We start from the raw sequence: 1,127,279 nt of genomic DNA on the forward strand, positions 1-1,127,279 counted from the left end.
GCTCTGTGTTCAAGATTTTTCCTCTGTATAATGTCTCGTCGGAGCTGAGATTCCAGGTCGAGAGATGCCAGGCCATTAACGACGATTGTCGACTCGCGAAGTTGAACGAAGGTGTAGCGACCGCTCTTCGACAATCAGACGTGGAATTCCCGCAATCTTCTCTGTCGATGGTCCATTTCGTTTCGGCTCGCTGATCTCGATATCATCGATAGCAACCGTAATCATAAGATCCGTACATTATAATTAGATCAAACGAAAAGATCAAAAGTTGGAGAGATTTAATTCGTGGATGGGCTGAATTCCGTGCTTCAGGGCGATATATTCGTTCTCCAGTTGCGAATATAAGGCTCGTTAAATTTCTGTCACGTTAAATAATTTCAGTACGTTGAGCTTCTACTAATCCTTCTGCGGCTCGCGATACATAATATTGATCTGCTGGTGGTAAAAACGTGGAATAAAATGTAACATATTGCGTATATCGAGAGCTTCTGCATTATATCGTAACACGTGAAATGATAGGCAATTTCGCGTAATATATACTTGTTTAGGATAAGATAAATTGAAAAAGTTTAAAGTAGCATTGAGTATTTGTTCGTTGAGTAAATTACTGTATGTGATATCTCTTTATCAAGAAGATAATGAAAGTTTCAGTTGACAAAGCAAATATTATGATTATTCTGTCATATCGCGGAAAAGGTTTTTAGCTATAATTAAAAAATCATTTTTATATTTTATAAACGTACATGTGTATTTATATATATGCTCGTATATCGATTATGGACAACACGAAAATCGTAATTTTCGATAGAATTCGCAGAGTTGTTAAAAATCAGTATCAAGTTCAAATAATTTTCCAGGAGAATATCGATAATATATACGTATGTTACAATATGGTTACTATGGTGACAAATCTTTTGAATACACCTTCTGGCTGTGTACACGAAAGTTTCGTTGACACGTTCAATAGACCTTATCGCGTAGTTTCTGCCCGCTTTCGGGATCGCCAGCGCGTTTTATCAGAATTTATTCACTTTAAGACAGCAGATGGCTCGATAAGCCAGTTAATCAAAGCGGGAAGGAACAGAAGGAGAACCAACTTTGAAGTAACTTTGGCTTCTGGGAATTTCTATATCTTAATGCATCGTTTCTCTTTACATTGATTTTCTACAATTTTCAAGTATTCCAGGAGAATAGTGGTATGTACCTGAACTATTAACTTTTCTACATACGTGCTACATGTTAGTAATATTAAATAACTACGTTGTACAAGCGTACAAATTGAAATATTGATACAAAAAATAAACCAATTTTTCATTATTTCAAACAATACCGATTTTTATTCATTTTATAGAAAGAATTAACCATAAAATAGGAAAACGCGAGATTAAAACCAATTTCAATTTCCGACATATAATCGAATTGTTTTACGATAAACTTGTGTATGATTTTATTATTTTTCAAACATGAAACAGTCTCGATTCCGCGGATATTCGCTTCACAGACTTATTATCGGAGCATCATAATAGCGTATTGTTGATTCAGTGATCAGATTGCCCTCAACTTAGATTGAATTCAATTTCTAACGAACTTTAAGCTACGTCCTCCTACGTCAGGAGTAGAACAACACCCTGGAGGAGTATCGCGACTGATCTATCAATATGAAACGTCATTTTCGCTCAGACTTGCAGGAGCCATCTTTAACGAGGTCTCATTACGTCTACTCGATTCTTTATCCGATTCTTTAGCCAGTTCTCTATCCAGATCCTTCGAGTTCTCTACACTTCAACGTGGATCGTTGAATCCTATCGTTTCCACTCAGATTCCCATAGTTCTGACAGCTTCTAACAGCGTTACTCGAGTTCTCACTGTCTTTAGTCAAATTTATTGAATCCTGATCTCTAACGAGTTTTGTCGATTTCCGTCCATCTTCACCACTGTCTTCCAAATTCTCGCTGCCTCTACGTCAGTTCCTCTGTATCTAAGTTCATCCGGTCGACTCCCTCGTGTCTGTGGTTAGCATAATATGGCATAATAACAGAAACCTGAGGTATCCTAGTTAGGTCTGTGTATTGGCTGAATCTAAATGGGATTCTGGCTACCTCGGAATTCCTCTCAGTGGGTTCTTTAAATAATAGCAAGCTTTACGGACTTGTACAAAATTCAAACTATCTCCTATCTTTCGGCTTCTACTTCTAGAATCTTCTTAGAAACTTCATAGAATCCGAGATGGCTAGCTTAAAATTATCGTAATCACGATGTCCGATTTCTTGATCATGTTCGAACGCAGTACGACAGTTATTTTGTTCTGATATTATTTTGTTAGAATCTTCGAGCCTTGTGATTTGAACCTTGAGATTTTGAAACGGAGTTTGTCAAATAACTTCGTCTGCTCAATTTTTTCTAGCGATATAGCTTTTCTAGAAATCTCACGTCGCACGAATGTTTTTCAACGAGTTGCATCTTGTTCGATATAACTTTTAAGTACACATTACGTATTCACGTTTTTTATTCAGATAATGTACATACAGTGCTGGACAAAAGTATTGGCACAGCAAGATTGTTATGATACAAATGCTTATAACTATTAAACAAATTGATTTAAACAAAAAACTTTTTGACGTATTTATTTATTATCTATCCTAGTTTATTACATAACAAGAGCAACAATATAAATAAAATAATACGCAAAATAATAACAAAAATATATTTTTTGAACATTTTATGGGTGGACAAAAGTATTGGCACAGTAGAATATTTACGCTTATAACTAATTACATAATAAACTTCTAATATTTTGTTGGCAGTCCTTTTCTTTTAAGGACTTCCTTTAATCTTCTGGGCATCGAGTGGACTAATTTTTTAGTGAATTCAGGTACAATATTGCTCCATTCCTGCAGAAGAACTTTCTTCAGTTCAGACTTGCTTGTGATATTATGTTTCCTAATTCTTTAATATTAAATTTATATAAGATGAATAAATCTTACAACGAAATTGCACAAATCATAAACAGAAGTCGTTTTACTGTGCGTTCAGTCATAAAACGCTTTAAAAGTGAAGAAAATCTAGAGAATCAAATTAGGAGTGGTCGCCCTTCTAAGGTAACAATTCGAGAAAAAAGGAAAATCGTAAATATTGTAAAGAAGGATCCAAAAACTAATTCGACTGAAATTGCTTCGATGTTAAAAGCTGAGTGTGAAAAAGAAGTAAGTACCAAAACTGTACGTAGGGTATTGAAGGATGCCGGTTATTCTGCCCGTGCAGCACGAAGAAAGCCCTACATCAGTAAAATAAACCAAAAGAAAAGAGTGGAATTCGCGAAAGAGTTTGTTACGAAAGATACTGATTTTTGGGAAAAGATCATGTTTTCAGATGAAAGTAAGTTTAATATTTTTAAATCTGACGGCAGAATATTAGTATGGCGAAAACCCAACACAGAGATGGACGAACTGAATCTGCAAGCCACCATGAAACATGGGGGTGGTGGTTTAATGGTGTGGGGATGTATGGCATCATCGGGTGTAGGAGAACTTATATTCATTGATGAGATAATGGATAAATATGTATATTTAAATATACTCAAGCAAAATCTTTTGAAAAGTACTCAAAAATTAAACCTCCCCAGGGATTTCTATTTTCAGCAGGATCGAGATCCTAAACATATGGCGTATATTGTTCGTCAGTGGATAATATATAATACTGCCCACACATTAAACACACCACCTCAAAGTCCCGATATGAATCCCATTGAGCACGTGTGGAACGAATTGGAAAAAAGAATTAGGAAACATAATATCACAAGCAAGTCTGAACTGAAGAAAGTTCTTCTGCAGGAATGGAGCAATATTGTACCTGAATTCACTAAAAAATTAGTCCACTCGATGCCCAGAAGATTAAAGGAAGTCCTTAAAAGAAAAGGACTGCCAACAAAATATTAGAAGTTTATTATGTAATTAGTTATAAGCGTAAATATTCTACTGTGCCAATACTTTTGTCCACCCATAAAATGTTCAAAAAATATATTTTTGTTATTATTTTGCGTATTATTTTATTTATATTGTTGCTCTTGTTATGTAATAAACTAGGATAGATAATAAATAAATACGTCAAAAAGTTTTTTGTTTAAATCAATTTGTTTAATAGTTATAAGCATTTGTATCATAACAATCTTGCTGTGCCAATACTTTTGTCCAGCACTGTAGGTAAATTTTACGGCTTTTTTTCTTAGAAGTATCGGAAATTAATTATATATTGTATGTATCTCCTCGTCGCAGTTCGTTCGAGACTCCCTTTTTAATAGCATAGGATTGAAGATTAATTAACGAGATACTGGTCGCGTGAATTGACTATGGATACTAAAGCTAAATGAGTTATTAACACCAGTGAAACTAAAGCTACAATGTCTACAGGATACAATGTCTTGCATCGCTGCGTATTCTCTGCTGTTCGAAATATCTAGTTATTATTACCAGTGATATTATTATTATTCTACCATAAAGGAAAAAATGAAATTGAACAGAATATTGTCTGTATTATCTACTATGAATATGCTACGGATATATCGATATAATATCATGGATAAGAATTATTTCTGAAGGACGTATTTGGCGTGGAAAGTGCTTGAAAATCTCTAGAATTACAGTCGATGATAAACTAGCAGAGTCGGTTCAAAGAGAAACGTACGATCTCGAAGATACGGGGATAAACATGGATCGCAAACTTATCCAGTCACGTAGTTGCTAAAAATTTGCATATACAGAACAAGGCTACATAGTCTCCGTACTAGTCTCCGATCTACTTAAGGAAAGTTGCACGGCAACGTGTCACGGTTAGCCTAACTTCTTGGTATAACATTTTATTTTGCGAATTTGTGTTTATTTCTCGAACCCTCTTAAATTCTAAAGGGACGTTTTATATTGTTACTTACTCGTTGTATATTTAAATATTATTTAAATTTTAAAAATTTGTAAACGTTATAGAATATTGGATAGTAATTAAATTAGCTTTTCTCTGTTTATATAGTAAATGAAAAAATAGAAATTATATAAAATTAGAATTTTTAGAATTTACGTTATAATTTATCTTTATAAATTCACGCGTCCCTCGACGCGTAAGCGAAACTACAACTAAGAAAATATGTTCTTCGATGGACTCCATAGACATATTTCGTAACTAAACTGCAACGAGGTCAATAATTTATTACGGAAAATTGTTTTCCTGGAACGATATTTCATCATCTATTTCGACCCATTCGCCTCAAATTGAAAATAATCCCTTCTCGCCTGCATTACTTAACCAGCCGTTGCGTCCAGCGCGCGTGTTTGTCTAAGTGCAACAATCTCTGTACTACGACCCTCTTTCCGCGTAATTTTCGTGTCAGCATACGTTCGCGCGTACACGAATGTAGGAAATGTCTGCATGAAATCGGAATAAATTTTGTGGCTACACGTACGTACTTACGTGACAGACACCACAGAAGAGACTTCGACCGTGATTGTATGAATACAAAAAAGGGTTGCTTTTGCACTAATAAAAGAAAGAAAGGAAACCAGAGATAGAGAGAAAGTAACATAATCCTTTCTGACCGACATTTCTATGTGCTCGACTTAGACTCATCAATGAGCAGTCCCGAGATCTTTCTCGAGGTCCCTGCGATTTAATCGCGACACGGAGAACCCTTTTTCATCCTCTCGTTTACCCTCGACACGAATAACCTCTTTTTGCCGCGGAAAATGCCACTCCCACTCGTTTCGATCCCCTGGTGATACATGCTTATCGCTCAACAGTCTAGATAGTTCTTAAATGATTTGACCCGATGTCCGAACGATAAGATACGTAAAACAATTCATCATAAATGTCAATGGCTATTCACGGAACACTTACTAAAGCACTTTCAGATTACGTCTAGCAATCGAACTTTTGCAGTGAAAAATATCAGAGGATCGAGATATTGGTAGTACGATCGGGAATTGATAGATTCTGGTCGATTTCTGCCAAAAAGATTCGCCTGTTTTCTAAAAAGGATAAGTGATATAAGTTTGCAGCTACTAATGAAACAAATGACGCAAATCGTTTGAGTTAACCTTAGACGTCCAATGATTTACAAGCCGCAATTTAATTTTATCTTTAATCATCTAAAAAAGAAAAAAACAAGTACGTAATTGGAAATTGAATATTTTATATAAATCTTACTTATTTTTTAACGTCTACTTCTTACGTTTCTTTAAAATATCTATATTTTGTAGAAATAGGAATGTTCAAAATTGCGTGGACTCTGTTGAGATATATAAAAATTATTCCATGATCGTGTGATAATTAGAATGAAAGAAATAGCGTGATTTGTGCTTGTGGATACACAAGTATCTAAGTGCAAGAGTTATTAAATCCCCGTCCTTGTATTCATGACTAAATTTCTCCGTTAATCGATAAGTACCAGCACCGTATCATCCCTAATGCAATATTTACACCGCTGTCTGTTCTAATTATGGAAATGAACAGCTATAATTAGTTCTGCCGGTATAAGTATCGGTGCACACGCACTGCGTGTCCTCCTATATTACAGTAAATGCTGTTCGTCACAACCCTTCGTGAATATTTTCTTATAATTTTTTACAATGTCACGCAAGTTGATAATACAGTTATAAAATTCGTTGAAATAATTTTCTTAGATCTACGTGAATAAAATGGAAAACAGGCGAAATAATAATTTTTAAAGCACGTTGTAGTTGAATTAGTCATTTCTCTTCGCAGGAACATTCACAGAGAATTCACAGAATTAAAGAAATGTTTTCATAGCACGTAGGAATGGAACAGTAAAAAGAATTTGATTTAAGTAGTAAAAGTTGAACGTTATAAAATTAGAAACGTGTACAAAGCATTTATTTCTGATACGTTGTTTTGACGAAGAAAATTCGTTGACGTCAAGCAGTCATTAATTTCGATTGAACGACCGAGCAGACTATAAAACTAATATTATCGAAGACAGAAATGATTAATTATTTTCGTACTTCCTAGTACTAAAATTTACAGAATTTTAATATATTATACTCCAAAAATTCCAATATTTTAAACTATATATATATATATATATATTATATAATAGCAAAAGATGTCATAAAAATCACGTGCAAACGTACAATTCCACATTTTTTTCAGTTCTTTATTATTCTTACCATTGTTATAGTAACTATATTCTTATATGACGATCTTGAATACTATAAAAAAGAGAGTTTAAAAAATGATCGAACCTTTTGTATAAGAACAACACGATTATTCTGTAAATTAATTATTTCGTGTAATTTCTATTACTTTTCTTTAGAGAAATCGAAACGTATAGGTTGGTGTGATAATTACGATCGACGATGGTTCGTTTTAGCGTTTCACTCTGGGAAATGTAACAACTTGAATATTTCGCTACAAAATTTCCGATAGTCTGGCTATCGAAAATCTTTTCAAGCATCGGGTTTGCTGACCGGAAGAAATATTTCGGTGTCTTTTTTCCTCATCTTCTGCACCGATGGAAATCTGACATTCAAAGAGGCAACAGGGGAAAAATAGTAAAAATATTTCGCTATACCGAAAGGTTTCTTTTCAAGACTACCGTTCTTTGCATTTCCCCTTCAGTCACGGCATATCATTTTCCATTCGAAGGGCTGTGATTTATTAACCGATCGAACATTCCTCAGGCCGAATCAGTTATTTCTTTCGAAACAAACATATTAACTCTTTGGTGTATTTCACGAGGAAGAATAGCTCCTGGCGGACAAAAAATATACTTTTCGAAGGAGTGGATTTGCATTGTCTTCAGCCTGATTTCGTAACAAACTCGGGCAAAAAGATCGCGTTTTGCTGCGTTAACAAACTTATCTGTTCTTTTACGTCGTGCATTATTAATTAACAAACTAAAGTTTATCAAATAAAATTCTATTATATTACAAAAAACTTAGAGGCAAAATTAATGTTTAAAAATTGAAAAGCTTACGCTTGAAGAAAATTTGAATATCTCCATTCTGTAGCGATAAGTAGCAGACAAACTACCAGAAACTCAAAGTATATACATACACGTACAATCTTAAAAAGTACATTCGTAAATAAGATTCCACTCAAGAAGATGCCCCTTACAGGAAAGTTAGTTTCGATACAAAATGAAAGGAAATAATGAAACTGTACTCTATTAACGAATTTGATTCGCAAAAACTTCCAAAAGCAACGTACAGATGGAGAAACTCTTAATTCAGTTAAAAAGCTCTCCCTTATTTTCTGTTTCAGTGAATTAGATTTTTAAGCTGGGAAACGTTCGATGCGGTTTCGTTCAAAGATCAAGAACGTTAATGAAATTCGCTCCTCTTTCGCATTACTTGCCTTCACATTACCTTGGCATTAATTAACCTTAAAAGCCTTAGACTTCCTAGTAGCTGACCTTTCGAAAAGACTAGATGCCTTCATACTAAAAATACGCGACAAATACAAAAATATTAAGGAAACGAACAAGAAAATGATGAAATGCAAGACAGGTAGCCAATGAATCTTTCCGCCTAAAATATACATATGAAATATATTAACATCAACGGCCAATTTAATTGAACGAAGTGAATGCGTCGTTTCAACAAAGAGACAAGTACAACAATAAAAATAACGCGACATATCATTTCTCTCCACCGTGAACATTACCGGCTGTTTTTGCGCGACAATACCTCTTTTCTTCCCTATATTAACAAACACCAGTCAAGATCTAAGCCAGTAACTTTTCCTTAGAAATCCTACCCAGTGCTGTGGGAACAAAAAAAGGAGGGAAAAAGAACAAATCAGCTGTTCCTTCGGCGAACATGGAAGTACGCGATGAGCCATAAAATGCAAAACAGATACGCGTTGTTCATAATATTTGTACATGTCGTGCCTTTTTCATGCCGCGAAGAGGAGGAAACAACGAAGATTATTATTGGCTACCGCGGAATAACGTGAACGCGCGTGTTTGCTCTTCTTTCGGCCGGTGAATTTAGAACGAAGAACAAGTGATGTGAACGGAGGCGATGCAGAAAGAAGGAAACAATGCAAGGCCGCGGAGAATACGGATAGAAAACGGAGAAAAATAAAGGGTGAAAAGCGGAGAGTGAAAAAGGGACAGATCGGGAAGATGTTAAGGGTGGAACGTGTATCGAGTATCGCGTATCGAAAATCGATGTTCGCGCGCATGTTGTCACAATGGATGCGCGTTTGTTTGATTTCGTGAAAGTATTCATAGTCTGCGTGTGCGTGCGCAACACGTGACGACTTTCACGTTCACTTATCAAACGTTAGTCAAATAGTTTGGATCTACATGTCTATGGCATGTACCGATAGATACGAAAATAATTTTATTTATGGCTATGTAATTTCGCTTCAGCGTTATCGAGCAATATTGTATATAGATTTGTACTTAGATGTTGACTCAGTACTGTTATGCGATTACGCAATAATGTAATAATCCGTTCTATAACTAATTTCCGGTGCCATGACCACAATTCCACAGCCACGCATGTGCAAATATCCCCAAATTGTAGACCATTGTTAGAAATTAACGTAAATATCTTGTAATTAATGGATGATATAAGAAGATATTTAGGAATTAAGCAGTATTTGAGAACGTTCTAACTATCGTATCTCTTTTAATCGAGAAGACGAATGCTTCCTATTTAAAATCTTCGTACCGTTATATTTTAGAATATGGTCTATTAATTGGTTATTAATATTAATCATAAGAATAGTCTGGTAACTTGTAATTGCTTAAATTACGATAGAATGCGTGAGATAATACGTAAACTGAGAACATAGAGATTCGCAAATGTTACGTAACAAGAAACTATTCACAGCATTTCAAGCTGGCTCGGATAATAATTCAACAATCATAACATGTTACCCTCTGTACGTATAAACAGAACTTTAATGTAGAACAACAAATTTCCCGACGTACTACATCAGAATTTGTAAAATGTCTCGAGGATATATTTTCATTTTCTAAAAAGATCCGAACGATCCTTTCGCCAATATGCGACAACACAAGTACACGCTTTGAAAGAAAATTAGTTTGCAAAAGTCGCGTTCGTTTACTTAAAAAATTTAATTATCTCTTTTCGAAAAAGTTTCAAGCTTTTTAATAGTCCTAACTATTTCATTCAGATATTTTTCACCCGATAATACGAAACGAAATTACCGCTTTTGTTTTAATCGTGATTTTGAAACAAGAGCTTGAACGTCCTGAAGTGTCGATAAAGTTCCACTGACGTTTCAAGTTACGTTACGTCAATTTCGGTCATACGTGACCGAACGGATCGAACGAAGGTAATCCACGACAAATTATTTTGGGCAAAAGGAACCGCAAACCGCTATCACCAGCTAGAACTACGAAATCATTGTAACGAACAGTTTGGCACGGTCTACGGATATTTCTATCGCATAAAGCGACCACTTACGATGATCGATGATGGAGATTATTATAACTACATAATAACTTATTATATTACCCTATAATGGAAAGATAAATTAAGAAATACATGTATATAGCCACGTAATCCAAGTCGATATCGTGCTTGAAAATCAATTATGTACGTTGATCTTTTTAACGTGGCAAATTATACGAAACACGATTATAGCCATAGTTTATGAGGTGAATTAGCTTCATAAATGAACTATAATTATTCTAAGTACGCTGCTATTATCAGAGAACGTACGCACACGGCGATTATGCGAAATTTATAATTAATCCTGATTACGTTGGACAGATTGGATACTTTAAAAAACATAAATACAATTGAAATTTTTGAAACGAGATTCCAACGAAGTAGATACACATAGTTTAATCTATTACAATTTCTAACGACTATGAAAAATGACATATAGAGATTTTCATCCTTCCTATGCGTGAAAATTAGTATCAAGTTTCTTTCACGCGCAATTGCGCTCAATTTGACGATACAATACCGCTTTCCAACGTTTGTGACAACGTGGCGTATCACCAAGTTATTCTCAACGAATGAAGTTCTGTCGAACTAATAGAATTTCTGATGCTGCTTCCTCTCGCAATAAGACTATTAAATCATCCTGTTATCAGTTGGTCTCAACAATAAGAGTCTGGATCTTGGTATGAATCGCATAATCTCTATTCCACCGGTAGATATAACAATCACTGACTAAAACAAACCGTACAACTTTATGTAGCTTCATACATTGGGCACATGTTTCAAGTTCATAAAATATCAAAGAACGAACACTTCTTCATTTTTATCTGTTGTAAAAGGACTTGTCATTGGAGGAGTCGCTGTCACGAGATTTAGAGTAGCAGCTTCTGGAAGCTCCACATGAGCCTATAGAGTACATCATATTCTGATTGCTAATAAAAATACAATATATGTACCTAAAAGAAAAAAAAAAAAAAAAACAAATTGGAATCTACAGAAAGATACGTAATCTTGTGTCGATAAAATTTATTAAATACAACGCATACCAAGCTATATTAAAAGTTTTATTCGATGGTTTCCAAATAACAAATTCAGAGATATTGAACGAGAATATCGTAATATTTCAATCATCGTTTCCGTGTGGCAATAATCTCATATATTCTCCAATGATATAATTTACTGTATCAAAATCTCGTTTCATTTCAGTGACGCTGTGCAACCGGTATACTTTATTATAGTTTACTGATGTAATCGATTTTCAAATATCCGGAAATGAGCCTGTATATTGACACACATGCGTGCGCGCGCGCACACCAGTTATGGTCCATTTAGGTCAACTGCCTCTTGTAGTGCTACACAATAACATTGAGCCAATACTACTTGAGCCTGTTAGGATCATTGTCTTCGAGGATCATGTGAGCTTGCTGTTGATGTGGTTTTTCTTGATATTTATGTCCTCGACGATACACATTAGATACGTCCCTTTCGGCCAGTGCAATTCCCCAAAAGAACATCGATTTGCCATTCCGATCGGGTTTCAACGTCCCATATGGGAGATAAAGAAGATTTAGTATCTAGTTCTGTGGCAACCATCGAATAAAACTTTCATTTAACTATATTGTTGAGTTATTATGATTAATGTAGCACGTATTTCGAAATCGATTCACGTGTTGTACGTACAAGTTTCGATTTTCATTAGACTTCTAATTAAATTTTTCTTCAAATGGATTCGCAGACTGAACTCGTTTGTTTGCTTTCTTCGGTAACAATGAGTTGTAAAACATTGCGATCTGATGAATTCTTGAAGTTTCCTCGCTGAATTTTCTTCGTCGTGATTGAAAACACAAATTCACAATTCAAAGACAAATATAATTAAATTATATGTAAGTATTTGGAAATATGAGTATCTATAGGTTTAAGATATAGCCTCAATTTAGCTTCAATCGACAAGTAGAAGATTACTACTACTATTACTAACCACAGTGTGTCTCAAAATCGTTTGGTTCTTTTAAAATTGTCGTAATACGATCGTAAAGCCTAATTTTTCTTCTCGTCGTACGTAATTAATTCGCAACAGCGTGACGCTTCGATTTAATTGACAAGCTTCCACGTTGCTTGTGTCAACGTGAGACAGATTGGATACTCTCGATAAAGAGACAGTTTCTACCAACTATCTTTAGGTAAAACTCTTTGAGGGGGATGGAATTCCTGTTACAAAGTAGGAAATTTCTGCTTTGGACAAATATCTTCTGAACGACTAACTCTCGCAAGAAATATACATGTTCGAGAAAATAACTAACGACATCAAATTCAAAGGAAATGATTATATCACAGACCAGGTATGTGTTATACCAATAATTAATTGCTAGAGAAACAAACTTAAGTTAAGAATCTGAAGGAAAATTATTATGTAATATTATGTTACGAATATTTATTCGTTTATGTAACTAGATACAAATATACCAAACGAACAATATCACACTTCCTTCGTTACAGGCTGACATTTTTCCTTCCTTTTCCATCGTAGTTTTGATATAAACTTGTAGACCAAATTTTTAATAAAAGTTCCATTCAATCCGTAGAAGATTCTCCAATAATTAAAATTATTCATATCCAATGTACAGCTCACGTTTTTTACAGTTTATGCAAGTACGTATATGACTCTTCAATCATTACTTGAACGTGAAATTCGTATAACGAGTTGATGCTCGGAGTTAACGCTATCCCTGTATTAATCAAATTGATATATCTGATCACTGTCATTTAAGACGGGTAGCACATAGTTTTGCTATCTCCTACGATGGAATCACAAAGGGTGACAAGGATCCTTTGAAATCGTATTGAACGTCGGGATTGCAGAAATAGACTAGTAGGCCTTTGGTTAACTGAAAGTGAAACTCAACCAACTGAAGTCGTGGCGATGGTGCCAGCGATATGTGGATATATCGAGGCCACGTTATAGTATTGTCAAATATAACCCGACACGCTATCGTATATTTTAACGAATAATGTCCGAGATAATGGCGTTACGAGTACGAGCATTTCAGATAAATGTCTAAAATGCTTTAGGTGCCACTCGGGTTTCGCGAAGTATTCCTTTCAAATATGTAAACTCTTAAAACGACGAAATATAGTTTTCATTGCTATTTAAGATATAGCGTCTCTTTTTTTTATCCCAACTTAATTACATAAAAATATTTATTAATACCATTAGCGATATTATCAATAATACGCTTATTATGCAATTTAAATGAAAAATCTAGCGAGTTTATTGAAACAATTTACTCGAAGTATATGAAAGAATTGAACCTTCTGCATAAATGCTGAATAATTTGGAACACGTTTCTTCGGGCGTTTTCCAAAAAGTTTTGATTAGTAGTTTGTTTATTAACAATTCTGTCAATGTACCCAATGTACTGTGGGTTTTTATGCATTGATAGGAAATTTGAAACTGCAAGATTGCACAGAATTCGCATAATATGAAAAAATATGTAAAACAACCAAGGTAGGTGTAGTGTTTTTTACAACACTTGATAGATGAAAACAATTTTCTATCGAGGTTCTATTTTTTCCTTTTTTTAGTCATATTTTTAACAATACGAATTTGCATAAAAATCCGTAGTGTACCGATGAAGGTTTGAAGTAAAAAAATATATTACTGTAAAAAGATATATGATAATGCTATGTTAAAACAGGCAATGTAGCTGCCTTTATGTACTGTATATTGAAACTACATCCAATTCTACGGTAGAGTGAGCAAAATGTATGTTAGGTTATCGATTTTTTTATTCCTAACAAGATCACAAAAAAAGTGTGTAATTCCAATTCCAATTAAAAAAGGTATCGTTCAAAGAAAAGAGAGTGTCTTCCATAAAATTAATTTTTATGTTGCATCTCTACCCTTCAAATTACACAGCTTTGATTGGTAACATTTTGGATGTTACTGTAAAATTAATATTTTTCCTTTTAAATGCTTCATTCTACAATTTAACGAAATAACATGTTTTATTTTTGGCCCACTTTTTGTAAAGAAATAATTTTCTAACTTTTTGTAGGTTATCCTTTAGATAGATATACGCACAGTGGTCGTTCATACGTGCATTTTACATCAGATTGCGTTATTTAAAATGCAAATTTTTCGAAAATTTGAATTCGATAGTTTCAAAGGAACGTATTATTAGGTACAAAACTTATCGTGAAATCGGTATTTTCGTGACTACAAAATTGTGAACGTGAGTTGTGACGAACGACAATATCGCGAATGTCTATCTTCAAGTGCATCGTTGTAGTAAATGAAACATGAAAACACATATTCCCGCGAACGTGCAATTTTATAAGAGTTTTACTGCGTACGAAGGGAAATAATATACTTACGTTATCTCTCTACTTTTCGTTTAAATTCTATTAGATCGAAAACTTTGACAAATAGAAAACTATACATGTGGATGGTTCTTTTTATGTATAATACATGGCTGTTATGGTAAATAATGTGCAACATAGGAAACTTTATATCATACGAAATATTGATTTTAAAGAAGTCAAAGATTTTACTTGCAACAAGTTTTAGAGGGATCAAATTGAATAAATTAAAAATGGAAAAACATAAAAAATTATTTCGATTTTGATATAACTATGCCCTTTTATCGTATCAGTTTTAAATACCCTCAGAATGCCTAATCTAAGCAGAAAAAATAAAACAGTGGAAATACACAATGTCTACGGACTTGATCGTGTGTTCTAGTGGCCAACATAACCCCAATCAGTGAGTTGCAGGATTTAGAAGTTTTGATGGTTGACTGCATGTTTAAATATGATTATTTAAACTTAAATATATATTTGATTGTCACGAATTTGTTAATATTTCAGTTAATCTAAAAGTATTTCATGTAGTTACTCAAATACGTATTTGATTGTCACGAATTTGTTAATATTTCAGTTAATCTAAAAGCATTTCATACAATTCTTCGACTGAACGCTCGAAATCGTAGAGAACATATCAAAATCATTGACGAACATAGATCTTATTTGCAATCTTATCGTAATATCATAAGATTAGATAAATCAAAATAAAACATAATTGCAAATCATTTACCAAAAAGATCACATCAGCCGAAAGATGGCATCGAATTTGTTGAAGTTGTCACATTTTCCAATTTAATACTGATTTTCAAATCACATACAAACAGAAATTATTGTTACATGTTCGTTCCACGATTCAAAAAGCACACTTCAAAGATGGCGTGAAGAAACGCTACAGTATCGCTACCTCGTGGCTGTATTCTTCAACAGCGGTTATCTTTATACTGCTGAATTGTCGCCACCGACTTCACATTCTATTTTACCGTCCGAGTTAACGCTCAACCCGTCATTGTTGACAGTTTTCAGAGAAAGCTTCACGCAGCTGTTACGAGAAACAAACGCTCTTCCTCGTTACAGCTTTTCGCTTATTTATATACGTGTATTACATATTTATAGTTTTGTTCAGAGAATTCATCAAATAACCCTAATTGTCCACGAATTTTTATTCGTACAAAAATTCACCATCGAACGGACAAAATGAGGTATTTATCGTAAAAGCGATTTTCTTTATTCCCGTGTCTCTACGTTTTTATTCTCTACATCTCATTGTAATTTTTATACATGATTTCCAATTTCCATCTGTCCACTCGGGTAATCTTTATTTTTGGCAAATCGCCAATCGTTCCGTTGCCGTGAAAGTCGTGAACAGAACAATGTTAAATAGATAGAGGGAGAAACAGGCGGGAATCAGAAAACATAATAGTAACTGTCATACAAGAGTCGCCATTTTCCCTACGTTTTCTCTTCGAAAGTAGGCTTCGTATTATTAATTATTGCGTATCTTTCCTGACGCGTTAAATATATCGTTAATCGTCTGTTAATCCCAGTCTTTTTACAATAATTTTTCATTGCTTCCTGTATTAGAGATTTTGATAGAGACGTCAGAAATATGTATGAGTCCTAAATATATGTATACGTGGCTTCTATGACAAATATAGACGCTTATATATTATGAACTGATAGATGATTAATTATTCTAATCTTATCGAATGTTCCTTTCCTCTTATGAAGTTTAGATTACGTACAGATTCTTTTATCGTATTTTGTGCGATAGATATTAATTGAAATATTATTATGTGAAGTAAAAGGTTATATTTTTAGTTGCGTTATAACAAAATGGCGTCCCTTCATTACACAAAGAGGTATTCTATAGTCCAAGTATTATTATAACAGATGTCAATAAATTCTAATATTTCTCAGTTGATTTTTATGTTTAAATATTTTATACGTATGTTTTTATTTATCTTATCAAGTTTTGTAAATTCCACGAAATACCAATGCATTCATCGCTTTATATTTCGTAGTTGTATTTATTTTAATTGCACACAAAATCGTTAAAGCTTAAAATAGAATATATCTAGTAAACGTAATACGGTAGTTCAGTATTAGTCTTTGCTGTTAATATGGTGATTGTGCTTTGTATATTAATTATATTTATATTTTAAATAATATTGTTTTAGTGACTTTAACAAAATATTGTTTTATAGTGGTAGACAAATGACGATGAATGGGAAAAGACCATCCTCGATCCCATCCAGACATCAGTCTGAAACTGTAGCACAACATTTTGATTTAATTAAATACATTTATGATTGTAAGTATCGTACATCGCTTTTCCTTAATACTTGTAAATAAATTTTGTTTATTATTAAGATTTTCTAAATTTCTGTTTACAGCATGGAATACAGTATCAAGAGAATTAGATATGTGCCACAATCAACCGCATAGTAATTCTTCTAATTATAGAAATGGAGCATCTGTCACATATTATCAAGAACGAGAACCAAATCCCCAACTCAAAGGTAAGTCGTAGTCTTGTTGCATATGTCAGTTTTCATCTGTTCTCTTCATATGTTAATTTAATCTAATTAATGTTTTATCTGTCATCTTAGATTTTGAGCCATTTAACCTTGAAGCCTGGTGGGGACAACGCGTTGTTCAAAGTATTACTAGAAATGCAAATTCCTAGTGCCAGGCTCGACATATTGATTATAATCGAACATTCTCAAATAGACATAAGAAACAGAAAGAATAAATTCAGAGCTGCCGGAGAAAATTTTTCCATTTCTAGAAAGGATTTATTATATACTCAAAGATAAGTGACACAAAGAGAGTAGTATAGGTATAAATAAGTATCTAGCAATCAATTTTGAATCTTTTTGATAACAAAAATAGGATATTAGCAAATAATCAAAGATAAAAATGAAAGAAAGAGAAAGGGAAAGAGCAGGGTTATGGAAACATACATATTAGTATGAATATGACATTCCTCTAATCTTTTATCATATTTTAACATAATATTGCCTTTTCCTGGACCTTTTTACTTGTCGTGTTTTTAAAAGTATTTTACATAAAAAATTGCAATTAAGCTGTTTCTAAAAATGTCTTTCTAAGATTTGAGATTCAGCGCGATGAATAACTCAGAAATACAGTGCATGCTAAAACTATTTATTTTATTTGCCAACATAAGGCAAACATATAACTGTGAGTTTATATTATAAATCAAATTTTCATTATGTAATAATGAAAACCTTAGAGTAATTCGTCTTTCCACCTTTGTAATTAAAAACTTACATATAGAATGCTGAATCAAGAGCACATGAGTTATATATAAATTCTATAGATTTCGATCGAAGGAAATGTACGAGAAGGGAAGTTGGACTACCTTTTAAGGCTTATGCATATATTGCATATATGTATTTTTCCACGAATTGCATTTCACAGTTTTTAATAAATTTTTCCATTTACAAACGTGTAATGAAATCGCACTTTATTGTAAAAGAAAGAGAAAAAAAAGTAAACAGGATAAATGTTTTGAGATTCTCTAAAAGAAAGTTTATTCACGTACGAGGACGTAGTAAAGTGCACCGCTATTGAAGGCGAAAACAAATAAGTATTCAATTCGTACTCAAAATAATGTGATAATTATTACGATTTTAAATACAATTAAATCGATGCAATTATGTACATTTATTATGTATGTATGTATATGTAATGTACATCTATACGTGTATAAATTTATATTATAATATGTAAGATTCAACTCGTAACATTTTTAATAATAAGCAACCATAACAATTAAAGTTTTTCTAAACTTGTGGACATCTTTACCAATTACTTCTAGTGGTATTTTTTTATGTACAATTGAATAGGAAAAGTATTATTATAATTAGAATGAGGAATCTAGTTCGATACTGTTACATGTTACAAAGATCGTTATAATATTAGAGATTCGTGTACTTGAAAGAAAAGTAGGAGTCGCTATGTATAGTACTATTGAGTCAATGCCTTTATATAGTTTAATATCTCGTTATTTCCAAGCAAATGCGAGTCCTTATCGATCATTGTCTCAACTTGATTTAATGCGTTGAGTTTTAAGGTCTTAACGATTCGTTCCAAATTACCGAGACTTCTTTCTATCGCACGTTTCTCACTATTAAGCATCTATATTTAATTGAAGAATCAAATTGAAATTTTGTACCAATTGCTCTGACGAAATTGATGTACGTTTTTTCAATTGTATTGTACGAAATATAGTATGAGTATAAACAATTCAGTGTTTTAGTTTTTACTTTTATGACTTCAGTGTGTTAGTCGAATTTATAATAAAATTAATTATAATATTAACGAGATACTATACTCGAATGGTGTATTTATGTAAAAAGTCAGTATTCGTAAAACATATAAATAATTTTTTTAAATATTATTATAAACTTAAATTTTATTTTTTTAATTTTTTATAAGAAGCAATGTAATATTTATTCTTAGTAAATAAATCCAATTTCGAAATGTGCAGTTCAAAGTAGAGAAGGTAGAAATTTCTTTACTCACCGTAGCGCCACTGTTTAAACGAGAAAATGAATTTACTCCAGTAATTGCCGTTTGTGCGAAGTTGTTGGAAGTTTTCGTTTTCGTAGTTTGCGTACTGCACGATACACCGGTTTGTTTGACGATCACAATTGCGTGTATATTTTTTAACAATATCAACATTCTATCCATCGATGTTACCGAATAGTCGGTTTCGTTATCCACGAACTCCAATCTAACCACTTCTTCGCTGTTATTTAACGAAACTGGATATTTAATTTTCATTTCTCGATCGATCGACAATTTAAACACGTATTCTTCGTATATCACGCCATTCGAATGGGATTCGATGCACAATAGCTTGCCGCGCTTATCGATTATCGTACGTTCGATATCGAATTGCTTATTTCGATTATCGTTCTTGTACGCGTCAGTTATTTCGCGCGTTACAGTTTCTCCGCGTTCGTTGTGTTTCATCGCGTTGCAAGAGTTATAATTTTCGTGAATTAACGAGTTTATCGAATTTTCCATCGTGTTTTCTTTTAACACTGGCACGTTCGATAAGTTTCCATTATGATTCCGGGAATTTATTTCGCTTTCAAGGGGTTCGTGTCGTTCCTCATTTTCTTTCTCCGGAATATCGTTGTGCGTTTGGCTGAGCATCTGAAACTTTATAACGAATTCTCACGGAAATATCGCCAAGTGTAATGTGAAAACCTGCGTAAAATTTAAGCGAAATCGATTATATGTAGAAGTAGCATAATGTGATTACGAATTTCTTGTTCGAACGACTTATGGAGGCGTCTCGCGAAATATAGAATTCGAACGAAATTACGGAAAATTTGGAAATTCCGTTTAAGAAGTTTTACAGAATAAAGGTAAGTAAAATTGATATTTTTCTATAAACTTTTCCGAGCATGTTCGAAATATCAATTTTTGCAAGTCTTATGTTATTACGTTTTTCTCAAGTGGATTCGCTTATTTATGGTTATGCGTGTTACACCGGGTTTACGTAAAATTTACGATCAAAAGGGATTTCATATGGAAAGCAATGGGCATAATTTCTCGATACTATTGTTTTATAGCTCGTATTATCGATACCAAAGGAGTCATTCTCATATTACTTTTTATTGCATTAGTAAAATACGAATTTTTATATTTTATTAATATTTTTCATTCGTAACGTATATGTTCCTTTTTAATTTCCGAAATAATTCATAATAGTTGCACGTGTAGAAATATGTCATTAATAATTTTAATTAGATAATGGAAAGAAACAGAAACAATGTTTTTGGTTTAATTTCTATCTCGAGTTTCGACATATTTTCCTACCCCTTTAATTCTAAGTAACCTAATTAAGCCTTCTACCGTGGTGGACTGTTTTGAATATTTTAAACTGTTCATATACGTTTATCACGTTAGTGTAAACCAAATATTTGCCTTCTTTTACAACATTCTGTGGTTTGTCGCTTGTTACGCGATATAGTCTGCACGAAAGCGTAAAATAATAGAAGTGGCTTGACAAAAGTAGAACCGCGGTATTGTTTGGAAGGAAAAAAGAGTACGTACAAAAACATCGATTCGATAAAATTTCGAACAAGTCGTACGTATGCAATCGTATAACGCATCCTTTATGCAAATCTAAATTGACTTCCACGGAACATGGAAATGGTTTTGTTCTACCATAATGTATATCGATCGAAATATTTTGTATTCAATTGTACCGAAGTGAACAGATGAAATCTATTGTGTGTTCTTCCGTTTGATGAAAAAATTTATATCTGTGCAAGGAAAAGAAGAAAGATCGAAAGTTATTAACTTTCATGTTCCGTGCAGAGAAAATAATAGATCGAATAATATGTATTTATAATGGAAAAGTTTATATGCTGGATTAGCGTAAGATGTATAGCGTTAGGCACAGATATCCTTCGCGTTCCATCGTGTATCAAGTTTTACGTACAAAGCCAAAATTTCTTCTTACGCTTATTGTTACATCTTTGGACCTCGCAGATCGTTTCCACTCTCGATTATTTCATATTATAATAAAATGCTATGCTTTTTAATCATAGAAGAACATTAAAAGTGTATATATCATGTTTTTCTCCTGTAATCTTCATTTCGTTATTTTAATCATAAGCTGCAGAGCTATATCAGAATTCACAACTAAAGAAATAGCTAGTATTGCAATTTCCATTAAACGGATCGAAGATTCCTACCTTCCTTTTAAGATTCTTTACTACCTGCCTCAAAACGGAATTTTGTTCCCTTAATAAAACCAGTTGCGGTTCATCCTTTCTGTCTTTCACGATCCAAGCTAGATGCCTGAGATTCTTCATGCTTTCTTCGAATAAGTTTCCCCGTTCGGTCAAGTTCTTCAAAGCTGTACAGGAACGGATACTTATACGATGGAATCTGGAAGTGGTGGATAATACTTACCTTCCGCTGTAAGTTGACAGACAGAGCAGACATCCACGTCGAAACGTTTTAAAGTTTCAAGTAGATTCGCCAGCTCAAAACCTCGGTTTTCCTGCTCTCTTCCAAAACCCTCGTACATTTCTACACGTTTCTCTAATCGGCTCACCTATTAAAAGAAAATTCAATGCTCGAAACAGAACGTTATTGCTTTCTACCTGAGTGGAAATCGATTTAAACTTTTCACTTGATTTCAACGTTTTCAACGGTCCAAATATTTCGTTTTGATTCCTCGGTTGTCTATTCCTTTACATGGCTGTAATTTATCATAGAACAAGTTGACCAATGCCGATGAATGATAAATAATAACTAGACTGTGTATTTTTATACAAATTTTCACGAATACGATTAAAAGAATATGATGTAGAGAAGAAATTATAATAGGAAATAGTTTACATATTAAATATCAGAAGAAGTACTATACTTTGGATATTTTATACGCTTTTGCACGTCACGTGCATTCTATCATAAAAGATATAATATAGAAAAAAACGAAGCTGGCACCCCGCTGGGGGTGGCCGCCCACATGCTATATTATTTTTTATTTATATTTTTTTTTCTTCGCCAACAAGATATAACACTTTACCAAATGTCCGCAAGGACAAATTGTAAAATAACCAAAATAAAATAAAAAAAAAAACGTGCATTCTAAGCACGTTTGTATTTTTAAGTTTCTTATAATCGTATAAAAATCCGCAACCGAAAAATAAAAATAATTAGAAGATACTTTAGACGAAAGAAACGATGGTCATAACGACGTTTCCCTTTTTCTAATTTCGGTTTCATTTCAATTTCATTTTGTAGTATTATAACCATTCGGGAAGACCTGTATAATTGCCAATGAATTTCACAGAGCAATTGCAGTTTGAGACGAATCTTTTTTTCATAACGGAACTGTGCTGCGCGAAAATTCCTATTAAAAGTACATCGTTAATTTTGTCGGCATTATAATTCCGTGTAATTAAAATTGCGTGTTATACGCGTATTCGTTTCACAATTCTAATATTCTAGAAATAATCGTTTCTAATCGATGAAATTTCCGGAGTTCCTGCAATTAGATTGGAATTACTATTTTGCCTGGAAATTAAAGAGCGAGAAACAACTTGCGTAGCAACTGCAATTATTGTTCCATAATTTTACGATGCGGTATCTTTCACTAACGAACCGTTAACGATTTAACAACCCTCGTAGTGACGCCCTTTAGTTTCCACGATTTAACGCGTTGGCACCGTTTCACTTTCGAAGGGACGAGGTTGATGCGCGCGATCGTAAAACCTTCTTGTCAACTTCGTTTTGCTTAAGTAAACACAAAAATCAATGCCATTGGTATAGAGAAGAAAGCGAGAAGATTGCATAATAAAACGAGATACTTTTGATATTAATCCTGGAAAATGGAATTCCTTGAATTAAGAGAAATGTTACGTAGATGGTTCAGTCTAAAACACGATTGAGCCAGATATTATAAAAGTTGCAAATAGAATTATCAAATTGTAACCGTAGATTAATATAGCGCGTCGTTATTAAGCAGAAACTGAATGTTACGCCACGAGGCTTAGTATGGATCGTATGTCGAACCGTCGCTCGCGGTCCTGCAGCGTCGCAGACAAATCGTCTTATTTGCCCGGTGAAAAATATATGTATCGACGAGCGCATAGTTGTTACTAAGCAGCAAGATCCAGAAACGTCGATTTCGGTCCGTTATTTCATGCACACAGAGGAGCTGGCCTACGTGATTGTCGCGTAATTTTTGAGTAATTACACAACTGTTGAGTTTAGTATAGTCTTTATTCTTTAGACTTAGTGTTTTATTACAAAGGTCAATATTGTAACTGAATTGAAATTAGAAATGGAACTGTTTGAACGGTCTCGTACCATCAAAGAAGAAAGCTCGGTGTGGGTGTTCCCTTTGGAACTCAGAACGCGGATTCGTTGTCCACACTTTTTGGTGGAAAAGTGAGGGTAACGATCCGCGATGCCCATTGGTAAATGAATTAGGTAGTAAAGACAAGGAGAGCTAGATATGGCTCGTGGGCATCCTTGTTTATGGGAAAAGTCTTATCTTGTCAGACACCCGCTTTCTCCGTATTAGGTAAGAGTCGAGTGCAACAAACATAAACCGAAAATGTTTACGTGAAGAAAACTGAAACTGAACAGATTCGGTTTATGTCGTCTTCTTAGGCCTGCTGCGAGTTAATGGAACAATAGATAGGTCTTGGCGTTCGGACTACGGGGAATCTCGCAAGGACCGTCACATCTGGCGTACCACATGGCAAAAAGGAAAGTTGATTCGTGACATGATCATGGGCGCGAACGGTGGTGTGATCCGAGCGTAATGGGGGTCGTCTCCCCGAGAAGACAAAGAATTGATCTAAGGGCAATAATCAGTCTGATTTGAAGATTCAAACGACATACATCGAGAGGTCTGACGATTGAAATTAAAGTCGCTTGCTCTATCGAATTCATTGAGAGATATCGCAAAGTCGGGTCGAATTTCTGTAACGCATTAATTGTTACAGTGTTAAATTCATTGAACCACCTTTGTTATCTTAATCGAAACAGGGGAACGACTAATTCGCGGCGTCGATTATACGAATTGTAGCGAGAATTTACGCCTCTCGCTGACGCGTTTTCCTCGCGAACGGTCGTAACACTGAATTAAGAACTATATGTCCCGATTTCCAGCCATTTTGGGGGCAATTTAACTTACGTAAAGAAACGACGGGATCGTCAAGACGTTAGGAAGTAAAATAGAGTAAGGCGATAATTCACGTTGTAAATTCAAGTTGGGAAGTTAAATTTGGCTTTGATGTTTATTCCGCGCACGATGTAGACACAGTGGTAAAAACTTTACGGGTCAAGTAAGAATTCGAAATCAACGAAATTTGCGAAAACACGAGACACCGAAGACTAAAGTTTCTGTAGCTTTTGTTTTGCAATCAGAAGGACAATAAGTTGTCCGGAAATTGCTTAAATATTGATTGTTTGTACTGGTTGGCGAAGCTTTATTGAGAAACGTGTTGATTAATACAGACGGTCAGGTGTAATTTTCTCTCTTTCTTCCCGTCTCTCTATCTGTGTCAGAGATAAAGGTTATTGCATTTGACGTGCTCCCTACAGAAATTACGAAAGACCTTCGGCTGACGTGCTTTCGACGGCAAAGAAAATACACTCTGAAATTCCTCGAAATTCTTGCCAACGAAATTCTCTTCCCTACAGGGAGATTCTCTTCAAAAGGTGCTCGAACAGTTTGCGCGATAAACTAGAAACAACACGATGAATTTAACATTTTTTACACGAACGTTTATTATATTCCACGTGCTGGAAACATACTCGAGAATAATTAAATAATCACGTTGAACGAACCAAAGATGTTGAAACTCGGTTCTGGAATATTTTTTTTTATCGTAAGTGCAAATAAAATAGAAATATTTATATTTTTTGAATTAAATAGCAGAGGTATTCCAAGTAATTGTCAAACGAGGAACAGTGGAGGAAACGGTAGAATAAAGGGCAGTAATTAAAGTAGTTTAAAGTAATTTAAGGGCTTAGAGGCGTGTATCCGACTCACTTGAAACTCGAGGTCCACTCGGACACTGCATATTCAAGAGGCAACGGAAAGGGTGACAACTTCGATTTCGCGTATCAAAAAGGCGATGGTTCAAAGGGCACACATTTTACGATGCACCGCCTGTAAAAAGGCTGGCTACAACGCCGGACTGAATGCATATCAATTAAAAAAGTGCTTTGATGTTGGTTTACGGTGCATGTTGCATCGCTATTGCACCCGGAACTTTCTCAGCTTCTATAGGGACCGTTAAGGAAAATTCGAATATCTCTTTCCGCGTGAAGAAATAACAAATAACGCAAAATATTGTTAGACAACTTAGAAAATTAACTTTCGTTACGTAAGTTATGCTTCGAAGCGAATACCTTTCTTTGCTTGCAAACGATGTAAAACTTCTATCATTTCCATGCTCTGTATATTAAATTTATTTTTACTTTTCATTTGAGAAATCCACTGCGTTACTAACGAAAGTTTTAATAACTTTTCTTTTTCAAATACCTTTTCTTTAGCTTCATTGTAAAGTTCGACTACCTCGTGAAATTGTTTTTCCGCAGTTTCTCGGCTCATCTCCAAAATATCCTCGCATTCTCGTTTAACTAGCGCCACTGTATTCTCGCATTCGATTTTATCTCTGAAAACAAATCGATTAATCTATATAAATTGCCTTAACCATAGACCAAACGACTGGAGTAATTTATTCTCTGATTCAGTCCATACCAATTGCAAATTTGCTTCTATTATGCTTCGGCTGTACACCCTATATACATCTACTGTTACATACCTATGACAATATACACGTCAGGTATATATAATGCAATTTAAGCGTCTACAGTGGGCAAACAGTTTTCATAAAAACTAGGATACACGACGAGGAGGCTCAAGTTTATAGGAAATCGATTGTTTAATACATTCGTAAAATTTTTTATGATCCAATAGCACTGTTCGAACTCTGCATCTTCGATTTTCTTGTTCTCCTACCTACTTTACTTTACTTCGCGCGATACGATCTTTAAAATCTTATTTCGAATGTGACTGTGATTCAATTTAATTTACAAGCGATTTTATTAAATTTTTATAAGATTTCATAACGAAAGCTTTTATCATATTTAATTGGAAAGTTAATGTTATAATTAGCGAAAAATTATATCCATTCTGATTTGATATTTTATTCGCTTTGCGTTATTATTTAATAACGTAGATGAAAAGAATAAAGTTTCTTTCGTAAACGATATGAAAACACGTTACAATTAACAACAGAATAATTCCTTTTGTTTTCCCGGTACGTTTTTTAACACCGCTTCTCGTTCTACATTTAAAAATATGAAAAAAATTTCTCAAAGGGGAGTAAGAGTTGTATTTTACAAATTAAAAATAATAATTCAGAGAGCGCTATAGTCCATGACGACGTTACAAATATTTTAACGTTGACAAGGATTTCGTTTCGAGATTTTAAACTTTTCCAAAACTTCCCAATTTCTATTTCAGGAACATGTCTGCCATATTTACCCACGGCATTCTTGATGAGCGACGAAAGTGCATTACAAAGTTTGAAACGTCGGCGATGAAGGAAAATGTTAAAGGTACAGCGATGATTTAGGGATGAAAATTCATTCATAAGGAAGTTTGACTTTTTCTCCGGGTATCAATCTTTTGAAACTTTTCGACGTTCATCTTTCGACGTTCATCTTCCAGTTTCAGTGCGTTTACAAAGTTGAAAGAAACAATTTCAATACCTATTAATATTTCACTCGTGTACTTATTCCATCGTTCATGTTCTTCAAAAAGTAAACTGTTAATTCTCTAAAACGTTGATATTTACACAAAGCACTGTACTCTTCCGACATTCGAAACAACGTATTTAGAACCAATAAAGCTGTTACGCTTTTGATTCTGTTTGACGACGTTAAAGTGCTTCGTTAAATACTCACTTTCGATCGCAGTACATTTTACACAGTCCGTTGCTGCGTATTTGACTGGAGGATTGTTAGATATTAGTTTACGGTGTCCATAAATTATTCATCACGTTGTTAAACACAGTGCCGTTGTATAATAATTCCATTTTATCGTACACCTGAATTGTTTCACGTGATCCGTGATAGTATCGTGTTATCGTCGAGTTTAATGATTGTTATTGTAGAAAACAATTATCGAGTTGGAAAAAATGTTCGATAAATTCCGAGTGTTATAAATATTTTCATAGGTAATCGTACCCTTCAGTTATGAAATTTGATCGAGATACTTATCGAGCAGTAAAACACGATTGCTCGCGATTGTAAAGCCGTAACGACAAAACATCAGAATTCGAGGAATACCACAATTTCAGTTATAGCACGGAGGGTAGGTTATCAACTCGTTGCCGTTGGATGCCAGGACATTGCTCATTCAGAAGAACTTGGATACGTAGAATAACGTTAAATTCCAATCGTTATTGTAGCAAAAATCGTTGTTTCCTTTATTACCATATAAGGTATAAACACGCTGTATTTTCGTCCAGTCGCGGGGAGACGCGTTCGCTTTGAGGCGCGTCAACGGGAGTCGTAAATTCCCGTTACGATTATACGAATCGACACCGCGAGCAGGGCGTCCCCTTATTTCGGTTAGGACAATAGGGTTGTGGTTGAATAACTGTAGTCTATAGTTATCTAATATAAATATATTTACAGCCGATTACAACACGTGGAACATATACAGAGAATGTTTTGATGTCGGCGGAAAGTACAATGTCTTACCCGAGGGTTGAGGTAGTAACGCGTTATATCCCAAGATCCTGACTGCCCGATGAGCGTAATAGCAATGACTTGACTCTCCGATGTGTAGAAGAGACGTGTTTGACCGATGAGCGTAATGACTTGACTCTCCGCGTAGTCGAAGAGTAGTGTACTTGACTGTCTGAGGAGTAGAAGAACAGTGACTGACCCATCTCGTACTATTTAGGAGGAAAGCTCGGTGTGGGTGTACCCTTGCTGAACTAAGGACGCGGATTCGTTGTTCACACTTTTCGGTAGAAAAATGAGGGTAATGATCCGTGATGCCCATTGGTTATAGCCAACGTTAATAAAGAACAATATGAGGAGAAAGTCTCCTGTAGTTATGGCTCATGGGTGTCCTTGTTCATGGGAAAAATCTGCTATTTTGCTAGACGAACATCCGCTTTCTCCGTAATTTGTAAGAGCGTGCAATAAACATAAGGACTGTTTTAAGGACCATCCACAAGCCGAAAATACTTATATGAATAGAGATTAAGCTAAAAAGATTCGGTTTATGGTGGTTCCTTGGGTTTCTTGCGGGTCAGTGTACCGAGGGGTAGGCCTTGGCGGCCAGACGTCGCACGGACCGTCTCGCGCGACGTAACACACGCATAAATATTAGTATAGGATAATATTTAATATTTTACTTGTATCGTAGAATTTTGCAACGATATTTAACGTGTACTCGTATTAAACATTTGAAATCTTTCAACGTGTAAAGTTACTTTAACGATAAATTGCGTATCAATATTAGGATTTTTATTTTTTGTTAGAATTTCATGGCTATACTTGAATGTGACGTGGCAAATTCATTGACGATAAGTCATTTGTTAATGATCTACCTTACGTGCTTCCAGCTTCGTGTCCATCAAACAAACCAACCACAGGCTTTCGACGTTGTCACAAACATGACCTACCTTGAGGGTAGTACACGATGCAAATTTCACGTAGACAGATAGAACAGAAACATCGAGAATAATTTTCCCGGCTGGTTCTTGATTTATCACGTTCGAATCCACTTCGCCACAATCAAATCATTTCTCGCTTTGTGTCTGGTTCGAGTCAATCTCGTGGAGAATTCCTTTGTGTAATAGAAAAAGTGATAGTGCAGTATATATAGGCGATTTAATATCAAAAGGAAAAGTGGAAATTTGAACGAATTATGTGGCAATAATTTGATTTATATCTCGTGATACGTAATAATATTTTAGACAGATTATTACGCTTATTTTCGCAGCGTAAGGACAGGAGAATGAAACCTTACAAATTTACAATCGGCCGAAGAACGACGTTGCTTCTGTGTTATATAAAAGTTGCATTTATTTAAACATTGATAGTTTTTCGAAGTACAATCCTCGTAAATTCTGTTCACTCGATAAAAAGTTTAGCATTCGGCACGATAAATCTTCGCTACTGTGAAATAATTTCCCAGCGAACTATTATAAAAGTTGGGGATCAGGAATCTTAAATGGAAATGAGATTTACCCGAATGATTTTATCATGCTTCTACCGACACCGTATTCTGCACTGTGATTATGATCGAAAAAGAATCATTGCGCCCGCTGAGACCAGAATAAACGTTCCGTAAGACCTTCAATTACTTTGAATAGAATGGATCGGGTTTCCAATCTAGAGCGGTTCGATCGTTTTTCAAGCGTGGAATTGTTCGGTTGCTTTAGTTATTCCTATCGCTTTGCTCCACCAACAACCGAGACGTCTTGTTCGGTTTCGTCAAGGAAATAATTCGATAGATGTAGATAATTTGTAAAACAACACCACGGCTATTACGTTCGTCATTATGGTCGTACGTAGTTATTGAATTTTATAATCAATTCTCATTGAGAATTATAAGTGAATTTTTCTGGCGTGGTACTACGTCGTGTTTAATAAGTGTTTACCGTGTATTTGATTCTAGTTGAATCTAGTGCTTAAATCTAAAGGGTAATGTCTTTTTAGCCTGCGGATTCGATTCGACGTGTCAAGTAATCGAGTAACTAGTGGGTTTTGATGGTTGATAACTCTTATGTTATATCTATTACTGCATTTGGATATTTCTTCTTTGACTGTGGGTATCTCGAAGTCGCGATGTATCGTTTCGTTGGTAACGTACCAAGGTGCATCTTTTCGATCGGAATCGTTGAAGAATTTCTATGTTGGAATTACTCGCTGTTTCCCATAGTTGGATTCTATAGGTCCAAACAGGTTTTAATATGGCCTTATGTAGCAATATTTTACTCTGCGCGCTTAAGTTGGAGCGTCTGCCAATGAGCCGGTAGAATTTTTTAAATTTTGATTTAAGTTGTTTGGACTTATCTACGATATGTTGTTTCCGTGTCATTCTTCTGTCCAGAATCATGCCCAGATATCTGACTAGCTCTTTCTTTGGAATTGGAATATTATTTCTGGTCACCCGTGGGTAGCTTTGTTTTCGCAGCGTGAATGTTATACGACTGGGTTTGTTTTCATTTATTTTGAAGCGTCATTTGTGGAACCACTTTTCCATAGAGTCGAGACCTCGCCGGAGAATAGAGGAGGCAATTATCGGATCTGAGTGGGATGCTAATAAAGCTGTATCATCAGCAAATGTCGCTGTAGCTATTTCTGTTAAAGTTGGTAAATCGGCAGTGTAGATGGTGAACAGCAAAGGTCCGAGGACACTGCCTTGGGATATGCCAGCTTCTATTGGAAATGTTGCGGTTATAGAGTCTGAGTATTTAATCATGAACAGCCTATTGGTTAGGTATGATTTGAATAGTAGGTGTGTGGTAGGATTTTCTTTAGTTTGAACAAAAGTCCTTCGTGCCACGCTTTGTCCAATGCCCGCTGAATGTTTAAGAATACCACGGAGCAATATTTTTTCTCTTCTAAATCTTGGTTGATTTTATGGATTAAACGATGAATTTGCTGTATCGTAGAATGTTGCTTCTCTATCTGTGTCTGTCTCTATATTCTATCTGCTTTTGAATCTGACTCTGCGTCTAAACGTATCTACATAATATATGTGTCTATACCTGTATTACGTGTGCAGTTATGTATCTGCACCTGTGTGTACGAGTATGTGTACTATGTACATAGGTATATGTACATATACATACGTTTCTCTTCCTTCCCTTTCTGTGCGCGTGTAAATTACGCGTAACTGAAGCTATTCGCACAATATCATAAATATTGGATTCATTGAACAGCGGTCAGAAATGTAGCTGGAAGCGGGGTCATGCAATGAACTATTCAATCCTATTTCGTACTACGATGACTTCACGGTTATTTTAAATTTTCATCTTTTATTAAAGGGAACATAGATTCGGCACCGGTTTATTTCAAAGAGGGATTTTGGATTGGATTGGTTAGAACGGTAGGAACTATATTTTTATAATTTGGAATATGGGATCAGAAATATAGGATCAATGGACTATCTATTAAAACTACAATTTCACGAGCTCCGTCACCGTTTATGTCTCTTCTAAGTTACTTCTGTTAAATTTAGATCCATAGTTCTGACGTTGTTGACGTTTCAATTTTACTTTTGCTATTTAAAACGCGAACTTTATAGCAGAACGTACATACATATTTGAATTACGTCGAATATATCGATCATAGTACGCCAGACGAAAATTCTTGTTTAAAATCGCAATTACTTCGTGTATTCGTAAAAATAAGTATAGCAAGTCTGTTTGTTCTAATTAATTTATCGATTTCGTTCGCCAGAGAGCGGAGATAATTTGGTGAAAAACACGCTTTTCTCACGATAAAACTGTCTGCGTGAAATACGTGTTCCAGGTTCCTATACTGGTACAGTTTCACCTGATTTTCTGCTTTAACGATCTGTTTGTTCAATGTCACGAGCGGATAACACTCAATAAAATTGTTGTATCAATCGAGCTCACTTGTTAATCATACGGTTTATTTGAAGTTGCAAATGTATAAGAACACTCTACAACGCATTCGATATTCGTGCGAACGCTTCAAATTATAAATCCGTGTTTTAAATTTCCGCTTGTTACGCGAATTTACCAATTTATTTGTTTCCGGATAAAATAAAAATCCAAAACTGACTCTCTCGATAAAATCATATCGTTAAATAACACCGTTCAATAACTCTATTTATTTTTTAATCCGCAATCCGAGCATTGCCCGAGACTGTTGCATGATGTATTGAAACAGTATATTTTAAAAGTTTTACAATTTCAGAAACCAAAATATTCTAAACAGGTTTCTATTATTATCATTTAGGATTTTAACCACAGGATGCGAATAATTAAAAATATGTAAAAGCTTTTCGTACGATCCAGTTTTTCGATAAATTTTGCAAATGTGGTTTTCTTAATACACACAGAAATGTCGATGCAATTCTAACGTCGTTGGTAGAAAAACTGAATGATTTAGCAGAGATTGACGACGATCTACGAACAGGACTGTGTCGTCGTTCTTCGAACCCGGTAAATGTTCGGTTCTGGTGACAGTGGATTTATCGTTACAAGAACCGCGAACCCGATATTCCAGCGACGATATCGTAAAGGTTCGTTTGCACTGTGCGATAAGTCAAGATGTTTACACGTTCTTCTCTTCTGACTACTGATGTTTAACGAATGAAGAATATTTGGAGTATGTAAAATATATAAAACTTCGTTTTCTCTCTCTTTCTCTTTTTCTCTTTTTCTTGTTCATTAATTCAACAAGCAAAACGTTTCTACCATGTGTTGCGAATTACGCTAGGTGTTGTGAAAAATTGACAAAGACGATATCAAAGGATGTAAAACGTAATATAAAGTCACAAAGTATAAAATATAGCGTGATTCGTTCTACACATATTTTATTTTGGTATTTGCACAATTGTTGACGTGAATTTTGAGTTTGGTATTTGGTACCTGGAATTTTTTCTCTGATGGGATTTATCTTTGACGGTACATATTGATTTTTGAGATTAAAGGCTTTTAATCCTTTTTATCCTTTTGTAATTTCCACTTTTTGGGATTACGCTGTTAGCTTCTGTCATTCTTTTCCTATATTTTATTTTGTGGCTGCGTCCTTTTTCGTTCTTTTCGTCATTTTTATTTTCTCCTTCCACATTTTCGACTTTTTTATTCTTTGATAATACTGGATATAATATTTCTAGAGAACTCTTTTCTTTTCCTTAATTTTGGCATTATTCCGCATCGATTAATTTTAATTTTTCAGCACCTTTTCGTAGTCGATCGTTGAAATTATAGTTCTAGAATGTTTAATCGTTAACCCAAATTTTGGACAAATATTTTCATATATCAATTTTACGAATTTAATTTACCGTAAATATACTTTCGAGCGTTAATATTTTTAACACTATAGTTATATTTAAGTGTAATTTTCGTCCAGTGGTTGTGGTTGAATAACTGTAGTCTACAGTTATCTAATATAAATATATTTACACCCGATTACAACACGTGGAACATATACAGAGAATGTTTTGATGTCGGCGGAAAGTACAATGTCTTACCCGAGGGTTGAGGTGGTAGCGCGTTATATCCCAAGATCCTGACTGCCCGATGCGCGTAATAGCACTGACTTGACTCTCCGATGTGTAAAAGATACGTGTTTGACCGATGAGCGTAATGACTTGACTCTACGTGGCGTCGAAGAGCAGTGTCTGACCCATCTCGTACTATTTAGGAGGAAAGCTCGGTGTGGGTGTACCCTTGCTGAACTAAGGACTCGGATTCGTTGTTCACACTTTTCGGTAGAATAGTGAGGGTAACGATCGGCGATGCCCATTGGTTATAGCCAATGTTAATACCCAAAATATGAGGAGAAGGGCTCCTGCAGTTATGGCTCATGGGTGTCCTTGTTCTTGGACTCAGCAGTTTCGCAGGGCACATCTGCTTTATCCGTAATTAGCGAGAGTGTGCAATAACCCTACGGATTTTTTGGGATCCTTCATAAACCGGCGATGTTTATATGACCATAGTTTAATGGTTAGCAGATGTGGTTTATGGGAGTTCCTTGGGTCACTGTGACGGGTCACTGTGACGATGGGTAGGCCTAGGTGGCCTGACCATGAGGGATGTCGCGCGGACCATCTCACGCGACGTAACATTAAGGGAGAGATTATATTACTTTTACTATATATATTTCCTTAAAATCCGTATCTAAGGTAATCTTTCGGATTAATGGCAAATAAAGCGGTTTAATATATCGCTAAAAAAGAAATTATCTGCAATCTTTACGCATTTTCCAAATATATCGTCGTTGTATTTAATCTGTTATATACGGTCTTCCCAAATTTTTACGTAATAGAGCATGATATTTAAATTTTGTTAAATACGTCTTTCCTTACGGATGGATAAAACCGTATATGTATTTCTCTGGGAAGAAGTATATCCGTTTCTCTTTTCGCATTTCGATTGTTTCAATTTGTGCATCGCGAAATATCCTATGTCGATGTTTATCAGCGCGTAAACTGTTACTTCCTGGGAATTTTCCACGGTAGAGACACATAAAAGCAAATGCGATTTTTCGGTCTGATTTTTATATTTTTACCGTACGAAAATTCGGCAATTTTTATCTTGTAAAGTAATGCGTCGATGATCGATTTGTTGAAATTCTAGTAATTCCCGCTATTTAACTGAATCAGCTAGCTTAAATTATCAATAATCGGGTTCTCATACCAACCGCGTTTCGTCCACGGGAACCAACTTTTACCCGATATCGATATCGATATCGATTCTGCAGCTACATAGGTAGCACGTATTTGAAAAATTGGCGTATCCGTTGTTAATTTGCATTCACACATTGTGCAAATTGGCGTTGATTTCCGCCGATTTAGCAACATTTTATTTCATCGATCAACGATTTCAAGCTATGCATAGAGATTTAGTTACAAAGCTAATTAATTACAAACGTTCATACACCCTGTATCGTTAAATAACTAATATCCAGCTGCTGAAATATTTCAATAAAACGATACGAATGTAAATCAAAGGAAATGTAAAATAACAAACACAGTTTTAACGTCGCTGATCTCGTAAATCAGGCAACAAATTTTTAACCGATCAAGTATGCAATTTCATCCACCGTTTTTCTCCATCGCTGTACCACTTTCGGAACCAATAAAAATTTATCGCAAATAACTGGCCTGTTCACCGTGAAGCTTCCCACGAAAACGTTCCGCGTACGAGTTTTCGCGCGACGTTACGACGCAAATTGAATTAATTTATCGCGACTGAGATGAACGATGGAACAGCACTGCTTGCTATCTTCTCGGCTATGCGAAGCTCGCTGATATCGTATTCATACGCGTGAACACCACGTCTCTTCATGAACAGCGGCGAACCTCGTTTCCACAGCGAGCCCGTTATATCAGCCTGCGTTTCATTTCGCATTAAAACATCGTTCAATCTTATATTCCCTTCGCTTGTTGTTTTCTACCTACAGTGGACAATGATGATGCGCGCGTAACGGTTTCACTTTGTGCGACAATTACATCGTGCCTCGGTACAGAAAATAATGCGATATTGTCTTTTAACATTCCGCGTTTAATTTAAATACCTGTACGTTCGTCTTGTTAAATAGTTGCCGTTGTATTCAGGTGCGTTTCATCGATATTTCGATACACTTGAAGGTCAAATATTAGGTTGTCCGAGAAGTGTTCCTTTTTTTTTTTTTTTTGCAGCACGTCTGTTACGTCGCGCGAGATGGTCTGGCCGCCAAGGTCTACAAACCGAATCTTTTTAGCTTAATCTCTATTCATATAAGTATTTTCGGCTTGTGGATGGTCCTTAAAACAGTCCTTATGTTTATTGCACGCTCTTACAAATTACGGAGAAAGCGGATGTTCGTCTAGCGAAATAGCAGATTTTTCCCATGAACAAGGACACCCATGAGCCATAACTACAGGAGACTTTCTCCTCATATTGTTATTTATTAACGTTGGCTATAACCAATGGGCATCGCCGATCGTTACCCTCATTTTTCTACCGAAACGTGTGAACAACGAATCCGCGTTCTTAGTTCAAAAAGGCACACCCACACCGAGCTTTCCTCCTTAATAGTACGAGACGAGTCTACTATTGTTCTTCCAATCTTCGTGTAGTCTAGTCAACGGTCTTATCCTTAGAGCAGTCATCTACTGTTCTTTCAATCTCGACGTAGTCATCTCATGAAGTCGGTCAACTCCTGATCCAGTAACAGGATATCATCTTCACTACGGTCTACGCGACATCAAGTTAATATATCAAATATATCTTCCGACACGGCGCAATAATAAGATTTTTTTTTTTTATTTTATTTTGGTTATTTTACAATTTGTCCTTGCGGACACTTGGTAAAGTGTTATATCTTGTTGGTGAAGAAAAAAAAAATATAAATAAAAAATAATATAGCATGTGGGCGGCTACCCCCAGCGGGGTGCCAGCTTCGTTTTTTCTAAGTTATATCTTTTATGAGGTCTATTGGGTGTTTCCTTTTTAGTCTTCTTGCGATGTTTGTTGTGTTGCACGTTTCAGCTGCCAGCTGGTTCGGGTGTGTTTCTATTCTTGTTCTGTATCTTGTTGCGAATCTGGTAATCTCCTCCTTGACCGTTGGTATTCCGAGGTCTTTCCTTATGTCCTCGTTTCTAACGTACCACGGGGTGCGCAATAATAAGTGTAATAAATTGTTGAAAATATAAATCTGTTGATTACAGTTCTATTACACAACAAACACCCCTATTATCCCACAAGAAATAAGGGGATCGACCTGTTCGTGGTGTCGATTGTTATAATCGTAACGGGAATTTACGACTCTCGTTGACGCGCTTCAACGCGATCGTGTCTCCCCGCGACTGGACGAAAAAACGTCTTTTACAACGATGCATCTTTATACAAACATGAAACCTGATCTGTCGAACGTTGTGATCTTTATTTCGATAAAACAAAATGAATCGCACGTAATTCGATAAAATAATATAAAACGGAAAATGTCGTGCGTCCATTATTTCCTTGTAAAACGAAAGAAACTTTTCGGACGACCTAATATTGAGTGATATATAATATATGTGTTCGATACATCGTTTGAATTTGCGTCAGATTTTTTATGATTTATGCTTTTCTATTTTATGTATATATTATTTGAAATAGCGTTGGAAGTTTTTGCCAATACGTAGATTTGAAAAATTTTTGAAATGTGTCCATTTCAATGATACAGTATCGATAAGCGACTGATAAATTTAGACGAATGAAAAGCAAAAGCGTGTGATACGATCTTATATTTACGGACACCAGCGTTAATCTCACAACGTTCGTACGTTCAAAATGAATACACCGTGTTTCAACGAGATCTAGACTATATGAAAAATTTCTTTATCAAAACTTTGAGATCAGGTTAAAAAGTTGCGTTAGAATATGGTAAAACAGCTACCTATTATTGTAGCTTTAAATACTTTACCGCGTTACTACCGGTATATGAAAGTTGTACTGGAAAAGAATAAAAATTACAAGTAAAAATCTTAAAGTAAAATTTTCGGGAAATTTTGGTGAAAGGGTATAGTTAAGGAGAAACGGCGGAAAGGAGCGTAGGAGTGGCGGAAGAGAGAGCGAGGAAGTTACAAAGAGAAAGTCTTAGAAATAAAAGTACGAAAGAAAGTGGAAGATGGCGCGGACAATGGTGGAAGAAGGTGCAGGTTACCGAGTCCTTTTTAGAAGTTCCGTCGTTGCGACGATTCTATAAATCTTCTGGCTTCTTCGGTTGGAATTTCCCGGCGCTTTTGCTTCTTATGCTAATCGACGGCTGAGATAAATGATTTTATATCCTGACTCGTGCCTCGCTAGGTTTTAATAACCACACGACGAATTGATCGAAAATGCTAATCTCTGTTCCCGATGGATACCAGTCGCACGGATTAATTACATTTGGCTTGGAACATCGCACGGTGAATGCGAAATTAAGGCGTGATTATTAAAATCGTCAGTGCTCGAAATTAGCAACGTAATATCTTGATACAAATCATATAACGTTCTTTTAATCGCACGATATCGGAATTTCTTTGCTTTCTTTATACGATTAGAACGAACCATTTCGCGAATTTCATTCGTATTTATCGTTACATGTAACGAAATTCGAATCGAGTCAGTTGTTTTATCGAGGAACGAGATTCGACGATACCGCGGTGTTTCTCGAAAATTTACACAGACGGACGGACGTATTAATTCCGTGACGTTGAAAGGATATCGGGAAGTGAATCAAAACGGTGACCCCGTTTTTCCCTGTAAAACATGGAGCGAGCGATTTATCGTTTCCAGATACGTTACCACGTGGCAACGTATTTTATTGTTTCGACTGGAACGTTGTTAGATTTTCGTTACGACTCGATGAAACGCGCTCCTTTCGCCTGACGTATCACGAGAAGAAACTTTGGTTCGATCGAAGACACGACAAGGTTCTATAATGGCTGTGCCAAGGGATTTTGCTACTTTTTGTCGCCTGCAATCTATTGTGGATACGGGTAACAGTGTTCCACACGGGGAATTCTGATAATCCTCGATCGAACCGTACCTTACACTGTACGAGTCGATAATATCAAAATAAAACGGAAATCTCGCAGATAAATTACTCGAATTTTTCTGAGATTCGACGGTCACACACTCGTGTATCTTCGACATTGGCTTCTCCACTCCGTTACGGATAGAATAAGTCGATGGATTCGCGCAATTTATCCTCCATTTCGCCATTACTATCGGATGTCGGAACACGGCGTCGAATAATCCGACTTTGTCGACGTTTTGCGAACATTCAAGAATATAAAAACGTACGTGTTTGAGGATTTCCTATGTATATCATACTTTGCTGAGATTATGGCTGTTACTCTTAATATTATGGCGTCTCCAAGCATTTTTGGTCATCTTGGTCGAACGCTTCAGACATATGTAAGTACTTGATACTTTTGATACTTTCAAGTGGCTTTTTTCCGGCTAGCGTGAGATATACTGTTGCTATATAACGTGAGTATACGGAGCTAGAGCAACGAAATATCTGCCATGAATTTCTGGAAGAAATTTCGAGGCATAGAAAGAAATTGCAAATTTCTAGGAATTGAGGGAATTAATAAGAAATAAATTAGGATAAATTAGGATCGACAAATGGTATGATGTCTCAATTAGAATATTATTTTTCTTCTATGATGTAAAAATCCAGCTGTTTAAAATCGTACCAGTACACCAGATATTCAAATGCAATAGCTCGTAGCGAATTATCTAAAACAAGATAAAAAGTTTTCGCTGTTTTTTTTTTTTTTTCGTGCTTGGCAGCGTTATTTGCAAAGTTCTCTAGCCTTTGTACAATCAGCACAATCTTTCAAGGAACACCTTCTTCCTCGTTTACTATTAAAAAGAAACTGCTTAAGGTTTTCAAGCGAATTGCATTTCTTGTCAGTTTAAAATGTACCGATAAACGTCACTGCAACGAAAACACCTTTTATGTAGCCAGTCGATTACACTTGTAACGAGAGTTTTCTAAAAGCCTTAAAATTCTTGTTTCTTATTTAAAGGCGAAGCAGCTGTTGAAGTTTATACCTTTAGTTTAACAGTTCAGGATAAACGTTTGCATTTTCTATACTTTCAATTATCTTTTTACATTATAATAACGTAGTAATAATAATTTTATTATTATTAATGATTCATACTGTTCGTACTCTTCAAAATCTTTTTACACAATTTGAATGATCATTCCTTTAAACTAGCCCAGAACAGTGAAAAAACGTAAGCAACAAAGTTCGATTCAGACTTCAAATACGGAGAAGATTAAATTATTTTGAATCTAATGTGAAAGAGAGTCGAGTTATAACGCGATAGGTTGATAAGTCACAAGATCTGGGATGATGTTCGCTGAAATTGTAACGTGCATTAGGTTATTAGAGGTTTCGCGGTGTGTTCGAAGTGTCGCAGTAATCAACGTTAGTACGCAAATTGGGAGTCCCACATTGGCACGCTCGAGCCATGTAAGCGCAACTTACTCGTATGTGACTGTGGCACTCTGTATGAAACGAGATTTACAATAATATCACTCCTTAACACATTTCATTAATATTCAAGTGCATCTCTCTCGTTAATTCTATTTCTATTCCGTGTTTTATATAATCTTAAACTCCACTCAAAATTAATCACGCCTGCTGTGCTCGTTACCAGTCAATAGTAATCAACAAGTATCGAACAAATATGCAATTCACAATCATTCGTTTCATTTTATTCCAACTCTCTCGTCAGAATCCTCGACAATACGCTCTGGCGCCGGTTTCAAAGCGCGAGAACACCGTGGTATGCGCGTTAGATCGTCGCCATCGATCGGTCGTATAACTCTTCAGGTTAGCCGATAATTGACAAGAATTTACAGTGGGAACGCGCAACGAATGATACCGTGTTTCGTTTCAGATTCGACCAAGAGAGTGTAAATCGATCAGGGCGAAAAGGACGAAGAAGAGAAGCGGCGACGAAAGCACGGTTTATCAACGATTTCCTTTTACGATATTCGCCGGCAAACAGTGCCGTGAATTCGAGATACGTGGCCCATCGTCGGCACGGCAATTATACAGTTGCGTCTGCTCCAAGAAAGAAAAAAAGCAGGAAACAGCTTCCGGCGCAAGATTAGAGTCCTCGAAGCAAGCACGTTCGTTAATTAAGAAATCTCGAATGGGCTAGTTTAGGCGGAACGGAAATCTGGCCAATTTTTCCTCAAAGGACCAGAGTGAACGCGAGCCAAGTCCGCAGTCGTTGTTAATTATACGCGTTTATAATTAAGCGTTTCACGAGGGTAACTCGGAGTGGTTCTCGGAGAGAGTACGGTCCTTAAGACACGAGCCTGAAAAGAGGCAACGAGACGTATTTGTAATTAGCAGAAGCGATGCTACGTAGCTGAACGAAGATCGAGGCAAAGACAGATAGAAAAAACAAATAAAATCGCTGTGAAGTTGATTAAGAGGAAGAAAATTTGGATCGACTAGAGGAGCCATCGGTGGACAATTGGTGAGTACTTATTTAGATTTCGAAGATTGAATTTATTTTTTATTTTAATATTAAATGTATTTTCTACCAAGATGTAAAGATTAATCACTTCGGTGTAACCATTATCGTAGAAAATGTATGACAGATATGTATTGTCACGCAATAATTGCTTCAATCGATAGTTGCTTGTAATTTGATGAAGCGAATAAGCGTATGATCGTATTGTTCCCGGGAACCTAATTATAGGATGAATTTAGAAAACATATCCGCGTAACATTATACGTCGAATTTCCTCGAGGCATTAGCCGATGTGTAATAATCCACCGATAGCGAATTAATCGGGAGTCTACACAGCTGTACGACGTAAATTAGCTATTAAATTTCCATAATCGTACCAATAGTTAATTCGTTGATCGTAAACGCGTAATTCGACGGTTTATTAAAAGTTCATATAAGTTTATTTCTTACATTATCGATTAACGTTCATATTGAAGCTGGAACGAATAAAACATTACCGGCAAATGATATCAGGAAATGGAAAGTAAGAATAATAAGTCTTTCGATTAAAATTTGCACCCGTGCCGACAGTAGTCGTCAAAAAATGACACGTTGTAAACTTTCGTGCCATATTTTCAAAAGAATTCATGTTCGAGTCGCGATCGAAACTTCGGTATAAGAATCGATCAAAACGGAATTGTTTTGTCAAAACTGAAAGAACGATTGCGTTTTTAGTAAAATATAGATATACTTATGTGCTTTTCCATATATCTTACGTTTTATATTTCTCCGATACAAGTTTTGTGCTTTAGTCATTAGTAATTCTAGCGCTAACGGTAATCCTTGATCTTTGTTCTTAAAAATAATTCTTTCGTTGCTACTCTCTTTTCTAAATTTTATTCGGCAAATACAAGCAACGAAGCGTACGCTGAAACTACTGTTACACAGTACCAAACTTTCCAAGACTTTTATATTTTAACCGATAGATATCGCAATCGTATTAGCTTTCCTGCAACATCTCATTTTTGTTTGGAATCGAAACTTCTTCGCGCAATATCTAATTTTCCTTTCGAATTAAAAATTCTTCTTGTTCGAGGAACTTTTTTCTTCCTCGCTTCTTTACCTGTTTTTAAATATCCACCGTCCGTCGCTTGTTTGCGTCCCTTTTGTTTATTTTTATCTTATTACGCTCACGTTTCTGTTTACTTGTTTTGTCTGCTTAAGCGGGTTTCTGCCCATACGCGACGAAACGACAAAATAAATAAAATCAACGTATCGCTTGAGCTGTGATATGGAAACAGATCTAAACATCGGCCGGTACATTTTTCACATGAACGTACATACATGCATACATCGTACCTCGGGCTTCAGCCATTAATCCGCAATTGGATTTCGCTATGAATTCTCTATCGATCGTATTCTCTGCCTATTCGCCGCGTTTCGTTTCAAACGTACCTTCCTTCCTTCGTCGATAGAAAATGTTCGTCCGATTCATCCGCTAATCGAGATTAATGGGGAACGAGATCACTGATCGAACGTAACGTACCTATACCTCCGAACGTATGCACTGAATGTTAATTAATCTTATCCCCCGTAGCTACGAAATTCGTCTTCTACACGCCAGGCGTCTATAGAATTGCGACGTTGATTCAATGGAAAGGAGATAGATTCGATGAATCGTTCGTTGCATCGATCGCTACACTCGGTAGGTGCGGTTATACAATGAAAATAGGATTGAAATTTCTTAATGGCATATGAGAAATGTGACAGTTTTAAGCGTTAAAGATTACGTACAAATATTTGCTATTTTTTGCACGATCAAGAGTAATCTTTTGAATAACAGAATTTCATCATTTTATTCTGGATAGTTTGACAAAATATTGTTCCTCCTACTTTGTACGAAGATGTAGTTATTTTAGAATTTGCAAGTTATCGATCAGTCTGGCTCGAGTACGTATAAAATAATTTAATTTTTGATTAAATGTAAATAGTTTCCGACCATTGACAAACTTCTGCCAAGTATTTCATTATCTTTCTAACATGCCCCGAGAGAAAACGAACATTAGCGCGAAAGAATTATTCAAGCTTAAAAGTAACTATGTGCAACGTACCTTTTAACAAGTTCTTCTTGTCGTAGGAAAGCGTTTTTCCAACGATCTCTTTCAGTTATCGCATTGCTTAATATCGAGTTTAATTTCGTTCTCGCTCGTACAGCATCGGCGTTAAGCTTTCGAAGCTCTAAAACAAATTTAGCTCTGTGTCAGTTTTCTCATATAGTATTCGCGTTTATTGCTGTTTGACTCGCGAGTACAATGAGTTTCTCTATCGACTCCTTGCGATATGAAATAGATTTATATACTTCGAAACATTTCGAATATGCTACGCGATCGAATCATCTGAATGTTTCTACTTTCTAATCCATCTTCTTAAAGGGAATGTTCAAAGGATTCAAGTGGAATTTGAAAAAAATTTGTTTATGAAATATCTAAGACACGGAATTTAGAAAGAAATTAAATCTATGAAATTTCTGAGCCATTCGAACGGAACTTAAGTGGAATTCGTGCGTAGTAAAACTATTGTGCGGTGATAATAAGAGAAGAGAAAACGGTTCCATTGGACTGCATAAATTTGCGGCTCTTGAACCGGAGGAACACATAGCTTGCCGATGGTGGAGATAATTCGATCGAGTTAATTTGAGAATACTCCACGTAACCAACTGCCTATTTAGCGTTAACAAGTCAAGCAGAACTGCCGGAAGGTCTCCTGTGTTCCTGTTATGTGACTTGATGCGAATTCCCCGAGGTTCTCTATTATTTACTCTATGCTAACAACGTGAAAAGGGTAATGGGGCCAGGGAAATATTTCGTCTCGGTTGAAATCGTGCAACGACTTTTGTTTTATATCGTTAAACAAGCATCGCGGAATAAAGTTTTATTCCACTTGTTATTCCAGTATTCCATTACTGGCGTGTTTATGTAAGGAACTGCTTACGAAAAGATCATAAAAGATTCAACGACGAAACGAGAAAGGGATCCATCGTGATAATCATGCACCAAACTTTTTCAAATTTACGATCCGAACGAGGGAAAGTACTAAACTTAAACCGAAAATTTCGAGCCAACGCTGGATCAAGGTACGATGTCCCTATTTTGGTAGGTAATTCCAGGAAAATTGACGTTGTAAAACGTGATCGAAATATCAGTCGCTATCCCTAGATCTGTTCGATCTGGATACCGTGTCAGAAGTTAGGATACTCGGATGCTATTATAAGTAAAAAAAATTGTTGTCGCAAAATGTTCTAACGTTGAAATGGATGAAACTGTGCTACTTATTTCCACATTATCGGATTGCTGACAAATTCGAATGATCGAAATACGACAATCGGACTTCTCCAATTAGTCATCTGTCTAATTGTATCTTACAACCCTTACATTACTATAATTAGATTCTGTAATTCTAGTCACATGGCAATCGATATTCCTAACTACGATCCTATCGTGATTAATTGAAATTGTGTTTCGCAAGTTCGATATTATTGGAATCAAGTTTCAAACATAAGCTGTAATCGTCGATAGTATGACTAATTGATTTTTAATCTTATTAAAATCTCAATCTCTCTACATAAATTTCAAGCGAAGTATCAAGTATACCAAGAACGATTCTTTCGTTTCTTCCCCTTTAAAAAATTTCTTGACGATAGGAAAACGCGATTTTCCTGACAAATGTATGCAAATTCTTTTTATAATTGCCACCGAGAGACCGCGATTAGTGAATTAACTCGTTAATATGTTGATAACGCAACGCGAAAGATATTCTCGGATTTGCTAAAAAATTCCTTAAAGCTAAGGCAACGAACGAATCTCTGTTGCGACCTACCTTCGGTTTCAAGTTTCGTACGATTAAACTGAAGTTCCAGGCGAGCTTGTGACTGCAGGTTGATTTCGAAAGCTCGCTCGAGCTGGAAAAACTTGGTCCTCAGTTCGCTGAGGTTTCGACGCAATTCCGAGGCTTCGGATTCCGTTCTTTGCAATTGCTCCTCGCGATATCGTTGCCGCGAGTCCATCCTTTCTGCAATTACTTTAATTAAGTCACCGATTTCGATCCAGTAAAAACGGTCTGTGACCATTAACCGAAGAAAATGGCTTTGCCAGTTTTTAAAATGAAACTTTCCTTATTTCTCGCATCGGGAAGTCTGAACAACATCGACGAGTTAAATTCTATCGCGCGTGACATTTTCACATACGAAACGAGACGTATTTTGCGATTTAAATAACGCTTGCATTTTTTCCACTGTCAGTGAAGTTTACTTTTCCGTTTTGAACGAAGAAATTTTTCGCAAGATATTGTGAGAGGCGCGAATATTCATACGGCTAACGAGAAAATTGATCGTTAGGATTGTTTTGATGCGATTGGGGTTATTTACAACTACAGCTGCAATGTATATTAATTCGCTATCTTTCAAGATTTTCTATCTAAATATTTGCTACAGTTTTATACGCAGACGTACAAAATGTTCTTACGATTATTGCAAACCGCGTAAATTGCAATTTTACAAATATTTCTGGTAATTACTTAGAAATCTACAAAACGGTATCGAGCCATCGAAATGATTATCATTTTTTACTTACAAACCATACGATAATCGCAGATCTGGTATATTCCGATAATGATCGTGAAACAGCAGATGTTTGTTGGTCGCTCGTGAAAAATAACTCTCGATTTTCCGATCGGATTGACATCATGGCCTTAGATTCGATCATATGCGCTGGCAGAGGTTCCACTTCATCGCGAAGTTGGGTAAAAGCGTTCGGTCAATTCGATCGATGCGAGTAATCGATTAGAAAGAAGCAAATATGAGTTCGACGGCCAACGCTTAACTGGAAAAGGACCATTCTGGACGAGTGCTCGCGATTTTCCGCCAATTATACGTTTCGTTCGACTCTGCATCAACGAATATTTCTTTCCATTACGGAATTAATAGCGTATATATCAATAATTCTTACCATTTACTAGCCTGTGTCACTAAAATACTCCTTCACTCTATCAAATCATTTTTTTTCTTTTTTTTTTTTGCTATTACTTAAAATATCCATTTCGTTTTCATCTTCAGATTCTATTAGGTTGTCCGGAAAGTGCCCTTCTTTTATAGACGCGTCTTTTACAACGATGCATCTTTATACAAACACGAAACCTGATCTGTCGAACGTTGTGATCTTTATTTTGATAGAACAAAATGGATCATACGTGATTCGATGTAATAATATAAAACGGAAAATGTCATGCATCCATTAATTTCTTATAAAACGAAAGAAACTTTTACGATTAAATATCTAATTAACGTGGTCGTTAATTATACATTTTTTCGTAAGAGTGTTTACTTATTTTCATTTCATACTGTATATCTGAATCTGCTCGAGAGAAAGAAAGTTTGTTATATAGTTTCTATATCGGAGAAAAAATATAGAAAGGTATTGAATTGCACGGAAGAAAGATCAACTGTGATTAAATCAAATTAAAGTATTTGGAAGAACGACAGTAAGCAGGAGGCGAGTTCATTATCACGATATTCCATGCGAGCAGGATGGAACGCGGACGGAAATGATCTTCTCTGTTTCACGCTAATGACTGTTCCATTCTCATTTTTCTACGCCAGGTCGACGTCCTCAGGCTTGTTCTCGTTATGAAATATGCAGCACCGTTATGAGCAGCCGGTCACCGCAAAAAAGGCAGAAAGTCAATATACTGTCGCGTCACGCACAGTGTTAATCCTTCGAAATCAAGCCACCGAATTTTTTCCCATGCATTTCAACCAGCAGAAACTTCTATAGATGAATGTTTCCTCTTTTGAAAAATTCAGTTCCGCATTTGATTCTACCTTTTTACGTCACGAAGCAAAAACTTGTAAAAAGGAAAAAAGAACGGAGATGTCAGTATGTTGAAGCAAATTTTAATCTCCTGTTTATTACAGTTCTTTTTTTTTTTTTTTTTTTGTTTGTGTTTTCAACATCCGTGCAGAGAAGGTACTCTTTTTAGGAGACAGTAAAGCAAGCTTTCAAAAGCTTAGAGCTCAGAATGAAGCAGTCGATAATTGTAGCACGTAGTTCGTGGAACTAGATTTTCATCGAGACACGCAGTAACGAGAGATAAAAAGTTGATTAAAAAAATGATTTCTATGTGTCGGAGAAAATTATCATGTTCCGACCGTTTCAGTTTTTTCCGATATCGATATATCTCTTTCGAAAGAAGGTAGCATGTTTCGCGAGTTTATTTTTAATCAAACGGTTTAACAATCGCAGCTTGTAGGTAAATTCAAGCTAAAAGAATAAGATTTTCATCGAGACATTTAAGAAACGTTAAAAGTCCCTCTATATGGGCAAAAAGTATTCCTACGTTATTCAGGGGCTTGCTCTTACGCAATTTCTTATTCGTTATCGTGGGATCGATCGTTCTATACAGAGGCAACGCGTTCATATTCACGCGACAGTAAGAAAAGAGAGCTATGAAGGAATACCAGTACGCAGGCAAATGGAGAGATAGAAGTTTTTTATCCTTAATAAAATCCGTAAGAAGAAAATTTGTTCCTTGCAGGTGAATTTATCACGTGTAATAATCTCAACGCAAGATTGGTGCTTTCGTAAGATACCACGCGATAACGTTCCGGTGTCGTTTTTTTATTACGATGTCAGCCGGATCGTTAATCACGGATTTGCGAACGTCGTCAAGAAAATGGCAGAGGTGACAATGATAATTGGACAAATATTTCTTCGTGAAACGATCGGCGTTATACGACGTCGAGAAATGATACGAATAAGCTGTTCATAACGTTCTCGCGATATATCGCTGAATATGGTGCGACGACGATGGATGAAATAACGGTGGATTTTCTGCAGGAAAAAAACGAGAACCGAGTCTTGGTTAGTCTCTTATTAACTATTCGATATTCGTTGTTAATTATTCGATATTGCGTGTATATGATAAATGCACGTATTTGTTTTCGATAAAATTGATGTTAAACTTTAGTCTTGACTTGTTCACAAAATTACCCAAAAAATAAATTTCATAAATGTATTGGTATTACATTTGTGATAAATCTGCTAAACGTATTTTACATTTTTGCTTAATGAAAAACAAATATTCTCGTAGACTGATAAAAAATTCAGCTCTAGAAGATCTAACGAACAAAGTATTAATTCCGCATTTGAGAGTCAAATTAATCCAAGTTCGTTTCTCCTGAAGTTAATTTGTATAACATCATCTTACTGCTTTGTATTTCTCTTCCATCTTCTTTCCCGCTTTTTTACCTCTTTCCACATATTTGCCTCCTCGTCGTTTCCTAATTTTATGTATTACAAATATCCATTTAAATTGCAATTTTATATATCGTTTAAACAAGTGGAATGTCTCAAAAGCTTTAAAGAAACATTTACTTAGCTTGCGAATACGAACGAATAAGATGTTCATTCGTATATAGTCGATTTCTTTTTCGTAGGCAAGCAAAAATATTTGTCTAGTATTACGTTCAATGAGTTGCCTTTTAGCTCGAGTTTCGTAGCAAAAATTTCAAGATATTCCATTCTCCTTGTTTGTGGATCGAGGTGCGAGTGGCGAATAACGCGACCGAATAACGTCTTTGTGCAGAGACCGGTAAGCGTCGCTGAAAAGGAGAACTATTTTGTTACGACGTTGCTAACAGATTCTTCGCTTTGTCTCGGTTTTATAGTTCATCTTTGATGTAGAGAAAGTGTCTCGTCCGAGCTTGTCCTTTTCGATGATGCTCGACGCTTACCTATTTTAAATGTCCGCCCTAGTTCCTGGTCTTTTCGCTGGAAACTCCGTGCCAACTATCTACATTGGCTCTTATTATTAAGGTCACGGATATTTCAATTTACTGGACGATTTTATATTTCAGCGTGTGACTTAGGTTTGCATCGCGTTTACTCGAGTTCAGTCGCATCGTTTCGTTGGAAAACTATGTAGAACCTTCAGATCGATGTTTCAAAGTAGTTTCAAATTTTCTAAATAACATACGTATTTCGGTTATTTCTGCGAGAAGTAGCAGTTTGAATTTTCATTCCGATTTAAAGCTCTTTTACAGTGGTTCAAAAATGCGATCATTTAAAAATACAAAGGCTCGGATATTTAAAGTTTATTCGAACTAGTTCAATTATCAGGTTGTCCGAAAAGTTTATTTCGTTTTATGAGGAAATAATAGACGCACAACGTTTTTTGTTTTATATTATTTTGTCAAATTACGTACTTGTATTATTTTGTTCTCTTGAGATAAACACCGTGATATTTCACAGACTTGGTTTCACGTTTGTACGAAGGTGCACTGTTGTAAAAGACACGTTTTCGAATGATACTTTTCGGACAACCTAATATTTGCTTTCTTGTCTCTTCGGTACTTGAGATATTTAAATCTGCGCGTCGTTGATTTTTTAATTACCGTCAAGAACGGTGGCTTTAAACGTGAAATTGGTCTATTCGCATCATTTCGATTCAACTTACATCGATGGTATTATCAGGTTCTTTGTGGGAGAACGATATTCCTGTGCTCCACCGATCGTGTCTGTCCGCTATTGTTCCTCCGCCGTAGGTTATTTCGCTCTTGAGAAAACTATTGAATTCCAGCGACGCGACGTTTCGATGTGCACCTATTCCTCTCTTACATTTATTTCTATAGATCTATCGAGGGCACTTGATAAAAAATTTAACGCTTCTAACCCGGGACACTGGGACTGGTTCGGAATAGTTGGCGAAGCGCAACGATCATCGCTGCATTTCGAGCTATTGTTTCGTTTAATCGACAGGAAATAACCGCGGATACCCGTCAATTCTATTCCCGTGCACCAGGAAACGCGGGACGTTGTTCCGTTCGTTTCTCCCTATTCGTTTTTCCTCGAAACCGTTACCGTTCTGTTTTTCGTGAAAATCCCACTTCCCCTCGTTTGAAATTACGATGGTCGTTCTCTTACTTTTAACAGCAATTAATTAGCCGCTAGGTACCGTTCCTTTTTTTCCTCTTTCTTTTTCGACGTTTCAGCCAACCTGCTCCCCCGTCACGGATCGATAGAAAACGTCTCTATCAATCGTGATCCTCGTCAATTATTGTCGTACGTTTAATGAAAATTACCGGTGAGGACCAATTATTGCTGAGCAAGATACCGAGATCGTTTCCACGAAGAGTGCTGCTCATGGTCGCAGCTCTGTAATTGTCGCAGTTCATTCGTCGACGTATTTTGAGCTTCTTCGTCGATGTTTCTTCGATCGGCAATTTCCGTTCTATCACGATTCTATCGGAATTTACAAAGTATTAAATTTATATATTAAGTATTTTAAAAATGCTTCGCTTTCCTTCGTATTGTCCACTGACATAAAGAAATTTTCATTTATTCGATGTTTTCGTCTATCATCATAGATCTTCTTTCATCGAACATTTTCAAATAAAGACAGCAAGTTTTTCGGTAACGCATAAAGCGTTTAAAATTTAGGAAAGTTCAAGATCAAGGTATGGTTATACGACTATGGCTTATATCCGAATTTATAGGTCGACGAAGCGTTGTTCGGAAGAAGAAATCCAAGTCTGAGTTATCGAGTTTGAAGGAAAACCGCGAGGTACGAAATAATGGAGGTTAACTAGAGATTTAGTGTCTGTAAAATTAGTTTTACGAGCAACTCGATCACCGTTGCCGTTCATTCTCGCTTCTTATTTTCGATTTTAGTATCGTTTCGCTTCCCCTTTCTACCATCGGAATTATTGCAAATCTAACATCGAGTCGTTTTACGAGTTCTTTACGACTATCTCGCCTGGAAAAATTATTTTCCAACGGATTTCAATAATATTCGATTCCAAGTGGAGTTTCACACTTCGATTCTTTAATTAGAATAATTAGCGAAGGAAGTTAATTACGACTTTAACCAATTATCCGGAATGAACATCTCTTCCTACGATCATCGTAGATTTAACAGTGATAGCTTATTCCATTTGACGTAACGAAATCCATGCTTGGTATCTTGAGAATATCTTTAATCAGTTGCCGCGCGATCACACGATTCAAACGGAAGCTCGATTTTAGCGGTTTCGTCCGTATGTCACGATTCAGCTCCTATGTGATTTGCCTTATAGCTGTTACTGTTACATGTCAAACACCTCGTAGCAACGTGACGTAATTAATATCGAAAATTATCCGTGCCTTTGATCAAGTTGCACGCACTCTCGTGTCTGTTCACGATAATTTGCAGCTTTGTACGTGACTCGTGTAAAATCGTGCGTTCCTGGTAAAGGTCACATATGGATACGCGATTCTATAAAAACATCATTCGAGCTATTGTAAAAATTCCCTTTGTGCGATTATAGCAGGATTACCGAACATGGTCCTTTGAATAAAAAGATTATTGCAAGTTGTCCAGACGATAGAAAGTAGCAGTTTTCAAACGTTTTCATTTACTTCGGGGCAGATATGTTTTCAAAGAGATACGTAGATTTATCGGTGAAATCGCAAATTAATTATCGTAATATAGGGATGTGTTAATGAATCGTAATGTAGGAACTCTATTTATTATTTATTTGTATTTGGCTTCTATCTATTTGGAAGAGATTATATAGATGCAAGATAGTTAAAATAGTTTTTTAAATATATGTATAACATAGAATAACATAGGATAATTAACATAGGATAATAAAAATATGACCCAAAAGAAAACTAATGTTCTATATCTCTTAACTGTTATTCTCAGCCATTCTCTTTTATTCAGACAACAATCTTATACAATGATACATTAAATTCATTATTTCGCATTATTTTGCATTACTTTGCATTGAAATTGCATTATTAAAAATTTGAAAGCAACGATTAATAATTTTGTGGTACAATCGAGAAGTTAGAATATTTATTCCTCAATTAAAGCGTTCGATCACTGAGCGTTTACGATATTAGGTTAATTACATGCGGTTTCTACCATATTTTTCGATCAAACCCTTCAGAACCAGATATTTACCGCAATATCCTATTACAAGACAAATTGAGACTATAAGTTCCTGTGGTGTAACTGATCCAATAAACCATTTTCACAAACATGCTCGAACATGCTCCAAATACCACATTAACAAGGAAAGGTGGCGAACGATCCGCTCCTATTTCAATGAAACATTGTAAGTTTAAATAATAGCCAAATATCAGATACTTATTTTTTTAGCTACTGTAACTCGAGGTTAAGAGGTGGAGCCACCCTCCAAAATTCGAAATCCCAAGAATTAACTAATAAGGAATGATTCCAGGCAAAAAAAGCCGGATGAGTTCTATCTGAAAATAACTGAATGAAGAGAGTACCGAAGTGAACAACATTTTTTTTTTTTGAATGACTTAAAAACTGTGTTTAGCTGAAAAAATACAGCGACTGTGTATGTAACGAAATGAATTACATTTTTTGTTGAAAAATCAACGATGTACATACATATATATGTAGTTGCCGCATGAATCGATGCAAAAATTTTATTTTTCCGCCGTCCATCGATGGACTCGCGGCAAAATCCGCGTCGGTCGGAATTTCTTCAAATTTATACTTTTAGACGTTTGATCACAAACCGTTTTGTGTAAAGATTTGTTATCACCCACTTTCGCCTTGGAAGTGACGATTTTCTTTTTAGTAGGAAAATCTTTGGAAGAATTAGCCCTGAGATCCGAGGCATGAAAGGCCAAGGGAGTTTCTTCTTTCGATTTCTACCCTTTCATCCTCGATCAAAGCGTCCCGGTAGTAATATCCTAGCGCTGGTAGTATCGTTTGAACGAGTACTACTCCGTATTCAAGGAGCTGTTATGGCCACTTCGGTTATTTCAGTAGTTTGCTGGCATAAGGACATCAACGACTGCTAAAGGCGAATCGTATCGGTTTATTAAGTCTAGTCGAGATCTTAGATGATTTGCCTTTTCACCAGCATCTTCGCAAAGACCACAACCTATCATCGCGCTTAATGTACCGAGAAATATAAAATGGACGAGTGCCGCGATCCTCGTCCATCATGTAGTTTCATAATTGATCGATTGGTTCGTCCAAATTTGAGGAAGAAATACGAAACGTGGAAGAGTTGTAAGAGAGAAAGGCTTTGTAATTTACTACATTGTAATTGAAGCGAGAAATTGCTCGTTGGTCAGAATTTGTGAGCCAAGATATTAACGTTGTAATTTTCGATTTTGAAATATAATCTTTTCGTGAATTAATGTTTATGTTCCACGATAATTCGACTACGGATTGAACGATAGCAGATGCGAACATTTTCTACTTTTCATCGATCGAAAAATATTTCTCATAGACGGATGGCAAGTTAAACACGAAATCTGGTGTATTTTACAAATTGCCAAACACTTTGTAAATTCGTCGCCAATTTTTTTCCCGCTCGAGTCCCCTCTGGAACCTATTAAAAGTTTTCCAATGGCAAGTCATACATACAGTTTCCTTTATTATGCGAAGAATCCTCGGTATCGTACACTTTGACAAGAGTCTTTCACTTTTCAGAATTCGCCCCTCTTCTTCTTGTTTCGGACCGTTTTCTATTATTCCATCCAGGGAATTGTACGAGGCGTATAGTTCCCGGCAAGCTTAATGTCCTGGAAACTTGTTACGAGTTGCAGGCAATTATCCATCGTTTCTTAACCGCTTGCATCCTCTTTAGGATGAAAACGGCAAATACCAGCGAGACCGAAACGGGTGAATAGCAGAGGAAGCGGTTATAAAAGATGGGTAAACAGAGTCGTACAAGTATCTTATTTTTCAGAGAACGTTAAAAGTACAAAAGGTACAGACGTAGAAAGAAGACGAGAAAAAAGGAAGGAACGACTGAACTTTCAACAATCGATTTCTTGGTTAAAGAACATAGGAACAAGGACAAAGGAAACCATCTAAAGTTTTCGTCCCTGCGAAGATAATTTTCTTCTGGTGGAATTGCGTTTAATTTACCGTGAAATTTGTTTGCCCTCCTATATACATAAATAAGAGGGCATATCGGAAACTCTGCTGCAGCTTCCTTTAAATTTTTAATAGCGCCTTCGATACCGTTTAGTACGAACTATTCCAATTACTTTCGTTCTCTTGAAATCCTTCTATTTTGTACTTACAATCGACAGCGTAACTAGTTCTAAACGTTTGCGCGCCTTTCCAATTACAGATTTCCGTAGTCGGGGCGGTATTAAATTGGAATTAATGCGCGATCCAGAAGGCACAATCAGCCGGCAGATGTCTCGGCGCAATTTATATTCGAATCGTCGAACGATGATCAATTCTCATCAGTCAATTTCAGTGGAACGACCAGCAATAACTAGTCCCACAGACCTGTCAATGTTCGAGCGGCAAAGATGGAAACGTCCTCGTCACGACTGCGGTTATTGACGGCGATTGCCAACATGAAGCAGCGTTGTTCGAGTATTCCCGGTATAATAGACGCTTCTGATCCTCGTGTAACGCCCCCCCTCGCTGTTCATGAAATCGCTGGTCCGGATGCTGATAACGCGCTTCCGCCTCGTAACTGATACGGCGACAACGACGCTTCTCCAAACCGTCTGCTTTTCACGGTCATCGGGGAAACCATTCCAATCTGTTGTTTGTGGTTGGATTCTACACCATCCTCGTCTAATAATTACTCCGTCGATCGAATCACGCGTTTGTCCTGTCACATTGATCGAAGATGTGACGCAAGACACACTCTATTCCGTACTTATGATTAGTCTTTGTGTGCGTAACGTGAAATTGAGTTTATCAGGCTAAACTCGAAGATGTTCTGAACTTACGAAACTGGGTTTTGTTTTTCCATTCGACAGGAAGAACCTTGAAGCGTGATATAGGAATTTTTCGAGCAGGAGATTTCACTTTCGGATCATTTAAATAGAAATTAAAGAGATTGATAGGTTTGAATATTTAAGAATTCCGTATCTTGTAGATACTAAATTATATAAAATTATATAAAATTATATAAATTATATAAGTTTTTTAACATAAAAATTTCCACGATCGTATAGTCTGCCTAATGTATTTTTACAACTTTTGTTAGCTTCGCTAGCTTCCTTGGTTTCTTTTCTTAGCTTCCATCGTTTGTTAGCTTCTTAATTATTTCATATCGCCGTTCGATAGTCAGAAATATCTGTTTTGTCGCAACGTACGCTGGTACGATAACTCGCATGATTGATAGAAAAGTATATAAAAGAAAAGTATGTAAACATGATATTTGAATTATGAAATGGCACACGGAGCTCGTACACATTTTGTCCGAATGGTTGAACGTTCTAGTAACGAGTGTTTGGGTATAACATGCTCTACTGTATCCTTTTTGGTCTTTGAAACAAACGAAACCAAATTCTACGATATTGAAAAAGATTTAATAGCGCGTTATGATATTGTTGATCGACATTCGTACGAAGATGGTTTCATGGAGCGTGAGACATTTCCGAGATACTTCTGTAACATTAGGTTTCTTGTACCATCTGGCGTTTTCTCTCGGATCATGAGCATACGTTACCGAGATATCCACGTGCACGTCTCTTCTTTATAACTTTCTCCGGACAGAGCAAATGGGACCAGGAATCTGAAAGTAACGGTCTAGTTACGAGCACAAATTCAAGGAAAGGGAAAGTTAAAACCACATTTTTCGCGTTCTCCAATCCGGTCACGTCAAACTTTAACGAAGTTGTGGCTGTTCGGCCACGTACGATTTATAACCTCTTACGTCCGTGCTACAACCAATTCCCCCGCTTTGATATTTCCTGTGGTATAGCGGAACGAAGAAAATTTGCTTTTCGTTCAACGAGTTCATCGCTATTTCGATCTTTAAACTTTTCTCTTTAAGCTTTCCGTTTAAACTATTTGAACGATCGAGTGACAAATTTCATTACGTATGCAAAGCACGTAGTTCGATGTTATGGGTTTTAAAAACAAGTAAGAAACCAGCTTCTCCTCGGAAATTTTTCTTTCCGCGATCGCAATTTTATAACCGAGTGCCGCGATATTGGAACCAATATACGTTTTGTATTTTACCAAAGATTGTAATTTTGTACAATTCTTACATTTAATGGTATTATTAAGTCAGAGTATCTAAACAATTGTTACGATGGAATTAGATATATTAGTAAAACGATGTAGCTAGCTGCACTAATTGATTATGTATGAATATCGAGACGATAACCGACGAAGATATCGACCATAAAATTTTGCTGAGAAAGTTCAACGTGCTCCTGCGGTGGTGTGCACACATGTATACAGAGCCTGGGATTTTACACGTATTATTGGCCGTACGCGTGAAATGTATCCGCATGGTAAATACGGCGATAAGTGAGGATGACACAGGAAAAATACCTGTGCTGTGTCATCGCTCGTAGTGACTTATCTACGTGGCTCGTTTCGTTCCACAGCATTTTTCCGAAGGCGTACGACGCAACGTAACTCAATGAGCAGGATAAGAAGAGCGGATATGATTTAACTAGCCAATAATTTCAACGTTTTCCAAGTTGATACGTCGCCGCGGTGTAAGTTGAGAAATTCGCGTCACGTAGTTTATAGGGTCATTCAGGAAATTTAGATTTTCACGCTACCAATACAATGATATTCAAACTATTCAGAGTTTAATTTTATGGCTTCCCGATTATCCGAACTCTTAGAAAGTTCATTCATATAGAGGATAAATGACGTAACTGTATTACATATTCCATGAAATATTATCCTCATGATTGTTATTTATATCGTTGCGTTAATAAACTTATACGGTTAATTATAACTAAGGATACTATTCTACGTAATTAATTGAGTTCGTTAAATCTTTTCTAATAATTTATTAAATATTTTGCACATGATATATATGACACGTGCAAATGAGACGTTCACATTGATCGTAAAATATCATTTGAATATTCTTTGTAGTTTATAATTGATTTGCATAAAAGCAGGGAAAGGTAGAGATCTGTAGATGGCAGAAGTAGGCCAATGGAGTTTGTCTGACCACATACTGGAATATACTACTTACCTGGCTGAGTACACCACTCCCACGAGACGACATGGATCTATACTACTTCCTCGACTGTATATATGCAGAGAATCTATATGTTTATCAGATTAAGCGTACAGTTACACTGTACGTCTCGGTACGCCAATTTATTTTCACGATATACTACGCTTTCGAAATTACGATATCTCGTACAAAAACTCGAAGATCGTGGAATCAAGACAGGATTGGAAAAAAATTTGTGATCTACCACATTTTTCTCGAAAGTGCGAACGTTGCCGGTAATGAAGAGTAAAAAGACGCTGACGCGTCATTTGTCACTGACCGATGCACACGTGCTGAGCTTTAAGTAGATCAGTGAAAACGCACGAATAAGAAGTATGATTGCACAAACGGAAAAAAAGTAACGAAGCTATCGAAATGATGATTTATTCGTGAACTGCAAGGAAGACGGGACGTTGCATGGGGAAAAAATAAAAACGAATTTCGAGACGAAATACTCTGATTTTTAACAGTTGTTTTAACAGCGATAAAGTGGCGAAGTTGATAAAACAGAGTGTAAATTGCACGAAGAGCGCCATTGATGAAGGATACTTTGACGTACGCAACAGGTCCACGTTTAAATGGATCGCGAAACTTTTCAACAGAGACGAAAGTTCGTTAGAGAGCTTACGTATCTCACTTTGAGTCATACGAGTGGTCACTTCGCGCTAGATCGCTGTAATAGTATGTTCATACATGGTGTCAATTACTCTGGTTACCTTCGCTTCATACATCTTCGTATGTCGTACTCTTAACACGATATCTAACGCTAGTGTGGTGTCTTAATTTTAAGAAGAGGTTTTTGAAGGAAGTATCGCAAAGGGAAGAAAACAGTTCCATTCGGAAAATCCATTGATCGATAGTATTTCTTGACCTGACTGAGACATTGGGCGCGAGAGCAGTTTGGGAAATAGCCCGATGGGACAAAAGGGAAAGGCAAGCGTTTTATGAATGTGAAATGTGTCTTGTAAATTTTGAGAATCGTCATTGAGTTTTTTGAGAATTATCTCAAGTTAAATTAATATTTAGAACGTAAAGAGAGAGAGAGAGAGAGAGAGAGAGTTGATAGTATAATTTAAACTTTTAATTGATTCGAATAAAATAAAAATTTATCCCAATCTATTATTTGTTACTGATATTCATAATGAACTGTTATTTATTATCCATGATACCTCTGCTCTATCGAACTTCCTGTTCGTTTGTTACCTTACACAATGTAATAATTTATTTTAATAATATCTGCAAGCATTCCGAAATATTCATACGTTTAATATCGAACTTGTATTTCGATTCGCACGAAAGAGAGTTTTTTTAGACTAAGAAATTACAGAAAACTAAATAGGGTAAGGTTGCAAATTCGAAAGAACAAAATTACTAAACTGTCGGGTAGCCTGGAGCTAGCGAACGGAAAGAGGAAATGTGACTGTGACGTTTACGAGAATGGTTCGTAGTTATTTACACCTACTTCGGGCCATACTTTTCTGATAGGGTATTCTCCGTGAGCAGAATAGCAAGTCGAGGGTAAATTTTATCTTTGCATTGGGTTCCGTGCACGCCTCAAGCACATGTCTTCTGTGTTTTCGAAAGATTTCCGCGCCCGCAGAAAGCTTCCGCGTGCTGAGAATCGAATCACGAATCGCGAAACGAAAGGATTTCTCGCGTCCGCATCAACCCTATTTCATTCTTTTACGACCATTCGCGGAAGTTTCCGTGCTTGCGAAGCAGCTTAGCAATGGCTTTTGTGTGACAACTTAAAAGGATTTCATGATTCGGAGAGTACACGTCATGCGGATAAGCAATCTATTCTTTTTTAACAGCTTATCAAAGATTTTTATATAAATAAAATTTCATTGACCCGAATAAAAAGTAAGAAGTGGCTTTTTACTGGTTGCTTTTACGACCTATTTTTTATGGAAGCTTTATTTCAATTAGTCTGTGAAATCGTGATATCAGCTAATATCGTGGGAATATTTGTTATAAATAAATCGAGTTTCACAAACCAATATCTTCATCCAGAAATTGACATGAGTTACGAGCGAATTTCTGGAGAAAAATGATTTTATGTTATATCGATGAAAACAATTCAACCGCTTGTACCGTGACCGGAATGGCGTATGTCTGTGTTTCCCAATTGCAATCTCTCCTTCCGAATTTCTCTGCCGGAAGCACATACCGATATATACTGACGTTAAAACTATTGGGAATAGTCTCACGTACAATATCTGTACAACATCAAACAAACAATTATTTCAATGGGAAATCAATTTATTAAAAATTTCCCTGCATGTAGACCGATATTTTCAAATGTATATTTGTAAATAGAGAAAGAAAGCGATAACTTCCTCATAATATCCAAGTAATTTCAGCGCCAATTATACAATAGCTGTAGAAAGTATTTGCATATACCTTCGTTTTCCAACCAAGTATCTTTTCTATCATATTCCACGTTTTATAGCATAGAATTTTTCTAAGCATATGAAAATATTATCAAACGATATGAAACTTAATGTACTTGATGTGCGAATGCTACAATAAATACAGCAGTGTACAAATATCTTTTGTAGACACTGTAGGACTTTGCCGAACATGTATGACCTCCGATTGACTATGAGTGCCAGCGTCGTGACCTCGATAGGAATTTATGATTTACGACTGGTTTTGAGTACCAAGGTTATGACATTGACTACCTTTCAATAACTTCGAGAGCTCGACGAATACTGTGACTTTCGAGTGGCCTTGACTGCCAAAGTCGTGAGTTCGAGGACCACTCGAGAGACCTTCAGATGTTATTGAACGCGATAAACGTATCAGCAGCGATTAAATGTTTTTGAATCCAAATCTAACCTTTCGGTATTTTAACTGATTCTATTTCTGTTATATGGAGTTGAGCGTTTTAAAAGCTTGAGAACTTGGTTACGAGCTAATGCTTTTGCAGCTAGCCATAAACTTAAGCGACTCGCTGAATGCAATCCGATAACGCATTAAGGAACATTTTACTTGATCGTCGATATGCTAGAGAACAGTGCGTTTCGAAATTGGTGCTTTTTTGACCAATATGGTCACGCAAATTGTGTCGTTTTTATTGGCTTTGTTAATGCATTTTCGGAGAAAAGATTTCTCAGATTCAACGTTATAGACAATTTGTTTGTTGTTCGTCGAGTGTCCATTCATTAGGATCGATCGATGCCTAAATTAAATTTTGTAATTTCATCGTTTTTTTTTGGTCGAATTCAATTCTTGCCGCATTTTCATTTTTCCTATTATCCGTTTTTTAGTCCTTTTATACCGATATCGTACATACATACTCTATTATATGGAGAGATACAAAAGTCATGTCGCTCTGCAAAGTGTTCTCAGAAAAGCGGTCCAAAGGGAAATTAATGTCCGCCACAAAGCAGTCGTTTTTGCAGAATCGACAAGCGTAAATAAAAGATTGCTCCTCCCGCTTTATCCCGAGATTAATTCCTGTTCGTAAAGCACAATGGGACGACGGATTTTAGACAGTTGTCTTGTAATAGCTTTTTTCAATTTCAATAACTTTCGCTTGATTATTATTCGTACAATTTCATTATTAAGATTGAAATCGTATTTGCGAAACTTTCATTAATCATGTTCCTGCAATCAGAAATACTATTATAGTTTCGTTCAGTATGTCTACCGGTACGTATAATAGAGTTTGATTATTCCTATATGTAAGACTAATGCAATTATCCAAGTTTAATTCAATTTATGATAATTATTCAAATTATTCGATTTTAACTGGAAATTATTTTCATTTATTTGGAATGTAGTATTGGAAATATGCGGAACACGTACAGGTCGAAAAATATTTTACTCCGACTATTATCGCGAGAATTGAAAAGCAAGTTGTATCTGCAAGACGGAAAATATACATTAGTAATAAACAGTTAGGTTTCCAGGTGCAACGGTCTAGCGTGAAATGTTACTTCACAGGGAAAACTATGGTTTCCTCGAGGACGGGAAAATATGACGAAAGGCTCCACATAGAGTACACCAGTAAGCATAACTGTACCAAGGGCATCGTGAATAAGGATTACTTTATACACTACGACAACATACGGAGAAAAATATCTTTTGTTGTTTTTCCATGCACTCGTTGTAATTTCTTTGCATTTTCGACCAGACCCGAATTGTCTTGTTGTGTTTCGTATTTTCCTGGCCATTTTACATACGCGTGACAAATGTTCATTTATCGTTTATACGACTTGCACCGATATTTTGCAAACACATAAATAATATTAAATTACAGCGATACTAAGTTGAATTATAATCTAATTCTTCGTGCAACGACGTATTTTTAAAGATCATTGAATCTTTCTTTTGTACGATTTGCGACAAGAACTTCGGTGCATATAACAAGATGAAGGACAGGGAAAAGAGAAAATGGTTAAGAAATCTCTGTCGCTTAGCTGTCAGATATCAGAATTTATCGTTTGTACATATAAGAAAGTTTGAAGATAACAAGCAACCCAATCTATGTTACCTTGATCCAGACATAAATCGGAATCTTATTTGCGACGGCTACCAAAATAATATCTTTTCTTTTATTTGCAACCTAAATTAAACGTATTAATGACATTTTTCCGTTACGTTATTTTTGTCTAATTTTCAAAAATCTGTCCAGGAGGATAACTAAATAGTCTGTATTGTGATTTTAAGGAATCTAAAATAAAGTCACCTTACGATCGTTCTTTCGAATAAAGAATGAAAACGTTATCTCTAAGGGGAATGAGAAAGACGAGTGTACGTCGCAGTAAAATAATTAAAGCCATCAAGACTCAGCTAGGAATTTTCGAATTGCACGAATACACGATTGGTTTGACAACCTTCTGTCAAGACAAGATTATTTAGCTTCTAATGTGTAACGCTTTTCGTTTTACGCTATAGTAACTTATAACGTATATACGCCTTACGTATCTGTACTTTTAAACGAACAATAAATCACGTTCGTCATCGTTAGATAATTTTTGTTCGATGAGCGCAACAGTACTACCTGTATCTTATTACATACACGAGTAACATATTTTCTCGTGTAACAAATGCTGAACATCTATTCTCCGTAAGATGTTATCGTCAAGTACGTTACTCTACGCCGTGAACTACAAGCTACTGGCTTAATCGTGAAATGTTCATGGACCTGGCGTTCCTCAGCCCGAATTTCCATTATTATAATCACATTATATCTTATTCCGACGATGCAATATTCAGACAGTACTTATTATCAAGATTCCTCGGAGGGAGAAGTAAATGTGACAATATTTATTTGCAATATCGTATTCTGCGTGCACCTTGTTAATCGTACATTTCCGCACTTCGACCGATACGGGATCACCTTTGATATTTTAACCTTCGCGTGTATATGCGTTTAATATGCTCCTGGAGAAAATTTGCAATTCTTAGAAATTTTAATACAGAAAGAATAGAAGTTTTATTAAAAATATTCAGACAGCTTGATATCTTCTAGATACATATATTAACATCGTATTACGTGTCTTCCTTTTGTATAAAATATCGTCATTTTTCTTGTGGTATATTATTTTAATATATATATTTTAATTATTCGAGATAATTAAGGTAAACGATTGATTTCTTATTTAGGGAATCTTTATTATCTTTATTCCTCTAAGAAAGAAACATTGCGAATTTATCAGGTTCAGTAAAAGATTATTAGCGTTCGAAAACGAATTTATTACGTTAAAACTCGTATCGTGTAGTTAAGAAAATGTCGTTTAAAATGGATTCGTTTTAACTTACAATTAGCGAGATTGACAGCCAATACCTCAGTCTGTTTCATTCTTTGAAACAATTTAACTCTTTGCGCAATGCCCGGGAACGCTTTCGTAGCAGCTTAATCTTCGATCGCCAGATTCGAGAAAATTGGAATGTCTAACACGATTCCTTCGGACCCGTGGAACGTTAAACGGGACGAACATTGGATCAAACCGAAAAATAGATGAAAGCGTAGCTAGATTGCCAGGTCAAGCGACAGGGAAATCTTGGATTTCCTGCTAGATCGTGAACTACGAAAAGATTCGTGGATACTGCAAGATATTTATCACCGTATCTCCTTGCGAGATAAGCTTTTCGTCTGAAAAGTCATTAATTTTAGGCTATTCGCAATTTCGTCTAATAATTCTGTCCAGAACACTAGTTAACTCATTGTAGGACAACGTCGTCTTAACGAAAATAAGTTTTACAATTTCTTCCAATCAATTTACGTCATTAGATCCTGTGAACATTGTAGTTTTGAAAGAGAATTCGAAGGATTTGTTTCATACTTTGTTCATCGTTGCTTTTTCTTTCACCTTAATTCTGTGATTTTATAAAGTTTGAAAAGATTAAATTCTGCAAATTTTTTGTGCCTCTTATTCATATAGCGACCCTTTATAAAGTATCTATGTACTTTATGTAAAGTATGTAACGTCGTAAAACATTGTTTACATTACTTTACTCCCATTTCTCCGTAACGCTGCCTTTATGAAACCTTCACGCGTTGTTTCACCGCGTGGTCCTTAATAAGTTAAACGTCGATCAAATTGATTCACGGTATCAATTAACGTCAGGTTTCGGTGGCCGTTTACGCACAGCGACAGTGATCGGAAAAGTATTAGGTACGCATACAGTTACGCAAAAGCATAAATGTGTATTCGATGCGAGCCACGACCAATATTTTTCAATAAATATGGAAATATTTATTTATTCGAGTCGCGTTGATTCGATGTTTACAAACGTCCAATTGCTCGATTGGTATATTTCCCTTTATGTCATAAATGCACACGCCTCTCTGTATATTAAAATAAAACGTTTATTTTCTATCGATTGTGTTGATATTCTGTTGTCAATGATAAAATTATACGCGCCTAATTGTCCCATAATGTTTTACCTTCTAGAAAGAACGTGCTTAATTGCAGAGGTTAATGTTGTTTAGTCAATTAACCGAATAATTGTCGAGATGAAACTATTTTCGACGTGTTTAGAATAAAATTTGGAACGGAATTTCAGACCGAAGTATCGAGCTGGTGAATTCTATCGAGAGCTCTCCTAAATAGTTTCCAAATTCTTTAGGTATAATACGTCCTTTCATAGTGCAACTGCAGCCTCTTTGTGGTCAAATTTATGGAAGAATTTCATCGAAAATAATTCTATTATAATATTCGAACCTCTTTTTTTCCAGCGGTTTCAAATCTTCTCAGCTAATCGCCTGAACTATACGAAAGCTTACGAAAATACTCCAACACTCCTGCAAACTTTATATAATGTACTTGAATTGTAGAAAATTGTACTTGCATTATAGAAAACATTTTAAGATCTCGTTAGCTCTGTAACGAAGTACGACTATTGTGAGTATAACAGTAAAATTTGAAACGGATCTGAAAACGTATATAGAAGTTACAAGATATTCATTGGAAGCATATACTTCGCAAAGAGTTTCGTATAATCCACAATCCGTATAGTATGTTCATAAAAACTTTCTGCGGTAGATATTCGAATGCTTTTCGAGTCACAGTACCTCTACCTAAATATTTAACGACCACTTTGGATTTACTACCACCGTGTGTCACAACATGATATGTTATGGCTTCAGACGGAGTCGTTTGGGCAGGAATTACTACTTATTCAAGGGGATTACAGACGCATCCTTTATTCCAAAAGTTTCTTCGGTATAATGTAAAACGGATCGGATATTGATGTTTGAACGTGGCTCTTTGGCCTCGTTTTATCTTGCGAGAATTACGACTGTAATTCGGTGAGTATTTTGCTGAAGGGTCTAACATACTTTAATGCGAATTTACAGTGGATCTTGCGTTTTTCATCTTATTAAGTGGTATATATATCTTTATTTACGTCCAATTAACTTTGTAACTTTGATAACTTTGGTGATTATTTCCCAAATTACTTACAGAAGAAATTTAAAAGTTTCAAGGATTATTATTTTTGTCCCGCTTTTTCATATTTTCTTGGCTTTTCCTCTTTCGACGCCGGGCTGCTTATATTTCACATCTCGCTCGTTATGTCTTTACACTTTGATGCCTTCCCTCGATTTGTCGCTGCGTCTTTTACCGCGGACCAACCTGTTTTCTTATTTTGTTCTCGTTTCGTATTTCGTATCGCATTTCCAGTGTTTCGTATTTACGTTATATTTCCTTATTTTTCCTACCACTTTCCCACTACATTAATATTGCATTATATTAGTGGTGGATATCAAGGACAACACGATAATCGTTTTGCGAAAGGGTGTATCGATTTCTCGGTGAAACAGGTAAGAAATCTTTCAATTTAATGGAGATCCGATGTCAATAATAATACGAGTTAAATTCTCAGATAAATATCGCTTTTAAATGTACCGAAGGTTATTGCAACTTATCAAATATCGTTTGTTATTTTTAAATTAACATCTTCGATACATTTGTCCTACATTTGTCGATATTTTTAAGTCTATGTATATAGTTTTACGTTCATAATCCAAAGTATGGTACTTTGGGAAAGCGACAGTGCACTATTATAAGATACTCTTTTAGGAATAAGCAGAGGAAGTCGCTTAGAGTTGGTGACTGTTCGCAATGCTTCGTTTACGGTAGTGTTTATGACTGACCACTTATCGTACTCGTAAATTCTAACTTAACCGTGTACGTTAAAGTCGACGTACTGTTCAAGTGTTCTTCATCAGAAAATACTATTATTCTCTCTCTCCGCATTTTCTTCCAATTCAGCTTGTATTACATTTTTTATCTCCAACGGTAACATCTTTCTTTTCAATGTGAAACTCGATTCACGGTAATATTTAATCGTAACTATTAACTTTTTATTTTCAAGCAACGTTAAAGATAACACTGGCGCTAATACCATCATTAATAAAACATCGTGAAACTAATTTAATAGCTATAGATAAATCTTGTATGAAAAATCTTGCTTCGAAATAAAAGGAATATGAAAAAGTATTTGTTTCTTTCATCCATTTAGATATATGTTTTTTTAAAAAATCATTCAAACACCCAAAATGCACCGTTATCGGTCGATAAAGTTTCTATAGTGAATTACAAATTTTGTAAGTTCGATAATTCTAGCGTTAACAGTAGACGATTTTTTTACGTAATTTATTCACAATATCGTACAATACCGCTTCATATCGAAGATAAAAATTTCCACGACAACTTTTCTCCCATCGAAAAAGCCGAAAATTCGTAGAACGTCAGAAGTAATTTCGCAGCTGTGGAATGCGTTTGAATGGGAATCGATGCCCCGCGTCGATGTTTCACGCATGATGGGACGAAGGACGGGAAACTTAAACGAGCTGCATCGCGTATCGCGGCTTGTCGAGTGGCTGCCATCGAAAATCGAAATGGGTACGAAGTCGCGGATGCACGCCATTCGGAAATCGCGTTTTACTACGTCTGTTACGTAAACTCTGAAGTCTTTGCTCTCACTCCAGATCCGCTCGCGGAGAAGTATTACCCCCGAACTGGGCATCCGCGAAGTTTCTTCGCGAAATTAACGAAATCTTGAAAGTTCCGCGCGCTCGAATGTACCGTTTCACGAAGAAAGCCCCGTAACTAAAGTTAATGAAAATGTTCGCTCCGAGGATGCGTCATTTTCCATGCTGATTAAATCAAAACTAGTCGCTCGCGTAATAGAATTCTATACACGAGTTAAATATATTATTCATCTTGAAGGAGCGGCTGTTGAGACGTTCGTGTCATTTCCTCTAAATTAGTTCTTTAACAAATTCCGAATACCTCAGGTTGAATCAATCGGTAACCCTTTTGAAGTAAAATTATTAAAACATCTTGATATTTTTATATTTATAACGATCATTTAAGTAAATCTGAACGTTGTAAGTTAAATAAATTAGCAATTTTTTGTAAGGTACAGATGCCGAAATATTTTGTAATCTTCTCTAAATCAACTTTGTAAAACAATTCTGTTTGCTTTAATAGAAATACAAAGATTACTTTAAGTTAAGTAAATTAATAATTCTTTTTTGTTTACGTTGGAAGATTTTATAATTTCTTCTAGATGAATTCTCTGTGTAATTCTGTACACTTTAAAAGTATGAGACGCGACATCTTCGAAGAAAGATAATTATCCTGCCTTACAATTTTAAGCATTTCAGCAAGTAACGAAGGGGATTATACCAGACTTCATAGAAGAAAACACTCTGTTTTGTAAATATAGTGGCTTCTGCATGTATAATCCTTCGCGTAAAGTAGTAGCTGTAGAAGGCTTTTGTCACAAGGATGTGATTAACGCGTGTCGTGAAAATATTTCGAAGCGTGGCGCGACAACGTTTAAAATATTTAATTATTTACCTCTTGTTTGCTGTTTAATCTTACAATTACACACTCTTGTAACACTATTTATTTTATTTACGCGTTTAGCCTGTAATTAATTTGCGTCAAGCTTGCTTGGTGTAACAAAGACCAACGTTATTCACCAAGTAAAAGTTTTACTCCTTCCATGAGTGCCGCTTCATGACGTTCACAAAAATTTATGCGTCTCCAGTTACGAACGAACAAATAGAACGCACAAATAACAAACTTTTTCTAAAAAATGGTGGTTTCTATGTGCATTGCAATATGATACGAAACAAGCAGTTTAAGTGCGTTGAAATTTACATTTATTTTATATCGACGAATATATAATATTACTTTTATCTACACAAACAATAGCTGTAGCCTATCTTATTTAATTTGTTCGTCACCCGCTGCTTCTACCTCTATTTCACGCCACATTTTCTTACAACCGTATTTGCTAACCTCGATCCTATAATACTGCAGCGTCTAATCTCAAGTTATTCACCTAAACTATTTAATTTTCCAATATTCGCGCGATTAAATCGTCGAAAACTCCGCTTTAACAATGCGGACGATATCCTGTACGGAGTCAACCCGATCCCTTAAACTTTCTCCTTGGAAAATTGTGAAATGTCGAGCGCTAATCGTGGCCAACCTTCAGAGAAGAAGACGCGAGCAACCCCGCATCCGACTTCCGGAGCGAAACGCGTGCGCGGGTGGTTTTAATGGGGGTAGGAGGGTGATGGCGGGGGCGCGGTCGCGGGTACAGAAACGTCGCACTTCAGTTGGGTTTGGTTCGCGTTTCGCGACTGGCCTCTGGCGCCTCGAGGTGCCTCTTTCGTTCCGTTCATCCGCGTACACCCGACTCCGTGGTTCGGGGACTTTCGCTCGTTCGTTCGTTTTTCCCGTGCATCTTCAAAGTTGCAGTGAGAGTTCGTGCAATTCTACAGACAAGCCCGACGCCTCGTTTATTTCCAATTGGACGTCGTGGATGGAACGTACGTGTCCGAGATTTCGTGAGTGAAATTTCTCTCAGTGATTGACAAAGGGTTGCAGTTGTTCGCAGCTGCTCCACCGTCGCTTTCGCAATCCTAACGAACGAAAAGAAAACCAAGCTTTCGCGTGTCATAAGATGTTCGAAGGGTAAAACGTATAAAACGAAAAGAGGAGATTTCGTCGTGGATGTTTGAACGTTGTCGTTTCCTCGATGATAGATCACGTCGATGATGTTCTCGTTTGCGAAGACAGATGTTTTTGCAGGAACTTCCGCGAAACGCTTTTTGACGGTCGAGCGCTACGTATCTGGGTTAACTGACGGTATTTTAGATAGAGTACGAAGTTGGGGCATGCAAAACGTTGATCGACGTCGAACATCAATTCTTAAGGGCGAGAGAGACGGACGATTGCGTTCGTCCTTGGCACTCTGCTATTCGAAAAGTTTTCCTCTTGATCGTCGAGATTTATGAGTTCCATTCTCATGACTCGACAAGAAACCCTTGTTTGTTTGTCTTTTTACGATCGTGTATACCATTTCGACGGGATGTTTGCCTTTCGCCAAGTTTTGATCGATGCCAGATAGCAGGATCGGAATTCGGCTTCGTAACGTATCGCGTTGCAAAGGTGTCGCATAGCCGCTTTTATAACAGGATGCTGAAGAGCAGCACAATTACCGCTACAAACGCAACTACCTGTGTATCCGATTTCACACGACTTTTTACTCTCCTCGAAACGTAGACTCGTCTGGATTGCGCGATTCCATTCGAGTAAAAACATTTACATGGCGCGTGAATACATAGCGTATCGCGTCGTATTAGAGGCGAAGGTCGATTCGAGTTGGTGGAAAAAGTAGGAGTAGCCAGTAGCTGGGTCGAACGAGGTTGCCGATAAAAACGCGGCGGAATGATTTTCCAGTGTTCAAGTTGGCTGAAACTCGAATCCTAATGGAATATCCGATTCGCGATACACTACAAGTTTCACGATTTTTCTCTTTCGTTAATTTTAATTCGTATTTTTTATCGGTTCAGTACGATCGTTCTTTTTACGTTGCGGTCGTTGCCATTCCGTCGAAGAACAAAGTTCGAAGATCTTTGCGACTCGAAGAGAAAACGTTGATAGTCAATTTATTCGCTTCTTATCGTCGAAGAAAAATAAATAGTTGGAAGTTTGGTTCTTTGTTGTAGGAAAAATTCTATTACTAACAGCGTTTTTATTCTGCTTTACTTTCGAACTACGTATATACGAAACGCACCCGGTTTTGTGACAGCAGCTACGAAGAAACGCGATCGGAACAAAAAGTTGAAATTACGAAAGTTTGGTAGCATGGTATTGTTCCTTGTTAATAGCAAGTAATTATAAAATATTGCACCGACAGAATCGACAGAAATAATATTGCTAGCGCTCTAGCATGCTTTTAGAAGATTACTAGATAGCAAACACGTAGAGTTTACAACCGATTACATGCTAAATCGTTGATTGTATTTTCTGATTCATAGCCACGAATTGCGGTTCATTGTCCGAGAATGCAGTATCGAATACGTAGGTAAATTCTGTAATTGATGCGATCAGATTACTCTGTTGTTCATAAATGGATTTATCATACTGTTTGACGTAGTATATAAATTTCTATTAAGAAGATTAATTAATTAAATTTAATCGTGGGTGTAATATAAATAAGTATAATAACAATTTGTTATGTAGTTTTACACCAAGCGACGTAGAACGAGGCATAACGCGATCCAATCGGATAATTCGTGGATTAATTTCACGATATTGATTATTGGTCGATGTCGTGTGTCGTTGTACCATATTTGTGTATATATGCAAATTCAGTCTTCTATCGTCACCAATCCACGTAGTTTTCGATTTCCACATTACTTTGATGTAATCGATTACATGTAATGATAAGCTCGTAGTACAACTTGCAACAACGCAAAGATACAGATTGTTAGACTGCTCTAATAAGATTCAAGACGACTTTGATTTTAAGATAACAGACATAACGGAAAAATCTGTTAATCTAAAAGTCTAAAGAAAAATTGTCAGTCTACTTTTCTCCGTTTCCACCATACATACAGATTATTTCAGAGTATTTTATTTTTCATTTTCTCAAGTTTCTATCTCGCGTAGTCGACACGCGTCTTTCTCGTCGTCTCCATCAACCCCTGTATCCATTTTTAGTATATTCTTTGCAGGAAGATAACGCAAACGTTACCGCAATACTACATAGTTGGAACGTTACTTTACCTTTCAAATCGTCAACAATCTGTACTTTAAAACCAATTTGGCATCTATAGTGTTAATTATAAATTTTAGTCGTTATCGAATTATCTCACAGATCGAGTCATCCTAAAATCAGCGCATTTTCGGTCCATTCACACTTTTTAGCACTATAATCTTTCAGCGAGAATCTGCGCAAAAACTTGGACAAATCTGTACGATTAGTCGAGCAACGATACATCAACAAGATACATGCGTGTAACTCCTTTATTAACGAGACTTTAAAGACCAAGTCCATCGATTTTCGATCAATCCTCGGATCGAAGCGGAGAACCAAGCCCTCGAATTTCACCTTTACACGCGATTTCGTGGCTTCGGCCTCGAATTTATTTTCCGCTGCACGCAAGAGGAAACAGTCTCTGTATCTATACAGGGCAAGAGACCGTGTAATCCTAGTACAAGCCCGGGGAATGGTTTACGATTAAGCCGAAGCTTCGTCAAAGCGTCAAGCGTAGTTTAACCGGAGAGTTCATTATAAACGCGTGTAAGGACCGTGACGACGACGAATTTTCCTCTTTCGACGAATTCCGCGGTAGAATTTAAATTCTTCGTCAACAGCTTCGTTGCTTTCCAACGATCCAGACTATCGTGCCGAGCCTCAGTCTCCAAACGAAGTTTCGTAGAAGAAGTTTCGACCACCGAAGTGTCCTTTTGTCTCGATACAAAGACGTGAAACGAAAACGAAAATGTGGGCGAAGAACGAATCGAATTTCGGGAGTGATGCTCCTCGGGACGTGAACGAACTTCGATGTTGCGATGTTGAACATAGCTGATTCTGTTGACTTTTTGAGAAACCTAGAAGCAGCGGAGGGCGGACACTGCGTGGAAAGGGAAATACGATCGTGTCGCTCTGTAAGTGTCGCGTTACGATCATTCGTCGAGTAGAAAAAATATCTCCACCGATTGACTCAAGTACCGCATACTTCCTGGCATCTTTTCTTCGCGATACGTGACAGGAATCGCGACAGTGGTCGCTCCTGTCTTCCACGTTGTTTCATTCCGTCGTCGATGCGTTTAAATATTATTAGTGGTTCACGGAAGACAGAACGTCGACGATGAAATTGAAATTCGTTCCATTTCTTTTCATCCTTATACATAGCCGTTTGTACGTCTTACATCAATTATTACTCTCATAATTATAATTAATATTTTATTTTCACGCATTGGCGAGTACTTTCTCGTCATTCTAACATCTTAATTTTGATAAAAGATAATTGGATTCCTTTCGCAATTGATCCCAGAATCATCTTTTTATTGTTCACGTATCTGTCTCGGAAGATTTTCTTTTTCGATGGTTTTATGTAACTTTCGAAGATCTTACATTGCGAGAATATCTGCAGTTATAGAAACTTTGACATGCCAGGGGTTAGGTTGCTTTTCTTTACTAAAAGGACGGAGCAGCAAAATTTCGAAGCTGTTATTTCAAGGGATTTAACTTTGTCCGATGCACGTAATTCGAGCATGAAAGAGGATTTAGTATTCTTGTAAATACTTTGCTCCACTACGAAGATTCGATTCGAATAATTCATTCGTCGCGGTAACGAAGTCGTACATTTATGCAAACGTTTACTTATCTTTCCGAAGCTATGCGAATATACTACATACGTATCTATCATCGTTAAAAAGATTAATTCTTACTTTCCACAAGAAGCATTATTATCTCGTTCTTTTATATTTCGACATTCATTATGCGCCGAAGATATCCGATGATCATATTCCCATCGAGCTTCCGTTCGCTTGATTTAACGTCTTACTTGGTATACGCGTTACATACACATATTATATACGTTATAGAAAACATTTTCAAATATCATTAATATCGTAACGAGACACGATCATCGTGCTCGTATCGATAAAACGTGGAACGAACGCGAAAAGAATCAGAAATTACGAGATGTTTCTCACAAGTGCAAAAATAATCAAAATATTTGAACAGTCGTTATACTACTAGCGATAAGTTACGACGTTTAATGAGACCATCTTTGGCGTTAATTATATGCTTAAGATACTATTCACGCTGTGTACTAATTCTGTACAAACTATATGTTTGTAGCAAATGTTTCGTAACCTCTGCGACGATTTTCGAATTTATTTCAAACTGTATCGATGTAATTAGTCTTTCTTCGTTATAACGCTAATAAAGTTTCAAAAGACTTCGTCTAAGAAGCACGATACATATTCGTAAAACTTTCTAGTATTCTAATTACTTTCGTGAGTATGTGTGTATCGTATATAAGCGCTACATGTTATGTTTTACTTGAAATAAAGAATAATTATACGGAGCCAAGCTATGGCCAAATAGTTGAAAGAAAATAATACAATGAATCTGCGCGTGAAAATCTGGTAAATGCAAAATCCTCGTTAAAGAAGGGTTTACGGTGGTGGTGCGATTTAAGCCGCGAGTTGGCGCCAAAAATTTCGCCTATTATGGGTATAACGACATGTTCGTTGCGAAACTTCCAGCGCAATGAAATGTTCAAGCAAAATTGGTTTACGCGAGATTTAACGAGCAAATCTCTGGGACAAATGATCGCGGTCCAGTATTTGAAACGATCGTATTGCCGTTGCGAACTTGCGGTTCTTGCGAAATTCACCACGTACAAATAAACGTTGACCGAAATCGTTGAAGCAGCCGGCGGAATCTCGAAACGAACGGATTAACGTCACACGAAACACGTAAAACTGATTGATCATAACAGTTTCTATAATCGGAAAACCGTTGGATGCCGAGACAATCGGGTATCGATTCCCTTCGTGTGTGACACGACACTCGATCGTGTATCTTTGCCAGAAACCGTTCAAAAGGTGGCAATTACGCTTGGGAACGATCCGTGCCAAGACTCCGTTGATAAATTCCGTTATCGCTTTTTCCATCTGATTATTAATTTTCCAACTTTAGAATCGAAACATCGTTCCGATGGCGAATTAAAATATGCTTTCGTTTGCTGATTTATCAACGGTTGCATTGTTAATTCCGCAGTAATTCAGAGCATATGTAACATTTCGAAGGAATATATAATTTCCGGAATATAATTAAAATACCGAATCGTTCAGATAAATTATTAGGAACGTAAGTGATTATCGAAGCTTAAAATATTTTATTCGCCGTTTTATGGAAAATACGTAGCGGTTTGCAATTTTTGGTACATCGTACGATTACATCTGTATCAATAGTTGCGAATAAATGAAAACCGACTACATGTTTTACATTATACAGCACAATCGTATCGTCGCATCGCTTAGTTAAACGAGCATTCGAATCAACCGTTGTCAGACTTCGATTCTCTGCTGGAATTTCCTGTTTTACTCGGTGTAACGTGAACTTTCTCTCGAATACGTACGTTGCAATTAGTAACTACGTATAGTGTGATCGCAATTCCGGTTTAATTAGACGTAAACTTTGTAGCGCAAATAACGAAATTTTAGCAAGCGATAAAAATTGCATAGACAGGTGAAAAGATGGTATCGCGGTCGAAAAATCACATATTACGATAGACGTGCGCGTCGACGCAATAGAAAAAGTATTTGTCGACGGCTGGTCCGCGTTTTCGACGTTTCGCACGCGCTGAAACTCATCGTCGGCTAATCCATGTTGCAACGTTACAAGCGACGCCGTACGCTACTGAACGCTGCGTAAAAGAATTCAGAATTAATATTTTCAACATCGTCGAGGGATTAATTGCTTTTATTTCGGCAAAGTGTCCTCAAGTTTCCATCGAATCTCTTTTGTTCGCCTCAAAGGGCTATTCTTCAAAAGCTCGGACGCTTCCATCACCTCTGATCGATCACACAGTTTTTCCCTCTGTTTCGATGCAACGTCACTCTCCAATTTATTGCGGCAATAAAGCGAATTCCTCGAATACCTGGAATCCTGATCTTCGAGATATTTCACCGGTATCGATGTTTTTCAAGATTCCAAAGAATCTCTGTCACACTCTCCGTGTTATATTTAACGAGTCTGAAAGTCGCGACACTTTGTAAAATTATACCCCGCGGTAAATTCTTGTTCTTCCGGATCTTTTACGTTGCCTGGATAACGATGACCCACCGAGGCGGAGAGATTAATGCGAACGGTTTGGTACAAACAAGGCCGGCAATAATTATTCGCGCAAAACGGCAAACGCTTTTTAATTTCTCGATCCAATTTGTTTTTTCGCCGCGCGTAAATTAATGGTGATTTACGACGGTGTGTTATTCGCGTCTGGCGTCGTGACGCGACGAAACATCGCAGAAAGGGTTGCAACGAGCTTGGTGTTCTTTTTGGAAACACGCGAAACCTCGCCTTGTCATCTGCTCGTCGCGCACGAGTGATCGTGCTCGTAGTAATTAACGATTCTTACAGTCGTTCGAGTCTTCTGAAATTTGCACGTTCGAACATCGTTCTCGTTATTCGCTCGACCGGTTTCCACTTGGAAACATTTTACCTTTCCTACCGTGGTCATTACGTGTGCATTACACAGGAGATTGGTCGTTAAATAAAGGAGTAGAGTTGGTCGAGATGAGCAGAAACTATTCATCCGAATAAGGCTGGTTACCGCGAGATAAATTACTTTGTCCACATACGAGTATCATCTTGCGGATAGGCAACGGTCGTGTTCAACGAAGAGCTTCCAACTTCAGATTTTGCTTGCGTTACAACGAAACAGAAAGCTCATAAGCTCGTAGGCGTATAATACCTTATAGGCATATTTTTAGAACTTTTTCCGGACCGTTTTAGAATTTTCCTGGTGCTTTTGCAACATAGTTCGGTATTATTACTTTTTATTACGAGTTTGCGATAAATCGTAAATCTTTCGCGTCAAAGACAATTTTCACAATTAAGTTACAAAAGAATTTCAATGGACAGAGACATCTGTACATGTTTCGCGTTTTGCTTAATTTTAAGAGCAACTTTTATTGTTCAAATGAAAGAGAAATGCTATGACTATTCAACGTATTTGAAGATGTAGCTAGGTATCTGTAAAACGAAGGTACAAATTCCACAATGCTATTAACATTTCTGTTTCCTGCATGAAACATCACCAAGCGAAAGAAGAACAAATTACCTGGATGCTTTCGTTCATCGTTCCTATCGTTCCTACTTATAACATCCCTTCGATTCATTACAATCATGGTAACCAATTTATCTAGTCCAATGGCTGAAAACACGCCATAAACAATGCTTAACTTTCTAAAATATCGCGATTCTCTTTCTTCCTGCTCTCTTACATACCACCAATCATCAGCTAACGACTATAATCTTTTGACCAAACATCCCTTCTTTCATCCTCTATTTCCTTACACTCGGTAAATACGAAAGTTACACAGAGAAGAACAAGTTAACCCGCCGTTTTCACGGTTGCCTGTGAACAAGTTGAACGAGAGTGGAGCGTTCAACTCGTCGTCGAGAGGGCCATGCCGGGGGCGTGTGTACGACGAGCGAAGGCATTCATTGCGACAGTAAAAATTGTCAGTTAAATCCCCTTGAGCCAAACCACGACGGCCACGAGCAGGAACAAAGGGGTGAAACGAATAAGCCTGTGGGTATCGTTACCGCGCTTAATTACGCTGTTCGCTCGAGAGTTGCCATTTTTATAACCGTTAAAATGACTACGCGAAGTTTTTCCGACAGGCGCGTCGCTGAAATAATTCACGATAAATAAGTACAGTCGGGGAGAAAAATAAGCGGATAGGTAGTGGCAATAAGTTTCAACGAAGTTTCGTTAAACACGACTCGTTAACATAGAAATTTACGTATGAATTTCAATTATCTGCCAAATAATCGATGTAGTACATGAATATATACCAAATAAATTTGAGCGTATGACGTCCGTCGAATCGGTCAGAGGAGGCAAACGAACGCGTGTGATCGAGACAATTTTCGAGGCATTAATTCTTGATACGTTACTGTTTGACGTTTAACATCGTGCGAATTAGTTTCACTGTATATTACGTGTAATAATTTGAGCAAATAAACGCACTTTTAGAAGAGGAACGAAGCATATTCACTTCGGATGCATGAACTTTGGATACCGTCGTATACCCGACAATTCATAGCAACCCATAACAATCCGCTCCTGAATGCAACAACCGACTGTCGTTCGCCAGCCAATATCTGAAGCCCCTTACACACCTATCGTGCATACCGATCTCGCTTGTTGGACAGTGGTTCGATTAAACTTCATCGATACCTATTTCCATTACGCGATCCTTTTTGTCCGATCGTAGACGCCTTAAACGTGGTACGTCTTTTCCTCCGCGTTGCCAGACCGCTTTTCACGTGGCAACGAGATGCTCGAGGCGTGTGTTTCGTTCCTCCGAGCTTGATTTATCGGCGCTGATTAAGTGGTCGCGCGTAATTAGAAGGGTCAACGAACCGCTCTGGCTGGCCTGTTGAACCGAGCACAACAGAGAACTGTTACGCGAACTTCTTGCTTGACAAGGAGCGTCGGTTGATTGGTAAATTTGGCTGGTTCGCTGTTTTGATTTGTGGTAAAGTCAGATTAATTTTATGGAGTAATTTACGATATGAACCTGGTCTTTCCATGTATGTACTACTGTCGGTACTTGCAAATGTTTCGGGCATATAGATGGACGCAGTTGTTAATACGAGGCAATTGTGAGTTTCGGCGTAGTTACGTGCTTTACGGTGCTACTTCGTTAATTTATGGTGGACGTAAATGACAATGCAAATGATTTTATCCTATGAAGAACGAACGTACGCGTGCGTCTTTTATCGATGACTGCTTAGTTATTTACTGGTTTAGTTATTTAGAAAAGAACGAATTTAGTGGGTGGATTTGTTTCAATGCTTTTAAGAATGCTCGTCAGGCTACGAGGATTTTAACCCTTTTTCTCGCGGTTCACTTTAAAGCAGATGTTCGAAATATTTATTTTCACCGCGACTCTATATGCTGCTTTGTGTTAGAAAAGGGATTAGAATATCTCAATCAAATTATATTAAATTATTATATATGAAACTTATTTACGAAAGTATGCAGACTATTTCGCTTTTAATAAATTCACAAAGTAATTATATATTCTCTCGAATATAGTGACCAGGCACCTTAATTATTATGAGAAACCTAATACATCAATACAATTGGAATAAACAAATTGTACGGGCGAGTCGTCTATTCTCAAATGATCGCTGCTATTTCTAATGTAAATGTTTTACGCACGTAACTTTCGATCGATTAATTGAGTAAACTCGATCGTTGTTTACCATAGTGTCTCGTACTTCACATCCATAGGAAATATATTTATCGTTTCGATCAGAAAACTCGACGCACAAAGAAACCAAGTAGTATCGAATCAGTATTTTTCGTTGAGCTACACTCGTTACGGTATTTGCAGCGTGAACGTTCACCGAAGGAACGTCGGTCTTTTTATCTCGTTTGTAGTACAGTTTGTACATCGAGTATGCAGATGACGTTTGGCCCTACGAAGTTCCTTTGAGATGCATGTAGAAGCCTTTCTGAACACATGCCACGAAAATCCAGGTTCCGCGAATGACGAAATTTTACACTCTGGAATTTCAACGTTCCACCGTGTAGCAAGCGTACGTAGCCTTCAGATCTTTCCACTAAAATATCTTTAGGTCTTTTTGCATTCAGAATTTTTTCTCAAGATTTTATCCGAGCTCTTTCGATATGTAGCGGCATTTTAGTGTGAAATTCTTTTGTACATATATTTACTTATTTACTTATTTTTTACATACATCGTATAAATAATTATTTTTGAAGGATTTAAATATCCTACTTTTTCTTTCATTCCTGGGTGAAATATATTCAGTTACCTCTCATCATATCTGAAGTCGTTAACATTGTTAACTCAGTTGATTATTTAACCCGTTAACAAATTAGCAAACGAGTATGATTATTTGCGAGTTTGGGATTTCTAAGCGAAGATCAGTGTTCTTCCGTGTTTGCGTTAAAGTAGTATTTAAAAGTATATGATAAACTATAAAAATCCCGAAGAAAATATGAATAGAAAATCTTGATAAAACCTGCTTACGAATATAGACGGAATTTCTGAACAGAAAAGCAACTGATCGTCTGATCATTGTCCTACCAAAGTTTCTTCGTTTCTATCTTTTGAAGAGAAATTCAGACGCATAAAAATTTGTTTAGCAAAGCGCGCATCGCGATCATCTGTCAGCACTCGATACTAATCGATCACTGTCAGACAGCGCGACAAGGTTCCGTGGTCGATGCGCCATTTTGCCGTCAAAGTACGAAGGTTTATAGAGCTATATAACTCATTGTTAATCGATGGAAATAGGTCAACACGTGCTTAGAATACGAGCTTTCTCCCCTAACTGGCTCGTTTTTCCTTTAGATATAAAAAGGATCAAAGGAAGGAAGCAGTCTGTACTCCCTCGACGAAGCAAAATAGAATTGCTCTAGTTGGCTGGCAGACCCGACGATTACAACATCCTATGAACTTGAACACCGTGTCTACGATATAGGACAAATTCTATGTACTTTCTTACAAATTTCAAAGACGCAGTACAGTCCGTTATTTTCTATGCTTCTCTATTTTTACGAAGATGATATTCTTCTTACACTAGTATAATATTTAACGTCGTTTCAAAGATAATTCTTTTACGTTTTCTTCCTCTTTTTATCGACAATTTATATCTGTGTATATTTTTAGAAGAAACAGAATTAAGCTTTTTAGATCGAAAGATAGGAAATCGAGTGAAGTAATAAAAAGTTTGGAAATTGTTTGCATAGAATTTCGCAATAAATTTCTTCCACTGTTAGATTCTTAGCGTCCGAAAGAAATAATTAAGATGTAAGCCCCTTAGCCATAGTTAAGATACGACCCTTTAAATTACATATTCTCATTATATAGATTAAGAGAACGAAGTAGTTTCAAAGAATGTTCTTTTTCACTTTAAAGCTTGAACCAAAGACAAGCCAACTTTCATATCTCGCTCGTTCTCTAACTCTTCGAAAGCGCCAACGTCTTCTATTTTATATCTTCAACTTTTCTCTTAAATCAGATGCCTCTCTCGTATTTCGTAAAAAGATATTATACGTGGATGTCCAGAGCATTCTTCGCCGCTTGAATTAGAAAAAGAAAAAAAAAAAAGAAAAGAAAAGAAGATAGAAGCAATTGTCTTCCGCTACACGGTTTAACAGCAATAAAGTATCTCGGTTTCCACCATGAAAACGATAATTAAGAATTTATACGACGGTCAATAACGACTCTTTATTTCGATACATCGACGAAGCAATCTTTTCGCGTTACTGTAACGCAGGATCGTCAAAAACAGCAACGATATTAAAGTTTAATAGATTTTCGTGATTAATATCATTCTTTTGGAAATAATAGCCGAAATCGGTTCGCGTAAACTATCTGTTTTATATTACGGATTAATGGACACGCTAAAACGAATAACAACAATATCTCGTGTCCCAGCAATGGATATCGGCGATCATCTCACTCGTGAAACAATTTCAATCGATGGAATTTAAAAAATTACCAGCGTTGGTACTCGTGCAAATTCCAGCCGAACGTAACGGTTCAATTTTTCGCTATTTCGTCGGTGGTTTCACACAAAAATAGAATTTCCTCTCGGTTTACTCCGGCAAAATAATTTTATCGATTCTTTTCACTAGTTTTATTACTTTCGTCACGGACGAAATAAAAAAAAAAAAAGACAGAAAAATGGCATTCCTTCGAGCTTTTGCCCATTAGTCGAGCAATTGAGGCAGAGCCATGCGTTACGCGTAACTAATTCATGGTTATCGGTTGCTTTAATAAATCAATGTCCGGGATACGAATGTTCCTATCGTATGATAATAACTTCGGGGAACTAGAGCTCGCCCTGTGAATACTAATTTCGCGCGGAACTGGAATTAAACGTACCAACCGGGAGCCATTTCGAGTTTCCGTGGACCATTACGGAAGATTTCGTTTTTACTTCGCAGGGACGGATTCGACGTCGTTTATCCGACGCAAGACCACGCGATAGATTACGTTCGTATTTTCGCGACCGCGTGTTACCCTGTAATTGTCCGGGATCCAAATACTTCCTTCCCTTCTTATCTACAACTTCGATATTTCATTCTTGCATTAAAATTAAATTCTATTCACAGCGGTGTAACTACGCTTTTTTAAAATATGGAGTTTGAAGTAATTACAAATAATTAATTCGCCAATGCCATTTGTTGGACTTGCCAACACGCATCTTGCTCTCGCGGCAACTAAATGGCTTTAGAGCGCTCTCCTGCTCGCGACGGTATATCCATGAATAAATAAATTATATAGGATTATTGTATTTTCTACAATTGCGATGCGTCGAACGTTACGCGTGTTTTTCTGCCATCTCTGAAGCAAAATATCATTATACGACATCTACTAATCGTTAATCGATGAATGTGGAAGATAAAGAGCGAAAGTATGAAAAAACTGAGATGTATGATCGAATATGAGAAGAGCGTTTTTAAAAGGAGAAACGAAGATCTGAAAATTTGCAAAACTGTAAAGATTTGGAAAAATTCCACGAGCTGTCTAGTTCATCGCGAGTTCTCCGTTTCCAATTTTTGTCATTCTTCGTGTTCATAACGGTTCGGTGTTCAACGCTATTTCCTATTTCATTCTAATTGCCTCGATATCGTTAGTCGCGCGATAAAAATTTAACAGGCGCCGCGCTGTACCGTGTCGCAAATTGCACAGGTATTCGGTGAAAAGCAATAAAGACGATCAACGACCAGTCACTCTCCTTCAAAGTCACGAGTTGCGTTGTAACGAAAGGCAAGTGTGCTTCATTCGGTGAGTGCCAGCCATTAGCGGTCACCGGCAACACGATCCTACGCTGTTCTTTCATTCAACGACGTCGAGTTCCGGTGTCATGGTCGAGGCCTTTTCGTGACACCGTTCACCGAACCGCATCGAACGCGAGCTTTTGCTTCATTAATCTCCCGAGTCGACCGGGATCGATCAATTAACGTCGATAACGCGTGCACGATAATTCCGCGTTGCCAGAGGTCTCGTCATTACCCTCTCTCCGGAACACGTCTTTCCTCTTCTTTTCCCCTTGCCTTTGTTCTAAAAAGGCAAAAAAGAGAAAAAGATGAAAAAATAAAAAAAAAGTTCTACTTTCGCACTATGACGTATACCAGAACAGTGGAGACTCCATTGGGAGCCTCTCTTTCTCTCTCTTTCTCTCTCTCTGTCTATGTCTCTTCGTCGTTCCAAACGAAAAAATCGATGTACGTTTCCGTTTGCACAGAAATCTCGCTTCATCCGTGGAGAACACGTTTCATTTTCCCTTGATTGTCGTGAACCGCTGTCCATTTTGTTTTTGCGAGCCTTGAAAAAACGTTCGATGATGAACATCAAAGAGGAAAGTTTCCGCTAGCGTGATAACCTTTGTGAGAAGGCATGCTAATTTCAGAAGCAATGACTCTCGATGTTCTTTGGTGATCGATGATGGGGTTAAGAGATACGGTAAAGTTGCGAGAGAACTTTCGCTTGGAAAGTTAGATCGTGGAAAAATGATTTGTAACGTGCGAAGTCGGAGCGCAAAGCTTTTGTTGTTGTAATTAATTATGATTGGATAGTTTAGTATACTGGATTTGTGTCAATTTAAATTGATAATTTCAGCTGTACATATGCATAAAATTTTCAACGCGCTTACTTTTTGGTATGTACGTATCAGTTTATCGTCGCTGCTGTTCAAACATTCGACAAAAACTCGATGACATAAAGGATAGTAGAACGTTATAAAATTAATTGCGTTTCGTTACGCCATGTAATAAATTTTCATTGTAACTGTGCTTTGATTAATCCTCTCGGCGATTAATTTCAGTGCATTATTGATACCATCCAGCTCATTGAATCACAATATTGAGATTGCAATTTCGTCGCCGCTTTACTACGAAAATTATAAATCCTCTGACAATCTTCGATTTGCTGAAAAACGACCGAAGCTGTATATTTGCTTTCCTGTGGCCTCTCGATTATCGGAACAGTAATGAATTATTAAATTCCATTTCTACTAAGATTTCACAAACTCGATCACATATTTTTGCAGCAGTCGAGTAGTCAAAGTAGGACGTTTGTCACGCTCGAATTCAGAAGTATCAATATCAATTTGTATTGGCAAGATTTTCGAACGTGAGCTGTAAAAGTGCAGTAAAACGATCGTAGTAAGTTCGATTCGATGCTGTATAAAAATAACTCTGATAGAACGAACCGAGAATTCATTCCATGACTCGATATCGGCTAACAAGGTCTTGTCGGGTCATTTTTGCGGAAAATATCAGAAACAGATGGAAAGAAAGAAAAAAGAAAATAATGGAAATAAAACGGTGGAAAGGATGGCTTTTGATGGAAGCTACGAAAGGTTATCATTACTAGACTAAAACCACAGATATATATTCTTGAACGAGAAATTGTTTAAAAGTAGTTTTATCTTATATTGAAAAACAAATTATTGGAAAATTTTAATATTATTTTTAAGGCAATTATTACTACCGAGGGATGGATTATACAGCTTGCTCGGATTTAAATTCTAATTATCTTCTCCTTTGTTTTTGGGCGTTGTACGGTAGAAACGTAAATAGCACAGCAAACTTTTCAACCACTATCCTCAGGCACGACGAGAACTTCTGGAAAATCAGTGCGCTCGAAAAATATTTGAAAAGCCGTGTTTAATCCTCTAGCTTGTTTTTCGCATACTTTATTTATTTACGTGTATAAAAAAATATTAAATTCTTATTAAAAAGTTCTCCGTACAGTGAAGCGAAATTAAACGAATATCTCTACTCTTTTAATACCTATCAAAATGTTTAAAAAATAATCCCTCGGCTTTTGTCTCGTATTCTTCATTTCGTTCGAACGAACGTTTCTATAAAACGTTCGAATAAAAATAAATTACTCACGAAACGAGTTATCATCGAATCTTAAGATAAGAAATTTCTTTCACCAACGAAGGGTGGTCTGTTTTCTTTATGAAAATTTCAGTCGACGGTTTTCTCGAAAATGTTTCGGCGTCTCCCAAAGGGACGCAACCCTTGGCTTCGAATCATCCCTTGGTCACTTCTCCCGCGATTATATATACTGACCCTTGGTATTAGCTCCGACAAAAAAGAAAAAATTTCTTTCCTCTCCTCTTCTCAGTTCGTTTTTTGCGACAGTATCCTGGTTATCTGCCCTCCTTCTCTCTGCAAATACTGCCTTATCTGCCTTTCCCCAAAGTAGCTTCGAATATCCTGGCGATTTAACCTTCAATAAAAAAAAGGTATATATATCAATTAAATGTGCGAAGTGGAATGTAAAACTCTCTATTAAGTTGATTAGATCGATAGAAGCAAATGTTTCGAAGAAAGTTTTACTATTTGTAACATAAGATTTAAGAGTACTCTCGATAGCTACTCTTTATGAATAGATTCGTAAAAGTAAAAACCTTGTTAAACTTGCGATGGAGATACTCGTTGGAGATACTCTTTTCAAACGTATTTTAATAGATACTCTGACGTTTGACGTAGGATACGTTGTTTTACCTCCATAAACTTTTGCAGTGCACATTTATCTTGTAATGAAATTTTCATGCAGCTCGATTTCGCTCGAACAGTAGATGCACTAGAATTTAATTATATTTTCCACGCACGCAAGTTGTTCAGATACAACTGCATCAATTCGTTTCCTCTATTTTTCTGTCGATAAGCTTCTCCGCTAGAATTACCCACGTAATTTGTATTTTCGACTGCAGTCGGACGTTTCAAAAGATCTTTATTCCAATAATTGATATAATTAATTTTGCGTTTGTTTCGTAATGCTGCTACTTTCGAGTCGATATTTTTTCCAATTTTTTCTACTGTCGTTAAAAGATATTTTCAATTTAGTACGAAGGAATCGTCGTTTCGATTCTACGCGACGGTTTTTTGCTTGAAATGCTAAAAATTTCTTTAATTCTCAAAAGTAGAATGAAATTAGCGCGTAAAAATTTGAAAATCGTAGCGGACTTAAATACCATAATAGCAGCGATCCGGAGTATTTCGAAACCCATGGTGCAACGTGGGTGTGGAACTGCACTTCAACGGCTCCATTACAAAGTTTTGTACCCGAAATAGATACGCGAGTAACGCGTATCGATATTCACGTCGAGAAGAATTCAATAGGGGTGGAAATCAATCCAGCTGGTATTTTTCATTAGAGCTTCCTGCGCCGATAAGCACGGTTTTTTTTTGACTGGAGAAAAAAATTCGTCGATAGTTTGACGCTAGCTCCGCTGCCGCGGTTTCCCACGGAAATTTCGATAATGTATTCCGTGCATGAAGTCTGAATCAATTTCATTGTATTATTTCCACGGTGTTCTCGGGTCTGCTACACGGGATAGTTCATAAATGCCTGCCGATATTTCACGCAGCCGAAAGTTCAACCAACGTGAATAACAAAATATTTTGAAACGTACATGGAATTAACATTGCAAGGGGTGTCATTGATCAGAAGATTCGCGATAATTTAGAAGGAATAAATTAACACGGGAATATAAATTATGTTGAATTTCTTATTTTATTTTTTTATTTTTAAATTCAAGTTAAAGCGAATGTAACATCGTGTGAAATAATAACCTTTCCGAGAATGTCAAGGATGTCCATCGGAGTTACTTCAACGGGAATGTTCATTTTCTATAACAAAATTGCTAAAAATTTGTGTGCCTCTGAATTGCTGAACTCGTATGGAACTATATGACATTCGATGATTTCTTTTCTAAATATGAAATTCAACTATTTAACTATACGCACTGCGAAACGATAAAATTCCGATCGTTATAGATTAAAAATTTTAGTTAAAAGTAGTCGAATACCGTGAGCTCTTTATAAAGAAAATCTGTCACAGTACAGAGGAAAATGTTGTACGTTCATTTATGCACCGTCTGCTATATATATCGATCTCCTTGATACCGCAAAATATGTTGTTACGCAATGAAAATCCCCGAAGCAGTCAGTAACATTTGCCCAACTTCCTTGAAGGATTTACTAGCGTCCTTGCGTCGTGTCGCATCGTCGTGAACGCGTTGTTAGTTTCGACTTTGCTTCGTGCGATTCCACATTTCCTGAACGAAAAATCTGCATCGCGAAACAGAAATTTCTTCGTTGTAACAGGCTTGCTCTATTCAGAATCATAGCGAACAATCTGCGCGAGTCACAGTTGGGAACAACTTCTGTTATCCGAATTCCCATTATCCGAAAACCCTATGCAAACGCTTTGTTATCTGCTGGCTTTTTTCCGACAATACCGCATCGTGGCTCCTTTCTAAACGAAAACGTTCTATACGGGCTTGATTAAATCATAGCATAACGTGATATCGTTATACGTCCATATACATATGCACGAGGGCAATTTGATTTTTGTACCGCACCTGTAAGATTGTAATTGAGTTTTTTCTATTTTCCTGCGAACATTTATATATTACATTTCCTTTTTAAATGATTTTAATTTATTTCATAATTTCAATTACATTGCGAAAAATATTTCGTTTAACGTTGGAATTTATCGTTTTCGTTATGTGGCACCAGTCAATTGGTGAAATATTAATTGAAAAGTGAAATGTTAATCAATTTCTGTGCTATAGACTTGCTGTTTCAAAACAAGAAACAACATTAATTTTGCAGAAAGTATCTTCGTGCGTTCAATATTTATAACACGAAGTAATCCGAAATTCCACATTCCAGAGTATTGTATTATTGAATTTAATCAAAATTTAAATTATTAAATTTTGATTATTAAATATAACTTCAATTTAGCTAACTGTAAATGTAATTTAAATTTAACACGAATTGGGAATTCTTCCTGAAGCAAATTGTTCCACCACTTTTCTATAAACATTTTTTAAACAATTCAATCTATTTGTTTACTCCGACGATTTTACAAACAGGTTTTATCTAACCTTTGAACGATCGTTTTCGTTATCGTGGTGTATTAATCAATTTTTGTCTGACGAGAGTTTTGTTTGAAAATGTTTAAGATTTATGTGCTTTTGTTGCTTTGAATTATTTCAAAAGAAAAATGTACAAGTGTCCATTTGTTATTTTCATTGATGCATACAAATGGATAAATTCTAATAATAAAATCTCTAGTGAAAAATGTTATTCGAAGCAAGGTAATGTATGTACGTCTGAACATGAGTGTCTCGCATAAGCTACATACATCATGTGGCAAATACTTGAAATAAGCTCAATTCGAAATAGCTCGTTCCACGCGGCATCATTCAAAGAAGGTGGAATTTGTCGAATCATCGACAGTATTGGCGTTCCATTAAAATTTTATCTTCGCGCAGATTACATTTATGCCCTGGAGGACTTGAAACGGTTAAAATACGTGGTCTCGGCGCAACTAGACGACAATAAATAACTGCAGATAGTATATCCAACTAGTTAGAGATGAATCACTATTGACACTTTAACGGCTCGTAGTACACGGCAAGTTAAAATAACCGCAATACGATTTACCTACGGAAAATTATTTTTCATCGATGGTTTATGAAATAGAAATTCGAAGAACTCGTTTCGCTCGTGTAAGTAAATTTCAATCCGGAGTAATATTTACGTTCAAGGTACTTTTTACATCGCGACCTCAAAACGTTCCTATTAAAAACAGCGAGAAGATTTTAAAAAAATTGGGTTAAGAAAATTTGCAGGTAATAAATTTTACAGGAGAACAGCGATAAAAGGCGCAAAAAAGGCAAAAATTAAATTTGAAAGAGTCGAAGTAAAAAAGCTAGGAAAGAAGAAGGAAAAAATTGTGAACGCTTAAATTAAAAAAAACGTTGAAGTAAAAATAAAAAATAAGCTGCGGCAAGAATTTATTATAAAAAAAGTTTAAATAGTAGAACATCGTGTTGCACAAGAAATAGCAGCAAATGTAAAAATCGAGAATTTTGCCATTTTTTTTTACTAGAAACGTGAAAACCTCGCTTCAGGATCTACCCTGAATATTCTGTTTACTCGTGTTCGGTTTCCTCCCCAGAGAACCCGATTTAATCGGCTACCTATTTGATGCTTGCTCACCGATATCGTAACCACTTTAAGCCCTTGGGTACTTTAACGCATTCGCCAGGCAAACCGACTAACAATCAATAATATCTACTAACGTAAAAGGAGGACAATATTAATAGTGTTTAGCTTGAATATCTGGTGAAATATCGCGATACACGTCGAGATTAAAGGCGAATCGAGATATCTGGTCAATGCTACGAACGTAGCTGATTGTTAAAGTTACAGAGCTTTGTTTGTTCGAGCAGATTTCGACACAGTCTGTTGGAATCTAATTAACATTTCTCTCGTTAATGAGAATAATACTGTAACCGAGAACACGAACACAATATATTCTACGCGTTTTTGTTAAAATTTTATATTATTCGTACAAATGTCGTTAGTTATCGTTAGCTATGCAATCGTAAGTTTGGATAAATGCGAATAGTGTGACTTTTATAACTGTTAATTACATTATTTATTGTAATTCCTCTCATGATTATTAAGCAACCTTTGCTATATTTTTGAAGAAGTTTATTTGATGCTGCTTGGAAAAATAGATGGGAAATGTAATTTAAATGCTAATCTCGCGATACTACGTCTGAATATAGTTTTCAGTCTGAATTTTTTAGCGTTCCCTCTATCTTCTTTAATACGCTGACGCGGCTAATTTTCGTGTTACACAAAATTACTGTTTTGTAAGAGTTTTATAAGAATTTTATGTAGATAGAAAATATATACACTCATGCCTCACTCGATAAAGATCGCTCGACACTTTTGAACGGGGATAACTTAGCTTTCTAAAAAGCATTGTCTGAAATTCTGTTGAGAATAGGCTTACGATAATCCGCGTTTGATTTGTTTCCACTTTGTCATTCTGCGTTCGTAACGCGTGCTCTTAAATTCAATTATTAGTAAATAACTTTTATTTCAAACTTCTTAGACTCATTTTCGGGAAAATATCTCCGTACAACGTTGAAACCACAGTTGCAAAATAATTTTTGCAGCAAACATGATAATTAATTCAAGTAGGTCGTTAAAACAAGCAATCGACGCAAAAGTAAACAGCAGAGTTAAAGCCTTGCGCCTCCATAATTTGAGACGGTTTAAATTATATAATTAAATTACGAACCTCTTTCTCTTTTACTTGCGCTGTTAATAACTAATTTTGGTAAATGCTGCCATAAACAATAGAATTAGCGAAAAGAGGAGAATCGAAGAAAAATTAAACGATCGTTTCTTTTAAAAGTCTGAAAAAGCGGTAAACGTTTGCGCCTGGAATTTCTGGTGAATCGATCCGCGCGAGATTTCCCGCCATAAATTCCCACCGCGAGTTCCGTCGAAAATTTCCAATGCAAACGATCACACCGCGTCTGGTGCCACTTTAATCGGCGTCTCCCGCTAATCGTTCCCGTTAATTAACCCGATCGACGACATCGAGAATCAGAGGGGCCGTTAACGAACGTTCTGTTTTTTCGACGCGATATGGAGCCCTCGACGCTACGCTGACTTTCGCCGATCGATTCGTTCCCACATCGTATCATAAAACGGGGAAACACGAGCGGAATGCGCGACGCGGCGTTTCGACGCCGAAATCTAATTACGCCGTCGCCGTGCGAAACAAAAAGGTGGGCCGACTTGTTTGTGACGTTTGCTCGATATTATTCAGATTTAATTAACCGATGATTTTTCGACTTGTGCGGAGATCCGAAGTTTTCTCGGTCCATGACTCCCTAGGGTCTATAATTTCGAGCGAAGAAGAAAAGGACTTTCGCGAGATCAATGGCGATGCGTTTCTTTCTCTCGTCGTTTTCTGATCGTTTGCCAATCATCCTCTATACGGTACAATTTCTTCTCTAGACACGTTCCGAGAGCAGAATCGTTGGCTGATTGCGAACGCCTTGATACCGTTGTCAGTGGTTGTAATTTATACGCGATTCTTTTTCTTTTCTCTTAGAACGAAATCGATATCGCGATTGCTGTCGATAGAGGTGAACTCGAGTATATCGCAAATACGTTGGAATTCAATTGGAAAATTTTTGACGCGTAGCGAGTACTTCGAGAAAAATATAAGATAAGATACAGTACACCGAAGCGCATTCGAATCTTTCTTTAATTGGAATACTTTAATTGGAACTTGGGAAATGAATTCACACAGTATGTTGTACATGACATCTGCGATACGTAAATTGTCCTGTTTTACGATTCTACTTTTTCCGAGTAATTGCTTTTACAAACTGTGCAAATTCTTGCTTTCAAAACTAGCTGGTATAATTTTAGTGCTTTGCGAACACAGAAAATGAAATATCATCCCTTATGAATAGTAATTGAATTTCATAAAGTGAAACTTGTGTATTGAAGTTGATTAGGACGAAAATTGGTTTCATTTCTATATAACTATCGATTATAACTGTATATTTAATTTTTGTACTGTTTTAACCGTTTCCCTACGGCAACAGGTAATTTTGTTAAAAAATAAGAAAAAGGATCTACGTTGTCAGAACAGGAAGCTATTTTGGCAAGCTCGAAACTTGGAATTAACGAAATAATTTTCGTTGATTAGCGTATTACGATCCTGTGAAACATTAAACTTCGTATTTCCCACGAGAAGCGTTTGATCTTTTATTTCACGGGATCTTTTACATGTTGCTTAAATCGCAAAATTAATTATCGAAAACGATTGAAAACGTGGTCGAAAATTATCGACACGTTATGCTCTCCGTAGTTTCAAAGCGTTCACAGTTCATCGGTTTCCACTACCACGAAAAGCAATCAAGGATCGTTTGGAAAGTGTTCGTTTAAAATCTCCGGTGCACAATACTCGATAAAATTTATTCGAAGCAAGTTGTAGCCGTCGATCCGCTCGAAACTCGATCGTTGAAACAAATCGGATCACGTTTGTAATAGACTGTAGTCAAATTTATAAATATCGAATAGAATTTACATTGTTAAACGCGTAATAAATGTATTATAAATGAATTTCATATATTCTATGGATCACGCAAAATTACAGTCGCATCTCATTTTCGTGATTTCTTCGAGAGGAAAATTTTCCTTAAAATGTTACACGTTGATATCGCTAACCTCTGCAACTGTTAAGGAAATATTTACTTTCGAATAAATAGTTCCGATTTCTGACTATCTCAGAAAATTTCTTTCGTTTATTCGCCGTGAATAACGTAACGGCGGGAAATATCTCTCGTGATTTTCGCCTCCTTCGCCAGAAATCGAAGTTCGATAGGTTTGTCGGCCAGTTTCGTATATCTCGTTCAAACTAAGCTGGAAAATCCGCAGCACATCGAGGATTACAAATGTTGCGAAATCGATTTTCTATGTAAGTATCATTGGATCACGGCCGTTTCGCGTTGCCTCTGGCATAATTAACCAAGTGAAAACGAGATTACGCGGAATCTCCCCAACTCTTGCAGCCACCCTGTTATTTGTCACGAAACGCTTAAGTCGGACTAATCCCTGGTTGTTCCACTGGTTACCTACCAACTATAGTTGCCAGTAGATTCTTGTTATGCGTTAGTTAAGCCATTATATTATAGTTATGTTATTTCTTACGATGTAATTTATCGTTATAATGTGTATATAGATGTATTACTCGTTACATTCATTTTTAACTGCAACCATAAGCTCCTAGTATATCGAGGTAGGTATCTCGATTTATTTATTATTATATTAGGTGAAATTTGTGATTAGAAAATAGAAATATTCGTAGTAAAATGAAATATTAAAATAATCGAATAATTGCATAATAAAATCATGAAATATTTTTGTATTTTTCCTTAGGACTAGTTTTAATATTGGTATTAGCGTTTTTAATATGTTTTATCGATTAAGTACTAATTGTCAGGAATTACGTTATTTTTTTCGTCGAATGTACGATCGTAATAAATCGTCGTCCTTCGCCGAGGAAATTTGATGCTTTGAAATCACACTACACGTGATTTCCCAGTATAAAAATACCGCACCCTCGACCATCAGTCAGGCAAATATCTCAACCGAATCTCACTGCTCCAAGCATTTATCATTCGCAGCTGACACCCAAAAAGATTTCTAAATTTGCGGATGATTTCTTGAATCTTGGTTCTGTTACGCACATGTTCGACACACGTGCGCGTCCTCCATTTGGAAAATCGATTAACTCTTTTACGGATCCTGTTTGACACGTGTTAAGGATACGTCGCTCACTATAGGGAAACGAGAATGACCTCAAAGTTATTTAATCTCTAATTAAAACTCGGCTTCTTCTCTTTGTGAATATCCTACAAACCAATGAAACTCGTTAACCCCGAGTGTTATATTTAAAAAAAGTTTAATTTCGATATGAACATGTAACGCGAAGTCTGGCAAATTTTGTATTTTAAATATTCGTAAAAGATATCACGCTCGTTCGACGCCTCGCAGATCGTTCGAGGAAAATCTCGGAAATATTTGAAACTGAAAAGAACATAACGTAAGACTTTATTTACTTTGCAAGCTTCTCACGAATAAATCCGAAAAATCTTGTCAAAAGAGCAACCCGAAGGGAACAATTTTTAAAATTGAATTTCCGACTGACGTTTACCAACGACTAGACGTCAGACTAGAAAGATAATATTTTACGAAGAAATCGTTCTTGCGACTATGAAGAGGTCGTACGAGAGGGAAGTACAACTTTCAAGCTGCTCGACGTTCCTGCTCTGGCTAATCCTGTGTCTCGCCATAGCGTGTCTGTTTTATATTTCTGTTTGTTGCTAGTTAGTTTCAGTCTCCGTTTCCGAGAGTTTCTATCGACAGGTACAGTTCGCTCTCTCAGCATGCAAATCAGTGTACACCTTTTCTACGATACAGCACTGTTGATCAGCGAAGAATTAATTCGATTACTTTGAATTTTCATATAACTTTGATAAATTAAACAACTATTTATCATGGAAATAATTCGTGTCTTGTTTACGAAGTTTAATTTAAAAAGAGTATCACGATCGATAAAAAACATCGTGATTTCGAAATGAACTCGATACACGAAAATTTGTCAATCCTCTTTCACTTCCGATGATTCTTCCCACGAAAAGTTTTCTTAAATTTATATCCTCTCTTTCGTGCTCTATTTAACCATTTTCACGAATCTGCGGACTTATATGTTCGCTTTCATCTGGGATTTATATCTTCGATTGAAAATCTCATACGAAATACACGTGTCGTTGGGTTCGGATTTAGCAGTCTAAAATCTCTAAGATACACCTGTTATATTACGTAACAGGATTCTGGTGCGCTGTTGATTGAATATGTAAGTCGTTCCACTTAGAAAACCGAGGATACCGTAAATTACCATTAACCGAATCCGTCACAAACTATTACGATGTCTACTATAGCGAAACGTCCGATGCAACGTCTCCTCAAAATCAATTTCCGTACTTCAGCAACACCATAATTTCTCGATTGAACTAGATATTAACTCTGACACGTTTTCCGCAACTAATATTAAAAACTTCCTTCCCATCCCCGAGGATGTATGTTTAACTGGCGCGAAGTTTAAAATCATCTTCTTCTCTTTATAAAAGCACAGGGGATAAAAGTGTTGCTCGCACTTACGAGCTTTCTCGCAAAAATTTCCTTCCGCTCGTGAAATATTCGCGTTACGTAAGCTGCGCACAAAGAGGAAAACGAGAACCGGCCTTCATTTCCAGTTGATCGTTTTGCGGTGCGTTCCCATTTCGGACATGGACGTCTCGTCACCTCGACATCTAACGACTTTAAAAGCGACGCGTACAATTACAGAGGTGCTAATGCGCTGATAAACGATATTCCGGCCAATAGGGATGCTAAATTCAAGGTAATCTCGTTTCCGACGAGTTAATTGCCACGCTGTGCTCGCCACCATTCGATCCTATTTCGATCAACGAAATGATCTACGTGTTCCTGCGTATATTTCGCGCTTCCACGTCTAATCCCGAATTTATGAGATAAAAATCCAACGCGCGTTTTCTCCTGCTTAATCTGTGATGGATGGTTAAATGTGTTGTTGATGTTTGGTGTAGTCGAATTTATTTAAAATTATTCGATGTACAGTGTACAGAGTTAGTCGTAATCGTCGCTCGCTCGATGCTACTCGTTATAAGGATACGTAATATCGTGGACGAAAGGCCTAGGAGATATCGGGTGAACCATAAGCAATGTCGCGAGGAAGCCTAAGTGCCGACAGGCCCATCGACGTATCGTCGGTCTTTCGATCGAATAGTTACGCGTATAACGATTATAATCACGGAACACGTTCGTGGTGAGGCTATGAGAAAAGACAAAGGGATGCTAAGGGAGAAAGACGAATTAACAGGCAGTGTGAGTTGAGAAGTCAGAGAGCATAGTCCGCGCGAGAGAGAGAGCGTTGGATCCGTGGTGACGAGAGTTGCAGATTAACTATCTAGTTGTCTTAATTATAATACGTTATTGTGATTAGTTTCCTGTTTAATCAACGTCTGTTTATTCCATTTATTGTAAATAAATTAATCGTAGTATAAGATCCTACAGATACTAGATGATCATTTTCTGGAGAGCATGCTTGTCTATTTATACTGGTCGGGAGAGTACCGGAAAGTTTGAATTTGACTTCGGTCGACGGTTGCAAATAGCAGCGATATTGTTTTGTCCGGAGTTTGTTTATCGTTACGTTTTGTACGTCAAGACGGTGTCAATGTCCCGAGGCAAAACAACAACAGAGGTCGTTCTCGACTCGCATCGTCCTCTGACTCGTGTGCCGCTACAAAGCCTTCAGCTACGGGTGACGTTGAAGTCGCGTCTACTTGCTTGCTCTGTTCATAAATGTTAAGGTTATTCGATGTATGTGGAATTAAAGAAACGCGTGGGTAAATTGTAAGGTATTCTAAGTATATATATATTGTGAGTATTAAAGTACAAAGTGTGGAATACAATGTAAGCTGCTCCATATCCTAGCAATGTTACCCTGAGACTAAAAGAACCCTGAAGCCAACGTCGCACGTGTACCGCTTATGGTCTGTCATCCACGCATTCTTTTGTCTATGCGCTATCGATGACCTTAGCGCTTGAGAAAACCGAAGACCAGACGTAGAGTTTTCTTAGAAGTGGCGATCACTTCAACAATAAATATACCGTACGTCGGGACAAAAGTAAGCGAAGAGGTAGTGAAAATGGATATCAATTTCAATTATTTATTAAATACGTTAGGTAGCTGCAACGATATACAGTAAAACAACCGAAGCATAATAGCACTGGTACTAGTTGAATTAAACGTCATTGATATTCATGCACTTTCACTACCTGATTACTAATTTTCCTGCTCTACCGAATCTACTTATTCCGTTAATTTCAGCGGATCGCGCTACTACGCGTGTTTTTTACTGTACCGCATAAAGAATCTCCTTATGAGAAATTTGTAGAAAATATAAATTTCGTCCGCGAGTTTATACAGAAAAATATGGAAACTGCTGGCGGTTTCGCACAAAAAGATATGAAAATCGCTGGCCGCTCGAATGCGGTGAATTTATCAACGGTAGCGGTTGTAATTAATTTGAATCCCATGATGCCGATCATGATGGATGCAAGTTGAATTCTGCGAACGCTATTCTGTCGCGTTGTCTCTGGCTGGTGAATAATTGCGCGCTCCAATACTCGTTGGCGACTGTTTTATTTATTAAGATTTTATATGTGTACGTACACGTATACTCGTTATCCTAGCATTATGTTCGTAAGCTCGCGGCTTGATTCTGGTCGCCCAGTTTGATATTAATAAGTGAAATGTAGTTATTGATTTCGAATAATGGAAAGCAACAGATTTGAATATTGTATTTTGTCAAACATATGCAGCATTGTTAAGGATGTTTCAGTTTTAATGCGGATGCTTTTTCATTCGAAAATATCGTTCTTCGTCGAAGACAAACCAGTTACATCAGTAGTATGAAACATTTATTTCACGTACCCGCGTAATCTATATACAGTCACCGATTATCGTCGCGTAATACCTTTTCAGAAACAATCTTTTCTCAAATCCTTCGACAGAGAGGATAAAATCTTCGCAAATCCATTTATCCATAATTTTGTAATGAAATTATATCAGCGTAAAAATAAGCTGGTCTTCAGCCTCTTTTAATACCACAGCCACTAAACTTACGAAAGCGTTCTTGGTTAAATTAACGTCGACTTTTATCGAAACGGGGACATAGTTTTCGTTCTTTGGGTTTCGATCGTGTTTTTGATAGCCCGTTGCGGTTCGTTCCGATGTTTCCCGAGCATCCCAGTTCACCTCCGGAGGTCTGCCCCTCGGAAGAAGCGAATTGGAATGTTCACGAACAAAGAGCAACGTTCTTGTAAAAACAACATCATCGTGAAAGTTTGAAATTTAAACAGAAACGTAACTACGTGTATCTACAGGGTGCGCCGTTAGAATCCGGACAAAAGAAGTTTTGTGCAGAAAGTTGTTTATTTAAGTCAATACACAAAAACACATGAAAATGTTGTTATATCTCATTTAAAGGGTCCTTGCTGAGAACTTTTATTCTATGTAACCACCCTCTGCCTCTATGACCTGCTCTATTCTTGCTCTAAAGCGCGAGCACGCTGACTTCAACTGGTCGCGTTTAATTGTCGCGAATTCTGACTCGATAGCAGCTCGTAGGGAGTTGACGTTGGGGTGCCTGCATTTATTAGTTTGTCTCTCGATAACGCCCCACACGTAATAGTCCAATGGGTTTAGGTCGGGACTGTTAGGAGGCCAGAAATCTTTCGACCAAAACATGTCCACATTGTCAGAGAGCCAATTTTGAACAAGATGACTTGTGTGAGCAGGTGCGCCATCTTGTTGAAATAAATACGGCCTTCCAGAAGCCGTAATTTCCATCCACGGCTTTATTACTGTCTTCAGGACCTCCAAATAAACCTCCTTTGTGATTCTTTCGCCTTTTTGGAAGAAGTGCGGAGGCATGACGTCGCCCTCACTTGAGACAACGCTCAAAACGTGAACACTTGCTGGAAATTTGGTTTTGCCCACAACAAAATTAAATTACCGTCGATCTTGGGTAGCTAAAGAATTTTATAATTTCGACCGGCGTTCTCCCGGCGCGAAGACTTTCTATAATCGCCGCTCTTCTATCGTATTCCGGGTTTTGCTTAACGAGTTCTGTCATTTTGAGGTTATAGAAGACTTATTGACATATTTAACTAACTTCAGAGTCAATCAGCACAAACATCTGAATTCTAATATGGTGGGAACTACAAATTGAATTCTGTCCGAATTCTAACGGCGCACCCTGTATATATTTATGCGTTTTTATTTTACTACGTCTACGTAGTATATTTAGTCACGCACAAACACACACAGACACGACGTTACAGCTCACTAGTTCCAGTATCAAGCAGTAATACATTTTAGACTGTATGAACATTGCGCATGTCAAAATGTTTACTAGACGTCCTTCTATCCCTCGAAATAGAATTCGTCGAGCGGTAGTTTAATTCCACAGAACGTTAAAACGTGTGATTTGTTCCAACAATAACATTCGTCGGTGACGCTGTCTGGCCGATTTTAAGCCACTTTTATGGGTGGATGATAGAAGCAGTAAAAGGCGCTTAAAGCTCTTTCCATTGGGTCGACACGCGTCTCTACCATCGTCCAATTTCCGTCTGGTCTTGAAATGGAAATCTTGTTCTCGAACCTTTGATATCCGGCATGGTGAGGTTACGCGTTACAGAAACGTCTGTCGTGTACAGATGCAATTTCGAGTGGCTGTTTTTTGTCGCCAATAAAAGAGCACGGCGCCGGCAAAGTAATTTTATACCGTAACTTCGGCTAACTCATCGCCGATGCACTTTTTGCCAGACGCCAGCTCTCTTCTGATTTTTGTCCGGTTTTCAGTTTCATCCGTTTGTAAAACGATACACCGCACTCATGAAAACTGATTAGAAGCATCGCAAATGAATGGCAATCGCGTCTTTTTGGTATCGTTATCTGATACTCGTTCAACAACAATGTTTCGAGAACAAAATAGCTAAAAACAACGTACGCTTCGGTTTGGAATTCCATGTTGCGTTTATGCACTCGAGGAAAAAACTTGGTATCGATGTTTCGAGAGGACTGCAATAAAAATTTCGATGGAACATCGCGGTTCTGTGGCACGTGAACGTCAATTTTACGATATTCCAGCTCTTTCACACTTTACCGGTTCTTATTCGCCTTCCGTATGAATGTTTATCATATATATATAGCGTTGTTATTTATATCAACCTTTTAAGTATATTAAGTATGTTACCCTATTTCCGAGCAACGAGTTCTCTCGCGTATTCGTAATTCTAGTTGTCTTTGAAATGTGATTATTTATATAACATTGTAAAATATTAGAAGCGTCTTCGTGACACTCAAAGCCTTAAATATAGCTACATATATCATAAATATATCGAGTCTGTGCATAGCGTTATTTATATGATATTGATTATTTGTATCGAATGTTATGTCAGACAGAAAATTTAAGATTCGCTCGGACATCTTCGACTCTGAAAGAGTTTGAAAATTCCCCATAGGAAGGAGGAACGAAAGTAGGAACGAAACGCAGATCGAAGACGTATTTGCTAAAGGGAAACATGTTTCTCGTGTAAATACCGTGGTATTCTTTATAAGCTTCGCTCGCGCTTTCAGGCGAAATTAATAAAATACCGTATACCGCAAAGGTTCTAAAAAACGCAAATGTCTGTAACCGCATTATATGCAACTTGTGCGAAGGCTAAAATATAAAGAGACTTTGAAACGGATATTTGAATAATTTGGATGATTTGAAACGAAACTCTAAAGTAACAGAAGAGACGTACTTACGATTTATTATTGTTGGAATTTAATCTTAAAGGTAAGATGAATAATCTGTGGAAGACGTAATGTTTATGTTAAAATAATATTCAGTGATATTTATTAAACAGAACTACAGAACCAAATGTATATAAGCGAGTGATATAATTAACAAAGTATGCAAGAATTGTTGATTGTTGGCCAGTTACTCTCAGACTAGACTTAGGTAGTGACCCATGATCCCTTAAATATTTTGAACCCCACTCTCTATACAGTAATGAGTATGACCTGTGTAAGTGTCCTGTTCAAATGCCTGTGTGGGTATCTGTGTAAGAGTGTTTGTGCCTATGCGTGTAATATCGTTGTATTCCAACAATTATTACATGATGGTTATAGCATAATGTTGTCCTTCCTTGTCTTCTTCGTCTCAGTTTCTCAATAACATTATTAAAATACAAAGACATTATTAAGCGATACGTTATACTAGTGGTATACTTTGCGCATTACTATCATTCGAGGAATATTCTCTACAACTCTACTACGAGGATAGCTTTTCATACATTACGAAGAAAAATAGAGAAACACGACAGACACAATGGCAATGTAGATTTACCAAGTACGTCAGCATCCCACGCATACTTTAAAAGCACGATGGATGTCTGAAATTTTGATGTTCGATCCTGTAAGTAACATTCGATACATCGTTCGAAGAATATCAACGAGATTCTATTCAATGCGATATGTTGCGACGTAAGTTATGTCGGTTGTGTAACAAGTGGATGTTACGTAAATAAATTGTATTAACGTTGCACGATGTGAAGTAGTATATTGTGCGTAATGGTCCGTATATCACTGTTGGATCTTTTTTGCATCTTTGAATTTTCAAAAATCGATACTCGAACTACGTTCCTAGAAGATGCTTGGAAACTCAATAAATCGTAGATTACATTAGAAATTATTATTTATTATTTGTTTAATTCATATCGATGTGTGGATAATTTATTCTTTTCACGACATTTGAAAAGAACAAATCTTTTCAAGAGGGAGGAAATTGCTGTGAACAAAAATATCAGAAATCGAAGGATCAAAGTTATTTACATGAAGGAAAATTGTCTGAAAAATAATTTATATAGGTTTCTATACTAGTTATTGACGTTACCTCGTCTTGCGTATCGATTCTCTGGAAGCGCAGCATTTTTCGAAAAATCTCCTATTGTCGTAAATAATCGGGAGAAGTGCGGTTTAAATGACAAGACATTAATCACAACGCGAAACAAAACGAGAAATCCCTGGACGTTCAGTGAACGGAAAAACGTGGAAGAAAACAAGATTCGCATTTTTGTTGTTGCCTCCGTGCATACACACTACGCACACCTTGTAGAAGCTTTCAGACCAACAATTCTCGAACCTTGCCAGGGTAAGAACTCAAGAAACAATTGGAACAAAATTGCAAGGAAAAAACACGATCCCTACGTTTCGCTAGCTACCTTTTGTTCGAACGTTTACTGAAAAGATTTTTATCCCAAGTTATCTTCTACCTACTGATTCAACGTGAAAAAGAAGACGCAGCTGAACGATAGAAACAGATATACGTGGAAGTTTGATATAAAAGTAAAAAGATATCAGACCATACATCGTGTATTTCAAATTTATATTTCATTGTCTTTTAACGAAATGGTTATTTCGTGTCGTATCGACTATTTTTTTAAGTTTACTATTTTCGAGCTTCACATTTTTTCAATCTTAATTTCTTAATTAATCTTAATTCGAATCATCAAATAGTTAATAATCCAACTTTGTATTCGAGTTTCTTCTTACACACCCTTTTGCAATTATACGATAATTTTATCTCATTCCCGTGAAACTAATTTACCAAACAAACGTGTAATATTTTACGTGGTTCTTCGATCCTCTAACAAACGCGCAGAGTAAGCTCGAAAAAAGAGAAATTTCCATGAAAAACCAATCGTTGCATTCAACATCGCCAAACGTATCATGTGTATGACTATACAGTCAGCTGAAAAGTCATTGTAACAACGAACGGCATCCAACGGAACACTGCCCCATTGCGTTCGATGCAAATGCTATTATTCGATTTCTTCACGTTGATGAAGCCGAAGGGAAGGAACTAAAACATCGTCGGTAGACGATAAGTCGTCGGTCGACGAACGACGAACGACTGACGACCCCATTGATTTTGTGGCAGGGAATCGAAATGAAATTTCTCCTCGTATTTCGTTCGTCGGTATCCGTCCCAACCAGCTATTTTTTGCTTCGTCGTTGCGACGATCGTCGCACGAACGTGTCATTACCACGGACAAGAATTGTGGTTACAATCGAAATATCGTTCCCCGCTGCGAACCACGAAACGTGTTCACACGGCTGTGAACGTTATGGAGCTCGGGGAAATCTGATTGCACTGAGTAGAAGAAAGAGGTCACGACAAATTGAAACGTGCTTTGCCACGAAGGATCGATGTCCAATTAAGAGATCTAACCAAGACAATATGTAGTCGAAGAGTTTATGTTATGGACGAGATGGTTTCGTGAATTGTGGTTCATCGGCTTTGCACGAATTATTGGACTTTACGATTCGATGCTCGTTTAAGGGATCCGAGAGGTTTGATTTGTGGTTTCGACGAAATGTGTTTCGTTGATTTTACGATTTGCGGTTTCAGTATTAGGAGAATCGTTAGACTGTGCGAGAACAGTATTCGGATTATCGTCTATGAGTCGGCAAATAGAAGTGTAAAGTTAAATTAGAACAAATCCTTTCTGGAACAGATGTTTCGGTTCTTCGATGATGAATAGTTATAGCGTAAACAATCAGCGAGTCTTAGGTTCAAGCATCGTTTTAGCAGATTTATCTTCGTTTTGAATACGTTAAACGTGCAATGGCTTGTGGAATGGAGTTTCTACGAGGAAGTACAAATTCGAAAGTATGGGAAATATGGAAAATATGGATCTTTAGAGAAAAATGGTGTTCAGTATACCTTATGTGTATTCGTAGGTACTTGAACAATATTTTGACACAAATGTTCACTGGATAAGAAATACTTCGAATAGGTTTTCAATTACACTCGATCAATCGAAATAAAGCTTTTTCTTTTCTTGTAGATTCATGTTTCGTAATCCTAGATACTGATATGTTTGCGTCACACGTTGCATATTACAGGCAATAGGATACACTAGCAGTATCGCGTAACGTGTAATACGAGTAAACTAACCGAAACTTTTAATTGATCTTGACACGGAACTCTGAAAGCGTTAGTAATAAATTAATACAAAATCGAATTTTGTCCAACTTCGCTAGGTACCGCGTGCAATAGACGGTGGTACACGCGCGTATTCCTTTAATCGAAACGAGCCAACGATATAAAAATATTCGTAATTGGAATTCTCTTCATATCGTTTACAATTTTTCAGAGAGAAATATCGTAATTCTTTATGCATGTCAAGATTAAATACAAAGCACGTACTGAAATATAATAGAAAATTGGAAAGATAGGAAAAAAGGTATCTGGGTTGTTATATTTTTAATTCAAAGGAAAGCGTAGATAAAAAATTGACATGACCGTTATTTGGTACTGCAAAACAAAACATTATTTTTCTACCTACACGTAGATACGTTCGCCTGCCAGAGAAGAACGAAAAACCAGATAAATGATTAACAAGAATTCTCGAAACAACGTAGCAAGGACCGGTCCAGTAAATTGAATCAACGTTCTAGTGGAACTAGCGAGTTTTATTTTGCTACCATGATACCGAGGTACAGCAACGTCTCTATTGATACCGACACAGAAAGAATAGATTCGTCAACTGATTTATGAGAACGGATAACGTCTTACTACGTGTTTTTATCCGTCGTTGTTTCAGCATTTTTGCTTTCATATAGTCGATATAAAGTTTTAAGAAACATTCGTAGAAGCGTTTGTTCAAAATTAAATTGGCATATAAAATTGCAAATTTTCACCATATTTGACATTCGAAATTCTTAAAAGCAAGAAACATTCTTAATAGCGTTTGTTCAAAATTAAATTGAGATATAAAATTACAAATTTTCATTATATTTGACATTGGAAATTCTTAAAAGCTAGAAACATTCTTAATTGCGTTTTTTCAAAATTCGAATTGGCATATAAAATTACAAATTCTCATTATATTTGACATTCGAAATTCTTAAAAGCTAGAAACATTCTTAAAAACGTTTGTTCAAAATTAAATTTGCATATAAAATTACAAATTTTCATTATATTTGACATTGGAAATTCTTAAAAACTAGAAACATTCTTAAAAGCGTTTGTTCAAAATTAAATTGGCATATAAAATTGCAAATTTTCACCATATTTGACATTCGAAATTCTTAAAAGCAAGAAACATTCTTAATAGCGTTTGTTCAAAATTAAATTGAGATATAAAATTACAAATTTTCATTATATTTGACATTGGAAATTCTTAAAAGCTAGAAACATTCTTAATTGCGTTTTTTCAAAATTCGAATTGGCATATAAAATTACAAATTCTCATTATATTTGACATTCGAAATTCTTAAAAGCTAGAAACGTTCTTAAAAACGTTTATTCAAAATTAAATTGACATATAAAATTACAAATTCTCATTATATTGGATATTCGAAATTCTTAAAAGCTAGAAACATTCTTAATAGCGTTTGTTCAAAATTAAATTGACATATAAAGTTACAAATTTTCATTATATTGGATATTCGAAATTCTTAAAAGCTAGAAACATTCTTAATAGCGTTTGTTCAAAATTAAATTGGCATATAAAATTACAAATTTTCATTATATTTGACATTCGAAATCTTCTTATTACTCCAGACGAGCTGTGTTTCGTGTTTTCTGTTGCACACAAAACGGAAATTGTCTAGCGGTCTTGAAAGTTATAAAAAGTTGCAATTTTAATTTCTATCGAATATTGGAGAAGTTAATACCGATTTGAAACGATGTTTACACATACGATTATTCCCGGAAATACGAAGGACAATCTTCGTATGAATTATTGAGATAGAAAACCGGTAGCCGTAAACGGACCCACAACGCCTGCACATTTTATGGTATATGCATCTCGTTCTCACGCAACCGTCTAATTAATTACGAAACTTCCCGGCTGAACGAGACACAAGATTAACTAGCTGAACATGATACGTCGAATGCAGCAATTAAAACGAAAAATAGAGGAACAAATGACCTCGTTTTGGGCCAACCATTTGTGAATTAATAATTGATGGCGCCCGCTAAGTGAGAATATTAACGCACAGCTTTTAAATTACGGTAGTTATAACGTTCGTACAATCAAATCAATTGCAAACTTCGAGCAAACTACAAAGTTGGCAAAGTAAAATATTTAGCTGTAACTTTAACACGTTCGAAACATAAATATTCGAAAAGTAAGAACATCGACACTGGAGAAAATTTGCGCGTAAATGGTTTAAGGCTATGCGCGCGTTAGCGATAAATCGTCGCTTGCGAAAAGAACGTTCCTTTATATGGACGTGCGCGCATAGTCTAAAAATCAGAGAATCGAAAGGTAAAAAATGTGAAGATTGTAAAGTTGAAACGCTCGACGCTTTAAAATTATTTATCTAAGAAATTCGAGGAATTTAAAAATCTACCAAGTTATCGAGATTTCTTAAAGTTATATTCGCTGACAAAGTTTACGTCTTGAAGGATAAAAGTTTCGCGAAATTAAAAAATTTTATTCCTTCGCAGTTTAAGGTTACATACGAGCACAAGGATAGCTCTCCAAGGTGTTTCCAGAAGACAGCAAATAAAGGTGAACCGCACTGTTTACTCCGTAACACGATACCCTTCCACCAAGTTACCGTCCAGTTCTAGCAATTTGCATTTCTAGATTGCGTTTCTAGTTTTCAGGTAAATAAAACGTTTTTCTCTCGTTTTCTACGATACTTTGCGCCGTCTCATTCGATATTATCCCAGCGTTCATTTTCTTTCGCCCAGTCATTACGAAGATATTCCTCCATTCTCAGATTTCCACCCTTTCGTGACAGTTCTTCTTTCAGTCGTGCCCGCACGAACAAAATCATCGTTTCACGAACGCATTATACGAGTACGGCGGTGCTTGCGCTCGAGAGCTGTGGGAACGACCTTCTTTAAGTTTCGAAATAGTAATGGTGCAGCCGGATCGATACTCGGATCTCGGAACTTTTACCCTTCGCGATTATTTCTGTTTATTTAAAAATATGCTGAGCGCTAGAATTTTACAACTTTCTGTTCCCGAAGGATTAAAAATTTAACGAGATCCGCGTTGTACGGACGTGTCTGTCTTCGTTAATCTTTTGACGTAATCACACGAGCGATGTGATCTGAATAACTTTAGATTATCAGTCTCGGCTATGTATGCGCAGGGAAGGATAGAAGCGCGTGCATTTGTTTCAGTAATAACTAACGATCGATAGAAGTTTTTACACTTTGACGAACAAACACGCGATAACGAATACGTAACGCAATAATATATACACAGAACATAACGTAATAGATTTGAAAGGTATCTGTAACGTTCGAAGATCGTACAATGTGTCGCACGAGACTGGAAGAATGGCTAAACTACGTGAATGCTACGAAGTAGGGCCAGCAATTTCAACTGAACATCTGAGATACCCGGGTATCCGGATACTCGCGAGTCAGTCGACTGTACAAAAATTACCCGACTGCACGGGTATCTTACGAGACACCCGAATAGTCGAGAATTTTGGTACCCTCCGTTGTTAGGCTACTGTACCATGTAATACAAAGTATACTGCTGCTGGTCGGTTTCGAATACTCCAAAGAAGAAGCAGTCGTCGGCGCAATTATTGTACGTGTACAAAGACTAGAAATAAAGAAGTCTCGTTTCGTATAACGTCCGTAATAACGTTAGACCAGCGGGTTCTTCTTTGGCACTTTTGGCGATTTCGATTCTCGCATCGAAATTCTCAATTATATTACGTGTCTCATAAATCGTAGGCCTAAAATGTCTGATCTGTGTTCTCCGCGGAATATTCGAGTTTCGAGTGTCGCGACCACCCTTCCACGTGCTCTTGGCGCGCCTCCTTCCGGCAAAAGTAGGACGCTATCTGCACTAGCGTGAGTGTTCGAATTTTCTGGAAAGATCGCGTTATTTCTTCAGGTCAGAAACCTCCATAAATTGTACCGTTACAATATAATTCCGAATTATCCTTCGGAGATAGCGAGTTTGTATCTCACGATCCTGGGTACTGAAAACGGAATAAACCAAAATTCTAAAGAACGTGCTGTTTATTACCCTCGTGATAATTTAGGTTTCCAACTCAAAAATAGCCTTCTTCATCGCGTTATAAGTTTTATCGACGAAGACCTCGCGTGCTTTCTTTATGTGTTTCGAACGCATTGTGGAACTTTTCGCGTCTTTATCTTCGTTCGGTAATAACGCAATCGTAATTTCAAAGTTTTCTCGATTTTTGCACGCTTGATGCTTTAAGGAAATACGCGTGACGATCGAGGAATTACTATCACTATTGTTTTCACGTAAAAATTTTAAATCGGGATAGTTATAGAATACCCTGTCATAAATCTACGTTAGCGAAGGCCTTGGAATCGATTCGATTGCCTGACCAATATCTAATGTGCTGCATAAGGTCACGTTATTCTGCAGGAGATTAGCATGACCGTAATCCCATGAATTACTTCGCTTGAAACTTCCGGAATCCAACTGGAATTGCCGCTGAGGTGGATTATAGAATACAACATTCCGAATGTTAGATGCTATTCGGCTATAGCTAACATACTTGTGTGTTGTGCTTGGATAATTTGATCGGTGACACACATACGTGTACACGTGGGGCTTTTTAAAACGCTGTATTTAACGTCATTTATCAGTTTATTAAAATATTATTTAACGTAATCAAAAAATTTGTTCTCCGTTAAAAGTAGTAGCTCAGATTTAAACACTTTCGGAATGGTACGAAGGAATACATAAGTAGTACGTTGAATGCGCTTTATTACAGAGAAATACGATATAATATGCTTTTGTCATTAGCAACGGAGAAATCCTTAGAGACATGGACCGGCTTACCTCAACGTTTAGTTCGGATCTGTTTTAGCGACAAGCAGAGATTTGTCTCATAGCAGCTATTACCTGACTACGCGTTTACTTCGTAACGTCATTAAACTCGTAACTCATAGCCAACGTAATTGTAACAAGTCCACGACGCAAAATTCCAACGCTTTTAGTTCTTCCTTTCATTGAATTAACCTTTCTTTCCGTTTAGTGCAATACTTGATGCACAATACTTTCTATTATGAAATAAGATAGAAGAAAGTTAAATAAGAGTGATACACTTTTCATAAGAATAATATACCGTTCGTATCGTCTCAAAAGAAACTTATTCGTCTGAAATTAAATAACTACGGAGTCGCAATTTAGTCAGTTCTTGTTCTCACATCTATTAAGTATGAAGCACTCCTTATCCTGTTTTCCTTGGAAACAAGTAAGTCTTCTAATAGAAATTTCTACGTAAACGTTGCATTTACCATTCAAATTTTTACACAGTAAATTTTCATTTAAAGCGTCTCCTCAATGGAACCCACGTTTGCATTCTCTAAAGATAAATTCTTTCTTTTGATCCCATTCTTCGATGTTATTACGAGTTTCCTCTTTATCAGGTCAATTTTGAGATAGTAGTTGAGTTAATCTCTGCCATTAAATAAATTGCTCCATCGATATTCCATGTTGTTATGCCTAACACGAATATGTAATTGTTTTCTTAGTTCGTTAAGAATTGACAACAAATCCCCAGTTCCTTGTTAAATGGCACGAAAACTACACACCATGATTCCATACTGTTGCTGACTTTACGAAGTTCGGTCTCTGCACTACTCTTTCGACTTATACGCTCAATCGAGTTATATCGACTTCCGTTGATTACATTCTGCTGTTCTCGGTGCATTAAGTCCAAAGTAATATAGGGATGATCATAAAACTCGTTATTGAACACGATTTTAAATCTTTTATGCCAGAATCGAGTAACACACGAGACGAAAAGAAGGGCAACTGTGTTGTAGTCGATTTTCAATATTTCAGAAACTCCATGAACTGGTTACCGTCACGTGTGATCCGACAATAAACATTCTTCTTCGTCGTACAGAGTTTCTTAATCCTTTTGAAGAATTTTAAACGTTCGTTAATTTTATAGTTCAAAGTTTAATTATTCTTCCATTAATCGTCCTTCGCGAATACTGGGCTTTTTATTTTTCTCAAGAATGTCGGTTCTTTCCTCTTACTGTACTGCAGTTCGTTGGCTTTCCCTGAGTTCTAATACGTGATGCGAAAATTTCAATTTCATATTGCACCACATGTAATACATGTAATTCTCATGGTGATACATGATTTTATTCTGTTATTTCAATGAAACTATTTCTTAGCTCTTCAAGATATTTCTTGACTGTCGATGTTGAGGATAATAGATCGCTTAGAACGAGTCGGCTAAAAGCATTAAACTTAATGCCATTTATCAAAAAATTTGTGCTCGATTGAAAGTAGCAGCTCAGATTTAAACGCTTGCTCATTTAAACAATAGCTCAGCTTGAACGCTAATTTTTCCCAGTTGATCCACTACCATGAGGTAATTGTATATCAATCGTAAATTACGTCTAGAAGTTTGTTAACAGCGATAAACGATTAATTAGTTCATACTGCCAATTAAGAAATATCGGATCGTACCGACAGAATACTTTGAGCCACGGGCATGCTGTGAAAATTCTGCTCGTCGAAATATGTTGGTCAGACTAGTCGTGTTACCCAACTTGAGATCCAAGTAAAGGTAATGCATAGGGAGATTCAATCCCCTTAGAATTACCACAGATTCTAAGCAGACTCTTAAGAAACCCCATACACATACCGTGAGTTGCAACTTGAACTATTCCTAAATCAAGATCTAAATCCAGTAGCTTTACAAAGATAGATAACTTGGGAGAAATACAAATACAGAGAGCTAAAAGGAAAGAAGAGTCTCAAACCCAAGGAAGAAAGTTAAAGTTAATTTATGGAAGCAAGTTAGGGAACTAAATAGTAAAATAGTAGACGCTGAGGACATGCAAATTAAGTGATAGGTTAGGGTAGTTAGGTTCAGCTTTAGGGTTATCGAATTTCTGTTAAACGCAAAGACGTGATAATACGTTAAAGTGAACAACGTTTGGTTGTGATACCATTATCCTGAGGTTTCAATATTTTGTAATATTCTATCATCATCGTAGAATATAGAATTACTTGTATATTAAATATCAGATTTAATAAGAAATTTCTAGTTTGAGACAGGAACACGGAGTAAGGGTTTATTGGAAAGCTACTTTTTGTTCATATTTCTTCTCTTTCGATAGGGATAATTTTTACGTTACCATGTTTCTCATAAAATATTCGTAAAACATATAGAATGTTTGACAATATGTTAAAAATTAGAGTTATATGTACGTTCAAATATGTAAAGTAAAATCTAACAATTATTCTTAAAAAATAATTCCTTGAAAAACAGATTTATATTATTGATTTAAGTAGAACGTGCATTGGTCAGCCATTTATTATCATAATAGTCACGCGTAATACTCTTATAATAGGTAAATTATTATCGGGTTTTATAAGTGAAATCTGTCAGTCACTTGTCAAAGATTTCTAATTACAGAGAAAGCGTATATAATATTTTCTAATAATGTTCAATTATTATTTAATTTTATAAGTAGAATATATCACTGGCCAAGATAGCTATAATTACAGAGGTAATTGCCGCTAATATCCGAATTATTATTCATAAGCGTAGTAAAATTTTGCAATTTCTAGAAATTGAGGCGAACAATCGTTTCTAAAACGACTGTACCGAAATTAGGACGTATCGTCCGTATAGTATCCGTACTTTTTCCTGTTCAACTACCGGGATTATCCTATTCGGGGATGGCGATTTTAACAAATGCTAATTCATTCTCACGTTCGATCCGAATTAGATTTCCGCAAATATTTTCTCCTGGAATCCGTTCCGCTCTCGAATACTGCTTTACATTTTCATGGAATTACTTTAGGCGGTGACGTTTGCTAATTCGTTGTCGGTCCGGCCCTCTAATCAGATGAAATTTGTCACTGTTGGCGGATAAACTAAACGTTTTGTTCGCTTTGTCTACGAAATGGTTGAATGTTTATTACGCAGAACATAAAACTCGTTACAGGCGGGTCCATTGCAGGAAACTATTTATTAAAATTAAAATTTGTGACAGGAAATTTAAATCGAGTGCGTTAAAAGCTAAATCTGATAAATTGAACGAACCGTTAAATCGAACAATTAAGAGTATAACGATCATTCGCACGTTAGATAGCCGCAGTTCTTACAGTCGTAAATTCTGTGAAACCTGAAGATTGCGTTGCAACGGGGGGAGGTATCGTTCATCGACACCTTGTCGCTCCATTTCTCGCTGTGAAACTTGTAAAAACTTTTCTTGGTTGCTCGTTATACTTTTTCTCGTTTCCTTCTGGACTTTTCCATTTCAGTCGTCGAAGAATCCGTCCAAGAACGCGTAACATAAAATATACACATAAAATCAGAGTTCCCTTCGACGTCACGAGCGAGATACTTTATTTACTTTTGTTTCAAAATTAAAATAAGGTAGACATCGAACGAAAGTAGTATAGAACGATAATAAGCCGATAAGTAGCTTTCTTCTCCTAGGTAGTAAGTAGCTTTCTTTTCTCGCTTGAAATAACAATTACAACGACTCGTAATAATCTCGAAACGTATCTCTTAAGAAAATAAGCAGAGTCGAGTCTTTGGTTTCTAAAGGGAAAGCACGTCTCCATGGCCACGTGACTGTTTCACGCAAGTTTCACGGTCTCGTGAATATGGAACTCGCGAACCCTTAATTTTCAGGATCCTCGATGTGACTCTCGTGGTCTCGATTATACCGATGCCGGTTCTTAGGTCTCGTGACTAGGGTATATCTCATGACCCAAGTATTCTAAAGATGGAGATTTCTCGATCTCACGACTACGTAGACGTAGCGAGCCTTATTGTCTTTGAAATATGGATATTGTAAAGCCTCGACATTTCGGTGATTGATTGGTCGACCACGTCTTGAAACATCCAGTTAAACGCGATATCGATATGAAACGCTTTTGGTGATCCTTCAACTTCTAAAATGCTCGAGACGAATCCCACGAGTCCTGGTTCGATTATCGGATTCGCTGGTTTTAGGACTCGCGATTAGCCAGACTATGTAAAAATCGATATCTTTTGATCCCATAATTGGATACAGCGAAGTTTATTACCCGTAGGATATGGATTTCCAGGGTAGATCTTAGAAGCTTCTGTTCTATTGAGGTTTCTCGAGCTCTGGATTAACTAGGATGTATCTGGCAACTTCGCGGATACAGAAGTCAATGCTCTTCGTCGTTGTCGCTTTTCCAGATAGATTCAACGACCTCGGGTCATGTCTAGAGAAGTTCCCCGCGCTTCGAGTTGTCCAACAATGTCCCTCTATCTTGTAGTTTGTACGAATTTGTGTTTCTTGACTCCAGGGTGGCTTCTAATGTGCGCCACGAGACCGTAATCACGAATACCTTGATGTTTCGTTACTGCAACTCTTCAACTTGTGTTTCGTGCCCTTCCGCTTTTTACCAGTTCAGTTCCTTAAATTATGTCTGAGTAGGAATAATCTCAAGTCGATTCCGAATATAGATTTATTATCTAGGATATAGATCTTGAGATTTCGAATTCTTCTCGTTCGACTCGATTGATTTCATCATCTTATCTTAATTTTTATCGAATTCACATGTCTGGTAGATAGTAAATATATTGGAAATAAGATAAAACAAATGCCTGATCGTGTCATTTCCATTAAGAATTTTCTAATACTTTTTACTATATTTTATAATATGGCATATATTATATTATCATTGTTGAGAATTGTGGATTTTAATTGTCGAAATAAAAGTAAAGGAACGCTAAGGTTACACTTAGAATTCATATTACAATAGATTTAGATTTATTTGATAAACGATTTCCAGGATATTCGTCGATACACATTTGCACGCGTCTCAGCATTTTCTTCGTCTCACCATCTTCCATACCACACTGCCAACGGAACAGTTACATTCGTTCGTTTTTCGAGAAGCCGCGCACACACATCTTCCACGTACTCATATTCACATACGTGTGTCACTACTACGCGGCCAATCTAGTCTAGCGCACAAAATTATACATATATCAATAATAATATAATGTAAATTTATTAATATTGTTTACCGTTGAGGTTATTAGATGTGTGAGGAAAGGAACACGTGGATAAATTGTAAAGTAGAAAATATATTTTAATACAGAAGTGTAAATACAAATAGGAATATAATTTAAGCTGGTCCAGATCCGCACGCTAGCAACGTTACCCTCTGACTGAAAGCCCCGAAGCCATCGTCGCCTGTCTACTGTTTATGGTCTGCCTTCGTCCCAGTCTTTTGTTTATACGCTGTCGATGGTTTCGGTGCTCGAGAAAACTAAAAAGACCAGATGTAGAGTTTTCTTAGAAGTGGTGACCACTTCAACATTTACCTAAAAACTAGGATTTCTTACAGCCTTATGATGCGCTCCTATAATTGTCGAGTTGATATAATTTTTGGTATTGTGTTATGCAGCATTGTTTGCATCTATGTATAGAGAGGATTCGGATTTTCGCTCTTCGCGCCGCATATTTGAGCATCCAGTAAATTGCGAAGAAATATCTACAGCAATCCTCGTACAATATTCGTCCGTAGTTAATAATGGCGTATAAATTAATATTAACAATAATTAAGGGAAATGTACGGCATAAAGCAGACGAACTTGCTGTGTAATTAAGGTGCAATCTAGATAATTGAAATTCATTTCTCTACGAAATATTGATCAAATTGCAGCCGCCAGAGTTGACGTGTGAATTTACCATCTTTTATGCTCGCCGATGTTCGTCGGTGAAAATTGGTTTGCGCCTTCTTTCTAAATAAAAACTCGTTAATAAATTCTAGATTGGATCGTGTAGAGTCGCTGGCTATAGAAAGGCTGTTTGAAGCTTTCGATGTTTTTCATTTTTTTTTTTTTTAGTAAAATTCAATAGCATACTCTAAAACAGCAAAGCTTGTTAAATATTAAGATGCCATAAACTATATTGGAGCAGCCGAAATACCTGAAACCTAATCATCTTACGAATATTTTGACATTTTTTAATTTTAACGTTTATGACATATACAAATAGACATAGGAAATTAAGTAAATTGTTTACTTGAGAAGTTGGACTCTAATCACATACCCATAAACAGATAATAAAATTAACAAATTAATAAAACGCGGAGCTATTCAGACTGGCTTATGGTAGATTCGCGTTGATAGTTTGCCTATCTTTCAATCTTGACAAATATTGTGAGCTTTTGTCTTCGAACATCTTGAACTTTCGTCTTCGAATCAAAGTATTATATCTACGAATCGGATCACGCAACTTTTTATAATTGAAACTGCGAACGAAACAAATCAAGTAATATCAAGTAATCGAAACTGTGATCGTCGAATATATTTAAATTTCTATTATTTTTTCTTTTATCATTCTTTCTATCATTCAAGTAATATTTATTGCTCGTACCACGATTTATACGGTTTGCCTACCGAAGTACATCATTGTTACGAGCGAATCTATTACTTCGAAATATTTTGCACGGATTTAAACATTTTTTTAGATAACTTTCACCCTGTTTTAAATTCACTCAGAAGATATAACCGCGATTCGTTTTCTTGCAGCTTAGCAATCGCAAGTTGTAACAAAATACGAGAGCTTGAGTCTGCCACTGCATCACGATGCAAATGTTACACGTCTCGAAAACGATCCGCGTTTCCTGGAATAAATTCAGATTGGAATGTGCATCGTTCCAACTGCTGTATACGTCCGGAGCTCGAGTCGAGTTTTTTCTTTACTGAAACTGTTACGGTTATACCGAAGTGCGGCTGTTCAAATGTATGTCGCACACACTGAAGATAAATTGAATTTGCACGAAGGTCGTTCCCGCAGCAGTGTGAAAATGAGAGTTTCGTATGAGATTTCGTAAAAAATAACATAGTTCTAACAATGATCATTAGAGGTGCGGTAGTAAGGCGTTTGAGATTAAGTTTTTGGTAAACGCGATCGAATATTTTCTAAGAATCTGCGATATTTGGTCCAATTGAACGAGAAATGCTGAAGTAAACAGAATACGTTTTACCGAGAATCTTCGGAGAAAGGTTTTAAGCTACCGAAAAGAACGGTTCAAAGAGAAATCGTTTAGGAGAATTCGTTTGTATTTTTACGTAGAATTTAAAATAGAAACTATTTTTAAAGTAAGGAGATACGTGCCTTTTTATTCTTTGAAATTAATAATGAATTCCAAAAATGTGTATATCGGAGACTAATCTGGTAATTCGTAATTAGTTTACTTATTCTTTCTTTTACAAGAAGAAAAAGACATTTTTTCGAAAAAATTGAAACAGATAAAGCAGACTATTTGAAGTCTAGAAATACTCTCGAGATATACCGCGGCGAGGAACGTTAAATTCAAAGTACAGAATTGCTCGTCAAAATGTTTAACTTTCCGAACCTCTCGACTTTTTATCCAGTTTCACCTTACAGGCTTTTTAGTATCATCGCCAATTTTTCTAAGTGCTTGCCACTTCTTTTCCTATCTCGAATATCGCCTCTCGTATCTATAAATTTATCTATATATCTACATCGGGTATTCTAAAATTACAATAGTTTTATCATTATGTGACAGAAAATTTCTCTCCTCTATTTTGCCTTCTATTTCACAAAATTTACCTGACCCTCCATAACCACCAAAATTCTACTAAATCCCTCTGTTACGTTTTACCGAATTCTTCGTACAATAGAATATTCAATAGCACGAAGTCCGCTAGGAAAATATTCAAAGATAATTTCCATCTTCTTTGGACTTGGAACTTTTCTATCGTTTCACCGTAGACTGTACTCAAAGCTTGATATCTTTTCTCTGTAAAACCGGTACTTTCTTGGAAACATATCTTTTGCGCAGAAAAAGTTTCGAAACTATAACGCCGTATTTCGCAGGAATATTTCATTTTGAATTATCTCTTTCTGTATAAAGTCGTACTCTATGAAAAGCTCGTGCCATTAATAATAACTGACTCATGAAATTTTATCCTGGTACCAATTTTGTCGGAAATAGTTTCAATTTAATAGGTTTACATGAATTGAAATTAACTGAAATGAAATGCGTTATGGTAAATCCATGTAAATGGACGATGTACTAGCAGACCGTATAGCTGCATGAAATTTCTTGTATAAATGGTCGAGCTGTTGGCCCATTTAATTTGAAATGATCCGATAATACCTGACTGCGTAAGTAGAATAGCGCCTTATATAACCAGACGCGCTGAATGCCTTCATAGCACAGCCCAGCAAATAGAATACCGAGATATATGCCAACAGATCGCTATTGAAAGCAATTTTGACAATACGTTGGTATTCGAATCTTGATACAAATATATCTTTGACTCTTTCACAGTGCAAGAAAGTGATGTACAATTTACAAGGGGCGTTTGATAAAATAATTATTTCTTTATTGTCAAGTTTTCTTATATTTGCCAGATACAAGAAATGCATATCTTCTGTATGTTATACAACGTATCGATCAATTTTAAGAATAACATTATCAATCTTTTATTATAAATTATATTATAAATTTAACAGTATTATATATACATCAAACTTCTTCTTGCAGCTCCCCAAAATTTCTCCTGCACTACACCGCATTAGAAGATCAAATATAGCAAAATGCATATAATATAACAAGCGTGTAATAAATTGGATTATTGTATCAATCTGAAATGGTATCGAAGGTATAAAGTACAAATTTTATTCGACGCTATAAAATGAATCTTTTGTTCCACGTATGGCAGACACTACGTAATTTTCTATCGATGCGTAGAGTATTGATAATTTTCGACACGACTGTTGGAAATCCTTCGCAATGCCATTCGATGCGTAAATTGCATGGATTAGGGAATCGATTACACAGCCATTAGGCAATGATTTCGCGAATTTTTAATCCGCTGTCTGAGCCATCATATGAATAACTAATTAAGTCCAGACCCAAATTGTTAATAGAACTTTCGAATCACCTGACAGAGAAACTGCGAATTATGAAGTATACTGTGTTGTTGGTGTTTCTGTGGAACGTTAAAGGGCTGCGTTCGCGCGCTCCCTTGCTTGCCGCAGTAGGGTGAACGCTTAAAGGAAGTTCGCTGTATGTACACCTTGCACACCGAACGAGTCGAGCTTTCTGTAAACTGTATGGAAAGCGAGAGAACTTGCTACGTAACATTCTCTTCATCAGTCGGCAGGGTTTATCGTTTAATGCAAAGACTGCGTTAATGTGGACAAGGTCTTCACTGATTAATCCAAGATGCACTTCTATCTCAGTTTCTCTCTACCGTTATAGCAATTTTCAAAGACCTGTGTCTCGAATGTTGTCTCCCTGTTGGTCACATTCGTTTTCTAAGCTATCGTTCCGTAATGATTTCTTTGAGTGACATTTGGAGATTTATCGCCTGTTTGCTAGGCGAGTGACACGACTACAGAAAGTAAATGTTTTAGTAAATCGATTAATTACACGAGTATTCGGGAATGAAAACATTTTCTTCTTTCGCGGGTTAAGATAATATTCTTTAAGTTTCGATGGACTGTAACAAAATATTTTTTATTTCTATTCTTTAATATTAAAAATAGAAATAAAAATTGTGACATTCTTCTTGTTGATTAATATAATTGTATTATAATTCATATTATCACAGCCTTTAGAGTCAATTTTGTAGAAATTCTAGCAAAGTGACAATATACGTAATGAACAATTGCAAATGAAAACGCGTTGAAAATTTGAGGACAATAAAAAAGAAATAACTGTACAAGATATAGTATTTGATTGGGGGATTGGTGTTTACCAATGAACCAATAATGAATAGATGTAATGGAACATTTTTTATTGGTTTTCTAATAAAATCGGTAGAAATCAGTGTTATTCTTCTTAGAGTTTATTTAAACGACGTTTGAAAGAGGTTACACGTTGTTTCTTCATGCAGTATTCAGAACATTCCACCGACGATTTAGAACTAGTTTAAGGGTAATGTTGGTTAATCTTCATTCCTGCGGTTACTGTATTATTTCTTCTCTAGAAAGAAATAGAGTGGCTATTTTGGTTTTAATTCGAGCTAACTTTTTTGTGGAAATCGTTGAAAAAGCGTCTCTGTAAAACCTGAATTTCTCAACATCAATTCCCCATGAATAAAGAGAATTAAATAAATGAAATATTCTTTTCGAATAGTTATATTTGCTGCTTTGCTTGCGCGCGATTAATCATACAAATATCATCGAGCAGAATGTTGCAACGAATATACTAATTAATCTTCAAAAATGGAACGAACGTTTCAGTAAATTATTACACGGTAAATTAATTCAACGGAAGTGACGAGGGTTTGAACGCAAATGTTACAGCCTTTGAAATTTCCTTTGTTCGTTTTCGGTGTATTATCGACGAAAATTAAATTCGTCCGTAAAACTTCACCAGCCGGAAAATTCGATTTTACCAAGACGTTCGACCAACGCGCCGCGCGAGACGCGTCTCTGGGTAAATAAGTCGCGAAATTGAAATCGAGACGAATTTGCCATCTGAATCTTGTGTTTGCATAGGAGAATGTTATTCCGTTAAGTAAGGATTCCTTTAATCGACGACGATTAGTTAGGGTCGATGGTGATCGAAGGTTTATCTGTTGGAAATTACATCCGATGATGGCATCGATTTACACCTGAAAATTGTGAAAATTTCACCGCTATTTGCAAAGACGAATTTATTTTATTTTCTATGGAATCTTCGATTATTATTTTGTAATTATTAATACATTTCCGATTTACCTCTTTCTTTATGAATATTCTGAATATTATTTTACTTTACCGATGTTCCGACGATTGATGTATAAAAAAGTCACGTTACTAATCGCATTAATTATCCATCGGGTGTAAAATTTAATAACAAGAAATTCGAAGTCGAACCAATTGAGGAGACAACTATATCGAAGAAGTATATCCAATTATCGCGACGCTTTATCCATTATCGCTTGATTAAAGTCCTCAGAAAGCAGTGCAATTTTCCGATTCATTTAGTCCATCTTCCAAGTACGTATCAGTCCGTGCCTTTCCTACAGTTTCAACGTTCGAACGATTTTACCAGCTCGGAATCATTCGTTTCTTTGCAGGATCGTTGCTCGGGAAACGTTTATCAGGCGAAAACATAGGAAGGTGCAAGTTGGTTAGAAGGTGAACGACCCGAAGCTCCTGCTGATAAATAAATTTCCTGAAATTCCAACACTAGCGAGATGTTCTAACGAAGGCCTCATCTTTCCCAGGAATACCACGCGTTTAACATCCTTTCTTCGTTGCTTTTGTCCGTGGAATCGCATTCCCGTTGCTTCTTTCATTCCTACGATATCCCCTTTTTTCGCCGTTATTCCACCGCGCACCGCTAAGATCCATTGTGAAAGTGCCAAGTATTAAGGGGTCTTTCTCCGTTTCCTTACCTCGCTGCTTCGTTCTCGTGTTCTACGTTTTCCACTCCTCTTTTCGATTTCCAACGGATAACCATCCTGATCTTGTCTTCGTATCGTTATCGCCCACGTGCATTCAGAACATCGCTTTCCGTTGCTGATCCGATTTTCCTCTCTCGCCAGTATCCCCTAGTTGGCCGGAATGCTTATTCGATAATATCTTCAGCTGATAATTTGACAAATTGTAAATTAGCTTGCAAATTAAAGATCCAAGTACAAATTGGATATTAGATTTATCGATGGTAGGTGTGTATTAATAATTTATAGAAATTCGTATTTTTATAAATTATTGTAAAAACCTGTTTTATATATTTTTGGGTATGACGCGCGTTCTGTGTATTTTTGATCTTCGAATGTATGGTATAATCACGAATTTATATAAAAAACGGAGAATTTAGGTGGAACATTATTTTATCCACTGAATATTACAGCAGCTACTGTATAATTTATTTGTACTGTATACTGTATAATAATTTGTACTTGGATAATTTATATATTTTTGCATATTAGTACCGTATGGCACGAATGTATAAAATCCAATTGATTAAGTTGACTGCGGATCGAGAAATAGCGTAACAGTGAAAACGTTGAAGCTTTAAAAGCAAGAGTTACAGAGTGAAAAATAAACATAGTGTCAATATTGAAGTTTTGAAAGTAAAAACCAACTAGAGGACGGGAAATGGTATACTAGTGGCAATATTGAAGTTTCAAAAGTAAATTCCAAATAAAACAGCTTTGTAGTGCTTTTTATTTGCTTATGTCTTCTGTAAATATAAAAACAGTTCCTACGATAAGTCTTGATAAACGGAGTATCGACACGAATTGCTCGGCGTTTCTTATAACTTGGTAATCGATCTCAATGTGACTAATAGTGGCAACAATATCATTGAAGCGGTATAATCCCACTTGGAGATACTGAAACTCAAAGGTTGAATGTTACGATTCTCTACAAAATTTCAATTTCACGTTAGAACATTAAAATTGATGAAATTCTTGTCGCGTTTATATCCTCAAACGTAAGAACAATAGAAAGAAGACTCGACCTGGAAACGTAACCCTCTCGCGTTGAATCCTATCGAAACGGATTGCAGAATCATTAAAAAAGAAGAGACGATAACGACAGGCAAACGAGTGAGTAGAGTATTCACCTTTGTTGGGTACAGAATTAATTAAATTAATTTGCACGTCGGACAAGCTTCCAACCTGCAGTTTCAAATTCTCTCGTCTCGGCGTTCAATTTTAAACTACGGTACAACACCGTTCCCCCTTTTCTCCTCCGGTTGCATATAAAATTACGGGAAGAATGGCAATGCAATCTGAAAATCAGAGGGAACGTTTAATGAATTACGTGTTGCAGCGGTGATTACACGGTACGGATATCGTCGCGTTCGTAAATTAAAGTATGAAATCGAATGACACTGACCGCTCGTCGAAAACCATAATTCATTTCAGCCCAGATATTTCAATTTGGGATTTCCGATTTAATCAATTTGATTCCGGCAGGTGAGAATTTTAATTAAGCGTTGGAGTACGTGAGAAGTGGATGGACAAACAGAATCTGAAGGCGGCTGGCCAGGTCGGTGTGGGTACCTTGTTCGTTTAATTCGGTTACATCGGTGCTTAACTAGAAACGCAAATAGAAACCGAGTATCCTACTGACCCAGTATCGACTGTTTCCATTTTTATTCGTCCCAGTTTCGCAACGGCGTCATTTATAAAATTCAATTTCATTTCGTGAAATCGTTGTAATAAAATTTACCAGCTGCTCGCCAAAGGTTCGATAGCTTTGCAAGAAGTTCCCTACAAATTACGAGCGAAAAGAACATTTTCCGTCGTGTTCGAAATTCTGTGCCTTGTTTACGCGAAGCTTGCTAGATCATTGAAATAGAAAAGAGAGGCTTGAAACGATCCCGAAAGCCCGCTCACGTATACGGAATATTGCATGGTAAATGCGTCACGCACGGCAACTTTATTGACGTTGACGTGAGAGGAAAGAACAAAAGCTACCATAGCGAAAGCAAAATGCTTCTTCAAGATGTAAACCATACGCAAGTACGCTGTACTGACAACGATGAAACTCGTATCTGGTTTCGAAACGAACCGCTCAATTATAATAGACGATTCTTAAAATTGCATTGAAAATTCTCTGCATGATTTTGCACGTAATTTTCGTACCTATTCCAATTATCTGAAAAAGATAGGATTTCGCGCACAACATTCACGCTTCTGTAACGTCGTTTACAAAGAAGCAGAATGGGCAGAATTTTCTTTCGTTAGAGAAAGAAAATATCGAATAACGGGGAATAACGGAGAGAAACTTTTAATAGAAAGAGCGAGCAAGCGATTGTGCTTGTAATTTCAGCTAATTTTGTGAAAATACGTAAAACAATACAGGGAATAAACTTTCATAAATGCTCGGAATGCAACAACGATGGATGATTAACGTTCGACGGTGACGTCGACTCGGCTTTATCAATTAGTTTAACATTAATCGCCGTCGAAGCGTTCCACGCAATTTATATTTGCCTCTTGTTGAAGTAATTACTTCAAGAAAAATTCTACACCTTTTTCTTTCGTATATCCGTGACCTGGAGACTGCTCTTACGAAGAGGATAGAATTTAGCGAAAAAAAAATTGAAAATAAGGAGAGGTCCGTATTATCGTGACCTTGAATATAAATTTTGCTTTGGGTTACAAGGTCTAGAAACAAAAGAGCTATGAGTTGATTTCTATTGCTGCTTCTTCAGCTAGAGCCACACACCAAGGTTAACCTTTTGTTCATGTCCTTTGCTATAAATATACGAACGTGCTCGCTATCATCCTTCTTCTATTGTATCGTAACCCTGAAAGAGTGAGGATCTGGATCAGCATACACTATACCTGTACTTATACCAATATTTATTTCAATATATCTTTCTATTACAAATTCATCAACTCGTTCCTCAATCGGTCAACCTCAACGCTCCTCGACGAGAAAATTTAACTATTCCTTAGGTACATACAATTTCAGTTCGTTCAATTTCAAATAAATTTAGGCTTTAGGAAATTTTGATGTATTCCTGACGTTAGTTTCTCCATTGTCAGATACATTTCGATTCCACTTCTAAGCATTTCTTGCGCGTCTAATAACGAGCCAACGAAAGATAAGTAAGAATTGAACGATAACTAGACACTTAATCATTGGCAACATTTGAGAAAAATTGAGTGCGATAAAACGCGCGCGCGAAATATTAGGTTGTCCGAAAAGTTTCTTTCGTTGCATAAAGTGATAATAGATGGACAACAATTTCTGTTTTATATTATTTTATTGAATTAAGTATGATCCATTTCGTTATATTTCTGTTATCACGTTCGTGTATAATTTAATAAACTAATATAAAACATAATATAACATAATAAATAACATAACATACTGCTACGAGAACTATCTCCATTGATTTTATCAGTCTCCAGCTATGGTTTTGTTCTATCCATCCAAACGAACACGGTTCTATTCTTCTTGTCCGGTCAGGCACGTTTTTATTCTATCATTTCGATTAGACACGGTTCTGACACAGTTATCCGTCCACGCAAGATTTTATTCCGGTCATCTAGCCAAACACAGTCACATTTTTCTTGCCCGCTTACCTACAGTTTTATTCTGCTTGTCAAGTCAGGCACAGCCCCGGTGCACTCGTTCGTCCAAATGTTTCATTTCATTGTAATGGAAACCAACTTCCATCCCGTCCATTCAACGGTTTTAATTAAAGTTTCATTACAACCAGTCGTTTGTCACTCCAATCCTTGGAATAATAGAATATTTTCAACACGACCAAAGAGTTAAGCTTCGATATACAAGGAAATTTATTTCACTGAAACTCTTTCTCTTTTATTTCGCTGATCGTTAAGTATAGTAAGGTATTGTGCATTTATGGGGAATTTAGCAGCTTTTTTTTTTTTTTTATTTTATTTTGGCTATTTTACAATTTGTCCTTGCGGACATTTGGTAAAGTGTTATATCTTGTTGGTGAAGAAAAAAAAAATATAAATAAAAAATAATATAGCATGTGGGCGGCTACCCTCAGCGGGGTGCCAGCTTCGTTTTTTTTTCTATGTTATATCTTTTATGAGGTCTATTGGGTGTTTCCTTTTTAGTCTTCTTGCGATATTTGGGGAATTTAGCAGTGTAAAATATCAAAAGTATAGCACTTTCCGTTATATTTGACAAGTAAAACAATTTTTTACCGAGTTCTGCTTTCACTATAGGAAACTCGATGGTAGAAAATTGCATAGAATGCACGCAATACGAAGAAACGTAAGATACTCCGCCTATATTGAAGTATAGCACCTCCCATAATACTAAGCAATAATAATACTGATAATAGGTAAACAAATTTTGTATCGAGCTTCTGTTTCATTAAGTATATTCTCGGAGATATGAAGTTGCATAAAAGTTCACAGTCTATGGACAAGACAGCGATTAAAAATCGGTGTCGAGGAATGTGAGCGATTGACAAAGCGAAGAGGACGAACAGCAAGGTGAACCGTGAAAATACGCGATTCCGTGTTGACCCTGTCGGAATCCGGATGCGTTTTGTCCGAGGTAAAAACAAGAATCGGAAAAGGAAAATCGAAAGGGAACATCTGCAAGGGTAAGAAGTGGGATTCCATTTGTTGGTCTGGAGACTCTAAAAGGTCGTGGGGCGCGGGTTCGGCCGAGCGGCCAAACGAATAAATGCCTAGGGGACAGTGGTCAGACGCTTCTGTCCAAGTTCCACGCGTTCCAGGAACTGATTATCAACTCTACTCTGGAGATAAATCAAGTTCCAAGGGTCCGACTTCCGAGAGACTTTATTGCCGCGATGCTTCGTTTTTGTTGATTCTCCGATTACTTGTCGATCAAAACAATTAAATCTCCCAACTGAACTTTTTACGTGGATTTATCTTTTATTACTTCTCAGTGAAAATAAGAATAAAATCATGAGGTTTGTTACTGTCGATTCTTATTTTCATCTTTACGAGCTTGTCGTTTCCCAACATCATGTTTGTATCATCTATGGATATTGTAGTATCGTGGACAGATTGCCTAAGAAATATCTGGTGAACTATAAACAATGTTGCGAGGAAGCCTAAGTGCCTGTTTCGTTCACTCGCGGAGAGACGCGATCGCGAGGAAGCACGTCAACGGGAGTCGTAAATTCCCGTTACGATTAGACGATCGACGCGGCGAAATGATCGATCCCCTATTTCGGTGAGGATAATAGAGCTCGTTAAATTGAACATGACACTGATATAACAAATTATAAGTTACAGTTTATTCAACAACTTTGTAACGAATATAGTTATGCTGGTGCGTATATATAAGTAAAGTAGGTGACTGATCTAAAAGTGGAAACCCGGTCAAAGGTATTGACCGTCCGAAAGATGGAAAATCAGTGCCGTTCGGTGACGATGCTGTTGCGGAGGAAAGCTAGGGATGGGTGTGTCTAGCGCACGGAACCATCGGATTTGTTGATGACAATTTTGGCTAGGAAAGTGAGGGCAATAGACATTGCTTCTGATTGGATAATAGACGGCTGGTGGACTAGGAAGGGTCTTAGCCACCCTCGAGAGAAAATCGCTAACGTGAGAGAAAATCTCGTATCTCCCGTGGTAGACAATAAACTATTCGGTGAAAGAATATTTGGTCGGTCTGAAGGACCTTAAATAGAAAATATCTGGGATTTATTTGAGAGAGTACTTGAGACTATCGAGGGTACGCGGTAAGGATGTGAAGACATCTGGTTGCCATCCTGCCCGCGACGTGGGCTGGATGGGTTGTCATCCTGGCCCGGTCCAGGCAGAGGGTCGGTCGACGTAACAGTGCCGACAGGTCGAAAAGGTCGGGAAACTTCATTGGGCCAAACGGCCTATCAATGAATCGTCTGTCTTTCAGTCGAATAGTCACGCGGAAAATGATTATGATCGCGGACGGTTACGGGATACGTACGTGGTGGGAGGATGAGAGAAGACAAAGAGATGCTCAAGGAAGAAAGAAGTCGTTAACTAAGAGTCGAGTTGTGAGGAGTCGAGAGTTGAGTTGTCAAGTTCTCATGAGTCGTAAACTATTAGTTGTGAGTTGTGAATTATTTATATAGTTGTTTTAGTTATAGCACGTTACTGTATTTGGTTCGTGTTAAATAATCATCGTTTCCTGTTTAATTCATTATAAATAGATCCATGTATCAATAAAATCTTATCATATAGAATAGAAATCATTGGAAACCCTAATTTCTAATATTTCTGAATAAATAAATCTTATGGTACATTACCAAGATTTCCAGACATTCTTTTTGATGCGTTAAGTTTTTTCTGCAATCTCGCTCTTCTCGTGGAATTGCTTTTGCGAACTCCAGTTCAACAAAGTCCAGATGCTATTTGCAGGAGATTCACTCTTTTTCAATTTGAAATCATAGAGAATTACGACTACAGGACGATCGAAATTTTTCTATTGAATTTTGAGATATTATTGCTGATCGAGGTGGAAATTGTTCGTTCGAGTATATTTCTAACGGTAATCGGATTTTTTCATAAATATTATTACTTACCGAAGTGTGAATTATTTCGTATTTATTTGTAATAGTAACTGGACTTTCTAATAAACGTTATTTACAACTTATTACAACCTTCGATCGAGATCTTCTCGTCGATCTCCGTTTTATTATACATCTACTTTGTTTCATCGACTTGAAAAATTGTAGGACGTGTCTCGAGTCACGACGGATTTATGTGTATACTGTACAAAAGATATTCTCCAGAGTTTCGTACTTCTAGAGTTACAAAAATTTTCTTTATCGTGGTCTAAAAGTTCTGAAATAGAGAAGAACAAGGATCACAGTTCTCGTATTTCTTTGGACACGTTATTCGCACTAAACAAGGTTGCTATTTCTAGGATATACTCGCTTTACCATAGAAGAAGTATACAATTTTTTACACCCTCACGTAACTTTAAAATAAAATTAACTATCGTAACTAAAATCACAGACGAAGGACAGAACGGATTTATCTTCCTCAGAGATCTCGTATGTTCGTGTTCCGAAATATTGACCATGCAGTAAGGTCTGTAATACAATTAGGTTTAAAATTTTCTACTAATTTCGTCCTTTTCGCTTCTACTTTTAATTTCATTTTTACATATATGTATATTTCATTAATTTTTACCTGCCGGCTATAAAGTGAGATTGATTTACATAGATTCCTCATTCACGCTCTCGTTCAACCTCGATAATTTCATTATTACATATTATAATGAAATTGTAAATTAATCATTATTGAAGTATGATACAGAATTGAAATTAAAATTAAATACGAGAAGTTGTTCCCTTATAGCATAATCTAGGGATTTCTCAGAATTTTATATCATGCATAATCACAAGTTTCTAGCTCTCTAGTTTTTCTCTAATTATCGTAATACTTCTCAATAATCGATACATTTTCTTAACTTTACGATATTATAGTAATACGTATTTAGAAATTCCGGGTACGTACCGCAGTTCTGTGTAAATACATTTAAGAGGAAATTGAAAAATATGGTGACACTCTGGTGACTGATAGTCGCAATTTCGAATTAAGCAAAAAGTGCTTCTTTCCTTTAAGAGTCGTAAAGCAGGCGCAGGGTAGTGGGCCACGATTGCAGAGATCGATGGATCTTTTCGTGCACGCATTTTGGTGAGCATGCCAAGAGGAATAGGAAATCGAACTGTCATCACGCAGCCAGCGACCGTATTTTTACGCGTCCACAAAGAGCCAGTTCGATATTGCTACTTCAGAAATGATGGCCGCAGTTCCTTTCTCACGAAGGTGCGCCTTTCGTCGATAAATTGAGAATAATATATCGCGCGATATATTTTTTCTCGTATGAATAATTCGTCAGTTGGTTCGACGTCGTAAACGTGCGATCTGATGCACTTTGTTACCCCGACTTCTCGTTCGTAATATTTTTCATCTTCGAAGTTATGAAAAGAAAGTTCGATTAGTTCGATAGTCGGCAGACAATTACATTCATCCTTATAATTCAAGTTATTTTTCACCGAATTGACCATCAGCTTTTCCCAAAGTTTACATATTATCTTTGACGCTGATTTATAGACAATAAGATATATCGCGATAAATCAGCACTGATATTAAATACGATACGATTTATTATTTAAAAGAATTAACGATATAGATACATAAAAATGTAATATTTAAATTAAATGTAATTTATAAGTATACAGTAAATTATTTCATTTTTCTATCAATATTAGATTTTAATAAGCAGTAAGATTAGTTTTACTTTACGATTAAAACTCATTAATGATGTTTATTAAAGATATCTTGAGTAATATCATTTTTCTATTGTTTTAATATTTATAAATTAACGTAAAACGTGTTGCTTTTATTTTGACAGAAAGTTGGTGTTTCATTGCCCGGCCACAAGTAGTATGACCCCGTTCGTGGTCAGACACAAGTCAAGTGGAAATTTCCCGGTTCTACACTGGCATCGAGTAAGTAGAATGCAACTATAACGTATTAGACAAACTCGTACGGATTTATAATTGATTTGAGAACGTGTATTCTTGTTTTTAACCGAGTTTTTTTAAACTAAAAGTAACATATTTTTCGTGTGAAAACTGACTGAAATTTGACGTAGAAACTTTAAACTAGCTTATTTATTTTTTTATGAAAGTAACATGAGAAAATATGAAAGTAACATGAGAAAGTATGAAAGTATACTATATTCTAAAATATTCAGAAAAATATACAAAGAAGGCTGGTTCGAATTCAGGAACCAGTTTATTTAAAATAAAACTGAGCTATTTTGAAAAAGCAGAAAGTAGCATGAAATAGCTATTTATATGTTTATGAAATTTATATTTTATCTTAATAACGAAGTATTCTTGCGTGGTCTGCGCTCACAAAACATGTCATTATTACAATAACTTAACAAATTAACAAAACAGAATCTTTTATCAGGTTGTATTAAAAATCAAAGAAATAAAAACAAAAGCGAACAGAATATCATTGAAAAGACAATTCGATTCTTTCATAAATTACCGTAATACTAATCGTGTGAATGACAGAAAAAGGATTTTAAAAGCGAATATTTCAATAATCAAACTGATTAGAAATAGAAAAAAAAACCAGGACATTAATCACGAGAGAATTCGATTTTCCACTGGCATCGATACCGCTGCCGATTGTTAGCCAAACAATACCATTTATTTTACGTGCTGTTAAAAAATCGTCTGAAAATTCATCGACAAGCGGAATTGGGTACGAATGTTTACATCTGTACCTCCGCGCGAGTAATCACGCAAACACTCCAGGAATGAAGATCAGAATGGAAGGCAAATGTTTGAAGTCGTTATAACAGGTACGCGGGTGCTGCACGCCATCCGAAATTCTTCAATTTTGCAGCACGCGTGATTATTTTGCGCTTGTTGAATACACACAGGATGCGAGCGTCTTGTACACCGTAAAATCCACACAACTGTTGAACAAAGTTTTCCCTCGTTGCACGATGTTTGCTCCACGCGGAATCGTGTATTCTGCACGAGAGAGTATCGACGACAAAGGAAGAAAAGGTGAGCGGAAATGTTCGCCAAAGGAATTGTTAATAGCCGTAATTTTAGTTGAAACAACGCTGACGTTTATCTCGGCTTTGAGATTTTCCTTTTTTTCTTCTTCTTTGTCGTGACGTTTGAACGGCTGTGATGCTGCGTGGCGAATGCATTGTTTCTTTGCGTTTTCGTGAATGCGTCGCTTCTTTCATGTATCAACGACGAGAAAAGGATACTCTTATCGACGAGACTAATTTCGCCGGTTTTCAAACGAAAAATGTGCAACTTTCTTTAACGCCAAGATGATATCCTTATACTTTTGACTTCGTCTTTTGAATAAACGTAAGAGACAGAGAGACTGCGAGGAAAGGAACGAAAGAAGGAGACGAATTTAATAAAGAGTAAACGTGGAAGGCATTTTTAACTAAACAAGGTATTTTATGTTTGATTTTAAAGTAAATTCAATTCGTATTCTGTCTCCAACGAAGAAACAGAAACGACCCACTTTTAAATTTGAGTAAATACTTAAAACATTCTGTCAAACGTCTACGAATAGTTAAATGAAAACGGTATAGAAGCTTCGATCGTTGAAATGACACAAGATAATCCATAGAAGAGTATAAATTTGTTTCGAGTAAGAATAGCGATTCCTCTAAGTCGTATTTTACAGTCAAGTGCGTAGATTTTAGCGTCGTGTTTTTGTTTCCTCTTTTTCTTTTATGACATTTCCACCGGGGCAAACTTTTGAGCGCCTGAGAATTTAGGTAAACCCGAAAGTTTCACCGGGTCACAGAATTAGGGTCGACACTTCGCTCAAAGCCGTTCGACAAAATCTAAATTGCCCACGGCACGAAAAAGCTTTCTCTTTCGCTTATCTTTTGTTCTCTCTTTGGATATTTCTCTCTTACGTGGTCTCTCCTTTGAGGTTACTCAGAAGGGAAAACTTTGTTAACAGGGATCGGCATTCAAATCTTTAGAAAAATGTCAGCACTTCGACAAGGTATCGAACATCGCGAAATTTTATCTCTATTTTTATCCTCTTCGTTCCTACATAAAAATAACAATATATGTCTTTTTATCGTGAAATACGCAGGACAGATAATTTTCAGTTAAAGTATCAAATCTCGTGTTATCACGAAAAGATATAGAATAAACGCGTGATACAATTTCAAAAATTAATCAGATAATTTCATGTGCTATATCCTATTTCAAATGTTATTTTCATTATCGCTACTGAATTACCGATGTTTACGTATGCGTTTGAAATTTCAAGATACAATAATGTTCAGAATATTTATAATGTGCAAAATATGTCCAAGTATGATATATTGCACGAATATCGCTTTACATATCATTCATTTTATATGTTTTAAGCTATACTTTTACTAGAATATACGCAACTGACACATGGGAAATATATTGTAATGATCCGTCCATATACTACCGATGAATTATAACATAGCATGGTTGTAACATCAACTAAGTCGGCGAACAAAATTTCTTCCAAATGTTTCTCATTTTCGTTTCCGTGTTTCGACAGTCCAAGTATTATACTTATATTTCCCACGAACGATATTATAATATTTAAGAAGAGAAACGAATCGTTCAGAAATATATGGCGACACATGAGTCATAGGACGAGGCGAAGCGAGAGCGACTCATGTTGTTGATGCCTCGGATTAAGGATACCGCCTCGACATACGAATTTAGCGCGAGATTATCTCCAGGCAAAAAATAATGTCGCCGTTGAGGGTAACCGTCGTTCCAAGTCGAATTTGAATCTTTCGACTCCCCCCGACCAGTATAAATAAGCGGTCACGATCACGAAGGAAACAATAATTGCCAGTAATCAATTGTTAGCGATTATCGAGACATACTGAGTATCTCCGAGTTATTATCAAGTTCTCCGCGAGCGCCTATTCTATTTTGTTAAACACTTTGTACGAACGTCTATCGACGGTATCAACCTATTTAATTATTTATTCGAAATACATTTGACGGTTGCAGCAGCGATCATTCTCGTCGTTTCATTATACCGGTCCATCCATCATCCGCCACAAATATATGAAACTGAACGAACATGTGCAATTTAGTTACTGTTTCAACTTATACTTTTACGAGAATAAGTTCACAGACGAGAGATCTGTCGTGATATTCTGCCTGGCTGTTAACGATAAATGATAAATAAAATTTAAACCCTCAACTGTATCGACGAACAAATTTTCTTCCAAAATCTAATAATACTTAATCTTCGTTCGAACGTTTGCACGGTTCGAGTGTCCCTCTGGTACGATACCTATTTCGCTATCGCGAAATCGAAAAGCAGAGAGTGTCATTTCGATTCGTATTCGATGAATCTCGCGTCGTTCTATTTTGTTCTTGATCGAGAAACTCTCGATTGACTTTAGGAACGGAATAAAGATCCACGGTGTCGTTCTTTTCGCGATTTATCTTATTTCATTCGATCATCCTTGCCGGATGTCGTTTCGGCTTTCACTTCTCTTTGCACCTTTTTCCATCTTGTTCTACACCCTCTGATTCAGCTTTCTGTTCACTGTGTTCTCAGATTTCTAAGCGAACGTCGAAACACACCGACTGTGAAAAAGGTTACCCTCGGTTATCGAGAACCGAGGAAATTATTGATCTCACGAGGAAATCGTGCCACCGTGCGAATATCGAAAAGTCGCGACGAAATTCCTGAAATTCTAGTCCCTTTGACATTTGTACCGAAATCGTATTCTCGTTTCGTTCTCGATAGGCATCGACTTTCGAATGGCTAACAATAGACGAATAAACGAAGCATGGAAGGGTTTTCAGATCCACTTTGTTTTTGTTCGGCAAGCAATATTTTCTGCACAAACAGTGAAAAGGTATTGGATCTGCTAAAAATGCTCTTCGACGCTTTCCTTATGCTACTTTCAAAACCAAGCATACTTATGTCTTAAAAATGAGTCAGTTTTATATTTGATCATTCGTACGATTTGTCGTAGATCGACAATGCAACGGTATTTGTAATTAGTGGGGAGACAATTATTGCATAATTGATACAACAAGCGAAAGACGTAGAATTTTTAGTACGTTATTGCGTTATTGTTGGAGCAATTTTATTTTGGTTAATCTTCATTCATTGTAGATATTGAACGTGATAGGAAATGTGTTTATTAAATAATTATAGACATCGTACATTATATTCGTTTTACGGCAAATTTATAGCGATTGAATAGGAAGATATAGGAGATATATTTGTTAATTATAAATATTCTATTAAAAATTGATAGCTTTTAAGATAAAAAAACGTTTTTCCATAGACATTAAAAAATTCATTGTAAGCACAGTAATTACTAGGCGCAAGGAAAGTTCAAAAAGGATACATAAAGGAAGATAAATCTTCAAACTCGAGCGATGAGTTTAGTTAAATTTTTGTTCCCTTTACGGCGTCAATCAACGAGAACTTACGAGTATCGTTAAACAGTTCACTTAAAAAATGTAGCGTCTTCGGTTTTTTCGCAATTTCACTTTGCTGTCACGCTTCTTCGTTACTCGAGCGTCGAATTTTACAAATTTGATTCGCGATCGACTCAACTAATCAAACAAATATTACTGTGATTTTACCCTAACGAATTTCTAAGTAGTTGAAATTCCGCGAACGTTTGTCTTCGTTTCACGAACTATGATTTCAATTTGACGAAAATCGCATTGATCTCATTGACGCATCAAATTTTCCCATATTTTCAACTTTGCATCGAAGCTTCGATTCGTGCCGAGATTAAATCAGACTTTTAGTTGATACTAAAATGGTACCGAAACTTTAGTTCGCTCTAAATCTATATGAAAGCTGTTACTTCTAAGCTTTATCAAATCCCACGATAGTCTGAATTCTCGAAATTTCAAGAAATTTTAAGATACTAAGGGAATATATATGAAACAAAAAGAATTGGTGCATTAGATTCTTTTCATATTTTCAACTTTGCGTCAAAGTTTCAATTGCCGTTAAAATTGAATAAGATCATCGGCTGCTACTGAAATTGTATCAAAACTTTGGCTCGTTCTAAAGTCGTGTTATAGTTGTTATTTTTTTTTTTTTTTTTTTTTACTCCTATAAAATCTCACGATAGCCTAAGTTGCTGAAATTTCAAGATGGTGCAAGAGACTAAGGAATCATAAAGAAATAAGAATTATATGAATTACAATTTCTGGAACGGCAGAGACAGTGATTTTCGTTTCCAACTTCATCTTCAGCAATTGTCCGATTAACATTGTGAGGCGACGCGAGATACGAAGTAACGCCGCCGGAAGCAGCACGAGGAGGAAATTATTCGAAGAACGAGCGAAAGTCGTTGCAGAGGACAATAGAAACGGGGTCGGAAGCTTTCTGCTGTACGATTGTAATTATATGAAGCCCAGGTTCCCCTGGGAAACGACAGAGCAAGGGCGTCACGCTACAAATGGTGTCGGATGTATTCTTGGCTGAAAGATGGAAAGGAACAAGGGGCGTGGAACAACAAATTCGCCTAGAACGTCTGCTTTCTGCCATGCGAACACAGTTTTCCGTTTGATGTTTGGAAACAGCGCGAAGATTCTCGGGCTGGTGTCAGAAACAATTAGCAAAAATGAGAAGCGGATTACTCGTTTATTTCTATGAACGAAGAAATATATAGCACACGTACATATATATAATATATAATATATAATATATAATATATAATATATAATATATAATGTATAATGTATAATATATAATGTATAATGTATAATGTATAATATATAATATATAATATATAATATATAATATATAATATATAATATATAATATATAATATATAATATATAATATATAATATATAATATATAATATAATGCAAATCTGGTGGAAGAAAATTAGAAATTGTTGGATAAAAATATTCGCTGTTAAGTACAATATTAAATTTCAATCGCAAAGCCTGATTTCATTCCACTCCAATTTCGTGCGATTGCAATTAATTTTCTTAACTAATACGTGATATTTTGTATTTTTTATGGAACATTGAATCACGCTAGACCAGTCTCTATAATAAAGTATCGTTTGATCACGAGGCAATTATTTCAGTTCGGTTGTCGATCTACTGTGCTACTTGAGCTTATCGAGTGTACGACGAGTGTACAGCAGTGCACATGCATTTTTTGAACGTACGCCTTTCTACTACTTTACCGTGTAATTCACGCATGTGCATTTTTTGTTACTCTCGTTTATGTTTGGCTTACGTTTTATTTTCTACGTATTCTTCGTGAAGTTTAGAATGTATGTACAGCACACGACATAAAACGTTATCACGCTTTAATTATACCGGAATACCAAATTATACAAGCTGCTTCCACTGGGTTATAAAGTTACGATCCGCGATAATCTTATATCTATGTATATCACACACTCCTAAGAACGTCTCGTAGCTCTTAGAAGGAATATTCGACCGAAATTTTGGTTCCCGACGATAGCTTAAAGGTTGAGAAACTCGAAGAAGAATTATAGAACTTTGGGGACTCGCGTGAAATGCTTCCAAGTCGACGCAAGACAAACAGTTGATGCTGTATTATATTATATAGTTGGAGTTCTGGGAAATTAAAAAAAAAAAGGAATGGAAAGAGAAAATCTTTATTATAAAAATGCGTTGCTTTTTATAAATTAATATAGTTCCCTTCGTATTAAAAATTATTTATTGAGAATAATTAAAGAAAAATATTGGCACTATGCTAAATAAAAATATTTAAAACATAAACCATAAACACCGTAACCTTTTAACACACGAACATATCTTATATTTTTCTTGTATATTAAATGAAAACAATCGATCGTTTCGTATTGTCGATGCAGAGCTAGCGAAAAGCAAGAGTCAGACTGCCCTGCTGGCCTGTTAACGTATTTCCGCTCAACGTGACGCGTAAACAATAGAAACTCACGTCCATATGTCGACTTTTATACTTGTTCGCCGTCACCTTGCCGATTTACCAATGTTTTCCCGTTGGCGATCTTCCATCGTGTTGCATTTTTCATGGGGCGCCGATTCCAGTGAAAATCCAGTCAGTGAGCATGACAAGCGTTTCCTAACCAATCGGACGCGTACCAGAAATATTCTGTCATGCTTGTTCAATCGTAATACGCTCGTGAAATTGACGTTATCGTACCGGATGTTATTACTGGTTGTTTTTCCAAGATCCAGAACAAATTCATATGGCAAAAAGGAGAAATAGCACGAGGATATTATTAGCATAATACATTAAGGAATGTCGGTAAAATTTAATGAAATTAAATTAAATTTTCTTACTTTTATATTTTGTATATTACATTTTTATTTATTTTACTCTTATTCAAATGTGAAATATACACTTGGTGGAACAAAGCGAACAGTTTAAGAAAGCGGAAAATAAATTAAAAACTTTCGCAATTCAAAATATAATTAATTACAAATATATTACCGAATTATGATTAAATTAAAATTAACTGCGAATTATAATCATTTGGATGTAGTTGGAATTCCGATTGTCGTGATTTAATCGATAGAACGAACGAATGAATTTTTCTGTTACTCAAATACGAGTTCAACAAATCGGTGAGAGAATTGATTATGAACCACGTGATTCCATTGTTAGTTCTTTACCAAATCGATATGAATGAGATTCTATGTTATTGGTGGAACCACCTGTCATCGATTGCGAACATTATTCGCTTCGATTTGTACGACTGTAAAATAGAAAGAAGAGAGGAAAATCAGTGATTATAAATACAAATTTTCAGAGAAAAATGATTACACTAATTAATAAGTATTGCGGAACACGGTTGAAAAGGGAAGTCTAAATTCATGGCAAAGGTAAATTTTTGCAACATTAATGGTAATGTTTCTTTCGCCGCGTAAGTCTATAAAGAATATTGTCATAGTCAGTGTAACAAGTAATTTTTCGCGTAAGACAAAGTACACGTTTGCCTGAAAATAACCGTGAAATTTCATGCTTCGTGATATAAACGGTTCAGCGATAAAATTACGTTCCTAAATTCCAGTTTTGACGCGAGATAAATGAAACGAGACGCGTTGTTGGATCTGTAGCTTGCTCCTCGACTTAGCTCTTTTGATCATATAATATTCTACAAAACGATAATGACAGTTCTGTTCGAACGATTCTCCGATAGATCTTTCCGAGAATTTAATCCCTTGCAAATGACCAGTTACAGTTAACAAAATTTTCGATAATGCGCGAAGCTTCCTTCGAGGAAAAAAATATAAGACAGAAGTTCCAATGAACTTTTACACGCTTCAATCCGTTTAAAATTTCTATTAACGAAAGTTTAGCGACTAGCAGAGTCTCGTCCTCTCTTCGTGCTAATTGAATTTTACGGCGCTGATGCTTTCCAACATAATACTTCTTGAAAAGTATGTCGGAAAAGATTGAAAACGCGCAGTGACGTTTACAGCAAGAAAATTAATTTTTTACGAATTTTAGCAGTGTGAATAATTAATCGATAGCGAAATAAATACGTAGAACGAGTATAGCTGTAAAAATCTGTAAAATGTCAAAATTGGGATTCGCCTTACGATATTTAGACGATAACGCGTTCTTTTGTTACAGTCTTATTTCTTTAATCGTGGAATAATATATTGGAATATTAAATTTCTCGCTCGTTTTTCTTTTCATTATCTGTAAGAGATATCAGCTATCAATTATTTATATCGTATAATTAACAATGTGTGTAAAAATACGAATTTCTATGAACATCCGCGATCCAACAGTAAGATAGGAAAAAATTGTCAACAAAAATAGTTTCAACCTCGCGCGTATCATTTCCACTCCTCTGTTCGTAAATCACTCGTCATTTACAAAATCTTTTATCGCGTAAAACACTAGGTGCTCGAAAGCTGGTGCATAATCCCGTACATTTTTATCGCGCAAGACACCAGAACACCGCCAGAGAATCATTTTATATCTAACAGTCTAACAACGACACACAGAATCCTTTGGTATCCCAAACAACTTCCTGCTTTCCTGGCCGGTCGTTTTCGCTCAACAACTCGTCCGATTATCACCGTTCTCGCTCAATTTTCCGTTTCACCGCCTTTCCACGAGCACGGCAAGTTCCCAGTTTGTTCAAACATTCATGCATGTAAATTTCGGTCAACCGCGCGATCTCCATCGTCTCTCGTCTCTTTGCGACACGCATCAACGGAATAAAACAGCGTGCAGTTGCATTTCGGCGGATGCAATCTTACGATACTCGTACGTTCACGCGAGCTTATGGTTACGGTGGATGCATATTCGGGCGAATCGACAGGCAAGGTCCAACGAATCGAGTTGGTCAAAGTAATTCACAGTTTTGAGATGTTATAATAAAAAAATAGGACTTCGAAAGAAGATCGTTTCACTTAGCGAATATTATAAAAATTGCGATACCTTGGATGTTTTATATATTTTTTCATACTATCTGCGTCATGTGCAATTTTACACTTTCGTATTTCCTATAAATGTAATAAATAAGTCGAGCACGTATATAGATTTTCATGCGTGAATATCAGAATATCAGTTTCTAAGCATAGCTTGAGCGACTAGACTCACGTGAAACGAGGATCTAGATGCAGGATGCTTATGGCAGATACGCTGATGGCAGACACGGGCATTGCTACACACTGTCCGCGATCTTACGTGGTTACATACGGTTCGCAGTATGCAAACACAACGCGTACACGAACAACGTATTTTACAGATGGCAGAGAACGTTCGGTCCGACACAGCTCTCAGTTGCGACGCGAGATTAACATTAATACGCTGCACCGCGTTTCTCTGTAATAGATACTGGATTACATAGGTCCTACGTGATACGATTTTCCGATGAATCGGAGCTTGGTCGATCCGCATGCAATTCCGTGCTGGACGATTGTCACGAAGGTTGAAATCAGCTAGTTACATCGCTTTTTCTTTTTGCCAATTAATATTATCAAATAAGTATCTGTGGGTTAAGGATGAGGAAGTAGTATGATTTTGGAGGGAAATCTTTGCCGATTTAGAGAACCTATGTAATCTCCTATAAAATATACCTTTGGTATTGTATTTTATACGAATACTAAATCTTAGGATACGAGAAATCCATACAATGGGAGTAAGATTCTACTAGATAGGTAGCAGGAAAATTTTTGGAAATTCAGAAGATGAATGCAGTCTGTCAAGTGGTGGATCTTTGGCTTTGTATTCTACAGAAGAATGGATTTTACGAGCATTTTCTGCAGCGGAATAAATAATACATATAAATAAATACGAATAAACAAGCAGCTAAAGAATTTTTGAACATTTGGTACACCAACGTAATAAGTGCATAACCATGCACCTTTAGCGTAATATTTTTCGGCAAATTAAATTTTAAGGAATGAAGATTTTACGCAGTGAAAGTAAGCAAACTTGTGGATGAAAGACCATTTTAAATAATAGTAAATGTGATATTCAATTAAATTAGAATATTCAATTCGACTAAATATAAGTTTCTTTTTAAAAACTTGATCGACGTTTTTCGAAAGAAGGCTCAATCATGCTCGTACATCGATCGATGCTATAGAGCCGAAACTTTTTTCATTTGAGGATTATAAACTTGTCGAGAATTCAACGCATTATACCCAAAGTTTAATTAATCCACCGGAGAATATACGAGTGAACCTGTTTAACACGCATTCACAAATACCAGAATTCCCTTGCGAATATTACGCGTGTAATCAATTGAAAAGCAGCGTACACGAAATACATTATACAGAGAACGTATTTTAAGCCACTAACCTGTACCTAAGTATGCCATGTATAAACGATTGCAATTGAAGTAATCCAATGATAATAAATTTCTGATTCTGCAAGAACGACAGATCCATTGAGTAAAGGCTATGAAAAAATAAAAAATCCGGTTCGTTTTGAATTTCATAATTCCAATGTTAAACACCATTCTGTTTGTTCAGATAGAAACGACCTTGTTCTACTTGTGCGTGTTCAAACAAAACCTGCAAGGGTGTCTGAGCAAGAATGATCGTGTTTTACTTGTCTAACTCTCGGTTGCTATATCTCCCTTGTGTATCCATGGCTTGTGGGTGATCATGGATTCCCTGTCTGACAACGTAGCGCGTTATTCTTACTTCAAACTAGGATCTACGAAGCAAGTTGAGAATCACGATCGTGATAAGTAGTTCCTGAAGAGATGTTCCCGACGGCGCGGCAGCAGGAGTCGCAGCTTGCGATTCCATGCAATTGCATCCGCAGACGGTACCTTTCGACGTTAAGAGAGTCCTAAGCTTTGCAAAGCCAACGGGATTTCCACGATATTCGTAGGTGAAATACAGCCGGACGATTTGATACCATCGGCCCTTTAAAATCGTTCGCTTTTCTCCGTACTATTTCGACGGAATTTTTTACGATATCCATTAGATACATTGGACAGTTTGTTCGAAGATAGCGAACGATAAGATTGAAAATATCGCGTGTTTCAAGCGGGAAACTTACGGCCTTCGATAAAAATATTGTTATAGCTCTAAAGATGGTTGGTATTTTCTTCGTAATATGTAGGGACTTTTGTCATAGTATTCTCGGAACAATGATCAAATTAGGATATTAAATACTTAGTTTCGATATTGGAATAAAATTGGAGCTATGTATAGTACGGTAAAATTACAAAAGTACAAGGAAACGAAATATGGTACATATAGTATATAGTATTAGTACATAATATAGTATGTTTATGGCATTTCCGGAAGACGGGAAGATTAGGTCCTTAAGTCTCTTTCTCGCCTCGAACGAGGTATCTCTCGTACGTCTTTTTATTAGAACGTGAGATATCTCGTTCGAGGAGTCAGGATAAAAGTCATTTCACGAAAGTGGAATGGAAGTGAGATCCGCGCATGCGGAGGTATAAATAACGTTAAATATACGTAGATTACGTTATACTCATAAAAATTCTGTTATCTTTTCTGCATATGAATCGATGTTTAATTGTAACGATAGAAATGTGCGATATATTTTATTGAAACAGTAAAATATCAAATAAACGTTTGTGCGTGAATACGAAGAGATCGATAATGATAAATTTGGAATACGTTGACGTTCGTCAAGAGTCGTGCCAAATTTATTAGAACCTTTTTCGGATCTGTAGATATTTTCTATTTTTTTGCGAGGATTTAAAAAATACGCGAGAAAAATATTATTCCGTACGCGAGGCAGAATTTCGATATTTCAGTGTAGAAAATACGAGAAGCATCAGATGCAAAGAACGCATGCTGCGCGACAATAAAAGCAACGCGTTTGTCGTTGCTTATACTATATGAAAGAATTTCAGTTACCTTCGATACATTTTTACCTCTACTGCTCATCTTCTATTGATAAAATATATTTTTGACAAAAAAATCCATGCTCTTTTCCTTTCATTAGTCAACATCGAATATCACGTTTATTTGTTATTCGTAGAAAGCGAACAAATAACTTTTGAACTACAATTTTCTGTGTACTTTAGATGCTTATAATATATAGATGCTTGCGCATTGATTATTCGAATTATCAATGACTGAAGAAAATTTGAAATCTAGTAAGCTTCGCCTGATTCTAACTCTAACCAGGATAGAAAAATATATTGCAAAGAAACAAACAGGATATTATATATTATATAGAATATGTTATATAAAATAATATGTAAGTGCTTCGCCAGAAAGTTTCACTGAAATGAAAGAAAAGCTTCGTAAAAATGAACCGTTGTAATTGTTGAGATATGTATAATTTTCTGTGCTGGATTGGGTTAAATGCGTATCAGAGTTACTTGTATGTGAGTATCAGAGTGTGGATACATGTGTGTAAGCGTCAGAGGGCGTCCAGGCCTTTGTTAGGACAAAAGACGATTGGCAGTGATATAGAAGCATCTGAAAGAGTCAGTTAGCAGTCGAGTGTAGAGAAAGTGCTGAGACGCGCGCAAGTGTGAATCGATGAATATATGAGAAATCGTCCATGAAATAAATACATTATTATTTTAATATTAATCCCCAGTGTATATTCAGTATTCCTATAACATTATTTCGGCACCAAAGATCCACAATTCTCAACAGTAATTTATAAAATTACTACGAAGAATTATAGTTATTTTGAACATTTTGCTAGTTTCAGTGTTAAATGGAGAAAGTTTACAAATATACGTACACGTACAAAAATGTACAATTAGAATTAATTTAAAACAAAGTTTTAAATTAAATGTAAAAAATGTATAACGCCCAAGTGAAACAAATCTCTAAGTTGCAACATTCATAGGAATAAGAATATGCACAAACATTCACAGTCTATTCATCATTTTTCGTCGTATTTCTCTGCTCCGCTGGTTCAAGCAATCAAACTTACAATTTCAACGAACACGTTGCATCGTCCAAGATATATCATGTACCAAGTAGCCCGAAAACTTCGGCAATTGAGACGTAAAATTTGGAAATCTTCCTTACGGAGGTGAATCGTGATAGCGCAGAAAGTTTTCATGGTTATGACAAAACCGATTGGCCGCTGTTGAAGATACGAGGGACGAAAGCAATACCGCGTTATCCTGCATCTGGTCAACACAAAGCGGCGTGTACGGAAGAGGGAAAAAGAGAGAGAGAGAGAGAGAGAGAGAAATAGAGGCGCAACAGAGGCCGTTGACGGAAATCGGAAATCGCAACGAATCGGAAAACAACGGCACGCTTCGCCACCCTTCAGACAGTAATTCCACCTGTCCAATGAATTCGTTACTGTTTTGTACGGTTAGAAGAACGAATCAAAGGGAATGGCAGGGGGAGGCAGAAGGGAACAGAAAGTGGGTGCCGCGAGAACGACAAAAGAATGACAGAAGCGTGGAAAGAAAGGGTGGTTTAGTAATGGAAGTGAACGATATTGCCTGTTAGACTTCTATTGGGAACGACAAAAGATAGCGCATATGTATATTGTCAAGTCTTGGAAAAAAAAACCTAGTCTCATCTTTAACAAATGACACTGCGTGTCATTTGTTGTCCCTTTTCTCGAATAATTGACAAGTAGCGCATATACTGTTGCTTTTTAAATAAATGACAAGCCGTAACGGGCATTGTTCGTTGCTTTGTTTTAACTAAACTGCAGATAGCGTTGGTTATTGCCTTTTGTTTTCCTTTTAAATAAACGACAAGCACCGATGAATATATTCTATCGATGATGGTTATTTTCTGGAAGAACGTATACTTTGCGATGATATATCGATAGCAACGCGTAATTTATACTTTCTAACGTAATTGCAGGAATTCGTGTTAAAGGTAAAGCGCATATCTGAAGTCTAAGTTCCCAACTTTTAATTTGAAAACTTAAAGAGAGTAATAACATTTACGCGGAATTACGCGATCCTTGTATCACGGCTAATATTAAAATACTTCGACGATAATATGCTTTCTAATTAACGGCTTCCGATGGTTCATTTTCACGAGCCGAAATATTTTACCCCGAGCGGTTCTTCAGGAAGAACGTATTATCCTTACATTCAAAGTTTTATTCAGCGCAAAATGTTTCTCTTCTCGTTTTAGATAGACTCTTCATAAAATCAACGTTTCGTCGCTAAAAGTACATCTGGCTTTTTTTATTTTTCCTTTCTCGCTCAATTTAAACACGAACGACTCGTTCTTGACTCCCGGTAACTTTTCTCCTCGCTTCCCTTTGTTTCATTTGCTTTAAATGAAACGAGACCGTGAAGTTAGTATCGCCTTCGAGGTCGTTCACCGAGATCCTGTTCGAGACGTTATACGTAGTTCTCAATTGAGCGATAAAAAACCGAGACTAAAATCGACAAAACTCTTCGAGGTAGGTGAAAATCGTGGTGCAACGCCGCAAATGGATGTACAACACTGGCGAATCGCCAGGATCTTCCTCGATCCAGCCGTCACCTTCGATTCGCTCGAAATTGCCGAAAAAGCTTGCTCTTTCCTTTCTCTTTCCTACGCCGTTATTTCGCCCTGGCATATTTAATTTTATATTCATTAATGAGGCTTCCTTTTGCAACTTCGCGGCGGGTCGACGAAACAAAGAATGTTTCCTCGTTAGGAACTCGTTTTGTTGCTGCTACGTGTCTCGTGCAAATACGACGAAGATGAGGTGATAACGGATAAAGAATTGCAGACCCCAGACAAAGTATGTCCTTTTTCGTTAAAATTGCGTTTTACGACAAAATTGTAATACGTAGCTTGTTGTTGTTGGGAAGATAATCGAATGATGAATTTAGGAAATTAAATGAGAAAAATATGTAAAAGACCAAAAGTAGATGCAGAAAAGACAACGAATATAGTGCAAAATCACTGTGAGTGCTGTGTAACTGTACACGGTGAAATCTGTGTAATAAAAAATACTTTTGATCTGTGAATGGATATATTTTGGTAGATGCACGAGAGAAATAAAATATAAAAGAGTTATGATATGGATTCTAGAACGGATAGAATTTTGTAGAAAAGGAATCGATAACTGTATCAAAGGTACCTTGGTAGAAGATCTTGCGTCTTCGAGAAATGTAATCTACGTTCTTTACATTAATACCATACATCGTACAATTTTATTTAAGGATTTCATATCTTCGATAAATAACGTTTCCATAAAATTTTGATTCAGGAACTACATCTTGGAATCGTTTGCAACGACGATTCATATGGAGTTTCGATACTGCAATTTCTACGATTTATCTTGATATTTGTTAATTTAAAAAATTCCCAAACAAGAACAACTTCTATCGAATTATCATTTTTTAATCATACGCGATACCGATAATCTTCCTGTTTCTTTTTTTAAACGTATCCTATCTAGGAGATGACTACGAAAATGTTATTACTAGTTTCGTTCGTTAGTTTTATAAAACAACAGGCCACGTACTTATTTGCAAAATACAATTCTAATCGTCCAATTAGCAAATCGACTATTCTCTTTCCTTAAATTCCGAGATAATTGCGAAAAACTTACTACTAATGTCTCGTATTAATTTTGTCCTCCCGCGTCACACGGCGATATCAACACCGAGTCCGCTCGAGTTTTCAATTTCGTGGTCCAGATTACTCGAAACCAGACGAGGTTATAGCGAGAAATCGATTCGAAGGCCAATTCCCTTTCGCATTCTCACCACTGGTGCACCGATTCTTTCATCGGGGCGAAGATAAGGCGGCTGATTCTGAGGGATTATTCAACTGAGAACGGTGGAGCCGGGCGCGAGGAAAGACCCTTAATCAGAGCAGTCCGCTCTTATCTGAAGAAATGCCAGTAACATCATCGGCCGAGTTACCTGTCAACCGATTTCAACTTCTCGATGTCGCCTCGTAAACTTTCCAACAACTGACTGACTCGTTCCTGCCTTTTCCCTCTCTTATTTTCCACCTTTAAAGCTCCGATGAACTTCGTTATTTCCATCGAACGATTTCTGCCTCGTCGCCTCTGTTGCTCACCGCACTTGTTAAAACATTTGCACCGGGGAAATCGAGCCTGCGAAGTTCCTCGGCGAAGCAATAACGAGGCTCCTTTTGTGAAATTCGAGATCATTGATTAAAGGGTATAGCGTAACAATTTTTAGGAAAGTGGTGTACACGTTCGAGCTTTGAAAATCCTATTTTACAGCTATGAATATTTTATTTTAGAATATCGATCGAATATTTTATACTTCATAACGTTCGAATATTTTACGAAATATGTATATATATATAGGCTGTTATTGGATTTAATAACCTTTTTATAGTAGGCTAATAGCCTTTTTCGTCTTTTCTTCTTCAAGTCTTTTTTCATCACCCTCCGCAGAAAAAAGAAAGAAGTTCTCCAAATTGTCCGCCAGAGATAAGATGCAGACTTCCAATAGCGTGTTCATAACTTTCTTTCGATGAAACTTCCGACGCTAACGAACCTTCGATTGTTTGGTGTCCGTCTTCCGAGGACTCAACTTCCAGACCGCGTCCAATTTCCGTAAAATCGTTTAGCGCTTTTGAAATTTCAAATATGCGAGCAATTTCTTCGCATGGCCAAAATTCTACATGTTACAGGTTGTGTCAAATGTAATATCCTGGGAACGAATACTTAAATACGACGCATCGTGGTAAAATATAAAATTGTCCTGTTTCTTTTCACCCTTGTCTTCGATGAAAAAGACGCTGATTTTAAACGTTTTATCGTTACAAATCTTAAATACCTATGACGAAGTCTGCTTAAAAAAGAAAAAAAAAAGGGAATCTAAAGACTTGTTTTATTCGCTAAATAATATCACGACTACCGCGTTTCTGCTACTTCATACATTTCTATAAATCCTATAATTTTATAAATTCATCCAGGAACTCTTCGAACATTTGCCAGACTATTACTTATCACATTCTAGTTAATAAATCCGAAGAAACTAGCTGTTTCCGCGTCAAAGGAACAAATTTACCAAGAGAAACCGTGCATTATTCAGACGATAAGGTAAATGTTTCACTGATCTAAGTTGTCGAGGTGCATACAAACAGCTATATTATTCAACAAAAGACGTAATGCAAGGCAAAGGGTATTTATATTAACTATTGAAATTACGAGAAGCAAAGCACTTAACGCGAAAAGCGACGTTTAGTAGCCTTCATTAGCGGTTGTTTTCTCATGGGCGCGAAGCCGCTTTAATATCGTATCGGGCTCCTTTAATCCGACGCGTCGTTTATGCGACAACGGGATTCGATATAATCTGGTCGGATATCTGGCTAGAAATACGTGTCGTAGCGATCCTGATGCAGCTACTGGTCCAAGCCGTGCATCTCGACACTCGTGTATCGACAGTTGCGACAGTACGCGGTTATCTCGTCGTCGAATCGAGCCAAGAGGCCAAGGTTACCTTTATTTCGAGCAGCAGCATTTCTGGTATCGTGGCTGGGCCAATAGTTCAGCCCCGCTTCCGCCACGTAGCATTTTCCACCGCTGGAAAAATGCAAATCGAGTCACCGCTCAACCACCGTTAACCACTTAACGTGCTCGCAGCTAACAAAATGTCCACTCTTCGCTTATATTCTTTTTGTAGAAAAGATCTTTGTTTAGACTAATAGCATTATTTATTGTCTAGTTCCTCTTTTTAGATTTCTTTCAAATGCATGAATTTTTAAATATAACGTCGAGGGACATAATGGAATCGACGCAACGTACGTATCAGTCAGAAAATGTGTTAACTATGTCAGATTGCTTTAGTTTTCGAATGTCAGGTTTCTCGCTTTAATTAAAAAGAATTTTAATGATTATCAATGGACTGCGGATTTTGCATTTATTTGGGAAATTTAATGATGCAAAAATGCGTATAATATGTAGAAATATCTAACAATATAGTATTATATTCATAGTATTTAATATTTATGCGAAACATATCTTTGCTTGCGTCTTGTTTCTTTAGTTGTGTTTATCAAATTTGCATAAACGTCCCCCATGTAATGTTATCAATCCGATCTAATCGCTAATTTTAATGCAACTGATCGAATCTTTGTAATCGAATACCGCGTAAAAATTCGAAGTAGCTAAATTAAATTATCTTTATTGCAAACGATATGAGAAATAATCAGAGGACTGAACGAGAACGGGAGAAAAAAGAAGATGAGACAATTAACAATTGGCAAGATGTTTAAAGTTGTCACTTTGTCAGATAAATAGAATAAATTCGGCACTCGTTCTGTTATATGGACACCGCTATGGATATTTCTTGGCCAAATGTCATATTGGCATGGAAGTTGATGCGTATTTCATGTTTTAAACAGCCTCATAGATTTTCAGGCTGTACGAAGAAATAAACAGCATGGTTGGATACTATGAAAGTTCTACTTTAATACGTGACGCGACTTAGCCGATAGTTCTCCGATAAAAGTATACTTTTACGTGTGATTCTTGCAGGAACAGCGATGCGTCAGTTACGATGTTTGTAGAAAACTTACTTCCACGTGTATGTTACCAGATGTTAAACTACTTTTCACTAGTTTTTACCAATTTATGGTTCCATCGACACTCGATATTCTTATGAATATAAATTGCAGTTGAGATTTTCTCCAATTAATATAAATCACAATGCAGAATTTCTGGAATAAAATTCCTTGGCGTTTTGAAGATTTCGCGAACCATAACCGTGTTGCGATGCAGCTAAACTACAAATGTCGCAGAAGCAGTCGCTCTAATTGCCGATACATTTACGGAATCTCCCTATGTACGTTACAGTTTGAAACTTCGAACAGTTTCCTGTTCGAAACTAAATAGAGAGGCGTCGCGTTTGCAGACGATCCTTGTTTAATTAAACGTTCGATAAGCAACGACCAAGGCAGACAATGAATGTATAATTGTTCCTAATTGAACCGATATTATCCGGTGCTTTCAAAGTGATTTGCACGAGAAAAAAGTCGCCTTTTTTTTCTTTTGCTTGAAACAGCGACTTCTTATCGTCTTGCGTTCCTTCTTTCGTTCGTTCTTTCGCGTAATGTTATTATAAACGCAACGCGTTTCTTTATTGACTCCCGACAGAAGAAATTACAAGCGAATCGATTCTTCTTAACGGAGATTATTCGTTCTAAAAGCCGTGGAAAATATTTTTCCAGCGTACGATTCGTTCCGATGATATTACAGACATTCCACATTTTTTAATGTAAACACTCAACAGGGAGGAAAAGAACAATGATATGGAGAACAGCACGAATTTTTCATATTTCTGACGAAAATATTCCGAATATTTACTCTCGAAATAAGCTTGCGCACCCTGAAATCCCTAAAAAATTCTTTCCACGACATTCTTTCAGCGGTAGTAACACGAAAATGGTAGAAAAAACAAGCTACGGATATATTTCGAACGAAAATCGGAATATTAACGAACATCGAGGATTTCGATCTGTAAAAAACAAACACGACGCAGCCCGGATTTAATCGTCGACACGAAGAGCATTGAATGGCTGGTATACGGTAGACTGTACTTACAGATTTTAATAAACACAGCAAAGATCGAAGAAAAGCTCATTGTCCTATTGTTGCTGGAAGGGGTAAACTTTGAGTTTCAGCAGTCGTACTTCACCCTCGTTCCGCTGCTCTTCCATTCACGCTGTTTTTACACGATCCACCTAAAAGCGTCTTCTAGCCGAGGACAAAAATGGGATCGCAATTTTTCTTGCAATAAAATACACGCTGCAGCTTTTACCGCGGAATTTCACCCTTCCATTCGCGACGACGATACATCGGCTTGAATGGAACCCCGATACGAACGTTTCCTATTTGCAACGCTTCAGTAGTTTACAGATATATAAATTTCTGAAATATTACTTTCTGCTTATTTGCGCGTTTTATTTCCTTCGTTGTATAACACACGTTCCAAGTAAATGATATTATTTCGAATGTTTCCAATTTTTATTTCATGTAGTTTATGATTTTTCACTTTTTATAACTCATTCGATTTAAAGCATTTATTGGAAATTCTATTAAACGGTACGTTATCTACGTAGCGTATGTAGTTCTGTGTCTGAGAATCAGACTCATCCAAGTTATTTTTTTCTTTTTTGTATTCCCAACAGAGCGAAAATAGAATGGTATTTGTTCAACGGTACTTTTCGTATATAAATATTTCGAATAAAAATTTGTGAATAAAAATCTCTGTGAATGGAGTGTTGAAGTACGTTTGTAAACAATGCGGCAACTATTTACGTGAAGGCATTGACGTTTCTTTAGTGCTATAGCCAAAAAGAGAGGAAGGAGAAGGAAAGAAGGAAAGAAAGAGAAGGTGGAAAAGGGAAACCGTTACTGGTGGTACCTAGCTTTGCTCTTGAGTTTGCTGATTGCAGGGTTCAAGCAAAAATAGTTTACAGTACCTACCATAGAATTGTTATACTTCGCCACCTCACAAAACTGTTGCAAACCTACCTTATCATAACTCAGGTCAATTAAAAAGTTCTTCGGTCTATTAAAGAATCGTTATAAGGTTTGACTTGGCTTCGTTTGGATCGTGATTCTTATATAAAACAGTATTCTTTTTGCTAAACTAATTAACGAAACTTAATAAACGATAAAAATAATAATCAGCTTACTTTGGACGTTTCGATTCAACGCAGACAACGGCTCGGTAAAAAAAGCTTTCTGTCTCGGTTTCACTATTTTCATAAAAATATAGTCCACGTATTTGTGTCCTTTTTGGCACGAAAACACCTAATTTTTAATAACTTTCAAAGCCTGGTTTACATACAACGTGAATTTCTAATACATTCTCTCCTTCGTTTCATCGAAATCTGAAAGGACGTGATTATCGCGATTTCATCACATTTCTTATCACGAAGCTTTTTATCGCAAAGAAACTTTGCATTGAAATCGAGTGGTAAAATTTCTCGAATGCTTTCACCGTTTGCTTCTTCCTTTTTGCATACGTGTTATTTCACTGAGAAAACAGTCGTTAAGTTGGTCCTACGTACGTCCTAGCCATAATTACGAGTTCCAGTTGGCGAAGCTGCACAGCTTTTTCGCGGGAAATCCGCAAACTTGTATCATTCGTCATGGCCATTAATTCGAGGGACTGTTCGAAAAGCAGTCCCACGGTAAAATGAACGCGTTTCGGTAGCTTGTACCTTGACTCCGGATATCTTGCGGTCGATTTATCGCAACGCCCTCTTCATTTAGGTCATTGGATCCCTGCAGTCTTACTCGACTAAGTTTTCAAACATAGAAAAGGTGGTATTCCTTAAAAAAAAAAAAAAAAAGAAAAAGTAAAAATGTTGAAGGAAATACGAGAAAAGTTGGCGGTATCGACGATTATACGAAGGAAATAAAAATAAGAACACGTGTTTATTTCAGACGTTTATACGCTCGTGTTGTACTCTAAAGATCCATTTAAACGTTGGCAAATTGCTTTTGATAACAGGTTGATTGATGTAATAGTAACTGAAACTCTGAAAAGAAGAATATTTCATTTGGCGAATTTGAAACATTTATTTTTGTAAAAACCAGAGAGACACGTTTTATGGATATTATCCACTTTAGAAGCTCGTGCGAATATAAAATTCAATCGTGGTTCTAATTGGATTATTCGAACGTATTTATTTGACTTCAGGTTAAAAACTGTCAAATTGAAATTGCATAATGTTCGAGTGACACGGATTTATAGCCGCATTAAAGGTACCATTTAATTCCAACAGCCATCTTGTATAAATTTTGTTTTATTAGTCTCATTTCAATGATGAAGTATCACATATATTTTCATTGGCTGGAAAATAAAACAAACGTAATATTTCTTCTGTTACCAAAGGAGTGTACTTCCTGTTGCTTTTTCTTGCTCTACGTCTTCCACTTCCTCTGATTCCACGCGTCGATCATCGTCTTGTATCTTTTTTGCTTCGCAGCTTCGTCTCGCTTGTTCTACACCGCTTCCTACCTCTTTCGACACTGTCGATCTTGTTCACGTCTAGATTTCCACTTTTTACTCTTCTTCTTCTAGTGGCTGGTTTTCTGGTCGCTGGTTTGAGGCCCGCAAATCTCCTTCAATCTCCGCCAATTGCAAGTGAGAAATAGAAAAATGTCTCGCTTTTCGCTTGAAAGGTTTCTTGGTAATGTTTAAAAAAACGAAACGAACGACGTTTCATATAAAGTAAATCGTAATGAATAAAGTGTGAAGTAAATTAAAATCCAACGTTTCCATTTTCTTTTATATAAATTTCTAAGTGTTCTTCGATACGAATGCTAATTTCAAATTTTATATTAATTTTGTAATATACACACGTGCAACACGCGCCGAAAGTTTGCAACTGCCTTGGACGATAAATATAAAAGAAACCCCTTGCATAAAATTATAAAATATGCATAATATTTGCAAGAAAATTTAGTTGCAGCTCAAATTTTATCTTCAATTTTTGGTTCGAACCACTGAACGCAGATTACGCACGATATTTCCCCGTTTTTTACTTGACACGGTGTTACAGCAATAAATGCTCCGTTAAAACATCATAAGACAAAGGATTAAAAATGTAACAGAGTTAAATATTTTAGCATGGCATGAAAAATCTCTCAACGTTCAAATCTAGCAGGATACAAACAGGATATTTACCAGGATATCCGCAGCGTTAATTCCAAATCGAGGAGGAAATTACTAAGAAATTCATGGATTAGTGTAATTGGACGAGCGCTTGACCGATAATCTATGCATTCGGAACGATTTCCAATTTAATGAAAACGTTGTTTCGACAAGCAACGCGGCGTAATTCCCTTGTCCGTTAAAATTTTAATTCTACGCCCTTCCATTAGTAGCGGAACGGTTTATTATTTCACGCCGCTGTAAATTTCCAAGATCGTTGCAGTTTCACGCGTTAATACCATATTTTTCCGCCTGTACAAACATATCAGCCGCTTTATTACCTTTTCTGGTGATCGTAAAATGCGTGTTGTTCACTCCCGTCCTGAATTTTCACCCCTTTCCTCTATAGACCTGCCACTCTTCCACGAAAAATTTCCCAGAACGCCCATTCGTCAATTTGCTCTTTCAACAATGAACTTTTTCAGATCTGTGATTTTCGACAGTATTTTGAACAGTATGAAAGTGAGAATTCGCGTGGTCGAAAAATTGAACGAATGTTTATGCTGGAATATCGTTAGCGAATGAGAAGAGATTCGGAGAATGCACGTAGTGGTTTGGTATGCATAGCGTCGCGCGGAGATTTGATTCACGTGACGAGAATGTATGCTATGCGTGTAAGATCTTTAAGGCTTGGATGTGATTCAGAAACGGAAACGTGTCATGTAGTTGGTGGGAAAGTAGAGAGTTGTGGAAATCGAGTCGTATTCGATGACAATCCTGGGACAAAATTATTATTATATTACAGTCGGGTCCCCTATAATGCGCTACCCCTATAACGCGGACTGAAAATTGCGTCACTGTTTTCCTATAACGCGATTAAGCAGTTGCTGGAAATGATTCACTTCTGATATGAAAATACGTGCGTCTTTGAATCGACCCGGAGCACAGTTTTGCGTTAACTCTGACGCGAGAAGGAGGCTTCGTTTACAGTTTGTGTTGTGGAACGGTTGTTATCGTGGAACGCGTATAATATTTCCATATTAAAAAAAGGATTATATATTTACTTAGTTATGGTTTTTAGCGCCTTTGGATTCGTACAATGCGAAGTCCGTATAACACGGATAACGTGTGTCACGCGTTACTATATTTGCATTTCACTTTTAAATGTTTTAACATCTCTATAATATAAATATTCATAGTTATTAGGAACCATATTGTATTTCATGTTCTTTAATGTTAATATTCTGTTCATAAAACACAGCTATTTACGTATCTAAGGAGAGAATTTATTAGATAGATCGTCTGGTTACTCGTTACCTTGAGATCCTTTCTCGTACAGTATCGGTCAGGTTTTCCATAAAATTCAAACAAAATACAATTTTAATTTCTCGTACAGTATCGGTCAGGTTTTCCATAAAATTCAAACAAAATACAATTTTAACGATTGTAAATGGAAAAGAGATTCAGAATTTTTTATTAGCAACACGTTGATTCGTCTCTATTTATATAGATCCGCTGATATTTTTTTCAATTTTTACCCTGTTCTCTCCAACCGAATATCCTTTCGTATTATTTAACATCGGAAATATCGACGATCGAAGTAGCCTGCATGAAACTATCAACTATTTGTTAACTGAAACTTGTATTTAAAAAGTCAAAAAAGACAAAAAGAAACATACACGTATATAACGCAAAAAGAAAGAAATATCTCTGAATACAGAAACAAATTTATTTGCACCACTCCTCGTTCTATTGTTAAATATTCGTTAATTATTTATGTATTTACTAAATTACACGTATCGAGTCTACTAGATATTTTTATTTACTTTACAGAAACGGAAAAATTACTTCCATTATCATGAATTCGACAGCTGAACTGTACACAGAACAATACTTCTTACATGCGTATAGCAAAAATCGATTTTGTGACATCGAAATATGGATGGCGCCATGATTTAACGCGCCGAATTGTAAAATTAACGCTGTAAAAATATTCGCGGCACCGTCGACGATTCATTTTAGTCGCGTTTATTTTGTTTCAAAGCACGATGGAAATGAATAATGTTGAGAGATCAACTAAAACCGGTATCCAGGGAAAACATGTATCCAGGGATAATAAATAAAGCAGGGGACGCCAAGGTTTAAACTGATCAAATATTACGCGGCAACGAAAGTCGTTCCGCTGAAACGCGAACGTGTCGTTCTTTGAGGGAATTATTCCCAGATTTATGGCAGGATATTTTGTTTCGGAGGCTTCCGGTGAATAAGTATCCATTTTCATTTTTCTGGTTCGTTAAAATTAAAAATGCTCGAGTATCAGACTTATGGATTGATATTTTACAAGAATTACGGATGGATCTTAGACGCGTTGAATTTTTACTTTGGACCAAGTAAGCGTAAAGTTAAACGTAGAAATTAATCGTAAATGAGACACACACAGCGAAAGAAATCAAACTGATCAATTTTGCTTGATCGCTTTTGATTGAAAAAATAATTCATGAAACGGAGTACGAATCGTGTATCTTTTGGTACTGACGTTGAAGAATCTTTAGAAATGTTCAAGGTGTTAAAAGACAATTGTAGGAAATTAACGACGCTAATTAGAGCCACTTATTGCTAAGTTTTTGAAACAATTGGAAATCGTCTAAAAGACAAAATATTTTGAAACAATGTGTTCTACAAAATACGTACTTTAATCCATAAAACAACCGAGAGACATTTTGAGCCATTTGTTGCTAAGTCTTTGAAACAATTGAAAGTCGTCTAAAAGACAGAATATTTCGAAACAATGTATTCTACAAAATACATACTTTAATATCAATCGCTTAATCCTTAAAACAACCGAGAGACATTTTGAGCCATTTTTTGCTAAGTCTTTGAAACAATTGAAAGTCGTCTAAAAGACAGAATATTTTGAAACAATGTATTCTAAAAAATACATGCTTTAATATCAATCGCTTAATCCATAAAACTACCGAGAGACATTTTGAGCCGTTTGTTGCTAAATCTTTGAAACAATTGGAAATGGTCTAAAAGACAGAATATTTTGAAGCAATGTGTTCTACAAAATACATGCTTTAATATCAATCGCTTAATCCACAAAACTACCGAGAGACATTTTGAGCCATTTGTTGCTAAGTCTTTGAAACAATTGAAAGTCGTCTAAAAGAGAATATTTTGAAACAATGTGTTCTACAAAATACATGTTTTAATATCAATCGCTTAATCCTTAAAATTACCGAGGGACATTTTGAGCCGTTTGTTGCTAAATCTTTGAAACAAATTGAAAGTCGTCTAAAAGACAGAATATTTTGAAGCAATGTATTCTAAAAAATACATGCTTTAATATTAATCGCTTAATTCATAAATTACAACCGAGAAACATTTTGAAAATTCGTCGAATGTTAAGAAAGAAAAACTGGGAATTACGAGGAAATAAGCAGTGCGTTAGACTCTATGACTTTTATGCACCAAGTTGGCTAAAATTGGTCAGTCAAAGAGTATTAATCAGGTTTTTGGTACGGTACAATCGATAGATAATTTTACTATATGTACCGATAACATCGTTGACTTTGTCGCAGTAATAGCAGGATAGTCTGTTAAGCTGAACGGAAAGACGGAACTTTGGCCAGGGCTTCCGTTCCTAGTTACGTTACTGCATCGTTCATGGTTCGAGCACATAATCGATACCAGCGTCCGTATAGATCCTGTTAGAGTGTCTTTTGTTTAGAGTGAACGAAATCTGTCCTTGGTAAAGCGACGCGACGTGAAAGCGATTTCACGAGTTCTACACGAGTTGCAAGGGGAATGGATAGTCGTAGAAGAGGAAGTGCCTGTTACATTCAGTTACACGGAAATACGTCTTTAATGTTTCTGTCGAGGGGCTTTAAATTTCGGATCTTTCGAATTCATTGTCTATTGTCTATTTTATCTGACTCTCCTTTCCTTTTTTCCTTTCTTCGTTTCTATCGTAGAAGGCTATAATGACGACGAAGAGTAGATTGCGAAGATTTAAGTAATCATTCGTTCGGTATAATGACATTCGGATTATCGTGTTTCCATTTTTCTTTTCTCTCGTTCATCCCTTTGCTTATAATAATCAAGATGGCTCGTTTATGACAGTTTCTAGAATAATGGACAGTTTTAATTAAAGTTCTGCGTCTATACAAAGACAATGATGATATAGCTGTCCGTACTACGTCATAATATTACAGTAAGAATATTCAAAATGGAAGTTGTTACTTCAAATTGAATATAGTATCATAGTGCTTCTGAAATACTGGTGTACTGTGTACTGAATATTTTAGAGGATTAAAGGCTGAGAGCCTCGTAAAGATATCTCTGACAGCAGGTTCGCTAATTATCCAGATTATGGCATAATAACAGGAAATGTAAATTATTTCAGAAGCAATCTCCTCCATTTTCGTTTACCATGCACCATTATTAATCATTGACCCCTCCTATCCATTTTAATTAACCATAGATAAATTTCTATAACGAGGGAAATTTTGCCAAAGAATATACTAAAAGGTACTTAAAATACACCACGATGAAATATTAAAACGAGTAATATAAAATAATATGATACATATCAAAAGAATATTAAAAACCGTTAAAGGTGTATTACAAAAAGCATTGATTAAAAGCATTAACGAAGCATCAATGATTGAATTGTAATTAATAATAGTATTGAAGAATATTCAAGAAATGTCAAAGCAGATGTCGTGAAATATTTCGGTGCAACTTTATCGTGTAATGAAACATACCTAAAGGCTGTAAAAAATAAAAAAAAAAAATGGTTTGCGTGAAATAAAAAGAGTTAGAAAGAACGGTATTTAAGGAATATCTTGGAAAAACATAAAAAAGTCCGCTGTTTTCCACTATCTGCCATCGATAGCTACTCTAAAAAGGGTACACTATTATTTCGAGAGTAGCAACAGCACGAACACCAGGTGCAAAGCGACGCGTCGTGGTGTTACGGCACAGCTCTTTCCAACGGTTCGCATAATCAGCATAGCGTCCATGGACGTTTCCTTCGAAACGTTGGAAACTCTCTTTACAACAACCGGCTGGGATAAAGTCAACGATAAAGCGATGTGTATCGAAGAAAGAAAGGGAAGAAAAAACACGCGCACACACACACATATATAGAAGGAAACAGGTAGAAAATGAAAACAGAAAGGAAGGGAGACCCGTATGGAGCGGAAAGAAAAGAGGTGAGAGGAGGTAAATGGAAACGTCGATGAAAGGTTGAGCAAGCGAAGCATTTAAACCGGCAGAAGGTACTTTCGATCGACCATGGCGAAGCTTTCATGATTTTCCAGCTGGAAGGAGATCAGGAAGCGGCTCTGGTACTTGTAGCCGTTTTTGACGAAAAGCTAAGTAATGAATCGCTCGAGGAATCACAGGTACGAACGGCCATGTTCGATCGCTGGCAAAAGCCGAACGAAACTGTGATTTTACGGCTGCTTGCGGGAATTGTTTTGTTTGCCAAACTCTACAGACTTGTGTAATTGTATTTCTTTTTTTTAATCACGTTACGTCGAGAAAGTATAGAAAAAGGAAAAGTAACTTCGTTCCAACTAAAACTCGCGCGGAACGTTTTTCCCATGACTTTTCCATTTGAGAATCGTAGGTGGAATGTCTTTCATTTGTGAAACTTTATAGACAGCTGGTAATTGTACTTTTTGTTTAATTAGGAGAACGTATATGTAATTTTCCGAGGAGAAAAAACTTCGTATTGGAAGTTTATGTATTTTCGCGTCCGAAGTTTTCGGCCGTGTCTGACTCTGAAGTGCTTATACTACTCTACGGGTGTCTGGAACGTTGTGTTGAGAGAGGTTTTCGCTTCGGTCGTTTCTTGGCTTCGCTTATTCTGTACGGTTCATTGAATCGCTCTTTATCTTTTAATTTAGCTCAAGTAATGAATTGGAAAGAAAATGAAGGTGAGAAGATAAAGAAACGAAAGGGACAAGATTATTAATTAAATTGCTATTGCCGAAGAATTAGCAGTTAATTAAAGAGGCGAAATTGTATGTAAACTGCAAATTTGTTACACCTCTTCGTTTTATTAAGAGAGAGCCCCAAATTAGATAAAGAATCGTTCAAACGAAGATATGATTAGAAATTATCCAAAAAATAAATATGAATAATAAAATATTTATGATTTTGTTATTCAATAAAATATCACAGATAAAGCGATGGGTTAGACGTAACAAGAAATATCTTTCCTTTTTCGAGATACACCCTTGACCGCGTTCTTCCAGATCAATTTGCTCCAGTTCTTTCCATCGCAGTTTACTCTCGATTGACTTGTTCCCAAATGTATACTCGCATTTTTCACCAACATATACCTCCATATACGCGTTATCCTTAAAATAAACAAGCTGCTGTAACAAGTTTTCGATCACTACCGATCTTCTTCAAACTTTTCAGAAAACATAAAACCATAATGCAACAATTATCGGTTATCTTAAAAAAAAAAAAAACATATGGAAAAGACATTGAAATGCGAAGAAATAAAAACGTTTTTTCACATACTGTACAATACACTATTTTTTAATTTTCAATAAATTGATCACACAACTCAACAGATGCGAATACAATATCTACAATTTCAATGTATTTTCTTTTAACGCAACTCGTTTAAAACATTGCACACACAGGCATATTCAGTGTTGTACACTAAGAACGAGTATAAATGGACAGTAGTTCGTTAAAAAGCTCTATAGCTTCCGGAATTCTCTCTAGTAATTTCAATGCATTCAAGAAATTCAATGGTTTCAAGATATTTGAAACCAAAGCGCGCTTCGTTAAATTTCGTAGACCAAGCTCTGTATTTTAAAAATATTTTAAAAATCTATTCGCAAGCAATTTCTTGTTTCTCATATCCGTAAACTGTTTCACAAACCCATTGCTCGAGTCGTTAAAAAATTTTTCATCAAATTCTCGCGTCGATGTTTTTACTTCCGTCTGGAGATCTGCTGAATCGTTTAAATCGTCGTTAGAAAATTGCTGATCAAATTCGCGTATCAACAAAACACATCAAAGAAGGTTCCCCTCGTTCTTTATTTCCGCCTTGAGACATCCTGGATCGTTCGCGAGCGATTGGAATGCTTCGCAGAATAAATCCGAAGGATCGCAAAGGGAAATCTGAATATCCCGTGCGAGTGAATGACATTAACCGATCCTCGCAGCTCATAAAACACGTACGATCGTCTTAAATGGAAATTCCTTTTTCGTATCTTTTGGCCTTTCTCGCCCCGTCGAACCTCGTGGTACAAAATTTCACGCGCCCCCTCCAAAGGGCGGAATCCCGACGCAATTGGCTGGAGTTATGCGCGGAATTCGATTATCCCGACAGGAAAGTTGGCGAGAAACGAGAAACGAAGGCACCGAAGAATACGGGCTGCTTTCGGTTTGCTGTAAGATTTGCGTACGATAGAAAGGAAGCGCCGATTTGTTCGTGTAAGGGCGTTGAATTGAATTTTCCTAATTTCAATCTGATCGATGACGTATACGTTTACTGGCAACGGATGGCTGTTATTTATATGTGATTGTTTAATTGACGCTATTATGGCTCAATTTTGATAATTAGCCGGATGAAGCGATTAAATGTTATTGATATAGAAAATCGGATTATTACGGAGCTAACTCGTGAATCGCATAGGAGATCGTATATTGCAAAGTTACGGTGAGTTGGTAATGAACAGGCTGCGGACTTTTATACGTTTATGAGAGATTAAAAATGTAAAAATGCACAGGAAGTTCATAATATGCAAAAGTGTATGAAGCACCCAAAGTACCTACTTTTTGCAGCAGATAAAAAACATCTACTTGATTTCCATTTTTTTAATTATATTCATACAAAATAATAATTTGCATAGTATGCGGAGTCTAGCAATGAATAATTCTTTTAATACATTCGCGATTAAATCTTTTAACGCTTGGAACGTCGTAGTAGCTATAAAAGTACGATCGTGAAATTGAATATACGTATACCGAACGTATATATTATGGAAGTAAAATATTATAGTCCCAGGATGAAATTTTACGATATTCAGAAGTAAATGCGTATTTATTATCGATTAATTCGCGGAAATAACGATTATTGTCGGATTTAATCACCAGTTACAGCGATACCATTATACTCGGACAGTAGTCATGCTTTAATAGCCGCAGTATCGTTCAATGGTCGCCGCATTGCTGCAGAAAGTCGTTTGAAACACAAGGCTCGTGGCCGAAATTCGTAGAAACCAATGCGCCACGAAAGCTTCGCGAATCAAGTTAGTTTCCACTGGTAAAATCGTAGTAGACGATGCTAGCGTAAACACAAGAGAAAACGCAGCTGCGGACTACCCAAGAAGTACAATCGTGTGATAATTGAACGTAAAGTTTCATAGTTCTACTAAACAAGTAATGGTTACCGATTTTCTGCAATTGTATCTCTGATTATTTTATCTACGATAGAATGAAATTATTCGACGAAAATGTATTTACATTTTAGGAATTGGAACTTTGATTACTTTTTAAACTTGAACATTGTTGAAAGTAGATTTCTATTTTGCAGTAGTAGAATTTTGTCACTCTGTATGAAGATCAGTGAAAGACAGTTTATTTTTCTTGATTGCCTCACGCATATGTCAAATACATACTTGGAACAATCTATCCAGTTTCTTAAAAAAGAAAAGAATAATAAACAGCATAACACTAATTCTATAACGATCGATATTCCTGAAAGATATTTTTTTTAAGGAGCGATGAAGATACATATTTGATATTAGACTCTTATTTCTATGAAGAAAAACAAAATTATGTTTCTCTTGTACTTGCGTATTATAAAGACGGATGGTCTCGTATATCATAAATAAACTGCAAGCGACATTAAATGGCGACATGAAATTTTTCCCTTCTTTCCCTCTGATCCTCGCATGCATAAAGAGAGGAACTAATAAAACCGAAAATTTACATTCAAAGATCCAAGATGCTATCGTAAAACGCAAAGGAACTCGTTGCGACATGAATAAGAGACTTAAGTTAAACATTGGAATACATTTTCACGCGACATCTTCCTCGGAACAAACATGAATCTCTGACCTGACGTATTTGAACCGATATCGCGCAACGGCGAAGCGTTCAAGCGATTTAGATTGTTCGGCGACTGCCTCTTGTTGAATAATACACGTTGCAACGGAGTATGCAAAGCTATGGTGCTTTGGGAATACCAAACTGTATGGGGCACTTGATGAATGTCCCGCGTATTACGAATCGTCTCTCATCGATTATGTACCAGTTTCGTAATTCGACGATATTACACTTCAAAATTGTTCGATACGCAATGCCAGTTTCAACGATCTCGCGTAAGCTGACTTCTGGTTGCAAGAAGATATAATTCATAGCGAGACCTTATTGTTCCGAACATTTGTATAAGCTTCGTGCATTATTTGATACCAATGTTTTTGAAATTTTAGTGCGTAGGATTAAAAATATGGATGAAAAAATATTGGATGAATTTTTTAAATATCTCCTTATTACTTTTTAATAATCGTTTTGTTTTTAATACTTGCAAAGCTTTTCCATTGTACGTTAGATACATAATATTTATGTTTTTATATTTTATTTACATGTATGTTATTTTATTGTTGAGAAATTTTATTTCTATAGATTTTAAATGTCTTTTTTCCTTTAACGAAGAAAATTTTCTTCTTCTCGAGCAAATAATTTAAATCGCGTAATTTGTATATTCGAAATTTGTCGAAGTAACTAATTCCTAGCTTCGCTGCGCATGATATTTTCCATGATTATGAGATATCACAAACATCGTTCGAACATTCCGATATATCCACACTTGTCCCTGTTCCCAGAGTGCGATCGCTTGGATTGACAGCCAGCTGACACTCGACAAATGTAAAGTCCAGCGATGCAGAAAATTAGAATTCCTTGATGCACTTTTATGAGACCAGCGATCTTGTATTCCCGTTACGTACCGGACACCAAACTAATCATACAGAAAACTGATACTTCATGGTATTTTACAAAATTGCAATACACCCGTCTAAATCTTTATAAACAACGAGAAACGTTTAATTACCACAGAGTTTTAAACTCTGAAATCCTAAGTCAAATAAATACACAACGTATTATGTCACCCCTAAAAGAGTCTCCAATCGATAAAGTCCCCTCAAAGTGGTTTGAAAAATTGGCAACGTGGATATCCTCTTAAAAGCCACGTATTCGTTCAAGAAAAATGTTCGAACTATTCAGGAAAAGCTGAATCATCTCGCCGGCAGTGTTCACCCCTCTGGTGACGAAACAAATAGAATTCTTTATTCCTAGAGAGGATTCTCTCTGACTATTCTTCGCAGATCGCACAGCCAAAGGATCCCTTGTAAAACACCAATAACGTATTCTTCGAGGCGGAACGTTATTTCAATTTTTCATCGAAATTCGTGTGTCACGTGGACTACGATCTTCGTCAAACGAGCAACGAAGCCTGGTCCCTGGCAATAAAATGTAAATGTAATTAATTTTTTCCCGGACGCCGTGTCGAAAACTGTTTGTGTGTGTGTGTGTGTGTGTGTATGCGGAAACCACATAGCCGCAGGATATGCGAATCGCGTTACAGGCACCAATGCATGCAAAGTTGCACGCGTCTGGCACGGACGAGATAATGGAATGGAATTACGATTGTCCCTGCGAAAACAATACATGGTGTTCTCTCGCGACGCTGTGGGCGAGACCATGAGCCCTGAAAACACGACGTCGCTGCTATTATGCGTAAACAACGTTGCAACGATGATGAAATTCATCGATTTAAGAAAAACTCCCCTGTGATCGCGTTTGGAAGTGGCGCGCCACTGAGTTATGCGATTGAATTTTTTTCTTTTTCTTTTCTCTTTAAGTTGCTAGGTTCGTCTATCGCGCTGCGACAAATTTTGATCTTTTTCTGCGTTTACTTCAACGTAATCTACGCGTTACGATCGAGCTAACTTCGATTATGTCGATTATGGACAATATAAAGCAGTAGGAATTTATTTGCTTAATTGCTACTAAAAATAAATTGTGTCGAGTCTAGAAAGGAATTAAATTAAAAAAGGAGCTTAACGTGTTAAGAAATTAACACGCTGTTATTCAGCTTCAATTACGATATCGTAAGCAGAGCGTGTAATTGTAAATTGACTCGGGTAAAAAGATAAGGATGCTGCAAAAGTACTCGAGTTTGACTTAAGATATATCTTCTGTTCTTTCGTCAAATAAATAGATTCTTTCTGGGACATTATTTGGAATAATAAGCAACAAATATCGTTAAATGATAGAATAATTGTCATTAAGCTAATGCACTAGTTGCAGGTCGTTGAGGATTTTAGAGTAGAATGTGTTTTCCATCTGGTTAGGATACTCAACGGTGAAGGAGGTGGTAAAACGGTTAGTTGGTCGATATGTGAATGGCAAACGTATATGTATGTTTGCACGTACAGTTGTGTGAATACCTTAGAGATGGTCAGTTTGTCGTGAAAGTGGAATTGTACAGAGAATGGTCTGTGGATTGAGGGAATAAGCGAACAGTGGCCATTTAGATCGAGCTTTCAAAGGAGTTTGATTAAGAAAGTGTGGGCTAGAGACGCTGGCTTATTTTCGCAGTTACTTCGCTCGCACAGTATGTTATTAAAAAAATAAAGACAAATAAAAGTAACGGTTCATTATATTGGAACATCGATAAGGAACATTCTAAAATATTACTGACTCTAATTAGAAGCACATTCTGCTAGTATTAATTAAAGGCGAACTGTACAACAGTACTACCATCGACTATAGGCAAGTTCGATATTGTTAACAGTAATTGAAGGCAAGTTTTAAAATATTCCTAACTTCGACTCGGATGAAACAAGAAAATATTTCCAGCGTTAATTATCGTAGAATATGTCGATCTGTTGATGTGAAATATATGTGGAACTGAAAACGTACCCTGTCATAAAATTAACAATACGTAAGTATCAATACGATTATTATTAACGTAAAAGAAATGTAAGAAACGAAGACGCTTAACTTACAAAAATCTCCGGGCAAAATTACACGAGACATTGCAAAAAGTCCTTAAATTTTTCTATCAAGGAGAAATCCTAATAGAGATAAGATATTAATAGAGTATTATACTTACCATTCCTATTATTTCATGTAAATATAGCAGATGTACATAATTTTTATAACATAGTATCTTATATCTTCTTTATTTCCTTTTCTCAACGACAGTGAATGCGAATTTCGTTATATTTCAACAATAAATGTCTCGTGCCTGAATTAGTGTGACAAAACTATTCGTAGAGCTAGCGTTTTTACTGTGACATTTTATATTTATGTGGTGTATGTAGGCTTTTGTAACTGATTGCACATGCCCCGGTGACTTATTTCCGAATGAAAAGAAACACTATACGAATTGTAGGACGCAATTCCTTCCCCGTAGCAACGTGACGATGACATCTGTGATACAGTATCAAGCAAGAAAAGCGACTGTCGCTTCCATAAACGCTCAGTCAAGATCTATCGGTGGCACGTCGGCTTATAGCTTTTCAGGATTTGCAAAAATCGTACATAAACTAGACTGTCACTCGGTAGTGCCATCAGTCAGCGAAAAAATGGGTCGCCCCATTGTGTCGCGGGAAAACGCGTGCTTCGAGGGAAACAATTTAGCCTATGTTCCGCTTCGGGCGCTGTGTAACGCGTGTTTCGATCAACGTCGTTGCTAATACCTCGTTTTCAAACGAGTTTAAAGGATTAATTCGTTGCAATAGAGTCGACGCGTGAATTGAAAGAGTAAAACGACGATGAAAATGTTCAGTTAGGTACAAGGTAGATTTGTTATCATTGTTATACAATGATAGTAGGTTTATCGGATCAACGGATACGATAAACATACGAAGAGCTACCATCGAAAATAGAAGTTTCGTCTGTTGATTTCGTGCTACAAAATCGATCGTAAGTTTTGAAAAGGACATGCATTTCAACGTTTACTATGATTGCGCTTGTTCACAAAATTTGTGACAAAATGTTTCACAATAAATTTTGTTTCGATGAACTAATAGACATTTTTAAAGAATTTAGAAATTGGCATCTTTGTACTATCTTTGTCGAGCCACTCTGATATTTTATTGTAAAACAAATGCGTTAATCTTATGAATAATTGTTATCATTCATATAATAATTATAATATATAACAGTTCATTTTTTTAAATAATTACTTACATTTTATCCAATGTCCACAACGAAACACTGGCTAAAACTTTCAAGCGTAAAAAGTAATATTTACGCATTAATCATGAAACCTATGTAAATTGTCTTTGTCTTTATCACTTCCGTCGTATTTACATTTTAAAATGAATAAATCAATTTCAACAATCACAATGACATTTTGTAACCTCCTTTTTTTACTTCTACACAGTATGAAATTAAACCATTACGGTAACGACTCTTTGACTCTGTGAACTAACTTCCTAAATTATTTAATGCGACTAGGAATACTTAATTACGAAGAATACTACATACCGATACTGCTCAGAATACAATACCGCTTGAACTTATTTAGTGGATTAAATCAGCATCCTCCTCGTTATGCTTCATCTTCCGCTTCATGGAGAAGCAATCCTATCAGCGATAAGAAATACTCTAGACGTCGCAAAAGACAAACGCCAGGAGGAAAAAAGTGATATAGATTGAGGAACAGAGAGATTCCATATTTTCACGTCCCTGCTGAAAGCGGTTAGAAAGTTTGGATCTACCCATGTACGTGCGTCTGAAATTTAACAGTCGAAAGAGTAAATTGCAGAGTCCGAGTTCTAGACGCGGAATTACCAGACAGAAATGCAGGGTTACAAAATCGGATCTCGTTCGTAGAAGGATCACGTATGTGAAGTTATTCGTCGCGTGATCCATATGGAACTCCGTATTTATGAGGCACATGCGCGTCATGCGAAATGCGTCATCGCCTCTATTAAATTATGTTCTCAGTAGTTACGAACGGTCTTCCGGTGTTACGGGCCAATGATTGGAAAGAAACGGTGTCCCCGTTTCCTCCCGAGGCCGTCATTAAATAAAGAAAGTCAGCTCGATCTTATTAACCCGCCACGTTATTTTTCTAGGGATGGCTTCCTTTTAGTGGTTCTTTCTTTTTTTATTGGACGAAGAAATTATCGCATCCCGAGGGAAAGGAATGAAAGGAAACTGGAAAGTTAAAAATTTTTAAGAATAAGGCGTTGGAACGTAAAAGGTATTCCTTTCGTGAATTTGTCCCGTGGTAAAATTAATCCTTCGAAGGCAGATGTATCTTTTTACATTCTGTGTAGGCAAATGGGATTTTTTACGTTTGACTTATAAAATACTCGCCGGTGCTTCCACGATGTTAGACAGCTAGTCGTTAAGTCGAATATTTGAAATCTCTTTTAATAAAAAATCAAAATTTCGTATAAATTATCAACGAACCAGTTTCCTTGATCAAGGGTTTATATAAACAAGCTGTTTATGCTGTTGCTATTTGTAATTTTTAAAGATCATCGTAGAGAATTTTTAACGGATTTATGAATTAATTTACTTTTTGAATTTATGAACTTTGAAATTTGTTTAGAAATTGCCGAGGCGGTATATTTTCACAGGATCAAATTTTGTACGTTTACTCGCATGCTATTACGTAAAACAAAAAGACAATGACGATATCGTTCCGTTATTATTAGTTGAAAGGGAATACCAACGTAAGCTACGCTTTATCGCGATAATTTATACCAATATTCTGTTCTATTCACATTTTTCTATAAATTTCAACCTCATCCGCGACCACAAAATGGATGGAAATCAACACTGTTCGTTTGTGCGAATTACTTCACCCTTTTATTAACACCCATCACGATTCCATTATTCCGCTTGCCAAAAATTTAATTAACTAGCGGAACATTCCTTTATTTAACAGAATCAAATTAAATTACTCGTATCTAAAATCTTTCGTATTCGCACGTTTCAGCTAACGGTGACTTATTGATTTTATCCTCAAGTAATTGAGAATACGTGGCTTTGTATAACATGAAATTTGTTTTCACGGTATTCGCAATTTATTTTATAATTATAACGTGAGAAATGCCTTTTATTCAATATCAACTTTTACGTTCCGCCTCTTATAGTATAATTTCCTCCGTGTCATCAACCGTCGAGCGTTCTAAATTTCACACAATCGTTCCCTTACGATATTCGTTATTTAACGCTGCTTTTATTTTTCCTATAAAAATTACAAATAACATTATTTGTATAAATAGTAACAAGTAGATCGATAAAAGCAATTAACGCAAATATTATAAACGGTATAATAACGATAACAAAATTAAGAATAAAAGTAAGGCGTAGCAATGTTTTCCCAACTCGGAACAACTGCCAAATTCAACGTTCCTAAATATTTGATACAGAATCAGGTTCACAATCACCGTTCACAGTCAACGATATTCCCTACGTTTACCTAACATCTTCGATTCTCTTTCCTTAAATATTTCCACTCATTCGAGAGACAGAGAGCTCGGGAATTCAACCTCTGTGTAGGAGGATGGCATCGCTCTTTTAGATTGAAGCGATTATTTCCATCGATATGGTAGAATAATTACAAAGATTTCTCTCGCGATAGCAAGATTCAATTTTATGCTTGTAAATTAAACGGAGACCTGGAATTAAAGTTTAAAGCGTATTTAGCAAATTTGAAGAAAAACCAGTTTTTAAGTTTCACTGTATTCGGTGAGTTGCGACGAACGCGTTTCTTATTCTTGGACGTTATATCGGCTTCTGACGAAATATCCGCAATCTGTGTCGACTAGAACGATCGACAGGGACTGTAGAACCATAATTTACCGTCACCGCAACTTTGACCTGTAAGACGTACTATAGAACCTTATTCAAGGTGTCCGTATAATTGAAGACCTAGACAAAGAGTTTCGCGCGAAGATAAATTCAACGATCTGCTGGTTCGAGTATTTCGGAACCGTTCTCTGCCATCTGAAATGTACACAATGCGTTTTCCTCGGGGAATATATGACGTCGAGTAGAAGGGCGTACAAGGATTTCGCGTTTCGAAAAGTGGCAACGGCCATGAGCTTGGATTTATCCTTGAACCAGCTCCGACAATAGCAAGCTTACGAAGAAGTTATACGAAAACCGAAAGAACGCGAGCCCCGCGCTTTCAACTGCGATTGATCCGTTCTCTGTTAACGAAGAAGAACGAATCTTTCCTTTGCAATTTTCCTCGAGTATGATCGTGGGTGATTTTTGTGAGATTTGTAGCGGCACATAAGTAGAGGACAATTCAAATCATGTTGTTGTTTTGCCTCGGAGTATCAAGATCGTTAGGATATATTGGAATATTTATAAAAGATATAACTTAGAAAAAACGAAGCTGGCACCCCGCTGGGGGTAGCCGCCCACATGCTATATTATTTTTTATTTATATTTTTTTTTCTTCACCAACAAGATATAACACTTTACCAAATGTCCGCAAGGACAAATTGTAAAATAACCAAAATAAAATAAAAAAAAAAAAATATTGGAATACAACGATATTACACGCATAGGCGCAAATACTCTTGCACGGACACCCACACAGGTATTTGAACAGGACACTTGCACAGGTCATACTCATTACTGTATAGAGAGTGGGGTTCAAAATATTTAAGAGATCATGGGTCACTACCTAAGTCTAGTCTGAGAGTAACTGGCCAACTGTCAACAATTCCTGCATACGTTGTTAATTAAATATCATTGAATATTATTTTAACACAAACATTGTGTCTTCCACAGATTATTAATCTTAACTTGAAGATTAAATTCTAACAATATTCCTTAAATTTCAAAACTTTATCTAAAAAATAAATGAATTTTTATATAGACTTTTAATATCTTCTATCGATATTTATTTTTATCGAACAAAAAGCTCGATTGTTGTATGGAGTGTTGTTGTATTTGGAATATGTCTCGAATCGTCTGAGAGTAACTGGTCAACTGTCAACAATTCCTGCATACGCTGTTAATTATATCACTCGCTTATATACATTTGGTTCCGTAGTTCTGTTTAATAAATATCACTGAATATTATTTTAACATAGACATTGTGTCTTCCACGGATTATTAACCTTAACTTTAAAATTAAATTCTAACAGGATACAAGTAATGTAAGAATAAATAGACTGCGGGCAAAACAATGTCGCCGCTACGCACAACCGTCGAACAAAGACGAATTTGAATTTTCCGACCCCCCCCCTCCCCCCGCCGACCAGTATAAATTAACCGACGCAATCGAAAAGAGTTTAGTATCTACGAGCTTCTTTCCGTATCAACGAGCTATCTAAGTGTTATCTACCGAGTTATCGACGAGTATCTAGCGAGCATTTTATCTAGTATTAATTAGTATAACTAGTATTAATTTTATGTTGCGATTTATACTCTGTACGAGCGTCTCAGCGAATATAGTTTGTGTATCTATTTATTATTTTTAAATATATTCGACGATTACTACAACAAGCTATAACATCTAATAAACCTCATGGTCAAACGTCCTATATACCAGTCCTCTACAGATTCAGCAGTCGACGGAATTATTCGTTTGTGCAAAGCAATGAAAAACTCGCAATTTTTGGGTTGTTTTGTAATTATGAAATGTCAGGTTGGTGCATATAAAATTATCGTGTCGGGAAATTCTAATGAGAAAGGTTTTGTTTAATTAAAACGTTTGCATTTGGTACGCATAAAGTATTCATTATTTTAATAAAGGTTTTGGCTAAAGTTGATGCCTCCCAATAAAGCGAATTCTTAGAATGTGCGTCTCGTAGTCTCTCTTATTGGCGAATTCCTTGTTGCTCGAAGAACGACTCTAGTTGCACGTATTTTACTTCTACGTTGTTATGAGTGCCATTTAACTGTACGTAGTTACGTACATATTTCGAAATATTTCGTACGTATACGAATTTTTATAGACAATTTATAAGAAATAATTTTTAGTTCACAGCAATTGTCGAATAATATGTATATACATTTTCGGGAAATATGACGAAGAAGAGATTAAATCAATACGTGGCAATCATTAAGATAAAGAATAGGATATAGCTTGAAAGAATAATTCGTTCATAATATTGTATAATTCAAAAGCATGATGATATAAATACATTGCCACTCGATTATCATTACTTCTCCTTTCCTTTTGTAACTTTTACGCTTACTAATACTTTGATAACAAAAATACTTTGGAATTTCAAGTTTTACAGAATCTTTATTCAATGTTGCTAATTGAATAACAAAGATTTAAAAAAACTGTTGAAAATAACAACGTGAGTTCGTGCTCGCCCTCCATATACGGATGCGCTAGTTACAAAAAACAGTAATTAAAAGATTGTTCTAGACACAATCGATAGACTCAATAGTTATTACGATATTCTATGGATAAATCTATCACAATGTTCTGAGCCGAAAAACCTCACACTTTATTTATTGCACACACTTACATGGACTAGGGGAAAAGAAAAACAAAAGAACATCTTAAAACTATCGATTGATCCTACCCCTGAATATAGAAATAACAACAGAAACAAACCACGAAAGAAGAATTTAATATTCTACCGAAAGGTCCGTGTTGCACTGCGTAATGGGAAACAACGTTTGAAAACCGTGTTTCACGCTTTAGAAAAATCTTTCCAGCCCTGTGCAGGGGTCCTAAGTGTCCTCCACCGCGATTCGCCTTGTTTCACGGAATAGATTTGCAAGAAGATTGCCCCCAGAATCCCATAATCATAATCGCGTCATATCGTGCTTGCTGCACGTCCGTACCGCCGCTGCCTCCAGATGGAATGGAATTTACCTTTCTCAGCCGATAGAGGAAAGAAATGAAATTCCGTCGCGCGGCTGAATTAATGCCATCGCGTCGTGCCAGCCGTATTCTTTTGTCGAGTAAAATGTGTCGCTTCGCGGTCGAGCAACCGGTTACCCGTTCATCTACTGGAGAAAGAGCTGCGGAAAACGTGCACGGAAGTCCCGTGAAAATGGAAAATCGTAGTGCATAGTATTCGGACCGAAAGTCGATTCAAAGTAGCTGGCTCGAATAACGAAAACACCAGAATCAGCCGCAACGAATTAGAAATAGCGCCACGCGAAGGGAATCGTAGTAATTCTGTTTGCGCCGTGACCAGGCAGCTTTGATCTTATCGTTAACCGTGGAATTAAATATACATCTCTCTTGGCGAAATTTCTCCGAGGGGGAATTGTTGCAGACACAGCGCGAATCAAAGGAACGACGAGTAGAAGTTTCATCATTTTTATTCCTTATCTTTGATATCTTGCGAATGTTCGTGTGTTAAGGGTATTCTTTTATTAAGGAAGCTTAGTAAAGCAAAGTTCTACTGGGAAATTCAAGGCAGATGTTAACGAAGATTCTTTGAAGGGAACTTATTGTAAGTGAAGAGTTAGGAGAAATTATATTAGCTTCAACGCCAGAGTTACTGCAACGTCTTAAAGCAGTGCATTCCAGATTTCTTACTTTTACGATGACTAGAATTTTTGAAGAAGTTAATATTGCTCTTTGCCGATATCGTTTACGTATATTTATATAAATACATTAAAAATTGACAATCGAGCCGCGATAATAATATTCTTCCCGTACGTTAAATTATAAATTATGAACAATTCCATAATCCATGCGTCAGTTTATAAACAAAAATTGTGCAGTTTATAACCGTTTATAAACAACGAATATTCAGGATAAATAGTATGAGAATTCGTGTTATAAACAAATCTACGGTACAAATATTCCATTAGGAAAGGAATTCCATTGGTCCGCGTTATAAACGTATCTGAATTGTCTAAAAATCGAAGTTTGCGTCGTCATTTCCTACGCGCCATTTTCCAGTTATCTTTATTCTCATGGCCTGCTTTCTGTTTTCATTTTTTCGCAGCAGGTATTTCGACTTAAAACCATTTCGTTCCATCGGCTTGCGTCGCAACGTATAAGCGCTAACAGACGACTGACCAGCTTCAACTTTCTCTTTGAACAGAACATATTGTCGCGAGGGACATTACTGCTCTCTGAGATGTCGCTTGGAAGTTTTCGTGGCCGCGAGATTTAAATTCGTACGCACTACTGGGAAAATGGAAGCTTTTAACGATAAAGAACCGCACGAAATTTACGACATATATTTTACTTAAGCGTGTTACTACTTTTAGTTATACCAGTTCCTACCCTGTTCCTTAATTAGAAAATTTATTTAGGTATAAGATTTAGGTATAGGATTTTTCATAACTATAATTAATTTTATTCTCCGGACAAACAACTCCTTCCCTCTGGAATAACAAACGTCTTGATTATTGTCAATGCTATATACACCGCCGATCATAATTATTAGGACACCTCTTGATATTTGGTATAAATCGAACGCTATCGATTGTTTGTATTTTTACTATTAATCAGATTATTTTTAGAGCGTGGATATTTATGCAGATTCATATTTTTACGAGTATAATATAAAAAAGAAGATCTAGATGGAAATATGTTTCATGTACTAAATATTATAACAAATACTACACTTTGGATATTCCACATATTTATGCGTATTACGCGTATTCTCTGTACTTTTGCAACATAAAATTTCCCATAAATGTACGAAAATCTGTGTTTTAGCTATTTCGCACGCAACGCATGCGTATTTTATAATGTAACGTATTAAACGAGATATAATTTACATAACTTTTATTAACCAGTTTAAATAACCTAACAATATGTACGAGATTTAGATTGAAAATTCCGAAAGTCAATGGTATCAGTGCTACACTTTCTTACTTTACTAAACTTTAAGATTTCCTTTCTTCTTCTGAAAATGGTTTCTTTGTCTTGCGATCAAATTATAGTCAACTTATTGTTAGAAAAATATATCAGTTCAGACAACTCGGTTATTCTTTATTTATTATATAAACAACACTTTGTGAATTGCTTCTACGAACTGAAACGATGTTAGCCCCTTTTATTTTTGACAAGGGTTATTCGGTTTGTCCTCACCCGACATCGAAACAGAAATGTCTTCGAAACTGACGTGAAATGTTAGGGGTTGCTGTTCCGTAGCTCGTTCTTTTCGAGGGTCACTCTGTTTTATCGAATTTATCGTCTTGAAAATCGTAACTTTGTAGAGTATCGTGACGCTGATAGATGTTACACGTATTAATTGTTATTTAAAAGAAGAGTAATTGACAAGTGAAGGGTCATTGTTAAACGACTAATTCGATGAAATACGACTTGTTTATATTAATATTTTAATATTTATTTCGTATACTATGGACCAGAAATTTGTTATTATTTCGAAATTGATGCTACAGATATCAATGGTAATTTTTTTATTAAAATTTTTAACAGAAAATTGTTCAAGATAACACGAACCCTAAGCCGGTGTATCTTTTAAATTTTTGCCTGCGAAATAATTTCTAGAATCTTCTATCTCGATCTACTAGAAGAAGGAAGAGATAAATGAAATAGATTAAGCGATGAAAACATTATCAGAATTAAATATCGTATTTCGTATCATATTTTATAATGATAAATGTGACACTGGACAAGATAAGTAATGACGAAGGAATTGAATCGTATTTTACGCAGTGAAAGTATTTATAATAAATGTAGACCATCTAGGAAATCTATTTTTCTTCACCCGCGGGTATGAAACGCTTGCAGTTGAGCTTTAATTTATTATGATGTAAAGTGATGGTCTCAAGAGCGTAATACAAAGTGTAGCGTAGCACAGCTTTCGAATTTTACACCCTTGAGGATTGCCTCTGGTGGTGTTGTAGCATAATTATTCACATACATACAGAAGTTTATTATACAAACGTGTATTATATCTGCTTCAACCGATTCTTAAAAAGAATATTAAGAAAATAGAGTAGAATACGAACTTACTTTTAGATCTAAAAATAATCGACTAACATCATAATAGTACAATTATTTCATTCTATAATATACTTCGTTATATTCAGGTATAATCTATTATCCCTTTAAAATATTTTTCAAAGATATAAAATACACAGTAATTTTCAAGTTATCGTTATTGTTGAAGTGATCGTCACTTCTGAGAAAACTCTACATTTGGTCTTCGGTTTCTCAAGCGCTAAGGTCATCGATAGCGCGTAGACAAAAGAATGCGTCGATGACAAACCATAAGCGGTACACGTGCGACGTTGGTTTCGGCGGTTCTTTCAGTCTCAGGGTAACGTTGCTAGCGAGAGGATCTGGATCGGCTTACATTGTATTTCACATTTTGTACTTTATTGTTCACAATATATATACTTTCAATACCTTGCAGTTTGCCCACGCATTTCTTTGAATAACCTTAACAGTTATATTACTTAATTTTTGTTAGTAAGCGTATATCGTAGTTATAATATCGAAAAGTGTTTCATCTTGATGGATCACGAATCACAAATTTTTAAAACTGTAAATATCATAGTAACCCGTCGTTATTTTGATGGATCGTGAGTCAGAAATTTTAAAAACTATAAATATCACAGTATCCTGTTGTTATTTGCGATTGGCAATAAGACAGTTCACATAATTGAACAATTCTCCACTGCACATATATATCAATCGTGATCAAGCTTGTCAAACGATCGATCAACTAGTCACGTTTTTCCAGATATCGCGAATTTCTCCAGCGTTTTCACTTTCGTTATAAAACATAAATTAACGTATTTCAATTGTCAAATTGATATTAAACGCATACTATTAACGCATAATATCAATTTAGGAGCATCAGTGACAAACACTGAATTTAATATCTTTTAGTGATCGATAACATTCTTGAATTTACATACAATGATTAATTGATAGAAATATTGTTTTCCTGATAAAGCATTTCTCATCTGTTAACAATCGAACTACGTTTTATATCTCCGCTTTTCTGAACTTTTTCGTTTGTCCATCGCGTATATACAAATGGAAGTAACAACTGTAGCTGAAGCTGGCGGTAAATTAAAATGAAATAAAATTGAACGAAACGCTGATAGTCGGGCTAGTTTCAATTATCAGGTTGCTGTTTGTTCTAAAACCGAATCGAGCAAAAAGTAGTATTGTTGCTATAACGACCTGTTCTACAAATATCTAAAAATCCACTGTAAAATACATATTTTCAATTTCTATAAATTCTACTTTTAATATCAATAAAAATATTAGGAAATAATAATTTGATATTCATCGTAACAGCTTGTATATAAAGTCTGTGCGTTAAATTGAAGTCATGGAAATTTTGTTAGTTTCAAGAGCTGTTTGAATAAAGCAACAAACATTGGATCTAGATTATATATATAACTCTCTTAGAGCGTCTTGATGGGTGTCTCGATATAGTTGCACGCAATTTACATTCTATTTGCGAGGGTACTTGGCCAGTGTAAACTGGTTAAAATTCTACTTCCACGACTAACGACTACAATTCGTGTTTTATGTTAAACTACGCTGTTGCAAAACGTATTTCTAAATTTCAAGTACCTACGATTATTTCGTTTTTATACAGTAGTATTGTATATGCGTCCATATTTCATTATTTACGTGATAACTTCTCTTTCGTATTTTTAAATATTTCTATACACGTATATCTTTATATATTAAAAGTTGCGAATTCAACAAACTTTCTTTTAAATATAGAAGGTCCGAACATTTCATTTAACGTTACATTGATTTCATTTTCGTGTTTCGCGTAACAAACGTTGCGTTCAGCTGCAACAATATCCATCACTCATTTATACGTTGTTTTGTGGCATAGTTATTCGAACGTAGTATTGCAGTACACGTTTGTGAATATTACGCGTGCAATTGTTGCAAAATTCGCGGGAATTCTCTCGGGGAGCAACGCAAGCAAGTACAATCGTGCAAGATCGAAATCAGAACATGAAAGGGAAAACAAAAGCTTGGGTTTAGCCAATATTTGTAAGAGACAGCAACAATCGGTGATCCTTATTTAAGATAAAATTGCGTTCTCGTACCAAACCATGACTATCTTCCAAACAGTTTGCAGGAAAAGCATTCTCGTCTGTTCTTTCTTTACTTGCGCAAGCTATTCGTAGAAATCCTTTAGAACCTGTATATGGTAATTTCGAAAGCTACCGCAAAAAAGTGCAATTCAGCGAAATGCTTCGTTTGGTGAATTGCGTTTGAAATAGGCCATTGTATGTCTAATATAAATCTCTTTTATTAGAAGAAGATTGAAATAATAAACGATGTAAATACCAAAAGAATAAAAAGCACGATCTTTTAGCGAGGGAGGAGAATTTCATGGGAGATACGGTGAAAAGGACTATTACAAGATAGAATTATGAAGTTTTTTTATTATATATTTAGTATAATATTATGTATTCTGCATTTATTATGTATACGCTATTTGTTTTGTTGCGAGGGAGGAGAATTTCATGGGAGATACGGTGAAAAGGACTATTACAAGATAGAATTATGAAGTTTTTTATTATGTATTTAGTATAATATTACGTATTATGCATTTATTATGTATGCGTTATTTGTGTATTACGTATCGTCTATACTATTACGTATTTAGTATACTGTTATTATGTAGTGTCGTGGACAAATGGCCTAAAAAATATCGGGTGAACCATAAACGATATTGCGGGAAGACCTAAGTGCCGTTAGACCAAAAGGGCTTGGCAGTTTTACCGGGTGGTCGTCATCTGAAGAGTCGAGTGGGGGAGTCGTGAGTTGTGAGCAGTCGTGAGTCGAGAGTCGAGTTGAGCAGTCGTGAGTCGAGAGTCGAGTGGAGTAGTCGTGAGTCGAGAGTCGAGTGGAGTAGTCGTGAGTGGAGAGTCGAGTTGAGTAGTCGTGAGTGGAGAGTCGAGTTGAGTAGTCGTGAGTGGAGAGTCGAGTGGAGTAGTTGTGAGTGGAGTCGAGCTGTGAGGAGTGCAGAGTTGAGTTGCCGAGTTGTTACGAGTTGTGAATTAACTATTAGTTAAGTTCTTTTAGTTATAGCATATTACTGTATTTAGTTCACGTTAAATAATCATCTTTTCTTGTTTAAGCCATTGTAAATAGATCTATTGATCAATAAACTCATTACATAGGATACAAGTCACTGGAAATCCTAATTTCTAATATTTCCAAATAAATAAAAATTCTATAATTATATCTTATGAAGTATAGTGTCCGTGAAAGTGGTAGATGTAAAAGGTCGATCCGGTTCAAGCGATAAATTATGTAAACGTGTCACTATTCATAGAAAATTGCTCATTTCTATTTCCATTGAAAATCGTCTGGCACTTGTGTACATCATTTATCGTTTCATCTTCTCATGTACGATCAGTTACTTTAAAATTACGATGAAACACATTAAATATATACAAAGCAGCAAGTCAAGAAACTTTTAAAATTCGCTAAAGGATACGTGATAAATATCAAATAGTCTACAAAATATTTTGCTCTGATTCGTTGCGTCGAATAACTTTCATACGCGGATTAAGGAGGATAATAATGGAATCTTCAGCAACGAAATCTTCAAATCGAATACAATAGTTACCCTTCGTAATTAGCAGATTAGTTTTTAAAATCAGACCGTCATCGTTAAAAGTATATTGAATATTAAAGGGAACGTTCGGATATTGAATCGCAATGACAAAGTACATCAAAATTGCGATAAAGATCGACTGAATTTGAAGATGCGCTTAAGATCGACTTTGTGAGACGTTGTAGGAACTTCTCAGAACATCAAGCGCAGCGTAATGCGAAAGTTAAATGGAGACGTCAAGCGCCTTCGAAAATTTCAGCCTTACGAGGATGCCGTTAACTTTCCTGTCGTTTAAATACGTCACTATAAATAAATTGAACTACTTTCTTGGCGAAGTACAGCGGTCTCGTACATCAAGAATACGCGACTCGAATAATTTCAACTACCACCGTTCGTGATTCTTCTAGATTGAGTTAACGTAATATTTTTTTCGCAAACTGTTTTCTTTCGAAGGTCGTTCTCTGTAACTAGATTCTCCGAGAAGATTTTCAAAGATATAAATATTTTGTAAATACGATAGTCGAACAGAAAAGTATGAATGATACGAAAGACAATATCAAAGGAAGAAACGCTTCTTTTTCTACTTTTTATGATAAAGTTTGAATTGTTATAAGATATTGCATATTGGATTGTTGTAAGAGTTGGTAGCATCGGTGGCGTGTGCCAATATTAAATTATACGACGCATTTGGTAAAACAAGATCATCGTTACAAGTTTCCGTCCGATAAGACGTTTAATTTTGAGAAACGCTGCTTTCATCTGGGTCGACTAATTACAAGTGCAGCTATTAACCAGGAACGTTTGAAATTTATCTGCGGAAAAGGCATCGTTTTTCGATAGGATAACGTTGAATTTCATATGCTGATAAAGAAAAGAACCATCAATAAACTCTACTTAGAATATCTTACGGAGACACATACTGTGTATAACGAAAAGCCACAGAAATAAATAGCGCATTTAGTAAAGTGACGATTACATTGATAATAGCAGTTCAATAAAATGAAAATTCTATGCAAAATACATTGTGTGTTGATATTTCTCAAATTATCCTACGAATACTCTGAATAATCTAATATAACAGTTTTATAAGATAAAGATAAGCTTCTTTTCTGCAATTTAGTTTTCTCGTTTAGTTCTATTATTATATTTCACTCGCTTAATAACACGCAAGTGGAATGGAAAAATTCGATGTATAGTCCATATGCTCCACACAATTAAATATTTAAGAGTGTAATAAAGACACGCGTCCTGTGTTTTGCATTTTTATTACTACATTCCTCGCGGGAACGCAAAACTGGAAAGGATATTTCAAAGGAGGACTGCACGCTCTCGAATACTCTTCTTCGAAACGTAAAATTCTGTATGCTATCCCATTTCGAAAATGATTCAGCCACTTACAGTCGTATGGGTGTCCCGGAAGCGGTATCGTATATCACATACATGTTAGATAAAAGACCCTTGTAAGTCTTAAAGTATCGGAAAGCAATGCTAGGACACCTTATATATGTTATATATTCGAGAAAAATTGTATCAATAGGTTACAACATTGTAGCAAGCAAGTAGAATTATATTTGAAGAATAAAATAATTCTTTCGGTTATTTTATTTCTTCTTAGATTATTCCTTCGTCTGAACGAAAGAAATTGTTATAATTAAACTTAATGTATAAATTCTACTTGGTAATGTATAAATTCTGTGTAAGATTAATCTCCTCGATGAAATGATGAATTGTACGAAATTTTTCTCAAGGATTAATAAAATTGGATCGAATTTCCAAGAAATAAGGGTGAGATAAATCGATGGATCGCGAAAATTAATTCTCTGACTGGCTCATTCTTTACCTGCAAGGATAGTTGATTAATATGTTTCTGATACGATTGAATTAAGTGATAATTTTATTTATCTTCGGATCGTTTGTTTCATAAAGATTTATAAATAAGTGATATTTACCTTAGACTTTGGAGAAAGTAAGTTTTCATACGATAAATCGGATATTATGCTAGATAATAGTACACCGAATGCTTCTAAATATAATTCTCGATTAATGTAGCCTGATTTGTCTTACGAAGGGAGGAATTCTAATTAAATCAAAGGGACGTGATAAAATAGAGTTGGACGTTATTACAACGATTTTTCTACGCTGAACGATTTTTCTGCTCTGAACGATTTTTCCACGCGTCCCTTCATCTTTGTTCCTTTTATTATCTTTGGTAGGAAATTCGTTGCCAAGGAGAGAATCAAACGTAAATCCAGGGAAAATGAGATAGGCCAAACGTCCTTGGTCTCTGACAGACAAATACAAGTTAAACTGTTCTAAAGGATGGATCAGTCTGCTTATTTGATAAATTTTATGTACGCAGTAGAATGGAATTTTTCAAAATCTGACAATAAGAATGTAATTTACCTGCTCGCTTAATATCAAAATATTACTTGATTCGGAATTAGCAGCGTGACAAATAATAAACAAAGAGATAAATACAGTGATTATTCGTGGCATAGATGATAAATACGTTTAATAAATTCGAAAAATCGCAACAAACAGGAAACATGTGTATGGAATTTGCAGGATGATATTTTGACAGGGATTGTTTCATCGTCTATACTTTATTTAATTGTGCTGCACGCGATATAAAAACACATATTTTTCAACTGGCGTAATTATTAATATCCCGTCAGTCGGTGGAAAAATATACGATCAAATAAATTTCTTAAAAAATTCTGAATTAATCGTATCCCTTGACCTTTTCAATCCAGGAAAGACAACGCATAGAAAATAAATTCAAAAGGAAAAACAAAGGAATCGGAATGTACGATTTCAATAATTCACTTTATTATACGACAAATTATATAATACGACATATTTTCTTTAAACCTTATAAATAATTCATGCGACGTGCAATTTAAATACGATTCTCTGGATTAAATTGTTTACTACCATCTTATCCAAATGACGAGATTTCGGAATAAAATGTCATGGCATAGATCGAACGACGTTAAGTTAATTTAATTTCCATCTTATACCTTTGAATATCGAAATATAGCAGCGCATTCCATTTTCTGCATTTGACGTGTATACTCGTCATCGATTGATTTTATGTACGCACCCCATGAGAGATTTCTAAAACTAAATCCCCCAGTTAACTGGTTAATACTATTTACGTGCTATTCAGAAGCAACACATTTTTCCATTTCTTCATTCTGCCTCTTCCTCTAATTCTCTTTTGTTATTGAAACTGTGAAACCGATGAATTTCTCATCACTGTTATAGTATTTCTCTATTATGTATTTCACGCACGAGACGTTGAATAGCTAGCGTAATTTCGCTTCGAAGCGAGAACCGACTAAAACGATAATTAACCCTCTTTTTCTATTTTCCCGACGCGAATATGTAATCAGTGCCGATGTGATATTGATAACGAGGTTTCGATTACAAAATAATTATAAACCTGCTTTTACCTTCTATAGGTAAATCCCTATACGGTTTCTCGACGTATACTATGTATATGCAACTGCGATGGTCTATTTCGTGCACGCGATGATCACATAATTTAAAGTTTCGTTGCCTCTTTGATATTAAGCAGCGTAAGATCTATCGTATAAATGTAGCGTAAAGCGTGAGCTGCTTCGAGCTATTACGGAAGTGAACATTATTTCACATCTCCCCTCCGTGTTTCGAAACATCGACAAAGTCGATTCTGCTACGATTTTTCGACTCTGTACGTTTCAAACGCGATTAAAAATAGCATCTAACTCGATTAGAAGGGAATTTTTAAACTTCAGCGAAGTTTGTCAATTTTCTGGACATTAAAAAACGTTTCTACCCAACGGGAAACAAAATTTCTCCGAAAATGATCCTTTCAGCATTATTAAAAAGAAAAGATCTACATAGCGAAGCATTAAAATTTCTAAAAGTTGAAATCGCTACCAGGAACACAAAAGTTATATTACTATCTGCAAGTTTGATAAACTTTAGGTCGCAAGCTAATTTCCCGAACTAAAATCCGGAACAATATCTTCGTGTAAGCCGAGTGCAAAATTTCTGGAATATTCAAAACGAAATATTCACACATCGCGTTTAACATTTGCAATTCGCCTGGCGAATCTAGAAAAGAGTAACTTATTCTAACTCCGTGGTACACTGCAACAGCAGTAAAAAAGAGAAGAATGAACTATTCCTCTTACATGAACTTTCCACTCAGCTATTCCGTTCGCTGTAATTCTAAACTTTATAACCGACGAACTTTCGATTCGGCGACTTTTCAGTTTGCCCAGTTCGAAACGCTTTGGAATATTCCAGCGTAGAAATTCGCAGGAGCATCAAAACGAGAGCGGAACAAACGCCTCATACTCTTTGTTCGCTTCCTAACAATTCGCAGAGTGAATTAATTAATAATCAATTACCTATAGAACATGAAATTTATTTGCCAGCGTATAAATACATTTCGACGATAAATTAGATGCATTCGCACGCAAATATTTCATATTCGGTATTCTATATCAAAAAGTACAAAATTTTCAAAAATTTCTCGAAGTTCCAGATTTCTTGTGATTAAAATTCAACTGGAAATTGTTACTTTAAAATCTAGGGAAAATGTTTTTATAATCTAAGCATCTTTTAAGTTTCCTTTTGAAGCTCAAAAATTCTTTTAGTTCTTGCCTTTCCATTCTTACTTTCTAATTATGTAGAATATTACATTAGTCAGAAATTAATTACGAAGCTGTGGTTTTAACCTGGAAAATTTGTACGAAATGAAATCGTACTGATAATTGTATTCTTCTTTTGAAAATACACAATTAAAAGTGTAATACACAGTGAAGATACAGCATTTAAGAAAAATTGACAAACCTGGCAGATATTTTCATCGCTTTCGCATGGACGTTTGAAACGACCTCTGAAACGATCATATGAAAAAGATACGTGTCAAATATTTTTCCGTAAACTACATCCCAAAAAACATGTTTTCAAAATCATGGATTCGATGTTTCCCTGTGACTCAGAGGTGACGTACGTTCATATGCTAGTCCATGGTAAATTGAAGCATCCATCGCTGTCCAGCTGTACGTTCCCAGTTCAACGTATACACTATATCAACCGCTATTGCGGATACCACTGATTGAAAGTGTTGTTTACAAATAATATTAGCACTGGAATCGAAGAGGAATCGGAATGACCGACTCATAATTTTATTGATTTGCAATAGTGCCCTCTAGCATTGATTTGCGTAATTTTTTCTAAAATACATCAATCAATATTGTTTCGTAAATCAACGGTTTTGTAAATTTGAGATAGAACGTGATTTTGTGAAATACGTGCATAGAAGCTCCTTTCTCTTCTTACGTATTATATCACTTCATATACCTTTCATTTTGACCTGATACAGCTTTTATATTTTCGTCACCATAGTATTAGGTTGTCCGAAAAGTTCCTTTTGTTTCATAAGACGATAATAGACGAACAACAATTTCTGTTTTATATTATTTATTATTATTATTTCGTTATGTTTCTATTAATATGTTTGTGCGTGATTCGATAAACTAATATAAAACAAAAGACACTGTGCCTCTATTATTTTCTTATAAAACGAAAGAAACTTTTCGGACAACCCAATATTAGACGGAAGATGCAAAAATTTGAAGTTACCTTTTAATACGTCGTTTATCGCGGTTATTTAAATTTTGCAAAATGATTAAAATAAGCTAAATTTCAGATACTAAACAACTGAGTGGCTAAAGCAATATTATCCAGAAATACAATATATTTTGCAAAAAGTAAACGTTATGGTGTTGCATATTTCATCCTGTTACGGTTTGCAATGCAAAATATATAACATTCGTGTAGCATTAAACGCGTTAAATTTCTCTTTCTTCCTATTATTATAAAACTAATAACACGTTTAACTAAAATATTCGAGTTCTCGAAAATAGCTGATATTTCGCTAGTATCGTAAACTTCATGCACTCTGTTATCTTCAACAGTCACACGGGAAATTCTATGAACATAAATTGCACTTGAAATTACGAAATACGGTGGTGGTAGTCGGCTATCAGAAAAAGGATAAAAGTTTGGGAAAAACACAGTGTACACGTGATGCCGAGAGGCGATTAAGGCGTGCATGTATCCGCATCGCATTACCATAAATTGGAGATTACGTAAGCATACGCTTTCAGAAAGCAAATTCTATGCATAGTCGTGTCACATTGACGCGTCTCCTCCATGCAGATTTCCAAATACCGTAGTTGTGGATCGCACAAACGTTCATGGTGTTCCACTGACAACTTTGAATTACGTAAAAATCTCGACCATAAACTACGTAACGACGTTCTCTGTCTTCGCGTAACATCATTGGTATCTGCAAGTTATTTGGTCACGTTGTTACTTGGAAAAAGTAGAAAATATACTCGTGATTTATGATACTCCGTTAAAATATATTTTTGTTTCCTTTGCATGTACATTGCAGTGATTAATAGACTGCGGATTTTTATGCATTCGTGGGAAATTTACGGGTGTAAAAATGCTTACGATGCGTATAATATGCAAAAGTATCGTAGTATCGTGGACAAATGGCCTAAGAAATAGAGTGAACCATAAACAATGTTGCGAGCAAGCTTAGGTGCCGACAGGCCTATCAACGTATTGTCGGTCCTTCGGTCGAATAGTTACGCGGAAAAAGGGGCTACGTGATCATGGCTACGAACGGTTGCGGAACGCTATGTGGTAGGGCTATGAGAAAAGACAAAGGGGTGCTTAAGGGAGAAAGACGAATTAAGACGAAGTCAGTATGAGTTGAGAAGTCAGAGAGTGTAGAGCCGTGGTGACGAGAGTTGTAAATTAATTATTTAATTGTCTTAGTTATAGCAAATTACTGTATTTAGTTCACATTAAATAACCATCGTTTTCTGTTTAATCCATTTTAAATAAATAAATAATAAAATCCTGTAGTATATTACATATCCAAAGTAGAGTAGCAACTTACTATAACGTACTATAACGTATAAGATAAAGCAATTTTCTATGCATTCACAAAAATTTGAATATGCGTAAAGATCCGCAATATAGTGATTAAAAGAATAGTAGAGTAATTTGTAGATTATGGTGGGTTGTTTTGAGGAACATTAAATTGCGTTATTACTTGAAAAAGCTCAACAGACTTCTGGTTCATGACATTTGATTAAAACTAAAAATGGAAAAAGAAAATAAATATTTGTATATTCTTTTGCAACTGTCGTTTCGATGTTCAGAGTTTGTTGAAACCGAGAAGTGTTTACAGCAATAATATATAATACTTTCAAGGAGTAATTTGTGAATTACGGTGAATTGTTTTGACTGAGTTTTATTGCTAGGAAATTATCGTGGGAAATAATTTCCACTTTGTTTTTCATTTCGATGTGTTTTATTCTTTCACGACTGTTTTTGTGGAAATATATTTCCTTACGCCCGTGTAAACGTGTAACAGTGCATGAAATATGCAATGTAGTCCTGTGACACAAATGTTATTGTATTTTTTAAACATTTCCTGCAAACGGATAAATTCTGAAAATAATAAACCGAAACATCAAATAAAAGTTAGACAATGCTTTAAACGATGTATAGAACATTACTTGAACGCGATGACATTTTTTAGTTTAGAAATAACGCGTTATCACGACGATCAAAGATTCATGTTGGGCTGAGAATATTAATAGAAAATCTATAATAAAGAGAAAATAGCGAGACACGAGCAATTATTTGAAAGATTAACTTGTCAACCGGAGAACACGAATTAATTCATCGCAATTTTTTAATTAAGGGATCCTCTATCTTTTTACATGCCCATTACGTTTCATTGCCATTAAAAATAAATTGTATCATATTTATATGTCACTCAAATTCATCGATCTTTATTAGCTTTTCATTTCGTGATTATAAAAGTTCCGACTTTCGTAGCATAGAGATGATATACAGATCTTGACTTATTTTTCAACATTTTTATGACACCATACGTAAACATATAATAAGCTTGAATAACTGTACAATTTTTCCATGTGCGATACATAATACTAACAAGAAAGAGTAGCGGCGATTAATTTCCCAGTGGAATAATATTTGTGTTTACCTAAAGCAATATTGTTCATCGAAATGTCCATAAAAGTATCTGGAAGAGATTGAAGCACATATTTAATGGGTTTTAAGCGAGAAAAAGAGGGTTCCATGGAAAACGAAATGTATGCATGGCGTGTAAAGATACAAGGAGCAGTCTACGCAACAAAATTTCCTCGTCTCTGAAATTTTACGGTGGTCGGTTGTTTCGACGCTGCTCCGTGTTTGTTATCACGGACGAAATGCTGACGTTGTGACACTTTTCAAGTGAAATATTGAAACAGCCGTTGGCCATGATCTGTCGCGAAAAATTGTACTCACCATCGCAACCATACTCAACATTGAATAAATTTCCCCAGTCGCGAAAAATTGTACTCACCATCGCAACCATACTCAACATTGAATAAATTTCCCCACGAGTCTGCTTTAACTATTGGACGAGCCAGTAAATTTAAAGAAAACTCTCCGTGTGGATTCAAGTAGCCCTTCGTTTAACTTACAGATTTCATCTAAAGTGAAAATTATGTCGATGAGAGGTAATAAAAGGGTGTCTAGTTTCAGGGAAATTGTATAGAAGTGGCAAAAGTTATTCTATATCTATATCCATAAATTTTGAATTTAGAGAAATGTCGATACTGTTTAATTCGTTATACCTTTTTAATTACGATTATCTTCCACAATTATTAATTTATTAAAAATGTTAATAGGTAAGAGGGGACAGTACGTAGTGAAAAATCACATATTTTTTCTCCCGGAAAATCGTACAAGTGAAAGAAACATATACAGAGTCACATAAAAAACACTACCGCCTCTTTGTGATACTTGTTCGAATGCAGAGTTAGATACATATTTCACGTACGACTAATTATAATCATCCTCCATTTGTCAGAACGTCTCTGTTTGTCGACGCTTCCTCCGATCGGATCAGCGGTTCTGCCACATCGTCCGACTAGACATTGGCCTTTGCTACTTATTCAGTCCGTTATTGACTCGTACTACTTGTCTGGCCAGTGACTGACCTCGATTAGTTACTATCTTTCACTGCTTGTCCGGTAAGTGATCGATCTGTATCGCTTCCTCGAACTGCCGCACCATTTATTATGTTATTCCACTGTTCTCATCATTGACAAGCTATACTACTTGTTCGATTAGTTGCACGGAGCGATTCCATTTGATCGATCTCAAACAAGTCTAATCGATAAATTAATTCACATTAAATCACGAGTGATTTTTGTCAAATGTTATTTGCATCGTACGATCGAATAAACTGAATTACATACGTAAGTTACATGAGTCGCATGGAGCGAACAGACAACGGTAACTTCAGAAGCTAACTAGAACGAGTAATCTGTATGAATTGCAGTATGGTCGTCGAATCAAGCATCGTACAAAGCAACATCGTATAATTCGTACTCTGTAGAGTTTGTTTCACTGGTCTTTCTTGAAAATCCTCTTAGCGATTTTCCCTTTCTCGTCGTGGGAAACCTTGCCGTGGCGTTTATATCGCTATGAAGCTGCTGTTTTGTTCGTTGGACTGTTCGCTGTTCGTGCAAACAGAAAATCAGGTTTAACCTGACGATTCAGCTTTCGAAAAGGCGTTCGGTGTGAAACGAGGAAGGTGTACCCTTTGTCATTTTAACATGAACGATACAACTAACATACATACAACAGATCAAAGGGTGCTTCACGCGTGAAGTATTTTCATTACAGAACGTTGAAGATATAAAATCGATCTCTTCTACCGTAGTTTCTATTAAAATCGCACATTCGTTCCTACTAACGCGGATATTATTGCACGTACTTTAGGCTATTGACAAGATTTTAGATAATCGAGCAGCACGAATCACGTTAAAAATAACTTTCATTTTTTTATTCCTCCAAATTTATTCCTCCAAACATATATACGAAGTATATGAAAAATCAATTTAAAAGATCGTGTATACAATCGTAATCTTATTTCGTTCGAAGCTTTCTCGTGTGAATACGTATCAATCATCTTTTCGCGTTAATTCCAGGAAGAGAAGACGAAAGGCCGGTTTAGGGATTCCTTTACAAATTCGCGTTGTTTCTCATCCTCTGTAAAGTTTAGTCACGACATTATCAAACGTTTAGAATCTTCCCACCGAACCATCTAGTCTGATTAGAACCCTTCCGCAATTTTCAATTTTCCTTTCTCTAGCCGGTTTCTTCGAACGTGTACAAGAGGATCGAAGGTAACGTTGATAACCTAATTAAAAGCATTGGAAAACAAGGAGAAGTAAAATAAGAAGAAAAAGAGAGGAAAAAAATTCGACAATGATCGATCACGGTATAAGAGTTACACGGAATCGAATGCTGCAGACATCGATGAACGTATTCATAGTTACGGCCATGTATAAAAGCAATTTCTTGCATTTTCTCCTGTTCCACTGTTCGTTTTACCATCCGCTGCCTCGTAACAAGATCGTCTATTCGCCACGAATTCGATCCCCATCATTGTTCCAGCTCGACTGTAAACAACCTTTCGGACAAAAGGGATTCGGACGGAGGTTTAATTCGAGACTGACCGCGTGGATCACGTTGGGTCTCCTTTTACATAGAGTATCGCGAGGTCTGAGGCGGTTGCCAACGAAACGCGCGTTATCCGACCACTCTGATTGAATATCGAGTCACAGCTTGATGAAAAAACTGATTGAAATCGCCGATGGTTCTGCAGCTTTGTGCAAATAACTGACCGATTTTGTTCCGGTGAACATTAATAACATACCTTCTGACCGGGGAGGATGGGGAATAGTCTTCGCTACCAAATGTTTCGCTAAAATAAACGTTTAAGCTTTCGATAAAACGATATTTATAGACTTTTTATGAAATGCACACAACATACATTAAATTACATTAAAATAACGTAATCTTTTCAAGATTAAATGTTTTCTGAAAATAATTGTGGGAAATTTTAATCATAATATTGGGTTGGCAAATAAGTGATTGCGGATTTTTTCAATACCACCTAATGATAAAATTCGCATACACTTAGTTGTCAAGCCAATATTATTAGTAACAAAATCAAACATTCTGCGATGCTTCTGTGAAGAAAACATGATACCTTAAAACTAGAATGTCCTATCGAAAATAAATATGTTTACCATTTAGTTACTTAATGCAGAATATCGAGCACGAGAGAAATCTTTTCAATGAAAGTATTTTCGATAAAAAGTATTCGCGTCTTCCTCTGATCGACAAAGGTTTAATTCTCAAGAGATTTATTCGAGTAAGGAGAAATTCTCTTTATTTCTTGTTCTTATTACCTGTATTTCCGTCATTTTTCTGTCCAAGCTCCATTTATTTCCTATGTTTCATCCTCTACTTCTATAGGCAATTTCTTTATTCTCATATCGAGAGTAAGTCCACATGTAGCCCTATTGACAGATCTTGAAGCTTCAGAACGAAGCTTCTCTTCATTCGAAAGATTTTCTTCTCAGCCTTCATTTCCCTCTATCCTTTTCTAGTAAAATAATGTTACCTCCCTTCTTCTTTCTTCCTTTTCCAATTTCACTCCCCCACTTCTTGCTTTTTCTTTTCACCATCTCTTTTTATGCCCTTCTATCCTTTTTTTTCACCTTCATTTCCTCGCTTCTTTCTGCGGTTCGATTCGTTGTTCGTTTCCTTCAAAGAAATGCAACGTACTTTTAGAAAATAGGCCGATAAATTGACAAAGTGAAAGAAACGTATAAAACATTTGAAAGTTATTAAAAATAGAACCACCATTGACAAGTACGCTGTTTCAAATCTAGATTCATTTGCATAAACGGATGAAATTTCTTTGACGAAGATCGCTTCGCTGGAATATTTCATGTGGCAGCGAATTCCCTTTTTAGAGCTTAATTAGCTTATCTTTGTACGTGACTGTCCTAACAAACAATCGGCCATTGTGGAAAACACTGAGCAGAGAATATTATTACTTTCTTAGGAGTATTCTGGTGAATACAAACTGTGTATTTGTTTAATTAGGCATATCGGTACAGGAAAGTGGTAGATACATTTAATTGTTGTGTTTATTCGTATAATGAAGTAACACAAACCAGGAAAATTATTCGTAAAAAATTCTGTTTTAGCGTTTAGAATTTTATTCTGTACTGTATTCTTTAAAAATTATGAGAAGCATCTGAGCTTTCAGTTCCTAGTACTTACCGTGAATGTAATTTTCATGCAAATTACCGTGCACATGATGTCATGTAAAACAAATTCAGTCTGAAATATTTCTGGTACCTCGGAGGATTTTTCCAGATTTAAGAATTCGATATTTCCAAGTGTCAAACTTTAAAAGTCTGAGAATGAAAAATTCCAAGTTGCGATATCTCAGTAATTACAAAGATTTGAAGATTTGGGAACTCGGTGTTTCAAAAATTTAAAGATCCACAGTTCCAAAGGTTTACATTTTTTAAACTTGAAAATTACAAAGTATTGAAATTTCAAAACGTTGAAAGTTCAGATTATACAAATTTGTCGATAGGTTTCAGAATCAAAATATCGGAAATGCAACGCTCGAAACTTTCAAGACTCACAAGAACTCTATTTCGTCCATCGTAGGTGTTTCAGTTTTCGTTCAATTTCGTCGTACGTTTTCATTTCCTCGCTTTTCCGTTTCATCGTCTTCCATTCTCAATTTTCTATTCTCAATTTCCTATTCTCGAAGTCCAAATATCGTTTGGAACAAAAACTCAGCTACATTTCGTCGCGTTTGTCGCGCAGAAGAAAATTAATTCGTGTAAAGATGTGGCAAGATGCATTTCCGGAATGATTCGATAAATTGACGAAGAAACGCGATATCTGTATCGATATTATTCAATTCGATTGGTGTTTAAGCGGTAGAGGAAACGTTCTCTGCAATGTATTCTGAGCTCCTTTGACGATTAACGCGGCATGTTCGCGTTAGGCGAGGCTACCGAATTTCTGGTAAACGCAGTTATCCCTGCTATAAAGCAACCTAGAGCTCAATATCAGAAATTGGGAAAATGAAAGCACGCCTCTAGCAATTTTCGTTCCGCTACTTTGTACGAACACGTGAATAAACGTTGCTCGTTCTTTGGTCGTTCCCACGCTGTATTAAAATAATTAACGTTGTTTATGCTGCGTGAAGGAGACGAAATAAGGTGTATGGCTGTTCTTTAGCGCACTCTACTGGATTAATAACTTTATTATTTTGTTCGCTTCACTCCAGTGACGTTTGTCAAATGTGTAATCGATTTACATTCTGATTTAATAATATTTACTTTTGAATAATTTGGTAAATTAATGTAATGTATTGATAGTTGAGGATGTTTATAGGAAATGGAAATAATAGCTGGGTTAGTGTGAAATAAACATGACTTTATGTAACGAGTATGTTACGTTAGAGTTAATCGGATTTGATATAAATGTGCTGAATATGACTAATAATAACACGTAATAATTTAATTACGTATGAATGTAATTATCATTATCAATTTAGTTATATAATATATAAAATATAAATTGGAATTACTATACGTTACGGTTTAATAGTTGGATAGAAATCAATTCCAACTTAACAGTAGGAATTTCTTAGAAATTATACAAAATTCCTTTATACACCCAAATCTGGGGAGGAGTGCTCCGAAATTTACATATAATCCTATTATAATAATCTAGATTATAATCCTATTATGAACCTCCGTGGCACCCTACTTTTTGCTAACACCGTAATAACCCTGGATTTATTTTACTTACCAAGAACCTTTTTAATGTTCTAGTCTTTTAAAAATTCAGACAAAATTCAGCATTATTCGTTAATATTTTTATTTCAATATTCAACGTGTTTTTAAGCTATTTGCTGAAATATCTAAAATTAAGAGTCGAAATATCTAAAACTATTTGAGGAGTAGAAAAAATTTTGCTGGCTCAAATGGGCTCAAATTATTATATAAAATAAATTTAATTTGAAATAGTTATGGAGATATAGAGAATCATTTTCAATCAAAAAATTTGAATATTAAAGATTAATAACCATTAATATAATTTACAATTTTATAACGATGAAATAATCCATAAAATTAAACAAGTTTCGCGTTCTGGAAATTAAAACGACGATAATCGAGCTTCACATCTCCAAACAGTCATTTACGAAAAGAAAAACAAGATCTAAATCAGCAGAGGAATTTTTGAAAACCTATAATCGGGAAAACCTATATATAAAACTAAAAATATAATTGGCAGTCCATTTTGAATGAGAAAAGTAGGCGATATCGAAAGCAGCGTGGAAATACGAGCTCATAAACAGAACGCGTTAGTTTCGGAACGCTCGATCATTCTCTTGTGGCGCTCCTCTTCTTCCGGGAAGAATTTCAGGTATTTCATTCTCGAAATAGCTCTGCATTCTATGGCTGGTAACCGTTTCTCCCCTATCCATCCAAACGGCCTGGTAAACTACACAGATCCATCTCTCGATTCGTGATATTCGAATGCGTGGCTAAAGGGGTGAATTTCTGCCTATTATTTCACCCCCACTGTGATCGTCGATGTAAATAATAAAAAAGACTGGTAAGTCTGTGGTTAAATGTTAACACTAGAATTATCACACTAGTCAAATTGACTGGTTTTACAATTTTATTTTTAAATTCCTACTTTGCGTTATATTTTTTGTCCGCAATGATGTAACGACTTTCGCAACGATAACTAAAAGAATAATGTAATGAATTTTATTTTGTTTTTTACGTATTCAAACTGAAATTAATTTTGTATCAAAGCTACTTATACCAATACCGGTCGAAATGGCTGGTATTTGTCAAAGTGTAAAAGGATCCTGCAATCTGTTTATCGAATCCCAATTAACCAGTGTCCTCGTTTTGTACAATTTGCCACACGTTTATAAAATTTTTACCGCGTATTATTCGATATGATGATATCAGTTATCAGGAAAATTCCAGATCGATCGCTAGATCGCTAAATGCTAACGCTAGAAATACCACGTCGGTCAAAATGACTGGTTCTACAATTTTATAAATGTGTCAACCCTCATTTAGGGATCCCAGATGGATTAATAATACCAAAAATCTACTACATAACATAGAATTCCTTTTGTAAGAAAGTAATAAATCCATAAATATAAATATATTCCATTATTATGTATTTTTTAAAGATCGATCGTTTTGATTGGTTTGGTAGAAATAGCTTCGTGTTAACTATCGGTGGTTCTAGCGTTAAGTTACTTTTAATTATTTATCGATGGCAAGGAAGATGATGAATGAGTCGAGTAATAGCATTTGTCTATACTATTTCTTTACATTATTTGAACGATAATCATATTTTTATGTGTAAACGTAACGAATACGTAAATATTTTAAGGAAATGATATCTTAGAAATAATAATTTTGTATATTCTTCTTAATATGTCTTCTATTTCTCCATCGATATGACAATTTATTGACAAAATATAACAATTCTAAGCAAGTGATGAATCTCTTATATCATTTTCTAACAATGCATTCTTCTTCAATTTTTCTTTCATTGTTCGTGATAAGAAAATTTCATCAATATCATGCCATTACCATGTTATTTTCAAAGATTGTATGCTAAACTTTTACACGTAGTAAATAATGTTATTTTTTATAACGTTTATTTTCCGATGTATTTGACGTAGTTCAGTTTGTGACGATTAAAATATCTATATTAATAGAAACTTATATAAACTAAAAATTTTTCTACTCCAGCAGAGTATAAATAAAATAGTAGACATCTTGTTAGAATAAGAATAATGTCACGAAATTGAATTTTCTCGTAGTTAAGAAGCGTACATTGGCGTAAATCATTGCAGGCATAAGTTTCTGACTTTGTTCGGTATCGGAAGAAAGTAGATCTGGTTATTAATTGCTGTTGCCAGTAACAAGGTTAATTAACATCTTCATTACGTTAGAGGTTTAATCAAGGCAGAAACTGTAATCGGATAACATGTTTACTCTCAATCGAAACCCCTCGGAAATATCTGTGTAACAAGTTGCCACATATTGCCAACCAATCTGCCAAACTTTCATTAAATCCATGTATAATTACCATAGTCCCTAATTAGTTTCGCTCTGCATGAAGAATATTAAAAGCAAAACACTTTCATTTGACGCCAGATCAATTAAATAGAAAATTTAAATGTAAATTATATATTTAATGAAACTTGTATATACAAAATTTGACAAAAATACTGTAATATAATTCAAAGTATATAATATACGTATACAAAGTAGTACAATATAATACAAATTCGAAAAAAAATTAATTTAAACGTATAATTGCTCGTTAGTGTGATGCAAGTAGGTACCACGAGTCAGTAGAGGATGAACGACTATGTAACTTCGCTAGTTAGTTGATAATCTGTACTTGAGATCTAAGTAGAATAGCCCTTCGTGTGGCCAGACAAATAGAACAAGACCTTAGGTACGAACGCGCAAATATGAGTAGCGCAGTCGCGATGTGGAATATAACAATGCTTAGTCAGATAATTAAACTAGCGCATAGAACTAAACGAGTAAATAGAATAAGTGAGTGCTCAGTCTGGCGAGCAGTACAGCAACCAAAATACTCGAAGTTTATTCGGTGCTTAATTATAGATTCTAATACAATGATAAATAAACTAAATAAACAGATTCTCTTAACGTTACTAATTTCAACGTAAATTCTGTTATTAATAACAGAAATAGATCCATTATATCAGGTCACAATGTTTCTAACAGAATAAATCAACGCGTTAGATGCGTACAGTCGATTAATTCTAAATATCATAAATTTCAATTTCATCGATGAAACAATCGCTAATTATTCAAATAAACGATCTTTCACGCTGATACAGAGTTTGTCATGCCACAAATCGATTAGAAGCTTTACCCTTTGCTGTCCGATCCGTTTATAAATTCCATGCATATCGTGCTCATTAATTAATTCATAGGTACTCTATTAGACCTGAAAGTGATCAGTTCTGGATTTAATAGAGGCTTCAGGGTTTCGGGGCTTCTGAGATTCCTAGGAGCCGCAGGAATTCACGATAGAGGATGTTCGGTTTACCACGATCTACCGCCCTGTGAGTTTGCGCTTCACTTTCTTGAAGTTTAACACGCTAAAAAAGCTAAAGAAATATGAGTCGGCTACTTTAACGCGGCAAAGAAAGATGTGGTCTTCCACTTGGATGATGTTTCTTGATTATCTTGCGAGCCACTTACTACGGTACTCTACAAACTGAAGGGATTTCTGGCATATAGATCGCTTTAGGTTTTATCGATAAGAAAAAAGGCATACATATGAACATTTGAATGGAATTTGAATTCGAAACATCGATCAGAACGTCGATTAACGTAACTTTTAGGGATGTTCCCTTCTAAGGAGTATTGGGAAATAAAAATGGAAAATTAATCAAATTGTTGCATATATATACAGTTTCCTCTTCTATGCACTTTCCTAAATCATATTTTATTGAACAACTTCCAATTTAAATATCTTTTAACGAATCTTTTTCACCACCTTACTTTATATACCTTCCCCTTTTGGAAACCTGCAGGGTAATTAAAAAGCCACGGAGTAAAATAATTTTGGTCGTGTATATCTTTTTCGGAGATGAAAGTGGATGAGTGTTTGAAATGTTGCTTTACCGTTCTTTTATATCTTACTGTGAGAACTTAAAGAAAATTTGCTACTCGGAAAGTAATGATTAAGTTTAGTAACTGCAAATGAAGTTATAAAGAAATGTTAGTAAATTAAATATCAAATTCGTTTTTTGATATTTCTCTCTAAGGGATTTTATGGGAGATTTCTCAGAACTTGTAGTATTAGAGTTCCTTTCATAAATTACAAAGTAATATAGAAATATTGTATTATATTAATGATAATTAGTATTCTTACTTTTGTAGCAATATTTTTATAGCATTATTATCAAAGTATAGGTAAAACAAAATAAAAATGCAAAAATTTATTTCAAATACAAACAATTATTCGCTTAATCTAAAAATAAATTCTTTTTACTTATAATTTATATTATATTTGTTTAATTTAAAAATACAAAAATTTATCCAAATCAAATGACAGATTATAAACAGATTTTTTTCAAATTATACTATTTCATCGTAATTTCAAATTTCTAAATGTCATTTTTCGCGTTAACTAAATTTTGCAAATCGTAATTTTCATGAATTTGCAGGATATACCAAAAATGTCGTTTCCTCAAAATTTCTCTCGCTCAAAGTTATTTTTGTACCAGAACTGGTATATCAGACGTCATTAGCCGTTGAAACTTTTATGGCAATATGTGCTATACATATTGATAAGTTCATGAAACGTGCGGTTTATGCAAACGAACGAAGTGCCGAAGCGAAGAAAGGTCGAGGGTTTAGCGGCTTCCATGGTTAATCGTCCTGTGGCAAGGAGTTGCGAGTAAATATTTGAATTCGCTAGGTCGAATGACATTTGCACGGCTAAAGAGGGGAAAAAGAAGGAAGTAAGGAGAAGTGATCAAGCTGAATTATTTTAACGCAACAAATATATCCTGGGCGAAAGAATAATTTAACAGATACCCTTAATTCCTTCTCAATCTTTTCTATTTAAAATTGGATTTATCATTTTCAGATAACTTCTTTCTATCGCCATTAATTCTCTAAATTTAAAACATTGTGTTACTTTGTCGTGATGTTTGTTTCAATTTTTAATTAATTTCAAGCTCATCTTTATTTGTATAAAGTTTAAATTACAATTTAATTCGCGTGTAAATAAACAAAATTGATCCTTTTTGGCTAACAAATAAACTGAATTTAAACAAAGGAAATTGGGAGAAACAGCGCGATGGTAGCGTTCGATAAAAGAAAAATAATAAAAAGAGTTATCGACGTTACTGCAATAAACGTCCTTTGCACGTACTTTGATAGGGAAATATCTGAAAATGTACACGAGAAACAGAATGAGAATTATAGCCGAAAAGTTTCGAATATTATTCACTTCGTGAAACAAGACAGGTCGTACCTTGATCGATGTATCGTTTTATTGAAAAACAATACCAACGATTTTATCTCGTTAATGAGATATCATTGCCATAGATTTTTCTGCAGTAATATAACTCTGTATTTAAAATTGCGTATGTGGGCAGCTTCGTATAATTTGCATTTATCATATTCCCGATCGATCGAAATTCAATACCGTCAATTACGCTGGTCACGGCCAATCGAATTAATCGCCACTGCACGCCAACGAGCCGATATCGAGCATTGCTAATCGATATCGCACTTAATTATTGCTTAATGTTCCCGAAATAGCCGTAAGAACGATCATGAATCAGTCGAGCCTTGAAAATTTGATGACTATTATCGCTCGCATAATGTGTACCACCTGTTCGCGGTAGTTAATCATTGTTACAAGACTGTTCATGCGCTAACTACGTCCTATGAATCACCTAATTTAATTAACCATAGATTAGCTTTATCGATCTGGCTCATAAAAATATTTCCTTTCGGAGTAATTTAATTTGAATATCGGAACAGATGCTTTCGTTGCGAGTAATTTGATTTTAACGTTGGTACAGATGTTTTTAATGGTACTGTCTTCAATTAAAAATGTTAGCATCGTAGGAAATTCAAAATACACCGATTAGATCGCAGAATCTTTGTACATTTATGGGATATTTATATTTGTAAAAATGTACGCAATGCGAGAATATATAGAATATTCAAAGTGGTCGTGGTGAGATATGTATAATTTTCCGTGCTGGACTGGGTTAAATGGTATTAGAGTTACTAGTATGTGAGTATTAGTGTGTGGATACATGTGTGTAAGCGTCCTGGCCTTAGTTAGGACAAAAGACGATCGGCAGTGGTTTAGAAGCATCTGGAAGAGTCGGTTAGCAGTCGAGTGTAGAGGAAGTGCGGAGACGCGTGCAAGTGTGAATCGAAGAATATGTGAGAAATCCTTCTTGTAATAAATATATTATTACTTTAATATTACACCCCAGTGTATATTCAATGTTCCTTCAACATTATTTCGGCACCAAAGATCCACAATTCTTAACAGGTCGTTATAATATTTAAAGGATTTCTTTAACAGTTTCTAGTCAAAACAATTTTTATAAACATCCAGAGTTTATGAGAGGAATTGTAACGATCACTGAGACAAATGAGAGTACTGGCTTTGAGTGATAATCTTTGTATAATTATTCTGTTATTAAATATAGTTACGGTTCTTCTGTTTCATATTTGATGAGTTAACTGTGGTTACAACGACATATTCATCTACCATTATTGCAATATGATTATGATTATTCAATCTTGTATTTCACCTATCAAACTCACGTCCCTACAATATGCAACGAATCGTGCTTTTCCACGTCCCATTTTCCACAGAACGCAGGCATTACAATTTTATCCAGCGTTGGCTTCGTGAAAAAGTCGCATCCTTTAAAAATACCCGCACAACCGTATAGCAATTTCTTTCCTGGTAAACGCATGTGAGCAATATGTGTTGCTTCTTGACGACAGGAAAAACAAAGGAACGCCGGAAACTGGCGAAAGGGCGTGAGGAGAGAGAAAGAGCGAAGGAATCGTCCGTTACAAAAATACGATAAAGGAAAACGTATCGCGGCACAGAAATGTACCAGCCAACCCCGATGAAATTAAATAAACTAAAAACTTCGGTCATTTTCTTATACTAATGCTGAACACCGGGGTAATCAATCTTTAACTTGGGTCCAAGAAAATTATAAGAACCTAGATATAAATATTACATGTAATTTTAATTAAAATTTCACGACGGAAATAAAATAGACACATCTCTGTTCATAAATACACTTGGAACACTTACTGATCTTATAAACCCTTACATCAAACGTAATATTTGACCAACGTTATGAAAAACGTATGTATTCATTCAGGATAATGAGCAAAAGTATTTTTAAGAATATTAAATTTATAGAAAAATGGTGAATTAATATTTCTATATTTACAGACTTTGATCCGAATCTCATTGAAAAATTCTACACGCGTTATTTGATAACATAGTCTCTGAAATCGGAGAGCAACAAACGCGATAGGAAATCTAATACAAATACTAAAATTAGTTGAATCGGTGATTAAAAATGGAGGTATGGGGGAGGGAGTAGTTTAATTCTGTTATTTATCAGCTTTGTGCTGGCCGATGAAATCGTTCCAAGATTCCAAAGCAGGTAATATTATTATTCTATTATCAGATTTCCATTTTCTTCAAATCTTTAATACTTACGAACGATGATGTATCTGTAATCGTATTTTAATCTCAATAAAAGTCGAAATGAACTTCTCCAAACGTTACTAGTAATTACACAGAAGAAAAAAGACTAAACTCCGCTATTCGAGTTTGATAGTTCCAGCTGCTAGAGATATCTATCCTAATCCTGTAATAATCCGATGGAAAAGTTTGCTTCACCACTCTTCCTCCAGTTATTCTATTTCTCTGCGACATTCCTTCTGACAGCCACCAGACGGCTGCATAAACGGACACTCGTGCGAGCTGGAGCAAGTTCGTCCACGAAGCGATAGTAATAATTCATCGTGCGAGAATTATCGTACCACGCGTCAACCTCGCTGAGAGTTACTGGCTTGCCACGGTCGAAACTCCTTCCAAGAGGGTTTATGGATCCTGAACTAATTGTATGTGCAACAGTCAAAGCATATAACAAACGAGTCTTGTTTAAATATATACATTTCCATAATATTATAATTTCTATACGTACATCTGTCACGTACATCGACTTAATATTTTGCCAGGTAGTTGTAGAGGAGTGATCTTTAGTGTAGGTATCTTATCTTTCCGAGCTAGCGTTGATTTACAGCGTGGAAACGTAGATCGAGCAAATGAAACAGAATTTTAAATGAACGATTAGGTATATGCACTGCTGGCCAAAAATATTAGCACACTTACCTACCACGTTTATTAGAAAAGTCGAACAAATTCTGCTTTATTTAGTATTTTGTACAAGACACATATGCTCTGAATAAAATAACAGCTTTATAATAAAAAATCTAGAAAGTCAATGCAGTGAGAACGACATGTAATTCTTTTCCAAGACTCAACAATAAGTTTCCAATTCTAATGGCTCTCTCTTTCTCTTCCCAAACATTACGTTCTTGCCATGTGCATTCATATTTCTACATAGCACTCATACACTTAATATTCATGTGCGTTCTTAAAATCGCAGATGAATTACGATCGATGCTCTAACACGAACATTCAATCTCCTTGGCTCGGTTTGCAAACTGTCATCATCCGTCTCGCATCTGCAGGACATTCAGCACTCCACCACTTCACGTGGCAATCTAATTCACATTTGTCACACGCATATAATATGCTCGTGTCGCTATAAATTGCGAAAGTAGACGAAGTTACGAATAAGAGATCGTTGAACGTCTCAGAACCTAGACTATGGTCCTAGAATAAGGAACGTTTTATCTACCTTGATAACTGAGACATTGGCAGGTAAGCCAACACGTCAATTGAGAAACCAGGCTTAAGGGTGTACAGATTCTGTGTCCTGGAATTACTTGTACGCCATGTCGTGGGTTTACGACATATCCATTCGCTATTGAGTACGCTGATGTCAGGTACCGTGATTTGGACTCAATCATTTCGTATCGATATATCTCGTCACGTAGTGCTATATGACTTGATTTACTGTTATGACTTTTGTCTAGTAACGAAAATTGCTGTGTCCTATTTTTACAGTTACGTGACAAAGAGCGAGCCTATATTGTTTGGAAAAAAGAGGTGAACTAATTTTTTGAAGCGGTAAATTCACATATATTAATACAAACGGATAATTTATAATTACTTGGGAAATTTAAAATAATTTAGGAAAAATTAATTTAGATGTCTGCTATGTTAAAAGAAAACATTATGTAAATAATGATATTATTATTGCTTATTTCAGCATTAATTTCTAATGAATAACGAAAATAGCAAGCATCGGTCGACCGCTTAGTCGTTTTCAACTTAGCAATTCGTGTGAAATGCAAAGTTTCTGAACCTATAAAAATAATTTATAGACCCCGACTTCTGCTTCCAACTGTACAAATGGATTGCGACATAAAATTTTTAATTAATGGAAATAACTTTGCTGAAAATAATTTCGTCCACATTACAGATCCAATCGTCTTAACACGTTTCATCAGTGCTTTCGAACATTGGACAGTTTGTACAATAGAATGTGTTTTAATCGCTTTTGATAAGACAGGTAATGGAGCTCAGGTTGATGCGACTGCTTCTTCGGTGCTTCGTAATAAATTTACGTTGACACGAGGATATTGACATGGTGTGTTCTAGGTGGACAGCATCGTGTAATGTCGGTATATAATGTAAAATGACGGTATCATGAAGGCAAATGTTTGAGGTTGTCGACAAATATGTTGTGTGACAGGAAGTTGAATTAATCTGATAATAATGATACGTTTAGGTGTAAATTGCTATTCGAATTTAACAGAGAAATGACAAAGTCTTCTGTTTCCGAGCTTGATGGATGGTGTAGTGACGAGAATTTCAAGAGCTTTTGGGTGAGTCAGAGAGTTGATAATTTATAGAATGACGAATGGGAACTAGTACCCATGTAATAATAGTCGTATAATATACCTTAATTAATTCGTAGATTATCTTCTGAAGCGAACAGTTTGTTTATTTACTATAAAGCAATTTGTGAAATTAAATGTCTCTCTCTCATTCCATTTGCTATAATTATTTTGTTATAAATCTTTTATTTCATTCGCAGCATACGTGTTGTAATATAAAATGTTAAATAAAATATAACCAGCAATGTATCCTATATATATGTCGTGAACATTTTTCATTGTGGAATTTTGTTTGGCGAGTGACACTGCGATACGTCATTGCGCGTTCCTTGCTACTTGGCCAAGTACGTACAGCGGAGTAAAGTAGCTTCTAGCGCAAAATTAAATTCCACACAACGTGAAAAATAGATCTGAATCAACATTTGTATATAGAAACTTTTTGAATTATCTTGATGCCAAAAATCGACTTTATTGTATATTTATTATATTAAAAAATGGAAAGAAAATATAAATTGATACGGTAACAACATCTGAATAATACGACGATACCCTAAAATTACGTAATGTTAAAAATTTAGAAAATCGATCACCAAATTAATAAAAACTCAACAAATTTGAGATGAAAGATGTATCAGGGTTCTATGTCACATTATCACAACTTTGTTTCAATTTGTACTGGAAATGGAGAGAACTCCGAAACGAGCCATAGTATTGCTGACTTACTGACTGGCTTAAGCTTTGCTAGATGCTTCAATTTAGGACACCATACGGCTGGTTACTGTACCCGGACAGTGTTTGGTTCGCGTATAACGTGTCACATTCACGTACAACTTTGTTGCTCAACTCACATGAAATTGCCATTATCAGATTTCTGACAAAAGTCATTTAGAATTCCAGAATACCTGAGGAACTCTAAGGTCATTATGTAGACATCACAGATTCTGTCCAACGAATTCTCATTTGTTAAGGCTTATTATATCTTCGTTGATGGAGGCGCTCTTTCCTTCGTAGCCGTCCAATTTTAAATTTTTGAAATTCTTTTCTCTGTGTTTTACTCTTGATGTTATTTCTCCGTTACTTCTCTAGATTTTTAAATTGTTCAGAAATGCAGATGATTTTCTCTATAAAATTTAAAGGAGACTTAAAAAACTGTATTTTTATCTGTGTGTAAGTTTCCCTATATTCAATGTTATTTATTTCGAAATCGTGTAATAAATTATTCAATCATTTGAATTAATAGATCTTAATAAATTAATATTAAGAGAAAAAGATTATTAAGCCTTATAATTTCTTTTATGAAATATTCTCACAAAATTCTCTAACAAAACTCGCTACCTCTAAAAGAAATTTAGTTCTACCGTTGTTAAAAATTATTTACAACCCAATTAGATCACGGTAAAGTGTAAACCGAGAAACATATCGTCGAAAAGAAACTCGTTGGCTCGTAGAATATTTTTCATTAGCGACTTGGCAATTGACGACGTCTATGGAATATCAATTAAAGCTTACTTCTAACACAAGCTTTGTGAAGAAACAAGAATTCACCGAACTATTACAATTTACAACTGAGACAAGTAACGCTCCTCTGCACATCTAACTTCGTCTCTTCAAACAATGGTACAAGAACACGTGTTTGAAATATTACTAAGCAGACGAAATTCACGCTTGAAGCTAATTATCCCCCTAATTCAGCGACCACGGGAAGTTCACTACTCGACAGCAACTATCGACACAGAGAATATCATTTTCAAACACGTCGGAAGGATCTCGCGAGGTTTGAATGCGAGTTGCTAGCCTTTTGTTCCACCACGGAAAAGCAAGGAGATATTCGTTGTCCGAGAACAAGAATTATTCACGCAACCGTCGCAACGAGCAAACTTGAAACAATCTCGAGAGATCTTCAACTTGCAATCTCGTGCAAGCACCTAGAATTTAGAGAAAGGACCGTGTGCATCCACCGCTGAGACGTTTTTAATTGAATTCATTGTGCAACAAAAATTTCATCAAGAGTACTTGATTATTTCCTTCTACGAAATGATCTTTTGCTTCTCAAATGGGAGATTTTTATGACATATTGTGAAATATATTTTATATTTTAATATAATTTATAAATTGAGGAAAATACAGAAAGTTTAATCTGGATATTTAAGTTTCTGTTCGAACGTAAGTAATTTCAAATTGTGTCCTTTTTTTACAAAAAAGAAATACATTCTTTGGTCGTACTATATGAGTCTCTGTACGGCCTTCCAGCAAGATATCATAATCGAGTTACTCTTAAAATTGTTATAGTCTCTCACAGATATTATTTTTTTTTTTATTATTTAATTTGTACTTTACAATTTGTCCAGATGGACATTTGGTAAATTTGTCTTACTTAATTATTAAATAACATGTGGATAGTTACCTCCAGTGGGATACCATCTTCGAGTTTGACTATTTTATTTCTTTAGTGAGGTGAATGGGGTGTTTTCCTTTTAGTCTTACAGATATTATAACCGTAGAAAAATTGCTCCGGATATTCTCAACGCGAATGGAGTGTTCGAATTGTAGAATTCTGAGTAAGAATTCAGGTAGAGTCGAGATCTGGTTCACTCAAAGTCTGAAAATTTTATCAAGAATATTTCATATTCAGCATTTGCATTGTTCTTTACGACATCAAAGTTTTAACATTAAAGAAGTGTTTTCGTCGTAGCTAGGCTACATTGTGTTATATGTTTGAAACTCGTCGCCTTAAAAATAACATGTTAATTTCATCACACAATTAAACACCACTATCTTATAGTCTCGTGGGTTTTACGTTTAGTCACTGTAGTCGGAGCCCTGATAAATAAAATTAAACGTGCCTCGAGCAGCTGGATCGTGCTTCTCGTTAACGAAATTTCATCCACTTGTTCCGTGGCGCTTCCACGCGTTTACGAGAAATTATGGTAAATTCTACATCTCGGGAATAGTTCGATAGACCGTACGTTTCGTATTAAATGATACTGATGCGCATAAATGAACGCGAACGCGACACCAGGCAAGCAACTGGCGCTTTTAACGCGGCAACTTCGACGTTCGGGAACAATGAAAATTCCGCGTGACTCGTGTCTGCTTGTCGTGACTAGAATACAACCTGCGATCCTTCGACACATATCCACTACGACACGACACGATTCGAGACATATTCCAAATACAACATTCCATACAACAATCGAGCTTTTTGTTCGATAAAAATAAATATCGATAGAAGATATTAAAAGTCTATATAAAAATTAATTTATTTTTTAGATAAAGTTTTGAAATTTAAGAAATATTGTTAGAATTTAATCTTCAAGTTAAGATTAATAATCCGTGGAAGACACAATGTTTATGTTAAAATAATATTCAGTGATATTTATTAAACAGAACTACGGAACCAAATGTATATAAGCGAGTGATATAATTAACAGCGTATGCAGGAATTGTTGACAGTTGACCAGTTACTCTCAGACGATTCGAGACATATTCCAAATACAACAACATTCCATACAACAATCGAGCTTTTTGTTCGATAAAAATAAATATCGATAGAAGATATTAAAAGTCTATATAAAAATTAATTTATTTTTTAGATAAAGTTTTGAAATTTAAGAAATATTGTTAGAATTTAATCTTCAAGTTAAGATTAATAATCCGTGGAAGACACAATGTTTATGTTAAAATAATATTCAGTGATATTTATTAAACAGAACTACGGAACCAAATGTATATAAGCGAGTGATATAATTAACAGCGTATGCAGGAATTGTTGACAGTTGACCAGTTACTCTCAGACGATACGAGACATATTCCAAATACAACAACATTCCATACAACAATCGAGCTTTTTGTTCGATAAAAATAAATATCGATAGAAGATATTAAAAGTCTATATAAAAATTCATTTATTTTTTAGATAAAGTTTTGGAATTTAAGGAATATTGTTAGAATTTAATCTTCAAGTTAAGATTAATAATCTGTGGAAGACACAATGTTTGTGTTAAAATAATATTCAATGATATTTAATTAACAACGTATGCAGGAATTGTTGACAGTTGGCCAGTTACTCTCAGACTAGACGTAGATAGTAACCCACGATCCCTTAAATATTTTGAAACCCACTCTCTATACAGTAATGAGTATGACCTGTGCAAATGTCCTGTTCAAATGCCTGTGTGGGTGTCTGTGTAAAAGTATTTGTGCCTATGCGTGCAATATCGTTGTATTCCAACAAATATCAATAGAAGATAAAGTTAATATCATACTATTTTGTAAATGGTCCCGATAGTGACTAGTAATAATATTAATTGATATTGACTGACTTTGATATTTCGTGTACATGTTATAGCTCTATTAACCCTTTGAGTAGTAACAGTCTCTATAGGCGTCTATCGAGAGTTGATATAGTGTACTAACGTCCCCTAAAGGCTTGATTAAGGCTAATAGTGAGTGTTCGCCTTTAGGCAGTCACCTTACATGTTAGATCATGAAGTTGGGGTTGATAGTTGCCAGCAATGTGTCATGTTTTGTAATAACTAGATGCGTATGTTGCATAATTATATAATTTTTATAGACGACAACCTGTACATATAAGCCATGCACCGTAAATATCTTATTTTCGACATAGAAAGACACTAAAAATGCTATTCCACTTTAGAAATTGAATGCATGAGAAAAGAAGAAGAAATACTTTAAACTACTTCAGTCTGGCATAAAACTTTAAAATCCAAGAATCCAAGAAAATGGAGAAAATTAGGAATCGGAAAAGAAGGAAGAAGACAAAAAACCGCAAGAGAAAGAAAAAGAACTTCGAAATGACGAGGACGAGGAAAAGGAAAAGTTAAAAAATGTAGAATTGAAATATTTAATTTTAAACTTGAAGTCCCATCCCAGAATTAATATTCTCTTCCCCGAACGTAGCTGTGTGAGCTTCGTATTTTTATCCCGTCTGTGTGTGTGTGTTGTCAAGCATACATGGAAGAAGAATTTTCGACCAGCAGGTGATAATTCAAGTACTTGAAAAACTTAATACTCACCGCAAAACCAAGGATTAATTTTCATTTTTCTATAACCGCACTCAGATATTTTCTCTCGAGTATCTGAGACACTTGCACGAAACGCATAACTGGGTCAGATAAAAATCGAGAATACATTTGCATATCGAATCATCGAATATCACACGTCTCCGTTGAAAATTCGCTAGATTCTTCTCACATCGAGTTCGTAACTAAGCCTTTTGGTTTCCACCTTTAACGCGTTATCCCAGTTTGACAGAATGTAATGCACGAAGCTTGTAATTTTACACGCATCATTTCGAATAAAATAAAGGACAAGATTTCGCCTTGTAATATTTTCATATTACAATGATCAGTTCGAGTTTCGCGCCGTAACAGGATTAGTCGCGTAAAATAAACTGAAAGATAATCACGTTAAAGTATTATTCTGTGGATTATTGTTTACACAGAACTTCTCGCATTCGTGAAAAGCAAATACGGCAGCTCGAGAGCAAAAATTACAGTAATACGTTGAAAATGGCTCGTGTTATCGCAGCAAAAAGCTCCAGAGCTGCAATCTTGCTCAAATATCTCTTGCAACGTGCACACGCGTGAATTAATCACACACGAGTTACAAGCGTCGACTACGTACCATCAGGATAATTATCGTAAAGCGGCAAACGAATTGTTTCACCATAACTAGCGTTTGATGTGCAATTTCAAGAGAGCCACCACTGCAATCTCGGTTTCTGTGTGCCGTTCTTAAACGTACTTAGCGTTTCCGGTCCTGATGAAGCTATACACATACTTAGATTTAAGATCTTAATCCTGAATTGGTAACGACAGCTACGATGCTTTGTAGGGAGTTATTTAATTCTAGAATACTCCATTCTTATTTATATTTTATTAAGTACCAAAAGTACTTATTATTGGTTACGCTTCTAAATTATATCTGAATTATATTTCACGAATGTATTATACCATAGATGCATTGATATGAACACCTAGTCCTGGTAGCAACCAATTAGCTCATATTATTTGTCATATAATTAATCATTATATCAGTTATATAGTTAATTGCTTTGTTGTATAGAGCGATACAATTAGTAATTATATATCGAATAATACTAATTTTCCGGGTCTCATCGCGAGTAGGTGTCGCTAATGGAGACCCACCCTCTCCGTGACCCACCCACCCTTCTTTTACGCAAAAAAATCTAAAATTTATTCATCGTGAAATAAGGACTCCTTTTGGTATGCGTTTGCACAATGTTTGAAACAAACAGCAAAAGGATCTTTAAGAAGAACAACAGGCGCGAAGACTAAAAACCTGACTAGGATTCGTGACAACCTAAAATCTAAAAATTAAATTAAATCTTGATCTAATTGTAATTCTATATTGGGCACTGCTTTATAAATATATTTAAACAATGCTAAAGGTGTAAATATATCTGCTTTTCATACAACAGATTTTTTGTCCCAAATGCAATTGCAAAAGGGTGCCGCATATTGAAAAGGGATGAATTGTTTGGAAAATAAAGTTCTTGGAAACGTAGGTGCTTCAGAATGAGTACCTTCAATGACTGCACGTGTGGAGTACGTTCTTAAGGGCATCCAGTGCTTTGTGAAAGCCAAGCACTGTGAATACGTCAAGTTGAAAGAACAATAAAATCACATTTTACGAACACTTGGCAAAATTGTGATAAAAAAGAAATAATATTTGACACTGTTAAAATATTACATTTCATACATGGAATATTAAAAGCAGTCAGAAGTTTCGTTAATGAAACATTTTTATATTTATCATGTTTTCCTTCATGTACTTTCGATGTGATAATATTTAAAATGATATCAGACGATAAAACAGCATATAGATATAAAATACTAAAAAAAAAAAAAAAAACGATCAAAAGTTTCACGAACGAAGATTGTATACACGTGAATTTGTTATTTAAGGGGTATATCATATTCCTTATATTTTTATATGTAGGAAATTTGTCACATTTTCAACATCGTGACGTTTACTTTTAAAATCTGCGTCTATAATCCTCAGAAATTATTCAAGACAATAAAAGCGACGACAGGTAATTGGCTTTACATTAGCATAGCTTTCTCATGTATTAGATTCGAATACATATTTAAAGAAGCGCTCATTTTTTCACGTTAACAAATTGCCTGAACCGATGCACCAGAGTTTCTTCAACATTTATCTTGCGAATCATTATTCAAAAAATCCACTTTGCGAGCTTCGCGTTTAAAGCACAAGTTGGCGCTCTCTGTTAGCAATTAATATTCTAGCCACTATACTCTGTTCATTAATTTCTTTGAACGACCACCGACATTTGTTACATGTTTCTTGTCTTTTTAAAAAAATGTACACGCCGAACAGATTTAGAATGCCGCGATTTATTGCGATAAACGCAAGCGATCGTAACAAGCTGTAACGTTAGAAGCGACTGTATTAGATAATATGGCAATAATAATGAATTTTATTATTTATTGAGGATTGTTATGCATTTATGAAAAATTCGAGAATACCAAAATCCACAAAATGCACATAATATGCAAAAATGTGTAGAATATCCAAAGTATAGTACTTATTTTAATGCCCGGTAGGTAAAGCATTTCTTGAATTGTGTTTATTACAATATGAATCTACGTAAACATCGGCGGTCTATTTATTATTATACTATCTAAAAATTGGAAGAATCAGATTTGTAAAATCGTCAAAATTACGTGATAAAACTTTATAGAATTAAGTGATATAGCAAACGTGTGTTTCGTTTGAAATCGTCGCACTGCGATAATTATTTGTAATTCCTATTCATCACAGAATTTATCGGAATATACGATATTCGATAGTCACGCGACTACATTAGGATTTACAAGGCAATTTTCCACGGCACTTTCATCCCCTTTTACGCATCAAAATCCGTGTTGCGAATTTCGTATTATTGTATAATGGTGCTATCGCTTCATCGATGATGAAAATTTAATAACACCAGTTACGTTCATGTGAAGCAATTAATTAGTATCGAACGTGCCAATCCGTATATCCCTTCAGCGTAATATAATTTCTTTCCCTCGAGCAGACAAGGGGATAACGATATTTAACTGGTAAATTAAGACGAAGCAAGTCTACTAAATAAAAACTACTTTTAAAAAATGCAAAATTGCAAATGAACACAGTGAAATGCGAAATGAAATTGAAATGCACATTACAAAGAAATATTCGATTTATTGAGAGAATTTTGTCTGTTATTCTACTATTCGAACTTTTTAAACACGAAGAACTAATGTTACCCTTAAATAAATAAATAAATACATTAAACTAGGCAGCAAATTTTTTATACATCGCACTGTAAGATTATTACTTAAGATGCCTCGCAAATTGCAGAAAAAATATTGCTAAACAGCAACACGAATATTTAAAGCTCAAATATCGTTTATACATATATTTTTCACAAATGTTTCGAAAGTATCCATTCAAGACCAGTATAGCTCTGACCATAAAATACACTTATGGTCGAAAGAGGGTTTAAAATTGGAACTTGCATATTAACAAATTTATACTAAATACGTTTCATCGTGTCAGTAACAATCATTTACTTGTGCATTTACGTCTATTCCATCAAATACGTTGTTCACTATATTAGATACTTTTATCCTTTGGAGCAAGAGTTAACCTCTAACCCTGACAATCTCCGTTTCAGAGTCTCGAGCACACGATGAAGGGTCGTGGAAAGGTCAGAAATGCCCAGTCGGACGCGAGAACGACATCACGTCGTGACTGAGCTATCCACCTTCCTGAATGGAAGCAGGGCGCGTGATAGCAGCGAGGCAACTGGACGACAGACCCGCGAAAGGGCTGGCTCGAGCCCTTAACAAGCATTCCGGAAACGTGGCGAAAAAATGAGGTGGTTTCTGTTCGTGTTCGTGTCACTTCTGCCGGTGGCTGGTAGCCTCCAGAGTAGTGGCGTGACGAGGGGTGGCAGTGGCATTCAGATCGGCACCAGCGATCGCGGAACACACGCGAAAGGCACCGGACTGTCCGGTGGTCGAGGTCACTCGGGTGTAAGACTTGGCGACGCGAGATTTCCAAATTCTACGAGGCAGAGACCGTTCACCACGACTACTAGCACCACGCCGCCATCCATACCGAAAGTCACCATCGCGCCACACTCCGCCGACAGGAACAACTCCAACACCTTGAGAGTAAGTGGCATTTTACGAATGAAGATTTTCTCGATCGTTGGAACGTTAGACGCTGTTGTCACAGTTGAAATCTGCTTACCGTGGATCGTAATCGTAGATCCGCAAATTTTGACACCGAGGCTGCGAGCGAATGGGATCATTAGTGTTCCAACGTTCATTTAGAGATTTAAGGAAATTAGGGGAGGAGGCAGAGACTAAGGCGAGGTGAAACTTTACGGTATCTGGTTTATCGCGTTAAGCTGAAGTAGCTCTGAATGAAACGCTTCCTTTCAGCTTCACCGTACCAGATTTTAATAATTATTTTATTTTTGCTGATCTACTCTCTGAATGGAAATAAACGAAGCGCATATGCCTGGAGGGAATTTATTATATTCGAAGTGTTCCGAGTTTTAGATTAGCTTTTAGATTAGAGCGACGAAGGGATAGAAATTTAACTTGGAATAATCTGGAAATTGAAACTCCTTTGAATATGACTGGCAACGTAACTGGTAAAGGAAGTAGTTATATAGGAACGCTTTGAGTCGAGATGTTCTAGAATTCCTATTTTCTTAAGGAGATTCTCACCATCCATGAAAACAGGGTTCTTCGCTCAAGCATGATATATGACGACGACGCGGTTAATTTGTAGAATAAATACCTTTTGAACTGATTACTCTTTCTATCACTTTACAGGGAGGACAAATCAAAGCGTGGCTTAAAAATTATTCTCATCGAAATCTAATATCTCGGTAGTTTTAGATGTGAGAAACATTAGAAAACGTTAAACTACAAACAGGTTGAACAAATTTTATTTCTAACGTTACTCCTTATCGCTATACATTCGAAAAATACTGATAAATGTTACCCTACAAATATGTTGCTTGATTTTCGCATTTATTAATGTGCGTCTTCCCGTAATGTCGCTCTTTGTTACGACAAATCTCGTCAAGAAGAAGCAATTATATTACCAGCCGTTTCATTCACGCGTTCTTAGCTCCAGAAATCGAAGAAGAACGCTTGGAACGATGAAATTAGATGACCCCGTTCCTTCGTATGTTTCTGCTCCTTCTCTGGTATTCCCGATAATTTTCTTCTACCAATAGTTTGAACAGCAGTAATCAGGACAACATTCCACAGCTAGAATTCCTATCTGAAGATGGATCTTTCCGAAGCTAAAAGCGATTTCCTCTTTTTTTTTCTTTGACTTTCTTCGTTCGAGTCTCGAAACGACTTCAGTCCCTTTTTGAAGAGGGATCGATAAAAAATTCAACGTTCCCAGATACTAAGAAAATTTCTCTGCAGGATTTGTCCTATCTTTGCCAGTATGGCGTCTTGTCGTCCAAGACGGAGCGATTTTATTTAATAAACAATGAGTTCGCCGGAGGATTCTCTTGAATCGAACGATCGTATTTATAGGTAGGATATTTCTGTAACATGTAACCAGTTTCGAGAAGATAGCTTTTAGTAGAAGATAGTGGATACATCTTGCTCTTCCACAGTAATGCACCTACTCGAAAATGATCGGAACGAACTTCTCCTTTAATTCGTGGATATTACTGTTACGGGATGAAATTACTCTTGGAAGTTGAAACTTTCGAAGTTTAATGGCATCATTGGGCCCTTCGCGTCGAAACCACTGGAAATAAAATAGACATAAAAGAAATCTCCTTAATTTTAGAAGATGTTGATGTGCTACCCTAAGTTTAAGACGGATCCCACCTATAAAACTCTCTATATAAAATACGAGTAGATTCAGATTTAAGTATAAATTTTTTCTCCGATAACGTTACGTTTCATCGTTTGAAATAAGTTGATAAACTATTAACAATAACGATATTCTATCGATATTTTATTATGTAATCCTCTACGATTAAAAGTTTGTTAATTTACGACAGGAAGGACGTTGCAATTTACTAGAACTTTCTATTGAAATTTTAAACAGTCTACACATTAACAATTGCTTCTACTATCTTTTCTGTACGATAACATATTCATGAAGAAACGAAACGGTGAATTCTAAAGATACACATATATGTATACACATTTAACTCAACTCATACGGAATCGGAAAAGATTAACTGAAAGAACGAAGATTCGAGTTCTTCTTTCATACCACAATAGTAAAATTGTGACACTTTCGCACCATTTTCCCAGAATAGGAAAAATTCAGCGGATTAATTGAATCTCCGAAGAATAATCGTCGTCACGTTGTCCGCTAATTACGCGGCAATGACAACCGGTTCGCGCGGAGCTTTTTTTCAATTGGCCTTTCTCTCTCTATCTCTCCCTGAACGGCTGCTGGCTGAAATACTATCCCCGCGGTAATTACGAACTTCTTCCGCCAAGTATAACTCGCCAAGATAATCGCTTTAAACACGCCACGGAAAAGCCTGCCGGACTCCCTCGAGTAATTATTCCGTCCCACGCGGCGGTCGCCATTACTCTCAATTTTCGACGGCACGATCTATCGCTCTCGATCAGTTCTCCAACTGACGTTTAATCATCGTAATGCGCACTTTTCACTGCCAGACAACAATTAACGTTGCGATCGCTATGGGTATGGTTCTCGTCATCTACGACGATTTTATTCTTAGAACTACTTCTACGAAACGATCGAAGATTTCTCGGTGAGATGCTACTGTGTATTTCTTCGAATAAATGGTACAGAAATGAATGACAAAGGATGGTTAGGTTCTGATAGGAAAATAATCTTTTTAATTGTTAAGAATTGTGGATCTTTGGTGCCGAGATAATATTACAGGAACATTGAATGTACACTGGGGTCTAATATTAAAATAATAATGTATTTATTTCATGATCGATTTCTCATATATTCATCGATTCACACTTGCACGCGTCTCCGCACTCTCTTTCCAGATGCTTCCAAACTCCCGCCAATCGTCATTTGTCCTAACAAAAGCCTGGACGCTCTCCGACGCTTGCACACATGTATCCACATACTGATACTCATACACAAGTAACTCTAATACGCATTTAACCCAGTACAGCACGGAAAATTATACATATCTCAACATTAATGAAGCTATATATAATGAGAAGTTGAAATTATTAAGTTTCGTTTATCGAGAGTGTATAGAATGACGCGCGAAAGAAAGTTTGTAAAATGGGAAATATAAAAAGACAGGATAATTTTTCAGAATGTAAATATAGTACATGTATACGATAGAATAAATGATTGTTAGCAACATCGTGACACATTTCTAGTATAAAGATTGTTAAAATTCATAGGGTATCAATTCTAAACTGTCCTCTGTTCTTCAGCCTAGGTATCTCATAGATATAAATTCTTATTTTATTCTGTTTTATTTTTCAAACAAATCCTATACCATTTTCGAGATTCATTTCCCAAATTAGGTTCAAAAACTATCTATTTCCGAATTTACCTTGTTGAGGAATTTTATTTGTCGAGGACTCGTTCTTAAAAGTAATGTTAAATTCAATTTCACGGGATAAAATGAACTTAGTGAAACGTATAAATTATGCTACAGCCGTGTTGGTACTTGTAATAAACGAAAAACAGACTTGAGCACCGAGACATATTAGCAAAAACCAGGAGGGTAAATGGGTTTGTACGATATGAAAGAGAAAAAACATGAAAATGAGAAAATTCGAGACGCGAGTGGACAGAAAATGACGCAACATGTATAAAATGAAAAATCCAGGGAAAAGGAAAAAGACATTTGCGAATGCAATAAAAACGTGACAAAGAGGGGCAAAATTAAGGTTTGAGAAATGGAATGGGAAGGAAGGGCTCGGGGAAAAAAATGAAGTGAAAGGCGATGAAAAAAAAAAAGTAACTGAAATTTAACAGCAAGAGGAACGAACGAACAGAAGAGCAAAACGAGTAGATAGGGGAAAGCGGGAAAAGGGAACCCAATTTTTAAAGCATTAAGTTAAACTGCCGCGAAAACGGCGGCAATTATGGCGGCACGCTCCGCGTAGAGAACTGGGTCGCGATGTCTAATTGTAAAGGCAGGATGATTTACATTTCTAATTAAACATATATTTCAGGCAGCAGTAGCGCAAAAAGAGAAGGATGTTCCTTCTCCTCGAAGAACTGCTAACTTTTCGAAAGTATGTCTCAATTATAGTTCACTCGGTGTTTTCAACTTCTAAAACGGAGCTAAAGCGTTCGTCGAATAGTTTACGGATTTGAGATTATAATATCGCATGATGTCGTCGTTATACATTCTGAATCTATGAATATCAAAAATTAGCAGAACTTTCGAAGATGCGATGAAATTTATGGTATTTCTTCGTGAACGCATAGACCTCGAATCTTATTCAATTTAAAAGTTAAGACTATTTCTTGTTATTTTTCTCCTTCCTCTTTCTTTCTCAAGTCTTTTTCTTCTTTTCTTCCAAAAATTCTTTCTCCCTTTCTCCTTCAAGTTCCTAATCTTAACGAATTAGATAATAATGCAAAATACTAATTAGAAATAAGTTCGAATCTATTTATAATCGAGCAACCCTTACACGTTCTTAAATCCTTTATTTGTCATATAAAAGATAGAAAAATGACTGACAAATTCTTATTAGAAATTCTTATTTTAGAGAACAATATAATTCGTCGTTTTTTCTACTATACATAAAAGCTACGAAGAAGATCACAGTCGTCTTTAAAACGGACAAGAAAATCATTTTCCGTCTTAAACTGGCAACATTCGTGTCTTCTAAACGATTTCAGACGTAGCCAAGGGTACGATCGAGAAAAGTTTGCAAAGTGATAGGCAGAAATGTAACTTGCTGTCCGTTCTCTGCCTACGTACCATTCATCTGGCGCGATCGATTTGCGCAACAGGTGCGCGCTGATCCATTCTCGTCGTAACAAAGTGAACACTCTACCCTGGATGCACTTTTTCGTTTGTTTGAATGCGTAATACTTGCCTCTTCTATTATATCGCGCTTCTTACATTTAGATAACAGCTCTGAAAACGATATAACACATTAAACGATTACTTTGTCATTATAATAATGTTACTTTTCTCGAATTAAAATTTTAAGAGCTTTCTAATATAATTTTAACAAGTTTCAACTGTTTCTAGTATACTAAAACAATAATTAATAGTTTATTGAATTTACAATCGCGATATTCAAAGTAAGAGCCAATGTGTATTCTGCAATGCGAAATTACTTCTAATTAAAATATTTCATCTGTTTCCTAATGTAAATTTTATAGCAACTTTCGACTTCTATAAAATAAAAAGGGAGCGAATAGTTTATTATTAAAATTTATGTCGCGATATTTAAAGCGAGAACGACTGGATATTCAGCATGCTAAATTATTTATACGGTTTTTGAATAATTAAATTCGTGATCGAGTCTCAGCAAAAATGAAATAAAAATTTAATTTCGAGTGACTAGTATGTATGAGTATAAATGTGTGACTAATTTCTGAAATAAACGAGAGCTCTTTAATGACGTTTAAAGTGTTCCAATAGAGATACAAATTTTCAAGCGTCGGTTCCGCTTTCGACTCGTGTTTCACTAACTCGTGTTTTCTCATGTAACAGGTGGGCATGATGGTTCCGCACAAGTCCTTCGCTGTCAGAGAATATACGAAGGCAGTGACTTCAGCTATTAACATGTTGCAGAAGAGCTCGAGAGGACCGAAATTGAAACTTTTCGAGCAGTACGACATCCACGTGAAGGTAGGCATGAAGTCCCTGACGCCGAGTCCCACCGGTAAGTCATCTTCTTTGTTCTTCTACATTTTTCTCTATCACATAGGATATAGTTAAAATAAGATATAAAATTAGTCTTCCAATTAGTTCAAAAACAGGGCGGTCAACTATACTTATAGCGGAGCCTCTCAGAATACAAACTGACCAACTTCATATTTTATCAATTTATCAATTTCTCCGTTTCTTGTCAATGTAGTTCATGTTTTTCACGTCACTTTTTTCTGCTTTTCAATTTATGGAGTTGGTCAACGTGGCTTGTGAACGGTTCAATTAACGTTTCACGTAGGATCGTATAAAAATACATCGAAAGAACTTTTCTATTACAAACGCTAAGTTCAATCTACCATTTATTATGAAATCTTAATTATGAGCTAATAAACGATACTACATATACAGTCGCATAAATGTGAATTAACCCACTACAAAAATTATTTCAATTGAAAAGTAAAAGAAAGTGACGATACTACAAAACGTTATTAACCTTAATTTTTAAAATTGGCCTGAAAATTTACCATCATTTATATTACTTTCTTACAATAAACGAACATATGAAAGTAAATTATTTGTTCTCTAAGAAGTTAGATTCTAATCACATATCTGGCTGATGAAATTGGGCCCTTAACGAAACACGAAGTTAATTAGTGTGTCTTCTGAGAAGCTCGTAAATGAAACTTTATCCTGCTATTAGTCTCAATTTTTGCGAACTCAATGACAGCTCTGGAGCTCTTCTATCTCGGTAGAAGATTTCGTGATGAGAATACTGTGTTGCGTAACTCGATGGTTCGTTTGCGCCTGCCACGGTGTTCTTCGTGGCCATTAGGGCGAGTCCATGTAGAAAATCCATGTTTCCCTTTAGCTTCGACGACTCCATCCCCTTTATTTCGCTATCTTATTGTCCCCTCAATAGTCTGACTAACGAGAATGAAACAAACCGACAATGAATTAAGAATTTTCCGAGTGTTTCAATTAATTCTATTCGTCAGGTTAGAGCACGGTGAAGAAATTTCAGCTATGAAATAAAGAGAAACGTATCTTCAAAGTTGATAAAATCGTTCCGCAAACACTACTTCACCCCATAATCCAGCTCTCTTCGTTTCTCTTAGCTGCATAATTGGAAAGATGAAAATGCGAAGGAATAACCTTTTCGTCTAGAAGCTTCGACTATGTCAATTTAATTCTCCTTGAACCTTTGCGAACGTGGTATTAATGATGAGATGGAAAAGATTTATCTGGTAATTATGATTAAAGAACATTAAGCTTGCAATTTCATATTACGATCATGATCGTATGTATCCTTGTGCATAATGCAACGAACACAAGGTTATTATTAAAGTAAATTTACATTAATAATAAAAGTTACATGCCAGATATTAAATATACAAAGGCGAATTTTTATTATAATATTTCAAAGATACAAATTCCCAAATGCTTCGCGATATTCTCTATATTCAAATCTTCTATGAAACATACTACGAAACTTCTTTTCTTCTTAAATGTTACATTATGGCGGTGCAGTCTCCATCGGCTATTTCTCCACAAGTAACATTTCTTATTCGTTGTAGCAAATCATGGCAATAGTTGATAATTTTTATCCAACTTGCCGTGATCTTTTTTTGTTTGTGGCTCGCTTGGACTATTGGAGACTTGAATTGAATAACTTGCGAATTTTTTACATTTCGTCATGGAGGATTAAAAAACCTGTTAAACTTTCCGCAACGAATAAAATTAAGCGTAGCAAAGTTTAACACAGGTTCTTTAATCCTCCATGACAAAATGTAAAAAATTCGCAAGTTATTCAATTGACCGTAGAATCTATCCTATGCAATCAATATCGAATATTTCTATCACAAGAAACATGAAACAATTGCACTGGAACTTGGAACTTACGATGCTACATTATTTTTGCTGAATACAGATAAAATATTTCCCAGAATAGCAAGAAGACTGAAAAGAAAACTGACCTGACTAAAGAAATAAAATAGTCAAACTCAAAGATGGGGGCAGCCATCCACAAGTTATTTAGCAATTAAGTTAGCAAAATTTACCAAATGTCCAGTTGGACAAATGATAAAGTACAAATTAAATAATAATAAAAAAAAGAATAGCAAATCACGAAGGAATCATCTCCTACACGAAGCCCCTCGATGTGACCTAATCTCTAAACATCTCAGCCACATCTCGTTTCTTGTATCTATTATTGATTTCATCTCATTTACCTCTCTATGCACTTATTCCAAAACCGGCTAAACTCATCCAATGGAACAGTAAATCTCGAAACACGAACAGTCTCATTCATAGACTATACATATTTATGCATTTATGTGAAATTTGAAAATATAGGAATGAATGGAATGCATATAATGTATTACATAAAAGATATAATTTAGAAAACACGAAGTTGGCACCTCGCTGGGGGTAGCCACCCACATGCTATATTTATTTTTATTTTATTTTTTTTATTACCAATGAGATATAACACTTTACCAAATGTCCTTCAGGACAAATTGTAAGAACCAAAATAAACTATAAAAAAAATATATATATAATGTATTTGGTTGTCCCAAAGTTCTTTTTGTTTTATAAGGAAGTAGTAGATGCACAACATTTTTTGTTTTATATTATTTTATTGAATTATGTTTGCTCCATTTTATTCTATTACTACAACTTGGGTCATACATAAATCCATAAAATAATATAAAATAAAAAATGTTGTGCACCTATTATTTCACTTACGAACCGAAAGATACTTTTGGGACAACCTAATAGTATCGTGGACAGGTTGCCTAAGAAATATCGGGTGAACCATAAACAATGTTGCGAGAAAGCCTAAGTGCCGACAGGCCAAAAGGGTCTGGAAACTTCAATGGACCGAGCGGTCCATCAATGTGTCGTCGGTCCGTCAGTCGAATAGTTACGCGGAAAAAAAGGCCTACGTAACTGTAACATCAACCATATCTCAATCCACATCAGAGACCAGACCGCGCTTCGGAATCGATGGGCCGATGACGAAAATAAAAGATGTGGCGCCACTCGGCGACGATGTATGTCGCCGAAGCGGGGTGCCTAATGAACCCTCGATATCCCAACGGTCCTTTCGCCGAATGTTCGAGAACGTCTAACAAACACGTGGATAGTGGGGATATCGAGGGATGACAAAGAAGAAGAATGGGATTCCGCCGAAAGTGAAGTTGTAAGAGCTTCGATCTTGAAAAGTCGCGGCTGCAGTTCGGATGTGAATCGTAGTTAGTGTAAACCAAGTGTCAAGAGATAAATTCTCTCTTTTTATTTCTTTATTTTTACCTTTTATTTTTCATCTTCGATTTCTCTTTTTTTATTTTACGTGACATAAGCATGGCCGCGGGCGGTTGCGGAACACGTACGTGGTGGGGTTATGAGTAAAGACGAAGGGATTCTGAAGGGAGAAAGACGAATTAACGGGCAGTCGTGAGTCGAGAGGTTAGTGTTGTCAGCGTTGTCGAGGAGGATGGTCCGCGTGAAAAGAGAGCGTTGGAACCGTTGTGTCGAGAGTAGTGAGTGACGAATGATGACTGCGTGCATATGGATTGACAGAGCGTCATACTTGATTTTGTGTTGGCGTGAACGATATTGAAACAAATCATAACGTTACCAAACCTATTAGAGCCATTATTTTTCCCACAATAATATACAAACATATGTAAGATAGGGCAATTAGAGTATTCGTTATAATTACTACACTTATTTCTAATAAGTAAAACGAAAATTTAAGATGGCATAAAAGTCCGCAATCGGCTCGTCTATTATCAGGGTCGGAAGACAGAAAACACGCGTCAATCGCCGATAGAAAGCCAGTGAACCCGTGAGTTTATTTAAAGGTGCGTGAATAAAGTAGCTTGTTAGCTATCTGGATATCATCACGCGTGTCTTGTAACGAAGAAACGTGGTGTTAATACGCGAAACAGGCGAAAAGATGATAACGTGTTTGTGCCTGGGAACTGGCGTTGTTTACGAGGCAGCCGCAAAAGGCTCGTTTTTCGCCTAAGCTCCCGGAACACCTGTGAACCATTTCGTTTCAAGCGACCGTGCCTTTGGGGCGTGATAAAGCTGTGGCCGGGTAAAAAATGGACTTTTCCACCACCTTGATCGTCTAACCAGCTTTCTTTCTTTTCTTCGCTGTAATTAGGGAAGCAAAGGAATGGAAAACCTGGGAAATAAGCCGCGCGCCAGCAATTCGAACGAAGCCATTTTATTGGCACCTTGGCGAACTAGAGATTGTCCCGCCAATTCAACCACTGGAAATTGCACCTGAATAATTGTGATCTTATCTTCCATGTGATTAACTCGAGTACTTTAGTCAACCAGAGAATTGGTACTATTTATTCAGAGATTGGAAATATTTTATTTTGAGGCAGTCTAAATTATATTTCTCAGACTGAAGGCGTGAAGGAAGTTTAGGTAGTGTTCGGTAAACGTGTGCGGATAATGCGTCGGTCGAAAGGAAGATTTTTCTCGGATTTTATGTCGTTCTTAGCACCTAACCCAATGGTGTGCTCGCCTTTAAGAGAATCTACCCCATCGCCTACACGTATACATATTGACGGAGGGATGGTTATTTGGTTTCCTGGACGCATACATGAAATCTTCGCTTTGCCTAGAACGTAACGTGTCCATATCCATGAAAATATAAAACTAGAATTATAAAAGATACGTTATATCGAATGATAGATCTTGGATTAATTCACGGTTACTCTTCGATGAAATGGAATGCACCATAAAATATAAATTGCGAAGATAAGAAAGTTGTTTTTGACGAAGATTAAAAAGAAATTGTAATTACTGCAGAGTAATACCATTTTTGGTAACACTCGTTGCACCATATCGTATATTATATACATGGCTGCATTGTAAAAAGAAACTACGCTTCGGAAATAGAGTAAGTAAGCATAGGAAATCCCGGAATAAAAATCAAAGCAACCCCCTTAAAAAAGATAAAAGTATACGAGTCCGTAGAAAATATCCTGGTAGTTATCGTTTATATGCGTGGCTGAATTTTAAAGTAAAACCTGACACTCTTCGTAATTACACTTCATCCTGCATATATTTTACCCAAAATTCCATTGTCTCCTCGCATTTTTTAACAACAACCATATAATTCATTTACGCTCAAATTTTAATTACGCATTTTTCTTCTTTTAGCGTTATCTTTAACGTTCTGATGGCGGAAGCTGTGTCACTTACGACTGGCAGAGATATAACATTTGTGTATATTATAAAGTTCTATAGTTGTATTAGACTCCATACGAAGGATTTAATTTTTTAACTAAATTTATTTGTCAAGTATAAGTAAAAATCGCTTGCTTGTTTCACTTCTTCGCTTTGTTGCTATAAAACAGAATATTCGATAGCAATAACGACCTAGCCTTCTCTGAAAGAATATTATAATCAAACCTCAAATGTTCGTACATTTGTGTGAAATATTTACCAAATGTCCAGCTGGACAAATTGTAAAGTACAAATTAAATAATAAAAAAAATTTATGTGAAATTTGATTGAAGATACAAAAATATACAGAAGCCGTATAATAGGTAAAAATATATAAAATATTCAAAATAAAGTATTCGTTATGGTACTTGGTAAGCGAAATAAACCTTTGCGCAGAATTCATTTCTTCACTTGTGTTCGTAAAAATATAAATTTACATAAACATGCGCAGTTTAATCACAGCGTTCGATGTAAATCGTGTCCAACTCAACGTACTCGGTACTTTACAAAATTTGAAATATAAAATATTCGAACGAGGAATTCTCTTTCGACTGCTTTGTCGCAGTGTCGCTAATTGAAGGATGATACAATTGCCGGAAACGGGAATATTTCAGACAACCGAGAGACTTAAACAAGAACTCGCAAGACGAATTTATACGAATGCAAATACTTGGTTGACTTTCGACTTGATCCGACTTGAAGAACCAATTCCTAGAAAACTTTGTTCGGGCTGTTTTAAGCGGACATTTCACGTCCAAATTCCGCCACAAAATAAATCCGCTGGAACGCGCGACGGTCGTGTTACGAGCGGATTCGGCCGTACGGATTGAAAGAGAAAACGTGTCGTTTCGGGAACTGTACGATGACTTTCGTAGCGGATGAAAATTGTCGGGATCCGATGCTTTTCCCGCGAGGAAAGAACGTGGAAGAAGAAGGGACGGATACAGAGAAATTTTATCCCGCTACTTTGATTGGGTTTCGTTACTGCGTTTCTCGGGGAATTTCTAAAATGTAGGGAAATGGAGGAAACCTGGGAATAGAAGAAACACGAGACTGATGTATAGATTTTCAATTTTCGTGTGTGAGCTCCGAGGAATTTCCGTAATCCGGAAGAAACGAAATTTGCGGCAGGAATTGATAAAAACAGACGATAGGAGAGTAAAAAATTCAATATTTGCTCTTTCCGTTTTTAGATTTTTATGTAGATAAAACATTACGTTGATTGGACATTCCGTCGATGGACTTTACTTGCACCCTTACAGGCTTATTTGAAGAGTTTTACGAACACTAAATTCGAGAAATTTTCGCTTTCTATACAGTTACAAAAAGGCGGTGTGTAACGTAGCTGATGAAAGTTTGATCAGTAAATATGTTTTGTAAGTAAATCATCGTACTGTCGTTAGACATGGCAGCTCGTACAAATACTTAATGGAAAAACTTTCAACGAACAGTTTTTCTGTACAAGTTGGTGACTTGATTCAGACTTCGCATAATTTTTTGACAGGAAATAATTCAATCTTGAAAATCAGATTGTAAAGACACGGAAAAGTTATTTTTTAAATTCTATAGCAACGACATAAATGAATTGTTAGATAAAATATAATCGTAAGTATTAGCAAGACGTTACCGAAGATTAATCTTTTTCCAGTGGAAAAACAACAGGTGTTTCTGATAAATTTGACATGAGAAATAATAAGCAAATGAGATATTGTTTCCAGAATTTGTCTAAAAGTCTTCAAAAGGAAGATATATAGATACTTACAGATCATAAATCTAAGACGAATCTTGTAGTAAGCGTGCGAATGTCAAGCGAAAAAGGGAGAAAAGTCTGGCAGATCGGTTCAGGATCATTTCGTGGGAACGTTTGTGTCTTTTATAGGGGTGCCAGGTTTATCGCAAAAAAAAGTGTTCTTGGTCGTATCTGCGGTCATTGGAAAAAACGGCAGTGAAGTTTTTCGCTCGTTTTTCCGGCTTCATTGCCAATACAAATCGGACGAAAAGATCCTTTCATGCTTTTTACCTTGAGAAACTTTCAGTTGCGAAACTGAGGAAGCTTTTTTTTTAATTTTTTATCGTTTCAGTTTCTTCGTACCACTACATACAGTTTTTTTTTTATTTTATTTTGGTTATTTTACAATTTGTCCTTATGGACATTTGGTAAAGTGTTATATCTTGTTGGTGAAGAAAAAAAAAATAAAAATAAAAAATAAATATAGCATGTGGGCGGCTACCCCCAGCGGGGTGCCAGCTTCGTTTTTTCTAAGTTATATCTTTTATGATACTACATACAGTGTCGCGCAAAAATACTTAATGAAAGGTTTCGTTATTAGTAAAATCTTTCATTATATGATAGTATTGTAATACGTATTATACGAAACATTTTAAAATTTCATTACCATCACAGCACAACACGATCGTCGCGATGTTATTGAAAGAAATTGGAAAACATACACAGAAATTACAAGCTATTTTTCGTTTTCGATTATTCGTTACATTAATAAGCCTCGATATTCATTAAATTTACTATTGCCACTAATCGTATGTTTCGTACGATTATTCACTTTGCGTACTAATTCTTTACAAAGTATATGTTTGTAATAAATGTTTTATAGCTTCATGAATATTTTACTTCAAAATCTGCCAGCATAATTAGAACAGTCGTGTTTGGTTACAGTGCTAATAAAGTTTCAAACAGTTCTATGTGACACACATAATGTATTTCTGAAACTTTTCTATACTAAAAGTTTAAACACTTTTTTGGGTCACTGTATATATTTTCCACTTAAACATCTTAAAAGTTTTTGATATTTTTCCTTCATATCGGATAAGGATTGAAACTTCTCTAAAAATTGTTGGCGAAATATCGACGCTCTCATAACTCTCCTTCAAAGTAGTTTTTCCTTGCTTTTAAATAGATCCACGGTACGTCGATGTCGCTTTTTTCAAGAAGCTTTCAAACACAGCAATGTAATCGACTGATTTATGAAACTCTGCCACGTGTGCACTACTCTCTCTATTTCGAACCGGGGGAAAAACTGAACGAAGATAAGCTTCATCTGCGGCCTGATGTGGGATTTAGGGGATGAAGTAGGACGGCACGAATGAAAGGTCAATGTATGATTCCTCTCACGTCGAGCACGTCTCGAGATCTTCCATACGCTGCTGTCGAAAAACCAAATCGAGTTTTTCACAGCATCCAAGGCGTTTACAAAAATTTCGTCCTCGATGAAAACGGTTTCGTCGTTCCATCGTTCATCGAGTCAAGTTCTTTTTAGAATATATTTCATATCGTTTTTGCTCGTGTATCGTTTTATCAATCTTTCTCTCGCTTATCTTTAAATTTACTCCCCTTTTGTTCAAAATTGTAAACCTTTCGTTTGCAGAATTATATCTGGAAATATTTAGAAAATTATATTTCATCGTGTCTTCGTGCCTTTATTAATAAAAAATAAGATTCCACCAGAATATGAAACTCGGTTGAAAGTTACATACGTGGAACAGAAATTACATAAATTTTGTATTTAGAACTTTAAATTACGCTAGAACTCCATTTGTCTGAACTTTTCGGAGGACAAACAGTTTATAGATTGGAGTTCGTATAATAGGAGTTCACCAACTACCTATTATTTTTCGTTCATATAATAGTAACTCGTTCACAGAAATGAATTGAAGCAGAAAAACTTTACTTAATTGGGTTTTAATTAACCGAAATTTCGTTTGGATAAATGCAGTTCTACTGTAATAAATAACACCTTTCTATCATTTCTTCGAATAATCTACTTTTATTTTTTGTCATAATCGATAATTCCAAAAATCTTTGGAATCTATAGATATCGAAATAATTAATCAGCAGTTTCGTACTAATAAATAATGTCATTAATAATAATTAGTTGCTAATGTTATTAATAATAAATAATAATACTGGAACGTGTACAATAGGATATCTTCATTTTCGACGGTAATCGAGAATAGCCTGCAGACTCATCGAATATATCGCTGCAAGGGAACAAACTTCAATTTATTAATTAACACACAAATCATTTGCTTCGCCGAAATATTCCACGGTTCTGCTGTTTATGCATTTCTCAGAACGATGGAACATAAGCGTCGCCTGGCTTTCAACCGCAATTTAATTGCAGTTAACGAAGCTTTGCTGGCGAACATTGTCTCGCTAGCAGCTTGCACACGAATTATTAGATAACTTTCGGTTCGTGTAAAAGGTGACACCGTAAATTTTGCTGGTTGGAAAGAGTCGATGACTGAACCGCGATAACTGCTTATCACGGCTTTGCAGTAACTCTGCTTCTTCGTTGTTCGTTCTCCCTTGTTTGCTACCTCTGAACCCGAACGAGATATTTCGTATTTTCAATGATGGAAAGGTGCGAGCACGTTTGCGGTTCGTTTGCGTTTAGATCGTACGACGGCTTAAAGCGTATAACTGTCTGCTTCGAAATAGAATTTTTACTCAAATTGCTCGCGCAGTTTATTGTATAAAAATATTATTACTAGAAGAAAGAGGATAGTATCCTTACGATGTATTATCTTTGCTACAATTTTATAAGATCTACTCAATGTGTCAAAATAACAAGTTCCCAATTTTTTCCAAATTTTCTTCTTTTAGAATTACATATTAAAGATATGGAAATAATTGGGACGAAATTAATATCGACTAGAAATACATATATGTAATTTTTAGAAGATATTAAGATTGGTTATTTAGTTGCTAGTTGTAGTTTGAAAAATTTGCGTAATTTTTGATAGAAGCTTATCTTGAGCAGAATCAAATGTTACGTGTTTACATTACATTACGTTACTTGGTGAATACACGAAGAAATTTATTTATAATATATTATTTAAATTTTTATTTATTTCCTGAAAAACCATAGAGACAAGATCGTAGAAATAATATTTGAAATAAAGTATTTGTGTCACTCTGCTAGAAAGGAAAGCTACGCCACCTTTAATGTAGGCAATGGGAGAGATTTAATAGATTAAAGAAGAATAATGACATTCCTCGGTTACCTATAATTGCGGAAAGGTACGCTTGTGAGCCGCAGCTCGCGTTATTAAAGACTTATTTTACCGTGAGTTATGTCGCAATGTCGTTTAAATGGGTTGTTATAAAAATGGCTTGTTGAAAAAATAAAAGGTGCAGGAGCGGAAAGAAATTTTTCATTATAACACAATCCTTTTATACTCGTTGAAACGAATTAACTAGGTTTATTCATCCGTTAACGACATACTTACTTTTTCATTTCCATAACATTAAAATATTCTGCCAAGTTTATGCTATATTCCAATATTTTCAGTATAATTCCAATTACTATAAATAAATTGAACTAATATAGTTCGATAAATTCAACAGACTATTAAATTATTAAACTATTAAATTCAATTAAATTCACGTAATATTAAAATCAATTTCAATTAATGTCACTTAGGAAAGCGCAGAGCTTGCCGCAACTCGAACAATTTAAATTTCAATCTATTAAACATAATATCCATTCCATTTCTGATTAATTAGAAAAACTTAAAGTCGCTAACAGAACGATCAACTGTATTGTTTCTATATATAATGATATTATATATCCCAAGAATTTTAAAAACTTCTGTGTAAATTAGTTTAAAATATTAAAGGTTAAAATGTAATCATCGCATGCAACGCTGTTTCCTATTACTTTGATTATCGGATCTTCATAAAGCGTCTATTGTTTCCAATAATATTATTGCTCGAACGTGCAACGCACCACGACCCGGTTCTTGTATACCATAAAATGAAAATTTAATTCTATGGAGCACAACGTTTGGCCATCAGGAAGAAACGAAAAAGGTGTAGTTAACCTACGCAAATCATATTACGCTAACCTGGACGGCAGCCAGGCGCCATTGGTACAGTGACTCGCATATTCCCTTGCTACATGCACAGGGTGTCCAGAGAATACAATTTACGTGTTTAAATGTAGCCAACACAAGCAAACACCCGGTAAAGAATGTCCCATTAAAATCGGTTTTCCATATCTGTACTTGAATTACAGAATGAACTCGTGCGCAAGACAAGATTAATAGGTGGACTGAAATTACGAAATTAGGACGAGGTTTAAAACGAACAAGATGCAGAATTCTGTTGTAAGGTATCCAAAAGCGGAATAAAATTGGAAGCTTTATTCTATGTTATTTATTTAAAGCGACATATAACTGCAAGACAGCAATTATAGGGATAAATAGGTTTTCATTCGTAGCAGGATCGTGTAGCGACATTGCGCTTTCATAATTATATGGACTGATACAAGTTTCAAGAAAACGAGAATGTATTCATTAACTCGTCGTTTTATCTTAATTATCTCGTCTTCTTTCGCTTCCTCAGGAACAGTTTCTCGAATAATTCTTTTCATTTCAAGCAAGTCGAGGGAGACGTTTTGCCGTAATTAAACACTACTGAATGTTTGCTCCCATGTCAACCGAAATCCCTTAGATACTTTAATATCCTTTTTCAACGCCTCTTGTGGAGTCGTATATCCTTGGCTCTTAAAGCACCTATAGCGATAGCAGCCAGCTAAAACGATGCATCTTACTCGCGTCACCGTTGCGCCGTCTTTCGCTCCATTAAGCTGCGGTGCTTTATGAAAATCGTGGGCGTCAGTCTCTGGTGAATTTAATAAATTGAGAGCGCGCGAAAGCAAAAGAGGGGCCGTCGATTTTTGTGTCTTAATTTGATTTTTACGCGGCAACCCACTAAAGACAGATCGTCTCTCTTTGAAACGTTTCATATTTTCTATCGGCGGTGTAAATTTCACATGAAAAAGATGTTATTCCGTGGCAAGTAGGAACAGTCTATGTCCGTTTTATCTGTTTCATGTACCTTTTTTCGTCGAATACCGTGCAAAAGTTTCAGACCATCTAACAAACGAGAATGTTTTACTTTTGATAGAAACCAGTAAAAGAATAGTTTATATTATTTTTATTCTATCAGTGCGAACTGGAAAGCTTTGACATTAATCTCTCGGTTGTTCTATCAAATTAATGTCAACTTTATTTAAACGACGACGTTCATTTTTACGGAAAAGTTTCGCTATTGAAACGTCTGTTTTTTCATCTCTTCGTCTTCGTCGTATTTGATACCACAATGAAACAGTTAATCCAGAAATTAACATTTTCAGTGTATTGAAATTACGCCTATAGATCAGTTTTGGTAAATTGGAAAGTTACATTATCGTATTGGATTGCGTTATTAATAATATCGTTCATTATTCATAATGTAACGTTTGTTGCAATCGAATTGATTGTTAAATCGCGATTATGGACTGAGAATATTGTACGAATATCGTTATACTGTTATAAATTTCTCAACTTTATTTCCTGAGCATGCGACTAGTGTCCACCTTTTCAAAGAAACAAATAACTCGTTTGCAAAAGTTTGTTAAAACACATTATAAATTCAGATATTTATAACGTTCTCGCTTTTTTTTTTTTTTTTTAATTTCAACTTTGTAGAGTTTATTAGTATGGCTTTTGAACGACTCGCTCTAAAGTATATTCAAATTGATAGACTGGTTATAAAATTTAATAGCGAAACATCTGCAGGTTCCAGTTCTTCCGCTATGTTTGTAATAAAAATAGAAAATTGCATGAAATATCCTGAGTATATTTGTAGTAAAGGGTGTATCGTGAAATTGCAGAGTATGTAAATGAAATTCAGTCCTGAATTATTCCAAAAGAATGTCACTAATCGCTTACATTATTCAGACAGTGGAGTACTTTTTGCTGGCACTTGTTAGATCAACGACGTTCCCAACGAATTCTTTTATCTTCTAATTTGTCGTGCTGCATCTGACGGGCTCTCAACTTTCTCAATTACTTGCGAAAAGCGTCCTAGATCCTTCTCCTCTTCGCATTCATCCGCGTGAAACTAACTTTCGAATATAAGTAGCTGGGCGTGTTGTGCCCAGCGTTGAATACAAGAGAGAAAAAAAAGGAGGAAATTTAATTCTTCTTTTGAACCCTTTGTGATAAAATTTAGACTTTTCATAGATAAAATGTTTTCATATTTGGCATGTTATTTCCTTTAATTATGTTTCTCGTCATGAACTGAATTAAAAAATAGATTCGAGTAATTTAAAATTATTCGAAATTCATTTGACGAATCCTATTATCTAATATAACTCGAATCAATTTTAATAAATTATAATGAACGAGAAAGGAAATATCGCGTAATATTGCTGAAATATTAATTGAAATAGATGACGGATTATTAACTGCAAATATTTAGTCTAATAGACCGCTCTAGGTTACAGGGACAAGTTGAAAAGTTATCTCTCTGTTCTATGCCACAGAAAATGCAAACTTTTTGGCACAAATGTGAGCCACGGTAGGTGCAAATGCGTTCAAAGAAGGTTAATGAGGGTCATGCAAATTCCAGATTGCGCTCCAGAATTAAACCGTTTAAAACGAGTAGAGCAAACTTACGTCACTTGGAAATTGTCTATTCGAACACTCTAATTAACACGATAGAAAAATGTCAAGCGACTAATTATTGTTAATGGAAAACTTATTAACTAATTAGTTCATATGCATCAAATTACGGGAATTTACATACAAATCACGCGAGATTGATACGTTTCAAAGAGATTTTATATGACAACACGAACAGATTTCGCAAGCCCACGCTTTGCTCCATTTAAATTTCATAAAATTCTCAATGCAAAGAAACAAATCACCGCGATATCAAAAAAGACGATTATTAATAAATCTAATACGATAAACATAATCCATTCGCTACATAAGGCAAGCTAAACGATCCATATGTCACTCGACTTAAATTTCACGAAATTCTGGATATAAAAAATAAGCTATTCTACTATAAAGAGAGATGGTAATTAATAAATCTAATATAACACGAAAAGATTTCTTCGTTGTGCAAGAAAAACCAAAAACATTAAATTTTTTATTCGTCGATGTCCGGATGAAATCATACGATAGCAAACTGTACATAAACTGATCCAATAGTCTTGTCAATCACCAGGATGGCAAACCGAATTGACAAAAAATAAACATAAACGAAACCGTCAATACCTTTCCTTCTGGTATTCTATATATTCGAACCTCTTCATATCACAAATTCACTTTCATCCCCTTGAATCGAAATTCTCGGAACACCAGTGCGGAAACAAAGGGGTCAAGGTTAATCCATACAAAACTGTGAGGCGAAATAATTCGCTGTGCGATAGTTAATCGCGGAGAACGAGGAAACAGTGACGACACATCGTGTTGGTGCTGGTAGGTTGGCCCTATAAAGCAGGAAATAGCTTGGCCACAAAGCAAATTGAACGTCGCGGTTAAGCACGCGTGTCAGGATAACTGATGCACGTAAACGGACGAATCATCCTAGTGATCAACCATTTATGAAATGAACGATTATCGAGCGAATAAAAAAGAAAAACGAACCATATGAAATGTAAAATGGAATTTGTGAAGGTTTAAGCGAATTTTAAAAGAGAACGCTACATATGAAAAATACTTCAAAAACGAAACGTTTAGATCTCATTTTCGCCTGTGATTTTTTCTTAAACAACTCTGTACACGATTAATACAAATCGATGAGAATAATAGTCGATATTAATTAGTACGGATAAAACAGGAATAATTGAAATTTGGTGAAAATTGATCCTACGAAGACATCTGATTTAAATAACCCAAACGTACCTGCAGAATATTGGGATGTTTGAATAATAATTGAAATATGTATCTCTGTTGTTATCAACGCATACTAACAATTTATATGGATTTAATGAAATGCCAGTCGTTCATCGATCTTAAGTTTCAATTTACAGGTAAAAAATCGACAATGGGGAAACTTTGCTCCGCAGTAACGTTAAGAATACAGTACAATTTAATTTATCTGAACCTGTTGTTTTCTATTTATTGGAAATTTTACTTCATTCCCGATCGACTAGTTGATTTCATTTTTCTGAACGCGAACTTCTATTACGTGAACGAAGAACAATAGGTTATTGAGATAATTGGTGAGCTCTCATGTGAAATCTAATTATATAAGTTGTTTGTCTTCTGACAGGTTCCACGAAGTTCTACCGTGTAAGAAAAACATCAATCTTTCGAACGAATACACCGGGTGACCAAATACTTATGGTCGATAATATATCTATTGAGATATGTATAATTTTGTGTGCTAGACTAGATTAGCCGCGTAGTAGTGACACACGTATGTAAATATGAGTGCGTGGAAGGTGTGTGTACGCGGCGTCTCGAAAAACAGACGAATGTAACTGTTCCGTTGACAGTGTGGTATGGAAGATGGTCAGACAGAGAGAGTGCTGAGACGCGTGCAAATGTGTATCGACGAAGATCCTGGAAATCGTTTATCAAGTAAATCTAAATCTATTTTAATATGAATTGTAAGTGTAACCTTAGTGTTCCTTTACTTTTATTTCGGCGATTAAGATCCACATTTCTCAACGATATCTACAAACGTTTCTATGCACGCACGCATTTTTCACCCTCATATACATATACTGCATGATACATTCATACATCGTATTATTCCCTCACAAATTTAAACTCGGCATCGATAAATCAAATACAGCGAACAGGAATTGAAATAGATCGTGTTTCCAGCGTGTCGATACTATTTTTTCTGATAAAATTAAAAATTAAAGATTAGTTCGAAGGAATGGAACGCTGTCCTTGGCAGAGTTTCGGCGTTTTCCGCTCGACCTGTTCGCCTCAGGTCTCGCAGATGTAAAAATAGTCGAGCAGTCGCAGCGTGGCGTTGCTACCTAAGAATAATGTGGCCATTCCAATTCCTACTTTGCTCTTCGGGTCGAAAGGGGACGAAAACTCGATGATTTCACGATTCATTGAATTCTCGGAATAGTTTCCTGTAGGAAGAATGACAGCGTGCTAAAAGAATTATTGGATAAGCTGTGGATGATTTTAGGAGTGTTTAGATGAAGTATAGTCGGTGGTTGTGTCGTTCTAGTTTCGGATCGGTACTTTAACGCTTAGGGTGGAATTGTCAATTTAGAAGATGGCAACGTCCGTCGTTGTGATGGATCACTGGCTAGTGAACTGAATAGATAGCTTAAACGTCGCGTCGCTGGTATTTTTATTGTGGTAGAAGATTGATCAGGGATTTTCTTCTAGATATTTCTGATTTTTAAGATACGAAAATGGTTTAAAATATATATACCCTGAGACGTAAAAGAGCGTTAAATTAGTACAATAAATATCGAATAGCTGGATTGCTTCGTTTGATGAAAATTGTTTCGAAATGGTAAAAAAGAAAATGACGATGATGGTGAAGATTTTATTTTCTATTTTTAATTTTAAGAATTCCTACAACATATAACATGTTTCTTTTGCTAACGTGTTATCATCTTCTTTTGTTTTGTATCGTATTCCTATTTCCATCTTGTAATTATTTTCCCGTTCCAAACGAAGTTCGTAGCCTTGCTGTTTAGCTCCATTAGTCAGGAAGATAATCCCCTAACATTAAATAATTAGTTTCATTAGCTTCATTGGTTTTTAACTAACTTCTCATAACAATCCAGGCACGACCTGGGATAACCTGAACGTCGAATAAGGTACAATTATGAGGAATTATGAAATTCCTCGGTATACGAGGTTCTCGAAGATACGGAAAGAAATTTCTGATTCCATTTTCGGAAAATAATTTTTTCTTTGGAAGCACGTAGTCCTATTTTTCTTCCAAAATATCATCCTTAAAATGGACTAATTAATTTCAACAATTTATGATCATCCTGGATTTTTCGAAAAATTTGAGGAAAATCTTTATTTCTGTTTCATGCTTATCATATGACAGATCGATGTTGAAGGACTTTTGAATTTTTTAAAATTATTTATGATCAACTAGTAAACTGTTACTGATGTACTGATTCTAATAAATAAAGCACAGAGTTTTGTTCGTTTATGGGAAAGGCACAAAAATGCATAGGATGCACATAATATATCAAAGGGATATGTAAAATATCGAAAGTAGCATATTCCTTCTGCTCATAAAAATATGAATTTGAGTAAATATCAATAATCTACTAATAGATAATAATTACAATAAATATTACTAGCATTCGCTAAATACAAATTAAATTGCACAAAATAGTATTTACCTTTGAAATACCCGGCATGAAAATGTTCCCCAAGAAGCAATTCTTTCGAATTCCTGAAAAATATGATAAACGTTAAACGAAATCTATGATGGAATTTTCTAACCTCTTTACCAACCACGATAACCATTGTAACGAGTCGACGCCATTGTGTTACCGTTCTTCGCATCCTTTTACCAGACGAGGCAAAAATAATTTTCGCCTGTTCCCGGTCGATCAGCGTTCGATTCGATCAATTTCCACCCATCTAATCTGCTCAGAAAACGGTATCATCGTTGCACAGTGTTATCAGGGTTCGTTCGTTATTTAAAATATAGTTAATCATGGAACGTGGGAGATAATGGTAGTTACCCTAAACATTGCGGCGTTCTTGCGAGCTGCTGCCACCTAGCGAAGAAACCTCGAACATTTTTAAACCGCTGCTACTACCGCGCTATTTTAAAGAAGTCCGTAGAGAGCAGTTTACTCTCCGTCTCGAGTTACGTAAATTGATTTATAATTTACAAGATGTTTACTCGATCTCTGGGGTTTCATATAATTAATAACGTTTTCATACGGTGCAGTGGCTACAAAAAATATTGGTACCATCTTTGTTTTCTAAGGGAACCTTTTCTCAGGTTCTACTTTTCATCTTTATAATATGAAATTTCTGTATATACGAAAGTAGCTATTATTGTATCGAATGATATTAAATTTAATGCACATGGAGGTAATTTGATCAGTGTGTAAATATTATAATAAATACAATATTTTTGTATTTCTCGTAGTCACTGTATGTTATGTGGATATCTTGTTTAAAGTATATTTTGACAAACGTATGCAAGAAATTTAATATCCTACCGTCTTATGTTATATTCGGATCAGTTTATAGTTCTCAAGCTTGTTATGTAGTTTTAATGCAATTTATTCGATGAAGCGGATACTTGAGTATTCGATAATTAATCCTCCGATTGCTAAAAACTTTAGCCGTTCGCATTAAACTAAATGCAGGAGTATTAAATCTCTGCCGGACGACGACAGCGCAGTGGTTAGCATTAGCATGGCTACGTCGTACCGTCGCGCATCGGTACTTTTGCCTAACACACTTTACTCTCATTCATTGTTTATTGTGAATTCCAAAAATGTATAAAAAAAAACAAATCTTGGCAAAATAAACGATTTAAAAAAAAAATTGAAAAAAAACAGCGCAGTGGTTAGCGCCTTAGGTTACGAACGTTCGGAACCCGGGTTTCGAATCCCGGCGACGGAGGTCCGATTTTTCTTCCACGCATCTAAATTTAGAAGAAAAATATAGCAGTACCCCAGCAGCGACATCTCTACATCTCATATATATGTATGTTAATTAGATATATGTTGACTGATTTTTAAAGTAGTGTGTACCCAGTGCAGAGATGTTGACTGATGTGTTAATCATAGATCCAGTAAAGTTCGGTGACGATGATGTCGCAGAGGAAAAAACTCCTGCTGAGTGTTGGTCGCCTCACCAGCTGTCGTTTGCGAGTTGTAAGTCCTGGGAGACATGGGAAAAACCCACGTTTCCCCATTTTTTTTTTTCCTTCTGGGAGCTAGTTATGCTGCGGAAGGAGGCGGCGGAGTGGGAGAGGGAGCGGGTGTCCCATCCCGGGAGGACTGGCCGACGAGGGCGCGGCGGTGCCCGTGGACGCGCCTACATGAGGCGCGCGAGAGCCGCAGTGACCTCCGAAGGGGATTGAAATTAGGTGCTGGACCTTCCAGCACCCGGGAGGCATCAAGCAGTTCGGTTGGGGATCCGGACGGCCCCTGGGAGAGTGCGTGACGTAATAAGGACAGAATGTTGTGCGCGGGGGGCCCGGTGTGTCGCCACAGCGATTCCAGGGCACCCCTCGATCGCAATAGGGACGGTCATCGTGGAGGTTTTAGTCGGTGGAGTCCGACACTACCACGCCGCTCTTCCCCCTAGAAGCGGCGGGTGACCGTGCGGATTTCCTCTACGAAAAAGGAAAAAAAAAGGAGTATTAAATCTCTGTGAAATGTAGTAACTGCACAAATTTAGTGTAATTTACCTTTTAGCGCTCAATTTTTTGAATACATATATATACATTCACCTTTGTTATGCAAACATTAAATTTTGAGTAAACAGAAGCATTAAAATGTACAATAATAATTAACACGAACAATTATCAAATTTTATCAAAATTCGTTTACATATCAACTTTATAAAACGATACTTTTAGATATCAATTTCTACTATAACGTGGCAAGTATTTTGCCAAATCATTTTCTTATTATTTTCAACTTTGGAACGTAGCATACGTTTTTCATTGTTCAACGATAAATAATAACAATTTCTTTTAACTTTTTAATATCGGATATGAAACAAAACGTAAAAGAAATCTCATATTCTTATCGATAAATATATGTGTAATATATACGCACAAAAAGCACGTAAGTAATGCGAGCAAATGGAAAGATTAGACTATATCTAGCCGTTTTTATGGGAAGTATAGATTTAACCTGCTTCCAAAGGCTGCCTCCTACCTTTTCCATAAACCTGAAGCGGTTCTCTGGAATATTTTTTCGTTTACAGAACATTGCACGCATCTCTTTTAGCTACTGAAAAAAAGGGATCTGAAGGGCTGGACGTTTCTCATTCAGCCTCGTCCGTCGTGGTTTCCTTTGAGCGAACATGACGTAATTAAAGGTGCGCCTTTGCGTTAGTTAGGCTGATAGCCCATTAATCGTCGTGCAAGTACGATGTTTGAGTGTTCTTGAAAGGTTTCGCGGGGAAAATGACATTAGCGTCTAGACGTGTTGAAACCTTCGAGTCTGTTTTATAAATTAACGTAATAATTCGTAATAAAATCCCCGAATAGTCATTACTAAAATCTTTGAGGGATTGAGCACTTCACAAAATTCATTTTTCGTAGCTATTACAATTTTGCAGAACAGTACTTTCTCAATAATCTAATACTATTCGAAATTGTTTGAGTGAAATTTGAGTTATCATCGCAAACAAATTTCGTGCCGATGACGAAAAGATACGTCTTCTTTGCGTTACGATTGAAGCATCGATCGCGAGGAAATCTCTCTCTGTGTCGTATTGTTCTATTTTGATTTAAAATTATATTTTCGAAAAATTGGTGTCAATATCGAAAGCGATAACAGAAGAGTATTCTCGCGCGACCAATAGAAAATATATTAAGCAAGAATATAATTATAAATATAAACATTAATACAAAGCAATGTTATTATCTTAAATAAAGAAGTAAAATTTCTCGATTCTCCGCTTTGTTTAACAACATCAACGGAGAATATTTCAGCTATGAAAATAATTAAGATCCTTCGTCTCTTATTTATTATATGAATTCGTTTCGTTCTAAGTTGTATACACTCACAGTATTCATATATATACACATAGATCTTAAATCGCATAAAGTTGTAAAAGCTTGAAACCATTCGTTACGAAAAAGAAAAGGAAGAGAAGACGCGAGCGAATAGTATTCAGCTCGACTAAAGTTCTCGGAACATCTGAATCATAAATTCCTGTTATAGACGGAAGAAGTAAGTATGCTGGTACCACGATGGCAAGTGCAAAACGACAAACGAAAGTAAATATTACTCGGGGCTATAGTATCGGCGCTTAGGCGTGGATACAAGCCTTGAAACTTGCCGCGAACTTCTTATCAACGTTTGCCGCTTGTGGCGAGATAGAAAATCAAGATACATTCTAGAAGTTAGGAAAACCGGAGATGAGAAGGTGGCGGAAATACAGCGTGTATTTTCCACGTTTTCTGCCGACGGGGTTGGCTGTTGTTTCACCGAATGACACTGCACTCTGATTTATATGTCTCTCGCGACCTTTTCGTCGGGATTGCATTTATTTCAAACACGATGTTGGGCCAGAGAAATTGACAATTTAACTGTAAATAAACCGAGCGATGGTTATTACTTTTGTATTTGTTCGCGAACAATTAATTGACTTTTATATGGGGAAATTACACATGCAATCTATTTTAATCTCGAGGTTGTTTAATCGAGGAATATATGAAATTAAAAAATTTTTAAGTTAATTCTGAAATGGAATATAGAAAAAATTCGGGACGGTTAATAAGAGGCCGATAAAATTGCGAAATTTTGACGCAAGAAAAATATTTCAGTTATTGATGTTAAATATTCGCAGATTAAAATAAGTCATGATTCAGGTATAATTCTTTGCATATTATATTCAAATCTTTCAATTTTCTCAGATGAAACTATTCCATCGAATATGCTATTCGCGAATCAAATTTTCCAATCACTCTATCGTTTAACTCCCCTAAATCCAATTGGAATGTTGGTGAAATTCCACAAAAAAAAAAAAAAAAAAAAAGACATAGTGTACAGTGTCAAATTATATCAACTATAGAACCTCGAACTATGCTAGTCTAAAATTTCTCATTCAGATTTTAGTACTCGATATCGGCGTTATTAATGGATGCTTGATACATTTATGGTACTTAATATCTGCTATAATGTCTTTGAACGCCTTGCGCTAATAAGGTTAGTTTAATATGCTCCATTAAATGATTCCATGCCCATGCATAGGCTGAAATATCAACAATCTCGAATTTATGGAACGTTGTCAAAGTAAAACCCGTAAGGACGCTCGAGGTCCGCTGACCATGAAACTAGGACACTTAATACGACCCACTCTTAGCCAGAACGACTGAATATCGATCGTCACGGATTCTCGAAAACGCAAAGATGCCCGAGATCAACCGGCTGTCAGAATCTGTACTCGTGGTCCTTCGGAATCCTAAAATCTCCAAGATCACCGAAGAATCCTGGTATTTTTGACACTTTCTCCAGCCACTAAAATTCTTACGACCCATGTGTCCTCGCGTATGGGGAATCTATGTGAATTTCTCTCTAATGCCCACGCTTTTCCAAAGCTCCGGATTCTCAGATTTCTAGAACATATAGAACGACATAAGCTTTCATAAAACAATTAAATATATATGGATATAATTCCTATATTTTCTCCTAATATTTTAATTCTTACTAATAGCAAATAATCAGTGTACGCGTTTACACGTTTAACTGCGAAGATCAGAATCTACGCGCATACATGGCATGGTTTATGAAGCAGGGTGGCATAGGTGGAAATGTACACTATATGGTTGCGCGGTCAGGGTCAAATTTGATACAGATGGTAATCAATCTTAGCCTGATCTAATTTCCTCGTGATGCCACTGGTTACTGCTCAGGATCATTTCGATCCAAGGGACAGAGACCAAATGCGGCGACCATCTTAGTTTTCTAATGAATACCGCAAGAGAGGTTGCTCGTCAGAAGTTACACCAGCGTCTTGACTTTCTTAGTGCCAGGACAACTATCAAGTTTCCAGTTAAAGTTAAAGTTAAAGTTTTCCAATTAATGACCGTCGCGATGCTGCATCAAAAGTACGGTGGGCTAAATCATACAACATCGCGAAAGTGTTATTGAAGTCTGGTTCCCTGCACAGAGGGGCACTTAATTACATCGCTTTACTTCTTGCTTGTTCCTTTACGGCGGTTTAAAACGAAAGTATATTAAATTTATTTGTTTTTCGGTGGTTGTTAAAACGAGGAGTATAATGCATTTTCTTTTACAGTTTATTAAAAAGAAAAAAATAGGTGATTGTAATAACAAATTTGACAGTAAGATAAACAATACACTTTCGATAAATATTCTCTTAGTTCTGATCATTTTTACGCAGTAAAATCTGCCTCCTTCTCGTTAAACCTATTTTCATTCTGTTTTTAATAATCTGATTTAAAAATATAAAAATTATATTTACCTACAAACATCGTCCTCGATGAAAGGATATTAAACTGATTTTCATTCTGACAGGATACCAAAGTCATCCTCGTTCTACTTTTAATAATATTATTTGAAAATACGTATAAAAATTACGTTCGCCTATACATTCCAATTTACCAAATGTCCAGCTGGACAAATTGTAAAGTACGAATTAAATATTAAAAAATAAAAAAAGATGTATAAATTCCGCCATTCACAATTAATTAAAAGAATATTTATCACAATCGTTTCTCTTCCTGTTCTCGTCTTGTTTGGCCCTCCCTATCTCGTCGAAAATCACGGAGTCCAATGAGGGGAAACGAAAGAGAAAGATTTCAAGAACGATATTTTCCGCAATAGCTCGTTACCTGTCTGGCGCGCTTTATCGTCAAAAGATCGGTCCGCTATTGACAAGAGATTTGTAAACCCTTTCTGTGAACGACACGCTCGTTCCTTCAGCTCCTTATCTGACTTTATCGCGGGTATTATGTACGGCCGATCGAAAAACGAGTCCCGCGAAAGTATCGGGGGATATTCTGAGCGTGTAAAAGCAACCTGTACGGGCTCGTCCTTGCGGACAAATTTCATTTTGTCCCGTAAATCGGTCGCGATTGATAAATCTCGTCTTTACACCGGCCATCGTGTTCACTCGCTTTCCTAACCCAGAGTTTCGCCCATTGAGAAATATCTGCTTTTACCAACGGTCATTCATCGGCGATACTCTCGATGGAACCGAAACTCCTTTCACCGTTGCAATCGTAAGTTTTCGTGTCGCAAACTTTCCTCGTACGAGGTAAAAAGACGAGAGAAAAGTATGAGTAATAAAGTAACCATTGAAAAGAAATTCGACGAAAGGAAGAACATCTGGTAAAATAGGCCAACAAAAAAGTAAATAGAGTAGGATGAAAGCGAACAAAATATAAAAGAGACTGCAAATGATAAGGTTAATCTGTAGCGTTGGACAAGACGACTGTTCCTTAAGATCGGACTAATCTTGAACGACTAATCTTCGAATCCTGAACTCAAGGGTCAAGTCCATTGTGTTCGCGCGGTGGCATTGAACGTTTGACCTGAAATCCTGCAAGGAATTCTCGAAACGAGTACCACGATATATTCTCTCGAAAAAGTTCCGATCCTTCCGAGATTCAGTGCCACTTTACTCGTTTATTTCGTTTCTTCACGCCACGGAAACCACGGCTGCACCATTACAGGTTATTCGCGTCACGGTTACGAAACTTGCTTCTTTCTCTTTTGCATCGTTGAATACGCGTCAGTGACCGAATATGTTAAATTACTTTTATTGGTTTTTTACAAGAAATTTCACTGAAAATTTTCTAAAATCTGCGTTGCCTTTTACGTCTGTCGAAATTATTTCTTCGTGCAGGCGAATACTTCGATCGTTCGAACATCGGTATCGTCGATATAAAACGGTTTAAACGGCGAATCGACGATTCGTTAAATCGTTTTGACTTAATCGAAATCAAGGGAAAATAAACTGTACACAATCTCGATGAAAATTTAATGTATCGAAGCGAAAATAGATTGAAAACTTGCGCGTGTGTATGACAAATAAACCACGTTTCATTTACATTTGTCCTTACGTTTATTTATCCTATATGTTCCCGACAGATTTCACGTTTCGTCGTATCAGCCGCGTTGTTCGATACATCAATTTTACCGACAAATTGAGCTCCCTGGAAATGACATTATATTAAGGGAATTTCATATTCGAGCACCGTGGCACCAGTTCCATTTAACTATCTAACTTTAGAAACTCTCTGAACAACTTTATATTTCGTCGAACGAACCAACGGGAATGTACTTTCTCGTCCTGGCCGGTACTTTCGCTCTCGGTATCGAACTCGACTCGAGAGACTGGAGAATTATGAGAAACCGGTCGAGTTCGAAGCAACTGCGGCGATTCTTTTTGGAAAATCAGATTCTCGCGCGGACCTAGTTGGGCTATTATTCCGGCTTAAAAACAAGCGAGTTTGATTAATTTCTTGCCTGCCCAGCTTTAATCCACTGACAGTTAACCGACGAACATTAATCAGGTGTACGATAATTCGCATGGAAGTTCCGAGCAGCTTGGAACAGGCATTTTCGCAGGAATTTCGCTGGTCGCAATAAAATCAGCCAAAATTCGACGTATCGTGATATACGATGCTCTTGACGCGTTTGTTCCAGCTTCGTCATCGCAGTTTACTGTACTTCGATGTTAAGCCATTTTGATGGGATTGATCGAAAGTTGCAAGTTGTTTGTTATTTATTGATACGTACGTGTATTCTACCGGCGCTTGTAGCTTTCAGTAGAATCAATCGATAATACGTCTGCCATAGGAGCGTTCTCACAGTATGATCGTTTCGTCAATTGAAATTAGAAATCAACGAAAGTTCTCAGAGACCTGACGGAAGTTTCGGGATCTTCCTTGTAGGAAATTGTATCATTTTCTTACAAAATATCCAAACTATCTGATTTGTGCAATGTTTCCATCGTCGATCTTGTGAAATTCCATTTGCTAATTTTAAAAAGAAAAATTTTAAACGCTCAAAGCCTCTTATCATTTATACTTCGTACGAAAGTTCCTTCGGTGTTCCCTGCATTTTCACTTCAGTAGTAAACTTCGATATGTATCAGATCGCGGAACATTTCCTTTATTGCAACCCATCAAGTTATCACCGTTGAAGATCCTCCAGCTTTCTTCCTAACTATTCGTCTCGCCAAATCGTTACATTCATCCACAAAATCTTACACGTGGATTATTGTATGTATCTATATACAAGGCAGTGATGGACCAATAAAAGCGAGGAAAATCAGACCGTGACGTTAATGGTGCTTTCCAACGGGATGGCCACCGTTCCAATCTTCCATTCTCCTTTCTGTATCGTTACACGTGGCATGAGATTTCTGATAATCGATTTCTTACGGTGGCTCAGTTAGGGATCGGCGCATTCTCGATCCAATTTTCTTGTTTTCCTTTTTTTCCCTGCCATTTGTGTCGCAGCGCAGCGTCGTAAAGTATACTGATATCGATGTTTTTATCCTCGTAAGGTGGACCAAACCCGATATCGGCGTTCTCGTTAATGTACCTTTGTAAAAGTATCGCCTTGTTGGATAAATGAAGCCGACATTGTTTCGCGACACGTGAAAAGTATATCCAATTCGTTTCTCGTGCACCGTGAGTCGAGAGGTTCTTCTTGCGAAGGATCTAAAAGATATTTAAACCTTTTTTAAGCCTACCGATTACATCTTGACGGATTCTATCAATTTTTGATAAAATGTTGTTTCTATTTCGTTATCTAAGTAGACTATATTTCGCGAAAAATAATTTAAATAATTTTTCAAGAGTAAGAACTTGTTAGAATTCTTTAGAATGTAATCGTTATTTTTGATAAGCATGTCGGGCTACAAACCGTGCGAATGTACCTACGTTGTCGTAAATTAATTCTGAATTAGTGGAAATTATTCAATACAATCTAACTATAGAATTATTAAGAACAGGCTATTTCCGATCTTTCTCTTTCGAAGAACTAGTTTCATTCTGTACAATGTTAGTAACTTTCCGAGTGTTGCTAGAGACAGCTCATTTAACATTCTAACAGCCGTCCTCTGATAAATTTATTTCTTCCGAAATTAATTCTATTCTTGGTTATTATAATTCTTCTGAAATCTACACTTGCGAACATTTTTCATTACCGAACGACATTCTGATAAGCTGGTTTCTTTCAAAATGAATTCTATTTTACTCAATCATCGCGATTCCTTCCAAAGCTTGTGATAAGATAGTTCCAAACTCATGATAAACTAACTTCATAGAGTAACCTTATGGTAAAATTATTGAAACTTTTCGACCTGCTTTTTCGATGAACAAATTTCCATTTTCGTTTCTCTATTCTTCCATTCTTCTCATAAATCGTTCTTCTTGTCAATATTTCCTCTTCGCGTGTTATTATCTTCCAATTATATCAAGGCACTGTAATACGGCAGTACGTAAGTGCGGTGAAATTACCACGATAATCAGAGTCAATTAAACGAGCGCGTAAATGCAGGCGCGCGTACGCACATATTTGCTCGACGAGATGCGAGTTTAACGATGCTTCGGTGAGACTTTAACGCCGCATATAAATTCCTTTTTAGCTCGCCATTATCTTCTGTTTATCGACGTAATTCTTCGTTTGATCGATAACGTGGAAATATTTCTTTGCAAATCAGAGTTTCGTTTATGAAATGATAAGCCAATGAAAATTATATTCCATAACAAAATAGGGTGTAAGATGCATTGGTTACATTTATCGAACGTATATCACGCGGAAGGCAGCAAAACGTTCAGCACGAAATATAAACACCAAGACTAAAAAGGAAACACCCCACTGACCTCACTAAAGAAATAAAATAAGATGTTATTTAACAATTAAGTTAGAAAAATTTACCAAATGTCCAGCTGGACAAATTGTAAAGTACAAATTAAATAATAAAAAGAAATGGAAAAAAAGAATAATAAAACTTCGACTTAACTAAGAAGAAAACATCCCACTGACCTTACTAAAGAAATAAAATAATCAAACTCGAAGATGTTATTTAGCAATTAAGTTAGAAAAATTTATCAAATGTCCAGCTGGACAAATTGTAAAGTACAAATTAAATAATAAAAAGAAATGGAAAAAAAAGAATAATAAAACTCCGACTTAACTAAGAAGAAAACATCCCACTGACCTTACTAAAGAAATAAAATAATCAAACTCGAAGATGTTATTTAGCAATTAAGTTAGAAAAATTTACCAAATGTTCAGCTGAACAAATTGTAAAGTACAAATTAAATAATAAAAAGAAATGGAAAAAAAAGAATAATAAAACTCCGACTTAACTAAAAAGAAAACACCCCACTGACCTCACTAAAGAAATAAAATAATCAAACTCGAAGATGTTATTTAGCAATTAAGTTAGAAAAATTTACCAAATGTCTAGCTGGACAAATTGTAAAGTACAAATTAAATAATAAAAAGAAATGGAAAAAAAATAATAATAAAACTCCGACTTAAATAAAAAGAAAACATTCCACTGACCTTACCAAAGAAATAAAATAATCAAACTCGAAGATGTTATTTAGCAATTAAGTTAGAAAAATTTACCAAATGTCCAGCTGGACAAATTGTAAAGTAAAAATTAAATAATTAAAAAAAATAGAAGAAAAAGAATAATAAAACTCCGACCTAACGGCAAATGATATACAAAACGCTAACATTCGTGAAGGATTAAGCTTCAGTTTTGTAAAACACGTTTCACTATCTGCTGTCTGAATCTACTTACGGAGTCTTTGTAAATTAGTTGTGTACCGGAGGTAACCTGACGCTAATTGAATAGCAATTGAACGAAACAACTTCCATTTAGAATTCTTAATTCTCTCAAAAACTGTTTTCTTTTTGTATGCTTTGTCTCTTCGTTAATTAATCCTCTTTACACAACTCTCTCTCTCTTCTAGTTCGTGTATTCATTTCTAAACGATACTTAGGCACGCCTACTCGAAATCTTAAGTGGCCGTACATCTCCGGTTAAACGATAGTTTATCGAAAGTAGTTGGTCTAAACGTTTCTTTCACGCCTCCAAGTACTTACGACCAAATGACCATCGATAAATCAGCATTTTTACCTTTATCGATTTATCGACAAATATTTTTCTGTAGCCGATAAAATTCTACCATTTTTTCATTAGACGGGATGATAAATTGTATGATGACCGTACAAAAACTATTGTTTATTTTTCTTTCGTGCTTTAATATGAAGGTGTCACGAGAGATTAACTAAGATCGTAAGATTGATCTATCGATCACAATAACGACTATCTGCCATAGCTAATAAGCAGCAGCCTGATAAAGGGGATGATCCGCCGCTAAATTGATTGGAATTTAATCGCAAACAGCGCATTAATTACGACCGATCAATACGTGAAACGACGCCTTTTTGAACGAATTTTTATCTTCGAGAATAGACGCTTTGATAATTTTAATGAACTTACAAACGAACGATTTAATTGCATATGAAAAATGTTCTGAATTTGCTCTATTTTGTGCATTAGTAATTTCATTTCGTGCGTTTTGTTTGAATAGAATATAAAAATTGTACGAGTTCGCAGATAGTTATGCAATATTGTAGTAATTTCTTTTTATTAACGTTTTTATTTATGATATTATTTCTTTGCACACTGCGAATGACAAAAGAAATATTTGTGCCTCTTCTGAAACTTATGATTATTTTTTAACCTACGTAATCAAATGGGGTTACGTTTATTAAACGTGATAGTAGGGCACGATGTGATAGTATGTTTCGTATTAAGAAAGAAACACACACGAGGAAAGTGACAAAATGAGACGAATGTAAGAAAATTGAATCGATTGTTCGTGTTCTCGTGGGTATAACACGTGAGGTATTGTCGCGCGGGTACGTTCTAAAATTTATTTTTATTCTCATCACGGTAGATTATATAAGACGTAGAATGAGTCGTTTAAAACAGAATACGATGTATTTCCATATCGTTTTACGTTCCAAATACAAGAAAATACGAGGTATTTGATGATTGATCCTTTTCGTCTTTCTGCGCCAACTAATTAGAGGAGATGGTATAAGTTTGAACGTTGCAAACCATTTAAACTCCTTTAAATCTCAACCATTTGCTCGAATGTAGACTCCGGAGTCTGAGCTTGAATCTGTAGAAAGTGACGAAAGAATATTGTCTTTGAATAATAAATAAATTCTTTGGGAGTAAAATCAGAGTTTCACCTTACGAGAAAAATGAAGATGTTAAACCAAGGTTGAATAATAACGAGAATATGGACCGCTATATGTGGTTTCAGTTATAGTACCAATTTATTATCTCGTTCGGGTAACGAGTTTTTGGAAACAAAAAGGTCTATTGTATGGATATAAAATATAGGTATAGTAGGTATAACAATACGATGTTATTAAATTTTCAGTGAGAAGAATTTGACCAATGTGTGATTCACTAAATTGAACAGACAGTGTGACCGGTATTGTTTGACCGTCATTGTATTTTCACGAGACCTAAGTATAAAGCTGACGTTATACCAAGCAATTTGAAAATCAGCATTTAGTAATAAAAGCATATTTTCATATAACTCTCCATTAAACAATAGCCGAGTTCAATTATAACAGATATATCAATTATCGAATAAATTTTTCGACAACCATCGTTCTAAATAAAATAAATGTATACATGGAAATGAAAACACGTATAAAACCGAAATATCGTTAATACGATATTTTGCAAAATCCATTAAGAATTTTTATAATATTTGCACCTTTAGATTATAAAAATTGCTCCGATCGAAACACGAATCCATGTGCATACTATAATTTCTTCGTTATTTCCTTCTCACTGTTACAAATTATTCTCAAAAACTACCCCCCCCCACACACACACACATACACCTTCAAGTATATTATCTCGCGAAAGAACAAGATTCCGATCTGTTAAGATTATTCGATGTATGTGGAATTAAAGAAACGCGTGGGTAAATTGCAAGGTATTGTAAGTATATATACATATTGTGAATATTAAAGTACAAAGTGTGGAATACAATGTAAGCTGGTCCAGATCCGCACGCTAGCAATGTTACCCTGAGACTAAAAGAACCCTGAAGCCAACGTCGCACGTGTACCGTTTATGATCTGTCATCGACGCATTCTTTTGTCTATGCGCTATCGATGACCTTAGAGCTTGAGAAACCGAAGACCAGATGTAGAGTTTTCATCCCAAATCAACATCAATTATCACACTTTTAGCAGCTACGTCTTATACCATTTCGTCGCGTCTACTTTTACCTGACATATTTCTCCTGTCATGCAATCCTTGCAATCTGTTCGATCGTCAATCAGACCTGTTTCCATAAGCCCGGATGAACAAACTGATTCAGATTATACATCGGAAGCCACGTATTGGAATGGATTATAGGGAGAGTCAACATTCGTAGGACCGCTGGTCCAACGGAAACAGGTTCTCCGTCATGAAACGTTCACGCGAAATTCGAAATTGAGAATAGAGATGACGTGAAACCGGCGAATTTCAGGGAAGCACAAAGGAGAAAGAGACGTATTAGAGAAGGGCGCTATCGATTGGAAAGATCGAGGGACGATAAGAGTTCGAAGCAGAGACGCGTTCGCCACGAAGGGATGAAACGCGTCGGCCCGGACATAGCAACGCAATAAATCGTTGCCGTACGTTACATCCTGTGCGAGGGAAGTGGAAGGGAGGTGTGAAAGTAGAACAGCGATGGCTCGACGACGACAAAGCTGCAGTGATAAAGTGGATTTGCATGAAATCTCGTGTATCTCGCTAGAGAATTTTAGCGGTCTGGCGCTGGAAAGGTATTCCTAGGCATCATTATGAATATTTCCTGCAGGAATATCCAGTTTTCGTGCTACGACGTAGGAACGTGATTTCGTGGTCGTTTTTGGTGCTCTTCCGTAGGGTGGAACGGAAGTTTTTATTCAAACGCATGCAGAAGGGGATGAAGAATAAAAAGAGGGTTTAGATTTGTGGGGTCAAGAGACTTTGATGGATGGTAAGGAGTCACGAGGAGGAAAAGATTTTCATCGCGATTAGGAACTGAGTGAGAATTTATTGAAAATGATTCGATGGTGTTTCAAATATGTCAGATGTTTCAAATGTTAAGAGAAACATAAAAGTTTCGTGTTTGGTCGAGTAGTAGTGAAAGGCAATTTGGTTTATCACATCGAATGACATTTTAGTCGTCGATCGTCAGGCGAGGGAGTGTGTACTTTCTCTTGAAATGGTTTTGTATTTCTTTCAGTTTTAAGATATGATATCGATAAAAGTATCGAAGACGATAATCAATCGAATAATATGATTAAATATTTAGTATCATTTTTTAGCTTGGAAATTGCACGATTTAAAAATTGGTGAATTACAGTTAGCTTTTCTAATAGCTTCTTTCGCATGTATTGCGATTTTCCATGATTTTTGTGATTTATGGAGTAGATGCTTTAACTTCAATATCTTCGATGCAACGTGTAAGCACATCGCTTTTAAATTTTGATTGGTAATAGCTATCGTAAAATATTAAACTTGATGAAGAACCTAATTACTCTTTTCACGAAATTCTGCCCTGAGATCTAACGAAATTCGACTCTAATAACATGGAACGTAGAAACGCTATTTCAATCTTTTTTTACATACACTTTCGTAATAAAAACAAGATACGAAGGAATCTATCGAATGAATCCTAGCTTAATTTTTAAAGAAGCATCGAGTATACTACAGTTCCTTCTCAGTTTGTGCACAAAAGAATATTTTAAAATTATCCCATGATCTTCCACTGCGATAATTTTCAACGACGTTCCACTTGAAACTTCTCGAAAATCCCCTTCTCATCATCTTTATGAAATGCATTGAAAATCTATTTCATACTTATTTACATTTCCCTGAAATTGGCGCAATTAAACCGGCTAGAAAAAGAAAACGAACATCCCGGCAGATAATTACGATTCGTAAAATACAAGTTTAATGCATCGCATCGCCAACTAAATTGCCAGCTGTAGTAAACAACTAACGACACGCGATTCCGCTCGAAAAGAATTAACCACGAATTGGCCGGAAATTACCAGACTTTAATCGTGGACGCAACGATCTCTCGTTTAATTCGTTTCCATCGCGGATATTACGTCCTCGTATTCGGCAAACGACCTTGCCACAGCTTTTTCGAATTTTTAAGTGGCGCAACTCGTTCGTACAATACAACGCTCGATCGATCTATCCGCCGTTATCCATTTTCGATCGTTGTTCTTTCACGAATTCTCTTTCAGAATAGTGTATAGACGATAGTCGAATATTTGCGCTCATTAAATATGCCGTTTCCGATAACAGCTACGCCTTTGAGATCCACTTTAACGCTCGATGACTGTGCAATTGCTTCATACAAGCGATATTATGCGCATATCAAGTGCGTGGTAAGCAAAATCAACACAGATTCCAGGTCAATGGAACGCAGAGCGTCTTAATTCCGTTGCGATGCGCGGTTATGTGAGAATTTGCTTGTTATTGTTGACGCTTTCGCCATGAGGCACGCCGATTGGTATTTCGTGTAAAGTAATCATATTTCATACATATTGTAACGTACAAATATGATATTATAGGTGTTTTAATTTTTATTTAGATATTTTAGGTATTAAATATCGTAGGTAATACTTGTGTTGGAATACAACGATATTTCACGCACAGGCATAGGTACCTATACACAGGCATTTTTTTTTTTTTTTAAGGTACAAAGTTTTTTATTTTATTTTGGTTATTTTACAATTTGTCCTTGTGGACATTTGGTAAAGTGTTATATCTTGTTGGTGAAGAAAAAAAAATAAAATAAAAAATAAATATAGCATGTGGGTGGCTACCCCCAGCGGGGTGCCAGCTTCGTTTTTTCTAAGTTATATCTTTTATGACACAGGCATTTGAACAGGACGTTTACACGGCTCATACTCAGGTATAGAGGTTAGGGTTCAAAAATATTTAAGAGATCATGGGTTACTACTTAAGTCTAGTCTGAAAGTAACTGGCCAATAATCAACAATTCTTGCACACGTTGTTATATTCATAAAAGATAAAACTTAAATAAAACGAAGCTGGCACCCCGCTGGGGGTAGCCACCCACATGCTATATTTATTTTTATTTATTTTTTTTTACCAACAAGATATAACACTTTACCAAATGTCCATAAGGACAAATTGTAAAAAAAACCAAAATAAAATAAAAAAAAAAAAAATCGTTGTTATATCGCACACTTGTATACATCAGGTTCTGTAGTTTCTGTTCAATAAACATCACCGAACATTATTTCAACATAAGCATTGTGTCTTCCACAGGTTATTAACTTTAACTTCTAGATTAAATTCTAACGACTTTTAATTAAACGATGTAGGTAATATAGTAGGTAATAACGGCTGTTTGATACACTCTCAAATGTTCATATCGATGTCTTAGATAATTTAGAGGATACTATTTGAATGAAATTATTCACAGCGAAAGCATCTTGTCGGTAGATTGTATTCACAAAGTCATGTTAGTTTTTAGTATGGCCTTTGTGTTTGTTTGGATTGAAAACTGATGTTTCTTTTGAAGGTAATCGTAGTCAACAAATTTAGCGCATAAGTCAGGCAGAAATATATTTTCGGAACATCGAGCCCATACGGTACTCGCAGATAAAAACATCCTTTTCGTACGAAAGTTATAAAAGCGTCGAGACTTTTGCTGTGTTTTCTAGACTGTATCTAACACATATCGTACAATTCGCGAATTTTTCCAATATAGTAGAATCGTATACGTTTATATGTATCTCCTGGAAAACAGAAGTTTTCCTGCAATTTATATAACTGGAAACCTTACAAGAACTTTCCGTTCATACGATAGGAGTTCACGTTCGCATAAGTAGACTCAATTATATAAAATGAATCGATGAAGTTAAATAAAATAAGTAGACTCAAGTAACAGTTGATTTAACGGACCAGAGTAAAATTATGTTTGAACGAATGGAATTCGTGTAAACGGAGCTGCATAATAATTATTTTCTTATACTCTAGTTAGATATACCGTGAGTATCGAGGATTTGGATACGAAATAAAAATTAAGATAATGAAATTTTAAAGGAAGACTGTTTTAATAATTCATGTTAATTGTAAATACGTCTGTAGAGTTTTACGATATGAAAATATAATTTCTTTGGGAATTATTTCTTAATATACGGTACAGATGAAAATCTGACCAGCGGTAAAATTATAAATTAATTGCAATTTAATTTGACGAGGGATTTTGCGATGACGATGTGTCGCGATTTATATTTGAGTATTTTTCGTGAAACACCCAGTTCAAAAGCTACTCCATGTTCATATTTTTATGCAACAGAGCGAAAGTAGAATTTTTGTGAAAATAAAATAAAAAATAAAATGGAAATAAAATAAAATGTTTATTCTGTAGGAAGGAAGAGGAGAAAAATAATGGATTAAAAAATTGACAGAACGAAACAAGCTGCTACTTTCGATTCATTGTCGTTATTATCTGCACTGCACACACTGTAGTTTTATTTTGTGACAAACATATGTATCGCGAATCCTCGCGTCTCGCGTGTCACGATTTTCGAGTGCTGCCCGTATCATGAAACGAAAAAAGGACAAACGAAGCCGGACGTTTTAATTAAAGCTTTGTGAAAGGCACGGCCTTTATTAATTGATCTGATACTCGCTACAAAATTGTAAACAGCGAAGTCAGACGAAGAGTTAAAGTGAAATATTACATTGTATCCATCGTGGATGTTTCACTTTGCATGAAAAAATTACGAAAATTTTAAAACGCTTTATTTGGGTATCGAGAAATTCCTCGTAACTGGGAATTGTTATTTCGTTAACAAAAATAATTCTATTAAATTATCATGTCTTTGTATTAAACGAATACAGTTGTTTCGCGAGTGAATGAATATTGATTTTCAAAATCGAGAGGCTACTTTAAATGTCTAAGCTAGAAAAATTTACCAAATGTCCAACTGGACAAAGTACAAATGCAAAGTACAAATTAAGTAATAAAAAGAAAAAATGTCTTCTTTCTAAAATCTAAAAATGGATGGTGAATAAAGGTAACTGTAGAAATAAAAGTAAATTAAGAAATATATAATTATTGAGTCGTTTGACTATCGTAAAAAAGTCATTCAAGACCATTTTGATATGGTATCAGAATCATTTGAGAATGAGAGTCGTGTATTGATTATTAATTTTTGAAGTATTCAACGTACCATTTTTCAAAGCAAAGTATCACAAAAGTGCAGGATTATTGTATATCAAAATTACGGTATTATAATTAAGAAGATATTGTTAGATCTACAGAACCAGGATAAATTTTCTATGTATTGTATAATACATACTTTGAATACAGTATCGAAAATTTCGTAAACCCATGGATTATTACGAAATTTGGGTCGATATCTGACCAAATCTACGTTTCACGTCAATAATTCCCAATAATACATACAGACCTTATTTCAATAGTAAATCAGAATCAGGTTCGCGAATCACAGGTAAAATAATTCCCAAGTTACAATTCCCAATATCGATAACTTCGATATATCACAAAGTCCTTTGTATTACGATCTTTAGAATCAGAGTAGAAATATTACATTATAAAAATTCTACAGTTGATAATTTTTATAATGTTAATACAAATCGTCCTTGCAAATTTTCATAAACAAAACCTATGGTCCACTTTAAAATTATCAAATCGTAAAATCCAGCAAAAGTAATGCATAAATAATTGTAGTAGTTTTACAATGAACAGACTACAATGGTAATTTAATAAATAAAATATTACACCCAGAAATAAACGCAAATAAATATTCGTATCACTAGGACTACTATATTATACCGTGGTATATTAAAAATGAACAACTAAAGAAAAATTTGAAATATTTCAACTGCAGTGAAGGAAATTATAAGACGAAAAAGTGTATGAAAACAAAGAACCGCCTAAATAACTCGAAATGAACATTATACATATTCTCGTACGATCAAAATTCCAAGATGGCTCAAGAAAGGAGAATACACCCGAGCGATTTTACATGCAAATTCGATCAACGATACATTAAATTAAAACAGCATAGAGTAATTTTCATTCGAGAGTTATTCGTATTGATTACTCAGGAAGTCACATGAATCATGCATCTAAAAGCTAAGCTAGGTAACGCATGCTCTCGTGACAAATAATGTATCTGTTTATATTTTGTACAGGTGAAAAACTACCAACCTATCGATAAAAGTCAATCCTAAAAAAAAAATTAATTTTCCAAAGTACTTCCATGCTTTTGCTAATAAATTTCCATGTTTTTAGTAATGACGAACTTTTGTAAAAATAAATCACCAAGCTGTCGATAAAAATCAATTCTAAAAAACAAATTAATTTTCCAAAGCACTTCTGTATTTTAAGTAATGAATTTCCATGTTTTTAGTAAAAATGAACTACAATGCGCGAATGAAAGCCAATTCCAGGAAAAAAAAGATTAATTTTCCAAAATACCTCTGCGTTTTCTATAACGACAGGGAGGAAAAGACCTAAAATCTGTTATTTTGACAAGTATTAGGTTGTCCGAAAAGTGTCTTTCTTTCACAGACGCGTCTTTCACAAAAACCTAATCTGTCAAACGTTGTGATCTCTATCTCGATAGAACAGAATAGATCATACGTAATTCGATAAAATGTTGTGCATCCATTATTTCCTTATAAAACGAAAGAAACTTTTCGACCTAATACAATACTTTCGTTGTTAATAAATTCTCAATAAATCCATAGTCTGTCAATGATGCGAATATCCTCTGTACAAATATATCGCATAAACGCACGGTATTAGATAAACACATAGCAAAACATAGCTGTGTTTCCATTTGCTATAGTACTTACATTATTAATAAATCCCTCGGTGAGTGTGAGAATGTAAGACAACCACTCGGAACAGCTTCCGCAGCCGAGACCCGTTGATTTACGGGCTCTTAGATCCCACAACGTCTTTTCGTCACGGTTTGTCATCCAAAGAACTACTTCCATACACATCTACCGAAAACGTGTATCTTATTTGCCCGCAAAGGAACTATATCCTATCTTCTTGACAGTGTACAACATTTCCTTCGCGGAAGCTGTTCCGTCCCGCTTTCACCGGCATAACAGGAATATTTTATGTGGATCAAGCTATTTCTTCATCTCGTATGCCGTGGAATTTGGATTTCGTAAGACATTCGTGGGGAAATTCTGGCTCAGCTCGTTGAATTCCATCGAAAGCTTCGAGTTCTCGTTAGTAATGGCAGCACTGTAGACAAGAATCGAGCATCCGAAAGTCGATGCCTCTGGAAGCTGATTTCTACGTGGTGGAATTTTCTCGCGTCGCAACGCGATCAGTGAGAATACAGCGTTAGTTTCAAATGTTTATGAAGCTACGAATTTTTTTCAAATATATACAATTTCAGAACGTCGCTGGTCTGAAAAATAATTGTAATCTCGCAAATTAAATTCGTCATTGTACTTAGAACTCCCTAATTGTTTCAGCGGTTTTCATACCAATTTTATTATTGCTGTTATGTATATAAGTGGAACTTGAAAGTAGCCAAAATATAGTTTAATTAATCTATTTGCTTTGTTGGTAATACGTGCCAGTGATTATGAAAGTGACTTAGGTCAAATATTTCTCATGCAGAAATTCTTGCTTATCATTCTAACGTAGACGGAGATGGCATAAAATAAATTAAAAATTCTACTTCTTTCATTTCTAAACGTATACTATTTTCATAATCACCAGCACGTATCATCGAATATTTCTCTCGTTACTTGATTAAAAATATGAAATTGGTTTTCTTTATCTCCCGAAAAATTACGTTCTCTATATCATTGTTGCAAAGAAAGCAGAAAATTAATATACCCGATGCAAAGATTAGCATTCTACTCATAAATGGGACAAATCTTTCTGAATAACATTAAGTGCAAAAGAAAATCATTGCACAAGAATATATTTAAAATTTGCGATAAGAGAAACGGGAAATTAATAATTTAAAATTCGTCATTCGATTTATAAATAAAAGTTATAAGGATAGAATCCAACACAAAAGAAAATCTATGGCACAACGAAAAAAATATACAAAAAATAAAAAATACGCTTGTGAAAGTTTATACGCGTGTAATGAATCCATAGAGCAACGTTTTCAAAAATATTCTTTACTAAATTTTAAAGTCGAATACCTATTTAACTGTACTCATTGTATACATCAACATTTTCACGTAGTATCATTTTCTTCGAGGTTGTCGCGTCGGTTCGAGATTATTTCACGTTCCGCACGTAAGGTGAGAGATTCGTACTCCAATTAATAACAATTGATAGTTGCTTCACAATTTATTACAAAACTGACAGAGTAACGGTACAGAGTGTCACATGAACAGAACAGAAATAGGAATGGAATGGAATCTCGAGTGCTGACTTGGGAGGATTTTTATATCGAGGGTTTGGCTCCTGTGGAGGGATTATCGCTGGATACCGGCACACGGGTATGCTGTTACTGCTTAATTGTAGTTTTGATGACTATGGTATGCGAACTGGTATGTAAAATATGATTATTCTATATTCCGAGATCACCGTGACAAGGTGAAAGATTCTTGTTATCCAAACATGTACGATTAGATGGAGTTTCGCGAAAGTTGGTGGCACGATTGGTTTGGTAAACGTTCGCATCCATAAAGACATACTTGTATTTGACTTTTGCTGCGCGCATGGTGCAGGTGCATCTTCTGTGCTGTCAGTCTTTCTTTCTCTTCCCCATTTGTTTCGTGCCGCTAAGTGTTCCAAACTTCGTGGTTAATAACCGATGAAGGCTCTAAAAAGGGCGTGTTTATTGCTTCATAAATTCTGAAAGCAGAACAAAATTAATTTATAGCTGAATACATTCAGCGGGACGATATTCCCGTGACGTCGTTTAATGAACTCATCGGAAAAATAATTCAACTCAAACGCGCACATTAAATCTTCCATATTTAAAACAATCTTGTACGAATTATTTATTGTATCGTGAGGACGAGAAGAAAGAATTAAAAGTAATAGTTTCTTCTTTAAGAAGACTTCTTACTGAAAAGACCATTTTAAAGCTCAAGAGGAATGTTTTCGCAATTGTTAATCTCGATGAAATTTTTGAAGAGAATATCGAGTTTCCTTATCGGAAAAATATTTAACCTACATTTTTTTATCAAGAATCATCATCTCGTAGGGGTTGGGAACAGCCTCCAAAATTGGAGGTCGAAAATATATTTTCCGGAATACGCTATTTACTCCGCGCAAAAACAAGTAACAAAAAATATAAGAAATGAAAATAAAACGATAAAATGGATGCAACTATTTTTCTATCTTTTATTCCTATGAAAATCCCTGAAACTGTTACTACTCGAGAAAAATATAAGAAGAGTTACAGAACGTCCAAGATCAACAGTCGCAAATTATCAACATGAACAGATATTTAATAAGGAGAATACATTTCGATTTATTCGATTCTGTGCTAAAATAATGCAACTAGCGAATGCGCTAGAGAACTGGAAGCCAACACAAACCATCAGAAACAATACAGTGTTTCAAAGAACAATATAAAAGTAGTACAGTGGCTACGAAAAGTATTTCCACGTCACTGCCTTCATTACTGCATTTATACGCTGATTAATTAGACCTGACTGTAACATTTCGTATCGCTAGTAATACGATTACAAAAATTTGATGATATCGAAATGAAACTGTGGATCTTTACCTGTAACGACGTTTCATTGGAAGGTATGTAAAAAAATGCGCGTGTTAACATGGATCTCGCTAAAGGTAACCACAAATACAAGCAACCGACACACGTGCGATTTGCGCTGTAAATTGAATCGTGTCGTGTAACCTGAACGAGACCGGAGTACAAAGAACGAAGTACAAAGGCGAGCCTCCATTTGGGGAAACTGTTGGAACGATAGGGTTGATACTGACGGAAGTACATTCGATTGCTTTTATTGTAGTTTAAAAACAGCGAGGATGAAGTCGTCGTACTCGGTTTGATCGTCATTTCGGACGACATTGGTTTTAAACAACAACATCGATTGCTTAGGCATTTCACAACGGTTAATTGTAAAGTGAATATGCTGGTACAATCAAACGAGGCCATCTGAGACAGATTGGCTTCTCCGCTATGCGGATCTCGAGCAACGAGGCTTCTCGGACAAAGGGATGTCTTTCGAAGGAAACAGTGTGGCTTCTCCCTGAATATTCTGCCGCCAAAAAAGTAATTTACGCTTGCATAACTTTGGCATATTTGTTTTTACTTGTTGGAGCTTCCGCTTTACGGTAATGAAACTTAGAGAAAGGCTATTAGCAAAAGGTAAACAGTTTATGATGTTTAAAATTTCCATAATTTTATGTTCAGGGCTTGAAGAACAGATTACGGTAGATAGAATATAGAATAGAATATAGAATATAGAATATAGAAAATAGAATATAGAATAGAAAAATAGGATAGATGCTGCAATCTGTAAAATTCTTATAATTACTATTTATCGTGATTTTCTTCCTTGATTGGCGATCTACTTGCAAAGTAACAATTTAAAGTATTAATAAGCCAAGTCATTGATTGGTTAGATTTCTGAGTCTAAGAACCAGTCTAGGGACGTATTAAAGCGATGTAAATAAAGAAGTGTAGGTTTCCAATCTCTAGTACACGACTCTGACAGTGATCGATCCAATACAAATAATTACAGTGCAATACAATTAATTCCATGTGAAAGTTTCAAACGATCTACAGTCGTCAATTGCATTTCTTTCAAAAATTGTATACACGTCAGCTAGTCGACTGATCTTCCTAAGGACTCAAAACAGCTCAGTTCGTTCGATCCAGTTGCAAAAACGATCATTGTATCGTAAAGCCTGCGACTTTGAAGTCACTCTAAACTCGATTAACTGCGAATTTCATGAATTTTAATATTCGAATGATATTAAAAAATCGTAACATTAAAAAGATGGCTTTGAAAGCACCAAACGTGCCAGGATCCATCCTGAATTTCTTCTGGAATTTGTAACACGTCGAAATTCATGACCCTAAATCCTGGATTATCCCAGTCTAGGTGTCTTAGATCAAGATTTAGGATCCAGTGCCGAAGGTTCGGAGTATTGAATTTGAAATCAGAGGTTCGGGATGTAGGATTTGAAAATTTGAAATCGATGTCCCCGCGATGCCAGGGCCTGTGCTAAGTTTTAGTATTACAGAATCGTGCACTTTAAGTGTCCTCTTAAGTTCTACCATTAAAGAGGTCTGATGCGTTTTCCACGGATCTAGGTCACGGTATCCGAAGTTTCACGATGCTGCAACTAAGACTGTAGCACTTTAATGTGCTACTTTATAGCACTTTAATATATCCGAAATACGATATACGAGGTCTCTCAATTCCGCAATATTAAAATTGTAATTTTCTTCGTCTCACAATTCTAGCGTGATCCGAATTGGTCTCGCGATTTTGCTGTCGCGAACTTGAAAGTTTCTTCCTCTAGCAGTGGTCTGAGACGTGTCCCTCGATCATCTTAGATGTTTCAACATTCCCCTAATGGTTTCGTACGAGCGTCTTATATTCATAAGAAATTTTACTCTTCACGAATCAAATAGTATTTGCAACTGTTTTGGGAATATTACGTTACAGACTGATTTTTGTCGAAGAATATAAATTTAAAGTTCCAACGTTGAGCTGCGATTCTAACTTTCAACGCTCTCAAGTTTTACCAAAAGCTCACTGTCTCACTTCTCAATAGTGTTATATTTTTAAAACTGGAGCTACCGAGGACTGAAGTATAAAACTTGTACTAAAGGAATGAAAAAGGAAAAATATAACCATATAAATATGTTTTATGAGATGGATTATTATTAATTGAAGAGACAAGTGATAAAATGATAATAGTCGGTGTATATTAAAATCACTTTGAATACAAGAGATAGTGTATGCCGGTCGTAATCGTCGCTCGCTCGATGCTACTGTTCAACTATACCCTCGCTAATCGAGTATATGACTCGCTATAATGACTGTCCTAGAGAGCACGTTCGTCTATTTGTATCGACCGGTGTTATTATAAAAAGTTCAAATGTAACTCCGGTTGACGGTTACAAATATCGACGATAATGTTTTGTCCGGAGTTCGTTTACTTTTGAATCAAGCGAACCAAAACAACGTTGGTATTCCAAGGCAAAATAACACGAGTCTCTCCCGATTCAAATCTTCCGTTGACTCATATGCCGTTACATTTATGTAAATAAAAAGTTATTATTGGAAAACAAACAATAGTTATTAGATTTAAAAAAAATGTCATTCGTATTACGCAAGATTGCGATATATGAAAAATCGCTTTTATCACGTGTAGAGAAATTTCCACGTGGCACCATTCATTCGAAATCTCCACGTGCATTCTCTGAATTGCTTCTCCCTTCCATTGCTCTAATCCAAACATTCGTGCGATTCTCAATCACCCGTCATTCACACGAATTCTCACTGTGAAAATACCCTCACACTGCGAAAACACTTGAGCAGCACCCATTACGTGGATCACGGAGTCACGTGTGGGTGCCACTCCAGCCGCCTAGCTCAGCCTCAACAGTGTCGTCGATATCGAAAGTTGCTGAAACAAAGTAACTTTCCTCGTTGCCCGTGGGACGTCTCGTTAAGAAACGCGGCTGATTCTTCCGCAACTTTACGACTCGTACAGCATTTCCTTCGTCACTTCTTAAAGAATTCCGACTAAAGGATTTCTATGACTTGCTTTCCGCACCACCTTTTACAGTCCTATCGTACGTTCTTTGTAAATAGCCACACACATACACGCGAACGTGTTTAAGGACGCAATAGATCAGTCGTTGGCGACGAATCTTCGGTGCTATCGATTGGATTACGCGGAAAATACCCTTTTGTGCGACGTTTCCCTTTAACGACATCGAGTTTAAACAGACGTAAATTTTTTTTTACGTAACACCGAGAAAAAGTTTGTTGTTTTACGGGATATCGATTGGATATACTTATCGGGAGTTGCTAGTCTTTTCTAACAAACATTGTTTGGATTGTTTGTTCGCGGTTGATTGTCTCTCCCTATCCCTTTCTCTCTGCCTTTCTTTTCTTCTCTCTTTTGGAGAAATAAAATTTCCAGTTTCAATTAATTAGCGTGGACCTAGGCAAATATCGCTAGAAATAGAGAATGAGCTAATGGCTTCCTGAAATCGTACTAGGGTAATAAGTTTCTTTATTTTATGCGAGGGAATTGAATTAGAAGGGTCGGCTTTCATTTAGATTACCTTTAACCGTGTTGCGCTTTTTCCGTACAATCGTACGTTTCTATTATTAAGCAATATCTTAAGTTTGAATTAAAAAAAAAAAAAAATGAAAGAATCTTTACTGATTTCTCGTTTCAATTTTATTGAGACGATAGCAAGGTCGAAACACAAAAATTCGATGGTCACAACGGAATTAAAAAAGAGCGAATGAAAATAAACCGAACTTTTAAATTTCAGTAAATGTAGAATTTTGGTTTCAGTGCATATATCTTGAAAAAATTTCAATTCCTTAGAAATATCGTTCGCGATAAAAATATTCCGCTGGGAATTTGTATATAAATTAATTTAAAGGATCGAAGATTTGATTGAGAGGTTACGTTATATCGTTCGTACTAAAAGTACATTAAATTTCAGCAATTCCAATTTTAATCATTCGCTGTATGCATTGATCGAATGTATACCTATAAATCAACAAACCGGTTTTATTTTATATCAGAAAAGAATCACGAAATTCTTTCATCGACTGTATGGTTATTGGTATCCATTTCGAATCGAAAATTGTTTGCGGACCACTTGCAAGTAATCATTTTCTGTGCACAATTTCTATTCGAAATCAATTAATTACCTTTGTACTTGCAAAGTAAACATTCACGTTACAAGTTCGAAACTGATCTCGAGCTCATTGTACTTGAGACAAACCAATGCTCTGCCACTTTAATTGCATACGATTTACAGCTTTTCTCGTTCCGACGTTCATTGTATAAATTCTACTAAAACGCGATAAATTCAATATTCGCGTTAAATACCGTGAGATTAAAAAACTTGAACGGGTAAAGACGCCAATATTACATTCTGCGCTCTTGAATATTCATTGAAACTTAGACTCGTACGGTATTAAACTTTGAATAAAGGGTTGGGACGATTAGAATGTTTCACCTCGAGATATCATAAAAGGAATATTCTGAAACTTTCGACCCTGTTAGCATAACGCGTTAAACTTGTGGACAACTTCATATGGATCGATGGCAATTCCAATAAATGATTTTTCTCGATAAAACAACGCTTAGACCACGTTTCTATATTTCACCTCATTACGCGTAAACAATTTTTCTCAAGTACACTGAAATTTTATTATTACTATTTTTGTGTTATTATTATTAATCTGACGTTTAACATTAAAAAAAAATCAAATAAAAAGAGTAAATAGATCAAATGATGAATGCCACGATATAACACGAAGGAAGAGAAAGAAATTCTTGAAAAATCTTCGGTCTCAAGAAACCTTTGAACGTAGTAAAATTTTCTTATCGTTTTCTCCTTATCGCTATTATTAACAATATATCTAACGAAAGAAATATCAAGTAGAAAAGTCACTTTATGAACAAGTATCGCAAAATCTCCGCTATACGTCTAATATCAACAAGTAAGAAGAAGAAATAAAACAAGGAAGATCAAAAGGAATATCTGAAAGACGGTCATAGAATATTCTCGTAAGGAAATGGCGCTTTTCTTTCTCCTAAGAAATCCAACCCCGATAAGTATCGCGACCAAAGGCATCGAAGACGCCTTCGGACTAATCGCGTTTCGACTGCAAAAGGTTTGAGTTTCAGTCGGTTTGCCCTTGGTGAACCAGCGTTCTACCTTTTTCCGTTCCTTTATAAAAGCATCGATGCCGTATAAAAGTACACCCCTATTTTCTTACGGTAGCATGAAAGTCCCTGGCGAGCTGTTCCACGGACTAGCAGCCCGAGGGGCGAGATTCGAAACGTGAGACTACAATCGACTCTCGGGAGGGATCCACGATGCTTACAAGGTAAATTCTGTCGTCGCAGGGAATTCCACGGGTTTGCAATTGTTCGTTTCGAATATTGTTCCTTCCATGGATTTCTCTGTACATGTGATCCATCGAAAAAGTCTCTAGTTCCTTTAATGGAAATTCCCTTTGCATCTCTGTTTGAGAAAAAGGATTTGAAATTTCAATGAATTCTCGGTGATTGAATAAGAAATTTTCTTCATAGATGTATCTTTTTTTCTGTGAATATATAGAATATGGAAGTTTTATAAATAAAGCTTTGAATAATTTAAGGACTACTAAACAAAGAAAAATCAAATCAAACCTTGTGCGTATGTGTCTTTTTCCAGGAAAGCGAAAGAATCTGTTCGATAGGTTTCAACTTTTTAAACAAAATATCGTGAGTATATTTTTAATTATATAGCGGAAGAATCGTATCTATTTAAATGATGAACTTGCAAACCTCGTGACAGAGTTTGTTTTCATAGAATCGAATTAATTTTCGACAGTAATTCAAAACACCGATCACTCTTTACTCTTCGTAATATTCATCATAGAATGCGTTACTCTGTAAAAGGATGAAAAATTCGCCGAGGATCGTCTTCGTTACAAACTCCACGATTATTTCATAAGCGATAGACGAAAAGACAGATTCTTCTATCTCGTAGAAGTCTTTGTGAAATTTTCTATATATTCCTCTAAAACCATAAGCTCATCTTGTTAACCTTAAAGATTCTATCGCCGAGCGATTAGGTTTTCTTTGATTGCGCAACTTCAAGATATGTCGCCCCACTGTTCAGAAAATCCCGGAATCTACTTTTGTAATTGAACAGAACATTACGAGATAAGAACATCTGAAGTAATCCCATAATTTCTTGATATAGACGATCTACTTCCGCCATTATATTTATCTTAATCAAAATTTCAAAGAACACTCGATCTTGGTTAAGGATGCTCGTTTACCAGCATCTTATGATTATTAGTTCCGCCGGCGGAGGTGGTTCAACTTTCAGGAAGAAAGTTCGTTGGGAAATGCGTGACGCCTCGACGTTGACACGACTTCTTATTACATTAACATAAAAATTGTGTTTGTAGCGTACGAAAGGGCGCGATAGCTGGGCTTCTTCCTTAGGGTTGCCGGCATCTCATACTACTTCCCTGTGTCAGTAGGCTAACATACATACATAATGTAATAGATTTAGTGTGATTTGTTGAATGGCTGTGCGCTATTATGATAATAAGAATCGAAATTGTCTTAATTCCGTCTTATCTTTGTCACCGAGCATTAACCGCGTATCACCTAAACTTATAAAAGTCATTTCGAACGTGCTCTATCGTATTCCCCACGCTTCTAATTTGGATTCATCAAATTCTAAATTGGAACACCACCGGGGCGAATATTTCTTTGCGTTTATAATAGGACTTTTTCAAACGGAATAATTTAACGAAAGAGAAATACAGATATAAAAATTACATGGTGTATATAGTGTATAGGTTGTTTGAGAATCTTTAAATAGAACAAGCAGTTCAATTTTATTAACCTGTTAGTGACAAACGTTGGATTCGGACAACGTTCTATTTGCATTTTCTCCAGTCAATTTTACATCGTCGAATTCTTTTTTTTTTTAACACAGTTACTATAAAAAAGGAATTCTAAGGATTTTATTACTCTTTCTACGATCCATTTCTCGTTTCTTCTCGTACCGTTAGATTCTACAATTTTATGAAGTTTGAAGAAATTGAAATATTTAGAAGACTATGAAATATAGATCTTCTAAATCATGGAAATTTCTTTTACGTTTTTATACTTCTATAGCAGACTCTTGTAAGGTATCTTCTGTTCCATCCTTTTCTTCTTTTTTTTTCTTTTTCTACTTTCATAAAACAATATGCAAGCTATTTACCTTATCTAGCTTCTCAATAATATTGCGTTTATGTAACTCTTGAGCTTGCTTCTTAATGGAGTAATGTAGATCAGCAACGTCGTCGTTTATCTTTAGGCTACGTTGTTTTACCATTTTTTAATAGTTTGCACAATATTTAACGGCACTGCAGCGCTAAGACGCTAACTTCGGCTGAAGTGACTCGGAAGTTGGAGCAAGTTCTCGCGAAAGAAGATAATGCTTTCTGTTTTCTTTTAAGCTCTTCCTCGTTCTTAAAGTAGTTCCTGTTTACGCTATGGCGATCGACACGAAAGATCCGTCGTACGATCGGTCGTATCAGTATGATTTTAAAGTATCCAGCAATGCTATCTGATTGTGGGATACTATATATAATAAAGGTTTGTGCAACTTTTCAACTATCATAAATTTTACTTAATATTGTACTAAGAATAGCAACGTTTCGCTGAAATACGCGAAAAATTACTTGTATCGATCGAAATTTTCACGTTCTTCAATTTTATTTTGAAGAGTGTTTACGTTTCATAGTACGTCCGTAGTAACTTATTTAATGTTTCAATCGCTGGCTCGTGAACGTACAAACGTGTTCAGAAACTGAAACGTTAAAAACAACAGGAAAAGCTGACGTGGCGCATGGTTCTTTAAAAGTTTGCAGGAAGTTACCAGAACTAGCGCTAAAGCGAGTCCGTGGCGACCAATATCGCGTGGATTAGCAAGTTTATGCTACTTAACCAAGGTTAAACAATTCTCGTTCCGGGATTTCCTTCTGGTTCGCTTGTTCCAGTCAATTATTGAATTAATTCGCAGCTATTACATGTTTCATCGCCTTTCCGAACTTCTTTATATTTTTTATTAAAAGCCTGAATTTTGCAGGTCAGAGATTTGAAATTTCGTTATATGGAAAATTCGCGTTGCTAGTTTGTTCGTTTGTATCTGGCTTTATAAATTCTGAATATTTTTTTTATTTTCTTCGCGTCTTTCGAATATTTTTTGATATTTTTCACGTCCTTTGAATATTTTTACATTTTTTTTGTAAACGTAAATCATGACACCACGGTATCCTGATATTGTTTTTGTCACAGCGACGTGTCATTTGTGTATTGCATTAATGACGTTGGTACACTAGCTTCTCTCATACATCGTGAATTTTTATTCGAATATCGAAATGATCCTGCATCGTTAACGATTCTTTTTCGTTTGTAATGGTGGTTTCCCGACATTCGAAACATCACTGTGACGAACTTCCACGTGTTGATTTCCGCAATAAATTTCCCTGAATTCTATCAAACATCTCACGTCTCCTCGGTAAATATTATTCCGCCTAGTTATTCGCCATGCCGAATTTTACTATAATAAAAATTTTCTGTTCAAAGAAGAAAGATCATTCTTGTGGTGGAGGAAAATTAATAATCACGGTACAGAAAAACAACGATATTTGTCAAATTATTTTATACAAATAGCTTAGAGAACGTTGTGCATAATGGGACAATAATAATTAGCCTGTCAGTTTTGATCTTAATTTACTGTCTAATTTACGTCACTAAATTTTCAACGTTTACATTTTCAATTACCGAAATATGTATTTGCTTTCATCTATAGAACGGTATCTATCTGATAAGACGGTTTCATTGTTACGGGGTAATGTGAAAGCTCTTAACTAGAAATGGTAAATTCAGCCTTTAGATCGTCGACAAAACAAATCCTATCAGAGTGATTCACTGTTGTCAGAAATTATGAGACATCTTGTGGTATGATCTACATTAATTTGCTTTTGTAGCTACGGTAGAAAATGACACGGTAAGATATACTTTCGAATTTACTGTATTAATAGAATTTGTATCTCCCTGAATAATTTTATCTTCAATCTTTACAAAGATTTTTCAAAAAAAAAGCAATATTACCAACAATAAAAGTTAGTTAATCAATAACGCAATTAATAAGCTGATTTAACATCCCCGTGCTTGGAACAAACTTTTCACGTTTATCAGATGTTTCACATCATTATTTTGCATATAATGATTTGTTACGTAAGATTATATATAACGTAACCGCGATATAATGCATAAGATATGAACACAAACAGTATCCATACATCTGAAAACGTTGTCAGCGCACACTGTGTCATAAATTCCAGTAACTGTATGTATCCTACATACGTACATATATTATTTTCTTAGATACACGAATAGAAAGAAGCTAAATAACATCAGCAAGGCAGAGAAAACGTCTTAAACTATTGGCTTATATTTGTTTTTACGATATCGTATCAATCGGAATACCATATAACAAATACTGGGTCGAGTCTCTTGATCCCTTACCATTTTGGAGATCAACCATATATTGCACCGTCATGAAAACGTTTCTGCACTTATCCAAGAGGAACGGGGCGCACCACAATGTCGAGGGTTTCCGTCACCCGCATAGGTTACATCTGTTATAAGCCTAGTAATGGAAACTACGCGATGCGCGAGTAATTCTCGCGGTGCCTGCGTTAATTTGCTTGAGCAAACCTTGCGTCTCGTCGGCTATTGCTTTAGAAATGGATATCACGTGATCGTATCTTACGATACGTTGCCGGATGTTTCGCAAAATTGAGTAAACGTACGAGACGAAGCGATGATTAACGATTGATTGAAGGAAGAGTGAGATCGAGTGTCCTTTGATGGTGGAGCAGGGAACATAATAATAAGGAGAATAATATTTCATATAATAATATTCCAACTTGGATGAATATCAAGCGTCGAAGACGTTAAATAGATTCGTGTATGCAATTAGAAATATCGAACAGGTCTGAATATTATCAAGAACGAGTAAATGACGGATGGCTGGAGATAGAATGAGATTGGGTGTTGTTCGACGAGAGAACAACGAATTTTCTTAGTAAGGACAATAAGACTCGAGTGACTAACTTCCATAACGAGTAAACGTACTGGACGTGTATTCGCGATTAACGGATGATCAGAGGTAGAATGGGATCGAGTGTCGTTTGACGATGGAGGGATAAATATAGCAGTAAGGAGAACGAAATCTTGATCAGACTTGGATCAGACTTGATCAGCATCGAATATCAAAGATGTTAAACCGGTTGGTGTATGCGGTTAGAAATAGAGAACGGGGTTGAGTATCTTTTGGAACAAGCAAATTTGATCAGTAAATAGCTGGAGACTTTGGTCAGACAGCCGATGAATATTGAATATCGGAGATACTAAATCGGTTACAGTTTGTAGTAAGAGGTACAATAAACTCGAGTACGTTTTACCACTGGCAAAGTGGATTCGATGGGCCGGTAGTACGAAACTTTGATCAGACATCGATGAATATCGAATATTCCAGCCATCGAGTTTGCCAGAATTTATGAATTTGAAGGAGATTAATGTGTGTATGAACGAGAGAAGATATTTAATCGGCGTTTAATTATAGAAGCTGAGAGGACCTTACGAAGATTAAATTGATAGATAATCGAAATATGTTAAACACGAAGTACATGTTATACATGTCTTTATAACGCTAGATTATTGCTAGATTGCGAAGATTTTTCTTTATTTTTATTCGTTTAATCGAACGAGCTTTCATTATATTAATCCTTGTAATATATTTGAAGCGTATCGAATGTGGTTTATAATATTGAAAAGTTCCAGGAATTTAATTATATAATTTCAATTTCCAATAATTTACGTTCACAATTTATTAATTCATTAATTCATAAGTAAGATACATCATCGTTGAAAAACCCTCAGGTATTTATCTTTGACAGAATGCAATTTAATTAAAAAGTGGAAGGTGAGAGAACCCAGTGACTTGTTTCTTTCTTCTTTCGCCGTTGTTCAATAGCAAAATACTATCCTGTGATTAAATCGACTTCTTAGGCATTCATTAAGCAATGAATGAATTGGTTTTATCAGGTATTAAGTCTCGAAGACTTCTTTGACTATTGGAGAAGCTTCTTATCGTTGGATCGTTTAATTTTTAAACTATGAAAGGCGAATGAAATAATTTTTTCATCGATGCAAAAATCATCGCGATTAATTCAAACAGTAATACTGAAAATCAACGATTATCTCAACGGACCACGTATATAATTTTAAAATACATCATTAGTAAATACACGAATAAGTAATTTACGTTCGTCGATTGCATTCTCTCTAAATCTACAAATTTCACAAAAACTTGGAAATTATTGGGTTGAGCAACAAGTTCATTCGCTGTTCATTAACATATGCATCTCGAAAAATGTTACAAAAGTTGTAAAAACAATGTAAAGATACGTGTACGAAGAAATCAAATAAATAAATTATTCCTTGATTAAACAAACTTCACACGAGAATAGTAACACCTGACGTGCCTTTTTTCAGAGAAAATGAACTTACTACTCAACGTAGTATTATCATAATGTTATCCTTTTATATATCTTGAATTCACACACGATTATACACGCGACGATGTACATGTCGCGTCAAAATCAACAATTGATAAAAAAATAAAAAAACGTCGATTTCCGAACAGGAGATCGAGTTCTTTATTTTCACTCAATTTATACAATAGTATTTGCGATTCGCGAAGATAGACTTTAATATTCAGACTGACTTGGATGATTTTGAAGGGAGTATTTATATTCTTTATTCGTTGGAGTGGCAGGAGCCCTTTGGTCGTACTTGTCATATATTTCTAAGAACGGCTAGAATGACCGAATGCTACCCGGACGATCACACGTGATAAGGCGCTTGGAATTTTATCTTATTGCATATTTAATAGAATTTGACCTGTGACATACACATTATAGAAAATTGCCTTGAAAATATTCGATCGAAGCAATTCTGAAATTCCATTCCACATCCTATTGACATATGTCAGAATCCAATGCCTCTCGCAGAATCCCTAAACCGTCCTCTCGGCTTTAATTCGGTATCGCTGACTCATCGGCTCAGCGAGGAACGCGTCCCGCTGAAAAAATAATCAGCACGGCCGCGCCGCCCCTTTAACGGAGCAACGCGCAGGGGCGCGCACGGTTTTCGTCCCGTAGGAATCGGCGGGGTGCGTGAAACTTTTCCAAGGGTATAGTGATAGTGTCGTGGACCACCACCAGGGCGACAGTTGGCGCGCTTGGGCGCGGTAACCAAGGTTACCATGCGCATGGGCAATGACAGAATTCGGGGCATCGGTTGTGGAGCACACTACGGGGGTGGTTTTTCGCGTTGGCACACCCGGGCGGTTAGCTGGGCGGTGTCTGCAGCCTTCACTTTCCTTCTAAAAATCGAAGGCTACGGAGCTGGTAGCCGCCTTTTTTCCTCTTTTTCTCCCTGTCGCTATCTTTTCCCCCCTTTGTCACACTTTCCCTCCTTTTCCGTTCTTAACGCCATCGCGTCTGTCTTCCGTCCACGGACCGCCGTGCAGTCTCGCGTTTGTCATTCTCCTATTCTCCTCCTCCTCCTCTTTCTATCTTTGTCTTTCTCTTTCTCGCACGCACACAGAACAGGCCGTTCTTCTTTTCTCCTGCGGTAGAGCGCAGTGACACGTGTCACACGGGGAACGGCGGCTACGAAGCAGACACCCCCGTGGGTGCACGTGCAGCCTCGCGGTACACGCGCCAAAACAAGAAAAAAGTGAAAGTGCTTCGAAAGAGCAACGTCGCCTGTAACTATCGATGATGTTTCTAGTACAGCCAGTGCTCACGATGACGTGCCAGTGGTTGTCGGTTTTCAGACTCGAAACGTTGGTTCGCGCTACAATGGACTGATCGACGAGTCGACCGAGAGAGATAGATAGATAGATAGATAGATAGATAGATAGAGAGAGAGAGAGAGTTGGTGTGATATCCGACTCTCGTGGCACTATCCATTATAGGATCGCAGGAAGTCGAAGAGCGAATCGTAGCAGGAAGTTGTTTGATTCCGCTGCGCCAGTAAAATTTCCCGGTCACGTGATCGTCGTGAGGGGTTGCGAAAGAAGGGGAGAGCGGAGCGTGCCGTAGTCGGCGATACTCCGAGGTGACGAGGGGTGCCTCGTGCAACTACCTCTGTCTCTGTTGGTTGTCTGTCTGGTGGAGATAGTCGGTGCGTGGTGATCGACGAGGGAGAATTGAAATTGATGTGCTGGAAGCCGCGTGCTTGGTCAGTTGAACGCGATGTTCGGTCGAGTGCACAGGGATCGGTTGTTTTTGACGCGGAGATAAAAATGAACGAAAGAAGAGTCTACGAAAAGGGAAGGTCCCTTTAGGAAAGTCTATCTCTGAGAGATCGCCGCAAAATGGACATGACAATCGATGTGTCAAGATCAGCCAGTCAAGAAGATTATCTTGTTTCGAGCAATCCGATGAGATTTTCCATTCCGATGAACACCTTCGGTCGTTTCTACGGACGCGTACAGTGCCGTTAATCGATCTGTCGCTATTGTTCGTGCAACTATGAGAGTCAAGTGCGAAACTCGCCAGTGTTTACGAAGACTCGACCGATGAGTGGACAGCGTGGACGTTACAATCGTCGTTCAGGATGGCCTGATTTCCTTCCGGGAATAGGGTGGATCGACTACCAAAGCGTCGAACCTTGACACTCGCCGGGCGAACGAATGAGAATTGGGTTTCTCGATTACTCGACGGGAATCGTCCCCGGATATCACTGCCAGAGAAACAGAGATTTATTTAGTGTTTGTGTGGGTTATGTCGTACGAATTTTATGGACGACCCGCTTGCAAGGAACAAGAGGTATTTTCATCGTGTAAGGGGTATGACCATTCCTGCATTGATCTCTACAACATGTTTCTAGTCGACGATCGTACGTCACAGGTGTGGCATAGTTTCTCGTACGTCTAATGCCTTCTTTGACGTTAGGAGGCTCGAACAACAATATCCTCGATGCTACGAGCGTTAAATTTCTTTCGATTCTGTCACCTCCGAAAGCCTCCTGCTATATTAATACCGAGGTTAATGTCGAATACCACGTCATGGAACGTTAGTGGAATAAACCCGCGTTTTACCGCTTCTAAAACCGGCTACGTGATCACCGCGCGAACATGAATTTCATTGGGTCGTGGCACGGTGCTCTCTGCTACTTATTTTTCTAGTAGTCGGTTACAGGTCGTGGAAAAAATTCTTGGGCTTCTAGCACTTCCGGAATGCGGCAAAACTAAACGTTATCTCGGCTGGGCGAGTAAAAACATTTCAGCGTGTAAAGTGTTCGGTGTCAGACGGTGCTTGTTTCTAGCATTTTAACGCGAGATACGCGTACGAATTAGCCTCGCGGCAAAAATTTACTTGGAAATAGCAGCGCTGACATATACGAGTATGCATTGGCATAAATTGTCGAAATAGCTCGTAAGTTCCGCATGAAATTATTATTTTCTTCTACGATTTTATCGTACGCTACTGTGCGTAGTGCGCGTATGAGGCCATCGTTGTAAAAACCGTGCCAGGAAAGAAACGTTGCCGGTCGCGATAATCGAGATCCACGGTAGATAATAATCGTTTCGTGCCGGTCTATCGAGAACAAACACAATGGTATCATGGAACGAACAGGCCAACCGTGAAATCGTTAAATCGTCGAATCGTACTCCATCACCTCTGTACATCACAATCGAACGGTCGGAAGTAGCTACACGCCTGGTTTGAAAGCACTTGACCCCACGCCATCGCGTGTGTATCTTGCCTATAAATCAGCCTTAGAGAACCGTTAGGCATCTCAGTCACGCTCTAAAAAACGGTGGTGAATTTACATCAGAAAGGGGGCGCGGCCTTCGAATTTGCGATTATAATTGTGGATTCGACCGAAAGGGCCGGTCGAATGAATGGAAACGCGAAAATTCACGAGTCCACTCCCGAACATATATAGGTCTTTTTTCGGGATTTCATGGCTGCAAGAAGTTATTTAGGTCGGCCGGGCTCGAACAATTAGTAACGAATCCTCGAATTTGCGATGTAGACGCAAAAATAGGAGATCATCCGATCGAGCGTGTAGGAAACACGTTGAACGGCGTTCTTGTTTCCTTTCTTTTTTTTTTTTTTTTTTTTTATACAAAAACTTTAATCGTAGAGGTTTTTGTCGAGATTTTGCGCTACCTATTTTTGTTGATTACCCGATAATTGAATGATGTTTTGATGTTTAATACTCTCCAGTTAATAACGATATTATAACATGTTTATATATTTATGGATTATATTATTTAAAGTAGCAACAAGGTATTTAAAAAAGTACTAAATATTAGGAATACGAAGACTTTGATAAATCGTATTTCGATGAATATGCACGATTGAACAATTTCGAGTACGTTACAGATATTAATTTACTTCAATCATCATCTTCCTCTTAGACAGTGTACACTTTATTCAACCTGATTGTAAAAATAGGAATGAAACAAAGCTAGTCATCTTGTGATGCAAGTGAAACTTTAATCAAAGACAAACGTAACTCTCCTCTTGGAAACGAAATCGCCCGCACGAGGATTTCAATCCACGTTTCTTTCCTACATTCTCGTAAAGGAAAGTTCATTCCATTTTTATACCGTCATACGCATCAGCTATTTCAAATCTACTTCGAATATATCTGGAAATATTTTTGCAGTCTCGACTCTCTGATTTCTCGTGCAAGTTAAGGAAACGTATAAATTATACGAAGCTTCTAAACACCGGTCGGTAAATCCAACCACTCGATCGCGGCAATCCTGTGCGTAAAGTAATCGAACTAAACGCTCATCGTTCTTCGCCTTTTTCTCATCCGGCGTAGCGGCGTAAAAGTGCGACACAAATCTACAAAATTATTGCCGTCATTGTTCTCGTTGGATTCAACACCGTGTCGTTGTGAATGCCGTGTCACATCCAACCCTGTCATATCGTTTGAACGATGATTTATCGTGCCACCTCTACTCCATTTGACTAGACTATACTATATTTTTACTGGACTTTACGCGAGAGCTTTCTGAAAAGTAGGATCTTTGGAAAAGCACAGTCCTTCTGGTTCTTTTATCGAACGTTCGAGTTGAAAGTTTCTTGAAAGAAGCGAATTACCGGATCAAAGAGAAATTTATCGTATCACAGATGTCGATCGCGTACGGCAACGGTTACTGTGCATGCGTATTTGTGCGGACTACTGTTTTAACGAATTCAATACGTTTACTGCATACGACGTGCATTCGAGTGAGTACATACTTTTAGATTATAAATGTATGACGTCGATTTGAACGTGAATTGAGAAGCCCGAATTTATGCAAAAGTATTTCGTTATAATTCATATTAAACATATATAAAAAGTTTTACAATATACTGTACCGTATTAAAATTGTTCGTTAGCGTACAGCATTGTAAAAAATGGAATCGGATCTACAATGAACGTATTAATATCTCAAAATAATTAAACACGTTCACATATTAATGAATACATCACAACAAATAAATACGTAAACATATTTAATTGTTCGCAATTGTTCGTTGATTGATCTGCTAACGATGCTGCATGTAAAAATTAGCATGCAGTACCTAAGCTACCGATTCTTACGAGTGTATACATTGTAATCTTGAGATGTTTCATTCGTCAGAATGTCAGTTCGTCCACGTACGCATTCACTGCAAGAGCGACTGCAGGCGAATCGGTTAGGTGGTCGACTAGTGAAAAAGCTTAGTAAGTCGCTTTGTGTAAATGCAAATCTAATCGACTAGCTTCATCGACGGTTGACTACCAAAGAATACCAGTTACGGAACCCTAGTTAACCAGGAAATCTAAGAAGTTGGATTCGGTGATCGATCGAATACAACTAGGTTTTACTAACGTACACGACTAAGTTTTTGTGTTCGCACACGAAAACTTTCCTGCCACTTGGTCCTTATTCGGTGGTCGACCGAGCTAGTAGACCAAATTTGCATTTGCACAAAGCGACTTACTAAAATTTCTCTGCAGTCGACCGCTCGCTCAGTCGACTTCCATCTAGTCGTCCTAACCGTAATCTATATAGTTCAGTCAAACGTGTTGACTGACCGCTCGCCAAACCTCGAACATTTTCAGACCTTTCAAATTCCACTGCCCCATCTACGCGACGGATACAGAGTTAACGAGGGTCTAATTAAAAGATGCATTGATTAAGCACAGACTCCGGTAGTCGGTAAACATCCTTAATGGAGCGTGCCTCGTCCGTGATTCATTTTCATCCCCTCCGTCGCGGTGTCATTACTTTCGCCTCGCGTTTTCCGCTGCACTTCGGTGTCAGCGTTCTTTGTTAAAAGGGGACGAAAAGTCGGTCACCTGATGCCCCGTTATAAGTTCCGGTCCGCCATTGTGCCGGAAAGTTAATTAACAGGATTCCCTTCCTGTCCGCGAACCTCGTGCCAGCTTCAGAACAATTTATGTTTCCACTGGCTTGCGCATTGGTCGAAAATGAAGGCGAAACTGAATATACCGTAGACTTTGATTGGAAACCGTGGAATGCGTAACGATAGAAGTTGTGAAATTCGTCTCTTATTTCTGAAACTTTGTACCCTTTGCGTCGACAAAATTGTGATTTAAGATTTTGAGATTCGGTTCATTTAAATTTTAGTTTGAGTAAGAGCAAGTCCATTGAATTATCGAGGCCTTTGAAGAACGTCGAAGATTCAAAGTTGGTATCTTACTTTCAGAACTTTGTTCATTTTGATAAAATTCTTAATAAACTTGAGACTTATAATTCGAAACTAGATTTCCTTAAGGGATGAATCGAATAGAGGCAATTTTTCAAATTATTGAAAATATCAAAAATGATGTTTGATGTTTGACTATTTGTTTATCAGATTGTCCGGAATGTTACTCGATGCCCTAAAGGTTTGTGTTCGTATCTCGCATTTGACGTGAGCGTTCCTTAGACAAGATATATTACTAGACGCCAGAGTCAGTCTTTCGTCGAAAGCGCTACCCTCGAGAAATTTCTGCACGAATTACAAATGTTTATTGGTCTACCCGACCCTAGCAGATTAGCTTTGATCTATCAAGAGGGAAACACAAGTGCATCAGCTATTACAATTTGAAGCATGGAGTATGCTATGGTTCAGGACATTTAAATATTAATTGAATGTTACAGAGAGAAAGAATATCGTAAAAAATCAATAAAATTATTTAGAAACTTTTTGTTTCGATTTTCTGGATTTCTTATAACACCTTAAGGGCCGGGTTTAAGGCTCCATATTATTGACACTCAAGTTTAAAGGATTCTTATTCGTAACAATATATTGTATTTGAAATACAAATTTTTAAACGTTACATTGTTTCGAATTTTCTTAGTAATCGTGAGGTTAGTACAAGATTCTGCTCAAACGATTGACATCCTCGCAGATACTAATTCAGACTAAATTAACTCTACGGTATATTTACCTACCATATTACTATATTTATCGCTATAGCTTGCGGAATACCGATTTATGCAAATCACAGTTTCCTGATTTCTGTTCGATCGAGACTCGAAGACTCTGTTAAAAATATTCTCATTTCATATTCAAGGATACTTTCACGTTAAAACTACTCTATGTCGTGCTATAATTAGCTACCTTGAACTCTATTTAGAATACCGTAGGAATAACTGCTCGCCAAAAAGCAGTTCATTCTTATTTTGTATTCTTGCAATATTTTCTAATAAGTCTACATTTATCCGATATTTTCCTTTTATTTTTATTCATAGAATCCCTTACCGCCGTTTTTCAGAAAGAAACCTCCATATCCTCCCGACAAATCCTCTCTATATCCAAGTTATAATTTTCCAGTTTTCATATAATCAACGAATCCATATAATCAATCAACCGCAAAATTATCCTGAAACCATTCGCCTAAACAACCCCATGCAGACGCCATGAATCACACGGAGCTCAGTCCTTGCCCAGTAACACAGTTCTTTCCATTTAAATTCAATTAGAACAGCTGCCAGTATCGCGAACCAGGCCACATTACTATGCAAATAGAGGCGATCCTGTAATTCTCCGTCGGCCCATTAACGCTAGTATCGTTAAAATGCTCAAAATGATCAATCTTGATGAACTAACTCGTCATAGTAATTTTACAGATTTACAACCGAGTTTTAGGAAACTTTTGATACAATGTACGGACAATGATTTCTTTTTTCTTTTGCATTTTTTTTTCTTGTATCTTTCATTTAGATTTCTCGGCATAATACCAAATTTCGTGCTTCGAAGGTACAGTGACGGTGAGAAGTAAGTTTGAAAGGTCTTATGTTAGAATTTTGTTATCATAAATCTATAGGAAATTCTATTTTACAAGAGCAATGAATGGACGTAAATAATAACAGTTGGGGAAACAATAAATAGACAAGAAAAATTATATATCATTATACATCAGTGAAGCTTAATCGAACTGGTATTTGTGTTATATACTTAAGTTTTATTTATTATATACTATAGAGCATAGATTATTTAATAAACAATTGAAATTAGAAATTTAATGATATCTATTTCTGCTACCTGTCCGCTTATTTTTGCCACAAAATAGATGATTGTTACTAACCTGGCAAGAAGCATCGAGTTACAAAGTTCTTAGTACTCACATGTATGTGTCAATTTTAAACTTTCTTTCCACCGCACCTGCAACATAAAACTTTCTCCGTAGTTGTAGTAAAAGATCCTAATATCGAACCAACAATTTTCAGTGACGAACACGTTCCTTTGCCTGTTTTTCCTTTTGAAAAGAGACGTTTTGTCCCTACTTTATCACGAAAACATCTCTTTGTGAAACGCGTGCTATCGTCGCGTGACACGTTTCGAGTCCTGTTTCGTCGCACCTAGGCTAATAAAGGGGCGAGGAGCGTCTTTGACTGGGGAAAATTAAGATTTTCTCGTGACCAGGGAACAATGTGTCGTCAACGTGGCGCCATTGATTAATCTCTCGATGGAGAGATGCCATCGATCTCGTACCCACGCTGCCACGTGAACCTTTGTTCTCCGCCCTTTGATCTTCCCTTGTCCCTTCTTTGCGATTCGTCGCAACTTCATAGATCTTCGACCGAACCAAACCTGTTTGCTCGAGGAAAAATTGTTCCGGTTACGGCTCAAGAGCTAATCTCTTTCGCCCACACCCGCTACCTATGATTTACAAATTAATTTTCTTTATCGTTCTCGCCCGACCGAGTAAGAGGAAAAGATTCCGTGATGGGTGGGTGTAGAGCGACTTCTATAGGGAGATGTTTTTGGTGTAGGATGTCGAAATCGTTCGGTAAAAACAGAGAGTAGAGAATAAATGGTGTTTGTACGAAAGCCGAAGTCTTGATTTACTGACTATTTTGAAGTTGCGAATGAATGATAGGTAGGTGTAAATTTTGATAAAAGAGATCCGGTTAATGGAGAGCTGGAGCACGCAGCTATAGATTACAACAGCGGAGAAGTGTCCTGGAATTTATCGGTGCAACTGCCGGTTGTAAAGGTTAATATCTCTTCCTTGAAGCTTAATTCGCGCGGTATATGGCGTACGAGTGACTTCATTTATAAATATTGAAACATCGTACTAAGGCGTAATTATAAAATTTATAAAATTCATAGGAAATTTATTTCGTTGTTGGAAAGAAACGCACTTGTACCAAATTTCTAATTTACGCTTGCAAATAACTAGCATATATGTATACTGATCTACAATTACTCTCCAAGTCGCAAACTAGCTCTTCTGTAAGGTAACGTTTTTAAAGCAACTTCTCTTTTTAAAAAATTTAAAGACTTAGTCCTATTGCTCGGGGATGATCCATATGCAAGTGGTTAGGGCTCGTCGTGAATGATATAAATCGAAACACGGCCAATAAATGGACAAATGCTCTGCCTGCATGTTATATGGCACGATGGATTAACCACGCGATAAGGAAACTAATATTTGACGCGTTTACCCGACAGCTGATAAATAGGACCGCGGAATCCCGCGAAAATTGTCGCGTCACCGCAAATATACGCGAGTCCTCCTACAAAAGCTAAGATCTCAGGAAATGCTCGTTTGCGTGTAACGCTTCGAGTGCATTGCAGGGATTTTCAATGTATACTAACATCTCGGGAAGCGTGAAAACGAAGGTATACGCAACGAAGACAGTTCCGAAGCGTAAGAATATAACGCAACGGGCTTAAACGGAGCACAATTCAAAGACCATATACAATCCAAAGATCAATGATTATCATTGAAGAATTAAATCAAACATTTATCTTCCACGGAATATGTATATCTCGATATCTGCACGTTTTCTGTCTCTCTATATTATAATATCTTCCATTCGCTGGAGGAAAATTATTTGGACATCTTCGAAGTACATTTACGGTCGTTTTAAGCTACGGATAATTTTATGGTCGTCCATGAGATTCTAAAGTCTCATTCGAACGAGATTAATCAAGCTGTTTGAATTTAAGCTGAGTCGAAGTAACTTTGTTAATGAAAGATTAACGAGAGCATAGAAACTCAAAGGAATCGAGTCAAATAAATAACAGATTCAGACTGGTCAAGATGTTTCAAATTGCTCGAATTCAAGCCGCGTGAGTCCAGACAACTTCGTTAATCTGAACGAGATTTAAACTCGAGCAGATGTCATAAGTCCATCTACGTGTCTTTAACACTTGAAACTCGTTCACTCTTGATAGACACTTGTTCAAAATTCCTGTTTAAAATTATGCGCGACGTGGTATACGCTATATAATAAATGCAAATATTCGTGAAAACCTAAATAAACATATAGTCAGAGTTCGATCGATCGAGCAGCTTGCTATTTACTTTCATCTTCATTGCGTAAAATTTGTTTGGTTGCTTGCTAGCGAAGTCCTTTAATCGGTAATCGTACACGGACATCGGTCGCGGATTCTTCCGAAATATTTTCGAGATTGTAATTGTAATGTAGTGTCACCGTTCGCCTGGACGTTCTATAACAGGTTCGCGAGATGCCTGCATTTCAGGGACAAAGGAACGGATTGCAATTAAAGCGAAAGCTTCGTTACATTCTATACCGATAGACTGCTGTCGTCTGTGCGTCGAACACGAGGCGTTTGTTTTTAACACGTTCCATTCGTTCAACGTGTGTTGTTTTCACTGCATATTCTATTCAAGCTGTCGACATTTTCAGCGCGCGTGAAATAACCGATAATGTACACTATCGATGATGCATGTAGATTGAAAGAAAAACTGGCGCTAAAATGAAGTGGAAGTTACTAACGCGTTCATCGCTGATCGAATTTCCGCTGCCCATTTTCCATGCTAGCAAATAATATTCCTACAACATTTCTTTTTTTAACGTACTATTTTATACATGTATGTATACTTTCTTGCAATTGTTAAGCTCTTTTTAAAATTTTGTGATTTTTTAATTTTATCGCGTATTTCATTCGATATCGCGTACGCGTTATAGAACTACGCGCTCATTCAGTTTTCAGAGGCATATATAACGAACGATTAACTTATTTATTTTCAAACGTATGTCTAAAATAACAACTCTACCTATATATTTCAGTTTTTCATATGATATATTCATATGATAAATTATTATTATATATCTCTTTCGTAATGTAATTAGGAACTGTGTATTCTGCAGTTGCTGAACTAACAGCAAAAAAGTAAGAACGAAACTTGTCAAACTTTAACAGAGACTATTATACCATACTGTTATCTCTCATTCTCACGACACAGGTAGAAAATTCGCGTTTGCGAATGCCACTTCAAGACTCGGGATTATTTTAAGCGAAAAAGTCATGTAAATTTTAAAATATTTCTTCAGTACGGTAGCTTTCTTTTTCCTTCGTATGGCAAATTAAAGAAAGGGAGCCCGCTATATGTTCTTTAGAAAACAATTACCAAAAGTGAATTCGAGGTATCTAAAGCAAACAATCTCGTTACAGTTCACGCGCGGTAAGTAATTTTGCCAGAAAGTGTGGAGTAAACTATATAGAGAACGGCGATCGGTCTAATTCTGGAGGCCAATTCGAGGTACATAACGTTCGCGAGGGCACGAGGCGAATTTTAATTTGGCGGAAAGACGATATGGTTGGACCCCCTTTTGGCAAATATTTCAACACCTCGTTAATGGAACCGACAGTTATTAACGAACGAGGACAATTCAACGTGCAGGATTGTAGTCGCATGCTAACTAGCGTCTCCTGGATACTTTAAAACTGCCACAAAGATCGAGGAACAGCTGCGATCTATGCGATATTCAATTACGATTTAAATTTCGAAACGAATATTTTTTCATCCTCCTTTCAACAATTTTCGCAAATTGTGATAACGTCATACGTGAAAATGAATTCCTTCGCTTCTTTTTTTTTTTTTTTTTTTAAATAGTTTATTTAGCCAATATTTGATTTTTTGTATATTTTTGAGATTCACAATAAACAATGAATTGAGTATAGTGTGTTTAGGCAAAAGTACCGATACGCGTCGGTACGACGTAGCCATGGTCTAATATGTGTCGTGGATTTTCGGTTTTTGCGTTTATTTTTTTGTTTTTTTGGGTTTAAGTCGCATTGGTGCGTGATTTTTGTATATTCTTGTGTGTGTTGTATTTTGTCCTGAAACTTGGCCGCAAAACAGGACTCCTCGGTGTATTACTTTTATGCGTTGTGGGATTTTGGGGGGGGGATGAGAGGAAAGGGGATTCCTTCGCTTCTTTAAAACGGTACATGACATAACGTAAGAGCTATTGCAAGCGATAGATGTTAATACAGAACGTAAAATGATAAAAATAGTACATTCACCTAGTTATTGCGAAATTTTAATTTTTCAATATAATTTCCACTCGTTCCACAGGCGAATGATTTGCGAATATTTGTGTTACTATACAATGGCAATATCTTGCTCACAGTTTATAATATCGATCGATATTCCTTGATCGATGTCTGTCTTCCATTTTCAAATCTCTGCTTCTTTATTCATCTTGTTGTTGACAAGACGATGACGTAAACATCGAAACGAGGGTGAAATTAGAGAGAAGGACGTTTAGTTGAAGAGGGAGAAGAGTGGATGAATTTAATATTTCGGTGCTTCAGCGACGACCCCTGAGCGACACTTGGTGGTTAATGTTTCGCTGTAATTTGCCCTTGGGAAGTGATAAAATTTTTAATTGCACTTTGGGTAGGTGAATGGTCTTCTTTCGCTCAGGGATAAGTTAATCCCATTCCTCGGACAAGTTTTGTGTTTTTACAACGTACACATAAATCTCGCGAGGATACTTATTTTAAACGTAAGGAAAAATCATTTTCGTAAAATTATTTCACAAACAAGAATTTTTTATCAATTTTATTTTATTGTACCCATGCACATCGTATCTGTGTCTATTAATTCCTGTACATTCTCACAGTTGATTATTTTTCTTCAACTACTATAGTTGAATCAAAATTAAATTACTACTCTTTTGCGGTTTGAAAATAAACTGTTTTAGTTTCGATAGTAATGGATATTGACTACTCGGAACAAGCGCAGTGTCCAGGTTATCGGAAAAATGTTTCCATTCGAAAATAAAACGTTGTATTATAAAGATATTACGATGCCACAAACAAGAATTAGAAGATTTTGAAAAAGCGAAGTTTGGAAAAAAGTCGATGAATACATTCGTACACTCTGATAATCTGAAAATATTTTTCTCCTTAGAAAATATGAAAAAGGAAACGCCTCGAGCACCGAAGGTCCTGAATTTACGATGATCCAAGTTGAGCGATAAATTATGGTACAGAGGATGCATGCATGGTATGGGTCATCTAACGTTACAGGAGAAATATGTCGTCTTCGTTGTTCTCGACGATACCGAGTAAACGCTTGAGGGAAGGAACGTTCCAAATGAAAGATGTGATCCGTAATTGCCTACCACGGATGTACACAAAATCTATTGCGGCCTCATGAAATTCCATTTCCGCGCGTCGTGTCGCGAAGAAAATAGCGCATAATAGATATTGCGGAGGTTTGGAAATGATTCATCAATTAATTGATTAAATATTTGATCGTTTCCCAATCAAATATATTTACTATTCAAATATTTAGTATTTAAATATTTACTATTAAATTAACGCGTCAGAAGACACAGAGACAAATAATATTAAATTAAAAAGATAGGTGTAGAAAATAAATGTGGGAAATAGCCTTCGTTGTAATTAAAGCTGAAACGCAAAGAAATAAAACGATGCATTTTTTAATTACGAAATTTTAGTGAAAATTTTTTGAAACGTTTCGAGTAAACTTTGTAGAATAAACTTCTTTGTATTTTTTTATACTCTTCATTTTGCTTTAATACGGCTATCTACGTATTACTCGCTCTTGACGATATTCACTGTAATGTACACGAGGCTTTGTAGCTCTACAGTCAGCTATTACAGCACAATAGAAGCCTGCGTACGTCTTTGGTTTGAAACGTTTCCTGGAGACTGGAGACGTTCTTCTTTGAAAAATTTCTTTCATTTACGTGTAATCCTAACAAACACGTTATTAGTTTCTTTTGTAAAGAAACTCGGCAAAGCAATTTGAATTTACAGAGATTTCGTTTCTACAGTTCTAAAAATGTTTACAGTTACAATGAGTGAAATACTGATATTAGATAAAAATTATAATATCGTAGCATTAGGTACAAAATGAGCTAGTAATAAAACTCATGATTAACGATTTTAATATTGAAAATTATTCCGTTACGTATGTTGAAATTGTTTGAAATCTAAAAATTCTAACTAAAACATGTTCAAATTGAATATTAACTGATATTATAATTCGTTATAGTTTTTCCCTTTAATCTAAAATTGAACATTTTACGATTGATAGAACGAAATTGCTAAATTCCAATACAGCGATATATCAATAATTCGCAGTAACGGAGTACGTAGCGTGTAAATAAAATAGGATATTTGAAATGTAGATATTCGAGAATATAATTCGAAAGTCACGTAATACCATAAGGATCAAATTTCATTTATCGTTTGCATATGGGCGGTCGAAATTGCACCACAGGAAACGCGAAACTGCATCACTCGCCCGTGCGATTTCACGACAATTTCCGAAGAAAATGAACTGGAAACGCGTCCGAATCGGCTAAATTACAAAGTTACATTCGCGAGAAGCAATTCGATTGCATTGAAACGTGGCAAACGGGAAATTAATGAGATGTCAGATTTGCGCGCGTGAACGCAAATTCGAATAATTACGTTCAATCGTAGTCGTGTTTCCCACCGTCATTAAAAGCTGTCAAGTCGTCGTTCTGCCTTCTGTCTGCAATTACGTGAACGATTATTTTCTTTTTTTCTGCTCTTTTATGGCGACTCATAGCTCGCTTATTAATCGTACTTAAGCTGACAGTTCCGATATTTGCGCAAATCGTGAAATCACCGACGGATCAACGCTTAATTGGAATTTTTCCATCGCAAATAACAAAACGATACGATGGTGAAGAGGCCTACATTGAAAATACCGGCGTATTATTGGAACTTATTTCGTATAATAAATTGAAACGACGTGGAAATCATAAAAGCGACGATATCGAAAATAGTCAATTTTAGTTATTGGATAATTATGGATTGGATAATTATGCATGCCTGACTTCTGACTCTTTAAAGGACTCGCTCCTTGTTAACTCGAATGCGATTGTATGAAAATTTGAAAATTTCCTTTATTCTGGGTGAAGTCGATCTTGAGAGTCTTAGGGAGTTAAAAGTCTCGATAGTAGCAGATTATCTAAATATTCATGGACGAGAAGATCGTGGTCTTAAGACGAAATATGAATCATATAAAGAGCTCGCACGAAAGTCGTAAATTTTAGCGATTGGATAATTATAGGAGATGATCTTTGAAAAGTGTAATAGCAGATCGTTAAGGGTAAATCGTCCTTCGATAAGGTATGGTCTTAAAGGATCGAGTCTCGTGTCTTAAAGTCGCAATCGGAGGGTAGCAGGCAGAACAAGGATTGACGCGGATCGAATCCATTTTAGAGAACTGTGTTCAGGAACAAATGCTTTGAGAATGTTGTTTAAAGAGCTTGAAACGTCGCGCGGGATCTAACGTTACCGAAAAATGCCACATAAATGGCGGAACATTTCGCTGGAAAGAATAAGATGTCTGTAAAATTTCCATAAAAAACTTGAGTCTTTAATCTTGCTACGACACAAAAACACATAAAATTCCAAACTAAAACACATCGAGCTGGTTTTATTAAAAAGTATATGGCCCGTTAAAAAGAATTTCCATCGAATCCGTGGAAGGGAAAGGTGTAAATATTTTAATGAGTCCTCCCCTCGTTTTCAACTGTGCAAAGGAATTTGATGGTTGCCATTCCAGTGGGGTCGGGGTGCGATTAAAGAATGCATAAATAAGAGAACTTATGGAAATCGAGACGGCAGACTCGTCCCATTGAAGTTTAATCGGACGAAATTAAAAATTACAGGGCGATAAGACAAAAAGCAAAAAACACCTTGTCCTGACGTGAACAAATTTAATGAAAACGAACCGGAAAAAGACAGAATTATCCTAAAAGCTAACGATTGAATACCATAGCTAATGATAATTGTTCGTTCTACTGTATCTCTAAGGTCAAATCCACTGCAAGTACAATTTTACAGATTATTTGAGAAAGAAGGATAATGAAATTTTCGGATAATAGAACAATCGCTTCTCTGATATGAAATTTCATTGGTTCGAATATAGAGTAAGATTAATTGATAGTTTCCTTGAATATTTACGGATTCCATATCCTTCTGGTCGCTGAGCCACGTAATTCTTTTAACTTTAACAAGTATCTGCATAGAGTTACATTTCTTCTGTTTTTTCGAAGCAGTCAAGCCCCTTTTCGAATGCCACGAATACTTCGACAAGGAAAGACACCTCTTCGTTGTCATCTTCGTCCGTCGCCTCCATTTGTGTAAAATCATCGGTATTGTTGTCTTTATCGTAACGAAATTGAAATTTCATACATCAGTATATTTAGGGTTCTTCCACCGTTGCCAGCATTAGGCTATTCTACGTGCCACACATAATTCTTAGTATCGATATTTTTGTTTCTTGATGCCTGCGATTGTGGCTTTTTCAACATCGTGTCTTTTTACTAATTTTGTTGCACTTATACTACTTTCGAGTTTTTTACTTGTACGGAATTTCGTTTCGATAATTACGACGCTATTAGTTTCATATTAAATTCGTATGTAATCAGAGTTCATTCGATCGAATGAAAGGAACAACACATTATGTACGAACGTTAATAAAGTATGTACATATTCGGGAGGGAAAACGATATCCGTTACTGCGAAGCATTACGTCCGGATAATAGAGCGTTCTGATAATAAAACTCATGGATATTAAGGTATTCGGACAATGGGTGTTGAGATAAGGGGGACTTTACTGTATTACAAAATAAAACTCTTTGATTGTTATGTTTATTTTCGCGAATATGGTATCTTAATGTTCAGTTGGTGTTTAGTTTCACGAATATGCTAGAATATTAATAAATAAGATAACTTGCATTTAATTCTCTACGGTGATTTTAGTCACGGTTCATTACTAGATTGCGGATATTTATTCAAATTCATATTGTATTGACACAATTAAGGAAAAAGGACCTAAAAAGAGGTTTATTTCATCCTCTAATTATTCTAATGAATTTAAATTTTATTTTGGATACGTAGTTTTTCTATTTCTTTATATACTTTATATATCGCGCGTTGTGTGTAAATATGTATACAGTATATTTTCGCATGTGAATTTTCCATAAATATATAAATATCCCAGTCTATTCACTACCTTGTTGCGATGTAAATTTGCTTTGAAATTGTATATATTTTATTTATTTTCTTCTATCTCGAAAAACAAAAATAAAAGGATTATTACAAATGTCTTCTTTTAAAAAGTTATAAAATCGACAATTTTGATATGTTACGTGTATCTACATATTTCTCACAAGACTAACAATTAGACATTCTATATTTTCATTCGATTATCGCATCAAGCTCGAGGACGTTCTATTATTCACAACCAATTTCATCGCTCCAAACGCTTACCATAAACCGTTCACGCTGAACTAAGTACTTGGCATGCCCAGGATCCGCTCATTAGTCGTTCCACGTTTGCGTCGAATTATTCTCATACATTCATGAACGAGAATTCCGGCACGTTCCGACGTATTTTTCGGGCCAGTTTGCGAATGTTGCAGCCTTCGAAGTTGCGCAAACAGTTTAAAACGAAAGTGCCCTTATCAAAACATCAAGCGGCTGCACTCCGCGAAATTGATTTCTCAGGTTAAGCAGTATTAGTCTGCCTCGTCAGCGTTTCCAACCAAGTTTCCCGATATCGCAGCCTCTTATTCGGCACAGCTACGGTTAAATCCCTTCTGCGATCGAATTCTATAATTAATTCCTTTTATCAAGTCTCTACCGATAAATTACGAGAAATTCCTATTATTGTTATATTGTTTTTGTTCAGTTGTTTAAATAATCGACTTAAAACACGAATATTGGAATCTTATTTTTAAAATGTTCAGATCTTCGTCCCATTTGATCCGATCTCTCGTCGAAATCAGAACTCATGATTTATAAAGTGTAATATTTAGATTTTTAAGCAGATGAATTTCTATGGACGAAATACCTGCATATTTTTTCGCTTACAGTTAGGTTATTCTCCGTTGTGAAAAATATTAAATTATAAGAAGATTCGATTTCGGAACAAAACGACATAAGCAATAACCATCGTTGCTTGACCTCTACCAAACGTGGGAGCGCATACGACTCAGATGCCAGGCTATTTCTCACCTTCTACAAAACGGATCGAGAACCCTATTTCCTTTCCCAGACACATTTGCCAAGCTATACAGCAAAAAATGTTATCAAAATTTGTTCAACAGCTTTTACGTGATACGAGTAGAAAGAAGCCAAATAACAGACGGATAAAAATTCTGAAAATTAATTTTTCCCGATCTATGGCTTATAGACTTCTTAAATGACTTGTTTTATTTACTTTCTTTCATTCAATGTACAGGCATGACTCTTCTACTGCTTTATTATATGTATAGACTTTATCGAATCTCGAATACGTCGGTCAGATACGTTGCTAGGCATTCACCTCTGCATGTTCAATAGTGACGAATACACAATGCGATACATCGATACATCAATATATCGGCGATCAGTGGAAATGAAAATTTCCTTTGAGCCTATTACACACCCTTTGTTAACTTTTGCGTGTGCTATGTAAACAGTACAAAGGGGGAAAACCGTCATTGGTTTGCCATTTGAGACAACATCCACGTTTAACATTTCCTATTTAGCACATCTGCTCGTAAGACTTACTAAACTTGCGATAAAGAGGAATTTTTAAATAGAATTTCGACATAAAACTGTTGAGGTTATTAGATGTGTGAAGAGAGGAACTCGTGGATAAATTGTAAAGTAGAAAATATATTTTAATACAACAGTGTAAATACAAGTAGGAATATAATTTGAGCTGGTCCAGTTCCGCACGCTAGCAGCGTTACCCTATGACTGAAAGCTCCGAAGCCATCGTCTACTGTTTATGGTTTGCCTTCGTCCCAGTCTTTTGTCTGTACGCTGTCGATGGCTTCGGTGCTTGAGAAAACTAAAAAGACTAGATGTAGAGTTTTCTCAGAGGTGGTGACCACTTTAACAAAAACATTACATGAATTTTAAATAAATAAGTACAGTACTTCAGTTTAACGAGTGAAGTATTACTAACGGCGCTTCTTCGAGCTTCCGTAAGCAGATAATCCACGGATATTAACACCTTGCCTCGAATTTCGTGAAATTTTGAATGCAGCAACCAGTCAAACGGTTTCGAAACGGAAAATTAACGAGGGTTCCCGGTCATGGTAATTAATGCGTTGCTAAACGAAATTTCGCCGCCATCGAGCTCCCTAATTTGCATCTGCTGTTTCCGAGGGTCGAAGTTCAACATGTATCGTACCTGTAACAAGGAAGCCCGATGACGATGTAACTAGCTAACACTTGCTATCTTGACTAGCTTTATGTCGTTCGAAACGTTCGCTCTGTTTTTGAAACTAGCAGCAACCGAAACGACGAAAGTTTCTTTGTTTTCGGTCAGAATGTTCTAGTTCCATCGTTATAACGTTCCGTAACTTCATCGGGATTGACATCGGTGATTTTGGAATTGTTAAGGAGCAGCAGAGAATTTTAAACGATTTTAAGTAATTTTTAGTGATTTCAAAAGGTTTTAACTGAATATTTTTATTAATATCGAATTATAGTCACGTGGTGGAAGTAGGCAACGTTTGATGCAACATCTTTCTCGATAATGAAATATTAGAGTTTCTGCAAATATTAGATATATATAGATGTATTACTTATACTTGCCATTACCGAGAATACTGGAAATTGTGCCAGAACGAGTGAAACTAAGAAATAATTTTCTTACATCATCTGTCTTCTAAAAATTATATAACTTCTTTAAGATTCATAACACGATAACAAAGAAAAACATAAATCTATTCCAAGTCCTGCGAGTTAACCTACGTATATGTATATGAACTGTTCAGAAGTAAGATTGATCAATTGTATGAACTGCAAAGCAGAAAAACCGATGACGTTACAGACACTATTTTTCAAATTTATCATAAAATTTTCTATTACTTGTGCCATCTTTTTGCGATAAATGAACTTATGGAAATAAGTAATTTATTTCTGGAGAATTAAATATCAATCTTGTGCTGATCTAACAAACTGAAGAAATTGACAAAAAGTCGATTAGTTTTCGGGGAGGCTGACATTGTTATAAATTTTGCGAGAACCCAAGAGTTCGATATTAGCTATCTTTTGTCACTGTCTCTGCTCCACAATAATTAGTTTTCTCATTCCTCTGGGACAAAACCACCCCTCTTCCCATCAGATGCCAGTAAAGAAGTAGCCTAGTCACGGTCGGACGTCCCAAGATAAACCTGGAATACCATCTATCGCTGATTTATCCGATTTGCTCGCGTAGGATCGTCTTCGTCCAGACTAATCCCAACCATAGAATTCTCTGCATGAAGACACGGGAGAGGCTGAAGGTACGTTAAGGACGATTAGAGGAGGAAACCCTTCTTCTAGGGATTTTTTGTCCCCTGCGTGACCGGTAGGATGTTTCTATTCTTGGCCAAAAGTCGATGGTCAAACGGCAGGAGAGAAAATATAATACCTCGACAATTGAACCCTTCGAATTGACCAACGATCGTTATCCATATTCCTGGATCGAGATATCGAAATTGATGGGCCGACCGTTATGTCGATCGCACACTTTCACAAGAGCAATGTTATGTGTTGTTGTTATATATGTTTATAGCGAATGTTCACCTTTCTCACAGCTTCAATAAGATGAAAGCATAAACGAGCATTCGTCTTTCCTTAGGTGAATTTCCCGCGAATCCTCTTTTATTCTCTGAACTGTGTATTTCTTGTACCGTGGCAGAAGATTGACTCCTCGATCGAACTTCTTCCCGGTTGGGTAGATTCCTTTTGTTCTGTAAAAACTGTGCAAAGCCGGTTGTCTGGTTCTTTGGACTACTTCATCTAATTGTAAGAAGCTGTCGCCTATGTTTGTTAAGAGCCCAAAGAGACAGAACAATTTTTCTCGCGCAATTTTCATGCTACGTAACAGCTCTCGATTGCTACATTTTCCAGGCAAAATTAGTTTTGTGCCTGGCTATTGTCCTCCTTGGGCCCACATGGCTGCCGCCTATATTATCTGACTCGACAAGCAGATCTTATCAATTAAGTACGAAACACTCGATAATTGAATTGACCAGTGATCGTTATCCATCGTTGTATCGGGATATCGAAACGAGTAGGACGACTATCGTTTTCTTTTTGGTATTCAGGAAAGGATCCAACGATGACAGGAAAAAGTTGAGTATCCTGCGACTGTGTATTAGAGGAGATCATCGCGGTGCGAGTTCTCGTGGCCAGATGAACAGAAATACCGCAATATCACGAATGCTCGACCAAGCAATTCAGAGATTTGGGGATGGATTCAATTGAGATCTATTGTGACCGATGAAACGCCGAGGCTCGGTGTGTTCTTAGTGAAGGAAATAGTGGCCACGACAGGAAATTGCGGGACACAAAGCTTCTTTCGCGACCACATACTGTGGCTATGTTGTTTCTTTTCATCTTAGGGTCAGCAGGGTGGCAGGCTTTCTTATTGCGAGGCTTATTCGTTTGCCGAGAAGGTCTACGTTTTGATGAAAGGACCGAGGGAAACGTGGATCTTGGGTTTTCGTGATAATTTCCAGAATCTTCCCAGTGATAGGATTTGGAAAAGTCGTTAGGGACTGGTAAACGAGGAGGATAGGTGATCTGTTGTGATTAGACTGTGATTTGTTTACATGTGTTAGGAATGTAAAGCTGCAAAGATACATAAGGTGTATATAATATGCAAAACTACAGAAGATATTAAAAGTAGAATATTTGTATTTTTGGTAATTAATAAATGAAATAAACCGCTATATTGATTCTATTTCTTGAGTTACATTTATAGGAATATTGTATAAAAGTCTGCAATCTAATTACGATCGAGTTTTCTAAAAATTGTACAAAACTTATTATATTTAGGTGTCATTATGTGAAAACTTCAATCCGCTATCGTTGAATTTAATTTATGATCACTGGATGATACAAAGTTGAGCACAAATGCTAAAGTATGTAAAATACCAAATATAAAATGAATACAATTTATAATAGAAACTCGAAGACTTAATATACTTTATTCTGACAAAAATATTATTTATATTTTAAAATAGCATTAAACTAGGGCTTGAAATATTTTCCATGTATTGTGTTTCAAAAACAGCCTCGAACCATGTAGGGATCTTGGAAACTGGAATCCATGAAATATGGCTAAAACCGTAACTGTCAGAACCGTAAGTCAGAAAAGTTCGCAGCGAGGACATTTCTCTTCCGAAATGTCCAGTTCGGGCTGTTGAGTGATCGTACATATGTCGTATCGTAATACCTACCTATCGCAGAAATATCGATTCGCAATGTATAATTCCGCATAAACCGTAAATGTGTCTTGCGATTCAATTATCGGAGTAAGCTTATTTTGTTTCAGATAAGCGAATTTTATTTTCACAAACTTCGAGCATCGGCTAAATCTTCAAATCTATTTCACGTATTACCAAATTTTAAACTTTCCCAACGATAAAATTTCGCAAGAGTTTACGACCATATCTAAGGGATATTTAATCACGTATTAATAAACACGTATACATCGCGACCTTAAGATCCCCCCTCCCCTTCCTTCTCATCCCCCCCCCCCAAATCCCACAACGCACAAAAGTAAACCACAGAAGAGTCCTTTTTTGCGGTCAAGTTTCAGGACAAAAATACAACACAAACAAGAATACACAAAAGCCACGCCCCACTGCGACTTAAATCCAAAAAACAAAAATAAACACAAAAACCGAAAAACCACGACACATAATATAGCATGGCTACGCCGTACCGACGCGTATCGGTACATTTGCCTAACACACTATACTTAAATTCATTGTTTATTGTGAATCTCAAAAATGTATAAAAAAGAAACAAATCTTGGCAAAATAAACGATTTAAAAAAAAAAACATCGCGACCTTAAGATAGCCATAGTCAAAGAAGAAATATCCAAGTTCAGAAACAGATATAATATAAGAGTTAACAACCACCAAAATCCATTAATTACCCAATTACTTGACACGACGGATCAGATCCGCAGACAAAAAAGACAATACCCTTTAGATTGAAGCATTAGATTCAACTGGAATCAAACATACTATAAACATTAATTAATAGTTTCCTTGAATATTTACGGATTCCATATCTTTCTGGCCGTTGAGTCACATAATTCTTTTAACTTTAACAAGTATCTGCATAGAGTTACATTTCTTTTATTTTTTCGAAGCAGTCAAGCTCCTTTTCGAATGCCACGAATACTTCGACAAGGAAAGACACCTCTTCGTTGCCATCTTCGTCTGCCGCCTCCATTTGTGTAAAATCATCGGTATTGTTGTCTTTATCGTAAGGAAATTGAAATTTCATACATCAGTATATTTAGGGTTCTTCCACCGTTGCCAGCAGTAGGCTATTCTGCGTGCCACACATAATTCTTAGTATCGATATTTTTGTTTCTTGATGTCTGCGATTGTGGCTTTTTCAACATCGTGTCTTTTTATTAATTCTGTTGCACTTATACTACTTTCGAGTTTTTTACTTGTACGGAATTTCGTTTCGATAATTACGACGCTATTAGTTTCATATTAAATTCGTATGTAATCAGAGTTCATTCGATCGAATGAAAGGAACAACACATTATATACGAACGTTAATAAAGTATGTACATATTCGGGAGGGAAAACGATATCCGTTACTGGGAAGCATTACGTCCGCATAAACCGTACATGTGTCTTGCGATTCAATTACCGGAGTAAGCTTATTTTGTTTCAGATAAGCGAATTTTATTTTCACAAACTTCGAGCATCGGCTAAATCTTCGAACCTATTTCACGTATTACCAAATTTTAAAGTTTCCCAACGATAGAATTTCGCAGGAGTTTACGACCATATCTAAGGGATATTTAATCGGTCATTTTAACACGTATACATCGCGATCTTAAGATACCCTCAAAGAAGAAATATCCAAGTTCAGAAGCAGATATAATATAAGAGTTAAGAAGCACCAAATCCATTAGTTACCCAATTACTTGACACGACGGATCAGATCCGCAGATAAAAAGACGATACTCTTTAGATTCAACTAGAATCAAACATACTATAAACTCTTATAATCCAAGTTATAGTACCACCCCAAAGTAATTTACTTATAATTCTCTATGAGAATTGAATGTAGATAGTCCACCAAATAAAAAAAAAATTTAACACGTGTATAAATCACGAGATTCATCTGAAATTTTATCACAAATAATAAATTTAAATTGAAGTTTATTCATTGAGTTTCCATATACTCGAGCGTTTAACTTTAATGCCTACAACGAATATTTACAATACATATAATAACTCGCAGCCTCCCTTCTATCAATAATTTGTAGCGGCACGCGAGATAGAGGGCAATTCAAATCATGTTGTTGTTTTGCCTCGGAGTATCAACATCATATTAGGACATACATAATGTAATAATAAATAAACTCCGGGAAAAACAATGTCGCTGCTACGTGCAACTGTTAAACGAAGACGAATTTGAATTTTTCGGTACTCCCTTCGGTACCACCAGTATAAATAGACGACCATGTTCTGCAGAAGTCAGTCAGTCGTGCGAATCAATATCAGTTTTTCAGTCTCAGTCTCGAGCGATTTTAATAGCGATCTATACACAGTCTTAGAGAATCCGTTAGTACCGAGCTCTTTGCGAACATAAATTATTTTAAAATATATTTGACGGTTTTCAATATCAAGATACTTCGTCATTTAAATAACAACTCAACCAATTATCCTCAAGATTTAAACAAAAACGAAAAACCGAATCGATCGACGAAACTAAATTCGATAAAACGTATGAACATAATAGCTTAAATAAAAAATTACAATAAAAGAAAAATATGAAGTCCAGTTGTGGATTTGTACCTTCCACGCAATGTATTCAACAAGACCCGATTCGTACGATGCATATATAGCGTCGTTATATATGATACCTGTCAAAAAAGAAATATTTCATATACCGTTTACAATTTCACACCTGCACAAATAATCACAATTCTCGATCACACGTGGCATCTATTCGCGCTTCAGTAAGGAGAGAGGCGTGTAGGACTTATCCGATCAGTCACAGCAGTGTACTACTTGCTCGGTACTGTACACTACAATGTGAGTACACTAGATAGGCTAATTGTCTTAGCAGATACAGGTGTGAAACACTGGTTCCAATAGTCAGTCCTCATAGGCACAACACTTGTTTGTATTGTTATGTTTGTTCATCATTGGTAGTTACTTGGCTTAAGAGTCAATATATTCTTTTTGTCGATTCATGGAAGATTATTCCTACTAATTGTTGTTGTCTTTCTTTTCACCAGTTTGTCTGGAAATGGTCATATTTCCCATGCGAGAAATATGTTACTTGTATAATTAAATTTAAGTTATACGAGAAAACATTTTTAAACAGTCGTCTGATCACACCAATTTATCATAGGTTAATGAACTCGACTCGAGATGAATAACACGCTTGACTCAGCGGAAACATATGTATAGTTCCTCGGTAAAAAGACATAAGGGTCAGCATGAAATTCAGAAGTCAAGAATTATTTGTTGCTTCGAGCGTATACGAAGACAAACTTCGAGATACAAGTACACGAATGTTGCATGCATTCGTCATATTGCATCGTTCATAATCCTATTCTGCTTTTCTGATGTCAATACAACGCTCGATTCGTTTCCTAAAGCATATCATAACAAAGTGCAAAAGTTAAACGACGCTACTCAAAGGAAAATTCTGTTCAGTTAAAAAGTATCGAAGCGAACAATGTAGCTACGTAGTAGTAAACCAAACATAATTCACTCGAACTACAACAATTCCGCCACAGTGTGCCGTGGAATGCAGCTTGTGCTCTGTTTAAAATTAAACCAACTATTCGTCAGCGATTACACCAACCGCTCTGCTGTCTGCCGTAAATAAAACCAATTCTCGCTCCTCTAAGTCTGCCTTCTCCATCTGATACCATATCTTGGTGGTATCGTTTTATCTGGTAATCCTGACGGAAAATCGAAACGTTGAACAGCCGGTGTTCGACAAGATCCTTGGTCGGGTATCATCGATACCAGGATATTTCCACGAATCGTGTTATCGTCACTTTACCCCGGACAGGAATAGATCCAATCTGATCTATCCTAGGGAAATTGCGTTTCACGGACCACTCTGAAGAGATCTCGTTTGCGGTTTAGGAAAAACGCACGCGCGAAAGAAAGCGCGCGAAGAACGAATTGATAACGTTCACTCGAATTTTGTTGTTAAATTCTTCGATACGTATGTAATACACGATGAATGTGTTTGTCGTATAAAATAGTCAATTCGTGGGAGAGAGAATGGGATACATCGGATTCTTGCACAGTTCGTTAGAATTAAATGTATTTTAATTACACAGAATAGATTACGTGATCGTAATAAATGTAACAATTGGATGAAACGAATTTTGGACCGAGTGGTGCGAAGTATACAACGATGGCACGCCAGCAATTTTGTTAATTCTGTGTTTTATTTTCGCACGATACGTGGTGCAATATTTTTAATACAATAATATTATTCTTCTTTGATTAAAAAAAAACACGACAAATATTGGAAGAATAATAAAAAAATACATAGACTAAGTTTGTTAGCTATTGTTTGATTACAATAATTATAGAAAAATTGCTTTTCCCGGCTGATACTTACGACCGAAATATCGTATGACGTGAACAGGGAAATCGATAGTTATCTTGGTTTCGGTTGACTCGACGTAGTGTAAGGGATCTTGGTTACGACTGCGCGTGGAGAAGGGCCTGGCGAAGGCGTTGCTACACGGTATAATTTCGAGTGTTCCGCTCGAACTTCGATGCTCGAAACGCTTGCGGTTCTAGCAGAAACTTTCAATTACTCTCGATTACGAGTGCTGGAAAACACTGTAATCTGAAGAGAGCTCTCTTCGATTCACAGCATTTGTTTTGTTAATCGTGTTGAGTAATAAAGCGTGCAATTTTTATTGTCGGTGTAATACCATTAGGATATTAGATGACTGATAGAAAGCTAAGATTTTAAAAGCTTCGATTAAATATACAATTGAATTAAATATATAAATATGTTTATTTTTATCTAATATTGCAATATCTCAAGTTACGAAAATATTTGCCCCTTCTTCTAAAAAAAATTTATTCAGTGTTATAATATTTGCTAGAAAGGAACCTAAGTATTGCAGTCGTTACTGTTCCCGAATGCCACATTTTCGACGATTGAACAATCAGTATGTTACTGTCAGCCAATTCCATGGATTTAAAGGCTCGAAGAGAAACGCATTTTATATTTACTCGAACCGTTCCTGTCCAATTTACATAGAGTGATATAGTTCAGGTTGACGCAGTTTTCACGCAGTTTCCACCCAGAAACATCAGCTTTACCGTAACTCGGTTACCATGACTAATTTCCACGCGCTCGAAACAGAAACTAAACGTCGATGGCAATGGGCGAGTCCACGTCTCTAACGAGACACCATTGCACAGGCGTTTCCCAGATCGTATCTCGAGCTACGTTTAGTCGGCGACAAAAATAGATGGATAGATAATGAAAATAGGTATCAATTTCAGATATTTATTTGATAAATTATTATTAATATCAGATAATTCTTTAATAAATAACTGTAATTAACCCTGCTGCGATCCTCTAATTTTTCTGTGGCTTGAACTCGTTAAATCAGAAATATTAACTTTTTGAGGAAATCTTTGGTATAAAATTGACGTATCAATGCGATTAACATATTTTCAAACTTTCTTCAAATTTAAGAAATTTTTTAACGATAGAGAAATACGACTCGGTCAAAAATGATACACAGGACGCAGCAGTGTTAATATTTATGTTTTCGCGTAAACAAACCGTATTTCACGAGACTTCGTCGACACGTCGTTACACTATCCGTCCGCTTAATTTTACCGCCGACTCTATAACATTATTGCAACTTAACTTCTCTCGAGTAGCATGCACGGTCATCATTCACGTTCATAAAACTAATTATTCTTCTCGTTAAAAGAAATAATCATCGCCGTGCAGCTTGCAAGCATCGTTCACGAAACGAATTGGATTCGCAGTAGCAGCAAATTGGATTCGAAAAGCTTGCCCGTGCTTCGTTAATGTTACTCGATTCATTCGACGTAACGAAATAACCCGGATTAAACTACAACCTCTTGGAAACTTAGATATAGGCTTCATCCTACTGACCATATCGTGTACAGATTTGTTACAATTCGACTTAGAGACGGGAGAATCCAAGCTTCTTAGTAATCTCCGCCCTGCCATCTTTACCAGAAGCAACTTGAAGCCAGGTTTTCGTTGGCAATTCCACGACTACCGAACCATCGCGCCGAAGGAAACTTGTCGGAGTTCGGAACAAACAGAGGACGCCGGATATCCTTGATATCGGAGGCTCGTCGCGTTAACGCTAGTTTCTCGCTTGTAAACTAAAATCAACTCGACACAGTTACGTACAATCTTCATTTACGGTACATATTTGTTTTATACAACTTTCTACTATCCTGTTGTGTTATAGGAATTCCTGAATGGGAATATTTCCGGCCAGAATCTCATCGCGTTTGTTTGATTATGAACATTCGCAGAGACGAGCATCGTGTTAAGAGCACAGTTTGCCTTTGCTGATGAACGATAATGGTAGAAGCTATGTTTATATTGCGCTTGTAATTGGTATTCATGTTTATATCAGTATGGGTGGTAGAGATTAATTTCTAAACATAAGGGTAAATATTTGAAGAAGAAATTTTAATCTTTTAACGTTAATCGATTGGATTATTAGGGTAGATGATTGGATTATGTTGCGAATGTAGGAAATACTCACTAAATAAACGTTAATTTTTTACTTTTCTAGCGACATGGTTCAAAGACGTTAATTATCCGAGAAACTTCAAATGTAACAATATTTCGTCAAATTTATATCATCTACTATTAACCAAATTCAGTAAAAAATATCGACTATCATTTAGAACGTAATCGTTAAACCAGCGATCGAATATAGCTACAGCGATGACGGTGCGCATTTTATAACGATACGTAGGTTCGGTTATCCTTCAGGATAACGACAACGTTAACGACAAGCGCCAAGCTTCGTAATCCGAAAGGATAATAACAAGTTCCTTCGACCGTGTCTCCTCTCTTTTTTTTTTCTTTTTTCTTTGAGATTATATTACGGCAGAAGTAGAGAGAGAGAGCAACGGAAGTTAAGCACTGATCTATAATCACTTTATAGTTACTACTTAACTTTTCACCCAACTAACCCACGCTCGCCCTTCTTCCACGAAGATTACATCCAACGAGAAAAACTTGAATCTTTATATACACGTACTTTCAACAGACCTAATATCTCATCTCAACTCTGGTAACAGCGTTAACGAACAATCCAATTCACTGAAACGTTACACTTGCGTAATTAGCCGAAGTTCTATTCGCACCCTCTTGTGAAGACACGATTACAGTGAATCCATTAGAGCCAGCGTGCGATAGAAAATTAAATGTACTACAAAAAAAGAAAAAAAAAGGAAATGAAAACGTGGGCATTCTCGCGTCGATAGAAATTTCGAAAGCAAATTCCAATAACCTCTCCAGTAAACAGGTTAGGGCTTTTCTTCGAGAAACGAAGTGGCTTTCGGTATACTGATGGTGCATGTAAATTTTCCACGTGACTGGCATCGTCGATGTACCATAGTTACATTTACCGCTCGAACGCAGAGAAACGGACTGTCTATGGTTTCACGATGTCACTATGGAAAGATTTCCATCGACAAAGGGGACAAGTCGTTCCATAAATTGAAATAGTTTTACGTGCAATAGCTTTTCACGTTTGAAAATTGTTGTACATAAATTGCTATGTTTTCTTTCGGAGTTTGCAGTAACGGAAGAGTTATCAATCAACTGAGATAATAATCGTGATTGATGATTCTTTATCGTTGCGATATTTATTATTATTACTGAGAGATTTCTGTGTATCTATTTAAATATAATTTTCTATTCCAATCCAGTGTGTTTATAGTTAGTTTGTGATAAGAAACTATCGAATTGCAATCTCGGTTTCTTTCTATCTTTATCTTCTTTACAATCTGAAATCAACTATATGATTGAAACGTACGAAAACAGTCGAGGGAAATAATGGAATTGGATTAAACGCGAATTAAATGAAATCAGGCAATTGCAGGTGGACAATGAATACACAAAAGAATCATAATTACAACTGCTTCGTCAAAACGATAAAATCCCTTAATTAAATTATCTCGTACAATTACCGAATGTAAAAGAAACTCTCTATTACAACGATCTCCTGTTAACCAACGATTTTATTTTATTTCTATTATTTGTTCGATACAGCATGCCATTCTAGTATCTGTATTTACGCAACTTTTATAAATAATTCTGCTAGTAATCAATTATCCTACTACGTACCGTCTTTCTTTAACGCATTCAAATTTACAAAATTCATCTGAAGATGGCTGGAAAACGCGCAATAATATTCTTCGGGTAAATGAGAAGGAAAATCGTCTCTCTTTCTATCGGCGAATCTCTCAGCATCTACGAAAAGTACAATTCGACTCTTTCTGGAAAGGAACGTTTGAAAGTTGAATACGTGATCGCGACGAGTACTTTACTGCGAAGACAGGCAATCGAATGGACGAAACGAATGCCCGGGGTTGTAAGAGGACGAAAACAAGGGGCGACAAGAGCGGTTGAAAGTGCCGGAGCTTGATAGGTTTCCGTAATTACCAATTAACGTGGAATTACACGGGGCAACGGTCCCTGTCAGCCGACCTGACGAAAATCTCAATAATTAGCTTCGTTGTGATTCTGACGCTCCAGATCCTCGCACGAAATTATCGGGCGTCGGCTTAATTGAGGACCCCGTAATTACTTCCAGCCAATCTTATCGGTGTTCCGCGGGTGGAGGGGCGGGAGATGTGCTCGATTGTACCGCCAAAACTTTCCGGTGATCTCTCATAATGAGTTTCTCTCGATTTGAAATCGGAGCTCCGCTACTTTCCTACCAGGAGACATCTTCTTGCGTTTTCGCACTTTTAGCGACGATACGAATGGGTTTCTTTCTCGATTAGTCTTCTGCAGTGCAACAAATATTGTATGGCGTCATTGTATGTTGATTTACGACGTGCATTTTGCCGTACAGAATCACCCATTTCTAATCTTCGATTTAAGAATTTAAATTAAGAATTAAATTTAAATTTCTTCGATTAAGAATTTAATTTCTAATCCTCGATTTAGAAATTTCATTACTCACACGACGCGCGTGTTTAAATAACCTCGCTGTTTTGATGGTCATTTGACGATGGTCATTTTTAGCGCCGATGTCACGATTTTAATTACCTTCTGTATTTTTTAAATTATCTTGAGTACACATAATCTCGATAATAGCTACCGATTTTAAATAGATTTGGAACAACTTCGGGATTCTATTTCTTCTTCGTGCCGATCTTGTTAATCTTGAGTGCCAATAATACGTTTTGTCTGTTGAGGTTGACTGATAGAAGAACGAGTGGATGAATTTGTAGTAAACACTATATTGAAATAAATAAAGGTATAAATATAAGTATAATAAGTGTAATACCAATCCAGATCCTTAATCGTATAGTGTTACGATACAATAGAAGCGACAGGGAACACGTTCATATATTTATAGCGAAGAACATTACCAAAAAAGTTAACCTTGTAGCTGTAGCTGAAAGCTGCAAGAAAAAGCAATAGAAATATACTCATAGCTCTTTTGTTTCTAGACCTTGTAACCCAAAACATAATTTACATTCGAGGGTACAATAACATGGACCTCTGCTTATTTAGAATTTTTTGTTCCACTAAATTCTATTCTCTTCGTAACAGCGGTCTCTAGGTCACGGGTATACAAAAGAAAAGGTATAGAGTTTTTCTTGAAGTAATTACTTCAACATTGTCAATCTAGACGTTAACTAGAATTACAATGCCGGGATATCTTTAGACAAATGTAATCGGCTTTTTTTTAATTCGATCTGAGAATAACTTTCATTAAATGGTGCATGTGTGTATACTAATTGAAGTATATTAATACAGCCAAAGTATTTGCGCATTTCATTAATATTGACAATTCATGTACCGTTTTATATTATAAGCAAAATAACTACATTCCAGTAAACGCAGGCTGTTGCGAAATAAAAGAAGCTTAAAACTGTAGAAATTTTCTGGGTGACCTGTTACGCATAAATTTTTACCTCTGAAGCTCAAAAAAGCATCCATGTAAATCACGACCTCCATTCATGCAGCTCCAAAATGCACAAGTTTAGTTAGAAGAGATAGCATGAACCGGGAGCCTACTGGCCTATTTTATTTTCTTTCTTTTTTCTTTTTTTTTGTTTTTGGTTATTCTCTACGCTGCTGTTTGCATGTTATTCGATACCGAAACGTACTTTTTACTTCTGTGTACAAGATGTACAATTTGTTCGAGCCTCCATCAACGACAGAAGGCAACCGTGTTCAGAAAATGAGACAACTACGTACAACAATTAATTTCTTTTTCAGTGTCTTCCGAAATATTAGTTATCTCGTCCGTACGAAGGCAAGCGCAATCCGTTTGCCACTCCCGAGTTCCTCTTGTTATCTCGAATAATAATCGCCAGCGTGAAATCAAATTTCGTCTTCCTTCATCGAAATATATTAACAAGTTGTCGCTTAGATAGCAATCTACTACGGTGTATAGTTGTTAAAAATTTTCATGTAATACACTGACGAAGCTCTGGAAGCATCGTCGACAATCTTGGAGCTATCAGTGTTCAGACGATCGGATATCGAAGAATGACGCACGAGAAACAACGCAAATCGAATCTGATCAGTTACGTGTACTAGAAGATACCAATTTCACTGCAATATGTCTCATCTTCCGTGAACGATGGCAAGAGCACGGAACAAATTTTTTACAAATTTCAAAAATTGTCGAAACGACACGATTGTCGGTATAGTGATTCAGTAGTTAGTAATTTAATTGCTAGCAATTTTATCTTCGACGTTAAAGTAAGATTTGAAGAAAAGAAAAAGAAGATTCCTCTGTGTGTGGAAGGTGAATATTTTCCAAAATCATCGACGAATCACGGAATTACTTTCCTCGACAATTTCATCGATCAAACGAACTCAAACTTCGTGTGCATCGACTGGATCGTCAAGATACGTAACTTCGCTTTCCAATGCCATCGATTAGAAATAATTTTTACGTGTAATCGACCTTGAAGCAGGAGAATCGTGGAGCAGACGAAAAATACAAAGTCGAGGAAGGAAGACGAGGAGGAAAGATGCGAGTCGAACTCCTTCTGATCCTCGGTACGTTCGTGTTCTCCGGCGATTGCGGCCGGAGGGTAACGATCAGCGAGTCCGGAGTTCCCGAATCATCCAGACGGCGCAATGGATCGTTACCGAAAATGTCGATCGGATTAGTGGTGCCGCACACTAATTTCGGTGTGCGCGAGTACACGAAGGCCGTGAACCGCACGGTTGGCTTCCTGCGCAAAGGCGGCAAGCTGAGGGGACAGAACAAGCATTCTGGATCCAGCTTCCTGGATAAGTATGACTTCACGCAGCACTCAGTTCGACTGAGCATGATGACGCTCACACCGAGTCCTACAGGTATATATGGAAGAAGTATAGTTAAGTTTTTCAATAACACGATATTTGTTAATACGATTACACAGCAGATAAACGTAACACGATGCACATGGTTTCATCCTTAGCGATTTTTCATTTTTATTTTCATTTTTTATTATTAACGCCATTGACCAGTTGCTTATAATCCGTAAAGTATTAAAATGCAATATATATATATATGTCGGGTTATAGTTAGATTTAGGGCGAATTTTCATTCGGACTAGCCATCGTTGTTGCACAATAGAGATTATATTTACTGGTATAAACATGAGTTTTACAAAGTTTGACAAATAACCGTGGTGATTAGACACTCGAGATATTAATGACAATGTTCTTAGGTTCAATAACGAATCCACGGTCAACGGGCTAACTCTTTGTTGAACGTAGAATATATTTTGAAGCACAAAGTAACGTTCGCTGTAACGCTCGGTATATACTCTACGTAAAGACGATGTGAAAACTCTCCAAGGTGATCGCAAGAATAAAAGACTGATGAAAACTTTCCTCTCCTTACGATCGCGTTTGTTTTGTTGTATATTGGCCGGGAATACCAACAAAATCCCAGCCGCCGTTGCTAGGCAAACCCGCGTAGCGGCGACATTGCTCCCGCCCGAGGTTTGATTATTAATACAACGCGTGTCTCATAATATTGACACTTCTCTGTTAGATAAAAACGTCCATCCCGTGACCGTGGCTACGTTCAACAACCAGTTGTGTCACCTCGAGCCCAAGTCCATTGTCACAAATCCCGGGAAACATAATCGGATTGAATCATAACAACTACTTCTAAGTTTTATTACTTAAGTACAGCTATAATAGATAGTCTAGACTATAGTATTGGGGATCTCCCCAAAAATTCCAAAAGAAAGGCCCCGATGTCTTTTCATCTCCGACATATATATATATTAAAAATAATATTGTAAAGTATTAAAGTATATAAGGGGATATTTTGCATTTATAGAAAATTTACAAGCGTGGGTGATAAATGTGCCGAGTGCGCGTATTATGCAAAAATATACAAGATATTCAAAGTAGAGCGCTCGTTATAATATTTAATGGCTAGAACAAGTCTCTATTTGGGTTCCATTTCTTCAGCCGCATTCATAAAGGGATGAAATACCATGAACATCTGCAGTCTAATGATAGCTGTAACAGAGGTTAACGAAGTGCAAGAAGGATTTTCTTTCTAAATTTCGCACATTTTTACGCTTGTATGTTCCTTTATTTCTGACGCGGAATACAGTCAGTATATTTGTACGAGTTTCAAGTTTCCTACAACACAGTTTGAAATAACAAAACCAATTGATCGTGTTATTCGAGCGGTACCCCTATTATTTTATACAATAATTGATTTAATAATTTGAATCTCAGTTGGTAGAATGGAATATTCGATTACTATATGCGAGAATGAAACTGTATTCCATTCGTAGAAACTTATTGAAAATCGACTTCACGAAATATTTGATTTAATGTCAGCAAGTGCTTCATAGCTTGCAAACAGATGTCTATTTATTGTGGATTATATTTTCTAACAAAGTGATCGCATCAGCACATTCTCAGCTTTCAAACGAAAAGTACTTTCCTTTTCCCTTCGCCCTCTTACCATATTTTCCATATAGCGCCTTAATACACTTTAATGTGAAAATATGGTATGAAAAATATGGTTTCTGTACTTTTACATAAAAAGGAATAGTGTATTTTATTATCGTCATTTTTTATTGTCACCTAGTGGCTGATAGAACACATCAAATTTTAAATGCGATATTATTACAGTAGTTACCGATGTATTGCCATCTTTTCAATTGAGACTTATATATCCTTTTTACTTAGAAACATTAAAAAAGACATCTAAAAATAAATGTAGTAATTATATATAATTTCAATAATATTAATCATTGAGGTATCAATAATTGAGTTTGATACAGTAACGTATTTCTAACGCTGATTAAGTATTATATTACGATACTTGTCTGTTTAACGACGGATGTTTACTATACGTATACCGCATGATTGACTTGTATTACTTACGCGATCCGAGACTAGTTTACTTTCCTCGTCTGCGTGTTAATTCCTTAGCTTGTTCTGTTTACGACGGATATTTACGACTTGTATTATTTTCTGTATTCGTGACTAATTTGTGTTATTTGGCTTAATAATAGTTGATCCGTTTGAGATACGATGGATTTGCTCGTCCGAATAAATAACTGTATTATTCTTTTTATTCTACCCGTGAGTATATCATTGCATAATTAGTTTAACAATAATTGGTCTGTTCTATTCGCTATGAATATTTAATATCGTTCGATGGAATGATTGACTTGTACTACTTGTTCGATCCACAAATAATTTATTTCACTTGGCTGAGCAATAATAGACCCACTCTACTTGTTTAATATGAATTTTTTATTTATAAGTAAATTGCGTGTACATGTTTATGCATTCTTGGAAAATTTAAGGTTTCAAAAATATGTAAAATGCATATAGTATGAAAAAATACGTAAAATATTCAAAGTAACGCACTCATTATGATATAATTGTATCATATTTAATAGACGAAGTAAATTCCTATTTGGAAACTATTTCTTTAATTATGTTGATAAAAATATAAAACTGCACAAATATCTGTAGTTTATTTGCGAGTTTTAAGCTACAGAATAAATACTCTAATAAATACCGTAATATAACGCAACTGACAGTTATAATCTTCAGAAATGGTGATAATTAAGCATAAAACTTTCCAAAAGCCAATAATCTATCGTTATTTCAACTTCTTCCGCTCCTCTCGGTTACCAATTCGCCTGAGACATCAAAATAACAGGAAACGGAAATCGTGGGGAGTTCGTTGCTCTGTGGGACGCAGCGAATCGCAATATTTCCGCGTGACGAACTCGAAAGCAGGACAATATCGCCGCTTTCATATCGCCTCTGTTGGCTACACGTGGCCACGTAGCAGTAGTAAAAAAAGGACACCGTTTCTTCCTTTGCCAGGACGCCGAAATTAATGTTCTCGTTCCTTCAAAAGTCTTCACATCGGTCAACATGTACGGCTTAACGTTCGCTCGTACCAATTCGCGACGACCTCGTCTTCTGCACACGTGTAAAAATGTGTGCGGTATGCCTGTATTACCTTATGAAGGGCGAACGTGACTGGAAAACATGGATGTTCCAGTGAAAAATATTCCTCTTTGATTCTGTTCAAGATAAGCCGACTTTATCTTACGCATTCTCTCTCGTGAAATAATTAAGACGATGAAATGCTCCCGTTTATTTCAAACTAGAAATATTAGAGCGATAAATTGGCTGCATTAGGGCGATCCAATTTATAACTTTGAGATTTTATAAAATTCAAACGATTCATTTTTGCTAAAGGTTTCTGGATAAAAGCTTCCTTCGTGTAGCTTTTATGTTATCCAGTTGATTATCAGAGTGGATAAGAACATCTACGTTAGAGTGGACCAATACATTTTTATTTCCTTGGTACATATTTCGTGTTTTAGTCGTTTTAGAGATAACAACGTAACGTTTGACCGGTAGCAACGTTCAGCACGTTGTTGGATTAATTCTGTTTACTGCGTACTTAACCTATTGACATCGACGTGCTACATCGTTACTACGTCAGCAACGTGTCAGTATATTCCGCTAAAAGAGATTTGTCAGTGATAGATATGTCTGTGAGTTTGCGAGGGCTTTAGAATGATCGGGGTTAGGTTTGAGAATGAACGATGAACATAATAGGAGAAGAAACATTGACAATGTGGAAAATTATAAGAACAAATACGATTGATTTCACTTTGCACCATATAGACTACTGTTTCACGACGAGCAAATGCTTTATTCGCGTTGTCATATTTGACTATCGTACTTTGTTTAATAACAGTTAATCTGTTCTACGTACGATGGATATTTGCCATTCTCCGAATAAATCATTGCTTTATTCTACTTGGTTTAACAATAGTCGAATATTGTCACCGACATTTTATATCGTTCGATGGAATGACTGACTTACACTGCTTGCTTGGTCTATAAGTAATCTGTTTGTCTTAGACGGACAACAATAGATCCATTCTACTTATGCATTAATAATAATTTTTTATTTAAATGATATTTTATTCTGCGACAATTTTATATCGTTCGATGGAATGACTGACTTACACTACTTGCTTGGTCTATAAGTAATCTGTTTGTCTTAGACGGACAACAATAGATCCATTCTACTTATGCATTAATAATAATTTTTTATTTAAATGATATTTTATTCTGCGACAATTTTATATCGTTCGATGGAATGACTGACTTACACTACTTGCTTGATCTATGAGTAATCTGTTTGTCTTAGCCGGACAACAATAGATCCATTCCACTTATGCATTAATAATAATTTTTTATTTAAATGATATTTTATTCTGCGACAATTTTATATCGTTCGATGGAATGACTGACTTACACTACTTGCTTGATCTATGAGTAATCTGTTTGTCTTAGCCGGACAACAATAGATCCATTCTACTTATGCATTAATAATAATTTTTTATTTCAATGATATTTTATTCTGCGACAATTTTATATCGTTCGATAGAATGACTGACTTACACTACTTTCTTGATCTATGAGTAATCTGTTTGTCTTAGCCGGACAACAATAGATCCATTCTACTTATGCATTAATAATAATTTTTTATTTAAATGATATTTTATTCTGCGACAATTTTGTATCGTTCGATGGAATGACTGACTTACACTACTTTCTTGATCTATGAGTAATCTGTTTGTCTTAGCCGGACAACAATAGATCCATTCTACTTATGCATTAATAATAATTTTTTATTTAAATGATATTTTATTCTGCGACAATTCTCAAGACAAGTCATAAAACAACGATCGTTTGTACGTAAACAGTGAAATAAAAGATCGAAACATCAATGCCATTTAGTATTTGACCGATATGTCGCGTTTCTTATATCGCTTTCCGTCTGATGAATCGTTGTTCCAGGCTTCAGGGGCACGCACATATATTTCAAACATTTTGGCAACGTTCCCGGCGAATATCTTAACGTCAGTTTAGATTTGTTACCTTGTGGTACTTTTGGAACCCGATTGCTGCTACTGTTCTTGTTTCTTATGGGTTATCGGTGATATGTGGAAGTTGGGAAGTTACGAAAGTTGGAGGTAGAATAGAAATGAGGGAAAAGTAACTACTTTGAGAAACGTATCGTTCTAGATTTTGTAATGAATTATTGGCAAGACCGTTTAACAAATTTACATGTTCGTTTTACAGGACAAACAAATTCCTAACAATTTTTAGAAATAATTGAAAGTTTCAAGAATCTTGGAGTATTATTATTTTATTCGTTTCTATTAGAAACGTTATATCTGTCTTTAATGGATCTTTTCGTTTTTAAAATACGCTTTAAAAGACGCAAAACGAGAGTAAACGTTTGTAAAAAGGCTCTCTCCATTCTTAGTTTGCAACATCAAAGTTTTAATCTTCATATCTTGAACTCCATTCCTTATACTTGAAGTGTAATCCTCACAGCTCGTAAACTTTCTCGCTCTCACTTTAAACACTCTTAAATTAAACAGTTGTATTTAAGCAATCAGTGAAATGAAAAATATCATTTTCATCGTTTTAATAAAAATACTTAACGTCCACGTGCGTATTTAGTTTCTATTTACATCGTTAAACGCTTTTCCTCCTTTACAGCTAACATGACACAGAAGCGTTCAACGAAATAAACGAAACAACATTTGTGAATTTAAAAATCAGGCCACCTCTCAATTTAGTTGAAGTTACACAGCGGAAGAGCTAATTGATGCAAATTAAGCTTCTTTTATCGCTGCGAATCATGCGCACCATTGATTCAATTCTTCGTGACTTTTCACGTGCCAAATTAAAATCAGAAGACCTCGAAGATTACTTTTCTCCCGGAGATACACGAAAATAAAACGGAACAAACAGAGATGCATACGTATAGAAAGCTTCAAGCTAAAAATGGTAAAAACTGAAAGAAAACCTAAAGATGATAATTTCTAAATTTCAACGAATTTTTATGCAAATTATATTTTTGAGAATATAATGAAAAAATAGAACTTACTGTGGAAGAAAATTGTTTCATCGACCAAATATTGTAGAGAGTACCTGTACTTTGGATATCTTACGTATTTATTCATATTACGCGGGATTTTGCACAATCAAATTACCCGTAAATGCATAGTCTACTCCTAATACCTTAACATTTATTAAAAAGTCCGTAATAAATAAATAAATAAATTCGCAAATGAAGTCGCGAAATTGGAACTAGAATCGGAACGGAGGATCGTGTCGTTGAATAATGTTGTGTGAAACGAGCGATATATCAGACTGCATTAACTTTAGAAAGTGACAGAGTAGCAAGTAGACAGAATGCAGACGAAACGCCTCCGGATTCGCAGAGAAAGGTGACATCGAGCCGTGTATCGTACGTGCACGCGTGCTCACTGCGATAGCTTTCTGCGACTACGATTCGCACCAGAGGTAGTTTGCTGTTTCGCTAAACGGTCCTTGTGAATGACGTCTCGAGGAACATCGTGGACACGTTGTTTTCTCGAACTGTCACCGCGATTTCAAGGAGTCTTTTTCCTCTTGCTTTGGTGAAGTGGGTTTATATTCGACTAGTACTTCTAAAATCTCGAGACTTTTCCGCTTCGAGAGGAAACGCGACGTTACGACTGCCATAGAAGCTTTCGCGGTATTTTGTAGAGACTCTATGAGAGTTTTAGAAATATTAGCAAATATTGCTTAGGGTCAGGTGGTAAAATTTAGTGCAAAGTTATCGTAATGCAAAGAATCGTTCTGAAACTAAATGACTCGGTTAATAAGAGCTTCGTGTTTGAAGTGAAATAATTAGAGTGTTACGATGAAATGATTTTTGTTGTTAGACAGAAATTTAAGAATATCGTATTGCCAAATTCCAAAGAAAATTGCTACGAAAAATTCAGTTTAATGGATTCATCACCGGACACAGACCTAATAGTATTTAATGTTTAATAAGAACTTGGAAAAATTTCCTTTCCATCAGCGAAGGAATAATACCATTATTTCGCGGTCACATTGTTGCTTGGAAATACTAACTTACGAGAGAAAAGTTCCACAGATATTAATTGCATTAATAGAATTAATATTTAATCTGTAATAACAAACGGCGTTTTACTGATTTTCATTGGAAGAATTTTCCAATTCATTTCCAAGAGTTTTTGCAAAATCGTCCACATCGAATTTACCAATTGTTTTACTTAGATTTATGTGTCTACCACCGATAAGTCGCCGATAGGTTTCATTAATACCTACAAGTCTGTAGGATCTCTAACGTCAGCTCAAATTTTCTGTTACGTTACTTTCGATGTGTAATCCAAAACTTCCGCACTTTTTCTTTCTTTGCAGCAGATCGCGACATTTCGGTAGCTGTCCCTTTGACAAAGTGAAATATTGTCTCGTTGAAACATGAATGAGAATTCTATTAGGAACCTTTGTACTTTAAAATTTAGAAACGAATACACCTTCGAGTTTCGTTGATAGTTAATACTTTCAAATTTCACTCATTTTTAACTTTCGTGATTCTATGTCGCGTTGGATTCGACGACAATATTTCACGCGATTTGTTTTCGGATTTAACTAAATATATATTAACACGTTCGTCGCCACGTCGCACGTATCTATGCGACGAGTATACTTCCGTGGGTGCCCCGTCACCAAATGACGGTGACGCTCTTCTTATTCGAGTTAATTAATTAAATATACGATATTATATATAGGATATACAACATAAAAATATTAAAAACACATTATACCATACTTTTTATTAATTTATATTCTGGATAATATATTACATTATCCTATATCGTATGGTATTCGTTGAAACATTCCAAACACATTTGGGGTGATTTTGGGCACTTTGAAAAATAGTTAGACTCCGTTATGAGTACTCTCCTCACTTTCAAATATATTTTCACGCTGTTTACCAAACATTTTGAGGATGAAAAAATCACCGATGTACGCCTCACAAGTATGCTTCTCGACTAAATGAAAGATCCGAGATATCTGCCATGAAATCCCTCGGAATACTCTAGCTGGAAGCTTATCGCTTTCTCCATTTCAGAAATAAATAATCTTTTCTTTATAATGAATCGAAGGCGATAAACAATGAATCGCAAGTCATAAACGATGAATTCCTGCTGTATTTACGTTCTGCGTACCGGCGGTCGGATTTGGGCCCCGCTGGAAACTTAGGCGAATCATGCTGGGCGACGAACGTGTTAAACTTGACACATAATTCATATTCGTCGTTTAACAGTAGATGTTGCTACGATAATCGATATGATATAAACAAACCGAGCAATTCGTAAATAATTTTTCCCAGAAAAATTTTGCTTCTTCGTCTTATAAATTATAACATTTTAATCGTCGGAATTTTTTTATAGCGTTACTAGAAGTATGCCATATCGATAATATGCTTGCTGTCGATTGTAAAAATATAAATATACCCAAATTATGAACTATTCTTGAAAATACGTTAATTGAATAATAAAATATTCGACGATAAAGTATCGCATGTTCGATTACGAAATAATTATCCGTACTTTAAAATGCCACTATAGCTATGAAATTACTTATTTAATATAATTTCAAACTTCATAGCTATTGTAAAGTTATTTATCAATCGTCTTGTTAGGAACAGTTTTAGACTCGCAGTCCTCTAAGATGATAAATCCGATTTAGCGGTGTGACAGTTATTGTCCATCTAATTCCGCTAATAACTCAATCTCATCCAGTCCCTTTTGTCGTAACAGTGTGTCCGTGCTCTTACCTTGAGTTCATTACACTAATTGATTTTCCTGCGACTATACTGTCGATATAGACGCACGTGCGTTGATTTCGAAGACTCATCACTTAGCTCTGTATCGAGTTTCACGCTAAACAATTGATTCGAACGAACAAATTTGGTTTCTCTTACTAAGCCTTCGATTAGAACAAATATATATAGAGATCACATATATAGGTATCATACAATTATATAATATAACATATTAGTAATTTCATATAATTATGATCGCATAATGACATTATAATTTTCCCAATGCCATCCTTCGTTTAATTTAATAGTCGCGATGCAAGAAAAATTATCTGAATTTTTTTTTGTACAACTACTTTTAAGAATTTTTTAATTGTATAATTACATATTGCAATATTTTATAATATTTTAAGCACTCGCGTAATTACTTTTTATTATGCCTTGATATTATATTATATATATATATATATATATATATATATATATATGAGCGAAATGCAAAAGCATCTAAAAGAAATGGAATAATGAAAGTAAATGGAAAGAATTAAAAGATAAATTTACCTTTGTAATAAATACGACCTACTTGCCTATCAGGCTGTGCTTTAATGTTTGTCGGTGGAACAATAAGAAGTAGAAATTTAACGATTAATGTCTAATCTGTGCGAACGCTGCAAACGACGTTTTCATTTGCCATTTGATCTTTGAAATATTCACCGATTATTACGAATATTTTTTTTTTTCAAACGTTAAACACAGTAATCGGTTCTATTCGTTCGTATTAAATTAATATCAAACGACGTGTGACAAAAACATTACGAGACGTAGAAGAAGCAAAATGCAGAGAAAGGAACGGGAGAAAGTGGAAGAACAATTACGAGCACCTTCGTGAATGATGTTTCATTAAAATTCATTTGTAAAATTAGATTAACGAACTTTGGAGGACATACGCAATTAATACTGATAGAATATTCAAGATAATACTAACCGATTATTACAAAAATCACATTACTATGTATCAAATTTGTAATTATCGTTTAATTAAAAAAATTAATTATTCACCGATTATATTCTCCTATAAATTTCATAAAATGTTCAGGTCACGTGTCACGATTTCACGAACGTTGAGTTATCTTTTATCCGCGATATTGTTGATTCGTTGGCTGGTCATTTCGCATGGTCCCATTATAAACCGTGCAATTATCGAAAAGATAAACAGCGAGACTAGATCCTCATTGATCGAATAATATTGTCGTAACGTTCAAATCATTAATCGGTGTGCACGCGATAAACGAATATCACGTTTAATTACAGCGTGGAATAATGTCATTCGACCGAGTCATGGTCAACACAACTTTTCAATGAAAATTCCTGATATATAAAGCTGATAAAATGACGAACATTCTGTCGACGCAGTCGTTCCCTACTAACACGTTAACTGCTACGGTGATTATCGCTGACCCACGTTACTAAATTTATTGGAATGATTTAAGTAAGATAAATCTCACGGATTAAAAAATTATCAATGATGTGAATACTTAGATAACATTGTCAGAAAAAAGTCGCAAATATAATGCAAAATTTGCAAAAATTTAACGTCGAGGTGCAGTACGTTGCCGTCTATTGCGGCTCTATCAGGGTAAACACCGTGTATATTGTATATTCGTACACTTATCCATACCTGTTATGAACATATTACGTGTAACATACATTACATTTATTACACAAAACATTTTAAAATTTCGTTGGCATTGTAATTACATCCAACTATTATCACCGTATTGATAAAATTTTTGGTGCTTTTGAAAATGTATACGGAAGTTTCAAGACATTTAGTACAAGTGTAAGTTTATTTAAATATTCATACTGTGTACTAATCTTTTACTAAATATAAATTTGCAATAAATATTCTTCCACGTATATGTGTATTTTTAAATTGGAATCAAATTTTGTCAATATAATTATAATAGTCACGTTTCATTATAGCGCTAATGGAATTTCAAAATGCTTCACATAATACGCACAATATACACAAAATTTTTCTATGATAAATGTACGAATACTTTTGGAAACAATCATAGGAATATAAAATTCGCGTGGCAATCAACGAGTTAACTAACATTATACACGCATTCACCTAATTTCTCCGTCATCGTAGATTCCCAAAACTTTTACCACCTTCCTAGCTTATAATTGACACCACGTCCACCAGACACAAGCAGACTCGTCCGTGTTAATTGGTCGCGAGCTTAATATCCGCTTCAGTCGCGTCTCGTGACCGAATCGCTCCGCTATTTACTCGATGCACGTATATTCTGCATGCAGACAGAACACGATGACTCGAATGAGTTTCACGGTGCTTAAATACCGCGTTCGCGTAACGCGTGGAATTCTTCGTGTAATTAAAAACAATACTCGACCGATCCATCGAGGGAGAATACGAGTTTCTGGTTCGGAACGACGAGTATCGTGCTGCATTGTAGCCCAGGAAGGGTTGAAATGAACATTTTTCAGCGTCTTGTTGACACGGTCTATTTTATAATCCAGTTACGAATCCTTTCCCATCTCGGCGGAAGCGTGAAATTTACGCACGAACGATCGTATCGGATCGAGCAAGTCATCGACCAGCAAATTTAATAGCGCTGTGTCAGTAATACGAATTTCTACGTAGCTGCCTACGAACGAAATGTTCACGGAACACGTTGTACAAATTGTATTGTTATTCAGCGCTTCATTTTGGAGAATTTAATCGGCTATTTTAATTACATATCTACAATATTTATTGGAGACGAAATAATATGATTTGTAATTGTTTTATTCGCTGTTTACTACATTTTGTTAATGGTATGGCAAATGAGATTCCATTATCCGGTGGTATATATCTGGGAAATATTATCCACAAATATCTTTAGATATACAATGTAAAAGTTCGGAACGTGTTAAAATTTCAAAAGAAATTACGGCTATGTATATATAAGATTATTGTTTGAATTTCATCATTAACTCTATGAAGAAACAGTGAGATACCACATATGAATGTCAGAAGTGTAACGTTTAGAGTAATTAAAAATACTTTAGCGCAGATCGTATTATATCTCACGTGGAAGTTACATCTTATTTATTGACATAAATATTTAATTTTTTATCTCCTGAAAGTCTTCCAAAGTGATCTGATAAGCAATAAAGATCAATTTCATATTTCTTTTCTAATTTTTTTAAATTAAGCGTAATATTCAGATTTTAATGTCTGGATACTCTTAATCCCGAGTTACGTCCTTCGACTCTTCCCATCACAGAATTAGCTTCGTTAGTCACATCGTATCATAATGCTTGTCAAACAAACTGGATGCGGAGACAGTCTAAGAAGCAGCGGTTCGACGAAGGTAAATTCTGATCAAAGACTGCATTATCCCATCTACACGGTCGATTACATCTTCGATCATGCATTTCTAATAGGAAGCTGTAACGTGTATTGTTTACTAAACAATACCATAATAACGGATCAAAACGAAATTATTCGTCGGGGCTACTATATTATGTAAATTACAAAGGAAATCATACATCATACCGCGAAAGTAAATCTTCCAAATCCCAATTGAATTCTATTTGCTTATACCTTATCCCCTTATCCTAACAAGTTTAATCAATAATACCGTAAACGATAATAATGCTTCTTCGATATAAATATTCTAATACGTCTCAGTTAATAATACTTTCAACAATATTTTTCTTTCACTATCTCCGACATTATTTTCGTTATATTTTCATAGCTTGTACAATAAAAATGTTCGTTGAAATTTTACGAACATACGGAAGAAGAGGAGAATTGATACCCCAGGGAACTGTAAAAGATTCGCCGATATTAAACGTGTATCGTAGCGCGTATATATGCCGCATACCCATTTTAATAATAATTAATATAACGTTAAACGAAAGGCAAGCATGTGAAATTCCAAATTATAATAAAACGTATCATCATACGTTATTGTATTTCCATTTTAATTTTTGCATTTAGCAAACCACTAAACGAGTGGTAAACAGCGTGAAATTATAAATTATGAGATTGACGACATTATTATGATATAAAATCCTCCCGTGGGACGCATTTGATCTCATCAAATTAACAATAATACTAATTTGTTTGCAAACAAAATCGTCCAGGATAATTCGTTAGCGTAAACGTTCGTCCGGGTAGCATGGAGATCACGAGCGGTTATTTATTACGAGCATTGTTCCGGTTGATGTTTGCCATTCGCATGGCAAAACGTGAAACAATCATACGTAACGGACTGGATAGCAGTTATTGTTGAAACGTTTCGAGCATACATACATACGTCAGTACGGTGGACTCGTGTTAGCGACCGCCGACTGAATGTGGACAATCGTCGAAACTCAATCTTTCGCGGCAACTCGTACGTCGACGAAGTGTAACGCATTGCACGCGACGAGCATCGGTTTATCCGACAAACGCCGTTTGTGGTGACTTTTTAAATTAGGAAATTAGACTAAGCACGTCAAATTAAAGTGAGAAATTCTTGAAAATTATTTCTCTTGAAACGAAGATAAAACAAAAATAGGTACAAATGTTCTTTCGCGGGAACATCTATACGTTCGCCGATACGTTCATACGTCCGTAACGTCGGATATTCGTTGTTATCTTTATAATAGTGAGTTTATTACTGTGTGTATATATATTAAATATTAACAAATCCTAAACAATAAGAAGAAATTTTATATACTTGTCGAGTTAACGTTAAGGCTTGGATTAGGGGCGTGTAACGAATCTTCGCCTGGGTTGCTCATCGTTGTTGTACAATCGAGATAGCGTTTATTATCACAGATATGAATAGTACAAAATCGACAAGTGGCCGCGGTAATTAGACGCTAATGACAATGACCTTAGGTTCGATATGAGGAATCCACGGTCCACGGGCTAACTCTTTGTTAAACTCGGAATATATTTTGAAGCACAAAGTAACGTTCGCTGTGACGCTCGGTACATACACTGCACTTGAAGACGATGTGTAACTCTCCAAGGAGATCGCAAGAATAAATGAATGATGAAAACTTCCCTCTCCTTACGATCGCGTTCGTTTTGTTGAATATTGGCAGGGGATACCAACAAGATTGCAGCTGCCGTTGCTAGGCAGACCCGCGTAGCTGCGACATTGTTCCCGCTCGAGGTTTGATTGTTAACGCAACGTGTGTCTCATAATATTGGCACTTCTCTGTTAGGTGGAACGTTCATTCCGTGACCGTGGCTACGTTCAGCGACCAGTTGTCGCCTCGAGCCTAAGCTCATTGTTTTTTTTTTTTTTTTTTTTTTTTATAACGTTTATTGTCCAAGAAGATGAGTATTACATGTGTATGTTATTCACAATAAACAATGAATTTCGGTTGTAGGGTGGATTAGGCAAAAGTACCGATACGCGTCGGTACGACGTAGCCATGGTCTAATATGTGTCGTGGGTTTTCGGTTTTTGCGTTTATTTTTTTGTTTTTTTTGGGTTTAAGTCGCATTGGTGCGTGATTTTTGTGTATTCTTGTGTGTGTTGTATTTTGTCCTGAAACTTGGCCGCAAAACAGGACTCCTCGGTGTATTACTTTTATGCGTTGTGGGATTTTGGGGGGGGGATGAGTGGGAAGGGGAGGGAGGTGTTAAATTATATTATTTACAATGATTATAGTATTTACATATTTACAGTACTTACATCTAGGTTACATGGTGGTAGGAATGGTTTTTTTGTCGAATTGGTAGTTTTCACTTATATTTTCTTATGGGTTTGGAATCCACCAATATTTTTTTGTGTTTCTTCTGTGTTTGTCTTTAGTGTCTTTTTGGGGGAGGGCCATGTTGTACCTCCACCTGGTGTCTGCAGTCAGTCCGTTTAAGTTTTCCTCGTAGAGTATTGTTTTTATCCCTATTTTTCTTTTTATGTGGAAAATTATCGGGATATTGTTTTGGTCTTAGAGGTAATTTTTTTTCGTCTAGGTATAGGAACGCTTCTGGGGGGATGTAGCCTGTTGTCATTGTGTTTTTGTAATATAGTACGTTTGGGTATAAGCCGCTGAAGATTAGGCTGTTTTCTTTTATTTTTGACGCTTGTGCGAAATGATTTCTTGCTAGTTTTAGTATGTGACAGTCAATGCGGTGAATGTTGGCTAGGTCGTAGATTTTTTTGTTTTTTATATATTTTTTGTATCCGCTCTGTTCGGATCTGTACGCATTTTGGCAAGCTCTAATGCATTTTCTTTCGAAAACGCGGATTCTCTCCATTAGCGATGCTGGTATGTTGTACCAGATTGGGCAACCGTATGTTATAATTGGTCTAATTAGAGCTTGGTAGCATAATGTTTTTACATTGGGTAGCATAATGTTTTTACATTGTCTAAGCTCGTTGTCTCAAGTTTCGAATGACTGTGTCTGGGTTATTTCGTAAATGCTACAGTATTGAGGTTTTTCCAAATAATTCCAACGGGGGACCCCGTTGTCCTTCTGTCTCCGACATACTTATGTATTTATACCGAAGAAAGAAAAAGGCACAGAAGAGAAACTAAAGGAAAATAATTGATAACAACGCGCGAGACGCGCGTGGCGGAAGAAGTCGTGGGACAATCGCGTTAGACACCTCTTCTTTTTGTTAATTTCAACAAGCACTCATAAGTGGCGCTATAGTTTCCACACGCGAGTGTCACTCATAAGAGAGTGCAAAACTACACGCACGTACATACACGCGCGCATATAACGCGAAATAATCGACTTACCCGGCACGCGTTAAATTTCGTAGCCAAAGAGAAATTGAGATAAGTTTTGCAGAAGTTGGGAATTTCGGGGAAGGTTGTTTCATATATGTCACGTACGTGTCTCGCGCGAAGTTTTGTGCAATCGTTTCGTAACAAGCGCTTGTTAAAATAACGACGATATGAGGCGAACTGCAAGGAAGCATTCCATTTTTATTTGTTGGACTTTGTAGAGGAATGTAGTCGTCACGAAGATACTAAAGGAATTTTATGAAAATAAAATTTGGGGTGGGCGTATGCTCGCAGATTTCGTTGCACATTTGGAAATGCATTAAATATTATGTGTAAACTGTAGAATTTTGAAAATAATTCATATTTTCATAAACAGAGGTGAAAAGCTGGAATCTAAAAGAAAAAACATTATGCGGGGTACTTTATAATTTTAGAGCCAAGTTTTTTAATTCCATTATTGCTAATATTTGTAGAAAAACAAAGTTACGATCAAATATATTTTTAATGGGCAAAGAGAAAGTAGATCTTCTCCAGATGTTACAAAACTCGACTTACGATGCTCAACTGACTCTGAGTCGCTAATAACATTTTAATGTAGCTTACCTATGTGACTGTACATTAAAAAAATGGCAGGAAAAATTTAAAGACACGATATATGTCTCTAAATTGGTTATAATCTAGATGAAAATATTGAACGTAACAAGATGTCATAGCGAATCATAAGTTTTTATTGTGCTGAATGCCATCCACCGTTCCGCTTGCATACGAAATGCCAGCTTACATTTTCATTAAAATTTCCGCGGCTTAATAAGATTCGCCCTCGGGAATCCTGATCGTAAGCAAGAAGCGAAATTAAGAAACCACTGGAAAGAATAATGTAACAGAGATGGGAACGAGGACATGGAGAAACAGGGTCACGCGGGCATCGGGGGATGAAGCGGAGGGTTTTGTGGGACAGGTCAGGATGTGTCCATGACTCGAATGATCGCGATTCCGCGATTGCGTTGTTGCTTCGTAACGGCGATCGCTAAAAAGCGTAGTGGATCGATCGAGAAAGAGGACTGTAGCGTACCGTCAAATATTCTCGGAAATTATTCCACGATTCTAAACGAAGATAATAAATGTCTTGCTTGTGACGAGGGAATGCAATTATTCGACCAACTTGAAAAATAATTTGTGTCCCAAAAAATTGATAGTGATACCGTAAAATTAAATTCAATAACAAATGGTAGAATTGTGAAATAAAATTTTGAATTGGCTAGAACAATGATAAGTGTTTCGTAAAGTGGGCAGTGATACAGGGAAATTATAGATTAATTTGAGGTATAATGAATAACAAAATTAGAAAATAAGATCTGAAAATAAAGTAGAAATTAATATGCAGTGATAAAATAATAATTACAAACAGCTACAAACTTGTTTGCATTTAAATTACCTCGAATGAAAAAGATTCGTTATTGCTTTCGTAATAACATAGCTGCAGTCTAGCATACTATAAATTCTCCCTGAAGTTATAGAACGGAATCCAATAGAAACTTTCCTGAATCATCGTGAATCAATCAATTTTCGTCTTCTACGGTATCTTTCGCCCTTGCGAAAATAACCCATTACAACCGCGCTCTCCTGTTTACAGTAAAAATAGAACAAACCGATCATGAACCGCGAACTGTAAACGAGGAAATGAAATTGCTGGCGATACGAAGCATCGAGGGAAGAAAGAAAGAAAACAAAGCGAGGATTATCATCTCGAACGCGGCAGATGCGTTTTATTGCTTCCAGTAAAGGTTTCCAAACGGATAGGAGCTCACGATTTCTATTATCTCTAGATTAAAGTTTGGCCAACAGCTTCTGAATTTTTCAATCGCAAACTTTGCAACTGCTGCTCTTCTCTCGATCGGTTTTCTCGGCGTTGCTCCCCTGCATGTAATCAAATCGATCGAGTTGTAAGCTTTTTGTAAAATTAATCGTCGCTGATCAATCGAGACAGCGTTTCACGCCGGTAATCGACCCTATTGCTCCTTCGTGACCCTAACGTTTATCGTGTCCATTTGTAAAACCGTGTACCCCGCCCAAAAGGAAACATTCGCTGCTCGTATCCGTGTGCAATTGCGATAAATTGCGTCAATAGCCGCAGGATACTGTGCTGGAACGATTATACCCCCAATAAATCACGCAAACACGATTACGAGCTTCGTACCTTCGATCACGCGGGAAATTCCTATATAATTTTACTTTTATTTTATCGTGTAGTCGCAATTTTCAGGTCACTTCGCGTAGATTCAGTCGTGGATGTGGAAATTTTGTTCACGATTACGAAAAGCTGGAATCAAACTTTGAAATTGTTGAATGCGAGACACATTCGGAGTTACTTAGTACAGGAGTAATTGCGCAGGTCAGGGAAGACTCACGCGAAAGTTGGCTCATGAAAGTATTCGAATGCTTAGTACAGCTTATGAATATACATATTACGCGAATTGTACAAAACTTTCTGAAATTTCATTAGCATTGAAACGAACGTGACTACTGTAATTACGAATGATAGAATTTGAAACCAATCAGAAAATTTATAAAAGTTACAAGATATTTATTGTAAACATACAGTTAGTGAAAAATTAATATATAGTATAAATGATGGTGTTAAACGTATAACTAATGCCAAAGATGGTCTCATTAAATATCGTGGCTTATTAATACAGCGAAGAATTAGCTGTATGCTCCTCGTAGATATTTTGTAATCTCTACGATACATACATTTTTAGATCTGCTTCAAATTTTACCAATACGATCAAGATAGTCGTCTCGTTACAGTGTTCACGAGGTTTAACAAATTTTTGTATAATATATGTGTATATACATAAGATATTTCCAAGAGCGATCGAATAAAAATATTTCTATATTCTATATGCTTAAGAAAGTGATTCGAATTATATTGAAAATTTTATTATTATTATTATTATTATTAATAAATTATATGAAAATTTTCCAAATATGTATATGTATAATTCAACAAGAATGTGTTATCGTCCTGACGAATACTTTTGTTCGTTAGGAAGAGAATGTCTAATGTCGATGGTATTTTATTTGTGTTTCAGAAATTCTGAAGTCGCTATGCAACGAATTTCTGCCGACGAACGTGTCCGCTATCTTATACCTGATGAACTACGAGAAGTACGGCCGCAGCACTGCCAGTGCTCAATACTTTCTGCAGCTGGCCGGTTACTTAGGAATTCCAGTGATCGCATGGAATGCAGATAACTCGGGATTGGAGCGAGTGAGTTGATCCAAATGTTCCTTTTTTCTCATTTGCGCAAGTAAACTTTACAAACAAGCACAGCCTTCTTTTTAAAAAAAATATTTTCCAGTTCCTTATAATACAAAATAGAAATAAAAACTTTCTAACATGTTAAACTTTCGTGATTTCTCTAAACACGAATGTTACCTTCGTATCAAGCGGAAGGATAATTCCGGCCATTTTTTAGAAATAGTATTTTTACACGCATTACAGTAATTAGTAAGCATTTATAGAAAGTTACGAAACGCGAAAATATATAAAATATTCAAAATTCGTTATAGTATTTAATACGCGAGATAAATTTCCATTTAGGTCACTTGCTTAATCGCGTTTGTAAAAATATAGATTTAAGAATATATTTATTAAAAATATTCATGTTCACGATCGATGCTACAAAATATACAAATTGTTAGAATTTAATCTTAAAGTTAAGATAAATACTCTATCGAAGACACAATGCTTATGTTAAAATAATATTCGGTGATGTTTATTGAACAGACCTACAGAACCAAATGTATATAAGTGAGAGATATGGTATAATTAACGAAGTATGCAGGTAAAGAATTTATGGATTGTTGACAGTTGGCCAGTTACTCTCAGACTGACTGTTTTTTTTTTTTTTTTTAATCGTTTATTTTGCCAAGATTTGTTTCTTTTTAATACATTTTTGAAATTCACAATAAACAAAGAATTAGGGTAAGATGTGTTAGGCAAAAGTACCGATACGCGACAGTACGACGTAGCCATACTGTATTGTGTGTTGTGGTTTTTACAGTTTTTTGTGTTTTTATTCTTGTGTTGATTTTTTTTTTTGGATTTAAGCCGCTGGGGAGCGGAGCTTTCGTGTGTTCTTATTTTTGGTTGTTATTTTTGTCCTGAAAACTTGGCCGCAAAACAGGACGCTTCGGTATCTCAGACTGACTGTAGATAGTGACCCATGATCCCTTAAATATTTTGAACTCCACTCTCTATACCGTAATGAGTATGACCTGTGTAAGTGTCCTGATCAAATTCCTGTGTAGATGTCTGTATAAGAGTATTTGTGTCTATGCGTGTAATATCGTTGTATTCCAACGCAAATGAACATCCAGAGTTTAGTAATTAGATACGAGTTACGTTTTATTATACATGAAAATGGTCTTGATGTTCGAAAAACTGCGTTATAAATTATACAGCTGCAATTTAGATTTCTGATAAAATATACTACTAATGAAATTAGCAATAATTATACGCAATTAACATTAACCTCTTTACAATTCACGAATTCTTATATCCGAATTTCACTCTCGCTTACAATAATATCTTAGAATAATAATGATAATAAAATCTCCAGCAAAAAATTGGAATGAATTATCATGCACATCGATAACGATTGTGCAAATTTTTCCTGGAGCGTAACAAATCTTTTAACCGTTGAAAAATATGGAGAATAAATTGAATCGAAAATGACGTCGAAATTTTTTATCAGATACCTATATATACGAATAATTACGTATAATAGATTACGAATTTTTATGTATATATGCAAAAATGTAAAATTGCAAAAATACACAGAACACGCGCAATATGCAGAATTATTTAAAACACCGCGTACTCGTTAGAACAGTTAATATATAAAACAAATTTCCGCTTAGGTTCCATTTCTTCAATGGTAGTTATAAAAGTTTTGCATAAATAACCAGAGATTAGCTTATTAACTCGATGCAAAAGACGAAATTGGTTCAACGTCAAATTACTTAAATCGTAGCTCAACACCGTTACCGAAATGTCACGTTAGAACGATCCGTTTGAAAATACATGAATTTTCGTCATCTTTCAGAGAGCTTCGCAGAGTAACCTACAGCTGCAGCTGGCGCCATCGTTGGAGCACCAAACGGCCGCGATGCTGAGCATCCTCGAGAGGTACAAATGGCATCAATTCAGTGTGGTCACATCGCAGATTGCCGGACACGACGATTTCGTGCAGGCGGTCCGTGAAAGGATCTCCGACATGCAGGATACTTTCAAGTTTACTATATTGAGCGCGATACTGGTCACCGATACACGAGATCTTCTCGAGTTGGTAAACAGCGAGTCCAGAGTGATGTTGCTCTACTCGACGAGGGAAGAAGCCATCACGATCTTGGGTGCGGCGCACGATTACAAGATCACCGGTGAAAATTACGTGTGGGTCGTGACGCAGAGCGTGATAGAAAACTTGCAGACGCCTAGCCAGTTTCCAATTGGAATGCTTGGTGAGTGGAAATGTTTGGTTAATTGGCGTGTTACGTATTTAGTGAATTTGGGTGATTGACGATTGGTGGAAAATATTTATTTATACGTGTCTATCTATTTATTATCATTTCTAATTCATTCAGAAATATTCAATTCAATTCAAATATTATATAATAATATTTATTTATATATTTAATTATAATAATAAATAAAATAATTTTGTATTTACGTGTGTGTTATGAGATATCAAAATTGAATATGCATTTAGATCTGTAACTTTTGATGTATCCTTCAATGGAAGAATTAATTATTTATTCATGCAATCTCCGCTGTGTAAACAGTTACGTTAGGTTGCATAAATTATTGGGTAATATAGTGGAGCTTATTTAAATTCCAATAAATTAGAAGTCTGCGTCGTGATTATGCATCGCGATATGGGTAGCGATTTTATTGGAGGAATGAGCTTCTCGATAAGGGAAAAGATAGATTTATTTTTGAAAAGTGGGACATAATATTTTTACTTTGCTGATTGGAGGTATTTTACTTTACTTGGCAGAGATATGAAATTTTGACTTTCCGTTGTCACTCTTTGTTCTCGTGGTATCGAGAGGATAATATTATACGTATTCCAGTAATTTTAAGTAAATTTCCTGTTACGATTCTTTTATTTTTATATCTCTATCTTACTGTTGTTTTAATAAGCGAAAAGGGATTTAATGTTTTCATAAACTTTAACGCGAAATTGGACCGAGGAACCATCCATTCGTATTTTTCTCAAACTTAGGAAATTTCTTATACGATATTTGCGTTACGCATAAAATTTCCTCGTAACAAAAATTTCATCTAAACAAATAGAAGACGGTCGAAATTGTATCACACGCAGTTTTCAAAATCAATTCGATAATTATTAGATATTTATTATACATGGCTAAATATTTGTTTCATTAAACATTATTTTATTAATTTACCACTATTAACATTATTTTATTAATTTTATTCACTTTCCAACCCGAAGAAAAAATTCGAAGAAACATAGATCTAGCCAGAAATGAGTAAAAAATTCTCCTTTACCTATAAGTATTGGAAACTCAATTGGGAAACGTCATAGCTGCGCTTCTTCTCTACGAAATCGAGAGGTCTGTCGAAGCGTATGACGTTCAACGTGTTCCTGCAGAACAGAATTCGATGAATTTATTCCTCCCAAGAGGATAGCCACGACAGAATCTCGAGGAAGGCATCAATTTCCGATTTCCGTGATTCTCGCCTCCCCGTTGGATCTCCTTTTCAACGACCGGCCACTCAAAATATCGACCGGCATTCCATCCTAACAACTAAAAATTCTAACAGGCGGCAACTCTCTTCCGTTATCCTTTACATGGAGAAGTTTCTTATATATAGGCATCGATGCTGACGTTCGGATGACAATTACGGAGCTTAACGCGTTATAGACACTGACTAAAATTCTATAATAATTCGCCAGATATTTTTAACGTTAAGTTTTTCGTAAAAGGAAACGCGAGGGAAATTAATTTTAATGATTTCTCGTGATTTTTATAAAGTTATCGAATAAGGGAAAGAAAAATTAATTTTTATGAGCTTCGTTTACTCGATTAAAGAACTTGAAGATATGACTTTGTGTGCATTTTTTTAAATTTCTGTTTTAAAAAGAATTTATGATCTCTCCTGATATAATTACAATTTTTATCCTAACATTCTTAAGTACAAGCCTTATAAAATCTTAATATCCAAGGATACAACGGGAAGCTGTTTATTAGACACGAAACGTCTTCCGTTCCCGCTAACATGTCTCTGGGACAATACAAAACAATTTGCACACGTTTCTCCCTCGCGAGTAATTTCGTGAGCTTCAAAACGAGAACGCGTGAGGTATAATAACGTTCGCGAAATGAAATTACTGCAACTGAAAGGCGGCCTCTTTCTAATTTCCCTTAAATCTCCGACTCTCGTATCGTCTCGCTCGATTTATTCTCGGTTATTTTTTCGTGGATAAGCCGAGAGCAAGATACGTATATTCACATCGTTTTCATCGTTCACGAAAATCCAGACTCTTGAACGAGCGCACAGGTGACAGAAAGATTTCTCAATTCAATATTTTCGTAGGTACTGTAACGACGTTGGTCACATGGGAGCGCGCATACGCGAACATGAATGCTCAGCGAACAAGGCAGGAAATATGAAAAAGAAAAGGACGAAAAAGCTAGATCTGAATTTAAAAAATTGAAGTTTTGGTATTGACAAATATTCTGCTATCTCGAGTGGAGGCCGCAAAAGTCGAAAACGGTTTCTATTTGTACCTGCAGTCTCATCGATTTTCAACGCGTGGTCTTGTCAGAGGGATATCATATATCATATATCATACATCCATTCGAAATTCAAAGAAAAAATATGTTGGACGGATGCTGTTAGTTTTAAAACGTAAATAAAATATCCGGTTAAATATTCGATAGGAATGGCTATTAGATTTTAATAAGGAGAAGATTTCCTTAGTGGAATTATAAAAATTCTGTTTACTTCTTATTATACATTTATAGGTTGATATCCTAATTGTACACACCACTGCGCATACAAATAGCCAATAATGTTGTATTGTATATATACGTTTTTTGATACCATTTACATTGTACATAAAATACTTTTTGTATCCACGCAATTGAATAACTTCAATAACTTTAAATGGCAAAAATTTAAATATTTAAGTGGCACACTCTGTATAATCGTTTCTAAAGGAATTGTTATATTTCATAAAACTATTACAGTGTTTAATTGAATTTTGTTGTAGCTTCGTTTCTTAAGATAATAAGCTGTTCTCGGACCTGAAAGCTTTTAATCGAAATTGGAACAAGAATGTTCCATCTGTAACACAATAGAGTATACTATAACTTCTCGTAGTACTATATGCGTATTTTTCTCCACACGCATTCTCTAAACTGTGATAATTAAACTGTGCCTGACACTGATTGATTCGAGTTTAACTACCGACGCTGTCGCCTGTTACAATCAATAACTATATATAATATAACCTTTTGTCACGCAATAAATTATCAATCGCTCATTTGTTATTCAGTGATTTAAGAAGCAAAATAAATGAAAAAAATTCCCAGATACCAAGCGTCCAACGAATATGCTTCAGCTGTGTGAACCGAGCACTCGTGTTGCTGTCGATCAGCGTGTCTTCCATTTTAGCAACCGTTCGAGGACAGCAAGCTGTATCGAAGAGAATTTAATTAAATCCATTCGAACGAAGCCTGTCTATCAACTAAAGTTATTTACTCCTCGTTTCCCTCTTAAAAATAGTTTGGACGAACTTAAATTTCGCTTATTAATCAAGTTCTAAATGCGTTATGATTTAAATTATATAAAATACAGACTGTATTTTCATTTAATTAGAAATCATATTTTTTAAACATGCAATTCCAGAGATTTTACGACTCACCGTTTTGGTTTATCTTTTTCAGGAGTACATTTTGATACGAGCACGGAACGTCTGGTCAGCGAAATCACGACCGCGGTAAAAGTTTACGCGTACGGCGCCGAGGATTTCTTGAACAATCAGGCAAACAGTCATCTCAGTCTGAACACCCAGCTCAGCTGCGAGGGAAGCTACGGCGAATCCCGCTGGAACGCTGGGGATCTGTTTTTCAAGTAAGCGCTCCTTTTAATCCGACATTTTTAGGTTCGGTACACGAAATATGGAAATATCGGTGTACGGAATATGATTGTAGAAAAGGAACACATATTTGAAAATACAACTCTTATAGAATTGCATAATTATAATCTTTTAAGAGTTCGCTAATGTTATATTTATGTTTCTATTTTCATTTTTATGTTCTCTCGGTATTATATCTGCGCAGTTATGATTTAGCTTTCGCAAAATTTTATTTTATTCCTAAGGAAACAAAAAAAGAGGACATTTTTTTCATTTCGTTGTTTTATCACATAAACGTTGTATTACCGTAATCGCATCAAAATCTATTTTTGCGCAAAATGTATCAATTCTGAATTTACGATGAGAGATTTAATATGCAAAATCCAATCACGTGATATTTCGGTGACGAAATTTTAAGTTAATCTACGGCAAATGCGACATTACAAAAGTAAACCTTAAGAAATTAACGAAATACCATTTTAGATAATATCTTTTGCCAACGACGAGTCGATGCTGTATTTTAATAGAATATTTCTGTTTTCTATAAAATTCAACTGCATGAAATAGATATATCCCACTTTGGCAGATCAGAAACCATTTAACATTACATTTCAATTAATTGGCCACGTAATTTCATTAAAATTACAGTTAAGATAATAGCATCATCTAGCATGCAATTTATGATATGAAATTAACAGTTCCACGAACCATAAATTTCGAGTATAATTAATTAATGAATTTATTCGATGGCAGAGCGTACAGTTGTATGATGCGAGTAATCGTTACGCATAGGATAACCTTGGCTTAATTACCCATGGGAGATGTGAACATTGATTAAATTCACTTGGTAATATCAATTTATCGGAATTGATGCGTGGGACGGAAAAAATGGCCTTTTAAAAGTCCTGCATGCATTACTTCGATTATTACGATAAATTCCGAATTATTGCGATAAGAGTAAAAATCGTGCAGATCGTCGTTACCGTCTCGTTGTGATCGCATTTATTTTCCGTCATAGATCGTATTTAATTGAAAGGCAGAGTTTAGAGTGGGATTGACTTGCACATGAAGTATAATGCGTTATTCATGGGCAAGAAGTGGTAGCTCTTGAACGAAAGAAATTAAAATGTCAAGACGGAGAAAAATCGGAGTAAAGCTCGCCGGGTTGTTATTCATCGTTACAGAAACAGAAGGAACATAATAAATACTCGTAGAAGAAAGTCAATTCTTTGCAGACTGAAGCGATCGCAGACAGATCTGTTGTAACAACAGAAGCGAGTTTTAAGATCGAGAGATATTTTCCCGTAAATGAAGAAAACGAAGCTAGAAACTAGAAAATACGAAAAAGAAGAAAAATAAGAAGCAATGAGAAAGAAAATTTACTTATTTATGAATAGACTGTGAATGTTCATGGATTTATGGTGAATTCAAATTTACAAAAAGCATGCGGGATATTCCTGGATGAAGTAAATCTTTAGATAAGCGTTATTTTCTTAATTGTATTCGTAAGAAATATAAATTTGCATAAACATCTGCAATTTATTTAGAAACGTGGACTGTACGTAACTGTAGTAGCACGAACTCTTCTAAACTTGCTTTTTTATAGCTACTAGATGTTAAAAGATTCGTCCTCCTAAAACCCAAGGAATTCATAAAACCAAAATGATGTTGTATTGACGAGTTATCCTCAAGGCAGAATCGTATTACCTCTCTTTCCAGATATTTGAAAAACGTGTCTGTGGAGGGTGACCAGGGGAAGCCGAACGTCGAGTTCACCCAGGATGGCGTTCTGAAATCAGCCGAACTGAAAATCATGAATCTCCGTCCCGGATTAAGTAAACAACTCGTTTGGGAGGAGGTGAGTGTAAAATTTTCCTCGGGTTTTTGTTGTTTTCTACGAGATGCCAGTTTACTTTCTAAAAATTCGCTACTTTGATCGAGATTTGCTATTGTACCGCTGAAATTCCTCGTTTCAAGCGCATACGATTGAATATGCCACGGGTTTCGCAGAGATCAGCGTAAAATATAACGTAGATATCGCACGACTCAGCGACTGGATGTGGGATAACAAGGAATTGAAGTTGAAAAATATTAGATCCCTTCGAAGATTTCGAGGCAACCCGGATAGAAAGGAAGGTTTACGAAAAGAATTCGCGATCTAGTATTGAAAGAAAGAAGCTACGCCAGATGCAGATTTCATTATCAATGAAATTCTTTTGTATCTCCGCGGACTTTCAATAATATATATTAGAGTTAAAAAAAGGTTATAATTAATAAATAATGTAATTAGTGATGATAAATAACGCAGAATTTGGAATTAAATTTAATTGAAACTATGATCTTAAACTATAAAATATCATGATAATTTTAAATTAACTGTGTTAACAGAAACAATGCATTTATTAGACGAAAAATCGAAATTTTTGTTGAGAATTTTGGATCTTAATAGCCGAAATAATGGTATAGGAACACTAAATTTACACTTGGAATTTATGTTAGAATAGTTACATATTTATTTTATAAATGATTCCAATGATATTCATCGATACACACTTGCACGCGTTTCAGCACTTTCTTCCATACCCTGTTAACCGACTGAACAGTTTACATTCCTTTGTTTTCGAGACGCCAGGCACACATATACTTCCACACACTGATATTCACATACAAGTATTACTACTACGCAGTTAACCTAGTCTAGCACATAAAATTATACACATCTCAATAATTTTAAACCTGGTTTGATAGCGGTAAATCATTTCTTATATTGGAAGATTTATTATATGTCTGTACTACTTTCCTGCTACAATACGTCCACATTTACTTTTGTTAATAGTTCAGAATGCTCCGATTGATCAGCTTAATTGAGCTATAGATCTTCCTTGCAAGATGCCAGCCGTACACAAAAGATATAATTGAAGAAATTGGATCGAAAGGGGAAGAATTTGTCGATACTTCTAATATTTCAATTAGCCGAAGCAACTGACTGATAAATGAAAGAAATTATATTCGACTTCAGTAATTAAATCAATTTCGTTCTTCTCTGCCGTGTTAAAAGAAATCGTTATTCCTATCCGATATATTTATCCTAACGAATATAATACCAAAATTTCCGATTTTTACCGTGGAAATTAAAATGAAAGATACGTGAAAAATGATGTATAAAATTACGCAAGAACAAGAAGTACACTAAAACGAACGTAATTGGTTCCGAAATCTTATTCGTCATATCATCTGTTAATTCTAATTCAAACTCACGATATGAAACAAAGTTAGGTTCTCTTTAATACAAATAGTAAGAAAATGATATTAATTTAATTATTTAACTATTATATATTATACACGTTAAACCACGAATTACCCTTCTTTGATAAAAACGATAACATAAATAATCTAATTGAGGAACAAGATAAATTACAATCGTAGTATTCTGATTTTATCGAATAAAATTGTTCGTTCTAAAGATCATTCAAATTAGGGATTGGTCAGTTTGAATAATCTTAGTTTAGTCATAGTATCTAAATACCCCAGATATTATCGTTCAGCAATTTAGAAACGTTTCCGTAACGTCAGAGAGAATTACGTCAAAATATTGTTATATGCGAATCGTTGAGTATTCACCAGCGAGGCAGCTGTGCGAATTGGGCTTTAGGTTGCGGCTAGAGAGGGAAACTTCGTTTTCTAATGGATGCATTTGACGTTTAATTAACGTCCGGCATCGTATTGATCGAGCGTACACGTTCAGCCTAGACCGTATCGATCCTCGTCCTGAGTTTTCGCGAGTTCACGCGCGAATTGTCATGGTTCGTCCAACTCGATATAGTGGCACTCACGATATAAATTGAAGCATCGAGTAACGACATCGATTGACGCGATGACACCCGCTGTTACACGTCTCCTTATATTGTTCTCGATACAGCGACTGAATTAAAGTTAAGATATATAACTCATGTGACTTTAATCAGGATTTTAGATCCTCATTTTCTCGGATTTCTGTCAATCTTCTTAGCACCTTATGTAACACGACACCGGTCCAGACGCACTTTAATATAGTAGGTTTAAAGTAATTCAAAGTTTTGACATATTGTTGGACATTTAATGCCCTGGCGCGTCAATTGGAATTTTATATGACATAATTGTATTAAATTTCGCGTAAATACGGAATATGAGAATTTAGAAGAAGAGTCTGTTCAACGGATGTATTTTAAAAGTTTAACATCAATACCCATCTCGATTAATTTACGAAATATAATTTGAACAATATCGTAACAAAGGCGGTCTGTTGATAAAATGTTAATGACATTTGATGTTTCTTAACGGTGTTTTCTTTCTGAACTCTCAACGATGTGATTAAACAAAATTATAAAGGGAAAAATGGAACCTTTGTAGTAAAGGAGGTGTACTCTTTAAAACGCTACCGAAGGTTCGTGAGGTGTTGGAAACTGTTGTATAAAAATAATAAAAAACCTCCGAGAAGTAGAATAAATTAAAACTCTGATAATTTGAATTAATTATGTTTTCCATTCGTTTGGCTGCATTCAGTTCGCTTAAGTAAGTTGTAACATTATTCTGTGCCAACATATGTTGTCATAATTTCAATAATATGACGTCTATTAAATTTTTTATAATAGTAATACCACCAACGCGCTATTTTATGAAAAATAGTCGTGAAATAATTTACTCTGGTATGATTCTCAGCCTGTAACGAGGTGGTCGCTTTAATTTCCGTTGCGTTCAAACGTTTATTCACAGTTCGCTGACGAACATCCGGGTCTCACCGAAAGGAATTTCACGAGCGACTTTCACGTGACCACAGGATTTCATCCTACCTTTGCGAGCTGCCCCCGTAAATCTGCGCGTAAACCCGTAACAAGACGTTTAGCGTGATATATCGGGGTCGTCTGTGTTGTTCTTCAGAAGCCGTGGCTTTTGACCTTTGAAACGAAATATAAAATAACTGATCGATTTGTTTTCGAAGATATATTTGTAAAGATATTTATACTCGTTATCTATTACCGGCATTCCTCTGATATTTATTTGAATATCGTTTAAACGTTATTTTCTCCGATTTTACAATTAAGCATGTTTTCATTTATTGGACGATTATTAAATGCCTCTGTATTTGCAGTTAAATTTAACCGAAATTTATTCAAAATACTTATCGTACATACACCTACTTTCCAAATAAACACCGAATTACAACAACAAATTATTAGGTAGGCACTGAAAAATCTTACTTCAATTAAACAATTTCAAAGACTCTGTACAAATTCCATAACAAAATCGATGAAAGAACTTTGTAATTTTTTTAATCAGAACCCGTTTCCTTCGTAATTTAAAAACATCACGTTCCACTAACATCATCTTCTCAACTTCGCAAATCTGTATTTTAAGCGGCTAAATACCCCAGAACAGCGACAGAAATACCAGAGATAAATAATTCTCATTCAGGTATAACCAACCTCGGATTACGTACAAGTAGAAAGGTATCGTACAAATCCGGGTCGTTCTCTTTCATTCATGTTATCTCAGCCGAATAGTGACGATTTTATGTATTCCCATTCAGCCTTAAAGAATCGAATATTCCGCCAACAGCGTGAAGAACGACCTTTTAATATTCCAAACGCAACTACGTTATTCGCGAGTTTCCATGTTTGAAATGCCTCATTCAACCAATTCATATGTTGCTCCTTTGTTGAACGCAACTTCCTCCCCTCAAAGGGCGATACTCTTTTCAGAAGGCGGCTCGAATGTCGCTTCATTTCATTCCGGAAACAGAAGGTGCTTTTCACGCGGCGTCAATGACAAGGATTCGGGTCGAGCGAAATTAAACATGTCCACTTAATCGCGGTAGACACCGAGAACCACAGAATTCGGTCGTTTCATGGAACGTGCTTCACGGATAATCCTAATGTAAACGCTCCGTAATTACCGCGAAAATCTTTTTTTGCGTTCAAATGCTGACCTGCTCGTTTTTCTTCTCTCCCGCCAGCGCTGGTTTCCCACCGTCTTTTCACAACTGTTCTTTGTTTTCCCTGTTGAATAATTTGTTTTTCATGGCTGGATTCATTTCTCCCGCCTCCTTTCACAAGAAGGCACGTTTACCTACGTTTCTTTCTCTTCTGTGCTTTAGTAAGTATGTGTGTAATTTAGCGTTTCTGTTCCTTCTTCTGCATTTAATCGTTGGTTTTATCACAACCGTAGTTCTTTTCGCTTCGGTTTGCACAATACACACGCTCTGAAGATTATTTCTTTTACACGAAAGTCTTTCACGCTTGAGAATCTGCACAGCAAGAATTAGGAAATTGTTTCTCCATGTTTGTTTTATTTTCCAGTCTCAAGGGTGTTGTTTGAACTCGACCCTGATCTTGCTCTCGACTCTGGTCTTGTTATCGCATCGTTGTTTCCGCTGCCAAAGTGTTTCAGCCTCGCGGTCATTTTATTTTTCTACTGTTTTACGTATTCGCCGTTTTCTTACAGTCGAGAAGAATATTTTAGATTGTTCCATCTCTGTCTGGTTTTTGGAATTATTTTTTGTCTCCATTTAAAATGAATTATATTTGAAGATCGTTTTATGGAAGATTTAAACAGAAAAGGAAGTATCTACACGGACACCAAATTTCTCGCTATATTGAAGCTCTTTGACGACAGATCATTTCTATCAGATTGATAACAAATAATTCTTTATGAAATTTACCAAACTAAGATTCAATTAATATCTTGTGATTCAGACTATCGTTGTTTTCTAGAAATCAATTTCAGCAACGTCTCTCTCATTACTTTAACATTTTTTGAACGCCAAGGCTAACAGAACTTTTGTTGTCAATAACATTTTCCACAAAATTAAATAGGACAACGATTTAAATATAATTCGAATGGAAGTTGTACGAAAAACTTGAAACACATCCTACAAATGCTTAAAAACTCGAAACGTTTCTCCTATACGTTTCATTTTCCTGAAATTAAATTATGGAATTAAGTTAAACTGTTCTTTCTCACAACTAAATTCTTTTTATTACGCAGTATACCAACTTTATCCAATAATATGGTTATCCGACGTCCGTGCGCCGAAGATTTTTACTAGCATTTTAGAACTTAACCGTAAGTTGTAATGCCAGTGTTAACTTAGGTGACTTTTATGGGGATTTCATGGTAGACAGTAAACGTTGCTCCTCTTTTCCAACCTCCCATCGTTCGAGAAACTTTCCCCCTCGTGTATCACGATTTTCGGCTTGAACGGATTTTATTTGATCATCGTTACAGCGCGTGCACCCTACATACATCTGTTGGTTTTCTTCTTCGATATTTTAAGTTTAATCTTATATCTTACGAGAAGTAACTAATTTTATCGTTGAGACTCTGTTAATTTATAACAATTACAATTTAGATATTAAGCTTGAAACGTACTATACGAACAAATAAAAGTTATGATATAAAATTCAGTCATTCATTGAAAAGCTTTTACACATTGCAGTTAATAAAATTAATCAAATGATAACTGGAATAAAGAATGCAAATGTACAGGACCTTTCATGTTTATTATGAAAAATAATTTTTATAAAAAGCAGGTTGTAATTTCATAGGATAGGGCACACAGAATTAACTCGTTCGTATCTTTTCGTGAAATTTAACGTATGACATGCGTGCGTACAAAAATTACTGTTGCCTATCCCATCCTCTACTGCAACAAAGTTCATATTTTAATATCAATCCATGTTACGTATATTTTAAAAACGCTGAAATATTACAGCTATTAATACAACGAACATTACAGGTTTAAAATATGACGCAATTTTTTACAAAAATGATAAAACTTAATCGATAATTTCAACTGATGATGAATTATCGATAATTACTCAAATAGAAAGTAGGATTACGCTAAAACGCTCTTTTCGCTTTTTATCCAATATCAACCGCTGATAAAAATCAACAATTCTTTTCTCTATATTTCTTCTATAACAAGTTAACTCTTCCATAATTTCTCGATTCAATCAAAAGTAATACTCGAGATGAACTACGAGGAAAAAAATTGAGTCTCTCGTTCGAATTAACTTGGCGTATCGAGATCGCTGGCGAACGAAGAACCAAGTCGCTCGGAGAACTTTTGTTTCGCCTGGACGTTGTTCTTCGTCGTAACAATTGCTTCCTGCGATTCGCGTTGTTTCAACGTCGATTCGCAGCCATCGCGAACGCAACGAATCTTCAATTATATCACCAATGGGAGTACGATGAGCGCGCCGTTACAAGGAGATTTCCTTCCGCGTCTGTAAACACGCGTTTCCGCCTCACTGATAGAAATAATTAAACGACTCGAAGGAAACTCGACTGGATTGCGGCCCCGGTCTGACGAGAAATGATAAATAGACTCGAAAGGAAACGAGCTACTTTGCCGAACTAATTTCTCCGGAATTCCAGCCACCACTTTCACTCGCGTTATCGACAAAATGACAGTCCTACGACGAGTTTTCGTTCCGAGTGCACGAACTCGACAGGGTTATTTAACACGCGAATGCGTAACTTGTACCTTTGCGAAGAAAGATGTTGCGAGGAAGAGGCGTTTAAGTAAAATCAGAGATCGCTTGCTCTTGTATTATTGTAATAGCATTCGTGATTTACCAGTCAAAAACTTGGAATTACTTGTATAATTATATGTACGTGTAAAGTCCCTAGAGTTCACGTGGGATAGGGACTCTTTTTGTTTTACGAATAGCGCGACTTTCTTTGTTTCACGGACAGAGCGACCTTCTTTTATTTTACGGACAACCATTTTGAGGGACACTCGTTTCCCAAACGGACGGACAGAGAGCAACATCAGAGATAGACAAGATCATAGAATAATTATTTAAAATATTGAAGATTTTTTTTTTTTATTTTGGTCTTTTTTACAATTTGTTCTGAAGGACATTTGGTAAAGTGTTATATCTTATTGGTGAGAAAAAAAAATAAAATAAAAATAAATATAGCATGTGGGTGGTTACCCTAGCGGGGTGCCAGCTTCGTTTTTTCTAAGTTATATCTTTTATGATGGTATTATAAAATGCACTACATTTTGAATATTTTATATATATCGTTTCGTATTATATTATATTTATTCGTACGATTAATGTATAGAAATTCACAGTGCGACGATTACGATTACGATTTATTTTTTTATTTTTATTTTTTTTTCTTCACCAACAAGATATAACACTTTACCAAATGTCCATAAAGACAAATTGTAAAATAACCAAAATAAAAAAAAAAAAATTTATAACACCTGGCAGGTGAAACAATTTTCTACCGAGTTCTACCGAGGTTCGATTTTCTTAATTATCGTCCTTGAGAAATTTAGCAATCGTAATGAACAGGAAACGATTCGCAATAAACGTTCAAGCGATTCTATTAATCCTTCCGATTTTCAGGAATCTCCAATTCTCTCTAACGACTCAGAATGCTCTTGTTTCGGGGAAATTCCTTCCTCACTTTTCTCTCTTCCATTCGTTCCTCCTATTTTACGTCCCACGCTCCTTGTCGCTCGCCCAAGTCCAAATATGGTAAACGTAGCAGGTCTTGTACATAACGAAGGGTCTTGTCGATGGATCTGATTTTGCTCCCCTATTGACCCGTACTTTCACCTTTACGACCCTCTCTTAAAACTACGATACTACGATTACTACGACCGTAATTCAACTAAAACATTGGAATAATACTTAATTCTTTATTCGCGTATCCTACACGTATTTTATTACATTTCGCGAATGAGAATTTGCGTGGATGATGAGTGACGAGTAGACTGCACAGTTTTATGAGCATGGAACCTATATAAAAATTTGCTTCGCCTACTGAAAATTGCAACGAGTACTTCAATTTGAATATTTTCTATATTTTTGTATATTATATACGTTATATGCATCGCTGCACCTGAATAAATAAATTTGCCAGGAATGAATTAAATTTCTCAGCCTAGCAACGAGAGTAGTACGAATGTTTATGCCTAAGTATCGGTATCGAGCGAGGAGTGATTCGGGAAATGCGCGTGGAGATTTAATATTCATGATGCCATGCTCAGATCTGGATGTACGTGGTCAGAATATGTGATGCTCATAAGATATTCAAGATCTCATGATTAAGAAGCGGGGGAATCGTGAATGAATCGTTGAAGAGTTGAAAGAATTCAGAATGTTTAATGAAATTGAGTTACATTCAATGGATACCTGTTTCTTCTGGAATTAAATCGTTCATTCAGGGTATGAAAGAATGTAGAGTATTAATTCCAAAGTTAAATCATTATTTTATTATTCCTATTTTATAATTGGCGCGTGGACTGCAGCATAAATTTTATATATGTGATCCTGGGAAATATACCCCACAATAATGTTATATTCTGTTTGTGCTTCTTTTCATTTCGTCACTCGCGCTGTTAAAAATACATTAGTCCATGGACTTCGTCTCATTTTAATAATTCTAGAGGATTATCATTTTTAAAATGTGCGTCGATAGTAATCGCGATATTATTCTTTCACAGTATTATCTAATTATGTCGGTCACTTATTGACAATTTTTTAGATATTTGTCTTATTTTAATCACTTTAAAAACTTATCAAAAAGAAAAATGTGGGTCACTGACGACCACCGTGGCAATCAACGTACCAAACGTAATTATTCTTTCGCTTTATGTTCTGAAGTAAAAGCCTATCTATATTTCTACACTGAATCCGTCCCAAAAACCGCACATTTCACATGGCAACTCATCAACCTGAGTTCATCATTGATTCGATCGTCAATGATCCACGAATCGAATCAGAGTTGCCTATCCTTTGAACTAATAACGCTATTGACGTTCCTCAGAAGGCCAGCGCAACGTATGGGTATTTACCTATCGTACGAATATTCGTTGGACAGTTTCCGACTTCCAATTTCATCGTCCGTCGATTTCCAATCAGCGGCCACGTGGCGTTCAGAAGTCGACATTTTATTCATCCTGGTCGGCCGATGGCCGCGATTAACGCGGGATTTTCACCGTTCAACGGGAACACGACTAATTAAATCTGAAATGGGATTTCCTGCTGTTCCACCGGCGTGCTATTTACTGGCTGTCGATAGCCGCGTGAAACTGTAGCTGACGATCCTTTCGTACTTTCACAGAGATATGTCGCTCTTCTCTTGTATATTGTTTTACTCGTTTCGTGTAATTGTTTTTGCGGTTTCGATAGAATGGCCCCGATGCAACAGTAGTTTTAAACAGATCGGAGAGATAAATTGAAATGGCGGTTGTAACGAACCTTGGCATCAAGGAAGATTGGTTTGGTGTAACGACAACGAGATCAGAAAACTGCACGTTCTAAGAAACACAGAGAAATTGTTTCTCGTAGCGAAGATTCGATTTTCGAAAATAATTGTCCGCAGATTCCTTTGTCGAGATTACTATTAAATGGAGACCTATCACCGTTCGAGGGAGGTACTTGCTGTTGCATATGCATGCAGCCTATTTGTAGTGAGTATAAGTAAGATTGAAATAATCTTATGGAAGATTTTGTTTACGTTCGCATCTATCATTGGTATTAACTTTTTGCTAATAACGTTAAATTTTTACAGCGCCATATTTAACACACTTTGAATCTGTTCATAAAAGATATAACTTAGGAAAAACGAAGCTGGCACCCCGCTGGGGGTAGCCACCCACATGCTATATTTATTTTTATTTCATTTTATTTTTTCACCAATAAGATATAACACTTTACCAAATGTCCATTTTTTTTTATTTTATTTTGGTTATTTTACAATTTGTCCTTGTGGACATTTGGTAAAGTGTTATATCTTGTTGGTGAAGAAAAAAAATATAAATAAAAAATAAATATAGCATGAAATGTCCAGAAGGACAAATTGTAAAAAAACCAAAATAAAATTAAAAAATAAAAAAAACTTTTAATCTGTTAATAACCATTAGATGCATGAACAGAGGAACGCGTGGATAAATTGCTAAGTAGAAAATATATTTTAATACAAAAGTGTAAATACAAGTAGGAATATAATTTGAGCTGGTCCAGATTCGCACGCTAGCAGTGTTACCCTATGACTGAAACCCCCGAAGCCTTCGTCGCCTGTCTTTTGTCTGTACGATGTCGATGGCTTCGGTGCAACTAAAAAGACCAGATGTAGAGTTTTCTTAGAAATGGTGACCACTTCAACAGAATCAATTAATTGTTAGGTAAAAGTCAACGAACTAACTTTTTATACGCTACTTTTATACCACGTTGTCAAAGCATACGTATAGCCAGAAAAGTAGAGAAAGTCGATGTTTCATAACACGTATCTAAGAGTTAAACGGTTATGAGAATTGAATTTCTGGTTTGGAAGGAATCCGAATAAAAATTGTACAGTACTTAAATTTATTTGATACTATTTGAATCTTTAATTCGCTGCCATTCAATGTATCGATACTTATTTTCGTTGCTGTTTACTATTACAATATTGCCTCCATTGCAGTACGACACCGAAAAGGAGCATTAAAGTCGACGTATCTTTGAATTGGCTTCGAACGAAAATAACTTAGATACATACGTGAAAATAGTGTATACGAAACCAAATAGTTCCGTTAAAGGAAATGGAAATCTTGAATACCTCTATTTCTGAAAAAGGTTCTCAGAAATTGCTTTCAATTATTTTAAACTACTGTTTCATCCAATTTAACAATAGTATTTAGAATTAGGTTAACAAGTGTAAGTTTAATTATTTTTATTTAATTATTATTGAACTCGCTTGAGAGATTTGATGTTTCGTAGTAACAATTGTACGAATGTTTTAATAATTAAAAATTAAATAGGACTTGCCGAAAGACGTGGTAAAATAGATCTTGGTCCAGTGAACGTTGTGGCGTATGAATTATGCGAACTGGCATTACGGTGCATGCATTTTAGATCGATTCTAGCACAAAGTCAACCATCAAAGATCGCCTTGGAATCAAAGATTATTCGAATACGTTCTGAAACCAGAAGCGTTGATATCGTAATACTACTTTATAAAGTATATCTGCATATAGGAAATTTTTGCAATGAAAATATAAATAACCATATTATTTTCTTCCTTTACTAATTTTCTGTACATTTTTTATGTAATGATCTTTACATTTTTCAATTTGAAATTTCTGTAAATGAAATATTCTTTTAAAAATTGCCATATGTATTTTATCTCGAAATTTGTATTATTAATTAGGAAAGTGTGATAACGATTCAGGTAAACGAAAATCGAATAATCAGGCTGCATATGAAATATTGTTCGATTAATCTTGATTGAATGATTGTCAGATCGATGTTAAAACAATTACGTGAACGCAAGCACAATGCTTCATCCGAAAGTCGGTGAAATTCATATCTCGTAAAAAATTCTCGTTGAATATACAATGAAAGTACGCAGGAAATATTTGAATATGCAAACTGAAATCACTGGAGCCCATTCATTTAAGCATCGACGATAAAGCATTTTTACAATATCAGGTAAATTTCAATGGCAGGAAATATTATGAAGGGTCGATAATTTGAAAAAATTGCAAAGCTGTCGACAAATTCATTTTCTGTCGTGAAAAACAACGCGTATTGAGGCTCGTGTTTCAGTGTTTGGTTAATAAAATTTTTATCGAGCTCGACGTGACTAATTCTGTCGTAGATATTTCTGCACCACGAACGACTTTAATTTATCACGCATGCCTGTTTCGCGCAAATGCAAAATAAACGAAATTCGATTACCGCGTCAAAGGAGTCAACAGTTTAAAACGTTAAAATGTGAATAAGGCGATGAAATATCGTATTTTAACTCGTGACAAATTGGTTTCCGATATATTACATGCTAGAAATTGTAATTTCTCAATATATTAGGTATAGAAATTAATTCGGCATCTGCGCATTCAATCGATAATTACGAATTCATGTTAAATTTAAATACTTTTCCACTGTTATGGAATTTCAACATTTCTAAACCGCAATGTATATGTATAACGTAACATTAAAAAGTATTTAGAAAGTAGGCAAAATAAATAATAAATAAACTATAAATATATTTGTTGAAAACGAAAACGTGAGTTCGTGCTCGCCATACGCAGATGCGCTAGTTACAAAAAGACGGTAATTAGAAGATTGTTCTAGATACAATCGATAGACTCAATCGATAGGTTTAAGATGTTCTTCTGTTTCTTTTTCCTCTGGTCCATGTAAGTGCGTGCAATAAAGGTTTTTCGGCTTAGAACGGTGTGATAGATTTATCCATACAATATAATAATAGCTATTGCGATCCTACCTCTCGATACAGAAATAACAACAATACTTTGAAAAACGCGAAATTAATTTCTTTGCCTAATATATTACAGAACCAAAATTTAACAGCTTCAATCTCATATTTTCATTTTTTCGCATACAAATATCGTCAGTCACAGATCCGTTTCCCTTCAATTTCAAGTTCATAAAAGATATAGCTTAGAAAAAACGAAGCTGGCACCCCGCTGGGGGTAGCCACCCACATGCTATATTTATTTTTATTTTATTTTTTTTTCACCAATAAGATATAACACTTTACCAAATGTCCATAAGGACAAATTGTAAAAAACCAAAATAAAATAAAAAAAAAAATTTCAAGTTCGCGGTCGTTTCTTCACGTACGAATATCATCATTCGCAAATTTCTGCAAACTGAAAGAAGGAACGCGAATGGATTACATATTTTCAAATGAGTATAGATCCATCTGATCGTTGAACGGAATGTGTACGATTTTTGATATTAAAAGCATTAATTTGGATATCTTCGACCTTTACACGACAATTCATGTAAAAATCTTTATTAATCACATTGAACGTCACGTATTTAAATTTCATATATGTGAAACCGTTTGCCAGATGTATATTTACAGCTGAAACCATTCGCAGTTTTATTTCACCAATTTTCCACGAAATTGTCCCGTGCGCTGTCGTTTTTATCGATAATCGTTGGAATAGCGAAAAATCTGCAATCGAGCGTCTCGTCATTGAGATATTTCCTTAACTAACAGCTTAGTCGAAACGATATCGGCTTAACGAAATCGTGTTTTAAACTCCTACGAAACGCTCCACTTTCGGTTTCGAGATCCGACTGCCGGCCAAACCGCGGACCGCAATTTTATTTGGCAAATTCATCGGCGAATGGGAATTTAACGAATGTACGTGAACTAATTGCCTCTGTTCAACGTGTTTATAGTTGTTTGTACAACCATATACAGCGAAAATAATTGTCTTTAACGAAACAGGATGATCAAGTTGCAATTATTATAGATGGTCGTCTATCGATTATAATTTACCGGAAATTATAATATTTTTATATTTACGTTGGAAGTAATAATTTATGATCGAGCTAAATTCTTCTTTTTAACAAAATTAGTAAATAAAATAGAGTCTGTGAAAAATTGCTTTACTTTTATATCAAATTAATTTTCTAGAAAATCGTCCTTGGAAATGAACAAATAATATTTAAGGATGCGTTCCTGTCGGAGAGGAAACATGAAAAGATAGAGTGCATATATTATTTACAATTATTTAATTACAGAACAAGTTTATTTCAAAATCTTTTTCGACAATTATTTTTAGAAATAAAGAGACAAAGCTCCTAAAATAAGATATTCTATAAAATTTGTGTAATTCGACGACTCTTGTTATAAGATCTTAATACATTCATATAAAATGAATATAATTGTCTTTGTGAATTATCATGGTTTCTGGTTATCAAAAAGCAACACGTAGTATTTGTTTGTACGAATACAGGAAAACAGTCGTTGAATCGAGGAAATTCAATTAAGAGTCTCCGTGAACTTCTAGTTACCAAGTCTGAGAAGACAAAGGACTGTGAACAATTGTCGATACGAAATGGAATATTAATTGTCGTCACGAGATGCTTAAGTATGTACAGAGCATCAGAAGTATCGTTTACGATATCTTATTCTTTACGGATATTTTATTCGTAAATATGCGTTAATTTAATTATATTCACTCGAAACATAAATGTGTCTTTATTTTCTGAAATCGTTCGAAAAAATTGACACTTGAGTTTACAGTAGTAATACCAAATTACAGCCAAACGTTACACTGACTAGTGATCAAACAATTCAGAATAGTCAACGATACGAAGTGTCTTAGAGAAAAAGTGACGCAAATATTTAAATAAAGACAACATACTTAATTGGAACAAGCTATGAATAAAATAAAGCTTTGATAGAAAAATTGATATGCTGGCAAATATAAAAACACACTTCTATACTGTGGCTAACTCATTTTTTACAACCAGTAGCTATCTTTCCGCCAAGTTCTTAAATTACACGCAATTTCAACGCGTAGTAAATTACTCATTACCCTTATTATTATTAATCGCATCATAATTCTTACTAAAAATTAAAAAACTTTTATCGTAAGCTTCTAGTTCCTTGCGCCCATTACGATATTAAATAATAATCTAATAAACCTTGGTAATCCCTGGCATAATAAATCCCACGAAACCCATTTCTACTACTAATCCCACTTTCCATTCGTTCTCCAAACGTTATCACATCCGGCAAACAACTTCTACTGGCCGCAGATTACCATGTTAATTTCGACGGTGTCCAAAATCGCGAACGAACGAAATACTAATCCGTGTTTGATTACCTGACAATTAATCATTGAAAACGGATCGAGTCAGCTTTGCCGTACGGTATTAACAGCTCGATCCGACATTCTCGTGGCCACGTAAAGGATCTCGATACCAGAACCCGTTGTGTGTAGCTATTAGCGATTCACAGACGCGTACACACGCATTTAGTAGGCGCGTATCCGCGCGCCTCATGACCAGAGTGTAATTCGAAACGCGTGTGCGGCCGCGCACATGCATCCCCGGCTAATTAAGGAAATTGTTCGCATTGCGTAACTGCTAGCAGATGTTGCCACTTGACAGGTCAGACTTCGATTCGCGTGGCATGATTCATTGAGTCGTCGGTGAATTTGAAGGGAACCCTATTTGGTCGGTATGACGCTTCGCCTATGGTTTGCATGGATATAGTTGACGTGTTTCGGGCGTTTCGGTAGTCATTAAGCGTATACCGATGATCGGAGGGGGACAGAATGCGGTTCGGAATGCGTTGATGATTTTATAGCGTCCTGGTAATATAGATTGATTCAAAATTATTTGTGTCACGAGTACTATGCTCGGTAATAGGAACGATATTAACCTGATATTATTAGTAGGCAGATTGATATTAGTAACTATATTCGTTTCGGTACTGTTATATTGGTGGTAAAGCGGTATATAATCTGGTATCTATTATTAGTAGCATCTGGTATCGACATTCTATGCTAAATCGATCGCGTTTTAACGTCGACGCGAGGGATTTTTTGTTCAACGTGAAATGTCACGTAGACCACGTGAAATTAGAGGGAGTTTCAGCCATAATTTTGCTGGTTTCGAATTCGTTTAGGACGAATTTCGAACTTCCATCTAGACGATAGCGTTACAATACTGTGGAATTCGATAATATGAAAGTTGTGCGAACGTTGTTCGTAACTTTGTAACTGCCAAACAATCGACGATAGAATTTTTGGTAACAGCGTAAAAGATGAAGTTTGTCATGAACAGCTGCCTGTTTCCAGTGTTTGTGCGATTTTCATCGGCATCCTGCTAACGCGAGGACTTTGCGTAAGTTTATTGAAGTTCGAGGGGTTTATCCGTGTCGCGAGGGCAGAAGCGAATAAACCGAATGTTACTGAACTTCTGCTTGTTTTTACTGAAGTACCTTGGAGAGAAGTTGACTTCTTTGTTCTAGAAGCCTTCTGAAGTTTAATCCCAAATAACAAGGGATAAACAAGATTGTTCGATTGACCGTGTCTATCGGATGAAAGACGTTCCAAGTGCTCTACCTATTTCGTGAAAAGAATAGATGATATCATTTTTCTATATCAATTACATTTATACATAAATTGATATCATTGCACTTCTTTATCGTTACGTGAGCTTAAAGAAAAAGGTCTTATAGCGAAGAAGAAACTTGTTCTTAACGCGGTATGTAGTAGATTATTGCTCGATCGATGCAAATTTAAGCTTATTCCTCCATTTACGTGATCCATGAATAATGATAGTCAGCGGTCAAAACGCATGCCACGACTGAAACATAAAAAAGAATTATAAAGATGGTAACTTCAAAATTATTAGGGTCATAACGTTGAACAATCGCTTGAACTTTTCCCGTTTTGGCAACTCAGACCATATCAAACTTTCTTTTGATTAAGATTCTGCAAACTTAAACTACCGTCCTTTTTACTTAACTCTCACAAGTATATCAACATAAACCAGCGATAATAATCACTTAACCGAGGATTATGCGCATTAAGAAACATTTAAATTTAATCCAGCATATTTTGTGGTAGATAGATATTAAGATAAGGACTATTTATTAAACTCACTTAATACTTCCAAACATGCACATGTTGTATCGATATATTTATCAAAAATATTATTCATATTATTATACATGCGTACAATTTCCATAACTTTGGTATATTTGGTATTATATTAAATGTTTTACATTTTAAACTTTGACGATGATAGATAACAAGTTTGTAATTTCTCCGGTTTCAATCGTTTTATTTGAAACAAAACGCAGCGTATTAATCGCACGCTTGAAACGCAAAGAATGAGTTTTTATTATATATTATTAATATCGCGTATTATTATATGCATACATTATATTATAATATACAATATTATATGTTATTTTATCCAACATGTGAACCACAAAATATCTGAGTTTCCAACGTAGACTGGCAGCAGAACTTAGTTTTGTGACTCGACCACGTTTGATTTCATGTGCCAATTTACACGCCTAAACAATTTACATGAAAGCAAACGTCAAACTTCGAAACACCAAATGCTTTGAATAATTATGATCGGAACCACCGCAGAGATAATCGACTCTGCTAAGCGACTACATGCAAAGTGGAGGCAAGGATTACTGCGGCAGTCACATCATCAAGTATATATTTAGTGAAGTACTTCCGGTGGTTCTTGACAGAAGTTGGGGCATTTGGCGACATCCCAATCGTGACGATATCTCCCATAATCGTTACGGGAATGGCCAACGACGTACAGAGCCTCTAATCTACGAAACTTTCCGCGAACATCCTCGAACGGACATCGTCGCGATGGATCGGATTTCCAGGCGACATTTTACGACTTTGAATTGACTCCACGTTTCTCGGTGAAACGATCGAGGAATTAGATAAATGTCCTTTGCGTGGAATTTATAGTATACAACCCAAACTTGTTTGTAAAATTGCAATGGCCACAGAAAATCGACTTACTCGTTTTAGGGATATGAACTTCCTCAACTAAGTAAATTACATTTTTCTTTGACCTAGCTGATCGAAAATGCACGATTTTGTTTTAACGGAATTGTTTCTTGTTTATATAATAATATACTTTTTGTAATTCCAATGCTATTTTGCCATTGGCAATGGCAATTTTGCCATTTTAGTACAGTGAAATTGCAAAACGCAAGGTGAGAAATGAAAGACGACAAATGTTTTTATAAATATGTTTATTACTATAAAAAAGGGTTATTTAAATTGGGTAAAATGTTGTGAAGAATTACAACTAGCGATAGGTAATTTTTCGATAGTTGAAATGTAAAGTTTTGTCTAAGGGAACGCTGAGATTTTAATACCATTTAGTTTTAGTTACTTTACTTTAGATAAAATGATGCTTGACACTAGAGCCATCGGATCTGATCGAAATAACAAAATCATAATTTTTTCCTAGAAATTTCATCCCTTCACAATGATTTGAACGATCGTGATATTTTATAAAATAATATATGTAATATTTCGTATTTCATTTCTACTTAAACGAAGCAAAATTCGATCTACACGTTGATCGTTTAACCATAATCCACTGTTACTTGTACAAGCGATTTGACCAGATTAGCTTACTTAGTCCATTAACCGGATGTCGCTTCGTTATCGGTCGCATCACGGATAATTGAGCCACTAAACAGCTCGAAATGGCGACAGAGGCGAGAGAAGAACTTTCTTATCGAGCTGATATAGCGCAGCAGATGCTACGGAGTCTGGTAGAGTAATAAACTACCTAACAAGGCATAACATCGCCTCTAATGTATGACTGCTAATAGAATGTGATTAACGGCGGCTTTCTAACGAGATCGCGTACTATATGGGAACTTTCGGGCAAGTTCCACCCACGGTTCATAGTACCTCAGGCATTTGGTTGTAAGCTGACCAGTCCCGAAAGAGTATGTTATCGTAATAATTTCCTTGATAAAATTCCAATTAATCTTATCACGAATTTGAGACGGTATCGATTTTAACACAGTATCATGTATCTCGTAGCAGTCGGTTGAAATTATTAATGTACAATGTGCTCTTGCAGGTAATAGATTATTCATGGTGAAATTATGATCTTAAAATAAGGAAGAGATATTATAGTTTATAGCTTGGGAATATATATTTGTGATTCTTTGGATCTATTCTTCAAAATCTTTCAATCTTGTTATTTTTTTACCTTCATTACGACGTTTCGTGAACATTTCCGTTCGCTTCTTCAGAGCGAATCTGAGAGAGCAATACGTCGTATAACTGAAGAAAAACATGTCACCTACTCGTGGTGAAAGTTCAACATCTAACAAGCCTACAACTCTTTTTCTATAAAAGCGGTACCATTGGAACCAAAATCGAAATATTTCAGTGTCACCCATAAAAATGTGTCTTGCATGCGAATAAACATTTACATAGCACTGTAGTGATACTCGTAGCATTGCTTAGGAACAACCATCCTACGCTTATCTAATTTTGCTGTCCCACTTATTTCTCCTTCACCTTTGTATCTCTTCAGGTATCTTCTTTTTTCTTTAATTATTTTATTCATAAGGAGCGTAGAATGCGCAAAGGAATGACAATTACATTGAACAATAAAACCGAATATTTGAAACCTGTGTATTTTAATATCTACTAAAATGTAATGTTCAGTTTAGATTATATAAACACGAGAAGGGCAACGGATTTAAAGATATTATTTAAAAGAGCAGGAGAACGTACGATCCACCTTTTTTTCTCTTAAAAAATTACAAATTCCCGACGTCAACAGAAACTTATCTCGGTTCTTGCTATTTCTTCAGTGGAGTAAAAGTTTACGTTTTACGATGAGCTAGACAAAAGCTTTGAATCTTTCGTTAAATTCTTCCTTTATCCAAAGCTTATCAGGAGGACGTCGCGTCGGTGAAAAGACGTCCGGTCGCTACGCGATCGCCTTCATCGCCGTTCGTTTTCCTGATATTCACTGTTAATGGACCCTGAAAATTGATCGAGGCCATTACTCACGCTCTCGCTAGATCTCACGAGTATACGCCGCAACTTCTGATAAGCGGAAGGAGCGGCTCGTATTTACATGCAACGCGATTCGTTAACGACATTTCCTTGGTAATGAGGATCGTGATTAAGCGGTCGATCATTAATTCTTCTTTCATTTGATCTCGTTACGTAAGCGGAACTCGCAACCGCGGACAGATAATTGATGCTTCTGATACAAAAATCTTCGCGAGTATTTTATATACTTTGGTTTTACATTGGTTTTCGTAGCAAATTAAAAAGAGAAACTTCGTTAAAGCGAGAGTTGAGTAATTGTTCGATAAAATATATCGTAGTTTATATAGCGTGTGTCCAATTTAGAAATATGGAAAAGAAAAAGAAAAGGTGTTTCAAGCGAATGTTGTAGGTAAGGACTAAAACTGATCTAACTGGAATTATTGTTTCGCCTTCGTCGATCTTCAATTTTTTAATTATAGAAACTTCTAGTTAGAAAAAGCTCCGGAGAATTCACAATTATATTTTTAAATAAAAATCTACACTTTTTATCGTATCATCGTAGCTGGCATTAAAACGTTGTCAGGATACTAACTACTCGCGTCTGTTGCATAAATCATGCTGGAGAAGTGAACTTTTACAACCGACGTGTCGCCTGCATTTAAATTTTTGTTTTGTTATATTTTAATTCCATTTAAACCGAGCATATTGTACGTACTAATGCAGCATACGACAAAGTCTAGTTATGCACACATGTGCACAGTTAGCTTTGCAGCTCTACTTTGCATCGTCCATTCTCAAATTTCTGGCATGTTCCTCTTGGGATAGAATCGTACGATATTCTAAGAATTTGAAAGTCGTATTCGTTCAGAAACGTCTCTCGATATACTCGACGTATTTTTACTTATAGAAACATCATTTTTCCTTGCGTCCTGCTGATATTCCGTCTGTCATCTTTTTACTGTCTTTTTGTGTCGCTGGCATTTTCTTTTCGATGCCCCTGTCCTGTTTTATTTCATTGTTAAAATTTGTCTTCTCTATTCTACCCACGCTGTCTTTTCTATCGACACAATTCTTCTATTTCTATCTTCGCTCTGTATTCCTTTTCATTTCGTCATGGCAACTCACTTGCGTCTTTCTGTTCACAATTGCAAGAAAACTATCGAGTACCACCAGTGTAAATATCAGACAATAGTAATATCTTGAAATATGAGAAATTTGAGTACTTCGAGAATATTGTTTACCGGGTGTCTCTAAGTGACTCAGCCTCTAAAGAGTACAAAAAATTCGTGAATCGATTAAAATGCTCGATATATTCCATCGATTAAGAAGTAAATGAAAACAACAGCAAAACAGTAATACGAATGGTAAACAGTAAAATAAGAAATAAAAATGAAGACCATTAAAAGTAAGGTGATAAACGAAGATAAAAATAATAAACATTGCTACAAATGTAAACGATAACAACGCCACTCTGAAACTTTATAATCATACTGTTTAATATTATTATTTATTATTTTGTGACGATCGTTCGCAGGATGTCTTGGAAAGCGATTCAAGCAATCAGTCGAACACAAGATCTAGATAGAGATAATACGATTATTCGATCGTGTATTTCGAACTGTGGCGTGCCAATGTGCCAACAAACAAGGTTGTAGCCTGATGAGGGGGTTGGAATGATACTCGCGAAAGGCAGCACACGGAATTAATCATCGGTCAGCGACGCATAGATATGACTGTGTACTAGCGAGCCCTGCTATTTCCTGCCGTCTCAGTAAGCCGGCTTGACAGGGGACATTATTTACATTAATTTCGTTGGCAGCTGGATCTGACCGTGTCGCCCTGTAAATCTAAAACGGTATACCCTTCGTTCTATTTGTAATCTGAATTTCAACTGGAACCCTCCGGATGGCAACACTCGTTTCAAGCGAACGATTTTATTGGATCATAGGGACGCTGATACTATATCGTATTTTCTTTTTTATTCTTTATTTTTTTATTTTCTTAGTTATAGTAACGTTGTTGGTATACTTGTTTGAGTAATTAATACAATTAATAAAGCAATTAATGTAATACAATATAATGGGATTATACAGTATAATTAAATAATTACAAACGTGTACCTTGATTACGAATCGATTGAAATTTAGATTAGATAAATTAAATTTATTTAACTTCGTCGTAGAACAAGGATCGATTATTATAGAAAACTTGCAAACAAATATTTGATATTCGATTATTATTCACTCACGCGACTTTTTAACGTGAAAAATTGCACTTAGGTTTAACTGTTCTTGGCATGTAAGTAATCTTTATTCTACGTTGCAACATTCGTTTCAAATGTATCGGAAAACAAATTACTCTGACTTCAATATCCAAATAACTGAACATCCAACCGCTGTGCGTTTACTCGCATAAAAAATTACCATGAAACAACTCTTTGAAAAATATGCCAACAATAGCTTCGTTATATCTCATCTATCCAGAAATATTTTAATCAACCTACGCAATTACAACTGCAAAGAACCTCGTCAAGGCTTCATTAAAAACACAACGTAAGAAACAAACATACTGTTTATTTTTTCATACGGATTTCATTTTCTTCTTCTTCTGAAAACAATTCTGAAACAGAGAATTCTGTCCGAGAACCTGAGAGATTTGAACAGAATCTGACGCGAAAAATTGCTGGTCGATTTATTCCATGGCCGAAAAGAGGGTTAAAAAATTGCCATTTGCCTTCGAATCGATGATGCTGAGTCGGATGAAGAGATGCGGAGGTGGCGCGAATGAATTTTCATCGCGACACGTTCGACCTGTATCTGTATCGGATTCCAATATTCGAATGTCGGCCGATCGCACACAGGAGACGCCCTCTTCTCCTCCTATTACATATTCGTAACGACGATGAACTTGCAGATGGTCTCTTTCTCACCTCGTTCGCAATTTTCTCTCTACTTCGTCCACAGATTGCGAAGTTTCGTTCGAAAATTCTGCACAACTCTGGCCTCTCTATTGTTCGTCGAAAATATATGACGTTTTCTCGCGGCTTGATCCCTTTAAAGAGGACTTGCCAGGCCGGAGGGGCAATTTCATTTGACCCGCTGTTAAATAAATCCTACGAAAATTCGGGTCGATGCGATCTGGGGAAAACGATACGCTCGATAAATCGTCTACTTTCAATTCGTATTCGCCAACCTCGTACCCACGATGTTTTCACATGGTCAGAATAGAGTTGGTCAGAATACAGTCGGTCGAAACGGATCGTATTACGTAGCTGAGAACGTCGTTTCTAATCTGTTATTTATTTCCGTCGATTTCTAATACTAGAAATATCAGAGTTTTCAAATATTTTACTCTTGTGACACTTTTAAAATAATCTCTAAGGAACGCAATTGTTTATATCATACTATGCATAGTATTATAATTCAATTTAGGAGAAAGGAAGAGATACAATTAAGTAACGACTTAAAAATCATAATGTATGTGTATCAAGAATGCGAATTTAGTTAACGTGTTTCAACTTTTGAAAGTTTCATCCCTCGAGTTTGCTAATTAATTAAGTTATAACTTGGTTGTTTGCTGCGATGAGTTCTCATGGTTTGAAAGAATATAATGAATTTATTATAATGATAAACACGGAATGTTATTTTACGAAAACTAGTAGTGGACTTACGCCATTATAATCTTTAGTCTTCCAATTACACTCGCCAGTGAACACGCTTTTGTTGATTCGTCTTCGAGTTCCCTAATTAAGCCAGTTACGAGTTTCATAAGTTCTTTAATCGCGAATTGAAAAGTTAACAACGTTTGAAAATTATTTAACATGCCTTGAATAGGTTTGAAATAAACAAATTATTTTTATTGCAACCGCAATCGGGAGATTCAGTTTTCATATAACAAGCTAAAAAGTTTCGTAATGCTTTACTTCGACGCTATTCTACCTTCGGAAAGCATGCCCCGTGTCATATTTAAAATATAAAGTGCAACGAGAATTGACATTGCATATTACCAAACTTTTCATTTTGGATTTTTCTACAACTTAACAAGAAAGAATACACACTCGCGCATAAAGTAAATAAAATAGTATCGATTTTCCACCAACAGAACAAATAAATCTGCTGGAAAATATCGCAAACTGACAAATATTTGCATCAACCTGTTCCAACGAATTCGATCGAATATACGCACATACGTACGTGCTTCAAACCTTTCGGAGCATATTGACAACAGATAGGAAATACTTTATAAAAACCACTGCCTGTTAATAAATCGCACGCGAAATGCTATCGTGATAGCTGAAAGTTAAAATTGCACCTTCACTGAAGCAGCAACGAGGAACTTTTTATTGCACGTTTGTCGCTTCGTGTTTCAAACGGTACGCGACAAATTTCAATTTTTGGAAACGTTTTGTTCACGCGGAAGCAACGTAATCAAAGGAATATTTGGATTTTCGTCCCAAAGCATTCGTTTCCAGCAACTAGTAGGTATACACCGAACGAATATTTGTTTCTATCGGGACGTGTTGCTATGTGTTTCTTATTTTCTTTTTTTCTTTACCGCTTTCAGCGAAAACAGGTAATAAATACAGGTTTTATTACTGGCAACAATATGTACGAACGTTAGACAGCAACATGTTCGAGAAAGATGAGACACCAATGGAGAATTCCTCGCTGTTTGTTCAATGAGAGCGTGGTTTAAGATCCATCCTGTTTCCGAGTCGAAAGACAGGATATGTCGCGACGAATAGCGGTAATCTAGAGTGAAACTTTGTAATTAAATCGGGCGAGGAGCTCGAGCCCTTGTGGATTCCGCTAATTATACATTCCCCTTATTTCCGCACAACAGAAACACGATAATGTTGTATCGTGTCTACGCTATGGATAACATTCTATGACAATGCTGCATCGTTTCTCACAATTAGCTCGATATGACATAGCAACTATTCTCAAGTATGAAGTATCGTTGGCAGAAATTAGAGGGCAGAACGAACAGCTTGAAGAGCATAACTGGACCAGCAACCGCGGCTTCTGTAGTAGGATGATTGCAACATTGACAAATTGTTTGGGTTGGTGGCGATAAAACATGATTTATATGTGGTCTATGGTTACTGGTTCAGTTACGCTGTTCACGGTAACCGAAAAGATACGAAAGAGATTTTATCAATAGAAAATTTTATGGAAGTATAGGAATTTTTTGAATAAATATCGTAACTTTACAGGCACGTTTTGCATTAAACAGGGAAAGAGAAGGAGCAAAATTCACAATGCGTTTGCATACTACGCATTGAACTTTTATTTAGTTTGTCGAGTTTGTTGATGCAACGCGAAAGCAAAACTCACCGCCACGATCTCACGGTTTTTCGCATGCTGAACAAATTACAAACGATTCGCGGACTGTCGAGTCAGGGCGAACGTCGCGGTATTCTTTGACCGCACTTGAAACTCCAGCTTCTATAACTCTCGCGATTTTATTTCCTCCGAAAGAAATAACAGTCGTTTGATAAAAAAAAAAAAAATAATTTGTAACGAACGTGTTCTGAATTTCTCCATAATTAATCGTATTACGGTTATAAATAGGTATATTGTTTGTCATATTTATAAGCACGCGATAAATAATCTATAATTGCCTGACAGAGATAAAAGTGAACTGGTAATAAAACGTCGGAAAACATTTTCATAAATTTAATGCTTGTACTTTTTATACCATTCATATCGAATTAAAGTCTCTTATTATACTGACATTTTGATAGGTAGGTTTCGTGTATTAAAATGATATATTTTCTCAAACACCAACAATAACACGAATATTGAGTTAATCGATAGCTCTGTTCAAGGCTTCTGTTCTCTCTATATTCTCGTATTTTTTCATTCAAAACGTTCGCTAAATATCAAATTCCAGTTGATAGGAGGAAAAAGCTACAGAATTTGTACAAAGTGTTTGATGATAATTTGTAAATATGGAATATATCAAGTTGTACGATATAAAGACAAAATCGGTACGAAAATTAATTACTGACACATCGTGTGGGTAATGGAAATTCTATTAACACTGAACTTGTTAACTATCACGAAATTAACCCTTATCACTCCAATCCTGTCTTGCGTTTGACAGCTTCGTTTCCAATTGGAGTGATAAGGGTTAAGCAATCTCTTATCCGAAATTAGCGATGCATTGTGTTTGCGCCAAATGAAGCAAGTCGTGGCTCTTATTTCCGATTAACGTTGAAGGATCAATCGGAGAAATAATATTCCACGTAAAAAGTATTTCAGAGAACAATGTGCGAAATTGAAAAATGGCACTGATTGCAAGATAAAAAATACGAATACTGTACCATCAGAATCCCACCAATACTTGTAAATGTCGACTCCTAGATATTTTCTCTCAATCACAGACAAGTCTCAAATAGTATAAAACTTTAACGCGTATTTGATAATGAACGGAATAGCAAAACTATCTTCCTGTCGCACAAATTATATACATACAGTCAAATATACAGATAAAAATACACACAGGACAAATGTAAGTGAACAGGCAGTGACAGAAGATACCAATGAAGTTCGATCGAATTATAAATAGCAATTGGAGTGATAAGGGTTAAGCAATCTCATATCCGAAATTAGCGATGCATTGTGTTTGCGCCAAATGAAGCAATTCGTGGCTCTTATTTCCGATTAACGTTGAAAGATCAATCGGAGAAATAATATTCTACGTAAAAAGTATTTCAGAGAACAATGTGCGAAATTGAAAAATAGCACTGACTGCAAGATAAAAAATACGAATACTGTACCATCAGAATCCCACCAATACTTGTAAATGTCGACTCCTAGATATTTTCTCTCAATCACAGACAAGTCTCAAATAGTATAAAACGTTAACGCGTATTTGATAATGAACGGAATAGCAAAACTATCTTCCTGTCGCACAAATTATATACATACAGTCAAATATACAGATAAAAATACACACAGGACAAATGTAAGTGGACAGGCAGTGACAGTAGATACCAATGAAGTTCGATCGAATTATAAATAGCGTTATAAATTGAAGTTTCATTTATTGTACATCCTTATAGTACGTGGGCTATTTAGTAAATAATGGAAATTAATATTTACATTTTGGTGCAAACAAATAGTATTTAACGAAACTTGGTTGATCCCTCTTCCCACTACCAGTCCATTTATTTTTGTCGTCGACTGTAAGTACAGAGAAAAATGGGCGTTGTATTAAGAGAAATGCTCAGGAACACGTGTCTCCGCGATAGCCAGTATTACGTGTCATCTATCAAGCGAAACAATCTTCTGATTTATCAATCTTTCGTCTCATTTGTGGCAACAGATCGGCGTGTGGAAATCCTGGAAGAAGGAAGGTCTGGACATCAAGGACATCGTCTGGCCAGGAAAAACCCATACACCACCGCAAGGAGTGCCAGAGAAGTTTTATTTGAAAATAACCTTCTTGGAGGAGCCGCCCTACATCAATCTCGCGCCTCCAGATCCTGTGACCGGAAAATGTCTGGTGGATCGTGGTGTTCACTGTCGAGTAGCCAAAGATTCCGACATGGATGAGTAAGTTCACTTCCTTTTCGTCGTTGAAATCTTCGTTGGTCGATGGAGCCCGAACCTTTGCTCCCATGTACGTTAAACAGTTTGGAAAATACTGGCACTCGTGCCGGCATTATCAATTTTCTACCCTTTAAACGCCTCTGCGTGAAACTTAAGTTTGAAAGCTTTTATACACCGGACCTGACCCGTCGGTCAGTTTTTATTTTTAGGCAGACAGGATGCAGTAGGGAGATAAGACGAAAAAGAAATATAGGGAGAAGTTTTATTTTCGTGTTATTTATGAGGATAGAGGGAGAAGAGCGTTAAGGGTGGACAGCAGGGAAATATTCAGGTGAATATTCGTTGGAAATCTCGGAGAACGAAAATTTAAAAACCCGTTTTCTTGAATCATGAAAAATTAAAATTTAAGGAAGAAAGAAGCTTAACTAATTTGAAAAAAGACGTCGTCCTACTCGTGACACTGTTTAAATGATACTAACGATATTGTTTAAAAATATCTTCGCGAATCAAATTTTCAATAATTAATCTCTAATTAAATTTTAATAGCACTTTGATAAAGTCAATTTTAATAGCTCAAACTTAGGCTCTAAACAGTGATATCTTGTTCAAGTAATTCGGAGACTTTCAAATGTAATTTTCAATATATGCAAGTGTAGTGCTACGCAAAGATTGCACAAATTGTAATCTATAAATATCTCTTGTTCGAGGTAATAAACGGCAATTTATCTAAGTTCCCAGAAGGTGAGCTCTTCGTTTAGATAATGCTCCCCGACGGGCTCGTTTGCAACGTGTTAACGTCGTTAGTCGCTACATTTGAACTCGACGCTTTTTCCCTTGCACTCACGCAAGGGGCTGCCTTCGCGAAGTCTCGCTTTAATTTTGCAAGGAATCCTGTTGGATCGAAATTATACCTGGGAAGACCTTCGCAAGGGGTCTAATATAGTTAAGTTTTCCGTTGAAGCACGAGGAACGTACGTTTGCAGTACTAGTGGATTATTTTTTAATTTTAGAACTGTGAGCTTTGTAGAGGAGACAAATATTAGAAAATGTGTAAAAATACAGGAAGATATTATGAAACGGGAAGCTTACAGAAGGCGTATTGAAATTATAAAATGTTGAATCGAAATCGAAAAATTAAATCAGCTTTGGTGCTTAATCTTCTTTTGGAAAACAATTTCTCATATTTTTGCGAAATATTTTTTAACAAATTCCAACTTTTATTTACAGATATATTCGTTTATTAAAATAATTTTGATTATTTAATAAAATCAAGCAAAGTTACAAACACCATCTTTTTTTAAATCGTAAAATAGGAATTTATTTGATATTAGAGTACTTAGGTACCCGTTAAAAAGATCTAAAGATACAGAACTAATTTAGCTATTTAATAACATAATTCTAGATAAATTAGGCATTCGTGAAAACATTTTAATAAATACATACCAATTAGAAACTAAAGAATCAACGACCATTAAAATATCCGATCGTATAGGAATCACGAACTTTGTAATCCTCCATCTGGAAAATGAGAGGCTGTTAACACCACGCAGAGTGCGACACGTGGAATCCACATATTTCGTTGTATCTACGTTATACGACAACTTAAATGCATTCAGTAGTTACCACTAATCAGTTTTCTGGAATTGCGACACTGTAACTGAGAGAGGTAAATAGAAACCGGAGACAAAGCGGGCGAGTTCAATTCGCAACTTCGCAGTTCATGTCGTGAAATCCACGAGGAAAATTCAATTTCGGCTGGCAGCTGTCCGGGTCTCGCTATTATTCTTTCCATTTCTATCCTTTCGAGGATTTCTTATCGCGAACGTCATTGTTTTTTCGCGCTCTGTTCCTCTGTATTAACGCTACGTTCCGCTAACTCCGCTGAAATTTGTATCGTTTCTTGTTGCTGGAACGTTTATTTAAATGCAACAAATAACTCGATTAACGTGAAACTCGGAAACGAATTAGAGGTTGCTACTTGTCACTCGGGTAGTACGTTTCTTTGTTTCTTCGTGAGAGAATGGGAAGTGGGGATCGTTTGGAAAAAGGCTTGAAGGGCGTGGAAATTTTAAATACTCTTTAGTTATATCACTGATTTGCTGGAACAATGACGCGATCGAGGAAAGTAAATTTCGTTTAAAATTAGTCAAATTCGTTGGTAATTTTCAAAAACTCTATAAATTGTTTAGGAGTTTTTAAACAGATTACAAAGCACGGTAAAACTTTCCTCTATATGTGTTCTCAATATATCGTACGAGTCCGTCATTTGTCACATTGGTTCACATTTGTCACAGAATGAAAAGCAAAGAAAATTAATGAGGTCGTATACGATACAGCGTCGATACGATAAGCATCTAAAATTTAGAAAATCTCAGAAAGTGGAACGAACGCTTTGGCCTATTGGCTTGCACAATGTTATTCCTGTGTAAATGGAAACTTACAAATTACTCTATTAAATCGTACCAAACATTACAACCGGGCTATGAATTCTTATTGACATTCGCGTTCATAGAAAATTTGAAAGCGCAAAATTGTACAAAATATACATGATATGAAAAAATATATAAAATCAAAGTGTAGTGCTTGGTAGGTAGAACAATTTTTTTATCGAGGTTCTATTTTCTCAAATATATTGTCGAAAATGTGAATATACATAAAAATTCACAGTCTAATTACGACAGATATTCAAAAGGTTCTTCGTGCTTCAGTCCCGAATTTTCCATCTCCATATTCCCTAATTATGTCAATTTGCATAAATTTGTATGTGACACATTTTCACAACCAGAGCTTTTATAAAACGCGATTGAAATGCACGAAATTACAAAATATGTCGAACGTAACGGAAAATGCGTTTTACAGGAAAGCTTCGATGTTTCGAGGACAATGTAGGCAAAGGCATTAAAAGTAATTCGATTCGTAAGGTCGTGATCGCGAATAATGAATCGATTTCGACGACTACATCGCGTGGAATAACTCGAAAATTGTTGAACCGTAAACACGAACTTCAAGAATGACGCACGACTAACTCGACAGTAACCAGTTGACAACGAAACGGTTTCAGAAATTGAAATTCCTCTGGCGGAGGAATGCGATCGACGCGTGCGTGAAACCGAAACGAAATTCACGACATGGATTAAACGCGAATCAATTTTCCACGCCAATTGATCGAACGCGCACGTTAAGCTACAACGTGTATCATGTAAGAAGTTCCTTGCGAAAAATAACTTCGATTCGAATATCGCATTACTTGCACTATTTCTCAATTGTGGTTCGTACATTTTTCTCACGGAGCTTTCGATAAGCTCGAGCAAGAGTACATCTATTTTACGAATTTGAAGGTTATATTTCATTTTATTCAATATTTTCTTCAAGAATTTTATTATCTTTGTCGGTATATTAACAGTTTGATAAATGTCCTCTGTTGCTTGTCGCAACACAAACTTGTCCTTTCAAAGATATTAGAATTTATAACTTATATCGAATTTTTCTTGAGAATCGTCTACATTTAAAAGATGAAAACGACTCTTAAAGTTAGGGTTGGAAACATATTTCCCGGAATATTTTGGAAAGTATAACTGTCTCAATTTATTTAAACGACATACTAAAATTATGAATTTTTATGAATTATTCTGATAAATTTTTCCTGCAAAGTACGTCGCTTTTAATTATAAATACGTTTATGTAGCTTACACAACCATATTCAAAATAACAGAGTGAATAGTATAACTCAAGTATAACTATTTATTCTTAAGAAACATTCTTTGCATGTTAAATTCTTTTCGAAGATTCTTTACGTCATCAAAGAATGTCAGATTCCAATGGCGTCAGTTTGAAATCGCAAATAAATAAACAAGCAAGTAAATAATAGTAAATAATAGATAAACATAAACCTGATCATGGTCGAGAGACTTGATGGGACTTCAGGGTCATGAAAGTTGAGTGGCGCCAGCCAAGAGTCATGCGCGCGCCCAACGGCACCCCCGGGGTCGTTGACACTCAACCACGAGGCGATGCCTAGCCGAGTTCCTCGACCTTCCACTCATGACAGATTCCTTGAATTAAGGATGACGCGAGGAGAATCTCTAGGTTCCAAGGTCGAATTAAACAAGTTCCCGACTTCAAAGTGACGCGAAGAAATTTAACGCGATCGACGTCATCGATTTCAAATTATTATATAATTATATAATTATTATATTATATTATATAAAATTAATAATATAAAATTATATAATAATATAATTATATTCAAATTATAATTATAAATATCTTTATGTTTTAGATGAAAAATTTCCTATGAATTTCTTTCCAGAAAAATAGAAACGTCACGTGAAAATGAAGGATTATCGTTCGACGAGTAGTTCTTGCTTCTTTCTTTCTGAAATTGTAAACTTAAAACCAAAGCGATTTACTCAGTTATGAATTAACTCTGCAAGTATTCAATGCTCTGGATATAAATATTTTTAATACAAAACGAGTAATTTGCTGCAATAATACCTATGTACTGATATTTTACCATAGACAATATTCTATATATATTGTGACTTGTATAAAATCCCACGAAACGGATGAAGAATTCTATTTCGAGAATACTAATAATTCATACCAACGAGATCTAAATGGTGAAATATTTAAAAACCCTGAAGAAAATTAGTTTCTAAGTACAAACACGCAGGCGTTCGATTAATTAATTTAAATCAACGAAATACTTAAACTCGGTTCCTTTCTTTGAACGAATTCTCTTTGAATTTTTTCCATCGAAAACTTTGCTTTCGTAATTGCGAAAGGGAAACCATCTACAAAGTTTTACTTTCTTTCGTCGACGTACAATTTCGTCCTTTTCGGCGAGTGTCACCTGGAAGGTTGCGTTATTTCGCGGATAATTAGAAAACGGAGGTTAAGGAAGTCCGTAGTTTGCGCGAAATTATTTCCCTGCACGGTGTAATTAAAATTTCCGATTGTCGAGTAAAGTACAAGGTCGAAAAGAAAGCGGTCTGGTCGAGAGGAAGAAAAAAGAAATATCGCGAACCCGGTTGAATGCTCGCTCGTGGCCGAGTTAGCGATGGAATCGCTGTAATTGAAAGAGTCACGACAGAAGCGGCACGGGAAGGTTGAAAATTGCCCGAGCTGCGGTTATGATTGGTTCTGTTCACTTGTATTTACTCGAAGCTCGTGCACTGGTCACAGAACGCTCACAGATATTTAAACGGTTTCCAAATAAAAACATCGTCCCTCTCTGCCGAGTATCGATTCAAATCTAAATCTATACCCTTAAATATTTGAATTCATCCGGGCAAATTTGCAATTTTCCTCGATTTCCATCCGACTCGTTTACCGTATAAATGCATTTTCTCTTCTTTTTATTTCTTTTTTTTTTTTTGTGGGGCGAGGAAGAGGAGGTATCCAAGGATACGTTTCGGTTCGAAGGATCAAATTTAAATTTCTTCAATGTTATTTTCACTTCTGCTATCACGTTTGTTCAGTTTCTGGTAGTTTGGAATCACTGCGTGTCATAAAATCTAACGATAACTGATACGTAGAACCTAAAAATTGGAAAATAAATTATGTAACTTAAAATTTAATTACGCTAGAAAGCACGTCAGATCTACAGGAATAAAAGAATATCGAATATACATATCGATATCTGTAGTAGTAATTTGAAATTAATAACAAAAATCACCAAGAAAGTTCAATGCGATAAGATCATGGCAGAGATAAAGATCGTGACAATTTCCAAGCTTTTGAAGAGTTTCTGAAATCCAAAAGCTTTTATTATTCGTTAATTAAGAACTCCTAAATGAAGCAGTACATAGGTTCATCAATCAATGAAGCAAACAAAAGAAATTAGATAATGACAGAAATCATCAATTTTGCACATCTTTTTCAAACTTTGCACGAAGTATTTCCATCGTCTCTTAATAGAAAAAACAAAACAGGATGAATTTTTCGATATTTTCTGGTATATTCATACAAGAAGGAAATACCCTTATGGTCAATTTCATTCAGAAGAAACTGGTCTTATGTTCTATTCCGAAAATGGATCTCGATATTAGGGGCTTGAGCAGCAAGAAGGAAACATTTTAGGTAACAGGGTCGTTTCCCAGGAGCGAAGCTTTTGGCATATTCGAAGTTCTTTCGGAGTAAGCGTAAACTCTCGTCCCTTGTTCGATCATTGGGCGACGTAACCGAGTCTCTAAAGGCAAAATCGATTCTCCTCTATTTAGATTTTCTTAGAGTGAAACGTTTCTATGTTTGTAGAATCGTGTGCATAGAAAAGGAAAAAATGAAGATACTGCAAAACAAATCTAAGAAAAGAGATAAGGTTAATGGAGAAACAGCAAGTCCTGGAATTTCCAACGACGAGAATCAATTTATTTCGATGCCATTCGCCTTGAAAATGGTCTTCCTGCTCGACATCGATAGTTAGTGTTGCTACGAGAGTAAAACGGGAACGAAACACCATTTTATACGAATCGCTTTTATACAGATACAAAGGAATAATTAGACTTCCACATGTTTCTATGGCAAATAAAATAGTCGTAGAATAGAAAATTGTATTAACGAAATTTTATTAATTTTTTCTGGCAATGAAATTTGTCTTATCCTAATGATTATAAAAATTTAATAACGCAGACAACGTGTTTAATAGGAAACAATGTTTCAAAATAAATTTCGATTCACAGAAAAATAGTTTAAATCCCTTAGAAAATAGATCTCTATCGCGATGAGAATTTCTTCTAACATCTGAAAGAGATTATTTTACTCGATCGCAATTGTTTTTACCAGTTTATTAAGAAATAATTCGATAGAAGATAATAAATGTTATAACATAAATATCGAATTTGAAAAAATGGTCTCGTTGAATTTATTTATTTTGAAAAATTATCTACCTGCGAACCGATGTGTCTCCTTGAAAATGTATCAATAGTAAGAATAGGAGGTTCAACTATACGCGAGGGTGGTTTTTAATCTACTCGAACGACACGTTCCGTTTACGTTTGGCTTGCTTTTATATAAAAGAATTCAGCTGCATTGGCAGTCACACTCTTGCCAGATGCATCAGACGTCTCGTGTATCATTGCGGACGAGGGATTCTAGAATTAAATCGAGCGGAGAAAGATACACGGGCGGACTCATCATAGCCTTCGCTAGAGATAGAGGTCGAATTTAGGACACCAGGAGCGGTGAACTTGCGAGCGATGAAACGATATGAGATTTAACGTGGAACGTTACTCGAATTCCTTTTTCCTTTTTTTTGCCATTGTCTTTTAATTTCCGGTATAGCAGCTGAAACGTTCGCTCGAAACGCGATTTCAGTGGTAAATTTCAGAGGAGAGAAGAATTAATTTCTTGATGATGATTTCTTTTATTAAATTACATAAATTGTGCATAATCTCCGACGATATAAATAGAATATATTGGATGCAATATTAATACCGTAAATAAAAATTTTTCATAATTTTTATTTTAATTTGTATAGCGAGAGAATTAATTCTGTCGATATTAAAAAATAATCTGCCGAATGTGATTTTTAATTCAAGAGAAGGCAACGAAAGTAAAATAAACCAAGCTAAAAGATATTCTCAGATACAAACAAACGAAAAACATGGATTCTGTGATTCGTGTAAAGAGAATGACGACAGCATCGAAATTTTTAATCGAACGAAATCGAAGCGTGTATCTGGCATATCCGCAGATTTCTCGAATATAAATGTTTCCTGGTAAACCAAATTTTTAAGATTTCACGCTCAGTAAGATTTTCCTCGGGTTCTCCACAGCATTTTGCATAAAACGCGCGCAGAGAGGGTGAAAGAACTACTTCAAAAGAACCACGTTACTCAAGCGGCCATTAAATTTCCGGCAAACGTGATCGCTTGAACGCCTTGTTTGGTCCTAACATGTTAATGTGTAAGATCAGCGTGTACCCTGAAAGACTCGAAATTTCTTTCATACTATGTTAATAATATTTCTAGTTGATTCCGTGTTAATAGTTCTGAATCACAGAAATGAAAATACATTTAGGATGTTGTAGTATGCAAAAAATAATTCGTTTCCATCGATTTAGGTAAATACCTTGAGTTCATAAGAGAATGGATAAAGTTACTACAAAGTGTTTACTCGAGTGTTAGATGCTTTATAGTAACATCATAGCGTGAAGTATACGATGCAATCGAAAATAATAGCTTCGTGGAATGTTTTATTTATTATAACGCCGTTCGCTATGAATTTTTACTATGAATTCCTTCGGCATAATTTCGTTTCACGCGTCTCCATTTTTTATGTACACACGTGTACGTACGTATATCATACTCTGCGTCTCCTAGAAGAAATATAGACTCGAAGAGAAACTTGTTTCGCTTACTAAATATTATAAAACTAGCGGACGGCACGAGACGAATTTTACGTTTAAAGAGATAGGTTCTTCCCTTGCGAATAACGCATACCTTTGGATTCATCTTTCTACTTTAGAGCTGAACGATATTGACAGACAACAAACATAGTACCATAGTAGAAACTGAACTCTTATTTCTATATTTTATGGATGAATCATAATCCATGGCGTAATACCCTTTATCGAGCCACAAACCAGGAACATTTTGTCCTTTCAATTCGAATTGCTCGTCTTCTCCCCTAATACTGTTAACAGATAGACGATTGTTTCGCTTAACAGAGGACTCTCTTTCTCTTTGTAAAGCCATTCTCTTTCTATTACTTGCTAATCGAAATTCTCTTTCTTGGTCAGTTTTATTATTACTATGATAAATGAATGAATAAATGAATTCTTGTAGCTTCCGATGTGTGGCCTACGTTCGTTTTACTTCTTGGAGTAATGGGTAATCGTTAAAGTCGGCAACGCTACAATCATGTTACGACAAAATGAAAAATTGTGTATATTTGTCGGAGATGAAAGGACAACGTGGCCCCCGTTGGAATTACTTGGGAAACCTCAATACTGTAGTATTTACAAAATAACCCAAACACAATCATTCGAAACTTGAGACAATGAGCTTAGGCTCGAGGCGAGGGATGAACGTTCCACCTAACAGAGATATGGAGTTGCATAGCTCGCCTTTAAAGAATTGGCTGTACTGACACTTGACAATAAACATTCCAACGGCCCCGTGGCTCGCCACACACAGACCCCATTCTTTGGGTAAGATGATCGCCAGATGTCGATGCATCATTCACAGTATGTTCAGATAGCCTGAGGAACCGCCAACATAGAAATTAACCAATTAACAGCAACGTCCATTTCCCTCACCCTCCGAACGGAGGCTTTCCTCGACGAATCCGATGATCTCGTGCCCTTAGGCACACCCCATCATAGTTTTCCTCTGCAGCGTCGTCGTGACGGAAAATCATTCCCTTTCTTGCAGTCTCTGTTGAGATATGTATAATTTTCCGTGCTGGACTGGGTTAAATGCGTATTAGAGTTACTTGTATGTGAGTCTCAGTGTGTGGATACATGTGTGTAAGCGTCGGTGAGCGTCCAGGCTTTTGTCAGGACAAATGACGATCGGCGGGAGTTTGGAAGCATCTGAAAAGAGAGTCGGTTAGCAGTCGAGTATAGAGAAAGTGCGGAGACGCGTGCAAGTGTGAATCGAAGAATATGTGAGAAATCCTTCTTGTAATAAATATATTATTATTTTAATATTACACCCCAGTGTATATCCAATGTTCCTTCAACATTATTTCGGCACCAAACATCCACAATTCTTAACAGTCTCATTATCCAGTTACCTGGTGTTCGTACGATCGGTGGATAATCCACGTCTCAATAAAGAGTTAGTCGAGCGATCCTTGTATCGCGAGGAGTAAATCGAGTCCGACTTAGACTTTGAAGCAAAGTATATCCGTTATCCCGTGGACCGTGGACCGTCATATCGAACCTAAGGTCATTGTCATTAGCGTCTAGTTACCGCGGCCACTCGTCGATCTTGTAACATCTATACCTGTGTTAGTAAACGCTACCTCGATTGTGCGACGACGATGAATAATCCAGGTGGAGATTCATTACACGCCCCTAACCCAAGTCCTAACGCCAACCCGATATATATATATATATATATATATATATATATGGACGGAGACGTTTATTCAATAAAATGACGAAAACGAAAATAATTAAAAAGCTTCCTACAGCAAACTCAAGTTCTTTATGACAACAATGCTGTGAAAAATGTACTATTTGCGGTATGAGATATCTAGATAAATAATCTACTTACTGGCTCAAACTTAAGATCGAATTGAGAATCGAAATAGTCAACAAGAAGCTGCTTAACACCGAATCAAAGTCTATTATTCATACTATGAGAAATACCTGACTGTATAGAATCGCACAACGGAGTCGTAAAGCTTCTGACGTGCCGCACGTTGAAAAGAGAAAGACTCGGAGAGTACTCGGAGGAGGAATCATATTCGTTTTTCCTCGCTATATCGCAGCAGTATTATGAGCAAAACACGATCGCAGCGAAGAAGGTCGCTATTGCGTTAAGTATATCCGTAAACTGTTTCTGGTTTATATTTTTTATTTGAGCCTTGGTCTCTGTGGTTATATCGCTTCACGCATTTAAACATTACTGGAGAATTGCTTTTTAAAATGGCGAAGACCGCATCAGAATCCGTCCAGCGGTTCTCCAGGTTTGCCCAAACACACAGACGATAACCGGGAAATTTATCGTAGTATCTTACTACTACAATTAATTTATTCAGAACGAATGGATTGTACAGATGTTGATTTAACAGGAAACGATGATTGTTTAACGTGAACTAATCACAATAACGTACTATTATTTAGACAACTAAATAGCTCTCCAACAACTCTGGCTTCTCCACTGACACTGTTTATGGTTCACCCGATATCTCTTAGGCCTTTTGGCCTTTTAGACCATTTTATACTATATATAGAAGATACATTTGCTCGTTAAATTCCTCATAAATGCATAAATATCCATAATTTAGTAATCAAGAAAAACGACGAAGAAAAATTTCGTTCAAACCAAATCGTGTTACATTTCCGTCTATTTCATAATCTACACGAAGACCGCTATCAGCGGCCGCTCATTAACGAATTTTCCAGCTCTTCAAACTACGATACATCATTTGTACGACATACGAAAGGTTTATTAATCGCTAATTAATATTAATTATCGTTAATCCGCTACTACTTTCATCTTCCGCTTACTACATCCTTTCGCGTCGGAAAGGTCGAACGAATGGAAATACACCGATATTATCGTCCGGCATTACATCAATTTCCACAGCCACTGGTGGTCTCGTTTTAATCCTGGCCACGGTATTCTCATCGAGTTAATCCCCGAACTCGATTCGTGAAAATGCCAGCAAGAGGATTGCGCTCCGTTTACACGAAAATGCCGCTCGAATCTGCGGCGTTGTGCGATGGCTCTTCACAATTCCTAACTCATGTAAATTCATGTTATACCGAGCATCACGGACACGTACTTTGTTGGAACGAATGCCATGATGTAAGAATCAGCACGTAGCGCGTTCTTTTCTCTTTTTCAATATTTTATTCTAGGAGAATTAAGAATCTGATATAATTCTACGGAGTGATCCTACGTTCGATTCTTCAATCAGTTTATTCTGTTTTATCGCATTGCTTTAAGCTTGTATCGATTTCAGTTATACGATGGATTATTTTGAGAGACTGATTTAACAGATTCCTTGCTACCTGATTTCTTAGGGATGGTATCCTTCTCACAATTAGTTCAATCGGTCATTTTTAAATACTATAGACATATCTTTCTATGTCTAAAAACATATTCAAATATTAAATCCTTTTCTTTTTTTTTTTTTTTGTGGAGGAAATCCGCACGGACACCTGCCGCCTCTAGGGGGAAGAGCGGCGTGGTAGTGTCGGACTCCAACCGACTAAAACCTCCACAATGACCGTCCCTATTGCGACCGAGGGGTGCCCGGGAACCGCTGTGGCGACACACCGGGCCCCCACACACAATATTCCGTCTGTACTACGTCTCGCCCTCTCCCAGGGGCCGTCCGGATCCCCAACCGAAATATTAAATCCTGGAAAACTATTATGAGTATAATTTCACCCCATGGAAATTTTGTTTTCATATTACTGTTGAGAATTGTGGATTTTAATTGCCGAAATAAAAGTAAAAGAACCCTAAGGTTACACTTAGAATTCATATTAAAATAGTTTTAGATTTATTTAATTAACGATTTCCAGGATCTTCGTCGATATAAATTTGCACGCGTCTCGGTCTTTCTTTGTCTCACCATCTTCCATACCACACTGCCAACGGAACAGTTACATTCGTCTGTTTTTCGACATGCACTCACATACTTCACACACCCATATTCACATACGTGTGTCACTACTACGCGGCCAGTCTAGTCTAACACACAAAATTATACATATCTGAATAATTATCATGCAATAAAAATACCATTCCAATATTACTGTTTGTAACCGCTGCAAACAATTTTTCCATTTTTCATCTAGAATATCTAACTCTACTTATTTAACTTTACTAATTTTTTAGTTTATAAAAGGTGTGAATTTTCACCCATGATAGTCTTCAAGTACTAAAACTAATTATTTAAATCATCAAATCTATTTCTTACTGATTGGATGTTATTCCCTATCGCGTCGAACTAAAAGATCATTATACTGACTAATGTAGACTACCCTTAATTACTGAAATTTTTAATCCACACATAAATTCAAGTGATCCATACAGCCAGCGAGGAATTAATTAGAATTCAACCTTTAATGCATGTCTTATGCAAAACAGAAGAACTTGCCACCTAAGGAAAGGGATGAGACAAACTTTAGGAAGAGCTTCCCCTGACTCTCTAAATACGTAATTGAGCAGAGTTTAGCTAAGTGGGAGAATATCCTTCCATTCGAAATAAGTGGAAAGGGAAAATTAGAAGTGTATTTGTTAATGAACGATGTAAATGAAAATGAATATTTACAGAGTATTTGATGCCATTGATCTTTATTTCGACGAGTCAGATGCTCAAACTTTATTTCTCCGATCCAAACAAGAAAGCTTTTGTAATCGAAGCCGTTCGGTATTAACTAGGCAATAATTTACGAACTATTCGAAGATAGAAGCTTCAAAGCGCCTTACTTGACGCTAATATCTATCGATACTAACTGGACTTTATTTATCTTCGATCAAATTTTCAACGTTCTCCTCGGTGTCTTAGAGGTAAATTCTCACTCAGTCCTCAGTTAAGTGATCCAAGTATGATATCATTAATACTCAGCAAATTCCTGGTTATTTCACACCTTAAGCAAACAGGGTATAATAACGTAACTTTTGTCACTTACATATGTACTAGTGAGAGCTTTTACACGCTTGTTAAAAATATATAATATTTACATTTAGAATATATAATATTATCGCAATATTTATAACATGAACATAATCGACCAAAATTTGAAATTTGCAGTATAGGGACGAGGTCTATAGTTATGAATTATATAGTGATCACTGTTTATTTCAACGGTAAAAAATGATGTCGGTTGCGATGCAGAAACGCTAAATTCTGAAATACAGAAATTGGAATAATTCCAGATTTTCATAACGATATTTCCGTAAAATTATGGAAGCATGTTACTTCAAATGTAAAACTATGCTCATTAATGTTCTGTACTAAATATCTAGATTAACAACTGAAAAGTACAAAAATATTTAAATTTAAGAAGGAAAAGCGTGCAGAATTAATTAATAGTTGTATAAAGCGATATTAAGCGTGTTACAGGCGTTCGGTAACGAGATGGTTACCAAAAAAGCAATTAATAGCACGCGATTTTGTTTCGTCCTTTTAAGAGCCACAAGAGAGGCAGCAAGTGGACAAAGTAGTTTACAATGATGGCCATAAGAAGGCTACTATGCGATGGCTGTTGGTCCCAGCTGCTAGAGACAAAACAAAGTTTCAGAGACACGTAAAACTCTTCCTCGGTTTTGACGTTGCTGTCCGATACAATTTATGCTGATGGGCAGTAACTTTCCGAGTGGGAAGCGATCGAGAAGTAGCGACGCAACTCTCCAAACGTTCCCTTAGAATTTAGTGACAGACGATCTTTCTCGATACATAAGCTTGTTTGCCTGATAGAGAACATTTACAATGTGGTTTTGCTAAAACCTTTGTTACGTAAAATAGAAATTTAGAAACTCGTAAAATATTGTGGAAACTTCATTGAACGAGTTTGTAACTTTATTGTTATTTTTCAGTAATTTACTATTATAAATAACATTTTATATCTTTGATAAAATTGATTAATGCGTTAATTCTGAAATTATATTTTTTCAGGTATGCGACCACAATTCAGCATACATTATTTAATTTGAGAATTTTACTCTATTTTCATTGTTATTGTGTATTTTATAGAAACCATTAGTAAAATTAAGTGTCAAACTAACGAAACTCTAAAGCTTTTAAATCATCTAAAATTAAGCAATATAACAAGTATGCTACCACAATTCAGCTTAGATTAATTAGTTTGAGAATTTTACTGTATTTTAATCGTTATTGTATATTTTATAGAAACCATTAGTAAAATTAAGTGTCAAACTAAAAAAACTCTAAAGCTTTTAAATCATCTAAAATTAAGTAATATAACAAATATGCGACTACAATTCAGCTTAGATTATTTAATTTGAGAATTTTACTCTATTTTAATCGTTATTGTGTATTTTATAGAAACCATTAGTAAAATTAAATGTCAAACTAAAAAAACTTTAAAGCTTTTAAATCATATAAAATTAAGTAATATAACTCAAATCGTTTGCGTTTATGACTCAATGTTCTAGTTGAGGGTTAACATCCTGCTTCTTCGACTATAAATAAGTTTCATGGTTTAGTTATAACACATGTGACACTGAATCGAAGACACGTTACGCTGAACGTTAAACAATAGTCGTTCGTCGTACGCAAATGAGCAACGCGTGCGTGTAAACTCGCGTACGCATTGAATCATAATTAAGCCTCGCGTCAGCGTGTGGACGCAGACTAAACAAACATCATTAAGGAAGTATAACGAGAAAAGATGTTTGCATCCTTCTAATTGTTCATAAAAGCGTTCGCTAAGATGGTAAATTTTCAGCTTCAATGTACAGTCGTTAACTTCCATCTTCCAAATTCCAACTCTAAACTTCCAACAATGAATTTGTAATTTCTAATTATTAGTTGTGTAAGCCCGTGTGTGCATGAAACTTCTAGATATTGACTTCCAACTCAAATTCGAACTTCCAACTCACAACTGTTACTTTCAATTACTAACATCCAAATTCCAGGGAGTATTAAATTTGATACTATGTACGTTCGTTCACCTTTCGACTTATGCATCTCGAGGATTGTTATTAAGATTTTATTTACGTTTTCTACAATTCCATCGAAGAAAGTACCATGATCCTATTAAATGATAACTCACAAACAAAATTTCCTACCTTATATTTATTTCTAATTTGTTTTTAAACTAACCGATTACGAGAAATAAAACAAAGGTCACATTGAACGTTCAAAGGAAAATCAAAACAGTATAATCTCAATGTAATGCTATATTAATTGCTATGCTATATTAATGCTATATTAATTATATATTATATGTTATATTATAATGTATAATAATAAATAATATAATAAATGCTATATTAATTAAGGATAGCTAAGGATGTGGTAAAGTTGAAAGTATATTCCATATTGACCTTCTTGTAAATGGATAAGTATCGTATAGAGGAACATTTGCTATTACACATTCCATTGCTCATTCATATCGTAACGTTCCTCCCTTTATCATTACAATTATAGCCAAGAATGAACTATCGACTATATTCATACTGTGTCTGCCTCGTTCAGATATATCTTCATAGTACTGCATCTATTGTAGCGTGTGTATTATTGCGGCAAATAGTGCAGCATCGACTACCGGTAATACCTGTGATTTTAATTCCATCAAACATTTGCTTACGTTCGGCATCATTCGTTACTAACACAAATTCTGATGCTTCCTATCCTCTTTGGAACAGCAAAGGGAATTACGCATAATGGAACAAATTGTTTGATGTTTGCTTCGATGCAAGAGAAATCATCCGTTTGTAGTACCTTACATTACGTTGAAATGCAGGTTTTGTATGACATGTAAGCTGAGCATATTTATAAATTCTCGGACGTATGTGCACCATATTATATATTTAGATACACGCTTCTTCTTATTGCGAAGAAAATAATATTCAAAATCAAGATGTACATATCTTGTAGATATCAAACAAATGTTTGAATTGAGTAGTACTGAAATGAATACAAGTAATCTCATGACCATACAATTCATATAATTACTTTGCCTATATAATAATGTTATGATAGTATATAGGCAATCTAGTAGGCAATATAGTATATAGATGATTCAAAATGGAATGTATTCAAATTCAGATAAAATTAATTTTGTTTATCTTGTCTTGTGGAATATTATACATACATATACGTAAACACATAATCTATAAAAATTTTTAATCGATTATAAAATGCTTTTTTTTTGTTTTCTCGAAAAAATTGCTTTAATTTCTTTGGACGTCTGACGTTCTTTTTAAATTTTTGTGAGCTTTTGTAAATTCCTTTTAAGCTACGAGTGCAAACCTGCAATCAAATGAAATTGAAACAATCCTTTCTGTATATTAAATACATCTTCGACACTTTCCCACTTTTTGAATTGGGAAACCCGTCCTTCGATATTCCTTTTCCATTGTACACACATAAGGGATCCTTTATAGTTTCCTCTAGCCACATCCTGCCTCTACATTCCACTTGATCGACCACGAATCAGTTTTGTGGATATAACAGGAGCAGGTCACTTCCTGTTCCGGTTTATGTACCGTTTCCCGTTCTTGAACACTGTACAGCCCATTTTGAAACCAGTTTTCATTCAATATCGAATCATATGAAATGGCATGGAAACTTACAATCTCCTCAATGTATCAGACTCATGTAATGCAATGATAACGAAAAATGTTATGTAATACGACAATAATTTAAAAATTTCGAGAAATATTATATTATACGTATTATCAGACTGCGGATATTTATCCAAACTCGTGTTTTCGTAAATATAATTTCAAAAATGGAACTTACATGGACAAGTGTTTTATCTATTAAATATTGTATCAGATGTAGAGTACTTTGAATATTTTATATATTGTTGCATATAGTCTACACAATACATTCTGTGCATTTTTTATATCTTTTAATTTGTCGTAAATGCAGAAAAATCTGCAGCCTATCTATTACCAGATCGCGGATGTTTATGCAAATTGAAATTTGTACGAAAACAAATAAACAGATATTTAGAACTCGCGCAGAAATTTATTTCTGCCATTAATTACAATAAAGCTATATTGTATATTTTATGTCTTTCTGCATACTGTATACACCCTATGTATTTTTGCACTTCTCATTTTCAATGAATACATAAAAATCTGCAATCTACTTACTTAACTCGATATTACGTCATTACGCATTGCTCACAGAATTTAAATCCAGTACGCTTAAAATCTACGGTATTCTAAATGGCTCGATCATCTCGTGTCATGATTCGATGTCGAGCAAACCCGATCGGGTGTACTTAATGCGATTTTCACATTCCAAGCATAAATCCAGCTTCTTCTTTACTTTTCTTCTACGTGAGATTCACATCAAATACGTTGAGCAGTGGTTATTCCTGAGGACGCATATGAGATGAAGATCTTTCTATCTCCAGCGTGCGCTTTCTCTTTTTATTCCCACTGATTCTCTTTTTTTCTCTTTAACTTGACCCAGCCCATGGGATATTTTACTCGACAAATGTATTTGAACCGGCAGTATAATTTTACGATAACATTTTACGACGTACGTATTCTGTCAAAGACGATTCTTACGAATAAATCGTTTTATTAAATGGATTTATAAAATGATCTATTTTGTTGGTAATTTTATCTGCTATTCTATCCTTCGCCTTTTATTCGAACGTGGTTTGATAGAAATTCAAATTTTCGAGAAACAACGATGATCATGGACAATGTGGGACGATTTATTCTTGCATGAATCACTTATTTTAATACTGACCGCTATAAATGTTTAGCTTGATATACGAATATTAGAACGCAACAAAACCTAGTAATTTCAGGATTAACTTCGTCCCTCGTTATCAATAAATACGCTCGTATGGTATGAGGTCAATATTTCATAAAATAATGCAGTCACGCGGATATATGTTTGCAGCTCCAATCCTATAGCGTTGCATTGAATTTAATTAATCTAATTGCTATTGGAACGTTGAAACAAAATTAGTGAAAATTTGGACAGTGATATAGATTATAATATAGAGAAATTTTCTCGTTTCGTTTAAAGTTGGAATTATTTAAAAAAAATGAATGAGGGACAAAGGTGTCGCTTCGCAGTAAACTCTATTTTATATGAAACAGATATTGTGGTATATTATAATTTATTAATAATTATATATTATATTAATTTCAAATATTAACTGCAGCACTTCTAGCAATTTATATAATAAATGTTTAAGGAAGATGAAAGAAATTTCTTTTCAGTGGATCCTATTTTATGCAAACATCGTAATAGGATGTTGCAATAGCTTAAAGTTACTTCCACCCACTGAATTTCCATCTGCTAACAATTTCATATACAATTTTGCGGTTTACCACTGCACATTGAATTATACAGTCAACGAACACGCTACCTTCGACTTCCAATTTCGAAACTCCCCTCTACTTTTCCTAATTTCGAGCATCCCCTTTAATTTGCGATACACAGCATCTCCTATATCTTCATCAACGAGAACAACGAGCAAAAAGCGTCGTTGTTCGGTACTCTGAAAAAATGTACGACTTTATTCGCAGAAGTAAATTTACTCGTTGTTTCGTAAATGAAATTACAAACTTTAAACCAGGAACAATTTAGTAGATGTATTACAAAATCTTAATTGATATTGAATGAATTCGCCTGTGCATTATGAGTCTCGTTATCAAGTGCTAATTTATTTAAAATAGGATACTCTTTACTAGTAACGATTACGATTATATTATAATATAATTATTTAAAAATAATTATTAGAAAAATTAGGGAAAAGAGAGATCCAGGTGCGTATATTATTCTAATCGAAGGATGTTACGGTATATGGTTCGTAACTATTAACTACTAATTCAACATGATCGAAATAGGATAGTTGTTAAACGTTGAGTCAAGTTTACCTAAATAATACCGAGGTTTATTGAGCTCAGGTGAGCTCATGCTATCAGCTAAATCCTATTAAACCCTCTTAGATTCTAAGTAGATATTCCTGGGCACCATCAAACATTATCCGATTTCTCAAGGTATTGGACTTCTACAAATCTGTTAAATCTGTCCAAGTATTTCTAAATTTTCAAATGAGTCGACGAAGCAGGTACACATTTTAAGAACTCTATCTTAATTTCAATTTTTATGCACCATTTAAATCTATATCTAGAGAATAACAATTCTTGCGTAGATGTGATAAGTTTCTAATAAATCCATTTCGTATTCTTCGCTATTTTCTTTCTAATATCGCATAAAATTAATCACCTAACGTTTCTTTAAAGTATATTTGATAGCCATTATGTAGAATATTAGATTAAGACATTTTGCACGTTTCTGTAATTCTATCTAATTTTTTAACACGTAATAGAAGTGACTCTACCTTTAAATTGCTCGATAATGTGACTAATTTCCAATAATCTAAATTTCCTTAAATCGTGTTTTCGTAATTTGAATTAAACCTTCGAGAATATCTTTGAATTATACTTTTACTAATTCTCGCTGAATCTTGAAACTTTCCTGCGTCTAAACAGATTACAGATGTTTTCTAAAGTAAATTAGGCTCTGAATGTTGTTTGAAACAGTAAGATTGTGCCTGTTTCGGTGGTTAGTTTTTACTGGACAACTATGTTGCTGTTTCGATCACACGCATCGTGGATTCCTAGGATTTCAATAGTTCGCAGAGCGTCTGTCAAAGTTCTTCCGATTCCTGGTTAGTTCGGACGAACTTCATCGATGTCAATCCAGGATGTCAGGTCAGGTTTCAGGCGGCTAACCAGATTTTAAGTTTCGCCAAGTCCATCAAGACTTTAACAGAGTTATGTAGAATTTCAGACGATATTGAGATCTTTTTGTGACTTCAGCTACTTTTCAGATAAATATAAAAGAAGATTAAATTTCATTAACTTTAAACTCCTGTGTTTTGTCACGTCATTAGAAACGAACACAATTATCCTTCTCGATGTTCTTTTTAAAATATAACAAAATTCTAATATTGTAACAACTTCCCAACACATTTTTTATTCGTTGAAGAATACTATAATTTCTTTTAATGTGATTCGATGTGCCAGAATTTCCACTCGATTTTTTTAAATGTACAATATTTTTCTCGCATACTGAAAATAGCGAAGATTAATAAATATAAACAAAATAGTGAAAACTAACCTCTGCTATTATATTCAACAGAGGAAACCGTCCATACTTTTATAAGGTCAAAAAATTACTAATAATTATACCAATTAATGGAGGTAGTATTTTTTGTAAATTCATTTAAGGATCATTTAGACTTAACTAGTCCTGTTAGTAAGAAATCTAAGGAACGACACAATTGCAATAAAAATAACATGATTATAGTAATGTCGTTATGCTTTTATCTAGAATTCTAGTAAACGCTATAAACAGTATATTACACAAAACTTGCGTTCAGAATTTTTATTTGCTCTAAACGACTTACTAACTGCTTTGAAAAGACGATTCATTTAGTTCACAATTCCTCGTAAAACATTATGGCAGGGAGTATTAGAAAGAGCTTAGTAGGCCAGATAGCTCCCTGGTAAAACGTACAATGATGATAGAATCTCTTTGTCTCTCAAGTGGAAAGGATATGGCAGAATGCCAACAAAAAAGGAAAGATAATTGCTTCTTCTATGTGGCGCGGTTAAAACGAAGGATGTGCCAAAACGAGTAGACGAATATAGAGTTAAAAAGAAGAAGAATAGCTGAGAATGCGAGAATCGTATTATTATCAACCTTTCAAACTCTAAAAGAAAGAAAAGAACAAAAATTACGTTTAACGCTCCGTGATTGCCACTTTAGATAAGATTAAATTCGTGTTAAGTGGATTACGCTTTTCGCTATGAAAGTTTCACCAGACCATCCAAAAAAAAAAAAAAAGAAAAAAAAAGAAAAAAGAGAAAAATAATTCGAAGGTGAAATTTTGTAAGGTCGCCTCTCTGTAATTTATTTCACGCTGTTCTTCCATTTTTACCGGAACTTGGGCTCGAAGAGAGAACTTCAAACTCGAACGACGTTTTAGCATTTCTTCGACTTCTTCTGTTCTATTCATCAGGCTGAGAACTATGTGGGAGGTTCGACTCGATGAATCTGAATCGCATTTTCGGAACATTCCAGCAATAAAATTTCCATTTAAAAACTTTAAATTTCTTTAACGTGACTCTTTAACGCGAGCAAGCTCGAATGAATAGAAAAATTTAGCAGTTGATGCGGTACTTACGCCGAGAACTTTTCACCGGAGATTCTTCTTAACATCTCTTTGCAGTTAAAATAAATACGCGGGCAATACATTGTCTTTTTAATACACTTTGGACTTTTCCAATATTCTATATTGTTTAGTAGTGTATTGTATATTTTTAAAAATTAGAAATTGGTATATTAGAAGAATAGAAGACAGGAAACTTCGATATAGAGCACATTATTTATCTATGGAATTCATATTTTTAAATACGAGCAAATTATAGGTTTTCAAATCAATTTCTATTAGGTTTCAACTGAAGATGAATGAGATACTGCAAGAAGTATTGCGTCACCTTCAAACATGCTATTAATTAAATATCTTTTAGTAGAACTTTCTAATGGAATTTGCCCAGTATACATAAAATATATATCACAAATATTGACTTTAATACGCCACTCTATTAAAGTGAGAGTAATTAAACATGTGTTTGATATGTTAACTAAGAAAAACGAATCAGACCATCGTGAAAATTGCCACTTATTTATTCGTTCAACAATGTTCCGTTACTGGCTTGTAAGAAATTGTTATAGTTTCATTGAACATATATTTGTTAATTATATATTATTGAAAGAAAACATAATTATATTCACCTTCGTTAATTCATTAATTTATCCCCACAAGTATGTGATACGTACGTAAGGTACAAAGCATTGCATTCGAAAAATGAAGATGATCTTGAAAATTCTAAATTTATTTCATTCAATGATGTTTCGTGTATCAGAAATAGTGTATTTTTCGTAAACAAATATTTACAAAATAAAAAATAAATCTTTCGTTATAAACGCAAAGAAAAATGATGTAAAAAATTCCAAACCTACCATTATGTACATTTATTTCATTTACTATTAACAATAGCCTCTTCGCAACTATAAAAGTTCCATCGTATTTTCGCATTACGTTACCTATAGGACATAACTATTTGTAACACTCCACAGAATTCACCTTCTATAAATTGTGAATTGCAAATCTGAAAAGAACGTGTTGCCCGTAAGAATTAAGTACGCAAACGTGAACATTAAGAATCTATGATTTTCTAGTGGTTCTAACGACAACACGTAGCTAACTGCGTTTTCGAAAAGTGCCAATTCACTTCGAACGTCGTCGAAAGTTTAACAACCCCTTAAGAATGCCATAAACTTTTAAGGAAGCGAACGAAACTACACGGGTTGGTGCATAAGGGATTCGACGTATGGACGTTTACGTATAAACTTCCACTTGTACCAGCCTTTAACTGCTGTTAGTACGCCTAACGTATACGCGTCGATATACATTTGCGTTACGTAAGATTTTACGACCGGTGGGCCAAGAAAGTCGCGAGATATAACCGAACGTTACTGAGTATCTTGTAGTTCGGAGGAAATCGATGTTTCTGTGGTAGTTCTCATCCTTAGTTAGTAGATATACATAGGTACATGTATCACGAAGATGTAAAATAAACGTAACGTTATTATCGTGAGAATGACCATAGAGAATAACAATAGCGCTGGGTCTGCTGACTTTGCTGTCGAAATTTACTGCAGTTATTCGTTCGTGCAGGGAAACCATGTTAATCGAGGTGAATATTATATCATCAAGGAGCTTAATTGATAAAATAAACTGGAGCAATTAGCCTGTCCAGTATGGCTCTTGTACTTTCGCTATTCAAGAAATTTCTAATCTCATTAACTGTAAAAAGGTTAAATGATTAAAATGTAAAGACTGAAATGATTCAAATGGGACTATTTAATTCTACAGCTTTTTACTAATGCCTTAACGTCACCGATATTGATTTTAAAGCTAAGAATTATTATACGAAAACTTGAAGGAATAACGTTATTTTTGTTAAATCTAATATCACTTCCACTATCGTTTTACTTTATTGTCTAATTATCTCTTCTCTTGAATGCTTCGAAACAAAATTTATACAATCTTGCCGTATCTTACGCGAATCAGTTTCAGTGTTGCACGAAAGTAATAATTAATTATGTCTGTCAGGATATTCGATTTCAGTATCTTCCATAACATGATATTGGGTACTCGAAATTGAGAACATCACACGGGACAAGATTGGTTCGAAAAGTTCTTTGCATACACGATACTCCCTTTAGATTTTCATAAAATAATATCGTCGCAAGCTCTTCGCTATTTCGTATGCCGTTTTTATTGCGCAACGTTCAAAGTAAGATACTTCTACAATCCTCTCGCTGACTAAATTTTATCGCGTAGAGGTACTCTAAAGTATGACACAACGATGGAAGAACATCGCCACTTCCCAGTTTTATATTCCACGAAATATTTATCTTAATAAACTGTACAGAGTACGCTTGCCCCGATAAATTTAAGAAATTCTTTCTGACAAATCGATACATCGAAGAAGCTGCACTATGCGTAAGTAAACTGTTCATAGCAATTCTAATTATTTAATAACAACGATCAACCCGAATACTATTATGACGTATCATACACATCGTGTACTTGAAGAGTTTAACGAACTTCTCTCGACAATCCAATAGACCAAAAAGTCTTCGTTACGTGCAAGTAAACGATTCATAGTGACTCTAGTCATTTAACAACAAAAACCGACCCAGATGCCATTACAATGCTGATACTATACACTTTGTGCGTATATGCCTAATATTACTTGTTTATGCGTCTCGCAAAACACGAGTCACGGATCTGCGTTGAGACTGGTTGACACAAGGGCAAACTACGTTCAGTCCCAGTTATTGCAGCATCCTACAAGCTGTACCCTCGTCAGTCCGGTTAAATTCCTGCATAATACTGCCGGAGGCATGCGTTGCTTCTTCGTTTGTCTAACGCGTCTATCATTAATGCCCATTTGCTGGCAAATTTATTCGACAATTACGACCATTATGCCGACGCGATTAAGATACATTCACGTCCCACGGACGTCTTACGATTAACGACCATCGCTTAACGATCGGTGCGTCCCTGTTTCGCGCGTTAACTACTGGCTATTGAGATTTTCTATCGGACGTTTAAATGACGTTCGTAAATTGGAAATTTTGATGGACGCGATATTGACGTCCGTTTTGTGAGGAAAACTTGAAATGATAGACAGCCGATAATGATTGCTACGGTGATCGGGTTAATCGTCTGTAAGGGCGAGGAAGTTTAGTCATCGCGCAATGTTTCAGGAATATTGGTGAAAACGTGGTCTCTTAAATCTATCGTTTGATTTCGTAACTAACTTACTTAAGAATATGGAAAATATTCGTTTCTCAATTTTTAGTAGAATGTAATTCTATAACCGATCATTTTTCTTCCAATCTTTCGAAAGGATAGATAGGATACTTCTTTTCGTAAAAAAATAAAGCTAGAGATTTTATTTCTAAAAGAAAAAGTGAATTTTTAGTTTGGTAATTTAAGGAGCATTTATAAAGATAATACAAGCGAGAAGAGAAATAGAAAAATTCAGATTATTCTGTACCGTCCGCTTTGTTTTCTCCACTGTAAGTTGGTTCTAGTTTCTCCGTATTTCGTATCAGAGATTCGATAATTGTTTTCCGAATGCTGCCGCCTAAAATATAGGTACAGCTTGCAGTCGATTGGCCAAACAATGCGTATTCCATGGAACACGTAAAACGAGTGTTATTCACCAGCTGCGGAAACAATACACGAAGAGCATCGGGTTTGTCACGTGCAGATGTGACCAGGGTAAACCATCCGACTCGTATTCAGCCAGATTGCACGACTTAGCCAGAAGCGACGTTAATCTAGTTGTTTCGTGGTATAAACAGAGATTGAGAAATTTCAGGAACATTATGGAACTTCTGTAAAGTCATCTTACGCTACATTAACATCTTCCCTTACTCTCATACTCGATTTTCTCGAACCTGTTTCCCAAATTTAATTCCTCGATCGTTAGCGCAAAAGTTCTTCGATTAAACTTACTTTTCTTCGCATTCTGTAATTATTTTACTAATAGGTAACCAATGGAAAGATACAAAAATAACGAAACACGTTCATTTTACTTGTAATTCTACGTATATACGTATGTAAGCATACTTATTCTTAATAACAATACGAAACAGTTCTATTAAACTCTTTGTTAATGGTATTGGAAAAATACTTGAAATTTTTAATATGATAACTGCAACTTACATTTAAATCAAATATTACCTTTTTTCCATAATACCTATACATGTAAACTACACATTACTGCAGCGCTGTACCTCGAAGAAGATATCGAATAGGTCTATATGACTTCTATTTCTATCATTTTTATATCCGTTATCTATCATTAAAATGACTTCCATTCGTTACGACACATTCCATGTAAAATTTAATATAGCTGTATTTTATATTTTATAATATCACAAGAAACTCCATAAGAAGAATCTAAGAATCTAAAAGAAACTATAGTATCCAATTCTCTCCCTCTCTCTCTCTTTTTCTCCCTATCTCCTAAAATAAATATCTTTCATTTAAATCGCTCTGATCAATAGCATCTTTCGTCGTCTTGCGAAGGAAAAACGAATTGTCAGAAAATAATTACAACGTAAGTCGGTCCATCTATTAATCACGACAACCTAATACGAAAAACTGATCTCCTCTTTGTCATTCTATCTCAAGATTCTGGACAAAGTATTTTATCATAGGGATGATCGAAGAATGATCGTTCCAACGTCCATGAAAGGGTAGTGAAATAAAACATAGCTGCGACCAAGTGAACGACGATGTTACTGGTGTACGCCGTTTTTCAGGATGGACGTTCAAGCGGCACAGAAGAATGAGAGCTTTTATCAGTGCTGCAGCGGATTCTGCATCGACCTGCTTCAAAAGTTCTCCGAGGAAATCGGCTTCACTTATGAGCTTGTTAGAGTCGAAGATGGGAAATGGGGCACGCTAGAGGTTGGTTATAACGAATTTTATCCAGCTAATAATTATTATCGAGCATTTCCGATAAAATGGATCCTCGTGATACTTATAGGGTATATGAAAAAGTGTAAAAGATATTTTTAGATACACAGGAGATAGAAAATATAAATTAATACGAGTATATAGACATATATACGTTTATGGAAAATTATTAATTATAAATAGATTCTATGAACGCGAGAACTGTAAATTATTGATAGATATTCTACTGAAAATATAAGAAATTGAAATACAAATAGGAAATTTTGTAAGATTGCATAGAACGTTAATAGTTAAGTAAAATAATAGACTTATTGTTTCGTAATAAACTGGATTTAATCAAAACGATTAGAGATATGTACGATGAGAAAACCAATTTTTTACTTCACAATTGAATGTCATTTTATTTCACTTTAATAAAGTTTGATATTTATTTTATTTATACAATGACTTTCACATAACTCGTATACGTTCCAAATATTTGTGTACGTGTTTCAATATCCCTCAAACTTATATATAACCTTCCACAGTCCACTCGTGCTCAGTTAATTTACAAATTTTACAAAATACACGTACCATACAAACGATATTCAAAATATACATTTACCATTTTTCAACTTAACAGCTTTGAAGGACGAAAGGAACATTCCATTAGCCCCAACACGACATTCCGCTTTAGATCTTTGTACGTTCGATTAGGAAATTAATTTTGTAATGAAAAGTGCTTCTGTCGAAGATCCAGATAGGATTTAATAGATCAATGTCTATCAGTCAATTATGAAATCTTAATCTCAATGAATAGCAAGGAATTAGTTTCAATAATCGCGAAAGTAGTAAGTGGAACGTCTTTAAAGTTGGACCGGGTTAATACAGCGGATCTCGTTTAATCCGAGCGTTCAGGATTTAATACTTGACGACAGTATCGATGGAACGACTGTATAGATTAATTTCGCGCGTAATTCCAACTCTGTTCATTAATCCAGAATCTGCAACGAGCACGAAACAATTGAAATGTATCGAGGACAAAGTGTCCTCGAATTAGCGTGGCTCTTTCATTGTGTTTATTTAAATATGACTGCGTTTGCATGCGGATAATTATGGGTCCTAAGCGAAACATACTTGGAAAATGTGACCTTCGTACATACTTATAACCGCTATTTATCGACACTTTATCGACAAAGCCTTTTCACTAATTACAAAATTATTATCACGCTAGACTTATCAAAATGATCAAAGTACAGTCAATTAATTCGTAATGCTTCTTCGAGATTTGATACGTTATTTTTTTATCAACTTTATACGTTCTATATTTTATTTTATAGATTTACCATAATTATGACATACATTTTTGAGGATTTGAATGTTTTCTTTGCGAAGTGTACGCATAAAAGCTTGTTCTCTTCCCTGCATTGTGTAACTCTTCATACATTTTATTCCTTTGATATTTCATACTTTATTCACTGGCAGTTTCATTGTTATGTATACAATGCTATATATAGTGTAGTTAGAAAAATTTACCAAATGTTCAGCTGGACAAATTGTAAAGTACAAATTAAATAAATAAGAAAAGGACTTTTCTGTGTACATATATATTACATTAGAACGTCAACTAACGTTTCCCATAGATGAGTTTTGAGTTGGGACGTCAATTGATATATTATGGCGTCGAATTGTTAATGGAATTTTCTTACAGTGCGATAGTTTCCGCTGGAATATTAAAATTATGCGATGGAATTTATAATTTGCAATTACATGAAGTTTAATGTTCGTTATTCTGTTCGTAGAATGGAAAATGGAACGGTTTGATAGCTGATCTGGTGAATCGGAAAACGGACATGGTAATGACATCTTTGATGATTAATTCTGAAAGAGAAGCCGTGGTTGATTTCACGGTACCGTACATGGAGACTGGTATCGCCATTGTTGTGGCTAAGAGGACTGGTATAATATCTCCCACTGCCTTCCTTGGTAAGTGGCCATAAAGATCTCATTAAACGTTAAATGGTTCATAAAGAAATCTCTTTGGATTCTAAATAATATGTATTAAGAATTAACACAAAAAAATGATAGATAATTATCTTTTTATATTAGTAATTAATCCTATATTACTGTGAATACGTTAAATTTTACACAAATACGATTGAATGTTTCCTACAAGAAATGATATCTAATATGTAAATATAAATGATATAAAATATATTATCGGTAAATAAAAAATATTCATGGAATTATAAAAAACGAGGTTTCATTGTAACTATGATTGAAATACGTTGTTGAATCAGAGCTTTCAATAAAATTGCTTCGAACGTTTTACGATCATCATGAAACATCCTGTTCTGAAATTTCGGAAGTTTAGTACAGATGCTATCGGGGAATAGAGAGTAAATTCTAGATAAACAGCAGTAAACGTCGGTCAATTCTAGGTAATAACTACGCTACTCACTCAGAAGAGAATGCTTCTCAAAGATATTTACAATAGTACTGTTCTGCGAAAAAGTATTAACAAATCTTTCCAAATTTCAAACAAATTACTTAACAACCAATTTATTAATTATTGGGAGAGAAAATATGTTTTCATTCAATTTTATTAACTAATTTGTTCTACGATTCTATAATTTACTATATAAAACTCAACATATACATATATTACATATTGATATATACATATATCAATTTAATAATAGTAGTTTCATCAATGGCTTTATTTATCGTTCTCAGTTTATTTAATTGCAATAAAATCGAATCTCGTGAATTATTTAAAACTCTATAAGTAACACTATTATACTATATATTCTTTGAAATCATTTAAAACGTGTACCTGTTTGTTACTCAATCTCATTTTATTCAATAGAACAAGAAATGTGTTTTAATTTTTAATCGATCCTTCTATGGCTTCTTTTAAATATACATATTTAATAGAATATTTAACATAATATTTAGTATAGCTTAATACATTCTAGTATTTAATATAAATATACATATTGTATAAAGTAATTGCCATAAATGTTTTTAATTAACAAACTGTGTTTCCCTATCAAAGCAGCATTACTTTTCATTTTTAGCAAATAAGAAATTCCAAAGTCTATTGGGCGTGCATTAATACAGACATTAATACAAAAAGTGATCTTACACGTAAAATAAATATGATCAATACGTTCCACGTAATACGAAACAATTTTATTATTACTATTATTATATTATTCATTATGGTTTTCAGAACCATTCGACACCGCCTCTTGGATGCTAGTCGGCATCGTCGCCATACACGCAGCCACGATTATGATACTGCTGTTCGAATGGTTGTCACCATCCGGTTTCAACATGAAGGTAAACCCTTCAGACGCTGCGCAGAAACCGGTACTATTAATTTCGCTTCTTATTAGCTATGTATGTTTTCTCGCCTTCAGAGCACGAAATCCTTATAGAGCAAATTACTATACCGGACAATACCATTAATCTTAACGACACTCCATCCCTGTGACACAAGAAAAAGAGATTGATCGTGGGAGAACATTCTTTCCACGTATTTTCGTGACGATACAAATACCACGCAGTTTCCCCTTTTTCTTTATTCGGAAAACACCTTTGTCTCACTTTACTTGTCAATAAAATCTGCACTTTAAAGCGTCCATATCACTTGACATTTATAATTGGAAATATTTTGTCTGCAGTAAGAGAATACAATTTTTATTTAGCGAAGAGAGATAAAGAAGGACACTTTGTATTTTGTGAATTTTTTTTAGTAGAGATAGGAAGTATTTCTACTTCCTAAAATTCATTTCTAAATTTGATTCTATGTAATTGTCAAGGGTGATTTATATTTTCTTTAATTTCTCACAGAGATTTAAAGTTCCCTATATCTTTCTGCTGTGAACTATTTTTAATTCCTAGGATGCATTTTGTAACCTGTTTCTCTATAATTTTCAAACCTGATTCACGTTATATCTTTCTATCTTTTTTTAACAATTTTAAGTTTCTCGCCTTTTCTTTCTCTTTATCATAAATTATTTGAATTCATTTCTAATTATGTTTCCATAAAATCTCCAAAATTAATTCATATTTTCTCCACGTCGTATTGTTATTTAATAAAACTAAATCTGTAATAAAACTAAGTATCTTTAAGATATTAATCAAACAAATTGCATGAAGAAATACGAAACATGAACATTATAGATCAATTCACTGGCACAACTTTGAATGCTACTTCTCAGATCTAGCGAACCATCCGCAACTTTAAATAATTTTCTAGCATCGAACACGATATCTATCTATCGGATACCTTCGCAAATATTCGCAATGCATTCTAACACGATATCCTCCTATCACTCGCTTTTGTTTAACCTTCTCACTGAATTCTTGCACGATTTTGTCTAAAATCTAACGCAAACCAATCGCACACCGTAGATTAGAACATTTTCTTATTATTGCAACGTTGTCGCTGTATTGGTTGCACAAACGATTCGAAACGAGTTCGAACGCGGTTGATTTATGCTGGTTGCAGAAGAATCCATCGCCCAATCATCGGTTCTCCTTCTGTCGGACGTACTGGCTGGTCTGGGCCGTATTATTTCAGGCAGCCGTCCATATTGATTCTCCCAGGGGATTCACAGCCAGGTCGGTAAAACAATTTCTATCGACAATTAAAATCCTCGCGCGTAAATCATATTGCCCGAAAATCACGGTAGAAAGAGAGAACTCACAAAACCTATTAACATGTTTTCTCTGCATCGAAAAGGGGATGAAGAGAGGGATCAAAGAGATCGCAAGGACGCTCGACAAACGCGCATATTATCGACGAATTTACATGAACCGCCTGTATTTCATCTTCTCTGTTTTCCCTTCTTCCTCTTTGTATCTCGAAAATAGTGTGTGATCAATTACGACTCAAAGATTGTTAGTAGAGTATTCGATCGAAGTATTTAAAGTGGAATTTATTATCTCTGGTCTTTAATGATTTAAACTTAATTAACTACATAATTTAAACTCTTACAATTTTATCCTCTGTTTTAATCATTCTGTACGTCAAATCTGTAAAGAATTAAATGATATGGGACTTTGAAGACCGATTCGTTATTATTCAAAAAAGTTGAAATCTAAGAAGGACTTCAAAAAAAACATTAAGAATCGATTTAAACTTAATGAACTACATAATTTAAACTCTTAAAATTTTATCCTCTGTTTTAATCATTCTGTACGTCAAATCTGTAAAGAATTAAATGATATGGGAATTTGAAGACCGATTCGTTGTAATTCAGAAAAGTTGAAAGCTAAGAAGGACTTCAAAAAAAACATTAAGAATCGATTTAAACTTAATTAAATACATGATTTAAACTCTTAAAATTTTATCCTCTGTTTTAATCATTCTGTACGTTGAATCTGTAAAGAATTAAATGATATGGGAATTTGAAGACCGATTCGTTGTAATTCAGAAAAGTTGAAATCTAAGAAGGACTTCAAAAAAAAATTAAGAATCGATTTAAACTTAATTAACTACATGATTTAAACTCTTAAAATTTTATCCTCTGTTTTAATCATTCTGTACGTCAAATCTGTAAAAAATTAAATGATATGGGAATTTGGAGACTGATTCGTTGTAATTCAGAAAAGTTGAAAGCTAAGAAGGACTTCAAAAAAAAACATTAAGAATCGATTTAAACTTAATTAACTACATGATTTAAACTCTTAAAATTTTATCCTCTGTTTTAATCATTCTGTACGTTGAATCTGTAAAGAATTAAATGATATGGGAATTTGAAGACCGATTCGTTGTAATTCAGAAAAGTTGAAATCTAAGAAGGACTTCAAAAAAAAATTAAGAATCGATTTAAACTTAATTAACTACATGATTTAAACTCTTAAAATTTTATCCTCTGTTTTAATCATTCTGTACGTCAAATCTGTAAAAAATTAAATGATATGGGAATTTGGAGACTGATTCGTTGTAATTCAGAAAAGTTGAAAGCTAAGAAGGACTTCAAAAAAAAACATTAAGAATCGATTTAAACTTAATTAACTACATGATTTAAACTCTTAAAATTTTATCCTCTGTTTTAATCATTCTGTACGTTGAATCTGTAAAGAATTAAATGATATGGGAATTTGAAGACCGATTCGTTGTAATTCAGAAAAGTTGAAATCTAAGAAGGACTTCAAAAAAAAATTAAGAATCGATTTAAACTTAATTAACTACATGATTTAAACTCTTAAAATTTTATCCTCTGTTTTAATCATTCTGTACGTTGAATCTGTAAAGAATTAAATGATATGGGAATTTGAAGACCGATTCGTTGTAATTCAGAAAAATTCAAATCTAAGAAGGGCTTCAAAAAAAAATTAAGAATCGATTTAAACTTAATTAACTACACGATTTAAACTCTTAAAATTTTATCCTCTGTTTTAATCATTCTGTACGTCAAATCTGTAAAGAATTAAATGATATGGGAATTTGAAGACCGATTTGTTATAATTCAGAAAAGTTGAAAGCTAAGAAGGACTTCAAAAAAAAAAAAAAATTAAGAATCGATTTAAATAAGTTCATCGAAGAAAAAGACACTATAGTCACATCAATTAAACTTTACACGGCAATATGACGTTTCATAGCTACATGATAGTTGCGAAGTACCATAATTGGTATGTAGAGGATGCAGGCAGAAACAGTTTAAATAATAAAGATACCGAATATTATAAGACAGACTCGGGCGAAATATGTACCGTGCCAAGAAATTCTATTCAACCACAGTGTTCGCCACGAAAAATGAACATTTTATTTCTCGAGCACACGTTGGATTTAAGTGCGTCTTGATCGTCGAATTATTTTGTGCGTGCGACATTTTCGAAAACTTTTATAATTTGACTGCCAAATATTTTATGTTTCTCGATGAAGGGGTTGCATTTTCAAAACGAAGGAAAACGATGTAGTAGCGTTGAAAATATTATGTAGCAGAGTAGGTGAAACGAATCTGGTAAGCTCGCAAATAGAATCCTCGAGTGGTGTTACCTGTTAATACCGTAAAACCTAAGGCTTCTGAAGCATGCTATCGTAAAATACAAAGGAAAATACGAGCTACGCGAAATGGATGCAGAAATCGGCCTGTGCGTTAAATTACGATACACTGAAACAATAAAAATCCACTAAATCCAATAAAAGTCTTACCAGTGAAGACTTAGAATTACAGACAATGCAACTGTGAATGGAACCTTAGAGTCCTCGACTTTCTATATCTTTGATGATAAATAAATCTTATGTAATTAATAACTTTCTTCCTATACCAATCGAATTTTTTTCTGAGGTTCTCTATTCTCTAGATATTTAATTTTAATTCGATATTTAATTATCGCAGATTCTTACAAATAAACGGATGATTAATTTCTTCTCTAAAATTGTACTAAATTTTGATATGATATATGCACATTTTTCTTAATTCTAATTAAAACAATTGTTCGTTCCTTTTCCATTCGTCCAAAGATACAAACTTTTTTCAGATATCGAGGAATTTAATTTTTTCATTCAGATTGTCAGTTCTTTTTTTTCTATGCTGTTACAGTTTTCAAGAGTTCGTCAATGGCGTTTTGATTTACCTCACAAGCGCTTCTAATTTTGAAAAAGGGAAGAAACGAACCATTCAGTATCAAATTGAGTAAAGAAAACCCGCTTAGCATAAAATAAAAAAATCTTTTAGGAGAGCGGAGAGTGCGATCGAACCCAAGACAAGTTAAACGACGTAGCAGAGCTAAAAGTCTTTTCACAATTATCGAGCGAATGTATGTCGCTTCAGCAACGTTTAACGACATTCTTGTAAACTCAGATTCATGACGAACGTGTGGGCGCTGTTCGCCGTGGTGTTCCTCGCCATTTACACTGCCAACCTGGCCGCCTTCATGATCACGAGGGAGGAGTTTCACGAGTTCACCGGTGTCGACGATCATCGTTTGGCCAAGCCATGGTCCCACAAGCCTATGTTCAAGTTTGGTACCATACCTTGGAGCCACACTGACAGCACCTTGGCAAAATATTTCAAAGAGATGCACGCGTACATGAAGAAATTCAACAAGAGCAGCGTAGCTGAAGGAATCGAGGCGGTCATCAGCGGGTAAGACCGATTAAATGAAGTTGTTTCGTCCTGAAATATATAGAAACAAGCGTGAGGTCTTCGCCGACAAAGTTTATAATAAAATTTGCGATATAATTCAATCGCAATGGGTGGCTATTTTTGAAGTTTTAGTACGAAGATTTCGTGCATTTATAGAACAGATTTATTATTAGTACAATTTTTATGTATTTATGAGAAATTAAAAAATGTGAAAATACTACCTACTAATAATTAGCAGGTAAAACAATTCTCTACATAAGTTTTACTTAGGTATGTTTATAAAAATCATTAGTTTCTTTAAAATGTTTAGTTCCTTTCACTTTTAATAAATGTGTTGTAAACTCGGTATTTTCGAAGAGTATTTTAAAAATGGTTTGCAGTGGTTCAGCCGAGCTCGGACGTATCAAGTTGATTTCAACTTTTTCAACTTACAATCGTGTATTTATAATCAGTTAGAATTAAATGTCATTCGTTTTTCAATCTTCGATTCGTTTCCGGAACAAAATTTACCGAGACTGGAGAGCATATCAGTCTCCGGTTCACATAAAAAAAAAAAAAAAAAAAAAACAAGGACAGCCACGACACCTCATAACGTATTAGTTTGCTGAATTCGCTGGTCCTCAAATTAGAACTTGATCCCTTAATCGCGCTAAATGTGCACGCATTATATATACGTGGTTCGTTATCGAAGCTTCTGAGCGAAGTTGCTTGTTTAATCTCTGTGAACTAGTTCCCACCTTGCCACTTTGCTGGTCTCTAAATGGTGTTGGCAGCTTTGGGAAGCAAAAGGTGGAATGTTCGATGTAAATTATGGCGCAGATGGAAAAGAGGGAGATTTTTCTAACGGAAGGTCATAGGATGAGCTTTTAGCTAAATTTAGAATGTTACGCGGAGAGTTCACTTTTTAATAAAATTTCGATTAAACGAATTTACAATATTGGATGAAACGTTGGGCGTTGCACGTGAACATTGTTTTAAATTTCATTGTTATTTGAGGATCTCGGTTAACTTTCTCAGAGTTTCTACAAGAATTCCGTTTATTTCCTTATTATCTACTCGTCAAACAATGTAAAGTTTCCTAAGTAACCTGGTTATCGTAGAAATTTCCTTCCTGTTCAATCACTATCTACACGATCCGAGATAATCAATCTTTTGTAAAGAACTTTCCTTGTTTCGATTATCAAAGTATATTGAAATTTATAACTGACCTAAATCGTTCGGTGTCGATATCAACGTTTCACAAGGAAAATCGATAAGATAAATCAAGGAAATTTCCTATAGAAGAATTTCCTTGTTCTTCGATAGAAAAAGTTGCAGCAATGTAATTGAGATAAGAGTGGAAGATCATTCGACGTGAAAGAAATAAGTTTAAAGGTTCGACTCGAACGATCTATCGTGCCATTCGTTCGATTCCTTTAAAGTTTCGCTCCTCGTTTTTCAATTTTCTCAGTGACATCGTTTCCTTCTGCAACAGAGAAATGGACGCGTTTATTTACGACGGAACGGTCTTGGACTATCTGGTAGCGCAAGATGAGGACTGCCGATTGCTAACTGTGGGATCTTGGTACGCAATGACCGGGTACGGTCTCGCGTTTTCAAGGAATTCCAAGTATCTGCAGATGTTCAACAAGCGCCTGCTCGACTACAGAGACAACGGTATCGGCATTTGCTCGCTTATCGTCTGGAATGAAATAAAAAATTATTTAAATACGTGCATAGATTCCATTCGGTAATTGACGCAGAACGTTTTCAAGAAATTGCAGTGTATTTTATCATTTCGTATATTTTCTAGCCTCGCATATCCGTATAATATTTCGGCATTTAATCCTGCAAGAGAAAACTGTAATTCCTACGACTGATAAAATTTTTATTTGTCGCAAATGACGCGTGTGATTATTAGTTATTAATCAAATGATACGTTAAATTATTAGTATTAGCTTTTTAAAGCTTATGTTAAAGAAATATTAAATAACGTTACTATTATAGAAAAGTGTCCTTCGTCCTTTTTTACTTAGATTTACTTACCTAAAATTAGAACTAGTTAGAACGAACAAGCAAATTATAATAAAATAATTAAAGTAAATCTTCTTATAAGCTGAATTTCGAATTAATATGCTAAAAGCTGAACGTGTTAAAATTAGAATAATATTTTTTCACAATTTCTGTACGTTTCCTATCGTAAAAGAAGAACATTGAAATTCCAGGAGACTTGGAGCGTCTGAGACGGTACTGGATGACAGGTACCTGCAAGCCAGGCAAAGAGGTACAAAAAAGTAGCGATCCCTTGGCGCTGGAACAGTTCTTGTCCGCGTTTCTCTTATTGATGATGGGAATTCTTCTGGCTGCAGTCTTCCTACTTCTGGAATATTTGTATTTCAAGTATGTCAGGCAACATCTGGCGCGAAGTGACCGTGGTGGTTGTTGCGCACTTTTCAGCTTGGTAAACCGCTTTTCCTAAATACAGTTTGTCATAGTTCTTTCCAAATTTATCGACAAACTGAATATTCCTTCGATTTTATTTCCATATTATTGATATTTCTATCGATTTTATTTTTATATTGCTTCTTTTTGCGAAGAAAAGAGTCCAATTGTCACGTTCGTATTTCTACATCAACAACGTCTACAACGTTCTACAACAATTTCTTCCTCGTTTTAAAAATATTCGTACGAAACCATGTATGTCTAAGGTTTCGTGTAATATTTATACATAAGGTTATCCAATTTTTTTTTAAAGAGCATGGGAAAATCGCTGACATTCCGCGGAGCAGTCTACGAGGCGCAGGACATCCTGAGGTATCATAGATGCAGGGATCCCATATGCGATACGCATTTGTGGAAGGTGAAACACGAATTAGACATGGCGAAGATCAAGATACGACAGCTGGAAAAGGATCTGGAGGCTCACGGAATAAAACCCAGCCAGGCCAAGTATGCTATAATCATAATTCATTCGAATTAACGTTACTCTGCGAATAAGGAGATTTTACATTATGTCTGCATTACAGTTAAAACTCTTGACCTTAGTTCATACAAGAGGATCTCAAAGAACGTGTTTAAATTCGTCGAAATTTCTTGACAATATTTATCTGCTTCTCTTTTAATTCTTCTAATATATTCTTTATTTCAGAATTATCTGTTAATAGATATAACGTAAATATAAATTTCTTGTAATAATTAATAATTAAACTACGTACGTTTTTGCATTTATGGAAAATTTAAATGTGAGAAAATCTATAAAAATGTACGAAATATCCAAGCAAGAGTGTTAGGTTGTAATATATGAAATGTCTGACTTTTAACAGTTCATACTACTGAGCGTTAAAAAAAGAATTGCTTTTGCTTGGAAATGTTAAAATATTCAAATCATACATGGAAAGGAAAATTCTCAGCTTTATATCGATGACATACAGCATACGATAATACACGAAATTGCACAAACATGTGTCGTCTATGATCCTACAATTTCGTTACATATACGTACGCAGGAAATAAATAATCATGAAGACGATCGATTCCCTTGATACAATAGCGACGTTCTTTGAGATCCTTTCGATGATTGAAGGAAGAAGTTCGAAACAAAGGGCAAAGGGAAGGAAACGTTCCATCCGTGACAAAAGAAATTCACGTGAACGAACTTTATCTAGACTATTCGATACACATTCGCTTCCTTTGAAGCACCACTCGTTTTCGAAACGAAGTATCTCGCGCTGCAGCTCTTTTTTTCTCCTTCGCTAAATTTCAACAGACCTTTGTTCTAGAAAGCTTTCCTTTAAAGGTCGACGTCTCTTCTGTCCGTTTGCGAATACGATTTCGTGAAAGCGGAAGTGGACCCGTAACGACAGATCTACGCATGTTACTGCATAGTTATTTCACCTGTCCTCCGTAAGATTTACAAGGATTCAATCTCGATTCACGTTACGTACATTTTCCGAGGGAAATTTCTACGTGCGAAAGGACGATAGAAAACAAATAAAACAACAAGTCCATAGAATGGTATGAAAATAATATAAAGTGCTTAACGATAGCAATATATAAATCCTCTTAGAGATTCCTCGAGCGAGATTCTCTAGTGGACAATTAACGTTCGATTAATGGATAAAACGTCCTACATAATACGCAGACGACAGAAACTGCGGATCGAGATTAAATCTTCAATTACCTTCTGACGTCACTTGGAGCCTGGCTCGCACAGCATGCACTTATCTACGAACGAACACGTATATACATTCGTATATACAGTCGTGAGATGTATATATATTGATTGTATATAAACATACAATGTTCATGTATATACATCCGGACGCGTATACACTTGAGTACGTTAACGTCGTGATATCGCCACGAGCGTGTCATTCGTTTCTGGTTATTCTTTATTTTCTGAAGCTACTGACGATCGTGAGTTTAAGACCTCGTCCCTTAGTACGATGGTTTGCCTAGAAAACTTGAGAAGAGCCGTGATGCCTTTGGTGGCGATTATTATTGACTTATACTACTAGTGTCGCAGAATGAAGAGCTTATAGAGGTTTACGATATTTCGGTTCGACTGAAACAAATAGATTGAAACGATTAGATCACCGCAAGCATTTACTTTGACACTTCTTGGGATGACACCTAGCACATGAACTTGTATAACTTGTAAAGTTTAGTTTGCATGAGTATTTCGTAGATATACATAGTTATTTGTTACGGTATTTGAATTTGATGAAATTATACATATGTATATAAAATAGTGTTGGAATACAACGATATTACACGCGTAGGCACAAATACTCTTACACAGATACCCACACAGACATTTGAACAGGACACTTACACAGGTCATACTCATTACTGTATAGAGAGTAGGGTTCAAAATATTTAAGGGGTCACTACCTATGTCTAGTCTGAGAGTAACTGGCCAACGATCAACGATTCTTCTATACGTTGTTAATTATATCACTCGCTTATATACATCAGGTTTTGTAGTTCTGTTTAATAAACATCACCGAATATTATTTCAACATAAACATCGCGTCTGCCACAGATTATTAATCTTGACTTCAAGATTAAATTCTAACAGATAGATACATAGAATAATTGTAAGAAGATAACTGCGTTTAAAAATTTCAATCTAGGCACTATAGCGAATATCAAACATCTAAGAATATTTTTCCAATATAGAAAACAAGAAATATTACTATACGCGATATATTCTTCGAAAGCAGTTTTACGTCTACGTTCTATTTTAGTTTATTTCCAATAAATAAATGTCCTATTCCAAAGTATCTGTAAATAGGATAATGGACTCAGATTTACAATTACGAAGCAAGATTTGTAGAAAAGAATTGTAAGAAGATTTCCACATCTTTAAAGAATAGTATACTGACATGTAACGTCAATCGATGATCTTAAACTTGCGATCGACTGTATGTTTCCACCGTATCGCGTATGAGACATGTTCGACGACAAATTGGCTTCGAATTTTCGTCGATATTAAGAGTTTCGCCCCTTTGGACACGAAGGGTAGATAGAAGAGGGGAACAAAATGGGGCAGGAAAACGTACGAGAAGAAGGCGAGAACGTATGTCGCTCGTACGAAAGCAGAACTTCTCAGCGACACGAGATCTCGGAATAAACTTCCGTTGCTTCGAGCTAGAAAAGTTTACACTGAAAACTTCGACTCGAATAAGCCCGCAGGTGTTTGCAGAGAATCCAGGTACATTGTTTGGACCAATCGCGAACGCTGTTTAATCGAACTTCCTGGGAACAGCCGATCCGGATCTCGCGATATTCGCACCCCGTATAAATGACGAACTTTCCAACTTTCGGAAATACAGCAGGTACTCAATTATGTTTCAACGGGATTTGATTCTCCAGATATTGGGTTAGATAATCCGAGCAAGAAAAAGGAAAACCGCAAATTGTTATAGAGAAAGGAATTTTTTAATCGCAGTTGAACATCGAAATCGACGATGGAAATCAAAATTATAATTTGCGCTCAAATTTTCACAAATCGGAATTTCAGTCGGAATATTTGAAATTAATTCAATCGTCCATAGGAAAACTTATCTTTGTACGATGATAGATAAATTAAATTGTCCCTGTAGAAGCTTCATAATTTTTGCTGATACAGGCTTCCAAAAAATTTGAAAAGATTGTAAGATGGTTAGAAATGTCTGTGATATGTTACATAACTATCCCTTAAGTTAGTTGTTCTTAAATTTATTCGATAGAATTACAAATCGGGGGAAAGAAATTTAAGGGTGAAGTTTCGCTTCAGCCTTCGAGATTCTAATTTTCTTACGGAAGATTCAATTTGTATTTGAATGGAATTCGAGTCGTTGAATTCCAATTAAGTTCGCATTTTTCGATTCCAATTTAGATTTAAATTTCAATAGAAATCATTAAAGTCGAATTTAATATTAAATTTGCAAATGAAACTATAATCTCGGTATGAGAGTCGAATAAGAAAATTAACATTTCATAAACTGAACTCTGCTTCGACTTTTGCCAAGTTCTTTCGTAGAGACAGGAATACGAAATTTCTCGCTTGTCAACAAAGAAAATGAAACGAAAATAACAGTCGGAGAGACTTCAAACTACGATTTCGTATATTTCGTCGAAGCTTCTTTCCTCCAATATCTCCGGCATTTTCCAAATACTCTTTTCCGCGTTTTAAAATTCTACTTCGATATCTCTAGCGCTTTTCACGGGGTTCTCTGCGTTTCTAAAATCACCGAAAGATAGGAAATCCTAAAAAAGCTTAACAAAGGCGGATTACACGACGAGAGAGAGAAAAAGAAACGATAAAAGGATCTCTTGTCGCTTGAGACGTGTTGCTGGTACACATTAAGGGGTGGTTGATGGCGATGGACGATGGTGGAAGAGAAACCTGGCACATATCCACGTCGGCTTTTTTAAAGGAGGAAAACCGGAAGTCTCGGCTGGTGGCGAAGATGCTTTCAAAGCTCGGATCGCCATTCACAAGCGGAGTCATTGGCGGTGGAAGCTCCGCATCCGCTACCGCCATACTTCGAGTCGTAAGTCCGCAACGCCCAAAACACGTAAGAATACTCGGTGACGTAGGAACCAGGGCAAATATTTTTCCCCGATGTGTCGTCGAAATAGAGTTACTTCTCGAACGACGATTTTTCAGCATTTTTCATTTCCCCAAAGAGCGCTCGGTTTCTTAACATTCCATCAAATCCTTACACTTTGCTATTCCTTTTTCGTTTTACGTTCTATCGATCGTAATGTTATAAAATGATTCCGCTCGATATAGTCGTATAAAAAAAACACTCTTTTTATTACAGAGTTACGTTAATCCAATAAAATTATTCGAAAAGAATCTCAGTCGATTTTATTATATTTTTAAGAACACGCGGAACTGGATCCTAAAATTCCTATTTGCACGGTGGATCTGTAAATCAAGCCTTCGTTTCGTGTATCTTCGCGTTCTCGAAATTACATCGCAAAGAAACAACAATCGCAGTAGCTGATCTCAGCAACAAAGCGGATCTCCTTTAACTTCCGCCAGCAACGTGATTCGCGAGATGTACTTACTGGGTCACGGATAGCCGGTATTTGGCAGCGAAACAAGAGGGAACAGAATCAGTTGCCAAATATCCAGAAAAATTCACGCTTGTTTGTCCGTCAGCTGGTGTCGTTTCGAGGCGTTTGCCATTTAAAAGTAAACCGAGCGCCACACAGCAAACAGAGAAACCGTAACATATGGTACAAGCATGACATCTGGCGCGTCTGCTTAACAGGAAACGATATTGTCTTTCGGTCGGGACTATTTCGTCGACACGTTTGAAATTCTAAATCGTTCCATTCAGACAGGGACGTCTTTGTATAATAAATGGAAACGATACTATGAGGTCGTAAAATCAATTATTAATTGAAGTTTGCAGCTTTCGATGACTTAACGAATCGAAGACCTATTATGGGTTGCAGGTACCTGGTTCAAGGCCATGCGATGTCAATTCAGAATCAATTTTTTCTTTGCGTATATCTCAAGTTTTTTTTTGGTTATTTTACAATTTGTCCTTATGGACATTTGGTAAAGTGTTATATCTTGTTGGTGAAGAAAAAAAATAAAAATAAAAAATAAATATAGCTTGTGGGCGGCTACCCCCAGCGCGGTGCCAGTTTCCTTTTTTCTAAGTTATATCTTTTATGAATATCTCAAGTGATTTGTACTTTCTCTAATTTGTACATCTTATTCTGAATTGTAGTTTATTTCTCTACCGAACAAAATTTTTCGTGATGATTTTGGTACTCAATTCATTTCAGATGTTATTCAAGAATTTACCACCATAGTAGATCAATGAGTTACATAAATACATCGATTCACTTTTACGATGTCACAGCCGTCAAAATTATTGACGAAATTTTACAAGTCACGGGCTAGAAGTTAGCGATGCTAATAAATTCCCTCGCGTAACGGTAACTACATTCGCGGTAAAAAGAGTTAGCTCTAAAATTCGCTATGTCAATTTTACGAATCACAAGCCACCTAACTCTCCTTCTGAATTTTCATTCTGACTACAGATTGGAAATAAAATCCTATTTCCAACTTATATTTCGGAAGCTCCGATTTTATGACTTATTATCAAAGTACGTTGAAACGTTTGAAAACGACGCGTTAAAATATATTATACAGACTGTTATGGCATCTACGTATTTTAAATTGAGCAAAGAGAAATACAGACGACGCAAGAAAGTGATAAGATTTCAGATTTCTCGGATATTTCCAAACGGTTGATGGAAGATTCTAAACTAAGGGGCGCAATGCGTACGATCCTAGTTGCTACTCGAGCTATGACCTTGCTTAACTAGGTGCTTTGACGCTAAAGACTATATCGCTCGCTATATCGCTTTCCACTTATTATTATTTATCACGACAAATAGACGTCGATTTCAACGACAAAGCCGAGAATCGCTTGAACATTCTCACGTTACTTCGTATTCCACCGCGACTCTAACGTTCCATCCGGCTTTATTTTCGAAAAGCAAAGGTTCCTACGTCGCTTTGGTAGAAACTGTCTTCAAAGTGCACGTGAAAATCGATGAGTCGTTAGGTGGAGGTCGTTTGGTCGACTTGGTAGTCGTTTCGCGAACTAAAGAATGGCGAGAACAAGAAGGGAATCGGGAAATGGCCATTCGAACGTCGATAAATCCGTGCACTGTTGACAGAGGGGAAGAAAATCGATCTCGCGAGGCTTGTTTCTGTACGATCTCCCTGGTGTCTTTTACGCTAACGAGCCACATTATCCCCGTGTCCAGAAACCATGTTGTTTCTCTTCGAAAATATCGTTGTGGAGGCTATCGTATTTCTTGTTTTTTCTTTTCCTAGCTGAAATCGGATTTGAACGGCGACGCAATGGCACAGAGATCGAACGTTTTGGATTCTTGTTAGTAAGCATCCGTCGAGTCTCTAGTTTGAATTTAAATCGGGATTTTTTAATTGGCGAATTTACAAATGGAAATTTTGTTTGAATTTAAATTTGAATCGTACAATTCTGATATAGATTTAGATTTAAATTTGAATGCTTGATTTGAATTTAAATTGAACTTGAATTAAACTAGAATTTAATTTTATATGGACGATTCGTTCGTTTCCTTTAACGTTACTTATCAATACCTTGGATAACAAAAGAAAATTAATCGAAACAAAACACTTGAACTTGAATTTAAATTTGAATGTATGAACTTCAATTTAAGCTTCAATTAAATTGCCATTCAACTTTGTATGGACAATTAAACCATTTCTTAAAATTAAAAAATTAAAAATTAAAATATTACTTGGTAATACTTTTAAAAATAAAACGATATCGGTTCTGGTCACTCGAATAATGTTTTTTTCGGCTACCACGAGTCTTACGTGACGGAAAAAGAAAATAAAAGAACGAAGCTTCGCGAGGATCGATGATAACGATATAAAAGTTTGAAGGATAAGAGTAGAAGTAGATTATTCGCTTCGCTTGGTAGTCCAGAACGTCTGCATATATTCGAATTATTCTCTACTTTTATTACCTCGTACTCTCCCTTTCTTTTTTTATTTTTATTTTTTTTATCTTCCTGTACATTTATCTATTCACTTTGTAAACTCGTATTTTCGTATCGTATCGATCTACTTTTCATGTGCTCGGAAGCATGGCATGCGAGTTCAACGATAAGTTTTCGGTAGACTCGTGACGACTGTATCGAGCGTGCATAGTGGAACGATAAATCGTGCGCTTATGGCGTTAAGTCGACGGTACAAGAAGCCATCGATTACGATTGAGGAAATTCCTGTAAATTAGGAAAACTCAGGGAGAAGAATGTAGTACGGCGATCGAGTCATTTGTCCGGAATGAGTCGTCTAACAATGGAATCTGAATGGAATGGAATCTGAAATCTGATATTTCACTCGTTCCCTGGTAACGCGAAATTCTCGGGGTTGAAAAATTCTGATATTGAAACATTCCTGTCGTTATACGACGAATTCTATGCTAAAAGACTTCTCTATTTATTTAACTGGCAATATGCAATTTTTTCTATACAATTATTAAATAAAAATAAAAAATAGTATATAAAGCTTTCTGCGAAGAAATCAAAATGAAACGTATATAGAAAATTATACAATGTATAAAGAAAGTTACGATTTATTAAATAGTTCACAAGGAAAAGTCCCTTAAAATAAATTGCCAAAATTATTATTATTATCAAATTCGATATGCCGACATTGATAATTCCAGTGCTAATTACGCAAACTATTTTATACCACTAACGTATATCTGTGATTTTCGATAATTTCCAGAAATTGTTTCCATGGTAATTATACTACATCAACTTTACGAGTTAATTTACGTAAACCTAGCGTGACACGAATCCACTGAAATTGAACTTAACAAACGTAAATTTGATCGAACTAATTTCGAACTAAAATTAATTAAACATAGAAGTTCCTTGCCGCGAATGTATCCTTTTTTGAAAGTATTCGAGTACGAAACGAGTGTCCTTTATTCCGTTTGAAATTAGCGTAACTTCCATCCGTGACAGGAGTGTCTCTGGTCAATCTCAAAGCTCATTTCACCGAATTGCTGCGGCAAACTCTCCTTGCCTCGATTAATGCAAGTTGCTGCACTAAAAAAGAACCCGGGTGATTTTCCCTTTGAGACCGTCGAAATTTCACGCCACAAATTCCCCACGAATTTGTGGCACTACGCTGTCCGGAAAGTCAATGAAACTCGACGCTTCTCTTCGTATCGACCTGGTTCACGAACTGTTATAGTTTCTCTAGCGCAAACAATATTACATCACTCTGGTGCATTATAAAGCGCGTTATAGCGAGTCTCCTATTATAAACCGTGCCGTTTTCTCTCTACGATATCCCCTTCCACATACACGTTGTTCCTAAGCGTTAAATTGTGACTTGCAAGTACTGAAATTTTCCTCCAGAGAATTAAACTTTCCTCGTCTAAGGAACGACGAAATGTAGTTGAACGTATCCTTCTAACATCTGCATAACTGCGCTTGGAACGACACAATAACTGGCGTTGTATTCTTTAAACGGAAATTTTCAGAAGATATTTGAAAGATACGATCTTCGAATACGGGGATTAAAAAGGTTGCTTCTTTTAATCTAAGAGAAGAAGAAGTAGGATCTTCTTCCGTTTCGTTTCTTTTAACGTGAAAATTCTAAACTGTTTCGGTGATGGAATCGTTAACAAATTTGAGAAATCGACGGATATTAGTTCAAAGTTAAACGTGCTATGGCAGAACGCGATTCTACATTTTTATCTTGAATCGATGCATAATTTTTCACCTAATTTTGAGGAATCCTGGATTTAAGTAAATAATTTGCTGCTCTATACTCGCTTTGAAAACTAAGCACGAAACGTGGAAGGAGAATTACCGAAAAAGGATAAAAAAGCTAGTGCGACTAGCATTTCGTCAAGAAACGTACGCTACGTTATTTAAAAATGCTCGAGGTCAGGAGAGTACTTCAGATTCCAATATTAGACGATTCACTCTGTATACGTCTCTTTGCCTATCTGTTTTCAGGCAGTAAAATTCTCTCCTCTCCAAATTATCATACAAGGATTCTCTTAAATCTAGATTCATCGAAGCCATCGATGTTGCCAGGCCTAGGGACATGACCAGGAACCACGTGGTCAGCACGGAGTATAGCGACAAATTTTTACCTCCACAGATCTACAGGTAAATTTTATGCAAGAAATTCAAACTTTCGCTAACAGTAATATTAGGTCGTCCGAAAAGTTTCTTTCGTCTTATAAGGAAACAATGGACGCACAAAGTTTTCCGTTTTACATTATTTTATCGAATCACGTATGATTCATTTTGTTCTATCAAAGTAAAGAACGCGACTTTCGACAGATTAGGTTTCAAGTTTGTATAAAGATTCGTCGTTGCAAAAGACGCTTTTCGGACAACCTAATATTTGATACGATTTAATTAACATTTCGTATGAAGTTTGAGTATAAACGAATAATTGCCGCATCATCGTCCTGATACTCATCCTGCATTTATATTTTAATCTGTTAATTACTTTCTCACAAGATATATTACTCCTGCAATTTAATAAAGTTATTGAAAAAGATATGAGGGAAGCTCACCTGTTTATTTGATTTTTGCATGTAAATTTACGCTTATTTTCTACCTCTATTTGTTAATATAATTTATCGCGTTTTTGTTTAGAGAAATAACCACAAAGTTTGTACTTAATTCGGAGAGTTTGCATTAAATTTATATTTTAATTAAAATCGTAGTCGTACGTACGAGATACGACGCGAAGAAGATCGTCGTCTGAAAAATTCAGCGAATTTTTATTATTCACAAATTCCTTCACTTTTCAGCAACCAAGCTAGCTACCTTTTTTACATTAGCTTGAAATTGGGCTCACTCTATCGCGTGTGTAGCGTTCACGCCACCTGAGCTTAGCGCACCAACATATTCCTCAAACATTTGCCAAATTTCCAATAAAAATGCAAAACGTGCCTAGTCGAGCAAAGATTGTCTCAGTGGAATATTTGCGCAGAAACTTTCGATTACATCAACGATTCGTTTCGTCGAAAATTCCTCACGTTCCTGAGCATCAAATACGGAAACAGACACACATAAACACATACACGCACACATGCTGAAACCCAATTAACACGTACGTGTATCTTTCACAAACTTCTCTGCCATCGTCCTTTCCAAACATTTCACGTTAATTGAAAAAAGATTAAAGGAAACTCGTACAAACACCTTCTAGAAAATTGAATAGTTGAAATGGTAGACGATGTAAGAGCCAGAAGTGATTTCCAATGGAAGCGAAGAAATCATTTCTGTTAATTTCGCCATTTACATCATTTATCGCCTGATCGATGTTAACTTTTAGCAAATTTGCGAATTTAAACGACATATAAACGATGGAAAAGTGTATCAGATTGACCGATTGAATGATCAAATGAACAGAGAGGAACACAGACGACGCAAGAAAGTGATAAAATTTCAGTTTTCTCGGATATTTTCAAATGGTTGACGGAAGATTCTAAACTAAGGGGCGCAATGCGTACGATGCTAGTTGCTACTCGAGCTATGACCTTGCTTAATTAGGTGCCTTAACGCTAAAGACTATATCGCTCGCTATATCGCTTTCCACTTATTACTATTTATCACGACAAATAGACGTAAGAGCCAGAAGTGATTTCCAATAGAAGCGAAGAAATCATTTCTGTTAATTTCGCCATTTACATCATTTATCGCCTGATTGATGTTAACTCTTAGCAAATTTACGAATTTAAACGACGTATAAACGATGGAAAAGTGTATCAGATTGACCGATTGAATGATCAAATGAACAGAGAGAAACACAGACGACGCAAGAAAGTGATAAAATTTCAGTTTTCTCGGATATTTTCAAACGGTTGACGGAAGATTCTAAACTAAGGGGCGCGATGCGTACGATCCTAGTTGCTACTCGAGCTATGACCTTGCTTAACTAGGTGCCTTAACGCTAAAAACTATATCGCTCGCTATATCGCTTTCCACTTATTACTATTTATCACGACAAATAGACGTAAGAGCCAGAAGTGATTTCCAATAGAAGCGAAGAAATCATTTCTGTTAATTTCGCCATTTACATCATTTATCGCCTGATTGATGTTAACTCTTAGCAAATTTACGAATTTAAACGACGTATAAACGATGGAAAAGTGTATCAGATTGACCGATTGAATGATCAAATGAACAGAGAGAAATACAGACGACGCAAGAAGGTGATAAAATTTCAGTTTTCTCGGATGTTTCCAAATGGTTGACGGAAGATTCTAAACTAAGGGGCGCGATGCGTACGATCCTAGTTGCTACTCGAGCTATGGCCTTGCTTAACTAGGTGCTTTAACTTTAAAGACTATATCGCTCGCTATATCGCTTTCCACTTATTACTATTTATCACGACAAATAGACGTAAGAGCCAGAAGTGATTTCCAATAGAAGCGAAGAAATCATTTCTGTTAATTTCGCCATTTACATCATTTATCGCCTGATCGATGTTAACTCTTAGCAAATTTGCGAATTCAAACGACGTATAAACGATGGAAAAGTGTATGATTGACCGATTGAATGATCAAATTTTCAAGTTTTCATCTGCAGTCTAGCTGACACTTACGATCAAATCTTATTCTGCTCTCATTCGTCGCTTTTATCTCCTATCGAATTTACATTTCTCGTCATTGAAAAAATTGTTTCTTATTTCTTTGCCATTATGCAAATCGTTACTATTTCACAATTTCTCAACTATAACGACGTGATTATAATGTAATAACAATGTTAGCATTACATGAAAGTATCTTCCACTTTAAAGTATTTAGAGTATTAGAAGATTCTCACCCTCGACAAATATTCTTCGCTCGAAGAAAAGACATATTCTTCGCCTTTTTTATCTTGCGTGGTAAGAAATTTCAATTTTTTCATTTGTTTAAAGTTTCGCAGTTCACAGTTGAAATTTGGAAATTTATATAGCGTCGAACAAGCAAAAATTTTCCAATATCCATTTACCTTAGCGTCCACGTAAATATTTAGCATAATTTATTGAACTTTTCACTTATGTTACAACAAACAGATAGTCGCTGAAAGTTCGATCATTAGATATACCATACAAAAATTTCATATTCGAATTTATGGGATTGTTTGGAATTCGCATTCTTCCTCGCCAACGTGTATCTATCGTTTCTTAATTTTCCCACTGTTTTTCCTCGATTCTATACCTTTTTTTCTTTTTTTTTCTTTTTCTTTCGAGGAGGCTTCTCCTCGCCCAATTATCCCTCCCAATTATCTTCTTTTTTTTTGTCTTTGTCCAAGCTAACGAATGAAATCGATTATTGTATTTAGGATTCCGGACGACGACGCAGCCAGAACGGAAATCGCCGAGATGGAGACAGTTCTGTGATCGTAGAGAAGCGGCCACGATTGCCCAGCCACGTCAGCGCGATCATAAGCGTCCTTAGGGAGCGGTGTAACTCGCTTTCGCCATTTTGGACAACGAGTTGTTGCCTCGTTGCCTCGTCGAGGCCATCCCTCGAATACGAGAAACCCTCGAAGCCGAGCCGTTTCGAGCAGCGATGGAAAAACACGAGGGGAGAAATAATGGAAGAAGACGAGGGAAGAAATTACCGAAGAAGACGAGGGAAGAAATTATCGAAGAATACAAAAACAAGTCTGGTGCACGGGAAGAACGTTCAGTGCCTATGAAGAATATCGAGATCACGATCGTTTTTCTCTCGATGAACAAACTTTTAACCACGACCACGTTTTCCAAGGTCTGTCTGTCTTCGCCACGAAGAGCCGGAAGTGCGCAGTGTTCATTCTTGTGATCGTATCACATTGAAATTCTTGGACGAACACGATTCGTTTCGAGTCTTTGCTACTGTCCTACGATAACATTTCTCTTTTAAAATAGAATTTTTGGGGGGTAGATGAAACTTTTGAAAAAGGACGATTCACACGTTTCGTTGGAAAGTGTGTCGCTTGAAGGGTAGTTGAAATAAGGGTTGTAAGCAGAGAATCGAGTGTATTTATGCTATTTCGATCGCGTATATGACACTGATTGTTGGTTTCGTTCGATTGACCTTCTTACGTGAAACGTGCAACGATTAGTTTATTTATTTCCTTCGATTATTGATGTTCTTGTCTGATACATACGTCGTGCAGCTTGGAGAGATTCTTGGAGAAAATCTGAAAACTCGGAAACTTTTATTTTTCCATTTGTTTAGAACTGTTGAATTCAAGCTTGAAATTTGCACATTTATATTAAGCGGTAATAAATCATTGTTTTTGAAATTGACAACTGTTCGTAACAGACGATCTCTGTAATGTCAAGAATTATTTTTATTGTAAAACATAAGCATGATAGAATTGAGGTTTGGAACCATGAGTGATGTTTGCAGGCGATGTTGTGCCTGTTACAGAGACAGGGAGAACGAAACAACACGAACCTGGATAAAACTGGAAAAAATAAAGAAACCAAACCACGTAAGTTATTATTCAGGCAGCAACAATACAATAGGTAGTTATTGAAAATTCCTAAGTCTTTTGAGAATCTCGTTAAAACTTTGTACGAAATATCGGCCCTTTTTCCAAAAATAGGGCGTCGACTTCGAGCCAACAATTGTTCGTTAAAACGAACGCCAAGGCGAGCAAAATGCTACGAAAGAACGAAAACGAGGAAATAAAAACTATATATTAAAAAAGATGGAAATAAGAAAATCTGTCGACATCTTGATGGTAAATTGTCAATGTGTACCATACAAGATATAACTATGACATTTGAGTATGTCATATATACATATATACATATATATTTAATACGTAATGTACACACGAGCTACTATTATACGTTAAGTATGTATATTGTGGTAAAAAGAACAATGAAATATTCTAAAAGAAACTTATTTCGAGGACGTAATATGCTCAACAACAAGAAAAAAAAAAAGTACACGTAATAAAGATCCACCACCGAGCGTAACGATTAAATAAAATTGCATCGAGAAGTGTCAGGTGTCGCGTTTCAAATCTTTAATTAAAAAAAGCAGTGAACAGGATGATCCAGTGACGATTATTAGCTTGGATATTTCGACACTTTCTTTATCGTAACAATCTTCATTAACGAAAAGTATACGATAGTGAAAAAATATTGTACGCTTCGTGATAGTTTCATCGGATGTATTTTTCTTTCTTTCTTAACAAAATTAAAATAGTATCCAGGGTATATTAATTTGTCATTGTGTTTTTGGTGTTCTGTACGATCAACAATTTGAAGAATGTTCAAACTGTTTAAATTGTAATTATTACTACGATTGAAAGCACCGATATTATACTTACACGTTGCTATTATACTAATACGCTTTACTAGTGTGCTATTAAAAGAATTAATTTCTTTGCGAATATAGTTTGAATGCAATCCACCTTAAAATTACTCTAATCATAATACCCAACTCGAAGGATAAACTAAATATCGTCTCATAATTTTTAACCAAATTTTCTCTTTATTAATTTGGTAAATATTCAAAGAATTAATCTTTGCTGGCTCTTGTTGCATTTTAAAATTCGATCGGTAAGAAATGCAGAGAGTAAATTCGGAGTTAAAATATTTTACTATACGTAACGGTGCCTGAAACAGTGAATTTCAAGCGTGTAACCATTAAGGTGAAATATTTTTTAGAAGCGTCGATACGATCGCGTGATCGTTCAAAGCTTTCGCGCCTATTCAAGAACCTGACACTTCGCAATTTCTATAAATAAAAAGCCAAAAAAAGAAAAAAAAAAGAAAGGAATATAAAGTCTATCCTCGTAAGGAGTAGTTGAAAAAGAGGCAATTCTTTTGAGCCACTCGCAGAAAAAACAAAGATTTTGTGTGTGTGTGTGTGTAGGAAAATCGACAGAGATAGGATTAATGTTCTAAAATTACGTCCGCTGTACATAGAACGCATTGTACCGTGTAAGTCACAAAGTAAACATTGGAAAGAGAATTTCGTTCTTTTATTTTTTTTTTTTTTTTACCATATTCAATCGATTTTCATGAAATGAATTTGCAATGAGAAACGAAAATGTATATCTTCGCTGTAAAAATGCTACTACAATTTCTCGATCACGAAAATTCGAAACGGAGTTGCGGAAGAATCGAATTACGAGAAAAGAAAGTTGCAACTATTTCGAGATTGTTTCTTGTTGTCCGATAATTGTGATGAAAACTACCTGGTGTCATTATTAGATTTTGAAATTTTCGGCTCTTAGATAGTTTGGGTTTTGAAAATCCATCGATCATCGGTTTCCGAGGTTTCGCTATTGTGGCTTATACCGCACGTCGACAATTCCGTTTAGAGAAGCACTTGTTTCGACTCCTCGTGCGTTCAAACGAGATGAAACGAATCACACATTTGAAACGACGTTTGCTCAGGAAAATTCCACGAGAAAAATCTATCGTATCGATTAATTTATAACGTTCGCCGATTTTTAAAGCACTTTCTGTCGGCTTTTCGAGAAGTCGAACGACACGATTGATTCGAGGACGAGACACGAGTGCTGGATTTAACCGAAAATAAAATAAAGAATACAAATTTATGGAAATCGCAATTCTAACTTATAATACGTTGCTATCGGACAAAACACTGTTGTTACTGTTGTTGTTAAAGATAATGGAAATGTTACGTTGTTAAGGAACGACGCGAACGTACGTAGAGAGAACGAGATTATTGGTTACTCTTTTCGAAACAAGTATATGGAAGGAAAAAGAGAAAAAGAGATACCGACGAGGCGTGTCGATTATGCCGTAACTAATGTATCTTTATCTGCTACTGTTAAGTATCTAAAAGACAGGCGTAAGCTTTTACCCATATTTCCGGTCGACGTGAGATCTTAAACGCTGTTTCCATCCGACACAAACACGACATTTTTTTTCATCGTGTGCGCACACACGATCATAATTAATAGATACTAATCGAAGATAATCAAACGCAATTTCATATAACTCTAGAACGAACTAAACTTGACGATACGTGTTTGTATTTAAAAGATGGATCATCATCCTTTGAACGAACGTGAGTTTCGTGCGGAAAATTCGCGTTGATACAACGAATACGTTTCTTGATAAAGCTCAGATATTTCTTCCTCTTCAATGGCTCGACGATCATCGAAACGATCGCGCGCTTTAATCGAGAATCGAGCAGCTATAAGTCCGACGAAACTAACGTCGAACAATAATCGATGTGGTGTGATGTTAAAACAATCGACAGTCGCTTTCATTACCGAGAAAATAATCTCTGACGTAAAAATTGAAAGTCCAATTAACGATAAAGATACGATAGTGTTAATTTAAGGAAGAAGACAGAAGGACAGTAGGTGTAAAACTTAAATTTCATCGGTAACTATGATTTCTTGGTTTACAGTTGTTTCATAAACGACGTATTAGATGAGACACATTTTCTTTAGAAGAAAGTGATAATCCGATCACGGCAAGCGATTGTAATCGGTACAACACGAGAAGGAGATAACGTCGGCTTTCTTGCACAAATGAATTAAATCTTATTAATGAAATTTTATAATTGAATTTTACAGATTACCATCTAGATTATAGAATATAAAATTGTTCTATAAAAATTCTTATGATCGTCTTATTCTATACAAAACTGTAAAATTATACCAACTATTTGCGTAACAGAAACGTATAACTTAAAACTTGTTGCCTCTCTATCTCTCTCTCTCAACTTACTGGTATTATTCGTAAATTATTGTGCAAGAAGGCGTTGATAGTAGAAACTAACTTATGTAAACCTAACAATCGTGCGCACACACGAAATAGCGGCCTTAATGATGATTTTTCAGCGTCGTACTCGTGATCTCCGAAGACTCTCGTACCCGTAATTGTAGACTAGTTGTCCTTACACGAACGATAGGCTTCCTTTCGCTATTTTCATCCGAGATTCGTGTCCTTTGCGTATTCATCTCCCACCAGGACTCTTCCGATCGACGGATCATCGTCATTTTATTCTAGAAACGATTGTTTTTCATCAGTGTGGACGAAACGATGATGTGCCAAATAATTTTTATAAGCAAGATCGAGTAACGAATGAAAAAAAAGAAAAAAAAAGGAAACGCAGCAAATTAGAAATCCGTTGGCTGAATATAAGCATATCAGTAACATCGTCGAGCGATTAATTTTCTTTTCACAGTAACAACGGAATTTAACGTAACGTTGAACGGTAGTAACGTTTGCGATGGTCGCAACGACAGCAACTGTATTTAATTAAATAAATTTGACCGGCACATTTTCAAAAATTCTTTGGCACTAAGAAACTACAGAACTTTGTTCTCTTCTCGATCGATTTGCTATCGTTTCACTGGAAAATACAACGAAATACAATTTCACAAATTTCTCTCTAAATTATACTCATTGAACGTAAAGAGCGCTTCAATGTTTGTTTCGTTATTAAACTGAACTTTTATCATATATAATCTCGTTATGTATGATATGAATATTGAACATTTTATTAAAGATTTATTAGAAGTTTCTCATTATTTATACGTTTGGCATTGTTTTCTATACGAAGTCGAACAAAATGTACAAATTGTAAACACCAAAATCAAAAGACCTTTCATACGCCATTTATCACGTAATCTAAAGCTTCGATTCAGTACCGTTAAAAAGAAAAACAAAACGGCAATGACGAAGCAACAATTGTAGCAATATTAGCGACGGATCAACCAGTACTACGATCGTTAAAATAATACACAACGGATCGGAAGAGTCCAGGTCATCATTCACGATAGATCAAGTCCAAAAGGATCGCATCCCTCAGTGGACCCTAAGATAGATTAGTCCGATACATACAAAGATAACGAAGTCGATAGCGCGGCCATACGATGGCCATTTTTGTGTGAAACAAACGAAACAGAAGAGCTACGTTTGAAAAAAAAAAAAAAGAAAAACAAATAAGGATAAAGGAAAAGAAAAATTGAAACGGGTTAAAGGATCGCCGCGTACATCACGATTTTAGATATGATAAATACGAACGCGCGTAGAAACAGTATAAACGATTATACCAATTTGTATGTATACTCGTGCGTATACTCGTCTATGTACATAACGAAGAAGAAACGATTGAGAAAAAATGAAAAAGGAAAAAGGAGGTACGATAGGACCGAGATCGTGATCTCTTTCGAGTGTCCTCGTTCGTGCTTCTTCGTTTTCACCACCGAGGATATTAGCGACAAGAGAGAAAAAAATATACCTTAGGATTAGCGTAGACCAGCAGAGAAGTAAGTTTAGCGACGAAAAACCTCGCCAACTGGAGATCTTTTTTCGACAGCCTCAAACAAAGAGGCGTTGTATTTGTGTCTGCGTACATTTTTAATGGGAAAAAAACGAAACAAGATTATATTAATGATAAAATAAAATTACCAAAAAAAGATAAAGATTGATAAAAAAAAATGGTAACATTGATAAGCATTAAAGAGGATAAACGAGGTTTGCGAGCTCCGCGACAGATCAGGGAAAGATGGCGGACGAGGCATATGGTACGTTAATAAAACGACGAAGCCATTGACAGATATCCCGTATGCACACATTATTTCTACGTTACGAGTAATATCGTCGACCAATCGTCTCGCGGAACGCGCAAACCGACGGCTTTAAGGAACATATGTGGCACATGATTGTATGTTGTTTCAAATAAAACATTGTTGTTTTGTATACTACACTCAGTTATCAGAGTTTTGCTTCTTTTCAGTCCCTCTACTTTGCGATTTTCTTGGAAGATTTCCCTTCACTGAAATCCTTACTTTGCGCTTTCTAACATACGTCGGTAAATATGTAAGATCTAGCTCATAAAGTTGTGAAACTTTTTTATACGTGTCTTTGATAAAAAGAAAGATATTTTAGATGTAACACTTTGTACTGCATCATTTTATATAGCATATGGCAGTCGTCAACAGGATTCGTACATACATTTTAAAAGTAATACGTAAACAAAGTTCATGCATGCAGCTTTCTATGACTTGCTGTATTTCGCCTGTGGTATTATGTACCGAATCGACTGTATCGAACGTACCGACAGTCGCACGTAACACGAAAATGGCAAGGTGGTCAGATAACCTCCAAAACGTGAACATAAAAAAGCATTTCGTGTCTCGTCTATTCTGTACATCGACTATGATGCAGCACTGGTCATTCGAACATCAAATATACATTGGTCGATAAAGTACCCATCGTGATATCGACCACTAGAGCGCATTCCGTTTTTCGCCGAGTACAAATTTACTTGTATCGTTTACTGATATCTCGTCGGTGATGTCACGTCCATTTTGCACCTCGTCGATGCTTGTACCATCATTAACCAATATTTTGGACAACGTAAATGGCGAATACCAACGCGCAGAACAATGGAAAGAAACATTACCAACTGAAGATTACTATTAACTCCGATCAGACTGCGCGATAAAAAAATATCTACCTTATGGAACATAAATAAGGTAACATATATTTTATATTTAATACTCGATTGATTCTTTGTTTTAAAGTTCGTCAACTTTCAGATGATAATTCAGACTATTATCAAACGCGTGTTATAAGTATGAAAGAGATACGAGTTAATTAAAATCAATTGAAATACATACGCACATCCTGTTAGATATGAAACCAAAGTTTCGTCTTTTGTATCAAGTATGCATAAAACTTAGCTAACTTCATCACAATTGTTGTAGTAAACGATTTAAGGAAACGTCGCTGTATAAATGCTTCGGAATAAAAACAAGTTACGTCTATTCTTATCTTTCATTTACAAAGCGAATATTACAAGACATCAACTACTTCTAATAGGCTACTCTCCGGCGTGACTAATTAAAGCTATACCGCTCTTACCTCTTCGAACAACTCGAATTCTTATGGTCCATGGAAATCGCAAGTGACGTAATCTCACCATCCTATCGTTTCATTTTCATTACCCTTTGCCAGTCTTCTCTATTCCTGCCCCTTTTTCAGCCGCATGCTTTTACAGTCGCTTTAACGCCGTCCGGTTTTCTCTTTTTTATTTTTTGTTTTTTGTTTTCCTTTTTCTACCAGCTCACTACCTCTTTCCGGAGTATTGTTGCCCTCCCCCCGAAACGGCGAAAAATCGACGGAACCACTAATTGGTTCTGTCAATCCTGTAGAGGGGACTCGCACGTTGATGGGTTGTATCGGCTAAAAAGGAAAGGGGCGGCGCGGCAACGATGGAAGAACGTTGAAACGACGAAGCATGGGCCACGTCGACCGGAAAGATTCGTTACGGGAATACAACGTTCCGGGAGAGCAACTTTCATTACAGTTGCGTGCTTTTTTCTGGTCGGTTCGTTCGTTCGTTTTTCTATTTTTTTTTCCTTTCTCTTCTGCCTTTTTTTCCCTCGTTTTATCATCGGTTTTTCTGTCCTTTTCAATAAGCTCGGCTCCCGTGCTTGTTCACAATATTCGAACGCGTTTGGACGCTTCGACGCCGCGACGCGACGTCAGCCGCGAACAACAAACCGACATCCATCCCGGTACGAAACGCGAGATCCTGTTTCCACTCGCTGAAACGTGCAATCGGAGAACGATCAGCCACCGACTAAACCGCGACTTGTTTTTATCTACGGTCCTGTTCGTTCACTACATGGGATGTTTGACAGTTCAGCCATTTGTGTATGGTAGCGACATTTCAAATTTTATTAAACCCATCATGTCAAGCTTGGAGTCTTTTTTCTGCGTATCTTGCCTATCCTTTCGTATGTTTCCTTATTCTTTGAATTTTGTTTTTTTTTTTCTTTTTTAGTGGAAACCAGATGCTTGTGTTATGACTCTTTTACGAGAATCATAAAGAACGTAGAAGTGGATGCACAAGTTTTATTGTACGGACTGAGAGGGAACTAAAACTACCAACTATGAATTATTTTATGCGCAGTTGGTAATGTAAAAGGTTTTATAAATAGTTAAAAACATCTGGCTTCGGTCGATAATTAGGTTTTCAATTGATAAAATTCTATCATTTTGTAAGATAGCGAAGAAGCGAAAGAAAAGAGTATATGAAATTGCAAACGAATTTAAAAGTACCATCGAACGAGTCCTAGAACGAATAACTTTTTCTTGATTCGAATTAACAAGTGTGTAATTACGAACGCGTATGACGATTGACGACGAATTTTACGATTTACGTATCTTTTATTTTAACCAAAACGATTAAAGTGATTTTATTTTGGCATTTGGAGAACGACGAGGGAAAAAAATATCACGGAGTATTAATAATGTAACTTGGGTTTTATTGCATAGCGCTAAATGATGTCATGTACAGCGTCGTTTCCGACGTCGGGGGTTTCCACTTCAACGCCCAATGAACTCGTGAAAAATAAAATCATGGAAGTTCGCGCAGAATTCCGATTTTGCGAATTCTGCTCGTCGCTTACATTAAATCGATCGCTAATAATTTTCGACCATCGATGTAGAATTTATTTCTTTATTTCTTTCGTTATTTAATTCAGATATTAATTAGAAAATAGAAGCTTACATTATTCTGTTAAGTCGTCGTTAATCGACACGCCCACTTTAAAGTCTTTTGATTTCTTATCTCGACATTTTCAACGTTAGCAACAAGCTTTTGGTAATGAAACCGAAAGAAAAAGAGGAAATATCTTAGGATTAGAAACCAGAAATTTTGCAAATCTATGGAATTCGAAATTCTTTTCGAACAACCGTGATTCCATCGATTGGCAAAATTTGAAAATTCCCTGACTTTCCGCCTGGTTACCAACAACGGTCGCATTTTTGTTGGAGCTTTCGTCAACGACGCAACTATAATTCTACGTCTCTATCATCGAAGAAAAAGTAGCACACAAGCTCCAGCTTATCCATTTTCGAAAAAAAGTATCCATTATCCAAACACAGGCTTCTTTGCGTTAACGACAAACGACTAATATATTATCGCTAACATCCACGTTAAAACTTACGAGTCCTTACTTCGTAATTGCTAAATTTAATAAGCAAATAGTATCATACAACGTGAACGTTAGTAGGCCACTAAAATAATCATTGTAAACCATTCTTTCGTCAGTTCTTATCCACCAGTAAAGAAAATTCTCATCGTTTCTACTTACTATAAAAATATTCTACGAACAAGTAGAACTAGTGCTTTTTACAGTAGCAGAAATAAGGCATATTTGTTGTAACGAAACCGCCATTTTCAGATAAAAATCCAAGCACAGGCTTCAGGCCATTCCACAAAAATTTGCTTCACAAAAACATCTCTGTATCCTAATCATCGTGTTCGCCATCTGTTTCTTTACGTTCGGCATCCATTTGCCCGCGATCCATCGATCCGCAAGACGCTTAAAACGCTCGTCTACGTGGAATACACGCACTTACACACACACACAGACACACACATGCACGCGCACACACAGAAAAAGTCACTTTTTCTATTTTGTTTCGAGGTCCCGGAGGAAAAACAAAGTCGACGAGGCAATAGCTGGCAGGATGACTCGATAGGTAAGTCGATGTATCGTGAATCGAATCCCGTGTATCGATGACTTTCAGATCCTGTTTTTCGTCAATCCTGTTGGTCGATCGATCGATCACTGCACCTCGCACACGAAGAACGTCTCGAAGCTGCACGGGCTGTCGTTCCACTTCAGCCCTTTACCATCCCTGTTCCACAGCTCCAGGCAGTGCTCCTCTTCGCCGTTCTCGTATCTGCAACGAAATGCATCGAATTTATGCTGTCCTTTTTCTGCTTTGTCTCTTATTAGACACGTATTGAAGGAGATCTTATCAAACGGTTTCAATTAGCTTTCAGAACAATGAAAAGCGGAGTAATGCTTCTTGTTATGTCTCTCTCGGAGAGGTGAAGTCGATGCGATAGAAACTCCACTCTATCCGCCGAGTATGCTAATATCTGAACATTCTAATATGAGCCGAATATTCCATTCTCCGAACAGAACGTCTGCTAGTAACAAGTATTTTCCTCTGTTAGAAATATCATTATTCCACGTATTGTATTACATTATTAGAGCATGAACAGCAATTAAAGATCACGAAGATGGCCTTTTTCGCTTTGGAAATATTATGAACAACAATTTCTATTTTATATTATTTTATTGAATTAGGTACGATCCATTTCGTTCTATTTCTATTATTACGTTCGTGCATAATTCAATAAACTAATATAAAACAAAAAACATTGTGCGTCTATTATTTCCTTATAAGACGAAAGAAACTTTTCTGACAACCTAATATATATATATAGTTTAAATATAGAGTCCTTAGATATTAAGAAAAGAATTCTAATTTCTTTGGTCCTCATTTAAACGAATGGAATTTAATATCCGAAAAATGTTTGTTCTATTATACGAACATTCTTGTGTCCTTCTTAGTTTGGATATCGCAGGTTCATACCTGAAATTATTCGGTTCGCCGACGTTCCAATTTTCGAACGTGATTGGCCTGCCGTTTGCCATCCAGAAGAAAGTGCCTTCCTCAGCCTGATCGGTACCAGAGGTCCAAAAATGCTCGTGTCCAAGGCCAAAGTCCTTAATATGTTTCTCCAGCCTGTCGTTTTCCTCCTGCGACGCTATACTCGCCAGATGCATTCCGTGATATCGACAATACTGCGACGCCCTATACCAGTTGGCCTGTAACGAAATTAAAATATGAAATCTACGATACAAACGGATAGAGTGAAATCTCGCTGAAGCAGAATTAAACGCCAGCCTCAAACTCATTATTGTTTTCCTTCTTTCGTTTCTTCCAATTTATTTTTCGTCTTTCCACTGTTCTGTCGTTGAAGTGAACGACAAAACGATGGATTCGACTTTATTTATAAACATACACGCAGGTTGTCGCGCTTTGTTACGCCCCGAGGTTTACTATAGGTCGTGTTCCTAGCCGTCTCCCTTGGTAATACAGTGTCGCAGACAGATCGTCTTACATGACCGGCGAGATATACACAATGTAGCGATAAGCGCATAGTTGTGTCAAGCAGCGAGTTCTAGAAACATCGATTCGCCCTCGGTCCGTTATTTTACCTACACAAAAAAGTTGGCATACGTGACCATAGGCGCGAACGGTTGCGAGGCCCGAGCGTGGTGGGGGTCGTCTCCAACAGAAGACAAAGCAAAAAATCGAAGAGCAGTCAGTATCATATGAGGATTCAAACCGAATGCATCGAGAGGTTCGGAGAAATAAAGTTAAGGTCGCTTAGTCACACGAATACGTTGAGAAATATTATAAATTCGAATCGAATTATAATAATAAACTAGTTGTATCATCGTTAAATCATTTGTAACGTGTTAATTATAATTTTAAATATTGTTAAAAATAGAAGCTTATATTAATCCTGTTCATTCAGTGTTACAATCTTTTGAACTACCTCTGTTATCCTAATCGAAACAGGGGAACGACTGGTTCGCGGCGTCGACTATCAGAATCCTAACGAGAATTTACGCCTCTCGCTGACGCGTTTCCTCGCGAACGGTAGTAACACGCTTTATCCGAGGAATTCGCTGGTCGTTTATCAATACGAATAAAATAAAACAGAGTAGAATATTTAAAAATGTATTTTAATCGTTCGAAGAAACTAGTTTAATCGAAAGTTTTCCTTACGTACGATCAATGTTGCTGGAGAAAATAGAGTGAGAAATGAAATATATTGTGCGATCGCGTATGATAAAATATTAGGCGAATGACGAGTGTCGACTTTTAGGTGAATAATATGCGCATGCACCGATTCGAATTGTAATTAAACATTGTCATTGTGGAACAGGATTCGAGATAATTAAAAGAGACACTGGTTTGGACATTAACAATAATTGTTCGTTAAATTATGGACTGTGATATAATGGTAGTCTTTATACATTTAAGCAGCAGAGACAGTTATATGCTGTATTGTATCATGGCAGAATTAATGCATCGCGTTCATATAATTAGATTAATTGAAATTCTTTTAAACTTGAAATAACCATATCATATTGTGGGATAATGGCAGAATCTAATTAAGGTTGTGACAGGCCTTAAAATATTTTCCACATTAAATTCACTATTTTACCGATTATTACGCTACTGCACAAAAGTGTCTGAACACGATCGTTCGCTTTTAATACGATATATAATTTCATTTGAAAAATCCTCATCGATAATACCTTTTACTCATCGTTAGGATTACAATAATAACAGAACGAAACTGTTGTAGGTCAATTGGTACAATGCGTACAAATAATTTTCGATTAAACATTGTCGCTACATTTTTTAAAACAAATCAATCCCTCCGAATATCGATGAAACTCAACTGATAACTCTCAACTGACTCGCTAGTAATTTATTACGACGTTTCGCGTGACTGTAAACGTCCAACGAAACAAGACTCGCTTCTCAGAACGGAAATAAAATAATTACATCGAACGTTTCTTTACATTCGCTAACATCAACAATGTCCAAACGTTCCACGCGAAGTATCATTTTTTCGATTCTGGGAGTATCCTTCGCCCTGTTAGCGTAGTATACGTCGGCGTCGATATTTTTCGGCGACAAGCATGCCAAAGACACGTCGTGTCATAAATTCGCGAGCGACGCCACGGCCTGGCCGAATGCGATTTTCGTGTCGATGCGGAGGAATGTTTTGTCGAGGTTGCCGGACCGGAGAACACGTTTCACCTCCGTACACGAAGGGAAACAGGAAAAGAGGGGAACGGAGAAACGCGAAAAATTGCGTGTAACCCGGCCGGAATGCAAATAAAGAGCGATAAATAGGAGCGCCTTTGCGATTGCTTCGACGTCGAGTCGTTCAAAATCTCTTCTTTCATATCTTAGTTGGATGAAACTATCATCTCGTTTCTATTTTACAGTTTACGAAATCGAATACTTTCGATATGCGATTTTCTTGCTTATTTTCATCTTCTTCTGTATAAGTTACATTTTTACTTGGTTTCGTTATCGAAGGAACGATCAATGCGTATTCTTCGACTTTAGTTTTATCGAGTTTCGTCCTATTTGAAAAGTCGAGAGGATTTTATAATTGAAAATAAAATATATTAAATTATCTGTCATTTGACGGGCTGAAAATCATAATAGTGCGAATGAAAATTTTGAAGAATTTGGATTTAGTCGTGTACTTCGATTCTTGAACCTTCTTTAGTTTCGTAATTAATTAAGTTTACGCTTTCTCCTTCGCCACGATACCTTTTTGCGATTTGGAAAAGTATGATGAATATTTTGTACAGTAACAAACGCAGAATATTATTTTATGAAAAGGTAGCAGTGGTTCGACTTACACCACCGTGATTATCAACCCTCCCTTCATTTTAGTATCGTAAATTCTTCAATTTTCTTTTATCACATTTTCCCTGCTTCCTCTAAATCTCGTTCGAAACAGATTTAGTGGTATTTTTTTCCCAGTCGACTCTTTATTACAATATATATCCTCCAATCTTTGGAATATACATATATTATCGTGAAAAAGATACGTGAACTTATTTATAAGTATTTCTTTTTCTTTTATAATTTATCTAATCCGATATTGTAGTTCGATTATAATTTATTTCATTGAAATTACAATTTTACAATTTTTGTATCACAGAATCACAGTATTCTTTGTTTTTGAAATAAATTTCTTCACATATTTTTCTGAGCAATAAGAATATTACAATCATAAGCGTCATTTTTAAATATAATAAATTACCATTTCAATACTACGTAATAGTAATGTAATAAATAAAGTATTTATTTACTTAAAGAAGCCAGTATTTCTTTTATCCTAACGCGTTTAAACTTCTGAGCGGAAGTGTAGATAAAACGGATATGCAAATCTACAAAGTATCTTAGCTTAAATTAATCAACAATCGACGTTCGAGTAAATGGTTTATCTTCAAGTCGTGGTGTCATTCGTAATTCGTAGCTACCTAATTCCATTCTTTCCCTAGAAAAAATGGCAATGAAGATTTCGAAGAATGACAAGTGTCTTCCTAATCGTTCATACCTTAACACGCAATTTAATCCCGTGTTTATTCAAAATTACCATTTCGTACGGATATCGATGAAAGTATCGCTACTTTATGGTTGGAGAAGACAACGCAGACACTCGTTCCGTGCAGCAAATTGCCCATGGCAATCGATGAACGTGAAAAGAATTATTCGCGATCGCGTATACCGAGGCAGCGTGTTTTCTCCTTTAATTGGTCTTTTACTTTGTCCACTGCGGTTAAAAGAACGAATGCGCATTAAGTCTATTTAAATGCTCTCGATCGTGCTCCTCGCGATTCGTTTCTCCTCGTTCTCGTTCCACCTGCTACAATTGCCAAGCTGTTTCTACATTTGTCGAAGCTCGTTTCGTGTTTATTTTATAATGAACTTTTTAAATGCGTACGTAAAAAGTAATGTTTTTTTAGACACATAAAATGTGAAGGAGAAATCATTGTCGATCAGACAATCATTACGAAATATTTAACAGTAACGTGAAATAATAATTACGATTTTAAAATTGATCTCTAGCAGCATTTTTACGATCTTTTAAATTATTTCCGTAGTATACGTTTTATATTCAGAAGGGTATTTCAATTCGATCGAATCTTTCTAATTAACTTTTTAAAGCTTGAAATATTCAAAAATGAAATATACCACTTCTTCATATCTGAAAGAACATTATTGCATCTGATAAAAAAAAGGAACGAAAAAATAATATAAAAATTAAACATAACGATACGTATGCCAATAAAATTGTAATTATATTTAATTCTATTCCAAAATTCGAATTTCACTTCACGCGAAAGCGTCAACGAAACATATATCTTTCCTTCAAACGTTTCATCGAATTTCAATTCAAAACCACTTTATAATTATGCCGAAATTTGTTGAAAAATTGTCTTGCCGGATTTTCGTCGTAATTCGTCACTGGTGGGCCTTCCTGTGCGAGTTTCGGTGTACCACTGAAAGGAGAACCACCGGAGCGGCACGCTTCAGCGCGAATGTACGAGCTCAAAAAACGCGAGTGTAAAGCCGCATAAATTTCGCCAGCCGGCTCCATTACGCCTGGCAAATGACCGCGCAACAAGCATTCTCGTATTTTACGCCCGATAGGGGAAGCGCAAAGAAACACGGATCCGCGACATTTGCATATTTCGTTTCCATTGAAATATCTCTAATATTACGCGTGTCCTATTCACGTCCGGCGAAATGGCTACTTTGTGTTCCACATTTTGGAAGAAATTCACGTATTAAACATCACTTTGTCCGCCACTGATTCGGTGATCAAAGATGACTAAGGAGAAAGTTATAAATTATTTCGTCGTAAAAATTTTTACTATTACACGAGGTACCTACTTATGATCAAAGTAGTATGGTGAAAATAATAAAATAATAATCGATAGAAGCATACGTAATAAAATAGTAATAATTATCTATAAGAAAATATAAGTAAATAAATATAACGATGTATCGGTTGGATGAGGATTTATTATTAATTAATTGCAGAAAGAGGTACTTGAAACTTGTCAAAATTCTAATTAAGGAAATAAGAGAGACGTCTTCATGAATGTTTGTAATTTGCAATCGCATTTGGGATTTTTAATACGAGTAGCAATAAGTTTGTAAAAAGATTCATCGTGCGATTTAACATAAAATTATTTCGAAAGTGAAATGAAAATGTCTGGAACTTATCCTTCTCTAGTGAACATTAAGTGCAGTATACGTATATTCTAGAAGTGTGTTTAAGTACATTCTTCTGATTCCTTACGTAATCAAACGTCATTATTTCTTCGATGATTTCGATAATTTGTAGACTGTAATTTTACATTCTCGTAATTTATTCCGTTCCATTTTATTTTCACAATCTTCGAAATTCTTTCCAACATTTGTAAAATTCTTACAGTTTCGTAAGATTTGTACAATTTGTAAAAATACTTGTGGTTCGCCTCTATAATGTAATGTTACTTTGTAATTTCAGAAATTAAATAGACCAATTTCTTAAAAAATTTAATCATAGCTAGAAAATCATACTGCGAGCCTCGCGACAGGTCAAACGAATCCCAAAGCGAATTCCGATAACCACTAAAAAGCAAATACTCCGCGGTGACAGGTAAAACGATAAAATAATAACCAAGACCATATTTCGACTAATGGTGTAACCAAAGATTTACTCGAGCAACAAACGAACAGACACCATCACAGCCCTCATTGTTTGCTGGCGAAACAAAAGGTGAACGGGTGCAGAAGGACGTTCGTCCCGGTTAATCCGATTACAGGGAGGATCGAGCAGCGCTCCTTTACGTCGTTGCGAAACGCCGTCATTTATCGCCGAAGAAACGCTTTACGTCACTTCCACCCACCGTTTCAGAGAGATCGTTGCAAGGCCACGGACCGGACACGCTGTCGCCATTACAAAATCTGTCTTAATAATGCGGTTCCGTTTGCACGCGAGCCAAGGAAAGTAGGTGACTCGACTTGTGGAGCAACAACGGTCAAAGAGAGAGAAAGAGAAAGAGAGAGTGAAAGAGAGAGAAAAAAGTGATAGAGAGAGTTGTTCGATCGGTCGATTCATCTGGTTGCGTGAATCTCCATTTTCGGCTGGTTAACGATTTGAAAATGCCGTGCCACTTAAGCGATTGAGTGGCCTCGACTCACCACTCTGTATAATCGGGAATTATTTAAAGATTCTGAATGTTTCTAGGAATATATGTTTTTATAGAAATAATCAATTAAATGAGATTCAAACAGAGATTCATTTCGCCTACAAAATATTGTGACGACTACTTTGGTTTGCACATTTTGTGTATTTTTGTGTATTACGTCTACTCTAGATAGTTTTGTATTTTTAAACCCATAAAAGGATACAGTTTAACATAAAAATATAGTGATGATTACTTTGGTTTGCACATTTTCTGTATTTTTGTGTATTACGTCTACTCTAGATAGTTTTGTATTTTTAAACCCATAAAAGGATGCAGTTTAATAAAAAAATGTTGTGATGGCTACTTGCATATTTTCTGCATTTTTGTATATTACGTCTATTCTAAATAGTTTTGTATTTTTAAACCCATAAGAAGCTGCAGTTTAATATAAAAATGTGATGGCTACTTTGATTTACATATTTTCTGTATTTTTGTGTATTACGTCTACTCTAGATAGTTTTGTATTTTTAAACCCATAAAAGGATGCAGTTTAATAAAAAAATGTTGTGATGGCTACTTGCATATTTTCTGCATTTTTGTATATTACGTCTATTCTAAATAGTTTTGTATTTTTAAACCCATAGGAAGCTGCAGTTTAATATAAAAATGTGATGGCTACTTTGATTTACATATTTTCTGTATTTTTGTGTATTACGTCTACTCTAGATAGTTTTGTATATTTAAACCCATAAAAGGATGCAGTTTAATAAAAAAATGTTGTGATGGCTACTTGCATATTTTCTGTATTTTTGTGTATTACGTCTATTCTAAATAGTTTTGTATTTTTAAACCCATAAGAAGCTGCAGTTTAATATAAAAATGTGATGGCTACTTTGATTTGCATATTTTCTGTATTTTTGTGTATTACGTCTACTCTAGATAGTTTTGTATATTTAAACCCATAAAAGGATGCAGTTTAATAAAAAAATGTTGTGATGGCTACTTGCATATTTTCTGTATTTTTGTGTATTACGTCTACTCTAGATAGTTTTGTATTTTTAAACCCATAAGAAGCTGCAGTTTAATATAAAAATGTGATGGCTACTTTGATTTGCATATTTTCTGTATTTTTGTGTATTACGTCTACTCTAGATAGTTTTGTATTTTTAAATCCATAAAAAGATGCAGTCTATTTGTAGTTTACTTTTAAAAGGATCTAATTATTGATAAACTCTTGACTTCTACCTTATTTAAAATAATAGCAAACTATTTTTTGGAGATTATTTTTAAACAAGTTAAGTAATAGAACGGTTCATCCTTAAGTAAGCGACTAAAATACTCCAAATATCCAACAGGTATATGTATAAGTAAAGTTGATACGTTAATATTTAAAACTATCGCATAAATTTTTACGTAGGATTATCAAAAGAATAAGAATTTGAAGCGTGATATATTTTGTAGCACTTTCACGAAAAAATAGAAAGTTTGCTGCAAGGAATATATATATAATGTCAGGAAAAAGAAACTGTATTGTCTTTAATGATAAATAACGATAATAATAATATGAAATTTTAATTAATTATTTAAAATCGAAATGATAATTAACGAGCGCATATACAATGGCCACAATAAGTATCGGCGCACGGTATTGTATTTTCTATAGTACTTGTTAATTAATCAACTTTAAATATATTAAATTTCATACCACTGAATAACATTTTAACACAGCAAACGTATCATTCTGAGTGAATAAATTCGCTTTTAAGTTACAGCGACAATTTTTTCTAGCAGATATATTCACCCATAGTTTTCCGAGTTCTTAAGCGACACTTCGACGATTTTACTTTCCAGGGAATTCGCGGTCGCCAACTGGGAGTCCTACAAGGGGTCTAGGTTAGAGGAAAAAGCGTGATAAAGTGGGTGACGGGTTTAAACTAGACACGAATACGTAATAAATGGGTTAATGGCACTTCTAGGCATCGGTCGTCGACGAGACGACGCTGTTCCTGTTTTAAGGAGATGGAATGGAGGTGAAATTGTGTGTCAAGCGGTGGGGAATGGGTCGTTGGAGATTTGAATGTGCAGTGGAATCGAGTTAAAGCGAGATCGCGTGTCTGATACTGACGTAAAGTGGCCTCGATGCGAAAATATGCGTGGGAATAGCGAATGGAAGTGTAAAATTGCTCGTAGTATAATTACAATATAGTTTAAATATTTTATACTTCAAGTTAAAAAATATTCGTGTATACTTAAGAATCGGTATTTGTCCTGCTGTTAGGACATTTTTCGAGAACTTGACATTATCAAGATTCCATTCCAATCTTTCGCGCATACGGTGGACTTTCTCTTAAATGATATTTGTGGAATTAAATCACTACCTGATTAAGCAAACAGCCGATTAAGCCGAATATGATACGTACAAATATCATACGCATATTATTAGTAGCTATAAAAGAAATATATTTGTACGTATGCGTAAATATGCACTGTATAAAATAAAGGATATATTTACGCACGTGTATTTGAAAACTTAATCTAACACTATTTAATTCAATACTCATCCGATTATCCTTCTCTACAAAGATGTCACACACACTGAGAAAACCTTTCCTATCTTAAACATATACGTAATGTATTTATATATAGACTCATACTATTTAAAGTATCCTTTTCTATCATCCATTGTTTTTCTTTCAATTACACCACGATATCGCCTTTCTGTTACATTGAAGTTCCTTTTATGACAAATATTCTGACCCACCAATAAGCTTAATAAGATGTCACGTACACCGAGAAAACCTTTTCTATCTTGAACATATACGTAATGTATTTATATATAGACTCATACTATTTAAAGTATCCTTTTCTATCCTCCTTTGTTTTTCTTTCAATTACACCACGACATCGCCTTTCTGTTACATTGAAGTTCCTTTTACGACAAATATTCTGACCCACCAATAAGCTTAATAAGATGTCACGTACACCGAGAAAACCTTTCCTATCTTGAACATATACGTAATGTATTTATATATAGACTCATACTATTTAAAGTATCCTTTTCTATCATCCATTGTTTTTCTTTCAATTACACCACGATATCGCCTTTCTGTTACATTGAAGTTCCTTTTACGACAAATATTCTGACCCACCAATAAGCTTAATAAGATGTCACGTACACTGAGAAAACCTTTCCTATCTTGAACATATACGTAATGTATTTATATACAGACTCATACTATTTAAAGTATCCTTTTCTATCCTCCTTTGTTTTTCTTTCAATTACACCACGATATCGCCTTTCTGTTACATTGAAGTTCCTTTTACGACAAATATTCTGACCCACCAATAAGCTTAATAAGATGTCACGTACACTGAGAAAACCTTTCCTATCTTGAACATATACGTAATGTATTTATATACAGACTCATACTATTTAAAGTATCCTTTTCTATCCTCCTTTGTTTTTCTTTCAATTACACCACGATATCGCCTTTCTGTTACATTGAAGTTCCTTTTACGACAAATATTCTGACCCACCAATAAGCTTAATAAGATGTCACGTACACTGAGAAAACCTTTCCTATCTTGAACATATACGTAATGTATTTATATATAGACTCATACTATTTAAAGTATCCTTTTCTATCATCCATTGTTTTTCTTTCAATTACACCACGATATCGCCTTTCTGTTACATTGAAGTTCCTTTTACGACAAATATTCTGACCCACCAATAAGCTTAACGTCGCATAAAACGTATTGGTGAATTTTCTCTCAAAGAAGTTAGATGTATTCGGTTAAAAGCTCAAATAAGAGGAAGCGCACTGTACTTGCAAATCACGCTTTCGTAAAACGTCGGTTCTCCAAAAATAATCGAAGATTCTCAAGTAACAGGCATCGATAGAATACTTCCGCATTCTAGAAATATAAACGTCCACCTGTTCCTCTTAAGGAACACCTTTTTCTCCCTCATTTGACGAACGTGTGTCTATCAAACCGTTGTCTTCGACCAACCCGACAGAGAGCTCTCTTCCGTCAACGCAATCTGCTTGACAGAGGAATCGTTACGAGTCCACGAGGACAGTGATCAACAAGATCAATTTTCCGCGTTCTTTGCCGCGTGATACAAAGCACACATATAGGGGATGGTCGCGTTCAGGTGAACAGATCGATAACAAGCCCGGTCTGGCGTTCGATGCACCGTAAAGCGCCAGTGAGACGGCAAGCGGGAAAGTTACGGGCACGGAAATAATTCGATAATGTCCGGTAGGCCGCGTCCGACAGAGCAACTAGATAAATCAAAGTGACTGGCAGCCGTGATACCTTGAAGAAGATCCCCAGGTAGTATCTTTTCTCGCCGAGCTTCAACAGCGGCATCGTCCATCTTGATGCGGCCAGGTTGCTGCTGTGCTCGTCCACGCAGTTTGGGCAGTCGTCTGTGGAAACAATGGAAATGTAAGCGCGAATCTGGTAGAAATCCCTGGCAAATTAATTGCACGCAAATCTCGACTAAAGATCAACATATTTTGCTTGAAATTAAATTAACAGGGAGGTATGGCTTGACAGTCTGTGTCGATTGGTTTCGTTACACACAGCTTGCAGATACATAGTTCGTAAGAAGGCGATGTAGTGCCGAATACAAGAAATACGTAAAATGCTTGAAACTTATGGAACAGCGTAGCTTAAGAGCGCTTTCTCTGAATGTGCCAACCGTGCTTCAGACCCTTATTCAAGGTTTTCATTCAGTTGTCTTTATTATTTCGTGCTAAGTTGCAGTTTGTACAATGAATAAGAGATAAAGTTCCTGAAGTAAGTATTTAAAGTATGAAACATCGAATTTAACAGCGTATTTAACACCGAACTTGTTAAAATAACACTTTTTATTCCTTTTCCTTTTTATAATTACCAGGAAAATATAAACGCTTTTGGATACAATTTATGCTTTTCTTAGAATCGAAACATTGGATTATTCAGAAATAACACTTTCGACAGTTAATTTATTAGGTTGTCCAAAAAGATTCTTTCGTTTCATAAGATGATAATAGACGAACAATTGCTGTTTTATATTATTTTATTGAATTACGTATGATCCATTTCGTTCTATTTCTCTTATGTTCACGTATAATTGAATAAACTAATATAAGATAAAAAACATTGCGCGTTTATTATTTCCTTATAAAACGAAAGAAAACTTTTCGGACAACCTGATACTTTATTCCATTTTTTACATGATATATTCGATAACGATTCAAAAATATTATATGTTGCTTCTAATTGGATATCAATTAAAGAGATCAAATGCATAAAATTTGACACCTTACGTTTTTATTTTTTCGATCGAAATAATCCACGCGGAGAGACGGAAATAAACAGATATCTCTCCACCGCAACGGTATCGTTAATAATCGTGTTTGCCACTGTTTACCTTCGCTAACCGAAGGTTTCTTTCCGACGTTCCTCTTAATTCACGTAATAGATTTCTCTGTTGAATGCTGGTTGCGAGAAAACGGAATTACAAGCGTTCACGGGGGGTCAGAGCGACTTGTTACGTAATGCGGAAGAGTCGATGCTCTGGTGGCTCGAGACGCGTAACGGTTCGGGGAAAAGCCGACGAGTGAAAATTCCATTATTAAAGGCACGATCGCCCACCTCTTTTGGCCGTGCTTTAACGAACCATTATATCGCGGCATAATTCTCGCCGAGGGCGAAAGTTTTAATGTTCCCGGCGATAAAACACGCCTATGGAAATAAGGAACTTAACGAGAACTTTCGGATAATATAGACTGTAAAATGAACGTGATTCCGAGTGCTCGGCTCGCCGCATAAATAATATCGCCATGAACCTTCGCGACTCAATCGAGTACAGTGTTGGGAAAATAATCCGAGAAAATAGTATCATAAAATTTTGTTAGCTTTTGTTTAACGAGATATTTCTCCAGATTCTTTTTCTTACCTTTGCTGGTTATTGAAAGAATTTTATGTAAACTCAGGATAACGAGTTGTCTTTTTATTCTCGTCTGGTAGCGTTGCGCCATTGGTAGTTAAGAAAGCTCAGGTTAGTCTCGTGTTAAGTTACTCACATTATTCGTGGCGTAAAAAAGTGACAAATAAAGTGACGGATTAGTTGACGATTCAGGTAAAATGACACGGGAGGTAATTACTTGTTAACCGACGAAGTTTTTTGTATTTTTCATGTAACGGGACTCTCTTGCACATTAATTTAGTTGTATTAGTAACTAGTTCGTCGTGGGTAATTCAGATTGTAGCAGGACGAGTGGTACGATTATACACGTGGTGTATAAAATAAATCGAAAATACATAATCTGGTTTAAAGATTCGTTTTCGAGAAAATCGAGTTTGAAGCTTAGAAGGTATACGCTTTTAATTGCGGGCAAGGAATTTGAATAATTCTAGATGCATAAAGAAATGTGAAATACGAAGATATAAAAATTTATAGAGTTTAATCTTAATTTATATTCTACACTTTCTGGCACAAAGGTAAATTTTGCTCTAAAATTATATAACTTAATCGAAACTGTTGCAAATTTTGATACTGATATATTTTTTCCAAGGAACGATGTTTATCGTCGTTTTTTAATTCGTTTAGTATCTTAAAATTTTCGAGGGATACGAAGAAATTATTTATATCGGTCCGATGTTTCTTTTTAAGGAAACTGGTCTTAAGGGCGGTTCCGTTAACAAAGGAGGTGAACTTCTTAATTAACACGAAGAAACGAAGTTAATTAGTCTAGGCAGTTGGGATAAGGTAAAAACGCCGAATGTACTTTCCATAAGATGTCTTCTTTAGAGTTTTAAATTGCGCTGTTACGATAATAAGGGAAAATAATTATACGACGAGAAAGATTTGTTCGTTACGAAAAATAAAGAAAGATAATTCTACCGATAAGAATTTATGTAGGAGGTGCAGAGAGAGAGAGAGAGAGAGAGAAGAAGAGAAGTTACATTCTTCGTCTTACGTAATTTCGTCGACAATTTTTCGGCGGCAGGTGTAATCGATCAAGGTAAATTTCTCTTCGATTCATTGCACCACCTGGTGTCGTTTTATTAACGTTTAATATTATGTAAATAACATGGAGACGTTGTAGTTTCACTTCGTTTTCATCTTGTTCTTTATGCGCTTCGAACGAGTACACATGACAAAGCAACAAGCTTTTAAATAAAAGCCCACCCAGTCTTGTAAACAAGAAAGAAAAATAAAAGGGAGTAAGACCGTTATATTATATAACGAGTGGAAATAAATTCTCATATAATTAATTCTCATATAGTTAACCACTTGAGAGTACAATTTTATTAAACTTTGAAATTTTGTAACGCTATTTACACTACGTAATATTCTTTGAGATGGCTAACCATTTCTCTGCAAATTAACTAACTGGTTAACTAACGATGTAGAGTATAATACTATGCTAATATGATAATATACTATACATAATATAATGTATAATACTTATCAATAATACTATCACAAATATAAAAATTTCGATTCCTACTAGACACAACTTTTAAAAATGCCACATCAAAATTCACATCTGGACATATCTGATACCAGCAAGTCGTTAAGCATGATTGCGAAAGGTATAACAAACATTATTGCAAAAAAAGCATTGCTATGTGACTGATCTCTTTTCCTTCCACGGAAGAACAACGACAAAACACTCCTGTCAAGTTAACAAACGCGCTACTCAATCTAACAGTTCATTAGCAAACCCAATAAACTTCCAAAACGTTCAAATATTTCACAAACCTCCTGGAAACGATCTCCAGGCACGCAAAATCACAAAAAAGCGCGTATCGTGCCACAGCGTCATAAACGAAACATCCAATTTCCGTAACACGGCCACGACGGTATCCATCGACCTAATGAATTCACTGTGGCGAGCGGACGTTTCCAAATTCCCAAAGAGAGAGAGGGGGGCAGATCTCCTGGTTCCGTAAGACAATTTCTCAACGAGAAGGGGGCCATGCATTTTAACAAGATCTCGGCTCGGTTCCGCCGCCGGTTGTACACGATCGAGTCACTCATTAACCTTTCAATTATCCTTTACCCAGCCAACCGCCGCGATTAATCCATCCAACAGGAACTACTTGGAAATTCCGAAATTCTCATCCTCGTCGGCGTCTCAAGGCGTCGCTCTCCGTCTACTTTAATAAGATTTAGGAACGAAAGCGTAAACGGATATTCTTTCGCCGTTTGGTGATCGTTCGTGTAATCAAAAATCGAACATCCGAACGTTCTGAGAATGTTTCAAGAATGCTTTTACTTATTGGAAATTTGACGCAGTTTGAAAGACCGAATATGCGATTTCTCAATTACTTTTTGTAAAAAACGAAACGCATCATTTCGCATGATTTAACAATGTAAGAAGAGAAAAGAAAGAAAGAGGAAGAGGAAGACGTTGATGGGAAATCTGTTAAAAAGAAGAAAAGTATTCATATTTTGATATATTGGGTTGTCCGAAAAGTTTCTTTCGTTTTATAAGGAAATAATAGACGCACAATGTTTTCTGTTTTATATTAGTTTATTGAATTATGCACGAACATAATAATAAAATATAACGAAATGGATCATACCCAATTCAATAGAATAATATAAAACAGAAATTTTTGTTCGTTTGTTATCACCTTATGAAGCTGTTGAAGTGGTCACCACTTCTAAGAAAATTTTGGTCTTTTAGTGTTCTCAAGCACTGAAGCCATCGACTGGGTCGTAGGCAGATCATAAACAGTAGACAGGTGACGATAAACAATATACCTATTCCAGATAAAGAGTCAGTCAGATATCTGCTCATGACTCTGGTCAGAAGATTGACATGGAAACATTATATCTTAGATAAAATCAAACAAAAGCAAAATTCAAAAAATTCTACTGGCTCATCGGCCATTTAAGTTTCCAACTTAAACACGCAAAGTAAAATTACACTATACAAAGCCATATTAAAACCTGTTTGGACCTATGGAATCCAACTATGGGGAACAGCGAGTAATTCCAACATGGAGATTCTCCAACGATTCCAATCGAAAACCCTAAGATCCCTGATAGACGCACCTTGGTACGTCACCAACGAAACGATACATCACGACCTCAAGATACACACGGTCAAAGAAGAATTATCCAAATTCAGCAATAGACACAGCACAAGAGTTAACAACCACCAAAACCCTCCAATTACTCAACTACTCGACGCGTCGGAACAGATTCGCAGGCTAAAAAGACATTACACCTTAGACCTAAGCACTAGATTTAAATGGAATCAAACATACTATAAACACTTGTTAATCGTGTCATAGTACCACGGCAGATAAATTTACTTAAAATCCTCTAACGAGAATTGATTGTAAATTAAACTCAAATATAAAAAAAAGAAAGAAACTATGTATGTATACTATATGCATTCTGTGTATTTCTGCACCTTTCAATTTCTCATGAATGCATAAAGATTCGCAGTTTAATAATCGATAAAACTAAAGCGAATTAAATTATCTTTACGCGAATGAACGTGATCTTCATTATACAAAAATAGCATTCGTTAACTTGATCTAAACACACGAGCACAAGACTAACGAGACAGCGGGTTCGAGTAATCTAGCGAGATAATGGAAGAAAATCGGCCGACGATAAGAAAGTCAACCCCTTGAAAACTTAGACGAGTGTGGTGTTCTTTGGTTCTTGCCACGAAGAAAAGGCACACAGCTACGATAGTGGACGAGCAAAAGCCCTTCTCGGTTTCGTCGACGGACTAATTAGGACGAGCGTTCTGCATATTTTAATAATCGCTTCGTTAATCGTCGCGCACCGGTCCATGACGTCCTGGAATACGTCTCGTGGCATTAATATTCAACGGATTTCTTAATAGACACCAGCCATCTCCTATTCTCCGTCCTATTCTTCTTTCGTTTTTTCATCCTGGATTCGCGCGAAAACATCCCTCCGGGGACTAGTATACTTGCGTAGAATTCCCATAAAAATATGTAACAAAGATGGAGTTGGTAAAGGAATGTTATTAGCGAGACAGTCTTTTTAAACGAGGTCAGAGGTCGTGGGTCGTTAGCGGTTGCATTCTAAAACGATTTTCTAGGAATTCTCGGGCGACGAATAGTTGGTAGATGTTTGGCTAGTATCAACACGCTCACTGTCGATGATATAAGATATTTTGGGATATTTTGATTAAGGATCTTTGTCGTATCTTGTGCGCCAATGTTATCATATGATAAATAGATTATGTAGTTACGGGATATTTACATAAATGTAGCGGAATGCGCGAAATGTGTACAATATGGGAAAATGTATAGAATATTCAGAATGAATATTATATTCAGGCGATGATAATAGGCGTTACAATATTATTTAGGTAAATTCAAATTTGAAATAGCTCGAGAGCTGAAGTAGCAGATAGCTTGAGAGAAGAATTTGTCGATTTACACAACTCTTGCGATTAGCGAAGAACAGGGAACGAGTCTGATAATTTCGATGAAAAATTGCGAAAGTTCAGATGTCAGCAACTTATCGAATGCTGGGAAATTTACCATCAGTACACGCGTGAAATTCTATTTACAGTCATAGCCTCTTGTTTCACGATGAAAAGGGGTCGGACGGGAAAATAGATATTTAGTTGTTCTCGAAATTTCATTTTGGAGGTTGATTGGTTTTAGAAATAGCGTTACGAGACAATTTCACATGCATTGTCTCCGCAAAGATACAGAGTCCATAGTAGATCTATTTATAAGTATTTGATTAAATTGTGTATATTATACGTGTAAATATTTTTGCTATTTATCGCTATTTATGTTATTTATCCTAGATCACGATCTAGGAAAGTGAAGATCGTATAAGTGCGTGTCTGATTTTCTAAAGATTCACATTAAAAAATTTCAAGTCGTAAATTCGATAGTTTCGTGCGTCATTTTTTAAATATCCGATTTTTAATTAAATTTCCTATAAGAAAATTATTTTCAGAAATTATTTTAGTGCTTTGTTGATACGATATTCGATGAAATTCCACTCTATAAAGCACGTGTGTGTATCAAAGGAACAGAAAAATAGGTGGGCACGTTTTTAAGGCGTCCCAGAAAATGAATTCAGACCTTGAATACCTCGTGCGATCATTTTTGGAGAAATCGTGGTTCTGTCCACGTTTCACGTGTCCAATACACGATTCGCCTGTTCGATACAAAGCCAAGTACGTGATATGAAACAACCTTTGCGTTCCTCGCCACTTTGTGATCTTTTCCAGTGGCGCATAATGGAACCGAAACTTCGATCGGTGAAAATATTCAATACGCGTTAGGTGAGGGAAAAGTACCATCGTAAAGTGACGTAACGGAAAAACGAGTAAAAGTGAGAGGAGCCAAGGATGATTGCGTGATAATCCAGGAAGATCGACTTCGGGAAAAAGAAAGTTTACGAAGGAAACAAATGAGCGCACTAAAAATAACTTCAGAAAATTTCTATTATGTAAATATGCTAACACGTAATAACAACGTGAATTTATTTTTCAAAGTTTCATATTCGAAATGGCTAGAAATAAATTTTTATGTCGAAAAAGTACAAAAGTTTAAATTGAAATTCTATTTAGAAGAATAAATCATGGATGTCAGTCTCGTTAAAATTTTATGCTTATCAGAATGGAAATAACGTCAACGTTGTGTTATAAAATACAGCAGATAACAAATATAATAATATAACACGTACAATATATTACAACATATCGGTTACATTAATTAGGTGGTACATTACCTCGATTACGTCGATAATAAAACATATAACATATGCGATACGTGAAACATATTTCCTCGTGAATAGATTCCGAAGAAGATTACATTTTTAAACACGCGAAATGTTTACCGAGAAAACCATAAACTTAACGATATTACACAACAAAGTATCTCATATTTCATATTTCCCCACGAACAAGATTCTACTTACGTATCTACTATTTATCGAGGAAACCCTACAATTGAGATACTACGGAGAAATATTTTTCCAAATTAATTATTTTTCCAATCAAACTGTTATCTATTTGAAATTATCGATCTGATCCCACCATTTCAACGATTTACCTGTATCATCTACGAAGATTTTCGATTTAAATCAGATACGAGACCTGCTTAGCTTCTCTGGTCATGTTGCGTGATAACGCGATGCTTTGAAATGACCGATATCGGCAAGTAACAAATCGCCAGATTTTCTCGCCGGTCACGTTGTTTCGTACAATACGAAATTCATAATGTGCTAAGCCAAAATCCATCGCGTGAATTTACAAATCCACGGCAGGCCATTAGCGGCCTTTAAAACGGCGTTCATTTGTCGATCGGGATTAGAAGCAAAATCCACGGCAACAAAACATATATTATAGTATCTATAATACTTATTGATCATAGATCGAACGTATCGCTTCCTAATTCGCTTCTTTCTGTACCCGAAGAATAAGAAAGGAAAAGAATCAGCTATTGACATTGAGAATTGTAGCATAAATTCTCGTATAAACACCTCTTGAATACTCATGAATTCTTTAAGAGAATTTTAACGTCAAAAGGAACTTTAATGTGAATTGAATGTTAGTCGATTGAATTTTAATGTTAACAACCACGCGGCGAAGTGAAAGTTGCATAAATTGAAACGTTAGAGTAGAATAATTTACATATTGATTTGTGAAGACACAAAAAATACATTAAAATAATAGATATTTCAAAGAAGCGGAATTCCATTACGCGGAGCAAAAATATAAAAAGTTTCTATGTAGTTGGAAAATGAAAATAGCTTATCTCTATCACAGTACTTTGATACTTGGATTTCTCAAAAACTTTATAGCAATACCGTTGAAAAAATATTCAGAGAATTTGTTTAATCCCATTTCTTATCTATAGAATATTATTTTTTATAAAATTATCTTTCATTGCAGCGTGATATAAACTTGAGAATATTTTAATATAATATACCTAATAACTGTTAGAAATGTAATAAATCGGCTATCGACGGTCGAATTTATTCACTTCTCGATAAAACTGCTGTTTATAAGTATGTAATTTAATAATATAATTTATTCACTGTTAGAAATATAATAAATCGGCTAGCGACGGTCGAATTTATTCATTTCTCGATAAAATTGCTGTTTATAAGTATGTAATTTAATAATATAATTTATTCACTGTTAGAAATATAATAAATCGGCTAGCGACGGTCGAATTTATTCACTTCTCGATAAAACTGCTGTTTATAAGTATGTAATTTAATAATATAATTTATTCACTGTTAGAAATATAATAAATCGGCTAGCGACGGTCGAATTTATTCACTTCTCGATAAAATTGCTGTTTATAAGTATGTAATTTAATAATATAATTTATTCATTGTTAGAGATATAATAAATCGGCTAGCGACGGTCGAATTTATTCACTTCTCGATAAAACTGCTGTTTATAAGTATGTAATTTAATAATATAATTTATTCACTGTTAGAAATATAATAAATCGGCTAGCGACGGTCGAATTTATTCACTTCTCGATAAAACTGCTGTTTATAAGTATGTAATTTAATAATATAATTTATTCACTATTAGAAATATAATAAATCGGCTAGCGACGGTCGAATTTATTCACTTCTCGATAAAACTGCTGTTTATAAGTATGTAATTTAATAATATAATTTATTCACTGTTAGAAATATAATAAATCGGCTAGCGACGGTCGAATTTATTCACTTCTCAATAAAATTGCTGTTTATAAGTATGTAATTTAATAATGTAATTTATTCAAATGCGAATCACGTCCAGACGACGGTGTATGTTAATTAGAGCGGTTGCTCGATTATCGAGCACCTGTTTGTTGTTAAACGTCAGTATCTTCGTATATAACGTGATCATTAACGTGTTAATACGCTCGAATCTCCGAATAATTGTCGTAATTAATGTGCGCGTTACAAAAGTTGGCGTGCCTCGGCATCGAAACGATCGCCGATCGTCCAGCGGATTCAACTTGCACACCAGCTATTTTGGAACGCGTCCAATCGGTCAGCCTGTAATTTTATGAGCAATAATTAACCTAATTTACCGTTGATTACAACGAAACGCCACCCTTCTCTTCCCGCAAAACGTGTACACGATAATTGGTCGCATTAAAAATTTCGATCACGTCAATCGCCTATTAGCGAAAGGTAATTCTCAAAATAAATGTGTTCATAATAATTAATCAACGATATATGCTTGGAAGCTATTACATAAATAGATATCTGTTTATTTTTTTTATCTCAGCTTTACAAAGTAATTAGTCGACTCTAAATAATAATAATAAATCACGCTAAATCATGGAATTCAAAATTAATAAAAATAAATCAATTCCGATTAGGTGGATCTCAATTCTTGCAAGTATAGATATTAGGTTGTCCGAGAAGTATCTTTCTTTCGCAAACGTGTATTTTACAACTGTGCATCTTTGTGAAACCAAGTCTGTGAAATGTCGCGGTGTTTATTTCAACAGAACAAAATGGATCGTACGTGATTCGACAAAATAATATGAAACAAAGAACGTTGTGCATCTACTATTTCCTCATAAAACGAAAGAAACTTTTCGGACAAGCTAATATGATGTAATTAATTTATCTAATTGATAGAAATGAAATAACACGTACAAAAATTATTCCTAAGCAAAGATTCCTACTTGTTGCATCTGTCTAAAAGATCGACAAATCAAAGGATAATTCAGTTCGTCGTCACGAGTTAATAGGTTGATAATTCACAACGATAGTACTCGCACATTGTCAGTTTAACGAGTTTATCTAATTATAAGTGTATAATATAGATACTTAATAATAGTTGTACCACAAGTTTTAATTAGAGTTGGGGGATCTTGTTAGAGATAGTACTCGGTGCTTGATAATAATTAAACAACCCTGCTAATGATTAAACTATGATCAGAAGCGATGATTATGAAGTGAAACAGTAACGAAACGAAGTGCGTAGCGAGTATAGTAAAGCGTAGTAAGTTGATATAATTGGAAAAAAAAAACTATTTGCAAGAATCGCTTGATTATTTCTTTTCTAAATTAACTCCCTTGAAATGTAAGGGTTTGGAACTTGGGTGATTTGTAGATTTCCAATTTATCGAGTTCGATAAACGCTAAGAAACTTTCAAACCGTAGAACTCTAGGACTTTGTAGATTTAGAATTTCTGGAATTCGAGAAATTCTGGCAAAGTTGCGAACTTTCGAACCTTGGAGATTTGTAGACTCAAAGGTCCTTACATTCCACAAATCTTGACAAATGTTGCACATCAAGAATTTAAAGCAAAAATATCAAGGTAAATCTTTCAATGATTGAAACACATTTTCTCGTCTCCGTTATAGGAGTATGTTTATCGCATGAAAGAACATTGATAGAAGTTCGCTGTAATGCAACTTGTAGCTTGTTGCAGAAGCTTCGTATCGCGTAGAGTGATCGAAGACATCCCGAAACGAAACAATTCTGCCGAATTGAACCGGTGAACAAGAGAAAGCCGTAGGATCGCTTCATGGGAATGGAAAAGGCAGGTTTCCATCTGACGTTAAAAGAGCCGGAATTGAGTTACGGAATTGAGACTCAGAGAAACGTACGTAAGCTGTGCCACGTCCGTGTTCGTGTGTGCTCATGTACATGTGCCCAATCGTAAGACATGAAAATCAAAATCTAGTTACAGTTGTTGGATCAAGTAATCGTACATATTTGTAAACTACATATATATATAAATTTACCATGACACAAAACAATTTCTGTGAATAAATTCTTCGAAGTGTTCTGTAGAAAAATTGAAGTCTAATATTAATTTTATATAAATGTTAAAAATAAGGAGAAACGTTCTTCCGTGTTTAAATATTATATATTAACAATTAATTCAAGCAAATGTAAGTAACTATACGTATATAAAATACTTCGATTCAAATACGACGATAGGTTAAAGAACAAAAAATACTTAGGAAAATGAATTATTCATTCTTTCATTAACAGGTTAAAAATAACTCATTACTGACATACACAAAAACCAATGAAACACAGATTATTTCGAGACACGAATATAAAGACTTAACGAAGAAACTTCTTAAGAAATTAAATAGCGTTGGACTTTAAACGCAGGCCTCGATACACCATGATTACCTTAAAGCTAAGTCCACACTGACAGACAATTGTCCGTAAACCCGTATCGTGGCCAATCAACAGTTTGCGATGGGAAACTCGCAGAAAGACAGATGTTGATTGGCTGCCACACGTGTCTACGTACAATCGTCTGTCAGTGTGGACTTAGCTTAACTCAATCACAAACTCAATTTTCTTTCCCGTTCCATTAACTTCCGCAGAATGCTTCGTTCCAGCTACAACATTCTCAAAAATCAAACTTAAGAACAAACAACGTATTTTCTTTTCCTATCTCGTTATTATAATACTCTTATAGAATTAAACGTCTTATGAATTATAAAAGGAAGTTGAGTTTAATAAACATTGTATAATTGTGAATAGGAAGATTTCACCATTAAAACGCATTTATCACGATCGTACTTCTTTCATTTCCGTCGAAGGCAACGGTTACGTAACAATGTAGCGAATCTGCCTCTATCTTGATGAATAGTCGCGATGAGAATGGTTCGTTCTAAACTGGTAAGGCTATTGGATATTAGAAACTTCTCAACTTTATAGCAACGTAACTTAATTGGTAAAAGCCGAGTTCGCCGCGGAGGTATTTATCCAGCTATTTATCTTAATTCTTCGCGAAACTGGCGCGTCGGAGGTGAGCGCATCCCAGAAGACGCATGCAGTGGAAAATTGAATCTGACTAACACACCGGAAACATTCTGGCACGATAGCAGCGGGGATGCTTGAAAGGTGGCGCGGGCGTTTTAAAGGCAACTCGAAAATTCTTTCGACAAGCGGAAGATTATTCGAGAAACTCGAAAAACGAAGTTGAAAGTTTCGCCTAAGTGGGTCGGTCCTGGCCTTCCCAAAAACGTCTCTATTGGAAACCTGTCTTATATCATTTGGGGCGCTGCATAAGTTTGCCAGAGTGGCGGAAAATGGCGAGGATATTGAAAGAACTTGGTGCCTCGTATACAGAGTGTTGTAGTTGCAGTTTACGAAACGTTGTAGATAAAGAACAACTTACATGACGTGGTAACGCTTTTTGAAATTTTTGTCCCCGCCATAGTCGTACCATTTTTATGTCTCGTTTTAATAAACGATAAGACAGTTACATTTAATGTTTTAACAGAATCTTCGTCAAAAAATTAGAACGAAAAATCACGCATATCGGTAAAAATTAATTACATTTTTCCTGAAACTTGTAAAATTTGTTAAATACGATAGAAAATACGATTAGGTCGAAAATGATTCACAGTACGCGGCAGAGTCGCATTTCAAATACGCTCAACAATAAATATACGTGCATTGACGTTTACTAAAAATTCGACATGTACAGGGTGTACCAAATGGTCGGGGAAATACTTTAAGAGCATATGATACTCATCAGAGCAAGCAAAAAAGTTTCGATAAACACCAAAACCATTAGTCCAAAAACCATTAGTTTCAGGTTATGAGATGTTCAATATACCCCCCGTTCATTTCAACACGCAATTTGCCACCTTTTTCCATAGAATCGCGCACGCGTTCAAAGATTATTTCTTGGTAACAGTTTGTCCAGTTGGTCCAGTTACCGAATTCTATAATTCAGTTACCAAAGCGATTGATCTATCGCACACTGTACCTTTTAAATGTACCCGTAGATAAAAGCTCACCGGATATAGATCGAGTGAACGAGTCGGCCATGTCATAGATCTACCACGTCCAATCCATCTTCCGAAAAACGTTAGGGTCTGTTATTCCATTCCAGGTTTATAGCAGGAAACATAACTCCAAAGCTAATGGTTTCTGAATCCATGTTTATTAAGACCTTTTTGTTTGTTCCGACGAATACTACGTTCTCCTAAAATTTTTCCCGAAATTTTCGTACATCCTGTATAGGTATAATTACTGTACGATACCCTGTATTATACCCTGTATAAACGTAACCTTTAGAATATAACATAGTCTTCAAAGACCCAAGTGAAAAATTAGTTTCGCACTCTACTCGTACTTGAAACAGATTACATGCGATAAAGTGTCGTACATAATTGCTTTATCTCACTTGTCAGAGTAGATCGAGGGACGAAACAGTTGGGATAATCGAGTAGTTGCGATAAATAATCGCTACCCTCTTCAGCTTTCCTTAGTAGCTCGAATAATAGGAGCTGGACCTTCTTGTACGACTGAACTAACATCATTAGTGAAACTTTTCAAGTCACGGGTTACGCATTATCCGTTAGGTTACCAACATTAATGAATACTCCTGCACAACAGTAACCAATTCGAGAACAAAACAGATGAGACTTTCATGAGACGAATCGCGAGTTTACGAATAACGTATGGAATTTATTCAAGGTAAAATCATCGTACATGTTCGTTACAAAAGTATACGTAGAAGCAAGTCGTTACATGTATTTGGTATAAAAATATGTGTTCGTATAATTGAAGATACGCTCTATCATAGTTCGGATAATAGAGGTTCAGAGAGGCTTAGAGCGAGTTCGTATATAGTTTAGCATTAAACTTGTTGGTACAAACGTGGTTGTACTGTGTATCCACGCACTTAAGAAATATCTGCAATTACTGAACTATTCGAGGCACGCGGTATTATTACGCGCAAAGGTAGTAGTTTCGATGTGTTAACAAGCGTTTATTTTTATCCTCGATGTTTTATGAACGGGAGTCAAAGACGTTGTTTTTCTTGCATTTCTTTTATGCGGCGGGCGATTGTCAGCTTGTTCCCAAAAGGAAGTTTAATTATCCTGTCTGGCGCGAAAGGTCATCGCGGTTTGACGCGTAGAGCCGCCTGCTTCGAAGGAAAGGTGACAGAGAAAGTTTCAAAACCGGTTAACTCTACTCCTCTCGAAAAAGGATACCGTTACGCGAAAAAATAAAAGGGAATCGCTCGTGTCGACTGCGCCCGATTACTTCAAGTACTTCGAAGAATCTGCACATTCTTACGTAATCGCATCACGTCTACCTTCCTTTTTTAGTATCGCGATAAAGAAATGTTAGCGAAGAAGATGACATTGAAAGAGGTAATTCTTATATATCTCAGATGTCTTGTATATAGAATAAAATTTCAGTAAACGACGTGTTCCGATGAAAGAACTTACGTACTTTAGTCGAAAAGAAGGGATTTTAATCTTATGAAATCGGGAAAGTATGGAATAACTGAAATAAAAATGATTAGAACCCATAAATTCGTGCCAATTCTTCACTCAGATTTACTTTTTTCCATTTAGCAATTCCCTATCATTTTACGTGCCCTTACTTTGTGTCATATTTAAAAAGAAAATGGTACAATTAAATAATAAACAGAACTGAAACCGAATTAACAACTTAAATTATTATAAATAAATAAATTAACAAATTAATTTATTTATTTAACTCTCGTAATTTTTATTCACTTCTAATTCTATAATCTGAAGATTAAGTGGATAATAGATTAATGTGATGCCTACCGTCTAGAAGAAATTTAAACTTTCACTATTCTCGCTCTTTTCTTTTTAATTAAAATAAAAATACTTTGTTTACGACATTTAGATATTTGTATTCCAGCAATGGAAAGCTTGTTTACAAGCTGAGAAACAAGTTGGATATTTGGAATGGTACACTCAGTATCCGTAGAAATCAGAAGTGTTTCCTTTTCGACGTGCTCTGTCATTGTTCTCCGGATATTGCTTTACTACCGAGAACGTATTTCAGGTTATTATACTTGCAGCAACGCGTAACAACCAAACTCTTGGTTAGAACAGGGTTCTCGTATTCGCCGTTTCGATAACTACCCTTCCTTGCAAAAGCTCGCGGCCTACGTAATTATTAACGGATAATAATAGCACAAAGTGTTAATTATATTGTTACCAAGTAATTAGTTCGCGTTTCCTCTCGAGTGTCGAGGTACTTTAGAATTTTCATTCTAGAATTTCTTTGTTACGTCAGGAAGATTATACACTTCTGAAAATTAACTTTCTGTGGTAACTTAAAATCTAGGAAAAATACCGAAATAACTTCTTTCCATGAAATAATTTCTAATAGAATATGACAAATTTTAGATAAAGGGTCCAAATCTAGATAACATTCAAATCGTACAATAAAAAAGCGAGGAATTGTTATCATTATCGCTTTTGACGATCATATACAGTCAACTTTCATATATAATCGATCATTTTACATATTTCCCAGTCAAGTTACGTCACAAAACAAACTTCCACCTATTAACGAATATTAAATTGATAATCGAACGTTAGGTTGACAAAATAATGATCGCGGGAATCAGTCGTCGGTACCTACTCCAAACATTCATTATCTCAAACAAACACTTAACTATCCAGCTCGCAAAGTATCAGTTCGTTTTCCAGTCAATACACGTTCGTAAAAGTCTAACTTGGCTAAAACAACTGCCACTAACTCTCGCGTTCATCATTCCAAATCAGCTCGTACAATATGACTTTACCATGCAAAATGAAGCACCTAACTACTTTGCCAGCGCACATGTGCGCAGCCATCGTAACATCCATTTCTCCCTCGGAGCCAGCGGAACAAACACATAAAAAACCATCAAACTATATTTTTTGCTCCAACCTTTCCCGGTGGTCGCGCGTTATTTATTTTCCATTAAACCGTCCGTCCGCTTTCACCATCAAAAAAGAGAAAAAAGGAAGGAAAAAAGGAAAAGGAGAAAAAGCCGAGGGAATCGTAATTCATCAGCGAGTGCAGAGGCCAGGTAGGCAGTTTCTTTCCCTGACCGGTCGATTTATTTCCCGTAGCCGCGTAAATTCCAACGTGACCCAAGATATTATCGACGAACGGTGGCGAGCAGAAGTCACGTGTTTATCGAGAACTCGATCCGTTCGAATTGTATCTCGAATTCGATATCATTTTCACGGGTCCTCGTGGGCGTCCCCGGGGACCCAGCGTTTCCATTCTGGCATCCAGTATTCCTCGTGTGCTCCGCCGAGCGGAATGTCGCGCCTTGCACGGTGAACGTCACGAAAAACGCGTCGCTACGTCGACGAGGAACGTTGGAAAACGAGCAGGGATGGAAAAAGGAAGAATCCCGGTGAAATACCGCAGCATCGAGCGAAATCGATTCACAGAAGTGTTGTATGGAAATTGTTACGCTGGAGATTCATTTGGAAGATTCGTATATTTCGAATGAACTCTTTAACGATTTCTTTCGACTTGACCAGTGAAATACGCACAACTTGCTTTTTAGCGGAATTGTTTCTTGATTATATAATAATGCTGTATCTCGCCTTTTTGATACGATGAAGTTGCGAAGAAAATATAATTTGTAAGTAGAATGGGGCGAGAACTGTATATCAATGACGGGAAACGATAATTGGCATGCAGCGCGAAATAATCAGAATGCAACGTAGAGATATGGCGTACGAATATTTTGAATATCATGTACATAATTTGAATGATGATAAATAAATAAAATTTTAACCAGATATTCTTACATTTTTATATCAGTTAGTTGATTATTAATTTATAAACTACGATTCGTAACAAAATCACTGAATCGCAGTGTTATAATATACGTACTACCTACATTCTAGATTGTCCTATAAAAACTTATCGAAGTTCCTGCATTTTTATCTTCTACTGCACCTACTTCTCACTTACTTGAACGACGAAGTGACATTTTCAATGTTGAAACATTATAAAACGTGAGATGGTGATGCATCCGTAAAACAACGAAGGAAAAGAAACAAAGTGAATGGAACACACGTGGATGTCCACGTGAAAGCATTACACACGACGAACAAACGCAAAGGTAAAACGATTTGATCTTTTATCTCGCTATTTCTGCAACACTTTGTTCTTATTCCCGTTTCTCGTTTAATATTTGAGAAGGCTTCGCGAAATTACTTTAAAAGTTGTCAGAACGTGAACAAAGCTGTACGAAGACTTGTTGAAACGCAAAATATTCATCGCTCGTGTAAAATTTCATGGAACAGGATAATTGTCCGATTAAAAGAAACGACTAAAAGATAGCTAAAGTAATTTTTTAAACGTATCCTACAGACCTACGAATATTTTAGGATAGTGAAATTTGAAGAAAGAAAAAATTTAAGAAGAAACATATTCACGTATAATGTTAATAATAAATTAATATATTAAAAATACCAAACATCGAATAATATCAAGAAGATTATCACGATGGGACTGTTAAAAATTCTTCAGTAGATCATTCGATACGAGCACAGACGCGTGAACTGTTATCTCCAATTTTTCAGTAGAATAAGTCGACCGTAGTAGAATAAGTAGATCGTGCAGTGCACACAGACGCTGCGTTCTGAAGAATAATTCAATGTCTTCCCCAACCAATAATTTCACTTCATATATCAAATAATTAATTCTTATATATCAAATAAAAATTCTTAAATTATATCAAATTTCTCTAATTTTTCAGTATAAGTCGACCGTAGTAGAATGAGTAAATCACAGTAGTGCACATAGACGCTGCATTCTGATGAATAATTCAATTTCCCCTCCAATCAACAATTTCACTTCGCATACTAAATAACGAATTCTTCGTATATTAATTAATTAATTCTCAGATTATAATAATTATTTGAGAATAATGGAAGAACGGAAGGAATCCTAAGCTAAAGGAATGCGCATGAATCAACGCAAATGGAATTCAATAAGAAAGTTCAAAGAGTCGTATAATCAGAGATTACGATATTTCCATCGGAAATAAGCGTACACAATCATGCGCACGTGCCTCGAACTTTCCCTCAGGCATGAAATTCCAGTTGCGAAGGTTGGTTCACAACTTTTCTTCCTCCAAGCTTGCGATCATCCTGCGAAAGTGATTTATCGACATCGTGGGAGCGGCATAGATCCCCGTTACCTTCCAATGGAATATTTTAAAACCATATTTACTCGACGATTACTTATCTTCGATGTAAATCACCTATTTAAAAAACCATAATTTTTCCAACCAAGTCGAAAAGATATTTCGGACATACATAAATAATAAAAGCGTATGAAAAACGAGTAGTTTGTATGAATGATTTAGGGACATAGTCCATGAACAATCGTAGTTCGTTTCAAATCGACATTAAGATTTTGACAACATTTTTATGTTGGATTTGTTATAATTTACAAAGATATATCATTTTGCAGAGTGATAAAGGGAGAGAAGGCTACAGTTCGAAGAAATTAAAATATATTGTGTATAGCGTATGATATATATTTTAATGTACAGTGTTTTCAGTTTAAATGTACAGTGTTGTTATTTAACAAAATATATATGTTTCTTAATTTGCATTGTGTATTTATATTTGTATGTACATTAGTAAAGTATAAAACCTACTGTTATCGTTGCAAGCCAGCAGATGGACCATTTGTTTATAAACTATTTTTATTTGATTTTCTTATCATATTCATATTTTTTGTGCTATTCGTAGCTATTACTTTCTTTTATATTTCGACAAATTAGTATCACCGTAAAGTATTTTAGAAATTCTGCTATACGTTCAATAAGTTAAGCGATTATTGTGCTTTGTAGAATATTTAATTTTGTTTCTTATGCAATATTGACTTTATAATAACGTTCGACATTTTTATTAATTCATCGTGTTGTTAAATTTGATTTGACAGGAATACCTAATTACTATTATTGAAATCAGAATACATTGTACGCAGCAGGTGTGCTCGTCAGCTTCGTTTAGCTTCGAGCTACGACTAGTATCACAAATGAGATACGACACGATACAAAATGCTTAACTGACAGGTTAATCCTCGAACAGTATCTCGTAGTAAAAAATCATCGTTTCTAACTATGGTCCATTGCTTTCAGCAGAACAAGCGTTTATAACGATGCAACAAGAAAGGGTATAATAAAAATATTTCAACCAAACGGAGAAGAAATTGATTGACCGAAAATTTGAATATGTCATGAAAATGGAACAGGATCCTTAAAATCTTTTCTCAATCGAGTATTAGCGTAAATAAACGTAGCGATGAGTTTATATTTATCGCTAAAGTTTCAAGCATATGGTTACGAAAGAATGTTACTAATGCATTACATTATCGTTAAAAACCGAGCAGATTTAACGATGCAAAGCATCATGCAATTAACGCGAATTCTGGGTCAGTAAAGATGAAAGTGAGTCTTATTTCTTCCTTTTCTACCGTAGCGTCGACTCGCGTCTCAAACTTTTACGTATTTTTAAAACTTTCGAGTTACATTTGCTGGGATTATTTGAGTAAGAACGAAATTTCGTTCAATAACTTATGAAGAATAATAAATTTAGACGTACGGAATTAAATATCTCGTAGATGCCTCGACTGAATTTTTAAGGCGTAAAGAAAGCAGTTAGTGCCGTTTAATCGAAATTGTTGGGAAGCCAAAAATATTTACTCTTTACGTATGTTCCCGCAGGATAAAATATTGATAAACTTTTGAGAGGAAGTTTAAAGCAAAGTTTGAAATTATTAACGTCGAAAATGCAGGAGCCTGGAATTCCTATCTTCTATGCTAACGTGTATACAAGATTTGAACAAGAAGAAAACATAAAATATTTCACGTTCGCTACATCAAATTCCATATACGTCGGCTGTTATCTTTTAGCAGTTAAAATCCGTATCCGTCGAAAGTGTAAAAAGTTCTTTTTCGATACATTTATTCCAGCTATTCCACCTTCACGTTGTGGCTCAGATCCGGATCATTAAGAAATTACTCTTCTGGAGCGTAACGCGGGCAAGGTGTTTCGCAAGAAAACATTCTACCATGTAACTGGTTAATACACGATCGCGTTAGACGATAATTAAGATGAGAATGATTAAACAGACGGAGGATCAATCCTCCATTAACGTTACATAAGATGCAATCAATCAAGTTTACAAGTATGCAAGAACAAAATTCAGAAGAATATAAGCGTGGTTTTCTAATGTATATTTACTCTATATGGGTAAATAGAATTATAAAAATATTATATAGAATTATTCGAAATACTTGCGCGAGGTGTCGAAGTATGAAAAATGAAAATGAAATACAACAGTGTTGAAATATAGTTGTATCGTCGATAACTTCCGAATCGCTTCTTCTCGATTAGGTTAATAGCAACGATATAAACTATAACTGGCCCTTTGCACGTACATTCGCTTCTGCCTTCCGAGTACCTTTTCTCTTCTTTATGCTTCTTTTCTTTTTATTATTATTCTTCTATAGAATTATTTACGTTTCACGATTATAATAGTCTGCGGAACATCCGTGAAAAATTTATGTAATAATAAAATGTCTAAAGCTATCGAATCTTCAAAAATTCCAATTATAAAATTTTCGATACGTTTTTATATACTACCTCGATACAGCAAATTGTTTACGTTGCGTTAACTGTATATCACCGTAATTATAAACATCATTTGCGAAAAATCTGTAACAAAATCTATCGCAAGTTAATTTAAAAATCCCAGTTACAAAATTTCTAGTTCACTTTTCTACACTTCCTAGATACGTCCAGTTCCTTCCAAAAAAGCAACTGTTCTACTGTTCTTACTGTTTCTAATTCATCAGCTACCGAAAGAAACCATCGAAGTTTCTTCCATATCGAACCACAGTCGATTTTCGATCGGCATTAAAGCGGAACTGTGATCGCGGAAGAATTCGATCCAGTAGTGTCAACTCGCTGTTTACCGCGGTTCGGTTTGTAAATTAATCTTTTGGAGCGTGTCGGGCATTCACCGAGACTCTAGCATGTGATCGAGCCAAAGGATAACAGCCGAGGCGAAGGAAAAAGTAGTAAACGAAGGAGAAACGAAAATACAAGCGTTAAAAACATAGAGATAAAATGGAAAGAGCAAAACAGGAGAATACGGCGGTTTTACCGACGACGAGAGAGGAAGGAGTGTACAGGATTTCCGTTTCGCGAGTTAAATCGTGTGCTTAAAGCGCTATGCAATGATTATCACCTGCGTAATCTCGCGTAATCCGGAAAGTTACGAAATTCGATGACGTAAAGTTACATTGGCACGAATTTCGAGCTGCGCTTATCGGTGAGTAGAGCAAAGAGACACGATTAGAAGTAATACAGTAGAAATTCGTATGAAGAGAGAATTGTTACTGCGCCTTCGTATAACGTGATTGCAAAATTGTTAAAAAGTTTCTATATGTCGGAGATGAAAGTATCTCGAGCCTTCCCTTCGGAATTCCTAGGAATATCCGTAACACTTTAATCTTATAAGCAACCCGATTATAATTGTCCGAGATTTGCGATAGCGAGCTTGGGCTCGAAGCGACGACTAGTCGCCGAACGTAGCCGCGATCACAGGATGAACGTTTTACCTAACAGAGGTATAGAATTGCATAGCTCTCCTTAAAACGAAACAGTTGTACCGACACCTAACAGTAAACATTCCAACGGCCTCTGCCCCGTGGATCGCCACACACAGACTCTATTCTTCGGACAAGATGATCGCCAGATGTCGATGCATCATTCGCAGTATATGTTCAGCTAGCCTGAGGACCCGCTATAAATCTTCGGATTTAATTTACTAAGGTTCTTCAAATTGACAAACAGTCTTTGTCCTAACAGTCCGTAAATCTGTCACCTACTACGGGAAGATACGGGAGATTTGCTTTCCTCAGGAACGACGCTTCTCGCTAGCAACTTTCTCTCAAGGGCGGCTGGCATCCTTTTCTAGCCACTGACATAGAAATTAACCAATCAACGGCAACGTTCATTTCCCTCACTTTCTGAACGAGGGTTGTCCTAGACGAATCCGATGATCTCGTGCCCTGAAAGACACCCCATCATAGTTTTCCTCCGCAGCATCACCGTCGCAGAGAGACACATTCTCTTGTGATCATTGGAGTTAGGGGCGTCTAACGAATCTTCACGTGAGTTAGCCATCGTTGTTGTGCACTGTAGATGATATTTATTGATGCGAATGTGAGTATTACAGGGTGTAACAAGTAATAGCGACGATTAGATAATCGAGAAGTCGACGACAGTGAATTTAGGTTCGATAACGAATCCACGGTCAATGGGATGACGAATGTGACTTGATACAAGATTCTGGTGACGCTCAACGTACTTGTTTACTGGACTAGTCGAACCTATCGGGCTGAATCTCAGTCCAAGTGGAACTGCTTTTATATACTCCTCTCCCTACCCCTCTGTACCCCTCGGGTCGATCTTTGTTTTTAAGGAGAGCTATTTAATTACTCCATGCCTCTGTTAGGTACACGTGACTCCCGTAACCGTGGTTACGTTCAGCGACCCGTTATGTCACTTCGAGCCTGTTGAGGTTATTAGATGTATGTGAACAAAGGAACGCGTGGATAAATTGTAAGGTAGAAAATATATTTTAATGCAGAAGTGTAAATACAAATCGGAATATAATTTGAGCTGGTCCAGACCCGCACGCTAGCAGTGTTACTCTATGACTGAAAGCCCTGAAGCCATCGTCGCCTGTGTACTGTTTATTGTCTGCCTTCGTCCCAGTCTTTTGTCTATAGGCTGTCGATGGCTTCGGTGCTTGAGAAAACTAAAAGATCAGATGTAGAGTTTTTTCAGAAGCGGTGACGACTTCAACAGAGTCTAAGTCCACTGTCATTAGTCTCGGGCAATCATACTCAGATTCAATCGTAAACAACTATTTCTCAGTTTTATTATTTAAGTATAGCTATAATAAAAAGCCCAGACTAAAGTATCGGAGACCTTGCCAAACATTCCAAAAGAAAGGCCCCGATGTCCTTTCATCTCTGACATATATATAGCCTGTGTAAATCGAGTTTTCGTTCGTTAAACCTCTTCTAATCGAAAATATCGATAGATCAAAACCTCGGTAAAGCGAAACCTCGATAACTGAAAAACTGAAAATCTTCTCTTGAGATTCGAGTTATCGTGGTTTTATTATATATCCAAATACATCCTTTATCCAGCGTCTCCGTAATAATCCAACGATCAGGAAACGAAACGCATTGCGCGCGACGATTCAATCGCAGTTTGCTACGGCCGATTCAGAGACTAACGACGTTACGCTCGAAAAGTTGACGCCGTCGTCGAGTCGTTGCTCCCGAGCATAATTCTATTGTGCGTCGAATCGAAACCGCGGAGTTCACCCGATGGTAATTCCTCCTCCTCCTCCTCCTTCTTCTCCTCCTTTGCCTATCCATGCCAGTTTCCTAATACCGTCAAACTAGTGTTCTTTGCTCACAATGGCTTCATTAATCTTTTTCAGTGTCCCGCTATCGCGACCCGTGATTTATGCCCTCCTCCTGTGTGCTGGCGCGCAAACGCGTCCCTCCGAAGCTCCGAACGAGTGCACCGGAAGAGACCCTGTTTCGTAATCGTTCGAGAACCGGCGGAAGTAAACGAGCGAGAAAACGGGAAAGGAAATGGGCAGAAGAAACCGAAGCGAGTGGCTCGACTCGGCGAATCGATCGAGAACTCGATTTCGAATGCATCCGGTGGTTTCGTTTGTTCCTCGCGAGCGTGCTCCGCGACCGGAAGAAATACGTTAATTGAACCTTCCTAGGATATTTTATTCCATCTCGAAAATGTTAGAGCGTATGCACCGATGTGAAAGATTTAGTAGCGGATTTGTCGAATGATTTCTTCTTATATTTCATTGTAGAGTGTACTGATAGACTGATTCGTTTAATTAGTATAATATATCGTTAAGTGTAACTATTATTTATTGGAATTATATTTAGTTATTATTTAATAGTTTGGTAATAAATAATGTTTATTCAACGAAATAAACGCGAAAATGCTAATTCGCGGAAAATTGCTATATAATATTGGGCAATAATTCCTAATTCTAATCTTCCTATTAGTATTAATCGTGTATGAATAATTGATTAAATTCCAACAATCAATTTAATATCTGGTTGATATAAAATTGTCTGATGTCTTGAAACTCAGAATGCGATATTTTTAAGCTTTGTATATTTAACTTGTGTAACTTTTTATGTACGTAATATTAAAAATATAAAATACAAAATTAGGTAAAAAATGCAAAATATTCAAAGAAGTTTTCTTTCTTCCATTGTTTTAATTATTCACAAAGACAGGAATTTACGCAGATAACTAGCACAGCTTGGAATACTTCGTATGTACGTTACAAAATCAAACATGTGCTACTTCTGTCAAAGTAACTGGGGCAAGTTGGTATTGCATAGAGAAAATGGGGGCCAAAACTTATCTTAGAATTCGAAGGTCATCTTAAATTGAATAGTAATAGAAAATATAAAAAATGGCGTATTATCGAAATAATTCTGAATCATCTGGCATATTCTTCCGATCGAGAGATGGAGATGGAGATCGATATCAACGACATGAAATCGCCTGGATAACCCGATAGATGTTGGAAACAAGATCGAAGGAAAGGAATTCACCTCGGGCTACGTCCACGATCCATATAGTCGTTCAATGAACATAGCTTTCAAGGTCGGTGAAGTGTTCGCGATCATGGTCAGCGAAAGGTGTCCAAAGTGATCGAATCAGGATCTCCGAAGGACTAAAATAATTTCGGGGGCAAGGTTCGAAGAAATATCAGCCGAATATAAAGCAAGGCGTTGATTATCGGAATTTATCGTGACACCCGCTGCACGAACGATCGAATAACTTTGTTTTCCTGCGAGAGGAAATTATTTTACGAATATCAATATCGAACAGAGATGAAAATTTTGAAATATAAAAATTTAATAAAATCACCCTCTTTAATAAATTCTGCAATTTTTCTTCCAAGGAATGTATCGCTAACATTTCCAAAAGAGAAATTTCATTAATTCATTTACTAAGTAATAAATAAATTTGCAGAAAAAATCTATTCCATATTAAAATAAGTAATCGACTATTTTATCGGTTGGTATTCTGAGAATCAAGATTCTACCATTGGTATTAAATTAGAAAACTCGCGATTATTGTTATTACTATTTGGAAATTGGAGCGTGAAAATCTCGCCATATGTGAAATTTACGAAATTTATCTGTTTTGTACGGGAATAACGACTAGAACGTAAGTTACGACCCAGAGAACGGGGAAAATGTGTCACGAACTACGGCAAAAGTTTAATCGGTTATCGGTAGAGTAGTGGAGCGAATTTTTCATCGAGAATGCTACAAGCAATCTTTCTGATTCAAATCAGCAGTTGTTTGGAAACAACAAACTGCCTGGTGAAATATCACGATCGATCAAGGGAAACTGATCTCGATAATAGCGGTTTCGTTACATCGATCATGACGTTGCGATGAAATGTTTCGATCACTCATGGTATTATCGCCATTCGTATTGCATAGACAGCCTGTAAATACGTTGTTCTCTCGTCGTCTTATTGATTTACAAAATAACTTGACGTACATAGCGAATATCAGAAACTGTTCCTTTGAAAGAGAAATTTCTACAGGACAGAAAAATTAACGTGATCGATCAATAATTATAAAAACAGATGGAATAAAATCCAATTTGCAAATTCTGACTGCCTTTTGTCAATAATTCTTTTTGATTCTGAATTACAAATATAATGAAGAGTCTAAAGAACGGTATATTTTAAAATTTAAACGATAACCACGATAATACTTGACCATTTTCAAATTATTATTATTACTAATTTAAAAATGTAGTTTAAAATCGCACCAACTTTCTCTTTCGAGACTTTACATAAAAATCCAAATACCAAACGTCGAGTATGTTTAACAGAGAGCATTGCAAGTGCTACAGGATATTTCAAAACCAAATGACTAAACGCTACAACGCTATTCCCCACTTAGGAGTAAAAAGAAGTTACATAAACACGAATCTAGGAACTATACTCTTTGTCTGTATTCGAAACTCCAAACAAAAACTACAGTGATATCCATTTTCTATCCTAAATTGAGGTACTGAGAGCAAACATGGATCAAACTACGTTCGTCCTGAGAGCAATTTTAATGCGTGCACTCAAATCCAGCATTAATAACTAAATCGAACATAACACAACGAAATCACTGTAACCATTTTTGCACTGAATATTTTATGCTATTGTATTATGATAATCTACGATACCGAATTATTTAATTGGCTGAATACACTAAGATCGGTTCACGTTTGCTCTGAATGTTAGGATTCAAAAAACGCGAAACCGTAAGAAAATAGTCGAGAAACCCTATTGGAAGAATCACTTTAACTTTCTCCTTGCGAACCAAACATCAAGAAGCCAAATACTTTCAACTTTCTGCAAACGGGAAACACTGTACAAAATCACTTGGTAACGAGAAAACACCAGATATACACGGGGCACTTGCGTATCACGATCGTGAAATTAGTCACGGAAATAGGTCGAGCTTATCTCCAGAACAGTCGGAGACACGTACCGTTTAGTCTTCCAGGAACAGCTTCCAAGGACCCCAGGAGCAGTGGAACAAGCAGGAACAGCCACGACATCATGTCCTCGATCTCTTCAACTCGTCGCTCCAGTCAGATCTACCCCCGTACGACCATAAGTTCCGATCCAACAGTCTTCCGGTCGCTTCCGAACAAGAGGGCCACATGTAATCGCTCGATCCCTCTGTCTGGGAGTCTCGCGATCGCGCGCGTGTTCCACACGATCGAGGATCGACGACGATGCTGCGGGTCTCGCTGCCAGAAAGTGAATGGAGAACTCGCACGTGCGTCCTGTTCTCCACCGAGTATAGCAGTTACCACGAACGGATTGTAGCGTAGAATGTCGCGGAGATCGGCGATCGGCCGAGCCGATTTTCCTTCGTTCCGCGCGTGCCGGCTTCTCGACGCTCGAAAACTCGACAGCTATTCGACGAACGCCAAGAGCTTTGCAGTCACGGAGTTACAGGATATCGATGACCGGTAGATCTCGATCTGTGCCGGGAGAAATTCGTGGATCGAAGCGATTACTGGTGAGTCATGTAGAAATAGAGGTTATTACATGTTAGTCGTGTGTTGGTATCTATAGTTTGATGGTATTATTGCGAATAGAGCAACAGTTTTCTATTGGAGATGTGGAAATTGATACTGGTCAAAAGTCTGAGGTTTATTTGTGGTTTTCGGTGAGTCATGGAATTAGGTGTTAATAGAGCTATGCGATATAGAGGAGTACGTTGGGAAATGTGGAGAAATTGCAGAACTTTTTCCTAATTTTGTAAGGTGGCAGGGATACGGTATTGAGTAAAAGCGGTGAGTCACAGAAATAGATAGACTAGAGGTCGATAAAGTTTGATGACGTAGGTGGGGAATTTTATTGAGAAACACGAAGAAATCGAAGAGGTCTTTTTGGAACGCAAAAATGTACGGGGGATACAATACCCTTAGGTAGGAATCTTAGGCTATTTTTGCTTTCTATCGAGTCATAGAATTAGGTATTTGATATTATTATATTGTAAAAATTATTAGTTGTGGTTATGAAGTCTCTACTGTAAATAGTCTAAGATTTTTGCCAGCACTGTATCCTTTATTACGATTATTATCGTACTTTTGTTACAATTATTTTAAATGTTAGAAATTGATACGAAGAATGGGATGCTGTATTTTAGCAGTTTGGATTTTAACAAAATTGTATTACATTAGCCGGTCTGCAGAAGTTAGGAATTCGAGATATCAAGTTATGCTGACTCAATGTATAGAATTCGATGAGAATCAATTGGCAAATTATGGTAATAGAAGCAGAACAGGGAAGCCCTTAAGCTCCGAAGCTTACAATTTGTCCGAAATCAATTGGCCGTCGAGGAGTATTGAACACTGATCCTCGCTATTCAATTACATTGTCACTTCATCTCTTGACTTTTCACTCTATTGTTTCGACCCAAAGACGCTATTGGCCAATGAATTTCGAACCATCATTAGATTAACCGGTACTCCGGCTCGAAGAATACCAAGTACTCCAACTTACCATAAAGTAATGTTCGTGATAAAATCTAATAAATCTTTACCCTAACTAGATCCTTCCGAAAAAATACTCAAAAATTAATTTACACAATAACTTAACTTCTTACATTTCGATAGATCCCATAGAGATATCATTAAAGAATTCTTAAAAAAAAAAAAGGAACACAGGAGCCTATACTGCTACCATATAGCATTTTCCCTTAATCCTTTACGCTCCAATAGCTTTCATAGAGACATAACTAAAAAGAATCTTCAAAAACGCAAGAGCTTATAACGTTACCGTGTTCCCAATACAAATAGCCTTTATCCTCTAACCCGTTACACTCGAATAGCTGCCATAGAGAACCCGCGAAAAACTTCCTAACAAGCACAAACGCCTATAACGTTACCATGTAACATTTAATACGATACAAACAGCATCTTTCCTCAAAGAAACGCCTCTGATAGATAATATCTCGAATGACGTCCGAAAACTTCACCTCACCTCACAGAAAGTTAGTGTTATTTTTGCAAGAGTCATTGCAGAAGCCAGTTACAAAATTGAGTAGCGAGCGATATAAAAGCAAGTGATCGTCGCTTATGGACAATGAGAGTGGAACGACAGGATTTTCGGGTACCTGAGTCAGCAGGAGAAGGCACAGGAGCCAGCTGTGGTAAAGCCCGTTGGGCAAACAACGACGAACTGAACGGCAACTGGCGGCTACGTTCGCTTTTCAATCGGATTCCACGACAAACGGCCTTCACCGGTTCCCGCTGGTCTCAGATGCGAGACCACCACCACGGATTACCATAGGACTGGTCCGCGTGCCCGAGGATGGTACGTGTCGTAAAACGACGACTCGTGTTTCGGCGAGGACCCTCGAGCCTCGAGGAATTTCAAAGCAGCCACGTCCGTCGTCCAAGAAATTCGAGGACGAAAGGACCAAAGTTGTCTGCGAACAATGGCGGCCGAGCATCGTTCCATCCGTTCTCCAAATAGGCCGTTCGCGGAGACGTAAAAACGGATCGAGGTGAAAGGAGCATTTGCGTCAGCGAATATCGACGCGATAACGGAACGATCTGGATTCGAGGATAATTTCGAAATCGTTGGATCCTATTGTTTTTACAGCGATTTTTAGGGCTAGTTGAAACTTTTGGCCATCTTTCTGAGGTTTCTTCGCGAGATTCCGAATTCTTCGTGGCGTTATACACGCGTTATACAATTTGGAATCTTTAATGCGACAACTTCATTCTTCTGGTTAGAATTCAAGAAAATTCTCGCATTGCATTGCGCAATAACAGGTTTGATCGAGTCCCCAAGAAAATCTATGAATCGCAAGACAGATAGGCAGATTTGAAACGAGAAAAACATCTGTTTACCATGACATTCCAACACACATTCCTCACATTTTACACAATAACCTTCCACAATTTTTTAGGATTGGTAAATTGGTGTTATTTTTTCACCAAGGCTATTAATATCCTCCGTAAAAAGATACCTTTCCCAAGTCCAACGATTACAAACTCCCCGGCACTTCTTCGATTCCTGAACCCCAAAATGTCAAAAGTCGTTCGTACGAACCTAATTCGCGATATTGCGTCTCCTCTATCACAGTTTCGGTACATTCGTCGGAAGATCCTTGGCTAATGTCTACGACGAAGTTCGGGGGAATCTACAGCTACGAGAATCCGAGTCAGTTTTCTTGGCGTTCGTTGGTACCGCGTCTCGAATTTGCTGGTTCGCGTGCAATCGCTCGAGCACGAATGATTTCGCGGTTCGCGGAAGGATCGACGACTGATATTACAATATATTAAAGAGCCTAGAGGGTCTCCCTCTCTCTCTTTCTCTCGTTAATTCTGGCGTGTAACGACAGTGGAAATCCGTGGCGTGAGGCGTGCGTACAACTTTGGAAATTGCTCGACAAACCATCCCTGCTGTTCTCAAGTTCAACTTCGAGCTGAAGAACTTTGAACGCGGCTAAGCCGAACGAATGTTGGAGACAGGCTCTGCTGTTCCATCTCGTAATTCACCGACCAACGACTCGAAGAACCGTAGACAACGTCCGTTGATCGATTGTTCTCAGAATGGAGTTCCTTTGTTCTAGGGAGTGGTTTCAGATAGACGAAGGAGCGATTGTTTGAACCTTGGTTTATGATTTTTGGTTGGTCGATGTGTTAACCTTTGATTCGAGAGTGCTAAGTAAAGAATGGTGTATCACGAGAGAGAGAGAGAGGTATCGATTGCGAAGGTTATTCTTTATTTGGTATCTTAAATTTTGTGCTGTTATATGTAATGGATTATTACTAGAATTATCGTTATTTAAACAAAGTAGTTTTCATACTTGATATTGCAAGTGCACAAAATTTTGACGATAAAGAAAAAGATATTGGCGAAAAGACGTTATGTGAAATAATCGCATTGGAATGTGCGAGCATGAATGTAAATATCACAGCATAAAATCTCTTTAATATATTCTTAAATTTTCATGTAATTATTACTCTACCCGTTTGTGTTTTAATCCTATAGATTGGAATTAAAGCTGTGTTCGAGATTAATTTAATAGCATCGACGAACCTCAAACGTGGTTGCAAATATCAAGAATACATGTAAGGCATTGTATTATAGTTCAGAAGGCTTTACTCGACGTAAATATTTGTGATATCTTAGACGTTTCATTTTCTCATATTTTCATTGTACGTGGCGTTCGAAAAGAAGGCTATAGAAAAATCTTGTTAGAAATATTGTGACATCGCTGTAGAATATAAATTAAGGTATCCTTTCTCTTTTTCGAGAAACATTGAATTTTAGATGAGTATAGCGTTGTGTCACATAAAACTATATTGTACAATATGCTGAAGTGACACGAGGAAATACGAAGATCTTTAAACACAGCGAGAAGTAAAAGACACCGAAAAATATCTTAAGTGGTATGTTTTACAAGAAAAGTTATAGATGTTAAAAGTTGGGGATTAAACTACCTACGACGAACTATGATGATTCAAATACTTAAATATCAGAATATCGTTTACACCGTTAGGAAAGTAAGCTCTGTATATTATGACCACAGCTTATTAAAATATCTGGCACATCTATATGCGTACATGGTCGTGCAAGTCGCCAAGCTGCGCTACGAGGTTTCCAACTTAAATTTTTTAATAAAAGCGTCTGTCTCATAAACGAAAGAAAACAAGCCTAGCTTTTTATACTCAACTCGTTATGGTACACATATGTGTAACCAACAGAAGGCCGAATATGAAACCTTCTAAAACAACGTAAAACAAGTATCAAACGATCATAAAAAAGAGACTAAAGAGCAACCGAAATTCACAGAAAGGAAGAAACGACTAGGAAATTTCATAAAAAAAAGGAGAATTCTTTCACCGTTACAAACATAAAACCAAATATTTCTTTAAAACCTGCTAAAAACGTTCCATTTTTATGGATTTTCAAAGAATTCCTTTGTAGTTTAAGAACTCTTAAAAGCTAATATTTCTTCGCTTAAAACGTTTAAAATATACAAGGAGCTTTTACTGTAAATCTTGCTGTAGCTTAAGGAACTGGCAAAAAGACAAAATTTTCAGCGCTTACGCTCAAAATACCTAAAATATACGATTTTTTATACTTCAAGCATTACATCATACATTTCTGTAGAAAAAAAGAAACCAAAATTTGATCATCTCCTTGAAACTAAAATTTCTTCTACCGAATTAAAAACCGTGCAAAAGCTGCAACGTTCGTTTAACCATAGGAGAGTACTGTTGAGAATTGTGGATCTTTGGTGCCGAAATAATGTTATAGGAACATTGAATATACACTGGGGATTAATATTAAAATAATGATGTATTTATTTCATGGACGATTTCTCATATATTCATCGGTTCACACTTGCACGCGTCTCAGCATTTTTTCCACATTGGACTGCTAACCGACTCTCTTCCAGATGCTTCTAGACTACAGCCAATCGTCATTTGTACTAACAAAGGCCTGGACGCCCTCCGACGCTTACACACATGTATCCACACACTGATACTCACATACAAGTAACTCTAATACGCATTTAACCCAGTCCAGCACAGAAAATTATACATATCTCAACAAGTACAATGGATAAATTTCGATAAAAACCTCATGAATTTTATTCGAATACTATATCACTGTAACAATACCATTGCAGTGTGATTATTCGCGATCGCCTTCTCATTCTTCGACATTTACCTACTTTTGAACTTTATATCATTTTCATCTAGCGTGGAATAACGATAGAACGCTTCGTTCCATCTGTTTTACCTCGTTAGCTTCTACATTTAAGGAACACGTGCTGCAACGACTCAAAAGTGAAAGCTTCTAAGGGTTAAAATCCAATTTCCCCACGCTTGAAATATTTTCCTCGTCCATCGGAAGGTTTTCTTACAAGGGAAACACCCTCCGCGATTCATTTTTTCAAGATTCGCCCGCGTTATCGGTTGATCGATCTCTTTTTCCCAAGGTACGCGATAGGAATATCAGAAATGGAAGTTCGTGCACCCGAAGCGATGAACTTCTCGTTTGAAAATGGAGTGGATGTCAGGACCGGGCGGAGGGCGGGAATCCGTCGCGACGACGATATTTACAAAGGCGATCGTTTCGAATCACGTGTGCGACGACAGAACGCGGCGGGCAAATACGCAAGTATCGACAACTCTGGCGCGAATTATTCATGAGAGAGATTTCTAGCGAGATTATTCGACGACGTTCAGTGTGACGCGGCGCGATTGAGAATCCAATTCCCTGTACTTTCGATCAGGACACGATGAGGCGTCGCCGTGCCGATAAATCACCCCGCCAATAGCACAGAAACGTCGAAATAAAATACGAGAAGCCCGGCAAAACTGATGCACATTGTTCGACTTCGAAGCGCCGGATCGATTGACAATACGCGCCTGAGCGTTGTAACGCGCGAAATTCTTGTTTCAGTATCGTTCACGCGAGCAAAAGAACTATTTGTGGGGGTGCTTTTAGCTGCAAGTGCATTGTTTCAACTGCCATGAGTGGAATAAATAACCGGTTGATTGCGATTGCTATCTTTTGTTGTGCGCGAATCGTTAAGATTTGTTGCATGACCGGTGATTGCGACGGATCGGAGAAAGCAATTGCTTGTTTTTCTTGAGAATTAAATTATACGTATACGTGACCGTCTAATATTTCTTTATTTTTTAGAACATTCGTATCGAACGAAAACCGATACCGTAGTAATAATTCTGAAAGCTAAGCGGCGATGAATAATTTTTAGAAATTTTATAAACTACATGTTAATTATATTTTCTCGATTATTAATACCAGAAACACATCTTTTCGAACGTTTCTGCAGAAAAGACGATACGCGTTTTGTAAGAACAATTTTATCGAAATTAAATATACTCGTAGATTAATTAGTTGATAATTTGTTGAAGTATTATGCCGCGTATACGCAACATCAAGCAATTGATATGTGAGATATTTCTTGGCAATAAAATTTAGCAACTTGTCATTTACGAATCAACAAGAATATACTTCAAATATGTTTCTACATACAAAACTACATTATGAATCAGATCTGCTTTAAAGGAACGGTAAGTTACCAGTCGTGAATTGACTATGTATTTACATTGTCCAAAGAAATTCATTCTCAGCAAAGAATTTCTACTTGTTCTACTTCCTCTTCTAATCAAATCGTTTCACAGGAATTGTTTATGACAGACTATAGTGCACGATATGGTGATGTCGTCAGAACGGAAACTATGTACGAGATAATCGAGGAACCTGAGAAAGGCGCGACTACATTAGGCAACAAATGTTTAGCCGTTGGCAAATCGACAGACATAGACACTGACAAATGAAAGCACGTTATTGAATGTTACTGTCCAAATGGAAAAGCAAAACATCGAACATTATTTCTCGATGATCTGTTCAAGTTCTATTTTCCTTGCCGATGCTATTGTAATTACATGCACTAGATTTATATACTTGTGCAACGGCACGAGTATCGTCCCAGATGAAAAACTATAAGATAAAACACTCGCAACTTCTGAGTAATCATTCATTTTGCAAAAATGAAAATTAAACCGCGTCACGAACGCAACTGCCGTTTCGTTGCGAACAAAACTTGAAATCACGAGGCAATAAATTAACTTTATTTTTCCTTCATTTCATAATCAGGATTGTTTCTCCAACTCGGTATCTCTCCAAACTTCCATTTAAGCGACTGTTTCAAACGTAAAAAGCGTAATTTTCATTGTAGTACGACTTTCTCGGTATTAATACGTCCCTCATAGATAAAGGATGGCTTACAAAGTTTTACAGAAGCGAAATTTTCACCGAGAAAGTGAAGATTCTTTCGTTCGTTCTTTATTATACCTATTATTCGAGTAAATCATCGTAAATGCAAGAAAGTATTAAGATATTGAAAGTTCATAATAATGTTCTAATGCTTTTCAGATTTTCAAATTTAAGATTTCATGAAAACGTTTACCTTTCATTTTTATCGATGTTAAAACTTTCATCGAAGGAGCAAACATATTATTCGCTATACTGTCTCTTTGATAAAGAAAAAGAAAATATTGAATATTCACGCGTAGACGTTAAAGATACAAAAATCCGGAAAGTGCACAGATTATAATATACAGAAATATATAAAATATCCAGTCGAGTATTCATCGTAATTTCTAGTAGGCGAAACAAATTACTATGTAATGTGGGTTTCGTTTCTTCAGTTTTCTGCTTCATAAAAATATGAAATTGCATAAAAATCCGCGGTCTATTTATAACTGTATTAGATCGCAACACATGCCGTTTGCTTGTAATTAAATATTTAACGCCACTTTTCCAGTAAAATTTAAAAATTTACTAAAATTCCTACTTTTCTCTTTTCACAGGAATTATATCGTATCAAGATTTCAGTGCGTATGAATGAATAGATTGCCTGACTATCCATGACAAATTGAGAGCTCAATATTTTTTATGGCTTTCTTCATAAATCTTCATACGTCGACGAAAACTATTAACATGACAAACTAAAAAAAGGATTCTCCTCTTTCTTCGATTTCGACATACTAATTTCTACGGCCATTATAAATTTTACGAAATAATTGCCTCCTGTAGTTTTTATAGTCATAATCGACGTCAGTGAGATGTACGAATATTATTATGTGATTTATGTCGAATATAGCAATCATGAAATGAAGCGGCTGGATTCTTTCGCAATGCCGTTTACCAGTGAACACATGTTCCAAGAATGTAGGCCTCGGTCAGACTGTCAGGATCAGGTCAGCGTAGTTTGAAAATAGATTTCAGAGGACAGAAGGAAGCAGCGATGAAAAGAGAAGAATGGACCGAAATTTTTTACAAAATATAAATTCAATTTGAAATTTTGTATTTCTTTTTCTTCGAGAAGAACAAGATTCTTTGGATGCAAATTTACATTTTGACTAATTTACGTTATCGTATTACGATCTTAAGAAACTGGTAGATGAAATCTTGGATTTATGAGATCGTTGTTAATCTTGGAGCAATTTATTCGAGATAAAATATCACAATTAAAACGAATCTCGCACTCGTTAAACAAATTTTTTAATATTCCTGGAACAATTAATTTGAGGAAAATTATTGGCGTATATATCAGGCGTTATAATTACAAAGTTACAATGAAATATCACAACTGAAACGAATCTCGCATTTATTGCACAATTTTTAAAACGTTTCTCATTGGCAAAAAGAAAAGTACACCGCGTTGGTGGAAGATAAAATAAGTATGTGTTTGATATGCTTGAGCATGCTGAAAGAGAAAATAAAGAAGAAATCATCTCAAACGCTTGCACCAACTTTGCCCTCTAATTTCCCCCGTTATCTCCATACGTGATAATTTAACATTTGCTAATATCACCTCCAACCACCATTTCCATCCAATTTCACCACCAACACCTCATAAATCGTCATATAATTTACTTGCTTAAATGCCAACGTCAAATCTGTTCAACTATAACATTCTCATACTACTACCGTAATGCACGATTACATCAAAATTAATGGTTTTCATAGAGAAGTTACAATTTCATTAAATGTTAGATACAGCGATATACACATATTAACTTTCTTGAAACTCGGATCGCGTTTTAAGGAAAATACGACAAGTTTTACGGGTTCGAGAAAGTTATGAATTAAGATAGTAGAATAGGATGTAAGTTAGTTCCAACAGATATTTACGCTTACTTAGAACAGAATGACGCGAAGTTCATGGATTTAATCCAGCAATTCTCCTTCTCACGTTGTATAAACAATGGCGTTATGCGGAAGTTACTATAATAGAGAGCCGAGAGAGTCAAAGGGATACTGGTCTGATTGGTTCTTCTTATTTTTCACATTTCACATAAACGACTAAGATAATGTTTTGTTTTCTTTTTTTAAATCGTTTATTTTGCCAAGATTTGTTTTTTTTTTTTTTTTGATACATTTTTGAAGATTCACAATAAACAATGAATTTGAGTAAAGTGTGTTAGGCAAAAGTACCGATACGCGACGGTACGACATAGCCATGTTATATTATGTGTCGTGGTTTTACGGTTTTTGTGTTTATTTTTTCTTTATTTCTGTTTTTTGGATTTAAGCCGCAGGGGAGCGGAGCTTTTGTGTATTCTTGTTTGTGTTGTATTTTTGTCCTGAAACTTGGCCGCAAAACAGGACTCTTCCGACTAAGACAATGTATTTAGCAACGCGTGACGGATGAGCAATAGAGAGCACTACATACTGCGCGTTTACGAGAAAATGGCCAGGCAGAGGAATGCGGGTCTGACTGATTATTTCTAATGGATGCAATAAAATCATATATCAGGAATTTACCTATAGATATATTTACCTAGCTGATAATGTAGTTATCACTAAACTGCGTCATTGATGCCAAAAGTCTTTGTTGACATCTCACAAACATTTTCGATTTACAACAATACAAGTTTCATACGACAGCATAGTTTGTAACAGCGTTGAACATGTCGAATTTTATGCCTGAAAACTACGATTTGCGGACGGCATTGATTTTCTGTTACCATTTGAAGAAAACTGCCGCGGAATCGCATCGAATGCTTGTCGAAGCTTACGGTGAGCATGCTCTTGGTAAATCACAGTGCTTCGAGTGGTTTAAAAAATTCAGAAGTGGCAATTTTTACGCGAGGAACGAAGGACGCGGAAGACCACCGAAAAAGTTTCAAGACAGCGAATTGCAAGCATCGTTGGACGAGGATGACGCTCAAACGCAACAATTGCCAGACAGGTGGGAAAAATGTATAGCTAGCGATGGACAACACTTCGAATAAAATATTTTTAATCATTTTCATACAATAAACGTGTATTTTCTATATAAAAATTCCGGTTTCGTATTTACATACCTGGTAGATAGAGAATTTTTATTGACGATGAAAATGATGAAATTACGTAAGATAACCATCAGTCGCAAATAGCGTTCTAACAATAAGTTTGAAAGATTTCAAAAATTCCGACGAGCAAATTCGAAAGAAAAATGCTCAAAAAGCGTAGTTATAACAACTTAGCCCTGTGAACAGCTCATATAAATAAGATCGCACAAGGGAGTGGTCCTTCTGCTGCTGTACCATCGCACTACTGCACTCGTCGACGCTAGAATCCACTGTACTAGAGAGCAACCCTGTAATAGACAACATTCCAATAGCGCATTTACAGAAGGTAGAAGAAAAAAGGAAAAGATTCGCTGACCCAGATCGAAAGCTCGTCTCTCGAGTAGACTCTTATTTACTCCTCCTTAACGGCTGTGTTTATGCGCTAGACACGCGTAGACACACGCTCATACACGTGCAGTGACAACGCGTGTCACGTGCAACAGCATGCGCCAAGCACGTCGCGGGGAGATACGAGCGTAGAAAATGAAAGTTAAAGATTCCACGGTGGCTCGTTTCGTAACCAGGGTCACGCTTAGAAAGGCACAGAGGCGTTCAGCCCATCGCTGTTTACAAACTCAAAAATGGTACGTGGCCAACGACAAAGAAGATGTTACTTCGGAAAAGGATCAGTTTATATCGGATAAACTTACAATTCACGGTGGAACGATATTTTACAAACATTCGAGAGTTGTGAAAGTGACGTTACAATGGATGAGTCTGTCTCGTTCTTATTGTATTATAAATCGATGGAGTGCGGCGGGTATTTTATTTTGATTTATGAACCAATTAATTTTTTAATGTTAGTTATTGATGGTATTGCAGGTGTAGTGACACTTGGAAAATCAGAAGCATTTACGATTGCTATAAAAGGTACTCGAGCATTGTTCTATTTCTTGTACCATTTATATACTAATTAATTAGGTCAATGTGATATTAAATTTCGTGTTACTCGGCAACACTTTCGCGCGACTACAAAGATCGAATATTATGGAAATGTAAAATCCGACGAAAGAATGGCGCGTTCTAAATACTTTTTGTTGTTATCGATGTGTTTGATGTACTAGAAAGATAAAATATCGAATAAAATAATTATTACATTTATTAGCAACGATAAAACGACGATGATGATTTGGTTGAATCTCGTGCTGTGTCCGATTAAGATCTTTATCAAACTCTCTCTCAAAACTCTCACTCTCGCCTGCCCGCTTTCAACTGCTCGCGAATGCATTTTCCTCGACCATTTATTCATGCATATGCACACAGTGCCTCTGTTTTCTCTACCTGTTCTGCTCGATACAGACATTCTTGGAATATATTCAAACACGTACATCTAGATCTTAATACTTTATTGCGGAGACACTCCTCACCAAATACAAAATGATTTATAGATAGCAACTATTAACAACTATGTACCATATATTTTCTGGATCATCCTGCTTGTTCATATTTTTGGAGAAAACCAAAGAACTTTTAATATTTATTCCGCAAGTTGATTATTTTACATAGGACGTGGTTTGATCTTCGATCAGAGACTTGATCTGCGTGTCTAATAGTAAGACACGGGTTTGCTAAAAAGCCTTTCTAAGGAGTTTATTAGTAGGTCTCGGACTAAATTCATCTTCCCTTTCTTTTCCTCTATCTTTCATTACACCTGATAAGTCTGCAGAATTTTGGTGAAATAGATTACGAAAATGACGAATGCGATCCTTTTTTTAAAGGAGGATATGACTTGTATGTAATAGCTTTTACATTGTAAGAGGAAACAGATAATTTGCTGGAAATTACCGTCTTACCAAATCCTGTAAGAAAGTTGCTGAGAAATTACGCCCTGTCGTCATACTTTACGAAGAAACGATATCAGATATTTGTACACGATTTACTTTATATCTCTTTACTTTCATACGTCAAATTCAAACGAGAAATTATGCATACCAATAACGAATTTCTCATATCTTGTTGGAACAGTGTCTGGAAATATTTTTCAATGTTAGAAAAACAATCAAAAAATGTAATAATTTTCCTTTTAACAAAATCGTTCCAGAAAAACTAAATTTCTGTCACGATTTTCACTCGGACTGATCTATACGTTTCGCACGAAACGTTCGAGAAGCTGTCGAATTTCTTGGATGGTTTTATCCAGCGTATCCGGAAGATCTGTTTGAAACCTTTCTACCATCGAGCGGAAACTGGCTTTCCGCGTTCCGTCGACTCGATCGGAAAATCCTCCGGCCGAGGATCCGCGGGATCACGAGCGCGCGATCTTGACAAGGACGAAGCGTCGCAGTCGAAACGGTGTATGGTACCACGCTCACCGATTCAAGGTTGTCTAACTCGATCGGCCGTGGCGAGTGACACCGTGGAAATTTCAATCGTTTCGCCGTTTAAACGTGAAATGAAAGTCGTCCGAGGGCCGACCAGTTTTCTGGTGACACGGCGGCTGTTCGCTCGAAACCGCTCTGAAAACGGGATCGAGCGGAATAATTGAAGTGTGACAAAATCGTGTCTGGCTCGAACTGTATCGAACTTGTGCAGCATTCGGTTTACGAGTGGTGCAACGGACCGAGTATGGAGAGGAGAAGGTTTCGCAGAGAAAGAGAGAGGCTCTGGTTGGATAACCAGACCGACTGTTTTGTCGCACCTTGACGTACAGTACGCTGCGAAAATATTTGTCACGCGTGTTTCATAATTTTAGGACGATTTAATAAACGTTCGAAAAGGATGAAGTTTGTACGTGAATGTTTCTAACGTTTCAACGTTTGTCACAGCATCTTGTTAGGTTGTTACGTATGGAACATCTGATTTCGTGTATCGATTTTACAAATTGCTCTTCTTAAACACATTTTTATCGTGCAAGATGTTGATGAAGGGTTAACAGGTTATGTACTGAATAGTTTCTTTTTATTTTTGGTAAATGACTAGCTACGATCATCTCTTTGGGCGTAACATTTTGTGTACTGTGCAAGAAACGTTTCAACGTTTGTCACAGCATCTTATTAGGTTGTAACGTATGGAACATCCGATTTCGTGGTATCGATTTTATAAATTGCTCTTCTTAAACACATTTTTATCGTGCAAGATGTTGATCAAGGGTTAACAGATTATGTACTGAATATCTTCTTTTTATTTTTGGTAGATGACCAGCTACGATCATCTCTTTGGGCGTAACATTTTGCGTACTGTGCAAGAAACGTTTCAACGTTTGTCACAGCATCTTGTTAGATTGTAACGTATGGAACATCCGATTTCGTGGTATCGATTTTATAAATTGCTCTTCTTAAGCACATTTTTATCGTGCAAGATGTTGATTAAAGGTTAACAGGTTATGTACTGAATAGTTTCTTTTTATTTTTGGTAAATGACCAGCTACGATCATCTCTTTGGGCGTAACATTTTGCGTACTGTGCAAGAAACGTTTCAACGTTTGTCACAGCATCTTGTTAGGTTGTAACGTATGGAACATCCGATTTCGTGGTATCGATTTTACAAATTGCTCTTCTTAAACACATTTTTATCGTGCAAGATGTTGATGAAGGGTTAACAGGTTATGTACTGAATAGTTACTTTTCATTTTTGGTAAATGACCAGCTACGATCATCTCTTTGGGCGTAACATTTTGTGTACTGTGCAAGGAACGTTTCAACGTTTGTCACAGCATCTTGTTAGGTTGTAACGTATGGAACATCTGATTTCGTGTATCGATTTTATAAATTGCTCTTCTTAAGCACATTGTTATCGTGCAAGATGTTTATTAAGGGTTAACAGGTTATGTACTGAATAGTTACTTTTCATTTTTGGTAAATGACCAGCTACGATCATCTCTTTGGGCGTAACATTTTGTATACTGCGCAAGATATGAATATCAGATGTTATATACTTAAGCAGTTAGTTTAACTCTCTATTACGTAAAATTATATCGAGCGAATAAAATGTTACTTTTTATTATAAACGTGGCTAACTTGTTATTTACATACATATTAATCACGTATCCTCGATTATTATTTTTATATACACTGTCTATTAATTGAAAGATCAATAATGGAATATATACCTCCCTTGAGAATTTTTATTACATGAAACAAATATTAATCTTATAATATCAACATCCGAATTTGTCTTTTTGAATTTTTCCATTTTTATTTGCAATTCAAAGTCGAAATGCACGGACATTTGATCGATATAGACCGTCTGTTGATTTTACAAACCACAGGAAATTCTACTGGGTTTACATTCTATTTGAAACTGTACTATTAGTGTTGCTAAAACTTTCGGTTTAACGAAAGATTTATTTTACAACGTATTACGCACAAAGTTTCACAACGCAGAAAATAAACAATCGCAAGAATATTCATAAATATCGACCAAAATCGTATCGTGAAATTTACGATGACCGCGTTCTTGAGTTCTCGTTTCTGGGCGGATAAATACATCGTTATTACCGTAATGATTAATTTATTGTTTCCACTCGTTGTTTCGTAACAATAATAATTGAACGTTTTAACGATGTTCAGACGGTGAAAAGGTAGAAGTAGGGCATTTACGAAGACCGTGATGTACCGAGCCGCAATTGGACGCAACACAGTGCTTACATCATTTCTAACAATTAGCGCTTCTTCGTTAAATTCAAGCGTCTCTTGGATCTTTCGGGCGAAGACAAACGGGCCGCTTCTCGAAACAAATGAAAATACACAGAACGTAATTCACCTGGCTCAAGCACTGCTCCATTGTTCTATGCAAAAACTTGTTTAAAGAACTATTATACATGCGCGTACAGCTGAATGAGTGTAGTGCAATAAAAAAGGAGATATTGCGTAATATTTAAACGCAAGAATTTAGAAGCTAGACAATCGGTATTTTCACGGCAAATTTACGGATATCTTTTATTAAGCTAGAAATACTGAAACGCAACTTGTAACATTTGTAATAGTTCTTTTTCCTAATTTCTTTGCGATTCATGAGTCTTACGCAATTGAAAAGAAGGCAAGATTCTAATTTCTTTTAATTCGAAGAATTTTAAATACTCCGTTCGTATCTAACTTTATATAATTTTTAATAATTCTTCCACGTAACGAAAGCTTTCGTTGGAAAAAATTCGATAAACGTATCGATGTTGATTAACACATTGATGTTAATCGAGTGCTTTCAAAAACGTGTTCATGTCTATCGAAACGCTTTTTGAACGAAAACATATTGATGTTTGTTAAATATTATCACGATATTTGTTTCGATTAATTTTAATCCAATTGATTTTAAAGTAATTGTCATATATCAAATATCAGCGACTCTAATTTCTTTTAGTTCGGCAGACTTTGAATGTTCTATACATAATTAACGTACGTATAATTTCTAAGAATTTTTCCATGTAAAATATATTTCTCTGCTATGTGGTATCTATGAAATATCAAATTACGTTAGAGAAATTATGTAAGACAAACATATTGATGTTTATTAAATATTATCACGATATTTGTTTCGATTAATTTTAATCCAATTGATTTTAAAGTAATTGTTGTATATCAAATATCAGCGACTCTAATTTCTTTTAGTTCGGCAGACTTTGAATGTTCTATACATAATCAACGTACGTATAATTTCTAAGAATTTTTCCATGTAAAATATATTTCTCTGCTATGTCGTATCTATGAAATATCAAATTACGTTAGAGAAATTATGTAGGACAAACATATTGATGTTTATTAAATATTATCACGATATTTGTTTCGATTAATTTTAATCCAATTGATTTTAAAGTGATTGTTGTATATCAAATATCAGCGACTCTAATTTCTTTTAGTTCGGCAGACTTTGAATGTTCTATACATAATTAACGTACGTATAATTTCCAAGAATTTTTCCATGCAAAATATATTTCTCTGCTATGTCGTATCTATGAAATATCAAATTACGTTAGAGAAATTATGTAAGACAAAATGCCTATCGACCTTACTTCTCTTAGAACGTTTATCGACACAGAGTGCTGGTCTCCTCTGTCCTTTCCGAAAATTAGGGTCAATCGATTCCTAATTAAAATTATTGACGTCCCGTGTCACGGATGCCATGTACCCGGAAGCGAAAATATCGATATTCAATTTAATAATCGATCCATTAATGAACCGTGCCTCGCTTCTTGTTATCGTCGATCAAATTTCGCAACGACGACCGGCTATTGACAGTTAATTAACCGATTCGTATCAAGAGTTTCACGATCTTTGGTAACGTAAAAGACGCGATCTTTGATAATAATCTGGAAACATCATTTAAGTCAATCTTGGATGTCCTTTTCATTTTCACCTCAAAGACAGATGTCGATAGATAGTAACCTGGCTACTATTTTCAAATGTTAATTGCGCGTTACAGACGAATGATATATTACATCTTTCGTCGATTGAAAAGTCTTCTACGTCTGTTTGGTTCACGTAGAAACTTGTTACGTATATATTGTATAAAACATTTTGAAATTTCACTAACGTCGTTTAAAGATACGACTATCGTGATTATATTTGTAAACGTTGAAATAGATCTGAAAATGTGTATAAAAGTTACAAGATATTTATTGGAAGCGTTTACTTGATAAAAGTCAACGAAGTAAAAGAATAACATCGTAAAATGTCAATGTCACTGTCGCTGCTTGCAAAACCTTGTTTATGATTAATTACGCTATTGCAGCGTAGACGCCAGAGTAACAGTCTGTTTTCATTTTTTTGCGAATATGGTTTGCTTTTCAAATGCGGTTCTTTCGAAACCTAAGCTTGTAGATGAAATTAGCAATTAAACGTACGTGAACGTTTACCTTGAAATAACTTTGCTAGATACAAGAAGATCGTTCCACGGGTGTTCATAATTCTATAAAGCGAATTTCGGCCATTGAATTTTCAAAATTGAGGTCAATCTTTGAACTTTCTAATTACGAGCAGTCGAACTCTCTATACTATAGGAGTTTAATTCTCTATACAAAATTATAACCGAGTATGGTATTTTTTTCGTTCCAGTCTAAATGATTAATATCCTAGAATTTACTCTAACTATTAATAAATATTACTTAAGTATAATAAATTCTAAGAACACTTCATTATACGACATTATGTCTAATTATATCATTCGTTGCATGAAATCGTTATAAATTCTCATATACACATATACCAAAATCACCATGCTGACATAAACAAAGCCATACTCAAATCTATTCCATCAAACAGATTATCTTCATTCTCAATTGCAAAATCAATCTTAAAATGAAGAGTAAAAGCCTTGAGAATTTATCGGTATTTAGACGAAAGTTAAAGCAAGAGTGATATCGCGTGAACAGCATGGTCTACCAACTATCGAACACAGTACTAGTCACGAACTTACTTACTTTCTCCAAAGAGGTCCGGCCTTGGCAGAGCCAACTGGATACACTTGGCGATACATTTCTCTCGATCGAACGCGTGTACATACTGCGGACCCGTGACCATTTAGTTTCAGCGAAGCTTGTCGTCTTACGTAAACGTTCCTTGCGACCTATAACGCTTTCACGATCGATCGAAAATTTCAATGGCGACTGAAAGGACCAGCACGATTTTCAGCAGCTCGTTACTCGGGGATCTCGACCCGGCGCCAATTAAGTCGAGCATAATTAATTAAAGAACGCGAAACTGCTGCCGGTATTGGCAAACTTTTTGCTGTCGCGATAATTCGATTCTGATTCTACTTGGATTTCGTCGTATCGATTTCTCGTGCGTTACTAAATTTGCATTTTTACAGCCGTACGTAACAAGCAACGTTACAAATTTTCTAATAACAATTATATTTGTCAGTAGACACGTTAATACTTGAAACTAGTTTCCTAACACTGGAAATACCACAGAAGTCAAAATGACTGGTTCTACATTTTTATAAATATGCCAATCCTCATTTGCAGTTGTAAAAATGTACTACATAACACGGAATTGCTTGTGTAAGAAAGTAATAAATCAATGAATATAGAAATATTCTATTATTGCGTATGTTTTAAAGACCAGTAATTTTCACTGGTTTTGGTAGAAATAGCTTCGTGTTAACTATTGCTAGTTCTAGTATTAATATCTATCGAGTGTAGAGAATATGATAGAAATCTGCAAGTTCCGTATTACGCGATTGAATCGTTTTATTCTAACACACATACACACACAAACGTAATACAATTTCAGTTGTAATTATATAGCCTATGGCGGTAAATGGTGTAATAAATAGTTGATGGTTTCAGAAGTTATTTAATCGTTGAAGAAAGTTTCAATAAGTGTATTAGATGGTTGAGTCTTTGAATTAGGTCAATGGCGATTTAGATTCTTAGAAAGACGATTCTTGAGAGGTTTCGACAGAGCTCGACGAGAGCGTAAGGTTGTAAAAAACGTACATCGATAAAAATGGAGGAGCAACTGTGAAAGAACGTGTGGAAGGCAGTCTATGGAAATTTGGAAGTACAACGAGGAAGTACTGTTGTGGTAGCGAAGACATTTTCCATCGACTTCTTCCGACAGGGCAAAATCTATCTCGAACTTTATAACTTAAACAAATTCTTACTATAGATAACTCCGAGATTCTACTACACATAATTTTCGATCCATTAAATTCAATGTATACGAAGATTCCAACGCATGTTTGTAGCTTTGACTTTCATCTGCTCTGAAAGAAAAAATTTTTTAAAACAATTTCAATACAACAAGGAACCATCTTTGCAACATTTAACGAGGTGTTACAGTCTATGTATTTTAAGTCGTTTATCATTTTCTAATGTTTCTTCGATTCTTGATATTTTTAAACCATTTCCATCGAAATTATTAGAAATTCTATAATTCCGGTATTTTTAATTTCTTACGTCTGTTCCAAAGCTGGAATTTAAATCTCTCTATTTTTAAACCCTCGAAGTCACCAATTACTTGGATTCGCAAGAACCGTCAAGTCACCCTCGGATTTTCTTTCATCGAATCAACTCTGCTAAATTGACCAAGATTTGACGATCTTTTCATTTCCACTCAACTATCATCCGTCAGTGTTACTTTGATTTTTCTATATTTTTGGACTATTTCCATCGAAATTGTTTAAAATTCTTCTTCAGTACTTTTGGTCCCTCGTTACCCTCCTAAGCTAAAATTTTCATCTTTCTATTTTTGGTTCCTCGAAATCGCAATTCGTGCAGATTCGTGTCAATCTTTCTATTTTTAGTTGTTCTACACTGCAATTCGTAAAATCTAATAGAATGCCTGGAATGATGGTAGAATCCTCTTTAATCAAATCAACTTGCAAAATCTCTCTGGGATTTATCAAAGTTTCGCAAGTATATTCGCATTTTTATCCACTAAAATTTCGCTCATTCCCCAAAGCTTCATTTCCACTTCGACCCCCTGGAAGAAAGTTTTGTCGACGAGCCTCAAACACAACGAACGTTTAATTAAGGGGCAGAATTCGAGACAACGAAGTAGACTCGAAGCTCTGTTCCAAGCATAATACCGACCCTTCCTTGAACGGTGACTCGCACGCGAGAAAGCCACCTCGAGAAGGGGGCTCGATCCAGGCTTGCGGACTTGGAAACGATAACGCAATAATGCCTCGTTCTCTCTGCAGCTGCTTATCAACGTCGCGCAGATACTCATAACCTTCGAGGCCTTGTAAGAGCGTCGGCTTTCCTCGAAAACCGTGTAATAGCTCGTGCCTAACGGAGATGTTGGCTGTTCTCGCGCGAACAAATAGCCAACGGTGCCTCTATTGACATCCACGATGTTTGTAAAGACAATTGTTTGAAAAACAATTACTTGCAACGCGAATATATTAACAATGTTTACCGACAATGGTGCAATCTCACGGTGTAAAGAAAGTTCAAAGTTGTAATTTGCTATCGCGCGTGTCCGATATTTACCCGAGTTGTATTCGACGGACTTGTATTTTAAGATGTGTAAAAAATCACTGAAATATTTTTCCTTTTGTACCTAGACACGTTGTAATATAAATATTTTTCGAATAACGAAACCGTTCAAAACCTGGTGTTTCTGTAATCTCTCGCTCATGTACCAAAAGAGGTGTTTCATTTTGTTATATTTTGCTCCTCCTTCAAATATTTGTTAATGTTAGAAAAGCACGATTGGGTCAAGAATGATGAAAAAAAACGCCATAAAATTAGCACATTCCTTGCTCTTGGTGTATGCGATGCACCGCTGCAATTATCTGACGATAAACGATGCGTCTACTTTTCTGCTCTTTGACAAAATTCGTTATATAATTATTCAGATATGTATAATTTTGTGTGCTAGAAAAAAGTCACGGTTTCGTCCCGAAAAACAGACGAATATAACTGTTCCGTTGGCAGTGTGGTATGGAAGATGGAGAGACAAAGAAAGCGTCGAGACGCCTGCAAATTTATATCGACGAAGATCCTGGAAATCGTTTATTAAATACATCTAAAACTATTTTAATATGAATTCTAAGTGTAACCTTAGTGTTCCTCTACTTTTATTTCGGCAATTAAGATCCACAATTCTCAACAATAATTAAACAAAGCAGTAGTCCATCCATATTAACATGGTTAGTAGATATTTACAGTAAAGTTTCTTCTGATGAGAAACATGCGCGATTCAAGGACAGGCATATTGTAGTAGCAGAAAATGGATTAAACACCGTTCCAAGCATTTAAACGTCAATTAGATATTCGATGCATTCTCGATTGCAAAATGACGTAATAAAACGAAAAGGAATCCTCGAGAATAGGAAGCACTGCCGTACTGTAAAGTTTGCGAGTTGCGAGGCTGATCCGAACGGTCTTATTCTACTTCGTGGCTGGGTTACGTGTTTGCTTTTCTTCGCGAACGAAGGTAAAATTTTTTTAAGCGTGTCAGTTGGTTTTCGTTGGCTTTTTCACGGGGAACAGCTGGACAAACGTTGAACGTGGCAGGTTTCAGTCAGCATTGGTGAAAGCGAACGCTTTTTGCGATTTTTCAGCGATCAACTCGAGCTTGGACGTTGTTTTTTTAGCGACGCTGATTTCACTTGCAGAGAGGCGCAGCTACGAAAGCAAACAGCGACGATTGTAAATTTAAACGCGTGATTAGGCAGTTAGGCGTTATTTACTGGCTCTATCGATTTCACTCTTCCATTTGTTTAAATTAATTGCGACGCGTTATTAGCTCTAATATTCATAAATCTGAAAGTCTGATAAAGCATCACTGATGGGAATTATAGTTTGATCGTTAAAACCGAATAAATTTGTTGAATGTTACAACACCGCAAGAAAGATAATAAATCATTAAATAACTTTATTACTGAAGCAGTACTCCTTTAGAATTAATATTTACACAGACTGTAGGAAAGAGTTGAAAGGAACGAATTAAAATTTCGTAAAAATGTCAAATTAGTATTAGTATTGGTAAGTATATAAAGTTGAGTAAAAAAAAGTTTGATCAAAATGGTTTTCTTAAGCTTATCGTACTGCTGATAACTGACACTGTAAGTAGAAATTAAGTAAATAAGACGAGAGTTATTTTTGCGAACGTTTTCGATGCATAAATAAAATAAAAATTTTTTAGAAGAAAAATATCAATAACGAAGGGTACAGAATGATATCACTTGATATCATTCAGAATTGCAAAATATTCGGTCAAAATGGTAGCCAAATGGTCCCTGGACGACCGACGTCAAAATGGTAGAAGTTGAAATATATTCAGGAAAAAGAAGAAGAGACAACCGGAGGATGTCGTGTTACCCTAAACAAACTCAAGGCACGTTGCGTAACAAAATTTCCATAGTTTGGTTACACTTCAACCGGGAGAAAGGCAAGGAAGTAGCTGGGCCACGAAGGTACGTGAAAAACTTTCCGAGCTATGGAAATATCGGAAATATCTTTACACGAATAAACAGCCAAACGAAATCGGCAAAGTACGAATCTTAGCGAAAGAAAGAATCACTTTAATACGTTTCGACAAACAGATTTATTGAAAATGTTTCGTTTGCCTCTCGGTCACTGCACTTTTATATTTGAAAATGGAGCGTATACCGAAAATTGTACGCTATTTTATCTTCATATCACGAAAGTTTGCTGTTCGAGCTAACGAAACTTCGCATAACCATCGGAGTAGCGTTTAGTAAGGCGAGATAAAGAAGTTTGAAGAAAAGTAATCGAAAATTTCTTTAAATTTAATCTCTGCTGTTAGCCAAAGTTTTTATTCGACGAACTCTGCGGAGAGGCAAAAATAGAAAACCTTGAAAGAAATAAAAAGTTCGTAACGATTGTTGCTTTACTCGGTATTGTACATTTTTCCAGTGGCAGTGAAAATTGTACGTAATTACACTTGGATATCGTATCTGGAATTTTGAAAGGAATTGGATTAGAATTAAAGTGGCACACCTGTCTTATACCTGTTTTACACTTGGCACTCGTAATTAAACCTTTCCTCTTGTGCATTGAGATCACATATATTCAGATTCAGCTGCTCAAAAAAAGAAAAAAGTTGACTTATTTTTATAAATTTAATTATCGGAAGAAATGAAATAAATAGTAATACATTCCGAGGTAAATTCTAAAAAATAATATTTCCAACGTCGTTGCTTTCTTCTATTACCCAATTTACAGAATCGATCAATGTTTTTCTAGTTGTAAACGGCTCGGTTGTCTCCTACGTTCTTCTCAAATTATTCATACATCGTTAAATATTCCTCTTAATAATTCTTCCTCTAATCGTTTTCATAATTAAAGTATCTTACTTTTAAGAGACAAAAGTTAGAAAAGAGATGAAATTATATCGCTTTAACGTTTTCTAATCAACCTGCTACCGACGTATACGTAACACTTTCGTTAATTATTCGAGCAAAGGTGGAGCAGCCAATCGAGAGAGAAATCCAGCAAACGTTAAGTACACATATCCCGAGAAGCGAGTGCTAATGCAACCGGTAGAAATCACTGCGCAACATCGTGCACCGATGTGTTTTAGCATGAATTATCACAGCGAAACGCAGAGAGCTCGACGTCTTTGCCACGACGCCTTCGACGAAGACTGCAAACAGTCGAATTATGCTTCCTCTTGCATAGATGCACGAGCAAAAAGCGTAATTAAGAACGGATCTGGTTCTCGTGTTCTTCGTTTTGCCGTCTGCCGCTCGTAAAACCGGAGTTAACTGCGAAACGTAAATACCAGTGGCTATAAATCGCAACCCGCAACTACAATCGCCGATAGAGAAACATCGAATCTCTGGACGAAACGAGGATGCGATTCTTGTCGTTTCAACGAGACGCTCGATTCTATTTCGTGCTCTTCTGGCTGTTCGTTACCTTCAATGGGATCTTTTGTTTGGCGAAATAGCTCTCCAGTCTCTTAAAGGAGCGAGGAAGCTGTGAATTTGATAGATCGTTCGCAGATCGTTTGGTAAATCTGTACTCCGAATCGGTGGTGAAAGGTGTAAATTTGGTTTGTTTAAGACTAAGTTTTAGACTAATTTAATTGGCCTTTGGAAATATTTGGTTGTTAGAATTATCAGAAGATCGTTAAAATTAATTTCTACGTTTCAGATAATAGAAGATCGTTTAAATAATTGTGAGAATTATACTATTAATCGAGCAAAATGTGTAACGTGTAATATTAGTCTGACTAAAACTTTCAGATTCTATTTCTACTGTGAGTTAAAGTGTAGTTAGAACGAATATGAAACTGAAATTATGGTACTTTGCAAGCTTAACAGAATATGTATTAATTCGATAAGATTTGTTTCATTTTCTTCGAGACATAAAAATGCAAACTACTTCAGTTTTCAATATTCATTACTAGCACCGAATAATGTATACATATTGTATAATTAGAAGAAGTATAAAAGAAATATAAAACTAAAGATATTAAAGTATGCACTGGCAGAAGATCATTTAATTAAAACGAACTCCAGAGATAAATTAAAAAAGTTTAAATCTTTTGTAACGAGCCCAACAGAACTCCACATAAAGCAAAAGATAGCCAGAAGGGATAGCCTCGATACTTTTAAAAAGCTAGAAAGTTACAAAAATTATCTCTGAAAAAGCTAACTCTTCCCAGAGCTTGTGTATGCATATGTTGATATACATGGTGTTTCTTTTATCTCAGATTGGTTAATATCTTAGTTATTTTTATCCATACAAAAAGTTATGTTAGGACAAAATTGGTTGGATCAGAACGACGAATATCATGGTTTACGATTTTTCCTCTTAAAGGTCAATTTTTTCCAATTTTCTAGGCCATTGACGATTTTTTAAAAAGCTCGTAAAGATATTTTGACTTTAATTTTATTGGACTTACCTGTGAAGGACAAGAAGAACATAAAAATCGTGTTGAGAGGAAAGATCGCGAGTCATCGATTGAGTTTGTTGTTTCGAACCAAGAAAAATAAAAACTGGCTGTAATTGCCATTTAAGGAAATCTTTAAGAATGTTATTTATATCAATGCTAATATCAATAAGTACGGAGGGAAATGTTATCGTAATAATTCATATAGTTTTTAGCATTTCTTGTTTTTCATTTATCTTTTTTTTCATTTTGAATATGTGCGTAAATAAATCAATTATTCCATCAAATAAAAAAATGGCACTTACAACCTTTTTAAAGATACTAGGTAATCAACTTGGATCCTTTTCTAAAATATGAAATTCCTCGAGTTGTTAGTTAAATGATCTTTAAACTATTAAAATGGAAACATAGTGAAGTTATACAAAGTAACATAGCACGTGTAATAAATCAATTTTGTTATATTTTGTCAATAAATAACGTTTCGGTAATCGAAACTTTAGTTTTGCCATTCACAGCCTCGTTTGCTTCGATTCTTCAACTGTAAGATATCAAAAAATCCGAGATAAGAGGACCACCCTGTAGATTTTGCCAGAACAACGACTTCGTAACGCAACGTCGTCGCTAATACGAAGTGTCGTAATTTTAATAACGGTGCCCTCGACGGGTCGCGTCAGTCCCGCGAGCCTTTGTACCTGCGACGTCAGCCGCGCTAATTTCGACAGGCAAAACTGTGTAACCCTAATTAAACCGTCAGCGTTTAAATCCTGTGATTGCGGCGAAAAGCGACAAGGCTGCGCCACACGCGCGAGAACACAATGCATCCTAGCCGGCGAAACGGCTTAATTAGCGTTTATAGCGGCCCACGGAAACTCCAATTCCCGCGAAATCATGTAAACTGATTAAAAGTTCGAAACAGCTTCAGTTGGATTTCAAGAACCGCCTCCTTCATGGGTGGACGCTCGTCGACTGGCAATGAGTAATCGAATCGTTATCCGCTTTGTAACCGCGCGTGTGATTCAAGTTTCACGAGTTATAAGAGTTCTGTACTTTCGAAAGTGATTGGTCGGAAAACTTCAAATTCTAAACGTATCAAACGTTATTTGTTTAAAACTACGAAAGAAATAATTGTAAAAAGTTGGTTACCGAGCATATAGCATAAAAGATATAACTTAGAAAAAAAACGAAGCTGGCACCCCGCTGGGGGTAGCCGCCCACATGCTATATTATTTTTTATTTATATTTTTTTTTTCTTCACCAACAAGATATAACACTTTACCAAATGTCCGCAAGGACAAATTGTAAAATAACCAAAATAAAATAAAAAAAAAAAAACCAAGCATATAGCGTAGAGAAGAACGTGACAAATTTCGAATATATACCGCAGGTCATAAGTGTTGGAATATTGTCGTATTTATCGGAGAATTCTGATAAACTTTATTTAGATTATAAGACACGCACGAGACGATATAACAGGATAATAGATTTGTAATGAAATAGTTAGAAGATAGAAGCACGTGACTTACACTTGTCCAAGTGGTCACCGCTTCTAAGAAAACTCTACATCTGGTCTTTTTAGTTTTCTCAAGCACCGAAGCCATCGACAGCCTATAGACAAAAGATTGCATCGAAGGCAAACCATAAACTGTACACAGGCAACGTTGGCTTCAGAGTTTTCAGTCATAGGGTAACGCTGCTAGCGTGCGGATCTGGATCAGCTTATTTGTATTTACTCTTTAGTATTCAAAATATATATTTTCTACCTTACAATTTATCCACGCGTTCCTTTGTATTCACATATGTCTGATAACCTCAACAGCACTAAATAACGTTACGCGAGCAAATTATAAAACTATAGGTACACACGCGTACGATAAAATCAGAAATTATTATAAGAATTACAAGTCGCGCGTTTAATTGAAAGAGGAAGGTGCGAGGGCGAACTAGTTTCGAAGAATCGCGGAGAAAGAAATTCAGCTGAAGAATTCTGGCCCTCGGAAAGTGTAATCTTCTTTCCGACGTAAGAGTCTCTTAAAACCGAGTTGAACGTGATTTTGTCCACGACAAAGTGCGCCATAGGAACATTTTCCGGTGGATGGCTTCTAAAAGTCAACAGGGCTTCGAGCGGAAGGTAAAAAGTTTTTCCAGAAAGGTTCACGAGAAGTCCAAGATCGGCCAAGGTTTCCAAAATGCTTGCTACGGATCTGGAAGTTGAAAAAGGTTTCCCGAGCTCGAGCAAACGAACAAAGGGTCCGAGCTCGAGATTTAGACGGAGGAAAAAAGAGAGACGAGGAGAAAGAGAAAGGAAAAGAGGCGAAGTGAAATCCGTTGGCCGCCTGTTTACACGATTTTGCGTGCGATATTGGGATAGAAATCTCGCGTTTGTCGTTCTTATTCGCGAACTTCCTGATGAAAGTGTCGTGTCGCGGCCACATAGATTTGCGACTTGTATTTCCAATCGAATTACATCGACTCTCGCGAAACCCATGACAGCCGATTATTTATCCAAACACGACCCAATGAAATTCGTTTACTCGCATTCCGATCGTTCGTTCGATCGGGTTTCTATTTCCTCCTACTAATCCCTGGGAGATTGTAAACATCGCGGCATCGGTTCGAATTATTTAGTGCAAACGGTGTGTCGTCAACCAACTCATAGACGAATCGATTGGAAATGTACGCGCTGAGTTTCTGTTGCGCACCGAACGTTCGCCGAATTAAAGTTTACACGAATTCATTGAATAAGCAACGATGTAGGTATTAGGTTGTCCGATAAGTTTCTTTCGTTTCATAAGCTGATAATAGACGAAGAAGAACAATTTCTGTTTTATATTATTTTATTGAATTAGATATGATCCGTTTTGTTCTATTTCTATTATTATGTTCGGGTATAATTCAATAAACTAATATAAAACAAAAAACATTGTGCGTCTATTATTTCCTTACAAAACGAAAGAAACTTTTCGGGCAACCTAATACAATTAGATAGGTAGGTAGGTAGGTTGTAAGCATCGTAAGTTAACGAAGAATTTCCTGACGCATTAGGATACTCCGCTGTCTTTGCAGTTGCATATTTTCCTTCGTTAGAAATGTTTTCTTTCGGATAATCTTGCCGCAGCATTTAGTTGCAAGCTTATCATCTTTTTATGTTCTTCCGATCGAATGACAAACATCGAACGATTAAAACGTATAATACCAGGGAAGCGATAGTTGCGTTAACGGCAATGCATATTGAACGTTGAATGATCAAAACGAAAGTACAAATATTATCACGTGTTGCGTAATATACTTGGTGTTACATAAGACAGAAGCGGTATAGAAGTTGATAAAAGAATAGTTTAAGGTACTTGAGCAGATCAATATTGAAAATATATTTCTTGTAAATGCAAGTACACTTCGTACGTACACTTCGTATTGTGAAAATTAATAATAAATTAGAGTTAAGTGTTGCCACGAATAATCAATAAAGAAAATAAATAATTTTCCTTTCCCCAAACGCATGAGGAAATTAAACGATATTCGTACGAGTAGTTTGAAAAGCAGTTTAGCATAAAGTGATTGAGTTTGCAAAGGAGTTAAACAGATTCTAACGAAACATCACGCGCGCAAAATGTCAAACAAAATAACGCAGTTCGGCCACATAAATTTCTTCGGAGCGATAATTAAATAAGCGATAGAGGGCATTGTCGTCGGAATATTTGAAAATAAATCGAAACGGACGGTGAACGGCATACTGGAATAACAGAAAATAGCTATTATCTGGGACAGAGGAACGGTGAACGCGCATTGGAGCGCATTATGCGCGTGGATGGACAATTATTAATTCCTGCCAAATGTCGAAGAAACGACGGAACGATATGATAGGTCTAACAGCTGACAGGTGATGAACAGATACCGGCTCTATTCGAAATTTCATCGCTATTTTGCGCGATCTGACTGCTCCTGGCGTGTGCGTACGCGTCCACGGTTGTACGTAATTCGACCAACCTCGCGATATTGCACCGTAGCTTCGTAAATGCCCGCCACAGTTATGGGAATATATCTTCTATGAAATTATTTACTTGGTGTATTTCGAGGAGCTCGTTCTACGCAGGGATAAATAAATAGCGGCGTATGAAACGGTAATGTAGTATAAAAATAGCGAAGAAATATTGCCAGAAACGGAATATTATACGTTTTGAAAGCAAAGCGCGCGATCGGACAGTTTGGCAAATTACGTGTCCTATTCTTTCTGCTCGCGTACTCTCTGATAAACGTAAATTTCATTTTGTTGGACGCAAAATGCCTTTGAAATTTGCCATATTAATTTTCATAATCGTGAGAGATGTAAATTAAAAATAACTCTTTGATGTCATATAAAGTTTCATTAAACGTTGAGGTGGATATTTGGAGAAATATTCTCATGGATATATATTATTTGAAAAGAGAAGAAAATGAGGCGAGAAATAATGAAGCGAAACAAGGAAATTAAACGATATGAGAATAATAACGTGTTATAGCAAAAGATTCAGATTACATAGTTTAGAGATGTTAACTATGTTCCAAAACTGTACTAGTTCTATCGTATACGACACGTAAAGACTGCAATGTCGTAAATTCTGGAAATTATAACTTTACGAAGTACCATATTTCTTTCGAGCTTGCGTTCTCAATCGCGTGATACGCAATCGAATGCATCGACGAAGTAGGACAATGAAAACACATTTAGTTCGTGCGTCGATCGAGATGAAGGTTCGTAGCGATAACGGATAATTAGTTTCGCATTTATTTGAGCAGAATACATGTTCGATATGTTAATTTCAGGCTGCATTATGCAACATATTGTCTCACATATAATAAACAGTGAAATGTCATTTTATAAATATGCAATTTCCACGATGCTCTGGCGTATATGTAATTAATGTGACACGATAACGCAATAAATACCAGCGTTCTGTTAGATGACAGCGAATATCTTCCACGTGTTTATCAAGTTAGCTATTCCAAAGATGCTGACAACCGGTTAGATTAATCGTCAAATATTAACATACAACATTTGTTCTTAAACACGAATTTATCGATGATTCGATTAAAATTTCCTCGATGCACGAATAAACACAGCAAAATGTAATGTTTGAATGAAATATTGGCGTTTCGTTTAATCCTGCTTAATAGAGAAGCAATCGATTCATAAATATTTTTGTTAATACAGGAAATACACACGTTTGATTAACGATCATCTTTCTTATATCGAAGTTTGCCCATAATGTAAAGAATCGTAGAATTATCATTAATTCCGCTATGTAGTTATGTTTACCACACGACATTTAAATTAATTCGCTTGTACGAGCAAAGAACTCTTTTTAATTCGGAAAAATGCCGTATGTTTTCAAATGTTACGAAATTATTATATGTAAAAGAGCGATGAAAATTTTAAATAAATACGATGTCGTGTACGTATCATTTTCTGTATTTCTTGTATCTTGTTTTCTAAAGGAAGAATTCCTTGTATAGCTTTTTCACTGTTCTGGGAATCGAACCAGCAACGAGTAACGATTAGTATGCAAGCGTATTAAGATCGGAAATCCATAGGTACTATGCGAGGACTATGTGCAGTCTTACGTGTATTTACGTACATTGTTAAAGAATAATCGACTCGAGTACGGAGATATTTCAAAGCGTCTGTTCAATGACGAGTGTTCCTTCAAATAAAACCATCGATCGAGTTTTAATTAATTCGTACGCTGATTTCACTGCTAGACCAGTGTCTGAACTTACAATCGCGTTACTAGCTATCCGATAGGACATTAGTAGCGTTAAATTAGAAATCTAACAATGCCAACTTTAAGCAGAATGTAGTTAAAGTATCAAGTTGTCGATGTGAAACTTCGATGCGATATACGAGAACCGTACACGCATAATACGATCGGTAACATCGATTACGAAAGTTTACCGAGGAGTTTGCCAAGCTTTATCGGAAAAATGTAAACTACTAAGCACAAATTAACGTACATTAGCTTTAAAAGTCGATCAGCGCGAAATTCAACTACTATTAATTCGTAAAGATATTTTATCACAATTATGAAATTGTAAATTGTTAAAGCCACGAGCAGTAAATCCTTAGTCTAATTATTGTCTTGCCAAGAACAAGAGTTTTTTTCTTTTAATTTCATCCTTCGATATTATGAAAGGAATTTTATGAATTTGAAATACAACGTGCTTTTAGTCGAAACTGGAAGATATAAATTGAATTTATATCAGCCGAGTTGAAAGCGTAGGATCCTTCCAATCATTCCCAAAAGTAGAAGAGAAACGGTCTTTGAAAGTTCGTGCTTCTTCCGCGTGTTTCATCGCGACTTTTACCCGCTTCGCAAACACGCCTACATATCTGTTAATTTCCGAGCCGCCGCGGGCCAAAGGAAACTTTCAAGCGATGGAGAACGAAATACTGCAAACACTTTTGACACAGTTCCTTTGCACGGTACCGAGAAACGAATTTGCAATCCGCCATGAATTTCTACCGTTCTCTTATTCTTTGCGTACAATACTATTGCCTTCGTCTGGTTAAAATTATATTTCCGCGACTTCCAACGATGAAATCAAATTTGACGTAGTAATGGAATCGGAAGGAAGACAAAATTTATTTCGTATACTACGAAATTCTAATTTAATAATTACACAGAACAAACTTTAAAAAGACCAGGAGAAGTTTCGTTGGGTTATTTGATACACGATGCTTCTTTTTTTTTTGGCAATACAGACGGTAATACAAAAAAGGAAAGATGATCGATATATTCAATTTCGTCTCTAAACGAAGAAACAGTTATATTATCTAAGAAAGATAATCATCTAATGTCTGAATTACCGTAAAGAAATTAAAAGATATGTTTATTTAAATTGTAGATTAAAATCAATATGTAAGTACATCGTTGTTTAAAATTCTACCTGCACCTAGTGCAAAAGTTCGCAGGTTGGTGCAAACACGAAAGAGGAAGACTATGTAAAACTAAATAAAATATACAATAATATAATTTATATGATTACATTATATTATACAATCTATATAATCCTCATATACATTTACACGTATAAGAAACCAAACTAACAACATTTCTTTCATCGCGCGCATAAAGGTATTGCTGATTTGCTTCTCGTTGCTTCGCTTTTATACAAAAGAATTCAACGGTTTTAACATTATACAAGTCATAGTCCTGCTAAACTCTATAAATTGGTTTGCATCGTGTACGAACCTAGCGCAAGGTAATCTTACGTCCGATCGACGAATTCGCGAATGCTATCGCAAAACGTGTTTCAGGCCGTGTTACTGGACATTAACAAACACCGGTGTAATTAAACGATTTGCCATGGAACGGGCACGTTAAGCTGGAAAGAGAAATCGCTGCACGATGGTTTACGGGTGGGAAACAGGCCGCGAACATTTAATTGGATGAACGTCGAATCTAGCCCGATTGGAAGACAGGGGACAAAGGAAAGGGGAAGCGTGGACCGGTTGACGAGCAACAAATAAAACTTATCAACAAGTCGGCCCTGGCTGTCGTTGCATCGTCGATGCAATCGACGACCCGTGACCATTCGATTGGATGGCTCACTCGATTGCATATTGCATCGCACGAATATCGAAATCCCTTGCGCTCAATTAAAAGCACGACAAGGCTCTCGGCTGAAATATCGAACACACGGACTTTAAATCGTTCGGCAGGAGCTGAGGGTGAGGGGTGGCCGTAGAGAAACGTTTTCGTTAATAGAAAAATAAAACGAGAAAAAATAGAGAAAAGGTCCAATATGTCACGTTTGCATACGTGTCAATCTGTCGTAGAATTCATGTTTCCGTTCTGTTTCTGTACACCGGTCATTCGATCGAGCTTCAGCTTTTCGGTACACGAAGGAAGCAGATTTTGTTGAAAATTTTGCTTTTGAAAGTTCTACAGTCCCTATCTAGCGAATTTGGCTCGTTAAAAATTTTCGACAGTTCTCGCTATTTTAACGCAACCGAGAGACGCGAGAGAATTTTAAAAGCAAAATTTAGAAACTTCTAATATGTTATTAACGTGTAACTTAATATATATGTAATTAGACTGTAACCGTAATCGTGCGCGTGTTGATAATTAGACCGCGAATTTTGATGCAAATTCATATTTTCGGGAATATAATTTAAAAAGTAGGCCCTGGTATAACATTGTTTTATTTATTATAGAAAGCAGGATATTTTGGATATTTTTACATATTATGTAAATTTTGTCTTGATTTCAAATCATCCCAACTATGACATTCTCCATATATCTTCATCCTCCTTTTTAATTTGCCAAACATCTGGAATTTTTGTTTTCAAAATAAGAACGTGAAGATCCTACGATTAGAGATGAGGAAACACGCGACTTGAACAAGCTCCATATATTTTCAATAACGTCAAAACCGAACCAATTGCCCGAATATGAAATCGAGATATTTTTCCGTAAAAATTAGTTCGGTGTTATAATGTGATAATGTCTAGTAAATTTGTTGAGATATGTATAATTTTCCGTGCTGGACTGGGTTAAATGCGTATTAGAGTTACTTGTGTGTGAGTATCAGTGTGCGGATACATGTGTGTAAGCGTCAGAGGGTGTCCAGGCCTTAGTTAGGACAAAAGACGATTGGCAGTGGTTTAGGAGCATCTGGAAGAGTCGGTTAGCGGCCGTGTGTGGGAAAAGTGCGGAGACGCGTGCAAGTGTGAATCGAAGAATATGTGAGAAATCCTTCTTGTAATAAATATATTATTATTTTAATATTAGACCCCGGTGTATATTCAATGTTCCTGTAACATTATTTCGGCACCAAAGATCCACAATTCTTAACAAAATTAATTACTATACACATGAACATATGTGTCGAAGGTGGTATTTGAAGGAAGAAAAAATTTGATGAAATGATATCACAAATTATGTTTCGTATTATCGTATTCGTTGGAAAGGCAACGATCTTCGTTTATCAACTTCGAAGAGAAATTTTTATAATATTTATAAAATTTTATATTATTCGATGTAAGAATTATTATACGAAAGAATGGAGGGAGTAAAATTTCAAGTTCTGCGAGATTCAAGACACGACGCGAATTTCGACGTAAGACTTAGCACGATGTCGTAAACTTTCTCGAGAGTCTGAAATTTGAAAGACAAAGAGAAAGTTTCAATTCTCATTTTTCCATGATGAAGTGCACCGTTTGTCTCGTCAGTAACTACAAAGGAACTTTATGAAAATTGAATGCGAATTGTGGCAACCAGCGAGTACGAAATGCTGCCGGAATTAGTTGCACGAAATTTCGTACAACTACTTTAATGAAAATGGAAAATAAACTAAACGTGTAGAATTGAAAGATACGGTAAATAGTGTCGGTTCGTTAGAATCCGTAATTAAAACTCTGTAGAATTTGTTAATTCAGTTTATAAACGACGATAGAGCCGCGTTTGAAATTATACAATTTTGCTTCTAACTTGCGTAAAGTGTGAAATGGCATTTTAAACGTTTCTGCAAATTACAATTTACCACTTGGAAATGGAATGCAAATTAAAGGGTCAGTCGATTAACTTCACGGTGTGTCACATTATAGTATTACATATAAACATGATCTGTACGTGTTCTATTATTATTATTATTATTGTTGTTGTTGTTATTACTGTTTACTATGATACTGTACGTAGTCATGTGCAATATACACTTTATTATTATTATTATTATTATTATTATTATCATTCCGCTATCGCAATTAATTTATGATACAAAATTAGTACTAAAAAATACGGCAGACGTATCGTTGAAAATATATCTACCATTCAGTATCAATAGAACGAAAGAAAAGAATTTAATAATAAAAATACAACAGTACAATCTTCTTAGCTTCATCGTCCGTGCACGAAATAAATTTATTAAAAAATATAGAATAAAAATGACAAAAATGAAGAGATTTATTATTTACTACAATTTGTTTGATAATAAAAATCAAGAAAGAAGTGGTTACGTTCCTACGTTCCTCGTTTTCGTGAATTTTGCACCATGTTCTTCGATTTCCTATATATCTCGAGAAATTCGAGAAATTCTTGAAGTAGAATTTCAATCTCAATGCAGGTCGACGCGAGGTGTGTTAGAAAATCCAAACTACTCAAGGAATACACGTTACGGCGCGAAGAACAGGCGGTATTTGCGATGGACGAAAGCATTCTCGCGCCGGGTTGAGAGATGCGAGAGATCTGAAGCGTGCAGCCAGCAAGGCAGACGTGTTCTACCGTCGAACGATTCGACACGATCAGAACGGTTCCCAACAGAGACGTGTAGCATTGTGACGTCAATGCACGCTCCTCTACACCCTTGTCATCGCATTACACACGGCAGGTGAGTAATTTCGAGACGGTGGACAGCGATGACCTCGCTCCCTTCTTGCGAAGCGTCGCCGAAATTCCGCGCTAACCGAAAGCAGCAGATTCCACATCTTTCATTGTGGAATTTTTAGTGACAACTGGTGATCGAATATAGGAAATTTGTATACGTAGAATTCGTTGCAGACAATTAAAAGATAAGAGAGTCTAGATAATATTTGCCTTCTATACGAAAATTTCTTTTTCTCTTTTATATCCGATAAAATACGGCGAAGCAAGCGCCAAGAACGGGAAAAGTAAGATACAGCACAAAATATATTTGACTTTTAAATAACGATTTTCGCATCGTTACTTTTAAAATGTCTTTCGAGGTATGAATGCGTTGTTAATATATATTGAAGTGGTCACCACTTCTAAGGAAACTCTACATCTAGTCTTTTCAGTTTTCTCAAGCACCGAAGCCATCGACAGCGCATAGACAATAAACTGGGACGAAGGCAGACCATCGACAGTAGACAGGCGACGATGGCTTCTGAGCTTTCAGTCATAGGGTAACATTGCTACCATGCGAATCGGGATCAGCTCAAATTTTATTCCTACTTGTATTTACACTTCTGTATTAAAATATATTTTCTACTTTACAATTTATCCACGCGTTCCTCTGTTCATACATCTAATAACCTCAACAATAAACCGGGACGAAGGCAGACCATCGACAGTAGACAGGCGACGATGGCTTCGGAGCTTTCAGTCATAGGGTAACATTGCTACCATGCGAATCGGGATCAGCTCAAATTTTATTCCTACTTGTATTTACACTTCTGTATTAAAATATATTTTCTACTTTACAATTTATCCACGCGTTCCTCTGTTCATACATCTAATAACCTCAAGAATATAAAAAGACTTTAAAAGTGATACATCGAAAAGATACATCACTCGCGAGAAGAACGAGATGAAAACGCACACAGTGACACTTAGAGTTAGAGCCACACAGAACAAACATTCGAACATTTTAGCACCTCGCAAAACCATACTATATCACGTGCGATAGTGATCAATCTTTTCCATTTGCAAATAGAGAAATTTCCGTTCCACTTCCAATTTGCAACATTATTTTACAAATCCAAATAGACAAGCTAACTGTATAACAGAATAATTCCATTGAGGAACAGAGCAAACGAATATAGATGACCGGCCAACGAACAATTTCAAATCGTTTCAAACGGAAACGATCAGTCAGGCCAGTGATCAGAAAGCGTTATTCGGGTGCTGATAACAGGCCTGCTCGAATATCCAGATATTAATAGTAGCAATGTCTGCGTCGTTGGATAGGTATCGCCCGTTATCTTCGATTGTCCGATTAGCCGTCGTTTTATTTGATTATCCGTACTGCATAGCTACACACGGGTTCGCTCGATAATCCGTTCATCCTTGTATTTTACGTGTAATAACAGGAATGGCTGGCTAAATAACGGTATAACCGGATTAAACGTGGTAATTGCAGAAGAGTAATCACGTAGCCATGCATGGGCTTCAAACTTGGCGTCAATGCGTAAATGAATCCGCGATAACTTCAAGTAACCTGGCAAGCATGGCATTTACCGACACGGACCCGTAAGCAAACTATAGGCGGTGAATATGAATCTCATCGCTATTGTTCCTAAGCTGATAGACGATATGTAATCATTAGACTGTAATTTTTTATCAAATTTCATATTTGAACGCAGGTAAGGAAATGGAAACCTGATAGAGATTTGCTTCGTCTACTAAGTAAAAATTATAACAAGCATTCTGCTTTGGTTATTTTGTACTATATTTTTGCATGTCGTATGCGTTCTATGAATTTTTTAACGCATAATGTGCATAAATGTGTGACAATCTAATAATTATAATATTTATGCGAATAACGTAAATAACGAAGTAAAATCAATTTTGTTATAACGCGACAGTTGAATTGATAAAAAATTTGGCGATAAGTGAAGAAAAATACTGCTGATTACGAATAATGTTATATACGTGGTAAATAAATAAAAAGAGTCAAAGACTAGTTTCTTTCGGAGTTTCTTACATTTACTGATTCGCGAATGGACCCTTAGTAATTACAAGGAACGGTTAGTAATTAGTCGCTACGAGGTTAACTTTCTGTCCGAAATTCCACATCCTCGTGCAACTTCACTTTCTTCTCATCCGAGTGCTAATGTGATTATCCCCCCTCGACTATGTGCTACAACGTAGGAAAGTAACGTATTTTAAAACCTACAGTCTTAATTCTCATTTCTAACACGTGTTCTGTAAACCGTTAGCACTACGATTATCAACTTGTATTATACACCTAAATATACTCTATATAGTTGATTATAATTAAATTAATAATAACACAGATCAGTAGATATACGTAATTAATTTTATATCCGAATGAAAATCGGCATTAATTTTATCAAAAGTCGCTGCATATTTTCAATGATCGGGGAAGCACAAAAACGTCGTTGTTTTTCAATTCATCCAACGGGAAAACCTTAAATAAATTTATCGACCTATTAAATTAAAATACTGATCGAACATCGAGATATAGTAGACATATTCTCGTCTATAATTCCCTTTCACCGAAGACCATTACAGAAGCTTATCCGAAGATCATAAAATACTCGAGTGATAAAATATCAAGACACGAAATGATCCGAAAAATGGAATATGAGCGAGGCTCAAGGATTTACCGGCGAAGAGATCGAATCTGGTCCTGCTCCTCTCACTGTCCTCGAAACCCTCAAGGTCGTCCTCGTAATCCTCGTAATCCTCCACGCGTTCCCTCCTCTCTTTCTCGCTGACATTCCTCGGCAACGTATTGCTGGTAGTCCTTTGAGCATGTCTCATTCTGGCCTGGTTATTGCTACTGAAGAGGACAGCTGGCGGCGGCGGCGTCGACAGCTGCGACCCCTGAAGACGCCTCTGAAGATATCTGGCCAAGATCGCCTGTACCGCGTCTGTCTCCGCGCCGCCTGCAAGACAGAAATCATGTTGCTCTCGTAATCAGGCCAATTACCTTGCGTTTGTGTGTGTGTTTCTTTTTTTATTTCGTTTTGTTTTTTTTAAATTCATTTATTTCATTTTTATTCCGTTTCGTTCTCTTTCGATACATTTTTATATTGTACGCCGACGCTCTCGGCCACCAGAGAGGTATACACCGAAGGCAATTCTCGCAAACGCTTCTCCTACATTCTCTGACTCGAGTCCGTTATCTCAGCGTCTAAGATACGGATCTGTTAGGTTATTTCGTCGGCGAGTCCACCGACTGCTCGACAAAACTCATCGTCCCTTCCTTTGCTTCCTTTTCCGTTTGTTCTTCTTTCCTTTCTTACAGTGTCACGCCACAGTTACGCTCCTACTTCGTCGAACTTAATTTTAAAGACACTTCAAGGTGTGTCCGATACATTCCAACGAAGTATTTTTCGTTTCAACTAAAACTCGATATATCTGCCGTAACGTGGAACGAAACTTTATGTACACCGTGTACGTAGTTCGTGTATGTAGTTTTGTGAAACTGTATGTACTTTTGTATTATCCTTTCATGTTCCATGCATTCCTATCCATCCGTTATACTTGCATAGTGTCATTCTAAAAAAGTGCAATTTTACCGAATGACAAGTAACGACTTATGAAAGCAATAATATACGTTATATCATCTTTTGTTCCAATATCTACGTGTTCCTTCTTTATTTCTCTTCCTCTCTATCTCTCTCTCTCTGCCGCTCTCTCACCTATTCCAATACGTCTCCTCTCTTTTTCTCTCTTGCTGTTCCTCTGCCTTAATTCCAAATATGTCGTGGAACACCGTGCATCTAAAGTTTCTCGTACATTCGTATGCATGAAACTTTTCGTACGACTCGCTAAGAGCTCCTAAGAGGGCCACGGAACCGGAGTAATACACTGCTCTGCGTCTCTGTCTTCCTTTCTTCTCTTCCGAGTTTTTGACCAGCTGTGGGAAACATTCTGTGAAAATGTCGTCACTTAGGGAACGCTTTCCCTCCGTTCGTCGTTACACTGATATCTATTTCTCTTGCTTTCGCGGTGTCTTTAATATATTTCTCCTCGTCCTTTGGTACAACCCGCGTGAAAATTGTTCGTTATTGTCGTGCGACGATGGAGGATGTACAGTGGCAGTGCAGGATGATCGTGACTAGTTTCGTGGCGTTAGATTTCCTTTAGTAAAGTCGTAACGGAGCGAGTATCGTGGTTTATCAATTTTCTATTTTCTTATTTCTGAATTTGTACGGTTGCAAATATCGAATTTATTGATATCGATGTTCGTCGTTGCGTGATCATCTTTCTGCTGCAGTATCGCTGTCGTTCAGCTTGAAACAATAATGCACCTTCTTGCGAATGGAAACGAATAGAAGCTTACGGAAGTCTCGATATTCACGTAAGAAGCTTACGCAAGTAGCAACTATTTCTATGGTAAGGGAAGAGAATGTTGTTTGGTAGAAAATAAAGCTCTTTAAAAATATCCGTAGTTGGCTATGCTAGAGCTTTAAGGTATGGAGAAACGATGTCTGACTTAATATTTTGACAGATCCATTTGTCATTTTTAATGCAGTATTTTTAACGTTGACCTAGTGGCACTCATTGCAAAGCTAACTGTACTCGACGTAGCTTTATTATGATAATTACACGATTTCTATTTATAGGATCTGAATAATTTATCAGATCTGTCGAAGGAAAGCATAATTCCTATCGTAGGAGGTACTTCAAATCGCTATTGATCAATACACATGTCAATCATGAATAATTACGAAGATACTCGTGACTTATATAAGAACACTTTATTTAATCCCCTTTCTTACACAGCATCTCAAAATCTTCGCGTTCAAATACGAAATTACGGTACAACTTTCACCAAATTCCCCGTACAGGACATCGTCGAAATCCAGCAATTTACGATTCGACCTCGATTCCAATTGCGATCGTATATTCGATTTTTTCGGTCAACAGAGTAACTTCATTTTCATACGAGGAAAGATTACTTTGAATTACTTCCTAAGTATACGTGTTAACACTAAGTAGGGACTTTCGAATAAAAGTGTCGTAATTTCTTTTAGTTTCTATTCTTTCCCGCTGATCACTCTTGTAACAGATCATTTCCAAATGTTTCGTTAATCCGCGTTTTCATAATCGACTATTACGTTATGTACGCCGTAATTCGATTCTTTCTACAAAAATATATATTACGTAGTATTCCTGGATTCTTTCCACGAGAGCGTATACTATAACTAGACCGTACGTTGTTATACATTTATGAGATATTTAAAAATGTAAAAATCTGTCAAATGTACGTCTAAAGTCAGTGAAATATCCCAAATAGAATATTCCTTGTAACATTTAATATCTGGAACAAATATCAGCTTAGATTCCATCTCTCTAATTCTCTTCGCAAAAATACAAATCTGCATCGGTATCCGCGTTTCAATTGTAATCTTTGATATGCCAAACAAATCTGTATTTGAATTACATTCACGAAACTAAATTATACGGACATGCGTAAATTCGCGTAAACATTCGCAGTCTACTAATTGCAGGCGTCACGAACGTAGATCTTGCGAAGCCTAATAGCAGTGAGATGGACCGGCAACGGAGCATAAAATCGTCGGACGCTATTTATAGAGGATCACGAGGATGAACGTGACACGAAGCGGTAACTTACGACATGTTGCAGGGAGAGATTGGTCGAAACGTAGTAGCCGACTAACCGAGAATCAGGATCACGTGATTAAAGCATCGACGTTATGCCGAGTGTGTAACTGCGTTTGCTCGTAAAGGTAAATGATATGCAACGGAGCCACTCGACCTGGCAGGACACTCCATTAGAGAGTCCTCGCAACGTGGGCATGCGTTTGACGTTCAACGGCGTCCTCGAATCGTCAACGTCACGTATACGTGCCATGCGTACGAATTAAAGGGTGCACCGGATACTCGATACACCACTCGTGGATAGGAAGTGGTGAAAAACCAATGCTCGATACCGCTGGGCACCGTTTCATTCGGATAATACTCGTCGACGAGAAAGAAACGAGGACGTTTGATCGATGAACGTGATACGATGCGATCCCGATTCGCCTTTAATCCCTTGATAGATACATTATCTTTATTTGCAGGCGAAATATCGCGATTGAAACGGTTATTATAGACAGATTTCGTTTAACTTTCTCACATTTTCGTGTTAAGTGGTTAAATTGATTTTTGGAAGATATAATTTTGTATGGATTTCGTCGAGTTTATTAATGGAAATAACGTCACAGGTATTTAGTTCTTGATACGATTCCCATCGATTTCGACAATATTTGGAAAGTTTTTGTCGAATTATAGGTGATTCGTGGCAATTTAGGGAACTTTGTAAATTTGATATCCATAAATTATAGAAAACTTAGATCAAGTAATAATTAATTAAGAACACACGATACTCGATATCGTTGCTGCTATCTAACGCGTTGATCTAGAAACCTAAAGTTTTATGCAACTAGTAAATTATTAATGATGGACTATTGGATAATGGATCGATAGAATAGGTATCCTTTTTCTTATTATTACGATCAGGTTCAATGAAATTGAGAAAATTTGTGTTACATTGCGGAGAACTTAAACTGGCGATAAAAATATCGGAAGAAATTTCAATGATTTCCAAGAAGCTGAGTCAATAGTTTATTCAATTCTACTTTGTTGGTCAAAGTATTAACGTAACGTAAAATGTGTTGACATGCAATTTTATGATTTACGATGATATTTACTATACGATGTTTACTATCTAAAAATTATTAAATTGCAATTATTAAATACTAGAAGCTATTAATTTTCAGAAACGAAATTCGAAAGACACGAAGCTTTAAGAGTCCGCGTTCTTCGTATCGAGTTCCGGTAACATAACGCCGTTCTCATTGCGTTTCGTGGCCTCGAACTTCGTGACATTGAGTCTTTAAACATGCAGTTGACAGTTGTCGGTAATGGATCGGGTTTGTCACGACCCGATCGTATCTGGCGTAAAATCACCGTGACACGACATATTAAATTCCACGATGCCATACATATTAACATCGAGCACATTTGCAATTCTAGAGGCTGGGTCGTTTAATATCTGAGGCGAAATATTGTTTGCATAAAATTGTATCTTCCAATTTATTGAACGTGTTCGAAATTCGTCTTCCTTGATGCACCGCGACCGGTTTAATTCCCACGCATTTGAATATTCGCGTTCATATTCGTCGGCGAAAAATATTTGCACCGAAAATGCATTTAGAGCGGTTCCGGGAAATTAATTCCAAACTACGCCACGGTCGAGCCATGTTTCAAATTACAAATGCTATACTTACTCCACTTTTACATTGTTCCCGACTGTGCCGCTCTCCCGGAAGTCACGCGCGCACAATGAAAGGGATGAAAAAAAAAAAAAAAATAACAAAAAAGAAAAAATACCAAACGATCAAAAAGTTGGAAACGAACAAACTTCGCGTAGGTATATCTAAACCGGAACATTGCGGGATAAAGGAAAAAACAATCGCAAATCGCTTGGTCGCAACCGCAAAATTCGGATCTTTCGGTAACCTAAATCTCTCGTGGAAAGAAAATTACTTGAATTTCATTCGGAAAAGAATTAACGTAACAAAAAGAAAACAATTGTAAAGATGCGCGAGTGAGAACGTGGCAGGATAACATGCACAAATTCTCGTTTTCGTGATCGTGTTACTCGCATAATTCTGCTACTATGCGAATGTCAAGTATCCTGGGATACGAGAGCTCGATATTACCACTAATCTGCGTCTGTTCGCTCGCTGTCCTCGCGTGGAACGTTTGGCTCGTCGTGTCGAGCGTCCGGAGGTTGTTATCGATCTACGAGGCGAACAAGTCGAGAAGAAGGTGGAAGGAATCGACGTCGGATCATCTGGTACCGGGAAGCGTCTCGTGGCGCGGAGGAAATCAATTATTGACCAGGTCTCCTGTCGAGAACCAGCGTAATTACGTCGATTTTGTCGCGCAAGCCCGTTCGTACGCGTGGCTACCTCGTAATTGAATTTAATTGATTGTATCGCGCCGATTGCGCTCCCGACCCACCCCCTGTTATTTTCCGATGAATTTTCGTACGCGGAATCCGTTACTTCCGCGACCATGGTAAAAAGTAATTAAATCGCGGCCCGTCAAATCGAATAATCACGAAAAGGTTGATCGATTCGATTCAATTTCCAAGTTGACGCTGACTTTCGTTCTACGTGCAACGAATATTGCGTACGCTCGATGAGTAATCGCTTTGTCGGCCAATACGATAGGCGTTGCTGACTTCCAGATTGTTGCATACTTGTCTTCTCGCTCGATGGTTTTTATCATACGAGAGAATACTCGCGTACTTCTATCGATGTATAGAAACTTGTTAGTATTCATAAGGATGGATTAGACGATCGTTGAATAATGTAAGAGAATTCTTGAATTTGTTATCGATTAATTTAAATAGCTGATTCTGATAAGAACCATGTGTTCGAATCTATCTATTTTGTTATTAATTTAACAGGTCGTTAATCTCTTAAAGAATAAATTCGATGATTTTTATACGTATCATAAGTACAAACGAATACTCTTCTTCTTTCCTCTTATTATTTTGAAAGACAGTTAACTTCGATAAGAATCGACTAATTTCCTCTGAGATATGCTTTCAGCGTGCACAGGCGTGCGGAGTTCGAGCCTTGCACAGTGAAACGTCTACTCGAGATTTTTCAAGATATTCCTGCATCCTTCTGGAAGAATTTGAAAAGTCATTTGGAAAGGCGAAAGAAGCGTCGTTATGATTGCATCTCGATAGAAATCACCGGGGCGAATATTAGGAACGATATGGACGTTTATTTAGATAAAACTTCGAACGACGACGTCACTCTCGAAAGGAATTTCGATGCAGCAGCCGATAAATTAAAAAACGTAGAACCGTCGACGAGCGAGGGAAAGAATTCACAGTACGATGAAACGTTTCAAGAAACATCCTCGTCGAAATTTATAGATTGGTCCGAGGACAAACTCACCGACTACGCTATGATGAAAAACGTTGCCGTGGTTCCAGGAGTGGAAAGATATGCAGAGGACGCGTTTGCTCGTGAAAACGAGAATACGTGCCCGAACAACAACGAGGTTCGTTCGTCGTATAAATTCGAGGCGCATTTAGAAATTGGAAGGGACGGCGGACATTCGCAGCAACGTTTGGCAAATTTCGAGATGAGAGATGAAAAACCTTCGGAGACGACGGTGAGTCGTTCCCTGGCGGAGAAGTTTCTAGTTTCGATGTTGCAAGAGGACGTCGTGTTCATGAAAAATTCGCAGCAACTTCCGAACGAGAAGGTAGTTGATTTCGAGATGGATGCATCGGAAGAAACTGCTCGTGCATCGAAAGGATCCGTGGAGATGGAACAAAAAGAAAATAAAGATCCTGCAAAGGTAGCTGATACGTTCGAGGAATTTTCGTTTCGCGAGGCAACGGATAAGGATGACGATGCGCGTACGCGGAAGGACGATTATTTCGACGAACAGTTTGGAATAGACCCAAAAAACGAGGCAAATTGTACGGAAGAAAAATCTGCGTTTCATCGGAGCAAGAGTGCGATATCTCGAAGCAAAGATGGAGAGGAAGACGTTGGATCGTCTCCAAAGAAGAATTCGACGAGGAACGATAGAAGAACGGAATCTACGATTTTCTTTAGCCGATCGTAAGTCAATTAGAACGAGAATGCTCGATGTGTTTTTACGATTGTACGATACTCGTTGTCGATACTCGCGACTGAAATTTCAATCGAACCGACACGATTGAAATTTTAACTAGTTTCATCCTTTCCACGTGACGATTTCAACCGAAATTATCACGAACGCGAAATTGTCATCGCTCTGTCCTCGTATATTATTTAACGCTTTCTAATCTGTTGGATTGATTTGGATCGGGTAGTAATTCAGTAATCCCGTGTTTTCTCGAAAGGGAAAAGCAAATTGCAGAAATGTCATCGACCCGTGGCATTAAATTTCTAAAAACACTACGCTTTCGTTCCTTCCTTGTACCGTATAATTACACACATCATAAAACGATGCACACGTGAAAGTTGTTGGAAAAAATACTCGACAGACGCGCCACCAGTTCCGGCAAAGAGGAGGAGGAATTGAACGTTATCGTTCGACGTATGATCGTCATGGAGTTGAAGAGGCATCGAAAGAAGGAGCAGGAGATGTTGAAGAAGTCTCATTCCGATACGGAGAACGTACTCGCAAGAAAAAGGCGCAGCAACGGAAACAGGTATGTTCGATGTTTGTTCCTTTTGTTTCTTCGAATCGTTGCTCGGTAGACACGCGCAATTGTTTCAGAACAGGTCTGTTCGGCGTCAAAGGCCAAACGTTTTTCCGAGATTTGCTGGAGCTGGAGGAAAACCTGAAGAATAGTATCGACAACGCGTCAGGCAACCAATCCGCCATAGTCGACGAAAGGATCGCGAAACGCCAAGATCACGCGGAACAAGATGGAAATCGTTCAAAGAACGACGTACAGAACGACGTGACGTTGGTCGATCGTGCACGCGACTCGATAAATTCAATGGCAACCAGCACCTGCGAGATCCACTCGAATATTCAACTGGAAAGAAAAGTCAATGCGCCTTGCCTGAGGGACGCCGTGGCGGAACGATCGATCGGGCCTAGAAAGTACGTTATTCGACGAATTATTTAACGGCCCGTTGGAATTTGCCAACCAGCGTCACACCCAGGGAGCCTTAAATTACGCTCGGAAACGTATTCAGGCGCGAGTTTGATGTCGCGCGCGGAACATAGGGAAAACATCGTCGATTCGCGACGCTGCTTTCATTATTCAGAGACTTCTGACACGCCTGCAGACAGTCGACACTCTGACAAAATTTCTATGCTTTATGCCGGTTCTCTCGCGTTAACGCGATTCTCTTTGTTCTTTAAAAATTTCATTCCGACCAAATCGCAGATAAAGCGACGATTATTCGATTCGCGTATTCTTCAGAATGGAAAATTCAGTTTAAATTAGACGATTTTAAACTAAATTAGACGGCTACAACTGGTTGCGAATGATTCGGAAAAATTGTGTATCTAGTGGATCTGTAATTTTCTAATGTTGGAACTCGAATAAACGTCGCTTTGATTTGTAATTAGACCGCCAATGTTTATGCATTTCTGGGAGATTTAAATTTCAACACATTGTCGAGAGAAAAGTGTTTCCAGCGAATATTTGTATATACTTTTTTTCCAGTCGAGTGATCTTTATCAGCTTCTACGTTTCATTTTCATTGTACGTATAACATTTTTCTGATCGTATGGAAATTCTACCAAGCGACAAAGAATTTAACTTGGACTTAAATGCTATAACAAATGCAATGGTATGGAAATACTTTTCGTGGGCACTATATGTGTATAAACATCTACAGTTTAATTATAATTCTTAATGTATTGTTTAACGCTTTACTCAAACCTTTTCTAAGAATACCATTTATGCTGTCTAGAATGTTGACGACCGATCAGCAGACCCAGGTGAGCAAATCAACGCAGACAGAATACGTCTACGTAATACGAGCAGTGAGAAGTTGTCCCGTTCGAAGGAGGCGACTTCCACTGCACTTACAGCTACATCGACTGATATCGGGTCGCGATGCAGTTTGTTCTAAAACGGCTTACGCAAGTTTGGATTTGTCGACGTACATCTTTCGAAAAGCTTCGGATAATCTCATTTACGAAAAGGGAAAAGCTAGTCGCAGTCCTAGCTACATTCCTAGCCCAGAAAGACATCGATGGAAATATGTGACGCCAAGCAAAATCAAATGAAATAATAATAACGAAATCGAAATTAATTAAAATACGCTGACAATGTAACATTTAATTTTTGCAAAATATTATATTGTATTTGTGCTCCTTTTTCTTGACAATGTTGCCTAGTTCATTCACGTTGTCGACAATTTTTTAGTCCATCCGAATGATTTTAATCGTTTTAAAAAAATTTAGTAACGTGGATCACCGATGACTATCAGGAGGACACTCAACGTGTTAACACTTTACCGACTCCCCAATACCATTTTTTTTGTTCATTGTGAACGGTACGTTTCTAAAATTGGTATCAAACTGTGGGAGTTTACAAAGCAACGCAACTGACGCAACTGAGCAAGGTACCTTAGTACTAAATAACAAATTACTGCTCAAATAATGAGAAAGATTGTCGGTGACAAAAAGCCGATTAATCGGGTCGGTAAATTGTACTATCTATGGGTCGGTAAAGTGTTAAATAGTACAATTTCCTATCTATACGCTAGTCGTTTAGTCGACCATTCGCGGAGAGACGCGATCGCGAGGAAGCACGTCAACGGGAGTCGTAAATTCCCTTTACGATTAGATAATCGACGCCACGAACTGATCGATCCCCTTATTTCTATTACGATAATAGGGGTGTTTCAATTGAGTTTACACTGAATTAACACGTATAAAATAATGTTTATTCCAACAACTTTGTAAAAGAGGATAGTTACGCTGGTGCGTAGGTACAAATTAAGTAAGCGATTGATTTAAGGGTAGAGATCCGGTACAGACACGTTGACTATTCTAGCGGTGAAGAATAAGTAAAGTTTAGTGATGATGCTGTGTCGGAGGAAAGCTAGCGATGGGTGTGTCTAGCACACGGGACCATCGGATTTGTCGATGACAATTTTGGTTAGGAAAATGAGGGCAGTAGATGTTGCTTTTGATTGGACAATAAGAAGGTTGGTGGACTAGGAAGGGTCTTAGCCGCCCTCGATAGAAAGTTGATAGTGGGAAGTATCGTACGTGAGAAAAACTAACTTTCCCGTGTCTTCTCGTAGTAAACGATAAACCTTAAAAAACGCTTTAGTAAAAAGATCTTTGTTCGGTCTGAAGGACTTTAGCTAGAAAATTCCTGAGATTTATGGTCGGTCCTTAAGACTATCGAGGGTACGCAATAAGGATGTGTGGACATTTGGATGCCGTCTTGCCCGCGGTGAGTAGAATAGCCTGGGTTAGGTAGAAAGTCAGCCGACGTAACACTAGTGTTGGATGTTAAAATTATACTTATCGTCAATTGTACATCGTAAGAGAGATATCGCGTTGAAATATTCGTCGGTGAAACAAAATGACCAATGTCCAGAATACCCTTGACGAATATGGTATGAACGACATTCGAACTTTCATTTAATGCGAAGCTTTCCAAGCTTGGTGACAGCAAGGGTCACCTGCGTTCCGAGCGGAAATCAAACGAGCCGCAACGAACACTTCCTGTTCTCCACGGATCTAAATTTACAGGCTCTCGACACAGTCACAGCCTGAAGTCCGTGGCACTCTAATTAGAAACTGGGCGTCGTTGTCGTTTGGCCACGCGTCGACGGGAGTCGCGACCTTTTAATTACCAACTCCATTTACTCGTGAAAGTCCAATCGATCTCACCTTCCAATACAAACCATCTCTGCGCTCTATTCGTTCGTTTCTCTTTCTTCGCAACGTACAAACATGTCAGAAACTTTTACGTCAGGATATAAAGTGTCGCTCGACTAAGTCATTAAATCACTTACATGTGTATTTGTTTTCCAAGTTGCGAAGTAAGCGCCGTTGTATTTCATATAATCCCTCGTACCTGAAGTATTTTTTCAAGGCAACGCGATCATAGAACCGAAGAGTCTCGTCATACCTAAACTCTATAATCCTAAAATTCTAGACGATCGCACTCTCTTACGCAGTTTGAAGGCACGTTTGAAGATACGTCTAAAGTCTGTGCAAGGATTCAAAATACCAGCCATTATAATATACTCGTAAAAGATATAACCTAGCAAACACGAAGATGGCACCCCGCTGGGGGTAGCCACCCACATGCTATATTTTATTTTTATTTTTTTTCCCAATGAATAAGATATAATACTTTACCAAATGTCCTTCAGGACAAATTGTAAAAAAAACCAAAATAAACTAAAAAAAATTATAATATACAGCTTATAATAATAATAATAATATACAGTTTATAATAAACAAACAAACAGCTATAAACAAACAATCGCGTGCTGAAACACGCGCGAGAGGCAGCAGGCCTAATTATTGGTCGATCACCAAACGCTAGTCGTTTGTTCATATTCGAGACGAATTTCTCAGTCTCCAAAATTCGTAGTTAGATCGCATGGAAAGTGGTAAGTACGATATTTAAGAACTACGACAACGCCCCTGTCTTATTCAGATACCGTCACGTGCATATATTTATAGCTGGCATCTGGACTCGTTGAACGGACTATAGTAATTTAGTCGAATGACTCGTAATCAATTACCACTAAGCGATTTGCCTAGTACATAGAAAGTCAGTTACATGTATAGCGTTAAGTAACATATAATATTGAGTTATAAATTGAATTTGTTAGCAGAAAATGGTAAATTACTAAATTACACACCGCCTCACTAAATCAATGAATACATCGGTACGAGCTTTAAGTATCGACCATAAATTTTCCTGAAGTTAAATAACGCCAGACTAATGGAACTAAAACTACAATACACCGTTGCTAGCAAACAAGAGGCACACATAGCGTGCACGTAGAAACAGGGAAGGCTTCTTTCAGAAACGACAAGCTTTTTGGGATAAACTCTGAAGACATCGAGTGAACGACAGTCGATCGAAGTTAGGTTGACAAGCTTCCGACTGTTTTCACCGCAAAAATGTGAGACGACCCGCGCAAGATTCATACCGTACGAGCAAATACGGCCAGGCTCCAGAGCAAACTTACGGTACACGCAGCCTGTCGTACGTGACGAGCGGCTTGAGTAATTGTAAACAGAAGACGCTAAAGGCAGCAAGAAAGTTGCGCGACACTTGCCTCGGGCATCTCTCAGCTATCAGTCTGTATAGTCAACTCATAAACGTCTTGGAAAAAATTGATCCAAAAATAAATTCATCGATATCTCGTAGAAAAATCGTATTCGACTCGGTAAATTTTGAATAACCGACGGATGTCGCTCTTGTGGTTGCACGATAGAGAGTTTGTTTTCGTTTCGGACAACTAGAAAGCTATTGACGAATTAATGTGACGTAGCTCTTTGGCGGATGAACGATACCTGGAGGCTGATTATCTTTTAAGAAAGAAGAGTTAGGAAAGCAGTCTTGTTAAAATGAATGACGATGGCAGTTTTGATTCGCGTATATGTGTACGTGCGAGGTTATCTCGTGTAGTTAATTCTACTTGGACAAAGTACGTCATTAGTATTTTATATCTTCGATAGCGCCATGATGATGATCTTTCGTTACAAGGTGAAACTTCTAGCAAAAGACTGTAATGCGATGTAACATCGTTGGAATTCTTTTTTTATTTGCGTTTATTTTACAATCAATTCTCGTTAGAGAATTTTAAGTAAATTTATCTGACGTGGTACTATGACACGATTAATAAGTGTTTATAGTATGTTTGATTCTACTTGAATCTAGTGCTTAAGACTAAGGTGTGATGTCTTTTTAGCCTGCGGATCTGTTCCGACGAGTCGAGTAGTTGAATAATTAGAGGTTTTGGTGCTTGTTAACTCTTGTGCTGTGTATATTGCTGAATTTGGATAATTCTTCTTTGACTGTGGGTATCTTGAAGTTGTGATGTATCGTTTCGTTGGTGAAGTACCAAGGTGCATCTATTAGGGATCTTAAAGTTTTCAATTGGGCCTGCAGATCTGTTCCGACGTATCGAGTAGTTGAGTAATTAGAGGGTTTTGGTGGTTGTTAACTCTTGTGCTGTGTCTATTGCTGAATTTGGATAATTCTTCTTTGACTGTGGGTATCTTGAAGTTGTGATGTATCGTTTCGTTGGTGAAGTACCAAGGTGCATCTATTAGGGATCTTAAAGTTTTCAATTGGGCCTGCAGATCTGTTCCGACGTATCGAGTAGTTGAGTAATTAGAGGGTTTTGGTGGTTGTTAACTCTTGTGCTGTGTCTATTGCTGAATTTGGATAATTCTTCTTTGACCGAGGGTATCTTGAAGTCGTGATGTATCGTTTCGTTGGTGACGTACCAAGGTGCATCTGTTAGGGATCTTAAGGTTTTCGATTGGGCCTGCAGATCTGTTCCGACGTATCGAGTAGTTGAGTAATTAGAGGGTTTTGGTGGTTGTTAACTCTTGTGCTGTGTCTATTGCTGAATTTGGATAATTCTTCTTTGACCGAGGGTATCTTGAAGTCGTGATGTATCGTTTCGTTGGTGACGTACCAAGGTGCATCTATTAGGGATCTTAAGGTTTTCGATTGGGCCTGCAGATCTGTTCCGACGTATCGAGTAGTTGAGTAATTAGAGGGTTTTGGTGGTTGTTAACTCTTGTGCTGTGTCTATTGCTGAATTTGGATAATTCTTCTTTGACCGAGGGTATCTTGAAGTCGTGATGTATCGTTTCGTTGGTGACGTACCAAGGTGCATCTATTAGGGATCTTAAGGTTTTCGATTGGAATCGTTGAAGAATCGTTGTAATAAAATGAAGAATTGTAGTATCGTGGACAAAGGGCCTAAAAAGTATCGGGTAAACCATAAACATAGTCGCGAGCCGGAGTGTCGATAGGCCCGTCAATGTGTCGTCGGTTCTTTGGCTGAAAAGTTTCGTAGAAAAGAGACATAGGTGATTATGGCCACGAGCGGTTGCGTAACACGTGCGTGGTGAGACTAAGACAAAGGGACAAAAGGGATGCTAAGGCAGAGAGACAAATTGACAGTCAGTGTCAGTGGAGAAGTCAAAGAGTGTGAATCGAGAAGTTAGAGAGTGCGAGTTGCGTTGTCGAGATAGTATTGCTAACGTTGTCGAGAGAGTATGATCCGCGTGAGAGAGAGAGAGCGTTGGATCCGTTGTGACGAGAGTTGCAAATTAATTACCGAGTTGTCTAAAGTATACCACGTTATTGCGATTAGTTCATGTTAAATAACCATCGTTTCCTATCTAATCAACATGTGTATCAATATATTCTTTGTAAATAAACCATCATTTTATTATTAAGTAGTATCCTACGATACTACAGAATATATTTTCAAAATGGAATACGAATAATGTTGAAGTAATGGACGAACCTTTAATCGAACAATCACACGAAGGTACGATGTAACGTTACACAATGTGTTGGTAATTCTGTTATTTAAGGTTTTGTTAAATTTACTTAATAACAGAAAAATGAACTGCACTGCAGTTTGCAGCGAAATATTATGTAATTAAGACCCTTAATTCGTTTCTGCACGGTCCAGGCTCGTTAGTCTTTTTAACACGTAAGAAGTCGGGAAACAGCTCGCCGAATTTTTGCAGTCACGCTCGAGCTGTTGTGCAATTTCTTTTCGCTGAACGGAAGATGAACGAATGAAACGGATGACATCGCGAAACAAGCAAACACTATCTCTTTTTCGCGGAATAATTGCTCAGCAAGAAATTGGACGCGTCTCGTTTGACGCTGCTTTCGTACGAAACTTTTTATTTCATCGATAATGGCTTGGAATTCCCGTTGTGTCTACACGCTCGTTATTACGCATTTCAAGATCGGTGTCGAGTGTTTAGCAACGCCAGTTGAGAGAAATTTAATATGAAAATATTATAAGTGGAACGACGACAAGTCACTGGCCACTCGAGTATTTATTAACTTTCTCCTAATTGCGAATTTCATTTTTCCAGGTATCGTCGCGTATAACGGAACTTCTAATCGGCAAATGTCAAAAGTCCACAGTGTACGATTCCTTTTTCTCGAACGAAAAATAGATGAAATAAGTCGAATCGAACGAAACAAGTATAAATCGCGAAAATAGATTTCTTCTCGTATCGCTTTTTCTCTTTGTGTAGAATCGCGTTTTAAGTTATTCGAAATAACAAGAAAATATAATATGTAATATATAATGTAATATAACATATTATAACATATAATGTAACGTGATATGTAAATAATAAAATCGATAATCGTCTCGTCAGTTGTAACGTTATTAGCGACGGAAGCGGATATACGAGATATTAATAAAATATGATATGTAAACTAGAAATTCTTTTCTTATTCTTTCGTCAAGCATACTTAGGACAATGGAATCAAGCATATTTCGTACCCACGCGCTCTTCACTCCCATTAAATCAATTTAATCCTACCGTTCAATTAGTTTCTTCATAAATCCTACTTCATATTCGCCGTTCGATGTTATCGACACTTCAAGGCCCATTTCCATAAATTACCAGTCTGAATTATGGTGTCGAACGAAAAAGGTCGCCTCATCGAACTCCGATCTCGGAGATGTAACGTTAGCCTCTAACGCAACGATCGTTCCATTAATGTCCTGCTGTTGGAAACCAGTCTCGTCTACCCATATTCAAGGTATGCGAGTACAGTGTCTGAAAAGAGTACTCGCGCAGAAATATACACGACGTAAGTTTATTTCTGGAATTTCTACAAACATATTATATTTAATTTAACTAATTTAACGTAACAGCTGCTTTCTATCGATAAGCTTTATTACGCGTCTATTTTAGAAAGGAGATTTCGTATACGAGACATCGTCTAGACGATGAAGATACTATCACCGTAATTAATATCTACGATAGCTATGGCTAACTTGATCATTCAAAATTTCAATAGTTTAATATTCAGACATTTGTGAAAATATTTGGCGAGGTATAGATTTATCGTCAAATTAAGAGAAGGTGGAATGTAGAAATTGTACGCAGGGAGTTTCAAGGCAAGCATGAGCTTGTTTCTGAACCCTGAAATCAACAGAAATAAAGGTTTCTCTTCGCTATCTTACTTCCCTCCATTCCTTGTTTCCCTTGATTTTCCTTTCTTTCCCTTCTCTTTCGTTCCTTTCTCAATTCCTCTTTATTTTATCTTACTTTTTCTCCCTTTCTCTCTTCCTTCTTCTCCTTCCGCACATTTTTCTCCCTTACATTTTGCTTCCGATAAAAGAAGATAAATCGTAGATAGAGAGCAAGATTTAAAAATTTTGCACAGCTTCGCAACCTAGTCTTATGCATACGAATGAAGAAACAGACTCGCTGTTCTTCCCAGTTTTAATAAAATTGCAGAGCGTGAATTTCGATTCTGCGCAAAATTTCCTCGTGCCCTGACTAATGTCAAGGGATTAAACGGGAAATTCGCTAAAACAGACACGTTTCGAGGTGTTGGTATTTCAGCAGAACGCAATCAGTTGTAATTACAAACGTAAATTCATATACATATTATCGTCTGCGACGATCGATAGCGTTTCCAATGCGCATCATTGAGTCGATACACAATGCATCGTACTATGTTCATGATCGGGCTATTTTCACCGCTGCGCACAGATGCAGCTGCAGTTCGAAATGCGAATTATTTGATAATAGACAAACAATGGAATCTGCGATCTGCAGAATCAACCTGTCGTTTTAGCGACCCTCCCCGTCGTTGCGTGGAAGTCTATTTCAATATGTTGTGATGACGTGTCAGCCTATATTTGAGACGATCTGACGAATGTTACTGGACGATGGGTCAAATGTCAAAAGCAACGCGTCCGTTCATCGTCGATTTTGCGTTTGTGCCTGACGGCGCTTACAGACCCGTTTCGGATCATCTAGCACCGTACGATACATTTTAATCGCAAGACTCGGAACTTATATTTGACATATTTGTTTCGGGAAAAATAATGTATGCATTTAAATTATAGAGCTAGAAACGTGTGATCTATTTTCTTTGGCGTTCGATGGTTAATTTGGAAAATTTCAACAGGATGAATTTCTCATGATTTTTAGAAACAGAACAGGATACTTTTTTAAGGTATCGAGTTAATTAATAAATTAAGTGGAACCTTTAGAGATACGATTAAATCTTCGATAATTTATTTATTAAAGGAATCGAGACTTTGGTAGCGAAATTTGTGAAATTAACGTAACAAAATACCTGGATACTTAGTCACTTTAACGTGGTACGATATAATCTAATAAAACAATGTATATATTAATCATCGTCTAAAAAGATTATAATTAATATCACGATAATTTCGATCGCGATAACAACGCGATTGACATATTTTAATAGGCCATAAAGAAACTTTCTAATGGGCGTGAGAACACTGAAGATTAAGTTACTCGGAAAATTGTTGTTTGATACTGTTAAACAGCTGGAAAATTACGCGCCTGAGTAACTAAAGTAAACGACGCTGTCACGAAACGCTTAATAACTGTAACTGCGTATTTCGTTGTACTGCTTCTACTATTTAACGAGTTCCTTCGTTAATATTACGATACATACATATGCATGTCGCGTTTCGCACAGTGTTGCAATGCTGCTTTTTCCACCTGCCAAGTTAAAAAAGGTATCAGATCGAAACGTATCTTCTCGTTGATTCTTTTTCTCTCGGAAATAGTATTTTGTCGTCAACTGTTTTAATTAGCTCGTTCGTTACGCAATTCCACCGAGTCTTTCATGTCCGAATATCTTTTCGATTGTAGTGAGATTTTTTCTAATTATTTACAATGGAAAAGCATTTTGGTGTGCTTATGTATAAAAGACAGAATGCACAGCAGGCCAACTTTACCGAAAAGAGATACATCTGTCGTTTGATTAATTGATAACTTTGTCGCGTATATGCAACATCGAGCACGAAAGAGTCATTATACGCTGTCTGAATAAAAAATAGCTCGACTATGAAAATTTTAGCGTAAAAGCCAATGAATATTCCACGTACCAAGAGTTAACAGTTTAGAGCCATCACGTAGTATTAAGTTGTCCGAAAAGTTTCTTTCGTTTTATAAGGAAATAATAAACGCACAATGGTTTTTGCTTTATATTAATTTATTGAATTATGCACGAACATAATAATAGAAATAGAACGAAATGGATCGTACCTAATTCAATAAAATAATATAAAACAGAAATTGTTGCTCATCTATCACCTTCTGAAACGAAAGAAACTTTTCGGACAACCTAATACATAGAATTCAACGATTTAAACAAAAACTCACAACGTTGCTGTTGTCACGGTGATCTCGGAATATAGAATAATCATATTTTACATACCAGTTCGCATCATAGTCATCAAAACTACAATTAAGCAGTAACAGCATACCCGTGTGCTGGCATCCAGCGATAATCCCTCCACAGGAGCCAAACCCTCGATATAAAAATCCTCCCAAGTCAGCACTCGAGATTCCACTCCATTCCTATTTCTGTTCTGTTCACGTGAAATTCTGTACCGTTACTCTGTCAGTTTTGTAATAAATTGTGAAGCAACTATCAATTGTTATTAATTGGAGTACGAATCTCTCACCTTACGCGCGGAATGTGAAATAATCTGGAACCGACGCGACACTGTCATAGAAACCTCTGGCGAATAATTTCATCGACACGAAGAACATTGTTATTGCATATTTACGATATTTATGTCGAATCAGTAAAAAAATTATATTCGATATAAGCGATTTCGAAATTTTAATATACAGATTTATTTTATGAGGCCAATATACGTAATCGCGAACGCTTCTCGTTAATTTGCCTGGTCAGACCAGCGAAGAAGTCTGAAATGTAGGGGATGAAAAGGGCAAGAGAAGGATAAAGAGGTAAAGGGGGACTCGTTCAAACGCAAATTATCGCCGGCTCCATTTCCATTTTACGAACAATGCACAATGAACCGCGCCGGAAATAAGAATGAGCTTTCGCCCATTCATGCGTATGTACCACCCTTCCCCGTCTTCTCCATCTTTCCCTTGCTTCCTCTTCTTCTTTTTTTTCTTTCTTCTCTCGTTTCTCCCTCACGATCAGAAGCACTTACTGGTCTACGAGGAGAATCGGGTTTCCTTGATGACAGAGAATTGTCTTGCACTTTGCGCGCACTCTTCGCCTTCAGGATGCTTCTGAGATTCTCCAGAAGCCCATTTACGAATGCATTCGAAGAATAACTCCCCTCCTACGACTCTTTTCTTGGGGAGTATTGCGTTCGCATTGTACGGTAATACCGGCCAGCAGTTTGTATTCTTGTACCTAATATCTGCGTCTTTTGTAGGGAAGTAATGCAGCGCAGGGATATCCTGTAGTTATTTCTATTCTTTATTACGTTCAAACAAGGAAATTTATTAAGTTTGTTGTGAGAAAGTAGACGTTGTAACACCGGAGCGTTAATTGTTACGATAACAAACAGAGCGATAAAATATATTTGTATAATTAAGGTAATCTTAATTGCTAGTCGTTTTGTTTGTCGCATGTTCGTGACTCGTGAATAATATCGACGTTATGCTTCCTAACGCGACACGGTCCGATTCTCTTCGCGAGTACCAAAATCATCTGTTTACTAATAAACGTCGCTGCTAATTACTAGCAGGTACGTTTAATTATTAACGATGTCAATGATAGCGAATGGCGAAAGCAGATACTGTTCGGACAACTTGATACCTGATATTTTCAAATAGATGTTTGTTTATGTTTTCTCAGATATACGGATGCAACTGTATTTTCCTTAGCAAGTGCAAAGGGAAGGAAAGTTATGTTTTCAAAGGTGTATAGTAGAATGAACTCTTAATTTTTCTTAATGAATTTGTTTCGTACATATATGTATCTACGAACAACACAACAAACATCGTAAGAAGACTAAAAAGGAAACACCCAATAGACTTCATAAAAGATATAACCTAGCAAACACGAAGATGGCACCCCGCTGGGGGTAGCCACCCACATGCTATATTTATTTTTATTTTATTTTTTTTTACCAATAGACATAAGATATACTTATGTCTATTAAGACTAAGATATACTTATGTCTATTAAGACTAAGATATACTTAGATAACACTTTAGATAAGATAACACTTTACCAAATGTCCTACAGGACAAATTGTAAAAAAACCAAAATAAAGTAAAAAAAAAAAAATATATGTATCTGCTTGCTCGAGGTACTAAATTAAGTATATAAATTTCTATTACGATTCCTTCTGCGGTAAAACGTTCTATTTAATATATCGAAAATAATGCTCGAATCAAAGTGATTTATAGTTTCGTCGCTACGGATATTTATTACGGCTCTGGACAGAGAAAGCGTTCTTTAATTCCCACACACACATTATCTGTTAAGGTATTTTTTATTATCACAAATTCGTTGCACGAAAGGAAATAATTAATTTCCACGTCGCGTATCAAAAGATTCGGGACGACAGCGAAAAATTTTCGCCCGTCGACCAGCCATGAGCGATATCTTCCCAAGTCGTAAGTTCTCTTGGCAGTCGCCCGATCTGAAATTGCGCGGCTGTCTCTCCCATTCTTCGCAGTAAAGAAGATCCATCGAGGAAACACAAGCCAGACGATGGCTCTCACGATTTCTACGCACTGGTAGATCAAGTCGAGAATCGTTTCATCGAGATATAATCGCGGTTAATACGTATTCTGCCAAAAATTGCGTTTCCCGTGTGTATTCGTTCGTGTATTATTCCATCGGTTCATCGTCGAACATTTTTGGCAATTTTCCGATCTTGCTTCCTTCGCAGAATCCTATCCCTTGCTTTTCCTTCGCGAAAGAACAGCGAGAAGGGGATAAAAAAGAAAAGAGAACTGGTAGAGAACTTCTTCTCGTCTTCATTCCTGCACCCGTCGTTTTTGTCCTCGATCCGTCTCTTCTCGCTCTCTTGCAAGCGTCCTCCGCTTCTTCCATTCCACGTTTCTTTCTGATTACGTTTCCTTCCCGAATTTCGTATACAGAATCACAAAACACGTAGAGAATATCTTTCTATGGTCGCCCGAGGCTTATTTTTCAAGTCGAACAATTTTATATCACGCTGCAAGTGTACTAGCATCGATAAAGACTTGGCGTTTTTCATTCCAACGCGAAGGAACGAAACTACGTAGATATTACGTTGAGTGATAACAGTTTCTTCAAGCATATCTTAAAAGAATGCAAGTATTAATTGTTGAGATATGTATAATCTTTCGTGCTGGACTGGGTTAAATGCGTGTTAGAGTTACTTGTATGTGAGTATCAGTGTGTGGATACATGTGTGTAAGCGTCGATGAGCGTCCAGGCTTTTGTCAAGACAAATAACGATCGGCAGTTGTTAAGAAGCATCTAGAAGAGTCGGTTAGCAGTCGAGTGTAGAGAAAGTGAGGAGACGCGTGCAAGTGTGAATGGAAGAATATGTGAGAAATCCTTCTTGTAATAAATGTATTATTATTTTAATATTACATCCCAGTGTATAGTCAATATTCCTTCAATATTATTTCGGCACCAACGATCCACAATTCTTAACATTAATATTTCTATATAAAATCTACTCAATCAGGAGCATCTCATTCGTCTGAATTTTCCATAAATGTATATCTTTCATTAAAAAAGACTCCAATACGTGTATTTCTTCTTCTGTAAATAATATTCACAGTATTGTTCGAAATACACGTACAGTCGAAGTCCTACTCTCTTATTTCGTCCGGCTCGCGGATCTCAGAGCGAGAAACACAAAGTACGAATGATATACAGAGAAAGATTCGTCAGCTGACTCATCGACAGCGGTATATTTCGTAAAGTATTTCGAGCGTAAAATGAAATTGTTCGTAAGTTGCGATATGAGCCTCGAACGATATTTTTGCGCGGAAACCTCTTTCACTGCTTCGATACCTGCGACTAACCCCATAAAAATATTCTCTACATATTTTGCGACACCTTGCATGGATAACATTCTCGTTTCTCTTACTCGATGAAATCCGACGTACGCAACTTTTTCAGTTTCCCCACAACCCGTTGTATTCGTCTCGTTCTACCTCGCGCGTTTTCTCTTTCCATCGTCAAATTTCTCCCCTTTGTTCGTTTTCCTCTTCTAGCTTCTTGGCTTCGGCCAATATAGAGAACACGCGTCTCTTCCTTCCATAATGAAATTCGACTTCCTTTCAAGCTTACCCTCTCTGTTGTCTCCTCTCCTCTTCTACTACGATGGAAGACCAGGCAAATAACCCGAGCTTCGACAAAGCTTACTCGCGGAGGAACACCGTCCCAGGAGATATCGTCTCGTCCTTAGATCAACGTCGTCGAAGGAATTGTTACTGACAATAAGAAGATCACGAGAACGAGTCTCCTTCTTCTGACGAGCCGAATTCGCGAAATTTGCACGAGCTCCATGTCGCGACTCTTTACTGCGGTAGCATTAGGAGCTTTGATATGTTTGGTATAAGAAGATACTTGAAAAATTGCAAAGTTCGATAACAATGAGCGTGATCGAAATCGTCTTCTGAGATTTCTTTTCTTCTTTTTAGAAATTGCGATAGTCAGGAAATAATTGAAACAGAGTTAGTTATCTGTCTGTTTCGTGCCAAGTTATAGAAATGTCAAGTAAATATTGTTTATGTTTAAACATTCTTACGAGTATTTTGCGACGTTAATATTCTACAGATCTAGTGTCAATTTACTTTCAAATTGTAATTAGAAATATTAAAATACTTGTAAACTATGAAATGTGGTAAACGTGCGACATGACGTAATACAGCACACTACATCACGAAATGATGGTATATTTGGTATGAGGCGATACTTGAAAAATTATGAAGTTCGATAACAATGGGTGTGATCGATATCGTCTTCTCAAATTTCTTTTTTTCTTTTCAGAAGTTGCGATAATCAGGAATTAATTGAAACAGAGTTAGTTATCTGTCTGTTTCGTATCAAATTATAGAAATGTCAAATAAGTATTGTTTATGTTTAAACATTCTTTAGACGATACTTGAAAAATTGCAAAGTTCAATAGCAATGAGCGTGATCGATATCGTCTTCTGAAATTTCTTTTCTTCTTTTCAGAAGTTGCGATAATCAGGAAATAATTGAAACAGAGTTAGTCATTTGTCTGTTTCGTGCCAAATTATAGAAATGTCAAATAAATATTGTTTATGTTTAAACATTCTTTAGGCGATACTTGAAAAATTGCAAAGTTCGATAACAATGAGCGTGATCGATATCGTCTTCTCAAATTTCTTTCCTTCTTTTCAGAAGTTGCGGTAATCAGGAAATAATTGAAACAGAATTACTTATCTGTCTGTTTCGTGCCAAGTTATAGAAATGTCAAATAAATATTGTTTATTTTTAAACATTCTTGAGGCGATACTTGAAAAATTGTAAAGTTCAGCAACAATGAGCGTGATCGATATCGTCTTCTGAAATTTCTCTTCTCCTTTTTAGAAATCGCGATAATCAGGAAATAATTGAAACAGAATTACTTATCTGTCTGTTTCGTATCAAATTATAGAAATGTCAAATAAGTGTTGTCTATGTTTAAACATTCTTGAAGCGATACTTGAAAAATTGCAAAGTTCAGCAACAATGAGCGTGATCGATATCGTCTTCTGAAATTTCTTTTCTTGTTTTTAGAAGTTGCGATAATCAGGAAATAATTGAAACAGAATTTTCTGTCTGTTTCGTATCAAATTATAGAAATGTCAAGTAAATATTGTTTATATTTAAACATTCTTACCAGTATTTTGCGACGTTAATATTCCACAGATTCAGTGTCAATTTACTTTCAAACTGTAATTAGAAATATTAAAATACTTGTAAACTATAAAATGTGGTAAACGTGCGTTGCGACATAATACAACACGATACATCACGAAAGAATAGAATTCGATAACTACCATTCAAGAACTAACTCAGCCTCATGCTACGCATTCTAACGAAGGAAACGTGCAATCACGTCTCCTTGGATGCTCGCGCAATCGTCTTTTGTCCCGTAATTTCACTCGGAGCTCAATCATCCTCAATCAAATCTCAATCGCCGACAAAAAGATCATCGATAATTCCCATTGCCACATTACGTTTTACAACTTTAAAACGTATTAATATTCCTGAATATAAAATACGATTGAATTATAACAGTCGTCAAACACAGAAGTAAATTTTGATATACTCTTGAAACGAAAAAATAGCGAATCGATAGATGAATCGATTAATTACTGCTATCAATCGCTCGTTACGTGCAAGCGCTTCCTCTTAATGCCGTGAAGTGTACACACTTGAATCAACGAAACGTCTCTCCGTTTCCGGCCGAGAAGTATCTTGCATCCTCTCGATTCCATCGATGGAGCAATTAAATTCACGCTGTAAATCATTGCTTCCAACAATCGTCCCTTTTTCATTCCAGATCCAACGATTTTGCGTAAACACGGCAATCCCGGCGAGCTCGTTCGAGCGTGAAACGCGAATCGCGTTCCCTAATTGGCAGCTTTTTTCCGTGGTAATTGGAAGCAGCGGTGAAGCATCCTCGGAAGGATCTCGAATCGAAAAAGACGCGGCCAAGGGAACTTGTACGAAAACGGCGAGAGGCAACAAAACGGAACGACTTTTTATTGCTGGAATTGGAAACGGCGGAGAGGATTCTGTCGATTTGACGGCGAGCCATTTTCCAGATTTCGATCAGACTACGAAACGGTAAACTAGCAAAGGGAAACTTTGTAACGATGTTAATACCGAGGGTTTAACGCTGGATCAAACCAGTTACCTAGATAGTGGGTTTCAGAATTTTATGAAGACTGGAACGGAATTATACATAGGATGTTCTAGTTCCTTTTGATCAAACTTGCACAGTTCCTATACCCGGAAAAGTATTTTTTAAGGACCTTGAAGTTTCGTTAAGAGGTGTAATAAAAATACAAAACGCGAAAAGAACTACGTCTTAGCCTGTAGGAAATCCGGTTCATCGAAACTGAACAAAGTAGAATTTAAAGTGACCTTCGTAAGGTAATAAATTTTTCACTGCCATTAGTGTTACAACTACTATTATATCAGGTATATCGATTTTCAACACATTCTCCGCTTCTATAGAGTGGCTGTTACTTTTGGCCTGTCTTGGCATATTAATATTTTCCACGTGAATATCGCGCGAAATCGAAGTTTCATGGAATTCAAAACAACAAACAACGAAATTATTTCTCGAACGAATCGTAGCACTTGCGCTACGCTATTCCACCAAATGACTTCTTTCATTTCATTTACAATAGTTACAAAGGTTCTCAAGGATTTCCTTTGATCTAGCCAGAACGATAGACCTTAACTCCTTTGTTGTCCAGATTTTCAACAATTCGACAGCGCGTTCTATTGCGAGGCAATTGGAAACGTTTTTATCAGAAATCCCCGATAAGAGGAAAAGAGGTTTCGGGTACTAGAGGATCGAATCGCCGTAGTTTCTTCGCCCCGCAGCTGAGCTCGGTCATGTAACTGGGATCATTCCCATTTAACGACCGGCCGTTTCAAGATTGCAAAATGTCGCGGACAGTTCTGCTCTTCTACCGTATTTATACGAGATTTCACACGCTATTAACCGGATCGACAAGACTGCGAAAGACTGTAGCGAAAGGACTGAGCAGAGATTCGTCCACGTGATTCGATCGAACATTCGAAAAGACCGCCCTTTCTCGATCGCTGACTCGATTCAATTAAATCCCTTTATTGGAACGACACGTATTTTAGAAGATAATGTGTGTTGGCTTGATACGTATGGAACATCGTTTCTTTTGAAATGAAATTTTAATTGGGCGTAGCTCTTTCGAAACATATTAAACGTCGAAGTAATTTTCGCGTGATTCAATGTATTCCTCGAGTGATTAACTGTATAGTTTTATTATTTAAAATTTATAAGAAAGGTCAAATCTATAATTAAAGAATTCTTGCAACGAAGTAATATTAGCGTTCCTTAATTTATTGCTTCTGTTAGAATAATTTATGCGTTAAGCGGTTGTCTAGGTAAAATAGACGATGAATATTAAAATTTATGTTTTTAGTGCCTTTCGTGGTTCTTATACCAATTTTAAATTTACATGAAAAAGTCATAGGGATATTCTAATTATTCTAATAACATTTTGACATTTATTTTTATAAATTTCTTTGACATTGAATATACGATACGCGAGTTATAAGGAGTATCTGCTTTTTTAGTTTGATTTGATATTGTATCGCATAAAATTGAAATTTTGAAGGTTTCATATATGCAAAGCTAATATATCTGTAAAACCTTGTCGTGTTATCTGTAATTCTTATTTGATTAAACGTAGTATTTTAATTCTCTTTATAATTCCCCGCGAACAATTGACTTTTTCTGACAGCAATATGCGAATTAATTTTTCAACTTTCTGCATTAAATTACAGCTGAACATTTTTCGTTACGGGAAATAGCTTTGTACGAACTTCAAACGCTCGATACAAAGGCGAACGTAAAACATAATTACATCAGGCGCTCTGCGATGAGAACACTCGCGCAAATGGTTCTAGTCCGGTCTGACAGAATCGATTCGAAAATTAATTATTCGCAGAGTCGAACAAAGAGAAATGATTTATCATAAAGATAATATTGCCTCTCGCTTCAAATAGATTTTTATTCTCATCGCTGAAGAACATAAGCATAATCAGATCTATATAATCTTCTTCGTGCAACATACAATTATTACTGCATTATTAACGTATCTATTCGAGCCAAAGAACATAAAACGGAAATACCAACGTAGTATGTGTATCGTCAGAAAAAAATTGCAATTGACAAGGAGAAGGCAAGAACTGCGAAATTTCGACCGAGTCGGCTGTATGTGCGTTCGATGCTTTAGGCTGACGATAGAACAACTCCAAAAGGATTTGAGTGCATGGCCCTTCGTTTTCGAGAAATTAATCGAGAAATTGCATTCGTGCTGCAGTAATTCTTATGTTTTAAATGACTGCGTTTACTATTTCCGTCGATAGAATTGTACAAATATGCATATAAATAATAGAAAATTGATCAAAATAAATTATAGAAAATTAATATTAAAACAAAGATAGTGATAATATTAAAAGAATTCACGAAGAAGGATGTAAGAGGAACTTATTAATTTCTCGACAATAAAGGGCTATACTCTCCAATAATACTCTTAGGGTTTTTTATCATCAACCTAAAACATCGAACGCACACACAGCCAACTGATTCGAGATTTCGTATTTCTTGCCACGTGTTTGCGAGTAAAAATCTAATCTTCAAATGCTTAAAAAGTTGGTGAAAATTGTATAAAATTCCAATTCAAAATTTGTAATATGCCAATAAATAACACTGCTTAGAAGAAATCACAAGACTACTTCGAAGTTACAAGATTACGAAGCATTTATAAAAACATTTAAAAGTAGTCGAGATTTCTACGGATTCTAGTAGTATGGGATCTCGAAAGTCAGACAACCCTGCTGTTGCGCAAGCTTGGGATCATCACGAAAACTTTCATCGCTACAAGATCTTAGGGCTTCGACTGCTGAGAATGCAGAGCTTCTCTTTGAGCGCTTTCGGCCACAGTGTACAGGGCTGTGAATCAAAAACGTGGAATGTGATCGAGCCATCCAAGAATCTTTATGCACAGGTTCCTTAATACTAACATAGGAGGCAAAAAAAGATAAAGATCAGAGTCACTAAGATCAGCAAATATGATAGTCACCGAGTCATTGTCCAACGATCTGGAACAAGTTTCAATCTCTGTCCAAAGATTCGAATCTCGTTCTTCTCTTCGATGCGAATCTGACGTCTATCGAGTCCTCGAGCAACGATGTTCGATGTCTGGAGTTAACCAACTGGATATTTTATTATTTGTAAACTTTCAAACAAAACTGTGTCGGTTCTTAAGTTGTCTCGAGGAAAATCTGTGGCGACGCAAAAACTTAAGCTGCGATATTACGTCCTTATAACTTTTTACGTAGTACATCAAACGCGATTACACGTAGCTCTAGCGATCATTTTTCTTGGACGTAAACCGTCACATTCAAGAAAGTCAGGAAATGTAACAAGAAATTTGGGAACCGCGCCGTTACGATCACTTTGCCATTTGTCTTTGCCAAACAATTCAAGGTTTTTGCGATGGTCAGCAACGGAAGGACGATCTTCATAAAGTTGTACACGCTTGTTGACAACCGCGACAAATTCCAGTTACCATTTTTACCCCATGGCTTGTCAGTTTTCTCGCGAAGTCTCTCCTTGTCTTTCTCAAAACTGCTCAACCATGTGAGTCCAGCGCTTAATGCGACGCATAACGTGGGTATACAAATCGTATTAAGCTTTAAAAACGTGACGAAGTCAAATAATTGAACGTTGTCTAAAACGATTATTCGAAGCGACATTTCGCTTAAATACAGGGTGCGCCGTTAGAATTCGGACAGAATTCAATTTGTAGTTCCCACCATATTAGAATTCAGATGTTTGTGCTGATTGACTCTGAAGTTAGTTAAATATGTCAATAAGTCTTCTATAACCTCAAAATGACAGAACTCGTTAAGCAAAACCCGGAATACGATAGAAGAGCGGCGATTATAGAAAGTCTTCGCGCCGGGAGAACGCCGGTCGAAATTATAAAATTCTTTAGCTACCCAAGATCGACGGTATACGACATTGCTAAGAGATACGCAGCCTCAGAGTGGTTCGAGAAGGGTTCTCCTTCTCCGGCGAGAAAAGTTCAGCGTTGTCTCAAGTGAGGGCGACGTCATGCCTCCGCACTTCTTCCAAAAAGGCGAAAGAATCACAAAGGAGGTTTATTTGGAGGTCCTGAAGACAGTAATAAAGCCGTGGATGGAAATTACGGCTTCTGGAAGGCCGTATTTATTTCAACAAGATGGCGCACCTGCTCACACAAGTCATCTTGTTCAAAATTGGCTCTCTGACAATGTGGACATGTTTTGGTCGAAAGATTTCTGGCCTCCTAACAGTCCCGACCTAAACCCATTGGACTATTACGTGTGGGGCGTTATCGAGAGACAAACTAATAAATGCAGGCACCCCAACGTCAACTCCCTACGAGCTGCTATCGAGTCAGAATTCGCGACAATTAAACGCGACCAGTTGAAGTCAGCGTGCTCGCGCTTTAGAGCAAGAATAGAGCAGGTCATAGAGGCAGAGGGTGGTTACATAGAATAAAAGTTCTCAGCAAGGACCCTTTAAATGAGATATAACAACATTTTCATGTGTTTTTGTGTATTGACTTAAATAAACAACTTTCTGCACAAAACTTCTTTTGTCCGGATTCTAACGGCGCACCCTGTATACAATTACGATAAATACACAAACATACGATTGAAATAGAAAGAAAAGAAGCTTTTTTCGTCCATAGGTCTGTGCTAACCGTAGCTTTATAATTTTTGGGAAAGATCGACTTGTTCTAAACATATATTTTAAGTATATCGTTTACCATGTCGAGAAAGTTAAACCGGTTTGTGGATAGTTAAGGTTATTCGGTGTATATGGAATTAAAGAAACGCGTGGGTAAATTGTAAGGTACTGTAAGTATATAAATTGTGAATATTAAAGTACAAAGTGTGGAATACAATGTAAGCTGGTCCAGATCCTCACGCTAGCAATGTTACCCTGAGACTAAAAGAACCCCGAAACCAACGTCGCACGTGTACCGCTTATGGTCTCTCATCGACGCGTCTATGCGCTATCGATGACCTTAGCGCTTGAGAAAACCGAAAACCAGATTTTTTTTTCTAAGTTATATCTTTTATGAGGTCTATTGGGTGTTTCCTTTTTAGTCTTCTTGCGATGTTTGTTGTGTTGCACGTTTCAGCTGCCAGCTGGTTCGGGTGTGTTTCTATTCTTGTTCTGTATCTTGTTGCGAATCTGGTAATCTCCTCCTTGACCGTTGGTATTCCGAGGTCTTTCCTTATGTCCTCGTTTCTAACGTACCACGGGGCGTTTACCATTGTTCTAAGGATTTTGGCTTGGATTGTTTCTATTTTGTTTATATGGCTCATTGCTGCTGTTCCCCATAGTGGAATTCCGTATGTCCAGATTGGCTTTATGATTATTTTGTATATTTTCAGTTTGTTTTCTGTGCTTAGTTTGGATTTTCGGCTTGTTAGCCAGTGCATTTGTCTCCTTGCTATCTATATCTTGTCTATTATTGATTTGATGTGCTGTTTCCATGTGAAGTGTGTATCTATGTGAAGTCCAAGGTATTTGACTTGCCTTGTTTGTGTTATTTGCGTGCCGTTCAGGAATATGTTTGGTGTTATCTGTTTTCTCAGTGTGAATGTAATGTGGTTGCATTTGTTAGGGTTAGCTTTGATTTGTTTGTCCTGTAGCCACTTTTCTATTTTTGTGATATGCTCTTGTAGTATTGTGGCTGCTGTTACAGGGTTAGTGTGCCTGACTAGCACGGCTGTGTCGTCCGCGAATGCGAAAACCAGATGTAGAGTTTTCTTAGAAGTAGCGATCACTTCAACATGGATTGTGACATTCCGCTTATATTAAGTGTAATAATTTTATTAGATAAAATAATAAAATACCACGATCCTAAAAAATAATTCATTCTTCCACTTAATCCTTGCGATATCTCAAAATCGATCCTCTGTGACACGTGTCACTGCCCTGGAAACTGACGTTTGACGAAACGAGTCGTTTGGCAAAAAGAAACGATGCTGAAAGGCGAGGGAAAATCGCGACTACGAGAATCACGATTACTATTTCCACGAGGTGAAACTTTTCTTCAATTCTCCTAGCAATTATCTAAAGTTCCGTTGGTCGATGCTTTTCATTCTTATTCGCAGATATTTCCTAGGTTAAACTTTTCTCTGTACAATGATCGCCGGCGACCTCGTTTCGTTTATTGCTCGCATCGCAAATCGACGGGGCGGAGTTCGCGAAACTTTCATTTAAACCGTCGGCCTTTACCCCGAATACACCGCGATACGGAACGAACAATGTCCATTCTGTCTTCGAGGCGAACGATAATAAATTACGAGCTTCAGGCCGAAATCATCGTCCGTTCCGACCGAATGAATCGGTGAAATCAATTCCATTCTGTGGGCTCCGTTTCTCTACGGCTCGATCGATCTATAAAGTTTATACAGTAAGACATATCGCCTCTTTTTGATCGTAAAGCGCAATAGGAACTTCGTTTTAATACCAAATCCCATTCTACGATATTTAAGTAGGATCCTTTATAGTTCATTTATTAGGTAGCGGGTATTCCGCTCGCATAAGGTTCTCCTCGTTTTGTGTAATTTTAACGAACGTTACTGGCAAATATTATTTCACCGAGATACGCTTAATTATTTGTGAATTTTTTAGTTGCTCCACTAGCTAATTTGAAAACGTTAAGAATCAATAATTTTCAAGAATCGCTGTTTCCGTGCCATGAAATATACTTTGTACAAAGGGAAATAAAGTCAGCGTAGACGAAATTCGTGTGTGGCAATCGTACGATTGAAAACAGGTCTCCTGATGAAAATCGAGGCTTCGAAATGAACATAATGCGCGAAATGACTACAAAAGCGATACACCGTAATGTATCGTATAATTAGATTATTATATATTAGATGTATTGTATAATTATTTATAAAAAGACCATAGAGGAGACACGATAAATCACGTTACTTCGTTGTTCATACAAGAGCAATTATAAATTCCACTACTCTGTCAAGCAATAAACTATTACTAAATTATCAAGTATTTCCATAATACACGAATTTATCGTCTATCGACCAACGATTAAATGATAATATATTTTTCTATAGGTTGTTCCTCCTTTTAACTATGTTATATCAAAATATACATGCTTTCGGCTACTAAGTAACGAGTTTGACGAAACATCACGAGAATTAGAAAATCAGAAACATAGTACGTACCATATTTTTCCCGTGTAACCTTCGATTGAAACGGACAAACGAAGCACATTTCACGACGAGTAAGTCATCGGACACCATCTCCGTGTTTTTCACGCGACTCTAATTGCACGATCAACGTGAAAGAAGTGGAACATGACAGAGGATACGTAGCGGGAGGGGAAACCGAGATATCGCTGCGTCGTTCGGTATTTGCATACAATGCACCGCGATGCGTTGGCCAGACAATGCTGGATCGGCCCTTCTTTTTTTTTTTTCTCGTTCGAACGAGAACAAGGCAGGTAGAGAGGACAGCGGCGTGTTCGTGGTGGCGTAACGTAAATCATATCTCTAAATAGATTCGGATCGAGTGGTGGAGTCGGGACTACCATAAACAGCAGAACGGATCCAATCTGACCTGGAATCGTATCCGAATCAGTCACGGGATCGCGTGTACCGAGCTGGCCAATTTTGTAACATAATTACTCCAGTCCCTCGTCTGTATCGGTTCTTTCCGAAGGCCGTTTGATTTGTAATCGCTCCTGCTCCCTGTTTCGCCTTAATCCGCGCAGCTATGATCGCGATTGCTCTTTGACTTTTACTCAAATGTAAAGCACTCAAACCTGTCGTCTTAAACTTCAAACTGGAATTTATTGCTCGAATTATAGAGATACCGTAATGGTAGCATGCAAAGACTATTCTTTATTCAGAATGAAAACCACACTGCTGAGAATAAAGCTACTTTATTATTTTAACTCTTTGCGATCAACGGTATTCTCCAACCTTCGTCCTACCACGGACCGCGCTGATTTCAGCAGTCACTGTCGCCAGAACAGAATCGTGTGATGTTTCGCTATTTCGATATTTCACCAACGAAATGATAGAATAAAATATTTATGAGATACATATTATGTTATATTAAAATCAATATTATTATTCATTTACAACGATCACGGTATATGTACAATGTACAACACAGGGAGTTCGTTAGTTCAAGGCACGTGGGCTCAAGAAAAAAAGGAGACTTCCGGAAACAACTGTCTGCTCTCGAATACTTAATCGATGCCACAGACATCGTTGAGGATCGTCTTCTTGATTTTCTGCGCTTTAACGTTCCATACTGTAATCGTCAGAAACTCGCGACAATATACGTTATTGTGTCTCTATGTACGAAAAGAGGCGCCGAACCACAATAGGACCGTAAAGGTGTGAAACAATCTTCAGTTCGTTCGTATTAAAATTTTGCCACACAAACACCCTGGACAATTACTTCGGCAATTTCCGCCGGATTACGACTGAATATCGTGGAACGATTTAATCAACCAAGAATGTCCAATCTTCGATTTCCGTTGACGTTCGCGTAAATTCGATGTTTACGAGGATGGGGATAGAATCGTGGAATTTCCAGTCGGACTGGAACGTAGACGAACGGTAGGAAAAGCGATAGAAATAGAAAGTAAAAGGGACAATCGGCGGGCGGCGGATAATTTTTATTCGAACAAAAAGCTTAATCGACGCGTGCAGGATGGCCCAATAAAATCGCAATCACGGCACACCGTTCGTTCGCTGGGAACGCTTGGTAATCATTGCAATTGCGATTCGTTTGTTAAACGAATTTGGAAAGAGAATACGGGGGACCAATTGTTCGCCGCTGCTCACGTTAAATACGCCAGCTAATTACCAATTAAGCGCTGTACACAAAGCTGCGTGGCGCGCGGCAGATGTTGCTGTTTCCAGGACCGATTCATTTACTCTGTATGCGCATAAATTACGGAAAAACGTAATTCGCGATGCCGCGACAGCGTGAGTCGTTTCGCCGATCGGCGATCTCGATCCTTTTGCCAGTCGATAAAAACCAGCCGAACCTGGAATCTAGTTGCGTATCCAAGGGATTTCGCTCGATCGCAAATGCTTACTCGATAATGCTCTTTTCATACTTATCTCGAGAATCGTTCGAATTTTCTGTGCCGCGTGCTCGGTGGTTCGTTATGCAAATCGCCGCGCTCGTGCAACGTTCGCGTAGAATTTCAATAAATCCGATAGCGAGAAACATCGAAATTTAAATGTTTTTTGAAATCAAATTTGAGATCCGTCGCAGCCGACCGTTAAATCCTATGGTTTTACGATAATGACTGTGAATCGCGTTCGATATAATATTTAATTAATCTTTTGCGATTAATCCGCAATACCTTGCACGCGTTAGCAATACTAAAGATACGCGAGACGATTAAGTGAAATTTATAAGCATTTAAACGTGTATGATAATTTAAAATCTAAGACTACTTGCGTGAGTTCGTATCGATACGAGTTACCAATATTGAGAAATCTTTTTTCAATTCTTTTAGCAACAGAAGTAAAATGAGGAATCAAATTAAGAAACAATCGAGACTGTACTCAAAAGTTGATGCAATTAAAGAATCAAATATTTAATCCACCTTTAATTTTAGAAGTGCTTCAGAATCAAATGCTTAAAGCTGCGAGAACAATGAAATATTTAGTACATCCCACGGGTCTGGAAAATTTTAAGACCTCGGGATATCTCAGAGGCTACGAATGTCTTTGGAATCCAACTATCTTGGACGTCTAGTGGATTCTAGATGATCTCAAGAATTTGGCCAATGTCAGGAGGCCTGGAAGATTCCGAGGATCTTTGCGATCCTGATGACCCCAGATATCTCTGGGAACAGTACGATCTTGAGGTTTGAGGGTTTCTTGGGTTTCCACGCGGTTATCGGATTTTGAGCAGTCTAGATAGAACCGAAGTTATCTACATCGGATTACACGAGCCTGCAAGCATTTATATCGTACACCACGTGTCGGAAATCTCCTACGTCGAACTACACAAATCTCGCAACTGTAGCAACAACTGCGTTACCTCGTATGATATTGAAAATAGCTGAAACATCTATCTAAACTCAGGATTATTACGTATCGTTAAAATAAACGTAAATATAAATAATTTAAGTACGTAATACAAACAAATGTAAGTAAAATAAATAGAAAAAGAACTAATATTCGTTGTTACCTATAAGTTAGACACGTGGTGGACGATGAGACGTGTTGTTGGTTAAAGTAATAAGGAGACAAGTTAATTCAATTAACTACATTTACAGATATTATGAAATGTAGAATACAAAGTTAATTGCAAGCGTTGACGATACTCGTTATAAGATTGCGCGATACTGCGGTACTGATGCTAATTGTTATACTGATTCGTTAGACAGATTAGTTATACTTATTCGCTCGACCGACTGACTGACTCGATACTGATATTCATTGGTGCGACTGACTAACTGACTAACTGACTGACTGATATTGTCGCGCGACTGACTAAATGATTGACTGACTGACTGACTGACTAAATGACTGACTAACTGACTGACTAAATGACTGACTGACTGACTGACTAAATGATTGACTGACTGACTGACTAAATGACTGACTGACTGACTGACCAAATGATTGACTGACTGACTGACTGACTAAATGACTGACTAACTGACTGACTAAATGACTGACTGACTGACTAACTAAATGATTGACTGACTGACTGACTAAATGACTGACTGACTGACTAAATGACTGACTGACTGACTAAATGACTGACTGACTGACTGACTAAATGACTGACTGACTGACTGACTGACTGACTGACTGACTGACTGACTGACTAAATGACTGACTGACTGACTGACTGACTGACTGACTAAATGACTGACTGACCGATATTGTCGCGCGACTGACTGTGTCTGGAGGACATGGTCGTCTATTTATACTGGTCGAGGGGGGTACCGAAAGATTTAAACTTATCGCAGGTTGTGGGTTGCACGTAGCAGCGAAATTGCTTTGTCCAGAGTTTGTTTATTACATTATGTGCGTCGTACAGTGTTATTCCTCTGTGGCAAAACAACTACGTGAGGCATCTTCGTATCGAAATGTTCTAAGACGCATATGCCGCCACAGACATATTGGTATAGGTTAGATGTATTACAAATTCAATATGTTTGCATAATTTTGTTTGAAGCCTGCTTATTTTCGTATGATAATCATAAATAGATAAGTCAACCGAGGTATATACTTGTTAAAATATATAAGTTTTACTTGATCACGCAACCTACAATGTCCAAATATTTATATTTCCTTTGCCTTCGTAATAAGTTCGTCGAGCCAAATCGATCGTGTTTCCAATCTATTCGATGTTAAAAATGTAATATAATTTTTATCAAGGACATATAATCATATAATAAATTAAAATAACGATAATAATTTCAAATAATATCTTCCATATCCATGTAAAATTATATTTTTACGATAGCAAGAAATATCTTGAAGATACCAACAGGCTGTACTCATAACGCATTTTCCCGCGAACTGCCATGAATTACCATTCATAGCTTTCTCCTTGCGCCAGCGAAACGCGATTTAAGGTCGAGAAGAATTTCTCGTTGGACTTGAAAGAGAACGTAGTCAGAGATGCGTTCGCAGTGGCGCCAAGTCTCGATGGAACCCGTTTACGAAACGTTTATAGGATTTCACCAGCATGCAGAGTGACAAATACTTACGAGTTAAAACGACAGCCTAAATCTTTTTCGGGAATTGAATTTCACAAAAGTGCGTGACCCATCCACAGCTGCAACCGTAACAATTTCAAGGAAAACAAGTTTCAAGATATTTTTACGAGTTTCTTCGACTGCAAAACTCTCAGAAGTTCTTTCGTTACGATTTAATGCACAGCTAACGTTACTGTTACGTTAGCTAACTTTCTTTTTTTCATCGTATAAATGCACGAGCAGAAAATTTATCGGAACCAATAAATAATCTACTAAAAATAAAAGAAATATAATGTTGTCGGTTCGATGATATTTCTAATATTTACCGTTTATTGTTTGTACATAGGCGTATTATCTAAATATGGTGATACATGGAACTAAATAAAATTTGGTTCGTTAGTTCGAATTATGACTTTAATGGCGCCTATTAAAATATTTTACAGATAGTACGGGTCATCGTTTTATTATTTCTGTCAGCGGGTAATAAAATTTCATGGAGCTTATGGCAAATTACCTTAATGGCCGTAATTTCGATTATCCACGACAGAAACCATACTGCATAAAACCTTCTTTAACGTGAACGAAACCGTACGTGTCCTCCGATAGATCGCATAAAATATGCAAAAGGAAAACCGATGAAGGGACACTCGCAATTATGCTTCAATTAGTTTCAGTAGCTACACGCGTATGCATTTCATAAATGCAAAATTCCTCGATGCTCCACTTTCACGTCGTATGCAGGAAATTTGCAAATTTCTTTAATTAGAATTCCAAGCATCAAAATGACGGTGTATAAGGGCCACAAACACGAATATTACAAATTCATGCGCGTAATCAGAGACGCGTCTCTGATTGCTGCAAAAAGTGACGCATGTGTTGCGTCGTCTTAATTATTTCGAATTTCACTACTGGACTCCCATAATCAGTAATAACTCCTGATGTCATTTTTTACTTTATATTTTTATACGTTTTGATAGACGAATTTAGAAAAATAAACAAAATGAAGTTATTAATTAAAATAAAGATAGATGTTTCTATCGAAGAAAAAGGAATAATTTAAAGCTATTTTAGCTGTTAAGCTATAGTCTACTTTTAATCGATATCGATTCAATTTCAAACATGATAAACAAGACTTTGACCGAATACAAATCTAATATAGATATAAATTCATATATCGAAAATTATTTTAGAAGATCAAAGATAACCAGATCTGCTATAGAATATCAATCTCTTTTCACGTAACGATTCCGCAAAGCGGCTGATAATGTTATTGGTCGTTCGACAAACAAAGTAACGCGACATTAAACAGTAAAAGTAATACGATTATTCCATGTCTGGCCAGGCCACAAAAGACATCGAACGCATCAGCAGGGATTTTCATTTCAATAGAAGGATTATGTGGTCGCATCGCTATGTAAATAAATAGCCCGATCCTCCGAAGGATCGTTCTTTTCGGTTCGTCCAACAAAATTGTATTTCAATTGGAAACATTTTCGACTCTCGTCTATGAAATATCAATTAAATCAACCGTTTTCATGAAACGAATCGACGATGGCTAACTGTATCTGGAACTTTTATATTTCAATCCCCATCTTATTATCCTGAATTTATTATTACACCTGAAATATAAATACGTATCTTTTATTATTTCTTAAAATATTTAACACAAGGCGAGAAACCACGCATACGAATTTGTGATAATTTCTGATGTTAAAAAAAGGTAATTATATGGGAAATGATGGAAAGGACGTAGTAGGGTTAAAAAGAAACGACTTTGAATCTACTTTGTTATTTCTTTCTCTGATTACCTATAATATGGCTTTGGAACAAATTCTAGAAGATTATTTAGAGAGAAAATACTTCTTTCCGGATCGAAATGAGTTTGTTCTGCTTGACTGGAAAAAAAAAGTTGATATCGGAAAAGGAATTTCCTTGAGAAGTTTGCACTTTGATCGATACCTTCTTTGAAGAAGAAAATATGTTGCTGTATTCTGTCTGGTTCTTTGAACCTGATGATATTTTAAGATGTTGAGATTTCTTTTCTTTGGCTGATACTTTGATAATTATTTTAGAAATAATAATATGTAAATAATAATAAATAACACTTAGATTATAATTTATACAGTAATATATAACGTTAAACTTTTGAGAATTTTGCTGATAAGAGGAAAATGTTTACTTATCTGAAAATAAAGTTAATTTAGCTTAGCCCGATTAATTGATCGATTAAAACCCAGGTCAGTTTCGATAATTGCGATTAATATTTCATTGCCAATGATTCGATACTGCTCGGCAGATTCTAGTTCTTTCGCTTGTTCTTAGTATTAAACTTTAAAATCTGAAACGTAAAGACTTGGAACTATAACAACGATGGACACGAAAAAGAAAAATTTCTAACTTCGTATCAAATTACATAATAACGTGATATAATAATTTTCCTAATTGTCCCTTGGTGACGAACTGGCACGATAATAAAAACACAATGTCGAGAAAAGAGAAATTTTTAAATAAGAAAACAGATGAAATTTCTACGCATTCGGACACAAAATAATTTGTATCATCTCTAAATAGTACGAGAATATGCAAGACACGCTGCTGCATAGTTCGCATTTACCAAACAAGCAAGGGATATGTAAGCAATAATTATTGCACAGTTGCGTAATCTCTAAAAACCAAATGCAAATTATTCTCTTCTTTCGCATCTCGAGAAATTTCCATCGAAACGATAGATTTTCACATTCTGAACAAATGTTGACCCTTTTCTAATTTAACGTTCTACCCGGCACGGATCGAAGAGGATAATCTATCGCGGTGCCTAGCGCCGACCGGCTGTCGTTCCGGCTCGATATTTTAAAAGTTGAAAAACAGTGTCAAAAATAGAAGATAGGAGAGCAGAGGGAGTAAAAAGGGAGGGAAAAATAGAGACTCGCTTTGAGGGCGACGGGCTGGTTTTTCCGCTTACGTGGGCGCGCTTAATTTGCCCTTTTTACTATCCGACCGTCTTGTCCGCGGTAAAAGCCGCCATGGGAATCGGGAGTGAACTTTTCAATCTCGTGGCGGATTCTTGGCTTCCAATCTGCTCCCAATATCACCGGGTATTCGTCGAGCTTTTGAGTTCCGCCGAGTGAATTCCAAAGCTCCCTCTTCACCCCTTGATTTCGATGCGTCGAGTTTATCGAGCGGATAGAGAATCTCGTTCGTGCCACGTCCCATATGCGCCTCTCCTCCCTCTCTCCCTCTTTCTCCACATACGCATTCATGTATTAGTACATACTCGTTCATAAGTATGCGAAAGCTTTGACTGATTTCATATCAACGATACACGAAAGTTGCTAATATATATAAATTAAATGGCAAGCTAACGATCTAAAGCGACATTTCTCGTAGAACGTTAACGTTACGTATGTATGTGTCATACGATACGTGAATTATTCATCGAAGTGATAGCTGATTATTTCAATGGTTTCTTAATTCTCGCAAATACCAATTTCTCCTCTGCACATACTGAATTTTAGAGATAAATTTCAACCTGCCGTAACATTCTACGATAACGCTGCTAAAAGATAAAAGAGTCCTCGTCGGTCTTCCTTTTCCTAATTTTCTAACTAAATGATACTCCTTCTGAGATAAACGAGCGTACGCATATACTTTTGAACCGTAGTGTACATCCGAATGTAACGTACGTTGCATCAAGGTCTTATCGCGGACTATCGACACACGAAAATTTCATAGCGAAACTTTGTTCGTCGGCCATTCGATCATACGTCGGTTGTAAATTCATTTATATACCTTGGTCGAGCAGTCGAGAAAGGATAACTTTGTGGCGGTGCATTGTGATTGGCAAGCATGAACGTACGTGCTATAGAGCCGCGGTGATTTTCACGAGCTTTTTTCAGAACGTTCGGTTCCAACGGATTTATAGTTATGGCATACACAATGTGGATATGGTATCTTCCCTTTTTGACCTTTTTTTTTTTTGGCTGGTTTTAATAGCGCAAGGGAATATGTTTCAGAAAAAGAAATACGATATCGCAGCTTTTCCTACAGATTTTTTCATTGCTATGATGAGCGTTAATGGTATTTTGTATGATTTTAGTTATTACGTCGGATTGGTATCGTTGGATCCTAGGTAACTAGAATAATTTGACTTTAGCTGCTCAACTTTGCAGTATTTTTAACTTCAATTTATTTTAATTTCAAAGTATTCGATTCTACTTTGTATTTTATATTTTACACGATACAAATTATCGATCTCTTCTATCGCGTATAATATAGACCAGAAATTAAGATTAATTATCGACCTAAATTATTATGATTAGCCATGATCCCGTTCTTTCTTGTCGAATAATATTAGCAAGGTACGACGTTAAAATATTCTAGAAAATATATAGGAATTTTCGAAATATTCGTGTTGTAAAATGCTCAGGTAACTAGATTCCTTAAACAATTCCTTTTCGTCACGTGGCTAATATTTTTACAAAATTTCAATCGTTTCTAAGGTACTTGCATCTGGCGGTTCGTTAAAAAACACTTTCCCTTTCCTTAAAAAATAATTATCTTTCGTCTCATGGCTAATACTTTTGCAAAATTGTAATCGTTTCTAAGGTACTTGCATCTCGCGATTCGTTAAAAAACACTTTCCCTTTCCTTAAAAAGCAATTCCCTTTCGTCTCATGGCTAATACTTTTGCAAAATTGTAATCATTTCTAAGGTACTTTCATCTCGCGGTTCGTTAAAAAACACTTTCCCCTTCCTTAAAAAACAATTATCTTTCGTCTCGTGGCTAATACTTTTGCAAAATTGTAATCGTTTCTAAGGTACTTGCATCTCGCGGTTCGTTAAAAGACACTTTCCCTTTCCTTAAAAAGCAATTCCCTTTCCTTAAAAAACAATTCCCTTTCGTCTCGTGGCTAATACTTTTACAAAATTTCAATTGTTTCTAAGGTACTTGCATCTCGCGGTTCGTTAAAAGACACTTTCCCTTTCCTTAAAAAGCAATTCCCTTTCCTTAAAAAGCAATTCCTTTTCGTCTCATGGCTAATACTTTTGCAAAATTGTAATTGTTTCTAAGGTACTTGCATCTGGCGGTTCGTTAAAAAACACTTTCCCTTTCCTTAAAAAGCAATTCCCTTTCGTCTCATGGCTAATACTTTTGCAAAATTTCAATCGTTTCTAAGGTACTCGCATCTCGCGGTTCGTTAAAAGACACTTCCCTTTCCTTAAAAAACAATTCCCTTTCGTCTCATGGCTTATACTTTTGCAAAATTTCAATCGTTTCTAAGATATTTGCATCTCGCGGTTCGTTAAAAAATACATCAGTTACATAGTAACGATGAATAATTGATAGGACGAGATATAACTTCTGAAAGCCCTGCGGTACCAAATAAAAATTTTAATTAGGAAACTTTATTAATACCCGGATGAACGTGGTAGGGACAAACTGATTCGCGAGAAGCGATCGCACGACGGACGAAAGATTGAGAACGGCGCTGACTAACGAGATTAAGAATTGAATTCGCCGATCCCGATCTAACCTAATTTTGCGCAACGACTCAACCGTAAGAAGCTTCCCTCGACGAGAGCACGAAAGACGACACACAGGGAATGTTGTAATTCTTATTGGCGGAAAGACACGTGGTTCTAATTAACTTCGTGTCGTCGCCAGGGATTTAATCCCGTGGAGAACCGTTTCACCGACCGAGCAGTAGAAAATGGGAAGACTCTGCATCTTTCGTAATGTCATGGAACCGCCCATGAACAGAATTGAAGCGCTTCGAATCGAATTATTCCTCGGAAATCTTCCTTCTGTTATACATACAGTAACTATAAAAAATATTTCTACACTGTCGTACTTATTATGACGTTTATATTATTTATATTAATTAACCGCTCGAGTCCCAAGCAACGCGATCGCGCTCTTTAGATTTTGTGTCGAAAAATCCCAGTTCGTTTGAACGCTACGAACGACCGACGGTATTTTGTATTTATCTTCCAGATAATTTTTATTGTACAAAACTTGAAATATTTAGAAACTAATAGAACGCGTATATAATAATACAGGTATAGTGTATTTCATAAAGTAACAAATATAACGTGCGCTATTGTACCGCTTGTTTCTCTTCGCAATCGATTAAGACAAGCGCTATCGCGCTGTTCGGGATTTTTCGAGCCCGCTTTCTCAATGACTCGAACGTTTAATTAGGTACAAGTATACCGCATATCGATGTCAAACGATGTGCTATTTAGCAGTACTTTCGTACAACTAGAAAAATCGAATACTATGAAAATAAAATATAGAAGTCGATAAAAAAAGGTAGGTTTATTAAAAAAAAGGACGCGTCCAATACTTTTCATAGGCACTGTACGCGAATTTTTTCTCCGAGTTTGCTTTAAACCATACTGCTTCGTAATCTACACTGCGTAATTTTTTATTTTTATGGTGCAGGTAACCATTCAAAAAATTTGTTATGACACGATCACTAACAGCTGATTTTAACACGTCCATTGGTCATTGGATATTTATTACGTTTAATGTTATGTGATAATGAATAACATTTATATAAATTTATTTATAGTATAAAAACTTAAACATATGCTTCACATGTACCATTATCACAAAAGTCTTCTAAAAGATTTGTCACTTTCAATTTGCATTTTGTACGTACATATCGTAGAGTGTTAAACGTCTCGATAATCTTGCTCATGAATTATTTATTGTTTTATTTCATTTTCTGCACCTTTTGTGTCGTGTTACCTCCGTACGATTTTATTATTTATCGGCTTGACAGCTTTTTGGACAGACAATTTGAGGACGTAAATGTGAACGTAGGCGATTTCGAACGTGTTAATTAAACGAAGTAATAAACGATATCACTCACTGATGTTCTTTTCCCTGTACTGTTGCAATGCGTCGCTGGTGAGGCAGGCGAGGACCAACCACACGACGAAGCCACACCTTCTCATTTCGACCTGCAAGGTAACGCATGAATTAATTATAACGTGTTTGAGAACATTCAGAAACCGCAGCAGTTCTCTGACCCATGCGATCGTCTCGCTGTTCACACGATAAAATACGTGTACGCTCGGCGAACTTTCTGAATGGCAAATACTTACTAAAATTTTATCGGTTTGAATTATTAAAAGTAACGCGATTATAAACTGAAAATACGACTAATAAATAATTTGAACCGAGTAATTTATTTCCTACCGAAAAGTATACTATTCATAAAATTTTACTATCGTTTTATAGTAATTTCTATAGCAGATCTGCTTCTACTTGCAACGCGCGAAGAACAAATTTTATTACTGTAAATTCATTCAGCGTGGAACGAGTGCAAAAAGTCTGGTTTAAAACTCAGCTTTCTCTTATCCCACACACGCCGCTCCTACATTCGACGCTTTTCGCGAGATTCATACCACCGAAGCGTCGGCTCTACGTAATTTACGGATTAAATTTAACTACGTATTACCCGACTCACGCTTCGACCAAAAACTTTCAAAATCACAGAATTGGAAGGTAGTAAGAGTAACGCGGCTTTCGATTTTTTAAATGCAATCTGATTCGTCTATGACAGAATCGAAACGATACTCGTGAAGAAATAAATAATTGCTAAATAAAAAAATTACGACGTGTAACGGTTCGTCGATGGAGTATCGAACGAGTCGATATTTCCTAGTTAACGTAGTAGATTAAAATCTTCCCAAAGAAGATAAAGCTACGTGGCAGCGAACGATGCAGCCAGATCAATCCACGATCGATCTCTCGCAATCTGCCATAGTCTATTTCGTCATAACGTCGGTCGTGAACCTCTTTTGACAATGGAACAATGGCGAGGCACACGCGCGGCTGCCACTATCTACACCTCGACAATGTCGTGAAACTGGCAAACTCTCGACTGCGCGAACAAAAGGGTCCTACAATTTGATTTTGGACGATCAGATCGCCACGAACAGATGTTAGTATTAACAGGCTGTATACGAAATGGACGGAGATCATCGACGCCGCTGCCGTACGGTAATCGATCGCCGTAATGCTTTCATGTCACTGACAACTGTCGTGCGGTTCGAAGGGGTCCCAGTGGCAGTCTGGCCTGTCACGAATCAAAAGCGAGCCGGTACGATGAGATCCTGTCTGCCAATTGTCGGCGTCGATTGCCCGCTCATTAACGCATAGTCTGCACCCTGTCATACCTATCTGCGTCTCCTAGTCGATATCTCGTTAATAGTCAACATTGTAGGTGAGTACGAGTCGTAAAACGTCAGAATGCCATCTCTGGAACCAAGTTCGATCGTTTAAACTAATTAACGAGATTCTCAGCGGACAATTACGTTGCTGGATTCATAAACCACGAGAACCTAGACTCTAGAGTCTAGACCCTTGTCAAACGGAATGGCAGAAGCGTTTACATGCGTCGGATTACAATGCTCCATTCGTCGGAGGTTCGAAAGTTTACATCGTCCGGAAAACTTTTGGACAGCTTGGAGTTTCGAGAATTTAGGCTTTCCGCGATGCTTTATTCTAATTTAATATCGGGAGCTTTTAGAAAGCGAACAGTTCTTTTTGATCTTCTGTTCTGTTTGATTTACATTAGTGTTCAAAAGCATACATATCGTATCAACTATTTTTCACAGGTATTTTAAGAGTGAAATTGAACCGCGATCGTAATTGTATGTATCCATTAAGCACTAAATTATAACATACAAATAAGGTAGATTTATTAACCAATTACCAATTAAGGTAGATAAGATAAATATTTGCCGTTGAAACAGTCTTTCTTTATCGTTAAACAAAATTATCCGAGCTAGAAATAATAAAGAAAAGTCAGAAAATCACTGTGTAGTTAACCAAAATCACCTGTAACTTTAACCCAATCCACATCGTACGCTACCCAAGCAAATCTGCATAAAGGTCGAACTCCAGCGATTACGCAACACCGATAACAATTTAGCACGCTGTTTCGGCCAACATCGTTCGCTGAACGGCAACGTTTCGTGAAATCGCGGAGGCGGGCCAACGCTAGCCAGAATCTCGTTAATTTCGCGGATAAAGAGCCGTCGTTGCGCGGATGGAAGTTTCTACTTTGCGCCGCCGATCATATTCATGGGAAAAGGTGATGGCGCAAAGGTCTTGAACGTTGTATACGTAGAACTCGTCCTGACGCCGAACAAAACATTTTATATCGTCCCTATCGCGTTTCCAAATCCTCAAAGAAATATATCTGTGTATAAATGTATAGATATTTCATAGGATCACGTATCGTTCTCCCTACAACTACAGATATGCCGTAATATCTCGCTTATCCTCCCATCGACGATGCTGTAACTTTTACGTTGTTTTGTTATCTCGAGCTTCATCAATCGCTAGGGTCGGTGACTACTTTTTGTGTTGCAACGACGTTGTACCAAACATGTTCGCGTATATAGAGCTTTTAATATTCTAAGTTTCGCATAGTTTCATTTTTGATAGAACTTCTATGAGACTGTTAACAAAGTGTTGTTTTCCATATACATATACGTGTACAAGAGGTTAATTCCAGGTATTCTAAGAAAACTCTACATCTGGTCTTTTTAGTTTTCTCGAGCACCGAAGCCATCGACAGCGTATAGACAAAAGACTGGGACGAAGGCCGACCATAAACAGTTTTTTTTTTTTTTCAATCGTTTATTTTGCCAAGATTTGTTTTTTTTTATACATTTTTGTGATTCACAATAAACAATGAATTTGAGTATAGTGTGCTGGCAAAAGTACCGATACGCGTCGGTACGACGTAGCCATGCTATATTATGTGTCCTGGTTTTTCGGTTTTTGTGTTTATTTTTGTTTTTTGGATTTAAGTCGCAGGGGAGCGGGGCTTTTGTGTATTCTTGTTTGTGTTGTATTTTTGTCCTGAAACTTGGCCGCAAAACAGGACTCTTCGGTGGTTTACTTTTGTGCGTTGTGGGATTTTTTTTGAGGGGGGGATGAGAGGGAAGGGGAGGGGGGATGTTAAATTGGATTATTTACAATGTTTACAGTATTTACATATTTACAGTATTTACATCTAGGTTACACGGTGGCAGAATTGGTTTTTGTCGAATTGGTGGTTTTCGTTTATATTTTATTATGGGTTTGGAATCCACCAATATTTTTCTGTGTTTTTTCTGTGTTTGTCTTTAGTATCTTTTAGGGGGAGGACCATGTTGTACCTCCACCTGGTGTCTGCAGGCCGACCATAGACAGTAGACAGGCGACGATGACTTAGGGGCTTGCAGTCATAGGGTAACACTACTAGCTTGCGAATCGGGACCAGCTCAAATTATATTCCTACTGGTACTTACACTTCTGTACTAAAATATATTTTCTACTTTACAATTTATCCGCGCGTTCCTCTGTTCATACATCTAACAACCCCAACAATTCTAAAGTACACGGACTTCTATTATCGGTAAACGGCAGATTTGTACATGTTTGTGAAAAATTTGGAGATGAAAAAATACGTAAGAAAGCACGTAATATACAAGAATATATGAAGCGTGCAAAGTACAGTATTTGTTGTAATACTACTTAATACGTAAAATAATTTTTTACCTACATATGAGCTCCATTCTTTTAATCATTTCCATATGATATGAATTTTCATAAATAATCCTCTAATTATCAACATCGAGACGCTGTTACTCTAATGTCTCAGTACGTATACGATGAGCTTGTGAACAGCTAAACACGAAGCACCTACGATTTTAGGTAGATTTCGAATAGGTAACACCACGCTGACATAAGCACGATACAACTTTTCTACTTTACAATTTATCCACGCGTTCCTCTGTTCATACATCTAACAACCCCAAAAATTCTAAAGTACACAGACTTCTGTTATCGGTAGACGGCAGACTTGTACATGTTTGTGAAAAATTTGGAGATGAAAAAATACGTAAGAAAGCACGTAATATACAAGAATATATGAAGCGTGCAAAGTACAGTATTTGTCGTAATACTATTTAATACGTAAAATAATTTTTTACCTACATATGAGCTCCATTCTTTTAATCATTTCCATATGATATGAATTTTCATAAATAATCCTCTAATTATCAACATTGAGACGCTGTTACTCTAATGTCTCAGTACGTGTACGATGAGCTTGTGAACAGCTAAACACGAAGCACCTACGATTTTAAGTAGATTTCGAATCGGTAACATCACGCTGACATAAGCACGATACAACTTTTCTACTTTACAATTTATCCACGAGTTCCTCTGTTCATACATCTAACAACCCCAACAATTCTAAAGTACACGGACTTCTATTATCGGTAAACGGCAGATTTGTACATGTTTGTGAAAAATTTGGAGATGAAAATATACGTAAGAAAGCACGTAATGTACAAAAATATATGAAGCGTGCAAAGTACAGTATTTGTTGTAATACTATTTAATACGTAAAACAATTTTTTACCTACATATGAGCTCCATTCTTTTAATCATCTCCATATGAATATGAATTTTCATAAATAATCCTCTAATTATCAACATCGAGACGCTGTTACTCTAATGTCTCAGTACGTGTACGACGAGTTTGTGAATAGCTAAACACGAAGCACCTACGATTTTAAGTAGATTTCGAATCGGTAACACCACGCTGACATAAGCACGATACAACTTTTCTACTTTACAATTTATCCACGCGTTCCTCTGTTCATACATCTAACAACCCCAAAAATTCTAAAGTACACAGACTTCTGTTATCGGTAGACGGCAGACTTGTACATGTTTGTGAAAAATTTGGAGATGAAAAAATACGTAAGAAAGCACGTAATATACAAGAATATATGAAGCGTGCAAAGTACAGTATTTGTCGTAATACTATTTAATACGTAAAATAATTTTTTACCTACATATGAGCTCCATTCTTTTAATCATTTCCATATGATATGAATTTTCATAAATAATCCTCTAATTATCAACATTGAGACGCTGTTACTCTAATGTCTCAGTACGTGTACGATGAGCTTGTGAACAGCTAAACACGAAGCACCTACGATTTTAAGTAGATTTCGAATCGGTAACATCACGCTGACATAAGCACGATACAACTTTTCTACTTTACAATTTATCCACGAGTTCCTCTGTTCATACATCTAACAACCCCAACAATTCTAAAGTACACGGACTTCTATTATCGGTAAACGGCAGATTTGTACATGTTTGTGAAAAATTTGGAGATGAAAATATACGTAAGAAAGCACGTAATGTACAAAAATATATGAAGCGTGCAAAGTACAGTATTTGTTGTAATACTATTTAATACGTAAAACAATTTTTTACCTACATATGAGCTCCATTCTTTTAATCATCTCCATATGAATATGAATTTTCATAAATAATCCTCTAATTATCAACATCGAGACGCTGTTACTCTAATGTCTCAGTACGTGTACGACGAGTTTGTGAATAGCTAAACACGAAGCACCTACGATTTTAAGTAGATTTCGAATCGGTAACACCACGCTGACATAAGCACGATACAACTTTTCTACTTTACAATTTATCCACGCGTTCCTCTGTTCATACATCTAACAACCCCAAAAATTCTAAAGTACACAGACTTCTGTTATCGGTAGACGGCAGACTTGTACATGTTTGTGAAAAATTTGGAGATGAAAAAATACGTAAGAAAGCACGTAATATACAAGAATATATGAAGCGTGCAAAGTACAGTATTTGTCGTAATACTATTTAATACGTAAAATAATTTTTTACCTACATATGAGCTCCATTCTTTTAATCATTTCCATATGATATGAATTTTCATAAATAATCCTCTAATTATCAACATTGAGACGCTGTTACTCTAATGTCTCAGTACGTGTACGATGAGCTTGTGAACAGCTAAACACGAAGCACCTACGATTTTAAGTAGATTTCGAATCGGTAACATCACGCTGACATAAGCACGATACAACTTTTCTACTTTACAATTTATCCACGAGTTCCTCTGTTCATACATCTAACAACCCCAACAATTCTAAAGTACACGGACTTCTATTATCGGTAAACGGCAGATTTGTACATGTTTGTGAAAAATTTGGAGATGAAAATATACGTAAGAAAGCACGTAATGTACAAAAATATATGAAGCGTGCAAAGTACAGTATTTGTTGTAATACTATTTAATACGTAAAACAATTTTTTACCTACATATGAGCTCCATTCTTTTAATCATCTCCATATGAATATGAATTTTCATAAATAATCCTCTAATTATCAACATCGAGACGCTGTTACTCTAATGTCTCAGTACGTGTACGACGAGTTTGTGAATAGCTAAACACGAAGCACCTACGATTTTAAGTAGATTTCGAATCGGTAACACCACGCTGACATAAGCACGATACAACTAGGAATAAATCGAGTCGCAGGGATGCTGGCCAAAAATCGACCAGGACTCGAACCGCGGATCCTTCGGTCGCGAATCCGAGCTCGAGACAGCCGAGTCAGCAGCGCGACCTTCCATCGTCTTATGATTGAATCGTCCGAACGCTGAATTCTTCGTTCGTGATCATCCGCGATATTTACTTGCGCGGTTCCTTCGAAAATCGTCGAGTACAAACTGTTGTCCTTGTCCGCTAGCTGCCCGGTCGCCAGCTATTTGTATAAATATTTTCGACAGCCCGGTCAACCATTTGCATGTAAACGTTGAACAAAAAGCATCTTTTTCTCTTTGTGTATCTATCGGTGTATCCTATACGTGTTTAAGAATTTGTTCGGATTTGGTAAAAATTGTTTCTGCTCGAATGGCTTATGGGGTGTAGGATTCGGTGAGAATGGGTGCTTACGAGACCTCGTGGCATAATTTTCTCGATATGCGGGTGCCGTGGATTTCTCGGAATGGATTTCAGATGTTTCAAAAATTTGTGCGTAGATATATCGCTTAGGAGGGTACGTCGTTTAATTTAAAAATACGTTATCGTACACAGAGATTTACCAAACGCGTGTATTATTACAGAGAATGAAACACAATCGAAAGAATGAACGATTCTAGCATATTTGGTATATTATTCCAAGTTATTCCTTCTTACTTGACATTTACCAAATTTGCTGCAAGAATTGCACGGTTAATCATCGTCTAGATGAGGAAATTTCCCGTGTATATACGCGGAAATTTATTGAAAAGTCTGTCAAAATTTACGTGACTTGATACTTTACGTTATAAAGCAAAACGCACTGGTTCAATATACATCAACCATCCGACACGTTCAATTTACAGCAAACATTACATTTCATTCAATCACTGTAAATGTCCTGATATTTACCGGCGTCCATGCGCGAGAATACGAATCGTTAGTTAAAATCAGCAAAAATCCTGATACAAAGAGTTCTAACAGAAACGAAGATCTCCCTATAGTTGCAGCAAATCAACCCGTCTCAAGTATCCAAGCCGCTCTATATCTTCGAGAACGAAACCATCTAAAGAAGAGACCGAATGAAACCCATAAAATAGCAGAGATAAAAAGGGATGGACAATGTCGTGCTCCATATCCGTCACGGTTCGTTCGCGCTTATTTCGCGAGCGAACGAGCCAGGGCTTTGATCCTGTCCAAAGAATGGACGACTCCGTCAGCAGTAGCCTATATTTCTCGGCGGGGCTTATCCCTTTCCTTCTACCAGGCTATTCCCGGCAAATCCTCCAACGAGTAGCGTGGAAGTTTCTATTTTTCCCAAAGGGAAAACATCGCCGGTGGAAGCTACCTAGAGTTCTCACCGAGAGTAGGAGAGGATGCAGCGTGTGCTTGGCGCGAACACACGTAAACCCTCGTGGACCAAACGTGGCTCTGTGTCTCGAGACGACGACGACGAGCTGCACGCTGGAACCGGAACAGCGCCTTCGAGCATCCTTTCGTACGGTTCATCGATCGCTGAAGCGAGGCTGGCCAGGCGTGAGCCCACGCTACTTGCACGTATCTCGTTTCACGGTTAGCCGGATCTAAAATATTCCCTAGCCCTTTCCATCGGGGACGGCCTCGGCAAGTCCTCTATGGAGGACCTTGATCCGCCCGCGTGAATAAACCGGCGGCGTACCCGCGCCGTGAAGGCAAACAGGATGCATTTCGATTTCGGGGTCGATCGATACGCGGATATAGCTGTAGCCGCTCTCTCCATCCGTAGTTCCGACTAACGTTGCATTATGAACCTTGCCCCGACGAAAGAGCGCTTAAACAGCAGGGTTGAAAGGATCCTGCAATAGGGAAAATTGATTCCGAGATAGCGGGCTCTATCTGCCGTGTACTAAGCGTAAGGAACGAAGAAAGGGCAATCGTCCGCTGCGTGCTATGTAGTAACGATGACTTTATTGCAGTCGGGAGTAAAATATGGATAATTAAGTGGGAAGTTAAAAGGAGAGAAACGATTGTGTCGAAGAGGTGGAACAAGGAGTAGGAAAAGAAGTTGAGGCGGTACATTGGTCGTAAAACGTGAGATTTGGCAGGCAAAGAATCTTCTTTTCTGTGAATTAAATATAAATAAAGATTGTTAAGGTTATTGGATGTATGTGAATACAAAGGATAAATTGTAAGGTAGAAAAAATATATATATATTTTTGAATATTAAAGTGTAAGTGCAAAGTTTGGGATACAATACGAGCTGGTCCAGATCCGCACGCTGACAGCATTACCCTATGACTGCAAAATCCTGAAGCTGTTGCATGTGTACCGTTTATGGTTTGCCTTCGACGCAGTCTTTTGTCTATGCGCTGTCGATGGTTTCGGTGCTTGAGAAAACTAAAGACCAGACGTAGAGTTTTCTTAGAAGTGGTGACCACTTCAACAAAAATAATACATATTATAGATAACAAGATTTTAAACGATACGTTTTTATCTATAATCGTTACGTTTTCTCTGCAATTAAGAATAGTAACTCTGAATTATCTCAAAATTCCAGATACTGGATAACCAAACTAGAACTATGTAATTCTCTGTTGATACTCCCACCCACCCTAGACGGCGATACAGGCTAGCTTAACCTACAACCTGGATAATTCAGCCGAAACCTTCCAAGTATTTAGCGAATCCGTTACATCCTTACACCCTGTTGAATGATCTCTTCAGAAAATTCATTCTCAGCTCCCCGAATTGTCCACATCTTGCTATACTCGTTTGTCTTCCCTAATCCTGAGGATTCCTCCGCTCTAAATTAAAAGAGTCCAAAAATTTTTCAAAAAAAAGAGAAACAATTATTCCGGATCCCGCTCACATCCTTCAACGCGCACAGTTAGCCCCGTTAAGCCAGAAATCTTGAGATTATCGAAGCGAGAACGGTCGGTGGTTTTTGCACGCTCTAGATGTACGTTCATTTCTCAAATGTCGTGGCGAGAAAGACGCAGACGTTGACCAGGGAAGAAAGACGAAGGCCGAAAAACATCCAGGGAGCATCGCAGGGGTTTCTCGGCGTTCGCGTTGAACCCGGAGGAAAAATGAGCAGGAGCCTTGGCGAGAATAGAAGGATTTGCGAGGGAATTTCTGACGGCGTTCTGGCCACATCCGACCGAGTGATAATTAGGGCTGTTCGTCACGGAACTGGCAAGGCAAGAAGGGCCAGGGCAAGGTTCCCGCAAGAAAAGCCGCTGATCGAACAAACTTCCTCGCTAAGTAGCTCTCCAGAGATTAAACCGGCGCAGCGGCTCTATTCACCAGCCAGAAATTCACTTCCCGTCGCGGCGGCAAACTTTCTCAACTCTGTTAATGATATTTGTATAAAAGCGATCGCTGTTGATCTCGGGATCGTTCCACCGGCGATATCGAATTTACGAATTCTATTCAAAAGGGATTGAGGTTTTGTGGTAGCGGTTCGTATAAATTGTTTCGCGTAACACGCTGGCCGTGGCCCCGATTTCGATCTTCTACGATGCTGTATGCTATAACAAAACATTTTCATACAGTATCGCGCACTATGTATCTTTATATCCCGATACTTTACATACGCGTGTGTTTTATATATGAATTGCTATGGAATACTTTTTCATAATTTTGGGAATTGTAGTTCGCGTGTGGTGTTTAAATCGGTAGCGTACAGAGTCTAAAAATACGCGTGGGACGCAATGAACGCGTCGAGGAGATTTCATCTTAACGATAAATATCGTATTTTGTAATTCTATCTCATTTTTCCAATTTTTTATTCTTCTCTTTATCGTTTAACGATGTTTCTTCTTACTTTCTTTATCAATTTAAATCAATAATATTTCCTTTCTTATCTCGATAGAGAAATGCAATTGAAATTACAATTTGAAAGTGGCTAATTAATCGAAACTCAAATTAAACGTGAAATCACAGCTAACGAACGTTAGCTCTCCGTAGAATCTTTGGAACTGATATTATGTTACTACAATAGAAGCTTTACTCGAGATTGTCAAAGAAGAAACATAGTACTTGCATGTTATGCTAGTTGTCGATACGATTAAGTAGCGAGGTATTGTCCTCGTGTATTGTTCCCCTTCACCAACACTCAGAATTACGTTTAACTTGCTACACGCTAATGAAATTACATTAGAAAGTTTCAGTCTTTGATGGTTGCATATCCATGAACTTTGCTAATTGTGTTATATTAGCATACAAGTATTCCAGTCACGTTAGTCTCGCCTCGCGATAAACGGTTTCCAAAACATTTCAAAATGATTTCTACCACATTAGGAAAGACTTTATTTTAATCTCGTGATCGTATCTAATTTGATATTCATTGCCTAATAGCTTAACCAATTAAGCTACCATCTAAAAAAAAACTGTTTAAACGTTAAGAGGTAAATTAAATTATCCAACCACTGAGCAAACAATTTACCAGAATAAAATATGATTCTACGAGCCAGATTTCCTGTACAAAGTTAACATTTACGCAACGACTTAAACATCGTTCCTGCGTACGTCCGATTTTAATCGATAAATCGAGCCAGTACCCGATATATTAATTTGCATAACATTTCGAAAGATCTACGAAATTGCGAAAGAACTCGGCGATCTCGTAGCCGCGAATCCGTAGTCGCAACGAAATAGAACTCAGGGGAAATTACTTGGCTGGCGTTGGAAACCTCGTGGTCGAATGAAAATCTAAGAATTTCGCGATCAACGTTCCGCCGAAAGACTCTCGTCTGCAGCGAGGTCTTGCATCCCTACCACCACCATCTAGTGTCGTCTCGTTTCGGGGCCGAACGATGAACTGAATAATGAAAGCAATCCGGCAAGCTCCGACCTGAAATTGCCTCCGAAATTTCTGACACAGGTCTCCTCGACGATTTATTCTCTCGCTTACGCTCCTTTATAACCGTAATTCTGCTCGACAAGTCGAGGAGAGCAACCAGTCGTTAAGAGAGATCGAAGCGTGGCTTCGAACCAAAGAGACGAAGAAAATGAGAAACGAGTGAAAAAAGAAGGAAAAAGGCACGGTTAATCCGACGATATTATAAGGTCGGGAATAAACAGAAATAAGTTTTCAGGGTTAGCAACGATACCAGACGTTATTAATAGCAGGTTGAGCGTCTTTCGTTTCACCTCGTCCTCTGGCAGGCTCGGGCGAGAATTAAAGAGAACGGTTGGAAGAGGCAACGAAAGGAGGGAGAATAAAGCCGCAAGACGATGAAAGTTTAACTCGTCCCCCTGGCCGGAATCACCGAGATGAAGCACCTGAACGTTGCGTCGCTTCGTTTTCCGCAGTATGTTTCGAGTCTTAATATTGCTTCGCCGCTCTTATTGCTATCGTCGCCGGTACACCCCCGTGGCCCCTTTGTCGTCCTATTGTGGTCTGGCGTGGCGCACGCGAAAAGCAATAAAGCAAGCGACGCGGCGTTCCGCTGATAAAGGAAACGAACGCCACGCTCGCACAGCGGAGAAACGCGAAACGAATGAGAAATTCCGACCACGACACGTATTTTGTTACTTTAATCGTGTTATCGTTACGTGCGGCTATACACCGCCAGGTTAACCAGAGCTTCGGTTCGAGATTAGGAACAAAAAGCGATTCCTGTCTCGCACCACGTGTTACTCTCGTTCTGTTCGCTAACCGTGGCGTTTTGGACTGCCGTTTAGAATGGAAACGCACGTTCCAAATGATCAAACGGTCATCCAAATATTTTCGACGAGAATAACATCCAAGGAATATACAGGAATTGTAAAGGACTTGGCTCAGTTAGAATTTACTATTATTGTCTTTTATCCATAATTTTTTCATACTGACAATCTTACGATCGTTTCTGAGTTACTTAGCTAAAGGATCGAGATTGCAATGTCTCCCTTGTCAGAACAACTGATAATTCTCTGGAAAATCTCTTTTCCAATTTTCAACCGAACTTGCAACTCTGCTCAATCTTGTTCCTTCGAAAGGTTTCTTTATACATATAAACGCGTATTTTCTTTCTCTGACCACGTGTACTTCTAATTCCTAATCTTATTCCTCAAATCGTTCTTTGCTTTCCATCAAGAAAAATATTTACACAATTTCCGATCTCTTATTAGTCGCAAGAATTCTCACTCGCCACAGTGCGTTCAAGATTTAGGAACGATACGAAAGAAAAGAAGGAAAGCGCTAAACGAATAGAAGCTTTCTCAAGTTACTTCTAAGCATACAACGCCAGGAAATTATCGTAGTTACCAGCTTCTCTGAATTTCTACTCCTGGTTGCGTATTCCCACTTCTCGCTACGAAAGCAACAAATTATGCTATTGTGTAGATAGAACGCCGGCAGAAACACCTTCTCTTGATAAAAACATTTCACTTTCCTTAAGATCGTGTTGCTGCTGCTTAACCTAGATTGCCCGCCCTTAAGAGGATTCTGTTTGACATACATAGACGGTAATTATAATTCAACAGTTCCGTCGTCTACTCGCACTTCTCTTTTCTCACGGAAACTCAGTCGTTTCTAAACCAATTATCGCTTTATCTTGTACCGTAGTAATCAGAAAACCAGAGTGTATTTGCTATTTACGAATAACAGGATTAAACTCTCTTCTTCCAATAAGGATCCTACGAAAACGTAGCAAGTCTGCGAAGACTGATTAAACGAATACCGGAGTATCTTTGAAGCGAACAAGTGAAGAACTAAATGAAAAGCTTTTCACGTTGTACCTACGACAAACAGAGGACAAAGAAGCTTCGATAGAAATACGTGTACATATTTACAGGACAAGCTGGTCCCTTATTTACCAAACGACACTGCGATGAGATTGCTATACTATGGAGGGAAGTTTAGGGGTAGGAGGATGAACGCAAAAGATCGAGTCGAACGAGGAGCTGGTATCCTTAGCTTGTCGTCCAATCATTTTCGCTCTCGGAGCTACGTCTTTCCGGGCGATATTCCTTATTTGTTCCAGATGCCCGGTAGTAGCTCCACTGAAAGAGGCCGCATCGACATGTACTTAAGACACCCATGGGGATGAAGGTATGGGATAATGGAAAGAGGGATGAAAGGCGAAAGTCAGCGAGGCGAGGCGAACGTAAAAAGAAGCAGAAACGGCTTCGACGTGGTCGAGCAACCTCGATATTTTATCCATTTTCTGTTTTCCTTCACAAATAGACCGCGAACACGGCCCGGTGTTCCCTGACGTGGTAAGATTCAAACGTGACTGGAGAAACAGGGTAACAGTGCGTGTATATAGGCGCATATCGGCGCGCTTATTTTTGTTCTCAGTCGCTGACGTTGCGGTTGAAGTCTGTTCCGTCGATAGGAAATAGGCGACGATCGTTGCTTTTCGTTCGTCGAGCGTAACTGACCGAACGAAGCTGCCTCGCGTGCTGCTACGCTCACCAGGGTGAAAACTTGCTTTTCAATTTCTCGAGAATCAGGCGAGCGACTTATCATCGCGCAACAATTCGCGTCTTTTTCTCGTCTACTTCGATGCCCGTTTCGTAGAAAATTCGAGGAAGCGTCTGCAAAGATCGTGGAGAACAATTGTGAAAAATTGCTTATTCCTCTGTAGACTTTGTGATATTTGAAATATTATGGACAATTATAGCCGTTTATGCTCGTGATTATCATTATTAACAAAATTACCAATTTTGCTGAAAATGATAACGTGAATTTGCGCTCGCCATCCATCTGCAGATGCGCTAATTACAGTAAATAGTAACTAGAAGATAGTTCTAGATACAATCGATAGGTTTAAGATATTCTTTTCTTTTTATCCCTAGTCCATGTAAGAAAGTGTAATAAAGGTTTTTCGGCTAAGAACGGTGCGATAGATTTATCCAAAGAATAAAATAATAGCTATTGTGATCCTACCTCTAAATACAGAAATAACAACAAATTTCTTCACCGTGGCTTCTTAAAAAATTGTACGATATTCTGAGACGCTCGTTAACACATTGCGTATGTCACGTCGGAGACACAAAAGATCGCGGAATTAACGGATCGCCGGAGATCTCCTCGCGTCGCGGTTCGAACGAAACGATTCTTTCACAAACAGGGTGAAGAAAATAGAACTTCGTATGCGACAATGAGATTTATTTTTATTTAATTTTATTTAAGACAGACTGACTCGAGGTGTTAGAACGGACTGACTTAGCGCTAGTTTAGGAAGGTCCTTCTACCGAGAAGGTCCTTCTAGTCCCTTTGGAGGGGGCTCTTTTAGTTATTGTTTCAACAGACGCGATATGCGGGGTGTTCGGCCTATCTGGTTACTGAGCGGATGGTCCTCTTAAGTATGTGACACGCACGACGCTCTGCGCGCTCAGCGCGCTTCCAGGACCCGCACATTTTTAATCGGCACAGATCTACCCATGTACTGGCTATGCCGACTGATTGTTTTTACGTGCTTGGAATGTCAACGTTCGGTTGTTTTGCTAATTATTTGTCACGAGAATGTGCAAGCTTCATTACCCTGGTAACGTAACAAAAACATTTGCCTCTTGCTTAAGTCATCGATTCGGGCGAAAAAACATGAAAACGAGATATCTCGTGACCTGGTCACAACGTTCGGCTTGCTAAAAACGAGATACAGGTATCGTACAATCGTTCGTGCAGGGATACGTTTAATACCTTGCTCGATAAAAATCAAAATTCCAAGAGAAGAAATCTCAGCGTGAAATTTTATTTGCATAGGCAAATCTTGCATTTACGTGGAATATACATTAGCATCGGTACATATCATCAATAAGCGTTAATTAACCTCATCGAGTGTTCATGCATAAGTCGAATGATGCAAATTTGATTAGCTTCACGAATTACTGTTAGCTAGTCGAATTTGGAAGAAACTTCCGTCTCCCTGAAAGACACCAGACTACCTGGATATTGGGTACCAGAAATAGTTTAATAATCTTGCAGGCGAAGGATCGATCGTTATTCGCGAAAAGGTAGGAACAATCGGTTTTCCTGCACGAACGATATCCGAACAGCTTCGAAGTTTCGACGATCGTTTCAACGATGCCCGCATGACTTCCCGTCCAAGTTTTGATAATTGCCCCTACTACTGGCCGAACTTTAATCGAATTACGTTCAATTATTCCGCTTCTGTCAATAAGCCGAACGAATAATTACTCGTGAAAACGACGAGACGGACGGGATTCGACATTTTCCAATCGATTCCGCATATTAAATCCGAGTTTGTTATCTGCCTGCCACACATTCTGTATTATTATTGTAATATTTTACGAAAGAAGACAAGCTAATGAAATAAAGCTACCACGTTCACGGTCGTGTCGAATTAATTTGGATCGAATTTGAAATGTCGTTGTCTCCGGCTATGCATTTCTGCTTAATATACAATAGCACCGTTAACTTCGCGTCGTATCGTAGCGGCAGCCAATTGTACGGTATGGGGGCACATGGAAAACTGTTTTGAATTTTGTAACAGGAACCATTATCTATCCTTTGATCGGAGCTAACGAGGAAATTTTAGAGTTTATTAACCGGAACTGCTGCACACTTTGATCGTGTTCTAAATACATTTTATTATAGCGTACGATCGGCTTGTATTATGGAAATAGTGGGGCGATATTAATACGATAGCATGAATTATTATTAATTATTAATTATTGACGAGAGATTGGTAAATATACGAAACGAAAAGATGGCTGGCTGGTTCTAAGGAAAACGGCGAAAAGAATATTTTGATACATGACGAACGATTACCATTAGTTTGTGAGATAAATGGAAGAGTAAGTTAATCGGTAACATCGATCTACTCGATTAATTCATACAGGAGGAACGTTCGTTCGTTTTAATTAAGTCGATTTTGAAATAGATTGATAATATTATTACGTACGCGTGTAAACCATCTATCGATCTAGTTTTTACAAGTTATGACAGAGAATAATATATCAACTAAAGAACGTTGAAGCGCCTAATTTCTCTATTTCTATTCTGCTACGTCGATCTCTAAATATAACTTGTGATAAAAACTGATATATTTTCTTAGTCTTATTATATTTACTCGTCATGCAGTAACTTTGTTACTCGTAATTTATAATTATAATATTTAAAAATCCTTATAATATTATAATATTTATAATATTAAAAAATTAAAAATAATATCTAAAAATATAATTGTAATATTACAAAATAAGTAAAAAGTAAATATTAAAAAAATTAGAATTTTTAAATTTATAATTATCGCTATATAACTGTATCAACACTTTGACTGCCACGTCGAAATCACACGTTTCACTCAGGACGCCACGAGAGTATTTTTATTATTCAAAGCATATAATGGCAAGATAATAATAAATTGACGATGTAAGACAACATTCTTCCTCGATGGACCGTTTATCTTATTGGTGATCACGGCTGACCATCGTGACGCCTTAGTAACAATTGATAGCGACGTATTACAACGAGGCTTCTGTCACGAATCAATTTTCCTTTTTGCCATGTGGTACGCCAGATGTGATGATCCTTGCGAGATTCCCCGTAGTCCGGACGCCAAGACCTATCTATTGTTCTATTAACTCGCAGCAGGCCTAAGAAGACGACATAAACCGAATCTGTTCAGTTTCAGTTTTCTTCACTTAAACATTTTCGGTTTATGTTTGTTGCACTCGACTCTTACCTAATACGGAGAAAGCGGGTGCCTGGCAAGATAAGACTTTTCCCATGAACAAGGATGCCCATGAGCCATATCTAGCTCTCCTTGTCTTTACTACCTAATTCATTTACCAATGGGCATCGCGGATCATTACCCTCACTTTTCCACCAAAAAGTGTGGACAACGAATCCGCGTTCTGAGTTCCAAAGGGAACACCCACACCGAGCTTTCTTCTTTGATGGTACGAGACAGTTCAAACAGTTCCATTTTTAATTCCAATTCAGTTACAATATTGACCTTTGTAATAAAACTCTAAGTCTAAAAAATAAAGACTATTCTAAAAATCAACAGTTGTGTAATTATTCAGAAATTACGTGACACTTCGTTTGTTTCAACAAACCATTCGCATTCGTTGTTTCGTCGCAAGCAAAACGTCCAGAATTTATCGTTGAAACGTGTAGAAGATATTAGTAAACGGTATTTGCTCGTTGTATATATAATGGTAAGGTACGTGCGCACTTCTAACTTCAATTATATGATCATAAAGCAGCATTTACGATTACTTTCTAAGCTGTGTTTATAATAATATTCGTAGATTATCCCTCAAAAATATTAATGCAAACATAGTGCAGAGTTAAATGCAAGAGTTATTCTCATTTTTTTCATCGATGTTTTAATAAAAATGTTTAACTGTTCAATGGAGCACTTTTTATTTCAAAGTATCTTCTATTTATCGGTTATATTCAAAATACCCTAATTGTCGATTTTCATACATTTTTTACAATTGTAAGAAACTCATGCGCCCCGGTCACGAACGAGTGTGGCAGTAAAAGTGTTAACACCGGGAACATTCCATTCGTATTAATTATTGATTTCTAAACTCCAAGGACCTTTCGAACGATTCGACCGATATCCTTACAAGACATGTTGCAAGAGTTACCAATGCTAATAAATCTTGCCGTAATAAGATTACAAAATAAGCAAGAAAATTACAAAACAGTAATAAAATAAACAGAATTTTAGAAATAGAAACATCATTCGACTATGCCACTTCGACGTAAAATGACAAAATTATAAAAGAGAAGTCTATAGTCTGTAACTTCTGTCTAATCCATTCACTAACATTACTAGTTTAACTACTTTTAGTAGATCATTATACAAGAGAATGCAGATAAGCCGAAGGAACAGAGATCACACGACCAAAACTTCCTCGTAACCAAATCAAAGTCCGACCATCGAGGATCAACGTGCCAGGCTGCAATCGTCGAAAGAATAAGAGTCCAACGTGTGCAAGGAAGGAGAGAGAAATCGTTAGAATCTCGACTGACACTGTACAATTTACCGGCAGCAAACAAACCTTTTAACATTCCCTGCGAGCGGTGAGAACGAAATTTGTGGTGTGTCGAGATTAGCATACAAAGGAAAAGTTCTCTTCGTGCATTAAAACTACCGTGGAAGGCGCGAACCGAACGTCGCAGCGCCGCCTTTCCTCGTGTTCAATTCGGATCCATTCTGCGTACGGACGATTTCGTTGAGATTGTGAAATTTTAATCGGCGTAAACGAACGTAAAGCCAGTTCGAAAAGTAAATTAGCAAAGGCGACCGGTGAATACATAGTTACGCCGGTAACTGGCTCGCAACAAGCAAACTACGGATGCTTTCCGTACGAGACGTGCGCGGAAACAATTATATTCCAGCGTGGTTTTCATGCGAGGCATACCTTGAAACAATTAACCGCTCTTCCACAACAAGGATTAAGTTTTCCTTTATGCGACACCAACGTAGAAACGACCAACTCAGCCGGCGAAACTGTTTCCCATTCGTAAAAACTGCCGGCCTGCATAAACGGATTACGCGAACCGTAATTCCACTGTGAAAATGTTGCTGGATCTTATGTCGCGACGATTAAGTATTGCGTGGCGAAGTTCACGTTCATTCAAGAGTTTCTCGTAATACTTTCCCAGTTTCGGTTAATACGGGTAATTGTTTCCGACTGAATAGAAACGTGAGAATAGTTTGAGTTGAGTGGTTCGGATAGAAGTGGTTCTCGAAAACATTTTATTAATCTTCTATTGATCTTTCTATCGCGATTCTGCGTATCCATGGTGTTTATTAATCCAAATACGTATTTGGATTAACAGTTTGTTTTTATTAATTATTATTTTTGTTAAATATAGAATTATATAGAAATAACACAAGTATGCCACGTACTTTCTGGAGTATCGCAAGTGTGCGCGTTCTTGTAAGAATCGAAACGCTTTTAACGATTATATACCGCGATATGATAATTCCTCATAGAGCACGGATGGTGTTCTCCATAGATAACGTAAGTTTTAATTTCCTTTAATATATGCGTCAGCGTATATTAACATAGCACCCATTAAGTCAGATTTCTTAAATTATCTGTCTATAAATTTTGCATCTTTATCGGTATATTTCAAGGGATACGTGTGTGGCATATTTTACATTCGTAATAATTTTATTACCTTGCAACATATTATAAAATTATATTACAGCAACCACACGATCCTGCATCGTACAATTGTTAATTTCACACTGAACTCGTCAAACAGCTACGTAATTATTTCCAAAATACCTGCAAATAGGATAAAAATAAAGATACAGGCTGCAGAAATCGTAAAAAGGGAGCCAGATCGAAAGGTGGAAACCCCAGAAACCGCGACGATTCTCCACGATGCATCGAGACAGAAATTCAACGAGGGAAAAAAGCTCGGCTTCTCGAAAACGTTGGTGAACACGAGGTCGGAAAGATCCTTCGTTAGGAACGATGGCCGTACGAGTGTCGAGCTTAAAAGCCACCTGTTGATCGATGAAAATACCGATTCCGCTCTCATCCGAAGAGTTTTAGGTTCGCGGTCGAAACCGCGGGGGCAAGCGACCGGTCGAGGATAACAGGATATCAGCTGATTCCTGGAGGAACCGCAGGGCAGCCTACCAGGCATTTAATTAACCGACTGATCGATACACCTGTCCCGGGGGCTCACCTGGACCCGGATTTCTCTAGGGGCAGCTTTATGGTAAGCATAAGCAGACTGTGCGTACATTAGTCCGGGATTACGATTAACCTCGAAGCTTGTGGAATTTAATTAAATCTCATGGTTAGGAGGTAATGGAGTAGGGAAGCTTTTGCCGTCTTTGATCGATGAAATGCGTGATTGGAAATTGAACAAGAGTGGGAGAGCGGTTTTGTCGTTACGTGTTCGTAACTAGATCTCGGCTTTAAGATGTAGGAGATCCATGCAGTTAAATCCGCTGCGATTAAATCTGTTCTGAGTTATGAGGTCTCGTTGACCTCGATCCTGGAGTGCGTGGAGAGTGAAATCCGATGGAAAACGCTTTTACTGTGACACGGTTTTAGCTTGCTTTCGTTCACCTATTTCCGATGTATGGTTATATATCGAGTTACGCTATGACGAGTTATCTGGCAATATTCGATTTAAACACGGAGTTTGTTTATTTTATACAAATTCGTATGGAAAGTTCTAAAAACTCTTGCAACATGATTCTAACTATCTGTTATAAATTCAAGAGTAGTCACTTTTCTAAGTACAGACTTTGCTTCTGTCGAAGCGTCCTGTTTTGCGGTCAAGCTTTCAGGACAAAAATAACAACCAAAAACAAGAGCACACAAAAGCTCCGCTCCCCAGCGGCTTAGATCCAAAAAAAGCAACACAAGAACGAAAACACAAAAAATTGTAAAAACCACGACACACAATACGGTATGGCTACGTCGTGTATCAGTATCTTTGCCTAACATACCTTATCCTAATTCATAGTTTATTGTGAATTACTACAATGTATTAAAAAAAAACAAATCTTGGCATAAATAAATACTATTAAAAAAAAGACTTTGCTTCTGTTCATCCCACGCTAGACCTTTTCGTCTTACGTCATCCCTTTTCTACGAACTTCTATGTGCAAGAATTAAATACAGAGAATAAGAATATTATAGAATATATTTATATATAAGTATGTAACATGTAATATTTATTATGTAAATTAGTATATAATATATTCTAGAATATATACATAGATTCTAAAACAAAAAGTAGAAATTTTCGTTTGCAAATCTTCTGTCTTTTGAGCATTTTTATATAAAAAATAAAATTTGCTGAAACATTCGATAGCTTTAATTTAATTACACGTGGATAATTAGTTAAGTAAAACAACTAGTCCAGAGTTGGGATAAGATAAATCAGTGACACGGTTGTCTTTTATTCGGACATTACGCGTCACTGGCAAATCCGTAATTTGATAAAAATCATAAATATTTCATACATATTTATACCAGTTACCCAGAAACATAGAGATTTCGTTCGGGTGAAAATCATCCATAGATATTTTATGCAACGTTGTTTAATGTTCCATGGAATAATCGCAGACTGTGCTGAGAGAACGTTGTGCATGCGAGCGTTCGTGGAACGTCAGGTTTTTTGCTCAACTCAAGGGATTACTTTCTCGTTCTCATGATATCCTCTTATGCGCCGAGTGTCGCACGCTACCGCGACCTTGTTACGTCATCGAGGGACGAACGAAAGGAAACGTTGTAACGGTTAAACGACAATCTGATTGACGTAATCCGTACTAAGGAAACTCTACACCGAAGCGGCGATAAATTTTCCAATAACAAAGAACGTGCTTAGCCTGTCGAGAATATAACTCGCGTTACACATATACATCGAACGATTTACAAAAATCATATGGAAATTTCAGGTAATAGAATTTCGTTAATTGACTTTACATGGTATTTCGTTAAAAATATCGTTTCGCCATACGAATTCCCAACCGAGCAGCTTTACCGAATTAACGAAAGTTTAAAAATAACACAGTACGGTTGAAATAACAAAGAACATCGTAAACGGGGTTCACTCGCAGTGTAAATATCGTGCTCTAAATATTACCAAACTTTTACCTAGTAAATCCTCGATAAATGATATACGATTGGTCTCTTTACCGGTAAATCCCCGGTCCGTGTTCATTTTCATTTAACTCAAGCTCGTTCCAAAGTTAACTTGGACAACGTGGAAATACCAAAACGGAGAAAAGGAAACGCGGAGTTTACTCCGCCAAACATCGCGTGACATCCGAATCTACTATCCCAGTCGCTCCAGCAAATCCAGCGAATACAGCCGACAAGGATCAGACACGAGCACTCCTCCTGCGAAACTTTACTCGTCCAATCCATTCGGGCAAGATACCGCGAAAACGAACAACAATCCCGAAAGAAAGACGCAGGAAGGCGAAGTTACGAACACCTCCGGATATTGATAGTGCCTTGGTCATCGATCGCCACCAGTCCACCTTTCCAGATGATAATTAATTGGTCACCAGTGGCTTGTCTTTGTCGCGACTACTCAACCAGCAGGATCAACGACCCGATTCGTCCCCAGGCTGGACCGTAGGATGGCGCGCGACCATGACAAGGGGGAATGACGACAGGAAGGAGGAATGCCGCGTGAAAGCAGCGCGGTTCGCGTCTGTTTCGTGCCTGGCTGCGAAGAGCTTCGACGCGTTTCTACTCGCCGGTTAACACGATTCCAATAACCAGCAACTCTGCGCACGTCGATCGTGGCAACGTGCTGCGTTTTGCACCTGCGTGAGAGCTTCTGACACCACGCCAGAGCCTTTCGAGATTATTACGCAGGCGTCCGCCGGGAACCCACGACCGCGGATGAATATTAATCGATGCCGGATGACTGCCCTCGCTATACAACCAGAACAACGCCAATTGTTTCGCGTACCGAGGGCCAGGAAAATTAGGAGTAGCTTTGGTTGTAGGGAAAATAGTGTCGTCATTGAAATTCAGTGACTATGATGGATAGGAGGTGTATGGAATTCGGTACGACAGTATCGCGTTTGAAATTGAGAGAAACTGCAGGATTGCGATGAAACTTTCGTAGGATTTAAACACGACTGTTTTCGTAGAATTAGTACCTATCCGTTAAAGAGCGTGAGTATAAGAGATACGTGCACTCTTTCCTTTCTTTAATTACTTTTTGCTATTTAACGGAGCAGCTTCTGATAATTTTGCAGAAACATCGTTTTCAATAAGCCAAACTGTTGTGATTCTCTGTGAGATAAAGCCGATAAAGGTCAAACACGTTATTTCCATCGAGATACGTACTTGTAGTTGTAATAGACGAAAATGAAGACTGTTTTACTAAGAAACCTCGTTTCTAGAATAACGAGGAAATCGTTTAAGAAGAAGCAAAGCGTAACAGTCCGTGTCATAACCAATACTACAATTGAAAACAATAATAACAAGCAGCAAAAGTACACAAAAGATAGAACTAAACCTAATACACTACATATATAGATGACAGGATCTCTTAATTTTGAATTCGTCCTAAATTTTATTTCACAAAAAAATAGTCTATTTCGGCCTCTTCGAATCAACTGGCAGTCACTTTAGAAAAGCAACTATCCAGAATCCTTCTCAAAAGAACGTCAAAGAAATGGCTGCAATATGGCAATAAGTGAAATATGCAAATAGAGAAATTCGACAGTTAGGTAGTCTAGACCTGAATCGACCATCGCATAGACTAATGACCGAGATACATGAAGTTCGATGGCTAAAATATGAGAGATTTGGGTCCATGAATATCGTTGGTGGAGATGTACCATCCAGTTCAGAGTTTATATCGATAACCGCGAGGAATGATGAACAGTGTTGGTCGAACAGCGACGTTACACACGACTGTTCTCGGTATCGATGCAACGGTGCAACCTGCGCCTGCATTCAACCCGATTCCTCGATCTGCTGTTCGCCTGGGAATCAGAGGTGCAGCCTTTTACCTGGCCCAACGCCCACACCTCCCACCTTATCTTCAAAGGTTCAGTCTGTACCTTCTCCCTCCACATTTCCCCTCCCATGTCGTTGTTCAAATTATTAGGTCGTCCGTAAAGCTTCTTTCGTTTTATAAAGAAATAATGGATGCACAACGTTTTTCGTTTTATATTATTTTATCGAATTACGTATGATCCATTCTGTTCTATCAAGATAAATATCACAACGTTCGATAGATTAGGTTTCATGTTTGTATACAGATGCATCGTTGTAAAAGACGTGTCTGTAAAAGAAAGGCACTTTAACACAATGTCCCTCGGAGTACACGAGTACCATGCTTCATTTCCATCGTCCTGTAATGTGGTGCCTATAGGCAATTGAAATGAGACGAAGGATGTAACATACAGTAGAGTATGTATAACTCGACGCCTCGAAGTTACCCTAATATGGCAAAAATGTTTCGTCCTTTAAATACCACGTACTCTAGTTCGAATATCTTGTACATTCTGGTACATTTACATTTTTCATAGGTACATAAACACACGTCCTGTATATAAATAATTATACAAATAATAAACAAACGTCAATTCGTATTTCGCCTGAAATATGCAAAAACCTACCCAAATAAACTCCATAAAAATTCATCGCTCTCTGTGCGTAACTCTTCTCGCCGAACTTCTCTCCCTCTGAACAACTCAATCCTCAGCAACGATCGGTACCATGTAATACGAGCAAGCTTATTAACCAATAACGTCCATCATTCCCAGCAAGGAAACGTCTTTCGATATCTACATATGTATACATATATAACTCGTTTCACAGCTCTACTACTTCCAAGCCTTCCCATAGTCAAGTAACATTTCCCCAACCGTCGCGTTAGGCGAACCTACTATCCGAACGAGCGCATTAGAGCGGAATGATTATGCGATGGGTCACGGGAAAGTTGGCCGGGTATACCGGTACTCGACCGTGAAGACGCAATGTCTAGATGATTTTCAGGAGTCGGGAAGACCAGGCGATCAGACGAGCGAACAGGTTTCGCCAGAGAACGTCGATGTTCTCTGGAATGTGCTGCACGCTGCACGAGACGAAAGCGCGACAAAGACACGAGAAGGTGGTGATGCGCGCGAGCAGGTAAAGAAACCTCGGATTTCCTTTTCAGGTGAATTCCACGAGCGTGGGCGAACAGGATAGCAGACACGGAAGGATGTTACACATTTGGCGAAGGTGTAAGGTCACAGCTCCCCATCCCCACTCTTCCTTTTCTCCTGTACCCCTTCCTTCCTTCGTTCTCCTCTTGTCGGTTATTCCGAACGATCCACGTTCATGGTAGGGGTAAACCGCACGAGAAGGTAACAGGTTAACAACAAATCGCTGCACGTCGACCGTGTGTTACCTGACATTTTGCCTTCTTACTCGTGGGGAATCCTGTGTATACCGGACGCTCGCGTATGGGTGTGACACGCGGTACATGCGGAGGTGTATGTAGGTAATTTAGGTGGCGAGCAAGTTTGGCTTGTAAACTTTGAGAGACGAATTTGCACTACGAGCGAAATAATGGCAGAGAGCGCTTTGATGCTTAGTTGTTTGCTGTTGGCTGGGATGAAGCATTGATTTATGCGTATCTGTTTCGGCCAGTACCGTGCAAGATTTATTCGCGATGCTGCAACTAATCTAGTATTTTTCGCTTCTGCGATTATTAAAAATACGCGGCTATTTTTGACAAAATTAATATTCGTTCTTTTTTCGTAGTCGCATTATTAAAATCGACGATATCACGTGTATCTACTAGATACTCGATACGTCGATATTCGACGAATATTACAGATGAATAGATATATTTACGTCTATATTGAAACTTGATAGTATTCCTGTATAGAATATTCCAATTAACCAGGTTTAGTTCCAAAAGAATATTCCAGGGATTATTAAAGGTGTTCTTGCTTCATATTATTTCACAAGTCACGTAAAAGATGATAATCTATAGCTGGGATACGGTGAATAAGGAAAACCTTCTGTCCTAAAATTACAAACGTGTGTTGTGATTAAAGCAGCGTGTGGTCTTGCAAGCACAGTACGACAGATTTTTACTTCCATACGCATCGCAACTAATAGCTACCGTATCATATTGAACGCTAAAATAATGTATACAGTACAATTTATCCTAAAAGTAAATAAATTACAGAATGACAGAACCTTTCTACGTAAATGAATCTTAGTTAAAGTATTAGGTTGTCCCAAAAATGTCTTTCGCTATCTGCACGCAGCTGCTTTATCTGGCTACGTTGACGCAAACGTAAAACCTAATCAGTCAAATGTCGCGGTCTTTATGTTCGATCGTCTTCTAGCTGTCGTGGGACGCGTTTCGTTTGCATTAAAACAAAAATTATTGTGCATCTATTATTTTCTTGTAAAACGAAAGAAACCTATAGGACAACCTAATATTGCTTAAAGAGTAATACCTTCTTTTCTCGATCTGTTCTGGCCGAGGCACCCAGTTGTCTGTCAAGTAACACGAAAAGATTATGTCACTTATTCGACGGCTTACAACAGAACGGTAAATACAAAAGCACCGCTACAGAGTAACAAAACCAAAAAGACAGACGAGGAAGAAGGAAAAGATGATAGACATCGAGAACACGGAGAGCTGTTAAAGCTTCTGTTTCCATCACACTCGTCGATACCCGAACGAGGACGCGTTCATTGACAGAAAATCAATAACTAGCGTAGGTATTATTTAACGAACCAACGATATTCGTCCACGCGAGTGGATCGTTGCACTTGCTATTCTATAAACGTATTAAAACGCTCCATACAAATGCTTTCGTATGCGAGACATTTACAATCGACGAACAAGATAATAAGAAACGCAAGCAGGACAACGAAGGTGCGAACAAAGTTCTCACACGATTCTATTAATTCTAATGATATAATTGCGTTTTATCAACCGGTCGACTCTTAGTAAAATGTCATGGGACCGAGGATCTTGGGACGCTGGAACGTTCGCCAGAGTGGGTAGCTCCACTGTTTCACTATTTATTTCTGGATTAACGAACCAGATTCGTCATTTTCGCGTGCTATGAAAATGGGACGAGTGCAAATTTCCCGAAACTTCAGTTATTCGCAAACCGTGTTCGACACGAGCGCCCATTTAGGTTTAGTCACACGTGTGTCCTCCATTTTTTCGACGAGTATTATGTTCGAACTGCGAAACTACCTTTTGAATTGATACGAGAATCCTTAAACGACGAGCTGTTAACGCGGCTACGTGAGCGCAATGTAATTTCGAGGAAAATGTTAGAGGCACGTGTACGTATCTAGCGATGTGTTTTAAACAGCTTTTACGAGACTTTTGTTGGCCGTTTCCCCCGTTACGATTCCACGCGATCGATGTAAATTCTGTAACAGAATTTCTGCTTCTTCTGGATAAATATTCGCAGTGTTGCGAGATTTTTTTTTATTGATAGATTTGTCAACGATCGTGTGGGATATTGGAATAGCGAATGTTAGTGAAAGAATTAAAAGATGTATGCACGAGCGAAACCACGTTAAGGTTATCATGGAACTATTACTTAGAAGTTTAGAGTGAAACACGTTATTTAAAATAAATTACAAAATATTAGGTTGTCCGAAAAGTTCCTTTCGTTTCATAAAGTGATAACAGACGAACAATGATTTCTGTTTTATATTATTTCATTAAATTAGGTATGATCCATTTCGTTCTATTTCTATTATTATGTTCGCGCATAGTTCAATAAACTAATATAAAACAAAAAACATTCCGCGTCTATTATTTCCTTGGACACGAAAGGACATTATTTCCAAGGACACAATGACGAATCCCCCAGCCACTGGACGATACGAGAAACTAAAAAGTGAGCTTACTCGCGCACTGACCGATCCTCTGCCGAAGGAATGATGCGATTGACGCGCACGAGAAAATTAATTGACGGCCAGTAGAATCGTTTCTTTTTTTTTTTTTATAATTCGCTATTTTTTGAAGTATTACTCATATATAGTATTATTTGGCAATTCTTATGCTTGATAAACTCCTTGTACTCCGATGTAATGTGATGGGCGTTTAATTTCTTATTTTCTAATGTTTAATCAAGCTTGTAAGCGTAATCGTATGTATCGTATTAAAAGTGTAGTAAGATATCGTATTTGTAATAACATTGTTTCTCTACAGAGTGTTATTTTCTGAAGCCAAAGGGTATTATTATAAAGGTATTATAAAGATATTATTATAAACTCTAGCATTGCAGATTTAGTTTCGTTTACAAGAAAACAAATAGGGAATCGTCTTTGTTATTCAACTTTTTTATCAGAATCTTCACACGAGATACGGGAATTGAATGCAATAGACATAAATATCAGGCCGTTCCACTATTTAAATACCAAGCTCGGGACGTAAATATTGTGTTAAGTAACAAAAACAGATAAAAAGAAGAATTTAATTACCATCATAAAACACATGGCAATCAATCATGTATTTCAATCCGAGGAATTTTTTCAAGTCTGTTATACGTACCGAAGCGTATATTATAAATTAAGCGAAACGTATCTTTAACCCCTTAATCTAATTAAACCTAATTAAGTAATTAGCATTTAATTAAGTAATTAGCATTTCATTCAACGCGTCAGGAAAGATAGCTCGATTCGATATCGAAGAAATGATCTATACAAACTCCAAAAAAGGACAAACTTTGTCGGTATTTATTAAAAAAAAATCTTTGAAAAAGCTAAATGTTAAATATATACGGAGCATTGAAAGTGTCAAAAATCGAAGATAAAATTACTTAAGGTAAAAGTTGGAAATGTCAGATAAAAAATAGGTTTCCATCTTTTTCATCTTTTAAGAGCTTTCTTTTTTATTTCTCGTGAAATGGCACCAATTAGTCGATGGTATGTCCTCCGTTCGATTTCACTCAATCTCAAACTACGCAGATGACAAAACCAGAACGACGAATGACCGAGGTATACATACTGCCCTAGTCCGAGATGCACTACAACGATATTCACAGCGTCGAGTGCACTAAGACACGTTGCACGCTGCACTCGCCTCAGGTGGAACGCAATCGACGTTCTACCTGTACATCTTCCACTTGCTGCTCTCCTGACATTTGGGATCGGCGGATATACCTGAATTGATGACCAACGACCGAACGATTTAAACGTTAAAAGCGTGCAGTTCATACGACAAATCGAGCATATTGTATTCGAAGGAAAACCTAACGAATCTCGCGCAACTGTTGTGCACATTAAAACCGTAAATTACCAAATGTTTGATTAACGATTTAGAAATAAGGCTACGAACGGATGTACGGCGTTACTGATGACCTTCGATTTTAAAGCAACCTTGAAACGAAATAAAAGAAAATCGTCAAAAATTAAGGTCGCTAGTACTTCACTCGGTCGTTGGAAATTTTTCTTCGTTGATTCCAACTATTAATATTAGGTTGTCCGAAAAGTTTCTTTCGTTTTGTAAGGAAATTATAGACGCACAATGTTTTCTGTTTTATATTAGTTTATTGAATTATGCGCGAATGTAATAATAGAAATAGAACGAAATGGATCGTACCTAATCCAATAAAATAATATAAAACAGAAATTGTTGTTCGTCTATTATCAACCTTATGAAACGAAAGAAACTTCTCGGAAAATCTAATACCTTTGCCTCGATGAGAATTTCGGGAAAATCTATACGTTATATAACTTGGAAAAAAAACGAAGCTGGCAGCCCGCTGGGGTAGCCGCCCACATGCTATATTATTTTTTATTTATATATTTTTTTTTTCTTCACCAACAAGATATAACACTTTACCAAATGTCCGCAAGGACAAATTGTAAAATAACCAAAATAAAATAAAAAAAAAAAAAAAATCTATACGTCTATTTTGTAAATCAGCAAAATTATGGAAGGTAGTTTGAAGAGAATCGCGATTCAATTGCGAGGATGTACTTTGATTGAAATGAAAAGAGCAGAGGCTTAGTTTTAAAAGAATTTTTGGTTTCGTTTTCATAGCTTGAGGCAATATGTTTGATTAAGAAATTGAAATTTAATTTTGAATATTAGGTTGATTAAAGATTGACGTAAAATGGCCGTTTATAGATTGCAAGCGATAGGATTTAATTAGACCGCGGTAAAGAGTAATTGGAAACTCATACTGTGTCGTATTTAAACGTATGAACACGATGATATCGCTTAAATACGATTTGTCATCTGTTAGGGAAGAAAATATAAATTACACTTATATAAAAACAAAATGTAAAAATAAAATAGATTCCTTTCGTTAAATATAGCTTCCCATAAAATACGAATCAGGTTTATATCTTTCGCACATCTCACCGAATAACTTCGGTCAAAAAAAAAAAGAAAAAAATACACATAGTTGTTAATGAATATTCTTAATGAACAAGGACGATATATGCATATATAGGAATAATATGCAAATGAAGATCTCGATCAAGCTGAAAGCTGATGTAACATAGCTATCGTAACATAAATCATCAAGAAACTAAAATATATTCTCTCTTTCTGTTTACAAATTTTATTACCGGCCATTAACCTAGTAATTTGAATATCTGTGCGAAAAAAGTCGCATGCTAATTGATACCAAAGTTAGCCGATTGCAAATCCCTCCTAATTTAGCCAGCCAGATTAGGCAACGTATTTAATTTAATTCGTAAAATATCTAATGCACCTTATCCGAGAAATATTTCTATATAAATCAGAAAATCTCGGTATATCGATGCCTACTCTGAATATATATTATTATATATTTCCATATATATCCATAGAGCAATTCCTAAAGCAAGAAATCAAGCAAGCCTTCGTGTCTTTACAACGTGACACGTTTTTTTCTCAGACGTAAGTTTTCATTCGTCGAAGAATATTCTTCGCTTCGATAAATCATCAAAACGAAAATTAATTCTCGAGGAGAGAATCGGAGAAAGCAAGTACGATTTGTACAGTTGGTTTTAATTTAAAGAAGATGCTACACTCGCTCGGAGTGGTCTCGCTTAGAAGGGGACGTCATAGGTTTGAAATGGTTAAAACAAAACGACAGTTCTTCTACCAGAGCGGTAAAGATCGCAAGGAGGACTTTCGAGTGGCCGTATGCGCAGATAAATTCACGTTCCAGGTGATTCAGGTGCGCGAACAGGTGTTCAATATCAGGACAACAAGCGAGAAGGAGGATTGCGAACGTTCCTGTTACTTTTCTTCTGTCGGACCGGCGATTCCCACTCCAATCGCGATTTTCGCTTTCGTCTTTCTCGTATCGCGTTCCTCGTTCTCCTTCCGATGCAACAACATATTCGTATTACGATGAAAATATTTTCAAGTAACACGCCAATATATTTTGTACGAATTAATTTCAAGATTTCTCCTTTCGTTTCTTTTTCATGGAGATTTGCACTCCGTTAAAAGACTTCGTTATGAATATTACAATCAGCGATACAAAAGTTTCCTCGACTTTATAAATTACATCAAAAGAAGCGATACAGAATACATTCCATGGTATTGTGCATAAATTGTTCTGTACTGCCATCGTAATAGCGATTATGGAATATTATAATGGACAAAAGGAATCATAAATCTGCGATAAAATTCCAGAATGTATAATTTATTACGTGCCGGTGTAATTTTACTTCCAACAAAGCCATTTTCCAGGGAGTACCAAGATCTTTAATTATCATACTTATATTTAAATGGATAATCTGTGACTCGCGTTACGTAACATCTCAAAATGTACAAATAATTGGACATTTTTATAGTGAGCAATACTCGACGTACACTTTGGATAAAATTCGGCTGTTGTTCTTCCGTGCTAAAGAGAAACGTTTACTTTATCAAGCTTAATTTCGACTAACGGTGCGAAAGTGAATAAATTCTTAGCTACCTCGATAGAGGAACGAATTTCCTATAATGACCGGCAATTTCTAGTCGACGATGAAGCTAGTCAAGTTCGACAAGCAAGACTACGTAGAAGGATCGTAACATCACGGCTGAGGTTCATTTACCTGTCACACCTAGTCCTCGAATTTACAAGTCAAAAATTTGATAGCGGTGATCTCGAGATACGAATAATCCGCGGAATTACAAAGGAACTACCTGCAAGAGTCTCGCAATCGGTTTACCCCATCAGTCTCGTTCATCAGATTCGATTTAATCTCGATCAATTACGCTTGAATGATCCTTTGAGCCTTAAACGACGCTAACCACGCTATTCGCGAAGTATGGAACAACCGACCATATCTGGTGGTCTTGATAAATTCGCAGCTAATTTCTGTTCAAACATTTTTAGTGTGCGTCAGTGATCTGTCATAGAACGGATGTCAGTTAGAAACGACGAGGACGATAAAAATTAGTAAATATAAAATTAAAGTCATTCTTTTATCCGCCACCGTATACATTTTCAAATCGCCAGATGCGAAGATTGCATCTAATCGAAGAGTCTACTCTGCTACACTTAGAATGGCCAGCCGATCGAGTATAAGGTACCTATCGTGCACCTGAGATCCCAGTAAGCGTAGAACCGGTTCGAAACACAACGCAACCTAGCCGATCTCTCGCGTAACCTGATCCCCTGGTCGAATGCACCTGTTTGCTCACCTGAAGCCAGGATTTACCTTTTCCAGGGCGTCACCGGTCGGCGCCGAAAAGTCGATCAACTTGGGCAAAAGATCAATGGACATGGAGAGTGGGGAGCGGCGGCTAAAGAGATTTTGAAAATGCCTGAACGCAGGTAAAACGAGCTACCTGCGTCAGCTCCTGCGTCAGCTGATCGCCTGTTCGGCTCGCGGGTCAATACCTCGATCTCTCGAGCTAACGATCTGCACCTCGATCGTTTCACTTCGTAACGGGACGATCGGTAAGTCTATCGAAAGTAGGTCGCGACGTTTAAGGAGAAAATGAATGGATGAACGTCGATGGATTCCTTTGACGAATCCAAGATTCAGTTCTAGACTTTTCAGTCGCTAGATGTATAAGGTACGTTTACTTCTACTCTAGTTAAATTTCGTCACTATGTTCCGCGAATGTGAATAAGAACGAGCGTCGTACGGTAGAACTCCGTTTATTTGAGTTTCCTTTAACAGAACAAAATTTTAGTTAATGCTTAACGATTAACTCGACTGTTCCTGCTTAAGTTCACTTGTCCGAACGTGAGCATCTTTTGTGAGATCGAAAAATAATAGTGGAAGTTTGGAAGTGGAAGAATAGTGAAACAGTTTGTCTCCCGACAAGTTTCGATACCTTAATTTCCACTATATATAAATAGCTCGAAGCTCTATTAATAAGTTACAAGGCAAATGCTAAATATAAAGGAAACAATGTCAGACTTTCGGCTACTGCGATGGAAGACAAAAATGGTATCTATGATTACACCATTTAAAAGCTCTAGAAGCTTTACCAACGATATATATTGACAGTGATAAGAAATTGAATTTACGACTCCATGAAGCTCGTTTTAATTTTGCAATGGTATGTTCTGTTTTAACGAATCAATCGCGAGTATTAATTTTCCTTTGGCGTAGTTTGGGACAGTCTTGCGAGCTGCAACAACATCCCCTTGGTATTTTATTAATTTTGTTGTACTTTTTCAACAACTTGTCAACGACTTCCGTTCGTGTATCATTTTCTGTCTTGCTTATACTGGTTGCAGGATGTACTGGAACAATTTTTACACGGAAAGATAACCAGATATCAATCTTTTCTTTTAAATGGAAATTATTCTTGCTGGAAAGTTTCCCAATCCCTGTATTAAAATTTTTCCTGCTCTTACATCAGACGTAAGATGAGTTCATTTTGACAAGTGAGAAGTTTCTGGGAGGCAAATTTGCCGCGTAGATTCGGGATCGAAGAAGCGAGAAATTTGTAAACTTAAAGTCATTTATTCCGTAGATTGCATTCGTCGGATAGAAACTTCTTACTTCCCTTCGGGGCGAACAGCCTTCTTTGTTAAGGGTTCAAACTTTCTGTTTGTACTTTTCTTTCTACCGGTTCAAGTACAAAATTGGTTTGTTCTGACGAGAAAATCCATTTCAACTTAATTTATGATACAATTGAAAAGAGATCCAACCGATAATAATCTGATAAGCCCGGGATGGCTTATGCTACAACTTTTGCTGACTATTCAACGGTAATTTTTCGATAAGATATTTCCATCAAAAGAAGCGAAGTGAATCTTCCCTGGAAACAAATTTAATATACAAACTTAGCGTAAAACGTAGGAAAATTTCACGCTACAGAGAAATTCGAGAAATTGAAGCGCGCGAATCTGTGACAAATTAATGCAGCCGTTTTAATGAAGCAAGTTTGCATTCGCGAAGGGGACGACCATTTGTCACGCGGAATCCGATGAACGGATGAAACGCTCATTAGTCGAAAGAGGATTCAATGGGGAACGAAGGACTTTTTGTGCACGACCACGTCAAACGAGATCATCGCGTAAACCAAATTTTCCACGAACAATCGCTAATTTGCTTCGTTGTTACGACGAAACTGATAATGTAACAAACGAGCAGCTAATAAAGTTTCCATCTTCGATAAGCGTTTCAGCGAGTTTCTAAGATGAAACTTCTTTATCGTCTTTCGTTTTCGCTATTTCTGCGTTTACAGAAAGTTTTCAAACGAATCACTTTTGACGATCTTTGACGTAAAAGTATTAGAAATCTTCAAAAGATAATCCCTTTCTTTCATTATCGATAACTATCGCTTTCTCATCTTCGGTTGCACAGCTTTATGGACGTTTTATTCGCTTCGTATCGAGTAAATCATTAAACAGCAAACAAGCGATCACATACAATGCGAAATATCGAAATATCAACTCGCATTTCTTCGAATTTAATTTAATTACATCTGACGAATTATTCATTGAACTCATAATAAAATGTTAATGAATGACCAATAATAATAATAAACAGTAATCATCGTCAATATTCCTACACTGTTCTCTTCTCTAACGTACAATTTTATCAAAGCGATTACTTTTCTTGAAACAGGAAACACGAAAGTAGAGACGATCGGATGCTTCGTTTACAATCGCGCGTTTTACGATAGTAATTAGGACGAAAAATACGACAATGTCGATAAATTTCATCGAAGATCAAGTCACTTTTACTGCCTCGACGTTCATTTGCCGGAATAAAAAGCGCTAATTTCATGGCAGCTGCGAAACGCAATTACCACGATGACTTTGAAATTGAACGCTAACGAAGTCGCCGCTCATTCTGTCTCGAATTTCTGTTTCTCGGATTTTCTTCTATTCGCCGTCTCGGAATAAAATCGCGAACCACCGACTGCAATATACATATTTTGGTTGCAAACAGCGGCGCAATTTCCAGCGGATGCTCTCCGACAAATCTAACGCTCTCCGTTCCCGGAACGTTCGCGTATCTCGTTGGTCGTGACCACGTTTCCCTCTGAATAAGCAATTGAAATTATATGCGAGAATTTTTCTTCTAATTAACTCGTTGTTTGGAAAACTTGCGCGGAGATAGGTCTGATTTGTATCGAACAGACTCTTGTAGACTTTTCTCCGGCATAGGTATTGGATTGGCAACTAAGCGATTGCGGATTTTGTCATTAGGTGGTATTGACAAGATCCGCAATCACTTAGTTGCCAACCCAATATATCTGACCAAAAAATTTTGCGAAACAAAGAAATGACCCGTGTTTCGCTGCTCTTCTCCTAGGAAGAACCAAATTTCGGAGTATTATATTATTCGAGGTAATTTCTTTAAAATACTGTATAGAATATAGATATGATACTCGACATATGAATTTTGATATGTATTAGGATGTCCAAAAAGTGTCTTTCTTTCGCAAACGTATTTCTTACAACAGTGCACCTTCGTACAAACGTGAAACCAAGTCTGTGAAATGTCGCGGTTTATCTCAACAGAATAAAATCGATTGTACGCAATTCGACAAAATGATATAAAACAAAAAACGTCTATTATTTCCTCAGGGAAAATCGAAATGATAAGACATCGTTAACACACGTAAAATATACGACTTTAAATAAAGAAAAACTTGGTTGAACGTAATTTGAACCTTTTCACAGTGAGATGTTTTAATAAATGGTTTTCATTTTTCTACAAACTATAACGTACACGTACCTGTATAGCCAATGAATGTTACAAATATTTGTTCAGAATAAAATTCATTGTAATCAATCTTGTCCTCGTTTTAGTAAATAAAATGAATTTGTAATATTTCAAGAAGATATTTAACGTATCATTAAAACGAGAAATCACGTATCAGCAATGAGAGACTTCTTACATATTCTATTCAAACTACACATACTTTCTGACGTTAGAAAACTATAATTGCGTTGAAAAAAAACGGGCCGTCCGTTTATGATGCTACGGACAGACCCATTTTCCCTTCTTTAGAAAATTCCAAATTACTCCGAATATCCTCCCCGAGCTGTAAACCTAACGACTCCGAGATCAGGTAAAAAACCCCTAGGGAAAGGACTAGGCGGAAGGGCACGATGGACAGACGAAACCCAACGGCTGGTAGGGAGAATCATCAACGTAGAAGGACGATTTTCATCATCAACATCGTACCGTACGGATGAAAATACTTCACACTCCCAACATCATGATCTTACTTACCACCGCCGAGTGCATCACATCACACGTTACGTTTCTACAAGTACAACACACAGTGCTGGATTACTCTAACACTCGATATATTAAACCTCCTCTCCACCTTGAGCATTAACTCATTCGATATTGACGAATGGGTTTGACCGACCGGTTTTTGCTCTTTAGTCGATAATTCGCAACAAACCGAAAGAACGTTCGGCAGACCATACGTTACCATAATATTCTTTTATATCTCATCGTTGTACTTTATTCTTTTTATATGAAGAGTGTACTTATAGTTTATGGCGATAGTGCTACCTGCTGTGTAGAGGCCGAAGATAGTACTGCTGCATTTTCTTCTGATTTTGGAAAGAAAAGTCGAAACTACGATCGCCGGGATTTGAACCCGAGTCTTGAACGTTCGTAACCTAAGGCGCTAACCACTGCGCTGCCGTCGTCCAATTCTAATTGCTGTCGAGTACCGCTACAAATACATATTTTGCAATCAAAACAATATCGTATATAAGCACCGCTCTACAGCGACTTAAATCCAATTATAAATTATAACGCTAAAAAAAATGTAATTCCGCCACACATAATATTGTATGGCTATGTCGTATCTTCACGTATCGGTATTTTTGCCTAAACCACCCCACAACCGAAATTCATTGTTTATTGTGAATAACATACACATGTAATACTCTTGGACAATAAACGTTATAAAAAAAAAATACTTTGTAATCTCATTATAGTATGTCATAATCTCGATCCTACATAACGTTTCTTGGAAATTCCGGTGATTTAAAATTCGTTGCATAAAAGAAAACCCGATAACGGTCTGTTGTGTCGTAAAATAGCGGCGCGTGTTCCTCGAGTAACAGCGTATACAACGCGCTATATGTATATTGTCAAACATACACGATGTTTGCGTAAGCATTAATGCGATACGCATTAAATCGAAATACGGAACTCATTGCGGTCGTCAGACAGGACGGTTTAAGTAAGGCCGCTTTGTACCGCGACATGTCGGCTTCCTTGGCTTCCGCATCGTTGCGATAGCTCTTCGCTGTCTCGTAACCAGGATAGGTTTTATCGCAGCCGCGTATAGCAGAGCCGTTCTCGCCAAGAGGAGAACTTTCTCTGCCGGTCGTTTAAAAAGAATAACACCGTGCGTAAACTTTCATTGCCGCTCGAGTTTAATAAAGTCTGCGAGCCAAACCGGGCAGCCCGTGTGTTTCAATTACTCGCGAATTACTCGAGACTCGTCCGACCAAACGGTTCTCGATACATACACAGGCAAAAACGAGGGAACCGCGTTAAACGAATTCCGGCAATTAATGGCTCGACGGTGCAAAGAACAGAACAACCGTTGGATTTGTTCGACTGTGCAGTTCTGTCGTCTGAAATCTGAAAGGGATTGAAAAAAGAATTTGTACGCAACGTTATTTTCCAAGGAAGCGCCCTTTTATCAGGTCCAGCGTTTCGTTCTATTAGGTTGTCCTAAAAGTTTTTTGCTTTATATTGGTTTATTGAATTATGCACGAACGTAATAATAGAAATAGAACGAAATGGATCGTACCTAATTCAATAAAATAATATAGAACAGAAATTGTTGTTCGTCTATTATCAGCTTATGAAACTGTCGAGGTTATTAGATGTGTGAACAAAGGAACGCGTGGATAAACTGTAAGATAGAAAATATATTTTAATACAGAGGTGTAAATACAAGAAGGAATATAATTTGAGCTGGTCCAGATCCGCACGCTAGTGTCACGGTGTTCTCGGAATACAGCGATAGGATAATCATATTTTGCATACCATAGCCATCAAAACAATAACTAAGTAGTACCAGCATCCCTATGTGACCGGCATCCAGCGATAACCCTTCCATAGGAACCAAATCCTTGATATAAAAACCCTCCCAAGTCAGTACTCGACATTCTATTCTGTTCTGTTCTAACATTCTGTATCGTTATTCTGTCAGTTTATAATAAATTTTGCAATAACTGTCATAATTGAAGTACGAATCTCTCACCTTACGTGCGGAACGTGAAATAATCTCGAATCGACGCGACACTAACAGTGTTACCCTATGACTGAAAGCCCTGAAGCCTTTGTCGCCTGTCTTTTGTCTATACGCTGTCGATGACTTCGGTGCTTGAGAAAATTAAAAGACTAGATGTAGAGTTTTCTTAGAAGTGGTGACCACATCAACAGAAACGAAAGAAACTTTTCGGACGACCTAATAGTAGCATCAAAATGTCGACGCCGTATGAAAGTAACCAAAGTAACGAGAGTCACCAAATAATATGAAATTTAATATACTCGGTGTTGAGTAATTAATAATAAGTACAACGAAGATGCTTTTTGTAGCCGCTGTATTTCCTTTCTGTTTCTGGAATGATCGTTATATACGGAAAGTTGCGAAAAAGGCTCTCAAACTTCAGCATCGAGAGAAGCAAAAATTTGTTGGTTAAAATCTAAAAGACGTCTTGCGATTTTACGATCAGATATTTAGACTGTAATACCTGAAAAAGAAAGCTGAAAAGGTTGGAAAATGTTCGAAAATAGCGAAAGAATCGATTAGACAGACGTAAAGGTAGATATAACTGACGGTGTTGGAAAGGACTCGAATTGTCTGACCAAATTACTAGACAATCAAAATTCAACGGACAAAGCGAAACGTCAATAGAATTACTTAAACACGATCAAAGTTAGTCCAATCAGGTAGAATGCAGTTGGAACACCTCGATTGAACACAATCGCTTCTACTTGATTGGAATACGCAACAAATTATCGAATACGCTATTGTAGCGATAGGAAGCTTCATCGATTATTACACTTGTTTACATATTACGACAAACCATTATCTGACACGTTCGAACAATACGAAGATTTATCAAATAACGACGAGTGAAACAAATCTTTAACGAATCGAACGAAACATGATCAAAACATCGTTAAACTGAGTCTTCCCTTAAGCAAAAATATTTATAATTATAAAATTCAAAATAAATAGAATAATACTGAAGATAAATCAGTTTTAATTACGCTCGTTTGTAAATAAAAATAACTTACAATTAATAGAATTCCGAAGAAGTACAACGACATGTAAACAATTAAATGCTAGAGGAAGAACAGAATTAAACATTGTCAATGACAGATCAATCTTAATTACAAATTCGTTCGTTTGCAATGCACGCTACTTGCATAAATTATTTTCAGTAGAGATAGAACGAGATGTGAAAAATTAAGGAAGCTCTAAATAAAAAATGTATTACGCCTAAGAGGATGATACGGTTTGTATGACTCCCTCACTTTGCAGGTTAAAAAATGATGGTTAGGGGATGATTAAAAATAAGCAACAAAGTTCCGGAAGACTATAATTCACTCGCGACGCTTTACCAGAATCTGGATATCTACAGGAATCCTATCGTGTCCACTACGGTCTAACAAACTTCTATACGCCCTTAAATGGGTTCCATCGTGATCGTTGTTAAAGTTTCATCATGTCTCGGATAGTGCAGTCCTGCTCAGGTGCTTTCAAACGTATCTACGACGTTTGACGATCTTCCCTGAAATTCCATCGCAGACTTGTTCGTCACAACCGGACGACTAGCTTCTACCCGCATCCTCATTCGATTCACTAAGTGTTACAGGGTGGCAAAATTTGTTATATTAACGAGATTTGCGATATTACGCGCTGTACAGATCTGTATAGAAATCGTCTGGGGGAAATGCAATATATATATATATATATATATATATATATATATATATATATATATGTCGGGTTGTCATTGGAGTTCGGGGCGTATAACGAATCTTCATGCGAATTGGCCACAGTTGTTGTATACTATAGATGATATTTATTGATGCGAATGTGAGTATTATAGAGTGTAACAAGTAATAGCGGCGATTGGATAATCGAGAAGTCGATGACAATGAGTTTAGGTTCGATAACGAATCCACGGTCAACGGGATGACGAATGTGATTCGATACAAGAATTCTGGTGACGCTCAACGTACTTGTTTACTGGACTAGTCGAACTTATCGAACTGAACCTCAGTCCAAGTGGAACTGCCCTTATATACTCCTCTCCGTACCTCTCTGTACCCCTCGGGTCGATCTTTGTTTTTAAGGAGAGCTGTTTAATTACTCCATGCCTCTGTTAGGTACACGTCCTTCCCGTGACCGTGACTACGTTCAGCGACCCGTTATGTCACTTCGAGCCCGTTGAGGTTATTAGATGTATGTGAACAAAGGAACGCGTGGATAAATTGTAAGGTAGAAAATATATTTTAATGCAGAAGTGTAAATACAAATCGGAATATAATTTGAGCTGGTCCAGATCCGCACGCTAACAGTGTTACTCTATGACTGAAAGCCCTGAAGCCATCGTTGCCTGTGTACTGTTTATGGTCTGCCTTTGTCCCAGTCTTTTGTCTATAGGCTGTCGATGGCTTCTGTGCTTGAGAAAACTAAAAGATCAGATGTAGAGTTTTGTCAGAAGTGGTGACGACTTCAACAGAGCCTAGGTCCACTGTCATTAGTCTCGGGCAACCATACTCAGATTCGATCGTAAACAGCTATTTCTCGGTTTTATTATTTAAATACAGCTATAATAAAAAGTCTGGACTAAAGTATCGGGGACCTTGCCAAACATTCCGAAAGAAAGGCCCCGATGTCCTTTCATCTCCGACATATATATAGATATATATTGGATCCAGTTGAATAACATACATTTTTACATCGAAGAACGTTTAATTATCGCATGTATATTTATTTATCGTTTAATTATCATTTGTCGATTATTTACTCTTGTCCAGTTCGGAATTAAACGTGTCCTAGCACCTGTACTTGATCAATTTTCAAACTGCATTTTCTCGAAAACAAAGTATCGTATGAAAGAGATGTTGTTCTTATTGTTTCACGAGGAATACGATACGTGGGAGTGATATAGTGCGATCGTAAAATAAGTTCACAATTCTTGACGACAGCAACGGGTAACTAGATATCGAGTATTGGTAGTCGTAAGGAGCTAGAGCCTCGTTCAAGGCCGTACAATATTAATTCAGAACCAGTCCTTCCTTTACAGTACATTTAAGAAAACTTGTCTAAGTAAAACTACAAGCCATAGATAATTAATTCCTAAACATTCTAAAAGATCTAATTTTATAATTCATCGTCGAATTGCTAACGACTGTCCGTGCCTGTATCGTCTCGGAGCATTTTCTTCCAATTCTGCGCAATAGCTGAACCAGAGGTAACGTTCATTTAAAATTATTCGTCACTCGACAGGCATTTAGAACACGCTCGCAATTTAGTTTATGTCTCGCCTTAGACAGGTTTCAAACAGTTATTTGTAACGAACGAGTCACTTCACTGATCTTTCCTTTCTCATCGTGATTTATAGAAACGCAGTCTGCATTCCCGCCGACTGAAATCATATCTGCTCTGAATCGCATTACCGTTAACGATGCCCCGATGGTTTCTGGCTTCTTGCCCGCATGATTCGAACGCGAAACAACTCGTTTTTCCGCTGCCAATTGCCGTGCGATTAATTAAGCCGTTTCTTGTCCGAAAGTCCAAGATATCGACGATCTAAACGAGTTTCCAGCCATTACTCTGACTCTGAGCTCAACCGCGATATCCGATACCAGCGAACGCATAATTAAATACAGCGAAAAATATTCGACAATTCATTTTCAGGAGAGGAAGAATGGAGAGGAAATTTTGTACAAACTTCATACGCGGCTCTATTTTTTCTTCCAATGGAAATATGATAGAAGAGGCGTATTCGTTGAAAAATGAATCCCTGGAATCTTAATAGAAATATCAAATCAATCTAACGAATACATTCATTATCTCGAATACCACATCGACAAATTGATCGTTATGGAATATTATGTCAATCGGTCGTTGGTAATTGCATTTGAACAACATACATTTATTTCACGACAAGTAACCATCTTTCAAAGTGATTTATTATAACAGCGATACGTAATTGATACTTCTGAAAATTAATTTTTTCTCGATAAATGTATTTTCCCAGGTAAATTTCCATGATTTAAAATCGTGATTTAGTTAAGCGTTTGTTATTTATTTCCGCGAAGCGAAGCAACGAAAATTTCTACGTTATATCACCATGGAACACCGTACGACGTATGTTTACGTTGCACACACCTTGCAAACAGCGAATTCCATACGTCGCACAGGAAAATAAATCGTCAAGGTATTTGCTTCTTGCGTCAGCCATGCATTTTCACCGCGATCACACAAAAGGAAGTACACAAACCATTATACCTTCGACGACGGAACAATAAACCCACCTGGTTGCATTCACTGTCACATAGTGACCTTACATAATTGTTTCGTAACTTGGCGCAACCAGGTTAACGTTAAACGGCACTCTAGTTGAAATAGGATATCGTCTGGTCACGCATCGACCATTCCAATAGAATTTTACAATTCGCGTAATCGCTGTATTTGGTTCGCCGGTGTCAATTAAGAAACAAATTTACAGAAATTTTAATAAACGGAGAATAACGTTCACAAGATGATCATATATATGGGCACAGTTCCAAAGCAAAGTTTAAATTTTGAAAAATTCGGAACATTATCTGTAAATTATTACGCAATGCTTGAACTTAACGTGGTAACATAAACGCTTATAGCTTCACGTCTGAGCGTTTTAAAACGGAGAAAGATCGAATGATCGTAATTAAAATTTGAATCGAACGCGGGAATTAAATTTTTCGAAATTTAAATTTCGCGCTAACAAATTTAAATAATCCAGATTTTGAAATCTCGCATTACGGAAATTCAAATCTTTCGAGCTGAAAACTTTTCTGCAGAGTTAAAACTTCGAAATTCTTTCGCAATAACGTTCCGCCACTCGGAAGGAAACAACGTGCAAGAAGCAGAAAGCCAATTAGTGGGGTAAAAATTCGTTCGTGTCAAAAGGCAACGACCGCGGCCCAGAAAAATTTCAAACTCTATCTTTTTTCTTTTTTTTTTTTTTCGTTCGTTGTCTAGCTTGCTATTCCCCTCGTTCGTCACTTTGGTGGCTCCGCTCTCGAGGTTAATTACGCGAAATGAAATTCGTTCCACGGTGTTTTCGTAAACACCCTCCAATTTGGGTTAACATTTTTGCGACGTCTCGCGTTCCGAAACAAAGCCGTTGCGACGAAATTATTCCACCGGTGTGTGAGTGGGAAGCCGGTTAACGCGATCTCTGCTTTCCATTGAAAATATACCGGGTGACCCGAATTCCCTCTACATTCCTCTTGGAATGTTCCGGTTTCTGTCGCGAGCGGAAAATCCGCGCGCTTATCTCGCGTATCGCGGATAATCGACGTTGCAAAATCGCGAAACGCCTCGAGATCGAGCGTGCAATTTTTGCTTCGCTTCGTGTGCATTTGGAACAAAAGGACACGTGCATCCGGTTGACAGGCATTAGAAAGCATTACCGTTCGAGATATCGAGACGGTTGCATCGCCCCTGTAATTAGGTCTCGAATCCACGCGTTTCCACGATATCATTGGGCGACGTAGAAAAAGATAGTCGGACGGTGAACGTTCCTCTACGCTCTAGACACATGGTAAGTTTCGTTACGATATTTCCCTTATTCTTTCACACGTATCTGTATTGGTGAAACGCGTTGTTATAAGTAGATCGTAAAATATGTTATGGGATTCCAGGACGCTTGCGTATCAAGAGCAATTTAATTATTTCAAACTTTAAACTTTCACGACTGTCCGATGACACATTTGCTCCGACGTTTCGTAAGCATAGTGGATTCTAACTTATCAAAGATTTATCGAACTGGGATGTTCGCGAAACGTTGGAACAAAGCGCGACGTACTAATAATACGATCGAAACCTAGAGAATCGCAGATATGTTAATTTAATTACCGTTTGTTATATCGTTTAATATTTTTGTTGGCTGGTTGTTCATTGGTGGTCCGCAAAAGGGGGATTGCATTTTGCTGAATTTTACCATTTCTTTACCATTTTTTAATTTCTTTACCATTTAAATTCGTTTCATTGTTAAATAGTAGTTCGTTGAAAATTTTGCGAAAACTTTGGATATTAACGCAGTTACGCCTCTCTTTTCATCGGTTGTTCCTTTATACAAATGATGGTCGTTGAACGTACTGGGACGTTCGTTACAAAAATTTGTCCAATATTACGTTTTATGAAGTCTTTTACGATGTGATAAAAAGGTGAACAGACAAATAGTACATTCTTATGGTTTGGGCAATTTATTCAACAAAAGAAATGGAATCTTCGTTATAGCAGAATTCCATTTATATGAAATTATTGGAGCGTCGCACGATCGAAGTTTAATGACTTTTCCCGCAAATATGATGTTTTCGTTTCCGCGGTTTCATCCCTGTAAGTATGTTTAATCGACAAAACACTTAATCAAGCGCTAACTTAAATTTTCTTCAAATAAATGGCCTTTCTATGCACTGAACAAGTATATAACTAACGATCAATAATAAATAATATCATTAAATAAAATGCCACAAAATTATCCTACATTTACATAGTACAATCACATGGAAAATAAGTAAAATTCCGTTCGAACAAATTCCACTGTACGCGCTAAACAAACATAAACAAACAAGTAAACACGTAATTACCTTCCAATAAAGAGAACCACTAATTTAGCCATACTACTACAAAATTCCACAGTCTTTCATTCGATCGTTACCATGTAAACGCAACAAGGAGAACATGATCGAACATTTCGATCAACTCATAATATCAATATACCTAAATATATAACGTATACATATATTTTTTTATGATTTATGTATACGCACTCTTCAGACGTCTCATTTATCAGAAAGACCAGTTTGTCCCAATACGTATCTACTTTAACCATAGTGTAACTATTGAGATATGAGTAATTTTGTGTACACAAGATTAACCATGTATAGTGACACACACATATATGAGTATACGGAAAGACCTGGGAATACCAACGGTCAAGGAAGAGATTACCAGATTCGCAACAAGATACAGAGTAAGAATAGAAACACACCCGAACCAGCTGGCAGCTGAAACGTGCAACACAACAAACATCGCAAGAAGACTAAAAAGGAAACGCCCAATAGACCTCATAAAAGATATAACTTAGAAAAAACGAAGCTGGCACCCCGCTGGGGGTAGCCGCCCACATGCTATATTTATTTTTTATTTTTTATTTTTTTTTTTCTTCACCAACAAGATATAACACTTTACCAAATGTCCATAAGGACAAATTGTAAAATAACCAAAATAAAAAAAAATAAAAAAAAAATATGAGTATGAGTGTGTGAGAGTCTGTGCGCGCACAGTGTGTCGTAAAACAAATGAATGCAACTGTTCCGTTGGTAGTGTCACGTAAAATAAGAAAGAGAATCGAAGATGTAAATAAAAGATAAAAATAAAAAAATAAAAAAGAGAGAATTTATTTCTTGACACTCGTTTTTCACTAGCTACCATTTACTTCTGAACTCTAGGCGCGATTTTTCAAGACCGAAGCTCTTACAACTTGACTTTCGGAGGAATCTGATCCTTCTTCTTCGTCATCCCTCGATATCCCCACTATTCACGCGTTTGTTAGGCGTTTTCGAACATTCGGCGACAGGACCGTTGGGATATCGAGGGTTCGTTAGGCACTTCGCCTCGGCGACATACATCGTCGCCGAGTGCCGCCAGATCTTTATTTCCGTCATCACCCCATCGGCCCCGAAGCGCGGCCTGGTCTCTCACGTGGTTGGCGTCACAGTAGCGTGGTATAGAAGACGGTGAGACAAAGAGAGTGCTGCGACGCGTGCAAACGCAATCGACGAATATCTTGAAAATCACATATTAATTAAATCCGAAACTATTTTGATATCAACCCCAAGTGTAATCTAACTGTTCTTATATATTTATTTCGGCGATTAAAATCCACAATTCTCAATGGTAACACGACGCAGAAACGACATAAAAAGAAGGACGAAAAGAGGGAGAAGAGAGAAATTATCGTACACCGTTCGCGTGACAGGGATGAAGAAAAGAGCGAGCGTGGCTCGTCAACGAGCATTAGAAGATATTAGCGATTGAATATATCGCTCGTGGTTCGTGACGTAGGTAGGCGCAATTAAATGTGGCAGTCGGCATATACGCGGAGCAATTATCGCACGGCACTCGTTGTTTCTACAATCGACGCAACGACACCTTCATCGTTCGGCCGTGTCGCTGGAAATTTTTATTCTGACCACAGAGTCGGGCCGTGAATTTTTAAACGGTCTACGCCTGCACGTCGATTCGGCCGCCTCACCGTGTCCAGAATAAATTTGAATTTATTCCGACAGCTTTCGATCGGTTACGTATCGCATTGATAAAATGCCTCCGACGGGGCGGCGGGTTAAATGACTTTTAAACATCGTTGTTAATTATCGCGTTATTTATCAAATGAGCCGCAAGCCTTTGTTCCTGGTAAATATTTCGAATTTTGATACGAAACGCGAAGAAAAAGTTAATGATAATGAGAATTTAATTACCGCGTGTTTATCATACGCAACATAAAATAATACGTGTTTTAATATTCGCAGGAAAATAATATTCGGTGGTAATTATTGGATACCTTTTTGTTGAATATTGAAAATTTCCCTGTTGTTTGCTGATGTTGCGATATTGACAGATTTGGTACGAAAAACGTTCTACTCATTTCTTAATAGCGAGTAATATGCGTGGATACTTTACGAGACACCCTGAAGGATATTATATCTGTTGAGAATTTTAGACCTTAATTGCCAAAATAATGATATAGCAATACTAAATTTATACTTAGAATTTATATTAGAATAGTTATATATTTATTTGATAAACGATTTCAAAGATATTCGTCGATACACGCTTGCACGCGTCTCACCTTCTTCCATACCAGACTGTTAACTGAACAGTTCACATTCCTTTGTTTTCGAGGCGCCGCTACTACGCGGTCAATCTAGTCTAGAACATAAAATCGTAAGAGGAAGACGATTTGTTCACTGCTAAATAGTCGAATCGTCGATAATTTCTTACTTCGAGTTTTCCGTTTCAAATTGTGTTTCCTGAGAAATTTATTTTTGCGTGTCGCTCTTCCAGAAAACCAACGCGGCGCGGTGATATAGAAAGTACGAATTAAAATCGACGATTATTCGATTAATCGACCGAGAGCCTGAATAAACATAGAAGTCGCTATGACTGTGATTACTTTTGAAAAGACTTCGACGTAACATCGTTTGAATAATCTGACCATAGTCAAGCATGAATTTTTAAGCGATCAACACGCCGACGTGGAATCGATTATCATGAAAATCGACTGGAATTTATCGTGGAACTTTGCGATTGACTTTCCCGTGCAGAAATAAAATGGTCAGTTTTTTTAATTACTTTGTCCATTGTATTATTCAACATATTTGAGAAACGTTCAGTACGGTTGCTTCTTTTTTGTTCGCGATGATTTTGCTCAAAATTTCAATTTATAACGGATCGGTGAATTTTACAGCATTTTTAAAAGGTCCTTTGAATATTCAAACGAATCCTCGTTTCCGTCCAAAAACGTTGACAAAAGAAAGCTACTTTAAACGCTCGATAAAAAATGTTCAACTCGCTCGGTGGGGTGTTTTCTTTGGCGAAAATAATCGTCAATTTTCGAGTTTTATTTTTTACCCGAAGCATTTTCACCCGAACAGATCCAGTTAAGACGGAAACTTTGTTCACCTTCGCCGAGCTGTTCCTTAAATAAAATATCAATCTCGATCTCCGCCTGACTACGAATTTCATTATTTATTATCTACACTGTCCTTTATTCGCCTATTAATTAATTTGAAATAAAGAAAAGTACAATTATCTTTTCGTTAAAATTCGATTAAACTTTAGTGCCTTTCGATTAAAAGACCACTCTACTCTAAACAAATTTTAAAAGCCCAGAATATTAAAAAAAGTTATGCTGTGATTCACAATGATAACGATATAATTATGACTTATTTACTTCCTCGCCGTAAAATTTCTCGCAGTCCTCGGAAACCCTTATTCTTCGTATTTCTTCCATCTTCCAGCGCCACTACGATATTTCCTCTTTAACGTTTAGTCGACGAATACGACGAGCGCTTCACTGACCCTATATATTATACAAGGAAACACAGAAGTTCCGTATCGACTTAAAAGTGGAGGAAAGAGGGTTTCCGTTAGAAATGGACAGCATCTGCGTCCTCGAATAGATTGCAGAGCGGGGAAATAACGTTCTACATTTAGGAATGCCTCGAAAATTTATGCTCGAATCTCGAGAACCCTTCTGGTGTCGCTTTATTAAAGACGAGTCGCGAGAAACGATAATGGACGTGACGAAGGATAAATCAGAAGGGGCAGAGAAAAGAGTGGAAAGGGACGACGATAGCGTGGAGAAAATGACAGGATCCGCTGTGCCCGCGAAACAACGTGGAACGCGATATAATGACGGGTTCGATGACAAGCGCGAAACCGCAATGACAATTATTTCGCGACGTTTCGCGGTTTAACGCACGACCTCCACTTCCTCGGTCGTTTCGACTGCTTCCGTTTCAAACTGTTTGCTGTCGCACTTGCGGTGTCGGAAATGGGACGAGTATCGCGGTAACGAGAATTATAGTATTTGTTGCGTCAGATTGGCTGACATAAGACGCTATGCAAATAAGGATGCCGAGATTACGCGAATTCTGATCCAACTTCGGCGACGTGTTCTGCGATTCGCGAGTAAAATCCTTCGCGATTTGTGATTAGCGGAACGTTAATTGGTCGGACAATTTGATATAAATCTTTCCTCGCGTGCTAACCGAGTGCTGTCTTGACTATAATTTTTTATAATCGCGGAATACGAAGTTAATAAAAGTAGATCCATCTTGGCGCATCCATGATGTACGCAATTCATTTGTAAGAGAAATAAAACGACACGTACGAAAGCGAGGAATGTTCAACTAGAGGAATTATCGTATTACGTCGAAGAGATTGACCGACGGTTAACAGAACTTAAATACGTAGAACGTGGATGGATGAAACTTTAGTATCCTAATGTTTATTCGACATTTGATACAAGATTAATGAAACTTGGTGTTAGATTTATTGGTTGATAGAATCTTAAAGGAATAAGTTATCGATAACGCAGACAAGACAGTTTATCGTATAAATAATTGGGAGTAATCGAACCAGCACTCGACATTTAATCGAATCAAACATCCAATAATCGATATTTGAACAACTGGCATTCCACTCTATCGAGCAACTTATTTGAACCAATTCAGCCCTACAGATCTATCCATTGCGAACGAGATGCAATATAAATTCACACGTCAAATCGATCACCGTTCAACGAATATCGAAATCAAGTATCTGACAAGAGTAACCGCGATATCGCGAAATTAACGAAATGTTCCCAAATAATGGCGATCGATACAACCCTTCGCTTTTTTACGTTTTTACGCAACGAATATGCCGACTCGGAGATTACGATTGTCGATACGTTGATAATTTGTAAAAAAACAGCGGTGCACTGGTTAGTCAGTTGCGATAAAATTTATGCAATTTTGATGAACGTACGTTCGCCGATTTTGTTTGCTTGGGAACAAATTGCAGGAAAAAACACACACAGCACGCGCGTCGGAACTTTGTAAATATTTAACAACGGGGGAAACAATCGGAATCGAGATTCAATTTATTACATCGATGCAGGGAAAAGCACGCGATGCAATATGCACAGCGACATAAATACCGCTATTTCGTTGCTAACCGAATTGCGATCTAATTTCAGAATGTTTCACTTCTACGCTAATTATTGTCATACATATGTCGCGTAAATTGTATTTAAATGTTATTATACACCGTTCGATCTCTATCGGTTAAGTGTTAAATCGTTTAATTACATCGGTAAGCTTTTTTCGCTCAAAGAAAATCACTTTTATCTCTGCAATATTATTCTCAACTTATTATCCTTCCACTGGATATTACAACCAGATACGTGCTGTGCTATATGGTGAACCGTAAGTCGTTTGCCAATTCAAATATCGAATTTATTTATCTTGCGCATGATCGGATTTCGTATTTACTATTTTTGACTTAGCATAGTACATTTCAATGTTTTAAATAGAAATACCATTGTATTTTACGATTATTAATTTATCTTCCTATTAACTATATAATTGACTCGAAAGAATCGATTAATTAGCAAAATTGAGCGATTTGAAAAGAAACAAAGATTTTTCGATTTGACATAACAAATTGTTTAAAAATCAAAATGCTTGTGACTCAGACTTGACAACTTTTCAACTATCCATGATGTACAATTCCACAGTTCGACTCCGTGTTATTACTGTTGATGTTATTAGATGTATGTGAATACAAAGGAACGCGTGGATAAATTGTAAGGTAGAAAATATATATTTTAAATACTGAAGTGTAAATACAAATCAGAATATAATTGAGCTGATCCAGATCCGCACGCTAGTGTCACACACTCAAGGAAACCATCCGCTCAGTAACCAGATAGACCGAACACCCTGCATGCCACGTCTGTTGAAACGATAACTAAAAAGGCCCCTCCAAAGGGACTAGACCCTCGGTGGAAGGACCTTCCTAACCAGCGCTAAAACAGTCCGTCGTAGCACCTCGAGTCAGTCTGTCCTAACATTCCGAACCACGCAGTTGTAACCGTCACTCTGTCAGATTTCTGCAATAAATCTCATTGTCGCATACGAAGTTCTATTTTCTTCACCCTATTCGTGAAAGAATCGTTTTGTTCGAACCGCGACGCGAGGAGATCACCGGCGATCCGTTAATTCCGCGATCTTTTGTGCCTCCGAAGTGACACTAGCAGTGTTACCCTATGACTGAAAACCCTGAAGCCAACGTCGCCTGTGTACAGTTTACGGTTTGTCTTCGACGCAGTCTTTTGTCTGTACGCTGTCGATGGCTTTGGTGCTTGAGAAAACTAAAAGACCAGATGTAGAGTTTTCTTAGAAGTTTTTTTTTTATTTTATTTTGGTTTTTTACAATTTGTCCTTATGGACATTTGGTAAAGTGTTATATCTTATCGGCGAAAAAAAAAAAAATAAAAATAAATATAGCATGTGGGTGGCTACCCCCAGCGGGGTGCCAGCTTCGTTTTTTCTAAGTTATATCTTTTATGTTTTCTTAGAAGTGACGACCACTTCAACAATTACAAAACGCCAGATCGAACACGATTTTACGTTGATGATTTAAAGTTAAACTACTCGATTCGCTGGTCACTACGCTACAAAGTCGCGAGCGTTCTCTTAATTTCGTTCGGACCTAGTCCAACGAAGTTCCGGCCGCGAAGAAAACAAAACACGAGATTCGCGACCGCAGTTAAACTAGAAGTTAACTTCGTTCCCAAGCGGAGGCTGTTTAAATCTGTAGCGAAGCTACGAGCGCGAGCCAAGGCCATTAAGACGTCAGAGAACTCTAAAGTCCGTTTCGAGGTATCAAGAGATTGGGTGCAATTTGCACCCAAGGATAATCGCGATACGACGTTCAAGCCGGAAATTAACAATCGTGCCGGACTGTTGCTCGAAACTCGACCCAGAAATCTTTGATATTTATGTCCCGTTAAATATTATTCCGGAATTCGCGGTAAAATGTTAGCTAATCGCTATAATCGTTGGACACGACGCTATGTTGATATCAACTCGAAATCAACATGATATTCGAAATGGTTTCTGCGTGACGCAGGGAAACCTAACAGGAACTACAAATCTTAATCATAAACTAAGCGACTTAATTAATCACCATATGATTGATTACGCCACTATGATTTCACTTCCACTCGAGATTTCACTCGACGATTACTCCGCGACTGGCAAGTATCTTGGAATTAGATGGCGCATATGCTTTTCAAAACTTCCGAGAGGATAACGTCAGAAAGACTTTCTCCCCTATTTTCGCCTAGCGAAAAGCTCTTAACACGATAGCGAACACTAATGCGATTCTAGCGAGCAATTCTTGATAGAGTTAGGTGTTCGATGATCGATTTCTAACAATCCAACGCTCGGTGTACCGTTCGTTCTAAGCTTTCTCTTCCACTACGTTCTTCTTTTTTCTCTCTGACTCTTCTTTTAGATTATGTTACTTGCCATGACGTTTGCTTTCCATTTTTGTACCTAAACTCACACGTACTCTGTCCTTATGGGATGAAGTTATCCCGACAGTTTGCCAACTTTTGTCTGTCTGGGAAAGTAACATATTTCATAAATTCTTGGAAACGAACCCTACCAAACGACGAGTTGCTTCTGCTGTGCGTAATCTAATACAACGAATCGCAGAGGTATTTTTCGTACCCTTTTAATTATTGCACTCGAATAATTAATATTTATATGGAGCCTCGTATAATTACTCGTTAAAATATTATTCAAAAATGTTTATCAACAGCAACATATAGTATGATAAATAATCTCGCGATTGATATATTATTTACTCAAAAATAATAATTTATCGCAATATACGTGGAAACGTAAATAAACCGTCAGCCATTTACCGTTAAACTTTAGATTCCTTGCATCCGATTTAAATAAAATATAATCCGTAGAACGAAAATATTTTCCCTTAAAATATCGTAAAACGGAAATCCTCTGCATATTGTAAACGCTGATGTTATTATCAAGATCTTATATTTCATAAAAACCTTCAAACTCCCTGAATCGATACCAAAGAAACTATCGTATAAAGTCAATTCCGAATTCTTTCTTAATTTCGCGGAACCTGTTACATCGAGGGTGTGAAACGGGAAAATTTTAACCTCTGGGATAGGCTAAGCGGCGCAATTTGCACTCGGCGATAATCGCGGCGCATTTGCACGTTACCGTGTACCCGATAACGTTAACGAGGTTGTCGCAGGTTCACGCACGTCGTGCCTAAGTAAATTGGCGGGCAAACGTTCGGCAAGCCCCGGCAAACCGGCCAATTCGATTGCGGGACACGTAACGGAGAGTTCGAGGGGATGCGGAATCGATAATCGAGTCGAGCCATGGCATTTCGTTGCACCCTATTCCCGATTTTTTTCTACCTCGGACCACCCCATTCACGATTTTCACCCCCTGAATGAAAATTTAGTTCATCCGCGTAAACGATGTAAATCGCGATACTCATCCGCTGAATGACGATCGGCAGTATTAAGTTCGGTTAATTTAAAGCTACGTTCGCTACTGATATTTCAGGTATTTTCCCTATTAAAGTATCCTGAACCGATTACGTACTGAATAAATTTAAATTGTTACCCGACTAACCCGAAAACGATCGTTTCACGCGATTCGTATTATTCTTCCGATCGTAATAATCATACTTTTCATCCTGTATGGAGTATAAATTAAATAAATGGATTATATCGTTGTATTGCTATTTATGCTTTTATCGTTCGAATCGTAAGTATTGTGGGAAATCACGAGGAGTAAAACTAGCTTGCGATCATCGTTATGGAAAAGTGAAAAATATAGCAATTACACGAGAATGGATTAGATGCAATTGCAGTAGCCAATTTTCATGTACATTTTTTTACATACACCACTTTCTATGTACATATAATAAAGCTTGTGCGTACAAAGTTGAGATTTTCTTGCAACTGGCCATCAACCAGTTGCAATTAAGTTCTCGCTGTCTTAAGTCTTCTTCCTTTTTTACGTAAATAGAAGGTAACGTTATGTGACTGTTCCGGTTCGTACTGATCTAACCCGTTCAATATGATTTCGCGTAGGCAGGACACGCTCTATCCGCGAGGAAAGACGATATCGAGACCAGTTGGAATTCAAGTTCTTGCAGCGTGTACGTCGATCCATTTTCCAAGCGTCGCTGAAACAGGGGACAAAATATTGCCACCGAGTGAAAGTGATCAAACTAGAATCTTTGTCGGTATCAAATATTCGACTGCGAACGAACAGAAGGCGAGAAGGCTTGTAATTAAAGGCGATAAATCCCACCATTTTGTTTGTTGTTCAAAATCGTTCAAGTTAAACCGATTAAAGGGCTTGTTTTCGCGTAAACGTGGCGTCGAGCGGAAGAGCTCGAAATGGGGTAACGATGGTTCGTAAAACACAACGAACAACATAGAGCACGCGGTCGTAGAAGTTAAATTGCGATCGCACCTAGGGAAAGAGTTGGCGAAATCACATTGACCCAGTTCCTTTCTTTCTCACCCTTTTGTTCGTGGTCGAGCCGCGCATACCGGCCACGCGACTGACGTACGTACGAAACTTGGCCGTATACACACGCATAGACGCGTGCACACGTGTATATACACGGAGGATAGGAGAGGTACTATTAGCCGCACAGGTACGTAGCCGCACATTCCTGCGGTTTCAACAACATAACCGGATTACACGGCTTGCATAGGTGAATTAGCAGGCAAATGTTCGGTAAATTCGTTCATTGACGTCTGGCCTCGTCGATTCGCGTGTCACGAATCAACTTTCCTTTTTGCCATGTGGTACGCCAGATGTGACGGTCCTTGCGAGATTCCTCGTAGTCCGGACGCCAAGACCTATCTATTGTTCTAATAACTCGCAGCAGGCCTAAGAAGACGACATAAACCGAATCTGTTCAGCTTCAGTTTTCTTCACTTAAACATTTTCGGTTTATGTTTGTTGCACTCGACTCTTACCTAATACGGAGAAAGCGGGTGCCTGGCAAGATAAGACTTTTCCCATAAACAAGGATGCCCACGAGCCATATCTAGCTCTCCTTGTCTTTACTACCTAATTCATTTACCAATGGGCATCGCGGATCGTTACCCTCACTTTTCCACCAAAAAGTGTGGACAACGAATCCGCGTTCTGAGTTCCAAAGGGAACACCCACACCGAGCTTTCTTCTTTGATGGTACGAGACAGTTCAAACAGTTTCATTTTTAATTCCAATTCAGTTACAATATTGACCTTTGTAATAAAACTCTAAGTCTAAAAAATAAAGACTATTCTAAAAATCAACAGTTGTGTAATTATTCAGAAATTACGCGACACGCGCCCCGTATCCTGCTTCCGGTTTATTTTCGTCACGATTAGACCGCGAATTTTTATGCATTTACGGGAAATCTAACAGTTGGAGAAAGGAAGCTGCGCAGCATACGAGTAATATACGAAGATACGCGAAATATCCAAAGAAAAGTGGAAGAAATTTCTGCCTGGGTTCTACGTTTCATTCGACTCTTACATATTGGAAGGAAAGTTTGGAAACGCGAAGCTGCGCAGAACACGCGTAACACGTGGAAATACATAAAATATTCAAATTAGAGCGAAACGCGTTTCCGCTTGGGTTCTAGGTTTTTGATGTGTTGGCAAAAATGCGAAGTAAACCGGGCTCGCTCTCTAGAAAAGTACGATTGTAACTGATCGATCTAGTATCACATTTTTCATTTGCTTGTTCAAACTTTTCGCCTCAGCACCCACTCGACATACACAATTTTTTCGTACTCGTCGCTGCTAAAATACGGATATTTATGCAGATTCATATTTTAGCGAACGCGACTGAAAAATAGGACTCGGACAAAGATTTGTTTGGATCAGGTTTTTAAATTATGAAGGGTACTTGAGAACTTTAGCGGTAAAAATGTGGATTAATTATGCTAACGCGAAGCATCTCTGTACAAGGTTTTTCTCAGTATGGAATCCACTTCTTCGGTGGAAATGAAAACGCAAATAAAAGCAGTTCGTACGTTCGAGTGTCTTTTATTACACAGCCTTCTCTCGGTTATGGTTCGAGTAAATAAGTATCGGGTTAGTCCATAAGTGAATTTTGTTTGTTCGTTTTCGTGGAAAACGCGTGATTTATTAAAATCATTTACGATGATGAAAGTGGCAAACTGTTATCAAAATGGCAAGAAATTGTACAAGATAATGTTAACTAAGTCTTAAACTCGGATAAACCTTCACTTCGTATTTCCTTTCCTATTTTATTATGCATGTTATGTAACTGTAGAACGTTGTCAATTATTTACGGATTTTGTCATTAGGTGGCAATGCCAAAATTCGCGATCACTTAATCGCCAACCCAATAGAATAACAAGTAATATGGTAACTTTGAAACGTATAGTGAAAAGATCTTTCAACTCTTAGTCTATGAGGAAATAAAATTCTAAATGAAATAAATACTATTAATACTTGCTGCTACGACTGACAGGTAACTTTTATCATATAGGATTTCATCCGAGTGCATACATATGTGCAAACACGTGCGTTCATTTGTTTCTCAGATTTATTCTTCGAGAACGGGGACACCACCCAATGAAAATTTATCGTGTCGCGTCGCTTTAGCTTGACAAAAGGAACCATCTTCTTTCTTGTTACGCGACGCGCCGGTGTTGTCTCAACGTACACACGCAACAAGCAGTATCAAGGAAGAGTAACTTTATACATTTGAAATATTCCTACTATTACGGATACTATATGAAATCATAATTTCAACGGAAACTGCATAGCTCCCGAGAGTACCTTTACGTGATGGAAGCAATAACTTGTTCGCGAGGAAAAGCGTAAAAATTTCAATATTTCCGACAACATTTTGGAACAAGTGTTAGATCGTAAACTAGTCTTACAGGAGGAATAAGCGAAACGTGTTTGGCGAGTAACCTGTGACTAGCTAGAAACGAAATATTAAAATAAACTAACGAGCCTTATATAAGAAAATACAACTTACTTTCTGGAATTTTTCTGGTATTAACGAACCAAACGCGAAATTCAATTTCTCCTGTTATGGATAAAACGTTAAAAATGGTTCAAACGTACGAGCGAATTAAATAAAGTTCCAAAACGTAATTACGTTTGTAAATTTCCGTCAAGCTACTTCGAAACGAAACGAAACTCCACGTATTATATATCACCAGGTTTCCAGCGCCCCTTATTAATTTTCCACCTCGTACGGTTCGTATATCAAAATTATCAAATACAGTTCCACTGCCGCAGAAAGTTACTTTCCAGCGAACGGAAATAATTCTCTGCTTATTTAATTACTTGTCGGTTGTCTGCTCAACTGCTTATCGTTTTTGATTATCGAGAAAAACTATTTATAACTGATCAATTTAGTCATTCGAGTAATATAAAATTCAAACTAATCGACTCTATTCGAATTGATCGTTTGGTTCCCAAAGAATATATTCCTGCATAACGAATGAACAATAAAATTAAGATTCTACGCGAGAACGGATGCATTGGATCGTTTATTTAACGTAGAAACGTTTGTATTCAGTTTCGTATACTTTTTGTTAAGAAAAGCTTGTACACAGTTTAGCACGTGCAGTGTACGGAAGTTAAATAAAATTAATTGATTTCGTAATTTTTGTATCATTCAACGGTAACTTTACCTTGGACTTTGCTATTTTGATATCATTTTTTATATTCTATTCTTCCCATTAAACTTGATATTTCGAACGAATTATTTCTACGCCATTATTATTATCGAGAACGAATTATTATACGTATTATTATACGATTATTATATTATTATATATTCCAATGTATGTTAATATGAATAGACACTGTAACGAAAGAGATAGAATCAATTATGTATTATCCGCGACAGTTATTTCTATACAACGTTAGTTACGTTAATTCAAAGAATTTATTTCTGTATCCGCGTTATGGCCTATAACCCGGAATTCGTATATAACGCGAAACGTAAAAATAAACTTGCGCGTTATAGGAGGTCCCAGTATATATTCCGTTTTAAAACTTAAATCCGCTATACGGTGATGGTAAAGCTAATACTTTTTCACGATACGAAACTGACCGGTGTAGCTCGTTCGTCAACCATCCATCATGATCGTTCCGCGGATTTTTATACATTTATAGGAAATTTAAAAATACAAAATTGCATATAACATGATAAATATATAAAATATCCAGAGTACAGCGTTGCGTATAATACATGATAGATAAAACAATTTTCTGCCGAGGGTTTATGCTTTTAGTAATATTCTCGAGCATAGAGATTTGCATAAAAGTCTGCAGTCTAATCACGATAACGAAACTGATAGACGATAAAGGATTCGGTGACGTCACGAAACTACCATCTCGAAAACTATAACAGCACTTGCAGTACGGTCGTGCATCAAAAGTTCCGGTTGCAAGAGCCATTAAACTTTATCATGCTGTTTGACTCACCGTTTCTTCGAGCTGGCTAAAGGAGTTCCTCCCCTGGCGTTCTCCACCGCTCCCTTTTTCTTTCTCTCTCTCTCTCTCTCTTTCTCAACCGTTTCGCTTGCACAGCATGTAACACATAAGATTGTTTCGCACCTGCGGCACTGGAAACGCCACTTAAAATTTGTCGACTTCGTGCAACACTTCTTTCAGCTGGAACACACCGAAACGACACACTGAAAACACGGAACGGTTCGAAAGATTCGCTGGCAAACGCCGTTGACACGCGACTGGAAGCTTCGATCGAGGCGTACGCGATTCCAACGAGGGAACAAAGACGCTCGAGGTCATAGGATATTCGTGCGACGATTTGGAAACATTTCGACGTTTCGTGTTAGAAAGTAAGACGCTGACGTAGAAATGTTTTCGAGAATACGCGACGACTGACAACGAGTGATCTAACGCTGTGGAATCGATGATCGAATGACCTCTAGGGAATATCTTTTGTGTATTTTGTGTATTTTATACGAATAGTCGTTCGAAAAGTCGCGAGTATGGAGTATTTTTAACGTCACGTATCGTTGTATGGTAGTATAATAATAGGCTGTACGATGACTGTACATAAAAATGTGTATTGTATCACATTTTCATGGTATTTTGACGTATTGTATTTTACATCAAAAGGGACATATAAAAGATTACGTAAAACGCACATAGGAGAGAACAAATAGAATTCAAGATAATTTTCAAGATATATTTGCGGAATACAAACGAACTTGGATACGTCGGAAAAGAGTGACCAGAATAAGCTTCGAGATTGAAACTTTCGATTATTTATCCCGTGATACAGTATATTTTCCATAAAAAGGTATGGAAGATTCACAATGGAGTAAACAAGTATAGTTTAACGAAACTTTGAAAATAGAAAACAAAATAGAAAATAATTCCTTGAAATAATACTTTGAAAAATTCAATGACCAGAAGAAGAAGCATCGGTATTCTAGGATTGTGGATTCAACACGTATATATCACGATAAAATATTATATAATTTGCATAACAAGAAATAAGAGTAACGTAAAATTCGTAACGTGTTACGCAACCTGCGTGAAACGAAGTAAGAATACACAAATAAAATGCAATTGAACTTGAGAAAAATGCTCACTGCGTAAAAGTATGCTATTTTAAGATACTTGGATACCTCGATATCGCAAGAGAAACCTAAAATCGCACGATCGGAACGTGTTGTCCTTTGCCCCGAAAGGAATTGCCGGAGAAGATTTCCGCGAATTTAAACCGTACGCAAGAGTGGATTTGCAAACGGAGGGGCAATCCCAGTATCAAAGAGGAATCGCAGTCTCCTTCATGCCACGAAGATTTCCGCCTCTTTCGTGCTTCTCGCGATACGTTATGTCGTGTAACATCGTGCAGCCACTCCTGTCGTGAGCCGACAAAGTCTCCGATTTTTGCTGGCCCAGATCTTAAAGGTGAGCGCGAAAACTGGTAGCCAGCGACTCGATCTGGAAACGAACAACTGGCGCGAATGTTCTTGCACAATGTTTCTCGGATTTATCGAAGAAAACCGCGTCAGTTTCCCGCGCCGGAGCATGTTTTATCGTATCGTAATCCGAACGAACGATTTATTCGTAATTTTAATCTTTATACGTATCGATATAATATGCTTCGTGTACGTTTCGTTTATTACAATTACTTCGAGTATGATTTTATCGGAAATTACCTTAATTGCTTACTAAAGAAAAGATCAACGCCGATCGCACCGGAATGAAATTCGCAACATCGTGTTGCGATACGAGGCGTAATCGAAGACACGATTATCAGACAAGCAAAACAACATCGATCGATTATCCAACGGTTAAACACTGATTTAAAGGGATTTAATTACGAAGATTTCATCTGTTGCGATAAAATATTCGTTTCACGCGACCAAACAACGTGGTCAATTTTTGTCAAGCAACATCGTTCTCCTTCCATCGAACCGCACGATGGAAATCACGGTCGAACGATTAGCAACGATAACTAGCCTAATTCCTCCGCGTGGCCTGTAAACCAATCGATCATCTGCAGCCAATCAGATTTCGCGTAACTGGTGCTTGACCAAACAAATTATTTCCCCCCGATTACAGCTACGTACAACGCGCCCCCGCAACGATCATCCGGCGCGTCTAATTCAGTCGAATCGTTCGATTAAATTGCACGCAAATCGCGAACCGCGGTCGAGGTTTTCAGCCCACCGTCATTTCGAACAATTTCCTTCGTGGTCGCGTTACGCTGCGATCCAACGGCTGAGTCCGTGGTGTTGATGCAGTGTCATCAGGATAGCGGGCAAAGAGTTATGCCTCGTTTAACATCCAACGAACTGACTATTAGCTGCACAATGCTCCTCATCGATTGGTCGTGACGGTCTACGTTTAGCATCGCGCTTCTTTCTCGCCGTTTAATCGCCGTTGGTTTAAAGTTGGTCGAAAGATCATCGAGAAAAGTGTCGAAGAACAGGTGGTTTACGTTTTACAATAACGATGGGCAATTTATGGTTACACAAAGTGTAGAGCGATAGAAAATTTACGATCGCACAAAGGATGGAACAGTTGGCACGATAAACGGATGATGTTATGCGTCGAACGAAATAAATCTTTTAAAAGAGTCTTCGTAGAGTCTTTGTTCTCAAAGGGGAAGTAAATTTGAAATATTCCCATGATTTTCAAAGAAACGCTCCTCGTGACGCTTGCATACATCGATTTCGATTTTACGTGTGTACTATGTGTTTGAACTCGTTCAAGATGCAATATCATTTTTAATTGCAAAGACGAGAATCGTAGAACATCGTAGCATCGATGTCGATCGTACTTGAGCATGCACGCACAAGCACGCGCATACACACGCCAATAAAGATATTTATCTAACCGACAATTTGAAAAAGCAATCTGTTTGAAAAAACAGAAAAAAAAGCAAAACAAATCACGTCCTACCAACTATCCAATTAAGTACCACTTTTCTAACAATCACCTATCCAAACTCCTCTTCAAAAATCACAAGACGCGCTCCGCGTGAGTCGAACGATCGAAGCTGCGCTGCCGGAATTCTCTCATTACAGCTATTTACATTTCGACGCCGTTCCTCTAAATCTTCGCGTCGCACATACCACTGGCAGGATGTTTCTCGTGGCAAGATTTCCGGACTACGGTAAAACGTTGGCGGTGCGAATCGCCGTGCAGGCAAATCGAATCGGAAACACGCGGGACCGGAAGACGTCGCAGACGGCGACTGAGGCTACGATCACCGTGATTTCTCGTCTACCTTCGGGATTCTCAGTGTCATCGGCACCGTGTTTCCGTTTCGGTATCCGACAAGCGTACGTTCAACGTGACACGTGACACTGAATGACACGCGAACGAACACGGCCGATCGTTTCCTGTACAGAGCTTGGCTCCAGATGGAGGTCTACCGAGACACTGACGACTGCTCTCGCCACGAGGACATTCCCCGATTCTCAGGTGAACCGACGAGAGAGAAACCAGAAGACAGAGGGAGAAGGAGAGGAGAAAGAAAGGATCGCCGTTCCCGATCGTACCTTCCACTCTTTCTCGGACGCACCTTCTATCCCGCACGTACGTCCGTCTCTCTTTCACTCGCGCGAGATTTTCACGATTTTCTCCTTTCTCCGTTCCGCTGTTACGGTCCCATGCCACGAAGACGAGAGGCAGAGGGAGAGAGTGAGAGGTTACCGTGAATGATTCCGCGGAGGCTTGGCTGCCGCTGTTGCTTCATGCACGCGTAAAATTTGTATCGGGGAATAATTACCGGTTTTAACGGTGACGCGATGATCTTCGCGATTGCGAAGGTTGCGCTTGTAGTTCTGGTCGTTGATTCGTTTCGCGTGGGTGACGTGTGTGCGAGAGAAAATCGTAACGTCTAAGGTCCTCTGTTTTCCATATATGGTGCCAAAGTGGAAGAGTAATAAGGTAAACGAGGATTATTACGATTCCTTTTTTTATTAATCGATTGATTGTACGGTTTACTTGTCGCGCGTATCTCTACGTATATCGTAGCAAATGCGCGATAAACTTCCTTCCTCGATCATGACTTGCTGGCAAAATTTCGAATTGCCCGTTCGTGCGTTCAGACGTGTGCTATCGCACATGGTATGTACTAACTATGTGCAAAATTTGAACTAAATAGCCGACTCAAGCATGCGCTCTTCTCGCAGAATCCTAGCATTCCATTTTCCAGTATATAACGCTAATAATGACAATCACGTTTTGCGTATACGTTCGTAACGTCTGGCGAGAATCGTAAAGAAATTCATTGGACTGGTTTCAAAGTCACCATTGTATAGGGATTAGAAAACCAATATGATATATCGAGGTTCTCAAAATTTCATGTTCCGTCTTCCATCGGTATTTCTAATTTCAAGTTTGTTCTGCGACGAACCTGTCCTTGTCGGGACACCGTGATCGCATTTGTTTCGTTGAAACGAACAGACGATTTCACAAGGCAACCGAACTAATTGCCTTTGAAAATATTGATTTTGGCGTTGATAACGAACGAAGGGACACGTGGATGAACCAAACGACCGATCGTGAAGCGAATCAGATATACAACGCTGGCTGATTGCTATAGCATAATTTACGATTTGCGAAACAATCCTGGCAACATTCTGAATCTATCGATTGATAGATATGCGTGGAACGAACGATTCGAACAATTCTAAACATTCGACAAATATGTTGCGTTCGATGCACGTCGACTCCAACGATGTTCATCTACGTACGTTTCTTAAGGTCGCTTAAAACGCGAATTAATAAATTCCGACAAGGAGCTCGTTACACGACCGTTCGGAATTAATGGTCGTTAAGGCGGTACAAATAAGCGTGTTCGTAGAAAACACGAAGGCGACCTTTGCCGTTAATTTCGTTTGCACAATTGCGATTCGCCAAAGGGAGTAGGCTCCTTTTTCCGATGCAACAACATTCTTGTTGCGAGATGACCTGAAATACCGTACCTTCGCTGGAATCCACCTCGCGTGGCATTACGTCGCACGGTTGGATTCTTAGCGGAATGCTCTTTGGAAATCGTATTCGAACGTAGATCCACGATCTAACACGATTTTTTAAATTAGTCAAAGAATCGGAAATGTCAAGATGCAGATTGTCCGAAGTGTTTGTAATTGCTCGAATGGTGTTTTAACGTTTCACGTTTTACGCTATTATCGTTTTCGTTTCATTTGATTTGAAATTCGAGTGTAACGCCTCATCATGCGCATACTTGTACACGACTCGTTGCAACATTTTTGCGAAATTTACGATCTATGATCTACGGTATAATTACTCGCGGAGAAAGCTCGCGAAAGATTATCTAGATTACTTCGGTTCTTACTATAAAACCTATCTGGAAACTTGAGCACTTTCAACGGCAGAATAGCGTAGAAGGTTCGTAAAACCAATGATTCGAATTAGGTCTGGACTATGTTACGTTTCTGCATTTTACGAGTCTTTTGTCTACGAATGAGTGTACGACGAATCCTAAACGCAAGACCGTATCTTAATTAACGTACATTCTAGCACAATACTCTGAGATTGAAGTATAAAATAGCGGAATATATGCAGGAAAAAGTAACCAGAAAATCTACCATTTCAAATTAACCATCCACGATAAAATCCTTCAAAAATATGCCTACTCGTTTTGTAGCTTATCTGAATTTCGGCTACTGTTTACCAAACTCGTTTCAATTCGCGATAAAGCTGAACATAAATTTGATTCTTAATGGAACATCGATAAGGACTCGGAGCGGATATTCGGATAAAATCTACCGCGTGGTCGGAACAGTACGACCCCTAATAAAGCCAAAGAAATTTATTCAACAATTTCTGTCGTAACATAGGACCTTGATACAAAATTCAACGCGAACTTCGTCGTACAGACGATGGACTCGAACGCGCAAAAAATTGCAGACACTTAGATAAGCGACTCGGTTAATTAAATCGGGACCGGTTTCCCTTTCGAGAAATCAAGATCACGCTTTCTTCGCGCGGGTGCGGCTACTAACCTTGGCGTATCCGTTTCCTGGACGAAAGTTCCGATGCGGAGAGTATCGCTTCTTCGACGGCCGGATGCAGTTGCAAAGTATAAATTGCGAAGCGGCTGCGACAATTAACGAGGCAAGACAACCACGACGGTAGTTACACTGGCGAGCCTATTAACGTGACACTGTACCTTCGACCCACCTGGAGCCGTTCTCTTCGAGTCAGCGCACAATCGCCGCACCTGAGATCACCATTAACTTCGAGAATGACTATAACGGTGCTTAAGCTCCTTTTAAAAACGACATAAGTATGTAATAAAGTATCGCAAGTAGCGAAATGTAAATAAGTAAGGAGAATGCGAATAGACGCGAGAAAAATGCGTTTACGCGCTATATATAAAGTGGAAAGTTTCAGAAGTTCGGTGGTTTCCTCGTTATCGATTTTCTATGAAGCATCGTTTCTTATTTGTTAGAAACGCGTTGTCTCGTTGTTGAGAATTTTATCGAATAACAGATTGCGGATTTTCATGCCAAATCGCACTTTTTCGAACAAAATTACAGAAATATCAAAGAATACATTAAAATGGAGATTTACGTATCTCATTCCTCCAGCGTACATTGCTCTGGATATTTTGTATATTTCTACGTACTACGATACGCGTACACTCTATACGTTTGCCAAGCCGAGCCTATTTTATAAAGATGTTAGTGGCAATTGAAAAATCAAATTCTCTGTGAATTTTGTAAATAAATAAGACAAAAGCAGTAACCAGAAACATTAAATCGCTTTATTCGCTGGCACGAAATGTAAAGACACGAAAGTTACATTCAACGGCTAAGAGGCATTAGGAAAAATAAAAAAAAAAGGCGGTAGAAACTATGTCGAAAATTGTCTATTGACCAACGATGTATCTCTTCGATTCAATTAATCTCAAACCGTGTTCTGTTCGAAGACACTCATGCACACTCGTTTACGATGATAAAACGAACAAGCCGAGTGTGTCCACTTTATAAAGATATTAGTGGCAATTGAAAAATCAAATTCTCTATGAATTTTGTAAATAAATAAGACAAAAAACAGTAACTAGAAATATTAAATCGCTTTGTTCGCTGGCACGAAATATAAAGACACGAAAATTACATTCAACGGCTAAGAAGCATTAGGAAAAATCAAAAGAAATAACAAGGCGGTAGAAACTACGTCGAAAATTGTCTATCGATCAACGACGAATCTCTTCGATTCGACTTCGATTAATTTCAAATATCTGAAACCGTGTTCTGTTCGAAGACACTCGTGCACACTCGTTTACGATGACAAAACGAACAAGCCGAGTGTGTCCACTTTATAAAGATATTAGTGGCAATTGAAAAATCAAATTCTCTGTGAATTTTGTAAATAGATAAGACAAAAGCAGCAACCAGAAACATTAAATCGCTTTATTCGCTGGCACGAAATATAAAGACACGAAAGTTACATTCAACGGCTAAGAGGCATTAGGAAAAATAAAAAAAAAAGGCGGTAGAAACTATGTCGAAAACTATCTATTGACCAACGACGAATCTCTTCGATTCGATTAATTTCAAATATCTGAAACCGTGTTCTCTTCGAAGACACTCATGCACACTCGTTTACGATGACAAAACGAACAAGCCGAGTGTGTCCACTTTATAAAGATGTTAGTGGCAATTAAAAAATCAAATTCTCTGTGAATTTCGTAAATAAATAAGACAAAAGCAGTAACCAGAAATATTAAATCGCTTTGTTCGCTGGCACGAAATGTAAAGACACGAAAGTTACATTCAACGGCTAAGAAGCATTAGGAAAAATCAAAAAAAATAAGGCGGTAGAAACTACGTCGAAAATTGTCTATCGACCAACGACGAATCTCTTCGATTCGACTTCGATTAATTTCAAATATCTGAAACCGTGTTCTGTTCGAAGACACTCGTGCACACTCGTTTACGATGACAAAACGAACAAACCGATCGACAAGTTTAATCCCAGCAACACGAGCAACGGGTAGGTATGCATACAATAAAATCGTAAAATCGATCGTGCATTTAACAGCAGAGATACTGGTCTAGGTATCCTGGAGTCGTCGTTTCTTGCAGAAGAAGGACGTCTCGCTTTACCGGGAAGTAATTCGAACGGCGAGGTCGCATGATTGAATTCGTAGCAGGGGTTTGGGATCGTTCGCGATTACTCTGCAGGATTCGACAGAGAGTGGTCGATCGAGTGCGAGGCATTTAAATAATTCCCTAAAGTTTTATCGGGCGATGAAGGTCGGGCGGCGAGTTCAGCTGGATGGAGAAGGAAAGAGGCGGATTTAGTTCCCCTGGTCGAAGATACTCGGACGGAAAGTTGGGCAAAGCGACGATAATTGAGAATCGGGAAGGGTATTCGATGTTAACACCCTCTTCGCGAATTTACCATCGGTTCTGTCTCGAATAATAAGAGTAGCTCTGGCATTCGACTTCGGAAATCAATAAACACCGACGTGGCCCTGCGAAGCTTTTAGATTGCAGCGGACGAAGTGAAATAGCTCGAGTAGATTAAACAATCGAAAAACTGATTCGGAAACGTCCAGCTGACCAATAGAGCATGACCATCCACGTTCCGATAAATCCCTTTATCATCTCCCGTTTTTGGGCCTATTTCCATCGACGAAACGGTATCTCTCTTTCTCTCTCTCTATATATATACATATGTATATGTTTTTTTATTTTTTTTTTTTTCATTCTTTGGCTTTTCCTTTCCCATTTTTTAATATTCGGTTCACGTAAAATGGATAAAATGGTCGGATGAAATTCACCGTTTTGTCGCATATTTTTACAAAACACCGCATCGCTCTCCGATAGTTTGTTGGTGTATCGATGCGTGTAACATGCGCGGATAAATATATTCCGCAAAGAGAACTCTACTCTATACGTTTCATGGTTCTATTAACTGGCGTCAGGGATGATCCGACTAAAATGAGAAATATCAAAGAACGAATATCGGTGAATTTTTTGAGTAACGTTCCATCGTACTCGATGTAATTCGATTTTAGAATGATTAGTGAAACTCGACAGAGAGTCGATTCGCACTGATCGTAAAAATGTAGCTTTATCGATGGTATCGTCGAATAAACGCGAGCCCGAGAAAAGTTCTCCGAGTAAACTAATCGTACATAATTCAACGTGATTCGTTTCAGGTGTCGTTGAATATTTAAAATCTGCGATACGTCTGAGAAGCGTCGTTCCGTCTATCGCGGCTGAGAAAAATGGCACGATGCAAACGAGATTCTCCTTCTTCTGGAAATCTACGAATATTTTTGCTCGCGAGATTCGTTTAACGCGTGAAATATGTTTTTCCAGCGAAGGAAAATGGGGGAGGGAGACTGTTTTTCAAGGCGCGTTCGGATTCGCCTGCCACGAAGCGGAAGAAAAAATAATGAAACCAGGTCGCACGACCTACAGAAACGGAAAGAATTTCAAAACGCGATGCGTCACACCCCGTGACACGTAATAGACGCAAAAGAAATGAAGCTGCACGCTAGAGTAACGCGGGAGTCGAGCATTCGGGCAAAAAGAATTCATAGGTTCGCGAGAAATGTCCCATTACCGTTCTTCCTCGCCTTTACCTTTTTTATTGTTCGTTCGCTTGGTTCTCTCAATCATTGCCTTGACTCTTCATTAACCCTTTGTGCCGCGAAACCAACGACATATGTAGGACTTTTAATTCCTTTCCCAACCCCTCACCTCTCTCTTTCTCTCTCTCTCTTTCTCTCTTCTTCATCAATTCTTTGCCCCACACCGTTGGACACAGGCTGTCCTGTTACTTCTGCCCCCGGAAAATAACCCGGGCTTTGTGCGGCTGACGTTTCTGCAATTTTTCAGTTGCATTCTCCGACTGGACGCTAACTCCCGACGACAAATAAGGCGTCGAGAATGTAAAAATGTAGGATATCAGATGGTCAAACAGGACGGAAAAAATTGCGAGACGCGACGGAGAAGCTTTCTACAAATTGGGACGCGAGCTGAGAGATTCGTTGCATGTTTTTGTCTCGCATCTGTTCTTAAATTTACTGTACACAATTCTTTTCGAAGCAAATCTTCGTGTTTATATTGTTTTCGGTGCCAGTTGTTTACTCTTGCTTTTAGCCGATGAAGTATGTTTTGTCATTTTAGGAACAAGTATAATAATAGTTGTACGTTTTCGTTAATTATTCATTCGCACGCATATCTTACAACAGGTTGTTGAAAGTAATTGAATTCGATTTAGAGGAATGGTAACGATCGAGCAAATAAAAGGAAAATTCAAGCGTTAATTGAACTACAACGATACGATGAAGGAAGAATGCAAAACGGAATAATTTGCTAATACGGAGAGTAATGACACAGCTAAACAAGAATGTGTACGTGTGTGTTGAGAGTTTGTAAATATTTCAATTCCATCGAGATGTTCTCGTTTCTTTGCGAATATTCCGATATCATCGTACATCGAACGCTTAATCAAGTTGAAATTTTAATAAAAATTCGACGATCGAATAAATTTTCAAAGCTAAGGTTACTCGTGAGCTGCTTCAAAACGCATGTTTTCGAGCAACAGCTCGCTTATGGCATCTGCGAATGCTGCGTTTTTAAGAGGAGGAAGGGAAACATAGTTTTTAATATCGTATTCCCAAATGAGACGTTAAAGATCGAATTTTTAAAGCGATGCCAACGAGAAAAGCGTGTTCTGTCTGATACAGATACTTTTGCGCAACCAACGCCACAAGCTTTTATAATGGAATAAATAAGTAACCGGAGTTTCTGTTTCCGCGTCAGACTGGCATTTTAATTTCCTCGAGAGATATTTCATCTTTCTGCTCTTCCTTCTATTTGCCACCTAACCGTTCGCCTTTCTGCGTTTCTAAGGTTTTCCTGTCTTCGTGTTTTTCTCGTCACAGCACGAACTTACCCCGCGGCGTTATTCCGCAAGAAGTACCATTTCACCTTCCCATTTAATTACACGTAATTTCGTGTTCCAATCAAAATAAAATTAAGAAGCAAAAAAAGGAAAAAAGAAAATCGGTTCCTTATACGAATTACGTAATTATAGGATAAAATTGATAGGAGAATATCGAATAAAGCAGTATCGCTACACTATTTAATTCTGAGAAACCTTTTACCCGGTTTCATTATGCAAATTAAGTGCACAGCAGTCGAGCGAACGTTGCACCGCCGTCAATATTAGTCCAGTGTCGAACAACATCGTAAACCAAAGTTCTATGTTGATTGGAAACTGATACAAAACAAATTAAACGGGCTAATCTATTGTCATCGTCAACAGACACTGTGTGTTCATATCGAAATCAAAACGACAGCGTATCGTATCTCTTCTCTCGATTTTGAAAACTTCAAAATTTCGGTATTCGGAAACTGTTCGCGCTTCGCGCGATAAATCGCCAAGTAGACTTCGAATTTTTATAGGAAACTCGAAGGTGCAAAAGTGCACGCGGTCCGTGTAATACGCGATTTCTATTTAGATTTTATTTCTTTGCGTATGTTACGACCGTTCGCGGAGAGTCGCCATAGCGAGAGGCGTAAATTTTCGCTGCGATTCTGATAATCGACACCGCGAATCAGTGCTTCCCCTGTTTCGATTAGGATAACATAGGCAGTTCAAACGATTGTTAACACCGAATTAACAGGGTTAATATAAACTCGTATATTTAACGGTATTTAAAATTATAATGAACACGTCACAAATGATTTAACGATGATACAATTAATTGGTTACTGTAATTCGACCCAACTTTATGATATTTCTCGATGTATTCGTTTGACTAAGCTACTCCGATTTTATTCCTCCGAACCTCTCGATGCATTCGGTTTGAATTCTCATTTGCCACTGACTGCCCTTCGATTTTGTCCTTTGTCTTCTCTGGGAGACGACCTCCACCACGCTCGGGTCTCGCAAACGTTCGCGCCTATGACGGTTAGGAACACGGCCTATAGTAACAACATACGTTCATGAAAATATAAAAACGTATAAAAATCCACAGTCTATCGATAAAATTTTATCGGAATTAAATTTTAAAAGCGAACGATACGCGTTAGACGTTCGAGTAATGGACCAGTTAGTTGCTACGAGAGCAAATTTCGGCTGATTTCACGAGTGGCAGTCGTATTTGAAACCGCAATCTTGTTGGAAGTCTGGAAAAAGGAAACCCTCTTGCCCACTGCCCTCGTTTCTTTGTCTCCGGGGTTAGGTTCGCGGAGAAATTACAGGAATCACGAGATTTCTACGGATACTCGTAAGATTCAAAAGGGAACGTCGCTTCTTCGCTATTGAAATAGCTTCTCGCGAGAACGTCTCGGTGGTTACGCGACACTCGGTTCCTGAAAGTCGCGTATCCTTTCTATTGCTTTCGAATATTAAACTAGTTATGAAAAATGTCTGTACATAAATGCGAAACTTTCACGATTTATTACCGTAGTATTAGTAAAACACATATCCTAACATCGCCACTATCATTCTGCGATTTCATCGATATTTAATTTCTCACTTAAGAAAAACAGATTATTTCGTCGTCTAAGATGATTATATTTAGGATGTGCTCATTTACTTATCCAAGTATCCACTTCCGTAACAGATCATTAAACACGAATTAATCTTCAGCTGGTGTCACCGAGTTATAAAGGATAATAGCAATTTGGAGTAAATTTAATAAGACGTCAGAATTTCCTAGCGACCCTAAAGATACCTAATTTTTTGTAATCGTTTTAATTCGTATCTACTTGGTTGTTGAAGTTTAATTAAAATTGATCCGCTACGACGGAAAAATATTAGCCGAGGATTAAAAGTACGTTATCTTATTCATTCGCTCATAGTGCGATATCATTCGTCTTTGTAAGCTTTTGATCCTTTGTCAAAGCAAATTTCTGACGAACGATCGAAAATCGTCGATCACGCGATAGGAACAACCTATAAATAAAGTACAAATTTCTCTATAGACGATGGATATTCGATCGTACTGCGAAATTTTACTCGTGTCTTTGTAAACGTGATACGAAAAATATTCGTGCGCGAGTGTCAGAGTAAAAACCGTTGCATACCATGGAGTGAAACGGAAATATTATTACATGTAAATTTATACCGAATTAATCGCTACACGGTCGTCCTGGTCCAGACTCCATTTTCCCTTTTCCGACACAATTCGTCCCCTATATGCATATATGCATGTTATATGAATAACGAATAATACGGAGATATTTATCACCTAGCGGTGAGATGATTCCAATGCTGCGGCATTTATTCAAGCAGGCCAATACGCGGCAGGCTAGAGGGCTGATTAATTAACGACTCCTGCGCATTCATGCTGTGACATTTCGTTATGCGAACGCGCTTTGTTACGCGGTTATTGCAGCACGCTAATTCATCTGATCAGCCATTTATTAGGTGTACATGCGGATAACGTAATTCTCGTGGGTATAGTGACGTAAGCAAACACAGACAGCCCTTTGCTACCGTCAAAACGTCGTTTATCGGTTAGGTTAATGAGAGATTCTTCGAAGGTTTCCATATACGCGACGCGTGAATTTGGTATGCGAACGACAGTTGCTCGATAACGTGACGTTTTCGGGTAAATGGAATTTACCTGCTGGTTGACGAATTTCGTCGTGTAATAATTCTGTACTACGAAGTTTCATCGATTTCAACTCTTTTTTTTAATTTTCATACGGAATACAGCGCGTACAAAATTCCTGTATCGAAATTAACTTTGTTATTGGTAAAGGAAATTGCGCGAACCAAATTGTATCTATCAGATTCTTTCATAATGAAGAAAAAATGAGAGGAACAGAAGTAAAGTATTCTATTTTAGTATTTAAGATAACAAGAAGGCGAAACCTCGATTTTTCCCTATCTTTCCTGGTAGAGTGGAGAAAACCACAAAATACCTGATCCAATTTAACAAAGATAACATCGAAAACGATGAAATTCTTCTGTTTTGCCGTATCCAAGCTTCTCGCAAGAAGCCCGCACCATATTTTTCCTGGTAATATACGCAAATATCATTTTTCTTCAACAATTTTTGTTTCTTCGCTGTTGCGGATTGTTCCAACTTCGAAGTAGAGTTGTACTTCTTTTCGCTCTGAAAGTGGCGAGTAATTCATTTTTGTATTCAAGGGATGCCGGTTTTTCCAGCCACGTAACTTTTTGTTTATAACTGGATGCGAAGACGACAATGACCAGCAAAAATTTTTCAGATACAATGTGATTAGAAGCTCTTAATAAATATTGTCATATAACTTAGCTACCAATTATCAAAATATGGTAGTACAGCTTCAAAAGCGATCGAATATAAGATAGAAACACTTGGAAATACGATAAATTCCAAAAACTACAATAAAATGCAATAAGTCGATGATTCATTAAGACTTATGTCGTTTACAGCAAGACGCTGTCGATGCAAACTTCAATACAACAGAAAACAATTGCAAAATGATCATAGGACTTTTTGAATTAATCGCGAAAATGTTAATTATGATATAGTGTTTTACCTAGGAATACGGTTTTGCATAGGTTTCCCCTGCATGTAGTATTTCAACATCCATTTTATTTTATTAGAAAATAATTAAAATTTATTTACGTAATATATATAATTTGACAAATAAGAAATATTTATCGATGTAAATTAACTTCAGAATGTTCTTTTTCGAAGTTAATGTCAGGCAAAGCCAAGTGAAAACCGAAGAAAGTGTTTGAAATTTCAAATTTAATTAAAACATATTAATGTGTGAAAATTAAAATTGTGAGTTCATAATTGCTAACTCATCAGTTTCCAAAAATCTGAACATGTAACTTCAATACAACAGAAAACAAGTGCAAAATGATCATAGGACTTTTTGAATTAATCGCGAAAATATTAATTATGATATAGTGTTTTACCTAGGAATACGGTTTTGCATAGGTTTCCCCTGCATGTAGTATTTCAACATCCATTTTATTTTATTAGAAAATAATTAAAATTTATTTACGTAATATATATAATTTGACAAATAAGAAAGATTTATCGATGTAAATTAACTTCAGAATGTTCTTTTTCGAGGTTAATGTCAGGCAAAGCCAAGTAAAAACCGAAGAAAGTGTTTGAAATTTCAAATTTAATTAAAACATATTAATTTGTGAAAATTAAAATTGTCAGTTCATAATTGCCAACTCGTCAGTTTCTAAAAATCTGAACATGTAACTTCAATACAACAGAAAACAATTGCAAAATGATCATAGGACTTTTTGAATTAATTGCGAAAATATTAATTATGATATAGTGTTTTACCTAAGAATACGGTTTTGCATAGGTTTCCCCTGCATGTAGTATTTTAACATCCATTTTATTTTATTAGAAAATAATTAAAATTTATTTACGTAATATATATAATTTGACAAATAAAAAAGATTTATCGATGTAAATTAACTTCAGAATGTTCTTTTTCGAAGTTAATGTCAGGCAAAGCCAAGTGAAAACCGAAGAAAGTGTTTGAAATTTCAAATTTAATTAAAACATATTAATGTGTGAAAATTAAAATTGTGAGTTCATAATTGCCAACTCGTCAGCTTCCAAAAATCTTAACATGTAACTTCAATACAACAGAAAGCAATTGCAAAATGATCATAGGACTTTTTGAATTAATCGCGAAAATATTAATTATGATATAGTGTTTTACCTAGGAATACGGTTTTGCATAGGTTTCCCCTGCATGTAGTATTTTGACATCCATTTTATTTTATTAGAAATATAATATATTTATTAGAAATTAGTAATATATATAATTTGACAAATAAAAAAGATTTATCAATGTAAATTAACTTCAGAATGTTCTTTTTCGAAGTTAATGTCAGGCAAAGCCAAGTGAAAACCGAAGAAAGTGTTTGAAATTTCAAATTTAATTAAAACATATTAATTTGTGAAAATTAAAATTGTCAGTTCATAATTGCCAACTCGTCAGTTTCTAAAAATCTGAACATGTAACAAACGTTAAAACCAAATATAAAAAAGATTAATAAAAGCCACGTGAGAATTAAATAATATTTTCTTCTAAGCAGCACAACGCAGAAAGGACAGAAAATAATAGAAAATAATTTTATTCGACTATCACGTGTCTCCTGTTGATCTTGTCTTTGTACGTTCTTTTAGAAAATAGTTTTATCGACACAGTTCTTGTCTCATACTTGTATAACATTCAAGATTATTCAGTAATCTAATCAAGTCTACTCAGCTCTTAGGTCAAGCAACAACAATCACCGCGAGGGTAGTAACCATTTTAGGGGAAAGTTTAAAATGCAGAAATGCGAAAGACGCGTACTCGGACGAAGTTGACTGTTACACCGAACGTTTAAGAGACGAGCTTGTAAAACAGTAACTACATTCGTATTTATATACGAATCTAGTGGAACCAGATTAGTTAATGGCAACTGTAAAACAGGAGATAAAATCCCGTTGTTGGAGACTCTCCTTTGAAGATTTATTTTCTACTCGAAGGTAGACTGTGTATATATATGTGCTTTTAACATTTCGCCATTTCGGGTAGATTTCACGATTCTGTGATTTCCAAAAAATCGAAATTTCAAATATATACTGCTTCCCACGTATGAAAACGATGTATTTTATGTAGAAAATCTTTGTTGCTGAAAATAAATTTAAAACATACAAATGAAATACTAGAGTTCCGAATGTAAAATACATAGGTACGAACATCATCGTTTTCATATTTACATTTTATTTATAGTATCGGCATGAAATTAAATTTACGATATTTGACTTGCAAATAAATGCAACGAAAATTTGTGATTCTCAATGTTGTATATAGATTTTGAAATAATTTTATTTACCAATTAATTTTATTTATCGATGCGGTAATTTTCGATTTTAATCTTTAACGCGACCACTTTATCGGACGATACGATCATCTGCAAGAAATTCTTGCAAATGGAAAAAGTATCTCAAGATCAGCCAGCAATGTTCAATTTTCATTGTGCGAATAGATTCGATTTCGATCGATCAATAAGTTTCGTCTTTGCTCAACGACTTAATCTCCTGTCGCGTATTTCTTGGACATTGTGGTACTGGGAAAAGCACAACCGAAAGATCCATCTTTCTATCGTGAAATTCCCCAAGTTCACCGATCAGTCTGTTAACGATCAGGTCTTATAACGTAACGACTTATCTTGCGGTTGATCTCTCTTAAAAATAAAACGAATTGAGAAAATATATAAAAAATTTCTAAACCTAATTAAAGAGCTTTCTGGAAAAGGGTTTACGACAGGAAATCGTTAATTGCGCAAAGCGAGCCGGAAATTTTAATTCTACTTTTTTAACGATAGCTACGTTCGAATTGATAATTACAACGACATCGAAGGAACTTTATTCCTTCTTACATTCACAATATAAATACAAACTTTCTCGTACAACTATAAGTTAGAATTTCAAATACGATTCTCCCATTCGTTATTGCGTAAGTAGCTACTATCGCGTTCAATTTATACAAAAAACACAATCTTCGTTTTAACATAACTGTAATTAAAAAAGTAACGATTTCAAGAATATAATTACACTCTACTGTTCGTATTTCACGTTTTGATGCTTTCAGTTCGTTATTCAGACATAAAGCCAACAGTGAACGTTGTCTCGCGTTTTCCGCCTGGAGCGCCGTAACAAAATCTCAAAGAAAATTTCTCCCTTAGGAAACGTCGTTTCATCTTCCACGCATCTCGGTATTTCTCGATGAACTCTGACGTGATACGAGAAGCACTCGTCGAATCCGATTTCCAAACAGAAACATTAAGCATCGATATTCGATCCGCAAGTTCGTCATATTCTCCGCATACGTTAAAACATCACATGTATGTTTACTTCACATTAGGATTAGGGGCGCGTAACGAATCTTTCTTCGGATTAGACATTATTGTTATGCAAGAGCGAAGATAATTACTAGTACAATTATGATTATGACAGAATTTGACGAGTAACCGTGGTAATTATACACTCGGGATGTGAATGGCAATGATCTTAGACTCGATAACGAATCCACGGTCAACGGGATGACGAATGCGATTTCTTCCACGGTCTAAGTCGAACTTAATTCACTGATCCACGACTCGGGTGTGAATCAAGGTACTTGTCCACGGTACAAGTAGAACTTGTCTGACTGAATCTCAGTCCAAGTGAAACTGCCCTTATATACTCCTCTCCATACCCCTCTGTATCCCTCGGGTCGATCTTTGTTTTTTAGGAGAGCTATTTAATTACTCCATGTCTCTGTTAGGTACACGTCCCTCCCATGACCGTGGCTACGTTCAGCGACCCGTTATGTCACTTCCAGCCCAAGCCCACTGTCATAAATCTCGGGCATACATAATCGAATTAAATTATAAACAACTACTTCCAAGTTCTATTCTTTAAGTACCGCTATAATAAAAAGTCTAGACTAAAGTATTGGGGATCTTCCCAAAAATTCCAAAGGAATGGCCCCGATGTTCTTTCATCTTCGACATATATGTCAAGTTATCGTTGGAGTTCGGGGCGTTAACGAATCTTCATGTGAGTTGGCCATCGTTGTCGTATACTATAGATGATATTTATTGATGCGAATGTGAGTATTATAGAGTGTAACAAGTAATAGCGGCGATTGGATAATCGAGAAGTCGATGACAATGAGTTTAGGTTCGATAACGAATCCACGGTCAATGGAATGACGAATGTGATTCGATACAAGAATTCTGGTGACGCTCAACGTACTTGTTTACTGGACTAGTCGAACTTATCGAACTGAATCTCAGTCCAAGTGGAACTCCCTTATATACTCCTCTCCGTACCTCTCTGTACCCCTCGGGTCGATCTTTGTTTTTAAGAAGAGCTGTTTAATTACTCCATGCCTCTGTTAGGTACACGTCCTTCCCGTGACCGTGGCTACGTTCAGCGACCGGTTATGTCACTTCGAGCCTGTTGAGGTTATTAGATGTATGTGAACAAAGGAACGCGTGGATAAATTGTAAGGTAGAAAATATATTTTAATGCAGAAGTGTAAATACAAATCGGAATATATTTTGAGCTGGTCCAGACCCGCACGCTAGCAGTGTTACTCTATGGCTGAAAGCTCTGAAGCCATCGTCGTCTGTGTACTGTTTATGGTCTGCCTTCGTCCCAGCCTTTTGTCTATAGGCTGTCGATGGCTTCTGTGCTTGAGAAAACTAAAAGATCAGATGTAGAGTTTTTTCAGATGTGGTGACTACTTCAACAGAGCCTAAGTCCACTGTCATTAGTCTCGGGCAACCATACTCAGATTCAATCGTAAACAGCTATTTCTCAGTTTTATTATTTGAATACAGCTATAATAAAAAGTCTGGACTAAAGTTTCGGGGACCTTGCCAAACATTCCGAAAGAAAGGCCCCGATGTTTTTTCATCTCCGACATATATATATTATATATATTTTCTATATGTATAGATATATTATATATATAAAAAGAGAGAGAGAAAGAGTCACGATACCACAAGGCGGTGTATTTGATGGATGGGGATGTTTATGGGGACCCAGGCGCACGAAATAAGAGTAATCGATGAAAATTGACGATCACGGTAGGAGGTGGAAAGCCGTAAGAGATCTCGCCTCCTCTTCTGCACCCTCTTTCGCAGTCATCCCTTACAGCATCGCTGGCTCTTCCATATCTCTGAGATTGCACGAATAAAAGGATCTCGATTCCGCGTCACGTGGCATTATCTTGGAATTCTTTTTTCCTCGAGAGAAGGAATCGTCTTCGAAGGAGAAAATCACGTGTCGCGGAACATATCGGGCTCCTGCACCGATGGTAATTGTCGTTTTGATTAAATCGGTCTCCTTCCGCCAGGAAATCGACCTTTTATTTCGAACAGTCGATAAGGTGGTTTCGATACGTATAGCTCAACAGCTGTCGTCACTTTCTTCCGACGAGTTTAAAGATATTTCTCTTTTTCTTGGTTCTTTTTTCGACAGGACAGTTAAAACGTAAGTGTCGCGGGAAGTTAAAGACGATATTTATTTTATGGGGATTTGTCGAAGTCAATTTCAATTTATAAATAAATCAGAAAGGTAGATAAGATTTAGAAGATCGTTAAAGTCTCCTTCTCTTTAAGAACGCATCTCTTTAATAATCACAATATTCTCCAATTCAAATCCATTTCCTGTAGTGTTGAAATTCTTAATGCAACTTTTCATTTTTCAACTCTCAACATCTTCAAACTCCAATTTCCGATGATCTTGTATTCTCCATGAAATTCCTAATGCTAACTGTTAGATAATTTATCTTACCTTTTCAGGACTAGCACTAGATAGAACTATGATCGCAAAACGTTAGCTAAATCGTCAGACAAATAAAATTAATTAATTCAATGCGCGTTTCTTCACCATCTATTTTCCACCTGAATTTGTAAAGGTGGTGAGCCTTGAAGACTCACAGCCTTCGAGTGATAAACGACGTAAACGTTGAAATTAACAGAAACGTGTTTCTTGTTTCTATTGGAAATCACTACTGACATTTACATCGTTTATCTTCGCGATTTTTATTATACGATAGACTGAGAATCATAATGGTACAAGTCTGCGGTAATTAAAGGAAGAAAGAGGAAAGAAAAGAAAGTATTCATTGGGGATACGCTAATGGGCTCATCAGTAAGACCATCTAGCAGGATAGTAGAAGCCAGGACAAAGGACGAATTTTGAATGAATTGGAAAAGTGTGTTTAAGCGTATATTTTCCTAATAGCGAATACAGAAACGTTGCTACAGGTGAAAATTTCGAGCAAGTTAGTTTACGTATATCTCAACTTCCAAACGTTTGACTAAAATCCACGTAGCTGTATAGTCGACCAAGTTGTAACTTCTTTCCCCTGTCAAGACATATTTTCGTAACTTTAATAAATAGACAAAATTCGTTGTAACGATAAATGCAAAACTTCATCTCAAGTAAAGTAACACGGAGCACTGACTTGTACCGCCATAATTTCTAGAAAGTATATTCATCTATTCCGTTAATTACATAAAATAAAATATATACATAAAAATAAAAAAATACATAAAATATGGAAATCTTATTAAATCGGTTTACTCTTTCGATCGAATAAACGCGATTACGATTAGCTTACGACGAGACAAAATTATTTCACCCATGATCCACGATGAAATGAAAGAACGAACAAATAATACGTAGCTTAAAAATATCCCGCTTATACGCCAAAATAACACCAGCTCCGAAATGAAATTATGTTTGCACGTGATATTTCCAGCGGCGAAGTTCTTCATACCATAAGTCCATTACAGCAAAGCCAGCACGAGAAAAAGAACGATATCCCGCAGAGTCTCTCCTCTTTTTCTGGCGATTCGAAGAGAAAACGAGTACCATTAATCGTACGGATGGAAAAAAAGGCGTGGAAGGGCAGGGGAGTTGCTCTTACCGTCCCGCAAGCGGCAAAACCTTGCCACGAAGGGACAGAATGGTACGAAATGACACCAAGATCCTGAAAAGCATCGAAAAAGTGGATGGAACAAGAGAACTGTGTGGCGCGTTGTCACGGCACCATCGAGGTCACCGCAGACAAATAGGCTTGCGTCACTTTTAAAATGTCCTTCCGGCTTGACAGACGCGAACAGAGGGTGGAATGCACGGTGCACCGCAAGCCACCCTTCGAATCACGCTCGAATCTCTTCCACCTTCGCTTCCGGAGAAGCGTCTTTCTCTCGTTCCCCGGACAGATAAACGAATAGCAGAGACCAGAGTGCTTGTGAATCATCCTAATTTTCCGTCTTGTGAACCTACTCGGTCACGCATACGAGGATCACACGGAGTTGATGTAGTAGTATGTGAAATATGGCGATCCGGATGGCACCCGGAAAATAGGAAAAATGAGCCGAGATCAATCGCGATAAAATAGAGTAATGCGCGTTTCGTTCCGTTGCTTGATAGGTGTAAAAATTGCTGCAAGAAAGAATCGGATAAAAATGTTTGTATATGGATCTGCGGGAAATTTGGTATTTCTTTTAATGAAAATTACGGATGCGGTGTATCGATGTTAGAAAACGAATGGCAATACATTTAGAAGAGTTTTAGTAAGAACGGCTCTCGCTGGTCATATCTGACAATAATCGAGATCGATTTCTACATTACGAGATGCTATGATCTCAAAATAGCAACGATACAGTTCTAACATACAATAAGAAAATTTTAAATTGATATATTTGTTGAGAATTGTGGATCTTAATTGCCGAAATGAAAGCACAGGAACACTAAGGTTACACTTAGAATTCATATTAAAATAGATTCAGATTTATTTAATAAACGATCTCCGGGATCTTCGTCGACATACATTTGCAAGCGTTTCAGCACTCTCTTTGTAGCACCATCTTCCATACCATACTGCCAACGGAACAGTTGCATTCATCTGTTTTTCCAAACTTGTCCACAGGCGACGATAAACGATATGCCTATTCCAGATAAAGAGTCAGTCAGATATCTGGGCATGACTCTGGACAGAAGATTGACATGGAAACAACGTATCTTAGATGAAAACAAACGACTCAAAGCAAAATTTAAAAAATTCTACTGGCTCATCGGTCGACGTTCCAACTTGAACACGCAAAGTAAAATTACACTATACAAAGCCATATTAAAACCTGTTTGGATCTATGAAACCCAACTATGGAGAACAGCGAGTAATTCCAACATAGAGATTCTTCAACGATTCCAATCGAAAACCTTAAGATCCCTGATAGACGCACCTTGGTACGTCACCAACGAAACGATACATCACGACCTCAAGATACCCACGGTCAAAGAAGAATTATCAAAATTCAGCAATAGACACAGCACACGAGTTAACAACCACCAAAACCTCTAATTATTCAACTACTCGACGCGTCGGAACAGATCCGCAGGCCCAATCGAAAACCTTAAGATCCCTAACAGATGCACCTTGGTACGTCACCAACGAAACGATACATCACGACCTCAAGATACCCACGGTCAAAGAAGAATTATCCAAATTCATCAATAAACACAGCACAAGAGTTAACAAGCACCAAAACCCTCTAATTACTCAACTACTCGACGCGTCGGAACAGATCCGCAGGCCCAATCGAAAACCTTAAGATCCCTAACAGATGCACCTTGGTACGTCACCAACGAAACGATACATCACGACCTCAAGATACCCACGGTCAAAGAAGAATTATCAAAATTCAGCAATAGACACAGCACACGAGTTAACAACCACCAAAACCTCTAATTATTCAACTACTCGACGCGTCGGAACAGATCCGCAGGCCCAATCGAAAACCTTAAGATCCCTAACAGATGCACCTTGGTACGTCACCAACGAAACGATACATCACGACCTCAAGATACCCACGGTCAAAGAAGAATTATCCAAATTCATCAATAAACACAGCACAAGAGTTAACAAGCACCAAAACCCTCTAATTACTCAACTACTCGACGCGTCGGAACAGATCCGCAGGCCCAATCGAAAACCTTAAGATCCCTAACAGATGCACCTTGGTACGTCACCAACGAAACGATACATCACGACCTCAAGATACCCACGGTCAAAGAAGAATTATCAAAATTCAGCAATAGACACAGCACACGAGTTAACAACCACCAAAACCTCTAATTATTCAACTACTCGACGCGTCGGAACAGATCCGCAGGCCCAATCGAAAACCTTAAGATCCCTAACAGATGCACCTTGGTACGTCACCAACGAAACGATACATCACGACCTCAAGATACCCACGGTCAAAGAAGAATTATCAAAATTCAGCAATAGACACAGCACACGAGTTAACAACCACCAAAACCTCTAATTATTCAACTACTCGACTCGTCGGAACAGATCCTCAGGCTAAAAAGACATCACACCTTAGACCTAAGCACTAGATTCAAATAGAATCAAACATACTATAAACACTTATTAACCATGACATAGTACTACGTCAGATAAATTTACTTAAAATTCTCCAACGAGAATTGATTGTAAAATAAACGCAAATAAAAAAAAATCTGTTTTTCAAGATGACGCGTACGCACATACTTCCACACTCATATTCACATACGTGTGTCACTACTACGCGGCCAATCTAGTCTAGCACACAAAATTATACATATCTCAATAATATTGTATGTAATTGTATATCAGCAATAGCGATTGTTGTGCTAAAGATTTATCCAGAGTGCGTGTAGTATATTGTTACGAACACCAAATAGATTTCCTGGAAAATGTAGAAGAAGCTTAGTCTCCTCCGAACAAGGATATCAACCAGACAGTTCATCGTGAGATTTTATGGTGTACAGATGTGTGTACCGAATAATTATGTAATTTTTAAACTTTTGAATTTTCTTCTACTCGCTATATGATGTTTAGTCATTGGCATAATGTTTTAGTTATTTTCCATGATAAGAATAACAGAAAGGAAGTGGCAACGATTGATCTTTCTTCTCCATTTTCTAGATAGATGGATAAATGGGTATTCTCGAATATTCTCTGGTCCTCGATCATCGCCATCGCCGATCTGCCAAGACGGCGGATAAAGGAAAATGGAGTTTACGAAACTATCGTCAGGATGAGATAGAGACTAAATCATGCTATCACACATACCACAACCATTTGTCATTAAAAGAAATTCGAACAACGATCTTTGCTGCAACTTTGGACATCTCTTGATTACGCTTCGATCGTTTAATAACGAAAGAAAAGGATTTCATCGCTATCTGCCATGTTTTCATGTATTTTCGATTACTAGACGGATAACGAGGGAACAACAATGTTACTAATTTTCCATGGCTATTAGCAATCCTCCAAGAAGGTTGGACCTTTCGTCCTACGTGAATCGGTGCACCACACTAACCTTAATGAAATAAAATTTCCTCGATAAAATCTCAAACGTACAGAATCCTAAATATCGAATTCGAAATGATTGTGACGTTGCAGAAATATAAGATACTGGATATGAAAATTCAAACGTAAAATTTGGAAACGGAGAGTTCGAAGGTAGAAAAACGTAATGGCACTGGACCAAAGTAGCGTGACTCAAAAATTATGAAAACTCAGATTGCATGATCGCGGAATCGTCCAATTCAGATATGAATAACTACTATGAAGTAGTAGGACACGAACGAACGTAATACGGCGGTCATGGATCATGATCATGCTACGAACCACTCCGAGGATATTGGACCCACCGACAGAACCGCGAAGAAACTAGAACAACGACTTGAAGCGTAACGGGGTCATTATACATATGCAAGAAAAATATCAGTTCCCTGGACCACGCCTAGCAAAGCCATGGTGTAGTTGGATCTTTCCCAGCAGTACATCTGCATTACTGAAGTACTCTCGAAATATTTGGACCACTCATGATGCAGAAACTCGCGATCGCATGAAACGGGTAATGACTACGCACAATGGGATCCTAAGATCACTGATTATTAAGACATACCACTACGTACGATGGAATTCATAGACCATTGATTATTAGACCATGAATGAGGTAGAAACATATGACCGCGTGAAATAAGTACGACTACATACGGTCGTTCACACGAAGTCATTCATTATTGGACCACGCGTGAAACAGAAACGCATGATCACATGGAACGCATAAAGATCCCTAAGACATCGATTATTGATATTGGACCAAACGCGAAATAAAAACACAGGACTATACGAACCACGTAAGACTACAGACACCAGGATCATTAGGTCATCGATCAACGGATCACACGTAAGGAGACACAAAAGATTATACGCAACAGTCCTGAGATCTATAATAGGATTCTAACTACCGATGTATGGTATGATTCCGAGGTTGCTAAGGCATGTCTAGTAGCAGCAAGAAAGATAAACCACCAATCTACCGAAAGCCTAAGCTTTAAAGCCGAAGAGCTGCCAGCACCCGACCCGAAGACGTGATCCAACAACCACGTAATCCTAATAGACTCGGTCCTGCGACTCCATGATCCTGCAAGGCGTGATCTTACTATCCCGTGACCCTGATAGACGTAGTCTAACGATTCTGTAATCCCGATAGGCGTGATCCAATGTCTCTGTGATTATACCGACACGAAAAGATCGAAGTGCTACTAGCAATGAATCTAGAAACGCTGTGACTACTCTTATACCGCAAAGTTTTACCAAGATTGCGGTGAGAAGACGTAATTCAGTGATTCTGTGAATTTATGATACTAGATATAATTTAGTAACCATGAGGTTTGAGTAGGAACGACGTTATCACGCTAGGATCCTTCCTACTGAGAATATAAGCTAACAATCATGAGGACCCATTACGTATGATTCTATGACTCGACGATTCTACTATGAGTGGTTCGCTGATAATATGACGTAGTAACCGGGAGATGTTCCGGCTCTGGAGTTCTACTAATTGTAAGCGTGATCCAACGACTCTCAATTTCTACCAACTATGATTCAAATGGTGCTTGATTTTCTTGGATATCAAGAAGCGTAAGAGAAGCTAAATGGTGTAAAAGGATTAGAGATCACGTGTCTGATATCATCGTAGCGCCCATATTATTCCACGTTGAGTATTTGGGAAATAATATCGATCTACTTTAGAAAATAATAGCGTAGCATATTTTATTGATAGCTTTTTATGCGGCGCGTCTCAACGCAAACGAGTAACGTGCGCAACTAATAAAAAGAGATCGAGGTTAGTCGTGGCAACTGCAAAATTCCATCGTTATTTGGGTTACTGCTTCGATGTGTAAACGGCATAACGATCGAGTATGTGTGCGCACTTTTTGAGAAGAGAGAATTGAAACGCATGCAGGGATTTCGGATCGAACGAGGCGCATAAAGAAGATATTTGAAAAAGCAAATGGCGCTTGTTGCGAGCTCGTTCCATCCAGTTACGCGGTTATCGATTGGAACCTTGAACGTTCGATCTCCCGATTTTTTAACGTTCCCTTTCGAATGACCAGAAATAAATTTGTTCACGCATGGCTGGTTTACACATCTATTGGCGATATTATCCAACCATACCTTTTCTCCGTTTAATTTCTTTGCTCAATTCGTATTCACGATTTTTCACTTAATTCGAGATGTTCGTGTAAATTCACATTTTTATGAACACAACTGAAAATACTTAATATAATAACATAATTTTATTCTCTAAATACAACAACGAATACTTCATTTTGCATATTTCGTATGTTACGTTCGATATAACTTTGCAGATTTTCCAGAAATACACCAACGTTCACAGTCTAATTCCAGGATATGTTATTTCAAGGTAAAATTTATTTTACTCTCCAGATATACAATTCCGTTACATTTCGACGAATTAAAATTTTCCATAAGTCCATAGACGTACACTATGTACAGATTGTCGGTCATTCATCATTTTTTATTTTATTAAGTTTCACTCACGCTATCACGATACTCTAGAGTTGCAAATTCCGAGGTATGAGAAAAGACACAAGATAGCTATATCACGCTATTTTATTGAAAGTTACATGTATCCCGTTAGCTAACGTTCCAACATCCACCGTCGATATGTAATTTTAGCCTGACGAACATCTTTAATTATCAACATACAAGAGATTGCTTATCAAGCAACCGAGGCTTGAACTCCTCTGGTGTCCCAAACGTCGTTCAACCACCCCAGATCCGCACTACCTCGCTGTTAAATATTAAATAGCAGCGAGATGCAGACACAATGAAAGCACGCTCATCTACCAAAGCAGTCGCGCGGAATTAGTCATTAGACGGGATAGACGCAAAATCTGAAGACAGAAATCTCCTCGTTGTCGACGTGTACTCAATTTGGTATCACCCGAGACAACGAAATTCGTGTTTCGAACGAAATTAATTAAATCTTGCAAATTGGTCCAAGAGACTTCTTCGCGTGCAATTAGGCGTGATGTAGACAAACGACGTAACGTCGTTACGATTTCAGGTGGCACTCTGTAAATTGGCAGATTTATATTTCTCAAAATAAATCATAGTCGTAGTTTCGCTAGCGTGAAATCGCAGTGACGTCACATAATACGTTTGTACCAAGCCTAATATCTCCAACGAAATCATAACGAATATGAATAATATCTAATGAAATCATCGTTCGTAGTTATACTGGATTGGAAACTAAGTGATTGCGGATTTTGTCATTAGGTGTTATTGAACAAATCCGCGATCATTTAGTTGCCAACTCAACAGATCGACTGTATTATTGAACATAAAAAATATAACTTTAAAAAAACGAAGCTGGCACCCCGCTGGGGATAGCCACCCACATGCTATATTTATTTTTATTTTATTTTTTTTTCTTCACCAATAAAATATAACACTTTACCAAATGTCCATAAGGACAAATTGTAAAATAACCAAAATAAAATAAAAGGAAAAAACTGTATTATTGAAAATATAAAATTGCTCAGTCGCACAAAATTACCAATCATCTTTTGTTTAATTCACAAAATTCATCGATAAATATTTGGCGTTTGAAACGTGTATCGACCAGGCTATTTTTTCGTTTTTGTAATAATTATAACATCGAAAAGAATTTTATTAAGAAAGAAATAGAAACGTTTCAGAACATATTATATCTGTTATAAGACGACGATTTTCTTTTCTTTCGAAGCAGTGTAGTATCGTATAGTTGATCGAAGTATGGAATCTCGAAAGACTATTGCACACAGTGATGGCTATTGGCGTGGTGACATACGTACATGCATTCAATGCATCGTTAGAAACATAAACTTGGCTAATAGTACAACGTCACCAATGCGAAACTGCGACAACGTCGGATCATTTGTCTGTACCGAACTTTAAAGCTTCTTGCGGTCAATTATCGAACAATAATTGTTCTTGACTAACCACAAACTCATCGCTCGAGCTTACATTCGAGTCGAGTGGGGTCATGATAATTTTACGAATCGAAAGCAACGACGAGCAGTTAGTTGTATTCTGGTATTACAGATTAACTTGATTCAACGTAGATATTTAGCATCTACACTACGAAAGGAGTGACGAAGGTTTTAATAGTTATTATAAATAGCGCTCTAGCGCGATTTAATGCGTCAAAGGGGTCATACGTGACTGGATCCCTGGAATTATGCAATGACTCGCGGAGAACAGTGAATTTTCGTGAGGGTAGATTCACATGAAATGCGTTTCTATGAAATTTAGAGAGAATGTTGAATACTGTAAGACGTTTAATATAGATAAATACATAACTTAAATTACTTTTACTTGTAATTAAAAAAGATTTTATATTAAATTTAATTTAAGTGTTGCCAGACGTTATCAGCAGCAAAAAAAAAGAAAAAAGTTTAAACGAGATCGCGACGCGTAAATGACGAAGCCAAGTGTCGCTCGTAATTACGCGAGATTCACGTACAAGTCGTCCGACGTGTACGCTCGAGACTTAATAATATACAGCATAATGAGAATTTCAAGCGAACGCATCTCGCCAAAGAAGTAATAATTAACGCGCGACTGATATAATCTTGGCATTTGAAGATCATGGTCCATTTCGTGTTAAAAGAGATTTCAAATGAAACGTGATCGTTAGATATAATTCAAATCCTCTAACGTTTGAAATTCTACAAATATAAATGCTCAAATTTATGCGCTATTTAAACCATAAATTAATTGCTACGATTCAATTGCGAGATTATATAAAGTCTAATCTGAAGGGTAGAAATGATCGCAGCGTGAAAAAAGATGCTAAAAGTGCTATTGAAGGCGCGTTTTTATTCAAACTGAAACGCAACCGTATGCATTGATCGAACCAGTACTTCCGCTTACTCGACTCGAGTACTTATGCAAGATGTGCCCGCTAAAACACGTTAAAGTCACGTCGCGGTTATTCGAAGCGAGTTGTTTAGCTTAATCGGCGGTTTCTCTGTACATCGGCCAACTTTCTTCTTTCCTCTGCCACCCTTTCGATCGCACTCGCGTTTAAAAGTATCCTCGTTGTTCTATTCGATCGCGAGTAAAGCTTATTGGTAATTCGTACTCGCGATGCTCAATTGGCAGGAAATCTGTGTGTTTTTCTTCCAGGCTACGTATCTCGTCGTATGCCACGCGTGTATTTTACTAAACAAACGCCATAATTGCGAGTACAAGGCGGAAAAAATGAAATCGCGAACACGAAAATAGAGACAAAGGGAACCAGGAGACACGCGTATACCGTAAAAACTGTCGTACGTTTCATAATCTTTAGAGACGTGCTATTTTCAAACCATGTTTCAAAGCAGATGTCAAAAAAGAGAAACGCGTTTCACGACCATCAAACAATAACGTCCTTCTTCTTCTGTCTCATTTTTTTCCACTCGCCAAAACATATTCCCTGTACAGAGGCGCATAACCAGGGACGTTTCTTAGCATTTTCAAAGCTGACAAATGCTTCGTTTCACCTGTGCCTTCCAAATCTAATTTCACAGATGGATCAAAGCGCTTTGTAAATCTTCTAAACGCGCGAGAACGTTTCTTAATTAACCGACGTCCGCGTTCTATCTGTGAAACAGCATACTCAAAGAGCCAATGCTTAGCAAAGGTTCAGGTTAATCCACACAGATGTTGGAACAGATAGAAGTGGAGACAAAGGGTGAGCGGTCGGTCGACGTAACAAAAACTCATTGTGAACGCGGCCAAGTGGCAATGGAGGTTAGAAGCGAGTGTAACGGAGGGCGCAGCAGCATTTTTCGCGGTGACACGCCGAAGAAATTCAGGGGCATCGGGAGCCTCACATGGGAGGGTTTTGGAGGCTGAGTAGGGAGCTTGCGCCTAGCCAGGCCGACTGGTTCGAGCTTGCGGGCTTGCGAGCATTCGAGCAGCAGCCAGTCGCCGGCTGCCGGGCCACGACCTCGCATCTCGTCTGGCTCGCACTACCTCTCATATCGAGAAGTCGCGAACCACGCTTCTTCTATTCTTCTCGTATTTTATCTTCCAGTGTTTCATCGTACAACTTTAACCACACGAGTTCAAACGTAGACGCAGTTCGTCCTATCGTCGCGTATCGGTTTTTCCTTCTTCTTCTTTCCTCGTTGCGTACAACGTCCCAATGTGACGAACTTTCGACAAAAGTTTTCTCCAATCACGAAACAAAATATTTCGCCTAACAGTGTGAAAGTGAAACTCGCAATCTCGGACAGAGTGAAGAAGAGGGTCGTTTCGGTCCAAGTGTCGATCGGTTCACGGAAATTCTTCGTTGAGGACCAATCGTTGTTTCGGCATGGCGAATGGGTGACAAGCACGAGACTCGTGATCTGCCGCGGGTTGTAGGTGTTTTTCAGCAACGGGGGAACCATGTGAGGCTACGACCATGAGGGTGAGCATCCTTATACCGATATTTATAAACTTTACGTTACACGGGTTAGATTTTGCCTTTGAAATTTGAACTTATTCTTCGAAATTAGACTATGAACGAATGGTCGCAGAATTCTTGTGTCATAATTTTTGATCGAGAGTTTAAGTAACCGAATGATGCTTTTCCGAAAGTTTAAAGGTTCTTGAAACCGAAGCAAAACTTCGTACCGTGATATATATACATATGCGCTACCTGGACGTGTTTTTGGCTTAAACGAGATGTAAATAAATAAAAGGGAAACGATCGAGTTACACGAAAGGTGGACGGAATGTCAGCACGAATTTTCTGTATTACCGCGTTTGCTCTGTACGTAACCGTTTAAGCCCACCCGTTGCGCGCGCTGATTTATCGCGCGCTGAACGAGCCACGCAGCTTTGAGCTGTAATTATTTTCACGTGACTGCTGTCAGGATTAAACTCTCGCCCCCGATAGGACGTGTTTTTGCGTTACCTCGTGTTCCTCGCGTATTAGTTTGACCATCAATTTATGTTCTATATTTTTTCCTTTTTTAACGTTGCACGAAGTCTCGGAGGTTGAAGGAGCTTCGCTGGTTTCTGGGTTATTTGGGTCCTATTTTTTAAAGTATAGTTGAATCCACAGGCGCCGAGGAGTACCTCGTATGAGTTCGAAATTATATTGTCAATCGATAGTTGCAGGATCGTTCGACTGTGTTGTATCGTGGTTTACTCGGAATTTATTTAACGCGCTTCTCTTCGAAATTAGACTGGCAATAAACGATAGCAGAATTCTTAGATCGTCTTACGATGTTCGGTTCATAATTTGTTGAAATTTCTTAGTAAGAATTTAACTAATAGAGCGTTGCTCTTGTGAAAGTTTGTATGTTCTTCTTCGAAATTGGACTGTAACTAAATAGTTGGAGAATTCTTAGGTCGCCTTACGCTGTAATATTTGCACGAGGATTTATTTAGTCGAGTCATGTTCTTGAAGGTATATACGGTCTTCTTATTCTTCGTGTCACTCACGTCGCGATTTTTAATCCTAAAAGTCGTAGAATCTTGATAAGCATTTCGAAAGTAAGGAAGCTTTTGAAAGCTCGGAAATTAGTTCGTTACATCGAGATCATAAATTGAGCACGTTGGACATCCTTACGCTGTATTTTCCCAAACTTCGTTAAAGGTTCTTCGTTTTCCAGACGTCACGACCTTACGTCGGAGATTTTAAAAATAAATTTCCGAAGGCAAAAGCTACGAAACATACCGTTTCAAAGAATAATATTTCACGAAAGTAGCGTACAATTATTAACACGTAATATTTATATTTGAACTACGCTTTACGCAAAACTTTATCGATAAAGATGAGTTACGGTCGTAACAATATTTAAATCGTTTATACTCAGAAGATAGTGCGGATTATAGATGGAACATAGTAAATTTGTAGTAAAGACGTATTTCATTATTACACGGTATAATGTAAACTCTGCTAGAACGTATTCAAAACACTTCCCTGCTATAATCTCACAGTATTACTAACATTTGTTGTTTCTGCATGCACGTATAAAGTTTATTATGTAATTCTGATATTCCTATTTATCAGAACAACGGTTTTTGCACAAATGAACAAATAAATTTCATTATTTCAGCCATTTTCAATGTCGGTCATTTCTTGAATCTTTCTAATTCTACTTTTTCTACGGCAACTACAATTACGTAATTTCTTTGTTTACAATTCATTAGCAAGATATGACTGGAAATTCCTAAATTTATTTCAGCCGTGGGAAATATTAATCGGCGTTTTGTATAATAATCACATCGTTATTAAACGTGTTGTTAAACTTCGTATTCTAAATAACACATTCGTCGAATCTTGTTTCTATATCGGTAAACTATCACATTAAAAATTAATCTACTCGATGAAGCTCGTTTTCGAAAAATTTCTTATCTTTTTCTAATCTTACTGATAATGATCGAATGTATGCTTAAATATTCATACGAATATCTCGATCGATTTAAAAACCGTAACAATCTGAAGAAGACTATTGCCTTTTTTCTCATCGTTTAAGACTCAGGATCCGATAATAGGTGGCTTGTGACAGTGAAAGTTTGGTAAACGGAACGTCAAAGATGAAACGTTAATATGAAACCTTGATCAAACACCTTCGTTTTGAGATCAGAGAAAATTGCGCGGTTGCAATATAAGATGAAAGCCGTGATATTAGGGAGAATGAAATCCTCGTTGCGTATTTGCCAGGCAAACGAAATTTTGCTGGATCGATTAAATCTATCATGAGATAGCGGCCGCTTAATTGGTGTTTTCCCAAGGAAAATACAGGAATCAATTGGGGGGTATCGAGGCGCACGAGGGAAACGGCTCTACTAATTTTCACGTAGTCACGATTTCCGAGTAGAGCCGCTCCAGGTTTATTGTCTTCGTCGAAGGGCGGTCGGTGTGCGAGCGGCACGACTGGCAAATTAATCCTTGTTATCGATCAACTAAACGCGATCCGTCTGCGGCTTTGTTTCGGCTGGAAAGTCGTCTATTAGAGATGAGAAAATGTCCGAAATCTTGCTCGTTGCGATACCGTAGCGTCCGTCGTAATTTCGCGAGTCGACGAATAATCTCGCAAAAACTTTTCCCCTTGTCAGCCTCGAGGTAACCAAGTAACTCGAAAAATTAGCGATAAGCTAGGGAAATTTAAACGAGCAATTTGTACATCTGCAGGCAAGAACATGCCACGTGTACGTTATTATTAAGTTCTTAATGATATATTTACGTTGCAATAAACTACAGAAGCTTATTCTGCAACTGTAAATATACTTACAAGTTAATATGTATTTGGAAGAATTACAGGCTCTCATTGTACAATCATATTTTAATATTAAAAGTTCTTACAACTTTGTAATTTATAAAATTTGCTTCGCTTTATTATTGTTATACCGGGGAATTTGTTAATATGAAGAAGCCAATGTTACTTCAAAGGGATGCATGTAATATTTATACGCCTATGAAAAATTATAGGTATAGTTGTGTTATTAACTTTAGCATATGTACGTTATCTTTTTCCTCCAAGGTGTGTATTTCAGCACGTTATTTGTAATTGTGCTATAAATGTTATTAAATTTGTACGTTTTATTGTTATGCAACATAAATTATATATATAACATTATTCGTAAGAATCGTTCATAAAAAATTAGGAGCAAGTGTCAAAGAACGAAAAGAGAGAAATATTTGTCAGAAAGCAGTCGAATATCTGTCCTTTGTACGTACGTTTAATTAAATGACGAATGCATTAGCATGTTTAATTAGGATAAAGTAATTAGTACCATTCTATATACTATGTTCTGTACACTGACTTACTGAATATTCTGTATATTATAATGCGTTCATATCCAACATAATCTTTCCTGTTAATTCCTTCCTGTTCTACTTATCTACCTGTTAGTTCTTTTCCCTATTACTTGGAGAACATATTTGCAAATAAAACTTTTCCGTTAAATACTAGACGAAAACACCCCTTAATTAAAATTCCTGTAAATTCCAAGACGATAAGAAAATTTCACAAAAGGCCTCACAAAAACTTCCACCATCTTCTTCGCGATATTACAATTACCCATTCACCGTGTACTAGTAAGTATAGCATGGAAAACACTTAAAGAGGCTCCAACTTATCGTTACAAAATTTCGTCGATAGACAAAACCGTGCCCCGGTGCACTGTCTTCTGTCTTGGTTCGCTAACTCGAGCCACGAGGTCGAAGTTTTCGCCAACCCTCTTCGAGACAACTTCTTTCCCAGTTTCGTTTACCGAGGAAACTCGCAGAGATTCGATTAACAATCATCTCGGCTCCCACTAGGCGAGCTTTTAATTGAAAGATTGCATAGTTAACGTCAAGGAATATTCTCTATCGACAATTCGGTTTACTCGAAAGTTTCCAAAAGACTCGATTAACTTCGACGATAGTTGGAAACCGAGAGATCGGTCGATCTGTGAAATCCGGATGGATTTTTCGATCGCGTATCGCCAAAGCGATGCTTCCGCTTCGGAAAATCGCGTGGCAGATAAAAGAGCAGGGAGAGAGGAACAGAGGAAGAAGAAAAACGATACAATGAGCGTTGGCCGTGAACGCGAAACAGAGGCGAAAGAACGGTAACCTTGCCCTAAACATGACCAAGAAATTCCGCGATGACAGCCGTGTTATTTCTCATTTACGAAACGAGCTAAGGCTCTCCTGCAAGTCATTTCAAACAATTTTCTTGCACGCCGGTAAACTTGGCTGGCTACGGGCAAACCGTAAATATTCTCAGATACGGTTTCCGTGAAAATACAGCGAAGGGAAGCACTCGCGTTCCAGGGCAAACAATTCTCTCCCTTGTACTTCCTTTGATCTGTATGTCGATACTGGAATCTACGAATGCGAGCTGGTATTCGTTTACCTTTTGACAATCCCTCTCGCTCGTTTTCAATAGCCGAGATCGTGAAATTAATTAATCGTAGCAGCCATTGTGTTTTAATATTATATCACAGGTAACAAATAACGTGAAATTGTCGTAATAATATTGTATTATATTATTATTATTAATACGTCGTAATATTATTATGTCGTGTTATTAATTGTCATTGTGTATCTTCTGAATCAACTGCTACAGTGATATAATAGCTTGATAAATTATGATTATACATTGTGAGTAAAGATATTATAACGAATACATTATTAGCAATATTTTTAATATTTGCTTCTGTATATTTTTGCACGTTTAATCTCTCAATAATGCAAAGACTCGATTTAATCGAAGATTACTATATTTAACGTATGTTATTTTAGAATAGAATTATAAGAACATTTGTAACGTTCGAGGTACTTAAAGATCCCCAGTAGTATTAGGTTGTCCGAAAAGTTTCTTTCGTTCTATAAGGAAATAATAGACGCATAATTTTATATTTTTGTTTTATATCAGTTTATTGAATTGTGTACGAATGTAATAATAGAAATAGAACGAAATGGATCGTAACTAGTTCAATAAAATAATATAAAACAGAAATTGTTGTTTTTCGTCTATTATCAGCTTATGAAACGAAAGAAATTGTTCGGACAACCTAATACTTAAGAGACGACGCAACTTTGCTAAACATACGTAATAGTTGGAGCATCCTTTATCACCCATAATACGTATTTTTTTTTTTAGATGTAAACTTTCTTACTTGAAATATCCAAAATGTTTTCAGAAGTTGTATCATTTTGTAGACAGCCTCGTACGATAATAATAATACTTTCACTTTGTTAAAAGAGATTAATAAGATTAATAAGACACATTTTCTTTAATAAAGATACAGCCACTTCAAAGATCATTTTCATAACCTACGATACTGAACGCTTCGAGATAGTAAAAAGATCAAATAAATAAGTTAAATGAAACACCCTTTATACTTTATTTTATTCCTTTCTTTATTAAGAATTTAATTAAATAATCGCGCAGAGTAATTTAAGAGAGAGAGGGAAGGGGTGAGAGAGAGAGAGGTATCCGCATTATTGTCCTTGCCTTGATTATTCTTATTCCATTATGAATTCACGATACTGAATTAGAGAATTTGCGAAAGTATGACGAGAGAAATTCTTCAAGCAACGATATTTCGTTTCCATGAAACGAAAATTGCGTCCGCATTTTCCTTTGTACCGGCTTTTGTGACATTTCTATTGAACAGGACGTCTGGATTTGAATGAAAGAATCGCATCATTTTCTTTCCTTTGTACCTTGTTCCCTGTCATCAGGAAACAATTCGTCAATTATTTCTACGACGTAAAATCGACTGTTCGAATTTATCGCCTTCTAGCAGAGCTGGCTCCTGAAATTTTAATTTCAGAATTGTTAATATGTAGGTACATTGGTTCACTGTTTCGTAGATACAGCCGTTTACGTTGATATGAAAGTAAACGTTTGTTTCACCGATGATGTACATATATTGGGACAATCTTCGTGATAATCTTCGTACATTAATTGCTTCCCTTTAATTGATACTGCGAAGAATTATAATCGTTTCTCTTATGTTCCAACGTCATCGAAACTTCGAAATACAATATTCTCGAAATACAGTGTATCGTAAATTAATAATTTGAAAAACGGAAAGAAATAATTCTTTCGCCGGGGGACTTTTAACGATTTGACGAAATTATTTGCGGGGGGAAAAAAGCGTGAAATGTATTTTCACAGTCAAGCAGTACGGATTTATTCAGTTTGCCGGCGTCAACGTTTACGATAGTTCGTTTGCACGTCGATCGCATGCAACACCGTTATAATAAATTTCGTCCGACGCGTCACACAAATTTCGCGTTTCCCTTCGCGACAGAACTTGATTTCCGGTTCTTGTTCAACCCTGTGTTTGCATCCGGGGCTACGAACGACAATCAATCACTGTGATAATTAATGATGCCCATTTCTAATTATCCGTGTCCTTGTTACTGTTGATCAATATTCGTGCTTTCCATTCGATCGAGCCGATTCGACGATGTGGATGGAATACCGTTCAGGAAACATCTTGTATCGATTGTGCTTGTGCAATAAGTGCCGACCAGTTATCGATAAGCTTCGTAACGCTTCCTTAGTTAAAGCTAAATTACTAGATCATTCGCTATGGCTACAGAATATTTTCCTTAGATGCATCTATTTACCTATTTTCAATGCTACATGTCATATAGGAAAATGAAATATATTTTGAAGAAACAGTTGGCTCGTTTTTGTATATTCTGTACATGAATTATGATATTTGTAATTTTGTTTGTAAAGTAGTTTGAAATGTAAAAACGAAACAAAGCAAAACATTTACATTAGAATTAATATTTTACTGCACGTATAATTTGTTAAATTCCTACGAGATTCTTACAAAATTTTAACGTCTATATACGCGATATTTATTAGCGAAGAAATTCAAAAAAGTATTGGTGAGCATAAGACAAAATATACTGTAAAAAAGTGAAAATTGAAAGCAGCTTGCATGTACCGAGGGACGATGACGTCTCGTACGTGCATATTAATAGATACAACAATTGTAAATGTACCGACGATTCGCCGTGGTGCACAATATACTGAGATTCGAGCATAAAAATGTGTTTCTCACAGTATTGGAAAAATGTATATAGCGGACGAAACGATTCGATGGAAAAGGGAAATAATTCTCGCGAGACGATCGTTAGAGGTACGTTATTTTTTTTTTTCTTTTTTTTCATTTGGAATTCGGTATGACCATGCACGAGCAAAAAAACATCCCTAATGGTACGGGGAATCACGGAAATTTGAATTTCAAGCGCAGATACGACGGAATACGTTAATGCGCGCGTGTTATAAATAACGCTGCGCCATAAGCATTTGCATTTTTATTGTAATAGTTGGAAAATTCGTTCGTCGTTCCGACTTGGAACTTTTCCGGCGTTCATTGATATTTAAAGCAACAGAGAATAAACGAGGTTCGAGAAACGACCGTCCTTATATACGTTTCGAAAATTTATTCGGTCTAAACCCCTCTCAAATTACGCGAACTCGTTTTTTGTAAATTCTATTCATTTGAAACTATCGAATAAACGTAGTATACATACGAATAAATTATTTCCTTTTCATTCAAAATACGTATTTTGGAATTTTATCGCACTTCATATTCATATTTAATGTCTTTTTTCTTTATTCGCTTCTCTGATCCAAAATGATCCGCTTCTCTCATTTAAAACACAGCCCACCTTTCGATAGAGTCCTGAATATTTCATTATTTTCATAATATTATTTAATATATGGCATCGCTCTAAGTTTTCCAATTTAAAATTTAATATATCCGGTATATTCGCTATTGCTTTTAATTAATTTTAAATAAATGTATAAAACTCACCTTGTCACGAATGCTCTTGGTTCGAACTTTCGAAATTGGCAGCTATTAAAAATTAAATACTAGTCAAGAATACAGAAAGCTAAAAAAATAATATTACGTCGATGGATTGGGAACGATAATTCGTAAAAGTCGAATAATGAAAAAGCCGACGGAATTTACGAAACGATCTAATAAAAACTTCTATAATCCCTGAATCTTTTTCGATAAAAATCTACTCTCTTTTTGAAATCAACGACACGACGTTGATTTCTCCGTGATATTCGCAGCTATGATTAAACGATTGTTTAATAATACTTTCCTGAGAGTATCGACTGCCGCGAAAATCGCGGCGGAAAATTCGTGCACTGGCCATGTTTTCATAATCCTCTTACATTTTCAGTTAACTGGGTCGATGGAAATTATACGTCGTTGTGTTTGCACCTGTTATGGCGAACGGAAAAATAAATCGAAACCCTCTGACAAACATTGACGAAACTGGTGGTAGATAAATAACAATTATCCGCTTATGGAAAGTACCAACACTCTCTCTTACTCTCTCTTCATTTTATACGTTAAAACGCGTTGCACGATATCGAGTGTACATTGTACATACATACATATTAGCGTGAACATTGCTCGTTGTTAATAACGTTAGGGCACGTTGGTGAATAACGTTTATTCATTCAACTCGTTGTTAACTAGCAGCGAATATACACGCCGAAGATTACTGTTCCCGAACAATTATTTGGAAATCTCGATGTTTATTAAAACCACTGCAATGCATTAAAAATTCTGCGACGTAATTTTTATCCGTTGTATATTAAAGAGGAGGCTCGCGAAGTAAAACCTTGGGAATTTCAAGTAAACTCTCCTACTTACTTGTAAGTAATTTATGCTTATTGAGATATGTATAATTTTGTGCGCTAGATTATGTTAGATGCGTAATAGAACTACTTGTATGCGAGTATCAGTGTGTGGGCGGTGTCTCGAAAACAGATGAATGTAAATTTTTCAGTCGGTTAACAGTCGGGTATGGAAGAAAGTGCCGAGACGCGTGCAAGTGTGTATCGATGAATATCATTGGAATCATTTATAAGATAAATATGTAACTATTCTAATATAAATTCCAGGTGTAAATTTAGTGTTCATACACCATTATCTCGGCTATTAAGATCCAAAATTCTCGACAATACTGATATTATTATTCAGTGATTGGAAAATTGCAAATCTTCTTTTCTGAGTATCAATTTCTACTAACTTCTCTGTATCTATCTTTTCATATGAATGCAGGTCATAAATGGTATTCCAAATGTACAGTTTATTTGTATCTTCGTTCAAACAATTTTCAAAGAAACAAGTTTCGTTGAATGTAAATGACGAGAAAAAATATTCAAAGGTGTTATTCGAAATAATCGTCCTTTGCCTTCATATTACGCTCGCAAACGATATAAGTCACCTAATTACTTCCCACGTATTGTTACCATATATGTAGTTACTTCCACGAGTTATTCAAATTTCCACGAAAAATTCTACAGGGTGCATTTCTTAACTTTACCTTCAACTGCTAAGACTCCGCTATAACATCTTCGATACTTTCATTGGTTTTTCTCGAAATATTAAAAGTGTAAATACGAAACGTATGCCGACCTCATTCGAATTAGTAAAATTAATGATATTTAGATTACTTGAATCTTTGTTCAACGTTGCATCATCGAACGAATGACTCGAAGAAATTTCCAAGGCGATCTTAATCAATGTCTAACTGAGCTTGATGTTCGATAATTTTAATGGAACACGCGTTGACGGGGTTATCCTATAGAAAATTCTATCGAATTATCGAGAGAAGGGTTATCCCCGGTGATCCAAAGCACGAACGATCACCTCTGTCGGATTTGCATGTTTAATGCAATCATGCTAATCGATGAAAAAGTTTCCGCGGAACAAGAAAGGGATGAGGTAGGTGGAACGAGGGAAGAACGAAGGGAAAAGGATTATAAGAAGGACGCGGACGGGCTTTTTCGAGGGTGGTAAGCATCCTGTAACCGGGTGGAACGTCGAAGCGCGCGAAAACTTTTCAGAATATTTGCGTTACAGCGGGGGCTTGTGCGCCGGCTGTGGCAACGGGCAATATTTAAATTCATGGCAATCAGATCCGATTGAAAAGTTCAACGTGGCCCCGAACTTTGCCGTAGTTATCGTCATGGGACGTGAAAGAAATGAAGAAGAACCATAGAACTTGTGGTTTACCGTGTATCAGCGACGCGATAAAGGCTCGATTTAAAGCATCGTATGACAAAGGATCCACTCGATTTTTCTTGAGTCGCAACGGCTTCTTGCCACTACTCGATTACGGGTAACCTTCTTGAATTTTGTCAAAAATTCTTGTAAAAAAGAGAATTCGTTTGCTTGTTATTTGATGAGATGAAAATGAAATGAATGAGGGTTATGAAAAATGTATAACATATACATATTATTTTATTCGTGAACATTCTTCTAACTCTACCATTTTCAAATTTCTGTGAATTTTTTATGGGCGAGACATTTTTTAATAAAAGAAAAATACGTACAGAATTAATAACTTTTCCAATTTTTAATGAAATCAATGCAACTTTGCGGAATGAACATCATTGCAAATATCAGGAATCGAATTTAATAGTTGAATTTACATGAAACTATTTCGTATTTGTTGTTCGTCTATCGGTAAAGCTATTAAATGAATATTTATTTCAGGAATCGTTCGAGATACTCGTACAAGTTTCTAAAGCAAATTTCTGTAATAATTTATGATATCGATTGGAGCGTCTCTAAACACGGTTGTACATTTTAAAATCATATTAGGGAACTGCTACATTAATATTTGTATCAATGTGATCGTCGTTCATACCGTGATAATTCCTTCCGCATTTTAAATCCACCTACGCTTTCGATGTAATCGATGTTACTCGCCGAAAAGCTAGCGAAATCGTATTACCAAGCAAAAGGTGAAATCGAATTTAAGACGAGATGATTGAAATCAGACGAGAACGATTCATCCAAGTATACTGGAATCCAATCCTCTTAATGGAAATAGATTTAAAAACTAGCATCGAAAGCAAATTTCCATACGTAGATCCAAAACATTATCCATTTACGCACTAATTCTATGAATAATATTCGCCAGAAAACTCTGGTTTCGTACGATTTATACGTTCCATATTCTAAAAAAGAATCGCTTTTAAAGTAAAACTAAAAAGAGATAGAATTTAAAGTTGTACCAAAATGATTATTCTTTCTAAAAAAATTATTTTTCTTCCTACGTTTTCCTTTTAGGAGAACCAAGCAAATCAATATCAATATGGAAAATTTTATATTATGTCTATATCGATATGTGTTATATCTAATAAATTAGCAAATTAATAAGTTTAATAAGTAATCATATTTTTCTAGTATATCAAAAAATTGTAAACCTCGAAGTTTAAAATAACACGCGATATTTTAATTTTGCCAAAATATTGCAATATCATATTAAACAATATCCTGATATCCAAAATTTTTACCAACTAAAGGCTTAATTGCACGTGATTATCCCAGGAACGAAAATATTTTTACGTTTGGTGAGCGGCGAAAGCGAATGAAGTAGAGCCTAACGTCATCGGGATGAGAATATAAGAGAGAAAATGTAATATCTACGGTGAAGTTCTAGTTTTAATTTTACGGCAGAGAAACTGGATTGAAAAATCTCGGATCCTCGATTGGAGAGCCAGATTCATGATTCTAGCGAGAAATATAACGAAGAGTAGTAATGAGAAATAAAAGAGATGATCCGTCGTTGGTGCGGTTTTAGCGCTGAAAACGAAATAATAGAATGTACGAGCCGGGATATACACGTTGGCCAAATGAATAATACCCAAATCAGCAGAGCTTGAGAAGTATCAGAGAAAGCCATTATCGAATACGCTGAGTTTGTTAACAAGCACGGTGTAAGGTTCATCTTTTGTTCTCCTTTTTCGTGGAATCGATCGCGCAACACCTCGATGAAAAACGACCAGACTAATTAAAATACTCGATAAGAGGATCCCGAGTAAAATTACACTCGTTGAAGCGCACATAATTTTAATTCATCCCAAGAATCGTATGCACTTATAGGTTTTATATTAAAAATTGTCCACGAAGTATAAATAGTCAATTATTTCATAATTATTTGGTTGATCGGTACTTTCTTGAATAATAAAAGTAATACATTATCATGTAGGTTAAGTTATAGGTTACCAGAGCAAATAAATTTTCTTACATGGTAGTAAGAAGTTTGGTAATAAAATAAATAAAGTTTTACACATACAAATAAATTTTATAAATTAAATGTCTTATTCGACGTTGGATTATAAAAACAAACAGCTTACGCAATAGAGCTCCATAACCTATACTTGTCACTTGTCAATTCATTATTATCGGCTAGTAAATCATTGTACCAGATTTTCCAACTTACCACATACGCTAGCAGAAGTTTACGATTTGTCGTAAAGATATTGTATTCTTGCATAGATTCCAAAAATGAAAGCAGCTTGCCGTTAAACATTCTTCCTGATCACTCGCACTCTCACAAAATAATCCAAGAACACAATATTCACTACACGCATTCTACGCTACGAGAAGAATAAAGTACAGTAAGTAAAATCTCCGATATATCGATTCAGCGGAAAATTAGATAACAAAACCACGATAGAATCAATTCAAATACCAGGTTTGTGTCTCATTGATGCAGTCAAAGCGCGGTTACATACACTAAACTTAACCTCAGCCACAAACAACCTCAAAGTCAACTGAGAAAGTTAATTTGTCGCGTAAGCTGTATGCACAGTCCGCCTGAAACATACACACATGTAACAACAAAGTAAATTTAAAACAGGCAAACAGGTACGGATTAAGCGGTAGCTATGGGGGAATACAGCCTTGGGTCTTGTTATTCGAGAGGAATACATTTTATCCTACGACTATAATGAGTAATTCGTTTATCTTCAGACAGATTAAAAAAAGAACGATTGTTTTCTAAAAGTGCATACTATAAAATTTTAAATGTAACTTATTACAAAATAAATTTGATATCATATTTACTGATATAATATAACTCATAATTGAATTATATTATAATACAAACAATATAAATTTATTTCGTTTTAACTCTTTGTCTTCTCCTCCGTTTTTCTCCAATGAATGCCTCTGTTGAGTCAACAGTCCCAGGTTTTAAAAATTTTAATTCGTTCCTGTAGCCAAAAATATTAACCGCCATTGGACTTGGCATTAATTTATCAGAGTGAAGTTAACGCACATACAGCGCGAGAATCGAATTCGAAGCCGAATGAAATTCGAGCCAAGCCAGCAGTCGAAATTCGTTCGGTCCAACGGTCAAACCGCGAGAAATTCGTTAGCAGTGAAATACGAGCGGTTTACACGGAAAAGCGTGAGAAATACGTGCCGCCTTTTCGTAGAGTATCGAAAGAGAGTATCTGAAGCGTCTGCCAGGAAGAAACAGTAGTAGAAGTAAGTGGCGAGTTAAATAAAAGCGTGGAAAAAGGAGGTTGGTCGCTGGTGAAACGTGGTGTTTGCATAATATATGAAAATTTCGAAGACACCCACTCAAGGAATCATAAGATCGTGAAAAAGAGGGAAGAAAGGAGACTGTAGCAGTCAGCGAGGAAAAAACGGGACGATGAGCGGGATTGGAAGGTAAGAGGAGTGTTTCACCCCGGAACAGGTTGAATGCGGGTCGAAAGAATAAAGAGGGCTGGCTCGTGAGAGAGGCGACCGGAGTTAGTGAATTTCTGGAATCGTTGGGACGGGTCACACGGTGCTTCGTAGCCTTCAGTCAACTTGTTTCGAAAGTTGTTTCTTATTTATTCATGAATCGCGGCCGTGTAGCTGCAGCCGGAATATACGTAGCAGGGGAAAGATTTTCGTCGCGTTGCATCATTATGGAAATCCATTACAACTGTAACGTCGAATTTCACGGATTTCCGCGGTAGAATTTCACGCCAATCTAAACGCCTCGCCCCCTTACCATCGGAAAATTCAATTTCCCTCTAGAATCGTCGTGTACCAGCTCTTCGTTAGAAATGCGCTTATTTCTTTTTATTTTATTTTTTTGTTTCGTTTGTCTTTTTTTTTTTTTTGGTAATGCCGATTTTATTGTATTATATTCGAACGAAGGAAAACAGTGACAAAAATGGCGGCTCGAAAGAAATTGACCGAAATTATCGATTTTCTGTTTGAAAAATCGTAACGCTCTGATCGATTAATATTGGAAAATAAAGAAATCGTTGGTTTTATAGTGAAAATTTTATTGTCATATATTTTTGGACATATCGTAATGTGTATATTATATACTTTCGGTTACGGAGAAATATGTAAGACGTAATTCTGTGAAAATTCAGTAAATCTAGTAAGAAAGCATAATTCTGTTTAATGTGTGAGAGTTTAATTATTTAGTAGAGAGTGTTAGTGACACGTAATTACAGAGGATTATTTAGAATCCTCTGCGAGATAATGAAGTATTCTCTAAGTTGTTGTCTAACTCAATTAGCCTCGTTATCTCGTTTCATTTTGGGCTCAAAATTCAGAGTAATATTAAACGTGGCAATAGATGTGAAATATGTGAATGTATGCCGGAGAATATTCTGTAGGAAGCTAATCGTAATATACTATATGATAATTATCCGTTTCAATTTTGTTACTTATTATTATACGATTATAACAAAAATTAACGAAAAATTCAACAGCGATAGAATAAACTAATTATCGCTATATTACAGAAATACAACGAGTATTATACTTAACTACTAGTGGATAAAAATTTCACTTAGAACGATCGATTTCTTTTCGTTCGATGAACAAAAACGACAAAATTTTCCAATTAACCCGAAGGAGGAAAAAAAGTAAGAAATTACTAGCGTTTGCGATTTTCTACGCTCGAGACGATCAAAGTAAAATTAATCCCAACTTGCTGTAGCTCGTGTCCCCAAAACAGAAATTCGGGTCGTTGGGAAGGGTATGCAAACGCGACGAAAAGCCAAGTCAAGACCCATCAAGATGCGCGTCACGTCGAAGGGCTTAATTTCGCGAAACGCTCGAAAAGTCGGTAAGTATGAATAATCGTGATGTCAGGGCCGTTGGTTGTCGGCCACGGCGACTTTATGTTGGCCAGGAGGAAACCCGAAACCAGGTAAACCATCCATTACGGATCATTATCGAGTCTTGATTTATAATCCCCTTCGAGCGACTAGGATCCTAGATCAGCTTTCGCTGCTTTATCACGAAACCTGTAAATCCGTCTGCTTAACGTCCTGGCGCGCGGCATACAAGCGGATCCTTGGATTGTCGATAGTTTCGCTCTCAATCCCGCATTTTCCAAAGGTTTACATAGAATTACGCAACGATACGCGTTTCTACTTTCAACCTTGGATATTTAACTTTTCGTTTAGTTCCTTTTCTACGCCGCGGCTCGTAATACGATGGCGTTCTGTATAGGTTGAGTTACGTAGTTTTAACGAGTTGCAACTGCCGACTGGTTAAAAATGGAGAAACAATAGAACAACGGAGGGAGGGTTTAACGATATAATAAAGTTTATCTTTCTGCAAGTTGTACTCTTTTTTCTTTCGTTGGTACGACGATGAGCTTGCAAAGTGAAAACACCGCTCGTCGAAACTGCATATTCTTTCGAGTAAGTTGCGACACGAGCGAAAATGCAAAATGTACGAGTTTTCCAGAAGCTAGTATTTCGTGCAGCGTTCAAAGTGCGCCGGTTTTAATATCGCTGACACGTTTCGTGGAAACGAATAAAACGGTGAATGCGTTTGTTTATTTAGATGAAAATTGTTTCTTTCAAAAGTTCATACACCGAGACTCTTTCTCTTGTTCTAATTTCCTGATTTATATTCTCGGGTCCCCCGTTATACGAGATTAATAATCCTTTGCGAACAGACTATAGCGCCAGCGTGGCCGTAATCATTTGTCAACACATCAATTAATCACTTTCTGAAAATAGATTAATTTATTATGTTTCTAATGCCGCGGAATCATCCATTATAATTTATTACTCGATCGAGACACAATCATCCCCCTGGATCCGATCCTCTAAATTCTATATTTTACGAACGGACAGACCAGCTACGAAATCGATTTGTACGCGGATCAACGATGGCTCGACTGGAAACAAACTTGATATCCAATAAACAAGCTCGGCAATATCGTGTTAAAATTATTCAAATTTATCTGAAATTAGGTAATGAACTTTTTCATTTCCCGCGACTGGATAATGGTCGATAATAAAATGCATGAGCGAACATATCGTACAATTTACATTTTTGAACGATTATATCTCGCACATATCATTCAATCTCATACACACACGCACATATAAATGTAATTGCAACGCAATGATCTTTCGTTAATTTTTGAGATTGTTTACTCTGTATTCTGAGTCCTGACGTTTTCAGATTAATCAATTTTTTTAATGTTTTGGTTATTATTATTCCTGCTGCGGATATTTCATTTAGTGACAAAAACTTACTAAATTATACAAATTAGGCATGGAAAATCAAGTCAGAAAACAGAGATTTTGTGACGATTAATATAATTTACTGTTCATATCGGGGAACAATTTTTACATAAAATCAACACCATATTATTGGCTGGTAAATATTTCGCAAACTTTCGGTACAAAAGCTACACTTTTCCATGACTTTTCCATACTTTTCCATACGAGAAACACTAAAAATAATTGAAAAAATTTCTATCGTAACAACACGATAAACGACGATACATTTCAACCTGGTGCAAATTTAAAAGAAAATCGTTTAACTGGATCGATGAATAAAACAAAAAGTTAAAGTTGGATCAATGCAATATCGAAGTTACAGTTGTTTCATCGATCATCTGATAAATTGATCCTCTTACGCTACAAAATTGAACCCGTGAAAACATTTACCTTGCTTCTGTGTAACTCGGTCGGTGCACGATGTAATAAATCGTGGATGCAATACTCGTTCTTGACAGAGGAATTTCGTCGTTCTTGGAAATTACTGCCACGTCCAAACGAATCCGACGTCCCGTCCTATTATGAACGTTTTGACGATTCCGGTTCGTTTAACCGAGTACGTCGTCCAAAAGGAGATGTTTCTTCGAGCTTCTTATATTGAAGAATATTTATTGTAATTTCGTGCGGTCATGTGATATGAAAATTTTGTGAATATCTCGAATAATAACAGATGCCACATTCCACAGCGTTCAGCGTTATTCGAGCAAGGAACGGAGCAATAGAAATTTAGAATTTTATTCGGTTATCTTTGTAATTATTTTAATTTCATATGAAATCATTTATTAGATGAAAGTACAATACATTGTACTCGAGTTATACTGTGCTGTTACATTGTAACAACGTAAATTGTACAACAATTATTGACGAAGATCTTATTTCCTGTTATTTTCACCGTGTACAGTAGAATAGAGACAAAATAGAACGACAGTAGGCTGATTTTACGCTCCTAAATGAAACAAAGTTAGAGGAATGCAAATATAGAATCTTATAATTTTACTAAACACAAATTCGTGCGATTTGCATATTATGGAAAAGTTTCAACGGAACTCGACGATATTGCGATCAGTCAGTTCCTCTCGATCTTCCGACAAGTTACTCAAGTTCACCCTTCCGTGCGTTCGAATAAATCATAAATCCTCCGGTTACACAATAGCAACCGAATTATACAAACGATCAGTTTCCAACCCCCGTAAACACAGGAATTGTACATCGAGTTTGCATGCAGTTTGGTTTCCTCTGTAAACTATTTGCTCGAGGCGAATTCTTCACGTTGATCCTAGACTGCTTGCGCAGGTTCACGAAGGTCCTCAGGAAGCAACCTGGGCATTCCATTGTTCGGCTAAGTGTCCCAAACGTTTACAGAATGTCCACGAGATGCCCTATTGTCCGTCTAAGCGTCCAGGATGTCTATATGATGTTCCTCGAACGGTATTATGTTGCCCGGGGACACTGCATTACCTCTGTTTATTACGTAACTCTGAAACGCTAAGCTTCATTTAAATACATATGCATATACGCCAGTAGCCGAAGAACATCTACAATATCCGTTTCAATAGAGTCGCACAATAAACGGAGATGTAATTTATCGGCCTAACTGATACAATGGTACACGAAGGGACAAGTCGCTGATTCATTTCGAATGTGCCGTAACATCATATATTTGTGATGTTACGTATATATATGTATTCTGGTTTATCACGAGATAGAAGCATGAAATAATTTCCTAAGTAATCGTTAAAACAAGAAAGACGTAAACGAAACTCGACGTTGACGTGGAAGGAATATGAGACTGGATCTCGCAGAGTTGATCTTTCGTAGACAAATTGCCTTTTTATCTACTTTTCAAATTGGATATATGTTTTTGCCTTTCTCTTGAATCAAAAGTTCAAAAGTTCTTCGTGAATTGTCACCTATTTTTAAAATGTTATATCCTTCCATGCAACAAACTGTTATGATGACTCGATATCTGTTCTTTGTTCGAATATTGCGTAGTGATTTATGCGCCCTCCTTTGCATTTCTATAATAATTTAGAGACGAACGAACTTATCTAGCTACAGAAATTTTAATAGCCAATTAAATTTCAATTTTGTAATATACGAACGATAACTGCGTTCTATTCGTGTCATAAAGGTGAAGAGGTATACGGTTGAAAAATGAAGTTCAGTATGTTGTTCTGATGCAAATACGCACCCACTCGTAGTCTCTATACGGAGTTTGAATATGATTCACCCGTTAGAGCCTTGGATTTGCATGTTAAATCATAATTTACCATAGAAGTGATTATATGCATATTCTATTAATTATTAGTCTGCGAATGTTTACTCACTCGTGGTATAATTTAAATATGCGAAACTGTATGATATACAGTGTCCATAATGTACAAAAAGTTTCTTTATTTGCGCTCATAAAAATTTATCTTTGAAATTTGTCATAAAAATTGCAAAGTAACTTTATGATTATGAAATTATAATTTTATCATAAAATTAATTATATACGTGCACCAATTAGTTCGTAGACTGTAACGTATCAAGATTATATTCGTACTGTAATGCAAATGCATATTTAGAGCAGGTTATCCTAAACAAAAGCCCAATTCTTTATCATAATTCCACATGCTCGTTTCATAGCTGTATCGTTAACCGAAAGCTGGATCGTCCTCTGACAAAAATACCAACATTCCATGACCGCTGACATAGAATAACTTGGGTATTACATACCTGAAATCCACTGCTACATGTGTCGTTTCACGGATTTAATTCCTGCTCTTTCATTTCACGGGAAACCCGCGCGATATGAAGTTCTTGTTCTATATTCCATTGCGAACCTTTGGCAAAAATTCCAGAAAATCTCGAGGTCTTCGTTTATTCCGCTCACCCACGAAACATTGTAAATTTATGCGTGCGTCGTTTTTTCGCTGTTCTTTACGGCACGAAAGTATTGGTTTTTCATGCTAATTTTTCTTTGATGTGTTTTCGTTTAAAGGATTTCCTGAATCGCGGCCTTTTTGTTGCTACGTGGTTAAAACTCCGTATAATTATACCGAATATCAAAGCGTAATTAAAGCGTGTTCATTATAGGAAAATCTTGACGTTCTTTCATATAAATTTCGTCAACAGCTTTTAATCCAATCATGAAGAGGATTTGATGCGAGTGGACGATTTCTAGAGGATTTTAAATATTAAAATTAAACATAAACTTTGTTTATTAAATTTTTCGTAAATATCAAATATTTACTACTTCCTCGTAGAATATTTCAATTAAAATTAGGTTTTAAAAGCAAGCTACAATTTTTGTAAATATATTTATGATAGAATTCGCGATCTTTCTTATTAATTATTCCAGCAAAACGTGAAAATGTTCGGATAAAACGAGTATGTTGAAGTTTGTTTCATTTGTATCATTCTGTCATGATGAAAAATGTAGTTAAACCAGCTTTTTATCGACATGCAATTCGAAATATCGGATTTAAATAATATTCTCCTTTATATACTGGAAATTTCGTACATCCTGTTGAAAGTTCCAAAAATTGGGAGCCGGAGAACAGGCTGAAATAGAAAATTTAGGGCAAGTTGGTCGAAACGTGGCTCTGTTTGTCAAGATTTTGTCAGCGTTTATCCCTGCGTCGTTGGAACTCGTTTAATTAAGCAGAAATTAAGGGAATGACCTTTAAACATTCCTCACGGCGATTTGAGCTTCGTTCCATATGCATAGAGCTTGGTTGCGCTCTTGAAAAATTCATAAGAACTCCACGCGGCCAAAATTATTCTATGCTATAAATTCCGCGCGTTTTAATTTTACGACTACGGCACGTAAACGGTTTCAATTTCTTCCTTTTGTTTCCATTCATATCGATCGTGCAAAAGATAAACAATTTCTGGAAATTGTTTATGCAAATATATCTTTGTGGAAATTTAAGATTCCATAAATTTAGCTGCAGTAATTTCATTCGTGTCGATACAATACGTATAATTAAAGATTCGCATTAATCGCACAATATCGCGTTCGGAAAACTTTTAATTTGTTGAGAAAATGTGAAACTGCTTGTTAAACTACCGATTATTACGCAACTTGCGCTGTTCACAAACTCGAAGGATCATCAAATTAATATTTGAAAAGTGAGTTTAACTTTTGATCTGAAAAATAATTGCTTTGGCGACCTTTTTAAACTTGATTCTTCGAAAGTTTAATTGCTTCGGTTATTTTAACAATTCCAAGTTCCCTTTTCTTTCATTCGACAAATCGTACGTAAACTGTCTTATCCTCTTGAAGCCAATATTACTTTTTTAATGGAAATAAGCGGGAATAGGAATAACTGATTTTTCTTTCCTCTAATAATTTCTGTAATTACCACGAAGCGTTGGTTAAACGAGCAATTCGTTCTAATCTGCATCAGCAACTCAATTTCAAAAAGTCGCCAGAGATCGCATTGCTCGCGATTTCTATTATCCGTAACCCGGTTGAATTTAGATTAGTCGCTAATCAAATTCATTTCCGAAAATTTCGTTCCATCCGTGGAATAATCTGCCCGCCTACTCGTTCGATTTTCCAATTCGGTTGTGATACTTGCGAATAGAGGAAACTGTAATTGCTTTTCTTCGAAAGGAAAGCTTTCTGGTTTTTCGGCGTTTTATTTTACACGCTTGAACGTGACTTCATTCCCCGATGAATGATTTACTTTTAAAAACAAATCGTTAGTTTTCTACCATCGAAATTCTTTAGATTTTTTACGTCAGGTGCAAATAAAAACGTGCTTTCCGTTTTCACCACTAAATGAATTTTAATAATTTCTTCTTTTTTCTTTAATCGATAACGAAATATAATATTTACGGTTATTGATTTCAAAGTTGTTAGCCACGCAGCGAATCGCGAAACGAGACGAGAGCGCAATACGAACTATGGTGGAAATTCTCGCGAGCAGAGAAAACTCAGACACCTCGATACTCCTTCGTTGGTGAATTTCAGAGGCAGAAAACGAGAGATTGAATTAATGAAATTACTTGGAGGAGAAACGGTCAAACTGCGATACCATTTCTTTGCTTCTAGTTTCTTCAAAATATTCATTTCTTAATGAAACCATTAATTAATTTCGACCAACCGCTCGGAAAACTTTGATGCTTTTTTTATTGGAAAATTACTCGACTAAATTAAAGATAAGACCGCGCAAAAACTCGCAACATTTAAACCCGTGTATAGAGAGTCGTTTTGCAATTGATGGAGCAGCTCGAATAAAAATGCATCGGATCGTAAACCGTGATTATGTCCTTTCTGTTCCTTTATATTTAAAAGAAAGGTATTCGCTTGGCAACTTAGGTAAAAATGGCTGGGTGTGTTTGTTTGATATTTCACTGTAAATTGTTATTGCCTTCGCGTAACATTAAAAGTTTCCCGTTATTCTACAATTTTATTCTATTGTTGAGATACAATGAATTTCTGAAAATAGAAATCTGCTGATCAAGTCTGGTTTTATATCGTAGCTCATAAAAGCAATATTATTAAATTTATTTGTGACGAAGATTATTCATTTGAATCCAAATAGGAGAACAGATTAGCCAGAAAAGAAGATTAAAAGGAGAGAAACAATGTCTTGAAAAGATACTAATGAATAAAACTGTCCAATTTGATTATTATTATCCACGAGTAACGAAGAGGAATATTTCTTCTCCTTTCTTCTAAGAACGGCTGACCGATGAGATGTTCAAAACTCAGGTCGTGCAATTATTTACGAGGATTCTTGTCCACTTAACATCGTGCGTTTCTTATCGCGCAAAGTGTCGATGGACGAATATCCGAGCAAGAGATTGGCCTCGATCCTCTTAGGAATCAATAATCCATGACATTTATTTCTAAAAACTTTCGTCCGGATCAACGCTCTCGAGCGTTCATAAATTCCTATCGAAATGAAAATCAAAAGAAAAAATGAAAATCTGTCGTGCGCGACGGAAAGCAGCTGCCTGTAATTTCATATTTAATCACCGCGGCTAGAAATGCAATATTCCTTTAATTGAAAACAGAGCGCGCATTGTAAAACCCGGTTTCCCGATCTTCTGTCCGCCGAGGCAAAAGAGATGAAAATTCTGTCAGTCGAACAAAATCACGTTCTCTTCTTCCATGGATGCTCGATAATCTTGTATCTCTTATTCTTAGTTATTAATCGTACTGTCGTTAATGAAGCGTGCTATGATTCTCAATTAAAGATATCGAAGGCAGTTTCGATTAAATCGTTTATGCGTTTCAATCGTTACGTTTAATCGTTGCAATTGCTACGTTATTACTTTTCGTTGCTTCCATGGTAATTTTAATATATCTGAAAATATCAGCTGAAAATACATTTTATACAGCAATTTATAAATGGAAGGTACATGTATTTTATTATTTACGCAATGAAAAATATCTGTTTCGTAGGAAGAAATATGAAATGCGCGGAATAGAGAAATATTTCTACGTTTTGACATTTTTCAAACATGTCTGTAACTCGAAAGATAAAGGTTTCACAGACGAAGGCAAAATTATTCCGGATGAAAGAAGGGGACGGTTCGATATCGGAGTCACGTTGAATCACGATTTCTTAAGACGCGATCAACGTGGAGGGTGTGCGCAGGAAACGATAACGGCAAGGCTACGTACGATAAATCAGGAATACGAGGCGAGGCGAAAGGACGTCTCTAATTTACAGACTAACTTGTACGTGTCGTAGAGTCAGTGGCGGGGCATTATCCGACATTATTAGGGACGAGATAGTAATTACGACACTGCGTGATGCTGCTGCTACTGTGTGGTTGCTATACGACATAATTAAATTACCGATAAACCGATGGAGAAAGCATGTAGAGACGTACATAGCTTCAGCACTCTGCCGACGACGTGTCACGAAATGCATGCGAATCCACGTTGAATCCATTAGTTGAAAACCATCGACCTAAAGAGAAAGAGAAAGAGAGAGAGAGAGAGTGACAGAGTAAGAGAGAGGAAGAGAGAAAGGAATCACCAGATACTGTCGTCGAGCACACGTCTATCAACGAACTGGAAATTCGCGAAATTATCACCTATAATACCTTAGGAATTCCGAGGATGTTCAGTGTGCGTGGAAACCTCGTACACCTCTCTACCAAATGGAAGTTTATATCGGCTGTAAACGACACGACCTTCGTTTGGTCGGTACTCCAATAGGCTAACAGCCTCTAGCGTCCTCGTTTCTAAGCAAATGACGCCTGTTAAGGGTTGATTTATAGGTACATTTTAGTCAGACTACAGTCACGGTTCGATCACGGACTATTCGCCACAAATCTTGGTCGTCACGGTAACGATATCGGATCGTTTTGGGTTTTGTCATGGCGGTTGATTCGTGTTTAGGAACTGCAATTAATAATCTTAGTTGCCGGACTAGAATAGATGGAAGAATCCGTTTGTGTCTGAAATCCTATACCTATCGTATCAGCTGATAATTACTGCGAACTCGAGTTACAGGATATTCTCTATTTTTTGTCATCGTACGCAATGTAGTTTAATGGTGTTAATATGATATCTGTACTTTTGATAAAAGATTTTTGCAATGGTTTTGAACAGCGTTGAATTTGCGAAACATTTTATTTCTCAAGTATCGGTTCGATTGAACACTACGCATTTCGATAATAGAAAATTCCAGGGCACAAAATCACTCTACAACAGATTGCTTTCACTCTCAAATAACTGTTACTCTCAGTTCCATTCATGAAACTGAATTCCGATCCATGAAACTTTCCACGCAGTATACACTTCGTACTCCTTTTTCCTTTATTTTATAATCCTTGTCGCTCAATTCGGATTAAATATACCCAAACTTTTCACTGGCCATACATTCTCTTTCTGCGTGCTAATCTCAATGTACCTAAGCAATTAAATATTCGATTTTTCCTTACATTTCTGCTACTGTACTATTAATCGCTCACGGTAAACGTTTATACCAATTTCTTATTTCTATAATTTAAAAAAAAATCATTCGATATCACGTAACTCCAAAATTTCGAACTTACCAAATCTTGAGACTTTGCACCAAGTCGCAATCTTGGTGCAAGAGATAAAAGTTTAGATACGACATAACTACAGAATTTAGATCTTGTTGAGTCTTCGAAGTCCAAACTTTCAAATCTTCTACATTTTTAAACGAAGTCGTTGAAATTCCTGCACCATTGATATCGAAGTTCTCATACTTCAAATTCAACGAAGCAACAAATAATTACCTGAAAATGTCAAGCGTTTGCAAAATCATATTAGCAGAGTCTCTGGATAAATCGTAGAACCTCGGCCAAAAACTGTTGAAGTGATCGTCACTTCTGAGAAAACTCTACATCTGGTCTTCGGTTTTCTCAAGCGCCTAAGGTCTTCGAAAGCGCATAGACAAAAGAATGCGTCGAGGAAAGACCATAAGCGGTACACGTCCGACGTTGGTTTCGGCAGTTGTTTCAGTCTTAGGGTAACGTTGCTAGTGTCACGTAAAATAATAATGAATTTAAGGAGAAAAGAAACCTTTATTTTTCTCTTTTGTTTACAATACACTTCCGAGCTCTAGAGGTGACCGTTCAAGACTATCTGACTGCTCTACTGCTCTTACTGAGGAAAACTCGGTGTGGGTGTTCCCTTTGGAATTCAGAACGCGGATTCGTTCTCCACACTTTTTGGTGGAAAAGTGAGGGTAATGATCCGCGATGCCCATTGGTAAATGAATTAGGTAGTAAAGACAAGGAGAGCTAGATATGGCTCGTGGGCATCCTTGTTCATGGGAAAACTCTTATCTTGCCAGACACCCGCTTTCTCCGTATTAGGTAAGAGCGTGCAACAAACATAAACCGAAAATGTTTACGTGAAGGAAACTGAAACTGAACAGATTCGGTTTATGTCGTCTTCCTAGGCCTGTTGCGAGTTAATAGAACAATAGATAGGTCTTGGCGTCCGGACTACGGGGAATCTCGCAAGGACCGTCACATCTGGCGTGCCACATGATAAAAAGGAAAATTGATTCGTGACACTAGCGAGAGGATCTGGACCGGCTTACATAGTACTACATATTTTGTAATTTATTATTCACAATATATATATATTTAATACCTTGCAGTTTGCCCACGCATTTCTTTAATTCCATCCACTGAATAACCTTAACAAAAACGATTAACATTTCCACGATATTCCAAAACCTTTGTAAATTGGAGAAGTCTGGCGCGAAAGTTTCATCGCGTTTCCATAAATCACCCCCGTGATTACGACAAAATTTCCGTAATACCAACGACATACGCGCGCAAGCTATTAATTGTAATCGTTACGAAAGTATCGCGATTTGGCCCTGTGATTTATGACAATTTATAATCCGATATTGCTGTTCAAAGTTATCGCGGAATTCAATTTTTCCGTGGCGCAATAAAATACAGCTTCATAACTCGTGCTGCGCAACGAAAATAGATTATCCGTATACACTCTGTCGCGATACACTGGAAAATTTAAAACACGAGCGTCGTGTACCTAGGGAAAACATGGTGCGTGTAATTTTGAACATTAAACGATGTATTAGGTTGGAAACTAAGTGATCGCGGATTTTGTCATTACCACCTATTTGCCAACTCAATATATTAAATGCAATTTAATTTAGCATATGTAGTAATCTTAACTTAACGAAGAACGAAAAAGATTTCGATTTAAATTCAATTTGAACGTTGAGTCCTGAAATCAGTTCTCAGATGATCTCGAGCTAGGGAATCAAAGAGTACGTAGAATTATGTGTTATAACTGCTATTTCGTTTTGTCGAAAGCTGAGAAATATTCCTCATGCATTTAACTTGATAGTTTGTACGATAATGAAAGCATATACTGTTAAAATGTATAAATGATGAAAAAGATGTCGTAATATACGTAATCTAGATAAAGTATCAAAGATTTGTTACTAATAACAGATGTTCTAAGACTTTCGAGCCGGAATGTATGTGTTGTGACACGCAGTATGATGCAACGTGAAAGAGAAGGTGCAACAAGAAATTCCATTCGAATTTAGGAGTGAACGGAATTAAAGGTCGAGAAGAAACAGAAAAAGAAACACCATATGCACCGTTTTAATCTGTCGATTCGTCGGTACCACAATTCTGTTATCCTGTAGCTTATACTTTGCAAGTAAACCTAATTTACGAAAGAAATATTTTCCAGTGATTAAACACGAGACAGTGCGTACATCGCAACAACGACGCAAGATAATGTACTTTAGCTACTTCGATTAACTGTTATCAAACAACTTGCAAGTAAAACCGAGTGACACGGGGAAAGGAACAGTAGCTCGTAATAAATACGTTATTCTCTTCGCAAGTATTGGAGAATGGATTTTTCTCCCTTAAAATACCAAGAATCGGCGATCAAAAGCCAGCGTAAAAAGCCAGACTGCATTCTGTATAAAACATCTCCGAAATAACAAAACCGATAGAGGCGCAAGCGAGGCGCTATGAAAAGCAGGATCGCTTAAAACTCGATCGTAAAAAAGAAGCTAGATAATTCCTACTCGCTGTTTGAAACTTTACGACCGGTATTTAGAACTGTCGCTGATTAAGGTAGAAAAGAGTGCGGCCACTGAAAGACTGGAAGGAAGAGGTGGCTGTGTAACGTGAAATAACGTTAACGACAGAGGTGACTTTACGGCCATTGTAATTTTTAGAAGATATAAAACAGAGAGTAAAGGTCGCGAGAGAAAGGTCGCAGGACCAAGAGACAACGGATGGAATAGCGCCTTTATTACGTTTCGCGAATTCTAAGAACCCTCGATGTCTTCCACGCTATTCGGTCGGCCATAACACGAAAAGGCGCTTTCGCAGGGAAAATGGTGCGCGTCGCACGATGGTTACGAGGAAATATGCCGGAATATTCAAAAGTCGGGACGCGACGTTTTCCCTTCTCGTGATAGCGATAATCTTGAAATTTCTCACGAAATTCTATGGTCCAAAGGGGACACGAGCACTGAATAAACAACGGGTCGATGTTACGCGAATGCAACCCTTGGCACGCTTATTTTTACCGAGAAAAGCCACGAGTGAAATTGGCTGGTGTATTCTAGACGATGAACGTTTTACACAAAATTCCATTCTCTCGCTCTCTCTCCCTCTCTCGCTCTCTCTATTGCGAAAATAGGTTGGAATATCGAATGACCGGAGGAGAGCTCTCGAGAAAGTCGAACGTGGTTCCCTTCGGAGAACTTTCATAGTCGAACACGCACATGATACTCCGTGCTTGATTTACGCGGTTTCTCGAAAGAACTGACCGTTTCATAGCTGAATTATCTTTATTAAAAAGGGAGACTATTTGCAGTTGGGTTAAGAGAGGGACGCATTTGTTTTTGTGGATTTCGTTGGATGAATTTGTTTGAACGAACTTTGGAAACGTTCTGAGTTATAAGTTTTATTTGCGGTCGAGATGTGAAGAGATTTTGGAGAAGCGGAGAACTCTCACCGAGTTCGAGTGTTTTTCTTTTTTTTTTTTTCACTTTGATTACTCGCTGTAGTTGAACGAATTCAAAGCAATATTTGATATTAAATGTGTGTTTTTCTCCGTAATATTCAGTGTTCTTTGGAACATAACGATTCAAAATTTGTTTAACGAGATCGGTATTTATACAATATTTTGATATCACTTCCATCTTATCGCAGCTCCGAAAGATCAAAAATTGTTTCTTGACAAAAGATTTTACAGAAAGAAAATTTTACAAAAAATTGCCAAAAAAAATTAGAAACAACTGTACAAGGAATTTACCGTCGACTAATAGCCGGAAATAAAAAAGTTTCTTTAATTACAGCTTTTCTAAAAGAAAGAGATACTTATACTACATACTTACAATTAGCGAATAACTTGATAAATTTGACTATTTTCCCCGAATTTCCACGCCGCTTAAATTCGCAGAATTTCAGAAATTCTGATTCCAACATTCACTTAAAAGATACCATTTAAATATTCCAGTCCCACTTGAAACCATTTCACACTTCCGCGAACGAAATTCTTCAAACCCACACGATCTATCGAACCCATTTCCAATTAAATCGCTCGCACTGCTCGATATGTTTCGTGACGATTTCGCGATTTAGGAAAGACCGGAGAGAAGTCAAATGCAGTTTGTTCATTTAATTATCACTCGTAGCCATGGATTTTTCACAAAAGCTTTTTATTCAAACCGGTTTAACGGCTGAGAGAGTTTCCACCTGAAGTTTCGGCCAGGTCTCTATGAATATACATTATACATACATGTACGTACGCGCAGGCGAAAACACAGCGCGAGGCAATGCATCGCTGAAAGCCGATGAAGTCGCGAACACGATTAAAAAGTAATTGGACGTAATTCGATTTGCGTCTCCGCGCTTGGAATTCGCTCGAGCGCGACATCGGATTAGAGGGTGCACACGCGTGAAAGCAAACCCGTGCCGATGTTTCATCAGAAATAACTGACATACAGCGAATATCATAACGAGTGCTTCAAATTCCGGCCGTGGAATTTTCTTTGAAAATACGCTTATCTGAGAAATTTGATCAAATTTGGCAGAACCTGAACCGAAATAATCGTGATAGTTAATAATATTCCATCGTATACGAGGTATTAGGTATATACGGTGTTTTTTTTTTTTTTTTTTTTAAATAGTTTATTTAGCCAATATTTGATTTTTTGTACATTTTTGAGATTCACAATAAACAATGAATTTGAGTATAGTGTGTTTAGGCAAAAGTACCGATACGCGTCGGTACGACGTAGCCATGGTCTAATATGTGTCGTGGATTTTCGGTTTTTGCCTTTATTTTTTTGTTTTTTGGGTTTAAGTCGCATTGGTGCGTGATTTTTGTGTATTCTTGTGTGTGTTGTATTTTGTCCTGAAACTTGGCCGCAAAACAGGACTCCTCGGTGTATTACTTTTATGCGTTGTGGGATTTTGGGGGGGGGGATGAGAGAGAAGGGGGGGTGTTAAATTATATTATTTACAATGATTACAGTATTTACATATTTACAGTACTTACATCTAGGTTACACGGTGGTAGGAATGGTTTTTTGTCGAATTGGTAGTTTTTACTTATATTTTCTTATGGGTTTGGAATCCACCAATATTTTTTTGTGTTTTTTCTGTGTTTGTCTTTAGTGTCTTTTTGGGGGAGGGCCATGTTGTACCTCCACCCGGTGTCTGCAGTCAGTCCGTTTAAGTTTTCCTCGTAGAGTATTGTCTTTATCCCTATTTTTCTTTTCATGTGGAAAATTATCGGAATATTGTTTTGGTCTTGGAGGTAATTTTTTTCGTCTAGGTATAGGAACGCTTCTGGGGGGGTATATACGGTGTATACAGTATATGGTGACTGTAAAAGCGTATAAATAGATGTATGTTATATTAACGAGCGAAAATATTTTGACGAATTTGCAGAGAATTCTAAGAGAGAAGCTGATTTACATCGATACTTTCGTTCATCGCGTCATGTTCAAAAATAACTTTAGGTATGAAATGGATAATAAATATCGCATACAGCGTAAAAATTGCTTCGTAATGGTAAAACGATATAGCGAGGCAACTTTACTCTGTATCGTTTAAACAATTATGAACGGTATTGTTTACCTGTACAAATATTACGTTACCGGCTACATTTTTATTAAATATTATCATCGAGATAGCGAATTTATCGCGAATTTCTTACCTTTATCGAAGGAACAAAACGACAGTGGATTTTACCATATTGCCGAAATATAGCACATAAATATACAATTAAATATAAACATAAACGTTGAACGTAAAAATGAAGCATATCCCATATTACTTATTATTTCGTTTACAATTTCCTACGGTTTCATTTACTTTGCAATCGTTTCCGCGGCTCGTTTCATCGTACCAACAGTTTTACGTTATGAGAGAAAATGAAAATCAATTCAATTCGTAGTTTATCAAAATATTACATTTGAAGATTATCTTTTAATAAGATTTTACTATCTGATAACTGTTGGACGTACTAAATCACAAGGAAGAACCCCGTGATAGGATGCTGTTGAAGCGTCTGACGAATATTAGAGGATAATTTACAACGGGCATCGGTAGTTTTCAATGCGGGTGTCATCACGAGCCACGCGGAATTACAGTCGCACAATACAAATCGTATCGCTAGACTGCACGTGTGCATCGGTGCAAGCGACGATGTGCCGCAACATTATCGCGTCGGGTCTATTGTACACTGCACGCTCGTTTGCCAGCGTCATCCTAAAAACTACCCCCGTTCGACGTCACTTGAGGAGAAACAACGTGCCGTTACCATGTAAAACGTGGTAATTTCACTTTTTACGATCCTAATAAAAAGATCTTATCTCTCTTCGTGTACGTAGAGCTTAGGATTCATGAAAACAAATAGGATTTCATAAATTTTCACTTCGAAAGACGAATAAAGTTTTGACGCGAGTTAAGTACACCAGGAACGAGATAATTGATACAAAGTGATATTTCTGGTCGATTTTAATAATTTCCTCTTTGATTAGCAAACCATGAATTGCGTATTCACGCTAATGTGCACCAACGTGCATTATTGCGACAACATTCGCTGTGCATTCTCTTGGATAGAGTCCAGTCATTGAAGATAGCGATGCTAGAAAATGGATGAGGTAGCGGTGACTCGACGCGATTAAGCGGAAACTATTGCTCAAATCGCGTTGTTTATTACTGACTAAGAAGCAAACTCTCGGAGTAATCCTTTATACGCGCAATGCAAGTTTATTCACAGTTCTTCCACACGATGATTTAACATGTACGTCATTTTACATTTGATCGTTCACCGATTAATTCGAAAAATATTATACGTACATAAAATCGTGAAATATTTGAACGTATACTATATCACTTATATAACTTATACTATATCACTAAGTCAAAGGTTTTGCATCTCCGTTGAGTCTGCATCGAGACAAGATTATCGTAACAAGATAACATTACTAAGGAATCTTGAAACGTACATAGAAATTACAAGACGTATGTCGTAAATTTCATAGAAGTAAGAAAAATATTTAATACAGCATGAATAGTCGTCTTGAAAATGTAATTAGTGTTAAAAGCATGGTCGCTAAGTTTATGAACTATCGAGGTTTATGAACGTAAGTAACTGGCGAATTGCAATAAACATCACGTACTTTTATTACATTTTTCAGTTTATTTCCAGCCTTGCCAATATAATCGCGATAATCGTGTCTCGTTATTGCTACCGAACTTTCCATAAAGGAGAGTTCCCATAGCGCGTGTTCGAACGCTTTTCTAGATCACTGTATCTACTCTCTTTAAGAAGTTTGTAACTTAAAAACTTTCGCAAATTCAATTTTTCAAGTTTCTTTCAAATCTTGTAACTGGGATATTGAAAACGTACAAAAAGAAGAAGATTCGATGATAGAAGCTAGAATTATTTAAATTTCCTATAAGAGAGACGTAGATCGTTTAAAGCGATACAAATAAAAGAAACAATTCGTTGTTGGCTGCTGCAGATCGACGCATATCGATGCTTAGTGGAGCGTGCGTGTATAAATTCGTAGCAGAGCTAGCCGGGATATTGCAAATTCGATGGTCATTAATTTGTTCCGTAACCAGGTACCCGCGAAAACCTGCATCCGGAGACCTGATGGATGGGCAAACCTAATGGCATGGATCTAGCGCCTCGGTTAACCCGGATTATTCAAAAGCGTTTTAATCAACGGTACTCGTTAAAAATCGTTTGGATTGTTCCGGTGACCAATTAGTGGCGATTGTCAAAGTATCGACCTGCACACGAACGACCTGCCGACGTGGATTAATTCTCATTTAGACAAATATTCCTAATTTTCCGAGCGATTGAGTTTCGGCAATTTCGCTGAAACGAATTGTGCTACAAGCGTTCTCTGTATATTATAAAAAAAAGTACGTTCAACGTTCTGGCAACGCGGTAATTTTGTAATTTTTTTAATTACCACGGAGCAAGTCGTTATCGTATTTTCTATATTTCAATATTTGTCGAATCAACAGAGAGATATTACCGGTCCTATATAATTATTTTATAAAATTCTCCACCAGAGAAGAGTATCCTGAACGAGAAGTAACGTTTACACGGTGTATTAAATAGAAAAGTTAAATAATTAGATGCTTTCAGCTGGAAGCTTGAAACCTTCTTTAAAATATAATTACGTGTGTGTTAATCATTTATTGGTGGCTATAGTAATTTTTAAGTTAGAACATTTAACTCTACCTTATGTTTCATATTTAAGCGGCAAAAATCGTTAATACGTTGTTTTATCGTGTAAATTATTTTGGAGTCTGGAATGGTAATAATAAATAAATATAATATTGTAGTATCGTGGACGAATGGCCTACGAAATATCGGGTGAATCAAAAAGCCTAAGTGCCGACAGGCCCATCGATGCGTCGTCTGTCCTTCGGTCGAATAGTTACGTGGAAAATGATTACAATCGCGGACGGTTACGGAACACGTACGTGGTGGGGCTATGAGAAAAGACAAAGGGATGTTAAGAGAGAAAGACGAATTAACAGTTAGCGCGAGTTGAGAAGTCAGAGAGTGTTGTCCGGGTGAAAGGGAGCGATGGAACCGTAGTGACGAGAGTTGCAAATTAATATTTAGTTGTCTTAGTTATAGCACATTATTGTATCTAGTTGGCGTTAAATAACCATCGTTTCCTGTTCAACCAACACCTGTTTAATCCATTTTAAATAAAATCCTACAATATACAAACGAGCGAACAAAGGCAAACAATGAAATTCAAAGAAACAGCGAAATCGCGTAACCGAACCTCTTATAGTTGGCTATATACCGTGTCATAGGAAATCGTGACGTAAATTGCATTTCCCTCGTGAATGCAACGATTCTACGAATTACGCTAATCTATGCGAAATAGAATGTTTGTGGAAATACTACTGGATTGTTACAGTTTCATAGAATGTATCGTTGACACAGATTCTCAAGAGTCTCGCGTGTTCCGACAAATTCTCGATTCGGCGGAACGGTGTACTCGCTTCATACAATTCAAATCGAGTTCTCCCAAAATTCAACGTGATTTTGGTATTTCATATGTTTCACTGGCAGCTGCGACTGAACATTTTCCTTCGGTGAAATTCTGACGTCGGCCAGAATTCTATAGTACATATCCGAAACGTAAACTTGCTTTACTAGCATATTAGTGGACTTTTACTTGGACGCAAAACAAATATGTAAAGTGTGTAGAATATTTTAATTCTCTAGTTTGTGATTTTTTTTGTTTCTCTTTCTTAATTTTTAGTTTTTGACTTTTCACTGATTATACGCTTCTTAATAAAATCATCTCTTTTTGTAATGGTTAACTAGCCACGAGTTGACGGAGATCTACTATAGTTGTCTCCTCGTTGCTATAAAATTTTAAAGCGCAAAGTTTCTTAATTTCAAAATACATCGTATTTCTTTAATAATTTTCGTTTCGTATTACTAAACTCGAAGGATCTTGTCGCGATCCTTAAGCTTAATCCTTTTGAATTTTAATCATAATCTAGACTGCGGTCGTCTATTAAGAAAGATCTATTAAGGAGAGGAGAATTTTGCACGTGAACTCGAAGGAGATCAATTACTACCTCAAAGCTATAAGTGGCTATCGTAATCGAAAGTTAATTTAACCGATTTCATAAAATCCCCTGTCGAGGTACGCTACAAACGACCCTTGGGAGACCATGAAAGACACTCGGATAGAAAATTCACCGAGGATATCTATGACCTGAGAGGGTGCTATCAACCGAAAGAAAATGGTTCTTCTGCTCGAGCAGCAAATCCTTGCTGCTCGCAAAGGCATTCTTTAAGATAGAATCGCGTACCTTCACGTTTCCGAGATCTCTACCCGGGTTCACCGCGAAAAAGAAAACGTTGACCGACGACTGGATCGTGAAATATCTTATGAATTGCGACAACGAATTTAAAATCATCGAGTTTTATCGTACACGTGTTTGAATATCCCAAGGCTTCGAATCGATCCTGGTCATCCCGACGACGATTAGTTTCAAGTTAGACCGTGCATGTGTATTCGTTTATGAAACGTCTAAAGATGCAAATATATGTAAGAAGGAGTATAACTATAACGAATATAAGTATAACATGGAAATATCAAAAAATATAATCCACGTAATTTAATGTAAATATAATACAAGGTAAAAAAACATTTGGGAAATACGATATTATTTAGAGTCAAAAAGTATTCTGTTGCCAGGATGATGTTAATGGGATTCCGGATAGATGTAATATTGCATGGTTAAATCTCAATTAAATCTCGTTCGTTTACACCTAACTACATTAGTTTGTATTACGTTTAAACTGGATTAATGAAAACAGATCTTCACCGACAATTAATGACCCTTATCGCATAAAATACAGAATTCAGAATGAAATCAAGCGTTCTGTAATTAAGCAACCACGTAACCTAAATCATTAAGCATAACTTAGCCCATAGTACCGGTTGAGGATGAAACTTTGCAAAATTTAATATACTTACGTTCTACCGAATTCGATACTTACCAACTACGATATAAACTTCGATAATGACGAAAATTCAATGCACGAAAGTAGCAAAGGTTTCATAAGGTCGGGCACAAGTTAACGAACTTTATACCATTCGTTTGACGTGTCCGACTTCACAGCCGGTATCAATTTCCATTTTTAAGTGACACCGTAAATTTCACCGGCTCCCACGTGAATTTCTATCGCGCAACTGATTTCAAAGTGTCCGCGTTAGTTTCCCAAGGGTGCCACAGAAAACATTCACCGTCTGAAAAGCACCGTTCGACTTGGCGAATGCATCGCGAGGCCCCGAACTTCCCTGCAATTCATCGCTCTTCGCCCTTTCCTCGGCAACGATCCATCCCTTCGATTTTACGCAGAACGAAACGAAAGTTCTTCCAGCACCTTCGCCGGAAATGGCTGTTTTTTCATTTTGCCTCGCTTGTTTCCACGCTCGTGCAACTGTTAATTTCGCTGGAACAGGGAGCACGCGCTATTTATCAAGCGGCTGCGTCCTCGCGAAACTTGTAATTTTCGTCTAGCTCGATTTATCAAACGACGTCCGCAACGTTTCCCTGCCGGGTTGAGCGCGAAACAACACAGAGAAAACAAGGCGAAACTGCCCGTTCGGACACAGTTGAGTTATAGTTTCCTGGTCGAGGGATGAAAGAACGAACGGCGACTCTGGGGAACGGCCGGCATGAAAGCTTCTTTACGGACGACGTCGTCGACGCCAGACTCGATATAAGAACTCGCGCAATTCCCACGCGAGGCATTTACCTGCGTTACACGTGTACGTACACGACCCATCCCGGATCGAGTCCCGAGAGAACGCCGTATCCTGGCTCGCTACTTCGTCCTGCGAGACAAATTTTTCAACGATATCCGGCGAACCTTTCTTAAATCGTCGAGAAATAAAATGTCGCATCGTACGTGGATATTATTTTTATTTCGCATTCTCATTATTTTAATTGCGCTCTTCTGTCCTCCAAAATCATCCTAACCCTCCTATGCTTTCCGGATCATCTTCGGTCGAATTGTATCGTTGGAAAACTTCTTTAGCCGAAGCAAGGTGAGAAAAAATTGTTATTCGTAGCTGTGCGTGTTTTCTCGCTTCAGATTTATGGTACAGATATTCTTAGAACATAAAAAGTCTCGTAAAAAGGTCGGGAATCGCAGTAGTATTAAATTTAAGGACGGCATGAAAGAATCATTCTTCGTGTGTACGACTTCTTGCGTCGATACTCTTCTTGCTTGTTGAAACGAAGGTGATATAAAAATTTTGGGATCGTAGCTGTATCCCTAGATAAAAATTCTAGATATTGAAATAACGACGTCTTTTCGTTCTTTGGAGCACAGAATTTTAAGACAAGGAAAGATCCTAAATTACGATTACTCTGGATGGGCTATGAACACGTACCAGGCAAATTAGTACGTGTTTTTACCCTACGTCTATTAAGCGCGCGTTAGTGGAATCTGTAACAGAACGAAATCGCTGGGATATGTCGCTGTGCTTCGAGTTACCCTAATACGTCAAGATAGGTTGAAAAATATTTCGCTACGTATATAGAAATTAAATAAATCTATTTTATTAAAACTATGCACACTATGCAGCCCACTATGTACCAGAAAGTTAAGGGATAACTCGCGACGGTTTTAATATAAACGCGGGAGAAACCTTTGTATAGGAAATTCCATTTAGCCGTGCTATCGATTGTGAAATTATACGAAACGAAAACTTCGCAAGAGCAAAGATTCTTTCCGTGATAATACAGTTTCAGTTTCTTCTAACTTTTCTCAACGTTTATCTAGCAAAACCACACCCACTCGTGGAAGAAAGATTTGATATAGCGGAGGGAGGAAAAATATGATCAGGCTCGATCAAACTTCTTTAGCCCATTAAACAGATAAATCGTTCGCCTGTAGATTCGTCGAGTATTCCGATTCTTCGTGGATATACAAGACAGTATTTGCGTAATAGCGGAATCGTATTATGGATAGATACTCGAGACGATTTAAACGAGTCAGTGAAGCAGTGTTTATCCGATTTACTCAACGCAAGAACTATTTTCCTGTAATTGCAAATTTACTCAAAGAGAGTCTGCACGTGAAACGTTTTACACTTCGTCATTGTTCGATGTCTGATTAATTGCCTCGTTACACGGAAACTAACACCAGAGTTATCTTACACGGTAATACACTAATTGATAATATCCTAGTAAGACGATGAGCGATAAAAATATCTTTATACGAAATAACAAACTGCATCTGCATTTTCACGATTTTACAGCTTACGTCGTAATCGGGTAAGCTGCGAAATTTACTTATAGAATTTTACTTGTTTTACTATCAACTATTATGCAAACAAAACTCACTATCTTTGTTAACTTCTAACTTTTGGCTTGTAAAATTTCGCTACTTATATCGATCAAATTAGAAATAAAGTTAACTTGTACGTAGTATATATAACTTGCATACTCAGCAACTCGATAAACGAAATTGCAAATATATTTGCGAGCTTGAAAACATCGACACATCAGATTTCGGTGGTTCGTGATACACGACTCCAGTTTATCAGTCCAGCTATCTATTTTCTTTCAAATATCCGATCAGATTCCTGTTACATATGCATGAATATAGCTGTAACCAATACCGTGGCAGAATTGGATGAGATGTTCGTCATACATATGTAATGCATCGAATCGTGCAGGACATGCGAATGATGCTGACGCGTGTATGTCTTCTTCGCGTATCCTTAGCTTCGCTAGCTGGCAGATCGTTATGTCTGTCCTCGAGTTTTCGAGGTCGGCGCCGACCCGCTTAGCCGTGTGCTTTCCAAGAATCGATCCAAACAGTCGAGCTTCGGTTACTTTTGTCGCAATCCCATCGAGAATCGCGATTGTTTCCGATTTTTCGGAAATTACAACGAAGACATCTCTGAGTAAAGACGTAGAATCAAGAATCAGCTATTCTAGCCAAATTGATCGCAGAACTTGTTACTCAACCCTTCTAAGATTTCAAGTTTATGAGAATCCTAAATACGCTGATTTTTGAATCTGATACTATTAGGTCGTCCGAAAAGTTTCTTTCGTTTTATAAGAAAATAATAGACGCACAACATTTTTCGTTTTATATTATTTTATCGAATTACGTATGATCCATTTCGTTCTATCAGGATAAAGATCAAGAAGAACGTTTACAGATTAGGTTTCATGTTTGTTTAAAGATGCGTCGTTGTAAAAGACGTGTCTGTAAAAGAAAGACACTTTTCGGACAACCTAATACATAGAATACATATATTTTTTATCTATTCTTTCTTCGGAAGTTCATTTTCCTTTCTTTTATCAATAAAGTCTCGCACGAAATCACCACTTGGTTAACCCTTTGACGGAGTAATAAAACAGCGAAAAATTGAGAATTCGTTTTTCCCCTTATCGTCGAGGCTATTTACGTTTTTCGCGTCAGATAGGAAAAATGCAGACTTGTAACTTTTTACAGGAAATATCTATTAAGAATTCCATTACATATGATGACACTTGAGACGTGAAATTTATAGTACTGTGTATATCGAATAGCTTTCTCGAATTTGCACTGGTCTATACCGTAAAAGGCTAAATCCTTGACAGCAATTGTAAAAATATAAAAACACTTGGACGTTCAATGGTGAATTAGATCAGTGCATTAAATATCCATTAAACGTCTTTAGCCAGAGACTGGAAATAGTATCTTCGATACTTTTAGCTTCCCAACAGTCGTAAAGCAATCTTGAAGCAATTGCCGTAATAAATTCGACGACCATAAATTCGTACCGACAAACGTGTTTCTACTTTCGTTGATTGCACATTATCCTTGACAATTAAAGTGAAATATCCATGGAAATCCATTTACATTAACTTCGTGCAACTGTTGAGAAAAGCGTGGTCGGTCCGTATTTTGTTCAACTTCTATGTTACTATACCCCATCAAAATTAACATCGGTGAGCTGGAATTGGTGGAGCAGTGGATTTACGTTTCAAACTTTCCCCTACTCCAAATAAAACTTCCAGCTAAATACGTGTTCGAGTGCTGTGAACGATCGAGAGATTACCCGAAGCGAGACGGTGGAACCGACCTACGGTTCAATCTGATTTAGCTAAGCAAATCCATAGATTCTCGTCGCCCTGGGTTTACAAATTTTCATCACGGTTTCGAACATTCGATTAAGAATTCTTCCTTATTACTTCTTTCACGATGGAAACTTTGATCGTAAACCAACTTCCCACTCGAATATTTCAATAAGTTATTGCATTGAAATCCATGCTTTATGGCAGTCTGGAGAGTGCTCCCTTGAAGAATTTGCGCTTTACGTTGCTGGAATTTTTCGTATAAGTAAAAGTTGAGTTTGTCGGTTCTGGCGATAGATCGCAAAATACGAATTTTTGTAACTAGATGGCAAGGTGTTTTACAGAGTGTACTAATTCGGTAAATTGGCTTCGATTATTAATTCACGCTTATATACTGATTGTTTAGTAAATGAATACATTTACTAGAAATAGCAAATACTTCTTACATAATATCTTTTTACAGGGGACTATTGCACTCATTTTCATATTTATTTTTAGTAGATGTTTTTGCCAAAGGAGTGCAGTGAAACTATAAAAATTTTAAACGATAAAAATGTATACGTACGTATGTTAGACCTAGTTCCGAAGATAACGTTATAATTGAAATGTTGGAATACAACGATATTACACGCATAGGCACACAAATGCCCTTACACAGACACCTACACTGGCATTTGAACAGGACACTTACACAGGTCATGCTCATTACCGTATAGAGAGTGGGGTTCAAAGCATTTAAGGGATCATGGGTTACTACCTAAGTCTAATCTGAGAATAACTGGCCAAGAATCAACAATTCTTACATACGTTGTTACTTATATCACTCGCTTATATACATCAGGTTCTTAAAATATTATTTTAACATAAACATTGCGTCTCCCACAGATTATTAATCTTAACTTCAAGATTAAATTCTAACAGTATTTTATATGGAAGTTTCTTTTAGATGCTTTGCGCTCTGCACGAGTTGCGCGTTACGCTTGCAAGCAAAAGATGCGAAGAGAACTTATCTATTATGTTTATAAATAAAAGAACTTATCTATGTGTTTATAAATTCTTCGTTACATGTAGATTCCGGATTTTTACGTATTAAGTCGTCCGAATCATCGTCTCGAATTTAAAATGAACTGCCTCCCCATGAATGACTCTGATAATAAGTGCATGTCCCACAAATTGTGGATATAACGATTTGGAGATTATTGTTGTGATTGTTTGGGAAAACGTATTTGTTGGAATACAACGATATTTCACGCATAGGCATAAATACCCTTACACAGACATCCTCACAGGCATTTGAACAGGACATTTACACAGGTCATACTCATTACTGTATAGGGAGTGGGGTTCAAAATATTTAAGGGATCATGGGTCACTACCTACGTCTAGTCTGAGAGTAACTGATCAACAATCTCCATACGTTGTCAATTATATCACTCGCTTATATACATTTGCTTCTGTAGTTCTGTTTAATAAATATCACCGAATATTATTTCAACATAAACATTGCGTCTTCCACAGATTATTAATATTAACTTCAAGATTAAATTCTAACTTGAAACATAATTATCGAGATTGCGTATGTAAAACTTCAAACAAATAACGCTTATAAAAGCTCCGAGACATTCGAAAGAAAAACGTGTACGCGTACATTTATTAAATTGTACACGTGCGTTGCAACAAATCTACGTTTCACACAGAACATTGAGAAGACGAGAAGGAAATTTTGTTCGCTTTAAAATCCACCAATTTTCGACCTTTCATTAGCTGATCCTTTTAACGAGCCCATAAGTTCCCCTGGTAAGTCTTCGAAAAGCCGTAGGATCATTTTTATCCTGAGCATTAGCCGCGCACTGAACTTTAAGGAGGTGGTGTTGGAGCTGAAAAAGCTTGATCAAAGGAGGCGAAAGGAGGAGAATGCTCGTCGAACTGAGACGTCCTTTGTTTCCTTGTGAAGTGCCCTTAAGTACCCGTCGCGACACTGTCACGCGTAAAGCGCAATACGCTGCCGCCCCGCGCCGATCGGTTATACACTTAAAGCGACGTCGGGACCCGATCGAAGGAGGCAAGCTCCGACGATCCCGAAGGAAATGGCCTTTTGATCCTGTCGCGAGCAACGAGCTTCGCTCCTCGAGTAGCTGTTTAAGAGCTGACATTGTGACAGCCCCGTAGATTGTTTCCGTCTTTGTGTCTTGAGACTCTCGTTGCACAAAGAACAACCATCTCGTGGATACATATCGTAAACATAGTAAATAAGTTGCAGTTTCAGTTCCGTGTGAAACGTCTCCGACGAACGTCTTACATCGTTTATTGGCTTGATTTGGAGTATGAGCATTTTTGCATTAATCGATCTTCGATTCTTAACAGACGGAACTCTTAGAAAGCAAACTATATTGGATGGTAACACGCATGAATTCTTCGTGTTTTATATTTATTGCGATATACCTAATGTATTAATGTATAGGAACAGAAAGTTTCATCGTTATCGTGTTTCGATAAATTTATTCATCGCAACGATATGACGTAAGGAATCGTAAAGTGTCAAATAAATTTTGTTAAATTGTTTGCGACGCTTCGTCATAATTTTCTTCGTTGTTCGATTCATGGAATCGACGAACGTTTTAAACAACGATAAGACTAAAGAGCGAATTAAAGACGAAAGTACCATGAACGTAGTTCATAAGTTTCAGCCTCATACTGAAACAACGATCAGACCACGGAAGCTTTTTTTTATGTAACTCCTATCCATTTCTGCCACGTTTATTTCACGTTATTCGTTACGGTATTACCATCGTTTTCTACGAACATATTTCAATTTTAGTGTTTTAATATCCTATAATTAATGTACCGTGTGGCATGAAGAAAAATTGCAATGCCGCGTCGTTCATAAAACGTTCGATTAATCCAGGCTCAACGGTTTTTAATTTTGACGCATGCCGCGAGCTTTATCATTCTAAACGCGATCGGGTTCGAATCCTGTCAAATGATCCGTGGATAAGCCGCGTTCGACTAAGACTGACGCTGTACAGGCGAACGATTGCATCAATCTCAATTAACATTGAACATACTGTACTCGACCGCGGTAGAATTAATCAGCCGAATATGTGCATGTATGTATCTATTTAACGAGTCAGTTCGAAACAAATCGCCGCTTGGTTACAACGTGTAAATTGTTTGCTAACGAGCACGAAGAACCGCGTAATTTATAACCGGAACGATATTGGTTACACCCGAATGGCGTATACGATAGCTTAAAATTAAGTGGATTATATATGGTTCGCCCTTTAACGATGGAACAGTTTCGACAGCAAACGCGTTGTGCGAACAAATGAGTTTTAAATGTGAAAATTATTCCTCAACCGTGGAATTACATCTAAATTTCGAAGAACGAACGTTTAGACGAAAATGCGTACGAAATAAAAGCTAAACGAATATCGTGTGAAATTAAAAAGGTTGCTTGCCGCGCCTGTATAAATATTTGATAGCTGTTGGAAAATTATTTGCAAAATATTTGTAAGTACACTCGAGATACGATACGCGTTACGTACGTACTTTAAACGACGTGCGAGGAAATCGTATCGCCAATATACGTCAGTCGTTGCTGAAGTAACTTTAAAGTGTGCAAATATATATTCGAGAGAAGCAGCTTGCATATAATGGAAAAAGAAATAAAGGTAGTAATATTTTATGGATTTATTCGCTTCGTTTGAGGCGATTGAATTTCAACTTAATTGCTTCAATTAATACCGTAACACTCCTCTAGAAATATTAAATAATTATAGTTAAATAAACTGTCTCTTCCTTTTTCCAATCGACGATCTTCGATACAAAAATACATCTTTTGAGAGGATGAAAATTGTGCACGATAGATCAAACGGCAAAGTTTGCGCTTCGAACTAAGAGAACTAGTTGCCGTAACTGTTCGACGATGCCTAAAATCACGCGTAACATATTTCGAAAAACATGTACGATTACGAGATCGAAGGATCTAATTTACTCGTGCGGAAAGTCCCTAAAAATCTCTTTGGATACCTTAGTGTTCGATTAGTCATGCAAATCGTAGATAACAGTATCTTCTCGCATAAACTGAAAAAATCAAAAACTTACGGTCTACCGTACTTTACGTGGGAACACCGTAAACCGCGGAAGGTCATGAACAAAAAGAGGAACCGTAATTACACCGTGGCGAATACCAAGCGCGCGTTTCGCCTGAAATATTAACTTACTGTTTAGGAAAAGAAACGAATGGCCGCGCGCTGCCATGCCATGCCACTGTGGACGTAATTTAGACGGGCATTTGTGAAAGTAAAGGTCATCAAGGGAATATGACCGTCGAGCGTAGTATCAGGCAAACTCCCTCCACGAAATTGCACCACTAAAAACGAACGTACACGCGAGCTATTCCCATCGAGATAATAATTATCCCGTACACACTTACACCTGCAACGCGTCTTATTTTATCTCGTCTTGTTACGAGACTTGCACGAGCGAGACTAGCCGTTTCTCTTTCGTTATTATTTTACTGGCGCGTCTCTCTTTCTTTCTCTCTATGCGATGATGCCACCGGTTTATCGGAAATCGATCGGATAAAGATATTCTTTTATTTTTCATATCGGTAGGATCGTTTTGTTCCTCGATACGGCACATCTTGTTGGTCGGAACACTTTAATGGTCTGTGCAAAAGTGGTGAGCTTCCAGATGCTATTGTTACGAATAGAACAATTGTAATTTGTTGATTATACTCCATATTGGAATTTTTATATGACATTTTAGATTTTAATGTAGGATCAAGCGATGTTAAATAGGATTAGCATCGTTCTTTGCTTCTCTTCTCCCTTTTATTATATGTATATTCATCTTGTGTATTGGTTGATTAATTTTGGAAAAATATATGACGCTGTGTGCCTTAGAATATGATTTACATTTTGATAGGTCGATAAAGAAACGTTCTGAACAGATAAATAAAGAGAGACATATATAACACGCGTCTATTGAAGCCAAGTGTCTGACCAGTTACGGCACTATCTACTTAAATCGCGCGTATTCTCCTACTCATAGAGTACGTTTAATAATTCTAAGGAAGCTTTCACTTCTTGCGGGTCTTATTTATGTATTAAATAGTTATTTATTTAGACTTTTATCTGTACATGCCATTATATTTATATTTGTCTTAATTTAAATTATAATTCAATATCCTTCATCGTTCCATAATTTGATGTCCTTCGTAACTTTTATAGATAATTAGCAGGAACGTTCGTTTAGTTTTCTATCGCTCATCATCCTCATATATTATTTCACATTCTTCTACGCTGTCATCATATTATCGGTATTATACACGTGCGTATATTTCTTATATAAGTATACAACAAAAATAACCTAATATTGCAAAGAAGTAGATGCAAGTTGAAAGGAATAAATAAACAAACAAGCGAATAATACACGGTCTTCAAAGTATTCTGTAAATTCAACGATCGCGTGTAGCTAATGATACCTCACGGAAAAATAGCTTTCGTCGAGGTTCCACGAGATACAGCAACCAGCCGATGTCAGGGGATGAAAACAGCGAGAACGGTGGCGGTTCAGATAAGCATTCGCGAACCGGAAGATCGCCAGGGGAGTTGTATCGGGGCTGGTCACGGGGCTAAAAAGCGTCCACGCGAAATTCACGGCGCGATAAGCATCGTTACGCATCCGGCTTACGTGCAGGGTTGAAATTGTAAAATGAATTCTCGGCTGCGCGAACTTCCGATTAACCGACGTTCCGGGAATTCCCTGTTGGATCGCGAATTACATACACCGCGACCATTCTACGTGGGAATTCGTAATATTCGACGTAGACATTTTTTTCTCTCCGCCACGCTGTTACGTCGTGCGCATATTTCTAACAGCGACGCGTCAAAAAATTCGTACTACACCGCTCTTTGTTAGCACGAGATGCGACTGAGGCTCCGTGCTGGAACTAAATATTTTAACTCCAGCGAACACATTTTCGGAGATTATTACATGCAAATACTATTAATCGTTCGGGTCGCAGAGCAAACATAGCGTCAACCTGTGTAAATTTGTTGTAACCATGCAAACGTTGCGTACATTAATCGTACAAACACGCAATGATATTAGAGTCTCGCGAGGTTCCATCGTACGAATACGCGTTTCTATCGGAAATGTTTCAACGTGAGACCACGAAAGGATCTCGAATCCCTTTGAGTTCTAGTAATTGGTAATGTTTGATTAATTTTGAATAATATAATTACTGTGGGAATTGGAACAGTACAATTATTTGAACATTGGAACGTCTTGGTCGATGGTCGATGGTTTAATAATTTGGATAATTTGTATTCTGTTACTCTGGGATAATTCTATTCTGGTTTGAACAATTTGGGAATCGTCAAGCGTATGAACTTTTGATTTCTATTTCTTATCCAACTGATATGCTTGAATTAACCGTGTTGCGTCGATATATTTTTCACACGTTTGTATATCCTTTTCATTAAAATGTATATCCTTTTCCAAGTTGAAGAATGTACAAAATCATTCGTACCGAAGTCTTCCTCAAAATATTAAAAATCGTTTCGCATAGAAGTAAGATTCGATGGACCATAATAAGATTAGGTACCAACAGCATATGCAATTTATGAATTTTTTCACACTCCTTCGTTAAAAAGATAGAAACATTTTCGTTCATATTACGCGAAACAAACTGTCTTCGTTTTAGCAGAAACATCGTTTCGTTTAACAGATGATAAAATTGACACGGGATACGAGCGCGGTCTGAGAAACTGAATGACAACGAAATGGAGTATAAAAGATCTGATTCAGTTAAATAAATCGATACCTTTCATCCACACGTTTGCAATATGAATATTCGGAAAATACTGAAAATTGTATTAAACGAATTAACGTACTAATTATTCATAAATTTTGATGAGGAAGATGAATAGATAGGAACTGTATTGTAATAGCAGGCTCGGATAGCATCAATTTCCGGGACAATTAATCGTCTTCTGTTACGATAATCGATCACGGCTCGACACAGTGCAACGATTTATCGCTGACGTTTTTCATTTCAATCTCGAGTGTCCGCATACGAGAGTAATCGGACAAGAGGACCGATTCTTCGTCGTTTCGAAACGAAAGACCGCAATCTAACACTGTCAAGCTTCTGAAATTTCAGTCACTGTTTCATGACGCGCGTGAATCTTTTTACATTTTAGACAAAAATTTTGTAAACACGAGCTTGTAGAAAACGTTTACGATCGTAATTGATAACCTTTCCGCTACAAAGAGAGTGCATACACGCTCTTCCAAATGAAATAAATATTTTCTACGAGCAAACATAGATGCGATACTTGTTGAAATTCTTCAACCCGGTTGTGCATTGTTTCAGAATAATCGTCGGTTTTAATTACCCGTTTATAAAAAATTGCCATTTGTAGCGGCTCATGAACGTAGAAAAAGTTGAAAACTAAGAAATCCATAATGTTGTGCCTTGGAGCACTAACGGTGTTTTCGGTTACAAAGACTAGTTTGTTATTGCTGTTTCTTGTGAGCTTCAGCTAGGGTTATGTAATCAGCTAGAGAATATAAATGTAAGAACGTGCTGCCTATGAGATTAGTATCCTTTCTTCGATTGCTATAGTAGCATTGAGCGAACGACGGTAAAGTCTGTGTACTTGTACTTGTACTTATTTTAATGCATCTTGTTGAGATTATTAGATGTACGTGAATACAAAGGAACGCTTGGATAAATTGTAAGGTAGAAAATATATATTTTAAATACCAAAGTGTAAATACAACTCGGAATATAATTGAGATGATCCACATCCGCACGCTAACAGTGTTAACCTATGACTGAAAACCCTAAAGCCAACTACTGTTTATGGTTTGCCTTCGACGCTGTCTTTCGTCTATACGCTGTCGATGCTTTCAGTGTTTGAGAAAACTAAAAGACCAAATGTAGAGTTTTCTTAGAAGTGATGACCACTTTAATACATTTGACTATTACAAATTCATCTACTCGTTACTTTATTAACACGTGCGTCGCCCAGCGTAATTCAGCTGTTTCCTGCGGGGCCCAAATTCGACCGCAGGTACGCAGAATGTAAATAGAGCGACAAGCAGGAATTCATCGTTTATCGCCTTCGATTCATTGTTTATCCCCTTCGATTCATTGTAAAGAAAAGATTATTTATTTCTGAAATGGAGAAAGCGATAAGCTTTCCAGTTGGAGTATTCCGAGGGATTTCATGGCAGATATCTCAGATCTTTCATTTAGTCGAGAAGCATACTTGTGAGACATACGTCGGTGATTTTTTCATCCTGAAAATGTTCGGTAAACAGCGTGAAAATATATTTAAAAGCGAGGAGAGTAGCGATGACGGAGTCTATAATTATTGTTCGAAGTGCCCAGAATCACCCCAAATGTGTTTGGAATGTTTTAACGAATACCATGCGATATAGAATAATGTAATATATTATCCAGAATATAAATTGATAAAAAGTATGGTATAATGTGTTTTTAATATTTTTATGTTGTATATCCTATATATAATATTTAATTAACTCGAACAAGAAGAATGTCACGATACTTTGGTGACGGGGCCCCCACGGAGGTATACCCGTCGCATGGATATGTGCGACATGGTGACGAACGTGTTAAATAAGCCTACACCTTAACCACCCACCTCACATTCACAAGGTATTATCGATCAAACGTGCAAACACCGACAAATTATTACCCAAACTCTTACCTGTTTTGAAATGTATAATAAATTGGCGATAATAAAAATACATGGCTCGATTAAAATAAGAATATGTATATCGATATTGAAACTTTATTGAAATCGCACATTTCATTAGCTTTTCTACATCGTACAAAACTATCTTTATATGGAAAATATAAGATGAACGTGGAATTACAAATAGTACAGTCGATCAGTTTCTCTGGTACATGCTTTCAATTTTAAGGATACCATGATCAAAGCTTCGAAGTAAAAACATATTCCTGTGAAAAAATTAAAAGAGAATATTGGTGTTCGTAACATTCTCATATACGTACAGCGTTTGTGATATCGATAGTTCAATTTGTATAACGATTATTAAGTTACTTAAAACTTAAAAAATAAGAAATATTCGGCTGTCTACGAGTTGCATAAAGATTCTAATGAATAATTAAACTTACAATTTAACGTTTAAAATTAAACAAAGTGCCCAAATGATATTCCTTTTCGAACGAAAAATGTCTCAACTGGAAAATGAATGGAAAATTTCAAAATTGAAGGATGTTCCATCTTATAAACGAAACAAGATAATACATATATCTATGATCTATAGAAGAGCTCTGGTTCCTAAATTTTCATACGTGAATCATTGGATCTGTAAGAAATGTTAATATTAACGCAATTAAATGTTAATTTTAAGAGCTTATCTATTCGGAAAGCATGCGTAATCGGATTAAGAAAGATCGCCTGGCGTAATTACCAACGGTAGTGTAATGGTAATAAATCTCCTTAGCAGTCTTGGAATTCTAATGAATCACTCGATCGCATTAGTCGTTGCCACGACTGTAACGAAATAATTATTCCGCAAGATCCTGGGCTTCTACGAATCACGGCAATGCTCGCATAAATTTCCCACCTTCGATATCGGAATCGATTTTTCCTTCAGTCACGTCCACCTGACTTCGAATTGTTAGCTTAAAGCCTTGAAAATTCGCTTCCTACGGTATTAAGGTATTACGTTATCAAGACATGGAATTACAATCTTAATTATCGGTATAACGTATAGCTCGGTATTGTCTTCATTAAAATTTTACTTTCCAACTTAATACGATGGGTATTCTTTAAACGCAATAATCGTTGCTGTAAATGAGAACGTTTCGAATTAAGATTCTATAGGCAAAATTAATTTTTATATTCTGTAGTTTTCTTATCGGTCCAAGTTATACAAATACAAAGGGAAAAAATGGAAAAATTCCGAGATACCAATGTTTTCGTTATATTGCACAATCAAATTATAAGAATAGAGCGCAGAAATATACAAGGACGTGTACAGATATAAAACTATATAAAATATCGAAATATATTTAGAAACAAAAGTTAGTTAGTTAAGAGAAACAAAATAAGCGATTATTCTAATAGCCATAAAAAATATCCAAAAATTCGCTCGTCAACCGTTTGCAAATTCACATATGAAATCCAATGAAAACATAGGAATCCACGTACGAAACTAAATTCACATAAATCAGACGATCCTCTCCGTATCTTCGAACAAACTCTCATAAACGTCAAAATTCAATACACTTCGAGGTGGCCATAAAACTGACCTCCCGAAATCGTTCTCACTTATCCAGCGAAATGGGCCTTATCAACCATCGCTTATTCCCAAGATAGGTTCCAAACGACCCATAACAGGTGCCCCTAAAATAAACATTCGCCAACCATCCACGAGCCCCTCTTATATCGTACAAGTTTGCCAACGTGTCATCGTTCAATGCCATCCAGTGGAGTCGAAGGGCCGTTAAATAAATAATTTGCCTGAAACCTAAGGTGTTGCGACCTTCTCTCGTTGGTTCTTGCTGCGTTGCAAAATCCAGTATTTTCCCTCCTTTCTCTCTCTCTCTCTTTCTTTTTCTTCCGTCGTTCTTTCAACGTTTCTGCAGTCGCGGTGCGTCACCTGCATTGCCGCAGACCGGGCCAGGATTTTACGTCGCCCCGACGGCTTCCTGCAGGAAGATTGTCACGGCGGCGACGACGATGAAGAAACCTTCGGCTCGTAAATACGCAAGATATGCCATAAAGTTTAACGATTGAAGTTCCAGCCTGAGGCTCGCCATTCCTCCTTCCTCCACTGTCTTCTATCTATAGTCGATGGCTTCTCCGACGGTTTCTCTGTCTTTTGATGGCGAAGGATGGAGAGAGGTAGCAGGTGTCGAAAGTGTCATAAACCCTCGGTCGAAATGACGGCGATCTTAGATATGGGTCGATAAATTCGACTCGCGAGCAGATAGTGTAGCACGCGACTAATAATCGCTTTCGAGTCAGTAAATTCGCGCCGGAATATCTCACGCGTCCCCGGATCCAATTTGTTACGCTCGAACTTGGAACTCGATGGCTCCCACGCTATTTCATCGGTTCGTTCGTAATATTCTGAACGCGATGTATTTTGGAGAGGCTGAGTCGAGGAGAGTGTATTAGTTGGTTTATTTAGGATGCTTGTGTCGAGCATAGAAAAAGGATTATTAACCTTGGTCTTATGATTTGTTTCATGATTACGCAGCTTGTTCGAGTTAACTATGACGAGTATAGAGGCAGATACGTAATCTGGTCTGGAACATTGTTGTAATATCTGTTCTAGCATATATATATATTCTAATATTTATGTCTACGTATTTAAGGAAATGCTGTTTCAGACTTACAAGCGAAATTATCATTCAATGCGGATGACGCAAAAGTAATATCAATTTAATTCATTTAACTTTTTGCAGTAAAAAGCAATCATTCTTCGAAGGTACACTCGCAAGACAGACGAACTGTGATATTTTAACATCCATTTTATTACGATATTTTTAGTTTATTGATAAAATCAATCGTGTTATCATTCGTTGTATAATCAATTGGTGTATTTTAATAGTTAGAAAGTAAGGGATTTTATAAAGTATCGATTGTATTGTAACAAACCAGATTTAAAATAAACAGGTTTATTTGTCCAGCACATGTTGATTCAAGGAATCTACTGGTAACAGTATTTGAAGGATTGTATTCTTCAAAATACTTTTTCAATTTCATCTTCCTGCGACGTTAAACTAAATAAAGGTGTTACCTCGCTTTTGAATAAAATAGAATCTCTGGTATCAAAAATGGCCGAGCCTCGCATGTGGTACATCACACATAGAACGTAAAATCGATTTCGATACGATCTATTCTACGCTATCGTATCTGGCTAGCGATCAACTTTTTTGCACTTTTCATATAGTACCCTCGACTTTTACGCAAATATAAACTACAATTTCGCCACGGGATTAGTGGCTCTCGCTTAGTCCGACAGTTCGTTATAATATTCTATTTTCTCCGTTCTGAATCACACTCCACTTAGCTGACAGATTATTTAGGTTGAACTAATTGGGGAAGAGCTGTCATTTAATGGCGACACGTCCCAGAAGTCACCCAAGCGGCAGAAATATCTTTTCCGGTATTTTCGTTACCGGTTCTATGCGGAAAATCAATGGTAACGAAAGGCGAATGAATGCTGTGCTAATTTCCATGCTAAGAGTTCTTCCGATCAAACTTGGAATTGTCTTCTCGGTGATCGCGTCACCATCGACCTTTAAGCGCCTCTCTCTTTAGTTCAAAGTTCAACTTGCTCCGAGATACTAATTATAATATTGACAGAAGAAAATATCTCCGATTTTCCGGCTGTGTGTTGGATATTTTTCATCGCTTCGATGCACAGAGGGTACCTGCTTTATTCTTATTCCATGCGATAATGCTTCGTAACTATGTTGCAACGAGAGTACGAACGAAATCTATAAGCTCTTTTTCTCTTCAAATTTCTACTACTTATCGGAAGTAGAATATTTGGTTTTTTAAATTAATTCAGTGTTACTCGTCAGAAGTAGAATATTTGATTTCTTAAATTAATTCGGTGTCACTTATCAGAAGTAGAATATTTGATTTCTTAAATTAATTCAGTGTTACTTATCAGAAGTAGAATATTTGGTTTTTAATATTAATTCGGTGTTACTTATCAGAAGTAGAATATTTGATTTCTTAAATTAATTCGGTGTCACTTATCAGAAGTAGAATATCTGATTTCTTAAATTAATTCAGTGTTACTTATCAGAAGTAGAATATTTGGTTTTTAATATTAATTCGGTGTTACTTATCAGAAGTAGAATATTTGGTTTTTAATATTAATTCAGTGTTACTTATCAGAAGTAGAATATTTGATTTCTTAAATTAATTCGGTGTCACTTATCAGAAGTAGAATATTTGATTTCTTAAATTAATTCAGTGTTACTTATCAGAAGTAGAATATTTGGTTTTTAATATTAATTCAGTGTTACTTATCAGAAGTAGAATATTTGGTTTTTAAAATTAATTCAGTGTTTTTAGATGTCTCCGAATGTCTGCAGATGTAGTGATTTTTATTTTAAATCCAAACTGTCGCCTTATGTTTTAAAGAAATTTTTAAGAAACACCATTTGCATTTATAGAACTTTGCAGGACCTAAAACTTCTTGGTTCAATATTGGATATTCTTTCTGAATTATGGGTTATCGTTTGTCGAAGGTTTTATTTATTTTTGCAACTGATATCTTCTCTCTCGCGTACAAATTTTATAAATGTCATAAGCGAATATTATCACGTACGTGTCTATTTACATATCTGGCCTGTCCATTTACTCTTTATCGGCGAATCGCTTCGAACAGGGTTACTATTCACCGAATGGATCCCTTGGGTGACGACTTTTAAGAAACTCGACTTATAAAGAGAGAATATCCCGTCATTGATCAATGTCAGCTCTACCGAGAGAATTAATCCTTCGAGCTTGGTACGAGTGTACAAAAGCTTCAGCGACTCCGACTTTTCCCATTTTTGTCCACACTTTTCGGATAAAATATGACATCGATCGATTTCACGTCGATTCTTCGAGGAATTCGCACGTATTCAGTCTGACATTTTCAGAGTAACTTAAAGAGAATAGGGCGAGTCCATTGGCATCGATACGCTGCAACGATTGCGCAACCTGACAACGTTCTCGGCATGTAAACCTTTGGTCCTTCAAAGAAGATTCTGAATAATAATCAGAAAATTACACCTTTCGTAGCTATGATGAAAATTTTTTAATTTGCCAGATTATTCTTAAATTGTATTATTAAAAAGAAATGTATCTCTTTATCGAGATATGTACAATTTTACGTGCCAGACTAGATTGACCGCGTAGTAGTGACATACGTATGTGAATATGAGTATGCGGAAGTATGTGTGTGCGCGGCGTCTCGAAAAACAGACGAATGCAATTGTTCCCTTGGCAGTGTGGTATGGGAGATGGCGAAACAAAGAGAGTGCTGAGACGCGTGCGAAATGTATATCGACGAAGATCCTGGCAATCGTTTATTAAATAAATCTATAACTATTTTAATATGAATTCTAAATGTAATCTAACTGTTGTTATATATTTATTTCGGCAATTAAAATCCACAATTCTCAACATTCTTTTCCTTTCTTCGCAATGAACCGCATTATTAAAAAGAAATATATCTCGTCCCCTTTTTCTGCAATGAATCTGCATCGAGCACTGTAGTCATTATCCCGAATGGTTGTAATTAAACTCACCAACGTCGACAGACTTGCTCGGCAATTCTAAACGCTAACTTTGTTCAAGGTAGCTTAACTTCCGTAATTAGACGCCGATGCTTTCTGCGCGCCAAACCATTACACCGATGCTGTCCCTCACTGCAGCAACTTCTCTTCTCTGTTATCAGTCGTTGTGACCATAGGCTATAAAAACTCTGGAAATAGCTGTTAATAACCATTATAGAAAGGTCCTGACTGAAACAGTTACGAAACGTCATAACTGCCATAGGTGAAAAAAGGTTTTCACCGATATCGATTCCGGTTACGGTTCCACAATCTGTTACATCAATTCTGAAATGACTCTGTATCGGTACTGAAAGAGGTCTAGTAGGGATGTTGCCAAATGGCAGTGCTACGCATTTGAGGGTTTAGGATATATAAAAAAGAGTGAGTGTTATTCCTGGATTATTATTAGTATTTTATTAATTATTATTATTGTAATATTATTTATTATTATTAGTATCGTAATGGCCCACGGCCGTAGGAAAAATCCAAAACAGGCAGTGATGCATATTATTGTGCCCTTGAATACTGACGTTGTTCGGGTTACGAGGTCTAGAAACAAGAGAACTATAAGTAGATTGTTAATACTGTTTCTTGTAATCTTCCGCTAGAGTTACGCTAGAGTTAAGAAGGATAACATTTTGTGGTAACGTTCGTTGCTATAAATGTATGAACGTGCTCACTATGAGATTATTGTTCTTCTTTTGGTATTGTAGCATTGAGAGAGCGACGATCTGGATTGGCATACACTATCTCTGTACTTATATTTATTTCAATATATTTTTCTATTACAAATTCTTAACTCTAGCGTAACTCTAGTGGAAGATTACAAGAAACAGTATTAACAATCTACTTATAGTTCTCTTGTTTCTAGACCTCGTAACCCGAAACAACGTCAGTATTCAAGGGCACAATAATATGCATCACTCCCTGTTTTGGATTTTTCCTACGACCGTGGGCCATTACGATACTAATAATAATAAATAATATTACAATAATAATAATTAATAAAATACTAATAATAATCCAGGAATAACACTCACTCTTTTTTATATATCCTAAACCCTCAAATGCGTAGCACTGCCATTTGGCAACATTACAAATTCATCCACTCGTTCCTTTATCAAACAAACGTACGCGTTATCCACCTCAGTATCATCGCTATGGATTATTAGTATTGTTGAAGTAATTACTTCAAGAACAACTCTACACCTTTTCTTTTGTATATCCGTGACCTGGAGACCTCTGTTACGAAGAGAATAGAATTTAATGAAAAAAAATGAAAATAAGGAGGGGTCCATATTATCGTGTCCTTGAATATAAATTATGTTTTGGATTACAAGGTCTAGAAACAGAAGAGCTACAAGCAGATTTCTATTGCTGTTTCTTGTAGCCTTCAGCTAAAGCTAGAAACCAAGGTTAACTTTTTGGTAATGTCTTTTGCCATAAATATATGAACGTGCTCCCTATCATACTCTTATTGTAGCACTGAAAGAGTGAGGATTATGATCAGCATACCTACACCTGTACTTATACTTACCTTTACTTATTTCAAATCTATTTCTATCGATCAACCTCAACAAGTATTATACAGGATTTCTTTGATATTAGAACGACCAGCCTCTAACGAGTATCTAAATGTTAAATTACATATAAACAATTATAATTAACGTCGCACAGTGAAAATCAAATATTTCGACCTTAATGAAAGTTAACATTAACTTCGCCAATGGTATCTACGTACTCGTACCAATTACATACACGTTCGCACACACGTTCAGAAAAAAAAAAAGGAGGAAAGTGAAACCTATCGTTTCGACGTGTTTGGCAGCTCTAGTGTAACATCATGCAAAAGCCAGGCATCTGTAACATCGCATCTCAGTTGGCATCGGGGACCAGGCCGCGCTTCGGAGCCGATGAGCTGATGACTGAAGTGGGGATGTGGCGGCACTCGGCTACAATGTATGTCGCCGAGGCGAAGTGCCTAATGAACCCTCGATATCCCAACGGTCCTTTCGCCAAATGTTTGAGAACGCCTAACGTGTGGTTGGTGGGGAAATTGAGGGACGACGAAGAAAAAGAATCAGACTCCGCCGAAAGTAGATGTAAGAGCTTTAGTTTTGAAAAATCGGGTCTGGAGTTCAGAAGCGAATTGTAAACCAAGTGCTAAGAAATAAATTCTCTCTTTTTATTTCTTTATCTCCTTTTTATTTATTTTTTATTTTTTATTTTTTTTTTTTACATGACACTAGCGTTAGCATTACGGTTAAAGCGTTAACATCCTCAGCTGTACGATCGTAGATAGAAACGCATACGAATAGCCGTTTGATAGGTTCCAGGACGAATATAAATATATTCGAAAGAATTATCACGAGACCGTGTAACGTCGAAGTATTTCCGAGATTTAAATCGGTGCGGGACAATCTGTCGGCGAAACACAGTTGCCCGAGTTGCAGCGTGAAAACAGCCGGCAGGGCGATCGTTCATTTAATTCAGGATAAATAATCGGACTACGTCGGAACTGGTTTTAACGATTCGATATAAAACAGTCGATTTTATGGCCTGGCGGGGGAACGCAAGGGAATTTTTTAGTATTTAAATAACAGAGCAGTCGGAGCAGCAAATCCGTGGCTTAAACCGACATTATTTCGGCGGACAGACGCTTGTAACGCGTTTCGTTCCGAGTCTATAACACGCTCCATGTATTTTACAAAATTTTTCGCTGCCTGTGTTTCATCCGTGGACACACGACGAAAATGTCATCGATCCACGCTGCCGTAACAATTTGACGGTGCCGTCCGACGTAAATTTATGGACGAAACGTGACAGTCGAACGTATATTTTACAGTCGTTGCGAAAAAACATCCATTTTCAGTGGGACAGAAGGACGTTCGCGAGATGACCACGTGTACATTAACGTTTCGAGTATCCAGATCTAGGTACCGAGTGCGGGGAAACTGTGAAAATTGCGTGAACTTGAATAAACATGGTTTTTTAAGAGCTTCGCGCGGCAGGTTTGTGATACGAGCTTCTAACGCAACAGACTAACTTTATATTTTCACGAAAACTTGCGTGCACGCTTTCACGCTTGTACACTGGTAAGTCAGCGGTTGTTCGTGTAATTTTATATTTATTGTTTTTCTCTATGTAAAATCGTTCAGTACAATATAGCGACTCTATCGAGTAGAATCGAATATACATTACACGGAACGACAACGTAATTCGCGATCGATAATTCTATAAAAGCCTAAAAGTAGAAAGGCAGAAATTTTCCTGGCTAGGACAAACGCAAAAACATCCCTTCGAATACCCAGCTTTGTGTCGTTCGTTACCAAAGTGACTAAAGAATAAATTGTTTCGCGATATTGTAACGAACAGAAATTACAACATGCTAATACAACCGCTATAGCTATGCCTATTATTATTATTACCAAGTATCCTTTCTCAAATCAGCATTAAAATCTATATTAAATATAAAATACTCCCTTCGATTTTCAAATTCAATTCTAACGTAACGAAAAGTCCATATAATCTAATTTTAATACGATTTCAATCTCTGGGGGGAAAAGAAAGATAAAATCATGAGAAAAGAAAAGAACATCGTGAGATCGCGAAAAATTTCATTTATAGACCGACGGAAGCATTATGACGCTGGTTTGATAATCGAGGACGATTAATTAAACCACGCAACAATGCGAGGCTTTTTTCCCCGCGACACGAGCGGCGAATGGGGCGGACGCGAGTACCACTTCCGGGGCGCGACCACTTTCAACGTCCGGTTATTCGTCCTGCAAAGTTATTAATGGCCGACACGCGGCCCCGAGTTGCTAACGGCCTTTATTCAGTCGCAATAATAACGGTCGCATGAGAAATGATACATCCGCCCTTGCGACAAGCGCGATAAGGGAAGGCATCGGTTTCCAATGTTTGTTTAAACGGAAATGCTCCTTCCCGCGCTCGTCTTTCCACCGTTCGAAATAGAATTTTTCACTGATTATCGATATCAATTTTCTATACTGTTAACACTAGAACTACCACACCAGTCAAATTGAATGGTTTTACAATTTTATTTTTAAATTCCTACTTCCTGTTATATATTCTTTCCGCAATCATGTAGTGACTTTCGCAACGATAACTAAAAGAATAATATAACGAATTTTATTTTGTTTTTTATGTATTCAAACTGAAAATAATTTTGCATTAAGGCTACTTATACCAATACCAGACAAAATGATTGGTACTTGTCAAAGTGTAAAAGGATGCTGCGATCTGTTTATCGAACCTCGATTAACCAGTTTCCTCGTTTTCTACAACTTGCCACACGTTTTTAAAATTTTTACCACGTTTCGTTCGATATGATGATATCAGTTATCAGGAAAATTGCAGATCGATCGCTAGAGCGCTAGATGCTAACACTAGAAATGCCATACCAGCCAAAATGACTGGTTCTACGACATAATATGTGAACCCTCGTTTAGGGATCCCAGATGGATTAATAATACCAAAAATGTACTGCATAACATTGAATTTCTTCTGTAAGAAAGTAATAAATCAATAAATATAAAGATATTCTATTATTACGTATATTTTAAAGACCAGTCATTTTCACCAGTTTTGGTAGAAATAGCTTCGTGTTAATTATCGGTAGTTCTAGCGTTAATCCTTTCCGATCCTGTGATCCCAGATGGAATCTACTAATGGAACCTACTAATCGTTGCTATTTATAATTCATAGTTAATTCCAATCAGTCCATACTGGAATCATTTTTAACAGCTCTTAGCCTGAGATGTTTTCTCGTAAAGAATTTTTAAATTGCTCGTCGTGTTTTTTTTCTACGAATTTCGATTTCCAATTTGATACAACTGAAACTAATTGGTCGAACGGCAATTTGTTGTTCCATAAATGTCATTCTATGTTCGTTCAATTCGTTGCACTGTTTTCGTGTTTGATCTTCATTTCGTATTTGTTACATCGTATTGTGAAAGTAGTATTTGTTTTCAAACGACTATCTGTATTTTCTATATCGATTTAAATTGTTTGGTCGAGGGGAAACGTTCAATTCGGACCATATTTTGATAGCTGGAAAATCCATTGAAATCTTATCTGCTAAAATATTCAATAATTGTTTTAGCTATTTTATTTAAATTATTTTAGCTTAACAAAAATACCATCTACCGATATTCTTGATATATTTTCGATCTTCGTACTTTTAGCCCAAAAAACCACTGAGTTTGCATCTTTTAAATATAATAAATTCAATTAAACGAAGAATTTCACTTTCCCTTCCAATCTATATTTTTTCAGTATAACGACCTAAATGTGATTATAAACGTAATTTGTAATCTTCCCTATCATCAACCAGCTTTACAAATGAGTCACATTGTCCAGTTTCCTTTGTCCCAATTTCTTATCCTGCCGAACAAAGAGAGAAGCATATTCCACATTGGATAAAAAGCTGAAAGGAGATCGTATAAGTGATCCTTTGAGGACGGATACACGCGATACCATTTTTTCTTCTCTCTCTCTCTCTTTCTTCTTTTCTTATCCTCTTGCCATTTTAAATAAAATCACGAGAATAATTTTCGGTTCGTTAAATGTATAACTGGAGACGTACTTCCGCCGGAATATAAATTATTTTTAGAGAATAGAAGTCGGTCTTGACCGCGCGGCACCAGAGAAAAATGAATATTTGAACGCGGCACAAGCGTCCCAGTTTTCTGTATTCCGTTTGTTCGCTCGGCTAAAAGGAATTCCTCCGGGCTTATTGCTACCGCCCTTTCCCTTGATGCGCATAATTACGAGCAAAACAAAAAGGCTACGTGCCTCCTTTGGAAAACATCCAGTTAAGCCCCGAGATTCATGCTATTAACATCGCCGATAGCGAGAGTTTGTGTTTTCCCCTTGGAATATCCGCGCGATAGCCGTGCTGCAATTTTTCACAGGATTTCAACGAGATAGGTAGCGCGAGTCACACGCGTTTCAACGAACGTTCCCTTCCCAAAGTTTTACCATTTTTATTTCTTGATTCTTCAAAGATACATTTTTTAATTTAATTCTTGGCGTTGGAGCGTTTGATATCGAAGTCAGACCGGAAATCCGGAGAATCGAAATGTTTACAACGTTGAAGTTTTGCGTTTTCTTGCGTCTTGGTATCGACATTCTTGCGTCTCAGTTTAATTAATAATTTCGGTGAAGTTTCACGAGTTATAAAATAATTGCATTAAGAAATGTCTTTGTGCGATAATAATAATAGTTTTGCCAAAGTAATTCTAAAAAATATCCATTTCGTGGGAAAATAAGATCGCTCCATAACGTATATAAATACGATTTATGTCAGTTTATTGATATTATTGTAGTATCGTGGATAAATGGCCCAAGAAATATCTGGCGAATCATAAACAATATGCTGGAAGGCCTAAGTGCCGATAGGCCAAGAAGGGCCTGGCGGTTTTATCGGGGAGTCGAGTAGGGAGGGGTCGAGTAGAAGAGTCATGAGTCGAGAGTCAAAGTGCGAGGAGTTGGATAGTCGTGAGTGGAGAGTCGAGGTGCGAGGAGTCGAGTAGTCGTGAGTGGAGAGTCGAGTTGCGAGTTGACGGTCGAGTGGTGAGAAGTCGAGTTGCGAGGAGTCGAGAGTTGAATTACCGAGTTGTTACGAGTTCTAAACTATTAGTTGTGAGTTGTGAATTAACTATTTGGTTCTAGCACATTACTGTATTTAGTTCGCGTTAAGTAACCGTCGTTTCCTGTCTAATCCATTGTAAATAGATCTATCGATCAATAAACTTATTATATAGGATAACTAACAAAAATTCCTACATTATCATAACTGATAAATTATTATGCGATAGAACTGTGATCATTTTTTAAATTGTCTAAAGTTTGTTACGTTCAAAGTTCAAGAAGACACGTGTATTGGGTTTGATAATTATTCGCAGCATTGTCTCTCATACGAAATTGCTCGTTTATGTTCCCTTCGTACTTGGAAATATCTCGTCCCTGATGTTCCATTCCAAATGTCTATTAACCATTGTAATACAAACTCGAAGGAGTCGTATACGATGGATTAACGAGCACCATCAGCCAGCTGCGCGTATACTTCATGAAGCTATAAACACGAATCTTACCACGAAGATTAATCCGCACAACCCTGAATACCCATTATTCCAAAATTCGTAATTTCGCTATCTATTAGTTTATTACGCATTCAATACGACAATTTTCTCTTAATACTTTTATGACTCTTATCCGTAACTCGACGACTATAATTTAATACCTATCACTTAGTAACTTGTGTCATAACCTTCCGCCTTTTACAATTTTATAATAAATTCGTTATATCACCGATAGAAAGTGCGAGGATTCTTTAAATTTTCGATAATTACTCTCTTCTTAAGTTTGCTGATTTTCATCTACAATAGGAAACAACCACCTAAATAGGATCGACATCCAAACAGATCCATCGGCTATAATTAATTCGCTAACTGCGTGATTATCCTTTTAAGGAACCGAATCTTATCATCGACGTTCAGAATTTGTATGTAATAAAATTTTCTTTTTACGATATAACTATTCCATAGTTAAATAAAACGAACAACTCTCAAATCTCGTACTTTAACATCTCTTTTCTGGAAATTATATAAATTTTCCTGTTCGTGCGATGTAACTATTCAACACGGCACGAAACAATGTAGCACATGCGATACTTGATCAATTAAATGTTAAAATACCCGAATAATTAGAGATGGGAATACCTGAAGAGTAGAATATTTGAATAATCAAATAACGATATAGTTATGCAAAATTAATGCAACGCAAATTTAAAATTAAACTTGACGAAGTTCCACCAATAAAGATGAAACTCTAAAAAATTCAAGAACCTTCTCGCTTCGAATTGACGGTTATTATGCATGCGATCGACGATGTCGTCTACACGATAAAAGAAAATTGAGTTGAGAAGAGAACGAGACACTGTACGAGCCATAGAGTTGTACGAGTAAACCGCGGGGACAAATGTTTCGTCTCAAAAGACTATCGACAGAAGTCTCGCGGTCGCAATGGCTTCGTCAACGACTGCGATCAGAAACTTGAAAACGAGAATGTTCAATGGAACGTGATGCAGTAGCATAGTATTCGAGTGCTTTCTTCGGCTTTTATTCGAACATTGGCGACAAGAAATTTTTCAACCATGTTCTCGTATATCTTACGCGATTAAGCGAACGAATAAAGGGCGCGATTCGTAGATTTTTCGTTTACCGCACGCCTATCCAGAGATTGATTACCAGGCTAAGTGTAATTACCGCTATTACGATGTTCGACTACGCGAGAAAAATCTCCGAAGCAATAATGAACGCGGTAATTTGGTCTGTAAATTATATTCAGAAGAAGAGAAGTACGTAGCGTTTGAAGAATATCGAACGATCAGTTTTAAAGAAATTTAATTAAAATTAATTTAATTAATTAATTTAATTAAAATTTCTGTGCAATCCCGTGGTGTTTAATTGGTTTTTAATAAATTCATGGTCGAAGTACGTTTCTGAACTGTTGAATGTATTATATACTCTTTCGATTTAACTTTTAATGCTCAATCGAACACTGCAATTTTCTGGGTTCTGTGAAATTTACACAAATCTTCATTTAGGACTCTCAAATAAACATTTTTGCATCCGATGGATTAATAAGAGGTGGGATAAAAAAAGTCTATATGTTTCTTCATAAATATCATCGTTAAAATCATACACTGATATATGTTTGACGTAAAGTACAGTTTTCAATTATTTTCCAATATTTCGAAAGGTTTCACGAATTATCCTTAAGCGCAGTGTATCGAGTAATGTAATTCTTCTTCTTCTCGGAGCAACGATATCAACGGTACTCTAATATTTAACGTCAAACGTACCATGTCATAGTTTCTGAGAAAACTAAATACGCAAGAACTCGACGAATAATCCTAAAACGAAGGAAACTTAGCCACGAGACACTAGATTGAGATTAAATTAAAAATCTACATAAAATTCAGCATATAAAATGCTACATCGTGAAAACAGCTGGAAACTCGAGTAGCGCGATACAGCTCCGTATCACTTTTTCACCTGCGCAAATTCTTATTCGAGAATCACGACGTAACAGTCCATTTACCCTGACGTAAGCATCGCGTCTCTTCCCATTTCTATAGAAAATTCTCGGTCCTAGGGTATTCCGTTTGAGCTGGAAAAAACCATTTCGGGGGAACACACGCCTATCCGGTAGAATACATATAGAAGACAGGGCTGAGTGGAAAAGGGAAGAAGAAGAAGCTGATACACAGAGTTTCGTGGAGGATGGCCAAAAGAGACTGCATAATGTTTCGTAATTTCTCAGGGCCCGTTCCTTTATGAAACTCGTTTATGCACGCCGCTGAAGCCTGCTGTACGTGACGTCGCGTATGAAAATTTAACAAGCTCGCGAAAGAATGAAATTAAATAGTTAGCGAGCTTCTTTACGAGCCGTGCAAAAGTAACGGTTCGCTGAATATTTACCATACTCTCTTTTTTTTCTCTGTGTTCGGTGAGCCCTAAGATTTCAACGAGCTACAGAAGTATGCCGCTTCGGCTAATGAAAAATTCTTTACCTGCAAGTTATCACGGTTAACGCTTCGTATAAAACAGACGTCAGATGCTCGCTCGTTTAATTACGTCCCATCGGAACACACGCGTTCGTTACAGTTGATTCTAAATTGCACGACGTCCGTGGCTCTACGAGTCGCTAGTCCGAGAAACGAGAAAGGCCGTGCTATCTAAAATATAACGAAACTGGCGTTGTGTTACGTGTAGCATACGTAGGATAGCCAGCAGGTGTTAAAAAATAAGCATCCACAACTTCAGTAGCTTGCGGTAGGTGTTTAGTTAGTGAAGCAAAAAGTGCTTAATCAACAGAGAGCGTAAAGTCAACCGTTTTAAAGTAAAACCTTGTGTCTACGGTGGCTGGCGGAAGTATTCCGACACTCCTGCCAACATGTATATATTATACGAAACATTTTGAAATTTCACTGGCATCGTAACGAAACACGGCTATCGTTATTACATGCTGTATTGGTAAACTTTGGAACGGATCTGAAAATGTATATATAAGTTGCGAATATATTTGTCGAAAGCATAAAATATTTGAACAGCCTCTCATTCGTTATACTACGAAGTTGTAATATTTAATGAGACCATCTTTAGCGTTAATTGTATGCTTGAGATAAATATTTATACTGCGTAGCAATTTACCGCCAGAGGTGTATGTTTGCATTAAGTATCTTGTAACTTCTATATACATTTTCCGATTGATTTGTCGACGTAATCACGGTAGTCGTGTTTCGTTACAACGCTACTGAAATTTCAAGAACTTTCGTATAACGCGTACGATATATTCATAAAAAAAAGTTCTGCGATACGTTGATGAACCACTGCACGTTGATTAGACAGAAATACACGAATGAAAGAAACCTACTCGATACGATAAAATAACAGTTTTGTACGATCACATGAATACGAAGTAAAATTAAACTTGTATGTAGACACTGAACTAGGTTTCTATATAACTCCCATCGTCGAGTATATTGCTCTTCTAGTCGGACAATATGATCGGTTTCGCGTATCATACGTGTATGGAAACTAAACGAACTGCTGTGAATTGCATTGACAGCGTTAGATCGCTACATATTATATTCGCGAACATTTTCAAATCACGAGAGTTCGAGATACGTCAATAGCCTACAGCACGGATATCTATAATTAGAATTCGTTATTTTACCGTTAACACCACAACTACCAAAATTCTCGGTTTCTCACTGGTATCGAATTTGTTGTTCTTTCGATCGCTAAAAACACGCAAGTGCTTTTTTCTCGAGACAAAAACACGATTACGTATGCTTATTTGTTTTTGTCACATTGTTTAAGTGTAATTAGTCGGAAGGTCAAAAGTTGGAAGACCAGCGTCGAGTAACGTGCAATAATATTTGAAAATTCTAAGAAAATCTTGTAATAATTATTATCGTTCACAGTTTATCTTAGAAAGTACGTTCCAAAGATCAAGACCATCTCCTACAAACGGAACATGTTTCTCTTGAAGCAATGCGATCAGCAAAGCTGCTCTCAATCTCGAAGCTTCATCCTGTATATACGGAAATATAAACTGCAGGAAAGCTCTCGTCGTGGAATCGAGGAGGAAGGAAACGTTTCCTCGAACGAAACAGCGACCAATCTGAACTAGCGGTCGTATGCAGAGTTTTTGACGAAGAAAGAAGCGGAGATCGATCTTGTAGGATTCGGGTTTCCTTTTAGCAGCCATCAACGAAACCTTTGATCACTCATCGGATCCCCAGCTGGCTGTTCGAATAAAAGGGAATCGTGGGTGGTAAGAACGAGATGATCGTCTACGAACTGGGGTCTTTAATAAAACTTTTCGAACCGCTTACTATCAAAGGCGCGATCCCTTCCACAGGCTTTGCACTAATTTCAGGTCGATATGAACGTTCGTAAGATTAACGGTATAACGTCGTATAATCTCGATGGAAAATGTTTACTTGTCTTACGCGAATGCATAAATGTGGTTATTTTTGAGAATTGTGGATTTTAATTGCCGAAATAAAAGTAAAGGAACACTAAGGTTACACTTAGAATTCATATTAAAATAGTTTTAGATTTATTTCATAAACGATTTCCAGGATCTTCGTCGATACACATTTGCACGCATCTCAGCACTTTCTTTGTCTCGCCATCTTCCATACCAAACTGCCAACGAACGGAACAGTTACATTCGTTCGTTTTTCGAGACGCCGCGCACACACATACTTCCACACACTCATATTTACATACGTGTGTCACTACTACGCGGCCAATCTAGTCTAGCACACAAAATTATACATATCTCAATAGTTACAAAAAGATATTCCTATATAGGTACGCTTATTTTCCAACGAAGTGTCTTTTAATCAGATTCCACGCTTCGTTTCTGTACTACTGTTAGGAAGATGATACAGTTACACTGTACATGTGAATGTGTGTGTAAGCGTCAGAGCGCGTCCAGGCCTGAGTTGAGACAAAGGACGATTGGCAGTCGTTAAGAAGCATCCAGAAAGGTCGGTTAGCTGTCGAGTGTAGAGAAAGTGCGGAGACGCGTGCAAGTGTGAATCGAAGAATATGTGAGAAATCCTTCTTGTAATAAATATATTATTATTCTAATATTACACCCCAATATATATTCAATGTTCCTTCAACATTATTTCGGCACCAAAGATCCACATTTCTTGCAACTACTCTCTATACAAAAATATTAAGATACTTTTACGTGTGAAAACATTTAGTCTGAAAGATATGTTTACTTTACATTCGTAAAACTTCGTATGAAAAATAAGAAAACACACAAAACAGAACTTGTGTATTTACATGTCGGAGATGAAAGGACATCGGGCCTTTCCTTTGGAACTCTTTAGAAAATCCCCAATACTTTAATCTCTATAAGTTAACCTGATTATAGTTTTACGAGATTTTGCGATAATGACCTTGAGCTCGAGGCAACAACTAGTCGCCGAACGTAGCCGCGGTCACGGGATGAACGTTTTACCTAACAGAGGTATAGAATTGCATAGCTCTCCTTAAAAAAAAATAGTTGTACCGACTCCTAACAGTAAACGTTCCAACGGCCTCTGCCCCGTGGCTCGCCACACACAGACCCTATTCTTCGGGCAAGATGATCGCCAGATGTCGATGCATCATCCGCAGTATATGTTCAGCTAGCCTGAGGACCCTCTATAAATCTTAGGATTTAATTAATTAAGGTTCTTCAAATTGACAAACAGTCTTTATCCTAACAGTCCGTAAATCTGTCACCTACTACGGGAAGATACGGGAGATCTGCTTTCCTCACGAACGACGCTTCCCGCTAGCAACTTTCTCTCAAGGGCGGCTAGCATCCTTTTCTAACCACCGACATAGAAATTAACCAATTAACGGCAACGTCCACTTCCCTCACTTTCTGAACGAGGGTTGTCCTTGACGAATTCGATGATCTCGTGCCCTGAGACACACCCCATCATAGTTTTCCTCTGCAGCATCACCGTGACGAAGAGACACATTCTCGTGCGATCTCGCCAGCGGATACTTTACGTTTTTAACCACCAGTCCGACTTAGACTTTGGAAGAAAGTATATTCGTTATCCCGTTGACCGCGGATTCTTTATCGAACGTAAGACCATTGTCATTAGCGTCTAATCACCGCGGTTACTTGTCGATTCTGTAATACTCACACTTGTGCTAATCAACATTACCTCGATTGTATAACAACAATGGCAAATACCAGTGAAGATTCATCACATGCCCCTACTCTTAATCATAACGTTAACCCGACATACATATATGTATTTTCCTTGCCAGTCGTCACTGAATTTGACAAAACTCGTTAGAATATCTCTTCCATCGAATCTCCATTCGTACTTCGTTCAATTTTCTTCGATTTACAAATGTAAATCTGACCATTTCGTTCATTAGCGAAGATACGTGTGTCCTAGTTTTTAAATTGTATCACAGACGGTGGTCCTATTACTCTATAAACCAATCAGAGCTGCATTCTTTCCTCTAGCCTACTTTCCAACCACGAACGGTACGCGGACGGTTCAGCTGCTGCCAGTCCATCGATGGCATGTTAAATTACTCACAAGTTGCGCGTGATTGCGATCACGTCCAATGTATTGTAACGTTATTATGTGGTGCCGTACAACGAGGTTCCCGAGTGTATCGAACGCGGTCACGTGGTCGCTGAACGTGCATAGAATTATCGCGAAAAATGACAACAAACTGGGTAAATTGTCAGATGGAACGAATAGGGGTTTCCGTTGAATTATGCCGAGTTTTTGCTGAAACAAATACATCACGTAGCTTGCGATCGATTGGCAGATAATTCTATGAAAGATATATATCTGTGTGTATGTGTGTGTGTGTTTATGTTTGTCGATGAACTTGTGTAACTGTCGCGATTAATTCATTCACAATTTTATAGAATACTTAGAACTCTTAAAAAAGATATAAAATCTGAGAAAATGATAGACACACTTATTGGTTTCTCCTATGGCTGACGCGTAAGTAGAAACGGTTTGCGTATCGTCAGACATCGAGTCATACGGTTCTTACAAAAACTATAAATTAGGAAAAATGAATTTTGGAAGTCTGCTGTTAGAACAGTTTAATAACAGACGAAAGATAGAGGTTTACTTAAAAAGAATTTTGTCAAACGATATATGAAAATATTACTTATTATTTCATTATAAATGTACAAAGATGGAACGATATTGTCTTACCTCTCTTATCAATCTTATCTGATACAATCTCTTCGGTTCGATGATTATTGCACAATGCTAAAATAAATTATATTTCGTTTTTTATAATCGTAATGCATTAAAGATATTTCCCTTTTTGTAACGATAATAGAGGGAATGAAAAAGCAGAAGAAAAATAACGAAGAGGAAAAGATTATTTTTCTCTGACATACATAAACCTACCGATGGAACGTTTACCTGCGAATTTTCAACAATTTTATTTATGTGAATTTTTTCGACAACGAACGTAGGAAGACCGTTGCATTAACGAAGATCATATAAATAATTTTTCGAAATCAACAGATTTTTGTTACTTGTACAAATAATCCGACGTTTTCCGGGAAAATATTCAAATTATTATTATAAATATTTAAATTAAAACGTGGCAAGTTCCACGCATCGAGAAAGAAGCGTGCCGTATAATTTATTGGCTGGAATGTTTCTGCTGAAATCACGAGCATCGATTTAGTCGGGGCTCGTTCCTGGTGCGTGAACTGTTGCGAGCCTGTACATAATTGGGGTGTTAATCAGGATGTTTCTGCATACGTACGTTAAGTGCATACAGCTATGCATCTCGTCAGAATGACCAGTTCGACGATAGGATATGCCATTGAACGCGATCCATGAATTGGACGCGAAAACGGAACGTGTACGGATTGCCGTTAAAAACATCAACGAACCGTCAAAATTGCAACGATCATTAAAACGGTTCGCGTACTTTTACGCGTCGAACGAGAAACGGTATAAAAAATAATATTTATTCATTTTCGTTCCTTTTTCATCTCTGAATCCAAATAAAATTAAGCAACACTTTTGGCTCTATCGAGCCGATTCCTAATAACATTTTGCGGTAATTTTTCTCTCCTTTTCCCTTTTTTTTTTTTTTTTTGGTTTTCTAAATAAATATATATTTTTTATAGGAGAGTTATAAAATAAACTTTAAACTTCATTAGGAAGGTGTAAAAGGTTAGTTATGGCAAAATTCATTAATAAAGAAATAAAGATAAAAATGTACAGGTTAAGGCATACGCAGCTGACAAGTGGAATAAGATTTCGCGCGGTCAGACAAGCTTTGGGTCACTTTCAGGTGAATTATATAAACCTTTTCACAGACATTTAATCTTAAAACTTGTTTACAATCCTATTAATTGCAATATAAAAAATTACTCGCAATAAAATAGTATTACGATTGTTCGTCTTCTACTTTTCTATACCTATATTTACTTCCTTATCAGAAAAAAATATTCTTATCAACGTTTCGTTTACTAATTATATATCTTAATGAAATTAAATGCTTTTAAACGTGAAAGATCTTTACAAAAATTACCACCAGTTTTAAATTGCCCTATTTCTCAGATACGTCACAATTCGATAAAAAGTTTGCAAGACGGCGACTTCTACAGCATTAATTTCGTATCCCCACGCTCTTTCTTATCTTGGCTCGTGAAATTAGAAACGGGAAGCTCGCTCCATAGAACTCTCTCTAGAATTTGACGAACCTGGAAAGAAAGTCATGCGACGGCTGTAGATATCGTAAACGCGTATGGCGTATCGAATTACTCGACAGAAACGTACTTTGGCTTTGCGTACGCGTCGACCGTACGTAACGATATTAATATTATCGAGTTATTCCAACCTCCCGTGTGTATTAAATGCGATCCATAAATATAGGATCCGTATATAGGAGTGTTAGAGGCGTGGAATTATCGTCAAAAATGTAACCAAATCGGCCGTATTATCGGTTACGCATTAAACGAGCTTGAAATATTGTAATCGTGCATCGTTCGTCGCAACTTTGCTCTTCGTATCAATTTTCCCAGAAATTGCTCGGATTATACGTAATGGAAATATGATTCGGTTAGATCGGGATCCGGTGTAATTGATATCGTCAATTATCCAGCGAGCATACCCGACTCCTGCAGAAATCTGAGCCATCCTGCGAGCTAAGAAAGTACCGGAAAAGAGAACAACGGTGTATGGGATTTTCAACGAAGAATTCGAGGACGAGAGATACGTGCGAAATTGTCTTTTTAGTTTGTGCGCTTTATCTGAGGAAATATTATTTTAAAAGGAAATATTATCGTAGGTAAAGGATCAAGGAACAGAGGAGCATGTGAGAGATAAAAGGAGTATATGAAAGATATTTTTAGAATATGCCGAAGGAAAAGGAAATTTTCTGTGTGAAGTGGTATCATATTTTTTGTTACAACGTTGAAGAGAGTTATATCAGTATCGTAAAATGCGAAGGTAGTTTTTTAGAGACTAAGAAAAAAAAATAATTCGTTGCGTGGAAAGGTTTCATATTTTTTTCACGAAAGATGATCTCGGAAAAGATGAAGTATACGAATGCTAGAAAACTGCTAGAAAATGCTAGAAAGAAGTTTTCAGAGTATAGGAAGAGGAAGCGGAGAAAAACGAGGAGAAAGTAAAGTATGTAACTATCGAAAAATATGGAAGGAATTTTAAGAATATAAATAGAGCAAATACGATCGAACGAACAAGAAGGTTTCGTCTTTTTCTACCGGAAGAATGTAGCAAATAACGAATTAGTTTGTTATTCGTATAAATGTGGCTCGACAAAAGCTCGCAAATATTACGACGATGATTTATATTTATGGAATATTTCTTGCCGAAATAATTTACCAAATTTTTCGTGAAAAATTGTCGTGACGTCATTGAAACAATAATATCGCATAAAGTGTATATTTTCGATGATATGGATATTCCTTTGTTCTGCTAACGTTAACGCTGATACCTTTCTCTCACTTTCAAACGCGACGATGTTGGTTGTTTCTAGCAACGTATCGCGCGTTACAAGTCGTTAATAATATAATAGCGCGAGCGTGACGCTGCTGCGACTTGGTAGTTGCATTAAGACGAACATAGAGGCGGAGAACCGCAGACAGAAAGCTCGAAGACGTGGAAACTACTGCGAAACGTTCTAGCATTATCTCTGGCATCAACGTCGCGAGATCTATTTATCTTCCAAAAAGTACCATCTCCGAGACATTCAGGGGCGACACTGCGTCAATATTATTTTATAAAGTTACAGATTCCGTGGAAATCCTCGTCCTGGATTCGTTCCAGACACGATCTGACATCGTTCGGTAGAACCGTGGCATTTATGTTGAACCAACTTTCAAGGCAACCTCTTTATATACAGACCCTGGCTTGTTAAACGAAAAGTAACATTTATTTTCTCACAGATTATCTTCGTGATAAGAAGATCGGTAATTTGAAATTGTACTAATTCATGAAAGTAGTTTTCGACGTCGTTTAACGAAGATTTAATGCAAATTAATTCTATAGAGATTTTTCCATTGAATAATATTTGGAAATTTATTGTCAAGGGATCTTGAAGGGCCAAAAGTTGAACATTTTAACTCACTTATGTATTTATTTATTTATTTATTTATTCGTTGTAGCCTCGACTAGTAGTCGTTAGCAATCGTAATTACGCTTTTGTATTTAAATGGACGGAGAGATCGACTAGGAATGGAAACTTTAAATTAATAGAAAATCACGATCTTATCATTTTTTCTTAATAGTTCAATTCTACGAGAAAAATTAAAGTATTCACCGAAACACGTATTCTTCGTAGCAGAAGAATTGCAGGAAGTGGAATAGAAAATAATTTGTCGCGTCTTGTAAACCGTACGAATCTATCGGACGTTGTTTCGCCTCTTCCTCCAACGATCGATATATAACAGAAAATACTTTCAGAATTATAAATAATTTTAATTACGAACAAATAGTTTCAACGAATGAGATAAAGTAAATTTTCAGACGCTTCATATTAAATTAGTCGGGAAAATTTGAAAATTTAATATCTCCGAAGAGATGAAGCGTGTCGGAGCAAATTATGGGAAGGAACAGGATTAACGGTTAATCTATTAAAGCGACAGCAGGCAGGCACGCGAGTCGTTCTTCAAGATGCTGCGCTGTCGCGTACGTAAACGGTTCGAAGTTTGCACGCGACGGGAAGTTTATTGTTTATCGAATTCGGCCAAGGAAGTTTCTGGCTGAAAGTTACGAGCTCTGTTGCCTCGTTCTGCATCCTGCAGTCTTAAGACGCCAGGTTTCTCTCGTAATCTAATGCGAGCGAACTTCCAAGACGCGTGTACTTCATGACGTATTAAGTATCTTAAGGTAGTTACTGTGACTTTTATTGTTGAATGATACGGTGAGTGGTACTTACTTTTCATAGTATATATACCGGAAATGGTAACAAATATAGATTTACGTTTATTTATTTACAAATGTACGAAGCGAACGAAATAAACGATAGGCAGATTAAAATAATGAATATATAGATGAAACAATTAATATAATTGGAATTTACAACTGAATTTATACATTTGAATTTATAATCCAGAATTAAATTCATAAAGTTATCATTCATGAAGTATTGATAAAATTCATAAAGTTAGGTAGAATTTAGTGATCGTATGTGTTACGTCGGCCGACTCTCTATCTAACCCAGGCCACTCACCGCGGGCAAGACGGCATCCAGATGTCCACACATCCTTATTGCGTACCCTCGATAGTCTTAAGGACCGACCATAAATCTCAGGAATTTTCTAGCTAAAGTCCTTCAGACCGAACAAAGATCTTTTTACCGAAGCATTTTCTAAGGTTTCTTGTTTACTACGAGAAGACACGGGAAAGTTAGTTTTTCTCACGTACGGTGCTTCCCACTATCAACTTTCTATCGAGGGCGGCTAAGACCCTTCCTAGTCCACCAACCTTCTTATTATCCAATCAAAAGCAACGTCTACTACCCTCATTTTCCTAACCAAAATTGTCATCAACAAATCCGATGGTCTCGTGTGCTAGACACACTCATCGCTAGCTTTCCTCCGACACAGCATCGTCACTAAACTTTACTTATTCTTCACCGTTAGAATAGTCAACGTGTCTGTACCGGATCTCTACCCTTAAATCAATCGGTTACTTAACTTGTACCTACGCACCAGCGTAACTATCCTCTTTTACAAAGTTGTTGGAATAAACATTATTTTATACGTGTTAATTCAGTGCAAACTCAATTGAAACACCCCTATTATCGTAATAGAAACAAGGGGATCGATCAGTTCGTGGCGTCGATTATCTAATCGTAAAGGGAATTTACGACTCCCGTTGACGTGCTTCCTCGCGATCGCGTCTCTCCGCGAATAGTCGATTAAACAGTATGGAAATATATATTTGTGCCGTTTCTCAGTCGTATTTTAAAAGATAAAATTTTAGTTACGTTAAATTGAAGTTAATATCGACAAGATTACGTACGATACGTGTATATAAATTCTGTCGTGTTTTCTTTCTTTTTGTTGGAAGAAAGTCATAGTCACTCGTACGAACAATATAAAGTAACCCTCGTTTCTGTAATCAAAGCATTCAGCACACAGTGCACAAAGGAATCGCATTGAATTCCATGTTGTTTCGTTTACAGGTATTTTGCCAAAACAAAGCTATTACTTATAATGTTTTATACGCGCCATAAAAACACCGCGTTTGTTAACATATTTGTTCCACTAACAAAACCCACAGAATCTCGTTTGAAAGTTAAAATACGGCATTGATGAAAACGAACTCGGTCCACGGCACACTTTTATCCATCTTTGTCTGAAAAATCCACCGAGTTCTCTTAACGTTTTCATTGTTCTCAAGAACAATTCCATTTTACACGCGATTCCGATGCAATGGCATTGTGGCTCCAGTAACCTAAGTTCGCATGTAAACCGAATGGAATCTCGTCACGCTTTGAACGTGTTCGCCCCGATCGACGAACGGCGAATGAAAATCGAGAGGATCAAGAGGCAATAGTTAAATTTTTCATTGAGACCGCGTCAGTAAAACTAAAAAGGAAATAAATTTTTCAAACCGCATCTTGCTCCTGTTTTACGGCCGTATAACTCGGCTTCGTACATTCGCATCGATTGCGTGGGTATCACGCAATTCACGCACACCGAGTAACACTGCGGTGGAAGTGTGTGTTCAGTAGTAAAAGCCAGCGTATGATCAGACCTCGTAGAATCGAGTAGATTCTCTCTTCCCTGTCTGCTTTCATTCGTCTTTTTCAACGGTGTTCTCACAAACATTTTCATCGTGCTTGATTGCCCATGATCTTCCATCTCGTTGAAGTACGAAATACAGTACGAGATGGGAATGCGAAAAACAAAGTTTCAGAAACGCGAGAGAGTGAAACTGCGATCGCAGCGGATTAATTGTTCTCGATCGCGTTAAGGAAATTAAAATAAAATCCTCGTCGACTGCGCAGGCAAGTTTCGAGTGGCGAAAGTTCTAATTGTACTTCAAAAATCTACTTCCACGCGCACTCCGGCTCTGTGAAACGGGTATTTCCCGGATAAACCGCGAGTTTCGCTTCCGATGGCTGGATCGAAACACGTTCCAGATATTTTCTTAACGTTCGTTAAATTGCGTTGACAGTATTCGTTTCTTCTAAGAAATCAAATACCATGGAATGGAATAATAGAACGTTGAATAGAATAATTCGGATGCTGGATGATTACAATACCACGATCAAAAACCTCGTGGGTTTGTGAACAGTTTTGCGTCTTTTTTCAAGCTGCCCGCTGTTACGATCGATGAGTTTTCGTCCACACGATACGAGGATAGATAAATACTAATTTCTTAGGCACACGATATTCAGAGATTGGTCCGTGTCATTTAAAAATCGTTAAAACTTATTTACAGTTACTTAGATCGAAGTTAGTTCGAATTAAGTTCCAAGTTGTTCGAAGGTAACAAAAAAATTCGCAGTTGTTTGAGGCACATTTTACGAGGACTCTCAGAGAAATTCAAGAGTGCTTGGCGACGTTCACGCAATCAAGTATACGTATTCTCTTTAAAAAAGATTATATCGTATATTCAACAAAGTCCACGATTAACCGTCGTAATTACACGAAAGGTAGCTGTAATAACGTAACACTTTGATACGGTAATTAAATCTGTTCTTTAAAGAAAATACCGCATTGCATCGTCAATTCAACAAAACCAATATAGCATCACGATGATTATACGAAATACACGTACAATAATGTAACACGTTCGCACGGTAATCAAGTCTCTTCTTTAAAGAGAGAACCACATTACATCCTCGACTCAACAAAATCAATATAACAGCACGATTATTATATAAAATACACGTATAATAACGTAGCACTTTGATAAGGTAATCATATCTCCCCTTTAATTAAAGAAAGAACCACGTTATATTCGCAATTCAACAAGATCGACACAATACCACGATGATTATATGAAATACGCGTATAATAACGTGACATTCTGATACGGCAATCAACTCTTTTCTGAAAAAAAAAAAAAAAAAAAAAGAAAAAGGAAGAATAAACGTTATATCCCAAATTGAACAACATCTAAATATATAATAACACGATAATTATATAAAATACTCGTATATATAATAACGTAATGGGGTAATACAGTAACTGAGTCTTTTCTTAAAAAAAAATAAAAAGAAAAGAAAAGCAAATCAACGAAATCTAAATAATGACATCGTAAATATACTAATACATGCCTATAATAACGTAACACTTTAACAGAGTAAATATCTTTGCCACGTTAATTTCGCATTTATCGAATGCGCACGGATGAAACCATCGACAATATGGCTTTAATACAGAGAAACGTTATAGGAGTACGTTATATCCTATCACAGAGCATCCCCAAAGATAAATGTATCCCGGTGTAGACCATCAGATGCGGTGTCCATTATCGATGTTTGACCTTGTCCACGTATCGGCTAACCCGAAGAAGATAAAGGGTGGCTATCGTGGCTACCGTAAACAGAGACGATGCGGTAAAAACCACCCCTGTCGCCGACAGGGATTACGGCCGACACTGCGAAATGAGCAAGTGGGAAACGTCTGTAGGTAATTCAGGACTCCTTTACAGGCGTCAAAAACTCGAAACGAGGGGATATCGCCTGGAGGTCTGAACCAGATTCAACGATATCTGGTCGGTGTACATCCCAAACTCGGCTACAGAGCCGTATTCGATGCGTGTGCACAGTAGATGCGGAGCATTTCGATGTTGTTACACAAATATCTGTTGCCTAAGAGGGATTAACCGCGACAGTTGAAAGGTATACAGAATTAATATCGCACGACTCGTTCGATACTGGCACATTCAACGTTGTATGAACAGTGCTATACCCCATACGCTTGTGTACTCATACTCGCTTGAATAAGAGATATTTGTGTAGTATAGTGTAGTATCGTGGACGGATTGCCTGGCAGATATCGGGTGTGTGTTGTCAGCGTTGTCAGCGTTGTCAAGGAGCGTTGTCAGCGTTGTAAAGAAATGTTGTCAGCGTTGTCAAGGAGTGTTATCAACGTTGTCAAGGAGTGTTCTCAGTGTTATCAAGGAGCGTTGTCAGCGTTGTCAGCGTTGTCAAGGAGCGTTGTCAGCGTTGTAAAGAAATGTTGTCAGCGTTGTCAAGGAGTGTTATCAACGTTGTCAAGGAGTGTTCTCAGTGTTATCAAGGAGCGTTGTCAGCTTTGTCAGCGTTGTCAAGGAGCGTTGTCAGCGTTGTCAAGAAGCGTTGTCAGTGTTGTCAAGGAGCGTTGTCAGTGTTGTCAAGGAGCGTTGTCAGCGTTGTCAAGGAGCGTCATCAGCGTTGTCAGCGTTGTCAAGGAGCGTCATCAGCGTTGTCAGCGTTGTCAAGGAGTGTTATCAACGTTGTCAAGGAGTGTTCTCAGTGTTATCAAGGAGCGTTGTCAGCGTTGTCAGCGTTGTCAGCGTTGTCAAGGAGCGTTGTCAGCGTTGTCAAATAGCGTTGTCAGCGTTGTCAAGGAGCGTTGTCAGCGTTGTCAAGGAGCGTTGTCAGCGTTGTCAAGGAGCGTTGTCAGCGTTGTCAAGGAGCGTTGTCAGCGTTGTTAAGGAGCGTTGTCAGCGTTGTCAAGGAGCGTTGTCAGCGTTGTCAAGGAGTGTTGTCAGCGTTGTCAAGGAGCGTTGTCAAGAAATCTACCAAGAAATCTACCAAGAAATCTACCATCTACCTACGTAGGCATAACCAACATTCCTCGTGAGGTGCTTCCTGCGTGCAGAAGGTTACAGTTTTAATTCCTGCGGAGGAAGTTTCATAATTCTAAGCTTCAACTTGTCGTGATTCGCGAGATCTTGCTAAGCTAAAACACGCTAAAAAACTCAAGGATCGTAGAGAAAACATGTATGGGAAGAAGATGAAATTAATTTTTCTCGGAAAGCTCGGGGTCAAAAGGCTCTAGGCGAGGTCGTCTAGACGTTATTACGTCGGCGTCGCTTATCCAAACATATGCTGGAACCCAAGCTGGCTCGCAACTTCCATGTTCCACTTTGTTTCTCCAGCACATGGCGTTCGACGAAAATATTGCTCGAATCTCGTCACTGGTGGGCGCGACTTTCCAGTTTCTCTTATCCAATTGTAATTTGAATATCACGTAACCGTGTGGCCCCCGATAATCAAAATATTTTCAATGTGGTTCTACGTAGGAAATGTAAAAAATTAAAAAAAAAGGGGAAAGAAATAATAAGAAGGAAAGGGAGAATGGAGCAAAAAAATACACAGAAATTGGTTCGTCAGAGGAGCAAATATTGACAAGGCTGGTAGAATTGGGTTAAGAAAATGTTTGGAGTTGAAAGAGTAATGCGCTCGACGCGTTCTTGTCCGTATCAAAAGTTTCAACGATATCCATTTTATTATTCAACGACGTTGCACGCCGAAACTCAGCTGGAAATCTTCCGCTCTCCGGTAGCACAGCGACGGATATCGACGTTTCGACGTTATTACGTCAATATTGATTATTTAAACAGGGCGAAGCACGAACTTGGCGTAAGGGGTGCGGAGAAGCGAGTAATTACATTCTCACGTACAGGGCGCAGTGAAAAGTTGCAATTTATTGGTTTCAATGCCTCGTCTTGTTACGAAAAATTTTTTCCCTCCTTTCCAGACTCGTGGCAATTTTATTGAATTCGTATTGTATAGAATACGTATCGCCATAATCGGATTGTGCATTAAAATTTCGTGCATCGTATTACTCGTATGTCGTTTCGTATATCGCAGGATACTGATGTGCTTGCCTGTTAACGTGGAATTTCTTTAATAATTAAAAGTTATTTTGCAACGTTTAATGAAATGTAAATATCACGTATTAAGTGAGTGTATATGCAAGTCCTTTCGAAGGTTCAATTTTACAAATCGGTATCTTATCTTATCATCAAGCGTTAGTCGCGTTAAGAAGCTTGTACGAAATTACGTACGTTCAATGTTAAGAAGATTTATGACAAAACCGAACCTCGTTACTCCGACCTTCGATAATCAAAATATTCGTATTGTAATAGAAAAGTAAAAGAATACTGTAAACCCAATTTAACAGTTGAGGAAGATTGACGTGTTTTATTCCAAATAAACATTTTACAATTCTAACGAATCGTTGCGCAAGAAACTGTAAATGATAAAACAGTTTCGTTCTAAGAATCTTCATATTTCACAACGGGTAATTCTCATAAATGCGAAAAATTGAACATACACGCCAATCTGATATTTATACATGGATTCCACGAACCTTAGTAAATTCTCATTTGAGAAAATCGCCTTTTGTATGAAACTTTTAGTTCCGATTCTCTATCTATCCCAATCTCCACACAAAAATAGATACTCGGTGTACACACGTACAAAATAGATACGCGGTAGCGAAGCAGGAATCCCATTTTACGATATCGAAACTCCAGCCTGAATTCGGTAACGTCCATCTTACCTCTAATCCGAAAGCAGCGTAAGGCTCCATAAAATCAGGATCTGATGCGCGGCAAGTACATACTTTTCCCGAAATTCCCAGGCTCTAATCTCCTGTTGCACGTCGTGGACCAGGGATCTCGGTTCGAATGGCAAAGACGAACTTCCTTTCCCTTCCGATTCCCCGAGGGAGCCGTTTCTGTTCGTTTACCACTCCCCTATCCTTCGCCTGTTCTTTCATCCACCGTCTGTAATTCATTTCCTTGGCACCGCTCATGATTCCTACCGGAGATCTGACGATGTCTCCTTCCGGCACGTTCGCCATTTTATCTAGATTTTATACTTTGTTTCCTTTCGTGGCAACGCGTTTGCTTGAAAGAAAAAGCAAAAGAACAGAAGCTTCCGCACGCTGCACGTTAATCTTCCATTATCTTGTCGAGAACCAACAATCGAGCGAAGTTTCAAGATTCTGGATGAGAGGATCTTTCGTTATTTCGTTTGCAGGACGATTCAATCGCAACGTGATTTATCGTCATAGAAACAAGTGTCTGCTTCTTGAACCGCTTTGTTGGGTGCGTTGACCGCGAACGTTCTTAGCTTTCTTATTTTGAATATACGCACGGTAGATGTCCATGTGTCCGAACACGTCGACGGACGAGCAGTTCGTTTCGATTTAGATACAGTTTATATACAGTTGAATCTCGTTTATCCTACGAACAAGTTAACGCTGACCCTCTATTATCCGAACTATGATCGAGCAGAACTTCGTAACACACCTGTACAAACGCTTATTCTTAAGGCTGGTTCACACGTGGCCGATAGTTTAGAGAAATAGCAAACGAAGCCGAATCTCTACGCTGTTTTCTTTGGAGGATCACGATGATGAAAGCGATGTTTCTCGGCGAATTTAATGGTGTAAATTCGGCTTTACTTGCTACTTGACCAAACTACTGGTCGTGTACGAGACAACCTTCATAACGATTATGGCGATGTTTAGGGTCATTTATTTTTATTCAAAGTTATCTGTATGTGTAACAGTAGACAGAGTTCGACTTGTTCTGTACTGTAGCAAGAATTGGCACGCTTTTTCGCTACTTCTTATTTTTCGTTCACGTAATAGGAACTCGCGTTCAGACAAATGGACTCAATCGGTAGAAGCTCGGTTAATCGGGCAGTAACTAAAATTTCGTTAAAATAAATGGAGTTCAGATAAATGGAGTTCTACTGTACTCTCCCCTACTACAGCAGCGATTTTATTAAATCCGTTACAGTGACTATTAATCCAGTAAATGTACTTACACGTATGGTTACTAGTCAATGCGTATTCATATATATTCAATTCGATGAATAAATGTATTCGCAAACAATAAAGTCGAAACCTTTACTATTCAAAGTGTTAAGGTTATTCAGTGGATGGAATTAAAGAAATGCGTGAGCAAACTGCAAGGTATTGAAAGTGTATATATTGTGAATAGTAAATTACAAAATATGTGGTACTATGTAAGCCTTTCCTAAACGCATTCTTTTGTCTATGCGCCTTCGAAGACCTTAGGCGGTTGAGAAACCGAAGACCAGATGTTGAGTTTTCTCAGAAGTGACGATCACTTCAACACAAAGTATAAATTAAATACGATGCTTTGACTGTTAGTTAGTAAAATTTCAACGGAAATTTGTATATTTTGAAAGACTATGCAAATTTAGTAACGCTATGTACATGTACGTACAAATAACTTTCCTCGCGACACGTCGCTTTGAACTGAGACAGCAACAGACTTTCAAGATCCATCGCTTCGTGTTTGTAGGATCGCCTTCGACGCACAACAGAAGGCATAAACTCGAGAAATATTACTGGAATAAAAATTGTAACCTAACCGACCAAAGCTTTTCCAACCCTTCGAGAAACACACCCTCGTACCATCGTCGTTCCAGAAGCCCGAACGGCTATGCCAAATTGTCTTCATAAATCATTCGAACAAGCTACACGTGACGCGCTTCACCCTTTCCCATAAGAAAATAAACGCTGATGGACGGTCGAAAGCGGCGGTAGTTAAAGTGTAACCGTAAAGTCTCGCGGTAAATGTGCAAAGGGATAGGGAAGAATAGAAAGAGTCGGTGAAAAATTAACAAAGACAAAGAGGGGGAACGATTTCGTCTTAATGGTCGTTGCAATATTCACCGGTCGAACGAGGCGCAGTCTCTTCTTCGGCCTCGTCACCAGCCACCCATCGCGATCAGACGCAGCAGCTGGATTTTTCTCGGTTCTTTGGCTGCTTCCTTGGCTGCTTCCTTGGCCAGGATACGAAGAGAGAAAGAGAGAAAAATCTCGGCGAACGTAGGAATTTCTCGCGGCTGGGATTCGAGAGGTTGGCGAGACGAGACTCGTTTTTATTCTTAGAATATTCTTTCGCCACGGGGAGACAGAAGTAATATTTCATAGTCAACGGCGTAAATAGAGGAAAGGAAGGAGATGGAAGGGATTGGGCGAGTTCTCGGTGGAGCAACGAAATTGAAGGCGGCCTATAACTCAGCCGCGACGCCTTTTACGCCGGATGCGATGCAAAGTGCTTTTAAACGCGGCCAACCCAGCCTCGCACCGGCCGCCCTTGATGAAAAATCTCGTGTCATCGATGATAGAGGTCTAGTGTTTCGCGATTGAAACCGGTCCGACGCGCTGTACCAATTTCCCTTGGTAAAAGAGAAAGATCCACGGAATCGTGGAAAAGTCGAATGGATCGCCATGCGATTCGTATTATACGTCATGACGAGATACGTGTTTCTTGGGTCTTGATTTATGTGCAATATGGTTCGTGAATATTTTACTGACAACTGTTCGATTTTGTAACGTTCCACCGATTTTATCGATTTTATCGATCGTCGAGGATCGAACGGAGGGCAAAGTAACATGTCAAAATTGTGTAACGCGTTATCATCGAAAGACTCGAGGAAGCATACTTTTATAGTCTTGTCAAAATATAATTCAGTTGCTCGAAACTAATTTGTACGTCGTCATCAGCACCGATGATCTAGAAGTTCCCCGACATCGAACCATCGATGATGTCAGTCGCCGAGCAAATGTCGAGAGGGCCAGATCTGAGACTTCGATCGCCTTCGTCACATTAAAAAATGTAAATGATCGTGACTCGTTTATTCCCTTTTTCTTTTTCTTTTTTTTTTTTTTTTTTGATATCGTTAATCCCGTAACAAATTTTCCATTGTAAAATTAATTAATGTTTATATTTGAAAAAATTGTAGTACTTATATTTGTGTATGTACGTGTATAACGTATATGTATAACTTACATTTGTAATAAATTTAGGAAGCACGTTATGAATCAAATCTGATGTTTTTCATTTTTGTTGCAGGTAAGGATCGATTCGTAACGCAAAGGACTGCTCTTATTTCTTTTCCAGAGGTACGCATATCGCAAAATTAAAATTCTGCCTTTGATCAGCGTTGGTATATACTTTAACGATATTGATCGGTATTGTAAAATAATATATCCTTACTGTTTTCGCTCTTATGAACTGGTTTATCAGAGCATTCAAAAATTAAACTCAGTTTTCAATAATTAATCTCGATATCTATCCGCTTTCTTTCTCCGACACGACCATTAACAAATTTAATTTATCACTGTACCACCTTTTGTTAAACCCTGTTCGTGATAATTGAAACACGTGTGTGATCAAGAGGACACGAAAGTTTAAAACAGATATCAAGGATATAAAATTATTTACGAATATTTCACGAATTATTTCATCCACTTTAGCGATCGATAATTTTAAACACAAATTGTACATAAACGTAGTAAAATTTTCAATCTTCGAAAATTGTTCGATTTGCATAATAAACGAAATGGTAAAAATATTTAAACATCTACTTTTCAACTAACTGCTAAAAGGTAGAAATTAACCGAGTTTCGGGACGATTTAAAAACTCAAACCCATCGAATTATTTATCCGTTTATTCGTAAAAACATCAAGATCAACGAAACTGACTAACAAAATGTTAACAAAGTTAGGAAGCAGCAAGATATTCGTGCATCTGCTATCGATATCCACGCTTTAACGCTCGTAAAATACACCGAGAATTATTTGAAAGTGACAAAGCGAGAAACAATGGTTTTTCGTAGGTGGTATCTTGTCAGCCAAACGAAACATGGGTTAGGACGAAGTTCGGCTCGTTAACGATGGCAGAATCGTAAGAACAAGTATAAAACACGGTGGAACAGGCGCGACAGACGCGTATCTACACGCTGCCGGCGTATTTCTTCCCCGTCGATTATCTTCTATCGTATTTCTTGTAGCTGGCTGTCACCGCCGCCCGTTCTGACCGTTTACGGCCGAAACAACCGTGAAAAATATTATCGGCCATTCGTTTCATCGTACCTCGTAAAAGTTGCTCAAAAAGTGTTATGAATCTCGCGCGCACGCGAAGCCACGACAAAAAAGAAGGAAAGAAAAAATCAGATGGAAAAGTGGAAATTGCGAGATAGGGTTGCGCCGTTGGATCAGGCCAGATTGAAAATTCTTTTATTTACAGTGGACGATCGATCCTTCGACGACAAAGATAAAACGCAAACGCGTGAATTTTGGATTTTTTAACATGCGGATCTGTGTTTGAAAGATAGCTTTAACTCGGTACAAACGACGAAACCAATTTAATTCGTTCGATCTTCGATTCCCTGTCTTTGCGGTAAAAAGCATTTTCGTGTTTTCGTATCGAAAGCTTGCTTTTTTAAGCTTTATTAAAAATTTATTACATCGTTTGACACGAATAAACGCTCATTTGTACATTTAACTCGATGTTTGTTTTTTACACGAGCGATTTGAGAGAGGTTTTCTGTCGTCTTTGTTTCGAATTATCTTTAAGGAGAGGTTTCCCAACGCGAAGTGAATTTTATTTATTTAGAGCAACTCGTGAGTTACGTTTATACCGTGTTTTGTTTATATCTTTCCTTTCCAAAGAGGGAAATAAAGAAGCCCATCAATCGGGGAATGGCCAGACATAGCAATTCACCGAAAGGAAATTAAATATTTAAACGATAGAAGCATGATCTCTCGTGAAAATGGAGCAAAGTGTGTTCGAAAATCATTCCACATTTTCGACTTATTTCCCAATGGTGCCATCGTTTTGAATATCCCCTGTATCAGCCCCTTTCTACCTCCACGACCATCGTGAAAGCAAACAACCCTGTTATTTAACACTCCCAAAAGAAATTCAGCAAAAATTCTAACCTTTCATTTTAATTAGTAATTATTCAATTTACACCATTTACATTCAATTTCGATCTCTTCTATTTACATACTTCGAAAAACCACCCTTCGATCCTTGTATATAATCCATTTATTATTCCAATTGAATGTTTTATTCGCCCATTTCAATAATTTACATTTCCGTTAATGTGAATACGTTCAGGTACATAATACAGTAGCGTAATAATATATACAAGACACGTAATTATTGCCGACCTACATGATAATCGCTGTAAATTTAGATAGGAAAACCCGTCTGGGTTTAAGCCGAGTGAAAAAGAAATCTCCTTAAAAATTAAAATTCAAAATTAAAGAGCAGTATGTCGTGAAAGCAAACAACCGAACGTTACTGTACCCCTAATCAATATCTTTCCGAAAGAGACTGGCCAGAAATCCTAATTGTTTTTAATTGGCTAATTATCCAATTTACATCGTTCGCGTCCAATCTCCGTCTCTTTCGTGGAAGCTTCGATAAATCAACGTCCTTCCAAAGGATATTCATGAAAAATCCCAAGCGTTCCTTCTAATCAACTAATTATCCGATTTATCTTATTCACGCTCGATTTCAATCTCTCGTGGATAACTTGGAGAAATCATCTACCCCCTTCGATGCTCTGAAAGGAAAAAAGGTCTCCCCTTTTAGCAGCTCGCGCTAAAAAACCGCCTTCTCCCCTTCGCTGTTCATAGCCACGAAAACTGGTGCATGCGGAGATTAAACCAGAACGGAGGCACTCTCTTTCTCGACCTTATCCCGGATAACGCGACTGCCGGCATAAATCAGCGGAACGATGACGCGTCCATTACACGGCCGCTTCAACGTTTCCCCGTCGCCAATTCATTTGGAGGCGGCCGCGTGCATTCCGTTCCTACGGAAGAATATCAAAATCGATACCGGCATTCAGCCAGCACAGCGACAGGCGCGCGAATCCCGGAAGTAATGAGAAAAATGCACCAACCAGGCCTCTCTTATCCGTGCCACCCTCTCCTCCGACGAGTCTGACCTTTTCGCGAGCGCATGGTCTTCTAACGAGTTGAAAGGACATTGTTCTGCCTTGTCGTCCCGTCGAAAACGACGTCGCGGATGTACGCCTCCGTCGTTTTCCATGAGCGCGTATCTACAGGGTGTATCAGAGAGTCGGTATCGAGCTTTAGGCGTAGGTAGTAGTCGTCGAAATTAACGAAAGTCGCTACAAACATGCATTTATATATTCTTAGTTTCGCTTTCGTAAGATGTTTTCGACCATCGAGCACGTTCAACGTAGCCTAAGAGATTTTGCCACGCGTCTGTTTCGCGGCTTATCGAATTAGTACACGGTTGCAGTGGATGCGCGTCTTGAACTCAATGTGTCAAGACAGTGAATTTTATTCACAAAGAATTTTATTCGTCAGAGCATGCGTTGAATCGTATCACCTTGTTGTTGGGTCGAGTATAACGAACGCGATACGTAATAATTATACTCGTGTGGTTTAACAAAAGTAACGGAAGACGCGGCTTTAATGTCACAGCGTGCACGCATGCACGGTTGTTCCACTGCGTTCTTTTCGCATTATTATTTCAACGATGGTTCTACGAAAAAACATACCGACAACGTTTCCATTAAGATCTTTCTCGAGTTCTACGTGCTCCTAAACCAGCTTTGACTTTAACTTTCCGAAGCACCCTGTATAGAATACGAAGCGGAAAATGGTTAGACAGGTCGAAGGTAGCCAGAAGGGTCGGGAAAAGGGGACGTGAGTCGCATAGAGACGAAACGAAAGACGATTGCACGCGTCATTTCGCGAGTTACATGGTAGAACAGGGTAGTTTGCCGAGCATTGTCCGATTTGCGTGGAGGTGGCGCATACGGGTTGAACGTGACGCGTGACTGGTCTGCGGCCAACGGGAACTCGAATTGCGACCCGAGTGCCGGATTGATTCTTCCTTTGGTGAGACTTTAAAAACACGCTTCCTCTTCGCTATCGAGCATCATTCATTTTACCGATTTGTCTCTGTTAATTGCTTTATTCTTCTTATCTTGTATGGGTTCTAGCCTACTAACGGACAGCGTTCGTAAACGTATAATCAGCGTTAAGGAGGATCTCGATCTAAATATCGTTACTTATTAATCCTTTGCACTCCTATGTCGAGTGACTCGACATCAGTTTTTATCCGAGGAAACCAGGATCGCATCCTGGAAATTGTTTCAAGATATATCATACACTTAAAAATACAACAATAGTGTGAATAAACATTTAAGTGAATTCGTTTCTTCCTTTATTTATTTAAATTGTCTTATTTTTTAGTTAAAGTAAATTTCAAATAAAACACTTCAAAGCGTTGGCAGCTGCTGGTAACGAAATTGAAATAAAATTCCAAGTGCAAAGGGTTGATATACCTGATCGATAACTGACCGTTCAAATACGCCATCTCCGTGATGCTGTTTTAATTTCTCCAATTTGTTAAAATCCAATTTGTTAATAAGAATTATCTCAATATCAACGTTATAAACGACAATAGGATGATACAAGGCTCGAGACTACGCTAGATAGCTATCGCGTTTCACGTAATATTTCTACTAGTTGTACCGATTACCGCACGAGAAAACTTCGATGGTTAACGTTTATTCGATGAATATTCCTTCTAATTCTATCAATTTATACCGTTAAGCGATACGGATAGGCCTATAAATGTCGGTAGAAAATAGCGTAGAATCGTTTAAAACTAACTGGAAGAGACAGACGGAAGCAACTGAAAGATAATGAAACCGAGCGAGAAAAGAACTCTGAATATAAACATCGACCGAATAGTATGTTCGGCTGCTTTTATTACACATTCAAAGCCGAACCTTTGTACCTTTTGCTATTTCCTCCGATACTCGAACCTCCTAACCTTTCCCCTCGGCCTAAAAGCTTTTCCGTTTCCCTTCACGTCCGCAGAATTTTAGCTGCTGCTCTGTTATTTCGCGCGAATAAAGACCTCGAACGAGGTTAAAGGGCGAAGACAAGGCCGTTGAAAGAGGGCCTGAGTAATATTACCAGCTACTCGTCGTTTCTGTCCTTCGGATCACCGTTTCTTTCCATCTTCTTGCCTGTCTTCCACTCGCCGATATAACGTCCTCGTCTAACAACGACGCGAAACGAAATTTCCTTATTCGTTTCATTACCTCTTATCGCGCATTCCTAGGCGAAAATGTACTGGCTGTAACCATTCCCCGGGAATGTCAATTACGAGGTTCTCCAAGGGCTGATAGCTTGCAGCGCGAAAAGTAATATCCACGACAATCTTGCCGTTCTCGCGACCATTACAGGCAACCTTCGTAGAGCGTGTCGCTTGTATCTCTGATACTCCTCGGCAGATAATAGTCGGCGACAATGAAGAAACGTGTATTAAGACATTAATAGATGTTGTAGAGAATGAAGGTTAATGGATTTCGGCGAGAATATCTTTGCAACGCTTTCATAATTTACAGGTCTTAAGCAGCGCGTGAACCAAAGTCCAATATTTTATCTTCTCCTTGTTTTATATCGAATTTTTAAGTTGTTGCCGTTACTTATCGATTTTCATTTATTATGCCCTTCTTAATATTCGGTAGGTCTTGTAATCAACCGTTGGAAAAGCAATGAATAAATCAAACAGAATTATCGAATACGTTAAGTAATATTATTTTCACAGCTCCGAATTCCCTTCGGATGATAACGGAGGAATAAAATTGGATACGAACAACGTTCCCTTTCAAGCCCGGAAGATGCGTAATTCGGAAAGATGGAAGAATTATCAACGCTATAATTTGCCTCTAGTTACTCGCTGGATTATGTTTGGATCTTTTAATAATTTATAACTTTGCGAAATATTACAAGTATACGTTCAAGAAGAGCTACGTAGACAGATCGCGCAATGTCCTCGACCTGCAAAATAAACTAGTCGCGATACAATATACGTAGAAGTAGGTCAAGTGCTTCGCGCGAAGAAAGTTGTTAGTCTCCTAGGAAGATTTCCCGATTTCAGATATTTCAATGAATTTGAAAATACGCCGCATTTCATTCGCTCTGTTATTCCCCGTCCAGGAAACACGCGCCGAACGATACGATAGAAAGAAAAGCGAACATCTCGTTATGGATATGACCGAACTAATCTTCTGAAAAGTCAGAAATTAAAAAGAAACAAAAGGAACGTGTGTAATCTCTGGATCCTTAAATCTCGTCGAGGATAAAACTCGCTGATATTCCATACGAAACACGAAGTGTATTCACGACAAAGACAGATTCTCTATGATCTTCTCATCAGCGTATACGACACTGTACATTGTAAAGTCTGTTGCTTTCTTCGCGTATCTCTCGTATCTCTGTAAAATATCTCTGTTGCCGAAGCCACGTTCTCGACTGGACGAAATTATAACTTGCGGATAAGGGGAGAAAGTTGGAGTTGGGTTGCTATTAGGTCGAAGATTCGGTGCAAGTGGTCAAACTTGGCCAAGTTCCCCGCTGCTTGTATTTGTACGTACGTGTATGTGTGTGTATGGTTAAACGGATCGACCTGAAATTTAGGATGATCGAGTTTCGAGTTTTTAAGTGGAAAGGAAACTGCGAAGATTTACGTTCTTAGCGCGTTATCCGGATTACTTTGCCCGATAGTTTCTAAACTAAGGTTTATTGTAATTTTGGAGATGGAGCGTTAGGTCTACCGGGTCATCGAACTTTGTGATCCACAATTGAGTTTTATAGTTGGAAAGTTTCCAATAAAATCCCATTATACGTCATTATTGCAACGTTATACAATTCTGTTGTCCGTTGTCCCATCTCAATAATACCTTGTCTCGTGATTTTCAGATTTAAAACATTCGTCATGATTAGACGGCGTATTTGCGATTTGTCGAGTTTCAGTTGGATTTTTATTATTATGTTTCACGAGTAGATTTTCGGGTAGCACATCGTACTAATAAAAACACGATCGAAACCCGTAGAACCACAATTATATCAGTTACGTTGTTGTTCCACGGATTAAAATTTTTCAACTTTCGAACAGGAATTTTATACGTATAAAATAATAAAACATTGAATTTTGTAGATTATATTGTTGAAGTATCAAAATTTTTTAAATTCTACTGGCTCATCGGCCGACGTTCCAACTTAAACACGCAAAGTAAAATTACACTATACAAGGCCATATTAAAACCTGTTTGGACCTATGGAATCCAACTATGGGGAACAGCGAGTAATTCCAACATAGAAATTCTTCAACGATTCCAATCGAAAACCGTAAGATCCCTGATAGACGCACCTTGGTACGTCACCAACGAGACGATACATCACGACCTCAAGATACCCACAGTCAAAGAATTATCCAAATTCAGCAATAGACACAGCACAAGAGTTGACAACCACCAAAACCCTCTAATTACTTAACTACTCGATACGTCGGAACAGATCCGCAGGCCCAATTGAAAACTTTAAGATCCCTAATAGATGCACCTTGGTACGTCACCAACGAAACGATACATCACGACCTCAAGATACCCACAGTCAAAGAATTATCCAAATTCAGCAATAGACACAGCACAAGAGTTGACAACCACCAAAACCCTCTAATTACTCAACTACTCGATACGTCGGAACAGATCCGCAGGCCCAATTGAAAACTTTAAGATCCCTAATAGATGCACCTTGGTACGTCACCAACGAAACGATACATCACGACCTCAAGATACCCACAGTCAAAGAATTATCCAAATTCAGCAATAGACACAGCACAAGAGTTGACAACCACCAAAACCCTCTAATTACTCAACTACTCGACGCGTCGGAACAGATCCGCAGGCTAAAAAGACATTACACCTTAGACCTAGGCACTAGATTCAAATAGAATGAAACATATTATGAACACCTATTAATCGTGTCATAGTACCACGTCAGATAAATTTACTTAAAATCCTCTAACGAGAATTGATTGTAAAATAAATACAAATAAAAAAAAAAAATATTGTTGAAGTGGTCATCATTTCTAAGAAAACTCTACATCTGATCTTTTAGTTTTCTCAAGCACCGAAGCCATCGACAGTGCATAGACGAAAGACTGCGTCGAAGGCAAACCATAAACTATACACAGGCAACGTTGGTTTCAGGGTTTTTCAGTCATAGGGTAACGCTGCTAGCGTGCGGATTTGGATCAGCTCAATTATATTCCGAGTTGTATTTACACTTTAGTTTTAAAATATATATATTTTCTACCTTACAATTTATCCTTTGTATTCACATACATCTAATAACCTCAACGTATATCGTTACGATACTATCTTCGCGCGAGTAAAGATAGCATTCGGTGTCTGGTATTCGGTGCTCGTCATTATCCCACGATACTATATACCCTATTACCCGTTACTGTTGACCCCATTACTATACAATTCTATACTACTGTTAATATGGTGTCCTATAATCTGATAGGTACATCTGTAATGCACTTCGCAACTACACCTCTGCTACAATAGCCATATATATTCGCTAATACCAACCTACATGAACTAAATAGTTGTAACGATCGAACTAATAACAGAAGCTTTCTGGAATTAATGAGAACAGATAATTAGTCTTCCGCTGGTGATATTATCTTCCGAATATCTAAAAAAAAAAAATACTATTTTCCAACGTTCTAGAAATATTACTTCTCGACTTTCGCGCGAATTAAATCTACTCATCAAGTACTATTTCTTACGCGTCTTCACCCCATTGTGTCTCAAATTTACATGACACCTACCTAATTATCATTTTTCTAGAAATATTTTCCCGATATTGAAAATACTATTTTTCAAACATTCAAAAATATCCCCCTTGCCGAGCTTCACATAAATTAAACGTAGTTATCACAAGGTATCGTCCGATTTTCCACTCTATCGGGTACTTGGCTCCATTAATTATGTTATTCTAAATACTCAAGATATTATTATCTAAGTATGTAAAACTTACTTCGATAATATCCAAAAATTGCTTTTCAAATTCACTGAAATATAATTTTCCAACTTTCTGACAAAGTATCATTTCTCAGACTTCGCATAAATGGAAAGCGCGTAATTATACGTATTCGTAAGGCATCAATCGTTATCTTTTCCCAACTCTATCGGGCATCAGACTTACGTGGCACTCAGTGTCAGACGCAGCCGAACGATTGCCATTAACGGGAGATTCACAATGCCGGCAGTAGCCGTCTCACGGATGATAAATGCTCAAACGTATTTAACCTCATTACTGGCAATTTGTTACCTCGCGCATTGCCGTACCAGTGAACTAGCATCCAGCTTGCACGTCGACGTAGTCGACCTCGAATTTCGGCTTCTTGTTACACCGCAAAAATTCGACCACTTAACGAGCACATATGTACCTGACTGTTCGTTCGACTTCATTCGATGTTAGTTTCCTCTTAATTTTCTTTACCTGCGGTTGTATCGTATAAAAAACGCAACATAGTCTTCCTGGTAGAGTATTATACGCTTTAATCAATTTCATGAAAAATTTCATGTTTCAGTTGAAATTTTCTGTACGTGTGTAACCTTTTAACGTTAACATTAAATCTGTGTTCTTGTAAGCGTTGATTTGTAATTGTTGTATTGTATCGGATTATATCAGAATTGTTGTTTCGAATGTAAAATGTAGAAGTGTATTCGTAATTAAAACAGTATTGCTCGTGACCATATCAAAATATTATTTTCTTTTTTATTATTTAATCTGTACTTTACAATTTGTCCAGCTGGACATTCGGTAAATTTTTCCAGCTAAAATATTATTTGTCTTAACAATTATACCTCTGGTTTCTACAAAACTTCATAAACTATATCGTTACACCGAACAGATTCCTTCCATGTTATTTAGCTACGTTTCTTACATTGAAATATTCCTTTATTTTAATTGTCAGTGGAAGAAACAGCTAATGAAAAACATAATCGCGTCTTTTTCCTATAATCTTCATTTTACTTTGAAATCATTTGATATCCTTAATTCCTCGTTCCTGCAACGCTTCCACTGGAAAAAATTCTCAGAACGCTTTCATAGATAATCGATTTTCGATAATCTTCCAATAATTTCCTATAATGAATACTTGCTAACTATGACGGTGAATACTCGAACAGTGAAAAATAAAACTAGAAAATGGAGGAATCAGGTGCCATTACCTGTAGCAGTTACGCGATTCCACTTTATATACATGTAAATTCAAAGTTTGATTCGAGTGGAATCGTAGAACGGAAATCGAGCGACAGCCTTGGCTTGCGACAGTTAGTTCCAGTTACGAGGCACGTTAGCGGACGAGCTACGAAGTCACCGCCGCTACACGTGCAACGCATTTAGCCACGGCTGCTCGATCCGAGATTATGATGTACAGTCTGCACCGTAATACCGGATTAAAACGTAACACGTTACCGTGAAAGCATATACGGGAATTTCGACTGCGTGCAAGCGGCTATCTTCTCTATTATAGAGCTCGGTTATTCGTCGCGTAAATAGCTGCTCTCTCATTATCGAACCGATAGATCTGAGCAAGCCAATTTTTCAAATTCTCGGTGCATTCTCAAATTGTCGTTATTAACTGGGTTGTAGTTCGGAGATTTAGCGTTGAGGTTATTAGATGTGTGAAGAAAGGAACGCGTGGATAAATTGCAAAGTAGAAAATATATTTTAATACAGAAGTGTAAATACAAGTAAGAATCTAATTTCAGCAGTGTTACCCTGAAGCCTCCGTCGCCTGTGTTTTGTCTATACGCTGTCGATGACTTCGGTGCTTGAGAAAACTAAAAAGACCAGATGTAGAGTTTTTTTAAAAGTGATGACCACTTCAACATTTAGAATTTGTTTTTTGTATGTTTTTTCTGTTTTCGTTTTTGGAAAATAACGTTTGGGTGATTAAGAGAAGAATTGTTGTTCGTTGGATCGAAATTTAATTCTCGAGGGAATATGCAACATTTTTGTCAAATGAATGCAACATTTTGTTGTGCCTAAAAGCACGTGGCAAAGAGGCGAGATTTTTATTAGCGAGACTCTAAGCGACACGTTGACTCTGCGTTCATATTTTGTTTATTACGTAAAATCAGGAAATAGCTGGACTGGTACAACGTTATCTGACTCCATATCCGGGGAACCTTGCTTGCTTGCAGCCAGCGGCAAATGTGACTGGTCTGTAAAAAGTAAAACCTTCTTACGCGAACTTAAAAACAGATTATCTGTAATGTAGCGTACGGCTTTTACGACATCTTAATCCGTTAAAGTTTTACAGACGTGTAGAGTTGATTTTTCTCGGTGAAAAATAAAACTTGGTCCTTAACAAGTAGCCATTTTCATATCTGTAAAATGATTTTTCGAAGATAATCTATTTTTGTTTAAGTGCGCGTAAATATTGTTTACTTTTTACATTGCAGTCACATTTATCGCTGGGTGCGAGCAAGCAACGTTTCGCTGGATATGGAGCAGATAATATCGTACCATTTCGCCATTTTATAATTTTAAGCGATAAAAAAATTACGAACACGGAGTGAATTCATTTATAATTGCAAACAGATGTTTCGTTTATTCAGCATCTGATGGATTTAATACATATTTAGTGATACGAATACGTTCGAATATATTATCGTTAAATATATTTATCGAAAAAAGACATTATCGGTATGAACCTGGACGATCGATGAGATTTTAAATAACGAAATTTGATTAGATGCAACTCTGAAACAAACGACCATCGAATACATTATAAAAAGAGGAATAAAAGAAACGAAAGCTATGTGTATAATACGATAAAACATAGACACATCAGCAAACATCAACTGCAGCCGTGGTAACGTGAAATTATATTGCAGCTCGTTCAAATTTCAAATCGCCTCGCTTGGAAATGTTAACATATGGTTCTCTTACGTGTTCCTACAATAACAGTGGCGCGTCTCATCCTCCTGCCCCTTAATCACCAAACACCCGGCAACATTTCACGAATGGTATTACCATAGAGAACAGGAAAACATACACTCTCGCGGAAGCGAAGGAGTAGGATTACAAACGAGTGTACAAGCTCTGCCAACGCGATCGCAATTTAACTTGGGAGCGCTGGCTCGCAAAAACATATCTAAACCAACCCGCTAAAAACGTAAAATTCTACACGACCCACATTCTGCTCTGCCATTTTCCCAAGCACACGTTTCCCCTAATCTAATTTTCCCCTCTGTCCCCGGTTCCAATCAAATATCTCATAGCCTGGCCTGCGTCCGATTACTTCGAACCACTCCGTTCGTTCTTCGCATTTTTAAACTGGATCCCAGCCAGTAAGCCAGGAACGCGGTTTCGAAAGGTTCGTCTAGCGATATTAGTCGACAGTCGGCAGCCTTTGACGTTACTCGCCAGCTCTTTTCATTGTTCTTTTTCTTTCTTCTTTTTCTTTCTTTTTTCGTTGCCTTAATTCGAAGAGAAAATCGGTAAGCGTCGATTCCATCGACTTCCGGCGTGGCTTTGTGTACCGCGATCGCGTCGTCAAAGAACCAGGAGACGTCGTTAAAGTTCGCCCATGTCGTTTTACGACGGAGCACGCTTCGCGTTCCTGTCGCCTATGAATATTTATCGGGAGATTGTCGCGGCCATTTCTGCGCGGTTCGTTCACGGTACCACGAATTCGGTATTGTTGGTCGCGGCGTGGCAGAGGAAGGGCCGGCTTCGAGAATAAAAGCGACCAAGTCCTCGGGATTACGTGACATTCGGGCAAACGGAGGGTGATAATCGTTTCACGGTGAATTAAGTCCCTTGAGACTTTGAGCCTCGAATTATTTGAAGCACCCTTTCAACGATCGCTACCGTGCTCGATCATATCTGATTTTTATTTTTTACATTCCAGGCAGATTCGACGGTATCATTGATTTTATTCCAGCGCACATTCATTCTCGTCGGTGTGCGTGGTCTGTCGCTCTCCGTTGAAACGTGTAAATCCCTGTTGAAACATCTCGGAATAGTTTAAGAGAGAAATAAAATGACATCTTTCTCGAGAATTGTGGATCTTAATTGCCGAAATAAAAGTAAAGGAACACTAAGGTTACACTTAGAATTCATATTAAGATAGTTTTAGATTTATTTAATAAACGATTTCCATGATCTTCGTCGATATATATTTGCACGCGTCTCGGCACTCTCTTTGTTTTTCGAGACGCCGCGCACACATACTTCCGCACACTCATATTCACATACGCGTGTCACTACTACGCGGCCAATCCAGTCTAGCACAGAAAATTATACTTATCTCAATAATTTGTAACAAATCACGAGATAGGAAAGCGTCGTTTCGATTAAAGTTTTATACCATATAGAACCTAAGAACGTTAATGTATCAACGATTTTATTAGATGAAAATGAAAATCATTTGGACGTCGTTAAAAATAGTTGCAAGCTGTTCAGAAATTATTACGAATCGTTCGAACGAATTTGTCCATGTCGTCCACGATAGTTTGAAGATTATACAAGCTGGGTCAAGATCATTCGATGGCTGTCATAGACGTTTTTGGAGTCTTGTGAAGATCATTATAGATTCTTTGGTATCGTACGAAGATCGTTATTAAAGTTTTTGTCTTACAGATTATTTAAAATCGTCTAGAATCTAAGATCTCGTTTCAGCTTATGTGAAAATCTGTAAAGATCGTCCAAGAGCTGTTCGATGATATTTTCTCAAGAATTACGTGCACAGATATATCGTTAAACGATCAAGTTCGAAAAATAAGGTAAAGAAAGAAGCAAATATTTATCTTAAAATAATAACTCGAACTCGTCGTCGTTAGCGTGGTCCATAACCCAACACGTAAATTCATTTCCTGGCGACACGGAGGTTTTCGTGGCTGGTGCAGCGCGTCCAACGGTACAGGGTGCAGGCTAAAATCGCTGGGCGTCATCGTCGTTATTAACTTTAATCAAGTTTAGAGTTATCTGCTGTTCAACGTACGTGAATAATTCATGGTACCGCCCGTGGACATTAATTACTACTTGATAACCGTATTTCGGTTCTTAACCAGCCTGCCGATAGCCGACGTGCTTTTAAACAATTAGCAGGATCCGTTGAAAGCCTTAAAAAAGCTTCGCACAACGAGGATCATCGCGTTATCGCTATTTTCGTCCGCTAGAAAATTATTCAGTTGGAAGAAACATAAAGAGATCGGTCGAAGTTGAACAAAAACATACAGCACCCTTTTCGATGAGGATGATATCAAGAAATTTCCAAAGTCGTGGTACTGTACTGTTAGAATTTAATCTTAAAGTTAAGATTAATAATCTGTGCAAGACACGATGTTTATGTTAAAATAATATTCGGTGATATTTATTAAACAGAACTGCAGAACCAAATGTACATAAGCGAGTGATATAATTAACAACGTATGGAGATTGTTGATCAGTTACTCTCAGACTAGACGTAGGTAGTGACCCATGATCCTTTAAATATTTTGAACCCCACTCTCTATACAGTAACGAGTATAACCTGTGTAAGGTCTTGTTCAAATGCCTGTGAGGATGTCTGTGTAAGGGTATTTATGCCTATGCGTGTAATATCGTTGTATTCCAACATGTACAATCGCGGAAAACAATGGATACCATATAATTGATTAAGTAAAATAAAAATTACAATTAAACAATTAGCAGGATCCGTTGAAAACCTTAAAAAAACTTCGCACAACGAGGATCATCGCGTTATCGCTATTTTCGTCCGCTAGAAAATTATTCAGTTGGAAGAAACATAAAGAGATCGGTTGAAGTTGAACAAAAACATACAGCACCCTTTTCGATGAGGATGATATCAAGAAATTTCCAAAGTCGTGGTACTGTACTGTTAGAATTTAATCTTAATGTTAAGATTAATAATCTGTGGAAGACACAATGTTTATGTCAAAATAATATTGATATTTATTAAACAGAACTGCAGAACCAAATGTATATAAGCGAGCGATATAATTGACAACGTATGGAGATTGTTGATCAGTTACTCTCAGACTAGACGTAGGTAGTGACCCATGATCCTTTAAATATTTTGAACCCCACTCTCTATACAGTAACGAGTATAACCTGTGTAAGGTCTTGTTCAAATGCCTGTGTAGGTGTCTGTGTAAGAGTATTTGTGTCTATGCGTGTAATATCGTTGTATTCCAATATGTACAATCGCGGAAAACAATGGATACCATATAATTGATTAAGTAAAATAAAAATTACAATTAAACAATTAGCAGGATCCGTTGAAAACCTTAAAAAAGCTTCGCACAACGAGGATCATCGCGGTATCGCTATTTTCGTCCGCTAGAAAATTATTCAGTTGGAAGAAACATAAAGAGATCGGTCGAAGTTGAACAAAAACATACAGCACCCTTTTCGATGAGGATGATATCAAGAAATTTCCAAAGTCGCGGTACTGTACTGTTAGAATTTAATCTTAAAGTTAAGATTCATAATCTTAAGACACGATGTTTATGTTAAAATAATATTCGGTGATATTTATTAAACAGAACTGCAGAACCAAATGTATATAAGCGAGCGATATAATTAACAACGTATGGAGATTGTTGATCAGTTACTCTCAGACTAGACGTAGGTAGTGACCCATGATCCTTTAAATATTTTGAACCCCACTCTCTATACAGTAACGAGTATAACCTGTGTAAGGTCTTGTTCAAATGCCTGTGTAGGTGTCTGTGTAAGAGTATTTGTGTCTATGCGTGTAATATCGTTGTATTCCAATATGTACAATCGCGGAAAACAATGGATACCATATAATTGATTAAGTAAAGTAAAAATTACAATTAAACAATTAGCAGAATCCGTTGAAAACCTTAAAAAAGCTTCGCACAACGAGGATCATCGCGTTATCGCTATTTTCGTCCGCTAGAAAATTATTCAGTTGAAAGAAACATAAAGAGATCGGTCGAAGTTGAACAAAAACATACAGCACCCTTTTCGATGAGGATAATATCAAGAAATTTCCAAAGTCGCGGTACTGTACTGTTAGAATTTAATCTTAAAGTTAAGATTCATAATCTTAAGACACGATGTTTATGTTAAAATAATATTCGGTGATATTTATTAAACAGAACTGCAGAACCAAATGTATATAAGCGAGCGATATAATTGACAACGTATGGAGATTGTTGATCAGTTACTCTCAGACTAGACGTAGGTAGTGACCCATGATCCCTTAAGTATTTTGAACCCCACTCCCTATACAGTAATGAGTATGACCTGTGTAAGTGTCCTGTTCAAATGCCTGTGAGGATGTCTGTGTAAGGGTATTTATACCTATGCGTGAAATATCGTTGTATTCCAACAAATACGTTTTCCCAAACAATCATAACAATAATCTCCAAATCGTTATACCCACAATTTGTGGGACATGCACTTATTATCAGAGTCATTCATGGGGAGGCAGTTCATTTTAAATTCGAGACAATGATTCGGACGACCTAATACATAAAAATCCGGAAACTACATGTAACGAAGAATTTATAAACACATAGATAAGTTCTTTTATTTATAAACATAATAGATAAGTTCTCTTCGCATCTTTAGCTTGCAAGCGTAACACGCAACTCGTGCAGAGCGTAAAGCATCTAAAAGAAACTCCCATATAAAATACTGTTAGAATTTAATCTTGAAGTTAGGATTAATAATCTGTGGAAGACACAATGTTTATGTTAAAATAATATTTTAAGAACCTGATGTATATAAGCGAGTGATATAAGTAACAACGTATGTAAGAATTGTTGATTGTTGGCCAGTTATTCTCAGATTAGACTTAGGTAGTAACCCATGATCCCTTAAATGCTTTGAACCCCACTCTCTATACAGTAATGAGTATGACCTGTGTAAGTGTCCTGTTCAAATGCCTGCGTAGGTGTCTGTGTAAGAGTATTCGTGTCTATGCGTGTAATATCGTTGTATTCCAACATGTACAATCGCGGAAAACAATAGATACCATATAATTGATTAAGTAAAATAAAAATTACACTGCGAATGTTCGTACATTTATAGAAAGCTTAAGTGTAAAAGTGCAAAAGATACGTACAAATTTAGCCCGTAAGTGTGTAAAAATGTATAAAATATTCCAATTGAAGCGCTCGTTATGATATTTATTCCGTGGACCGGACTTGTATTTAGATTCAATTTATTTCGTCGCGCTATTCATCAAAATTACACGAAGTTACGCGACCGTTCCCAGTGCAACTGTAATATTAGTAAATAAACTGATTTTCGTATTACCATAATCCACAAAACCGACGTTATTTCCCTGCCAATTCGATACGTAGAAAGAAAGAAGAAGACGGAAGAGTTTAAACGAAATTCTGGCGAGATTGAAAAATCGAAGCAAGATCTCTAGCAGTTGTTAGCCTTGAATTTGCCTGATGTACCGGAACAGTTCACTCGAACCGTGAAGGATCTATGTCATCAATCCTCTTGCCGCGGGTCAGATCGATACGCTGGTTTCGAGTTTGGAGTAATAGAGACAGGTTTGTCACTGTCTTGACACTTTGGCTGAATTTAATCGCCCGAACGACCACAGCTCCCTTCATTTGTTTCCTTTAATCGACACGCTTCTAGTGTGATTTTTCCTATTTTTTCGTTGTTCGTACAACATAGTGTTTGTTAATGAGTTCGTCGGAACGATGAAGTTAGTCGGATGAAATGGATCGGTTCTCTGTGAATATTCTAATCGAGGTTCTTCTATCGATAGATCACTGGTGCGCTGATACGTTGGCTGTGTGCTTTCAGGACTGCAGTCAATATCGATAAGGAAAGAAAATGGTGAAATTTTGTGGAAACCTTCCATAGAAATGTGGCTGAAGTATTTTTCTATATTTGAATCTTTCATAAGATTCGCCTCTTTCATAGGAAAGAATCGCCCGTTTTTATTTCAAGCATTCATGTATGTAAATTTTTGCGATATAACGGAAAATAAATTTTGCGTAGAAAGTATTTTCTAGGATACGGCGTAAAGTAACGAAAAATTACTTTAGATACCGTGGAAAGTTTTTACGTAAAAGCTTCAGATTGAAGGGAGAAAATTAAAGATTGAAATTCTTTATTCTTGGAAGCTCCTTTCGCGAGTTGAAAATTACATTTTCGATGTAACGCGAGATACATTTTCTGGTTATAAATAGAGAAAACTCCCCTTCGATACAGAGTTGCTCGCCGTTTACCTTAATGTATCATCAACATCTCATCAGTGCCTCAAAAGACGTCTCTTTCCAACGAGATAACCCGAACTATCTTAAAAACCTTCGTTAACTTAATCTTACTTAACGTCAAAAAGATAACATTAATAACAAACATGCTACGTGCCCGAGCTGAAATTGAAAATCGACCTACGCTTCAGACCTTCGCTTGGTATTAGTAATTTCGCTAGCGATCAAACGGTATACCAACGATAATTATCGTCGCAATTGTAAATGTATAGACAACTATTTAATCAACTTTTTAATTTTACAGGTTTAGGAATCGTTCTTTCTAACGTCGATTCGTAACGATTATCGTTGGAATTAAATAGCAGTGGTACAGTCCCTGGAAGCGCACTTCTTTATCTATCAATATTCAAGATTTTACAAAGAATAATTAATTTTTGGCAAACATGGCAAAACTTCGAACTTCGATATATCAAACTTTCAAACTTTCAAACTTACATAAATAGTGGTAAGCACGGTGATAAATCCAGCAAACGAGAGAACTGACTCATTAATCTTTGAAACTTTGCGAATTTTGTCTCTTTATCCTATTTCAAAGCTGAACGTTATAAAAATCTCTATCACTGAAATCCTAAAATTTACGTCATCCTCTAAATTAACAAAAAGATCTATATCTTTGCAAACGTTAAAACACATTACCGTACTATAGATAATCCTAAAGATTTATAAAAATTCATAAAATCCTCCGCATAAATACCGATTATACACCGATTACGTATCATCGTTGTATTATCTTCGATCGTTGATTGAACTAATCTAAATTTTTAGCAACGATACGCTTTCATTACACTTTCATCGAGTTGCTCGTATATTTCTGCTGCTTGAAAATTATTATATAAAACAATTTAATGATATTCCAAGGGGTTTAGAGCTGTCGGCGTAAGAATAAGTAACCATCTTGAAAGAGAAAAAAAAGAGTGAAAAGAAAGCTTTCAAGGGTTCCCACAGGATTAACACGTTAAGGTCGAGGGCATTTCTCGAAGAGGCTTTCAATTTTCAATATCTGGAGTATCGGCGATGTTTGATAGAAGACCGCGCGAGAAGCCCTTGCAGCATCCATTCTATTAGGCGGGTCGAGGTCGACCCTAATCTTCTCCACCGCGAGGTCGAACTACAAGAACTCTATATTATCGTAATGGAAGGTTGTAGACTGGCGAAGTGGGTGACGAAGGGGCGAAAAAAAGCGAGAGGCAGGCAACAGGATGTCGGTTAATGGACTTTCCACTTCACGAACCGCTCACTTGCAGCAGTTGCTGATTCAGCGGTGAAATTACGGCAGGATCCATCGCTGCAAAGGACACTCGCACGTGTCGCAATCCTTCCTCGTTTCTGATTCCTGCTTATTTACAGTCGGTCGCCTACGAGTTTGATCTTCTCCGGTTGTTTGGAAAACGCGTTGAATTACCTCTGCGTAATTCCAGCCTCGATTTTTTTTAATGTATCGTTTTCTAATTTGCTGCATTGTAAGCAGATCGTGGATACTTATGCGAGTTCAATTTTTTATAAGTGTTTTTAAATGCGATGGAAACAACGCGAAATTGTATCTTTCGTAATCTTTAATCCTTTCTCGGCCTCTTTGTTTGAAATTTTAACCTCTGACATTTATCGAATGTTTTCTATATTTATGAAAAAAATGAAATTATAAAAAATATATCGGTTGCCTCGTATTAATTTACCGTGAACCTGATATCTATGATACAGTAGCAAATTGTTCGCGTACGTAATTTTAGAAAGGAGACAAAGAAATAGTCGTTTGAAAGGTATAGAGATGTTATTTTTACAACACTGCGGAAAATCGGAAACTTGCCAATACCAAGGAAAAAGCAAGTACATAAATGAAGAAAGATCTGTGAAAAGATGAAATACATCAAGCGAAGAACTCTCGACCAACCAGGATCGATGGTCAGGCTGATTGACAAATAGCTCTCCGTGTTCGAAATCATCGTGTCGATTCTATTCTCGTATTTCAGTCTCGTTCGTCTATTTCTCCACCCATCTCCCGATACATAAATTTTCCGTAAAAACCTAGCAATTTATTTCGTTAACAAAATAGACCACGCGAAAGCAATTCTCGACAACTTCGCTGATTGCGAGAAATTATTATCTTCGTATAAAATTAACCGGCATTCTCTCGTTTGTAAAAACAACGCTCATTTGTAAAGGAATAAACTTGTGAAAACGAATAGCAGGGATTTAGCAATTACAGCTTGAATATTCGTATTCCGCGCGAAATTTACATTCTTTCTCGCTGCAAAGATCTCCTTTTTCACTTTTTTTCGTACTATTTCAACTCCTCGATTGAGAAACTTACTGCCAAAAGGCTGACAAGTTAAAATGTTGAATTCGATCAATTAAATCGAAAGTTACAGTTCCGGTTCTTTAATATTGGCTACCTGTGAATTCGTAATTCTTGCGGTTCTTAAAAATTTTCTTTGCTTTTATATTTTTACCAAATAAATACAAATTTCATAGAGAAACTCAACTATTTCGCTATAGAACACTCGATATTTTACTCTATATATATATTTACCGTAGGACCATAGATTTTTATATCAGGAAGTTCCACGATATCGCGGAAACATCAATCTCCTACGAATTTTCACGAACGACTGACAGAGAATTTCATCTGTGAGAAAGCAAGTTGCTTCTTTATTTGAAACACTACTCGATATTAAATAAAAAAATTCTTTAACCGAATTTCCCAGACAATTTTTATTCGAAAACGAAATAATCGTCGTTCGATGAAAGGTATATATATCGAAACGATCTCTGCTCGATCGAACGAATACGGTCGATTAAAGTGTGCCAATAAAGTAACGATGATTTTTCTGGCCACTTCAAAGAGCGGTTTTTGCTTGGCGAAAATTGCTCGCAACCCCTCGGGGACGATTTAAAGCGAGTCGTGCCGAAAAGGGAAGTTTGTTCCGGAATTCGATTTCACTGGCTCGCCTTATTCTCCTCCTGCCTCCCTCTTTCTTCCTTCGCCTTCTTTTACCACCTTCCCCTTTCATCCCGCACGGAGCGCCGTGTGTGTTATTTTCACAAACAACAAACGTGGCTTCGGCAGCGAAGATGAATGCTCGGAAAATGGAGGAACAGGAAATAGAAGGAGCCAAAAACAACGAGCAGCTAAATCTCCCGCGTGATAGCCCCGACCGATCGATTTAACGAGCTATAGCTGGCTGCGCGGACAAAATGTCTCGATCTGACCGATGACGGTTCTAATTAAAATCGTGCCACGAAACGTAAAACCATAGAATTACGATCAGATAATTTTCAGACGACGCGTGGAAAATTTATCAATGACGACAAAGGTATGATAAATATTTATTTTCTTTATTCTCTGTTTTCTCGTATTCTTAATCGGAATTTTTATTTCTCCGAAATTATTTTCATCCAGGAAGATCGTTAGCGTTTGGGAAACACGGTGTTAGTAATCGTCGATGCTATTTCCGGGATTCTTTCCTGGGCGGTTAGATTCGAACTTGGCTGATTGAATTCTTACGATAGTACCAACTGACGTCGAACGAGGGTCTAAAAGGCACTTTCCTAATCCCCGAATTTCCTCGAATACTACGAGTTAGCTACCCACATTCGTGTCGATTGATTCTTTACGACGTCTTGTTATACTTACATTTGTACGGTCACTGCCTATTCTGCCACCACAGGTCTACGATACGACCACGCTTTCTCTCCAGTGGTCGCCTCGAATACCCATTGCGATAAATACAACTTCCAATATGACCTCTCCTATCTCGATGTTTAAGCCACGATCTTGCTAGGTAACCGTATCGACGAGTGGTCTAGCAGGTGTCCGAAGAAACGCACTTCTCTTCCTTTTCCCAACCCACACACTTTCAGTCCTACGGATTAATCGATCTAGCTCATTGCATTTTACCTTTGATTTGTCCGGAACGCTTAATATAAAATTAAAAAATGTAATTTTGTGTGCTGCACCGAAGCCGCGCAGTACTGATACACATATATGAGTGTGAGTATGTGCGGGAGTATATGTGCGTGCGCAGCGTCTCGTAAAACGGAAGAATGTCACTGTTCCGTGCGCATGGTAGAAGAAATGTTTTTTTTTTTTATTCTGTAACTATTTTATTTTTATTTTGGTTTTTTTTTACAATTTGTCCTGAAGGACATTTGGTAAAGTGTTATATCTTATTGGTGAGAAAAAAAATAAAATAAAAATAAATATAGCATGTGGGTGGCTACCCTCAGCGGGGTGCCAGCTTCGTGGTAGAAGAAATGACGAGAAACGCGTGCGATGAATATCTATGAACATCTTGTAGATCACATATTAGATAAATACAAAATTATTTTATTATCATCTGTACGTGTAATGTAAGTGTCCCTACATATTTATTTCGGCGATTACGATCCACAATTCTCGACAATTTAATATTAAAATAGTCAAGAAACGGATAACGTGTTACGTAGCGAATGTGAGAACGTACTACGATAGACAAGTAATTTACACGTAATGTTATAGCGTAGTCAAATTACTACGTCCTTCTACTTTTCCTAAACGATTACTTACTTCTCGTTGTTCTTTTACTCGCACAGTTTACGAAGTAGAAGATAGATCGGTGTTTGAACAATTTTCTATATTTTCTTCGTCACGCAAAGGATTAATATCGTAACATCGAAAGCCTTGAAAAATGATGGATTCCGATTGTTTATATCGTAGAACCGGTGTTCAAATATCCTAACTTCACAGCAGCCCACGAATATCTAGGAAACTCTGCCCCGGAAAACAGTTAAATAAAGTTGAATAAAACATTAAGGAGCAGTCCGGATAAAACAATTGTACAAGCTTTGCGTAAAAACTAATTAAACGGTGCATTAAGAAAGATGAGTTCCCATCTGGCCGGAGGAAGAATAATTATCCTCGGTGTTGGTCTTTTTTTCTCTTTGCCGGTGTTTTTGTTTAAAGCGAGCTTGAAGATTCAATAAGAAACGATTCCCCTGGCAAACTTTAATTGTAAATTCTTCTTCTGTAGCGTCGAGTTCGTTGAGGCTTATAAAGATCGTTTGATAAAGCAGTTCTTTCGAGAAAAAGGAAATTCGACGGAGGAAAATTTTTTATTTCTTTATTTTATGTCGCGTCAGCTTTTAAAGTTATTAGCGACCACTATTACAGAAGGAGAACTTTCTTGGTACCTTAAAGAGAGTTTCCTTTTCGTGGATAAGGATTCCCGAACATTTCGGTGAACCAAGCTTTTCGTATCGTCTATTAATATCGAGGAAATGTCTGGATAACTTATTTTCCTTCGAAGCATTTCTTTATTACAATTTATTCATTTTTTAAATAATTTTTTAATAATTCACTTCGCGAATCTTGGATATTTCGTTCGTCCTTTATTTATAGAATTGTACAATATACTTTAGAGCTCCTTTTTTAAATCCTTAAGGATCCTTTAATAATTTACTTTGCGAATTCTTTCAAACGTACGAAGTTTCAAAGCTTTCAAGAGCAAGTCTCGAATATATTTCATTGATCGAATTAATAGATTTCAAGGATATTACAAATATTCCAACCAAATTTCTAAAAGCATCAAAGTTGCAGTGAACACTCTCGATTTACGGCTCTGGTTGATACGAAACAAAACTCTGACATAAAACAAGTAAGTGAGTTTAATTATCACTTATTTTCCTTCGAAGCATTTCTTTATTACACTTTATTAATTTTGTAAATAACTTTTTAATAATTCACTTCGTGAATCTTAGATATCCGATTCCTTCAGAATCAGTCGTTCGTCCTTTATTTATTGAATTGTACAATATACTTTAGAGCTCCTTTTTTTAAATCCTTAACGATCCTTTAATAATTTACTTTGCGAATTCTTTCAAACGTACGCGTTACATCGCGATTTTCATTTCCAATTTAGAAGTTTCAAAGCTCTCAAGAGCAAGTCTCGAATATATTTCATTGATCGAATTAATAGATTTCAAGGATATTACAAATATTCCAACCAAATTTCTAAAAGTATCAAAGTTGCAGTAAACACTCTCGAGTTACTGCTCTGGTTGATATGAAACAAAAATCCGACATAAAACAAGTAAGTGAGTTTAATTATCACTTATTTTCCTTCGAAGCATTTCTTTATTACACTTTATTAATTTTGTAAATAATTTTTTAATAATTCACTTCGTAAATCTTAGATGTCCGATTCCTTCTTCGTTCGTTCTTTATTTATTGAATTATACAATATACTTTAGAGCTCCTTTTTTAAATCCTTAACGATCCTTTAATAATTTACTTTGAGAATTCTTTCAAACGTACGCGTTACATCGCGATTTTCATTTCCAATTTAGAAGTTTCAAAGCTCTCAAGAGCAAGTCTCGAATATATTTCATTGATCGAATTAATAGATTTCAAGGATATTACAAATATTCCAACCAAATTTCTAAAAGCATCGAAGTTGCAGTAAACACTCTCGAGTTACTGCTCTGATTGATATGAAACAAAACTCCGACATAAAACAAGTAAGTGAGTTTAATTATCAAGCGCATCACGCGATTGTTTCATCGTATTGAATTACATGTTAACGAATTTTCACAGAAATTTAGACAGAAGATTATAACGATACAGTCTTTGATAGGTTAACGTTAAAAATGTCAAAAAACATCTCGTATATTGTCACTTTCGACGATTGAACGAACAAACAAATTTGTAGAAAATGTTCTTGTCGTTAGCATTGTTTCAAAGATTCTACAGAAACATGTCCATCTATACATATAAAAAAACTATTGTACTTCCGAGAGAATTATCTTAATTCTTGAAAATATGACCCACGAAAGCTATCGTGATTATAATTTCGTTATTTTTATACATACCGTGTATTAATTACCTTTGTCTCTAAAAAACGAAATGAAATCTCAAACTTCACTGATGTAACGCTATCTATTTTAATGTACGAAACTCTCCAAGTAAAGAGTGGTTTCTTTATTTTTCCAATTTTTCACGCGAAGCTGGCTAAATGAAGAAACACGTTCTCTCCCAATTTCTGAGAACTAAATGCCTGGGAAATACGTTTCGTTGTCCTTCTATATGCGAGATAAGATTTGTCTGAAACATCTCGGAGATGGAAGCACTTCACATCAGGAATATGCGTTGCATCAGGCGCGGATGTTTCCGCAACTATCTCGTCGATCCTCTCGCGAACATTTGGATAGAATTTCATGTGGCCTCGTTCATGCGAGGGACTTACGTAGGGCCATGGTAAACGACGATGCAAAGTTACGTGGATGTTGCTGCTGAAGGGTGGCCGATAAACACCCAACAGCGTTTTGCGCATTCCTCCATCCCCCGTAATATCCAGGATATCCTTCTCTGCACGGAATTAGGATTAGAAATTATCAATAGTTAGAACTTAATTATTACGTATAATGATTAGGTATAGTAATTTCTTTATTTATAGATACGTGGTTTGACTAATTGTTTTATTTTTCTTTTTTTTTCTCCCTGCAAATTGTACCGATCAACCGCTTAAAATTCAGGAGATATTATTAACGAGAAGAAATTAATTATCGCGTTGATCTTAGATATCAAGGTAATTTGATTCTGTTAGCGAATTATAATTTCGTTCCTCTGCTACGTTATAGAATTATAATTAAACTTGTAACTTAACTGTTAGGAATATCGATCTTCCATGTAATGGAATTATCTTGATATACCTTGTTAGAACCTCAAAATCTAGTGGATAGAATTATACCAATAACTTACTGTAGATAGTAGTTCTGAGTTCTAACTTTACTCTGATTTGTCGATATACATTCGTGGAATCAAAATCGAACAACTTACAATTTGAATTTAAATACATTTTGAATTTAAATGCGACCATTCTTTGGTATCGATAAAAGATTTGTCAGAAAGGACAGTATAATAAGATCGTTGTTAACGTAAATAGCGTTTGTTCGAATGTTAAAAATTTTCTTCCAAACGTTAAAAATCTTGTTTGTTGAAAGAACAAACCGATCGGGACAGAAAAATTAGAATGCTATAGCAGAGTTAAAAATCATTAATCCGTTAACGGAGTCATGTCCGAATCAAAAGATTCTACGATCGTGTACCGAATTAAAAGATCGATGAAAACAAATCAATCTCGATCAAGTTAATTTTAGTGCAAACGTAGAAATATAATGCGGTATAATAAAAAGAAAGAATAGAATATTTTAAAAATAAAATGGATAAGGAAATGATGATTTACGGGCATTTGAGTTTGCAAGATTCGATCGATGTTTCTTCCTACGAAAACAAATGTACCTTAAGTGATATAATCTTTGAATATAAAGTAAATATCGAAATTTTCATCGATGTTTTATAGCCCCATGGTTTAATATTTCTCCTATTTTAACAAGTATACGCGTGTACGCGGATTAAAAAATAAAAACGATATTTTTTGAAATATCCAAATACCCAAATTGCTATGAATAGCACGGTACGAAAGGAAGCTACAAAATTCAAAGGTTTTGTCGAAAGGGGGGAAAAAAATCTACCGAGTTCATCGATATCAAAAAATAAAAATAGCTACGAAATTCAAAGATATCCGAGTCACTGGGAGCCACAAAATCGAGGTACGAAATGGAAACGTACGTGTGTAGTTACAGTACATGAAATCCTCCGGTAATCTGCCCGTCGTTAATCCGCTCCTCCGTAACTGCTCGTCGGACAGCATGTCGCGATTGAAAAGCTCCAACTCGGACAGCGCCCAGATAACCGCGACATTAACGAACGTGTGAATGTCCGTATCGATTTTCACGTCCATCAGTGTCAAGGTGACCTGCTCGTAGATCGCTCGAAGGACTACAGAACTGATTGTACCTTGCAACTGATTTTCAGACAGCTGCTGCAGCGATCGAGAAGCCTGCTTCTTCGACTTCTCAAATATTTTTGTCGATTCCATCCCTCTTCGTTTCCGACACCATTCTATGTACGCGGCTTTCAAATTAAATCTACCCGCTAGGACCTTCCTACGATATCATAACAACGATTAAAAGTCGTTTATGATCATATATTGGATTGGCAACTGTTGAGGTTATTACATGTGTGAACAAAGGAACGCGTGGATAAATTGTAAGGTAGAAAATATATTTTAATACAGAAGCGTAAATACAAATAGGAATATAATTTGAGTTGGTCCAGATCCGCACGCTAGTGTCGCACACTCAAGGAAACCATCCGCTCGGTAACCAGATAGACCGAACACCCTGCATGACACGTCTGTTGAAACGATAACTAAAAAGGCCCCTCCAAAGGGACTAGACCCTCGGTAGAAGGACCTTCCTAACCAGCGCTAAAACAGTCTGTCGTAGCATCTCGAGTCAGTCTGTCCTAACATTCCGAACCACGCTGTTGTAACCGTCACTCTGTCAGATTTCTGCAATAAATCTCATTGTCGCATACGAAGTCTATTTTCTTCACCCTGTTTGTGAAAGAATCGTTTCGTTCGAACCGCGACGCGAGGAGATCACCGGCGACCCGTTAATTACGTGATCTTTTGTGCCTCCGACGTGACACTAGCAGTGTTACTCTATGACTGAAAGTCCCGAAGCCTTCGTCGCCTGTCTTTTGTCTGTACAATGTCGATGGCTTCGGTGCAACTAAAAAGACCAGATGTAGAGTTTTCTTAGAAGTGGTGACCACCTCAACAGCAACTAAGTGGTCGTGGATTTTGTCAATACCACCTAATGACAAAATCCGCGATCACTTAATTGCCAACCCAATATACGATCACCGACGACTTTTAATCGTTGACAATTAAGTGACTGCGGATTTTGTCATTAGGTGCTATGGACAAAATTCGCAATCACTTAGTTGTCAACCCATAGAAAACGATAGTAGAAAATGGTACACCTGTACATCTGTCGATGTCAACATTTTGAATAACTGTGAACCGTCTTTAATTTCCCAGATTCATATAGATACGAGATGGAAGTATCTTTTCGAATTTATGTTTGTTAAGGTTATTCGGTGGATATGTGGAATTAAAAAAATGCGTGGGTAAATCGTAAGGTATTGAAAGTATATATATTGTGAATAATAAAGTACAAAATGTGAAATACAATGTAAGCCGATCCAGATCCTCTCCCTAGCAACGTTACCCTGAGACTAAAACAACTGCCGAAACCAACGTCGCACGTGTACCGCTTATGCTCTTTCCTCGACGCATTCTTTTGTCTACGCGCTATCGATGACCTTAGCGCTTGAGAAACCGAAGACCAGATGTAGAGTTTTCTCAGAAGTGACGATCACTTCAACAATGTTAGACTTTGGTTAAGTAATAGATTAAAAAAATAATTACGATTCATATGGAATTTCATATGGAAAATTTTCAGTCACGATATCGAAAAATGCAAATACGAGACAGTGGTACTCCGGTTGGCGATGAAACCAAAATTCGAATTCGAACGAAAATCGACGAGGTGCGATCTTTATTACATAAGTTACCATTATGGTACCATTTGCTATATCGTTGTAAAATTACCTTTTTCCTTATCATCGGACTTACTTTCTTTAATTTCACACCTAACCCAAACTGAAAATCAAAGCGGAATGCATCCCTGAAAAGTACGATATGCAGATAGTACCAAAAATATTTTTATGTTTATTTGAGAGACTAAAGGCGAACAGAGGTTATATGTTTAAGTGAAATTATTCAGAACACTGACATTGACAATATTATAGAAAGGTCAGTGCAGTCGATGAAATATGCCTTTTTCCATATAATTATTAAAAGCTGTATCGTGCTAATTGTAACGAAGAATAAAATGAAAAAGTGGAAGAGTCTTGGATCGGCTCGTTCGGTAATGAATCGCACCTTGAGTTCCTACGATGCTTAAAAAATTTATGAGTCTTGCTTTTCACTTGGAGAGAAGAAGAAAAAGGAAGAAACGTTGGAGAGGAAGGACGGCGAGCGAGAAATTTGAATAATTTATTTCCTTGGTTCTCGGTTCTTCCGAGGATATCCTCGAAATAAATTCTGGTTAATTTTGCGAATTCAAGGAACACCGTAAAATGAACCGAGAGACGCGTAATGTACGTAAGTGTTTATGATCTTGGTTTTGATTAGCAGCAGTTTTTCGAAATACCGTTGTTCTAAAATAGACGCGAACAAAAAGAAATAGTTGTAAATTTAACAGTAGAACAGCAAACTTGTCAAAATGATGCATCTCGATTTTCTCTTTTTTTTTCTTTTTTCTTGCGGTTAATAAGAACGTGCAGACGCTGCTGGAAAAATTAATGTTGACTTTTATACAGATCGAAGTATCGTCATACTTATTTTACTAGTGTTACATCATTTCGTTACGATTACTTGTATATTTAGGTACACATTGCAGACTAGTTATTGCAGTATTGGAATTTTACACCGAAGGAAAATGTTTCTTTAGGTTTCTTATTCAAATTACAAGGTTGGAATAATTAGGTGAAATATTATTACAAGCTTGGAACAAAGAGTACATTTTGATAGAAAATACAAACCTGACAGGTGATCGTGGTCTTCTGTTTAATCTTTCAGCGGCGAGGAGAATATCGTCGCTACTCTTTTGGAAATATCGCGCTCGTGGTATTTGTTTGTACGGTAAATACCTAAAAATTCGAGTAGAAGATAAATAAAAAATCTTTCTCGTCTTTATTCAAATAGAAACTGTATTTTGTAATCAACGTTTAACAAGTATACGCGAACAAAAATAGAGAGTAAATAGGTAGAGCTGTCTGATCCATTGCCTTCCTATTCTACTACGTGTTATCAAACAAGAATACGTCTAATTTATTTATCGACTAGAAATCTATACAAAAAAAAAAAAAAATGACTTTGATACTAACGATAATTCTAATAAATTTCAATAGACTTCGATAACTCATAATTGATTCTTAAACGATAAATACAAACATTAGTTATAATCGATCTTTCGATAAATTTCGACAGATTTTAGCAAGCTTAAACAAGTTCATAAGCTTGATTAACCGAGTCGTGACTCGGTAACGTATAGAATTCATGTTTTACAGCCATTAGTCCTATAATTTCTTTGGTACCTCAATCCGTTATTTTTTATACTTTAAAGTCTACGTGTCGTCTACGTTGTCTTTTCTCAAATTCAGAATTTCAATCTTAAACCTCGAAAAGCCGGTGCTACGACAAGAAAGCGCGAATCACACGAATCAACTTCTTTCAAGTTCCACTATACTCGAAGATGGTATTGCGTTGGTGGTAGCCATCTACTTGTTATTTAGTAATTGAGTTAGAAAAATTTACCAAATGTCCAACTGGACAAATTGTAAAGTACAAATTAAATAATAAAAAATAGTTCCACAACAAACCAACCTCTCCTAGCATCCTCCAGATTCGATATCAGACCTCGTCGCTATTATTTCTTAGGAGTATCCCGACGCTAGGAGCAACTCGCACGAAGCTGTTAGAGTTACTCTTCTAGCAATTTCCGTCGAATCACCAGGTAGCAAAAGCGCCGGGAAACCCCGTGAAGAGGGTAAAGCCGCATCGTCTCTGCGAATGGTCAACCGGCAACGTAATTGACCGAGGTCATCGGCAGTTACGTTTGCCGCAATTTCCGTCTAGCCGTCGTCGCCTAGCTGGAAAAAGTGGGCAAACGCGTGGCAAAACGTGGCCTTCCTTTCGAGCCGTCCAACGTTAAACGGACAGAACGGAAGCCGGTATACGCTGGAGATTCTCGTTTAGAGATAACCAGACGTCTATTCGTGGCTTCCGTGGTGCACAACGGAACCGGGAAACTCGTTTCACGCGGGTAAATAACGGTTCGAATTACCGAGCTTGGAATCCTGCTAAATAACCGACGCTCTCTCACCCTTTCCGTTCGATTGTTTAGAATTTACTTTCGAGAATTAATATTGACTTTATTCCGCCACGGCTGCGACGATTAGCCTCGCTTGAATCTATCGCGCAGGATTTTGTTGTCGTTCGACGTTTGCCGATTGTTGGTCGAGTCGATGGAACTAGTAAGTCGATCGATGTTCGATGAAGATTTTTATGAATATATTACGCGCGTTGTGCGAAGGTTTGTAGAATTTGATTAGCTGTGATTACGCTGGTATTTGGAAACAAATCGAGAGATACAAAATTGTGGAATATCGTAGAATAAAATAAAATGGAAGGTATGGAAGTTACGAGATGTTTATCGTCGACGTAGGTACATTTAATAAAATATTAAATAAAATAAATTTCGCAAATTATCGTGGATAACTGATATAATTGACTGTTCAAACAGTTTGGCAATTTTTGCAAGGTATGCTTAGAATAGATATCTTGTAATTTCTATAAGTAGTTTAAGATTCGTTTACAACTTTATCAACGTAATCGCGATGATCGTGTCTCATTACAATTCAAACAGAATTCCAAGATGTATGATACGTATAACATATTCGTACTCGAACAAAGTCACCATGAATATAAAAGTACCCGCTTTTGTAAGCTATTTTAGATATAGGAGATGTTTATGAGAATTCGCTGTCTTTGTAAATTCAATCGCGATGATACGGCGATCTTAGAAGCGAAAACACTTTGATATTCAGGTTCACGGAGATGCGATACGAAGACTACACAGGAAGAACGTAATAAATCACATTTCCTATTTTTCACGGAGAAGCAGTTTTAATATTCGTATTACCAAAATTGTACTTTTCAAGAGATTATATTTTGCTAAACTGCACAGGATGGACGTTACAAATCGAACCAATTGACTTATCGTAATTAATCATTTTGGAGCTTCGTCTAAATTTTAGGGAAAATCACTGAATATATACGTTAAAAATAATGAAATCCTTAAATGACGTCTCGCAATATACAAATATATTTTACAACGCGTTTAATATTATCTTTATCTCCTTCTCATTTCCAGAGAATTTCACGATCAAGACAAAAATAAAGTCATTTAGCATAGAATAACATTTTTTGTCTCTCGTCGCTTGGAAAGACATTTTTTAATTTGTCCGCTAAATTCTCCGCTCTTCTTACGCATAAAAGAACGTTTAATTAATTAAGCCGGGAATATTTCAAACGACCGCGCTAGCCCGTTTTATTTTCTTTCCTTCGAATCTCCTTTTTCAACTCCGTTGAGTAACCATTTTGATACTCTGGTTTTCAAATATACGAGCGGAGGACGATAAACCAGGCTGGGGAATTATGAATTCGACGGATGACTGGGGGATGTATTGCCACGTGGCGAGTAACACACCGCGAAGCGTGTGTATATAGCCGCGTAAAATATTACCCATCAAATGTTTGCGAACAGGTTCGCGACGTATCTCGCAATGAAACTGCTGGTTGTATCGTTATAAAGAGCGTTGGAATGTTAAAAGAGAAAAACACGTGAAACGTGTTTGGAGTTTGAAACCGTTCGAAAATATTGCATTCACCGATTAAAGGGCCGAGGAAGCAAATACTTACACGTTCACCATCGCTATTTTTTGAATTAATATTTATATTTACTTAAACAGCGTATCTTCCTTATTTTTCATGCATATTTCTTCCCTTTTTTTTATTCTTTATTATCCGTTCTAGAAATCTCAGAAAATATCTACAATATGTATTTTTATAAATACTGTTTGTGCTTTCTACGCTCGCTGTAGCTATAATGGTTTCATACGATTAAGAGTTTGCTTCTTCTCTAGTTTCTTTCTGTCACTCGAGTTATAACAACCGATATGTGATCGCATCTCTGTTAAGAAAAATATAAATATTACGTCTTTCAAAAACAAATTTTTCTCTCTTATTATGAGAAAATAATTTTATTCTTTCCTTGGTTCCACATTTCGTTCATATATATCCGCATACATCGAATTCGCAATGTCTAAGCTTCACGTATTAAACTATTTACTACATGTACATATATCAAACTGTAATAAGAGACAAAATACAAAAATGAAGAAGAAAACCAAAAACAGTAGAACCTAAAAGTCACTGACGCAAGAAACATACCTGAAAATTATTGAACATCTTTCATTCGTCAGCTGTAAAACTACAATAATAAGCAGCCATATAACAGAAACAGTTTTGTGCGACCGATACTCATAATTTTTACTTTAGCGTAGACTCGCACTATGTAAAATCACATACATCCAAATAACCATAAATACTCACAATTCGTGAGACATATACGGATCCGTGGTATCCGGAAAATCCTCTTCAACGTCACTGACTGCATCCAAATCTTTGCACATGTGTAACCATGGGAACAGAAATTTTTCCCTTCGTTTTCTCTCCTCCTCCAATTCTTCCTCGTCGTCGACAAGCTCGTCCAAGCTCTCATAATCGTCGTCGTCGTGATATTCGAAAACCTCGAAGAACTGATCGTCCGCGATTTCCGCCGCACGGACTGCAAGCAAAAACGAAAGTCAGTCGCGCGCACGTGAAAATCGAATACGACGTTTTGTTTTCCTCGATCGGGAAGAACACGATCGTGTTCACTTACCGAGCATCGAGCGATTTAAACAATTCAAAGCGAGTCCCTTCGAGGCGATCAGCGCCATCCAATCGAGCACAAAGAATGGTGTTTCGATTGGAAGACGCTGGAAAATTGCGTTTGCTGTCGTCGTACTTTCAAAGACAAAAGTAGCGGAGAAATTGGACTGTGTGTTAAGCTGTGTGTTAAGCTGGACGAAGCAACAAAATTCAAAAAAGCAGTTCGGTTATTATTAATAACTGTGGATATTTCGTGAATTTATGGGAAGTTTAAAGACGCGGAAATGCACACGATATGCAAATGTATATAAAGTTTCTAAATTGAAGTGATCGTTATAATATTTAATGCGTAAAGTAAATCACTGATTTCAGAGATTTCGTAATTGTGTTTATCGAAATGTAAATTTGCGTAAAAATCCGCAGTCTATTTATTATATCTTACAACTTTCCAAATATTGTTCGATGCTGTCCAACATCATTTGCGATGGATGACTATTGTTTTGAAGATTAACTAGCAGCGATACATAAATTTAATCGACTCGTTCGTAACGAGATATTCGTGTATGTGTGCATTAGACGTTTGTAGGTGAATGTTGGGAGTCAGAGAATCGAATTGGTCTCTGTTTCTGTTCGAATCGTAGGGATGCAATCATGAAAAAGGGTTTCCATCAGCGTTGCTGAAACTGACACGCTCAGCTGGAAGACATTAATCTTAATGACTCCTAAGTTGCCTAAATCAATAGCGCTGACACTCAGCCCACGGGAATCAATTTCAAAATCTACAATGACGATTCTTGACTGCTAGAAACTAAAATTGATGACCGGTCGTCCACGTCAATCTTGATATCCGTATCTCGAAGATCAACCTCCATAATCCTCGGCAAATTCCAACCTATTTTTCACGATGCGACTTTTCAACCCAATATTATTATCTCGTAACTAAAAATCGTTTTCATTCTTGTTATTCGTAATCACGATTTATTGTGTCTGTAGTATTAATTTTTGCGAAACAAAAACGATACGACTGCGTAACAAATATTGACAAGATAAAATGAAATGAAAGTTTAATGTCGTTGAATTACGTGAAATTTAAGGTTTTTAAATTGAAAAAAGAATATATATATATATATATCGGAGATGAAAGAACGTCGAGGTTTTTTCTTTGGAATTTTTGGAAAAGTCCTCGATACTTTAGTCTAGACTTTTTATTATAGCTGTACTTAAATAATAAAACTGAGAAATAGTCGTTTATGATTTAATCCAATTATGTTTGCCCGAGACTTACGACAGTGGGCTTGGGCTCGAAGTGACATAACGGGTCGCTAAACGTAGCCACGGTCACGGGAGAGACGTGTACCTAACAGAGGCATGGAGTAATTAAATAGCTCTCCTTAAAAACAAAGATCGACCCGAGGGGTACAGAGGGGTACAGAGAGGAGTATATAAGGGCAGTTCCACTTGGATTGAGGTTCAGTCCGATAAGTTCGACTAATCCAGCAAACAAGTACGTTGAGTATCACCAGAATTTTGTACCGAATCACATTCGTCATCCCGTTGACCGTGAACTCGTTATCAAACCTAAACTCATTGTCATCGACTTCTCGATTACCCAATCGCCGCTATTACTTGTTACACCCTGTAATACTCACATTCGCATCAATAAATATCATCTATAGTATACAACAACGATGGCCAACTCGCATGAAGATTCGTTACACTCCCCGGACTCCAACGATAACCCGACATATATGTTGGAGATGAAAGAACATCGGGGCCTTTCCTTTGGAATTTTTGGGAAAATCTCCAATGCTTTAGTCTAGACTTTTTATTATAGCGGTACTTAAATAATAAAACTTAGAAGTAGTTGTTTATAATTTTATTCGATTATGTTTGCCCGAGATTTACGGCAGTAGGTTCGGCTCGAAGTGACACATCTGGTCGCTAAACGTAGCCGCGGTCACGGGATAGACGTTTCTACTTAACAGAGGGATGGAGTAATTGTATAGCTCTCCTTAAAAAGGTAATTGACCCAAGAGGTACAGAGACGTACATAGAAAGAACGTAAGTTCAGTTTGACTTGGACTCTGGACAAGTAAGGAGGCGCAGTTGCTATCCTGTTGATCGTGTATTCGTTACTGATCCTAATATTATTATCATTAGCATCTCGCGTATCTAATCGTCACGGTTAATTGTCAAATTCGGTAATAGTCATCTAATCACCTTGTGAATTTATTATTATATTCATTTAGTGACCAAGTTCGTTAAAAGTCCCTAACCCCAACATTAACTCGACATATATATATTTTCGTTTGTAAATATACACTGTGAAAGAAAAATAGGATGTAAATGATTAGTTTGAACGTAACGCGATAAAAATTGTCGATCGATGAATTTATAAACCGACGATAGTATCCATCGCAAATAATATTACTGTATTGAAGGCGCAAAAACATCTGACAATATTTATAGAGCTATTCCGACAGACGACTCATTTCAGATGCATAGCGAGTAGAACATCTTTTTCTTCCTTTGCTCTCTGATATCTTCTCCTGATCCTCAACGATGTAGGCGTAGAGAGATTCACTGTATCATATACATATCAGCTACTCTTTATTGGCAAGCTCTACGATATCTCTATTTAAAAGCACTGGCAAAAGTATTTCCGATGCAATCTAGTAGATCGGCCATAACTCTCACAAGGTAAAAAATTTCATTATTTCTTAAAAATAACGATCAACGATATTCAACGATTAAACTGCGGAAGAAACTAGAAATATTTCTTTCTTCAACGTTATCGACAGAAAAATTAATTAATCGAAGAGTTCAGCGAAGAAACGGTACGAATATATTTTTCCCAAAAACGAGATAAACAGGAAACGACGTATGAGCCGTTTAAAAGCCACGACGCTAATCAACTTCGTAAAACGGTGATATTTAAAAATATTCCTTAAATTTATCTGTGAAGTTACCGTTATTTGTACAAGTCCTTTATGATAAATGAACTTGTGGAAGTAACGTTAATTGCATACACTGGGTGAGAAAATGAAGAAATTCACAGAAGCTGAAGCTGATGGTTTTAGCTTTTGAAAATTTCATGCAGTATCTATACGTACATAGAATAAAAGAAAAATGACAGAAATATTTTTCACAATAGTTTCGCGATAACAATGACACCTGATGTTTCAGTATTTGAGAACGCACAGACATCTTTCCATTAAACTTAATCTCTACGGAAAATTGTTTCGCCTGTTTCCGCGTTTCTTTCGAGCTTCTCAATTACCAAAGCCACCAACCACACCGCTCGAAACATTTTAGATGTTCCCTTCACTTACCAAACAACCGCTGCCCGTATCACCGATAAAATTTTCCTCTTTCTGTCTTGAAAAAAAGTTCACATACTCCAGCATATTCCATTCTCGAAAATGTGATTCGATTTTCACCCACTTGCCAACGACACGAAAGTATCCGGACGGCGAATGGAAATTTTCATGCGCGGATAGCGCGCGAGAAAATAAAATCGTACGAAGGAAAAAGACTGAAAGAACGAAACGGTTTAGAAAAAGAACATTGACATTGGCGAGAAATCGATACGAAACGGTTGGTCAGTAACTATCGACGGGTAGGGCATTTATGGATCGATACGCGAATCATCGTCACCGACGAAATGCTCGAATTCAGGCTATTTAATCCTCCGACGATCGACGTGCACGTCGACTCTCAAAAAATCGCGTCAAACATGATCGATGTTGCGTCAATGAATGACGATTGATGATCCGACGCCGTTTCTGTGAAATAAACGCAGCTCTTGCTTTCTGGAATCGACGCTGCGTTAACCAAATTCCGACGACGCGTTAATTTTTCGCAACATTAGCACCGTGTTATTCCATTTGTCATCGAATGTTACTTTTTGATGTATTTTTCATGCCTAATTATGGCTTGCGTGTGTTGAGCACAGATGGCTATGAAGATCGATGGTTTCTATATTGACTGTGGTTTTCTTTTCAATATTTCTTGGATATGGATATCCGAATTTAAAGTTGGTAAATTATAGGTATGATTGTTGCTTATGTGTAAATTTGTTGCAAATATTTGCGCAACGCGTTGAAAATGTTGCTTCCTATATTTAAAGGAAAATTATTTTTTTACTTTCAAACGATACTGTAGAGAGTATTAATTCGGTGTCTCTTTGAATAAAATCGAAATTTTATTTATAGATCGTATAATATAATCAAACGTAAACAGTTTCGATCGTACTTTTGAAATTGCATAAATACTGGCTTAAAAAGAATATTCAAATTGAATGTAAAATCATCAGCAGAATAATCTACAGGCACGAAATCCAGCCACGCGTAATATTTAATGTTCATCTTTCAGGATTTGAACATTTTCCTATGGATATTGAAATAGTAAACGATAAATAGCGAAATAAATAAATAAGAACAATAATAAAATAGTAAAGTATATTCACGAAGAGGAACAAAGCAAAGAAGAAATCGGTGAAAGTAAATACATGGACACGAATCGATCGAAACTTTTCAATCGCAAATGAATTCGCATTCACCGTGTATACAAATATACGATAGATAAAAATAATCTTGACATAGTAACGAAATATCTCACTTTCTAAATCGTATTTACAACAACACAGCACAACAAATACATATGTAAAGAATTACAAGCGATTCGGTACGAACATAGCAAATATCAATCGAAACACTTCAATCGCAGATCAACTCAAATTTCCAATATAAAGATAGATCATAAAAGATATAACTTAGAAAAAACGAAGCTGGCACCCTGCTGGGGGTAGCCACCCACGTGCTATATTTATTTTTATTTTATTTTTTTTTTCTTCACCAATATGATATAACACTTTACCAAATGTCCATAAGGACAAATTGTAAAATAACCAAAATAAAATAAAAAAAATACGATAGATAACCTAAAATAAACAGTACTCACTCGATTCTTCGTGCAGGCTCTCGCGTAAATCCTCGCACGTCAATTCGATCTTTCTACAGTCGTCCGTACAGGAAAGCGATGGTTTTTCTTCGGCATCTTCAAGTGGAAGACTCGGCGGTCGAAATAAATCGTGTCTACATACGGTAACGCGCGATGTGTCAGGTTTGGACGTTACTTCTGGAAACGCGTCGGATTTGCTCGGTAAACGTTCTAATTCTTCGTCTTCCACAAGCTCGGAAAGTTTCTTTTGCATGAAAGGTGGGAAAAGTTCAAATTTGCTAAACCGCCACGTCCGATGGTCCGATGGCCTATCTATGCTGGGACTCCATGTAATCACAAATGTTGGCTTTTCCATATCGCTACACGTTGCATAAATAATTTACTATAAAATACACGTTATACCGTGAAAATACCGTCACGATACCGTTTCGATTTAATTTCCTGCACACGGATTTTCCGTTCTTGGTTACATTGCGTACGTTACATTTCGATTTCGCGACGAAAAATAACAAAAAGCTGACGATGGAATTGATCCGTAAACGAATTGCATTCTTGGTTGGTCGATAATCTCGATTCGTAGATCTGTTATCGTCGTTGCCATTGTCGATATTACCATTCCTTGCTGTATCGAGTAGATAAAGAAAATCTATCGTACGACGAAGATGGAAGGTAAAATATAAAAGCATAAAAATAGAGCTACCGTAAATGGCGAATGAATAAAAGAAGTAAGAAACGGGTAAAAGTTGCGTATAAAAGAAAATTTTTAGTTCGACTTGCAATTTAAAATTTTAACATAGAAGGTACGCCAAAAGATATATAAAAGTGCATCTACTTTTTTATAACTTTTCTTATCCCTTTCTTCTTTATTCTTTTGAACTTCACGATGTTTTCATAAAATTTAAATAACCGAAAGTAAAAACGCTTTTTGGGAAATGTAAATAAGTCGGGGTAGAAATGATTTTCGGAAAATGTTTAGCTACATAATATTCTTCGCGAGGTCCAGCGATATTCGAGATCCCAAGAACTCTTAAATTCGATAACTCTTGGATCATAGAAATCCAATAGGAATGACTGTCGCTGGTAGAAAGCAATCTCGACAGCCTTGGCTTCATGGAGAAGCCAATTTCAACGACCTCCAGCTCGTACAACTCCATAGCGACGACCCTTCGGCTATGGGAATCCGCAATGATGACATTGTATTATAGATATCGATCTTAATGACGCCAAAAGTCGTGAAACCACCGATATCGACGGCTTCCAAGTGCTTGACACCGATTTCGCTAAGCTTCCAGTTGTGAAAAATCATAGCGATGATTTTCGAGCTGCTAAGAGTGACCATTCTCGATTGGCAATATCGAATTCGATGAAATTCGGATCGGAAACGATCTTCGGTTCACGGGTATTCGTCGATGTACTCACGAAAGTATTGCGACGCTTATTGTCTTTACATTTTATTATAGAAACGAATACTACGTTCGGACAGCGCCAAGAAACGTACACGCGCTTCAACGAAAAAAATAAATTCAACTTCGAAAAAGTCTATAAGACGCGTATGGCCTCCTCTGTATATATTTATTTGCGCGTGTTGTATAAAACATTTTGAAATTCCAAAATTTAATAAATAGACCAATTTATAAATGCATTTAGAAGTTACGAGATATCTAGTGCAAAGATATATTTAATAAAAAATTGGTACACAGAATGAACAGCCATGCATATGATAGATGTTAAGGACAGTCCTGTTGAATGTTGAGACTTGACCTGGTACAACGAATAATTGATTTCTTGAAATATTCTTGGGATCTCTACGAAATGTATACTCGCACCAAAATTTCTTCAATTTCTGCATACATTTTCACACGTGTTTCAAACTTTATCGATATAATCATAATGCTTGAGTTCCACAACAGCGACGATGAAATTTTAAAACGTTCGGTATAACACACACACAGTTTGTTCACGGAAGGTTGTTATAATCGTGGGAATACTTTTGCGAGATACTGTGAATCAGTCAGCCCGCTGTTTACGAAAAATCATTTAAACGCAGTCGCTACATTGCTCTCTCGTTCCATGAAAAACATTGTCGTTCGTCGATCATAGTCGATACGAACGAGAACGCGACACTGACGAAACCTAATCGAAATCGAGCAGTTGCCAGAATCAGATCGAACAGAGGAATCGGTATTGCGTCGTCTACACGGCAGATCGAAGCGAATTGTTTGATAATTAAGACACGGCGATGCGTGCGTGGAATTTCATCGATTTCACGGATTCGCACACGTGCGACCGCGTCTCGACGATCAGCGAGACACGATCGAACATCGACGTTGCCTGCAACTTGTCCTCGTGAATACTTCTTGCGTGAATACCGGATGCGGTCGAATTGTTTAACAGGACACACGAAGACCATTAATTAACGGTTGTCCTATTAGGGAGGCTGTCGGACGTGGACAATACACGCATTACTAGTCGGCGATAACGGGTAAATCGTAATTAAATGGTCCAATTAGGCACGGCGACCACTCAAAGTCTGGAACAGCGAGCCGAGCAAAACCGGCGTGTCTTCCTTCTTGTTCTTCGTCGAGGAGAATCGTTCAGAACGTGACATGGGTATGAAATTCCGCTGTTTTTGCGATTAAAGATTTTTACGGCTCGTTAACCAGATTACTCCGAATGATCGTAACTTGAAATTTCAGAGAAATTTATCTTCTCGAGGCTCTTTGATAATTGATGTACGTATTAGGTTGTCCGAAAAGTGTCTTTCTTTCGCAAACCTGTTTTTTACAGCAGTGCACCTTCGTATAAACGTGGAACCAAGTCTGTGAAATGTCGCGGTGTTTATCTCAACAGAACAAAATGCATCGTACCAGTATCGCAAACCGATTAAAGTTTCTGAAAAGCCAATGATACGCGTTCCCCTTCGTACTATTTAGTTCGTACGTCCATAGGGATCTTGTTATTTCAACGATATTTACCGCGATGCTGAAAAAAACTTATTATTGAGATATGTATAATTTTATATGCTAGACTAGAGTGGCCGTGTAGTAGTGACACACTAATGTGAATATGAGTGTGTGGAACAGACGAATGTAACTGCTCCATTGGCAGTGTGGTATGGAAGATGGTGAGACAAAGAGAGTGCTGAGACGCGTGCAAATGTATATCGACGAAGATCCTGGAAATCGTTCATTACATAAATCTAAAACTATTTTAATATGAATTCTAAGTGTAACTTTAGTGTTCCTTTACTTTTATTTCGGCAATTAAGATCCACAATTCTCAGCAAATGCGATCGAATAAACAATTCTAATTACGTATCATACGTAATGTTACGTCGGCCGACTCTCCGTCCGAACCGGGCCACACGTCGCAGGCAGGATGGTAACTAGATGTCTTCGCATCCTTACCGCGTACCCTCGATACTCTCAAGTACACTCCATAAATCCCAGGCATTTTCTATTTAAGGTCCTTCAGACCCACCAAACATCCTTTCACCGAATAGTTTATTATTTACTACGGGAAGATACGGGAAAGTTGATTTCTCTCGCGTTCAGCATCTTCCGTTAGCAGCGACTTTCTCTCCAGGGCGGCTGAGACCCTTCCTAGTCCGCCTTCCTATTATCCAATCAGAAGCAATGTCTATTGCCCTCGCTTTCCTAGCCAAAATTGTCATCAACAAATCCGATGGTTCCGTGCGCGAGACACACCCATCGCTAGCTTTCCTCCGACACAGCATCGTCACTAAACTTTACTTATTCTTCACCGCTAGAATAGTCAACGTGTCTGTACCGGATCTCTACCCTTAAATCAATCGCTTACTTAACTTGTACCTACGCACCAGCGTAACTATCCTCTTTTACAAAGTTGTTGGAATAAACATTATTTTATACGTGTTAATTCAGTGTAAACTCAATCGATCCACCCCTATTATCCTAATAGAAATAAGGGGATCGATCAGTTCGTGGCGTCGATTATCTAATCGTAACGGGAATTTACATTTTTTAAAATAGATAACACATCGAATAGTTGTTTTAAATAATTAATACTATTGAGATATGTATAATTTTGTGTACTAGACTAGATTGACCGCGTATTAGTGACACACGTATGTGAATATGAGCGTGTGGAAGGAAGTATGTGACGCGGCGTCTCGAAAAACAGATAAATATAACTGTTCCGTTGGCAGTGTTGTATGGAAGATGGTGAGGCAAAGAGAGTGCTGAGACGCGTGCAAATGTATATCGACGAAGATCCTGGAAATCGTTTATTAAATAAATTTAAAACTATTTTAATATGAATTCTAAGTGTGACCTGGATGTTCCTTTACTTTTATTTCGGCAATTAAGGTCCACAATTCTCAACACTTCTAACTTTTAACGATGTTAATCAAACATGATAACTTTCTTGAAAGGCAAAGAAAAATCGTGCTCGGCATTGGACTCGAGAGGGTTTTCATTCAACGTACAGATTTTATACCCGTCAACTATAAAACGTGCCAGCTAGTTCGATAGTTGACGTTACGTACAATCGTTCTTTATCGAAAGGATGCCACCGTTTGTAATTTTTGCGATTCGCAAACCGCGTTGCGCGATCGTATATATGACCGGGACAAAGGTACGATTAAAAACTGGCCGATGAAGAGACAAAAAGGAGAACAAAAACGAAGCGGGGTAGAGGAAAAATCTAGGAAGAATTGAAAATACGCGTCACTGCTAATTGGCCTGTGTGCCGATTCGATCGACTTGTACAAAGAGAGGAAAAATCAAGACCGAGTCTGTTCGCATCGTTCGAATAGCCAAACGTTGAAGTTTGATTTATCTCATTAAGGAGAGAATCGAGCTTAATTTGCTCCATCAAAAATGGAATTAAGCTTAATCTATAGCGCACGGCCTGGAGCAAATGCAATTAATTAGCCGAAAAAACGAAAACAAATTTCAGCGAGCGTCACGAACGGCGTTCAGTTCGTTCGACGATGAACGCTTGTTTTTCGAGGATCGCGCGTCGAATCAATTGACAGAGAACTGCGAATAAACCGACAGAAATTCTGTTCGATGTTCTTTAGCGGTCTTTCACTTGCGATTCAATTTGAAAAGGAAACACGAATAATTGGACGATACGTCTAAATCGAGGAGAGAAGGATTTATATGAAATTTGTATAAAATCGAGAGCAGAAGGAAACGTCAAATAAATCAGCGAAAAAATCGGTAGATAGACCAGTGTTGATTTAGCGAATGATAATCGGGTTAGCAGCAGCCTCTGTCTGGCGCAAAAATATTTGCCAGAGATCTCAAAAAAGCTTCGACGTTTTCAATCGTGTTCACTTTTCATCCAGTCCGTTTATTTTCTTTTTGTTTTATTTCTCTTCGTTCCTATTTGGTCTCGTTGTTTTGCCATGAAATTAAAGAAAATCGAAGTTTAAACGAAACTGACAGTCGAATAGAGATTCGGCAGCGAGGGGAGGCGGATGAAGCTTTGATAGCGTCAAACGGGATATCTTCCATGAACAGAGCGAGAAATATTTGCCCGAGCATTTGAAATTCTCAAGCTGCCTTTTCCTGAAAGACGAGATTCCTTTGAATAACTGAAAAGCGAATAAACGGAAAATTATCCAGATACCAATTTAAATCATTCCACCGTTAATTATAAATTCTAGACTACACGCGGCAAAACCTTCCTAAAGAAATAGAAACATAATATATACATAAATACAATAATTAATTAGACTTATACGTACGTCCCTCGATCGTTCCTCGATACAACAATTGAAAAATTAAATACTTCGTTCCTGCAACTACGAAACTTATTCTACTACGAATAAAAGGACAGATGTAACGATCGATCAAACGGAACGACTGAAAAATTAAATACGTTCAACCCTGCGACCATATCAGACCCTGTAAAATATTTGTGCGTTTATGAACGAGATTTCATCGCATAGATCGTGCCATCGAGATCGAAACACGTTCAGCAAGTTGATATTACGAAAGGTGGAAAGTTCGAGCTGGCAGAGAGGTTCTTTGGATTCTGGCGGGATTTCAAATTTTCTTACAATTTAGCGAGTTCCTCGTGCTTCTATCGACCGGCTTACGAGGCAATTTAAGTCGCCCGATGGGATTCGCGACATTTTCGGCGGATTTGCAAGCTTGTTAGCCGAGTTTCCTGCGATATAATGCGGTCCTACTAACTCGACTCGTTCCAGTTCCGAGGACGCAGCTATTCCTTTTAAAATTACGCTTGTCGATGTTGGCGTAAGTTTGGTCGCGCGCGTTCATTGGCTAGCGGAAATAGTTGCAGCGGAAACTACACTGTTCGTCGCTCAAGTTGTTTCCGTGAAGTTTGCGTTTCATTTCTCGGCTTGGTTGCATTAATAAAGGAGAAGCATCCTCGGTCGGAGCTTGAACAGAATAATTATTGTGCCTCGTTGAGTTGTTAATGTCGCTATACTTGCGATAATTAAGAACGGTGGCGATGTTATTCTCCTTCGATCGTTGCAACGCGACGATTCGCTGAAGTAATTCTCTTGGAATAAAACATATTATGGTAAAAGTTGCAATATCGCTGGAGTAAGACACGTAGTTGTAGCTTTGAAACAATACTCATTCAATTAGATCAAGTTTCCTCGTTCAAATCATCATCGTGTTGTTCACCTAAGGAGTAATACTCTTAAAACAACCTCTTTATCTATAGAAAGAACTTCTTCGACCGTATTGAAATTATTCTTACTTCGAACATAGGTAACTTAACGATTAACGTACAAAGAATTTCTTTCGTTAAAAATCCTTCAAATCGTTAACAATTTTCATCCACTGTGCGATGCTAGACCACTTAATTCGATGTAGGGTACTTTATATTTCGATTTCATTCGTTTCTTTCTTTCAAAATTCTCTGTACGGAGTTACTATACTATACGTCACTAACGATTTGATTTCCTCAGGAAGGAACTGACGGAGTATCCGTGTTCCAAGTATCGAAGTTAATCGGCCGATTTCACCTGACTTTACAGTTTCTTCTGTGTGTACGAGATCGTTATTGGTTTTACGACTAAATTTCATCCGTCGGGAAATCCAGAGCTCCATTTCGTCAATAACAAAGGTCTTTGATTCGATTGGCCCGATCAATGGACCGGTGTGCAACAAGCTCGCAGTTCCTTCCACGACAAAGCAACTCTGATAGCTATACGCGCTACACGTTCGCGTATTTACGTGGCATCCTTGAAGAAAGATGTTTTTCCTTCGCGTTTTCTCAAACTGTGACCGTCGTCTCTCACTTAATTATCCTTGATCGATCATCGATATATTATTGATATTAAAAGTTGGAAATTGACTTGCAAACAGATCAATACGCAAAGTTTCTTTATGCTTATAACATTTTGTTCATATCAGATCTGGATTTTATCTGGTAGTTACTTTTTAATTCTATTCTGAATAGTTTCGACTCGACTTTTATAGAACTCTATAAAACCCAAGATAGGAACGGATGAGTTTGAAAGTGTTGCTAATAAACTTTCGTATAGACGTCTACGTGGTTACGAGAAACACAAAGGTCCCAAAATATACAAAATGCACGAAGTAAGATACTCGTTGCAGTTATATCGTGTCACGTTCATAAAAACACGAATCGAGCACATTTATGAATTTATTATGTGGCAAATAATCCAAGTACACGAGAAGGAACCGTAGACTAAAATACAGTTTAAATACAGTCGCATCCAAGGATAGAATCTATTGAATATACATTTGTATTGTACGCGCATCAGTGAGGGAACGTAGAGCAAAAACACACAAGTATGTATCTCCTTCATAGTATGTATGCGAGCGTCGCATAATCTTCTAGGACTCCATTGAGAAAAAAGAGAGAAGAGCAGTGTGAAATCTCGTGTCCTAGGCCTCCGTGTCACGTCGGAGACACGGGGAGTGGTGAAATTAACACTTTGACTGCCACGCCGAAATCACACGTTTCGCTGAGGATGCCACGGGAGTATTTTTATTATCCAAAGCATATAATGGCAAAATAATAATAAATTGACAATGTAAGACAACTTTCTTCCTCGATGGATCGTTTATCTTATTGGTGGTCACGGGTGACCACCGTGGCGCCTTGGTAACAGTTGATAGCGACGTATTACAACGAGGCTTCGTTTATTTCAACAAACCATTCGCATTCGTTGTTTCGTCGTAAACAAAACGTGCAGAATATGTCGTTGAAACGTGTAGAAGATATTAATAAACAATATTTGCTCGTTGTATATATAATGGCAAGGTATGTGCACACTTTTAACTTCAATTATGTGATTACAAAGCAGCATTTACGATTATTTTCTAAGCTGTGTTTATAATAATCTTCGTAGATTGCCCCTCAAAGATATGGATGCAAACACAGTGCACCATTAGATGCAGGATTTGTTCTCATTTTCTTTTATCGATGTTCTAATAAAAATGTTTAATCGTTCAATGGGGCACGTTTTTCTTCAAAGTATCTTCTATTTATCGGTTACATTCAAAATCCCCTACTGGCAATTTTCATAGAATTTTTACAACTGTAAAAAGTTCAAGCCCTCCGGTCACCAATGACCACCGTGGCGTCACAAGAGAACGTGGTCGGTCATATATAACCAACGTGGCAGTCAACGTGTTAAGAAAATCACTGGTCGTTTTCTCGCGTCGCAGTTCGAACGTTTCACAAATAAAGTAAAAACTTGAACTTTAGATATATTTAGTAGTAAAATTTATTGTACGAATCCAGCAGAGTGACGGTTCAGAGTGTTATAACAGAGAATGTCGAGAACTGCTTTTAGGAAGGTTTATATATTAGGTCGTCCGAAAAGTTTCTTTCGTTTTATAAGGAAATAAAGGATGCACAACATTTTCCGTTTTATATTATTTTATCGACTTACATTTTGTTCTATCAAAATAAAGATCATAACGTTCGACAGATTAGGTTTCTTGTATAAAGATGCAACGTTGCAGAAGACGTGTCTGTAAAAGAAAGACACCTTCCGGACAACATAATACTATGGGTTTGGCTCCTATGGAGGAGATGTCGTCGGGGGTGCGCCGGGGCCCAGGTCAGAGATGGCCATGCTCTTACTGTTTTCTGACACTGGAACACTCTCTAAATTGTTGTTTCGATGGTCTGCGGGATGTTCGTTAGACCCCCTTCTATAGCTAATTTATGGCTCTGTGACAGGAGCAAAATTATGCGAATATTAGAATAAAGTTCTTTGTGATACCTCCTCAAAGTCCTCTCCATAGCATTTAGCAGGATCCATCAGTATACGGCAATAAAATTCATGGATCTCGTTCCTGGCCGAGGCTGTCCTGAATTCTGACTAGACGAGCACCTCGACTCGAAAATGGTTCCAGGCAGATGTCTTAGCTGAAGAATAACGTTAGCCGAGTCGCACAACTTCGAAGTAGCGTTAACCACGACTCGGTGGTAGCAGCAACCGAAATCCACGACCCCATGGTGCCACCAGCAGAATCCCACGTCCTCGAAAACAATTCCTCTCTTGAGCGAACCTCTTGTAAATGAAACAGGATAGGAATAAATGGACCGATGGCAATTTAAAGGAGAACTCGTATCTAAAGTCGCGCAGCGATACGTGTAATTTGAACGAAATAGAATAGAGCAGAGACGACTGATTGGAACACGACAGAATGGAATAAAGATAATGGGTAGGTGTTGAATTAGGAAAATTGTTTAATGATTATCTTACCGCGTTGTCATATTCTAAGGAACAAAATGAAATTCTCCAATTTTGTCGTCATTTCGATTCTCTCGTCAATTAGCTCGTGTTACAGTTTCGCAACTTACGGTTACGACAAACAAGAGAACGTAGGATCGTTGATGTTTAAGAAGGTGGAACACAGAAAGTTCCGCGTCGCAGCTACCAGCATATCTTCTTTAATCGCAGCTCGTAACATAGGGGAGAATAAACGTAGAAACAGACGAAGTACGAGCAATAGTTGGACGAGTGGAGAAAGTTCGAGCATTGACATAGAAGACATTCGTATCTTCTAACAAGTTTTTATAGTTTACTAGACTGCGAATTTTTACGCAACTTGGTGTTTTTATGAACGCAACTGAGGAAATGGGGTCTGTATAAAAATACACGCATAAAACAAGATGCGTTAAATTCACGTAATTTTAACGCAAGTTTAATTACTAAGAATTACTTGTAAAAGGAAACATCGTTATTTTCAGCATTTTTAATATTTTCATTTGTATATTATACGATACTCGAATATTCAAACTCGCAACACCAAACATAATACAACGAATTTACCAGGAAAAATTTAACTTTCATCGTGTTTTACTCGATCCGATAGCTTCTTGATAACGAATCTTATTATTAACGAAGTTGCATTAACAAAGGCCGAAGCTCACACAGCGTTCCTTTAATAATCCGTACGCGCGTGTTTATCATTTAATTAACGAGATACAAACACATCTTGTTTTAGGATCTAATAAGAAGCCGTAAAGTTTCCCGGTTACCTTTGAAACAAACGCATACGGTAACTCTAACATCGACTTGATAAACTTTATAATTTCGCATTGTGCTTGTTAATCCGGTTCTCGCGAAGCTTTCGCGCACTATCGATCCGAGTACCTACATTGAATTTTCTTGACTTCGAGGATGAACTCGAACGACCTGGCCAATCCATCCGATAAGATTTCAGCTATTACGAATGCACGTACGACGTGATTTTCTGTAACTTGCGTGGTCGTCATTTATTTTTTAATCGGTGGAATTTGCGATACGTTTAAGAGCTTGTTGTTGAGACAAGATTAGGAGATTAGGAAACGAAGAGAGTGGAAGGAAATTAGAAAATTATTTATGAAAACTGATATATTAAAGCTAACATTAGGATAAAAGATTTGCATAGAAAGCAGACGGTCGACAATAATTAAATCGTATGTATATAAAGATAAGATAAATGGCACGCTCCTACTAAATGTTAAATGTAAATCTTTTATATTAAAGAAATCGTCTTGAGATTTAAATTGTAATATGTAAATAGATGATGAAGTGGTCGGTACAATAAAAGATTTAATAAATGAGGAACTTTTAATCAATCTGAAATGGTACAGAATATGAAAAGTAGGAAAAGAAGGTACGTGATGCTTCCTGATAAATTATAAAGCTAACAATACAGCTTACTGTTATAATATTAAAGAGATTTGTAGCGATACCTACTTACATATATATAGCGAGCAAATTATCATAGAAACGAGACCGCGAAAATCTACCGCTCGTTAGAATAATAACGCAGTTGCTGTACATATTATTATTATTATCCTTTCGATATACTATTTCAAACCTTTACATATTTTATTCCTTTTACCCCAGCTAATCTATTAATACCAGCTTCCTAATTACAATTTCCATTATACAATCTGTTATAATCTATTATAATCTATTACTATAGCCTTTCTAATTAATCCACCAACACAACATCTGCAATATCGAATATCGAAAATTACTGTTCACGCGAGAAACGAAGAAAACTACATAAAAAGCGATAAAAAAAATACACGCGAGACTATTAACGATGCTTGAAGTATGCGTTATCGCTTTTAATATTATCGAATACAAAACCCTCTACTTGTGTAGTGTTAAAAAGAAGAAAAAAAGGTTGCAATTTCCCAACGGACAATCGAAACGGTTTATGACGACGACATTCATCGAAAACGCGTTTCCAACTCGTCACCGCCGGTTCGTTTCGACGAAGAAGCGTCGACGACGGAACCACCGGCATTTTCATTATCGGACATCGGTCGCGAAATCGAAGCGGCGACAATTTCGAGCGCAAGCGGCGCAAAGTTTGCCGCGCGAACGGCTGCCACAAGCCCTTTCCCTGCTTCCTCTGTGGCGTGCAATTAAAAAGCCCTCCACGCAAAACACCGTCCCCGCGAAGAACTCCTTCGCTGTTTTGTCCTCTATCGGCGCTCCTCTATTTTCCACGCGGTCCCTTTGCCGCGCTTTCCCTCCCACTTCCGCTCCGCTTCCGGAAACGCGTGTTACCAGCGCGAATCCGTGCCGCGTGAATTGCCACAAAAGTGCCGTTCAAAAAGATTCCAGGGAAATTTCGATGGTACGTTTCCACGAAAATGTGAGATTTTAGATTCGTATTTGTGCAATTTTTAATTGGTGATTCTTGTTTGTTCTGGTGAAATGAAACTGTAAAGGTAATTACGGAGAAAGCAATTAATCGCCTGTTTTGAACTGGTAGCATTGTAATTAAACATGCACACAAGCTCACGAAAGTATTTGAACACTCGTTGGAACTTATTTTGAATATACTATATTATATTATATATTATACTATAATATAGTATACTATACTATACTGTATAATATATCTGCTATATGGAATGGAAATTTTGTATCTTGCGAAAAATATTTCAGAAGAATGGGAAAGTTGTTTGAACGATCGATCATCCGTATTGTATAAACTCTATTTAATCTATGTCATTATGTAGTCATCTATAGCGCTAGTTGTATGTTTCAAACAACTAGTCATAGTGTATGCCAATTTTCTATTGGGTGTATGTTTAATAATAAACTTATAACTTGTAAATATTATAGATTTGCAGATCGATTTCAAGCCTTATCGTTATGATTGTAACGACCGTGCTAATGAAATTTCAAAAAGTTTTATATAAACGAAATATGTATGTAAAAATGTTCTATGATCAACGTTCGAACGTTTCGCTAGCCAATATAAACGACGCTTTTATCGCGGAAATTTACAATAGAATTTGGAGAAAACAAGAATTTTGTTTCAAAAAGATTTATTTATGAAGCAGTACTCCGCTTTTCCGTGTTTCGTATTCCATTTATTTTCATATTATTAGCGCCATAACGATGTAATTTATATAAATTGCGATGAACGGGTTCGGAAGATTGCAGGAAAATATCAACGATATTATTTTTTACGGAAGTCTGAATTTTGCCCGAATTGAAATTTAAATAACGCAAAATTAATCATTTTTCTTGCGAAAATCGGTATTCTTGCGGTATGGCAATTGCAGAGGTAATTACGCCGGCAGCTATTAAAAGGCAATTCTGAACTAATTGGATCGTTGACAATAAACGAACAGTACATAAATTTTGAAGCACGATGAGAATGAATGTTGTCGGATTGTCATATACTGTTCGGTCCAATTCGAATGTTACTCGTTCGTTTCCCCATTGGCTGATAACGTTGAATAACAGAATGCTAGTATCGATGGAATAAAATGAAATTGACTAAATTTCGACTAATTTTACACGCTTGTAGAATCACCTATTTCACTGGCAACAACCTAACAACTCCATTACATTACTCTGAACCAGCTTTACATACCCAATCAAGCAACCTCGTCTGAAAATCACTCCGTTTGATCAATCGAGAGTCAATATTCGCTGTCGACGTTAACTTGTCGGCGAACGCAGGTTTGCTACGCACACGATGGAGAACATATCAACGAACATACATCCCAGAACGAGAACGACGTAGCTTAGGGCGAAGCTGCTGATCCGTTAGTGGCCAGCTTAAATGACATTCGAAGCTGAAGGCTAACTAATCCAAGTTTTGGCCTGCGCACGTAGAAGCAACCTGCAAAGTGGAAACTCGTGATGAAGAGAGAGAGAGAGAGAGAGGGAAGCTTCCTATGGTCGAAAGCAAGCGGACCAGGTCTACGAACGTCGAACAAAATTGCACCTGAGTAATTGACTGGGAGCACTTAAGGTACGAGCCGCAATGCCCGTCGAACCCGTGAAGGTGTGACGTGGTCGATTATCGAGCGCACCTGCTACGCTTCGATCGATCTGCTTCCGACCAATCCTCCTCTTCCTCTTCCCGTCCTTGTCGTCGGGAGTTTCAAACTGCTTTAAATTTCCTACGAAAATGTTTATTGGATCACCGCGTCGAAAGTGTCGGACGATGACTAACACTCGTCCTAGAGTTTAGATCTACTTAGTAGGGCGATGGGATTAATCGAAAGGACTCTTCCAACTACTTCGTATTTCCGAGAAAATGAATTTAGTAGCCAATTTTATCGAATATCGCGTGGGAACAATGACATTTACGTGGAGTGATACAAGAAAGGCTGAAGAAGATACGTGTTTGGAGGGTTGGAAGCGCGGAAGAGCGTTTAGATCGCGTGTGTTTCACGTGATCGTGTGAACGAGGAAGGAGGACTGACCAGAATTTTACGTAGATCTGTTTTTATCTATTTGTACGAGAAACTTTTCTGTTGATACAAGGAAGAGTACCGCGACTTGTTAAAAAGTGTAACCAGAGTTGCTCGAGTATTTAGCTGTATCGAGTTTTGCGTCGATCGTAATCGCTGTATATCCACTAACGTTCGTCGCCGTGTTATTTGTTACAATAAACACTTTCCATATATGTATATACATGTAATCGTATATTTCAAGAGTATAAATATAGACAGGATAATTAAGAACTAGATGAGTGAACGGTGAGCAGAAGTACAAGAATGGATGTAAAAAATGCCTTGTATTATACGCAAAAATATTTATTCAACGTTTACTATGATGAAATTGATAATGTGAAGAACAGTCTTGACTGTTTATAACATCTCACATGGAATATACCATCTGTGACTAAAGTTCATGATAAAATCAAAATCTCTATATATCCTGGTAAAAATCATCGAACAAAAGTAAATTAAAAATATTCTCTTTAAAAGCATCTATCAGATTTTGCGTTGAAATTATTCCACCATAAATGAGATTCGTCTTAAAATCTAGATTGAATTATAATTATAAAATTAATCACAGAATGTCTTTCCGCCTGTTCTAGATTAAGGTTTTCGCTCTACGTATTCTTTCCTCTTTCCCTCGTTTTCTTTTTATTCCGTAATTCTCTTGGCTCGGCCACGATCGTATCTTTTCGCAAAATGAAATTTTTCGCCCGATGTTAATCGTCGGTCGAGCAGAGCTGATCCTCGATATCTGCCGCGAGAAGTTTCGCGCGCTTTTTTCCCCTCGACTTTTACTCGCCCAGTACGTGGCCCAATTTAACGAGAGCTTCGGCGCACGAGCGAAGCGATCCTCCCTCGACAATTTCGAGGATACGCCGTGAAACTTGCGGGTATTACGTGAATCGTTGGGAAGAAGTTGGAAAAACGTAGACGAAGTTCGCGGTTCGAAATTGCCTCGTGATTATCGGGAAATGAAAAGGTAGATATCAATTTGTTTCAATTAATAGCAGCAAAATTGATTGACTTCAAGTAATATTAAATATCTGTAGCAATAGCTACAGGTTGTTTTGACGATACATAACGTAATTTTAAGAATAGTTATATATATAACTATACAAATTATTAATTTATTTCGCTTGATCATTGTTTGTTATATACCTAGCTCTGTAGAACTTTGTCGTGGTTTTTGAATTATGTTCAATTTCGCTCTGGTTTCGACGAATAATTTTAGGACAAGTTTTAATATGAAATAAAAAGAAGGAGATTTTTTGTACAACCGATCGATCGTTCTTTCATCTTTTCGTCAAACTTAAGAAATTTCTTAACAAATTTGTATTTACATGCAGAGACATCGTGTATAGTAATTTACGATATTTTAATTCCGTTGAAATCGTTGCATTTCATTTTGTGCCAGACAGATATTTTTACAACAATGTGAACGTTTTAAACGTTGCATGAGTCATGGAAACGGATTGTTAAGAAGAGAGAATACGAACATTTTCGTGCTCCTTTTCTTATCGAGAAATTAATTGTATCGTTTAAATAAATACTGACAGCTATAGCGCCACTATTGCGAAATAAAGAAGCGACGTATCTGGTTGATTTATGCGAAAACTTCAAAATTCCCGCAAGCTACTCGATGCTCGTTCGAAGCACAAATCAAATGGAATAATGGAATAGCACGAGAAGTTTACTCCGAGCCACGGATTACTTTTTCAGAACAATATTTTACGGATTAACCGACTGTAAAATAGATATTAAAACTTCTTTTAATTAACCTTTCAATTTAAACTTTCATTCAACGTTACGAATATGAATTACATTTATTATAATTCAAGACTTTCGTTCCAACTTTTAACTTCAACATCATCAAGTTTTTGCGTTTCATTTCCAAGTAACTTGTCCACGATTTACGCTTATCCTCTTCGTCTATGAAAAATGTACGAATACTTTTAGAACCTTGGATTTAAATTCCAAGTTGATTTATCGCGTAGGTATCTTTCACGATTTTTCGCTACATGTACGACTGTGCGGAACATTTTCATTCCTACGCGTTTTCGACGACTATACGGTGCAGACTGGTCGACTGTTTCTATTTTGACATCGTTTCAACGTCTCCTACTCGCAAATTTTTGACCCTACTCCCTCTTTCATCATCTCTGTCATTCCCTTTTGACACACCGTGCATTTTTCCCGAATATTTCGCAATATTTTTGGTCACTTACACGTCATTAAAAAACTGCCAACGGTCAGCCGAATCGCGATTAATGTTCTAACAGTTCGAATAAACGTATGCGCATCAGTTATTTTATAAAAATACCAACGAAACGTGAATGACGAATCCAATCTACGACCAATTAAAAGAACATAAAACTTCGTCCTTCTTGTTACCGACAGCAGCAATTTTTATATTTGAAAAAATATGTCGAAAAATTGATAAAAAGAGCCCACGCATTTTCATATAATAAAATATTTTAAAGAGCTGTAGGTACGGATCACGGTGTTATTACCAGAAATAAAATTTAATTACCAGAATTAAAATTTGATATGTTAATCTAGTTTTTTCGAATAAAATAATTGAAATAATTATTTCGTAAAAATGTCGGCAAAACCTGCATGACAAATCGAACTTCTGTGACTAGTTAAAGCAGCGTAATTTCTCTGTTCTTTTTACCGACATCGACGATTTTAATATTCGAAAGAAACTTTTTAAAATTGCTTGTAAGTGTCCGTACGTATACGTACGAAATATTTTAAAGAATCGTAAATACGATTCGCGATATTATCTGTTAAGGTTATTTGATGTGTGTGGATACAAAGAAACTCGTGGATAAATTGTAAGATAGAATATATATATATAGGATGCTGGAGCTTTCAATAATTTAAATATACCGGATGCTTCACAAACCAACGCGCGTAAATAGTAAAACTCACGAAACAAGATTCTTATAAATATTTTATTCCTCGTTGTGTCTTCAAGTTACAATTTCTATCATTTTATCATTTATTCCTATCATTTCTATCATTTCTATCATCATCATATATATATGTCGGAGATGAAAGTACACCGGGCCCCCCCCCATTGGAATTATTTGGAAAAGCCCGAATACTGTAGCATTTACGAAATAACCCAGACACAGTCATTCGAAACTTGAGACAATGAGTTTAGGCTCGAGGCGACATCCGGTCGCCGAGCGTAGCCACGGTCACGGGATGAACGTTTCACATAACAGAGACATAAAATAACATAGCTTTCCTTTAAAGAATTGGCAGTACAGACACTTGACAATAAGACATTCCAGCGGCCCCGCAGCTCGCCACGCACAGACCCCATTCTTTGGGCCAGATGATCGCCAGATGCCGATGCATCGTTTACAGTTTATGTTCAGATAGCCTGAGGAACCGTTATAAATCTTAGGACCTAGTTAACTAAAGTCCTTCAGATTGACAAACAGTCTTTGTTCCATCAGCCTGTAAATCTGTCACCTATTGCGAGAAGTTACGGGAAAGCCTGATTTGGTCACGTACGGCGTTGCCTGCTAGGAACTCTCTCTCTAGGGCGGCTAGCATCCTTTTCCAACCGCCAACATAGAAATTGACCAATTAACAGCAGCGCCTATTTCCCTCACCCTCCGAGTGGAGGCTTTCTTTGACGAATCCGATGATCTCGTGCCCTTAGGCACACCCCGTCATAGTTTTCCTCTGCAGCGTCGTCGCGACGGAAATTCATTCTTTTCTGGCAATCCGATTAGCTAAGAGTCAATCAAGCGTTCCTAGTATCACGAGTAGTAAGTTGAGTACGACTTAGACTTTGAAGCAAAGTATATTCGTTATCCCGTTGACCGTGGATTCGCTATATCGAACCTAGGGCCATTGTCATTAGCGTCCAGTTACCGCGTCCGATTGTCAATCTTGTATCAGCCATACTTGTGTAATAAATATCTGTGCGACAACCATGAACAACACTGGTGAAGACTCATTAAACGCCCCTAACGTCAACCCGACATATATATATATTGTGAATATTAAAGTACAAAGTGTGGAATACAATGTGAGCTGGTCCAGATCCGCACGTTAGCAGTGTTACCCTAAGACTGAAAAATCCCTGAAGCCAACGTTGCATATTTTTTTTTTATTTTATTTTGGTTATTTTACAATTTGTCCTTGCGGACATTTGGTAAAGTGTTATATCTTGTTGGTGAAAAATAAAAAAAAATATAAATAAAAAAATAATATAGCATGTGGGCGGCTACCCCCAGCGAGGTGCCAGCTTCGTTTTTTTTTTTTTAATTTATATCTTTTATGAACGTTGCATATGTACCGCTTATGGTTATGGCTTCAGTGCTTGAGAAAACTAAAGACCGGATGTAGAGTTTTCATAGAAGTGGCGACCACTTCAACATTATCAACAAAGATAGTTAAATTAAAATTAATTATCGTACTTGAACAAATACCGATAAAAATAGTTGAATCGATAAGGATTTAGTTTTGAGATAGGATAATTAAAATGATAGAAAGTGTAACTTGAAGACACAACGAGGAATAAAATATTTATAAGAATCTTGTTTCCTGAGTTTTACTATTTATGCGCGCTGGTTTGTGAAGCATCCGGTATATTTAAATTATTGAAAGCTCCAGCATCCTGAAACTCGTAAACGACGCGGCACGGCACGCTCCTCTCTATCTCTCTCTTTCTGTAGACGCTTGTGCACGTCGTCCTCGCTTATATGATTTAATTACGCGCCAGTAAATTGCTATAAATTGCTGCCCAAACAAATTGCTGTCATCCGTGAAGGAGCAACGATCATTCCGCAAGGAATCTATTCCGTTAAAATGTAATCGTTGCTCCAACGATAAAATAATCATGCCGTTCGCTTTAAGACAGCTTGTTTCAGTAAAATATGTATGAGAAGATAATTTCAAAAGTATGAATTTAGGAGGATCCAGAAAATATCCAAATTGTAGTCGTTGAATAAAAAATTACGCATAATTATACGTGGTACGTTAACTTTTTCACTGCCGAGTTAATTAAGAGCTACAAATATTTGTAACTTTTTTACTTACGAGAAAGACGAGAGACTGCATATTTTATAAGTTACAACCGATGGAGAACTACCGGCATTAATGAAGCAGTACAACGTGATAACTGAGAATGTGTGTAATCTATACAGGCGAATTTACAGGAAAATCCATAATTACATATTTCACGAGAAAAATGAAACGAAACTAATAATAATTTTCTATATATTATCTAAACAAACAAACTTTATCCAAATCTGCTTACGCAGTCAAACTCGTTGTTCAAAGAACGCAAAATCTTTAAAAGCTTGAAGGTAATTTTCGCTCCTCCGCCAAAACTGTCGATAAGGAAAAATTGTCGATGAGGAAAAATGTCTGACGAGCGACACGTATCAAATCGTTGATTTGGACGGTCCTCTGTAAAACGCTCAATTATATTTCTGGAATACTTTTAACGGGCTCATCTGTCACTCGAGCTCTATCTTTCTTTCTTTCATGTACGCGAAAATATCAAGACAGTCTCGTTAAATTATTTCTCACTGGCCAGGTCTCCGCTAGATCTTCCGTGATCGTTATTCTTTCCACTTTCCATCTCGCCCTTTTCTCTGTAGTTCTCGCCGCTCCCAAACCCGTCCTTCCTTTCTTCGTTTCTCATTTTCATTATTCTTTGTAACTAACAAGCTTCCAGCTGGTCCTTTTGAATTTTGATTTCTTTTCATGTAAAATTCTCTTTCCCCGCCCACTTCTGCCCTGCTCCACCGCTTTCTCTCGGTCCATTCCATCGTCGTTCACACACGATTCCCTGCCCCGGTCTCTCCGTTGTCCTTTCACCGTCTCAACCCCGACCCCTCGACATCCGCCTCTCGGCACAGTCTCTTTGTCTTCCTCTTTGCACGGTCGCAGCCGCGATTACGTTTGTTCGCGGTGGGCCGCGAAATTTTACCAAAGCTCCCTCTCTATGCAGCCGTGGCCTGGCCATTTTCAGGACTGCCACCCTCGAATAATACGCTGTTTCGCTGAACTCGTTGTCGTTAAATCGTTGCAGAGAAAACGTACGCAAGTACAAAAATCAGGGGTGGAACGGTCTGGTAAACGAGTCGATGGTTGAGAGCACGCGAGACGAGGCCGATTGTAATCAAACGTGTAATCGACACTTTTATCGCTGAGATTCGTCAAGAAATTATCTACTTTATTTTGTGTTTCATTGCCGTCGTTATATTTTTATTGCGCGTTTGTATGTCTTTGTTATACGAGCAGTCACGGCACGATCTTACGGTGAAATTTTTGGAAACTACGGGTTTTCACTCGAAGAGAAAAGAATTATAAACGTTGGTAATTTCGCTCGATGCGAGGCGATTCGAGAAGCATTTCTCGTATTGCCGATGTTGCTGCAACAACGTTAATGGAGTAGAAGAAATGAATGTTCATAGCCGTTTGTTAAAACGTAAATTGGAATTAATTGAATCGTAGGAACGTTGGAAACAACTATGGTAAATGATAGATGATAATTATAATTTATTAAACAAATTTTCTTTTCCTATCTTCTTTAAATCGATAGGAAAGTGAGCGCAATAGACATTGCTTCTGATCGGATAATAGGAAGGCGGACTAGGAAGGGTCTCAGCCGCCTTCGAGAGAAAGTCGCTAACGGAAGATATTGAACGCGAGAGAAATCAACTTTCCCGTATCTTCCCGTAGTAGACAATAAACTATTCGGTGAAAGAATATTTGGTCGGTCTGAGGAACCTTAAATAGAAAATGCCTGGGATTTATGGAGTGTACTTGAGAATATCGAGGGTACGCGGTAAGGATGCGAAGACATCTGGTTCCGGTCCAGACAGAGAGTCGGCCGACGTAACAAATGTAGTATAGTGTAGTATCGTGGACGGATCGCCTGGGAGATATTCAATATGTGTTGTCAACGTTGTCAAGGAGTGTTGTTAGCGTATTAGAAGAAAAGAACCGTTGTAACGAGAGTAATTAGTGACGAATAGTGACTGCGCAAATATAAATTGACGGAGCATCAAACGATATTGTAACAATCATACCGTTGCCAAACCTACTAGCACTATACTATTTCCTACATGTAAAAGTGCCTTTTGTGAGCCTTTTCATATTAAAGATGTAAATTATACTTATCATATTGAAGCGTAGATTGTTTTATTCGGTTCTCAGTTGTTAAGTACTACTCAGTAGAAAGGGTTAAAAGTCTTAAAAACTTTCAAAGTTGAAAGTACTAGCTACATTGATTGTAGGAAATACCAAGCATATTTATTACAGTTATGATTTGGAATAATATAGCAGCGTCCACTGATAAGGAATATCGAGAATATTAAGAGATAAGTTATAGATTACAAATTGATCAATTTCTGCAATATAAAAATCTAAAAAGTTAATGACTAGTATATATGAAAACTGTATCTCGTAGAAGATACTCTTCGATTTGAACTCGTATAGAAGAATAGGATTGCAGAAAAGTACAAAAGTGCGTTAAATCGATATCGATCGATAATTAAAAGAATTCAACATTATATTGGAATATTTAATTTCATAGCGCCTTAATAAATCAGATTCACGTAGACAGAACCTGGATAGCGCTTTGCGTAAAAGTGTTCTTTTTCGCGAATCGAATCATCTCGCTTCAACGTTTCCTAACTTTCAAGAATCCCTCTTAGCTTTCGAGCTAGGAAGAATCTACCCTCGGAGAAGGTAATTAGCGAGTCGACGATCGTCAGTGTAACAGAGCGAACTGTGCCAGGTCCATTTTTCTACGGGCTTTCAGGAACGTGGTACGTTGAAAGACGAGCATGAGAACTTCGTAAGAATTGCCTCGTTTGTTCCCTGTTCGAAATATACTTTTCAATTATGGCGTATCAGCAGACAAGTGCAATTTCGGTTATGCTTGCGTAACATAACACAGTAATATGCTATATTACTTGAAGTACCTAAATTATAGGATTTATTACATTATTTTTTTTATCTTATATATTTATATAATTTAACTTTATTTTAATTTTATTTATTTATATAATTTATAAGGAATTATAGCATTTAACTGATGAAATTTAATATTACGTAAAGATAATTTTCGTCTAACGAAATGAAATATCTTATTAAATATTGGATTCGGAGTAAATAATTATTTGTTCTACTGCATTTCAGATTTTATTTTCTGAAAACAGTTTTACATACGAATAATAATACAGATAAATATGATGAAGCGATTCTTAGATACAAATATACAACTCAATATGACGACGCGATTTTCACGGAAAAAATGGTACAATTATGTAGAAGTAATTACTTCAAGAAAAACTCTACATCTTCTCTTTTGTATATCCGTGACCTGGAGACCACTGTTACAGAGAAAATAGAATCTAGTGAAAAAATTCGAAATAAGGAGAGGTCCGTATTAATGTGCCCTTGAATATAAATTTTCTTTTGGGTTACAAGGTCTAGAAATAAAAGAGTTACAAGTAGATTTCTATCGCTGTTTCTTGTAACCTTCAGCTAGAGCTACACACCAAGGTTAACTTTTCGGTACTGTCCTTTGCCATAAATATATGAACGTACCCCCTATCATACTCCTATTGTATTGTAACACTGAAAGAGTGAGGATCTGAATCAGCATACACTATACCTGTACTTATACTTATTTCAATATACTTTTCTATTACAAATTCATCCACTCGTTCCTCTATCAGTCAACCTCAACAAATTAAATTCACCATATTGTACTTTATTAATTACTCAACATTCGTGTGAAACGAATTATCGCTAAAATCACTTGCAAATCATATAAATAATATGTATATTTTATGTGTTCTGTTAGGCTATACCTTCCCATGAACTATACATAATTCTTCGATAAAACCATCTTTCCACCAAAATCTGATGAAATAGTCGTTTAATTCTTTAGGTTGAACATCTCGCTCCGCACAAACACCCATATAGAAACAGTGTACTTTGAACAGGTACTTCGTTGGCGAACATGTCAGCAAACGAAACTTACGAGATATTTTATACTAGAGAAACGATAGGAAATTACACTGAAAAAATATGTCGTATACTGTCTGCATAGAAATACGTACATATTAGCGGAAAATCAGATGGAACGGGTGCAATTGCTAAGTTATCGCTTGTCACTCGTATACGATACACAACATGCCTGAACAAACTTCACGCACGAACCAAACACGATGAAATCTCCTACTCCGGATGAAAATTTACGACGAAAGTTACGACTTGTACGTATCGTAGATTAAAAACAAGCGGACACGGGAACCGTAGCAAAACTATAGAATCTGCTGGGTGCCAAAGAAGTTTAGGGATCGGAAGCGGAAATTGTTGGAACACATGACTCGATTTGCCGGTCAGTATCGAGCGCGTAGCGCATTGGTTCTGGTCGGTTCGCGCGCAAATAGCGCGCACGCCTGTTCGTCGATGCGGTGGCGAGCAAAACCACGATGCAGCCGGCAGACCGAACGACTTGGCCGAAGTTGCAAACTACGGATTGCATCGCCGTTGCGGTCACCGCCACCTATACCAATTTAATTGCGAGTAATGTCCCGCGTTCACCCCCGTTTCACCGCCGGAAATTTAATAGCTGTATCGCTCGGCCGATTGCGCGCGAGAATCACTACGATGCCCTGTTTTCCCGCGGATCGCTACGAGGCTGTTCGACGCGCTTTTTAACGAGTTGATTACCCAGCTCGATAGATTTCCACGTCTTTCTTTTTTCGCTCCACCGTTCCGCTCGTTCCTTCTTCCTCCTGTCCCGCTTTAATCGCCGTTTTATCGCTTTGTTTTTAATAGTCCCTTGTCGGGCACAATGTTTTTAACACGTTTCGCGTCGAACGGGTTGGATGGAAGGGAGTTTAAAATAATTTCGATTCGTCGTAAGTGGGATTTGTTGCAGTTGCGCGTTCTTACGGGCACAGGGGAAGAAACGAAACTTAAACGGAGATTCGTTTCGCCGTTTGAATATTGGAAGATACACACCTTTTTTCCAATGTCGTGGCAAACAATTTTTAATGTTTAATTTGTGGATATTATTAGCATTCTGTACGTTTCTTACATATTTTGAAATTCTTATCGGCGTACAGATAAATCAGCATAGTTGTAAGTATTAAAAATTTTTGGAGAAATCAATTATTGTTGTGAATATTGCACGGATATTGATACGAGGTAAATGTAAAGGGATTTTTAAGAACTCAAAATTAAGAGAATTTAATTGGAAAAAAAATAAAAGAACGTCGTCGGTTTGTTAATGTATCGCCTTTTTCTTGTCTGCTTCGTCTCTCTTATCTCTGTCTTATTATCAGTCTTGATAAAACAGTATAGTGAAAAATAGCTTGTTTCGTCCACCAGAGTTGTAGTTGTGTCAACAATGATAAAAATGAATTTGGTTTTTTACCGAATTAGGTATACTTTATATATAACAGTAAAGAAATTAAAAATTTAAGATAGTAAAGAAATTAAAAATATAATAAACGAATAATAATTCTCTAGATATGAAAAATTGTTTTTTTAAGATATTGAAACAAGGTATCTACCCTATCTCTTCTTAAGTTTCCTTCTCATAACAGCTAGATGAAGGTTCTTGAAAGCCTCGAAAGTAAATTTAATCAAGAATAAGGAAAATTTACTTCTTTTAACGCATGCTTTTTAATGTTCTTCTCACAAATATTATATTTGGTATTTCTTTTCGATGGTTTCTAATATTTTGCGTGTTTTCTTCACCGATGACCATCCAATTTCTTTTGAATTATCTTTAGATCAATTGTTATACTCTGGAAATAGTATCATCGTTGTCTCCTTTTTTTCTTTTCTTTTTTTTTTTTTTTTTTTAACAGGTTTTCGTTTCATTTCGCTATGTCCACTTTCATTTCCTACCTTTCCTCGCTCTTGTCCCGTTTACTCTTTCTCCATGAGAAAGAACGTCGCCGAGGGAAAAAAGCTAGGTCACCGTTTAAGGAATTGGTTTTCAAGCTCGTTTAAAATTCTTCTCGAGGAAGTACGGAATTAAGGGTCATGGAGTAATTTAACGAACACGTTGATCGATATAGTCAGTTATTTAACGCGAAGCTCATCGTCGAAGGATAAGGATCGCCCTATATCTGCTGTCTTATACCTTTCTATGCCATTTTTGATGAGATCGCATTATTCTTTAGTTTAAAAAATGCCACTTAAAATTAGAAATTCAAGATTTGAAAATTAAACTTTGAAACGTTTGAGAATAGAAAAATTCACGATTTGACAGATTCGAAGATTCAAAGACTCAAATATTCAAATACTCAAATATTCAAAGATTCAAAGATTCAAATACTCAAAAACTCAAAGATTCAAATATTCAAAGATTCAAAGGCTCAAATATTCAGATATTCAAAGATGCAAGGATTCAAAGATTCAAGTATTCAAAGATTCAAATATTCAAAGATTCAAAGGTTCAAGGATTCAAACATTCAATGATTCAGAGAATCATAAGTAAAAACGGAAAGTCGGAGTGTTGAAAATTGTGAAATTCGGTAATTCGAAAGTGGAAATATTCAAAGACTCGGCAATTCGGGATCATTCTTCTTCCAAATAACCGTCGGTAACCATCGAGATACTTCACAGAGCAGGAATCCAGACGGAACTTGCATAAATACGCGGAAACAATGTTCAGGAAATTATTCGACTGATCTCGAGCCACGGACGGCGCGCAATCTCAATTGCAGATCCTTAAGATGCAGCCCAATAGGGAGCTGTATCGCGTTCCAATGGTCCGGGTTTCGGCGTTTCTGGGTTACAGTGTCATGGCCCGGAGGGTCTGGCAATTGCTGATTTTCGATTGCCCGATTCCACACCGATATACACCAGCCGTGCATTCCATTATCGCGTAACAACGCGGTTCGCAAGCGCTAGTTTCTGTTTGTCTCTCTGTGTACGTAACTGCTTGTTCGTATATACGTACATGCGAATATGAACTATATACGTATTGAACGCCAAATACCAGCATAAACCCGATTTCTCTGCCGGCCAGGCTTAGCTCGCGACGTCGACAAATTGAATTATCGCAAGATCCTGTCGAAGATAAGTCGCTTTCGTTGTTGACGATGACGAATATGGAGCAGCAGTGACGAAGATCAACGATAAATCCGGCGTGCGCGCTTTATGTCAAGGGGCTGTCTCTTGTCTCGCGATTCTTCTTCATTGTGTAAGAGATTAGTTGTATGAGTGTATATAATGGTGTTTATCGAGCGTATAGTAGTATTTTAATGTATCATTTGTTAGAAAAAAGAAAAACATTGACACTTCGATAAGAAGGCGTTTATTTTCGTTGGATCGTCGCTTGGTCTGGATATTGATCTGCTCTGTATTAATCCAAGTGTTGTACTTTAATGGTTATAGTTTTCTATTAAAGATGATATTTTACACTGCCAGCAGGAAGGTTGCAAGCAATTATATTATATTATATCGGATATTACAGATTGTGTCGACAGTATACGACACTGTAGTTTGGAAGTAGTAATCCAATTAACATGTATGTATGTGTGTATAACTACTGATCATTTATATGGAATATCGCGGTGTTTATGTGTATTTATATTCTTCTCATACAAAGTAATTACAATTTTATTGCAATTACGCAATAATTAAACAAATTGCTATTTTTTACAACTACATTCTTTGCCATTTAATTTTTAATTATTAAATTTAAAACAAACTTAATTCCTGGATCTTCAAATTTTTCAATTTTAAATTTCAAATTTCAGTTCGTTAATTGTCGATCCTAATTTATATCGTAAATTACTTATATCGTCCTTATACTTACGCTTATAATGTATATATCAATTATTTGTTATTCTATTTGTCCGTGGCAAAACATTGACATAAAATACACAAAATTGCGTCGAATAACCGATAAACCTTGTGTTACAATACATCGCCTACCGTTTACATCATCGCTCCTGCCGACATTTTCGGCAAATCTCTCGATACGATACTTATTTATAGTTTCGACCGACCAATATTTCTTTCCATTTCGAATTACACATTCGGTATAACTCTTTAAATTATTAGGAATAAAATTTGTATCTCGTATCTCGCAGCTATATGAGCAAAACTATCGCGCGACTTAAAATTGATAGGACGTATGCGCGCGTTCATGCATACAGCAGGAAAATAGAAGTCCTGATAAATTGTCTAGAAGAGAATTGGGAATGGTTGAACGTTGCAACGTGACACAGGTATCCAGAAATTTATTCAAATCTGATAAAACACCGAGCCCATAAACTTGAATCGGACCAATTACCTGATATCCGGCAGCTACGTTAGCCACCCAGTCTGGAAATTAATTTACAGGCTCGACTGAATTTTGTTCTTCGATCGTATCTCGTTTACCAAAGCTAAATCATCTTTCAGAAAGGAAAAACAGAACAGACACAAGAAACTTACGAGATAGAATGGAGAACGAAATCATAGCGTGCATTTTGAATCTGAGTAATTTGAATTTTTTTAAACACACATATATGGACTGGTAGTTTGTGTTAAGCAAAAGTTAAATTGTTTGTCTTGAGGTTGTTACGTTCAAATATATTTAACATCGAACGAATACTTCATGGAATATGTATAACTAAAGTGACGTATATCCAAAGCCTCGATCAGATTAGTCGACTTGCCTGACTTCAGACGCACATTTAATGGAAAGAGAATATGTAAAACGCTGTATGTACGCTTAGGGTCTCATTCAGGTTAGTCGAGTTACTCGATTTCAAGTAGATGTTTCATGAAATCTGCATATCTGAGATGCTTCGGTACGGGTGGATTATAGTGGATCGTGTAAATGACTGTTATTCCTCTAAAATCAAGAAACAGTTTAAAGAACCTCGACTCTAACTCTATTCGAAACATGAAAGAATATTTCAAATCAGAGAAAGACAACAAACATACAGTAGCTAATCACATCGGTACGATAATTTGAAACCACTTAACATTTAGCCAACCGCACTTATACGTTTCCACCGCGCATTTTTCAAAGTATCGAGGACACTGCTTAAAAAATAAAGAAGTCTAAAAATTATTTAAGCGGCCAATTATATTTTGCGGTAATGATTTTATTTAACGATTTCACATATTGTTTATACAAAACATCAAATTAAAAGTAAAAAAAAATATAGGTAAAATTAAAAACATCGAAGGCGACTAAAGATAAATAATACGACTTGAACGTGAAATTAAAAATTCACGATGCATTTTAATATTTTTTTACCGTTTACCGTGGTATCGTTCGATTGTAACTTCATTTAGTCATAACTGATAGTGTGACTTTTTAATTAATTTTAACACCACTAGATTGGGGTATTTTATTATATACTGTACTTTATAAAAGCAGAAAAAGTGGCGCAATTAATTGGGAACAATTCCAGATAAACAATAACTGATAACAACAACACAAAGAAAGAAAACGCGTTGCTAAAGTGAAAAAGGCAGATCTCCCCATTCGGTCACGCAGCGATGTTCTTCACTGAGGGGAGATCTTCCTCTTCGGTTGACTAAGTGTTAATTGCACGCATCTTAAAAACAAATGACTAATCCAATAAAAACAAACATACGAAGGATAAAACATCGAGAGGATATTTCAAATGACAGGTTCACTTCGATGAACTGGCTCACGTCTTCAACTGGCTCGAGTCGAGGCAACTCGGTCAACCCGGACGAGGCTCGAAGCGAAACAGAGTGGCCAAAGAAACGAGGGAAAAAATCTCCACCTAACTCGATATTTCGAAATTATCGGACTGGAATTATAGGGACTGTAGCAAAAGAAAAATTGCGGGGTTTCGATGAAACGTTAAACCATAACGTTTAACGGCGGCCTTTACACCAATAGGTGGCGTGTACCGTTGCGAAAGTATCGAATTCGCGATAAAAGTGTGAACGCTTCAAAGGGTACTTTATTTCGCGGCGAAACTCAATAGCGACCTACATTTTATCCGTAACATTCCTTTTCCCCTCTTTTTGCTGTTTTTCTCCTTCCTTTTTTATTTTATTTTTTTTTTCGTCCTTCTTTCCCCTCCTTCATATTGGATAGATTTTTTATCCGCAAACGGGTGCCGGCAACTCGTAGTTGGGGGGAAAAAATTCATAGATTTTTATCAACGCGACTATTGATTCGAACGATGGACGTGGAACGAACGAATGCCCGCATCGGCCGTGTCGTTTTTCTCTGACAACGAGTCCCGCGCACTGGCGGTCGATGGAAAATCAACGTGGAAAGGATCAAAGAGCTGGAACGAAGGAGCCGGACCGTGTTTGATCGTTGTTTGAATTAAAGATGACCAACGCTACCCCCCTGCGGTTCGTTAAAGTACGCCGCACGTATCGACCGATTGGAATCTTTCGCCTTCGCCACACGGAACCCTTCGATCCTACTAATCAATACTCCTAGTGTGAATATATTTTTTACCGAATACTATAGGGTCGTAAAATTGGGCCTGTGTTACGGTTGTCTCGACGTAGTACAGTGTTGTAAAACTAGACGAGTCTCATGGTTTTTGCGCTACGGATTCTTAGTGTGAGAATTGATAGAAATTTAAACGAGTATTTGGCTTGCAGAAAGCCAGGACGTTAGATCTTTTCTTGTAATGCTACGTGAAGCTGTAGATGACAGTGCATCAATTGGTAAAGTTAGTATATTACGTGCACTATAACATCGTAGAATTTGATGACTTTCAATGTTTTGTCGTTTATACGTTTGAGCACTCGATAGAAAGAAATTAGGGATTTTTTCCTGATTGAAAAGCTTAGAACGATACACAGGTACTAAATGACAACGCGACAGTGTTCTTTGCGACAATTCTTCATATTTGAATCTGTTTTCTGTTATATTAGAATATCGTAAATAACGTCTATGAATTTTTGGAGAGTTGACAGGATTGTAAAGCTAAATATGCGCAGAAGGGCAGGCTTTCAATTGATTTTAAATGAACATGATTTTAAATGACAGTGCATCGATGCTTCGATCTACTACATTAAATTATAATCCATTACAATATGTTATAATAGACGACAGCGCGTGAGTCGTTGAAGTTACTCGGTGCTTTAATCTATTATATTATATTATAATCTATTATGGTGTGATAAATTTGCACGGTGCCATGAATTTTCAATGGTTTTTAAATTTGATAATAATTCATAACTTGAGAATTATATATTGCCACGCGTTTATACTTTTTCAGATACAAATTTAAGTATTACAAATGTCACGCGCTTCTAACTTTTTCCACTGTAACACACGTGTTATAAATTTTCATATGTTTGTCTGTTTTTACTCTAATTTCTTTAATTTTTATTCTCTGTAATTGCGTTGCATCGAAATAAAAAGTTTATTTATTCATACATAGTTTTTAGCTCCTATTTCGTATATCTAGTACAAAGTATTACGGTTAATAAAAATCTTTATACCGTTGTATTATAAAATCATTTCCATCGTACGAGATAAGTTTCGTGCAACAGAGAAAAGAAACGAAATAAAACTAACGAACGTCCTACATACGGCGAATATCGCAGCGTAACGTTCTACCAAATGAAATTATTTTATTAATCCATTCGTACTTTTCCATTAAATTTATCAACCTCCGTTTGTTTCTACACCGAATGTCCTTTCAATTGTCTTCTTATAACTTCTTGTTTAACTTCGCTACTCTTCGAGCAAGTTTATTAGATAAAAAATGACAATAGTTCTTGACCATCAAGTGTATTCTGTTCTTATTTCGCTCGATTCGATTCGAAGTTTATCTCGAACGACTTCTACAACGATCTTTTACGAATAAATAGAAAATCCTTCAAGATGGATCCACGCCAAACTCGATGTTGAATCGCTTCAATCCAAAGACCGTAGTTGGGAGACTTTACGGTACTTCTCGCCAAGTTGGACGCCGAGTTCTTCGAGATCTTCGACTTCGTAGTTATGTATGTGCGAATTCTATCTGAGTGCTACTCCTCCCCCCCTGTTTGTATCTGCGAATCATTTCTTAAAGATATATTTTTACTAGCTGGATGTTCGAGACGATGAGATTTTTAATTTCTATGTTTGTAAAAAGGAGATTCTAATTATTAGGTTGTCCGAAAAGTTTCTTTCGTTTCATAAGCGAAATGATAGATGCACGACATTTTTTACTGTATATTATTTTGTGGATTTTTATGGATACATTTTGTAATAATGGAATAAAATGGATCAAACGTAATTCGATAAAATAATATAAAACAAAAACTGTTGTGCATCTACTACTTCCTTATAAAACGAAAGGAACTTTTGGGACAACCTAATATTTATCTAGTAGAGCGATCAAAATGATCAGGTGGAAATTTTTAATAGACATTTTATGTATACAAATTTTGGCAGGTAAAATTTAATAGATTGTGATGTAAATTACACTACGCGATAAAAATACGTAATTTTACATACGTATATGTTTTCATCGTATATTCACGTAAACGTCTTTAGTTTACAGTGAATTCAAATTTTTGTATTAACAGTGCAACCTCAGCTTAGTATAAATATACGATATTTAGGTCATAGAACTCGTTACAGACAATTTTAAACCAACAAAGCTAACGTCAACAACATTCATTCAAATCGTCGCAAATTTTAAACATTTACATTATGGGATGCTATCTTTTTAAATAAATAATACGATCATTCGTTAATACGACTGAATTATTTTTTAAAATAGATAACACATCGAATAGTTGTTTTAATTAATTAATACTATTGAGATATGTATAATTTTGTGTACTAGACTAAATTGACTACGTAGTAGTGACACACGTATGTGAATATGAGCGTGTGGAAGGAAGTATGTGACGCGGCGTCTCGAAAAACAGATAAATATAACTGTTCCATTGGCAGTGTGGTATGGAAGATGGTGAGACAAAGAGAGTGCTGAGACGCGTGCAAATGTACATATATCGACGAAGATCCTGGAAATCGTTCATTACATAAATCTAAAACTATTTTAATATGAATTCTAAGTGTAACTTTAGTGTTCCTTTACTTTTATTTCGGCAATTAAGATCCACAATTCTCAGCAAATGCGATCGAATAAACAATTCTAATTACGTATCATACGTAATGTTACGTCGGCCGACTCTCCGTCCGAACCGGGCCACACGTCGCAGGCAGGATGGTAACTAGATGTCTTTACATCCTTACCGCGTACCCTCGATACTCTCAAGTACACTCCATAAATCCCAGGCATTTTCTATTTAAGGTCCTTCAGACCCACCAAACATCCTTTCACCGAATAGTTTATTATTTACTACGGGAAGATACGGGAAAGTTGATTTCTCTCGCGTTCAGCATCTTCCGTTAGCGACTTTCTCTCGAGGGCGGCTGAGACCCTTCCTAGTCCACCTTCCTATTATCCAATCAGAAGCAACGTCTATTGCCCTCGCTTTCCTAGCCAAAATTGTCATCAACAAATCCGATGGTTCCGTGCGCGAGACACACCCATCGCTAGCTTTCCTCCGACACAGCATCGTCACTAAACTTTACTTATTCTTCACCGTTAGAATAGTCAACGTGTCTGTACCGGATCTCTACCCTTAAATCAATCGCTTACTTAACTTGTACCTACGCACCAGCGTAACTATCCTCTTTTACAAAGTTGTTGGAATAAACATTATTTTATACGTGTTAATTCAGTGTAAACTCAATCGATCCACCCCTATTATCCTAATAGAAATAAGGGGATCGATCAGTTCGTGGCGTCGATTATCTAATCGTAACGAGAATTTACGACTCCCATTGACGTGCTTCCTCGCGATCGCGTCTCTCCGCGAATAGTCGATTAAACAGTATGGAAATATATATTTGTGCCGTTTCTCAATCGTATTTTAAAAGAGGTATTAATTGGAACAAGATAAAATTTTAGTTACGTTAAATTGAAGTTAATAGCGTCAAGATTACGTGTTTTCTTTCTTTTTGTTGGAAGAAACTCATAGTAACTCGTACGAACAATATAAAGTAACCCTCGTTTCTATAATCAAAGCATTCAGCACACAGTGTACACCCATCCTCAGCTTTCCTCCGCCACAACATCGTCACCGAACGGCACTGATTTTGCATCTTTCGAATGGTCAACACCTTTGATCGGGTTTCCATCTCTAGATCAGTCACCTACTTTACTTATACATAAGCACCAGTGTAACTATATTCGTTAGAAAGTTGTTGGAATAAACGGTAACTTATAATTTGTTATATCAGTGTCATGTTCAATTCAACTAGCTCTATTATCCTAACCGAAATAGAGAATCGATCGTTTCGCGGCGTCGATCGTCTAATCTTAACGGGAATTTACTACTCCCGTTGACGTGTTTCCTCGCGATCGCGTCTTTCCGTGAATGAACGAAACACGTAATAAATATATAAATTGGCAAACTCGAAAAGCTTCTCGCAACATTATTTCCGCTAGTCAGCGACCTAAGTACGATGAATCGGAACATTTGTGAAGTTTCCTTAAAACGTGACGGGATACTATCCTAAATAACACAGACGTGCTTGAAGGCATACTGAAAACTTTATTCTCATGGAAAATATTTCGACGCACGTTTCCTGATTTAAAAGGAGGAAGAGAGAAAAAAGAAGGAAAGTAGAACAGTCTAGTCCTGCGTGTATTATTCACGAGGATATTCGATCTTTTTCTATCCCCGCAGCCGTTCGTCAGCCAGAGCCTCGAGGATGCAAACATTCTCACAGCCACGCACTAAGGGTATACGGCGAGATTTATGAACGTGGAAGGTCCTTAAGAGAATTACCTTTGCAGGTGGCATGGTCGGGAAGAGGGCACTTCCTTTTAAAAGACCCCGATGCGAACCACGAAGAAAGATTCCTTGACAAACTCGCTAAAAAGGATTACCTTCTCTCCTCTGAAAGAGCTCTATACAAAACTGCGCCGTTAAGCCACTCGAATTGACATCCTCTCTCCTTGATAAACGATCCCTGATTCGTGTCACACACGAACATTAGCGAGATGCTTTCAGAATACAATGATTAATCTCTGATTTTTGTTTGTCGTTTTTCGTACGTCTCTTCTTCATTTTATATATATTCTTTTTAGTATTATTATATTGAATTATATTTTGTATTTATTTTTATATTAATTTATCGGCAATTGTCGGTAGTATTTTAATGTGAATAACGAAACTTTTAGTTGTCAGGATATTTCGTACAATTTACAATGTGATTTATGTATACGTGTAATATATATAAATTATTGTTGCAAGGTGGTGTATCGAATCGTAATTGAACAAATTTTGTTAGCTCGATGTTAGAGTCCTGATATAAGCCGAGAGATATGGATCATAATCTCCTACAAACGCTCGATAATTTGTTAAGTAATGCGACTTTGTGGGATGTAATTTATGGCTGGATGAAACGCGCTACGCTTCATTCTTATAAAAATAAATTATATCTTTGAATGTTCTTAAAATCTTTAATTAATATCTCTCTAGTTAATAGCAGCATAAAACTCGTATCGAAGATAATAAATATTTAAAACAATCGATTTATCCACATACTTTTGTAGCGGCACACGAGTCAACGGAACATTTGAATCGGAAGAGACTCGTGTTATTGTGCCTTGGAATACGTTGTTTTTGTTCGCTTGGTTCAAAGGTAAACGAATTCCGGACAAAACATTGTTGTTTTTTGTAATCGTCAACCGGAGTTACATATGAACTTCTTATAATAACACCGGTCGATACAAATAGACGAACGTGCTGTCAAGGACAGTAATCATAGCGAGTCATACAGTCGAATAAGCGGGTCACACAAAGTCGAATAGCGAGCGTATAGTTAAACGGTAGCATTGAGCGAGCAACGATTCGGTTAGCAACTACGTGCCTGCGGATTTTGTCAATATGCGGTCTTCGCGCATTTTTTTGTTTTGTCAACGTGTTCAAAGCACATAACTTATATCGTTTTCTCGTTGTTTACACTTTCACTTTTAATTTAGTAAAAAAATTGTATCGATTAGTTATTTAATTTCGTTTTTATATCAATTTAAAAATGGAAGTAGGAGACGACCATATGAAACACGTTTTATTGTATTATTACCGAAAAGGCAAGAGCGCTTCGCAAGCACTGACGAAGTTATGTTCCATATACGGGCATGAAATCTTGGAAGAAAGGCAGTGTAAAAGATGGTTTGAGGAATTTAGGTCTGGTAATTTTTCACTGAAAAGTGTTCAGCTACCTAGCCCCGCAGTTGAAATTGATGACATCGCTATCAAGAACATTATCGAAAGAGAACCTCAGTGCTCAACGCGTAGTATTGCAAAGAAGCTCAATATATCGTATTCATGCGTTATGCAGAAATTAGAAAAGCTTAACATTTGCAAGAAACACGGTTTATGGGCCTATCGTAAGCTCGATGAAATTCATTTGACGCAACGCATTAGCATCTGCGATTCGCTTCTGAAACGCAACGAAATTGATCCATTTCTGACACGACTGATTACTGGTGACGAAAGGTGGATAACTTATAGCACCACTGGTCAGAAAAAATCGTGTCTAAAGCGCAAAGAAGAAGCGGCTATACTGTTAATTTGGTGGGATTATAAAGGAATTCTATACTTTAAACTTATACCAGGAAACCAACCGATTACTTCAAGCATATACATTCGACAACTCGACAAACTGAACGATGCAGTTCAAAAAAGGCGGCCAAGATTGGCAAATAGTAAGCGTATAGTTTTCCAGCATGATAATCCAAAGCTCCACGCATCTTTGACCACTCGCGAAAAATTATTGGAATTAGGTTGGGACGTGTTGTCGCATCCACCAAATAGCCCTGACCTTGCGATTTCGAATGTCTATTTATTTCATTCCATGCAGGCCTGCTTAGATGATAAAGTTTTTAATGTCGTTGGTGATGTAAAATTGCATTTAACTGAGTTTTTTAATAACAGATCTCAGGAGTTTTATACACATGGAATTATGACACTGCCCGAAAGATGGCAAAAGGTCATCGACAAAAGCGGACAATACATACCCTGAATAAAGTTATATTTCTAAGGGAAAATTTTGAATTTTCCTTCTTATTTAAGGTGATCTTAATATAATTGACTATTACAATTTTATGACTCGTCTCCTTCAATAAAGCAACCAACGCGTTTAATAAACCACCTCACTTTGGCAAAGATAGTACGAGACCCGGGAAATAAGCTCTGACAAAAGTATACATAAAAATGGCCACCCGATCATTTACTAGTTAAATAATTAAAATCTCGTCTCTACAAATCTACAAATGAAAAATCTCATCGGCGGGAAGATTCTTCGACTCTGGAAATACTCAGCGAATTTCCATCGCTGAAAATACCTAGCCCACTTATACAAGCAGGATCTTCCAACAGACAGTTTTCGTTTAGCCAGGAACAAAGTCTTTGTACCCACGTTGTGTTCCGAAGTTTGCCAGCTGTCGTCTGTTCGGATCGTTCTACCTTATTTATAAGAGATCCGTGCCACTTTCGTTGCGACGAGAAAACCTCGAAGAGGAGACCGAGGACAAATCCAGTCTGATTACGAATTGAAGATGCACTAGCGACCGAGAGGAGAGGTTTACCCAAGCTCTTTCGTTCCGTCAACGGAATCGCCCCTCGGGCGAATACGGTTCGCAATCGGCTGAATGGCCAACAAAAAGATCGTGAAGGGATGATCGACAGTTAGAATCGGTCTAGCTATCCTGTTTGTCTCGTATTCGATAAGTCTCTTTGAATTCTCAACAGCCTGCTGAGAAGTAAACTTGGTTAAATCGAGACGATGTGGTAAAGTTGTTGATTCAAAGAATCCAAGTACGTGGTGAGAATATTAATCGACTTACTAATAAATATTATAAAATGATAATGTAGCGAATGTTAATAAATATAATTAGTAAAATATAATATCGCAATATTGTATTATCATGAATACTATTGGTTCGCTGGAAGATAGAAGAGCGACGCAGCTAGAAAAAATAAGTTTGAAATAAGAAATTGTTGATAACTGGATCGTACGTTCGCAGTAAGAAAACGTCATGTCTTTCGTAATTTAGGTAATAGTCTTTGGAGTCAAAGGATCGGAAATAGTATCATTAAATGATAGGATAATATGCGTGTATATTTTGTCTGTTATTAAGAAAAGGATTGAAAGAGTAATGGGATTGTAACATTTTTCTTATCGTTTATCTCATAAATCGGTTCACTTTCAGAGTTAATTTTTGGTTCTCAAGATCGATAACTTCGGAAATGTATCGTAACAAGATATATTCGGGAAGAGAAAGGAGAGATCGCGTGTAAATTTCGGTTACAGTTTGAGATAAAATTAGATTATAATCGTAGAGCGTCGATTTGCGACTGAGATTACGAATTAATGGTGATGCTACACGTTTGTCAATAAGATGTTCAGCGTTGGGTTTTAAATAGATAAAACTACGATTGGCTTAAATAGAATTATCACGAAACGATGAAAAAAGTGTAATCTGAAGTTGCTAATCTTATAATCAACTTGCGAACTAACTTAACGAGGGTTGGTAACTTAGTTCGAAAGTCAATAATAATTTTTAATACTTCGCAAATAAGCATCTTCCTGTCTTACGTAAACCGATCTAATTATCATCTAACTACCCTTGCACGGTAATTTACCAACTAATAATACGAAGCAATTAAATAACATTACGAACGATATCACAAACTTCTGCTGTAAAAACAATTTCTACGATTTTACAATTTCGTGCCGAGTAAAACGATTGGCTAACTTTTAATTCGTAAAATTCACTTCCGAAACTATACTCGTTTTATCGCTGATATCCTATTTTATTATTAATATAACCGATAGTACGTAACTTTCGAGTCGCAAAATTTCCTTAATTGCACGCCAGAGTCCTGTTCCACTAAATTACCAGCTAACCTAATGCATCCGCCGACTGTTAGCACCACCGAGGCCAACAACCGCAACGCTTATTCCAGACTAAAGAACATAAATCCGAGAGCAAGAACGCGTGTGCTTCACCTTGAGAACGCTCTCTAACCCGAAAGGAAGAGAAGGAAAGACGCAAACGTATGTTGGTCCGCCCAAGTTTCCAAGCGGAGAACCACTTCTGAAGGATTTCGCGAGAAAGGAGGCGAGCCTAGTTATCCGTTGATGGCCGTGCGGCGATTAAATATGCATGACCGACCACCAGTGGACCGAAGGAAGCGGAGAATTGTAAATCAGCAGAGGGTCGATGTGCAACTTCCTGGGAAAAGTAACTGAAAACAAATAGACCTCGAAGGTCTCTGTCTCCGTGTTGGTATCCGTAACCGGAGTATCCGTGACCAAAGTATTAGAACGTAGACTAGTCGTGTGCTCGCGCGCGCGCACCCCTGTTTGCATGGGAGTCGTTGCTCAGGGTTGGTAGCACCGGGAACACACCAACTGCGACACTTCCGTGAAACTTTCTAACGAACCGACGACCGAGAGTTTGCAGCGCTATCGATGTAAATCAGGGTCGACGTTATAATTTAATCCGGCGAGACGCGACGATGGCCTCGTCTATCGGTGTCGAAGCGGAAATTCCATGGCAAAGCCCCGTCGTCGTCGTCGGCCGTCCCCCGTGGACATTACGTTCGACGCGATCTCATGCATCGTTGACATATTAAAAATTATAATTATTAACAGAATTTCCTGTTTAATCCCGCGCCTTTCGGAATTATGTATCAAACGAGGTAAGCGCGGTCGAAAATAATGGCACATAACGCGTTCACACGCCACGCGAGTGTCACGTAATTTTTGAGTAATTACGCAACTGTTGATTTTTTTAGTATAGTCTTTATTCTTTAGACTTATAGTTTTATTACAGAGGCCAATATTGTAACTGGATTAAGATTAGAAATAGAACTCGATTGAAATTAGAAATAGAACTGTTTGAACGGTCTCGTACCATCAAAGAAGAAAGCTCGGTGTGGGTGTTCCCTTTGGAACTCAGAACGCGGATTCGTTGTCCACACTTTTTGGTGGAAAAGTGAGGGTAACGATCCGCGATGCCCATTGGTAAATGAATTAGGTAGTAAAGACAAGGAGAGCTAGATATGGCTCGTGGGCATCCTTGTTCATGGGAAAAGTCTTATCTTGCCAGGCACCCGCTTTCTCCGTATTAGGTAAGAGTAGAGTGCAATAAACATAAACCGAAAATGTTTACGTGAAGAAAAACTGAACAGATTTGGTTTATGGCGTCTTCTTAGGCCTGCTGCGAGTTAATGGAACAATAGATAGGTCTTGGCGTTCGGACTACGTGGAATTTTACAAGGACCGTCACATCTGGCGTACCACATGGCAAAAAGGAAAGTTGGTACGTGACACGAGATTCGTATGTCCTGCCTTGGAAATCAATTAGATCGAAATACGTATATTACGAACGACCGATGTCATTTTTCGCCTCATTTTTCATGCATCGTTGACAAATTAAAAATTGCAATCTTTCGCGTTTAATCTCGTGTCTTTTGAAATTATATATTGCACGAGGTAAATGTATGGGATTCGAGTGGGTAAACGACCGATGGCACAAAGTTATGTTAACGAGATAGGAAGTAAGGAAAGACATTGGTAGGAAAGGAAAGATTTGAGCGATTGGGAGGAGCGAAAGATTAGTAGAGAATTGTAAGCCGAGGATTTTCTAAGTCAAGTTGATTTTTTAGCCTTAAGACCAAGCATGAAGAATGTTATTATTATTCTATTAAACGAAGTAACTATAGTGGAAGAGGATGGAAAAAATATTATTTGAATTTGTCGAATGTTGTTTAAACGTTTTACACGTATGTTTTTCTTTGAGTGCCGCAATAGATCGAAATATACTTATACGTTTAGGATTTAATTCTTGCAAAAGAGTATTGCATTATATTTGCATGCTTTTTCTCTCTTATCTAAGTCATTCGCGTTGTCGACCATGTTTTAATCCATGGAATTCCGATAACTAACGTGGCAGCTAACCCGTTAATGAACAGATTTTATTAAATAGAGTTAAAAGTAAATAGAATTTGCACATAAATGTTATATTACAAAAATAAAATAAATAGATAATAAAAGCAAGCAGAATGTTATACAAATTTTGTGAATACACGACTGGTGGACAACGAGGTGCATGAATTTTACATTTTTCAAACTTTGTTACGCTTTATTGAAAAACAGAATGAAATGGGCTATTTTATAAAAAGTCTTTCTTCCGTCTTTTGTTACTTTCTAACGACGTAAGCAGAAATTGAAAGATTCAAATTTAAGCAATTTATTTATTTATTTATTTCTCCGAACGTCTTAACCCACTGGATAAAGAAAAGCTCATCGTGATACGATATAAATTCGATGTACGTTGTTTCAGTAGCTAGATATTAACGCGGTGTTCTCCTCGTGATGTTCGGTTATCGGAAGACGTAAATCGATATTTCCGGTTCTGAAAACGTTAATCGCCTCATGCCACGGAATTTGAATCGCGATGCTTCCTGTGTCGTCGATGAGTCGTTAAACGCGGCTGCGGAAGTTTGTCCACGCTTCGATGGATTTTCGAATGAAGCTTTCGCAGAAATTCTGATTGATCGAACGACCAGGTTGACCATTGTTTTTGGTGCAACGTAGTTGATAGCATTTGTAATGCAAATTTAAAGCTTGACCAATAACAAGTAATATATTGGCCAAAATATACGCAAGAAATTTGGCTCGAAAATTGACTATGCTACGTCAAAATACGCCTTTCTAACTATCAAATAACATTAAAATAGCATAATAACAAAAGTGAATTTATACTCTCCTCGTATATTCCTACATATATCTCGTATCTCTTACAAAACAGAAAGCAATTCGATCCAAATATTATAGTATTCGTGTTACAACCACGTTTAAACGCTTCGATATTCCCTTTGTTTATTCGTATCCACAGTTATTAACGCGTGACAATATTGTTGCAACCGTATAATATCATACGTTTTTATTTGAATCCACATTTATTAACACGCAACGTTATTGTTTCAAATGCATCGTATTATACGTTACAGAGGTGGACATTTCAAATTGATGATCGAAATAACCGTAATATGATAAGACGATATATGTGAATAATATGGGGTAGAACAATGGCCAGCTGTGTACAGGAAAGGGAGAAAAGGAAAACGGAAAAGAAATAATATTCGAGAATCAGAAATATCTCGAAATATCTTCCCTCTGATTCTGGGTAGCAGGAAATTTTCTAACGGGCAGATGTTCGATCTCAGAGAGCCATCCTCGAATTCTTTCAACCCTTCCGTGGCCAAAACCACGAAAGTACCGGAGATAAACGATTTTTACGTATTTCCGGTGAACGATTGTTTTTCGGTTTCGCCTTTGTTCCCGGTGGGAAACGTATATGAAACGCGCGTGTACATACTGGATAATATTGCGTTCCGTTGGTCCGACGGAACGTGAAAATTAAACTTTAGGGATAAACTGGAAAACTTCGCGTTGAACGTGGGAAATGACCACATGGCAAATATTTTTATTTCATATTTTTGTTACGTACATTTTCCAATTGTGTTTGACCACTCGTCGTTGAGTTTCAATTGGTATTCATTGCATGTACTATTGTTTAAATACTATAATAAAACAAAATGATGGAAAGACCGATAATGGATCGTAACATTTTCAATTCTCTGTTCAAATTTGTAGATAATATGATTACAAGGTTCGATGGAAAAATGATACAAGTATGTGTTTACAAAAAAAAAAAAAAAAAAAACACAGGGAAGATACGTCTCTTTATTATCCATATTTTTATCTGCATGAGAAGCTGTACATATTTGTTTTACTTCATTAATACCTTTTGAATATTTGGAAATACGTAGATTTTTCTATTAAAATTTTAATTTATCTCCAGTTTTTACAAATTAAGGATTTTATACCATTTATCTGTATCGCTTTTCTCTCTTAATTAACACTCGTGTCATATAGACATTGATAATAACATAAAACAATATTAAGAAAAGTTTACGTAGAAATCGTAGAAACGAATGAGCGTTACCACGATCTATCTTATCCTACTATGAAATACACTTACCTTTGCTAACGCATACGAGACACGTTCCTATTCTACTTGTCGCATCAGGCGCAGTTCCATTCCAGTTGGCTGGCTAACGTCGTGCCTTTACTCGACTAATGTAAATACAAGCTCTACTTGATACACATATAGAAACGGTTTCTATTTTACTAACCCGATCAGGTACAACTTCCATCACAGTCAGTGTCAGTTAATACCTCGCAGTGTCACGTTTGTCTGACCAAGCAGGGATTCTACTACTTACACCTGTAAACTTAATTTCATACATTGGAAAGGTCTCTATCTTACAGATGTCTTCTCTCCGACGATGTTAACATCTCGACTGAAATATCGAGAAAAGAGATGCATCTTTAACATAAAATTGCGATATTTTTATTTAACGCTCTTTTACTTAGATTATTCCCATTATTTGGTTACGCGTTAAGAAAAATTGTTTTCGCATATTCTTTAACAAATCCTTTTCATAAAATTACAATAAACAACAGAATTTCACGGATATTCAGATTTGTGAAATTTTCACAAAGTTGTCGAATTTATCCATTCCAGGTTGTGCGAAAAGTTTCTTTCGTTTTCTAAAGAAAAAATAATGTTTTTTATTTTATATTAGTTTATTGAATTGTGCACGAGCATAATACTAGAAATATAACGAAATAGATCATACCTAATTCAATAAGATAATGTAAAACAGAAATTGTTGTTCATCTATTATCATCTTATTATCATCTTAAACAAAAGAAACTTTTCCGACAATCTAATACAATTACGATTTAGTTCCTCAAACTTTTCTAAATCGTATAGAGTCTATCGCTGATTTATTTACTTCTTTCGCCGTATACAGGGTGCGCCGTTAGAATCCGGACAAAAGAAGTTTTGTGCAGAAAGTTGTTTATTTAAGTCAATACACAAAAACACATGAAAATGTTGTTATATCTCATTTAAAGGGTCCTTGCTGAGAACTTTTATTCTATGTAACCACCCTCTGCCTCTATGACCTGCTCTATTCTTGCTCTAAAGCGCGAGCACGCTGACTTCAACTGGTCGCGTTTAATTGTCGCGAATTCTGACTCGATAGCAGCTCGTAGGGAGTTGACGTTGGGGTGCCTGCATTTATTAGTTTGTCTCTCGATAACGCCCCACACGTAATAGTCCAATGGGTTTAGGTCGGGACTGTTAGGAGGCCAGAAATCTTTCGACCAAAACATGTCCACATTGTCAGAGAGCCAATTTTGAACAAGATGACTTGTGTGAGCAGGTGCGCCATCTTGTTGAAATAAATACGGCCTTCCAGAAGCCGTAATTTCCATCCACGGCTTTATTACTGTCTTCAGGACCTCCAAATAAACCTCCTTTGTGATTCTTTCGCCTTTTTGGAAGAAGTGCGGAGGCATGACGTCGCCCTCACTTGAGACAACGCTCAAAACGTGAACACTTGCTGGAAATTTGGTTTTGCCCACAACAAAATTAAATTACCGTCGATCTTGGGTAGCTAAAGAATTTTATAATTTCGACCGGCGTTCTCCCGGCGCGAAGACTTTCTATAATCGCCGCTCTTCTATCGTATTCCGGGTTTTGCTTAACGAGTTCTGTCATTTTGAGGTTATAGAAGACTTATTGACATATTTAACTAACTTCAGAGTCAATCAGCACAAACATCTGAATTCTAATATGGTGGGAACTACAAATTGAATTCTGTCCGAATTCTAACGGCGCACCCTGTATATGTAAACTCCCTAGAGTTCACGTGTGATAGGGGCTGTCTCTCTGTTTACGGATAGCACGACTTTCTTTGTTTCACGGACAGAGCGACCTTCTTTTGTTTTACGGACAACCATTTTGAGAGACACTCGTTTCTCAAACGGACGGACAGAGAGCAACATCAGAGATAGACAAGATCACAGAATAATTATTTAAAATACTGAAGATTGACGGAGAAGGATGGGTAGCTCAGGACGTTGAAAATCGATTCTCGATTTTCAGGTAGACATTGCACACAACTTGTTATTTATTGTTTGCTGTTATAGATTGATATTAATTGTATTTTATTTAAGTATTTTCACAACAAACTGGATTTTCTGACTTCAGAATCGATCACCTGAATTATCCCGAGATTTACGATCTTACATATATATCGCTCTTCGATTAGCATTAAAAAGGGGAATAACAAAGGAGGGAAGAAAGTGTCCCTTTATTGAACGTTGAAACGAATATGATCGAAGTTGTAAGCTATCAAAGGCTCGCAAAGGGGATTCATGCAAAACAATGCGAGGCTACCGGACGGCTGAACGTTGTTTAAATATTGAAATACGGCCAAGGGTCAAGAATTATTGAAGTTTTTCCAGTCATTTTATGGTCAAGGGGGAGAAAAGAAGTTTCCTTCACGGTATCTCGGACAGAGTGGCTTTCAAGATCGGCTTTGCGAACGGGACCTCGCAACCCCTTTAAAACTTCTCCACTTCGCAGATTTCGACCCTCCGCCACGCCGTCTCTATTTTCTTCCTCGACATCACCGTCACGTGTTCTTAACTTTTGCGAAACGTTTTGCCTTTTGTTCCCTCCGCGCCCAGTTTTTCGATCGGCCATCGCGAAAATTTCTAATTGGAATCTTCTTAATTCGAGAAAATCCTTGTTACGTTTTCCAAACTAATAAAATTTAGGAATAGTTAGAACATACTTTCTTCATTTTCACGTGAAATTGACAAAAAGTTAATTCCGCAGAAGGGTAAACACACATGGCTGTAAAATTACTTGCAAGCAAATAAAATTGTAATTAAGCGTGTAAACCAGTTCGCGGTCTTCGCATCATTTTAAATTCAATAATCGTGTCCTTTTATTCGTAACTTTCTTAAATTTAAGAATCTTACAACGTACGAAAGAATCGTCGTTGCGTATGTCGAAGTATTATTTTTTAAAATATCGACGGAATTCTTATCCGTTAAAGCAACAGCGAAATTGACGCGCAAATCAACGAATTGAGAATAGTTCTAAACGTAGAGCACGCGTGAAGTAAAATAGAATTTTTCAAAAGTAAATTCAATGCTATTCGGCAATTAATTCAAGCGCGATATGTCTCTTCTTTATTTTACAATCTCTTTCACTCGGCCCAAGAAAGCTACCTAAGACATATCCAGTCGCGTCTATCCAAAATATTTCATAGTCATGGGCTCTTCGTTGGCGCGAATCTCATTGTCAGTCATTCGCAGCAAATAACGACGCGGAATTCTCGAAAATTCTCAACGTATTCCACTCTACGTACGAATGTCTCTAGAATATGTGGGAAGGCTGGAACGAGAAAGCTACAGCCGTGCGTTCCAATTTCTTCTTCCTATTTCACTTAGGTATGATCATTTTCCGAGGTCCGCAGAGGAGATTCTCAGGAGAGAAGGTACAATAAAACAATCGAGAAAGAGCAATTAAAGCCGGTCGAAGAAAGGTTCGTTCCACTTCTTTCCTCCGTGGAATCATCGGTGAACTCGTAAAAGCAGAAAGAACGTGGCACTCGTTATTAGAAAATCGTCCTCCATTAACATGGACACCCGATCTGTGAAGTGTAGCACGGCGACGGTTAATCGCCTCGTTTCTAGTCGATGCTGCCAACTCTCACCCTCTCGAATTCGCGTTTTCTGTCTATTTCTTCGCCTTCTTCCTCGTTATTATCTTCGTATTCTCTTTTTATTCCTTTCCTTTCCATTTTACTTTTATTCGTTTTGCTTCCCTCCCTTTTATCGATCCTCGATGTTTCTCATTATCTTCTTTACACAGCGATACTATCCGTATTTCATTCTTCTTACTCTCTTTTTCCCCCATCGGTTCTGTGCACCCTCTTTTTACATTGTTTCTTCGAATGCATCTCAATCTTCTTAATACGTTTCTTATCGAAACCATAATTCTTTATGCTATCCTCTAATCCTTGACTTTTGCCGCTATTTATACCAATTTGTTTTCTCTTATTCCTTAATATCTTATCTATTTCTTGCTGTTTCCTCTTACCCTTCTTACTCTTTCCTCTTATTTCGGGAATTTATTTTACCCTTTCTTCTTTACTCAGACCATATACGTTCTTTTACTTCGTGCGATAGATTATTCCATGCAACGTATTCTACCATTTATTTTGCTACTATTAATTCTGTTTTAATTTCTGTTCGAATTCTTATTCTTATTATCAGATGAATATTTCACACGATCCTTCTACCTACAAAAACCATAATTCACACGATAACATTTCTACGAAATTAAAAAATAATACATTTATAAATCTATTCTATAAATCACCTCGTCATAACGAAATCTCGCAGTTACTAAGTTCCATTTTCATTTATTAACGTTAGAATTACCAAATTAATAAACTTAGTCTTTATATTAATGTTTATTCTAAATACACTTGACGGTTGCAATAGCAATCTTATTCATCGTTATAATTTAAATCCAATCTCCATCATCCACCACATACTCTTCTCCGTATCTCTCTGTGCACCTCGGGTCAACTATATTTTTAAGGAGAGCTATACGATTACTCCATAGCTCTGTTAGGTAAAAACGTCCATCCCGTGATCGTGGCTACGTTCAGCGACCCGTCGTGTCACTTCGAGCCCAAGCCTGTTGTCACAAATCTCGGGCACACATAATCGGATTAAATCGTACACAAATACTTCTAAGTTTTATTATTAAATACCGCTATAATGAAAAGTCCAGGCTAAAGTATGGGGGGTCTTCCCAAAAATTCCAAAAGAAAGGCCCCGATGTCCTTTCATCTCCGACACATAAATAAAGATGTAGAGTTTTGCATGAAGTAGTTACTTCAACGTATACAAATTAAGCTGCCTATTAAATTACCAGCAAACCCACGAATCGACACTTTCCCTTCATTCGCGCCATTCTTTCCGAACTTTTTTCACTTCCTTTGCATTCCTCGGCCCGCCGTCGCTTCCATTCGTTCAACCGCTTTCTCGATCCTGCGCAACTTTTATTTCCGCCTCTATTAACCCGAACACCTTTGCCCGATTCTTCCCGCCGCTGGCAGCCTCCGCGAGCCGATTGAATAATTAAGTTCCGCCGCTTAATTCGAACCAACTGCCGCGCGAATCGGACAGATCGATCGCCGCCTGTTAACCAGGCGTTTTCAAGGAACTGCCTCGCGGGAACTTGGGCTCCATTTGTTCCACGATAACGAGAAACGCTGGAAATACCGGATGTAACGAGTGGCGGAACGACCGATTCAACAGAGAAATTTTACAGAACGCGGATTAGAAACGGTAGCCGATCGTTCCCGCGAATGGGACGATAATGGCCATCGAGCGACAGATGTTCCCCGGTTATCCGCTTTCCTTTCGCGATTGCTTTCCATGGGATACGAAAAGATCGATCAATTTGTCTTTTTAAAATATCGGAATCTGAATTTACCGAATTGCGGCGTATAAAATTCCGCACTACCGAGGTAAGTAAAACTTCAATCCCATGCAATTTGTTTAACATATCGTACACGCTGTTGTAAGAATGTCTTAGGTTGGTTACTAAACGGAATTTTGTTGTTTCCATCGTCGAATATAAATAAATGTATTATTAAAGACGCGAGAGTTTCATCGAGGAATTATTGGCAATTTATTTAGAAAACGTCAATTAGTTTGAAGTAATTAATATTTTTGTTCTTCCAGTAGCGAGAATTCTCTTTGGCAAGCGCGTCAAACAATTTTTCCATCAACCTGTCCTTCCGTTTCTCCGTACCTCAAACAATGCAATTACGTTTTTCATATTCTCTCCTCTCGTAGCTCGTTCTAAACTGTTCTACGTATAACATTGAACGCTTCAGACTCTATTTGTTGAAATATTTTCGTTTTAAATTGCCAACCGGCAAGAGCTAGAAACACGAGAAAGATATTTAAAGATTCGTTTCTATGTAATATCATGTACAAATATTAATATTAATATTGATACGAATAATCTTCTAGAAATATGATTGATCGTCATTACGATAACGCTATCGTGGATCTTTGCGCGATTTTGTAAGGAGAACGATGAAGAGGAAGATGGAGGAATTGATTTGCGAGCGGCTCGAGAGACATTGAAAATTTTAATGATGCTCGAGTTCGAGGAGAGAATCTTGGTGAAACTTTCCTTTGTTCGCGGAGCATCTTCGTGTTAATTAATCTCTGTGCGATAATTGTACGCTTTAAGGAAGTCCCTTCTGACGGATTTTGGGGAAAGAAATAGCCACTCGCTTGCATTTCTCGATCGTTTTTATCGCTTGTCTTTGGCTAGTTCTACTTTCGAGTCTTCGTTGTTTCAATTGTCAGTGAGAATGAAAGGTTAAAAATAGGGCGATGAAAGACGAGGGAAAAGGGATGAAATGGAAAAGGAGGCGAGAATGGACGAAACACTTAGACCAAAATAATATTAGAAAACAGTAAGAGAGTACAGATAAAAAGAAAAAGGAAAGACAGGAGAGGGGAAATAGGGCAAGGTAGGAGGGGAAGATAAAAAGCCACGCCTGTCCCAGTTTTTGAAAGCTCGCGTTGCCTGCTTTCTATCGCCTTATCTTCTGCTTTCTTCCTCTCAACTTTTCTAATGTACAAGGCTCGTACATCGCGTTGCTTCTCTATCACGCGTTTACAGCTTAAAGAAATTATGTAACCAAAACACGCATTTGTCTTTTTATACTCTCACCTATATTACCATCTTTTAAAAGTATCTGCGATATCGCGTTAAATTAAACTTCGGCGGGAATTCGTTATCGAACCTAAATTCATCCTCATAGACATCTCGATATCGCTTGTTAACTTTTGTAATACATTTCCATAAACAAACATCATCTGGTATAAGACAACTATGGACAACTCGCAGCAGGACTCATCACACGCCTCGTTTTCCAAAGATATCATATACATATACATATCTCAACAAACCGAAATTGTCTAAGCCGCATTTTTCTGCCAATACGAGATTATATATGTCGGGTTAACGTTATGATTAAGGGTAGGGGCGTGTAATGAATCTTCACTGGAATTGGCCATCGGTGTTATACAATCGAGGTAATGTTGATTAACATAAGTGTGAGTATTACAGAATCGACAAGTAGCCGCGGTGATTAGACGCTAATGACAATGGTCTTAGGTTCGATAACGAGTCCGCGGTCAACGGGATAACGAATATACTTTCTTCCAAAGTCTAAGTCGGACTAGTGGTTAAAAACGTAAAGTATCCGCTGGTGAGATCGCACGAGAATGTGTCTCTCCGTCACGGTGATGCTGCAGAGGAAAACTATGACGGGGTGTGTCTCAGGGCACAAGATCATCGGATTCGTCGAGGACAACCCTCGTTCAGAAAGTGAGGGAAATTAACGTTGCTGTTAATTGGTTAATTTCTATGTCGGTGGTTAGAAAAGGATGCTAACCGCCCTTGAGAGAAAGTTGCTAGCGGGAAGCGTCGTTCGTGAGGAAAGCAGATCTCCCGTATCTTCCTGTAGTAGGTGATAGATTTACGGATTGTTAGGACAAAGACTGTTTGTCCATTCGAAGTACCTTAATTAATTAAATCCTAAGATTTATAGCGGGTCCTCAGGCTAGCTGAACATATACTGCGGATGATGCATCGACATCTGACGATCATCTTGCCCGAAGAATAGGGTCTGTGTGTGGCGAGCCACGGGGCAGAGGCCGTTGGAATGTTTACTGTTAGGAGTCGGTACAACTATTTTTTTTTAAGGAGAGCTATGCAATTCTATGCCTCTGTGAGGTAAAACGTTCATCCCGTGACCGCGGCTACGTTCGGCGAGTTGTCGCCTCGAGCCCAAGCTCATTATCGCAAATCTCGGACAATTATAATTGCTTATAAGATTAAAATGTTACGGATATTCTTAAGAATTCCTAAGGGAAGGCCCGGTGTACTTTCATCTCCGACATATATTTATCAATGTAAACCGTATTCATATTCGATACGAAACCAGAGGAATTCGTTCTTAAATTCAGACAATATAACGAAATTAGTTATAGCGGCGAACATTTTACGCTGAAATCTATTTCAGATTGCGAATTACTCCGTTTGTCGAATATCGATATTAGTCGGCTTTTGCTCTCATACGTTCATTTAAATAACTTCGTTATCGATTCAGAAACATTATACAAAAGTTTTCCATAGAATTAGCTCGTCTATACATCGTCAAAAACTGGCGGAGCGCGAATTGCAGGGCGGCGCGAGTTGAATTGGTTTGGACGACCGCGTTTTCCAGCTAACAGGAATTACAAACCCGCGTCATTAAAAATGGCTATTATCGTCGTCTGGTGCGCATTCGACCTAATGCAGCATGATATAGACGCTAGATCGCGTTCGCTCCCGTCTACCGGTCGTTTTCGTTTCATACTAGCATTAGCGCTGCTATCCCCGTGTAAGTTTTGCTAAATTGCCGTATTTTCCGGCTCGTTGTTGCGAACGACTCGTTATCTGTTAATGCCGTCGTCGACGAAGAACAACGATCGCGAAATGCGACGCTTACGTTCGCGTTCGCGGATTCCTACAGTTGAATCGTAGAAAATCAAGTTTCCAGTATCGTACGAAATGGCTGGCTTCCGAAAACGATGTGATCGCGCTTCTAACGTTCGCGTATTTATTTAGCAATTTTCGTGCAGCCCTAGCGGGCCGAATAAGTTCTTGAATTATTCATAGTAATTGCGAATGGAATATTCGCATAGAAAGAACGGTATAATTTACCATACGGTCTCTTATACTCTTATGCTGCAGTAAATAGAGTTTTTAGATACATAAGAATTGTGTATATTGAGATGTGTATAATTTTGTGTGCTAGACTAGATTAGCAGTGTAGTAGTGACACACGTGTGTGAATATATGTGTGCACAGCGTCTTGAAAAACAGATGAATGTAACTGTTCCGTTAGCGGTCTGATATAGAAGATGGTGAGACAAAGAGAGTGCCGAGACGCATGCAAATGTATATCGACGAGAATCCTGTAAATCGTTTATCAAATAAATTTAAAATTATTTTAATATGAATTCTAAGTGTAATCCTAGTGTTCCTTTACTTTTATTTCAGCAATTAAGATCCACAATTCTCGACAGTGTATTTTAATATTCCATAGTACGAGGGTGCTTCTTCCATATGATATCGCACTGTTTTGTTACGAACAGATTCGTTTTCGAATAAAATGAAATTATCATTCTCAGTATCATAGCCCCTCGTAATGTTCCATTAAGAGTCAACGATATGACATCGACGAATCTCGTGATCTTCAAGTAACTTTAAGCGCCGATGACACCATCTCGATATCCATCTACCGACCAATTTAATCTGCCATGCTAATTGTACGATTTTAATTCCAGTGATTTTAAACATCAACGTTATAACTTTGAGAGTTTTTTATTTTATTTTGGTTATTTTACAATTTGTCCTTGCGGACATTTGGTAAAGTGTTATATCTTATTGGTGAAGAAAAAAAAAATATAAATAAAAAATAATATAGCATGTGGGCGGCTACCCCAGCGGGGTGCCAGCTTCGTTTTTTCTAAGTTATATCTTTTATGAGGTCTATTGGGTGTTTCCTTTTTAGTCTTCTTGGGATGTTTGTTGTGTTGCACGTTTCAGCTGCCAGCTGGTTCGGGTGTGTTTCGTAACTTTGAGAGTGACTATGATCTTCATAAAAGATATAAATTAGAAAAAACGAAGCTGGCACCCCGCTGGGGGTAGCCACCCACATGCTATATTTATTTTTATTTTATTTTTTTTTTCTTCACCAATAAGATATAACACTTTACCAAATGTCCATAAGGACAAATTGTAAAATAACCAAAATAAAATTAAAAAAAAAAAAAGAAACTATGATCTTGTCACACACTCAAGGAAACCATCCGCTCAGTAACCAGATAGACCGAACACCCTGCATGTCACATCTGTTGAAACAATAACTAAAAAGGCCCCTCCAAAGGGACTAGACCCTCGGTAGAAGGACCTTCCTAACCGGCGCTAAAACAGTCTGTCGTAGCATCTCGAGTCAGTCTGTCCTAACATTCCGAACCACGCTGTTGTAACCGTCACTCTGTCAGATTTCTGCAATAAATTTCATTGTCGCATACGAAGTTCTATTTTCTTCACCCTATTCGTGAAAGAATCGTTTCGTTCGAACCGCGACGCGAGGAGATCATCGGCGATCCCTTAATTTCGCGATCCTTTGTGTCTCCGACGTGACAACACCATCTCGATATCCATCTATCTACCAATTTAATCTGCCATGCTAATTGCACGATTTTAATTCCAGTGATTTTAAACATCAACGTTATAACTTTGAGAGTGACTATGATCTGGTCTGTTGGCGCGTGTCTCGGAAAAATTGTCCTTCGTATTTCTATAGCATGCTCTTTTCGTAATATAACGTCGTTGTAATTTTTCTATTCGATGATAGCAAAACTCTGTCACATCACTTGCTCTGTTACGTAACTTTGTCACCTTTTTACAACGAATCTCCAAGCCAATAACTGAACCCGGTAACCGAACGCCAACTCTCTGCTCGAGAGTTAGCAAATTCAAAATTAGTCAGACGAGAAATTGCGCATGATCGTTACTCGTGTACAATTTCGTATAATACATCGACGTGAGTCGCGTTCGTTAAAAGCGTTGTATTTAGCACGTGCGGAGCATCCAGCTCGTCGATCCTTTCATCTAGCAACTTGTTAGAGTTCTACTTTCGCCAACGAGTCTCACAATGACGATTTATTCGCGCGCAGATGAGACGCGTGCGATCACTGTTAGCAACAACGGTGAAGGTAAGCTCTTTCCTATGGAAAGTAAGCTCTTTCGAAGGAAGGAGCAGATCTGTCCAGCGTGACCGGAATTCGTAGACGGAAGAGGAGGCGCGACCTCGTTCTTGCCGCGGATGGGATATCGGTGGCCCAGACCGCGGAAAAAGCACGTAGGATACTACTTGGTGAAATATTGCTGCGGAGGCGGAATACACAATGGGCCGGCATCGTGCACACTGTGCACGAATGTTTTTCTTTCCACCCAGACACACCACCTCTCTACCCTTAACCAGCCACCTAATACGATTCGGATTCCCTCGATGCCACAGCACGTTCCTCCTGATGAGTGGCACATCGACTAGTACTTTCTCAACCTACGAGAAAACTACCATCTACTCTGCAAAATAAGGTGTACGATTGTTTCAGAAATATTTTCCAGCATTTTCGCTAATTGTTTATAAGTTGAAGATTGTAGGAAATCAGGTGATAAAAAGGGATTATTTTTATTGATCTTTCGATTTTATTATCGCCTTATGATTAAGTAGGATTTTAACATGATAAACAATAATTGAAAATGGAAACTACATGTTTGATCCAAAGACCATTTTGCGGAACAATGTGTGCAATTGTTCGAGACATGTTTCCGTGAACTTTGACTAATTGTTTATAAACTGAGGGTTGTAGAAAATCAGGTGACAAAAAGGGATTATTTTTATTGATCTTCCGATTTTAATATCGCTTTATGATTAAGTAGGTTTTTAATATGATGAACAATAACTGAAGGAGCAATATGTGCAATTGTTCGAAACATGTTTCCGTGAACTTTGACTAATTGTTTATAAACTGAGGATTGTTGAAAATCACGCGATAAAAAAGCATTATTTTTATTGATCTTCCGATCTCAATATCGTCTTATGATTAAATAGGATTTTAATATGATAAACAATAATTGAAAGAACAATGTGTGCAATTCTTCGAGACATGTTTCCGTGAACTTTGACTAATTGTTTTTAAACTGAGGATTGTAAAAAATCAGGTGATAAAAAGGGATTATTTTTATTAATCTTCCGATTTCAATATCGTCTTATGATTAAGTAGGTTTTTAATATGATGAACAATAACTGAAGAAACAATGTGTGCAATTGTTCGAGACATGTTTCCATGAACTTTGACTAATTGTTTTTAAACTGAGGATTGTAAAAAATCAGGTGATAAAAAGGGATTATTTTTATTGATCTTCCGATCTCAATATCGTCTTATGATTAAATAGGATTTTAATATGATGAACAATAACTGAAGGAACAATGTGTGCAATTGTTCGAGACATGTTTCCGTGAACATTGACTAATTGTTTTTAAACTGAGGATTGTAGAAAATCAGGTGACAAAAAGTGATTATTTTTATTGATCTTCCAACTTGAATATCACTTTATGATTAAGTAGGATTTTAATACGATAAACAATAATTGAAAATAGAAACAACATATTACATCCAAAGAGCATTCTACGGAACAAAGTGTGCAATTTTCTGAGACACGTTTTGATGGGTTTTGATTATTTGTTTCCGAATCATAGATCGTATAATAAAAGAAAAACATGTCAACTGACCTTCTGATTTTAAATTTTAGATATTAAATTATTTTTGGTATATCTGTGTTCGTTAGATTTTATCAAATAATTTTCTAGATAACGAGAATCTTGTTATATGCTATACATAAGAAAAGAGGAGATTCATTGTTAATGAAACAACAGTTGAAAGTTTATACGAGATTCTCGTTGAAAGCTAGAATATTCGAGTAATATACCAACGCTAAAATATTACGTCTACCGAAATATCTGGAACTGAACATAAACACTCGGCAGGTAACGGAATTCCAATGCAAATAAAGCAAGAACTAGACTTAAGTACGAGTAGAGGTATCTCGATTGTTGCTCGAAAATGTTTGTTGTTCCAATTCATGATACGATTGAAATAACGATAATCAACGGTAAGAGAAATACAAAGGTTCGTGGTATATGACGGCAATACAAACGAAGGAAATTGTTATAGAAGTTGATATTGTTATGCAACTTAATGCAAAACGGAAGAGGCTTACGTATACGTACGTACAATGTCCTCCTTTATCAAATATCATAAATATTTCGTGAGAGATATTTTCGTAGGATTGCATTGTGTGGCGAACCACTCATTGACAGATTTAACACCGATGAACGTGATCGAATTGAACAAAATCAAGTGGAACGTTATATTTAAACTATTAAACTCGTCTATACATTTGACTGAAAATTATTTTGTTACTCTTTTGGAAATTTTTAACAAGGCTATTAAAAATTTAATTAGATGATACGATTAGAGATAGACAATGACATACGAAATAATTTATTTAACTTTTAATTATGGATCGCTCATCTCTGAAAAGAATTCGAATTTTTGGAGATGCTGCGAAGTAGCCTCGGATGTAAAAAATTAATTTAAGCAAACAAATATATCATTAGAAAAAAAAAAGATAATTGCGTTAGATCAATTTTTATAATACAGTGAGTAAATAACGACTACTATTAATTTATTTAATCAACGTTGATCTAACAAGTTAAAATATATATGTAGCCTAGATAAATTAAATAAATAGGAGGAATATTTATTATTAAGACAAAGAGATGCAATTCTGCTTCAATGTAATTACAAAACATTGTTCTTAATAAATCTCGACGTTCACTCAGATTACTTCGACCATTGGATCGCATATATCGTACAGGTTTTATCATAATAAAATTAAACGCTGATATTATAGAAATATGAAAATATCTAACACGGTCCGATACATCCATGAAAATCAGTTATAAATAAATAACTATCGAAATAAATAATAGGCAACGCACACTATGAAAGACTCTATTACCTCGTTTACGAGTGTAAAGACCGCGGTTATCTATAAAAGTTGAATCGTTTAATGGAAAGAAACGAAACGTAAAACGAAAAAAAAAGAAACTTTCGATTCATTTCGAGCTCATTTAAATTCGACGCTCTTTTCAGCTTTCATCGAATACGATCAAGTGATCGGTGCCGAATTACGTTCCCGTTTCTGTGAAGCATTTCTGCCATAGGAATCTACTTCGGAAAGGAATCTAAAACCATCGGTTGGGATTTAATTAAATCGGTCGATGTAATGGTTTCACGTGCTTTGAAGCGATCCCAGTTACAACATCAAAGAACCAAATCAATATGTTTGCCGTTAAACGTTCATTTTACCGAAGCTATGTGTACACGTAGTTTGTACGACAATTTCCAATTCGATAATATCGTCTGTTTTTGAGTAAGCGAAACAGAGAGCGCGATGAATCCGTAGAACAATTCATGGAAAGCGATTCTCCAAGTTGCATCGGTTTGTGCAAGAAATCTCTAACCGAAAATTTAGTTAGTTTCAACAAATAATCAAGTTACGACTATGCTGTCTGCATATTGAAACGGAATGGGGAATTCAATCGAATGTTTCGACGAACTTTCGATTCTCATTGTTGTTCCACGCTTGGGAATAATTTCTGAATTATCCTCGTGTTTTTGCCTGTTTCCTGTGGAAGACGCCATAACTTTAACATGCACTACTTTCAACCTACTTTAATATGTCGCAAAGTTGAAAATAGTAACTGTTGAAGTGATCGCCACTTCTAAGAAAAAAAAAAATCATAAAAGATATAACTTAGAAAAAAACGAAGCTGGCACCCCGCTGGGGGTAGTCACCCACATGCTATATTTATTTTATTTTATTTTTTTATTTACCAATGAGATATAACACTTTACAAAATGTCCTTCAGGACAAATTGTAAAAAACAAAATAAAATAAAAAAAAAAACTTCTAAGAAAACTCTACATCTGGTCTTTGGTTTTCTCAAGCGAGGCCATCGATAGCGCATAGGCAAAAGAATGCGTCGATGACAGACCATAAGCGATACATGTGCGACGTTGGCTTCGGGGGTTCTTTTAGTCTCAGGGTAACATTGCTAGCGTGCAGATCTCGACCAGCTTACATTGTATTCCACACTGTACTTTAATATTCACAATATATATATATACTTACAATACCTTACAATTTACTCACGCGTTTCTTTGATTCCACATACATCAAATAACCTTAACAGTAACAAACGTAAAAACGTGGAAGTAATTTTCTGGGGTAATCGCTTTTAACATATGTATGCGTGAAAATATTTATACTTTTTGCAAAATATCAAGATTATGGATGTTCAAGTAAATTCATGTAAGTAAATTCATTCAAGTAAGTTCATGTAAATTCATATTTGTGTGAACGCAACTAAAGTTTAAAGAAATTTGTTACACCTTCTAAACGTCACGAAATTTTTATATCCAAAAGATTTGACGCTTCGTCGAAAAACGTTCAACTTTTGTAAAAGAAATTGTTACAGAAAATTGCGCATTGTTCGTTTTAAACACACTGCTAGTTCATTGACGAAATTAACATTTCACTGACAAAGCTCCTATACCGTCATGATTAGCACATGGAACGAAACACAGCTACAAAATTCTATTCTCCGCTTCAACCATATTTATCTACTCGTTTCACTGTTTCGTCATTTCCCTCCACAATTTCAATCTTCGTTCAACTTCGTTCAACCAAGAAAAATACCAACAAGACACGATTTCGATTTTAATATATCGCAAAGTTGGAAACAGTAATAAATGTAAAAACGCGGAAGTAATTCTCTGAGGTAATCTCTTTTAACATATGTATGCATGAAAATATTTATACTTTTTGCAAAATACCAAGATTATGGATGTTCAAGTAAATTCATATTTGTATGAACGCAACTAAAGTTTAAAGAAATTTGTTACACCTTCTAAACGTCACGAAATTTTTATATCCAAAAGATTTGACGCTTCGTCGAAAAACGTTCAACTTTTACAAAAGAAATTGTTACAGAAAATTGCGCATTGTTCGTTTTAAACACACTGCTAGTTCATTGACGAAATTAACATTTCACTGACAAAGCTCCTATACCGTCATGATTAGCACATGGAACGAAACACAGCTACAAAATTCTATTCTCCGTTTCAACCATATTTATCTACTCGTTTCACTGTTTCGTCATTTCCCTCCACAATTTCAATCTTCGTTCAACTTCGTTCAACCAAGAAAAATACCAACAAGACACGATTTCGTCAGCGGCACAATCAGATTTTCCGGGTCAGCGATCGTTCGCAATATCAGATACACCTTGCGGTTTATCATGACGTACGGTCAAATTACCATCGACGGACGGACATTTCCTTACATTAGCTCAGTTTACGATTACGATCGCCACGCTACGTTCTTAACTTGGCTCGGTGGCAAAATTTCTCGTTAGCAGTCACGGTAACGAGCTAGAAGATCCGGCCGGAGACAGCGACTCTGCCTGGTGTTCCGTGAATCTCGGTCGTCATTTTTCGTCTAGCTCGATGTTTGCCAGAGTATCGTTGCAAAAATTACCCTTAAATTACCGTGCGTAAGTATTTCGATTTTTTAAAGTGATTAATATTCTGTGAATTTTCATGCAAATTCGCTTTTTTCTTTTTTTTTTTTTTTTTTTTAGAAGTAAAAGAAATAGAAGTAGCGTAATACGCAATATATTTTAGATACCTTATACGAATATTTTTACGATCTTCTGCGCGATTTTGCTAACATTTTTGTAAAAATCTAGTTGTTCGAGAAAATCGTTGTTGCGCTGTACAGATTACTATTCGTACAACAATGGCAAAGTAAGACTCTATTTACCTGAACCACTTTCTCTTGATAGTTAACAGTTCGAATAAAATGGAATCTCGTTTATTAGAACAGATTAGGAGACGAGGCATTTCGGATAATCGGACGATTGCGAAAATAGGTTCATCGAATTGCTACCCTCTCCGGCTCTTATTATTAGCAGAAATATTGGGATTTAAGTATTACGATTGGCACCATCCACTTTCTTCTTTCTTTTTTTTTTTTTTTTTCATATTCCATGGAATTTTTTCGATGAAATTTATTCTGTGCAATGAAGCAAACGATCGCGTATTTGAATATATTTATTGTAAGAACAAGCGTTTTTACGTATTGCGAAATTATGCGGGATCGTGGTTCGAATAATAGACGCTGGGCATTAACTTGTTGGCATAAACGAGGTGCGGATAAACGACGTTCTACTATAATAGTTCACTGATTCTTCCCTCGTCTAGGATTTCTCGTTCAAATAATAGGGTTTCACATTCGGATAAGTGGATTGAATTGCAGGGAATTCAGTTAAGCGGACATTAACTAAAACGTGGTTCCAATAAGTGGAGTTCAGATAAATGAAGTTTTACTGGTAATGTCGAAAAATCTAAAAGTTTTATCTCTTTATAGAGGACCGGGACAATGGTCTTGGCAGAATCGCGTAGCTTTATAATCTGTGATAATAGCGCAGTATTATCGGTATTACTAGATAGCGCATATTCCTGCATTTCAGGGAATTTTAAACGCGCAAAAATCCAAGATACGTATATTAGATTGTCCGAAAAATTTCTTTCGTTTTATAAGGAAATAATAGACGCACAATTTTATATTTTTGTTTTATATTAGTTTATCGAATTTTGCGCGAATATAATAATAGAAATATAACGAAATGGATTGTACCCGACTCAATAAAATAATATAAAACAGAAATTGTTGTTCTTCGGCTGTTATCAGCTTACGGAACGAAAGAAACTTTTCGGACAAGCTAATATAAATCTGAAATATATAAAACATTGAAAGTAAAGCGTTCGTAATAATTTTCCACGCGTTGTTTCGTCAATGCTAAGACTAAAATGAGCAATATTTATTAGAATCGAGATCAACCTACTTGAAAATGATTTGCCTTCGTTAATTTTGCATTCGATGGCTATAGAAATTTCTGGCTGAAATATAACTCGTCTAATATAGAAGAATTCAAGTGTTATTATATATTTCTATCGTTACATAAAGAAGAAAAAGGGATAAGAGGGAAAGGGGAGAACATGCTAAGGTGAACCAGAGTGAAATAAAAAACGGAAAAGTAGAGAATAAGGTGCAGGCATAAATAGCATGACTTGTTAGAAGTGGCCAACGAAGCAAGGGAAAGAATAATAATGTGTGTGACCTGAAAAAAATAATAATAAAAGTTAAATGCGAGGTGAAGGAAACTAAAATAAAGGAAGTGGAACACGGTAAGAGTAAGAAAGTAAAAATGGATAAAAAGATAGGAAAAGGAAAAATATGGAAAATGTCCCGTCAAAGAAAAGAGGAAACGGCGCTATTGAAACGAAAAGATAGAAAGGGACGCAGGATGAAATAAGAGAATTTTTCTTGGGCATATTGGCTGCTCGAAGAAGAGTACAATTTGAAACTCAAGAAAATTCTGTTCTTGAAGTTCCATGTTGATAAACGCTGAAAGTGAAAGAAAACGAAACCGAGCAAATTTATTTGCCCTTAATTACCAATATTTGAGAAACATTCTAGAAAAGTAGTAGGAATATTTTCCCTTACATTTACCGAACCGTTGATGAAAAATTCGCTCGTAAACAACTTCGTCCTGTGAGATAGCCGACCACGTCGAAGCGCGTATCTACGTCCATTTCTAGATGTCGAGAGTTTATATTCGTCACGGTAAAAATTTCGGAAATTTCTCCCTTCGTGAAATTGGAAACTCGCGGTCCTTTGCATCGATTACGACGATGGAAGGTTTGGTCGTGGTCGCGAACGAAAATCGAAATTCCATGAAATTTCGTTTGCAAAACAAAAAAGTAAAAATTGTCAAACTTTCGAAAACATAAATTATCGACTGTCTGAAAATCTCGCTTTTCTGTAGAAGAGAACGAAACGGAGAATAAGAGAACTCTTTCACCGACTGAACATTCAATTCTATCATCGTTTTTCTGGATGGCTATTCTGCGAGTTCGTCGCGGCAACTTCCGCTAATGGAATACGTTATGAAAGCTAGGCGGCAGTCTTCCCATTTATAGAATATTCTATTATCGTCTTTATTACCCGACCCGTAAATAAAAGTTTCGTACGCGACCTGCAGCCACACGTTACGCCGCGTTTGCCGTGAGAAAGAAACTTTTCCATTACGAACCGAGGAAGCAACACGGATGCTTTGAGCCACGATGAATAATTAGCTTTTGCGACCTTATCAAAATATCGAACGGTGTTGCGACCGCAACTATTCCCTAACAGCTATATTCCACCTACGTGACATATATCGTGCGTGGATCAAGCTTAACTTTTTTATCTGATTTTTTTAAGTTGTAGTTTGGTATTTTAATTCCTCGAGTTTTCTCGTATATTGAATTTTAGTCGAGAACTTTTTCAGTGCAGGAAAAGATGAGAGCTAGAGAGTGTATATTATAAATGGGACTATTTAATTGGTGTAGTAGCTACGAATTTTTCAATTTTGCATATATTTCTGAAAAGAAGAAATTTTATGTGAGTATTTTTTATAAATACGAAATAAAGTAAAAAATGAAGAATAAAAAATCTTCTGATCTAATCTAACAATCCGATCGATTTACGTTCTAACATTCGAATTTCGTGGAAAAGAATCTAAATGTCGTTTACTGCTTCGACTTGAATCTTACTACTGAAACTTGAATTTCAAATAATAGAATTTCATTCGTCGCATTACGTGATCAAATAGCTTTTTATTTCACCTAATTTAACAACTGAACCTAATTAACCTTACAATATATTAGGTTGTCCGAAAAGTGTCTTTCTCTTGCAGACCCGTCTTTTACAACGATGCATCTTTATATAAGCATGAAACCTAATCTGTCGAACGTTGTGATTTTTATTTTAATAGAACAAAATAAATCATACGTAATTCGATAAAATAATATAAAACGGAAAATGTTCCATTATTTCCTTATAAAACGAAAGAAACTTGTTGGACGACTTAATACATTATAAAAAGACAACGTAATTTTATAAAATGGATTTATACTTAATAAGACGATGAATAAACACAATATTATACACACGACAATTACATTACTTGTACAATTATATAAACAATTAGATAAACTATTTTTAATACAGAGGCGTATCAATTGTAAACATTCCTTTATCCGCCACTGTATTTTCAACGTAATCCTAATCGTTCAAAGCCGAATATTAACGATGACAGAACCATAGAAATATCAGAACCATAACGAACGATCGATTCTCAATAGTGAAAGCTGTTTCTATCCTGACGCGATTTTGCCAGGTTCTTTCAGTTCAAAATCGAATTCAACGTTCGCTCTGGAGGGTAGACTGTAAAGAAAAGAGAGGATAGAATGGGCGGACAGTAACATAGGTGGTTTGTTATTTCAGCTTTCACGTTATTCCAGCACGGAAGGGATTCCAGCGCTGTTCTCTGCCAACTTTGCGTTCAGAGTTATGTCCTCGCGGGCAAATGCTGTGCATAACTTTGGTACGAGCGGCCGGCCTAGCGAGCATCCTCCTACCGATGCCAGATAATGTTAAGTAAAATTTAAGACCGGCTATAGTTGCCTTCCGCGGACCCGGGTAATTCTTCCACAAAAACAGGTTACGCTTCGGATCGCTGTAATTCTACTTGACGTCGCGAAACCGCCAAATTTCCACACTTCCGGTTGGATTCTACGGTTTTCCTTTAGCCGGAGACACAGGTAGTTTGAGCGCGACGATAGTCCGAAGTTGGTTCAATTGATAGAAACTTTGATGAAAGTAGCGAAATTATTAAGCAACCAGCTGGTATACCTGGTCTTTGCCTCGGACTTTGTCTAATCTTTTTTAATAACATAAATTTTTATTATTTTTAAATAATTATATGAATTTAAATATAAATTAATAAATGAATTTTTATATTTAATTAAAGGCTGACGATTTTGCGAATTTCTATCGACTCGTTAACACTTTGACTGCTACGTTGGTTATATATGACCGGCCACGGTTTCTCTTTTGACGCCACGGTGGTCATTGGTAATCGGAGCGCTTGAACTTTTATTAATTATCATTATTTATACAATAAATTATAATATATATATATATGTAAACTCCCTAGAGTTCACGTGGGATAGGGACTCTTTGTTTTACGGGTAGCACGACTTTTTGTCTGACGGACAGAGCGACCCTCTTAGGGTTTTACGGACAACCATTTTTTGAGAGACACTCTTTTCTCAAACGGACGGACAGAGAGCAACATCAGAGACGGACAAGAGCACAGAATAACCATTTAAAATTTTGAAGACTGACGGAGAAAGATCGGTAGCTCAGGACGTTGAAAATCGATTCTCGATTTTCAGGTAAACTTTGTATAGAACTTGTTATTTCGCGTCTATGTAATTTATCGTTATTCATTGTTATAGACGGATATCAATTGTTGTTTATTTTTGTATTTTATCTAACTACTTTCACAATGCATAAAAGATATAACTTAGAAAAAACGAAGCTGGCACCTCGCTGGGGGTAGCCACCCACATGCTATATTTATTTTATTTTATTTTTTTCTCACCAATAAGATAACACTTTACCAAATGTCCTTCAGGACAAATTGTAAAAAAACCAAAATAAAAATAAAAAAAAAAACTTTCACAATAAAACTCGATTTTCAGACTTCAGAATCGATCACCTGAATTATCCCCAAGATTTACAATCTTACATATATAATATTATATTATACAATAATTAATTGTAAAAATTGTTAGGGGATTTTGAATTTAACCGATAAATAGAGGATACTTTGAAATAAAAAGTGCAACATTGAATAATTAAACATTTTTATTAGAACATCGATAAAAAAAGAATGAGAACAAATCTTGCATCTAACGATGCACTGTGTTTGCATCCATATCTTTGGGGGGTAATCTACGAACATTATTATAAACACAGCTTAGAAAATAATCGTAAATGCTGCTTTGTAATCGTATAATTGAAGTTAGAAGTGTGCAGATACCTTACCATTATATATACAACGAGCAAATACCGTTTACTAATATCTTCTACACGTTTCAACGATAAATTCTGGACGTTTTGTTTGCGACGAAACAACGAATGCGAATGGTTTGTTGAAATAAACGAAGCCTCGTTATAATACGTCGCTATCAACTGTTACCAAGGCGCCACGGTGGTCACCCGTGACCACCAATAAGATAAACGGTCCATCGAGGAAGAATGTTGTCTTACATCGTCAATTTATTATTATTTTGCCATTATATGCTTTGAATAATAAAAATACTCCCGTGGCATCCTGAGGGAAACATGTGATTTCGGCGTGGCATTTAAAGTGTTAAACGTTCCGTAGCCAGTGAAGCAACGTCGATTGCCATACAGAGAAGTCGTGAAGCTTCTGACGTACCGCACGCGAAAAAGAGAGACATCGGTCATGGCAGCGATTCTAAACAAAATACGATCACAGCGAAGAAAATCGCTGTTACGTTACGAAAATCCGTAAATTGTTTCTGGTTCATATCTTCCACTTCTACTTCCTTTTGCCATAAGTTAACGTTCCACGTACGTAAACCTTACTCGAGGAACGTCCTTTAAAATGGCGAAAACCGCGTGAAAATTCGTCCAGCGATTCTCGAGACTTGGTAACACACACAGACGTTTACTAGGAAGTTTATTTTATATTCTGTACAGGTGGATATCTTTTGTACCTCTAGCGTCTAAATAATTGAACAATTAATAAGATGCTTTTATTTAATGCTCCCTTTTAGATGCTTCCTTTAAGATACGTTAAAGAATAATTTGTATTACTGTCCTGTTTCTTTATTAAATTTTTAGTAATTTCAAGGAGACTACGTTCTAATATTTGCAAGCAGATGGAAGATCGTCAATGCGGAAGAATAAAATTACACTAAAATACAATACGATAAACTTGATTTTACAAATTTCTGGCTTACTAGAATTTATGTAAACTTGTCAGTATTTTTGCAATACGATATTGATCTCCTTGTCAAGGAGACTACGTTCTAATATTTGCAAGCAGATGGAAGATCGTCAATGCGGAAGAATAAAATTACACTCAAATACAATACGATAAACTTGATTTTACAAATTTCTGGCTTACTAGAATTTATGTAAACTTGTCAGTATTTTTGCAATACGATATTGATCTCCTTCAAAAATGTCTTCAAAAATGTTCGATTAATCCAATACACAAACCTATAGAGGCTTACTGAAATTTACGTAAACTTAGTATTTTCGTAATAGGATAAAATTTGCTATATGTCTTCAAAAATATCTTCAAATAATCTCATAAATAAATGTGTGGAACGGTTGGAAGAAAATTTTCTTCCTTTTCTTGGAATTTACATTTGAATATAAGTTCGCGATATTAAATTGCTCTGAGAAATTCAATTGCTCGTAGACTTGCAAAAATATATTTATATCCGAGGGAATTTGAATCTGCGAATAAAAAAGCGTACGTTACAGACAGGACGAAGGAGATGAGCAATAGTTCCGTTCTAACAATCGTTACATTCATCATTGACCATCTTCGTTCATTATTACCGTTCAGGTAGCGCAAGAAACGCTTTCAAAATTGAAATGCATTATTGAAAGCACAATGAAACGTTCAATTTAAATTCTGCAGATTGATCCCCTGGTCCGCACAGGAGCGTTAATTAAGGTTTCAATATTAACCAGGACGTGCATGCATCTTTGAACGGATCACGCGAGCCTACGTTCAAAGTGTTTGCGTTTTGGGACCTGTGACGCTCTTTCATCCTTCCACTTCACTTTCCGAGACACCCTTCTGCTTTCTACCACCTGCTTTGCCACTACAAAATTAAATAGTCTTTCGGTATCCAAACTAAAATTTCATACGACGTTTAACACGCGTCTCCTCTTTTAACAGTAACTTACGATCTTTAATAACTTATTAGGTTGTCCGAAAGTGTCTTTCTTTCGCAAACGTGCTTTTTACAACAATACACCTTCGTATAAACGTGAAACCAAGCCTGTGAAATGTCGCGGTGTTTGTCTCAACAGAACAAAGTGGATCGTAACAGTATCGCAAACCGATTGAAGGTTCTGAAAAGCCAATGATCGCCAACAGATTTAATTAATTTGTATATCGAAATATAAAAAAGTCACATTATACCTTATATTACGTACGAGAAAAATTACATTAATATTTATTCCATACATTGAAAAATGAATCAATCCCAAAAAGTAATTGAGAATCCAAATTAGAAATCTATCACAAGCTCATAACTCGAAAAAATCGTCGTAAATTCTTTAAAGAGACACCCTTCTGCCTTCTACCACTTTGTCACTACAAAATTAAACAGTCTTTCGGTATCCAAATTAAAATTTCATACGACGTTTAACACGCGTCTCCTCTTTTAACAGTAACTTACGATCTTTAATAACTTATTAGGTTGTCCGAAAGTGTCTTTCTTTCGCAAACATGTTTTTTACAACAATACACCTTCGTATAAACGTGAAATCAAGCCTGTGAATGTCGCAGTGTTTGTCTCAACAGAACAAAGTGGATCGTACCAGTATCGCAAACCGATTAAAGTTTCTGAAAAGCCAATGATCGCATACGAGAAAAATTACATTAATATTTATTCCATACATTGGAAAATGAATTAATCCCAAAAAGTAATTGAGAATCCAAATTAAAAATCTATCACAAGCCCGTAACTCGAAAAAATCATCGAAATTCTTTAAAGAGATACCCTTCTGCCTTCTACCACTTTGTCACTACAAAAGTAAATAGTCTTTCTGTGTCCAAACTAAAATTTCATACGACGTTTAACACGCGTCTCCTCTTTTAACAGTAACTTACGATCTTTAATAACTTATTAGGTAGTCCGAAAGTGTCTTTCTTTCGCAAACGTGTTTTTTACAACAATACTCCTTCGTATAAACGTGAAACCAAGCCTGTGAATGTCGCGGTGTTTGTCTCAACAGAACAAAATGGATCACACGTAATTCGACAAAATAATATAAAAGGAAAAACGTTGTTCTATTATTTCCTCATAAAACGAAAGAAGCTTCTCGGACAACCTAATAAAAACGAATTATTAAAAATTTTGTATCGTAGAATTGCTTCCTTTAGTTTATTTCTTTGTTACAATATTCACGAATTTTATTCATCTTCCAATTCACATCGTACTTCGTATCGTTTTTCGTGTTCGAATTAACAGCCTTCAATTAGTCGATTCCATCTTACCACTGTTTCGACGCGTGAAATCGAAAGAAACGATCTACGTTTTTCAAAATTTCTATTTTTACTTCCTTTAAAATTCCTAGCTTTCTTTTTTATTTAATCCATAAAACGCAAGCGGACCACGAAGAATAACCTGGAACTACAATCAGTCGTTGGAGATTCTCATTTTTAAGTGGTACTGGTCTCAGAGAAACGGATAAGGAAGGGACTGGCAAATGAATGATAAAAGGAACGAGCCTCCGGCAAAATCTTATCAGTTTTTCCGCCTTACTGGTTAGCCAGGATACTTCTAGGCTGTACTCTACGAATTTATCGGAAATCAAATTCCCCTAGCCCGCGGCCACTCGTCCAACTTTGGTTCACTGAATACGTATAACGAAGATGCAGTTTGCCAAGCTCCGTTTCAAACTCTTCCTAACGCACTGTCGAACGGACCGTAATCTGTGTTCCCGAGACAAAACCTATAATCGACATTCCCAACTAGTCGAAAGGAACAAGTTCTTATCGATGAAAATATAGAACGAATAGCAAATTCGTAGAAAAATAATTTTCCACTTGTTCCTTTCGTTTGTTCATATTTTTGGGGTACTTTTTATGAAACGAGCAATTACGGAAATTAGTTCGTTTGGAAGTTCTTCGAAACTTTTTGGAGGATTATCCGAGACATCGTCATTGGTTTTTTTATTATTATTATTTAATTTGTACTTTACAATTTGTCCAGCTGGACATTTGGAACATTTTCTAACTTAATTGCTAAATAACATTCGGACGGCTATCCCCAGCGGCTACCATCTTCAAGTTTAACTATTTTATTTCTCTAGTGAGGTCAGTGTAGTGGGGTATATTTAGATATGTGTAATTTTGTATACTACACTGGATTAGCCGCGTAGTAGTGACACACATATACGAATATGAATGTGTGTGGGAGTACGTGCATGCGCAGCGTCTCGTAAAACAGAAGAATGCAATTGTTCCGTACGCATGGTTGAAAATAGATGGTGAGACGCGTGCAATGCGTATCTACGAATATCTTGTACATCGCATATTAAATAAATCTGAAACTATTTTAATATCGTTTCTACGTCTAACGTGAGTGTTCCTACACATTTATTTCGGCGACTAAGATCCACAATTCTCAACTGGGTAATGGTGTATTTTTGTTATTTTATTTTACCAATGGGTGGGAAATTATTGGGGATCAGAGCGGAAATGAATCATTTCTTATAGTTTAAATGAAGATGATTTCGAGATGAATTATTGTTGAAATATGTATAATCTTTCGTGCTGGACTGGGTTAAATGCGTGTTAGAGTTACTTGTATGCGAGTATCAGTGTGTGGATACATGTGTGTGTAGCGTCAGAGCGCATCCAGGCCTGAGTTGAGACAAAGGACGATTGGCAGTTGTTAAGAAGCATCCAGAAGAGTCGATTAGCAGTCGTCGAGTGTAGAGAAAGTGAGGAGACGCGTCCAAGTATGTATCGAAGAATATGTGAGAAATCCTTCTAGTAACAAATATAATATTATTTAAATATTACATCCCAGTGTATAGTCAATGTTCCTTCAATATTATTTCGGCACCAAAGATCCACAATTCTTAACAATTATATTTATATATATAGTAACACTCTTCTACCTATATCAACATTTTTTTATTTTATTTTGGTTTTTTTTTACAATTTGTCCTGAAGGACATTTGGTAAAGTGTTATATCTTATTGGTGAAAAAAAAAAAAAATAAAAATAAATATAGCATGTGGGTTGGGCACCCAACGGGGTGCCAGCTTCGTTTTTTTCTAAGTTTTATCTTTTATGATCTATATCAACATAGTAAGAACAACGTTGAAACAACTTTTTGAAAATGACATAAGAAAGTAATTGTACGTTCGTATCCGTCAAAAAAATTGAAACTAGTTTTAAAAGAAATTTTCCTCCACCTATTCGGTGATAAATCATTTTCAGCCTCGCACGAATCTCAATAATTCTCGTTAATTTTTCCTCAACTGTGATTAAGATATCTCGCGTGCCTTTTTAAAAATAGAATTATATTATTTATTACCAATCTATATTTTCTATACTATTTATCATTTTTAAAAGCAAACCGGTTTGCCTCCTTTCGTTCGCGTGGCACGACATTCAACAGCACGTATGAAAAAACAGACGCAAAAGATGTCTCTGATTCGTCGTACGAACGATACGAAATCGCTGGATACCCGATCCGTGAATACAAACGAGTTAAAGTAAATGCGATCGATTAACTTTAATTCTTGGAATTTGCCGCATTTCAAATATTTAATTCCAACATTTAACGTTTGATTGGAGCGAGTTGGAACAAAGAGCGATCGATAACGAAAAACAAGAGACACGAACGGTGCTTCTCGTGCAACAGGGATCCCTCTGTATCGAGAGGTTGAACACGTTTCCAGTACTTTTATTCGCGATATTGCATCAAAGGATCCGAATGAACGCGGAATCGTGTTTGAGAAGATACGGAAAGCAGTCACGGAATCGAGTAATTCTTGCTTGCAAGTAACCGTCCAGCCAGCCAGCACAAATATTTCCTTTCGAGTAATAATATAGTAAGGTTTTCTCTTCTCTTTTTTCTTCTTTCCTATTCTTCGTTTATGTCGTCGTGTAGATCCGTCAATTCGCCGATAGCAAGAAGAAAGGAAGCTTGATCGAGAAAATTCGCGATTTAACTGCAAACAGAGCTGAAATTTCAGTAGAACGAAGTTGAAGCTCTGGGTTAAACCGATTTCAGGGTTCTTTGCTTCGTCGTGCGTCGTGCATTGGAAAAGTTCATTTTTTATTGGCTCCCCTTCCGTTCGCTAAATTTCCTCGACGTTTTTCGAATCTCGATTACATATAGTTTCCGTGTTATTCGATCTAATCCACGTCACGGTATCGTGTAATATACTTTGTTAATTAATAAAGTTATATGATCTACGCTGTGATTTATAGAGTTTATCGATCAATTATTAACCTAACCCTCGAGTAATAATATCGAATCATCGATGACCAGTAAACTTAGAGAGCTTAATTCTATCTTCTACACAATTCTATTTGTAAAACGAGAAACAGGAAGTAAGATTACGATTATCAATGGCTAACTATCGAACCAGACAAAACAACCGGTATTAGGCTTTGTTGTTTTCGCGATTAGAAACGCGCAAGTGTCTTTCATCGAAGACGAAAACATGAAACGTGATTTTCATTTTCGTCTTATCGTTCAAGTCTGATTAAGGATACGTAACATAATTTAGTTGTACGTATTAGAGCCGATACAAATTGCAAATTAGGTAGAAAAATTTACCGAATGTCCAGCTGGACAAATTGTAAAGTAGAAATTAAATAACTGAAAAGAAGAGGAAAAAAATTGTAAGTTAATACAAGGATCGTTAGTTTCTCTGTTTTTCGGAATATCACAGCTTCGTTTGAATAAATTTTACTTTTAATTAGTATTCGTCGTTTTGCCATTCTAAGTCCTACGAGAGTTCTCGAAAATCACGAATAAATCGTAATTGAACGAGAATCTCTTCCACGGCACAGACCACTAAACGAAATACAAAATTCAAAACTAAACGAATGATTTACCGCTCTCTCCGCTTCGATATCCAATTCTAAAGCCCCATACGCGCGTCCAGCAGAAAAGTTTCGATCGGTTGATTTACGATGAAATACGTACGCGCGTAAAGCATCGGAATCCAGCAGGCAGACCGGTTCTTCTTCTTTCAGCGAGAGAAAGAAAGAAAGAAAGAAAGAAAAAAAAGGACGGGGCAGGCGTCCACGAAATATTTCCAATCTCGAAGTTTCACGCGGAAAGTTGGCCGGTGTCGAGGCATCTTGCCTGTTCACCGTCACCCTCCTTGCTACTTACTACGTATGAATCTTCCTCCGACCAGTGGAATAACAAAGTTCTCGGCTCTCCTGGAAACTTTGCAACAGTTTTATCATTTTTCCCCAAACTTGCCTTGCCCCATTGTCTCTCTCTCTCTCTTTCTCTTTCTCTCCTTTCTTCTCCGTCCTTTTTTCTAGTCTCTTCGTTCTCTTCCGTTTCTCGTGCTCCATTTCGTTTGCTCGTTCGAAGCGGCAGAAAGAGAAGCAGGAAGAAAGGAAGGAAGGAAGGAAGGAAGAGATCGCGTGATTCAACAATGAGCAGGGGCGCCGCGGAATTGTTTCACGGGGGAAAAACAGGGACGAAATAAAAAGGTCTCGAGGGAAGCCGATGGACGGTGGCGGCGGGAAGTTCGTGCTTGCCAATGCTTTTTATTTTCCTCGCGCTACCTACAGTCGAAAATTAAACGAACGCGTTGTTTCTTTCCTTTGCCAACCTTTTTCTTCTTGCCTTTTTCCTTTCTTTTTTTGTTCTTTTTTTTCGTTTATGTCAGTGTCGCGTTCCTTTTTTCGGGACACTCGCTGCTTTTTCTCTCTCTCGTTTTCCTGTTGTTCGCGCCCGTTGACTTTCTCTTGGCTTTTTTTCCCCTCGGTTTTGTGTTTCGGAACGCGCATCGCCTACCAACTCCCGTTACGAGACGCGCCAACATTTTTCCGCGGCAGAGAGAAACCACGAACGACGGCTGTCCACGTTGAAAAGCCGCGCTGTATCGTTGGATATCGCTCCATCCGACGACGTAATTATCGTTCCGGGGAAAGTTTCATTATTTGCGAATGGATATACTTGTATTTGAGAGAAACGGACGTGGAACGCAGTCGCCAAATTTTTGGTACAGCGATTGGAACAGCTATTTTGAAATAAATTCCTGGAGTCTACTGTTCTGATATTTTATATCGTTGGACCTTGCGAGTAGCACTTTGTCGTAGTGAAAGAAGAAAATCTCACGAAGCAGAGAACGTCAAAGCCTACGTGCACGCGGTGGAAGATCGAGAAGATCGGCCGAGATATTCATCAAGTACAAGAGGATCGACAAACGTATCCGCCAACTGAATAATCGTGCTACTAAATAATTATGTTATTAGAAAACCGATAGTGCTTGCACAGCGCAATTGTGGCAGGTAGAAATTTCAGAAGCAAAGGAATAATCGAAAACGTAAGATCATAGAGTAGATGCTGTGGTAGGATACAGAACAATAGGATTTTCCTGGTGTTAAAAATATTTACCAAAGCGATAAATCGGCCGATGAAACGCATTTGTTCGAGAATATCAGAGACGTGAGAGAAAATTGTCAGAATATTTCGCGAATGAGAATTGCATTTTAAACGAGAAACGCATCACTCAAAGTTTTGGGCGGACGTATCCAAACATCTTGTAAAAATGGCTGTTTCAGACGAAAGAAGCGAAAAACAGAGAAGAAGAATATATGCGTGTGGAAGTTGATCGCGGGTTATTTCATAAACAAATATTGGTAGAATATTCGTAGAAACGAAACGGTTGAAAATAAGGAATTGGAAGAAAGAGAAGAGACGGACAAACGTAAGAATTAAAAAGTAAAAGTTTAAACAAATACATCGAAAAAATTATGATTTTATCGTATGGACCAGGCAAACAGAAGCAAAGAATGCTATAAGCTCGATGGATGAACGCGTTGTTCGTACGATACTATGATACTTAGTACTATAGTACTTGAAGATCGTCAAAGCCTACCATGTTTCACAAACAGCTGCCCATGTATCGATTTAAAAAAAAAAAAAAAAAAAAAGAAAAAGTTGCAGCTGCTGCGCACTGACTGGCAAAAATCGAAACAAGGGATCGTGTTCTCGCGTCCAGTTCGAAAAATGGTGAAACTATGAAAAAAAAGAAGCAAAAGGCGCAAACAAAAGAGAAACAAGGGAATGATAGCACAAGCGGTTTTCTTCTATTCGTTGGCAGCGTTGTTCCTCGCGATGCTATCTCGCGAAACGAGACCCAATGCTATCGATACTTTTTTCGGATCGCACACCAGCCAGTTCTGTTTGCCTCCCTTCTGTTTGTTTCAACAGGATCACTTGGCGGGAATAGCGTGAAAAATGAACGCTTACCAACGTTTTTTTTCTTCCCTGTTAGGGCAGAGAAATCGAGTTTTTTCGACATTTGCATCGAACTTTGATCGAATAGTTTTGACTATTTTAATCAAACGAATAGAAAGAATTTAATTGGATTTGTCGGAACAAGAAAATAAAACGGTTGTATCGTATTTGATCGATCTAGACGTATGCGGTGTATCTGGTAATAGTTCAAAATTGCTCTAAGAAGTTTAAAGCTTGAATTTAGTAAGTGGAATATGTTTTAAATTCTCTTCGATATTCGGTTGTTGGAAGTCACGTTAGAGGAGGAGAAATTTTCCGTCGTACGTTAAATCGATTATTTGCAAGTGACAAAGTTACATAATTTTATAAATAGAGAGACGTTTAAATAACTTTTTAGTAAGTTTATATTTGTAAAAATGTATCAAAGTTGCTTCTAGAGGTGTACGTTTAATATTCAAAAAAGATTGTATAGTTGTTAGAATAGTCTACGATTAATTAACAGAGTCCAAGATTGATATTCTCTGGTTAGAAAATAAATTGGTCAAAAAACATATTGTTGACGATAAAGTTATAAGAAATATTATTTAAAATAGCTTAATAAAATAGGACAGGAAATAATATTTCAGATGAAATTAATTTTAAACCATTCTACGATGTATCACGTGCGATCATAAAAGCGTTGAAGATTATGCACTCGAAGCACTTAAAGGATTAAACGCGCTGAATGGAATGGTTAAATTATTTGAAGCGAATATCATTGTGTAAACAATCGTAGAAGTTTTCATATTTACTCTTTCAATATTTGCTGTTCAACGTAGAAATTACAAATGAGAGGAAAATCGAAATCGTTCATAAAACGCGATAGACGCGCGAAAGTTTGACATTTATGAATAAAAATAATCGTACTTATAATCGCGAAGCTTGAGCATTTCACGTTTTCCAAATAACACGGTATTCTCATCCGACGAGCAATAACTATGTTTGCGTATTTTATGAAAATCCAATTTCATATCAAAATATACGTTCGATATTTTTCACATCCTGTGTTAACAAAGAAGTAATAAAACAATTGTTTTTTTTTTTTTTGGCAGTAACATATAATTTTTCCTAATAAAACACACACAATAACGTACAATTATTTTTAATCTCCTGAAATCGCAACGTCGATACGATAATATCGCGAAAACCTCGAAAAAGAAATATTCGAAAAACACAAAATGGTTGAAACGAGAACAGCGAAAAAATAGCGGAAGAAAAATAAATTCAAGGGTGGATCGAATATGGAAATAGGGATATTTTCGTTCGAGCAATAAACGAACGAATGCCTGGTATTTCATGACAATGGCCGACAAATTCATAATGGCACAACGCTGAAATCTATCTCAGACTGTAGGTCGGATTGAATTCTCAACGAGACCTTCTAACAAAAGAGAACACGAACGAAAGAAGATCGTCGAAATCCATGAATTTTTTCCCCTTGCCGTTTTGTGAATATTCTTTGTTCGACGTCAGAACATGGAAATTTCGTTTGAATCAGAATTTGAAAAGTACGGACGCGATGATACGACAGAAATCGCTACGTTGTTCGTTGAAATCAAAACTCGAGACCTGTATTTTTCGATGGTCTCGCGGCACGTCCGTTTATCTGCCACGTATCACGATTTGTTATTTCATCTCGTCGAGGCATTTGAACGAGAATTGGGGACAAAGATCAAAAGCCGCTTAATTTCTTTGTGCGATTCCGCACGGTGACGTTTAAGTAGATAATGTCACGTAAAATAATAATGAATTTAAGGAGAAAAGAAACTTTTATTTTTCTCTTTTGTTTACAATACACTTCCGAGCTCTAGACGTGACCGTTCAAGACTATCTGACTGCTCTACTGCTCTTACTGAGGAAAACTCGGTGTGGGTGTTCCCTTTGGAATTCAGAACGCGGATTCGTTGTCCACACTTTTTGGTGGAAAAGTGAGGGTAATGATCCGCGATGCCCATTGGTAAATGAATTAGGTAGTAAAGACAAGGAGAGCTAGATATGGCTCGTGGGCATCCTTGTTCATGGGAAAAGTCTTATCTTGCCAGACACCCGCTTTCTCCGTATTAGGTAAGAGCGTGCAACAAACATAAACCGAAAATGTTTACATGAAGGAAACTGAAACTGAACAGATTCGGTTTATGTCGTCTTCCTAGGCCTGTTGCGAGTTAATAGAACAATAGATAGGTCTTGGTGTCCGGACTACGGGGAATCTCGCAAGGACCGTCACATCTGGCGTGCCACATGGTAAAAAAGGAAAATTGATTCGTGACAATAACGTCGATGATTGGAGGAACAATCCTTCCAATTTTTCGTAAGTATCGTTGTTACACCACGAGGCTTAGTATAGACCGTATTTGCAACCGTCGCTCGCGATCCTACAGCGTCGCAGACAGATCGTCTTATCTGCCCAACGAAAAATATACAATGTAGCGGCAAGCGCATATTTGTCATTGTCACACACCTAAAAGGACCATCCGCTCAGTAACCAGATAGGCCGAACACCCCGCATATCGCGCCTGTTGAAACAATAACTAAACGAGCCCCCTCCAAAGGGACTACACTCTCGGCAGAAGGACCTTCCTGAACTAGCGTTAAGTCAGTCCGCTCTAGCATCTCGAATCAGTCTGTCTTAATATTTCGAACCACACTGTTGTAACCGTCACTCCGTCAGATTTCTACAATAAATACATTGTTGTATACAAAGTCTATTTTCTTCACCCTGTTTGTGAAAGAATCGTTTCGTTCGAACCGCAACGCGAGGAGATTACCGGCGATCCGTTAATTCCGCGATCTTTTGTGCCTCCGACGTGACATCATCAAGCGTCGAGCTCTAGAAACGTCGATTTCGGTCCGTTATTTCATCCACACGAAGAAGGTGGCATGCGTGATCATAGGCACGAACGGTGGCATGATCCGAGCGTAATGGGGGTCGTCTCCCCGAGAAGACAAAGAAATGATCGAAGGGCAATCAGTCTCTTTTGAAGACTCTAACTGCGTACATCGAGAGGTCTGACGAATAAAGTCGCCAAGTCCAACGAATCATAAAAGATATAACTTAGAAAAAACGAAGCTGGCACCCCACTGGGGGTAGCCACCCACATGCTATATTTATTTTTATTTTATTTTTTTTCACCAATAAGATATAACACTTTACCAAATGTCCATGAGGACAAATTGTAAAAAACCAAAATAAAAAAAAAAAACATTATTTCAACAACAATGATTATTTCGATCTTTGTCCACTGCATATGGCACTGTGATGTTTCAAGACGATGTGATACTGAATTTTATTTCACATTCAGCGATCGTATTCGACATTCGCTCATTACCCGCGTCATTTTCGCAGATCTTGGTTTCACAGCTTGTGAAGTCAATGAAATAAAGTTGTTTTATCGATGATGTAGTTTAGGAAGCTTCTGTATGATATTTTTGATACGATAAGATCACGATACAACGTTCGACTCTTTTATTATCATCTTCATAGATAATTGGACGATAATCGGAATTTCACTCTTTGTATTCTTCATCTTTTAGATTATGCAGGTAATATATATCTGCATAACGATAACTAACTATATCACACATCCGTAAAAAGGAATATTTAAAAGGAGGTTGTATGTGATTGTTCGTAATAAAGTGAAAGAAAATTCAGCAAAGTTGTTTAAAGAAGATACATTAAAAATAGTATGATCATTTATGATAAAAAAAAGAACACCGTGCAAGAACACGCGCGCCATATAGCAAAACTAAAAGTTGCAGGAGAAGAAGATTCTTATTCTATCTGATCCCTTTAAACTTTCTCTAAGAACGTTCTATCGCATCAAAAGTACGCTCGATGGTCGATGAGTGGGCAAAAATATTCTCTCAAAAGACAAAGTCACTTACGAAAGCGCTTAGTCGCTAATTAAAAACCTGTAAAATTTCATTATCTTTAGATGTACACGTTCATAAGAATTCTTCGTTAGGAGCCGGAGATTACGGACGAGATTAAAAATCTCCACACGCTGTTGTAAATATTCATAAGAAATTTATTCCTTTTATTCTGGTGTTTCAACCGGTGCTCCGACTTCTACTTTTGCAAATCTCAACACGAAACACGTTGTCGACGTTCTCAGGGATGGTCCCTCCGGCATCTACGTACCTTACCGTAGAAAATTTGTCCATCGGGCAAGACGGATCGTGATGTTTCAGGGACACACGTACAATCATCTTTGGACCTGGCGTCTTCGTCCTGGCTGCGCATCCGGGTCTCTGGAGAAATTTCCATGAAATACTGTGTAGACGGTCACGTAACGCGAATTGCGATCGGAGAAATTTCCAATTCGTTTCCCTTATGCGCAGGCATTTACTCTTAGATTTCCACTTACTTGCATCCACTTTATCGAGCAGCTCCGCACGTGATTTGGTAATTCGAAAATATTGCTGGAAAAGATTCAAGTCTGTAAAGAATGCAGAGTAGCATGGTATTATAAAAAACATATTATTGTTATTGATAATTATAATATTATTATAATTCTGTATTATTATAATTTTCTCAAGCACCGAAGCCATCGACAGTATAAAACAGTATATAAACAGTATTATAAACGGTAGACAGGCGACGATGGCTTCAGAGCTTTCAGTCATAGGGTAACATTGCTAGTGACACGTCGGAGACACAAGAAATCACGAAATCGATAGATCGCCGGTAATCTCCTCGCGTCGCAGTTCGAACGTTTCACGAATTTTTTTTTATTTGCGTTTAATTTACAATCAATTCTCGTAGAGAATTTTAAGTAAATTTATCTGGCGTGGTACTATGACACGATTAATAAGTGTTCATAGTATGTTTGATTCTGCTTGAATCTAGTGCTTAGGTCTAAGGTGTAATGTCTTTTTAGCCTGCGGATCTGCTTCGACGCGTCGAGTAGTTGAGTAATTAGAGGGTTTTGGTGGTTGTTAACTCTTGTGCTGTGTCTATTGCTGAATTTGGATATTTCTTCTTTGACCGTGGGTATCTTGAGGTCGTGATGTATCGTCTCGTTGGTGACGTACCAAGGTGCATCTATTAGAGATCTTAAGGTTTTCGATTGGAATCGTTGGAGAATTTCTATGTCGGAATTACTCGCTGTTCCCCATAGTTGGATTCCATAGGTCCAAACAGGTTTTAATATGGCCTTGTATAATGTAATTTTACTTTGCGTGCTTAAGTTGGAACGTCAGCCGATGAGGCTTCACGAATAAAGCGAAGAAATTGAACTTCGTATACGATAATGGAATTTATTATATAAATCCAACAGAGTGACGGTTCATGGTGTTACAACAGAATAATGTGTCGAGCGCTAATTTAGGAGGGCTTTTATATCGAGGTTTTAATACCTTTGGGGGGGTTATCGTCGGGTGTGTATCAGAGGCGGCTGTTTCGTTACTGTCTGGTTATTGTTTCGGTAGCTGTTGTATGCAGGATGTTTCGTCTACCTGATTACTGAACGGGTGGCCTTCTTGAGCGTGTGACCTGCGTGCGGATCTGTACCAGCTCAAGTTATAGTCCTACTTGTACTTACACTTCTGTATTAAAGTATATTTTCTACTTTACAATTTATCCACACGTTCCTTTATTCACACATCTAATAACTCAACATCGACATTATCGATGAAGGTATTATTATTGTTATTAACATGTCAATTTTATACGATCGTGATTGTTTCGACGAATTTTTCGTTAAATATTAACCAATCCTTTTAGAATTGAACGTTCCATTCAATTAGACTGGTTGTTTTCTTCGCCGATCGGTTAACTGAAAATCATAGTGATGTAATTCGGCCCATTGTCAGTTTTGACAAAACAGTGTTCTCTGGGTTTTTAGAAAAAATACCTTTTAAATCACAAACACATTGTATTGTACAAATAAAGTTATCAATCAATTGATAAAACCAGAAGAACGATACGTTTCTGTATTAATAACTGTGATTTCTATACGCGTTTTTGGATTAGTTTCACAGATCGGTATGCGTGATCACACAGCCGTGACTCCTAACAGTGCTAATTTTTTTTTTCTTTTTATCATTTAATTTATACTTTACAATTTGTCCAGATGAACATTTGGTAAATTACAGTGCTAATGAAATTTCAAAACGTTTTACTTAACGCATGCATATAAAGGCTTTCTATATGGCGAATACTCAGATACTTTGAATGATACGAACGTAAATTCCTCGGTAATAGGAACAGTGTGATGGTTTACGATTTTGAAAACTCGCCTCGAACCCGTTGTACTTTTTCCCTTCGAAGTGGGCCGACTTTCGAAACGGACGCAGAGAGCCACGCGGTAAATTACGCTTCTACTTGCGAAGTTCGACGGAACAAATGCTGGTGAAATAAGAAGGGAAAAAAGGCGATTAAAAATAAGATCGCCCTTTAAGATTTTTTTACGGTCGCCAGCCGTAGCAATCGTGCAATTTCGAACGTTACGAGGCTATTTCGTAACAAAGCGCTTAAGTTGCTCGTATTCTGTCTTCGCTGTTTCGCTTTCTCCGTTACGATGGTCGTTGCTGTCGGTGAAACGTGCAGAAATAGGCAAAGATTACGCGTCTACGCGCAAACGACTGTTTCACTTTCTTCTCGAGTGGAACGCTGTTAAAAAGATCGTAGAATAATTCTTCTGGGTCGTTGATCGGTGACCTTGGAGAAATGAAATGAAACGAAATGGAATGGAACAGGTATTATAAGAAGGAAAAAGCTATTCTACGCTCGACCAAGCGTACCGCCGTACCTTGAGCGTTCTATGGTTATTATCTGTGCAATATGCACGTATTAATTGAACTTAATTACACTTCGTTCCTGTTTCAAAGATACTGCGATTATATTAAATTTGATTCTCCTCTATCGCATCGAAGGTAATTAATTTTGGAAGGCAATCGAAGGTAATTGATTTTATTATAATAGCTTCGGAGGATGTTTTTATTACAAATTTCTTATAAATCAGATATTTGGTGATCTTAAAAGAATATTCTTGCCACGATAAATGCTACTTGATCTGTGGATAAGAGAATCTTGTTTGCGTCCGTTGTTTTGAAGCAAACAATCGGTTTAACCGATTTCGTGGAAAGCACAGTCGGGATGGAAGTGGCAATTTTTACAATAAACCAGGAAAAAATAGATTAAAATTGGTGCTGCGCATAGGGAAATAAATTAAAATTCACACCGACTGCAGGGAAATAATCTATTACAAAATTGGATACCAGTAACGCAAACCGATTAAAGTTTCTGAAAAGCCAATGATCGCCAACAGATTTAATTAATTTGTACATCGAAATACAAAAAATCAGATTATACCTTATATTACGTACGAGACAAATTACATTAATATTTATTCGATACATTGGAAAAGTGGATTAATCGCAAAAAGTAATTGAGAATCCAAATTAGAAATCTATCACATGCTCGTAACTCGAAAAAATCGTCGAAAATTCTTTAAAGAGACAACGAATTCGATTAACTGTTACATCGAACCATAGACAAATTAATTAAAGCTTACGCTATATATAGATAAACGAATTACACGCGGAAAAATAATTTCAAACTCGATATTAATTCGATCGAATAACTTCAAAAATATTCAAAAAATCATCAAAAGTTTCCAGCTACTGACAAATCCTATTGACTTTTGCCGAACCATCGAACGACAGATTACAATCTACGCTATACACTGGCAGGCAAATTAAATGCAAAAACAGCAATTTAAAATTTATACTACTATCAGGGCGATGAATCGATCACGAAAAGATAATAATCTTAAATTCGCATAAAATTAGATGCGTCACGGTCCTAACCACAACTTTCGAAGCAAAGTTTTGCTTGGAAAAGCATTTGGCGACAAAACCATAGCCCCATAGATCTCGATGGGGGAGCTCGTTTCGTTTGTTTTGCCCTCGTTTCACGGTCGAGGCTTTTCGTACAATCGAGGCTTTGCCTCGATCCGCAAAATTGCTTCGTCAATTATGAAACGAACAATACTCGTGGCTCGTAGAACGGTCGGATCGAAACGCTCTATAAACGTGACCGGTGACCTGTACGTTTGCCTCTGAACGAAATAAACGGGTGTGCGTTCTTCGATTTCGAGTCGGAGGAAATCGCGAGGCTAATAAAGCCGAGGCTCCGGGCGTTATTTTCGTTCGGAAGAGTCGCAATTTCCACGCGATAATTCGATGCCTGGCTGGCCGGCCGTTAAAACGTCGATTAAACGAGATAAACGCTGTTTAAACCCGATAACCGACATCGCCAAGTTTACGAGTTTCCCTGCAGCTTTCTGTCGAGCTATCGATAAAACCGCGTCAAAGTGAAAACGTATTGCCTTTCCGCCAGTTCGCAAAGCTTGCGTCGAATTTACGAAAGCGAATTCGTTTCGATGGAACCGAGGAAATTTCGATAATAGCGTCGTTCGCTAAGTTATTTGGCATGCTTTCGATAATTTCTGTTCGCGTTTCAGCTTTTTTTTAGCGCCACTTTTCCTGCCGAGAGTTTGCCATCTGAATGCCGCAGAAAATGTTGCTATGCTATAGCATACATATAGCAACAAATATATATATTTTTTAATGGACCATGTTAGTACGTACTTGATGAATATTTTGCGCAGAGAATGTTGCTGAAATACAATGAAAATTAAAATGTACTATCGCGCACTGGATACGTGTACGCGATGTGTAATAAACAGATTTTACTAAAATAAAACAAGTATTAAAATATGGCATTATACGTGCGGCAGATATATGCATTTAACGAATAATTACATAGAAAGCTTCGTTAGAATAAAACGAAGATTAAAATATGCTATTAGGCGGCGGATATGCGTGCTTAATGAATAAAATATAGAAAATTTTGCTGGAATAAAATGGAGGCTACAGTATGCTATTATACGTGTTTAGTTGAGAGCGATACTCCTTTCATTCCAGAAGCGTTACATTCAAACAAGGAATTTTTCACGTGTACAGAAATATAGAAAAATATACACGCCATTGGTTATTGCGTGGTTTCGTACAACGAATTTATACAAATTTGATGCATCGCACGTGTAAAAGCTACTCTTTGTGGAGAGCTTTAAAACGTGTCGTTACAAGCCCATTTGCAATGATCATTTATATTAAAATGTTATCATGAAGATGACAAAGAACCGTAAATAATAATTCCAAATTTTTTAAACAATAAACAACAAACTTCATACCTTTGGTTTTTGTTATAACTAAACTAATGTAGAAACTCGTGAAACAATCTGACGATCTTTCTAACAAATATTTCTAGGACACAGGAATTTATGAATTAATTTGATATTTTTCCTAACGGATGTTTCATATTGTTACGTTATGCCATGCTTCATATTTTTAACTTGTAATCAAACAGACGCAGAAATTTATGAACTAATTTGATATTCTTTCTGACAGGTGTTTCGTGTTATTACGTTACGACATACATCATATATTTATGTTACAATACAGGCCGATATAATCAAACAGACGTAGGAATTTATAAACTAATTTGATATTCCTCCTAACAAATATTTCGTATTATTACATTACGTTACGCTTCGTATTTTCACGTTATAATCAAACAAACACAGCTCCTAATTTGATATTCTTCCTAACAGGTGTTTCATGTTATTACGTTACGTCATACTTCATATTTTTATCTTGCAATACAGGCTGGTATAATCAAACAGATGCAGGAATTTATGAGCTAATTTGATATTCTTCCTAACAAATACTTTCTATTATCACGTTACATTTTTATAATTCTTATAATCAAACAAACTACTAATTTGATATTCTTCCTAATAAGTACTTCCTATTATCACGTTACATTTTTATAATTCTTATAATCAAACAAACAACTAATTTGTTATTTTTCCTAACAAGTACTTCCTATTATTACTTTATATTTTTATAATTCTTATAATCAAACAAACAACTAATTTGATATTCCTCCTAACAAATACTTCCTATTATCACGTTACATTTTTATAATTTTTGTAATCAAACGAACACAATTAATTTGATACTCTTCCTGACAAATACTTTCTATTATCACGTTACATTTTTATAATTCTTATAATCAAACAAACTACTAATTTGATATTCTTCCTAACAAGTACTTCCTATTATCACGTTACATTTTTATAATTCTTATAATCAAACAAATAACTAATTTGTTATTTTTCCTAACAAATACTTTCTATTATCACGTTACATTTTTATAATTTTTATAATCAAACGAACACAATTAATTTGATACTCTTCCTGACAAATACTTCGTACGATTGTGTTATTTTGCGTTTCATATTTTTACATTCTATTCGGACACGCAAAATAAAGAACTAGTTTGACGTTACTCTTACGAAATAGAGGAATCTCGGGCAAACTATCGAGTTTCCTAATTAATGGCTAGCGGAAAACAAACACCGTTAAGACGTCTCTCGCAATTCCTCGATTTGGAATCGCGACACCGAGATTCCTCTTCGTTCGAGCAACAAACCCTTGCATCACGCGCAATAGCGATATAAGCAGGAAGCATCCATTCCAAAATCCACGACTTATCAAAATTCCAAAGGTACGCGACACCGCTGCCGCGTACAGGCCACGCATAAAGCATAAAAGCCCGCCACGCTGGCGAAGGAAACGGGTTAAAACAAAAATACCTCGCCTCTGGGGCTTCAGAAATATATTTCTCCGGCGTGTGCTTGTCTCCCGTTGTGCAGTCTCGAAGTAGCTGTCTCGGCCAGCAAAGTGATAAATTCGTAGAACGCATTAAATTTTGGCTTGTACGTTCGAGGTAACGATATATAAACGATTCGAGGGAAACGATCGAAATACAGTATCGAAGAAGGAGAAGAAACAGAGGAGAAATAAATAGCGAAGAATAGAGGAGGAGAGAAAAAGAAAAGGGAAATCGTTGGCTGACTTTTCGGACCGTTGTAACTACCTCATTGTGGTTTCACGGAATCTCGTCTCGATGCCGGTCATCGATTCGAACGTAGATCGATCGAGATCGTTCTTTGTTCGCAGAAACGTCCCTGACTTTCTTCGAGCATGTTCGCTTAATACCACCTTTTATTACGCTCGATATTTGGATGCTGGCCAGTCCTCAATGTCCATCAACGATAGAGATGGAATTTTCTTCTAGTTCCTTTGATTTCGTGCGCCTTCTCGTTTCATTCGTGTAGTAAACTGTTCGAATTTAATCTTAAAGTTAAGATTAATAATCTGTGCAAGACACGATGTTTACGTTGAAATAATATTCGGTGATATTTATTAAACAGAACTACAGAAGCAAATGTATATAAACGAGTGATATAATTAACAGCGTATGGAGATTGTTGATCAGTTACCCTCAGACTAGACATAGGTAGTGACCCATGATCCCTTAAGTATTTTGAACCCCACTCCCTATACAGTAATGAGTATGACCTGTGTAAGTGTCCTGTTCAAATGCCTGTGAGGATGTCTGTGTAAGGGTATTTATACCTATGCGTGAAATATCATTGTATTCCAACAAATACGTTTTCCCAAACAATCACAACAATAATCTCCAAATCGTTATACCCACAATTTGTGGGACATGCACTTATTATCAGAGTCATTCATGGGGAGGCAGTTCATTTTAAATTCGAGACAATGATTCGGACGACCTAATACATAAAAATCCGGAATCTACATGTAACGAAGAATTTATAAACACATAGATAAGTTCTTTTATTTGTAAACATAATAGATAAGTTCTCTTCGCATCTTTAGCTTGCAAGCGTAACACGCAACTCGTGCAGAGCGTAAAGCACCTAAAAGAAACTCCCATATAAAATACTGTCAGAATTTAATCTTGAAGTTAGGATTAATAATCTGTGGAAGACACAATGTTTATGTTAAAATAATATTTTAAGAACCTGATGTATATAAGCGAGTGATATAAGTAACAACGTATGTAAGAATTGTTGATTCTTGGCCAGTTACTCTCAGATTAGACTTAGGTAGTAACCCATGATCCCTTAAATGCTTTGAACCCCACTCTCTATACAGTAATGAGTATGACCTGTGTGAGTGTCCCGTTCAAATGCCTGCGTAGGTGTTCGTGTAAGAGTATTTGTGCCTATGCGTGTAATATCGTTGTATTCCAATACAAACTTCCAAATAGTAGACTGCGTATTTGTATGTTAATTTGTATTTCCGTAGACGCGGCAAAGAAAACAGAAAGTGAGCAAATAATCGCTGTATCTGTTAATATCGTTTTAAGCAGAATCGTAAAATTAAAATTAAAATCAAACTGTAGAAAATTATTAATTACTATTAATTACTGTTGATTATTAACGATAACGGATACGATCGAATTTAATATGATTCAAGGAACGCAGTTTTTCGAAGAATTAACAAGACGATTTCGTAAGATTATTACGGCTACAGATTTTCTTGCTGCGTTAGCTTTGGAAAATGAATTTCCTCGCGTCGTATATTACGAGTACTGATTTTTGATAATTCACGTTTAGTAGTATTTGATCTCTTGTAATTACAAAGTCTTTTTGTTTTAGATTATAATCAAAGTCTGTGAATCGGGGATATTGGAATTTCCGTTCTTTCAATGCTATACCTTTGCATTTTTTGATCTGCGGAGTCTCCATATGAACGAATGCTTTAACACGCGGTGAAGGAATAAAATCGTTCGATCCTTTTATCCCTGAAATTAATCATCAAGTTACATTTTACCAAAATTAAAAAAGATATCTGAATACTTTTAGACGGTGGCATACCTGCAGAATGTTCCTTTGAAAAGATCGCGTCCAATTATCACGAGAACTACGTGTTTCAGGAAAAAATAATTTTGCTTCTTCTCCTTCGAACGTAACAAAAAGTTTAAAAGAAGCTAACTTTTTATTTCAAAAAGTATCTATCGAAATGAAGTCGGATAAAAAAAATTTTTCCCGTAAAAGTTTCTTCCTTTTAATCGTGGAATAAAAATCTGTAAAGTAAACGTATAAAAAAATAAATAAATAAATAAAACCTTCGAATAATTTTCCGCTCGAAACCGCGAAACTTTTCTTTCAAACATCTTTTCCTAAAATGCGTAACTTTCCAGATAATCGGACGTGAGGTTTTCAAACAAACACCCTGTACATCGGCGAAGTTAACGAATGGAGGAAGCTGCACGAAGGTCTTTTACGATCTTTTAATAAAAACGTCCGGTGGATGTAAATCGCGAGACGATTCGTATCGATGCCAAATCGTGAGATTTTTCGACGTTGGACGACATGTAGTCGTCGTAGAAGCTAGCCGATATTGGAATTTTTACGAGGGGGTGTTAATCGGGAATGGAGAAGGCGGATCGAGAGGAGGATCTTGTCCCGAATGGAATTCATTTTCGAGGATTCGGCGTTACCACCTGGGGACTTTGATTAAATTTTATTTATGTTTTATGCACGCTTGCCGACCGGTTTTTCGACGTTTCTATCGTTCTTCGTTCTGCCAGAGCCGAAAGAAGGCGGAGTGATTTCCTGTTAGACAAATTTAATTCGTGAGAAAGCGATAGAATTGCTTTTATCAGCATGTTGGAAGAAAACGAGAATAAAATGATACAATCGCGAGATCTGAATTCTTAATTTATTAAATTTAAGAAGCTTCTTTTAATAACGTTAAACTTACTTTTAATAGTTTTGCTTTTTCACTCCTTAAATCGCCGATGTTTGAGTTTTCTTCCTGCGTTATTAATATTCTTGAGTTTTAGGATCCTTGAAAAACTATTTCCGTTAACTCTTCTGTTATGTAAAATACATGGTATTGGTAGATAATATAGTATATAAAATACAATATTTATTATAATATTATTTTATATTTATTAGAATTGATTAGATCATTTTATATATTTATTAGGATTAATTAGATCATTTAGGATAAACATTCTTGATTTTTAGGGTCCTTTAAAACCTGTCTCTGTTAATTGTTCAGTTATATAAAATAATAATTATGATAAATATTACAATATTATTACAATATTTATTATAATATTATTAATATCCTTGATTTTTAGAGTTTTTCAAAACCTATCTCCGTTAACTGTTCTGTTATATAAAATAATATTATAATAATATAATAATATTTATTATAATATTACAATATTATTACAATATTTATTATAATATTGTTAATATTCTTGATTTTTGTAGTCCTTGAAAACTTATCTTCGTTAACTGTTCTGTTACATAAAATAATATTATAATAATATAATAATATTTATTACAATATTACAATATTATTACGATATTTATTATAATATTATTAATATTCTTGATCTTTAGAGTCTTTCAAAACCTATCTTCATTAATTGTTCTGTTATATAAAATAATATTATAATAATATAATAATATTTATTACAATATTACAATATTATTACAGTATTTATTATAATATTATTAATATTCTTGATTTTTAATCTTTCAAAACCTATCTTCGTTAACTGTTCTGTTACATAAAATAATGTTATAATAATGTAATAATATTTATTATAATATTACAATATTATTACAATATGTATTATAATATTATTAATATTCTTGATCTTTAGAGTCTTTCAAAACCTATCTTCGTTAACTGTTCTGTTACATAAAATAATATTATAATAATATAATAATATTTATTACAATATTACAATATTATTACGATATTTATCATAATATTATCAATATTCTTGATTTTTAGAGTCCTTGAAAACTTATCTTCATTAACTGTTCTGTTATATAAAATAATATTATAATAAATATTGTAATAATATATATATATATAATGCTCATTGCAATAAAAAAATTGCATCTACTGAAGAATTACACAAAGCACAATCTAAGTTTAGACGATTCGGTATTGGATAAAGATCTATGTTAACGGATTTACTGTCGAGAATAGAAGAGAAAATGTCTTCTCAAACAACGAAGACAATTCGAAATTTTATATCTTACCCATATTCCCGTAAGAGCGTAAGAAATTCGAAAGATCGCTCTCTCAGGCTTGCAACTTAGGAGATAGTAGAAAAGCGTATGTTATATCAGACGCAACAATGTTACCGCAGTCTGGCGAGTAAGTAGCGCAAGTTCCCGTTTGGTCAGATACTAGATACCACTAAACGACGCTGTTCAGCACTCCAGTGTTTCTCCTTCTTTCGTGTATGGTATCTAACCGTGTTAATCCCTCTTGTGTATAAAACGACTAGTGTACTCAACGCTCTGTATTCTGTTCGGATTTTACCCTTACTATTTTTATATTCTACTATTTTACTGTTACCAGTTTACTATTGCTATTAGCAGACCTATATGACATTTCTTTTTCATCTAGTATCCGTTCTTCGAATGATCTACGAATAATTGTATGTAAAATTTATATTAATTAAACAATTCAGTGACTTCGAAGATTGATTCAGATATAGAAAAGAGATATTTTTAACTTTAAAATCGTATTAATTTGATATTTTTAAGAAGATGTAGAATATTTATAAAGATAGTTATCTGAAGAAATATCGAATATAATATTTTTATAATAATTAATTAAAATAATTAATTTAAAATAATTTAACATTTTTAAGTGCTGATAGATTGCCATTGTAAATATCGTTTCATATTTGTACAATAATTATAAGAATAAATATTGTACAATAATTTCATATTTTAATCTTCTTCGTTTTATTTTATTAATTTGTCATTATCCTTAGTAATTATTCTATCGTTAGTTCGAGCACGTGATTCTTATAATTTTGTGTTTTTCTAAATGAAATTTATGGTAAAAGGTGTGAGATTGCGAGATAAAAAATTTCCTTCGCGCGTTATTAATTTGAAAGTTTTGAAATAATAACAATCCTCGGGATAAATATTATTTAATAAATTTTCTTTCTACCAATAAGATATCAGTTTTCAGTATTTTCTACGATGCAACGCAATTTCTCCTGGATTTACGTTCTCCACAATTCGGTGTAGCGAAGCTTCATTCTATCGAGAGAAGAAAGCTGAGAGCGTTGTTGGAAAAATCTGTTAATGGGGGTTTACGTGTGTGTAACTATGAGACCTTCCTCTCAGTGTTTAAATTACTATTTCTTCTTTGTCGATTCCATCCGGTCTCAACTTGGGATGCATTAAAAATGGAAGTTTGTCCTCCACGTAAACGAATTTGGACAGGTGATCTTCCTTTTTAATCAAACTACTTCGATCGATCATTCTGTTGGCAAGAGGCAATTCGTCATTTCTTTGACGAATTGCCAGAGGTGACATGATCTTGTTTGACGAACAACGATGCGAAAATCAACCATATACTCTGCTCCCGTATTTAACGTGCAAGCACGTATCGTAAATTAATTCACAATTATGTTCGAACGTGTCCCGAAATCTTTAGATCCAATCAAGTGAACAGATTTTTTTAACCTTTTATACTTATTTTGTCAAAATATATTGTAGGTTCTTTATTTATTAATTTATTTAAAATGAATTAAACAGGTGTTGGTTAAACAGGAAACGATGGTTATTTGACGTGAACTAAATGCATTAACGTACTGTAATTAAGACAATTAATTAATTTACAACTCTCGTCACCACGGTTCTAACGCTCTCTCTCACGTGGACCACACTCTCTCGACAACACTAGCAACACTGCCTACCTGATTTCTCGATTCACACTCTCTGGCTTCTCAACTCGCACTCTCTGACTTTTTAACTGACTCTCTCCGACTTCTCAACTAACACCGTTAATTCGTCTTTCTCCCTTAGCATCCCTTTGTCTTTTGCTTAGCCCCACCACGCGCGTGTTCCGCAACCGCTCGTGGCCAGGCTCACGCAGGGAAACTATTCGATCGAAGGACCGACGATACATTGATGGGCCTGTCGGCACTTGGGCTTTCTCGCGACGTTGTTTATGATTCACGCGATATCTCTGAGACCTTTCGTCCACGATACTACAATACGTTAATATACATGTAATAACTTCTTCTAGTTTGACAGTGTCACACACTCAAAAAAACCATCCGCTCAGTAACCAGGTAGACCGAAAACCCTGCATGCCACATCTGTTGAAACAATAACTAGAAAGGCCCCTCCAAAGGGACTAGACCCTCGGTAGAAGGACCTTCCTAAACCAGCGCTAAAACAGTCCGTCGTAGCATCTCGAGTCAGTCTGTTCTAACATTACGAACCACGCTGTTGTAACCGTCACTCTGTCAGATTTCTGCAATAAATCTCATTGTCGCATACGAAGTTCTATTTTCTTGACCCTATTCGTGAAAGAATCGTTTCGTTCGAACCGCGACACGAAGAGATCGCCGGCGATCCGTTAATTTCGCGATCTCTTGTGTCTCCGACGTGACAACAGCAATGTAACTTCATCAAGTAGATGACCAACCAACCGTAACGTTATCGTGAATTTGTATAATAAATTCGCTTTTTATTATCGATAAATCAAATAAATTTATTATCAACCGTAGAAATTTTTGTCCTTCGATTTGAATAATTTTATATCTTTCCGAATCCTTATGACGATCATCGGTGATAGAAATTTCCTTCTAAACGTTATCGACTTACAGGATCTCTCAAAATTTGCTTGCCCGATCGGTGAATTTTCACTTGCCAAAGAAATTCTTTCGAAATAGTAGCTTCTTTGTGGATTATTGTTAGCCAGGATATCTTGGTCAATTAAAAATATCTACGTTATCGGAAAAATAATGAAATGGAATTACAGAATTACTAACATGACGGAATTAATAATAGTCGCTGCAACTCTATTTCGCTTGATTCTGAATAGCGAATATAATACAATTAAATAATCATTGGTAATCGCGGATGATAATAATGGTCGCAATTCCATCGCTCTCGGTTCGCCGTAACAAATGAAATTAAACAAACGCGAATACTCTAAAGATAATAATCATCGTTATAATTTTATTCCTCTCGGTTCTCAATAACAAATATGATAAAATTACACAACCACTAACAAACTAATCATATCGAAATATCGTTATAATTTAATCATCGTCGTTGATAATCATTACGATTCTATTCCTCTCAATTGTCGATAACAATTGGGATAAAATTAAACCATCGCTGTTAAACCGAAATCAATAATAATCGTTACAACTTCGTTTCTCTCGGTTCTAAATAATTCCATGAAAAAAACAGGATTTCCCTGTGTTCGATCGAGGACCGGACAGAGGGCAGAATAATTGGAAAGGAAAGATAAAGCGATCCCTTTTTCTCCATCGTGCATTCTGACGTGCTTTGAAAAGCTCGTACCTTGAACAGACGTTCCGCGAAAAGGAATTCGTGCTCCTTTGACGAGGATCATAAACTATTCAGCTCCTGCAGCATCGCGATGACAGTTCACCGTGTCCCTGGGAATATTTGCAACTCACAGGATGAAACAGTAAATTATTTCTGGACGAAAACATCAAAGCTTTCTCCGGTCCTCTTCAGCTACCATTGCTCACCCTCAGCTCTTTGGATATCGCGTTCCTTTTCTCTCTTTAGAGAATCCCTGGCTGAGAGTGCGCACGACATCCCCAGTTGGATTACGTTTTACATCCAGTTGGATTATATCGGCGAGGTACATTTCCGGCCGCTATTATAAAATCTCTGTATTCAGATGGAAAGTAACGATCGAAGCATTTTATTGTCACTCGAGATATCTTTGAACGTGACGTACGGATTCGTTCGTTGAACTGCCATAATTTAGACTCGGCATTAAATAACATTAAATCCACGCCCTCGACATCTTCCCGACATCGAAAAATCGATTACTACAAAAGAAATATTCTGTTGCGAATTATCGACTAAAGAGCAACCGGTCAGGTCAAACCGATCGGTCGATATCGCGTACCTTGAACGAACTAACGCTCAAGGTGGAGGAGGTTTAATATATTGAGTGTTAGAGTAATCCAGCACTGTGTTGAACTTGTATAAACGTAACGTGTGATGTGATACACGGCGGTGGTAAGATCTTGTTGGCAGTGAAGTCTTTCACCCCTATGGTACGATGTCTGATGATGAATCGTCCTTCTACGTTGCTAATTCTCCTTACCAGCCGTTGGGTTTCGTCTGTCCATTGTCACGTCGGAGACAAAAGAAATCACGAAATCGATAGATCGCCGGTAATCTCCTCGCGTCGCAGTTCGAACGTTTCACGAATTTTTTTTTTATTTGCGTTTAATTTACAATCAATTCTCGTAGAGAATTTTAAGTAAATATATCTGGCGTGGTACTATGACACGATTAATAAGTGTTGTAGTATGTTTGATTCTGCTTGAATCTAGTGCTTAGGTCTAAGGTGTAATGTCTTTTTAGCCTGCGGATCTGCTCCGACGCGTCGAGTAGTTGAGTAATTAGAGGGTTTTGGTGGTTGTTAACTCTTGTGCTGTGTCTATTGCTGAATTTGGATATTTCTTCTTTGACCGTGGGTATCTTGAGGTCGTGATGTATCGTCTCGTTGGTGACGTACCAAGGTGCGTCTATCAGGGATCTTAAGGTTTTCGATTGGAATCGTTGGAGAATTTCTATGTCGGAATTACTCGCTGTTCCCCATAGTTGGATTCCATAGGTCCAAACAGGTTTTAATATGGCCTTGTATAATGTAATTTTACTTTGAAGGAAATTGAACTTCGTATACGATAGTGGAATTTATTATATAAATCCAACAGAGTGACGGTTCATAGTGTTATAACAAAATAATGTGTCGAGCGCTAATTTAGGAGGGTTTTTATATCGAGGTTTTAGCCCCTTTGGAAGGGTTATCGTCGGCTGTGTATCAGAGGCGGCTGTTTCGTTACTGTCTGATTATCGTTCCGGTAGCTGTAGTACGCAGGATGTTTCGTCTACCTGATTACTGAGCGAGTGGCCTTCTTGAACGTCACACCATCGCGTCCTTCCGGCTGGTCCTTTCCAGGGCTTTTTTACCAACCTCGGAGTCGTTAGGTCTCCAGCTCGGGGAGGACATGCAATTCGGAATTTCCTAAAGAAGGGAATGGGTCTGTTCGTGCCATAAACGGACGACCACTCAAAATTCCGAACATATTCAAATTGAGCAACTTTCACGATCGCAAATTTTAATCTACGATTTATCGTCGATATATGATTATTGGAAAGAAAAATACATGTTGTTAAGACATTTATCGCATGTTTCCATAAGGTATCAGAAAGAGTTGGATAGACATTTGCGAATATCGGCATGCACTCTGGGATTTCATTTTCGGTTTGACCGTCATAACTGCGAGTTTAGCTGGTCAATCGCTTGATTGAACCATAGTCTGGATTTGGCTGAGGTTACGACCGAGAAAGATCTTCGATAACCGAATCTCAGGATCGATGAAGCTCTAATCAAGCTGATTCTCGAGTAATGGAACGGAAGGGAGTTTGGCAGTAATTGGGCAGAAGTGAAATTAATTAGGACACGTTTATAGAAGCGTATTCGGACGTATTTTTGATGATATCTGGTGCGTACTGTTAGGGTTTTCAGCGATAACGTTATTCGTTTCGTTTCTTCGCATTGTGTTTTTCATCGATAAGTATTAAATATGTATTTGAACAATCCTTTCGGCAAGAAATTAATTATTATAAATTTATTAATTCGTTCATTTGTGAATTAAATTTGTCTGTTAAATTGTAAAATTTCTTTAATTATTTGTTTTATTTCATTTTGTATTAACAGACCTTTAAACGACAAATGTTTCAATGTTATCAATTTAATCGAAGAAATGTAATAAACTATATCTCTGATACGTCATTTTTTCACGTTCTTCGTAACAAATCGTCCAAGCTAAAATGAGAAAAGTTTATTTGCCAACGTCAGAGGAATTAAGTAAAAAACTTATTCTCGACTTGGTATTTATGGCTCGTACGATTAGCTACAGAACCGTCCCTAATGGCAGTCATAAAACCATGATCCGCCAGTAAATTGTTAGAATCATATGGCCCAAGTTTGCCTGGAAGGATCCCAAAACGTAATTTCACCTCGCTACTGGAAAAGACGTCGAGGGGGTAAATTCTTCATAACTAATGGAATTTAAATTATGTATATGTGTCTACATAGCTATATATGTATTCGTTCATTCGGTAACTGGGAAACTTTCAGCCTCCGTAACTTCGAAAATATTCACATTTTTCACACGCGTTATATACACACATATGTAAGAAACGTGATATCAATAAGTATGTCGTTTAATATTCCTGTTTAATTTCTACTACGTGATTTAATCAAACACCTTCAATATAAAGGTTTCTAATATCTTTAGATGTGCAAAAATTCTATATTTTTAAACCTATATCTTCATATATTGTATTTAACAGTTTTCCAGGTATCTGAAATTTTCACTCTTCAAAAATTGTATTTTTTTTTCTTCAGCCTTTGCAATATTCTTCTTAACATCATCTCCAATTATTTTTGACGTTCGGATTGTTTCAGTATTATTTATTCACTGTGAATGTTTATACGAGTTCAGGTTTCTCTATGTACGACTAAAGAAATAGAATTTAAATGAATATTTCTTTCATTTTTAAGTACTGTAATATATATATTTATTAAGGACAGAAAGCGTAATAGTTTTAATTGACAGAGTTCTCCAAATTTCGCTCTTTTGCTATTGTATTTGTTACTCTATCACATCGTATGTATTCCATTCAATGATTTTTTTAAAAAATACAACGCGTCCAAAGTTACGATGTTTTACAGCTGACACAAATTCTTCTTTCACAGTTTAAATTCCATTTTTCTAATCGTACTGGAAAAACATAAGAATTTCTATAGATTATTCGCGATCTATTATCATCCGACACCAAAAGCTCCAACATTCCTCTGACTGGGAACGAATCAAACATTCAAATATTTTCCTCCGCCCACGGAATTCCACAACCTCCGAGCTAACTTACTATTATCGCAATTGTTGAAACGTTCTTCGATAATTGCCGACTAACCACGGATAATCGAACCGGTGTTCCAGTGTGGCGGTCAGAGCGGTGTCTGGACAGCAAGCGTGATCATACTGTCAATCGGAAGCTGGGTCGGGAAAGTTGGCCCACGACCAGCCGATGGCGAGACTGCACACCTGACATCGCCCAAGGAAAGGTTGGAGACCGTGCGGCAGGTTCTTTCCGAGGTGCCTTTGATCGACGGCCACAATGATCTTCCCTGGAACATTAGAAACTTCGTTCACAACCAACTGGCCGAATTCGATTTCGACAAAGATCTACGACAGGTCGCGCCTTGGAGCAAGAGCGCCTGGAGTCAAACTGACTTGGTTAGGCTACGTCAAGGCATGGTCGGCGGTCAGGTAATTATCTTAATTACAAATAGCCCGATTATTCATGGACGATGGTTAATAATTACGATAATGTCAATAATGGCTACGAAAGATGTTTGCACACCATTGCGTCTATTATGGCATTAGAAGAACAGACCTAATTAGTTAGGTCCAAGCACGTTGAATTTTGTATCGTTTTGTAGCAGTCTCGTGTGACTATCGAAAATTTCATACTACGAAAATGAAACGTAGAGCCTGATTAAAATACGCTTAATTGGAAAATTAAGCTCAATAATTTCGTAGCCACTGTGATATTACGTTAGGTATTTCATTTTGAGCGTTTCAGGGACCGAACTATTCGTGTCTCTTGCCTGCTCCATTCTGCGTATATTATCTGCTTCGGTTTGGTGTATTTTTGAAACAATTTGATCAAACGAAGCGACTGTTATTGACACAATGAAAGGATTTCAATCCGATTCGTAACATATCGATTTAACGCGTGATTCGTGAAAGTCGATCGAAATAATTTTACACGGGTGAAATTAAAAAGACGCGTGATAAGGATGATCGTCTTCCTTAGTCTTCGCTGATCCGCTCGAACGTTCGTTTCTGTTCACTTCTTTCGAGTGAATTATCTGGAAAAATAAAGATTGGAGAATTAAATTCTCGAAGCGGTAAATAAAGAAATATGTAAACAAATAAATATCAACAAACATAGCAATAAACGAATAGGGAAGAGGATTTAAGTTTAAAGTTCGACTCTTCTATTAGCCGAGCAACCAGTTCCCTTGCTCCATACTTAAAAATATCAAAGCTTAAAAATAGCAAGGTGTCTCAAGAATAAATCGATGTTTACCATATAGTTAAACACAGGGGTTACTTCGGGTTACTCGTCTGGGACAAGTTGAATGCATCGATTAACGTCACAAAGCCTTGGAAACTCGTCACGCTCGACCATGGTGCACAAACACGCGTACACGTTGTGTACAAGCGTACAGATTTACCCAGCAACATGCTTACAGCCATGTAACCAAGGAATTAAGGAAAATTAAAGGAGAAATATTTTCGCAGCACGTTCGCGCATATTTCTCTGTGAACTGGAAAACTTACGTGAAACGTAGGCAAAAGAAGGGAATAATAAAACAAGCCAGCTAGCCACCCCATGAAATTCGTTTAGTTGTTTATTTGAACAACTAGAAGGAACGTTGTAATTAATCAGCAGCCTCTTTCAGGGTCGATCTGCCTCGGTGCAAAACAGTTTTTCCAAACTTCCTCCAACTCGCGCGAACGATTTTGCTTGCACACAGTTTCGATAGTAGTTGAACGCTTGCCACGCAAAACTTTTACGTTCATATCGTACGTGTTGTATAAAACGTTTAAAAATTTTATTAGCATTGTAACGAGACAGGTAATCGCGATTATGCTGGTATTATTTATAACCAATCTGAAAATGTATATAGAAATTAGAGAAGATATTTGTTGCAAACGAATATGTACACTTTGGTACTTGATTTATACCGACTATATGTTAAATTTGATTGAAGTTCGGCTAAAGTAATTTTGTAAGAAATGTGGATCTATGGTGCCGAAATAATGTTGAAGGAACATTGAATATACACTGGGGTGTAATATTAAAATAGTAATATATTTATTACAAGAAGGATTTCTCACATATTCTTCGATTCACACTTGCACGCGTCTCCGCACTTTCTCTACACTCGACAGCTAACCGACCTTTTCAGATGCTTCTTAACGACTGCCAATCGTCCTTTGTCTCAACTCAGGCCTGGACGCGCTTTGACGCTTACACACACATTCACATGTACAGTGTAACTGTATCATCTTCCTAACACATTTAACGATGAATTAATAATTAAAGATTGTTACTATCTTCTTATGAAACCAGAAGACTATAAATTTAAATATTTTAATACTTAAGTTTGTGTATGTGCTATTTCGATATCGCTGCTTGTATTACACGTTGAAAGTTTTTCTATCGGAATAGGAGAATCTCCTTCGTTCAATTGATAATTCAGAAATGAAAAGCTTGTCGAGTAGGAAAGCGTTGCTAGAAAATTTGACGATTACACGCGCCAGTTTTATCGACTTGACTTGTTCGTATCTGTTCGAAAATGTTACCCTTCGTACTAGTTTTATCATAACAACATTTATCGTGTCTTTGCAAATATCAAATTTCCTCTGTGTACGTATCTCGCGTTGTACGAAACGAATTCTATGGAAATACGACGTTAGACAGAAATATTTCCTGCTATCGACTAGTAAAATTACGAGAAATTGAAACTTTTATGTAACGTTTGTGTATCGAATTCTGAAGCGGTTTAAGAGAAACGTAACGATAATTTTTAACGCTAGAACCAACCAAAATGAGTGGCTTTAAAAAATACGTAATAAAAGAATATTTGCTTATTTATTGATTTATTATTTTCCTACAGAAGCAATTCCACGTTATGTGGTACATTTTTGGTATTGTTAATCCATCTGGGACCATGATCCCTAAACGAGGATTGACACATTTATAAAATTGTAGAACCAGTGATTTTAACTTGTGTGGTATCGCTAGTGTTAGCATCTAGCGATCGATTCGGAATTTAAAAAATTTTAAAAACGTGTGGCAAGTTGTAGAAAACGAGGAAACTGGTTAATTGGGGTTCGATAAACAGATTACTCTTTTACACTTTGACAAGTACCAATTATTTTGACTTTTATTGGTATAAGTAGCCTCGATACAAAGTTATTTTCAGTTTGAATACATAAAAACAAAATAAAACTCGTTATATTATTCATTACACATTATTCATTACATCATTACGGAAACAAAATATAACACGAAGTAGAAATATTGTAATAAAATTGCAAAACCAGTCAATTTCACCGGTGTGGTAATTCCAGTGTTAATTCTCATCTTCGATACGCCTATAAATGGGGAAAAATAAGATTCGCGAAGAAGATTAGTAAAATACGTAATCGTACAAGAAGTTTATCCCCCGACCTTAATCCACCCTATAAAACAACCCTCTTTTGGCAAACTGTAGCTTATTATCGCCGATATCTCCCCTATATCTGGCGATAGCTTCAACGTTTTTTCCCCCTCGAGTTGGCTGATCCTCTGAACAGGGATCACCGACGTCAAACAAAAATTCTGATCGGATTATTTGCGCCGAGGATGTGGTTCCGTAAAACAAGCATAATCCTTTGGTATCGAGGCGATTTATCGGGACAGAATATCAAAGATATGGCGAACCAAACAGATTTAACGTATCGATCAGTCGTTGAATCTGAAGCTCTTGAAGCACGTTTATAAGCTCGATCGTGACTTGCGGTGCAGGCAGCAGGACGTTCGACCTTTCGCGTGTTCAACTTATTCGTCCGAAAGTGCGATAGGAAACGGAACGTTTCGTAGTTGAAGAGAACAGGTGGTTCGTATACACTGTGGCACGAAAATTTGCAATCGTGCGGCGTTTATTGTTAGCCGTTTGATCGTTTTCTAATCGTAACTAAGTTTTATGTTGCAGCATATGTTGGGTTGGTACGTTATAAAATATAAAATAAAGAGATATAAGATTTTTATATATATATTAGATTGTGCGAGAGGTTTCTTTCTCTTTATGAGGAAATACTAGACACACGACGGTTTTTGTTTTATATTATATCGTCGAATTACATGTGATCCATTTTGTTCTGGTGAGATAAAGACCGCGACATTTCACAGACTTGGTTTCAAGTTTGTGCGAAGGTGCAATGTTGTAAAAAACACGTTTACGAAAGAAAGACACTTTCCGGACAATCAAATATAAAATATTAATATAAAATTTTGACAGTTCAATATTTGATTAAATTTTAGTTATTTTTTATTTAGGAGGAATTATTTATATGTGTTATATCCAAAAACATTGGAACGTACGGATGCTGCAATGTATCGCTTACAGAGGAGGAATCGTTATTAAATCTTGCTAGTTATATAAAAACATTCCATTTGTCGTTGATGGGGTTTAACGGTTTTTATGTAATTTACAAAAATTGAAAGAATAAATGTATATTTTTATATGCTAGTAGTGTTTTTTTAATAATATCTTTGAATGGAGTAGAATGTAGTAGAATGACAAATACAATAACAAAAGAGCAAAATTTAACGAAATTGTGCCACGTGCCATATGTTTGGTACCATATATTTATTTATTGCAATATGTGCCCTTTTCTCAGAAAATATTGATCTCAGAACTAAAGTAGATTTTCTCTGTATGTAAAATTACTCTGCCGATTAAAATAATTACCCTTTCTGTGCTTAATGGATGATTAAAATTTGCAAAATGAATATTTAAAATATCGAATAAAACGCTACTGACACGTGTAACGTCAAAGGGAAAGTTGCCGATGAAATGTTAACGTACGCTATATCGGAAAATTCATAATGAATAGAGGAACACTGAAAAGAACAATGAAAAAAACCGCGTCCGGAATACTTAATTACAAAACCGTTTACCAGAATCTGTATGTCCACTTCATTAAATCCCATTGGACTAATTTCGCTCTAACAGAGGAACCATTACGATGAAACAGCGTTGCAAATAACCTTCCATGTCGATTGAAGAGAATAACTTCTATACCCTGCTTACCATTGGATTACCGTGAAAGTCTTTTGCAGTCTCGTTTGCCTACGCTTTAAAACCTTTCAGAGCTTAAAAGCTGTACGAAAATAAAAAGTAACGCTTTCAGTAATTACTACCAGGTATAATAAAAGCTATCTCGAGAATATTGCTGTATTACACAAAAAGAAAGGAAATTTTCAGCTGGATCGCATCGATAACAGAAAAAGATATTTTCTCCAAATATCCAGTTTCCTCTAAGATACAAATTTTCTTTGGTTCGTCTTTCGCTATTAATAAAAGCAAATATACACAGGATATATCGACACACGTGTTTACATATTCCTGTGAGTACGATTATTTGTAACATACGAAGTATCTTCGTTTTTCAACATCTGTCGTAAACTGACAAAACAAAAATTAAATTACGAAAAAATGTTGCGATACAACTTAATACTAGAACTACCACACCAGTGAAATTGAAAGGTTTTACAATTTTATTTTAAAATTCCTATTCCATGTTATATTTTGTTTCCGCAATGATGTAATGACTTTCGCAGCGATAACTAAAAGAATAATATAACCAGTTTTATTTTGTTTTTATGTATTCAAACTGAAAATAACTTTGTATCGAAGCTACTTATACCAACATCAGTCAAAATGAATGATACTTATGTTGGAATACAACGATATTACACGCATAGGCAAAATACACTTACACGGACACCTACACAGGCATTTAAACAGGACACTTACACAGGTCATACTCATTACTGTATAGAGAGTGGGGTTCAAAATATTTAAGGGATCATGGGTCACTACCTACGTCTAGTCTGAGAGTAGCTGGCCAACGATCAACAATCTCCATACGTTGTTAATTATATCACTCGCTTATATACATTTGCTTCTGTAGTTCTGTTTAATAAATATCACCGAATATTATTTCAACGTAAACATCGTGTCTTCCACAGATTATTAATCTTAACTTTAAGATTAAATTCTAAGAAAGAAGAACGAATAAAAATAGACAATTGTACAGTTTCTTTTAAAATTTCTTGAAAAATACCTGTATATCACGGCTCTAAAGTAAATGCAAACGCTTGTTTATTTATGATAGAGTATAATTCGTTCGCAAAATTATAAACTAGGAGACTCGGACGCTGTTCTTATTCTTGTTAGCTGTCGTACAATATTTATGTCGCGATAAAGTTTATTTATTTTTAAACCTCATTATGTAACAAAGAGCATTACCATTTAAGGAATACGTTGTTCTCGACTCGTTCAAATGTCAACCTACGCAGAAACATACAAAACGTTTCTCTGATTAATTCTAATTAAATTTCATATACTATATGATATATTTGTTTGTTATTTCACAGAAACCCGAAGGAAGTAGTAGATACATAATCTCTAATTAGTTTGCCATTAATTATCAATATTCGATACTATCGATACAAACTATACTTAGGAACGTGTACATAGAAAACGCTCGCAGTTTCGTACGAGCCATGATACGCAGAAGATGAAAATCGGAAATCGCTTCTACCTATTTACTTCTCCATTAATTAATAACATTTGGTATCGTTCATACGAAGCCACGAAATTATGGCCGCGCGATGTTTACGAACGACAGAGTACGTTAGCATAGAACGTTTGGAATTTCGCGCGAGACAGCGTGCAAAGGGCAGAAATCGGAAAGACGGTCGACGCAATATTCGTCGTTCGGTGAGAGCCGTTTCAAATCCGGCGAGCAACGTTTCAACGCAGCGAGCCGGATATCCCCGGGAGCGGCAATATTAAGAAAGACAAGGCTGCCGCGAGATGACACAGAAAACGTTGCTTTCTTCGCCAAGGTAACCGTGTAACGCGACACACATAATGAAACACACGGGAACGATAGTGTGCGCTAGCTGGCGAAACAGAAAACGGCCCGATATTACGTTGCACAAACACGAGCAAGCCCGATATCATCCCTCTCTGCGGGTTGCGCCAGCGTTTTCCACCGCAAGCTCGTTACCGGTTCTCCAGGTTTTCTGACTGCTTCTTTTTACGTAGCAGCTACCTAGCCGGTTGGCTTTCTTCCTGCTCGGCTGTTTCTCGTTTTTCCTCTTCTCCTTTTGCCACGTTCGCTCTGGATATGCCATTACCGCGCCACCCAGCCGAGCATTCGTCGCAGCAACCAACGATCCTGAGAATCGTCAGCGGAATCGCGACGCGTGACCCCACCTACGATACCTACGATGGAATTTAGAGAACGAGATTGTACGATGTTTCGTGGTTTAGTTTTCCACTCGGTTGAAGATAGTTTGCGTTTTAAGAGACAACACGAACGATCAACTGTCGAGAATAAGAACGTTAGGATAAAGCAGGTTTGCTAGAGTCTGGCAAACTGCAATATTAGTATCTTTGCTACAATTAGTTTATTTGCAATAAATGGATTAAATAGATATTAGTTAACACGTTCGTCGCCCAGCGTGATTCGGCTAAGTTTCCTGCGGAGCCCAAATCCAACCGCCGGTACGCAGAACGTAAATACAGCAGGAATTTATCGTTTATGACTTGCGATTCATTGTTTATCGCCTTCGATTCATTATAAAGAAAAGATTATTTATTTCTGAAATGGAGAAAGCGATAAGTTATCCAGCTAGAGTATTCCGAGGGATCTCATGGCAGATATCTCGGATCTTTCATTTAGTCGAGAAACATACTTGTGAGACGTACATCGGTGATTTTTACCTCCTCAAAATGTTCGGTAAACAGCGTGAAAATATATTTGAAAGTGAGGAGAGTAGCGATGACGGAGTCTATAACTATTGTTCAAAGTACCCAAAATCACCCCAAATGTGTTTGGAATGTTTTAACGAATACCATACGATATAGGATAATGTGATATATTATCTAGAATATAAATTAATAAAAAGTATGGTATAACGTGTTTTTAATATTTTTATGTTGTATATCCTATATATATAATATATTTAATTAACTTGAACAAGAAGAGCGTCACCATACTTAAGTGACGGGGCTCCCATGGAAGTATACTCGTCGCATAGATGTGTGCGACGTGGCGACGAACGTGTTAAACAGGAAACGATGGCTATTTAACGCGAAATAATCACAATAACGTATTATAATTAAGACAACTAGACGGTTAATTTGCAACTCTCGTCACCACGGATCCAACGCTCTCTCTCACGTGGACCACATTCTCTCGACAACACTAGCAACACTGCCTCCCTGATTTCTCGATTCACACTCTCTGGCTTCTCAATTCGCAGTCTCTGACTTTTTAACTGACACTCTCTGACTTCTCAACTAACACCGTTAATTCGTCTTTCTCCCTTAGCATCCCTTTGTCTTTTACTTAACCCCATCACGCGCGTGTTCCGCAACCGCTCGTGGCCAGGCTCACGCAGGGAAACTATTCGATTGAAGGACCGACGATACATCGTTGGGCCTGTTGGGTCTGTCGGCACTTTGGCTTTCTCACGATATTGTTTATAGTTCGCCCGATATCCCTTAGGCCTTTCGTCCACGATACTACGTTAGATTGTCCGGAAAGTGTCTTTCTTTTACAGACACGTCTTTTACGATACAAGCAATAAAAATTTTAATACAAACATGAAACCTAATCTGTCGAACGTTGTGATCTTTATCTTGATAGAACAAAATGGATCACACGTAATTCGATAAAATAATATAAAACGGAAAATGTGTGCGTCCATTATTTCCTTATAAAACGAAAGAAACTTTTCTGACGACTTAATATCTTTTAATTCAACTTTGCACACCGAGTAGTCAAAGTTGTGCGTGGCTATATCATTAGTCCGTAATATCAGAATAAAACTCGATTTATCTGAATTTGTCGACTGGCAAGTAATTTATGTAATTGGAGTTCGTTTAATAAGAGATCACCGATTTTCCTCGTTACCCATTATTTTTCCTTCGCATAATAGGGGCTCGCGTTCAGACAAGTGAATCGAGCCGGCAAAAGTTCGGCTGATCGGACATTAACTGGAATTTCGTTCGAATAAATGGAGTCCAGATGAACGTGGTTCTGCCGTAATAACGAACGAATTGAAAAGTATTGTGCACTTTAGATCTAACGAGATTAAGAAGTAGAAGTAAAGCCTGAGAATTGGAAAATACTATTGTCCATTTTAGGTCCAACCACTATGGGGAACAGCGAGTAACTCCAACATAGAAATTCTTCAAGGATTCCAATCAAAAACTCTAAGATCCTTAATAATGCACCTTGGTACGTTACCAAGGAAATGATACATCGCGACCTTAAGATACCTACAGTTAAAGAAGAAATATCCAAATTCAGTAATAGATATAACATAAAAATTAACAACCACCAAACCCCACTACTTACTCGATTAATTGACACGACGGATCAGATCCGCAGGCTAAAAAGACGTTGTTACGTCGGCTGACTCTCTATCTAAACCAGGCCACACACCGTGGGCTCCAAGGCAGTGTCCTCGGACCTCTGCTGTTCACTATCTACACTGCCGACTTACCAACATTAACAGAGATAACCACAGCGACATTTGCTGATGACACAGCTTTATTAGCATCCTTCTTAGACCCGATAATTGCCTCCTCAACTCTCCAGCGAGGTGTCGACTCTATGGAAGAATGGTTCCACAAATGGTGCTTCAAAATAAGTGAAAATAAATCCAGCCGTATAACTTTCACACTGTGAGAACAATCCTGCCCACGGGTGACCATAAATAATATTCCAATACCAAACAAAGATTCAGTCAGATATCTGGGCATGATTCTGGACAAAAGAATGACATGGAAACGGCACATCGTAGATAAATCCAAAGAACTGAAAACAAAACTAAAAAAATTCTACTGGCTCATTGGCAGACGCCTCAACTTAGACATACAGAGTGAAATAATGCTATATAAAGCCATATTAAAACCTGTTTGGACCAATAGGATCTAACTATGGGGAACAGCGAGTTACTCCAACATAGAAATTCTTCGAGGATTCCAATCAAAAACTCTAAGATCCTTAATAATGCACCTTGGTACGTTACCAAGGAAATGATACATCGCGACCTTAAGATACGCACAGTCAAAGAAGAAATATTCAAATTCAGAAACAGATATAATATAAGAGTTAACAACCACCAAAACCCATTAGTTACCCAATTACTTGACACGACGGATCAGATCCGCAGACTAAAAAGACAATATCCTTTAGATTTAAGCATTAGATTCAACTAGAATCAAACATACTATAAACTCTTATAATCCAAGTTACAGTACCATGCCAAGATAATTTACTCATAATTCTCAATGAGAATTGATTGTAAAAAGTCCACCAAATAAAAAAAAAAGAACAGCAAAAGAACATGAAGACTGCATCCCATGAAATAGGCTTAGAAATCTGTTATAATTTCCTTTTTTCTTTAAACAAAATTTTCTTGTATTCGTTAAATATATATAAAACCATACCTCGAAATTCAATAACTTTGTATCTTCCTTTCCCTTCTAAAAAAAATCACAAAACAACGCTGTTTTAGAACATTCTAATTCAGGACACCCTCTTAACATCTCTGAACGAATTTCTTATTTTCTTACGAGTCCATCTATGCTGATAGAAAAGTATTACGAAAATTGAATCAGAAAATAAGTTTCAACGAACGTGTAATTCATTCGTTTCCGGTTGCACTTGTTTTTCCCTAAGGAAAACAGAAGTTCACCACAAGGAACCATAAAGGAAACCAATCTCCGCTCCCAGGCGAAGACTATATACGTAAGAGAAAACGGAAAATGAAAAAATGTTCTATGTTCTAGTACATCGTCTTCCGTATATTGCGTAACCACAACGCAACAATTTTCTTTTTCGATGTTCCTCCTTTCAGCTTTGCATTTTCTGTCTTACACGACAACCTCTCGTCTTCAATTTTCTGCAAATTCAATTTATTCCGTCGCAAAAAATAATTTCCTACTTTCCCGGACGAGACGAGTTTCGATTACGAATAATCAAAATGAAAATAAAAGTAAAAATAAATAGAGGCGAAGATAAATTATCGAACTGCTTTTTAACTTCGATATGCGTGTCAAAAGCTTCGATTCGATTCGTTTAATTATTTAACGAAAGCAACACAGTTTCACCTGCTATTTATTTATTATTTATTACTTATAATCCGAAGCTTCCCCTCGTCGATAAAAATTCATTACTCGTTGCGTTGTTCGAAAACAACGAAAATATCAAACCTGAGAGGAAATCGATATTTCAGAGAACGCGTGAAAAATGTTATATCGCGCATTGTCCAGCCTTATTATAGAAATGAATCTAAAAATTGTGAAACCAATAAAACTGCAAATAATCGATCGCTACTTTCAAAGTTTCACAGTCACTGAAATTTCAGGCTTAGGAAGTTGCGTCGTCGTAAAAATTCTTTGATATTCGCTACGATTCATCGACTCGTTTCGTTACGTTCAAAGAATTCTAAAAATTAATTATAAATTTGAAATCGAATTAAATTAGAAAATGGATACGACGAGAGACAAAGGGAAATTCACATATTCGTATTTTCATTTTTATTCGAAATTGGACCTCGCCAGTTGCTATAACTATATCGTTGCAATCTTTGTGGCCCGATTAACCGCAAGTTACAACGAATTTTCATGCAGACGATTATTTATGGACGCTACGTGATACCATATTTGCGGTACGATGAATCACGAGCGTAGAACCACCCTCATAAAATTTGTCACAGTTTCGCAGGATAAAGTAATACGTAATAAATTGGAGTACAATAATGGACAACGATCTTATTAAACTGCAATAATGAACCAAAATTCGAGCAACGTTGCCCATCGATCATCAGACGTTTTAGTTGAATGTGTTGCGAACTCTGTTCACCCAACTTTCTCAGCTGACTGATATAATGGATTACGTGATAAAAGAGGCAACGTATGGAATATACGTAATTCAAAAATTTATCAAAATATTCTCGATCTTGCGAGTCAGTCATCGAACGATATAAAAATCGATATAAAAATGTAAATCGCTTTTTAAACGACTAAATGAAGGGAGAACGAAGAAAATTAAAAAGTATATGGTATCGAGAATCCAAAGAAACGTGATACGTTAAAATGTAAGGTATAGTGGAAAGCAATTGAATTAAAATATTTCTAAAATACTAAAATATTAATGAAATACAAAGACCTTAAAATATGAAAATTGAAATACTGAGAGTAACAGCGAAATTGCTGAGATATTACATTCAAAAATAGGAAAATAATAGCGACATAATGCATCAACGTCAGCCACTACGTGCCTTTCAAACAACGAATTACTTTGTTCTAAAAACGTGAGAAGAAACGAAATTAGAAATATCGTGCCGAAAATACGCAGTTTTGACTTTCTCAAAAGAGAAAAGTTTCGTTCATTTTTCGCATACCTACGTTCCTTGAAAGTGTATTTAGCCTCGACGATATTTCTCCCTCTCTTTCTCTGCTGTTCCTAATTAACCAAAGAATAATCCGGCTCGTACCTTGTTCACAGTTTTGGGCTGCTTACGTGCCGTGCGAGTCGCAGCATCTCAACGCGGTCCAGCTGACTCTGGAGCAGGTGGACCTCATTAAGAGGCTCATAGAGAAGTACTCGCAACACATGCAGTTCGCTGCATCTTCAACGGGTGAGTATCTTTCACGATTATCCGAAACAGCCAGAAATCTGAACTCAACCGCTCCCTCACTACCCTCTGTTTCTTAAGCACACGAATCGTTAAAAAGGAAGAAAAATATAATAGGCGTGATAAGCTCGAAGTTGGCTAAGTGTTAACACTTAACATTTAGTTAAAAGTCTAAGTTGACACTTAGAAAGGACAAGACCGAGGAAATAAATAATTTAAACGATTAAGAAACGTTTGCTCGGTACATAACTCAATACCATGTCTACAAACAAGATTGTACAGGTGATACTGACTTAATTTTCAGAGATTCTAGATGCTCACGAAAGAGGCAGGATAGCTTCATTGATTGGGGTGGAAGGTGGACATAGCCTAGGAAGTAGTTTAGCTGTTTTAAGAACACTGTATCAATTGGGTGTACGGTATCTCACACTCACGCACACTTGTAACACACCGTGGGCGAAAAGTTCGTCGGTAGAGGACGAAGAGGAGGATGGTGAGTAATATAGATAAACTGTGAATATTTAAGTAAATTCACCTTTTTAAGAACGTAATTTAAAAAAAAAAGCGAAAAATGAACAGAAATTTGCTTTACCTAATAAATGTTATTACGAGTACTATACTTGGAGTGTTTTATATACTTCTGTACTTTACACGCGTTCTTTGCTTTGAAATTTCTCATAAGTATATAACAATCTAGATACAAAAATATTTGCAATGGAACTTTATTTTGTGTCGAGGTTCACTGGTAGAATATAACTTAACTGGTAAGAACACATAGAATATGCAGTTAAAGGCAATATGATTTGCAAGTGATTTTAGCGATAATTAATTGATAAAAGAACGAGTGGATGAATTTGTAATAGAAAAGTATATTGAAATAAGTATAAGTACAGGTATAGTGTATGCTGATTCAGATCCTCGTTCTTTCAGTGTTACAATACAATAGAAGGATGATAGGGAACACGTTCATATATTTATGACAAAGGACATTACTAAAAGGTTAACTTTAGTGTGTAGCTTTAGCTGAAAGCTACAAGAAACAGCGATAGAAATCTACCTATAACACTTTTGTTTCTAGACCTTGTAACCCAAAACAAAATTTATATTCAAGGACACAATAATATGCACCTCTCCTTATTTCGAGCTTTTTCACTAAATTCTATTTTCTTCATAACAGCGTATTCTCCGGGTCACGGATATACAAAAGAAAAAGTGTAGAGTTTTTCTCGGAGTTATTACTTCAACATTTTTCACACTGAAATGATAATGAAATTATAAATATTCAATGAAACATAGTATATCATGTAATCTTTATTATACTCGTTACTATATTATTGTTGAAAATTGTGGATCTTTGGAGCCGAAATAATGTTATAGGAACACTGAATTTATACTGAGGATTAATATTAAAATAATAATATATTTATTTCATGGACGATTTCTCATATATTCATCGATACACACTTGCACGCGTCTCAGCACTTTCTTCTATACTCGACTGTTAACCGACTCCTTCAGATGCTTCTAAACTACAGCCAATCGTCTTTTGTCCCAACTAAGGCCTGGACGCCCTCTGACGCTTACACACACATTCACCCACACACTGATATTATTATTTAACCCAGCACAGAAAATTATACATATCTCAACAATTATCATACTATATTATATAAGCTATAAAAAATGTAGTAATAGCATAACACGATCGGAAAATGAAAAATTCCAAGTATCGTTGTGTCAGGGAGATAAATATTTCGACTGTAAGTAGACAGAGGGACAAAGTTAAGTTCTCGTTTGTTTTAGGAGGCGGTCTAACGGCGTTCGGGAAAACAGTAGTTCAGGAAATGAATAGGCTGGGAATGCTGATAGACCTTAGTCATACAGCGAGGGCAACCATGAGGGACGCTTTAAGAGCCAGCAAAGCACCCGTCATTTTTTCTCACTCCTCGGCCTTCGCCATTTGTAATTCCTCGAGGAACGTTCCCGACGACATTTTAAGGCAGCTGGTAAGCAGAAGCCACGTTATTCGACTGTTCTCCCGTTTAATTAAATTTAATCTAAGATAAAAATTTTGTTGGAAAAGATTAATATATCGGAATAAATAAAAAAATAAACCTAATTATATTCAAATTATTAAAATTACCGATCCTCCCTCGAGAAGGGAAAAAGATAACGGAAAGATACATTCTCAGGAGCAGAACGAAAATTAAATTCAAATTTCATAAGGGAAAGATACGCGGGAACTTTGGTATTAAATTTAAAGAAAAGGCAGCCGACTAATAATAAAAATTCTGAAAATTTTCTAAAAGATATCTCGAAATAAATTATCATCTTCGTTGTTGGAGAAAAAATACAGACGTATGTATACAGTGCAATGAATAATTATAAACTCAAACCTTATTTTTAGATTTACCATAACGTTGGAAGAAACATCGACGAAATTGTCTGTATAATTTCATGTTACGATACAAAACAAAACTGACGATGCAACAAACAAAAATTGTCGTCTTTCGAAGTCTGAAAAATATTAAATTTTCTACAACTACAAAAAAGATATAAAGTCAATGTCACATGTAGATTTCGTTAAATATTCTGTGTATTTTCCTTTGCTTCTTGTTGCTTCTATTAATCTGTTAGATATAATACTATCCACTAACTTACTTGAAGTTTCATTTTGAATATCCACTCCCTACGGATTTCATTCTTTATTCAAGTTAAACCATATTTTCTATAGGTGACTTCTCCTGCTCGTAAACTTTTCTTCTTAGAATTCCCCGCAGGTCTCGATCGGGTTCAGATCAGGACTCACGCTGGCCATGGTAATAATTCTATTGCGAAATCCTGGAACCACGGCTTCCTAACAGCGACTGTGCGAATAGCAACATTGTCTTGTTGAAAAACTGGCTTTCTGTCTTGTATTTCATTTACGAAGGACGATAATTCTCCGTGTAACATCTCCCGATATCCTGCAGCGCTCGATTTATCCTTTACAAAAACAATTTCGCTTATCCAGACACGATCAGCGATTTCTTGGAAATATCGAATAAAATAATGTGGTGGACGGTGTGACGCGTTGTTGATTAAATCAATAATCAGACGAGTTAATTTAATTAACTATATTTACAGATAATTTACAGCATAGAATACAAAGTTAATCGCAAGCGTTGTTCGCTTAATGATATTCGTTATAAGATTGATCATTATGCTAGTTTGCTCGACTGACTGATTTACTGACTCCATACTGATATTCATTCGCACTACTACTGACTCGTGGAGAACTTTTTTTTTTATTTGGTAGACTTTTTACTATCAATTCTCATTGAGAATTATAAGTAAATTATCTTGGCATGGTAGTATAATTTGAATTATAAGAATTTATAGTATGTTTGATTCTACTTGAATCTAGTGCTTAGGTCTAAGGTGTAATGTCTTTTTAGCCTGCGGATCTGTTCCAACGCGTCGAGTAGTTGAGTAATTAGAGGGTTTTGGTGGTTGTTAACTCTTGTGCTGTGTCTATTGCTGAATTTGGATATTTCTTCTTTGACCGTGGGTATCTTGGGGTCGTGATGTATCGTCTCGTTGGTGACGTACCAAGGTACATCTATCAGGGATCTTAAGCTTTTCGATTGGAATCGTTGGAGAATTTCTATGTCGGAATTACTCGCTGTTCCCCATAGTTGGATTCCATAGGTCCAAACAGGTTTTAATATGGCCTTGTATAATGTAATTTTACTTTGCGTGCTTAAGTTAGAACATCAACCGATGAGGTTTCACGAATAAGGTGAAGAAATTGAACTTCGTATACGATAATGGAATTTATTATATAAATCCAACAGAGTAACGGTTCATAATGTTACAACAGAATAATGTGTCGAGCGCTAATTTAGGAGGGTTTTTGTATCGAGGTTTTAATTCCTTTGGAGGGGTTATCGTCGGGTGTGTATCAGAGGCGGCAATTTCGTTACTGTCTGATTATTGTTTCGATAGCTGTGGTATGCAGGATGTTACGTCTACCTGATTACTGAGGTGGCCTTCTTGAGCGTGTGACAGCCGCTACAATAATTTTTTTTTTATTTTATTTTGGTTTTTACAATTTGTCCTGAAGGACATTTGGTAAAGTGTTATATCTCATTGGTAAATAAAAAAAAAATAAAATAAAATAAATATAGCATGTGGGTGGCTACCCCCAGCGGGGTGCCAGCTTCGTGTTTTCTAAGTTATATCTTTTATGACCGCTACAATAATATAAGAAAATATGTTTGAGTTTATAATTGTTCGTAGCGCTGTACATAGCGAAAAAATATTCTCTGCTATACGATAGCTTGTAAAAAGTTTGTCAAATAAAAGTCCTGTTCGAGGATCTGTTAACGGTGTACGTAGATTTGTTGCGAAATAAGTTTCGTCGAATCGAAAAGAAAAGTGACGGTTTTCGCGCTTTCTCTCGCACCAGATCGTTTTTCTTCCTCTCCAGAGGATAGACGATTATCTGTGCAGCTGGTCTCCCAGTGACACGAAACATTTACCACCGGCTATTCGTTTCTATTGTCGGGTTTTCTGCTCCATTATAGGAAACCTCTTCGCGTTCCCTCGTTAAACGACAAATTAGTAGGGCGAGAAATTAACGGATTTATCTGTTCCCCTGTTCCTCGTTGGCTTCGTATCTTTTCACAAACCGCAATTTTCTTCCTCGAATCCCCTCGAGTGGCAGATTTTTCCTCGTCTCGTTATAATTCTACGCTGCGTTTCGTAATTGTAAAATCACCCGAAAGAACTTTTAATTCTTACGTATACATCATCAACTTGATAACTACGCCGTGTTTGACATTTTTTTTTTTCAAGACAATTTATCCTTTCCTCTCCCATAGAGGGAAAATCGTATTCTCGTTTTTTCATAGATACACGCGCAATCAGCGTAGGAGAATGCTTCATTTTACAAAAATTGAACTCCGAATACAGCAAGATGAAATTGTAACGACAATTCTTCTAAATTTAACTATTCCATTCTGCGTATTTCTAATCGGATTTCGTTGCCTCGTACTTTGTAACTCGTGCTTGGAAAAGAATAGAAAATTTAATTTTGTTGTCGTAAAACACAGTAAAACACATACCTACACACTTTCTTAAAACATAAACATACATAGATACATAGATGTATCTTATCGATATTAAATACACTAATAGACACGGTATATGTTCGATATAAAATGAAATAATGAAAATAATATACAATAATAATAATAATACAATGGAAATCAAGTAAAAGTTATTTTACGATAAACGAGATGAATTTTTTAAATATTCCAAAAAATTACACAGTGAACATTATTAAGCGATATTTCGACATAGAAACCTGTGTAAACGTATTGTTTTAACCTAACAAGAGAGTTATCTCGTTACGAAGCTTGAAACTGTCCGAGATCGGAAGTTCACAAGTACTCTTCCGTTACTCGATAGTTACAAAAGATCTTCGGTTCTCTTAAAAGTCAATAATATCCTTTGCAATTCTCTGATCCAGGAGAATAAGCATTACATAGCTAAATCTGCAGAAAATATCAGAGAAAAATTTACGATTTATTCGAGTCGTCAATCCTTATAAGGTTTCCGAATCGTGGAAAGAAATTTTAGAAAAGAATCCATTATAGAATGTCTTAAGTTTGACTTTGCTACATTTACTTTACGATGTTAAACAATACCGTCGATAAATTCTTTCCTCTCGAATAAAACAACGTTCGTTCGTTATCTATTCGAAAATAAGAAAGATCGTTTTTTACAATAAGATTCGTAACATTCTTGTAAAGATATAGGAGGCATTCGAAAATTCAAATAATTCACTTTATTTTACATACAACAGTTATACACATATCTTATACTCTAAAGACCTCGTAAACCTACTCGCACGCTCGCTTGTTGTCAACCGAATCTTCCAGATGCTTCTTAACGACTGCCGCCTATCGTCCTTTGTCTCAACTAAGGGCTGGGCGCCCTCAAACGCTTACACACACATTCACATGTACAGTGTAACTGTATCATCTTCCTAACAATTCTGGACCAACATTTAGGTTAGGTTCGCGACAGGTTTCTAGGGTACAGTACAGTTGCCCAAAAGAGGAAACACAGGTACGTACGATGGAGACGAAATGCGGTTACGCGAGAACATTGCGGTAGATTTGATCGAGGAACGCGTGACGATAGTTGCGGTCAGAATCTGCGGTTAATACAAGGCACGATCGAGATTTCAGACTTCGAGCAGAATAATCGAACTTTTCGTCGATGCGAAAGCTATTTCTTATTTGTTTCAGGTGAAAGATTCCAGTCGCCAGATCTTCAAATTTTCAAGTTTTCAATTTTCCAAATACTCGAGTCTCCGAAGCCTGAAAAATTCACCGAACGCGTCAAATCTTTAGGTTTATAAGTTTTCAAACGCTCGAATCTTCGAACATTGAAATTTGTAAACATTCAGCCATCTAAATTTACTTAAAGTTTAAACTTTCGAACGTTCTGGTACTCAAATTTCTAAATTCTCGAGTCTCCAAATTTTTTAATCTTGCGAACCTTCAACACGCGATCTTTCGAACTTTTCAATTTCCAAATTCCATCGCATTTTAAAAATTTTGCCTGCTATTTTAAATGTTTGGATGAAGATACACGAACGTATGGAATTAAAGCTCGGATAAGTTTTTTATAAGAAGTACAATCGAAACTTCGAGCGATTTTATCGAACGATGCGATATAAAATGGAATTTCATTTGTAGGCTGCTAACGGTGGATTAGTGATGGTGACGTTTTATAATTACTTCGTGAAATGTGGCTCTCAGGCGACCGTCTCCGACGTCGCCGAGCACATTTACTACATTAAAAACCTAATTGGCGTGGACCACATCGGTGTCGGTGGCGACTTCGATGGTATCAACAAGTAGGTACATTTTTTTCTTTAACACGTTCTATCGCGCAAATATACACGATAGAATACACAATCGCAAATAAATGAACCTTCCGAAACTTCCCAGTTTCTGCAGTTGTTACTTGGAACTTTTACGTATTAGCCGTGTTTGATGATAATAACGCTTCCTATAATAGTACACGTATGTTAGATATAATACATGTGTAGAAGCCTCAGATGGTAATAAACGAATAATTGTGATTAAATATACGATGTATACAATTTCAGCAGTTGTTACTTGGAACTTTTACGTATTAACCGTGTTCGATGATAATAGCGTTTCCTAAAACAGCACACGTTAGATATAATACACGTAGAAGCCTCAGATGGTAATAAACGAATAATTGTGATTAAATATACGATGTATACAATTTCAGCAGTTGTTACTTGGAACTTTTACGTATTAGCCACGTTCGATGATAATAACGCTTCCTATAATAGTACACGTATGTTAAATATAATACATGTGTAGAAGCCTCAGATGGTAATAAACGAATAATTGTCATTAAATATATGATGTATACAATTTCAGCAGCTGTTACTTGGAACTTTTACGTATTAGCCGTGTTTGATGATAATAACGCTTCCTAAAGTAATACACACGTGTTAAATATAACGCACATGGAAGCCTCAGATGGTAATAAACGAATTTGTCATTAAATATACGACGTATACAATTTATATATATACATATAACCGCGACACAATTAAACATGTATGTGAAACAAAAGATCGTTTATATCGTCAAATATGACTCATTCCCGACGTATATATCTGTCTAGAAAAAACTCATAAAAGGTTCTACGGTATTCTTCTGCTCGCCTGGAAAAAGATAAACACGAGGAAAAGTCGTTTTCGTTATAAGCAACCGGTGGATCTTTGCGGATGTAAATGTGCAAAAATGCACAGAGTGTTCGTAACACGCTAATGTACATAGAATACTCAAAGTCTAGCATCTGGCATAGCTCAGTAGGTGAAACGAGTTTCTCCTTACTTTTTGTTCCATTATTTTACCTTTACAAAAATACGAATCTCTCGTATAAAGAGAAAACACCTTACTGATGTCATTAAAGAAATAAAATATACAAACTCAAAGATTGTATCTCGCTGGGGGTAGCCATCCACATGTTATTTAGTAATAAAGCTAGACAAATTTACCGAATGTCCAGCTAGACAAATTATAAAGTACAAATTGAATAATAATAAAAAAAAAAAAAAAAAAAAATACGAATCTGCGCGAATATCCGCGATCCGGTTATGAGCCATTTCTACGAATGGACACCGAAGTCGGTGCAATATCCGAATAGGAAACATCGTGAATCGTGGGTCCAATTTGATATTCCATAAGTTTAATCAAGGGAGTACGCACGGCTCTAATTAAGCTTTTCGATGCGGCGGCGTTGGTCGAAAAGATTTATAGTCACAAGGGTGCGGCGGCGTAAACCTTCCTGTGAACACATTTACCGACTCGTGTCGGGTAATTCATCGTGTTTGTGCAAGTTATCGTAAACCGATGAACGGAGAATTAATGGCACTGTAAATCTAATTACAAGACCATAGACTTTCCTTTTTTCCTTTCGATATTCTGTTACGCGATGGATGCTTGGTGGTCCGTTACAACGAGTTATCGATCATCGAAAAAAGAAAAATAAAAAGGAAAAATACAGAGAGCAGGAGGATGGAGTTTGAGGTACACGTCGGAAAGAATTACGGGTTGTTTAACTCATTTGGATTCATGGTGGGAAAGATAAGCTGTAATTTAATGCGTTTGAATGTAAATCTTCGTGATTAATGTCTGTTATTACTGGATATAAACTGATAGAACGAACGTGGGACAACAGTGCTTGGACAAATGTTCCTTTTATTTATACACTGGCATCGATTTAGTAACTCTTGATGTTAATTAGAACGGAGATTATTCACGAGAGAAGTAGAGTCGTTTGAATAATTATCTAACGGAATAGATTGTACGTATACAAACGGGTATATCCAATGATCATCAAAGTTTCACTCTGAGGTGGAGTTGCATGTAAGTGCCCCAAGAAACACTCTTGATGTTCAACAAAAAGGGTTTATTAAACAATTAACAGTCAACAATCAACGATCAACAATTAACAATCACCGCTTCTCGAATGTGTTTACTTCGCTGTTACGCTAGACCCTTCGAAACGGAATGAATCTCTTTCTTTTTGTCGCCCCTCAATATCCCCACTATCCACGCGTTTGTTAGGCATCCACGACCGTTGCCACGCACGCCTCCTCGAATATTCGACGGAGGACCGTTGAGATATTGATGGCTCATTAGGCACTTCGCTTCGGCGAAATACATTGTTGCCGAGTGTCGCGAAGCCGTCGGAAAGTTTCGTCGTCGCGTGCCATCACAACTCAAAGTTTATAAATTTTGTAAAACGAGCAGATGCATCTTATACGAATTTGTCGTCTCTTCGAATTATTAGAGTCCTCGTGTATCTAAAAATCCATGAAACGTTGGTTAATAACCGTAAAAAAATTACGATATAAAAATTGCCATTCCTCTCTATTCATTTTCATCTCTATAATTATTGTACGTTACTTGAAATAAATTGGACATTTTGATACGCGCATTGTAAAATAGGAAAAGTCGCAAAGATCAACGTTGCAACTATCCATTTCCAGTTTGATCGTAATCAAACTCGGACACGACTTGTTACAAAGAATTGATTCTGTTGACAGGACACCCAGAGGACTGGAGGATGTCTCCAAGTATCCGGAACTGTTCGCCGAACTTCTTCGAAGTGGGAACTGGAACGTGTACGACTTAAAGAAAGTCGCCGGACTGAACCTGCTGAGAGTCCTTCAAAAGGTTAGAACGCGTTTAAATCTAAATTGTTCCTTATACGACACGAAAATAAAAACAGTGTAGTCTGTTGTTTAATTCTTTGATTCTAAAAATCGAATAAATTTTAAGCAAAACGATTCCACAAGTGTTTCAATTAACTTTCGCTCAATAGATTATTAAACGAAGGATATAAACGAAATAAAGAAAATAAATTGAACGGGGAAACAAACGCTTCTCTTCTGAAAGACCATTTTCTCTAGGAAAAGATAGATAGATAGATAAACTTTTTTATGAGAATGATATCTTGCATAGACTAGCGACTTTTTTTAAAGAGAAAACTGTACGTGCGTATTATTCGTTTCAGGTGGAAAAAGTGAGGGACGACATGAGAACAGCCGGTATGACACCTTCCGAAGAATACCTTCAGGATTCTCCCGATACAACCGGCAGTTGTGCGCTCGATATCAACTCCGTGCAAACAGTCATGGAGATTTGATCGTTCTATCGTGTCCTTCTATAGTTTCCGGATGGTGTGCAAATTACTTCTTCACGAGCACCCTGCCGTCCTATGCTCGACAAGACGAGCTGAGTCGCGTCGAAACCGGAGAAGTCCTAGCAGAACGAGCGATCCAAGAGAGAGAAAGAGAGAAAGAGCTTCTCATTGCTTGATTCTTGCCCGCCTACAAAATCTGTCCCTTTTTAGATGCTCAATCAGGATAACAATTGAACGAGAGAAAAAAGAAAGAACGAAGAACCTACCTCGAACGAAATACACAGCTTCGAACGTCTAATTTGCTGGGCTGTAGGTTTCTTTTGCTTGAAAGCACAAACACGGAACATTATTATTTTTCAACGAGCCTATCCAAAACTGTTAATTCGCCATATTTATAATTATTCGAACGATTAAGAAAATACGATGATCGTGTTTTTATCATAACATTTATTTTATTATCGTTAAGGTTAAAATAACCATTAAGCATTACGAAATTCACGTTCTAAATTACCAATGTATCTGTCAACAATAATTTAAGGCTTAAGTTTTAAGTAGAGGAAAACTGATTATAAAATCGTCTGTATTTTAAACATTTATAACAACCATATTTTGGTATCTCGTACATATATTTCAGAACAGACATGTACAAGGTAACAATGCTATTTTTCATAGGAGTAATAGCAACGCATTGTAAAATTTATTATAAAAAGAAATACGTGTATTCTAATATGCAATCTTTGAATAAAGTGTAAACAGATTTTTCTCTTTATATTTTTACGATACAAAAGCTGTTAATTCGAAGAATTGTGTACATCACTGGGAGAATTTAGAATTTTCATTGTCGTTCGAAGAGTTATAGAGCGCGCTGTGTTCTTCAAGAAAGTAAGTTTTGTCGAAAACCAGGCTAAATCCTACAATTTGATATTGTATATGTGCGAGTATATATACATATATACCTCCGACGTATGTTTAAAAACACCACTAAATAGTTTAATGAAAAAGAATTTAGTTTCAAATTGATCAGTTATAATTAAAAAGATCATACTTTTAAATAATGTTTTTGACGTACTAGAAGTACCAAATTGCATGAAATTCTTGTAAAAAATGATTTTTGAAATGCCAAGCAAAACGATCAATTATGCGTAAATCGGTACGCCGAAGTAAATAAAGAGAACATATTGTGACAATATAGAAATCTTCTAAACTATGTCACTCTCGTACTGTAAAAGAAAAAAATATTATGTGTGAACCCGGCTGTGTATCTTCATATGTCTTCCCCCCTTCGTTGCACCAAAAATACGTGCACTTTAGCGTTAATAATTTGAGGAATTAAAATGAGCAAACCCATATCTGAAAGAATCACGGGTTTATTTGAAAAACATTATTATAGTCGTTGAAATGAAAAAGGTTTCAGAAGGAAAACATATCTGTTTTAACAAAATGACGCAAAGAAAAAGCATATTCGCAAAGTGAATCTTGCTGTTAGTATTATAGAGAGGAGAATATTGTTATACAAAACAAAATGCTTTCAAAAAATAAGAGATACTTGGATAAGATAAAAATTGCTCACAAGAACTATTGTCGATAGAATTCAAACGTGTGTGAGTGTTTCTCAACGTGTTATATCGGATGTAATCTATCACTTATACACATCCAAATTTTCCTCGACAAAAGCATCATCTAATATCTTCGACGACTCGCTGGAAGTTTCTGGGGTTTTGATAAAAATTCACCCCTGCGATTTTCATGTGTCACCATTCACCTATTTGTGTCCTGTGTGCACTTACTATATGATTCATGCGAGTTAATTCTTAAAAAAAAAATTGCTATCGGATAACAAACAGAATGAAGATAACTCGTATGGATTATACCTAACTCCTACACGAGGAGTAGGTAAGAAACTTTAGAATATCAAAAATTCCGTTGTAGCTTCGCAGCGGATTCTATAAATAAATGTTTCTATTGTATACTTGTCATTGTTCGACTATTCATTTCCCCTTATCCTTATTTTACAACATATTTCCATATCTTCAGAACATTTCACGTAAGTTGTATTTTACAAAATGTAATTGTATGAATCTAATTATAAGAGTTTTATTAGTATCAATACCTTAGTATTTTTTTTAATTATTACCTAATACACATACCTAATAATAAATAATAATGCAGGATTTTTAGGAAAATACTGTATATTTGAATGTTTCGTTTCTTAATACAAATGAAGAAGTTTTCCAATTCTACATATTTGTTCTTATCTTTTTCTGCATTTTGGTTTTCAATATAAAGACAAATTATCTAATTTTGTAAGAAGCTGTTGATCTAGTTGGCGAAATTCAAAAGCACATTGATTTCGTTCAGTTTTAAGATCGATCTCGTGACATAATAAAGATTCTAAACATAATGTAACTCTTAGTCTTCCATATGCTTCGACTTTTGTAAAATAATTTTTCGCCTTTGAAAGTGCTTTAATAGCTTTTAAGATTACTTCCTTTCGCATCTTGTCACATGTTGGAGCAGTAGCAACTAAACATTTCGTATATAAAACAAACGCTCTACCTTGATCGTAATATCCTCCATGCGCTAAAATTTGTGTAATTGCTTCTTCTACTAAGTTTAGTGCTAAAGTTGGCATACCCATTATTAACTGGAACGTTAATAAAAGATCAATATAATACTCATAATATCTATAATATTTATAATGTAATCAATATCCTCAATATCTTTAAATTAATGCAAAAATGTATTAATTAATCTAATTACCTGAATGTTTGCAAGATGCATTTTTATTAATGCTTTATAATAAGATAAATGATTTTTTACTGCAAGTTCTAGAGCTGTATTTAGAAGTACTAAAGAATTCACTCCTACAATCCCACTCTCTGGTGAAACAGAAGCGCACATTATTTGACTTAATAAAATCATAGTTCTTATTTTATTTTGAGGTGTTAATTCCTCTTCTTTGCCAATTCTATCGATAAATTCTAAACCTTTTGGATAATCCCCTTTTTCCAAACAAACTTCCGCTAACCTAAACATTCAAATTTTTAAAGACAATACAGACCCTGCATAATAAAATGACATATTTTAACATATCGCTATACCTAAATTTAGATTCCAAAGGATCTAAACTTGAAATATTTGACGCTATTACTTCAGCCTCACTCCACTTTTCTTGTCTCATTAATTGCATAAACACATAAAGTTGCTCACTTAACTTCCATATCTATGAAACAAATAACATTTAAACTTCGTTATATGATTCATTCGGTTAAGTACAACATTAACCCTTTGCGGACGAGTATCGGCAAATAGCCGTCCAGTCTTTTCACCGTTGCGGACGCGTGTCAACATATAGCCGCTCGAATCTGTTCACAGTTATCTTGAAGTGGCTGGCGTACGTCTATTTTTCTAAGCGATAATCTTATGCGTATTTACGCATGGGTATAGTGAACTAAACAGTAGCATTATGTTTTTGATGAAAGGAAATTATAGATCTTTAGAAATCTTATTTTCCGTTTAACGTAAACTCGCGATGCAGGATGATGGTCAAGTCAGAACGAATTTCAATCTTTCAATGGCATTGCCAGATGAATCAGAAAGCTTTTTATATATTTTGTATATTTTTTATAACATCTTATACACGATGCCTAAAAGTTCCAGAAAGAACATGTTCGATAGTGATGACGAACATTATTTTGAATCTGACAAGATAGATGACGACAACAGTGCTTCAGACAGTAGAAACGAACTCTGTTCAACAATGAATCGGCTCAGACTTTCAATATTTCTAGTAATAGTGACAATGACGATGAATTAAATATTGATGAAAATAATACAAGCCTCGACAATGAATAACGCAAACGTTCAACGTGTATATTTTCTCAACTGCGCGCGCCAATACCTCTCGCCACAGCGATGCTCGCTCGTCGAGCGGCTTCGTCCGCAAAGGGTTAATTTTTAAATGGTACCTTATTACACGGTTCGTTAGGAAACCTCTCCTTAGCATGAGCAAGTACGATGTCAACCAAAAAATATTCTCCAAATTCTACTAAGATATTCGCGATATTAATGACAGCCTGGCAAGTAGATGGTCCATTAAACATATGCTGTTTTTTTTCTCCTGTATTATGTAAAAGTAATAACTGAGCACAGACTGAAGACATCTCAGTTTTACCGTAGTATGCCCATAACGCAGATTTTTCGGCATATGTCATTGACATTAAATCTACCATAGAATGTTGACAATTTAAGACATCGGATTTCATCAGAGTCTGTAATTAAATATTAAGAACAATTTAATCTTGAATAAGCATTAGAACACACATTGAATACAACTGAATTAAAGAAATACCTCAAACACTTGTGATGGACTCTTAGCTTCTAAAGCAGAATTATGAGCATAGGCAATAAGACCTAATCCAGTTGTGTGAGTTATTCCTAACATACTTGCCTTGCCAACTGACCTTTCTATCAATGGTCCTCTAAATTATATTACAAATATGGTGATAAATATATATCAATGCAAGTTAAGAGATTTTAACTTACTTTTGTTTGATAGTTAAATGATACATCCAAGCATGTGCTAATTGTAAACAGACATTGTCTCCAGCTTCTTGAGCCATCATGACAGCTTCTTTCAAAGCAGCTTGTGCTACTTCCCTTAAATCAGAATGAAATCACAACGTGAATTGCATACAAAATTCATAATTTTAAAATTTATATAAAAACGCACTTATGATTAAATTGAGCATGTAAAACTGCTAGATTTAAAGCTGCATATCTGAAAATGCGAGATTTATCTTCAGGTGCAGAACGGTTTTCCAAAGGTGCTAATCTATCAAAGCAGTGATAAAGACTATCTATAGCTCCACAGTATTCATTGACCCTTAAACAGTTTAAATAACTTAAATAATGCTGAAACATATTAAAGATTATGAGAAAGTAAGAAATACAAAAAGATATTTAACTGCATCTTTTAAAATATATATAAATAAAATATGTTCTTACTACAAGATACTCACAGCTTCTGCATAATAAGGACTACAACTTAAAAGTTCTCGTACAAGAACTTGTAGTTCTGCAGGAGACATCGCTTTATGTTCATCTGTTTGTATAGTATGTGCTTGTTGTGCAACAAGTAATTCAGCTTGTCTTCCACCCCAAGTTGTTTTAATTCTTTCAAAATACAGAGAAATTATAACAAAATACATATATATAATATAACAAAATTACAGTTTATGAATATAATAAACACATACTCATTTATATATGAATCTTCTGTTTTAGAAGCTGCAGATATATCAGAACCATCAAACGTATTAATTCTTTTATCCAAGTATTTTTTCAAAGCTTCATAAAGAGCTACAACTTGATCAAAAGGTAATTTTTCAAAAAAAATTATAACTCTCCTTATATATAGTCCAAGCACAGAATTTTTATTTAGGGCAGGTAAAGAAAGAGAATGATCCAATGATGGTTTCGTAAGACGTCCAACATTGTCAAATAAATCTAATAATCCTTCAACCCCTTTTCCTCTTAACATATTCAATTGCACTTCCATATGATGTGCAAACCGATGTAAAATATATTCAGGGGAATGTAATATATTCAGAAGTGTATTAAGATCCATGTCAGGAGACTAATAAAAAAGATAAAAACATTTATTATTTAATATACTCCAATAAAATTAAATATTAACTCTTTATAATAGTATACATATGAATATGTATGTGTGTATAGAACATTTTACTTTATTTAGTGTATAGAAAATATATTAAATAAAATCATTTTATTTATGCTTACTTGAATCAATTTCAATGCAACTAAACAAAAATCGCGTCTTTCCACAATTGCTGGAACAAAATATTAATATTAATAGTAACATTAATAATATAGTATTACAATATTTATAATAAACTTAGATTATGATGTCTATAAAGATAGTAAATTACCTTTTGTTGTTTCATTGCAATATTCTTTAATTAAAATGACAGTTGCTATTTTGTATGGTGTCAAAGTTTCTTTTTGCACTCTTTTTATATTGCCATCGATGTTCATTAAATCCGTAGACATCGTGATCAACGGTATCATAGCACGTAATTCAACTAACTATATACTTTCCATTTTAAACGAAAAGAAGATTTTATATGTATGTTAATTTATACATCTGAAATTAGCAATGGTAAGTGAATTTATACTTATTGTTATCGTATACCAGGATTAGTTTGATATTATCACAGTGAGGGAGCTTTAACTCTCATATGTTTTATCCAACATCGCATCCTCTCTATATGTACATACATATATTATGTAATAAAAAAATACTTATACTACAAAAAGTACGAATTTTTTATTCTACTTCAAATATATGTAAGAAAAGTAACATATAGAAACAACAGAATATTGTAGCTTCTACATGTAACTCATTCTTATGAACATGAAAAAATACTAAGTTCATATACACAGTAAACGCTTAAGAAACATATGTATGTACATTGATATTGTACAATGACATATGTACACATATGCATTTAATAAACAACATAATAATGTTAAAAATTGAACTTATTTAATAGTAACAATTAATTTCCAGACGATATGATAACAGATAATAATAGACATGAGTAAATATCCTAACATTTTATATACTAATTTATAGACTAAATATATTACTATTATTATACTACTATACGTTATTACTATACTTAATGACAGAATCCGTAATCACTTAGTTAGCAACTCAATACTTAGCATGGTTATGTGTATTTTAAAGCGTGTTGTGATTTAAAAGGTTATTACAGAAATAACATTACAAGTTAGTGAATTAATTATTAATTGTGTAGTTAATATAAATTTTATTTCCAAAATAGGAATCCAATTGCATGTCTACTTTAATTGATCTTATTAAAGCTTTTTAAAAATGATAAAAACATTTATATTTCTTGATTTGGAAACAACTGGATTAATTACGAAGAATTATATGCCAAAAATCACAGAAATGTCATTAATTGCAGTATCAAGAACTGCTATATGCGATACTACAGATATTTCACCAAGAATTTTACAGAAACTTGTTTTACCAATATATCCAAATGTACCTATTTCAAATAATATTCAAAAATTGACAGGTATCTAACATTTAATTGTTTTTAGCAAACAATTTTTATTTTACCTTTAAACGAACTGCTATATCTTTCAGTTTTTATATAAATAAAACTTACATTATTATAGGTTTATCCAATGAAAATTTAAAAGAATTTCCATGTTTTAACCGTGACATATATAACTTGGTAGTGAATTTTATAAATCGATTAGCAGCACCAACTTGTTTTATAGCTTATAATGGAATTAATTATGACTATCCAATATTTTTATCAGAATTCAAAAATATTGAGAAGGTATATGTAGTATTATATCATAATATAATTTTACAAATTCATGAATAATCTAATTTGTCTCTTTAAAGAATTTCAGTGAAAATGTTTTAAGCATTGACATGATGCATCTAGTCAAAGAATTTTTCTCCCGTAAACAAAATCCAATAAAAGAAATGAGTATTGTACAACCTACTGCTAGTAGTTCCAACTGTACTGACGTTAGTATTTTATTGAATGATGGTTATGATAAGATTTTATCTGATGCATTAGATTCTATTATGGATGCAAATCTTAATGATCATAACAAAAATAATACTCCAACTAAGATTAAAGAAACAACAGTTCATTTGGATAGTGTATTTAACACTCCACGAACTAGTTACTGTAAAAAGATACAAAAAATCAATGAAAAGACACCTGAGAATCAAATTATAAAATTACAACGCTGTGATGAAAATTTTCAGGACAGAAGAGGAAGTAATGTAAGAAGACAATTAGATTTTATAAATAGTCGGCCCATTAATTTTAAATTGGCTAGTGTTTATAAACATATTTTTGGTAATAACCCTGAAGATGCACATAGTGCAGAAGGTGATTGTCTTACTATGATTCGCTGTGCTATCAAACTAGGAAATTTCTTCGTAGAATGGACAGATTGCAATGCAGTACCTTTAATTAATTATACTAGCAAATGAAATATATTTGTTGAAAGAGTAACATTTTTTTTTTTTTTTTTTTTGATAGTATTCTGTTTATGATTCCACTTAAGGAAATATATCTATTAAATGTACATATATTCGATTATATCAAAATCTATTTTATCTTCTGAAAATAGTTCAAAATATGAATTTTAGTAAATATATTACAAATTGTGGAAGTGATAAATGTAACTATAAATTTAGAAGTTTATTTTATAATGTGTACATAAAAATTTATAAAACGTCTAAAAATTCTTTTATAATAATAGAATATGCATATGTATATAATAATAATAATAATAATACCTTATTATATATCAGAGTTTGTTTATTACAAAGAGGTTTTTTCACACTACAGACACTGATTTCTTTATATATATATTTCTATATATTTTCTTAACTTAGGGATAGTTATTTTAGTTGAACATCTACGTGAAAAAATAAGTCAAATTAGATAAGATAAAATTTTTTCATATGACACTTTGTCTCTGAGAAAATCGAAATTGAAAATTTGTGAAGTATACTTTAACTTGGCTAAGTACTCACTAGGTATGAGCAAACAATCAATGAAAGGTTATTATACATGCGAAAATAAGTCAAAAATGTAAAATAAACTTCTTTCATTTAAGACTTCATTTTTAAGAAAACAAAGTGTAAACATGTTTAATTACGAACTGGTTTGATAAATGCGCAGGATACATTTTCAAATTTGCTTTTTTCGAAAATGAAGCATCTTATGAAAAAATTTTACTCTACATTTTTGTCTCATTTGCGAATGTAATTTAAACCACTGTCAATTATTTACTCTTGATCAATCCGGAATTAGCTAAGTTAAAGTATAGTTGTTATAATTTTATTATAACATATATATATATAAAATATATATTATATATATTATATTATATAATATTATATATTATTATATATATTATATAATATTAATATAATATATATATAATATTATATAATATTATAACAACTATACTTTAACTTAGGTAATTCCGGAATATATATATATATATATTATTACAACAAATTTAGGCAATAAAATTAGAGGATTACACAACCGCTGCTATCTGTTTGGTCTGTATTATTGTTTCTCTCATCTTGTGGAATTATGTTGTCTATAATACATATATAATGACGTAATTAGTACAGTGCGTAATTATTGTAATTATTGTTTTATTATGATAACTAATATATACCATGTTTATCTATGTTATCCTTTAGTGACATCAATTCCTCCGAGTTTACTATAATGTAAAAAATAATAGCTTTAGATTTGATACAGACTAGCAGGATGTTATCATTATGAATAATCATTACCTATTTCTCTAAACGCTATGTTTATAAATGTTTTAGCAAAGAATTTGCAAAGAAAATGTTTTACATATTCATGTGGGACAAAATCCACTTATTTGTATCAAGTTTTACACTAGGAAGTCGCATAAAATAAATACCTATTTTAATATAATGTAACACATTTTAAACAACATAACTTACGAATATATTTGGCCAATATATATTTATCCGTTGCATTCTTTTCAATATCTTTAATGATGTTTTTTAAACGTTGAGCTATGTTATACATTTCCATCTCGCCAATTCTAGATAATAAATTGTACTCCTTATTCCAATAATAGTCTAGCTTCCGTTGTTCACAAACACGTTGTAATTCTTTAAGCATCTAAAAACAGCAATAATTTATATGGAAACATGTAATACTTTATAAATTTTATGTGTATATTGATTCAATATGGTTTATATTACTTCAAAAAACAAATATGTCACAGATATTCTATTGATGTTTATATCTATTTCTGTCAGTTTGTTTAAACATGTAGTTTCTATGTAATAGCTTGCTATACTCTTCAGGTTTTGTGTATTTCTTAATTTCTAAAAAATACAATGATGTCAGAAATATTGTAATCATACTAAGATTAAATACTTCGTTAAGCAACCTTCAGTAAACGTATAACTTGTTTTACACGACCACATTTTGCAAGGACTTCATTTTCTTGAAGACTAAAAGCAGTTCTCCAATAAAGGGATGCCAAACTAGAATCACTATTATTACAATCAGTACGTACTGGTACTGGAATTGCAAACCAGTTTTTATATCGACACTAAAAACAAAAAATGTTTATGATGTAAGTGCCTTTATTTAAATAAAATGCTGTGATAAATACACAAACCGTTTCAAGTTTATCAAATTCTGGAATATATCTTTGAATGACATATATATCAAAAGGTAAGGATGGTGCTAAATCAACATGTATATCCTCAGTTTTATATGGAATATTCACTATTAATGTGATCGCAGGCCCACTTTCACTTTTTTTAATGTATGCTTTATACAAATTATTTGTTAGTAATCTGTATCTATTTCCAACATTCTGTAGCTTGTTCATAACTCTGTCTATAATTCCTTTAATCCAAAAACGAAATGTATTTGGATTCACAAAATTATTAGATATTAACTTGTTAAGTTGTCTAGAAAACAATAATATTTTACATAAAAGTGTAATAAAATTCTTCATATACTTTATACTTAATAATTATAGTTTATTTTGTAACCTTATTTCTTTATTTGTAAGATTTTTATATGTATATGTAGCACATGCTTGCACATTATCTTCTATAGATATTTTTACAAAGCCTGCCCGATCTGAGGAACACTAAATAGTAGAAAGAAAATATATATCAATATAAAATTAAACATAATTTAATATCCATCTTAACTAACTGAAAACATCCTTACATTTATGTAATTATAGTTGATAGGGAGCTTTAAAGTAATATTAAGATCAAATTCATTTGGTGCCTCTATTTTTGTATTTTTATAGAAGCTACCACAGAAAATAATTTCTTTGTACATTTTTTCAAACAGTGAATCCTCTGATTTCATATGATTTATTAGCATTTCAATTATCTATTTATTAAATTAAATTAGAATAATACATATGAATATAAATAGAAAATTTAAGTCATTATTACGTTTTTAAATATTTGATATAATCTCATTATGAACAATATATTTAGTTATATAGTTTCTTTGTAGGAAAACGTACCGGTAGTAACTGCTCGTTAACTTTCTTTACCTCATCAATTTGTAGCGATATGAACATGCTATTTATTTTATTCAATGTTTCATCACTTTGAAGATACTTCTTCATTTCCGTGTTTTGCATCTGTATATAAGAATAAAAATATTTTAATATTTAATATTTTAATAAATAAAACATTCTCAATCTATGTAGGATTATAATAAAAAAGACCTTAAAGATATATTAATGCGTTTTTCTTTTTGGAAAAAGAAACAGTGGAAATATATAACGCGTTTGATTTGTAATATGTAAATCCCTCCTTTTGAATATTACTGCAACAAAATCATAAATTATAAGCTTTGGAAGAAACAGTTACATAGCATAAATCGAAAGAAATCGACATTATATGATTTAAAAAATATAATTATTATACTTGTTAGGCACACACTTGATAATAAAATACATATCACTATTGAAATATGGAGCAAATTCACGAATAGCGTTCTAAACACGTATTGTTACAAACCTAATCGTTTTGAATTCAGAACTGATGAATTCACTATCGAAGTTACTACTACGGAAGTTTAGCTTTGCCTCGCGATTTATACGCTGTTATCGGCAAGCCAGTGGGATTGAAAGGCGATCCGAAAGATAGAGATATACACTCTTTTTTAATAAGACAGTAGATATCAGTTGAAATTCACTTTTTAATAATATCGTAGTCCTTAATTGATTCGGGTGTCTAGATCATTTTGCTAATTTCAAATAGGATATCACCATATGTAAGATAAAACATATATGTATATGTAATTATGCACGTAATTATAGCATGTATTTATTTATGTCACACATTATAGACTTGTATACTTATTCATGTCAAACTTAATGCAACAGTTATATAATATGAAAACAATTTCATAGACATTTCCGTAATATCGGAACTTGCTATTTAACCACTTATGCTAGAAAGACGTGCCACGCACGTCGAGATGCTTTTGTTCTAAAATCGCCAGCAACATGTATACCACGTCGATGGGCATTTGTCGCAGAAATAAAAATGACGTGCGCTGCACGTCGGCTAAGGAGTGCAAGGAATGCCTTGTGGTATTACATATTTCAAAATATTTTAAAATCTACCATACAGTAGTAGATTATTAATAAATAAAGTGCTATTGTTGCCGTGAGTATTTATTGATATCCGTGTAAAACTCTTCATATAAGACCCTACCAACGCGTTGGGGCGCTGCTTAAAAGATTGCACTCGCAGACCCGGTGACGGGTTACTTTGTCGCCTCAACGCGTGTTATATTGTAGCGCACGGCATACGCAACCGTGAGTTTATTGGTAGCGCAAGTGGTTAATATAAAATAATCTGTAAAATACGTAAGAAATAAAGTGGGCCAATAATTTCTTATATATTCATATATCTGTATATACATACATTTAACCTTTTGCGGACGAGTGTTTTTGCCTAAGTCTTTTCACCGTTGCGAACGCGTGTCAACATATAGTCGCCCGAATCTGTTCCGGACAGATATCTTGAAGCAGCTGGTGTACGTCTATTTTTCTAAGCGATAATCTTATGCGTATTTACGCATGGGTATAGTAAACTAAACAATAGCATTATGTTTTTGATGAAAGAAGATTATAAATCTTTAGAAATCTTATTTTCCGTTTAACGTAAACTCGCGATGCAGGATAATGGTCGAGTCAGAACGAATTTCAATCTTTCAATGGCATTACCAGATGAATCAGAAAGCTTTTTATATATTTTATATATTTTTTATAACATCTTATACACGATGCCTAAAAGTTCCAGAAAGAACATGTTCGATAGTGATGACGAACATTATTTTGAATCTGACAAGATAGATGACGACAACAGTGCTTCAGACAGTAGAAACGAACTCTGTTCAACAATGAATCGGCTCAGACTTTCAATATTTCTAGTAATAGTGACAATGACGATGAATTAAATATTGATGAAAATAATACAAGCCTCGACAATGAATAACGCAAACGTTCAACGTGTATATTTTCTCAACTGCGCGCGCCAATACCTCTCGCCACAGCGATGTTCGCTCGTCGAGCGGCTTCGTCCGCAAAGAGTTAACATTAAAGAAATAAAATGATCTTAAGCCTAATTTTTCTACAATATAAGTATTATTAAAAAGATTTATTTAAATTGTTCTTATTCTTCGCACAATTATGAAGGATTCTTAATGAAAATAAAAAGAATATTTATATTTATTTGTTCGATCATTTCGCGCGCTTATTCTTACGACATAAAAAATTACAAATTATATAAAATGTATTCGAATAAGACTTATTTGGATTCAGTCAGATCCAAAATCTTCATGCAAATTAACCGTAGTCTTCGCATCACGTGATTTGCGATATCACTACTTTTTTTTAAAATATCATTCAATTCATCACATATTTCGCTTACGTGTTCATCGAGGTGATTTAAAGGCGAGTTTTCATCGAAACTTTCGATAGATTCGTTTTCCAATTTAGCGAGTTTTTGGTCCCTTTGACAATCCTCGTAATTGTTACAAACATGGTAAACATTTTGTGAATGTTTCGCCATATGTTTCAAATAATCTCGAATATTTGAAAAATCTTGAAGCTCGTAATAAATTGTGCCGGAAAGATAAGCAGGCAACGAATCTCTCAACGACGACTTTCTTGTAACCGCGGCTGCCATTTTAGTCACAAGATCCTCGTTTGGACACATGTGCGCTAGATAATCAAACGATTCGAACGCTTCCTGTCGTACCCATGGATTTTCATCTTCCAAAAGTCTACAATTGAGCTCTGCTAATGCATTAACCGTTTTAATTCCACAGTTATCAAAGGAATCGATACTGTTTCTCAAGTAATACGACGCTATTGCCTTTACGCGTGGCGGGAAACATAGCAGCGACGCTAAAATTGCTTCTAGAATCTGAAATCATTAAATATGATTATTTATAGTATCGGTCAATGATAACCATTAAAGCATAGAGTGTAACTTGTTATGAGGTTCACGTGATTTATCGATAGAATAAACTTTCATAAAGTAATTTCATCGATGATATGAATTCTATCGATTACGTAATAAATGAAACATGTAAAAGTATTGGATCAGTCTGGACTATGCGAATGGCAGAAAAACATAACCTTAAATTTATATAAAACGTTAAGATTTATAAAATACGCATAGAATAATTTTAGAAATTTGTCTACGTTGACGATTGTACAAAAAATGCTGGAAAGTTTAATCTATAGCACCTCGAGCGTCTTCGTTTTTTCTTCGGACTATTTATTTTAGAGAATGACGGAAGTCAGGCAATCGTTCCACGCGTTCGAAGTTTCACGTTTTCTTACGAGATAAATAATATTCCATCGAACATTTTTCATTGAAAAATAAATAAAAGATAACGAGTTAAAAATAGTTGATTGCAACTAAATTAAAAATTATAAATTAAAAATTTTTTGTAGCACGTTTTGTAACGTGATATGTATTTCCTGTTTTGTTTCTCATTGCCGTCGATCATTTATTTTTTGTTTATATACAGCAGTCAAACGAGTCTAATGGCTCGGTGCACAATTTCATAAGCGGAATTCACTGTAGTGGTACTGGCCGGTACATACACTGACGCTTGTGTTCTTGCTAATAATGCATATACATGCATCCGTACTTCACACTATATTGTATTATGTATGAGTCACACGCTCAGAGACGGTAATAGCGTGGATAAAACATATTGCATGCTACAGCTATCGAAACAATAACCAGATAGTAACAGGATAGTCGTGTCTGATAGATACCCGATCTCCAGAGAGACCAAACCTTAGTATAATAACTCTCCCAAATCAGTACTCGACACTTTCTTTTATAACACTCTGATCCGTTACTCTGTTGGATTTGTACGATAAATTTTACTATCATATCTAAAGTCCGAATTTTTACTTTACTTGTGAAACCTCGAGCGAAACTATGACGCGAGGAGATCATCGGTTCTTATTAGATCGGATAACGTGCATGTGTCAAGACACGGGCTGATCGTTTAAAAAATTAATTATACAGCAAAAGAAAACGAGGAAAAATGTACATACCGAGAAGAAAGTATCGTCTTGAATTTTTTCAGGTTGCGTAGCACTCAACAGTTTCGATATAAATTCCGATAACATATCCAACTGTTTGCCTTCGAAAATTTCGATCGTGCTTGCGATCGAGTTCCATATTTGGGATAGGATATTAATGGTATTTTTCTCCTTCGTGCAGTTGAGTTTCCCGATCAGCGACAGCAGGATTGTCTTTTAACGAGGAAAACGATTATCAAAATTTTCGTAAGATCGAGATCGAAAATTTATCAAATTTTTTTATTATGTAATCTACCCTTGAACATAAGATAACATACGATACGATTCCAATTCTGTACAGTAGGCTGCCGCTGTAATTCGGTGAACAAGCGCGGTATCTCGTTTAATACGCATGCCAATCGATTCTGCAAGAACGCTTTTGTTCTCGGGGGCAAAAATCGTGCGACGGCCAGCCAGCACGGATTTTCCAGATCATCGAGCTCCGTTATAACGGTGTGCTTCGTTTCCTCCGGGAGCAAATTGTACAATCTTCCAATCAAGTTCTCCAACATAACAATCTCGAGACTGTTACTACGTTTCATTAAAACAGCATAGACGTTCAAGAGGTATTTCACGTGACTAGCGCAAAGTTCCAAAGAACCAATACTGAAAAGCAGAGTGTTACGTTGAAGAAGCAGGCAATGTTCAGAAAATTCGTTTGCGTTTACATCGAAGAAACGATCGGTTTTAACTTGATGAAATACAATTCCTTATCATCGAATTACGACCACCCAAAGTTTCTGACGTTTCCTAGTTTTCTAACAAAATTGAAAGATTTGGCCGAATCTTACACGCGACGATAACGTTTATTAATTGCTAAAATGTTATACGTATTCGTTTTAATAACTTTTGTTTCATATTTACGAGAAATTTCCTCTTTATATTATAGCTCGTACTGTTTGGTCCATGTCCTCGTTATTTTACCACATGTTTTGAATTTTTTTTTTTCAAATCGAGTAACGTAATGATCAGAGACGAGTGATTTCAACAGATTCTAAATATTTTTCATGGCACGCAAGTTTGCTTATTGTTCGCTATGACGATACGAGTGTACTCTTCGATGAACGAATTTAGGTTTATATTGCGTAATAATCTTGATAACCGAAGACAATTTACTATTTATAACATAGTCTTGCGTGGTTAAAAGCGCGAAATTTTTATACGTGGGCTTAATTCGACGGCCAGGGATTGCAATATCATAGAATTTTCTAAATGATTACTTTTTGATCACAAGATAAACTACATGGAGAACGTATTTGGTGTAATGTTTTACTTTAAAAGCGAAGAACGAAACTGTGAAAATTTATCGATCGAGTTACAAACCGGCCGATGAAGCACCAAATATCCGAACTAAGTAAAGAACTCCAAAGTTGATTGCTTAATAAATGCTTTAATAAAATCAACTCGACAGCGTGAAATCCGTCTGCAGGAATTTGACTGATCAGTCCACAAATTGGTACTATCGTGGCTTCGTATATCGAGGCGGATCTCGATCTTTCTCCAATATCGTGTACACCTGGTAATCTCACCTGACCCACGCAAATCTCCTCCTGCACTGTTTAACGGTACAAATATAAAATAATTTTCGAGATTATTAGAAAACATCAGAATTTTATTCTTTATTCGTAACATCAGCTTTCTTTTATTCTTTAAAATCTGCTTCTCAAAGTTTACGTTAAAAGATCAAGTAAGTTAATAAGATTTATTTCGTTGAAAATTCTATAATGAAAAATTTGCTCGAATCTGATAGATACCAAAGATAGGATTCGAAACGTAGTACTCACAGTGATTAATGTTGCTTAACGTGACATCGATGATCGATTCGGTGCCTAATGTCCATTTGCAATGTTGCTCGTATGGTATGTAAATTAATTTTTTCATGATATTAACCGTTAACAGATGGTAGCCTAAATTATCTACATTTGCCTGATTTCTATAATCGAAGAACGCCTAAAATATTTCAGGGATATCGAGTAAGATGCGATGTTCTACGTTAAGCTGATCTGTTAATTGGATTTTGTCGACGAACCTGTTTGAAATCGGGTGATTTGAAAACGGTATTCAAAAATGGTTCGGATCCCTTCGAGATTTGAATGTTTATTACATCGATCAGTTTGCTATCAATTTGCGAGTTTTGTAAACACAGCGGAGAACACCTGATTGCAAAGAGCGATGTAAAAACCTTTAATCGATCGTGACAAAAATCGAGAAATCAAATAAAAAAAGAAATATACCTGTGCATCTTTAACAAAAGTTCGATCACAAACGGAAGGATTTCGTTATTTATGTGCGAAGAATAGGCTGCAAACAGTCTGTCCAAAATTTTTAACGAATGTCCAATAACTTTTATCGTTCTTTCTTCTACCCGATCGCTTGAATCCTACGTAAAGGTGATCATACAACAAACTTGGAAAAAAGCAAATATTTTTATAGATCTATCAAGTTCAGCATTTTGTGTTTAGTTTAAATAGTCGTTTCGTTTTTAGCTTCTTCCTCGAGATATTTGTTATCTGAGACAACGGAAAAAGGCGTTATTGCTAATTATCTAAGATTGTTAAAATACACAATACACAACCACAAATAGAACATCTGCTAACGAAAAAAAAAGAACAAATTTTAAAACACTGATCAAGTAGCAAATAATTTTATACGATCTATATTGTTAAGCAATCAACAAATGGATAAATGTGATTAATATGACGTATCGTGTATCTGTATAAGTTTTTAAACATGATCTAATCTCCGTTTCTCTCTCTCTCTTTAAATTCCTTAGGTGTTAAAAAACGAAGTTTTACAAATTTCAATACACGTTCGGATCAAACTTTTGTTCGTTTCAACGATTTTATTGTATCAAGTTTGTAAATTAAAATAATTTGTTCGTCTAACTGTAGAATTTTTGTCTTAAAACGTACCTGGCAAAATACGAGCATCGAGGATACATCCTTTGTGAATTGGATAAGCTGCAAAGTGATGTTCATAACGTTTGTTCGTTTCACATGATGTTGATTCGTAATCGCCAATTTACCGAATATTTTCGACGTTTCCACGAACGTTTTCAAATCCAGTTCGCGCGAGATGGTAACGAACGATCCGATCGAATCGATTACTGTTTTTAATAGAAGACACACGAATAAAAAGCATCGAGTTTAATTAGAACAATCAATTGGGAAGAATTAAAAACGCTGAGATACGTACATGCGTGAAATGATTAAACCGTTAAGGACCAAACGTTGAAATAACATACAACAAATACGTGAATACAACGTTATTGGACAATACAAATCTGAAAATCTACAAATCTAATGATCTACAAATCTAAAAATATGAGAGGCTGGTAACTTGAAAATTTGAAAATGGAACACTTCGTTAAAGCAACGTTGGCCATTAATGGATTAAACAGAGCAACGGTATCTTCTTTCCTCTACTTGACGTACTCGATAAAGATAAAGATGGTTCGGGTTAAAGAATCGTTAAGACGTAATAGGATCGCTCACCTTTTACCAATAGTTCCGTTTCCGATTCCGTATCCGTGTCGAAGACTATTACGTTCTCTAAAGTGGCCAGGAATAGATTCAAGATCGTTTTCGCCTTGCGAAATAGATTCGTTAATTCCTGCGATACGTCCTCGAATAAAGTACTGTACAATTTTTTACTGTAAAAGTCGATACGTTTTCAAATGAAAAAATATCAATCGTATTTACCAGCTGTTCTTATTTAGTCAAGAATAATATTATTAAACAATATTTGAAATATGAATATTTATGCAAATTCATATTTTCATGAATACGATTAAAGAAATGGAACGTAAGCGGAGATTTCTTTTATCTCAAATATTATTCACTCGAATATTAATAATAAGCATAAAAATCCATAGTTCAGCAACGTTATTTAAGTTACACTTGAAGATGGTATCCAGCTGGGGTAGCCATCCACATGTTATGTAGCAATTAAGCCAGATAATAATATAATATTACTATATTATAGAAATATTATTAATATATTATAGAAATGGAACGTAAGCGGAGATTTCTTTTATCTCAAATATTATTCGCTCGAATATTAATAATAAGCATAAAAATCCATAGTTCAGCAACGTTATTTAAGTTACACTCGAAGATGGTATCCAGCTGGGGATAGCCATCCACATGGTATGTAGCAATTAAGCCAGATAATAATATAATATTACTATATTATAGAAATATTATTAATATATTATAGAAATGGAACGTAAGCGGAGATTTCTTTTATCTCAAATATTATTCGCTCGAATATTAATAATAAGCATAAAAATCCATAGTTCAGCAACGTTATTTAAGTTACACTTGAAGATGGTATCCAGCTGGGAGTAGCCATCCACATGTTACGTAGCAATTAAGCCAGATAATAATATAATATTACTATATTATAGAAATATTATTAATATATTATAGAAATGGAAGGTAAGCGGAGATTTCTTTTATCTCAAATATTATTCGCTCGAATATTAATAACAAGCAACAACAATGATATTAATAATAAGCATAAAAATCCATAGTTCAGCAACGTTATTTAAGTTACACTCGAAGATGGTATCCAGCTGGGGGTAGCCATCCACATGTTATGTAGCAATTAAGCCAGAAAAATTTATCGAAGTGTAACTGGACAAATTGTAAAGTACGAATTAAATAATAATAAAAAAATTTAAGTTATTGATATAACAGCATTATAAAAAAGGAAAGATAACTGAGAATGTCCCTGAACATTCAACTCACCTTGCTCTACAATGTTCGAATATTAGTCGAATCGTAAGAAGCACGTTCTCCACTGTGCATTTAAGACCGATGGCAGATGGTTTACAAAGTTTCGAAACGCGTTCCATAGATTTCTCCCACACACTTAGTAATTCGTGACACACGATCAATTGTCGTTTCGCATCTTCCACCGTGTGCCCATCCGCGTTTGTATTTATCGTTCCTTCAATTTTCTTCAGAGCCTTCAAACAAGAACAAACTTAAAAGATGCAACGCTTGGTCGAACCAAATATCCATCGATGTTCGTATCTCTTGAGATTCTTAATTAATTCTACCGCGTTCTTTGAACTATTCTTGCTAGAATTTACGTAACGATATTTTTAAAACGTTTCTTAAGTTTGAAGAAATTGCAAGGTAATCACCATCGACATGCATAATTTTTAATTTTGATTTCATGCTAAGAATTTTCTTCTGTCATTGAAAGTGTTCGTTCTTATCGAGATACGTAAATTCGAAGACTGCAACGGAATTAATATCGGTTTCTAAGGTAATATTATTCACTTTACCTCGGATAAAAGATAATAGGCGAAAGGAAGTATTTCGTTGAAAATTCTCTCGGCGAGCAAATTATCCGAACACGAGGATAAAGATTGTTGCAGAGCCTGTCGCAACAACTCCGTGTCGTATCTCTCGGTCAGCTTCTCCAAAGCATCGTGATCATGGTTACGTCAAGGATAATTAGTAGAAATAAATCGTTTTGTATCATCAGAGTGTAAATAGTAACGCGAGAATATAACATTATTCGAAAGGATATTTTTAAATTAGACGAATAATCCTCGGTACTATTGTCATTATCCGAAAACGAATCCTCTAATAAAGCGGTGAAAGAAGTCTCGCTCGCCATTTTCTTGAAATGTATAAATTCTATGTTCAATTCTGATGTTGAGTTTCGATACCTGTGTGGAAAATCATATTTGCAATATATAAGAGCATATAATAACATTGTAAAGTACAAATTAAATAATAATAAAAAAATTTAATTATTGATATAACAGCGTTATAAAAAAGGAAAGATAACTGACAATGTCCCTGAACATTCAGCTCACCTTGCTCTGCTCTACAATGTTCGAATATTAGTCGAATCGTAAGAAGCACGTTCTCCACTATACATTTAAAACCAATGGCAGATGGTTTAATAAAATGACATAATAAAGCGCGTATAATACGTATAATTTCGTTATTAACTGAGAATAAATAATAACAATTATTGATAGAATAATTCGAATAATCGAAATCATTCTACTTTTTATACGAAGGAAATCGCTTCCTTTCTTCTGATGAATTACCGCTGTTAAAGCAACCGTGTCTCTTTCATTTGCCTTCGACTTGCCAAACGATTAGAAGATAACATTTCTCTGGATATACGTAAATCATGTCTTGACTGTACAAGGCAATGGTTGGCGAAATAATTTATAATTCCGTTTCTCGTGTCGCGGGCAAATCAAGCGTCCATCAATCGCGGTGAGACGGCTCGATCGTGAAACGGGGCCTCGAAAATTTCTTGGCAAGCCTCGCAAGTCGAACTTTCCAGTCCCGATCGAGCACGATAGACAGTCGTTTCTCCAGAAACCGGAACAGGGATGGACAAACTCGATTCGTAGAATCGTAAAAACCGAATCTTTTTACCAAAAAAGAACCGCATAGAATGATATTTAATATGGTTCTGGTAAAATTACCATTAATTTAATTTAAATTACATAATTAATCGTACAGCAAGTGAAATTATATTCGTCAAGGCCGACTATTGCGCTTCCTTATGATAACGAGACATTGAGAGAGAAAGTAAACTAAGCGCGAATTCGTGGTATTAATTTATTTCAATAAGCTGTATTAATGGTGCAACGATGGAGAAGTTCATTATTTGCAAATCAAATCAAGATATCATAATGTAACCAATCTTTTATTAATATTAATAATAATAATAATTTATTAATATAATGTAACCAAGCTTTTATTCTGAATGTCTCAAACGTATCGTAATACCGATAACTGGACGGAACAATGTTGGCATTTAACGAATAGAAAACTTGATATCTATAATGAAAAACTAAACTAAATTACAATAAGTAGATCATTATAATATACACCGTGAATTTTAAAATGTTTTATACTAAAAATCTTTCGCCATATGGTTGACGGTCGTCTGTTCCGTGGTAATTATTATACTTGTTCATTGTTCTTGTTAAATGTAAATTCGTTTCTTAAAATTACAACGTCTTTCTATATTTCTTATTTTATAAACTCTCGTTCGTCTCTTTCGTCAACAATAACCGCGTGAAAATTAAGCAACTACAATTGTACAATTATAATTAAAATAATAATTACAGTAACTTAACTAAGAATCGGAAATAGAAACAAAGAAACGATGAGACAGATTCCGATGGACGAGTTATTCATCGGTGTTGCCCATCCCTGGCCTCAACACGTCGAAGTCGCTGATAAGAGGGGCAATTAGGATTGCAAGCGCTAATGGCTGGGCTCTCTTAATTTTCGGCGATTCGACGTGGCCGAGTTCCACAGCGAAAGTTTCTCGTTTAAATGCTCGCCCGGTGAAGGTTCCGGTGAAGTGTGATTTCGCGAAGGGGCGAGGAAGAAAGAGACGAACGAGAGGAAAACGAATTCGAATGATCGCCGATGCCATGGTAACACCGGACAACAAGCTGTCAGATGATAGGTAAAGTTTTGATCAATAATACCTGGTGACTGCTGGTTGAAATTCGAGTTCGCTGCTCGTATGACACGTTCCAGTGAGATTGAGCCTTTCAATGGAACTCGAACACGATCGCAATAACTTTGACGAACAATATCGAGTCGCTGGCTCTCCTTCGGTAGAGGGAGACGCGTGCTCGATTTGATGCAACAGTCCGAAGAAACCTAGGATATAGAATTCACATATTTCAGCAAAAAGAACTTTAGCACTTTAAGACTTTAAGACTTGGCACTAAAAGAACTTTAACAAAAGCACTTCTAGAGTGAAGCGACGTTTCACGTGGGCCTTAATTCGTTTTTTTTTTATCAGAAAATAATTTCAAAGGCATCGGTGTAAGAAATAAAAGTAATGCTTCGTACGATCGCTGTTATTCTTCTCTGTGAAATTCATGGTATTATTATTAGAATTCGTGGCATCGTTTAAGAGACAATTTTATAAAAATGTTTTATATTTGTTGACACTTGATGTTTCATATTGTTGATTATAAAGAGAACATGTAAATTAGTGGTAAATTATCGCTATATCAAAAGATGGTTCAAATAGAAGGAAACGAATGGTTCCAAGGGGGACGTTATTCGGTGTAAATTAATTTTTCTACGGATAGCCGAGCAGAGATCATATGAGAACGAAGCAAATTTTTTTTATGGAATAAAATATATTTTTAAATACAGTAATCGATTCGTCTTGACATTGCCTACAAAAAGGTACCTGTTTATGTCGAAAGATCGTTAGTTTGGGAGATATTTTGATCTCAAATAGTAAGTGCACTTGCCTGCAACTTTCCTGAAATTACAGCGGGCATATTTCCTACAATGTGATAGGAGATAGATGAGAGAACGTCAATTAATATCGTTACAAATATTATTTTGTTAAATGTTCAAAGACACCTTGATTTTCAATGTGTAAGGCATCGCTATTACCATCAGTTTGCAATACTTAATGAGATTAAAACATCTTCTAAACCAATGATTTTTCGCCATAAATAGGTCAACACTTTTTTGTAGGAAATGCCAAGACGGATCGATTATTGTATTTAAAACCGTATGACTCCGTTTAGAGAAACGTACGTCGATTTCGTATGACCTCTACCCGGCCATCTACACAAAAGCTAATTACACCAAATTACGTCCTCCTCAAATCCATTCGTTTCTTGTATGAACCATTGTTTTTTCACAGTGAATAATTTACCAGCAATTTGCATGTTATGTTTATAATCGGACATCCTGTATATTTATTTCTGAAGCTTCACGCATTAAATGACAGAGTTTCGTGTAGGAAAATTTGTCTGAGTCTTAACTCTTTGACGGTGAAAGGTGAAAGAAAATAGCGAGTGCTATACATTTCACGTCATCAATGTCATTATACGTGATACAATTATTAATCCTCGGTTAACGAAACAACGTGAACCATTCGCACCCTAAAGGAGATTTCGCTCGCGAATTTTCTCGGAACGAATTTCTACTTTTTCTGAAAAATTCCTTCGAAACGTTTGTCGCAAAGATCGATCGTATAACACAATAGGAATTTCAGCAAGTGTTCCAGAATTTTGTAGACCTCTTGAAAGTTTACAGCTTCTCTACGATTATTCATTTGCCAGAAAAAATTGAAAGTATGTACTTTTCGTATCTGATACTAGGAGTGCAAAAAGCTTTGACGATAAGGAAATAATTATTTTTTAAATTGTTTATAGTCAATTAATCGTTTTGTTACACACCATCGAACGGTTAACGGAGAGAACGCGATTGTGAAATACAAGTTTCTTAATGTTCATCTTGGAAGAAACGTTGTTCGATATTTTGAGATTCGAATTATGGTAAAGGTACTTCGTAAGGAACATCGGAAGAAACATAAATCTAATTAGAGTGTTTTTATTGTTAAATTGCGTATTATTCTAAGAATAGTCCATGATTAGTCCATAATTCCTATAATTTAATTATAAAGGACTGTATATAGTTAAATATTTGTTCATGTTCGTGTTACGAAAAATCAGCAAATGTTTACGCGATGTATATGTAATTAATTGTTATTACTCGTATTGCACACAATATTGAATATACTGTTTATATTATTAAGCGATTACAACAACAGAGTTTAAGCACGTACAGTTACATACTTACAATTAGCTTAAATCTTAACTACAAGTCGTAAAGTCGCGAGTCGTAAATAATATCGAGCAATTATTATATTGCTTGATTGTAAGATATTAAATCGTATTTTTAATCGATAAAACCTTAATTTAAATGGCCATCTATTTGGTATTTTTTTATTTACGAAATACGCTGATATATTTATTATCGTTGCCATTATTCATGAGATAGGCGTTTTAGTGGGAAAAAAGATACGATGTAAGGAAAGGATATACATATACGTCGTTATACTTGACACACCACGTGCTTTCCACCTTTCAAGTAAAGTTATAAAAGTTAGTAAAGTTAAGGGCAAAAACGCCACAAAAAGGCAATAATACTTCTTTCTTCTCGAGTATTTCAAAATGAATGGGTAGGACATTTTGTCCAACGATCAACCAAGGGTAGCAAAGATATCAATTAAACGCAAACGTCTCTAAACCTCCCCCCCCTCAAAAAAACTCCTAAACTCTCAAAATCGAATATTTCTCTGAAACAAAATAAAACAAATAATTAAAAAAGCGCAACCATCGCTACCCTCGGGGTGTTGAGCGTCTCGTGTTACGCCACTGATCGTGAATCAGAGGGCAATGCATGTCGAGTTAGCGTACGTGAGCGAGTTCGACCACCCTAACATTCCTCCCTAACACAGTGTGGCTGTGATTAAAGTATAGGTGTGGTAGTGTCGGGCGTCGTTCGAATTAAACGGAGCAATACATCGTTCAACCACCCCTTCACTGGCAAGCGGGTGGAAACGACAACGTGTTAGTGACTCTGTGGGTGTACACGGGCACCGATTGCTGGTGGTAGGCAGGTAACACGAAGGTAAATCGGTGAAATGGCAGTGGTGGTGAACGATCGTGTCAGAGGGCAATGGATGAAGTTAGTCAGTCGGCGTTTGCTCGCGCCGCTACCACGATGGAAGTTCATCCATCGCGCTTACGTTTCGATCTTTCGTATGAATCGTAAACGGGTCGAGTGAGTAGCGATTTGCTAATCGATTTATTATGCTTTGAATGTATTTTTTTAAATTATCGATAACGTTGATAATATTTAATAAAGTTGCTTCGTTTGTTTATTTCTTCTTTTTTTTTGTTTAGTATATGGTAGAAAGCTAATGTAAAGTTATCGTAGAATGTAGCCTCAGCGGCGATTGCCAACATCGGAATGTCAGGGTCCGAGAAACCGATCAGACCGATCAGACAATTGTCCTTGCAACCACCTGCGCCTCGTCGTCAACAAATTAGGCGACAAAGATCCGCGGAGGATGACAAATCGTTGCAAATCTGCGCGAGTCCCTTTGCACGTGGCAAGCGTGGAACGAGCGGTAAACCCGGCTCTGAGAGACCTAAGGTATCCTCGATTTCTTTAGCGATATTTATTGCTATTTGTTATTTTTATATTTGATATATTATATTTATTATATTTTTTATACTGTACTGTACTGTATTTTTTATATGACTGGTACCGTTCAATTGTATGTGATCACTAGACCGTGAACTTTTATTCAAATGTATATTTTATGGATACAACTAAAGAAATATGAATACGTAGATAGAAATTTGTTTTACCTATTGGAAATTACAAAGTATACTCTATACTTTGGATGTAAAAGAATACGTTGGATGTAAACGAATACTTTGGATATAAGAGAATATTTGGATACTAAAGAAATATGAATACGTAGATAGAAATTTGTTTTACCTATTGGAAATTATAAAGTATACTCTACTTTGGATGTAAAAGAATACTTTGGATGTAAAAGAATACTTTGGATATGAAAGAATATTTGGATACTAAAGAAATATGAATACGTAAATAGAAATTTGTTTTACCCATTAGAAATTACAAAGTATACTTTACTTTGGATGTAAAAGAATACTTTGGATATAAAAGAATATTTGGATACTAAAGAAATATTAATACGTAAATAGAAATTTGTTTTACCCATTAGAAATTACAAAGTATACTTTGGATGTAAAAGAATATTTTGGATACTAAAGAAATATGAATACGTAAATAGAAATTTGTTTTACCCATTAAAAATTACAAAGTATACTTTATTTTGGATGTAAAAGAATACTTTGGATATAAAAGAATATTTGGATACTATAGAAATATGAATACGTAGATAGAAATTTGTCTTACCCATTAGAAATTACAAAGTATTCTTTACTTTGGATGTGAAAGAATACTTTGGATGTAAAAGAATACTTTGGATATAAAAGAATATTTGGATACTAAAGAAATATGAATACGTAGATAGAAATTTGTTTTACCCATTAGAAATTACAAAGTATACTTTACTTTAGATATCTCTATTCTATATATTACATGCATGTGTAATTTGCATAATTTGGATATTTTTATACGTTATACAAAATTGAGCATTCTTTCGTTTTTACATTTTCCATAGGTTCATAAATATCCATAGACCCAGTGACTATATCGAATTAGATTTGAGTCGAATTATTTAACTTTGGAGTAGACGCGATATTAATTTATACTTGAAATTCTAGCAAACATCATTGACAGTCTATACGTCTTTTTAAAATACAAAGTTATAAATTAAAACGATGCATTTCGAAATTAGGTAACTCGGTTCAAACCATCGTAGATCATCTATGACCCAATGAGACTAACTGAGAATTAATTCTATGATAGTGGCCAACGAATTTCAGGTTCGCGTTGCCTGGAAGGAAAACCGCCAAAAGAATGACGAAGTACTTGGGCAAGTTGAAGTGGTGGCTCGTCAAATTCCTGGACGATCCAAATCGACCACTGGAAGGTCAAGGGGTTTCGTCGGGATCGACAAACCAACGATCCTTTATTCGAGATTAGAATTGGCCGAGAGGCTGAGGCTTGCTTGGAAAAGTCGCGAGAAGAATAAAGCCAACATTAACATTTTTCTTGCCCGTGAAACTGTGGACGAAAGATGCGAGTCTGAGATGTCCAATCATTCTACGACCAGTGTCCCATCGTCTCCTGTACGAGAAAGCAACGAGGCTAAAATCGAAATACCTCTTAATGACTATAAAATGCTGGACGAGAAAGAAGAAAAAGAAGAGGAGAAACTTATTACTAATAAATTAACGAGACTTTTATCAGAGGACGATGATACGATTACTTCAAGGAAAGGCGACAGAGAATTGTCGCTTCAATCTTTACAATACTCCACTGAAACGAAGCAGGTTCTAGAAGAAAGCAAGGTTTCTATAAATATGAAGAATAAGGAACGAGAAAAGGCTGACGTGGAAAAGGAACAATCGAACGAGGTATAATTGGATATTAACGTAGATCTAGGTTTTGTAAAACTGATAGACAAAAATATTATTCATATACTAATACGATACAAGTGGATTATCTTCTTTCAAGCAATTATTCCCTCGTTTTTTCCTCTATTGGGATTATTTTCTATTTCAAGGAAACATCGAGGGACTCGAACATCGACGATACCAATACGAAGAAAAAGTCGTCGGCAAATATCGACTGTTCGCATTATCGCATTGCAAATACAACGTTACCGTCGATCAAAGCCGAAAACTCGACCTTGGCAGTTACGAAAGTGTCGAAGGAGGATTTTTCATCGGCGAAGCAAAAGCGTGCGAGCTTTCATAGCGGTACCAACCGAGCCTTCCTCGACCCAATTAGATCGCCAACGGAGTTCAAATGGAATTCTATGTCGGATAAAAACGTACCACAAAAATCGTCGATCGATGATCGTACCGTTATAGACAAAGATACTTCAGCTCGAGCGATCGTACAGAGCAAAGAGAATGTTACGAACAAAAGGGGCGCGTCGGAGGAAAACCTGATCGAGTTTCGCTGTGATTTGGCCAGCGAGAAGGGAGTAACGCAAAAGATGGCTACAAATAGTAAATTGATTCGCGTAACTGAGAAAAACGCGCGGGTTAAAGCGATGATCGAAAGCAAAGAAGCTTCGGTAGACGATAAAACAATGACGATCCAGAGAACAAAGGAGGCGGATCGATTTAATTTGATTAAAAAGACTCTAACGACTAGCACCGTAACCGAGGACAAAGATAGTTCTACGATCGACAAAGCTACGTTCTCGAGAAATTCGTCGGAAGTGAGATGTAGCTCGGTGAACGAAAGGAATCCACCTTCGAGGAAGACGATGGAAAACCAGAAGATCGATCGAAAATCGAGAAGGACCAGTTCTGCGCCTCCGCAACGACGTTTTGAATCAACTTCGGCGAATAATCGCGTTCAGGTTAACATAGTGATTGATTCATCGGGGAAGAACAAGAATCAGGGCAAACAAGATGTGGAGTGTAAAGATAACGCGATGGAAAAAATAGATATGACTTTGACGAAGGTATATTTTCTTTTCTTTTTTTATATACATAGCTTTTCCTAAGTGACACGTCACGATACCTTTTATGAAACGTGACATCATTGCGATAAAAGAGAGGCAAAACGGAGGTGATAAAAATTAGAAAAACATTTTATCTTCACCATGAAAACTATTCCATTTGTGAAAGTTTTGTAATATCTCTTCTATCTTGCGTGGATGCGATCGTTCAAGATACTTGATTTATTATTACGTACCTTGTTCGATGCTAGCGATCATACTAAATTGAAGAAAAGTTTCTTTCTTGTATGATTAACATAAATTACGTAATTAACATGTTAGATATCGTCAAATCGAGCGGTGAGATCGGCGCCATCGAAGAGGCGATCCAGAAGCGCGAAAAGACGCTTTTGGGGAGGAAGTAACTCGAAACACGAAGAAGATGGAAAATCACGGAATAAATCGGCTGGCCGTGTAAGGAATTCGATCGATTCCAAAACCATGGACATCGTTACAATGGTATCCCTTGTTAGCTCTGCAGACAGCGATAGCGATACAGAGAATTCACCCAGGGAAGATAAGTTGATCGACGAGCTACGCAGCAAACTACCTACTACATCAATTATTAAAACTTCGATTAATTCGGCTTTGAGTAGTACAGGAAAATCTATCAAATCAGGTAGATAGCGAACATTAAACGCTTTTTAGTCAAAAAAAAAATTAGTTTGCTAGAAATTAATTGATCACTCGAGGCTACTTTTCTCGCTATGGACGATTACATAAGTTGAGTTTATCTTCTAGTTCAGAATTTTATTTCTTCGGTAGCTACTTTGCCGTAGATCACTCGTAGACTTTGTAGAATACACACACACATATATAAGCCTGTCTTATCTTTCAACGCTTTTCTTTTCTTTTTAATTTTAAAATCATCTCTTTTAATTTCTAGACAGTTAGAGCTTTTTATTTTAATCTACATACAAATGTTATCTTCCTTATGATAAAAGATTTACGACAAGAGAGTATCGAGATATTTTTGATCTTAATATCATTAGCAACAAAATATCTTTGATTTCAATGTCATTTCTAGGTTATGAATTTTTAATGCATTTTTTATGGGAAATTTAAAATTGTAAAAATACATAGAATGCGCGTAGTACGTGAAAATAGACAAAGTAGAGGTTTGCAATGCTTGGTATACGAAAGAAATTTCTGCTTGCAAATTCGCTATCTAGTTATCAGTAACGATATCACAACATCTTGTAGAAAGATGAAAAGTCATTCTCTTTTGCCACTTCGTTGTTCCGTAACATTTTATATATAACTCGTATATCATATATATATATATATATCGATAAATTTACGTTTTGCAGCTTTTATTAGCTGATATAGAACGATATATATATGATATACGAGTTATATATAAAATGTTACGGAACAACGAAGTGGCAAAACAAAATGTCTTTTTCATCTTATATATATATATATATATATATATATATATATATCATATATGTCGTTCTATATTAGCTAATAAAAGCTGCAAAACGTAAATTTATCGATACGTTTTTTTCTCCAACATTTATCTAAACTTTATGAGATCATCCACATTGTGTTAGATTAACGCATTGAAACAAGTCGCGAATGACAATATCCTCGTATTCACGAAGGAATATCGTGCAAGAATTTAATAACACACGTGCGCGTGTAAGGACGACCGTGGAATGATAATTGAACGAGTTAATTAGAAGCGACGCAAGACACGCGAGCTGCGCATGCCGCGAATTATTTCAAAATGTCCATCTTCGTTTACCGGTCCTGTCTTCAAGTACAAAGAAAAGAACACGTACGAAACGCGTTGTTAACCGTTTGTTCATTATCCGCACGAATCTCTACGAGATCTTCCGCAAACTTTTAAAGGTTCCCTCACACGGAAGATTCCTAGTCTCGTATATGGTCGAACGATACCGTTTTGAAAAGAACGTGTTGTGACAAGATTTTATTTTTTTCGTTCGTAAAAAAATTGAAGAGCTCGTAACGAAAAAAACGAACGCTCATGCTTGTACATACTTTTCTACAGGAGAGAAAAATACTCTTCTTGAAGCATCTTTAATTTGTACAATATGTTTTATCGTTTTTTTTTTTTTTTTAAACAAAACGTTCATTATATTATATTACTGGCACAAGTGTATCTGCAACTATATCGCAAAAAAATGATATCTGATAAAATTATGAAATTGTTTATCTCATGTCAATGTTTACTTTCGTAGAAACGATCAATTTTCGTTCGAAGATAAATCGAACGTATCTTCGTATCATAGATCATTTGTTTAAAAGTCAGACGAATTTGATACTTTTTTATCGTGAATTACTCGACTGTAAAGAAAAGAAACGACCAACGTGTCTAAAATAATAAATTCTCTCAAAGTTAATCCACGATGAATACCATTTTGAAAAAGGTTGTCGATTACTCATCGTAACAAGTAACCTAAATCTAAGTTTCGACACTTTAAAATGAAATTCTTCGAAATTACAAAAGAATTCTATGTATAGAATTCTCCACGCTGTATTATCCACGTATAGTATCCACACACCGTATATAAAATAAATATCAAACGAACGAATAATAATAACGCAACATGAAATATCAATATCCTACGGATTCATTTATGTTATATATATATATATATAATATTTTTATACAAATTTCAAATTCTTAATCGTTTCACATGAAACTTGAAACTTAGAAGAATACTAACGTACTTCAATTGATTTGTGAAAGTTCACTTTTACGTAAACGAAATTTACCAAACCTTCTACGTTTGCATACCGATTGTTTGCAGCTTGCACATACATTACCCTTAATATCTTATCACGAGAAATTCTTCTTGCAAGAAATTTAAGGTACGAGCAGAGGTTAGAAATTCCTTAGGGTACGTTTCGCTCTCGAATCGTTGTAGCACTTGACTTGGTTCCTTTAATACGTATATCGTCGCTAATTAAAGGGAACTTCTATCGTGCAACGACATGAAACCCGTGAAGACAATAAGAGGATCGAACACGTTAAATCGACCAAACTTCTTCTCTATTACGCCACTGACCCTGAAGCGAAATATTCCATTGAAACTCACCACGTAATCGGGTTTTAATAATTGCACTTCTATCGATGGCTGTTCGGTCAGGGTAAACGCCGATACGATTTAACGATGAAACTTCTAAGAACGATTATTCGTAAAGTATGTATACGCTTTCGAGGATCGTGAGAAGTGTCGATGAATCAAAACGTCAACAATAGAAGATGCTATCGAACCGATTAAAATGACTGGTATTATAATTTTTATTTTTATAATTACTAAACATATGCAAATGTTTTTCATGACATTATGTTTACCTTTATCGAGACAGAAATGTAATTACCATTTACTTTTGGTTTTTTTATTTACGTATTCCTATTGGTTTAATTCTATTGGTCTATTGGGTTGGTAACTAGGTGATTTTGACATTAGGTGGTATTGACAAAATACGCAATCACTTAGTTGCCAACCCAATAATTCTATATATATATTATAGTTTAATATATAATATATGATATATACATATATATATTACAAATAACGCATTTAGGTAAATAAAATCAAAATTTGGTGAGAAGAGGAAAGAGAAGTTCGAATAACATTTGAACCAGCAATAAGAGAATAGATTGAAATATACAGATGAATTTTTTTTTCATCTTCTACACGTATAATATAGCTTTTTATTACGAAAAAAATTGAGCAATAAAAATGTTCTAAAGTCTCGCAATTTTCTTCTTCCAATCGTCTTTAAGACCGGAATATATCGTCGTGGAGTTGGTAAAAGACGATTGGTAACGAAACGGCATGAAGGAAAAAAATAGAGATAGAATACGATTCGTGGAAAAATATTGAATAGCTCATTTAGTCTCTGTAAAACCGAATCGATGACACGAGATATCGTTTGGCCCAGTTTTCGGTAAACGGCAAAGTGTTGCGAATACCCATTAAATCAGGTTACTTGGTAAACATACTTATCGTGACTATAAAATTCGGCTCGATATTACCTTGATTAAATTGAACAGACGAGAAAATCTTGGCAGTAGCCAAATAAAAACGCGATCGAACGATTTATTCAAATGGAATCGATTAAATAAATACAATCATTACGAACATATCGTGACTATCGTCGTTCGTGAACAAATATAGTTTCGATTTATTCGAATAAAATTAGAAAACTATCTTCTGTATGCTTAGGTATTTAAACATTAACGGTGCCTTGATGCTAGCTTAAACGGTTAGTTTAAATAGTATTTGAAATATTTTAAATATCTTTAGAAACAGAATAGAAATAAATAGAAACTCTTTATACAGATCTCTTTCAAAATAGCTTAGATATTATTTACATGTGTGTTTAAAGTGGATTAAATTTGCAAAATTTTCCTGTCATCGAGAATGAGTTCATCAACAAAATCGAAGTCGTTGCTCAGTTTCCTTTCAGAATTCCTTCGACGAGGATGCTTCACCGAAAGAGCAACAACTGTCGTCGAGGGAGGAGAAAAAAACGACACAACCGAGGCTGGCGATCGTTAACCAACGTGGAAACGGAACGACTTCGTCGAGCGAGGAAACAATGTCCTGGAGAACGGACGTTACCGGCGGTTTAGCTTTGCCTATTCTGGCATTGATTCACGACGTCGAGGAGCCGCTCGACGTCCCGTTGACTGATCGTGAAAAGAGATGCCTGGCCGTGCCTATTGGTGATCTACACGATAAAAAACGGAAATTACTAAAATCTCGTAGCACGCCATCACGATCGTGAGTATAAAAATCAAATAGAATTTCATGATTCTTTAATAGCACCTTGGTGAAGAGCATAATACAAATCGTATAAACTGTATCGTGTAAAATTAGGTCGATGGTTTTTTTTAATGAAATACGTACATGCAATTTGCTAAATATCACAGACATGACAAAATTTTTTATTAAAAAATTGCATGGTTCGATGAAGAAAGTTTAATAAAAAGATATATCACAACAGGCACTTCTAAAATTTCCCTAAAATTCTTTAACCTACCTCTTTTTCATAATTATGTTTTATTTTATATGTTTACTATATGTTTTATAGCTTTCATCAAGGAAAAGGTTTTCAATTAATGAAGTAACGGGTATTCGTCTTCGAACGTTTTCACACTCATTTTCTCATTACTAAGGAATTAGCTACATTTTAACGCGAATGAAAATAAGTCGCACAGATATACTCGTTATATAAGCTTATTTTATCACACGTGCTATGCAATTAAAAAGTTTTTGCATATTATTGCATATTCAATATCGTCAGCACGCTTTTGTGTATCCAATATATTAGATAATGTAGCAAAAGTTTTCTAAACAAGAAACGAAGAATTTTCAATAATGTAACATGTATTATTATTATATTATATAAGTGTGTCAAGTTTACGTAACAAAAAAATGATTTGTAACTACATATTTCTTTATCCAATTTTATTATGACATGCATTCATGAGGGGAATTTAATCGCGACATCTGACACGATAGCAATTTTTATTCCGACAATGCTCGAACATCGCGGCACGGTTCCGATCGTTTGAGAATTTATACGATATCGATGAAAGGGAGAAATGGAACGATAAGAGGCCTACCATAATCGATATAGAAAGGATAGCGAACGAGCTGTATTAATAGTTCTTATAATACGTTTCCTTTTTATTCGAGGGTAACAAAATCACGTGAACGATAGATTTTTCGATGAGCTTACTAAAATATCCAACGGACGTACATTTCACTTTAATATCTTTTTTCTTCCTTCCTTTCACAATCCTTCCATCGAGTTGAGTAATAAGTTCGATCGTAATAAGTTTCTCACTAGCGTATACGTATATATATTTCGAAGAATATTACAAAAATCGTGCAAAGAATGTATTTCGAGCAATATATAAAAAGTGTATTCGTAAATTTATGGAGAAATAGATAAGTTACTCTTTGATTATATAGGGTAAAACAAAAAAAGGATTCGTAACTTTTAGAATAGATAGTACTTACCAAATGATAAAAGTTCATCCTAATAAAGACGTTGTAAACATCTTTGCCCTTTGGTTGAAGCGAATAACTTTCTTGCTTCGAAAACTGTCGTATCGTATTGAAATGACGGATCATCCGCCTTTATATAGTTACAGAATACATTCAGGAATTTTTGAAAAAGTTCGCAATAGTCCGATACGAATGAACTAAGCGAGTGCGGAAATGGAAGGAGGTTATGTAGAAAATCTTTTGTAACAAGGAAAAGAAGTTAGCTTCTGAAGCGAAAAAGTTACTCGCTTCAACCGGAATAAAAATTGTTTAAAACTTTATTATTAATTAATATTTTTACTACTAATTTTTCAACTCGTGTTTATCAAGACCCTATTTCATTATTTAGCCTTTTTTTGTTTCATCCTGTACACGTTTTACACATTTTATACGAAAGTAATAACATTTAATGTTTTTCTTTAAAAGTGAATAAATTTATTATTCCTAACATAATTTCACCATTACCTGAAACGATGGGTTATGTCTGTCTAAGAGCAACATACATTAGAATAAATTGTTTTGCAGTGGAATGGAGAGACAAACGACATCCTTAAAAATAAAAATGCACGAGTCGCCGAGGTTAATCCCACAGAAAATGGAGATTCCCGCGCGACAAATTAAAACATCCATAAATAATTCCACCGCGAATGTAAGGCAAATATTTCATTGCGTTACGTACAATGGACTCATTTTTAATTATTAAGAAGCAATTTATAAAAGTTGCAGGTAAAATCTGCACTCGCACCACCTCCAAAGGAAACTCTTCAACATGTGCAATCTATGTCTACAGAACCACACTTTCAAACCAATAAAGAAAAAGAATGTTGGCATCTTTATAAGAAAATGTGCGACAAAGGCGTTTGCGTTTCTTTTGATACGGTTTTAAGGTTTGAATGTGAATAATTTTAAATAATCTAAATAAAATGTTCTTTTACTATAGTTTTAATATTGGAAATATAATATTATAATAATAGTTTGATGTTTTGGTATTGATTTGTGTTTGCTTAAAATATTGTACACAGATAATTACAATGATTTAATTAATTTCTGGTATCGACCTAAATTTCTTTTAAACATTGTGCATAGAATTATTGTAATTAGAATAAATTAATTAAGTTTATTAAGAAAGAAATTATTTTTCAGGGGCATGCTTACACCAACAGAATATCGATTAAGACAGAAAAAAGTTTCACAAAATTTGTAACAGCATCATCGATGGCAAGATTCTTTTTTTATAAACTGTTGTAGTACTTTTGTATGAAATCGCCTAATCGTTTATTATTTTTATCTAAAACATGGATTTAAGAAAAGTAGCATTGATACACGTTAAAACAAGACGATCAAAATCGTATAGCGATCTAACCTCGTAGTTGATAATATACTGTATTTTTAGAGTTTAGATACGAGTCGAATAAAGTGTAATTAAATTACATCTCGTAAATTTACGAGAGATTCACCTATCTAACAAATAAAATGTTTGAATTGGTTCTGTTGAATTTTAGATGTATATGCATATCAACTGCCTATTTTTTTAGAGTATTTATCGACATATATGAACACACAACAATGTTTCAGGAAATAAATTAAGATGAAAAAAAGAGATTTATGAAACGAAGTTAAATATTACAAATATAGTAAAAAGTCACGTCACTACTATTGATTATTATAGGAATTAAAATACATAAGAACTCACAAACTCAAAACAAAGTTGATTATTTTGTATAATATTTATAACTTGTTTCTTTGTATGAAAATGTATAGCTGAATAAAATGTATAGATAAATTATCTTAATCATTTAAAACGAAGTTAATTCTTAGACTCTTGTATTGAATGTTTTGTACCATATTTATAATTTGTTCCTTTATATAATAATATATAAATCAATAAGTACTTAAATTGTTGTACAGTAACATATTTTTCGTGTAATCATATTTATAAACACGTAAAAAATAAAATTCGTAAATATCTGGAACTTCACTTCTAATGATAGTAAAAATCGCATATTTTTCTTCTATTCTGATAAAAATAAACAAATTAAAAATTAATTAATAACGACATCAATGAAAAATATATTTTTTTTTAAACTAATCTTGCATATTTCTAGGGACTTAAAATATTAAGGTACGTTACTGTTTTATGCGTTTTACCACACAACTGTCAAATTGACAAAATCAGTTAGCGTTTTATAAAGTATGTACGCGAAATCACATGTGGGTGGTTGAAGGGAAACCAATAGCAGGATGACCTGCACTCGTAATGTTCATTTATTGTCATGACAAATACGATTAATGATGTCTCTACCGCCTGGGAGCAAGGTTAATGTCGATTACAAAGCACGACTAGAACACAAGTTATACCTGGTATGTCATAATGAATGAAGGTTAATCATTTCATATAATAAGTAACCTTGATTCTATAGCTAACCTTTGATATATACATGATAATCCCAATATAATATAATATTGTTTCAAATATGCTATTATTTTTCAATAACACGTACAAATAAGAAAACTACTAGAATTTAATATACTTCTTGTTTATTTAATATTGATTTAGTTATTTCATTAATGAAAAATGTTCAGTTTCTTCTAATAATAAGCACAAAATATTAATAATATTTAATATTTAACTAAAATATTGCTAATTATATCACAGATGTTATTATTATTTAATAGGCTAGAGAAAACCCAGAACCAATATTCGATGTGTCTGAATGTGCTTTAAAACATGTACCCTCTGGTATTTATTCACTGTGTAGAGTATTCAGAAAGAAGGTGCTATGGATGTATAGTAACAAGCTGACTTCACTTTCGGGTGGAGGTGCCTTAAGCGATTTATCATTACTCGTTGTATTAGATATTCGTGATAATGAATTTACTCATTTACCATCAGACATAATGTGTCTTGCTTCTCTCAAGGTATTATTATTGAAATCGAGGAAATGAAATTATTTGAGATTTCTAAATCATTTTTTAATTGTATATATTCCAGGAACTTTATTTACAAGACAACAATATTCGGAAACTGCCAAACGAAATAGTACACTTAAGTAAATTAAACATTTTGAATGTGGCAAAAAACAAATTGAAACAATTGCCAGAGGCAATGGGAAATTTAAAGCAGCTTAGCATGTTAGATATTAGTCATAATAAACTTCATAAACTCCCTAAATCTTTGGGTTATGCACAACAATTAGCAGAGTTAAATATTGATGGGTTAAACTTATTGTATCCACCTCATGATATTTTAAATGGAGGCACAAAAGTAATTATAGCATTTCTAGCAAATGAAAGTGGCATTAAATATTCACCAGAAGAGCCTGATTCTGAAACAGATATATCAAGAAATATAAGTTTTGAAGATATGCAAGGGGTATATCAGAATAAAAATAATGATGTACAGGTATTATATAATATAGGATTATGAACTTTGATGTTGCACTTACACAGTGTGTCTTAAATGTTTTGATTTTTACTTTTAGGCTGCATTACAGAAGCTAGAAAAAATGAAGGCATGTGGATGCTTCTTTTATTTTAGTATGCTTTCAAATATATCTTGCACATTTGCTACTGTTTATTGTGAGACTTAATTTTCATTTATAAAATACTTATTATATGTTTATAAAAGTAATAATTTATATATTTGTATTGTAATATTTCTAAACTATGCTTCATTCTGCTTATTTTTAATTCTGATTATTTTGAAACAGTTGTTTATATAATATTTTAGTAAATAAAGAAAATAATTTGCAATTTGAAGATTTATTTTTTCTTGCAGGAGCATCGCCAAAATGCATTATTAGAAGTTGAAAAGAACATCAAGCAGCAACAAGAATATGAAATGGAGATGCAGACAATGTTAAAAAAACACAGAAAGAAGGTAACTAAAATTAGAATTACTTATTTACAATTAATGCTTTTAATATATTGCATTAAAATATCTCTATTTCTAGCTTTTGCAAGATCTTGCTTTACAGCAAACTCAGTTACAACATGAATTACAAAAAGTACAACAAGAAAGAGATTCTAACAGAGCACGCTTACTTTCTTATATTTATAATGGTATCAATAAAATATTTCTATATTATATTTATTTTATTCAAAAATAGAAAGAAATATCTCCTAATAAAATTGAAAAAAGTATTTTTTCAAAATTACAATTGCTAACATAAAAATTATTTCCTTTAGCTGAAAAAGAAGCAGATAATGTTATTAAAGAATTTTTAAGAAACAGCGAAGAAGAAAGGCAAACTCAAGCTGAATTATTAGAAAAGGAAAAACAAGAAGAAATGCAACTATTATCTTCCTGTCACACAGAACAATTCATGTTCCGTACAAAGGATACTCTTCGTTAGTATTAAATATTTAGAACAATATATAACTCATTATATAATTGTAATCTTATATTTATATATATGATTTTAATAGTTTCTATGGAGAAATTACTTGAAGAAGAACTTCACAGAACTACAAAGTTAGAAGAACACAGTAAATATAGAGATTGTGCTGCACAATCTTTACTCACACTGTTAGTAACATACTGATAATATTTTACATAAAAGTAAAAATATTATTTTTAACATTTAATAAATATTTCAGAGAAGTAAGGAATAATGATCATTTAGCACAAATAATGCAAGATCAAGCGGAAAAAAGACAAGATTTAATTGACACATTAAGACAAGATGAAGTTTTACAAAAGGCTGCTGTTGCAGCACTATTAGAACGTAGCGATGCACGTTGTTGGAGTATCGTGCAACAAGTCAATTTGGTACAATCGCAATTAGCTGCACTTACGAACATTGAACTAGAGAGGCGAAAATTAGAAATTAACCAGCAACTTGTATGTAGTATCCATAACTATTTAATTTTTTTTACATACACTTAGATTTCTTTATTATGAAGATATTTTATTATTTTATTAAATAGAATGAAATAGCTGAGAAAAGAGTAGCCTTGAGTGCTATTCTAATGAACTTATTAGAACAGCAGAAAAGCAGAAGAGATCAGCTTCTGGAAACAATTAATAGCATAGAACAACAACGTTGTATTACTGTAAGTATAAATTTATATGCTACTGTCTTTCTTATTATAATTTCAATAAAATTATTATTCTATCTTTTAAGAATTCTAGAAGGCAAAGTCAATTTTGGTTAATGCAATATCAGTCTTTAATGGAAACACGTCCTCAGGGTTTATTGGAAATGTTAGAGCCAACGTTAGTGCGACATGTTGCAATAGCGGGTGCATTACATTGTTTGCCATTTCTAGCTTCTTTGCCATCATTACTTCCAGATCTTAGTGATGAACAATTGAAAGCTGTATGTGAAGTATTAATTCATTTTTACCATCCGTTATCATTCAATTCACAAGTTATAACATATTTCATATTCTAGATTGGAATACACTGTGAAAATGATCGCACTGCTATAAGGCTTGCAGTTGAAAATTACTTGGCAGAATTAAAACTCAACGAATCTAGAGCACCCATAATACCTTCTGCACCATCAGAAGAAGCTTGTACAAGTTCTAATTATCAAGAATACAATACTACTCAAAGCATGAATACTGCCGAATGTATAATTTGCCTTGATTTACAAGTAAGCAAAATATTTATTCTATTTAAAAAATCTTCGCAATAAAATTCGCAATATAATTTTTATGATTTCATTTTTCTTATAGTGTGAAGTAATTTTTCTACCATGTGGGCACCTTTGTTGCTGTTCAGGTTGTGCAAATATGATTTCGTCAAATTGTCCAATGTGTAGAAGTGTGATAGACCATAAAATTCACATTGTAAAGCCTTAAAATTTGAATATTTTTTGTAAACAATTCCATTTAGATATTATTTATTTATTAATTTAATAGTATATCAACAAATTACTATTTAAAATTTTATATGGAAGAATGTAATAACGTATATAATACGTATTGTATATAATACGTATGTAATACTTTAAATATTTCCATCTACAAAAAATAATATCTCATAAAGCTATAAAATTTATCTAATAAATTTTTTTTAATTATATATTTCTTCCAGTTAGTAATTTACTCTAATGTTATAGTTTCAGTCTTTTGTTAAATTATGATTATTATTGAAATTGAATTTTAGGCAACAAATTCAGTTATGTATATGAACTGTTTAATATAATAATGATACCTTATATAGATGAGATCATGTATAATAATTATATTTAAGATAGATTAAAGTTATCTAACTTTTTTATCATTATCTACAATAAAAATAAGAAAATATTTTAAATATTTGAAAATAAAGAAATAGAATGAGTTGCATTTATTAACACTTGACTACAAATGTCAACTTTTATATAAAATCATCACTGACATATTTGTAAATACAATAGCCTTACAAGTACTGCGAAAATCACAATTTTAATCTATTATGGTGGTTAAGAGTTAATAATGCAAAAATACCAAAAATAATAAACAAGCTTTTATAAATGATAATTTATATAAAAAAACTTTTTTATAAAATCTCATTTCTTAAGTGCAGTATCTTAAAAGCATTCATTAATAAAATATTGACATTTTACCAATGTATATATACTCTTTAAACAAATATTGTTAAGCATAAAAATTCATGAATAAAAAACGTTAAAAAAGACAATTTGTTTTGAAGAGTTTTAGAAAATTTAAAGGAAATTTGAATCAAAAACTTTTTATACGAATATATTTTACCTTTTATTATAGAATAATAAATAGAAGCATTTAACATGTTTGATAGACTTATACAATAATTGTGTAAAATATATACTTATTTTTATCATAACTTATTTGCTTAATACATATCAAAAAACCATAACTTCTCTTCCTCCATCCTCCTCTTCTATAACATCATCTTCATCCTTTTTCTGTTGTTTTTTTTTAGATGTTGCATCTTTTTTTTCTTTTTGTGCTTTACGGAAATTCTCTAATGATTCCTGTAGTGGGTCAACAAACTGCTCAAACTCAATATCATTCATTGCTTGAATAACGTCCTGACCGCTTATCGTTTTACGATTTCCTTTCTTAGCTATTATATTTGCAGATGATGTCAAATACAATATAAAAATTGAAGATGCTTTTGCCACTGCAGTTCTAGCATCTTTAGCAATTGTAACTCCTTCTGGTAATGCTTCTTTTATAATTCTTGTTACAACTGCATTTGGTAAATTAAGATCTTCAAGCCTTTCTGCCATCTGATGTTTTTATTTAATTATTCTATATAAACATAATATTTGGGGGGAGTGGTAGTACAATATTAAAAAAGATAAAAATCTTAATTGTTTATAATAAATTACGTTATGCTTTTAAGGTTATGATGCAGTATGAACGAAAAATATTAAATAAAATGCAATAAAAATTATGAATTAAATTACCTTGTTTTAAAGATGTTATCACACTCAAGCTATCTTTTAATTAACTTATACTAAAATTATATCGGAATAAAAACAGTTTCTTCTTATTTCCCGCCAATGTGTCAGTTGCACATATATTTAAAATAAATATTGAAAATAACACATATAAGGAAAAGAAGGATAAGATATCACAGGCATATGAAATTTTCCAACATTTGTGTTATTAAATTTAAATAAATAATGTCAACAATCATGCTTCTATTCTCAAGTGGTACAAATCAAGGTTTCAAGTGGTATGAGTATGTGATGGAGTAGTATATAACACAAACATCAGGTCAAGATTAAAATTCATACCGCCATCTATATAAAATAAATGGCGCGATTTCGAAAGTTATAAGCACATATAGTATTATTTATTTGAATGTTACGTCAAAAGAAAAATGATCTATGCTGTGTGAGGTTTTACCAATTTTTACCAAAGATAATAGTTATTAAAATATAACAGTCGCGTATATTTTATTTTATAAATATAAAATCATATTGATAGGAAATCTTTATAAACAAATGTTTCAAATAATGATAATGTTTTCGCTATAATTTTCAATTATGGTATTGATGAAGTTGGAAATGATATGAAAATGGTAAGATTCCAATAGCTCCCAAAATTTTTTCACATACAATCGTAGAATGACATATACAGTTTAGTTGTCAGACAAAATCTCTACAGCTACTTCGCTTGTGTCACGTGATATGAATTTCGTCCAATGACAACTATTATTTGTTTCCCCACTTCCACTTGTCTACAGTATGAGTCACAACGTCACTAGTCCACTGACTATACTACTTTCACCACTACCATTAGATCTTCTCCCCTTTTTCCCTCGATCTAGTAAGTAGCAACTAACAACCCTGAAACTGACAGACTACTCCAACAATATTTAGTTCGTATCACGGTCGTATGTCGCATGTATCGTGGTCCGTAGTCCGTGGTTTGTATAAAACGGAGAATCTGTCGTCTGTACGGTGGTTTGACAAGAGCCATTTGGTACCAAAATTAATTCCGAAACTGACAGTTTCACCACTGCAATCACCAACTACAACGAAAATCGAAACAAGGCACCATTCGGAGAAAAATGTCAAAAATCGAAGAAGGAAATGCTCATATACGACAAGCTGAGAAAAGGTATTGTCAATATAAAAGATACTGTCAATGCAGAATTGCGAGTAATTATGCCAACAATTAATCTGACTTTCGTCAATTTTTTTGCATGAAATCGATAATACGTACTTTTTCATAGCGTAAAAATAATTTCATTTTTATTGATCCACTTATTCAAATACGGTAAATCTATGTTATAGCTTAAAAACATCACTGTTAAAATGGAGACCTGATTTCGAAGTTGCGGCCGATGAATATACAAGTGCAGGTAAAATATATACATAGAAATCATTGACATAACAATATCACACAATTAATAATCACGTTTTCTGTTATTTATTTTAGCAACTTGCTTTAAAATAGCGAAATCTTATCAACAATGTAAAGAATGCTTAATGAAAGCTGCTGATTGTTATAAAGAAAATAGATCGTATCCTTTTAAATTGATATAGTTTTTATATATATTGAGATAGAGTAAGATTTTAAGTTTCTTTTATATAATTTAGAGGCAATTTTATTCTTTAACATTAATTCTACAAAAGATGGTTTCATGCTGCAAAGTAAGTTCTTTAGATCCTTAATAATATATTATGAGAAATATTATCATTTGCTATAATATATTCAATTGTAGGAGTATTGAACATGCTGTTTTAATTTGCAAAGAAATGGGAAATCTTGCAGAAGCACCAAAATTAGCACATAGTGCTTGTTCTTTGTATCAAATGCATGGGTCACCTGATGCAGGTGCAGCTGTACTTGATAAAGCAGGCAAAATGATAGAAGCAACTCAACCACAAGAAGCACTAGAATTATTTAAACGAGCTGCTAATATTGTTATGGTTAGATATAATTCACTTTTGTAATTAGTGATAATGTTATTGAAAGTCATATAATATGTACTTTTCAATGAAGGCTGAAGATAGTCCACGTCAGGCTGCAGAATACATGAGCAAAGTGGCAAGATTATTAGTAAAACTACAAATGTATGATGAAGCAGCAGATGCAATTCGGAGAGAAATTGGAATGCATCAACAGATAGATCATGCACCCTCTGTTGGTAGATTAACAGTAGCATTAGTGTTAGTACAGTTAGCTCGAGCTGATCAGGTAGCAGCTGAGAAAGCTTTCAAAGAATGGGGAAATTACTGTGAAGCTCCTGAGGTTCGAACCATTTAAAAATTTAAGACTTTGTAACTAAAAACATTACGTTTATCTTCATTTGTTCTTACTTATCATCAGGTTAATACATTAGAAATGTTATTACAAGCATACGATAATGAAGATGCAGATGCTGCAAGAGCAGCATTAAATAATCCTTTCATTAAACACATGGATGTTGAATATGCTAAACTTGCTAGAAGTATACCTCTACCACAGCAACAATATGCAATACCTCCTCCAGGAATAAGAGCAAATGCAGCAGAATCATATACATCTCCTAATGCCTCAAAATTGGTGGAAGAAACTACAACCGAAGTTCAAGTAAGCAATAAATTTGCTTATTTAATAAAACTATATATATAATATATATTATATAACAAAACTACATGTAAAAAGACCTATAAAAATTTTCTTCAATTTATATCACTTTTCAGAACATGAGTATTAAAGAATCTAAAGATACTACTACAACGTCATCTGAAGATACTATCGAGAAAGAAGAGGCACAAGCAGCACCTTCGAAAAACACAGGAAATGAAGAAGAAGACGACGAAGAATATGAAGGATTATGTTGATTGCATATTATTATTATTAAGATTAACTATTTATATCTAGAAGTATAAACAAATTTTATTTTGTAAAAGATATTATATTGCGTTAATTCAGATATATATATATATATATTTAATGCCTAAAAATATTCTTTACAGGCATACTAATCATATATACACACACATATACATATATATATATGTATATACATAAATCTTAAATCTTGTTAAATTCTTTAATGCACTTTTACTAAGCATTAATTGATGGTTAGTAAAACTTTAGTAAAAAATACTTCGAAAAATATTCTTAAAAATACTTTCAGAAATACATTGCTTACAAGGAAATCTTTCTTATTTAAAATAACAGTTACATAAAATATTTTAGATATAATTCCTTATACATATACATGCTGCAAGGAATCCTATGACAAGAAGTAAATATGTAATATATATGCATTTATGTTGAATATAACAATATTTAAGAATATAATCTTTAAAAAATACTGTTCTCATGTTGATATCCGCTTCATAAGTATTATATTTTTTTTGTTCTTATAGAATATATTCCGATGATTGCAGATCTTATGTCAATAAAGATGTATAAACACAAATATATTTTAATAATCTAATTTCATGTTTACGAACTGTAAAAATATATATAGAAAAATAAATTGTTACTGCGAACGCTTAAACACGTGTTGATTCTCTTGATATTGTGTACAAGTTAAAAGAAATGAGGTTATGAATAAACTGAACTCTCTATACATGTATACTCACAAATTTTGTCTTCCAGAATTACAGACTATCTTTTTCTATGGCATGTCCTCAAAAAGATAGGAGATTTTAACACAATACTTTTCACCTATTCACAAAATTTTAAATACAACTTTTCACTTGTCGGTTTTGAAAGATTGCCGCGAAATGACGTATCAACTACTCAAAAACATAAATTACTAAGGATAGACAAATTAAAAAAAAGCTTACATATACGTGATTATCTAAAAGTGTTTCATATATAAATACATAATAATATAAATAATTTTTTTACTAACTAAATAAAACGATAGTCTTTAATGTATTAAACTTTTATAGTTGGAAATTCACGCATTTTTTTCACTTATTTCGCTAATTCGTTACTTTAGAAATATAGTATGTACAATTTTCTCAACTTATTTCTGTAACAAATTAAAAACTAAAATTGCACGATTTATTAAGTAATTACAAATAAATTATAATAAATCTCATATTGTACTGAAACTAAAATTGAATTCAAATATAACAACAAATGTCAAGTTTATACAACATGATATTTTCAAAAAATTAGCGCGAAATAAGTGCGCAAGCTTCAATCTGTGGATATAGATGAGCAAATATCATCATGTAATAAAACGCTTTTAAACGAACAAGGAACATGAAACTTCTATATATTGTTACGAAACTAAATAAATAATATAATGAAATATTAAATTTTACTATTTATCATCCATATTTTATCGCTACTTCGATTATTAATCAGTCCCTTATCGAATGACTGTGAACTTCACTTTAGGAGTTTCAACACGAAATCAATATTACAGTGGCTGTTAGAGAGGCGTGTTTGCGCACGAACGTTAAAATCGAATAAATAGTCGTCTGCAGGAAGACTGAAAGCAGACGTCACAATACACGACGACGTCGTGGTATCATAACACTAGAGCGCGAGCAAGTGTCAATTTTGATTATTGTCATCGTTCATCTGAGTATCGATAGTTCTGTCAAGATCGTTTGGAATTTCCACCGATGATCGGCAAATCGCGTATACGTATTTCTGTGGGTGCCGTGAGGCGGCGAGAAAGGCCACCTCTTTAAATTAAAAGAAGGAATGACGCTGGAGAATCCGTTCTTTGTCGTCAAGGAGTAAGTAAAAAAATGATCTCCCTGTTGTATGAATTTTTAACGAATATTCTTCAAGTTTCAGAATTATCCATAAAAAAGTCGATATCAATATCAGTGAAGTTTATACAGTTGTCAAGCTTTTGAATTTTTGTTGCTCCTTTTGTGACATTGATATCGTATATATACATCAACCCTTTAAGAATAGTCGCAAACGAAATTACAAAGAAACTTTACTTTTGGTGTTTCGAAATAATTTCTAGTTGTTATAACTTTCGTTGAGAATGTTTTACGATAATCCATTTTTTCTGCATCTTATCTTAATATACATATACATACGTTATAAACACCTCCCTATAATCTGAACTTTTTATATGTATTATTTTGTTCGCTGAATTTGTTCAACGTTTGACTCGTTATTTTTATCGGGGATAGCGTTGAATCTTTTTCCGCAATAATTTTAGATTAAATTTATTGCATTTTATGTTTTTATAATACGTAGAAAAGTATATTAAATTTGCAACATTCTATTAAATGTATCAATAGACATTTTTTTTATTTTTTAATATTTTCATTGAGAAGTAATTGAATTATTATTATACAATGTTTTTATATTTTAATGCGCATTTAATAGACACAACAAATATAAAGTGACAATGTATAATCGATTGATATTTCTTATCAAAAAAGACTTTTTATTTGATATTACCTATAACTCATTTCTTAAATTATTTTATTCTTATATTTAATAGATACAACTATTTATTACTAGATATGAATTACTAGAAAGAAACTTTGATTTATATTTATTACAACTAATTAAAATTTCACATGCATAAAATTTTACTAGTTTGTTAAGCATTAAAAACAAATTTCCTGATATTTAAAGTACTTTTTACGATTATATAACACTTGTTAAGTCAAAGTGCTTATATTTATATAACATATTTGTGACCAACCATTAATTACTAGCGACGTGCAGTGAAAAAATTTATTGTTTCCTTCTTAAATATGAAATAATTTTATTCATTTTATTCCTTACAAACAATAATAGTTTATGTTGTTTATTCACATGTATTATATTATTCTATATTATATATTCTTATATTTTAATGTATAATTTATTTATACTACTGATATAATATTTAATTAATGTACTCATTATAATTTTTTAATTTCTAATATAAATAATATCGTTTATTTGTATTGTAGCGAAGTTTGCAAGGCCTTAAATAAAAACCGCGGTTTATACGGGCGCTGGACGGAATTGCAAGATGTTATTGTCACGAGCTCTACCGTGAGTGGGGGAATCCCAATCTCACGTGACGAATTGGAGTGGACTACTACCGAATTACGGAAAGCCTTACGCTCAATAGAATGGGATCTCGATGATCTAGAAGACACGATCTATATCCTTTGATATACATCTATACATTACGAAATATATGATATTAATTCTTTCAGTATTAAAATTTAATACTAAAATGGTGTACTTGAATAGATAACATGTACATTTTTTCTTAAAAATCGTCATTTATTTATTGAAATTTATATAAAATTAATTGAAAAATGTTCTTTTTAAAATTTTGAATTTTTATATCCATATGCTATATTTCCCTTAATGCACTATATGTGTGATTATACGTATTGTAGAAAAAAATCCGACAAAGTTTAAGATAGATAACAAGGAATTAACGGTTCAACGAAGTTTTATCGAACAAACGCGAGAAGAAGTTAAGGTAATACTTTTTAGATAACATTCAATGTTTATGTACAGGATCCGACTGAATAACGTGTAAAAACGAACATGATTTGACTGTTTGTGGAAAAATAAGAAAATGATATAGAATACAATTTTTTCATTCTCAGATTAGTTTTCGAGAAAATCGAGTTTCAAAATTTATCAGATATACTTGAACTTGGCTAATTACCGACTAGATATACCTGAGCGATCAATAAAATGTTATTCTAGATGCGAAAGTAAGCAAAAAATGTAAAATAAAATTGTTCCATTCAAAGTTTAGTTTTCAAAAAAATAGAGTTTGAATATGTTTAATTAAGAATCGGTCTAGTAGTACATAAGTGTGATAAAATATCAAATTTATTTTTCTCGAAAATAAGACGTCTTATGTCCAGTCCGGAATTAGCTCTATTTAAGTATACTTGAAAAATTCTCAAACTCTATTTCCTCGAAAACTATGTCGAGAATGAAAATATTTTATTTTATACTTTTTTCTTATTTTTCCACAAGAAATCATGTCATGCAGGCTTTTAAATATTATTCGGCCGGACTCTATATATATATATATAGATATATATATCGATCATATTACTAATTTGTTGCAGACTATGAAGGATAAAATGAATTTAAGTAGGGGTCGAGATCGCGATAATACAGCCAGACAGGTTTGTGGGATTTACATACTATTTATATATATATGTTTATCTTTATAGTTTTTGTCATCTATTATCGTCTTAATTGTTTAGGATCATTCAATGAAAGTACCAATTATAGTTTAAAAAACATACATACATGTTCTTATTATGTTTTATAATTATATAACTACATAATTATAATTATGTTTATTATTGTTCAAATAAAAATAATTTATATTATCGTATTTTATATTTAGAGTTTGTAACACAACATATTAATTTCATAGATGGAATTGAAAGTAATAAGTCATTTAAATGTATTTTCTTTTATACGTTTAAATTTCGCTCGCAAATTACTATCGTATACATTGCGACACCTATACGAAGCTGTCAAATTCACCGATAATGTTGACAGTGATTATCAAATTTACTGGTTTGTTCCTTAACGATACAACTTTTCTATTACTTTACAAATAAGATACTAGCAATCGAGATTACTGAAATAAGAAAATGGTTTATGCGGTAAATCAATATTTGATATCATGAGTATAATTCATAAAATAAGATTTTTGTACTATATTAGTATAATTTAAATGTACTTGTCAAATGATTATTAAATATCTTTACATCAATGTGTACATATTTATAGCTAATATATATGTACTATATTTTTGATTTAACAATTTGTATATTCATATTTTTTTATTTATCGCAGCCACTCTTAGATAATAGTCCTGCTCGAGTTCCTGTCAATCATGGTACAACAAAGTACAGTAAATTGGAAAATGAAATTGATAGTCCAAATAGGCAATTTTTGGGAGACACGTTACAACAACAAAATGACATGATGAGGCAACAAGATGAACAATTAGATATGATAGGTGAAAGCATTGGAACGCTTAAAACAGTATCCAGACAAATTAATACTGAATTAGATGAACAAGCAGTGTAAGTTTCTAATCAGTACTATTTAAATTTATTGTTGTTGATAATATTACTTTTTAGTTGGTTTCTTAATATATGTTTTCAATTGTTTCAGTATGCTAGATGAATTCGGTAATGAGCTAGAGGTGACTGATTCTAAACTTGATGCAACAATGAAAAAAATGGCCAAAGTTCTTCATATGAGTAATGGTAATTATAATAATTACATTCCTGCTCCTACTACTGCAACATCTAGTGTTTCTGATCTTGCCTCTAAACCTTCTTCTCTATCATCCTTATCAAATACAATAACTAATTGTTTCTTGTGTTCTGGAGATTAAATAGATATTTTTATTATAATTTTACCATAATTATTCAGTAATATTCATAATTCTTTTTGCTTGAGCATTTTCTTTCGTTCAAATTTATTTACAATATTTGGCTTTGTTAATGATGCCTAATTTTTATGTGATACAAAATTAATAATTTTAAACATTTACTGAAAAATTATGGAATTGTGTAATGAATTTAATAATTCATTTTGTCTTTACAATAACATTGCATATTGTGATTATCCATGAAGAAGTCATTTCCCATTCATTCTCTTCATTAATTTAAGCTAATTTTTAGCACTATTGCACTTATTTTTAATGATTTGATTTTTCTATTAAATATATATAGAATTATACTGCTATATGATTATTTAGAATGAGAAATTTATTGGAGAGTAGAAGTCTCACTAAATTGAAGTTACTTTTAAAGCAAAAAATTAATAAAATAAATAGCATTTATAATTCATATATTTCATATAGTGAAATAACTATTTTAGTTTCTTTAATTTTTTATTACAATATTGAAGTATTAAATTGACAAATTATTTATTATGTATCAAATGATTAAAGTTTTAGTAAAACGATAATAATGAGTTAAAACATGTTATAAACATGAAATAAAAGTAAAAATTGATCCATATATTTAATAGGAACTCCTACTTAAATTATAAAAGATCTTTCTGTTATTTTATTCATCATTTTTATTATAATAATATAAAAGGAAAAATTAAAAAATTTATATTTTAATACTCATCTTTCCATAACGTTCATTCTTTTCTTACACAATATATTCAAACATAAGATCTTATAAATGTTATGTTAACTTTTATTCTTATCATAACAAAAATAATCAAAAACAAAGATTAAATTTTTAATGTGAACAGTTGTTGAAAATCTATGTATATAAAATAATTAGTATATAAATTTATAGTTTTTAAAAAAGTTATATATATTTAAATTTAGTAAATACTCCCTAAAAGTGTAGTATTAAAATGGACCAGTTGTACTTTCAGAACAATAGTTAATTTTAAAACAATACAGTTCAAGTATTTATTTACATAGCACGATAGGCACTAAATGGTAGTATGAAATTCAATAGCAACATCAGAGAACTAAAGAAAGTTAACATATATCAACAAAATATAGATAAATATACAAATTGTATATAAATACCTTAGTATATAGGGATTTAGAAAAATAGTTTAGATGAGTAGAGAAATGTTAACATATTGTCAAATATTTCAAAACATGTATCAAAGCAGGAAAAGGTAGCACAAGTAATTTGTGCCTGAAAAAATTTTAATGTCATAAATTTATAGACAAATATATATAGTATACATATATACATATATACTACCAGAAAAACATTTTCAATAAATTTGGAAATTTCTGATACTTCTACTTCCAATGTACACAACATGTGATATTAACATATTGATTAAAGCGTAGACAAAAATAGTTTAGGACCTGGTAGTGTGAAATATTCATACGATATTGTGAAAGTACCAGTCAGTTTATGTGTGTAATGAATGTAAATGAAAATATAAAGTTTGAAAGAAAAGTGTTGAAGAGAAAGAAGAGAAAAATGTGAAAACAATTATTTGTACGTATGGTGATTGTTGATTGATTGTTTCTCAATGTGAATGAGATTGTTCATAAGTACTATAAAATTTAGTGACTCCAGATAATCTGAAGTTCTCTCTCCATTTTAAGAAAGTAAAACATAATAAAATGAATTAAAAATTAGAAACTGACGCGTTTATTCATTGTTAGAAGAGTGTTGATAGTATAATGTTGTGAATTCATACGTAAAAGAGAAATTGTTTATTCTAGTTGTATTTAAAAATTAAAAGAAAAAATTATATCTTATTATTTCACATAAATGACCAATTGTGAAGACATACTGATAAATAAAATTTGAGACTCTATTTATACTGTACATGTTACTGTAAAGTACCACAAACTCCTACCCACTGAAACTATTCAAATAATAATTACAACAATATTATATATGTATAAGAAATCGTTATATATTGAATTCTGTGTTTGAGAGATAATAATGAATATATTTTTTCATTAAATTTTTGTTAAAGCCAATTTTCAGCACTTTACTTTGTTTACTGCATTCAGTTTCTCTAATACTCATACAAGTAAGCAATATAAAATCTCTCAATCATGGAATATGATCTTTTTCACTTAAAACATGTTTATAAATGTGTCTTATAGGTATGTCATTTTTTCCTCATTTTTTGCTTTTATATGTTTATGCGAAAATAATTTTTATTCATGCGTTTATGCAATTTCTAAAAATTGAATATATATAAAAATTATTATTTTGATGCTTCTGTAATTTAATAAATGTTACAATTACTGCTTGTTATGTATAAACAATTCAAACTAAAAATATAATTTTAAAAGATATTTAAATTAGTTTATAATATTGATTCTTTGCACTTTTAAAGCATTGAATGGATATGGCAAACATCTTTCGAAATATGTAAAATATTAAATCTTAATAACAAATTTATAGCTTAATATTTAAGTGCAGAGTATCGATGTAGAAAATCTAGTGTTGTTATAAAATGTTTGTTGAAGAATGCATGTTGAAAATAATATATAATATTTACTGTTTGAAGAAGGGCCAAATATATAAATATTAATTTTTCTTATATAGTATGCCATATATGACTTGTTTAATTTTACCGTTGTTCAATGAATGACGATAAAATCTCTTGATTCTGACCAATTTTTTTATAAGTGACGCATGTGATGTTACTTTCCGTTTGTTTTAGATCGGAGACAATGGGTAGCCATTGGAGTGTTGACCGCTATATTGGTGTTTCTAATAATTTTATTTATAATTAAGTGAATCTCGTTTAATTTCTTAGTTTCCTTAAGAATTTATTGGTTCTTCTTCATAGCATTTAGACGAATGTGTTAAATTCTGTTTTAATAATGAATTATTAATAGCGATATTCTATGATCCATTATAATAAATATTTACAGTTATTACATTTTTGACAGGATAATTATGAATTCCCTTTCCCAATTGCAGGTAATAACTAGGTTGAAATATCCAAGTATTTTATATATATTATATTGATTTCAACATTTCACAATATTTTAATCTATCTTGTAGGTTTTGGTAGATGATATATTAATCTTGATATATTAATATTTGGTTAATGATTAATAACATCATATTACATACTCTCCGACGTATTGTTTATTTTGTATTCATATTAAGTATGTATCAATATTTTTATAAAAATGTTATATTGTACACATATAAAATGCTGCATAATGATACATATTATAAAATACATTTGAATTTCCGTTTTCCTTTCGATTTTAAAAATGTTTTCCCAATCTTTAATATTTCATAAATAAGTCATACAGTGTATTACATTCAATTTTGTATATTAGAAATTAAAACAATTACCTTCTTTCGGAGGAACTTTTGAAGCTTTCTTAGGACTTAAAAGGAGACTAAAAAGTATGGCAATTACAATAAAATGATTGTATATAGATACTATATACATGTTTGTACATACGTACAAATAAGTTGTATTACAAAAATGCTGAATAAATTGAATAATGTAAATGGCCTGGTAATGATAACGGAAAGATATGTCTACTATATGAAATCTTTGGTATGATGATCATTATTTTAATCGCTCGTATATATAAGCACATGGTATTAATTTTCAAGAAGAAATGCAAGATCACATTATAAATGATGTGTTAAATAAAATGATTTAAGTGTAAATATACAAATATCATCCTGCTTCTGTGACGATTCACTAGTATAATATTAATTTTATCATAAGTCTGTAATCAAAATATGGTTTATAATTTTTTAAGATAGTTATGATGTATAGTATACATTCTTATTTCAGAAGGATATATAACTAATTTTTCAGTTATTATTTTGAACATATTTTTATGCTTATTTTTTTCTTTAGTGCATGTAAGGCACCTCTAACGCTATGAAATAAACTTTTAGGTATAACTTTATATTGTGGTTTAGGGTTCGAGTCGTACACGATTGTTACAGATGGCAGGCAAAACTTTTCTTATATCATCAATGTTCTCAACTTCCATTCTTAGCCTACTGACCTCATCTTCATAATTCTTTACCCACTGTGTTTGCAAATTTTTTGCATCCGTTAAATTACGAATTCTTTGATCTAGACTTGCAGCTAGAATTTCCTTTTCAGCTGCAGCTAAACGTTCTTCTAACGGATTTAAATCAGTATTATCTAAAATAAAGAAATTCAAATCTATAGATACTGAAATGTGTAGTTTTAAATAATGAATTTAATTTAAAAAAGGCACAGATAAATTAAAAAATTATGGTACAAAACAATAACGTACCAATTTCCGGTAAATTTTCAAGTTCTTTTATTATTTCAGCTACTTCGGCTAGAGCTTTATCGAGTTGTTGCGATGCTAACGTTACATTAATCTTAGCTAGACTCACTTTATGATTTGCCTAAAAATGATTGAATAACATTGTAATTATATTATCGTCTAGTATAGTTATTACAATAAATAGTATGTGCAACTAATTCCTTACTTCGGTTGTAATATTTGTATCTTGCCCACTTCGTTTCTCGTATTCCTTCATCATGGAATCTGTAATATCAACTCTTTGATGTAATTTTTCAGCTTCGTTTCCTACACGAAGTGCTTCTATTTTAGTTTTATTTGCTTCTGTCCTAATAGTGTTCGCTTTTGCACTAGCTTCCTCTGCATGCGTCTAATATAAACATATTTCGTTTTCAGCGTATAATAAATTATATTATATATTACGTATGGGATTAACTGTGCTAACCTGAGCATCTTGTGCTATCTCACGCGCACTTTCGGCTTTATATTCAGAACCATTTAATATCTTTTCAGCTTGTGAAGCTTTCTCCTTGGCATCCATGATTAATGATTCAATATTTTTTATATCTTTTAAAGCATCTTGGGCTTTAACGCGCTCTTTTTCTACTTCAGCATGAAATTCTAAAAATAATATTATAATTGAGAAATACATTTATTTCTCCCCCTTTAAAGAAAAAATATTATCATTAGTAAAAGTACTTGATATGATATATACCACCCAATTTCTGTAATGTTTCCTGAGCTTCTTTTAAAGTCTGATCTCCTCGTTTGACAGCATCATCTACTTTTTCATTTGCTTTATCTAATTCGGCTACAAGTTCGGCAGTAGCCGCTTGCTGATCTTGTACTAACTCTATTAACTCCTCGCTCTTTCTTACTTTCTCTACCATTTCATTTATAAGATTTTCGTTTTTATCTAACAGCAATTGTGCTTGTTCTTTCAGTCGTAATCCCTGTAATGTATTTTATTGTCAATATTTAAATTATTTTCGGTAGCAATTAATAGTCGTCATAGTTTAAATTTACCTCATTATTTACGTCTTCAACTTGATTTCTCAATTGCTCGATGTCAACAGGTGGAAGAGCTAAGTCGAGAATCAGTAAATCTATTGCTTCTTGCGAAACTGCGGATGATTTAGTGGCTGCTATGCTGGTAAGATTTTTCACCTCGCTCATACGATGCTCTAGTAACTCTAATTTATTTTCTAATCCTCTAATATCATCACTAAATACAAAATAAATTTTTAGAAGAAATATAATACAGATAAGATGATTTTGAAAACCATTAGTATAGATATTGGTAATAATTACGTTATTACCAATATTCTAAGATAAAGTAAATAAGTACATACGTCATGTTAGAATATTTTGCTATAGTTTTTTTTGCGAGACTATAAGCTTCCATCGTTGTATTTCGCGCCTGTTCTGCCAGTGCATGAATCTTTTTCGCTTCATTAACATTTCTGTAAAGTTTGGGCAATATTGATTATGAAGAAATACTAAAGGTTTATAAAATTATGTTACTTACAATTCGGCAAAGAGACGCGCGTCTTGCGCGATTGAAGTCATTTGTATATTCTGTTGACCAACTTGATCCGCACGTGATTTCGCTTTTGATAATGCAGTTGCTCCATCGGTGGCTAAATAATCTTCTGTATCCTAGCATGTTTAAAATCTGAGTTGAACATCCAATTTTATAAATTTCACATAATATCATATCAATATTATTCTTACGGTTAATTGAGCATGTATTTTATCAAGCACTTTTTCTGCTTCATCAATGTTCATTAAACCTTCCAAAGTAGTTCTATGTGCATCGAAAGCAGTCAGATTCACAGTTTGTGCGATTTCATCAATTTCATTCAGCTGATCACGTAATTCATCAAGTTGTTCCACCAACGTTTTATTTTCATCTAAAATATTTTTTAAATATAATCTTATTTAAAAAGGTATGAATTATTGAACAAATTATACTTACTACCAGATCCTTGTTTAGCAATTTGTAGAAGATTCTTTACTTTATTCTGAACGTTTTTCAATTCTTTTTCAAAGTCCGAATCTTTTATAACTGTCGGACTGCTGTTAATCTTTTTGAGCGTATTTTCTAATTCAGCTAAGCGGTCTCTATGGCTATTCACTGCAGCTTGAACAAGATTGTAACAATCAGGACAATCGACGCATCCATTTTGTCTATTATGTTTGTTCTCTTTACAACGATCACAACGTCTTCCTTCTACATTAGGGAAGCACTATAATACAGGATTAATTATTCTAATAAATGCATACAAATTAAACTTTCCATTGTATAGTGTAACATTTTATAAACTTACTGGACATTGTCCACTAGCATCGCATTGCAGGTCTTGAGAACCGATATTATCACAATCACAAGGCTTGCAACCTTCTCTACTGAATCCATATTGATAAGAAACACATGCATCACAATGTTGTCCAGTAATACCAGGTCTACATTCACATTGACCAGTAACGGCATTGCAAGTACGATTGTAAGATCCTTCAGCATCGCAATTGCAAGGCGTACATCCCTAAAAAATATGTGATTATTTAATTTAGGCAAACTTAGTAATTATCATACATTATGAAACGATTAGCGGATTGAAATACCTCTCCACTTAGAATATGATAATATCCTTCTTCGCATTTATCACAATTTCGGCCGGTTACATGAGGCTTGCAAGTACAATGACCTGTTAATTGTTCACAAGGTGCTACTCTACCATCGCTGAGTTCGACTGTGCCAGGCGGGAAACATTGGCATAGCTTACATCCATCTTCTTTACGATCAGACAATGCGTCTCCATAATATCCTGTTAAATGTTATAAACATCGTTATTTATAATTTCAAAAAAGTACATGAAATATATAACAGTTACATTTTATTTACCTGAAAGACATTCTTCACAATGGAAACCAGCTGTATTATTTACACATTTCAAACATTCACCAGTTTCGTGGTTACAATTTCTTACAGCGTTCAAGTCGATATTGTTGTTACAATCGCAAGGCCTGCAGGCTATACCCTTTTCAGGATTTCCGAAGTATCCATCCGAACATGTTTCACATCTAGGTCCTAAAACAAAAAATGATATAATTAATAAAACTATTTAAATAGTTGAATATCTTTAATCTTTTATCTAATCTTTAAATAGTTTTATTATTTATAAGACATTGTAGGACTACTCCATACGTTTGCCACTAGAGGTCCACTGACGCTAATGCTTTCTCGCAATCGGTTGTTCTGATTAGTTTTTGATAAATACGTTTTTCAACACGACTTCTATCCCTGTGTCTAAGACAAGGGCCTGTTAGCTCATCTTATTAACGAATCTACTAACAAGCCCGAGACGAAACACTTCTTCCTTTAAAGAGATCAATTTTTACCTGTTCTACCCAGTGGACATTCAGAACAAATTGGATCAGGATTATTGCCAAGTAATATACAAGGCCCATTGTCAGGACACGGACATGGTTTACAATCGTCAGGTGTACCCTTTAATGGGTGACCGTAATATCCACGTTTACATAATTCACAATTGCTACCAGCCGTATTATGTTCACAGATACACTGCCCTAAAATAAATCGAAAGATATAAATTCTCAGATTCTAGAATAAATTTCTACATTAATCTTCGTTATAAATTCACTAAAAAAGTACCAGTTTCAGCTTCGCAAATATCTGCATGATTATTGCAATTGCAAGGGACACAAAGTGCAAAAGGACCACCATTAGGCGGATCGTGATGGAATCCAGGTGCACAGGATTCACAAAATTGGCCTACATAACCATGGGGACATTGACAATGCTCCACCCAATCAGCGGTTTCACCTGCAGCTCCACGGAGGGCCGTCTCCAACTTAACATCATCTAAAAATCCTCGACCTGTAGGAAGAAAATTAAATGCATCAGTAACTTCATAAACACAATTTTATCTATGAATCTTAATTAAGATACCTTGATGCGTATAGGTGCCACGAATTTTAATAGCCGTTAAGTTCGATAAAATAGACATGAAAGCTCGAGAGGAAAGGCGAGGTTCCCAACCATAACTAGGATGTTCATGCAATTTGAAGCGATATTCATGTGGCTGAAATAATTTTTTAATAATTAATAAGCCATCGATATGATTACTTCACTGTCTTACTTACTGTCACCGAAGGTAAATAATTCTTTTGTCCGAAAATTGGTTGTGTAATTTGTTCTCCATTTCCTCCCTCGAGGATTATATCACGGACAGTGGGTGCTGGACCAGCTTCCCCGATTCTTAGTGTAAATAATAAGTCTTGGTTATAAGATGCGCGTTGATCCCCGAGGAATCTATCTGCATTTTTCATCAATAAACAGTATGATATTTATTTGTATAAATGAAATATAAAGCTTTATTGTGCTTATATTTTCTAAAAATTGTATTCTTTATAGTTTTTATCAAAAAATGCAAAGGGTTTATTATGTATTTGTTTTTACCAGGAGCAATAAAATATGCATTGTCTCGGTCCAATGCCGTGGCATATATCGTTTGAGTAAGAGGATCGTAATGAAGTGGTATCGGGTTACCAGCCACGGTAGCTTTCCATCGTTCAGTTCCTCTCACAAACATACTCTCAATTACAACTTTAGAATACCCAGTCGCTGGTCTGCACACTGAGGAATGTCCGTAACAGAAACATGGTGTACAACCGAATTCATTATCCATTGCAAGATTGAAAAATCCCGGTTTACATCTATTTATGATAGAAACGGTATTATTAGTTAGTTTTTCATCTTTATTATAAACGTTATGCTGTTAAAAATATTAACGATATAAATTTACTAACACTCGACATCGCTTCCCTTCAACATTTTCTTTACAGATACAAACACCATTAGTAGGATCACAAGTTGGTGCATTCGCAAGGGAACCGGCTGCGTTACATTCGCAAGAGGTGCAACCGTATGATCCAAAGTTATAATAATTTGCTGCGCAACGATCGCATTTGTCACCTGTTACACCAGGTTTGCACTGACATTTTCCTTCGCTGTTACATTGTAAACTTCTCGAACCTGTAAAATGGCATCGAATATTTATTCATTCTTTATTTTTAGTAAATATAAAAGATTTAAATTATTTTAAATATTTTAATTGATTTTTTCTAACTTTTTTAAAAATATATTTCAAATCAATTAATAAATAATAAAAAATAATAAAAAACTGTCAACAACAATTTACCAATTTCATTGCAGTTACAAGCGACGCAATAACTGTCTTCCGGACGCTGATAGAAATTCTCCCTACAATGTTCGCAATTCGCGCCATCACGATTAGCTCGACAATCCAGGCAGTGACCACCGTGACCAGAAGCCTTGTATAGTTCCTTATCGAAGAAGCATCTCTCTGAATAACCATTGCAGTTACAAGCTGAAAAATAAGGTCACGATATAGATTAAAATAAAATTCAAACAATAATGAATCGCTTGTATATGTATAATAATAAATAACGATAGATTAATATAACGATAAATAATATTATAAAAAATAATTTTGATAGTGTATCATTTGTTTTAATATGAATAATAACATTATCTAGATATTTACTGGATCCCGAATACCACGGAAGAATTCCGTCCCACCGTGATGAAGTACTAATCATCACATTCACAAGTAATAAACATCCGATTAATTTCATTTTAGACGACCAGTTCATTACACAATTTATAAACAAAAAAAAAAATGAATATTTTTTCTTAATTATTACCACTCTTCGTCAAAATTTGAAATTCATTTTGAGAATTAAAAATTGAATAAATGTTCTTATATATTTTTAGTAAATGATCTACAAAAATATAAAATATATAAAAAGTTGTTTAACTTGGCACAACATAGTTGCAATAATTTATAATATATGCATGTTTAAACACTGACAAATATAAATTTTTTTAACAATAAACACTGTTTGTTTACATTGATCCTTCTATAAGAAATCGTTTACTATAATTGCTAATGACATTTAACGATGCAATAAGGACGTTTTGTTAATAATAAGTAATATATTTGATTGCACTAAATAAAATCAAGACCATCTTGATTTCTTGTTTGAAAAATTCGCGTCGATACACGATCTAATCAACACGATATAATAAATATCTGCTTGTATCGTAATATCTTGAGCACTGAGCTCGCGATCTACAGAAAAGCGGCATTGTGTGCTCCTGTATTGCCAACAGTCCCCACTTCAGAACAAGCAATGAACGTAAAAGGTAAAGCTGGTTAGGTAATGCCAACGTGATCGTGAACGCGAACTCTCTTCGACTGCTTGGAAAGGTGATACTCGCAATACCGAAGAAATTGTTCTCCCTTGTATAAAATACATTCACATTCGATATAACAATATATGCCAATATATTAGATCTATAGCACGCTATTCTATGTCGATCTGTGTTACAAACAAATAAATAATTATCAGTGATATCAATATTAGAGCTAATACGAGATATATCTGTATCATAAAAAAATTTTAAAAATTTAACAACAATAGAAGTTCTATTTGTTAATTTTACGTTTTGTTGATTTTTTTTCAATAAACAACTGATGCACTTAATAATAATCTTTTTTCTTCTTATTATCTTCTTCTTTCGTAATAAGCAATTGCTTTTTTTATTAATGAGATGACATTGACATTGACAACGTATCAATTCTTTTATTACATACTTTTACTAGACTCTAATAAGAGATGAAAAAAATGGGGCACAATAACAGATTTAAATAGAAACTAAATAATAATATGATTATCATTTATAACAACATATTATCACAAGAGTATGCTCTAGTCACCGAATATAGTACCTGAAAACCCGCCGTTTGAAGAGCAGGTTTGTCAAGGCCCACCTACACACTGACCAGGGTACTGACCCTTTATCGAAGATATTCTCTTTTCATGTATACCCATGATAAGCGTGTGTGGGTGTGTATGTGTGAATAGTTACACACATGTATCTTCTTACTTTCTGCTAATTCATTTCTGAACGATATTTCGCAAAATTACGTTATATAAAGCTATTCAAATACATACGTTTACATTCGTGCGCATCTTTAGTAGTGGCGCGTCCCCACGGTGCATCGTTATAAAAGGGCAAACACTCGTTGCAATCTGGGCCAGCGGTATTATGCTCGCATCTGTAAATAATTAAATTTTGTCTCTTTGAAATTTATAGTTGCAAATCATAATATACATATAATAGGTGGAGGAAATTAATGAAAAATCTGACGTAGCCGCATTTTAATATTGTCTTAAAATCTTTGGTATATGAAATGACACGAAAACTTTTTTATTTTCCATATAAATAAAAGATATAACTTAGAAAAAACGAAGCTGGCACCCCGCTGGGGGTAGCCACCCACATGCTATATTTATTTTTATTTTATTTTTTTTTTCTTCACCAATAAGATATAACACTTTACCAAATGTCCATAAGGACAAATTGTAAAATAACCAAAATAAAATAAAAAAAAGAAATAAAAATTTTCCATATAAGTACGTATTTCCCAATTATTAAGCGAAAATTTACAAAATTACGAGGACGTTTTACGTGATATTTTATATCCCAGATATTATTCATATTTAATCATGTTTAATCAGTAATAGTATATTGCAAGAATATGTATCTCCATACATTATCTTACCTACATACTCTGCGAGTTTTTCCATCCACGCTGGTACTGTTTACGCATTCTCCAGCGTGGCCATTGCAAGCGCAACGTGCTCCAACGGCGACGTCAGCGATCGCATAGTAGTAGGACTTTAATACATGATCATCGCCAAAAACTTCGTCTCCGAAAGTGTTTAATCTATCCAGAGTGATCCTCAAATCCGTTGCTTGTACCCATTCCTTAAAACGAGGATAGCGTTCGTCATTTACTCATTCTAAGATATATTATTTATAAATCATTTTATTATATAGATTTATATAAATGAAAAATGAAATCTTTATATGATCCTTATTAAGCAGAGTCACTGTTAACAAAGAAACGCGATTTTAGCGAGGAATTATGAAACGATAAAATGAAAACTGTACCTGCAATGATGGATTAGTTTCGAAATTATATGCCGAAGGTCGACCTTCTAGAGTGGAAAATGCAACAGTACCCTTGGTCAAAGGCGATATATCGGAATAGTCGGAAGTACACAATACTCTGGTATCATCTCCCCGTACAGTTTCCTTTAAATCTGGTAAGTCATATGTATCTCTGCAGGTTGCAGAATAGAATTGGAAAGGTTCCCATGGCGACTTTTCGTTCCTCCTCTTGTAAATACCCCAGCTTTCTGGACGCGGCGACTCGAAAAGTGCTCTAACGTAAGTTATATCGAACGTTTTGCCTATAATTATTTAAAAACACTACGTGTGAGAAAACAAGGAAAAAAGTAAAAAATACACATAAATATTTATTATTATCATTATTAGTAGTACACAATATCGATATCATATAATAAATATTTATATATATATATATAATAACTAAATATTTTTTGAAAAACATGTTTTCAATTATTTGAACGATTGTTTGAACAATATCGAAATTATTACGAAATAAAGGGATTCTACGCCATTGTAATTCTTCGCTGTAAAGCCAGCGGGGTGCAAGTGGCTGATTCTTTCCTAAATGAACACGTGGTACACAGACAGAGATTCTATGTTCTTCACGTGTTGAAGGAACTTCCGCTATTATTCGGATTCTCGAGACATAGTGTTAAAACTAGTTTACACGCGTATGGTAAAACTATTTCACGATAAGGCTCGTTTCAAAATATACAACACTATCAATTTTCAATAGAGGAAAATGTCAGCGTTGTAGAAATACGAAAGGGTATCTTCCAGCGGCATGTACAATTAGCACACGCTAAAGACGCAACGTTAGCATTTTAATTGAAACAGAAGTTTGTATATGTTATCTCTAACTTTAACAATAAATATTTAAATAATGTGTTCTCTGTTTACACAAGAAAATAACTTCAATCTCGCGTTAAATTTCGATAGCAACTTTCACAACTATTTTTAAAGAAAGGTTATAAAATATTATAACCGTATGTAACGATTGTTAAAGAGAAAAGCTTACAAAGTAAAATATTAATACAAGAATGAAGGCTCGTTTACATGTATATTTCTCCATCAGTTCGTGGCTCTGAGAATTATCTCATCGCACACGCATCCTCATAGATAAGGATGTGAAATAAAAAAAGATTAAAAAGGGAGAAATAGAGAGCGACAATCATTGGGGACGTGTTAAAAGTTCATCGCGAATACCGATGAATGAACTGCCTTCCTCTATCTATAGTGTAAGATTCATCGACATTATCTACTATAATTCCGCAACGAATGATCTCGATTAAAGCGATCCAAACCACAGCCACATTTGAATTAAACCACGATACTTGATACATCGCGGGCAAATTTTAATACACTGAAACGAACGTTTTATTATGATATCATACATAATGAAACTCATTTATTTTGAATTCCATTTATTGGAAAAAATTTTTGGTTAATGCCCGTTCACACGAAATCCTGTCCATTGAATTCACTTATCTGAGCGTAAATTTCCATTATATGAACGGAAAATCATAAATAGTGGAGAAAGCCAGTGTATTCTTATTATACATATGAACTGATAGTTTCGCAGAATTTAGATAAACAGAGCTCTACTATAATTAATGTAGCATCTAGTATGTCATACCTAAATGTAGCGTGAGATTAACTTGATTTGGATATTCGATACCCTCGAACATTGTTTCTGACTGCCACCAAGTTGCATTGTCGTTATTGTCGTGATCGGTAAGGTATAAAGCCTGATGATCTCCGTACTGACATATCTCGCAAGATTTCTTTTGGACCCCAGTCTGTTTACAAAATTCTGTTGGCCGATCTTGACCACACGTGTTTGTTGCTTCCATAAGTACGTTAAATGCCGCATTCTCAAAAGGTGGTATACACCTCTATAACACAGGGCATTTAAAATCATTTCAAAATCAGTTTAAAAGAAGCGCAAATTTTTATCGAAACATTAACAAAATTTCTTTGTTTTATAATTTATATCTTTTTTACTGCATTGCTTTCTTATTGTTACATTCTTATCCTCGTGTTCCCAAAAATAAAATTTGGACATTTTTTTTGCTGAAAAAGAAATTTCAAATTTTTTTCTTGAAAAAGAATTTTCGAATTTCTTAATGTTATAATTCTAAATGCTAATATACTATAGTAGCTCACACAAATGTTGCAAGGCCACCTAGGATGCTAATATTCACATTTCCGTCCCAAGTCGTTTCTACAAAATTACATTTCCTACAGAATTCTTGCAAGGATATATTATCGAAAGAATCTTACTACGTAAATATTGAATTGTACTACGTAAATATTGAATTTTAATACCCCTAACGGCAAATACAATAGGATGGCGTAAAAAATAGGATGAAATATACAGAATTAGTATTTTAGAACTTTTTCGTTCCGTGATACTTAGAGAATCTATTTGGTTTTATCTCTTCAGCTATCACCAAAAGTTGATGTAACTTCGAACCTTTACTGTGATAACCTAATGTAGTAATATCGAAAAAAGAAACCGAAATTCTGATGACTAAGAATAAACAGCAGACTGCTCGTATTTATGTTCCTGGAGTAGTATAACTATGGAGAGTGATAAATGCTTACAAAAGAAATCTCGAAAAATTCAGATCGCTATATTGTATGGAACGTATAAAAAATGTGTTATAAATTAATATAGAACTATTTAAGTATATAACGATCGAATATAACGTCATTTAACGTGTATTACAAATTATTTTTGTTTTACATCAAAATTTTTCAAAATTATGTTTAATAATCATAAAGTTTAATAAAAAATTTATATTCACTGCCATTTTTCTTTCACAAATATAGTAAATAATATATTAACAAAAGGAGTACGAACCTGTGGCTTTCCACTGTCATCGTAGCATTTATCTTCGTCTCGATATTTTGGAAATCCACGGTATAATTCGTCTGTGGGGTCAGGTTCTGCAACTACTGCCACCAAGAGGATTGGAATTAACATTAACATCTTCTTATGTCTTCCTCTAGTCATGTTTGAACCTTTTTCCATGAGTCTTCTTTGTCGTAATTTCGATCCACTTTTATTCGGCAGAGGTAAATCCGTCAAATTTCCACTTTTTTGAATTTTTTTGAAGATTAGAGCGAGCACTGATTTTCGATCGGGCCCATCGACAAGAACACCCCCAACAATAATTTTTTATTTTTTACTGCTGAGACCGCATTCCGCGAATCGCCTCTTATCTACCTAATGTTCATTAATCTTTGTATTAGCTCACAGAGTCGTTATTCATTCTCAGTATATTGAACTTGATATAAAAAAAGTTATATATAACTTTTATAAAAGTTAAAGGCTATTATCATATTTATAATTTATATTTTTAAATTATGAAATTTTAATAATTAAATTTTTACAATTGAAGTAAGATATTCTATGTCCTATATTCTATTCTATATTTATAAATTTTTCTATTAAGAATTAATCACTAAATAAAAACATGAAAAGAACGGTGAATAGAAATCGCTCAACATAAAATTACCACGTAAAATAAAGACGTTATTAAAATTGTGTACGACAATTTTATAGACTATAATATAAGTAATAAAATCGTCTAAATAATTTTTAATTCAAATTAAAATACTTCTATAATATCACACAGGTGGCGACTGTTTGAATAAAATTGAACACCACTTTTCACTTTTTACAAAAATCTTAAAAATTAAAATATTATATTTAACGATACTTCGTTTTAAAAATCTAGAAGATAAATATGCATATATTCTCTACGAATACAAGTTTCAGATCATGAATCATGAACTGTAATTTGAATAAACATTTATAAAGTTATAATTTAAAAAGTTAAATTGTCGATTCACATATTTGCACAACTCTATTAAGTATAAAAGTAAAACTTTAACAAAAAAAATTATCTGTCTTTAATAATCTTTTACTAAAGTAGCAGTAAAATTTCGATATTCACAATCGCATAAATCACAAATTTGCCGCGAAATGTTCACTAGTACTTTGGTCAACAGAATTCACACAAGCATCGCGAATTTTGAAAACAGAGAAATGAATTGTTATTCTAACCTCTTCGACCGACGGAGAATTGGAAAACCATGAAGAAAGCCTCTCTCCATGCAACAGCTTAGTGAGAAACTGAACGGGAGTGAGTCCGTGAGTGAGGCTGTGGGAAGTCGAATGTGCCGATGCCAATGTTTGTGGTGGTAATGTGCCGCCACTCCTGGTAGAAAGTATAGGCCAAGAGAAATGAAACGACCAAATCGTTAGGGTTACATTTCGCATTTTATTATTACCAATATTGTATGTAAATATACAATAAAAAATAAGGCAATAACGTCTTTCTAGATTTTAATTTTTGAAAAAGGAAAATTCGTTTAAGAATTTGAAAAAATATATTCTAAAATATAGATGTATATATATATATAGATTTATATTAATTTAGAATGTTTGGTTAAGAATATGATTTATAAGAGATTTTTATTTTTGTTAGTTGAAATGAAAATTAGAGATTATTTGTTAGAGCTCGTGACCAGTATATCTTGCTAGAACGGAAGTGAAAAAGAGATTACTCAGGAAATGATGACTTCTTTCTACTATTATCAATATTGTACTATAATATACTTCAATTTGTTGTTTTTAATTTTGTTATTTTTAATTTCTTTAAATAGGATATGTGGAAAAGTAGAGTTTTATTAAAAACATTATTATAAAAATTTGTAAATAATATTGTGTTAATGAGAATGAATGATTGAGGATAGCAATGAAAAGAGACAAATACTAAATTGATAACAAATACGATTTGTATTGACAAACTGTTTTATGTATAAAAAAATTGTACAATATTTATAATTCGATGTTTATCACTTAGAAAATACTGACAATTTAGACTATTATCTTTTTACCAGGAAATGGGAAGTGATAACGCAAGTCCACCCATGCGTTTATATAATTTTTTAATCAGTAATCATTTCACTATCATTAATATGATTTGATTCACAATTGATAAAAAGTTCAGTTAATTTATAAATGAATACAAGCATGTAAGTTTAATATGTCAAATGAAAGTAATAAAGAACTGTAGAAGCAATAGAAAATTATATTTGTATAAAAATATAAATTTATGATAAGATATGTTTTTTCTTCAAGATAGTCTTTTACTACATTTGCTAGTAGTGATACTAGCATATTATTAAATGTTGCTGAATTCAGGTAGTATGAAGAGGTACGTAAGTTATTATTAACATTTATATATACATAAAACAAAACTATATGTATGTATGGCATTAGTTATCATCTGAATTACATTTCCATAACTGCTATTATGATCTTACATGTTCATTGAGTATAACTTAAACATACGTTATATTCATAAAAACTTACATTATGTATATAAGCGTATGAGATATTTCTCGATTTTATTTTATAATTTAACAATAAACGCTCTCATATTCGTAAAATACAATATAGAAAATTCTATTCCTAACAGTCAATTTCTTCAACATGAAATAAATATTAATAATATTTATCAACGCTATTATTTGTTTTGTCATAGACAAATGTGTCTTCTTTTGATGAAATAACGTCTGAATTTTTTGACGATTAAAATATTAGTTTCAAATTCATTTCGTTAAATCGCGTACACTACATGTCCCCATTTAAAAGTGTAGAAAGGTGTAACCTCAAATCTCGAAAATTTCTAAACATGTCCTCCGCAGGGATTTCTTTTTGGTCCCCATCTTTATCATGTTGGATAAGAATTGCATTCCATTTTGCGTCTTTAGCACCAATGTAATCATTATTTACAGAATCGCCAATATGTAGCGCTTGTTGGGGACTTATGTTGATACTATGTCGTTTCTTTGTTAACCTGAGCGCCTCGTCAAATATCAAAGTATCTGGTTTCTCCACGCCGAGATCGTAGGATGTTAAGACAAAAGAAAAATAAGAACGTATCCTTATATCCTCGAGTATCGCTTCCAATCTCTCATCGAAATTCGATATTATTCCCAAAATCAGTTCTTTTTTTTTAAGATAGTCCAGTAACTCGATAGTGCCTGGATACTTGTGCCAGCACATACTCGTGCCATAGCATCTTATCAAACTGTTAGCAACCTACGGGTCATAACGATAAAAAGGGTCATCGATAGTAGGTATGAGTTTGGGTTAAGTTTTTTCGGTAATCATTTTTCTCTTTCTTTTTGATAGTACTTCCTTCATCGTAAGTTTAATTCATCATTAAAAGTATTAATTTCATTTATAATAAATAACACCTTTAAGCCATATCTAGATATGATTAATACTTTCGCAGAAGTGTATATAAATGATCGTTTGTTAAAAATTAAATGTGAAAAAATCAAATAGAATATTTGTTTTATTCGTCTCATAGTAAAATATAAATTTCCGACATCGTGATGGTTTTTATCACCTTATCTAACGTAGCATCCGAGATGTAATTGTGTTGGTCCTTAAAAACACTATGAACTAGTTGCCTCCACCAATTTTCCCATCCGATGCCTGTGTGTTTCCCATAAACAGGATGTTCTAGACTAAGCCTATGAAAGGTGTTTTTGAAGCTTCGCGCCAATTTGCGTCGATCAAGTGACAAGCCGTGCTGAGAACCAATTTCGACGTAATCCTCCAATTTCGTCATCAGCAACGTACCAGTGACATCGAAGGTTATTAATCGCGGTCGGATGATCTTTATCATTTTAAAATTTTATCTATAAAGGGAGATACACCAAATATCTAGCACATTTCTCCTGTGACAACAGTATGCAACCAAAAAAATAAACACTTGTTCACGTCACGAACAGTATTACCAATCTCAACTTCGCGTAACAGAGCTTTTCTAATATTTCCAATGCAACCGGAAGTTAACAATAAAGTCTTTCGAATTTACATATTTTTAACGTATTTAACGTATGAAAACATTGTTTTGATATTACTTCCAATGATCTGATCTTTTTATATGTATTTTGTATGTATTGCTTTATTGTTGTAATATGTTGAATGATTAAAGCTCTACATTATATTATGTGATATTTAAAAATCTATTTATATTATAAGAACTTAAATTCTATATATAATTATAAAAGGAATTGTATCATAGTAGTTAGTTGTTTGTAATATTGTAATTATAAAATATTAATAAATTCTTATTCATGAAATTTATAAAAATAGTTTGACAAAAATTGTAAGTTATTTAAAAAGTAAGTTGAAAATATACTCACGTATGAAATAACAATATCGTGAAGAAGCATAAACTGTACAGTAGGTGCATTAGCAAAGCTCATGCACTTCGTGCAGAAACCAGAATAGGTATGACGACTATTCTCACGCCGTTTATCTCTTAGCACGTGACATGTTGCTGAAGAAAACATGATACAGATAATAATTAAAAATACACACCTATGATATATTTCTACCATAAATTTTAAATTAAAATTAAGTGAAATTAGAATAATTTTAATACATTAAAGTATAATATCCTTCTGAATCATTAGAATAGTGTATATGTGTACATGCACTTGTAGTAATCATTTTTGTATAATATTTATAGTGTTTATTCTTTAAAACACATACAAATAGGTCTAGACACTAGCTAGAAAACCCCGTCCATCTCTTAAATCGAGAAAGATCAAGATTTCCTTCGGAAAGGTCTTGTTATGCGTACAGACAGAGATGAGTAGAGTGTTTCTGTCTCTATTTGAGATATTCATAGCATGTCACGCATGCGCAGAACGAGACTTCTTGTTTTCCATGTTGATCTCTCACGACTCAATTTTTTAACGATTCATTTTATGTTTTCGGTATATGAATGTCAAGACCTGTTTATATGACCCTGCTAAAAGGTGACTTATGTATTATATTCGTATTGAATACTTAATAACTGGAATATTTGAGTAATTGAACAATTATAATTTGTTAAAACAAAGGCAGTTATGGAGATATAAATTTCAAAATACGTAATAGGTATTATACAAAAATTGGCAGATTTGTATAAACCTCAATGTTAATTCTTTAATGTTTAAATTTTTTTGTACGAATTCATATCCCCAGGATATATTTCATATTTTCTGTTTTTTTGGCCGAGTATAGAATAGAGAGATTTACATACCTGATTGTGCAAAAGAATATGTGTGTATAACAATTAATAATGGCAAGAACAATAACAGAAATGACAAAAACAAAATAAAATTCAAAGTTGTCGGAAAGAAATAGCTATATAGAAACGAAATTTCTGAACGCTACCTGATCATAGACTAAAAGAATAGATGCGAGAAGCCAGCACAAAAAGCTGCTAAAATTATCATCGTTTATTCACCAAATATACAACAGACAGCGTTAGGAAGGCAATATATATATATTCTTAACATAAAATATCATATTTAAAGTCATAGATATCAGTGGATAAAGAAAACAAGCTGCCAGAAAACGAAATTAAACTGATATAAATTTTATCGAAAATGCATATTTTATACGATGCAATGATTCATGAAAAGTTGTATGAATTTTATATATAATATTTTAATCAATATTTAACAATTGGAATAAGTACATAATATATCTCGCGTGATTTTGTTTATCACGCAATAGATAAAAATGTTCATTTAGTATGCAATGTACACAAGCATTATTTTATAAGATGCATGTAAATATATTATATATATATATATATATATATATCAGATCGTAGATATAACGTAAAAAACTTCCATTATTTCTATGTACAGTTTTACGTATTTATGTATTATATATAGACGTGTAAAGATATATATAAATTACAAAACATTACTATTTAGTATCTCTAAGAGTAATGACAATAATATGTGCTCCTTATATTCTCTATTGGTACGTATGGAAAATTGTAAGATCTTATTGCAGTCACTTACAGTTATTTTGTATTGGGAAAAGAAATATCCGGGGGAAGTTTGGCCATTTAACGATCTTTACGCTAATAAAATCTAATTATTGCGCGCGTATAGTTTTTTAGTCGCCCTATCATATACGCATTTGTTTGGCTTTGATTCCGTGATTTAAAAACTTACTTTTTATCACTCTAATTACGTGAAATTTATGAAAATATCCCATTATTATTGCTAATTGGTTCGTATAAAAAATAAAAAATTAATAATTTAAGAACGATGTCTTAAAATTTAAGAAGAATGGTTTAGAACTTAATTCGTAGAGCAGGGTTTCTCAAACTTTCGGATACCGTACCTAACGTCATGAATATTTACGTATGCATTTGTTCGATTAAATTTTGTTTCTGCTCCTTTGTATTTAGCTTCAAATTAGAAATTTTTGTTCTTATATTTTTTTTTTTTTTTTTATTATTAAGTAAGACATGAATACAAAGAATTTCTACAAAAAACTATCAATATGGATTCATATATAATATTTTGAGTAAGCATTTTGCACTTTCATTCGATATTCAATTTTTGTTTCTTTCCTAGAACTCTTTTGGTCTTAAGGAAATATATTTTTCACCACAGTGATTTAATTGCACTTTTACAATTTTCATTTCTTTTTTTATTTTTTGTTTTTTGTAAATATGTACGATAAGGTACAGAACTTCATAATTTTTTCAGTCAAATATATTTTAATTCTATAAGCTTATTCTACATAGAAACATTTCATGGAGGGTTAAAAAAGCTGCTCGATTTAATCTCTTAAGATCACCGTCCAGTAAAATACTTGTGACATTCAAATGCAAAATGCTTCGATATCTTAATCTTCTATCTCTTACGAGTTCTCAATTTTCCATCACGTTTTATGAACTTTAACTCGTTCGATCTACTTTTGAGAATCCCCGCAATAGCGAACTCTCAGTTATATTCGTTCGAACAGCTTGCTGATGCATTTTATAAAAAAAGTTTAAATACGTCGTACTGACTAATCATCACAGCGTAACAGTAAAGACGCAAATAATAGTAGTATTAATAATAGTAATAGTAGTAGTAGTAGTAGTAGTAGTAGTAGTAGTAGTAGTAGTAGTAGTAATAGCAGTAGTAGTACTAATAATAATAATAATAATAATGATAATAATAATAATAATAATAATAATAATAGATTCTTTTTTCGTATATCTGTATAAACCAAAAACATAAAAGTAAGAGATACATTTCTTAATATATAGCGCATCCCTTTTAAGTATGTTCTATATTTATATATATATATATACGATTTATATTATTTATTTATCTATCAAAATTTGGTATCTCACAGACTTTTCTATATGTGTATATGTATATGTATATAATATATAATATATAATAGAAGTACATATCATTTTTGTTTTTCCTTCATGATATTGATATAATACAAATTCATTGATTCACGATTGGTGTTGATTTGTCGAGTTTGCTTTGCTCTTTTTAACGTCACGTCGACGACACATATCGTAAAAAATAAAAAAGAAATAAAGAAAGATATACAATACGTATAAATACAATCTATATTCAAGCTATAAATTTTTCTACAAAAAAAAGAAAAGAAAGAAGAATCAATCAAGATAAAATATAATTGTATGTGCGTTGGACTACGTTAAGATTGTCACCATGACAATTTCATGGTGTATGATCGTTATCATTTTACAATTTGCATGACTGATGGATTCCTTAAAAGTAAAATCGTTTTATTACAAAGTTGTACATAGCGAAAGGTGGTATACTTTGCTTTTTTTTCAATCGTAATAATCGATCGTCCCATTAGTCGCGCTGTGTTTTAAAAGGAAACAAACCATGGGATAATCGACCAACGATTTAATACTTCCATGATCATTGTACAATGATTGGAATTGGACATGTTAGTCTAAAATTAATATATATATATGTATGTATGTACAAATGTTCCATACCGTATGTATATAATAATCATTGCGATAACGAGATATATTTGTTGCGGCAGTCATCGTTTCTTATTATTATCATTAGAATTTCATTAATAATATATGCACGAATAGTACAATATATTCTCGCCTATCTCTAATAGTTGTATGTAAATAAAAATTATCTTCTAAATACATCGATCAGTCTCACAATCGTTATATCTTTAATAAATTGATGTAAAAGTTTTTTTTTCTCTGTTTCTGCTGCAGCACAATCATGATGGTCAATTCATTATCATTATCATCATCATCATCACCATTATCACCATACAGCTAAAACGTTCTTGCGAGATCGATCTTCTTATAAAACACATACACAGGACACATAAAGTATTCAAATGATGGTGTATTTACAACTGAACCAGACACAGATCCTATAATATAGTAGATATTTTGAAATTGAATCATTTATTATGTATGGAGAACATGTATATAAATTTCATTGATTTCTATTTCAAAATATGTATGTATTATCTATTCTGTAGGATCTGTATCTATTTCAATTATATATATATCATCGTTCGAATATTTTCGTGAGCTTGTGTACATCACAATTATATATGTTTTTCCATGCTATATCATGCTTCAAAATTATCATTCCTTTTTAATCTGTCTGTCTCTTTCTCTCTCGATGTATGTGAATTTAAAACAAAAAGAAGTCTAATGCAATACATCAGTACCTATACATGAAACTTATTTAATTAAAAATAAAAAAAAAAAAAGGAAAAAGAAGAAAAAGACGAATAAGGACAAGGAAAAAAGAAAGAAATTGAATAAGAAGGAACAAACTATAGATAGGGAGAAACACCGGCTTGTAATTTATAAAAATAAAAATGCACGAAAAATACTCAAAATTTTCAGACTAAGAATCGCACCATAATTTCTTTTAACATATGCACATAAATAAATGCAGCTATATAAATTATCGTGCCTCGATAGATTGCTTAAAATTATCGAACGTAAAGAATCACTGTAAAAAAAAAAAAAAGAAAAAAATAAAGAAAAGAAAAGAAAAAGAAAATGACCAGACAAATTTTTATGTACGGATCGTAAGATTGATTCTAGAATTTTTTGTGTCGCCTACGATCCTCTGTTTTTCCCTTTTTTCTTTTTCTAAATAATTTCTGTTGTACAAAAGATCGATATAGAAAAGAAGCTTGCACAGTATATTTCTTCGGGAAGAATCATTCTTACGTTTCTCATCGCAAAATATTTTAATATCGGAATCTGCCAGGTCACTGTAGTAAAATACTTGCACCATTTTTTTTAATTGTTTTGTATCTCTCTCGCTCACGCGCTCTTACTCTCTCTCCCTCTCGCTCAATTAATCAATTAGCAGTTCTTGTTTTTCAAGGGACATTTTTGTGAAATACGATCGTGAAAAGAAGTAATGCAATTCGACAATAACGATCCGCCAAAGTCACGCAGTTCTTTTGTCAAAATCACATGTTTTTTCCAATATCATAGATCATAATAGTTTCTTCTTATTTTGTTACAGGTTTTGAGTACATTTTCCAACGTTAACGTACACGATGTATTCAAACTATGCGAATGTATATATGTGTAATAAAATCTTCATATAAAAATCAGTAATTTATATCAATTTTCTCTCACGGTTTGATTTTCCTTTATTCTTCCAAAAGCCTTTTCACATTATGTACTTTTGCACAACAGAAGAAAATTGACATATAAATTTCGAGCGATGTACATTAAAGAGACTTGCGTGATGCCTTCGTTCTCTTGAAAAATAACTATGATTTGTAAGATTTATTGAAATGATAAAGAAATCAATCTCGAGAAAAATGGTCATCAATTTTTGGGTTTGTAATTATCAGAATGAATAGTTTACCAGTAGTTTCGATAGTAGACAATAATTTATAATTATTTGTAATTAAAAAAAAAAATCGCTTAGGAAGACGAATAAAATTTTTAAGTACATCATTTTCCAATTCTCGCGACATATTCACAAGACGTTCTAATAAATCTCACAAACTATACCGTTTAAAAATTTCCTCGAGATATGCTTTAAATCAAAACATATTAAATATAGTTCAATTACTATATTTCTCTGTACCAAGGGACATCAAATTCAAATTACATGATAGCAATGCATAGAAATTTCGATTGTTTTTCCTTTCACTTAGTTCTATTTTCAAGAGACACCTGAATAATTGGAAATTAAATACTTTTTAAAATTTTTAATGCAACATCACTGTGCTACGTAACATAATTTGATGTTTTTCTGCAGCTATTTAAAACAGATAGAATGTAATATTATCTTTAATAGCTGCTTGTATGATATATCATATATACTCTTTGTAATGAATGAAGTTTTAATTTATCATTCACATTTTCACTAAAAAACACACAATTATTTTTATTCTTTATGTATCACGTAATTATGTTACTTTAAACAAGAGACCATTTTTGTATTCGTTACAAAATTTTCTTATGTAAGCTTATTTTATAATGTTTTCCTAATGTTTAATCAATCTATGGGCACCATTTATAATTTCCTTCTCTTAAGATGTAAATAACTCAATAATAGATTAATATATATTATATATATGTATATATATGTAAGCTAATTGAAAATAAATAGTTCATTGAATATTGCCAGCAGATTGACCTGGAATCAAATGTTCCTCTTTGTGTCCCTCTTTTCTGGCAGTGCTACAGAAAGTTTATTCCATAAAAAGCAGAGATTAATTTGTATAAAAATATATATAAATTTATATAGAAAAAAGGAATAGCATATATTGCAAGTAAATAAACTTACAAAATAAATAAATTAAACAAGTATTTCTTTCAAGGAAGGATCATAGAAAGTTTATAAAGATCACTTTAAAACATTATATATTATAAGTTGAACGAGTATATTATAGAAATCTTAATTGTAATATGAGCTCTTTTAAGTTCTAAAATTTATTCTTGCTTTTTAAAAATTCAATATATACTATTAACTACATATGATTTATTAACCTATGATCCAACCTTTATTTGTGACATATATTAATTATTATATAAATCATAACGTGTGAGTTACAACAAAAACATAATTATTAATATTCACAGTAAAGAGATCATAAAGTCTCCTAGTCCAAAGAAATGTACAATTAAAATTTGTAAAAGGACAAAGTCATCAACGTTGTCCTTATACAAATCATAGTTTCGATGTTTGATTTTATATGAAAAACTGTTATCGTTTCCTTGTTAAATAACGATTGTCAATGAGCTTAAGCCAGATGGGCAGCAAAAACGCGGCATTTAAAAATTTTAAACCAAATGCTTGTGTGAGAGAAATATTATAAAAATTGCTACTATCCCAGAAGTAGATTATTATTAAAATTTAATTGATTATTAAAAAACTTTGTATCATGCATAAAAACAATTGCTATGTATTGCACATGTGTAATTTTAATTCTGATTCTATAGTCAATTAATATATTCAAATAAAAATTTATATTATTCATCGGGTTATCTGTCCCAAATATAAAATAAATACATATCTTTCACACATCTTTGGTTTCATGATTATTTTAACTTGAAATGAAGAATTGCTACTTTTTTTTTGTAATATTGAGTTTACATGTTATTTTAGATGTATCTTATAAAATATGTTTCTAAAAAAATCGTAATAACTCCTGGGTTAAATATATATATTCTCGATTTGAATAATCATTGTGCGTATAAGATTATCTATTGATCAAAAAAAGGAGAAAGAAGAAAAAGAAAAAAAAATCGAAAACAAATGTTTCAATAATCACAGAAATCTGTTTTCAACAGGTACTTTCATGTGCCTTTGTTCGGTTATGTGCCCATCTTTGAAAACTAGGAACTAACAGTTTTCACTTACTTAGCATTACTCTTACTCATATGTTGTTACTCTGGTATTAATCAATTGTTTTTATATTAATGCTGCAGTCACCCTGAAATATTATAACAAAGTTTTGCTGGTCCAGTTTGCCAATCTGATTGCCATATTCTTATTCAATTTCTCTCTCTCTAATAATACTGCCTAAATATATCATCATATTGATATGATGCTATTCAACAGACTTCATTTATTTTATTATAAAGTTACTCTTCATATTATTGCTATTAGTGGGTCAGGATTCACAGTACCTGAACACATTCGTTTTTTAAGTTGAATTACTTAATTTTAACGTCATGGACCTTTATATGGATCATATCAAATGCATCTGGTACAATGTAGCTATCATGACCCTAAGTGAATTCTTTTTTAAAATTTTTGGACCCAAATGTTTGAAACGTGATTGGCATCTTGGAACTTCTACACAAATATTCACATATACAATTGCAATGATAGATAACCCAGAAAACAAAAAGCTATGGATAAGAAAACTTGTATACCATAGAGTACATTAACTAATGCTTAGGACGAAGATAGTATAAACTGCCACTTGTTGAATAATAATCTTATATCTCACATTAAATTACAATGTCATCACAGTATTTTGATGTACGTAGCTAATTATTAAACTTATAAAATAATTGATAACTTTCCACATTTGCGAGTCATTTGTGGAGAGTTAGCAATTAATGCATGGCAGTTTATGAGGATTTTATATATGCTACAAACGGTATTCAGTAGAAACATTGTGCTCTTCTTTAACTATCATTCTTAAAAATCGTCTAACAGACGTGGAATACAATTTAAGAATTCACGTCCATAAAGACAATATCATATATATAATTATATATTTATATATATATTTTTTTTAATAACCAACGATCAAGGACATGAATCCTACGCAACCATCCCTAAGAGCACTATCTATCTACTGTACATCATAACAGTTATTCTAATTACAAGAATTCATTTTTGTCACCATTTATAACATTATAAACTCTTTGTGCTCGATATGATAAAACTTAAACAATCTTATCCAGAGCCTTTGTAACCTGGGATGGTAATAATAGCATACATAACACACAATTTTCCATCGTAGCATATATCTAACTATATAAGAAAAAAATAAATTAAAATTCTATAAGAGACTGACATTAATTAGAGACTGATTGCCTGGAGGAGGCTGCGTGCATGGCAAAATCGACAAGTGGATTACTTGGGACGGTAACGATGGAGTGTGAAGTACTACTGCTTAAAGTAACATTAGCAGAAGAAACTAAAGACAATGGCTTACAAGATAATTGATCGATTTGTTTTATAGGTACCAACTTAATTGGCACATCTGTTTTTAACCTGACAGCTTCCGATACTGGTATAGCTTTTAGTTGAACACTTTTCAATGGTTGTATTTTAACTGCTGGTTTTACAGTAGCACTTGCATTCTGAATAATTTTGGTAATTTTACTCTCACCAACTCCTTGGTTGGAAGATTCATCGTAGCCGGAATCAGACGATGAGTCACTAAACGTTTTGCTTGTTTGCTTAGAGACTGTTGCCTCTGTACCAGACTCTACGCTATGAGCAGGACTAGCAGACGCAGAACTGTGAACAGGACTGGCAGATGCAGAACTATGTACAGGACTGCAACTTAATGATTTCGCTTGTTGTTGTCGTTGTTGTCTAGCTATACAACCAATACAAGGCTTTATCAATGAAGGATCCACTATTACTTCTCCATATGGACCTTTGAATATTGTTCCACAGCAAATGATTTCCCTAAAATAATATAGTTGTATCATCTTTTATGAAGAGCTTTTTTAGAACTTAATAAATAAAAAAGTATACATATTTCAAATACCAAAAAAAAAATCTATCAAGTTCTGTTTATAAATTATTAAAAACTTTTTAACTCTTTAATAATGAAAGACTAACCTTTTGAAATATGTTAAATCAATAAAACCATTGACAGTTATATCATCCTTTGATTCTGCATCATCTTGGATATCTAATTGTTTTTCAGTTACTGGAATATCATCACTATCTATAGGACTACCAACTCGACTTGAACCTTTACTACCATCTCCATTCAAATAATCTTCTAAAAAAGAACAAAGCAAAAAATAATCGTAAAATTATAGTTTTAAAACATCTTATTTACAATAAAATACAAACTTGTTAAACACCAACCTGTTAAATCATCACTCATTGCTGGGCTTTGTTCTCGATCTCTGTCTGCTTTCAAATACATGTGTTTCTTTTTCATGATCTTTTCAAACTTCTCTGGTATATCTTTCATTTTCTTTTTATTTTTTGATTTAAATTTTGTCAACGATTTGATACCAGGTCCTGCACGTGCATCTACAACCTGTAAAGTACAAAAAATTGATCTGTATATAATCGTATTTAATTTGTGTGAGAATAAATGTGTATAGTCAACTAATGCAATTGATATTTATTAAAACTTACATGTCTCCAATTACGATTGCTTCCTGCGGGTAATTTTTTCCACCTTTTCACTAAAAGTACACATGCATTACAAATTTCTCCAGTTCTTCTTTCCTCAAGTTGAAAGCATTCCATAAAGTCATCTTCATATTTTTTACTATCTGTAAACCTTGAGCTGTAAATAAAACAAAAAAATGTTAGATTGTTATTACGATAATTTAATTTGTAAAACAATACATTATATATAAGACTGTATTTATTAAAATTATGTTATGTTGCTTACCTGCTGGATTTGGCTTTGCAAATGCAGCATCCAGTACTAGATCGATACACTTTTGGCTTATGAAAACTAAACATTTTGCACGTTATTTTCAAACTGCTTCTGAAAAAAGTTGAAACATTAAATAACATTTTTTAAATCAACATATAATCAATCAGATTAAAATCTTGTAGAATCTTACATAAAGAAAGCATATCACATGATAACAAATTCATAAAAAACCAATAAAAGTTTATCCCAACCAAATTCATTCCAATATATTTTTTCACAATTTATTATCGGTTTATGTTTATTATTGTAAGTAATTACCTACAAAGAAGAATTGCATATAGGAACATACATGTATAACATAATCGTGAACCGTACGTTTAAACGCGTCCTGAAAATAATGTACCTTTACTGAAAACAGCATGTTTCGATGATCGTGACAGTAGATCAAAATTAGCTCCGTTTCTGTCCGTACAGTATGTAAAAATCATGTAAAAAGTTCATTCGCGATAATTTGTCACGAAGAAAAAACCACTGATCGTCACCATCTTTATTATACTTGTTTACATCGATTTGTTGCCAGTCTGTAACTAACACCGCGATTTCGGCTTGACAGTGTATACGTGCAAGACGCTACGTTCTCTGACGCACGCATGCTACTAGGGGGCGTCCATAATCTCACGAATCCCCACTTTATATTATACACGATAAAACTGCAAAGAAAAACAACGTGCTAAAGGAAATCGACACTTTACAAACACTTTTTTTCTATATAGAATCACCAAAGTCACTAGTTTCATATTATACTACATTATTGTTAATAACTATGTTAAACGTTATTGATAAAATGTGCTGAATCAAGGGTACGATGTATTAGAGCACAAATGTATATCTTCTTCCCATGAAATTATTACTTTTCGTTATACTAATATCCATCATTATTAAACTAATTATAGAATCGCTGGAGCGTTAAGATTTGTATCATTTTAAGAGAGATTAATGAAGAAAATATAATTTCATTTAACTATTATACATAATTTTATCTATTATTATAGACATTAAAACTTCTAAATTATTCTAAACAGAAATATGCTTTACATTTATAAAAAGATATTATAAAATTAATATAAAATTTATAAAAAGATATAATAGTTAAGATTATCATTTTGTGACTATTCAGTCAAGATTGATCACTTTGGGAGGAAAACAAAAGAAATAGAGAAAATTATGGTATATCGGTAAAACTGGTATCTAAAAATAGGAACCGCGAAACCACAACAAAATAATGTGTAAATATGATGAACATAGAATGTCTCAAAATATTATTTTTTGTTTTCCCTACAAACTCTTGAAATGCTTCTACCTTATCATGATATTTAAGAATGTATATAAATATTGTTTCTTTTATTATTTACTGTATGTATATTGAACATGTATAATGGAAAATATCAAAACCTTCATCAACATGATTTGGTTTTCGTAAATATCTCTTCTCGAATCTTTTGATTACAGAATATTTTATTGCATCTGTTCATTCACATTGTATGCCATATGGCTTTTGTCTTAATTCAATCTCAAAAGCAGGTCAGTCATGTGTGGCGCATCACAGGTAACACATTCAATAAAATTTTACAATCTAGAGGGGTGTACTTTATTTCGGCAACTTTATTACGTACTTAGAAATGCGTTCACATTTCACAAACTAGCATTCATTCGACAAGTATCGTAATAAGTACTACGTGAAGGCAAACCAGTTTTCCTTCGATATGCCGAATTTGCTCTGTACGTTACCCATCCGTCCTTGTTTTTCTCAAGGATGATATTGTTCAGGAGCGTAACAAAATGTTCAATAATTCGAACTGAGGTATCGTTGATAATGTATGCACTTTTGGATTCCATCCAATGGACGATATCCTACTATTATAATCTATAAAAATATATCCTCTCTGCATAAGCATAAAATTCTTTCTATACATGTTAAAACATGTTAAAATCATAAAATTAGAATAATTTCATTCGGATAAATATATAAAAATTTCATAAAAATTAAGCTTAAACAATTCTGATTAAACCATTAAGCACCAAGCAATAAAATAATGTGTAAATGTGTGCATAAATGTATTATTAGAAAAAAATGTAAATAAGGTAAAATACTGTTCTGCCAAAGTACCAAAGATGTATTAGAATAATAGATATTGTAAAAGTTCGTTATAAATAGAAGACACGAAAAGAAATGTTGTAATTTAAAGAAAAGAAAGAATTATCATAATGTTACAAAATACTCCATTTTTTCAAACTTAATAAAGTTGTAAAATTTAGATAGAATATCGAGTAAATTCTTGGAATTTCTTTTCTTAACCACAATACTCACAACATATGTATTCAATAATGATAATAATGTGAATCGATTAAAAAGAAATTACAAATATAACGTTGCGTTAATGTAGTCTTTAGTAGGTTAACATAATGGAGAAATTAAGATATGGAATAAAATTCAATCTAAAAACATAAAACATGACGGAGAACCCCCGTGATGTATTATCTACGATCCTGAATATGAACTTATAAATCTTTCTTAGTTTTCTTTCAATATACAACACATGTATGTATTTTTTACTGATTCTGGGAGTGGCGCCATCGGTAGTTGAAACCTCAAAGCAAGAATGTTGCAACGTACTGTACGCAAAAAAATGTAAATGTGCTTTCGCCTCGATGCAGTCGATGATTATAGTGGGAGACGATGTAAGGGACATCAAGCAACAGGAAAGGGGAAAAAAGAGGAGGGTATAGCGATGTTGCCACGTGGTTTGTTGATCGGTTGCCTCTTCATCCCGATACGACTCGGATCTCTGACCTGGCTGCACGCATATTAAACATTACCTATATTTCACTTGTATTTGTTTACAAACCGAATGTCAAGACCGCCTCCTATCATAAAAACCAATAACAAATTCGCGACATCTATGATCGAACTATTCAACTGTATTGTGTGAGATATTTACTGTATATAATTAACCATATTAATCAATTCTCTATTTCTTGTAGTAAAATACTTGTATGATAAAAAATAGAAAAATAAATTGTGAGTATACTAATGAGATACTTTTTCCACATTTTACATATTACATATATATATTACATATTGTATGATCATATTACGTTATCATATGTTAATTGAATCATATTAATCAATTTTTTATTTTTTTGTAAAAAAATATGATAAAAAACAAAATAGTAGATTTTGAACATATTAATGAGATAGTTTTTGCATTTTCTATATATTGTTATTAACCATTAGCTACATGTATTAATTACGACGTATATAAATATTATATATCAGATAGCCGTTATATGAATTACGTTTACAATTATGAATATAATTGTAATCTTGTTACAAATATGGCACCAAACGTTTTTGAACGGGCGAATGAATCAAAGATAAAAAGTGCACGATATCCGAATAACGTGGCCCTGACATGCTAACTCTCAGTAGTTCAACTTTCGTTCTCACTTTTACAGTTGTCTACGGTTTTAAAAATAGAGGAAGGTACCAGCCCTCGATGTAAATACATGTCACCAAATTATGTATATACGTTCTCGCAGAAATAAGCATAGATGCATTTTCTCTATACGTACAATGGCAGAAGAATGATTTAAATCGTAATCAATAATACAAATAACTGCAGTCTGAGAAACTTCGATTTCGTTGAAACGATGTTTAACGATGTCGCAAGTATTTGATCGAGATGACCTACATTATGATAAAACAGGTTCCGGTATTTTGGTCAGAATAAAAACATGGAGACATATTTCTCTACCTTAGCATTTGAAAATTATAATCAAATTGTTACTATCTTTCGATATTCGATTATTTTTGAAACATAATTTTAAACCCTTCGGCTATCAAATATTAATAATTGATTGACATTTGTAAATATTTTTAATCATAAGTGATAAAACATGCTGCATGATGTATGATAAATTGACAATATTTACGAGAGAATAATAGCTTTAAATTTGATAATTACAAAAATGTTGTATCCATATGAATAGCAGCTTTCAAAGAACAATCATTATACATAATAAATAAAAATGTAAATACGATAATGCAAATCATTCCATAAATAAATGGTAAAAATCTCATTGTTATACTTATGTAAACGATTATAATTTTGATACTAACGTAGAACGAAATTATCCCTAATTCAACACTATTGTCGAATACTTTTACAAAATTAATTTTTCGGATTGAAAGCACCTTTTCAATATTATACAAAGCTTAATATTAATATTGTAAAATGAAATAAACCAAAAAGAAGATCAAGATAGTTATATTGATAGAAGTTTTCATAAGAAGAGAAGATACTTAGCATGCACTGGTATAACAGTGCATAAACTCAAAGACCGCGATTCCGTCTAAAAATGTCTCGACTCAATTTTTTTTTTTTTATTTTGTCGGAGGTAAAAAGACTGATCAATTTTCAAAGCATATATAACGTTAAGGATAGAGCTACGAGGATTCTTTTACAAGTATGTGAATCCCTACTGAAGTTCAATTGTGACAGATCGTGTGCCATTTTCACAAAGACAAAAAAAGAAATCTTCAGACAAACGTAGTGCACTGAACGAAGGACGTGCGCGAGCAAGAGACCGACATGGCGCGTGGCACGGTACAGTCCGCCGCCATCGTCGATTCCTTCCCTTCCCACCGTTCTAACCAACCCCGTCCTAACGAATACACAGTATGTTTATTCGAAATATTAGATAAATATGATATTCTCTTCGATCAGTCTCTCAAAAATTATTTGAACGACTCCTCTCGAGTAACGTATGCGACGATAGCAACTGACATATATCTTGAGCTTACAACAATTGGAAAAGTCAATGATATGATACCCGCCACAAGCGGGTACGCCATGACAGATGATACAGCACGCACAAACAAACAAGTCTACTTGCCAAGTGGAATACCGCGCAGGTAAAACGCGGGAATCGTTGTTGGTCTGAAAGATGAATAACACGTAACAACCGGTAGATTTCCAAGAAGTTATACGAACGGTACTTTCTGCACGTTATTCACTGTCCTGTCAATGGAATGACGAGTGCCGACAACGAAAAATCCATGAAGGTACACGGTACCTACGATCTGGTGAAAGTTTCTCGTTACACTTGACATAAACCACTGAAATTTCAACGATTGTAATAACGTGTATCAAAGACGGATTAAAAGAATAAGAGATAAAGAGACGAGAATGAAAAATAAATGTCAAATGTATCGATGATGATACAGCAGCCTGGCAGATTCAGAGCCCGGAGCCGAAGACGCTGACATCTCCGAACATATTTATCATAAACGCATGAGTAATTTCGTATGACAATCCACAAACCTGCTGACAATATGTCGCGTTATCAATACGTCGTATTCTTTTCACACGTGTTCGCGAAATTCATATTAAGATGTTGAGATTAATGACAGTAGAGTACTTACCTTTTCAATACAGGTGACGGCCAGATTTGAGAGCTCCTTTGCGCAGGCTCACGGCGCTGGGTCTGTTGCATGTCCTAATCAGACGAGCGTCCATATGCACCAAATAAGAAATTGTAATTTTTACGTTGTCGTTGCTCGTTATTTACGTCTAGTTGATATATTTTTTATAAAAAAATTTGTTATATATTATATTTGACGTATACTGATAATGTACGGAACTTAAATTTTAAACTTGTTCTTACTTGTATAAATTTGATTTCCGGTGAAGGATTTGATTTTTGTCGGAGATCAGTTCGATAAAGTACCACCAGGGTTCTAGAACAGTAAAAATTACGGTTTTTTAAGATACAAATAGAATTTGATCAATTATTTTAGCTAAATTTTAGCACGAAAGTTTATATATAAACGACAAATTTGACGATACATGTAGGAAAATGTGTTTTGTCAGAATAATTTGAATAAAATTGCGGTAGCTTAGTAACAGTGATATTAGCGCCATCTTTGTAGATAACGAACATGATGAAAAAGAAATTATACGTAACATAAATCTTTTTTAATTTTATAAACCAAAGATAAACTTTATCAACGTTCAGCATGTAGAATTTTTCCTTTTTCGAGTAACGTTGAAATTATTGAATATGAATTATTTATAATTCTTCGACTTGTAAGACATCCATAGTAGAAGTCCAATAATATCAGAATAATGTTTTGAACTTCGAGACATGAAACATGACTTAATAAATACTTATAATTTGCCATCTACCGGCGATACATTAGAAGCAATAATAGATGCTTGCATTATTTAATTGGTAAATAGTTATTTAAATGAAAATAGCTAATTATTTTTATTTTCATGTTATTTAGTAGAGATACTACTATCATTGCTACCACAAGTTCATGGCAATCCTAAATCGCTGTTATTCAAACTTTAATAAGAAGCCTATGATATGAATAAGATGCATTTCCCCCACTTTGTTTTTGTCGTCAAGGAAACCAAGACGCTTGTTATGTTGTATGAGTCCAGTGTGGATCCGCACGAGCTTCGTTTCGTGCTCCTAATATGGAGAAATTAATATAGAATTTTTCTATTATTTTCAAAACAGTAAAATAAAATGATTATTTATGATTGCTCTTATTTAATGGAAATATTGTAAGAATGCAGATATAGTTCATTTCATGTACATGAATTGAGTATGAATTGAGAAAATATGTGACTGCGAAATGTATAGAAGGAGAAGCGTAAGCTGCCCCACTGCTTAGAGAATTAGCGTAGAGGGGGACAAAGCCGCATGAGGGGCCCCACCCGTGGATATCACATCGTTATGATCGTCAGTCGTCAATACACTCTTTAAATTGTTCTATCAACGATTATTCTGCGCAATTACGACTGTCATATTGTTTTCTAAGTGTATATATTAGTTACATGTAAATTATGGCCACTCCAATTAGTAGTACTGGTAATGGTTATAATTTCAAAGTCGTGTTACTCGGCGAAGGATGTGTCGGAAAAACCTCTGTTGCATTACGATACGTTGAAAACAAATTTAACGATAGACATATCAGTACATTACAGGTAAAAAGTGGTTAATGTTCCGTATCGTTATTTCGAACTTTAATCTACATTTGGAATTTAAATTTTTTTCTTTTTTTTTTGTTTATGTACAAATAATATAATAATGTAATGTTCTCATGGTTGGAAAATTATCAGTCGTGATAAATATTGAAATATTCTGAACTTTTATACTTTCAGGCTTCTTTTTTAAATAAAAAGTTGACTGTACACGGAAAAAAAGTAAACCTGGCGATATGGGATACAGCTGGTCAAGAAAAATTTCATGCATTGGGGCCAATTTATTACAGAATGTCAAATGGTGCCATTATAGTTTACGATGTTACTGATTACGATACATTTCAGAGGGTAAAGATTTAAAGAAAAATATTATTTTACTTTCTTATAACCTATATTAACGTTCATTTCACAGGTAATAAATTGGGTTACAGAGCTTAGGAAAATGTTAGGCAGTGGAATCTGTTTAGCAATTGCCGGAAATAAAATAGATCTTGAAAAGGATAGACGTGTTTGTACCGAAGAAGCAGAAGAGTAAGTTTTTTTTTAATTTCTTATTTTTTCTTCCTTTCCAAATTTGTTTTAATGTAAAATTTGATTATTAGGTTTGCTAATAAAACTGGAGCTATGCACTTTCATATTTCTGCCAAACTAAGTGAAAATATTGAAGAAATGTTTTTTCAATTAACGCTGCGCATGATAGAACATGCAGATCTGATGGAACAAAAGTCTACATTAACAAGAACAAGTAGTACACGTCGCAATGTTGTTGTAGTTGAAGATGAAGCTGAAGAAACTGAACGAACTAAGAGTTCCTGTTGTAGTGGTTCTTCGCACGCATCTTAATTCTAAATATCTGTATTACAATTGGTTCTAATTTTGAACAAGTCTTATATATAAAAGTGTGTGTATGTAGATATACATGCATGTATGTATATGTACATACACATATTGATAAACCACACATATATATACCACAAAATTTTTAATATTTTATTTTTTAAGGAACAAAAAATAAAATAGATATAAACTACTAAGCCTAAGTAATTTAACTGAGTGTAAGGTAAGAAATATTGATTATATTTTGGGAGTTGATTTTTTATGTATTTCGATATTCAATTACATTGATAGAGCCTCAGTTGACTCATGAACCAAATATCTTGTTATCCACATATATCATATAGCTAGAAGATTTATTACAATTATTAGATGTATGTATTTCTGTCATATAAATGTATATATATTTAAATACTATTATGTTTTAATAAAAAGTTAATTAACATATACACGTATTTAATACGATGTTATTTCTTGGGAATGTTTTGTAATTTGTAATTCAGATTAAGTTGTAATTAGTTACAAAGTAAAGAATTTACTAATTACATGCACAGTATTTGTGAGTCTAAAGTACAATATTCTATTCTATCACAGGTACATACATGGATTATAAACATCCACAAATCGATCTATAATAGCAACATAATCGTTAATTCGTTAAATGATTCATTTCTTCATAACAATTTTAAATAACTAAGTGTAAATATATAGATGTAAATATATGAATGGACTACTTATATTCGTAAATAAGAAAGAAATTTAAAACATTAGAAAGAATGATTAGAAAATTATACATTATGTAATATACAAATTATGACATATCCTAATATTTTTATATAAATAATTATATATTTTAATACAATATATCTTCATTCTATTAATAACAAGGAATGTAATTGAATTGTGTCAGTTCTATATAGGTCTGGGTTAGTCTTTTTCCATAACAGAGAACATATTAGGCGATGAGCCCCTATTTTATCCCAGAAACCCATAATGGCAGGACTATTTAAGAAAATGTACAAAGATATATATATATATATGACAGTAGAAAGATTACTGTAAGTCTTTCATCTTTCAAATGATAACAGACAGTAATGCTAAACATTATATTACATGATACCCTGACAATGATTTTAGTCTAATTGTTAAATTACCGTAATAACGAATATTAATTTCAATCATTTGTTACTATTTTAAATTAGCAGAAATTCATGTAAGTTATTCTCTTGCTTTTTGAACTTGTTATAGTTTTTCTTCGTATGAAAGTTACAGACCAAGTATTACATAAACACGTTCTAATCACATCAGTAACTTAATGCTTATTTACTGAAAAATAAGAAATTTTATTGTTACTTTAAATTTAATTTAAATATGATTTTAACAATGCACCGAAAGATTCTTTGTATTTATATGTATTATTAAAAGAACAATCTCATTTAATCAGACTAAAATTGTATACAGTGCTATTAATTTCTGTGTGTGTGTGTGTATATATATATATATATATATATATATATATATATTGTATATATATTGGATATATATATACATAATGTTAATACAAAGGATGCCATATACTATTAATAGTTACTAATTTATTACTATTTTTCGCTTTGGCTATATTAATCAACTATGTATAATAACATGTAGTTATCATGACTTTTACGACGTTTGCCATTTTAATCCTTACGTTAATAAAATTATGCGAGCAAGGTATCCTGTACATCATCGTAATTTGCTCGTCTAGTTTTACTATATTATGCTATCTTTAAATAATCCTACATTTTATAATTTCATGATATTTTCATATATCTTTGGTATACCATTAATTTTTATATAACTTTGCACACTTTTGAATTACGTAGCAACCAGACCATTTACATTACTTTTAACGTCCCTTATGTTAATCCTGAAATTATGATACCAATTTACTAGAAAAAAAATTTTGTGCAAGCTGTATAATTAAACGCTGTTTGTGACATTAGGTATGCAAGTATTTTTCTATCTGTATATTTGAATATAAAAATATTTTAATCAACAAAGTACGAATGTTATAATTAAATATGAATATTATACACGAATTGTTACGTTCGCTTCGAATTCCAACAAGTTTGATATGACTTCGAAGATTCTAAAAGAGATTCTCGCTTTTACATTCTAAAATGAAAGTCTGAGGAACTTTTCATACTTTTCAATAAAAATCCTATAAAATTTTCTTCGAAGTTGTATTATGTAAATTTTATACAATATCAAACATGGCAGCCGAATTTATAGGATTTCTGTTCTATAACATACATAAAATATTAATTTCGTTCCAAATTAGGCCTTTAGCGTTCGATTTTATATTTTCTTTATATAATAAATATTTTATCCTGATGAGTAAATAAAAAGTCTATGAATTGATTAATGGGACCTATCGCAGAGAGTGACATTCCACGTGATGGTGGTGCTCTGACAAGATTTGGACCAAATACGACGGCGAGATTACTTGATGTCATTTTGTTTAAATCACACCTGTCCATTACCTGTTATAAATATAGATATATTTTATCATAAAATTATAGATAAGAAGGAAAATAATAAATCACGTAATCATTAAAGTAATAGCTTACCCTTGATAAAAATTGTACGATATATTTTAAGAGTTGGTAATTATCTTCTGGAAGTTTTTCAAGTACTAATATTTTAACTCTTCTTGGACGTTCATCTTTTGATAGAGCTACAATGAGAATATGAAAATATTTGTATTATTTTATACCCAATACCAATAAATAATAAAATTATATTTTAATATTTACCTTGAAATTGCGTTATTTCATCATATAATTCATACGTCATAAGAGGTTCATCTAATTCTCGAAGAAACGTTTTAAGAAGAACAGCTGCTATATGTGGGTCTCCTTGGAAATCAACAGGTAATCCTTGATTGCAACGATTCTGAAGTTCCTTAACTACTGCTACATTAGCAGATCTTCTAAATATTCCTTCTGTTTCTAATGCTACAAGTGTGATAATATTATAATTGTTATCTTCAAAGAAATGATATATGATAATATTATTATCATAGCATTTTTAAAGAAAGATACTGAATTATACAAATTACATAATTATAAGCATACCATCTGGTGTATCAAGAAATTCAATGCATTGTCGCACTATTGGTGGTATAGGATCGCCATTATTATTTTCTTTAATAAAAATAAGGCTTGCTCCAAATTGAGTGGTACCAACTGGTGTTGTCACCGCACTCTGAGGTGGACTAGTTGGTAAATTCTTTTTGTTCTTTAACATTAGCTGTTCATTGTGTCTACAAATGAATGTAATCAATTAATATTGATATAAACCTAAAAGTTTTATAATTACAAAAGAAACACTTACTCTATTACTTGAGGAGGTATAATAAGTTGATCAAGATTAATATATTGTGCCAGTTCTTCCAAATAATTAACATACATCATTTTCCGACCAAACTTTGCACTAAAGAAATAACAATAATATCAAGATTAATATAGTAACTGAAAAAAAAATTCATTAACTGAGTAAGAAATAATTACCTAATAGCTGGTTTAAATATTTGCCATACAATTCTAATAAAATTAGTTGGATGTACTAGATATAAAGCCTTCAAATTCTTTTTATACTTTCTGTCGAAAGCTTTATATGCTTGCCATAACCAGGATAATGGTGGTTTATTTTTTGAAGTAAGACCATAGTGAAAATAAATTAAACTATAATCTTGTTCTACAAATGTGTCTAAAGTATGTGTGAGATACCTGTTAAATAAATGTATTGTTAAAAATAATGAAATAAATCTTAGAAAAGATATGTGTATATATATATCTTTATCTTATACTCATATATTTATATCACAAACCTGAGAAGTTTAGCATGATTAAATGTTTCTTTCCCAACAGGAGGTAATTTACATGCAGATACTACTATTATTTTACGACCAGCACTATCATCACCAACCACTTCTACAATGCCATATCTTGATATATCAAGATAATCTTCTTCATCCGCAAGTTCACCATCCAATGCAGCAAGATCCTCTGCTACTCAGCATGAAAGAGTATATTCATAATAATTTTTTATTTCTACATTAAATTTCCTTTTGGTTTCCCTTTGACTCTTTTTGCAAAATAAATACCCAAAATAATGAATGAATTGCAGATCAAGTAAAAGAGTCATTTAACCTTTGCTTTTGTGCATTTTTATACCATGCAATAATAAACTGTACAATGATCTACATAATTCACCTGCTAAGCCCCAAATGCCATGACATTTAGTGGCTACTAACAGAAGATAAAAGGTCACACACCGGATTCGATAACTGGAGCATCTACCAAAGCTTCTTCAAAGTTTTCTTCAATTGTCCCATCGCTTACTGGACTCTCCAAATAATCTATCCCAGTACCAGCACCACTGCTAATTATGTCCAATTTTTCTTCTAAAAGTTGTACAGCTATAAAATTATTACATCAATTATATTATAAGATAATTATTTGTGTGAAACCCTATTTGAATTTAATGTAAGAATTTACAAGAGAAATATAATAACAACACAAGTAACTAACTTAAATTTCTTAAAAGAATAACTTAAAGATTAAAGTATGTTCCATGGTAAATATCACATAGATAATATTCTACATATTTACACTATTACATAAAACTACTTTTAACTTTCTACACTTAGTAATCTGAATTTCTTTTATACTGAAATGTCTTACCATTATTTGAAGTGGTCTGTAACTCAGTATCATCGAACTCTAAGTTGGGCTCATAATCATGATAATCTGACAAACTTGGGTATGGATCTTCGACGTCATTAGCTATTGCTATCATACAAACAGAAGTATGCGCATTATTGTCTACACCAAATATGTATCAATGAATCACAAAACACTACATCAGCCATTGTCAATTATTTATTCAATCAGTGGTTTTGCATTATAAATAGGTACTTAAAAGATGTTAAGTAATATTAAAAAAAAAAAAAAAAAAAAGAAAAGAAAAAGAAACATCTTTGCAAAACAAGTATCATAATAAATTGATGACTAGTATACATCTCGCGGTTTCTCGTTATATATCAATTTTCCTCCGATCACATTACACGGTATATATGATCTCCAATAAATATTTTGATGGTTTTTCATCCATGTTTACAAACCACTACGATTGTGGAACTTAAAGAGAAAACGGATTTGCTACTGATACGTTTATGTATATTTGAACGAAAGACTGGAACTATGTCAAGTTATGATCAAATCTGAAATTTTTTTAATACGCACTATCGTGTCATATACGCGAATTATTCGTCACTTATCGATGTGCTTTTCCACATAGGAGACTGAGATCCATCGTGAAATGTTTTCTCGCTAGAACGAACAGAAAAACGTCGATGCCAGGTGAACTTTTTTACAATCACGATTTTCGGCGATATTGTACTTTGGTGTGACGTTTATTTGACACCTAAAGCAACGTCAACAATCGCGACGGATAAGCTCACCTGTCAAAGTTCGCGTTGGGCTTAGCGTCGGTTGATAGTCTGCTTCCATTTTCTGGCAACTGTGCGATAAAACAGTGCCTCGATTAAATTACGGGGCTTTTCACGTAGCCTGCTTTACAAACGAACAACGTTTTTCTTCTCGAACGACATTATCCCGACGTGGTATGGCAAACCAGCGTATTCACGTCACGCTTTCATTTGTTGTGTCGCTAATTGTAATTCGTAGTCACTCGTCACTCCCTTTCCCCACTGCTCGATTAACGAATATTTTCATACTTATTCCTATTGGCTAGTTGTATACTTTCGCGATATAGATACGATGCGCGCTAAAAATATGAAAATCACGTGATACGTTCAAACGTTAAATTAAGGTGAAGAATAAATAAATAAATAAGTATCTATCTTATATAGAAATATCTATGTATGTAATCAAAAAATAAATATAGATTACGTCTGGATATCAATCGATTGACTTTTTGATTCCAATATAATCTTAAAAATGATATCTATTAAATATTTTAAATAAATAAGTTAATACGTTTGAGAGTTTTGAACTTGAAATGTTCAAATATCTCTTTTTTATGTTATTTATATCTAAAAAATTTTTCAGGTAGTTATAATTACTTATAAATTAATTTTTAAATCACTGCTTAATAATATAATATAATAATAATAATAATAATTAATAGAAAATTCAGTTGAATTTTTTTTAACTAATGAAGACAAATACTTATCTAAAAAAGAAAAAGAATTATATCAAGAAAGATACTTGAGAATTTATAAACAGATAAATTATTTTGTTATTATTGTAAAAAATATTTAATATTTATAAAGATTATGATAATATTAAACAATATATATATATATATACTTCTTATATCTTTTATCTAATTCAAAGATTTTGTTAATAAAGTAGAAAATATTATTGTTTGTTAATAGAAGTTATATTATATTTACATATTGTGAGTACATTCTGTAATTTATTATTCTGTAATTCACTGTATGGAAAAAATGTAATTCTTGATACAAAGCTATAATGACGTAAATAAAGTAAATGATAATATGTGATTTTGTGCAATATATCATTTGAATTAAAATCAAATGTTTTTGCGATGATTTAAATTATATTTTAATAAATATGTTGCATGAATCACATTATTGTTCATTCTCCTTTACAAAAGACTAGTTTTATACACATTTATTTCTTCACAAATGTTGAACATAAATTCTCAGTTTACTATTTATATGATTTCTTTTCAATTACATACATGTTGTACAATTCCAACCTTCTAGGCACCCATAATTGCTATGAACATTGTAAAACTTTCCCAAATGAGCAGAATTTCATAATTAATTAATATAAGTCTAGGCAATTAATGTATTATTATAAGACGTCCTGTAAAAGATAACCTATTTTTATTGATAAAGGTTAAAAAACCAATTTTTTCATATTGATCATTTTTAACAAAGAAATTTAAAAGAACTAATATCGAGTATTAAAATATGAAATGTAAATATGCAAAGAAACAGAAAATATTGTTTATGGACTTTCAATTTAGTAATTTTTAATGTAGTTCATTAATTAAATATATAAAGACTAAGTGATACTGAATCATATAGCACTTAGTATCTTTTTGCCTTCATGATAAACTGTTATTTATAATAGTCTAATTTTTAAAAATGCTTACTTTCTACATCTTTATATTGTTTTCTTTAATTTTATTACATTCTACATATTTATACGTAGTATAATATAAAGTATATATACTTTATTAATACATTTATAATGGCATTTAGGTCTCTTATAATATACAAAAATATTTTTGTATAGTATAGTAGCAATTTAAATAAAGCATTAAAAATATTAATTAACATTCATTTGCTCGTTAATTCATATGAATGGTAATAATGATTTGAATGATACTACATTCCCTACCTACATTTTGAAATTTAGTGTGTAATGATTTGTATTCAATTATTTTATATTTTTATTTATATTAGGATTATTATTATATTTTTACATTTTAAGTTACTGTTTAAATGTTTAACATTTGAGGCTGAAAAATTGGCAGCTTGTTTCGATATTTGTAACTGACATTATTATTGTACGAGTTAAATATGTATCAAGGAAACAGGCTGATTTCAACATTATTTTCTAGTAGTAAATATATGTTCATTTTTCCAATTGTATTTCATATAAAACTTTACATGTTTGCGGGTTATTAAAATCCTACAATTGTTTATACATTCCATTTACCAGTCTCTTTGTAAACATAAAAATAGATTTATACATCTTATTTAATTCTATAATGTACATATCGTGTGTCTGTGTATGTTGCAATGCACATTATTGTAGTGCAAAAGGTATCACTTCTTATTTAGTTACTATATCAAATCGCAAAATACAACATTTTGTGTCTGCAAATAATCAAATCTATGCATATGTATAATGATTATATTTTGATTGATTTACATGTAAAGGCAGAATTTTTTGTGTTTGCAATGATAAAATATATGTATGTATTCATAAAATTTGTTTCAAATCCATATATGTCATATTGAGTTTTCCTATACAGATTGCACATTTTTTTCTGCAAATGTGCACTGAAGTTTATGTTTTTGCTTGATCTTATGTTATCTTACCTTAAATCTTAAGCAATGAGGACTAAGTAATTCATTTATAATACAATTCCACTTGGTGTTCGGACGATTTGAAAACATATGATGTACAGTAGATAAAAAGTATACTACAAATAAATCGAATTCCTTAAAATTATATACATATGATGTGTACAGCTTAAAATAGGTGTCATAGTAAATAATCTGTAAAAATTGGAGATGAAAAATAAAATAATTGGTCCGTGTTTTTGTTTTAAAAGAGGATGAATATATGAAATTTGCATATTTGCATTTTTGTGTTAAAAAACTTGCAACTGAATTAAAATTTCAACATACAAAAGAGTTACACGACAATTAAGTTTTGATCTTTGTAAGACATTTGTAAGATCTTTGTAAGATCTTTTTCTTATTTACAACATAATTAAATTACTTATTTGTTAGAATTTGTGAATGGAAATATAGAATGGAGTATATGTACAATAATGTGATTCCTATTAAACCGAATACTTAGGACCACATTTTTTTATTGGTGTTAATCTGAGGCCTTTAGCCAACATTTGAGCTTCAAGGTCACGATCTTCATCTTGATACCTAAAAGAAAAGTATCCTTCCATTAACTAAATACAATAGTCAGGATTGAAATATGCAATGATAACATCTTTATTTCGTGCAAATGGAACATACTAATAATTAATATAAAGCAACCAAATATGTTAAAATATTTTTGTATGTCAATGGATTTATTATGCGTTATGAAATATTTGTTTAAAAATTTATGGGATGAAATTAACGGAAATTTTTTATGAAAATATATAATATACTTCCATTCTTATACAAAAATCTCTTTAATTAACAATTATTGCTTAAAAACTTTGCCTATAAGGTCTTTCAACAGTGATATGTGTTTAGGAAATAATTACCATAAACACATATAGTAACATCTTTTATTTTTTTCAAAGTATCCATCAAAGAATATTTTAAAACCTAACAACAATTACATTTATATAATTTTAACAATGCTATATTTTTAACCCTGTACATGATCAAATATAATTTTAAATACAATTAAAATATTTTCATTCTCTCAACAGCACTACAATACAGTCAAATATACGAATACATCCCTTTATTACGATGCAAAAAAATACAGTAAAAAAAAACAAAAAAAATGTGTATATGAACAACATGCGTAACTGAATTACAATAAAAATTTAAAAATTGTAAAAGAAGAATGTAAAAAATAACCCTCCTAATCTGCTCTTCTGCATGCAATGTAAAATTACAAGTGAATGGAAAAAACTGTATACTGTGATCACTAGTTAATGTAGTAGTCTTTGTAAAATAAATATATAATACTCTATAGAAAAAAATGATATAACAAAATGCACTGAGCTATAATGTGAACGATTTATAGCTTTTATATGTAATCGTACATACGATTATGTATAAAATTAATGAAATAGAAATGCTGTAAAAGAGCTTAAGAACTTTTTAATATTTGTAATATATAAATGAAAATAGAGAAATTTAAATATCATTTATGTAATTAAGGAAATTTAAAAAAGTATGAAGAGTTGAAAAGCGTTAGCGGTTCATTGTAAAAGTTAATGAATAATTCTATTAAGTTAGTCAAAAACACATACATCATTAAAATGACTATTAAAGTGAGCACAGAAGATGTATCGCTCAAATCAGGAGAAAAGAAACTAGATACGTGCGAAAAACAGGCAACTGTATGTGTAGGAAAGGAAGTTAATGTTTGGCATGTAGATTTACACCACCTTTGTCGCTCTTCTTCTAAAAGAGCAATGAGCGAGTCCCGCTTTGCAACTATTTCCAACATTTCTGTTAAAATCTCTCCTTCTTTTTTCACATCAGCGCTGGTCTTTTTATCATCTGTAAAATGTTAATATATCCTATTCCTCCTAATATTCTTTTATAAATGTATTATAAAATATAACTTATATTACTATTATATCATTAAACCGTTAATAAACATTGAAACATCGTAAGAAAATACTAACCATCGTCAGCTAAGCGTTCACGTAATTCCTGTTGCAATCTTTCATGACGATCTTCAAGTTGAACTTCTTGAGCTCGTACCAAAAGTTCCTTTTCGTATCTGCGTAATTCCGTGCGTTCTTTCATAAGATCGAACCACTCTCTGAGTAAATCCGCTTCTTCCCGATCAGAGCATTCTAAATATTATAAATACTTCTTATTTTAAGCGTCAACCATGAAAGTTTTTTTAGCGATAGATTTTTACCGCCTTCTCCACGAAGAGCTTTTTCAACGCTAACACCTCTGCTTTCCAATTCTCTTTGTTTAACTTCTGTTTCTTCTAGCTTTCTCTGTATCTCTTGAGCCATACGCAACCTTTGGAATATTTATAAGAGAATTATAAATGATTGAATTACTATAAGAGTATAAAATAGCTTTGTTACATACCTCTTTAATTGTGCTTGTCTAGCTATTCGTTTTGTAGTTTTTGTTTTGCGTGAAATGCTATTGCAAGAACCTTCTGTTACTGTAGCCTTGTGCATGCATGATGTTGACACTGCTGTTGTTTTTGTATCATCATCTGATAAACTATCATCTGTTAAACAAAAAATGGATATAAAATATAAGAAATAAAGTTTTCTTATGTTCACATAGTTGTAGTACTCAATGTCTTATTCATACCTGAAACTTGTGTAGTAGGAATGGTGTAAGTAAGGGGTGGTGGTGGAATTGGTGGCGGATTTTCATTTAGGAAATTTCTTGTGAGCATACCCTCGCACATACTTTTTGGTCTAGTGTTAGTCTTTGGCGATAAGACTTTATCAAGCTGAAAAAAGATATACTATAACATTGGTTTCTTGTTATTGCTTTGATAAATATAAAAAGAATTAGTTTAATTCTGATAATTAAAATAATGTAAACAATTTTAATATTGGAAATAAAAATTATAATAAACTTCACTATTGGAGTACATTGAACAAGCTTTCAAAATTTCATGGTATGAAAATGCAGTTACAAGATACAAATATAAATATCTGCACACTACATAATTTAGCAACTTAATTTGATAAATTAATTAATAAAGAAATAGTCTACTCTGTATATAGTAGGAATATAGTAGAGAATATAGTAACTATCAAATAAGCTACCCAGCCACCTGTTTTTCAATAGTATTTTCTTAATACCTATATGTTAGATACAACTTGATTAAAGCACACTAAAAAAGAAAAACGAACATACTGAAATGGCAATTTATGTGTGTGATAAAAGTTACCATGCTTATTTATAGGGCAGATTATTACTACGAGGATTCAACAACAGTACAATATAAAACAATTCCATGTAGCTTATGCCAATCAATATGTTACCCCTTCAAAGCAGACGAGAAAAGGCGGCAAACGAAAATAAAATCATAGTACCTGCACGATATACAATAGCGAATACAAATAGTGGCATAAGAAAGCTAATACTGGAAAAATTAGTATCAATGACTTATGAGTTGCTTACATCTGACCCTTCCGAATACGATTTATATAACTGAAACATTTCAGAATCCAATTAGTTAAGAGATACTGGAGAATACGTACACTCTATACAATAGAAGGAATGTAGAGAGACTAGTATGAAGAAGAAATAGGATATACATACTTTGCCTTTTGTTTTTGACGTCAGACGGAACATAGATAATTTGTCTTTTTGATTGGACGGCGAAGGAGAAGATTCTTTCTTGAAGAAGAAATCTGACACTGCTTGGATGATACTCTTTCTTCTTTCTGGATCTTTTGTCTTTTGCTTCTTATCTCTTTTTACAACGGCAACAGAATTATTTGACTTTGGAAAATCAGCGTGTAACAGTTCATCCATTGATTTTGCATTGGCAGCAGATAAGCCAGTAAAATTTATTGCCTCTTCTACAGCTTTCATATTGTCTGTACTCTTGCTCGTTTGCAATTTTAATCCAGTCTTGTTTGCTCCAGAACTGTAGAGTCTCATGCGAGGTTCATGTATTTCTTCTTTAGTTTTTTTCTCTTCCATGGAAAGTTGTCTTCGTGCGACTTTCATTCTCAGCTCTTTAATTTTATCTTCTGGACTGAGACCTAGATCTTCGTCACTCTTTAGTCTCGCTCTTTCCCTTGCATCTTGTCTTGCCTTCTCTGCTGTCCTCTTTGCTTCCTCGTGTTTCAATCTTGGAGGTGCGACCGGAGTTCTAAAGTTTTCTTTCTCATTACCTATTTTAGTTAATGTGGTATTTTCAGAGGATTGAATGTCATTCTTATTAGTTTCTTCACTCGTAGTTTTTCCTATCTCTGTTTTCCAAGGCAATTGCTGTGACTCATAAGATGTTTCACTTTCTACAGACTTTTTGATTTCAGCAGAAGTAGTATGCAAGGGACTATTTTCAGGTGTTACTATAGATGTAGGCACGAATTTATTAATCAGTGAAACATTAGGAATGGACGGTCTTATCGGCGATAGAGTTGGAGTTGAATTGAACGACGAAGCTCTAGCAGCTCTTCTTGCTTTCTTTTCTGCAGACTTTTGCTTATGAGCTTCCACTTTATCCATTAATAAATCTTGTATTACATTCTTTTGCTTGGATCTTTCTCTGGTAATTTCTTCCAATTTCCTAGAGGTAGCTGGTGAATTAAAGCTGTTATTTATCGTCGTTTCCTGATTCTTGATTTCTTCTGCTATCATCTCAGCGGCACGAGATTGCAGAGAGCTTTTGGAGTTCTTTCTCTTCGATTTTCTGACATCTATAGAGTCTTTGGCATTGCTAAATTCTGCGATTCTAGATTGTAAACGTTTCACATATTCCAGATAGTCAGGATTGCTTGAATCAGCTGTTATTTTAGTTTCTTCTTCTTGCTCAGGTTCCTTTTGAGTTTGACTCGGAACTATTGAAACTTGTGGATTCACGGGACTAGCAAGAATAGTGACTACTTCACTAGTAGTGGTATCTTCAGCTGGTTCAACGATAAGCAAACTATCTTCCTCCATTGATTGGAACAATTCTTTATTTATTGCTTCCGTGATAGATTGATCCTCCTGAACAGAATTTGATTTTGTTCCTACGTTTGATTTAGTATTATTCTCGGATTTATTTATAGCACCGTTTAGCTTATTCATAACATCATCCATGGTAACTGGATTTATTTCTATCACGTTTCTGTCGTTATAAGCTTCTTCCTCTGAGCACGAATCATTCTCTACTTCTAATTTTGCGATAGGAGCATCGGTAATTAATTTATCTCGTGAACTTGTAAGCATTGGTGAGCTCTTAATGTTTACGAATTCTATATATCCTCTATTCTTGAGCATAACAGTATTAGAAGCATCTTGCAAACTATCATCCAGGAGTGATTCGTTATCTGTGTCCATAAAATCTATATTTTCACCGTTAGCTAAAAGTTTCGAGGTATTATTAATAGGAACATCTATCTGTTTGTCAAGCTTCGAAAAATCCAAGTCCATATCTGTTAAATCTTCTTGTTTAGCTATCGTAATTGGAGTATGACCTGCTTTCGAAGCATCTGATAATGTAGGTTTCCGCCTTGTGGTTATAAATTCTGGATTAATATTGAACTCAACATCTCGTAGATCATCTGAGACAATGACCTCACCATCACGAGCCCATTCTGAAAATTCTGTTTCCGTAAGGGCAGCTGTAGTAATGTCATTTTCTTCAGAATCATCATGTTTATTGGAAATTGCAGAATTTATCGATGTAGGAGTACTGCAATTGCTAATGCTCTTCTTGCCATCATCCTGCAATTCTAACTGCTCAATCTCATTCTTTACTATCTCTAGCTCCATTGAAGTTTTATTCATGGAAGATATTGGAGCAGGAACTGCAGTGTTCATCTTAGTATTCAACTCCTTGTCACGTAAAAATGAACACTCTATGGAATCTGGTTCGAATGACTGGCCATCATCAAAGTCTTTACATTTGTTAGCTTCCTCGTCTAGCAACAGATCTCCATCTGTACTGTGAATTTGTAAACGCGGTGGAGACAAATTTACAGCAGGTGATTGATCCTGCGGTTCATCTTCTGCTTCACCATCGCCGGAAGATAAAGAATCGCTGTCTATGTCTGAATCTCCAGTACTGGCAGTCTCTTTCGTTTCTTCCTTGTTTTTACTCCAATCGACTTGGGGTACTATGATAGAGGTCTCATGCAAGGGACTTCGTGGTCGGAAACCATTATTTTCATCTGTGGTTACAGTAAAGTTGCTCTCTGTATTTTGAGAGTTTCGCGCATTTTCTAATATTTGTGAACTCTTAACTGTATGCAATTGACTAGATGCTACTTGTTCTTTCATAAGTTCTTTGTTCTCTATATCCTTGGATTCACCACAGACAATGTTAGGTGAAGTTTTTGATTTTAATATACTAGATTCTTTTACCAAATCTGGTAAGTGGGTTTTCGATATTTCAGGCAAAATTGTTGCTTTATAAATAGGACTATCGTTGTTTAATAAGTTCTGTGGGGAACGATTGGTATTGTATGGTTTTATCGGAGATGAAGAGAATATAGCTGTAGGTGATATAGGAGAAAGTTGAGTATTATTCGATCGCAATTTGCTCGTCCCCTGTAAGAATGCTTGCATCGTTGGACTTGGTTCCGGAGCGGGATTTAAGAGCTTTTGGTGCTGAGAAATAGCGTCTGTGAAATTTCTTAACTGAGTATCTACATTCGAAGCTGATCCTGACTTCATGACAGAACTACCAAAGGCTGTACTACCGAGTAAATACTTCCTTTTTAGCTCCAAAGATAATTTAGATGCAATACCTTCGGTAGAATGAGTGCGGTTCAATAAATAATCTCCTTTGCGTGGATTTATTAATGGAGCTACATTCGTATTATTGAATCCTAATAAATTCAGCTTACTCTCTTTCCCAAGATGAGAAGGATTTACATTATGATCCGTTTTTAATTGCGACTTCGCGACTTCTAAGTCTTTATCTTGTTTGATATTCCCATTAATTGATGAAATAACCTTGCTTTTTACTTGAACTTTCTTAGGCTCGACATAATTTCCCCTGGTTTTGCGGACATACGAATCGTTGATCGTAATTTCTGGAATCTCATGTTGCGTGGGAGTTGCACCATCGTGTTCGAATTCAGAGTCCGTCGATATTTCTGTAGCTGAATTTTCTTCGCTCTCTTCTGATGTACCTTCATTGGAGGCAACCTGTGAGATCACACATGGATTAATAGAATAGACGAATAGAAATATTATGAACGTTAAATGTTATCAAAAAGAAAAAAAGATTTGTTTAGTGTATTAGTGAAACAATTAGTGGCAAGGAACATGATGCATTTGGTCAAATGAGTGTTTTGTAGTATTAATAATATTAAGCTTGTTAATTACTTTCATTACTAGAGTCCAATAAGAAATACTCTGGCGTCTTACAAATGTATATAAAAATATATGATGTTCCTAAGATATTAGTTACTAATACTCGCCCAATGTTTATTGTGAAACTGATCATGATAACCATATGAATTTGTCTAAAATGAGACAGTGAGATTTTTAATAAAGTATTGGCTGGTGGTAATTTCAAAATTAATACAAATTGGTAAGAGAGTTACATTGCCAGTTTTAGCATGAACACTAAATCAAACACAAACAATTAATCAACTTGAGTCACGGTTAATTTAAAATTAGTTCAATAGGTCACTCCATTCGTACATAAAGATGCTTTACCTTTTCTTCAACGGCTTTGGGTATTTTAATAAGATATACCATCAGCCAAGTATAAGTAATATCTTTTTTTCTTTACTTTATTAACATATCTCACACAATTTCCCTAAATGTAAATCAGAAAATTGAAAAACATATTGAAAACATACAGTAATCGTGTTTGAAGATTTGTTCATCATATGCACTCATATATGTGGTTTAAATATTAATATATATGCTAAGACACTATACATTTATCTTTCTTTGTTCTATCATTTTTAGGAGGTATAGATTTCATAGATTCACGCTTGTCAGAGTTTATTAATGGAGGAGACTTTGTGTGTTGAGAATGTTTATGTTCATCGCTAGTATTTCCTAATGTACTTATTGTTTTACTTATTTCACTATTACGATTTGCTGTTTCAGACGAATGTTTTAACTTATTAGTCCCTATATTTATCGCATTAGTATTAATATTTGATTCAACCAATCTCTCATTAATTGTAGCGGAACTTGATTTACAGGTAGAGTTACAGGTAGACTCTTCTAAAGAAGGTGGAACATTAGATTTTTGTTTTGAAGTTCTTCTTCTTATTGGAACATCAGGAGTAAATTGTGCATTGGATATGTCAAGCCTTATCGAAGAACTGAGTTCATGATGTCCATGTTTTCTATCTGGCCTTTTTGGAACTTCATCTGTTAGATTTGGTAGAATTGTATTATTATTTGAATTTATATTCTTTACACGTTTTGGTACTTCAATGTTTTGTTCAACAATCTTAACTTTAGTAACTTGCTCATGTTCGACAGGTAAGGCTGTTAATTCAAAAGAAGATTTGTAATTTTTATATAACGTATCATTTCTATTAATAATTTCTTTCCTTCTATTTAGAGTATTATCGCTTCTATGTACACTATCGTACTTATTATTTTTAATATTATTAAATTGCATCGTCGACACTATCTGTTTTACATCAGGCTTCGTATTACTAGCAGAATGAGTTGCGTCATCTATTTTCTGTTCGTTTAATTTGTTTCCTAAGATATCATAATTTAAATGTGGAATCGACATTGCTTGTTGTACATTTTCGGGACCAAACTGCTTATTTGTTTCTTTTTCATAGAATTCGATTACGAAAATATTGTTGAGTTGTGGAGTTATTTGTTCTGTACAAAGATCAGTTGTCACTTCTTTTCTTCTTTCATCCAATTTAGACATTAACGTGTTACTGTTGGATTCTAATATTGCTTGTTCTGTACTTGTTTCCTGTATTTTGTGAGAACCAGTTGCCATACATTCATGTGACGTGATCTTTAAAATATCACTTATTAGTGGTGAGGCCAATATTTTTTCTCCTGCATTGATCGCATTATTAGAAGGATTAATTATTATATTTTCATTTGATTTAGCATCTAAGATGTTACTGACTCGTTGTGAAGGCAAAGATGTTTGTTCTGAATTGATTTCATTCGCAGGATGATCAATGACGATACTCTGCTTTTCTTTATGCACTTCAGTTTCTACAATGTTATTTAAAGTCATATTTTTTCCATTAGAAGGCAGCTCACGTTCTTCCGCTACATTTACATTATTTGTTACGTTTGATTGTTCATTTGTGTCTTCTAAATGCAATTTCGTAGATAGAGTATCCAAATGCAATTTAGATTCAATATCTTCAGTGTCAATCGAAGACATTTCCTCATTTTGTCGCTCTATCTCCTCAAATTCCTTAACAATGGCGTCAACATCAATTTCATTTAATTCGTCATGATTTATATTGCTATTATTTTTTGGACTTTCTGATCTTCTATAGTTTAATTCTTCAGAAGATTCTTGCTTCGTTTTTTGGAAATATTTCATTATGTCTTTCGTTTCAACTTTCGCAGATAGCTTCGGTTTAATATCTAATTCGACAATTTTAATATCAGGCGATTTTTCGTTTTGAATACATGTATTTTGATCTTTTATTTTTTGTTTTCTTACGTCCGTGAAATATTTATTAATTTTTCTTCGGGCATTTTCAGTGGATAATGGTCGAAGTTCAGCCACTGGCATTTTATTCCTTGCTTTCCTTTGTCTTAAATCACGTTTTAATTTATCGAATGAACTATTTCCGTCAGATTGAACCGCCTGATTGTTAGTTTTATTGGGCACTGTTAATTTGGCACTTTCAACAGATGTTTCTTCTAACGACTTTTCATTTGTCGGAGATGGCGAAGTAATAGTCACGATAGGAATTCGTTTAATATTCTTTATGGATAATTTTAATTTATTATCTTTTGGCATATCGTCTGTCGATTTTATGTAGTTTTGTATACTCTCTGAATCGCAAGTTTCTGTATCTTCTGCGGTCATTTTGTCCTGACTATCGGACATTAATAATTCATCATACAATGTTTCAGTTGATTTGTACATTTCATACGAGGAGGATGGCGACGAATCTCTACTACGGTTTGGAGAAGAAGTTATTAGATCCGGTAGTCTTTCCTTGAGGCTTAAAACTTCTTCGGTGTTAGGCTGCATTGTATTATTGTAACTAGTCTGACTAAATGGAATAGCATCTGGAAGCATAATTCCTGCAAACACTGTTTGCAGTTTTATGTTTGATGTACTAATTGTTTCAGATGTTTCGGGTGTAATGTCCAGGACAGGCATTACTTTATTACTTATTTCATTATGACTAGAAACTACTGTTTGGGTTAATTCGCTACTAATACTTCCTATTTTGTCTAAATTTTCATTAACAGAAATTATTTCATTATTTAATTCATTACTATCAATATCAGTAAGCTTAGAAATAACTTTATCACTTTCATTTGGTGATTCACTTTGGATTGCTTGATCGTTACCTAAATTTAAAACACAACTTTCATCTACTAAACTTTCATATTCTGAAATGCACTCATCCACATTATGTATATTGGAATTATTCTGTTCTATCGGATTAGAAACAATTACAGACGAATTTAAATTTACAGTATCATTTTCCCTATTATCTGATAATAAATTACAAGAGGAATCAGGCAAATGAATTAAGCTTCCAGATGCTTTGCTTTGAGATGTGTTCTCTTCGCTATCAAACTTTACATCGTTTACTATTGGTTGATCTGTGTTTCCTATTAACGTATTAATTGTCAGTGTCTTTTTATCAGGCGATTTTTCAATATCTTCTGTACTGATTATATCTTGATCAACTTCACTATTATTCACGTCTATCTCTTGGGGCGATATAAAATTATGAGTTTGTATAGGAAGTATAAGAGATTCTTGAGTTATATTATCTATAGAATCTTGAGAAATTTTCACCTCCGTTTCCGAACCGGTGTCCGTATCGGAGCTACGGGTAGGATTCTTTAGCCAAAATTCCTGTCTTCTAAGCTCTCGAGCGCGTATGTCGTCTTCATCCTCCGTAGCTGTCGTACTTTCATCGTCTGAATAAAAATACAAATCAAGAAAGATAGTTATTTTCATAGTGATAAAGAGCGGAAGCGATCTAACGAAGAATCAAAGCTGTACCTTCGTTCGTGTATTCATCACTAGAATCTTCATATTCGTTGCTTCCAGTATCAGACTGTCCCATTGCAGCATGTGGATGAGAGTATCGTAGTGTCCAATTTTTGGCAAGTTCAAGAGTTCCTTCGGTTGTTAAGGGCTGATCTATCGCTTCTTCGTATACTTCGTTATCGTCATCCGAATCGCTGGTGAAACATTGATAAACCGTTTGAAAATCTGTTATCATGTTTTTTAATTATATTTATCGATAAAATATCTCACCTCATGTCTGAAATGTCATCGCTAGAACCCATTTCTGCGGTGGAAGCACCGAAATTTCTATCCGTCCATTCGTCTTCATCCATCTGACTTTGGGGTTCTTCAGCGTCTGATATTCCTGCTAAGTTTTCAAATTCTATTCTCTCAGGTGTTTGCCCGCGATCAAGTAAATCAAGACCAACAACGCCTTCTAAAGGTATCTTTGCCTAAAAACAATATACGTTATTTACATTGTTAATTTAAAAAGAGAATAAAGTTAAAGTTGAAATCATACCTTCTCTGGTGTTTTTAGATGTACTGGTGTGGCAGGTATGTTTTCCTTGTTCAACACTGCGACTCTCTTCTTATCTGCGCGTGCTTTTAACGCTCCTAAGAAACCGAAATGTTGTGTACAGTAGAATCGTCCTCCACTCTTGTCCCTATCGAACGTATGGTTTCCTATAATTGAAGAGTTATTATTGGTAAAAATTCTCTGCCCATTGATTTCCAAAAGAGATTAAGAATAAAAATTGAACCTATTCTCAAAGAGGTAGAACAATATTCGCAACGGAAACAGCCTCGATGGAAAAACTTCCCTTCGGCACTAAGTCTCTCCATTAAATAAACTCTCTTATTGCAAAAATGACACATCTCCGAACCTCCTTGCGCGGGTAACGCTATTGTGGACTTGGCATTCTGCAAGGAAAGTACGAGGAAACAAAGTAGTAATTATTAACTTCAAATGTTTAGTACAAAAGAATCTTAGTCAGCGCTTTTCAATCGAATTATAATGTTTTTAACAATACGTAATTGCATATTAGGTGTTACAATTAGACGATACACGTATCAACATAAATTCCATTAGGATCACAAATATTTTAATTCGGTTAGATCAGTTAATTAACTTAGGAAGAAAAATCTCAAATGTAAAATAATGTTTTAGTGTTATGCACTACACATATATATCATATAAAAATATATTCCGTATATCCTGTAAGAAACAATAAATTTACAGATACATCGGTACATATGACGATTCTATTCTCTTGGGAGCAATTATATGAAAAATACAAAGTACAATAGACGTCACAAAGACTCCGGATATCCTGCTGACTATATCCTCCAGTACTGAGATTTTGCAATATCGTATTTACCGATTTGTACACCTTGGGCTCCGCGTCTTGACTTTTATTCGAAAACTGTTCGGCCATAGCCGAAACTTTATTGTACCCGAGGACATTACCCTCTTTCATCTTCCTGTCAATATTCTTCAGGGTATTGTCAATATCAGCGTACTTACTATCTGTCTCCTTTTGATCCCGTCCCTTCTTCTCCATCTTGATTTGTCGAGCTAAAAACTGAATGAAGCATATACACATCTGAAAAACATTGATTATCGAGTACTGTTTAATCACTCGCATGCCAACCTGTTCTCGACTCCACTTCGGCACTCGTTCTACTTTATCGTGTCGGACAGTACGGCCCATTTTATTCTCCTCGATTTTCTTCTCGATTTCCTTCACGTTCCAATCGGTCTTCTCGATTTTACCTTTATACATATATGATATTATAAGAAATTTTAATATAGAAGAGGAAAATCTTATATAATGAAATGGTACAATGATAAGAAAAATATAAGATGAAAATAAAAATATAAGATGATAAAAAATATAACACAAACCAATGGCACGTAGAAGATCTCTGGGCTTCTTTTCAGTTGGAGCAGATCCTTTCAATTTGTCTTCGATGCTCTTTATTCGGCCAGAGAACTCCTCGTCTATGCTGTTTCTATGATGACCAGCGTGAATCTTGGGTTCTCTATCCTAAAAAACAGAATGTCATGAAATAAATTTCAATATGCGAACTACGAAGTAGACGACCACAGAATAAGACTCGTGAAAGAACCCTCTTTAATCACAGTACAAGTATAAAAATAAAACTAAAAGAACAAAAAAAAAAAAATATTTGAAACTAAAAGATTTATTAATATACATATGTATGTGAAGAATAAATTAGCGTGTCATAATTTATTTCCTTTGCACTGTGTAATGTTAGTGTTACAGTTTCTTAAAGATATATAAGCACTCGCAACCGATGTTACAAACGTCCCTTCTGTTTGAAAATTAGTTAGTAGTGCAATTTAGAGCCTTTACATCCTCCAATATTATCGATGCATAAATATCATGCACACCATTTAGAATCATATATTGCTATTACATAGTTAGTTTATGCACGTTTATAGCTATAATTTTTTGTTTTTGCAACAAAGAGTTATCGAATAATTAGTATGTAATCGTTCTCCTTTAAACGTTATTTGCATACGTTTGCACATGTTAAATGTTTATTATTATCAATGCCATTATCGAAGAAATATATAAAAATAATATTTTTTTAGGACTTGTTTAATCGTTTGTTAAAATCCAAAAAAAGAAGTGATAAAAAAATATAAAACAATATGCACTCCCAAAATCATTCACTTTCCAGCTTACTGGATATAATATTTTCTGCTCTAGATATTTCACTCTATCCTTGAAATCCGGCGCAGTTTGACGGTATAAGAATATCGAATAATCTTCGAACGGCTCGTCTTTCTCGCGTTTAGCGTTCGCTTGCAGCATCTGCATACTTTTGTAGAATTGCTGCGTCGCCATGTTTCGCAAATATTGTCGCCTTCTCATACGTTCGGCGCGATTTTTCTCTATATCTGCGAGTCTCTTCTGCCTTTCCTCCTTTACATCCACCGTAAAATCGTACAGTGACATTAATTTAACATATCCATATAGTTACAATGATTGGTTTCTTTATAATCAGCTTAATTTTCATTTCTGAATTATTCACACAATTTGCACAACTTATGTTACGTGGTTTTCATCTATTAAGTTCGCAACGATCACAATGGTTGAATGCGATACAAAAGAGGATAAAAGAGATCGAGGGTTCTTTAACTCGAGTTTAGCGTCGCTAACGTTATTTGTTCTTTAAGAAAAAAGAAAAGAAAAAAAAAAAGAAAGAACGAAGATACAGGAATGTCAATGGTTGTTTCTACTTCTTGAGATTTAGATTGTTTTATTATTCTCTAATTCTACGGGGCACTAGCCGTAACTATTAGGAAATAATTCTATATAATCTACTTTTTCTCAACAAACGTTTAGTAAAATAGGACAAATACAAAAGCTGACGTAGCAAATATATTATATAATATATAACATAAACATAAATATCATAGAAAATGTTTATAACATAACCGAGAGGTTTTGTAATGTCCCACTGATACTTTGGTTGACTATACGAAGCGATTAGAATGTAACGACTTCCTTCCGCACCATGGTAATGGTAACTCCAATAATTAAGAGGATTAACAACGATATGATTATCCCACGATACATAAGTGCTTGAATCTTCTGCCACCGTGACTATAGGATATAAGCATTGTAAGTTTTGTGGGTATGAATGTTAGTGTTCGATTTGTAACCCCTTATGGAATATGATTAGGTAATAAATATTACTTAAATGAAATTAAAGAAAATCATTCCATAAAGCGTTGAGTATGTGATCCAATCCTTTGCGATTTAACGTTTCTTTCAAATATAATATTTAAATATTCTCGAAATTCTCAAGTTACGAATGCAAAGGATCGATTTAGATATTAAAATAAAAAAAAAAGAATGCTTTTTTTTTAACCTTGGATGATCTGCTAACTAGAAGCTTTGAAAAACATACGATTAAAAATTTAAATAAAGAAAAATATTCTGTATTTTTGAAAGATGTTACACGTCGATGGATGATACTATACGATTTGATGAAATAGAAAAGAAAACTTACCACTGTCGCGCCCATCTTCTCCGTGCTTCGTCTCTTTCGAGAACGTCGACTAATCGTGTCTCCCTTCTTATCCGCGGGGTTTAAATTTTCGTTATGTCGCGATCGTGAGTGTCTCGTTCTTGTCGCACTATCTTGTCTGACGATACGGTCAATTAACTGAACTTTTTGGTCAGGTGTTAATTGGCTCAATTGTTTACTATGTGCAGGCCTTTCTTCGTTTTCAGGTTCCTTTATAAAAGACGATCAAATGCAATCGTTATACAATTATACGAAAAGAAAATCAACAGAATCGCTACTGTGACGAAGATTAGACTAATTTATGGAAAACGATTTATGGCTTATGGTAATTTCTCGTTAACTTTACTATTATCCGAACGACAACACTCGTGATCCCTATTGAAATGACTTGGTGGTACGAATATTTTCTTCAATGATGATGCAACTATATTCTTTTGAAGTTTATTTCTTATCCAGCTTATTGTAAATCTGTCATCCACTTCTGTAACGTTTTCACTTAACGATATTTTGTTATTATTGTGGTCTAACGATTCGACGGCGGTTTGTTGTGAAAATGTCGCAGGATCGGGATATGACAATGACTCTGCTCTTCGATCGTAAACGACGAACGATTGACTATGATTTCTATGGGACGTAGGATCGGGTGTTTGTGGAGGAGGATGGATCTTGCTTGTTAAAAGGTGTTGTGACAACTGTAAACATGCGTTCCTTGATATCGGACATGATACTGAATACTATAAAATACGGAAACCAGTTAAAAATCTTCTGACTTCGTTCTACGTCGTACGAATTTACTTACTAATTTTGGATGTTTAATGTACGGGATTTCACCGCGGAAAACTTCGTATATCTGTGTGAGATAAGAAAACATGGCGAGTTTATCGGGGACGTCGTATTGAGCCATTTCCTCTCCTGTCATTATCTAGAAAAATTCACAATTAGAACATCGAGTTGTTCTTCCTTTTATTTCTTACATCGGTAAATTAAATCGAAATATAGCTTACTGGAGGTATGCTCAGTTCTTTTTCCAAGATATCAAAGGCCAGCTGATTGTTCGTAATCGCATCGTCCGGATTCAAATTATGGAAATCTATTAGATTCGGTCGATATCTGTGAATTATCGCACAAATAGCCAGACCATTCTTGAACGAGGCACCCATATCTTTTATTTGGACCGAGTCGTACAGGGCAACTTGTTTTTGCAACCAGCGAAGCAGCGTGTCTGGATGCACTTGTGAATCTCCACGTAAATCTATATACCACGATCGATAACATTAATAATCTTTATAATATTTTTAATGTAACTACGATCAAAGTACATTCGCGATTCTACCTCGGCGACGTCGTTTCTTAGGAATATCGATCTCGGACTGTACAGGAGGCTGTTTGATGCTGTCAGGGTCATCTGTGTCGACTAAACCTCGCACTTGTATTGGCGTTACAGAGGATACGTTCAAATTCGGGTATCTTGAAACGAATGAAAATTTGTTAAATAAATAGCAAATAAAACTATATTAGGTAGATAATTTTATTTTATAGCAATAATAATATAGATATCGTACCTGGTATGAGGGTCCAGTGTATATGCAGCGTAATCCCTGTTCAAATTTTCAGGCGTGGTCTGTCCGAGTAGCCTGTAAATAGATTCGCGTTCTGCGATTACTTCTAACGGCGATACATTTGCACCCCAGCTTTTGATTGCCCAACAGGCATCCAAGGAGCTTAAAAATCCTCTCGCACAACCGGATCCCGTTGGCCAGAATGGCTATAAAAATTATACCATATAAATTACACCATATTATATATGGTTAATATATTATAGCGATAACAAAGAAGACTTAGAATAACAAAAAAGATTATTACTATCATCCAACAAGTACAGCAGTATTGTACGACAGTTGATAAAATTAATTGAAAAATGTCACTTTGATAAATCATTAGAATCAAAGTGTAGGATAATAGAGACGTCAGGTGATATACCTCGAGCAGACTATCGCCCACGAGGATCATAAGTAGTCTATGACCCCGACGTTCCAAAATCCGGCTAGCATTCTCCGCCGCATACATAGACGTGAAATCGAACATAGCCACGTCTGGCTGACCATAATGGTTCACTGCAAATTCCATACCACTCATTTGGTATTCCGTAGAGAATTCAGCAGCTTCACGGGCGTAAAGCATCAATGCTTCGCGATCCACGTTTTCCTTCGCGAGCAGCTTCGCTGTATCTGGATAGTCCTGAAATATATTCCAATCAATTAACATCACGCTTATAATTAGCCGGAATCGTTATACAGTTATAACGTATAGTATATAGTATAGACAAAGGTATAATTATTTTTATACAATGACGTACCTGCAGAATTACTCCCTTGTTTATAAGGCTGTGCTTTTTGGCAGTCATAACGAAGTAATGAGTATCATCTTTATAATATACAATATTCTCTAGATCTATACCAGTATCATGGTACAGTTCTTTGAAAAATTTCTGGTTGAAGATGAAGGCCACTCCGCTGATTTCTTTTACCCGTGCCTCCGCTTCAGTTCGTTTGTTTATAAAATTGGCCGTTATCGCTATGGCCAATTTACCCCGAAATTCTTTCCGCTTGAAACCCTCCAATGTGTTTCTTTTGCCATCGGCGCCGATCAGCACGTCGAACTCGTATTGACAGACTGGATGATCAGCGGGGGTAGTTTTCGCTCTCCAACCGATCTCTGAAAGAATTACAAGCTTATGTTAACCAAACTATAGGAATACTTTATAGAATCGAAAAGAATAATGGAGAAGAGAAGGGCGATACAAGAAGGGGAGGAACGACGATAAGAAAGCACGGCAAGGAGGCAAAAGCGTAAAAGTTGCCATAGTTTTACAGACGGAATATATAACGGAGTGCGATATAACGGAGCGGATAAGAGAGGAGGTAGATATACAAGAAAAGAGAGATAGACAAGGAAATGAGTTTAGATAGATATAAGGGAGGAGGCAATAAGGTGATAACGCTATAAGACTGATAGAATGTAAAAAGCGTGATAGGTAAACGAGATGTAAAACCGAAAGCTCGTCCAAAGCCGAAAGGCACGGACCAAGTACAAATAGAAATAATAAATAAAAATGAGCATCGTGATGGGTCCGGAATTTTCCTGATAATCGACATCATCGTATCGAACGATACACAGTAAAAATTCTAAAAACGGGTTGAAAGTTACGATACACAGTAAAAATTCTAAAAACACGTAAAAAGCGTGATAGGTAAACGAGATGTAAAACCGAAAGCTCGTCCAAAGGCACAGACTAAGTAATAATAATAATAATAATAATAATAATAATAATAATAATAATAATAATAATAATAATAATAATATAGGAATATTTCATGGCAAACGGTTGCATAAAAGATTCGTAGAATTTCTTGCAGCGCAGAAACAAAGCTCCGATACTTCATCAATGAAATTAAAAGATGTTTCTTCTCCAATGCGATTTCAAGCAGAGAATAATTTGTTCTTTCCTAATGTATTTATTTTGAACTTACACGTGCTCTGTCTTGTATACTTTTTACCTTAGAATTTCTTCTACCAATTATCAACAGTTGTTGTCAAAAAAAAAAAAAAAAAAAAAGGGAAAGGAAACGAAACAGGTAGGATACATAGAAGTCTGAACATTTTACAGGTCAATAAACTTTCACGCGTCGAAAGGGTCGATTATTGGACGAAAAGGGGTCGATCGAGCGTTAGAAAGACTAGATTACTTACTGCCCTCTTCCTGATTCTCCGGTGGCGGTATCAAAGAATCGAAGCTGACACTTTCGTGGAACTCGACACCGAGGATCAATGCGACTTTCAGCAAGATACACTGAAGTTGGCGGATACTGATGTGATCTATAGATCCAGCGCAGAATTTTCCAAAGAATTTCTTTGCTCCTAGGCCACGAAGATCTTGAATAACAAAGGGCCAAAGGTGAAGGACGTTGTTTCTGGACATCCGGTCCCTTTTTTCCACAACGACAACCTTGGCACCTAACAGCTGGGCTTCTATCGCCGAACGAAGTCCACACGGACCTCCTCCGATGATCAAAACCTGAATAATTAAACGTGCTTTGTTATTCCAATTTCCTGAAAGTAAAACATCCAGCAAAATATCGAAAGACATTGCCAAGTTTTTCCTCCTCTTTTCAAACGGAGATTATCGTAATTATTTCTCTTTAAATGGTTGAAATTTATTTTTTTAATGTCTTGAAAATTATGCTGGTTTTCAATGTCTAAATTAAGATTCTGAGAATCCGAATTTAGTCGTGTATTTCGATTCTTACAAGTATATATCATTCCTTTTGTTTCATAGTTAATTAATTCATTAGCTTTATGATACGTTTCTATCATTTTTTTTGAATGGCTTGAAAATTATGCTGGTTTTTAATCACTGAATTAAGATTCTGAGAACCCGAATTTAGTCGTGTATTTCAATTCTTACAAGTATATCATTCCTTTTGTTTCATAGTTAATTAACTCATTAGTTTTATGATACGTTCCTATCACTTTTTTTAATGGCTTGCAAATTATGCTGGTTTTCAATGTCTAAATTAAGATTCTGAGAATCCGAATTTAGTCGTGTATTTCGATTCTTACAAGTATATCATTCCTTTTGTTTCATAGTTAATTAATTCATTAGCTTTATGATACGTTTCTATCATTTTTTTTGAATGGCTTGAAAATTATGCTGGTTTTTAATCACTGAATTAAGATTCTGAGAACCCGAATTTAGTCGTGTATTTCAATTCTTACAAGTATATCATTTCTTTTGTTTCATAGTTAATTAATTCACTAGCTTTATGATACGTTTTTATCACTTGAAAAACTATAATAAATCTCTTACGATAGTAAATACAGAAGAGTGTTTTACGGCTTAGTAGAAATATCAGCATAAATCAATTTAAAGTTGTACAATTTGTAAAATTTATTTACCTCTTCTCGTGTATCAAAGTACGTTAAACAAAGTTCATTACCGAGCTATCGATAGCGTTTCGTATCACGAACGCACGTAGTAATTTGAAAAGCATGGACAAGTTGAATTATTTGAAAATTATTATTTAAATTGACCCAATAAATATACAAACATACTTGGATCGTTCGATCACGCCTTCGTCATCTTAAGTTACCTCGATAGATATCGTTTCAGGTGAACGAAGTTTCTCCAAAAAACAGTCGTCACGTCGTAATATTAAAAACAGCAAGATACAACGAAATTAAGGAGAGAAACAGACGATTCACGAAATCGCATAAAACATTCTCGGTATACTTACTCTTGTATTCGGGCATGCTTTGCCACGATTGTAACATTTGTGATTGGCCCTCTGATCAAATTTTTTCCATAGAGCTAGCGCCTTCCACGATCGCAACTTGGATTTCAATTTTGGATAAAATTGATTGATCGTATTTGGTCTGATTTTGAGTAATTCGCAGAGATTCCGAAAATGTCCAAGAATGGATTTCAATGTAGTGGCATTACAAAACAAATCGAACTCTTCGTTGGCTTTCGCCACCTCTGCCGAGTTCATTGTTTGCTTTCGACCCTGCTGATGCTCCATTACCTGTAACAAATCGATACTTGTTATAAATCTTTTTATGCGACCGGCGTAAGCAAAAGCGTCGTAAACACTGCAACTAGTAGTACAAGTTGCCTCGTGTATCGGGTAAATTAACCTTCTCGTATCTACGGATAAGATAACTCTGGCGGCGCAATGTCGTCCATAGATTCGGGAAAAATCGATCTGCAAGATATCTCTTTGGCTAAGTCCAAGAGACACGCATTTAACTTTTGCTAAATATTAACATTGTACATTTTAAAAATATATTTGCTTTAAACGTCAGTCTGAAAGGTATCTTCGAATAAATCTAAGGTCACATCCGAGATTACAACGCAGCTTGATAATTTCAAAATTCATTTTTCGAGATGTGTTTTCTTTTTTGATGAACGTTATAATAAGAATTACCTTTGGATAAGTTTCATTAGTAAGGTATATTGAAATACAGAGGTATCTGCAAATTTCTGTCGCTTTGTTTGCTCAGGTCTATCGTATAATTTTTATAGACATCGTAGAGACACCGTTGTGTTCGCCAAAATTTCATTCAAAGTCTCAACGACGCAGAAACTATCAAAGACGAGTCCTTCCCATTGAAACATTTATTACATTGTCCGAGAAGTTTCTTTCCTTTTATGAGGAAGTAATAGACGCACAGGGTTTTTCGTTTTATATTATTTCGTCGAATTACGTACGACCGATTTTCTTCTGTCGAGACAAAGCGCGACTTCTCACAGACTCGCTTTCGCGCCTGTACGAAGGTGGATCGTTGGAAAAACCACGTTTGAGAGAGGAAGACACTTTCCGGACAACCTAATATAAACTTCCGTTTGCTATTTCTCTATTACAGTCGAAACTAACAATTATGTTGGCGTTAACTTTTCTGGCGATTCTATTGGGTTGGCGATTGAGTGACTGCGGATTTTGTCAAGACCACCTTTTTTTTTATTTATACGTGGAGATCCTCATGGACACTCCTCATGTTGCGATAGCAACAACTGAGTAGTGTCGGACTCCTACCGACTAAAACTCCACGGTGGTTCTCCAGACGGTTGGTAGGGGGGAGTGCCCCGGGGTCTCTTGCGAAATAACTACCAGAACACCCCCTGTCAAGAGCACCTAATGACAAAATCCGCAATCAGTAGTTGCCAGTTCAATATTCGAGCGAGGCAAATTTCACCGATAGAAATTCCACCTGACTAACGAAACAACGATAAATTACCAATTTTTAGGATGTTGTATGACGTTACCGCGGGGAGAGAACTCGTAACGCGGCTACGTACCGTTTCAAACTATTGGTCCCGACATTATTTCGACGACTTTAAAGGAACAGAGGCTAATTTAGCCAGAAGAACTGCATCCTTCGATGACTAACGCTAAGAGAAACCGATACAAAGTTGATACGCAATAATTTCAATCGAATAATTGCACACCACCAGCTACTCGCTTCCGATCGAGATTTATCGCCGATCGTTGGCGGTGGAAGGGAAAAGGAGCACGTAGAAATTCATCGAATTCGCGATATAAATTACCTGGCACGATGTTTCGTAATTAAATTCGTACAACGATAATTTACAGATTGCCCTGGATGGTAAAACGGAACGAACGCTGATTAACGATAAACAACGTGGATATTAAATAAATTTGCGAAACGAGCGTACATGAAGTAACGATACATAAAATTTCACGCGCAACGTTAATGTGGCACAGAGAACGTTTCTTACGATCGGTATAATTCACCTAAATACCAGTGCATCTATCGATCGTATTTATTCCGTTCGATAGCTCATTGCGGTTTCTTCCTCTACGTCTTGTGATCCTTTTCCGTTCCTTTTTCCCCCGACACACCAGGAATTTATCCTGGAATTTTTCACCGCAGACGCATTTTATTTTCGTATCGAATATTTCTGTCTCTCGAGCGCGGAGAAACGAAACGTCGCGTCGTTTAAAGGGAACAATGCTACATGCTGATTTCCTTCGTCCCGGGTTTAGGCGCTCGATGAAAGCGTTAAACACGCTCTACTCGTCGCACTTACACGAATTTTGCACGTACTGACGTTAGAATCTTTTTAACTATCAGAGATACGAGAAAAGTTCTAATACATTTGTAGGAAATCGTTCGATTTCACAGAGACGATCGAATAGAATATCTCGATTACTTATAAACTGCTTTTCACGGACATTTCAGTATCTTTTGGTATATTCTCCAAGAATAATTTTCAATATTCCTTTTTTTTCAGAATAATTTACGATATTTTCTTTCTTCGATTCTTGAAGGCTAACCCGAGCGAAATTTTACTTTATTCGAATTTTGCACGTACTGACGTTAGAATCTTTTTAACTATCAGAGATACGAGAAAGATTCTAATACATTTGTAGAAAATCGTTCGATCTCACAGAGACGATCGAATAGAATATCTCGATTACTTGTAAACTGCTTTTCACGGACATTTCAATATCTTTTGGTATATTCTCCAAGAATAATTTTCAATATTCCTTTCTTTTCAGAATAATTTACGATATTTTCTTTCTTCGATTCTGAAGGCTAATCCGAGCGAAATTTTACTTTATTCGAATTTTGCACGTACTGACGTTAGAATCTTTTTAACTATCAGAGATACGAGAAAGATTCTAATACATTTGTAGGAAATCGTTCGATCTCACAAAGACGATCGAATAGAATATCTCGATTACTTGTAAACTGCTTTTCACGGACATTTCAATATCTTTCGGTATCTTCTCCAAGAATAATTTTCAATATTTCTTTTTTTTTCAGAATAATTTACGATATTTTCTTTCTTCGATTCTGAAGGCTAATCCGAGTGAAATTTTACTTTATTCGAATTTTGTTCGAACGTTACCGTTTGCAATAATATTATCACGCTGTTATTTACCTGTTAATTACTGTAACCATGGGAAATAATAAATTTTCTATTTTCAGCTACCGATAGAATATTAAATCGCCTTATTTATCCTCTTTATTGATTATTGCAATTTCACCCACAATAGCGCAAACGTGATTTCCTTTGACAACAACGTTCAAAGATTAACGACATCGTATTACATGTCTACACCATCGTCTACTCGATTGCGCGTCTCGATACACGTTCAGACGATGTTTACGAAGCGTAAGCTCAATTTCTGCTACTTTTTGTCGAATTTACAATAACGTGCAATTTGTATCTCGCGTTCGAGTTGATACGTTTCGTAAAAACGCGTACTCGTTTTAATCGATAACGTTAGATATCGGTGGAAATATTGGCGCGATGTATGCTGTACGGATGACACGGTGCTTTGAATTGATTCGAGATAAAAACAATTACGTAACAGGATTTTCTCGTACGTAAGGACGTAAATTGTAGATCTTGTTACATTTAGCAGGTTATCAGGAAGAGGATGGTTATTTCTAGGCTCGTTTCTAGGTACTCGCCGATAGGCTTAGCCTATGCGAGATAATAGAAAATCGATAGGAGCATGTTTGCAGTTGCACGAGGCAGACGAAAGCAGCGTCACGTGCTTTGCGAACGAACGTTATGGAATTACGAATGATTTTTGACGTATCGATCATCGAATAATCCAATTGACGTAAAAGCTGAGTTATGTGCGCCCCTGCGATATGGCTATCACGTGTACTTGAAGTAAAACGACGCATATCTTTGCCAAGAAAACCCTATCGTATCTTTAGACGTACAAATTACTTGTTTGTCGGCATAATAATCGTTTATTCAATTAATCAGAAGATACGTAAGTATTAATTATAAATTATAACAGTCGGTTGTTCGAACAAATACTATACTCAACATTCAAGGAATTTCGCTGTTAAATAAGGAAGATGAAAGGTCTGAACTAACGAACTATTTATTTACTAATTTCGGTCAACTGTTTGAATAAATTCGAACATTATTCGTTATGGAAGAGTGTTATTATTAAATAAAGAAGATTTATAAAATCCGAAGTAACAAGCTATTCAATTTCTGCTATTTAATGTACGTTTATTTTGCTCGCCTTTGTTCGAAGAATTTCGTAATTTCGTAATTCGCAATAGAAGAAAGTGAAGCGGATAATATCATCGAATCGCGGGTGACCGGAAGAGTTTACGATTTGAATTTTAGGTCGTGCAATTTCAATTTGCATCGTGTATCATGTCGTACCACTGTCGCATGAAACTTGGAACACACGATGCAAGCCGGGTACGCCTCCACCTTTTTTCCTAGCTTTTTCCAATTGAATACTTCTAACCACATCCACGCGAAAGGGTAACGGATACAAAGACTATTTTACGATCATCCTTTTGGAAGGACAATAGGCAATATTTCTATGTAAATACGCATACTCCGAAATTAAGGGACTTCTATAAATTTCCTAAATCATTTCCAAGCCTAACGGTACAAACTTATCAGGATTGGAACAACGCAGAAGCATTTCACGGAGGAAAACTCCGCTTCTAATGGTAAACATCATCGAGGTTGGTAATCGAAAGAAAGAGAGAGAAAGAGAGAGAGAGAGAGAGAGAGAGACGAAACGATGAGAGGCGAGTAGGCAGATCTAGGCGAGGTGGTCGCCCCGGACCATCCTCGAGCCACTCGAAATGTCACGAGGTGCTGGCCGACATGCCTTCTGCGTGCCTTTCGACTCGACCATACAGATCATCGGTGCTCGTCTTCCGATAAGTGCGAGCTAAATACAGCGGGATGCCGAGAATCGTGGCGATGCGCTGGCGCCCGTATCAGCCACGGACTATGGCTGAAGAGAAAGAGGTGGTGAACGAGGAACAGAAGGAGAGATATTCGGTCACGCTCCGGTATTGATTTACGAATCAATTTAGAAACGACTTCCGCGATACGAGTCCCATAATTCATGCGGATTAGTCGGCTACGCCGTACAGTTTCCAATGCACTGCTGAAGGCGCTGCAAATGGCCTACTAGCGCCAATGTTCCTCTAACTAAGCTGTTTGAAGTTGTGACTAAAAACCGAGCAATAAAGCAATTAGAAGCGTCGCTATGCGCATACTGTTTGATGTATAGCGTCATAGCGTGTTGTCTTTACGACGATCGTGTTAAACGATCCGCAGGGAAGAATCGAACGGTTTAAAAGTATAAACGGCATCGTTTGGGTTAGGTATAGTATCGATCATTGACGCGGAAGGTTGGGACGAAAGGAGGTTCTACCGTTCTTCCATGTTTTTATCGATTGGCCTATGTTGTATATCTATTCGAAGTTGGGTATTTGTCCGAATGTGTCGAATGGAATTAAAGCCATCCGTCATCCACCGTTTAATTGACAAACGCCTCGCTATTGTTGCTAACGCTAGAGCTTCAACAGCGGTCGAAATGGTTGGGTCTACAATTTTATAACACTGTCAATCCTCGTTTAGGGATTATGGTTCCAGATGGATTAATAATATCAGAAATGCTCAGAGTAATATGAGAAACTTCTTTTTGTAAAAAAGTAATAAATTAACAAATATACAAATATTCTATCAGACGTATGGTTTGATATTGTTGCTAATACTAGAGCTACCACAGCGGTCGAAATGGTTGGGTCTACAATTTTATAATCCTGTCAATTCTGTCAATCCTCGTTTAGGGATTATGGTTCCAGATGGATTAATAATATCAGAAATGCTCAGAGTAACATGAGAAACTTCTTTTTGTAAGAAAGTAATAAATTAACAAATATACAAATATTCTATCAGACGTATGGTTTGATATTGTTGCTAATACTAGAGCTACCACAGCGGTCGAAATGGTTGGGTCTACAATTTTATAATCCTGTCAATTCTGTCAAAACACGTTTAGGGATTATGGTTCCAGATGGATTAATAATATCAGAAATGCTCAGAGTAACACGAGAAAATTCTTTTTGTAAAAAAGTAATAAATGCACAAATATACAAATGTTCTATCAGACGTATAGTTTAAAGAGCAGTCATTTTGTCTTAACTGTTGTGATATTGCTAGTTCATACACGTTCAATATTTCGATTTACGTAAATTGACGTTAACTTGAATTATATCGATTATATATATATAAATGTATGTAATTGTACGCGTAGCTAACATAGTTTAACTAAAGTTACGACTATACGATGATCTGCTATGTATGCGTTTCTGTCTTTCGACAAGTTTACGTCTACCGTTCTGGTTTAGCGTGTATGTGTTCTTGTTTACGCGTAAGTTTTACGGTTACCGTTCTGTCTTATTTTGTGTGTGCAACTGAAAGTCACCGCGAAGTTGGGAGGCAAATGGAAATAAAGAATTTTGTCATATAACGAACGTGTATATGTGCTTATGTTCTCTCCTACGAAAAAATATTGTACAATGTGAAATACAAGTACAAATAGAAAAATAAGATATTCCTTCAAAAGCAGCTCTAGCGGGTGTATCAAATTAATGGCACACGTATATGGCTTCGAAGAAACTTATTACGATTCGTCAGGCGGTTGTGAAGAAAAATTGATTTATCGCATCATATACCACTTTTATGCTACTGCTTCTTCCGCGTGTTACGTACATACTATTCAAAATATCAATGTTACTGTACGATTCCTACCGCCATATACCCTCAAACACACACACGAATCAATAAAAAGTACAATTTCCCTGCTCCAATATCCATAAAGAACACCAAATACGCATTTCCGAAACGTTCTTGTCGAACCAAAAAAGAAAAACGCAATTTTACCACGCAATTTAAAATGCTCGATAGAAAGAACGCGTCAGGTATATTACCTTACCTGCGCAACAAATCTAAACTACAAATACAGAAATCGAAAACCGTGATCCTCTCACATTTCCCATCGTCTTTATCGGGTTAAAAGAACAAAGACACCTCCGAGGATCTCTCGTGCGCAGAAGGAAAGTCTCCTGTATCTTTTCGCGGGTCAGCCGATAATTACGAGTTCGAGACGTGGAATTTTATCTTTGTAGGCGGCAGCCAGCGCTAATTTCTCCACGGTGCCGTACAATGACTCGTTATGCACGGTCACGTCCTCGCGAACGATCGTAATATCGTGTGCCGCACCGTAGTCGATACACCCGATGCTCTTCCACACGGTTCTTTGAACTTACGACCTGATAACTTGCTGCTCCTGCCGCCAATGCCTTTGCCTCGTCGTCGTCCTCGTGCCACCGGGTATTCCGCATACGACAAACGGAAGCACGAGAACTTTCCCCTATGAACGTTCCACGGAGATCAAAGCGAATCTCTCGTCGTGATATCGACCGTCTCTAAAGCGATGCTTCGCTTCCTTTTTTTCTCTCTTCTCCTTGCTCCTTCTTCTTTTTTCTTTTTTCGTAACGCACTTTGACGGTGGAAATAATTATTAAGGCTGTTTATTCGTGCTCGTACCTCGTTTCCTGGGGAACGGGGAAGGGAAGGTATAATTAATCTGGAAGGTGAACGAACGTAAAGTGTACGTTCGATGAGATGTTATACTTCGTTCGAGATAAATGGCACGCATAATAGTTGTTTGGGATGCTTCTAATCGAACGAATTTCGATGAGTCGACCACGTTTGCGGAGTTTATCGAGAAGTGGATATTTTCTGGAGATTAGGATGATGCAAGATCGAGATTTGTGAGAAATTTCAATGGATAGAGATGCACGCAGTGTACATAACACGTGAAAATGTATGTAATATATATAATGAAACATAAAATATGTGCTTCGTGTATTTGTGGGAAATTTAAATGGACAGAAAGAATGCGGAGAAATGCGTAAACTAAAATACTCGCTTTGATATTTCGGGAGTGAAACAAATTTCCATGTACAGCTATCTCTATGTACTTTTTTTAGTTTTCATCAAAATGGATAGATTCGTATAAACATTCGCGGTTTATCGATGAGATTTTCAACTAACACGTTGAAAATGTAGTCGGCGTATTGAACCTTGTCGAAATATTGTTTCAACGAAACGCGTAATCGACGAAGAAATTAAACGAATGTAAATAATAATAACAATAAAGATTGTAGATGGATGAACTTTCTTCGTCTCTCGAAGTTTAAAGCAAATTAGAAGTCTAAAGAGTTTATTGAGAAGCGAATGCCTTCTGAAAATTAGAAAATTAATTAGCTTGTTAACGAGAACGTTGAAAATAGTTAAGAACGTGTTGCCTGAACGTTGCTTCTGAGAAAACTACGATCAGTACGGATACTGAACGAATGTAGGTAAATTGCAAAAATGTTCAACGAACTACAAACGTCGAAGATTTTTATCTTACATGATTTTATCGACAATTTTATCTGAATAATTTCTTTCTAATTCTGCGAATTTTTCTCATTTTCTCCGGTAAATCATCGCACGGAAGATTAGATGAAAGTACGTTCGCGAGATCAAAGTATCGGTAAGTGGTCTGCCGTGTTATTGGCTGCTCTTTATAGCAACGGCAAAGCATTTTTTTTTAATCATCGTCGACGATGAAAATAGTCGTCGCGGCTATTTATTTTTTATCGGACGTCGCTTCCGGGAAAAGTGTAAGTAATAACACGAGGGTTGACGAACGTTTATTATAAAACTTACGTTACCTAACAAGTTCTTGAAAATCTCGATGCGAGTTAATTTTATGTCGTTTGAAGAATTAGCGTGCGGAGAAACAGCAAATTACGGAATATTCACCTTACGATCGACGTAATCCAATTTTCGGATTTTTCCTCCACCAAACTAACGATGACGTTAGCTATTATAACTTTCTAAATTACATAAAGTCTATTAATTTAACATAATTTTTATTATACGAATTTCTTCCTTCCTTTCTTTCTTTCTCAAATAGACAAAAGAATCGAATCGAAGGTGATCGAGGATGATCTACGCCGCGCTCTTGTAACATAACTAAACGTTAATTTATGACGACCACGCAAGCAACAATATTTTACGAAAACATCTACAATTTCACAGATAATAACACAACGTCGAATATAACGCCGTTGGCGAATTTGACGGTTCCTTAGTCCGAGCAACATTGAAGAGTAAGATGTAGATATACTTCCATCAGAGTCGCAAGAGGAAGCAGTGATAACTCAAGAAAATGTATGTGAAATGTGAAATGTAAAATGTAAAATGAACCACCTTCTAATGGTCGTTCTGAGACACACGAAACAGAGGTACGTGATTTGAACACGATCCAACATCCTCAAACATTTACAAGTACGAGCTATCCTGTTGTTTGACAGCCAAATTTGTTCGTTAAATTCTAAATGTCACATAAACAAAGATCGTTTAAAGTTTTATTAAAAAGTTATATATAATAGGAATACGAAATATCGCCTCCAATTTCAAGTCGATTTGTATGTGAACAGTTTAAAAAAAGTGAGATGCGAAAAGTTGGTGAGTCCAGGATCAGTTCAGCGAGATGAAACAAGATCGAAACGAGCTTGATGGGATGATAAATGCAATTTTTTATCGTTGTTAGTTTCGTAAGGAGAGGAACGAAGAAAATGTGGAAATGGAATAATTAACAGCTAATGACAATCGCAAGTTTATCGCTGTTTCCTATCCTACTTCGCATTTTTATCGTAACTGTTTAATAAATCTTCCAATGACTTATATTTATATAATACTTTTTGTTGGTTGTTAAATCCACGGATACTCCGTACTATATAACTATACGATTAAAGAAATATAAAAAAAGGTGTATCCTCTGGAAAAAAAACTTTGATTTCTCCATATGGGTGGGACGATGTGGAACGCGTTAATAAGATGTTGTATCATATGTGCAAATTTTGCCAACGGCGATGCGTTAATAGAACTAATTTGCAAGGTATCTAGTTGCAAGAGAAATTTTCGTGTTTCATTCGAATCGTGTTACATTAATACAGACGAGTAGCAACTCTAGCAACTGGGATGATGCAAAAGTAATTAACGTGTGCGCAGTTCGTTCACCGGCGATGTCTCTTTCACATCGTTAAAATCTGCTGTGCATTACACGAAGCGGAAAAGCGTTTGAGTTCATTAACGATTCCACAGAGTTTTATTTCGAAATTGGACGGGTTTTCTAGACGTGTTTCTTTGGTTTAGCTGTTCGTTAAGAAGCCTCGTTGACCGAATGATTTTCAAGATCCGTATCTTTCCTAATGCATCTGACATAGTAACTTAAAAACGGAAATTACTCGGACGTTTCTTTTCCGGATACACCGAATCATTAAGATACAAGTCCGTGTTAGAACTCGGCTTGTGTTTCGTAAAATGATTCTACACGTATCTCCGTTAGAATTAACGCGAACATCTGGTCATTCTCAAGTTACATAATAATTTCGTTAGAATTTTAGATTCGGGATTATCGGTTACAATCAGATTATGAATTAATCAAGAATAATTTTCGTAAAGAAATAGACCGTAACAATTTATTTAAGACAGATATTAATTATTAAGCAAGATATTAATTATAACTAAACAAGAATGTTTTTCATTCAAAAAAAGAAAAAAGAAAGAAAAGAAGGAGTGAAAGAATTTATCAAAGAATCTGATATTCTGTTAACTTTACACAAAAATTATGGAAAATACACCATAGAAAATTGTTCACCTCGTCGCTCTAATGTGACACTATTATCGTGTTTATATTACTATTTGAAACCAATTCGAAAACGTATGTATATAGAAGTTAGAACACATTTACTGTAAACACATATTGAATAAAAAATTAGTATACAGCACGAGTAACCTAAAGTCTTAAGCATACGAGAAACGTTAAATGACTCCATTGGACATCGAGGTTCATTAAAATAATGAATAATTCACTGTTCAAATATTTTGGTATAATTTTTGCCAAATGTATGTCCGTAGCTTCTATACACGCGTGAAATCATTTTCGAATCGGTTCAATTTTACTAATACGATATAACGATATTCATATTCGTTGCGATGTTAATTTTGGAAATTTATTAATAATCGTTGGAATTTATATATATTATATTATATTATATATATTATTGGATATATATATATATATATATATATATATATATATATATATATATATATCATATCGCGTAAAATAAATTTTGAAATTATATATATATATATATTTATATTTATATTTATAAAATTATATATATTATTAGAATATAGAAATTATATATATATATATTTATATTATATATATCACATATATATATATATATATATATATTATATACATATATATATGTGATACGTTCGTAAAAAGTTTCTGCAACTGTACAGCGAGCAAGCGAAAGATCAACACCGAGGCTATTCGTGGTTAATGCGAAGAAAACGGATATAACGTGATAATCACGAACTTTGATGATCGAACATACGGTACAAATTGAGATATACGCGGTTTCACGCCGGCAGAGGAGGAATCGTTTCTCGTAGTGAGCACACGATCAGCTGTTCCGGTCATTATGGCAAATTGTCCGGGCAAACGAGCGTCATCCGACGTCCACATTATACCTACGCTCTCATACTTTTCGCTTCTTCCACCTTTGTTCTCTCGAGAGGTTCTCGTCGTTTCAAGAAACAACGAAACTCCAGCCTCTGGCCGAATTTTTAACCGTTTCGTTGCAATTGTTTCGAGATAGAAATTTGCAAATTTATATTCCACGATATCGTTTTCTCTCTTCAGTTAAATCTGTGAGTTGATCGTAGACAAAAGAACGTACTGGGCTGGCAACTAAGCGATTGCGGATTTTGTCATTAGACGGTATCGACAAAATCCGTAATCACTTAGTTGCCAGCCTAATAGTAGAAAGAAAGATAACGAGAGTTTGAAGAAATAAAAGTGCGAATGATTTGAATCTAAGAGACAAAAGGTACAAAATTATCAAGTAGAAGAAGGTATAAAATCGAAGAGATTCAGAAATATTATAGTAATTACGTAATCGTACAATGTATCGTATTATGATGATGGATAATGTAAAAGACATTGGAATCTTTAAGCGTTCAAGAGCATCTCACAGTGCTCGTGGAAGTAGAAATGTTATTTGTTCGAAGCGCTATTAAAAAAAAAAAAAAAAAAAAAAAGTGATGGCTAGAGCAGAGTTATCAGCGCAGCGGTATAAATTTAACGACAAGGTGGTGGCATGCTGTCCAATAAATTCGTTCCAAGGCAAATTGCGTAGGTTCTGCCAGCGAGATACCGGCCGGGAACCACTTGTAGTTTTTCAAAGATTTTATGATTTCTATTAAAATAGTAACGTTAGATATTTTTCCTTTATACGTGCTACTAGAAAGACGTATAATAATATTGACAGCTTACACTTAACTTGTTACAAATTGCACGGAAACTGTTGAACCAAGATTCTCAATGAAAAAAAAGAAATACCTCAGAAATACCTCGTCACCGATCTTTATTTTAACCCACAGCGACGTAACTATAACTACCCGCCAATGAAAATCTTTATTACTCACTTAACCACGTAGATCCTGGGACCAGCCTTCTCTTTTAACAGTAAATTAACAAACATCTCGGAAATATCGCATCGCCGATCTTTGTCTCGATCCTCATCAACGTATACATCGCATCTCTGCCAAATAAAATTCATCGCTACTTGCTTCTGACTGAATCATACGGATTTCTAGATTCTCCAACCGATTCTTCTCGATAAATTAGAAAATATCGAAGAAATATCGCATCACAGATCTCTACCTTAACTTACGTCAACGTATACATCGCATCTCTGCCAAATAAAATTCATCGCTACTTGCTTCTGACTGAACCATACGGATTTCTAGATTCTCCAACCGATTCTTCTCGATAAATTAGAAAATATAGAAGAAATATCGCGTCACCGATCTCTATTCTAACCCACAGCGACGTAACTATAACTACCCGCCAATGAAAATCTTTATTACTCACTTAACCACGTAGATCCTAGAACCAGCCTTCTCTTTTAACAGTAAATTAACAAACATCTCGGAATATCGTATCATCGATCTTCTTCTCGATCCTCATCAACGTATACATCGCATCTCTGCCAAATAAAATTCATCGCTACTTGCTTCTGACTGAATCATACGGATTTCTAGATTCTCCAACCGATTCTTCTCGATAAATTAGAAAATATCGAAGAAATATCGCGTCACAGATCTCTACCTTAACTTACGTCAACGTATACATCGTCGGATATCTGTCAGTGAAGTAGATTCGCGCGGTTATCTCAGCCAACCTTAACGCGTTTCTTCGCAATAAATTCGTACACCGACGACTGCCACCAAAGATTTATTTCCCATCGAAGGGAACGACTATCACGTGCATCGGTAACGGCCTATTGAAAACAGCGTACAGAAATTTACCGTAAGACTCGTACCACCTGCGACGCTTGATCGGGCAAGTGACCCGAATGTTAAACGTTGAACGCGGTTTAAAGAACGAGCGCAACCGGGCAAACGGTTCACTGGGTTATCTATTAGAAGTCTAGCAACGCTATTGAGCAACGGACCACGGCTACAGTAGCAAAGTTTCGTCGTGCCACGTTTTGGTAGAACTTGGAACCAAGCCACTATCGTTCCCTTGGTTTCTTCTACATCCAGAGATAGAGGCAGATTACTAAGAACAATCGAGCGCTCCAGATTTAAGAAACAGCGCGAACAATGCGTGGCTCGTTCACGCGATTACAGGACGATGTAGATCTTTATCGTTACATCGCGAAACGTTTTGTATTTACAAGTCTTTAAGATCGTACGGTTGAAGATGTTCCTTCGACGAATATAGGCGTCTTTAATACGATCGACGGCCGAGTCGATTTTTGAACGACAATGATACTAATGCCAATGTCGTATTATACGCTTTCATGCCACTTTGAGCGAGCTATATTTATGGGGAAAATTATAACGTCTAAACGTAATAATTTTATGGTTTATGAAAGTATACTTAATTCTGGGTCGTTTTGCGTTACATCGATTAGTCTCGAGCGTCTCGCTCTATAATTTAGTAACAATGATGCTAGCAAATTGACAAATTACGAGTTGCACGTTGGGGATTTCTATTGTACAGGCTTTACTGTTTCGTAATTTTGTTAAATAGGACGATCGTAATTTATAAAATTTACTTGCAATTACGTGCCTGTAGCATACGTATAACAGAACTTTGCCACGTTTTAATGCCAAACTTATTAATACCTACTCGTAATTTATAGCTCCGTGATTCGTCACATTCCATTAGTAAAATTAATTCGATAGCACAAGAATTTTACCACGAGGCGAACATTTTTCAAATAATTTTCAACAACACTCGATAACGCGGTGGCGAGCGAAAGAAATTTTCAAGGGTAAGAGGAGCGAAAGACACCATAATCCTGCAAAATGGAGTTATAATTGACAAGATGAGTGAACAGTTATGACGTATACCCTAAAATAGATGACTTATCAAGACGGTAAAAAGGTCTACTATAAAAGATACCAATACTCGTACACACAGACGCAAGTCCCAATTCTAAACTCTTTTGTACCGTAACGAATTTCGAGCAAACAGTATACAACTTGGTCCGTCTCTGCGATCAATCAAGATAATACGTTCCATTCGTACGACCGAATCAATTTATCAAAATATCGCGCGAATCGGAACAAAAGTCGGCGTACTCTACGAGTATAACAAAAGATAAAGCTGAAAAGAGAAAAATGAGAAGAATAGAGCGAAAAAAAAAGAGAAGGTGGCTGGCGAAAGAAAGGTTCGGTAGCCAGATTCGTATGGATCTTATCCATCCACGTTTTATCTTTGGGTATCTCACGTGCAGGAAAAAGGAGCGGCGTATCATTGGTAGAATACCTGTTCCCTGTAGAACAGAGTAACGGCGGCCTTTATACATAAATGATCAGAAGCAAGGAGGACAAGCAGTCTATAAATACAACGAAAGAGACGGTTTCAGCTTCGTGCTTCGGTAAAAAAAAGTCTGTCTGGCGAAATGGGACGACATATTTCCGTGGAAGAATTTCAACCAGCCACACTCTCGCCGTTTAAAACGCAACCAGCCCGATTTCATGCTATTTCTTGCTGGACAAATTTTTCGCCACTCGAGCAAAGTCTAAAAAATGCATCGAACACCTAGTTTGCTGTTTGAGAATTGTTTTCCATTCGTTCGACCTTCTTTTAGAAGATCGTTCCTCCTCGCCTCGCACTGTTTAAGTTCGGAATGTTAATCATAGTACGTGACATAGTACTATATTACGTTATAAATGAATTATTTACGATTTATCAGTTTCTCTTTTGTACGCGTTCTTACTACGCGCCAAATATACTTGTCAATTGTTACTGTTACAAATTATTTGCGAGATCTGGCGTATCTACGTGGACGAAGAGAAACCTAATTCGTAAATCGTGTTCGAGTATGTTGATTAATTACGCCAACGTGTTTGGACATTTACCAGAGAAAAGTTTGACGCGTGTATTGTATGCACTGCGCATTTTGAAACTTTATCAGCACCGCGACGAGATTTAACGACACGAGTGTCGCGATTATGTTGGTCAAATTTGAAAGCGATCTGCATATGTATATAGAAATTGCACTATATCGTGACTAAGTTAGGATATAGAAGATATAGAAGATGTCCATCGGAAATATATATTTAGTAAAAAAAATTAGTATGCGGCATGATTAGCCATCTCAAGCGTAGCATTGAAGTTTATTAACATTTTGACCGCTACGGTGGTCATTGGTGACCGGAGCGCTTCAACTTTTTACAATTGTAAAAATTGTATAAAAATTGACAGTTAGGGCATTTTGGATGTAACCGATAAATAGAAGATACTTTGAAATAAAAAGTGTCCCATCGAACGATTAACATTTTTATTAGAACATTGATAAAAAAATGAGAATAAATCCTGCATCTAAAGGTGCACTGTGTTTGCATCCATATGTTTGAAGGGTAATCTACGAATATTATTATAAACACAGCTTAGAAAATAATCGTAAATGCTGCTTTATAATCGTATAATTGAAATTAGAAGTGTGCACATACTTTGCCATTATATATACAATGACCAAATACTGTTTATTAATATCTTCTACACGTCTCAGCAATAAATTCTGCACGTTTTGCTTGCGACGAAACAACGAATGCGAATGGTTTGTTGAAACAAACGAAGCCTCGTTATAATACGTCGCTATCAACTGTTAGCAAGGCGCCACGATGGTCACCCGTGACCATCAATAAGATAAACGGTCCATCGGGGAAGAATGTTGTCTTAAATCGTCAATTTATTATTATTTTTCCATTATATGCTTTGAATAATAAAAATACTCCCGTGGGTTCCTCGGCGAAACGTGTGATTTTGGTGTGGCACTCAGAGTGTTGGTATCGTCTGTTCGAATGGTCGTGTGATCTTTACGATGTCTATACTTGTATCAAATATCCTGCAATTTCTATGTACATTTTCACATTTCTTTCAAGTTTTGCCGATATACCCATGACAGTAAAGCCTCTAAATGTTTCCTATAACTCTCATTATACGTTCGTAAAAGATATGCACAAGCGTTCCAGCATCATAGAGTCTACGTGTATGGTCGCTCGAATATTATTAATCTAGCGTTTCATCGAAGATAATTGCCATTTACGTCTATGTGGAATATGAGTGATTAATGAATGTTTTTCCAGACAACCAGATTCCAAATGATTCGGTGGAAGGAGCGAGGATGAAAGAAAGCAGTTCGAACGTCTGGGAGTGTCATGGTTGGAAAGGAGGTCTGAATGAAATTCAGCGTGATCCGTGACCGGTAAACGTGACAAGAAGCTCTCGTGCCTGTCGAATTCCGTTCAATGAAGCTACACTTGCGGCTGCTAAAAGTAAAAGTTTCGTATCAAATATACGGAGGACCCGCGGACGCCGTCTAAAAATCAATAACCATTTTCAGCCAGCGCACTCACTCTTTTCTCCTCCCCCTGTTCACGCTTACACGGTTTTTCTTTGACCCAGAATCCTTTGCGCGTTACACCTCTAAACACATATATGCGGAACGATGGAAAAAGTGGGTGTAGAAACGACGATAGACGCAAGAGTCTCGTGTATTGGTCGCTTTGCGAGAAAAATTCTAAAATTTAGGCGGCAGCATATTTTGGAAGATAAATTCGATCTAATTAATGGCACCATTTTTTAATTACTTTTTTCAGTCGACGCAGAAATAACGATAAACGTAAGAGTTCTTCTCTATTTTTTTTGCGTGAATAATAATTTAAATTTAATTGTTACTTGATCAGCGCAGAGATTATGACAAATGTAAAATCGCGTAATTCGTCGCTTTGCGTCAAAAATTCTAAAATCTAGGCGGGAGCATATTTTGGAAGATAAATTCGATCTAATTAATGGCACCATTTTTTAATTACTTTGACTAGTCGACGCAGAAATAATGATAAACGTAAGAGTTCTTCTCTTTTCTTTTTTGCGTGAATAATAATTTGAATCTAATTGTTACTTGATCAGCGCAGAGATTATGACAAATGTAAAAGCGCGTAATTCGTCGCTTTGCGGGAAAAATTCTAAAATCTAGGCGGCAGCGTATTTTGGAAGATAAATTCGATCTAATTAATGGCACCATTTTTTAATTACTTTGACCAGTCGACGCAGAAATAACGATAAACGTAAGTTCTCCTCTCTTTTTTTTTGCGTGAATAATAATTTGAATCTAATTGTTACTTGATCAGCGCAGAGATTATGACAAATGTAAAATCGCGTAATTTGTCGCTTTGCGGGAAAAATTCTAAATTCTTGACGATGCAGAAAAATGGAAATATTTCGTAAGATAATGTGAATTTCATTGGGCGATACTATTACTTGACTGTTATCGTTCTATTTAGAAAATGTTGGTCATATTATTTCTAGGTGGTTTTATTGTTAACGGGATTGGAGAAGTTGAAACGAACGTAGTTATCGTTGTAATAAATGAATAGAAATAAGAGATAAATATGAATAGAAAGAAGGAGATTAATTATCATCTTTCGACTGGATACTCGGATAGAATTGAAACAAATCAGCGACGTGAAGAATATTTAAGGAACGGTTTCTATCATTATCAACGTTAAGCGTGGAAAATATTTAGAGTGAATTAAGCAAACAGTGCAATTAAAAGAGACACGGCCGAATAACTCTGCAAATTTCGTTCAAAAGAGAAACCAGCCTTAATCCTCCTTTAGTACGTTTCGTTGCACAGAGAAAAATAAATCTTTTTGACAAAAGCATTCGTTTCAACAAAAATTTACACGTAAGAATTTCTAATTAGAGAAAGCTAAGCAAAGTATTTGAAGACGATAACATTTCGGGTGTAAAGATACGATAAGATAAGTCATATTTGTTGTTGTACATGGGGATGTAATTTTAAAATACATTACCCTGCCAAACAGTTTGCTATAACTGTCTTTTTATTTTTGGTTGTGGAGTTCTGTATGTACAATTCTCTTAAAAAAAGCATAGATTTAAAAAATCTAAATTGATTATTATATTTTGAGTATTAGGTATGTCCTTGATATTTTTCCACAAATTCTTCATCGATTTCTTATCTATTGCTACAAGGCTTGTATCTTTGAACCAAACAGATTGCTCCTCTTTCTAATTATATCAAAGTGTACGTAATACCGAATAACATAAAAATTAGAAAATTAGCAAAAGTTACGTTTATCATTTCGCTCTGATATCTTTATCAATGTGCAAGCAAGGAATATCCCTGTCTAACCAAAATTCTTTAGCATATTATAACAATTCGTGAGTCATCGATAATTCCATTAATCCAATCTTAAGCTTACGATTATAAAAGTACGTCTTTTTAATCACTAAATAGTATCACAAAATCAGATTATCAACGGCATTGTATCGTATTATTCGTAATCTTGCTCCATACGAGGCAAACGCTATCTCTGCCTAATCAAAATCCTGCTTTAATCGAACATCGTGAACTATCGATAGTTTTAGAGCGTCACGAACGAGACGGGAGAAGGAATAATGGAACTGAAAACGATAATGGAGAAGAGAAGGGAGATACAAGACGGGGAGGAACGACGAAAAGGAAGCACAGCAAGGAGGCGAAAGCCCAAAAGTTGCCATAGTTTTAGACACAGAATATATAACGAAGTGCGATATAACAGAGTGGATGAGAGGGGAGGTAGATGTATAAGAAAAGAGAGATAGACAAGGAAAAGAGTTTAGATAGATGTAAGGGAGGATGCAATAAGGTGATAACGCCATAAGAATGAGAAAATGTAAAAAGGGTGATAGGTAAAAAAGATGTAAAACTGAAAGCTCGTCCAAAGCCGAAAGGCACGGATCAAGTACAAATAAAAATAATAAATAAAAATGAGCATCGTGATGGGTCCGGAATTTTCCTGATAATCGACGTCATCGTATCGAACGATACACAGTAAAAATTGTAAAAACGCGTTGAAAGTTGTGGAAAACGAGGAAACTGGATAAACAGATTGTGGGATCCTTTTACGCCTTGACAAGTACCAGTTATTTAGACTGGTATCGGTACAAGTAGCCAGGAGACAAAATTATTTTGATTTTGAATAAATAAAATAAATATATAAAAAATATATAAAATTCATTATACCGTTCCTTTAGTCGTCGCTGCAAAAGTCGTTGCACCATTGCAGAAAAATATGTAACACGAAGTAGGAATTTTAAAATAAAATCGTAAAAGCAATAATTTTGACTGCTGTGCTGGTCCTAGCGTTAATCGAACCCTAAGCTTACGCGACCCATCTGATCGCCAATTATCACAGTCAAGTTCGAGCAGCTATCGGACAATCGTCTTTCAAAACGCTGGAATATCGTGGTTGGATTATCTTCTCGCTGGGAAATAACAAACGAGTGAAACAACACGTGCAGTCAGCGAGAGAAGAGAAGGTGAGTGTGTCTCTATAAATACGATGGCCGAGGTGGGCGAACGAGAGATGCAATCCTGCGGAACTAGAGCGTCCAAGCTGGCCAATTTTACAGCGATCGTGGGCGTCGATGAAGAAGCTACCGGTGACAGTGCACGCGTGTGCACAAGTGTCACTGTGTTACAGCGACGGACAAACCAAACGAACAGATTGAATTTTCGTTCGTTCTGTGTCCCATTGCGGGCAATTTTATTGCCGCAGGGAATGCAGCAGATTAAGGGGATGGTATAGGTCGGATGCGATCGGATACGATACATCCAGAAGACCGCTGTAGATCGATAATAATTATCTTTCGATATTTGGCCAGAATTTAATACTACATTCTACGTGAAACAGATGGAAAATATTTAAACTAGAGCGACAGATGTGCAAACGATAGGTGGATCGTACATATTTGTGGAAATTTTCAACTCGATATTTTTACGAACGCAACCGAAGAAACGGCAACTAAAGAAGGAAACTTTATTAACTGCACATTAACTGTTTTATGCATTTGCGGAGGAAGTTTAAATGCAAAAGTGTAGAGGAAAATTCGTTTAATAGCAAAGTTATAAAGAATATCTAAAGCAAAGTATTTGCTGTAATAATCGACAGCTGAGACAAGTCGCTACTTAGATTCCAATTTTTTAATCACTATAACAATTATCCACAGTCTAATTATAGAGAATACTTTCGATATTTCGTATAATTTTCTATGCTTGACGAATTTTCTGCACGTTCGCACCTTTCAATTTCTCACAAACACATCAACGATGCGGTTCAACGATGGATACTTACACAGCGTGGACCGTTACAGATGTCGAAGGAGCAGATGTTTCTGAATAATGCTCGGGGTTCTCGAAGATCACGAATCCTCACACTTAACACTAGCGACTGAAGAAACTTGCACTGTCGAACACGTTAGAACAGTCCGCTGGCCGTAGGAAAACTGATTTGAAACCAAGGTTTCCTATTTCCTTATATCTAAAATCTTCCAGGTCAGTGATTAACGAAGAAAAGTAACAAAGGAAAATTATGATTCAAAGGGTCTTAAGATTAGATTTGGATACCTATTGTGATCACCTTCCAGGCTTCTATGTTTAATTTCCCGTATCTTTTTTTAGGATTTACAATGTTGGGACAATATTGTAACGTAGGAAATTGTATTTCAAAAGAATAAACAGTTAGAAAGAATGCGTTGTGGGGTTACCTAGGTAATTAGCAAAGGGTCAAAGAACGAGATTTAGACTCAACTCAACTCAACTCCACTCAATGAGATTTAGATTTAAGAAACAAACAGAGTTGGAAGTGTCGTTGTTTCGTTAAATTATTCTTGTTTTATTATTATTATTATTATTTCCTTATTAAATAGTTTTATCATACCAAATTGTTAGAATTTAATCTTGAAGTTAAGATTAATAATCTGTGGAAGACACAATGTTTATGTTGAAATAATATTCAGTGATGTTTATTAAACACAACTACAGAACCTGATGTATATAAGTGAGTAATATAATTAACAACGTATAGAAGAATCGTTGATTGTTGGTCAGTTATTCTCAGATTAGACTTAGGTAGTGACCCATGATCCCTTAAATATTTTGTATCCCATTTTCTATACAGTAATGAGTATGATCTGAGTAAGTGTCCTGTTCAAATGCCTATGTGGATGTCTGTGTAAGGGTTCCAACAAATACGCTTTCCTAAACAATCACAACAATAATCTCCAAATCATTATACCCACAATTTGTGGGATATGCACTTATTATCAGAGTTATTCATGGGGAGGCAGTTCATTTTAAATTCGAGACAATGATTCGGAAGACCTAATACATAAAAATCCAGAATCTACACGTAATGAAGAATTTATAAACACATAGATAAGTTCTTTTATTTATAAACATAATAGATAAGTTCTTTTCGCATCTTTAGCTTGCAAGCTTAACACGCAACTCGTGCAGAGCGTAAAGCATCTAAAAGAAACTCCCATATAAAATACTGTTAGAATTTAATCTTGAAGTTAGGATTAATAATCTGTGGAAGACGCAATGTTTATGTTAAAATAATATTTTAAGAACCTGATGTATATAAGCGAGTGATATAAGTAACAACGTATGTGAGAATTGTTGATTGTTGGCCAGTTACTCTCAGATTAGACTTAGGTAGTAACCCATGATCCCTTAAATGCTTTGAACCCCACTCTCTATACAGTAACGAGTATGACCTGTGTAAGTGTCCTGTTCAAATGCCTGTGTGGGTATCCGTGTAAGAGGATTTGTGCCTATGCGTGAAATATCGTTATTCAAACATAAATTGCAAATATTTACGAGTTTACGAGAATCTTAAAGACAGATGGAACGTGCCTAATCTGCGAGAATGTATGAAACGTTAAAAGTAAAATATACATCGTAGTATTTATCGGTTGAAAACATTTCTGCTCGTAAAACTCCGTTTCTTAATTTTCGTCCGTGAAAATACGAATTTCCATCCTCGTTCTAGTTATTATCGTTTTATCGGAGGTTTCTCGAATCGAAAACTCGTAATTGAATATTCCGACGATATAAAATAGACTGCCCTGGATGTTTCGTTTTACATATCGAGAAACTGATCGATGGTAATCGGCAATTTCCGCCGATCGAAGAGTCAATTCTCCGAAATCTTATTGGTTTGCAATTGAGTTTGAACGCGAAGAGCCGAGAAGGGTAGTAAATTATTATCAACGAACGTCGTAGCCAGATGACCCCCATGAACAAGAATTTTCCTCCCTACGATGTGATCTCGTGGTAGGAGAATAAAAACGAAGACTTTCTCGATTCATGTAGATAGAAAGCGAGTAGTAAGATCTTAAGAGAATTTGTTATTTAAATCTTGCACTCGGTCGTCGTTCTTCGTACATTCTATACGCGTCCTCTGGCATTGAAAATTCTTATAGGAAAAGGTGCACGAGTAAGCATTCAACATTTATATTTGATTTGATTGCAAAACTTGGCGTTGAGGAACTGGAGAAAAAATCCATTAGAGAAGATTGGACAATGGATACGTTATATGATACAATGATTTCCAAACTAATCTACAACTTGTCTCACATAGGCAAATTGATAGTTTAAATACATCGAATATATTCAAGCAGATATATTAAAACAGGTTGTTCTAGATACAGATACAGTTAATATGTATAAGAGTGTTAAAATCATTTTTAAAGATGATTACAAGTGAAAGAAAGCCGCGACGAGCTCTCGGGAAACATTCTGCGATTCCTTTGACGTCACAACCCAGAGGACAACAATCCCGAAAGAGGAAAGGAAATCCGTGCGCAATATGCAATTGAATCGTTACAAAACGAAGGAAGACCATTAACGAACAAAAGCAACGTCGTATCAGGCATGCGTTACCTTTTTACTATCCTTCGTTCGAATAGCAGAATGCAAGAAATACATAAAAAGGTATGAAAGCATTTAAGACGAGAAGCGATTAGTTTGAAAGGCATCTTATCCGAAACTGAAAGAACAGTGCGTTACATTCTTAGAATATTGACTACCCTGTATAGTACGATAACATCTTGCATAATATTGTTAAAGATTCTTTAAAACCTCATGAAAGATATAACTTAGAAAAAACGAAGCTGGCATCCCGCTGGGGGTAGCCGCCCACATGCTATATTTATTTTTTATTTTTTTTTCTTCACCAACAAGATATAACACTTTACCAAATGTCCATAAGGACAAATTGTAAAATAACCAAAATAAAATAAAAAAAAAAAAGATTCTTTAAAAATGTAAATGTAAATTGTGAACGTAAAGTGAAAACTCCATACTAATTCAGAACAGGTAGGTATACAAGGATCATCGAGGGGTTCAAATATAAAATTTCTGTCGTCTTAAATTCTTCAAGGCTTCGAACAAACAATTTCCCGTAACTTTGACAAATGTTTTTAAAATATAAAATGCACCGAGCAAAATTATTAATAATTACGCAAATGTTATTCAGATATACGATATCTTTTTCTTCTTAAAGTCTTGTAAATGTAAATGTAAATTGTGAACGTAAAGTGAAAACTCCATACTAATTCAGAACAGGTAGGTATACAAGGATCATCGAGGGGTTCAAATATAAAATTTCTGTCGTCTTAAATTCTTCAAGGCTTCGAACAAACAATTTCCCGTAACTTTGACAAATGTTTTTAAAATATAAAATGCACCGAGCAAAATTATTAATAATTACGCAAATGTTATTCAGATATACGATATCTTTTTCTTCTTAAAGTCTTGTAAATGTAAATGTAAATTGTGAACGTAAAGTGAAAACTCCATACTAATTCAGAACAGGTAGATACACAAGGATCATCGAGGGGTTTAAATATAAAATTTCTGTCGTCTTAAATTCTTCAAGGCTTCGAACAAACAATTTCCCGTAACTCTGACAAATGTTTTTAAAATATAAAACGCACCGAGCAAAATTATTAACAATTACGCAAATGTTATTCAGATATACGATATCTTTTTCTTCTTAAAGTTTTGTAAATGTAAATGTAAATGTAAATTGTGAACGTAAAGTGAAAACTCCATACTAATTCAGAACAGGTAGGTACACAGGGATCATCGAGGGGTTCAAATATAAAATTTCTGTCGTCTTAAATTCTTCAAGGCTTCGAACAAACAATTTCCCGTAACTTTGACAAATGTTTTTAAAATATAAAACGCACCGAGCAAAACAGTTATTAATAATTACGCAAATGTTATTCAGATATACGATATCTTTTTCTTCTTAAAGTCTTCGTTTTCGAACGAACAATTTCCCCTAACTCTGATAAACGTTTTTAAAACGTGAAATAGAAAATCTATTTTGATGCAGCGACCAGAACACAGGTACACGATAGCGTTAAAGCGTGGACGTGCGACGATGCTTAAACGAGGTCTCTGTATTCGTCTTTGATCTTCACCGACTCGATAATAGAAACGTACCCTTTGACGTCGTTCTATCCTCTTTCTTACTCTTCTTCTGTTGCAAGGGTCGTAAATTTATAGCAATTAACGCGTATCGGCGTCGCTAGACGACCACCAGACGAGTCTCTCGCAGGTTGTGGACCTCGTGCTATTAGCAGTCGTGCAACGACATTACGAGCCACTCTGCCATGTGCAGAATAATATGCACGTCGTTGTTAAAACACGTGGGCGCATCTTCTCTCTTTTTCTGCCTTTCGGTCAATCACGGACACGTACTAGTCTCGTCCTATCGATTTTATTGGTCAAACGTGTGCTCCACGCACATGCCGATATCATTGCACCGGCGGTCGTTCGTCCGTTGTTATATCGCACCGTCGTCTCGAGAGCCTTCGTTCGATTAATAAAGGTAGAAACAAAAACGGCGGAAGTAATCGTGCAGATGGAAGTTGAATTGTTTATCGAGTTTATTTTTAGTTATCGAAGTGCGTTGGATCGATGGTACGACGTTCGATGAAAATATATCGTCGTGTGGTTGGTTGGCTGGTCGATGAGCGTCGTTCACCGTGAAAGAGAAAATTTCGAGGAGCAGCAAGAGATGACGAAACTGCGATGAATTTCGAAGCTCGTTGCCTTCTTGTTATTACGTTACGTTGCTATTAATCGTTTTATCTATCGTAAGGTTTCATCGTTATTAACCCTTTGCACTCCAATGTCGAGTTATTCCACTTTCATGTCCACCTTTTTTCTGAAACGCGCGAAAGAAAAGCAGGATTGCATCCTGGAAATTGTTTCAAGATATATCGTCCACTTAAAAACGCAACGATAGTGTGAATAAGACTGGTATTTAAGTGAATTTGTTTCCTTTATTTAAATCGTCTTATCTTTTAGTTGAAGTAAATTCCAAATAAAATGCTTAAAAGCGTCGAAATTAAAATAAAATTCCCAGTACAGAGGGTTCAAATTATGTACAGATATTGTTCGAACGAGATTCAAGTTTATAAGAGTCAAGGAATATTGTTCGTTCGAAGTCGAAGAATTTAAGAGAAAATAAATCTTGCGTCTGAATCTTCCAGTGATCTATACCGTTCCCTTAAAAATCTGCATAAAAGCTTGCTATATGTACCAGCGACAATTGTTTCTCCAGATCAGATCAGGTGAATTTATGTGTATTAGTAAAACATAACTTCAATGAATTCAAATTAAAATTAAGGGGTATCCGTGTGGAATATTTTAAAGGTAACCATCAGAAGACAAACACGCTATTCCGCGAAAGTACATCTCGTCTCGCAGATCTCGTGGAGATATTGCAAAAATATTCACGATCTATTCATCCGTCACAATAAGCGCGATCACGACTCGCATTCTTAAGTACATAAATGAAACGTCGTGGCTGAAATATCCACTTACCACTTATCCACAAATACAGCGAGCTATATTATCTTAATTTTTAAGAAACTTCCGTGCCATCAATCTTCTGAATTCTAAACATCGTAGGCGTGAAAACCGTTAAAGCGAATCATCTGAAACATTCCTAAACGCCCAAACAAATAAGAATACGTGTCTTTATTTCTGTTTCGAGAACTATATGGTCGAGTGTGTGCAACTCGCGAATTTAAGAATTGATTTTCGCGAAGCGAATGCAAGCGGAGCATCGACGCGACGTAGAAAGTGAACGCGAAAAAATTCGTCGGCGTCGTAATTAGCGAGGCTCCTTAAATACCCTTGGACAATTAGCGAGTTCGTCAACGACGCCAGACAACCCTCAGACGAAATAAATACAGAGTGCTGTTCCGAGTTTATCAACTCGTGCCTCAGCCACTTGGTCGATATGTCAAAACCACTCGAAAATACACGGACATTTTTTTTTTTGGTAGAATATAAGTGGATTACAAGATTCAGAGTTGTTCTAGCCTTCGTTAGATTCGTTGTAAGATATAAGGTACAATAAAATTTATTTTTGAAGCTTAACGCGCAATAAAAAGATATGGTTTCTATAAGAGTCGAGCCTCGTTCTTTAACACTAGAACTACCGATCGTTGATACAAAGTTATTTCTACCAAAGCCAGTCAAAACGACTGATCTTTAAAAAATACTTTCTTACAGAAGGAATTCCACGTTATGTAGTACATTTTTGGTATTATTAATCCATCTGGAATTTCTAAACGAGAGTCGACACATTTATAAAATTGTAGAACCAGTCGTTTTGATTGGTGTGGTATTTCTAGTGTGATCGATCCGGAATTTTCTTGATAACTAATATCATTATATCGACTGATACGCGGTAAAAATTTGGAAAACGTGTGGGAAGTTGTAGAAAATTGGTTAATTGGAGTTCGATAAACAGATTGCAACATTTTGACTGGTGTTGATATAAGAAGCTTTGATACAAAATTATTTTGAGTTTGAATATATAAAAATCAAAATAAAACTCATTATAATATTCCCTTAGGTATCGTTTACGAAAGTCATTACATCATTGTGGAAAAAAATATAACACGAAGTAGGAATTTTACGATTAAATTGTAGAACCTATCGTTTTGACTGGTGTGGTATTTCTAGTGTTAACATCTAGCGATCGATCCGGAATTTTCTTGATAATTAATATCATTATATCGACTGATACGCGGTAAAAATTTGGAAAACGCGTGGCAAGTTGTAGAAAACTGGTTAATTGGAGTTCGATAAACAGATTGCAACATTTTGACTGGTGTTGATATAAGAAGCTTTGATACAAAATTATTTTGAGTTTGAATATATAAAAATCAAAATAAAACTCATTATAATATTCCCTTAGGTATCGTTTACGAAAGTCATTACATCATCGTAGAAAAAAGTATAACACGAAGTAGGAATTTAAAAATAAAATTGTAAAACCAGTGAATTTCAGTGGTGTGGTAGTTCTAGTGTTAAGCGTCGAACGTGTTTTGTTATCCTCGTTTCGTTGACAAGCTATCAATGGGATAACGAAGGTATATTTCAAATTGATAGAGCATAGATTCGATAGGTGCGGAATGCGTAAAATATTCAAATATCAGTGTGATTTACGTGCTCGTCAAGAGAGTTTGTCACATCGAGTAAAAGTTTGAAAAGTCCTGTAACAGGACTGATAAATTAAAATTGTATATCCAATTTTATCGATAAAGTTTTAATAAATGATTTAAGTTCCATCTATTCTCGTCATTCTCAAGTCTCATCATTCTGTCGATATTCGTGACTTTGAAGGATGAGATTTTATAAATTAAAACTCCTTGTCAATTCATATATTTTAGTACCATTAAACGATTAATACAATTTGCGTCTTCCGAATACAAATCAACCGTGCCCATATACGTACGAACGACGATGATTATGATCGTATGTGTGCAATTGTGCACACAAAGGCAAGTTACACGCATTCACGGACAAAAGAAAGTACACACATGGACGCGTTGTACTTTTGTGGAACGGCTCTCCGTTAGAAAATTTTTGTTGCATTATTTATCGTATCCCGCTTTTGTTGCGTTAATTACTGTACAATTACCAGGTACGTTATATTTATTATCCGCGATGATTCATTTGCCGCAAATACGCGCTTCGTTAAAAGATTTCGATTAATATTTTGCTCGAATTAGAAAGGTAGAGCTAACAAGGATACGAGTTTGAAAAAGACAGATCGCTAGGACAGCGTGGATACCGTTAATTGGTTTACAAGGAGGACCAGATAACATCTAAAACTTTGGTTTCTGATACTCTCCTTAGCAAAGTAGATTCTCCGTGTAGATTCATTGTATACAGAACTTTTAATTCAACTAATTAAATTAAATGCTCTTTCTTTTATTCTTATATTTTATCTTGTATTATTATGAAATCTCCATTATCTAAAATATTTATGTTCTCTGATCTTAAGAGTGCGGTGAAATATCTACGATCGATGGGTATTCTTTCTTTGTCGAAGACGCGTCTGACACGTTATTGTTCATCTTGGCATAGAAAACACACGATGCACGAAACGACGTTCGATGCCAAGAGGCTAAGTAAGAAAAATGATATTCCTGACAGTTCTAAAATTTCCTCTTAATGCATATCGTTGATTAAAATGTCCTGGATATCTTCGAAGACGAAGATCTTCGCGATATTCTGTCAATCTCAAAGTGTTCTACGTAAGAACATTTATATTCTACATGGTAGAAATGAATGAATCATTCTATACATTTATTCATTCTTAGCTCATTAATTCACGTAGGAAAATACGTAGGTGGAAAAAGCGAAATAATACCACGATACTATTCGGACGAATTGTTTCTTGAGAAGAAAAAGCAAACTTAAACTATCTCGTTTAGAAAAATACCTACGATAAAAGGCAAAACTGATTCAGGCAAATCGTTATTTCTAGATGAGCAAAATAGTAACTATTAATAGTAAACTATTCGACTATTTCGCAAAATTCATTCAGAAAGCGATAGAATGACAACGCATAGTACGAAACTGAGAATAAACGAATACCATTGAGCGAAAGAGTCGAACGATAAAACAGAATGATAAAATTCGAACGAGACTATCTGAAAGTTCGACAAACTAGCTGCTACTATTTTCCTACTTCATTCAGCAGATCGCGTACACAATGACGATTCGGATGAATTACTATTTTTAGAGAACGATAAAATGCAAATAGCAACTACTACCGACTTGTCGTCATTTCACTAACGAGACAGCTACGAGAACGTGGTTGCGAATTTTACAACCGAGCGACGTATATTCGCGCGAACGCGATTTCGTAGCCAGACACTCTGACAATGCAAAGGCATCGACGACGATCTATTTGTCTGCGTGGAATCCTCGAGCGAATTCGAAGAGCGTTGGCGTTACACAACGTGAAAAGACGCGTCTTGACGAATGATACGCGTTGTACTCGCGCACAGGTCACTGGCTACGCGTTAAAAAAAGAAACTAAATGAAGTCTTTGGATAAATCGACGACGAACTAGGGCAAACGTGGCAGCCGGGGTCTGACCTCGTGCCATCTCCCAGGCTCGTTCAATACCGAAAGCACGAGGAGAACAGGCGTCGATGACGTTGTAAAGACTCTGTCGAAATTCTGAGGGCCATTGCAAATGCAAATTCGTTGTAACAGAACCCTCGTTATGCTTCCGATACTACGATAACTCTTCGTATCAGAGTACCAACACGAGATAATTATTTCATTGACATACGATATTTTACGAGATATTTATTTATTTATATTATATAGTAATTTCTCGCTAAATATTGCTTGAAATTACCAAGCGAAGAGTATATCGTGCAATGTTAAACAAAGTTTGAAAGTCGTAACTGTGTTTCATATTTGAGTAGCAGGATTATGTCAAATGCAAATTCGTTCTAGCGATAATACGTACGCCGACTACGTTTGGCGAAGTTGGTATAATAATAGAAGATATATAATAATAATAATAGATTTCATTCACAAATGATATTTTGTCGAATACTTTACTACGTTTATTTAATTTATTAATTAGCTATGCTTATTTATATCGTGTTACATGGTATTCGTCTTATGAGAGAAATTATTGCTAAGTGCAGTTTATATTTAAATTAGATTATATGGAATGTTAAACAGAATTTGAAGAATTCTGTTTAAACTTATCGTAATAATATGTTGAGCATGTTGTTTAAATTGGCATAATAACGAGGGAAATTTTCTTATATCTATTTATATGTACAACATATCAATTAATCGCCATAATTAATGGAAAATTTTAAATATATATATATATATCGAAATCTAATATATAAATTTAATTTATATATTTAAAATTTAAATTGAAAAAAGATACTTTATATACAATCAAATAATTAATAATAATAATTTATTTTAAATAAAATTATTTTATAATCTTGAGATATATATACATATTATAATATATTTTGGGAAAAATTAATATATATACATGTAGAAATTTTCCAATATCGCGGCAGCAGAATGTGAAGATTGTAAGCTTGTTTTATATTTAACATTTCATATGGATGATTTATATTTATATTTAATGTTTATACTAATACGGAAACGTTAATAAACATGTCGTTGAGAGACATTGATATAATTATCGAGTAGCCTAATCCGACATTTATCTTGCCAGCAAATGACGAATTACGTTACAAGAACAGCGGAGAAAGTTCGATCCTTTCGGTTTACCTGTTCCAACATATTATTATCATTTTTCCTAGGTCGTAGAAAACGAACGGAGTTGGAATTATTACTGTAAATCGAAATCGTCAACCGAGATGATATAATAAGCGATCGGACGAGAATACAACGTTCGTTCGATGGCGTCGCGGCTGCCAAGAAACGAAAATAGGGTTAAAACTCAATTCGAGGGGAGAAATTCGATACGATGGATAATGTTCTTCGCGGCGGAAGAATTAATCTTCCTACGATTAACACCGATCCTCCGCGTTCACCCATCTTGCCTGAGTTCACGTTTATTTTTAACAGCGTACTATATTTTAAAACATCCTGGCAAATCTACGAACCTCTCAACGTTCACCGATACAAGAAAATATGACACGAAAGAACGTACCTACCTACGTACGTACTTTGTTTTAACTCGAATTAATTATATTCGTTGAAAATATCGGATTCTTCGAGCATCGGATATCGACGTTCGAAAGAAACGCAGTTCTCTCAACAGCTTCCTATCTCTCGTCTTCTTAGCTTTTAAGAACTTCCAGCTGCGAAAAATATTCGATCTTTCGTCGCTGGGAAATTTTCCTAAAAATTGCAGCAGACCAAGTTAACGAGTCTGTTGCGGATATTTCATTTGAATTTATAGGTCGATAGAAGTTCATAACACGAAAGAACGTACCTACCTACGTACGTACGTACTTTGTTTTAAGTCGAATTAATTATATTCGTTGAAAATATCGGATTCTTCGAGCATCCGATATCGACGTTCGAAAGAAACGCAGTTCTCTCAACAGCTTCCTATCTCTCGTCTTCTTAGCTTTTAAGAACTTCCAGCTGCGAAAAATATTCGATCTTTCGTCGCTGAGAAATTTTCCTAAAAATTGCAGCAGACCAAGTTAAAGAGTCTGTTGCGGATATTTCATTTGAATTTATAGGTCGATAGAAGTTCATGACACGAAAGAACGTACCTACCTACGTACTTTGTTTTAACTCGAATTAATTATATTCGTTGAAAATATCGGATTCTTCGAGCATCGGATATCGACGTTCGAAAGAAACGCAGTTCTCTCAACAGCTTCCTATCTCTCGTCTTCTTAGCTTTTAAGAACTTCCAGCTGCGAAAAATATTCGATCTTTCGTCGCTGGGAAATTTTCCTAAAAATTTCAGCAGACCAAGTTAAAGAGTCTGTTGCGGATATTTCATTTGAATTTATAGGTCGATAGAAGTTCATGACACGAAAGAACGTACCTACGTACGTACGTACTTTGTTTTAACTCGAATTAATTATATTCGTTGAAAATATCGGATTCTTCGAGCATCGGATATCGACGTTCGAAAGAGACGCAGTTCTCTCAACAGCTTCCTATCTCTCGTCTTCTTAGCTTTTAAGAATTTCCAGCTGCGAAAAATATTCGATCTTTCGTCGCTGGGAAATTTTCCTAAAAATTGCAGCAGACCAAGTTAACGAGTCTGTTGCGGATATTTCATTTGAATTTATAGGTCGATAGAAGTTCATAACACGAAAGAACGTACCTACCTACGTACGTACGTACTTTGTTTTAAGTCGAATTAATTATATTCGTTGAAAATATCGGATTCTTCGAGCATCCGATATCGACGTTCGAAAGAAACGCAGTTCTCTCAACAGCTTCCTATCTCTCGTCTTCTTAGCTTTTAAGAACTTCCAGCTGCGAAAAATATTCGATCTTTCGTCGCTGGGAAATTTTCCTAAAAATTGCAGCAGACCAAGTTAACGAGTCTGTTGCGGATATTTCATTTGAATTTATAGGTCGATAGAAGTTCACGACAAATAATTCTCTTCCAATTTCTCTCAGCTCAATTTCATATCGACCATTGGAAGAGTTTAGAGTGTCGGAGTTTATCAAACGAGCCGATACGGAAATGTGTTTCATGTGTATTTTAGTTTTATCTTGCAACCGTCTTTTGTTTTAAGGCAAAAAATACGCCTGCCATTACCAGCTGACATATTTATTTTAACGTTTGCAAGCTTTGCAAATATACAGCGACGAGGTAGAAAGTTTTCTACGCCTTTGATATTCTTATAAAAATAATCAACAAACTAGGAAGCACTTGACTGTTTCTCTGAATCATTGGCGATTGGAAAGATCAATATCGTTTCGCTTATCGGGAATAAGGAGCTCGTGAAAATTGCAGTGGGATAATTGAACTTGGATCGAACGTGAACGATATCTCTGGTATTTTCCATTAACGAGATTGTCGTTGGCTTGGCAACTAAGCGATTGCGGGTTTTGTCATTGCCATCCAGTAACAAAATCCGCAATCACTTAGTTGCCGACCCAATAGAATAAAGAAACGCGTCAGATATGACCGCGAGAGAGAGAAATTTTCACGTGCAAGAAAATCCTGCGAATCGAGCTGCGTGGATCAACAGGAAGAAGAGAGAAATGACGTTGACGTAGGTCACGAGGATCGGTTAGAGTGCAACTTTTGTCGCGATTGATCGTTTCCGATCTGTAGGAAATTTTTGATTATCAACGTTGTTTTCTCACGAGTTTTATTTCCTACTAAAACAGAAGGATATAAGAAAGGCGAAACCGAATGGGAAAGGAGAATAAAACAGATATGAAGAAATCGAGGGAGGAAAAGAATTCACAAACTTTCGTGTGAACAGAAAGTTTCTATACGACGAGTGTTGCAATATCGCGATTATTTCGTGTGCCTGGCATGTAAATCACGATTCAATCCAGTTGTTAGATTCAGTAAGTGGTACAGAACAAAACTAGCTATGATTTGTACGTCCTCTGAATGGGAACACATTCTCAGAAATTATTCTACTTGTTTCTATGTGCCTTCTTGTTCAAAGAGATGCGAATGTTGTCAGTTAACGCAACAAGCTAACTGGAATATTGTCGATCTTCGGGTTAATTAGCCTATCGTCGCTATTTGCCAACGCGACGATCATTTCTCCTCTCGTTACGATCTTCAACTAATTTTCTGCCCATGGTATATTTGTAATTTTATATTTATTTCTAAAATAATATCGTCGTCGTATTATTTTCTCCGAAATGAATTATTAAAAATTCGACGACTTCGCCTGTAACGAGGCACCTACTTCTCGTTGGTAAAATGAGTCACAAAGTTTCAACGAACTCGTTTCAAATTCACCGACTACTGCCTTCTTTCGACACGAAAACACGAGATAGGAGGAAGGAAACGAGTTATCGTGGTATAAATGCAAATCGGACGAACGAGGGGCCAGAGCTTTGATCGATCGAACTGCTCGATCATCGAATCACCCGATCACGCGAACCTACCCTTAATTTATGCAACCGACCAACCACCGATGGATTAGAAATAGAAATACCAGTTTTATATTTGTAGGATCGAACTTCCATTTAATTCTACGTAACCAGCGCATAAGTATCGAGACATTTGGTAGACATTCGATGGAGAGATTGGTATTTTTGTGCTGTAATTTCCACGTTACGACGGAGGAACGTTTCTTTGCCTTTTGCTACGACTCGGATGATCACACGTTTTGTTAAAATTCGTACTAAAACAAAAATTGCATATTTTCGAAAAATTTCATGAAATCTACAGCGGTGGACGAAAGAATGTTTATAAAATAAGAGATAGGAGAAGACACGATAATTTAATAAAATGGATTTACGCTTGATGGCAGCAACGAACAATTATAATATATAACAGAGAGCAGATGATCGTTAGCGATTTTTAACATAAAAGTTACTGAAATTCATGGTATATCGATCGTAAACTTTTCTTCAACCGTCACTGTGTATAAACTTCTGGAACGCGCAGCGGAAGTGAAGTCTGTGTAAACTTCGGAATATGAAACATCTGAACGTCGAAGGAAAAACTTCAAGTCGATTTTGTCTACGTATAATCGCCTTTCGTTCATTTCTCACTATTCGTCTTTTATTTATACGAAATAATATAAATTGTTATCTTCATCGATATCGCTATATATCGTTCAGATGAAATAGAAAAATTGAATGAAAGTATCGAATTCGTAGAACCGTTTCTGAATTCTACACACGAAAATGATGAAACATTAACAAACTGTCTGCGTATCTTCGCGAGACGCGTCCAAAATGAGCTGCTTGCGTACGAACACAAGATTGCACACGTTTTATCACTGATTCCAGTTGTTTACAAGAATATACCATACAAGATCCGCCGCGAAGTATCGTTTGTAAATATGCGAATTCGTTAAAACACTTTGACTGCCACCTTGATTATCGTATCACCGGCCACGGTTTCTCCTGTGAAGCCACTGAGTTCATTGGTGACCGGAGCGCTCAACTTCTTCCAATTGTAAAAATTACTTGCAAGATCTGGCGTATCTACGTGGACGAAGAGAAACCTAATTCGTAAATCGTGTTCGAGTATGTTGATTAATTACGCCAACGTGTTTGGACATTTACCAGAGAACAGTTTGACGCGTGTATTGTATGCGCTGCGCATTTTGAAATTTATCAGCACCGCGACGAGATTTAACGACACGAGTGTCGCGATTATGTTGGTCAAATTTGAAAGCGATCTGCATATGTATATAGAAATTACACTATATCGTGACTAAGTTAGGATATAGAAGATATAGAAGATATCCGTTGGAAATATATATTTAGTAAAAAAAGTTAGTATGCAGCATGATTAGCCATCTCAAGCGTAGCATTGAAGTTTATTAACATTTTGACTGCCACGGTGGTCATTGGTGACCGGAGCGCTTCAACTTTTTACAATTGTAAAAATTGTATGAAAATTGACAGTTAGGGCATTTTGGATACAACCGATAAATAGAAGATACTTTGAAATAAAAAGTGCCCCATTGAACGATTAACATTTTTATTAGAACATTGATAAAAAAATGAGAATAAATCCTGCATCTAAAGGTGCACTGTGTTTGCATCCATATGTTTGAAGGGTAATCTACGAATATTATTATAAACACAGCTTAGAAAATAATCGTAAATGCTGCTTTATAATCGTATAATTGAAGTTAGAAGTGTGCACATACTTTGTCATTATATATGCAATGACCAAATACTGTTTATTAATATCTTCTACACGTTTCAGCAATAAATTCTGCACGTTTTGCTTGCGACGAAACAACGAATGCGAATGGTTTGTTGAAACAAACGAAGCCTCGTTATAATACGTCGCTATCAACTGTTAGCAAGGCGTGACGGTGGTCACCCGTGACCACCAACAAGATAAACGGTCCATCGGGGAAGAATGTTGTCTTACATCGTCAATTTATTATTATTTTGCCATTATATGCTTTGAATAATAAAAATACTCCCGTGGCTTCCTCAGCGAAACATGTGATTTCGGCGGTCAAAGCGTTAATTCGACAATTTCCATCTTTCGATAGAATCGTCGCAACATAAAACACGTTATAAATTGGAAAACAGAAGGAAAAGCAGACTTTTTTCTCCTCCTTCCACGCGCAAAATCTATCGCCGAAGAACGGTTCTCCGATACTACGGTACACCCCATATATAATACACATATATATAATATACGTTTATACATTTCAACGCATTTGCAAAAATTTGGAAGTATCGAGATACTGGAATACTCGTAGTAGCATTTATCGACAGTCGTGCATTAAGGAATACCACGGCAGAAACGAATCTCGCGAACGTTACGCTCAGAAGAACAACTTTTACCGATCCCTCTAGATCCGTAATCGACGATAATAAAGAGATTTACGAGAGATCGCGCTCTCGCGATAAACATCCAGATATACAATCGGCTGGTTTCGCGGTAAATTAACGATGCAGAAAGTCGAGAAGAAAGAGAGAAAATAGCGAATAAACGACACGTTATATGCAACCTTTCCTCGGACAACGATCGAGTTGGGCTTTATCCTTGAAGAAGCTCGTGGCAACCAGGAGCATTGGAGGACCTAACTCGAAGCTGGATCGGCAAGACGGAAAGTCGAAAAACTAGTTTGATAAGCAATTAACGCTGCGAGATTACCCCGTACAGTATGCTGGAATGTGGTATGTACCTGCTGTTGAACAGAAGATATTTCTCTTACCGTGGAAGCTTCGGAGAAGGGCGAACAGTCGCGAGTCCTGATAAAACTGTCTCAAGCTGTTGGTACTTCCCTGTTTGCAGCGCGAACCGAACAGAGACAAGGGCTAATTCGAAATGAACGATAAGACTGGGATTTGGTGTGGCTGGTTCGCTCTGATTACGCGAGGAAAACACACCGGATAAGTAGGATGCGCGATAACGCTTATCACATTGCGGTTTTACGTTTCTGTTTGTCGTGGGAAAGCCGCGATCTCTGTTGTCGCGATGACGATCGATCGAATGATTCATAATCCTCTGTCTGCAACAGCTTCTCTTAATTACCACTGCTTTTACCACTTTCTTCGCTCAGAAGCATGCGTGTACTTACTTGGAAAGCGGATGAATTGACTGATAAGGATGGAGAAATCTGGAAAATTTGCGATATCGTAATTGCGAATAATGAGAATGTTTGTCTGCGAGAAAAAGCAGTTCTTGTGAGAAGAGCATGACGAATAAGTCTTCTGCGTTATTAGTGCAAACGAATATCGCGATACGCTGAAATATTCTTTTTCGTTCGTTTCGATGATTCCGAGGTTTGAACGATCTTGAAAATTACGCAATACGTCGAATAATCGTTTGAACGTTACTACCGATCCTCCGTAGACAAATAGCGTGGTAACAAGCTACGCCAAGTTTCGCTCTTAAATCCCTTCCCTTGAGATGTTTTTTCAAACAGTTAGCTCAACGAGTAACTACATTAATATCTATTCATCGTATCTATTAATATCTGTTGATGATGCAAGTATCAGATAATAATTTTTCAATCTTTTGAAAGTCTAGAATAGTAAGACAAATTGTACATATATGGACATAAACGTTGCAGAGGTTGCTGATAATCTTCCGATACTGATATTTTCAGTTCAGTCTAACAGAAGATAATGAAGAAATAACGATCGACGAATAATTTCGTAAAGTTTCGTTCGATTTGCCGATCGATATCGAAATATGAAAAGATACGGTTTAATAATCTCTGCATGAACCGATAGCAAGATTCTTAGAACAATGGAAAATAACTAAAAAAATAACATTCCAAAAATAGTTTCGTGCACTTTGGTCGATCGACCGGTACGATTTGTCGCAACCTCGTACAACCGACGCCATCGTTTGTAGCGATGCTCGTTACTCATCGTTTCGTGCAACTCTCGGAGACAAGTATGATGAAGCGAAACAAGTTGATGTCTCGTTATAATCAGCTTTTTCACGATTTAGGATCCGTCAGAGGTCGTCATCCGATCTAAAAATAACGCGAAACCATCTTGTTTCGTGTGATATCATCCCCTAGGTTCGCGATCCACTTTGCATAAGCGATGAGTTTCAATTAACCGTTGATCTCGACGGGCGTTGTTCGTTATTCCCGACATCGACCGAGCGATTATAGTCATCGATGCGACATGATTCCAGCTACCTGTATACTTGTTCGCTAACGACTGAAACTAATCGTCGAGTTGGATGGATTGCTGGTTGAAGCTAATAGATTTTAACGAGCTGGGATTAGGCGAAGCGTGGAAAGACTAATGTCGCAGGTACGTACCTGCGGGGCAAAGTTAGGCGATCGAGTCATCTAGATTTTCTCGGATAATGATTCATTAGCTAATAATATTCGTGAACTAGTACGAGCAGCTTGTTTTACCATCGACCGATTCGTATAATTAAAGAAATTACCATCGACGATGATAAATTGGAATTTGTAAAGCACTTTTGCTAGCACACGTCGAATTGCGTAAGAAGATGCAAAGAAGTGGTACATTTTCAACTATTTTCCGCGTAATCGTTGGATTCTAAATTTACGGGTCATCGACCATCAGCCTAGTTGCACGCGAAGAGAATGATTTTGCAACCCTCGAGGACAGGACTCGTTCTAACTCTTTGTGGCGGCACTCGGCAGCAAAATACCACCGCTCGACATTAACCAGCGTCGGACGACGGCAGTGCAGTGGTTAGCGCCTTAAATTACGAACGTTCGGAATCCGGGTTCAACTCCCAGCGACCGGAATCCTATTTTTCTTCCGCGGCATCAAAAATGAGAAGAAAAATGCACAGTACCTCAGCAGCGACATTGGCTACCCGCAGCAGAGGAACCTCTACACTCTACACACGAGCCAATAGCGCACTATCACTGCAACTATCCCGGCAAGCGGGCTACTACAAACAAATAATACCCACCTCTTTCCGTAAAATAACGCAAATGAGTTGAAAATGAACAATCGAGGAAATTATCTCGTTGTGCTGCAGGTTTCCTGCGTTCCTGGTATCGAACACAGAAATATATATATCTTCGATTTCTTATAAGAAATAAATATTAATAATTGCATTTTATATACGTACGATGAAAGTACCTAAGACATATGATAATTAATTGTACGATATTTAAAATCTTTATTGTATTGGGTTCTGCTGTTTAACTCTTCTGTACCGTTTATTGAGTTGGCAACTAAGTGATTGCGGATTTTGTCATTAGATTATATTGACAAAATCCGTAATCTCTTAGTTGCCAACCCAACAGACGGTATATTCGACGATTCGACTTTCTCTCTGGGACGTAGTTAAAGGGTTAAAACATCTCTCAAAGGAGATGATATAAGCCGCTAATAGCACTAATTAATTAACAAGGAAGCTAATTACACTTACATAGAGTGAGTTCGTTCCACTCATATAAACTAGGTTAATACTCGTATAAACTATACAAAAAGACTGACACGTAGCAATTTGTAGAGGATCTTCGATAATTTATTCGATAATACGTACCGACCTACATGAGCCTCTTATTACAAGCCGGATATCTAAAATATTATACTCGAGTAGTTCGTTAACCTTGTCCAACGTCGCGTGATTGAAAAGCTACGTACAATCCTATTTTATTTATCATCGTGCTGTTCTACTTTGTTTCTATATTATTGCACCAGCATCGAGTAGTCTGTCCTAATTCCTGCAGCGAATTGGAAATTTTGTGTTTATAAGCATAAACATTGTTTTACTACGTAAAATTGCTATTATATTGGGTTGGCAACCAAGTGATTGCGGATTTTGTCATTAGGCGGTATTGATAAATCCGCAATCACTTAGTTGTCAACAGAATAAATAGAAGACTAGAGAATTTCCATTGAAAAAAAAAAAAAATGATTTCTAGAATTTTACCTAACAAAACTTCACTTAATACCATCGTTACTTACTACTTTTCATCGTCGAAGACAGACAGCACTTAGTCTAATACTTAAATTGTTATTGTTAAATTTTATTTTATTGTTATTGTTATTGTTATTGTTAAATGTTACACTTGTACGTAAATTCAACCTAAACACGTAGTTGTTTTGACGTAGTTCGGATGGATCGATGTATAGCAGCTATGAACATTAAAACATTTACGTATTTCGCGTAATTTGTGATTATTTAATTAGAATCATTAGTGAAACGATTAATCAGTCAGAATTTCGTATTCAAGTCGGATTAAAATTCGGTATATTCGATAGAAATTTGTAAAACCTACATCGATACAACGAATAAACAACCGTGTCCCACCTTACGATCCTTTATCTAAACCTCGTGGAAAAATCTGCAACTAGACAGCATATTCTAACAAGTACAACGAATCAAACAGCAACAATAATACCACGAATCTAACGATATGAATATTAAAATTGTTTAAAGTAGTAATTGAGCGCCTCGGTGAATGAACGTAAACTGTGAATGAATATGAATATAGTTCAAGAATATAGGTCGTAGCTATGAATATAGCACAAGGACAACGTAAACATAAGGATACCGCTTTACCACCATCCTTGTTTTTTATACGTTAAATTTCGCAAATTAAAATTGCAATAATACCTTATCGGTTAATATTACAACTTTAATTTTTTCTGGGCGACGTACAGCTGGATCGACTAGTGTGTTAAAAAGAATGTAATTCCATTTGAGCTTATTAAAAGTTAAAATGATACTTTATTGGCTAATATTGCAATTTTTACTTTTCCTGGCCGACACGTAGCTGGACCGAGTAGTGCGTTAAAAAGAATGTAATTCCATTTAAACTTGTTTCTGAAATATTTTCTAACATTATCAAAAGCAAGACACTCTACGCATAGATTTCTTGCGGTTCAAATTTCCAAACGGTGTAATTCTTAAATAATTCAACAGTTCTTAAATAATTATTATGTGCCTTGAAAATTGAAATAACACCTCATTGGATAATATTGCAATTTTAATTTTTCCTGACCGACGTGCAGCTGGATCGACTCGTGTGTTAAAAAGTATTTAATTCATTTAAAGTTGTTTCTGAAATATTTTCTAATATTATCAAAATCAAGACACTCTATGTATAGACTTCTTGCGGTTTAAACTTCCAAATGGGGTAATCGAACAATTTTCAAATAATTCTTATGTGCCTTAAAAATTGCAACAATACCTTATCGGTTAATATTGCAATTTTAATTTTTCCTGGGCGAAGTGCAGCTGAATGGAGTAGTGTGTTAAAAAGAATATAATTCCATTTAAACTTGTTCCTGAAATATTTTTTAATATTATCAAAAGCAAGACAATGTATGTATAGATTTCTTTCAGTTCAAACTTCCAAACGGGGCAATTCTTAAAGAATTGGACAGTTCTTAAATAATTATTATGTGCCTTGAAAGTTGAAATGATACTTTATTGGCTAATATTGCAATTTTAATTTTTCCTGGGCGAAGTGCAGCTGAATGGAGTAATGTGTTAAAAAGAATGTAATTCCATTTAAACTTGTTCCTGAAATATTTTCTAATATTATCAAAAGCAAGACAATGTATGTATAGATTTCTTGTGGTTCAAACTTCCAAATGGGGTAATCGAACAATTCTTAAATAATTCTTGTGTGCCTTGAAATTTGAAATAATACTTTATCGGCTAATATTGTAACTTATTTTTCCTGGGCGATATGCAGCTGGATCGAGTAGTGTGTTAAAAAGAATGTAATTCCATTTAAGCTTGTTTCTGAAATATTTTCTAACATTATCAAAAGCAAGACACTCTATGTATAGATTTCTAGCGGTTCAAACTTTCAAATGGGGTAATCGAACAATTTTCAAATAATTCTTATGTGCCTTAAAAATTGCAACAATACCTTTTCTAACGTTATCAAAAGCAAGACACTCTATTTTTATTATTATTATTATTTTATTTTGGTTTTTTACAATTTGTCCTTATGGACATTTGGTAAAGTGTTATATCTTATTGGTGAAAAAAATAAAATAAAAATAAATATAGCATGTGGGTGGCTACCCCTAGCGGAGTACCAGCTTCGTTTTTTCTAAATTATATCTTTTATGTGCAAGACACTCTATGTATAGATTTCTTGCGATTCAAACTTCCAAACGGGGCAATTCTTAAAGAAACGAACAATTGTCAAATAATTCTTACGTGTCTTATTGTTCGCAAGTGTGCTGATACTTGCGAACGAGGGTGTACGAGAGTCGAATCCGATGAAAACGAAATGACGTAAATCGCGAGAGGTTGTGTCGACGGGGAACAATGCGGATCGTTGTTGATCGAAACGAGTCGACTCGAATCGCGGCCTAGTCGAAGTAGGACGATAGTCTTTCGAAAAATAATAAACCACTCATCGATGCACCGTTAGTAAACGTCGTAAATGACCAAATGTAGAGGCAAGGTTTTATAGAACGATTTAGCATATAAAAGAGCGCGAAACGGGGAAAAGAAAACCGGATCTCACGGACTTTGATGCGAACGGCATCGACAACAAAAAGGCCGGAATAAAGCGTCGTTTAAACGCGTGTATACGGATATGAGAGTAACGCGTTGTGTTCTCTGGTAACTGCGGATAATTGCCACGGTGAAAATTTCACGCGATCATCCGTAGGGAATGTACGAGGTTCCACGAAGGCCTAACGATGCCACCGTAATTAGAACGGGTCGTTCTATCGCGTTAAATTGCTGGTAAGACGCGCAAGGACGCGGGAAAACGAGTCGTTTAGCATACAATGATAAAAATTCCGATCGACCGCCAGGTAATTAGATAAGAATCTTTCTCCGTCTGATTGGACGATGTCGATGACGAAGCTACGTTTAACTCAGCTAACAGGCGAATTAAATAATTTAATCCGACTATCGCGCGTTAACGTACGTGGAGAAGCTAATCGTCGCTTTGACTCGAACCGAATCGAACTGGATCAAAAGTTGCTCCGTGACACAGGGTTCAAGCGTACCGAGCTAACCGAGAAATGCTTTCCATACCGAGAACTTGCCTCGACGTACAGCAATTTCTTCTGCGGAGAAAATTCAAGCTGAAAGGATGTGATCGACGTTTCAAAGTTCTTGCGTTCGTTCGACGTCGAATGGCAAGAACCGATTCTCACATTCTGCATCGATATACGTATAGTTTGAATTAATTTATAATAATTGTTACAAATGAACTGTTTGCTTTTTCGTGTGTCAGCGTTTAACGCTTTCGTCGAGAAACTCTTGCTTCGTCTATTCTCTTGATTTGTGAACACATATTCGTGAGTGTTGGAAAAAATTCCATCAATGACGCACGAGTATGTGCGTTCTCCTCGTGTACGTTCGAGAAATTCAAAATATCTTTCGACAAAAACGCGTGCTTCTAATGTTGACAGTTTTTCTTCTCGTTGTTCTTTCGCGATCTTCCTTAAGAGATCGAAAGCCACGAACCATTTTGTTCGTTCCGATCTGTGCGCTATTTTTACGTTTTTATCATCGCTAAAGCAATTGTATTATTAAAGCAGGTTAATAATAAAAAATTCTTAAACGTCGAAAAGAATCGAAAACAGAAGGAACGTCGAAGCGAAAATTTTCGAGTGCAGGAGAAGCTTCCCTCGTAAATTTTTTTTTTTTATTTTATTTTGATTTTTTACAATTTGTCCTTATGGACATTTGGTAAAGTGTTACATCTTATTGGTGAAAAAAAATAAAATGAAAATAAATATAGCATGTGGGTGGCTACCCCCAGCGGGTGCCAGCTTCGTTTTTTCTAAGTTATATCCTTTATGAGCCCTCGTAAATTAAACGCGTTTTGGTGGAACGTGAAACGTGTACAGATAAGAACAAGCGAGAATTATGTATCTTCGGTTTTATGATAGGGAAGCCAACGCGGGTTAACGCGATCCTGCCAGACGCATTAGTCTAACTGCTAAGCGCTAGGCGTAATAAATGTCTTAAAAACGTTTATCTAGATAGCAGAGTTCGCAGTTTGGTGAATCAGACTCGGGGTGGGTTTTCCAGATTTTGTCCCGATGAGTAATCCACCGTTTCCAAAGACCCCCTTTGCTATCCAACTAACCGTTAACGTGTGCATAAATAAAACAACAGAGTTCGAAGCAACGGCTACCGTTTTCCATCGAATAGGTGGTTAACATTCGCCAAAGATGTACAGTAAATCACTCGTAAATATTCGTATTCCCCTAATCCATCACTTTGAACGATTCATATTTTTCTATGACACAACTGCGAAGAATCCTTTCTTCAACGAGGTTTATATCGATCGAAAGCTTTGTTATTGCGATACGTATTCTCGTTGGTAAGAATTTTGGAGTTTGTATGGTAAAAAATATGAACTGTTTAAAATTAAGGGACTTTCTGTCATTACCTGTATTTATTGCACTATTCGTACAATTTCAATGTTTAACGCGATACAACGATGAAGTTAGGAAGGAAAGGATCTGTAAAAATGTTATTCCTTGTAATGAATAATTGTCAGCGTGGAATATGGTAAGATGATAAAAGTAGGTTTTAAAAGTTAATGACAAGATCGACGTTGGTAATTATATACCTGCTGTCAAATTACACGAAATTGCTGCCTTATCTTTGAGTTATTTCATTTGTAAATTACGAGTCGTATAAAGAAGCCTGTTTCATCGATTGGAACGGTAGGGCGGATAATTTAAGCTTATATTCCGTTGATTCCATAAAAGGACAATAAATAGCGCTTTTAATCGCCAATTAAACGTTTGATAAGGCTGAAACGTTGTTAACGCAAGTCGATCAAAACGGTCGATCAGAATGCGAAACAAAATTTCAGCTCCTTTCCGTTCGTATTCGTTTCATTGGACAGTAGGAATTACCAACCGATACGCAAGATATAATATTCTGGTGACGACATGTTGCCAAGATATCTTGGTCGTAAGATATTATTATCGTTGATTACGAAATGTTATTATGCTTCGCGTCGCTTGACAATCGTCGTTTTACGTTACCGTACGACGATAGGTAAGAAGAAAGAGGAAAAAGATAGCAAGGTAAAAAATATGCATCGCGAGTAACAAATAATAAACAAAGAAGTTAATAATAGACGGTAAAATACACGACGATATGTGAAAACTTGGGTAATCAGGATTTGATCCTGGATAATCCTGACGGTTAATCAGGATCTTTCATTTTAAACCAATCCACGTGTATCAAACCTACCAAATTGAAACGTAGACGTTCTTTCTGCGCTAAAAGACCTACCCCCTACCTCGGAACCCCACTCAGAAACTTAATTCCAATCGCCAGTGCTAATCTTTCCAATTTCAAAACCATCTGCGCACATATCAAACCCCTCGAGTTGAAACCAAATACTCGTTCCTGTTCAAAAACCTACCCTTTTCCTCAGAATCTTACCAGACCAAAGATGCGCGCAAAGATTTCTTTCCAACTACCATCCAACGATCGTTTCTATAATTTTACAACCTACGTATATCGAAGCCTCTCCGAGCGTTCGAACCAAAACGTCCATCTTCTTGTACAAACCTACCCTCGTCTCTCGCAGAGGATCTCGCTGCCCTAGGAACGGGCCAAAAAATCGTTAATATTTTAACAATAAGCAAGGATTCGATGGATTCGAGGCGATTATATTTGTACGTTTCGTTAGACAGAAGAGAGATTCTGTCCTTGGCTGGTACGTCTCCCTAATGTTCCCTCCGCCGAATGCGAGTCGTGTTCGTGCGTTTATATGGGGTGGCGCGATTTCTGCTGCTGACGTCACTCCTTTCCCAGGACAAAGCTCCTGCCGAGACGAGGGTGCGTTTATATGTCCGAGAACATAGACAGACAAACAGAGAGAGAGAGAGGGGGGAGAGAGAGAGAGAGACGGTGCCGTTGAACGGCGCCAGGCGTCGAGACGCTTCTCAAACTCTCGCAACACAAAACGTTCGTCAGCCCCCGTATAATGCTACAACTTTGGCTTCCTTTCGCCAACAACTCCTTTCTCTATCTTCCTTCTTCCTTCCTATCCTCCCCTCCTCCTTCCGATTCTTTCTTTCTCCTTTTTCCACCCTTCAAACCGTCTCGTATCCACCTATCCTATTTTGCCCTTTATTTTCCATCGATCCACCCCTCTCCCTTTGTTTCGCCCATTCTCCTCTTCTTTTCGTTTGTCTATCCCCGTTTCGTAATCCCCGTGGAGCCTCTGTTCATCTTCCTCATCCGACAAGCAGACTTTTTCCCTTTTTTCTTCTCGTTTCGTGCGTTTGTTTTTCGCTTGTCCTCGCGTGAACTTTCGCCGTGCGTGAGAATTCGTGAGACGTTACCCGGCTGCGTCGCAACGCGTCGATCGAATGCGACTTTCTGTAAAAGTTGGCGCTTGTAGAGGGATGCTGGAGTTGCTATATGGGCGAATCCGAAGATTCGTAGAGTTGTTTGCTGCTTTTGCTACGCTATTCCGATGTGACGAGAGTAACGAGGCTTTGTAGTTCCTTCCTATTCAGATGTCTTTTCTTTTAAGGATTCTTTTTTTAAGGATAATCAGACGAAATTCGACGTTATATTTTTATCTTGGATCTCATCGTACAAGATGTTCTTGAAATGGGATTCCGTGGATAATACGGTGAGATCGAATGTTAGAGTCGCATGGTGCGAAATGTACGTACACGAGGAGTTCTTGTGAAGCCGAAATTTAACAAATACATAGCGAGATGAAATTCGATGGATATTACATTTTCATTTTGAATTTCATCGTACAAGATGTTCTGGAAACTGGGATTCCGTGGATAATACGGTGAGATCGAATGTTAGAATCGCATGGTGCGAAATGTACGTACACGAGGAGTTCCTGTGAAGCCAAAATTTAACAAATACATAAAATTCGATGAGTATTGGATTTTCATGTTGCATTAAATTGTACGAGATATGGCTTGCAAACAGAATTTGTAGAAATTTATGTTTCTATGGGCGTAACCGAAGGAACGGAATACAAAATGGGGATTCGTTTTACCTACTAAATACATAACGTAAGGAATATTTTCCTTTGAATACTTTATATACATATATTTGCATATTACGTATACTTTTAGCACCTTTAAATTTCCCACGAATGCACAAAGATTCGCGGTTTACATATTCATAAATATCTCCTCGTTCATTTTAAAAACAAGTTCTTTATTACGATCCAACCTGCAATTCCTTAACTGAGAAGTTTTCTTTCAGTTTGCCAGTAAAAATCATCACGTAAATTTGTTTATAATAAAAGAAAACAACAATTAACGACGAAAGTGGCCGTATTGCAGTGTAAGACGTATAACTTAAATTTGTAATAAATCAATGGCCAAATGGCACGAGTATCGACTGTACTAAATACCACAGTATTTCTATCGATTAAATATTAAAAAGTAAATTTGTTACGATATCAAATTATCGCAAAGAAGAATCACTTCTTTCCTAATCGTCACATCTTTCGATAAATATATAAAATAGCTCGGCAAGCGTTAACGATCGATAATTATACTCGCAGAAAATAGCTTAAGAGACGATTCTGTACCATCAAACAACGCAGCACATTATTTCGTATAAAAGAAGAAATAACGTTGGAATATAACGATATTTCACGCATAGGCACAATACCTTTACACAGGCACCAACACAGGAATTTGAACAGAACACTTACACAGGTCATACTCGTTACTGTATAGAGAGTGGGGTTCAAAATATTTAAGGGATCATGGGTCACTACCTACGTCTAGTCTGAGAGTAACTGGCCGACAATCAACAATCTCCATACGTTGTTAATTATATCACTCGCTGATATACATTTGGTTCTGTAGTTCTGTTTAATAAATACCACCGAATATTATTTTAACATAAACATCGTGTCTTCCACAGATTATTAATCTTAACTTTAAGATTAAATTCTAACAAATAATCCTACCGAATGTATACAATTTAACATCTAGCCCGATATCCAATCAAAAATAACTTCAACGTCCACGTTACAACCAAAGTATCGTACTAAAACAATCTCGTTCATAGTTTACAGAGAGCATTGAGTTCGATGTAAGGAAGAGTCAGCTTCGCTTATTACAGCTGCAAACTATTGATCAGAACATCCAGCTTCCACGGTCTGTCGTTCCACTTAGCCGATATTAAATACTCGTATTAAATATCCATACGAATCACCAGCTGCGAGATTTTCTCCCCAATAAAGAAGACATCTCGTAGATGTAGACGATGGAAAATCCATCGAATTCGAGAACGTCTCATCGAACTGGATGCAATCGTTGGGGGTTGGTTTTTATCCTAGCAACACGCGAGGGAGCCGACTGGCGTTGGCGAGCGTCGAGACGCTTTTCAGACTGTCGCAGTAAAACGTCCGCCAGCCCCTATCTAATATAACCATCCAGTCGTTCCCCAGGATTCGCTATATTTGCATGAGAACGCCATTTGCCGCGTAGGTTGTCCATCGACGAGCGTCATCCGCGTAAAAATACATTTTTCTTCGAATCTCAAACCCTTTCTTTCTTCTATTCTTTCCTTGTTTCGGGAACTCTGATCAAATTATCGAAATACAGAGAGTTACTCGAAATTTTTTAAGTAAATTTGAGAAAATCGTTGGATTAATTCATCGAGGTCACGTTAATGAATTTTAGCTGCAGAGACGATTAACTATTTTCTTATCACTGTTTCTCCTTCCGCTTAGATCGTAGAATTTTATAGTTTTTCAAAAGCTTCGAGAAGTCGGAGTATTTATAACAACGTGACACACCATCCTTTCTTAAATCACGCAAATTTTTCTACTCCTCCGTGTTTTATCTCGACAATAAAATACAAGTAGGCTACTTTATATACATTTTTCAACGATGTCGCAGCCGTACAATTTACGCGTTACTTCGCTGCTCGATTTGACGATTCTTACTCCAAATCCACTCGAGAGTATCACAAACGATGAACGTACAGAATAGAAGAAGCTCGTGACGCTACTCGATTCGAATTTGATTTTACAAAGATGCCGCGTTATCACACGATTGTTATTAAACGCGATACCGTGACAGTCGATCGCGAAAATCTGCGCCAACGTATCTACGAAATACGTACTTTGTAAACGTCAGGCAATTTCAACGAAAGCGTATGTGTAATTCAGCTTCGATCGGAATCTGAAAGGCAAGAAAGCTGCCTGTGTAGCGGCCGAGCTATGGACGACGTTCCGATCGATCGATTTGCGTGCTTCGAAAATGGTAATTACAAGAGGATCGTGAGCATAAACGTAAGCGTAACGATAACCCATTTACCCACTTGGAACTGGCATCGGGAAAAATTCGCGCGTAAAACCGTACTAAATAAGAAGCATGGTCGAATAACAGCAATAATGTTCGCAGCTAACGCAGTCTTACGCGAGTTAAGCGGTCGTAAATAAAGGATAGAAGTATTTTGCATCGCGTCAATTTGAATATAATAATGGAATCGGACAACGCGCACCTCTGAACGAGGTCGGATTACGATCGCGCGATAAAACGGCGGCGTTTATCGCTCGAAGGCTTGCAAGAACGTTGAACGACCTCGTAAAACGCGTGGTACTAGGTTTTCAACGACGAAAAACGAGGCTTTCCCGCGAGTTTCCGTCACTGGCTTTTCCATAGACTTTCTCCCGACGCTTCTTCAGACTACCTTCTTTCTCCTCGTTTTTTTTCTGTCCTCGTTAGACGCACACGCGTCGCGAACACGAACGCTACGAGAGAGAGGGAGAGAGGGAGCAAGACCTCTCCCGCGTGCGTTGCACCGAGTTTTCAGGGTTTGTTGCTCCGTTAATTAGATCGTCCGCAACGAGACCACCGCAGTGGCGAGGCGTTGAACTAGTCTTAACGATTCCTGTGTACAGACGTTAGCCCGATAGAAACTTTAATTCGTCGAGTCGACGAACTCGGAGTTTCGTACGTCGCAACGTGCGCAGTCCACTCGAGTGGTGGACGAGAAACGGAAAAAAAAAAGAAAAGAAAAGAGGAAAAAGAAAGAAGAGAAAAATGTTGGTACGAAGGTGCGTGCCATCTGACCTTCTTTCGAATTTATGGCCATTCTTGCGTTTCAATAATTCGCCACTGCTTACCTTCGTACAAGGTGCTCGAGATGGCTATGCTTCTCGACTTGCGTTACCGAAAGATCGCGAAATTCTTCGATACGGCGACTGCGAGCCTGCGTACGAACCGAGGATAGCAATTTCGAGCACCTTTTACGAAGGTAAGCGGTCGTTGATCATTGGGTGGCAGGAATGGGTGTAATTTTGAAACAAGGTCAGACAGACAGGACACGCGCGTTCCTACCAACGTTTTTCATTGTTTTTGCGTTACTCTGTTTTAGGATTAATCGATTTGTCCTCCTCGCACGAAAGAAGGATAATTGCGGGCAGATAATATTAGACGAGTTCTTTCTTTACGCACCACGTTCAAGTTTAATTCGCAGCTGTGTACGTACGTGAGTTTCGGATCGATTAGAAACTCGTTATCGCGGTGACGACGAAATTGACGCGGTGTAAATTGTACGAGAGCGTGGAAATAAAAATCGTAAGCAGTAATTTTAATAGCCGATTTAACGAAGGTTCGGTGAACTCGAGTACGAAAGGCTAAGAAAACAGCTAAGACAGTTTCCACGCGTTTTCTTATTTCCATTTCCGCCGCTGCGTGGAATAATTGAAATCTTCTGGCGCGATAGCGATAAATAACGATAAACGTAAGACTGAATGAAACTAGAAGATGAAAACTCGAAAGACGATATATGTACGTAAAAATCTGTAATCGCGCGAAAGATAAGGAATATAGCTGAACGACTGTTGTATAGTCTAAGAGCAAAGCAGCGACGTATATAAATTTCAATTCGTCGAGTCGATGAACCTACAGGTTCGAGTCGCATCGCCTCGTTCCAGGATTGATCGAAGGCTGGATGAAGCAGGTAAGGAGATATAGCATGATTAAGAGTACGAGAGTGGAAGGAGCAAGGCGAGTTTAGAATGCACGAGGAAAATTGCGAGTGGCGCTTAGTAGCTGGATCGATAGAGATATAAATTCCACGCGTCGAAATTGCAAATTTTATCGATTACGGACTAATCGAGGGTAGTTTGTCGTTCCCTGATGATAAACTTGATGTAAAGTATAGGAAGAAGAGTTACAAAGGGTCGCTGATAGCTGAATTAACGTCGATTCAACGCTCAAGCTACCGGTCTGTTTCTTAAAATTACTAAAAATTTATGGACACTCTTGGGTAGAACGAACGTTGACTTTTATCGAGATAGAAATATGAATGTGTGTGCGTGCGTGTCTGTCTGTCTGCCTCTGTGTGTGTGTGCCTTTATTTGCCTCTCTCTGTGTATGTGTCTGTCTGTCTGTTTGTGTGTCTGTGCTTGTCTGTGTCTGTCAGTCTCTCTCTGTGTATGTGTCTGTCTGTCTGACTGTGTGTCTGTGTTTGTCTGTGTCTGTCAGTCTCTCTCTGTGTATGTGTCTGTCTGTCTGACTGTGTGTCTGTGTTTGTCTGTGTCTGTCAGTCTCTCTCTGTGTATGTGTCTGTCTGTCTGACTGTGTGTCTGTGTTTGTCTGTGTCTGTCAGTCTCTCTCTGTATATGTGTCTGTCTGTCTGACTGTGTGTCTGTGTGTCTGTGTTGTCTGTGTCTGTCAGTCTCTCTCTGTGTATCTGTCTGTCTGACTGTGTGTCTGTGTGTCTGTGTGTCTGTGTTTGTCTGTGTCTGTCAGTCTCTCTCTGTGTATGTGTCTGTCTGTCTGACTGTGTGTCTGTGTTTGTCTGTGTCTGTCAGTCTCTCTCTGTGTATGTGTCTGTCTGTCTGACTGTGTGTCTGTGTGTCTGTGTTTGTCTGTGTCTGTCAATCTCTCTCTGTGTATGTGTCTGCTGTGCGTGCGCGTGTGTTTGTCTGTCTCTCACTGTGTATGTGTCTGTCTGTGCGGGCGCGTGTGTGTATCTATTTGTCTCTCTCTGTGTATGTGTCCATCTGTGTGCGCGTGTGTGTCTGCCTAAGTCTGTCTGTCTCTCACTGTGTATGTGTCTGTGTGTATCCGTCTGTCCGTCAGTCTCTCTCTGTGTATGTGTCTGTCTGTCTGTGCTTTTGTGTGTGTGTGCGTGAATTCTATAGAATTCAAACTACCCGCCAATCGACGTTTTTATTTTTGCTTTGTTTTACCGGCAATCGTTTTGCCGAATAGATCAGATCACGAGAGAAGAACCGTAATTTAGAACTTGGAAAATCGATTCTCGATTTTCCAAAATTGATCGTCTGATTTACCCAAAGGATTTACGATATTACATATACATTTATATATTTTATTTCAAGCACGTCGTGTTAATTATAATTATTTACATCAGAACATCTAGGCACGCGCGTTAAGAAAGATCGGTTGTTCTAGAATTTAAACGGCCGTGTAAATGAATGTCGGTTTTTAGAACATCGCACGGCGACGACGAAACGGATAAAAGTGGCGGAATGCATAGAAACGGAGATTTTCAACGGCGTGAAAAGCAACGAATAGAAACGTAAATTCGCCATGTCGATGAACTATGCTCGAGCTGTGGAAATCGTGCTATTTTCATCGGCGATTAACCGAAGGCTGGATAAAAGGAGGTAAAACGGATAGAGGATAATCGGGAGTAGCGAAGTGAAATACGCTGAACAAGCTTAAAACGTACGAAGAAAATTACGAGTGGCGTTTAGCGGCTGAATTGATGAAATATTAAATTCCTCGCACTGATAAGATTAAAGTTCGAAGTTGTAAAGCTAATCGTCTTGTTATTAATCGACGACTTCTTGTTCCATGATAACGCGATTAATGCAACATACACGTAAACTGGTTATACCGTTATGTTCTATAATTACAATTATATAAAGAGAGAAGCGACGAATCACTGTTAATAGTAGCATTAACGCGGGTTTTAAATTACCGCGTCGATGAACTCCGGGTTTGCAACTGCGTTGATTAAAAAATAATCAAAGACTCGCGCTATGTCGCAACGATGAAGGCGATTTAAAGGAAATAGAAGACGGAAGACGTCAAACGCGTGGAAATAAAAATTGTTAAATAGCATCAAAGCTAGAGAGAGAGAGAGAGAGAGAGAGAGAATTTTAACGATCGCTTGCAAATAGACGAGCGTACAACAGAGGATGTTCTTATACAAAATTCAATTTAATTTGATTCGCGATCGTTGCATGCTGCGCGGTATCGATGAACGTCGTGCAATGGAAAGAGAACATAGAAGAGTAGCGTGCAACGTACGTAAATAAAAGTTCTTAATAGCACGTAAAATAGAAAAGGAAACTTGAAATTTACATGAAATTTCAATTATAGAAAAATGTACAAGTCGCTCTAAATTTATGACTCCTTTAAAGTATAAAAATGTACTTTTAAAATCCATTTTACGCAAAAAGAAAATGGAAATAAAACGTAGTTGTGTCGCACAGTCGGTTAAATTCACGCGTTAGCATTTTCTGCTTTGCACGATCAATATTTACTATAACGAAATGAATGAAGTTTGAAATTGCATCGCGATAAAGCGAAACGTAGCTGCTTAGTTGCGATAAAGATGATATAATTTCATGGAAAGTAGCGACGTAGAAAATGCAAAACGAGCGTAGGATACGAATGACTATGATTGAATCGATAAGAATTTAGATATCGTTGCTGGTCCACCTACGATCGATCACGACGAAATTTAAAAGACCGTTGATACGACATAACATAAAAATCCAGAAAATAGGAAATGTAATCGAAATATAGGACGTTAGAAATTATTACTACGCCAACGTAGGCAGATAAAAAAAGATAACCGCTTGGGCGACTGCCATCATTTGGTAAATTTGTAAAATTGTGAAAGACCGAGTTTGTTTATTATTTTTGGCGAACCGTGATTTGACAGCGAATTTCATCGAAAACGTAGAAATTACGTGAGATGTTCGAGCTTTTAACATCTATACAAACAGTACTTTCCTTAATATCAACCGAGTACTCTGGAATAATAATATTTCTATGGTTTGATCGAATATTAATTAAAGAATAGATCGACATTAATTATATTAACGTCCAAAAATTACGAAGCAAAAGATTTCTATGGTTTGATCGAACATTAATTAAAAAATAGATGGACATTAATTATATTAACGTCCAAAAATTGCGAAGCAAAAGATTTCTATGGTTTGATCGAACATTAATTAAAAAATAGATGGACGTTAATGACATTAACGCCCAAAAATTACGAAGCAAAAGATTTCTATGGTTTGATCGAATATTAATTAAAACATAGATGGACGTTAATGATATTAACGCCCAAAAATTACGAAGCAAAAGATTTCTATGGTTTGATCGAATATTAATTAAAAAATAGATTGAGGTTAATGATATTAACGCCCAAAAATTACGAAGCAAAAGATTTCTATGGTTTGATCGAACGTTAATTAAAAAATAGATCGACATTAATGATATTAACGTCCAAAAATTGCGAAGCAAAAGATTTCTATGGTTTGATCGAACATTAATTAAAAAATAGATGGACATTAATTATATTAACGTCCAAAAATTACGAAGCAGAAGATTTCTATGGTTTGATCGAATATTAATTAAAAAATAGATGGACGTTAATGACATTAACGCCCAAAAATTGCGAAGCAAAAGATTTCTACGGTTCGATCGAATATTAATTAAAAAATAGATGGACGTTAATGATATTAACGCCCAAAAATTACGAAGCAAAAGATTTCCATGGTTCGATCGAATATTAATTAAAAAATTACGGAGCAAAAGATAAAGAAAGAAGGAGAGGAATAATTCGTTTCATATTTCGATAAACGAAGAAGGAAACATATATTCATATTTAAGGTCGTTACACTTTGCAATAATTAACACGTTACAAGGTGTTTCGATGTTATCTATCATCGTATGGTAAAAAACCATTTGACGAAAGATATTATCAATCTGCGAATGAAACGCTTAACCTCGACAAGCTTATCCTTCGAAAACCATCTATCTTCCTTAAACATGTTTTTCTTGTTATACAAACCTAGTATATACCGAGTATAGAAAAATTTCGTTCTTTCATAAACATATACACTCTGGTTCAAAAGACTCGAGCGCTGTTTGCTTTCTGGACAAAGCAAATGTTTCTCTTACGTCTTTCTGAGACACAAGAACGTTACAATTAATATGCAGCTTCTACTTTTTAATACAACTGATTATTATGCTGTTGATATTCACGGAAATTCATATTCTTCTGAATCTAATTTCCAACTAATGAATTTGTAATTAACGAAACAGAAGTTATAGATAGAAAGTTGTTTTATTGGGTTGCCCGAAAAGTGTCTTTCTTTTACAGACACGTCTTTTACAACGACGCATCTTTATACAAACACGAAACTTAATTTATCGAACGTTGTAATTTTTATCTCGATAGAACAAAACGTATAAAACGAAAAATGTTGTGCTCCATTATTTCCTTACAAAACGAAAGAAACTTTTCGGACGACCTAATAATATCGCAAGCAGTGCTTTCGATATTTTTGTGTATATTTTCGTGTACTCTGCGCGTGTTTGCGTCTTGAAATCTCCTACAAACGTAGAAAATCCTACGCTTAATCACAGTTTCAATAATACGCAAGAATAACGTTTACAAATAGTTGTCAGTTATTTCTTCATGAAATTTTACCACGCGTCAAACTTTTCAGCAAAAGTGTACATTTTTCAACTTATCAAACTTAATCTTCTTTATTATCGCGCTACGAAATTGTATCAACTTTTCTTCTTTTTTTACGATAAAAGATACGAGCCAAGAACATGTTACGTATGATAATGATAATGATTTAGCGTTTAATAAACGATAAGGCGGCACTCGAAGAAATAATTAAACGCGATATTCGCACGGTCGATAGTCATCCAGATTTTTAAACACGTTCATTGAACAAATATTTTCTTATCTTCGAACGTACGCTTAACTCGAGTAAACCTTGCTCGTTTATTTTGATAGCTACGCTGTCCGTACGACAAATCTACAAACACACGCTTCGCCTTATTAAAATCTCTACGATATATCTAACTTAGCGAATATACGAGTGTGCGCATACGTGTACAAACAATTGTTCTATGAAAACAAGACTTCTTCTTATTGAACGTTCTATCGTGAACTTTGTCGACAAATGCTATTTTTAATCTGCTCCGCGATCATTTATTTCGACGAATGATTCACATCGATAGTTTGCATTGCTGTGCATCGCTTCTTGTACGCGTAATAGAAACATTATGATGTTAAAAGACGGGATTGTTTCGAATAGAAGAATATTTGCGAGTAGATTCCTGTGTGCTTATATAACGGTACAAAGATAGGAAAATATGTACGCAGTCGACACGGAACTGAAAAGATTTCGATAAAATGTTCCATGCAGCGTGTTTGAAAAATATTCCATGTTATTCGATTTCATTTTTGTTTTCAGAACATTTGCAAGTACGTTGTTTAGTTCCGAGACGCCACCGAAAGAACAGCGGAATATGCATGTAGCTATTGTGCGAGTCTGGATCGATTTCCATGAAAGAGTTTCTGTATAAAAATGCTCCATATAAAAGGAATAAAATTTCCATGCAGAATTTATATTTTTAAAGGTTACCAAATGTAGTAAGCATCGTCGAAAATCCCATCAAAAGTTCCATAACTCGACTAAAATATACTCTACTTTTTAAATCCTCTTTGCACATTTATAAAAAAAAGTTTATTAAAAAAGCCATATGACACCAAAGTACAAACATAGTGATCGCACAAATGAGGAACGATTTTTGCAAAAAAATTCTTTAACGTGTATGGTAAAGATATTGGCTTGGCAACTAAGTGATTGCGGATTTTGTCGTTAGGTGGTATTGACAAAGTCCGCAATCACTTAGTTGCCAAGCCAATATTAATTGCAATAAAATTCGGTCAAAAATCAAGCCATGCGAAAGCAATGAAAATTTTCTATTCTTCCAAAGAATCTATTTCTTTTTTCTAATCCATTAGTATCTCTATATTCGCATATTTTTTGACAAAGAATTCTAGCGTTTCGTCTATCGTTCTCTTTCTGCTAATAAGATTCTTTTGCGCGTTGGTTGAAAAAGACTCGAAGCTATCCAATCTGCAACGAAATCCAAATGTACGAACGAAGGGAAAAAAGACGAAAGAAGGGAAAAGAACCTACCCGTTTATCAACAGGTATTTCAGCGCAAAGAGAAGCCTTCTCGGTCGCAAATTCTCGAGTTCGATGCTGACGACGAAACGGTTGTTGCATCAAATGGAACTACCACTCCACGCCATGCGACGTCAGAAATACGAGACCTTTCGGGTGGTAAAAATAGAACCGAAACACGTTAGTCTTCTTTCCGTCTTTTCCGCACTCTCGATGCGTTGAAGTTACATCTAAACGTAGCTCGCATCGTTCGCGCTCGAGTCAATTAAATGCGGAACATGATTCACTGGACGATCTACGAGAGATCGTGATGCAACGATCCTTTCGATATCGATCACCGTGCCTCGAGCGAATCTATATTTTCTCTCTCTATATATATAATCTATATATTCATTGGAAGAATCGGCGAAAGCTGGGCGTCGATTAATTTTGAAATTTCGACCAGTTAACATTTTCGCAAGCAGACATTACAAAATATGAAAAGTAAAATTAGGATTTCTATAAATTGAAAATTCGAATTTGAAAGGAAATTTCTATTAACTCGTACTAGCAGTTTCTAAATATCGATTAATTTGAAATCTCAGTCGCTCGGATTATCGGAAGCGAATTGAAAGTCAAGGTAAAACTAACATTTCTGTCGATGTAAAATAGAAATGAAAGTCTCGAATCTTTTCGTTAAATCGATAGCTTCTAATATTTCTTCGGATCATTTTTATACAATTCCGTAGGATCGATGGAAATATATCTTTAAGGTATCGGACACGTTTATATTTTTTAATTTAAGAAATTCCCATTTGGACATCACAGTTTTCAAATTTAAGCAAGTACTTTCTATCGTCTTCGAATGCATCGATTCGCCGTCTCCTCTCGTTTCTTTGTCGTTTATCGAGTAAATAACGGCACATCGAGATTTCGTTATTTGTTTAATAAACTGGTTCTTTGGAAAATTAGCTCGCTTTTTCTTTTTTTAACAAAGAGCTCGTTTACCGGTGGTACGCAGAAATTTGATCGTAAAATGAGTCACTGGATATCCCGAAAAAGCGTAGCACGAGGAAGAAGCGATTCTGCGGGATAAGATAAATCGAAAGTCTAAAACAAACATGTTTTAAAAGAGATTTCTTATTTCCGAAAACAGATCAACTTTGGAAGTAAATCAGGCGCGTGTATGTTTGTTTAAATGTTCCAGGTTTTCGATAATTCCCAAGAATTAAGAATTTTTGCAACGTCGATTTAGGGATCGTGAGATACTTTGTTTCTAAATGAACTTAAAAAGAAGATAGAAAATATTTCATTAATTAATTCGTTGCGTACGTCAGCTCGTCTATTCGTTCTATACGTTACGTAAAAACAATGAAATTCTAGTAATCAAAGTAATTAGTTGCCAGATGCAACGCATGCCGATGAAGAAAATCGCATAAAAATTGCGAATGGATTTCAATGTTGAAGCGTAACTGTCATTTGCATTCGTAGAGTTCTATTCGCGATTGCTATTTCTGTCGCAACGTACGCCGCTGATAAAACGTATAAAAAGTGAATTATTTTCGTAATAAAATATAAATTACCGTTGATATGCCACTGATAAACAATTCAAGCTTATTATCGATATTTAATATCGCTGCGAAATGTTTTAATACAACGAGAGGAAATTATATTTAATTAGCGGAGAATACGAGCCGAGTAAATTAGTGACTTTCGTAACTGCGGTCGAAATTAGTAACCTCGTTCGATATTACTATTATTGCATCGTAACGTATAGACGAATTGCTGCATCACAAATTACACCGCACAAGCTTATTTCTACCTTCTTACAAGATTTCCACGGATCGCGTTACGTAATGCTTGGTCATCGTTTAAAACTCAATCTCAATCTTTGCAATTTCCTTTTCCTCTTGCAATAACACCGTACTAAGGAATTCGAACTTTTTCCATCGAAAAAGTATCCTCCGTTAAATTTGTCTGAAAATTTTCTCGATCTTTGTTTCGCACATATATTGTACACACTCGCACATATTGTACACACTACGAATTCGGTAGTTTAGAGTTTAGACTCGTTGAGAAACTTTGTTAGAAAACATTCGACGATTGCGTTTTCGTTATTTTCATTTAGAACGTGAAGTATAATTTTTTACATCATCATCAGTCTGTTAGTTATGGTAGGATATCGATAAATAGAAATTTCGTAAAAATAACAAAATAAATTTCGATCTTGGATATTATTGGATATTTTTCAAATTAAAACGATCTAAAAATTTAATTCACATTAGCAAGATATGTACAGATATGATATTTAAAAGAACATACTTTAATCAATTCCATCAAAGAGCCATTAAAATCTACAGAATTATATTATAGAACGAAGTCGATAGATTAATATTTTTTAAGAAATATTTAGTGTAAAAAAAACCATCCATTCTTCTCTTTGTTCTTTCATAAAATAAGTCAAACACATATACGCGAGACGTATATTCTGAATATAAAATAAAAGAGCCATTAAAATCTACAGAATTATATTACAAAACAAAGTCGATAGATTAATATTTTTTAAGAAATGTTTAGTGTAAAAAGAACCATTCATTCTTCTTTTTGTTCTTTCATAGATTGAGTCAAACACATATACGCGAAACGTATATTCTGAATATAAAATAAAAGAGCTATTAAAATCTACAGAATTATATTATAGAACAAAGTCGATAGATTAATATTTTTTAAGAAATATTTAGTGTAAAAAAGACCAGCCATTCTTCTTTTTGTTCTTTCATAGATTGAGTCAAACACATATACGCGAAACCCTATATTCTGAATATAAAATAAAAGAGCTATTAAAATCTACAAAATTATATTAAAAAACAAAGTCGACAGATTAATATTTTTTAAGAAATATTTAGTATAAAAAGAACCATTCATTCTTCTTTTTGTTCTTTCATATATTGAGTCAAACACATATACGCGAAACGTATATTCTGAATATAAAATAAAAGAGCTATTAAAATCTACAGAATTATATTATAGAACAAAGTCGATAGATTAATATTTTTTAAGAAATATTTAGTGTAAAAAAGACCGCCCATTCTTCTCGTTGTTCTTTCATAGATTGAGTCAAACACATATACGCGAAACGTATATTCTGAATATAAAATAAAAGAGCCATTAAAATCTACAGAATTATATTATAAAACGAAGTCGATAGATTAATATTTTTTAAGAAATATTTAGTATAAAAAGAACCATTCATTCTTCTTTTTGTTCTTTCATAGATTGAGTCAAACACATATACGCGAAACGTATATTCTGAATATAAAATAAAAGAGCTATTAAAATCTACAGATTTATATTATAGAACGAAGTCGATAGATTAATATTTTTTAAGAAATATTTAGTGTAAAAAAAACCATCCATTCTTCTCTTTGTTCTTTCATAAAATAAGTCAAACACATATACGCGAAACGTATATTCTGAATATAAACCATATTCTGAATATAAAATAAAAGAGCCATTAAAATCTACAGAATTATATTATAGAACAAAGTCGATAGATTAATATTTTTTAAGAAATATTTAGTGTAAAAAAAACCAGCCATTCTTCTTTTTGTTCTTTCATAGATTGAGTCAAACACATATACGCGAAACGTATATTCTGAATATAAAATAAAAGAGCTATTAAAATCTACAGAATTATATTATACAACGAAGTCGATAGATTAATATTTTTTAAGAAATATTTAGTATAAAAAGAACCATCCATACTTCTCGTTATTCTTTCGTAGATTGAGTCAAACACATATACGCGAAACCCCATATTCTGGATATCTTTTTTAAATATAGAAAGAACATGGTTCGCAATTACAATAATAAATCGAGTTTCCGCTTAATCTCAAACTTTCTTGCGATTGAAAAAGTTTCAGTGGAAACAACCGAAGCAATCGCGCACACATTGGCTCGCCATGCTTCCTTCGTCCATCGATCTGTTTGCGATCATTAAATTTTCCATTCGCCCACATGATCGATTATACGATAAAAGAACGACTTGGAAGGAAAGCGTGGGTGTTACCGATTTTAAAACGTGGGTTCGAAACGCATCGATCGTCGATGTTTTTAATAATACGTTTGCTTGATCGTCGTTTCATTTGTAAAATCATTTGGATTCGCAAGAAGAAAAATTAAAAGGCCACTTTCTCGATATTTTTCTCGCTAGCAACTCGTTCATCGTTCTCACTCTCGATTGTTAGACCACTTACAATTAACGTTTTCACGGAGACTCGCACAGTAGCAAGACAAAAAGATTCCGTGACTCAAGGTAAAGATAATGCGCTCGAGACTTGGTACTCTTGGTAGTCATTAGTCATTACACGTTCTGTTGCATGTCTCGACTGTCTCGACCAACGTCGAACGATCGTCCAACAACGAATCGAACGAGTTTCCTTATGACTGTTAAATGAATCTGGGCAAACAAGGTTGCTGCGAGCTACTTTGGCCTGCTTTTGTTAAAAGCAATGTCTCAATCGAGGAATTTTGATCTGCGAAAAAGCGTAGAAATAAATTGAATTTTTATTTTTATTTTGCTTTCTTCTCTTTTAAATTTTCTCCTTTCTATCCTTGCATTTTTTACATTTTTTTAGAATTTGCAAGCTATAGCAATCGTAACATGTTTTTAATCAAAATGTATTTCCGTTCGGGTAAAGAGTTCTTCGAACGAACATGACATCCATCGTGGCTTATAAAATACATCGTTCACAAACATTTGATTTTTATGTCGAACATCTTATGCGTCTTAACAATTTTATGATTATATTTAGTCATTTATATCTTGTTTACCTGTCTTATGTAACCAACTGCAATGTTATCTTCCTTCCGTATTTTACATGTTAATTCTAACGCACGTTCAAAGATCACAACAGAAGAACATGATCATGTTCCTATCATAAATAAATGTAAATCATTTTCTATTTATACGATTAACTCTATCCTACGTTATCAAAATCATCTTTCGGCTCGATTTCTTTCCAAAATATTACTCGTTACGACATTTAAACGTCCAGGCTATTCAAACGTTGCTCGTCACGATATTTGAATTTTCAGCCTATCCAAATATTGTTCGCCTGAACGATTGCCTACACCTTTAGCTTTCACGAAACTTCTTCAACTTATCGACTACTATCAAAATACTTATCGTTAAATATCTTCGAGTCTAACAGGTCCTTTTCATTTACAACTATCACACTGAAATATTCTCTTTTATTAGAAGGATAAAGAAATCAACAAAAGCAAGCATATCAGACTTTGCTGCTGTGACTACGCTCCTTACGCTTCTCCTATTTAACCATAAAATGATATGCAAATTACACGAGTAATAACGACGTACTTGTTACGTCTCTGTGCCGTCATCCTCTCGCACGTACGCGAAAAATGCCCAATAAAATAATATCAATTTAATCTTCACACGTGACGATTATCCCTACGTTCCTTCGTCTCTGTGCTTCGTTTCTTTTTCCAGTTACGTTTTCTATAACGTTAGGCGCTCACCGTGCAATATGTTTATTATCGAAACAGACAGCGTTATCAAGTAGTACGATCGTAGTCACGTTAGTAAAACTTTATCGGAGATTTCTATTCGCGAAACACGATAACGTCGACAAAGATAATCCGGATGATGGAGAAGCGCGAGAAAAATATTTTCCATCGGTTATTCTAGAAGTTACATTTTTGCTCGGCTACGTGGGAGGCGTATACCAAGAATAGAGATTAGAACGGTATTCCGATGTTCCAAGCGACGCCACTAACGCGATAATTTCTAGCATTCTCGTTTTTCAACCTGACCCACGATCTCTCGTGTTTTCTCGTTCATTTGTTGCTACGCCAGGTATAATATTAGACATTTTATTCATACGTAACTTGGTCATCGCCTGACGCTCGAAATCTAAATTGTTACATATACGTGTGTGCGAACGTATTTCGCGCATACGACGTCCTTTGTATTTTCATTTCTGTCTTGAAACTGCAATTAACTGACATGCGTGAAATGTCTCGGATAAAAATAACGTTATGTTTTATGCATATAGTTGATGATTTCGCAACACCATCTAACAATAAGTAAATTTCTCTCGCTTTACGGACTTTTAAGTGTGTCACGACGAATAATTGATGGTATTGCGGAAAAGTGCTACGAGCGTAATTTCTTTCCAGAAACAAGCTAAATATATAGAAGAGTTTTTTTTTCTTTTTTTTTTTTTTATTTTATTTTATTTTATTTTGGTTATTTTACAATTTGTCCTTGCGGACATTTGGTAAAGTGTTATATCTTGTTGGTGAAGAAAAAAAAATATAAATAAAAAATAATATAGCATGTGGGCGGCTACCCCCAGCGGGGTGCCAGCTTCGTTTTTTCTAAGTTATATCTTTTATGCGATCTATTGGGTATATAGAAGAGTGGATGGGAATTTCTTATACCTTTTTCTGGAGATTTTATGCATCGGTGTAACGATGTATTGCAACGAAGCATACAGATCTTTTAAAGTCGAAGTTTAATCACATTTTTCTTGGATTGAACATTTAATCGTATTATTTTCCTCTTGAGGAAATAATTTGCTAATACTTTTAAGCAATATCATTTGCTAATTTAACGTAACGATCCTGATCGATCGATCGAGCAATATTTGCACGATTTTTCTCGTACAGCTTTAAACTAGCTGCTGCTATACAAGAACAATTATTAATTAACTGATAAGTATGTAGGTACGTACTCTTGTATACGTAATACACAGTTGCTACTTGTAAGATTTCACTAGTAATATTAACTGAATTGTGTAAGAGGGCTGAGAAATTATTCTCACGGTGTTTCGTTAAACCTCAGAAATAACTGTTCCTGGGAACAATAAAAACCACGATACTCCAGAAACAATTAGCATAATTGGGCTGCGTATAAAATTGTCCAATGGAGAAGCGCAGCGACTTAGACTTACGTTCGCCTCGTATCGCTAAACTTTTGCATCGCGTCGCGTGAACTGAAATCATTCCAGCGAAAACGAGAATCAAACGAACGTTAAAATCGCGCGATGGCCAGGAAATAAACTAACTAGACGAGAGCAAACGAGAGTTTAAACGGAAACGGAGCTTCCTTCTGAGTAATTCCGGCAACTAGCTAGGAAAAGTTGGCGACTCCGTCGAGTCTCGTTTCGAAAAGAATAAAAAAAGAAGAAAACGATAGGAGCGCGACTGGTCGTGGAAGAAGTTTGCGTCGATTTCGTCTTGGAATCACGACGTTTCGGTTTCAGCATGCAAGTGCACCGAGGAAACTCGTGATTCCTGTGGCGCATGATCGTTATACCTACTTGCGGTGGAACGTTATCGTCCTGTGAGTCAACCACGCAGACGAATATCGATTATCCGCGATCGCGACTGCCGGTCACGTTTCAATGACGATACGAAAATGGAACGATCGTTCAATAAGGGCCCGTCCACCGTTCTATCGCGAGCTTTGATCGCCGTACGTTTGTCTCTTATGCGACACACGCGTCACGTGCTGTGGTGAATCGTTCGCGTGCGAATCGCGAACCAGATTGCACGAGCCAACTTAGCGTGCTCTATTTTTACATTCGTCGAAGATTCTTACCATTGTTAAACTCTTTGACAGTCACGATCATCATCGGTGATCTACTTTTGTCGTCAGATTTTTCAGAACGATTAACGAGACTCTGCTCTTGTAGAACTTGTCTAGCGACAAGGCCAAGCGATTCTGATGAATTTCTTTTAGACTAGCTGTTAATTACACGTATGACAAGACCCTTTTGCGATGTAAATACAGTCTTCGAAGAAGATGTTGAGATTATTAGATGTATGCGAATGCAAAGAAACGCGCGGATAAATTGTAAGGTGGAAAATGTATATTTTAAAACTGAAGTGTAAATACAAAGTTCAGAATATAATATTTTTTTTTACGATCAATTCTCGTTAGAGAATTTTAAGTAAATTTATCTGACGTGGTACTATGACACGATTAATAAGTGTTTATAGTATGTTTGATTCCATTTGAATCCAGTGCTTAGGTCTAAGGTGTTATGTCTTTGTACAGAATATAATATGAGCTGATCCAGATCCGCACGCTAGTAATGTTACCCTATGACTGAAAACCCGGAAGCCAACGTCGCCTATCTACTGTTTATGGTTTGCCTTCGACCCAGTCTTTTGTCTATACGCTGTCGATGGCTTGAGAAAACTAAAAGACCAGACGTAGAGTTTTCTTGGAAGAGGTGACCACTTCAACGGTACAAATTTTTTTTTTATTATTATTTTATTTTGATTTTTTTACAATTTGTCCTTATGGACATTTGGTAAAGTGTTATATCTTATTGGTGAAAAAAAAATAAAATAAAAATAAATATAGCATGTGGGTGGGGTGCCAGCTTCGTTTTTTCTAAGTTATATCTTTTATGAACGGTACAAATGTAATTTTTTTATTTTGATTCTTTTTATCGTTCGTTAACTGTTGCAACTAGCCATGTTCGAGTAAATTTTAGCCCGATAAATTTTCAAACACGATTTTCTCGAAACCTAAACCTTAAATCAGAAGATTGCAATGCTTATTTCGTTCTTGTCTCCCTTGCACGTGTTATTCGGCCACGCCCTGTATACATATGTGTGCGTATTTTAGAATCATTTTAATGGCGAAAATATAGAAAAGAATTTAGTCCTGTCGTACGTATATTTGTCTCTACGTAATTCCACGGAGTTGGTATTTTTAGGCGATAGTTTCGAGAACTACATATTGTATTTCGAAAGTTTCCTTTCAGTTAATAGAACCGGAACACCCGGCGTAGATGTTGAAAACCAGGTCGAAAACTTCCATCCCAATAGCCAATTACAGAAAACTAACAACCGTGTTCTAACTTCATCCCTATGCTCTCTCTCTCCGTTTCAACGTTGAAGGAAAGTACATCTCTGACCACTTAATGAAAGCGTACCCTTTCATCGAATGCTATAGATCACAGGTATTAAAAGCTATCCCAATATCGAACCTTTGACCAAACAACGTTTTCGATTTAACCACTTCATCACCGACTTCTTACGTGCTTTCTCCAGTGTTTGTGAAAATGTCAAGGTATATGTTTTCATCTAAAATTTCTAGTACTTTTGCTTAGCAGAACAGATTTAAAACGAGATAAATCTTTGCAGCATCGGAGCAAATTTTGGACGCGAACATGAAATCTCGTTTCAGTAGGCTCAATTTTACGAATTAATTAGAAGATTCTCGATAAGAATTAGTAAAATTAGAATTTCCTCGATAAGATATTTCACGCGATAAGCTCCGATACGGGTGAACTGATAAAGAATAGGTGCGTGTGACTTTCAAACGCACAAAAGTTTCTATTTTTTAAAACTTTTCCAGTTATCGTTAATATTTTTATTATTATTACTATTATTTTTCTTAACACGAAATACATCGAATACACGAAAGAAAATTGAAACGTGTTTTCTCTTTCTTATATCACCTATAAAATCTTCTAGCTCCAGGTAAAACGATATTTGCAAACAAAGTAGTTCAACGTTTAACACGTTACATAGTCTTCGATGCAGTAATCGTTAATATCTAATGTAATAAACGTTGATTAACATTTCTTCTCGCCCCTTTGCACGCTGCGTACGATCTTACGAATTTACCCTCCAAATCGTCCATTTTCTTCCCCCAATACAATTTATTGCTCGCTCAGGACGCCACAGTGTTCTAACACAGTGCACCTTTAGATGCAAGATTTATTCTCGTTTCTTTTTTATCGATGTTCTAATAAAAATGTTAATCGTTCTATGGGGCACTTTTTATTTCAAAGTATCTTCTATTTATCGGTTACATTCAAAATTCCGTACTGTCAATTTTCATACAATTTTTACAATTGTGAGAAGTTGAAGCGCTCCGGTCACCAATGACCACCGTGGCAGTCAAAATGTTAATAAACTTCAATGCTACGCTTGAGATGGCTAATCATGCTGCATACTAATTTTTTTTACTAAATATATATTTCCGATGGACATCTTCTATATCTTCTATATCCTAACTTAGTCACGATATAGTGTAATTTCTATATACATATGCAGATCGCTTGCAAATTTGACCAACATAATCGCGACACGCGTGTCGTTAAATCTCGTCGCGGTGCTGATAAAGTTTCAAAATGCGCAGCGCATACAATACACGCGTCAAACTTTTCTCTGGTAGATGTCCAAACACGTTGGCGTAATTAATCAACATACTCGAACACGATTTACGAATTAGGTTTCTTTTCGTCCACGTAGATACGCCAGATCTTGCAAGTAATTTTTACAATAGTAAGAAGTTGAAGCGCTCCGAGCACCAATGACCACCATGACAGTCAAAGTGTTAGAACAACTTGGACTTGGCATGCGATAGAAATTCTATCAGTTAACGACGAACAAATACGACGCGTCGACGACAGCTCGAATTTACGTTTTATACGCGCGCAAAGGTTTTCGCGTTGGTTTTTCCAGCGAGTAGGCGGAATGCGTACAAGCATCGTTGCTCGTCATCGTTGTAATTATTATCGCGATGATCGCGAGAACAGCATCGGCCTCGTAACCGGTCTCGCGTGTACACACATACAGAGAGGCAACTAGCCTAAGCTACAGGCGTGGAAAAAAATAATTAGGGTCATGCCGCATAATTCCGTGGTACGCGAAACCTTCCTCCTTGCAATTCGATGCAATAAATTTATGCGCGCCGCGCGAGCTTTCCGCGCCAGCGAGCATCCGGCCAGAAATTTCGTGAACCTCGCGAAACCGGAGCTCGAAACCAGGTTTAGCAGTTCAAAGCATTTCAAACGGTATTTTACGACGAAAAATCAACGGGGAAATGAGCGGATCGTGTTCGCTTCCTAATGACTTGACGTTTCAAGAGAGACATATGTAGTCCTCTGGTTGATGGGATTTTTTGCTGCATAAATTCTACAGTTCTTTCTTTTTATTTCCGCTGTGAACGTTTTATGGTTCAAGAAGCGTTTCGCAATTAGTTTCGTTTAATTCGTACTCGGTAAGATGCTTGCAAAAGCTGCATGGAATATCGATATATTAGCTTGTCCGAAAAGTTTCTTTCCATAAGCTGATAATAGCTAATAATAATAGCTGATAATAATTCCAATAGCTGATAACGAAGAACGACAATTTCTCTTTTATATTATTTTATCGAATTAGGTATGATCCATTTCGTTATGTTTCTATTATTACGTTCCTGCATAATTCGATAAACTAATATAAAACAAAAAACATTGTGCGTCTATTATTTCTTTATAAAACGAAGGAAACTTTTCGGACAATCCGATACATACGCTTCGATCCTTTGCAATCTAACAAATTGTCAATCTCAGCTAATAGATATTAGATAATACTGTTTGAGATATAAATATAGATATATTTGTGAGAAGAATTTATTATAATCTGTGTTTCTATTTGTCGCATTTAATTGAAATCGATAATGTTGAAATAAATCGTATTTATCGTAAGCAATGATCTATCTACGTTCACGTATGATATAAAAAAAGAATTATAATATTCGAAGGAGAAAAAACTGAGCAAAGTAGCTCGAGGTAAGCAAAAGGCCGATTGGCAACTTATCTTTTTAATCTCTTGTATCCTCTTAATTTCTTCTATTTAAATCGAACATAGCTTCGCAAGATACGCGCAAAGTTAAGACGATCATACGAGTACCACTCGTGTTTTTCAAACGTTTCGGAATATTTTCCACATTTTCTATGTATCGTACAATCTCTGAAGTTAATACTCTATTATAATTGTTTCAAATTAACGTATAATATTTGTCTATTGCGTGTATAATTAATAACTTGAATTAATATAAATATTTGTGGAAGGACAGAAAAATATTAGCAAGATCCAGATGTGGAAACGGGACCAAAGCAAGGGAATACTGGAAAGAAGAGGGAGACAAAGGATGCAGGCTATGTAAAAGAAGACCCGAGACACGTAATTGAAGAATGCGAAATAACGGGAGGACCAAAGGACGCAGAAAAAATACTAAACGAGACTGGAGAAGGACTAATGGAATTGGAAACAATAATGGAAAAGAGAAGGGCGATACAAGACGGGGAGGAACGACGATCAGGAAGCACAGCAAGGAGACAAAAGCCCAAAGGTTGCTATAGTTTTAGAGACAGAATATATAACGGAGTGTGATATAGCAGAGTGGATAAGAGAGGAGGTAGATACATAAGAGAAGAGAGATAGACAAGGAAAAGAGTTTAGATAGATGTAAGGGAGTAGGCAATGAGATGATAACGCCATAAGACTGAAAAACTGTAAAAAGCATGATAGGTAAACGAGATGGAGAACCGAAAACTCGTCCAAAGCCAAAAGGCAGGGACTAAGTAAAAATAAATGAAATAATATAAATATTTATTAATAACTGGATCTTATTTTACTTTGTTTTACATTTGCTGAAACTGTGACTGGAATTGTACTTCAGCTACCAGCTGATTCTAAATTTTCAATTTCCCTGTACGATTAAGAAATTATCTACTTACGAATTACCATTATCGAGAAAGTAACGCGACAGATACCTATAATTTGCCTGGAATATCCTGCAATTTTACATGAATTCCTGTTTCATTTGTTTTACTTGTGAAGAGAATCGTAACAAGAGATAGTTTAATGCTACAGTCTGGATGAAAGCAATTGTGTGTTCCAAGGCTACTCGTGCGTAACTCCCTACCGCTCAAACTTGCTATTCTCATACCTATGTCTCTTATCTCGATGCACCGTATTCAATTTTTCTTATCGTTTGCTTCGAGGATAGAAAATTCAGACTTCTTCATTTCCTATATGTTTAAACACCTTTTTAACGTTAAATCAGCTTGCTCGAAACCTCAGACTAATTCTTGACCATGCAAGATATTGGAAAACGTGGATTTAAAACTCTAAAGCATTTACTGGGAGAAGGAGAGAGAAACGTTTAATTAACATAGAACCTAACACTAAATGTTTCAAACATTTTCAGAGCGTATCTCTGTTAGCAACTTGTTAAATATAAATAAAGAAATTAATTAACGAAAAGTATGAATTAGGAAAAGATACCGTTACCGCGATAAACGATTATCATTGATGTTAGAAGAATTACAGTTACAGCAAGCTATAAGTTTCCATTTCTTTTTACGAAAGATATTTTTCCTTCCAATGTGGACGCGTATGTACGTAAAACATTTACAAGCCGCGTGTAAATCACGAACATCGTCATCTTCGTTCGTGCATATTACGCGCATCTTCCACTTGTTATTATAATTTAACTGCGTTCTTTACGATGGACGAACAAGTGAAACTCGTTTATCAACGAGATGCAAAATTGCGCTCACCGATGAGAAACATCGATTCCGAGATGAAATTCGAATATCAGCTTCTCTCTTTGAACACCTTTCGCGAGTAAAATTCGAGCTGGTTAATTCCGAGCGATAATTAATTTTGGAAAAGTAGCTGAACGTCGATAATCACGCTGGGATATTAAAAAGCGCAAACTTCTACGAAATTGCTCACCTTACGAAACGAAACTCTATTCTTTCACCCAACTTTCTAATATTACTTTACAATATAAAAAGAAGCGGCCACGTCGTTTTACTTTCTAACGATACCGAATATTAGAGGGTGGAACGAGATCGTCTGCTCTTCAATGCGTTTCTTCTTTTTAATTTCACAGAAGCGCGTTATCACGCTCGTGCACGTGCACGAGAACCTTTTAGACTTTCATTTTCACCGATTCCACCACTTTCTATCGTGCATACCCATAATTAGAAGTATTTCGATTTCAGCTGGCGAATATCGACCGAACCACCGAACCATCTTTTTCTTTCCACGGTGTAGAAAGCGTAAAAAGCTTGCAAGAAATTCGACCAGCCAAGTATAGAAACTCGCGATCGTCCTCACTGCGCATACCAGGGACAAATTCGATGCAACAATTGGATCGTGGCTTCCATTATCGTCGTTCTAGTTTCCAATGAAAATGTCTCTTTGTCTTTACTTTCTCGCAATTTTCGTCTCGCCCTAGATCATACTAAGACGTATAATGATCTGTGACCAGCTAACAAGGGATGCATCGAGTATGACACTCGCTGATTTCGATGAAATTTAGCTCGGCAATTGGCTTTTCTATGCTTCGAAAACCTAATCGTAATTTTTACACGTTACACCACAGTATGGGTGACGCTCTTCTTGTTCGAGTTAATTAAATATAGGATATTATGTATAGGATATACAACATAAAAATATTAAAAACATGGTATACCATACTTTTTATTCATTTATATTACATTATGCTATATCGCATGATATTTGTTAAAACGTTCCAAACACATTTGGGCTGATTTTGGGCACTTCGAACAATAGTCGTAGACTTCGTCAGCGCTACTTTCCTCGCTTTCAAATATATTTTCACGCTGTTTACCGAACATTTTGAGGATGAAAAAAATCACGTACGCCTCACAAGTATGCTTCTCGACTAAACGAAAGATCTGAGATATCTGCCATGAGATCCCTCGAAATACTCTAGCTGGAATGCTCGTCGCTTTCTCCATTTCAGAACTAAATAATCTTTTTTATTACAATGAATCGAAGGCGATAGACAATGAATCCCCGCTTGTCGCTGCATTTACGTTCTGCGTACCGCCGGTCGGATTTGGACCCCACAGGAAACTCAACAAACGTGTTAATTGCAGATGGCCAGCCAATTATGAGAAAAACACATTTGAAATTTGGAAAAATCACGCGGTAATTTTGTAATGACAGAACAAAATGGATCACACGTAATTCAATAAAATAATGTAAAACGAAAAATGTTGCGCATCTACTATTTCCTTACAAAAGGGAAGAAATTTTGGGACAAACTGATATCTCAGGATATCGTAACGCGTTACTCGACATTAGCTGTCGTTACGTAGCTGTGAGTACCAAGAATTTTCAATCTTTTATTCTGAAATATCAAAGAAAGTTTACGAATTTCTCTATAAATTTTCCTTTTCTCCTTTTTACTTGTTTTTGATGAAACAGTTTTATAAAAAGTAGCGTATCATAGAACAACGTTCCAATCTTTTCCATTGTTTCCTGGATACTTTACAATTTGTTCTGGCGAATATTTGATAAATTGTTACGTCATTTAGGATATAGCACGCTAACAACGATTGATTATATCTCAGTACTTGTACGGTATCCTGACACCGGTGGCACTAAGCGAGTTTTCCAAAGTCCAAATGCGTTCTTCTTACGGTATCGTTGGTCGACTGAGGCTAAAATTACGCGTTTAATCAACACGTAGTTTAATCAACTATCGTCGTATCAATTTTCCGGCGTATCCCATGCGAGAGGGTTACCTCCTACGCGCTGACAATCAGCCAAGACAATACGTTTGTAAACATCGAAACCCTTGCTGGGATACTATCGGTAAATGTAGGTACTGCAGCGTGAATGAAACACGTGTAAACCTTAACACTAGAACTACCACACCAGTGAAATTGACTGGTTTTACAATTTTATTTTTAAATTCCTACTTCGTGTTGTATTTTTTCCTACAATGATGTAATGACTTTTGCAACGATAACTAAAAGAATAATATGAATTTAATTTTGTTTTTTGTGTATTCAAGCTCAAAATAATTTTGTACCAAGGCTACTTATACCAACAGCAGTTAAAATGAATGGTCTTGTTAAAGCGCAAAAGTGTAATCTGTTTATCGAAACCCAATAAACCAGTTCCCTCGTTATGTATTAGGCGTATTTTTCGTTACTAGGATTAACGTGTAGAATGTTTCATTATGAGGATGTACAATGCAATAATATATGGTGTACTGACGTGAGACGGCCGATTCTTGAAAGCTAAGCTGCAATTACAAGATTAACACTAGAACTACCACACCAGTGAAATTGACTGGTTTTACAATTGTATTTTTAAATTCCTACTTCGTGTTATATTTTTTCCACAACGATGTAATGACATTTGCAACGATAACTAAAAGAATAATATAATGAATTTAATTTTGTTTATGTATTCAGACTCAAAATAATTTTATACCAAGGCTACTTATACCAATACCAGTCAAAATGAATGGTCTTGTTAAAGCGTAAAAGCGTAATCTGTTTATCGAATCCCAATTAACCAGTTTCCACGTTCTGTATTAGGCGTATTTTTCGTTCCTAGGATTAACGTGTAGAATGTTTCATTATGAGGATGTACAATGCAATAATATATGGTATAATGACGTGAGATGGCCGATTCTTAAAAGCTAAGCTGCAATTACAAGATTAACACTAGAACTACCACACCAGTGAAATTGACTGTTTTACAATTTTATTTTAAAATTCCTACTTTTTTTATTTTATTTTTTATGCATTCGAACTGAAAATAATTTTGTATCAAGGCTACTTATATCAATATCAATCAAAATGGATGGTATTTTTCAAAGTGTAAAAGGGTCCTGCAATCTGTTTATCGAACTTCAATTAACCAGTTTCCTCGTTTCTACAACTTGCCACACGTTTTTACAATTTTTACCGCGTATCATTCGATATGATGATATCAGTTATCAGGAGAATTCCGGATCGATCGCTAGACGCTAACACTGGCAATACCACAACAGTCAAAATGAGTGGTTCTACATTTTTAAAAATTTGCCAACCCTCGTTTACGGATCATAATCCCAGATGGATTAACAATACCAAAAATGTACCACATAACATGGAATTGTTTCTGTAAGAAAATAATAAATCAATAAATATACAAATATTCTATTATTACGTATTTTTTGAAGACCAGTCATTTTCTCTGGTTTTGGTAGAAATAGCTTCGTCTTAACTATCGGTAGTTCTAGTGTTAATTACGTGTTAATATTTCACGGAAGAGATATTAGGTCGTCCGAAAAGTTTCTTTCGTTTTGTAAGGAAATAATGGATGCGCAACATTTTCCGTTTCATATTATTGTATGGAATTAAGATAGAACAAACCATTTTGTTCTATCAAAATAAAGATCGCAACGTTCGACAGATTAGGTGTTGTGTTTGTATAAAGATGCATCGTCGTAAAAGACGTGTCTGTAAGAGAAAAACACTTTCCGGACAACCTAATATTAACGGAGGAAGATGTGTTTTGTTCTAGGAGAAGGATATTTCGAGGGTGAAATGTTCGTTTGTCAGAGTATGGGACACCGTGTTGAACATGGAACAAGTTCGTTTTATTTATAACAATACGTGGTTTTTAAAGGTTCGAATAACATGTTGTTTCGAAATCGAGCGAAACAAAGCTCGCAAGGAATAAGAATAAATTAAATGGCATTTAATGGTACGGCTAAAATACTAAATATTTTACTAATTTCGTTATTCTATCGAAAATTGATAAATAAATATCACGAGCAATTATCGTATTAATTTTTCAGATAATTGCGAAATAAATAAATAAAACACACGGTGAAGAACTACAATATGGGTTCTCCTATCTCCTCGTTCTATTCGTTAAAAGCGAAATTTGGTTTACTTGGCGCTACTTGTTTAAGCGATAAAAACCTAAATTACACGCATAATTTTCATAATTTTTTATTCGAAAATGATATGTTTGCCGTACAGTGTACTTATAGAGCTTGATACTTGCTTAAAACACCGAGGAAAGTCATTAAAAACCACGATGCATTCTCCTCGTTCCTCTTGAAAGCAAATTTTTATTCTCATCACGTTCCGAGATGGGCCAAGAAAAAGTCAGCTTCCTCGCTTCCAGAGAGACGACGTTCTCGCAAGCGACTTTATCCAAGAATAAAACGACCGTTTCTACGGCGAGCCATGCAGAACGCGTCGAGATTGAGTTTCGTTCTTTGAAAACACATCACGATAACGTATCAACCATGGTGTACCGTATACTTTTCTCGCGAAGCGCACTTGTGCCTCGCGCAAGTCGGAGAATTAAATTCAGAAGAAAAAGAAAGGTAGTAAAAAGAACCTCGACGAAAGGAAGACGACCGTAAGATCTTCACTTTGCCACTCACGCAATTATTTTACTACAACACCGTATTGCATTTTTCAAAGAAATTATACTAGTGGTAATTTTATTCCACGTAAATCTTTGTTCCTAAGTTCTTATTGCGAGCATGTTGCATTCGTGAAATAAGAGATATAAAAAGACACAGTAATTTTATAAAATGGATTTATATCTAACAATACCCAAAAACCAATCACGATTAGTTGATAAAAGCAATGGTGAAAAGTTGTTAGCCCGAAGATTATTAAACTTCAAAGTATATCAGTCCCCAAAACAAAAATCTTTTAAAATACGTACTACGAGTAGTGTGTATTAAGTGTTCATAAAAGTTTCTTACATTTTTTATAGGGAAATGATAGATGCACAATATATTGTATTGACAAATAAGTCATTGCGAACTTTGTCATTAGGTGGTAATGACAAAAATGATAGTTGCACAATGTATTGTGTTGTACCAACTGACTTAGTTGCCAACACAATACATTGTGCATCTACCATTTCCCTACAACAAATACAACAAACTTTTGGACCACTTTTACACACTACTTGTATCTATTGTTGGGTTTATTTGTTGTTCAAAAGATTCCCCTCATTTTAGAAGGAAATAATAGACGCGCAATATTTCTTCTTTTGTATTATTTCATTGAACTGTGTACGATCCATTTTGTTCTATTTATTATTGCCCTGGCAACTAAGTGATTGCGGACTTTGTCATTAGATGGTAATAACAATATCAGTCCCCAAAACAAATATGTTTTAAAAAACACACGTACAATAAGTAGTGTGTATTAAGTGTGCCCAAAAGCTTCTTATATTTTTTATGGGGAAATGATAGATGCACAATGTATTGTATTGACAAATAAGTCATTGTGGACTTTGTCATTAGGTGGTAATGACAATATCAGTCCCCAAAACAAAAATGTTTTAAAATACACACGTTCAACGAGTAGTGTGTATTAAGTGTTCCTAAAAGCTTCTTATATTTTTTATGGGGAAATGATAGATGCACAATGTATTGTGTTGGCAACTGATTGCGGACTTTGTCATTAGATGGTAATGACAATGTCAGTCCTCAAAACAAAAATGTTTTAAAATACACACGTTCAACGAGTAGTGTATATTAAGTGTGCCCAAAAGTTTCTTACATTTTTTATGGGGAAATGATAGATGCACAATGTATTATGTTGGCAACTGATCGCGGACTTTGTCATTAGATGGTAATGACAATATCGATCCCCAAAACAAAAATGTTTTAAAATACACACGTTCAACAAGTAGTGTGTATTAAGTGGTCCCAAAAATTTCTTATATTTTTTATAGGGAAATGATAGATGCACAATGTATTGTGTTGACAACTGATTGCGGACTTTGTCATTAGATGGTAATGACAATGTCAGTCCCCAAAACAAAAATGTTTTAAAATACACACGTTCAACGAGTAGTGTGTATTAAGTGTTCCTAAAAGTTTCTTATATTTTTTATGGGGAAATGATAGATGCACAATGTATTGTGTTGGCAACTGATTGCGGACTTTGTCATTAGATGGTAATGACAATATCGATCCCCAAAACAAAAATGTTTTAAAATACACACGTTCAACGAGTAGTGTGTATTAAGTGTTCCTAAAAGCTTCTTATATTTTTTATGGGGAAATGATAGATGCACAATGTATTGTGTTGGTAACTGATTGCGGACTTTGTCATTAGATGGTAATGACAATATCGATCCTCAAAACAAAATTGTTTTAAAATACACACGTTCAACGAGTAGTGTGTATTAAGTGTTCCCAAAAATTTCTTATATTTTTTATAGGGAAATGTACAATGTATTGTGTTTGTGGATGGGCTTTGTCATTAAGTGGTAATGACAAAATCCGCAATCATTTAGTTGCCAACCCAATAGTACAAAGAACGAAATGGATCGTACACAGTTCAACGAAATAATACAAAAGAAGAAATGTTGCGCGTCTATTATTTCCTTCTAAAATGAGAGGAATTTTTTGAACAAGCAAATAAACCCAACAATAGATACAAATAGTGTGTATAGGTGGTCCCAAAAATTTCTTGTATTTGTTATAGGAAAATGGTAGATGCACAATGTATTGTGTTGACAACTAAGTAAAACCACCTAATAAAACTATGAAACCAATGAAACTAATATTGCAGAGATCTTGTATACAGGATGTTTGATCGTGAGATTTATTAAATGTTATTGCTTGTTGTTGTAACCGTCGAATATATTTAAAATGATAAATAAATTAATGTACAGACAATATTCGCTGAGACGCTCCTCAAAAATAGGATCGTTAATGACTCGTTAATTAGATCGTTGATAATTCGTTGAAAACTGATTGATAACTGATCGATAACCGATATTACCATCCAATGACAAAATCCTAATGACACAATCACTTAGTTGCCAGGCCAATAGTAAATAGAACGAAATAGATCGTACACGGTTCAACGAAATAACACAAAAGAAGAAATTATTTATAATTTAATAATTATTTAATTTGTTAATTATTTTCTTGTAAAACGAGAGGAACTTTCTGAACAACCAAACAGAATCTGTACGCTGGCATTTTACAGAAACAAACGATCCAAGCGAAACGAGCGATGTCCCTTCTCTAGAAGCATGTGATACGTAAGTACCACGGACGTAGTACTGTGCCACGTCGTTGATTCTCGTACGGATCGATAAACTCATAAATCCCTCGGCCGAAACGCAGCGCAGCTAGCTTCAACTATGTACAGCGAAACATTGAAATGTTATGTTTCGACGAGGCAGCGCCAAGAATAGAGGAGGAAGCCACTCGAATGCGAATTCCAATCTCTGGAATCGATTTCGAAGGGATCCCCATTGAGAGATCAGGTCGACCGAGGACAGGAATCGAAGTTGAAACTTTGAACTTTCGCAGAGAACTTCGTTTCAGCTTCTTCGTCCACGTTCTCGAGAGCCTCCGGATGAAAGAGGATTTTTCGCAACTGCTTGGAAATCGGGTATTATCCGAGGGAGAGACTCGCGTGCTTCGAGCTGCTAAAATATCGTTTCTTTAAAAAAGATCGTCAATATTTTGGATACACGGAACGCAGGAATTTTAGCCTGCTTCGCTGCAAGATATTTATAGTTTCGTTGGTAATCTATTCGCAAGAGATTTCGAAGAGGAATAAATTTGTATCGCGATCGTGAGGTGGGAAGAAATTTATCGTCGCGTTACTCGCAATGTTTCGAGCGAACTTTCAATCGAGTTTAACGCTGTTGCATTTTATTGAAATAACGCGTGCATCGTTTCCTCGCATCGTAGCTTGGATTTCTATGTTATTGTACTTAAATCTTTTTTTCTTTTTTACTGCAACTAGAGTCGAAGACTTTCTATAGATCTTCGTAGAATCCTTGGGATCTTTGTGAGAAACTTTGAAATAGAAATTTTACCTAGCAATAGTATTTTCAAAGACCTTTTTCCGAATCGAATTGCTTGTCGAATTTCTTCGGCTGTAGCGGTACTGGCCAGACATACTTTTGGAATTAAATTCTATATAGAATACGACCAGGTATAAAAATATGAGCATGCTTTACCGGAATCTTCCAATTGGATTTTCTCGAAGACGAAGCTCTTGACGGTTTGAGTTTCGCCTTATTCGAGCAAACTTTCAGTCTAATTTAATGCTGTTGCATTTTATTGAAATAAGGCGTGCATCGTTTCTTCCGGTAGCTTGGATTTCTATGTTACCGTACTTAGATCTTTTTCTTTTTGCTGCAATTAAAACCAAAGACTTTCTATAGACCTTCGTAGAATCCTTGGGATCTTTGTGAGAAACTTTGAAACAGAAATTTTAGCTGAAATTTTCTCCAAATCGAATTGCTTCTCAAATTTCTTCGAATCATATTCTACATAGAATTACCAAGTATAAAAATACAAGCATGTTTCACCAAGACCTTCGCCAACTCGATTTTCTCGAAAACGAAGCTCTCCACTTTGCTATTCTTCGGCTTCGCCTCATTTTCAGACGTACAGTCTCCTTTGCCTTACCTTTGCCGACTATTTTCACATATAGAATAGTATCTTGCTAATTATTCATTCTTTGAATTAATTAAATTCGAAGGAAATTAAGGAAATTCGCCATAGAATATTTGACAAGCTACCAAATTTTCGATTTTCTCAAAAACGAAGCTCTCCACTTTCCTATTCTTCAGCTTCGCCTCATTTTCAGACGTACAGTCTCCTTTGCCTTACCTTTGCTGACTATTTTCACATATAGAATAGTATCTTGCTAATTATTCATTCTTTGAATTAATTAAATTCGAAGGAAATTAAGGAAATTCGCCATAGAATATTTGACAAGCTACCAAATTCTCGATTTTCTCGAAAACGAAGCACTCCACTTTGCTATTTTTCAGCTTCGCCTCATTTTCAGACGTACAGTCTCCTTTGCCTTACCTTTGCCGACTATTTTTTCATATAGAATAGCATTTTGCTAATTATCTATTCTTTGAATTAATTAAATTCGAAGGAAATTAAGGAAATTCGCTACAGAATATTTGACAAGCTTCCAAATTTTCGATTTTCTCAAAAACGAAGCTCTCCACTTTGCTATTCTTCAGCTTCGCCTCATTTTCAGACGTACAGTCTCCTTTGCCTTACCTTTGCCGACTATTTTCACATATAGAATTGCATCTTGCTAATTATTCATTCTTTGAATTAATTAAATTCGAAGGAAATTAAGGAAATTCGCCATAGAATATTTGACAAGCTACCAAATTTTCGATTTTCTCGAAAACGAAGCTCTCCACTTTCCTATTCTTCAGCTTCGCCTCATTTTCAGACGTACAGTCTCCTTTGCCTTACCTTTGCTGACTATTTTCACATATAGAATAGCATCCTGCTAATTATTCATTCTTTGAATTAATTAAACTCGAAGGAAATTAAGGAAATTCGCTAAGTATATTTGACAAGCTACCAAATTCTCGATTTTCTCAAAAACGAAGCTCTCCACTTTGCTTTTTTTCAGCTTCGCCTCATTTTCAGACGTACAGTCTCCTTTGCCTTACCTTTGCTGACTATTTTCATATATAGAATAGTATCTTGCTGATTATTCATTCTTTGAATTAATTAAATTCGAAGGAAATTAAGGAAATTCGCTACAGAATATTTGACAAGCTTCCAAATTTTCGATTTTCTCAAAAACGAAGCTCTCCACTTTCCTATTCTCCAGCTTCGCCTCATTTTCAGACGTACAGTCTCCTTTGCCTTACCTTTGCCGACTATTTTCACATATAGAATAGTATCTTGCTAATTATTCATTCTTTGAATTAATTAAACTCGAAGAAAATTTAAGGAAATTCGCTATAGAATATTTGACAAGCTACCAAATTCTCGATTTTCTCGAAAACGAAGCTCTCCACTTTGTTATTCTTCAGCTTCGCCTCATTTTCAGACGTACAGTCTCCTTTGCCTTACCTTTGCCGATTATTTTCACATATAGATAACATCTTGCTGATTATTAATTCTTTGAATTAATTAAATTCGAAGGAAATTAAGGAAATTCGCTAAGTATATTTGACAAGCTACCAAATTCTCGATTTTCTCGAAAACGAAGCTCTCCACTTTGTTATTCTCCAGCTTCGCCTCATTTTCAGACGTACAGTCTCCTTTGCCTTACCTTTGCCGACTATTTTCACATATAGAATAGTATCTTGCTAATTATTCATTCTTTGAATTAATTAAACTCGAAGAAAATTTAAGGAAATTCGCTATAGAATATTTGACAAGCTACCAAATTCTCGATTTTCTCGAAAACGAAGCTCTCCACTTTGTTATTCTTCAGCTTCGCCTCATTTTCAGACGTACAGTCTCCTTTGCCTTACCTTTGCCGATTATTTTCACATATAGATAACATCTTGCTGATTATTAATTCTTTGAATTAATTAAATTCGAAGGAAATTAAGGAAATTCGCTACAGAATATTTGACAAGCTTCCAAATTTTCGATTTTCTCAAAAACGAAGCTCTCCACTTTCCTATTCTCCAGCTTCGCCTCATTTTCAGACGTACAGTCTCCTTTGCCTTACCTTTGCCGACTATTTTCACATATAGAATAGTATCTTGCTAATTATTCATTCTTTGAATTAATTAAACTCGAAGAAAATTTAAGGAAATTCGCTATAGAATATTTGACAAGCTACCAAATTCTCGATTTTCTCGAAAACGAAGCTCTCCACTTTGTTATTCTTCAGCTTCGCCTCATTTTCAGACGTACAGTCTCCTTTGCCTTACCTTTGCCGATTATTTTCACATATAGATAACATCTTGCTGATTATTAATTCTTTGAATTAATTAAATTCGAAGGAAATTAAGGAAATTCGCTAAGTATATTTGACAAGCTACCAAATTCTCGATTTTCTCGAAAACGAAGCACTCCACTTTGTTATTCTTCAGCTTCGCCTCATTTTCAGACGTACAGTCTCCTTTGCCTTACCTTTGCCGATTATTTTCACATATAGATAACATCTTGTTAATTATTAATTCTTTGAATTAATTAAATTCGAAGGAAATTAAGGAAATTCGCTAAGTATATTTGACAAGCTCCCAAATTCTCGATTTTCTCAAAGACGAAATCTCTGATGCAATCTTGTTACTCTTCAGTTTGGTCTTATTTCGAGGCGCGGAATCTCCTCGTTTATAACGCAATTTCCAAGACACGTTGTGTACCTGTACACGCTATATAACAACGTAAATAAGCACGTTTCCTTCGTCCTACATTGGGCAATTTTTTCTCTTCGTCCTTGAAGCTTCTCGAGAATCCCTCGTCTTTTCAAAGAACATCCAAGACATTGACGATCGTTTTTCTACCTGCCGTGACATCTTTCAATCACATTTTTCCGAATAACAATACGCGATTTATCGTAGCACCGTTCGTTTCCTGTACCGGAACAGGAGACTTGCAACGCTACAACCTCGAGCAGTCCATCGGTTTTACCATTTACCATTTGTCGTTTCGCTGTTGCCTCGTAAAAATTATGATTACTGTTGTATACGAAGCAAAAAACCTTGGAATCCCGCGGTGCTCGACACGTTGAGGAATTGGTCAACTTTTTTCCCAATCTCGTTACATACGGGGCGAATTTACGATCGAATATTCCGCGACTTGCATACATTGGAAAATTACGCGAGGAAAGACGCAAAAATACAAACATGCAAACTCGATTTTATTTTTAACAGTTCTGATATTTTCAACGTTTTCAAACGATTCGTTGAATCTAAAATTATTCGTATTGGAACATCTATCGTTCATAGAGTCTCTGTAAACTATCAAACCTGAACATTTTTAAATTGATACGTCTTTAAATTTTGATCAGTAAGCGATACTAAGATATAATAATAAATCTTAAACGACATAAATAAATAGGAAACGCTGTAACATGAGAAGTTCTACGATTAACAAGCTTTATCGTAATGATTTCATTAAATAGCATAAATCATAAACAAAACGTGTAAATCTCGTGCGAAGAACAACGCGTTGTTGGATCAAAAACTTTCTTTTTTACCTTTTTCGCGTTATTTCGTACAGACGGAATAATTTCGCTTCTGCTCATCGAGAAATTAAAACAAATCCACGCGTATTTTGAATCTCGAAAAACGCGACTTTCTCGAAAATGAAGTCTGCAACGCGGTTATCATTTTTTCCACTTCTTCTTTTTTTCATTTTCAATCACAGTAACTTGCCCTAACGTTGCTTAAGCCACGACTTTCCACAGGCAGGTAGCGTGTACACGTTTTCTCGCGTTTATTTTTCAAAATGGCATAGAAGAAGCGAACGGCGATGGCACAGCTGCGAGGCGAAGCATCGTAAATACGTTTCACGGTTTGTTCGACTTAATGCTCGATTCAGCTGTAATTGCACCTACGATTGCTTCTAGTTCGATCGACGCTTTCTTCGTGTCAGAAATGGCAATTTGCCGCCGTTTACAACCAGGATATTTCATTTCCATACGACAAATAATCGTTTCAATTCACTCGCTCGGCAACTCGTCTTTCTTTTTCCTACTTTTCCTCCGTCGTTTTCTTCGGGTTACGATCCAGTCGAAGCGGCACACGACGTACGATAGAATTTGTCATGGGACCAATATTTTACGTTTGTCGCATCTCCATCTATCTAAACTCTATACACCGCAATGAAATTCCTGTTATCGTCGGATTAAACGAGGCGTCGATTAGATTCGACGTTCTACTCGATTGTTCGCTATACGTTCTTTTATTCGGTTGCCTGGAGAGTTTTTATTTTTTTTTTTTTTTAATTTGGTTTTTTTTACAATTTGTCCTGAAGGACATTTGGTAAAGTGTTATATCTTATTGGTGAGAAAAAAAAATAAAATAAAAATAAATATAGCATGTGGGTGGCTACCCCCAGCGGGGTGCCAGCTTCGTTTTTTCTAAGTTATATCTTTTATGATTGCCTGGAGAGTGTCTTTCTTTTGCTAAGGTGTTTTTCCCAACAGTGCACCTTCGTACAAAGGTGAAACCAAGTCTGTGAAATGTCGCGGTGTTTATCTCAACGGAAGAAAATGGATCGTACGTAATTCGACGAAATAATATAAAACGAAAAATCTTGCGCGTCTATTGTTTCTTCATAAAAGGAAAGAAACTTTACGGACAACCTAATATCCTTCTTCAACGAATTATTGATCCTTAATTATTGCCACGGGTGAAAATTTACCTCGTTAAAAGCGAAACAAATTCGAGACCATATTTCCAAGTTCAATTTTTCTCTCGCATCCTTTCTTTCTATATCGTTTTATTGATTAAATTAAATATAGGAACGAGAGTAAAAGATATATTACAAGCCAAAGGTCCTTTCTCTGGGTCTTTGTCAAGTCGACGAATAAATAAGGTAGGACGTTGGTTAAATTTTCCTGTAAAATCGATAAGAATTTCCAACGACTCGAAAATAATCTTCTGTCGATTAAATCCAATTTACGCGATCAGGAATTTCCATTATTAAAGTGAGAGATCATAATTAAAGTGAGAGATCATAAGCAGGGAATAGAGGCAACAAACTAAGCCGAAATTATGCGAATTTCGGTTATTAGAACTCCGATTATCCGAACTTTTATGCAACTTTTTCACTGCATCTTCTTCGCTATTCATAAAAGATATAACTTAGAAAAAACGAAGCTGGCACCCCGCTGGGGGTAGCCGCCCACATGCTATATTTATTTTTTTTATTTATATTTTTTTTTTCTTCACCAACAAGATATAACACTTTACCAAATGTCCGCAAGGACAAATTGTAAAATAACCAAAATAAAATAAAAAATAAAAATAAAAAAAAAATCTTCTTCGCTACCTGTAATTTCTTATTGAAACGATTTTTTACGAAATTGATGTTCGGTCAAGCGAATGCGATCGGCAGAATTTTAATTCTCTTTATAAAATTAGATAAAATATCGTTGCAATAAATGGAGTTGTATCATGCACACAGGGACTCGTGAAAGAGTATGCGAAATAAAAATAAATTATTCGACCATTCTGGATTTTTATTATTGTCCGCGAGAGAACTTACTCGTTTTATTATTTTCTTCTCGAACACGCTCATCGTTCCTGGTGGAAAGCGCATTTTCGATTGGACAGGAGATGAAATTTCTTTGATGTTCGTGAAGGATATTTACAACGAGTCTATCTAGTCGTCGCGAACGAATCACCGATAGAAAATGAACAATTCGATATTCAGATCGCGTCACCGATAGTTTAATAAAACTTTTCTACGTATCGTTTGCTGTTGAACTGTAGCGTCCAAGTAGCGATAGAATGAGTTGTCCTGCTGGAAAATAACCACTCGCGTTACGAGCATCGTCATAATAATTTATTACTCGCGTCTTCGCAATTTCTTCCGATTTATTTCCGATTTATTTCTTCTGGGTTGGCAACTAAGTGATTCTGGATTTTGCCATTACCACCTAATGAAAAAGTTAAATTTAGAAAAAAATGTAATAAAGATAAATTTGGTGCCAGCAATAGCAGTTATTCTAAATTTATAAATTAATTTGATTAATTAGTATTTATATGGATATTTATTTTACAAATTTGATTAAATTTATGAATTTTGAGGGAAATTTAATTTAAAGATATATTAAATTTAATAGTTATAAATATAATAAGATAGATTGATAAATTAGGATTAGGTACCCTATTAAAGAAAATAATAAAATTTAATTTATAAATAAATGTTGAGTCATTATAATTAAATCATATGGCGGCTTTTCATTCTTAGAGAAATTTGTAATTTAATTTGATAGTCAATTACCATCTAATAAAGCTGTTAAATTTAAAAAAAATGTAATAAAGATAAATTTGGTGCCAGCAATAGCGATTATTCTAAATTTATAAATTAATTTGATTAATTTGTATTTATATGGATATTTATTTTACAAATTTGATTAAATTTATGAATTTTAGGTAAAATTTAATTTAAAAATATATTAAATTTAATATTTATAAATATAGTAAGATAGATTGATAAATTAGAATTAGGTACTCTATTATAAATAAATAATAAAATTTAATTTATAAATAAATGTGAATCATTAGAATTAAATTATATGGCGTCTTCTCATTCTTAGCAGAGAAATTTGTAATTTAATTTGATAGGCCACCTTTGATAGTCCATTAACACCTAATGAAACTTAAATTTTAAAAAAATGTAATAAAGGTAGATTTGGTGCCAGCGATAGCGGTTATTCTAAATTTATAAATTAGTTTGATTAATTTACAATTTTGATTATTTTACAAATTTGATTAAATTTATGAATTTTAGGTAAAATTTAATTTAAAGATATATTAAATTTAATATTTATAAATATAATAAGATAGATTGATAAATTAGAATTAGGCACTCTATTATAAATAAATAATAAAATTTAATTTATAAATAAATGTGAATCATTAGAATTAAATTATATGGCGTCTTCTCATTCTTAGAGAAATTTGTAATTTAATTTGATAGTCCACCTTTGATAGTCCATTAACACCTAATGACAAAATCCGCAATCACTCAATTGCCAATCCAGAAAAAAAATTGATCCACTGTGGAGGATGACTAGTCGGGTGAATAAATACTAGCGAAAAGAATATAACGAGTCTACTTTTGATTTTCTGATGTTCACGCTACTTGTTATCAATGAAGGATCAACAATTTCTATCGCTATAGTATTTTTTAAAACCAAATAATTTTCGTACGATAATAAACGATCGTATATTGCATTCTAGAGTTATCTCTTGTAAAAAATCGAGAGACGTAACTTGTCTTTATCTCGTGTCGTTTTCATACCCGTTTCCATGCGATCTATCATCTCGGTCGACGTCGTCTTTTATCGTGTCGCGAACGTATTCAAGATGGAAAGGAAAGATTAAAAAATGTAGAAAAAAAAGAAAAAGAGAAAGAATCCAAAAGGGAGAATAATAAAAGGAGAAAAACATAAAACAGAAGAGAAAAACAATCATTCGGGACGGGGACCTTCGGGAATTTTGTCATTACCACCTAATGACAAAATCTGCAATCTGTTTGCCAACCCAATAGAAAACGAGTTTGTAGAATTTGTCTTTTCCAACATTGGGAAGATATTATTTATTTTCGAAAGGGACGACGAGATTTTCAGAATTTTCAGAGACGAGTATCTAACATCGTCGATGAGTCTCCTTGGAAATTCCTAACTCCCCTAAATTGCAATGGAAGTATGTACGTTAATTAATATAATTAATAATATAATTGAATAATATCATATAATTTGCCAAGCTTCTGAGATACTCTGCTGCAAAATTTTTGTCTGAATGTACGCGAGTTACAATTAGACGGCTCGATAATAAGTTGGAATTATAAGGCTAATTGAAAATCGGTGAAAATGAGACGTTTGTGTTATTTATCGACATATGTAAACTCAGAGGAAAATTAAAGAAAATGATATTTGTAATATCCGAGAGATACTGGGACTGCACAGTAATAATTAAGAGTTGAATGGAAAGGTTAATTCGAATATTGGGAAGAAATATATAAATTTCGTTGTACATGAAATTTTCTATTGTTATTTTCTAGCATTAGCTCGATATTGGAATTCCTTTATCCATATAGATGTAAATTTAAACAATAACGAAAGGTTAAAGCTATCTCTAAGATTTAATTAAAAGATAAGACTTAAGCAATCGGGTATTTTTTCTAAAAAGTGAAACTTAACGCGAAGAATATTTATGGATTTTACCCGATCATTAAGATCAGAGTATATTAAGATACAAGATCAGGCCGAAATCATTACATGGTAAAAGTATGCGATCTTCGAGCGCGACCATTTAATCGGTAATTATTACTTTCACTTTTACTCGAATGAAACGATTCCATGTGCTTGAGCCCGATATCAGAAAGCTCGAAAAATGAATTCCCATTCCCATGTATTATTTTTCAAAAACGAAATTCACGCGAGAAATAAATCGTTTTCCCTTTGCTCGTTTCGTTCCGCAGGATGACAAAGTTTCTAATTTCTTCGATAGAATTGAATTTCAGAAACTTGTGAAAGATTCCCAACGATAAATTTTCCATAAACTTCAACCTTTAACTTTGATGTTTCTCTTGACAGAACAGGTTTCTAAAAACAGAATTTTAATAAGCATCTTGTAATCGATATTTACTTTTCCATAAATAAAAATCTTCAAAGTATCTACCATCGTATCGCGAAATTATCTGCCTTTTCTGTGATAATTTCGATAAGATTCTATCGATATAGATTGTCAAATTGTTCCAAATAACCAATACAATGATTTTTAGAAATTTTATCGTCCGGTAAAGATCACCCGATATTTCGATCGTCTTACCGAACTAAACCGAACACGCTAGTCCAACGTGCGATTAAAGCGTAACAGCATCGCTTCAAACATTTATGGTACTTGTGCTTTCCGAGGAAATTTCTTCCATTCGTACAACTTTTATTCCACGCGATGGAACGTATAAAAGAAGCAAGAACGTGAAACAGATAAATTCTTTTGTTCGCTGAATTAATTATATCGACCTAGATAACTGCAAGTACATAAAAGTTACGAGACAAAGATATAAATATAAAAGTTGCATTTGTCGTGTATATTTAATATAAACATAATGCATCAAGAATAACCGTCTTAATCGTTAAACAGCTGCTAACAAACGCTTATTTAACACGACGAATAATCGATTGTTTAAATACTCGAATATGTATCTTTACCAAATATACGTTAAATATATTCTCTAAATTCTACGTACATTTTCTTTCATTTCATTCTACCGATACAGTCACGATAATCGTGTCTCGCTACGGTGTTAATGAAATTTCCACATGTAACGCACACAGCGTATCCGCAAAATGTATGTACAAGCGATGCACCGATACCAAGTACGTGTTATCCGTATGAATTTATTTATTTATTTATTTCAATTTCGTTACCAGCAAAGCTGCCAAGTGTTTTTAACAATTTTATTTGAAATTTACTTTGACTGAAAAATAAGACAATTCAAATAAATAAGGGAAGAAACAAATTCATTTAGCTAGAACTACACTAGAACTACCACACCAGTGAAATTAACTGGTTTTACAATTGTATTTTTAAATTCCTACTTCGTGTTGTATTTTTTCCCACAATGATGTAATGACTTTTGCAACGAGAACTAAAAGAATAATATAACGAATTTTATTTTGTTTATGTATTCAGACTCAAAATAATTTTGTACCAAGGCTACTTATACCAATACCAGTCAAAATGAATGGTCTTGTTAAAGCGTAAAAGTGTAATGTGTTTATCAAATCCCAATTAACCAGTTCCCTCGTTATGTATTAGGCGTATTTTTCGTTACTAAGATTAACGTGTAGAATGTTTCATTATGAGGATGTACAATGGAATAATATATGGTGTACTGACGTGAGATGGCTGATTCTTAAAAGCTAAGCTGCAATCGCAAGATTAACACTAGAACCACACCAGTGAAATTGACTGTTTTACAATTTTATTTTTAAATTCCTACTTCATGTTATATTTTTTTCCACAACGATGTAATGACTTTTGCAACGATAACTAAAAGAATAATATAATGAATTTTATTTTGTTTATGTATTCAGACTCAAAATAATTTTGTACCAAGGCTACTTATACCAATACCAGTCAAAATGAATGGTCTTGTTAAAGCGCAAAAGTGTAATCTGTTTATCGAATCCCAATTAACCTGTTCCCTCGTTATGTATTAGGCGCATTTTTCGTTACTAGAATTAACGTGTAGAATGTTTCATTATGAGAATGTACAATGGAATAATATATGGTATACTGACGTGAGATGGCCGATTCTTGAAAGCTAAGCTGCAATTACAAGATTAACACTAGAACCACACCAGTGAAATTGACTGTTTTACAATTTTATTTTTAAATTCCTACTTCGTATTATATTTTTTCCACAATGATGTAATGACTTTTGCAACGAGAACTAAAAGAATAATATAACGAATTTAATTTTGTTTATGTATTCAGACTCAAAATAATTTTGTACCAAGGCTACTTATACCAATACCAGTCAAAATGAATGGTCTTGTTAAAGCGTAAAAGTGTAATGTGTTTATCAAATCCCAATTAACCAGTTCCCTCGTTATGTATTAGGCGTATTTTTCGTTACTAGGATTAACGTGTAGAATGTTTCATTATGAGGATGTACAATGGAATAATATATGGTATACTGACGTGAGATGGCTGATTCTTAAAAGCAAAGCTGCAATTGCAAGATTAACACTAGAACCACACCAGTGAAATTGACTGTTTTACAATTTTATTTTAAAATTCCTACTTTTTTTATTTTATTTTTTATGTATTCGAACTGAAAATAATTTTGTATCAAGGCTACTTATATCAATATCAATCAAAATGGATGGTATTTTTCAAAGTGTAAAAGGGTCCTGCAATCTGTTTATCGAACTTCAATTAACCAGTTTCCTCGTTTCTACAACTTGCCACACGTTTTTACAATTTTTACCGCGTATCATTCGATATGATAATATCAGTTATCAGGAGAATTCCGGATCGATCGCTAGACGCTAACACTGGCAATATCACAACAGTCAAAATGAGTGGTTCTACATTTTTAAAAACTTGCCAACCCTCGTTTAGGGATCATAATCCCAGATGGATTAACAATACCAAAAATGTACCACATAACGTGGAATTGTTTCTGTAAGAAAGTAATAAATCAATAAATATACAAATATTCTATTATTACGTATTTTTCAAAGACCAGTCACTTTCACTGGTTTTGGTAAAAATAGCTTCGTCGTAACTATCGATGGTTCTAGTGTTGAATACCAGTTTTATTCACACTATTGTTGTATTTTGTAATTTTTAAGTGTATGATATATCTTGAAACAATTTCCAGGATGCAATCCTCCTTTTCTAGGACACTTATCGATTTGAACATGAAAGACTGCCGAGTGGGACTGATAAAACTGAAGTGCAAAGGATTAAAGGTATCATAAATGAAAATTTCGCTATTTTTAACGTGACAAAACGAAATCATGTGGATCGAGATAGAAGAAGAGACGGGAACGACGATCCTGCTGCTAATTGATTTCTATTTTATTTCACGTTATAGTACCACGTCAGAATAATTTACGTATAATTTTCAATAAGAATTGATTGTAAACTATTTCCAAATAAAAAAAAAAAAAAATTGATTTCTACTGAATCGTGACGGAAATTTCGTTGAATTACTCTAATCCGATAGGAACTGCAGGTTCCTCGCCTATTCCCTAAAGAGGAGCGAGTCCGAACGATATTTACGCGCGTGGACGACGAGGCTTGAATTTTGTCGACCACGCGAAAAAGGACAAAGAGAGAGGAAGAGAGAGGCTTTTTATCTACGACAAAGCGGTACGCGCGACCCACACACGATACCGCTTAAGCTACCTACGTTACACAAATATAAAAATTGTTCGCACGAACGCGACAAGGAGCGTATGCCAATTCATAGGCTGCGCACATGCTGGCTTATAAGGTCTGCTTTAACCCCGCACGTTCTTCCAATTTTGTTATTTCAATCTTGTTTTTGTGTCTCGATAAACGAAAAGAACGGGAAGAATATCGAGAAATTGCTGTGGCCACAATATTTTTTGTATCTTTTTAATCTTTCCTTTCGAATAGCAAAATGAATTTTAGTGCTTTAAAACAATTTTCGATGTAAGATTTTTAACCTAACGAGATATCACGCGTACCAATAACGATCCTTTTTTCGTATTTTTCTCCAACTCTGGGGATTTTTTAACGACAGAGAATACTGAATATCCAAAAGGGTTAAGAATATCGAGAATGTTGTTATTTCTATATTCAGAGGTAGGATCACAATATTATTATTATTTTATTATTTTATTATTTTATTATTACTATTATTTTATTCTTTGGATAAATCTATCACACCGTTCTGAGCTGAAAAACCATTATAGCACGTTCTTACATGGACTAGGGATAAAAACAAAAGAACATGTTACACTTATCGATTAAATCTATCGATTGTATCTAGAACTATTTTCTAGTTACTATTTAGCGTAACTAGCGCATCTACATATGAATGGCGAGCACGAACTCACGTTGTCATTTTCAACAGAGAATATTCTATTTTAAGAGCGTAGAGTCAGAATTGGAACGAGAAGTAAATAATAATAATTATTAATAACATTCGCTTCGACTTGTTGCCAAACATTTGAACAAACTTGTGATATCTTTTTAACGTTAGAAAGATAGATCTTTAATATTCCATTGGATGGAGGGTGACCGAAAGAATTCTTAGGTTTAAGAATTCATGAAACAATTTGCTTGATTGAACGTTAGAGACAACATTTTTGTGACTCTGTGCTGTATAAACTGTACGGATCGAGGAACGAAATAAGATTTCATCTATGAATTTCTCTTCCTTTTATTTTTATTGGTGAACGTATCAAAGATTTGTAAGATTGTACAACGTAGCAGGGACATTCATAAGTATCATAGATATTCAGATCTTTTTTAAGTTTACAACTCCATGCTAGACTCAACAAATATCTAAAATCTTTCAAAAATAAAGAAAATAGGCTTAAATCTAAAGTATCATTAAAAAATATGAGGAAATATATTTCTATTTACCTACTGAAGAATATATGTTTACCTATTGTACTCCAAAAATTATTATAATATGGTCGACAATTAATCCTCTGTACCGTTACAGTGAAACTATTTGAAATAAAAAAATTTTATTCGAAAAGAAGAAAGTTATGATTTATCGCTATACGATATAATAAAAACTTCTATAAAAAAAAGAGTATCTCAAAATGTCAGCCACAATGCAAACGGAAAATTAGGTAACGCTATATGGAAATATTAGCAAACAATTGCGATTGTACAATTGCAGTTTTACAAGATACGGCAAACAGTACGTTGCTGTGGGATGAAAGATAAAACCAAGGTTCGTTCAGTTAGGCTAGTTTAGCTAAGCAGAAGTTCTTTCACTCTGGTCGCTGTCCTTCGAAGACAGTCAATACCGATAGATCGAGTGTCTTGATCATTGTGCGCAAGACGTGTGAATGCACTTTGTATTACATGCAAAAATAAATACAGCTTCGCTCTTAACTGTATTTTCATGATAATCAAGCATATTTCATGCCGTTTATGTAAAATCCTTAATATTGCATTATTTGAATTGAATTATTAGGTTAGAAATGAATTCATTATAAATGAATTCTGTGGTTGACACAGAAGCCACTTTTTCGGTTACGAATAAAGATCGTTACGTAAGATAGAATCGGATTTGACGATTATTTCTTTCCGTTAAACTATTACAAATCACTATAAATTATCTAATCAAAGCATTATGTGTTATTACGTGCCCATATTTGTGGATAAATATATATAATAATATACTACATGCATATAAGCACTATAATACATGTATAACTATATCTATAATAAAGTTATTGTAGAATAGAATATATGATTTTAAGTTGATATAACATAGTAAATATATATATATATAGTTAACATAAACTAATTATGACTATTTATATATAAATGTACATATATAACTTGCGTCAACTATATAGTTACGTTACATTAACTCAAAACTATAGAAACGTGTTAACGTTACATTGAGACACTGTATAGTCTATTCGTATAATTATTTTTAACTTTACGTCAGTTTAATTCGTATTACTAACTGTAACTCGTATAACAATTACTATAAACAAAATTTTATTTCACATCTAACACGTAAAGTTATCATAGAGTATCATAAAAAAATAATTAAATTGACATATCGAGATGAAGCTTTACTCACGATTTCACTGCAAAACGCGAAATTCGTCCTCGCTGTTCGATATCCGATGTTGCGAGAAAATAACGAAGGAAAAGATTCAAAACTTCCATGACAGATACATACAGAAATGATTGTCAGTAACTACGACATGGCTGACTTGTCGTCAGCTGACAGATAAACGATTACAAGATTTCCGACGCGATTCGATATTTGTCATAATCTAAGATATCTATCCTATCGTAGCTAATTTCATTCTACAGAATCTCCTACAAGAATCTATTCTTATATCACAAAAAGATCTGAAATTGTATCATTGATAACGCATTACGTGTACTTTTAGGTTCTGCGTCGAGTGGCGTTACAAGGTAAACAAAGAAAGCGGCGTTCGATTCAGCGAAATTTACCACTCGTACCAATTGAACATTTCGCAAATTACGAAAGTCGATTCATAAAAATTCACTGGCTCGCAGAGCATTTACATATTAATACATAATACCGTGTGTATCGCGATATCCTCTCTTCTTTCTCTCTCGTTTACATTCTCCGCTACGAGTCAGTTTAATCTTCTCTCTGTAAATTCGATTGCGAGATACAAGAAAGAAATCGAAGTCCACCAATGGGAGCCGGTGCGTATACAAAGCAGCTATCTATTTCTAACAAGTTGCGAAGGGGGCGCGGTCATAAATCTCATGTAAAATGAGGGGAAAAAAGTGCAAGTACGTGCAAGCTACTGCAGGAATGCAGAGAGAAAGAGAGAAAGAGGAGAGAGAGATGATGAGAAAGAGTTGTCGTATGAGGCTTTTGTGTATACGGGCGTGTGTATATACTTACATATGTATGTATACGAAGGGCCGCTCTCTGCGTGCACCGCCAATCAAATCTAGAGTCACTGCACTTTTTTCCTTCGTAGCCTTTTCTTTCTCTGCTCTTTGTTCACATTACCGCGCGCGTACTGCTAATTGAAGATTTCGATTGCAGCTTGATCGTTCACCATATCACGCCAATTTCTCACTATGTATTCACATTATACATACTCGTTTTACTTGACGAACGTCGCGCGATTCACTGTCTACATTGGCATCTTGCGCTCGCTTTGACTGGCCTCCTTCGACTGCGCGTCGAACACCGTACTACGATCGCGACCGAATACGGAGTGTGGAGTGAAATTCTCGATCACAGGAGTGGAGGCACTGGAAAATCCTCTTAGCTCATCCTGTGTGGTACATGATTTTCGCCGTCAGGTATCACTAGTCTCACGCATAGCTAGCACCATCTTAAGGTTTCGAACAAAATGAAATTATAGCGTTGTTTTGGTAACTAAACTGGTCGTGTTGCTTTTCGAGGTCGGTGTAAATAATAAATACGTTGACTGTTGCACTTAATTACCAGTGAATGTAATTACGTTCTAACGTATATTCTATCAAATACATATGTTGATACATATATTCTGTCGATAATGTTGAAAGTTTGAAACTAATCCAAACATTAACAAGAATTTAGACAGAAATTGTCAATATGAAATGCTGAACCTATAAATCGAACTTATAATTTCAAGTGAAAATGCCGAAAGTAGTTTCAAGAAGTATAATATGTTCCGATACAAAAGATCAAGAAGAATATAGCGAAGAGAAACCGTTACATATTTATTATTGCTTATGTGGGCAGATGACATTGATTTTAGGTTACGTTCACTTTGCTTATTAAATACATTATTCTTTATTTTGTTAAAAATCACAAGTACATAATAGATATTTTTACATATCTTTACAGATTGTGCAATAGAAAAATTGCCTTTGAGAAAAAGGGATGGTGCGCGAGTTATCGATGGAAGTAAACATGCTCACAAGATGACTTGCGAGCAAGATGAAATTGTATATTTAAAACGTTCTGAAGGAATTGAAAAACAATATCGACAAAAATGTAAAAAGTATGGCATAGTTCGTTTTACTTTCAAACATATTTTTCATTATCTCTTTTTATCAAAAACTTAGGAACAATTTTGAAAATTAAAGAGTTAAATCACTGATATTTACATTATATGTTATTTTTATAAATTACGATGTTAATTTTAATATATGTATGTATCTCTACAGATGTGGTCTTTTTCTCTATTATAAACATGACCAAGCAACAAATGTTGTATTTATTGTAAAAGGTGCAGTAATCAAAAGTTCTGGTGAAGGTCCAATGACGGATATATATAATCAGGTAGCCATTGAAAAACCAAAGAAAATAATGGTAACAAAACACACAAAGAATATGGGAAAATTCAGTTCTGTTACTGTTTCTACAATTGATGAAGAAGAAGATGAAATTGAGGCAGTAAGTTACAGATTTTCTTACTATACATCTTACTATACGTATAAATTGTTCTGCTAGAAAAAGACTATCGTTGTTATTGCAAAAAATTACTATTTAGGTAAAAATGTTTCTAAATTTCACTAAATAAATTGGAAGAAATTATGAAATGCTATAAAGAATGATTATGTTAGATTCTAATAGTGTGCAGAACGAAAATATACAATGCTATGCTATAAATCTAATATTCAAGGATAAAAAATTTATTAAAAATTCTACATATAAATTTGTACTCTTCTTTCGTAAAAAACAGTTTATATTCAAAACATATATTTTATATTTGCAGAGAGAAGTTGCTGATTCATATGCTAATAATGCACGAATAATAGAAAAACAATTAGAAAGGAAAGGAATGAATAAACGGAAAGCTATGCCACCCCCTGAAGCAGACCCGAAAAGAACGAGACCACGGGGAACATTGTTAGATGTGTAAAATCTATTTATATTATTGTCATGTATATTTAAAGTTAAATATAAATATGTATAAAAAAAGTCAGAGTAGAATGTGGGAGAGATTGTATAAAAATTTTAATGTCTTATTTTTACTATTATACTAAATTTTATAAAAAATAATGATTCAAATAATTAAACGATTCTTTAACATTATATCGAGTTATTTATTAACATTACATAAAAGTAAATATTTAAAATATATAAATGACTAGATATAAATATTGCATAGAAATGTACATTGCAAAATAGAGATATAAATTTAATAAATAAATACAATAACTACATATAATTCATTAATAAGGATCGTTGGAGGATAAACGGAGTTCTACTTACAATAAGAATTAGTTGGTACGATGGCAACATTAAATGGTAAGAAAGAATTACTTTACATATATACTGCAACTAGTCAAATTAGTAAATAATTCTACAAAACAATTTTGGATAATATGGCTCTTTAATGTGGAAGAAAGAAAGGTCTATCTAAATATATTGTATAACTGGCCATGATACATCTACATTCTATGAATATGCAGTGTGTAATACTATGACATATTAATGCGTACATTGGTTGAAAATCGGGTGGGACATTTAAGCTAGCTGCATTTATGATCGAAAGTGATATTGATTACCAATATTCTCTAGTTGCGTAATATTTTAATTGAATTTGAAAGACAATTCTCTAGAACTCATATTTCCACACTGTCAGAGATCAAGATAATTGAAAAAACGAAATATAATAATTTTTTAACTTGCATATTCCTAGTGCCATATTTCATTTTACAGTTACCTTCAACATTACAACAAAATCATAGCACTTTTCTATATACCTAATAAATGCATTTTAAATATATTTCCTTTGATAATTAATGTCAACTGCAACTTGCTTTAAATTAAAATTATATATAACTCTATTTTTTTTTTTACACATAATACGATTTCGCGGTTGGAGTTATCACGTTTGCGATTAAAGACGATAGTTTTATATGTATAATCATTAAACTATGGGCGCTATGTACGTATAAAAACTTACATAGCAACCAATTCATAAATTTAAGTGTTAATTTGAGAAGATTTAATATCTGCCTTCTTAAGGATCGTAGGTTCATCTTTTAAAAACGTTCCCGATCTAGAACCTACAGTTGGTTGTTTTGGAACTTCCCCATTATGGCACTTATTTTTAACTTTCTCATCAGAAGAGGTCTTTGTAGTAGTTGTTCTTTTATTAGTGATCGTAGGCTTATTTATCTTACTAGTGCCACATGATTTAGGGGAAGATCTTTTGCTAGGGCTCTCGGAACTTTGTTGAGTCGGCACTCCTTCCTTTTTCTCTCTCATTATATTAGGATGATTAACTGTCGATTGTGTAATCGATCGCATGGTTACCGTTTTACACGATACGTTATTTAATGACTTACTTGGAATATCTGGAGTTTTTGCAGCGTCTAGAAGATTTCTTCGTAGATGGTAAGCACTAATAGCAGCTGCCCGGCTTCTACTAGCTGCGGTCGAACTCTCTAATGATCTTCGTGGTCTTCTTGTTGTTGTAAGCAGATTTTTTTGCTGCATCGGTGGTGAGCTTTTCTTCGCTGTTTTATCATAAGATTGTGCTTTATTTATTGTTTTCCCTAAAGTCGGTGAAAGTTTATTCGATGTGTTTGATTTGGGCGTTGTTGTTATTTCAGTCATAAGACTATCCGTGGACATCGAAGTGTCCATTTTAGTAGCCTTCTTCTTTACAGTTGTTGGCTTGTTCTTCGATTCTGCTAAAGAATCTACAGATAAGCCTATCTCCGTATTCTTTTGTTTAAAAGACGGAGATTCTGGACGCGTAATACCGCAACTTTTACTGATCGAATCATTTTTCGTATTAGTTCTGCTGGCGTTCGACTCTGTTAAACTATCAGAAGAAAGTGCCTTTACATCTTTCTTTATAGGTAACTTTATCTTAGCTAATGGTTTTTTGTCGGTAGCCCGTTTCATTGCCGGACTAGATGTGCGAGATGAATCTGAAGATGAAATCATTATTTTTCGTCGTTGCTGTACCATGACCTTTTCTTGATGTACTGGTTGCGTAGTTTCTTTTGGGACTGATTTGTTCCGAGGTTCCAAATATCTCGATTTTACCTAAAAGTTAATGTATGAATGATTTTGGAAAACATGAAATTTTTACAATTTTCTTAATCTGTTTACAAAATTATGTTTGAAATAAATTTTTTACCGTGGTAGTATTCAAGTGATAGAAAATTACCTCTAATTTGTTAGGCCATGATTTTGGCCGACTATTTGTTGTATCTGTAGTGGTTTGTTTATCATTTTGCATTTTACGTTCCAATGGATCGCTTTTTGGTTTATTAAAAACTTTCTTCGGCTGTTGTTGTTGCTGTTGTTGAGCTACTGCCATTTGTTTTAGAGTTTTATGATTATGTTCAGATATAGCCATCTTCACACGCTTCAAATCCAAACTTCTGTTAGTAATAGTTGAGCGGCTCGATGCTGGTCTAGGTTCCTGTAAGGATAAATACATTAAAAAAAAGAAAACATCTTTAACAGTAAAAGGCGTTTAATTATAATTTGTATTATGTACTTTGATAAAGTTAGAGTGCCTTGACTGACGTTTTGATGTTTCGTGAGGTAAAATTACAAGACAAGCTAATTCTTGAATTCTGCGCCGAAGCTCCAAGTCCATCTTTAACCATGTAGTAGTTCTAGCGGCTCGCGCCGCATCTCTAACCAAGCATTTCTCTACTCGACTTTGAATTTTTTTCAAAAAATCAACAAACAAAGGTCCCCACTTAATTTTGTCTTGAACCTCATCTTGTTGTGCTGAAGTTAACATTTTATTCAATTTTGAATAACTTTTACATGCTTGTTCAGGAGGTAAACGTTCGGCAGCTGCTAAGAAATTATCCTCCAGTCGACTGATATTCCATGTTAACTCTCGGCCAAGAGATTGGAAGTTTTCGTTTCCCAGAACTCCTGAGAAATTATCCGACAGGAATTTCACTGAAGTTTCCAGCAAGTTTGAAACCATTCTAAACACTGGTTCAGCCCAACGAACATTTGGCAAAGTTGCGAGTAGTTTATCACAATCCATCATAGTTTGAAGCACGTTATCCGTGGACTGTTATTTACGATAAATACAGAAAAGACAATTATTTAGATTTCAGGATAAATTACATGTCAAATAATTGATATAATACATACCATATGTACAATATGTTGATGATAACATTTTGCCATAAGTTCTTTCGGAAGCGTAGCAAATGCTTTACATGGCCATATCCGTACGAAATGTCTCGTAACCCAACGAAGAGATTTTCGATATACTTCATCGAGGCCATAAGCTGCTGCCAGAGGCATACATTCTAATACTCCAACAGCACATATTTGACAAGGCTGTAAATTAATATGAATGATCAACAAACAATTGCTAGTCGGGAACTTTATTATGAAAGCAGACCTTATAAGCTTACCTTATGAAATAGATGGCAATATTTAACTTTAAGCGTATATCCAATAATTTCTTTAAGACCTTCCAAGCATAACATATCAGCTAACGTAGCTAATTCAACAATACTTATGGAATCTGGTATATTGCTTTCTCCGCTGTATATGTGGCACAATGCAAAATGTACCGCATCGTAAGAATATCCTTGCAGAGAAATAACATTTCCTGCATTTTCGATCCACCCACCACTAAGGATCGCCGCAAAATATTGACATCGAGAACTCAATATACATTTGTGAGCTCTTATACGACGTCCAGCTACGTCAATTGTGACATCTGGATTGATTTCTTCTAAGAACATTCTTAATAAATCTTCTCCCAATCTATTGTATGGTCTACTTCCTGCCAAACTAGACGTTTCAGTTTCTTCTGTACTTCCTTCTAAAAATGAAGTAACAATTAATACTTCAACAGTTCGTAATCATTTTGATTGCACCTATGTTTTAATATAATAAATTACATACCAGCACCAGAACGACCCATGCTACTCTGCATACTGCTCAGATCAGATTCTGATATAATTCCTTCTCCATCATACTCCCCTGTTAAGTCCTCAAGCGGAGATTTCTGTTTAGATGGAAGGGAAGTACTCATGATTGAAGTAAATTTTCTAGGAAGTGGTCTAACGGATCCGTTAGTTCTAGACATTACTAATTTACTTTCGATCCAGGAAGTTTCTGGTATACTGTTGCACATACGATAGGTACTTCTATCTTCTTTTACAGTCAACATGTCCGTAGAATGAGAAACCACGGGTGTTTTATCCAAATCAGACAATCGAACGAAGTTGGAAGTTGTTGTTTTCGTACTGTGTGCTGTAGTCCTGTCATTTTTTTTTGATGTTATGTTATGATTATCATATTCTGTCTCTGGCTTCACATAATCTGAACTTTTCAATTCGCTTTCAATCTTTTTGATCGTTTCATTTAAAGACTTATGCGTTTCTGATATTTTACTACCTACAGCAGGAACTACTTGTGGTCGATTTATGTTTGGCACTTCTCCGTTCAATAGTTCTGATAATTCATAGTCGTGATTATCACTATCAGGGGATGGACCACTACCGCTACTAATATCAAATGTTTCACTTTTGCGTGTTTGTCCCTCAGTACTCTCTGTACATGTTTTATCCCAAGCCGATGTTTCCGAATATTCATCCTCGTATGTCTTAGCATCGGTAGCATTAAGATTTTCTGTGATTCTTTCTGTTTTTAATTCCGTGTACTCATGTTCTTTCACACTAACTCGAAGTTCTTCGTTGATCACTTCAACGTGAGAGTTCGGAGGTGTGTCTCTCACATCAAACTCAAAAACATCTTCTGAAGATGTGTCCATATTACTTGGACCGTTAGTACCTTCTTGAAGAAGTTTAGAATTTTTCTGGGTAACAGATTCTTGTTTTGCTGTGTCACTTAAAGAGTGACTCGAAGAACTGGGCTTTGCTCGTAACTTCTTTAAGTCTCCTCGATCTACGGACAGACTGTGTGCGCGTTTGTGTTCTTTTCTAAACATTAGTTCTTTCGCAACATGCCCATTGTTGTTAACGCCTTGCGTTTTATCAACATTCCAGGAATGTCGTTTAAACGCCGGTCGTGATGAGGACAAAGTTCTCCTTCTAACCACAGGAGAATCAGATTCTATATACATGAAGACGCTCGGTTTCGCTTTTTCTCTGACACATTTCTGTTCACTCGATGATTGATCTTCTCTCGTCGTGATACTATTTTCGCTAGAATTAGTATCATCCAACTTTGTTTCTATCTGTTTGTCAGAGAATGCGGAAAAGCTTCTCCTATGTGAAGGTGGTACAATATTTTCTCTGTTCTTTGGTGGATCGCTTAAATCAATGAACATGGGAAAAATGTTCTTCTTGTTGCCGCTTTCATTAAACTTTTCAGGTTTGACAGTAGGTTCTTCTACTTCTATTTTCTTATTTTTTGGTGCGTTACCTGTACCAGATATATCAACGTAAAATTCACAATAAGACTTACTACATCCATTCTGTTCTTTCTTATCTGTTGAATAACTTTGCTGCTGTGAAATAGGTTTGCGATCCATATCTTTCAAATTAACGAAAAATCCTAAGCTGCCATGCTTTTCGTGACCACTTGTCTTCTTTAACGGTTTCTTTATGCATTCTGAATTTGAAAAACTTTGAGACATTCCTGCATGAGAATTGTTCAATAGTTTGGATTCATTTTTGTTACAGTCACTCATATCAACCACCCATGCAGTCATAGACGAAGACATTCTCGTGGGTCTCATCTTCACCTCGGGTTCGTTCATGATAACGGAACCACCAGAAACGATCGGTGTCGATTCTGTTTTTCGGCGCACAGTGGGGCTATCAGTAGGCTTAGAATAGTCCGAAGTGCTAACTCCACCGGAAATAATAGGCATAGTTTCGTCACACTTGGTCTTTTTTATTGTATCTGTTCTGCTATCTTTTTCGAGAATGCAACTTAATGTAACAGGTAAACTGCTACTACAATTGCTTGAATCGTTATCCAGTTCTGCATGATAATCCATAACTACTTCATCACTAGCACTTTTGGTTACCGGATAAATTACGTTAGTTTTACTTTGCAAAGAATTACTATTTTCTGATGGTGTCTGATTACTTTCATATTTTCCATTATCTCGTGGAAGATATGGTATTGTATGATACTGACCACTAGTTGGAATTTGAACATCAATTGGAAACTTATTTAATACGTTGCTTATCGGAATTGAAGGTTCGTCCGGTGGATTAAAACATGAATCGCCATCAACACGATGACCTGAATATTGAGGTATAGCATTCTGGAATACGAGATTACCTTGTCGTCGTTCATATTCCTGCCGTAGCACTGAAAGTTTTTCGTCGTTCGAGTCCAGCTCAAACGTATTCCTTCTAATAAGCGAAGGTCGTCGTGTATCATCCGTTTTATTTGTGTTTTTATCGTTCGTTTCTTCGATTGTTTCTTTTTTAGCCACTATTATCGCATTTGCGTTATCGTTATCGTTACTTATTCGTGTTACGACGTGTCGATCGTTATTTATATTTTTATTATTGTCGGGACAAGGAGAAGGATGCGCGCTTTCACCACTGTCCGCCTCCTTAATTTCTACGGCTAAGGATTCTTTATTTGTTTCAACGTTAATTTTATCTTCTGACGCAGAATCAGTTCTTCTTATTCTTCGCGTGTCCGTAAGTGGTTCTAGATATTCTGTAAGTTTCAACTCTTTTTCAAACTCGGCTATTCGTTCGTGTCCAGTTTGCAAATTAGTTGTTTTAAGAGGTGTGAACTTGTAATATTGCTCGTCGGCGAGATCGTTAGATGTACTTGCAATATATTTAGAAGAATAAGAAACATATGGATGTGATTTTTCATTGTATTTAGTTTTTACTACATTGGAAGTTGGAACTTCTATTTCATCATTGAGGGTTGATGCATCAATAAAGTAATAATTACTTGTATTACAGGAACTTTTTTGGTTGCGTGTATCGTGTGATACTTCGTGATTTGCATTTTCTGATGGAACATTTTCAGCTTGTGAATAACTAGAATGACACATTTTCTCGTCTTCCGATTTTTCCGTAGGTTCTTCCTTCACGCAACTCTGTTCTACATTGGTATTTGGAGAAGACGCATTACCAACATTAATAAATTCAAACGATTCATTTTCATCACTTCCACAGTCTGACTCGTAAAATGGATCGCTAAGTACTTGGTTTTCATATTGAAAAATTTCATCAGTATTTGACTTCGCTTTTTGAGCATTATCTGTAGATGAACTGGACGAATCTAATTGTGGTTGTTCTGCATCGAAAGAACAACTTGTTGCACTATTATCATTTGAACCACATTCCATTAATCCTGATTCTACCAGATTTTTTATATGGCTGTTATAATTGTTAGTCAAATTATAGCGTTCATTTTTTGAAACTACTTTTTGATCTTTGTTGTGTACGCGTCTACTGGCACGTATCTTATCCAAATCATCATTCCCAGAAGCATATTCTGTGACTTGTAGTTCCTCAAAATCAGTACTCGAATTTTCAGATGTAGTATTTTCGTGTGGACTTACAGAACCTGTTTCTAATCCAGAATCAGCCATATCGGATACAGTGGGACTTATATCCACAGTAGCATATTCTCTTACATTTCTTATACTTTCAATGCTTTTTGAATGACAGTCTGGTGTTGTGCAATCCACATATCTTTGACATAAAGATAAATATTTATAAATATAATTACATATATAATAAATAAATAAATAAATAAATAAATAAATAAATAAATAAATAAATATATATATATATATATATATATGCTTTTATCATTATTCAAATATAATTATTAAAAATAGTAGCTTCTATTTTATATTAAAGTAAAAAATACATATACATATATATATATATATATATATATATATATATAACATTAAAACTTTTAAATACTACAATTATAAATTGTAACCTTTTATTGATGTCTAAAACTTTATTATCAGACGATGCATTCACAAGATTTGAGGTATAAGTACGCAAAATATGTTCTACCAATAATCGTTCTTCTTTCGAAAAGTTTGAATTGCTGTATAAAAGCCTGAAAATGTATAAAGTAATATTAACAAATATACAATACACATGGAAAGAGAGAAAGACATATCTAATATACATTGTTCTATCGTGTGCATTCTATGACATTTATTTCGAAAGTGAGAAATTGAGTGTTACATGCTGGTTGTTATAACATATACCATTAAATAGTGTAATGTATGTTTTACTGTACAGGTAGAGTAGTATTTAAAGACACTAGATGTGTATAGAAATAAAAACACAAGAAAATAAAGAGAATAACTCATTGTACAAATTTTATAGCATTATTAATAATGATTATCTATAACTTTTTAAATCATTGATTAAAGGAAACTTCTATTCAACTGCAGTATTACGAGATTACATCTAGATAACAATATATATAAAACACAATTTCTTGATGGTTGAAACAACATATGACGTTTTATTAAAGAAATATTTTTAATACATAATTTACACAAAATGCATGCAAATAAACATTTTGTAATTTATATAAAAGAATACATGGAACTTCGAAAATGTTAATTCAGGAAAACTTGCATTTGTTTGAGTGATACAAAAAACATCTTAATTATTTCACATATTTAAAAATCTTAATGAATGTAATTTTCACAAATGTTCCTGAATTAAACAAGAGTCCATATTGTAGGTATAGCCTGCAATATGTAAATAATAAATATATAGTTCTCATAGATACTGCTTCTATATAAGTGATTAGAGATATGGCAGTACCTCACAAAGCCTTCTATATGATGAAAAATTTCCACTTTATCAATGATGCAATCAATATGATTGTTAATGTATATAAAATAAGGCTTGAGAACCTTGTAAAAGTGTGGAGCTCTTGTTTTAACAATACATTGGTTTATTCGTATTATATTATGTCCATGTACTATGTTAAGATCACAATACAAAGAGTCCGTAAATATGCTACAATAAAACACTCTATTCAGTTTATGTACTTATGAGCTTATATTTTGTACATATAAATTGCTTTATACAAATACATTCCCTTTGGTTACAATTCAATAATAAATTATACAGACAATTTTTATACAGATGCAACAAATATGATATAACAAAATAAAGCTTGCTAAAAGTAATTTCTAAATTAGAATTTTCAAATGTTCCATAATTTTGTACAATTTACTAGTTGTTTCAATACTCGATATTATACATATCAATTACACAAATTAAAGTATATAGCACAAAGTAATTCACTGAAACTGCTCAATTATACCATGCAAGGGCTTTTATGAAGATATTTATATTTGTTATCTCATGTATTATATGAAAACACTAACAAATAATATTAGCATTATTTTAAGTTAATTATTCGTTAAATTATTTTTTGACTTATATAATAATCTGTGAATTAAATAGGAAACTATTCATTTACCTCAAAATATTATCTTGCAGATCATTAAGACTTTTTGCAACAATTCGGCTCTTTTCTATATGTTGATGTTTTTTAAATGTTTCACTGGAAGGAGGTTCAGGCTTGACAGAAGCATAAAGTTGATGGCAACATAGCCATTGATGTATTCTGTCTAAATTTCCACTTTGACTGTTGTTGCCCCTGCCTCCAGCCATGGGACATGTTTAATCTTTCATACTTGTTCACCTTTAATCCATTAATGTTTTATGTAAAAAAGGTCAAACAAAGAAGCAAAGTAAATATAAGCAGATATTATTTGAAGTAGAAGTTATATGTAAGAAAAAAATATTACATTAATATATCATATTTAATTTTTTTATAGATTATGCTTTCTGTGTACAAAAATTTATTGTTTCTGTGTAATTTTTGTTATGATATTTGACATTTTTTCAAATAATAAAATTCAAAGTAAACAGGATAAACGAAGTCTGCAAACAAAAAGGACATTAAATACTCTTCCCTTAATGTATGTATTGCTGACAAAGTACACAACAATTTCAAGGTCAATACGATGGATACTCTTTGCATAGCAATTACTAATCCTTTTATGGTATCTTCAATATTTAAATACTGGTTCTATTTCGTTACATATGCTGTATATGATACTTTAAAATTTATTGCGTATTCGATAATAAATTATTATATAACTTTCTGTCGGAAATATCTTTAAAACTGTGTCTATAACATTTAGTAAAACATGTATCTCATAGTTAATTCTGTTTAACCTTAAATTTAATATGTAATCACATATGGGTTGGTGAATGAAATATTTCGCTAAATATTTGAAACGCGAACCTAGTACCTGAAATAAAATTAAAATGTGAAAGCCAAAAATAAACGTGTAATCCTAGTACAGTTCAAAAGTAGGAATCCAAACATTCAACTGAAAAAAATTACATTAGGAAGTGGAATGCCGCATAATCGATTAATTAATGAGAACACATATAACAATTGATAAGATAAAATAGAAAACGTGTCATTGAGAAATGATATGTTTTAAATTTTTGTAAAACATTGATCGAACACACCTTGTTAACTGTCATTTAGCGCATCTTCGTATGTACCCTAAGTACGACTTACTTTTAGATATTAAGAGTAACATACACTTGGTTGGCAAATATGTTTGTATGCAACATATGTATTTAAAGAAACTTCGAATTATATGAAAATGTTTTAAATCAAGTGTCTTTTAAACTTGAAGTATTATATCAAATATGTATTCTAGACAAGACTTTCTCAATAATTTATTGATCGTACTTTGTACATACATATGTACGTACCTCGCATTATTTCGGTTCTCGAACACCGGTCAGGATATATCATGATTACGCGATATTACGAGTCGTAATCTTCTCGCCCATTTTGTCCGACGCGTCCGCTGCGAAATTCGGCGGAGATCAACGATGCGATACTAACAAACGTTCGATTGTTTGTTGTTCAAAAGGCATAAATATGCGACGACCGTTCTTACTACGAAAGCGTGAAACTATCTGCCGCTAGTTCCGCCAGGTGGCGCGCGGATCGAGATCAATTTTTTCTACTCGGATGTAGGTATACCAATATTCTAACAAATATTTCATGGCTAGTCGCGTTCTTCACTAGGATGTCAGTTTGTTGTTGTAGTTCAAAGTGTTTACATCGTGAACATCAAAGATGAATACGAAAGAAAAAGAGAAGTACATCGAAGAATTTGATTTTCCCCATTGCGACGAATCTTCAAAATATGAAAAAGTTGCGAAAATTGGGCAGGGCACCTTCGGGTAAGTTTTATAGAAAATTTTCACTCGCTTTTAGGTTATAATCGTATACACGTGAAAAGTGTTTGTTATTTTTTCATGACTGTTTTGTAGGGAGGTGTTTAAAGCTAGGGATAAAACTTGTACTAAAAAGTTCGTAGCTATGAAAAAAGTGTTAATGGACAATGAAAAAGAAGGGGTATGTACATATTCAAATATTTGATCGTTTAACGTATATCTTTCTATTTCTTTTTCCACTTCGTTTATTTAAACAAGTATATTAAATATTATACGGAACAATATTTTATTATTATAGTATAAAAACAATATTTTATTATAACTTTACTTCATTTTCTATAAGGAACTTTATTAACACATTAATGACCAAACAGTATAACTTATCATAATGTTATAAATACTTAAATTTCTTTAAATTTTATAATATTCTACAATCTACATGACAAAGAAATAGAAGAAATAATGACGAAAAAATATATTAAGTGAATCTTTGAAATTCCCTTTTATAGATACGTTAAACACTAATGTTAACGTAATCATTTTTTTTTGTTTACAGTTTCCTATAACTGCCTTAAGAGAGATCAGGATATTACAGTTATTAAAACATGAAAATGTAGTGAATTTAATAGAAATATGTAGGACAAGAGGTAGATATTTGATATTATTGCGTAATATAGATAATATATAACTGAATAATTCTGTGAAAATTTTCTTTTAGCAACTCAATATAATCGTTATCGTTCGACATTCTATCTTGTATTTGACTTTTGCGAACATGACTTGGCTGGATTATTGTCAAACGTGAATGTCAAATTTAGTTTAGGAGAAATTAAAAAAGTTATGCAACAGTTGTTAAATGGTCTTTATTATATTCATAGTAATAAGGTAAGCATATTTAAGTTGTATAATTAGTGAAAAAAAGATTCTATATTGTAAGTAACAACTATATATTAATTTCTATATTCTTTTAATAGATTTTACATAGAGATATGAAGGCTGCAAATGTTTTAATTACCAAAAATGGTATATTGAAATTAGCTGACTTTGGTTTAGCTCGTGCATTTAGTGCAAATAAAAATGGTCAACCAAACCGTTATACAAACAGAGTTGTTACTCTTTGGTATAGACCACCTGAACTTTTGCTTGGTGATAGAAACTACGGTCCCCCTGTAGATTTATGGGGTGCAGGGTGCATTATGGCTGAAATGTGGACTAGGTTTGCATTTTTAAACGATACTTCTACCAATATTTATTAGTCTCTTGGCATCCTTTTACGTTATTTAATTTTGTAGGTCACCTATAATGCAAGGAAATACAGAGCAACAACAGCTCATATTAATTTCACAGTTGTGTGGTTCTATTACAACAGAAGTATGGCCTGGAGTAGAAAATTTAGAATTATTTAATAAAATGGACTTACCCAAAGGCCAAAAACGGAAGGTAATTACTACTTTCATTTTTAGTAAAATATATAACAAGTATCTATAAACAGTGCATTCAAAATGGACATTTCTGTACAGGTTAAGGACAGATTAAAACCATATTTAAAGGATCCTTATGCCTGTGACCTGTTGGATAGACTTTTAATACTTGATCCATCTAAAAGATTCGATTCCGATTCTGCGTTGAATCATGACTTTTTCTGGACCGATCCGATGCCTTGTGATCTCAGCAAAATGTTAGCGCAACATACGCAGAGCATGTTCGAGTACCTAGCACCACCAAGACGTCCTGGTCACATACGTCATCCTCATCATCAAGTACCTGGTGGGCCAGCTAAACCTAGTTCTAGTATGGCCGATAGTGGTTACCAAGATCGCGTATTCTAGGATATATTTTGTTCATATAAGCATAGACTGCTGTTTACCGTTCATATTTTCTCATCTTTCAGAATTTTTTAAACCGCATGATATCTGACTTTGAACTACATCGATAATTATAAGATTTTAAGTTAAAATTGGGACTTTAATTTATGCAAACTATTGGAATAAGATGTAAGATTTTCTTATATTTATATACACACACATATATATGTATATATACATATTTATATATATATATTTTATATATACATATATACATATATATAAATTTTGTACAAATGGAAATAGTCTTCTGACTTAAGCGTTATATTTTCAGAACTGACAGATTTTCTTCCGTTCAATTATTTATGTATTATATTTTAATCAATTCGTGATATTTATGAAGGGAAAGGCGAAATTTTGTACATATTCCTTATTTTAATTTCACAAATGTGGTCCATAAGTGAGAAGTGGAGTAAGACTTAATTCTTTTGACAATTAAGGGATTCAAATGTTATTGTATATTGGAAGCTTTTAATAGTCTTATTTAAATTTCACATAAGTACAATACAAAACAACACAAAGTAGTAATTACTGCCAGTAAATTGTAGATTTACTAAAAATATTTTTTGGACTAAAAATAACTATTGATTGCTACTTTCGAAGCATATCTTGTTAAAACAAAATTTATTTCAGTGAACAATTTTTAACTTTACAATGATTTGTGAATCGATAGTGTCATATAGTTCATAATTATGATGAAAATCTTAAAATATGTACGAATTAAATTTAATTAAACCTAAATTAAACAACTGTTTGTAGCACTCATGGAACAAAGAGCGAGACATTTAGCGAGTTTAATAACACATTCGGCAATTGTACATTTAATTTTACGTGTCTGCATCTATCTTTGTCATGAGAAAGCGGTACATAGCACTTAAACAAGAAAAAAATTTTTTAAATATGTACACGACTGTATGCCCGTAATACTTTGTTACTTTTTATTCTTACAACTATATATATCATTATTATGCTAAACTACACTATCGAATTATCAATATCTGTGAGGTACAGAAATATGATTTATGTTAAAAATAAAATGATACGAGTGGTATTTATCACCGGATATAAAAATACAAATAAAATTTTTTTAACACAGTAATTGGCTTTCTTTTGAAAGTTCCGTTGTTACGATCCACATGTTAGACGAATGATCACTACAACATATGGATAAAATGACGAACACACATTCATATCACATATACTTCTAATCGTCGTCGTTTTTAAGAAATTGATCCAACGGATTTGGGCCCGTTCTCTTCGGTTTACTCGTTGATGATTTTTCCGTGCTTTCAGCTGAAATAATTTAATATACACGAATTTAAGAGAAGAATAACTCTGATTGTTGTAAAATTATACATTCCCAAGCGAACCAAATATACGTAGTATTTGTAATGAAAATAATTACGTGTCGTAGGTCGTTGAGCATTTAGACAACTGAACCATTCTGTCATGCTGATTTTTCTATCGTTGTTGATATCACAGTATCTAGGAAGCCTTTTTCCGCATCTTTGAAGCTGCCTGTTATTCGCTACCATCGTTCGGAAACTTTTCCATTCTTTTCTCTCTAGAACCTAAGAGAAGAAACACGATAAATAGAATACCTCGTTTTATCAAATTGACCAGTGTAAGTTTACATAAATATTTAAGAATTTCATTGTCAAAAACATCTTCTATCCTTACCTTATTTTTGTTTTTATCAAGCATGACAAAATGCCAAGTTGCTATTTGCTCCTCTTTCGAAGCTTGCCATTTAGCTGTCGTTTCATCCGAATCTGTACCGGAGGCCTTCATCTTTTTGTGCATTAAGTCCATTAAATCTCGTAGAAACAGTTGTTTCTTTTGTTCAGGGCAACCTAATGCCGAAATTAGGAATATTTGATCAGACGTATTTTATGGCGGTAAACAAATAAAACGAGGCAGATTAACGTGATTCAGTTACCTTTCATAGGTCTGCTAGGGATAGGTACTGGATTACAATTTGGGGTACGGTCTTTGGAAGATGTCCCAGGTATCGGTTTGCCAGTATCTTGGTACACGCACCAACAATAACCAGAATAACACTGCACTCGATGATACCTTCCGTCAGGTGTACATTCAGGTACATAAAATTTCTCTTGAGAATGTTGCCTCTCATCTTCTAATACGGATCGTCTGTCCGTTAAGCAATCGTTTGCTGTAAATTACATATCGGTATTTTACTAATTCAATAGTTCCTCCAAAATACATAGGTTTTGTATTTGCAATAATTAGAAATAAAATAACAACAAAAACTTTACACTTATGAGAGCTACTTTGTCTTATTAATATTGTAGTATCGTGAACAAATGGCCTAAGAAATACCACAAAACAATAAACAATATCGCGGAAAAGCCTAAGTGCCGTTAAACCAAAAGGGTCTGGAAACTTTAATGGGCTGAGCGGCCCATGTGTCATCGGTCCTTCGGTTTAATAGTTACGTGGAAAAAAGGTCTATATGACCATGACCGAGGACAATTGGGGCTATGAAAAAAGACAAAGGGACTCTTAAGGAATTAACGGATAGTCGCTACCTGGGAGTCGTTACTTAGGAGTCGTTACCGGGGGGTCGTTATTGGGGGGTCATTACCTAAAGGGTCAAACTGTGAAGAGTAGAGTGTTAGGGGAGTCGAGAGTTGAGTTGTAAACTATGTTCGAGATTTTGTGTGGCCTTCCGTTTATGGCTCGGGGAGTACCTCTCCTTTTTTGGGAAATTCTGAATTACCTGTTCTCCCCGAGTAAACCTGGCGAGTCAGATGTTAGGGAAAAATCCAGGGAAAACCCCGATCGGGAAAACACGATGGACGGACGAGATTCAACGACTGATGCGGAGTATTAACAACATATTAGGACACTCATCAACAAAGCGTTGCACCGTACGGGTGAAATACCGGAGTCTCAACAAGACCTTACAACTGTCGTGTTCAGAACATCAAATTTTGCTTGTAAAATTATAAAATTTTATAGAAAATATAAAATTTTGCGAATAAAATGCCAAATTACAGTGATACTCGATTTATTAAACCTCCTCCACCTTGAGCATTAAATTCATTCAAAATCCGCGATATCGACCGATCGCTCTTTAGTTGATGATTCGCAACAAGCTATGAGTTGTGCGTTGTGAATTACCCATTTAGTCGTCTTAGTATTTAATTCGCGTTAAATAACCATCATAAAAGATATAACTTAGAAAATACGAAGCTGGCACCCCGCTGGGGGTAGCCACCCACATGCTATATTTATTTTTATTTTATTTTTTTCTCTTCACCAATAAGATATAACACTTTACCAAATGTCCATAAGGACAAATTGTAAAATAATCAAAATAAAATAAAAAAAAAAATAACCATCGTTTCCTGTTTAATCCATTGTAAATCTATCTATCGATAAAATTATCATATAGGATAGAAATCATTGGAAAGCCTAATTTCTAATATTTCTAAATAAATAAAAAATCCTTAATATGATCGTTAAAGTTGTAGAAACTATTATGGATTATTCAAGATATAATTACGATCGTTTAAATCAAGAAATTGAAAAGATTAGATCAGATATTAGGAATTTTAAAAATTTTACAAAAATCTCACCGTCACTGTCCTCTTTCGTATCGGTTGGATCATCTTTGAAAGTTGGTCGAGAATGCGCTGGAGCAGGGTTGCCTTTCAATACTGTGAAAAACGGAAAATATGTAGTATGTATTCTCGTCGAATCTTTATTCTTTCCACTGAATCAACAAAGTAATGGTAATAATCGGCCCATTCACCGAAATCGCGAGATTAATGTTAATTGTTATATACAAGGATAGCGTTTCTTTTTTTTTTTTTTTTCTTTAACTATGACATGTTTTTTATTTCTATATCATTGTACACTGAAAATTTTACATTTCTGTGTACAATGTGCGATAGTTTCGCACGATTTGTTAATGCAGCGGATAATTTAGAAAAAGAGACTCGTATTTACATTCGTTGATTATCACGACGTCGCACATTTGCTCTTTAGAATAATTTCGAAAAGACCGTCACCACCCAACAAACAATAAGATTCACACACAGACGCATACACGTTTTCCTTTTTCCATTCTCTTTTTTTTTATACAGCACATGCATGATATTAGAATAAATGCGAATTGTAAGTTCGGTATATGTTGGCTGCCTCTTTCCGTTCTCAAATCTTTACAAAAATTCTTTACAAAATCCTATCGATTTAGATGAATGAATGGGTGGTGACGCGCGATTTTAAGAAAATAATTACAGAAAGATTTATCTTTTTTTATTAATTGGATAGATTCGAACGTACTTATAGAATAGAATCGTTTTAAACGAGTTTATCGTTGCCTGAAACTGTATGAATAAATTGAAGTCGTTTGTCACGAAGGAAATTCATATTTTCTTCTGAAATATAAATATACATGTTTTTAGCTATATAGAGAATATGAGAAATGAAAAGAACAGTTTTTGGAGTAAGCCTGCTACGGGGATTCCTGCGCATTTTTCCACGTCTGTATATTAATAGAATATCTTGCAATATTTCTCACTTTGTACATTTCTATTTATTATATATCCGCCGTGAAAAATTCCAGAAAATATCGTGAGATAGAAATATCTTTGCGATCGATGTTTTTCATTATCGCGTGCATAGTTTATAGAGCGATCAACGTCGCTGAATAGACGGACAATTATTTGGCGATATCTCACGTAGCAAAGCGATCGTTTAAAAACTTATAAAAACAATTAGGTTACTATGTTTTTCTCTCGTAAATCTCTTTCACTCCATGTATATCTTGGGCAACTTTCTCAAAGCAAAAACAACTTTTTAATCGAGTTAGCCAAGAACGTCTGTACCGTATATTCAAAATCGTGTGTTCGTTATTAATTAGTACGTTAACAGAATAAAACATAGAGATAAGGATAAAGAGAGAAAAGTACAAGTATTTCGAAACGAATGAAAGAGATACGTTGAATCGATGTATGTTCGATCAGAAAATTTCCCAAGCTTTACACGCGTATGTTTAACGAGTGCTGTGTTAACGTGGTAAATTAATTAATATAATTCACGAGGATCCCCGTGACAAGCGAATGGATAATGACGATAAGCGATAGATTCGAGAGGAAGAAATAACGTAGAGATGACGTGACAATGGTGTGTTTGATGTGCAGAACTAGGACTTACCTTGGTCCATGACCCGGGTCCTCTGGGCCTCAGGGACCTCGGGGCGCTCGTCTGCGGGGTTCAGCGACAAGAACAAACGTACTAAATGATAACAATGATGTCACTCAGCCGACCGGCCTTACCTATATGTACAATGTTTTTTTGTCATTCGCGCATCGCAGGTTTTGCTAGCAGAGCAGCGAGCGGTGGCGAACATCGAATAGTAGGGTTGATCACTAAGAATTCTCAGGCAGGATTCCCTTCTCTCTCTCTCTCTCTCTCTCTCTCTCTCTCTCTTTCTCTCACTCTCTCTTTGCCATGTACCCCAAACAATTACGTAACAGAACTCTACATATACGAGTGTAATTTTGTTCTTTCTAAATGTGGAGTATCCTGTTTAGTTTGTTCACCGGTAGGTAAGTTTGTCAAAAGGATTCGGATCAACTTCATGCGCTGACTTGGTCAGTGAAGACCATGCGATGTACACGTTAAGGGGATACGCATTCGGAGAAAATGGTTGAGACTGTTCGTTAGCGACAGAGGTATTCTTACGCAGAATATCTTTCTACTCGAGATCTTTGGAATTTTACAAGTTGAAAATACGGGAACTCGAGGATCTTGGAACTGCGGAAACGCGAGAATCGCGAGACTCTGAAAGACGAAAGCGCGAGCCGTCTGGAATCGTCTAAAAATTTTCTCCGAACGCGGTTTCCAAGTTTCCGCTGTCTACGCGCTTCGATCGGGGAGTCAACAAAGTGCATGCTCGTCCGTGCATAAAGTGTTATTTCACAGTGTACTACAATAGCTAGACGATCGTTTTATCTTTACTCTACGTTCTCTGTGAAGACATTGCGAGCAAAGTGAAGTGAATTGTACGAAGAATCGAGGCAAGTGGGAGAATCGCGGTTGCATAAAGTTGTCAATAGCCGATAACTGGAAGTTACTCCCGGGTCACACAAGTCGATACCAAAGAATCCTAGATCGAACGTGATTACTTAACATGCAATTGACTACGATACTACGTATCAACCAATCTACTTGTTCTCCAATACTTTTATACCGATGCAAACTACCTGTTTGGAAGACAGAAAGAAGCACGGGGTTAAAGCAGCGTTCTACTCCTTTGTCCTCGAAATACATAAATTATCCTAACTTCTAACGTGTTCTCGATATTACGGTAAATTTGAGAACGTATGTAGATATACCGCGTGATTTGCGTATTAAACAAAAAGACGAATCTAACTCACGAGATGAATAAAAAGATACCAGAGAATAGCACCTACTGTCTGTCTCAACTTCGCTGAGAATAACGTGTGTTGTACGAATGAAAAGGAAAGATCGTATCTACATATATACGAATCTTGTACTTGTATAATTTCTACGACAGAAGAGAAAGGTTCCTAATCTAAAAGTTCAAAATAATCGATTAAAAATGGGTTGTCTCGATGAAGCTATTATCTCACGACGTTGCTTACCGTTACCTCTTTATCGTTCGCATTGCCTCGACAAGAATGTGGATAACGTTGAGGAAATAGCGGTCACAACTAGTTGGGAGTTCTCGGATCCGGCAATAAATAAAACCGTTGCAAAGCGTGTCAGTTATAGCGCGTCGTTGGAGGATAATACCGGAAGATCGTCGTCGCGGTCGTCGTCTCGGCGTCTAAATCGTGGTATAAATTACAAACGGTGGCCGGGACAGGATGTCGCGCACGCCAAGGGCCGTCTTCTATAGTCGACCCGCTTAACATTCGTGAATCCTGCCGGAAGTTTGCCCACACTGCGACCGGCTACCGTGGAATTGAAGCAATTGACCTCGTGTACATGCGGTACTCGCGGTTAGCCTACGAGAATGACCGCCCGCGCGACGCGTCGCTTCGTAAATCCGCGCCTACGCCAACCACGATGATAGCTGTTTCAAACTATCTGCCGGGGTTATCGAGCCACTGCTCCCCAAAAGGAGGTTCCAACCGAACCTCATTGTTTGCTGGTTCACGGTGAAACGTCGAGCGTTCTATTATCCGGGTTCTCTCGCGCGATAATTTAAGCTTCTTCGTTAGCGAGTTGACAAATTTACCTTCGAGATTTAACGTCGAATAGGAGAATCGATCGATTTCTAAAATTTGCTTGCAAACGTTTGAGCCTTTCAGGTGGAAGCTGTGTTCCGGAAGAATCGCTTCCTCGTGCGTTTTGCCAGCGTCATAATTGACTTTGTCGAAGGTTTAAAAACGCACAGGCGTTGGTACATTGCGGCAAAGTATCGAGAAGTAATTTCTCTAGTTAGGATATGACTTTAACCCGAGAGCCTCGGACAACGCTGACGAACCAGGCTGTAAAAGCCTCGAGATCATTCGCTTGTAAGTCTTTGCTCCAATTGCAAACTTGTTACAAGTAAATTTTCTTATACGAGAGAATCGAGTCCGGTAATTCAGGTTGCTTGTAATTTTTCGTTAGTACGTACATTACGACGTAATGGTAATTGGATGACGCAAGAGGCTTTCGGAGCAGTTTGTCGTACCATCGATTATTCGCATACAAATTTTCTGGATCTGCTTGACACGATGAAGTAAAGAGACAGAGTTCGATGAATCTAATACTAGAACTATACACCTAACGCTATCAGTACCTATGTGGATGTATATACATACATAGACGATGAGAATTACAGTGGTATGATAAAAATGAATGACTATATACATATGTACAGGCGCGCGATACAAATTTTCGAACTCGATTCTATAGGAAACGAAGCTTCAAACGTGTCATTAGAAGCCATAAAAGATATAACTTAGAAAAAAAAACGAAGCTGATACCCCGCTGGGGGTAGCCGCCCACATGCTATATTATTTTTTATTTATATTTTTTTTTTCTTCACCAACAAGATATAACACTTTACCAAATGTCCGCAAGGACAAATTGTAAAATAACCAAAATAAAATAAAAAAAAAAAAAATTAGAAGCGGACTTTCCTTGTCCTTTTTTTTTTTCTTCTTACTCCTCGTGTTTCCTTCTGTCAATGAATAATGGATGAATCGAAACGTGATTGAATTAGAAAGTTTGCACTAGTTTTGCCGATCAGACTTTAATCGATCGTGCTTTTCCGGCTGAATTTCAATTTCGCAGGATATTAGACTTCTAGATTCCACGGATTTTGGACAAGGTACCTTTTCATGATTTTAATTTTAATTTTACGTATAATAGAAAGACAAGGAACGAACGAACTTTGGAATATTTTGTTACCGCGATGTAGTTGGCTTTACTAATAACTTTTATAAATATCAAAAAATAATCGCGAAATTTTGAAACTAGGCGAACGTAAGCAAACATTCTGGAAAATAGACAAATGTAAAATTGACAGTGTCGCGACAGAGTGCCTAAACGAAACACTACGCGTCGGTTAAAATTAATTCCATATACGATGAAGATAAAAACACAACGAAGGATGCTATATTATTCAAACATTTGCGATCGTTGTCTCATCGAACGACGACGTTAAAATGCCATACGATCGGCAAATGGAAAAAAGATAGAAAAAAATGAATTTTCATTTCGAAAGGCGAACGTTTATACGTAAATGGAGGTCGTTAAAACGTCGAATAAAACGATGAAACTATGCGAAGAATGTTGCGTCGCGTTACTTCGTCACGATCGAATAAATTACGCTTCTTTTGCAAGAGATATATCGCTTTGTTCGTTTGTCGGATAAACAATAAATTGTGCGCATTTCCTACATGCTTGTAATTTAATCACCGACGATTACAGGTTCGACAAATTTGCATTTAATTGAAACTGCCACGTTCTTTTCTCTCTTCAATTTTTTTTCTTTTTTTTTTTTTTTTTAACGTGATGTTACATCAACGAAAGGGAAAGGCTTAGAATTTGATGGTGATTCGTGGGTTATAACAAATACATGTACACGTTCAAAAGCGACCCAGCGAGGCAACCTCACCCAGGAAACGAGAAAAGAGGAGCACCATGCGCAGTAATTGCTCGATTGCAATGCCACGCGAGTAGATTAGCGCATGTTAGGCAGCGTTAAGTACAAATGGTGATGTTAATCCCGATTTACGATCGCCATAAAAGCTGCATCCACGAATTTATTCTGGCCGCGGTATCAGTTTACTGTTTTACAATGGACGAAGAATTTATTTACTACGATAACTTTCGTTATTCGTCGTGGATCACAGTGGCGTATGGTACGTTGGAATTAACATTATGGTGTTTTATTCTTGCACGAAAACGATCTTGGATCCCTTCTTACGTTCCTTCTCCGATTACATAAGAGACGCATCGGCATTTCGAATTTCATTAACGAAAGGAATTTTTACTGCATGTTCGATGGTATGCGAGATCTTGCAGGATGATTCAGAAAATCCGGATAACTCGTAATTCTCTCTGAAACCAACATGGGAGGAAAGAAACAAATTTTTACATGTACTTTGAACGAGATCGTTTAGACGCGATCTTACTAGAAAATTTTCTACCGACCTCTTTTTATATTTCTCTATAAAAAAGAGTTACGATACTTGTGATAGTTTCTTTCTTGAATCAGCCTGTATATCAAAATAACGATCCTAGAGGAGACGATGTTTCGTGGCGCAACAGCGTGGCGCCGTTTCGCAAATATCAACGTGTTCAAAACTGATTTATGCACTCAACAACCTCGCCTCTGACCTTGAGAACTCTCGCCTACCAGGAAAGCGGTGTTAGCAAGTATTTGCAGCTCGAATTGATAATCCCGGGTGTAACGGTACCGTTCTCGATGAAGATCTCTTTGAAACCATAATAAAAGCAACAAAATATATCGTATCGTATCGAAATATATCGTGATAGACAGACTCGTCTAAGCAATCGTTTAAGTTGGAAGAAGGGAAGAAAAATCGTTGGTCCGTGCAAGTGTGGTCCAAGAGGCCGAAAAAGGTCCTCGAGATTTTGCCTTTATGGTGTGAGATGCACGTGCACCACGTGTTAAACTTACGAGTGAAGTCGTTCGCAAGGCAGGCACCCCATTCTTGCCTAGAGAGTTTCAAATCCCGATTTAGGTCGCACGTGCGGGCGAACGTGCGAGCACATTTCTTCGGCCTTACCGCCTTCTTCGCAAGCCTCCTCAATTCCTTGTACTCTGCCCTATCCAAGTATCCGTCCCCATTTTTGTCCAGTGTCACAAATTTCCACGACAATACTCTTTCTACATTTTTGTCGCCTGTTTAAAAAGAACGAATAAAAGTTAATAGCGAAAACATATAACGTCTCGTGTATTTCTTAGATATTTCTATTTCTATCACCTCGAATATTATCGAGGAGAGATACTTCTTTCAATTATATTTTTAGACTTCTCGATTTAATTCTGGTACAAGCAACCGCGAAAAATATACAAATATTTCAAGATCAAGCTTCCACTTATCCTCCTAATTTATATGATACATAATTCATTGGAGGAAAGAGGAAAGAAATAGATTTTACATGTATTTTGAAGAATTTTACAAATCCTACGATCACTGTCGTGGTCATACGCTATATTTAACAATTATCGTGCGCTATAGCTTAGCGTTTCTTTTCGATTCGGATAACAGTTAGACGTTCAAGACGCCGAAGGGAGAAGATATAGACTCTGCGCGTATATATTTTTAGCAATTCCGTACCTTGCAATTTCATATTTCTTTTCAAATAAGACAACGATCAGAAAGAAAACGAATCGCAAAGATATTTTCAAAAATCTTCCTAACGACCCTCTCGTCGATGAGCTTAAAGAATACGCGTCTCGATGTTTCTTCGTGAATCCTCACCATCGGCAGAGATGTTCGTCCGCCTGTACTCAATCTTGAAGTTTTCGATCAGGTTGCCGTTGAACTTGGACTTTTCCGCTCGATCGCACGTATTCCTATGCTTACTGCTATACTGCCTTCGCTGCTTCCAGTTCGGCGAGCGCCTCCTTTGGCCGCTCCTGGTGGAAGCAGTAGATCTGGGACCAGGTTTTTTCACACATCTTGGTCTTTCGTTTCTTACCGAGGTGTCGGGCAGTGGTCTGCCCTGCGGCGTCACGCACCAACAGTACCCGGTTTCCTCGTGACATTGCACCGGTGCGTAAGTGCCATCCGAACGACAGACTGGTCGTGCACCCGGCCTCGCAGTTAGTTTTGCGGAGAAGCATGCTGGTGTCTCTAGATGGACAAGTTCGATCATATTGTTCTTCGTTAGATATCGTTATTTTCGTAAATGTACGCGTATCTTTCAGCATGCACGATCGTCTCGCTAATTATATTTATCTTTCTGTACCCAGTCCGTGTATTTGTAAAAATCTGATGTATAACGAGCAAGAGAACGATTGTATCGCATTTTAGATCTTATGCTATTTTACCATCGTTAGATTCAGCTAGAATCAAACATACATAATTATAGTACCACGCCAGAATAATTTATTTATAATTCTCAATGAGAATTGATTGTAAACTACTTCCAAATAAAAAGAGAAATTTACCATCAGTTTATTATATATTTTGTAATTTTAATATATCTGTATATATACTACGTATTTAAAAAATGTATTGCTTTTATAGGTACAACATTGATATATCGATTTATCAATACTTAATAATTCGAACGTAAATATCGAAATAATAAATAAACAAATAATTTTGTTAAGCGATAAATCAATATAAATATATACGGTGATACGAATCAGCTGATAGAACCAATTGAAAGTGTAACGATATATTTCTTATCAGGTATAACGAGACATAAACGATATAACTTAGAAAACACGAAGCTGGCACCCCGCTGGGGGTAGCTGGGGGGGTTACATGCTATATTTATTTTATTTTATTTACCAATGAGATATAACACTTTACCAAATGTCCTTCAGGACAAATTGTAAAAACCAAAACAAAATAAAAAAAAAAAAAAAAAGGTATAACGAGTTATGGCGCGGAGCCTTGACGCAGGAATGACAGATAGCTAGTTCCATCCTAGCGAAAGGATCGAGATAAGGATAAGGGAAGGAGTAAGCGCTTGGAACGTTTTACGCGTAATTATGATTAAATTTAAGATCTACCCATTAGGAAGAATTACATTTCTTATGAATTATTTAAAGGCAAGCATGAAACAAGAAATTCGAAAGATAATCGTTCTCTTCGTCTAGTTATTTGATTATCCTTAGAATCTCTTCTCCCGAGTATAAGATTTTATTTATAAAAATTTTTTCTTCTTTTTTTTTATTTGGAAGAATTTTACAATTTTCATTGAGAATCATAAGTAAATTATTTTAGCGTGGTACTATGTCGTGTTTAATAAGCGTTTATCGTATGTTTGATTCTAGTTGAATCTAACGCTTCAATCCAAAGGGTAACGTCTTTTTAGCCTGCGGATCTGATCCGTGGTGTCTAAACTAGTGAGTTTACTTAACTAGTAACTAGTAGTAACTAGTGGGTTTTGTTAACTCTTATGTTATATCTATTACTGAATTTGGTAAAAGTTATGATAAACTGGCGATTTGTTAAGAGTTAACGATAAAATGAAATCGGATGGAATTCTAGTTTCTGATAATGATTATTCCTTTGACGAAGTTATTCTAATGCGACTACATGGCGAAGGTACAGTAATAATCACTAACACTATTACGAGAAGAATGCATCACCCTACCTGGACAAGGGCCAGTGTGTTTGATAAGAATAGACATGCCTTGACACTGCTTCGAGATGACCCGACACTGACTCGAATACGTAACACTGTCGCTCCCACATACCGGTGTATTTGCACCGTCACTCATTGTACATTCGGCTATCCTTTTTCTGCATTCCTCCTAAAACACACGACCCACACACGATACACAATTATATATGTTAAACGTTCATGTTACTAGTACAATCGTATAGAACATGTAACCAGCTTTTTCTCCGTTTTTTATTAAGATATCGCTTAAAAATCATTTATTTCTCCAAATTAAATCAAACAAATTTAAAGAACAAAGTGTAGGAAATAACTATGTAATATGTATATATATATATGTAAACTCCCTAGAGTTCACGTGGGATAGGGACTCTTTTTGTTTTACGGGTAGCACGACTTTCTTTGTTTCACGGACAGAGCGACCCTCTTATGTTTTACGGACAACCATTTTTGAGACACTAATTTCCCAAACGGACAGACAGAGAGCAGCATCAGAGATAGACAAGATCACAGAATAATTATTTAAAATTTTAACTGACGGAGAAAGATCGGTAGCTTAGGACGTTGAAAATCGATTCTCGATTTTCAGGTAAACATTGTACAGAACTTGTTATTTCTCGTTTATGTAATTTATTGTTATTTATCGTTATAGATAGATATCAATTGTTGTTTATTTTTGTATTTTATCTAATTACTCTCACAATAAAACTCGATTTTCAGACTTCAGAATCGATCACCTGAATTATCCCAAGATTTACGATCTTACATATATATTTCTTTTATTTTCAATAATATATATATTTCTTTTAATTTATACCTTTATAGTATGAAACATCTGATTATTTGCTATGAATTTTTCCTATACCGCGTATCAAATATCTCTTGATGACGACTTCCGTTAAAAATAGCAATGTGTAAAGGTAATTTAACTCTTTTATAATTATAATATGCTTTTTCTATATCTGTATAATTAGATAATGTCATTAGAAAATTAACTACATTATTATCTGTAAATCTGCGAGTTCCTACCGTGAGTAATGTCACTCGACTATGATGATTAATCATTGTGAATCACTTTACAGAAGCACTTAAATGTAGTCAAGTGTTTGGCATTTTGACGACTTCCCTTTAAACGAACATGGCAGAGGAAGGATGAAAATGAAAACTGATCGAACATTTCGTTGGCTGACTAATTCTTTCGTGATTTTCCTTGAATCCACCAACATCGTTTGACGTTCCAGGAAGATCGCTGACGCGTATATGTTATCTTTCGTGACCTCTTACGCGTGACTGCGAATCGCATTTCTTACAACCATAACTGGCCACAGGGATCGTTTTCCTACCTTTGAGAGGAAAATCGAATTTACCAGAGAACTTTTGTTTCGAGCTTCCGTAAGTGACGTTAAACCTCCGCAACTGTCTCAACCAAATCCGTAGATATATAACTTTCGAATTACGATAAAACTTGTAGCGAACGTAAGCATTCGTAATGTAATTCTTAATTCGTATCTTTACATACGTTCTGTAATTTCTAAAATATACGATGCGTTATCTTATCACTACAAAACTAGGAATACGAATAGTAACGTTGTACGCTATCTCGTACTAAGAACTATTCGTAAGAAGAACTAACACGTAAGAAGTATTTTATATCGATGAGAACCGTGATAAGTTTAAACGATTTACGATAACAAAAAAGGGGAAAAGAATAAAATAGATATTTTCAACGATAATCGTATAAATGGGTATCAAAGGTAACGAATAAAATATTATAAAGCGTACGACGATAGCCGTTAAAACGAGAAAATGGTCTCAATAATAGGACGAAAAATTGGAATTAAAATACGCACATCGTTGTTCGAACAGGCAACATGTTCAATGATCTACATGCAAAGATAGGTGTTTAACATTTCTATAAATAAAATGTATATTTTACATCGATCTACAGAGTACTAATGTAAGCATGTTTTCGATGAGTAGGCTGATCACTCGCCAACTGTCACACAGGCGACAGTGTAGACACGTAGAGAACGTGCGATTTATTTTAATTAATTTTAAACGACACGACTCGATGCAAATATCTACACGAAAATTCCTGAATCGAAATCCTCTGTACTACAGGAATGATTCACTGGTAATAGCCTGGAACAGAGGCGTCTTTAACACGGAGGAGGCGCCTCTGTACAGTAAAGAAGGCGCCTCGAATCCATCAGAAGAGGCGCCTGGATCATTACGTCATGCATTTGCATTGCACGGAATGTAAAACCCGATTTACGATCTTGAACGTACGACCGTGTCAGTAATTACGCTCGTTGAAATGATTGAATGTATCGTCGAGAAATACGCTGCTAATTACCCTCGGTGAAATATCGTCGTCGTCGTTGCCTCGTTGTCGTTTCCTACGTGCCTTTCCTGCATAACGCTTTTATTTGAATAAACATAATCGTCCGATATGTGAAACGATGCGACTGCTGAAACGACACGGCCGTATAAATCATTCTGAGTACCTTTTAATTCAATTAACTTCGACAGTTTTACGATAGCAGATATACATTCTACGACGATCGACGTAGTAAGGAAGAGAGGAGAGAAGTTAGAGATAGGCTCGAAGGAGGAAAATAATCGTTAGCCTTTGCCTGGCGATTTTGCAAATTTGATTTTATTAGAAACTCCTGTCGAACAACGAAGAATCTTAAGCTTCGAGGAACATTTATTTCTAATCGGATGGAAGAAATCTTTTGAAACCGGAAACAATTAACAAGGATAGGATGTCGTTTTCCAAACAGGACCACTTCGTACGTTAAAATTCTTTTAATGGCAGGAAACGTCGTGCATTAGAACTCCTGATGTAGTTACTTAAGTCACTCGAGTTATAGATCCAATCGATAAATTCCCTTAAGACGTTCGTATAATCCAGTATCGTTTGTAGATTCCATCTTTTACATAAATATTATTGAAAACACACTTATTACGTTTTATGCTATGTACTTGAAAATATACACGAAGGATTTTCTATATAATTTAGTCTGACGTGGTTTCGACTCTTAAGAGGCAAACCAGGAAAGCAACTTTTATACAATTTTCACGATAATTCTTAAAACCAACGACGCGTTAATTTTCCAACGGAGGTGTATATGTACGTGTGTACACGCTCCGAAAAAATACATTCGATTTAGCCTGCCTGCGCTGTGACTTCTAAGAACGACAACCAAGAAACCGAGCTTCTCACAATCTTCGAGGAATATAATTCATCGTCGATACCACGAACGTATTAAACGTTATTACTTATCGGCAGAGGTAGATATATGGTCCATTAAAAGTACGTTTCCGACTGCCGTAAGAAGCTATAAAATCAAAATCGATGTTCACGAGCGGGCGGCGTGTTCGATAAGCAAATAAAAGGCAAACGATCGAGAAGCGAGATATAACGGTGTCAAAAGGAGTGCGATCGAGGGCCGCCGGTTTGTAATAACGGAATTCCCTCGAAACGAAGACTCTCGGACCGATCCATCCAGCGGATAATCGTAACCGGAGGTGGCGCCCGATTGGTAGCACGCACCCTCGTTCCTCGAGAATGCGTTACACCGCGTGCACGCAACGCGATGCAATATATGTACGCATAATAGGCAGAGTGCAACGCGGTGTAGCGTAGAATAATCGGGGTTACGCGTTGAATGCTAACACGAACGAGGAACGTGCGCTCGACGATTGCACGCTTGGCGCCACCGTGGACGCGATTCAAGAAAACGACGCACGCGACCGTCAAATTGTGCTGTAATCACATTCGATTGCATCCAATCGTATCTCTCCCGCTCTTTCCTTTTTCTTTCCTTTTCCTCCTTCTTTTTTCTTCCCTTTTTACAACGAGAGGAATTACTCGTCAGTTTTTCTTCGCTTCTAAATGACTCTATCCTTTTTTATGTGCGTTTCTTTCGCTGTTATTAATCGTAGGAATTAAAGTTACAAGAGTCGAAACAAGTGGCTGCAACGGAGAAAAAATGAAAGAAGTAAATTCTGGCCTCTTGAGAATCGTGTCGCGATGAAACTTCACGTTGAACGGCGATTAACGTGTTTGTCGTCGATTGAATTTTTATTTTCTGTGCTTTATGGCATCGTGTAGCGTATCTATATTAATTTAAAAAAAAGAAAAAAATAGTTCTATTTAGGAAATTGAACGTCGTCTTTGTTATAACAGACGTTGTAAGAAACGTCGAAACTTTTCCTTCACTTTTTTCAAATACTTGTCATTTACGAGAAATCACTGGTCTACGATACCGTGTACACCCAGTATGCTCTTTAAATCGATCGCTATAGAAAATTTCTTTCACAATTGGAATTTTTCCCTTGCGTCATCCGTATTTGTTTACTATATCGCAAAATTATACGACCACGTGTACTCTTCCCTTTGCCGTAATTTCTTCTCCGATCTGTTCCTCTTCGATCGAATTCTATTTTCCAAAGGATGGAGTAACTTTAATTAAACTCAATCAATTAATATTTTGTTCTATGTTTCAATATACTTTTTGTATAACGTATGTACAGATCGTTCGGACGAACTAATACATATGTATAACGGCGATGACATAACATGATTAGTAATTATCTACGCTAGTTAAGTGGCGCCGTAGTGACCTGTTGTCTCGTGTACATGCGGTTCTCTTCCTTCTATATCGTCGAAACGTATATTATTGTAATATATGGTGCGATAAAGGAGAAAAAGAACCTGAGACTTCAAGAACTTATAATTCATATAAAAAGAATAAATATTTAGTCGACATAGATTCCAAAATCAAAGGATTTTATTTATGGCACATTATATTCATGACACGCTAAATGTATTCTAAATTAGCCACGTCATTTTGAAGGCATTCGTGTACTTCTTAATGGATTAATTATTTCGTGTATGGATAGCCCCAAAAGAAAAGAATAGAAGGTAAATTTTCTATTCTCTTTCTATGACCATAGAAATATTTCATTCTTCCTTGTAATGTAGGAAAACAAGAATGATAAACAAATGAAGCCATTCTTTCAAGAAAAGAGGAAGGAACAGTTCGAAATATAGATCGATCTGCAATCCAAAATTTTCATAATACACCTGTCTGGTACTTTGAAATGGAAAGGATAACGCATCAAATATTTCTCGCAGACGTTAGAACAAACTTGCACGTTCCCTGTAACTGGCATTGTATTTAATCTATATCGGTTAAATAATCTCTCACTTTTCCTCGTAAAATGGTAAAAATCTTTGAAATTTTAGATCAATCAAATTTTTTATCACTCTGTGTAACAGAAACGCGATGGTTTCTCAAGTGTGCTAACAGTAACAAACGCAAATGTTCGTTTGATAGGTTGCATAAGTCTTTATAAAAAGCGCATAACTTCTCCGAACAATTTTTCTGAATAGTACGCTCGCTTATGGCAAGGATAAAGACACGTTCCAAGGCACGCAAGTAAGTACATAAGCCTAATGACGGGTTCTCGAAGAAGTTGCCGCTTTTTTTTCTGTAGAACAGATAACGAACGAAACACAATGATTTGTCAGTGCCTTTGATTATAAGAGTCGCTAAGATAGTTGCCTGAAAATGGTGATTAAAGAACGAACGTTTACGCGTAGCCACCTTACACGGAGCTCGTTATTAGCAACAGAGTTGTTTGTATTTTACGCTTTCATCTAACGTCAAAGTTGCTTTTGTTTATTGACGTGGTTCTATTTTATGTCGTACATTTCCTTCAGGGTAAACTGATTTATTGAATATCATCTAGCTTTAGAATGTTACGTTTGCTTTTGATAGATATCGTATTAATAGTATCTATTTGACAAGACGATAAGGATTATTAAATTGTCAAATATTTTGGCAAATTTTGTATCGACGATACTTGGTAAAACGACGACAATTATTATTAAATTGTTTTTTAATTTTGCATTTTAATATTTTCTAATTTTAGAACGTTATTTTAGCTTTTGGCAAATATCGTATTAACGGTACTTGGTAAGATAATTACTCAATTATTAAATATTATAGTATCATGTTACAGGTATAGCGAGTATCCTGCTAGTAATATTCGTTAAGAAGTTCAAAATATTTACGAATTTTCAGGAATGTCGCTGTTAAATTCGATATTTAAAGGAAAGACAACGAGATAGGATATTCAGGTTTCTGGGCAAATATTTCGAGTTTTAATGGAGTTTTGCGTTTCCAAAGAAGATGAAAAATTTGAGGCAACGCGATAACCAAAGCATTACCATAAAGCGAAGATGTGCGAATCGTTGAAATCCTCGCGAAGGATACACGCCGGTAAATGATCCTTTAACATTCAGACGGTGTTGCTGGTCGACTGGAAGCGATAATCGACTTCGAATATTTAAGCAATCACGAGAACCTGGACTCCTGCGTTACGTCAAGAACGTGCGCAAGTATTCAGATAACTATATGTGTAAGTACTTGAATACGAATTGATAATCAACGCTATTATTGTTGTTCGAAGATGTTGATTCCCACTTTCTCCTTATCTATCGACTGAATAGGAAACAGCCGAGACGTTGCTTGTAGAATCTCTAATACTTTTCAATTCCAAAATTTTCTTTTCATCTCGATGAATTTTACACGTTATTTTCGATTGTCCAATTTGGATTTTGGTAAAAATAGTAATCTTTTACCGATCACGAGAATCCGTACTTTGTACACTTAAGATGCTTAGCTATTCTCAAAAAATAAACTTTTATAACGTGTTAAGTATATTTCTATTAACAACTACGACATGCAGTATTTTTTTTTCATAGCGTTTATTGACCCAGAAGATTATTATTACATGTGTACGTTATTCATAATAAACAATGAATTTCGGTTATGGGGTGGATTAGGCGAAAGGTACGACATAGCCATACAATATTATGTGTGTCGCAATTACATTTGTTTTGGCATTATAATTTATAATTTGGACTTTGGTCGCTGTAAAACGGTGCTTATATATGATATCGTTCTTTTCTTCCTATCTCTGTCCTGAAAACCTGGTCGCAAAAACAGGGCATTTCGGTAGTCTGCTTTTGGTTTCGGTCTGTGGAATTTTGGGAAGGGTTGGGAGTGGGCGGACTGGGAGTGGGACGACATGCGGTATACAACGATAGATGATTTCGAGTCGATTTAATGAAATATAATCGTCGCAGGTAATGCAGGAAAAATGGATCAATATCCAAAATTCTGTCTTCTTTTATCATCGCAGCTATTTATGCAAATATTACATTATCGTACTTGTGTAAGCCGGTGTTTTGACGAAGAAAATGTCCTATTAGCAATTGTGATATATATACTGTTAAAGTATTCAAAGTGCAAATGTTTTCAAGAAACTGGTTCCGTAAGTCTCTGCCGTAATTATGTCAATTCGCGAAATAATAGCACCTACTTATAAAACTTATAAAACAATGAGATATATAGGTAGAGAGGCTTATCGTTATCTAACTTGTGTAGAAACGAACGAGCCAATAAAAGTCAACGTTTCAAGGAACGAACGTGGAGAATCCCAGTCACGGAATCCATTAGCAGGAAAATAATGATAGAAGCGGCGTTCGCTGTTGAAATTCTACGGTAGCAATCTCGTGTAATTGCATTCTCGCGTCTAATTTGTTTATCGATAAACCAACGAACCGTTTCCGTGCGTGCCATTATCGATCGTAAAGTAGATTCGTCCACGATTTACGAGGAAATTAATTAGCCAGCCAGGATCTCGCGTTTGATTGTTGCCAATAGCAGGATTTCATCGTGTGTCACTTGTCTCGTTGACGAGCGCATTTCGACCACGTAACGTTAAAAAGATCGAGAAGGTAGGAAGAAAAAGAAACGGGGAAAATCGATAGCATAATTTGGTGCGTGCGGACGAAACGGGTTTTTCGGCGCGTAATCGCGCGACCAAAAGCGTTTCCTTTCTGACAGAAAATAAATCTCAACGAGAACGCTTCGAAAACTCGTGCTCCAACGATCTCATCGACGTTCAACGAAAACGATATTGAAACGATTCGCGACTTTACTTCAAACGATAAATGTCGAGCTGTTCGTTATTTATCAACAGACGAGATTTTATAGCGGAGATAAAGGAGGAATAAAATAAAATAAATGTAGAAGTAAATATACAAAGTTCCTACGAGAGTCGATTTCTGTTGATTTTCTGATTTTCACGTTACTTAGTGAAAGCAACGTGCAACACAACAAACATCGCGAGAAGACTAAAAAGGAAACACCCAATAGACCTCATAAAAGATATAACTTAGAAAAAACGAAGCTGGCACCCTGCTGGGGGTAGCCACCCACATGCTATTTTTATTTTTATTTTATTTTTTTTTCTTCGCCGATAAGATATAACACTTTACCAAATGTCCATAAGGACAAATTGTAAAATAACCAAAATAAAATAAAAAAAAAAAAACTTAGTGAAAGCAACATTGTGAAGAGGAAGATCTTAATATGAAATGGTCGAGAAAGGGAAGCGATAAATCCACGGTGTTTTATGAGACACAAATAATATTTGTTTAGTTATTACGTTAGTTTAAGTTTACGACTATTAACCTGTATATAACCAATGTCATTCGTATTTTTTAAATATTTACCGGATGAAAAGACGTTAATCTTTTAGACCTTAATCTAGTGTAGCATAGAAGTTATTTTGTGCTATGTTTACATCGTCTTTGATGGATTAAAACTACCAAAATTTCTGCTATTAGTTTTCATTAGATTTTTCATTAGGCTTTTCGCTAGATCCACTTTCGTGTAATTTGTTCGCTAGAAACACGCAAGTCCTGTTGACGATATTAATATTTACTTCTACGTGTCGAGACACAAAACACAAACACATATGATTTTATTTACATCTACCAATCTATTTCTTACCGATTTATTTATTTACATTTATTGCTTTAATTCCATTGAATATATTTAGCTGCGTGTCAAGGATCGGAGGTTCCACTGTCGAAACGATTCGATAAACGAATTTTAAATTGATGCGATCAACGAGCTTCAAACGTATCCAATGAGTTCATCAAACGAATTAGATATAACCAGTTTAAATTATTATGCAGAAACGTACGGTCAATATGAGATACGAGGACTAACGCGTTAAGGGTTTCAACAATCAGTTGATTACTATAGATACAGGCCATAGTAACATCCTGTGGCTAATTAGAATTCGCGGAAAGAGAACAGGTCATGTGTATTCAGCGCTAGACGACACGCAAATGCAAATTTCTACAAACAAGAGTCGACCAGCGTGATTACTTGTTGCACCTGTCTGTCGCTGGTCGCCTACGTTCAAGCGTATTTAAAGTTCCATACGTTTCGTGCTTGATAGCGATCACGTGGACAGCAGTGTATCGAGCTAATTCAAATCGATCCTGTTCCAGAGTAGCCGGTTTATCAACGAAAAGCGAAAAATTCCCGTAGAACATTCATCACGCTGTGTTTGACCATTTCTATTAATATCGTTCCGCCGTGGTAATATGTATCGAATTATGTGTAGGTATATTAGGTCGTTGAGAAATTGGTCGCAGAGAAATTGTAAGATTTAGAGGCATGTTTTCGTGGAATTAGTAGTTTATTAAGTAATGTATGCAGCGTTTCTTTTGGTGGTCGTTTGCTATGTTTGTAATTGGGAGTATTCTTTGATTTTTTTGGACAAATAATTAACATTTTCAGACTCTTACATTTGCAACTCTTCCCAGTCACGAAGCTTCAAGCTTCTGAACTTCTAAACCTTTACATCTTCGATGATACAAATTGTCGAACACCGGAGATCGTAAATTTGTAGATTTCAAATTTTTAATTTTTCCAATTTTCAAATATGTGTAGAACTATGTATTAAGGCATGTTCTCATGGAATTAGTAATTTATTAAGTAATATATACAACGTTTCTTTAGGTGGTCGTTTGCTATGTTTGTAATTGGGAGTATTCTTTGATCTTTTTGGACAAATAATTAACATTTTCAGACTCTTACATTTGCAACTCTTCCAAGTCACAAAGCTTCAAGCTTCTGAACTTCTAAACCTTTACATCTTTTATGATTCAAATTGTCAAACACCGGTGTTCGTAAATTTGTAGATTTAAAATTTCTAATTTTTCAAATATGTATAGAATTATGTATTAAGGCATGTTCTCATGGAATCGGTAGTTTATTAAATAATATACGCAGCGTTTCCTTTGGTGGTCGTTTGCTAAGTTTATAATAAGGAGTATTCTTTGATTTTTTTGGACAAATAATTAACATTTTCAGACTCTTACATTTGCAACTCTTCCAAGTCACAAAGCTTCAAGCTTCTGAACTTCTAAACTTTTACATCTTCGATGATACAAATTGTCGAACACCTCAGTTCGTAAATTTGTAGATTTCAAATGTTTAATTTTCCCAATTTTCAAACTTTCCAACTTCCAATCGTCCAAACTTTCTCATTGCACTGATAATTGCTCCGTTCTAAAGATACGGTATAATATTCTTTTCAAACGAGGCAAAGTGCTCGCGAGAAGTATGAAAATGAGAGTAAATGACGAGGAACGTCGAGGAATAGTATTCGTAAAAAGAAATGAAACTTTAAGTATCGTTTAGAACGACGTTAAAGATATTTATGACACGTATCTATATGGACGTTGATTCGGAGAAGAAATACGCAGCTGAATTGTTCCTCGTTGTTAGATGCCAAGATTTCGAGGTCACATTCATTTCCTTTTTAATATAATCGTGAATTTTTATTCACCACCAACTGTACATCCATAATTGATATTTTCATCCAGATACTATATAATACATAGTACATTCAACATTTAGCCCCACGTCTATCGAGTAACAACAAATACTTCTCAACCATGAAAAAGGACAAGAAATGTCAAAAGAGTAAAACGAGTGTTTTTATATCTTTGAACGTTTTGCATCGTGGTTCGATGGAAATAAAGAAATAAAATAAAACATTCCGCTGAGAAAGACAATGACAAACTTACTAAAATAAACTGTAAATTTAATTTATAAGAATTATCCAGAAACTGATGATTAACAAATACCGCCTTACTCCATAACTGTAGAAAATTAGTAAAACATATTCTTACTGAAAAGAGAAAAGGATTAAAAAATTGCCTCTAGGCTCGAATTTCTCCACAACTACGCAGCTAAATCATACAACTTGTATCTGCAGCTCTCTACGAGCTCCGTATCGCAGCGTATAAGCGAAACATAGCGCACGATCCGCTAAATCACCAGGCGATCCAGTCAAATTCGATAAACGTTCTCCTTAATTGCACCTAATTCAAAAAGCAGAGCGATCGTCGAAGGCAGAAAGACGGATAAAAATGAATAATGATTCACGAAGAAGAAGGAGGCACCGTTTCCATCAATCGAGCGTGGAAGGATGGTTATTAATTAGACGAACGTGAGACTCTCTTTTTGAATTCTCAGCGGACGGGAACGAGTTGTGTTTAACGGGACGAGTGTTAATTACTGACGAACGTCTCGACGACGAGGCGTCGTCGTCATTGACACGCGCGCCAATTATCGGACTACATTTTCCGCGGTAGTTACCATTAATTGTAGCTTCGTGAGCGAATGTCACGAACGATATAACGACTCGTCGAGAATGTGTCATCCTTCTTTTTCCCTCTTTAGCTTCGATAGGATTTGCTACCAATTTCGTCTGGAGAATTATTACAGGCGCCAAGGAAGTGTGTCAGAGAAAAAGGAGAAGTAGAAAAAGAAATAACAGGACCAACGATCTGCTGGAGTAGAGAAGAAAAATATTCTCTGTCACGAGAGAGGATAAAAATCGTACGAAGAAATTTATACCCGTAGAAACTCGTAAGCGTGTAGCGATACGTAGTTCAAAAGTATGCGGATTTGCTTGTCTTTAACAGGATGTAATTTAATTACTAAATTACGGACGAAGAGATATGCAATGATTCATCTGGCACTTTGTGTTATATGTACGTATAATGGCTACAAAAAGTACTGACACGTACCCTCCTTTCCCAATGAAGCGTTTTTTCTATTAAATTACACGTTCCATTTTTATCGTATCGAATTTTTCCGGACGCGCTAAAGTGCCATTAAATGATACGAAATTTAGTATATTTACATACTCCGGATATTTAAGATATTAATTAATTAATACGTGCGTCGACACTTTCTGTGCCACCTATGTACGCTCAGACGATCATAAAAGATATAACTTAGAAAAAACGAAGCTGACACCCCGCTGGGGGTAACCACCCACATGCTATATTTATTTTTATTTTATTTGTTTTCTCACCAATAAGATATAACACTTTACCAAATGTCCTTCAGGACAAATTGTAAAAAAAAAACCCAAAATAAAAAAAACCTATGTACGCAAGAATATGTTTAATTTTCTAAATTCTAAATCAAAGAAAAAAGATCTTTTATGATCCGACAGAAAAATGATTAAATTATTTCAAGCAGCGACGTCTAATATCGGTACATTACATCGATTTTTCTGCCTTCATAGAAAGTTTAAAGGTGCGAAACGCACCGAATGCACATAATACTTAAAGCTGTATAAAATATCCAAAGATATGAAACATATGTCTGTTCAAGTTCTTCTTTTTCATTCAGTTGCTGCGTACATAAAAATATGAACATGCATAAACAGGCGCAAATTATCAATAACTTAAACGTATAGTTTGTCAACTCCAAAAACAGATAATAACTACGTCTACTCGTTAGTTTCGTACAAATTCGCATAACGTTACGACATAAATTCAGGAAAAGTGCTGGACCAGTTAGGACCGATAGTATGTGCGAATAAGCAGAAAGAGAAGAAAAAGGGAAGTGTTTCAGTAGATTGGCGCCATGCGGCACCGAATTGCCCCCGTAGTTGACACGACGAGAAAATTGATTATAGAGTAGCGACGGCGGCGCGGCAGATCGATTTGAGTCACGATAAAACTCGATATTATAGCAACCGATCAACGATCAAGGTCCTGGGCCGGCACGCTTGATACACCGATCGTAAAATTACTACGAGTTTAATTGCTTTTCGAATACCTCGTTACCAACTCGGTAATTGCTATTTAGATCGGATCCGATTGGAATCCGCCGCGGAAAAGGTTAACCTTATTCACGTTCTTGCAGGAAACTCGTTAAAAATCCCATTGGTAATGATACGATATGAATGTGGATCGGGAGGAGGCGAAAAACAGCCGAGTCAACGATGAAATATCGCTTTTGTGCAGTAGCGAAATAGCTGAGTAACGACCGTTGATAGAACTGCTGTGAACGTGGCTTAAGACTTTGAGGACCGTATACTCCGACAAGCATATAGCCTGAATTCTCGCGTATTTTTGGAGCGATCGAAGAGATTCAAAGATTTGATGATTCTGTGTATATTTTGCTATATTTCACTATAGTTCGACTCGTTTATTGATGTTTTACTCTTCTTCGATATACTTTGGTGATATACGAGTGAAGGAAGAAACATTAGAAGTAAAATTTAACTTTCCAATTTCAATTAAAGTTTGCCTCGTTAATTAGATCTACTCTTCGATGAACTTTATTTTACTATACTTTGAAATAAAATTTCATTTTCAAGCTTGAATTTAACGTCGGTATTTCGTATATATATATATTGCTACAATGTATTTACATCGAGCGATAAATTTCAAACTTTGTTATCGACTTTATTAATTTTGGATCAAATACACGATCCAAACGACATACGTCGAAAGGATACAGTTGGCTGGAAAATAACTCAAAGAACGTTTTTATTATCGAATTATGTATATTATCTTTTCGTACCATTCTTAGAGTGCTCTTCCACAGACTATTTATTATTTCTACTTCTTTGATATAGTTTTTATCGGACACATTCTTTGCTTATCACGATGCACTTTAACTTATCGAATCAGTGGAATAAATCAATGTCTCTTCGATGATTTTGATAAAGAATTAAATCGATCAAGATATTAGGTTGTCCCAAAGGTTTCTTCCGCTTTATCGATAAATAACAGATGCACGATATTTTCTGTTTTATATCGTGTTATCCAGTTAGTACGTAATAGATGCAATTTTTTCAGAACTCGTAGGATTTGCTAGAAAAATATTTACTAATGTAGTCAACATAAATATCGCGTTCTAGGTGCATTTTTGCGTCATTCGTTGAATCGAATCTTTTACCACGAAGAGAATTTTTCAACGAAAGGAACAAATAATAATCACACGGGGCAATAGGCGGAGAGTATGTGGAGAACGAGTCAGCAGATCGCGCAGAAATGCACCTAGGAACAATATTCGCCAGCAAAGCTCGGAAGTTTTGGAAAAATGGCATTACATCGTTCCTGAAGAGATGATAAGCAAGAGTCGATCCCATAATTCAATAAGACGGCATAAAACACAAAATATCGTACACAGATTATTTATTAACAGCAACATATTTTCCCCCCTAGATGTTAAAGTTGTTTTCGGTGCTCATAAATCGCGATAGTTAAGCTTCGACATTCTGCAGCTCTTCTTCTATTTCCTCCATCGAAATTTCATTGGAACTTTGCAAAGCTGAATTTTTTCGTATTACGAGAAGACGAACGTTAATCGGTTTGGATAATCAGTGAGACGAGGAACGTTCGAGAGAGGCTAATAGCCGAAACGATGAGGAGTTGGCCGGCTAACGATGCAGAAGGTGAAACGATGCACAAAAGGCAGAAAGGGGAATATCTGCCAACACCTGAGCATTCGGGGGAAGCTTTGCGTGTCGCAATGCACACGAGAAGGTGCACATGTGTGTTCCTGGTACGGCGAGAGGAGAGGAGAGAAAGAGGTAAAGAGGAGAGGACCTCGTAAGATATTGGCTCTCCCCAAACAGGTTTCTTAGACACATTCTTTCGCGGCTTGATGCTCGCCATTCGTGCAACCAGCTTCTTATTAATTATTGCTCGTCTTCGGATGGATTAAGACACGAAATTCAAGACGTCTTCTTCGTGGCGCTGAAAAAATCCTATTAAGTATTGTATTTCGAACAAGACGCGATTCATCGGCTGCTTATCGAAGACACACGCGTCCCGTCAATTTCTCTCTTTCTCGAAACGATACGCTTTCAGCTTTCGTTTCTGCTTACTCGGTGCACGAGTAACACGTGCAAAATACTTAAAAAAATTCTGTCTAATGGCGTACGTGTGTAATTATGCGATAAAAACGTTTATACGTTTTCTTCTGCTTGCCATGTTCTTGTAGCCAATGTTGGTTAAAGTTCTATAGAAAATGCCACATGCGTATGTGTGTATTAATATGTCGTAATTATAAAACCGTACGAGAACTTTCGATCTTGAAATGTTAATGTTACGAGGAACTTGAAATCGGGTCGAGCAATCGTTTATTCTTTTCTATCCCCAGAAGGAATAAATCGTAATAATAATTTATAATAAATATCTTATCTCCTGCATCTCTAACAATTCCAAGAATCGTCTTCTTTTATTTACCGTACCTTTATAAACAATATCGATGGAAATCTTCTTAGATACTTTTTAAATACACTTTTTAAATGCGAGAACAATTAATCGCAAAGCGAAAAATCTATTCGACCGAAGATTTTCGCATACTACTGTACCTCGGCAAAGCTTTTTGCACACGTACACATTACATGTATCTATGTAACGGTTATTTGTAAAATGAACATGTCGATGGGAAGCATGCAAATCGAAATATCGTCGTGGGATTCTTTGTGCAAAGATCAAACATCTTGAAACACTTGGCGCTGAAGAGCCATAATATTTGCAATAGTCTCATCTAAGGAAATAAAGGGTAGGATTTTCGATGAAAATCGAACAAGACTGGATGAGATACGATCGCCATCTAATGTGTACTTGGAAGCAAGCTGTTTCTTTTTTCCAGGTACAAGCAAGCAGAGCTAAACGTTGCACGTGTGCACCTTTGGACGAGTTCGAGCCTGGCCGTCTGGATCGGTTGGACCGTACGGATCGTTTTATCTCTTCTCGCCGGCTATGAGAAAGTTGAGATTACACGGAAATAAGGCTCGTGGTTGTCGCCTCTCGGTGAGAAGAATTCGTCTCCAGCGATTTGCATACGTTCAATGTTAACGAACGAAATTCCTGGCTAGGTACGAGCATGGGAAGAAAGAAACAACCGTGGAACGTGTTCGGTTCGTGTTATACCGACATCGTTTGTTCGCTACGTTATGGACGAACGTACTCGAAGATGCTTATAGCTTTGAATCGTCAAATAGATTATTTTTTTTTTTTTTTTAAGAAGTACGATCGGTTATCGTACTGATGTATAGTAAACTGGACGCTCGCTCGAGAGTACTTTGAGGAAACTCGATGTTGCTGCGTTCATGTGATTAACGTCATACGATGGTGACGATGTTGTTGAAATTAATGATATTGGTAGCGTTATCGATGACGATATCGTTATATTTAATTCTAGAAAAATAATGCTTAGGAATAGTGGGTATCGATACCTTGCGTTTTAAAATATTTTTACAATTCTTCTGCTGTGGTACTGTACCTTTGGTAAATACGAGAAATGAAAATCAGATTCCTTCAACATCTTGTTAAGGATCACGTCGCATCTTATCGAGCTAATAATAACTAAAATGATAAGTTGTAAAACTAGTTCTAATTCTAGCGTTATGTGTTTGTTACAAAAATATAAAGAACACTGTTCAAACACTGTTGTTAATAATTAATAAAGGATACGTTTCTCTTAGGTACTTTAAGTTCGAAGTATTTGATACTCATAAAAGATTCATCCTCCTTTACCTATCGATTCATTCTCTGCGTTATAAGTAGCAAAAATTATGTCGCAGAGAAAATTCTTCCCTAATTATCAAAAGTATAATTTGTATTAAAAATCTCCTTTATATCGAGAACTTTCCCTTGCTCTTAATATCGTTTCCTTCGTCTCTACTATGTCACATCGATCATTACGCTGATGCAATAATATCGACTCGACATTTTTTATAACGAAAATTAATTTATATCGAAAGTGCTCCTTTCTCTGAATATCGTCTCTCGGATCTACACGCGATACTCTACGCTATACACAACAAGCTTGTACTAGAAAAAAGACATTCTATGAGTGGGAAAAGGATCTGAGAAATTTCACGGCCAACGAGACATTAAAAGTTGAAGCGTAAAAATTCGCGATCCCCGGCGAAAAGAATGCGAAGATCGGAAGGACGCGCGATCGAGAGATTAACGCGTGGAATTTCCGAATGAACGGCATTTTATTGCACGCGAGTGAAATTTGCGTGCCACAAATATTGCTGATCGATGATACGCGCAAGTACGTGTGTCCTTTTTTGCGAAGGTCGATCGGAAAGGCGAAATTCGCTGGAAAAAAGCAACACGGTCGATATGTGTTTGTCTGTGTGACGGGATCGTGTAAAATCGAAACTGAGAGAGGCGAGAAAAAAGCGTAAAAAAGAAACGTTGTTCGGATGCCAAGTGTGCCCACGTATGAATTCCTTTCGATGGCAAATCTGTGCCTACGTAAGTGGTCTCGACAGGGGGCATGAAAAGAAATTTAACAGATTCTTCGGATGCGCCTTTTTCGGTAGAGAGTCGATGCTTCTTTCGAGATCATTTCGCCTTTTCCATCCAACTTGCCAAGTTACATTTTCTTATCGATTTTCATTAACTTTGGGCTGCGAGTTTTTATGCAATTTCATATTTTTACAAACGCGACGATGAAATCGAAATAGAGATCCGTTTCATTTATTAAATACTACAACGGCTATTCTACGCTGTGCTTTCAAATATCCCATAAATACAGAGATATCCGCAGTCTAATTATCATTTTCCTTGATTTAAGAAAACAGATTATCCAATAGCTTTCGCTATTAAGTTGAAATTTAGATCGAATCGAAGATTAGAAAATCCATTGATCGAACTAATTTGCTAACGACAGAACTTTATCTTCCCTGGCAAGAATTACTCTTCTCTTTACTTTCCTTTACTTTCTTCGTAATAATCGCCAAATCCGTTAGATGCACGATACGCTACTCGAATAGTTCAAATGAAAACGTAATACCTAAACGTACCTGAATAATAAATTATCGTTAGAAATTTCAACCCTTCGCAATCGGCCAAAGCTAGAAACGATTAAATTGCAAAATGCATTGCCACGCGAAAAGAGAATATAACGGATCAGCAAATGCGAGAATCATTTCTCGCGAAGAGGATAAGCGTTTTCCCGATATATCGAGAGACCAGCGGCCGAGGAGCAGCCCGAGGAAAACAGAGCAACAGAATCATCAAGCATAAATCTACTATCCAGCGACGTAATATTCGCGATTTATTAACATCGTTAATTCGCTATGCCAGCAAAGATTTTCGGGTCAGAAAATACGTGTGCAACGCTCTTAATTCTAGAACATGTTCCTGGAAACTGTGCGTGATTTTATCGGCGTTGTCGCGAAGGAGCGTTATTTCGTCGCGTTTACGCGTTCCATTTAACCGTCCAGAGTATATAATTGAAAGCGAGTATCGTTATCCCGACGTCGAAATGAAAAATCGTGCTATCTGCAACGAAGCTTGTCCCTCGTAACTACTTCTTTACGATTTGTGCAAGAAGAAAACGTGGTAGTTTACAAACAAACGGTAAAATACGAAGAAAGAACAATGTTGTTGGACACACACGGCTGCTTTTATCGTAATTAATTCGATAAGGAGGAAACGAATGACCGCGACATAAATAAATACAATTTTCTCTTTGGCGTCTGTCATCGTGGATCGCCCATGTGCCTCTATCGCGGAAATTGATTAGACGCCGTGGTTTCTATTCTGGGGGAATACTCGTGATATTCCGAGATATTTGGCATTGTATCAGGTCAGTTGAAACGTCCACACCTTTTCCATTGTACGTTCGTTCGATCGTATATCTGAGACTTCACTCGTGGATTTTTCATAAAACGCAGGTGGTTGAAATGTATGTACATTTCAATTTGAAATTTAATTTACATTTCAATCTGAAATTCTATTTGCGTTTCAAGTCGAGTCTCTGCAATCTAATTCACGCTTCGAATCTGAAAATTTAATCTAGGAGAAAAGACGGTGAAAAAATCGATCGCTGATAACAATAATTGCATTCTTTACGAGGGGCGGATAAAACATCTCCTACGGGGATAATTTTCCACAGTTTCTCATATTTAATTTTAAATATTCTAAAGCTATTTGATATAAATGATGCTCGATACTCGAAAACAGGTCGTAGAGACGCGAGAATATTTAGATAAAATGTTTAGATAAAACATGAAAAATTTAACAACGACGAAGTAAACGAAAGGCGGCTACAAGTAACGATAAATGTTTCGTTGAAACTTAATTATAAGAAGAAAAACTTTCCGATGAACCTAGTTGTAACTCTCAATGCCATAAATAGATTATAGGCGTTTATACGCTTAAAGCTGCAAAAATATACAGAATCAAGCATCTAGTATGCAGAAATATGTACATACAAAATATCCAGTGTGAAGTCTTCGTTATAATATCTAACGCTTGGAAGAAAATCTCTGTTTAGCTTCCAACTACTTTAGTTGTACGTTCAAAAATGTGAATTTCAAGGAACATTCACGGCATAGCCATAAGACCACCTACACGAATTTTTTTTTAACCCCTTGTCTCATAGTATCGAGCGAGACTCATCAGACTGGTATGGATTATGGATCAAATAGAACGGAGTCAGACTTGTATCAAAGTTCAATTTTAACTCTGGCTTTACTTCCATATTATAAGACCGTAGATTACTGAATACAAATCGTGTATAATATTTCAACGTTTTGCCTCGGACATAGCGTTAAAGCAGTCGCTAGTTAACGCAGATGTATATAGTCGCGGAAAAGATCAGAAGGCGAGGGGTTAAGAAGAGACTCGGTTCTCACTATCGAATATTACAAAGTGTTGCGATAGCGTTGCCTTGTGCGATCGTGGGCGTAGATTAAATTAACGATGAATCATATTTTTATGAAATACGAAAATTTCACCATAACACACGGCGATCGAACACGTCACGATGCGTTGATAAGAATCGCTACTATTTCACGGAAGAATCGTTCGTTTCGACATGTTTCTTGGAAGATCGAGAAAGAGGAAAAATGAGAAAGAGAATAAGAGAGTATAATGCAATAAAATTTCGTAACGAGAAATCAAAATTATCTTTCCACCCAGTGTAAAAGCAGTAAGTTATCGGGTGCTCCACATAATTAACTTAACAACGAGCATAGCGTTGAGTTTCTCGATTAATCATTAGCGCAAAGAGGGAGCGAAACAGGGACAGAGAAAGAGGCACGATATCTCGCGTATTTATAATTATATTGAAAAAAAGAAGAAAGAAAAGTTACGGATCTCTAATCGAGACTCAGATATTACCGCTATTTACCTTTCTTCTTTGCCTGGTGCAAACAAAAGACTATTTGTATCGTACGGCGGGATACTTAAAAGGCCGTGAAACGATTGTACAACGCGTACGCCAAGTGCTAATAATTTTTCTGTCACGCAACTATTATAAAAAACGTTTCTTTCGTTAGTCGAAACCGTTCTCCTCATCCGTGCTTATCGTATTGGCGAACCGTGTCTAATTAACCAACAACCAGCTATCGTCGCACGAATACCTTTTAACTATACAACCAACTACTAGCTATTTAACCGGCTAACGCTTCTAGTAGAGTATAGTTGCACCTGCACGCTGTACGGTGCATGGCAGATATTACCTGCAGCGATTACAAGATCACGTAAGTTGGATTGCAAAGAAACGTTTGACCCGGTTGTGCCTTCTGTAATCTCTTCTTTTTTCTGATAATAGAAGTTATACCTGACGAGTGACAAAAGAGTCTTGTTTCAAAGAGTATGACTCTATCGATTACGGTCGATGTTACAAGACAATAGATTAAGATAACACCATTATTCGTGTATGTGAAATATACATATATCAACGACATTACTATTAATATCGATCGGATGTACGTTAATAGTACTGCTATTAATAAACATTAAATATACAACATTGCTGTTAGCGATATCTTCCAAACCGTGTCATAAATCAAGTCCCCTGACTAAACGGTTCCCTAATTTCTTCAAACGTTGTATTCTAAAATGTATCAGCTCTGTCGAAGATAAAATTCGACTGTATCCTACTGTGAGACATACCTTTGTACCTCTGTTTCACAGAATCTTTGCCTTTTTCAACAAGAATTTCCAATTTCCAAGCGTTTGACGAAACTAAAACTCTACCCTATCCGTGATACGGTGCAACGTACATCAATTTTCCATTTTCTAGGGAACCTTGAAAACCTTCTCCAAATGAGACAACGTTCGATTACATGCTCACCTTAGCCATAGTGATAGTATTGGTGGCGGCATTGAGATGAACGAAGACGGACAGGAGGATGGCAGCTTGTATCATCGAGATCATCATCGTGTCCTCGGCTGGTGGTACGTCCTCGAGGGTCGAAGGACCGAAGCCACTGGGCCGACACGCACGTAACACGCACGCCACTCACACGCACTCACTGTTCCTAACACATGGCATCCTCCTTTTCATGATCCCTCTCTCTCTCTCTTTCTCTCTATCTCCTTTTCCTCTCGTTTGCCGTTTCTTTCTTCCTCCGAAATGCTTTCACGATTTCAGCTTTTCGTCACTTTCTTTCACGGTGATTACTTTCGTCCCTCGAACTTCCTTTCAAAGAACCGCGACGGGGGTAAGTCGCATGTGAACGAAGACCTCGACGAAAGGACGCAAATGTATGTCCAGCCGTGGCAACTGCCGCCGAGCAACTGGCACTTGCTCGCCTGCTGGAGCAGCCTGTCTCGGCCCGATGGCAGACTCCCCGTTGCAGTCCTGTGTGTTACGCTCCTCTTCGTCGCTATCGGAGAATTTCGATGGTTAAAAAAGTGACGAGGACTTCGTGCCCGAGCTTCGTTACTCGCTCGCTATTTCGAGGAATCGCAGGATCGCTCGTATCCATCGTTATACGGTTTGCTTTAATCGATGATTATATCGTCCGAAATTGTACTCGATTAAGTTTCGAAAAGATAAACTCCGTTAAAGAGACGTATTATTTGAAGGATTATTGCAGCGAGATTTACGAACAACAAACAAGTCTAATGCTTTTATAACGTATCGTTTACGATGTATGGCAGAGCGGTGTCGCTTTGATCGTTCAACCGTGGCTTTTTCATCGCTTTCGATGAAATAATATAATTATGTAGAAAGTTTTGATAATATATGTTAAAAATTGTGCGAAAAATTTTTTAATCCAAGGATATTTGCATACAAATTTTTATCTGCCGCTTAAGTCTTTCAACAAAAATTGTTTAAACGAAACGATTAAACCTCCGATACTGCTTATTCGAAAAAATCATTTATGCAACATTTATTTTTATCTCGCTTCGTTATCGCGTCATAATCGCATCAGCAGCTTTTCGTATCGGTACCTGATGTTCTTCTTGATGCTGTTGCTTCGTCTGATACAGATAACAGCAAAAATAAACTAATTTCGTATGATATCTCGTTTACAATGTTACCAAAACACCCGATGTGCGCGTATAAGAGCGGCAACAGTTGAAATTATCTATCTATCCATAGATTATCCGTTTAAAGAGAGTTTCGGTTTCCTTGGAAAAGCGATTTCCCCTGTCAAAGGAACAACGTACCGTAACACGATACATCTGACCACGTTATGCGTTCTCGTCGATACGAATAAAGCAAATTCGATGTTCATTTCGCTTTCTTCGATACATACTTCTAGGCATACGTGTAGTCCCGTGCGATCGAAGATTCATGAGCCATCGAGAATTCGAAACCGATTCAGAACTGGTTGTTTGGCCGATGGAATGTAGCTTTTAACAGCGACCGACCAGTTGGTAAAGGGGTGTGAGAGGGTGCAGGAGGATCGTACGTTTAGAAATGGACGTACACCTGTGGCCATCCAGGTTCCTCGTTAAATTTCAATCGGAGACCTGATTTATTCTTTTCGTGTCCGTGGTTCGCGCTTTCATCACCCTCCAACCGATTGTCCTCTGCAGTTCCGCAAAGAACATCTGGAATTAGAAAACAATGTTGCCGTAACCTTTCGATAGAATAATAGAACGTATTGTTCTTCCATCCTGTTTTTGTCATCGATAGATCACCGCGAATGTTTATGCAATTTTACGTCTTTATCCACGTACCTAAAGATACAAAACCTAAATAGAAATTTATTTCATCTTCTAAATGTTACAGCAAGTACCTTGACTCTCCTTTGCATATTTTTGCATATCGTACGCATTCTCTGCGCTTTTGCATTTTTTACTTTTCCAAAAATGCAGAAATATCCGCGCTATAGTTATCAGACCTCTCCTCCGTGCAACTCGATACGTTACAATTTTTCTTAACTGTGAGTACTTGGTATCGATTTCGATAAATTCTACAAATAAGAAAAAGATACCGGTTAATTCTTTTAATTTAAGAGGGAATGCGATAGCGAATGAAGTATAAAATCGACAATTGCTTCTGTTTGAAAATCCTAATTTCGAAATATCTATCGAGCAAGTTCTCGGAGACGATTCGTTCGATAAATATTTAATGCCACGTACCCGATGACGATTCCGTTATGGAACCAACGAATACGTGGTTTATACAGTTATCATTTGTGATTTATAAGGCAGAACGACGCGCAAATACCATATTTCACTTTACGCTCGTAGACACGACATAAAGTTAGATATAAGGTAGGTCGTGAGATTAAGCTCCGAGTCAGATTTAAACCTGGCCGTACGTTTGTACGCCGGTCGTTCTATCAATAATTCCTAAGGTTGTCGCGTGCAAGCAATATCTATCTTCGAGACACCTGCTCGAGACAAGAAAACACAATGATGGTTAATCGGCCAGAACGATCGAACTCTTCGATCGAACTCGTTCCACTGGTAGGCGTAGCGAGCGAGATAATAACGCGCTATTGCTCAGCTACCTACGTATCCGTGGGTGTAATTCACTCGTAGGGTTGGCTATTAACCACCTTTAAACAACTTTACTAGCTGCTTCGTACTCCATTTGTCTTCCTCTTCTTGACGAATAACCGACAAGAAAAATAATCCTCGTCGTTTCGTCCTTTATTCTTAATTCTTATTAGAATCTCCTGTTAACTTCTTTCTATCGATCGTACACTGACAATTTATCTACTATGACGGTTATAACGATGTAAATACTAATTTGAAATAGAAATGATTGGAATAAATTATGATAATGAAGTAGAGTTTGTTATTAGGAAAGATCATAAATATTCATAGACAGAAGCAAGTTTAGTTTGAGACATCGGCAGAAGAAAAAAAAAAAAAGATGCAGTTAGTCACTGAGTCCGTGGATGCATTTAAAGTAGCTGTTGGTATTTGAATGCGCTCGGTCCAGCGGAGAAAGTGGCGAGGATCGTGAGTGCAATTATACCGCCGTGTCTGAGGTAACCAGGGAGACAAAAGTCATTCTACATTTACAATCTGCTCTTCGGATATTGCTTGTCACTCGTAGTTCAAATAAATCACTCGGACTTTTTAGACACGACTCACTGTCAATTTCGAATATGAATAATCGAGGACAATAACTATAAATCTTTACGAGCCTCTCGGACTTAACTTTCTTTAACAAATGAAAACTTCTCGATAAGATCTGTGTACTCGGATTTAAAATATGTCGTTTACAATAAGACATTTCCATTACTTTACAACGAATTCTTGTACATGTAGATTTAAGAACGATCCTAAAAAATCTCAAAACTTAATTATCGTTAACGTTAAGAACGAATGACATTAATCTTGCGCATTTGCAGGACTTTAGGATCTCTGACGGGAGACGTTCGATTTAAAGCAATAGCCGGTTGTTAAAACAGTCCCAAGCGATTTCAGACGGATTTTACTTTCCTCGGTGGAATTCCAATCGGTCGCGAATTCTAAAATCGGCGAAGCGATTGCGTCCCTGCTCTTCGTGCACGAAGGGACTTAACAGGCTGCTCGTTGGCCAAGCCGCCGTCGGCTGGACAGCAACTCACTCGTCGTCCACTCCGGCACACCTGTTCACTCAGGTATGCGATCTTCCCTCTCGCTTTTTCTCCCTCCCTTTTTCCCATCTTTCTTCCTCTCCCTCTTTCTTCTCGTTACTCGTCCCTTCTCTGCCGTCTCTTTTGTCTCTTTCTTGCTCCTCATCACGACAACAGACCAACGACGGTGGTTTACCGTTGTCTCGCTGATCCTGAACCCACCAAGAGCCGG

The 1,127,279-nt window shown here is 36.0% G+C and overlaps 25 protein-coding genes and 2 long non-coding RNA genes across 70 annotated transcripts; 14 read left to right on the plus strand and 13 right to left on the minus strand.

The window, feature by feature from the left end:
- Positions 1-15,774: 15,774 nt before the first annotated feature.
- On the plus strand, positions 15,775-18,290 carry LOC132904587 (MAPK regulated corepressor interacting protein 2-like). Of its 2 annotated transcripts, none has more exons than XM_060955208.1 (4): positions 15,775-15,991; positions 16,997-17,103; positions 17,186-17,311; positions 17,402-18,290. In XM_060955208.1, the coding sequence occupies exons 1-4, from the start codon at positions 15,987-15,989 to the stop codon at positions 17,476-17,478; spliced, it is 315 nt and encodes a 104-aa protein (XP_060811191.1). In that variant the 5' UTR covers positions 15,775-15,986; the 3' UTR covers positions 17,479-18,290. The 2 variants fall into 2 exon arrangements, with proteins under 2 accessions (XP_060811191.1, XP_060811190.1); XM_060955207.1 differs by lacking the exon at positions 15,775-15,991 and adding an exon at positions 16,461-16,651.
- A 752-nt stretch (positions 18,291-19,042) lies between these two features.
- Positions 19,043-45,101, minus strand: LOC132904586 (uncharacterized). The gene is made up of 6 exons (XM_060955206.1): positions 44,915-45,101; positions 43,150-43,276; positions 25,852-25,984; positions 21,753-21,897; positions 21,533-21,696; positions 19,043-19,985 (listed from the first exon to the last, which is right to left on the minus strand). The coding sequence occupies exons 1-6, from the start codon at positions 45,099-45,101 to the stop codon at positions 19,239-19,241; spliced, it is 1,503 nt and encodes a 500-aa protein (XP_060811189.1). The 3' UTR covers positions 19,043-19,238.
- Positions 45,102-68,154: 23,053 nt separating this feature from the next.
- Positions 68,155-405,247, plus strand: LOC132916863 (glutamate receptor ionotropic, NMDA 2B). 9 transcript variants are annotated; one of them, XM_060977242.1, is made up of 20 exons: positions 68,155-68,379; positions 126,478-126,570; positions 207,496-207,997; positions 213,511-213,682; positions 318,338-318,516; positions 320,357-320,771; positions 324,228-324,414; positions 326,138-326,276; positions 353,085-353,314; positions 379,589-379,736; positions 381,527-381,710; positions 382,960-383,099; positions 384,244-384,356; positions 387,548-387,832; positions 389,307-389,488; positions 390,037-390,272; positions 390,567-390,760; positions 394,735-394,851; positions 399,917-400,018; positions 403,196-405,247. In XM_060977242.1, the coding sequence occupies exons 3-20, from the start codon at positions 207,695-207,697 to the stop codon at positions 403,251-403,253; spliced, it is 3,384 nt and encodes a 1,127-aa protein (XP_060833225.1). In that variant the 5' UTR covers positions 68,155-68,379; positions 126,478-126,570; positions 207,496-207,694; the 3' UTR covers positions 403,254-405,247. The 9 variants fall into 9 exon arrangements, with proteins under 9 accessions (XP_060833225.1, XP_060833226.1, XP_060833229.1 ...); XM_060977243.1 differs by having other exon boundaries at positions 68,155-68,373; positions 126,474-126,570; XM_060977244.1 differs by having other exon boundaries at positions 68,156-68,379; positions 382,960-383,069.
- A 6,858-nt stretch (positions 405,248-412,105) lies between these two features.
- Positions 412,106-635,958, minus strand: LOC132916316 (uncharacterized). Of its 4 annotated transcripts, none has more exons than XM_060976219.1 (7): positions 635,712-635,958; positions 592,047-592,235; positions 533,385-533,475; positions 490,107-490,388; positions 424,778-424,890; positions 414,255-414,490; positions 412,106-413,552 (listed from the first exon to the last, which is right to left on the minus strand). In XM_060976219.1, exons 3-7 carry the CDS (start codon positions 533,467-533,469, stop codon positions 413,435-413,437), a joined length of 834 nt encoding a protein of 277 aa, XP_060832202.1. In that variant the 5' UTR covers positions 533,470-533,475; positions 592,047-592,235; positions 635,712-635,958; the 3' UTR covers positions 412,106-413,434. The 4 variants fall into 4 exon arrangements, with proteins under 4 accessions (XP_060832202.1, XP_060832200.1, XP_060832201.1 ...); XM_060976217.1 differs by lacking the exon at positions 635,712-635,958 and adding an exon at positions 603,880-604,011; XM_060976218.1 differs by lacking the exon at positions 635,712-635,958 and adding an exon at positions 603,841-604,011.
- LOC132916382 (uncharacterized) lies at positions 496,255-499,274 on the plus strand. Its single transcript, XM_060976304.1, has 4 exons — positions 496,255-497,117; positions 497,525-497,692; positions 497,761-498,093; positions 498,915-499,274. The coding sequence occupies exons 1-4, from the start codon at positions 496,255-496,257 to the stop codon at positions 499,231-499,233; spliced, it is 1,683 nt and encodes a 560-aa protein (XP_060832287.1). The 3' UTR covers positions 499,234-499,274.
- On the plus strand, positions 622,892-863,678 carry LOC132916311 (dipeptidase 1-like). Of its 2 annotated transcripts, none has more exons than XM_060976204.1 (8): positions 622,892-623,402; positions 838,881-839,210; positions 851,322-851,454; positions 851,756-851,944; positions 853,258-853,457; positions 858,204-858,364; positions 861,104-861,233; positions 861,574-863,678. In XM_060976204.1, exons 1-8 carry the CDS (start codon positions 623,397-623,399, stop codon positions 861,703-861,705), a joined length of 1,281 nt encoding a protein of 426 aa, XP_060832187.1. In that variant the 5' UTR covers positions 622,892-623,396; the 3' UTR covers positions 861,706-863,678. The 2 variants fall into 2 exon arrangements, with proteins under 2 accessions (XP_060832187.1, XP_060832186.1); XM_060976203.1 differs by having other exon boundaries at positions 622,894-623,402; positions 853,255-853,457.
- Positions 863,679-863,873: 195 nt separating this feature from the next.
- On the minus strand, positions 863,874-868,206 carry LOC132916307 (anaphase-promoting complex subunit 5). Its single transcript, XM_060976191.1, has 11 exons — positions 867,654-868,206; positions 867,505-867,554; positions 866,961-867,340; positions 866,724-866,877; positions 866,435-866,616; positions 866,248-866,361; positions 866,054-866,183; positions 865,671-865,973; positions 864,804-864,925; positions 864,463-864,730; positions 863,874-864,346 (listed from the first exon to the last, which is right to left on the minus strand). The coding sequence occupies exons 1-11, from the start codon at positions 867,790-867,792 to the stop codon at positions 863,978-863,980; spliced, it is 2,211 nt and encodes a 736-aa protein (XP_060832174.1). The 5' UTR covers positions 867,793-868,206; the 3' UTR covers positions 863,874-863,977.
- Positions 865,037-874,936, plus strand: LOC132916322 (uncharacterized). The gene is made up of 2 exons (XR_009660071.1): positions 865,037-865,223; positions 874,521-874,936. It is a non-coding gene; the product is annotated as an uncharacterized LOC132916322 (long non-coding RNA).
- On the plus strand, positions 868,572-870,506 carry LOC132916314 (uncharacterized). Its single transcript, XM_060976213.1, has 3 exons — positions 868,572-868,829; positions 868,933-869,099; positions 869,168-870,506. The coding sequence occupies exons 1-3, from the start codon at positions 868,622-868,624 to the stop codon at positions 869,771-869,773; spliced, it is 981 nt and encodes a 326-aa protein (XP_060832196.1). The 5' UTR covers positions 868,572-868,621; the 3' UTR covers positions 869,774-870,506.
- LOC132916312 (cyclic GMP-AMP synthase-like receptor) lies at positions 870,227-874,247 on the minus strand. 6 transcript variants are annotated; one of them, XM_060976206.1, is made up of 9 exons: positions 873,807-874,180; positions 873,055-873,155; positions 872,848-872,967; positions 872,538-872,708; positions 872,354-872,454; positions 871,972-872,269; positions 871,738-871,902; positions 871,547-871,672; positions 870,227-871,463 (listed from the first exon to the last, which is right to left on the minus strand). In XM_060976206.1, exons 3-9 carry the CDS (start codon positions 872,965-872,967, stop codon positions 871,242-871,244), a joined length of 1,203 nt encoding a protein of 400 aa, XP_060832189.1. In that variant the 5' UTR covers positions 873,055-873,155; positions 873,807-874,180; the 3' UTR covers positions 870,227-871,241. The 6 variants fall into 6 exon arrangements, with proteins under 6 accessions (XP_060832189.1, XP_060832191.1, XP_060832192.1 ...); XM_060976208.1 differs by lacking the exon at positions 873,807-874,180 and adding an exon at positions 873,350-873,596; XM_060976209.1 differs by lacking the exon at positions 873,807-874,180 and adding an exon at positions 873,272-873,296.
- A 31-nt stretch (positions 874,937-874,967) lies between the features above and the next one.
- Positions 874,968-908,183, minus strand: LOC132916306 (FIGNL1-interacting regulator of recombination and mitosis-like). Of its 2 annotated transcripts, XM_060976190.1 has the most exons (14): positions 908,000-908,183; positions 884,438-884,615; positions 882,496-882,637; positions 882,248-882,394; positions 881,703-881,923; positions 880,446-880,603; positions 879,864-880,057; positions 879,186-879,331; positions 878,981-879,107; positions 878,736-878,901; positions 878,275-878,506; positions 877,230-877,557; positions 876,925-877,125; positions 874,968-875,770 (listed from the first exon to the last, which is right to left on the minus strand). In XM_060976190.1, exons 3-14 carry the CDS (start codon positions 882,583-882,585, stop codon positions 875,150-875,152), a joined length of 2,631 nt encoding a protein of 876 aa, XP_060832173.1. In that variant the 5' UTR covers positions 882,586-882,637; positions 884,438-884,615; positions 908,000-908,183; the 3' UTR covers positions 874,968-875,149. The 2 variants fall into 2 exon arrangements, with proteins under 2 accessions (XP_060832173.1, XP_060832172.1); XM_060976189.1 differs by lacking the exons at positions 882,496-882,637; positions 884,438-884,615; positions 908,000-908,183 and having other exon boundaries at positions 881,703-881,940; positions 882,248-882,323.
- On the plus strand, positions 887,028-898,792 carry LOC132916320 (uncharacterized). The gene is made up of 10 exons (XM_060976225.1): positions 887,028-887,555; positions 887,712-887,930; positions 889,259-889,654; positions 889,829-889,852; positions 890,002-890,916; positions 891,235-891,571; positions 895,391-895,718; positions 897,516-897,639; positions 897,717-897,877; positions 898,134-898,792. Exons 2-10 carry the CDS (start codon positions 887,745-887,747, stop codon positions 898,192-898,194), a joined length of 2,532 nt encoding a protein of 843 aa, XP_060832208.1. The 5' UTR covers positions 887,028-887,555; positions 887,712-887,744; the 3' UTR covers positions 898,195-898,792.
- LOC132916308 (E3 ubiquitin-protein ligase LRSAM1-like) lies at positions 899,060-903,550 on the plus strand. Of its 2 annotated transcripts, XM_060976192.1 has the most exons (13): positions 899,060-899,351; positions 899,667-899,909; positions 899,983-900,393; positions 900,473-900,502; positions 900,769-900,870; positions 900,944-901,052; positions 901,179-901,340; positions 901,419-901,518; positions 901,590-901,833; positions 901,920-902,045; positions 902,117-902,311; positions 902,387-902,590; positions 902,673-903,550. In XM_060976192.1, exons 1-13 carry the CDS (start codon positions 899,280-899,282, stop codon positions 902,796-902,798), a joined length of 2,124 nt encoding a protein of 707 aa, XP_060832175.1. In that variant the 5' UTR covers positions 899,060-899,279; the 3' UTR covers positions 902,799-903,550. The 2 variants fall into 2 exon arrangements, with proteins under 2 accessions (XP_060832175.1, XP_060832176.1); XM_060976193.1 differs by lacking the exon at positions 900,473-900,502.
- On the minus strand, positions 903,668-904,705 carry LOC132916319 (DNA polymerase epsilon subunit 3). 2 transcript variants are annotated; one of them, XM_060976224.1, is made up of 2 exons: positions 904,373-904,705; positions 903,668-904,192 (listed from the first exon to the last, which is right to left on the minus strand). In XM_060976224.1, exon 2 carries the CDS (start codon positions 904,190-904,192, stop codon positions 903,803-903,805), a length of 390 nt encoding a protein of 129 aa, XP_060832207.1. In that variant the 5' UTR covers positions 904,373-904,705; the 3' UTR covers positions 903,668-903,802. The 2 variants fall into 2 exon arrangements, with proteins under 2 accessions (XP_060832207.1, XP_060832206.1); XM_060976223.1 differs by having other exon boundaries at positions 903,668-904,214; positions 904,373-904,701.
- Positions 905,235-907,992, plus strand: LOC132916313 (gamma-soluble NSF attachment protein-like). The gene is made up of 8 exons (XM_060976212.1): positions 905,235-905,534; positions 905,711-905,778; positions 905,856-905,940; positions 906,053-906,070; positions 906,142-906,349; positions 906,423-906,671; positions 906,750-906,992; positions 907,106-907,992. Exons 1-8 carry the CDS (start codon positions 905,485-905,487, stop codon positions 907,244-907,246), a joined length of 1,062 nt encoding a protein of 353 aa, XP_060832195.1. The 5' UTR covers positions 905,235-905,484; the 3' UTR covers positions 907,247-907,992.
- A 619-nt stretch (positions 908,184-908,802) lies between the features above and the next one.
- LOC132916315 (syntaxin-6) lies at positions 908,803-915,740 on the plus strand. Of its 2 annotated transcripts, XM_060976215.1 has the most exons (7): positions 908,803-909,118; positions 910,307-910,503; positions 910,739-910,833; positions 911,441-911,500; positions 912,186-912,418; positions 912,510-912,604; positions 915,519-915,740. In XM_060976215.1, the coding sequence occupies exons 1-7, from the start codon at positions 909,084-909,086 to the stop codon at positions 915,593-915,595; spliced, it is 792 nt and encodes a 263-aa protein (XP_060832198.1). In that variant the 5' UTR covers positions 908,803-909,083; the 3' UTR covers positions 915,596-915,740. The 2 variants fall into 2 exon arrangements, with proteins under 2 accessions (XP_060832198.1, XP_060832197.1); XM_060976214.1 differs by lacking the exon at positions 915,519-915,740 and having other exon boundaries at positions 912,510-914,654.
- Positions 915,741-915,934: 194 nt separating this feature from the next.
- On the minus strand, positions 915,935-932,485 carry LOC132916305 (laminin subunit gamma-1). Of its 3 annotated transcripts, none has more exons than XM_060976185.1 (26): positions 932,447-932,485; positions 928,074-928,439; positions 926,844-927,102; positions 925,187-925,488; positions 924,795-925,000; positions 924,184-924,287; positions 922,344-922,532; positions 921,952-922,177; positions 921,602-921,858; positions 921,286-921,458; positions 921,092-921,224; positions 920,795-921,019; positions 920,521-920,709; positions 920,024-920,209; positions 919,744-919,946; positions 919,449-919,664; positions 919,097-919,367; positions 918,853-919,031; positions 918,647-918,777; positions 918,471-918,581; positions 918,145-918,343; positions 917,834-918,071; positions 917,564-917,739; positions 917,306-917,488; positions 917,104-917,221; positions 915,935-916,988 (listed from the first exon to the last, which is right to left on the minus strand). In XM_060976185.1, the coding sequence occupies exons 2-26, from the start codon at positions 928,242-928,244 to the stop codon at positions 916,753-916,755; spliced, it is 4,881 nt and encodes a 1,626-aa protein (XP_060832168.1). In that variant the 5' UTR covers positions 928,245-928,439; positions 932,447-932,485; the 3' UTR covers positions 915,935-916,752. The 3 variants fall into 3 exon arrangements, with proteins under 3 accessions (XP_060832168.1, XP_060832167.1, XP_060832169.1); XM_060976184.1 differs by lacking the exon at positions 932,447-932,485 and adding an exon at positions 929,283-929,436; XM_060976186.1 differs by lacking the exons at positions 924,184-924,287; positions 924,795-925,000; positions 925,187-925,488; ... (1 more) ...; positions 928,074-928,439; positions 932,447-932,485 and adding an exon at positions 922,710-922,818.
- Positions 929,995-932,289, minus strand: LOC132916317 (rhythmically expressed gene 2 protein-like). The gene is made up of 2 exons (XM_060976221.1): positions 931,642-932,289; positions 929,995-931,328 (listed from the first exon to the last, which is right to left on the minus strand). Exons 1-2 carry the CDS (start codon positions 931,921-931,923, stop codon positions 930,858-930,860), a joined length of 753 nt encoding a protein of 250 aa, XP_060832204.1. The 5' UTR covers positions 931,924-932,289; the 3' UTR covers positions 929,995-930,857.
- A 2,248-nt stretch (positions 932,486-934,733) lies between the features above and the next one.
- LOC132916310 (SIN3-HDAC complex-associated factor) lies at positions 934,734-948,266 on the minus strand. 7 transcript variants are annotated; one of them, XM_060976199.1, is made up of 8 exons: positions 948,181-948,247; positions 943,099-943,405; positions 942,886-943,013; positions 942,708-942,803; positions 942,446-942,599; positions 942,167-942,344; positions 941,912-942,077; positions 934,734-941,755 (listed from the first exon to the last, which is right to left on the minus strand). In XM_060976199.1, exons 4-8 carry the CDS (start codon positions 942,779-942,781, stop codon positions 941,134-941,136), a joined length of 1,194 nt encoding a protein of 397 aa, XP_060832182.1. In that variant the 5' UTR covers positions 942,782-942,803; positions 942,886-943,013; positions 943,099-943,405; positions 948,181-948,247; the 3' UTR covers positions 934,734-941,133. The 7 variants fall into 7 exon arrangements, with proteins under 7 accessions (XP_060832182.1, XP_060832181.1, XP_060832183.1 ...); XM_060976198.1 differs by having other exon boundaries at positions 942,708-942,806; XM_060976200.1 differs by lacking the exon at positions 948,181-948,247 and adding an exon at positions 948,080-948,150 and having other exon boundaries at positions 942,708-942,806.
- Positions 948,267-949,449: 1,183 nt separating this feature from the next.
- LOC132916318 (ras-related protein Rab-21) lies at positions 949,450-951,039 on the plus strand. The gene is made up of 4 exons (XM_060976222.1): positions 949,450-949,753; positions 949,931-950,098; positions 950,163-950,281; positions 950,353-951,039. Exons 1-4 carry the CDS (start codon positions 949,613-949,615, stop codon positions 950,591-950,593), a joined length of 669 nt encoding a protein of 222 aa, XP_060832205.1. The 5' UTR covers positions 949,450-949,612; the 3' UTR covers positions 950,594-951,039.
- Positions 951,040-952,795: 1,756 nt separating this feature from the next.
- LOC132916309 (rho GTPase-activating protein 1) lies at positions 952,796-956,359 on the minus strand. The gene is made up of 10 exons (XM_060976194.1): positions 956,094-956,359; positions 955,315-955,422; positions 954,906-955,049; positions 954,459-954,639; positions 954,139-954,357; positions 953,963-954,061; positions 953,704-953,891; positions 953,383-953,583; positions 953,197-953,303; positions 952,796-953,109 (listed from the first exon to the last, which is right to left on the minus strand). Exons 1-10 carry the CDS (start codon positions 956,140-956,142, stop codon positions 952,936-952,938), a joined length of 1,470 nt encoding a protein of 489 aa, XP_060832177.1. The 5' UTR covers positions 956,143-956,359; the 3' UTR covers positions 952,796-952,935.
- Positions 956,360-958,261: 1,902 nt separating this feature from the next.
- Positions 958,262-1,074,458, minus strand: LOC132916255 (F-actin-monooxygenase Mical). Of its 9 annotated transcripts, none has more exons than XM_060976091.1 (27): positions 1,074,100-1,074,458; positions 979,287-979,574; positions 977,743-978,067; positions 976,349-976,707; positions 975,973-976,230; positions 975,555-975,757; positions 975,326-975,459; positions 974,997-975,244; positions 974,792-974,914; positions 973,975-974,202; positions 972,642-972,881; positions 971,834-971,975; positions 971,580-971,701; positions 971,307-971,531; positions 970,689-970,848; positions 970,448-970,611; positions 970,177-970,379; positions 969,919-970,100; positions 969,709-969,833; positions 962,361-965,909; positions 962,220-962,249; positions 961,395-961,539; positions 961,161-961,308; positions 960,979-961,088; positions 960,737-960,910; positions 960,494-960,608; positions 958,262-959,303 (listed from the first exon to the last, which is right to left on the minus strand). In XM_060976091.1, the coding sequence occupies exons 2-27, from the start codon at positions 979,569-979,571 to the stop codon at positions 959,207-959,209; spliced, it is 8,094 nt and encodes a 2,697-aa protein (XP_060832074.1). In that variant the 5' UTR covers positions 979,572-979,574; positions 1,074,100-1,074,458; the 3' UTR covers positions 958,262-959,206. The 9 variants fall into 9 exon arrangements, 8 of the variants coding, with proteins under 8 accessions (XP_060832074.1, XP_060832070.1, XP_060832072.1 ...); XM_060976087.1 differs by lacking the exon at positions 1,074,100-1,074,458 and adding an exon at positions 1,036,944-1,037,105; XM_060976089.1 differs by lacking the exon at positions 1,074,100-1,074,458 and adding an exon at positions 1,036,944-1,037,103 and having other exon boundaries at positions 971,307-971,510.
- A 225-nt stretch (positions 1,074,459-1,074,683) lies between these two features.
- Positions 1,074,684-1,076,122, plus strand: LOC132916268 (STING ER exit protein). Its single transcript, XM_060976122.1, has 4 exons — positions 1,074,684-1,074,949; positions 1,075,039-1,075,195; positions 1,075,362-1,075,590; positions 1,075,913-1,076,122. Exons 1-4 carry the CDS (start codon positions 1,074,829-1,074,831, stop codon positions 1,076,057-1,076,059), a joined length of 654 nt encoding a protein of 217 aa, XP_060832105.1. The 5' UTR covers positions 1,074,684-1,074,828; the 3' UTR covers positions 1,076,060-1,076,122.
- A 97-nt stretch (positions 1,076,123-1,076,219) lies between these two features.
- On the minus strand, positions 1,076,220-1,087,118 carry LOC132916257 (uncharacterized). Of its 4 annotated transcripts, none has more exons than XM_060976097.1 (10): positions 1,086,888-1,087,118; positions 1,085,569-1,085,793; positions 1,084,902-1,085,099; positions 1,084,051-1,084,176; positions 1,080,052-1,083,791; positions 1,079,553-1,079,965; positions 1,079,284-1,079,475; positions 1,078,664-1,079,200; positions 1,078,328-1,078,585; positions 1,076,220-1,078,203 (listed from the first exon to the last, which is right to left on the minus strand). In XM_060976097.1, exons 2-10 carry the CDS (start codon positions 1,085,760-1,085,762, stop codon positions 1,077,130-1,077,132), a joined length of 6,732 nt encoding a protein of 2,243 aa, XP_060832080.1. In that variant the 5' UTR covers positions 1,085,763-1,085,793; positions 1,086,888-1,087,118; the 3' UTR covers positions 1,076,220-1,077,129. The 4 variants fall into 4 exon arrangements, with proteins under 4 accessions (XP_060832080.1, XP_060832078.1, XP_060832079.1 ...); XM_060976095.1 differs by having other exon boundaries at positions 1,079,553-1,079,968; XM_060976096.1 differs by lacking the exon at positions 1,086,888-1,087,118 and adding an exon at positions 1,086,636-1,086,867 and having other exon boundaries at positions 1,079,553-1,079,968.
- Positions 1,087,119-1,087,196: 78 nt separating this feature from the next.
- LOC132916479 (cyclin-dependent kinase 9) lies at positions 1,087,197-1,089,776 on the plus strand. 2 transcript variants are annotated; one of them, XR_009660103.1, is made up of 8 exons: positions 1,087,197-1,087,367; positions 1,087,458-1,087,542; positions 1,087,918-1,088,008; positions 1,088,080-1,088,246; positions 1,088,336-1,088,577; positions 1,088,654-1,088,801; positions 1,088,882-1,089,355; positions 1,089,501-1,089,776. XR_009660103.1 is itself a non-coding variant. In XM_060976533.1 (7 exons), exons 1-7 carry the CDS (start codon positions 1,087,261-1,087,263, stop codon positions 1,089,188-1,089,190), a joined length of 1,149 nt encoding a protein of 382 aa, XP_060832516.1. In that variant the 5' UTR covers positions 1,087,197-1,087,260; the 3' UTR covers positions 1,089,191-1,089,776. The 2 variants fall into 2 exon arrangements, 1 of the variants encoding a protein (XP_060832516.1); XM_060976533.1 differs by having other exon boundaries at positions 1,088,882-1,089,776.
- Positions 1,089,777-1,089,831: 55 nt separating this feature from the next.
- Positions 1,089,832-1,125,016, minus strand: LOC132916478 (SPARC-related modular calcium-binding protein 2). Of its 2 annotated transcripts, none has more exons than XM_060976532.1 (11): positions 1,124,783-1,125,016; positions 1,123,369-1,123,903; positions 1,102,025-1,102,184; positions 1,100,173-1,100,547; positions 1,099,365-1,099,589; positions 1,094,411-1,094,461; positions 1,092,829-1,092,909; positions 1,091,166-1,091,399; positions 1,090,907-1,091,079; positions 1,090,632-1,090,797; positions 1,089,832-1,090,519 (listed from the first exon to the last, which is right to left on the minus strand). In XM_060976532.1, the coding sequence occupies exons 2-11, from the start codon at positions 1,123,453-1,123,455 to the stop codon at positions 1,090,431-1,090,433; spliced, it is 1,641 nt and encodes a 546-aa protein (XP_060832515.1). In that variant the 5' UTR covers positions 1,123,456-1,123,903; positions 1,124,783-1,125,016; the 3' UTR covers positions 1,089,832-1,090,430. The 2 variants fall into 2 exon arrangements, with proteins under 2 accessions (XP_060832515.1, XP_060832514.1); XM_060976531.1 differs by having other exon boundaries at positions 1,094,411-1,094,491.
- On the plus strand, positions 1,121,344-1,124,277 carry LOC132916484 (uncharacterized). Its single transcript, XR_009660105.1, has 2 exons — positions 1,121,344-1,122,772; positions 1,123,318-1,124,277. It is a non-coding gene; the product is annotated as an uncharacterized LOC132916484 (long non-coding RNA).
- Positions 1,125,017-1,127,279: the final 2,263 nt, after the last annotated feature.

The sequence above is a fragment of the Bombus pascuorum genome, chromosome 2, assembly GCF_905332965.1.
Source record: "Bombus pascuorum chromosome 2, iyBomPasc1.1, whole genome shotgun sequence".
In the NCBI taxonomy this organism is placed as follows: domain Eukaryota; kingdom Metazoa; phylum Arthropoda; class Insecta; order Hymenoptera; family Apidae; genus Bombus; species Bombus pascuorum.

Excerpts from the sequence above, each read along its gene's own strand:
- LOC132904587 (XM_060955207.1), top strand. The coding sequence starts at position 16,626 with ATGGCGTCCCTTCATTACACAAAGAG. Across the intron at positions 16,652-16,996 it reads TCCCTTCATTACACAAAGAG|TGGTAGACAAATGACGATGA; the intron begins GTATTCTATAGT and ends ATTGTTTTATAG. Across the intron at positions 17,104-17,185 it reads AATTAAATACATTTATGATT|CATGGAATACAGTATCAAGA; the intron begins GTAAGTATCGTA and ends TTCTGTTTACAG.
- LOC132904586 (XM_060955206.1), bottom strand. The coding sequence starts at position 45,101 with ATGGACTCGCGGCAACGATATCGCGAGGAGCAATTGCAAAGAACGGAA. Across the intron at positions 25,985-43,149 it reads CAAGAAGAACTTGTTAAAAG|AGATAAAATCGAATGCGAGA; the intron begins GTACGTTGCACA and ends ATTTGTTTTCAG. Across the intron at positions 19,986-21,532 it reads TAAAGAATCTTAAAAGGAAG|TTTCAGATGCTCAGCCAAAC; the intron begins GTAGGAATCTTC and ends TTCGTTATAAAG.
- LOC132916863 (XM_060977242.1), top strand. The coding sequence starts at position 207,695 with ATGAGGTGGTTTCTGTTCGTGTTCGTGTCACTTCTGCCGGTGGCTGGT. Across the intron at positions 207,998-213,510 it reads ACAACTCCAACACCTTGAGA|GTGGGCATGATGGTTCCGCA; the intron begins GTAAGTGGCATT and ends CTCATGTAACAG. Across the intron at positions 326,277-353,084 it reads AACAACTCGTTTGGGAGGAG|ATCGGCGTGTGGAAATCCTG; the intron begins GTGAGTGTAAAA and ends TTGTGGCAACAG.
- LOC132916382 (XM_060976304.1), top strand. The coding sequence starts at position 496,255 with ATGGACGTTTATTTAGATAAAACTTCGAACGACGACGTCACTCTCGAA. Across the intron at positions 497,118-497,524 it reads ACGATTTTCTTTAGCCGATC|ACGCGCCACCAGTTCCGGCA; the intron begins GTAAGTCAATTA and ends AATACTCGACAG. Across the intron at positions 497,693-497,760 it reads AGGCGCAGCAACGGAAACAG|AACAGGTCTGTTCGGCGTCA; the intron begins GTATGTTCGATG and ends CAATTGTTTCAG.
- LOC132916316 (XM_060976219.1), bottom strand. The coding sequence starts at position 533,469 with ATGAGAAGGTGTGGCTTCGTCGTGTGGTTGGTCCTCGCCTGCCTCACC. Across the intron at positions 490,389-533,384 it reads GTACAGGGAAAAGAACATCA|GCGGCGCGGAGACAGACGCG; the intron begins GTGAGTGATATC and ends TCTGTCTTGCAG. Across the intron at positions 414,491-424,777 it reads ACCTGGGGATCTTCTTCAAG|GCCAACTGGTATAGGGCGTC; the intron begins GTATCACGGCTG and ends ATTTCGTTACAG.
- LOC132916311 (XM_060976203.1), top strand. Across the intron at positions 851,455-851,755 it reads GTTCGCTGCATCTTCAACGG|AGATTCTAGATGCTCACGAA; the intron begins GTGAGTATCTTT and ends CTTAATTTTCAG. Across the intron at positions 853,458-858,203 it reads ACGACATTTTAAGGCAGCTG|GCTGCTAACGGTGGATTAGT; the intron begins GTAAGCAGAAGC and ends TTTCATTTGTAG.
- LOC132916307 (XM_060976191.1), bottom strand. The coding sequence starts at position 867,792 with ATGATACCGTTGATCACGATGTCTACGGATTTAATGAACATCGATGGC. Across the intron at positions 866,362-866,434 it reads CATGCTCAATTTAATCATAA|GGAAGTAGCACAAGCTGCTT; the intron begins GTGCGTTTTTAT and ends TTCTGATTTAAG. Across the intron at positions 864,731-864,803 it reads CCTTTGGAATCTAAATTTAG|GTTAGCGGAAGTTTGTTTGG; the intron begins GTATAGCGATAT and ends TTGAATGTTTAG.
- LOC132916314 (XM_060976213.1), top strand. The coding sequence starts at position 868,622 with ATGATAAAAACATTTATATTTCTTGATTTGGAAACAACTGGATTAATT. Across the intron at positions 868,830-868,932 it reads TAATATTCAAAAATTGACAG|GTTTATCCAATGAAAATTTA; the intron begins GTATCTAACATT and ends ACATTATTATAG. Across the intron at positions 869,100-869,167 it reads AATTCAAAAATATTGAGAAG|AATTTCAGTGAAAATGTTTT; the intron begins GTATATGTAGTA and ends GTCTCTTTAAAG.
- LOC132916312 (XM_060976205.1), bottom strand. The coding sequence starts at position 873,863 with ATGCCCATCGACGTGGTATACATGTTGCTGGCGATTTTAGAACAAAAG. Across the intron at positions 872,968-873,806 it reads TAGAACAAAAGCATCTCGAC|ATGCAAAACACGGAAATGAA; the intron begins GTGCGTGGCACG and ends TCTTATATACAG. Across the intron at positions 872,270-872,353 it reads CTTACAAATAAAGAAATAAG|ACAACTTAACAAGTTAATAT; the intron begins GTTACAAAATAA and ends ATTGTTTTCTAG.
- LOC132916306 (XM_060976190.1), bottom strand. The coding sequence starts at position 882,585 with ATGGCGAGCGAGACTTCTTTCACCGCTTTATTAGAGGATTCGTTTTCG. Across the intron at positions 879,332-879,863 it reads CGATGCTCGTATTTTGCCAG|GATTCAAGCGATCGGGTAGA; the intron begins GTACGTTTTAAG and ends ACCTTTACGTAG. Across the intron at positions 879,108-879,185 it reads CTTTTGTTAAAGATGCACAG|GTGTTCTCCGCTGTGTTTAC; the intron begins GTATATTTCTTT and ends CTTTGCAATCAG.
- LOC132916320 (XM_060976225.1), top strand. The coding sequence starts at position 887,745 with ATGTCAGGGTCCGAGAAACCGATCAGACCGATCAGACAATTGTCCTTG. Across the intron at positions 891,572-895,390 it reads AGGAAAATCTATCAAATCAG|TTTCCTTTCAGAATTCCTTC; the intron begins GTAGATAGCGAA and ends GTCGTTGCTCAG. Across the intron at positions 895,719-897,515 it reads CGTAGCACGCCATCACGATC|TGGAATGGAGAGACAAACGA; the intron begins GTGAGTATAAAA and ends ATTGTTTTGCAG.
- LOC132916308 (XM_060976192.1), top strand. The coding sequence starts at position 899,280 with ATGATGTCTCTACCGCCTGGGAGCAAGGTTAATGTCGATTACAAAGCA. Across the intron at positions 901,053-901,178 it reads ACTTTCTTATATTTATAATG|CTGAAAAAGAAGCAGATAAT; the intron begins GTATCAATAAAA and ends TATTTCCTTTAG. Across the intron at positions 902,312-902,386 it reads GTGATGAACAATTGAAAGCT|ATTGGAATACACTGTGAAAA; the intron begins GTATGTGAAGTA and ends TTCATATTCTAG.
- LOC132916319 (XM_060976224.1), bottom strand. The coding sequence starts at position 904,192 with ATGGCAGAAAGGCTTGAAGATCTTAATTTACCAAATGCAGTTGTAACA.
- LOC132916313 (XM_060976212.1), top strand. The coding sequence starts at position 905,485 with ATGTCAAAAATCGAAGAAGGAAATGCTCATATACGACAAGCTGAGAAA. Across the intron at positions 905,535-905,710 it reads ATACGACAAGCTGAGAAAAG|CTTAAAAACATCACTGTTAA; the intron begins GTATTGTCAATA and ends TCTATGTTATAG. Across the intron at positions 905,779-905,855 it reads CGATGAATATACAAGTGCAG|CAACTTGCTTTAAAATAGCG; the intron begins GTAAAATATATA and ends TATTTATTTTAG.
- LOC132916315 (XM_060976214.1), top strand. The coding sequence starts at position 909,084 with ATGACGCTGGAGAATCCGTTCTTTGTCGTCAAGGA. Across the intron at positions 911,501-912,185 it reads GCGATAATACAGCCAGACAG|CCACTCTTAGATAATAGTCC; the intron begins GTTTGTGGGATT and ends TATTTATCGCAG. Across the intron at positions 912,419-912,509 it reads GAATTAGATGAACAAGCAGT|TATGCTAGATGAATTCGGTA; the intron begins GTAAGTTTCTAA and ends CAATTGTTTCAG.
- LOC132916305 (XM_060976185.1), bottom strand. The coding sequence starts at position 928,244 with ATGGAAAAAGGTTCAAACATGACTAGAGGAAGACATAAGAAGATGTTA. Across the intron at positions 922,533-924,183 it reads AGATGCGCACGAATGTAAAC|CTTGTAACTGCAATGGTTAT; the intron begins GTATGTATTTGA and ends CTTATTTTTCAG. Across the intron at positions 917,489-917,563 it reads AGATAGCACAAGATGCTCAG|ACGCATGCAGAGGAAGCTAG; the intron begins GTTAGCACAGTT and ends TGTTTATATTAG.
- LOC132916317 (XM_060976221.1), bottom strand. The coding sequence starts at position 931,923 with ATGATAAAGATCATCCGACCGCGATTAATAACCTTCGATGTCACTGGT. Across the intron at positions 931,329-931,641 it reads CGGATGCTACGTTAGATAAG|GTTGCTAACAGTTTGATAAG; the intron begins GTGATAAAAACC and ends TATGACCCGTAG.
- LOC132916310 (XM_060976195.1), bottom strand. The coding sequence starts at position 948,251 with ATGCAACAGACCCAGCGCCGTGAGCCTGCGCAAAGGAGCTCTCAAATC. Across the intron at positions 942,600-942,707 it reads TGCAAAGCCAAATCCAGCAG|CTCAAGGTTTACAGATAGTA; the intron begins GTAAGCAACATA and ends TTTTATTTACAG. Across the intron at positions 941,756-941,911 it reads GATTTAACATATTTCAAAAG|GGAAATCATTTGCTGTGGAA; the intron begins GTTAGTCTTTCA and ends ATATTATTTTAG.
- LOC132916318 (XM_060976222.1), top strand. The coding sequence starts at position 949,613 with ATGGCCACTCCAATTAGTAGTACTGGTAATGGTTATAATTTCAAAGTC. Across the intron at positions 950,099-950,162 it reads ATTACGATACATTTCAGAGG|GTAATAAATTGGGTTACAGA; the intron begins GTAAAGATTTAA and ends TTCATTTCACAG. Across the intron at positions 950,282-950,352 it reads TGTACCGAAGAAGCAGAAGA|GTTTGCTAATAAAACTGGAG; the intron begins GTAAGTTTTTTT and ends TTTGATTATTAG.
- LOC132916309 (XM_060976194.1), bottom strand. The coding sequence starts at position 956,142 with ATGGAAGCAGACTATCAACCGACGCTAAGCCCAACGCGAACTTTGACA. Across the intron at positions 955,050-955,314 it reads ACAGACCACTTCAAATAATG|CTGTACAACTTTTAGAAGAA; the intron begins GTAAGACATTTC and ends ATAATTTTATAG. Across the intron at positions 954,062-954,138 it reads ATATTTAAACCAGCTATTAG|TGCAAAGTTTGGTCGGAAAA; the intron begins GTAATTATTTCT and ends TTATTTCTTTAG.
- LOC132916255 (XM_060976087.1), bottom strand. The coding sequence starts at position 1,037,033 with ATGCAACAACCGTTTCGTCGTCAGCATCGAACTCGAGAATTTGCGACC. Across the intron at positions 971,532-971,579 it reads CGAAGTGGAGTCGAGAACAG|ATGTGTATATGCTTCATTCA; the intron begins GTTGGCATGCGA and ends AATGTTTTTCAG. Across the intron at positions 970,849-971,306 it reads AGCCCAAGGTGTACAAATCG|AATGCCAAGTCCACAATAGC; the intron begins GTAAATACGATA and ends CTTTCCTTGCAG.
- LOC132916268 (XM_060976122.1), top strand. The coding sequence starts at position 1,074,829 with ATGCCGAAAGTAGTTTCAAGAAGTATAATATGTTCCGATACAAAAGAT. Across the intron at positions 1,074,950-1,075,038 it reads GCAGATGACATTGATTTTAG|ATTGTGCAATAGAAAAATTG; the intron begins GTTACGTTCACT and ends ATATCTTTACAG. Across the intron at positions 1,075,591-1,075,912 it reads AAGAAGATGAAATTGAGGCA|AGAGAAGTTGCTGATTCATA; the intron begins GTAAGTTACAGA and ends TTATATTTGCAG.
- LOC132916257 (XM_060976095.1), bottom strand. The coding sequence starts at position 1,085,762 with ATGGCTGGAGGCAGGGGCAACAACAGTCAAAGTGGAAATTTAGACAGA. Across the intron at positions 1,079,476-1,079,552 it reads ATTGCCATCTATTTCATAAG|CCTTGTCAAATATGTGCTGT; the intron begins GTAAGCTTATAA and ends ATTAATTTACAG. Across the intron at positions 1,079,201-1,079,283 it reads ATCAACATATTGTACATATG|TCCACGGATAACGTGCTTCA; the intron begins GTATGTATTATA and ends CGTAAATAACAG.
- LOC132916479 (XM_060976533.1), top strand. The coding sequence starts at position 1,087,261 with ATGAATACGAAAGAAAAAGAGAAGTACATCGAAGAATTTGATTTTCCC. Across the intron at positions 1,087,543-1,087,917 it reads TGGACAATGAAAAAGAAGGG|TTTCCTATAACTGCCTTAAG; the intron begins GTATGTACATAT and ends TTTTGTTTACAG. Across the intron at positions 1,088,578-1,088,653 it reads ATGGCTGAAATGTGGACTAG|GTCACCTATAATGCAAGGAA; the intron begins GTTTGCATTTTT and ends TTAATTTTGTAG.
- LOC132916478 (XM_060976531.1), bottom strand. The coding sequence starts at position 1,123,455 with ATGATGATCTCGATGATACAAGCTGCCATCCTCCTGTCCGTCTTCGTT. Across the intron at positions 1,099,590-1,100,172 it reads GACGAACATCTCTGCCGATG|GCGACAAAAATGTAGAAAGA; the intron begins GTGAGGATTCAC and ends CTTTTTAAACAG. Across the intron at positions 1,094,492-1,099,364 it reads CCTTGCGAACGACTTCACTC|TACGTTTGTTCTTGTCGCTG; the intron begins GTAAGTTTAACA and ends GTTATCATTTAG.